This window comes from Homo sapiens, chromosome 4 (assembly GCF_000001405.40).
Source record: "Homo sapiens chromosome 4, GRCh38.p14 Primary Assembly".
NCBI lineage: Eukaryota > Metazoa > Chordata > Mammalia > Primates > Hominidae > Homo > Homo sapiens.
Genome location: NC_000004.12, coordinates 47,480,130 through 48,467,527, shown reverse-complemented (window position 1 = coordinate 48,467,527; position 987,398 = coordinate 47,480,130). Strand labels below are relative to the sequence as shown.

At 38.8% G+C, this 987,398-nt stretch overlaps 8 protein-coding genes, 4 long non-coding RNA genes, 1 other non-coding gene and 5 pseudogenes across 46 annotated transcripts, besides 50 other annotated features; 8 read left to right on the top strand and 10 right to left on the bottom strand.

Moving 5' to 3' along the window:
• Window positions 1–41,326: 41,326 nt before the first annotated feature.
• SLAIN2 (SLAIN motif family member 2) lies at window positions 41,327–125,999 on the bottom strand. 3 transcript variants are annotated; one of them, XM_005248121.4, is made up of 9 exons: window positions 125,400–125,999; window positions 97,531–97,679; window positions 89,468–89,632; window positions 87,680–87,838; window positions 84,601–84,960; window positions 83,744–83,881; window positions 72,875–72,952; window positions 47,085–47,403; window positions 41,327–45,517 (listed from the first exon to the last, which is right to left on the bottom strand). In XM_005248121.4, the coding sequence occupies exons 1-9, from the start codon at window positions 125,786–125,788 to the stop codon at window positions 45,451–45,453; spliced, it is 1,824 nt and encodes a 607-aa protein (XP_005248178.1). In that variant the 5' UTR covers window positions 125,789–125,999; the 3' UTR covers window positions 41,327–45,450. The 3 variants fall into 3 exon arrangements, with proteins under 3 accessions (XP_005248178.1, XP_047271979.1, NP_065897.1); XM_047416023.1 differs by lacking the exon at window positions 125,400–125,999 and adding an exon at window positions 115,934–124,791; NM_020846.2 differs by lacking the exon at window positions 72,875–72,952.
• On the bottom strand, window positions 54,511–57,270 carry LOC107986278 (U6 snRNA-associated Sm-like protein LSm2; annotated as a pseudogene).
• Window positions 125,139–126,052: an enhancer, noted in NCBI's record as "H3K27ac hESC enhancer chr4:48343493-48344406 (GRCh37/hg19 assembly coordinates)". NCBI's record gives its function as "activates a minimal SCP1, AML or CMV promoter by ChIP-STARR-seq in primed H9 embryonic stem cells {active_cell/tissue: H9 hESC(primed)}" and the evidence as "EXISTENCE:reporter gene assay evidence [ECO:0000049][PMID:30033119]".
• Window positions 125,139–126,308: a biological region, named in NCBI's record as "H3K27ac hESC enhancer GRCh37_chr4:48343493-48344406".
• Window positions 125,519–125,828: a silencer, noted in NCBI's record as "silent region_15407". NCBI's record gives its function as "represses an Ori minimal core promoter by ATAC-STARR-seq in GM12878 lymphoblastoid cells {active_cell/tissue: GM12878}" and the evidence as "EXISTENCE:reporter gene assay evidence [ECO:0000049][PMID:35858748]".
• Window positions 125,969–126,308: a silencer, noted in NCBI's record as "silent region_15406". NCBI's record gives its function as "represses an Ori minimal core promoter by ATAC-STARR-seq in GM12878 lymphoblastoid cells {active_cell/tissue: GM12878}" and the evidence as "EXISTENCE:reporter gene assay evidence [ECO:0000049][PMID:35858748]".
• Window positions 126,459–126,578: an enhancer, noted in NCBI's record as "active region_21548". NCBI's record gives its function as "activates an Ori minimal core promoter by ATAC-STARR-seq in GM12878 lymphoblastoid cells {active_cell/tissue: GM12878}" and the evidence as "EXISTENCE:reporter gene assay evidence [ECO:0000049][PMID:35858748]".
• Window positions 151,202–151,496: an enhancer, noted in NCBI's record as "tiled region #3457; K562 Activating DNase unmatched - State 12:CtcfO". NCBI's record gives its function as "activates a minimal TATA promoter and a strong SV40 promoter by Sharpr-MPRA in K562 cells {active_cell/tissue: K562}" and the evidence as "EXISTENCE:reporter gene assay evidence [ECO:0000049][PMID:27701403]".
• Window positions 170,668–171,867: an enhancer, noted in NCBI's record as "P300/CBP strongly-dependent group 1 enhancer chr4:48297678-48298877 (GRCh37/hg19 assembly coordinates)". NCBI's record gives its function as "activates an origin of replication core promoter dependent on BRD2, BRD4, P300/CBP, MED14 and CDK7 cofactors, with strong dependence on P300/CBP, by STARR-seq in HCT116 cells {active_cell/tissue: HCT116}" and the evidence as "EXISTENCE:reporter gene assay evidence [ECO:0000049][PMID:35650434]".
• On the bottom strand, window positions 174,502–197,556 carry LOC105374445 (uncharacterized). Of its 5 annotated transcripts, XR_925286.3 has the most exons (3): window positions 197,211–197,556; window positions 187,848–187,949; window positions 176,728–179,407 (listed from the first exon to the last, which is right to left on the bottom strand). It is a non-coding gene; the product is annotated as an uncharacterized LOC105374445 (long non-coding RNA). The 5 variants fall into 5 exon arrangements; XR_007058110.1 differs by lacking the exons at window positions 176,728–179,407; window positions 187,848–187,949 and adding an exon at window positions 174,502–175,727; XR_007058111.1 differs by lacking the exons at window positions 176,728–179,407; window positions 187,848–187,949 and adding an exon at window positions 174,502–175,727 and having other exon boundaries at window positions 197,462–197,556.
• Window positions 175,187–176,182: an enhancer, noted in NCBI's record as "H3K27ac hESC enhancer chr4:48293363-48294358 (GRCh37/hg19 assembly coordinates)". NCBI's record gives its function as "activates a minimal SCP1, AML or CMV promoter by ChIP-STARR-seq in primed H9 embryonic stem cells {active_cell/tissue: H9 hESC(primed)}" and the evidence as "EXISTENCE:reporter gene assay evidence [ECO:0000049][PMID:30033119]".
• Window positions 197,621–197,690: a silencer, noted in NCBI's record as "silent region_15405". NCBI's record gives its function as "represses an Ori minimal core promoter by ATAC-STARR-seq in GM12878 lymphoblastoid cells {active_cell/tissue: GM12878}" and the evidence as "EXISTENCE:reporter gene assay evidence [ECO:0000049][PMID:35858748]".
• On the top strand, window positions 197,690–331,745 carry TEC (tec protein tyrosine kinase). 6 transcript variants are annotated; one of them, NM_003215.3, is made up of 18 exons: window positions 197,690–197,776; window positions 238,869–239,051; window positions 291,342–291,446; window positions 296,079–296,160; window positions 297,152–297,280; window positions 298,902–298,942; window positions 299,575–299,750; window positions 303,761–303,826; window positions 310,794–310,848; window positions 316,586–316,665; window positions 317,838–317,971; window positions 321,129–321,203; window positions 321,949–322,120; window positions 322,233–322,449; window positions 326,109–326,173; window positions 328,506–328,624; window positions 328,706–328,863; window positions 330,029–331,745. In NM_003215.3, the coding sequence occupies exons 2-18, from the start codon at window positions 238,914–238,916 to the stop codon at window positions 330,110–330,112; spliced, it is 1,896 nt and encodes a 631-aa protein (NP_003206.2). In that variant the 5' UTR covers window positions 197,690–197,776; window positions 238,869–238,913; the 3' UTR covers window positions 330,113–331,745. The 6 variants fall into 6 exon arrangements, with proteins under 6 accessions (NP_003206.2, XP_047272064.1, XP_047272063.1 ...); XM_047416106.1 differs by lacking the exon at window positions 197,690–197,776 and adding an exon at window positions 211,716–212,406; XM_011513737.3 differs by lacking the exon at window positions 197,690–197,776 and adding an exon at window positions 269,270–269,407 and having other exon boundaries at window positions 238,981–239,051.
• Window positions 197,751–197,880: a silencer, noted in NCBI's record as "silent region_15404". NCBI's record gives its function as "represses an Ori minimal core promoter by ATAC-STARR-seq in GM12878 lymphoblastoid cells {active_cell/tissue: GM12878}" and the evidence as "EXISTENCE:reporter gene assay evidence [ECO:0000049][PMID:35858748]".
• Window positions 254,979–255,028: an enhancer, noted in NCBI's record as "active region_21547". NCBI's record gives its function as "activates an Ori minimal core promoter by ATAC-STARR-seq in GM12878 lymphoblastoid cells {active_cell/tissue: GM12878}" and the evidence as "EXISTENCE:reporter gene assay evidence [ECO:0000049][PMID:35858748]".
• Window positions 255,049–255,108: an enhancer, noted in NCBI's record as "active region_21546". NCBI's record gives its function as "activates an Ori minimal core promoter by ATAC-STARR-seq in GM12878 lymphoblastoid cells {active_cell/tissue: GM12878}" and the evidence as "EXISTENCE:reporter gene assay evidence [ECO:0000049][PMID:35858748]".
• Window positions 255,639–255,698: an enhancer, noted in NCBI's record as "active region_21545". NCBI's record gives its function as "activates an Ori minimal core promoter by ATAC-STARR-seq in GM12878 lymphoblastoid cells {active_cell/tissue: GM12878}" and the evidence as "EXISTENCE:reporter gene assay evidence [ECO:0000049][PMID:35858748]".
• Window positions 256,768–256,907: an enhancer, noted in NCBI's record as "active region_21544". NCBI's record gives its function as "activates an Ori minimal core promoter by ATAC-STARR-seq in GM12878 lymphoblastoid cells {active_cell/tissue: GM12878}" and the evidence as "EXISTENCE:reporter gene assay evidence [ECO:0000049][PMID:35858748]".
• Window positions 262,129–262,178: an enhancer, noted in NCBI's record as "active region_21543". NCBI's record gives its function as "activates an Ori minimal core promoter by ATAC-STARR-seq in GM12878 lymphoblastoid cells {active_cell/tissue: GM12878}" and the evidence as "EXISTENCE:reporter gene assay evidence [ECO:0000049][PMID:35858748]".
• Window positions 263,768–263,877: an enhancer, noted in NCBI's record as "active region_21542". NCBI's record gives its function as "activates an Ori minimal core promoter by ATAC-STARR-seq in GM12878 lymphoblastoid cells {active_cell/tissue: GM12878}" and the evidence as "EXISTENCE:reporter gene assay evidence [ECO:0000049][PMID:35858748]".
• Window positions 264,088–264,357: an enhancer, noted in NCBI's record as "active region_21541". NCBI's record gives its function as "activates an Ori minimal core promoter by ATAC-STARR-seq in GM12878 lymphoblastoid cells {active_cell/tissue: GM12878}" and the evidence as "EXISTENCE:reporter gene assay evidence [ECO:0000049][PMID:35858748]".
• Window positions 269,596–269,765: an enhancer, noted in NCBI's record as "active region_21540". NCBI's record gives its function as "activates an Ori minimal core promoter by ATAC-STARR-seq in GM12878 lymphoblastoid cells {active_cell/tissue: GM12878}" and the evidence as "EXISTENCE:reporter gene assay evidence [ECO:0000049][PMID:35858748]".
• Window positions 271,325–271,374: an enhancer, noted in NCBI's record as "active region_21539". NCBI's record gives its function as "activates an Ori minimal core promoter by ATAC-STARR-seq in GM12878 lymphoblastoid cells {active_cell/tissue: GM12878}" and the evidence as "EXISTENCE:reporter gene assay evidence [ECO:0000049][PMID:35858748]".
• Window positions 271,395–271,444: an enhancer, noted in NCBI's record as "active region_21538". NCBI's record gives its function as "activates an Ori minimal core promoter by ATAC-STARR-seq in GM12878 lymphoblastoid cells {active_cell/tissue: GM12878}" and the evidence as "EXISTENCE:reporter gene assay evidence [ECO:0000049][PMID:35858748]".
• Window positions 281,023–281,748: an enhancer, noted in NCBI's record as "H3K27ac-H3K4me1 hESC enhancer chr4:48187797-48188522 (GRCh37/hg19 assembly coordinates)". NCBI's record gives its function as "activates a minimal SCP1, AML or CMV promoter by ChIP-STARR-seq in naive H9 embryonic stem cells {active_cell/tissue: H9 hESC(naive)}" and the evidence as "EXISTENCE:reporter gene assay evidence [ECO:0000049][PMID:30033119]".
• Window positions 291,770–292,271: an enhancer, noted in NCBI's record as "NANOG hESC enhancer chr4:48177274-48177775 (GRCh37/hg19 assembly coordinates)". NCBI's record gives its function as "activates a minimal SCP1, AML or CMV promoter by ChIP-STARR-seq in naive H9 embryonic stem cells {active_cell/tissue: H9 hESC(naive)}" and the evidence as "EXISTENCE:reporter gene assay evidence [ECO:0000049][PMID:30033119]".
• Window positions 331,746–333,277: 1,532 nt separating the features above from the next.
• Window positions 333,278–401,135, top strand: TXK (TXK tyrosine kinase). 9 transcript variants are annotated; one of them, NM_003328.3, is made up of 15 exons: window positions 333,278–333,373; window positions 353,126–353,180; window positions 354,219–354,321; window positions 355,016–355,221; window positions 356,925–356,990; window positions 362,573–362,627; window positions 372,306–372,385; window positions 373,324–373,451; window positions 377,704–377,778; window positions 380,891–381,062; window positions 387,400–387,616; window positions 391,062–391,126; window positions 393,475–393,593; window positions 395,854–396,011; window positions 399,823–401,135. In NM_003328.3, the coding sequence occupies exons 1-15, from the start codon at window positions 333,358–333,360 to the stop codon at window positions 399,889–399,891; spliced, it is 1,584 nt and encodes a 527-aa protein (NP_003319.2). In that variant the 5' UTR covers window positions 333,278–333,357; the 3' UTR covers window positions 399,892–401,135. The 9 variants fall into 9 exon arrangements, 8 of the variants coding, with proteins under 8 accessions (NP_003319.2, XP_016864070.1, XP_047272078.1 ...); XM_017008581.3 differs by lacking the exon at window positions 353,126–353,180; XM_024454200.2 differs by lacking the exons at window positions 333,278–333,373; window positions 353,126–353,180 and adding an exon at window positions 353,192–353,866.
• Window positions 333,542–333,836: a silencer, noted in NCBI's record as "tiled region #15119; HepG2 Repressive non-DNase unmatched - State 24:Quies". NCBI's record gives its function as "represses a minimal TATA promoter and a strong SV40 promoter by Sharpr-MPRA in HepG2 cells {active_cell/tissue: HepG2}" and the evidence as "EXISTENCE:reporter gene assay evidence [ECO:0000049][PMID:27701403]".
• Window positions 337,886–338,005: an enhancer, noted in NCBI's record as "active region_21537". NCBI's record gives its function as "activates an Ori minimal core promoter by ATAC-STARR-seq in GM12878 lymphoblastoid cells {active_cell/tissue: GM12878}" and the evidence as "EXISTENCE:reporter gene assay evidence [ECO:0000049][PMID:35858748]".
• Window positions 339,527–340,389: an enhancer, noted in NCBI's record as "OCT4-NANOG-H3K27ac hESC enhancer chr4:48129156-48130018 (GRCh37/hg19 assembly coordinates)". NCBI's record gives its function as "activates a minimal SCP1, AML or CMV promoter by ChIP-STARR-seq in primed H9 embryonic stem cells {active_cell/tissue: H9 hESC(primed)}" and the evidence as "EXISTENCE:reporter gene assay evidence [ECO:0000049][PMID:30033119]".
• Window positions 339,882–340,176: a silencer, noted in NCBI's record as "tiled region #289; HepG2 Repressive non-DNase unmatched - State 24:Quies". NCBI's record gives its function as "represses a minimal TATA promoter and a strong SV40 promoter by Sharpr-MPRA in HepG2 cells {active_cell/tissue: HepG2}" and the evidence as "EXISTENCE:reporter gene assay evidence [ECO:0000049][PMID:27701403]".
• Window positions 354,233–355,432: an enhancer, noted in NCBI's record as "BRD4-independent group 4 enhancer chr4:48114113-48115312 (GRCh37/hg19 assembly coordinates)". NCBI's record gives its function as "activates an origin of replication core promoter dependent on BRD2, P300/CBP, MED14 and CDK7 cofactors, and independent of BRD4, by STARR-seq in HCT116 cells {active_cell/tissue: HCT116}" and the evidence as "EXISTENCE:reporter gene assay evidence [ECO:0000049][PMID:35650434]".
• Window positions 358,118–358,175, top strand: LOC124900886 (uncharacterized; annotated as a pseudogene).
• RNU6-838P (RNA, U6 small nuclear 838, pseudogene) lies at window positions 361,340–361,447 on the top strand (annotated as a pseudogene).
• Window positions 372,553–373,752: an enhancer, noted in NCBI's record as "P300/CBP strongly-dependent group 1 enhancer chr4:48095793-48096992 (GRCh37/hg19 assembly coordinates)". NCBI's record gives its function as "activates an origin of replication core promoter dependent on BRD2, BRD4, P300/CBP, MED14 and CDK7 cofactors, with strong dependence on P300/CBP, by STARR-seq in HCT116 cells {active_cell/tissue: HCT116}" and the evidence as "EXISTENCE:reporter gene assay evidence [ECO:0000049][PMID:35650434]".
• Window positions 403,058–403,107: an enhancer, noted in NCBI's record as "active region_21536". NCBI's record gives its function as "activates an Ori minimal core promoter by ATAC-STARR-seq in GM12878 lymphoblastoid cells {active_cell/tissue: GM12878}" and the evidence as "EXISTENCE:reporter gene assay evidence [ECO:0000049][PMID:35858748]".
• Window positions 419,696–419,895: an enhancer, noted in NCBI's record as "active region_21535". NCBI's record gives its function as "activates an Ori minimal core promoter by ATAC-STARR-seq in GM12878 lymphoblastoid cells {active_cell/tissue: GM12878}" and the evidence as "EXISTENCE:reporter gene assay evidence [ECO:0000049][PMID:35858748]".
• On the bottom strand, window positions 427,355–450,756 carry NIPAL1 (NIPA like domain containing 1). 3 transcript variants are annotated; one of them, NM_207330.3, is made up of 6 exons: window positions 450,643–450,756; window positions 442,194–442,460; window positions 437,352–437,408; window positions 434,445–434,535; window positions 432,487–432,647; window positions 427,355–431,966 (listed from the first exon to the last, which is right to left on the bottom strand). In NM_207330.3, the coding sequence occupies exons 1-6, from the start codon at window positions 450,686–450,688 to the stop codon at window positions 431,356–431,358; spliced, it is 1,233 nt and encodes a 410-aa protein (NP_997213.1). In that variant the 5' UTR covers window positions 450,689–450,756; the 3' UTR covers window positions 427,355–431,355. The 3 variants fall into 3 exon arrangements, with proteins under 3 accessions (NP_997213.1, XP_016863273.1, XP_047305598.1); XM_017007784.2 differs by having other exon boundaries at window positions 450,677–450,756; XM_047449642.1 differs by lacking the exon at window positions 427,355–431,966 and having other exon boundaries at window positions 437,372–437,408.
• Window positions 430,516–430,575: an enhancer, noted in NCBI's record as "active region_21534". NCBI's record gives its function as "activates an Ori minimal core promoter by ATAC-STARR-seq in GM12878 lymphoblastoid cells {active_cell/tissue: GM12878}" and the evidence as "EXISTENCE:reporter gene assay evidence [ECO:0000049][PMID:35858748]".
• Window positions 430,596–430,855: an enhancer, noted in NCBI's record as "active region_21533". NCBI's record gives its function as "activates an Ori minimal core promoter by ATAC-STARR-seq in GM12878 lymphoblastoid cells {active_cell/tissue: GM12878}" and the evidence as "EXISTENCE:reporter gene assay evidence [ECO:0000049][PMID:35858748]".
• Window positions 439,734–439,803: a silencer, noted in NCBI's record as "silent region_15403". NCBI's record gives its function as "represses an Ori minimal core promoter by ATAC-STARR-seq in GM12878 lymphoblastoid cells {active_cell/tissue: GM12878}" and the evidence as "EXISTENCE:reporter gene assay evidence [ECO:0000049][PMID:35858748]".
• Window positions 450,121–450,280: a silencer, noted in NCBI's record as "silent region_15402". NCBI's record gives its function as "represses an Ori minimal core promoter by ATAC-STARR-seq in GM12878 lymphoblastoid cells {active_cell/tissue: GM12878}" and the evidence as "EXISTENCE:reporter gene assay evidence [ECO:0000049][PMID:35858748]".
• Window positions 450,571–450,900: a silencer, noted in NCBI's record as "silent region_15401". NCBI's record gives its function as "represses an Ori minimal core promoter by ATAC-STARR-seq in GM12878 lymphoblastoid cells {active_cell/tissue: GM12878}" and the evidence as "EXISTENCE:reporter gene assay evidence [ECO:0000049][PMID:35858748]".
• Window positions 450,571–451,166: a biological region, named in NCBI's record as "H3K27ac hESC enhancer GRCh37_chr4:48018379-48018880".
• Window positions 450,665–451,166: an enhancer, noted in NCBI's record as "H3K27ac hESC enhancer chr4:48018379-48018880 (GRCh37/hg19 assembly coordinates)". NCBI's record gives its function as "activates a minimal SCP1, AML or CMV promoter by ChIP-STARR-seq in naive and primed H9 embryonic stem cells {active_cell/tissue: H9 hESC(naive and primed)}" and the evidence as "EXISTENCE:reporter gene assay evidence [ECO:0000049][PMID:30033119]".
• On the top strand, window positions 450,847–531,551 carry CNGA1 (cyclic nucleotide gated channel subunit alpha 1). Of its 5 annotated transcripts, none has more exons than NM_001379270.1 (11): window positions 450,847–451,045; window positions 456,635–456,734; window positions 486,028–486,135; window positions 514,825–514,945; window positions 516,059–516,175; window positions 517,633–517,695; window positions 524,116–524,157; window positions 524,240–524,347; window positions 525,380–525,487; window positions 526,659–526,765; window positions 529,699–531,551. In NM_001379270.1, exons 4-11 carry the CDS (start codon window positions 514,839–514,841, stop codon window positions 531,105–531,107), a joined length of 2,061 nt encoding a protein of 686 aa, NP_001366199.1. In that variant the 5' UTR covers window positions 450,847–451,045; window positions 456,635–456,734; window positions 486,028–486,135; window positions 514,825–514,838; the 3' UTR covers window positions 531,108–531,551. The 5 variants fall into 5 exon arrangements, with proteins under 5 accessions (NP_001366199.1, XP_011511925.1, XP_005248106.3 ...); NM_000087.5 differs by lacking the exon at window positions 450,847–451,045 and adding an exon at window positions 454,583–454,639; XM_011513623.3 differs by lacking the exon at window positions 486,028–486,135.
• Window positions 455,011–455,524: an enhancer, noted in NCBI's record as "OCT4-NANOG hESC enhancer chr4:48014021-48014534 (GRCh37/hg19 assembly coordinates)". NCBI's record gives its function as "activates a minimal SCP1, AML or CMV promoter by ChIP-STARR-seq in primed H9 embryonic stem cells {active_cell/tissue: H9 hESC(primed)}" and the evidence as "EXISTENCE:reporter gene assay evidence [ECO:0000049][PMID:30033119]".
• Window positions 455,525–456,039: an enhancer, noted in NCBI's record as "OCT4-NANOG hESC enhancer chr4:48013506-48014020 (GRCh37/hg19 assembly coordinates)". NCBI's record gives its function as "activates a minimal SCP1, AML or CMV promoter by ChIP-STARR-seq in primed H9 embryonic stem cells {active_cell/tissue: H9 hESC(primed)}" and the evidence as "EXISTENCE:reporter gene assay evidence [ECO:0000049][PMID:30033119]".
• LOC101927157 (uncharacterized) lies at window positions 476,791–553,301 on the bottom strand. Its single transcript, NR_125879.1, has 3 exons — window positions 552,824–553,301; window positions 508,389–508,504; window positions 476,791–477,862 (listed from the first exon to the last, which is right to left on the bottom strand). It is a non-coding gene; the product is annotated as an uncharacterized LOC101927157 (long non-coding RNA).
• Window positions 544,297–544,796: an enhancer, noted in NCBI's record as "NANOG-H3K4me1 hESC enhancer chr4:47924749-47925248 (GRCh37/hg19 assembly coordinates)". NCBI's record gives its function as "activates a minimal SCP1, AML or CMV promoter by ChIP-STARR-seq in naive H9 embryonic stem cells {active_cell/tissue: H9 hESC(naive)}" and the evidence as "EXISTENCE:reporter gene assay evidence [ECO:0000049][PMID:30033119]".
• Window positions 552,705–553,390: an enhancer, noted in NCBI's record as "H3K27ac hESC enhancer chr4:47916155-47916840 (GRCh37/hg19 assembly coordinates)". NCBI's record gives its function as "activates a minimal SCP1, AML or CMV promoter by ChIP-STARR-seq in primed H9 embryonic stem cells {active_cell/tissue: H9 hESC(primed)}" and the evidence as "EXISTENCE:reporter gene assay evidence [ECO:0000049][PMID:30033119]".
• On the top strand, window positions 552,861–620,295 carry NFXL1 (nuclear transcription factor, X-box binding like 1). 4 transcript variants are annotated; one of them, NR_103795.1, is made up of 24 exons: window positions 552,861–552,915; window positions 553,323–553,559; window positions 556,534–556,704; window positions 562,182–562,291; window positions 564,205–564,335; window positions 567,980–568,158; window positions 568,408–568,569; window positions 568,671–568,771; window positions 569,447–569,561; window positions 570,881–571,005; window positions 573,226–573,348; window positions 576,825–576,915; window positions 581,529–581,649; window positions 581,871–582,030; window positions 583,091–583,182; window positions 588,411–588,432; window positions 588,863–589,003; window positions 590,337–590,516; window positions 592,235–592,401; window positions 604,613–604,682; window positions 612,365–612,469; window positions 615,586–615,672; window positions 616,380–616,433; window positions 619,192–620,295. NR_103795.1 is itself a non-coding variant. In NM_001278623.1 (23 exons), the coding sequence occupies exons 2-23, from the start codon at window positions 553,325–553,327 to the stop codon at window positions 619,363–619,365; spliced, it is 2,736 nt and encodes a 911-aa protein (NP_001265552.1). In that variant the 5' UTR covers window positions 552,861–552,915; window positions 553,323–553,324; the 3' UTR covers window positions 619,366–620,295. The 4 variants fall into 4 exon arrangements, 3 of the variants coding, with proteins under 3 accessions (NP_001265552.1, NP_694540.3, NP_001265553.1); NM_001278623.1 differs by lacking the exon at window positions 590,337–590,516; NM_152995.6 differs by lacking the exons at window positions 552,861–552,915; window positions 590,337–590,516 and adding an exon at window positions 552,945–552,978 and having other exon boundaries at window positions 619,192–620,288.
• Window positions 552,965–553,194: an enhancer, noted in NCBI's record as "active region_21532". NCBI's record gives its function as "activates an Ori minimal core promoter by ATAC-STARR-seq in GM12878 lymphoblastoid cells {active_cell/tissue: GM12878}" and the evidence as "EXISTENCE:reporter gene assay evidence [ECO:0000049][PMID:35858748]".
• Window positions 553,391–554,077: an enhancer, noted in NCBI's record as "H3K27ac hESC enhancer chr4:47915468-47916154 (GRCh37/hg19 assembly coordinates)". NCBI's record gives its function as "activates a minimal SCP1, AML or CMV promoter by ChIP-STARR-seq in primed H9 embryonic stem cells {active_cell/tissue: H9 hESC(primed)}" and the evidence as "EXISTENCE:reporter gene assay evidence [ECO:0000049][PMID:30033119]".
• On the bottom strand, window positions 570,680–636,183 carry LOC101927179 (uncharacterized). 2 transcript variants are annotated; one of them, NR_125880.1, is made up of 3 exons: window positions 636,020–636,183; window positions 592,197–592,351; window positions 570,680–570,986 (listed from the first exon to the last, which is right to left on the bottom strand). It is a non-coding gene; the product is annotated as an uncharacterized LOC101927179 (long non-coding RNA). The 2 variants fall into 2 exon arrangements; NR_125881.1 differs by having other exon boundaries at window positions 592,197–592,322.
• On the top strand, window positions 629,461–873,527 carry CORIN (corin, serine peptidase). 3 transcript variants are annotated; one of them, NM_006587.4, is made up of 22 exons: window positions 629,461–629,641; window positions 660,481–660,625; window positions 680,603–680,803; window positions 703,942–704,149; window positions 722,945–723,126; window positions 774,445–774,558; window positions 783,690–783,797; window positions 787,277–787,387; window positions 789,474–789,590; window positions 793,028–793,135; window positions 802,265–802,496; window positions 805,672–805,817; window positions 813,868–813,975; window positions 822,334–822,447; window positions 824,272–824,382; window positions 825,479–825,608; window positions 841,007–841,123; window positions 843,580–843,629; window positions 843,783–843,957; window positions 863,860–864,131; window positions 867,181–867,314; window positions 871,625–873,527. In NM_006587.4, exons 1-22 carry the CDS (start codon window positions 629,579–629,581, stop codon window positions 871,805–871,807), a joined length of 3,129 nt encoding a protein of 1,042 aa, NP_006578.2. In that variant the 5' UTR covers window positions 629,461–629,578; the 3' UTR covers window positions 871,808–873,527. The 3 variants fall into 3 exon arrangements, with proteins under 3 accessions (NP_006578.2, NP_001265514.1, NP_001265515.1); NM_001278585.2 differs by lacking the exons at window positions 680,603–680,803; window positions 787,277–787,387; NM_001278586.2 differs by lacking the exons at window positions 787,277–787,387; window positions 825,479–825,608; window positions 841,007–841,123; ... (3 more) ...; window positions 867,181–867,314; window positions 871,625–873,527 and having other exon boundaries at window positions 824,272–824,693.
• Window positions 641,493–643,079: an enhancer, noted in NCBI's record as "VISTA enhancer hs2414". NCBI's record gives its function as "enhancer in: heart[5/5]" and the evidence as "EXISTENCE:transgenic organism evidence [ECO:0001131][PMID:17130149]".
• Window positions 749,887–750,465: an enhancer, noted in NCBI's record as "OCT4-NANOG hESC enhancer chr4:47719080-47719658 (GRCh37/hg19 assembly coordinates)". NCBI's record gives its function as "activates a minimal SCP1, AML or CMV promoter by ChIP-STARR-seq in naive H9 embryonic stem cells {active_cell/tissue: H9 hESC(naive)}" and the evidence as "EXISTENCE:reporter gene assay evidence [ECO:0000049][PMID:30033119]".
• Window positions 760,252–761,201, bottom strand: RPL15P7 (ribosomal protein L15 pseudogene 7; annotated as a pseudogene).
• MIR8053 (microRNA 8053) lies at window positions 814,785–814,859 on the bottom strand. The gene has a single exon (NR_107020.1). It is a non-coding gene; the product is annotated as a microRNA 8053 (primary transcript).
• Window positions 815,800–816,343: an enhancer, noted in NCBI's record as "NANOG hESC enhancer chr4:47653202-47653745 (GRCh37/hg19 assembly coordinates)". NCBI's record gives its function as "activates a minimal SCP1, AML or CMV promoter by ChIP-STARR-seq in naive H9 embryonic stem cells {active_cell/tissue: H9 hESC(naive)}" and the evidence as "EXISTENCE:reporter gene assay evidence [ECO:0000049][PMID:30033119]".
• LOC105374444 (uncharacterized) lies at window positions 822,465–843,843 on the bottom strand. 3 transcript variants are annotated; one of them, XR_007058109.1, is made up of 6 exons: window positions 843,757–843,843; window positions 840,403–840,499; window positions 839,744–839,885; window positions 835,963–836,020; window positions 829,233–831,783; window positions 822,465–823,542 (listed from the first exon to the last, which is right to left on the bottom strand). It is a non-coding gene; the product is annotated as an uncharacterized LOC105374444 (long non-coding RNA). The 3 variants fall into 3 exon arrangements; XR_925284.3 differs by lacking the exons at window positions 840,403–840,499; window positions 843,757–843,843 and having other exon boundaries at window positions 839,744–840,276; XR_007058108.1 differs by lacking the exons at window positions 835,963–836,020; window positions 839,744–839,885; window positions 840,403–840,499; window positions 843,757–843,843 and having other exon boundaries at window positions 829,233–832,918.
• On the bottom strand, window positions 874,042–982,253 carry ATP10D (ATPase phospholipid transporting 10D (putative)). Its single transcript, NM_020453.4, has 23 exons — window positions 982,009–982,253; window positions 954,698–955,024; window positions 951,858–952,052; window positions 944,312–944,516; window positions 941,886–941,971; window positions 931,913–932,019; window positions 931,495–931,626; window positions 930,964–931,091; window positions 930,590–930,842; window positions 920,666–920,904; window positions 912,614–912,802; window positions 909,255–909,864; window positions 908,499–908,605; window positions 906,453–906,579; window positions 903,763–903,947; window positions 898,382–898,691; window positions 895,298–895,374; window positions 894,531–894,656; window positions 890,555–890,755; window positions 887,050–887,130; window positions 885,464–885,568; window positions 880,322–880,509; window positions 874,042–876,486 (listed from the first exon to the last, which is right to left on the bottom strand). Exons 2-23 carry the CDS (start codon window positions 954,985–954,987, stop codon window positions 876,147–876,149), a joined length of 4,281 nt encoding a protein of 1,426 aa, NP_065186.3. The 5' UTR covers window positions 954,988–955,024; window positions 982,009–982,253; the 3' UTR covers window positions 874,042–876,146.
• Window positions 902,096–902,285: a silencer, noted in NCBI's record as "silent region_15400". NCBI's record gives its function as "represses an Ori minimal core promoter by ATAC-STARR-seq in GM12878 lymphoblastoid cells {active_cell/tissue: GM12878}" and the evidence as "EXISTENCE:reporter gene assay evidence [ECO:0000049][PMID:35858748]".
• On the top strand, window positions 976,025–976,582 carry RPL21P52 (ribosomal protein L21 pseudogene 52; annotated as a pseudogene).
• Window positions 982,081–982,150: an enhancer, noted in NCBI's record as "active region_21531". NCBI's record gives its function as "activates an Ori minimal core promoter by ATAC-STARR-seq in GM12878 lymphoblastoid cells {active_cell/tissue: GM12878}" and the evidence as "EXISTENCE:reporter gene assay evidence [ECO:0000049][PMID:35858748]".
• Window positions 982,081–982,416: a biological region, named in NCBI's record as "Sharpr-MPRA regulatory region 5912".
• Window positions 982,122–982,416: an enhancer, noted in NCBI's record as "tiled region #5912; HepG2 Activating DNase unmatched - State 1:Tss". NCBI's record gives its function as "activates a minimal TATA promoter and a strong SV40 promoter by Sharpr-MPRA in HepG2 cells {active_cell/tissue: HepG2}" and the evidence as "EXISTENCE:reporter gene assay evidence [ECO:0000049][PMID:27701403]".

Below are 987,398 nucleotides of genomic sequence, written 5' to 3'. Positions count from 1 at the left end.
TCACCAAGATTTTGTTGCAATAATGTGTTCCACTGTTTTTTTTTTCAATCTTTTCTAGCAATAGATTAAAAGACAGGAGAGACTGAAGGCAGATAAACCAAATAGGAGATAATTTTAAGAGTCTGGGTGACAAATAATAAAATCAGTTCCACTAAATCTAGTTGAATGGATGAATTATAGCTCATAAACCAATAGGAATCATATGCAAGCTACAGTATAAGGTATTTCCATAATATGTAATAGGAAATGACATCAGTAATTTATTTTGGCATGAGATGAGGGTACAAATGAATAAATAAAATATATTATCACAGTGCTTCTCAAACTTTCATGTGTATAGACATCACACAGGTATCCCGTCAAAAAGTAGATTCTGATTCACAGGGCCTGGAGGGCTGAGAGTCTACTTTTCTAACACGTTCCCAGAAGACTTCGATGTTACAGGTCCATGGACCACACTTTGAGTAGCAAGATATTAGAAACTCCTAAAATAATTTAAAGATTTAAAAGCTATCCCTAGCCCATGAAAGAATGTGGGCTTTGTAATCAGAGGCCTTTGTTTTTAAGGCCAGGATTCATCGTTTACAAGTTCTAGCTGACGTCTCAGCCTGTGTCCTCAGCTATAACTGGATGAGCTCTTGTGTGGATTAAGATAATGCATCTAAAGGGATTAGCACCACACTTAGCTTATAGAAATATTTAGTAAATCTAACTACCAATTTTATAAAAGAGTCATTTACAAATTGCCTGTATCAGAATCCCTGTGGTGCTAGTTTAAAATGCAGATACCTGGACCCATCATTGAGTCTACTGAATCAGAATCTCTGAAGGAGGACTAGCATTTTTAACAAACTCTTGGTACTCTAGAGCTGAAGGAAGGGGCCCTGCTGGAAGCCATGTGCACACATGGCTGGATGTGGTCAGAACCATTTCCAAAGAGACACACTTAGCATGTAGAGCTAAGTGGGAGTATGGTTGGAAGGCTGGGGTGCAGACAGGAAGGGTGCACATTTCCACTGGGCTACAGAGATTTAGAATGACTGCAGTGTTAGAACTGAAGGAGAAATCTATGCTCTGCTTCACCATATTCCTTGTCAGCTAAGAAGCTCATGTCCCAGGACAAAAAAAAAATTGTCATCTTGCACCCCCTTCCTTGCCCAACTTTCTTTTATTTTTTATTTATTTTTTTATTTGTTTGTTTATTTATTTATTTATTTTTGAGATGGGGTCTCATTCTGTCGCCCAGACTGGAGTGCAGTGATGCAATCTTAGCTCACTGCAACCTCCGCCTCCGGAGCTCAAATCAATCCTCCCACCTCAGCCTCCAGATTAGCTGGGACTACAGCTGCGTGCCACCATACCCAGCTAATTTTTGTAGAGACAGGGTTTCACCATGTTGCCTAGGCTGGTCTTGAACTCCTGGGCTAAGGGATCTGCCCATCTCGGTCTCCCAAAGTGTTGGGATTACAAGTGTCAGTGACCCTGCTTGGCCCCCTTACCCCATTTTCACACAAGCTTTCCTGCCAAGATAAGTCAAGAGAAACTGCATTTTTTTTTTTCAAGCTAACTGTAGGCAAAATTGACCCTACTTATCCAAATAGGCCCAAGTTATTTCTGAGGCCTTTGCACTTTTTTTTTTCTCCCTTTATCCCACTTCTTAGCCCTACCCTCTCTTCTAACTCCCTGGCACCTTGTACCACCTCATTTTTCTAAATCCCAACTAAGTGTGTTCTCCCTTATCTACATCTCATGCCTCCCTTCTACCTAGTACAGGATGGAAGGACAGGCAGAAGCAGTTGGTGGGGGGCGGGGGGTGGACATGCTTTAAGGCAAACAGAGCCAAAGTCCCATCTGGAAGGAATTCCACCCCACTCTGTAACACTGTTGAGGAGAACCAAAGCCGGCACTACCTACAGACGAAGGCAGGACTTTACCTAGAAAACAGGCTGAACCCACTCCAACTCATGGTTCCATGATGAGTGAGATCCCCAGAGTTCCAGAGGATAACTTAGAAAACTTTGGCCTAGAAAAAGGCAGATGTTACGAGTTGTCTACCACAGCCATAGAAAAATCTCAAAAGTGGTCTGAAAGAAGATCTGTCTTCAGCAGTTGAACTTTGTGAACCTACCAGGGCCCCATATTCATTTTTTAAAAATCCTTTGCACCTATTCATATTAGGCAGTCAGTCCACAAATTATTTACTGAATATTTATCATGTGGCATCATCCTAGATTCTGAGAATACTAGTATGTAGATTGCATTACGTTTTTAAAAATAAGCTAACTTTAAGTGATTCTATAATCATATGCTATGAGGAAGAGAATATTTGGATAACCTGGCTGGGCATGGGTGGGGGTGGTTAGGAGAGCCCTGTCTCTGAAGGCAGCATTTGAGTTGGGACCTACCTAAGAGGAAGGTGGTAGCCATGTGAACTTCCAGGGGAAGGGCATTCCAAGCAGAAAGAAAACAATTGCAAAGACCTTGAAATGGGAAGAAGCTTGGCAAGTTTCAGGGACAGAATGAAGGCATCCAATACGTGTTTGTATTGAATGTGTGTATATTGAGTATCTCATAACACACATGACTGGGAGCGAGCCTCGGCAGAACTTGAACCATGGCATTAGTGCATTATCAATTACTTTCTTTTAATTCCGTGAGTATTTAGAATTGTCTCTTCCCCTCTCCCTCCCCCCACCCACCACACCCCAGTGGTAGGCACTGGACTAAATGTAGAAGATAAGAGATGCATCCTAAAGTGCCTGCCTTGAGCAGCTCCTAACTGGTGGTGGAGACAGATCCCTAAGGACACAGTTAAGGCAACTTTTTAAGTGAGTGACGGCCCTGGAGTGGGGATGTCACCAGGGCCTGTGGAAGCTTTCTTTCATTAGAGGAAGAAAGGCTAACTCCTCCAGGAGAAGGACAGAGAGCTTTTACATAAGAGGTGACCTTTGAGTTGAGCCTTTTAAGATGAATAGGATTTAACAAGATTAATTGTTCCTGGCAATACCTCAGACTAGATATTCTGAAAAATTCTCCAGCTACAAAACACCAAAACTGCTGAATTAAATACAATAAATAGTCTTTGAAAACCAGGAATGTAGCATCTGCCAATACTAGGAACCCAGAACCCTGGAGAGAGGCTGCGATGGGGGTAAGCAAAGACAGGGCACAAGAGACAGAACCCAGGGCATACACAGGTGGGGAGTAGGAAGTGGGACTGCCCACATAAAGCCAGAGCCTTGAAGGGCCACAGCCTCCTCACAAAGGTAGGAGAGGAAAAAGTATCTGTGCCTTAGCGAAGGCAAAGCACATAAAAATGTATCTTGTTCATCTCAGCCTAGGTGCTAGGGAAGAAAAAGAGAAAACAGAAATGTCTCCTGAGAGAATTAGTAATGACAGCCAGCCCAACTGTCACCCAGACTGGGGTTTGACTACACCAGTAACTCCATTTACATCCCAAAATTCCCAATGGCTCAAGAATGTACAGCACCATGTACTTGAGGAAGATGGGGCAAAGGATAGGCCAACATCAGGAGGTTTGTTAACGATGCACTTTGTTAGGTCCACCCTTAAGGTTTGTGGATTTCTCAGTATGTAAGTTATATCTCAATAAAACCTGTTTTCAAAGGAGGAGAAGAGGTTCAAGTGTGGGAGTAGGGGGAGAGGAGTAAAAGAAGAAGTAGAGGTTGTTAAATGTCCAGTTCTACACTCCAGTTTATGTGTCTGTACAACTTCCCTGTTATGGACTGAATGTTTATGTTCCCCCAAAATTCATATGTTAAAATCTTAACACCAATATGATAGTATTACAAGGTAGGGCTTTTGAGGGGATGATTAGGTCATGAGGGTGGAGCCCTCATGAATAGGATTAGTGCCCTTAAAAGGGATCCCAGAGAGCTCTCTCACTCTTTCTGCCATGTGCGGATGCAGTGAAAAGACAATATTCTGCAACCCAGAAGAAAGCCCTCACCACAGCCAATTTATACTGGCACCCAGAACTGTGAGATATACATTTCAATTGTTCATAAGCCACCCAGTCTATACTACTTGGTAGCAGCAGCCAGAACTGACTAAGATGCTCCTCTCGATGGGAGGTTTCTTCTCTGGAGAAGGTAAAAGAGTCTCTGCACTGGGGGATATCAGGAAGAGTTGAGGGCACAAATACGGTAAGCAGAAGAATAGGTGAACGTGTGCAAGCAGGATACTGTGCTTTCCATAGCTTCTTTCCTTCCACTTGGTTTTCAGAACCTACAAGCTGTGATCAAAAGATAATGACACTGAAGACCCCCTAATAAAATGGCCCAGCCAGACCACCCTTGATGCCTTTCAAACCATCCTCACACCATTCAGATGTCCCCTAGTTATTTTCAGAAATAATTTGAGACTTTACCTATGCATCATTTTTAAGATATTGGATTTGGGGTCATAAGTAAACATTTTTTCTCTATAAACTTCAGCTGAAAAATGTATTGAGAGGCTGCATTCTGTGAAGTTGGGAGTATTGAAAGCCAAGGGGTCTTCTAGCAGGAAAATATCACCAGAGGAATGCTCTGCCAGTCCCCTCATGCCCTGGAAATCCTTCCTCCAACTACACCATCCTAGAGCTGAGTGTCGGGCGAGCCTCAGCAAGAGGGGAGGCTTACGGCCAAGCTTGTTCCTGGGAATTTCCACCATCCAAAATAAAGGCTACCTCCATGGAGGAGAGGGGATACTTAGTGAGAAATTTATCAGTCATTAAAAACAGATGCTGAAAAGATGTTTTTCCCCCTCTTGTCTGATTGGTGAGTTAGAATTTGATGATTCAAGTGGTTCCAGAAAATCAGATCCATGACTTCGGTTTGTACTGTCCTTTGTCTCAGCTACTGGGTTCTATCTTTATGGCTGCATTTAGCAGCATTACAAAGCCACCTGGGGTCAATTATAGCATAAATTTCACTAGATGTGTCCTATTTTAGAGCCTGCACCATTAGGAGAAATTCTGCCAAGAAATTCGACTTCAGTTTTAAGTGAATTAATATAACCCTGTCACATGTAATTTATTAACCACTGTTATCTTCAGATTGGAAGTTCGCCAAGAAAATAAAGTCCGACGTGCATCTCTCTATATCCATTCTTCCAAGGGTGGAAGTGATTATATAACTGAATGGATGCCTGATTTGCTAATTGATACTTAGCTATTTCAAAGGGCTTAAATAGTTATTTTTAAAGTCTTTTTAAATTTGAGACTAAAATGTCTCTTATTGTTTTCCTTAAAGTCTCTCTTTAAAATTATGAAACATTAACTTCGTAATTTAATAAATGCCTGATGATGATCATGATTTATTGGAAAATGAAGACTTTTTTAACAGCAGGATTAAAAATTGTTATATAACTTAAATGATTATATGCTGGGGATATGGTTTGGATCTGTGTCTCCAGCCAGATCTTCCTCACTGCAACCTCCACCTCCCAGGTTCAAGTGAATCTCATGCCTTAGCCTCCTGAGTAGCTGGGACTACAGGTACCTGCCACCAGGCCCAGCTAATTTTTGAATTTTTTGTAGAGACAGGGTTTCACCATGTTGGCCAGGCTGGTCTTGAAGTCCCGGCCTCAGGTGATCCACCCGCCTCGGCCTCCCACAAGTGCTAGGATTACAGGTGTGAGCCACCACACCCGGCCTAAACCTCTTTTCTTCATAAATTACCCAGTCTCAGATATTTCTTTATAGCAATGCAAGAATGGACTGATACAGCTGGTCAGAGTCTGAGTTTAAGCAAGACTTAGACAATTGATAAAAATCAGATATGTTGGAGTGTAGTTGCAGTTTCTCTAAAAAGGCAATATATTAGTCAGAACAGGCTAATTGCTTTAACAAATAGCCCTGAACTGTCAATGGTTTGAGATAGTGGAAGTTTATTTCTCACTCATGTGAAGTCTAGTGTGGATGTTTCTGAGCAGTTCATTGAACAGTTCATCTCCAGGAAGGGACTCAAAAATTTAGTCCCCTACCACTTGCAGCTCCATCATCTTCCCTGTGGGGCTGCCAAGCTCTGAGGGAGTGGACGAGTTAGGGAGGAGAAGACCTCATAATTGCTTGCCTAGGTCACACGTCGCTTCTGCTCAAATTCCTTTGCTAAGAACGAGTCACCATCTCAGTGACTCCAGGTGTGCTGGAACCTGCTGGTCCCAGCTTCATAGAGTCACTTTTATGCATTTCCTCCCAATTCTACTATAGTGATACCATATTGGTGGTTTGAAATTGGCCTTTGTGTGAATATTCACACCATGCAATAGTAGGCAAATGCTACAGATGAGGCCTTTGTTCATCTAGAGAGCCAGGTGTTAAGCATTTACCAATATGCCAGAGTCACAGGGTGCCACCTAGGTGCAAGAGGCCTGGGAAAGGGATTTAGCTGTGTGTTTAAGAGGAAGGAATGTATTTGGTGAGTATCTAGTCTCTCTCTATCTCATGAAGCAAATAAGGGAAACAGATAAGGAAAATGAATGAGGATAAATCATTCCATTTGACTTTGGAAATGGTCTCCTTATGTGGTTCTTTGCAAAGGAACATTGCATAGTTTTGGTTATCATGTCTCTATGCCATTTATATTATTTAAAGTCAGGGAAATTGTTTATGAATTGGCTAACTAAAATTATATTGTGTTCGATAAGTAAGATGCCATCTTGTCCACGGGCTTTTCTTCAAAGAGAGTTCTACTCTCTTTTATTTGCAGTTTCTGGTCTTCTCTTCCTCAGTCAAAATATTACATCCCTAATGCACTCCCTTAAAATGTTTATGGACATTTCCTTCTGATCTTTTAAATGAGTTGAAACATATGAAATCACAGTTTTTATAGGTAATAAATGTTCAAATATCAGCAACTTCATATGGCTCAACCATATATTTTTTTAAGTCCCATTAGGGAATTACTTTCATATTTTGTCTTATTCGGTAAAGTTTTTTGGATCACTTCATGGGGCCACTTATTAGCAATATACATGATCAGAAATTAAAGATTTGTTCTCGTTCTCTCACAGTTCAAACCTCTCTAACTTCTTGAAACTTCCAAATGGATTATCTCCCCAGTCTCACAAAAATCCCTGCAATGATGAAATTGATCTTTTTAAGAGAAAGATCATGTTTTTGCTGTGAAGGCTTCTGGCTATGTGAAGAACTGTTTTCTCCTTGAGTCCATGAGGCTGCTTTTCTGTGGCCCTCCCTACCTTTGCCACCATGACAAAGGGAACTTGGAGAATTCTTGGGAACTGTATTGGGACTTTTTGCAAAGCAGTAAGTGATATGTAAAAAGCCGTATTCACTGTGTGGTGGGCTGCAAGTTGTGAGTTATGAGTCAGGTGTACCAAAGGGGCACAGAACCCTGCTGGGCAGTCCAAAAGAGCTTGTGCTGTTCTCTTTCCCATTCCATGCTTCTCCTCCTCTCTGTGCTCCCTCTGGTTTCAGGCCATGTTCTCTAGGGTTTTGTGATATGTGGTAATCCTATCCCCAAGATGATGGGGAGTATTATGCTTATCCTACCCCTTCCCAGAGACAGAGCATGAGAAAATGGCAAAATCGTTCTATTTGCTTCCCCAGGATGATAGTCCTGGGGTCAGAATGGAGGTAAGGTGGGTTACCCTTGGATGGTGTCAAACTCTTTTAAAAGGGGCAACCCTTTTAAAGTTTGCTGAAGTGCGTAGTCAGAAAGGATTGGATGTTTTCAAGGCCCCACAGCTAATTATAACTGATGACTCCTGGCTAAGGACAGGGGAATAACTTGAACCCAGGTTCAAGGGCTTCTAACTTCAAGTCTAAGATGCGTTCTCTGACCTGACTTTGCCTCTTCCAGTGTAGACATTTAGGCAGAGTGTTAATTTCTATTAGCCACTGTTTGATATTACATTTAGTTTTAGTTTTTTTTTTTTTTTGAGACAGAGTTTCGCTCTTGTTGCCCAGGCTGGAGTGCAGTGGTGTCATCTCAGCTCACTGCAACCTCCATCTTCTGGTTTCAAGCAATTCTCCTGCCTCAGCCTCCCAAGTAGCTCAGATTATAGGTGCCCGCCACCACACTCAGCTAATTTTTGTATTTTTAGTATAGACGGGGTTTCGCCATGTTGGCTAGGCTGGTCTTGAACTCCTGACCTCATGATCCTCCTGCCTTGGCCTCCCAAAGTGTTGGGATTACAGGTGTGAGACACTGCGCCAGGCCTACATTTAGTTCCTATCATTCTCCAACACACATCCAGGCAAAACACATTTGAGAGGCATTACTTCACGGTATCCATGCATTCTTGGTGATTTGTTATTTTTTGTGACTGTTTTCAGTTCTAATAATGTAATGCAAATTATCTGTATCAGAAGTTGTGTTAGTAATTCTAAGGTTTCCCTTTATTTTATCGTGATTTATTTTCTTCATAATAATTTAATTATCTCAGGAAAGATACACGTTATTCCCTGACTTTGGGATTATTACAAAGATGTCTTCACCATTTTTTAAATCACACAAACATGAGCGTTCATTGACCTCTCTGAAACTTCTGACAAACTTTGAATCTGTGACCAAAACCTCACACCATGGTAGACTTTTTATCTGTTTCTCTTTGTAATGTGCCTGTGTTTGTTTTATTTATTTTGAGGGTCTTCATCTCTTCACGATGACTTGACTTAATGTCATTTTGAAATGACTCGATCTCTAATTTTTTTTTCTGATAATAATGTAGCTACTAAATAATTCTTTTGATTAATATTTTTCATCCTTTTACCTTTAATTTTTTAATATTTTTATATTTTGGATGTGTCTCTTGCAAATAACTAATTTTTTTACCCACTCAATTCTTCTTTGTCTTTTAATTGGAGCATTTTGTCTATCTGTAAATATATGATTATTGATATACCTGGATTTAAACCTATCATCTTATTTTTTGCTCAACCTGTTATTTTTGTTTTCTTGACTTCCTTTGAATTCATTATTTTATCATTCAATCTCTTGGCCCTCTAGCAATAGTTTAAAAGTATATACTGTATCTCTCTTTTCTTTCGTTATTTTGTTTATTTATTTTGCTTCTCAGATTCTTTAGTGAAACTCAGACGGTCTATCTGAGACCTTTTTCCTTCTATCTGAAGTATATCCCTTAGAATTTCTTTTGGTGATAAAATGCTGGTGATGAGCTCTATTTTTGTTTTAATATCTTTTCTTGGCTTCCATTCATTTTTTATTTTTTCAGAGGCAAGATCTCACTCTTTCACCCAGGTTGACATGCAGTGGCATGATCATAGCTCACTGCAGCCCCAAAATCCTAGGCTCAAGTGATCCTCCTGCCTCTGCCTCCCCAGTAGCTGGGACTACGGGCATGTGCCACCATGCCCAGCTAATTTTTTAACAATTTTTTTGTAGACTATCTTGCCAAGTCTGGTCTCGAACTCCTGGCCCCAAGCGATCCTCCTGCTTCAGCCTCCCAAAGTGCTGGGATTACTGGTGTGAGCCACCATGCCTGGCCAGCTCTCATTCATGGAAGATATTTTCATTGAAGATATAATTCATCGGAATTCTAGGTTAGCAGTTGTGATGATCTTTTGATATGTCGAACCGGCTAGTGTACAGACTCCAGTTATTCAATCAAACACCAGGGGTTGCCATGAAGGGGTTTTGTAGATGTGATTAAAGTCCATAATCAGTTGACTTTAAGTAGGGAAGATTATTCTAGATAATCTGCATGGGCATGATTAATAAGTTAAAAGACATTAAGAGCAGAGTTGAGGCTTCCCAGAATAAAGTAGAAATTCTGCCTGTGGATTGTCTCTTCAACTTGTACCCGAGAGTTCCAGCCTGTCCTTCTCACAATTGTGTAAGCTAATTCCCACAACAAGTCTCTTAATATATATCTCCTTCTGGTTCTGCTTCTCTGGTTGAATGCTGACTGATACAGCAGTTATTTTCTTGCAGCTTATTTAAGACATTATGGCATTGTCATCTGCCTTCCATTATTTCTTTTTTTTTCTTTCTTTGAGACAGGGTCTTGCTCTGTTGCCCTGGCTGGAGTGCAGCGGCATGATCTCGGCTCACTGCAACCTCCACCTCCTGGGTTCAAGCAATTCTCCCACCTCAGCCTCCCAAGTAGCTGGGATTACAGACATGAGCCACTGTGCCTGGCCTGCCTTCCATTATTTCTGTTGAGAACTCACTTGTCTGTCTAAATGCTTCTACTTTGAAGACATTCTCTCTTTTACTTCCCCTCTGGCTACTTTTAAGACTGTCTTTGTTTTTGTTTCCTCTATGATGTATTCAGGTGTGAAAATCACAAGCAGCATAAATAAAAATATATTCTGAGCCTTTGGAATCTGTCAATTAGGTATCTCATATTTTTCTAAGAAATGTTCTGCTATTATCTCTTCAGATATTCTCTCTGCCCCATTCTCTCTCTCATCTCCTTCTGGGATTCCAATCACAAATAGTTAAGACTTTATCTTGATACTTCTCTGCTGTACTTTTTTTTCTTTTTTTTTTTTTTCTTTGAGACAGAGTCTCACTCTATTGCCCAGGCTGGAATGCAATGGTGGCCTCCCGGGTTCAAGTGATTCCCGTGCCTCAGCCTCCTGAGTAGCTGGGATTACAGATGTGCCCCACCACGTCCTGCTAATTTTTGTATTTTTAGTAGAGACGGGGTTTCACCATGCTGGCCAGGCTGGTCTCAATTTCTTTACCTCAGGTGATCCGCCCGCCTCGGCCTCCCAAAGTGTTGGGATTACAGGCATGAGCCATCACTCCCTGTGCTGTATTTTCTATGTTCTCTGTTACACACTCTGAGTGATTTCTTTTGCCCTATCTTCTAGCTCACTAATTTTCTACTACCAAACATGTCTTTTGAGTTTTTATTTTGGTTGTTGGTGTGTGTGTGTGTGTGTGAGTGTGTGTGTCTGTGTGTGTTTTAAGAGACAGGGTCTTTCTCCGTCATTCAGGCTGGAGTATAGCTGTGCGATCATAGCTCACTGCAGCCTTGAACTCTCTGGTCTCAAGCAATCTTCTCACCTCAGGCTCCCAAGTAGCTGGGACTACAGGCACATACCACCATGCCAGCTTTTTTTTTTTTTTTTGTAAAAATGGGTCTTGCTATGTTGTCCAGGCTGGTCTTGAACTTCTGATCTCAAACAATCCTCCTGTCTCAGCCTCCCAAAGCATGAACCAGCATGCTTGGCTTATTTCTAGAATTTCTATGTTGCTTTTTCTTAAATCTGCTGTATTTAAGATTTCTTACAGAAATCTTATTTAATGGTTTCTTACAGGGATTTTCTGTATTTAATGGTTTCTTACAGAGATTTTCAAACTTATCATTTATATAATTTGTGCCTGCTAATTTGAATAGCTGAAATTTGGGTAGTCTCTTTTGTTCTACCAATTTTCATTCATGTTGCCTTGCTTTCTTGTGTGTCTAGTATTTTTTGCTTGCTGGTCATTGCCCTTAAGAAAAATTTGTGGGTTCCCTGGTGCCTAGGATAAATTATTCCTGTTTCATAGAGGTTTTGCCTTTGTTTCTGCCAAGTGCAAGGGCACACTGGTTGTGGATGGTCTCAACTTGAGATTCTCTGTTCACCCAGGCTATGTTTGTCTAGAGTACAAATACTTATGAGGACCAATCTATGCCCATAACTTCTTAGGGATTTGATTCTTTCTTTTCCTTTCTTTTTCTTTTTCTTTCTTTCTTTTTCTTTCTTCTTTCTCTTTCTTCCTTTTCTATTTCTTCTTTCTTCTTTCTTTCTCTTTCTCTCTTCCCTTTCTTTTCTTCTCTTTTTTTCTTTCTCTCTTTTTTCTCTTTTGTTTGTTTTTCCCTGTTCCATTACTACTGGGAAGTAGGAGGAGTTTAGTTCTGTTTATAATTTATTTTATTATGTAGTGTTTTGGGGTTCATTTGACATAGAAAATGTTATCCCCAAGTTTCCTCTTCTTGAGTGGCCCTGGGCCTTGACTCTGTCCTTTTGGCCACATGAGGCTGGGGAACTCAAGACTAAGTGATCAGTGTCAGTAAGCCCCCTTAGAAGGGTTTTGTTGCTCAGATACTTTTTTTCTTTGGCTTCCAGGTTCAGGCTTTTCCCACCAAAATGTGGCATGACATGTGGTAATCCTTCCTTGTCTTTTCTTTTTCTTTTTTCTTTTTTTCTTTTTTTTTTTTTTTTGACAGGGTCTCGCTCTGTTGCCCAGGCTGGAGTGCAGTGGCACAATCACAGCTCACTGTAGCCTCGACCTCCAAGGCTCAAGTGATCCTCCCACCTCAGTCTCCCAAGTACCTGAGACTCTAGGTGCCCACCACCATGGTCAGCTAATTTTTGGATGTTTTGTGGAGGCAAGAATCTCACTATGTTTCCCAGGCTCGACTCCTGGGCTCAAGTGATCCTCCTGCCTTGGCCTCCCAAAGTGCTGGGATTACAGGCATAAGCCACCATGCCCAGACCTTCCTTGCTTTTAACGTGACTTTAAATATATTTTATTCAGTGTTTTAAATATATTTTATTCAGTGTTTTTCATTGTGGAGAAAGATTGATTCTTAATACTTTCCACTAATGTGAACTGAATTCTTGTTTGTATAGAATGTCACAACACATAAACTCTCTTTCTACTTCCTTTTAGCAATCTGGTTAGCTAGCCCAGTAGTGGAGAATCTCAGACCCACATGCTAGATCTGGACTTCATCATTTTGTCCAATAGCCAATGCATTTTCTAAAATTGGCTCCCAGGTGCCCAAACTTCCACCATTAAAATGAACAAATTCAATTATGAGCGCATCTGCAAGCATGCAGTGGCAGGAATATACCATGCAGGGCAGGGTTTCTCTGGGAGCTTCATTCTGAGATGGTTCAGAACTTACAGAGGTAGATGAAGCGGGTGGGGGACAGAAATAGAACCTGGGCTGAGAGTCAGTTCCCAGCAGGTGATTTTGCTGGTGATAGAGGCAGTTAGAGGGGGCCCTAAATATCCAGGAATTAGATCACGTTAGCTAACTTTAGCTGGTATTGGGGATATTGGTTTCAGTTCAAGCTAGGCTGAACAAGCAGAGGACTTAAGCTTTCTTACACAGAGAATAAGACTTCTTAGAGAGGAGGAATAAGACGCGGTGGGAAAGAGCATGTGGGCATGGTTAAGAGAGCAAAGGATGGGCCTGCAAGTGATACTTGCTAGTGGCAGGGGTGGAGTACTGGGGGAGTATTTTGTAGTGTTTTCAGGAGCCGAGGATCTGGGCTGGAGACTGAGGGTTTGGGTAGGCCAGAACACTTCACCTATATTTCTCTTCTGGCCACTATTCTCATCTGTCAATAGCTTTTCCTGTCATTTCTGTTACCTACCCGCATATGCCTCTTTCTCTGTGGATATAGAAGGGGTGAGTTTTGGTGATGAACCTTAATAATTAGTGTACTCTAGTATCATGCTTCTTACAGTATATGAAAAGTTCTGCTGAGACATAGAGAAAGCCATAGGATAATGGAAAATTCTCCATGAGTTTCGCTTTTGTTTGGAAATTTTGGAAAACAACATTTTTTCTTCATTCAGAGAAACCATGGACTTTACTGCCCTTTACTAGCCACTTTCTTTTCTTTTCACTCCATATACCTTTCCAGGGAGACCATATCACCACCAGGGCTTCAAGTACCAAATATATGCAGTTACCTCCCTAGCCTACATTTGCAGCCTTGATATATTTCGTGGGTCTAGGCTCTTACATACAATGTACACCTTAAGCTTGGCATCCCCGAAGCTCAGCGGAATATCTTCTTCCCAAAGCACTCATGTTCTTTCCTGCATTCATTCATTCATTAGTTCACTCATTAAATAGCTATTGGGCTCCAGGTACTTCACTAGGCACCATAAAAGAATCATGAGCAAGAATCACATGGTTCCTGCCTTGACAAAGCGTATTATGGTCTAATGAAGTACATGCATGAGGAAAGAACATTTCCAGAATAGAAGAATAGGAGCTCGTGAGTTCCCAGGCTGAAAAGGCCTGTTGAGGGCCTGGAGCAGCATATTTCTATTTATTTGTAATAGTTTTTAGTTTTTAAAATAGTTTTAGGTTCACAGCAAAACTGAGTGGAAGGTACAGAGATTTCCCATACATCCTCTGCCCCACACAGGAATAGCCTCCCCCATTATCAACATCCCCCACCAGAGTGGGGGATGTTGCAATTCACGAACATACATTGGCAGATCATTATCACCCAAAGTCCACAGTTGACATTAGGGTTCACTCTTGGTGTTGCATAGTCTATAGGTTTGGATAAATGCATAACGACATGTGTACACCATCATGGTATCATACAGAGTATTTTTACTGTCCTAATAATCCTCTGTCTTCCGCCTATTCATCCTTCCCTATCCCTAACTCCTAGGAGCAATTGAGATTTTTGCTGTCTCCATATTTTTTGTTTTTTTTTTTTTTCCAGAATATCATATAGTTTAACTCACGCAGTATGTAGCTGTTTCAGATTAATTTTTTCTTTCAGTAATATGCCTTTAATTTTTCTGTTTATCTTTTCACACTTGACAGCCCATTTCTTTTTAGCACTGAATAATATTTCATTATCTGGGCATATTTGTTCATTCACCTACAGAAGGACATCTTGGTTGCTTCCAAGTTTTGGCAATTATGAATAAAGCTGCTATAAGCATCCAAGTGCAGGTTTTTGTGTGTAGATACGTTTTCAACACATTTCAGTAAATATTGAAAAGCCCAATTGCTGGATCATATGGTAAGAGTATGTTTAGCTTTGTAAGTGGCTACCAAACTGTCTTCCAAAATGGCTGTAGCATTTTTCATTCCCAACAGCAATGAATGAAAGTTCCTGTTACTCCACACCTTTGTCAGCATTTGATGTTGTCAGTGTTCTGCATCTTGGCCCTTCTCATGTGTGTAGCGGTATCTCATTGTTTTAATTTGCATTTCCCTGGTGACATATGATATGGGATGTATATTCATATACTTATTTGACACCTGCGTATCTTCTTTTGTGAGGTATCTGTTAAGGTCTTTGTCCCATTTTTTAATTGGGTTATTTCCCTATCATTATTACTATTATTATTGTTGTTGTTGTTGTTTTCCCATCTTTCATTTTACAGAGGGTACATGTGCAGGGTTGTTACATGGTTAAATTACAGGTCAGGAGGTTTGGTGTACAGACTACTCTCCTCCCACCCTCCACTCTCAAGTAGAACTAGTATCCGTTGTTCCCTTCTTTGTGTCCATGTGTACTCAATGTTTAGTCCTCACTTATACAAGAGAACATGTAGCATTTGGTTTTCTGTTTCTGTGTTAATTTGCTTAGGATAATGGCCTCCAGCTGCATTTACATTGCTGCAAAGGACATGATTTCATTCTCCTTTATGGCTGCATAGTATTCCACTGTGTATATATACCACATTTTCTTTATCTAGTCATCTGTTCATGGACACTTAGGTTGATTCCATGTCTTTGCTTTTGTGAATAGTCCCATGATGAACATAGATCTGCATGTATCTTTATGGTAGAACGCTTTATATTCCTTTGGGTACATACCTCACAATGGGATTGCTGGGTCGAATGGTAGTTCTGTTTTACATTCTTTGAGAAATCTCTAAAATGCTTTCCACAGTGACTGAACTAGTTTCCATTCCCACCAGCAGTGTGTGTTCCCTTTTCTCCACAACCTTACCAGCATCTGTTAATTTTTGACTTTTTATAATAGCCATTCTGACTGGTGGGAGGTGGTATCTCATTGTGGTTTTGATTTGCATTTCCCTAATGATTAGTGATGTTAAGCATTTTTTTCATATGTTTGTTGGCTGTGTGTATGTCTTCTTTTGAGAAGTGTCTGTTCATGTCCTTTGCCCGTTTATTAAATGGGATTATTTTTGTTTAATAATTTATTTAAGTTCCTTATAGATTCTGGATATTAGACCATTTTCAGATGCATAGTTTGAAAATATTTTCTCCCATTCTGTAGGTTGTCTCTTTACTCTGCTGATAGTTTCTTTTACTGGGCAGAAACTCTTTAGTTTAACTAGGTCTCACGTGTCAATTTTTGTTTTTGTTGCAATTACTTTTACAGTCTTTGTCATGAAATCTTTGCCAGGGCTCATATCCAGAATGGTATTTCCAGAACAGCACATTTTAAAAAAGACCTTAACAACAACAACAAATGTGTGTGTGTGTGTGTGTGTGTGCGTGTGTAAAATGATGAAATATCAAAACACTTGAGACACACACACAAAAATCCTTTTCATTTCCCCAGAAAGAGTGGGCAAAGAGCCGCATTCAAAGCAACAGTAATAGAATGACAAAAAGACTTTCAGTACCAACCTAAAATATTTGAAGACCATGGGGTAATACCCTCAACATTCTGAGGAGCTATTATTTTTGGGAGAGAATACTGTATCCTCTGAACCGTCACTTATATGAATTATGTATGAGTCAGGTTCTCCACAGAAACAGAACCAACAGGATGCATGTATAAATATCTATGAGATTTAAGGAACTGTCTCACACAATTAAGGAGGCCAGCATGTCCAAAATCTGCAGGGTTGGCCTGTAGACTGGAGACCCAGGGAAGAGCTAATGCTGCAGTTCAGGTGTGAAAGGCATCCACTGACCGAATTCCCTTTTGCTCAGGGCAGGCCAGTCTTGTTCTATCCAGGCCTTGAAATGATTGGATGAGGTCCACCCACACTATGAAGGGCAACCTGCTTTGCTCAAAATTCATCTATGTAAATGTTAATCTCATCCCAACATCCTCGCAGAAATATTCAGAATAATTTTTGACACATATCTGGGCTCTGCGGCCCAGCCAAGTTGCCACATAAAATTAACCATCACAATGGTTAATATTTTTAAACTTTCAAGGAAGTTTAAAATATAATATTTATATACATTTTATATATTTATAAATTTATATTGTAGTTATAATAAATTTATTATATTATAAATCTGTTATATAATATATATTTATATTATAAATATGTTATATATAATTTATATTATAAATATATACTTATAAATTTATTGTAACTATCATATATCATATTTTATGTATTTATATTATATATAAATAAAACATTGTATATTATATAGTACATGAATATATATTTTATTTATATATTTTTATTATATATAAATATATCCTCTGAACTATCAATTATGAAGTGTGTATTAGTCAGGTAATATATTTATATTATAATAAACATATTTATTATAATATAATAAGTAAATATAAAAAAATTATTACCTGACTAATACACTCATACATAATTGTGTATTTAATATTTTAATATAAGTATAAATCATTATATATTTGCTATATTTAATATATAAATATATATTTACTATATTATTTAATATATTAATTATATATTAATTACATATTAATATATAATAAATATATAACATATTAATATATAAATATATGTTATATTAATTATAATTAATATATAACAAATTTGTATATATTTATACATTTATATTTATAATAAATATATAATATTTATGTATAATTTAAAAATATAATGTAATCTTAAACTTTCAAGGAAGGCTTCAAAAGTTTACCTCTCATGCATCCTTTCCTATGAGCCACTTAGGAAGCTTCAGCAAAACAAGGGAGTAAACCAATAAAGAAAAAACACAGATCCAGGGAAAGGTTCTAACACAGGTAAGTTTCAGGACAACATCTACCTAGCAGGCCTAGGAAACCACCCAGGAAGATGGAAGTAGCAGTCGGCCCCAGAGTGGGGAGGAAAGGCAGGGAGGACGGTCCCATGCTTTCTTGGTCTTCTCTGGGAGTCTTTAGGGGACGGTGTTAAAGCACAGGCTCTGGAGCCGGACTTCCTGGATTTCAATCCTGGCTTCACGATTTTGTAGCTAGGTGATACTGGGCAAGTGACTCAACCTCCCCGTGGTTCAGTTTCTTCACGTGTAAAATGAGGGAACTCATTTTTTAGACTATGTGTTGCTTGGAGGTATGGTGGCTCCATGATAGTTAGGATGAACTATGTTATGTTGTATTCAGCAACGACCCCCAAAACTCAGGGGCTTAAAACCACAAAGATATTTTCCTTTCTCCTTCTATATGTCCCTGTGGTTGGATGGAGGGCTTCACGTTTTTTCACTCAAGCGAGCACGCTGAGGGAAAGCACGCTGAGGGAGGCTCCACCACCTGGAATGACAGTGTTTGCGGAGGGAAGGAAAGGTCAGGAGTCACATACCAGCCCCTGAAGCCTTCTGCCTAGAAATGACATGTCATTTCTGCTCACGTTCCATTGGCTGAAGGAAGAGAATGGCCAGGGATGTTAAATCCTACCTCACGCTCAGGCGGAAGAGAACCAGAGTCTTGGTGGATGGACACTCTAACCACAGACCGGTAATCCCTCCCACCACAAAGAAGGGACCATGGCTCTAAAGAAGTGGAGTGGAGCCACTTGGAGGGAGGAACAAATGGATTCTAGAGGCGGGAGTAAGGAAAAGGACAGCAGAGGGGAAGAGAGCAATGAGTCTAGGGACAGCGTGTTTTGGATTTGAGAGGGAACAGAGCAATGAGAGAGTTCCTGTGAGGAGTGGGAACATGAGAGTGTGAGAGAGGTCTGAGTGGATTTGTGGGAACTCTTGTTAGGTATTGTGGCCCATAAACCTCTGTGATGGCTCCTTAAGAAACATTAACAGACTTTTGTCACTTTTCAATGCTTTTTAGAATCAGTTTTATGTTTTTTCCAGATGGAACGCCAGGCTAAGACAAGCCTCAAGGTAGCCTATACACGTGAGTTACCATGAGGACCCAAGAAACTTGCCAAACACTTGGCACTTGAAGCCGGCTTCCCTGGACTCAGTCCCCAGAGCCTCTTCCCCCTTCACCTCCTCTGCTGACAGGGGTTCTTTGGTAGGAGGTGGAGAAGTTCAAATAACACATATTTTTATATTTAAGTATTTTTAGTTTATCTAATCCTATTTAATTATATCTTCAGATATTTATAGCTCATTTAGCAAACTCCTAATAGTCAACTTATTCTTCAAATATAGTCTTTTCAAAGTATTTTTATGGGAATTAGGTTCTGGTTTCATTTTTTGAAAAAATATTTTTTAAATAAACATTTCATTTGGGAATAATTTAGACTTACAGAATAATTGCAAAGATAGTTCCCATAGTTCAGAGAGTTCCCATATACCCTATATTCACTTTCCCCTAATGTTAACATCTTACATGAATTAGTATTCTATGTTTGTCTCAACTAATGAACCAACGTTGATATACTTTTATCAACTAAATTTCACAGTTGATTCAGATTTCCTTAATTTTTATCTAATGTTCTTTTTCTGTTCCAGGATCACGCCCAAGACACTGCATTACATTTACTTGTCATATATCCTTTTATTTTGATAAATATGCAAATCTCACACTGATTCACTTGTACTGAAAATAGAACAAATTTAATTCAGAGCAAGCTGAGGGAAGGATTTAAAATACTCCAAGTGTAAATTAGTTCAACCATTGTGGAAACCAGTGTGGCAATTCCTCAAAGAGCTAAAAACAGAACCACCATTCCATCCAGCAATCCCATTTCTGGGTATATACCCAAAGGAATAGAAATCATTCTACCATAAAGACACAAGCACATGAATGTTTGTTGTAGCACTATTCACAGTAGCAAAGACATGGAATCAACCTAAATGCCCATCAATGACAGACTGGATAAAGAAAATGTGGTACCTATATACCATGGAATACTGTGAAGCCATAAAAATGACCGAAACCATGTCTTTTGTGGGAACATGGATGGAGCTAGAGGCCATCATCCTTTGCAAAAGAACGCAGGAACAGAAAACCAAATACCGCATGTTCTCATGTATAAGTGTGAGCTAAATGATGAGAACACATGGACACAAAGAGGGGAACAACAGACACTGGGGCCTACTAGAGGGTGAAGAATGGGAGGAGGAAGTAGATCAGGAAAAATAACTACTGGGTACAAGGCCTGGTACATAAGTGATGAAATAATCTGTACAACAAACCCCCATGACACAAGTTTACAAATACAACAAATCTTCATATGTACCCCTGAACTTAAAACAAAAGATTAAAACAAATGAACAAACAAATGGAATCAATCCACTTGATGAATGGATAAACAAAATGTGGCATATCCATACCATGGAATATTATTCAGCCATAAAAATGAATAAAGCACTGATAAAGGCTACAACATGGATGAACCTGGAATATGTTATGTTAGGTGAAAGAAGCCAGACACAGAAGGTCACATATTGTATGGTTCCACTTATATGAAATGTCTAGAATTGGCAAATTCATAGAGACAGAAAGCAGATTAGTGATTGCCAGAGCTGGGGGGAGGGGAAATTGGGGAGTGACTCCTATTGAGTATGGGTTTCTTTTGGGGGTGATGAAAATGTTCTGGAATTAGGTAGTCACGATGGTTGCACAACCTTGTGAATACACTACAAACCTCTGAGTTGGATACTTTCAAAAGATAAATTTTATGGTATATGAATTATATCCCAATTAAAGTTAATTTTAAGTCTAAGCTCATGATTATGGTATTTCTGACTTCATAAAAAAAAAACTGATAACTCAGTGTGGGTGGAGTAGGCCTTTATATGGTTTTTCACTTGTTTTTTATTGCTCTTAAGAATATTTGGTTGAACTATGCTAGTGTGAATATGCTTTAAGCACTGGACTAATGCAAAAGACTTCTGTAGAAGACATTGGAACAGTGAATCATTCTATCAACATTTATGATCATCTATTATAGGTCATGCTCTATGCTGGGCATAAGAAACAAAAAGATGAGAATACATGAATTCTTTTAGTGCTCATAGTCTAATGCAAAAGATGAGCACGTAATTATGGTGCAGAACAAGGGCTGAAGGAGAGGCATGAACAAAATGCTGGGCTCAGAAAATGAAGTGGCACCCAAGGATTCCTTAGGAAGATATGAAATCAGCATACAGGACTGGTTGAGCTTTTCAAGACCTTAGAGTTAAAAAACAAACTTCAAAGAGCTCACCTGGAAGGGCTGAAAAAGCTGGTGCTGGGAAGGGTAGTGGGGGTGGGAGAGGGGGATGTGGGGATGGTTAATGGGTACAAAAAGTAGTTAGAAATAGTGAATAAGGGCCAAGTGCGGTGGCTCACGCCTGTAATCCCAGCACTTTGGGAGGCCAAAGAAGGTGGATCACTTGAGGTCAGGAGTTTGAGACCATCCTGGCCAACATAGTGAAACCCCGTCTCTACTAAAAATACAAAAATTAGCTGGGCATGGTGGCATGCACTTGTAGTCCCAGTTACAGGGAGGCTGAGGCAGGAGAATCACTTGAACCTGGGAGGTGGAGGTTGCAGTGAGCCGACATTGCCCTACTGCTCTATGGCCTGGGCGACAGAGCGAGACTGTCTCAAAAGTAAAAAAAAAAAAAGTGAATAAGACCTAGAATTGATAGCACAACAGGGTGACTATAATCAATAATAATTTAATTGTACATTTAAAAATAACTAAGAGTATAATTGGATTGTAACACAAAGGATAAGTGCTTGAGGGGATATCCCATTTATTATGATTACTACACATTGCATCCCTGTATCAAAGTATTTAATGTGCCCCAGAAATATATACACCTACTACATGCCCACAAAAATTAAAAAATTAAAAATTAAAATAAAAAAAGGTAAAAATAAAATAATAAATAAAACACTCCAAGAGAAATCAAGATCTCCCCCTAGTGTTTAGATAAATAATAGCACTTTGACTTTCCAACGTTGTGCTAACGCTGAAGAACAAATCTTCGATTTAAAAAAATTTTTTTGAATAGGAGTGGTGAGAGAGGGCATCCCTGTCTTGTGCCAGTTTTCAAAGGGAATGCTTCCAGTTTTTGCCCATTCAGTATGATATTGGCTGTGGGTTTGTCATAGATAGCTCTTATTATTTTGAGATACGTCCTATCAATACCTAATTTATTAAGAGTTTTTAGCATGAAGCGTTGTTGAATTTTGTCAAAGGCCTTTTCTGAATCTATTGAGATAACCATATGGTTTTTGTCATTGGTTCTGTTTATATGCTGGATTACATTTATTGATTTGCATATGTTGAACCAGCCTTGCATCCCAAGGATGAAGCCCACTTGATCATGGTGGATAAGCTTTGTGATGTGCTGCTGGATTCGGTTTGCCAGTATTTTATTGAAGATTTTTGCATCGATGTTCATGAGGAATATTGGTCTAAAATTCTCTTTTTTTGTTGTGTCTCTGCCAGGCTTTGGTATCAGGATGATGCTGGCCTCATAAAATGACTTAGGGAGGATTCCCTCTTTTTCTATTGATTGGAATAGTTTCAGAAGGAATGGTACCAGCTCCTCCTTGTACCTCTGGTAGAATTCGGCTGTGAATCCATCTGGTCCTGGACTTTTTTTGGTTGGTAAGCTATTAATTATTGCCTCAATTTCGGAGCCTGTTATTGGTCTATTCAGAGATTCAACTTCTTCCTGGTTTAGGTTGTTGGAGTTCTGCCCAGGGCAATCAGGCAGGAGAAGGAAATAAAAGGTATTCAATTAGGAAAAGAGGAAGTCAAATTGTCCCTGTTTGCAGATGACATGATTGTGTATCTAGAAAACCCCATCGTCTCAGCCCAAAATCTCCTTAAGCTGATAGGCAACTTCAGCAAAGTCTCAGGATACAAAATCAATGTGCAAAAATCACAAGCATTCTTATACACCAATAACAGACAAACAGAGAGCCAAATCATGAGTGAACTCCCATTCACAATTGCTTCAAAGAGAATAAAATACCTAGGAATCCAACTTACAAGGGATGTGAAGGACCTCTTCAGGGAGAACTACAAACCACTGCTCAATGAAATAAAAGAGGATACAAAGAAATGGAAGAACATTCCATGCTCATGGGTAGGAAGAATCAATATCATGAAAATGGCCATACTGCCCAAGGTAATTTATAGATTCAATGCCATCCCCATCAAGCCACCAATGACTTTCTTCACAGAATTGGAAAAAACTACTTTAAAGTTCATATGGAACCAAAAAAGAGCCCACATCGCCAAGTCAATCCTAAGCCAAAAGAACAAAGCTGGAGGCATCACGCTACCTGACTTCAAACTATACTACAAGGCTACAGTAACCAAAACAGCATGGTACTGGTACCAAAACAGAGATATAGACCAATGGAACAGAACAGAGCCCTCAGAAATAATGCTGCATATCTACAACTATCTCATCTTTGACAAACCTGACAAAAACAAGAAATCGGGCAAGGATTCCCTATTTAATAAATGGTGCTGGGAAAACTGGCTAGCCATATGTAGAAAGCTGAAACTGGATCCCTTCCTTACACCTTATACAAAAATTAATTCAAGATGGATTAAAGACTTAAATGTTAGACCTAAAACCATAAAAACCCTAGAAGAAAACCTAGGCAAGACCATTCAGGACATACGCATGGGCAAGGACTTCATGTCTAAAACACCAAAAGCAATGGCAACAAAAGCCAAAATTGACAAATGGGATCTAATGAAACTAAAGAGCTTCTGCACAGCAAAAGAAACTACCATCAGAGTCAACAGGCAACCTACAGAATGGGAGAAAATTTTTGCAATCTACTCATCTGACAAAGGGCTAATATCCAGAATCTACAATGAACTCAAACAAATTTACAAGAAAAAAACAAACAACCCCATCAAAAAGTGGGTGAAGGATATGAACAGACACTTCTCAAAAGAAGACATTTATGCAGACAAAAGACACATGAAAAAATGCTCATCATCACTGGCCATCAGATAAATGCATATCAAAACCACAATGAGATACCATCTCACACCAGTTAGAATGGTGATCATTAAAAAGTCGGGAAACAACAGGTGCTAGAGAGGATGTGGAGAAATAGGAACACTTTTACACTGTTGGTGGGACTGTAAGCTAGTTCAACCATTGTGGAAGTCAGTGTGGCGATTCCTCAGGGATCTAGAACTAGAAATACCATTTGACCCAGCCATCCCATTACTGGGTATAAACCCAAAGGATTATAAATCATGCTGCTATAAAGACACATGCACACGTATGTTTATTGTGGCACTATTCACAATAGCAAAGACTTGGAACCAAGCCAAATGTCCAACAATGATAGACTGGATTAAGAAAATGTGGCACATATACACCATGGAATACTATGCAGCCATAAAAAATGATGAGTTCATGTCCTTTGTAGGGACATGGATGAAGCTGGAAACCATCATTCTCAGCAAACTACCGCAAGGACAAAAAACCAAACACCGCATGTTCTCACTCATAGGTGGGAATTGAACAATGAGAACGCATGGACACAGGAAGGGGAACATCACACACCGGGGCCTGTTGTGGGGTGGGGGGAGTGGGAAGGGATAGCATTAGGCGATATACCTAATGTTAAATGAAGAGTTAATGGGTGCAGCACACCAGCATGGCACATGTATACATATGTAACTAACCTGCACGTTGTGCACATGTACCCTAAAACTTAAAGTATAATAAAAAATAATAATAAAAAATAAAAATAAAAAAAATTTTTTTTGGAAATAAACATCTCGGTTTCAATATCACCAACAGAAAGGGTAGACACAGTCAATTACTAACAAAAATGGCAAACAAATTCAATAGTAAAATGCCCTTGAAGAGAGAGATGGAATCTCAGACCTGGGAGGTGTTTATGTAAAAAAACCTGTGGAGCTGGAGTGCATTGATTAGGATTAAGGAATCTAAAAGATAAGGTATTCAATCTCCATAGATATTAATATTCAAAATGGCTATCTATTAGTTTCGATGAGCAGTATAGTTCGCGATACTTCCCCCCTCCCACTTCTCACTCTCACTTCTGAGTTAACTGGGCATCAGATTTCTGACTACTCACACCATTGAATGTAGTGAAAAATCAGGAAGTATGCGAAAACAGCCCTGTGAAATAACTATCACAAAGACAGGCAAAAAGAAACTAGGTATCCATGTAGAAGTAAACACAGTTATGAATTTACTGGTTATTATTACTTAATATGAAATTCTAATAATTTGGATTGATTTGGGTTGGCAGAAAGAAAAGAGCACATTTGTAAGGATAGCTTCAACACTGGATTTCTGGCAGCATGATTGACAGCTGGTAGCCAGGGAAGAAATAAATCTACTGAACGCAGAGTATAGTCCTTCATTTTATTGATGAGCCTATATTAACAACATTCACATCATAATCAGCATCTTCTTTTTATGAAAGCGTCCGAAAAATATTTTTATTAAAAATGACTAAAAAATGTTTAAAAGTTCTTGAAAGTTAGCTAAGTTTCTGTGATTTAGTAAATTCATTCATTATTTGGGCAGACCCTGTTGATTGCTAATCCAACATCCATTCCCCCTCTTCTACCGCTAACAGAATTCATTTATTTGGGAAGATAATGAACTCAGCTAAATATTTCTCCAGCTTCCTTTCAGCTAGAAGTTGCTTTGTGACAGTTTTGGTCAATAAGATACAAGCAAAAATCTGCTGGGCCTCTTGGGAAGCTTTTGCTTTCCAGACAAAAGGGAACACATACGCTTGGCACTGCCCCATATTCCTGCCTTGAGTAAAGATGTCCCGACTGGATCCGCAGCAGCGATAATGAACCACAAGGAAACGCTAAGAATGGTGGGGCAGAAAATTAGGAAGAGCCTGTATCCTCAAAATTATTGTTGAGCACTAAACCAACATCACCAATAACCTAATATGGACTTCTTCCACACTTGTTTATGCCCCCTGAAAATCAAGTTTTCTATTACTTTCAACTCATTATATACCGACCAATTAATTATTCCTAAATATTCTCTTTAGTATTAATAAAAATAATTAATGTTTATTGAGGGCACCATGTAAAGCTCTTTTAATCCACACAGCAAGTCCATTATGTAGATTTTACCATCAAGCTCTTTTTTTCAAGGGTGAAGGAGGGATTCTAAAATTTAATGACGTGGGCTGCTAAGGATCACACAGCTAGTAAGTGGTGGAACAAGGGTTCAATTCAGGTCTGACCCCAGATGTTTTCTTATTCACTCCGCCATGCAGTTACAGTATCATTTCCACAACACTGCTGGAAGACTTCCATTTAGAATTTTTGCACCTATATTATGTCTTCAGGATCTAGTTTTCTATGTCTTTTGTCTGATACTTTTCTCAAACCTTCACTCAAAAATGAGAATTACAGTATTAGATTGTATTAGTCCATTTTCACACTGCTATAAAGACACTACCTGAGACTGGGTAATTTATAAACAGAGGTTGAATTGACTCACAGTTCTGCATGACTGGGGAGGCCTCAGGAAACTTACAATCATGGCAAAAGGTAAAGGGGAAGCAGACAACTTCGTCACAAGGCAGCAGGAGAAGGAGAAGTGCGTGGGAAGGAGGAACTGTCAACCACTTATAAAACCATCAGATCTCGTGAGAACTCACTATCATGAGAACAGCATGGGGGAAACTGCCCCCATGATCCAATCACCTCCTACTAGGTCCCTCCCTCGACGCATGGGGATTATGGGGATTACAATTAGAGATGAGATTTGCATGGGACACAGCCAAACCATACCATAGATTTTTGTAGAGCAGGCTGGTCTGATAGCTCTTGGGTTGTTCCAGTGATTTTCTGCATTATAAATACTTTTTTCATCGCTCTACTTACCACTTTTCTGTTTCAGTTTATTATATTTCATGGATCTTGCTGGCATACATTTTTATGCTCAAGTCAGTAAATTTATATTGGTAACTGATATCTCAATGATGATAGACTTTTAAGTTCTAGAAACTTGTAATAACTACCATTAAATGTTAATGAATTTCAAAGATGGCCAAAGCCAAATAGAACACTCCAGCAATCATCTCCCACCCACTCCCCCATGGAACACCAAATTGAACAGCTATCCACAAAAAATAGCACCTTCATAAGAACCAAAAATCAGGTGAGTGATCACAGTATCTGCTTTTAACATCACATTAAAGAGGCACTGAAGAAGGAGGAAAGACAGTCTTGAATTGCTTACACCATTCATTCCCCATCCCCTGGCAGCAGAGAGAGAACCTCTGTGCTTTGGGGAGGGAGAGCACAGTGACTGTGGGACTTTGCTTTGGAACTTAGTGCTGCCCTGTCACAGAAGAAAGCAGCATGGGGCAGAACTCAGCCAGGACCATGGAGGGAGCATTTACACCGGCCCTAGCCAAATTACCTAACCCAGAGAATGTGAGTTCCAGCAAGGCCCACCACCACAGTATAAAGTTCTTTGGGGTTCTAAATAAACTTGAAAGGCAGTCTTGGCCACAAGGACTGCAAGTCCTGGTGCTGGACTGGGCTTGGAGCCAGTGGATTTGAGGGGCATGGGACCAAGTGAGAAACTAGCCAAGGGCATGCTTGTGCTACCCCTCCCCCAGCCCCAGGAAGTGCAGCTCTGGGAAAGACTCCTTCCTTCTGCTTGAGGAGAGGGACGAGTAAAGAGGACTTTATCTTACAACTTGGATACAACCACAGTAGGGCACTAGATATTTATAGACACATCCTGGGCCAGAAGGGAACCTGCTGCCTTGAAGAGAAGGACCTAGTCCTGGTAGGATTAATCACCTGTTGATTAAAGCGTGCTTGGTCCCTGGATAATCAGCAGTGGTAGCTAGGTAGTACTCATCAGGGGACTTGGGCGAAACTCAGAGATGTTCTGGCTTCAAGTGTGACCTAGCACATTCCCAGCTGTGTTGGCTATGGGGCAAGACATTTTCTGTTTGAGGAAAGGAGAGGGAAGGGTAAAGGGAACTTTATCTTGCAGCCTGGGTACCAGCTCAGCCACAGTGGTATAGAGCACCATGCAGGCTCCTGGGGTCCCCGATTCTCATCCTTGGCTTCTGGTGACATAGCTGTGCTTGTGTCACCCCCTCCCTCAGCTCTAGGCAGCTCAGGACAGAGAGAGAGAGAGACTCATTTGTTTGGGGGGAAGTAAGGCAAGAGAATAAGAGTTTCTGCCTGGTAATCCAGGGAATTCTCCCAGATCTTACCCAAGACCATGAAGGCAGTACCTCTACAAGTCTGCAACAGCCATAGCATTACTGGGCTTGGGGTGCCCCCAATACAGATATGGCTGTAGTGACCAAAGCCTTAGATCATAACACCTAAGTCCTTCAAGTACTTGGAAAGCCTTCCCAAGAAAAACGGTATAAACAAGCCCAGACTGCAAAGACTACAATAAATACCTAACTCTTCAAAGCCCAGACACCAGTGAATATCCACAAGCATCAAGACCAGCCATGACCTCACCAAATGAACTAAATAAGACACTAGTCACCAATCCTGGAGAGACAGAGATATGTGACATTTCAGACAGACAACTCAAAATAGCTATTTTGAGGAAGCGCAACAAAATTCTCTGTGATAACACAGAGAAGGAATTCAAAATCCTATGAGATAAATTTAACAAAGAGCTTAAGATAATTAAAAAGAATTAAGGAGAAATTCTGGAGTTGAAAAATGCAACTGACATACTGAACAATGCATTAGGGCCTCTTAACAGCGGAATTCATCAAGCAGAAGAAGGAACTGGTGAGCTTGAAGACAGGCTATTGGAAAATACATAGAGGAGACAAAAGAAAAAGGAATACAAAATAATGAAGTATACCTACAAGATCTAGAAAGTAGCCTCAAAAACACAAATCTAAAAGTTATGGTCCTTAAAGAGAATGTAGAGGGAGAGACTGAGGTAGAAAGTTTATTCAAAGAGATAATAAGATAAAATTTCCCAAACCTGAAGATACCAATATTCAAGTACAAGAAGGTTATAGAACACCAACCAGATTTAACCAAAATAAGACTATCTCAAGATAGTCAATAACCAAACTCCCACAAGTCAAGGATAAAGAAGATTCTAAAAGCAGCAAGAGAAAAGAAATAACACACAAAGGAGCTCTATTATGTCTGGCATCAGTCTTCTCAGCAGAAACCTTACAGGGCAGGAGAGAGTGGCATGATATATTTAAAGTACTGAAGGAAAAAAACCTTTTATTCTAGAATAGTATATCCAGCAGTCCTTTCAAACATGATGAAGAAAAAAAGACTTTCCCAGGTAAACAAAAGCTAAGGGATTTCATCAACATCAAACCTATCCTACAAGAAATGCCAGTGGGAGTTCTTTAATCAGAAAGAAAAGGATATTAATGAACAATAATAAATAATCTGAAGGTACAAAACTCACTGGTAGTAGGTATACAGAATATTATAACACTGTAATTGTGGTGTGTAAACTACTCCAATCTTGAGTAGAAAGACTACAAGATGAACCTATCAAAAATAATAACCACAACAACTTTTCAAGACATAGACTATGATATAAATAGAAAAAAACTGGCCAGGCGTGGTGGCTCATGCCTGTAATCCCAGCACTTTGGGAGGCCAAGGTGGGCAGATCACTTGAGGTCAGGAGTTTGAAACCAGCCTGAGCAACATGGTGAAACCCTGTCTCTACTGAAAATGCAAAAATTAGCTGAGTGTGGTGGCATGCACCTGTAATCCCAGCTACTCGGGAGGCTGAGGCAGGAGAATCATTTGAACCTGGGAGGTAGAGGTTGCAGTGAGCTGAAATGGTGCCACTGCACTCCAGCCTGGGTGACAGAGCGAGACTCTGTCTAAAAAAAAAAAAAAAAAGATACAGATAGAAAAAACAAGAAGTTAAAAGCAGGAGGATGAAGTTAAAGTGTGGAGTTTTTATTTGTTTTCTCTCTGCTTGTAGTTTTTTGTTTGTTTGTTTATGCAATCAGTGTTAAAATAATGAGTTATATTATTTGCAAGCCTCATGGTAACCTCAAATTTAAAAGCATACAGTAAAGACACAAAAAATAAAAGCAAGAAATTAAAACATACCACCAGGAAAATCATCTTCACGGAAAGGAAGACAAATAGGAAGGAAAGAAGACAGAGAAGACCAGAAAACAAATAACAAAATGGCAGGGATAAGTCCTTACTTCTCAGTAATAACATTGAATGTAAATGAACTAAACTCTCCAACCAAAAGACATAGACTGGCTGAATGGATTTAAAAACAAACAAACAAAACAAAACAAAAAAATAAGACCCTAACAATCTGTTGCTACAAGATACACTTTGCCTATAAAGACACACATAGACAGAAAATAAAGGGATCAGAAAAGATATACCATGCCAATGGAACCCAGAAAAGAGCAGGAGTAGCTATACTTAGATAAAATAGATTTCAAGACAAAAACTATAAAATGAGACAAAGAAGGTCATTATATAATGATAAAGGAGTCGATTCAGCAAGAGGATATAACAATTGTAAATATATATATATATATATATATATATATATATATATATATATACCCAACACTAGAGCACCGAGATACATAAAGCAAATATTGTTAGAGCTAAAGAGAGAGAGAGAGAGAGAGAGCGAGAGAAAGAAAGACTCTGATATAATAATAGCTGGAGAATTCACCACTCCACTTTTAGTATTGGACCAAAATCATCCAGACAGAAACTCAAGAAAGGAACATCAGATTTAATCTGCACTATAGACCAAATGGATCTAATACATATTTACAGAACATTTCTTCCAGTGGTGGCAGAATGCACATTCTTCTTCTCAGCACATGGATCAATCTCAAGGATAGAAAATGTGTTAGGCCACAAAATACATCTTAAAAATTTCAAGAAAATTGAAATTATATCAAGTATCTTCTCTGACCACAATAAAATAAAACTACCATTATCATATTTTACCAGTTTTCTGCTTGGAACTTTCAACTGTGCAGGTGGGTGTAGTGGAAAGGGCTTTGTAACTTCACTGTGGGTCAGATCCTGAGTTTGCTACTTGCTAGCTATGCGTTGCTAGGGCAAGTTGTTTGCCCTACATAAGCCAAAATTTCCCTGTATTAAAATTGGGAAAAATATTAGTATCTACCTCATAGTTTTGAAATGATGCATGTACATGCCCAGCAAACACATGGTAAGCACTTTACAAATTGCTGCTATTGTTAGCATTATCATCTCAGCTGACCACACCCTTTTAAGACCTTTGCTCTGCTGTCTTTCAGACAATAAAACCAAAATAACTTAAGTCTACAAGAGCAAAATGCTTCAACAAATGAAAATAACTATTAAAACCAGGCATTCTTTCTTTCCCTACCAATCCTGGTGACTTGTTTTTGTTTACTCTGTTATCAGGTGGGTTCATCAGCCCTGCAATATAATCATTGCTCCTTTATAAGGAATTCAAAAATCTGTATGACTTAATACTGAGTCCACTTGGAATGTTCTAAACATTTAAAATAATTTTTTAAATGCTATATTATTAAATTTATCAAGCTTTTCCACTCATACTATTGATTTTTGATTAATTTATTTACCCTGTTAATTAGGAAGTCTATGAAATTGACAATAGCATAAATTAGTAAAAAATTATTACTTCACATGTCTATGACCAAGGATGCCATCTCAGTCAATTTCCAGAGAAGCTCTATTGTAAAGGCTCATGGGTATGAATGTCAGTTTCGGTTTTGGTGCTGTTACACTAAGAAGTTATCCCCTTGTATAAAATATATCTGAAGACTGGCTTATTTCTTCCAGGTCAAGGAGAGTGTATCTAGTGTTGCTTCTTGATAATGTGGTAGGCTTAATCACTATCAATTTCTTAGTGAAACGTGAGAATGTTTGGGGAAAATAAATTAGGATGTGAACTTAATAATGTAAGTGTTCCTTATTTTATGAAAATTGCACATAGCACAGGTACTGACACATAGAAGATGCTAAATGATAATTGTCAGATGAATACGTATTTATCATTCTTTTCTGATTCTGAGATTTAGACATTTCAAAATCATGTTCTTCTCTCTCAAATATTAGTAACATTTATCTTCTTCTGGAGATTCACAGATCTCCTTTTGAGGTTTCGTGAGAAGAAAACCTAGGCCTCAATGAAAATTGGTTGTGTTTCAGATTATGGTGGAAACATCTTGGATTTAAAAGTTAGCATTAAAAGAACTCTTTCTAGATATTTATGTCTGGTTTGGTGGCATCTTACAAAAAAAATAAGTAGATACCACCTTTTGTCTAAAAGATGTTTGAAATGTACATATCTTAAGTAGCTGCTGGCCAAATTTCCAATTCTCAAATATAGATTTTTTCCCCTTCAACTTTCTAGAAGTGTGGGCAAAAAAGTGTCTACCACAGAAACTTGAGTGTTGTAATTAAAAGTGTTTTTCATGTCATTTACAAGTAATGAAGATAAAGAAACTCTTATAGAAACACTTTTTGTAAAAGACTAACAGATTTTGCTTACATTTACTTAGTAGTCATAATCTCCTTTATTTCCTATAAAGCTAATATTTTAACTCGATTATAAAATTACATGATTAGGAGTGGTTTTGTTCTCAGTCCATAGCATAGGGCTGTGCAAAATAAGTTAAACCTACAGAAGCCTTGCTAGCTTGCTGAGAATGAAAATAGGTGGAAAAATCTGATATGTATATTAAAAATGTAAATATAAATTTAATTCTATTTTTAATTTAGTTCTATTTTTAATTCTTTGACAAATCTCCATACTGTTTTCCAAAGAAGTTGAACTAATTTGCATTCCCACCAACAGTGTATAAGCATTCTCTTTTTCGGCAACTTCGCCAGCATCTGTTATTTTTTGACTTTTTAATAATAGCCATTCTGACTGGTGTGAGATGGTATCTCACTGTGGTTTTGATTTGCATTTCCCTAATGATTAGTAATGTTGAGTATTTTTTCATGCTCATTGGCCACTTGTATGTATTCTTTTGAGAAGTGTCTGTTCATTTCCTTAGCCCACTTTTTAATGGGGTTGGTTTTTTTTCTTGTTGATTTTGTTTAAGCTCCTTATAGATTCTGGATACTTGTCCTTTGTCAGATGCCTAGTTTGCAAATATTTTCTCCCATTCTGTAGATTATCTGTTTACTCTTTTGATAGTTTCTGTTGCTGTGCAGAAGCTCTTTAAGTCATATTTGTCAATTTTTGTTTTTGTTGCATTTGCTTTTGAGATCTCAGTCATAAATTCTTTGCCTAAGCCAATGTCCAGAAGAGTTTTTCCCAGGTTTTCTAGGATTTTTATAGTTTGATTCAATCTGGCAATCCCACTACTGGGTGTTTACTCAAAAGAAATCGTTCTATCAAAAAGATACATGCACTTGTATGTTCATCGCAGCACTATTCACAATAGCATTTATATATTTAATATATTTATATTATTAAAATATATAAATTATATAAATGAAATCAACCTAAGTGTCCATCAACAAATGACTGGATAAAGCAAATGTGATACACACACACCACAGAATACTACACAGCCATAAAAAAGAATAAAAATCATGTCCTTTGCAGTCACATGGACACAGCTGGAGGCCATCATCCTAAGTGAATTAACTCAGAAACAGAAAATACCGCATGTCCTCATATATAAGTGGGAGCTAAACAATGGGTACATATGGATAAAAAGATGGGAACAGTAGACATTGGGGATTCCAAAAGGGGAGAGGCTGAAAAACTACCTACTGGATACTATGTTCGCTGTTTGGGTGATGGGTTAAATAGAACCCCAAATTCCAGCATTATGCAAGACTCTCATGTAAAAAATCTGCACATGTACCCTCTGAATCTAAAATAAAAGTTGAAATTATATAAACAAATATATAAACAAACAAGACACCTTTGCCAGGTGCAGTGGCTCATGCCTGTAATTCTGCAACTGGGGAGATTGAAGTGGGAGGATTGTGAGCCCAGAAGTCCAAGGTTACAGGGAGTTGTGATCGTGCCACTGCACACCAGCCTGGGTGACAGAACGAGACTCAAAAAACCACACCTTCATCTCATATTTCTATAAACCACCTTAAATCCTTTTGGGGACAAAACCGGCTTAAAAAAAAAATAAATTCAGTTGCTGCAATTGAGCGTCATATATGGATCTAAACTTTCGGGCAACAGGGACAAAAATGCAAACATGATAAATCACATAGGTCTTGTATTGAAGGAGAGCCCCAGTTCCTCAAAAGAGACAATGATTTTTCCAGATACTGCATTCTAGAAAAAAATTCTCACATGGGCCTTTATATAGGGGATATTGAGTCACATAAGGAACAATGCTCTTGATAATTTTACACCAGAGGCAGAAGCAGCTTTTGTTCTTCATAAACCCTTGATAAAGCCAAATGCATAATATTAGAGTAAAATTCATGAAAATGCTTCTCGTGGTGCAAATACAAAACTCATGATGCCATGAATGGAGAAGGCTGAAACAATGAAGAGTGCATTCACAGACTAGATTGAACTCATTTCATTAAGTAAAACAAGTTTTTTGAGGGGAGCAAGGAAAACAGCGGTTATATTTCTCTTTTACTGTTTGAAAAAGCAGTGGGTATACATATGGACATGATAAAGAATTCAAACAGGGCTAGGTGGGGTGGGTGTGCGCCCCTAGTCCCAGCTACTCAGGAGGCTGACTGACGTGGGAGGATCGCTTGAGCCCAGGAGTTCAAGGCTGTAGTGAGCTATGATCACGCTGCACTCCAGCCTGGCCAACAGACCCCGTCTCTTAAAAAAAAAAAGAAAAAAAAAAAAGAAAAAAGAATTAAAATACTCAGGTAAAATGCTGGTTCCTTATCTCCTTACCACTGTTAGCTGTGTCTCCCACTCCCGTCTTCACAGGTAACCAGTTACCTGTTTCTTTTGTATCCCTTCAGAAGCAGTCATTGTTAACAGAGCAAATATGACACACAAACCTTTTTATTCCAAATGGCATTTTGACACCTTGTTTTTACTTTTCATGATGCATCGTGGGTGTCTTTCCATATCATTACACATAGAGCTATTATATCTTGATCTTGGTAATAGGTGCCTAATATTTCAGTGAATGTTTCATAATTTAACCAGTTTCCTATTGAGGGACATTTAAGTCCAGCCTTGTTTGTCCACAAATACTACTATATACATATTCTTGTATTCTTATCTACACAAGCACATAGACAGGTACACCTATAAGATAATTAGAAGTGGAATCAATGGGTCCAAATGTACATTTTTTAAATTTATTTTTTTGTAGAGATGGGGTCTACTATGTTGCCTAAGTTGGTCTCAAAAAACTTCTGGTCTCAAGCAATCCTCCAGCCGTGGCCTCTCAAACTTGGGATTATAGGTGTGAGCCACCGTAGCCAGGCCAAAGGTATGTTTTAAATTTTGTTGTGTTTCAAATTGCTCTCTAAAGAGACTCCCATCAGCAATGCTTTCATTCAGTAAATATTTGTGTGCCTACCATGTGCCAGGCACTGGTCTAGGTATTTGCCAAGAGTTGATAAACAAAAATGATCTCTGCCTCCATGAACCATATATGGTATACATGCATGCGGGTGTGTGTGGGTGTGTGTGCCCACATGCAAGGGCATGCACACGAGTGGAGGGAGAAGAGAAAGCTGGCATAATAATGAGTTAATTATATGGGATGCTTGGAGGTGATAAGTGCTATGGAAAAGAGGAAGAGTTTGGTTAAAAAAAAATAAGATTAGAAGCTGGGGGAGGGGCTGAGTCAAAATTTTCACTGAGGAGGTGACACATGAGCAGACTTGAAGCAGGTAAGGGATTCGACATATGGCATCTGGGGCAAAGAGCGTCTCAGCAGAGGAAACAGGCAGTGTTTTCTTGGGTCTCTGGTGGGAATGTGCCTGAGGCCAGGAGCCAGGAGCCAGGGAAGTTGAAATGGAGTGGAGTGAGGGAGGAGATAATGCCAGAGAAATAAGTCGGGGGGAGCAATAGACATTTTGGCTTTTACAATAAATACTTGGTGAGCCCCTGGAGGATTTGAGATGAGGTTTGACATGACTGAATTACATTTTAAAAGGATCACTTGTGGCTGTGTGGGAGTGAGGGTTGAGGCAAGGAAGTGGTTAGAGTCTGGATATATTTTGAAGGTAGAATCAATGAGATTTATTTACAGATTGGTTAGGTGTGTATGGAGAGAGAGAGCAAAAGAGTGAGTGAGGGAGAAGAGATACCAAGAATGACTCCAAAATTGCTATTAGCTGAGATGAATGAAACAGGTTTGCAAGATCAGAATTGCGGCTTTGCACAGGTACACTCTGAGCTGCCTGTTTAATATTCAAATGAAGACACTGAGGAGGCAGTTTGGTATGTGAGTCTGGAGTCTCCAGACATATAACAAATGGTTTCTCAGCCATGAAACACTGCAAGAGTGTAGACAGAGAGGTGGACCAAGGACTGGATCCTGGGACACAACAAATAGCTACAACACTAAACTTAAGAAACCCCTGGTGGAACTGGTAAGAGAAGAGGTATGGAGGGGAAAGAGTGAGGGAGGGAAGGTGATAAAGAGAGAGAGATCCAAATACTAACACATGGAATTAAGGGGTTGTCACTTCAGATCCTGCATTCATTAAAAAGGGTTACAAACAACTTTACTAAAAACTCTCTCCACAATACCTACAGAACTCCTATAAATTAGTAAGAGAAAGAGACACCTCAATATAAAATCAGACAAATGATTTGAAAGAGACTTCACAACAGAGAATACCCAAATGGATGCACTTGGACATTGGAAAACAATACAAATAAGAACCTTTTGAGAGCCAATTTACCATTGGATTCCAATAACACAACTGTTAGACCTTCAATATTGTTGTCAGGTTCCTGAGGCTCTGCTCATTTTTTCAGTTTTTTGTCTCTGTTCTCCAGATTGAGTAAATTGTATTGCTCTCTTCAACTTCATTGACTCTTCTGCCATCTTCAGTCAGCTGTTGAATCCATCAAATTGAAATACTTTTACATATTTTTTCAGTTCTAAAATTCCTATTTGGTTCTTAAACTTATTTTTTCTACTCTCCTGAGGACTTCTATCTTTCCATTCATAAGAGTGCTTATTTCATAACAGCTGCCTTAAACTTTGTAAGTCCAACATCCGGATCATATTGGTGTTGACATCTGTCTTTTTTCTTGAGAATGTATTACATTTTCCTGGTTCTTTGTATGCCAGGTAATTTTAGATTAAATGCTGCACATTCTGAATATTATAATTTAGACTCTAGGTCTTGTTAAAATATTCTGGAGAATGCTGATTTTTGTTTAACAATAAACCCAGATAGGTTCATACTGAAAGTTTTCTGCCGTCTTCTGTGGCTGTGATTCCCAGTTGCTTTCAAAAAGGGTTATATTATATTGGATCAAGCTTATCATGTACTGCTCAGTAATCTGTGTCTTGGCCAGTGGTTTAAATTGTACTTTAGTTCCTAAAGCCTCTAGTGTGCTGCTTTGGGTCTGTCCTGAGTATGTAAGCTTAGAGCTTGTACTAATTAACACATAGAATAAAGGGATTCCTTCTGCTTTGTTCTCTCTGGTTCCCCCCATCATGCCCTAAGACAGCCCATTCCCCTGTCCTCTGGCCAGAAACAAGGGTTTTGCTTGGAATTTTAGTTCCACCACTATTACTATGCAGTTCCCACAACTCAGGCCACCCTCAGAACAGAGAGAGTAAATAGAGAAAAATGCAGATGACCTCCAGTCTTCAAGACTGCAAAGGCTCTTTTCCCATTTCCTCTGCCCAGAGAGAGTGCTTCCATCAATTTTAACTGTTGGCACCACTTGCTAGCACAGCTTACCTGAGGGCTTACCCAAGACAAGCCATGAGAGAAAACATAAATACCTGGGGATTTCCCCTGACATTCTCTAGCTTCCAGGAACTCCTTTTTCTCATCTTTTGGGTTTTTCCTCAAAGTTTATCTGCCAGAAGGGCCTCTGTGACAGCTCTTCTGGGTGCCCTCCCTTGGCTCAGGGTCAAGAAAGAGGGGAGAAATGAGAAGTTCACCCTTGTATGGGTCTTTTCTCCAGGTCTGACTCCGTCTTCAATCCTGCTGCTACCCCCCACCCCACCCCCACCCCCAGTGTTCTCAGTTGTCTTTTACATTTTGTACAGAATTTTTAGTCAGTGAGAGAGGCTTCAATGGGCTTATGCCATTTTGACTATACTGAAATCCAAAACTGCATTACTCTTAAGAGCTCCAAACTGGAAACACCACAACTGTCCTTGACATTAGAATGGACAAACTGTGATATATTTGTACAATGGCATGTAACAGCAGCAATGAAAATGAACAAATTAAAATTACAATGACATCAGCGACATGGGTGAATCTCACATTATTTCTGTTTAGTGACTAAGAGAAAATCATTTTCAGCTTTCAAAGAAAAAATTACCCTTCAAAGAAGAAAAAATACAAATTGTATGGTTCTACTTAAAGTTCAAAAGTAGGCAAAACTAAATTACAGTCATGTGTCGCTTGACACAGATACATTCTGAGAAATGCCTTGTTAGGTGAGTTCACCCTTGTGGGAACATCAGAGTGTACTTACACAAACCTAGATGACTGCCCACTACACACCCAGGCAATATGATATAGCCCTAGGCTACAAACCTGTACAGCATGTTGCTGCACTAAATATTGTAGGTGAGTGTAGCACAATGGTAAGTATTTGCATATCTAAACACAGAAAAGCTACAGTGAAAATACCGTATAAAAGATAAAAGATGAGATACCTGTAAAGGGCACTTAACATGTACAGAGCTTGCAGAACTGCAAGTTGCTTGAGGTGGGTCGGTGAGTGAATGTCAAGGCCTAGAACATTACTATACTTTTAAACACTGTACTTAGGCTACACTAGATTTATAAATTTTTTTCAATAATTAACCTTAGCTTACTGCAAGGTTTTTACCTTATTACTTACAGTTTTCACTTTTTGACTCTTTCACAATACTTAGCTTAAAATACATTGTACAGCTGCTCAAAATTATTTTCTTTATATCTCATTCTATAAACATTTTTCCTTAAAAAAATTTTTGTTGAAAACTAAGACATGAACACACACATTAGCTTAGGCCTGCACAGAGTCAAAATCATCAATATCACTGTCTTCCACTTCCACATGTGTCCCACTGGAAGGTCTTCAGGGGTAATAAAATGCATGGAGCAGTCATCTCCTATCATAACAATGTTTTCTAGAATATCTCATGAAGGATCTGCCTGATGCTGTTTTACAGTTCACTTAAAAATAAGTAGGAGTGCATTCTAAAATAACAATAAAGTATGGTAAATATGTAAACCAGTTTCAAAGTTGTTTATTATCAAGTATTATGCGCTATACTTCTATGACTAGCAGCGCAGCAGGCTTGTTTATATCAGCATCACCACAAACACGTGAGTAAATGCGTTGGGCTATGTCACTAGGCGATGGAAATATTTCAGTCTCATTATAATTTTACTGGAGTATTGACCTATAGGCAGACCATGTTGACTGAGATGTTATATAATGCACCGATGCTGTACAATGTTAGAAGTCAGAATAGCTGTTGTCTTTTTTCTGAGAGATGGGGTTCTCACTATGTTGCCCAGGATGGTCTCCAACTCCTGGGCTCATGCGATCCTCCCACCTCAGCCTCCCGTAAGTGCTGGAATTACAGGTGTGAGTCACCCCACCCAGTCAGTAACTGTTATCTTTGTAGAAGAGGAAGGAAGCAGATTGTCAGATGACACTAGGAGAGTTTTTGGGGTGCGGTGAACATTCTATTTCTTGTCTACATGGTGATTACACATGTAGTAATTTAGTGATAATTCTTTGAGCTGAACATTTGAGTTGTACAAACTTCTGTACATAATTTATCAATTTTTAAAACATTTGAAAAATCATCTCTTCCTGCTGTTTGCAAATGATAGAACCTTAGCTTAAACTGGCCTATGTACGAAGGGGAACTTTTAATAAGCATACCAAGATGCCTAGTGGAATCCATGGACAGGAGTAATACAGGGCCTCCTGTATTGAGCCAGGAGCTCAAATACTACCAGAAACTTCTCTTCTTACTACAAATGTTTCCTCCAGGTCAGTGACCACTGACATGGTATAATCATTTTATATAATATGCACTGAGACATTTGTGATGTGTACCTACTGTATTGTTTGCTCAAGACCTGGCCTACTTTCTTGGGACAGCATCACCTTCAGGGAAAATGGTCTTTCCCCATTCCATCCATATGGTTTTCACAGTAGAAAACCATAGCTAGTGTTCTACCTCAACGCCAATCCTCTAGTCACAGTCAATTAGTCCAGTAATGTGCACCTGACCTGTCCTGGGAACCCTACTCCTAGAATTTTTGGACTTGGAAATTCTCGGGAGTACAGTGCAGAAATCTGTTTTAATAGCCCTTCCGGTGATCAAGTTTAATAACTCTACTGAAGACTAGCCTATTTGGTTGTGCCTGTTATTTCTTTAAAGGTGGTTTAAAACTGGCATTGTACTCAATCAATACTGTCAATTCATGGTAGATGGGAGGCAGGGGTGGTGGTGGGGGGCATTCAAGTATCAACAAAGGATACGATACGAAGGACTACAATAATATAGTTTGGCAAAGTTTTAGAATATTTATAAACTCTTTCCAGAACTAAATGGCTTTTTTTTGTAGCAGCAGAATCCATCTACATCATGGTAGTCATGAATTCAGACTTCAGAAAAAGTTACTGTCAAGCATATGATTACAATTTTAGAAGGAAAAAGAAACAAAGACATTATCTTCAAATTTAAGTGGCTGACTACCTATTGAATTAGGTACTTTTTCTTCTTTATAATTTATTATATATTTCTCAAATTTCAATATGTATAGAGGCTAGGCGTGGTGGCTCATGTCTGTAATCCCAGCACTTTGGGAGGCTGAGGCGGGAGAATCGCATGAGCCCAGGAGTTCGAGACCATCCTGGGCAAAATAGTGAGACCCCATCTCATAAAAAAAAAAAGAAAGTTTTTCTCTTTAGGAAACTAAAAGTCAATAGTCTATGGTAGTACAACAGCAGGTAAAAAATACAACAGCAGGTACAACAGTGGGTGGATCACATGAAGTCAGGAGTTTGAGACCAGCCTGACAAACATGGTGAAACCCGGTCTCTACTAAAAATACAAAAATTAGCTGGGCATGGTGGCATGTGCCTGTAGTCCCAGCAACTTGGGAGGCTGAGACAGGGAAATTGCTTGAACCTGGGAGGCAGAGGTTGCAGTGAGCCGAGATCATGCCACTGCACTCCACCAGCTTGAGCAACAGAGCAAGACTGTTTAAAAAAAAAAAAAAAGTATAAATTGTAAAAAACCAATTAATGTTATAAACAATACAAACAATACATACGATAGTTTTATCAAGAAATATCTAAAATCAGGAATTAAGATATATGCCAAGCTTTCAATAGCAGTTAATGTATACTTCTGTGCAAAAGCAAACTCATGTCAACATTTTTACATAAGAAACATTTATTTAAAAGAAACATTTTCTCCTTAAAAAAAAAAAGACCTTCTACCCTTCCACTTAACATGTCATAACCATGTTACGGACAGTACTTCAATATTTCCGGATTATGGGATTGCAGACAACTATCATTTTTTACCTTTATACTTTTTAATATTTTTAGTTTATGTTCTACAGCAGAGTTTCTATTACTTTCGAAATCAGAAGAAACAGATTTTTTTATTTCTTTTAAAGAGAAAACATTAAGATGACTTAATGTAGATAATTTGTTTCAAACTAGCATTCAGTTAACATAGTTTTAACCAGTTTGTATTACAGTAAATAAGGCCGATGAGTATAATCGGTTTCATTTTCAGACTGGTAAGCAGAGGGCCATTTAGCCACCCAAGACTTATATTTAGGATCATTCAAAATACATCAGTGGTTGAACCTCCATATGGGTTTTTCTGTTGCACTGAGTATATAACAGGTTTAAACTTATGTATTGATTTATAATACAAGTATAGTGACATTTAATTTTAAATGGCTCTTCAAGTTTTTAGACTGGCTTGAGAGAAAAAAACAGAAGGGTGTCTTTTTTCCCTCTCATCACTATTAATCTAATTGTAACATGTAATATTATTTTAATTGTAATTATTCTAATTGTAACATGTAATTGCAAAGCAAATATCTCCTAAAGGAATATGGAGAACTCATTAAACAGTGTACAATTCTTGATTTTTCCATCCATACAAGAAAAGATGCACGTGATCACCTAAATATTCGCATTTGGTATGAAAATGCATTAATTGTCCCTCTTGGAAACTCATAATAGCTTTTTGCTTGTTTTTTTCTAACTAGATACCATACATAGTTATGATCTAGGCAAATGCTAGCTTTTTATAACTAGGTATCAATTCACAGCAGGTAAAAAAGTTCCAAGAACAAATCAATTTAGAGTAAACTGTAAATTTCCTTCAAGTAAAATCCATATATGAAATAACTCTGACAGAGAAAATATAAGACATAATCCAACCCCATGAAGACTAAATCTGAAAGGGCAATATGATTTGGGTTTCTGTGGTTAAAGAAAAACTCAACTGAGTAATTTATTAAAACCAAGTGTAGGCAACTGAGAGGAAAAAAGGAATCTTACCATATCCAGAGATTAATTAAACACTTAAAGAATATAAATTTAATAATAAACATTATGGTCAGGCTGTTTATTAAGGAGGCAACCACATATACAAGTTCGGCTATAGAAATGTTTGCAAATCAAACGTCATGTGACCTTAAAGGACCATGCTTAACGTCAAAAATGGACACCTGTACATTCAATAAAAAGTTAATTTAAACATACATAGTCTAGATCATTCTAGAGTTATACAAACATCTGGGGCCACATATGTATCTAATTTTCTTTCAAAAAAACTTTTTTTTTTTATAAAAGTGATGTATTGAGATAATTTTAAAAAGTATCTGACAATTATGAATGGTCCCCAGTTTTACAAAATGTGATTTCCAGGATACGAAACTGAAAAAAAGTCAACTCTTCAGAGAGTGTTTTATATTGTACAAACAAGTTTTGTAGAAAAATGATCCAGCAAATGCTTGAGTTAAGAATATTTATATTTTTTCCAATTCTTTACACTTTTATTAACACACTTACAAAAAATAACATTCAAACACTGAGAAAATTAAATAACTTTGGAAGCAGAGCTCATTGTTTTCTGCTTACATATAAGTGACAATTCTGGGCTGTTGGCACAAAATAATCAACATTCATAAAACCCTTACTACTATATATCAAACATAAGTTAAAATCATAGGCACTAGTTTATCAAATCCACATTTCTTCTGTAAGACTAACCACAGTAAATCCTTAGATTTTCCCAAACAGAAAAATTGCAATATACAAAGGCTTTCTAGTAAAAAGGCAATTTTTCTCTTTAAGAAACTAAAAGTCAACAGTCTGTGGTAGTACAACAGCAGGTAAAATAATACTTTACCAAACTCAGATCAAAAATATGTTTTAACAAGTGATGAAATATTTTAATAAAAAAAAATAGACATTTTTTTCTGATGCAGCCATTTAAAAACAAAGTTAAATAACCTGAATACTCCTTTTGAAACTGATTATCTAACTTAAAAAATGTAATATGTTTCATAATAGGTAAAATTCCTTTTAATTATTAGATTGCAGCATATATATTTTTTGAAATGTTGCACTGAAAACTGAGACTTGTTCTGTTTTGTACGTGGTTTTTAAAAGAGACAGTAGCTACTTCTTTCTTTTACTTACTTAGACATGAGATACCCCCCTCCCAAAAGAAGATGCTTTATCTTCCTCTGAAAAGCAACATTTTTTAGTTCATTATCATGTAGAATTCTGGCGCCATCCTTTCCTGACCCACCCCATCACCCTCAAATTCAAGGATAAAGTTTCTTCCTTGCATTATACACCAAATACATAGTACTGGCAGTTTAAATCTCCAGCTGCTTGTGCTAAATGAATGACTCTCCACTGGTCAAGCTGACAGACTACCATGGTGTCAGTCATGACAGAATGGAGGTCCTGGTTTTAAGTTTTTATCATCAACCTATCAACCTTAATGCTGTCCAGAATATCAAGCCTTCTATTTCTCTCTCCCAATTTCTTTTGCCAACTTACGGAATGTCTTTGATTAACAGGAAATGAACTTATGTTCAAATCTCTAAAAGCTTTTAGATGACCTAAGTGACAATATCTTAGAGCTGTTCAAATTAAGTATTTAAAAACAGACCTCATAATAAAAAATGAGAGGCCTGCTACAGAAGCAAGTTTTACTCTGGTAAAAGTCTGATAAAATTGAAATAGCCGATTTCAAGGATATATTAAGAGCCATTAGAGAGCAAGTATCAGGTTAGAGTCATACGTAGTAGGGTTTTTTTTTTACCAAAAATGCAAAAATTGATGTAAGGCAGAATCTAAGTCAAAAGGAAAAGAATTTTCAATAGATGTTTTATACAGTTACTCAGTTTAAAGTGGATCAACTTAAGTAGGATTTAGCAGGCTATATTTTCCTACCACATAATAGACCGTTATGCCATGTAATAGCAACAATACAACTGTCATCACCAGAGATTTTGTAGGTTAAGTGCATAGATTTTTTTCCCCCTCTCTCTCATGGTATGGTTTTGTTCCAGGTTGCAAGCACCGAGGTGGTGTTGTATCAAGAATAAAGACACACACTACTTGTTCTTTCCTATCATGAAAACCTGCTAATAGAAACAAGATCTCTTAGTTCTGTAAAGATAACAGCATGTGAAGAAGTTGGCTTCAATAGCAAAGGCCATCTTTCCTGAGCCAGGAACTATAAAGTTCAGAAAGATTGTACAACTGATATTAAGCCCTTTTGGCAATCAAAACAAACACACACAAGTTTGATGTGTCAATGCAACATGATGGATACATGCTGTAACACTATCTGGTGGTGGTGACATGTGAGCTACATCCAAAACTTAAGATTAAATGACAATTTTTCTTTTCTAATGAATCTGCAAAAATCATTTCTGAAATTCTGCTAAATTTAGGAATGTTTTAATCTCTAGCCCAGGTTTCTTTCCTCCCACCCCCTAATCTCAATCTGTAGTTTCCTGGTGTACTAGTGAAACACTTTAGATAATTAGTCAGAATATTAGTTCTCATTAACACAAATATTTATTGATACTATTTATACAGTAAATTAGGTTGAATGTGAAGTTTTGGATAGCCTGAATTCACCATTTTCTTGTGCACAAATGGGCATTTTTCTCATTTACAAATGGGCATTTCTCTTTGGCATCCATTAGGTATTTGCCCAGATATTGGCCTCTGTCAAATATTTTTTAAAAATCAACCTAGTTTCTATTAAACAAAACTAAAAGTGATTCTATGGAGAGTGATTGTATGATTACCAAACACATCTGATGTTAAATGTCATTAAAGTGCTGTTTGATGATCTCTGTCGGTTTGTGCTAATTAAGACAGAGAGGGCTGGGATTTTATAAATCCCAAGAGTCTTATCTGAACAGTCTGCATATAAAAGTTGTTTTTTAGCCTGGTGAAGGGTATCCATGAAGCCGTGGACTTCTGCATTCTTGTCTTTGCTGGTCAGTAACAGCCATCTTTCCAACTGTCATCTTTCATGCTACCATAGGTTTTAGGAGCTGGCAAGGATCTGTAATAAAGCAATTTTGTAATTAAAATTTGATAAATGTCTTTATGAAATAGTACCATACTATCTCACACATATATTAATTACTCTTCAGGTGGCATCACGATCCCATGAAGGCCGTACCAAGTCCTAAGCTCTAAACAGGTACTAGTACAACCTCCCCACACTCTGCATTTTCACAACTTCCAAGTTTTACTGGGCACCAGATGACTTCCCATTTTGTTAACATAGCTACTAGATAAAAGAAAGGAAAAGATGGTCTCACCTTTTCCAAGCACACAGATAACCAACCTTATCATTTACTTATTATTTTGAGAGGCAGAATGATGAATGTGATATTAGAAGCTCAGTGTCAGCATCACTAGAAAGGCAGTATGGGACAGTGATTAAAAGAGCTCCAAAGTCAGACATACTTGGAACTCATAGTTTTATTAGCTATGTGGCCTTAGGCAAATTACTTAATTCCATTAAATTTCAATATCCTCTTTTGAAAAATAGAAATAAGAATACCTACTCATTTAATATTATTATGAAGATTAAACAAAGCAAGCATTTACTTATTTAGCACAGTGATAAATATTTCCAGTTTAATTATATTTGACACCAAAGTTTACTGATGGTGGTAATCCCATTCTTGAAAGGTTACAGATGCATCATTCCCAACCTGTCTGATTCAGAATCATCTGAAGATTACGCAAACAAACAACAAACAAACAAAAAAACCAGCAACTGTAATCCCAGCATTCTGGGAGGCTGAGGCAAGCAGATCACTTGAACTCAGGAGCTCCAGACAAGCCTGGGCAACATGGTAAAACCCCATCTCTACAAAAATTAGCCAGGCATGGTGGTGTGCGCCTGTAGTCCCAGCTACAGGGGGTGCTGAGGTGACAGGATTGCTTGAGCCTGGGAGGTCAAGGCTGCAGTGAGCCAAGATTGCACCACCGCACTCCAGCCTGGGAGACAAAGCAAGACCCCATCTCAAAACAAAAACAAAACAAAAACAAAAACAAAACAAAAAACAACAACAAAATACCTAGCACACCCACAGATTCTGGGCCTCATAACAGATCTACTAAGTTAGACTCTCTGAAGGTAAAACTTACACCCTACATTTATATAAATCTCACAGATAATTCTGAATTATAGAATAAGGGTTTGAAAACCATGCTTATAGATTATACTCAGACTTGGTAGCTAGAAGTTTTATCTTAAATATCACTCTATATTCTAATATACCTTTATCATCTTTATTGAATATAATTATATTCGAAATGAATGAATATCACAATCAAATTGAGAGGCTCTAACAATTTTTTTTCTAGGGGTCCTCTGAGATGCTTAATCACGTTAGGCAACTGGACAAATTTAATCTGAACCAAACTGGTAAAAGTCCCAAATGAGGATTTCTTAAAAACAATGTAGTAAAGTTTTATTCAAATGGTACTAAAACTCTGGTGGGAATCCACCATGACTTTCTGTTTACTATCAAACATACGGATGAAGCTAATTCATTCCAGTCTATCCACTTTCAGGCACTCAAGAATGCTGAAACAGAACATCTGCCACTTACCTGCGAACAGGCTGTGCAAGTTTGCTGCGAGGCACTGGTATGCCCCCAGCAGAAGGGGCACTGGGTCTGGGCAAGCCACTTCTCATTGCAGTTGTCCCTGCAGGTCTGGTTAGAGTAGCGCTGTTGATATTGCTGGGAGGATTTGCTGAGACTGTGCTCTGAACCATAGGAGGCCCAGGTGAGGAGGTGGTTTGTGTGAGCTGTGTTATTTCTTGGCTACCAGGAGAACCAGAGCCATGGTTACTAAATGCTTTCACTGGTTGCCGAAGAGCCAAAGGAGATGGTGCTGCAGGGGAACGGAATTTGCCTGGAGAAGGTACTGTGGGATGGCAAAGAAAAACCAATTTTTGAGTGGAAATCTGTATATATGAAACCATTGCTTTAAATTACAACTGATGATTGGGCACTAGTACATGTGTATTCAGGAAACTTCACAGCAATGCAAACAATAAAAGCTATTCCTGGGCTACTAAAAGAAAAAAAGTAACTGTGAGTTCTAAATGACCAAGTACTTAGAGGATTACAACTGTCTTTGACAACAGTATTTTAAATAGGCCAGCTTGGAATCCATAATACCAGAAGAGAAAAGGCACTGCAGGATTCTGTCTCACAGTAGCAACTAATGTGGGCCACATATGAACAAACATTCTAGAGGTGAAAAACAGGTTGACTACCCAACTGTTGTCTAGAATTTGAAATGTATTTCCCCTGAAAAGAAACATTCACGTAAACATGTATCAAGTATCTGGAGGCTCTATGTCCAAATCCCATATTACTGACACTGTAACTAAAAATTTAGAAACTAAAAATCATTTTTAAAAAGTGCTTCCATTGCTGTGCTTCACAAAGCACAACATGATGAAAAAACAAACAAAAAGGCAGCTGGGCATGGTGACATGCACCCATAATCCCAACTACTCAAAACTGAAGCAGGAGAACTGCCTGAACCAGAGATGCAGAGGCTGCAGTGAGCCGAGATGATGCCACTGCACTCCGGCCTGGGTGACAGAGCAAGACTCTGCTTCAAAAAGAAAAAAGAAGATCAGGCGTGGTAACTCACACCTGTAATCCCAGCACTTTGGGAGTCCGAGGCGGGCGGATCACCTGAGGTCAGGAGTTCGGGACCTGCCTGGCCAACATGGTGAAAAACCCATCTCTACTAAAAATACAAAAATTAGTTGGGGGTGGTGGTGCATGCTTGTAGTCCCAGCTACTTGGGAGGCTGAGGCAGGAGAACTGCTTGAACCCAGGAGGCGGAGGTTGCAATAAGCGGGGATCGCGGTACTGCATTCCAGCCTGGGCAACAGAGCGAGACTCTGTCTCAAAAAAAAAAAGGAAAACAGAAAAAAGCTTATGTCCACACAAAGACTTGACTACAACTTTGTAACAGCCAAAGACTGAAAAAAGCTCAAATGTCCATCAACACATGAATGGATAAACAATTTGTAGCATATCCACGCAACAGAATACCGCTCAGCAGTAAAAAGGAGTAAACTACTGATGTATAGAACAAAGATGAATATCAAAAATTTTGCTGAATGAAATGAGTGCCAGACACAAAACAGTCCGTGTGTACATACACACACACACACTGTAGAATGTTGTGTTATAAAGAAATTTGAGGAAAGTCATATCTAATTTATGGTAACAAGCAGCAGAACAAATGTTTGTTGGAGGTTGGGAGCAACCTTGGGAAATTCCACCAAATGTTTAAGAATGAACACAAATTCAACATAATCTCCGTCACAAAATAGGAAAGAACATGTCCCAATTCATTTTATGAAGCCAGTATTACTGAGATACCAAAACTAGAAAAGGACAGTATCAAAAAAGAAAACTTCGGATCAATATTGTTTACAAATATAGATGTAAAAATCCTTAAAAAAATATTAGAAAATAGAATCCAGCAATATATAAATAGATTTATATGCCATGACTAAGGAGGATTTATTCCAAGATGCAAGGTTGGTTCAATATTTGAAAATCAATCAGTGTAATCCACAGTAACAGGATGAAGAAAAATCACAGAATTGTAACAGCGGACTCAAAAAAAGCATCTGACAAAATTCAACACAGTCATGAAAAAAGTTCTCCGAAAAACAGAAATAGGGAAAATTTCCTCAACCTCATAAAGAACATCTACAAAAACCCTACAGTTAACATTATACTTAATGAAGAAAGATTGAATGCATCTCCCCTAAGACCAGGAACAAGACAAGAACATACGCTCTTACCACTAATTCTAGCCAGTGCAATAAACAAGAAAAAAAAAAAAGAAGAAGAGGGAGAAGGAAGGAGAAAGAAGGAGGAAGGAGAAAGAAGGAGGAAGGAGGGAGGAAGAGGAGGAAGAGGAAGAAGAAGAAGAAGAAATAATAATAAAAGGCACAGAGGTTAGAAACTGTCCCCATGGTTGTCTACACAGAAAATCCCAATGAATCTACACACACACACACTTCTAGAAATAATAAGTGAATTCAGTAAGGTCACAGAACTGGATAAAAATACAAACACTGACTATGTTTCTATATGCCAGCAACGAACATTAGAAATCAAGATTAAAAATACCACACCATAGATAGCTCTTATTATTTTGAAATACATCCCATCAATACCTAATTTATTGAGAGTTTTTAGCATGAAGGGTTGTTGAATTTTGTCAAAGGCTTTTTCTGCATCTATTGAGATAATCATGTGGTTTTTGTCTTTGGCTCTGTTTATATGCTGGATTACATTTATTGATTTGCGTATATTGAACCAGCCTTGCATCCCAGGGATGAAGCCCACTTGATCATGGTGGGTAAGCTTTTTGATGTGCTGCTGGATTCGGTTTGCCAGTATTTTATTGAGGATTTTTGCATCAATGTTCATCAAGGATATTGGTCTAAAATTCTCTTTTTTGGTTGTGTCTCTGCCCGGCTTTGGTATCAGAATGATGCTGGCCTCATAAAATCAGTTAGGGAGGATTCCCTCTTTTTCTATTGATTGGAATAGTTTCAGAAGGAATGGTACCAGTTCCTCCTTGTACCTCTGGTAGAATTCGGCTGTGAATCCATCTGGTCCTGGACTCTTTTTGGTTGGTAAACTATTGATTATTGCCACAATTTCAGAGCCTGTTATTGGTCTATTCAGAGATTCAACTTCTTCCTGGTTTAGTCTTGGGAGAGTGTATGTGTCGAGGAATTTATCCATTTCTTCTAGATTTTCTAGTTTATTTGCGTAGAGGTGTTTGTAGTATTCTCTGATGGTAGTTTGTATTTCTGTGGGATCGGTGGTGATATCCCCTTTATCATTTTTTATTGTGTCTATTTGATTCTTCTCTCTTTTTTTATTAGTCTTGCTAGCGGTCTATCAATTTTGTTGATCCTTTCAAAAAACCAGCTCCTGGATTCATTGATTTTTTGAAGGGTTTTTTGTGTCTCTATTTCCTTCAGTTCTGCTCTGATTTTAGTTATTTCTTGCCTTCTGCTAGCTTTTGAATGTGTTTGCTCTTGCTTTTCTAGTTCTTTTAATTGTGATGTTAGGGTGTCAATTTTGGATCTTTCCTGCTTTCTCTTGTAGGCATTTAGTGCTATAAATTTCCCTCTACACACTGCTTTGAATGCGTCCCAGAGATTCTGGTATGTGGTGTCTTTGTTCTCGTTGGTTTCAAAGAACATCTTTATTTCTGCCTTCATTTCGTTATGTACCCAGTAGTCATTCAGGAGCAGGTTGTTCAGTTTCCATGTAGTTGAGCGGCTTTGAGTGAGATTTTTAATCCTGAGTTCTAGTTTGATTGCACTGTGGTCTGAGAGATAGTTTGAAAACTGGCACAAGACAGGGATGCCCTCTCTCACCGCTCCTATTCAACATAGTGTTGGAAGTTCTGGCCAGGGCAATCAGGCAGGAGAAGGAAATAAAGGGTATTCAATTAGGAAAAGAGGAAGTCAAATTGTCCCTGTTTGCAGACGACATGATTGTTTATCTAGAAAACCCCATCGTCTCAGCCCAAAATCTCCTTAAGCTGATAAGCAACTTCAGCAAAGTCTCAGGATACAAAATCAATGTACAAAAATCACAAGCATTCTTATACACCAACAACAGACAAACAGAGAGCCAAATCATGGGTGAACTCCCATTCACAATTGCTTCAAAGAGAATAAAATACCTAGGAATCCAACTTACAAGGGATGTGAAGGACCTCTTCAAGGAGAACTACAAACCACTGCTCAAGGAAATAAAAGAGGACACAAACAAATGGAAGAACATTCCATGCTCATGGGTAGGAAGAATCAATATCGTGAAAATGGCCATACTGCCCAAGGTAATTTACAGATTCAATGCCATCCCCATCAAGCTACCAATGACTTTCTTCACAGAATTGGAAAAAACTACCTTAAAGTTCATATGGAACCAAAAAAGAGCCCGCATCGCCAAGTCAATCCTAAGCCAAAAGAACAAAGCTGGAGGCATCACACTACCTGACTTCAAACTATACTACAAGGCTACAGTAACCAAAACAGCATGCTACTGGTACCAAAACAGAGATATAGATCAATGGAACAGAACAGAGCCCTCAGAAATAATGCCGCATATCTACAACTATCTGATCTTTGACAAACCTGAGAAAAACAAGCAATGGGGAAAGGATTCCCTATTTAATAAATGGTGCTGGGAAAACTGGCTAGCCATATGTAGAAAGCTGAAACTGGATCCCTTCCTTACACCTTATACAAAAATCAATTCAAGATGGATTAAAGATTTAAACGTTAGACCTAAAACCATAAAAACCCTAGAAGAAAACCTAGGCATTACCATTCAGGACACAGGCGTGGGCAAGGACTTCATGTCCAAAACACCAAAAGCAATGGCAACAAAAGCCAAAATTGACAAATGGGATCTAATGAAACTAAAGAGCTTCTGCACAGCAAAAGAAACTACCATCAGAGTGAACAGGCAACCTACAACATGGGAGAAAATTTTCGCAACCTACTCATCTGACAAAGGGCTAATATCCAGAATCTACAATGAACTCAAACAAATTTACAAGAAAAAAACAAACAACCCCATCAAAAAGTGGGTGAAGGATATGAACAGACACTTCTCAAAAGAAGACATTTATGCAGCCAAAAAACACATGAAGAAATGCTCATCATCACTGGCCATCAGAGAAATGCAAATCAAAACCACTATGAGATATCATCTCACACCAGTTAGAATGGCTATCATTAAAAAGTCAGGAAACAACAGGTGCTGGAGAGGATGTGGAGAAATAGGAACACTTTTACACTGTTGGTGGGACTGTAAACTAGTTCAACCATTGTGGAAGTCAGTGTGGCGATTCCTCAGGGATCTAGAACTAGAAATACCATTTGACCCAGCCATCCCATTACTGGGTATATACCCAAAGGACTATAAATCATGCTGCTATAAAGACACATGCACACGTATGTTTATTGCGGCACTATTCACAATAGCAAAGACTTGGAACCAACCCAAATGTCCAACAATGATAGACTGGATTAAGAAAATGTGGCACATATACACCATGGAATACTATGCAGCCATAAAAAATGATGAGTTCATATCCTTTGTAGGGACATGGATGAAATTGGAAACCATCATTCTCAGTAAACTATCGCAAGAACAAAAAACCAAACACCGCATATTCTCACTCATAGGTGGGAATTGAACAATGAGATCACATGGACACAGGAAGGGGAATATCACACTCTGGGGACTGTGGTGGGGTCGGGGGAGGGGGGAGGGATAGCATTGGGAGATATACCTAATGCTAGATGACACATTAGTGGGTGCAGCGCACCAGCATGGCACATGTATACATATGTAACTAACCTGCACAATGTGCACATGTACCCTAAAACTTAGAGTATAATAAAAAAAAAAAAAAAAAAAATACCACACCAATTGCATTGCTTGAAAAGAAAACCACTTACATATAAATCTAATAAATCTGAGCCAATATAAGTTTGCTGTGAAGAGCAAACGAGTAATAAATGTGTAAATTGTTAGTAAAATGTAAAATATTAAACAAATTGTAAGGCATTCTTATCTGTGGCTTTCTTATCTAAAGAACAGGCCTCCTTTAGTCTGCTACACATGAATTTCCTAGATGGATATTCAACAATGCCACTCAGAACAGTCTCCTAGGCTTTCCCTATAAATTAACTCAAATGTAAATATTAAGTTATTACCCAAAATGTATTACCCAAATTGATATTGACAAGTTATAATTTCTCTTTACTCTTTTTGAATACCAAGAATTACACTCGAGTCAGGCATAATGTGAAGGAGATCTATCTGCTCTGAGCAAAAATTAGAACTCTATTTATAAAAATGACATGACTAAGAATCCTAACCTTGGTGTCTAAGTTATCTCCAAATTAGGATGATGGGTAATAGAGAATTCGTATCTTAAAATATTTTTTCTTTTAATAAGTATTTAATAATTGTGCTAAGTTTGTTTTCTACTTAAGGTTTCTATAATTCAGGCATGCACTTAACCCTAAAATGAAAAAACTGAATAAATTATACATATCTTTTTAACTTGATATTCACTGAAAATAAAATGTTTTATAAAAATATATCCAACATGTACCTAGCAATACAAAAGTTAGATATTCCAAGTTGTCTTCACAGAGCAGTCTTCCTTCAAACTACAACTTCCCTTAGCTGCATAATTTATAAAAACTATAAATGCCCAGTAAGTATATAGTAATAAAAATAAACACATTGCCAAACACTGGTCATCATGACCAACAGGAAACATCATTTATTAAAACACATATGAATTCCATTATTAACAAATGAAGGACAAAAATATCTCCTTGTCAACGATCCCTTACTATACTGTCATATCATTTCAATTATTCAATGGTATCTACCCTATCAATGATAATCACAATTTACTGACACAAGTATTTAAAAATAAGTTCTGGCTGCTAAAGAACAAAAAGATGAATTAAATATGATTCTCTCACTACAGAATTAAAGAATCCTTGTAAAAAAAGTTATTACTGACCATGTACTCTAACCCTCTCACTTCATGGATAAGGGAAATTACCACAACCACAGAAGTCAACTGAGCAAATAGGAAAGTCAGGATGTCGTGTTATAACTGAACTGAACCCAGGTCTCCAGATTCCCAGATCAGTATTCTTTACCAGGAACCAAAAGAGAAACATCTCTACTGTCATTATCAACATTTTTTTTTTTTTTTGAGGCAGAGTCTCGCTCTATCACCCAGGATGGAGAACAGTGGCACAAACTTGGTTCACTGCAACGTCTGCCTCACAGGTTCAAGCGACTCTCGTGCCTCAGCCTCCCAAGTAGCTGGGACTACAGATGCAGGTCACCGGGTCTGGATAATTTGTTTTTTTTTGGTAGAGACGGAGTTTTGCCATGATGGTCTGGCTGGTCTCAACCTCCTGGCCTCTTAAGTGATCTGCCCATCTCAGTCTTCCAAAATGCTGCGATTATAGGTGAGCCACCGTGTCTGGCCAAAGTGTCATTATCAACACTTTAATTTTCAACCAGACTCAGAAAGTTTATTTGTGGGGTTACTATCCTAGGCAGGTTTTATAAGGTATGACTCCAAAGCATATAAAAATGGCAATTGCTGACAAGTAACCATAAAAGAGAAAGACACAGAAACCTTTGATTTCTTCTTCCATTAACGTACACGACTATTATTTTGTAAGCATACAAAAATTGTTAGTTATTAGAAAAATTTATTAAATGTAAGATGCAGAAAATGCCCCGAAAATAGGGCTTCAATACCTTTTCTTCCATAAATACAAAAAGATATATATGAATGCATAAGCTACCAGCAAACATTTACAGCTTAATCTTCCAATTTACTCTAAATAGAAAATAACTTTGGAACTGATCCTCTTCAAGATAATTGCCCCAACCTCAATAATGACTTTTAGAAATAAACTTTTTAGAAAGAAATATGTTTATTCAACTGAAAACCTTAGCCACCCTTTGGGTGCCAAAGCTGAGACACAGAGAGAGAGAGAGAGAGGGAATGTGTGTGTGTGTGTGTGTGTGTGTGTGTGTGTGTGTGTGTGTGTGTGTGTACATATACAAACATACATTACAGGAACTATTAAGATTCATTAGATATCTCCACCCTGGTAGGGGAAGTTTTTAACAAAATAGCCACATTTCCAAAATTAGGGAATTGATTAGGTATCAAAATACATGATATCAAGATTTGAGAGACACGTTAGTTTTAGTACACAGTATATATAAACAGCTGTACATCTATACCTATATAACTTATTGTATTTTAGTTTAATAAATTAACATATAACTAACCTTAGAGTGTCTAGTGAGGAAAGCGGAAAAAATGTCAATGTCAAGATTAAGAAACATAATTATGAGGATTCTTGAAAGATGGTACCGGCATTGGTGTAATTTACGAATTTCCTCAACTCTCTCCATAAAAACATACAGAGCAACTAGGAAGGTCAAACCAAAACCCATTTACAATAGCTACAATAAAACCAGGTGATGGAGTATCTCCATGAGGCCCAAAATACAAGTGGGTAGGAAGAAGTCACTGACAACTACAAGACCATATGAATTATCAGTATCTGTGCAGAAGGAAGCAGAGGAATATCTCAATGTCCTGAAAATTCCAAAATAACCAACAAGTACTCATACAAAAAAATGCTGAACAGAAGCTGAACTGGGAAGGATCTGCATACTCCAATAGTGAGTGAGTACAAGAGGTCTACTGTAAGGTCTAAGAAGAACATGAGTGGCTATGAATTCTTAAAATTAACCAGCCAAATCCCTCTTCCAGGTAAAACTTCATGCTAAGGAAAAAAAAAAAACTCAGAAGATAATCCAAATAGAGCAGAACAGGGACATTCCAGATAAAGGAAAATGAAGTCCAGATAAAAGCAGGGAAGAGTTCAAAATGCTGCTAGGACAACTGGATATTCACGTACAAAAGAATGAAGTTGGACCCCTACACTTCACACTATTAAAAAAATTAACTCAAAATGGATCACAGACCTAAGTGTAAGAGCTAACCCATAAAGTTCTTAGAAAAAAACATAGGAGTGTTTGTTTGTTTGTTTTTTGCATCGTGAATTTTATTCCTGATGTGGTACAGATTTCTTCCATCCCCAAAACGAATCACATGCTGCCCTGGAAAGACCTAGGAAACTCTCCCACCATCTCTAGGGAAGTAGTGAGAAAGATAGATGCTGAGGACTAGGAAGGCTTTGAAATTTCCCAGCCTACTTATCCTCCCCTTCTCAACAGGGAGAGCTGTTCCCTATTATCCCTCTCATCCAGTCATCCCTTAAACACACACACACATACACACACACTCACTAGTTAAAACAACAACGACGAAAAAACACCAACGAAACACAATTGCTTCAAGTATTCACGGTCAGGGGTCCTAAGCTGGGACTTGGGGTTATGGGTCAGCAATGGAAGAGGGAAGGGAAGAGGAGGAGGAAGAGGAGGAGCCATCACTGTTTCTGCTATAGGGCTTCCTTCCTTGCTGCATTCTGCAGCAACTTTGTCGACCCTGTCTGCTGGCAACTGCACATTTTGGACCACTAAGCCCCGAATGAAGATGTGAGGGTATTTCTCAGGGTCTGTAACGCTGATGTTAGTTAATCTGATGTTGAGATACTGATCCACAGCATGCAGGGGTCCACAGATAAGCAGGTCATTCTTGAGTTCCAGGTTTACATCCTTGCCCACAGGGATTGAAAAAGGAATAGAAGAGCATGGTCCTGGTGCTGGTGCTGCAGGCCAGATGGGGAGGAGGGCAGGATACTGCAAGCGGAGCCGGACTTGGGGAAGGGAAGGGCTGCAGAAAGCTCCAAGTACCGAAGGGGAAAGCGCAGCGGATTCGTGTCTGGCAAGAGCAGGTGGGGTAGAGCAGAAGGAACAGGAGTAATGACTAGGGTTAGGCACTGATTTCTTATGACACTATGAGCATGACCCATAAGATCAAAAATTGATAAATGATACTTCATCAAAATTAAGAACTTTTGTGCTTCAAAGGATACCATAAAGAAAGTGAAGAATAAATCCACTGAGTAGGAGAAAATATTTACAAATCATGGATCTGATATGGGACTTGAATCCAGAATATATAAAGGAATGTGACTACTCAATTAAAAAAAAAAAAAACTAAAAAAACAGAGACAAAGAATTTGAATAGACATTTCTCCAAAGAAGATATACAAATGGCCAATAAGCACATGAAAAGATGCTCAACATTACTCATGCAAAATAAAAACCACAATGAGATTCCACTTTACAACACTTCACCAGGATCGCTAAAATAAAAGACAACAAGTGTTACTGAGGAGATGGAGAAACTGGAACCCTCATACAGTGCTGGTGACACTGTAAAATGTTGTAGCCACTCTGGAAAACAGTTTAGCAGATCCTTAATATGTTAAACATAAAGCTACCATATGATCCAGTAATTACACTAAGCATATAATCAAGAGAACTAAAACATGTCTGTCCATGTAAACACTTGTACATGAATGTTCACAGCATTATTATTATTATTATTTTGAGATGGAGTCTTGCTCTGTCGTCTAGGCTGGAGTGCAATGGCACGATCTCAGCTCACTGCAACCTCTGCCTCCCAGGTTCAAGCAGTTCTCCTACCTCAGCCTTCCGGGTAGCTGAGGTTACAGGCGCCCACCACCACACCCAGCTAATTTTTGTACTTTTAGTAGAGACGAGGATTCACCATGTTGACCAGGCTGGTCTCAAACTCCTGACCTCAGGTGATCTGCCCACCTCGGCCTCCCAAAGTGCTGGGATTACAGGCGTGAGCCACCGGGTCTGACCACAGGATTATTCACAATAGGCAAAAAGTGGAAACAACTCAAGTATCCACCAAGTGATGAATGGATAAACAAAATGTGGTGCATCCACGCAATGGAATATTTGGCAATAAAAAGGAACAAAGTACAGTTATGTGTCACTTAACGATGGGGATATGTTCTGAGAAATGAATCATTAGGCAAGTTTGTCCGTGTAGGAACATCTGAGTGTACTTATGCAAACCTAAGTGATTTAAGCTACTACACACCTAGGCTATATGGAATAGCTGATGGCAGGGTCGGGGGAGGTGGAGATGGTTAATGGATACCAAAAAAAAATAGAGAAAGACCTACTATGTGATAGCACAACCAGGTGACTATAGTCAACAATAACTTAATTGTATATTCTAAAATACCTTAAAGAGTGTAATTGGATTGTCTGTAACACAAAGGATGAATGCTTGAGGGGATGGGGACCTGATTCTCTGTGATGTTATTATTTCACATTGCTTGCCTGTATCAAAATATCTCATGTGCTCCATAAATACACACACCTACTATGTACACACAAAAAATTTTTAAAAATAGTCTATGGCTCCTAGGCTACAAACCAATACAGCATGCTACTGTACTGAATACTGTAGGCAATTGTAACACAACGGCATTTGCATATCCAAACATATCTAAACATAGAGAAAGTACAGTAAAAATGTTATAAAAGACAAAATATGGTACATCTGTATAGGGCACTTTCCATGAATGGAGCTTATAGAACTGAAATTGAGTGAGTGGTAAGTGAATGTGAAAGTCTGCAGTAGGGTACACCCTACTGCAAACCTTATAAATACTACACACTTAAGCTACACTAAATTTATTTTTCTTCAATAATAAATTAACCTTAGCTTACTGTTAACTATTTTAGTTTATAAGCTTTAACTTAAAAACGTGACTCTTTTGTAATAACACATAGCTTGTAACACAAACATGTTGTACAGCTGTCCAAAAATATTTTCTTTCTTTATATCCTTATTCTACAAGTGTTTTTTAATTTTAAATTTTTATTTATTTCACCTGAATTTTTTTTTTTTTTTTTTTTGCTAAAAACGGACAGAAACACACACATAAGCCTAAGCCTATACAGGGTTAGGATCATCAATATCACTATCTTCCACCTCCACATCTTATCCTATTGGAAGGTCTATGATGTTACTAGGTGATAGAAATTGCCACCATCGTACACGCAATCCACTGTTGACTGAAATGTCGTGTTTTTTTTTTTGTTCGTTTTAGATTTTTTGAGATAGGGTTGTCTTGCTCTGTTGCCCAAGCTGGAAGTGGTGCGATCACACCTCACTGCAGCCTCAACCTCTTGAAACTCAAGCAATCCTCCAACCTCACCCTCCTGAGTGGCTGGGACCACAGGTGCGTGCCACCATGCCTGTCTATTTTATTTTTTCTGATGTAGTCTCACTATGTTGCCCAGGCTGATCTCAAACTCATGGGCTCAAATGATCCTCCTACCTCAGCCGCCCAAAGTGCTGGCATTATAGGCATGAGCTACTGTGCCTGGCCCTGAAACTCTGTTATGCAGCAAATGACTATACTGATACATGCTACAGAATGACGAACTTAGAAAACATTATGCTAAGTAAAAGAAGCCAGTCACAAAAGATCATATATTGTATAATTCCATTTATATCCAATGTCCAACATAGGCAAATCTAGAGACAGAGAGGGTAGATGAGTGGGTGCCAGGGGCTGGAAGAAGTGAGGAATGAGGAGTTCTATTAATAAGTATGGGGTTTCTTATGGGGGTGATAAATATCTTCTAAAATAAGATAGTGGTAATGGTTTCTCCCTCTGTGAATATACTAAAAAACACCAAATAGTACACTTTAAGAAAGGGTAATTTTGAAAGTGGAGTGAGGGAATAAAGGAAAGAAATCTCAGAAAATAAGCAGCCATGTTTCTGAACACTTCCAAATACGAGAGAGAGCTAAGAACCATAAAATTAGTAAGTCTTAAATCAAGCTAAGTGTTTAGAAAAATCAATTTCATGGAAAAATGAGCAATAGAAAAGGACTGAAGTCAAATCACACATAAAGTTATTACAAGAAAAAAAAGAATTTAAATAAGGAGTAGAGTAACTCTTCTACAAGAAGTGAAATCTTACCAGAAATCATGGTAAGAAATCATACACACAAAGATGAAATTATCTATTATTTCACATTTTAAAAACATTTTAATATTGCTACAAGATACGAAAGAATAGCATAAATCGGAGTGACAAACACTCAGAAATGAGCTGATGGAACTCAGGAAGGAATTGGCTATAAAATGAATCATTTTAAGAAGAAGACTAAGGAGAAACATAAGAGTCAATATACACAATACATAATGTAAGAGAAACAGACAATGAAAACAAACTTTTAGAAGAAAAAAAATAATTCGAGAGAAGGCAACAAATATTAGAAACAAGAAACGAACCTCGAACATGCATACAACAGGAGTTCCCACAAAAAAGAAAACCAAAGCAAGAGAACAGAATATAAAAAACTATAATTCAATAAAACTTTTCTGAAAAACAAAGTTTGCTACTCTATAATGAAAGAACATACCCCGAATCTGGGAAAATCAGCTCAGAATGATCAATACTAAGACATATTCTAGTAAATTATTATAAAGAAAAAGAAAATATCTATTGTACATCCAGATAAAAAGACCAAATGATTATAACAGAAACAATTCTTTATTCCTGCAGAAGGTGGAGTAATACATTTAAGTTAAAGAAAAAGTGAGCCAAAGATTTCATATCTAGACAATTACTTTCAAGTATGAAAACAAGAGATAAGTTATCATCAACATGCAAAAATTGAAAGAATGAATACTGTTCTCATAATTCCTTAAGGAATCTATTACAGAATAAGCTTCAGACAAGAAAAATGACTGATGAGACAATGACATATAAACTGGCATTAGGCATCAAACATGTATTTAAACGGAGAGCCTAAACTAAATGAGGTATGTGAAGGAGAAAATAGTATGTAACAGGTATCTGACAATGTGGATATAGCTTAACTTAAAAAAAAAAAAAAAAAAAAGAGAGAGAGAGCATAACCAAAAGTTGTAAAAATTGTTTTCAGTAAACATATTGTATGTTACGCTAATGTTATTCCAAGAACACTTTATGTGAAATATGGGACAAAACAAATTATTATGATATTCTAATTCTATGTGTTGCTAAGAAATAAGATTCTCAGGATGAGAGAATGCTAAAGGAGGTTAAATAATTGCCCACAAGCTCTGCATTTAATATTAAAAAAATATACAAACACAAACCTACACGTTTCCTAGCTCTAGTAACTAAAAAGACCTGGAAACAATGACCAACCCAGTAGCAATAAGTATAGCTAAACACACAGATTTTGGTCTTGAAATACCATTGCCTACCAAAAGCAAGCAGGACTTTTTGGAGAAATGCCTGACTCCAGGTCTCTGGCAAGAAATGTACAAGACCAGCCAATCTTGTCATACCAGTTAGCAAGACGGTATCAAAGACTACTAGAGTTGTGTCAAAAAGACTTGGAATCCAACTTGTAGAGGCTTCCAGCAAAGTTGGAAAAACATCTAGAATGACCTGAAATGTATTAAAAAATACGTTTAAATCTGTAATTTCATAATGAAAAACATTTTTTAAAACTGGCCACCTTTGGAAGGTGCCACGTTGCCATTTTTTAATTTTGTAAACTAGTAAATAAAGGGAAAGAACAAATATTTGGTCTGAATTTCCTAAAGAAACTACCACTGGGTGACCAAATAAGGAAAAAATTCTCTTTATACAGTATTTTGACAAATAAAAAAAGGAACACGGGAATTAAAATTCCCAATTCTGTAATAACTAATGAATTATGAATCTAGGCATTACACATCAATGACTGCTAACATCATGAAAAGAGGAAACCCCACTTTATGCACCTTTGGATAAAGAAGCACTACTACCTATGCAAAAAAAAAAATAGTTTTGCAAAAAATAGCAAAACAATTCAATTAATTGTCTAGATCCAACTATCACTTTATAGAAAATACAAGGGAACTTGCTAAACAAAGCCATGAAAAAGTAATCAGCAAAGTTCAGCCTGTAAGAACCTCTGCAGAACAAATGATCTGGTGGTTTCTTCTAAGAAACAAACAATGAGAGAGAGAGAGAGAGAAAAGAAATGGAAGAAAACGATAAAGTAAGAGAAACTTAAAAAGACATATCAAAAAGGCAAAACTAGTTTCAAAACTTGGATGATAAAACTATACAAAAAAGGAAGTGACTGCTATGAAAGTTCAGAAGAGTAGATACTTTTTGGGGAGGGGTCAAGAGAGGGTTGTGTTTGGAAGCAGACAGGTGGACGATGTCAGAGGTGCCAAGTTCTAGTCTCCTGATATGGATGGTAAGGGCGTTTGCCGTATAAGAATTAATTAAACTGTGCATTGGTTTTCTGATTTCGTGTTTTATTTAAAAATAGCAAAGTTTAAAAACAGATTTATAAACCAGAAATCATTATAAATTTATTAATCCCTAAATTATTAGATAAATGCAACACAGTCTATGAAAGAACAAGTAAAGTCCTACAACATCAAGATATGGAGAGAAATACTTTAACAAAGTTTATGTATAAGTGGAGGGGAAACTAGAGAGGATTTCAAGAGGTATACTAAGCTGCAGTTATACTATTGGAAAAAATGTTTCACGGCAGCAGCATTTTGACTCATTTATAAACATGTGGGCCAGGGAACAATAAAAATATAATGAGGTTGATTGGATACAGGTGACCTTTAAAGAGTTTTGACCTAGGACTTTCTCAGCAAAGGAAATTGACAGCTGTAATCAAGATTTAACTACAGAGAAAGACAAAGGCCTTAGAAAGCCATAAAAACATTATTAAGTCTAAATGTAAAATAAACCCTATAATGTTATCATTCCAAAACTGGCATGAAATGGTCTAACAGGAATGTGTGTTTGGAGGGAACCTCAAGAACAGCCTCCATGCTCTTTCTTCTCTCATTCTCCAAATTTTACATATCAAAATCATAGGAGGGGAAACAACTCCTATCATTTTAATTGTTTCTAAGAAGTCTGTGTATGTCAGAAGCTAGTTTTGAACACAACTGTAAGAGGAGAAAGCAAAGAGGGGCTAGAATAGAGAAGCAAAGAGGAAGGATATAATGAGTGTATCTTGTTTCTGATACAGATTCAATAAATACTTGTCAGCTGATAGAAAAGAGAAGACAATTTTTAATTTTGAATCCTAGGTAATCACAAAATTCTTTCATTCTCCATTTTCAAGTAGTCTAATATCAAAAGGCATTTTAAAATCTAATCATTAGAAATGCAAAAGTCGGAGGGTGGGCCAAGATGGTCAATTGGAAGTAGCAGTGGTCTGCAGCTCTCACAGAGAGGAATGAAAAGAGGAAAGAAAGAGTGAGTTCATTCTGCACCTTGAACTGAGGTATCCAGGTTCTCGCACTGGGACTGACTAGGCGAACAGCTTGACCCCATGGAGAAAGAGGAAAAGAAGCAGGGTGAGGCAATGGCCCACTTGGATGCAGCATGGAGCCAGGAGAGCCCCCATCGCCAGCCAAGAAAGGTGGTGAGTGATTGTGCAACCCTGCCCTGACTTGGGAAACCACGCTTCTCCCACGGATCTTTGCAACCCACAGATCAAGAGATTCCCTCACAAGCCCACGCCACCACAGCCTAGGATCCAAAGCACAAAGCTGTGTGGCGTCTCCGCAGAATGGCCACTCAGGCACTCACGGAGACCCAGTAGTTTTGCATACTCCAGTTCCAGGAATTCATGCAAGGCAGGAGATCCCTCCATGCATTACCCTAGGAAGGGGGCTGAATCCAAGGAACCAGGCAGCAGTGTTCTCTGGGCTCCATTCCCACGGCACCTCACAAGACCTACTGGCTTGGAATTCCAGCCAGCCAGTGGTAGCAGGCTGGAGACTGCCTGACACAGACCGAACTCCTGGGAGGAAGGGTGGCCGCCATCTCTGTGGTTGGAGTCAGCTGTGCTAGCCTGCTGGCTCTGGAAAGTCCAGATGGTCCAGACCAGGAGTTCCCCACAATGCAGCACAGCTGCTGTGCCAGATCGTGGCCAGACTGCTTCTTTAAGTGGGACCCTGATCCATCCCTCCTCACTGGGCAAGGCCTCCCTGTGAGAATTTCAGCAACTCCAGCCAGGGTTATACGAACAGAACTCTGATGATGGAGCCCCTGGAGGAGGAGCGACCGCTGTCTCTGTGGTTCAGCCAACAGCCTTTCCAGCCTGCTGGCTCTGGAGAGTCAGAGCAGTCTGGACAAAAGGGGATCCCCCCAGAGCACCACACCTGCTCCACAAAAGGGCAGCCAGACATCTTCTGTAAGTGGGACCCTGATCCCATTCCTCCCGACTGCCTGAGACCTCCCAACAGGGGTCTCCAGATACCTCATAAAGGAGAGTTCGGGCCAGCATCAGGTCAGTGTCCCCCTGGGACGGAGCTCCCAGAGGAAGGGACAGGCTGCCATCTTTGCTGTTCTGCAGCCTTCACTGGTGATACCTCCAGATGCAGGAGGGACTGAGGTGACTAGGGTCTGGAATGGACCCCCAGAAAACCATAGCAGCCCTATGGAAGAAGGGCCTGACTGTTAAAAACAGAAAGCAACGACAACATCAACAAAAAGGACCGCACAAAAGCCCCATTCAAAGGTCAGCAACCTCAAAGATCAAAGGTAGATAAGCCCACAAAGATGAAAAAGAATCAATGCAAAAACACTGAAAACTCAAAAAGCCAGAATTTGTATTCTCCTCCAAATGACCACATCTCTCCGGCAAGGGCACAGAACTGGGCTGAGGCTGAGACAGCTGAATTGACAGAAGTAGGGTTCTGAACTTTGCTGAGCCCAATGCAAAGAAGCTAAGAATCATGATAAAACAATACCGGAGCTGACAACCAGAATAGCTAGTTTAGAGAGGAACATAACTGACCTGATGGAGCTGAAAAACACAACATGAAAACTTCACAATGCAATAACAAGTATCAACAGCAGAAGAGACCAAGTGGAGGAAAGAATCTCAGAGTCTGAAGACTATTTTCTGAAATAAGACAGGCAGAAAAGAATAGAGAAAAAGGAATGAACAAATGTGGGATTATGTAAAAAGGCCAAACCGATGAATGACTGGGGTACCTGAAAGAGATGGGGAGAACAGAATCAAGTTGGAATGCATACTTCAGGATATCATCCAGGAAAACTTCCCCAACCTAGCAAGACAAGGTCAATAATCAAATTCAGGAAATCCAGAGAACCCTAGTAAGATACTCCGCAAGAAGACCAACCCAAAGACACATAATCATCAGATTCTCCAAGGTCGAAATGAAGGAAAAAAAAAAAAAATTAAGGGCAGCCAGAGACAAAGGCCAGGTCACCTACAAAGGAAAGCCCATCAGACTAACAGAGGACCTCTCAGCATAAACACTACAAAGCCAGAAGAGATTGGGGGGTCAACATTCAACATTCCTTAAGAAAAGAATTTCTAACCCAGAATTTCATATCTGGCTAAACCAAGCTGCATAAGTGAAGGAGAAATAAGATCCTTTTCAGAAAAGCAAATGCTGAGGGAATTCATCACCACCAGGTCTGCCTTGCAAGAGCTCCTGAAGGAAGCACTAAATATGGAAAGGAAAAACCATTACCAGCCACTACAAAAACACACTGAAGTACACAGACCAGTGATCCTGTAAAGTAACCACATAAACAAGTCTGCAAAATAACGAGCTAACATCATGACAGGATCAAATACACACATAACAATATTAACTTTAAATGTAAATGGGCTAAATGCCTCAATTAAAAGACACAGAGTAGCAAGCTGGATAAAGAGTCAAGACCCATGCTGTCTTCAAGCGACCCATCTCACATGCAAAGACACATACAGGCTGAAAATAAAGGGATGAATGAAAATTTGCCAAGCAAATGGAAAACAGAAAAAAGCAGGGGTTGCAATCCTACTTTCTGACAAAACAGACTTTAAACCAACAAAGATCAAAAAAGACAAAGAAGGGCATTACATACGGTAAAGGGTTTTTAATTCAACAAGAAGAGCTAACTATCCTAAGTATATATGTAACCCAATACAGGAGCACCCAGATTCATAAAGCAAGTTCTTAGAGACCTACAAAGAGACTTAGACTCCCACACAATAATAGTGAGAGATTTTAACACCCCTCTGACAATATTAGACAGAACATCGAGACAGAAAATTAACAAAGATATTAGGACCTGAACCCAGCTCTGAATTAAGTGGACCTGATAGATGTCTACAAAACTCCCCAAACAAAAACAACAGAATATACGTTCTTCTGATCACCACACAACACTTACTCTAAAATTGATCATGTAATAGTCCTCAGCAAATGCAAAAGAACTGAAATCATAACAGTCTCTCAGACCACAGCACAATCAAATTAAAACTCAAGATTAAGAAATCCACTCAAAACCACACAACTACATGGAAAGTGAACAACCTGTTCCTGAAAGACTCTTGGGTAAATAATGAAATTAAGGCAAAAATCAAGACTTTCTTTGAAACTAATCAGAACAAAGAGACAACATATTAGAATCTCTAGGATGCAGCTAAGGCAATGTTAAGAGGGAAATTTACGGCACTAAATGCTGACATCACAAAGCTAGAAAGATCTCAAATCAACAACCTAACACGACAACTAAAAGAACTAGAGAACCAAGAGCAAACAAACTCCAAAGCTAGCAGAAGAACTGAAGGAGATAGAGACAAGAAAAACCCTTAAAAAAACAAACAAACAAACAAACGAATTTAGAAGCTTTTTTTTTAATTAATAAAATAGACTACTACCTAGAATAATAAAGAAGAAAAGGGACCAGGCACAGTGGCTCACGCCTGTAATCCCAACATTCTGTGAGGCCAAGGCGGGCGATCACTTGAGGACAGGAGTTCAAGACAAGTGTGGCCAACATAGTGAAACCCCATCTCTACTAAAAATACAAACAAATTAGCTAGGCGTGGTGGCACATGCCTGTAATCCCAGCTATTTGGGTGGCTGAGGCATGAGAACTGTTTGAACCCAGGAAGCAGAGGAGCTTGCAGTGAGCCAAGATTATGCCACTGCACTACAGCCTGGGCGACAGAGCAAGACTCTGTCTCAAAAAAAAAAAAAAAAAAAAAAAAAAGAAGAATCAAACAGACACAATCAGAAATTATAAGGAGAATATCACCAGTGACCCAAGAGAAATACAAACAACCATCAGATAATACTATAAACACCTCTATGTACATAAACTAGAAAATCTAGAAGAAATAGATAAATTCCTGGACACATACACCCTCCCAAGACTGAACCAGGAAGAAACTGAATCCCTGAATAAACCAATAATGAGTTCTGAAATTGAGGAGGTAATAAATAGCCTGCCAATCAATGAAAAGCCCAATACCAGACAGATTCACAGCTGAATTCTACCAGAGGTACAAAGAATGGCTGGTACAATTTCTACTGAAACTATTCCAAACAATTGAAAAGGAGAGACTCCTCTCTAACTCATTTTATGAGGCCAGCAACATCCTGATACCAAAACCTAGCAAAGATACAACAAAAAAGAAAACATCAGGCCAATATCCCTGATGAATGTTGATGCAAAAATCCTCAATATAATACTGGCAAACTGAACCCAGCAGCACATCAAAAAGCTTATCCACCAAGATCCAGTTGGCTTTATCCTCGGGATGCAAGGTTGGTTCAACATACGCAAATCAATAAATGTAATTCATCACATAAACAGAACTAAAGACAAAAACCACATGATTATCTCAATAGACACAGAAAAGGTCTTCAATAAAATTCAACATCCCCTCACGTTAAAAACTCTCAATATACTATGTATTGAAGGAAATACCTCAAAATAAAAAGAGACACATACGACAAACCCACAGCCAATATCATACTGAATGGGCAAAAGCTTGAAACATTCCCTTTGAAAAGCAGCACAAGACCACGATGCTCTCTCCCACCACTCCTATTCAACATAGTTTTGGAAGGTCTGGTCAGGGCAATCAGGTAAGAGAAAAAAATAAAGCGTATTCAAACAGGAAGAGAGGAAGTCAAATTATCTTTGTTTGCAGATGACATTATTCTATATCCAGAAAACCCCATCATTTCAGCTCAAGAGCTTCTTAAGCTCATAAGCAACTTCAGCCAAGTCCCAAGATACAAAATCAATGTGCAAAAATCACTAGCATTCCTATACACCAAAAACAGGCAAGCGGAGGGCCAAATCATGAATGGTCTCCCATTCACAATGCTACAAAAAGAATAAAATACCTAGGAATACAGCTAACAAGGGAAATGAAAGACCTCTTCAAGGAAAACCACAAACCACTGCTTAAGGAAATCAGAGAGGAAACAAACAAATGGAAAAACATTCCATGCTCATGGATAGGAAGAATCAATATCATAATATCATGAAAATGGCCATACTGCCTAAAGTAATTTATGGATTCAATGCTATTCCCATTAAACTACCACTGACATTCTTTACAGAATTAGAAAAAAACTATTTTAAAATTCATATGGAACCAAAAAAGAGCCCCAATAGCCAAGACAATCCTAAGCAAAAAGAACAACGCTGGAAGCATCATGCTACCTGACTTCAAACTATACTACAAGGCTAGAGTTACCAAAACGGCATAGTACTGGTACAAGAACAGACAAATGGACCAATGGAACAGAAGGGAGAACTCAGAAATAAGACTGCACATCTACAGCCATCTGATCTTTGACAAACCTGACAAAAACAAGCAATGGGGAAAGGATTCCCTATTTAATAAATGGTGCTAGGAGAACAGGCTAGCCATATGCAGAAAATTGAAACTAGACCCCTTCCTTACACCTTATAAAAAATTTACTCAAGATGGATTAAAGACTTTAATGTAAAACCCCAAACTATAAAAACCCTAGAAGAAAACCTAGGCAATACTATTCAGGACACAGGCATGGGCAAAGGTTGCATGATGAAAATGCCAAAAGCAATTGCAACAAACGCAAAAACTGACAAATGGGATCTAATTAAACTAAAAAGCTTCTGCACAGCAAAAGAAACTATCATCGGAGTGAACAGGCAACCTACAGAATGGGAGAAAGTTTTTGCAATCTATCCATCTGACAAAGGTCTACTATCCAGAGTCTACAAGGAACTGAAACAAATTTACAAGAAAAAAACAAACAACCCTATTAAAAAGTAGGCAAAGAACATAAACAGACACTTCTCAAAATAAGACATTCATGGGGCCAACAAACATGAAAAAAAGCGCATCATCACTGATCATTAGGGAAATGCAAATCAAAACAACAATGAGATACCATCTCACACCAGTCAGAATGGCAAGAAACAACAGATGCTGGCTGGCGAGGCTGTGGAGAAAAAGGAACACTTAGACTGCTGGTGGGAGTGTAAATTAGTTCAACCACTGTGGAAGACAGCATGGTGATTCCTCAAAGATCTAAAAGCAGAAATACCTTTTGACCCAGCAATCCCATTACTGGGTGTATGTTCAAAGGAATATAAATCATTCTATTATAAAGATGTATGCACGCATGTGTATGTTCATTGCGGCACTATTCACAACAGCAAAGACATGCAATCAACCCAAATACCCATCAATGGCAGACTCGATAAAGAAAATGTGGTACATATACACCATGGAGTACTATGCAGCCATAAGAAAGAAAGAGTTCATGTCCTTTGCAGGGACATAGATGGAGTTGGAAGCCATTATTCTCAATAAACTAATGCAGGAACAGAAAACCAAACACCCCATGTTCTCACAAGTTAGAGCTGAACAGTAAGAGCACATGGACACACTGTGGGGAACAACACACACTGGCGGCTGTCAGGGGCGGCGGGGGAAGGGACAGCATCAGGAAGAATAGCTAATGAATGCTGGGCTTAATACCTAGGTGATAGGTTGATCTGTGCAGCAAACCACCAGGGCACACATTTACCTATGTAACAAACCTGCACATCCTGCACATGTACCCCAAAACTTAAAATAAAAATTGAAGGAAAAACAAAAATCTTATCATTAAGGTCTTCTATAAATACTGTTTATTTCAACGTATCTCAAAATATAGTGAAAAGAGTATTAAACAATTACCATCATTAATTCCTTCTTAGTTGCCTCTTTCCTTCTGTATTTCCTTCTTAGTTGCCTCTTTCCTTCTAAATACAGAAGAGGCAAGAACTTTCATATGTTTGTTGGCCGCATGAATGTCTTCTTTTGAGAAGTGTCTGTTCATGTCCTTTGCCCATTTTTTAATGGGGTGTTTAGAAGGAAAGAGGCAACTAAGAAGGAATTAATATCCTGTTATCTCTGCATTCACTTTGTCTAATTAGTCTTCATTTTTTCCCGCTGGCTTGGTGAGGTCTCTGCCCTATTTACCTCCACTTCACTCAGTGCCCAACAACAGGGAATGAATAAAATCTTTCTCAAAGCAGTTTAAATAGCCACTTCCATGAAGTCTTAAAAATATAGACTGGATTGTTTTCTTCAGAGTGGGATAGGCTGAAGAAACACAAAAAACTTGCAAAAAGAAAATGCAAAGAAGAACGTGTCCATCCTTTTTTGACTTTAGTAGCATGACTATATTCATTCAACAAATATTTATGGAGTGACTGTGCCAAGCAACACAGTTCTTACTTTCCATTTTCAAACACCTGCTACTACTAAATGCAATTAAAATCAAAGTGACTATATTTCCAATTGTTAAGTAATCTTTTTCCTCCTCCCATGATCCTGTCACCCCTACGATATATTAGCTTTCTAGACAATTGTACAGGTTCATCCCCAGGATGGATGAATTGATTTGTGTGCCAATTTATCACCTGTTGGTCCATGTTTCTTTACTGGACACGTTTAATATGCCAAATATACCTGTGAACAGGTGGCCTTTGTCTCCTGTGTGCCTCACAACCCCACAAGAGAAGAGGCTCCTGCCAGTCAATGCAGACCCCTCCCTTTAATGTCTCGATATGAGGGGAAATCAGAAAATCCATTTTGGCCTTGGATCCAAAAGATATTCTCCATCTCAGCTTCATCAATTATTAAGCTAATATTTTAAATCTTACCTTATATCTGTGTCCATTTCTCAACTGGTTAAAAATTTACAGAGAAGAGGTAGGTAATGATAATGCCCACGTCACAATACTAATCAGAAAATATAGAAGTCTGGATCAATTTAAATAAGTAAGGGATTAAACAAAACAGAATAGCACACCCCCTGCCCCTCCTCCCCCTTCTTTACCTTTACTAAGTCAACAAGACAGCTAGAGATGCCAAGAATTCCAGTTCATAACAGTTCCAAGTTTGGGCTTTCCTGTTATCTTATCAGAGAGGATAGGTAGTTTGGTAGCTTGGAGTGATAAAAATAATGTAACCCCTATAGGCAAATTTTAAAAATTCAGCTAGAAGTTATGGTTTTCTTAACCTGATCAACACAGCAACATGAAATCTTTAGGTAAAAATTTTAAGTTATGTAAACCTACTTAATTCCAAAAAACATTATGAAACAGCTTACAGAGGCAAACAACAAAATTTATATAAACTTAAAATCTTCTACTCTTTTATTATGGTATAGTGATCTCCTGCCCTAGTTTAGATACCACAGTGTTTTCAGGTTCATGTTTTTATATGCCTCCTACCCCTAGCCATGGAAGTACTAAAAAATATTGAAAAGTCTCAAAAAAAAAAAAAAAAAAGCCTAAGGTTCCCAAATAAGTCCACAAAAACCCCTTTCTATAATAACCCCTATTAAGTCACCTCCTTTCCCATCAAACATAATCTATCCAGTCTATTACTAACATACCTGACCATGGCACCAAAAAACATTCATATTGGAGGCCCATGGTCAACTTCTGATATTCAAAATACAAACATTCATACATTCTGCTTTTTTATTTGCCTATTTGACTTACCTTCAAATCCTATTATCTAAAACTATTTCCTTAAATTATACTCAATCCAAGAAATCAGTGCAAAAACATTTGCAGTAATAAATTTGCCAAAACTTCTATTATAGCACTTTTGTAAACGTAACCAAATTTTTTCTTTTCCTTTTTTTTTTCAAAAAAAATCTAATTTCTTCTTCCTGCGTAATTTTCTTTAGTGCTTTATCTCTGTTACATATTTTGGTTGTTTAGTGAGATCTAAAGCTATCAGAAAACCTACATGTTCTGGATAGGAAAAATACTTTTCCTCTTTGTTTCATACCATTTCCTTTGAGGCCTCTGTTTGTTTTTATTACTGTTGGTCTATCCAATCCCACTGTTTTCTCTTAATTCTACTTCCATCTAGCTGCCCATACATTCAGTGTCTTGGAACCAATATTGGACAGCTTTGATGTCCGACCTTCATATATTTCTTCAACTATTATTATGAAAGCTACCACTCCATAAACATTCCAGACCTATCAATCAACCACAACTTGTGATTTAACTTCAACTACCTTCTAATGTGGAAGTGTTCCCATTTTACACAGGTAAGTAAAAGTAAAAATTGAAGTCTGAGGAAAAAACATCAACATACAGAATGTCTGACATTTGGTTCATTTTAAAGCACTTATGAAGTTCAGTTGGCAAAAAGTTGAAATGATGCCCTTTCATTTTAAGTGGGTAAGAAAAATATATTCTCTATATATCATTTACTCCTTTCAGAAAAGCAACCCAATACATACCTCTGTAGAAAATGTTTCTTCTGGATTTATCCAAATAACAGAATAAATCCTCATTATTTTATTATTCTTTAAAATAAGACTAAAATGTGCCTTACAGACACCACTGACTCAGTATGCCAAATGGCTTAAGATTTAACTAGATCATTTGCTGAAATTTTAAACTGAGTAAGAGGCTGTAGTTACCTCTTTTTGTAGATGAAGTTTGAAGCAACTGTTTGGCTTTGAGGGAAGTGCGAGGCAAATTTTTCAGCCTTTGCGAAGCTGTTGAAAAATAAGGAACTGTAATATTTGCCTGGAAGTACAAGACAAAGGCTACAGCGTCTGTAAACTTGAATGTTTTAATACAAACTTAAAAATGTATCAAAGAACAGAAGCCATAAGGTGCAAATATGTTAGAATCCTAGAAGCAAAAGAATTTTAAAGTGATGCTTAGTGCATTAAGTTGGAAAGAAAAGGGGATAGAACATAAACTTTAAAAAAGAGTTTCTTACAGGTGAGAAAATCTCCAATATGTCTATTGGTCAAAATATCAAAGAGAAAACAAACCACCACAAACATGCTAGGGATACAAAGAATACAAAGAAAAAAGTGATGAACACAAGCACACAGTATGAAGTGCAGCACTTGTTCAACGCAAAAAAAGCAGATTTTGGCAAAGCGGTTATTGTTAGATGAATTGCCCTAATGTGAAACCATAATCTGCATACTCAAAAAGGAGAAGAAAACTCAGAACCCAGCAGGTCCTTGGCGAGTCACAATCTAGTAACTTTAATATGTTCAATATCATCTTGTAGAGTACAACTAATTTTTTACCTCAGACTTTGGATATCTAAGCTGTGCACATACGTATGCAAGTGGGGAGCATGCTATGTAATGCTGGTGTGGGTTGAGGGGTTTGGAGGAGTCAGACCATCTCTACCTTTTAAAGTTTTCCATGAGGAAAGCTAAGCTTTTTTCCAAACTCCTAATCTATTAACTGCACTGAAACTCAAAATTAACAGGTAAGCAGCAGCTCAGGGCCATCCAAGATAAAAGTGGTTCCAATTTCCCCAATATACAGTTACTATGGCTCTGACAGACTGATGACTCTCACACCTACCAGTGTATTTAAGCAGCTCTAAAATATTTTAGTTACTCTGCTGATTTGAAAGTCAGACTTCATATACCTTTAGTGTTTATGTGCAAAAAAAGAGAGCTCTTGTCACTCTAAACCTAGCTAGGCTGCATAAATGTTATTGGGCTGATAAAGGGATACTTGATATATTATCAGAAAGAATTAAGATTTCTTGGCCAAGTGAGGTGGTTCATGCCTATAATCCCAGCACTTACAGGCCTTTGGGAGGCCAGGGCAGGAAGATTTGCTTGAGCCCAGGAGTTTGAGATCAGCCTGGGCAGCACAGGGAGACTCTGTCTACACACACACACACACACACACACACACACACACACAAGCCAGACATGGTGGTGTGTCTGTGGTCCCAGCTATTCAGGAGGCTGAGGTGGGAGGAGTGCTTGAGCCCAGGAGGTTATGGCTGCAGTGAGCTGTGACTGCACCACTGCACTCCATTCAGCATAGTCGATGAAGCAAGGCTCTGCCTTAATTTTTGTATTAATTTTTGTATTTTTAGTAGAGACGGGGTTTCACCATATTGGCCAGGCTGGTCTGGAACTCTTGACCTCAAGTGATCTGCCCGCCTTGGCATCCCGAAGTGCTGGAATTACATGCGTGAGCCACTGCACCCGGCCAATGGGTTATCTTACTTCTATTGCACAAAAATACAGGTTACTATCAGAGTATTTTTCATCTACATATATATTCATACATGTTTTCAACCATTTATATTTTTATTCATCTACTCACTTGTTCCTGTTTTTTTCATTCATTCAAATAGTTTATTATCTGCTTTATTCCAGGTACTGTTTTAGGTATAATGTATCCAGTAGGCAACTAGATGGCTACAGTCCCCACTCTCATGAAACTAATATTCTAGGAAAGGGGAGACAGACAATGAGGCAGTAAAATATATGGCCTGCCAGATAGTGATAGCTGCTAAAGAGAAAATTAAGTAGAAAAGAGGGACAGGAAGTAGGCGATTTAAGTTGCAATTATAAATAGAGTGATCAGGAAAGATTTCCCTAAGATGACATTTGCATAGAAATCTGAAAAAAGATAGGAAGTAAGCTATGTAGATATGTGGGGAAAGCATTCCAGATAGAGGGAAAAGCAATTGAAAAAGATACTGAGATAGGACCATGCCTGATATGTTTGAAGAACAGAACGTAGGCCAGTTGTTGGGTGGAATAAATGAGGGTAAAGGTAACCAATTGAACATACACTACAGTCCACATCACAGTCCACACTGTTAACCATTAAAAAAAAGTTTAATAAGGATTCAATATTAAATAACGTCTATAATGAACTCGTCTGGAAGGATCCTATTTGAATTAATAGCTGTGGCGACTCCAATGGACCCCACCCCTATTTATCCCTCAAGTTTCACATGTGATTGTAATAACAACAGTTATCTACAGACAAGCAAAAACTGTGAACTGGGAAATCTGAAGAATCAGATTACACACAGAATCAGGCAGTAAACTCTAAATTCACCTGATACAGAAAGAATGAAATGAACGATTTTCCTAAAATACCACAGTCATATAATGTTACTCAAATAACAAAAATCCAATGTTATTCTGAATTATCTTAATTTGATTAGTTTTCTAAGACAAAATCACTTTTAAATGACAAAGTGTAGTAGTTTAAGTGAAACTCTGAATCTTTCTAATAATAGAGTTCAGTGTGTTGGCTGTTCGAAAATATTTATGGTTTAAAACTTTCTTTGGTTATTTTAATATTTAGATAATTCCACTTCAGCAATACCTTACTGTGAGAAGCAAAGATGCTAGTGCAAAACAATTATTGTTTCATGCTACCAGTATAATGTCTTCCTCCACAAACCAGCTCCTTTAAAAATCTCTTTTCTGTTAAAACACCATTTTCCAAGTCATTCTAGCTCAAATTTTTCTTACTTTAAATTCCATTTATTAATCTCTGGTCATTTCTTAAATCTATCGCTTCCTTTACATTCCTGTTGTCTCCTAAATAACCAAATTCAGGCCTTCATCACACCCTATTTCTGGAATTCCAATCAGTGTTTTTTGTGGTCTCCCTATAGTTAATCCTTTTCACTCTGCTCATGTACATCAAGGGAAGGGTGGTGAAAGTGCTGCTCACCTCCCCAAGAGTAGGCAATAAGTGGGTGTATTGTCTGTAGGCAATTTGGAAACAAAAATAAAACCAAGTTGGTCGGCTTTCTATTATCATCATGCCCCAGCAATAATAAACATCAGTTATAAAAGCACTCCTCCCTGAAAAATAGTTGGTCTAAGCTATAAACAACTGTTGAGTTTTAATAACACACATGTAAGCTTTAAGTAAGCACATTTTATGACTTATACTTTAATAAATACCGCACTTCATGTAAGACTTAATTAGGAAAGCTCCCAGTTACAGTCTTCTACTTAAAGTCTCCCCTGATACAGGTGGATTCCACTACACATGTTCCTTTCAAGAGAAAGTTGGTAGCAATCTGAAATTATTCAAGCTCACTTCAGCGAAATGTGTGCCTCCAACCCTGTGGTACAATATATTATTATATTTAAGCATATTAGAAATAAACAACAATGGTACAGTGATTTTTAAAGTCAATGAAAGGATTTGGAGTTGCCTCAATTCTGTCATTATATGCGATTTTGAGCTTGTGTTTAAAATATTTTAACTGCGAAGACACTGAAAAATCATTAGACTTGATCCTTCAAAAACAAAGGCAAGGAAAGTATGGCAATTTCTGGAATTTACTGGAGGATGGAATTTTAAGAATCTCTGCTGAACTTATCCTTATGCTGAAGATTTTCTCTGTGTAGCAGTTGCTTCATGAAAAAAACTTTCAAAATTAAAATTTAAAGATAGTGTTCTTCCATCAAGTAAGAGTAGACAGATTGATAAATCTGGCTATGATGTACTAAGCCCCAATATCGAAAGATCAATTCTGAAGAAGCTATTGATAAGTTTTCAAAAACGAAAGCTATACTATTCACCACTGTGACAGATCAATATATAAAAACATTTTTCCTTTTTAAAAAAATGATCAATGTAACTTCAAATTATTAACCCATTGTCTATTTTTGTATTATAATGTTGATTTTATTATTTATTTTTTACTGACAGTTATAAAATACAATTTCAATAGAAGAATATTTTCACTGTCTGCATTTTTTTCCTGGCCATTAGTACTATAACTAGTTTCATGATAATTGAAAATGATTTTTTCATATATAAGAGGATGTTAAAAATTAGCTTCTCTAGGTGCTAAATACTAAGTAAGCACAGCCTCTGTGAGTGAAGATTAATTACTGCTAGGTAAAATACCCCATTGTCCCATAACCTCATTTTTGTTTAAATCTTTTATTTCTTAGAAGTTTTGATTTAGAGTCATTTGGGAGGCCGAGGCGGGAGGATCACTTAAGATGAGGAGTTCAAGACCAGCCTAGCCAACATGGTGAAACTCCATCTCTACTAAAAATACAAAAAATTAGCCAGGCATGGTGGTGCGTGCCTGTAATCCCACCTACTAAGAGGGAGGCTGAGGCAGGGGAATTGCTGGAACCTGGGAGGTGGAGGTTGCAGTAAGCTGTGATCACGCCACCGCCGCTCCAGCCTGGGAGACAGAGTCTCAGGAAAAAAAAAAAAAAGAAAAAGAAAAAAAGAAAACAAAATTCATCCAGATCTCATCACCCTCACTCCCTCACTGCTGTGTCTTCAGATCTTAATTTCTTGCCTAGATTATGCAATAATAGCCTAAGTGGTTTCTAGTCTCACCTCACTGAATCTTTTCTCCACACTGATATCAGAGTGAACTTCCTAAGAAACCACCTTGATTAAAAGCCAAATATGGCTCCTCCCACTTACAGGATGAAATTCAAACTCCTATGATATTTTAAAACTCCTACAGCCTGTCCTGTCTCTATAGCTATCATCCCCTCATGGGATGCTGTACCCGCTCCCTTACCCATCATACACCCTACACTTTAGTTATACAAAACCACTATACTCAGGCTGCCATTCTCAAGACTTTTCATTACTGATCCCACTGTTGGGAAAACCTATATCTCCTTTCTTTGTTGGGCAACTCATATAAGCTCCTTCTGAGCTGGCTGAGATATCTTTTAATATCTTTCCTGAAAATCCCTTCACACTGCTGAATTTAATGCCTCTCCTCTGTTCCCACAGAGGTTCCTGTCTAACTCTCCCTGCTACTGGAAGGCGTGGGCTGTCTTAACATTTATATTCCCAATGCTGGAAATATAACATATACCCAATAATATCTACTGAATAATTAAGGAACACATAAGTGACTGACCACTGGATAAAATCCAGAACTCTATACTAAGCATTCAAGGTCCACCAAAGTCAGGGTTTAACCCACTGGTTCTCAAACTTGAACGTGCTCCAGAATCAACTGAGATGCTTCTAAAATACACAATCTGGGTCCCTATCCCAAGGGCATTCAATCAAAATTTCCAGCGGTAAAGGCCAGAAAAACTACCTTTATAAAGTGTCCTTGTGATTAGATAACTGAGCCAACATCACTGTACTACTTAAATAGATGTTCTATAAATGTTTCATTCATTCTTAGATTAGCACATTACACATATTAATCATGACTTATTTATTTCAATTTGTGTTTCAAAATTATGTATATTTCAAGTGTAATCTACTAGTGTTTTGGTAGTAAGTGAAATCTGGATGGGAATTCCTTCCTCACTGGTCTCATAACAGGATGGCTATGCATAAGCTGACAACTGCCCTGGACAGTCGTCCTTCTCTCTTCAGTAAGAGGTCCAAGTACAATGTTGATGCTATATGCATTTTCTCTGGGGTATACTCTGTATTCCATGCAAAAATATTCTTTTGTTTGGCTAAATGTAAGCAAATGGATAATATCTCACTAAATTATTTTACTCGTCTGTGGTAATTCACAAAATACTTACAGTTAATCTCAAATCATGGTCTGACAGTCATTCAAGAATGTTTTCCAAGATGCACTCATTTGTAATTAGGTCAGCATGATCTCATCCAAACAATGAGGAAGAGGAAAATAGGAGACTCAGGGAGGAGCTGGGAAGAGGGAGAAATCTGGCCTTGCTTTTACCACTTCCCTAGTTATATGGCCTTGTACAATTCATTTAATTTATATGGATCTCTGTTCCCTTTCTATAAAAATAAATGATTTCTGATGTTTAAATGAAATAATACACTTAAACATTTACAAACAAATAAAATTTGGGTATCATTTTTTAAATCAGTAGATTGTGTTGGGTTTTTCTCCCTTCCCTTATTTCTCAACCAATTATTCCTATGACTTTCTGGAAACTAAACTTTCTGCTAAACCTGTGCTTTAACAGTCTTAGAAAGCAAGGCATTAGCCTTTTGAAAAACTCTCTCACGAACATTCCTTCCTTTAATTGATGAAACTAAGAAATTGACATGTATCCATGACCTCTGCAATGCTCTGGTTTTCTTAAACTTTTTAAGTTATATTTTCCAAATATAAAAGTCAAAAATTGGTAATAGTTATAAAAATGAAGATACATTAGAACTCTCATAAATCTCATATTTCAATGCCAGCATCCACAATAATGCAGCCACAGCAAATAAGCATATAAAAATAGTGATTGGCATAGTAACAAGGCAAAAGAAGTGATCCCTTAGGTGGAAGTAACAGCAACCTTGCAAAGTTAGGTTCATGCAGACCAGCAAGTAAGAACCAAAGCTTTACCACTTAAGAGCTGAAAAAATAAATACTTAAAACAAAATGCAACATCTGTTACACTAACAACTGAAGTTTACACAAAAAATACAAAATACCAATTCATGTATAAAGTATATAAAGCTTATTATAATAATTGTACAAATTATATAAAGACTATTATGAAAACTATGTATACTAATTTAAAAAATGCTTACATATATATTTTCATGTATCAAATATATATGAAATTTCAAGATAAATTGGTAACACTTTTTTTGCTTCATGTTAACTTTCAACAAAGTTTTAAACATTTTAAAGTAAACTTTACTAAGTTTTAAACTTGCTAATATTTTGAATTTCCTACTTTCCAAATACATTTTTGAGAACAGTATAATTCTATACCAAAATAAATATGTGACATTTTAATTATAAGCTTTACTACAGCTACAAATATAAACAAGTACATACAATTGGAAAAAAAAAAACATGGTACCTTACTTTCTCTTCTGCCTACATATTCAAGTACTGAAATACACCATTATGAAATTGCATACATACTTTCCACTTAAAAGTAAATCAATGATTGGAATCCCATTGTGTTTTCCCTATATATATTCCTTAATTATCAACTTCTGGGAAAAAAAGGAAAAGTAATTCACCTACAGAAAAAAAATTATAGGGTATCAGCAGGTGATTATAATTACAAAATGGTAATTCTACCACTAGAGAAGGCAAGCAATCATTGTGAAGTTTAAGACACAGACAATGCATTATTTCTATTAACATTTTTATCCTAGGTTCCCAACCTTTTGTTTTTTCTTCTGTTTTTGTGAAGAATTATTTTTCATTTCCATAAAGCTTTGACATGCTAGAATAGTTCAAATACAGAGCATGTATGAGGGGACGAGGTAGAGGATATAGATATAGCTAGTTTTAGAAAGTATCTGGGATGCTGTTTGGACATGTATCATGTAAACTTTTGAGAAATCCAGAATGTAACAGTTCAAACTAAATATGAAAGCATCTTTGAAAGCCAAGTACAAACATTGTTTTGGATCATCTGTTCACATGCTGTAAAAGCATGGCTTATAATATACATAAGTTTTATTATTTAACCTTCTTAATGATTTACTATTTTTCTTTCCTGTTACATTAACATTGTGGGTGGTTTTTTTTGCATCAGCCAAATGTGTCAGGGGAAAAAAGAAGCCAGAAACAGGATATTCTCAAGTGTCAAATTAATCTGTATCACTCACGATTTCAAAGATAAAGCTCAAATTCTATCCTTCCTTTCAAGTGTTTTGTGAATTCCTGTTTTCTATACTATTTATTAGTACTACAGTGAGTATTATAATGGCACTCTCAGTTACAGAGTTCACAATAAGACTTGGAGTACTAAGTTTAAAATGTAATTTGCTATAAAAACAGGTTTTAGCATATATCTAGCTGAATAAATGTGGTTTACAAATCTCTGGGTACCAATTTTCTACAGTGCTTTAAACGTTAGAATTTTAAATCTTAGGAAAAATGGAAATTATATTTCTGGATAAGTTTTATATCATGGTCTAAACCATAGATGTGACAACTCTCACTAGGTGAATTTGGACTCTCACCTATTGAGATCCAGTGCTCAAGATGAATCAACATGGGTTTAAATTCTAACTTGCCGCTTATAAGCTGTATAATCAGAGATAGGTTATTTGGCCATTCAAAGCTTCAATTTCTAATCTGTAAAATGTGGTAATAATCGTACCTCCTTCATAGAATTGTTCTAAGGATTAAATAAGATTATGCATCTAAATACAGTATAATATAAATTTGTTATATAAGTAATATCATATGCACCTTGTAAATAAGGAAAATTTGTCAATATATCACAGAAGTCATTTTGATTCAAATATAGTTTTTTCGTAGCTTTTTTTTTTTTTTTTTTTCTTTCAATAGACTGGAGTGCAGCAGCATGATCATGGCTCACAGCAGCTTCAAACTCCTGGGCTCAAGCAATCCTCCCACCTCAGCCTCTTAAGTAGCTGGGACTATAGGCATGTGACCATCATGCCTGGGTAATTAAAAAAAAAAAAACATTTTTTTAGAGACGAGGTCTTGTGTTGCTCAGGCTGGTCTCAAACTCCTGCTAGCCTGTTGATTTTTGAGCCACTAAGTAACAACAGCTTAACATGAAGTATATGAAGTCAGCTAAACACAACAGGGCCAAGGAAAAGTGTGAAGAAATTAAATTAGCTGGGCATGGTGGTGCACGCCTGTGGTCCCAGCTACGCAGGAGGATCACTTGAGCCCAGGAAGGTGAGGCCGCAGTGAGCCATGATTGTGCCACTGCACTCCAGCCTGGTGACAGAGTGAAACCCTGACTCAATCAAAAAAAAAAGAAAAAAAAAGATGAAAATGAAAAAAGGGTTAAATATCTTCAAATTTTTAACTGCTTAATAAACAAGTTATAAGTGAACAGTCAACAAACTCGTTTGTATCACTTCTTCATAGCCTTGAGAAAATGAAAGAATATAACACAGCTACCACTTCAACCACTGATAGTAATATGCCACAAGGATCTGAGACAATATGCATCCATTGTGTACCTACAAGGATCTGAGTGAATAAGCATCCCTTGTGTCCCTACAAGGACCCCAGTGAATATGCACCCTTTGTGTCTCAGAGCTCATATACGGGACTGATGTGAGCTGTGAAACACATGGGATGAATACTGAGCGTTCATAAGATCATAAAAATAACTGTAATCATTTATTTAAAACCGTTTTGACTACACGCTCAAATCTATCCTAGCTAAAAAGTAATTTTTTGAAATTCCTTTAAAATCAACTTGTACATTAATATACACAATGCCCATTTACTCCAACATCACTACTTCTTGGCTCAGTTTGGCTATTTTGTCCTAGATGATCTTACTGTATGATTCTCTCTGATCTTCGTCTATGCTGCATATGTTTCCTTAATTCAACAGTCTCAACCTTTCCTTTCCATCACATTACCTTCAAATCTTTCTTTAAAAATGAAGTTCTATATCTCCTGGAGTATTTAATAAAGATTTAACATGAATTTAACTGTGCTAGTATCATTATTGTTTTTATTAATGCTTTCTAAGAAAGTTGCTTGGGTTTTCAGTGGTCTGTTCCAGGACTATTCCCTCCACTCCTCATCATCCTATCATTTTTATTGTGTAATACTGCAGAATGTGAGGTTTTTAAGGAGTGCATATTTTGTGCTATAGTAGAAATGCCTGTATTGATTTAACATACTACTTGCCACAAAATAAAAACTCAAGTATCTATTACAAATAATAGTTGAATACAAATACTGTCACATTCATGGGTTAGTAACCACCCAATGACCAAAACTTATTAAAAATTATAATCTACATGTGTTCTTTCTACTATACTTCTAAAATTCACCTTCTCTGTTTAAGAGTTTAGCTTTAACTCTAAGAATTTGTTTTCTGAAAGATAATTTAAAGAGACAAGTCCTGATCAATTCTTAAAAAGTGATGGTTTCTGGCAATTTATCTCAAATTTTAATCTATAAGTAGGATTAGGACTATGAATTAATTTGGCATACATATTGATTCAATATTGTATTTTTTCATTAAAATAGCCTTAACAAACACAGAAAATCAAATCAAAACCAGAAATCTTATCTCAACAGATGCAGAAATAAAATGAGATCATCCAAGAGTTCTCCTGGTATACTTTTGTTTTGGAAAGAAAAGAACTTCAACAATTCAACTTTGATAACAGATTTAATATATTGCAGGTTTGAACAATGGATTATTTTGAGTATGATTCTAAAATTATGTAATAATCAAACTTTTAGGTATTTTTAAAGTGGAGGTTATTAAAGAAAATTTACGTACTAAGGGACATATATTTTTGGATGCTCTACTGGTTTTTATTTCTAATTCTAGTATCTATAAGCAAAAGCTACACCTACTTTTTTAATAGTTACATTTTGCTTATTTTAAAATTCTGGAGAGACCAGAGTTTTGTATAGACAGATGTACTGGCAGAATCAAGTATCCTACATAGAAAATTTTAAATTGTAATATAACTTTGATTATCATCCAGCAACTAATAAACACTAAATTTTACTATAGCTATGGTTTAAAACGGTTTTTCAGCATAAAAAACGGTTTTTCAGCATAAAACAAATATCTAAAATTTTCACTTCTCTTTAAATAACTGATACATGAAAGCATAAGAAGGATACTTACTGGCTGAAGCCTGAGGTTGCATACGAGGTATTCCTCCGTTTGGCACTTGAAAATTTGAGTCACTTCTGCTGCTTTTCACTGAGTCAACTTGTGTATTAGATGTTCGGGACAGGTTTGGAAGACTGCGTCTTAGTTTTTCTGCAACAGAATTTTAATTTTAAAAAAATCATATTCTTTCAGATGGAGAAAATTAAAATATTAACTAGCATTCAAAAATCAAATTGTTTATCAAACATTCTGTTTATTTTAGATGAGAAAATACAAAGGACTTGTCTTATTAAAAAAAACAAACAACTCGATCTAGGATCTGTTAAGTGGGTAGAATAAGAGAACACTTAAAGATAACCACAAATTTTATATTTAAAGCAAAATCTAAATACAGGTAACTTCATAAAACAATAAAGCAAAAACAACATAACCAAGTAAAATGAAATTCACTTTCTCTTTTATTTTTGTAATGATTCACTATTAATAAAATAGTAAACCTGACTACACTCTTGATTTACTTATCTGAAATACAAAAACTTAGCAAAAATTGTATTACTTTCATAGTGAAATATAAAGGACACTTTTTCTCTTTTTTTAATCTAGAAACTTTTTTTTTTTTTTTTTTTTTGAAAACAGGATCCTGCTCTGTTGCCCAGACTGGAGTGTAATGGTGTGATCACAGCTCACTGTAGCTTTGAACTCCTGGGCTCAACCAATCCTCCAGCCTCAGCCTCTCAAGTCACTAGGACTATAGATGTGCACCACCATGCCCAGCTAATTTTGAAAATTTTTTTCCTAGAGACGGGGTCTTGCTATGTTACACAGGCTAGCAGAAACTGTCTAATTATTAGTAAAATCTGCTATTTTACCTTCATTTTTAACATTGCTTGTCTGTAAATCTGTGGGATGGCCTTGAAGTGAAAGGCGAGGTTGCTGTAAGCGGCTAATCATAGGCTGTGGGGACACTCTACTATATTCTATTCCCCGAGCAGGAGATCGTGAACGAGGTGAATTTCTGGGTGACTGCTTAGGTGACGGTCGAGGTGAATTGCGTGGTGATGGTGAAAACCTGTTAACAGCAGGGTATACTGCATGATGCATATTGTCATCTTCATCATCTAAACTTTGTGCATCAAGTTCCTGATCACTAAAAGTACCCCGTCTTGTAGAATTGCAAGATGAACCAGAACTGCGCCGAGACGTGGTGGCTGCATATTCTTGCCGGAGACCTGGCAACAATGAATGTTATTTATTTAAACAATATTTTTAAACATTTAAATAATTTTAAAATTTAAAGTAAAAGATTATCACTGAAAAATTCAAAGAGGGTGTAAAGTGTAAAAGAAAACTCCCTTTCTGCTTTTAGACTTATATAGGCTTATATGTCCATATAAGGAGGCATAAATCACATCTGAAGGTTATTTTTAAATTGAATGAAATCCCATAAACCACTGCCCAATTTCCAGATTTCTTCTTAAAGCTGAAATCTGTCTCACATGGTAGAATCATAAATTTAAAAATATTTCTACCCCTAAAGACAGTAATCCAAATTTGAGACTAATATTAAAGGAATATTGAGGGGAAACAATTACCATCCAACCAGTGGAAAAAGAATACGTATGTGAGTAAATAAAACTTCTTGGATACTTAATTACTGAAATAATCTTACTCATGAAGATGATAAAGTACCAAAGAAACTTCTAACCCACTTATAGGAATTCAGTACTTGGGCACAAACGAAATCTTGATTGCTTCACTACCCAAGAGACTTCCATTTTTATTGTTTTAAGCTTGTTTTCAAGCTTAAATTCTAAGTCTTCAAGTAAGAATTTTCAAAGAATTCTCCTATATAGCTTGATACCTTCGAAAACACCCAAGCAACCTTGGGAGCCCTTCAAATAGTACAGATGCTTCTAGAACAACAGAAAAAAAAGTTGATACGTAACATAGTCAATGAAGAAACAAACTGCAATGCAAACGTATAGAATTTAGGTAATATTCTGAGCACAACCTGCTAACTATTAGCACTCCAGTCAAAAAGATCTGTTATAAAGTGGTATTCAAATCCTAAAGTCATGTATTCACACACAGAAAGTGCTATCAACACGGTTCATCAAACCAGTGGATGAGAATCACCCTAGGGTATCTTTAAAACTATAAATTCCTGGAGTCCACTTAGCCCTTCAGTTAGTCGGGGAACCAAAATAGTAACCAACAAGTTACTTAGTGTCTAGTTATAGCCAACATGGCACTAAAGTCACCTAACAAAAGACAACAGACCAATGAAAAGAGCACTGTTGGATCACTATAGGAGCTTGCATTTCTCATCTTAAAAACGAATGACCTTGACCAGGTGACTGCCCAAATCTGTAGTTCTACATTTCTAATCATTACAAAACACAATGTTGTAAAAAGGAAAATCATCTCTAAGACAAAAAAAAAGCTGTAGTTTTCAAGAAGTATCACATATATTTTTATTACTATTTTTACTCATCAGGAAAATAAATATTCATGCATGTGGATGGCTTAGAAAAAATTATTAAAGTAAGACTAAAATTTCTATTGTTACCAAAACACAATACAAAACCAAAAGCAAAGAGCTGGTTGAGCTTCTAACAAAATACTAGGATCTAAAAAGCCAGGGTTCAAAGAAATGAGAGAACTTGTTCTAAAGTACAGAGTTAGGCAGCATTCTTTATTTTTTCACATCCACAACAATAACCACCCCCTAACCAGCTGACAATACCACAGTCTCACTGAGGAGTTAATTAAAATTACAGAAGAAAAAGAGTACTCTGCTATTAGGTTGCAGGGCTAAATAAAGCAAGCACTAAGTCCTTCTATCTTCCTAGGGGAAGCTATATGGAAATGGGAAGTGAATCAGCAGAATAAGAAACACTTTAGTTTCTTAATAAATGCTACAGCTTGATAAAGCCTACTACATATTTAAAGAGAACCTATTACATACACAGACAACAGAAAGTTTTTGAACTAAACCGTAGCAATGCTCCATTAACCTCAGCCACCTGTCAAGACTTGTCAACATATGTATTTCAAGGATTCTTTTCATTGTAAAGGTTGAAGAGATTGCTTTAGAGAGATTTCTTACTTCATAGTTATGCAGATGGCATCTTCTAATGAAATGCACTGGCAAGAATAAGTACCTTCAGATGAGTACCAGGGCAAGTAGCCATGAACCCTTTAAAAAGTATTAAAAATTTTGTGCATATGTACACTTTGATGATAAAAGGATTCTCAAAGGTATCTGTGGCCTAAAAAGTTTTCATCATTCACTCTGCAAAGCACCATCACATGCTTCATTTAATTTAATGTCACAATTCCAATGTTCTCCTAAAGGTCTTTTTTACAGTTTACACCATGTATTCTCAAGTGAGGAGATATTCATTCCCAAGAGGGCAAAAACTGGTTCTTGGGGTGTGAAAAAATTCCTAGATGTCATAATTGTATATGGCCCTCATAGTACTTAAACATATATAGAGTATATCTTGTGGTATTAAGATTTCATGGGGAGTGTGGGAGAAAAGGAAAAGAAGTTTTTAACAAGGCTCCTTAGGGGAGCAACCGAAAAGAAAAAAATTGAGAAACGCTGGTTTACACTAAAACACAAAGGGTAATAGACTAACAATTACAAGAGTTAAGTGCTAGTGCAGAGTAACATGCAGGGTATAAAAACCAGTCATAGAAGCAGAGCAGCATAAATGCTGTTCTTTGTCCCTCACACAGCATAACTGCTCTATGTAAAAATGGACTCTGAAAACAAGTTGATGAATAAACATGTACATATGTTGACTAAGTCTCTGAAATGTCCACTGCAACATTTCTACTTTCACTACATTACTACCCCCACAATACTTTAAGACATATTTAATATACAACAAAATTATGCAATAGTAAAAAACCTCAACTCTTAACAATTAGAATACTTACTTTCTTCCTGCATCCGGGCTAGAATCTGTACATCAGTTACATCATTTAGCTTATAATTGGATCCAATTGAATCTTCATCTAATTCTGAAGCACTTAACTCACTATCTATAGAGGACTGAGGACTGAGTGGAGGATTTCTGTCTGAGCTTTTCAAGTTACCTTAAAAAAAAAAAAAGAAAAAAATTCAAACTCTGGTAAAGCAACTATTGAATAAATGCCTACTGCAACTAACTTGATATTATACCCTTTGATTTAATTCATTCTTGTTCTGCCTTTTCTGCTTAAAAAATTCCCTGAAATTAGAAATTGACCTCATTAAGAAAAATGAGGGCTACTGAGACTCCTTTATATGCTATGGCATAAACATATTTTCATCTAAGTATAACTTATCTATTCTCTTATGTAACAATTCAGCTTTCAGCACAGTGCCTGGCAAGTAATTGGTGTTCAATAAGTATATGTTAAGGATTTCAACTTGCACAAGATAGCCAATGAAACTGCTCTATAAATAGATGAGTTTATGATGTAGTGTTTTCTTCTCCCGAATTCACAGTCATTGACAAACACCATCATCTTTTCCCTCATTTTTCTAAATGAGAAAACTATAATTTGAATAAAATTAGATTCCTTAGAGATTTTAGGAACAAAGACCATGAGGCTTGTTTCTCCTACATTATGCCATGTTTAAAGTACTTTATCATTCTAAACCAAAAGGAAGACAGAAAACAGGCCAGAGGAATAAAGAATACACACATCCAAAAAAGTCTAACTTGTTTCTAATGAAATATTTTCATCAGATCGTCAACTTTTACTAAATAATGAAATCCCAACACTGTCACTAATATTTCTATTACAGATTTATCTGAAACACTTGTTTTCCAGAATTCTTCACCATAACAGTCAGCTCCAACATGAAAAGCATGTAAGGAGAGCAAGAAGAGTACAAAATAATTAATCTTTATACTATTAATGAAAAAAGAGCAGAGTGCACATGATAGGAAAAGTACTACAAGGTCAGGCTCAAATAATGCCTGAACGAAATTACCTATTTTAAACAAATATTGCAGCTTAAACTTTTTAACATGGTATCATCATAGGTGAAGTAAGTAGCAAGTAACAACCTATATACTACACAAAGAATAGGATCATTAGACTAGGGAGTGCACAGGTCAAAATTTGAGGTGGTTAACCTTAATTTTTAAGGAAGTTATAATAATCAGTCATAACAACAGCTTCAGCGACAATAAGAGTAAATAAATGGGTGAATTGTGAATTCGTGAAGAGTAAGCTACACAATAACAGTCTCAGAGCAGAACATTCTTTCCCTGGTTTATAGCAATCTGGCTTTCCCACATCATTTACTGCCCCCTCACTCTGCTGGTACATTCACCTCTAACCTCATACTATTATTTAGCTGCAGTATCAAAGTTTATTAAAATTCCTATAAAGAGGTTTTAACTCTGTAGTTTTTACAACCCAAGTAGGCTGTTCAATAAGGATCTATTGATTAAAAGAATCACATTTGTAACCCATTTAATTAAGCCAGACTTACAAACTTTTAGGTACTTGCTAAAGAAAATTTTATGTATTTAGCACACTGGCTTATGTTTATACCCCTGGTGCCTAATATAGTACCTGGTGCTAAGTTGCTCCTCAACGATATTTTCTTTAACCAGTTAAAAGTTTCATAAATAAAATGAACTCGAACTGCAGATGAATGTTATTTTCTGATACAGTGCAGTAAGCTAAAAAACATTCCTTAATAGCTCCATATCATTTTCTCCTTACCTGAATTTCCAGGAAGTATAAGCTGTTTGACTATAGGAGGTCGCACTGGGGTTGAGGATGGAGAATTGAAGCCACTGCTGTATGGGCTACTGGCATTTGGACTGTAAGGACTGGTGTAACTCATAGAGTTGAAAGGATTATTATATAAATTCTGCCTCTTGAGAGCTGCATTAATGAGAAGGGGAAAATCAAATTTAACAACTGAGAAAAAGTTAACGTTTCATTTCTGAAGTTTTCCTATTAGAAAACTAAATCATTATCTCAATTTAAATGAAGAAATATTCTTATGGTAGTGGGGGAAAAAATATAATAATCCCAACAAATTGTTTCTATTATCTTAAACTGTGTATGCAAATAAAACAGTAGCCACATCAAACAACAAAAATAATGCAGGAAGAGTAACTCCTAAACAGATTATTGGCCACTTAATTCACTTCTACTATGTTGGAAAGTTTATTCTTTGATACTTGCTGTATCAATCCTGAGTGACCTTTAAAAATAAATGGAATATAAAAGCATACTTATGTTTTCTCATTTTTCTGTAACAAATGTATTACTTTTTATTTTAAAAAATATTCTTTGGGCCAGGCACGGTGGCTCATGCCTGTAATCCCAGCACTTTGGGAGGCTGAGGTGGGCTGATCACTTGAGGTCAGGAGTTCGAGACCAGCTTGGCCAACATGGTGAAACCCTGTCTCTACTTAAAAAAAAAAAAAAAAAAAAATTAGCCAGGCATGGTGGTGCATGCTACTTGGGAGGCTGAGGCAGGAAAATCACTTGAACCCGGGAGGCAGAGGTTGCAGTGAGCAGAGATCGTGCCACTGCACTCCAGCCTGGGCGACAGAGTGAGACTCGTCTCGAAAAAATATATATATATTTTTTTGTAGAGATGTGGTCTCACCATGTTGCCCAGACTGGTCTCAAACTCCTGGTGTCAAGTGATCCTCCTATCTTGGCCTCCTAAAGTGCTGGGATTACAGGGGTGAGACACTGCACTCAACCTATTACTTTTTCTAAAAGCTATGAAATAAGTTGTTTAAATCGCCTTTTCAAAGTTTGGATTTTTTTTTTAAAGCAATACCGACTATTATTAAGCCAGTTTAAGGTCAAGACATGGGAAATCCTTAAAAAAAAAAAAAAAAAAAAAGTCGGCCGGGCGCGGTGGCTCACGCTTGTAATCCCAGCACTTTGGGAGGCCGAGGCGGGCGGATCACGAGGTCAGGAGCTCGAGACCACGGTGAAACCCCGTCTCTACTAAAAAATACAAAAAATTAGCCAGGTGTGGTGGCGGGCGCCTGTAGTCCCAGCTACTCGGAGAGGCTGAGGCAGGAGAATGGCGTGAACCCGGGAGGCGGGGCTTGCAGTGAGCCGATATCGAGCCACTGCACTCCAGCCTGGGTGACAGAGCGAGACTCCGTCTCAAAAAAAAAAAAAAAAAAAAGTCAACCTGAATACTTCTGTCAAAAAAAGAAAAAAAAAATGTGCTATGCATGTAAAATTAAATAAATAGTACAACAGTAGGACTAAGATATCAAATGCATATATTTAAAAAATTAACACTTAAAATACTATTTCTTCCTTCAATCTTTTTTTTTTTTTTTTTTCTCTGAGACAAAGTTTTGCTGTCACCCAGGCTGGAGTGCAGTGGCGTGATTTCGGCTCACTGTAACTTCTGCCTCTTGGGCTCAAACGATTCTTGTGCCTCAGCCTCCCAAATAGCTGGGAATACAGGCATGTGCCACCACGCCTGGCTAATTTTTTGTATTTTTAGTAGAGACAAGGTTTTGCCATGTCTCCCAGGCTGGTTTCGAAATCCTGAGCTCAGATGATCCGCCTGCCTTGGCCTCCCAAAGTGCTAGGATTACAGGCGTGAGTCACCGTGCCCAGCCCCTTCCTTCATATTCTAATATCCACAGCTTATTCAATATTTATGAGCACTGGCAAGAGCACTTTATAGAATATATACAAGAAACAGGATATGGTGCTCTCTCTCTTAAGAGGCTTGCAGCCAAGTACCACAGGCAGAGTCAACAAACATTGCAAGGCAAAATGAAATGAGTACTATCATAAAGGTGCAAAGGGCAATGGAAAGGAAGAGTTAGGAGTAATTCATTACAACTGAGAGAAACTGGGTAAGGCTTTTTGGAAGGAGAGGCATTGAAGCAGTCTTGAGAGGATGAGTAGTAACTTGACAGGATGGGGAAAGTATGTGCTTTACTCAGTATTTATAAGATGAACAAAAGCAGTGTCTCGGAAATGCAGAGCATGCTCAGGTAAGTGTGATAAAGCACAGGGCAGGGACAAAACAGATAAAACCAGCTGGAGCCAGGTCATGGAAGGCCTGAGACACTACGCTCAGAAGTCTGAAACCTAGTTAGTAGGTTTCTAAACCTATTTAGTAGGCCACTAAGCCTATTTAGTAGCAGTGATAAAACTATCTGTGATTTTGATCAAGCATATGATATGATCTGATCAGTGTAAGGAGAAAAAATGACAGAAATCTTGATGTTTAATAAGTTAGACTGAACTAGGTAGTACACGGTGACTAGAAAAAAGGAAAAAAAAGAAAAAAAGGATAGATATTAAAAACTGGAAAGGATTGTTAAAGAAAAGAAATCAGCTGAATGAAATGTCTGGTTTGCCTACTGGTAGTAGTGGTTTTGGGGAGGAGGAACATATGTTTTCTGTTTAGTTAGACAGTGCAGTAATTTGGACCATGTAGTTTTGTACATATTCACCATGAGACAAGATGCAAGATAAAACAATATTTTATATATATTTAGTATGCAGTATGTGGCATGATCTTGGAACTATCAACCTGTGCAGAAATACAGTTGCTAAATTCTACCTTTTTCCTCCTCCTCCATCTCCTCTGGAGTTTATTCTCTTTTACTTAGTTATTAATCACTAGCATTCCAAGTTCTAAGCCTTTTTATCTTCTCAGTCTATGCCATATTCTTTCTCCTAAGGAATCTCAATCATACATCAATTATTATCTATATGCTAAACATTCCTCATTATTTAAATTTCTAGTCTTAAGTTTTCCTCTGAGCTTCAGACCTATATACACCACCCATTTAATGTCTCTCCCCTTGGGTATGGCAAATGTATCTAAGTCAACATATAAGATCAACTCATGATCTTCGCACTAACATCTAATTCTCTTCCAAGGGTCCCTCTTCCAGAATGATCCCAATATTCATCTTGTCGCAGAAGCTGGCAACTTAGAAATCACTACTGATATTCTTGTCCACCATTTCCTCATATTTGGTTCATTCCCTTTTATTACCATATCTACTATGCTTTCCATTCAGCATACATGGCCTAGCTATCATTATCAACCCTCTTCAAAGGCATCCTACATTCACTCTTGCCCCTTTCCAACCTACTTTCCATACTACTACTAGAATAACCTTTCCAAAATAAAATTGATGACGTCCTTCCTGTCCACATACACTACACCCTTGCAGAAAACCCTTCGATATTTTTCTAGTGCTCTTAAAAGTCCACAATTGGCCGGGTGCCAGTTGCAGTGGCTCACACCTTTAATCCTAGCACTTTGGGAGGCCAAGGCAGGTGGATCACTTGAGCTCAGGAGTTCAAAACCAGCCTGGCCAACATCGTGAAACCTCGTCTCTAGTAAAAATACAAAAAAAATTAGCTGGGTCTGGTGGCAGGCACCTGTAATCCCAGCTACTCAGGAGGCTAAGGCAGAAGAATCGCTTGAACCCGGGAGGCAGAGGTTGCAGTGAGCCAAGATCGCACCACTGCACTCCAGCCTGGGCAACAGAGCAAGACTCCGTCTCCAAAAAAAGAAAAAGAATAAAGTCCACAATCTTTAACATGGCCTATAAGGTTTTACAGAGTCTGGTTCCTATGTATCTTTCTGGCCTTATCTCACATCTCTCCTTTCCTTACTCTTCTCCAGCAACTTCTTCGTATATGTCATGCTTCATCCCACATGGAGCCTTTGCACATGCCTTTCTTTTTATCTGGAATGCTCTACTCCATCTCCTTTTTCTGAGATGGAGTTTCACTCTTGCTGCCCAGGCTGGAGAGCAATGGCACGATCTTGGCTCACCACAACCTCCACCACCGGGGTTTAAGCGATTCTCCTGCCTCAGCCTCCCGAGTAGCTGGGATTACAGGCATGTGCCACCACACCATTAATTTTGTATTTTTAGTAGAGACAGGGTTTCTCCATGTTGGTCAGGCTGGTCTCGAACTCCCAACCTCAGGTGATCCGCCCACCTTGGCCTCCCAAAGTGCTGGGATTACAGGTGTAAGCCACTGCGCCCGGCCACATCTCTTTCTTAGCACACTTAAGTTGTTCTGAATCTTAAGGTTTCAGGTCAAACATCATTTCCTAAGGGAAAATTCCTATTTCTCAAAGCACTATACCTTTATTCCTTTATTATATATATATACCACTAAAAAAATTATTTGTAGTATGTTTCCCCTACTAGATGATAAACTCCATTAAGTGCCAGTACAGTGTTCATTTTTCTTTATAATGTACCCCACCTCCACCCTTTTCCCAAAGCCTGATACTTAACAGGTTTGCATTAAAAATTATTTGAATATATGCATGAATGAATGTGATTCAACAGAGGTGATACTAGACACCATATAAACAGATGAAAACACCAAAACAGGGAGAGACATGAGGCAAAAGAGAGATCTGGGGCAACCTAAACCTAAAACAGGCAGAGAGGAAGCAAAGGGAATGGGAAGTTATTGGTTAACACGGGTACAGAATTTCAGTATGGGATGATGAAAAAGTTTAGTATAGGATGATTAAAAGCTCTTTTCACCTGGATATGATAGTGACAGTTGCACAGTAACGTGAATGTACTTAATGCCACAGGACTGTACATTTTTAAAGGGTGAAAATGGATAATTTTGTATTATATAATTTTATGACAATTTTTAAAAGATGGGTAGAAAAGGAAGAATCTTCAATGAAGACTGAAAAGAAAAGAGCAGGGAGGGTAAATGAGGGTTAAAAAGACAATACACTGTCAAAAAAAACAAGTGAAGAAAATTTTAGGAACGAGTGATAGTGCGCTGCAGCGAACCTGAGTGTGAAGGAGTAATAACTGTTCTGCTGCAATACAGCACTTAAGTTCCTAGGAAGCTCTGCCTTACCAAAAAAGTGTATTTAAAAAAAAAACAATCTCCTTGGGAAATGGGGGATTTACAACTACAAAGTTCAAACTTGTAAAAGCCAAAATTTTTCCTTAAAAGATTTTAAATATATATTTCAAATATACATTGTATTTATAGCTGTAGCTATTGTTCTATGAATACAGCTATAAAATTTAAACAATGTTAAACAGATGCAGTACTTAATTACACCTAGTTATGGTTCAAGAGTAACTGCCTCTCTTACACACTCCTAATATCCTCCTTGCAATAAAGCAAAGAGCCACTCACTCAAAATTGCTATTTTTGAGGTGCAGCAGCTTTACTTTTACCCAAGTCCAGGTTGCTAGTCACCAATTGCTAATAATTCATACTCCTTAGGACGTTTTAAACCAGGGGTTGGTAAAATATAGCCTTCAGGCCAAATCTAGTCCACTACCTGTTACATTAAGTAGTTTTACTGGAACACAGCCATGCCCACTCATTTATGTATTGTCTATGGCTGCTTGCATGCTACAAGAGCAAAGTTGAGTAACTGCAACAGAGATCTTACAGGCAACAAAGACTAAAATTGTTTATTATCTGGCTTTTTGCAGAAAAAGTTTGCCAGAGTTTTATTTATTTGTTTACTGTCTGACTCCTCTTATAAGAATATAAGCTCCAAGAAGTAAGCCATTTTTTGGTCTATTATATTCACTGCCATAACTTCAGTGTTGAGAACAATGCCTATTATAGCAGATTCTCAATACATGCTGTTCAATGATGAAAATTCCTAATTAAATTGTAAATTATATTATTTCTAAGGTGGGGTACTGAAAAACAGTTTCTAGGGATATATATGTGTGTGTGTGTATATATATATATGTATATATGTATATGTATATATATGTGTATATATGTATATGTGTGTGTGTGTGTGTGCGCGCGTGTGTGTGTGTGTGTGTATATACTTTTTGTTTGTTTTGTTTTGTTTTGGCAACAGGGTCTTGCTCTGTCACCCAAGCCGGAGTGCGGTGGTGCAAACATGGCTCACTGCAACAACTTCCTGGGCTCAAGGGATCCTCCTGCCCCAGTCTCCCGACTAGCTGGGACCACAGGCGCACACCATGCCTGGCTATTTTTATTTTTTTATTTTTTGTAGAGGTGGGGTCTCACTATGTTGCCTAGGCTGCTTCTGAACTCCTGGACTCAAGTGATCCTCCCAATCAGCTGGGATTACAGGTGTGAGCCACTCTACCTAGCCCTCTAGGAATATTCTTTTTTCTTTCAATCATGCTCCTTCTATAGGAATATTCTCAATATATAGTCAGAAAATTTCCATACTTAATGTTCTGTGGCATTAAGTACATTAATGCCAGAAATTGGTCAGAAAATGTCCAGCTATTTAAAATGGTCTACTAGCTTGTCTACATATTTCTAATAATCTCTTATGAATATAACTTACATCAAGCTTCAGGGTATAATTCAAACAAATAAGCTGATAGTCATACTAAACATTTAAAAAATCACATAAAGGCTATTGCTTTTTCAAAAGTGCTTCTTTGGCCAGGCATGGTGGCTCACGCCTGTAATCCCAGCAGATTGGGAGGCTGAGGCGGGCAGATCACCTGAGGTCGGGAGTTCAAGACCAGCCTGGCTAACACGGTAAAATCCCATCTCTACAAAAAATACAAAAATTAGCCAGGAGTGGTGGTGGGCACCTTAGTCCCAGCTACTCGGGAGGCTGAGGCTGCAGTGAGCCAAGATCACACCACTGCACTCCAGCCTGGGCAACAGAGTGAGACTCCATATCAAAAAAAAAAAAAACAAAACAAAAAACAAAAAACAAAAACAAAAGGGCTTCTTTTCATAGAGGAAAAGTAATACTTTAGTGTCAAAACTGACCCAGATTCAGAACCTCTGTAATAACATCCCGTAAGTTATTTGCATGTAACAACCACTACCCCTTATCACCAAATAAACTTCATTTTATGTATGCCACTTTAACTGTCCCCTCTGCTTCCTGTGACCATTTTCAGCTTAAACTCTAACCACAAAGCACATACTGTTTTCTATAATAAAGCCAAAATAAGTAATTTTAAGTACATGGCTGCCAAGTAAATAAAAACCAGAAAAACAACAACAAAACTAATCATGCATCCATCTTTTACTATCTGAATATTTCATAAAACAGACTGAGAGAAATACAAGAAGAAATGAACAATATTTTTCCTACATTTCTGCCCACACTGGCATGCTACATTAAATGTTATAAACAGCCACAGACACATTTTGTCAGCTTTGTGAATGCTATTAAACAAAAGAGCATAAAAGCAATTTAAACCTAAAATGTCAAGTAGTTTTACATAACAAGGGAAATGAATACATTTACTCAGCACTTACTGTTAGCCAGAAAACATGCTAGGCTCTTTCACATAACACTTAACCCTGAAAATTACCTTTCAAGGTTCATCATTCTTATGAGACAACTGAGCTCACACAAGTCAAATAATGCAGTGACAGAGCAATTAAGGGCTAGAGTGAGAACAAGGTCTCTGTAGCTCTCCACTTGTATCTTTCTACCACACCAGTTTCCCCAAAGAGTGGAATGTGAGAGGATTTTATACAATACCAGACATTTTATATTTTAATAGTTATTTAACTTGTATTAGAAAAAAGCTTATCATACGAAATTCATTATTTCATGGATATTATTCTTTAGGATGAGGCTAAATAAAAACAAGATTTTTTTAAAAAGCTATTAAGTAAATGATAGAACAGGGTTATGTGAACATGGGAAAAACTCTCATGATGATATGAACAATGAGATTTGAAAAATGCTCCAAAGAATTGCTTCCTAAAAACACAATGCTCAATATTTATGGTTTTTGACTAAAGAAAGCAAAGAGATGAATTTACAAGCAAAATTATAGACATACCTGACATAGTTTGATCAAGTTTGTGGATAAGAGATTTTTTAGCACACTCAACATCAGGACTTGGGTAATCCAAAACTTGCCTGCACCAAACTAATGGACTAACCGATTTCTGCATTGGTGTAAGTTTTTTCTTTGGTGATGAATACAGCCTAGAAGAAGACAACAAAAAACAGAAAATTCCTTATTAAGCACAAGGTTATATAAAACAGGGATCCTTTTGGATCGATTTAAATAGGGGAGAAGGGAGTAAAAGTCATGGAGTATATTTTAAATCACCCACATTTACTTACTGCACAGGAAGAAAATTATAGTAAAACAATCAATATAAATCCAAATTCCAAGTACTAAGTGAACCCAAATGAGGTATTCCTAAAGTAGGTGTTTTACTAAGACTATGAGAAAATACCTGTATTTCCAACAGTTTATTCTGTTTTCAACACTACTTGACTAACTCCCTAATATAGCCAGATTATTAAATCTACTTAGGAAGCAGAAGAAGGAGCTAAATTCTTTGCTCTCCACCTATTTCCCTTCCCACGACATACACAAACATCTACCATTAGTGATTCATTCCTTTTAGTTAAGCAGTATCCAATTTGTAGTCCTCTTTTCAAACGACAATGTGTTGGAGAAAAGCAATACTTTAACCCTAAATAACTAAATGTGAATCAATTACTAAATTGCTTCAGTTTCAGAAAAGGACCAAGAGACAGTATTTTATAAGCTAACAGGGAAAGTATACAGAAAGGAAAAGTTGAGCAGAAGATAAGGAAGTGTGTACATAAATTTTCTACTTCATGTTTCTCAGATTAATCCAGATTATGTCAGTTACTATTAATTTATTTCAAGTGTCACTCCATATGAAAAATGCAAATAGCTATTGATTTCTAACCAGGGTGATTTTCAAATAAGACACTTTAAATGGAATTTATGAAGCAAACAAAATTAGGCTTCGATACTGTATATCTAGTGAAAGGTTTCAATAAGGAGTCAATAATCTCATTTACATTAATCAAGTTAGTGTAATAACATGAAGTGTTGTTTCACTGTAAACATTTAAATAAAGATGTATCTACAGAACTACAATAGACAAACTACTTTTAGTGGCAACAGTACCTTTTCCATCACTTGTCTCTTTTCCCCATCTATAACTTAGGTCTGTCTCTCATATGCATTATTTAGTTTTGATCAAGATCATCAAGGCTAAATAATGGGGTAGATGACCATTTCTTTAGTCTACAATCCAAATTCATTTGGACAAAAATAGTGAAATAAAATCTCAATTTATGGAATAACTATCAATTCAAAATGAAATCAATGGGGTTCATTCTCTTTCCAATTTAAATACTGCAAAGATTCCTTAAGAAAAATCTCTACCTCAGCAATTACACTTTAAAAATTGTGGTAAATATTACATACTGATATCCTATGTCAGCAAATGTTTAGCAAGGTAAACCTCTATAGATGAATAATAACAATAATAAAACCATTTTATGATATTATCACTACTCTTTCAATATATATATTTTTCCTACACTGACTGGTTTTACATAATTTACCCACATGGCTCACATGTACTACATACATAGTTACCCTACTGCTGGCTATGAAACTCCTTTTTAAAAAGTGCAAAGCAGGGCCGGGTGCAGTGGCTTATGCCTGTAATCCCAGCACTTTGGGAGGCCAAGGCAGGTGGATCACCTGAGGTCAGGAGTTCAAGACCAGCCTGGCCAACATCTCTACTAAAAATACAAACCCCATCTCTACTAAAAATACAAAAAATTAGCCAGGTGTGGTGGCGGGCACCCGTAATTCCAGCTACTCGGGAGGCTGAGGCACAAGAACTGCTTGAACCTGGGAGGTGGAGGTTGCAGTGAGCCAAGATCACAATCACACCACTGCAGTCCAGCCTGGGCAACAGAGCAACACTGTCAAAAAAAAAAAAAGCCTCAAAAACACTACGTTCAGTGAATGCATACTGACACATAAGAATCCATTTATATGAAATGTCTAGAAAAGCATATGGAGCAGAAAAGAGATTTGTGGTTGCCTAGGGCTGGAGGTAGGAATGGGAATGAGGTTTCTTTTTAGGGTGATATAGATGTTCTAAAATTATATGATAGTGATAATTATGGTAATGGTTTGATCATTGTAAATACACTAAATTCACTAACATATAACGACTTTTATGGTATGTTGATTATAAGCTATGAATAAATTTTATGGTATATAAATTATATCTTGATAAAGCTGTTTTTAAAAAGTTGCAAAGTGCTTTGGCATCTTCAAAAATACAGAAACTACTACAAACTAAATGAATACAACAATAATTCAAAACCAACTAAAACATCACAACTGCCCCCCCACCCCCAAATCCCTCATTTCTTTCCTGTTAATAGCATTATAATTCTTTCAGTTATAAAGACTAAAAATTTGTAATTTAGGATTGCTCCATCTTATTTTCTACCCTTATCAATAATCTGTCACCAAGACTTGCTGAGCCTACCTTTATAAACTATTTTTTTCTCCCATTCCTGTACTTGCTCCCTTAATTGGGAATACAGAATGCTCCTTCCTTCCATTAGCAGATTAAAGCAACTTGTCCACACTTATTCATAGTGATGAAAAGGGAGACAATGATTCAGTAAGCCCTGGGTACACCAACTTTCTATATCACTCTATCCTCTTATTTCAGTGTCCCTATGTATTACTACCTGAAGTCTAGAAACAAAGGGCGTTGGCCCGTATGATATTGGCACAAAATTCCTTGGTCAGGTAACCTTTGGTTGAGGTTTCAAAGTACATACTTCTAAACCTGCCAGAGGACACATGAGCTGAGCTGTACCACATAACTGAATTCACCTTTAGCAGGACAGAGTTGTTTAAGTCTCTCAATTTAAAAGGAAATCCTAAGTAAACTCTCATTACAAATAAACCTATTTGTAATAACAATACATATCATATTCTTTGCTCATTTCTTACAAACACATGGACTTGTTCAAAATATTTTTCCCACTAAAGACATTTTTTTCATTTTGACACTTTAGAATTTCTTAAATCATAGAATATGATTTAATCAAGAGGGACACAATTCTGATGAACACAGCAAGTTTATTTACAGTTAATGCAACCTAAAACAGGTTGAGATTTAACAAGTTTTTACTTGCTTAAAAAAACAAACATTACTTCATTATCCTATTACTACTAAAATTAAGTCATGGAGGCCCAATGGGGAGCTCAGCCTCCAACGTGGCAAAACAAGGAACTGGGACATCCTATTCAAATGCAGATAGACTGGATTAAAAAATAAGACACAACGAAACGTTGTCTACAAAAGAAACATCTTAGATTCAAATTCATAAATAGGTTGAAAGTAAAAGAATGGGAAAAAATAAGACCATGAAAAAGTAACTACAAAAACTGGAGTGGCAATTATTAGACAATAGACTTTAAGATATAAAAGATTACTAGAAACAAAAAAATTACTGGAAACTAAAAGGAAGATATAACATTATAAATTTAAACATACCTAACAACAGTAATAGAACTGAAAAGAAAAACAATTCAGAAATTTTGTTTTGGGGTTTCAATAGCCGACTCTTAATAACTGAAAAAAGAACTACATGGACAATCAGAAAAAATACAGAAGACTTCAGCAACATTATCAACCAACTTTACTTAACCATTTATGGGACACTCCATCCAACAGTAACAGAAAACACACTCTTTTTAACTGCACATGGAACATTCTCTGGGACAGACCATGGGCTAGGACATAAAACAAGTCTTACTGAATTTTTAAAAACTGAAATTATTTAATGTATGGTTTCTGACCACAGTGGAATTAAATTAGAAATCAGCAACAGAAAGCAATGTAGTAAATTCCAAATATTTGGAAATTAAACAACATACTTACAAATAACAAAGGTCAAACAATGTATCACAAGGGAAATCAGAAACTACTGTGAACTGAATAAAAACAAAAATACAACATACCAATATTATGTGATGACGCTAAAAAAGTGCTTAGAGAAAAATTTGTAATTTCAAACACTTACATTAGGAAAGAAAAGAGGTCTAAAATCAATAATCTAAGCTTGAAAAATTAGAACAAGAGCAAATTAAACCCAAAGTAGGCTGGGTGCGGTGGCTCACGCCTGTAATCCCAGTACTTTGGGAGGCCGAGGCTGGTGGATCACCTGAGGTCAGGAGTTCAAGATCAGCCTGGCCAACGTGGCAAAACCCCATCTCTACCAAAAAATACAAAAATTAGCGGAGTGTGGTGGCAGGCACCTGTAATCCCAGCTACTCGGGAGACTGAGGCAGGCAGAATTGTTTGAACCCGGGAGGTGGAGGTTGCAGTGAGCCAAGATCCCGCCACTGCACTCCACCCTGGGCAACAGAGCGAGATTCCATCTCAAAAAAATAAAAATAAATAAATAAATAAACCCAAAGTAGCCAGAAGGAAATTATAAAGATTAAAGTAGAAATCAGTGAAATAGAAAACAGAAAAGTATAGGGGGAAAAAGTGCTTTTTTTTTTTTTTTTTTTTTGAGATGGAGTCTTGCTCTGTTGCGATCTCGGCTCACTGCAACCTCCACTTCCCAGGTTCAAGCTGTTCTCCCTCAGCCTCCCGAGTAGCTAGGATTACAGGTGCCCGCCACCACGCCCAACTAGTTTTTTGTATTTTTAGTAGAGACGGAGTTTCACCATGTTGGCCAGGCTGGTCACAAACTCCTGACTTCAAGTGATTCGTCTGCCTCAGCCTCCCAAAGTACTGGGATTACAGGCATGAGCCACTGCACCAGGCCAATTTTTTTTTAAAGACAGAAAAAGGATAAATTTTTAAGTGAGACTGACCTAGGAAAAAAGAAAATATAACTTACCAAAAACAAAAGAGAGGACATCACCACAAACACTACTGTGATTAAAAGGAATATAAGCGAATATTATGAACAACCTAATGCTAATAAAATAGATAAAACAGATTAATTCCTAGGAAACAAATTACCAAAAAAACTCTAAAAACTCAAGAAAGAGAACCTGAATAGACTTATAAAAGAGACTGAATTAGAAATTTAAAAACCAGCTCTCCCTCTCCCTCCCCCTCCCCCTCCCCCTCCCTCTCCCGTCTCCGTCTCCCCACGGTCTCCCTCTCATGCGGAGCCGAAGCTGGACTGTACTGCTGCCATCTCGGCACACTGCAACCTCCCTGCCTGATTCTCCTGCCTCAGCCTGCGGAGTGCCTGCGATTGCAGGCACGCGCCGCCACGCCTGACTGGTTTTGGTGGAGACAGGGTTTCGCTGTGTTGGCCGGGCCGATCTCCAGCCCCTAACCGCGAGTGATCCGCCAACCTCGGCCTCCCGAGGTGCCGGGATTGCAGACGGAGTCTCGTTCACTCAGTGCTCAATGGTGCCCAGGCTGGAGTGCAGTGGCGTGATCTCGGCTCGCTACAACCTACACCTCCCAGCCGCCTGCCTTGGCCTCCCAAAGTGCCGAGATTGCAGCCTCTGCCCGGCCGCCACCCCGTCTGGGAAGTGAGGAGTGTCTCTGCCTGGCCGCCCATCGTCTGGGATGTGAGGAGCCCCTCTGCCTGGCTGCCCAGTCTGGAAAGTGAGGAGCGTCTCCACCCGGCCGCCATCCCATCTAGGAAGTGAGGAGCGCCTCTTCCCAGCCGCCATCACATCTAGGAAGTGAGGAGCGTCTCTGCCCCGCCGCCCATCGTCTGAGATGTGGGGAGCGCCTCTGCCCCGCCGCCCCATCTGGGATGTGAGGAGCGCCTCTGCCCGGCCGAGACCCCGTCTGGGAGGTGAGGAGCGTCTCTGCCCGGCCGCCCCGTCTGAGAAGTGAGGAGACCCTCTGCCTGGCAACCACCCCGTCTGAGAAGTGAGGAGCCCCTCCGCCCGGCAGCTGCCCCGTCTGAGAAGTGAGGAGCCTCTCCGCCCGGCAGCCACCCCATCTGGGAAGTGAGGAGCGTCTCCGCCCAGCAGCCACCCCGTCCGGGAGGGAGGTGGGGGGGGTCAGCCCCCTGCCCGGCCAGCCGCCCCGTCCGGGAGGGAGGTGGGGGGGTCAGCCCCCCGCCTGGCCAGCCGTGCCGTCCGGGAGGTGAGGGGCGCCTCTGCCCGGCCGCCCCTACTGGGAAGTAAGGAGCCCCTCAGCCCGGCCAGCCACCCCGTCCGGGAGGGAGATGCGGGGGTCAGCCCCCCCACCCGGCCAGCCGCCCCGTCCGGGAGGGAGGTGGGGGGGGTCAGCCCCCCGCCTGGCCAGCCGCCCCGTCTGGGAGGTGAGGGGCGCCTCTGCCCGGCCGCCCCTACTGGGAAGTGAGGAGCCCCTCTGCCCGGCCAGCCGCCCCGTCCGGGAGGGAGGTGGGGGGGTCAGCCCCCCGCCCGGCCAGCCGCCCTGTCCGGGAGGGAGGTGGGGGGTTCAGCCCTCCGCCCGGCCAGCCGCCCCGTCTGGGAGGTGAGGGGCGCCTCTGCCCGGCCGCCCCTACTGGGAAGTGAGGAGCCCCTCTGTCCGGCCAGCCGCCCCGTCCGGGAGGTAGGTGGGGGTGTCAGCCCCCCGCCCGGCCAGCCGCCCCGTCCGGGAGGGAGGTGGGGGGGGGTCAGCCCCCCCGCCCGGCCAGCCGCCCCGTCCGGGAGGTGAGGGGCGCCTCTGCCCGGCCGCCCCTACTGGGAAGTGAGGAGCCCCTCTGCCCGGCCACCACCCCGTCTGGGAGGTGTGCCCAACAGCTCATTGAGAACGGGCCAGGATGACAATGGCGGCTTTGTGGAATAGAAAGGCGGGAAAGGTGGGGAAAAGATTGAGAAATCGGATGGTTGCCGTGTCTGTGTAGAAAGAAGTAGACATGGGAGACTTTTCATTTTATTCTGCACTAAGAAAAATTCCTCTGCCTTGGGATCCTGTTGATCTGTGACCTTACCCCCAACCCTGTGCTCTCTGAAACATGTGCTGTGTCCACTCAGGGTTAAATGGATTAAGGGCGGTGCAAGATGTGCTTTGTTAAACAGATGCTTGAAGGCAGCATGCTCGTTAAGAGTCATCACCAATCCCTAATCTCAAGTAATCAGGGACACAAACACTGCGGAAGGCCGCAGGGTCCTCTGCCTAGGAAAACCAGAGACCTTTGTTCACTTGTTTATCTGCTGACCTTCCCTCCACTATTGTCCCATGACCCTGCCAAATCCCCCTCTGTGAGAAACACCCAAGAATTATCAATAAAAAAATAAATTTAAAAAAAAAAAAAAAAGAATAAAAAAAAAAAAAAGAAATTTAAAAACCAGCCTGGCATGGTGGCTCACACCTATAATCCCAGCACTTTGGGAGGCTGAGGTGGGCGGATCACAAGGTCAGTAGATCGAGACCATCCTGGCTAACACGGTGAAACCCTGTTTCTACTAAAAAAAAAAAAAATGTAGCCGGGCATGGTAGCACGTGCCTGTAGCCCCAGCTACTTGGGAGGCTGAGGCAGGAGAATCGCTTGAACCTAGGAGTCAGAGGTTGTAGTGACCCAAGACTGAGCCACTGCACTCCACCCTGGGCGACAGAACAAGACTCTGTCCAAAAAAAAAAAAAAGAGAGAGAGAAAGGGAGACAGAGACAGAGAGAGAGAGAGAAATAAATAAATTTAAAAACCTTCCCAGAAAGAAAAGTTCAAGTCCACATGTTTTCACATATTAATTCTATCAAATATTAAGGAAATAATGCCAATACCAATCCTACACAAACTCTTTCACAAAAACAGACTTAATGGTAAAAGACCAAATAGTTTCTCCTAAGACTAGGAACAAGATCAAGATGTACACTCTCATACTTTTATTAAATAATATACAGTACAATAAGGCAAGAAAAAAAAAAACTAAAGGCATCCTGATTGAAAAGAAAGAAGTAAAACATGTTTAATCGCAGACATGATCCTGCATATAGAAAATCCATTATAAAACTCTTAAAAAGAAATAATAAATGTGTTCTGCAAGGTCACAAGACACAAGATCAATAAGCAAAAAATTGTATTTCTAAACACTATCAATAAATGACCTGAATATGAAATAGATATAACAATTTCATTTACAACAGCATCAAAAGGAATAAAATACTCAGGAATAAATTTAACACATGAAATGCAAGATGTACACTGCAAACTACAAAACACTGCTGAGAGAAATTAAAAGAAGACATATGAAAAAATACACCATGTTTATAGATCTGAACATAAGACTGACAAGATGTTAACTCCATCAAACTGACCTTTAGAATCAACATATCCCTAGAAAACCTCAGCAGGCATTTTTAGCAGAAATTGACAAGCTGATCCTAAAATTTATATAAAAATGCAAAGGCCAAAGAACGGATAAAACAATTTTGGAAAAAAAAAATCTTTTTAATTTTGCAAATCTCTGGACTTGCCTGCTCTTCAAATTCATCTTGTACACTGCAGCCAGTGTTTTCTAAAACACAAATCTGACTTTATTAGTATTCTTTTGCTAAAAATTCTGTGCCAGTTTCCCTCTGCCCTTAAGATGGAGTTTTTTTCTAAAAATGATCCCCACAGCTCTAGAGACCTAACCAATGATTTAACTGTTGTAGTTCTTCTTTAGCTTCATTTCTCACCTTCCTCCACCACACATATTTAAATAGCAGCCATATGGAATTAATTTCTATTCCTGGAAAGCTCAACACTTTTGCTTCTAGGTCATTTGTGCATGTTGTTCCCCTTGCAACAAGTTTCATTCCACTTTTTTGCTTACCTCACCCTCCCCTGCTCAAGTTCATCCAGCTCTTCTCTATTTTCTATTGGGTATCAGCTTAAATTTCAATTCTTCAGGAAAACCTTCCTGGAACATCTCCAGTAAGATCATATTAAGTGTCTCCACTATGTACAACATTGATGCAAAATGTTTTAAGAAAGAATCTTTGTAGACATTTAGATTGCCCTGTCAAAAAGGAAATTCTATCCCTTACGCCCATTCTAATAAGAGACTATATTTTATTCATTTTTGTCCTGTTTGAATTTTTTGAGTTGGTATTTATAATTTGAAAAGAGACATTTAAAAATGTGTTGGAGGCAATAAAAATGCTACACATGAACTTCAAACATTATGCTAAGTAAAAGAAGCCAGTCACAAAACATCGCAGATTGTATGATACCATTGATATGGAATGTCTAGAATAGGCAAATCTGAGACAAGTTGATCAGTGGTTGCCTGGGGATAGATGAGGGGGTGGAGAGAAGGAATGGGAAATGACTACTAATGAGCACAGGGTTTCTTTTCAGTATGCTGAAAATACTATAAAACTAAATTATGGTGATGGTTGTACTATTCTGTGAATACGTTAAAAACTACTGAACACTGAAAACCACAGTACACTTTATTTCTTATCTATTTATGTTTTTTTTAATTTTTTTTGGAGACAGAGTCTCACTTCATCACCCAAGCTAGAGTGTAGTGGTACAATCTCAGCTCACAGCAACCTCTGTCTCCCAGGTTCAAGTGATTCTCATGCCTCAGGCTCCTGAGTAGCTGGAATTACAAGCGTGCACACCACCATGCTGGCTAATGTTTGTATTTTTGGTAGAGACCAGGTTTTCCCAAGTTGGCAGGCTGGTCTCAAACTCCTGACCTCAAGTAATCCACCCACTTCAGCCTCCCAAAGTGCTGGGATTACAAGCATGAGCCACCCTGCCCAGCCCACAGTACACTTTAAACGTGTGCATTTTATGGTATATAAATAACATCTTGATAAAGCTGTCAAAATGTGATAGGAATAAACTGGCCTTTCAAAATGCCACTTTTTCCCTTAGAACAATCATTACAAGGGAACTAACCACTATTTTTTTTTTTTTTTGAGACAGAGTCTCGCTCTGCCACCCAGGCTGGAATGCAATGGCGCGATCTCAGCTCACTGCAACCTCCGCCTCCCAGGTTCAAGCGATTCTCCTGCCTCAGCCTCCTGAGTAGCTGGGATTATAGGTGCGCACTACCATGCCCAGCTAATTTTTGTATTTTTAGTAGAGACGGGGTTTCACCACGTTGGTCAGGCTGGTCTCGAACTCCTGACCTCGTGATCCACCCACCTCAGCCTCTCAAAGTGCTGGGATTACAGGCGTAAGCCACCGTGCCCGGCCTAACCACTATTAAATACAATTTAAGTATACTGTTAAATACTGAGTTATTAGAAATGTAATTAAGAATAAAGTTATATAAAGCTTACAATAAGAAGTCATATTTTGGCCCATATGTCACACATACCTGTATAATATGGTGATTAAAGACAACTAAGAATATAACTATTTCTTTAAGTGTAATAACTTTCAGTAATATGGAAATGTACAAATATAAGAAATGATAATAACCTCCCTTTCTCTACCAAAATTACACTCCAAAATTATTTACAATTTGGAGTATGTCTCTCCAGACTTTTCTTCACATTGTTAATATATTTCTTCACATAGACATATATTAATAAGTAAATAATGGGGAGAGGAAGGGAGACAGGAGTTACTTTGCTGAATCTGTGGTAACCGCAGTAATCACTTTTCATATTGTAGCCAGCTGAAAGTAGGCTACTGAAGCCAAGGACAAAAATGATTTAAATTTAAGATAAAAATAAAAGTTATATTAAAAGCATTATTGAAATAAATTTCTTTAGATGCAAATTTTTTACAGGCTGAGGAAAATAATCAGACTTTTACTACCCCTAAATCATCCCCCTCTACCTATTCACTGAGTAAGGTACATTCAGTGCAAAAGAACAGACACTGTCTTCACAACGTTCAATGCAGAATCCCCAACACAGACACTTATACATGTTCAAATATTTGGATCTGAATTCACACTGAATAAAAAAGCAATATGAAAAGAGATAAAGGGAGGATACCAAAGTAAATTAAAGTGGCCACTTTGAGATTGTAATTTGTTTCCATTTTAATAATTCTATCATTAAAAAAACTTTAATAAAAGTTTATCTTATTATCTTTAGGCTGGGCGTGGTGGCTCATGCCTGTAATCCCAGCACTTTGGGAGGCTGAGGCAGGCGGATCACCCGAGGTCAGGAGTTCAAGACCAACCTGGCCAACATTGTGAAAATCCATCTCTAGTAAAAATACAAAAATTAGCCAGTCGTGGCTGCGGGAGCCTGTAATCCCAGCTACTCAGGAGGCTGAGGCAGAAGAATCGCTTGAACCCGGGAGGAGGAGGTTGTAGTGAGCTGAGATCACACCATTGCACTCCAGCCTGGACGACAAGAGTGAAACTCCATCTCAAAAAAAAATAAAAATAAATAAAAAAATACAAGTATCTTTGGTTTTACTCACAAGCAAATATAATTTAATAATTCTAAACCATTAGGATACATTGCTTATAATGCTTTAACAAGCTTTGTTGGGCCGCGCGCAGTGGCTCACGCCTGTAATCCCAGCACTCTGGGAGACTGAGGCAGGCGGATCACCTGAGGTCAGGAGTTCGAGACCAGCCTCAACATGGAGAAACCCCATCTCTACTAAAAATACAAAATTAGCCGGGCATGGTGGTGCACGCCTGTAATTTCAGCTACTCGGGAGGCTGAGGCAGGAGAATTGCTTGAACCTGGGAGGCGGAGGTTGTGGTGAGCCAAGATCGCGCCATTGCACTCCAGCATGGGCAACAAGAGTGAAACTCCGTCTCAAAAAAAAAAAAAGCTTTGTTAGTCAATGTAACAGTAATTATTATAATTTATACTGTATCAAATGCTCATTACATGTCAGGCACTGCTTCAGTGTTTTAAATATAGTAACTCTTTCAATCTTCATTACAAAATTATAAGATATGTATTATTATAATCTCCATTCTACAGATGAGGTCACTGAGACAAGTGAGGTAAGTAACTTGTCCAAGGTGGCACAGCTATTAAATGGCAAAACCAAAAGTGCTCCAGAAGCAGTACTCTTAAATATTATACTTTACTGCCTAATAGCATTGCTAAAAAAGAATATAAAAGATTCCTAAGTTAAAGACTTTAATAGGGCCAGGCGTGGTGGCTCACACCTGTAATTCCAATACTGTGGAAGGCTGAGGTGGGAGGGTCACTTGAGGCCAGGAGTTCAAGACCAACTTGGGCAACATAGTGAGACACTGTCTCTACAAAAGTTTTTTAAAAACATCAGTGGGGCCGGGTGCGGTGGCTCATGCCTGTAATCCCAGCACTTTGGAAGGCCAAGTCGGGCGGAACACCTGAGGTTGGGAGTACAAGACCAGCCTGACCAACATGGAGAAACCTTGTCTCTACCAAAAATGCAAAATTAGCCGGGCGTGGTGGTGCATGCCTGTAGTCCCAGCTACTCAGGTGGCTGAGGCAGGAGAATCACCTGAACCCGGGAAGTGGAAGTGGAGGCTGCGGTGAGTCGAAATCATGCCATTGCACTCCAGCCTGGGCAACAAGCGCAAAACTCCATCTTGGGGGAAAAAAATAAAAGTCACCTGAGCACGGTGGCAGGTGCCTATAGTCCCAGCTACTTGGGAGGCTGAGGTGGGAGGACTGCTTGAGCCCAGGAGTTCAAGGCTGCAGTGAGCTATGACTGTGCCACTGCGCTCCAGCCTGGGCAACAGAGAGAAACCCTGTCTCTTGAAACAGGAGGAAAAAAAAAAAGACTTAAATATAATCATTTTAACAGCCACAATGTTCCCTGCTCTCTTAAGCCTTACCAACTATAAAATATAAGGTTTCAATCAATCCCACCTACTACTACAACCAAAAATCACAATTAAGTTGAAGAAAAACATATTCAGTTCAAATATACGGCGTCTTTTTGAACTTCTAGATTGTTCATAGTGCTATTTTATTATTATATTTGGCCCATCAGCTAACTAAAAGATATATAATACTATACTTATATAAATATATATATAATATGTTCTTCTGGTTTTTAGAGGAATATTAAAAATATTATCAATAATACTAATAATTATTAGCAAGGCAAACTCATTAATAAAGTTTTAGAACAGAGCTATTTTCAAGCACTGAAGTGACATTAGTTGCAGGGTAGAATATATGTGTATATAAACAGTATGTGTGACAGAACACAACACAACACAGTGAACCCAAAAAACAGTGCAAAGCAAGCAGAGTAAACTGAAGATAACCTTTTAAAATATTTCAAATTTTTAGAAATAGCTATTATGATTCCATTTTCATTTCATGACTCACTTTATTCCCATTCCAGTATGGCATGGTTTTTTTAATTTTAAGAGAATCAAAACAATTTTGATATTCCTTGAAGTGTCACTAAACTTGAGGTTCAGAATTAAGTCTTTAAAAAACAAACTTCTAGTGCTGAACCATAACTATGCACCTGGGAATGCTGGGAAACACTAGTTACAGTGAGACCAACCTAGACTGCATCAATCAGAAACTGAGTTGCTTCTTTTTGAGAGAAGACATCAGGAAGACAGGGAGTCTCAAACTATTCCAGACTTGCAAATTGTGGCAATAGCTGCAATACAGTCTTTATGTATACTAGCACGTATCTTTTCAGCTACTAGTACAGATCTTTTCAGCTACTAGTACATATCTTTTCAGCTACTAGTACAGATCTTTTCAGCTACTAGTACAGATCTTTTCAGCTACTAGTACAGATCTTTTCAGCTACAACTGCATATATAGATAGCAATTACTAACACAAGAAGTTTTTAGTCCATAGAAAACACACATGGGTATATGTATGGATATGTGCATATATAATATATACATATAAACATTACAAACATGCATAATCCATGCAGTTTATTTTAGAGTACTTTGCTTTTTAGTGGCTAAAACAGGATCTTACCCATAGAACATGTTAGTTCCTGGCTAAAACGTCATATTTTCAGCAAATGATATATTCTTCAAATCCAAGATGATAATGCATACTGCTATAATGACTTTTAATAGTTTGTCAACTTAATGATTTAGGTTTAAAAAATTAACACTTTTTCATACTGTTGATAAAGCATCTACAAATAAATTATCTTGGAAAAGATACAGAAACATAAAGTTCGAACCCACAAAACACTGATAACAAAGGTTTATTAACACAGTAAAGATTAAAAAATTGTCATCTCAGAATTTTCTATCTGTAGTATTCCTATAGATTCTAAAATTATTTTGAGTTATAATAAAATTAAAATATTTTACCAACTTTGTGAAAATATAAACCAGGTAAGAATGAGAAAAATATAAATATATGTAATTAGATATAATCTACATTTATATATTTATAAACATATAAAATGTGTATATTAAATACGTGTTTAACCTTAACATTGAAGTGCTAAAGAAAGTTTAACATATTTTTATGTTACATGCCAGAGTAGGAGGTAAGAGAGACGGGTATACTGTATTCTGTTTATACAACTAAAGTTAATATTTAAGAATACCAGGCTAGACATTCTCTTCCTTTTTTCTTTTGAATTATATATAAAAATAAGAACAGGTATGTGAGGATTCCTGAACTATACTGTATTCTGAGATGATCAGAAAGCACAAAATACACTTGGGGGGAAGAAGGAATAGTATTACTAGAATTGACATTGTCCTAAAAGAAAACCTAATCTAATTCTCCATTGTTAGAGTTTGTGATTCTGCGTATATACCCAATTTCTATATAATTTTATAACAGTCTTCACATGGGATTCTAAGCTTCTCAAGAACAGGAATAAGAATATTTCACATCATCCCTTATGCCTCCTCACCCCCAAAGAAAACTTCCTGGCACACAGTAGAAAAGGAATGCAAGGAAGTAAGTATGAAGAATCATAAGAGAGCGTGGCATTTTTTTCCTGAAATATAACAATGAAAATTTTTGGCTGGGTGTAGTGGCTCACGCCTGTAATCCCAGCACTTCAGGAGGCTGAGGCAGGCGGATCACGAGGTCAGGAATTAGAGACCAGCCTGGCCAACATGGCGAAACCCCACCTCTACTAAAAACACAAAAATCAGCCAGGTATGGTGGCAGTCGCCTGTAATCCCTGCAGGAGAATCGCTTGAAATCGGGAGGCGGAGGTTGCAGTGAGCTGATATGGTGCCACAGCACTCCAGCCTGGGTGACAAGAGCAAGACTCCTTCTCAAAAAAAAAGAAAAAAAGAAAAGAAAAGAAAATTTTACATTTTTTTCTTGGTCCTAACCATTCGGTTACCAGCTGTAGATCAACTGAATCAAATTTTTCCTATTTTAATTCATAATCATTTCATTATTTGTTCCTTTCAAAATACCCATAACAGGCTGGGCACACTGGTTCATGCCTGTAATCCCAGCACTCTGGGAGGCCGAGGTAGGCGGATCATCTGAGGTCCGGATGAGACCAGCCGGGACAACATGGTGAAAACCCATCGCTACTAAAAATATAAAAATTAGCTGAATGTGGTGGTGGGTGTCTGTAATCCCAGCTACTCGGGAGGCTGAGGCAGGAGAATCGCTTGAACCCGGGCTGCAAAAGTTGCAGTGAGCTGAGATTGCTCCACTGCACTCCAGCCTGGGCAACACAGCGAGACTCAGCCTGAGGGGGGAAAAAAAAAAATATCCGTAACAATTAACGAGGATCTCTCTCTCAAGTGACAGTAATCAAATTATAGCCCAATTTCTCTAAGAGGCTAAGTTTAACCACTCTAATCCCTTAACTTTTTCCCTTTCCCATCAGTTTTTTCTATATCACTTACAACAGTTTAATCACCCAAGCTAGAAGTGATGATTTGAGGGTCTGAAAATGCACAGAGTGTAAAAATGAGCTCTTCTATTCCTTCACTTTATATAGCCCAGGATCTTTTTGTTATTCTATCAACTCTTAAGATACAACTAAATACTTGTTCCTACTATTTTATTCTATGTTTATCAGATAACTTTTTTTTTTAATTTGAAAGTTTTTGTTGCTGTTTTGCCATAACCAACTATTGGTTTTTGGACATACATAATTTTCTGATAGTTCTAATCTTTCTCCTTGGTGTCAGTCACAGAGCTCTAAACTGCTTCTTACGGACATCCCCCCAAAAACCCTCAAAATAGCATCATCTTTTCCAATCAATAAATGAAAATTTTTGAGCCAATGTCGACTGTTTTCTCTCTACATATTCAATTAACATATCCTATTGATTCACTAATCCTTATTAAATCCATCCCTTCCTTTTCATTTCCACTGACCTTGCTCTAGTCTAGGCCCCATCTCATCAAGTACGGACTGTTACAATAATCTTAACTGTTTTCTCCATACCTAGCAGACTTTCATATTTCCAATCTATCTACACTCTACCACTTATACTCTGAAACACATATATACATACCACTGTTTCACAGCCTAAAAACTTTCCCATCAGATATACTCCACAGCTTAGTTTTCAAAATCCTGTGTTACCAGATTCAAAACTATGTCCTTTGATCTTTACTCCAGTAAAAAAAACCTTCTGTTTTCAGCCAAACTGACCAAATAAATGTTTGTTTCATGCATCGTGGAGAGTTTAACCCACGGATTCTTTGTTCATAGTTATTTTCACTATAAAGGAAAAAAAAAGTTTCCTTTTTTTTAATCTAACCTAGCCTTACTTTGCCTTTCAAGACTGACCATGAAGTCTTTTTTGAAGCTTTCATGAAGCTTTCCAACCATCAAAGTTCTTATGACTATTTCTTACCATGATAGATAGTGCTCCACCTATGGCAGGTACTCAATAAATGTCTGATGATTACTTCTTGGGTGACCATTCATTCCAGTTTCCCCAAGGCAGTTCTAATTTAAATCTACTGTTCTGACATCTCATCTGGTTAGTGCTCCATTGACTCTCAAGTAGTGCCCAATCCCTTAACTTATTCTTAATTTTCAGAACCACACAGTATTAGTTGGTTTTCACACTGCTGATAAAGACATCCCTGAGACTGGGCAATTTACAAAAGAGGTTTAATTGGACTTACAGTTCCACAAGGCTGGGGAAACCTCACAATCATGGTGGAAGGCAAGCAGGAGCAAGTCACATCTTACATGGATTGCAGCAGGCAAAGGGAGAATGAGGAAGACACAAAAGCGGAAACCTCTGATAAAACTATCAGATCTTGCGAGAGTTAACTCACCATCTAGAGAACAGTATAGGGGAAAACGCCCCATGAGTCAATTATCTCCCACCAGGTCCCTCCCACAACACGTGGGGCTTATGGGAGTACAATTCAAGATGAGATTTGGGTGGGGACACACAGCCAAACCATATCAAGCACTATTTTTGACTTAGAAAATGTAAATGGAGCAAAGTAACTAGAATACGAAACTTATTACTGCAATACAGTACTAGTTATTTCTGGTCATGTTGACACCATACCATAAGTATCCTTTAAGGCAATGGTTCTTAACCTGTGGTAATTTTGCCCCAAAGGGACACCTGGCAACATCTGGAGACATTTTTGATTGGCCAGGGATGCTGCTGGACATCCTACAACACACAGGATAGCACCCACAACAAAGAGTTATCTGACCCAAATGTCAAGGTTGCAGAATCCTGTTTGGGATTATCCTTACAATAACATTAATAAGATCAAAATGACATTTTTAAACAATGTGAATGTTTTTTAAGAGGAACTAAACAATCTTGAAACCAAAATGATATCTATTATTTCCTTCATAGGTAAATGGCCTAATCTTTAATCATTTAGCTTGATGTGATGTGATGGTTTTCATGCAACATATTATAAGTAGTTGGTATGAAATGGAAAGAGTATCACTGTGGACTCAATAGTTTGGTTTGAATTCAATACTTTGGTTTGAATACTTCAGGGCAGAAGAGGTGGACACAAACCTCAGAGGCTGTTTTCTAGCCAATAAAGGTAGCTATGACTTGTGTTCTCGCCTACATACTATTGCCACACTAACCTCTCCAAAATGCCATTTTGTTAAAAGCATTCCAATATTCAAAAACTCTCCTCCTAGATTTCACAGGCCATTCACAGTATGATCTCCAACCCAATGATTCAGCTTTCTCACTTGTTCCCTAACAAACATCCCTTTAGTTAAGATCTTCACAGGCCTTTTCTCTACCCTACTCAAATGTATCACTCGCTCTTTTCCCTAAACTTGTTGATTCTCACAGACAGCAAAAAATACCTTTCCATGTGTGCCCAAATCCAAAGTCCCGGCTCTCACTTTTAAGCCCATATACACCTTTCTTCTAGAAAATATTACTGGTTTCAGAGAGAACAGAATTCTATGTTCATTCTGTCTCCTAACCAAACTCTAAACACCTTGAAAGCTTATGCTCCACTCAGTAATTTAAACAAATATTTATACAGCAGTTACCACTGGCCAGACATGGCGTTAGACAGAAATGTGAAGATGAATTAAGATATAACTAGATTATTACACCTCACATAAAGGTTGTTAGCCTCTTTCACTCGCAGGCTGCACTACCATCAAGACTTACCGTGCCTGCTCATCAAGTTCCAAACCTCTAGATTCAGGTTTCTAGGATTCATCAGTTTTTTGGGTTTTGCTTCTTAATCCACTCCACCATCAGTCCTAAGTATAACCAATGGCAAATAAGAGTTTCACTGTGACAGGTCAACACAAGATTCATTATCTCCCACTCAGAGGAGAAATGAGCAGGCCCACTCAAAAGATATAAGCATTCAAAGCCTAAAATTACTAAAGTACTCTTTCTGTATCTACTAAATAGGTATTAGCAAAAACACACAATTTAGTCTGATTATCACTATAGAATATAGTACCGATTAGGTATTAAATGCATACTAAAAACCTAACTTGAGAGTACCTATTAAATCCCATTCCTCAAGCTTATTGGAGTCAAGGGTCACTTACAGACTAGCTTGGCCCACTCCTGGTTCTCATTCACACTTTTCAAACAAAATAAGCCTCAAGAGCCACACATAATTGGGTACTTTCTTACTGTCTCACAGAGAGAGGAGCAGAAGCTCCTGAATGGAGTAGGAGAGGGATGTGTGGGGGAGGAGTTTCAGTCTAGTACACTGCAGAAGTGGGAGATGATTTGATTCATCCTCATGAATTATAAACCTGATTTTTAACTAAATACAACTTCCTTTGTCTTATCTTTCCAAATACTTTCAAGAATTTCATATCTGATACCGTGGTACTACATTATATTGCATCTATTATTCTTCATATTTCAAGGAGATAGAATCAATATTTTTTTCTCTAAAGTCTCTAATTTCTATTTTATTCCAGAATGTGAGACCTTTCCCAGATCAAAGTAAACTGTTCTGCAATTTCTGAGCCACTCCTAAAGACCTAGTTTAAAGCCTTCCTCTTAAATAAGCTAGTTTGTCCTAAAGTTGTTCATTTCCTCCATAACTTCGATCCCAAAAGATCTCAGAAGACGTAATTTTGAGTAAATGAAAGAGGTGAAATAAGAACTTATTATTACCAAAGCCTTAAAACCTACATTATTTTACAAATTCATTTTTGCTACTGAAAATTAGCCCAACAGGAGTCACATGCAATGTGCTCTGGGTAGTACAGATAATTACTACAAGGAATAGTGTATTCAGGTAATGCAAACCATTTATATTAAGACACTACTTAATTCTGCTATTTACTGCCCAAATTGCCATTTTAAAAAATAATGTCAAAATTACATGAATTTATATAGTTATAGATATGTTCCTAGCAGAAGGGTAAGGAGGCAGGGGTCTGCGTAAGTGGAAGTAGAAGGCAAGTAGCCTTTTTGGGCTACCAGGGTATCAGCACCAGGTTCCCTGGGCAATCTGGCATAGGAATTTGAATACACGGAGGCCCCAAAGATGGGGACTGAGGAGCAGTAGCAACATCAGTGATCCAGAAGGCTCACAGGATGTGAGCTATACAACTTTGGTGTTCCTTATCTGATATTCCTAAAAACCAAAGTTGTGTTTTTCATGAAAACAGACTACATGATTTATTTAGGTAGATCTGATAAATGTTTTAATAGTTACACTTGTGGAATTTAATTTTTTAAGTGTAAAGTTAAGAACATTCTAAGAAGCATTCTAAATCACTTTCGGTCCTGGGTGCTACCCAGTTCAATAAATGTTTTTTTTGCCCAATTAAATTGTTAAATTTAAAACAAACAAGAATAATAGATCATAAGATCAAATACATATCTTGGGTTCCAATTCTATCAAAAATGTGCTATCATTACAGCACAGTGCTCCACCTATGGCAGTTACTCAATAAATGAAACCATATTTGTTGAAGCCAAAATGTATCCATCTGTGATATATAATCTTACTACTACTAAGTAACAAGGAAAACTACAAGTAAAAAGGCTTCTAATGTATCATGTTATATTATGATCCCCACATGATCACAGAGTAATAAAACTGACTTAAATTTTATCAATAGGATTTTTTAAATTCTAAAAGCAATTCATGTCTTATCAGAAAACTTGGAAATCACAAAAAGTACAAAGAAGTTTAAAACAAAGTGCTTCTGTAATCCTACTAAACAGAGCGATGCCAGTATTTTGGCTAATTTTTAAACTTATTTTAAAAATCACACACTACATCTAGACAGTATTTTCTTCTTTAATTCATCATGGGAAAGTATACATTCAATACTGCCATTATTCAGAATCTGTGAAGTATCTCATCTGTAACTGGCATAAGCGTCATGTAAGAAATCTGGTCTCACTGTTTTACAGTTTTGCCTCATTTTAACCTAACATCACTGATAGATTGATTTCATTTAAATTAATGTCACTGAACTCTTACTACACTGTGGTCCTGTTCAGAAACATAAAGATGAATATGCTACTATCCTTCTGCTTAAACTGCTCACATTCTAGACTACACAGACCAAAGCACAAGGTGGTTGCGTTAAATATACTCTAAAAAAGGGTATATAAACAGTGATAGGTTAACAATGAAGAGGAAGTAAACCAAGTTAAAAATTCAGGAGAATTTCACAAAGGAAAGAAAATCTGCATTGTGCCTGAAGAATAAGTAAAATTTTGGTAAGAGGAGGAAGAGAAAAAAACAGATGAACATCAAAAGCCAAAGGGCATAAATGTTCTTGAAGGTTCTGGCAAAAGCAAGTAAATCTAGGAAAAAAGTAAATTAGCGCTGGACTGCTGAGGACTTTTAAATACCCTGCTAACTCATTTTTATTCACCAGGCAAGATAATGACTTCTAATGGTTTTCAAAATTCAAACCTACCCTCAAGAGGAAAACAACTGGCCATTACTGAGGATATTCAGAGAAATGTGCCACAGACTTAAAGGGAAAACATTCATGATGCTTCCGCTGCTAAATATCTCCTCACACTTAAGCTTAGCACTCTGTCTTAAAGGTATCTTCTTTTTTTTTTTTTTTTTGAGACAGAGTCTTGCTCTGTCGCCCAGGCTGGAGTATAATGGCGTGATCTCAGCTCACTGCAACCTCTGCCTCCCGGATTCAAGCAATTCTCCTCCCTCAGCCTCCCAAGTAGCTGGGATTACAGGCGCCCACCACCATGCCCAGCTAATATTTTTGTATTTTTAGCAGAGACAGGGTTTCACCATGTTGACCAGGCTAGTTCTGAACTCCTGACCTCAAGTGATCTGTCTGCCTTGGCCTCTCAAAGTGTTAGGATTACAGGCATGAGCCACCATGCCCAGCCTGTCTTGAAGGTTTCTTATGCTCCCACATAGAGTGCAACAGAATTAAAAGAACACTCAGAATTCACCCAATTCAACTTTTTTACTTCTTTGTAACATCGCCTGCCACAGGAGCATTCAGCAGTCTTTTGAAGGTTATTTCCAACAATTTTTTTAGGGTAGTGCATATCATCCAAAAACAGCTCTATTAAAAAATTCTTCCTTCTACTAAAACAAAATTTGCCTGCCTCTAATTTACACCTATTAGTCTAGCGATGAACAGTTAGTTATATAAGTAATAATCCTTATTAGAGTCCTTCAAATACTCAAAAAGTTCTCTTCCCCAAGCTAAATATCTATAGGCTAAATAAATCAAGATCAATCGTACTTCATCAGACTTGACTTTTAGGTTTGGTGTCAATCTCAATTTCACTTTATTAGCTATGCGACTTTGGGTTTAGTTTCTTTTGCTGTAAAATGGGGATAAAATGACACATTCTACCACATGGATGTACTGTGAAAACATAATGCTAAATGAAATAAGCCAGACACAAAAAGACAAGTATTGTATGATTCTACTTACACAAGCTACCTAGAGTGGTCAAATTCATAGACAGAGAAGCAGAATGGTAGTTGCCAGGGGCTGGCGTCCATGGAAACAGGGAAACTGTTTAATGGGTACACAGTTTCAATTGAGGAAGATGAAAGGTCTAGAGATGGATGGTGGCGATGATTGCACAACATTGTGAATGTACTTAATGCCACTGAACTGTAAACTTAAAAATTATTAACATGGTAAATTTTGTTATATTTTACAATAAAAATAATAATAATTACAACTCCAAATTGTACACATTAAATGATTTAACATGTGTAAAGGAGCTGAGCACGATGGCTCACGCCTATAATCCCAACACTTTGGGAGGGTGAAGCAGGTGGATCACTTGAGCCCAGGAGTTCGAGACCAGCCTGGGCAACATAGTGAGACCCTATCTCTACAAAACATAAAAAATAAATTAGCCAGGCATGGTGTCACGCGCCTGTGGTCCTGGCTACTCAAGAGGCTGAGGTAAGACAATCACTTGAGCCAGGGGTGGGGGAGGGGGGGTGGTACTGAAGCTGCAGTGAGCTGTAGATTATACCCCCACCCCTGGTCCACAGAAAAATTGTCTTCCACGAAACCGGTCCCTGATGCCAAAAAGGTTGCGGACTGCTGTCTTGCAAAATGCTTGGCATATAAAAACATGGGCACACCACAGTGACTGCAATATACTTTTATCAACCATGAGGCTCTGCTTGGCCAAGTTCTATTTTTTAAGAACTTGCATTATCATGTCTCTCAATGTTCCCAACACTGTGCTGCACACAGGTACTCTAAGTATTTGTTCCATTAAAGAAAAAAAATTAAAGCCATTTTAGAATGACTGGAAAACCACTGCTAACAATGGAATAGAGGGCAAGGCACAGTGGCTCATGCCTGTAATTCTAGCACTTTGGGAGGTTGAGGTGGGCAGACTGCCTGATCCCAGGAGTTTGAGACTAGCCTGGGCAACATGGGAAGACCCTGTCTCTTAAAAAAAAAAAAAAAAAAAAGGGAAATAGAAAGCTTATTAGATGTCTAACTTCTGATTCATCTAACCCACACACATACACAAACCACATTACTTTAAAGTAACATCTCCTTGGTACAGAAGAGTCTAGAAAACATAAAACTTCCCAAGATATTAGTATGTTAATCAGTGAATGACTGCCAAACTATTCAGATAAGTGGTGATAATTACACAAATTGCTTTATTAACTTAGGCTTACCAAATTAAATTACAGGCAACTTTTACCAATGGCCCTCTACAAAAAGCATACATAAACAAAGAGGTCATACAATAAATCAACTCTCAGCAGTGAAGAGCCACGAGTGACAAAAAAGTATAAAAACCACATTACCTACCTAGCTCTGAATTGGGACATTTATCAACAAAGGTTATCGATGAGAAGTCAGTATGAATTTGAAGTGTCTTCATAAACCTAAGATAAATTGATCTAGTGAGCCAGAATGTAGCTTAAAATGGGCTTAGGCCTACCACTCCAAATGATGGAAAAGAACAGAAATTTTATCACTAAGATCATGGTGAACACGGGCAGGATCAAAAGTCTGGATAAAAGGAAATATGGTGACTTCTAAAGAGAAAAATAAGCAGTGTCTAGAAAGTCCAGACCAAACTGATTCCTTGCAAAATTCAAAATTGGATGAAAAAAAAGTTTGTGAAGAAAGGAAAAGTGGATACATGAAATGCTAGAACATTCATCATGAACAAGTCCAAACAAATCAACTGCAATGGCTATTTTAATAGGTTGGTGATAGTAATGTAGTATTCTTCATTGTAGGTAAGAATCTTGTAGGCAGAGTATAGCTTAATTATAGCAAGGCACTTTACAAAATCATAATGTCTACACAAAATGTTATATGGGCCTGACGATAATAGATAGAACTAGCAATTATTGAACAACCATGTGTGTTGATTAATGGACTGGTATTAATCCAGAGTGAGTCTAGCTGACATGCCCACTTCAGAGTAATTTATTATGTCAATTTAATATTTTTATCAACAATTTGAATGAAGACGTAGTAGATATGCCTACCAAATACAAAGATGACCAAATAACTCAGAAACATAATATTAAATGTGTAAATAAAAACTAACAAAAGGAAATTTAAAAGCCTTATATTTAATCTGAGCACGCCTAAAAAAAAATAAAATAAAAGCTTTATATTTAAGCTAAAAAAAAAATCCGTTACACAAAAACTAGGTTAGGAAGACACAGTTTAACATCTTATGTATAAAATATATGGGAGAGAAGTTGATACTTCAGGCTCATATTAAGCATAATAGAAGTTAAAACTGTCAATGAAGTATTTGGTTAAAAAAAAAACAGCATTTGATTCACACCCACCACACTCTCCATCTGACCAAATATCATCTAAAATGCTGGGTACAACTCTGGGAACCATGTATAATGACAATGAGCAACTTAGAGTTAATTAAGAAAAAAATAACCATGGTCGAAGGATCAGAGAATTACATTATCTAAGGAATGATAAAACAAACTGGGATTATTTACTCTGAAGAAGAGAAGGGAATGCTCACAGTGTGTGGCAGGGAGAAAGGGTCAGCAGTGACACCACAGTAGTCTTCAACTATGTGAAGAGGCCATTCATGTGAAAAGGACATTATACTTGGAAAAAGCAAAATACTGTGGGAACAGCATAGTCTATGATGTATAAAGACCTGGATTCAAATCCTGGTGCCATCATTCAGTGCGCATTATTTGATGCTTGGAGAGAGATTAGTTTTCTTACCTAGAAAATGATACCTATCTCATAAATGTATAAAATTAGAGGCAAAAAATATTTATAAGCTGCCTGGCACAGACTGACACACTGTGATGCACAACGAAGTTAGTTCTCATCCCTAAACTTTTCTGAGTTATTCTAGAAACAGTGTTTTTCAAGTGAGAATTGCAACTCTTTAATGGGTCACAAAATCAGCTTAGCTGGGGAGTAACCAGCATTTTTTTTTAATGAAACAGAATAGAGCGGAAAATATCCAAGCATACCACTTGTAGTAAAAGTAATCAACATTTTGTGAAACTTTTGCTTCAGTTATTCAGATACATGTGAATTCCTGATTATGAGTTAAAATGTATTTCTTATCATGAAGCTGGGTCCAAAAAAAAAAAGAAGAGTATGAAAGTGACTGCTGTAGAGCACTGTTTTCTAAAAAAGATACTAGTTCCTTGGGAGCTCAATTAAGTTTAGGACCAAACCATACTCCCTAGAGATTTACTATGTTCAAAACACATTAGCATCTCCAGGAGCCCAGCATTAAAGAAAACTGTTTATTTTTGTTGAACCCAGTTTTTCCCACATTTATTCCATCCCAGAACCCACCCACTTTTTTTCTACATAACACTTATTGACATCTTCAGAACTAGCACTTTGCGGCACATACACTCGGGAGGAAACATTCCTCTAGATGAAAAGGAAGGTGCAATAGCTAGAAGTTACAAAAGGTAGATTCTTAGCTTGCTAAGAAAGGAAAAAATATTGACTTTGAATCTTCCTGCCACTGACATCCATCCCCTACAACTTTTACCCTAATCACATACCCCAACGCATTTTAAATATGATTTATATTCAACTTTCAGTTCACACAAATCTCAGAAAAAGTATAGGACACCTATAATATCAAGATATGAAGCCAGGATCAAAGCAGTAAGCAGGAATCATCTGGTCAAAAGAAACTCCTGGAACAGTATTTAAGGAAGACTTGCTTTACCTTAACAAACTCATGCTCAGGAACCAAAGCAGCCAAAGACTTAATCGGCTTCCCCAAGTGGACTCAATGTGTTCTAATAATACATAATCTAAAATGGGCTGATGGGTGCAGCTAATCCTCATTATTATGAGCATCATTTTATTATCATCACTTGCAAGAGCCATGTGACAATATTTACAAGATTCTGGGTTCTTTTAAAGTGCATACATACCCAAGATTCCTTTGGGAGAATGCAATTTCACATTTATATCAAAAACTGTCACTACCACAGTCAGCTCTAATATTTGATATCACTTGGTAATAAAGGTATGTCATCATATACTCAAGAGTAATTCTGTTACTCAAATCTTCCTGAGAGTTACAAATACCTCTGACTCTGCTCTTGTAGCTGTCAAGAGCATAAAATGCCCTTCCCGCTCTTTCCTCACTTTCAGACTCCAAGCCACCTCCTCCTCAAAGTCTGGCCCAACTACTTTGGACTACTATTTTTTTCCCAGTTACTGAGCACTGTCAGTACTCTTTGTTCTATCACTCTTTGGGTAATTCACTGTACACTTTCTAGTTTATTTAACTGCACAAAACTTAGTTCTCAACAAGACTATAACTGCCTTATGAACAGGGATCAACACTTAAGAATCACCAGAATCTCCTACAACATCATATAAGAACTGTTTCTTGATTTAAGTAACTAGGCTTAAGAGTAACAAATAGCAGCTTGTTTTAGACAGTTTACTATGTGCCAGATCCAGCGCTAAATGCATACATAATTATCTTACTAAATTTTCATAACTCTATAGAGGTAAGTGCTATTATTTTCTCCATCAAATACAAGAAGAAAGTGAGCCTCAGAGTAACTTGCTCAAGGTCATACTGCTAGTAAGTGGCAAAACCAGGGGCGAACCCAGGAAAGCTCTTAACTACCTCAGAACACTGCAAAGTTCCAGCCCTGCAATACCAGAGTCTATGAATGATTTCGATTTCACTGTTAGAAGTTTTAATTTCAATAGAGCAGAGACATTTTAGCTAAAAGTTAAAACTTTAAGAAAAATGAATTAAGACAAATAATTGCCCACACACATCTTTATAATAAAACGAGAGGAAAAGCCTCCCATGTCCTATTTATGAAAGTGATATTAAGGTGGGGGGGCCACAATTTCATCAAGAAGTGGCTTATGACAATATAGCTTTGGTTTAAATTTTTAAATAGGACTCTTTTTCTCTGCCCCTAGAAGGACGTGGAAATGAAAGATGGATGTGATAACTGTCAATTCAGAGCTCTGCAAAACGCCAGACTCAATTCTTGTTTTAGAAAATAAGAGCCAGGGCTCGTTCCACCCTTGACTCTTCACACAGAGTAACAAAAAAAAAAAAAAAAAAAAAAAAGCAGCACCATCCTCTGCCCTCTCTTCACACAAAGCAAGGTTTACCCCACTACCCAAAGGGGAGTGCTGATTCATACGGTCTCCCCATCCCCGCCAGAAATGGGTCCCAAACACCAACCGCTGCATAGACGTAGACGACTCTGGTCTGCCCCTGACCCCCACACCTGGTGATACCTCATCAAGCAGACCCCTCTCCTACATCCAGAATGCCCAGGGCCACCATCCGAAAGCCAGTATCTTACACAAAGCAGGATCCCTGCCTACAAAGCAGTTTCCCACCTCCGACTCCTCCCCAGGCGAACAGCCCTTCTCAAGCTGCCCCAACCCACAGACCCCAATAGGGTCCAGCACTCAGAAGGTCCACAATCCAAAGGACAACGAGCTACAACCCTGTTACTTGCGCACGCCTCGAACCCCCAACTCCAGCTGACGTTCCCTCTGCCAAAGCAAGAAAACCACAAGTCGCCACAGGAGAGCGGACCCGGCTACACAAAGCGAGGCGCCCGACCAGAGGGACCCTCAGAGGACGCTCTCCGCCCCCGGGCCCGTCCCCGCCCAGCTCCTGCCCGGCGCCTCGCGCTCACCAGCTCTCCTCCTCCTCCTCCCAGCCTGACAGGCGCTCCAGCTCGTCGGGCCGCAGCGGCTCCACCTCGTCCAGCAAGCCGCCCTCGCCCGCCGCTAGCAAGGAGGTGGCGTCCCGCAGCTCTTCGCTACTCGTCCGCCTCGGGCCCGACCCGGGCCCGCCGCCCGACTTGGCGCTGAGGCCCAAGGGGAAGCCCCGAGGAGACGCCGCGCCGGAGGAGGGAATGGACGCGCCGGCCCGAACCGGGCTGCCGGGCCCAAGGGAGCCGGCGCCCTGCACGGCCCCCGAGCGGCTCCTCAGCTGTTCGTTCTGCTTCTCCAGCTTCTTCACCAGCTCCTGCAGCTTCCGCACCTCCTGGTCCGCGTTCACGTTGGAGTTAACGTCCTCCATCCCGGCCCCGCCGCCGCCGCCGCCTCCGCCGCCCGCTCGCTCTCGCAGCGACAGGGAAAGAGACGGAGGAAAGAGGCGTCGCCGCCGCTCACTCTAGCCGAGGCGCCGGCATATAGCAGGACCAGGCCCCACCGCCAGGGTCCCCCCACCTCGGGTTCCAAAGCGCCGCTGGCCCCAGCCGAACTGCCTCATCTGCGCCGGCTCCGGGATTGGGGGAGGCGGCGCCAATATCCGGCCCCTGCCGCCATCTTCCCTCCGTCCCTCCGCCCCCCGCGGGCCGGCCCAGTCGGTGACCTCAGAGCGTCGGGGGTGGACGCGGCCGCCGGCGGGCGCTGAGAGGACCCGGCGCCAGCTCGCGGCGGGGCGGGGCCACGGACGGGGCCTATGGGGCGGGGCCGGTGCTTGAGGGGCGGGGATTAGGCCGGAAGGGGCGTGTCGGCGGATGTGGGACGCGGCCGGGCTGGCTAGGGAGGGTCCCTGCAGAACGGGAGGCCAGCAGAAGGCTCGCGGCGGGCGGGGCTGAGGTGGCTAACAAGGTCCTCGAACAGCCTCGCCTGTTGGTCTGGGCGTGTGGGCGTGTTCTCCACCCCTTACAGGGAGTGTGGGACCCGCGGGCCAGTCTCGCCCTTGTTCCGGGCCGGATCTCGAGTGGGCGCTCAGCCCGGCGGTGGAGAGACAGTTTACTTTGTTCAGCAAATATTTAATCGATGCCGACTTTTAATTGGAGATTGTCTCGGCTGGCAGGAGCCTCTAGACTGCCTGTGTCCTGTTTCTTCCCCTGAAAATAAGAAACCCCAGTTTCAGACAGTTAAGAGAGGTCTAAGGTCAAAATAATCATAATTTCTTGAGTGCTTCCTACTGGCCAGACAGTGTGCTAAGCACTTTTAAAGGCATTATCTCATCGGTTAAAACATAGTTTTCCCGACTTAAAGTTTACAGCACACTGGGGCGGAAGCGGGGGATAGTAAACCGCTTCTCTACTCCCTTTCTCCGTTTATTGACTCACACTCTGTTCTTTGGATCACTTCCTTCGGAAAAAGTTCCTCGTAGTGTGTCTTGACTTTTTTAAAAGTTGTATGTTAAAAGTAGTTAAACACGCTGACAGATACTGAAGAATGAAGAAAATTGTAAGAATGTGAAGTCTGCCTTTAGAATGCGGCAGGAAACCTAAACAAAACTTAAATGCTTTGTTTTGATCACATTATCACAGTCGTTGGTCTTCAGAGGTCAATTGTGAACGGCTTTGGCTTGTGTTTGCAGCTTTTCTTCAGTTGCCGCCTCCACCCTTAGTTTAATAACAATGATCCAGTCCTGTTACACCTGAGTGTGGACTCATGCCATGACTGACTTGCTTCTACCCTTTAGCTTTTCTAGTGCCATATTCTCCGCCTGCCATATCTGATTCTTTTCTTAAATCCCATACTCTCTCATTCAGGAAACCTCTTCCCAACAATTCCACAAAGATCTAATTATTCTGCATATTCTAGCACTACGTGATCAATAGTTCTCAATAGGTGTTTGCACTTTTTTTTAAATTGCTTTTTTCTCTAAGAATTATTTTTCGTTTGTTTTTGTCTGTTTACTTGATTTAAGGACACTTCATTTTTGCTTCCCATGTCTAGTACACTGACACAGTGGACACTCAATACTTGGTTTGTTGAAAGTTAAGTAGACTATAAGTTCTACTTAAAACCACGTAGCTATTTATTCGTAGCAAAAAACGTATTTGTGTTAAAAGTTTGCTGGCTAACTATAAGTCGAGTATTTTTCTAGCTATACAGACCTAGTCAAAGGATGTGATTGTTTGCTAACATAATTGTCAAGTAATATATATTATCTGTGTAATGCTCATCTAAATATCATTGCTCTTTCTGACCAGTCTGAACTTGTTGCCGGAGGGTTAAAAATCATGACTACTTCACGTGTAGCAGTTTTCACTTGCATTCAATGCTTTGTAAAATAGATTCCAACTAGTCAGTTTCTATAAGGCGAACCCTTCAAATATACTCCTTGAAAAGAACAGTTCACCGGACATTATGAAGTTAGCACTAATGTTTGTGGGGCAGGAAAAGCTGTTGTAGTGTGGAACAATGAATTAAGAATCAGAAAGCCTGATGTCGGGTTCTAGCTGTAGCATAAATGCACTTGACCTTGATCGCTGCTCTCTAATCTCTGGTCCTTAGTTTACTTTAGAATGCGTGAGTTGGAGGATCTCCAGTATCTCTTCCAGGATGAAAAAGTAAAGGATTCTGGTGAGGCCTCATGGTTGCAAAACATGAGAGTGAATATACTTAGATATATAGAGAAGTTCATAGTGGATAGATATACTTGGATTTTTAAATTCTATTGCCTTACTCAATGTCTTACCTTTTTCATTCAATAAATATTGAATATATCTACTATATGGCAGGCACGAATTTAGATATTTGGATGTTTAATAGGCCTCTTAAGTATCAAACAACATTCAGTTCATACACACACATACACACTACACAGCATATACACACGCTTAAATCTGCTTGTCCTGTAGTCATCACCATTCCAATAAATGACAGCTCTTCTAAATGCTCAGACCAAAAACCTTAGGATAATCCCTACTCCTCACTTTCTTTCACCCACCAAATCCAATCTTTAAGCAGGTCGTGCTGGCTCTACATTCAAAATATGTCTAATTACTTCCCAGCACCTCCACTGCTACGACTCTAATTCAAGTTGCCATCTTCTCTTGTCTAGATTACAGTGGTACTCTTTTAATGAGCTATTCCACTTTGCTGCTTTACAGTCTCTTGTGTACATGGCAACCAGATGATCTTTTGTGTAAGTCACATCAGGTTACTCTCCTGCTCAGAATCCTCAGAAGCAACTGGCTTCCCAACATACTTCAAAGTCTTTTCCCTGGACTATAGGGCTCTGGATACTCGGCAACTTCTGCAAGTATCTCATTAACTAACACCTTCCCCATCACTCTACCACACTGGCCTTCCTGATTTTCTTCAAACAAGCCAAGCATGTTTCTACTTTAGGAACTTTGCACTTGCTTTTCTGTCTAGGATCTGGTTGTCATTCACGTTATCACATGACTGACTCCCTCACTTCATTCAGGTCTCTGCCCAAATAGCACCTAAATTCACTATCCTCATTATGATTCTCCATAAAATAGCATCTGTGTCATTCCCCATCCTCTTAATCCTGTTTCATTTTTTCTCAGACACATCTCTCTCTCTTTCTTTCCTTCCTTCCTTTTCTTTCTTTTTTTCTTCACTGCCTGTCTCTCACCAGTAGAGTGTGAACTGCAGGAGAACAGAGTTCACTGTTATATCTCCAGTGCTTAAAACAGTGCCTACAACAGTGCCTAGTACATGGTAAGTGCTCAATACATGTTTTTTGAACGAGAGAGTTAATGGATTTACGCTAAGTGAAGTCTCCTAAAAGAGAATTTCAGATAAATATGGTTATATCTCAAATCATTGAAGTGGAAATTTGTAATTATTTTGAATGGTTGACTTTTAAAATTATATTTTCTCCTTCCAAAAGAGCAACATGTCATACCATATATGTCATCCTCAAAACTAGGTCACTCTCTACCTCCTGAGAGCCAACAGCCCTTAAGAATTGCTGAGGAGAGAGTTTTAAGTTCTCACTGAGAAGCATAAGGACAAGAATATTTCCTTTCTATCCTTAACCTTGCCAGGATCTTCCTCTTTCAGGTTAGCTGTGATACCCTGTCTTCTCTGGTGACTCAGAAGTGTTACAGCATGTTTTTAAAAGTCACTCTAAGAGTGACTTTTATATAGCTACAAGGAGCAGAGCTAGTAGGTGTCTGAAGTATGCATCACAGTTAGCCCAACTAGTTTTTCAGGTGTTGTGTTTTATGATAAGCTTGGTTTGTTGCTGGAAGAAGGATTTGTTTCTTTTCTAAGCAGGTGTGGCCCATTTTCATAACTTGCTCCTACATGCATGTTAGCTCTTAGTGAAACTCCTGACAAAGTGGAAAATATTACAAACCACTAAAAGTATTTGGAATGAAAAACTGTTACTCAATGGCTTAAAGATATTTAGCCATCCTAAAATCCTAAATCAAGGTGTGTGTGTGTGTGTCTATATAAGCACATGCTAAAAAGTAGTTTAGAAATTGCTAGACACAGAAATATTTGCATTTCCTTAGAAAATGCTCAGATTCTTTGACAAAACCTTTGCTATCCAATCCATCCATTTTTTAACATAACAGATCATTTCACTAGACAGTCCATCCGTTTAATCTTCATAGGTACACATGGTCAGTTATTTTCTACTTACCCTCTTTCATCTATTCCTCACCAGCATCCCTCCTCCAGATGTGCCTCCCTTTGATCTATCAAACGGCCCCTTCTTCACTGTCTTGGTACAATACAATTTTACAAAGGAGTCCCAGGAACCTTAAAGGTTAAGTATATGAGAAATTTTGAATTGAACGCTTGGTGGCAAAATGAAGGGGGGCTTTTTTAGGGAGATTCTCTGTCTAGAGGGTGGTCCCCTATCACACTGTTGGGGGCATATATTATATAGATGTAGGGGTGGGTAAGTCCGTGATCAGAGCAAAGGGTGAACAGGTTCTTGAACTGTTAGGAAGCTACCCAAAATGAAACAATACCGTGTCTTCCACCCTTTTTCTGGCAGCAGATGGGAAGATAAGCTCTTAAATAACATTTATTATTTCTTTTTTTTTCTTTAAGTAGTATATCAGTAGGACAGTGAAGTTGGAAGAGTGGAATATGAACCACTTCTGAACGTGTTTGATGTTCTACAGAAACTACTATTCAAAGATGGAAGAAAACTTGGAATAATCCAAATATTCAAGTCAATAAGATAAGTCCCAATAATCTGCCCTAGGATTTAAAATACATTATTCTGAGTATTGACTTAGAGATACAGTGGAGAGAGTAGATTATACATAGAGACTTGTATCAAGCAAAAGTAAATTAAGCTGCCATTGAGATACTTAAATAATTAGTCTTCTAGGAAGCTGTAGAGAATTCCATTTCTGAGTCTTTGGAAAACTCCTGGAGTATTACCCCGACTGACATCATCAACTATTCAATTTGCCCAAGTATGTCTACAAAGTTACTTTCTATTCATCATCCTTCTTATGTAAACAGTTATATGTGCCCTGGAAGTTTAATTCTATAAATATCCAGTTCTCCAAATTGGCCCAATAATAATAGTAGCTAATAGTTGTTAACCACTTTTATGACATGTGATAATTCATTTAAAACTCACAATAGTCTTTGGAGGTAGCTGCTATTCTCATCATCATCTCCATTTTACAAATGAAGAAACTGAGATATAGAGAGGTTAAATAATTTCCAATACTATAGCCAGGAAGTAGTGGAGCTAAATTAGACCCAGCTGGTCTGACTTCAGAATTGCACTTAGAATCCCCTTTGGCCCATGAGCATGATGAGTTCTCCATTCTTTTACTTAAAAGAGTATTGATACGTAGTCAGCTACCATCTGGGGTGGGGATTGAGGGATAATGTTGAGAACTTAAGCATCGCATTTGCAATACCAACAACACAATCTTCCTCTAACAGCAAGTTTGCCAGATTTGGTGTCTCAGCAACTCTGGAACCCAGCATTGAAGCAATCAGTTCTTTAGAGAGGGAGGTAGTTCGGCTGGATATCGTGGCTCACGCCTGTAATTCTAGCACTTTGGGAGGCCAAGGAGGGGGTGGATCACCTGAGGTCAGGAGTTCAAGACCAGCCTGGCCAACATGGCAAAACCCCGTCTGTATTAAAAATACAAAAATTAGCCAGGCATGGTGGCGGGTGCCTGTAATCCCAGCTACTTGGGAGGCTGAGGCAGGAGAATTGCTTGAACCCGGGGGGTGGGGGTGGAGATTGCAGTGAGCCAACATTGTGCCACTTCACTCCAGCCTGGGCATAAGAGCGAAACTCCATCTTGGGGGAAAAAAAAAAGAGAGAGAGAGGGAGGTAGTTCCTGGACCTCTTGCTCAAAATTTGGCTGTATACTTGGGCACTAGTCCAGGTACTGGAGAGATAGGTAGGAATGGCTGAAGACCCATCAGTCAGTGGTTTGCTAAAATAAAGCTTCAGCATCTGAGCTTCTCATTGGAAAAGTTAGTGAACTAGCCCAGCCTGTAGGAGTTTTATGGGGGCAGAAGTTAGCAGAAGGAGTCTTTTACCCAAGGCAGTAATAACACCATAATCAACAAAGCAAGAAGATCTGAGAGTCAGAATTTAGCGGCAAGAGTCCTGGGCCTCTTGCCCAGACTCTGTTCGGCAAGAGTCGAACAGAGAAGAAAAGTTCGAACGGGTCCTGATATAGGGAAGACTAGAAGCAGACATGAAAAGCCAAAGTATAGAGCCTGGGAAACAGACGAGAGCCAGGTGTACTGGGTTCAACACTAGGTAACAGGGTGATTCCTTGTGAATGCCAAAACAAAGTGGTTGCAGGCAGCTGCAACCTTTGTTTCCATGCCCTTTGCAAAGGGCATGTGGAAGAAACAGTTGCATTTAAGGGTTAGGGATTCTGTGACTTGGCAGGGTTGTGAGTTTCCAGCATTGAGACAAATTGGTAACCAGATCTGCTGGACTAGAGCCCAATCTGCAAAGCTCCCTAATGCAGAAGAGTCCACCGTTGTGTAAACAGATTCTATCTTCCCATAGTTCCTGGAAACCGGATAGCCTTCATCTCACATCTTCACTGTATTCTAGAGAAATGAGGGTAATGTGTTGGGCAGGGCAGAGTAGAGATGAATAGTTGGGTATGGCACAGGCGGCTACCTGTTGTATCAGTGGGTATGGTTTACCTCACATAGGGCACCTACACGTGAAGAAATGGACAACAGAACTGCTTTGTCTGTTGGCATGGTTGTCTTATTGGAGGACTGCATTATTGGAGGACTGGTTTCCTCTTCCCTACCAGGACAATCCTCCGAAGTTCTTTGAGCTTTTTCTACTGCCTATTTTTGCAGCCCAGGTCAGTTGATCAGGAGGTGTGGCCTTGTATTTGGTCCACCTTGAGTCAGATGCCGCTCTGCTTACTGAGTATTTTTATATTGGACTCAAATCATGATATGGAATCATTTGTAGACAGCAGACCCACCAAAATTCTGCTGCGCAGTGACAGCAGGGCAGATCACGGTGTTAACTGTAATCATCCTGGTAGGGAGAGGGTATTTATATACTATAGGACAGATGGAGAGTGTGTACTGCTTTCAGAGGTGGAATTGCAGGCTACCTGGGAGGCAATGAATTTCCGCAACCTCTCCAAAAGCAAAGATAGAAGACATGCCTTTCTATCTCTTCACCTCTGATGCATTCAGAGCTACATCATAATGTTGCACAAGGTCCCCTTTAAGAGTAGGTGTAGCCTGTTAGAGTCCAGGCAGGGCATATGAACATAGAACAAGTAACTTCTCCTACACTCAGTCGAAAGGCCACAACCTCCACACAGAAGGTGAGGTTCTTCCTGAGCACAATAATGTAGTTGCCAGATCTTCCACATGGCTGTATCAATGGGCTTGACTCTGGAGCCTTAGATTTGGGCAAGAACATTTAATCATCCCTTGAAGGACCACCAGCTAGGATTGTTACCATGAGAGAATATGGGGAGGAGCTATTTAAGAGGATCCAAAATGATGTGCTGCAGGGCTCCAGGCTCATTTTATTGTGTCAGTCTTATTTAAAGGTGTAAGTTTCTCAAGCAGTGACTAGTTCAGGGAAAAAGAAAAAAAATAAAGGCATAAGGCTCAAACAATCCTTTAACTGACCTCTAAGCAGGTAATAAATATTACTACTTTTTTTCTTATAGTTTCTTATTTTTTACCTTTTTTATGTTCAACTCTTTAGTCCACTTGAGATTTTTTTTCTGGTATGTTATGTGAAACATAAATCACATGGACACTTTTATATGGGGCACTGTCACGTGCAGGATTACAAATACCTGTTGTATTTATTCATTCAGTCATCCATTACCAGTTCAAGGCACATTGTTAGGGACCAGAGATGATAAACATCAAAAAGAATGTGCTTCTTAATCGGTAGCAGCTTATTGTCCATTTAAGGAGATCAGAGGTACATAAATTACTGTATATACAAAGCAGCATGTAAAAAGTGCCATGTGAGTGATGCGAACAAGAAAGAATATAAAATATAAGGATTGTTTTTTATTTTTACCTGAGGGCATATTAGGGAACTAGCAGTAGATTCCTTCTGCCTGGAATAAGAGTTTTCCCAGAAGAAGTGTCACTTGAGATGTACCTACAGGGACAGGTAGCAATCTTAATCATGACTTGTTGGATATAATGAACAGAAATCCTCTTGTATCATCTCAATTTAAAAAGGGAGCTATCCACTTATCTTGCTTCTAAGAATCTATTCTAAAAGTAAACTGGCTAAAACATATAATGACCTATGCACATAGCTATTTTTTATGGTATTACTTGCAATAGCAAAAGACTGAGAACAACCCAAATATTATCAATATGGGGCTAGTTTAAAAAACTATGATACATCCACATAATGGAGGACTGTGCATCAATAAAAAGAAAAGAGATGAAGATCTCCATGAAGCTCCAGGAAAGCTGGTTCAAAATGGTGCTTATGGTATACACCTTTAGCACAAGAAGCAGGAAAGGATATGAAAATGTATACATAAATGCTTATGTTTGTAAAAAGATACAATCGAAAGATAAACCCAAAATCAATAAAAATGTTAAACAAATGGAGAAGGAGGGAATAGAGTGAAGGGCATAGAAATAGTGCTATGGAGAAGAAATACATCGAGAAAGGAGGATAGGGAATGTGGGTGAGGGCAGAATTGCAATTTTATTATTTATTTATTTTGAAACAAGGCCTTGCTCTGTCACCCAGGCTGGAGTGCAGTGGTGCAATCTCAGCTCACTGCAATCTCTGCCTCCTGGGCTGAAGCAGTCCTCCCACTTCAGCCCCCAGAGTGGCTGGGACCACAGGCATATACCACCGCGCCCAGCTAATTTTTCTATTTTTTGTAGAGATGGAGTTTTGCTGTGTTGCACAGGCTGGTCTCCAAATTCTGTACTCAAGTGATCCACCCGCCTTGGCCTCCCACAGTGCTGGGATTACAGGTGTGAGCCATTGCTCCTGGCCAAGATTACAATTTTATTTTATTTTTTTGAGAGAGAGTCTCTCTGTGTCACCCAGGCTGGAGTGCTGTGGCGCAATCTCGGCTCACTGCAACCTCGCCTCCCTGATTCAAGTGATTCTCCTGCCTCAGCCTCCCAAGCAGCTGAGATTACAGGTGCCCACCACCAGGCCCAGCTAATTTTTGTTATTTTTGTAGAGACAGGGTTTCACCATATTGGCCAGGCTGGTCTCGAACTCCGGACCTCAAGTAATCCACCCACCTTGGCCTCCCAAAATGCTGGGATTACAGGCGTGAGCCACTGTGCCCGGCCGGGATTGCAATTTTAAATAGGGTGCTCAGGGCAGGCCTCGCCTAGAAGATGATGTTTGAACAAAACTCTGAAGGAGGGTGAGGGAGCCAACCAGGCAGGAAACTGCGGATGAGCATACCAAGCAGAAGAGCAAGTACAAAGGCCCTGAGGCAATAATGTGCCTGGCTTCAGGGAAAAACAAGGTTGGATGACTAAACTGGAATGAGTGTCAAAGAGCGTGGTGGAAAATGAAGTCAGAGAGATGGAGGAAAGATTCCTTACAGCCTGTAGTCAGTTGTGAAGACTGACTTTTACTCCGTATGACATAAGACAAGGCAGGATTTGAGCCGAGGAGTGACAGGACCTAACTTATATTTTGATGGGCTCTCTCTCTGTTTCTTGCATGTTTGCCATTTGCCCCCTTCCCCCTTATTCTATCTCAGAACCCCTGCTTACTCATGTTCTGTGTTCTCTAACATCAGTCTACATGTGGCGTTGGGTTTGGTGTTGTAACAACTGGTGACATTTCAGTTCATGTGACTACTATGACCTAATCACTCAGTCTCTCAGTGTCCCAATTCCAGATTCTTGGGTGACATAATATTAGACTCACATATTATTAGACTAACTAATATTAGCCCACCATGGTACAGCATGCTGAGGCTGGAGTCAGAAGTGAGCAGAATCCTGTAATATTTCCAAGAGGGAATATGGGCAGACAGGCAATGGTTAGCACATCAACTTCATCAAGTACTTCAAATATTTTGGTTTCTCAATAAATATATACATGAGTTAATAAATCTAGCATATTTAGTAAACAACTTATAATCCTACCTACTGTTGTAATGCTCAGTAACCACTTCAGAGTAACAGTAATAATAGATGACTTTATACTAAATGATGGCTTTACACTAAAACAGGTTTCTAAAACTATCTGTGGTAAGAACCAGTTTTCTTATTTGTATTTCCAAATAGTCTCCATAGGAGAATGATGTTTTTGTAAAATATGCTAAAAATGAATTCCTTGACAAATTAAATTTTAAAAAGATATGCAAAATTGAAAAAATTTTTTTTGTTATTAGATTCAACAGACAGAAGATTGCTACGTCAAATTGCTCTAGGTTTCTAAATGCTTAGTCTCAATTTCTGTACTGATCACACACCAGTAACAGTTCCATACTTTAAATAGCACTGTACTAAAACTCACTTATCTAAATAGTAAATTTTATAATAATGATGGTCAATTAATGGCATTTAATATTCTGAATGAACATTAAAGAATGTGAAGTTGTTTTGCTGTTTTACTTCTCTGACTTTTCTCATTAGATAAGCTAGTGTCTTGCATGTAGATTCTAATGGATATTTGTTATTGAAATATTCCTCTAGCTTAAGAACATATTTTCTCACATGAAAAACAGTGTGTAATTTGTTCCACTTAGATTTGCTAGTAGATTGCTGGGCACGGTGGCTCATGCCTGTAATCCCAGCACTTTGGGTGGCCGAGGCGGGCAGATCACGAGGTCAGGAGATCGAGATTTGCTAGTAGATTAACTCTACTGCTAAATATGACTGAAATCATTTCATTTTCTCTTGGGTTAGAAATGGGAGAAACAAGGAAAAAACAGGGATTATCTTTCTTAAATTTCAGAGACAGACAAAAAAAGTATTAACACTGATTTAGAGGGAAGGAAGCTTCTAAATACTCATCCTTCACTGAGATCTAAAATCCTGGTATTGTAATTGATTTGAGGACCATTTTCTTAATTTACTATTTAAGTGCTTAATTGGTATGCTAAATTTTCTATAAAGTGAGTTAAACTAATTCAAGCCCAATAGTTTATGGCTTCAACAACTTAAGACAAATTACATATGAGCAAGTTGTTTGCCCTTAAGCAGGAAAAACATCAAACAATACCCTACTTGCCCCTTTACTACAGTTTCTCTTTAAGGAACAGAAACAGAAAATTAAAAATGAGAGGCCATTAATGAAATTATTTCAAATTCATCATTTGAATACAATAAACAAATAAATCACTGGTTTACTTACAAGCTACCATTCTACAACAATCAGTCAGAGAGAAATTATAGAGTAAGTTTAAACTGGTAGCAGTAAGCCTAGATTAGTGATTCATCTCCTAAGACTCTATGACTTCATCATCCACAGAATTGTGGCTAACCAGAATTTCAAAAGCATGTATAAATATAATAAAAATATCTGAAATGGTTATCAAGAGTTCCCAGGGTATTCAATCCCCTTAGTTCTGCCTTAGAATTTTTAAAAAGTATCTGTAAGTGTTCCAATTTTTTTTATTCATACAGAATCAGAATACTTCAGATTCCCTCAAGCAGGAAAAACATCAAACAATACCCTACTTTCCCCTTTGCTACAATATTTCTTTAAGAAACAGAAACAGAAAATAAAAAATGAGAGTCCATGAAAAAATTATTTCAAATTCATCATTGCCAGGAATTAAATTGTTCTCCTTCATATAGATTATTGTGACACATTAATATTGTTTTCAAAATTACCTTTTAGAGATATCAATATTTTTCTTAAGAAAAACAATCTAATGGTAAATGTTTTCTAAAATACAAATTAATAAATATTCCCTGAATTCATTTGTAACAAGTGCTAAACTTATTGCCTTAGTCTATGTAGAAGGTACCACAGCTCCAGAGATGTTATCTATGGTGGATATCTATAGTTTTTTCTGCTTAGCTCTTCTTCCACACCTGCTTGTTAACAGGAAGACATTTCTCCATGGATCTCTTGCATTTCTGCACATCTTGTGATGTGACACTGGCTACTCTTGTTCTGCAATATCATTTCAGGGATGTTTACACAGCAAACAGTTTTGGAACAGAGATAATTTCTCCCTGTGCAGCAAACAGCAGATTTATTTACTATCCAATATAAAGATAAAGGTAATGTTTCCCTTCTGAGCAAAGGTCAGGTACTTACTGACAATTATAAAGATTTGGGTTCCCTAAGCTCGGAGTTTCTCACTGGTAACACAACCCACTGGGTGTATAAGCCCCACCTGGCTTTATTCATGTCTCCTTGTGGGAACCAGAGCAAATGCTGATACTCTGGGTACTATTGCTATGAGTGATACATTGTCCTTTGTCTCTAATGCAGGAATCTTGTGTCTTCTGCCATGAAACTTGAGGCAGGCTAACTTGATAGCTTGCAAGTAGGGCAAAATCCTTGAGTTCTCTACCTTGCACTAATTCCTGCTTTGAGTTCTTTCCAAGACATACCTATGCTTTTGCCCTTCAGCTTCCTGGGAGAACCATGTGTCTGCATATTAAAATCTCTCTTGGGCTGGGCACTCACACCTGTAATCCCAGCACTTTTGGAAGCCGAGGTAGGCAGATCACGAGGTCAGGAGATCGAGATCATCCTGGCCAACATGGTGAAACGCCGTCTCTACTAAAAATACAAAAATTAGCCGGGCATGGTGGCACGTGCCTGTAGTCCCAGCTACTCAGGAGGCTGAGGCAGGAGAATTGCTTGAACCCGGGAGGCAGAGGCTGCATTGAGCCCAGATGGCGCCACTGCACTCCAGCCTAGGTGACAGAGCGAGACTCCCTCTCAAAAAAAAAAAAAAAAAAACTCTCTTTTATTTAGGCTTAGGTGGTGTTCTGTTACTTATAATCAAAACTGCCCTGATATGGCCAACAAAATCTGTTTCTTTCTGAAAATTGGACAATAGGGGGAAATATCTGTGTGGTTTTCTAAGTGCTTTCATTCATCAAACATTTGTTAAGCAGCTGCAGCATTCCAGGTATTATGCTGGATGCTGAAGCTACAATAGTGAACAGCACATGGTTCATAGAATTTCAATTTTTGTAAGGGAAGTGGTATAAACAATATGTAAACCAATACATAATAGCTGCTAAGAATGAGAAGTGCTATGAAGAAAACAAATGAAGAATGAAGGCGGAGAGTAAAGAGGAAAGCTTCCTTAGATAGAATGAGTGGGGAAGGTGACTTTGAGGGAGTGGCATTTAAACTGAAGTCTGCAAGATGAGAAGGTGAAGGATTGGTACCAATTGAAGAAACAGTGCATGCCAAACTCTTGAGATGTTAGCTTAGGGAATTGTGAAGATTGAGAAAAGAACAAGCATAAGTAAATGTAGTAAGTAAGGGGAAGAATGCCATTTGGTGCTGTAGGGAATTGGGAATTAGGTGGGGACCAGATTATTCAGGGCCTTACAGACCAAGGTGAAGAGTTTGGATTTATTGTGTGTACAATGAGAAGCTGTTGAAGAGTTTTAAGCACTTGAGTGACAAGACCCAATTTGCAATGAGCTTTGCTTTTGTGTGGAGGATAGATTGGAGGAAAGCAAAAGTGGAAGCAGGCCAGTTAAAAGGTTGTTGCTTCGTCCAGGGGAGAGATGATGGTGGCCAAGAATAGGTGGTGGCAAAGGTGAAACGGGAGAATTCCCTGATTCCCCTTGCAGAATGTGCGACAGGGGTGTGGCTCGCCCATTTGGTCTCCACCACTGCTCAAACCCCTGACAAGAGGCGGAGCATGCTTATGGGCAGGTGCAGGAATGGGGAAAGTGCTTTGGGCTCCAGCTCCATGGTAGTGTCTAGGGGTGGGTGCCTGCGGCCTCAGTGTTATAACGCTTTCTTAGCCTTGCCATCTGCAGACAGCTTAAGTGTTAACGAGCTCAGTGTACCCTCTGCCTTTTCTCAAGGAGGAGACCAGTGTGACAGCTTTCTGTATCCTAAGCTCTTGCCCAACATCCCAGAAGAATTGGGTCACATATGGGCTTGAAGGATGAATGCAGGGTTTTATTGAGTGGTGGAGGTGGCTCTCAGTGGCATGGATGGGTAACTGGAAGGGAAATGGAGTGGGAAGATGACCTTCCCTTAGAGTTTTGGCCATCCAGCGGCCGAACTCCTCTCTGACCACCCCCAGATGAGCTCCTGTTGGCATTCAGATGTTCCTTCTCTTGTCTCTTTCTCTGCCATGGCATTCGTCTGCTTGTCTCCTCATCTCCCCATCTCCTCATCTGCTTCTGGAGTCTGGGGTTTGGGGTTTACATGGGTACAGGATAGGGGGGTGTGGCAGGCCAAAAGCTAACTTTCTAGGCATGAAAGCAAAAATGCCTGTTCCCTCTTAGGACTGCAGGTCTCCAGGTTTGAGGGTGGGGCCTTTGCCAGGGAAATGAATGCCCTCCTCTGCCCAGTATTTCCCTGTCTCCTGTCCATATCAGTGGTGATAGAGAAAGTAGATTCCATGCTGAGGAGACTGGGACAGTGGATATGGGTGAGGGGTGGAGAGGAGAGAGGGTGGCCATCAGGGAGAGTGGTGGGGTGGAAGAGATTTAGGGCTGAAGAAATGAAGAATACCATTTGGAGCTTTGTTTACTTTGATCTTTCTGTGCAAGAGTAGACACCCAGTTGGCCATTGGAGATGGAAGCCTAGAGTTAGGTACAAGATTTAAGTTGGAGATATAATTTGGGGGTCATCGACATATATATGATACGTGGTTCCAGAATCTCAATCTCCAGGCTTCTTTCAGTTCACTCTCTCAGGCTTGGTGCTCACCCTCCCCAAATCAGGGCATACAGGAACTTCTGAATCTCCTGTAAACCATGCACAGGTCATGAAGAACTAGGAGCACCATCTCAGGCTTTCCCTCAGCCAACAGTACCACCACTACTTTTTTTTTTTTTTTTAACTGTGGCAATTCCACATTGGTAAATGTCTTACTCCAAGGTGGCCTTCTCACAGATACCCTGACAGAAAGGAGTTTCTGCTGACATAGGGAGTAGGATTCTGGGTTCTTTCTCAGGATCATATCCTTCCGTGTTCATGCCTATAAATGGAAATAATGTTCCCTTCCCACCCAAGCATAAATGTTTATTCTATTTTTAAGAGGGTTTTTCTTTTTCTTTCTTTCTTTTTTTTTTTTTTTTTGAGACAGGGTCTTGCGCTGTTGCCCTGGCTGGAGTTTAGTGGTATGAACTTGGCTTACTGCAACCTTAACCTCCTGGGGTCAGGCGATCTCCCACCTCAGCCTCCCAAGTAGGTGGGACCACAGGTGCCTGCCACTACACCTGGCTAATTTTTGAATTTTTTTGTAGAGATGGGGTTTCACCATGCTGCTCAGGCTGGTCTCAAACTCCTGGCCTCAAGCGATCCGCCCACCTTGGCCTCCCAAAATGCTGGGATTATAGGCATGAGCCACTGTGCCTGGCCAAGACTGCTTTTTAAAATAGCTTTATTGACATATATTATATACCATAATATTCACCCTTTTAAGTGTATAATTCAATTAGTTTGAGTAAATATGCAAAGTTCTGTAATCAACACAGTCACTAAGTTGTAGAATATTTCTGTCTTCCCACCAAATTCTTCATGCTTATTTGCAGTTACTCCTTGTTCCTTCCCAAGCCCTAGGCAACCACTAATCTACTCTTTGCTTCCTCAGATTTGCCTTCTCTAGAAATTTCATGCAAATAGAATCATACAATATGTGGTCTTTTGTGTCTGGCTCCTTTTACTGAGCATGATTTTGAATTTCATTGAAGTTGTAGCATATATCACCATCTCATTCCTCTTTTATTGCTGAATTGTATTCCACTGTGTGGATATACCACATTGTGTTTATCCCTTCTCCTGTCGGTGGCCATTTGGGTTGATTCCATGTTTTGGCTATTATGAAGAATGCTGCAAAAATAACATTTTCATTCACCAATGTCACTCAGTTGTTGGAAGAATTACTTAATTTTTAAAATTGTGGGATAAGATGGTATAATTTGGAGTTTTTCCTCTAGTTTCCAATTTCTCAGAAATTTGGTTACACTGTATTTATAGTTTTAAGAATAAATTTCATTCGATTTAAATTTTATCATAAAATAGACCAGGTGTGCAGTGGCTCACGCCTGTAATCCCAGCACGATGGGAGGCCGAGGCAGGTAGATCACTTGAAGTCAGGAGTTACCAGCCTGGCCAACATGGTGAAACCCTATCTCTACTAAAAATACAAAAAATTAGCGGGGTGTAGTGGTGCATGCCTGTAATCTCAGCTACTCGGGAGGCTGAGGCAGGAGAATCACTTGAACCCAGGAACCCAGGAGGTGGAGGTTGCAGTGAGTGGAGATACTGCCACTGCACTCCAGCCTGGGTGACAGAGTGAGGCTCTGTCTCAAAAAAAAAATCTACATCTATATCTATATATAAAAAATATATATAAATATACAGATATTTAAAAAATATATATATATACACTTTTTTTTTTTGCAATGTTTTGCTCTTGTCGCCCAGGCTAGAGTGCAGTGGCACGATCTCAGCTTACTGAAACCTCAGCCTCCCTGGAATTACAGGTGTGTGCCACCACGCCCAACTAATTTTTGTATTTTTAGTAGAGACGGGGGTTTCACTATGTTGGCCAGGCTGGTCTCAAACTCCTGACCTTGTGATCTTCCTACCTTGGCTTCCCAAAGTGCTGGGATTACAGGCGTGAGCCACTGCACCCGGCCCATAAATTTTATCATAAAATAGTTCAGTCGTACACAAAGGCATAAGAAGAATAACAACAAACCCATCATGTAGCCACCACAGATCAAGAAATATTCCTTTTCCAGGAGATAACCACTATCCTGAATTTGTGTTTATCATTCTCAATCATTTATTTGTATGTACTTTTACCAACATGTGCACATTCTTATACAATATACATAAAAATGATGGTGCTATGTACTCCTGTTAGTACTTTAGTACTAACTTATTGTAATTTTCACAGTAACTATAAGATGTGGAAAATATTATCCCCACTTTACAGATAAAAAATTGGAGGCCAGTCGAGGTTAGAGACTTGCCTGGGTCTTACTGATAGTAAATAGTGGGGGCACGTTTGAACCAGGGAAGTCTGACACCAGCACATCTGCATGACTATGCCACACTGTTTCAAATGCTGTTATACTATTATTGGTATTCTTATCCAATCTTCTTTTTCCCTCAGCATTATGTTTTCAAGATTCACCCATGTTAATACATGTAGGCCTAGCTCATTCTTTTTCACTACTGTATGGTATACTCTTCAATAAATAGACCACAATTAATTTGTTCATTCTTCTATTAATAGAAGACACAACCAACAATGTTGTAAGTACATACTTGTATATGTCTCCTTGTGCATATATGCAAGAGTTTCTCTAGGATATATACTTACAGGTACAATTTCTGGGTTACATGTGCATCTTCAAATTAACTAGATATCCCCAAGCATTCTCTAAAATGGTTACCATTTTAGTTTCAGGAAATAAGTTTGTAAAAAATTCTGCTGTCCATAGTTATCATGTATAAAATAATCAGATACTACAATAAAAGAGAAGAAAGTGTAATAAAAGTGACAAAAAATAGAAGCTAAAATAGAATAGCAAAGTAATCAAAATCTGCCATTTATAAATTCTCTCTTTTAAGTGCATGCAACAGAGGTGGAACAGCATTTCTCTACTCTCAACTTTCCCTTCCTTCTAAGCAATATTCAACTCTCAGACCTTCCCTGAAGAGTGTGGATGTGATAGATTACTACAAATATTAAAATCTCTGAATTCAACCTGAATTATCTTAAAGTGGATTTCCCTCACAAGTCCACGTTTTATTTGATCCCCTCCTCTTCAAGCATTGCCATAGGTTCCCTACCAGCTTGAAACTTGCTATTTAATTTTCATTCACAATTATGGAGTATTAATGAGCTGAAATGCTCTGTTTCATATAGAGATGTAAATACAATATACTGATATAGCTATAGACCTCAAGTAAGGTTTCTCAGCAAAGACCCATGATAGGCCAGGCGCAGGGGCTCATGCCTGTAATCCCAGCACTTTGGGAAGCTGAGGCATGCGGATCACTTGAGGTCAGGAGTTCGAGACCAGCCTGGCCAACATGGTGAAACCCCGTCTCTATTAAAAGTACAAAAAATTAGCCAGGCGTAGTGGTTCATGCCTGTAATCTCAGCTACTCGGGAGGCTGAGGTGGAAGAATTGCTTGAACCTGGGAGGTGGAGGTTGCAGTGAGCCAAGATTGCACCACTGTACTCCAGCCTGGGTGACAGAGTGAGACTCCATCTCAAAAAAAAAAAAAAAAAAGGAAAAAGAAAAGAATCATTGGGAAAACTGGAGGAGCAGGTTCAGGAAATGAGCAGGAACTGAAGGGACTAGGCAGTCTGGAACTCAGCCAGAGATACCACCAGAACAGTCTGCTTATCTTGGACACTTGCTCTCACCCCTTGACTCTGTTCTCACTACTGTCACTCCACTGGACGCTGGATATTGCCTCCAGCAACAGAATTAATGCTATACTATCCTGTTCTTGCTTCTTTGTATCAAAACTCTTAAGTCCTGAGCAGGGAACTTCCAAATGGCTGACCTTAGGTCACATGGTATTTCCCTAGCTGTGAGGAGTCTAGGAGAGCAAGTATCTGCTCTTTCTGGCTTCCTTAGTGGGAGGCAGAATCTGTTTTTTGCCAAACATCATGCAATGGGGCCTTCTCTAATGTATTAGTCAGTTCTGGAACTGCTATAAAGAAATACCTGACACTGGGTAATTTATAAAGAAAAGAGCTTTAATTGGCCATGGTTCCGCAGGCTATACAAGAAACATAGTGGCTTCTGCTTCTGGGGAGGCCTCAAGGAGCTTAGAAGCATGGCAGAAGGCAAAGTGGGAGCATGAGTCTTACATGGCAGGAGCAGGACCGAGAGAGAGGGAAAGAGAGAGAGAGAGACAGGAGGTGTTACACACTTCTAAACAAACTGATCTCATGAGAACGCACTCACTGTACAGTACCAAGAAGGATGTTATGAAACCATTCATAAGAACTCTGCCCCATGATCCAGTCATCTCCCCCCGGGCTCCACCTCCAACACTAGGGATTACAATTGAACATGAGACTTGGGTGGGGACACAGATCCAAACCATATCATCCAAAGAAAACATTTATTTGTATCATTAAGTATTAGGCAGCCATACATGTACAGAACGTCATAGAAGTAATACTAGTCTGAAAGAATGATTAGGAGATGGCCAGTATTATCAGTCAGGATAGGATACATTATGCTGCAGTAACAAATGACTGCAACATCTCAGGGGCTTACAGCAATCAAGGTTTATGTCTCATTCATATATATTCCAGATTGCCAATATTTTCATGTTAGGACCCAAGCTGACAAAGCAGCTTCTAGAACATTATTGATCTCATAGCAGGGAAAAAGAAAAACAAACAAAAACCCATAGCAAGTCACATTCTGGCTCGTGAAGTTTCTGCTTGGAAGTGATAAACATAACTTCTGCCCACATACTATTGGTCCAAACAAATTATGTGTCCAAACCTGATTTCTGTTGAGCAGGGAAGTAAGATATTACCCCAGGGATGGGCAATTAATATTTTTGAAAAAGAATATTTTGAATAGAATACTGCCCTAGTCATTATCAGAGAGGGAGGAAAGTTATGCTAGGTAGTGGGAACGAACAATTTAGAGGCAAGAAATAGAATGGTGTTTGGGCAGTAACTACCAGTAGTTGCTATTAATTAAGCATAATGTACAAGGAAGGAGAAAGGAAAAGATGAAGCAGTAATAACAGGTGCGGAATAAGTCAGGACACCCTTGCTTTCAGGAAAAATAGCTTCACCTCCATTCTGTAGGCAGAAGCATCCTTGAGGGTATTTAAAGGGAGCTTGTGGGGCTGGTGATGGCTACATTTGTGCTTTAGACAGATTACTCTGGGAGAAGGATGGACTTGAGGGAGATCTGTTAGGAGGCTATTGTGTTTATTCAGGTTGAAGGATGATGACAGCCTGAACTAGAGAACCTAATAGGCGTGGAGAGGTGGTGACAGAGAGGAAGCGGAGTAGCAGGATTTGTAGATTGATCAGATGTGAAGGGTGAGAAAAAAGGAGGGAGGAAGGATGTTCCAAAGTATCCATCCTCTGCAATCTAATTTCCTTCTCTTTCCTGTCAAATGGTAAGTTTGAATTCCAGCAGCACTGAGGCATCTTATGATTTCAGATCTTTTGTTTCCCTAGACGTGTACAAGACATGTTTTCCCTAGACAAGGCTAAAGGCCCCCAAGAAGATCAGAATGGCTAAATAGCCCCATCACATTCTCATGTAGAAGGAGAGAACTCAGAAGCTAACGTTCTCTCTCAAGTGACGGCCTGATCTCCCTTTTTTATTTACCTCCCCTTTTCATCATATTACTTCTTACTCTGTTTTTTAAGGTGCAATGTTTGGGGCGTGAAAAAGGCACTCACTCTCATACACAGCCCATGAAAGTGCAAATTACAGCAAGCTTTTCGAAAAACAATAAGGCAATATTCTCCAGTAGCTTAACTGTATTCACAGATTTAGGCCAGATAATTCTAGATCTGGCAATTTAACCTAAGAAAGTAATTATCAATGTGGAAAAATGATTTATGTACATAAATGTTTATTTTGGAAATATTTATAATAATAAAAAACTGAAAACAACCTCCATGTAAAAAATTTGTACCTTATGAAATTAGACACATCTATATTTTTATTAATGTTTTAAAAGAATTTTTAAATGGAAGAATGTTTATATTATAATGTTAAGAAAAAAACAAGGCTGAGGTGGAGGATCACTTGGAGCCAGGAGTTTGAGACCAGCAGACAGAGTTTGAGACTCTGTCTCTACAAAAAATATTTAAAAAAATTAGCTAGGCATGGTGGCTTGTACCTACAGTCCCAGCTACACAGGAGGCTGAGGCCAGGAGTTCAAAGAGGCTAAAGTGAGCTCTGATCATGCCACTGCACTCCAGCATTGGTGGAAGAGCGAGACTTTGTCTCTCAAAAAAAAGAAAGAAAAAGAAAAACAGTATAAAGGTTAATACTTATTATAATGTCTAGTTTATTTTATAAAACCATAGCAAAAACTGGAAAAAATTACATCAGGAGGTTGTGATATTATAGGTGATTTTTTGTTTTCTTCATTTTATTTTTCTCAAATTTCTATAATGTAATGATTTCTTTTATAATCAGAAAAAAGGTTACTTTTTTTTCCAACCTTACCCCACACCCACCTGTTATATCAACCCTGAGGTGGTAAAGCAAGGTGGTTGACAAAGCAAAATTGTTAAAAGACAAGTACGGTTCAACTGGACTCCTGGGTAAATTACTAGAAAGAGTGCAGCATCCACCTGAGCTACCCATAGAAGCTTAGCAATTAGTTAGTAGCTGATTAATACTGAATTTAATCCCTGCCAGAATAGGAGAGAAGAGCTGAGCTTTAGACCTTACCCATTAGAGATTAGGATTGGAAGCTAGAGGATAAGGAGCCCACCAGTGAGGCTGAAGTGATAGAAATGGCCTCTCACCTTCTCCTACTCCCTCTATCCTTTAATTAAAACAGCTCTGTCACCTGGGTATCATTCTCCCCACTTTGTGGGCCAGGACCAAGGCTTAACTTCTCATGTTCAATTCTTGAACCCCTTGAATAATTACTAGGACGATAACAAGCATGGCTGGGGAAATATGCTGATCTTTACCTATGACTAATAAGGCCCTTAATAATTTTTTTTTTTTTTTGAGTCGGAGTCTCGCTCTGTCGCCCAGGCTGGAGTGCAGTGGCGGGATCTCGGCTCACTGCAAGCTCCGCCCGCCGGGTTCACGCCATTCTCCTGCCTCAGCCTCCCGAGTAGCTGGGATTACAGGCGCCCACCACCACGCCCGGCTAATTTTCTTTTGTATTTTGAGTAGAGACGAGGTTTCACCGTGTTAGCCACGATGGTCTCGATCTCCAGACCTCGTGATCTGCCTGCCTCGGCCTCCCAAAGTCCTGGGATTACAGGCATGAGCCACTGCGCCCGGCCAACACTTAATAATTCTTAATAAGTCAAAAAAATTAAAGGGAGAGGGAGAAAGATTATATTAGTTATCTCAATGACATCAATGATTAACTAGGCAGTTGGCAAGGTTTTCCTAGTCATGCAATCACATAGAATATAGAGGAAAATGCAGATTCAGGAAAAATTTAGGAGGTAGCATAGTCAGGCCTTGGTGCTTGATCCTATGTGCATACTGCAGGGAAGGCAGGAATCATGAATGACTGGAGATCATTTGGGGTAGGGAGACTGATATCGTGTGCCTGGAAGTTTTAGAGGGGCTGGGGCTGAGGAAGTAAACTGTGGATATCGTGTGGTGGTTTCTGCCAAAGAGATAATTCACTTCATCTGGATATTGATTACCTACAGGGAAAATTAATAGATTAAGGACAATGAAAGACAACTTTCTTACAGAGTAAGGAGAACAAATACAGAAAGAGGAAAGGCTACAATAAACTCTGTGGTTGAGACCATCCTGGCCAACATGGTGAAACCCTGTCACTACTAAAAATATAAAAATTGCTGGGCATGGTGGCAAGTGCTTGTAGTCCCAGCTACTTGGGAAGCTGAGACAGGAGAATTGCTTGAACCCAGGAGGCGGAGGTTGCAGTGAGCCGAGATCACACCAGTGTACTCCAGCCTGGCGACAGAGTGAGACTCCATCTCAAAAACAAAACAAAACTCTGTGGTATATGATTAGAATTATAGATACTTCTGTGAGCTCATAGTGGTGTTAATATGCAGATATAGAGGTTGAAATATATATAGGAATGGATATATATGTATTCTCTGGCTGTGTTTGGTAAGAGGGTCTGTGAACAGTGGCATCTTTGTAGCGATAAGCACACTTAGTACCCAGATCTTGGTTTTTTGTTTTGTTTTTTTTTTTTTTTTTTGAGACGGAGTCTCGCTCTGTCGCCCAGGCCGGACTGCGGACTGCAGTGGCGCAATCTCGGCTCACTGCAAGCTCCGCTTCCCGGGTTCACGCCTTTCTCCTGCCTCAGCCTCCCAAGTAGCTGGGACCACAGGCGCCCGCCACCGCGCCCGGCTAATTTTTTGTATTTTTAGTAGAGACGGGGTTTCACCTTGTTAGCCAGGATGGTCTCGATCTCCTGACCTCATGATCCACCCGCCTCGGCCTCCCAAAGTGCTGGGATTACAGGCGTGAGTCACCGCAGATCTTGGTTTTTAAATACCTTACTAAAAGGAACCAAGGCTCATGGAGAAGTCACCAGTTTCAGGACTGTGCAGACAAAAGTATAAGCTGAGTGTGAAACATCTTGCACCAGAAAATAAGAAAGCTCTCAAAGTAGATTTGAACCACATTAAAGGACAAAGGATTCAAACTGAAGGGGATCCCACTTGCCAAATACAAAACAATTTGAGCATCAAAATAAATAACGTTAGTAACATATTATAAGCCATTGAATAAAATAGAATCCATGAACCTATACTGATACAAAGAAATGAATAAATAAATGGAAAGCTCTTCTTTACAAGTTAAGCCAAATAGTTAATGTAGGAGAAATAATAGGCTGGGCATAGTGGCTCACGCCTGTAATCCCAGCACTTTGGGAGGCCGAGGCGGGCAGATCACCTGAGGTCAGGAGTTCGAGACCAGCCTGGTCAACATAGTGAAACCCCGTCTCTACTAAAAATATCAAAAATTAGCCGGGTGTGGTGGCGAATGCCTGTAATCCCAGCTACTCAGGAGGCTGAGACAGGAGAATTGCTTGAACACGGAAGGTGGTTTCAGTGAGCCTAGATCGAGTCATTGCACTCTAGCCTAGGCAACAAGAGCAAAACTCCGTCTCAAAAAAAAAAGAAATAATGGAATTAGAGAATCACCATTTGATAACAACCATACTAAAATAGGAGGCCAAAATAATGAGTGAAAGTTTGATGAGAGAAAAGATACTTAACATAGTCTCAAAGTATCTCCCCATAAAATGCTTTTTAATTATTTAATAATAGCATTAATAATAATAATAAATAAACATATTTATTTATAAGACTAACAGTGGACAAACAAAATGATAAAGGTTAATTTACCAGTAATAGGACAAACTGACATTGTGCACCTCCTAATATGATGCACTAACACAGTATCACTTGTGATAGTCCTGCCCTGCAAAATCATAACTTTAATCATGAAAAAATATCAGACAAACCCAAATTGAAGGTAGTATAAATATCTGGCCTTTAAAAATGTCAAGATAATAAAAGACAAGGAAAGCCTGAGGAACTGTCTAGATTGAAGAAGATATGTACATGACAACTAAATGCTGTGGATAATCCTGGGTTGAGTCCTGGAACAAAAAGGAAAAGGGGAAAGGGAAAGAAGTTTTTAAACAATTGTGGGTTTTTTGTTTCTTATTTTGTTTTGTTGTATGTTTGCTATAATGGATACTATTGGGATAACTGGTAAAATTTGAAAGGGGTCTGTACATTAGATAGCACTATATCCATGTTAATTTTCTGATTTTGATGGGTATGCTGTGGTTTTATAGAATAGTGTCTGTGTTTATAAGGCCAGTGGGGCATTATGTCTGCAACTCACTATTAAAAGGTTTAGAAATGTATATATATGTATAATATATATAAACTATATATCATATATTATATAATAAATACATAAATTAATATATAAATTATACAATATATCTATAAATTATATACATATCTATAAATTATATAATATATAAAATATATATAATATATAAAAGTATATAAAATAATATATATGGCATATATAAATTATATACATATGATTTAGAGAGAGAGAGAGAGAATGGTAAATCGTAATAAGTGGTGAACCTGGGGCCTAGATGAAGTGTATGAAGGATTTTCTTGTACCATATTTTATAATTTCAAAGTTATCTTAAAAAAGTTAAATAGAGAGCACAGATATTATGTGAAATAATTAAAAATAATAAGACTGTATTGAAAAATATATTCTTCAGAAAAATACCCTCGACACAGTATAGAGACAGATATTGTTAAGGAACTGAATAATGTAAGTGGCTAGGGCAAGCAGCAACTCTCAGAGATGTGTCCCCAGGGGCAACATAGTTCCGCAGCAGATACGGCTTTTGGGATCCCAGTGACAACATTCTGGTGAGGCTCTAGTCCCTAGTGCCCAGTCCGTTCCTCCAGTGATCCATCAGAAGTAAAAAGAGGAATGCAGCAATGTAACAGAAAACAATACAACAAACTACTCAAAAGCCAATAAGCACCATCTAGTGGCAAGGAGGTGATTTTCCCCATTTTGTGTGTGTTGTCAAATTCAAACTGCGTGGGCCAATTTGCATTCCTGGCAGCAGATTGTGAGAGTTTCCAGGGTTCTACATCTTCACTAAGCTTGCTAAGGTCAGACTCACTTTCTCATTTTAGCGAGTACAGAATAGTATTTCCTACAAACTGACAGTAAGATTTAGAGGTTTGTTTTTGATTCAGTTTTTAAGATTTATTTATTTAGGCAAGGATACTCTATATATGATGCTCTATACTTCCTATTGTATCACAGCAAGAGGCACGTAATGTCTGGTTATCCATCAATTAAATGTGGTTCAAATGTGGTTGACCTGATTCATCAATAGATATAGTATTAAGGATCCTTATCTATCTTTCACCTAATGGTTTTAGAAACCACTGATGATTTTTACTTAGATTCATCATTTTGTAAAATATTTCAAAAATAGTCATTTTCTAATTTATCATTCTTTCTGCATTTATTAACTGTAATTGTTCTATAAAGAACTTTCCCTCATCAACCACTAGGTACCTTGAAGTCCAGCCCACATAAGAAAAGCAGGGTAAGTGATAACTTACATTTATCGATTTTTAGCATAATGATTTGGTGTCTTAGTGTGTTGTGTGTTGCTATAAAGGAATATCTGAGGCTGAGAAATTTATAATGAAACGAGGTTTGCTTAGCTCACGATTCTGCAGACTGTACAAGAAGTACAGTACAGGCATCTGCATCGGGTGAGGGCCTTAGGCTTCCATCCATGGTAGAAGGTGAAGGAAACCTGGCGTGTACAGAGCTCCATGGTGAGAGAGGAAGCAAGAGAGAAACAGAGGAGATGCCAGGCTCCTTTTAACAACAGGCTCTCATGAGAACTTACTGAGTAAGAACTCACTCCTGGGAGAGGGCATTAAACTATTCATGAGGGATCTGCCCCTGTGATCCAAACACCTCTCATTGGGCCCCGCTTCCAACATAGGGTATCCAATTTCAACATGAGATTTAGAGAGAACAGTATTCCAAACTATAGCAGTTGGTATCCTGGCAATTGGTGAATGAAGACGATTTTTTAAAAAGACTTATTAAGGACTCTGAGATTTTTACACTTATGATTTCTATTCATTGTAGTCTTTATTCCTTTTCTCTTTTTTAAAAAATTAATATTATTGGAATTATAATTTAAATGCAATAAAATGCACTCATTTAGAAACTGTGCAATTGACATCAAAGAGCTTATCCACCATGATCAAGTGGGCTTCATCCTTGGAATGCAAGGCTGGTTCAACATATGCAAATCAATAAATGTAATCCAGCATATAAACAGAACCAACAACAAAAAAACCACATGATTATCTCAATAGATGCAGAAAAGGCCTTTGACAAAATTCAACAACCTTCATGCTAAAAACTCTCAATAAATTAGGTATTGATGGGATGTATCTCAAAATAATAAGAGCTATCTATGACAAACCCACAGCCAATATCATACTGAATGGGCAAAACCTGGAAGCATTCCCTTTGAAAACTGGCACAAGACAGGGATGCCCTCTCTCACCACTCCTATTCAACATAGTGTTGGAAGTTCTGGCCAGGGCTATCAGGCAGGAGAAGGAAATAAAGGGTATTCAATTAGGAAGAGAGGAAGTCAAATTGTCCCTGTTTGCAGATGACATGAATTGTGTATCTAGAAAACCCCATCGTCTCAGCCCAAACTCTCCTTAAGCTGATAGGCAACTTCAGCAAAGTCTCAGGATACAAAATCAATGTGCAAAAATCACAAGCATTCTTATACACCAATAACAGACAAACAGAGAGCCAAATCATGAGTGAACTCCCATTCACAATTGCTTCAAAGAGAATAAAATACCTAGGAATCCAACTTACAAGGGACATGAAGGACCTCTTCAAGGAGAACTACAAACCACTGCTCAATGAAATAAAAGAGGATACAAAGAAATGGAAGAACATTCCATGCTCATGGGTAGGAAGAATCAATATCATGAAAATGGCCATACTGCCCAAGGTAATTTATAGATTCAATGCCATCCCCATCAAGCCACCAATGACTTTCTTCACAGAATTGGAAAAAACTACTTTAAAGTTCATATGGAACCAAAAAGAACCCACATTGCCAAGTCAATCCTAAGCCAAAAGAACAAAGCTGGAGGCATCATGCTACCTGACTTCAAACTATACTACAAGGCTACAGTAACCAAAACAGCATGGTACTGGTACCAAAACAGAGATATAGACCAATGGAACAGAACAGAGCCCTCAGAAATAATGCTGCGTGTCTACAACTATCTGATCTTTGACAAACCTGACAAAAACAAGAAATCGGGCAAGGATTCCCTATTTAATAAATGGTGCTGGAAAAACTGGCTAGCCATATGTAGAAAGCTGAAACTGGATCCCTTCCTTATACCTTATACAAAAATTAATTCAAGATGGATTAAAGACTTAAATGTTAGACCTAAAACCATAAAAACCCTAGAAGAAAACCTAGGCAAGACCATTCAGGACATACGCCTGGGCAAGGACTTCATGTCTAAAACACCAAAAGCAATGGCAACAAAAGCCAAAATTGACAAATGGGATCTAATGAAACTAAAGAGCTTCTGCACAGCAAAAGAAACTACCATCAGGGTCAACAGGCAACCTACAGAATGGGAGAAAATTTTTGCAATCTACTCATCTGACAAAGGGCTATTATCCAGAATCTACAATGAACTCAAACAAATTTACAAGAAAAAAACAACCCCATCAAAAAGTGGGCGAAGGATATGAACAGACACGTCTCAAAAGAAGACATTTATGTAGCCAAAAGACACATGAAAAAATGCTCTTCATCACTGGACATCAGAGAAATGCAAATCAAAACCACAATGAGATACCATCTCACACCAGTTAGAATGGCTATCATTAAAAAGTCAGGAAAAAACAGGTGCTGGAGAGGATGTGGAGAAATAGGAACACTTTTACGCGGTTGATGGGACTGTAAATTAGTTCAACCATTGTGGAAGTCAGTGTGGCGATTCCTCAGGGATCTAGAACTAGAAACACCATTTGACCCAGCAATTCCATTACTGGGTATATACACAAAGGATTATAAAACATGCTGCTATAAAGACACATGCACATGTATGTTTATTGCGGCACTATTCACAATAGCAAAGACTTGGAACCAACCCAAATGTCCAACAATGATAGACTGGATTAAGAAAATGTGGCACATATACACCATGGAATACTATGCAGCCATAAAAAATGATGAGTTCATGTCCTTTGTAGGGACATGGATGAAGCTGGAAACCATCATTCTCAGCAAACTACCGCAAGGACAAAAAACCAAACACCGCATGTTCTCACTCATAGGTGGGAATTGAACAATGAGAACACATGGACACAGGAAGGGGAACATCACACACCGGGGCCTGTTGTGGGGTGGGGGGAGTGGGAAGGGATAGCATTAGGCGATATACCTAATGTGAAATGAAGAGTTAATGGGTGCAGCACACCAACATGGCACATTTATACATATGTAACAAACCTGCATGTTGTGCACATGTACCCTAAAACTTAAAGTATAATAATAAAAAAAAAGAAACTGTGCAATTGAATGAATTTTGAAAAATGCATATGCCTGTATAACTACCCCCACAATCAGAATAGAGAAAATTTCTTTTTTTTTTTTGAGACGGAGTCTTGCTCTGTTGCCAGGCGGGAGTGCAGTGGTGTAATCTCGCTCACTGCAACTTCTGCCTCTAGGGTTCAAGCGATTCTCCTGCCTCAACCTCCTGAGAAGTCGGTATTACAGGTGCCTGCCACCATGCCCAGCTAATTTTTGTATTTTTGGTAGAGATGGGGTTTCACCATACTGGTCAGGCTGGTCTTGAACTCCTGACCTCAAGTGATCCACCTGCCTCGGCCTTCCAAAGTGCTGGGATTATAGGCGTGAGCCACTTTGCCTGGCCTAGAATATAGAATATTTCTATCACCCCCAAAAATTCCTTTCAGCCCCTCTGCAGTGAGTCTTACTCCCACTCCATCCCTAGCCCTAGGCAACCATTAATCTGCTTCCTGTCACTATAGAGTAGGTTTTTCTAGGAATTCCTAAAAGTAGAATCATGTCTCTGGATTCTTTTACTCAGTTGCATCATATAGTAAGTGTTCTGTTATTCTCTTTTGATGCTCAAATTGTTGCCATTTTTGGCGAGTGGAGCATTTTTAGTTTGACTCTTTCATTATTTTGATATGACCCCAGTAGTCTCTGATAGCTTTCTGTCTTTCAGGCACAGCAAGTGGTCTCAGGCTCAGGATGTATATTTCCTATTCTATATGAAATCAGCCAGTTCTTCAAAGGCCTTGCTTGCTTCCTTGGTCTTTGAAGACTATAATCTGAGCACTAGGGATGATCATTGCTACTAAGTTGTTATTACTTCCAGAACTTTCCAGTGGATAGAACTGGGAAATAACTATTTTCTAGAAGGAGAAAAGTAAATAATGAGTTCGTACTGATATTTTCTATTTAAATTAAAGATTAGAACTTTAACCTACTTTGTAATATTTTGCCTTTGTTCTCTTAAGCTAAAAATCTTGGTTTTTAATAACATTAACATGTATTTGTCTTTTCCTACCATATAAATAATGTATATTTGCTATATGTAGCTATTTATTTGTTTATTTTTTATTTTAGAGATAGGGTCTTCCTATGTTGCCCAGGGTAGAGTGCTTGCTATATTGCCCACTGCAGCCTCAAACTCATGGCCTCAAGCAATCTGCCTCAACCTCCTGAGTAGCTGGGGCTACAGGTGCAGCTACCACACCCAGCATCATAGGTATTTTTAAAATAACAGTTTCAAAATAGCAACCCCAATATTGTAAGTAACAATAAAATGACTAAATACAGGTTACACTTCTTTGTGATGTTTTAGTCTTTAGGATATATCTCACAAAAGAATGAAAGCCAAAATATTCCTTTTGCAGTCATTAGACAGAGCTCTTCTCTATTTGGTCTTGCCACCAACTTACTGTAGAGCTAAGTTCACTTGTCTCAATTTGGTTTAGATTTTTAGGGATTGCTTTTTTCTTTTATTTTCTTCTTAAAGTAATTGGTTTTTGAAGTTATTTAATAGTCACATTTACATGTTTTGAAAGTCAAAACCATATGACAGATTTCATCTGAGAAGGTTTATTTCCAGTCTGTGTCCCCTGCCTTTCTTTTTCGTTAACAGATTTATTTTTTAAAACAGCTTTAGGTTTACAGAAAACCTGCCTCTTTTTCCCTATTATTAATGTCCTGCATTATTGTGGTATATTTATTACAATTGATAGCCAACATTGGTACAGTTATTAACTAAAGACCATGGTTTATATTAAGGTTTGTTGTTTTGTGTTGCACATTCTGTGGGTTTTGAAAAATGTCTAATGACATATCCACCGTTACAATAACATACAGAGTAATTTCACTGCCCTAAAAATCCCTTATGTTCCAATATTCATCCCTCCCTTCTTTCCCCAAAACCCTGGCAACCACTGACCTTTTCCTGTATCCATAATTTTGCTTTTTATTGAATGTCATACATAATAGTCCCCCTTTATCCTCAAGGGATATGTTACAAGACCGACAGTAGGTGCCTGAAACTATGGATAGCATAGAACCCTACACATACATACTTATAAGGTTTACTTATAAATTATGTGCAGTAAGAAATTAACAACAATAACTAATAATAAAATAGAACAATTATAACAATATACTGTAATAAAAGTTATGTAAATATGCTTTCTCTCTCAAAATATCTAATTGTACTGTACTCACTCTTCTTGTACATGTTGATTTGATAACAGAGACAGCTATTAAGTAACTAATGTATCTGGTAATATATAGAGCATGGATGCACTGGACAAAGGAATGTTTCAGGTTCAGGGCAGGATGGAGCAGGATAGCACAAAATTTCATCATGCTACTCAGAAGAGTGTGCAATTTAAACCTTATGAATTAGTTATTTCTGAAACTTTCCATGTAATATTTTCAGGCCTTGGTTAACTGCAGAAAGCAAAACTGTGGATAAGGGTGGATTATTACAGTTATAATTATCTACTGAGACTGTTTTTTTCACTTAGCAGTATGCGTTTAAGTTTCCTCCATGTCTTTAAGTGGCTTGATAGCTCATTCCTTTTTAGTTCTGCATAATACTCTGCCGTAAAGATGTACCACAGGTTGTTCATCCATTCACCTACTGAAGGACATTGTCTGCTTCCAAGATTTGGCAATTATGAATAAAGCTGCTGTAAAAAATAACATACAGCATTTTGTGTGGATGTAAGTTTTCAACTCATTTGGACAAATACGAAGGAGTATGATTGCTGGATCATACAGTAAGAGTATGCTTGGTTTTGTAGGAAGCTGCCAAACTGTCTTCCTATGTGGTTTTACCATTTTGCATTTCCACCAGCAATGAATGAGAGTTCCTGTTGTCCACATCCTCACAAGCATTTAGTGCTGTCAGTGTTTTGAATTTTAGCCATTCTAATATATGTGTAGTGGTATCTCATTTTAATTTGCAATTCCCTAATGACGTATGAGGTTGAACATCTTTTCTTATGTGTATTTGTCATCCTCTGATTCCTGTTTTTTCCTTCCGTTATAAGTAATCATTTTTTTATCGGCTTTTGGTTTATCCTTCTATTATCACTTTTAAAAAATGCTTATTCCACACACACTCACACACATACACTTATAGTCCCTCTTTCTTAAACAAAAGGTAGCATGCTATACGCAATTCACAGCATCTTATAAACTATTTTTTATAGTGGAATAGTACTTCATCATTATTTCTTCAACCAGTCCTTTATTGATGAACATTTGGATTGTTTGCAATCTTTTGCTATTACAAATAGTACTACAATGAATAAGTTTGTATATACATCATTTCATATTTCTGCCTATATATCTCTGAGATAGATTTAGAAAGGTGATTGTGGTGTCCAGGATTAAATGCATATGTAATTTTGCTAGATATTGCCAAATTCCCATCATACTGTTTTTGCATTCCTGCCAACAATATGTGAAAGTGCCTATTTCCCTGCAGAGTTGGTAATAAGGCATTTTGTCAGACTCAAGGATTTTTGCCAACATGGTAGATAACAAACTGTAATGTTCTGTATTTTAGCTGGATGGTGGGTACGCGGAAGTTTGTTCTATTCTTAATTATACATTTTTCATGTAACTAAAATACTTCATAAAATAAGCTAACATAAGGAATTGCTCTTAAAGAAGAGCAGTTTTCTATTTTGGCTTTAGAAGAAATATATCATTTTTACGGATAACTTAACTATTGACTGAAATCTCGAATGATCCACAACTAGACTTGAAAAGAATTTCAGAGACAAGAGATTCTGACCCTATCATATAACAAATTCAGGCTCTAGGGCTCAAAGAAGCCAAGTAATTAGCTTGAAGTTACATAGTTAATGAGAAACAAGCTTGCCTTTTAACTATAAGGCATTGCAGTCAATATATAAAATTTATGGAGAACATTATCCAAAAAACTGGGATGTGTAACACTCATCTTCATAACAATTCCACCACATTTAATGATACAGGAAATAGAATGCATTGCATCAAGGTCAAGGTATTGGACTGATTGCCACTGTGTTTCTAAGTGCAATTCTGAAAGCTGGTATAAGCTATAAAACTCATATTGTTTGGTTATGACAGCCTTATTAATCATCTTTCTCCTTTTTCAGCTTTTCAGTAGAATAGATCAGCTACTGAGCTCCCACCAACAGTCCTCAAATTTAGTTTATGAAATCTGTAACATATTCAGGACCTATATATATTAGAAATTCTCTGTCAATGTTACTATGAGAGTTGTTTGTAATTTTTGAGAGCAAAGTCTGAAGAACCGTCTTTTAGAACTGGATCATTCTTACAGAGGGGCAAAGTGAGACTAATGTTTTCACAGTTTTAATCTTGTTATATGGTGTCGATACTTTAAGTATTTTATATTAAATTTGCATTCTGAGGCTTCTCAATAAAAGCAACATGGAACGAATTACTCAAAATCACCAATTATCCAATGATGTCATTCTTAGGAAAATAAAAATAATTTTGTGACACAGAGTCCAATCTAGTCCAGGATCACTTATTGCATTTAGCTGCCATGTCACTCTTGTATTCTTTCATCTGGGATAACTCCTCTGGCTTTCTTTGTCTTTCATGAGTTTGACATTTTTGAAGCATATGGACCAGTTACTTTGTAGAATGTTCCTTAGTTTAGGTTTGTTTGATGTCACCTCATGCTTAGATTCGGGTTATGCATTTGGGTTAGGGTTAGCACAGAAGTGATGCTGTAATCTCAGTGTGTTGTGTCATACACACATCAGTTCACATAATATTGGTTTGTCTCAGTAGTCATGATGCTACTTTGGTTAAAGTGATGTCTGCCTGTTTTCTCCACTCTAAAGTTGCTATTTTTCCCTTTAAAGTTAAAAAGTAATTTGTGGTGAGATACTTCGGGGCTATATATCCTGTTTCCCGTTGAACATTTGCCCACCAGTTTCAGCACCCATTAATGATTCTTGACTGAACCAGTTGCTACTGCGATGGTTACCCATGGTACAAAGACATTCTTTAGTTTGGGATTTCTTAAATTATATTGGTTTGCATTTTCATCGAGTGTATACAATGTCAGAGAAAATCAAACAAATAAATCAGCAACCCAAAGAAGGAAATAAAAGGCCAGGCACGGTGGCTCATCCCTGTAATCCCAGCACTTTGGGAGGTTGAGGAGGGCTGATCACTTGAGGTCAGGAGTTCAAGCCAGTCTGGCCAACATGGTGAAACCTGTCTCTACTAAAATAAAAATAAAAATTAGCTGGGCGTGGTGGCACACGCCTGTGGTCCCAGCTACTTGGGAGGCTGAGGCAGGAGAATTGCTTGAACCTGGCTGAGATCACGCCATTGCGCTCCAGCCTGTCTCAAAACAAACAAACAAACAAACAAAAAACACAAGAAGCAAATATAATAAAAAATTTGAATAAATGACAGAAACTGATTTGAAGTATGAATGACTTGCTCACTTGCCTAAATCTGTCTTTTGACTTGTAAATGTAAGGTCAATGAAAGCTTGGAAAACCTTTTAAAATTTAATCATCACACTGTCATGGGAGATAAGTAGAAAACAGTTCTGCTCCCCACCAAGATAAGTTTAAAAACAGACATTCTTTCGGGCTTAATTGGAGCTGTTACATCAAGTACTTGTCATGGGGGCAAAATTAACTATTAATGAACTTGAGCCTTTTCAGATGGCTTCAATATGCCTTGCTTTTGTATTTCTCAAAACAATTTGAGTGTTTTTCTTATTAATAACTTAAATAAAAAATTAATTTAATCATTAAATATTTCCAGTATACAGTAAATAATATTAGACAACTATTTACCTACCATCTGAATTTAAATGATATTTACATTTTGCCATCTTCAGAATGTTTTTCTCTAAATAAATAAAATAATATAGATACATAATATTATGGATATAACTAAAACCATACTTCTATCTCTTTGCTTTATCTCCCCAGGGTTAGCCATTTCCTGTCAATAATGTATCATTGCCATGCATGAGTTTATGTTTTGGACACACATACACACACACACACACACACACACACACACACACACACTCTATATATAGATACTGTATATATGCTCTCTCTATACATACTGTGTGTGTATATATATACATTTTACATAGGCTGGGCATGGTGGCTCACGCCTGTAATCCCAGCACTTTGGGAGGCTGAGGCGGGGAGATCACTTGCGGTCAACAGTTCGAGACCAGCCTGGCCAACATGGCGAAACCCCGTCTCTACTAAAAATACAAAATTAGCCAGGCGTGGTGGTGTGTGCCTGTAATCCCAGCTACTCAGCAGGCTGAGGCAGGAGAATTGCTTGAACGTGGGAGGCAGAAGTTGCAGTGAGCTGAGATGGCGCCACTGCACTCGAGCCTGGGAAACAAAGTGAGACTGTCTGAAAAAAAAAAAATTCAAAAAAATAAATCACAATAGGATACATTCAATTTGATATAATTTGTGTATAATTTTATATGCCCAAAATAATGTTTGTATATATTGTATCATATTGATTGTATCCTACTGTGATTTACTTTCATTTTTACTTAATATTTTTGGAATTGATCCACTGTATACATGTACTTATGATTTACTTGTTTTAACTACTATATGAAAACCTACTGTATGAATACTTACATACTGTTTATTTCCCAACCAATGAAGAATTAGACTGTTTTTATTTTCCTTATTTCTGCCTCAAACGGTGAGGTAATAAATATTCTTATATTATACATTCTTCCTTGTGCATATGTAGGCAAGTTTCTCTGGACTAAAAAACCTGAGTCTTGGTGTAAGGACATTTTCAGCTTTACTAGGTAGTATCGAATTGTTTTCCAATGGTTGTACCTATTTATATGTCTATCAGCAGCTCACATCCTTCTGTGCTTGGCGTTATCAGACTTTCTACTTTGTTAACAACTAGAAGAATGTGAACTTTTTTCTTCTTATTGCTTAAATTTGCATTTCTTAATTTGTAGTAGACAGAGCTTCTGTTGATATGTTTTTACTTCTGGATTTTCTCTCTTATATACCTGTTTATGTCCTTTGCCCATTTTTATTGGGTCATTTGTCATTTTCTCATTCATCTGTAAGCATTATTTATGGTGAATTTTAATGTTTTGTTCTGTACCTTGTGAACATTTTCTCCTACCTGTTACTTGATCTCTTTGTTTATAGTGCTTTTGGTAAGTAGAAGTTTTAAATTTAATATAACTAAAATTACTAACCATATAGTTTAATTTTTGTGTGTCTTGAAGATGAGACAAGCAGCATTAGAGATTACCTGGACGAGACCTATTTGGCTATGCTACTTATTCCCTAGTTCTATATCACTACCAATGCCTATGGTAGCAGAAGAAATTGAGACAAATTCTTAGAGTTTGAACATAGATGGAAATCTTAAGACTGACTACAAGAGGCTGCAGTTTAGGCAAATGTTTTCCCTGAGCTAACTGGAGAAACTTCAGAACAACTCACAGTTTTAGTATCTGTTTTTGTTTTGTTTTATTTGGGGAGGGCAAGGGTTGAATGAGGTAGATGGGCTTTTGTTGCTTAACAATGATCATAATTTACTTTATTCTTAGAAGAAATGTGTGTTTAATGGAAAAGGGAAGTATTAATAATGGAATATGCTACTCTTTAGTAATAAGAAGAAATTAACAAAAAAGACACTAAGTCTTGAATCACACGACTCAATAGGAATACCCAGAATATTTCTCATAACAGCCTGCTAGTTGTGTGAATGACAGCTGGGATTTATAACACCTGATGCCTCACACTTTGCCATATGTTAAAAAATTTCTTTCCTGGAAGGATTAGATGGCTGGCCACTTTTCTTATCCAAAATGAAATAGCTCGTACCCAACGCCACCTTGCTGAATACTTGAATAATAGGATATATACAAAGTTGATACAATACCCATCTTGCTTCCAAATTAATTCTTTAAATTTATAGAATTAAAGCCAAATTTATATTCAAAGAATTATTTTGGCTTTAAAGCAGTTTGCATAATAGGTTTGCAAAAACCTATTAATTATTACTAATACTAAAAATTATACCCTTACTTTACTGATGCTCCATGGATAGAGGGCTAACTTCCGGCTAGGTGAGGCAGACAGAAACTTGTATCAAGTGATCACTTCCTTTAATGCTTTCTTTTTCATGTTTATATGTGAAGCTTTCTTCATTTTTCATGATAATCTCTAACATGGATTAAGGACTGTTTTTATTCTTAAACGATTATATTTTTATTTCTTATATAAGAGTATGACTTTAAATTTAGTATAATTGTTACAAAAAAGAGTTTTTTTAAAAAAGCTTTGAAAATCTTATCACAGTAAATATATATACTATTGTAGAAAATGTAAAAAAACAAAAACCATAAATATAAAAATTTATAAAGATATCCAGAAGTAACAACTATTAGTATTTTAGAACATGACTTGTCTTTTTTCTATGCATGCAGCAATTCATTTTAACCAAAGATGAGATCATACAGTCCATCGATTTTATAAATTTATTTTTCGTTATAACATTTTGCTATATTGCTAAATATTTCTTTAAAACATGCATAATATTTAATCACAGAGTTGGGGCATAACGTACATAAATATTCCCAATCATTTCCGATTTTTTATGTTAAACATTTTAACATTGATGAAATCATTCTTAATAACTTTTTACACATGTCCCTAAATATTTCCATAAAATACAGTTCCAGAAATGGAATTGTTTGATCAAATGGTACACAAACTTTTAAGGTTTTTGCTATTTACTACAAAATTTCCCTTGATAAAGCTTTTATAATGTATGCACCTAAGAGCCTTTTAACTCTAATTTGTATTCATTTAAAAAATTCTGTGGGTACATAGTAGGTATATATATTTATAAGGCATATGGGATCTTTGATACGGGCATACAATGTGTAATAATTACGTCAGGGTAAATGAAGTATCCATCACCTCAAGTATTTATCCTTTTTGTTACAAACAATGCAATTATACTCTTTTAGTTATCTTAACATGTACAATTAAATTATTATTATTAACTATAGTCACCCTGTTGTGCTATTAAATACTAGATCTTATTCATTTTTTCTAACTATTTTTTTGTACCTACTAACCATCCCCACTCTACCGCGCAATCCCCCACCCCAACCCCACTACCCTTCCCAGCCTCTGGTAAGCATCATTATCTCCATGAGTTCAATTGTTTTAATTGTTAGCTCCCACAAATAAATTAGAACATGTGAAGTTTGTCTTTCAGTGCCTGCCTTATTTCACTTAACATGACCTCCAGTTCCATCCATGTTGTTGCAAATTACAGGATCTCATTCTTTTTTATGGCTACATAGTACTCTGTTGTTTTTAAGTACCACATTTCCTTTTTTTGTTTTTTGAGATGGAGTCTCGCTCTGTCGCCCAGGCTAGAGTGCAGTGGCACGATCTCGGCTCACTGCAAGCTCCGACTCCCGGGTTCACGCCATTCTCCTGCCTCAGCCTCCCGAGTAGCTGGGACTACAGGCCCCTGCCACCACGCCCAGCTAATTTTTTGTACTTTTAGTAGAGACGAGGTTTCACCGTGTTAGCCAGGATGGTCTCGATCTCCTGACCTCGTGATCCGCCCACCTCCGCCTCCCAAAGTGCTGGGATTACAGGCGTGAGCCACCGTGCCCAGCTACACATTTTCTTTATCCATTCATCTGTTGATGGACACTTAAGTTGTATCCTAATCTCAGCTATTGTGAACAGTGCTGCAATAAACATGGGAGTGCAGATATCTCTTCAATATACTGATTTCCTTTCTTTTGGATAGATACCCAGCAGTGGGATTGCTGTATCATGTGGTAGCTCTTATTTTTAGTTTTTACAGGAACCATCAAACTGTTCTTTATAGTGGTTGTACTAATTTACCTTCCCACCAACAGTGTACGAGGGTTCCCTTTTCACTACATCCTTGCCAGCATTTGTTGTTGCCTATCTTTTGGATAAAAGCCATTTTAACTGGGATGTGATGATACCTCATTACAGTTTTGATTTGCATTTGTTGAGCATCTTTTCATATACCTATTTGCCATTTGTATATTTTCTTTGGAGAAATGTCTATTCAGATATTTTGCCCATTTTAAAATCAGATCATTAGATTTTTTTCCTATAGAATTATTTGAGCTGCTTATATATTCTAGTTATTAATCCTTTGTCAGATGGGTAGTTTGCAAATATTTTCTCCCATTCTATGAATTGTCCCTTCACTTTGTTGATTGTTTCCTTTTTCCTTTGCTGTTCAGAAGCTTTTTAACTTAATGTGATGCTATTTGTCCATTTTTGCTTTGGTTGCCTGTGCTTGTGGGGTATTACCCAAGAAATCTGTGCCCAGTCCAATGTCCTGGAGAGTTCCTCCAATGTTTTCTTGTAGTAGTTTCATAGTTTGAGGTCTTAGATGTAAGTCTTTAATCCACTTTGATTTTTGTATATGACGACAGATAGGGGTTGTGATGATTAATACTGAATGTCAACTTGATTGGATTGAAAGATACAAAGTATTGATCCTGGGTGTGTCTGTGAGGATGTTGTTAAAGGAGATTAACATTTGAGTCAGTGGGCTGGGAAAGGCAGACCCACCCTTAATCTGGGTGGGCACAATCTAACCAATTGCCAGTGCAGCTAGAATATAAGCAGGCAGAAAAAAATGTGAAAACAGAGACTGGCCTAGCCTCCAGCCTACATCTTTCATGCTGGATGCCTCCTGCCCTCGAACATTGGACTCCGAGTTCTTTAGTTTTGGAACTCGGACTGGCTCTCCTTGCTCCTCAGCCTGCAGACAGCCTATTGTGGGACCTTGTGATCATGTGAGTTAATACTTAATAAACTCCCCTTTTGTATATATATATCTATTCCATTAATTCTGTCCCTCTAGAGAACTCTGACCAATACAGGGGTCTAGTTTCATTCTTCTGCATAGGGATATCCTCTCATTTTTACTATTACAGGTAAGATTTTAGATTTATTGACTGTACTTTGTAGACCAGCATTCCCTAGTCTTTTTGGCACCAGGGACTGGTTTCATGGAAGACAACTTTTCCACGGATTTGGGAGGATGAAAGGGGATAGTTTCAGGATGATTCTAGCACATTACATTTATTGTGTACTTTATTTCTACTATCATTACTTTGTAATATATAATTAAATAATTATACAACTCACCATAATGTAGAATCAATGGGAACCCTGAGCTTGTTTTCTTGCAACTAGATGGTCCATCTGGGGGTGATGGGGGTCAGTGACAGATCATCAGGCATTACAGTCTCATACGGGCAACCTAGATCCCTCACATGCATGGTTCACAATAGGGTTCACACCCCTATGAGAATCTAATGCCACCAATGATCTGACAGGAGGTGGGGCTCAGGCAGCAATGCTTACCCACTGCTCACCTCCTGCTGTGTGGCCAGGTTCCTAACGGGCCATAGACTGGTACCAGTCTGGCTGGGGGATTGGGGACTCCTGTTGTAGACAATGCATATCAAGCTTATTAATGTTTTTCAATGGACCGCTGATCCATTAGCATCCATTTACTAGAGTATTGTCCAGAAGAAGTCTCTACCATGCACTAGGTAACCATTAATGTGAGACATTTCTAGCATTACATGAAGATGAAAAATAAATTTAAAAACTTCTCCACAAATTATTGCAAAATACATTCAAGAAAATACTTTTTTCCCCACACACTCCCAGATCATTGGAGGAATCAGTAATACATGAAGAAGGCAGTTTTTGAACAGAAGTATATTTTTTCATTAAAATATAAACTTTTGAGAATTGTTATCCCTAACATTTCTATAGTCTGAAATTATAATATAAAATAAAAAATGTTTAGATAAATTCACGGATAATTGAACAGTGATTGACTTTTAAAGCTGAGGTCCAGGTGTGGTGGCTTATGCCTGTAATCCTAGCATTTTGGGAGGCTGAGGCAGGTGGACTGCCTGAGCTCAGGAGTTCAAGACCAGCCTGGGAAAGATGGTGAAACCCCCGTCTCTACTAAAATACAAAAAATTAGCCAGGGGTGGTGGTGTGTGCCTGTAGTCCTAGCTACTCAGGAGGCTGAGGCACGAGAATTGCTTGAACCCAGGAAGCAGAGGTTGCAGTGAGCCAAGATCATGCCACTGCACTCCAGCCTGGGCAGCAAAGCGAGACTGTCTCAAAAAAAAAAAAAGAAATTAAAATTAAATCAAAAATAAAATTGAGGTTAAGTATATATAATTATTTCACTAAGTAACACTTTTTCATGAACTGGATTCATCATAAATGTTAGATAGCCTAGTAATCTGATCCCAAATGGAATTTATTATATTCTATTATCCTTACATTCACTCATTCAACAAATATTTGAGTGCCTGTCTGTGCCAGAAATTTAAAGACTTCTAGTCTTTTTTAAAAAATAAACAATCTTCCATTAGCAATTTCATATGCTACATAGCAAGTTCAGAATTTTGTGATGCCTGAATTACAAACAAATATACAGAGTATTAAACCTCGGATATTTGTGCAGACAAATATGCTTGATAAATGACTTTGGAGACCCAGAAATGAGAATGGCTAGAACTAGGGATCCCCTCTCTCTGCAGCAGGAGGCCCTGCATCTAAACTCATCTTCCCACAAAGTCTCCAGATTTTGGGCAGCCAGCTTTCTCAGCACTCCCCAAAATAGCTGGCAATTAAGTTCAGACTGTCCAAGCAGTCCATTTGCCACTTTCATAATCACTTTGCTTAAAGAGAGAGTGCAATAGAGGGAATGGGGTCCCTCTCCTAGAGGATGGCTAGCACAGTGTCCCTAGCTGTTTCCTGGTTCACGCATGTCTTTTTAGAATGTTCAGCGAAGGAGGAACCATCCGCTGCTGACCTGTTTGCCTAGAATCCCAGCTTGCTCCAAGCCATCCCACACTTGTTCGCTGGAGTTCATTGCCTGGCAATATTCAAGTAAACATTGTTCTTGAGGTCTGTGGGAATCTTGGATCTGGCAGAGTTCTACTATCCCCTTCTAGTCTTCTCCTCAACTTCTCCATGACTTGCTGGAACTGCCAGAATTTCAGTCAGGATCATGAAGGCACATTATACTCTACCAGAGGCCCCTAAATCTCCCTGGAGGAGCTCCATTGCCAATACTTGTTTCCTAGCCCCACACAAACATGAACTGAAATGTGAGAGTTGAAGGAGGTGACCAGTTCTTAAACCCCATGGATTCCCCTTCAGTTTTTCTTCCCTATCCTCTACAGGTTTGTTCCTTCATTTGGTTTTTGGTGATGGGGATGTGGATGCACTTGCTTTCACATTTTTGTTTATAGCCTTACATCTGGATATTCCTTATAAACTTAAAAAGCTAGACTTCAGCATCTTTATTCTCACCCCCAGAACTGACCACTGCCTGACCCCACCTAGATGGTGGCCTCTTGTCCTGCAGCCCAAATGGGAGAGATTGCCATGAATAATGGTGGGGTGGGGAATAAAATAATTGGACTAACACCTCACAAAATCATTGCATCTCATATCTTCCAAATATTACGTTTTATGTGAAACAACAATTATGTCACAGGAAGTGAAGAATAGGAAAAATGTATTTATACCATGATTAAAGCTATATAAAATATAAAATAAAACTGTCTATAAACAAAATAAGACAGGGATGAAGAATACTAAATTGCTAATCTTGGCTATGTTTAGATGGTGGGGTTGGAGTGAGATTTTATCTCTGTGTTTTCCAAAATGCTTGTGGTTACTTTCATAAGTAGACGAAAAATTAATCTACTAAAACAAATAGAGAAAGGTCTTTTATTGCTTGCAGGTACATTTCCTTGAACAGACCTTGAATAATGAAGAAATAACCTAAATTTATAGATAAAGATCCCATTCTCCTGTGGTAAGCCCTTCTAGTGTTTTCATAAGGAAGTCTTCCTTCTATTTGTCATTAAATCTCTTCTGCTATGTTATTATAATGCCTTTATTTCTGGCTGAAATTTAAATTTGTTATTTAACTAATGTCATCACTGTGGTTAACCACAAAAGTATCTTTATGTATTATAAATAACATGTTAGCTATATTATTAGATGTTTATTGAAAGCATTACAAATCATGTAATCTGCCATCATAATGTATTAGAATAAATATAAACAGGGATCGAATTGTTTGTTTTTATGGTCTCTGTATCTATCAGTCTTCTTTGCACCTGGGAGATTCAATAAATGATTGTTAAGGGCCAGGTGTGGTGGATTACGCCTGTTATCCCAGCACTTTGGGAGGCCGAGGCAGGTGGATCACTTGAGCTCAGTAGTTCGAGACCAGTCTGGGCAACATGGCGAAACCCTGCCGCTATAAAAAATACAAATTAGCCAGTCATGATGGTAGGCATCTGTAGTCCTAGCTACTTAGGAGGCTAAAGTGGGAGGATTGCTTGGACCTGGGAGGTCAAGGCTGCAGTGAGCTGAGATTGCACCACTACACTCCTGCCTGGGCGACAGAGTGAGACCCCATCTCAAAAAAAAAAAAAAAAAAAAGATTGTTAAGCAAATATATTAAGTTAGGGAGATGTTAAAATTATTTTACTTATTTCTTAAGAATATAAATAATTCAAAATATCTTTATTTTTCAAAAATCTCTGGATTAAAATCCAGATCAAGACTTGTAGATATTTTTAAAAGAACTATCCTCATCTAAAATATGACAGATTTTGCCTGAAGAGCCACTAATCCTTTCATCATCTATAATTCTATTTTATGAAATTCTATTTTATGATTTCATAACTCATTGGCCTACAGATGGCAAAAAAATAACCAGTTATTTTTCATATCCTTTATTTTCAGAAAAACTGAAACACAAAACAGAACATGCATAATTAAGCAGACCTATATTGTCAATGGCAAACAGAGTTGAGCAATTCTGTGGCCTAGTGGATTCAGATAGCAGAGCTGTGTGACTAGTCTAAACAATTCTCACTCAAGATGACAGGGTGTATGCTATTTTTACATGTAGTGAGGATAACTTTAAAAAATGGATATATGCTTTAAATAGTCTTTTTCACACTCCATGTTGACTATGCACATGGCCTGAAATGAGAATTAGAGTACAGTATAAATACCATAGGAGCAGCTAATTGACAACCAACAGCTTTGAAAGCTTTGGATTGTAAAATTGCAAAACTTGCCAGGAGATAGAAGGGAAAACAGAAACCATTATCTAACCAAATGCTGCCAGTTCAGAGTTTTTCTTAGTTTCAGCAATGGCCCAAAGGAACGGCAATTCAGACCACGATGAATCTAGATGCATCTGTTGCAGTATGAAAGATCTTTCCTAGGACAGGGTAATCAATCTCTCTGAAGAGGTTGTGGGCAATTTTAGGGTCAATTAAGGAATCTCATTTAATATAAAATGACTAGGGATCCCTTTATATCATGAACTCAGGCTATGGAAACGCCAACGGCAGTGTTTTCCAAAGTGTGATGCCTGGGAGTATTTAACACAATGTTGTTTTCCCTGCTCACCCTTCTGTGAATGTACTACCATGGTATGCTCTAGATCTGGGGCCACTAGTCACACATGGCTATTAATCACTTGACAGTGATGAATCCAAAGTGAGGTGTGCTGTAGGTATAAAATATACACAAAAATGTGAAAGCTTAGTACAAAGAAGGCAAAACATCTTAATAATTTTTTTGTACCAATCACATGTTGAAGTGATAATATTTTGGATAAATTGGTTTAAATAAGATACCTTATTAACATTAATTTTGCCTATTTCTTTTTACCTCTTTCAATGTAGTTATTAGAACACTTTCGATTACACATGTGGCCTGCATGTGTGGCTCATCTTATATTTATATTGGATAGCTGCTGCTCTGGACAGACCACTTGGCAGAGCTCCTGTCCATCACAACATTCCACTCCCACAGCATGCTGGGAGTTACACCTGGGAGCACTAGAGAAAGCTCTAGCCCAAGCTGAGTGAGGAGGATTTATCTGATGGCCAACAGCAGGGGGATGCGTGAAGGAGCTAGGTGCTGAGTGCCTGGGGCTGAGTCGGAGGTCGAGATTGAAAGTGGACGAGGTAGAGGGAGGAAATAACACATCTTTGCACTTTCGGTTTCCTTACTAAGTGGATTTAAGTGAAAGAAGTGAGTAAATTTAAAAAATGTATTAATATAGTAGGTCTGTGGATTTGTAAATATAGCAATTGAAATTTGTTCTATACATCATTGTGACTGTTCACTTAATATTCTTTGAACAAAACCATTGACATCATTGTGACTGTTCACTTAATATTCTTTGAACAAAACCATTGACATCATTGTGACTGTTCACTTAATATTCTTTGAACAAAACCATTGACATCATTGTGACTGTTCACTTAATATTCTTTGAACAAAACCATTGATATATGTACATACCTATATTATGATATGACTCGCTGGTTTTTATTGTGAATTCTGAACTTTTCTATTTCATTCTAAACACAGCGGGGGGTTTATTTTCTCTATGATCTCAGGAGCTAGCTAGCTCTAGGTCATTCAAGGAAGGAGGGAAGCTAACTTCTCTGTCCCTCACTGTTCCCCTCTAACTTTACCTATACCTGAAGCAGTCAAATTCTCATGCTACTTTGCCATTTGACACTTAATCAAAATACCTACACTTAGGATCCATGATAGGAGCTGGTAATATCCTGAGTTGTCCATTCGAATGTTTCTATCAGCCTCAGAAGAGTTGATTGAGTTGCATTATGATGGAAGGATGTTCAATAGATAGGGTACAAGTCTTAAGATGTTTCTTTTTCTGTTAAAGTTAACAAAGCAGGAAATTACAAAGAGCAGACAGCCTCAGCCACATAGGATAAAAGGCTATTTTGAAAGTATAATTGAGTTCATTAGCTCATATTCCACAAAGTGAAATGTATTCATTTATTCACTCACTCAACAATGTGATGAGAGTCTCCTAGCTAGACACAAGAAGGTATACAGTAGGTGCTAATTTCATGAAATTTTGCAGGCAATTAAGAAGAAACCCCACAGAAGACAGTTTATAGTCCATATCTGAAAACTTCAAAACAGAGAAACTCAAAGTTTGCAAAGAGAGAAAGAAATTCCTTTTAAAGGAAAAAGATACTAATTTTTACCTCTTAAAAATGATTCAGAGGGCAGCCATCAGTTCTAGCATATTTCCTAATCATCACAACAATGTGTCTGGAAGGCCAAATTTTCCTGTGGGCTTTGTTACCACTATTGTTCAGAAGCCAAGAAATAAGTTGAACTAAGGGAGCCTAGCTTGGTTTTGGTCATGATGTTGTGTTACCAATGAGATGAAAACACATGCACTATTAGAAAAACAAACACAGCAAAAGGAAGTTCCTAACTTTTAAATTACTTGTATTTAAATTAGTCTTAGAGGAAAAGGGAAGGGAAGAGGCAAAAATTTCTTCCATTTTATAAACACATGTAATACAAAATCTCCTTAATTTGGAATTAATTTGGTTGAGCACTTCTGGGCGGGGACCTCTGGAGATGGCATGGAACATGCCTTGATCTCAGTTTCTCAGTTTCTTATGTAATCAGTTGTAGCTATCACTGAGTTCATAACACCAGAGTGTAAGACAGGTTATATTCCTTATTATTCTAAGCCGTATGTCACCCACTTTGAGCCCTCTTTTGCATATCTTGCAGGAAATCAAATCTCAGTTATTATTCAAGCCCTTTTACTCCCCTGCATGGAATCCTACAAGAATCACAGGCTTACACAGTTCCAGGAACATAGGGGCCCATACTTAGTCCATGGACAGACTTCATTTCCATTGATTCTTCTCCCTGATGTGGCTGCTGGTCGCTGGGACTCTGGTGGGCAAGACTGTGGTAAATGAAGTAGACCTTTGCTTGGTGCCTCTCAGAGCTCATTTGGAACCACATTTGAGTGGGGGCCTTAAAAGCTGCCATTCCTACAAGTCCCTCCAAACTCCAGACCCTATTTTCAGTCTAGGGGCAGGTTCTGTTTTAGGTTGGATTCCCCCAGAAGCAGAGCTTGAGTTAAGGACTTCTATGTGTCCAGTAGTAAGGGAGATCCCAGAAAGCAGGCATGAGATAGGAGGGGGAGTAAGCCAGGGAAGGAGGTCATGCCATTATGAGGGTGTGTTATGGATTATGGAGTGAATGCACTGTGCCACAGAGCTTTGATTCTGCTGAAACCTCCTGAGCAGCATACTAAGTGCCTTTCAGAATTTCCACTTGAAGGACTGGAGGTGTAAACCTTATATATAAACATCAGGTTGTCCCCTATCTGTCGAGGATTGTTGCATTAGTCTGTTAGGGCTATATCAAACATAACAAAATACCATGGACTGGGTGGCTAAGGCCACAGAAACACATTTTTTCACAGTTCTGTAGCCTAGAAGTCCAAGATCAAGGTGTTTGATTTCTCCTGAAGCCTGTCTCCTTGGCTTGCAGACTGCCACCTTCTTGCTGTGTCACCTGGCTTTTTTACCTGGTTTTGTGCGTGTATATGTGTACACACTCCTGGTGTTTCTTTTTTTTTTTTTTTTTTTTTGAGATGGAGTCTCACTCTGTCACCAGGCTGGAGTGCAGTGGCACGATCTTGGCTCACTGTAACCTTCAACTCCCTGGTTCAAGCGATTCTCCTGCCTCAGCCTCCTGAGTAGCTGGGATTACAGGCACAAATCACCAAGCCCAGCTAATTTTTGTATTTTTAGTAGAGACAGAGTGTTGGGAACAGGCCCCCAAAAATCTGGCCATAAACTGGCCCCAAAACTGGCCATAAGCAAAATCTCTGCAGCACTGTGACATGTTCATGATGGCCATAACGCCCAGGCTGGAAGGTTGTGGGTTTACCGGAATGAGAGCAAGGAACACCTGGCCTGCCCAGGGCAGAAAACCGCTTAAAGGCATTCTTAAACCACAAACAGTAGCATGAGCGATCTCTGCCTTAAGGGCATATTCCTGCTGCAAATAACTAGCCAGACCCACCCCTTTATTTCGGCCCACCCCTTCGTTTCCCATAAGGGATACTTTTAGTTAATCGAATATCTATAGAAACAATGCTAATGACTGGCTTGCTGTTAATAAATATGTGGGTAAATCTCTGTTCGGGGCTTTCAGCTCTGAAGGCTGTGAGACCCCTCATTTCCCACTTCACACCTCTATATTTCTGCATGTGTGTCTTTTTTTCCTTTTTTTTTTTTTTATTGATCATATTTGGGTGTTTCTCGCAGAGGGGGATTTGGCAGGGTCATAGGACAATAGTGGAGGGAAGGTCAGCAGATAAACAAGTGAACAAAGGTCTCTGGTTTTCCTAGGCAGAGGACCCTGCGGCCTTCCGCAGTGTTTGTGTCCCTGGGTACTTGAGATTAGGGAGTGGTGATGACTCTTAACGAGCATGCTGCCTTCAAGCATCTGTTTAACAAAGCACATCTTGCACCGCCCTTAATCCATTTAACCCTGAGTGGACACAGCACATGTTTCAGAGAGCACAGGGTTGGGGGTAAGGTCAAAGATCAACAGGATCCCAAGGCAGAAGAATTTTTCTTAGTACAGAACAAAATGGCGTCTCCCATGTCTACTTCTTACTACACAGACATAGCAACAATCTGATTTCTCTATCTTTTCCCCACATTTCCCCCTTTACTATTCGACAAGACCGTCATCGTCATCATGGCCCGTTCTCAATGAGCTGTTGGGTACACCTACCAGACGGGGTGGCAGCCGGGCAGAGGGGCTCCTCACTTCCCAGAAGGGGCGGCAGGGCAGAGGCGCCCCCCACCTCCCTCCTGGACGGAGCGGCTGGCCGGGCGGGGGCTGCCCCCCTACCTCCCTCCCGGACGGGGCGGCTGGCGGGGCGGGGGCTGCCCCCCCACCTCCCTCCCGGTCGGGTCGGCTGGCCGGGCGGGGGCTGCCCCCCGCCTCCCTCCCAGACAGGGCGGCTGCCGGATGGAGACGTTCCTCACTTCCCAGACGGGGCAGCTGCTGGGCAGAGGGGCTCCTCACTTCTCAGACGGGGCGGCTGCCGGGCGGAGGGGCTCCTCACTTCTCAGATGGGGCGGCTGTCGGGCAGAGGGGCTCCTCACTTCAGACGGGGCGGCCGGGCAGAGACGCTCCTCACCTCCCAGATGGGGTCTCGGCCGGGCAGAGGCGCTCCTCACATCCCAGATGGGGCGGCGGGGCAGAGGCACTCCCCACATCTCAGACGATTGGCGGCCAGGCAGAGATGATCCTCACTTCCTAGACATGATGGCCAGGAAGAGGCACTCCTCACTTCCCAGGCTGGGCAGCCGGGCAGAGGGGCTCCTCACATCCCAGACGATGGGCGGCCAGGCAGAGACGCTCACTTCCCAGACCGGGTGGCGGCCGGGCAGAGGCTACAATCTCGGCACTTTGGGAGGCCAAGGCAGGCGGCTGGGAGGTGGAGGTTGTAGCTAGCCGAGATCAAGCCACTGCACTCCAGCCTGGGCAACATTGAGCACTGAGTGAACGAGACTCCATCTGCAATCCCGGCACCTTGGGAGGCCGAGGCTGGCAGATCACTCGTGGTTAGGAGCTGGAGACCAGCCCGGCCAACACAGCGAAACCCCGTTTCCACCAAAAAAAATATACGAAAACCAGTCAGGCGTGGCGGCGCGCGCCTGCAATCACAGGCACTGGGCAGGCTGAGGCAGGAGAATCAGGCAGGGAGGTTGCAGTGAGCCGAGATGGCAGCAGTACAGTCCAGTTTCGGCTCGGCATCAGAGGGAGACTGTGGAAAGAGAGGGAGAGGGAGACTGTGGGGAGAGCAAGAGGGAGACCGTGGGGAGAGCAAGAGGGAGAGGGAGAGGGAGAGGGCATGTGTGTCTTTAATTCCTCTAGCGCCGCTGGGTTAGGGTCTCCCCAGCCAAGCTGGTCTTGGCAACAGAATTTCACCATGTTGGCCAGGATGGTCTTGATCTCCTGACCTCATGATCTGCCTGCCTCTGCTGGGCAGGGTGGCTCACTCCTGTAATCTCTTTATCTTCTTATAAGGACGCCAGTCCTATTGGATTAGGACCCCACACTTAGGATGTCATTTAACCTTAATTACCTCCTGACAGTTCCCATTTACAAATACAGTCACTTTGGGGGTTACAGCTTTAACCTATGAATTTTGGGAGGACATAATTCAGCCCATCACAGCTTCCCTTGGAAATGTTACCTGGAGGCCTGGGGTTGGTTCATCAGTGTAAAGTGACTGGAGATTCTGATTTAGATGAATTCAGAGACAGGAGGAAAGGACGTGAGTTGGGGCTTCAAATACTTTTGCCTTCACTTCACCCCTTCTCAATTCAAAGTTGGACCATATTATCTGTCCATCTAAAACCACCCAGCTTAATCCTTCTCAGTGGGTTAGGAACACAGCATTTTTTTTTTTTTTTTTTTTGAGACAGAGTCTCGCTCTGTCACCCAGGCTGGAGTGCAGTGGTGCAATCTCAGCTCACTGCAAGCTCCGCCTCCCAGGTTCTCCTGCCTCAGCCTCCCGAGTAGCTGGGACTACAGGCGCCCGCCTCCATGCCTGGCTAATTTTTTGTATTTTTAGTAGAGATGGGGCTTCACCATGTTAGCCAGGATAGTCTCGATCTCCTGATCTCGTGATCCGCCCGCCTCGGCCTCCCAAAGTGCTGGGATTACAGGCGTGAGCCACCACGCCCGGCGAGTTAATGTTAATTCTAATGGTTGTTCTTCTGTGTTAGGTTTAAGTCAATATAGTTTTAATATTCTTTTTATTTTAAATATTTAATTTAATGTGATTTTTCTCTCCGTGGCTTTTTTATTTTGCAAGCCCAAGGTAATGAATGTTGCATGCCAGAGTCTGAAAACTTAAATACCTACAGGATCTGACAGGTAAAATAAATATCAATGAGTAAAGTGAACAGGGAGTAATAAAATAAACTCTAGAATAGAGTAGTGGGGACCGTAACAAATGTATTACAATGCCCTGCCTAAAGGGGGCAGCAGCTACTGATTCCCAGCTAACAGTTGCCAAGCAGGAATATGGACGTGAATTTCAAGGAAAACTGAAGAGGCTGGGTATGTACAGTTGCCTAAATACTAGCGTGGCGGTCAAGATCAGACTCTGGAGCCAGACAGCCTGAATTTGAATCACAGGTCTACTAATTACATTAACTATGTAATCTTGAGCAAGTTACCTAATAACTCTGACCATCAGTAGAATGGGACTAATGATTGTACCTATGCCACAGGGTGGTTATGAGGATTAAATGGATCAACTGCATAGGATCACACTTAGCATTAAACACTCAATAAATGTTGGCTATTGTCATTATTAGCTATTAATTAAAAAATCTAATTAAACTTTTAATTTTGAGATAATTATAGATTCACATCTGGGTTGTAAGAAATAATCAGAGAGTTCACATTTCCCAGTTTTCCTTTGCAAAACTATAGTACAACATCACAGCCAGGAGGTCAATATTGATACAGTCAAAAAAGGACATTTCCATCTCCATAAAGGTCACTCATGTTACCCTTTTATAGCCATAGCCACTTCCATCTTGCCCCACCCCTTCAGGAAAACCTAGCAACCACGAATCTGTTCTCCACTTCTACAGTTTTGTCATTTCAAGAATGTTATGTAGATGGAATCATATAGTATGTAACCTTTCTTTATTGGCTTTTTTAAATGTTTATACATTTGGAATTAGTGGATTTTTTTGTCATTAAAATTGTTACCACTGGTAACATGTGACAAGCACACCACAATTCTCCCTATCTTGTGAAGTTGTTTTTTTAAATCGCCTTGAACAAAAAGTTTTTTTTTTTTTGTTTTTGCTTTCTGAAATTCACAGAAGCCTAGGAGGACTGGGGTAAGTGGAATAAACTAGAGAAGGGAGACATTGTTTGTATTTCCTTTATACTGTGAAGTTACATGCATAAAAGCATAATCCTCTGAAGATTTATCTAAGTTGTTGTGTGGATCAATAGTTTGTTACTTTTTATTGCTGGGTTGATATTCCTTAGTATGATACACAGCACACATTTTGTTTAACCATTCACCTTTAGAAGGGCACATAGGTTTTCCCAGACTTTGGCTATTAGGAAGAAGCCTTCTATAAACATTTGTGTACAGCTTTTATGTGTGTGAGCATAAGTTTTCATTTCTCTGGGAGAAATGCCTATGGGTTCAATTGCTAGGTTGTAAGGTAGTTGTATGTTTAATGTTTAAAGAAATTGTCCAACTGTTTTCCTGAGTAGCAATACCATTTTATATTCCCACCAGCAATGTATTAGTCTCATGGCTCAAGGCAAAGTGGGAGCAGGCATTTTATGTGGAGAAAGCAGGAGCAAGGACAAGGGAATTGGAGGTGCCACACACTTTTAAATGACCAGATCTCATAAGAACTCACTATCACAAAGACAGCACGAAGCCATGAGGGATCGGCACTTCTCCGAGCCCCCCATTCAAACACTTCCCATCAGTCCCACCTCCCACCGGTCAACACAATAATTGTGTTGAACTGTGGGGACAAATATCCAAACTATATCACATAGTATACAATTATTTTTATCTATAGCAGAATATTATTTGCAAATATTCTGGTAAGGAATTTTGCATCTATTTTCATGAGGGATATTGGTCTGCAGTTTTATTTTTCAGTACTTTTTCTGGTTTTGGTATCGGGGTAATACTGCCTTATATAATGAACTGGGAAGTATCCTTTCCTATTCTGTTTTCTGGTAGAGATTATTAAAAATTTGAGTTAATTCTTTTTTAAACATTTTTTAGAATTCTCCAGTGAACCATCTGGGTCTGGAGATTTCTTTTGGGGGAGTTTTAAAATTATGTATTCAATTCCTTAATAGTTGAGTGGAAAGCGCTCAAACTATTTTTCCTCTGTTCTCACACCACAAAACAATCAGCATAGAAGACTTCTGTGACCAGTAGATTTCTCCCCAGCAAGTGAGCAATCAGTTCTGCCGTGGATACCAGCTGGGTGCCCTCCAATTCAATTCTGATGCCATCTACCTGGAGATGGCATTAGAATTCCACAGGTTGAGGGCTCAGTCCCACAAGTTAAAGGATGAGGTCCCACTTCAGATGCCAATTGCAAGCCCTAGGTTGCTTTACTTGTGCTGACCAACAAGGTTATAAACTGAGGTTCCCATGACCCTCTCTTTAAGTTTGATTAATTTGCTAGAGCACTTCACAGAACTTGGAAACACATCTGCTGGTATATCATGAAGGTTATTACAAAGGATATAGATAAGGGATTTATAGAAAAGGCATACGGGAAGGTGTGTGGAGCCTTCACGCCCTCTCCAGACACACCACCCTCCAGAACCCTCCACATGTTCTGCTGTCCGGAAGTTCTCCATACCTCATCAGTCCCCTTGGGCCTTCTGTAGAGATTTCATTGGATAGAAATGATTGAAGCATGGACAATCCTGTAGAAATGTGTTTGGACAAAAGAGGATATGAATTAACACTAATTGAGCGGAGGAACACAGCAAGGCCCGTCTATTTAGATTCTTGGCCTCTCTGTGTAGCATTTCTTCCTTCTGGGTATGGGACAGGACCTCTCCTAAAATGTAGGTCTGATAGTCTACAATCTGATAGGGTAGGTCAGAGGATTTCTTTATGGTCAACTCCAAGACTGAAAGGCAGAGGAAGATTCCTGCCTTGGGGAGAAAAAGGAACAGGGGAAAGGAAGGCAGAAGGTTAGAGAGGGAGATTTTGCTTTCTGAGGCCTAAAGTGCCCCAACATTGTAACAAAAGACTGTAACAAGGGCAATGGGAGTTAGCCGGGAACACTGGATAAAAACCAATATATGTATCATAATATCACAATAGTTATAGGGCTTTTCAACTCACTTATTTCATATTGGTTTAGATGTGGTAATTTGTACTTTTAAAAGGATTGGTTGATTTTATCTGCATTGTCAAATTTATGTGTGTAGAGGTGTTTATAGCAGTCTCTTATCACCCATTTGATTTCTGAAGAGTCTCTAGTGATAGCTTCTGTTTCATTCCTGATTTTGGTAGTTCGGGTCTTCTCTCTTTTTATCCTGTAGTATCTTGCTAGATGTTTGTCAATTTTAGAGACTTCCTAAAATAACCAGTTCTTTCACTGATTTTCTCCATTGCTTTTCTATTTTTAATTGCATTGATTTATCTTTTATCTATATTATTTTTATTAATTTTTTATTTTATTTATTCTTTTATCTTTATTATGTCCTTTCTTCTGTTTGCTTTGGATTTATATTACTTTTCCCTTTCTAGGTTCTTACAATGGGAGCTTAGATTATTGAAACTTTTTCCTCTTTTCTAATGGATGCTTTTCCTGCTATAAATTTATCCCTCAACACTATTTAGCTGGTATCCTACAAAATTTGATATGTTATATTTTCATTTTTATTCAATTCCAAGTATTTTTTTCCCTTAAGATTTCCTCTTTAATCCATGGATTATTTACAAGTGTGTTGTTTAGTTTCCAAGTATTTGTTTGGAGATATTCTTGTTATCCTTCCATTTTTTAAAATTATGCCTTAAGTTCTGGGATACATGTGCAGAACGTGCAGGTTTGTTACATAGGTATACATATGCCATGGTGGTTTGCTACACCCATCAACCTGTCATCTACATTAGGTATTTCTCCTAATACTGTCCCTCCCCTTGTCTCCCATCTCCCAACAGGCCCCGATGTGTGATGTTCCCCTCCCTGTGTCCATGGGTTCTCATTGTTCAACTCCCACTTATGAGTGAGAACATGTGGTGTTTGGTTTCCTGTTTGTGTGTCAGTTTGCTGAGAATGATGGTCTCCAGCTTTATCCATGTCCCTGCAAAGGACATGAACTCATCCTTCTATATGGCTGCATAGTATTCCACGGTGTGTATGTGCCACATTTTCTTTATCCAGTCTATCATTGATGGGCATTTGGGTTGGTTCCAAGTCTTTGCTGTTGTGAATAGTGCTGCAATAAACATAAGTGTGCATGTGTCTTTATAGTAGAATGATTTATAATCCTTTTGGTATATGCCCAGTAGCGGGACTGCTGGGTCAAATGGTATTTCTGGTTCTAGATCATTGAGGAATAGCCACACTGTCTTCCACAATGGCTGAACTAATTTACACTCTCACCAACAGCATAAAAGCATTCCTATGTCTCCACATCCTCTCCGGCATCTGTTGTTTCCTGACTTTTTAACAGTTGCCATTCTAACTGGCATGAGATGTGTGGGGAAAAGAAAGAGCGATCAGACTGTTACTGTGTCTATGTAGAAAGAAGTAGACATAAGAGACTCCATTTTGTTCTGTACTAAGAAAAATTCCTCTGCCTTGAGATGCTGTTAATCTGTAACCCTACCCCCAACCCTGTGCTCCCTGAAACCTGTGCTGTGTCAACTCAGGGTTAAATGGACTAAGGGCTGTGCAGGGTGTGCTTTATTAAACAAATGCTTGAAGGCAGCATGCTTGTTAAAAGTCACCACCACTCCCTAATCTCAAGTACCCAGAGACACAAAACACTGCGGAAGTCCGCAGGGACCTCTACCTAGGAAAGCCAGGTATTGTCCAAGGTTTCTCCCCATGTGATAGTCTGAAATATGGCCTCGTGGGAAGGGAAAGACCTGCCCGTCCCCCAGCCCAACACCCATAAAGGGTCTGTGCTGAGGAGGATTAGTAAAAGAGGAAGGAACACCTCTTTGCAGTTGAGATAAGAGGAAGGCTTCTGTCTCCTGCTCGTCCCTGGGCAATGGAATGTCTCAGTGTAAAGCTGACTGTATACTCCATCTACTGAGATAGGGGAAAACCACCTTAGGGCTGGAGGTGGGACATGCTAGCAGCAATACTGCTCCTTAAGGCATTGAGATGTTTATGTATATGCACATCAAAAGCACAGCACTTTTTTCTTTACCTTGTTTATGATGCAGAGACATTTGTTCATGTGTTTACCTTCTGACCTTCTCTCCACTATTATCTTATTATCCTGCCACATCCCCCTCTCCGGGAAATGCCCAATAATGATCAATAAATACTAAGAGAACTCAGAGGCCGATGCCGGCGGCGTGGATCCTCCGTATGCTGAACACCGGTCCCCTGGGCCCATTTTTCTTTCTCTATACTTTGTCTCTGTGTCTCTTTCTTTTCCAAGTCTCTCGTTCCACCTAATGAGAAACGCCCACAGGTGTGGAGGGGCAACCCACCCCTTCAGAGATGGTATCTCATTGTGGTTTTGATTTGCATTCCTCTAATGACCAGTGATGATGAGCTTTTTTTCATTTGTTTGTTGGCTGCATAAATGTCTTCTTTTGAGAAGTGTCTGTTCATATCCTTCACCCACTTTTTGATGAGGTTGTTTTCTTCTTATAAATTTGTTTAAGTTCTTTATTGATTCTGGATATTAGCCCTTTGTCTGATGGATAGATTGCAAAAATTTTCTCCCATTCTGTAGGTTGCCTGTTCACTCTGATGATAGTTTCTTTTGCTGTGTAGAAGCTCTTTAGTTCAATTAGATCCCATTTGTCTATTTTGGCTTTTGTTGCCATTACATTTGGTGTTTTAGTCATGAAGTCTTTGCCCATGCCTGTGTCCTAAATGGTATTGCCTAGGTTTTCTTCTAGGGTTTTTATGGTTTTAGGTTTTATGTGTAAGTCTTTAATCCATCTTGAGTTAATTTGTGTATAAGGTGTAAGGAAGGGATCCAGTTTCAGTTTTCTGCATATGGCTAGCCAGTTTTCCCAACAACATTTATTAAATAGGGAATCCTTTCCCCATTGCTTGTTTTTATCAGGTTTGTCAAAGATCAGATGGTTGTATATGTGTGGTGTTATTTCTGAGGGCTCTGTTCTGTTCCATTGGTCTATATATCTGTTTTGGTACCAGTATTATGCTGTTTTCATTACTTACTGTAGCCTTGTAGTATAGTTTGAAGTCAGGTAGCATGATGCCTCCAGCTTTGTTCTTTTTGCTTAGGATTGTCTTGGCTATGTGGACTCTTCTTTGGTTTCATATGAAATTTAAAGTAGTTTTTTCTAATTCTGTGAAGAAAGTCAATGGTAGCTTGATGGGGATAGCATTGAATCTATAAATTACTTTGGGCAGTATAGCCATTTTCATTATAGTGATTCTTCCTATCCATAAGCATGGAATGTTTTTCCATTTCTTTGTGTCCTCTCTTATTTCCTTGAGCAGTGGTTTGTAGTTCTCCTTGACCAGGTCCTTCACATCCCTTGTAAGTTGTATTCCTAGGTATTTTATTCTCTTTGTAGCAATTGTGAATGGGAGTTCACGCATGATTTGACTCTCCGTCTATTATTGGTGTATAGGAATGCTTGTGATTTTTGCACATTGATTTTGTATCCTGAGACTTTGCTGAAGTTGCTTATCAGCTTAAGGAGATTTTGGTCTGAGATGATGGGGTTTTCTAAATATACAATCATGTCATCTGCAAACAGAGATAATTTGACTTCCTCTCTTCCTATTTGAATACCATTTATTTCTTTCTCTTGCCTGATTGCCCTGGCCAGGACTTTCAATACTATATTGAATAGGAGTGGTGAAAGAGGGCATCCTTGTCTGTGCTGGTTTTCAAAGGGAATGCTTCCAGCTTTTGCCCATTCAGTATGATATTGGTTGTGGGTTTGTCATAAATAGTTCTTATTATTTTGAGATACATTCCGTCAATACCTAGTTTATTGAGAGTTTTTAGCATGAAGCGGTGTTGAATTTTATCAATGGCCTTTTCTGCATCTATTGAGATAATCATGTGGTTTTTGTCATTGGTTCTGTTTATGTGATGGATGAAGTTTGGTGATTTGCATATGTTCAATCAGTCCTGCATCCCAGGGATAAAGCCGACTTGATCATGGTGGATAAGCTTTTTGATGTGCTGCTAGATTCGGTTTGCCAGTATTTTATTGAGGATTTCCGCATCAATGTTCATCAGGGATATTGGCCTGAAATTTTCTTTTTTTGTTGTGTTTCTGTCAGGTTTTGGTGTCAGGATGATGCTGGCCTCATAAAATGAGTTACGGAGGAGTCCCTCTTTTTTTATTGTTTGAAATAGTTTCAGAAGGAAAGGTACCATCTCCTCTTTGTACCTTTGGTAAAATTCGGCTGTGAATCTGTCTGGTCCTGGGCTTTTTTTGGTTGGTAGGCTATTAATTACTGCCTCAATTTCAGAACTTGTTATTGGTCTATTCAGGGATTAGATTTCTTCCTGATTTAGTCTTGGGAGGGTGTATGTGTCCAGGAATTTATCCATTTAGTCTAGATTTTCTAGTTTATTTGCATAGAGGTGTTTATAGTATTCTCTGATGGTGGTTTGTATTTCTGTGGGATCAGTGGTGATATCCCCTTTATCATTTTTTATTGTGTCTATTTGATTCTTCTCTCTTTTCTTCTTTATTAGAATGGCTAGCGGTCTATCTATTTTGTTAATCTTTTAAAAAAACCAGCTCCTGGATTCATTGATTTTTTTGAAGGGTTTTATCTGCCTCTATCTCCTTCAGTTCTGCTCTGATCTTAGCTATTTCTTGTCTTCTGCTAGCTTTTGAATTTGTTTGCTGTTGCTTCTCTAGTTCTTTTCATTGTGATGTTAGGGTGTCGATTTTAGATCTTTCCCTCTTTCTCCTGTGGGCATTTAGTGCTATAAATTTCCCTCTAAACACTGCTGTAGCTGTGTCCCAGAGATTCTGGTACATTGTGTCTTTGTTCTCATTGGTTTCAAAGAACTTATTTATTTCTGCCTTAATTTCGTTATTTACCCAGTAGTCATTCAGGAGCAGGTTGTTCAGTTTCCATGTAGTTGTGTGGTTTTGAGTTTCTTAATCCTGAGTTCTAATTTGATTGCACTATGGGCTGAGAGACTGTTTGTTACGATTTCCTTTCTTTTGCATTTGCTGAGGAGTGTTTTACTTCCAATTATGTGGTCAGTTTTAGACTATGTGTGATGTGGTGCTGAGAAGAGTGTTTACTCTGTTGATTTGGGGTGGAAAGTTCTGTAGATGTCTGTTAGGTCTGCTTATTCCAGAGCTGAGTTCAAGTCCTGAATATCCTTGTTAATTTTCTGTCTAGTTGAGCTAATATTGACAGTGGGGTGTTAAAGTCTCCCACTATTATTGTGTGGGAGTCTAGGTCTCTTTGTAGGTCTCTAAGAACTTGCCTATTGAATCTGAGTGCTCCTGTATTGGGTGCATATATATCTCTTCCTGTTGCATTGATCCCTTTACCATTATGTAATGCCCTTCTTTATTTTTTGATCTTTGTTGGTTTAAAGTCTGTTTTATCAGAGACTAGGATTGCAACCCCTACTTTTTTTTTTTTCTTTCCATCTGCTTGGTAAATATTCTTCCATCCCTTTATTTTGAGCCTATGTGTGTCTGTGCATGTGAGATGGGTCTCCTGAATACAGTACACCGAAGGGTCTTGACTCTATCCAATTTGCCAGTCAGTGTCTTTTAATTGTGGCATTTAGCCCATTTACATTTAAGGTTTATATTGTTATGTGTGAATTTGATCCTGTCATTATGATGCTAGCTGGTTATTTTGCCTGTTAGTTGATGCAGTTTCTTCACAGTGTTGATAGTCTTTACAATTTGATATGTTTTTGCAGTGGCTGGTACCAGTTTTTCCTTTCCATGTTTAGTGCTTCCTTCAGTAGCTCTTGTAAGGCAGGCCTGGTGGTGACAAAATCTCTCAGCATTTGCTTGTCTGTAATTTTCTCCTTTGCTTATGAAGCTTAGTTTGTTTTGGCTGGATATGAAATTCTGGGTTGAAAATTCTTTTATTTAGGAATGTTGAATATTGGTCCCCACTCTCTTCTGGCTTGTAAGTTTTGTGCTGAGAGATCCACTGTTAGTCTGATGGGCTTCCTTTGTGGGTAACCCGACCTTTCTCTCTGGCTGCCCTTAACATTTTTTTCCTTCATTTCAACCTTGGTGAATCTGATGATTATGTGTCTTAGGGTTGCTCTTCTCGAGGAGTATCTTTGTGGTATTATCTGTGTTTCCTGAATTTGAATGTTGGCCTGTCTTGCTAGGTTGGGGAAGTTCTCCTGGTTAATATCCTGAAGAGTGTTTTCCAACTTGGTTCCATTCTCCCCGTCACTTTCAGGTACACCAATCAAACGGAGGTTTGCTCTTTTCACATAGTCCTATATTTCTTGGAGGCTTTGTTCATTCCATTTCATTTTTTTTTTCTCTAATCTTGACTTCATGCTTTATTTCATTAAGTTGATACTCAATCTCTGATATCCTTTCTTCTGCTTGATCAATTCAGCTATGGATACTTGTGTATGCTTCACAAAGTTCTCATGCTGTGTTTTTCAGCTCCATCAGGTTATTTATGTTCTTCTCTAAACTGGTTATTCTAGTTAGCAATTCCTCTAACCTTTTTTCAAGGTTCTTAGCTTCCTTGCATTGGGTTAGAACATGCTTGTTTAGCTCAGAGGAGTTTCTTATTACCCACCTTCTGAAGCCTCGTTCTGTCAATTTGTAAAACTCACTCTCCATCCAGTTTTGTTCCTTTGCTGGCAGGGAGTTGTGATCCTTTGGAGAAGAAAAGGCATTCTGGTTTTTGGAATTTTCAGCCTTTTTGTGTTGATTTTTCCTCATCTTTGTGGATTTATCTACCTTTGGTCTTTGATGTTGGTGACCTTCAGATGGGGTTTCTGTGTGGACACCCTTTTTGTTAATGTTGATGCTATTCCTTTCCGTTTGTTAGTTTTCCTTCTAACAGTCAGGCCTCTCTGCTGCAGGTCTGCTGCAGTTTGCTGGAGGTCCACTCCAGATCGTGTTTGCCTGGGTATCACCAGCAGAGGCTGCAGAACAGCAAAGATTGCTGCCTGTTTCTTCCTCTGGAAGCTCTGTCCCAGAGGGACACCCACCAGATGCCAGCCAGAGCTTTCCTGTATGAGGTGTCTGTCGACCCCTGCTGGGAGGTGTCTCCCAGTCAGGAGGCTTGGGGGTCAGGAACCTACCTGAGGAGGCAGTCTGTCCCTTAGCAGAGCTCAAGCGCTGTGGTGGGAGATCCACTGCTCTCTTCAGAGCCAGCAGGCAGGAATGTTTAAGTCTGCTGAAGCTGTGCCCACAGCCACACCTTCCTCCAGGTGCTCTGTCCCAGGGAGATGGGTGTTTTATCTATAAGCCCCTGACTGGGGCTGCTGCCTTTCTTTCAGAGATGCCCTGCCCAGAGAGGAGGAATCTAGAGAGTCAGCCTGGCTACAGCGGCTTTGCTGAGCTATAGTGGGCTCTGCCCAGTTTAGACTTCCCGGTGGCTTTGTTTACACTGTGAGGGGAAAACCACCTACTCAAGCCTCAGTAATGGCAGACGCCCCTTCCCCCACCAAGGTCGAGCATCCCAGGTCGACTTCAGACTGCTGTGCTGGCAGCGAGAATTTCAAGCCAGTGGATCTTAGCTTGCTGGGTTCTGTGGGGGTGGGATCCACAGAGCTAGACCACTTGGCTCCCTGGCTTCAGCCCCCTTTCCAGGGGAGTGAACAGTTCTGTCTCGCTGGCATTCCAGATGCCACCAGGGTATGAAAAAACACTCCTGCAACTAGCTTGGTGTCTGCCTAAATGGCCACCCAGATTTGTGCTTGAAACCCTGGGCCCTGGTGTTGTAGGCAACCTAGGGAATCTCCTCGTCTGTGGGTTGTGAAGACTGTGGGAAAAACATAGTATCTGGGCCAGAGTGCACCATACCCCATGGCACAGTCCCTTACGGCTTCCCTTGGCTAGGGGAGGGAGTTCCCCAACTCCTTGTGCTTCTAGATGATGCACCATTCCACCTTGCTTCAGCTCACCCTCTGTGGGCTGCACACACTGTCTAACCAGCCCCAGTGAGATAAGTTGGGTACCTCAGTTGGAAATGCAGAAATCACCCACCTTCTGTGTTGATCTCACTGGGAACTGCAGACCGGAGCTGTTCCTATTCAACCATCTTGCCAGCCACCTATCCTTCCATTTTTGATTTCTGGTTTGATTTCACTGTGATCAGAGGACACAATGTATATGATTTCAGTGATTTTAAATTTGTTGTGGTTTATGACCTAGTATAGGTCTAGCTTGGTATATAATATTCTGTGGATACTTGAAAAGAATGTGTATCCTGCTGTTAGGTGGAGTGTTCCGTAAATGTCAGTCAGATCCTGTTGATTGGTGGTATTGTTGAGTACCCTTGCTAGTTTTCTGTTTACTTGTTCTATCAGTTGTTGAGATGGGGATGCTTTTCAAATTCCACTTTGGTTTATCTATAGTGCTTCTGAGTATATCTCTTTGTGTAGCTTTTTAAATGATTTGTTTTACACTATTAAAACTTTCTTTTTTTTTTTTTTTGAGATGGAGTCTCACTCTGTCTCCAAGGCTAGAGTGCAGTGGCATGATCTTGGCTCATTGCAACCTCTGTCTCCCAGGTTCAAGTGATTTTTCTGCCTCAGCCTCCTGAGTAGCTGGGATTACAGGCGTGTGCCACTACACCTGGCTATTTTTTTGTATTTTTGTAGAGACAGAGCTTTGCCATGTTGGCCAGGCTGGTCTCAAACTCCTGACCTCAGGTGATCCACCCACCTCGGCCTCCCAAAATGCTGGGATTACAGGCATGATCCACTGTGCCCGGCCACACTATTAAAACTTCTACTGGTGTTATCATTTTTCCATCTGAGGGAAATATGGAAATTTTAGCTCCCTATAAAAGAGCTAAGGCCGGGCGCGGTGGCTCACGCCTGTAATCCCAGCACTTTGGGAGGCCGAGGCGGGCGGATCACGAGGTCAGGAGATCGAGACCATCCCGGCTAAAACGGTGAAACCCCGTCTCTACTAAAAATACAAAAAATTAGCCGGGCGTAGTGGCGGGCGCCTGTATTCCCAGCTACTTGGGAGACTGAGGCAGGAGAATGGTGTGAACCCGGGAGGCGGAGCTTGCAGTGAGCCGAGATCCCGCCACCGCACTCCAGCCTCTGGGTGACAGAGCGAGACTCCGTCTCAAAAAAAAAAAAAAAAAAAAAAAAAAAAGAGCTAAAATTTACCCTCCTCCATTTATAAATATCCTAAATATTTTCTTTGCATACTTTTAGAACCTCTCAGTGTTAAAATTTATTTTTTTAAATTATTATTATTATTATTATTTTGTAGAAATGGGGTCTCACTATGTTCTCCAGGCTGGTCTTGAACTGCTGGGCTCAAGTGATCTTCCCACCTTGGCCTCCCAAAATTCTGGGATTACAGGTGTGAGCCATTGTGCCTGGCCTTGGTGTTAAATTTTTGCTTCAATTATCCATTATAATTTACAAAAGGCAGAGGAAAATGAATATTTACTCTATTTATCTGTATTATTGTTTACTGTGTTTTTCCTTCTTTCCTTTCAAGATTCCATCTTTTATTGATTTCTTCCTGTTTAGAGAACCTCCTTTCACCATTCTTTTTGGGTAGATCAGCTAATGATAAGTTGTCTTCATTTTCTTTTATCTGAGAAAGTCTCGAGTTTCTCTTTATTTATTTAGAGACAGAATTTTTGCTTTTGTTGCCCAGGCTGGATTGTAATGGTGTGATCTCAGCTCACTGCAACCTCCACCTCCTGGGTTGAAGAAATTCTCCTGCCTCAGCCTCCCGATTAGCTTGGATTACAGGTGCCCATCACCACGCCCGGCTAATTTTTGTATATTTTACTAGAGATGGGGTTTCACCTTGTTGGTCAGGCTGGTCTCAAACTCCCGACCTCAAGTGATCCACCCAACTTGGCCTCCCAAGGTGCTGGGATTACAGGCATGAGCCACTGTGCCCAGCTGAATTTCCCTTAATTGTTGAGGGATATTTTCACTAGATATAGGATTCTAGGCTGGCTGACAGTTATTTTATTTCAGCATTCAAAAAATTCCCTGCCACTTCCTTCTTGTATTTCCTGATGAGAAATATGCTGTCGTTCAAATTGTTTTTTTCCCTATTGGTAAGGTGTTATGTCTCTCTTGCTGCTTTCAAGATTTTTTCTTTATCTTTAGTGTTAAGAAGTTTGACTATGATGTGTCTCAGTGTGGATTTCTTTGTGTTTATCCGGTGTGAGGGTAACTCAACTTCCTAGTGTATAGGTTTATGTCTTTTGCCAAATATGAAGAGTTTTCAGCCATTATTTCTTTGAGTACTTTTTCCAGCCCTGTCCTCTTCCTCTGAGACTCTGAAGACACAAATGGTAGATCTGTTGTTATAGTCCCATAGGACTATTTTTTTTTAAATCGCTGTTGTTCAGATTAGGTAGCTGCTATTGCTCAATTTTCCAGTTCACTGATTCTTTCCTCTGTACCATCTATTCTGCTGAACAGAGGTTTTTTTGTTTTGTTTTGTTTTGTTTTGTTTTGAGATGGAGTCTCGCTCTGTCACCCAGGCTGGAGTGCAGTGTTGCGATCTCAGCTCACTGCAGCCTCCACCTCCCGGGTTCAAGCGATTCTCCTGCCTCAGCCTCCTGAATAGCTGGGACTACAGGCACGAGCCACCACACCTGGCTAATTTTTGTGTTTTTAGTAGAGATGGGGTTTCACCATGTTGGTCAGGATGGTCTCGATCTCCTGACCTCGTGATCCATCCATCGCAGCCTCCCAAAGTGCTGGGATTATAGGCATGAGCCACCGTGCCCGGCCTGAACAGAGTTTTTAATTGTAGTTATTGTACTTTCACTTACAAAATTTCCATTTGGTCTTTTTTTACTTTCTATTTCTTCACTCAAACTTTCAATTTCTTTGCAGAGACTATTTACTTCATTTGTTTCAAGCATGTTTCTAATTGTTCATTGAAGCAGTTTTATGATGATGATTTAAAATCTTTGCCAGATAATTCTAATATCCCTGTCATCTTGGTGTTGGCATCTACTGATTATCTTTTTCATTCAGTTTGAGATCTCCCTGTTTCTTGGTATAGTGAGTTATTTTCAATTAAAACCAGAAAATTTGGCGTATTCTGTTTTTAGATTCTGGATTTTATTTACGCTTTTTGTTTTAGCTGGCTTCTTCTGACACTGTCTTGGCAGGGGAAGGAGGGCATGCAGGTCATCTCCTCTATCTACAGCCAGGTAGGGGTAAAAATCCAGGTTTCCCACTATTCTTCCATTGACACTTGGGGGTGGGGTGCTCTTGATTACTGCTGGATGCGGTTGGGAGTTCCATCCCAATGAATGGATACAAGAAGTTAGGCCTCCACTGGTACCTCCCTGACTGGGAGGAATAGGAATGTCTTGTTACTATTCTCTGTGTGGCCTTTGGTGAAAACATGGGGTAGGGGTGTGTGTGGTCTCAATAACTGGTTTCGTAATCTTGCTTGAATTTATTTTGAAAACTTATTTTGGCTTTAAGTATGTATAAAATGCTAGACACATAAAGAATAAATAAGTAGCTTTATATTTATATATTTAAGTGAATTAAAATGAAAATGTTTGTTTAAAAGGGCTTCCTACTTGATTCAGGTTTGAGAAATACCCACATGAGTGAATGCATGGCTGCACACTCACATCATGAGTCCCTGGAATTGTTCGTACTTCCCTCCAGGTTCTTCCACCTACACAAAAAGACAGAAGGAGCTGGGCCCCTGACACTATGGAACATCATGCCAGCCTGACCCTGATGCTCTCTATTGAAGGCTCTTGTTAGTTTCCTATTGCTGCTGTAATACATTGCCACAAATTTATTGCCTTACAACAATACAAATGTATTCTCTTACTGTTCTGGGGGTCAGAGTCCAAAATCAGTTTCACTGGGGTGAAATCTAGGTGTCTGGTTTCTTTTGGAGGCTCTAGGAGAGAATCTGTTTTCTTGCCTTCACCAGCTTTTAGAAGCTTTCTGCTTTCTTTGGCTCGTGGTCTCTTCCTTCATCTTCAAAGCCAGCAGTGTAGCATCTTCTAATCTCTCTCTTACTCTGACCTCTACTTATCTCATTATACCCTGCCTTCTCCCTCATATAAGGACCCTTGTAACTACATTGGGCTCACCTAGATAGTGCAGAATAATCTCATTTCAAGATCCTTCACTTCATCCCATCTACAAAGACCGTTTTGCAGCATAAGTTATACTCACAGGTTCTAGGGAATTAAGACATGGACATCACTGGGAGGGCCTTATTCAGCCTACCATAAGGGGGTGCTGTTACTTGCAGCTAAATCAAATTCTGAATGATTGACCTTCCACCAGAATGTAAGCTCCCCTACAACAGGGAGTTTTGTCTGGTTTGTTCACCAATGTTTTCTCAGTCTCCTATCGTAGTGATGGGTGCATTTTCATGGCTGCCACCCTCGCAAAGGAGGTAACTTCAAAAAGATCTGGAGATAGAGCACTCCAGGCAGAGGAAACAGCCTGTTCAAGCCCTCAGGCCAGAGAACTCTTTTTATTTATAGGAATAATACTCAATATATCATTTTATTGTGACAGAACAACTCAGCTTTTATAAACTATCAAACTGTTGAGATAATGGACCCCTTTGAAACTCTCTGTCTCTTTTGCTAAGCACAATCTGGTTTTACTTCTACATCTTCTTTTCTGGCTCTAACATCGAAAAAATTTTCAATTACTATCAAACCAACATAAAAACATTATACAAGAAATATATGTATAAACATCATTCATGATTCAAAGATCATTCCCTTTGGCAGCTTTGAAAGGTTAAAAATGTAAACCCTGGAGTTATACTGTTTTATGTTCACATCTGGGCTTTGCCACTCAATAACTATGATTTTGGGCTATTACTTAGACCTTCTCTGCCTTTGTTTCTTCATCTGTAAAATGAAGATAACAATAGTCCACCTCACACAGCTGTGAGAATTAAATGAATTAATCTAATATGCTTAGAAAGGATGCTGGCACATCCCCTCAATAACTGTTAATCATAATTCTTACTTTTCAGTTTTCCTCCACATAATTTGTATTTAGTTGCAATTACAGGTACTCAAAGCATTGTGTTCTACTTTTAAAAATATAATCTTGTTCATAAGTTTTATTTCCTATCTCTTTTTCATTAACATAGGTAATCTTATTTTATTATTTAATTAATTAATTAACTTATTTAGAGACAGGTTCTTGCTCTGTTGCCCAGGTTGGAGTGCAGTGGCACGATCTCAGCTCACTGCAACCCTGCCCTCCTGGGCTCAAGCAATCCTCCTACCTCAGCCTCCCGAATAGCTGGGACTGCAGGTGAGCACCACCAAGCCTGGCTAATATTTGTATTTTTAGTAGAGATGGAGTTTCGCCATGTTGTCCAGGCTGGTCTTGAACTCCAGAGCTCAAAAGATCCACCCGCCTCAGCCTCCCAAAGTGCTGGGATTATAGGTGTGAGCCACCATGCCTGACCAACATAGGTAATTTTAAATGACAGCTTGACATTCCATACTGTTAATATATTTTACTTAAACATTTCCTTATTATTGGACATTTATTTTATTATTATAATGATCTTATAAATATACTTTGCATATGATGCTTTTTATTTCTTTTGAATTATTTATTTAGCATCTCTTCCCAGAAATATGATTATTGATTCTGTGTCCAATATTTGAAACTCCTTCCTTCTATGCAATAGTTCTAAAGAAGCAACTACTTTCAGCACATGATGGAAGGAGAAGCAGACATATCATAGGATCACAATGAAGTCATCTTCATGTAGGAACAGACTCTCCATGGAAGACTGATAAGGTCTGCATTATCGTCATTGTCATCATCATTTATTCATCAACAAATGTATTAATTATCTATGATGGGCCAGTTTCCTTTTCAGTAGGAAGATGGTTACAAAATAAAACCAGTGACTTGCACAAAAGAATGCAAGAAGCTGGCCGGGCATGCTGGCTCATGCCTGTAATCTCAGCACTTTGGGAGGCTGAGGCGGGCGGATCACAAGGTCAGGAGTTCAAGACCAGCCTGGTCAACATGGTAAAACCCCATCTCTACTAAAAATACAAAAATTAGCCAGGCGTGGTGGCAGGCACCTGTAATCCCAGCTACTCAGGAGGCTGAGGCAGGAGAATTGCTTGAACCCAGGAGGCAGAGGTTTCAGTTAGCCGAGATTGTGCCACTGCACTCCAGCCTGGGCAACAGAACAAGACTCTGTCTCAGAAAAAAAAAAAAAAGGCAAGAAGCTATAAATACAAATATATACACACATATATTTTTGCAAACCTTCCAGGTTGATTCTGCATGTCTTCTTCTGTACCATGTGGAATCTACATGTAAGTTAAAAAGAGGCATTTTCGTCTCTCAAGGAACTGAAATTATGTCAACCTGATACTGATCATCTAAACAAATAAACTTTATGGAAGCCATAGCGATATCTTGTAAGAAGGGAGAGTCTTGTCTCCCAAGAAGTTTATATTAATACCTTTTTCTCTGTATCTTGATTTTCTTAAAATAAAGATGGTTTTACTAATATTGTTTGAGTCTTCTTTTTGGAGGCAGGGGGAGAAATCTTTTTAAGTCAACTACTAGATTCCTTCTTTTGACTAGGGACGAATGTAAAAGTTTGAATTATACAGGCCCAAATGTAGTATTCTGTTTTCACCTAAAAAATAAAAATTAAAGAAAGACTAAATCTTTTTTATTAATCCCACCACATTCTGAGTTCAGTTTTTACACCTTTTCCTTAATGTAGTTGAAGTTCCCTAATGGCCTCTTTTTTTTGTCTGTCTCTCTGTCTCTTTCTCAACACCTTGCTGAAAAAAATTGCCATTGTTCTCTATTATGTGATCTATGGATGGTATACCTGTGGCAATTGCCTACTTAAACTGTATGATTGATAGTGTAACAAATGTCTTATTTAGAAAACTATAACTTTATGAAAATTACCCCAACTATTAAGAATTATGTTGGATCTAGGTGTTTTATTTACAGATCTGTTCTCTTTGGCTTTTCTGAGAGTTAGTAGGGACAATACAGACACTTTTCTCTCTTTTAATTTAAACTTTATGAAGAAATTATGTAAGGGTCTGGGTTTTCTGCCTTTTCAAACTTCATAAACATTGAGATCCTCATTACCATTGTCAAGAATATGAGCTACCATCACCTACCAAGAACAGGCAAGGCGAATTGGAAACTGGTTCTTCTAACCATCATAATATCAGTTAATTCCTTAAGGCAGTAGCTCTTACCTTTTTGGGATCAGTCAATATGATAAAAGTTCTAAGTCCTCTCACTTAAAAATATACGTACATAAGCATTTTTCTTGGGAGAAAATTAACTGTATTACTATAATTATATATCTATAACTCTCTTTCCTGCCCCCCAACACAGTTTTTTTGCATAGAGTTTCAGATGGTTTATGGTCCTGTCCCCTCAAAGTACATCTGTGCTAGGGGAAATTACGTTAACTAGCCAAAACAAGTACCTGAATGGGACAAGAGGCAGGAGAGACTCGGGTAGGGAGGAGAGAGTAGATCATAAAAAAGAAATTTTACTAGATTCATTCAAAGTACTAGTCATTATACTCAAAGTCCTCACTGGAGAGAGGATTTGTAATCAGAAGGCCTTGGTCCAAATCTGTGCCCTCTTCCCATCTCCCCTTTTCCTAGATAGTTGTCTGACTTTTGGAAAGTCATTGAAACCTCTCTGACCCTCAGTTGTTGTTGCTGTTATTGTTTTCCCTGTTAAATCAGGGTTCCCCAACCCGCAGGCTGTGGACCAGTACCGGTCTGAGGTCTGTTAGGAACCTGGCCGCATAGCAGGAGGTAAGCGGTTGAGCGGTGGGCAAGGGAGCAAAGCTTCATCTGTATTTACAGCCACTCCCCATTGCCTGCATTACGGCTGAGCTCCGCCTCCTGTCAGATCAGCCTTGGCCTTAGATTCTCTCAGGAGTGCAAACCCTAGTGTGAACTGTGCATTCGAGGGATCTAGGTGGTGTACGCGTTACGAGAATCTAATGCCTGATGATCTGAGGTGGAACAGTTTCATCCTCAAACCATCTCTTCCTGACACCTGTCCATGGAAAAATTATCTTCCATAAAACCAGTCCCTGGTGCCAAAAAGGTTGGGGACCACTGTATTAAATGGAATCTTGTTAGACTTCTCAGGGTTATTACAGTGATCAAAGGAGAAATGATATAGGAAGGCACTACTTTTAAGTCCCAAGCAAGCATGAGGTGTGATAAGTATCAAAGCACTTGCCATTCCCTTAGCTTCAGCCTTGGGTTGGCCGTCTGTCCTATCATTCAGGTCTCAGCTCCACTGTTACCCCAGAGAAGCCTCCAGTAACATCATATCTAAAGTAGCCTCCCTCTCCCTTTCACTCTCAATTCCATCACCCTGCTTTATTTTAGTCAAGACACCTCACTTACGAAGTGGTTTAATTTTTTGCTTGCCTGTTGATCATGTGAGACAAGTAACAAACGTTAAGAAGCCATGCTTGCTCATTTCTGCTTGTCAGCATAATTTCACACAGCCCCTGACTCTGTGACCACCTGCAGCTGGCGGAAAGATGCTTTGAAGACAAAACGAGATAGAACACAGGATCCCCCACGTCTCTTGCCTGAGCCCTTGCCTTTTACTGCACCTAAGATAAAGTCTGATGAGGTTAGTGATTATGCTTCTGTAATCTATAAACAGATGTACTCTTAAGCCCAAACTGTGATGTGCTTTTACACATACTGAATCTTCACCAACTGTTTCTAAATTGAGAAGGGAAGTTCTGTGTTGGAGGGATCTGCTTGAATCTCTCTAAAAGACTCCTCCAGGGCTGTAGGCCTCCATCTCTAGTCCTCAGTAAGACTTCTGAATAAAACTAACTTTCATTCTTTAACAGCTTGATTTTTAAATTTTAGTCGACAATCACTTATTGTCTTTCTCCTACAGTAGAATAAAAGTTTCCTAATGGCAGAGTCCTTGCCTCATCTTCCCCAGGCATGGGAACAGTTCCTGGTATAGGATGCACACAGATTTTGCTGATTCAGGATAGCCGTGAATAACAGTGGAGACTCCAGAGGAGGAAGACCTGGATTTGAAGCCCAGCTTCTCAACCCAGCTTCTCAATTTACTAGTTGGGTGACATTAGGCAAGTTATTTAGCTTCTCTCTGCCTCACTTGCACCGTATGTGAAAAGGGGGATTCTGATAATATACGCTTCAGAGAACTTTTAGTACATGTGAAGTACCTAGAACAGTGCCTGGCACACAGTTAAGTCTTACATGTGTTTTCTACTCTTCAGTGAGTTTAATGTTAACACATTAATAGTGCACGTGACCCTCTAAGTGTATCAGATATGCACTGCTCCCTCGGGTTTCACAGGAAAACCACTTACTCTTTTGGTAAAACAGGCTGCATGGCTCCACTGCTCCGCGTCACCCGCCTGGCCTCCCACCGCTTAGCGGAAGGGGAGGTGCGGTTCCTAATTCCGACAGGCACGTAGTCTTCCACAAGTGGCACTACTCGGGGCTCTCCTGGCTAGGGGCGTTCGAGCCACTAGGGGCGGGTCTCCTGGGATGGGAAGACTGGGGCTAGGGAGGTTCAACGCCGCCCCCGGAAACCTAAGGGACGCTCCCTGAAACTCACCGGGACGCGCTTCCGACCCATTCCGGTCACTTGCCTTGAAATCGCCGCAGGGCTGCGCAAACCTGCCACCCAGGGCCCAAGCGACCGGGGCGGGGCGATCGAGGACTGGGCGGGCCTGCAGGATCAGAGGCGGGGTAGGGCGTCCACGGGGCCAGCAATCGGGGCGGGGCGGGGTGATTGGGGGCGGGACGGGGAGATCAGAGGGCGGGGCGGGGCGCTTTGCTCTGGACTCTGGGGCGCTAGGCTCCGGACTCCGCGGCGCAGACTGCACCTCGCAGTCTCCCCAGGTCCGCCCAGCAGCCGCGCTTCAGCCAGGTAAGGGCGCCGCGGGCGGGCTGGGGCGGCCCCGGGAGTGCGATACTCCGGGCGAGGACGGGTGGGGAGGGGGATGAGCGCGGCAAGAGGCGGCTTCCACACGCCCCTCGAGGAACGGGGAAGGATTTTCTCCCCTCCGTGCCGCAGTGAGCGCGGGTGCGCCGTCTCTGGGTCCCCTCTTCGGTCCGGGAAGGAGGGACAGGTGCGCGCAGTGGCGCAGCCTCGCCTTCCTGCCGGCAGTAGATTCTCCACTTCTCCAACTCCCGCACTGACCTCTCCTAAGGAACACCCGCCCCTTTTTCTTGAAGTTCCAGGCCTGAGGCCGCCCTGCGGCAAGTTCAGCGTTGGGGTCACGTCCCAGCGGCGAGCAGGGCTGATGCCTCCTTTCGGGTTGGGCGGCGGCGCGATCTTGATTGAAATTTGGCAGTGTCGAGATAGATATACCTAATGTAAATGACAAGTTAATGGGTGCAGCACACCAACATGGCACATGTATACATATGTAACAAACCTGCACGTTGTGCACATGTATCCTAGAACTTAAAGTATTAAAAAAAAAATTTGGCAGTATCGGCCAAGATGTTCCGCAGTTGCACGTGACTCACCCAGTGAAGTTCACGTTCTCTTCCCCACCCCCCCAATACCCCGCCCACCTCGCCCCGGGAAGTTGTGTTTGAATATTGAAAACAGGTGCCCGGCCAATGTATGTACTTCTTGGAAAAACTAGGGCCTTGACCTGGGAGTGTACACTTTCCTAATTTTCTTTAATCCTAAATTTCTTGTGGATTTTATTTTATTTTATTTTTCCCGTGGACGTGTAACATGGTGGTGTGTACCAGGTTTGGAAACAATCTCATCCATTGCTATTCTTTGGAAACTGGAATATTTGATTCGAAAGATTGATCTTAATGTTAACTTGGAACAACAGGATGGCTGGTGGCTAAGTGGGTTTGAAGATTATCCAAAATAGTTATAAGTTTTGCGCGTATTCCTTGTATTTTTCCAGTGAATGCTCATTTTCCTCTTGGGAAATTCTGAGAATTTACTCACTTCTAGATTATTCTCTGCTAAAGAGCTGGGAAGAAACAAACCAGCGGATCTCCCAAATAAAGTTTGGGATTTAACAGTTTAGGTCGTGACACTGGTAGCTGCTTACTCTGCAATAATCACCTGGAGTAAGGGATATTAAGATTTATTTCTAAGGGGAAAATAGAAGTATGGGTAACTTTCACATTATGTATTTGAAAGTATTTTTTAGTTTAGTTACATTTTCAATGTTTACGGAAGACTTACACTTTCCCCATACTCCAGTTAATCTGATCCATATATTACACTCTTGCCAACGCAGATGCTTACTGTGGTGTGTTTATGTTAATGATCTTGACTCTTCTCACAAGGGTGTGTACATTCTGGTCTGTGGAACTGTATAGGCCAAGTGTAAACTCATGCAGTCAGTGCTTTACTCTAGTTGGCAATACCTTTGCCCCACATAGGTCCAACTAGAATTTTCACATCTTCCCAACTAGGAAAGGATATAGAATATTAATGTATGCTCTAGCATTTTCAACCTACTTTATTCTTTATCAAGATAATCATGTTTTCTCAGCAGCTAGTTACTCAAGGGCAGCAGCTATGTTTTACCAAACCGTGGAAAATAAAGCTGAGATAATGGTAACCTTTGCTTCCTTAAGTTGACCCTTGATAGGGAGGTTGGAAGGGTTGTGAGCAGTGTCTGGCCTACTTTTACGCTTGGGGAAGAATTACTGGCCTCTCTGCCTTTCTCCGGGTATCCAGAGTGCTGGGAGACAGGGCCTTGGGCCTCCAGCCACACCTCTGCCTACAGGTTCCTCCAGGTTGACCAGGTTGGTGCCTCTCCTCCCTGCCCCAGCTGTTCCAGCTCCTTAGCTTCCACCCCACCCCTCCCAGATTCTTACCCCTAGACAAATCACCATGTTGTTCAGGGCAGGGGTACTTGGTCTGCAGAGTCAGCATGAGTGTTGATCTTCAGCATGGTGCTGGTTCCCCGTGGATGCTCCTTGGATGTCTGCTGCTTCAGAGCCTTTATTATGCTCCCTTCTTGTCCAGTCTACAGCAGGCAAAGTGGAGTTACTGAAGTCAAACCCAGATCAACAGTCTTGGGGGCCAGCTGCCTTGGTTGGACTAATTACGATCATAAATTGGGCATTCAAGTCTGTTGGAAAAAAGTGAAATTGGCTCATGGTCACTGGCAATTGTAAAATTATCCTGTACGATGTGGTTATGCTATTATAAAAGGTTTGTGGAAAAATAAGAAACAACCCAGAAGGAAGGGGCCTAGTAGTTGCCTCCACCTCCAAACACGCCTGTGCTTGGGCTTGCCTTATTGTCACTACCCCAGCTCAACCAATTCTTCTGGGATTGGATTGTAACAATTAATTTCCCCACCATGTTTGACTGCTCAGAGCTCAGATGACCGCAGCTACTGTAGTATAGATGTAGAGAATTACATACTCTTTTGTTTAGAGAAACAAGGATGGGCTTTTTCAAAACAGATTGTTATTAGGGAAACAAAGAAAAAGCAAACAAATGTAAAAATGTGTGGGCACAGAAGCCAAAGTTTGTTTTGTTATGGTTTATAGTTTTAAACTTTTATCCAAGTTACATTTCTCCCTTTCCAGAAACAACCACTTGTAATTCTTTGCCATTTGTGGCTTATAGTTGATACTTCTTGATTTTTCAATTTTAAGCATTATCTGTTGACTTCCCACTGTGGAAGATGATGAGTTGGCTCTCTTTTTCCCTCCAACCCCCAACGCAAGTACAGCTTCCCTATTTTCCCATTCTTGCAGTCGTTAAAACAGAATATTGAATAATGGTTAGATCAAAATTCACAGCTAAGCCAAGCATAACTTTTTTTTCGTTTTTTTTTTTTTTGAGACAGAGTTTTGCTCTTGTTGCCCAGGCTGGAATGCAATGGCACGATCTTGGCTCACCACAACCTCTGCCTCCCGGGTTCAAGCGATTCTCCTGCCTCGGCTTCCTGAGTAGTTGGGATTACAGGCATGTGCCACCACGCCTAGCTAATTTTTGTATTTCTAGTAGAGATGGGGTTTCTCCATGTTAATCAGGCTGGTCTCAAACTCGTGACCTCAGGTGATCTACTTGCCTTGGGCTCCCAAAGTGCTGGGATTACAGGCGTGACCAAACATAACTTTTTATTTTCCTTGGAGTTAATAATGGATTTGTTTGTTCATTTTATTTATTTTGTGCTCTTCATTGATTAAACCCACAGCTCTTGGCCAGTTTTCCAAATTCTCCCTCAATTGACCAGGTATTTTGTCAATTTCGTTTTCCTCAAGAAGCTGTTCCTGAGCCTACTGGCTTGCTATAATCCAGACTGGGTGCCTTTGGTACATTGGCACACTTGTCACCCCAAGGGTTCCCTTTGTCATCATTCTGGAGATTCTCATCATTTGTCTCTTGTGTTGGATCTCCTGGTACTTGTAGCACATGTCTTCCTCAGTCTTGGTTGACTCCCTTCTTTTGGTAGAGCCCATCCTAAAGGAGCTTCCTGGAATAGGATGCCTAGAGGTCTACTTTTCTGAGACTGTAGATGCCTGAAAATGTGTTTTCAACTGACAATTGATAGTTTGACTGAGTGTAGATTTCTAAGATGGCAATTTTGAAGGCATTGTTCTATTGACTTCCACATTGTGGTATTGCTGTTGAGAAATTTAGAACTCTACTGATTCCTCAGCTTTTTCTTGTAATCTGTGTACAGGTTACAATTTGCTGGGTCCTCCCTGAAGTTTATAGAATTTTCTCTTGGCCTCCACAGTCCTAAAATTTCACGACACTGTGCCTAGGTTTGGGTCTGTTTTCATGCATTGTGTTGGGCTCTTTGAATCTGGAAACTTTCATTCTTCAGTTTGGGAAATTTTCTTAAATTATGTCATTGGTGGCCGGGCGCAGTGGCTCATGCCTATAATCCCAGCACTTTGGGAGGCCAAGGCAGGCCGATCACCTGAGGTCAGGAGTTCGAGACCAGTCTGGACAACATGGTGAAACCCCATCTCTGCTAAAAATACAAAAATTAGCTGGGCGTGGTGGCTCACCCCTGTAATCCCAGCTAGTCAGGAGGCTGAGGCAGGAGAATTGCTTGAACCCAGGAAGCGGAGGTTGCAGTGTGCTGAGATTGAGTCACTGTACTCCAACCTGGGAAACAGATTGAGACTTTGTCTCAAAAAAAAAAAAAAATATATATATATATATATACACACATATATACACACACGTATATATGTGTGTGTATATATGTATATATATACGTATATATGTGTGTGTGTATATATATGTGTGTGTATATATATACATATACACACACATATATATATATATCTATCTCATTGGTAATTTTTCCCCCTCTATTTTCTGTGTCTGTGAGAAGCTCATATTGTTCAGATATTGGCTATTTTTGACTGGGCCAAAAATAAGTTTTTCATGACTGTAATCATGAATATTTAAAATCAAAATCTCTATTTTTTTGGTTGCCTGAATATATACATATATATTTGTATGTGTGTGGTTTGTGTGTCTATTTCTTTCTGGTTTTTGTTTTATAGTGTCAGTGTCTTTTCCTTTCTCCCTAAGAAGCTTAATGATTTTTTGGAGCAACTTTTTTTCCTTCCTGCACAGATTGAATTTCCCAAGCGGCTTTTGTCTTTTCATTTGTTTAGGTTTCTTCTCTTTCATGTTAGAAGTTTTCCTTGTGTAACTAATGCCCTTGGTTATCTACTCACACTTCAGAGGGGGATTAAAAAGCAGAAGGTCTGGGGTTCAGGCAGGGTGGCTCACGCCTGTAATCCTAGCACTTTGGGAGGCCAAAGTGGGCGGAACACTTGAGGTCAGGAGTTCAAGACCAGCCTGGCCAACATGGTGAAACCCTCGTCTCTACTAAAAATAAAAAAAATTAGCCAGGCGTGGTGGCGTGTGCCTGTAATCCCAGCTACTCAGCAGGCTGAGGCAGGAGAATTGCTTGAACCTGAGAGGCTGAGGTTGTAGTGAGCCGATATGATGCCACTGCACTCCAGCCTGGCAACACAGGGAGACTCTGTCTCAAAAAAAAAAAAAATGCTGAAGATGTGGATGAGCTTGTCGACTGGGGAATTCATGGTAGGGGGAATCTGGCTGGGCTTTTTATTTGGGGAACCTCTGTGGTCGTTACCTCTTGGGCTGGTGAGAGTCCTCAGAGAAGCCTTTTCCATTCTTTTCCCCAGAGATTGACAGAGAGCCTGGTTGTCAGTAAGTGGAAAAGAAGACTGGAAGTCTCAGCATCCAGTATGTAGATGTGCATATAACCCCTCCATGCTGTTTGTGTACGGACCCCCTGAAGGGTGAAGGAGTAGGGAGGAAACTCCAGGTTTTTTGCTGGGGTAGAGAAGGGGCAGTCACCTAACTGGTTGGAGTGGCCAGAGGGATCTGTGGGATCCAGCTTTTTAAAAAGACTTTAAAAAGTCACTAATTTTTTAGCCCACCCCTCTTTTTATAGAGGGTTCAATTGCCTTTAATTATTTAACCTTTTGGAGATTCCATGGTGTAAATCAGATTATTTCTTGGCTTCTGCTTATTCCACCAAAATGTTTTTGCTATTGTCTCTTCACTCATTCTCTCCATCCTTGCTGATTTATACATGAAATAAAAAAATTTCTTTATTGTCATTGTCTTAGGCTTTCAGAAGGGAGAGAAAGTAGAGGTTTTTGTCCAGTCTGCTAATAGTGGCTAGAGTATAATTTCTTTACCAATCTCTATCCAGAGACTGGCACCATTCAGTCATAGCAGTGTGTTGCTGTTTTCCCCTTCCTCTACCCACAGGAAACATTTTCGGATCAGGCTGGGCCGCTGAGCCGAGTTTGGACCTCAGATGCCTTCATATACAACTCTAAGTGTACACTACCAATTGATCATAGTTGTCATAGGGGGCAAAACCTATATCTTAGGTTGGGTGGTACGTAGATTACTGGCATAGAGCCCTTGTTCCTGTTTCTTTCTTTCTTTCTTTTCTTTTTTTTGGCGGGGGTGGAGACAGTCTCGCTCTGTCACCCAGACTGGAGTGCAGTGGCATGATCTCAGCTCCTGGGTTCAAGTGATTCTCCTGCGTCAGCCTCCCGAGTAGCTGGGATTACAGGTGCACGCCACCACACCCAGCTAATTTTTGTATTTTTAGTAGAGACAGGGTTTCACCATGTTGGCCAGGCTGGCCTCGAACTCCTGGCCTCAGGTGATCTGCCTGCCTTGGCCTCCCAAAGTGCTGAGATTACAGGTGTGAGCCACCGCCTGGCCTATTGTTCCTGTTTCTTGAATTCACTTTGTGTAGGATGACTCTTTCTGCCATCTTGACCTCTGAATGTTTTACCTTTCAGTGAAGTGCAGCTTCTATTAAGTCCAATATTATTTTAATCTGAAAGATGGGATTGGTGTCATTGATGGCCATGTGGCCTCAATGGAAGTTATCATTATTTCCTTCTGGAGGCCAGTTTATCACACAACTGCCTTACCAGCAGCAGCACCCTTACTTCCCTTTCCACTTGTGCCCTCCTTGGAATGTGAACCAAGTTCCTGTTTCTGGCTGGGCTGATGTACCCTGCCGTTTGTGGATGATCACGACTTTCCCAACGTCATTTCATCAGTTGAGTCATTCCTCAGGCTCCCTTAATGGGCTGTGAACTTCCAGCATGCTCTCCCAGTTGCTTTGTAACATCAACATTCTTTATGGTTACACACATGATGACAAGAGTCAGTTTCCACAAAAGTAGGAGGATAATTGTTCCTAAGCCATCTTATCTGTGCAGAAAAAGCAAAGCTCGATCTTCCCATGATGGCAGCTATGCATTGGCAATACAGAAAACAGGAGTGCTGGCGATTGTGACAATGGAGTGGGTGCAACAATTACTTTATCTTTGGAGGATGACAGATGGTTAAAAAGGCTTTTTCAGCAGGTACCACTAGGCACCATTGTGAACAAAAGCTTGGCTAGTAGGGATACTGCAGAGCTCATTCCTCCCACTGTGCTTCCACAAGCATCCTTCCCTTTTCTAAACGAAGTCTTTGAAGTCATTGGAACCTCCCTTTTCCAGGCAGTATAGTTTTTCTGTAATGTACTGGGTCTTCACAGAAGTTCTTTCCTAGGGAAAGCATAGTACCAAGCAAGTACTTAATATACTGAATGAATTTTCCAGACAATTTTGGACACTTTATAGTTAAGAAAAAATGATATTTGGGCCAAGAGTGGTGGCTCATGGCTGTAATCCTAGCACTTTGGAAGGCTGAGGCAGGTGGATCACTTGAAGTCAGGAGTTCAAGACCAGCCTGGCCAATATGGTGAAACCCCATCTTTACTAAAAATACAAAAATTAGGTGGGCCTGGTGGCACGTGCCTGTAATTCCAGCTACTCGGGAGGCTGAGGCAGGAGAATCTCTTGAACTCAGGTAGCAGAGGTTGCAGTTAGCTGAGATCGCACCACTGCACTCCAGCCTGGGCAACAGAGCAAGACTCCGTCTCAAAAAAAAAAAAAGAGACATTTGGTCACAATTACCCAAGTTGTACTCAACAATCTAAATTCTCTAAATTCTTGATTAGACTTTCACATCACTTGTCTATATATGGATTGAAATATAGAGCATTCAATTTAAGTTTTCTCAAGTGTATTGTTTCTTGTATTATTTAGAAATATTCTTCACTGAAAACATTCTTGAAAGGACAACATACATTATTATCATTATTTTCCATCTGTATATTTTTTCTTAGCATAGTGTTATGATTATCTTAGTTTTTATGGCTACAAAGAATGGCTTTTGGAGGAGGGAGGGAAGTAAGTATTCATTATGTTATCTCATCAGTTTTATGTTTCTAAAGGAGGAACACTTTTGTTTGGATTTCTACAATATATACTTTTGCCTTTTGTAACTATATGTCATTTGTTTTTCAAGGTTAAAGCTTTTAACCTTGAAATGCTTACAATAGAGTATCAAAGCGACAGACTTTAACTTGTCATGTACTATATGAGATACTTACAAGGTGAAACTCCCTGTCAAGTATCCTACTCCTTTTATTTTTAATTTTGGTGACATTATAATGTGATTTAGTAGGAAAAACCTTTGATTTTTCTTCTCTTATCCTTCATGGAATTCCAATGATATCTTTTGTTACTATTTCCTTAGAAACTCTTAATGTCCTCACATACTCCTCAATATTATGTTTCAACCACGACTTGTGGGATTTCCATATGACTGCCCCAAAAATGAAACTGGCTTTTTTTCTTACAAGAGTGATTTAAAGTTTCATTTTTCTGCCAATATGATTTAAGCATGCAACAAAGTTAGTTTTTACTATTAGGGTTATTTTTGATTTGTAGAAGGCAGTTGATTTCTTCATTTTCCTGCTTGGGTGATAAAAATGCTTGATCCTTCAACCATGCAGGGAAACAGAAATACAATTTAACTGGGTTTGAATGCTGTCAGACATGTAAATTTAGGTATACATGCTTTTGAATTTTTTTAAGGATTGTCAGTGTCTTTGTCACATACTTAAACCAGTTATAGAAGCATTGCATGAAATAATTCTTGTTCATAAGTTCTGGAGTCCTAGCCAGAAGACATTTTTTAGGCTCAGAGCTGTTGACACACCATCTTGCTTCCCCCAGGCAAAAGTTTGATCTTTGGGTGCCACCGAGGTTCTCAGACACCTGGTGTGCTCCTTGGACTCTCCTTGCCATCAGTAAAAAAAAATTGTCATTTTGTAGAGTTTTATATATTCCTTGTTAGAAGATGTAAACAATACTGAAGCTTACAAAGAAGAAATTAAAAATAACCCTAAAACCATTCCAGAGAGAATCTTTGTGAATCCCCTTCCAGTCATCTCTATTACCAGCTGACTTTTAATAAATCTTTAGCAATGTTCTAGAAAATAATTAAGGAGCATTATGTTACAACTGTTTATGTAACTCCAAATTCTACAATCTTTATTTATACACAGGTAGTTACTTTATGACGTTGTAATTAGTCCATGCATAATTTTCTTTGGGTAATTCTGTCATGTTAGCATACGGTGGTATTTTGAGCCACTCCCCAGTTGTTGGACACTTAGATTTTTTTTTTCTTTTTTTTTGTTTTAGAGACAGAGTCTTGCTCTGTTGCTTAGGCTGGAGCACAGTGGTGCCATCACCATAGATTACTGCAGCCTCGAACTCCTGGGCTTAAATAGAAGGTTTGAGCTTCAGCCTCTGGCTTCAGCCTCCTGAGTAGCTAGGATTGCAGATGCATATGACTGCATCCAGCTCATTGAAACGAAAATTAAGCAGCGATGAGGCCTTGCTATGTTGGCCAGGTTGGTCTTGAACTCCTGGCCTCAAGTGATTCTCCCACCTCGGCCTCCCAAAGTTCTAGGATTACAGGTGTGAGCCACCACACCTGACTGATTTCTAGCTTTTATTCATCAGTTTTAGAAGGTCATAAAATAACTCACTAGCAATGTGAAGTTTCCATTTTTTCTCTTTTTTGACCTTTTAGAATTACAGTGTCTCTGTTATGTGAGGACAAGAAGAGCCAGAATGCTTGAGGCCATGTTATGTACCCAGTTATAGGTCAGATAAAACTAGAAGAACCTGACAGGTCATTTGCAGAGACTGTGTTCTTGTTGGTAATGTGTAGAGCCTCATTTCATCTTATTGGATGTCTATAGGAAAACTTTCCAAGGATCAGTAACAAAACATGGAAGAGTTGTTATGTAACTGTGCAATGACATTTGACCTCAGTACCTGGTCTAGAGTTTATGAAACTTTGTGTGACCCGGGAAGGCATCTTATGTCCTCAGGAAACTCCAGCCTTCCTATCCATTGTGCCATTTCTCTACTGCTTGAGTAATCATGGCCCAGTAAGGTGTGCAAGGCAACCAGCAATGTTAGAGAATTTTGCATTAATGTAGTTTCTTGATAAAGAACTACAGCAGAGTGAGCTCCTGTTCAGATTTTTCTTTTGACATCTTTCTTTTTTTTTTTTTTTTGAGACAAAGTCTCACTTTGTCACCCTGGCTGGAGTACAGTGGCATGATCTCGACTCACTGCAATCTTCACCTCCTGGGTTTAGGAGATTCTCATGCCTCAGCCTCCTGAATAACTGGGACTATAGGCATGTGCCACCACGCCCGGCTATTTTTTGTATTTTTAGTAGAGGTGAGCTTTTGCCACGTTGGCCAGGCTGGTCTCGAACTCCTGACCTCAAGTGATCTGCCAGCTTCAGCCTCCCAAAGTGCTGGGATTACAGGCATGAGCCACTGCGCCCAGCCCCTTTGTCATCTTTCTAGATATCATGGTCTAATGTTTAAAGCCTTGGGTGGATTTCTTTTTTCTTTTATTTTAGGTTTGGGGGTACATGTGAAGGTTTGTTACGTAGGCAAACATGAGTCACAGGGGTTTTTATACATATTGTTTCATTACCTTGCATGGATTTCTAAGTTAACTATTAACTGGAATTATTTTCCTGTGCTTCAGGTTTTGCATCTATTCAACAAACTATAATGACACATAATTAACAGTTCACTTGAGAAAGATTCATGGCCTAATACTTGTAAAGGACTTTGAGCTTCTCTGAGAGTGTTTTATACACAGTCATGAACAAGGAGATGGCTTGTTCTATTTGGCAAAGGGCAAGTATATTATGCCCATTTTATAGATGAGAAAAGAGAGCCTCATAGAAGATAATGGCTTGCTTAGACTCACGGTAAATTTAATGTAGTGTCTGTGGAATTTTCCTTGGACTTTGTGGAATGAATGAAATCTAAAATAAATTCTACATGAGTGTATGTGTAGGGAAGTAGGGAAAGTGGATTTATACTGTTTTAAGCAAATATAACATTTCGGAGGAGAGTCTTTCCCTTTGAAAGAGGGTAACCATGTCAGACAAATTCGCTAGAGTTCTTAAAGAGAATTAAATAAATAATCAGGGAAGACAGGGATAAACAGATTTTCCAAGTGATTTTGAAAAGACGCCACACAAAGTCTGGTAAGTAAATTCAGTCAGCAATAAGTTGGGAAAAATATTTTTGAAAATCAGGACTCAGGAGAGGGCTACACGATGAACAAAGGTTAGGCATAGCTGGACATTTCTCAGAATGTGTATCAGAATACAGATATGGTTGAACTACTCTAGTTATTATTTTTAAAATAAATTACATACAAGAGGGAGTATACAGTCTACATGAACCCTTTGGGACATGAAAAAGCTAAACAGTTGATCTCAAGTCTATGCAAAATGGCAGAGAAATAAAGAATGCATTTAGGGCTGGGCTTAGTGGCTCTCTTGTTATCCCAGCACTTTGAGAGGCCAAGGTGGGCGGATCACTTGAGGTTGAGGAGTTTGAGACCAGCCTGGCCAACATGGTGAAACCTTGTCTCTACTAAAAATACAAAAATTAGCCAGGTGTGGTGGCGCATGCCTGTAATGCCAGCTACTCGGGAGGCTGAGGCAGGAGAATTGCTTGAACCTGGGAGGCAGAGGTTGCAGTGAGCCGAGATTGTGCCACTGCACTCCAGCTTGGGTGACAGAGTGAGATTCCTTCTCAAAAAAAAAAAAAACCAAAAAAACAATGCATTCAGATAAAATGAATCGATCTGTACATGTAGATGTACATTCCAATGCTTGTTTCAAGAAAGAGATTCAGATATTATAAAGTCTTAACTGAAAACATTCACTATATGACTTGGAACAAAAATTTCTAGTGTTAGCTGTTGGCACAAATAATTCATTAAATGCCAGTTTTACCCATTTTCATGTTGCTTCAGCATCTAAGATAATTTTTTCACTGCTCATTAATGTGTCTTAAAGACCTAATGGATTTAAAGAAAGCAAATATATTTATCAATGGTATAGAAGATTGAGGAAAATACTTCCATCCAAATTTTCAGTCTAGAAAGGTAAATGGGCATGTGGACAGGGTGCACCCTCTTGTACTGTGGCAAACTGACCTAAATAACACAAAGGAAATCATTCATTTGTACCTTCTTTATTCCCAAGTAATAAACATCCCAAATATCTATTGGGCATATATGATGTGCCAGGCTCCATGCTAAGCTCTTTACCTAGAGTATCAGGTTTAATCCTCCAGGCAGCCCTTTGAGGTGGGTAAGATTACTTTCAGCATTTTACAGATGAAGAGATTGAAGTTCAGGGAGGTTCTGTAACACTTGGTAAGTGGTAAGTGGTGGAGCTGGAGTCCAGAAGTCTGCTGAGCTCTACTCACTGAGGTATGCTCCTCTCCTCTCTTTGTCATATTTTCCCTCCTTGTAAACAGAGCTGGACAACCTAGAAAGAAATGTGAAGGTCTACTTCAAACAAAACCAAGCAGTTAGTTTCTCTGGATATCACCCCAAGCCCCTTAACTATATAGACCTTAAGATGTCTTCAAAGCAGCACTGTTGAACAGAAATATTCTGTAAGCCACATATGTAATTTAAAATTTTCTAGTAGTCACCTTAAAAAAGGAAAGTGCAACAGGTGAAATTAATTTTAATAATATATTTCATGTAAGCCATATATAAAAATATTATAATTTCATGTAATCATATAAAATTATTGAGATACTAGAAATAACTCAGGAGAAATACAGTACAGGACATCTTTTGTAATGCAGCAGATAGAGTGAAATGTAGTTCTACCAAACAACAAAGTTGTGATTAATGGAAAAAAAATTATTTACTGCTTAAGTTTTACATTTTAAATTCATATTTATTAAAATAAAAAATGTGGTTCGCCATTCGCACTGGCTTCATTTCAAGTGCTCATTAGCTATTGGTGGCAAGTGGCTGTCATATTGAACAGCGCAGCTCTATAGCAAAAGGTATTCTTTGTCTCCTAAGGACCGGGGACTCCTAGACACTCTATCCCCATCCCTGACTCCTGACTCCTCTCAGCATCCATCTTATTTTCCCTGCCTATGCCCAGAACTGCTATATATAATGTGCAGGTTATACACTACAAAATTCTGAGATGTCATTTATATTGTAGACCCAGTGGATTTGCTTATTTACTGCAACAGGTTTTAGGAAGATAGAAGTAAAGTTTTTAAAAGAAGAGACACTTTTTCCTAATTTATGCAAAAAGACTTTTTTTTTTTTTTTTTTTTTTTTGAGACAAGGTCTCGCTCTGTTGCCCAGGCTGGAGTGCAGTGGCACAATATCAGCTCACTGCAGCCTCTCGACCTTCCAGGGTCAAGCGATCCTCCCTCCTCAGCCTCTCTAGTGGCTGGGACTACAGGCAGGCACCATCACTCCTGGCTAATTTTTTTTTTTTTTAAATTTTTTGTAGAGACAGGGTTTTGTCATGTTGCCCAAACTGGTCTCGAACTCCTAGGCTCAAGCGATCCAACTGCCTCAGCCTCCCAAAGTGCTGGGATAACAGATGTGAGCCACCGTGCCCGGCCACAGAGGCATTATTTTTAGCAGGGTGGGCGGTGGATTGTAGCCCTTCTGTCTCTTCCTCGCATTCTGGTAGTTGGTCCCATGGCATTGTTCTGTTGTATGCTCAGCACTACTCCAGTGCCCTGCCTGTGGCTGAAAGTGTAGAAGCAGCCTCAGTCAACCTCTCCTCCCCCAGAAATACTGTCACAGAGCCATAGTCATTCTTCATGGTAGTTTACCTTGGAGTCATATGTGTGTTATTCATAATTGTATTTCCAGTGCTTAGTGCACAATAGGTGCTCAGCATGTTTATTGATTTGAATTGTTATCTTAGCTTTGACTCTGTATTTGGGCCTCTGCATTGTGTCCTCAGTTGTCCTTAATGATACATGACCCAGGGCTGATTTATCCAAATGCTGACCTTGCCCTCTCTTTCATGGAGTCACAGATCACCCTTCATATGGTACCTTTGTTCTGATAATACTAATTGTCATTATTGTTATTTTGATAATAATAGCTGCCATTGATTGATCACTTACTTTGTGTCAAGCATTGTGCTTAGCAATTTATGTAAATTATTTCATTTAATCCTCCCACAATATCTATAGGAGGTAGGTACTATTTTACAATGAGGAACCTGAGTTACTGAGAAGTTACATTACTTACCTGAGGTCATACAGCTAGTAAATGTCAAAGCTGACCTTTAAAACCAGTTCTGTCTGACTTCAAAGCTCTCTCAAGTGCCCTTTTGGTTATCTGGGGCCTTCCTGACAAGTGACTGTGCTGTAGTGGACTGATTATTTGTCTGCCCAGACTTTCTTCCTTTGGGCAGCTACTCTGTCCAATTCATGTGGTTTGGGTGGAGTTGACACTACCCAGGGATGATCATGTGATTCAGCCTTGGCCAATCCGAGCAGTCCCTCCACTTGACCAAGGGATTGGCTCAGGGGTTAGCATGTGATCCAGTCTGGCTCAATGGGACTCTTCTGCTGGCATTTAGGAAAGGGGGAGCTCTTCCTCTGGGATTTAACCTGGAGCGATGTAACCTGGAGCTACTGGTGGTCATTTTTCCCTGCTCCATGGAGGAAGCCGCAATACAAGAGAATGGGACCGTGCAGTGAGAAGCAGCACTGCACGGTGGTGAGAGCACACTCAGCATTGTTTGAAGTGCAGGAGTCAGCTGTGCCAGGACTTCTCGATTATGTGAGCCAATGTGTTCCTTTTGTTGTTGTTTGCTTAAATCTAATTATGTGCATTTGAAAGAACCCTGCTTATACCGGGTTTTCAGAAGATGAGTATTTTTGTCTTGGATTCCCTATGCTATTGTCTGTCTGCCCTTGGTCATCCACTACTTTTTTGGCCTTCGTGCCTACTTGGTGCCTTGCAGGCCTCTCATCCCTGTAGACTCTGCACCATGTTCAGCTTGCTGTGTCCCTTTTAGGTCAGTAAGCCCTGCCCTAGTGAAAGGAGGTGCCACACCCAACACCTCCTCACCAACAGCCCCCGCCCCTCCATCCTGCCCTATGGCATAGCCCACAAATGGATCTGGGTGGGAAAAGGATTTTGCCATGAGTGGAACATTAGAGAAATCTGTTCTTCATAGACATCGGAAAAATTACTCGTCAACCTACTCTTTGGATGCTGATCAAAGACTATTGAATGCTAACCTCATTTGGTCTCTGACACCATCTGGGATCTCAGCCAGTGTAGGCGGAGGCCTTGCCTCTTATCCCCAGTTTTTTTGGCCACCAGCCTTTCTAATCAACTGTCTTTCTATGTACTCTCAAGCCTCCTATGATTTTGAACTTCCATTCTTCTGCTGGCTGCCTTCCCAAATCTTTCCAGTGGCCCTTTGAGAGCATTGTTCCACTGTGAATCAACTCTCCCACACCAGAGCCTCCTCACAGAGTAACAGCATTGCCTTCCCTGTAGCTCTCTCTGCTGTAGCCTACTCCTAGCTTCCCTTTGCCACTTCTAGGGCATCACTTTTCTGCCTTCCTGCAAAACCCCTTTGTCCTTTAGGGTTCAAGCCATTCATGCAGGTACCCTCCTGGTCTCTCCTTTTGCCACCAACCTCTTTGTCATTCTCCCTGATTGACTCACCTGGTTCATGGTCATCTCTCCCAGCTCTGCTATCTCTGCATTCATAGATACAACCAACTTTTTATGTTTGCGTTAGTTGTGCAGTTGTCTTGGGGTTAATGGGAGTCGTTAATTATGGCAGGAGTGGAAAATAAGGGAGACTTCATAAAAGAGATTACGTATGATCAGGACCTTGAAAAATGAATAGGATTTCAATAGGTGGATAAAGAGGGAGGAGCCTTCCAGAGAGAACAACTCGAGCAGATACATGGGGATATGAAAAGACCTGGTACATTTGCTTGCTTGAGTCCTGGAAAACAAGTGGTAGGAAAGGAAAAGGGAACTCAGATTAAATTGGACATGATTAGGCCAGGCTCGGTGGCTCACGCCTATAATACCAGCGCTTTGGGGGGGCCTAGGCAGGTGGATCACCTGAGGTCGGGAGTTCAAGATCAGCCTGGTCAACATGGTGAAATCCTGTCTCTACTAAAACTACAAAAGTTAGCTGGGCATGGTGGTGCATGCCTGTGGTCCCAGCTACTCGGGATGCTGAGGCAGGAGAATTGTTTGAACCTGGGAGGTGGAGGAGGTTGCAGTAAGCTGAGATTGTGTCACTGCACTCCAGCCTGGGCAACAGAGCGAGACTCTGTCTCAAAAAAAAAAAAAAAAAGAATTGGACATGATTACATTTATTTAGGATTGAGGAATGACCCTAAGGAGTATGCAGGTGGAAGAATGCAAGAGAAAGAACAAAAAGAAGAGGGGCAGGATGATCTTGTAAATGACAGGATGAAAACTTTATTGGAGTGATTGTAAAAGGTGAGAAGGAGTAATTAAAACAGTTAAAGAAAGCTCATAATAAGACTACGGGCTTTAGAGAGAAGAGATAATAGAAGAAGAGGTGGAAGGATTTTCAGGACAGAGTAGTTATGTGGAAGCAGGGAGAAGGGCAGAGGAATGAGACAGGACAGCTGCTGCTAGGATGCCAGGAGACGACAGCTACATACTAGGTATGAATCAAGTTACTTAGCCGTTTTACTGCCTGATGAATAAAAAGTAAGATAACTTACGTATTTCATGATAGTAAAAATGACTTACATTATGTAAGCCTCAGATGTTTCCCAATCTGTGTTTTATAGACTACAACTCTGGGAGATGTTAACGAGGTTCAGGGGAAATAGAGTAAGTTCTATGATCAAATGAAGTTGGGAAGCGCTGCATTCTATATGATTCACCTATTAAAGCCCCTGAGAAATGCATACAAGGAACCAATTTGATGTTGTTTAACCCAGCTTTTCCCAAATATACTTGTCCATTCATTCATTTGTTCATTCATTCAACAAGCATGCAGTAAATGTGTGCTATGGTAGTATGTTTTGAGTACTCTGCTGGCCACTGGTCCTAGAGTAGAATAAAGTCACCCAGTGTTCCTACATTTATGAGATTATGGTCTAATATAAGCACATGTTATCATCCCACAGCTCCTAGTGTTCTGAGGAACATGATTTGGGAAGCCTTCAGTTAAGGTATTTAATATTGCTTTTTGTGCTCTGGAATGGAATGACATGGAGTGATTGTCTGCCTATATCTCTGCCTTTATGTCTCTATCTTACATCAGTACCTCTGCCTCTTCACAGAATGTTTCTTAGACCTGCTGCCTTGGGCAGGGATAGAGCTGATGACAAGGAAACTTTCAGGTCTGGGAAGTTGGTGACTCACCCAAGATCACCCAGCTAGTTAGTTGCAGAACCAGGGACAGAACCCAGCTCTTCTGGCTCTAGGTTCTGGTTCTGTGCTCATTTCTTTCTTGGTAAGAAGGGACAACTTGAAATGCTTGAAAATTAAAAAAAAAATTAAGCAGACTCAACAGACTCAGTGAGATACTATGGCCTTTGCCAATTTAATCAACAATAGCAGGATTGACTTAAGGATCAGCAGCACCACCACCACTACCACTATCATCATCATCACTAATGCTGAGTAATTACTATAATCCATGTGCCATACTAAGCACTTTATGTATATTTGCTTATTTAATTCTTACAACTCTGTGAAGTCATAATTATTACCCTATTTTATAAATCAGGAAGCAAGCTCAGAGAGGTAATTGTCGGTGTTTATACAACTAATAAGGAGCAGAGCAAAGCTTCCATTTTAGGCTGTTTTCAGAGTCCAGGCTGTGAACTGCGTTCTGTTATCTAGTGAAATGTTTTTTCTGCTTTAGTATTTTCCTCTCAGAATCAGTTGGTCTTTTCTCTCTTCCATTTTAGCTTGCCTTGCTTCTTCGTCTTTGTAAAAACCAGATCTTAGGATCTGATTTGTTTATTCTATGTCAGGTAGCATTCATCCAATATTTGCTTCTACTATTTCTTCTCTGTAAAACCCATAGTCTTATTATGAGCTTTCTGAAACCATTTTAATTACTCCTCCTCCCCTTTTGCAGTCACCCCAATAAAGTTTTGATCTTGTCATTTACAATATCATCCCACCCCTCTTCTTTTTATAATAAAGGCTGTTATTTCTCTTACATTCTTCCACTTGCATACTCCTTAGAGTCCTCCCTCAATCCTAAGTAAATACAATCATGTCCAATTCAATCTGAGTATTTAATGAATAATATGTGAAGGAACTGCTTTAGGAGCTGAGGACCCAGTGGTGAATGCACAGAACAGGTTCCTTTCCTGTGAAACTTACAACCAGTGGGGAGAGTGCACAAGAAAAACAACACATAATCAAGAAAAGTGTCACACAGAGATAAGTACCATGGAAAGAATTAAAACAGGATAACATAGTGAGAATAACTGGCTGTCTACTTTAGACTGGGTAGTCAAAGGAAGGTCTTTTTTTGTGGAAGTGAATTTAAACTAAAATTTGAGTTATAAGAAGAAAACTGCAAGAGAGAAATGGGTGGGGAGGAGGGAGAAAGAAAATGGAGCACTCTTCCAGGTAGAGAGAACATTATGTGCCAAGACCCCAGCCATGAGTTTGCAGTGTTTGAAGAATAGGAAGAAGGCTGGTGTGGTTGAATCATAGTGGGCCATTGGGGAGTGGTACTAGATGCGGTTAGAGAAGTAGGTCATATACTAGGTTAAGGAGTATGGGTTTTAGTTTAAGTGCATTGGGTAGGCGTTGGAGGATTTTAGCAGGGCTGATGACATAGACTGATTTATGTTTTTTAATGAATGTATTTACTGATGCATGGAAAAATGATTATAAGGAGATAAGAAGGAAGTACTGAGACCCATTAGGAGGATATTCCAGTAGTCCTGATGCGGGATAATGATGGCTCTATTAGTTATTGCCACAGTAATCCTGTGTAACAAACAGTCCCATAAATTCAGCAGCATACAACAATTAGGATTTATTTTTGCTCATGAGTATAGGATGTCTGGGTAATTCTGCTGATCTTGGCTGGGCTTGGTTGATCTTAACTGGGCTTGCCCATGTGTCTGTGGTCCACTGTGGGTTAGGTAGGCAGCTCTGCAATATTGCCTGGGTTCTCTGATATGTTTGAGGGGCCAGCTGGCTGTCAACTAGTATAGGGATGGTCTCAGCTGAGATGTTTGGATCAACTCTGCTCTCCTCCATATGTACATTACATCCCTCTAGTAGGCTAGTTTGGGCTTACCCTCAGGCTGGACAGTTGGATTCTCACGGTGATCGCAAAGAAGCAAGAGAGGAAGTAGAAACAAACGCACACGTTTTAAGGACTCAGCTTGTGTCAAGTTTGCTACTGTCCCATTGGTCAAAGTAAGTTACATAGGTATATCCATAGTCAGTGTGGGAGGGCATTGCCAAAGAACAGGAATTCAGACAGGTGTGAAAAGATACAAGGAGATATGAAAAATTGGGGCCATTATTCCAATCAATCTATTGCACTCATGGGAGAGTAGTGAAGAATGAGAATCTTGAATAGGTTCAGGAAATATTTAGGGGTACAGTCCAAAGAACATGCTGATGAATTAGATTTGAGTATGAGAGAAAAGAATGAATCAGAGCTAATGCCTAGATACTTGGCTGAGCAGCTGGGGAGATTATGAGGCCATTTACTTGGATACTGGATGAAGAGCAAAATTTAGGGGACTATCTAGAGCTCTGTGTTAAGTGGTGTTGTGTTTGAGATACCTGCTAGATATTTAAATAAAGATGTTAGGGTTGCAGTTGGATACAGCAATCTGAGGTTCTGGAGAATGTCAAAGCTAAAGATGTAGATTTTGGAGTTATCAGCCTATAGATGGCTCAGCTGGAATTCCAGGATGCATGCCTTGGCTGGGATCTACTGAAATCCATCAGCCAGTCACCCTGAAGTCTTCTAGTCTATGCGTAACTGATAAGACTCACATTGTGCTTTGAATGTGCTTTTCTATTTCACTAGTTTAAAATATTAGTGTCTACTTGTATAATTTGTGCTGTGAACTGAAAACTACAGTTTTCCCACTCTGCCATGTACAGCCTTCTGATTTGGCAGAAATAATACTGAAAGGACACCTGCCAGGGTCTTAGTAATTCTTAGTTATAGTAATCTGAGACATTTCAGCTCAGGGTTAGCAGAAAGATCATGAAGTCAAGAAGCAGGGCTTAAATCAGATGAAGTTGGAATCTCCAAAGGTAATTACTTCCTTTGTGAAGCCATAGGTCTTTGGGACTGTTTCCTGTTACCTTGGGCCATTCAGCCAAGTACACCATAAAATACTTGGCCTATCAGGAAGGCACATACTAGCATTTAAAAAATTTTACAAACGTGCTGTTTAAATTATATTACACAATATTACCATGAACATAAGATTTACATTTCTGTCACATACTGGAGAGTGTATCTTAAACTGAATTTCACTCAAGTTTTGCCAAAAGTGGTCTTGAGATAATATTTAACAGATACAGACCAAGGATCATATTCCTGATTTACCTATTTCTGTACTTTATTCCTATTTCTTGAATTAACCAGATAGCAACCTATTTAGCTCAGCCCAGGTAGGAATGCCTTTACTAAGGCTTTATTTACTAAGCCATTATGAAATGTTAATATAAGAAGTAGCCTGTTGAGGAGCACTTTTGTGATTTCTGCCCAAACTGCTGTTGAAGACATTTTGTAATATCTTTCATTATCTTTTATGATCCCATAAACTGGTTTCTCTTTGGAGTTTAGTGACAGGGAAAATTTTTCTTTTGATAAGCTGGTGTGTAATTTATCATAAACATTATTATTCTATGAAGCATTCAAAAAATTCTTTAATCTCTGATATTTTGAGAAGCTCCAAACTTGACACACGATTACACAAAATGTTTCAGATTTCTGGTTTTCAGTGTGTAGTAGAATTGAAGCATATATGAATTAGGGGAATTCAACTCTGTGGGCCAGCCAAAAAAAAAAAAAAAGAAAGAGGAGACAAAGAGAGAGAAACAACAATGTAAAGAGTGCAGATGAACCTATTCATCTTTCCACCTGATGAGTATACACCCCAGAAGGGGTGTGTACTGGAGGCGTGTGAACCTGGTGCTCTCTTTGTCTGCCTGAGTCTGCAGAGGATATCCATGAGCATCTCACAGTGCTCAATGTGATTTGTGGTTAAAGATACATACCTTGTTATACAAACTGACCCCTAGGCCCATGCCAGATACTTTAGTCCCAAACCAGAAAACCTAAAATTGATTATTCTGTGGGCTGGATTGTTTGCAAAAAGGCCTGCATCATTCCCCTCCCAGTGTCTGCTCACCTTGAGTAGTCACCTCCCGTACTGACGCTGGGCTTGTGACTTGCTTTTGCCAGTGAAACAAGAGCAAATAAATGTAAAGCATTCAGAGACATGCAATGTGCTGTGTACTGGGTGCGTGCTCTCTCTTACTGCACTTAGGACCCTGAGGACTGTAGGAGCAAGCCCAAGTTGTCCTGTTCAAGAAGCCACGTGTGCCCTGGCTGATAGCTTATAATTGCCAGAAGCGTGAATGAGGCCACCCTAGATATCCAGGCCAGGAAAGCCCAACTGACCTGCAGAATCATGAGAAACAATATGTTTTTATTATTTGTACACCACTAATTATGGAGTGGGTTTTGTTTTTGTTCTAATCAAAAGCTAACTGATAGAACTTCCAGTGCTTCTGGACATTTCTGCTGATACTGTGTTGGACATATCCAGAGAGAGTGTATCAGTCTGCAGTGTGACCTGTGTCTCCTGTGGAAGACTCAAGGCTAATTGACTGTGTTCAGTTTTTACCCTATGTGCTGACTGAGAACCAACCCCTGCATAAGTCTGAGTTCCACTCTGTTTTCCACTTTCTGCCTTTTGGTTTCTGACTCCTCCTTTTAGTTTTAATTCTTGTCTGTATATTTACATGTTGTACATGTATTGTTTCTTAAATTACTTTTATTGAGAATAAATTCAATTAACATAAAATTTGCCATTTAAATCGTTTTACAGAGTAGTCTAGTGATTTTTACTATATTTATGATGCTATGCGTCATCGCCACTATCTAATTCCAGAAGATTACCATTATCTCAGAAAGAAACCCCACACCTCCATATCAGTAACCCACTTTCAGCCTGTGTGGATTTACCTACTCTAGACATTTAATGTAAAAGTAATCAGTACAACTTGTTGCCGTTTCTATCTGGCTTCTTTTATCCAACATAATGTTTTCAAGGTTCATTCAAGTTGTACCATGTATCAGTATTTCATTCCTTTTTAGGGTAGAATAATATCATATTTCATTGTATGAATATATAAATTTTGTTTATTCATTCATCAGTTGGCAGACATTGGGTTGTTTTCACTTTTTGGCTGTTGTGAGTAGTACTGCCATGAGCATTCACATACAAGTTTTTGTGTGAATGTGTTTTTAATTCTGTTGGGTATATACCTAGGAGTGGAAATGCTGAGTCATACGAAAATTCTATGTTTAACTTTTGAGGAACTGCCAAACTATTTTTCACAGTGCCTGTACCATTTTACATTTCCAGCAGCAATGTGTGAGGGTTCTGATTTCTCCACATTCTTGCTAATACTTGTTCAGTTTCTATTTTTTGGATTATATTCCTCCTAGTGTGTATGAAGTGGTATCTCGTCGTTTCAATTTGCATTTCCATAGTGACTAATGGTGTTGAAATTTTTTTATATGTTTGCTGACCATTCATATATGTTTTTGGAGAAATGTCTATTCAAATCCTTCACCCATTTTAACACTGGGTTGTCTTTTTCTTGTTTAACGGTAAGTGTTCTTTATATATTCTGGATACTAGACCATTATCAGATATATCATTTGCAAATATGTTTTTCATTCTGTGGGAACTTCTTGTAACCTTCTTCAATAATGTCACGCAAAAATTTTTAAGTTGATGAAGTCCTACTTACCTATTTTTCTTTTCTTGCTTATGCTTTTGATGTCATATTTAAGAAACCATTGCTTAATCTAAGGTCATGAAAATTTGTACCTATGTTTTCTTCTAAGAGTTCTACAATTTTAGTTCTTTAATTAAATCTTTGATCCATTTTGAGTTAATTTTTGTATATGGTGTGAGGTAGAGGTCCAAATTTATTTGTATCCAGTTATCCCTATACCATTGTTGAAAATATTTTTCTTTCCGCATTGGATGGTCTTGACATCTTGGTCAAAAATAATTGACCACAGTTGTGTGATTTTATTTCTGGACCCTTAATTCTGTATTGTTGATCTATATATCTATCCTTATGGAGTACTACACAGTTTTGATTGCTATGCCATTAGAGTAAATTTTAAAATTGGGAGTGTGAGTCCTCCAATTTTGTTCTTTTTTTTTTTTCAAGATAGTTTTGTCTATTAATTTTACTATATGGGTTTTAGAATCACCTTGTCCAGTTCTGCAGAAAAGGTTGTTGGGATTTTAATAGAGAATTCATTGAATCTGTAGATCCATTTGGGAAGCATTGCCATTTTAACAATATCATGTCTTTCATCCACGAATGTGGGATGTCTTTCCATTTATTTAAGTCTTTTTAAATTTATTTCTACAATGTTTTGTAGTTTGCCGTGCAAAAATCTCATTCTTCCTTGGTTAAATTTTGTTCCTGCATTTTTTTTTATTGAAACATGTCTCAATTTCTCTCTGTAGGTAGACAAGATAAAAATGATAAATCCGTAAAAATAATTTTTCTTGTTTTGAGATGGAGTATCACTCTTGTTACGCAGGCTGGAGTGCAGTGGCGTGATCTCGGCTCACTGCACTCTCTACCTCCCATGTTCAAGTGATTCTTGTGCCACAGCCTCCCGAGTAGCTGGGATTACAGGTGTGTGCCACCATGCCAGGATAATTTTGTATTTTTAATAGAGATGGGTTTCACCATGCTGGTCAGGCCGGTCTCAAACTCCTGATCTCAAGTGATCTACCCTCCTCTGCCTCCCAAAGTGCTGGGATTACAGGCATGAGCCACGGTGCTTGGCCCAAAGTAAATGTTTTTAATGTAGCTCTTCAGCTATTTTAATGTAGCCAGACTTTTTTCCTAGAAGTCGGGGAATGAGGATACTAGATTTCTAGTCTCAAAGGTGTTATTATTATGTTTATAATTTTGGCTATATTATCTTAGCTTTTATTTATTCATTTATAAAATTGTACCTGTCAAAGTGCCATCTACTCTGTCCATTTTAATGTTTTAGCGATTAATAGTAATAGTAATGCTATGAAGATTAAGTTAAAACAGTAATACTGATAGCAAGCACTTAAATGGCATCTATGTGCCAGGTAACTATTCTAAGTGTTTTCTGTGTATAAACTTACTTAATGAAATTAAATACTGGGTGGGGTGAAGCTTTAAAGGACTGTGTGATTTTTTTGTGTATGTGTGTTTGTGTGTGTATGTGTATGTGTGTATACACGTGTACGTGAAGTCTTTTTGGATGACATTTGGAAAACTCATAATTTTAATCTAGAGTTCTCAAACAATAGTTATAGTCAATGTTTAATTTTTTTTTTTTTTTCCTGGAGAAGGACTCTCGTTGTGTTGCCAGGCTGCAGTGCCGTGGCGCGATCTCGGCTCACTGCAACCTCCGACTCCCTGGTTAAAGCGATTCTCCTGCCTCAGCCTCCTGAGTAGCTGGGATTACAGACACGCACCACCACACCCAGCAAATTTTTGTATTTTTAGTAGAGATGGGGTTTCACCATGTTGGCCAGGATGGTCTGAATATCCTCACCTCGTGATACTCCCGCCTCGGCCTCCGGAAGTGCTGGGGTTACAGGCGTGAGCCACTGTGCTCGGCCTAATTTTTAAAGATTAAGATATTAATAACTGTATTAATGAACAAAGGGAGGGAGGTGATATCTCTCAACTCTGCCTGTTTGGGCTTTAATTATTTCACCTCTCAATTGAGAAGTTTGAATCCAATGATCTCTAATCTTAGAGTGCCTAGCTCTCATAGTCAGCTGTCTAATGGCTTAGATATGATATCTCTCTGTCCTGTGTGTGGTATTTGAGAAGAAGGATGTTGCAGGGGAAGGCTCTTTGAGGAATTAGATCAAAACTCCACAGAAGTGTGAGCTTGGGGAAGGCAGAGCTTGTGTTTTCCATGTGGAATGTTATATCCCTGTCACAGTACCTGATATACAGTAGAGTTTAAATAAAATGTTTTGTTGAAAAATGAGTGAAGAAATAAACATAAGACTGGAAAGAAGTCATTTTGGGTTTGATATGATTTGGCTGTGTTGCCACCCAAATTTCATCTTGAATTCCCACGTGTTGTGGGAGGGACCCAGTGGGAAGTAATTGAATCATGGGGCAGGTCTTTCCGATGCTGTTCTTGTGATAGTGAATAAGTCTACAAGATCTGATGATTATAAAAGGGGAGTTTCCCTGCACAAGTGCTCCTCTCTTTGCCTGCCGCCATCCACGTTAAGATGTGACTTGCTCCTCCTTGCCTTCCACCATGATTGTGAGGCTTCCCCAGCCACGTGGAACTGTAAGTCCAATTAAACCTCTTTCCTTTGTAAATTGCCCAGTCTCGAGTATGTCTTTATCAGCAGTGTGAAAATGGAGTAATACAGGGTTTTAGTTTCTTTTAAATAGTAGAAACGTGTATATGTGGATTGAGTGTGGGGAGAGGAAGGAGTATTAAAATGGATATATTTAAATTAATATAAGCTGTTTCTTACTTTTTGTATTTCTTCATACTCATCTTGTATTTCACAACACTGAGCCCTTGGCCTGGGATGTGCCTTTGCCTTGCCATCTACCAACTTACTCAGCTTTTTAGCCCAGCCCAGGCATCACCTTTGCTGGTTATCTCTCTACCTCTTTTTTTTTTTTTTTAATTATACTTTAAGTTCTAGGGTACATGTGCACAACATGCAGGTTTGTTACATAGGTATACATGTGTCATGTTGGTTTGCTGCACCCATCAACTTGTCATTTACATTAGTTGTTTCTCCTAATTCTATTCCCCCACCAGATCCCCAACCCCCAACAGGCCCCAGTGTGCGTTGTTCCCCGCCCTGTGTCCAACTGTTCTCATTGTTCAATTCCCACCTAAGAGTGATCTCTCCACCTCTTATCTCCAGGCAGAGTTGAAGCTTGTAACCATCTGTGGTCTAGCACTGATCACATGGTAATGAAATTGTTAGCTTCTGTTGTGTCTGTCCCTTTTACTAGGGTATGAGTATCTTAATGGCCATGTTTTATGTTTTATTTTGATAACATATCTGGCATTTAGCAGGTGTTCAGTTAGCAGTTGTTGAGTGTGTAAATGTGAACCAATACAGAATAAAGATGAGGCAATGACCAACTGACCAATTGCTTTCCTGAGTGTTTGCTGCGTGTAAGGAATTTTATGTGCATTTCTCTTACTTCTCAGGACAATCCTTTAGAGTTGGTATCATCATCATCCTCATTTTACAGATAAGAAAGCAGTCTCTAAGGAATTAAGTAACTTGTGTAAAGTTATGCAGCAAATAAATGGCAAAGCTAAGATTTACAGCCAGGTTAAGCAGACTTACCTGTTTAAGTTACTTCCACTAAAATCAGGGTTCTTGGCCAGAATTTCCAGTAAAAATAATGAGTGAAATAAGATACTGGACATCAGGTGACATCAGGAAAAAAAAGATCTTCGGGATGATGTTTAAAGAACCATTGCTTATGTCTTCTCCAGCAGTCTCAGGAAATAGATTAAAAATTGGGTCTTTTAATATATCAAAAGGTACAGGCCTGCCCTCTCAGTGGTTGAATTTTCTGTTTAACACAGTAGTAAAATGAGGAACAAGTGGGTTTCTAGATCAAGCTACATAGAATAATTACATTTGGGGGCTAAAGACAACATTAGAGCTCATCAGCCTCAGCCCCATTAATCTTACAGATATCACAAGACCCACAGAGTTTGTAAGTTTGGTCCTCAGTTGCTTTGTCAGTTAAGGGCAGAGAGTGTTCCTTTACATCATGAGGCTCACTTTATATATTAATAGAAAATTTAGAATAATGGTAGATAAAAACTTGTCATATTAAAGAGACAAGAGCATGAGAGCTTGGTTGAAATACCATCACTTCACACATTGGAGATAGTATCTCTGAGCTTCTGGTCCCCCTCAGAAAAAAAGAACTTCCTGCATAGGACAGAATTCATCATCAGGGGCATCTCTGAGAAAAAAGGATCCTGTAAGTTGTTTGTTAACTTATGATTCCAAGACTTTGCTAATTTAAGATGCAAATGAATATACAATGGTCCCTCCTTATCTGTGTGGCTTTTGAAATAAGAGTTTTCTTTCAGATTTGCCCACTGATAGTAGGAGGAACTACACATGGTGAAAGATCTGAAGTAGACGCTTCTGTTACCTTTGAGATTTGGCTTCTGAAGTAAATACCAGCAAGCTAGATAAAGTGAAATCATTGTCATCCGATAAATACTTACCGAATACCCAATATATTTCAGGCAGTGTTCTGGGTGCTAGATCAGGCCAAATATTATATTTTATTTTGTGTGGCTTGTGTAAGACAGAATACTCAGAGGGAAAAGAAGACTTGGAAATATGCTTTTGAGAAATTGATATGTAATGGAATTGAGATTTATGTATACGTGTAACATGTACACAAACATTAATTTATTTTGTTGTGGGTCCATATTGCTTATATAAGTAAATTTGATTTTCAGAATTTCACACAGCACTGGAAGAAATTGGACATTGACTTATTTTACCAATGTAGCCAGACACTGCACATTACCACTTTTAAAGTCCTTAATAGATTGTAATGTCATGCGTTGTTTTTAAGGTACTCTTTTCACATTCTTCTCTAGAACAAAGATCATTTCTTGTTCATCTTTGTTAACCACCTTAGTGCCTCATGCATGGTTCCTAATACATCATGACTGTGCAATAAATGTCAGAATAAATAATCATGAATGTCTCAAATTATTTCTGTGGACAAATTAGCTCATGAACTGAAAATGGTAAAAAGATGGTTGAGTGAAGAAGAGGAAACATTTGAGGGAAGGAAGAAAATTGACGAGGATAAGAGATGAATGAAACAAGAATGAGGTGGTCAAGAATGCTATCATATATTATATGTCCTGGTAAACTTCTGCTGTGTTAGAAACCATCCAAGACTTAAAGGGATACAACCATTTTATCACCCTCATGAATTCTGGAGGTTAAGAATTAGTGCACAGTGGGGATGTCAAGGCTCTTATCTTGGAAAACTTTAATGGCTGGGGGTGACTTGAACCACAAAGGGCTGGAATCATTTGAAGGTCTCTCACTCATGTGTCTGGCTTCTAGGCTGAGATGATTTGAAGGCTGGGCTCAGCAGTAATTCTGCAATAGAACTGTATGTGATTTCTCTCCTTGCAGTGAGCTTTTCTCAGTATGGTGGCTGGGTTCCAAGAGGGAGAATATTCAAAGAGCTAGACGTCCAAAAAAATCAAGCAGGGCTACTTGGGCTTTTATGTCCTAGTCTCAAGACATTTCTACTATACTGTATTAGTCAAAGGAGTCATAAGCCTACTCCAATTCAAGGGGAGGTGACATAGACCCATGAGAAGAGTGTCAGTGAATTTACAGGTATTTAAAAAAAAAAACAGAAACAGCAGCACTACATATTATAAGTGGACCAGATAATGACAATGATGAATAGAGCAAAGAACAGGAAAGTTCATTATCAATTTACTTCCTCAGAGATGGGACATATGACAATGTCATTAGACACTTTCCAAACAGTAGTTAGATTATGACATACATCCATGATACTTTTTGAGTATAGTTGATAATTTTTATTTGTTACAAATCATCTATGAGAATGTTTTCTATCAAATTAGTGTTTTTAACAGTTTTTTTTTTCCTGTTAGGGATCAGGTATGTAATGGCTGGCATTTCAGTTTTTGAAATTCTTCATTAACTGAGCTCCATAAGCTTTAGAAATAAGGGCAGATACTTGTCTGGTCAAATGTGCCTTTATGATCTAGTGTGTTCTGCAGTTCCAGTTATGATGCCGACCTTTGGTAATCTTTCTAATGATTCTTTTATAAAAAGTCTGCCATTTGAATATACTCACTTTGCCTGACTGCCCACTGTGCTTTGGGACTTTGTTGGTCTGTAGAGAATCTTTTTATCATGATGTAGACTTGAAAAAGAACTTCAGCTTTCATGAACTTGAACAGGGAAATGGAAAGGACATAGAGGGAAGAGAGGAGTTATAATGAGTTCAACTGTTGCATTAGACTGTGGTTTTATTTTTGGGAGCTAGAAATCACATATTCCTTTATGTCTGAGAAGAGGTAGCGCAGATTACATTAGCACAAGGCTCTGCTGGCTCACAGGAATCACCGGGACCATTGGAAGGTATTTGTGATGAGGTAGGTAGGGCAGTAATAATGGTCCTTGGGGAAGGTGAGCCCATCCACCTTTTTCTTGTGTTGTTTGTCTGTTTTGGTGCTTTTTTCCCCCTCCCTCCTTTCTCTTCCTGCTTTTACCCTTTTCTCTTTTTTCTTATCAACTCTGAAGTGTTTGATGACTGGGACATGGAAAACTATGTTATTCCTGTAAATATGTTTTAAACACTTTTTATTGTGGAAAATTTCAAACATAAGTAAAAATAGGATGATATAAGGAACCCCTAGTATTTATCACTAAACTTCAATAGTTATCAACTCATGAACAATTTTATTTTGTCTATACTCTTCCATACCCTTCAGATTAGGAAGCAAATCACAGACATTATTTTATCTGTGAATTTTTCAGTATATATCTTTAAAAGATAAGAACTCTGAAAAATATAATCACCATACCATCACACACACACACACACACACACACTCACAGAGCAAATCATAAACAACTGAACACTATCTTAATATCATCAAATCCTCATATCATCAAACAAATATTACCGATGAACCTTAATATCAACAATATTGAGTTAGTATTCAAGTTGCCATAATTGTCTCATACATTTCAGTTGAGAGGTCTCTTAAGACTAAATATATGTCAGACCCTCCTGAATCTCTCTCTTTTATTTTTGTTCTTAAATTTTTTTTTGTTAAGGAAAGTTTCTCATTTGTAAAAAAAAATTGAATGTACTAATGACTTGGACTCTTCATTCCTATTTTAAAAACATTGAGAAAAGAATATATAGACACGGATGAATGTTTCATATTAAAAATAACAGAATACTGTGGCCAAGGAACAAACATTGGCATTTGATTATCTTATATATAATTTCCAAACATTCTTTACTCTGATGCTTTCTCCTAGTAAAAGGCCCTGAAAATCACTGTACCCACTGAGAAATTTGTTTTATCTTATTTTCACTTGTATTGTTTCCCTCTGCAGTAGCAAGAAATAGACAAATATTCGTTTTATACAAGAAATTCCCTTATCAGAGGAGAATTGGTGTCAGAATTTGCCACTTAAAGTGAATCCAGTTACATTTCACAGTAAACAGTAAAAGAGAAAAAACCTGGAATGATTCAGACTTTATCCTGAAAACTAAAGTGAAAATATGTTTACCTCATATTTAGAACCATTTAGATTATAACTAATTCATAGGAAAAAGAGTGAATCTAGTATTTTCTTGATATCATTTTCTGACAAAATTTTAATCAAAATTTTGACTTCTTTTACGTGTGAGTTTGTCAGCACAATTTGAAAGAGAGCTTTTTTTTTCAAAAGCATTAGAAAGTTTTACCAGTTTTTGCAAGGGTTTTCCTGTTCCATAGAATAAATGTTAACCGACTATAACAAAGATACCATGATATATAATTTCTAAAATAAGATAGAAATATACTTGTCTCTCACAAAGTAAGTGAACTAGTCTAGCCTCTGCTCCATTAAGTCATTCCAGGATCAGGCTCCATCTTGTTTCTTCCCCACCTTCAGAGTAATGCTGGGATGCATAAGGGAAGTTGAGTCTGCCAGTCGGAGGCTGGAAAATGCCCTAAATCCAGGGAAGTAGCTTGTCTTTAAGTTGAAAATGGCCTGGAAGGAGTACATATAACTTCTACCACACATCTTTTTGGTCTTAACTTAGTCAGATGGCCACACTTTACTGCAAAGAAGGCTGGGAAATATAAATATATAAATACATATAAATATATAAATTTATATACATATATATAAATTTACATAAATTTATATATGTAATGCATATATCTGCATATGGACAATAAGAAACAACTATTCCTAGGGCAGCACTCTCAGTCTGTTTCTAGGTTCACATGTCCCCTAATCCAGTGCTATAATCACCTACCCTATGGTAGTGGACTGGGGTAGGGGATATAGTATCAGGAGAGATGAGAAATCAGCCGGCCTTTCAACTTTTGCCTTTTGTCCTAAGAGGACTTCTCTTATCCTCTCTTTAGATGCTATTGATAGTGAAAGATAAGGGTTTTATGCAGATCTCTTGGTGCTGTTCAAGGTGTCTACCTTCAACAGGTTAGCAGATGAATACTCAAAACGTTATAGCCTGCTGCATATCAACTGGCTGAAAGGAGAAATATATAAGACTTTAAGAAAATACAGGTTATCACATGGTGCTTTTGTTTAATAGCTCAGGAAGACAGAGGTGTACAGTGTTACTTCCTTCTGAGCACGAAAACATTGCCTAATCCTGGAATAGCTCCAATTCATGACGTTAAATGGGGAGCCTAGAATGTACTCTATTTTGATTGAACTCATCCTAGTATTTTTTTCCTTTGTTGTATTTCTGCTATTTAATCCCCTTTTACAAAAGAAATTTGGGGCTTTAAGCTGAGAGTATATATTGCAGAAGAATATGTGGTAAGATTTATTCTTATATAATAGCTACGCATTTTGGTACTTTTGAATTGAAATATAACCTGATACTGTTGACAGGCACCACAGCATTTGATTTCTCAGATTAAGGTCGGTTTGATGTTTATTTGCACAAATTTCCTAAAATTGCAAACAAATAGTAACTTTGTCACAAACTTGTGATGAGATTGCAAATGGTAACTTTGTCATAAACCTGTGATGAGATGTGAAATAAGGTCACCTGTTCTGATGTAGAAGTTTGTGAACTGAGGGCTTTAACTAAGTTTTAATAATATGAGGACATCACCAAGTATTAAATTGAATTATATAATATTGCTAATTCTGTAGGTAAAATACTGCTGGATATTGGCAAAATGTGGCACATAGTAAATGACTTAACCTAATAAGATGAGAATTTCAACAACCTCTAATCACTCTTTGCTTGCTCTTATAAATAGTCCATCCTTTCCCCACTCTGTTATCAGGGCCCTTTTTTTCTTATTTACTATAGTCCATTCCATAATATCATTTGGTAACTCACAGTCACTTTTGTTTTCTTTTGTCTCTGATTTTCTTTCCCATTTAGCACCTCTGTTCTCTTGACTTAAAATAGTATGAAAAGTCATATTGACTAGGATAGGCTGTTCTAGTCACCAGCTATTTTTTTAAAAATTATTATTTTCTCTCTCTCTCTTTTTTTTTTTTTGAGACAGAGTCTTACTCCAACACCCAGGCTGAAGTGCAGTCGCACGATCTTGGCTCACTGCAACCTCTGCCTCCCGGGTTCAAGCTATTTGCATGCCTTAGCCTCCCAAGTAGCTGGGACTATAGGTGCATGCCAACACGACTGTATTTTCAGTAGAGATAGGGTTTTGCCATGTTGGCCAGGCTGGTCTCGAACTCCTGGCCTAAAGTGATCTGCCCACCTCAGCCTCCCAAGTGGTGGGATTACAGGCGTAAGTCACCGCACCTGGCCTATTTTCTTATTTTAATTTTATTTTTTAATTGACAAATAATAATTGTACATATTTGTGGGGCATATAGTGATGTTTTGATATGTACAATGCATAGTGATCAGATCAGGGCCATTGGCATATCCATAAAAAATTATTTGTTTTTAGGCAGAATTTTTCATGATGAAAAAGGTTTTAAGAACTGTTGGCTAAAATTGCTGGACTGTGAAACTGAGTATTAGTCAGATATTCAGATTTGCAACGCTGGATAGACAGTATAACTTTGGTGGTTTGTGTTTCTCACCGGTGATACAGTGACAGTTTCTGTTGTCTACCTCAGAATATTAGTGTTCAAAGACAATGTGTTAAAATGTTCAGAATTTTAGCAGTTAGCCGCCAAGGCAAAGGGAATAGTACTCTTGTGTTCAACTCCAATGAGATAGAAAAGGGGTTTATGTTGCAGTCGAGTTTTATTTAAAAAAGATGTTTGTGGCCCGGCGCGGTGGCTCACGCCTGTAATCCCAGCACTTTGGGAGGCCGCGACGGGTGGATCACGAGGTCAGGAGATCGAGACCATCCTGGCTAACACGGTGAAACCCTGTCTCTACTAAAAATACAAAAAAATTAACCGGGCGTAGTGGCGGGCGCCTGTAGTCCCAGCTACTCGGGAGGCTGAGGCAGGAGAATGGCGTGAACCCGGGAGGTGGAGCTTGCCATGAGCCGAGATTGCGCCACTGCACTCCAGTCTGGGCGACAGAGCGAGACTCCGTCTCAAAAAAAAACAAAAAAAAAAGCTGTTTGTAATCCTTAGTAACGGCTAGGAGAGAAAGCTGGAATCCTGAAGTTTTGTTTCATCTTCATTTTAAAATTTAGAACATCAAACCTATTATTTTCTTTCTCAGAGGGGACATCTCCCTTCAATTTTCGTATTAAGAGTTTGTTGTGGCTCTTAATGATGCCCTGAAAGTCATAGGCTATCTCTGTTGAAATCTGGAGATTGAATCCAATTGCACTTAGCAGTCTCCTAAACTAGGAGACTGGAAGTGACACCTCATTAAACTTTTTCCTTCCATTCCACCTTCCTTTCCACTAGAGAAGTTGTATAGTGTAGTGAAGAGTGTAGGCCCTGCAATTGTATTGCCTAAATTAAAACCTGGCTCTTATTCTTACCTTGTGATGTGTAAAGTGTAGACAGTACTAGTACATACTTCAGAAGGTTGTTGAGAGAATGAAGTGATTCAATACATTGAAAGTGCTTAGTGATTGGGACAGTGCCAAGTAGTAAAAGCTTAATAATGATAATGATAATGATTTTTTATTATTTTTCTGTGTGAATAGTAATTCCATAGGGATACTCCTGGATTCCCCTATGGTCTGCTTATTCCTCCGGATTTCACTGATCTTATCAAAAGGTTATTAGATTGACCTCTCAGGACAATGATGTTTACTTTTAGGAAAATCTACCCTCAGCCTCCTCCCCCATTTTGGTCCAGATTTCACAGCATTTAGCAGGTATTTCATAGTTTGTAGTTTGGGATTGAAGGCTGTCTTTTTATTTCTTTGAAGATGGGATTCTCTTCCTCTGGTTTTTATGTTTTATTATTTAGGGTAGAAGAGTAGAACATATACCTTTCCACTGCTATTCTCCAATGATATTCTGATTTTCAGAGGGAATCATTTTCATTTTTTCAAACTTTTTCATCTCATTGTATCTTATTAAACAAAAATTATGGGAGGCCATTGTTTTGGACTGAGCTCCTGTACTAGGCCCCAACAAACCAGACCAAACAGAAATGGAGTCACCCATGCTAAATGCTGCATAATCAAACTGAAGCTTTAAGGGAGCAGGTAGATCCCCAAATAGACCATTTTCCCCCCTGAAAACAGAAGATTACAGTCTACGTGAATCAGTTTAATAAGGAAGTCCCCTCTGTTTTAATCTTTACCAAAAAAAGTAACCTGAAGTAACTTGATGTTACTAATCAGCTTTTTTTTTTTCCTATTATTCTGTTTCCTTGTTCCCACCTTATAAAATCCATGGTTCTGCCCTGGCCCAGTGGGAGCTCTCATTCTATTTTACAGAGTAGAGGCTACCCTGACTCATGAATTGTGAGTAAAAGTCACTTTTACTAAATTTGTTGTCATTTTGTCTCTTGACAGTCTCTAAACATGCTTTACATTGCTACTTCTTGCTTTTTCAATTGTAGATATTATTTATTGGTTTCCTCCTTCTTCTCCTCTGCTACCTTTTCCTCCTTCTCCTCCTACTACCATGGAGGAAATAGCTCTCTTTCATAAAGTACTCCCCCACCCACACGGGAGCATACTTCCTGCTCTCACACCCAATGTATTTATATTGGTAGTAAGATTATCACTATTGTTTACCTGATTATGACGGTGTAGTTGTTATTTGTAGCAGAACTCTGTAGCATACCTGTGATTATTTTTCCTTTTCTAAACAATTTTTTGTTTTCCTTTGGAATTATTTTGTTTTTTAAAATTGGCTAAATTTTACTAACTTATTATAAATCTTCTCCCCATACATTCAGTTTTGTTTCCTAGAAGAATTCTTTGGAAGAACCTCCTTACTTGATCCAATCCGGACTGGTTGTACTCTTGGCCAGCTGCTCAGTGTCATTCATTTTGGGATTTCCCTTCATCATCTATTGGGGGAGGGGGTCCCTTTACCTCTTTCTTATGTTGGAATGTTTGTTTCCTAAATTCTTGTGGTTTTTGCTTTTTTGGTTTCCTGCTTTGTTTTGGTATTTTGGCTACATCCCCAAGTAGCTTTTTGAGAAAGGTGGATAAGAGAAAATTGTTAAAGCCTTGCGCATATTTGAAAAACGTCTTTATTCTCCTGTCACTTCATTGGCACTTTGGCTGAGTATAGAATTTTTGATTAGAAATCACTTTCTTTCTGAGTTTTTCTTCATTGTCTTCTACTCTCTGGCATTACCCTTGATGATTACCATTCTGAATTTTGATGCTTTCAATGAAACTTACATTTAAGCTTGCTTAATATTTGGCTTATCCCCATAGTTGTGAAATTTTACAAGAGTTGCCTTAATTTGGTAGTATTTCAATCTGAAAATAACCTTCAGTTTGAAGAAATTTTCCTAAAAATTTTCTTTGATTGTTTTCTCATTCTGTTTTCTTTGCTTTCTCTTTCTGGAACTTCTGGTTTTTAGATGCTGAACTTTCTGAGTGAGTTCTGTAATTCCATTATGTTTTCTGCGTCTTAATTTTTTTTTTTTTTGGGAGAGTTTCTCAATTTTATGTTCTAACTTTTCCATTGAGTTTTTAAGTTCTGTCATTTTATTTTTGATTTCTAGTAGCTCCTGTTTTTTTGGCTCTATTTCTTATTTTGGCTGTGTCTTGACCTTGTTTCATGCATGTATTTCCCTTAATTCTTTGATTTTGTTGAGTTTTTTTTAACATTTTCTTTTTTTCTGTACAACTTTTGTTTCTTCCAACTTGCCCTTTTTTTGCATTTGTTCTTTGACCTTAGATTCATATTATAATTTTTCCTCAATTGTCTGGGGTGATCCTTGGCTTTCTCTCATTTATCAGAGTGGGACTTTAAAAAGTCAGTTGAGCTGGGCGTGGTCATGTGCACCTGTAGTTTCAGCTACTTGGGGAGGCTGAGGCAGGAAGTTCACTTATGCCCAGGAATTTGAGTCCGGCCTGGGCAACATAGCCAGACCTTGTCTTTAAAAAAAAAAAAAAAAAAAAGTGTCAATTGGAAGCTTCATGCATGGTAGTGGGCCTTGCTGACTGTGGGCTTAACTATAGGGTAGTCTGGCTGTGCCATTTTTTTGGGGACACTTCTATGTCTGTGTCTTCAAGACTTTTCCCTTAGTCCAGTCCTGATGTCCTGGAGCCAGATGGGAGAAGAGAGCTGACTAGCCTCATCATTGATATGGACACTTGTACAGTTTCACTTAAGCTCCTCCTTTTCAGTGTGGTATTCCCAGCTGCAGCTGCACTTAGTCTCTCCCAGGATAGAGACCCTGTGTTTTATAGTCTTCCGAAATAAACCTCTAGTTTTCTTCCAGGGTTGAGGAGGGTTAGTCACCTAGATCTATGGCATGGAAGTGGAGAGGATCGGGGACTCTCTTTATTAAACTGATTTGCCAACAATTCTTCTGCTTTAATTCCTTCTCCATCACAACTTCTAGAGATACCATATTCTTCTGATTCTTGAGCTATTTGGATGTTTTGCAGAAGAAATTGGGTTGTTTCCAGCCTTCCCCTTGGTGGGACCTGGCACATATTTATTTGTTTTCCAGTTTCCAAAATTCTATTGTTGTTTCCTTTTTTGTTTTCTATTTCCTTGAGAGTCAGTTCCTTAACAACAACAATGTAACTGTTTTTAATGGAATTTCAGGAAGGAGCCAATGTGAAGTGTGCATTCAACACTCTATCTTTGGCTGGAAGTCTACATGAGGAGACTTTTCCTTCATTTGTATCTCTCTGAACTTTAGTAGATTTCTTGGCCAGGACTTCCCATTGGCCAATGAATTATAACAACAGTGGTGAACTTTAGTTGTATGGGATAGAAGGATAGGGAAAGCCCGTAAGTAGGAACTAGGAGACTTTTTTCTAGTCTTGGCTTGTGTGACCTTGAGTAAGCCATTTAACTTTTCTGAACTTCAGTTTCTTGAGGGAGATAGATGGTGACTAAGATTCCTTTCAACTTAAATGGTGTGATTCTGTATAAGAGTAGTAATCACACATATGTCAGATAAGGTGTTTTTTTTTTGTTTTGTTTTTTTTGTTTTTTTGAGACAGAGTCTTGCCCTGTCACTCAGACTGTAGCACAATGGCGTGATCTTTGCTCACTGCAGCTTCTGCCTCCCCGGTTCAAACGATTCTCCTGCCTCAGCCTCCCAAGTAGCTGGGACTACAGGCACCCGCCACCTCACCCAGCTAGTTTTTGTATTTTTAATAGAGATGGAGTTTCACCATTTCCACCAGGCTGGTCTTGAACCCCTGACCTCAAGTGATCCTCCTGCCTTGGTCTCCCAAAGTGCTAGGATTACAGGCATGAGCCACCGCACATGGACAGATAAGGTGATTTTTTTTCCCCAGGACATTCAACATGAATGTTTTTTCTGCCCCTGATGTTGAGACCTTTTGCTTCTAGAACTGCATATAAGTCCTGCCCCATTTATCCTTTGGGCCTTCCAAAAGTCTGCCTTCCATTTGTTTACAATGGTATTGCTCACTGTGTTGGGAACTACATGTCTACACATGGCCCGTTTATGAGAGCATCGCTTGCTCTTCCCTGGTATCCATTCTTTGTTGTTTTTTTTTCAGACGGAGTCTTGCTCTGTCGCCCAGGCTGGAGTGCAGTGGTGCGATCTTGGCTCACTGCAAGCTCTGCCTCCTGGGTTCATGCCATTCTCCTGCCTCAGCTTCCCGAGTAGCTGGGACTACAGGCCCCCGCCACCACGCCTGGCTAATTTTTTGTATTTTTTAGTAGAGACGGGGTTTCACCGTGTTAGCCAGGATGATCTTGATCTCCTGACCTCGTGATCCGCCTGCGTCGGCCTCCCAAAGTGCTGGGATTACAGGCGTGAGCCACCGTGCCCGGCCTCTGTTCTTATAAGTAGTCATTTTCACCCTTGAAAATGTGTTGCACAAAGATGAAAATATAATTTCCAGAGAAATGGTATTTGCATTCTGACAGTTTCTTAGGAAAGAAGGATGGAGTGCCAAAATTTTAATATGGAATAAGGAAGACCAACTTAGATGCAAAAAGGGCAAGAGCTTTCCTGTGACTCCTTAGCTTAAGTTGGCTGTTGGGTTAATTAGTTCTGTGGTTTAGCTGCTACTGAGAGGCTACTGTAGACACTGGGACTGGGATAAAGAGGTACAAGAGTTCAGTGTCTTCCTTTAAGATAGTGGCTCTCAATTCTATCAGTACATGAAATCATGATGCTCAGGGCTCCTCCCCAGACCAACTGAATAAAAAAACCTGGAAGTGGAGCCTAGACATCTGTATTAAAATGAAATTCCCTAGATTCTAATACACACTTAAGGTTGAGAACCATTCCTTAACAGCTAAGTGAGAATTAAAAATACGTACATTAATTGCTGTAGACATAGCAGAATATGATTAGCTCTATGATGAGTGATAGAAATTATGGCCCAGGAGTTGGAAGGCTTTTAATTAATAGGAGCCATTAGGAGAGACTACATCAAGGAGGGGAATTTTGAGCTGGTATATCTTCACAGGTGGAAAGCAGAGAGTCCACTAGGCCAGGGAATGAATGCTGTGAGGGGAATCTCCGGAGATTTGGAAGACTATTTTGATTGGAGTGTGGTGGAAGTAAAGATGGACTGGTAGGCTGCAGCCAGAATGTGGACAGTCTCTCGTGTCAGACTAAGGAATTTTAGCTTTACTCTGCAGGTCGTGGGGAGGCATTCAGGATTTCTGATGAGTGAAATGGCAATGCTGAATCTTTGAAGATTGATCCAATGGGAGTGATGGATAGGCAGTTTGAATAAAAGCAGGCAAGAACTTGAGGAAATGAAGACCAATTGGGAAGCTACTCTCATGGTCCAGATGTGGGGTCATAATGTTCTGAGCGAGGCAAATAGCCGTGGAATTAAAAATGATAAACATTTGCGTAGTATTTTCATGGTCAGTTCTTGCCCATATCTCATTTAAACCTCACACTGACCTTGTGGTCTTTCCTTCCATACTTTACAAATGAAGGAACTGATGTTCAGAGAGAAGCTGTTGTAAAGGAACCTTATAGAAAATGGAGGGGCCTGATTGGATGATGACCAATCAGTAATAGGAAATTAAAGGGTGCATTGGAGGTGTTGGATTGGGTGTGAAGATGGTAGAATTCCTCAGTGGCTAACCGTGTCCAGTCACCGGCCGTGCTGTCTGAGAGCCACTTCATGCTGTTCATGTGACTCTTCTTGCCTCTGTCCTTTAATATGCAGTTATTTATTTATTATTATTATTATTATTATTATTATTGAGACGGAGTTTCGCTCTCGTTGCCCAGGCTGGAGTGCAATGGTGCGATCTCGGCTCACTGAAACTTCCACCTCCCAGGTTCAAGCGATTCTCCTGCCTCAGCCTCCCGAGTAGCTGGGATTACAGGCACCTGCCACCATGTCCAGCTAATTTTTTGTATTTTTAGTAGAGACGGGGTTTCACCATGTTGGCCAGGCTCGTCTCAAACTCGTGACCTCAGGTGATCCACCTGCCTCGGCCTCCCAAAGTGCTGGGATTACAGGCGTGAGCCACCACGCTCAGCCTATTTATTATTATTTTTGAGACGAAGTCTTGCTCTGTCACCCAGGCTGGAGTGCAGTGGTGCTGTCTGGCTCACTCCACGCTCCACCTCCCAGGTTCAAGTGATTCTCTTGCCTCAGCCTCCTGAGTAGCTGGGATTACAGGCATGCGCCACCATGCCCAGCTAATTTTTGTTATTTTAGTAAAGATGAGGTTTTGCTATGTTGGCCAGGCTGCTCTTGAACTCCTCACCTAAAGTGATCTGCCCAAAGTGCTGGGATAACAGGCGTGAGCCACTGTGCCCAGCCACAGTTACTTCTTTAAAGGCATAGTGGAGGCAAGAGAAGGAGAGGCTGTTGTTAATTCAACTTGTCTCAAATATGAATCTTCAAGCCTTTTTTGAATGTCTTTGGGTTTTCAGATAGTTAAATTGTGTTGAATTTTAAAAGGCTCAGTCTAGGTATGAATAGTCTGGAGTTAAAGGGCTGAGACTTTCTTATCCAGGTGGACTCTGCCCTGAGCAGGTTAACTATGACTGGTAGGTTTCCATTTCTCTTGTGGTGGAGACAGGAGCCATAGGGAAGAGAACTCTGGAGCATGGTAGTGTAGACACCAGAGAACATCCCTGTGGCACTGGTAACTAGGATGCTTCATTGAGATTACATCCTTATCAGAGCTGGAGTATGAATCATATCCACCACCATGCTAATTCATTTTGTTCATGAGTTGGCTGTGTCTGTAAGGTCATCTGTTTTGTGAACCAAGATCCTGAAGCAATTCAAATGCCAGTGTAAATCAGCCACACAGGTGACGAAATGTGCTTTTCCATATGAGATACTTGTTCCCTGCAATCAAATAGTAGGAGTGCACCAGAAAGCTAAGGGTACTAGGAGGTAAAAAGGAATGAATCATCATCATGAAGAACCTTGATTAGATTTTTCTCATGAAATGATGAGATGTGGAGGAGCAGGATGGAAACTGGAAAAGGAGAGGAGATTGAATTTTTGTGCCCCAGGCATTCTCAGTTTGGGCACAGAGATCAATACTCATCTGCTCCAGCAGGGGTGAGGGTGAAGCTGATTTTGGTAATTGGAAATGGCAACATCCATAGAAAATTAAACTGTCACATTTTAACTGTTTCTTTTTTCACTGTAGAATACTGGGATCTTCAGTGGCAGGAGGAGTAATCAGAAGACGGAGATGAATTTTAACACTATTTTGGAGGAGATTCTTATTAAAAGGTCACAGCAGAAAAAGAAGACATCGCCCTTAAACTACAAAGAGAGACTTTTTGTACTTACAAAGTCCATGCTAACCTACTATGAGGGTCGAGCAGAGGTAAGAGACAATCACGATTTACTTTTCTGCTTTCTATGTAGATAACGATTTTATAATATTGCCTGCCTCTCCAATCTTATTGAAAATGCTTTGGGTTAATGAAGTAATGATTTATTATCATTTGGACTTGAAAGATGAATTTCAGAGTATGGATAGAAATTAACAAATCTGTTAATTATAGGTTTATTATAATTAACCTATGAATTAATCTATTAGATTACATTACTTTTAGATCCTCATGGAATTTGTAAGGTGCATTGTACATATGGCTCTCTCCTGTAAACCGCTTATTATGTATCAAAGTCTTCTTTAGCAAATATAAATTGTATCCAAGTCCATTACTTTATATGAATATTTCTTCTTTATTAAGTAGAAGTTACTTAAAACTGGTTGGTGATTTGGTGGACTCAACACGTTATCGAAGTTGACCTAAAGCAGAGTTTTTAAACATTCATTTTTTTAATGATAAACAGCTACTACAAAGTTTCTTCGATGGCAGCAGGGAGAAAGCAGCTCACTAAAAAACCTGGCCGGTGAGCACGTGGCACAGACAAATGTGTGGTTAGCACACTCCTGGCTTGTGGGTGGCTTTAGCTTCTCCTTCCACTGCTAGATGAGGCCTTGAATGTGCAATCACCTCTGGTTCTTTTGCTTCTGACATGTTGGGTGTGGCATTTGCTAGTACTGCCACATACTGCCTTCTCTGCTAGAAATATCCTTGGTTTCCAGGAAATGACCAGGGGCTGGGTTGCCCATGGCTAACCATATGCTGTTATGCAATTGGTTTCAGTGGACTGTTGGTGATCCTGGTTTAGTTTTTTTTTTTTTTTTTTTTGAGACAGTGTCTTGCTCTGTTGCCAGGCTGGAGTGCAGTGATGCGATCTCGGCTCACAGTAACCTCCATCTCCTGGTTCAAGCAATTCTTCTGCCGCAGCTTCCCGAGTAGCTGGGATTTACAGGTGCATGCCACCGCACTCGGCTAATTTTTGGATTTTTAGTAGAGATGGGGTTTCACCATATTGGCCAGGCTGGTCTTGAACCCCTGACCTCAAGTGATCCACCCACCTGGGCCTCCCAAACTGCTAGAATTACAGGCATGAGCCACTGCACCCGGCCCTGGTTTAGTTTTCATTCTGTTTTTTTTCTAGAGTATCTTCCTCAGACGTTGATTTAGTTGTATTTTTTTTCTCCCACTGATTTCTCTGTGATTTGGTTTCCCCCAATTTAGATAGAATGGCATTGTGTTTCATGATGGTCCTCAACTCTTAATTTCTGCTGTGGCTCGTCATTGTGACCTGTGGTATTCTGCAGGTTCATGTAATTTAGGAGCATACTCCTTTATCCTTAAGTCCCCAAAATGCTGAAAACCAAAACCTCAAAACTCTTAGTTACAAAACCTGTGTGTGTGTATGTGTGTGTATCTGTACATGTCTATGTGTGCAGAAATATTAATGTATTTAATTATGTGGAGCTGCCCTAGTCCCTGCTGGGACTATTATGTAACATATGATATATGTGCTATATTTGCTTTGTTAAATCTAAAAAATTTAAAAATCCAGAAGTGTTTTAGACAAGAACTGTTACCAGAAATGTGAATTATTTTGAAACCTAAAACAGATTTTAAAGGAAACATTTACACATTTTTGCTGTATGGTAATAATTTGTTATAATTTGATTTTAATATATAGTTGACTCTTGTCAATGTAGGGTTAGGGACACCAACCCTTGTGCAGTCAAAAATCTGCATATAGCTTTTGACTCCCCCCGCAAACTTAACTACTAATAGCCTACTGTTGACTGGAAGTCTTACTGAGGACATGAACAGTAGGTTACCACATATTTGGTATGTTATATATATATAACATACTGTATTCTTACAATAAAGTAAGCTAGACAAAAGAAAATATTAAGACAATCATAAAAAAGAGAAAATAGATTTACTATTTATTAACGGGAAGTGGATCATCATACAGGTCTTCTTCCTTGCCATCTTCACGTTGAGTAGGCTGAGGAGGAGGAAGAGGAGGGGTTGGTCTTGCTGTCTCAGGGGTGACAGAGGGGGAAGATGTGGAGGAGGTTGAAGGGGAAGCAGGAGAGTGAGGCACACTCAGTGTAACTTTTACTGAGAGAAAAATCCCTCTATCAATGGACCCATGCAGTTCAAGCCCATATTGTTTAAGGGTCAACTGCAGTAAGTCTAAGAAAAGAAGTGAAAGTGGTAAAATGCAATTTTTTTACTAATGAAAAAAGTCTCAGAAACCGACATTGTTTGGTTCGCAGTATGGGCAGTTACTATTGAAATATATTGCAATTGCTAACTCACTTTGAAGAAGATAAACATATTGAGTTTAAAGTACCCCTTTTGGTTTAGCTTAAGGGGAATAAGGACAACAGTGGCATCCCTCTTCCTTCAGAACCTCGCTCACCATCTTGCCTTGGAGCAGCCTCAGCCACCCTGAGAACCAGAAAGGACAGAATGAGGAGGTAGTCACAACACAGAAAAACCCAGCCTCTAACACTTCCTGGCAGAATCCACCTCCTTTCTGGCTGCTGCTGCCTGGGCTAGAGAGCCTAGTCCTGTTACTTAATTCCTGCCTTCACCCCCACTCCTCTGATGAGCTGGGCGTTTTGATCCCTTCTGGTTTCTTCTCTCATGGACCAACATTCACTGGCATACTTGTGACCTATGCCTTGAAATGTGGTCACAGATTTGTTTGCCTCTCATAGTAAAATAATTGTCAGTAGTAAAAAAAAAAGAAAAAAAAAGAAAAAAAAAGAAACTTTGTAAGAATCTGGCTTCTTAAAATAACAAAAGTTCTGACAGTGCTGGGCTGAATTCCCCAACAGCTCTCCCTGGCTTCTAGGCATGGCCAGCAACACCTTGTTGCTATGTTTCTTCCATGTTTGTGCTAATGTGCTCAGTTCACTGTTTGCCGTGGATCAATCTTCTGATTTCCATCTCCCTATCCCTGGAAGCTGTGATTCGGAAAAGAATGTGAGGGCCGGTCGTGGTGGCTCATGCCTGTAATCCTAGCACTTTCGGAAGCTGAGGTGGGTGGATCACTTGAGGTGAGGAGTTTGAGATCAGCCTGGCCAACATGGTGAAACCCCGTCTCTACTAAACATACAAAAAAATTAGCTGGGTGTGGTGGCAGGTGCCTGTAATCCCAGCTACTCAGGAGGCTGAGGCAAGAGAATTGCTTGGAGCCAGGAGGCAGAGGTTGCAGTGAGCTGAGGTTGTACCACGCACTCCAGCCTGGGTAACAGAGCGAGACTCCATCTAAAAAAGGAAAAGAAAAAAAGAAAGAGAAAAAAAGGATGTGACATGAGTAATCTGTGCAAATCAACAGGTTTTTAAAAATAATATTTTGTTAAAAAAATGTGACTCTAGAAGTAAATTAGAACCACAGGGGCCATTCAGAAATAAAATAGCCCTAGAGATATTTATTTTTATTGTTCATAGTTCTCCTGTTTTCAATAGAAAAACAATGAGGAGGCTGTCGATTGATCTAATAACTATGATTTATGGTTTCTTTGTGGCTACCAAGTGCCACTAATACTCGTTAAAACTCTCAGTTCATAATGTTAGACAGAAGACGTCCATCTTCTCCTTATTCTCTGGACAGCTTCTTCAACATGATGACAGCAAGCTTTTCTTGAAATTCTTCCTATTATGTAATAAACCTTTCTGTGCTTGTTGAAATATGCTGAAAAATCCTATTCTAGATAACGAGAAATTCACTCAAACCATTTCCTCAGTCTAATTTTGCAAAACTTGCATTTCAGTTTCCGCTGTGGGTCCTTCTTTAGTTTGTCCTCCTTTCTTTATGGTAGTTAGTTAATTCATGTGTATTTCCACATATTCCAAATGAACTGAAAAAAGATCTTCCTGGAAGTTTATATTATTTGATCCTATTCAGGATAACACAGAGCAAAGGACACTGGAGGTTTCATAAGTGATGTTGCTTTCTAGTCACGGGGCTAAATGACACAGGGGACAGACCACCCAATGTTTCAGTGGAGGCTCCATGGGATAATGAGGTGGGAACCAAGGAAGAGCAGCACTGGAGTTTGATCAGGAAAAAGATCTACAAATAATAGTGAGAGAGAAAATGAGGAATTGATTTCTATAGGTTGAGATGTTGAATTTAAAAAATTGAAGTAGTATGTAAATTTGCAACTATCATTAGCTAAGAAATCAGGAATTTTTAGAATTGGACTTTGGATCTCTTAATTTGGTTGGCTTTTTGTCTGTTGTACTGCCCCAGCATGGAAGCTGGCAAATAACTTACAAAGTTGAAGGAATGGGGAAACTCGTTGTGCCAGGGTTCCCAACTCCACCTGTACATTCAGTGATTCACTATGACAGCTCACAGGACTCAGCATTGAGTCATACTCACAACTAGATTTATTACAGCGAAACGATACAAAACAAAATCAGTAAAGGGAAAAGACACATGGGGCCAGGCATAAGCTTCCAAGAATCTTATCCTAGTAGAGTCCCAGAGGATGTGCATAATTCCTCCAGCATCCAATTGTGACAATTGTGAAATGTGCTATTAGAGACTTGGTGCCCAAGGTTTTTGTTGGAGGCTGATCACACAGGTGTCCTATGCCTAGTGTACCAAGGTTCCAGACTCCAGAAGGAAAGCAGGTCTTCAGCATGAACTGCATTGTACAGTTTAGGTACAGTGAGCCACCTCATCAGTGTTGGTAATAGTGGGACCCTCCCAAAGTCCAAGTTCCCAGATGCCAGGCAAGGATCAGCCTTGTAAACAGGCCTTTCTTGGGACAGCAGCCTCAAGCCTGCTGTGTTAACTCTTTTCTGCACATTAGTAGTAAAAATGATACAACCTATTGAGCACTAACTACAAATTAACCACTGTGCTAAGTACTTTACATGCATTATTTCTCTTATTTCTCAAAACAATTCTGTATTAAGTCTTGTTAGACTTAATTTCAAAATGCAGAACTAAGGCTTAGAAAAATTAAAAACCTGCACAACATACAGCTTACAAGAGATTGCGCACACCTTCCAGAAATTGCAGGTATATTTCTTCAAAGCCTATCTTTGAAATAATCTTGATATTCCAATGAAAATTTGAAAAAAAAATCTAAACATCTTAAAGTTAGCACCCCATAATACAGATAACATTTTAAAAGTTTCATGGATATTTTTGTTTGTTACTTTCAGTTATAACTTCTTTAAAAAAATTTTCTTTGTGATGGAAGAGAATTAACACTTGAGAGGGTTTTTGTCCTGGATCTACCACTCTCTCATTGGACTTTATAAAATAATTTTCTCCAATCTATAGTTTAAACATTTTTTTGTGTATATATTGTCTTTATACTTTCTTCAAATTAATTTTTAAATTTATAATTGACACATAATATCTTTTCAAACTGTTAGCTCCTCCGTTTCATCAGCATTTCAACCCCAACACACATCTGATCTGTTACCAGTTCCTGTTGTATTGGTCAGGGTTCTTCAGAGAAACTGAACCAAAAGGATATATATGGGATATATACATATGATATAATGTATGGGTATGTATATATATGTGTATGTGTGTGTATGTATGTACATAAAAGGAGATATATTGTGAGGAATTGGCTCACACAACTGTGGAGGCCAAGAGGTTTCACAGTCTGTTCTCTGCAAGCTGGAGACCCAGGAAAGCTGGTGATGTAGTTCAGTCTGAGTCTGAAGGCCTGCGAACCATGACAGCCAGTGATGTGAATCCCAGTTTGAGGACAGGAGATGATGAGATGGGATGTTTCAGCCCAAGTAGTGAGGCAAGGAAAAAGGGGTAAATTCCTCTTTCCTTACCTTTTGTTCTATTCAGGGTTGGATGATGCCTGCTCACATTGGGGAGGTCAGTTTGCTTCCTGAGTCCACAGATTCAAATGCTGATCTCACCGAGAAACACTCTCACAGACACACTCAGAAGCAATGTTTAATCTGGGTACCCCATGGCCCATTCAAGTTGACACATAAAATTAAGCATCATATCGGTGAATTTTCTCTACTGCAGGCTTATTGCAGCTCCCAACCCCAGTTTTAGGTGGATTACTGCCCTACTTGATTCAATTCCTGGATCTTCATCTTTCATCTGCAAAATGCATAGCTTCTCTAGGATCAAGTTAAAATTCCTTAGTTTGGGATACGAAGTACTTGATGCAATTTTTTCTTCTTCTCCTCTTCCTCCTCTTCTGGCTGTGTCTCCTACTTACAGTTGCCCTTTCACATCGTGCCTTTGCTAATACTCTTCAATCTATTTGGAGTGACACACTCCTCTGCCTGCCTGCCAGGATCCATCTATCCAGCCACCATCTATTTTATCTTTCAAAAATTTGTTGAGTGCCTGGGGAACACTTACTCATCTTTTCTGACATAGTTCAATCCCCATCTTCTCAGAAGCCTTTTCTGTCTCCCTCCTGGCAAAAGTAGAATGGATCCTCCTCCCCTTTGTGCTCTGTACACATTATTATGGTATCTTGACTACCTGACTATTTACATATCTGTGTTACCTACTGGATTTTAAGCTCCTGTGATAGTGTAGTATAATAAGAAATATACATTTTGGCAAGCCCCTTTCAGCCGTAGCTATGTTTATGTTAATGAGGTGACTTTTGGAAAGTAATAGGTTGACTTTAGGATGGGGGATCTGGTTGTCAGGGGAGCCAACCATGTGATTAGAGGGTTGGAACTTTCAGCCCTACCCTCCAACCTCTAGGGAGGGCAGAAGCACCAGAGGTTGAGCTAATAATCATTTATAGCCAAAGATTTAATCTATCATGCCTACGTAGTGAAGCCTCCATGAAAACCCTAACAGAAGGGGTTCATAGCGCTTCCAGATTAGTGAACAAGAATGTGTGCATGTGCTAGAGGATGGTTGGATTAGTTGGTTCTCACACTGCTAATAAAGACGTACCCAAGACTGGGTAATTTACAAAGAAAAGAGGTTTAATTGACTCACAGTTCAGCATAGCTGGGGAGGCCTCAGGAAACTTACAATCCTGGCGGAAGGGGAAGCAAACACATACCTCTTCGCATGGTGGCAGCAAGGAGAAGTGCTGAGCAAAGCGGGAAAAGCCCCTTATAAAACCATCAGATCTTGTGAGAACTCACCCACTATCAGGAGAACAGCAGCATGGGGGTAACCGCCCCCAGGATTCAATTATGTCTCACTGGGTCCCTCCCACAACACGTTGGGGATTATGGGAACTACAATTCAAGATGATATTTGGGTGCAGACACAGCCAAACCATATAAATGGTATAACCCAAACTCCATGGAGACAGAAGCTTCTGTGCTTGGGACCCTTCTGGACCTCACCCTGTGTATCTCTTTATCCTGTTGTTCATTTGTATCCTTTAAAATATCCTTGTAATAAGTTGATAATAGTAAGTACACTTTCCCTGGGTTCTGTGAGCTGTTCCAGCAAATTCTTGAACCCAAGGAGGGGGTTGTGGGAACCTCCATATGTAGCCAAGTCAGACAGGAGTTGTGGTAACCTGGGGATCCACTACTTGTGATTGACATCTGAAGCAGAGGGCAGTGTTCTGGGAGTGATCCTTTGGTCTGTGGGGTCTGTCTTAATTCTGAGCAGTTAGTGTCAGAATTGAGTTAAATTGTAGGACACTCAATTGGTGTGTGCCAAGAATTGGAGAGCTGGCTGTTGTGGAAACCCCACTCCCTGCCACATATTTGGTGTCAGAAGTGCTGAGAGAGTATAGGAGAGGTATTTTTCTTTTCTTTTCTTTTTAGCTGTGTATTAGTCCATTCGTATTGCTATAAAGAAATACTTGAGGCTGGGTAATTTATAAATAAAAGAGGTTTATTTAGCTCACTGTTCTGCAGCCTGTACAAATAGCATGGTGCCAGCATCTGCTTCTGATGGGGCCTTAGGAAACTTACAATCATGGTGGAAGGCAAAGGGGACCTGGTGTATTCCATGATGAGAGCAAGCAAGAGAGATGCCATACTCTTTTAAAACAACCAGATCTCACATGAACTCAGAGTGAGAACTCATTCATTACCATCTAGGAGGGCACCAGGCCATTCATGAGGGATCTGCCCCCCATGACCCAAACCACCTCCCACCAGGTCCACTTCCAACAGTGGGGATTATATTTCAGCATTAGATTTGGAGGGGACAAATATCCAAACCATATCAAACTCTTTGAGGGCAGGGTTCATATCCATTTTTGTATTTCTGTGGGCCTAGGGCAGAGGGAGTACTCAGAACATGTTGCATGGCTGGATGCACTGGATATCCTAGAGATGAGGAGATGGGGAGAACTCAATCCTAAATGTATTTAGGAATTTAAGATTGAGTTCTCCCCATCTCCCCATCTCTAGGATAAATTTAGGATTTATGTATGTTGTGAACCATGACATAAATGTATGTTGTGAACCAAGACAATCAGAAAGGTTGTCACACTGCTAATAGGTAGAAGAATTAGAATTCGAACCTTGATATTGTGACTCTTAAGTTCAGTGCTCTTCCCAAAATGCCACAGATGCCTTGCAGCGTCCAGCCCTATGGGGCTTAGCGAGTGTTCTCCCCGTGTGTGGAGACAAGAGATTGTAATAAATAAAGGCACAAGACAAAGAGATAAAGAAAAAGCAGCTGGGCCTGGGGGACCACTACCATCAAGACACGGAGACCAGTAGTGGCCCCGAATGGCTGGGCTTGCTGATATTTATTGCATATAAGACAAGGGGGCAGGGTAAGGAAGGTGAATCTTCTAAGTGATTGACAAGGTGAAGCAAATCACGTGATTACAGTATAGGGGGCCCTTCCCTTTTAGGTAGCTGAAGCAGAGAGAGAGAGAGAAGGCAGCATACGTCAGCGTTTTCTTCTCTGCACACGTCAGCATTTTCTTCTCTGCACTTATAAGAAAGATCAAAGACTTTAAGACTTTCACTATTTCTTCTACTGCTATCTACTACGAACTTCAAAGAGGAACCAGGAGTACAGGAGGAGCATGAAAGTGGACAAGGAGCGTGACCATTGAAGCACAGCACCACAGGGAGGGGTTTAGGCCTCCGGATGACTGCAGGCAGGCCTGGATAATATCCAGCCTCCCACAAGAAGCTGGTGGAGCAGAATGTTCCCTGACTCCTCCAAGGAAAGGAGACTCCCTTTTGCAGTCTGCTAAGTAATGGGTGCCTTCCCAGACACTGGCGTTACCGCTTGACCAAGGAGCCCTCAAGCGGTCCTTATGCGGGCATGACAGAAGGTTCACCTCTTGCCTTCTAGGTCACTTCTCACAATGTCCCTTCAGCACCTGACCCTATACCCGCTGGTTATTCCTAGGTTATATTAGTAATGCAACAAAGAGTAATATTAAAAGCTAATGATTAATAATGTTTATAATAATGACTGATAATTCTTCATGGTCCTCTCTATATCTAATTTGTATTATGACTATTCTTATTCTAACTACTTTCTTTATTATACTGAAATACTTTGTGCCTTCAGTCTCTTGCCTTGGCACCTAGGTAATCCTCCACCCACAGTGCCTCTCTTATTTAATCTGGTTGTACCAAAATTGAGCATTCTCTTGTTACGAGATGCTTGAAACTTTAATATTTTACCTAGGTTAACAAACATGATGGTGGGGGCAGGCAATCAGTTACAAGTACGATGACATGAGTCTCAAACACCCTGGGAAATCTCTCATTTGTATAGGCTCTCCTGGGTCATATTGGTTTTTTTCTTGACCAATCCTGGGAACCTGGAGACTTAGTGATACAGGGATAAGAGCCTGTTGAGGTTCTGAGATGATCTGATGTTTCTCCCTTAGTTATATTCGTATATTAGGTGGTTCCCCAAGTGGAAACTGTAGGTTTATTGGGTCCTTCTAATCTTTACCTGAAGGTTTGTATCTTTCAGCACTTCCTAGGGTTCTGGGGAGTTGGTGTGGAATGGGAAAAGAATAATTTCTTGTACTACCGGGCAATTGGAAGTATCTGCATCAAATGTTAGAGATTACCAGGCAGTCCACCAGCTTGTAAAAAGTGCTATGACTCTGGCAGGTGTGGTGGCTCAGGCCTGTGGTCCTGACACATAAGGAGGTAGAGAGTTTGAGACCAGCCTGGGCAACATAGCAAGCCATCTTCTGTATAACAACAACAACAACAAAAGTGACATGACTCTAAATACTCCATGTAATCATTAGTGTGTGATGGGATTATTCTGGCTCTGGAAATTCTCAACTATATTATGCCTTGAAAACTCATATTCTTAGACAATTGAATTTCTTTGTTTCTGAAATTAGGTGGTATCAACTTTCTTCTTTGTGTCTCAATTTCCTTTCTTGTATCTCTTCTCCCATTTCTGATTCATATCTGTGTTTTTATTCTACTCTCCTAGATCTGACCTTTCTTGTCATTAATCACTTCAAGAGGCCATGATGCCAGGTCCGAAGTCCAAGGGTCTTACTTACTCCTTTAATTTGCCAAATTGTTTACCTTTCTTTAATGATATTCACTGTCTTTTTTTTTTTTTCTCTAGGAAGCTGAAATCTATTTAAGACAGAATAGGGGGATACTAACATTCCCTCCATCCATACCCCTAGACATTCTTTTTTATAATTACAGTACAGTGATCAAAATTAAGACATTTAACATTGATATACTATTATTGAATCTGGAGATCCAGAGCACATTTCATTTATTATTCCACTGATGCCTTTATAGCTATTCCTCACCCTCCCTGCCCCTCCAGCCCCAAGTCCAGGATCTAATCCATAATCACACATTGCATTCAGTTGGTCAAGACATAAAGTTTTAAAATATCTATGGTGAGAGGAAGAGATAATACGGAAGAAATGCTGTCCTTTGTTACATACTATAAAATGCCAGCTATCTCATGACTACTCAATGATTTCATGTAAGAGTCCATACAATGACTTCACGTAAGAGTCCACAAACTTAAAAATCAGTGTAGTCTATTCTCCTACTTTCATTGTCATGGTTATCATTAGGAGCTGAAGGTGTCCCTCCCCACCAAAGAAATTATTGTAGCATGGTTCACTAGGATGAGTAAAAATCACTTATTACTGGCTGGGCGCGGTATCTCACGCCTGTAATCCCAGCACTTTGGGAGGCCGAGTTGGGCGGATCATGAGGTCAGGAGTTCGAGACCAGCCTAGCCAACATGGTGAAACCCCGTCTCTACTAGAAATACAAAAATTAGCTGGGCATGGTGGCGGGCACCTGTAATCCCAACTACTCGGGAGGCTGAGTCAAGAGAATCGTTTGAACCTGGGAGGCAGAGGTTTCAGAGAGCTGAGATCACGCCATTCCGCTCCCACCTGGGTGACAGGGCAAGACTCCATCTCAAGAAAAAAAAAAAATCACTTGTTACTGTTTACCATCTCTCTCGTTTCCTCCCCTTCTAGCTTAATTTTTTATTATTTTGTATTAAAACAGTTGTCAGGCATGCAGAGCTTTTTATGGGGTAATTACTACTAAATGAAGAGAGGAGTTTAATCAAAGGTTTGGTCCTCCTGCAACTTAAGAGTAGAAACAATAGACATATTCTAGATCTTGAAAAACACTCTTTGATCTGGCTGTGATAGTTGTGTTTTATTCATTTGATTATTTGTATTATGATGAGAGAAAGGCTATATGAAAAATCAGCATTGTTGTTCAGAAATGGTATTACTTAATTTAATTTAGTCATAAAACTTGTCCGTCAGCAATTTTTAGTGATATCAGAAAGTTGAGTTTTAAGCAAAGTTTTATTTAGCTATTTTTCCACTGAACATATTCAAGACTGTGACATAGGAACTGAAGGCAATTACAAAAAGAATGATTCCTAGAATATTTGGAAAATGGCATTGTAGTTGAAATAAACATAGTGTTTCTACCCACCCCTCTTCTCCTACCTGTCTACCTTGAAAAAAAATTGTCTTAATTTGAAATGTATGTAACTTCTTGCATTTTTTTTAAAAAAGAACTACATTTGACATCACAATTTGTGTAACTTGAGTTGTATTTCTCCTTTTATGCTATGAACTACTGGGCTGAGGAATTCTTAGAAATCTTTGAAATTACTTCCTTGTAATTAATAGTTTCTAGAAAGTGTTTATTTTGAAGATAGGGATGATAGCATTTACACTGGAAGACAGTTTAAAAAGAGACCAAATTATGAGTGGAGGAATCCTTGGTGGCAAGAGTATAGACCTGTATACAGTTTTTTGTTTTTTTTTTTTTCCTGGGGCGTAGAGATTGGGGAAGGCCACTTGGCCAAGGGTGAGAATGTGAGCAATGATGGGCAGAGAGAGTCCATTCAATGCAGAGGGAACAGCAGGTGCAAAGGCCCTGGGGTGAAAGGGGACTTAGTGTGTTTGTGGAACTGTTCTGTTCTGAGGCCTATAAAGATTTATAAAGCAAATAATTACAAGAGGATAAATACAAGGAGATAGTTGATTTGTTAGTAATAAGGAGGAATCATGCAATTTTAGAGCTTAAAGAGACTTTAAAGAATCACCTCCAGATTTTTCACTTGTGAAAACTGAAGATAAGGAGATGGTTTGCTCCAGGTCACCTAGTGAGCTGGTTGTTAAGCCTGGACCCAAGCTCATATCGAATATTTCTGGATCATGCTCTCTGAGTGCACTGCCTTAGTTCTGGAAAGGATGTGTCTGGGTTGCCCAGTGGATAAGGACTCTAATTCTATACAGTGTCAATAATATGGTTGTTATAATGGATACCATCTAGTGACTATTCAGACTCCTTTGCTTGCAAATACCGATGCTCTTTGTCTTACGACAGGGTTACCTCTTGATAAACCCATTGTAAGCTGAAAATGTATTTGGGACACCTAACCTACTGAACATTGTAGGTTAGCCTAGCCTACCTTAAATGTGCTCAGAACACTTACATTAGCCTGCAGTTAGGCCAAATCATCTAGCACAAGCCTATTTTATTTATTTAATTAATTATTTTTTTGAGACAGGGTCTCACTCTATTGCCCAGACTGGAGTACAGTGGCGCAATCCCAGCTCACTGCAGTCTCCACCTCCCAGGCTCAAGTGATTTTCCTGCCTCAGCCTCCCAGGTAGCTGGGATTATAGATGCGTGCCACCACGCCTGGCTAATTTTTATATTTTTAGTAGAGATGGGGTTTCGCCATGTTGGCCAGGCTGGTCTTGAACTCCTGACATCAAATGATCCACCCACCTCAGCCTCCCAAAGGGCTGAGATTACAGGCGTGAGCCACTGCGCCCGGCACAGGCCTTTTTATAAAAAAGTGTTGAGTATCTCATGTAATTTAAAAAATTATTTTAATTAGTTTTATTTTTTGAGATGGAGTCTTGCTTCGTAGCCCAGGCTGGAGTGCAATGGCATGATCTTGGCTTACTGCAACCTCCGCCTCCCGGGTTCAAGCGATTCTCCTGCCTCAGCCTCCCACGTAGCTGAGATTACAGGTATGATCCACCTCGCCTGGCTAATTTTTGTATTTTTAGTAGAGACAGGGTTTTGCCATGTTAGTCAGGCTGGTCTTGAATTCCTCACTTCTTGTCACCTGCCCACCTCAGACTCCCAAGGTGCTGGGATTACAGGAGTGAGCCACTGTGCCCGGCCTAATTATTTTTATTTTTGAGACAGGGTCTTGCTCTGTCATCCGGGTTGGAGTGCAGTGGTGTGATCTCAGCTCACTGCAACCTCCACCTCCTGGGCTCAAGCAATCCTCCCATGTCAGCTTTCCTAGAAGCTGAGACCACAGGCACATACCACCACGCCTGGCTATTTTTTTTGTATTTTTAGTAGAGATGGGGTTTTGCCATGTTGCCTAGGCTGGTCTCAAAATCCTGAGCTCAAGTGATCCACCCGCCTTGGCCTCCCAAAGTGCTGGGATTACAGGTGTCAGCCACCACACCCAGTCCTCATGTAATTTATTAAATACTGTACTAAAAGTGAAAAACAGAATGGTAGTATGGGTACATGAAGTATGGTTTCTACTGAATATGTATTGCTTTTGCATCATCATAAATTTGAAAAATCGTTAGGTCAAACCATAACTTGGGACTGTCTGTGCTTGTCACTTTCCTACCTTTGAAGCTTTGGTCCTGCTGTGCCTAGCAGTTCTCCTTCTCCTGTCTATTTACTCAAGTCTCATCCCAAATCCTTTTAAGTGGGAGGCTTTGTACACCCCTCTGGTTATACATGCCTTGCCCTTTCTGAATTCCTGTTTAAATGTAATTTCCTGTTAAATGTATATGTGTTATGATTATTGCCTTTTTTTCTCACCGGCTACATAATAATTTCCTTGAGGGAAGAAGTTGTTTTGTAATTTAAACATATCACACACAATACCTCGCACCCATTAGCCTTTTAAAAAAGTTTTTGTTGGTAGTAATTACAATGGTGATGATCAGTAAATATTTAAAGTAAGCAAAAAGATCTTTAATATAAAGATCTCACATTGTGAGAGTTACTCCCCACATAATTTTGTTCCATTTTATTTTTTGAAGTGGTGCATTATTTAAATTTAGAAACAGCTGGGCATAGTGGCTAGCACTTATAATCCCAGTTACTCAGGAGGCTGAGGTCAGAGGATCACACCCAGAAATTTTTTTTCAGGGACAGAGTCTTGCTATGTTGTCCAAGAGTTTACGTCTAGCCTGGGCAACATAGCAAGACTATCTCTTAAAAAAAATCTAAAACAAGGGTATGTTTTAATTCAGTATTTATTAGTATTAATCTCTCCCCCAAACTAGATGTGGACATTATTATAAACAAAGTTATCAACTGTCAAAAGAAATCACATGACAATTTAAGAAAGTGATACTACATTTTGAGTTGTTTCTAAAACTATTTCAGACACACCAACTGTTAGCCATAGGTTGATGCTGGTCAGGTACGTGTAGAAAATTATATGCAGAAAGGAGCTTAGAAACACTTGTGTTACTCAGCAATTAATTCTATTATTACTTTTTTAGGAGGACTTCTGATGTTATTACCTTTTAGTTTTGTGAATATACTGTACTTCTGAGATAAATAAATATTAATGTTCACTGATTACTACTTCAGATAAAAATACCATTTTGGTCTTCTTACCAAAGCTCTTCATTTACCTTTTTTACTTTTCATATTAGAAAACTTTCTCAAAGTTTCGCATGATTCTACATTGGTAAGCCCCTGAAAAGAAAATACTACAAAATATGTGCAATATTGTTTGTTAAATAAAATTAAACGAGTAAGCAAGAGACTGAGGTGAAATTGCAAAATGATTTTTAATAGATTATTGGAAAGGAATTTTTCCCCATTACCTAGTTAGATGACATGTTTCTTATTCTATCTTTATTCCAAGCAATCACATAGGCATTGCTGTTAATTTTATTTGCGACTACGAAAGTCACATGGATAGGTGTAATTCCTTACTCATAAGATTGTAAAATATAAATTTTGTGCCTTTGAGAGGAATATGTTTATAATTTCCTGGTAGAAGTATCTTTTATTTGTAATATGGGACTCAGCTCATTTGTTTTACTTTCTTCATCACTTGTACAACAAAGATTTAGTGAGTGTGTACCCAGTGCTAGGGATGGAGTAATTAAAAGATGAATGGTTCTGGCCTCATTAAGCTTACAATCTGATTAAGCTATAGTTCTACCTCTGTGGGTTCATAATGACATACTTTGTTATGCTACCTCTGCTGTGCTATGAAGGGGGTCTCTTGAGACCTGGCGTTCTTACCTTGTGTGCCACCGTTGTTTGCACTTGCCCACGGGACTCTCAACTTCACTGGACATTGGGTTTCCAAGTGTAATATGGGGCAGTTGTGCCTAGAGGATTTCAAGGTTTCCTCCTGTTCTTACATTTTACATAGCACAGATCCCACAGAAATATCAGTGTTTTGTATACATACTTGCATTGTTCTGTTGTCTTCAGTGCCCCATAAAGTATAACTGTAAACAACCCACAGATTTGCCCACGGACTATTTTACAAGTGAAGAAACTAGGGGACAGTGTTCTCTGAAGTGACATCCCATCTGAGGAGGCGAACCAAGATGTCTTATCTTTCGGGCGAGTGTACTGTTAAACCACACTGTTCTACTTCCCACAAAGGGGGACTTCCTTAAACAGTAACTTCACTGACCACCTCTATTCATATGTTTCCTTCCTCCTTCCCTTCTTTGGCTGTATAGATAACAAACCTTGCAACGGGTGTTCTTTTACCAGTGGTTCATTTATGTTTGTTTTTTTCCGCACTGTACCCCTGTGAGGTGTTAGGAACCCTGTGCATTTAAGTAAATTAGAATTGTGCAGAAAAGAGAGACCAGCAGAAAAAAAATATTTCTGTGAATGCTTTTATATACATATATATATATATATATATATTTTTTTTTTTTTGAGACAGAGTCTCACTCTGTCACCCAAGCTAGAGTGCAGTGGCATGATCTCTGCTTGCTGTAGCCTCCGCCTCCGGGGTTCAAGTGATTCTCATGACTCAACCTCCTGAGTAGATGGGACTACAGGTGCGTGCCACCACGCCTGGCTAAGTTTTTGTATTTTTAGTAGAGATGGGGTTTTACCGTGTTGCCCAGGCTGGTCTCAAACTCCTGAGCTCAGACAATCCACCTACCTCGGCCTCCCAAAGTGCTGGGATTACAGGCATGAGCCACTGTGCCCAGCCTGTGAATGCTTATATTAAAGAAGCTGAAAAGGGTTATGCTTAGGTGGTAAGGCTCAAGAACTTTAAAGTGAGTTTTGTTAAATGGTACATTTCATATATACTTTAAGTGATTCTTCTTAAAGAAAACTCACAAGTGACTCAAAGATGAATTTATTCACGTTCATTGTCTATCTCAACAGCAGAGAAACTGTCACAGTTGAAGACTCCTGGACATTTACTGCAATATATTTGTAATTTAGTTTAACACTTTAGAAAATAGTAAAGTAAGCTCATTTTTGGGTTAACTTATCCTGACTAGGACTGATTGTAGTACAATATAAGGATAAATAGTAAAACTTTGAATTTTCTTGGAAAATGATGAGCAGCTTGATGCTAATGATCAGATATAATTAAAAAAATTTTTTTTGAACCTCAGAGTGATTTTTTTATTTTCAGACTTCACAATCACTTTCTAATGATAGGTGTTCTGATGAAAATATCTGCAGGAAACAAGACCAAAATTCACTGGATGAGATAATATATTTCTTGAAGTTCTAGAATCAGCTTATCAGCTGTATTCTGTTCCTTCTTAGTTGTAGGAAACTTTAGCTGTGGTCTAGGTCCATCTCTGAGTTTACAGAATTTCTGTGAAGTTAGGGAGTGAGAGACTAAGAGGATGGACTCTTGTGCCAGATTATCTGGGTTCAAATTCTAAATCTGTTACTTATTAATTGCATGACCTAGGACAAATTACTTAATCTCTCTGTGTCTCACCTTTAAACTGGGGAGAATAATAATACTTCCCTCATAGGAGTTTTTGAGGGGTAAATGGATCAGTATAGATAAAGTGGCTAGGATAGGTCCTGGTAGGTAAGTGCATGTAAGCAGCTGTTATTATTATATACATAAGGTAGGTTGCATTGTTGCCCATTGTGTCTTTACATGTTTCAGTCTTTGCTCTTGCCTCTGTTTTTTCCCAGATATCAATGCATTTGCAATGAGTGTAATTGTGTCATTGTGTTATTAGGTCACTAATCACAGGTGATTCACTCTTTAAATTGATCTGTGGTGCTGGTAGTCTGGTTATGTTTTGGAGTTCTGGTAACTGGTGGAAATGCATACCTCGGGTAGGTTCATGTGTTTGACATCTCTGAACCATGTTCATGGAACTCTGTTGGGGGTCGTCTGCTGTGGATGTTTTTCTCTGGATGTTTGCCAGTGGTACACATATCGATAGGGTGCCAGTTGTGGTAACTGTGGTGTTGCTTTCTCAGTTTTAGTTTTTCTTTCCTCCCTCTTCCTCCTCCTCCTCCTCATCATCCTCCTCCTCCTCCTCCTCCATTTTTTTTATAAAGAGGCAGTCTCATTCTGTCACTCAGACTGGAGTGCAGTGGTGTGGTCATAGCTCACTGCAGCCTCAAACTCCTGGGCTCAAGGGATCCTCCCACCTTGGCCTCCTAAGGACCAGGATGACAGGCACGTGCCACTATTCCTGCTAATTTTTTGTTTTTAGTTTTGTAGAGATGGAGTCTTGCTATGTTGCCTAGGCTGGTCTTAAACTTCTGGCCTCAAGGGATCCTCCTGCCTCAGCCTCCCAAAGTGCCAAGATTACAGGCATAAGCTACCGAGTCTGACCAACTTTACATTTTTATGACAACAGAGGTGGGTCTGCTATGGAGTTAAAGAAAAGTAAGCTTTAGGCTCTTTCAATTCCATAGCCCTTCCTAAGGCCTCTGGAAGGGCCCCAGAGCTTTTGCATTTATGATTTTGCATTTTAGTTTTATTTTTAATTTTTAATTGACAAAGATTTCTCCTCCAAAGTGTTTAAGCTTCAGATCCCTCAAAATCTGGATCTGCCTCTGTAGAGCACATAACATTTCATTTGTTCTAATATCTGACAATTTCTGCAAACTCTGACAGTGAAATACTCTCAAACATTTCCACTGTAAAACAGCTAATAAACAAGCATGTTTACAATTGGTTTATGTTCTCTAAGTTCTTCCTTTGAAAAACAAAGTGGTGTGTCTCTACTTTAATCTGTTAATTTTATTTCCCTGAATAGAGTTAAACAGTTGTTGTTTTTGAAGTCCTATACTTTTCTTGTTAAATGTATTCCTATTTTATAGTTTTAGCTACTCTTGTGAATAGGTTTTTTTCCCCATGATATGTTGTAATTATTGTTAATATATCATCAAGCTTGATTTTTTATAAATCTATTTTTTTTGAGACAAAGTCTCACTCTGTTACCCAGGCTGGAGTGTATTGGTGTGTTCACAACTCACTGCAGCCTCAAAATCCTGGGCTCAGGCCATCCTCCCACCTCAGCCTCCCGAATAGCTGGGATACAGGCGTTTGCTACCATGCCCAACTAATTATTTGTTATTTTTAATTTTTTTTTGTAGAGATGAGCTCTCTCTATGTTGCCAGGCTGGTCTCAAACTCCTGGGCTCAAGTAGTCCTCCCACCTCAGCCTCCCAAAGTGAGGTACTGTGCCTGCCTACAAATTTATTTTGTAACCAACCATTATACTCTGCTACGTCTGACTGTTACATAGAGACATAGTTTTCTATCATCAACTTCATTATGGAAGGGTTATTTTCTACTGAATTTAATCCAAATTACGAGAAGAAAAAAATTAAAAAAAATTAAAAGGTATTTTAAGTGCTAAACAAGAACATTCAAAAGCATGGGATTAAAACTTTCTGTGCTGAGAAAGTTATAAGCTGTGTGTTCTGGAGGGAGGCATTGATGGGGAGTGGTGGAGGAATATATCTACCCAGTAACCTTAAATTTTCTGAATTGACCGAAATACAAATTTAGAAATAGAGAAATCTAGATTTATAATTCATAGTGACTACCACGGTGGGATAATTGAATTCAAACCCAGCCTATCTAACTTGGAAGGCACCCACAGACATCTCTACTTGAATTTCTTAGCCACCACCCCCAATTCTTTTTTACTTGAATCTGTTCATTTGACAAAAATATTTTAAGCACCTACTTTGTGCCAAGTACTGTTGTAGGCTCTGTGGACACAATAGTATAGAAGGTAAATGCCCTGCTGTCCTGGAATTTACCTTCTAAAGGGGAGATGCAGACAACGTACAGATACCAGTAAATATCCCCCTGCCATGAGAAAAGTAAAGCCGCATGAGAGAGATGGGGCCTTGCCTGCTGTTTCTGTAGGTAGGGAATAGAGAACTTAGGAAGAGCAGGGCAGGCCACGGAGAAGCCAAGAGTACAAAGGACCCCAGGGAGGTGGGAAATGCTTTATTGCTCAAAGAACAGCAGAGAGGGAAAGGAACTGAGGTGGAATGGGGTGGGCATGGGAGGGGAGGAGGCCAGAGAGCTGGGCAAATTCATTTTTTTGTTTGTTTTGTTTTTGTTTTTTAAGTAACAGGCAGATTTTGGAGGGTTTTGAGATGGGAGAGACAAGATGTTGCTAATTCATGTATGTTGCCACGCCAGGGCACAGTGAAACATGAACTGGCAGTTAGAAGCTTGGAGTTAGTTCTGGCTCTGCTAGCCAGTGTGATCTTGGAGAGGTCAGTCCCTCAGTTTCCACCCTAAATTGAGGAAATTAGACTGTGATCACCAGAATCCCTTTCATGGCCAAATATTATGATTCTCAGATGGAGAAATTGTTATTAAGCATTCATATGTGCTGGCCACAGTTGTTGGCTAAGTGGGATAGAGGAGACCTGCCACTCCCACCCTCTGCTCAGACTTTGGCTCTTTGCCTCACCCCTGCCTCTGGGAAGCCAAGTTCTGAGCCTGCCTGGACCACAGATGGGTGTATCACTCTGTTCTCACTGGGGTCCTCATCGGTAGGTGTGGGCATGTTGACTTACTCTGTTTGCCTTGGTCTTCTTTCTTCCAAATGGTGTTGTTCTCTTTCATTCAATTTCCTCTTCTTTTCTTCTATTAGGATTTATACATTTTAAAAAATCCTTTTCCTATCATTTTAGTGGAGTGCAATAAGGGAAAGGAGTTAAGAGCTTGTGATCAATCCATTATGCTTAAATTCTGGATTTTTGTTTTTTTATTTTGAGACGAGGTCTCACTCTGTCGCCCAGGCTGGAGTGCAGTGGTACAATCATGGCTTACTGTAGCCTCAACCTTTCGGGCTCAGGTGATCCTCCCACCTCAGCCTCCTAAGTAGCTAGGACTACAGGCATGTGCCACCACGCACGGCTAATTTTTTTTTTTTTTTTTTTTGTAGAGACATGGTCTTGCTTTGTTGGCCAGGCTGGTCTCGAACTCCTGGACTCAAGTGACTCTCCTGCCTCAGCTTCCCAAAGTGCTGGAATTACAGGCATGAGCCACCATGCCTGGCCTGGAAATTCTTTAACATGTTTATTTTATAATGTTGAAAACATATTTTCCTTGAGGACGTCTTGAAGAATGCCTTTCCTCAGAGGAATACAAGGAGCCTAAAAGGACATTTGGGAATGAGACACACAGGGTTTGTAGTTACAAGCAGTATCCCAGCAACTCAAGACCTGAAGGGTTAAAGCACCTGATGCCTGCCAGATAAATTCCAGAATCACTAGTCTGTCAGGCTGTCTTCTGGGGCCTCAGTCTACCTTTTCAGCTTCATTCCATATTTTTTCCTCATGGTTCTCTGCTGCTGCAATCAAACTGTCTGATTCCTGTTGAACTCTATTTTCATGTTCCTACCACCTGGTCCATTCTTCTGACCTGGAATGCCCATCCTTTTTTGCCTACCTAAACCCTACACATTCTTTAAGGCATAGTTCAAATTCTACCTTTCTTGGATTCCTGTCAACGGTGCAGAAGATCTCTGTCTCCTTCCTTTGAACCCTTGCCCCTCGTTCTTTATTTGTGGGGTTTTTTTGTTTGTTTGTTTTTGTTTTTGAGACTTAGTTCCACTCTGTTACCCAGGTTGGAGAGCAGTGGTGTGATTATGGCTCATTTCAGCCTTGACCTCCCGGGTTCAACCAATCCTTCTGCCTCACCCTCTCTGGTAGCTAGGACTACAGGTGCATATCACCGTGCCCAACTAATTGTTTTCATTTTTTTTTTTTTTTTTTTTTTTGTAGCAACGAGGTCTCCTTATATTGCCCAGGCTGGTCTTGAACTACTGGGCTCAAGCAATCTACCTGTTAAGCCTTCCAAAGTGCTGAGATTACAAGTGTGAGCCATCACGCCTGGCCAACTTTTCATATTTTACACTTTTAAATATTGCTTTCTCTGGTGTGTGTGTAGTGGTATTTCACTATATTTTTAACTTGCATTTCTCTTATCACGAATGAAAATGAGCAAGTCTACATGTGTTCACTGTCCATTGACATTTAGTCTCTATCGAAATACCTATTTCTACATTTTGTTTCTTAGGTTTTCTGTTCTTTTCTTATTTGTTTTTAAAAGGTATAAAAAATATATATATTCTGAATGAAGCTCATCTGTGTGTGCTTTGTACTTTGTGGCTTGTCTAACTCTCTTAATATCTCTTTTTTCTTATTGTGGAAAAATACACATAACATAAAATTTACTCTTGTAACCATTTTAGAGTGTACAATTCAGTAACATTAAGTACATTTATAATGTCGTTTAAAAATCACCACTATCTAGTTCCATAACTTTTTCATCAACCCAAACAGAAACTGTCCCCCTTAAGAAGTCAGTCCCCATTTCCTTTTCCTCCCAGCCCCTGGCAACCCTAATCTACTTCTTGTCTATATGGATTTGACTATTCTGGATACTTTGTATAAGTAGAATCATACAATATGTTACTTTTGTGTCTGGTTTTTTCCACTAAGCATAACGTTTTCAAGGTTCATTCAAGTTGTAGCATATATTAGTACTTTGTTCCTTTTCATGGCTCCATTGCATGGGTAGACCACATTTTGTTTATTCATTCATCTGTTGGTGGATATTTGGGTTGTTTCCACCTTTTGGCTACTGGAAATAGAACCGATATGAATATTCATGTACAAGTTTTTGTGTAGACATATGTTTTCATTTCTCTGGGATATAGGAGCTGAATTGCTTTGGCTTTGAGTATGTTTAACCTTTTGAGGAACTGTTAGACTGTTTCCCAAAGCAGCTGTGACTTCTTACATTCCCATTAGCAGTGTGCAAGCGTTCCAATTTCTCCAAATCCTTCTTTACACTTGTTATTTTCTCTTTTGTTGATTGTAGCTGTCCTAGTGAGTGTGAAGTGGTATCTCATTGTGGTTTTGCCTTTCCCTATGGCTAATACCATTGAGCAACTTTATATGTAGCTTATTTTAAAAAATGCATATAGGCTGGAAAACCTCCTGTCTGGTGGGAACCTCCTCTTTATTTGATTTTTAAAATGCAGGGGACAGTGATGTGCTAATAATAGTATATATTTAGCAACTGGGAGTAGAGGAAGAAGCCCTGATTTTCAGCATTTGCCAATTTTCATGGTGTTAAGTACTCCCACTATGGCAGATCTCCGGCCCCTGCATGATGTCATGGAGCACAGAGCTGGGAACGGCATGCACAGTGGGCTCTCATGAGCTGTCATGAGCTGACTCCAGCACACCAGTGAGTGGAAGGGAGAATCAGGTGAAGTGAGCCTCACTGAGGCTGCCTGCTATTATGCAGGCCAGGCACTGCATAACCCTAGAGGGTGCCATTCACATGTTAGTCTAAAGAGAAAGGGATATAACATTTATTGAGTGTCTACAACTTATTTAATCTTGACCACAGTCTTCTGAGGCAAGTTGTATTATCTTAGTTTTCAGAGAAATCCAAGGGTTAGGGAGCTTAATTAACTAAGTCAATGATTTGCAACTAATAAGTGTCAAAGTTGGCATTTAAACCAGGTCTTTCTTACAGTGAAGCTCATTCTAGTTCACCAACTGTGTCAGGGGTGGGGATCTCCAAGACCACCGCCAGGTTTGATGATTTGCTAGCAGGACTTACAGCAGGGGTCCCCAGCCCCTGCACCACGGACTGGTACCGGTTTCGGTGCGTGGCCTGTTAGGAACTGGGCTGCACAGGAGAAGGTGAGCAGCCAGTGAGCAAGCAAGCATTACCCACTGAGCTCTGCCTCCTTTCAGATCAGTGTTGGCATTAGATCCTGATAGGAGCACGAACCCTCTTGTGAACTGCACATGTGAGGGATCTGGGTTTTGTGCTCCTTATGAAAACCTAATGCTTGATGATGTGAAGTGGAATAGTTTCATCCTGAAATGATCCCGCTCACCCCAGGTCCATGGAAAAATTGTCTTCCACAAAACCATTCCCTGGTGCCAAAAAGCGTTGCAGATTGCTGACTTATGGGACTTAGATAATAGCTGTACTCATGACTGTCATTTATTACAGTGAAGAGATAGATGCAAAGCAAAATCAGCGAAAGGAAAAGGCACGTGAAGTCTGGAGGAAACCAGGTGCAAGCTTCCAGAGCTTACAGGAGTCCTCTCCCAGTGGAGTCACATAGGGTGGGCTTAAAACCTCCATCAGTGAGCTGTGACAACAGGTGGGATGTTGCCTACCAGAAAACTCATCACTCAGTGTCCACGGTTTTTAACTGGGAGCTGGTCACTTAGGCCCCTCTGCCTAGCATGTGCCCAAATTCCAGACTCCCAGAAGGCAAGCAGGTGTTCAGCATGAACCATTTTGTTTGTATAAACCGTTAAGACCCCTTGTGGCACTCATCACTGCTAGAAATCATGGGACCCTCCCCAGATTCAAGTTTCCAGATGCCAGTCAAGGGCCAATCTAGAAAGGCAAGTAAGCCTGGCTAAGAATAGCAGTGTCAGGCCTGCTATGTTAACTGTTTTCTGCACATTGACCAAATGCAAATATAGGAAAGCAAATTGAGAAGGAGATCCTGTCTGCTTATCATTGTATCCTCCTTCCCCCAGTGCCTGCACAGGACTTGATATGTGGTGGTTTCTAATAATGGCTCCTTGCGTTGTACAGATTCCCATGGATACTCAGCTCCTCCCTGTGTCTGTGCTGCCTGTAAAGCGAGTGCCTCTGTGCTTGCAAGTTTCTCTGAGTTAGCCCAAAGTGGCTGTTCTTTCAAATTCTGATGAATTATGACTGCTTATTTTAGACATCTCAGTGTAGCTTCATGAACCCCTACTATGAATTCTCAGTAACTTTTCTCTGCTAAAAAGCCTTCATTTGAAATGCTGAGGCCTGCTCTTTGTGTCTCCGGTGGAAATATTGGTTCTTTATTTCCAGAGCCCCAGACACCCTGTCTCAGACTCACTTATACATCAGTGAGCTTTGACTAAAAGTGGAACAGTTTCCTGCACCTGACCCCAGTGTCTGGGTCACATGGGGACCATCATGTTGGGGTTACACCTTCCTTTGCTCTCATGGGCAGGGCTGACTGAATGGTCTGCGCAGTATGCATTTGTGAGAAGCACATTGCAGGGGGCTCTGTGTAGAGGAACAGTTCTGAGAATGAGCAAACTGGTGCTACCATGAGCTGTCTAAACCCCAAGTTTTTGTTTTTGTTTTTTTGAGACAGAGTCTTGCTCTGTCACCCAGGCTGGAGTGCAGTGGTGCAATCTCGGCTCACTGCAACCTCCACCTCCCAGGCTAAAGCGATTCTCATGCCTCAGCCTCCCCAGTAGCTGGGATTACAGGTGCACACCACTGTACCCAGCTAATTTTTTCTATTTTTAGTAAAGACAGGGTTTCACTGTGTTGGCCAGGCTGGTCTCAAACTCCTGGCCTCAAGTGATCCCCCTGCCTCAGCCTCCCAAAGTGTTGAGATTACAGGTGTGAGCCACTGTGCCTGGCCATAAAATCCAAGTTCTTTTTATTCTTAGTTACTGTGACAGACCGAGTTAAAGAAAACAAAAGGAACTCACCTCGCCTTTGTCTGGCTGGTTCCCTCAGTTCTCAAGTGAAGTGAAAATTATTTTCCTGCCTGCAGCTTTGCATAGTTATTTTCCCATTGCTTACTTTAATGTAATGGCCAGCAATGTTCTTTTCTATAGTTAGGAAAAGCAGATTTTCTGAAACCAGAAGCACTAGTTCTGATGTCAGACAGTCAGTGTTCAAATCCTGGGTTCTGTCACTCCCTAGCTTATATGATGCTGGGCAAGTGAGCATAGCCACTTTCTTCCTCAGTTTCCTCATCTGTAAAACAGAGACAATAAATAGTTACTACCTCAAAGGGTTGTTATGGGGATCAATTGAAATGATACAACTACAACATGCACTAAATAAATTTAAAGCAAAACTGGCATATGGTAAGCCTTGAAGAAAAGTTAGTAATATTGCCATTGTTGTTAAGTTTCAGGATATAAAAATCCATTTTTTTTTTCCTTCTGCCACCCAGGCTGGAGTGCAGTGGGGCGATTTTGGCTCACTACAACCTCTGCCTCCTGGATTCAAGCAATTCTCCTGCCTCAGACTCCCAAGTAGCTAGGATTACAGGCATGCATCACCACGCCCAGCTAATTTTTGTATTTTTAGTAGAGACAGGGTTTTGGCTTGTTGGCTAGGCTGGTCTCAAACTCCTGACCTCAAGTGATCTGCTCACCTCAGCCTCCCAAAGTGCTGGGATTACAGGCATGGGCCACTGCACTGGGCCTAAAAATCTATTCTTTTTGGTGGTTCACACTGATTTGAGTAAATAAAATTTCTTACTCTCTACCCCATATGCCTTTACACGTTTATTTATTTAAAAATGAAAAACTGAAGATAATTGTTTGAAAGAAGTTCCAGTGTGGTAGGTGGAAACCTGTCCACCTTAAAATAAGCCACAGTACGGGCGCCTGTAGTCCCAGCTACTCGGGAGGCTGAGGCAGGAGAATGGCGTGAACCCGGGAGGCAGAGCTTGCAGTGAGCCGAGATCCCGCCACTGCACTCCAGCCTGGGCGACAGAGCGAGACTCTGTCTCAAAAAAAAAAAAAAAAAAAAAATAAGCCACAGTACTTTGGAATCTGGCAGCCTGGGGCTTCCCCTGTGACTCTCCCTGCCTTTGTGAGCTGAGGAACCACTGACTGGGCTGTTGGTTCTCTGGGGAGAAAGGGAATGATTTCTCCTCCCCTCCTCTGGCATGGAGATCCCTCCACAGTCTTTCCCCAGCTTGTCTCTCCAGGTGGAGGCTGGAACATGCCTCCTACCTCACCAGACTCATAACATTCTGCTTCCCGTCCCCTTCCTTAGCCTCCTTCTGGCTGTCTGTCATGCTCCTCTGAGAGCCCGTGTCCTTGCTCTTAGAACTCCAGTGAGCAGCTCTCTCTCCCTACTGCTTCGGTAGCCCACGGCCCTTCTTGCTTGTGCAATAAATAATTAGTGTGTATCTCTTCTTGTGAAATCCATGGTTTTCCTGTATCCTTTCTGGCCACTGCTTGTCTCCTTCCAGGGCTGCCCTTTCTCTGCCCGCCTCTCACATGTGCGTGTTCCTCAGGGTTCTTTCGTGGGGTCTCTTTTCTCACTCTGTGCTTGCCTTAGAAGACATCATCCGTTCCAGTGGCTTCAGTTAACTTCTGTGTGCAGATGACTTTCCCAGTCTTTGTTTCCCAGCCTGATATCTATTCTGAGGTCTGAGTTCTCACAGGTATCTCAAATTCAAATGTCTGAAAAGAATCTCAAGATGTCCCCCACCCCTGTAATCTCTAGTTCAGTAATTGGTACCATGGTCTACCCAGTTGCTTGTGCCAGGAACCTGAGAGTCTGTCTCAACTTATCCCTCTCTTCACCCTCTCTTGTCTGGACTCTCAACAGGTTCTATTGGTTCCACCTTCTAAATATATCTCAGTCCTGCTCTTTCTCCTCCCATCTGTGCCACCACCATGATCCAAACCACCATTACCTCTTCTTGGGTGAATACAGCAGCCTCTGTATCAGTTAGGATTGGGTTATGCTATGTACCACACACAATCCCTAAGTAATAGTTTAAACAAGATAAAGTTTCTTCTTTTTCTCAGTGTGGAAAAACCAAACCAAAAACTGGAAGTGGGCTGTCTAGAACTGCTATGGTGGATACAATCCAGGGATCCTGGATCCTGTCTTTCCTCTCCATAGTCCTAGCTTATCTTTTGTTTTTGCCAAAGATGGCTCCAGCCATCTTGTCTGAATTGCAAGCTGGAGGAAGGAAGAAAGACAGAAAAGCAAGAAGGGACATCTCCCACCAGAGTCAGATCCCTTTAGCAGCTTTGCCTTATGTTCCATACAAGACTTCTGCCAATATCTCATTGACCAGAACTTAGCCACATGGCTATACCTAGTAGCAAAGGGAGGCTGAGAAGTGCAGTCTTTTATTCTGAGTACCAAGGTACCACCTAAAAATCAGGGTTCCATTATTAGTGGGAAATGGATGTCATAAGCAGACAGCTAGCAATTTCTGCCGCATCCTAATGGGCTCCTCTTTCCACTCTTGCTCCTCTCCAGTCTGTTGTACCCAATGGCTGAGTGATCTTTTAAAAACACAAATACGATCATGTATCTCTCCTGCCTAAAACCCTACAAGAAATTATTATCCCAATTTTAATCTCAAAAGTCCTCAACATGGCCTATGGGACACTGTGTGGTCCAGCAGCCTGCCAGCCTGTCCACATTGATCTGCAATTCTTTCTCCTCACTCCCCACCCCCCAGCCCACCTGTTTTTCAGTTCCTCGAAGGTACCACCTCCTTCCCATGTTGAAGCATGTACATTACCTATGTCCTTTCTCTAGAACCCGTGTATCCCCTCCCTTGAATGGCTAACTTCTCCCCCTCTTTCAGGTTTCAGCTTAACTATTACTTCCTTGGTATATTTGCTGTGATCTTCCAGATTAGATTAGATTTCCCTGTATAATGTCATTCTGCACTTTTACTTTGTACCACCTATCTCTATTTTATTTTAATACATTATTAATACAATTAGTTTTTCAGTCTCTTTCTCTCATTCTCATTTATAAGCTTCACAAAGCAGGTGAAGGCATCACTTAACCCAGTACTCATCCTCCTTCAGAGGGTTGTTATGGGGATCAGTTGAAATGATACATCTACAACATGCACTAAATAAATTTAAAGCAAAACTGGCATATGGTAAACCTTGAAGAAAAGTTAGTAATATTGCCATGGTTGTTAAGTTTCAAAATATAAAAATCCATTCTTTTTGGCCAGGCATGGTGGCTCATGCCTGTAATCCCAGCACTTTGGGAGGCCGAGGCGGGTGGATCACGAGGTCAGGAGTTCGAGACCACCCTGGCCAGTGTGGTGAAACCTCATTTCTACTAATAAAATACAAAAATTAGACAGGTGTGGTGGTGCGTGCCTGTAGTCCCAGCTACTCGGGACGCTGAGGCAGGAGAATTGCTTGAATCTGGGAGGCGGAGGTTGTAGTGAGCTGAGATCGTGCCTCTGCACTCCAGCCTGGGTAACAGAGTGAGACTTTGTCTCAAAAAAAAAAAAAAAAAAAAAAAAAAAAAGAAAGAAAATCCTTTCTGTAGCCCAGACTGGAGTGCAGTGGTTGTTGAGTGATTGAATGGAATCCAGGTTCAAGGAAAATATGATAGATTTGTTTTGTGTCATGTGAAAGAGATGTAAATGAAAGAGATAAGGAGAGATGTTTGCCTGGGTAGTTTAGAGATACAGATTTAAGACGCAAGTGAGAAGTTGGGGTTAGAGAAGTAAATTTGGAATCATTGGATCTGGTTCATTTAATGCTGTTTATCCTAAAAGGAGGTGGCTTCCTGAGAGGACATGCTGTGGGCTTTGAAGCCAGGCAGATCTGCTCTGAATCTGGATCTGTCATTACCAGCTATGAAATTGGGCAGTTGATGAAACTTTCTAAGTCTCAGTTTCTTCACCTGTAAAAGGAGAAAATACCTGCCCTGCCAGGCCATTTGTATTTAAGCCTCTGGCCGATAGAATATTAGAAACCTTTCTGTCCATTGGCTTCAAAGATGCTTTAAGAATGAAAACATTTCTACCTTAAAAACAGAGACAATGGAAAACATTACTTTCTTTATCATCTCCTTGGTACCTTTGAATATACATTTTGCACAGTGAAAATCAAGACTGGCTTCTGGGATTAGAAACAGAAGGGCTCTGTGGCCTTTTTTAGTTTAGTTTTTTCTTTTTTCTTAAATTTAAATATACTTCTATTGTGTGAAGGAGAGAAAAAAATATATTTTTTCCCCTTGCCTATCTTAGTTTTTCCAGCTGGGGCCTTTTAAATTAGACCACCAAAAGAGAGATTAACAGGAGAAAAGCATAGAATTTTTATTTAGTAATTTTTACATGTACGTGGGAGCCTTCACCAGGAAAATAAAGACCCAGGGAAGTTGTAAGGGTTGAAAGCTTATATATTATGTTGGACAAAGAGTAGTAAATTGGTAAATTGTAAAGATATGACAGGGAAAAGGAGTTGGGGCTATTTTGAGAGCTTCTAGCTAATGGGATTCCAGTACCAGGTTGGCTAGCAACCCTGTCCTGATGGGAAATGCAGGGTAGCTGGACATGAATGTCTACAGTGTCCCTTTCCTGGGGTACTTCTTTAGCCTGGAGGATGGTTTTATGCCTAGTTAGCCCACCTGGAACCTGGGGACTCCCTCACATGGGGAACTTGTTTATCTTATTTATCTGGCAGCCACTGTTGTGGCTCTTGTCTGACCCATGTCCAGCTTACACCTGCCTGACCATCGCCCTGGCGCCGGGAGCCTGACTTGATATTCCCCCCAGGATCCCTGGGAAAGCATGGCCTGAGGCAGCTGCAGCCACTGGTTCTTCAGATGAAAAGTGGAAACTCAATACATCACCAGGTAGGAAATGAGTTCAGAGATTTTTACTTACAGATCTTGGACAGGAAGGGCGGAATGGGCTGGGAGGGCAGTCCTCCATCTCCGGGTTGCATGAGGCAGGAATGGAGTCAGGCAGAGAGAGAAAATGCATGTGGGAATTGGCAGTATATATAAGGGGTAGGGTGTGGGGTCACTTTGAGTTCCTGGGCAAAGGCCTAAATGGTGCTTTTAAGGGAAGCTTCGATAAAGTGGGGAACCCTGTCTGCTAGATAGGAGAGATGCCTTTAAATTCTTATCTCTGGCTGCTGGCCTGAGCCATTTGGGTGTGGTGTGGAACTAGAACTATCAAGGGTGACTGAGCCCTGCTTTGGGTATGAAAAAGTTGAATCTATTCAAAATGGATGCTGAGGCAACATGAAAGTATAAGAATTCACTTCAGGACTAGGACAGTTAATTGTGGAAAAGTAGCAAGATAAGGACTAGTATAACAAGGTTTGTACAGCTTTCCCTCAGCCTCAGCTCCCCATCTCTGGTGATAAGAATGAATGTCTTTCGTCCTCCTGGTATAAGGAGGGCACCTTTTTCATGGGAGTTAATCTCATGCTTTCAAGAAGAACAAGGAAGGTCACAGTGCCCTTCTTGCATGTGCTGTTTTTTTTAAGTGCCTTTAACTCAATCCATATGCCGAAGTAGCATATTTTTGGGTGCTTACCATGTGCCAAACATGGTCTTATATGCTTTTTAAGTATTAACTTTAATCCTGTGAACTGTTTGAGGCAGATACAGTTACTATTCCCATTTTACAGATGATGAAACTAAAGAACAGAGAGGTTGAGTACTTTGCCCAAGGTTGCAGAGTGAGCATGTGGCAGAGCTGGGACCCCAGCCCATGCAGCCTGATTCCCAGAGCTCTGAACCATTGTACTGCACTGCCTCTGGATAGCTTTGTGATATTTTTTGGGCTACCAAATTGTGTGTTTATAGAAGGATCAAACATATATTAATCTTTATATTCACCGGAATATGACTTAGCCGTCAAGACAGCCTGACAAACCGGCAAAATATGTCTTTGTAACATTACTCTTGTGCTTTGAAGAGGAATTTTTGACCAAAGATGCTCCCTGCTATCGTGTGTTAAATGCTGTGAGTTACCAGAGATCAATTGTTCCTAACGTAAAAAGGAAGTGCTAATCTAGTCACTGGCTGGCTCAGTATTGGTTTCATACTGTAAGATAGAACTAAAATAACAGCCTCGAAGGGTAAAAATAGTGGAGTCACATGAAGCATCAACCGTCATTTTAAAAACAGAATTGTAAGACCCATGAGGAAAGGTTAATTTCTTTTTCTGTTTGAAAAGAGTGGATGTTGGTAGACACTGGTCGTTTCTATTACGGCCTCCTGTAATTTTAGAAAACCGATATTTGTCATGACCTGAGGAAACATCTCATTCATGGCTTTTATAAGACATAGTCAAATTCAGCATCAACTCTCAGAAGATCTTTCTTGGAGTCTAGAAGGTAGGTGTGAGGATCGTTTCTTAATCAAAACTAGTGGCTCTCGCTTTTAGGTTTCCTAAGGGCTAGTATGCTTTTCAAAAATAATATTAGTAGCTAAATTGATCAAGCACTTAAACTGTTTGTCAGCGTTCTTCCAAAAGCTTTACATGAATTGACTCTTCGAATTCTTACTGCAATCATATGAAGTTCTGGTGCTATTATTCATCCCATTTAATAGCTAATGAAGTGTAGGCACAGAGAGGTTAAGTAACTTGTTCAAGGAGATACAGTGAGTAAGTAGCAGAGCTGAGATTCAAACTCAGACAGTTGGGCTTCAGACTTTTTGCTTTTAAGCAGTAAGCTCTATTATAGAGGCCTGCTGGTTCTTAGCCCAGGGAGATCTAAGACGTGTAAACCAGAATGCCTGCCCACACTGAGTAGGGATCTTCCCCACTCAGTCTACTAACTTGCATGCCAGTCTCCTCTGGAAACACCATCACAGACACAATCAGAAGGAAAGCTTTACCAGCTCTCTAGGCAGTCCTTCTTCCAGTCAAGTTGATACCTAAAGTTAACCATCACACCTTCCAAGACTGGTTGCTGCATAGGTGCTATAATGTGGTATCTCTGTACCACCAGAAGGGAGGTGAGGCGGGGGTAAGGAAGAGAAAAGCAGACAGATAAAGCTTCTGTTGCAGGTGCTGGTGGGCACTCAGTGAGTGGCGTGGCTATTGGACAGTGGGGATTCTGTATTTTGCACTGTGGGGGCATCTCTCAGAATGGCCAGATATTCTGCAACAGGGATGAATGAGAGTTAGTTTCACTAGAGCAATTGAGAGTTAGTTGCATTAGCAAGAGCAAACTAAGAGGGAACAAATAGTTTAATTATGGCTCCTAGCTGTGATAGCCAGCAAAGAGTACAACATTGCAGCCTAGATTTCTGTATCTTACTCATTTGCCCTTGATCAATTTGTTTAACTCAGTGCCCCATTTACCCAACAGTAAATTGCAGATGCTAAATGACTCATTACTTTGGCAGAGTCACTGGTTCTGTAATTAATTATGGAGCACTTTAAGATTGATGAATGCAAGGAGCTGTGCACACACGACCTGTACGAGCAGTTGTATAAACATCGGGATTGTTGTTGTTTCTAAGGCTTGCTTCCTGTTCTGAGCCCAGTGTGCACTTTACCACAAAGGACAGCAAAAGCTTTATTAGTAGCAATTAAGAAATGTGCCATCTCTGCTTTTACTGGTTTATGATGGGCTCTTTTTCTATTCTCAAAAAAAAAGTTTGTAAGTAGATTCAGTTACAACTTTGATCAGGCTTTAAAAAATATTTGAGAAGTGTTTTTTAACCTTTTATCATAGAATATTTACAACTTACTGAACAGTAGACAGAATAGTACAGTGAACCCCGTGTACCCATTACCCAACCAAGTAACCCTAGTCACACTTCCTCCCACCTCATTATCTATAACAAATCCCTTCTACTCCCATTGTCTTGCAGAAACCACATCATTTCTTCTACAGATGGTTCAGTATTCATCTGCAGAAGTCAGGGAGCCCCCAGCTTAAGCAGAATCTTAGTGCCATCACCACACTCTTAAATATCAACAGAACTTCCTTAATATCATCAAGCACTCAGTCAGTGGAAGAAATTGTTTTAAAAATAATTTTATCTACAGAATGTTCACAGTTGATGGGTTGTATTACAAAAGTTTGCTGTAAGTTGGTTATTTGCAACACCAGTTGAATGAATATTCCTGTAGAAACTGTAGTAAAAGCAGTGATTGGCCCGCATTAAACCCACAAAAACCCATGGAATACATAATGAAGCAATTCTGTGTATTTCTCTTTGAGTATTTTACTGAGGGGAGAGTTGATGGGCAATTCACCGTCTGCTACTAGAGACCTGGCTCCAAAATACATTTTCTCTTTCTTGTGGGTGTTATTATGGTGATTCCTTCTCCCTGTGCCCACTTCCTCACTCCCCCCAACTCTCATCATCTACTCATCAAACTTCCCATTAGAGAAGCGAGAGGAAGAAACTTTACCTGGTATGGCTGACTGTATTCATTGAAAACAAGGAGGGAATGTTTCTCTTTTAGGGGGTAGCAAAGGGTATAGGAAAGCTGCCATTATATGCAGTTTAGTATTTTAAAGACGTCTAGAAAACAAACTGCAATGTGATCTCTTTAACATTGAAGAGAACTAGAGAGATATATAGGGCTAAGTAGCAGCTGATTTAAAGACCAGGTTAATGTTCTGCTTTCGCAGTTCCCTAGCAAAGCTCAGTTCAGTTTTAAGTAATTTATATTTCCAGTCCATAATTGTGTGCATGCCTCTGTGCCCTCCACTAACATCAGATAAGCAGGGAGTGGGGCTCTTCTTTGTAGAAGAACTGGCTAGATATAGGCAGGGTAGAGGCAAAGTTTCCAAGAGGCTGTGAGCCTTTCGATGCACCTTTCCAGAAATCCAGCCCCAGGGGAAGGCTTTAGGAGAATTGCCACAGGGTTTCCCACCCTCAGGGCTGTCATTGCTCTGGGTTATCACTTCATCAATCCATTGGTCATGGTTGGGATACCAGGAGGTGGGGTGGGAATGGTGTTCCCCCTTGGGCTGCAGTGGTAGGTTTTGTTCCACAGATTTGGCCATTGCGTATTTGGATTACTTGCTGCCCCTGCCACCCACCATCTATCCCAGAAATTGCATTTTCTGTCTTGCCCTATTTGCCATCTGTAACTCTCACCCACCAGAAACTTACAAAGCTTATCTCTCCCAAGTTCCTCTTGATAAGAAATCATGTTTATGTGATTCTAGTTATTTCCACTTTCATAAAGATATAAAGTATCATTAAAAAAAAAACCCTAACACATGAAGTGCTTACTGGACAGCCTCAGAACACACACGCAGTCCTACTAGAGAAACAAAGTGCTACTAGTCAGTATTAACCATAGAAACCTAAGAACTGAAACCTAGGCTAAAGGGCCTTCCTTCTTTTTTGTTGCTAAGAAAAATAAAACAAAACAAAAACAAACAAAAAAACAGGCCAAAAGATGCTCACTAACATATCCAATGATAACCATCTCTCCCTTGACAGTAGTTACGTTTATCTCTGAAGATTGTAATGGGACAGTTACTCTGTCACTTGGGTATTACTATGTGCAGCAGTACACTTTGATGGAATAGAGAGGAGAGGAAGCAGAGTCTGGGATTATTTCCAGGAAGCAGGTCCTGGAGATTCCTGGCTTGCCTGTGCCCACCTGGTGTGGTATAGGTCTGAGAGAACTGCAGCAGAAGAAAGAAAAAAGATAGAAGATAAAAAATATGAGCAAAAACTCTTCTCGAAAACGGCGTAGTTAAGAAAAAGTGGTGGTGCTGGTTATGCTCTTCAGGAGGCTGAGGTGGGAGGATCGCTTGATCCCAGGAGTTCAGTCTGGGCAATGTAGCAAGAACCCTATCTCTTAAAAAAAAAAAAAATCAGAAAAAAAGGAAAAGAAAAAGTGGTGGCTACAACTGGATATTGTGAAATTAGACCTGAGAAAAGTCTAACTGCTCAGCAATTCCACTTAGTTGAGTCCTCTCCTATTTATTTATTCATTCATTCATTGACTTATTCAACAAAGTTATTGGGCACCTGCTAGGTGCCAGGTTGCCAGGTGCCAGGCTCTGCTGCAGGTGCTGGAGAGGGAGTAGCTGTGCCTTTGCTGAGCTTCCAGTTGGTGACCTTTATTAGACCTGCCTTGAAGAAGGGGTGATAAAGAGAAGGCTAGGACCAAGCAGCAGCCTTGGTAGGAGGTGTTGAATTTATTTTATTTATTACTCATTTTCATTTAAGACTGAGTGAATCAAATGGATGGGTGAGTTCTTTCTAAGTTGGAATAAATACTAGGGCAGAGCCTTCATTTAAATGAGAGCTGATCAATTACCTACTTCTGGCCCATTATAAACCAGAGTTATTTTGCTTAATCTTTCTACTCATTTTTTTTTCTTTTACCATTGTTGTTATTGCAGTTTTAAGCTTATGATTTAGAACATTAAATTATTACCAAAGAATTTTATAGTTTCCAAGTATCCCCAGACTTCAGGGTTTCCGAGAGCAGGGGCCATATTTTTTTCAGCATTATACAGGTATGCTCCAATGACTGCACGTATTTAAATTGCATTATTTGATGAGTTTTCACATTAGGTATACATCCATGAAACCGTCACTACAACAACTGAAACACTGAGTATGCCCATAACCCCTAAAAGTTTTCTCATGCCACTTTATCTTCATACCTCCCTCTTCATGCCCACCATCCCTAGGTAATCGCTGATCTAATTTTTGACATGATAGATTAGTTTGCATGTTCTAGAATTCTAGAATAAACAAACTTATATAGCAGGTACTCTTTTTTAGACTAGCTTCTATCACCCAGCATATTATTTTGACATATATTAATTTGGTTATAACAATATTGCATTTCTATTACTGTGAAGTACTCCATTGTATGGCTATACCACAATTTGTTTCCCCTGTTGATGGATGTTTGGGTTGTTTCCAGTTTTGGGCTATTATAAATAAAGCCACTATGAAAGTTTTTGTGTTAGTCTTTGTGTGGACATATGCTTCCATGCCTTTTGTGCTTAGTGCATTATCTAGCATGTAGTATATACTGAGCAAATATTGTCCTGAGTGGTTGTTAGACTTCACCTGCATATCTTTTATGGTCTTAGTCTGTCACCCAGGCTGGAGTGCAGTAGTGCCATCATAGCTCACTGCAGCCTTGAACTGAGTTCAAGCAATCCTCCTGCCTCAACCTCCCGAGTAGCTGGGACTGCAGGTGCACACCACCACACCTGGGTAATTTTTAAATTTTTTTTGTAGAAACAGAGTCTTGCTATGTTGCCCAAGGTGGTCAACATAGCAAGTGTTATGTTGCTGGGATTACAGGCATGAGCCACTGTGCCCTGCATTGCCTACATTTCCATGGTAATTGATAAATAAGACCAAATTACTTTTAAAAATAGTTATTTAAAATATTATTCTGTTTTAAGAGAAAGAATGGTTCTGCTATTATCCTATTTCCCTAGTTTGTTCTGTGATATTTTATGCATTATAGTCAAACTTAACTGTCTACTCCTATATTTATTGAGTTCCTGGAATATTTACTGAATTCATCCTTAAGGAGAAAGTGAAAAACTATTGGTATGTTACCTAATGAAACAATGTAAATGCCAGTGAAATATTTAAAAGATCTGTATTAAATATTTTTTTATTGAACTGTATAAGAAAATTAGAGAGTATATAATATTAAAAGTTAAGGCTGTTTATATGGGAAAAAAGTTTAAAGGCTGAAAAATTGTATAAATCTTATATTTAAAGGCAAAAACAAACCAAATAACTGACAGTAAGTGATTGTGAGGGTCCAGATAAATTATGCTATGTGCCTGTGAGCATCTCACAATTAATCCTGAAAATAATCTAGGAGATAGGTTATGTTAATCTAATAATTTTAAGATCCCCATTTACAGATAAGGAAATAGAGACTAGAAGAGGTTATTTAATTTGCATGGGGCCACAGAGCTGGCATTTAAGCACAGCTTGCTGGTCACTGAAGCCTGGGTGCTCAATCATTATGTCATATTGACTCTGCTGTGTTAAAACATTGAGACAATACTGAAAATATTGTGGCATGTTCAATAAATTTTTTAAAAAGTCCCCTAGCAGCATAGTCAATTGCTGTGTATATTATTCACATACATGTCTCTGAAAGTCAGTCAACTTTACAAGTTCTTCATCAGTTTTAAACTTTCCTAATAACTTCTGATTTTATATTTAGGGTAACATTTTTGTAGTTTTCCCATCATTTACATTTGCCAGCCTGTTTCTAGTCACTTCTTATTAGTCTCAGGAGACAGCAATATCCAGTCTTTTTTCCTTTAACAATCAAATCACCATTGTCTCTTGCACTTGAGGCTCTTTGGCACTCTGGATCCAGTTGTGATCCACAGATAATGCTCTATGATTATCTTTCTATTTCTTGCCTCAAATTTTAAATAACTTTGGGAACTTTGATTCGTCTTGCTAGGGCGTCAAAATGCTGTCCATGACTTATTTCCTACCTCGATTATAAATGCTTTGTAGGTAGGAAATCTATCCCATATTTCTTTGGTTCTTGCTAAAGAGGTTTCTGACATCACATTGGTCTGAAATCCTGGAGTCAGAGAAATTTGCCTCTCAGTAAAATTCCAAGTGAACCTGGGAAGATCATTTTAGCAGACACATGGAGAGTAAGAGGGTTTTGCTAATGTGTAATGATAAATTGAAATTTGTTGTAGAGAGTGCCTCTGTGGGCTTCTGTTTCTTTAGAAATTGGCTCCATGAAGGCTTAAACTTTAGGTGTGGCAGTTAGTAGAGTTAATTTAGGTTTTTAAATGGGAAAATTCATAGTTATAATCTGATAAATACTCACCTGGCATTTCAGACAGTATTGAACAAGTCTCCAGTCAGCATACATACTCACTAGAATTGCAGGAAAAGTACTTAAGACAAATGAAGTATTTACATGTTATTGCTTTCAAATCTAAATATTAATGTTTGTGGTGGTAGTTAGCACCCTACTTCCCATGATGCTTAGCTCCGAGTGCTAAACAGATGGTAGATATTTCATATACTAGATATGGCCAGGGACTGTTGTCCCTCACAGATCTGCAAAGTGGGAGTCCTTTCTGTTGCTGTCACCTAGTGTCAGTTTCCCACAGGTGTTTTTGCTCTTGCTATTTTTGGAGAGGTAACATGGTATAGTGGTCATTGGAAGGCTTAAACAAGTTGATATGCGTAAACCATAGGACAGCACCAGGCACACAGTGCTATTATAAATCTTACCTATTATTCTTTATTATTTGAATATGGGTTAAATCAGATACTATGATTTAGTATATTTCCATTCACCACATGGAATCTGATCATTTTGCATCTTTGCTGCCAGATTCAGATCCCAAATGCCAACACTGAGTTTCACGTAAATTCTTATTTCCTAGTGAGACATTTCCCCATGCACCATTCTAGGCTGAAAATGTGTCCAGGTGGGAGATCTATCTCCAGAAGCCAAATGTTGCCATAAAAATCCATTGTCTATTTCTGCATTTTCTGTATCTTTTCAGTAAAATGTATTGAAACCTCGGGGGTGGGAATAAGTAGGCATTTTGGATTTGTCTGGAAATGCTTACGTCTCAGGAGAGGTGGCTGAGAGTTAGTGTGTGTAACCTTTATGGGGTTTTACCTGAACATATCCCTGTAGATTGAATCTTGTTATGTGTAAGTCAGTGTTCTCAGGGTGCTCTTCACACATGTGTTGGGAGCGTGTTAGGCAGGCCTGGTGGTCAAGGAATACAGGTACAAAATAACAAATGTCAAGGAATGTTAGAATTCAAAATAAAGAGATAATTTCAGCCAGTGTTGCCCAAACTTCAGCCGTTACATATACTACTTAGATGAATTTGCCATATATGTGCCATCTGTAAAGCACTATTTATCTAATGTTTTCCTTTAAATAATTTAATGTTTTTTTCCTTAGACACAATTATTTGAAAAGGAAACTGTATCAGTCAGTAAATGAAAAACCATGAATAAAAGGTAATCATAAAACTATATACAGTAATTACAAATGTTTATCCAAGTTCCACCTAAAACCACCTCAGCTTGAGATATTTAACTGATCTTTTTCCTGGCAATTCATGCGTGTGTGCGCGCATATGCATGGGCGCGCACACACACACACACATGCACACACACACCTTGTTATATTGCTGTGTACTTTCCATCAAGCATCATCATAAGAAAACATTTTCTTTAAAGTTTTAGTACTATTAAAAAGAATTCCTTTTAGTCCTGCATGTATTGACCTGAGATGTCTATGGTATATAAAAGTGAAAAAAATGCAACACACTCCCAAATATAAATGAAAGTACTTGTATAAGTATGTGAATGCACACATACGCGTGCATGTTTATGTCTGTGTATATGTATGTATAGCATACATACATACATATGCTTGTATGAGTATTCTAAATACTCATACAGTGTAGAGAGAACACTTGAATTGTTAAATTACTTTTGAGAGGTATTGGAATGACTGGGAAGAAGGTTTGCTTCTTCTTGTTGGCAGTGAGCATGGAAAAAATTAAATAATGAAGATTATAAAGGAAAAAACCCTCAGAAACCACCAGAGCACTCTTTGGGAAACACTGATTTAGTTCAGCATGTCTCTTTATCAATAAAAAATCTGAGGCATTGAGTAGCTGAGGTGTGGAGTACTCTTAATCTAGAATATATTCTTTAAGATAGCTAACTGCTATAGCTTACAATACCCTGAAACTCCTGCCTTACCACAATAGAAAGTTTCTTTCTTCCTTACATTATATATAACTGCCTTCTACATGGTGTTTCAGGGACCCAGACCTCTTCCATTTAATGGCTTCATTGTTTTTCAGTCCCCACAATCTTTCAGTGGATCTTTTGAGTCCAGTAGGGCGACAAGGAAGGGGATGGAACAGGAAGGATAGTGTGAAAGGTTTTAGAGGATGGGAAGTAATGTTATGTCACTTCTTTCCATGCCCCCCTTGGCTAGAACTCAGTCTTATGGCCTCACTTAAGTGCATGGCAGATAAGGAAGTGCAATCTAGCTGAGCCAACTCCCCAGAAAGGGGAGGAAAAATGTGGCAATCAGAGATCGCTAGCATAGTCCTTGCTCCAAGGGAATTTGTAATCTTTGGATTGAATTTATTAATTTTGGCATTCCTTGAATTCAGAAGTCTATTACATGAAACTTAGGCAGTAAGAGATCTGTATACATTTATTTTTACACAATGTATTGTAATTCCTACTAATGTTAAGAATTAAACCATTTAAATCACTTTTAGACTTAATTCAAAACACATAGGTTAGTAAGTTTTGCTTTCAACCGTAATAAAACACATCTGGTGATAGGTTTTAGCTCTGGGGCCACAAAGGAGAGTTGTGAAGAGGGTTGCCAGGAGGTATGGAAAAGTCTTAAGTGGTCATAAGATCACTTAGGGGGAGAAAACAACACTTGAATTTTAAATACAGTGAAAATATGTCTTCAGAAACTATAATTGCCTACATCAACACGATCTTATATGAAGATTCTGTGATTTTGGAAATGAAATTTTTGCCTTCATATTTCTTTTTTTTTTTTTTTTTAGTATTTATTGATCATTCTTGGGTGTTTCTCAGAGAGGGGGATTTGGCAGGGTAATAGGACAATAGTGGAGGGAAGGTCAGCAGATAAACATGTGAACAAGGGTCTCTGGTTTTCCTAGACAGAGGACCCTGCGGCCTTCCGCAATGTTTGTGTCCCTGGGTACTTGAGATTAGGGAGTGGTGATGACTCTTAACGAGCATGCTGCCTTCAAGCATCTGTTTAACAAAGCACATCTTGCACCGCCCTTAATCCATTTAACCCTGAGTGGACACAGCACATGTTTCAGAGAGCACCGGGTTGGGGGTAAGGTTATAGATTAACAGCATCCCAAGGCAGAAGAATTTTTCTTAGTACAGAACAAAATGGAGTCTCCCAGGTCTACTTCTTTCTACACAGACACAGTAACAATCTGATCTCTCTTTCTTTTCCCCACATTTCCCCCTTTTCTATTCGACAAAAACGCCATTGTCATCATGGCCCGTTCTCAATGAGCTGTTGGGTACACCTCCCAGATGGGGTGGCGGCCACGCAGAGGGGCTCCTCACTTCCCAGACGGGGCGGCCGGGCAGAGGCGCCCCCCACCTCCCAGACGGGGCAGTGGGTGGGCGGAGGCGCCCCCCAACCTCCCTCCCAGATGGGGCGGCTGGCAGGGCGGGGGCTGACCCCCCACCTCCCTCCCGGACGGGGCGGCTGACCGGGCGGGGGCTGCCCCCCACCTCCTGGACGGGGCGGCTGCCGGGCGGAGGGGCTCCTCACTTCGCAGACGGGGAGGCTGCCAGGCGCAGGGGCTCCTCACTTCCCAGACGGGGCGGCTGCTGGGCAGAGGGGCTCCTCACTTCTCAGACGGGGCGGCCGGGCGGAGACGCTCCTCACCTCCCAGACAGGGTGGCGGTCCGGCAGAGACACTCCTCAGTTCCCAGACGGGGTCGGCCAGGCAGAGGCGCTCCTCACATCCCAGACGGGGCGGCGGGGCAGAGGCGCTCCCCACATCTCAGACGATGGGCGGCCAGGCAGAGACACTCCTCACTTCCTAGACGGGATGGCGGCCGGGAAGAGGCGCTCCTCACTTCCCAGACTGGGCGGCTGGTCAGAGGGGCTCCTCACATCCCAGACGATGGGTGGCCAGGCAGAGACGCTCCTCACTTCCCAGACGGGGTGGCGGCCAGGCAGAGGCTGCAATCTCGGCACTTTGGGAGGCCAAGGCAGGCGGCTGGGAGGTGGAGGTTGTAACGAGCCGAGATCACGCCACTGCACTCCAGCCTGGGCAACGTTGAGCACCTAGTGAGCGAGACTCCGTCTGCAATCCCGGCACCTCGGGAGGCCGAGGCAGGCAGATCACTCACGGTCAGGAGCTGGAGACCAGCCCGGCCAACATGGCGAAACCCTGTCTCCACCAAAAAATGCAAAAACCAGTCAGGTGTGGCGGCGCGCGCCTGCAATCCCAGGCACTCCGCAGGCTGAGGCAGGAGAATCTGGCAGGGAGGTTGCAGTGAGCCGAGATGGCGGCAGTACAGTCCAGCCTCGGCTTTCACAACTTTGGTGGCATCAGAGGGAGACCGGTGAGAGGGAGAGGGAGACGGGAGAGGGAGAGGGAGAGGGAGATGGGAGAGGGGGAGGGGGAGGGAGATGGGAGAGGGGGAGGGGGAGGGAGAGGGAGAGCCTTCATATTTCTTATAGAGATTTTCCTCTTCCTGTTTATATTCTGGATATTACTTTAAAAACTATAATCTTTAAAATTATGCCATGCTTATGTATATATTATGCCATGCTTATATATATATTACTGGTTTCTTAATATGTTTCTTTTTCTCCTTAGTGTAAAAACACTTTATAAAATATAAATCACCCATATAAGTTACTATTATAAGCTAGTTTAAAGGGAGGAAAAAATAATGAGATACCAAGTAATGGAATGCCAAGTTTTTGTTAGAATTTTGTCCTTGGTAAAGAGGCAGCAGTTTCTCATAGAATCATCAAATTGGAAGTGCCTCTAAATTCTATTCATTTGACTTCTCTTAGAAAGCTCTATGTAAAAAATTATTCCCAGTATTCACAAGAAAAATGTCAAATCCATCCTTTTTTTCGTTTCTCTTAATTAATGTGTTCTGCTGTACTTAAGACCCATTCTTCTAAATCTGTTCTGAGTGGAAAGGGAAAAGACTACATGTATGAATAGAATAGGCCTTTTAGGGTCATTTGGTGTTTTTAGTAGAATATGTCATTCATTTTCTTTTCTGTTAAACAGTTGACTGGAACTCTTTAGTCTTTCACTATTGACTCACCCGAACTTTCATTGTAAATATGATCATTTGTCTCTGTAACCCTAGAAGATGTTGGGTTTTTGTACATTCCATAAGGGCAACGGATTGTGTGTGTGTGTGTTTTCAAGTCTCTATTATGGTACTTTGATATCTGTGCTTTGCAGATGGTAAAAGGACACAGCAGTCAATATTTAATGAACATGGCTGAAGGACTAAACCAAGTTCACAAACTAAATACAAATTGTCGTGAGGGAATGCAATGAATGTTAGCCACAGGTTTAGTGCTATGCATGTGTTGAAGACCGCAAGTTCTAAATTTTGTCTTCTTAATTTGATGAAATATTTTATCCCTCAATAATATTTAATGTGTGTGTGTGTGTGTGTGTGTGTGTGTGTGTGTGTATTTTTTTTGTCTGCCTGGTCCTTTGTTGCTAAACATGCCATTTCAGCAGTCTGCTTTGGGTTTGTGTTTGAGATCTGTTTTAATTGTTGTGGCCTGTTGAGAAAGAACACAGACAGACTGAACACAAAACAATTCAGTGGTGCAAAATGAGGCCTAATGATAGGATAGCAATATATGTACAAACAGAGGTTCTTTATAATTGAATTGAGAAAAGAGGTGGGAGAGGGTGTCATGTGGCACACAGTAATATAAGCATGTGGATGGCAAGAGAACTACTTACGGAGAGATTCAATTCCAGCCAACACCCCATCTGTCACATCCAAGTAATGTTAATTTCACTTTATTTGCTGTATAGTTTTGTTTGTATTTAATTTGTGAACTTTCTTTGATTTTATAGTTGTATACAAGCTATAAGTTTAAGAAATTTCTACTGAATTTATGTTTGCACATAGTTAAATGATACCAAGTTACTTAGGTATAGGTGGCACTTACAAATTCAGGATTGGAATTAAAGTTCAAATCCTGGATTATTGTGTGACTTTGGGCAAGTTAATTATACTCTCTATGTATTGATTTCTCCATCTGCAAAATGGGGGTGACAGTAATTCTCATGTTATAATGCTGTGAGGATTCACTGAGATTATCCACATTAAGAGGCTAATGTATTGCTGGTTTATAGTAAGTGTTCTATAATTGTTAGCTATGGACATGATAATATTCTTTTTTTTAATAATAAAAGTCCATAACTATTCAAGCTTTACAGACCTGGAGTCAGGTAAAAGCATTACTGTTTTTGAGGGATTTTAGTTCAATTCTGGCTCAGCCTCTACAATCCTTAGCCAGTCTCATAGCCTCTCAGTGCTCAGTTTCCTGCAACTTCCTAGGGTTACTGTGAAAACTGACAGTATATGCTACTATTTGGGGAGTGAGTTTGTATTAATCAGGGTTCTCTAGAGAAACAGAACCAATAGGATACATATAGATGTATATGAGGAGATTTATTATGGAAATGGGCTCACGCAATAGATTATGGAGGCTGAGAAGTCCCACAATCTGCCATCTGCAATGTGGAGACACAGAAAAGCTAATTGTGTAATTCAGACCAAGTCCAAAGGCCTGAGAACCAGGAGTAGGGGAGGAGGCTGCTGGTGGAAGCCTTGGAGTCTGGAGAGCCAGGAGCACCAAAGTCTGAGAGCAGGAGAAGATGGACATCCCAGCTTTAAGAAAAGAGTTCGCTTTCCCTTTGCCTTTGTTTGTTCTATTTGCCCCCTCATCGGATTGGATGATGCCCATCTGCGATGGCAGAGGTGGATCTTCTTTACTCACTCAGCTGATTGAAATGCTAATCTCTTCCAGGAACACCTTCACAGACACCTGGAAATAACGTTTTACCAGCCGTCTGAGTATCCCTTAGCCTACTCAAGTTGACACATGAAATTAACCATCACAGAGTTCCATGTGTCAGACACTGTTAAGCACCTATGAACATTATCTTTAATCCTGCTGATAGCTTGGCAAAGAGAGCAGCATTGTCCTATTTCTACGGAGAAAGGAACTGAAGCACAGAGAGAAAACTGGGATTGCCCTAGGTCGTATGGCTTATAAGTGGCAAAGCAGAGGCTAGAAGTCAGGATCTGCTTGTCTCCAAAGCTCATGCTCCTTCTCTGAGGTCCTCTTGCAATGCAGACATGATTCACCCAGGAGATTTCCTCTGCCACAAGACCCTGGGAACAGCCACATCAGGAATAAAATTTGTGATGTGGGAAAGGGACGAATCATTTGGAATATTGGAGGGACACCCTGGCAAGCCTTTCCCTGTGTGTGGTGGGGACTCTGGATGCCTTGGGAAAAGGACAAGAGGGTGTCCTGAGATAAATGACTTCTCAGATCACCTGAGACCAGCCTGGTTATTTGTATACATTTTTTTCTCACTTAATTTCTTTAGATTAGGATGGATATTTGTATTATTAAAATACAGAGTATTCTGGAAATTAAAGGAAAACAGTGTACCTTGTAAGTCTTGCTGGGGGACAGAATCTCATCCATCTAACTCCGAGTTCTGCCATTCAGTTGATGTGTAGTTTAAAGCAAGTTATATTTCATCTTAATGCCTCATTTTCCCATATACGCTGGTTTACAATATATAAAATGGTCATTGCTTACTTCCATTTTCAAGCTTTGCAAAGTGTGCAAGAGAGGACACACACACACACACACACACACACACACACACAGAGTATTGCCCATGGTCCTTTGCATACTGGGTCAGCACACTGTTGAATTAGTATCCACTAAGTGTCAGGTGGTCTTCTTAGCTCGGCAGATTCATAGAGGATTCAAAGGTGAGTCAGGGAAAGTCTCAGCTTTATCATGATTTTCAGTCTAGTAAGCAGGGCAAAGGCTATAGAATAGAAAGGAAATATAACACAAAAAAAAGTAATGACCTTGGATATTTCCCCTTGGGCCACAATTTTTTTTTTTTTTTGAGATGGAGTCTCGCTCTGTCACCTAGGCTGGAGGGCAGTGGTGCGATCTTGGCTCACTGCAACCTCCACCTCCTGAGTTCAAGAGATTCTCATGCCTCAGCCTCCAGAGTAGCTGGGATTACAGGTATTTGCCACCAAGCCTGGGTAATTTTTTTGTATCTTTAGTAGAGATGGGGTTTTCCCATGTTGGGCAGGCTGGTCTCAAACTTCTGACCTCAAGTGATCTGCCTGCCTTGGCCTCCTAAAGTGCTGGGATTACAGGCATGAGCAACTCCACCCAGATGGGCCACAATATTAACAATAGCATATAGCATATGCCATGAATCATGAAGTATTTTCTTACTGAAGAAATTCTAAAGAATAGTCTAAATGGAGGAGAAACTGTGAGTTCCTTCTACGGTAACTGCTCAGAAATCATTTCCTAAAGCTTTTATTCCTAAAGGGCCCCACTGTGGAAAAGCTTTAAAAAGCTGGCATGTCAGGAGTTAAAGTGGGCTCGGGGAGAAAGTGCATGGGATAGCATGCCTCACTCAGTAACTCTCTGTTCCCTATGGTGAATCCTTTATCCCTTCCAATTCTTTTCTTTTTCTTTTTTCTTTTTTTTTTTTTTTGAGACAGAGTCTCACTCTGTTGCCCAGGCTGGAATGCAGTGGCACTATCTCGGCTCACTGCAACCTCTGCCTCCCAGGTTCAAGCTATTCTCCTGCCTCAGCCTCCCAGGTAGCTGGGACTACAGGTGCGCACCACCATGTCTGGCTAATTTTTGTATTTTTAGTAGAGATGGGGTTTCACCATGTTGGCCAGGCTGGTCTTGAACTCCTGACCTCATGATACACCCTCCTTGGCCTCTCAAAGTGCTGGGATTACAGGAGTGAACCACGGTGCCCAGCCCTTCCAATCCTTTTTTTCCGCAGCCCTGCCTAACCTCCCAGGGTTACCTTCAGATGTGGCTAGAATAAGCTGCCACTATATATACTGTATATGTGTTGTGAAAAGCAGAATTGTCTTTATAAAGATGGCGCTAAGCATTTCTGCAGCAGAATTGTCTTTATCTATAAAGACAGTGCTAAGCATTTCTGAGTTCTGGACCCATATTTTAACTTTCACCTGGTTGTTCAATTGTCACTCAAACATTTCCCAGCCCTGCCTCCTCGCACCTGATTGTCCTTCTGTGTTCCTTCTCATGATTCATGGTGTCCGTGTTTCCTGGTCACTCAAACTCAAAATCCGTTAGCCCCCCTCAGTCCTTCTCTACTCTTAATCCCCATATCTAAGTGGTCACAAAGTTTTGTGAACTCTGCCTTCTAAATTATCTGGTGTCTTTGCTTTTCTTACTTTACTGCCACTGACTTGGTTTAGAACTTCATCTCTCACCTGAACTATTACGGCAGTTGCCCAGCCAGCCTCCCTGTCAACACTCACTCTTCACCTGCCGTTAATCATTATATTTTTAAAAACACACCGCAGTACTGCACTCCTGATTCTCCATGTAAAACTGCTCAGAATAAATCCAAACTTGTAAGGCTGGTGCAGAAGCATCTTCCTAATGTGGCCTCAGACAGCCTCTTTGGTGTCATTCCCTACAAGCCTCCTAAAGCACCCTGAGCTTCAACCACAGTGAATTTCTTTCTGTTCCCTAAATACTCAGCACTTTGTTGTTTTGCAGCCTGAAACTCTCTCCATTATCTCTGTAGGAAAACTCATACTTATCCTTTAAAAATAAAATCAAAATATCACTTCCTTCCTGAATCTTCCCCATCTTCTTGTGGCCCCATCACTGCCCCACTCTGTAGGATACCACAAGAGAACATTGCTTGATCATTACTAGACTGTGAATCATCCCTCTTCCCCTTCCACCCATCATATTATGAAATCCTCTTGAAGAGACCCTCAACCCTCCTTTCATAACTTTGAAACTCCAGCACTCAGCATGGTGCTTGTTGCCCAGTTGGGTTGGTGTCCCATAGTATTTGCTGGCAGAATAAATAAAAGAATGAGTGATCAACTTACATGTGAACCTGTATCTGCTAGTTTCATAACAAGATATTTGGAGAAAGTCAGTCCAAATATTGTTAGGTTGGTGCAAAAGTAATTGCAGCTTTTGCCATTGCTTTTAATGGCAAAAATTACAATTACTTTTGCACCAGCCTAACCGTACAGGATATTAGGAGATTATATATCACAGAGTATGAATTTAGGGGACATAAGTAAAATCAAGTCATCCCAAATTTTCTTATATCTATTTATCCACATCTGACAGCTGCTTTTAGAAGCCAGGCCAGGTGGTACATGGAGATATGGGTGTTTTGAAAGCAGACCATGGCCTGCTGCTCCTAGAGCTAGACAGTTATTTACTAAATACATGCAGATGGGCCAGACATTCTTCTAAGCACTTTGCAAATATTAACTCATTTAATTCTCATAACAAACCTAGGAAATAGATACTATTATTATTCCCATTTTACAGATGAGGAAACTGAGGTCAGGTGGAATGTGTTTTTTCTTTGCATCTACTGTTCATTTCACTGAGATTTCTCTTCCTGCCATTCCTCTTCTGAAATGTAAGCCATTGTTCTCTGTGCTCTCTTAGCATCTTTTTTATATGTAGTGCTCACGCCTGTAATCCCAGCACTTTGGGAGGCCGAGGTGGGTGGATTACCTGAGGTCAGGAGTTTGAGACCAGCCCGGCCAACCTGATGAAACCCTGTCTCTACTAAAAATACAAAATTTAGCTGGGCGTGGTGGCACACGCCTGGAATCCCAGCTACTTGGGGGGCTAAGGCAGGATAATTGCTTGAAACCAGGAGGCAGAGGTTGCAGTGAGCCATGATTGCACCACTGCACTCCACTCCAGCCTGGGTGACACAGCAAGACTCTGTCTTGAAAAAAAAAAAAAAAAAAAAAAAATATATATATATATATATATATATATATATATATATATACTACCCACGTCATTACATGATAGTTGCTATGTCAGTCTGTTCCACAAGTAAACTTGGGCACATTACTTAATTTTAGTTTCTTTGTCAGTAAAATGGGTGTAGTAATCCTTACCTTGCAGAGCAGCTGTGAGGATTAAAAGCACCTGGCCCAATTCTGCGGCTACAAGCTCAGGAAATGAGCTTGTCCTATTGTCTTTTTGTCATTCTTCACACAGTTGTTGACACATGACAGGTGTTGTCCTGTGAGAAACTGAAGGGAAGGGAGAAAAGGAAAACCAGGACAACCCAAAGTCAGGGCCACTAAGGGCGCAGAAGAGTGTCAGCACTTGCAAATCTCAGAAGGTGGCTTACAATTCAGAGAAGACCGTTTGGTTTGATCATCAGTAATGTTTTCGATAACAGCCTTAGCAGGCTATGAGGTGGGAGGCAGATGCAAGTGGTTAAGGAGGGAGTGGGTGGTAAAGAAATGAAAACTGAGGGTGCACTGTCTTCTCTTTTAGGAACAGAGGAGAAGGGTTAGAGTAGCAGCAGGTGAAAAGCATGCTTCCCGGTTTGGATAGGAGAGCCCTGAATGCGTCTGTAGGCAGGGTGGGAGAAGCCCTTAGCAGAGAATGACCAGAGAGGATGTCCTTCCTTCTCCCTGCTCTGGTGGAAAGGCTGCTTAGAACCCCTTTTGTCCATGGTGGGACTTGGCTCCATGAGTCCTCTTACTGCTTTGCATCTCGGGCATCTCTCACAGTCTAGCTGGCTTTGGGTAATGTACCCAAAATGTACCCTTTCAGCTCAGGGCCTGGGTAATGTACATAACTTGTCTCAGCTGCAGTTTCCTCATCTGTAAAATGAGGAGAATAATGTGTACCTCACAGGGATATTGTGAGCACAGAATGAGATAACATGTGTTCAGTGCCAACGATAGTGTCTCAACCATTGTGTCTTTTTAACTTTTCTCTTAGAGACAGGGTAAAAGAAAAGCAAAAAGGGTAAAATCTTAGCATTTTCTTGAACTGCAGAAGGAAGAATTTGGGGATGTGCCCCTGGATAACTGCTGTCTCCTCTGTAAAGCAGAGAGGGAGTGAGTCCACCGAGGCAAAGGGAATGGGAAGTTTGTAGTTTTGAGGGCACTGGTAGTTTGAGGCCGCTGGGTTCTCTTCACTACACAAGGGCTGATGAGCAGCAGCGAAAGCCTGGCTGGGCATAGAGATGGCAGTTAGGATTGTGTGTGTGACCTTCCATAGCCAGGCATGAAGGGAATAGGGAAAGGTGTGGACGGAACTGGGGACTGACAAAACTGTTGTATTAGTCCATTCTCACACTGCTATAAAGACATACCAAAGACTGGGCAATTTATAAAGAAAAGAGGTTTAATTGACTCAGTTCTGAATGACTCGGGAGGCCTCAGGAAACTTACAATCATGGCAAAAAGGAAAGAGGCACATCTTACATGGCGGCAGGCAAGAGAGAGAGAGCGAGCAGAAATGAGTAAAAGGGAAAGAGCCCCTTATAAAACCATCAGATCTCCTGAGAACTCACTCACTGTCACAAGAACAGCATGTGGGAAACTGCGGCCATGATCCAATCACCTCCCACTAGGTCCTGCCCTCAACACATGGGGATTGTAGGGATTACAATGCTGAGATGAGATTTGGGTGGGGACACAGAGCCAGACCATATCAAGTGTCAAGGGGGTGTGGGGTTCTAGTGTGTGCATATGTTGGGGGATATAAATATGCACTGGGGAGATGGCAGCCAGTCCTTTAGTCAGATGGGAGGTGCTGATGGCCCAGGTGAATGAGGCAGGTGTGGAAGTCCTGTGGTGACAATGAGGATGCAGAGCAGGTTCCTGGGAGTGGGGTGGGGACCCCAAAGCTTGTGGCTAGAGCTGGGGTTTCAGAACATTAGATAAAAGAATTTTCAGTGACTAAGGCCAAGGGATGGCTGGCATCTCAAATACGATGTTCTTCATTTCTCTACTTTTTCTTCTATTCTTTGTCATATGAATACCTACCAATGAAGAAAAAGTAACCTTAGTCTTTATGCAACTTTTGTGTGGAATTCATCTGTTAATATTATTCAGCAAATATTTTTTATTTCTACATTGTGTTTGTAATAATTTTTAGTGGCTGCATTATATTATCTTTGCACATACTGCTTTGTCTTCTTTTAGATTTTTCCCTAGGATAAATTCCCAAGTGTGGGATAACTATGCTTAAAGGTGTGGATGATTTTGGAGCAGGGAGTCTTGATGGGCTGTTAGTTAATTGCTGCAGGCAGATCTACAGCAGGCAGGGAGGGCAGGCAAATGGGGAAGAAAATTAGAATATTTAATAATAGACTCTGAATGGAAGCTTTCTGTGAATATTTTAAGTCCACCTCACATAACTCTCAATTCTGTGTGCTGCCTCTACTGGAGGCATTTACCCCAGTGAAGGGGAAAACAGAGCTGGCTGGAAGTTGCATGTGTGATTGAGTAAATGGAATTTTGCTTGGCTTGGTCTTTGACGCTTTCTTTTTGGGGACTATCATCAAGAACATGAAGAAGTTGAACAAATTGTGTATCTGGCAGGGGCAGGTAGCAATGAAAGGGAGTTTTTCTGTTCTGGAGTTATGTATTTTTTTGAAATAGAGTCTTACTGTGTCACCCAGGCCTGAGGTACAGTGGCCCAGTCTCAGCTCACTACAACCTCTGCCTCCTGTGTTCAAGTGATTCTCATGCCTCAGCCTCCTGAGTAGCTGGGATTACAGGCGCACAGCACCACACCTGGCTAATTTTTGTATTTTTAATAGAGATGGGGGTTTTGCCATGTTGGCCAGGCTGGTCTCGAACTGCTGGCCTCAAGTAATCCACCCGCCTTGGCCTCTCAAAGTGCTGGGATTACAGGGATGAGCCACGGCACCTGACCCATTCTGGAGTTTTTTTGGGGGGGCAGGACAGAACAGTTTCATCTTGATAAATTAAAGGATTTAATAATTTTGATTACAATAATCACAGTGTTAGTATTTTGAATAATTTTAGCAGTTAGTGGGAAACATGATTTAGATAATTTTAAAGAAATTGCAATATTTTGAATCAGAGCAAAATTTCCTTAACAATATTACTGTTAATTTTTTTATGTCTTATGATTCTAATGTTTCTCCTTTTTTTCTTTTAACAGAAGAAATACAGAAAGGGGTTTATTGATGTTTCAAAAATCAAGTGTGTGGAAATAGTGAAGAATGATGATGGTGTCATTCCCTGTCAAAATAAGTATCCATTTCAGGTGAGCTGGTGTATTTTTGTGGCAGTGCAGTGCTGGGCTTAGTCATGTTTGCTCTTTGACATTACAGTTTCCTGTCCTTGCTTTGCTGGCTGATTTGTAGGTTCATTTGCCACTTTAATAGTTGTGACTTTTCTTCATGAACTGTTTAAGTCTTTGTGGAAACATTTTCTGATTCTTAAGGAGTTGGGGCTAAGACTGAAAAGTGAGGTTGAAGTGTTCCCTATGAATCTGAGAAACTGAGAAGTGAAAGGCTCAAGTGGAAATGAGATTAAAAGGCTGCTTGTGATGAAAAAAATAATATTAGACATATATTAATTAAACTATGCTTCTTCGGGGTAATCATGTTATTTTTTTTCCCGACAATGGTTCTGTTGCATAAGGGAGGTAAATATCTCATTATTCTCATTTATGTCTGAGGAAATCAGTGCTCACCTGTTAAATAGCTTCTCCAAGGTCACCTTGTAAATGAAAAGTCTGCCAAGCACACACACGCGCATCTCCTCTCCAGAAGAGGAGGGTCCGGCGTCCTGAGCTACTCCGCATTCCTGCCAGTATCTTGGTTCCCACCTGCCTTGAGAACTCAGGAATGTGGAGTTGGATCCTGATAATCTGGAGCTCTCAGCCCCTCCCCAGCACCTCACCACTTCCTTCCCTGCTCAAGGATGTTTTTATGCTCTCCTTGAGCAGTGAATGTCCCTAGTGAAAGTCGCCTTTTACCCATGGCTGTGGTCTCACCATGTCCTGAAAGGAAAGTTGCAAAAGTCTTTTTCAATGTGGTGGAATTTTTGCTTGTTTTTAATTGCTCTTATGAAGTTATCAATTACGTTGGAATTATACATTTACCAGTTTTGGGGGATGAAGATGTTTGGGAAGCAGTGAGCCAAAATATCCAAGCTCCTGGCTTATTCTCCGCTAGAGTGGCAACATCACAAATGGAGGAAGGGCTACATTTAATTTTCCTTTTCCCTGTTCCTTATTTTATAGCTACCATTTCTCTGAGTGAAGGACAGGGACAGTAAGTGCTTAGAGAGGTGACTCTGAGGCCAAACTGCCTGATTTGCTTACTGGCTATGTGAGCTTGTGTAAGTCACTTAACCTCTCTGTGCCTGTTTCCTCTCTTAAAAAATGGGAATAATAACAATAATAGTACTCATTTCATGGGGTTGTTGTGAGGATTAACTGATGTGATATATAAATAGCTTTGACATATAATCAGAGCAAGGTAAGTGGTAGTTGCTATTATTACTATTGCTATTCTCTTACTACTGCTGCTGCTATTAATATTACACCTAATATTACACCTACCACCTGGATCTAGAAGTAAGATAAATTTAAACCTTCTTCTTAAGTATGTTTAATGCATATATAATGGAAATTTAGCAGAGAACCATTCCTACCACACTTCTTTTTTTTTTTTTCCTTTGAGATGGAGTCTTCCTTTGTCACCCAGGCTGGAGTGCAGTGGTATGATCTCAGCTCACTGAGACCTCCACTTCCCAGGTTCAAGCGATTCTCATGCCTCAGCCACCCAAGTAGCTGGGATTATAGGCATATACCACCATGCCTGGCTAATTTTTGTATTTTTAGTAGAGACAGGGTTTCACCATGTTGGCCAGGCTGGTCTCGAACTCCTGGCCTCAAGTGATCTGCCTGCCTCAGCCTCCCAAAGTACTGAGATTACAGTCGTGAGCCACTGCACCGGGCCTCCTACCACAGCTTTGATGGCTATTAGACATGCTAGGGATTGACAGCATTGGGGAGCTGTGGCTGTCATGATTCTGGACCCAGCATTAGGATTTTTGCTGTCCAAGAAAGAGAGATTCACTCTGCAAGTTTTGGGTTGCTTTTAAGAATGATAATACAAGTAGAACAGAACGCATTCCATCCCTGAACTACTAAAATTGTTGAGATGAATAAATATGAGAAAAGTTTGAAAACAATCTGAAAAATTAATCAAGAAGGGATAAGCTTGAGCTTTATACAATTTAAAGCAGCATGATTTAAAAGGTGAAAAATACCCTCTCTTATTATAACTTAAGTATAACTAAGAAAGTATAGATCCTAGTTTCACATTTTCATAGTGAAATTTTACATTAGGTTCAGATGCAAAGTGAAAACAATAAAAGTAGAAGTAGACATTTTCAAAAGACACTGGGAGAAGAAAGTAGGACGGATGGAGAGAATGGTGGGGAATCCACACCAGCTGCCTAGATGGGATGGTTGCTCCTTCATGCTTTTCTAGATGAGTCATTCTGATGGCAGCTGGGAGATCCCCAGGAGCTGGCATGTCTTCCCTGGGCTTCAAACCCAGATCTGTCTACCTTTTGTCTGTGCTGTTTCTCCTACACCACACTATTAAGTCTATGGAATAAATGAATGAGTGGATGGAAGATATAAATAGGAGGGTGGGTAACTACCAGTGGGTAGTGTTACTGAGGGAGAGTATTCCCTCCTTGTTTAAATGGTTTCTGCACTTGAAGTTTGCAAAGCTCTTCCCTCCCAACAGCCTCTGCTGTGGTAGGATGACTCAGCACAAGAATTAAGGCAGAGAGAAACACAGCTCCCTGGATCCTTCTCCCCAAGAGGCCAACATTGTGTGATCTGAGGTTTGCTCAGGGAGATACTGGCCCACAAATACCTCTTCAGCCTGAGATGCCAAAACAGGGTGCTATTCCTAGAAACTTCTCGTAGAAATACAAATGCCCCAAGTTAGCTAGGTAATATATCAAGCTAGTTTTAGTTATCGAAACTCTGAATTTGGATTAGGTTTTTTTTGGTGGGGGGAGGCGGTTAGCTAGTCTAACAAACTTTAAGGAAGTTTCACAGGCTCACGGTACTGACACGAGATGAGTTTTGTGGGGAAGTTAGACTGCTTGGAGTCTGGAAAGGCAGATTCCAGGAGGGGAATAGTCAAGGGATATTTGGGGGTTAAATATCCTACTCATATGACTTAACCTCAGCCACTTTGGTTTTGTCATTTGAAAAAAGAGGATTCTAACACTAAGAAAGAACTGGATTGCTGTATGGATGATATGAGGCAGTGCATATAAAGTGCTTAGCCCAATTGTGGGGACTCAGTAAATTATTATAATAAATTAAATTGTTATTACAATACACCACAGGTTTCTGGAAGGTCCAAGGCCCTAGCAGTCTTTTCCAGACATCTCAATGTCAATTCAGAATGACTAGTTCACGGTGCATAGTTCCTTCTGTACAGAGTTGGTTGTGTGGGCAAGCCTGCATAAATGTGAAAATCATGGAGCAAATGAGGAAACACATCTCTTCACATCTCCTTTAGCACTTTATCGCTCTGATATCATGGCTCACTTTCTGTCTTGTAATAAGGTATTTCTATATTTGTCTTAGAAACAGGCTTCATGTCCGATTCATTTTTGTGTCTTATGCAGTTCCAGCAAGGTGCGAATGGTATATAGCATCATTTGTTCTATGGTGTTCACATTACTATTACAGTGCATTTCTGGCTGGTTACCGTGGCTCTCACACCTGTAATCCTAGCACTTTGGAGGCTCAGGTGGGAAGATCACTTGAGCCGAGGGGGTTCCAGGTTGTAGTGAGCTGTAATTCCACCCCTGCCATCCAGCATGGGCAACAGAGCAAGACCCCATCTCTAAGAAAAAAAAAAAAAGTACATTCCTTTGATTTAAATGAATAAGAAGGAATTCTCTATTGAATATGGTCAGTGATAACCATTTATCAATGAAAGAGCTATTTGGTTTTCAATCCAGTGGGTGTGGACGTGACAAAGGGAGGTTTCTAGCCATGTATTAACTTTTTAGCCAGTCTAAACAGATTTCTGCCTTGTGACTGACCATGAAGAATAAAATGAAAAAATTTCTGGCTTAGTTTCCCAGGGTTATCTTATTAATAATATTAGAAATGTTAAAAATAAGACTGTCTAATTGCCCACCAAGGACTACCTCTAAGTGAGGCACTGTGATTAAGAGGCTGGGCTCTGGAGTCTGAATTCTGGCTTTCTGGATTACCAGCCAAATGGCAATGGGCAGGTTAGGCAGTGCAACATCAGGGGACAGCATCTGCAGTGCATGGTGCATGAGTGGTATCTGCTGAAGTTACACAGGAGTGGGGGCCTGGGTAGGCCTTTATTTTCTCATTTATAAAATAGAAAAACTCGTACCTTGATGGCAGGATTAATTGAGTTAAGGTCTGTAAAGCACACAGCACAGTGCTGGCGTAGTCGGTGCTTAATCCAGTTAGCTACTGCAATTATTGATAGTGGCAAAAGGAAACTATAAGAGTGATGCTGAAGGAGTAGTCCATTCATCTAAAATATTATTTAGAGAAATACTGAATCTCTGTTACAGTTTAGTTAATTGGATTGAAAGAAATACTGAGATTAATGAAGTATCCTGGCCTTTATATTTTTTTCTATAAAACATGGTCTTTTGCAAAACGTGTATTCTACTTAATGTAGAAATGAAGAAGTACTTGTGCTTTTGTAAGAAAGTAACCTGGGTTTTCTGGATATGAAGTTATTGACTTTCAGTTATTTGAGAATCATTTATTGGTGTCTGTAGTACCAAGGGTTCTGTGCTAGACAGAAGTGCTGTGTCTAAGTCCTCTTCACCAATTCCATCTTTTGTTTTATTTTAGGTTGTTCATGATGCTAACACACTTTACATTTTTGCACCTAGTCCACAAAGCAGGGACCTGTGGGTGAAGAAGTTAAAAGAAGGTAAAACTCAATGAAATATTACTCTGTATATAATTTTAGGAGATGTAATATTGTTATCATTAAGACAGAAATACAGCTAATGTATCTATTGCATTTGTAATCTCTTAATCTACAGTAAGTGTTTCTCCAAGGATATGCTGTTGTTGTAAGTTATACCAGCATATTGAAGATAACTTTCCTTTTTAAAATCTGATTTTTTTCTAGTAGCATATAGTTTCTAAGAAAAGCACGCTCTCATTTAATGTGTAATATATCTGAAGGTGATAAAGCGCAAGCTTTTATGATAACAGAATTTGGTGTTTTCTTGTTTTTTTTTTGAGACAGAGTTTCACTCTGTCACCCAGGCTGGAGTGCAGTGGTGTGATCTCGGCTCACTGCAATCTCCGCCTCCTGGGTTCAAGCGATTCTCCTGCCTCAGCCTCCTAAGTAGCTAGGATTACAGGCACCCACCACCATGCCCGGCTAATTTTTGTATTTTTAGTAGGGACAGGGTTTCACCATGTTGGCCAGGCTGGCCTTGAACTCCCGACCTCAGGTGATCTGCCCACCTCGGCCTCCCAAAGTGTTGGGATTATAGACATGAGCCGCTGCACCCGGCCCAGGATTTGGTATTTTCTAACAAAGTGCCCATGTAGTCAATATTTGGTGTGGATGGAATGACATATTCATGAAGGGTTTAAATGGATGATTTGTCCTGCATAGTCCTCATTGCTTCTCCTGAAGAACAAAATGGTGGCAGGTTGACTTTTGCATTTATCCATCATTGGTGTAGCAGCAGTCATTTCTGCTAACAAGGGTGCTTCACACACAAAAAAAGAAGAGGTCAAAGAGAACTATAGAGCTTTTCTGAATGCTGAGTCCTGTGATCTAAGGGCGTTCTTATAGTAAACATAGTGTCCAAGAAATAAGTAATGATCGACACTGTTATTTATGAAACATTCTGTAGTTGCTTTTGTATTTCACTATTAATTACTATATCTGTGAATTACAGAAATAAAGAACAACAATAATATTATGATTAAATATCATCCTAAATTCTGGACAGATGGAAGTTATCAGTGTTGTAGACAAACTGAAAAATTAGCACCCGGATGTGAAAAATACAATCTTTTTGAGAGCAGTAAGTATTCATTTTATTCCATAATTATATTGTGCTTAGAATGAACGTATTATTGGTATGGTAAGAAAGTGACATGGTTTTGATTAAGTACAGCACACTTTCTAGTACAGTGAAAATGTAGGGTAGGTGTGTTTTGTAAGAAAAATTATATTTAGTTACAGTGAGACCTTCTCGTGGAATCAGAAGGTCTATTTTGGGAAGCTTTTATCACAATATTGAATCTTGTTCAAAATGAATCCATTGAAAGTGTGAGCCTAATGTGGCACTGTCAGCAGCTTTGAAAAGCATTAATGTTCTTCAACAAATAAACCAAGATGTGGAGCTAGAAACCTCATGTAGCAGTGCATCCACAGTCTGATTAGGGCTGTTCTCATTTTGATGGGGTATAGCAGTATGGATTTCAGTAGTGGCTTCAGTCTGTTAGAACAGTAACATGTCATAATGATACTCACATGTAAATGTTGAGATGAACAATGTCTAAGGTTAATTTTGACACCTAAAACCTTTATAAATCCTGGGAATGAGAGACCCTTAGTCATAAGCTAAAAATACGTGGAGATTGTTAAGTTACTAGTGCTGTAGTAGGACACCCATAGTAATGATTGGATATACCGTTTCCTGCTGGTGCCATGCAGAATGCTCACTGGGTCCATCAGAACTGACAGAGCTTCTGGATATGAGCAGAACTACTACTTGGCAGGGATGCTGTATTATGAACGAGGCCAGATCAGATGACCTTCTCAGTCCATCTAGCCCTCAGTTCTATGAGTCCTGGCACCCTGATTCTCTTGGGATATCCTCACATTAACTTAGCACATTAAAGAGGAAGCCCAAGTTTCTAAGGCTGTTATTGTTCCTTATTTTTTTTTTAATGTCTTAAGGTTTGGTATTAGTGAATGCACAGTCTGACCTGCTGTAAAAAGGGACCCAAAAGTTACAGTGACTTAAACTAGAGAGAAATTTATTTCAGTCTCATGTAATAACCCAGAGGTGAAAGGTGGGTGACCCGGGGCTGGGGGTATTCCTGCAGTGGTTCCTCTGGTTGCTCCAGCTCTAGCAGTCTCTCTCTTCCTGGAAGCAGAAAGAAGGGGGTCAAGGATGCCCATGGGGAATCCTTTTAGGGATGAGATCTAAAAATGGCACACCCCATTTGTACACAGAATCCTTTGATTAGAATTTGGTCCCATTGCCACACCTAGCTGGGAAACATTCTTTATCTTGGGTAGCCATGTGTCAGCCAAAACTCTAGGACTGTGGACTGTAGAGGAATGGACAGCCAAAGCTGATTAATTTCTCAGTGTTGTCATGATTTCAATGTTTGATTCCATGAGCATTATTGAGTGCCCAGTTTATGCAGTGGTAGGAATACAAAGAACTGGCCTGGCTTCAATCCCTGTGGCATTTATTGTGCGTTCAGAAAGGCAGAAATACAAACCAGCTATAATAGCAGTTTTTAATTCTGTTCTAGAATAGAGATACAAGCAGCATACACCAGAGTTGGTCAGAGTGTGCTGCTTGTCTATGTGTTAACTTCCACTTTTCCTTAAAACTACCCATATCTTATTTTTATCAATTATTGGTAGATAGCATTTTAATCTGTTTTTGTTGTTGGCATTTTCAGGTATAAGAAAAGCACTACCTCCAGCACCAGAAACAAAGAAGGTAGGTGGTCTTTAGCTTTTGATAGTTAATCTTTACATTTTAAGCCTTTAAGTCTTAAGTTTTGGTAGTGTTTGTGACTTACTGAGTATGCGGTTTATTCATTGATGTGACACAATTTTTCCCTAGGATCGTCTCAGAAGCAGATGTGCTGTAGCTTATTTCAATTTTTTGTGGTGTCAAATAATACCAATTTAATTGTATGAGATTTTATCATTGGAGATCCTGTTATCATCTGGCATTTTGCCTCTATTTTCACTTAAAGAGTTGTATTAAGAGGAGTGGGATTTAGATAAATATTTCAGTCTTAAGACCACAGTGTGACAAAGAAGTGACTTCACTGATATAATGATATGCCTTTCAGGAGTGGGGTATAGTGGAGGAAACATGCACTTTGGACTCATTCAAGACTTGATCTGATATGAGTGACTTTGAGTGGGTTAATTAAATCATTGTTACCTTAGTTATGAAACAGGAATTATAATACTCTTCTTCATGAGAGTTTGTTGGATTATAGTAAGTAGACTTGAAGTTTCTAGTTTATTCTGTGGTGATGTATGACTCATTTAGTGTTTTGATTCATGATCAGTTTCATATAGAAGACTAAACTTTCAAATGTTATCTTCCTTGTCTAGCGAAGGCCTCCCCCACCAATTCCACTAGAAGAAGAAGATAATAGTGAAGAAATCGTTGTAGCCATGTATGATTTCCAAGCAGCAGAAGGACATGATCTCAGATTAGAGAGAGGCCAAGAGTATCTCATTTTAGAAAAGAATGATGTTCATTGGTGGAGAGCAAGAGATAAATATGGGTAAGTATTCCCTCTATGTGTGTGATATGCAGTGGGTAGGTGGGAGTCAAGTGTTGAGTGAGAAGTAGATAAGTCGTAACTATCGTGTAATGAGACTAATTTCACCAGCCATAAATGGAAGCACACCTTATTACTTGGTAGTAACACAGTCCTTTCTTAGTGGTCACTCAGTAAATGCGAATTGATCAATCACTTCTTTTCAAAAGTTAGAATACATTGGTCTCTTTCTCATCTGATACATGTTTAATGTGATTATTTTGACCTTGAGGGAAATTAAATTTTATATTTTGTCCCCACCTGCCATAAGTAAGTAATCTTAGATTTTTCTAAGAGTTTATTGTAATTTTTTTCTTAGACTCTCTCTCTCTATATATACGTATGTGTATGTGCGTGTGTGTATGCATACACATACACAGTATAATGAAGCCTCTTCTCACTTCTTTCTCTCTCTCCATGAATATATGGAGGAATAAGAGAATATATATATATGTATATGTGTGTGTCTATATGTGTGTATATGTGTTTGTGTATGTATATATAAAATATATATATGTACATGCAGGAAATTAAACAGCAAGCTTTTTTTTGTACAAGTTAATTTAGGATTTAAAGAAAACAGTCCTTTCAACCCTATCATTGATAAATATATGGGCAGATAGGGGTAACTGTAGGGGATGAGTATCTTGCAGGCTTCATAAGCAAACTCTGTATCCTGTGTTTACCTCTGCAGTGCAATCCCACTTATACTCTGAGTTCCAGTGGATGAGAAGAGGAGAACTTTTTGTCCTGCCAGAGCACACTCTTCTTCCACCTGCCCTCTCACCTCCCAGCCCCAGCCCCAATTTCAAGTCACTGTTCCTCAGTTCACTTCTGGAGAAGCAGTGGAAACCTCTAGTTTAGGCGGGGTCCTTTTCTTCTGCTTGATTCCTAGGCATGGTGCATATATGAGTGCTGTTTTGCTGTGCATTATTAACTTATTTGCAACTCTTAACCTTTTATTCCATGTTTACAGGAAGGTTGTCACTGCTTCTCTTTATCGGATGCTGTATAAGATTGATTTCTATTTTTAATTTTTTTTTGTTGTAGAAATTTTCAAGCATCCAAAAAGTATATAATAGTATAATAGAATCTCTTTTTGCTTGACTTCAAAAATTACCAACATTTTGCCAGTCTAATCCTTCCATTTTTTTCTAGAATATTTAAAAGTAAATTCAAGTCATCATGTTATTTCACTCCTAAATCTAAATTCTAAAGACTTAAAAAAAACACCACCATGTCATTATCATTCTTAATAACAGTATTTTAAATAAGATCGTCTGTAGACTTTCCCTTAATATTTTTGTACCTGGAGGAAGAGTACAAATGAGAATCCACATAACATATATCTAAGTATTTAGGAGTTATAAATCAAGCTAGCAAACTTTATCCTCCAACTTGACAAATACCCTTTCATAGTGACAAGAAAGGCACGGTTTGGATTTAGAGCTCTGTGCCAGAATGTTGCAGTGCATGGAAAGCTGGCTCTGGGGGGGCTACCTCTCTTCTTTCTTCCCTCCTGCCCTGGCTCTATCTCTCATGTACCATATGGATCTTCCAACCTGTACACCCACACTCTTACTGCGTGGCTTGCAAAAGCTACCCCGCATCATGGCCACACCTTCAGCCTCAGTGAAAGGGAATGCACATGGCCAGCCAGCACAATTTGTTTTTTAGAAGATGGACCCAGTAGAAGGCCCATGTAGACCTTGGAAATGAGCAGGGTGTTCTGGGGTCCTAGTTACCCAGAAAGGAGCATGGGAACACAGGTCAGAGGGAACACGCACTTTTGCAGAGCTCTCAAAAGTGTGGGGTTAGAGCAAGAGCTTCTCTGGCCCAGGTCTAAGGATGGAACCAATTATGTAATTCCAGTTTCCCCGATTAGCTCTAATACTTATTTTTACTGTTGGTTTATTCAAATCAGGACCCACACACTGCATTTTGGTTAATATATCTCTTATGTTTCTCTTATTCTACATTTTTGATTTATTGATGAAAGCAGGTCATTTAACACTAAAATGAGCCATAATCTAGATGAAACAGATTGTTTTCTTGTGGTGTCACTTAATATGCCTGTGTTTCTTGTATTTCTTGTGAACTGGCGAGTAGAGCTAGAGGCTTGATCACATTAGAAGGTGATCTCTGGATGTCCTACTTTTAGTAATGCTAAGATTGCTTAGTGGTTCAGGTGTCAGACTTGTTCCTCTGTCATAAAGTTCTTCATTGGTATTTACCCTGATGATTTGGGGGTTCATTAATGATTCTTTCTTAGAGTCATTATTTCATTAGGGGTTACAAAATGGTGATTTCCTAATTTTGTCATTCCATCTGCATTTAGTAGTTCTCTAAAGAAGAACTGCCTCATATACCAGTTCATTTAGTTCATGAAGGAAAGGAAAGATGAAATTTGGATTCTTAAACTTTTACTAGTTTTCAGAATAATGAGTTGATGACTGAGCTTTCTCTAGTGATAACAATGGTAACCAACAGTTTATTTTTAGTGTTATTATGGATACTTATATATTTGGTTCCAATCCATTGCCACCATTATTCTCTTTGCTTGAATTGGCCAAATTAGGTCGATGGTGGCTGTTTTTGGTAGAGGATCCTGTTAGTTTTTCTTTCCTACTTTCTGGCTCAGTGAAATGGCTCAAGTTATCTTGTATTTATTTTTCTGGCCAAACTTACAATTTGACATTTTTCTTTTCTTTTCTTTTTCTTTCTTTTTTTTGAGATGGAGTCTCGTTCTGTCTCGCAGGCTGGAGTGCTGGAGTGCAGTGGCGTGATCTCGGCTCATTTCAACCTCCGCCTCCTAGGTTCAAGTGATTCTTGTGCCTCGGCCTCCCAAGTAGCTGGAATTATAGGCATGTTCCACCACGCCCAGCTAATTTTTGTATTTTTTAGTAGAGATAGGGTTTCGCCATGTTGGCCAGGCGGGTCTTGAATTCCTGGCCTCAAGTGATCTGCTTGCCTTGGCCTCCTAAAGTGCTGGGATTACAGGCGTGAGCCACTGCACCTGGACACAATTTGACATTTTTCTAAGGGGGACTGGCTCCTTTTAGTCACAAATGGTATTTAGAGACAGTGGCAATGCTAAGATCTTAACTGCTGCTGGATTGCCGTTCCTTCTGGGCCTTTCTCAGTGCAACAGAGCTACCTGTATGCACACATTTGTGTGTGTGTGTGTGTATTATGAGTTCTTACTAATACTTTAAATTCAAATTTAAGATTATAAGGTTTCTACTCAATTTTTAAATTTTATATGTATATCTGTTTTCTTATGCTGAAAACCTTAGCTCCTACTTACATAAGAGTGCATCTTAAATTGTGATGTGTGTGAAAGTCATTTGGGGTAAAATCGGACATTTTTTGACCTCACATAGGTCTTCTCAGTTCACATTTATTGGGTTATGACCCAAGAATTTGCTGTTTTAACAGGTGCCCCAAATGATACTGACCGAAAGGCCAGGAATTATCCTTTGTGAAACTATTCTATAAGAACTATTGAGGTATTAGAGTGGTGGGTATTTTTAATCCAACACTTTGACTTTTCTCAAGTAATGGTTTCTTTAACACATATCAGCAAAACTGTGAATTCTGGAGAAGTATTGTGGAATGTTGGAGGAGCACAGGAGCTAGTCACAAGTCCAGAGTTTGAGTTCTGGCCCTGTTGCTGGCTAACTTTAGGACCTTTGGGAAAAAAAATCCTATAACCTTTCTAAGCTTTAGTTTCCCCACCAGAAAATAGGTACAATAATGCCTGCCTACCGCAGAATTTTTATGGAGACCAAAAGTGAAAGTACTTTGTAAAATGTCAAGTGAATTACAGATACTGCATTTTGGGGGGTCAGCTAGTCTTTCTTATAATAAGCTTTAAGCAATGTCATGCTTTATTTCAAAAGGCAATAATCTTTCTTTCTTTCAATAACCTCCCAGTAAAGTAAGTTTACCTAAAGTATTTTTCTTATTTCTAGGAATGAAGGATATATCCCAAGTAATTACGTAACGGGAAAGAAATCAAACAACTTAGATCAATATGAGTAAGTAAATGTTTATTTTGTGAATGTGGAAAATCAGAAACTTTTCATTTTCCTAATTATGTAAGGCATTTTGAAGATTAATGGATATCTTTCATGATTCTTTGAAGGGGGTGCTAAAATATCCTTAACTCAATTGCCTGATGTGGTAAAAGACTGAGAATTAATCTCTATAATATATTTTTCCTGAAGGTACTGTGTGAATGGAGTTACATAGGCTTATGTACATAAATTACATAAGCATAATTGAATTGATTTGAAATAAATCACAGATTAGCTGACTTTGAAATACAGATCATGTCCATTCATTCAGGACATAAGCAGAACAGTTTCCAGAGTGGAAATGTTAATAAGAAAAAATTACTGAAATTAATTAGAGTTGACCTTTGTCAGCATTAGTATATTTCCTTTCAATCTTTTTACTATTTTTGAAAAGATAGAATCATGCTTATTTCCTCATACACTTTAATATTCTTTGAAAACATTTTCCTAGCTACATTTTATTTCATTTGATCATAAATTTATTAAATATTTACTGAGATCTTAGCATGTATCAAGCATTATGTATGGCCTTAGAGACATAACCAGGCAGATGGCACGTGGATGTCCAATAATTTATGTAATCATTTCCTTATTTGTGTGGTTTAGGTTGTTTTAGGTACCTTTGCTATATTAAAAAAAAAATGGGATAACGTCTTGTTTCTTATCTTAAACTGGATCTCTAAAATCTATGTGCTGGGCTACAGGCTGTACGTGAACATTGTTAGGGTTCCCAACGCATGCTGTCAAATTGCTTTCCAGATAACTTGTATTATTTATATACCCACTAGCAGTGTGTGGCCAAGTTGTAACGTGAGGCTCATATACATTGAACGCTCTTTTATGGTCATTCTGAGGTGGTGTATTGATGCTTCATTCACTTCCTTGAAAACAATAGCAACAACAAGCTGTTCCTCTCTTCATGTCACTTGCTATACCATAAGTGTACCTTAACATCTAGGAAAGGGTTAACAAGTTCAAAAAGCCACAGCGCTCAGTGGATGTGATCTCTCAAAGTAATTTTAGAAGTAGAAGAGAGTATAAACAATGTATAAATAAAGTAGCATTTCTGCCCTTAAGTCAAATAGATTTTTGGAAAAATTATAAAATCCTTAGAATTAGGGAAGGTGCTAAAAGGTGAAAACTTGGGCCTGGTTTTAAAGCGATAGCGTGGAGAACTGATTGAATTTGGGGAAAGAGGATGCTTGGAAGCCAGATAATCCTTATCTAAATATGAGAACTCCTTTTATGACTCATGTGATTTCAGTTGAGGTTTTTCAATATTGAAGTTTATGATTCATGGCCTCGAGTGTTTCAAATGTACCTTAATTTGGAAATTTTCTCTCTTCCAAGAAATTTTCTTCCTCTGCATAACTCTGTACTTCAGCCTCCAGCGTGGGAGTGCCACTGCATTCTGTTCAGAGGCCAGGGAATCCACATGGCCTTTGTACCATGCCCAGTAGATGACCAAGGGGAAACCTGTTCCCATGTGGGCAGGCAGAGACCCTATTCTGTCTTCCTACTCCATGTTCTGTTTTGTTTTGTTTTGGCCAAAGCCCACCCTGTAACACAATTGTATTAGTCAGGGTTCTCTAGAGGGACAGAACTAATAGGATAGATGTATATATAAAAGGGAGTTTATTAAGGAGTACTGACTCACGATCACAAGCTGAGGTCCCATAATAGGCCGTCTGCAAGCTGAGGGGAAAGGAAGGCAGTCTGAGTCCCAAAGCTGAAGAACTTGGAGTCCAATGTTCGAGGGCAGGAAGCATCCAGTACGGGAGAAGGATGTAGGCCAGAAGACTAAACCAGTCTAGTCTTTCCAAGTTCTTCTGCCTGCTTTTATTCTGGTTGTGCTGGCAGCTGATTAGATTGTGCCCATCCAGATTGAGGGTGGGTCTGCCTTTCCCAGTCCACTGACCCAAATGTTAATCTCCTTTGGCAACACCGTCATGGACACACCCAGGAGCGATACTTTGCATCTTTCAATCCAATCAAGTTGACACTCAATATTAACCATCACAACAACTTAAATGTTCTCAAGTATTAAAAAAAAAAAAAAAAAAAGCCTCTGGCAGCTGTGGAGTGAATAGTTCTCTTTGCTTGGGCCCAGGAGGAATCCCAGGCCACAGACTGTCACTGGGCTGAACTCAGGATTTCCAGGCCCGCAGCTCCTAGTGTTATCAGTAACCTAGTTCTAACTTCCATACCCAGTCAACAGTGTAGGGAGGAGAAGATCGGAGAGATCAGTGCTGGAAAAGAAAGCAGATTCGTTGTGATGGTTAATAACAGGATGTTCTTGGTGGAAAGATGGTAAAGGGAGAAGGTGACAGAAATGAAAGCGCCCTTAGGACTGGAAAAAGCTTAGGATAAAGGCTTTGAGTGGGTGGCATAGTTAGAAGGGCAGAATTAGAGAACAAGCTAAGATGTATAACTGGTTGGTTTTATGTTTTTCCTTTGTTCTACCTCTTGTCTTCTTTTCATGATTTATTCTCACCCATTCTCACCAAGAAGCTTGGCAAGGGTCTGACCTTTCCGGGTTAAAAGATGAAATGCCCTCAAACCTCTTCTTTCCTTATTGACACTGCTATTTTGGGGTAACTAGCTAATCTGAAAAACTAATTCACATTAGGGATTTAATATCTAAGAAGAATCTGACAAATGACCTACAAATTCAGGGCCTAATTTCTAGATGTATAGTTCCTTCATCAAAAGGTATTAGCCTCTAATAAAGCTTTTCTGTGGCATGCTTTTTTTTTTTAAATCCCTACTTTTCAACCCGCTGCTTTTGAATTAATTCCTTCCTCCCTTCCTCCCTCCCTCTCTCCCTCCCTCCCTCTGTCTCTCTCTCTTTCTCTTTCTCTTTCTTTCTTCTTTTCTTTTCTTTCTTTCTTTTTTTCTTTTCTTTCTTTCTTTCTTTCTTTCTTTTTTTTTTTCTGGAGACAGAGTCTTACTCTGTCACCCAGGCTGGAGTGCAGTGGTGCAATCTCAGCTCACTGCAACCTCTGCCTCCCAGGTTCAAGCAATTCTCCTGCCTCAACCTCCTGGGTAGCTGGGATTACAGGTGCCCACTACCACACCCAGCTCATTTTTGTATTTTTAGTAGAGACAGGGTTTCAATATGTTGGCCAGGCTGGTCTCAAACTCTTGACCTGAAGTGATCCACTGGCCTTGGCCTCCCAAAGTGCTGGCATTACAGACGTGAGCCACCTCCCCTGGCCAAAGGTTTTTCTTTCAATTGTTGGGCCCTCTTTCTCCTGTCTCTGGACTGCTGCGCTGGCAACATGGTTGTTCCCAGCATTGGAATTAGGCTTGGGTGTGTGTTCTACTTCAGGACCCCATTGATTAGCATAACAGTAGGCAAATTTTAACCTCTTAGAATCAGTTTTCTCATCTTTAAAAGGTCAATAGGAACCATTTTAGCACTGCACAGGCTTTGAGACCAGACCTTTGGTTCAGTTTTTGGCTTTGCTGTTTCCCAGCTGTATGCCCTTGAGATATATTTTGCTTCTCTGTTTCTCAGTTTTTTCATTTGCAAAACAGTGGTGATAATACTACTTAACCTCCTAAGAGTTGTGAGGATGAAATGAGGTAATAAATGTAACGTGCTTAGAGCAGCACCTGACTGCTGTGGCTTGGATCTGGAGACCTTGCCAAGTCTCATGTTGAAATTTGATCCCCAATTTTGGAGCAGGGGCCTGGGGGAAGATGTTTGGATTATGGAGGTAGAGATCTCCCTCATGATGAATGGCTTGGTACCATTCTCAAGGAAGTGAGTTCTCACGCTTAGTTCCCACAAGAACTGGTTGTTGAAAAGAGCCTGGGCTTGGCACAGTGGCTCACACCTGTAATCCCAATACTTTGGGTGCTGAGGTGGGCAGATTGCTTGAGGTCAGTAGACCAGCCTGGCCAACATGGTGAAACCCCATTTCTACTAAAAATACAAAAAGTTAGCTGGGCGTGGTGGCGGGTGCCTGTAATCCCAGCTACTTGGGAGGCTGAGGCAGGAGAATCGCTTGAACCCAGGAGGGGCAGGTTGCCAAGATTGCGCCATTACACTCCAGCCTGGACAACAAGTGTGAAACCCCATCTCAAAAAAAAAAAAAAAAAATTAGCGTGGTGGCATGTAGTTGTAGTCCCAGCTACTTGGGAGGCTGAGGCAGGAGAACCACTTAAACCCAGGAGGTGGAGGTTGCAGTGAGCCGAGATCGTGCCACTGCACTCCAGCCTGGGCGAAAGAGCAAGACTCTGTCCCAAAAAAATAAAAAAGAAAAGAGCCAGGTGCCTCTCTCTTCTCTTGCTTTCTCTGTCTTGCCATGTAATGTCTGCACGCCAGCTCCCTTCATCTTCGGACGTGAGTGGAAGCAGCCTGAGGCCTTTTTTCAGATGCTGGTGCTGGCACCATGCTTCTTGTACAGCCTGCAGGACCATGAGCCAAATATACCTCTTCTCTTTATAAATTAGCCAGCCTCAGGTATTCCTTTATAGAGGTGTGTGGTATCTGTGTCACATTTTACCTGTGTGTATAGTTATTCCTGACAGGAGAATTCAGGGGAGCCTTTGTTGTCTTTTTTTTTTTTTTCTTGCCTGGAGATAGATAATCACAGGAGAGGAGAAAGAAGCCACCAAGAACTGAACTGTTAGAAAATCCCGACCATGAGTTAATTCATTTATTTATTTGTGTATGACTCCTTCCTCCTTTCTGTCTTTCAACAGACACTTAAAGGTCTGAATTGATATCCCAAAGAAGGGAACATCCTTTCCAGGGAACATCCTTTCCAGGGAACTTGCCAACACCATAAAAATGATCCCTCAGAACAGGATTTTCAAGAGCCTTCCTTTTGTGCAGTGGATTCCTTCTTTCCTCCTCCTTCTGAGGAGCTGGAAACAGTAGATGAGGAAGGGACCTCCTTCTTTTTCTGAGTATCTTATGTTTGGTTTCCTCTTGAGAGCTACAATTTAGCTTCACTGATTTCTTGTATCTGAACCCAAGATGAAACCACCTTTGCTTACTCTTATTGTGAAGATGGACTGGATCTTCTGTTTTTAATAACTTTTTTTCAGTCTCTCAAATCCTGCTACTTTATAATTCATAATTAAAGCTCCAGGTGTGTTTCCTTAGTTAATTTTTGTGAATGTTTTTGGCACTTGACAAATGTTTCTTATATCAGTGGAAAAGCGTTAGGGTCAGAATTCTGTTCTCCTAATTTACTATATTTCTTAATTGCATTCAGAAATGTATTGATCACAACTGCAATTTTGTTGAACTTGGTCTCATTTTATAAAGCGGGATCCATGTAATGAGATGTTTGCAATTCTGAGGCCTGGTTCAACACCTCCGATTCCAAATAAAATATCTAACAGTCTTTAGCTTGGATTGAGGCTGTAATTTGCATTTGGCTACTATATAAAAGAATCTGGACAGAAAAAGATCTTGTATTGTCTTTTTTGTTCTTTGTGTTTTTCCCTTCTTTAGTCAGGGAAGGCCTGTGTTTCCCTGTTTTAGGGTTTTTGCTGGGCCAAAAGCAGGTGCTGGTTCTCTTATGGAAGGCTGAAGCAGTACTGGGAAATTTAAATGTCCAGAGGAGCTGAGCTGATTTTATAACATTTGAATTCTCAGGGTATATGACTGTGGTGGAGAATTCTTTGCCAACAAGTAAGGATCTAACAAAATAAGTTTAAAACCAAAGACCGAAGAAAATTGTCTATGTTCTTATAGCCTATTTGCTTAAATCACATGGAGGGATTGATTATGCTGGGGAAAGTAGAGAGAGGCAAGTATCTCTGAGGATGAGGTGGTTAATGACAGTATCAAGAAAAGGGCTTTCCAAAGGATAAGAAGAGGTACAGGGCCAGGCATGGTGGCTCATGCCTGTAATCCCAGGATTTTGGAAAGCCAAGGTGGGCAGATCCTTTGAGGCCAGGAGTTCGAGACCAGCCTGGCCAACACAGTGAAACCCTGTCTCTACTAAAAATACAAAAATTAGCTGGGTGTGGTGGCGCATGCCTATAATTCCAACTACTCAGGAGGCTGAGGCAGGAAAATTGCTTGAACCTGGGAGGTGGAGTTTGCAGTGAGTTGAGATTTCACTACTGCACTTTAGTCTGGGTAATGGAGCAAGACTCTGTCTCAAAAAAAGAAGAAGCGGTGCAGATTGGCAGGGCCTTGGGATGTGGCACAGGGTGGTGGAAAGATCTGGTGGGAGGGAAGACCAGCTGCTTGGTCATGGTAGACATTTCTACAATAGAGTCTTGGGCAACCACAGGGCTTGGGGTTCTGCTGGAAACCAGTAAGTCTGAAGACCCAGGAGGCCTGTGCTTATGTTTTGCCGTTTCTTTTGTCACCTGGGACCTTTGTGAAATTCATTGAGGGAGCCTCCATTATGACTTGAGATGAAATCTGCTGCCATATTGATAGGAGGAGGGCTTGGAATAAGATTTAGTTTGAATTACAGACAATAATACAAAGGGACACTTCCTGCATGTTTTAGTCAGTGGAGTAAAATTCATTCTTGCCATGATTCTAGTAGTGAAAAATTAAAAATGATTTTTATGTTGAACAGTGAAGAAGAGCTTAAATAAATTATGACACATGCATACTATCATATGTAGACCTATATTGATTTGCAAAAATATCCTATAATGTTATATGAAAAATTCAGGTTATCGTATAGCCTATGTAGTTTGATCTCACTTTAATGAAACATAAGAATATGGGCATACATACATGTTTTCATAGAAATATGGGTAGAAAAAGTCTGGAAGTATATACATCAAAATTATTAGTTGTCTATTATTGAAATTATGAGTGATATCTTGTTCTTATTTGTTATATTTATTATTGATGAGCAGAATTACTTTATTAATTCTGAAAAGAATAAAATATATCCTAAAAACCTGAGGCCTGAAATGTATTGTTTTTTCTGTTCAGATGGTATTGCAGAAATATGAATAGAAGCAAGGCAGAGCAACTCCTCCGCAGTGAAGTAAGTGTTTGTACTTGTGGGTTTGGCTTAAGGGCAAATTAATTTTAATGAGTCCATAATAAGTAGTTCCACATATCTCTCTTTCTAAATGTGTTCAGCAGTGAGCAAGTCTATGCAAAACTATTCCCAGAGGCTGAGGGAGCTGAGAGGCTGAAGAAAGAGGCTGACAAATCCAGTTTCTAGAAATAAATATTTAATAGGGACTTACAAACAGAAGTAATCATGGGTGGCCTCAGGACAGTTATCCCCACACCTGCCCTCTGGACATTATTCTTTATATAGCAAACTTTTAGGGTGAAACATGTGCAGCTGGACATGTCTTCAGCCTTTCTTACCAACACACATGACCACTGGTGAGGTTAGATAAACATCTTTATGAAAGCATTGTTTAAACACCTTGCTGCAGAACACCTTGATAAGTGGGGATCGAGCACTGGTCATCATTGCGGTTTCACTTCAAGGTTACATCACTCTTGCCATGTAACAGGCTGTTTTCCTACACGCTACACCTTGAAACTGGCCCTTACAATTTCATATACCCAAAGCCTTGGTAAAATAACCAGTGTGGTTATTGTAGCAGTGGTGTCCCCAGTATGTCCTGTTACAAAAGAAAACATATTCTTATTGAACTTATGCAAGTAACTGTATTGCCACAAAATAAGAATACTCACAAATAGCTTCTAAATTTTGAAGAAATCAGGTAGAGAGAATAGTTAGTGCTTCAGTTTGGCTCTCAAAAGTATACTTTACTCAATTGCTGTAAGTTTTAAATAGTTCAAAACACACAAAAACACATTTTCTTGACTCTTCTTCAGAGTAGCAGTCTTCTGCACAGGATGTTGTCCATTCACCTTGGAACTGCCATCCACAAACCTAGCAACTCTTGGTAGGTCAGTTGAGAGCTGTTTATTGGGCACTGTAGAATCCAGCAGCTACTCACACAGTTCCAGAGTCAGTCTTTGGGTTAGAGAAGCCCCCTGCTCATGAGTGTCTCCTCCTTGCACCCACCAGATAGTGTGATCCTGTATCAACTATTTCCATTTTATGATGGAACTCTTTTAGATACTGCTGTCTCTATTAGAGTGTTCCTCTGACATCACCTGAAACAGCATGGACATTTCAGGTGTCAAGATCATTTTATATTCTTCAGTCATAGATGTAGCTATAGTTAGCATCCATAGCAAGGCAGTAAATGCCCGTCTAGTAGAAGTTCTGTAGTCCAGAGTCCCAGTAGTTGTCACTGGGAGGTGCTAACTGGCTTTTGCCATAAGACCTACTAAACACTCAACAAAAGACTATCAAGTAGAAAATTTGTCCCTACCAGCATTCCAACTTCCTCTACGCTATGAGCTTGGGCAGTTATACTGGCTCCCATTTATCATGTCCAATTAATATTGCTTGAAAGGCAGATTTACATGCCCTCTGTTTTACAATAGAAGAAACATTCCCTAGTCAGATACAATGTTCATTCCCATAAAACATATAGATAAAGGAGACACAGCTACTTTACATAAAGCCTGTTCAAACATTCCAACTTTCATAGTCTTATAAACCTTTATGATTTTATGTTTTAGTCCTAGGAACTTCTTTTCTCTACCTCCAGAACATTTTACCCTCTGTTGTGCAAAAGGCTTTAGGTTCCCAGTAGGGGGTTGAGCCAAGGGACCCTGGCCCTTTTGTCAGTCTTTATCTTGATTAACCTGCTTCAGTTTTGCCCTGAAACAATTGTTGGTCAGCCTTATCATTATAATCCCTGTCTTTTAGCTTTTTAAGTTTCTGCAGACTGGGGATATAGCAAACTAATTTTGGGCTCTTTAATGTTGGGGACTCAGCAGGGGCTTCTTTTAGTCCACACAACCTTCAATAGTGTTGTATTAAGACCCTTGTTTTAACCCCATAAATTTCCATTTTATTCATTTGATTTTTTTAATAACCATCCAAAGATTTCCTCCCTGCTGGGACAAGTTCCATGACTCTTTCCTTTCTTTTTCTTCATTCTCTTTCTACCCATTTAGTTTTATCTATATCATTTTTTCCCTTCATTTTGAAACAACCTTTAAATAACCTCTAAACTAGAAAAAATTACTTTTTCTTAAGCAAAAACCATATCCTATCTTTTATGTAGCCTTCTTCACCAAAAACTCATCTTCCTTTCTTTATACACTGTGTATATAGAATTGTTTCTCTTACATGTGGTAGTTTTAATTACATACACTAACTACTATTGTAATTCTTAGTAGTACTAATTTCCAGTAAAAAATCTAGGAAGTGATTAATTTTAATTAAGCTCACATGCAAGTCAAGCAAGTGTCAAGAAGGTCACAGAAGCAGCAGTTTTATGACCTTAATCAGAGACAACCTAAACCTGTCTGACCAGTAGGTCTAGGCAAAATGTCTGAATTAAATTCTGAAGATGTTTCTATTTTATTTTACCAACAATTTAAAAACTAGTTTCATTTACCAAAAGTTTTCTTAGATCACATAGAAATGTCACACACACATAACACATATAGACATATAGGCATACAGGCACACAGGAGCAAACCTTACAGCTTTCATAAGGAGTTGTCACTGCCAGCTTTCAGATAGTTTTCATTTTCCCTTTTGTTAGCACAGCATACCCTGTAGCAATTTATTTTTCATCCTGAAAGTAAAAGTTGCTTTATCAAGTCCCATGAAAACCTGAGCATAGATGGTTTACCTCATTCTTAATTCTTAGAGAAGCCCCTGGGGCTTTCCACTGACCACCACAAGGTTGTCCCTCCTGGTAAATTTCCTTCATTAGGCCAAACCTCTGTCACAGCCAGAATGATCCAGGCCATAAGGCTACAATTCCCTTGTGTATGCCTTGCATTATGAAGGCGTTGCTGCAGGGCTGGGTGGGTAGTAATGTCACTCATTTTTTTCTGCTTCATTCCTGGCTAGGGAAATACCATCACCCACTGTGTCCCGCAGTTAGACCATCCAAGCAGCCAGGGGTTCCCTAGGTAGTTGTTGTTGTTGTTGTTTTTAACTCATTTGTGCTGGAGGTTGCAAATTTTTTGTGTGTGAAAAATCAGACCTTGGTGATGACTTTGAGCAGTAGAATATAAATAACTCCCACAGCTTAGTGTTCCAATAATGGAACACTAGGCATAAATGGGTTAAAGGCTAATCAAGTGACGCAGTGGGAGTAGAGAAGGAAAAAAGAAATCTGTAACTGGTTGTCATCAATTAGTAGTAAACACTACTGTGCTAGGACCACCCAGTAGTTGGTTAAAGGTCTTTGCAATCTCTGAGTTCTGCAGCAGTGTATTCCCTGGCCGGGAGAGTCTCCTGTAGTGGCTCATCCTCATTTTCCTGCAATTGTTGCACTTTCACTTTCCTTAGCATGAGGGGCAAGCTTACTCTAATGCTTTCTTCCTGATTGATCATTTGCTCCCTTGACTTTTAGTACTTAAGTATTTCTTTTTTTTTTTTGGCTTGAAGTTAGTTATTTTAAAATAATTTACATTGATATTACATAATGTCTTTTATAAATAAAGCGTTAATAGATGTTTAATTCCATTTAGAAATAAATGTGCTGAAATTGCTATACCTTTAAAAAGAAATAAAATGAAAGGGTAAAATGTATAGAGGGAACTACTCTGTGCTGAGTAAGGGGACCTGGGTCTACCTGTGACTTTTCTAGTCTACTTTTTGCATCTGTAAGAAAAGGAGTTAGACTAGAAGATGATCTCTACAATTCTCTGCATTTCTGATTTAGTATTCTATTTAGTTATTGTTTCCAGCCTTTTAAACTCATGCTTTCTCATTTTACCTCCTGCTTATTATCATGCTCAAGATTTTGTTGAGTGCTTGTTTTTGTAGTTGATGTTAAAAAAACAATAGTAGGTGACTTTGCTTGACAACTACACATAACCATGCCCACAGGATTCTTCCATGACTCTCTGGAGACCCTACAGTGAGAGGCAGATGTAGGGGAGTGAGTAGCTAAATGGCAGCCTGGGGACCAAATCCTGGCTCTGCTACTTACTAGCTGCATGACCTGGTGCAAATTACCCAGCCAGTCTTTCTGTTCTCATTTCCTTACCTGTGAAATAATGTGGGAATAACAATAGTACCTATGTAATAGGACTGTTTCGATGATTAAATAAATTAATATGCTAGAACATTAGAACAGAATAAATTTTCGATAAATAAGTGGGTTGCTGTTAGACTGTATTTATTTATTTATTTATTTATTTATTTATTTATTTATTTATGATAGTATCTCTCTCTGTCTCCCAGGCTGGAGTGCAGTGGTATGATCTCAGCTTACTGCAACCTCCACCTCCAGGATTCAAGTGATTCTCTTGCCTCAGCCTCCTGAGTAGCTGAGATTACAGGCGCGCACCACCACGCCTGGCTAATTTTTAGTAAAGATGGGGTATTTTTAGTAGAGGTGGGGTTCTGCCATGTTGGCCAGGCTAGTCTTAAACTCACGACCTCAACTGATCTGCCTGCCTCGGCCTCCCAAGGTGCTGGGATTACAGGTATGAGCCGCTGTGTCCGGCCTCTGTTATACTTTTTACTGACCAGTTACAATTATTATCCCTAATTGTTACCAGATATTTTTGTGGAGCCTTATTTATTTAATTCCATTGTTTTTCCTATCAAGAAGAGTACAATTTATTTTATTTTTCAACTAATAAAGGACACACTTTTCATTTTAAAGCAATTTAAATACTAGAGATTGATGGTAGTGTTACTGGACAGAGAGGTATTTGAGGTTCGTAGGGTCTATTTCTTGCTTTTCAGTTTGGAAGCTGAGAAAGATTTGACCTTTAGTGCTTTAGCATTGTTTCCAACTATTGATTTTCTCTGTTTAAGTTACTTGTGCCTCCATCTCTCCTTTTGTAAAGGCTGATATTTGGCTGGGTGTGTTGGCTCACGCCTGTAATCCCAGCACTTTGGGAGATCAAGGCGGGTGGATCACTGGAGGTCAGAAGTTCGAAACCAAGCTGGCCAATGTAGTGAAACCCCGGCTCTACTGAAAATACAAATATTAGCTGGACATGGTGTTGCACACCTGTAATTCCAGCTACTCGGGAGGCTGAGGCAGGAGAACTGCTTGAACCCAGGAAGTGGAGATTGCAGTGAGCTGAGATCGCACCACTGCACTCCAGCCTGTGCAATAATGTGAGACTCTGTCTCAGAAAAAAAAGACCGATATGACTGATATTTAACTTCAACTTCTAGAGAATTAAGAATTTTTAAATTCATTCTTATAAAAAGCACTGAGACATTTTTAGGAAAATTCAGCATGGATTGAAAATCATACTGAGTCAGGAATCAAAGCTTATAACAAATACAAAAAATGTATGAAATGAAACCCAATCATTAAGAAATACATTTTTTCATGACAGTTTTCCTACATGTCCAGGCCTTACAGGAATTGCAAAATCTTGTCTCTCAGTTCTGGAAGGGCACTGAGAGATTATCTGATTGAAATGTCTCACCATTCATGAGGATTTGTGATTGTGGGGAATTGAGTGTGATTTCCTTAACTACTCTCCTAGCGCAGTAATTTGAAGTACAAAGTCATGTGGGTGGGAGAAACCAAGGGGCCCTACTGGTAAGTTGTGCTTCTTCAAAGCATTTTTTTCTGGGAAAGAATAATAATCATAAAATTATAATATTAGGTTCTTTAGTCTTCTCCATGGCAATGCTATTAGTAATTAGAGTAAAAAAAATTTTTTCTGAACTTGGATTTTAGGATAAAGAAGGTGGTTTTATGGTAAGGGATTCCAGTCAACCAGGCTTGTACACAGTCTCCCTTTATACCAAGTTTGGAGGGTGAGTAATCCTGCCATTTTTTTTTATAATTTAGAGTTTTTGTATGAACTTCCTATGTAGTTTATATGGATTCCTAATTTTCATAAAAATATGCAGCATTTCACCATTAAAAAGAAAACCTGAACTTGATTTCTAAAGTGTATATACTGTTTTTTGTATTTATATTTTCAGTAATTTTCCTTATAGTTTTTCATATATATTTGTTGAGTATGGCTATAATAACTTTAGTAACATTCAACAAACATTTATAGTGAACTGTGCTGGTCACTAAGGATAAAAATATGAGCAAAGGAGGCAGAGACCCTGCCCACCAGTAGGTTAGTAGATGCTGCAGCCCAGTAACAGAGAGTGATGGTAGTAAGTGCCATGTGGGAGGGTAATGTGTGTGTGTGGCGGGTTTGGGGATGGGGGATGGTACATACACAGCCCAGGCACATCTTGAGTTAGTCATGAACGCTCTCCCAAGTGATATCCAGGCTGAGACCTGATAGGCGAGCAGGAAAAACTTGGAGGGAGGAGACGGAGTGTTTCTGACCCAGGAAATTGCCTGGACCTAGACGGGAGAGAGTATATGGTGAGTTCAAGGCACTGAAAAGTATGTTGTAGCTGCAGGTAGAATGGGAGCACAGAGTGAAGGGAGGAGAGAGAAGCCTCAGAGTTGAAGCAGAGGCAAGTTCATGTCAATGTCAGTGACTCTGAGCTTTACCCTAAGAGCAACAGGAGTCATCTTGAAAGTATTTTTAGCAAGAGAGGACTAGAGAAGATCTGTGCTCTAGAAAGGTCCCTCAAGTTGAATATTTAAAAGTCTAATTTATTCACTATTGGTGATTTAAGTGTTCTAGACATTTGTAAGTTTATGCAACAGCAGGAACAAAAAGCAGTAGCTGCTAATAGCTATTTTAAGACTTCCAACTGTTGTTAAATGGAATTCATAAATGTTCTCTTTCAAAATCTCATGCAAAGGGCCAAGTATGTTTTCAGTGAGTAATTTAAAAACTTTGACATGCTAATATGAAAGACAAAGCTAAGAAGAACAAGGGGAAAGTAAAATTTGTGCCAGGAATAGATGGGATCATATGGAGAGACACTGTGGTTGCCCTTGTAGAAAACATCTTAAGAATGAAGTTCTATTATTTCAACTTGGTTCTGACACATTTTGATTTTTGTTCTAGAGAAGGTTCATCGGGTTTTAGGCATTATCATATAAAGGAAACAACAACATCTCCAAAGAAGTATTACCTAGCTGAAAAACATGCTTTTGGCTCCATTCCTGAGATTATTGAATATCATAAGCACAATGCAGCAGGTAAGTGAGCTGTGAAAACCTACTTCAAATATAAGGTAGTGATTAAAATGATCAGATACTGTGATTAATTCCTTGAGCAGTTTTATTTTATAGTTAGTTCATTGTAGAATGTGGTTGATTTTAAATTACTGCATATTAAAGGAATGATATATACAAAGAAAATTTAGAAATAATATCAAGTTTTATAAAAAGCTCTGTCTTGACCTTAGGACATGAGTTATTCCAGTGGTATATAGTAAATGTTCACATTACATTTATACACTGTTGGTGGCAGTGTAAATTAGTTCCGCCATTGTGGAAGACAGTGTGATGATTCCTCAAAGACCTAAAGACAGAAACACCATTCAAGCCAGCAATCCCATTACTTGGGTATATACCCAAAGGAATATAAATCATTCTATTATAAAGACACGTGCATGTGGGTGTTCATTGCAGCACTATTCATAATAGCAAAGACATGGAATTAACCTAAATGTCCATCAGTGATAGACAGGATAAAGAAAATCTGGTACAGATACACCATGGAATCTATGAAGCCGTAAAAGAAGAATGAGATCATGTCCTTTGCAGGGACATGGATGGAGCTGGAGGCCATTATCCTTAGCTAACTAACACAGGAACAGAAAACCAAATACTACATGGTCTCTCTTATAAGTGGAAGCTAAATAATAGGAATACATGGACACATAGAGGGGAACAACACACACTGGCATCTTTTGGAGGGTAGAGGTTGGGAGGACAGAGAGGATCAGGAAAAACAACTAATGGGTACTAGGCTTAATACCTGGGTGATGAAATAATCTGTACAACAGACCCCCATGACACAAGTTTACCCATATAACAATTTGCACTTGTAACCCTGAACTTAAAAGTTTAAAAAGTTCACATTTATGTGGTATATATGTCCTTGACACTAAAGTCCAAGATATGTCTATTTCAGAATAGTCACAGAAGATGCCAGATAAGCCAGGATTCAGTCCTATGCTATAGGTTTCCAGAGACTAGAGTAATCATGTCCCACAAGTTAACCGTCTTGAATCTCTGGTACACTTACCACCAGAGTGGGAACAAACTGAATACCAAAAAATAACAGAAACCACATTCATGAAAATTAGAGTTCCACAGGATTATATAGAAAGATTTCCAGCCTTTGACTTTAAAAATGTAACTGGGCAGGGATAGCCCAGTGCTTCACACAACTTATGAAAAATTTTGAAATTTTATTGAAGGCACCCTTTGCAAAGCCTATTATTTTGTGACTGTTCACTTTTTTTTCAGATAATAATAATGGTTATTTAGATAAAATTTACATACTATAAAGCTCACCCATTTAAAGTATACAATTCAGTGGTTTTTAGTATATTTACAGAGTTGTGCCAACTATCAGCATAATCTAATTTTTTTAAAGAACATTGTCATCATCCCAAGAAGAAATCTTGTGTCAAATAATTGTCATCCCATCCCCCTTCACCAGCCCAGCCCCAGGCAACTATTAACCTACTTTCTGTCTCTCTTATAGATTTGCCTATTCTGGACATTTCATATAAATGGAATTATACAATATGTGGTCTTCCGTGACTAAGCTTCTCTGACTTAACTGTTTTTGACATTGTCATGTTGTAGTATGTAGATGTATTCCATTCCCTTTTTTAAAAACATACATCACAAGTTTATTGAAATAATCAGATAATATAAACAAAATGAACAGGGCTTGACACATAGTAATTGCACAATAACTTCTACCTATTATTGAGTTACAACCCAGAGCCTAACACAATATTTGTGGAATGCTTAGGTTCTCAGGCCAGCATACAAGTCTACATTTAACTCTTAAATAAAATAACAGTTTCAAATTGAGTATAATAATGCTAAATGGTGAGACAGGATCAACCCCTCTATCTCCAAATATAGGGGGATTATCTTACCATCCACCTGTTGTATTAGAAAGTCATGCTTCATCTACTTATGGAAGCCAAGACATAGCCTAGATATGTACAAACTATAGATATAACGATGTTAAGGAAAAAAATTGCTGACAATATCACTAGGGATTCTAGACAATGTAAATTGCCATTAATGTTTATTGCTGTGATGGACTTCCTGAACACATTGTTAGAAATTGGTTTGTGGCCAGGTATACAAATAATTCATTGTATGGATTTTATTATTCATCAGTTGATGGACATTTGGGTTGTTTCCACATTTGTTCTCTTATGAATAATGCTTCTGTAAACAGTTGTGTACTAGTTTTTGCATGGAAATATGTTTTCATTTCTTTTGGGTATTTACCTAGTTATGGGTATGCTGCGTCATATGGTAACTCTGTGTTTAACATTTCAGGAACTGATTTCATATCAATTTATATCTCATTCTGTTGTTTTCTTTTTTGGTGTTTTTGCTCCCTAATTTTTTCTTCCGTGTTCCTGTATAAGTTTTATTTTTCACCGTCATCTCAATTCATTCAACAAACATATATCAAGTGCCTACTGCATGCCAGAAACAGAGCCAGGCTTTGGGGAGACTTCAATATTTCAGTGGTGGACTAGGTGTAGTCACTGATCCTGATTTTCCCAGACCCTACCACTTGTGGGGAGACAGAGAAGTACATAACGATTTTAAATTGCTTTGAGATATCTTGTAGTAGAGGAAATACAGAGTGCTATGGGTGTTTATGGAAGAGACATCTCCTGTTTCTTATTTAGTGCTGTATGCGACTTGGGTTAAAAGATCCACACTGATTTCCAGTAGTTGGTATTCCCAGTTGTTGCTATCCTAGAGCCCGATTTGTATGCTAAGATTGCTAATACTGAGTCATGTCAGGTGAATAACTTCCATTTTTAGCAGACTAATCTAATTCCCTTTCATAGTTCAGCTCTCATATTGGAAAAGAACACGAAATAACTGTTAGAAACCTTTTAACATCCTTTAAAATATTTGAAAAAAGAGAAAGCTGGCATGGTGCCTGTTAAACACTGTAGTATTTAAAAGAAAATGTTTGTTGAATGAATAAAAGCATATAGCAGAGTGCTGTATGTACACACAGAGGATGAGCAGTAAATGAATAAATGATGAATTTTCTAAGTGAGTTTCCTGTAGCATGTGACCAAGCAGAATGATTATGAATGAGTTTGACTGCAACGCTTTCTTTGATTATTAGGACTTGTCACCAGGCTTCGGTACCCAGTTAGTGTGAAAGGGAAGAATGCACCCACCACTGCAGGATTCAGCTATGGTAACTCTTATTTTGTGGTTGCATGAGCTAATTTTCCTTGAAAAGAATCCATTGTCATAAGATAAATTTGGATGTGTACTATTTCACATACTGGAACTGTTTTTTATAAGTTTATAGTATAGGTTTTTAGATAATTATACTTAAGACCATAGCAGCCTAGGTATTCAATTTTCATCATTATTCATAATTCCATAGAAAACTTTCTGTCAGTGAAAAATAAGCATTATCATGTTAACATCTAAAATAAATCAAAGCCCTTCCTGGTTCTCACTAGCTTTATTGGCTACAAGAACGTGAGTAAGGATGGAGGTAAGAAAGCAAGCTTCCAACTTAATTGTCTTTGTTGCTTCTGGCAAAAGCCTTTAAAACAGCAAATTAGATTATTTCCAACTTGATGGAATTGAAAAAGAACAACAACAAAAAAAAAACCTGAGAAGGAAGAGTGGTAAAGAAGGAAGTATTTGTTTGACAAAAGTACCTTTAACTTTCAGGCTATATTATTATTAGCTTGTTATGCAGAATTGTCTTGCCTTCTTCATTTCACGTTGGTTAGAAGGGATTCATCCTTCCCACCTTTGGCAGTTCAGATGCAGGTTTCAAGTCTGTTCTGTGTTTTACCAGGAATTATTACAGTGTTATCCTGTAATTTTGAGGTTGATCTTGGTTGTAGGTTCTTTTTCCCCCTCTCTGATTCATGCTACATTTTCCTTTTTAAATATGAACACTTTCACTTTCTGTCCTGCAGAGAAATGGGAGATTAACCCTTCAGAACTGACCTTTATGAGGGAATTGGGAAGTGGACTGTTTGGAGTGGTGAGGCTTGGCAAATGGCGAGCCCAGTACAAAGTCGCAATCAAAGCTATTCGGGAAGGTGCAATGTGCGAGGAGGACTTTATAGAAGAAGCTAAAGTGATGATGTAAGTTGCTATCATCTTTCTGGCTCATCTTTTTGTATTAAGAAGTGGCCCCTTACCAAAAACTTGGTAGTTTCTTTTCCTATAGTAACTATATATATGTCTTCCTTCCCAGGAAACTGACACACCCGAAGTTAGTGCAGCTTTATGGTGTGTGCACCCAGCAGAAACCAATATACATTGTTACTGAGTTCATGGAAAGGGGCTGCCTTCTGAATTTCCTCCGACAGAGACAAGGTCATTTCAGTAGAGACGTACTGCTGAGCATGTGTCAGGATGTGTGTGAAGGGATGGAGTATCTGGAGAGAAACAGCTTCATCCACAGAGATCTGGTAACCCTAGCCACCCATATTCCCACTCATTGGCTGAATTCCTTTGTAACACTGGCTCAGCAAATGTGCAATGATGTATTAATAGCCAATTTTTGTTCTTAACAATCTTTCACCATTATTTTTAAAGTTGGTAAATTTAACTTGCCCTGTAATTTTAAACGAAAGATCTTTATTCAATCTAATGATTTACTTAGTTAATATCTCCAAGCAAGTTTCCATGTTTTAATTTTTCGATCTCCATAAGAATCCCATGAGATAGCTACTCACAGTGGATTCTCTTACCATCATTCTTGTACAGATGAGAAAATTAGCTTCAGGGAAGTCAAAAGGCTCGCCTACTGTGATAAATAGGGAAATTGGGGTTGGCCTTGACTTTCTAACTAGAGCCCAAGTTCTTTTCCACCTCACACACTATAAAAAGAAACTATAAGAGAAATCCTTTGGATTTTTAAAAAATCTCTCAAATCACTGGGAAAACATGGAGGTTCATGTTAACTTCTCAAAATGCTAGAAAAAGAAATCCGTTACCAGTTCTAAATTATGATGGAGACAATTTTTCCCTTCTCACCTGTTCTCACTCTCTCCTCCATTCTTCTTTTCCTTCTGTTTTTCTTCTCTACCTGTTCTTTACAGATGCTTTCAGCTATCAGTAGCACTCTGTCCCCTGAAAATAATCAGCTGAAAATGTCTGTTTTCAGCATATCGGTAGCACTGTCTGTCCCCTGAAAATAATTCTTTTACCAAGAAGAGTGTAATTTTCATTTGGGACTTTCTCCCATATTTTAGTTTTAGCTTTCTAGTGATAAAGCATGGACACATTTCTTTTAGAAAGCAGAAAAACTTTAAAAAAATTTTTTTTTCCTTTGAGACAGGTCTCACTTTGTCTTCCAGGCTGGAGTGCAGTGGCGCAATCTTGGCTCACTGCAGCCTCAACCTCCCGGGTTCAAGCGATCCTCCTGCCTCAGCCCCCAAGTAGCTGAGACTATAGGCACGTGCCACCATGCCTGGCTAATTTTTGTAGAGATGGGGTTTCACCGTGTTGCTCAGACTGGTCTCGAACTCTTGAGCTTAAGCAATCTGCCTGCCTCAGCCTCCCAAGTGCTAGGATTACAGGTGTGAGCCACTGCACCTGGCCTTAGCAAAACATTTTTTAAAGTTAACAGTCACCTTAGACAGACATTGTTCTGATAAGTATTTTACAAATAAACTTGTTTAATCATAATTCTGGGAAGTAGATTTTCTTATTATTCCCTTTTTACAGATGAGGAAACTGAGGTGCAAATAGGATAAAATAACTTCCAATGGGCAAGTAAATTGTAGAGCCAGGATTTGAACCCAGGAAGTTTGGCTCTAAAGTCCCTACTTAACTACTATGCTATGCTCTCTAGAATTAAAACATATTAGAGAATTGAAGATTTGGAGATGGAACACTTTATTTCCTAGGTGTGTTTTGGGATACTTACCTTATCTTATATTCAGTTTCTGTGTCTGTAAATTGTGGGTTATAATGTTGTTTGGCTTCCAGGACTGTTTTAAAGGTCACATTATTTGACTGGGGCAATGGGCTTTGTAAAATAGACATGCTGTAGATAACATCAGTTATTGTTATCATTGTGTCAGGGATGATGAAGAACATCTCGTCAGTTAAAACTTGTGAACTAAGAACTAAGAACAAAATAGATGTCCTTATAAAACTGATAAAAACTGAGTATCTACGTGGGTGTGGCAGATTACACCTGTCCACACAGATGATGTTTTGGCAAAAACGATTCTTACATTTCTGTGCCTGTGATATTGGTATTACTATGGTAGGTTTGTGTCACCCCTTATGGGAAACTTTGGATGCTCTTGTCTCCTTGGTAAAGAATCCTGTTGACCATCCAGTGCAGGCATTGTGGAGTTGTGAAGTGTTTTCATAGGAAGATGCAGGCAGTCCAGGGAATGGATATTAACTCTCACTTTATAAGACTCTTAAAATGCACTCAGCAAGAAGGAACCTCATATGAGTGGAATTGCCACATAGAGAAAATAGAATTATGAACAGTCAGGAAGAAAAACATATCTTGGTCTATGGGTTATGGTATTAAAAATATTATCGGCCAGGTGTGGTGGCTCACGCCTGTAATGCCAGCACTTTTGGAGGCCGAGGCGGGCGGATCACGAAGTCAAGAGATCGAGACCATCCTGGCAAACATGGTGAAACCCTGTCTCTACTAAAAATACAAAAAAAATTAGCCAGGCGTGGTGGCAGACGCCTGTAGTCCCAGCTACTCGGGAGGCTGAGGCAGAAGAATCACTTGAACCCAGGAGGTGGAGGTTGCAGTGAGCCAAGGTCGCACCACTGGACTCCAGCCTGGTGACAGAGCGAGACTCAGTTTCAAAAATAAAAAATTAAAAAATTAAAAAAAAATTCTTGTCTTCCTTTTGAGAAATACCACGTCTTTCTATCAAACTATTTTCTTAAACCTTGTAACCTTGAAGAACATGCAAGAAAATATAAATTAAATAATCCACAATTGTATTTGACCAATTTTGTACATCATGTTATAATATACTGGGAACATAAATGAAAAAGCAAACTGTATTTACACATAGCTGTTCTTTTTGAGACGGAGTCTTGCTCTGTCACCCAGGCTGGAGTGCAGTGGCGCGATCTCTGCTCACTGCAACCTCCACCTCATGGGTTCAAGCAATTCTCCTGCCTCCAGTCCTAGGTAGCTGGTACTACAGTTGTGTGCCACCACACTTGGCTAATTTTTTTTGTATTTTTAGTAGAGAAGGGGTTTTGTCATGTTGGCCAGGCTGGTCCCGAACTCCTGACCTCAAGTTATCCACCCGCCTTAGCCTCCCAAAATGTTGGGATTGCAGGCGTGAGCCACTGCACCCAGCCTGTTCTTTGACTGGGATGAGATGACCAATCACTGAGCAGAAATATTGGATAAGAGATTGGTCGCCCATCATTTTGATGGTTGTGTGTTATTAAGCTCACCTAGTGAGAACCGGATTAAGGACTTCAAGAGATGTTCTCATTGTCAGTAAGAAAATTGGATAGTTTAATAAGAACAGGTCTGGGAAGGAGAAAAGTGAGTTGACCCTTCTATTAGCCCTTGTTTAAGAATGACAGTTGGCCGGTGAGGTTGCTCGTGACTATAATCCTAACAATGGGGGAGGCCGAGGCAGATGGATGAGGTCAGGAGTTCAAGACCAGCCTGGCCAACAAATACAATAATTAGCTGGCTGTGGTGGTGGGTGCCTGTAATCCCAGCTACTCTGGAGGCTGGGGCAGAAGAATCACTTGAAACTGGAAGGTGGAGGTTGCAGTGAGCCAAGATTGTGCCACTGCACTTCCAGCCTGGGCGACAGAGGCAGACTCTGTCTCAAAAAAAAAAAAAAGAAAGAAAAGAAAAAAAAAAGACAATTGGTAAAGATTATGTAATAATGCCTTATTGCAAATACAACTTTCTGACCTGCCTATTCATTTTTTTCAAATACACAATGGAAATACTTCCATAGGGGTAAAAACAACTTATTAAAGGGTGTTTCCACTCTCTGCAAATGTTGACTAGGTTACACTAAATTTAATATAAATAGAACTTACATTTTCCTACTTAAATGATAGAATTTTTAAACTAATATACCATCATAATGTTGTTTTCCAGGCTGCCAGAAATTGTCTAGTAAGTGAGGCGGGAGTTGTAAAAGTATCTGATTTTGGAATGGCCAGGTATGTCCAAGTATACGTGGTTTTAGGTGATGTTTGCATTTTTTTGGTGGAATTAATAAGTGTGGGAATAATTTGCACTGATGAAGCAGAAAGGAAATCTTGTTAACTGGTTCTCAGATTAAATTAAGTATATATTGTGATGGTAGTAATTCTCTCCACTAGGTGGTAGTATAGCCTGTTAAATACACTGTATTTCCTGGTGTGGATTAGATTTCTAGAATCTTTTGTTTTCACAAAAACATATTTGGTGGTGAGGTTCTTAGTATGTCCATGTCTGCAGTGTTTTTCTTCTCTTAATTTTTATAATTTAATAGTATTATAAAATACCTTTTAAAGGTATTTAGTTTATTTTTTCTCTCTTCTCCCTCCGTCTATCCATTCATTCATCCATACATCCACCCATAAAAAATCAGGTGCCTGCTCTGTGCCAGGCATAATGATAAGCTGAACCATATAGAGAATAAGACCTACAAGTCCTTGCCCGCATGCAGCTTACATTGAGGAAGAGGGTGAATCAGAAGACCTGATAAAGTTACATGATCGAGCATGGTCGATACTGGTAAACTGTGGCTGTCAGTCTGACCCAAACCTCATTTGGGTTTCACATTTTTAAATGGATGAAAAAAATGAAAAGAATATTATGACATGTAAAAAAAAATCTGAAATTCCAATGTTGCTGTCCATAAAAATAGCGTGATTGAGACACAGCCTCGCTCATTCATTTAGGTGTTACCTGTGACTGCTTTCCTGCTACAGATGCAGAGTCAAGTAGTTGTCACGGGGACTGTATGGCCTGCCAGATCTGAAATATGTGTTATCTGGCCCTTTACATAAAAGTTGACTGATCCCTGTAATAGAGATAATTTGGGGTGGTGCTGAATGATGATGCAGGGCAAGAGTGAGGGTGGCTACTTGATCTGATGTTCAGGATGACCTCTTTGTGATAGGCAGATTTGACTGGAGACGAAAAGGTAGGAAGTAGCCAGTGTAGGTGAAAATAAAAGGATAAACTATTTCAGGTAGGAAGAAAAAGTGAAAAAGCTTGAAGTCTGGGACACGTCTGGCCTGCTCAAGGAACGGAAAAAGCGCCAGGGTAGCTGGCCAACGGGCAGCGCCAGGAATGCTCATAAATGCAGGCAAAGACCAGGCCATGTAGGGCCAAGTTTAACTCCTAAGGAAACTCAGGCCCAGGGAGATTAGAAAACTGTTACTGTCAGAAATGGGACCAGAACTTCCAACTCTTAGGATATTAATTACCCAATGCTCTTTATTTGCTTTTATATACAGATACTATATATTTGACAGGCTGTCTGCCGCTTTCATCTGTTCAATCTTCATATGTTAGGCTTTCAGAAAATCTGCACTTTTGTATCAACCACTCAAAAACCTCTTTATACCCTAAATTCAGACTCCACTGGCTGACAGTTTGATCCAGCCCACAGTGGCATTGTCTGCCAGCCAGCAGCTGGCTTTGTGCCGAGTCACCATCTTTGTCTACATAGCAAAGGATGTTTGTGCAATTCTTCGAAAATTTTCTCATGGAACCTTTTAGAAATTAATGGTATATTCACACACAATACAGAGATACATTCCTTTTGTAAATATGTGCTGCCCACCTTACAGAAAGGGCTGAAGTCTTTTCATCTACCAACCCTAATCAAGGATTCTCCCCTAAAGTTAGCTACTGTTACCAGTTTTTGTATGTTCTTCCAGAAGGACATTGTATGTTCACATAGAAAAATTATATAGTATTGTTTTGAGTGTATGTATGTATGTGGGGATGTTATGTATAAATACATACTCCACCATTTACATGTGGCATTTTGTGTTGTGTTTTTGTTTTTGTTTTTTTGCATTTGCTATTTTCATATGCTGTAGTTTTAAATTGTGCTCTGTGGAATTGGAGGCCTGAAAGCCTGTGTGTTTCTAGATGCTTTATACCACTTCCTCTGGAGCAGCTCTGCTTTAGATTTTTTACATATGGGGCCTTTGGGTAAAATTTTATTTAAAGAACAAAATTGCTTACAAAGAAAAGCTTGCAAACTATTTTATGATACCTTGTCTCTACTGCCTTATAAAAAGAAAGAAAAACAGAAAAATGAAAGTGCAGATGGTAACGTGGTGATGGATCCATCTCATGCACTTAAATTAAGCTGAGAGGAAGTTGGAAATCACCAGGTGTGGCCACTGAGGTGAACATTTAGCTTCAACCGGATGCTTGTTGGACTTCAGTCAACTGTGTTTTTGATTGCAAGGGGAAAAAAATGAAAGAGCAAGTAGAAAAAACAGATTGTTCTTCAGAGGTGTAAACCCATGGTGTGTCTTACTCTAGGTATGTTCTGGATGATCAGTACACAAGTTCTTCTGGTGCTAAGTTTCCTGTGAAGTGGTGTCCACCTGAAGTGTTTAATTACAGCCGCTTCAGCAGCAAATCAGATGTCTGGTCATTTGGTAAGATCCATGTTTCCTCATGTCCGTCCGCCCTGAGGAGAAAGTGGATACATCCATTTGGTAATCCTTATCCTTTTCCAGGTGTTTTAATGTGGGAAGTATTCACGGAAGGCAGAATGCCTTTTGAAAAATACACCAATTATGAAGTGGTAACCATGGTTACTCGAGGCCACCGACTCTACCAGCCGAAGTTGGCGTCCAACTATGTGTATGAGGTGATGCTGAGATGTTGGCAGGAGGTATAGATTTTTTGTGTGCTTTCTTTTTGAATCTCTTAGGGATTGGGCTTGGTAGATGGATAACATGCAGTCTTTATAGCCTAGTGAGGTGGTGCATCTTTATAGTGATTTCAAGCTCTAGGTAGGAAGCCAACCCTCTCAACTCAAGTTCTGAATAACGGGAAGAAGAATGTAAAGATGTGGAAAATGCTAATAACTACCTCGATACATTCAGGCTGCTTCCTCACTTCCAAGTGGGACTCCTTCCATGGTTGCCTGAGATAGGGACTTGGGGAATAAGCCTGGATAAGTAGCTCTTTTTTCATTGGTTCACTTGTAGAGTTGAAGTATTATTTTTTTACCAGAGTTGGTTTCTTTCTCTAAACCTCAACTTTCCGAGGTCTTTGAAAGTATTGAAATGTTACCTCCTAAAAGAGATTAGATACCAAATGACTTCTGAAAGACAGTAACATTAGCTCACATGTATTATGTACCAGGCACTATACTTAGTGTTTTGGATTTAGTTCTCAAAACAACACTTTGAGGTGGAGATACTTTGACTGTAGCCACTCTGTAGATGAGAAGATTAAGGGTCATGAGGTTGCTGCTTGCCTGGGGTCACTTAGCTACAGAACAGTATAGGCCTGTCTGATTCCAAAGCCCAGAGTCTCAACCACTTGCTGTACTGCCTCCCAAGAGCATTGATTGGGATGGGCAGAGACATTCTGGGCAGGAAGTGGTGCTAAAGGGAGAGAGAACAGCTTGAGCAAAGGTAAGGAGGTGGTTATAAACACAGTGTGCACAACAGTGGAGACAGTGGCCCTATTTAACAGACAGCCCATGTGAGGGATTTTGTGGGGAACAAGATTGGGTAACAAGAGGGTCGGGAAGTGGCAGATTATAGAGGCTCCTACAAATTTGCAGGACTTGATTTCACAGGCAGTAAAAAGATCTATCAGGGTCTTGAAGAGAGACATGAAAGCAGTGTCTTAGAAACGTTAGCCTAGCAGCAGTACATGCAGGGTAAATTAGGGTAGAGACAAGACCCCTTTGGAGATGCCTGTATGTCCTAGTCCCAAAGCAGTGAAGTCTCTCTGTAATATGCTGTGTTTAGGAGTTGGAGCAGTGAGAGGTTTTGTGGAATGGATTCTGGAACCCACAGCTTCTCTTTGACTTTTAATTGTAGAAACCAGAGGGAAGGCCTTCTTTCGAAGATCTGCTGCGCACAATAGATGAACTAGTTGAATGTGAAGAAACTTTTGGAAGATAAGTGATGTGTGACCAGTGGCTCCCAGATTCCCAAGCACAAGGAAGGATGGGCATTTTGTGGCTTTTAATTTATTGAGCACTTGGACATGTAGATCATTTTACTTATACAGTGGAAACACATAAATAATTTGCTTCTAGACCAGCCTCTGTCTAGACTTGCTTCTAGACAGAATCTCCCAGAGTGTGGAAATGTTGCCTTAGAAATGGTGATTAAAATCACTCATTTCTATTCATTCCTCAGGCACTTGAGTGACAGTTGTTTACCAGGCACTGTGTGTAGCCCCAGGGTTTGGCCATTCAGGGGTGCACACATGGGACCATGTTAGCTGATGCCAGTTGAAGGCCAGGGTATTTGGGAAGGGGAAGGGTATTAGAGTCATGACCAAGCAACCCTTCTTTTTCCCTTTGACTTCTACAGAAATCTGGGCCTGAGACATTGTCTACAATTGGGTTCTAGATACATCAGGAACCCATCTTGGATAAATAAATACCTATCTTTTGTTTTGAAAACATCTCAGTTTTCAAGACTGCTCTTAGTATTACATGAACAATATTTGTATGCTGTATATATTGTAAATATATATAATATATAAAGTTATATATTTATGAGAAACACGAATTGTCTTTTAATTGAAACTTTTAATCCTGTAGTATAGGAGTTCACCTTCTTAGGACTAGAGACTGTGCCTTATAGCTGTTAATTCATTTCCCCCTGAACATCAAATATGCCTGAAGAGAAGAAAGTCTAGATTCTTCTATGAGTAACGCCCCCTCCTCACTCAGGTAAATGTGTCTGGGGATGCCTGTCCAGCTTAACCACGTGCATTTGGCCTATGTAATCCTGCCCATGGTGGCCGCAGCTAATCAGAATCAGATGGAAAATTAAACCGGGTAATCTACTTCTAAGCCTTAAGAATATTCCCTGGGACACAGACACTATAATTGGAAGTGCTGAGCTCTGGGGCAGAAGGATCAGGTGACCTTCGCAACAAAGTTTGCCCCCACCTCACATAGGACCCGGAAGCAGCCTGAGCTGTGGCGGAGGATCCAGGAAGCTACGGAGAGAAGCAGCCAGCATGGTGTTCCGTGCCTCCCGGACGTTTTTCAGGAGGCCTGGTTGGACTTGGGTTCCTGGATGGTGGGATTGTTGTACAGCCTCTCAGGAGACCCTGCTGTCAAGACTGTGTGTGTGGATTTCTCACCCTTAGAAGCTCTACTAAGACATCAACGGAATTAGGGCCTTCCTTTTTGCCTTGTGAGCGCCAAGGAAAAGAAACTATCTCGGTCACGTGAGCGCCAGCGAAAAGAAACTGTATCAGTCATCCAGAGACCGTTTATTGCCCAACACGTTATTCTTGCTGTTGGTGGGGTAACTAGCCGAGGAAGACACAGCGCCTTCCCTTCAGGAGTTGCGTCTCCTCTGCAGGCCACGATGGTCTGCTCTGGAGCATTGGGTGAACACACAGGCTGGCTGCTCTGGGCAGCGCCTTCACTCTGACCCTGGAGAACCATTTCATTTCATCCTGGTCAGTCTAGAGTCTGTGCACCAGGCAGTCCATCCACTGAAGGCTGTGTTTATTCTTTTCCTGTGCCCCTCATAATGGAAGAAAGTAAACTGCTTATCCCGAGCCTTATCACAATCTGCCACATTCCTTCTTGTCTACCTGTTTAACTGTACCCCCATCACAAAAACAGGCACAACTTTTTTTTTACATTCCAGGGTACATGTGCAGGATGTGCAGTTTTGTTACATAGGTGAACGTGTGCCATGGTGGTTTGCTGCACCTATCAAAAACTCATCACCTAGGTATGCATTAGCTATTTTTCCTGATATTAGCCTGATATATATATTTCCTGATATTAGCCTGGCATGCATTAGCTATTTTTCCTGATGCTCTCCCCTCATCTGCCCTCCCCAACAGGCCCCAGTATGTGTTGTTCCCCTCCCTGTGTCCATGTGTTTCATGGTTCAGTTCCCACTTATAAGTGAGAACATGTGGTGTTTGGTTTTCTGTTCCTGCATTACTTTGCTAAGGATAACGGCTTCCAGTTCCATCCATGTCCCTGCAAAGGACATGATTTCATTCTGTATAGCTGCATAATATTCCACGGTGTATATGTACCACATTTTCTTTATCCAGCCTATCATTGATGGGCATTTTGGTTGCTAACCATGCACAACTTTTAACTGACTTGTAGCTCATTGAAGGAGTCGGTCCTGGCACACTCTACCTTACTATCACTGTCAGCCTTTTCTCCTTCCTTCCTGACCTTCCCTCCTCCCATCCCATACTTCCCTTTTCACCTTGAGGAGCTACGGGAAGTACTAGGTGGTATGAAAGAGAGTGAGGAGAAGATAGAGTCCCTGTCCTAATGGTCAGTGTATGCTTTTTATGGGAAAACAAGATAGATAGCACCTGGCAACATTTGTCAACATTTCCTTCAAAAATCTTTAAATATTTTTCACTAAGACTTAGAAAAAAAGTTTTATACGAAAGCATAACAAAGGCAAAAGGTGAAGTAAAAATAACAGTCATCACCCAGAATGCTAAGGAGACCTTAATCTAAACCAGGAAATTGGAAGGGCGATTAGAATATGCTGTGTCTTCATTAAAGTTGCTCTGTTAATTAGTTGACACATGGTTATGCTTTCCAGTGGGATGAAGTGAAACTCCCAAGTGTGTTTTGTATTGTTGGTGTTTTTATATTTCTCAGCCATCCCCCAATCACATTTTAGGGTTATTACTAGATTGACTTCCCCCAAATAAAGTGTCTGCTGAGTGGGAGGATGGAACATTCTAAACTCAATATTCCAGAGCCTAGAATCTAATTGTTTCTGCCACTCACGGTGTGGCCTTGGGCAAGTCCCTTATTCTGTCTGTGCCTTCATTTCCTTCCCAGTCCAGAGAGGGCAGTTTGATTTGATAATTTTAAAGGTGCCTTTTACCAAAATTTTGTGATTTCTTGAAAATGATGTTTGCGAGTCACCCACACCTTTGGGGATGAGAGACTAATAGCAGATACCCTCAGAGATTGGGATGGAGATTACTGAGCTTTCTTATATATGCCATTGGTTGTCATTTATACTCTTCTGAGGTTTTCAGAACAGGAAAATAGGTGGGGTTAACTCTGCCCGTGAGAAACATCTTGAGCGAACTATGATTTCAGTTGAAAGATGTGTTTTTGTGAGTAGAGCACCGCAGAAGAACTGAAGACTGTTGTGTGCTCCCCGCAGAAGGGGCTACCATGATCCTTTCCTCCTGTGAGTAAGATGGGCTTTGTCATTTATTTTTGGGGCTTGTTCTGGGGCCTGTTATTCTTGAACAGCAGAGGAAGTTTTTTTTTTCCAAGGCATAGAGCTTGGGGACATTAAAAGATAATTTCCTCAGATGTTGTGACAGAGTTTTGTTTCTTATTTAAAGAACCACAGTGATGATGTAATTCTAATAAAGGTTCAGCATTGAGAACATAAATGAAAGAAAAACAGAAAGAGTGTCCAGAAATCTGCATATGTGTGTGTAGAAATGCAATCAGTATGAAGTACTTGTTTTTAGAATGAGACTGTAATGAGCTCTGGGCTGAAGGCCAGGAGACCAAGTTCTAGTTCTGGATTTGCTCCAGCAGTGGTGGATCACAGTGGGCAACTTTATATATATATAAATACACACACATACACACACACACAAATAAATATCTATATTTAAGGCAAAAGGAAGAGAAGTCAAAACACAACTGTGTTTATACTCTGAAATTATCTGCTTTATCAAGTAAACATATAGACTTAACCTTTATTTTCACAGGGGTATTTATTCACAATTCTATGTAGACTTCCGTTATCGAGGACCTTTCCCAAGCAATTGAAATTTAGGCAAAACTGATTCTTATCTGCAGTCAGAGCCTGAGTAAAGGCCAAAATAAGAGTCAAAGTCACGAGTCTCTACCTGGTTAAAAGTGTGAACATGGTCAAGTGTGAACACTGGCTCAAATGTCTCTTTCCCTCATATATAATACTACATATGAAGATGTTATTTTAATATTTTTATAGAATATAAGACCATCATTAAAAATAAGTGCTTGTTTTAGGAGAACAGAGAAAGATTCCCTAGACACTGTTATCTGTGAAGATCCTTGGTTTGAAAGAGCTGTGGGGGATGCTTATAAATCCAAAGAAATTAGAATAAAAAAAAAAACCAAGCAGAATAGTCTTCTAAATAAGAAGGCAGCCGTCATATCAGAATTGCAATGTGTTTGTTTCTTTATAAAGGTATTTATTGAGCACCTACTATGGGCCATGGTCTATACCAGTTCCTTTATATTCATTATCTGAAATCTTCACTACAAACTGGCAAGGTGAAAATTGTTATTCTTATCTAGCCAATAAGAAAATTGTGCCTTTGAAAGTTTAAATCTTGCCAGAAACTCATATGGTTGTCAGACGCAGGATTTAAGTATGAGACTTTTTTTTTTTTTTTAGACAGAGTCTTGCTCTGTCACCCAGGCTGGAGTGCAGTGGCACGATCTCAGCTCACTGCAACCTCCACCTCCTGGGTTCAAGTGGTTCTCCTGCCTCAGCCTCCCGAGTAGCTGGGACTACAGGCGCATGCCACCATGCCTGGCTAGTTTTTCTATTTGTAGTAGAGACAGGGTTTCACCATGTTGGCCAGGTTGGTCTCAAACTCCTGACCTCAAGTGATTTGCCTCAGCCTCCCAAAGTGCTGGGATTACAGGCATGAGCCACCACACGCGGCCAAGCATGAGACTTGCCAGACTCGGGATTTAAGTGCTCTTCCTTTTGCCTTAAATATATATACACACACACATACACACATATATAAATGAGTTTATATGTATAAATAAGCTCTCAAAGGGAGTGTGTGTATGTGTATATTTGTATACATATAAAGCTGCCAACTGTGATCCACAAATGCTGGACGAAATCAGAACTAGAACTTTAGCCCAGGCCACTCCCTTTTTGCCCACCTTGCAACAAAATATAAAGAAACAATAAACCTGAGAGGTGCTTTAAGAACTTTATTTTGGGAGTTGCTTTGGAAGACTATTCAGTCCCATGTGCAGTTTTGGAAATACTTATTAATTTACCTCTAAGACTCAGAGGGCCTTATTTTGCAGATAAGGAAGGAAAATACTGTCTGATTTTAATACTAGGTGACGATGGAACCAAGCTTCAACAAAGCTCAGTCATATCAGATTAAAGCAATCAAAGACCAGCTAAAAAAGTCAAGTTTTTACATTTCTGACTTTTAAGTAGCATTAAGGAAAAATTGATTGTAATTTTTAAATATCATCTGTTTAAGCGAAATCCCCTCATAGGAGCCAACAATTGTTTGTAGATTTTGTAAAAAAAAAAAAAAAAAATCAGGTTATTCCAGTTGTGCTGACCTGAAAATAACTCATAGTCTTCCATTCACGCAGATAAGAACAAGCCTCCTGTAAACAGAAATATAGGCCAAGCAGAGCAAAGCAGAAAAAGCGACAAAGCAGCAACCTGTGTCCCCTGCCACCTCCACTGGCAGGACAAGCTCAGCAGTGACTTAAGGATCTTTAAATATTAAAAGCTGTGTGAGCATCTGCTCTTTATTTCCCTCAAGGTCAGAACTAAAGAAAATGCTGTAAATTACAGCAGGAAGGATTCGGTTATATATAAAATAAATCACTGTGAGTGTTGAGACAAGGATTTGATTGTCCAAGGGATTAAATAAGGGACTACCTATTGGCGGGATATTTTGAGGATTATTCTCTCTGGCATGGATTTGATGAAATCTCGTTCTCCTTTCCAGCTTCTGTTAATTTGATTTGATGGTAAGAATCACCTGTTGTCTACTGTATATTGCAGCTGAATGTGGCTACATTTTCTGCTGGGTAAAACAATGAGTGTTTACTATTGACAAGGAGACAGCTAAGTGATGCCTCAAGATGTATTACTGTTAATCAAAAAACAAACAAACAAACAAAAAAAGTCCAGCGAAGAAGATTGCTTAAGCTGAGGAGTTTGAGGTTGCAGTAAGCTGTGACTGCACCACTCCACTCCAGTCTGGGTGACAAAGTGAGACCCAGTCTTTTAAAAAAAAAAAAAAAAAAGTTTATATGTTTGTTAGGGTCATTTGCCAAAAACATTTGTTGTTTTAAGCATTGTCATAGAATCCTGGCTTCAAAGGCTGCTATAGGGTGGGAGAAGATAATTGTGGAGCGTGGGATATTGATCATACTGATGGGAGATTTGGAGTGGGGTCTCAGGGCACTGCTCCAGTGAGATTCAGTTTGTGAAACGTACTTGGTATTGCCAGCATTTCCATCAACTCACAGTTGCCCTGAGAACAGATCCAGCCTAGAAGAGTTATTTAAAGGACAGGGCAAGGGAAAGCAGCTGGGGGCTTAAAGAATTCACCTCTTAGCTCCCCTGTTTGCCTAATTTCTCTGCCTTTCTTTATTCCCAACTTAGAGAGTAGAAAGAGTGGTTTCTAAGTCTTGGTGTGCCTGAAGCATGCCTGGGGTGCTGTTAAAAGGCAGGTTTCTGGGCTCATCTCCATAACTGGATCTGAGGGTAAAGTAAGGATGTTTTGGTCACACTGCCTTTCTTGGGCCTCTCTTTTCAGAGTCCTATCTTACTCCTTTTTGTATCTGATTCTCACACCAACTTTGTTAGGTCAACACCTTCCATTATTACTATTATGAATATGAAGATAAGGAGGGTAGCTGTGGTAGGCAGCCTCTAAGATGGCCTGATGATATCTGCCTCCAGATATTCACGCCCTTAGGCAGTCCTCCTCCTTGAGTATGAATTGGACCTAGTACCTCACTTCTTGTGATTAGAATATGGTAAAAGTGATGGAACGTCACCTCTGAGACCAGGTTACAGAGGTGGCGGCTCCCATTCCTGCGATCTCGGGCTTTCTGTCTCCTGCATCGCCGGCTGCTTTGTTGGGAGCACTCTCAGGCAGCCCGCAGAGAATCCCCATCACGAGAAACCGAGGCACCATGACCTGCTTGGAATTCGCTTAGAAGTGTATTCTCCAGCTCTGGTTGGGCCCAGCTTGACTGCAACTCCATGAAAGATCTGGAGACACAAGCACTCAGCTAAACCATTCCAGAACTCCTGGCCCACAAAAGTGTGAGATAAGTGTTGTAAGTCATTTGGTCTCAGAATAATTTGTTTCCAACAATAGATAACTAAGTGTGTGGCAAAAGCAGGAGAAGCCGCAGATTAAAAAAGAACTTGGCCACTTTGGCCACCCTTCTGCCTGGGGCTGGAGTTTGATGCCCTTTCTGAAAGATTAAAATGGACACTAGATGTGTCTTTTCTTTTGTCTTTAAATCATTTCAGTTTTTAACTCGTCACTGCAGCTGCCTTTTGTAACTACTGCAGATCCCCACATTTCTCCTCTGTGGAGCTCCCCAGGCCAGCAGTGCCCACACTCCCTGCCCACCGAGGGTCAGTGAGCAGTACGGCTTCTGGCCCAGTGCCAGCCACGCCCGTGTGCCTTGTGGCCAAGCACTTCTTCACATCACAAGCTGGCTCGATGTCTTGGGTGTGATGTCTGCGAGCTTATTATGAACTTTGAGCTCACAGAAAACAGTGTTCTAGGAAACACTGTTTTGAGATGTGGGGGAGTGGGGAAGTTGTGGGCAAGGTGCCTGCAAAGACCAACTCACATCAGCCCCTTCTGAGAAAGAAAGAAAAATTGCCTCATAGACCAAACAAGGGTTTGGGTGGCTGCTGTCCGTGTCTGGGGAGTTGCCCTGGCAGAAGCTGGGAAACAGATGAGCGGTCATCATCAGGAAGATTTCTGCCTTTCCTTACAGCACCTTTTACTCCCAGAAACATTGTCTTCCCTGGTGCCCGGGACTCCATCCAGCTTGCCAGGCTTCTAGAATCTCCTCACCCCACACAGCACCCCTTCAGGCCATAGACAGGTCAAGCACCACTCTTCCACTCAAATTGATCAGTTTGGTGTCCTGTTAGCTAGGTACTTGTTTTCTCTTAGTCACCAGTGACTCCCCTAAAGTAGTTATCCTCCCTTCTTTAAGGTTTCACTGGCAGTATAATGTCAAAAAAACAGAACAGTCAAGGTCTAACACAAATTACTCACTTATTTTATCCATACATTTAGAAAAACTAACATCTCTGGAGACCATCACTTCTTAGAATAATGGACATTTTAGTATCAAAAGGAAAAGTGCACACACGTGCGAACACAGACACAGGATCACTTCAGACCCCAAATGTATAAAGGGCATAAACTCAGAATAAAGGATAACTTTCTAAATTGAATAAATATGTGAAAAACTCAATGTCCCAATTTTACTATTTTCCCCTCTCCTTGGTGTGGGGTCTTGGTTTGGTGTCTAACTCCAAACCAAGAAGTCTAACTCCAACTTGGAAGTCTTTTCTAACTCCTGTTCAGAGGTAGAAATCCATCCATGCTATAGCCAAGCTAGTTATGTGTCACTCTCCCCAGATAATATGGGTTAATGTGGCTAAAACGTGCCTATCTTCAAAAGGCCCTTAAGAAATGGGGCCTTTTGAAGATAGGCTGGGCGCGGTGGCTCACGCCTGTAATCCTAGCACTTTGGGAGGCCGAGGCAGGTGGATCACGAGGTCAGGAGATCGAGACCATCCTGACTAACACAGTGAAACCCCGTCTCTACTAAAAATACAAAAAGAAATTAGCCGGGCGTGGTGGCAGACACCTGTAGTCCCAGCTACTCGGGAGGCTGAGGCAGGAGAATGGCGTGAACCCGGGAGCAGAGGTTGCAGTGAGCTGAGATCGTGCCACCACACTCCAGCCTGGGAGACAGAGTGAGACTCCATCTCAAAAAAAAAAAAAAAAAAAAAAGGATGTAGTGGTGGGCATTTATGGCAGAGTAATGAGGAAGTTTGGCCTTTCTGTAAATTTCTGGAAAAAAAAACAAAAAGGATATGTTGCAGCAAACTTACAGAATCAGCTCTGGTCACCCAGAGCCATTTTTCCAAAGCCACAAGTTTTTAAGGCTTTCCCCACTCACCACAGCCCATCAACTGCAAAAGCAGCCGGTATCAGACATTCCTCATCTTAAAACCACAACCTGGAGCGCCTGGCTTGGGCAACAAGCCTGGTCTTTGGGTTAAGGCAGCTCTCAAAACTGAGCCAGTTTCAAGCCATGTTTTTAAATATAAATCACTAGCCATGTGCCAGTTATTATGATGACCAAATTCAGTAGGAATGCATTTCACTCAAGGCACTGATTCAAAACGAAACCCTGACATCGGAAATGCCAGGGGATGAACTGGAGGTGACGATGTAAACTTCAAAACATTAGACATGAGGAAGCGACAGCGGCTTTGCTTCCCGCGCAGCCCGGGCCCCACAGTTCTTCACATCTGTTCCTTTGTCCTCTTCAGAGATGACCTTAGGAGCTATTCTGAGAAGGGGTGCTTCTCACTTTTGCTTTCTTCCAGTGCCCCCTGGTGGAAACCTGTTCCCAATCAGCCCAGCTGTTGCCACCCAGGAACCTCTGGGGGTGGAAGGAATGTCAATAGGAGCCTCTCCTAGAGGACAGAGGGGCGCAAATCCTTCCAAGGAAAAAACACAAATACCAAAGATGGGAGGGCCAACTGCCTATCCCATGACAGATGTGCCGGTTTCTAAAGGTCACAGAGATTACATCTGATGCGATGCCCTTTTTCTGATTTGCTGGCCTGAGGCTCATCATTAGAGATATTTACTGAGGAATGAGAAGTAGATGAAAAGAACAGCGCAGATGTAAGCCTGGGAGAGGAAGCTCAGCTCCTTCAGTGATAATCTTCAAGCCCGAATATATTCTTTCCACATTTCCTTCCAGCAGGCAAATAGTCATTGCCTATCTCTGGGGCATTTTTGTCACTCTGGCAAAGGCCCTTGATATGCATGAGTTCCTGCCTAAGTTGGGAATTTGCTAAAAGCTCAAGAGCTTTCCCTCTGCAGGTTAATCGGCAAAACAATTCAAAGAATGGCTTCTGTAATCACAGAATGCCTGTGGAAGGGCGCTGTCTATTTACTTACTGGGAACACCTGTGCTGCTGTAAATTGAAAATGATCATGAAATGAATACTCCTTGATACCTGCATTGGAATGAATTTTGGCCCAACACTTCAACCTGTAAATAAAGATGCCTGCTGTCTTGGAAAGTCATGCCAAGCAAGGGAACACCAGGGAGCTGTTTGGCTTTCATAGTGTGATTTTTCTTCTCGCAATGATTATTTATTGGGCAGCAACTCTGCTGGGCAGAGGATGGAACCACAAACAAAGCAGTGGTTTGCCTTCCTGCTCACCACTGTTCTTGGACTTTGAGGGAAATTAAATAAAATTGGGTCATAATTAAAGCAGTGGTAGGGTAGGTCTGTATCTTTCTTTAAAGGCCATTGTCTTTGCTATTGAATCAGGAAACATAAGAATTTTTGAAAATATTTTCTCCTAAATTCCAGGCTGCAGAAGACAGTGAAGACAACTAAGGGGAATATTATCAGGTGTGGCCATGTGTTGTGAGGTCAGGGAGCTGGGGGAGGCATTTCTCTAGTCCCAGATACTCCTGCCTGCTGACTGATAACAGCAATTTCTCTTTCAAAGTTCTTGACTTGGCCAGGCATGGTGGCTCCTGCCTGTAATCCCAGCAGTTTGGGAGGCCAAAGAGGGGGATCACTTGAGGTTGGGAGTTTGAGACTAGCTTGGCCAATGTGGTGAAATCCTATCTCTACTAAAAATACCAAAAAAATTAGCCGGGTATGGTGGAGTGTGCCTGTAGTCCCAGCTACTTGGGAGGCTGAGGCAGGAGAATCGCTTGAACCTGGGAGGCGGAGGTTGCAGTGAGCCGAGATCATGCCACTGCACTCCAGCCTGGATGACAGAGCAAGACTCCATCTCAAACAAAACAAAACAAACAACCACACACACACACAAAGTTGTTGACACTTGAATAAGGTGGTTCCCCAAAATGTAACTACTCATAGCCTAACATTGACCAGAAGCCTCAATAACATAAATGTTGATCAACACGTATTTTGTATGTTATGTGTATCATACACTGTATTCTTACAATAAAGTAAGCTAGAGAAAAGAAATGCTTTAAGAAAGTCATAAGGAAGAGAAAATAGATTTACTATTCATGGAGTGAAAGTGGCTCATGATAAATGCCTTCATCCTCGTCATCTTCATGTTGAATAGTCTGAGAAGGATGATGAAGAGGAGGGATTGGTCTTTCTGTCTCAGGGGTGACAGAGGCAGAAGAAAATCTTCATGTAAATGTTTATACCATGTTTTTCAAGTGTCAAACTATTTAAATTTAATGTGTTGTGATGGTTAATTTTATGGGTCAACATGGCTTGGCCATGGTGCCCAGATATTTGATCAAACATTATTCTGGATGTTTCTGTGAAGGTAATTTTTGGATGAGATTAACATTTAAATCGGTGGACTTGGAGTACAGTGGGTCACCCTCCATCATGTGAGTGGGCCTCTCCCACAGTTGAAGTCCCTAATCAATGAAAGTCAGACCTCCCCTGAGCAAGGAGGACTTTTGCCAGCAGACCGCCTTTGGGCTCAAACTGCAACTCTTCTCTCATTCTTCAGCTTGCCGGCCTGCCCTGTTAGATTTTGGACTTGCCAGTTTCCACAACTGCCTGAGCCAGTTCCTTAAAAGAAACCTCTCTCTGTGTTCACCCTGACTGTTACAAATGTCATGCTTACAAACATGTACACGCCTCTGCACTGCAGTAAGCATGACATTGCTGAAGCGCTGCAGTACAGCATGTTTACTATTTAACATTGTGTCTGTCATTTATACCTTACTGAGAAAAAGTGTGAGAGCCTCTCCTGAGGCCTGCTTTGATAGCAGGGAGAGAGAGTCTCCTGGAGTCCTGAACGGGGGAAACATCTGCCTTTGAGTCAGGGATAAAGTTGGCTCAGAAGAGAGGAGTTGGAGCTGAAGATTCGCTTTCGTTTACTAAGCCTTCTTCCTCCATTTTGTCTTCAGAGGGAAAACCACACCTGCTCCTATTTGGTTACCTTAAATGTATTTTGTGAGTACCCAATAAATAGTTGCTGAATGAGTTCTAGGGAACTGGGGGATGGGGACAAAGTGGTAAAGTAACTGAGAGTAGCTGGTATGTTCTAGCCATGTTTGCCTCTGCAATCTTATTTAATCTTCTCATCCACAAGGATAGTCCTATTGTGATGCTCATGGACTCTGGGTTTGACTTCTGGCTCAGCTGCTTTTTATGTGACTGGATAAATGGCTGAAGCTCTCTGTTCCTCTGTTTCTTTATGTGTAAGATGGGGATCATAATGTTAGTATAGTGAGTAAGTTAGCATGGCGTAGTATAGTAAGATCTAAGTATCTGTCATGCCTGGCATATGGTAAGGGCTGTGTTGGTAGAAGTGGGGAAACCCTTTCTTAGAAGACAACTTTTATTACCTACGTTTTCTAGATTTGATTGCCCAAAATCACATTGTTGCTCCAAGAAAAGGGAACAGTGATTTGAGTGCATGTCTGCCTGATACTAAAGCCTGCTGAACCCCATATGTTCTTTTAATACAGAAAAGAAAAAACAAACACATTTGAATGCCAGAGAGTTTTTAATAATTTCATTTGGCATCTCATGGTTTGGTACTTTATTTTGGATAAGCATTTGTTTAAAAATATATGTCTGGAATAAAAGGTTAGACTTATGAGCCCCCACAAATGCTGGCTAAAGCTCCGGAAGCTCAGTCTTCACCTTTGCCGTTCCACTCAGTCAAAAGGTCACGGTCAGCTTAGCTTTCTCTGTGGCCAGCATCACACTGTGAAATACTGGGTGATAAGATGAATGAGTGGAAAAAAAGAAGAGCTCAGATGTAATGTAAGGGTGTTGATATTGGTGGGGTCTTATTTAACAGTTATTTATTGAGCTTTTGTTATGTGCCAGGCACTGATGCTAGAAGCTAGGGAGAAGACAGAAAAAAAAAATTAAAAATAAAAAAAAAAGGATAAGATGCAGTCCCTGAGATTGAGAAGCTTACAATCTGGTCCAGTGTCTCCACTGGGGTTGATTTTGCCCCCAGGGAACATTTGGCAATGCCTGGAAACACTTGGGTTTCCACAATTGGAAGGTGGTGGTGGTGTGGGTGTTAGAAGGGAGGGGGTTATGTTGCTGCCGGCATCTAGTGCATAAAGGCCAGAGATGCCCTAAATATTCAGTGGTACACAAGACAGCTCCCCACAATAAAGAATGATCCTGTCTAAAATGTTGATAGTGGTGAGATTGGGAAGCCCTGTGAGAGATGAAGCCTACACAGAGAAACTTAAATGACGATCTCAGGTGGTACCTAACTAGGAACCACAGGGCAGGACTGTGCTTTGGGACAGGACATTTGGGACAGGGCATAGGTGCTTTGGGAACTGAAAGGAAGAGTACATGGGAGTGTATTGCAATGGAAGTCTTCCTTTCCAGGCTGGAGGCAGAAATGCACGACGTGTCTGTGAGAACAGAGCAAACAGAAGAAGCTGGTGCAGCAGGAATTGGTGAAAGCTAAAGTAGTCAGGGTGGGGTCACTTATGGAAGACCTTGAAAGTGGGGGAAGATATAATGCTGAGGATGAAGAGCAGTTGGCTGAAGCAGGCTTTTAGGGAAATGGGTATATGGGGTGAATCGAAGGAGACAGCTCAGAGCAGAGACTCTAGATTCAGGTTCAAATCCTGGCTCCCCGCTTACTAGCCCTTTGTTGGTAAGGAGTAACCTCTCTGTGATTCAGATTCCTCATCTGTAAAACGGCATCTACTTCACAGAGTCATTGTGAGGACTAAGCGAATTAATGCAAAATTACAGGTACGAGTTGATGAGGGCTTAGCCTTGCTTATTGGGAGGGTGTAGAAGAAGGAAAAAGCCAAGCCCTGTGAACAGACTGATAGATTGATGGCAGATCAAATACAAAGGGTGGGGCTCAGGAAGAATCTAAGTTTTCTGTGGTGGACTCATTCACAGACATGGGGAGATTGGAAAGGGGAAGCAACAGAATGGTTTTCTTACTAAGGATAGTGAGGAAGATGATAATTCTGTTGGGGAAAAGGTAAGACAGAGGCCAAATTGGGGAAATAAAAATCCTTTTGCATCTATCACTAAAAGTTATGTACATGTAGAAAGCTATCAATCATAGAATGGGTACCTAACTATCAAATCACAGACCTATTTGATTTTCTGGGTTTTTCCTTTTCTTTATATAAGTTTTGAAATATTTCAAGCATACAGAAAAAAGTAGAAAATAACATAACAGGCTAGTGATTACTCAAGGATAAAGTGGCCATTATATACACTTTTTGGCTTTGATGATATTAAATAATTTGTTTATATTAAAACAGGAGGCTATATAGATGGTCAGAGCTCACCTTCCTGGACCATTTTCCAATGGCTTCCAGGCTGAGAACTGATTGCTCTGCTTGGCCTGTGGCCAAGTTGTTCTCTAGTATCTATGAAGCCTCCCTACTACATAGACTCCCAAGGTCTTATCTTCCTTTATTTCAAGGACTTTTATGACTGAGTTATTCCTCTCTGGTCACACTGTTCACCACTTCGGATTGAACCTGCTTGTTCTGTTCCAAATACCATTTGCAAATTTCCACTAGGAATGAATCAAGACAGGTACATCCTCTGAGCAAGCTTATAATTTTGTGCTCTTTCAAACATATTCATTCATTCATTCATTCACTGAACAAATATTTATTGAGTATTCATTGTGTCAAAAAGTGTTGTAGCTTCTTGGGATATAATAATTGTGAACAAAATAGACAAAGGTGCTTGTTTACATACTAGTGAGGTAGACAAACAGCAAAGAAAAAAAGGTAAATAAATTGCACAGCATGTTAGAAGGTGAGAAATACACCAAAAAAGAAAGAAAAAGTAGAGCAGAGTGAGGAACCTCAAAAGTTAGGGAGTGCAGATGGCCGTAATGTCAAATCAGGGGGCTATTCACTTAGAAGATGAGATTTGAGCAAAGACTTGGAGGGATTGGAGGGAGTTAAGAAAGGAGGGAGGAGTGCTCTGGAAAAAACAAAAGCCAAGAATCTCTGGTGAGAGCAGGCCCTATGGCTCCAGCAGCAGCATTGCGGTGTGGCTGAGTGAGGTGAGCAGGAGCTTATTGCAGAGGAGATGAGAGGGAACAGGAGGCCAGATCATGGAGCATTTTATAGGCTCTTGTGGAACATGTAGCTATAACCCTGAGTGAAATGGGGAGCTATTGTGGGGTTCTCAGACAAGGAGTAACATGATCAGACTTAAGACAAATTAATTACTCTGGCTGCTGTGCTGAGAATAAAGCATAGTGGGAGGAGGAGAAGCAGGAAGAAGTTAGGAGGCTTTTGGTGTGAGCCAGGTGAGGTGATGGTGGCTTATCCATGGTGGTGATGGATGAGATGGGGAAAGCAATAAGTATGTGTGTGTGTGTTTGTGTTTTAAATTGTGTTGAAATATATATATCAAAAATTTACCATTTTAACCATATTTGAGTGTACAGTTCAGCAACATTAAGTACATTCACATTGTTATAAACCATAACCATTCTCTATCTCCAAAACTTTTTCATCATCCCAAATGGAAACTCTTGAATAAACAGCCTTCTGTATCCACAGGTTCCACATTGCTGGGTTCAACCAACTGTGGAACAAAAATATTTGAAAAAAAAAGGATGGTTGTGTCTGTATTGAACATGTACAGACATTTTTTTCTTGGTATTATTCCCTAAACAATATAGTGTAACAATGATTTACATAGCATTTACATTGTATTAGGTATTATAAGTAATCCAGAGATGATTTAAAGTATATGTGAGGAAGTGTGTAGGTTACATGCAAATATTATGTCATTTTATATAAGGATCTTAAGCATCTATGGATTTTGATATCTGTCGGAGGATCTGGAACCAATCTCCCATGGACACTGGGGAAGTCTGTATTTTTTAAAGACACAGTCAGCAAACTTTCTTGATAAATTGGCCTGTGTGTGAGAGAGAGAGAGGAGTCAAGGATGACTAAGATTATTTACCTGAGCAACTGGAAAGACGGAATTGCTTTTGACAAGATGGAGAAGGGTGATAGAGCCTGTTTGGGGAGGGAGGAAGAAAAAGAGTTCAGATTTCATCTCCTGTTTACTTGAAGTATCTACTAGACATCCAAGTGGAGAATTTGAGAATGCATTTGGGTAGGTGAGTCTGGAGTTAATTAGAACTGGGCTAGATGTGTGTATTTTGATGTCATCAGCTGATAGATAGTTTTTAAGCTGCAGGAGGGAATGGGATAATCAAAAGAGTGAATAAGACAAAGAAAAGAAGAAATCAAAAGCTTTGCGGGAAATCTAGCATTATTCAGAGGTCAGGGAGGTAGAGAACAAAGCAGCAAAGGAGACTGACAAGGAGCAAAGCCAAGGGATATGGTACCAATGCTGCCAAGAGAGAGGTTCAGTAAGATGAGGACTTAGAGTTGACCGTTGGATTTAGTGGTGCATGGGTCACTGGTGACCTTAACAAGAGCAGTTTTGTTTTTTTTTTCTAGAAGTGGTAGAGATGACAGCCTGACTGTAATGGAAGGAGAGCAGTTGGAGACAGCAAGTAAAGAGCCTTATTTCTAGGGCCGGAGGACTGGCTCATGCCTTTAATCCCAGGACTTTGGGAGGCCTAGGTGGGCAGATCACTTGAGATCAGGAGTTTGAGACCAGCCTAGCCAAAATGGTGAAACCCCATCTCTACTAAAAATACAAAAATTAGCCGGGCATGGTGACAGGTGTCTGTAATCCCAGGTACTCTGGAGGCTGAGGCAGGAGAATTGCTTGAACCTGGGAGCCGGAGATTGCAGTGAGCCAAGATGGCACCAATGCACTCCAGTCTCGGCGACAGAGCGAGACTTGGTCTCAACCAAAAAAAAAAAAAGAGACTTATTTCTGGATTTTACAATAAATAGAGAGCAAATCAATGAGGGAAATAAGATCACGCGTAGTTTGTTTTGTTTTTAACAGCTAAAGTAACTGCATATATATACGTATATATGTATTTTATATATACATACGTATATACGTATATATGTGTATATATACGTATATATGTATTTTAATAGCTGAAGTAACTGCATATATATACATATATACGTATATATGTGTGTATGTATATATACACATATACGTATATACATATATACGTATATATGTACATATATACGTATATATGTGTGTATGTATATATACACATATACGTATATACATATATATGCATATATACATATATACACATGTATATACATATGTATGTGTATGTATACGTATATTTGTGTACGTGTGTGTGTGTGTATATATATGCTGATGATCCAGTAGAGGGGGAAAAATGGTGATATAGGAGAAGGAGGGAGTATTTTTAAAATTTTGAATTTGAATACCTCCAAGTGGGCTTGGGCACAACATTTTGCCACAGTCTACACTCTATTCTGACCTACTTCATTCATTTATGTAACCTACATTTGGTTTTGCATCCTGTGGCCTGAATAGATACAGATCTATTTGGGGCTCTAAAACAGCACTGGAATAAATTGGTTAAAATGTAAATGAGACCCATTCCTGCCAAAGTCAACAGAGTCCTTAAGTGCTAATGTGCCCTCTCTTTGAAGAGTGACTTTTTGGCAGGTTCCTCATCCCAGCAGACACAGCAGATGAAAATGGCAGTCAGAAGCAGCTGAAATCCAAACACCAAAGAACATGATGTAGTGTAGATTCTTGGGAATTAGTAATTTATTTTATTTTTGTCTCCAGAAGTAAGTCTTTGGGTGGGCCATGGAAAATGAGTGATTTCTGGGTGCAGGAAAAGGAAGAGAGAAATGGAAGAAAAGGAAGAGAGAAAGGAAGAGAGAAATCGGGGGGAGCAATGAAACAGCAGTGGGTGCAAAGGTGAGTCCTTGCCTGGGCTTGGACTTGAACTGTATGTCCATGGTAGAGAAGAGAGGTTTCCCATTGGACCATCAGTCTGTCCATGGCTCAACAACTGAGCAATGGTGACGTCCAAATCAGAGAAAGGTAAGTAACTGATGTATGAATGTAGGTTTAGAAGATCAACTTCTTTGATAGGAAAGGAACTAATATGTATTGATAATGTGTAGGGATTAAATTTTGCAGCCAGCCTGCAAAATGGCTCAGTGTTCCCCACCTTTTAGTATTCATTCCTCTCCATCCTAAACTTTATCTTGGAAACAAAAATCTGTAAGGGTTAGTTCAATGTCCTCCTAAGCCCTCTGGGTTCTGGTTGGATTATACCTGTTGGGAACCCTGGAATGAAGTTGTAATGAGGTTGTTGTGTCCCTAAACAGCAGATCATTCATCTCCTCAAAGTGATCTCTGCTCTATTTTACTCTCTCTCACTCCTGGTCCTTGTGAACCTAGGGATGGTGACAGTTCCAGTACTGCTGGACCTGGGTTCCTGTATATCTTTTGTGGTTTTCACTTCTTTGTAATTAGTCCCTTTATAAATAACCCTTTCAAAGTTAATCTAAGTATGTCAAGTTTTCTCTTGTATCAGAAGTAGCTCTAGGAAGCAGATTCAGAGTTGGGTATGGGATTTATTTGGTCATATATTTAGAGGTCCAGAGATACCCTCTGCTGGAGAAATAACTCAGTTATCAATTAATCAAATTGTCATTGGTACTGCTTGGGATAAAGGGCAAAGAGAGGGCAAGATGCTGGCTTTATGGCATTTCAGGAAAACCCCAATAAGAGAATTGCAGCACAAACCCCTAGGAATATTTTCCATCTCAAAAGCAGCTCCTGACTTTCTACTGGTAAAGACTAAATGCTTAATCACGGATCATCAAATAGTTAAGTGATCCAAGCTGCTTATCGTGAGCTGGGTGTTATCTGATTCAAAGGACTGTGAAATCAGTCATGCGTACTAGTTTTCTATCCTAATACAGAAGTGGCATATATGAAAATGGGCCCTAGCAGATCCAGAAGCTTCAAGAAAGCTTCATAAGCATGCAGCATCTATTCACATTGTACCTACTCTTCCTGCTTCTACTTCAATTCACACCAGTGGCCTCTTGGGTAGTTCTCCAACAGCTTATGGGAGAAAATCTCTGGCTTGATTTACAGGAAGATCTGCATCATAAATGTGTACCAACAGGAAATAGCCATTGTACTATAGCCTCATTCAGAGGTAGCCTGATAGATAGTGTTGAAATAAAGTCCTCCCAGAACTTCAGGAAACACATAAGTTTATTCACTTCATTAGGAAAAGAGATAGTCTGAGACACCGATCTACCTCGATTCATGGGCAATGGTAAAAACAAATTGGTCTGCCAATTTGGAAGGAACAAAATTGGGAGATTGGTGACAAGGAGATCTTGGGGAAAGGGATGTGGTTGAATTTCTTAGAACAGGGACAGAATAGGAAGATATAACCAGAGATTGACAAGATGACCCATGTTGTGGAGGGAGTTAGCTTTTTCTTAGTCTCACTGGTGCTTGTTCAATGGTCCCCAAATACCTTACCATGTGTCCCATAACTCCAAAGCAGCTGACTTGATAAAACAGAAGAATGGCCTTTTAAAGGCTCAATTACTATCACATCTGGAAGACAACATCTTGCAAAGTTCAGGTAGGGTCCTGTAGGATACAATAAAGTCTTAAACCATCAGCAAATATGCTTTTGTTTTTCCATAGCCAGGATACATGAGTCTGGAAACAAAGCAGTGGAGATTGGAGCAGCCTCTCTCACCATTTCATCTAATAATGCACTAGAGTATTGTTGTTTACTTTCCCTGAGACTTTGGTTTTTGTAGGTTTGGAGATTCCGTTGCCAAGAGAAGAATCCTTTTATTAGGGAATATTGAAAGTTGAACTGCCCTGTGGCCACTATGGGATTCCTTGTACTACTGAATTTATAGGCCCTGAAGGGGGTCAATGTAGCTGGGGTGATTATCCTGATTAACAGAGGAAAATTGGGTTGGTGCTTCACAATTACAGCAAAGAGGACTTTGTTTAAACATTAGGGAATGCATTAGCTTTATTTCTTAATATTCTTAATAGTCCTGGTCAATGGAAAACTGTAGCAACCCTACAAAGACAAGACTAAACAAAAACCCAAATCCTACAGGAATGGATATTTGGGCACCTCCTCCAGCCAAGGTGTTGGCAGTGGCAAAGGGGAAATGGAATGGATAATGGAAGAGGGCATATATGATTTCCACTTTAGGATGGGCCGAGCGCGGTGACTCATAACTGTAATCCCAGCACTTTGGGAGGCCAGGTTGGGCGGATGACTTGAGGTCAGGAGTCCGAGACTAGGCTGGCCAACATGGTGAAATCCCATCTCTACTAAAAACTACAAAAAATTAGCTGGGTGTGGTGGCACATGCCTGTAATCCCAGCTACTCAGGAGGCTGAGGCAGGAGAATCACTTGAACCTGGGAGGTAGAGGAGGTTGCAGTGAACCAAGATAGCACCACTGCACTCCAGCCTGGCCGACGCAGTGAGACTCTGTCTGAAAAAAAAGAAACAAAAAATGGATGCTGAGGGGTGGACTGTGCTGGATGTTTCCTGTCTGCCTCTCTCCCTGCCGGTCCACTCTCTGCCTTTCACCAGCCTGCTGTTTGCTGCTGTGTGATTTACATACAACCATCTGGCTTCCTGCTGGGTTAGGCCAATGGAGAGCCCAGCAAGGAGGGAGGGAGGACAGTGGAGTAAGGATATTTATCCTCCTGATTTTCTTGCTGTGAAGTCTCCTTGGGCAGTCTGTGTCCTTGGATGGATGATACATGCTCTTTTCCAGGTGGCCTGGGCCACAGATACCCTCTCCTTCTAGGTTCTGGTAACCTTCCCTTCCCTCCTCACTTGGTTAGGTGTGGTGATGGCTCAGCTCTGGATTCCTGCACTATCCTTGTAGTTTTACTACACTCTGCCTACATCTCTATACTTCCTTTTATAAATAAATCCTTCTCAACATATCCCAGTTTGAGTGTGCCTTCTGATTCTTGTTGGGATCCTGACTGATAATACTTACCTTTATGATCCAGGGACTTTAAAAGATGTTATCTGATTGATTCTTCACCACGATCCTATTATAATCAGCCTTCTTGATTACCCTCTTACTGTATACCTGGTATTGGTCTAGGAGTTTTACATGAATCGACTCAATTAGTCCTCACCGTTGGCTTACATGTTAGGCATCCTATTATTCCCATTTTACAGACGAGGAAACTAAAGCACAGAACATTTACTAGTTTACTCAAAGTCACAAAGTTAGACATTTATAGGGCTTCTCAAAGGGAGTACATACTATTTACCTCAGTTTTACAGTTAGAAAAACTAAGACTTAGAGAAGTAAAGGGACTTATCCAAGATGTAGTCAGCCAGGTGACTAGGGCTAAACCCCAGGTCTGTCTCCCCTCAAAGTGAATGCTCACCTCTAAGGTACTCTGCTGCCTCCAGAATATTTTCGGATGTCAATATGAGTATGAGCTGATGGGGAAATGTAGGTTCTATGAAAATAAAATATCCTTTTGAAATTCAAAATTTATTTATGTTTTTTTTTTGACAGAGTCTCACTCTGTCACCAGGGCTGGAGTGCAGTGGTGCAATCTCAGCTCACTGCAGCCTCCATCTCCCAGGCTCAAGGGATCCTCCCACCTCAGCCTCCTGAGTATTGAAGACTACAGGCATGCACCACCATGCCTGGCTAATTTTTTTAAAAAGTTTTTTGGGGTAGACATGGGGTTCTGCCATGTTGCCCAGGCTGATCTCGAACTCCTGGGCTCAAGCGATCTGCCTGCTTCGGCCTCCCAAGGTGCTGGGATTAGCGGCATGAGCCACCACCCTTGGCTTATTTATGGTCTTTAAAAAGGAAAATCATCTCACTTCAATAAAGATGAAGCTTGACAATGAAAGTCTAGGCATAACCTAGACTTACTAGCTAGTTCTTTCTTCAAATATTCAGTTTATCTTTAAGCTTATTCCATAGTAAGAGCCTATGTTTTATGGAATACTATGCAGCCATAAAAACGAATGAGTTCATGTCCTTTGCAGGGACATGGATGAAGCTGGAAGCCATCATTCTCAGCAAACTAACACAGGAACAGAAAGCCCAACACTGCATATTCTCACTCATAAGTGGGAGTTGAACAATGAGAATATATGGACACAGAGAGGGGAACATCACACACCAGGGCCTGTTGTGGGGTGGAGGGCAAGGGGAGGGAGAGCATTAGGACAAATACCTAATGCATGCGGGGCTTAAAATCTAGATGATGGTTTGATAGGTGCAGCAAACTACCATGGCACATATATATCTATGTAACAAACCTGCTTGTTCTGCACATGTATCCCAGAACTTAAAGTAAAATTAAAAAAAAAAAGAAAGAAAGAAATACCAATACCTAGATTCCTCCCCAGACAGTCTAATTTTTTTGGTCTGGGGTATGCAGGGTATGACCTGTACACCAGAATATTTTTTTTAAAGCTCCTCAGATAATTCTAACATGCAGCTAAGGTTTAGAACAATTTTTAATTACAATAAATACGTAAAAGAATAAAAATCCCACTGAAATGTTGATGGAATTTTTAAAAAGAGCCTATGTTTTAAACATTTCAATTTAAAAAAATATGACAGATCTAATTCAAAATCCCTGCTAACAGATTTCCTAGGAGAGCATCACTTCTGGAATCCTATTCTCTTGTATATTTGTTAGCGAACATTAGCCCTGACAAAGGTAAAAGAGAATACACTGGTCATTTATCACTCACAGACTGAGGAAATGCAAAAACCAGGCCAGAGGAGAAGAGCCTGAGAAGGGAAACCACACTGGCCAAGGTGCCAGAAACTTATTTTTTGCTTTAGTGACAGTTATTTGTCTTCCACTAGTGAAGGAAGGCACGATCGAGACTTTCATACGCTTTATAATAATTCGTCTCACCCTTCCCTTAGAGACTCCCTCAATATCACGTACTCATGGCTTTCTAACAGCTGAGAAATGATCTGCTTTTCAGATAACACCATCCAGTCGGTTTTCTGTTGCTGCTGTTGCTGTTCAGTGCAGAAGCGGTAAGTCTACTTCCGAGGGCAATTTCTTGAAAATTAATTAATTCCGTTTCTTTATTACCTGTGGAGTCACCATGTCTCTTTGCACCCGCTGTTCTCTCTACCTGGGAACCTTCTCCCATTTTCTCCCTGTGGAATGCCTATTTGTTTACAGGTCTAGGTCAAATGTCAGGTCATCTGGGATCCTTTCCTGATCCTTTAGATTTCATTGTTCATTCCATTGCATTCCCACCGTGTGCGGCATTGTTCTCCACTTAATTTTTATTTCATGTATGTTGTTTATAGGTCTGTGCTCCAATACGTATTTTTTCCCTTTAAGGGCAAGAATCCTATCTTAGTTATCTATCTCCCCAAAACTACCGGTGTATCTTATACTTTGGTGGCAGTAAATGACTCTGTAAGAATTAAATCCAAGGCAGCATGTTAACAGAAAAAGCTAACATTTAACAGGAGCTTCCTGTATATCAGATACTATGCTAAAAGATTTATGTTTATTAACTCATACAGTTCTCAAAACCACCTACTTTTTTTTTTTATGATCCCCATTTTACAGATGAGGAAATTGAAGATTAGAGAGGTTACATTGCTTACCCAAGGCCACACTATGAAATGGTGGAGCTGGGATTCAAACTCTTGTTCCTAATCACTATACCATGTCTATTTATAACAAAAAGACACCATCAAATGAGGTAATGCATATAAAATGACAAACACTGAGCCAGATATGGAGTAAGTTTTCATTACAATGATTATAACTTTATGCCCTGAAGATGCACCAGACTCTACTGGGAATGTGACATGTTTTCTCAATTTTATTTTATAACAACTCTATGCTCTTAGCACCTCTAGTTCCTGGAGAAGGAAACTTAAGTTCTTAAAACCAGTAATTTGCCCAGGGAGATGGAGTTAGGAAGCCTTCTAAATGAAAATGGAGTTGGAAAGAGACCTGGATTTTTCTGCTATTTCTGTGAAAATCTAGTGGATGTATAGATAACTTTTGTACAAATAATTATTTGTAACATGATTGCTTTTCAATGTCAGACAAATGAGAACACAGATAAGCCTGAGCACAGATGAAGAGCTTCCAGAAAAATACACCCAGCGTCGCAGGCCGTGGCTCAGCCAATTGTCAAATAAGAAGCAAGTAAGTATCATTTTGACAGGCAAGAGGGGAATGGAGAAGGTTGTCTTTTTAGAGTCTTCATTCATGAGGTGCTGTTTGTTGCCCAGAATCTAGTATCCTGCTTGGCATAAAATAAGTGCTCAGTAATTTGTGAAGGAATGTTCTAGAAGAAAGTAAAAGGAAAAAGAAAAGACCAGTTAAAATAGGCTACTTATATTTAAAGGCAGAACTTGAAAATGGGCAATGAGTGGGAAAAAACATATTCTGGCTTCTGTCATTTTGAGGCTGAGATTAATTTTCACTTCAGTGAGAAACAGCATTCTTAGGAAGTATGGTAAACCCAAGCACAAACTGCCACCACATAAAAAGAAAAAGGCCATTTTTCTTCTTTTAAGGAGAAAAAAAATCCTTAAAACAAGGTAAAACTATTGAAGAGGAGTACATCATCTTTTGAAAATTTTGATATGAAAAAAAATCCAGTAAAATGCTGTCAAGAGAACTTGTGATCTCAAAAGTGTACAAAATGATGAGTGTATTGCTGGATCCTAAAGGAGTTTTATAGTTAGTCCTTTTCTACATTTATCTCATCCTGGCTTCTGCCTTGGTGTAGCTGGATAAGAAAAGTGAGGCAGAAGGCAAATATGCTTTGTCCCTATATTTTTTAGTACAAATTATTAAAATGATAGTAAAACAACTCACTTATTGGTTTTCACAGTCCAACACGGGCCGTGTGCAGCCGTCAAAACGAAAGCCACTGCCTCCCCTCCCACCCTCTGAGGTTGCTGAAGAGAAGATCCAAGTCAAGGCACTTTATGATTTTCTGCCCAGAGAACCCTGTAATTTAGCCTTAAGGAGAGCAGAAGAATACCTGATACTGGAGAAATACAATCCTCACTGGTGGAAGGCAAGAGACCGTTTGGGGTAAGACACTTACATGACTTAGTCAGTATCCAATTCTTCCAACACAAAGAAGACTACTTAGTGACTCAGGCTTATAACTCTTCCCTCTGCATGAAATGGAATCTGTCCCCTCTCCCCCAGGATGTGTGAGAGAATGAGAGAACAGTGATTTCAGGCAGAGTCTCAGAACCAGATACACCTGGCTTCACATCCTGATGCTGCCGCTTACTATTGTGTGTCCCCGGGCAAGTCACTTACCGTCTCTGAGTTTTTGTTTCTTTATTTGTACAATGGAAATAATAATTCTGACAATGTAGGTTCTTATTCTAATTTGTGCTTTCATTTGGGAATTTGTCAGTTTTTTCCTGTTAAGCTCTAAGGTAAGAACAGAAATAGTATTTTATTCACTTTTATGTTTCTAGAATGACTAGTTTTGAAAGCAAACATTGCAGTCGCTGCTGAATTAGATTAGAAAGAAAAAAGACCCTGGGATGCAGATAGGTTTCATTGTGCCAATTGCAACAGATGGTTAATGCCTGACTGGAGTCCTGAGTTGAGAAGAATTCTGAGGAATATCTGGACTTCCTGAGAGAGAAGGCTGGCATTGATTTCTGATATTTGCCAAGATTTGGAGATTTTAAGTATCTAAGTATTATAAGCATGTAAATTACATACCTCTCCAACTACATTTTCTCAATGATGTGGCTCTCTTAACAGTTCTCAACATGTGGTGGAGACTTTTCAGTGGAAAAAGAGGCATTAGTAGGTTCAGGACTGTGTAATTAGCCACACCTGCGGGTATACTATTGGCATGCCTCAGACTTAAAAATTGAATTTTTTATTTCACAGTAAGTGAATAGAGTTTTTAAAAATATATAATATGCAAACATTAATGTCAAAATTCTGCTTTGCCACTACCTCCAAACCCAAGTGTCTCCCCAAAAGTAAATACTATTATCCATTTTCAGATTATTTTCAGTATACTTACATGCACATATCAAAATATATGGTATTGTTTGTAGAATTCATTTACCTAAATCTTATCTTACTTTCTGCATGATTCTGCAACTTACTTTTATTTCTCAATAATATGTCTTGGAGATCTTTTTGTAATTTCAAATGTTGGTTAAGGTATAGGAAAAGTGAAACTTCTACCATGCTGATAGGTGTGTAAGTTGGTATATCCTCCTTTGAGGACAATTTGTTGCATATCCTGAAAGATGTACATATCCCGTGACTTAGCAATTCCCGTCTTTGCTATCTGTCTTTGAGAAATATTCTTCTGTACAAGAAGGCGTGTTCAAGGATTTCTTTACAGCGTTGCTTCTACTAGCAAAGTAGCTAAACTAGAATACCTATGCTATGGAATACTCCTCAGCAATTGAAAAGAATGAAGTCGATGTCTTTGTAATTGCTGTGTTTTTAACATAATCACTATGATATCAGATGATCATTTAAGTGCCCCTTTTTCTCTCTGAAAAGATTGTGGGGTCATAAAACCTCTTAAACTACTCACATTACAAGTTGGCATCTTAATACATTCCTTGTACAGAGATTTTTGTTGAGTTAGAAATAAAAAAACTTTTTTTTCTCCTTTTAACAATTTAATCAGTAAAATGAATTTGATTTCCCCCCTACATCCTTGAGGTTTTAAAAGGATTGTTGCCATGATAATGCCACAAACATGCCAAGCATTTTGATTTTTGCTTTTTCTTTTGTTGTAGGAATGAAGGCTTAATCCCAAGCAACTATGTGACTGAAAACAAAATAACTAATTTAGAAATATATGAGTAAGTCTTCTCCAAAATATAACCTATGAAAATCAGGGACATTTTGGCAGCTTGTAAGTATAGATACTGTTTTGGGTCTGTAGAAGGAAAAAAAAGTAACACATTTGACAGCGTTAATAATAAAGAGACGTTTGATCCTTATCATGGTTGATTCAGAAACTTCTTTTCCTTATACTTATTTTTGTTCTGTTTTGTATAGCCACTTTTTCTGTTTTAACAGTGACAGCCTGAACCCAAACACTCATCTGGCACTTATTTTACTATATATCTTAACTGGAAAATTTACTTTAAAAAATGACATTAAATTTTCAATGAGTGGTAAACTTAACCATATAGATAAAGTACTATATTTTGGCTTATGTTTTTATATGTTTTAGAAATAGCTGACGATAAGAACTAGGCTAATGCTGTAGTTTGGAAGAACTGTTTGGCATGTTCACTAGAGTTCCGCCTGAAATCTATTTTTGTTACAATTACAGATTTGGAAGATGGAGGAAATCTTAGCAATCACTTTTTTAGCCCCTCATTTTGCAGATGAGAAGACTGATAGATTACAGGTAGAGAACGGCCTGAGACTAGTCATATGTTTTTTATAAATTTAGATTTTCAGTTTGAGCATCTCCCCCTACCTTCATCCCACTTGGGCACTTATCTTAAAATTAGCATATGCTTCCACCAGGTGGCAGTAGGTAATATGCATTGAGGCATTAAGACAAGTGCTTCTCTGAGAACCAGGCAGCAAATACAATTGAATGAGAGAACCTCCTTGGTTGGTCTTGCTACTAATAAAGCCCACCTGGAGGCCTAACTCAGTACATCTCTCCTAAAACAAATTCGAATTCAAAAGCTTTGGTGGATAATGTAGACTTTATTGGAGGAGAGAAGGAGATGACTTCAGGACACATGACTCATCTACATTACTCTATGAGATTTCTCCAGTAGCTATTTCTGTTCTCTCTCCAGTCACTCTCCTCAGCTCCATCATAGGATCTCTTCTCTCTTTTCCCACCTTCACTTGGCCTCCTGTCTCTATTGGAGCCATTTAGCCCTTCCCGAGATTCTAATCTCCAGTAAATCAAAGTTCTCAGGTGACTGAACCCACCTTCCTTAGAAAACAGTTCCAAAGTGCTCACTTCGGCAGAGCATATACTAAAATTGGAATGATACAGAGAAGATTAGCATGGCAATTTTTAAAAATTGAAAACAAAAGAGGCCAGGCATGGTGGTTCATGCCTGTAACCGTAGCACTTTGGGAGACTGAGGTGGGAGAATTGCTTGAGCTCAGGAGTTCAAGACCATCCTGGGCAACATGGTGAGACCCTATCTCTATAAAAAAAGGACAGAAAAAAAAAAAAAGCAGTTCCACAGCTATCTACTCAAGAGCATGTCCTCATGAGGTCTCACTGCTATCCTGAGCTGAAGCTGACCAACAAAAACAGGCCTCTTGCAAAGCCAGGTCAGAGATTTTGTATGTATTTACAGATATTATATGAAAATCTCTTGCTCAGAAAAATTAGAAAAATGAGACTTTTTTTCATATAATTTGGATTTTACAAGCGATTAAAGGAGACATTTGTGAAAGTAGCTAACACAGTGCCTGGTGGTTAGTGAATGGACACTCACTACCTAGGAATGTTACTTTCCACCCTTTCATTATTCATTAATTTGCTCATTGATTACCCTGTTTAGACAAGGCCTAGGCTCTGGCTATAACAGCCTGTTTATACTGTGGATGTTGGATCATCTGAATTAAACTACTCTGGGGCTACAACTGCTACCTCATTTCCTTGGGCCTTGATTTATATATGTGTTTTTTTAAAAAATCATCCTTTTTAAAATGACTCCAATTATGAGAAAACTCATTTTTCATTTTATTGCTGTTTTTAAAAACAGCTTTATTAATATGTAGATAAAATAGCTATCATTATTGATCACTGAAATTTATTGATCACTATGTGCCAAGCACTGTTCTAATGACTGTACGAAAGTTACTGCCCTAGGTTGAAGTACTAGAGCATGTGTATAGAAATGGGAACAACCTGGGTCCAAATCCTGGCATCAGCACTGACTAGTGCTTTGGTTCTGGGCAGAGTTACCTAATGTCTCTAAACTTCTGAATGATCTGAAAAGCAGAGAAAATAGTATCTATTCTATCTGTTACATAATACATGTTCAATACATTCTAGTGATTATTATTATTTCATGAACTATGAAACTAACAGGAAAAACATTTACAGTTTGGGCTACCATGCCTGGTATTTACAGGCATTCAACACTCCTTCGTTACTTCAGTCCTCAAATCACCTTATTTGTTCCATCTGTATTTATTGTACACTTACGATGTACCAGATATAACAACCTGAAATATACAGTTATGGAACTTACAGTTCTTGGGGAAAAACAGACATTAAACAACCCTAAGTCCACAAATAAATGTACAATTTTATTTATTTATTTATTTATTTTTGAGACAGAGTCTCGCTCTGTCACCCAGGCTGGAGTGCAGTGTCGTGATCTCGGCTCACTGCAAGCTCTGCCTCCTGGGTTCACGCCATTCTCCTGCCTCAGCCTCCTGAGTAGCTGGGACTACAGGCGCCCGCCACCACGCCCGGTTTTTTTTTTTTTTTTTTTTTTTTTTAAGTAGAGACAGAGTTTCACGGTGTTAGCCAGGATGGTCTCAATCTCCTAACCCCGTGATCCGCCCGCCTCTACCTCCCAAAGTGCTGGGATTACAGGCGTGAGCCACCGCGCCCGGCCCATAAATGTACAATTTTAAATCGTAGTGTTATGATACACTGGAGCCTGGGGCGGGGGTTGGGGCGAGGGCGGCAAGGGGAGGGAGAGCATCAGGAAGAAGAGCTAATGGATGCTGGGCTTAATCCTAGGCGATGAGTTGATCTGTGCAGCAAACCACTGTGGCACACATCTACCTATGTAACAAACCTGAATATCCTGTACATGTACCCCGGAACTTAAAATAAAAGTTGAAGAAAAAAAATAAAATAAACTGTAGTGTTTTGAAGGAACAGTATTGGACGCTGTGGAAGAAAACAGGGCAGGGGATGTAATTCAGATGGGGGATGTTGGGTTGGCTCTGAGGAAGTGACTTGAGGTCTAAAGGTGGTAGCAGGTAGTGTGTGTTTTGGGGGGAGGGTGGGGTATGGTGGAAGGAATGCTGTGTCAATGTGGAGTTCTGATATTTCAGAGGAACCTTTGTGCATAGAAAGATTTATGGCTACTTTAAATGAATATCCGAATTATCAATATTACAATGGAAAAACCTAGTTTTCAGAAAGTCCTCAAATTCAACTTATAAAATTTGGTATACTATATATAAATCTAAAGAAGTAAGAACAATCAGCTTAATTCAAACTCAACATACTAGATATCCTTAAACAATCAGTCCTATTTATAAGCTCAGTTAATTAAATTTTTGGAAACTTTTAATTTGCATTAATAAACTGAATAAATTCAGTTTTCTTCCAAAGTACTTCACATGCCTGACAGGGCAAATTTACAATTGTAATAAGCCCTATGCAAGTCTTTAAATGATCCTGGAAATCTAATAAACTAAACTTATAAATGTGGGAAATCAAGTTCTTTTAACTGTACAAATATCATTTTAAAAACAAGTCAAATTATCTTCAACTTCGGATAACAAGTTTAAAATTAATTATGCCTTTTAAATCAGAGGCAAATATCTAATATGCCAGATTCTCTTAAAATAATAGATATTTTAAATACCAAACATATTGATTATTCCTGAACTTTACAGAAGCATGAGTTTCATTTATCTCATTATCTGTACACGGAATCCTTAATCTTCTCACAGTTAGAAAGTCATTTACTAAGAGAAGCAGATTTACATTCTCAGATCTAATGGGGTTTCTAGATCAAAAATTCAAGAACACAATACTGTTTACTTATAGAAATCTAAGATTGGGACATGAGACCAGAGGTGTTCACATAACATACAGGATGTTTCTACTCACCCATAGCTGGACGTGCTGGATTTAAAAAAAAATGTTCATAGGATTCCTGTCCCTAACTCCTTCATACACATCATTTGGTCTTAGTTGTAATCAATGTTGTCTAGGTCTAAGAGTTGTCTAAGAGTTACAGTTTTACTTACATATTAAAAAAAAAAAACCCTTCTAACTTTTATAATCTGATTTAAATAGATGAAATTCTGAAATACTGTGCTCTTGCCTCCTCTAAGTTCCATTCGTTCAATCTCTTTCCTGCCTGATAGAATTCTGAATTATTTTAAAAGATCTTGAATTTGTCACATACTTCTATCTGGCAATATTAGATTAAGTTTAAAACCTTCTTAAAAATCTTGTTTTTGAGTGCTTGCTTCGGCAGCACATATACTAAAAATTGGAACAATACAGAGAAGATTAGCATGTTCCCTGTGCAAGGATGACACACAAATTCATGAAGCATTAAAATTTTTTTAAAGTCTTGTTTTGAAATGAAAGCCTTTCAGTTTTCCTTTCTCTCTCTTTTGTTCTACCATTTTTTCTTTCTCCTTCCTGTACAACATTTGCTTACTGACTAGGTATTACCATATCAAACTGTATGTTTAGCTTACAGTATTAGTTAATTATGTTTACTGTGTGTACTTCTGATATTCTAAAGTCATTTAACTACATGTTTCATGCAGAGAAAAACAGCATGATTGGGGGCAGAAAAGGGGTTGGTGAATCTGAGGAAGGAAATAATTCCAATGAGACTGAAGCTTAGTGAGTGAGGGGAGACTCAGGAGAGAGATGAGGCGGGAGAGGGTGTTAGAGGCAAGTTCATGTATTGGTTGTTCCATGTATTCTGTTTTTTGATTTTTTAAAAATTTTATATTAGATCTAGAGGGTACACATGCAAGTTTTTTTTTATCAACAGTATATTGTGTAATGGTGGGTATTGGGTTTCTGGTGTACCCATCACCCAAATAGTGAACATTTTATCCAATAAGTCATTTTCCAACTCTCACCCCCACTTCCATCCTCCCTGCTTTGGGAGTTCCCAGTGTCCATTATTTCCATCTCTATGGCTATGTGTTCCCCCTGTTATCTCCCACTTGTAAGTGAGAACATCTACTAACTACTGACTATACTATGACGTAATATACTTAGGAGTGTCAGAAAAGTAAGAATGGGCTTTAATTTTTGGAAGGGGTAACAAAGCACCTATAAAAACATGTAAATAGGAAGTTTCTGAGAGGAAAGACAGAAATGAGTATTTTTTCAGTTTGTCTGCCAAAACTCAGTGTTTGTTCAAGATGATTTACCACATACCTTTCATGGAAATTTATAAGAAGTTAAATCATTCATAATGATATACTAAGTGTATATTGGAAGCTGAATTGAGATATGATAGAATAAACTAGATATTGATTTGAAAATAAAATTATTTTAAACTTAATTAACCCACAATAGTATATTATTGTTTATCTGAATTTAAAAAAACACTCAACTTTCTAAGCTCAGTTCTGAAGTAAGTTCTTAAAAATGAAGAAAATGAAGCACTTTTTTCTTAAAAAAATTGAATATAAAATTTAAAAATCATTTTTATTGCTTTTACAGGTGGTACCATAGAAACATTACCAGAAATCAGGCAGAACATCTATTGAGACAAGAGGTAATTCAATGTATTTGTGGACATTTTCAAAATCTCTGAGAAGTACTTATAAAGACTTTAACCAACTAAAAAAGTATATTATTTCTTGTCTTTTCTAGTTCTAAAATATCATTACATCCCAACTATATATTTTATGTGAAGTTGTAAATCAGATATATTTGTATTAGATCATGTTTTCCATCAACTTTCATTATAATTTCAGAAATACGTTTCTCCTGAAAGGCTTTCAGCTCCAACATAGGCAGACTCCTGCATTCACTCCAAGGTGCATTCTGCCAATGGACTCTCTCTCTCTCTCTCTCTCTATATATATATATAATATATATATTATATATATATATTATATATTATATATATAAAATATATATAATATATAATATTATATATTATATATATAATATATAATATTATATATTATATATATAATATATAATATTATATATTATATATATTATATATAATATTATATATTATATATATTATATATAATATTATATATTATATATATTATATATAATATTATATATTATATATATTATATATTATATTATATATTATATATATTATATATTATATTATATATTATATATATTATATATTATATTATATATTATATATATTATATATTATATTATATATTATATATATAAAATATATATTATATATAATATAATATATAATATATATATATATATTTTGAGACATGCTCTCGCTCTGTCACCCAGGCTGAAGTGCAGTGGCTCGATCACAGCTGACTGAAGTCTTGACCTCCTGGGCTTAAAGCTATCCTCCCACCTCAGCCCTCTGAGTAGCTGGGACTACAGGTATGCCACCATGCCTGGCTAGTTTCTTTGTATTTTTTATAGAGACAGGGTTTTGCCATGCTGCCCAACTGGTCTTGAACTACTGAGCTCAAGTGATCAGCCCGGCTTGGCCTCCCAAAGTGCTGAGATTACAGGTGTGAGCCACCACGCCCAGTCTGGAGTCCTGTATTTGAGTTGCTCATTATAACCTTTGCATCAAAGGCAGTCAAGTATAAACTTGATCCTCAGGAACTTAGGTTAGACTCATTAAAAACACAAACAAAGAAAAATACATGCTGCTGCAGTTTCTTTGTTCTTTGGAAACAAAGGAAAGAGTAGAATAGCCAAAATATGAAACTGAGATCAAAACTGCTCATTTAGGTCAAACCAACACAAAGCTGCCTATAGTTTAAATTTCCAACTGTCAGTAAACATTAACTGTGGGTAAAAGTAGAGTCAGAACTAGAAACTAGGTAAGAGTATGTGTGTCATTTTGCTCTGCTGTTGGATATTGAGGAAATCTAGAAATGCGAATGAGAAATAATCAGTTCTGTAACTCAAAACTCAATGCCAGTAATGGCTCAGGGTACAATGAAGACCTACTTCATAGCAGGGGCTATAGGCAGAGAATGAGGGACACAGGCCCATCCTCAGGTGACCACGGATGGAGGTTGGACAGGCCTCACTTGCTTGGAGGAAACTGAGTGTGGCAGAAAATATGCTATTTTCCTGGTATGGTCACAGCAAATGGCCTTTTGTAAGGTGACATTAATAGGTCCAACACGGAGAAAAAAAATTTTATGACAGGTGGGCAGAACGAGAGAAGGAAAGTCCCAGAGGAGGTCCACAGTTATCACACTGGTCACAGGTAATATGGCCCAAATCACTGGGCTGTGCAGATTCAGTATAAGAGCTTCTGCATCTGACAAGAAGCCAGACAAGGCAAGGGTCTTATCTCTTTTCAGAGACTTGAACAGGGAATTATACGCACAGGCCCGCAACCCAGATATGGCAAATATTAAAACTTGGCCATGACATTTTAAAAATAAATAAAACATTACAGATACAGTTGAAGCCCACCCCCTTCATCTTTTTGGTCCTCTCTCATTCCCTAGAGGCAATCGCGGTAGAAGGGTATGTTCCTGTTTTGTCCATGTGTTTGTATTTTGATCATATATGCAGGCACATAAACAACCTATAACATTATTTTATTTATTTTACCATTTGACAGAAAGGAGATCATATGTATGTTGATTTTTTAGTTAAACATTATGTTTTCAAAGTACCGTTATGGGTACATATACTATAGATCAAATACATTCCTTTAACTGTGTATTAGCATATTTCATATGACTATATAAAATTGTATTCAATGTGGATAAACATTCAAAATGTTTCTGATTTGTTACTGTTACAAACAGTGCTGCAATGAATTTTCTTATAAATGTCATCTTGTACACAAGGGCGAGATGGAATTATGTGGTCACAGGGTATGTGCAGATTTAACATTATTAGATATTTTCAAAACATGATTCAAAACGGTTATACTAATTTACGCTCTTGTGGTGAATGAGATAAACTGGTTTCCAACATTCTTGCCAGCAGGTGGCAAGTAGTTTCACAGTTTTTTTTCAATTCATTGGGTGAGAAATTGTATACCTTCTCAAACATTTTCTTGATTACCAGTGCAACTGAGTTACTTTTGAAGTGTCTGTAGGCCAGTTGAGCTTACTCTTCAGTGACATGCCTGTCAATATTTTTTGTCCATTTTTCTATAGTGCTTGCCTTTTAAACTTGTAAGTCTATATTTAAAAAATACAGCTGGGGGTGGTGGCTTAAGCCTGTAATCCCAGCACTTCGGGAGGCCGAGGCGGGTGGATCACTTGAGGTCAGGAGTTTGAGACCAGACTGGCCAACATGATGAAACCCCGTCTCTCCTGAAAATACAAAAATTAGCCAGGCATGGTGGCGGGCGCCTCTAATCCCAGCTACTCAGGAGGCTGAGGCAGGAGAATCGCTTGAACCTGGGAGGTGGAGATTGCAGTGAGCCAAGATCATGCCACTGCACTCCAGCCTGGGTGACAGAGCGAGACTCCATCTCAAAAAAATAAATTAAAAAAATAAAAAATAAAAAAAGTAATATTTTGAATACCGATCTTTTCTGTCAGTTATATGTTGTAAATATATTCTGGTTTCTGGCTTTTAGGAGAACTTTATATTGTTTTCTTGCATAGAATTTAAAAAGGTTAATGTGGTCACATTTCTCAAATTTTCCTTTATTATCTGTGCTTTTTTTTTTTCTTAGTATAAGAAATTTTTCTTCCTCTTGAAGTAGTTAATGGATTTCTATCCTCTTTTAAATGTATTAAGGATTTGCTTTCCACATCTGGGTCTTTATCAGAAATGAGTGTGTATGTGTATATAAAGCATGGGATATTTAAAATATACATATTTTTTCTATGTATCTTAAAAATGTTTTTCTAATTTATATATTTTCTAATTTTTATTTTAAAAATACACCTGGATTAAATCCTACTTGTCATAAGGCATTTAAAATACATATTCTGGTTTGGGTTTCCTTATATTTTATTCAGCATTTATCCTGTTGTGTTCAAAAGGGACCCTGGCTTATAATTTTCTGTTCTCTTTGGTTTTAGTATAAAGGTTACATTAACATCATAAAATGAGTTAAGGGATGGGGCTTTGTCTGTCTTTCCAATCTCTGGAATAGTTTATATTGGTTGGTTAGCTACTATAACTGTCTTGTAACAGTCCAGATATGCTGCTTTTGCAAACAGGTAGATACATGACTACTGATTGAATTTCCTTTTCTTTTTGAAATGTTTGATAATTTATATTTACCTAGAGAATTGCCTATTTTAAATTTATTTTCAAATTTATTGCACAAACAATTCATGGCAATATCCTATAATTTTTATTTATTTCATATTTCAATAGTGAGTATGTTCACGTGGTTCAAAATCGAAAGATTTTGGAAAGTTTTCTTCCATCTTGTCTGCAAGCCACCAATTTCCCTACCCACAGAAAAACTACTATTAGTTTATTTTGTGTCCTTTCCAAGATATTTAATACATACACAAGTAAGTTCAAATATATTTTCTTGTTGTTACTTTTACACAAACGATAGCATACTATATACATTTTTATATATATATTTTTTTACATAAGGATATATATTTAGAATCTTTCCACATCAGTACACAAAACATGTCCTCCTTCATTTTATACCTGCATAGTGTTCTTTAGTTTGAGTATATCACAATTTTTAAAACCAATTCTTCATTATGAAAATTAAATAGTATACATTTCTTTTGCTGTTGAAACAATGCTACCATCCATAACCTATACACATATCTTTTCCCATTTATATGGGTTTGTAGGATAAATCCTCAAAGGTGCAAATTCTGGGTCAAATGAAATATACATTTCTAATTTTAACAGGTATTGAAATGTCCTCAGTAGGAGTTGTATCAATTTATATGCCTACCAGAAATGTAAGCGAGTCTGTTTTCCCATAACCTTTTCAGACAGCACTTTATAGAAAACATCTGGATCTTTGCTCTCTGACACCTCATCTCAGTGTGGATTTAATTTGCATTTCCTGTATTCTGGGAATGCTAAGCATTTTTTATATGCTAAATTTTATATGTCTGTATTTCCTTTTCTGTGAACTCTGTTCATATCCTTTGCATAGTTTTCTATTGGGTTTTTGATGTTTTTCTCAGAATTTGTAGGACCTATGAAGCTATATTAAGGAAATCAGCCCTTTGTGACATGTGGCATTATTTCCTGCAGTTTTTCTATTGTCTTATGGCCTTTTGGCCTGAAGACTATTAAAATTCTCATGTTTCTTGATCGCTTTAGTGGTTTTATTTTATGCATTTTTTTTTTTTTTTTTTTTTTTTGAGATGGAGTCTCTTTCTGTCGCCCAGGCGGGAGTGCTGTGGCGCGATCTCCGCTCACTGCAAGCTCCGCCTTCCGGGTTCACGCCATTCTCCTGCCTCAGCCTCCCGAGTAGCTGGGACTACAGGCGCCCGCCACTGCGCCCGGCTAATTTTTTGTATTTTTAGTAGAGACGGGGTTTCACCGTGGTCTCGATCTCCTGACCTCGTGATCCGCCCGCCTCGGCCTCCCAAAGTGCTGGGATTACAGGCGTGAGCCACCGCGCCCGGCCTATTTTACGCATTTTTATCTTTGATCCATTTGTAATTTTTCCTGATGTAAGGAGTGAGATATGGATCTGACTTTATTGTTTTCTGGATGGTTACCAAACATCCACCTTTCTGCACTGATTTGAGATACCACTGTCATAATAAACAAAATCCCTATTTTGGACTATATCTGGGCTTTCTACTTGGTTTTACTGATCAGTCCTCATAGAGGACTACTACACTGTTTTAAGTACAGAGGCTGTCTCTAGTGTGGCTAGCCTCCCTCATTATTCTTTTTCAGAAATATTCTGAATGTATTAATATATATTTTTTGTCCATATAAGCTTCAGAATCACCTTGTCTCATTTTAAAAAATCTTCCTGTTGGTTGGTTGCATTAAATGTACAGATTAATTTGGGAAAAAAATTTTCAGGCATTACAAATCAATGAGGTTTGGGGATCCATTTGTTCTAGAACCCATATATTGATATTCATATAGAAAAAAATTAAAATTAAATTCATGGCTCTTGGAAAAATAACCATAGGTATATTAAACACCTAATGAGAAAAGCAAACATTTTTGTATTCTTCAGGAGCATTTTAGAGTTTTCTTTGTACAACTTTTGCACATTTATTTTTAAGTTTATCTTAAAGTATTTCATCTTTTGTGTTGGTGTCATAAATGAGTGTATCTTGTTTTTACTTATGAAGCTTTTTATTTCTGTGAATTAATTTTGTAACTGATAATTTTGGTGAATTCTCATGTTTTATGTAGTAGGTTTTCAGTTGATTCTCTTGGGCTTCCAGTATACAATCAGCAGCCAACAGTGATGATTTCAGCTCCTCTTTTATAATTTTAATATAGTACTTTTAATTTTTGCCTCTCACTTAGTTGAATTGGCTAGTGTCTCCAGAACAGTATGAAATGCCAGTGATGATAGTTAGTGGGCATTATTTCTTTTTTCCCATTTTTTTTTTGTTTGTATGTTTGTTTTTTGACAGTCTTGCTCTGTTGCCCAAACTGGAGGGCAGTGGCGCAATCTCAGCTCACTGCAGCCTCTGCCTCCCGGGTTCAAGCAATTCTCGTGCCTCAGTCACCCAAGAAGCTGGGATTACAGGCATTTTCAGTAGAGGCAGAGTTTTGCTATGTTGGCCAGGTTGGTCTCGAACTCCTGGCCTCAAGTGATCTGCCTGCCTCGGTCTCCCAAAGTGCTGGGATTACAGGCATGAGCCACTGCGTCCGGCCCTTTTTCAGATTTTATTTGGAATGATTTCCACATATAGCACGATGCTGGATTTGAGACTAAAGTGAGTAAGTGCTATTGTGTTAAGGAAGTACACACGCATTCCTATTTTATTGAGAATTTTTAAAAATTGATACTAGAAGTTGAAATTTGTCAAATGGCTTTTCAACATCTCTAGGGATGTTCGTGTGGTTTTTCTCCTTAGCGCTGCTATATATGTTGGTGCAAAAGTAACTGTGGTTTTAATAGAAAAAAACACAATTACTTTTGCACAAACCTAATAATATGATAAATTATGTTAATAAAATCCCAAATACTGAATTATTCTTACATTCATCATGCAATTCTTCTTGGTCATGGTATATCATTCGTTTGTGCCATGGGATTTATTTCTTAACATTTTATTTAGAATTTTTACATTGATAAGACTGGTCAGTAGTTTTCTCTTTTGTGCACAGTTCTGGCGGTGCTGTTGATTATTGATATTAAGCTCATTTTTTACATACAAACTGAAAAGTTTTTCTTCTTTTCATGTCATGTGCTGTGGCATAGTTTCATCTCTATACCATTTTTTTCTTTAAGGTTCGGTACATTGTAATGTGTGACTATAGTACTGTTTAAATGTGGGAGCTTTTGGCCGGGCGTGGTGGCTCATGCCTGTAATCCCAGCACTTTGGGAGGCCGAGGCGGGCGGATCGCAAGGTGAGGAGATCGAGACCATCCTGGCTAACACGGTGAAACCCCGTCTCTACTAAAAATACAAAAAATTAGCTGGGCGTGGTGACGGGCGCCTGTAGTCCCAGCTACTCGGGAGGCTGAGGCAGGAGAATGGCGTGAACCCAGGAGGCAGAGCTTGCAGTGAGCCGAGATGGCGCCACTGCACTCCAGCCCGGGCAACAGCGCGAGACCCCGTCTCAAAAAAAAAAAAAAAAATGTGGTAGCTTTTGGCTGGGTGCAGTGGCTCACGCCTGTAATCCCAGCACTTTGGTAGGCTGAGGCGGGCAGATCTCAAGGTCAAGAGATCGAGACCATCCTGGCCAACATGATGAAACCCTGCCTCTACTAAAAATACAAAAATTAGCTGGGCATGGTGGCAGGCGCCTGTAGTCAGGAGTTACTCAGGAGTTTGAATTTACTCAGGAGGCTGAGGCAAGAGAATCGCTTGAATCCTGGAGGTGGAGCTTGCAGTGAGCCGAGATGGCGCCACCGCACTCCAGCCTGGCGACAGAGTGGGACTCCGTCTCAAAAAAAAAAAAAAAGTGGTAGCTTTTTAAAAACCCAATCAATTTTTCTACTCAACAGGTCCATTAAGATTCCTAACTCTTCTGCATTCAATTTTGATAAATTTTATGTCTTACTAGTTTATTATCCATTTCATTCGAGTTTCCAAATTTATTGTATAGAATCAAGTAAATTCCTTAATTTTTACTGGATCCTTGATAATTTTCTCCTTGTGACTTATTATTTTTGATTGATTTTCACCATTATTTAGTGATTAGGTTAATTAGCAGTTTATCTATTATTTTTCCCTAAGCAACCAGATTTTGAATTTACTAGTCATATTATATTCTTACTTTAATAATTTATTATTTTATGTTTTGTCTTTATTAATTTATTTCTTCTACTTGATTTGGGCTTATTTTATAGTTTTTAATCCTAATTTCTTGAGTTGAATATGCTTATTTTTATTGCTATTGCTTGTTGATATAAGTAATAAGACTATAAATTTATTTTTCTGAGTACTGCTTGAACTGCATAGCAGAGGTGCTAATATGTGATGTTTCCTTATTACTTTCTAGATATTCTTCGCTTTTATTTGAATTTCTTTGAGCTATATGAAAGAGAATTTAAAAGGCCGGGCATGGTGGCTCACGCCTGTAATCCCAGCATTTTGGGAGGCTGAGGTGGGCATATCACTTGAGGTCAGGATTTCGAGACCAGCATGGCCAACACGGTGAAACCTTGTCTCCACAAAAAATACAAAAATTAGCCAGGCATGGTGGCATGTGCCTGTAATTCCAGCTACTGGGGAGGCTGAGGCAGGAGAAAAGGAGAACGGCTTGAACCTGGGAGGTGGAGGTTGCAGTGAGCCGAGATCATGCCATTGCACTCTAGCCTGGGTGACGAAGCGAGACTCCATCTCAAAAAAATAAAAGAAAGAAAGAGAAAGAAAATTTAAAAATCTTTAGGTGATAGGAGCTTTTTTAGTTTTCAGTTTGCTATTAATTTCTGGTTTTATTGCTTTGTAGTCAGGAAATCTTGCTTGTACCCTTTCTACTTTGTTTCTATAAAGCTATCACTACATATGCAACTTTATATGCATATTATATATACTTGTTTGTGTGTATTATATACATATACACAATACATTCAACTTTACTTTTTCATCTTTGTCTTTTACATCTTGTGTCCTCTGTGGTATGTAACAGTACCCTTGTACATTGTAGGAATATAGTAAAAGCTAGATTTTATTATTTCGAATGGCTGCAAGAGATTCTTTGGTTAAAACAATTTGACCAGGGAATAAGGCTTATATCTGGGTGAATATCTGGAATGAGAAGGAGAAGACTCTACTTAATGTAGTACGTTTACCTTGAGGGTCAGACCATGCTATTTGGGTTCTGCAATTCTCAAGCACAATGTAAATAATACCAGCACTTTATAAGTGTAAGCTTCTATGGGTTTGACAAGATTCTGAGATGTATTTTCCCTCTTCATGAGCATAAGCACACTCAGTAAAGCTAAATCATTTTACAATATCAAACAAACGAATCTAAACAATGCAACATTCAAGATTCTTTGAAAGCAATTTACAGCTTTATTGGCATCTCCCAAAGAATGTTAATAGGAATCTAATTTATAACATAACTTCAGATTTACTATCATGTTCTCCCTTTTACCACTTCTTTTTATCTTCCCATACCCCTACTGCAACTAATATGGTTCCTTTTGCTTTTCTTTTCAGACTCCCCCATATCTGTTCTTTCTTTCTACTTCCCATGAACTCTGGTGTCCTTCCCCACGCCCTGCTTGCCCAGCTGTGTTCCTCCCTGTCACCTTGTTGCTCTTCTTCCAAAGTACAATCCGGTCAGTCTGTCTTAGTGTTCTTCCTATTCTACAGTGATTTTTAATCTATTATTCTGGTCAATATAACAAAAATAAGCAGTAGGGTACAAGGTTTTCAAATAGAGAATTTTTCTTAGAAAAATCAGTAACAGTATTCTAAAGTACATTATAAATGCATGTCCCAATTACAATTTATTTTATAGGTGTGACTTCTAAATCTATAAGGGAGATAAGATTTTGTGTACTTGTAAAGACAATCTAATTCTTCATATTAATAATATAGCAGGTCACTTATTTATGGTAAGTCAATATAGCTTTGATTTTCATCCCTGAGTTGTAGGTTTGTCTTTCTAAGAAGGAATAGACTTATTCAATAAATGATTTTTTTTGCAGTCTAAAGAAGGTGCATTTATTGTCAGAGATTCAAGACATTTAGGATCCTACACAATTTCCGTATTTATGGGAGCTAGAAGGTAAGCACTTGTGATTTTGGTTACTATAGAAATAATCCCTGGCACAGTCTCCATCACATAGAGAATGTTAGTGAGAGCTTAGCTTAGGGAAAAGATTGTTGACCTGGAAGTTAGAAAAACCAACCAGTCCGTGATATATCCCTAGCATGCTCTGTGTGACATTGCATAAGTTTCTTAACCTCTCCCGTCTTCCTTTTCTCAACCATAAAGTAAAGAGGGGGAGATTAGTTGTAGTAGACGCTGTTGGGCGCTTTCCTCATATCCCTTGGTCTGTTCTGGGATTCACTTGCAGAAAAGTCTCTTGCACTCAGAAAGCTTCCTGTGTCTGTCTGCCTGAGGATGTTCTCTGGCTGTGGGAACTTGTGCGCCCCGTGGCTAAGCTGAAAGTGCCTGAGAGGTAACATCCCAGGAGCAATGCTAGGTTAAAGAGAATGGGAGTTGGTGGATAAATATCTCAGCTTCTTTGCACTTCAGTGGGACAATTGTGAGGTGTGTTCCCCAGTCTCTCCTAGGTTCCTACAAGTATTGAGCCCCAATTGCCCATAGTAGTAACCTACTAACTAATGCACCTGGCATTGGTTTTTCCTCCCTTCTTGTCTCCCATCTCCAATTGCTTACAGTGCATGTGTTCATTCATTTAACCAATACTTGATATTCAATATGTACTTACATGTATTCATTATGAGATCTACTTTTCTGAACACTGGTCTTGTCACTCAGACAACTTTGGCTGAAGTTATGTTTGAATCTAAGGCCCCAATAATGTAGTTGAGGAATTTTCTTGGCATGGGGGGGCACTTGTTGAATTTAGCCAATCTACTTCTCAGTGTAGTGTTGCTAGGATGAGTTTTAGAACTGGAGTCCTGTTGTTTAATGAGTTGGCTTAGATCCAAATTGATCTTTCACATTTCTAGTAATTCACATTTTCTTGATTGTAGAAGTACGGAGGCTGCCATAAAACATTATCAGATAAAAAAGAATGACTCAGGACAGTGGTATGTGGCTGAAAGACACGCCTTTCAATCAATCCCTGAGTTAATCTGGTATCACCAGCACAATGCAGCCGGTAAGAGGGGAACTTCCAGCTGGGTGAGTCAGGGAGCCATGCCCTTGATGGGCAATGCATCTTTGGTATCAGGCACTCAACAGGAGCAAATCTCCCTATAGAAATAGTTTAAAAGCTTGAAGTACAACTTATCTTTTGAGCAATTATCTTTCTTATTGATGCCTCTTCATTTTTCTGGTTGGTTGGGGGCAAGAGGTAGGTCAATTTCTTATATTTCTACCAGGTTAGAAAAATGATAGATGACAGAGAAGCAAATAGTCATCAATCATTATGCATTTGTTCTGGAAATTTACATAGGGCTAAATGTAATAAGATTTCAAATACCCTAAATAATGATGCTTCTTTCCCTTTGCCCCCATAAATCTGCTCTCTACTTTTGACGATTGTAATAGAAAATCACCCTTATATCTCTCACTCTCTGTTCTTTCTTGTTTGGAGAATATAAAAAGTCACAGAGAACACAGCCTTTCACAGTTACAATTTAGCCTAACTATACCAGAGGCATATTTAACCCATCTCCCCAGACATTGTTTGCAATAATTGCTCTTTGTGCAAACCTATCATCTGTGGAAAGATGTAGGATCCCAGAAAGTTCCACCACAATTAAAATCACCTCTCTGGCCTTCAGCCCTTGCCCAACCTGTGCTGAACCACTCTGAGCCCATGGGGAATCTTCTTATCTCAGCATTGCAGAATTCAGAATCCACGGTAACTTTTCATGTCATTTTGACTGCTTGTCATGCATGCACTTCTTTTTTAGATTTCTCTCATGAAAAGTGTTGACAAATATTCCTTTTGGAAAGAGCTCACTTTTCCATTACACTGGTTCTAAGTATCAGGAATATATCAAAGGACATTTTTATCCACTTGTGGGATGCATCCACATGGCTATTCACTGGAATTTTGGTTAAGGAGTGAGGGTAAAATATCTGGGTGGGGCAATAAAGGTCTTAGTTGTAGCTAGAGATAGAGTCAAGATGTCAGTTCTGAGTTTTCTCCTTTATATTCCTCTTTCTCCTTCCTCCAAAGAAAAAAGAAAGAGTGGTTTTGGTGATAAGGTTAAATGAGGTTAGATGAGGGCTTTAACCTGAACTAGGTGTTAGAGTCACGGTGAGCATCCATTCCTGTTCCCTGTTCAAACTTTTACCATTCTCAAGACTCCTTTACCAAAATTAACCACTGCCTTATTAGCAAATCCCCTGTCTGTGTACCTCACTAGGAAAAGTGAAGTCACCAGGCATGAGCGACCTCCGTCTCCTCTTCTGTCCCCATGCCCTCTCATCCTCATTCCCTCCAGTAGTAGTGAGGGCATGCCTGTGCTCTTGCCCTTACCTGCCATCCACTGTTCCTTTCTCTCCTGTATCTCTTCCATTCTTCTGACTGTCTCCCTTTAGCTTTTAACCCTATAAACATGCTTAAGACTTTCTTATCCTAAAAACAAAAACAACTCTCCTCCTGCTGCCCTAACTCTTTCTCCCTTTACACATTGCTCTTGTAAGTCACACTTTTGGAAAAATGTGTCCACATCCATTGTCTCCACTCTCTCACTTTCCATTTACTTTTTAAACATCTATGATCTGTCTTCTGCTTTCAACACTCCATATTTGACCAGTGGCCCCTATATTGACAGTACAGTGGTGCTTTCTAGTTCTCATGTGTTCAGGTCCTCTCTGCTACATTTGGCAGTGTCACTTGTTGCTCCTTCGATGTTTGACACCACCCCTTTTTGGCCTTCTCTAACTCAATAGTTCCTAATGGATCTTCCCAATGTGCCCTACTTCTATTCTTCCCTTAAATATTGGTTTTCCTCCAGAATCCGTCCCTGATCACTACTCTTCTCACCTTAGGCATCTCCCTTTGCATAATCTTCTGTCTGGTAGACAAAGGCACTTGCAATCCCGCAGGCCCTGAACTTCACTGATGAAGTAGGATGCTTCATCTTACACCATTACTCTCCCTCCAAATGTCCTCTTTCTTTTCTCTCTCTCAGATAATACTAGCATCATCCAGCCCCTTGTAGGGGTTGGAAGCATAGGAATTAAATAGATGCTTCTTAATAGCTCACTTCTGATTAATTATCAAATGCAATTGATTTCATATCCTAAATGTGTCTCCTATAGATCCCTGCCTCTCCCTACCTTCTAGTGCTGCCCTGATCATTGCTCACTTGGACAACTGCAGTAGCCTCTTAACTGGTCTTATTGCCTCCAATGTTGATTTCCCCTTAATCCATTCTGCTAGTACCAGAGTGATCTATCAGAAATGTAAATCTGGCTGGGTGCAGTGGCTCATGCCTGTAATTACAACACTTTGGGAGGCCAAGGTGGGTGGATCACCTGAGGTCAGGAGTTTAAGACCAGCCTGGCCAACATGGTGAAACCCCATCTCTACTAAAAATACAAAATTATCCAGTCATGGTGGCGCATGCCTGTAATCTCACCTACTCGAGAGGCTGAGGCAGGAGAATCGCTTGAACCTGAGAGGCGGAGGTTGCAGTGATCCAAGATCACACCATTGCACTCCAGCCTGGGCAACAAGAGTGAAACTCCATCTCAAAAAAAAAAAAGAAAAGAAAAAGAAATGTAAATCTGACTGTGCCCTCCTACTTGGGACTTTTCAATAGCTTCCTCTCACCTGCAGGAAAATGTAATGCTTCCTAGCGTGGCTTATGAGTCCCATCATACCCAGAATACTGCTTACCTCTGCAGTGCAATTTGTCTGGCTCTACCTCCTGAGTTTTGCTCAAGTACCCACCATCATGCTTCACATTTCTAAGTTTCATCTCATGCGTTACCTCTGCTTAGAAAGTCCTTCATAGTTTCTCCCCATGGGTTAACTCCATGTGTTAGTTTCATCTCAGTCATTTCCTCCCAAAGAATTCTTCGAGTCCAACAATGTGTCAAGTGCTCTTTTTCTACATCCCAAGGCACCCTATATGCATCTCCAGCAGAATACTTATTCCTTTCACATTAGAATGGCCTCTCTCTGCCTGTCTTCTCTCACTGAGATAGAGCTCCCTGTGGGCAGAGTCCTCATCTTACTCATCTTGGAATCTGCTGGAATCTTTGGGAATCTACCTAGAAGAGTGCCTTGCACACAATAGGCACTTAATATGTGCTTCTTTTTGTTCTTACACTGGTCAAGCTCGTTTCTGTCTTCCAGCATTTACACATGCTGTTCCATCTACCTGGAAGGCTCTTCATCAATCAACGTCAGCGTAGCTGTCATCTTGTCTGAAAGGCCTTCCCTGAGCACCCACTCTAAAGTAATTATATGTTATCCGGTCTGCCTTGCACTTAATCATCATTATCTACTTTTTCTTGTGTGTGCATGCCCTTGTTATTTTCTCTTCCTCTCACTAGAATGTAATCATGAGAGCAAGACCGAATCATCAGTCTTGTTCCCTACTGTCTCCCAACATCTAGATAGTGTTTTATTGAAAGCTTTTATTGAAAGCGCATACCAGGCTTTTAATAAATATTAGCTGAACAAATAAATAATAAATGATTATTAAACTAAGTTGAAACGTAAGGTATATGCCTAAGTGGGTCACTGAAAGGAAAAAAAGAGACATTTGATGTATAGAAATCTATATGTTAACCCAATTAAATGAAGTCTCATTTACTCTACCATGCTATTAAAAATCAAATAAACAAAGATTATACAAAATGGGCACACTTCAACACCGTTGGTGGTTGAATAAATTAGTACATCCTTTCTGGACACGCTTTGACCTGGAAATCACATTTTATAAGGTGATAATTTGAGAAGTACAGACAAATGTATGTTCAAGGACATATGGCATATTTTATAATAGCGAAATCTTGGAAATAAATTTAAGCTCTGTTTATAGTCAATGACATATATCAATTACGTGCATAGTGCAAAAAGCTTTTAACAAAATATTTATATTTCTGCAAAATATATTGGATGTGTTCATGTTTTCAATTATGCACATAGTGATTTTTGCAAAAATATTCACCAAGATGATAACAATCTATCTGTGAATACTAAGATTTTGTGAGGGATTTTTTAGGGTCATCTTTATACTTCCTTAGATTCTTTAAATTGTATACAATGAGTATATATTTTTTTTTGGAAAATGTGGGAAAATAAGCAAACTGCTGACTAACTGGTAGAATGAATTTTGTTTGTCTAATTATTTAAAGAATGGTACTGTCTTCTAGAATATTTCATTCTTTCTTCTATATTAGCAACTAGGCTTGAAATATTGATTTCTCTTTCTCCTTAGGTCTCATGACTCGTCTCCGATATCCAGTTGGGCTGATGGGCAGTTGTTTACCAGCCACAGCTGGGTTTAGCTACGGTAAAGTGTGCACACATGCTGAAGTAAAATAGCAAATCCAGTAGTAAAGAATCTACCTGGCTGGGTGCGGTGGCTCACAGCTGTAATCCTAGCACTTTGGGAGGCAAAGGTGGGTGGATCACCTTAGGTCAGGCGTTCAAGACCACCCTGGCCAAAATGGTGATACCCCGTCTCTACTAAAAATACAAAAAATTAGCCGGGTTTGGTGGTGGATGCCTGTAATCCCAGCTACTTGGGAGGCTGAGGCAGGAGAATCGCTTGAACCCAGGAGGCAGAGGTTACAGTGAGCTGAGGTCATGCCACTGCACTCCAGCCTGGGCAGCAGAGTGAGACTCTGTCTCAAAAAAAAAGGAAAAAAAAAAAAGAATCTAGTTCCCTATTGATTCTTTGAACTCTCAGCACTTCCGAAATGTCTATCTAGAAACATTTCTTCTCAAAGTTTACATCACCCTTCTGAGATGTTTAAATATGTGCATCTCATAAGGACAATTTAAACTTTGGGGAGAAATGCTTCCGTTTGACTTCAGATTTCACTGTTACATTACCAGGAGCCTTAATCTTCACCCTTTTGATAAATTACAATTCTTTTTATTTGGATGTTTGGGTTGTTGTTCTTTGGTTTCAAGGGTGCCTGGGAAATGATTCCTCTCCAAGAGAAGCTACTAAAAAGAGCTGCTGAAAGTATCGTCTTCATCTTTTTTTTTGTTTCTAATAGAACATGCACAAAGTTCAATTTGAACCACTTTCTAGCAAATGTGGTATTTGTAAATCTGTGAGAATACGTAAGTGCCAGGGAATCCTATTTTCTAATTTGGTGACATTTTATTCCTTTAAACTTCTCTCAATAGTGGGATTCAGAATGTACTGAAAAAATTAATAACACAATATATTGGGAAAAAAGTAACTGGGACTCAGGATCTCATTAAGTTAAGTGGGATGGAAGCAAGATTTCTGGCTATTATTGGTGCCTGTATTATTCCTCTGGCCCACAGATAGTATATATAATACAAAGTTCTACCATTAACAATTTACTTAAGTTAAACATGATTCTTTTTAATTTCTTAAAAATAAACTTAAAAAATTTAAAAACAAATAGAATAGTGTACAACTCATAAGTCTATAGATTGATTTGTTTTGCCTGGTTTGATTACGTTATATAAACAGAATCGGACGCTGCAGTTTTTTGTGTCTGGCTTCCTCCTCACCTCATTACATCTGTGAGTTTCATCCATGGTCCTGGGTGGGGTTGGTTTATTTTCACTGTGGTGCAGTGCTACACTGCATGACATACCACAACTGATTTAGCCATGCTTCTTGTAGATGGCCATTCGGGTTGTTACCAATTTTTGGCTCTTACAAATAATATTGTTAAGAACATTTTTGTGTGTGTTTTGATGAAGTTAAGTGCACATTTACATTCCAGCATATGTTGGATATGTGCTTAAGTGTACACCTGCTGGGTCATAGGCTATGCATATGTTTAGATGTAGTAGATACAGTCAGTTTTCTAAAGAGCTTATACCAAATTACACTCCCATCAACAATATGTAAGTTCTAGCGGCTCCATACCTTTGCCCTTGCCAATATTTTATTCTAGGTTTTTTTTTACATGTTAGCCAATCTGGTGTGTCGTAGTATCTCATTATGGTCTAAATTTACATTTCCCTGATGACTAATTATTTTTATCAATTTGGCTTAGTGGCCATTTGGATATTCTCTTCATAAGAGAATACTCCATTCACATTTTTTACCCTTAAAAAAGTTAGGGTATATGTCTTCTCTAGTTGATTTATTTATATTCAGAATAAGAATTCTATGTTGGTTGTATATTTTAGAAATATCTTCTGTGGCTTAACTTTTTACTTTCTTAATGGGGGTATTTTTGATGAACAGAAGTTTTATGAAGTATAATTTATCAATATTTTTCTTTGTGGTTATATTCTGTTGAATAAATTTATGCCAATTCCAAGGCCATGAATATATCCTCCCATGTTACTTTTAAAACATACCTATGAGGCCGGGTGTGGTGGCTCATGCCTATAATCCCAGCACTTTGGGAGACTGAGGTGGGCAGATCGCCTGAGCTCAGGAGTTTGAGACCAGGCTAGGCAACATGGTGAAACCTTGTCTCTACTGAAAATACAAAAAATTATCAAGGCGTGATGGCGTGCCTGTAATCCCAGCTACTTGGGAGGCTGAGGCAGGAAAATCACTTGAACCTAAGAGGTGGAGCTTGTAGTCAGCTGAGATCGTGCCACTGCACTCCAGCCTGGGTGAGAGAGTGAGACCCTTCCTCCAAAAAAAAAAATAATAATAATAATAAAATAAAACATACCTTCTATAGGGAGGGGGAATACTTTGCATAGCTGGTAGAAGGGACTATCAGATTTTACAATTCTTTTAAATGCATTATTCAAAAGTTCCAGCAGATGGTGGTATTGCTGTATTAAAAGGAGACACTAAACCATTAAGTTTGGTACAGTTTTCAAGAGGGTTATTTTAAAAACAGTTTATTTTTTCCTGATTTGCTTCTATAAAATGAGAAATATACAGTAAAAATTTCACTTCAGCTATACTCTTAGATATATGTGGGTTAGATTTCTAACACTGAATTTGTTTATTAGATGATTTCATTGGACTTTTCCCTAAGAAGAAAAAGTATCAAGGGAGAAAAGCCCTTTAGGAATGGAGTGAGAAGACCAACAGGAAGAACTGAAATCACAGTTTTATTTGCCTTACAAGTTTACTCACCAGGAAAAAAAAACCAGACTGGGAACATAAATATTTTGGGTCCCAGGTCTAGTTTTGGTAGGTTTAGTTTAGAAAGGCACAGAAGTGTGTTCGCTGTTGTCTTTGGGAGCAGAGAGTGCATTTTGTTATCCTTAATTTGTTATACAAACATCACCAAATAAATAAAGTTTGTGTTTTGAAACTTGAGTCCTTGAATTACGTTTAAGCCACAGTGAGAGTATTAAAATGGCTTCATATCCTCTCCACTTTATACATTTTTTAACCTCTCTGTCAAATAATAGATACTTCCTAAACATTTTCCAGCCCTAATATTTTAACAGTCTTTCTTTCTACTTGTAACATGGATGTTTTACTTTTTCAGAAAAGTGGGAGATAGATCCATCTGAGTTGGCTTTTATAAAGGAGATTGGAAGCGGTCAGTTTGGAGTGGTCCATTTAGGTGAATGGCGGTCACATATCCAGGTAGCTATCAAGGCCATCAATGAAGGCTCCATGTCTGAAGAGGATTTCATTGAAGAGGCCAAAGTGATGATGTACGTATAAACAACACCCTGATAAATATCATACCATGCCCTGGTGTCATGGAAACAACATGAGCTTTGGAGGCAGCCACACCTGGATTTGTGTCACAACTTTGCTCAAGCTCATTGTGTAACCCAGGCACATTATTTGACCACTGTGTGACCTGGGTGAATTATTTCACCTTTCCAAGCCTCAATGTCTTCATCTATAAAATGGGATGAAAGTACCTACCTCACTGGATCAATGTGTGAATTAAATAAGAGAATTTATGTAAGTGATGAGACAGGAGAATTCCCTTGACACCTTTGCAGAATGCCTTGTGAAGAGGGTGGCTCATTTACTCAGCCGCTGTGTGCTCAAATCCCTTACGGGAGGAGGAGCATGCAGGTGAGCCAGGGTGAGTGCTTTTGGGCTCTGGCCCCACGACAGTGTCTAGAGGTGTTACAATGCTCTTTTAGCTTTTCTGTCTGCAGATGGCTAAGTGTTAACCACCTCAGTGGAAAGTCAGGGTGACAGCCTTTTGCATCCTGCCCTCTTGATACCTGGGTCCTTGTATGGCATCCAGGAAGAATCAGGTCACACGGACTTGAAGGATGGTGAATGCAGAGATTTTATTGAGTGATGGAGATGGCTCTCAGCGGGATGCATGGGGAGCTGGAAATGGGATGGAGTGGGAAGATGATCTTCCCTGGGAGTTTGACCATCCTGCAGCCGATCTCGTCTCTGACTGCCCCCAGCAGAACTCCTCTCAATGTTTAGACACTCCTCCTCTTCTCTTCTTCTCTGCTGCACTGCTCTGTCACCTGCCAATGGAGCTTGGGGTTTATATGGGCACAGTACAGGGGTGTGGCAGGCTAGAGCAGTCTTGGAAAGGGCAGCATCTGGGCACAAAAATAAAAATGCCTGTTCCCATTTAGGGCAGCAGGTTTCCAGGCTTGAAGGTGGGGATTTTGCTGGGGAACTGCCCGCTTCTACCTAGTATTTCCCTGCCTCCTGTTGGTATCAGTGACAAGCAAGTGTGTTCTTTTCAGCTCAATAATAGGTGCTTTACAAGTACTCTTTTTTTTTTCCTTTTCCCAGAAGCAGAAATGATGGTTATGTCTTAGTAGTGATACACTACTCATCTCTTGAAAGGGCATCCTCCGGTGGCCAAAAAGAGTTAATGGTTTTTTAAGGATAAAAAAGTATTTGCTTTCAGAGGACATAAGGGTCCAGAGCTTTAAAAGAAGTGGCTCTTTGTAGACCATTGGACACAACTCTTCTGTGATTTCCCGGGACAGCATTTTGACTCAGTTGAACCCATTTCTGTGGCTCATTAACTTTAACAACCTGAGCAGGACCAGGACAGGCCAATAATTTGACCATAGTTCAAATTAACATTCTTTAAATATTTGTTCAACATTTATTTAGAGGAACAGCAATGCTGTGAAGAAGAAAAACTCCAGATGACATTATTTAGATTCTGCTCTGTTTTCCAGAGAAATTTAGTTCTGACCCGCACTTGCAGACTCCAACTAGAAAAACAAACAAACAAGCAAACAACAATCAGAGGTGATTAACTGGACCCATTCTCGATTAACTGGACCCATTCTCGATTAACTGGACCCATTCTCGATTAACTGGACCCATTCTCGATTAACTGGACCCATTCTCTTTCGAAGGCAGAGCAAGTATATCCCTTGGGGCTCTCAACCCATACCCTGAGGGTCCTATCAAAATATCCTTTCCATTCACTTACAATAGAACGAATTCCAAGGGAAGTTGTTACAAACACAATTTCCCAGTGACACCAGCTTCCCAATGATGTTTTTGGGTCCCTAGGTGCCCCAGGCACCTATCTCTATCTGCCTTTGCTTCCTGTAGATATCTGCATCCTACCGTGGTTTTTCTATACCTAAAGGACAAAAATTGTATTCCTGTGTTGGATTAAATAGGCATAATAAAAAAAGAATGAATGGGAGACAAGTTATTCAGGGAGAGTTAAAAACATGTTTGACTGTCTATCAAACAAGAAAGAATTGAAGATGTTTAATGTCATAATGAGAGAATTCTTGAAAGGTACAAGCCTGATGGGGCATTTGAGGTCAGGATCTTTGAGGACAATATTTCCCCTGATTCATTCTGGGAGGCTAACATGGGAGGATCACTTGAGCCTAGGAGTTTGAAACCAACCTAGGTAACATGGCGAAACCCTGTCTCTACAAAAAAAAAACAAAAAAACTAGCCAGGCATGGTAGGGAGCACCTGTAGTCCCAGCTACTCAAGAGGCTGAGGTGGGAGGATCAATTGAGCTCAGCAAGTTGAGGCTAGAGTGAGCCATGATGGCACCACTGCACTCCAGCCTGAGTGACAGAGTGAGACCCTGTCATACACACACACACACAAATCCCTGATTTCTAAAAAAGTGAGGCAGAAAATCTTCCATTCTAACATTCTATTGCAAATATATTTATTTTTAAAATAGTTGACATGCATTGACATACTATCTACCGAGTATATATAGCTTTGCACATATTAGCTCCTTTCTGTGTGTGGTTTAAATATTACCTCTTTCAGGAGGTCTCCTCTGACTACTCTGTTTAAGTTGGCATACCCACTGCCAAATGCTTTCTGTTGTATCGCCTTGTGTTAGTTCCATCAAAGTACTTGTCATACTCTGAAGCTTCATGTGTAGTTGTTTTATTTCTCTCCCACTAGCATGCAAGCTCTCTAATAATATAACCTTTATTTATTTCTCCTGTTTAACCTGGTGAGTGTTAAAAGGATGACTAGCATGTAGTTGGTGCTTAAAAACATTTATGGACTATTGAATGAATTAATGAATCCTCACCACAACTCCAAGTGGTAGCTTCTATTAAGATCCCAACTTTATAGGTAAGAAAGAGAACATTTAGAAGGCTTATTATAAACCAAAATGTTTCTGAGACAAGTCTCAATTAATTTAAGAGTTTACTTGGCCAAGGTTAAGGACATGCCCATGACAGCCTCAGGAGGTCCTGATGATATGTGCCCAAGGTGATCGGCCTACAAAATGTAAAAATGGTTTTACACATTTTAGGAAGACATAAGACATCAATCCATCCATGTAAGGTGTACATTGGTTTGGTCTGGAAAGGCAGGACAACATGAGTGGTGAAACAGGAAAGTTTTCTGGCCCCCACTTGCAGGACATGCAACAGAGGTGTGGCTCTCTGGTCAGCCACTATGACCTTTTACAGGATGGGGAGCATGCAGATGGGCAGGTGCAGGAATCAGGGTGAGTGCTTTTGGGCTCTAGCCCAACAGCAGCATCTAGGGGTGGGTGTCTGCAACTCCCAAAGCCCAAGTGGGTCTGCGTTGTAGTGTGCTCTTTTAGCCTTGTGATCCGCAGATGGCTTAAGGGTTAACCAGCTCAGTGAACCCTCTGCCTTTTTGCAAGGGCAGGGGGCCAGTATGACAGCTTTCTGTATCTCAAGCTCTTGTCCAGTGTCCTGGAAGATCAGGTCACACACAAACTTGAAGGATGCATGTGGGATTTTATTGACTGTTGGAGGTGGCTCTCAGCAGGATGGATGGGAAGCTGGACAGGGGATGATGGGGTAGGAAGATGATCTTCCCCTGGAGTTTGGCCATCCAACAGCCGATTCTCTGACTGGTCCAGCTGAACTCCTCCTGACGTTCCTTCTTTCCTCCCCTTCTCTGCTGTACCATTCTGCTGTTTGTCTATTCATCTCCTCATCTGCTTCTGGACCTGGAGTTTGCGATTTGTATGGGTACAGGATAGGGGGCGTGGTGGGCCAAAAAGCAACTTTTGGGGCACAAAAACAGGAATGGCTGTTCTCACTTAAGGCCATAGGTATCTAGGCTTGAGGGTGAGGACTTTCCTGGGGAAACTGTCATCTTCTACCCAGTATTTCCCTGTCTCCTGTCCATATCAGTGGGGGCTTCCAAGTCATAGGCAGATTCAAAGATTTTCTGATTGACAATTGGTTGAGTTATTATCCAAAGAACTTGAATCAATGGAAAGGAATGTCTTGGTTACTCTAAAGAGTTGTGGAGACCAATACAGATGGTCTGTGTTTATTATGCAGATGAAACTTCCAGGTAGAAGGTTTCAGGGAAAATAGATTGTAAATGTTTCTTAGTAGACTTAAAGAGTCTGTTCTATCAGTCTCAGTGTCTGTGTTGATGTTAATGGTTATGAGGCATGTCCAACTCCCTCTTCCCATCGTGGCCTGAACTAGTTTTACAGGTTAATTTTAGAATGCCCTTGGCTAAGAGGAAGAGTCCATTCAGATGGTTAGGGGCTTAGAATTTTATTTTTGGTTTACATTATGTAATTTGCCTGTAGTCCCACAACAAAACATTGTTAGAGCTTCTAATTGAAATCAAAACTGTGAACTATCTGGGCACAAAAACCCTGATCTTAATGAACATAATTATCAATACACTCTTGGAAAACTAATATATGTCAGAGGGCAAGAGATGGAAAGAGGAGAATTGTTTCAGGATACATTTTTGAGATAAAGTCATCAAGACTTGCTGATAAATTGAATGTGGCAGGTAGTCGGAAGAAACCAGAGGAACAAAGATGATGCTGAGGTTTTGGTGTACATTATTATATCAGGCGAAGGATGGCACCATTTACAAAGATGGGGGAAGACCAAACGGGTTTAGGGGGAAAAATCAAGAATTCTGCTTTGGACATGTTGGATTTGAGAAGCCTGTTATTTATTAGGTGTGATCAAGTGTTGAGGTAAATATATGAGTCTGGGGTTCAGGAAAAAGGTCAGAGTGGAGGGTATTAACTTGAGAGTGATCAAAATGATATGATGATATTTAAAACCCTGAAACTTAATGCGATTACTTAGGGAAAGAGAATGATTAGAAAAGGAGAACTGGAGAAGCCTGCAAAGGGTCTGAAAATATTTAAATAACAAATTTAAATAAATTTAAATGTGTGTTTGCCCTATGATGAATCCCACATACTTCTCTAAACTGAGAAATAATGTGTATTAAGAAGTCCTAGAGTTATAACAAACAAGAATGTAGATTTTCCATTTGCATCTTTCTATGCTTGTGAGAAATATTTGTCATATTTGTTAGACTGAATCACATGCGAGAGTTTGTTTTTGCCTGATTTCTGATAAAGGTTTGCCTTATTTCTGTTAGATTTTTACCAGTGATCTTGATAAGGAAATGCAGTAACATTTCAATTCTCAAATGCTTCCATGTGGGTATCAACTTGGTGGATTTCTTGTGGCAAATTAGTATTTCATCTCAAGACTTGCTTTTCTGCACTTACTCTATATATATGTAAACTGCATCTCTTAACTGAAAGTACACTTTATGAATTCAAAAAGTAAATCAGACAAAATATATATAATATATATATATCTCCAAATTAAGATAATGTTAAGTTCTCTGAATGCCTCTCTTCCACATTAACTGGAGTGTTTTCACAAGCTAATTTTATGGTAATGAGTCAAAAATCGTTCATATACATTGTGTTAAGGTACACAGTCTTCCCAAGTCACTGATTTTATTTTACCTTTATGAATGAAAAGAATGAAAAGAAGCAATAACTTTTCAAGATGCATTTGACACAAGGTACATCTTCTAAAATTATAAGCATTAATTTGAATATTATTTTCCATGATGACTAGTTGGCATAAAAGGCTTTTAGAGATTGAATATAGTATTACACACACACGCACACAAAACCAATAAACTTTTGAAGTCTAGATAACTAAAAAGTTCTGGGTATATTTTAATAGGCAACATTCAAGTCTTTGTGTGTGTGTGTGTGTGTGTGTGTGTGTGTGTGTGTGTGTGATTACCAAATACACTGCAAGTTTTCATGTTGGTAAATGTTTTTTAGTTTCCAACTTTATCTACAATTTTCCTTTTAAAGAACTTCATGCTTTAGAATTTAATTTTTGTTTTCTCTTTTAGTCACTCTTTCCTCCCTCTTGTCTGTCCAGAATTTTTCATCTGGACAGCTGCAGGTAAGAAAGTTGGAATTCAAGGAACAGGAAAGGAAATCTGCTTGACCTAGCAAGGATAAACAGTGATGAAGAAACAAAAGGATTATAAAATGAAGAGGAGAAACATAAAATGCTTACGCGTAGAATATAGTGTATATTCTGTCTCCACTCTGCCTCTGGCATTACCACTTAAACTCTTGACCCCACATTCTCAGTGCATTAAGTGGCAAGGAAACTGAACTACTTCCTCTGTGTTTGGGTTGATTTTTATCTTATCTTGATAATGAGAGTGATAAATAGATGGTAAATACTACCAGTTATGTTCAAACATTTAAAAATGCAAACACAATTCTGCTCACTGGTGTATGTTTTTCTTCACCAGGAAATTATCTCATTCAAAGCTAGTGCAACTTTATGGAGTCTGTATACAGCGGAAGCCCCTTTACATTGTGACAGAGTTCATGGAAAATGGCTGCCTGCTTAACTATCTCAGGGAGAATAAAGGAAAGCTTAGGAAGGAAATGCTACTGAGTGTATGCCAGGATATATGTGAAGGAATGGAATATCTGGAGAGGAATGGCTATATTCATAGGGATTTGGTAAGTATGGTGCAAATTTACTTTTTTTTTTTGTATCATACCTATATTCAGAAGGATGTGACAATTACTTTCAATACTTTGAATAATGTGTCCTTGATTTAATTTTTAAACATTTACCTATTCATGCAATTTGTTGTAAAATGTAACTTTGTTTTCAATTGTCCATTGATGCTGTAGCTGTAAAGGCCGAATGGGTTCACCTTGCCTGCTGCCTAGACAGAGCCGATTTATCAGGACAGAGGAATTGTGATAGAGAAAGAGTAATTCACACAGAACCGGCTGTGCAGGAGACTGGAGTTTTATTATTACTCATATCAGTCTCCCCGAGCATATGGGGACCAGAGTTTTTAAGGACAACTTGGTGGGTGGGGGGAAGCCAGTAAACCAGGAGAGCTGATTGGTTAGGTAGGAGATGAAACCATTGGAAGTTGAAGCTGTCCTCATGCTGAGTCAGTTCCTGGGTGGGGGCCAGAAGATCAGGTGAGCCAGTTAATCGATCTGGGTGGTGCCAGCTGATCCATCAAGTGCAGGGTCTGCAAAATATCTCAAGCACTGATCTTAGGAGCAGTTTAAGGAGAATCAGAATCTTGTAGCCTCCAGCTGTCTGACTCCTAAACCATAATTTCTAATCTTGTGGCTAATTTGTCTGTCCTACAAAGGAAGTCTAGTCCCCAGGCAAGAGGGAGGTTTGTTTTGGGAAAGGGCTGTTATCATCTTCGTTTTAAACTATAAACTATAAATTCCTCCCAAAGTTAGTTTAGCCTACGCCCAGGAATGAACAAGGACAGCTTGGAGGTTAGAAGCAAGATGGAGTCAGTTAGGTTCTCAGTCATAATTTTGCAAAGGAGATTTCATAGCCAAGTAAGGCTTTACTCTAAATATGCCTTGAACTAATTAACCACCTAACCTATCATGTGACTAAAACTGATTTCCTTTCCTTTCCATTCTCCCTTCTTCCTTCTCTTCCTTCTTCTTTCTTTCCTTCCACCTTTCTCTCTTTCAACCCATAATCAAACATGTATCAAGTGCCTAGTATATGCCAAGCATTCTGCTAAGCACTGGAGATACAACAGTGAAGAACAAGTTCCAGTTTTAGTCTCCACTTTATATAAAGAATGTCACCTAGGGGCATAACTGCTCCTGATGTGGAGGTTGTTTGGTCCTAACAGGATTTCAAGAGCACTACTGGCATTATTGAAGAGACTAGGAATGCTAAATTATTTTTTTCTGTAATGCTCAGAACATTCCTATTTAAATAAATGATTGTCTTGCCCCAAACCATATGCTAAGAGCACTGCTTCCCTGCATTGCTACCTCCCCTTGAGTAACACTTTCTGTTCATTCCACATTTATTCGTGATATTCACACTATTCCCTTGATGTCCTTATGTTCTTCCATGTCTCATTTCTAAATCTAAAAATTAACTCAAATGAGAATTGGAGAAGTCTATGAGAAATCCCTGATATCGCCCCTTGGAAGTAATTCTGTGCTTCCATCACACATGATCAAAGTGATCATATTACTCACTGTTCAGGCTGCAGTATTTTGGGGAGAAAAAGGGAGCATAATTACATTGGCCCCAGCACACCTTGGGAAGTATGCTTATCCCACCCATGGCTTGGAACACTCAGGTCATTTGCTATTTACTGCTTCACCCAATAGTTAATTATTTACGTCATTTACACAAATACTAGAGTCTATCTTATGAGACTTAGAGTCTTTGAGATCAAGGCCTAGATATCTGAGATGCCACGCAGTGATTAAGAACACAGGTTGCAAACAGTCATTCTCAAACTTCAGACTTTGGTGCGCATTACAATTACTTGGAAGCTTTTAGAAAAATCGCAATAGCCAGGCCGTACCCCAGACCAATTAAATCAGAATCTCTGTGGCTGAAACCCAGGCATCAATATTTTTTGAAAATTCCCCTGATGAGCCTCATGTGAAGTTGAGGTTGAGAATAACTGCTCTAGAGCCAGGCTAGCTGGGTTGAAATATTGTCTCCGTTTTTTACTAGCTGTGAGACCTTGGGCAAGCTAGTTAACCAGTAAAATGGTATTAATTATAGCACCTTCCTCATATGGGTTTGTTGGGAGAATTACATGAATTAATAAACAGTGTCTAGCATGTAGAGGAGCTCAGCAGTGCTAACTATTGCTATTACAGAGATAGATCATTAAAAAAAAAATCCCTAAAGTCACATTCCCTCGTATCCAGCACCTAGGAGAAATGAGCAGATTTTTGAGTGGATGAATATGGTGTAAACTCCACCTAGCTCACTTTCCTAGTCTCTGCAGGTTTGTCTTTCCGGATAACAATTGGGTGAAAGTTCCGGTCATTTTATTTGCTCTAAATGGCTTCTCACAGGTCCTCCTATTCCTGTTTTTTTTTTCTTGTTTGCTCATTTTCTTTTGTGTTCTATTTTATCTCCCTATATGCTACTTAAAATATGTCCGTGAACAATGAGTCTTTTCCCTGTCAAAAACTTTTCTTGTGGTTTGGTCATTGCTAGGACTTGCTGGCATCTTCTAAACTGGTTACTTGTGATTTATTATTTCAAGTTTCTTGCTTTTGTTGCTTGACTAATTGAACCACAAATTAGCTGAAAAGAGGAAAATTCTATCAAATAGTTTATCTACCTACATGAGGCTAAATAATCAAATCAATGATTTTCTTGATTAAGTTGCTGAAAATGAATTGCTTTGGCATCAGACATATTGTTTCTACATAGCATTATATTCAGTTCATTGTGATAATTTTAATATGAAATTATCACTGTAAATAGTTATCTTTAGTGAGATATGTTTTAAAATATATTTTCTTAATTTTTATTACGTATTAGAGATCCCAAAGATATAAAATGACTATGCCTTATCTGTTATGTATTTTGGGCTTTCCTATAAAGATGTTAAAAAAAATACACTATTTTTATGCCAAGATTCATAGTTGTATCATCTTTCAGATTGAATTAATCCTGAGGGCAGCCTGGGCATGGTGGCTTATGCCTGTAATCCCAGCACTTTGGGAAGCCAAGGTGGGTGGGTCATTTGAGGCCAGGAGTTCAAGACCAGCGTGGGCAGCATGGCAAAACCCCATCTCTATTAAAAATAGAAAAATTAGCTGGGTGTGGTGATGTGTGCCTGTAGTACCAGCTACTTAAGAGGCTAAGGTGGGAGGATGGTTTGACCCCAGGAGGGGAAGGTTGCAGTGAGCCAACATGGTGCCATTGCACTCCAGCCTGGGCAACAGAGCCAGATCCTGTCTCAAAAAAAAAAGTGAAGGCAAACTATTGAATCTATACCATTGATGGATATCACCATAAAAATGACTTGGCGGTACACACAGAGAGGTAGTGTGGGGTCCAAATAACCTAAGGAAAAGGAGAGGAAAAACTCTTGAAATAAAAGCTTGTATTCAAACTTGGATTCTTTTCTTCTTTCCATAGGCGGCAAGGAATTGTTTGGTCAGTTCAACATGCATAGTAAAAATTTCAGACTTTGGAATGACAAGGTACATGCTATGTATATATATATGTATTTTGTTTGTTTGTTTACTCATAAGAGGGAATCTTACATTTGTTTACTGATAAACTGAAGATGCTGCAGGCTGTGTTTTTATCTTCCTAGGTTGTAGGCCTGGTTGTATGGCCTACTGACCCACTTTGAATTTTGGGACATGTACCAATTTTAGCTGTGAGGTAAATGTTTACTGTGGGCTATTCTTCTCATCTTTTAGCAAAACTATGGTATATCTTAAAATTAAAAAAGGAATTTCTTGATACACTGAGAAACGTGAAGAAAAAAGCATTCCTGATATACATATGTTTATGGAAGAAAAAGAAATAAATTTGTTTGCTCAGCTCTGATTTTTCTGTGTCCTCACCAAACATTTCTATTATTAAGTATAGTAGTTGACTTTAAGTCTAAAATTCAAGAGTGTGAAAAATTTAACCATATTTTTCTACAACTCAATATAGTTTAAATTTTGAGCATCCTTTTTTGGGGTGGTGCTAGAAATATAATCACAGGGAATTTGGGGTTTCTCTCTAGCTTCCCTAAGCTTCAAAGTCCAAGTTCTTGTGTCTCGTGGGGCTATAGTACTGGTAGTGAGGTGGCTTACTGGTCCTTTTGTTATCTGTGTGCATGGCATCATTGCAGCCACCATCCTCCGGTCTTGTCTTTGGCTGGCCATTCAAACAGGTAGCTGCTAACACGTACTGAATTTTTTCTGCAAGATTCATTCAGAACTGGCAATTTTTTTTTTCGACAGAGTCTTACTCTGTCACCCAGGCTGGAGTGCAGTGGTGCTCTCTCGGCTCACTGCAGCCTCGACCTCCCAGGCTCAAGCTATCCTCCTGCCTCAGCCCCCCGAGTAGCTGGAACTACAGGCACATGCCACCACGCCCAGCTAATTTTTTATTTTTGGTAGAGGCGGGGTTTCACCATGTTGGCCAGGCTGGTCTTGAACTCCTGACATCAAATATCCACCCACCTCACCTCCAAAAGTGCTGTGATTACAGGTGTGAGCAGTCTCACCTGGCCGGCGTTCTTTATGATTACAAAACTCCATGGTGTGATCTCAGATCTCATTTACCTAGGCACATCCACAGCCATTTGTTCACTGGCATCTTTCTGCCTTTCCAAGGGCTCCACCTGGGGAAAAGAGCACTGGTTCTGTGTCACTTTTAAATCCCACCAACCTAATGTGGGAGTAGGAGCTTCTTTCCTAAAGTACTTGGGCAGCCCTTTAGGGTACAAGATACAGGACCCTAACCCACTGATCTACTAATGTCTAGTACCCCCCTTTTCTTTCCCTTCTATTTCCCCCATTCCTCTTTTTGGGGGAAAAAGATCCCCCCAAAGCTCAGGGGATCTTTTTCTAGATAGTGGTGGTAATAGGGGTGGTGGTAGTGAGATCTCACTCCTGTTCATGGCCCATTTTCCAAGATATTTTGTTAATAACTCAATCTTTCTTCTCTGAAGAGCCTAGACTTGAAAAATTCAAAATCTATAAACAGTGGCTTTTCTCTCTTTGTTTTCTGTTAGTCATTCTTTACCTAAGTAGAATGACCTCTGACTCAATAAAGTGCTGACAGGTGGAGGGAGGTAGTGTATTTAAAAAAAAAGTGAGAGTATAGGGGCAGCATTAATAAATGCTGTGAAAACACTATATTGTATATTTAAGGGGCAACAAGCACAAGTTTATTTTTGTCTCTTCTCCTCAGTGTCTGACATTTGGACATCCCGGTGTACAATTCTCAAAAAAGAGAGAGGGTTCAACTTGTTATTTTTTTAAGGAGACGGTAGTTATTCTTGGTTTCTTTCCATATAGGGCCATTCTAGTGCATTAGAGATTTGTCATATCAGAAGCATTATGTTCATATACTTTTACTTTCCCCCCTTCTGTATGCCCCACAAAAAAACATGCACATGGAAGAAAATTCGACATCCAACTTTGAATCATTCATTTCCATTTTAAGAAGAGTGGTCTTTGTTTTCCCCACCCCTGGGAAGAGTGGTCTTTTATTTCCTTTTTATAATCTTGGTTGTTAGAGCCTTTAGCAGGCTTCTTTGTAGAGTTAAGAATTTACCATAATTAACATAAACAGTGAGCCATGTTTTGAACTGAAGCAGCATTATGATTTTCAGAGGTCCACGTAAAACAAATACAATTGAGACTTTGTTTGGGGAGGAAACATTATCAGGGACACTTTCACACTCTACTAACAAGAAGGCATCCACAACCTTTCTGGGGTAAAATACTTTGTCTTTTAGCAACTTAGAGTTAACTAAAGGGATTTGAAGTAAATAGAGCTTGGAGGTAATTAACACAATATGCTTTGAATCTGATAAACTTAGGTACGTTTTGGATGATGAGTATGTCAGTTCTTTTGGAGCCAAGTTCCCAATCAAGTGGTCCCCTCCTGAAGTTTTTCTTTTCAATAAGTACAGCAGTAAATCTGATGTCTGGTCATTTGGTGAGTGCATCTGATGTTCACTTGCTGGAGCTTGATTTAATAAAATGGGCAATGTGTTATTTTTAACTTTGATTTCCTAATTGATATAGCATTTTTTAAAAAGTCTTCTTGTAATTGTGCTTCCTTCTGTGTGTTCTAACCACATCCCGACTGTCTTTGGCAACTGGTGTCACATACCTTCTTACATAAGTCTGCCTTTTGGATCTTTTCCTTCCTCCATGGGCACTCACTATAAAACCATAACAAAGAGTCTACTGATCTAGAAAACAAACTCAGATAAGTTTTCCACTCCGCAGAGGCTTGAAGGAAAAATGATCTTATGACATTGTTTAGAGTGTAATTAATAAACTTAATTGTCTAAACTGTGAAGCAGGTTGACTATTTTCCAGTTGTTCAGTTGTTAACCTGAACTTAAAACCTGAGTTTAAAAAATGGTGGCATCTCATTTACTTCCTTAACTTTAAAGTTTGTGGAATTTAGACATAGGCTTCCTTGGGATCTATAAATTGATATTCATATTGGATAATGTTCTTCATTGAGAAAGAGACACCATAGACCCACGTCCAATGAAGTTTCGGGGTTGATTTTCAAAAAATGGTAATAAATATGCAAAAATCTATCTATCCTCTTTCACCCCAAACTTCCTGGAGGCTTGTGGGTTCTGGGTCCTCAGAAGGGTGTCAGTTTTATTGTCTACAATAAGGTTAAAACTGGGCACAGTGGCTCAGGCCTACAATTCCAGCACTTTGGGAGGCTGAAGTGGGAGGATTGTTTGAGACCAGGAGTTCAAGACTAGCCTGGGCAACCTAGCAAGACTCTGTCTTTACAAAAAAAAAAAAAAAATTAGCCAGGTGTGGTGGCATATACCTGTAGTCCCAGTTCCTCGGGAGGCTGAGGCAGGAGGATTGCTTGAGCCCAGGAGTTTGAGGTTATAGTAAGCTAGGATCGTGCCACTGTACTCCAGCCTGGATGACAGAGCAAGACCCTGCCTCAAAAAAATTAAAACATAAATTTAAAAACATACAATAAAGTTAAGCTTGTGTCATTAATCTCATTAGCTCTCCATGGACATATGATAGTCTCAGCAGGTGACACTTGAAGCTCTACTGAAGAGCAATTAGGTTGTGAGACCACATCTTAGAGACCAATGAAGAGCAATATAACGACCTCATCGAAGGTTGCCAAACAATTAGAACTCCCTGAATTTTACCTACTTGTCTCCCTCACTGAACAGTGAGCTCCTTAGGCACATGGATTGATCTCACACTTATAAAATCTCCAGGCCCCAGCAGAGGCCTCGCCTCTCATCAATGTCTAGTAAATATTTGTAGAATAAGTGAATAATTAAATGAACTCAAATTAGGAGTTCTTGCAGGAGTTTCACTAATCAATCAATCAATGATTATTGGACATCTACTTATGTACAGAGCCCCTGCTAGATATTCTGGGGCTCTGCCCATCAGTCTAATCTTTTAGCAGAAAGAAGGGGACACATGCCATTTACTGGCTGAAACTCTTGGCTAAGTAGGCAGCAGAGGCTCACATAATCCTGTCAGTTTCTATGGAATGGCAGAAAGGTTCATTGATTTCAGGATGCAGGAACGTGACTGCTGCTTAGAAATGAAAATGCTAGGCCGGGCGTGATGGCTTACGTTTGTAATTCCAGCACTTTGGGAGGCTGAGGTGGTCGAATCACCTGAGGTCAGAGCTCGAGACCAGCCTGGCCAACATGGTGAAACCCCGCCTCTACTAAAAATAGAAAAATTAGTTGGGCGTGGTGGTGGGCACCTATAATCCCAGCAACTCAGGAGGCTGAAGCAGAAGAATTGCTTGAACCCGGGAGACAGAGGTTGCAGTGAGCTGAGATCATGCCACTGCACTCCAGCCCGGTAGACAGAGGTTGCAGTGAGCTGAGATCATGCCACTGCACTCCAGCCCGGGCGACAGAGCGAGACCCTGTCTCAAAAAAAAAAAAAAAGAAAAGAAAATGCTACTGGCATTTTCTCCTGATAGGAGAGGCAATCAAGACCCATGGACAAGGAAAGGCATTGTTTTCACTTAGATTATTTTCAGGTTACAGGCCTCTTTGAAAACTAAAGTGAACATGATTTGCTTCCTTGACAGAACCGCTGTTATTCAGGATGGTTATAGCCCAAAGCCTGGAGCACAAAAATAATGCCTTGTAGTTTGAAATTGTTCTTTCAGTTCCCAAGCAATCATTTCTCTCTAACCCCTTGTTTTCCTGCATTTTTGTTTGCAGGAGTTTTAATGTGGGAAGTTTTTACAGAAGGAAAAATGCCTTTTGAAAATAAGTCAAATTTGCAAGTCGTGGAAGCTATTTCTGAAGGCTTCAGGCTATATCGCCCTCACCTGGCACCAATGTCCATATATGAAGTCATGTACAGCTGCTGGCATGAGGTAAGCATATGTTACTTTCCTATGAAGGTTGGCAGTCCCAGCATCTGAGAGCAGACCTGATTATCACAAACATTACTTCAGAACTCTGTCATGGCAGGAAAAGGCATCTGTGTCTTGGTCATGATCCTGAGAGTCTGAAGTACTATCTCAAACTCACTACAAAGTCATGAATCCATTTTGTTTTGAACAATGGCCTTTTATCTGAGGAATTCAGTGCATTTTCTGAGTCTTATCTGTTTGAGATTGGTTCTTGCAGAAACTCTTGGTGTTACTCAAGCCTCAGTGATTAGATGTTTTATTAGCTTTAAGAATTAATGGGCCGGGCGCAGTGACTCATGCCTGTAATCTCAGCACTTTGGGAGGCCGAGGCGGGTGGATCACCTGAGGTCAGGAGTTTGAGACCAGCCCAGCCAACGTGGTAAAACCCCATCTCTACTAAAAATACAAAAATTAGCCGGGCGTGGTGGTGCATGCCTGTAATCCCAGCTACTGGGGATGCTGAAGCAGGAGAAGAATCTTGAACCTGGGAGGCGGAGCTTGCAGTGAGCCGAGATGGCGCCACTGCACTCCAGCCTGGGCGACAGAGTGAGACTCCATCTCAAAAAAAAAAAAAAAAAAAAAAAGAATTAAATGATGGAGGCTGTGTGTGGTGGCTCACGCCTGTAACCCCAGCACTTTGGGAGGCCGAGGTGGCCAGATCACTTGAGGTCAGGAGTTTGAGACCAGCCTGGCCAACATGGTGAAACCCTGTCTCTACTAAAAATACAAAAATTAGCCAGGCCTGGTGGTGCATGCCTGTAATTCCAGCTACTTGGGAGGCGGAGATAGGAGAATTGCTCGAACCCAGGAGGCAAAGGCTACAGTGAGCTGAGATTGCGCCACTACACTCCAGCCTGGACAACAGAACAAGACTCTGTCTCAAAAAATAAATAAATAAATAAATAAGCAAATAAATAAAAGAATTAATGGTGGAAACTAAGGGTAGAACCAGGCTTGTTAAATTTCCAGGTTGAAAAAGAAAGATGGTGTTTCCATTTACTTCACTCAACTTTGCTTTGTCTTGCTTTTCCAACGCTAATAGTAATGGGTTTCATCTGTCTTCTGGCAGTCAGGACTCCTGCTACAGATTAAACTAGAATAGGAATGGAGGCAGAAAGTGTGTCAGGAACTTCCACTCAGGAAGAAATCTCTCCAGAACTTAGTTTTTCTATTTGTTGAAATGCCAAGCTTAGAAATAAAGCCAGAGGGGCTTCTTTTCCACCTCTGGGCACTGACTCAACACACCCCTGCCCTTCTCAGTGAAATTCCCTTTGATTTTGAGAGCTTTGGTCTCTTTCCAGCTGACAGTTTCAGCTGGAAATTGCAGCTTGATGAGAAGTTTCCTCCTGGCTGAAAAAATAAAGCACTTGATTATCAATCCACAAACACTAGAATATTGAATATTTTAAGAGTGATGTGGTTATTCATATTCCAAAAGCATTACATTTATAGAGAGCCCCAATGTATGAAAATATTTTACATATATTAACTACTTTACAAGGAATCTTGAAAGACATAGAAAAATGCTCAGCAAGCTGTAAGAAAAAAATGTTCAGAAAAATGTTCAGTGAGTAGTAATAAGCAGCCGTTTTAGGAGCATCTTTGCAATAACAATGTAAGTAGCTCAGAAGTATATGTTGTGTATGAAATAATACACACGTGTGTGTGTAATATAATGCTTATTGAGATGTTATATGTAAGTGGAACTGAGACATAGAAGGAGGAAGGGAAGTGATAAGTAGGATGCTGTCAGAAGGACCATGTAAACAACATTTGTCTCAAATTGCAATCAGAACATTGATTAATACAATGGTGTGGTTATGTCGATTTATTTGTTTGAAAAAGTTGATTTGGCCGGGTGTGGTGGCTCATGCTTGTAATCCCAGCACTTTGGGAGGCTGAGGTGGGCGAATCACGAGGCTGGGAGTTCGAGACCAGCCTGGCTAACATGGTGAAACCCCGTCTCTACTAAAAATACAAAAAAATTAGCTGGGCATGGTGGCGGGCACCTGTAATCCCAGCTACTCAGGAGGCTGAGGCAGGAGAATTGTTTGAACCTGGGAGGCAGAGGTTGCAGTGAGCCAAGATCCCACCATTGCACTCCAGCCTGGGTGACTGGGCCAGACTGTCTCAAAAAAAAAAAAAAAAAAAGAAAAGAAAAGATTGATTTATTTTTGAGACAGAGTCTTGCTCTGTTTCCCAGACTACAGTGCAGTGGCACAATCACATCTCACTGCAGCCTTGACCTCCTGGGCTTACGCAATCCGCCCAGCTCAGCCTCCTGAATAGCTGGGACTACAGTGATGTGCCACCATGACCAGCTAATTTTTTAAAATTTTTTCTAGAGATGGGGTCTCACTTTGTTGCCCAGGCCTCAAGCAGTCCTCCTACCTTGGCCTCCCAAAGTGCTGGGATTACAGATGTGAGTCATTATGTCAGGTGCAAAAGTTGATATTGCCTACAGCTTTACCCCATGTGCTTAGGGCATTAGAGTCAAACGTGATTATGCTATCTTTGAGAGACAAATTTCAGGATTCATGCGCAGAAACAGGCTCCTCACAGAGCTCCACAATTTATGCCCAGAGTCTCAATAAGGACCCTCACTTGCACTTGTGCTGTCTTCTGCTCTGTTTATTTTACTGATGCTCTCTGTTTATAAGCCATGAAGAGGGGTGTCTTTCCGCTGACCCTACTGTCAATGACCCCTGTGAGAATGTGGCTACTATGAGTAGCTCTGTTTCCCATGGTTTTAAAAGATGCTGACAGTGCCATCTCTTCTTCCTCTTGGAATCAGAGCTAAACCACACCCCTAAGTGAAGTAGGAAAAAATGCTCCAATCCTTGGCTCCATGACCAGGGATATGGGGTCACTTATGGTGAATATCTTCCTTTAGAGTTGCTGACTCAAAAACTGTGCAAAGATCACAGGCTTTTAAAACTTTTTAAAATGTAAGAATATTCAGCAATCATTTTTCTATGTGTGAGAGGGACTTCCACACTCTTATTTTTCTGTTGACTGAGACTGAAAGCACAACCTGTGCCCCAAGACCTTCAAAGTCCCTCATGAAAACATGCCTTTTGCTTTCTGACTGAAATCCTCCTTTCTATAATGGCTCAGGTGTCATAGATACCCTGAACTGAGCTTGGGAGCCTGGTATGCTAGATGCCCCTTCTCCCAGCCCTTTCTTTACCTCACACATGTCAAGTCATTCAAATATATCTCTAGGGTCGTGGTGTCCTAGAGTACTTTCTGAGATGCTGAAACGTTCTATATCTGTGCTGCCCAATATGGCAGCCACTTCTGGCTATTGGGTTCTTGAAAAGTGGCTAGCACGACTGAGTAACTGAATTTAAACATTTATATAATCTTAAGGAATTTAAATTTAAATAGCCACATGTGGCTAGTGTTTGCAGGTCTAGCCGTTTTATTTTTGCAACATTCTCTAACATTTTCATATTCACGCCTCACTCAACTGCCAATCATGCTGTGCTATGTCAGTCAGTCAAGATATCTTTCTCTTCCTTTTTGTGAAGAGCCAGCCTGGATTCAGGTCTCTGCCAGCAAGTTCCAGAGCTGGTCTCTGAGTGATCCTTAGCCTATTTATGCCGCAGGTGGCAATTTTTTGAATTTTTGCATGAGTGAAAAATCAGACCTTGGCGATGACCTCGAGCAGTGGGATATAAGTGACTCCCACATGCTTAGCGTTCCAAAAATGGAACCCTTGGCATAAGTTGGTTAAGCTGAGCTAACCACCCCCACTTCCCTTTTCCAGAAACCTGAAGGCCGCCCTACATTTGCCGAGCTGCTGCGGGCTGTCACAGAGATTGCGGAAACCTGGTGACCGGAAACAGAATGCCAACCCAAAGAGTCATCTTGCAAAACTGTCATTTATTGTGAATATCTTCACCATATGGGGTCACTTATGGTGAATATCTTTCTTCAGAGTTGCTGACTCTTGAAAACAGTGCAAAGATCACAGTTTTTAAAAGTTTTAAAAATTTAAGAATATTCACACAATCGTTTTTCTATGTGTGAGAGGGATTTGCACACTCTTATTTTTCTGTAAAATATTTCACATCCCAAATGTGAAGAAGTGAAAAAGACTTCGCAGCAGTCTTCATTGTGGTGCTCTTCATGATCATAGCCCCAGGAACCCTTGAGGTTCTTCTTCACAAGGCTGAGAGTGCTTCCTTCTTGAAGACGAGTGACATTCATCACTTCAGTGATCCATGCATAGAATATGAAAATAAATTCTTCCAACTCATGGGATAAAGGGGACTCCCTTGAAGAATTTCATGTTTTTGGGCTGTATAGCTCTTTACAGAAAATGCACCTTTATAAATCACATGAATGTTAGTATTCTGGAAATGTCTTTTGTTAATATAATCTTCCCATGTTATTTAACAAATTGTTTTTGCACATATCTGATTATATTGAAAGCAGTTTTTTGCATTCGAGTTTTAAACACTGTTATAAAATGTAGCCAAAGCTCACCTTTGAACAGATCCCGGTGACATTCTATTTCCAGGAAAATCCGGAACCTGATTTTAGTTCTGTGATTTTACACTTTTTACATGTGAGATTGGACAGTTTCAGAGGCCTTATTTTGTCATACTAAGTGTCTCCTGTAATTTTCAGGAAGATGATTTGTTCTTTCCAGAAGAGGAGACAAAAGCAAGATAGCCAAATGTGACATCAAGCTCCATTGTTTCGGAAATCCAGGATTTTGAATTCGAGATGAAACAACCAGCAATCACAGTTAAATCTTAACTTTGCCTGCACTCTTTGTAGGAATGATCAGAAATTTATCTTTATCATTCTGAGTGCTTCAGGAGTACAATAGGAAGAAAGATACTGGAGAAAGCACTAATGTAATCACCATGAAGTCTGACAACAGGAGCCCATTATTTGCGTACTGTCCCACCCTGTATCATGGTTCTCTGGGAACAAGCTTTATGATTCTCATTAGAGTTTATTTGTTGATTGTCAGTAGTTGCGACTTTTAAATTATATTTCCCCCACTCAAAGAATGGTATCTTTATATATCAATGACATTCAATAAATGTGTATTATTTCTAATGAGAATCAGTTACAAGAGGAGACTTGATAGTTCAAGTAGTGGTCTCAGAAATGTTTGGGCTGAATGTGGTGGCTCATGCCTATAATCCCAGCACTTTGGGAGGCCAAGGTGGGAAGATAACTTGAGCCCAGTTTGAGACCAGCCTGGGCAACAAAGTGAGATCCTATCTCTATTACAAGAAAAAAGAAAAAAGAAAAAAAAAGCTAGGTGTAGTGGTGCATGCATGCACGTAGTCCCAGCTACTTGGGAGGCTGAGACAGGAGCCCAGGAGATCAAGGCTGCAGTGAGCCATGATTGTGCCACTGCACTCCAGCCTGGGTGATAGAGCGAGACCCTGTCTCAAAAACAGAAACAAGTTTGTATGAGATGCTAGGCTGTTTCTGAGACTATCACACCCCCTTTCCTATGACTCCTGTTACGGTGAGGAAAGACAGAAGGCTGTTATTACTGAGACCTCAATTCACATAACATGAATTTACATAAGATAGTCTAGCTCAAGAAGACATGAGACTACTAAACAGCAAAAGCAGATGGAAGGGAGGTTAATATTATGACATAGGAAATAATGTAGTATCAATATATGGCTGCAGTAAGTTGCCCTTTCCAGGTTTTACTCAGCTTGGAAGTCCCCATTTCTCTCAAAAAGAAAGAAAGAAAAAACCCAGCAAAGCCAAACACTGAAAAGCTAGGACTGAGTATGGAGCATCTGCCATCACTATAGTTGTACCAGGTACAGAGCAAAGAGTGACACCCAGAGGCAAATCATTCTAAGAGGGCAACAACTATGACAGTGCCTGGCACTTCTAAGAGGGTGCAGCACTTCTAAGGTGCTAGGCAAGCTCTATTCCTTTTGTTTTAACACCTCGGGAAAATTTGAGGTACCAAATTAGGTACAAGAATAACTGGGGGTATGTCCTAGGTAACTAAGAGTCCAGATAATGTGTGAATTTTGAATGTGCGTGGAAAGAGATTTACCATTCTTTGTCTAACTAAACAAAAAAGTTTCCTTAAGAGGTAGTCAGCCAGGCACAATGGCTCATGCCTGTAATCCAGCACTTTGGGAGGCCGAGGCGGGTGGATCATCTGAGGTCAGGAGTTAGAGATCAGCCTGGCCAACATGGTGAAACCCTGTCTCTACTAAAAATACGAAAAGTTAGCCAGGCGTGGTGGCACGTGCCTGTAATCCCAGCTACTCGGGAGGCTGAGGCAGGAGAATTGCTTGAACCCAGGAGGTGGAAGTTGCGGTGAGCTGAGACTGTGCTACTGCCCTCTATCCTGGGTGACAGAGTGAGACTCTGTCAAAAAAAAAAGAGATAGTTATACAAGTTCTCCTGGAAAGGAACTATGTTTTGCAACCAATCTTAATATTAGTTATTGATATGAGGGTTCTCTGGGTCATTTGAGGTGAGATAGTGCAATATTTAAACAGCTCTGCATAAAAAAATGAATAGGAGGTTTAGGGGTCAATTGTAGAGTCCTAAAAAGGAGAATATAGGAGGTCAACAGACAGCGAGGAGGCTCAGAAAAATGGAAGGAATTTGGAGGCCAAGCGGAATATATAATCAGTGAAAATAACCTTTTGGCAAGAATAGATAAAGGAATTTAGTAAACTTTTTATTGAAGTGCAATACATGGTACCACCATGGTATTGGGAACATGTTTGGACTGGCAAGCAAACTGATGAGATACAATAGCATTTAGCCTAGCACTAAATTTGCTTAGCTTTATAGTAGGATACAGGACAGGAAATTAAGCATGCATGATGCTTGGGTCCCTCCTCACCTGCCTAAAGAGCGTGCATGAGCTTGTGGTATTTGGATGAGGTTGTGGTATGTGGGGGTTTGCCTTGATGCAAAGAAGCTTCTATGTGGGTTTCCCACCAGTCATATAGGCCTACGGTTCACAGGTCTCCCAGCCCCATGTACTGTCCCATAGATTGTAGGTTTCACAGTGCACAAAATGGATGTCTGTCCCTGGTACCCAATATTCCAAATTTATCTTAATTTGGGTCATTTACAAGAAACTCGTGCTGGGATAAGACAAACCTAAAATTTCCCAAGCAGGCATAGTTCTGGGAGAAAAATGGTACAGACCTGCTATTAACTCTTTGCTCACACATACATAAAGAAAAGTACACAAATCATGAGTATGTAACATCATTGATATTGGCAAAGTGAATACATCTCTGTAACCAGACTCAGATCAAGAAATGATACATTCTGGCCAGGTGTGGTGGCTCATGCCTGTAATCTCAGCACTTTGGCAGGCCAAGGTGGGTGGATCACTTGAGGCCAGGAGTTCGAGACCAGTGTGGCCAACATGGTGAAACCCCACCTCTACTAAACACACATACACACCCACAAATTAGCCAGGTGCAGTGGTACATTCGTGTAATCCCAGCTACTTGGGAGGCTGAGGTGCACAAGTGAGAATCGCTTGAGCCTGGGAGGCAGATGTTGCAGTGAGCCAAGATGGTGCCACTATACTCCAGCCTGGGCAACAGAGTGAAACTCTGTCAAAAAAAGAAAAAGAAAAAGAAAAAGAAAAAGAAAAGAAAAGAAAGAAAGAAAACATTCTAGAATTCCAGAAGCCATTCTCATTCCCTATTTAAGTCACTAACCCAAGAGTAATTAATATCCTGAGTTCCAACACCTTGGATTTGTATGGGTTATTTTTAAACCTTCTATAAATGGAATTTTATGATATGTTTGTTTGATCCACCTATGTTGTATGTAGTTGTATTTCATTTATTCCCATTTCTGCATTGTCTTGAATTGTACAACTATTTTACATATTTATCTATTCTAATTTCAATGGATATTTGAGTTGTTTCCAATTTTTAACTATTTTTTAAAATTATACTCTAAGTTCAATAAACATACATGTGCATGTGTCTTTATAGTAGAATGATTTATAATCCTTTGGGTATATACCCAGTATATACCCAAGTAATGGGATTGTTGGGTCAAATGGTATTTCTGATTCTAGATCCTTGAGGAATCACCACACTGTCTTCCACAATGGTTGAACTAATTTACACTCCCACCAACAGTGTAAAAGCATTTCTATTTCTCCACATCATCTCCAGCATCTGTTGTTTCCTGACTTTTTAATGATTGCCATTCTAACTGGTGTGTGATGGTATCTCATTGTGGTTTTGATTTGCATTTCTCTAAAGACCAGTGATGATGAGCTTTCTTTCATATGTTTGTTGGCCAAATAAATATCTTCTTTTGAAAAGTGTCTGTTCATATCCTTGGCCTATTTTTTGATGGGGTTGTTTTTTTCTTATAAATTTATTTACATTTCTTGTAGATTCTGGATATTAGCCGTCACATGGATAGATGGCAAAAATATTCTCCCATTCTGTAGGTTGCCTGTTCACTCTGATGATAGTTTCTTTTGCTGTGCAGAAGCTCTTTAGTTTAATTAGATACCATTTGTCAATTTTGGCTTTTGTTGTCATTGCTTTTGGTGTTTTAGTTATGAAGTCTTTGCTCATGCCTGTGTCCTGAATAATACTGTCTAGATTTTCTTCTAGGATTTTTATGGTTTTAGACCTTACATTTAAATCTTTAATCCATCTTGAGTTAATTTTTGTATAAGGTGTAAGGAAGGGGTCCAGTTTCAGTTTTCTGCATATGGCTAGTCAGTTTTCCCAGCACCATTTATTAAATAGGGAATCCTTTCCCCATTGCTTGTTTTTGTCAGGTTTGTCAAAGGTCAGATGGTTGTAGATGTGTGGTGTTATTTCTGAGGCCTCTATTGTGTTCCATTGGTCTATATATCTGTTTTGGTACCAGTACCATGCTGTTTTGGATACTGTAGCCTTGTAGTATAGTTTGAAGTCAGGTAGTGTGATGCCTCCAGCTTTGTTCTTTTTGCTTTAAATTGTCTTGGCTATATGGGTGCTTTTTTGATTCCATGTGAAATTTAAATTAGTTTTTTCTAATTCTGTGAAGGAAGTAAATGGTGTCTTGATGGGAATAGCATTGAATCTATAAATTACTTTGGGTGGTATGGTCATTTTCACGATATTGATTCTTCCTATCCATGAGTGTGGAATGTTTTTCCATTTGTTTGTGTCCTTTCTTACTTCCTTGAGCAGTGGTTTGTAGTTCTCCTTGAAAGGGTCCTTCACATCCCTTGTAACTTCTATTCCTAGGTATTTTATTCTCTTTATAGCAATTGTGAATGGGAGTTAGCTCACGATTTGGCTCTCTTTTATTGGTGTGTAGGAATGCTTGTGATTTTTGCACATTGATTTCGTATTCTGAGACTTTGCTAAAGTTGCTTATCAGCTTAAGGAGTTTTTGGGCTAGGATGATGGGGTTTTCTAAATATGCAATCATGTCATCTGCAAACAGAGGTAATTTGACTTCCTCTCTTCCTATTCGAATATCCTTTATTTCTTTCTCTTTCCTGATTGCCCTGGCCAGGACTTCCAATACTACTATATTGAATAGGAGTGGTGAGAGAGGGCATCCTTGTCTTGTGCCGGTTTTCAAAGGGAATGCTTCCAGCTTTTACCCATTCAGTATTATACTGGCTGTGGGTTTGTCATAAATAGCTCTTAATATTTTGAGATATATTCCATCAATACTTAGTTTATTGAGTGTTTTTATCATGAAGGGGTGTTGAATTTTGTTGAAGGCCTTTTCTGCATCTATTGAGATAATTATGTGGTTTTCGTCATTGGTTCTGTTTATGTGATGGATTAAGTTTATTGGTTTGTGTGTGTTAAACCAGTCTTGCATCCCAGGGATGAAGCTGACTTGGTCGTGGTGGATAAGCTTTTTAATGTGCTGCTGGATTCAGTTAGCCAGTATTTTATTGAGAATTTTCGCATCGAAGTTCATCAGAGATATTGGCCTGAAATTTTCTTTTTTTTGTTGTGTCTGTGCCAGGTTTTGGTATCAGGATGATGCTGGCCTCATAAAATGAGTTAGTGGGGAGTCCCTCTTTTTCTATTATTTGGAATCGTTTTGGAAGGAATGGTACCAGCTGCTCTTTGTACCTGTGGTAGAATTTGGCTGTGAATCTGTCTGGTCCTGGGCTTTTTTTGGTTGGTAGGCTATTAATTACTGCCTCAATTTCAGAACTTGTTATTAGTCTATTCAGAGATTCTACTTCTTCCTGGTTTAGTCTTGGGAGGGTGTATGTGTCCAGGAATTCATCCATTTCTTCTAGATTTTCTAGTTTATTTGCATAGTGGTGTTTGTAGTATTTATTCTCTGATGGTGGTTTGTATTTCTGTGGCATCAGTGGTGATATCTGCTTTATCATTTTTTTATTGTGTCTGTTTGATTCTTCTCTCTTCTTTATTAGTGGTCCATCTATTTTGTTAATCTTTTCAAAAAAAACAGCTCCTGAGTTCACTGATTTTTTTGAAGGGTTTTTCATGTCTCTATCTCCTTCAGTTCTGCTCTGATCTTAGTTATTTCTTGTTTTCTGCTACCTTTTGAATTTGTTTGCTGTTGCTTCTGTAGTTCTTTTAATTGTGATGTTAGGGTGTCAATTTTAGAACTTTCCCACTTTCTTCTGTGGGCATTTAGTGCTATAAATTTCCCTCTAAACACTGCTTTAGCTGCGTCCCGGAGATTCTGGTATATTGTGTCTTTGTTCTCATTGGTTTCAAAGAACTTATTTATTTCTGCCTTAATTTTGCTATTTACCCAGTAGTCTTTCAGGAGCAGGTTGTTCAGTTTCCATGTAGTTGTGCAGTTTTGAGTGAGTTTCTTAATCCTGAGTTCTAATTTGATTGCACTGTGGTCTGAGAGACAGTTTGTTGTGATTTCTGTTCTTCTGCATTTGCTGAGGAGTGTTTTACTTCCAATTATGTGGTCAATTTTGGAATAGGTGTGATGTGATGCTGAGAAGAGTGTATATTCTGTTGATTTGGGGTGGAGAGTTCTGTAGATGTCTATTAGGTCCACTTGGTCCAGAGCTGAGTTCAAGTTCTGAATATCCTTGTTAATTTTCTGTCTCATTGATCTGTCTAATGTTGGCAGTGGGGTGTTAAAGTCTCCCACTGTTATTGTGTGGGAGTGTAGGTCTCTTTGTAGGTCTCTAAGAACTTGCTTTATGAATCTGGGTGCTCCTGTATTGGGTGCATATATATTTAGGATATATATTATATATATATATGTATGTATGTATGTGTATATATATATGTATAATCACCGAGAAGTTAGCTCTTCTTATTGCATTGATCCCTTTACCATTATGTAATGCCCTTCTTTGTCTTTTTTGATCTTTGTTGGTTTAAAGTCTGTTTTATCAGAGACTAGGATTACAACCCCTGCTTTTTTTGCTTTCCATTTGCTTGGTAAATCTTCCTCCATCCTTCCTCCATCCCTTTATTTTGAGCCTATATGTGTCTTTGCACATGAGATGGGTCTCCTGAATATAGCACACCATGGGTCTTGACTCTTTATCCAGTTTTCCACTCTGTGCCTTTTAATTGGGGCGTTTAGCCTGTTTACATTTAAGGTTAATATTGTTTTTTATGAATTTGATCCTGTCCTTTTGATGCTAGCTGGTTATTTTGCCCATTAGTTGGTGCAGTTTCTTCATAGTGCCCCGTGAGTTCTATTGTTCTTTCCCTTTCAGGATGAGCTGCTGCTGGTCCTCTGCTTCTGTCGGGCATAGAGATCCCCCTCACAGGAGTCCTCCCTGCTGATCATGGGCTCAGTCCCCAGGTCCTAGCCACTGCTCTCTAGAAAGCCATATCCCTTAGTGCTCAGCCTCTCACACATTCCGGGACCACTTTCCCATTCTCGGTGCTGTGGAGCTTGGGCCTTGACTCTTGAAACAAAATTATTTTGACACTTGTTAAAATGATATGGGAGACTTTATTTGAGAGTATTTCAAATAGTAGAGAGAGACTGAACTCAGCTCTGACTACAGCAAAGACAGCTGGGGACAGTAGATATGAAATAGTAGAGGGATTTTTGCTAAACTGGCTTAACAAGATTCTAACTAAAGGCAGGTCAAGGACTAAGATATTAAGATATCAAGGATGAGGAATTTGATCAGATAACAAGGGCTGGGGACTTCTTGCTAAACTGAGTTAGCAGGATTCTTGCTAAAGCCAGGCCAAGGATGGACCTAAGATAAGGCCTAGATAAGAAGAGGGCTCGTAGAAACGTTAACTAAAATTTGATCAAGAGGGGAATCTGTTACCATCCCTCATATTAGCTGCCAGTCTCAGGAAAGCCAGCCTCTCGCCTCCAGATCAGCACATTTCTGTTTCATCTTTAAGCACCACCCTCAACCCACTCTGGATGTCACAAAATGATATCCAGATTGTCTTCACTGGATCTAAGTCTCAAACACTATTTTCATTCTGGGGAACTTAGGTGTTATAAGAAGCACAAACCTTGTGAATCACAATCCTGCCTTTTTTTCCTGGCATGAGAGTGGGGAAGGAGAGGCTTTATTACTTACTTTTTGATGAACTTCCAAACTTTCAAAACCAAATGAAATGTCTTTTTATCAGTGAGTTGCTTTTCTCTTAAAAACATACGCAGTTCCTTTACCCATATTGTACTTGTGCTCTTTCCTGTGTCTGCCTTGAATTGTGTTACCATGGGAACAACTTGTAGACACTAGCAACACTGAGGGTGCAAGTAGGGGCAATATGCTTTTCAGGTTTCCTAACGACAGGGTGTGTGGTATGTGCAAGGTCAGTTTCTCAGCTCTCTTTGGAGAATCTTCTTCATTCAGACTCTAGTTTCTCCAGATCCAAGTGTTCTTGGATCTCAGCACAGTTCACATTTTGGGCTGGATAATTGTTTGTTGTAGGAGGACGTGCTGTGTGTTGGAGGATATTTAGTAGCATCTTTGGCCTTTACCCATTAGATGCCAATACCCCTCCCCCAGGAGAAACAACCAAAAATGTCTCTAGAACATTGCCAAATGTCCCCTGGGGGATGAGAACCACTGATTTCATTACCAAAGGATCTTGCCCTGGGTTTAAGGAGGTCCATGGACTTGGATGGAGAAAAAATTACATCTTTATTTTTATTAATCTCTAAGCTTTAGCATTTCCCATAATTCTAAATGTGAATTCATATTTAGAATTCTAAATGTGAATTTACATTTAGAATTATGGGAAAAAACAAAACTCTAGTACTTTCTATAAGCAGTTTCTGTGACTGTCAAAATATGAAAAACTATTATTTTCATATCATGGGAGATTTTTCAACTTTCTCAATTTACATTCATCACTACTTCAAAGTTGCGATAGTTTTTAGAACTGTCACTAGATCTTGTCATTTAACACAATAAAAAAGACATATTATGAAAACACATTTGTTTTTTAAATATTTTGATAACTTTATGTCAATATAATTGGTTTCCTATTTAGTTCTATGTAATTCTATTTTATGCATTTAAAAACATTATTCCAGGGAGGAGCCAAGATGGCCGAATAGGAACAGCTCCGGTCTACAGCTCCCAGCGTGAGCGACGCAGAAGACGGGTGATTTCTGCATTTCCATCTGAGGTACCGGGTTCATCTCACTAGGGAGTGCCAGACAGTGGGCGCAGGCCAGTGTGTGCGTGCACCGTGCGCGAGCCGAAGCAGGGCAAGGCATTGCCTCACCTGGGAAGCGCAAGGGGTCAGGGAGTTCCCTTTCCGAGTCAAAGAAAGGGGTGACAGACGCACCTGGAAAATCGGGTCACTCCCACCCGAATATTGCGCTTTTCAGACCGGCTTAAAAAACGGCGCACCACGAGACTATATCCCACACCTGGCTCAGAGGGTCCTACGCCCACGGAATCTCACTGATTGCTAGCACAGCAGTCTGAGATCAAACTGCAAGGCGGCAACGAGGCTGGGGGAGGGGCGCCCACCATTGCCCAGGCTTGCTTAGGTAAACAAAGCAGCTGGGAAGCTCGAACTGGGTGGAGCCCACCACAGCTCAAGGAGGCCTGCCTGCCTCTGTAGGCTCCACCTCTGGGGGCAGGGCACAGACAAACAAAAAGACAGCAGTAACCTCTGCAGACTTAAGTGTCCCTGTCTGACAGCTTTGAAGAGAGCAGTGGTTCTCCCAGCACGCAGCTGGAGATCTGAGAACGGGCAGACTGCCTCCTCAAGTGGGTCCCTGACCCCTGACCCCCGAGCAGCCTAACTGGGAGGCACCCCCCAGCAGGGGCACACTGACACCTCACACGGCAGGGTATTCCAACAGACCTGCAGCTGAGGGTCCTGTCTGTTAGAAGGAAAACTAACAACCAGAAAGGACATCTACACCGAAAACCCATCTGTACATCACCATCATCAAAGACCAAAAGTAGATAAAACCACAAAGATGGGGAAAAAACAGAACAGAAAAACTGGAAACTCTAAAACGCAGAGCACCTCTCCTCCTCCAAAGGAACGCAGTTCCTCACCAGCAATGGAACAAAGCTGGATGGAGAATGATTTTGACGAGCTGAGAGAAGAAGGCTTCAGACGATCAAATTACTCTGAGCTATGGAAGGACATTCAAACCAAAGGCAAAGAAGTTGAAAACTTTGAAAAAATTTAGAAGAATGTATAACTAGAATAACCAATACAGAGAAGTGCTTAAAGGAGCTGATGGAGCTGAAAACCCAAGGCTCGAGAACCACGTGAAGAATGCAGAAGCCTCAGGAGCCGATGCGATCAACTGGAAGAAAGGGTATCAGCAATGGAAGATGAAATGAATGAAATGAAGCGAGAAGGGAAGTTTAGAGAAAAAAGAATAAAAAGAAATGAGCAAAGCCTCCAAGAAATATGGGACTATGTGAAAAGACCAAATCTACGTCTGATTGGTGTACCTGAAAGTGATGTGGAGAAGGGAACCAAGTTGGAAAACACTCTGCAGGATATTATCCAGGAGAACTTCCCCAATCTAGCAAGGCAGGCCAACGTTCAGATTCAGGAAATACAGAGAACGCCACAAAGATACTCCTCGAGAAGAGCAACTCCAAGACACATAATTGTCAGATTCAACAAAGTTGAAATGAAGGAAAAAATGTTAAGGGCAGCCAGAGAGAAAGATCGGGTTACCCTCAAAGGAAAGCCCATCAGACTAACAGCGGATCTCTCGGCAGAAACCCTACAAGCCAGAAGAGAGTGGGGGCCAATATTCAACATTCTTAAAGAAAAGAATTTTCAACCCAGAATTTCATATCCAGCCAAACTAAGCTTCATAAGTGAAGGAGAAATAAAATACTTTATAGACAAGCAAATGCTGAGAGATTTTGTCACCACCAGGCCTGCCCTAAAAGAGCTCCTGAAGGAAGCGCTAAACATGGAAAGGAACAACCGGTACCAGCCGCTGCAAAATCATGCCAAAATGTAAAGACCATCGAGACTAGGAAGAAACTGCATCAACTAACAAGCAAAATCACCAGCTAACATCATAATGACAGGATCAAATTCACACATAACAATATTAACTTTAAATATAAATGGACTAAATTCTGCAATTAAAAGACACAGACTGGCAAGTTGGATAAAGAGTCAAGACCCATCAGTGTGCTGTATTCAGGAAACCCATCTCACGTGCAGAGACACACATAGGCTCAAAATAAAAGGATGGAGGAAGATTTACCAAGCCAATGGAAAACAAAAAAAGGCAGGGGTTGCAATCCTAGTCTCTGATAAAACAGACTTTAAACCAACAAAGATCAAAAGAGACAAAGAAGGCCATTACATAATGGTAAAGGGATCAATTCAACAAGAGGAGCTAACTATCCTAAATATTTATGCACCCAATACAGGAGCACCCAGATTCATAAAGCAAGTCCTGAGTGACCTACAAAGAGACTTAGACTCCCACACATTAATAATGGGAGACTTTAACACCCCACTGTCAACATTAGACAGATCAACGAGACAGAAAGTTAACAAGGATACCCAGGAATTGAACTCAGCTCTGCACCAAGCGGACCTAATAGACATCTACAGAACTCTCCACCCCAAATCAACAGAATATACATTTTTTTCAGCACCACACCACACCTATTCCAAAATTGACCACATAGTTGGAAGTAAAGCTCTCCTCAGCAAATGTAAAAGAACAGAAATTATAACAAACTATCTCTCAGACCACAGTGCAATCAAACTAGAACTCAGGATTAAGAATCTCACTCAAAGCCGCTCAACTACATGGAAACTGAACAACCTGCTCCTGAATGACTACTGGGTACATAACGAAATGAAGGCAGAAATAAAGATGTTCTTTGAAACCAACGAGAGCAAAGACACCACATACCAGAATCTCTGGGACGCATTCAAAGCAGTGTGTAGAGGGAAATTTATAGCTCTAAATGCCTACAAGAGAAAGCAGGAAAGATCCAAAATTGACACCCTAACATCACAATTAAAAGAACTAGAAAAGCAAGAGCAAACACATTCAAAAGCTAGCAGAAGGCAAGAAATAACTAAAATCAGAACAGAACTGAAGGAAATAGAGACACAAAAAACCCTTCAAAAAATCAATGAATCCAGGAGCTGGTTTTTTGAAAGGATCAACAAAATTGATAGACCGCTAGCAAGACTAATAAAGAAAAAAAGAGAGAAGAATCAAATAGACACAATAAAAAATGATAAAGGGGATATCACCACCGATCCCACAGAAATACAAACTACCATCAGAGAATACTACAAACACCTCTATGCAAATAAACTAGAAAATCTAGAAGAAATGGATACATTCCTCGACACATACACTCTCCCAAGACTAAACCAGGAAGAAGTTGAATCTCTGAATAGACCAATAACAGGATCTGAAATTGTGGCAATAATCAATAGTTTACCAACCAAAAAGAGTCCAGGACCAGATGGATTCACAGCCGAATTCTACCAGAGGTGCAAGGAGGAACTGGTACCATTCCTTCTGAAACTATTCCAATCAGTAGAAAAAGAGGGAATCCTCCCTAACTGATTTTATGAGGCCAGCATCATTCTGATACCAAAGCCGGGCAGAGACACAACCAAAAAAGAGAATTTTAGACCAATATCCTTGATGAACATTGATGCAAAAATCCTCAATAAAATACTGGCAAACCAAATCCAGCAGCACATCAAAAAGCTTATCCACCATGATCAAGTGGGCTTCATCCCTGGGATGCAAGGCTGGTTCAATATACGCAAATCAATAAATGTAATCCAGCATATAAACAGAGCCAAAGACAAAAACCACATGATTATCTCAATAGATGCAGAAAAAGCCTTTGACAAAATTCAACAACCCTTCATGCTAAAAACTCTCAATAAATTAGGTATTGATGGGACGTATTTCAAAATAATAAGAGCTATCTATGACAAACCCACAGCCAATATCATACTGAATGGGCAAAAACTGGAAGCATTCCCTTTGAAAACTGGCACAAGACAGGGATGCCCTCTCTCACCGCTCCTATTCAACATAGTGTTGGAAGTTCTGGCCAGGGCAATCAGGCAGGAGAAGGAAATAAAGGGTATTCAATTAGGAAAAGAGGAAGTCAAATTGTCCCTGTTTGCAGACGACATGATTGTTTATCTAGAAAACCCCATCGTCTCAGCCCAAAATCTCCTTAAGCTGATAAGCAACTTCAGCAAAGTCTCAGGATACAAAATCAATGTACAAAAATCACAAGCATTCTTATACACCAACAACAGACAAACAGAGAGCCAAATCATGAGTGAACTCCCATTCACAATTGCTTCAAAGAGAATAAAATACCTAGGAATCCAACTTACAAGGGATGTGAAGGACCTCTTCAAGGAGAACTACAAACCACTGCTCAAGGAAATAAAAGAGGACACAAACAAATGGAAGAACATTCCATGCTCATGGGTAGGAAGAATCAATATCGTGAAAATGGCCATACTGCCCAAGGTAATTTACAGATTCAATGCCATCCCCATCAAGCTACCAATGACTTTCTTCACAGAATTGGAAAAAACTACTTTAAAGTTCATATGGAACCAAAAAAGAGCCCGCATCGCCAAGTCAATCCTAAGCCAAAAGAACAAAGCTGGAGGCATCACACTACCTGACTTCAAACTATACTACAAGGCTACAGTAACCAAAACAGCATGGTACTGGTACCAAAACAGAGATATAGATCAATGGAACAGAACAGAGCCCTCAGAAATAATGCCACATATCTACAACTATCTGATCTTTGACAAACCTGAGAAAAACAAGCAATGGGGAAAGGATTCCCTATTTAATAAATGGTGCTGGGAAAACTGGCTAGCCATATGTAGAAAGCTGAAACTGGATCCCTTCCTTACACCTTATACAAAAATCAATTCAAGATGGATTAAAGATTTAAACGTTAGACCTAAAACCATAAAAACCCTAGAAGAAAACCTAGGCATTACCATTCAGGACATAGGCGTGGGCAAGGACTTCATGTCCAAAACACCAAAAGCAATGGCAACAAAAGCCAAAATTGACAAATGGGATCTAATTAAACTAAAGAGCTTCTGCACAGCAAAAGAAACTACCATCAGAGTGAACGGGCAACCTACAACATGGGAGAAAATTTTCTCAACCTACTCATCTGACAAAGGGCTAATATCCAGAATCTACAATGAACTCAAACAAATTTACAAGAAAAAAACAAACAACCCCATCAAAAAGTGGGCAAAGGACATGAACAGACACTTCTCAAAAGAAGACATTTATGCAGCCAACAGACACATGAAGAAATGCTCATCATCACTGGCCATCAGAGAAATGCAAATCAAAACCACTATGAGATATCATCTCACACCAGTTAGAATGGCAATCATTAAAAAGTCAGGAAACAACAGGTGCTGGAGAGGATGTGGAGAAATAGGAACACTTTTACACTGTTGGTGGGACTGTAAACTAGTTCAACCATTGTGGAAGTCAGTGTGGCGATTCCTCAGGGATCTAGAACTAGAAATACCATTTGACCCAGCCATCCCATTACTGGGTATATACCCAAATGACTATAAATCATGCTGCTATAAAGACACATGCACACGTATGTTTATTGCGGCATTATTCACAATAGCAAAGACTTGGAACCAACCCAAATGTCCAACAATGATAGACTGGATTAAGAAAATGTGGCACATATACACCATGGAATACTATGCAGCCATAAAAAATGATGAGTTCATGTCCTTTGTAGGGACATGGATGAGATTGGAAACCATCATTCTCAGTAAACTATCGCAAGAACAAAAAACCAAACACCGCATATTCTCACTCATAGGTGGGAATTGAACAATGAGATCACATGGACACAGGAAGGGGAATATCACACTCTGGGGATTGTGGTGGGGTCGGGGGAGGGGGGAGAGATAGCATTGGGAGATATACCTAATGCTAGATGACACGTTAGTGGGTACAGCGCACCAGCATGGCACATGTATACATATGTAACTAACCTGCACAATGTACACATGTACCCTAAAACTTAAAGTATAATAATAAAAAAAAAACATTATTCCAGCTAGGCATGGTGGTACACGTCTGTAGTCCCAGCTATTCAGGAGGCTGAGATAGGAGGATCACTTGTGCCCAGAAGGTCAAGGCTGCAGTGAACTGTTTGTGCCATAGCACTCCAGCTGGGGCAACAGAGCAATAACCTGTCTCAAAAAAAGGAAAAAAAACAGAAAAATTATTCCAAGAAGGAGTATAAAGCCTTCCCTAGACTTCTAAAGAGATCTGTAGCATAAAAAAAGATTCAAAACTCTTCTGTATCCAGTAGGATTTCTGAATCTGGAGGGATATATGCTGGGCCACACACAACCAATCAGCCACTTACTGTTGGCTACAAAGCGACCCATGAGGATTTAATTTTGGCCAGTCCAGCAAGCTGATTCCCTGATGTGCATATCCAGCCAAGCCTTTTTCACCCCACATATTGTCGGGACTGGTGCTTGGTTCTGGTTTGCATGTCCCCTTTACTACTGGCCTTGAACCCTCTATGGTGGGATCCAAGACGTGATGAGTGAAGAGCCTCAACTGCCCCCATGTTTGGCAGCAGAGAGAGAGAAGCTGTCTCCAACCACCCCCTCCAATTGGCCTGGGGTTCATCTTCAGATGGGCACTTGAGCCTCTCTTTTCCTCTGGAGCCACACCCCAGCTAGTTGAAGGGAGACAAAGTGGGTGAATCATACCTCTCTGGAGGCAGGGTAGCTCCATGCCACTTTCAAAACAAGACAAAACAAAATCCAATTTGAACTGGCATTTTTGGTTATTACTACCAGGCAGGGTGTGCTACTGGCATCTAGTGAGTAGAGACCAGTGATGTTGCTAAACATCCTACAAAGAGCACATACCCCCACAACAAAGAATTATCCAGCTCAAAATGTTAACAGTTCTAAGGCTAAAAGGGGTATCATTAGACCCTGTGACTGTGAAGTCCAGGGGTACAGACATTCACCCTGTTATCATCCTTCCAGCTCCATTTCTCATGTCTCAGGCTGCCTCCTCTTCCACCCCTCCCAGATGAAAAGTGGATGTTGTGGTCACATACCTTAACTTGACATACTATACTATCCAGAGGGAGAGAACGTCTCTATCCCAGCATTTCCACCAGAGTCCTGAGGTTCTCTCTGACTGGATCAGATCCACACGCCCTCCAGGAACAAATCTCTGTAGCTAGGGATATGGAATGCTTTGACTGGTTTGGACTTGGGCACATGTTTCCTCAAGAGCCACAGCTGAAATCCATTTACCTTGAAAATAGAAAATGAGAGCCATTCAGAGGGTCTGGAAAGGGGAGTGATAAATGCTGGAATGATAATCAACAAATACCAAATGCTCGTCTTTTCCCAATTCCCCTCTTGCTTTCTGGCCATTTTCCATGCAGTCCATCATCTTATCTTATCTTTTCTTTTCTTCTTTATTTTTTTTTCTTTTCTTTTCTTTTTCTTTCTTTCTTTCTTTTTTTTTTTTCAGACAAGGTCTCACTCTGTTGCCCAGGCTGGAGTGCAGTGGTGTGATCTTGGCAACCTCTGCCTCCTGGGTTCAAGTGATTCTCCTACCTCAGCCTCCAGAGTAGCTGGGATTATAGGCGTGTGCCACCACACCCAGCTAACTTTTGTATTTTTTGGTAGAGACGGGGGTTTCACTGTGTTGGCCAGGCTGGTCTCGAACTCCTGGCCTCAAGTGATCTGCCTGCCTTGGCCTCCCAATGTGTGGGAATTGCAGGTGTGACCCACTGCACCTGGCCCCACCATCTTCTCTAGTAACAAACTGGAATGCTTCAGCTATGACCTTTGTTTTTCTAATGCAAATTAGCTCAAACATGATGAGTAAGTTGGGAGAATGTTGTCAATATTTAGTGCCGGTTGGCCAGGTTCTGTTTTCTCTAGTACTTTAACATTTTGAAGTGATCTGGGGGCAAATTTTCTCAAAATTAGACAGCCTTAACAATATATGAAAATCTTAAGAAAAAGCTGACAATCCTATGCAGGTACCTTCCTTGAGTGCAAGCAGTGGTGGATTTGGTGGCTTCCACCTCATGGAGCTGTCTGGGAAAGCTGAAGATGAAGTTGAAGAATCTGCTTGGATTGGAGCAATGTGCTCGGCTTCCTCTCTGTACCTGGATCTACAACCTCACTGAGCTCACCTCCTGCTACTCTCCCATTCATCCATGCGGCCCCTGGCCTTCCTGCTGCCCGCTGCACATGCCAGCCAGTCCCTTTCATCTCAGGGCCTTTGCACCTGCTGCTGTTCCCTTTGCTGGCAATGTTTCTGGATACATGTCTCACTTCCCCATCTCCTCCAGGTCGTTGCTCAACTGTCGCCCTCTCCTTGAAGCTTTCTCTGACCACCTCCGATTAAAATCGCAACCCCACGTGGGCATTCCCTGTCTCCCTTCTCTGTATCATTGTTCTCTATAGCTCTTAACATTATATAACAAATCATACACATTTTTTTTTTACCTATTTCTTTGGTCTACTGTCTGTCTTTTATCCCCACTCTCTTTCAACTGTAACATTTGTGAGGGCAGGTATTTTTGTCTGTTGCATTCACTGTTGCATCTCTAGGTCCTAGGACAGGGCCTGGCATAGAGCTGAGCTAAGTAAGTATTAATGGCATGACCCAGTTAAATAAAAGTAGTGGGATCACCCAGAAGCTTCATTTTCCAGAGATGTGAGATCCAATCTGGTAGGCAGCCTCCTCTCGGGATTCTGGGCCAACCCATTGCATTTCTATAGAGCAATGGGCTGTTTTTTCATCTAGTTCCACGTGACAACCTCAGCTGGTCATTGTCCTTCTTCTTTTTGGTATAGATCTTACTTTTTTCAGAACAATTTGGGTTTACACACAACTTTCTGTATCTCCCTTTCTCTGTTTAAATAGACAAAGAAAAATACACTATGTTAGGGACTAATATCAGATTGATAGAAAAAAAAGACACCTGAATACATCTATGGAGAAATACAAATCCATATTTTATAAACAGATAAATACTTTGGGCTGGGCGCGGTGGCTCATACCTGCAATCCTAGCACTTTGGGAGGCCAAGGCGGGTGGATCACCTGAGGTCAGGAGTTCAAGACCAGCCTGGCCAACGTGGTGAAACCCCATCACTACTAAAAATACAAAAATTAACCAGGCGTGGTGGCAGGCGCCTGCAATCCCAGCTACTCAGGAGGCTGAGGCAGGAGAATCACTTGAACCTGAGGGGCGGGGGCTGCAGTGAGCCTAGATCATGCCACTTCACTCCAGCCTGGGTGAAAGAGCGAGACTCCATCTCAAATAATAATAATAAGAAGAAGAAGAAGAAGAAGAAGAATACTTCATAGAAGAAGCAGATTATCCTTACGTCTACAGCAGGAATGGAAGTTTCCTCACACTACTGTTAGATGTACAGACAAGCTGTAGCTCTTTTATTTTGCCTGTAACTTCTGTAGATTTCCTCATGTGTCCCTACTGGCTGGGTAGGGCTGGCGAAACTTGATTGATTTTAACCCTATAACTTTAGCTTAGTGCAATGATGAAAATATTCTCATTCAGTAAAATGGATAGGCTCTCAGGTCTTGCTTCTCCTTTTCTGTTTCTGCCCAACACAGCATCTGAGTAGAGCAGGGAAAGGGGGAACTTTATCTAGGAGTGACATTCAACATAATTAACTGATTTGACACAGACACAGACCCACTGGAGTGGATGCTAACAGCTAGCAATTAGTAGCCCTTCCAATGCAGACTGTGACTCTCAGCCCTGGCAAGGTGACCTCACAGCGGTGAAGTGAAGGGGAAGGGCTGTTTGTATTGGAGCAGTGTCTCTTGGCACCTCTGATCTCCACAACATTTCTTATCATCCTAGTTGCTGCTTATCCAGCTAGCTTTTGCAGGTGGAGCTGGTGACTGGTGTGGACTGGTCTTTCCTGACTTGGCTAGGGCACAGGAGTTCTCCCTGGCTGATTTGACCTCACCCCAGCTCTTGCTGGCACTGCAGGCTTATGGTGTAAGTTTAGACTCTGCCACAGTCTTCATTGGCCCCTCAGCCTGGGCTGCAGGTCACCTTGCTCTTGAAGGGTGAGTGCCATGTCATTTCTTTGGGAAATGATTCAACTCAGCTGCTTCCAGAGGACCATCTTGAGCACATGTGGGAGCTTCTGGGTCCTGTCCATACCACACAGGGACTGAGAATAGCTCAAAAAGCTAAAACTTTACAATTTTGCACTCCTGCCTCTACCCTCACTCCCCTGCTTAATCATGCTGTGCTGCAGAGTTTGTCCATGGCTGCTTTCCAGACAGTTCGTGGGGCAATTCCCTCCAGGAATCTGAACACAAGGCAGAATGCAAGCCTCCCTGCCCTTGCCAGTACCCTCTACCTGGCCCTCCTGCCCCTGCAGTATCTTTAACCCCTCTAATATCACTCTCCCTCTTCTGCCCGCAAACCACTGGGCTGGAGAATGTGAGTGTTTCACTTCCTCTTCCTGGTGTGGTTTTCACACACTAGAATGATCTGACAGCTTTTCAAAAATACCATTGCCCGTGTCTTACCTTCTCATCCTCCTTCATCTCCCCAGTTCTGATTTAACTGCTCTTGGGGGACCCAGGCATTGGTAGTTTTAAAACCAAGCACCCCAAGTGATTCCAATGGGCAGCCAGGGTTGAGCGTCGCTGTTCTAGGGCAGTTGTTATTAAACGTCCCTGCCTATTAAAATCTTGTGGGAGCTTTAAAAAATCCTGATGCCCAGGCTGCACCCCAGGCCAATTGAATCAAAATATCTAGGGAAGTCATTGGTATTTTTAAAGGGTCCTTGGGCTATTCCAATGGCAAATGTGAAAACTAGGGTCCTTCTAAGCCAGTTCTTCTCAAACTTTAATGCACTAATACATACAGTCACCTGGGGACCTGGTTAAAATGTAGATTCTGATTCAGGAGGTCTGTGGTGGAGCTTTAGATTTTGAATTTATAACAAGCTCTCAGATAATGACACAGGTGCTGGTCCTTGGACCATATCATTCTTCCCAGGGTGGCATTTGTCCCCCAACTCCCTTAACTAACAGGATTTCAGGAAGAGGAAAACTAGCTTGCGGGTAAATAGAAGACTTTCAAAAGGATTATACCCATAATATATGGCAACAGACAGCTTCCCAGTGGACACTGGGTTTATATTCCAAAAGTCACCTACAACTCTCTATTCTTCATGTTTTGGAAGGCTAAAATACTCAATTTTGAGGGCCCTCTCATAGCAAGCATACCACATGAGAAAGTTCCATGTAGTGAGATATAGCTAGAAGTGCCTGGGGAGGACTTCCTTTCCCAAATACAAAGCCCAGGTCTTAATAGAAGGAAAAAATTTTTTGTGTCTTCCTGCTTGGAATATGGCTTTGGGACCTGGAAGTAGAGCACCCATCTGTGACTCTGAGGAAACGGGCATGAAGATGAAGTCCTGGAGACAGGGTTGCCAAATAAAATATGAGACAACTGGTAAATTTGAATTTCAGATAAATAATGAATCATTTTTTAGTGTATGTGTTGTGGTCACCCTCTATATTGTCATCAACCCCAGAAATGGATGAACCCCTTACCCCAAATTTGGTTCAAAGATTGGGATTATTGATGCCATACCCCAAGAGGATATGAAAAGGTTTATGACTCAAATAATGAGGCTTTCTGAGGAGCACAGGGCAGGCTCCCAAGCAGGTCTGAAAATAGGTTGAGCAAGTGGGGAGGGCAGGCTGCCTTGGGGTTTTATGAAAGGGCTGAGGCCGGTGTGGTTTGAACTTCCAGCTGGCACGGAGGAAGGGAATTACTTTGACTTTCTTATCGTCTTGTCCAGGTGTAGGGAAGAAGGGGCAGGGGTGTGCTGGGGCTTGCAAGTTGTCAGCAAATATGGAAAACAAAGTCAGACTCTTTATTACCATAACTATGTTACAAATATTTTATGGGACATGCTTATACTAAATTTTTTCCATTCTTTATCTGAAATTCAGGTTTAACTGGATGTCCTAACCTGTGTTTTTATTTGCTAAATCTGGCAGCTCCACCTATGAAGTAGAAAAATAGAAGCCTGGTCCCTCCTAGTGATCTTCAGATGCTGCACTGATTCTGAGTTGCCCACTTCCAGACTTGTTATATGAGACAAGGCATTGGTGGTTTTAAAACCAAGCACCCCAGAAATCAGAGTGCTTTATTTAAGTCTTAAGAAATAGGACTTAAGTCTTATTCCTAAATGTTGCATTTCTGCTGACTCTTCTGATGGCAGCTAGTGGGCTATCCAATTCCACTTAGAAATCTTTATCAAGCCCTTAATTATACTGATGACTCTAATAGGAATGGCTATTGTGGATGCCAAGGACAGCACTCAAATGCAGCTTTGCTGCTTCCTAGCTTCCTAAGCTCTTCACCAACTTGTGCCTCCTCTTCTGTAAAATGGGCATGATAACCCATATTTCACAGAGTTGTTAGAATTAAATAAGATTGTGTGTATGAGATACTTAGAACAGTCTCAGTACTTGATAAGTCTTAGCTAATATGTACTTATTTATTTGAATTAGTTGAATTGCTTGCAGTAAAAATGTTATGGACTGAATGTGTCCCTTGTTTCACCCAACCAAATCCATTATATTGAGATCCTAAGCTCTAATTCGATGGTATTTAAGATGGGGCCTTTGGGAGGTGATTAGGATCAGATGAGGTCCTGAGGGTGGAAACTTCTTGATGGGATTAGTGCCCTGATAAGAAGAGATGTCAGAGGCTGTGCACAGTGTCTCACACCTGTAATCCCAGTACTTTGGGAGGCCGAGGTGGGTGGATCATGAGGTCAAGAGACTGAGACCAACCTAGCCAACGTGGTGAAACCCCATCTCTACTAAATGTACAAAAATTAGCTGGGTGTGATGGCGCAAGCCTGTAGTCCCAGCTACTCAGGAGGCTGAGGCAGGAGAATTGCTTGAACCCAGGAGGTGGAGGTTGCAGTGAGCTGAGATCACGCCACTGCACTCTGGCCTGGCGACAGAGTGAGACTCCGTCTCAAAAAAAAAAAAAAAAAAAGATGCCAGAGAGCTTGCTCTAGTCTCCTTCCCAGCTCCCCCACAGCAATAAGGCGGCTATCTGCAAGCCAAGAAGAGAGCCTCACCAGAACGGAAACTTGCAGGTGCCTAATCTTGGACTTCTAGCCCCCAGTGCTGTGGGAAATTTCTGTTGTTTAAGCTACCTAGTTTATGGTATTGTGTTAATGGCAGCTCAAGCTGACTAACGTAAAGATATTCTATGTCAATTTTCATGTAAATATCTTAGGTATGTTATTAATAACATTGTTGAATTCGCTATGTTTTTCAAGAAAGTATAACTATCATTGTTGGGGGAGGGTGGGAGCAGATTATGTACCTTATTTCAGAGATGGTCAAAATCTAAGAAATTGAGAACAACCACAACCACAGAATGTGTATATCATTATTTCAGCACTTTTTTTGAAAGGAACTCTGAAATTGGGATGTGACTTCTAATAGGCGAGGTCTTAGATTAGATCTGTGGTTTTCAACCCTAGTTGCATATTCAAATCATCTGGGGAGATTTTAACAAATATTGTTATCTTGATCCTACCCTCAGATGTTCTATTTAATTGGTCTGAGGTGGGGCCCAGGCATGAATCAGACAGACCTAAGGAATAGGTAAGTTAATTAATTAATTTGTTTGTTTGCTTGAGACAGAGTCTCACTCTGTCACCCAGGCTGGAGTGCAGTGGTGCAATCTTGGCTCACTGCAACCTCTGCCTCCCGGGTTCAAGTGATTCTCCTGCCTCAGCCTCCCAAGTAGCTGGGATTAAAGGCGCCTGCCACTATGCCCGGCTAATTTTTGTATTTTTAGTAGAGACAGGGTTTCGCCATGTTGGCCAGGCTGGTCTCGAACTCCTGACCTCAGGTGATCTGCCTGAGTAGATCTCCCAAAGTGCTGAGATTATAGGCATGAGCCACCGCCCCAACAGGAATAGGTAATTTTAAAGTAGATTTTAAAACCCTCTGCAGGTGAAGGTAAATGTATAGCCAGGGCCAAAAACATTAGATTAGATAAAATACTTTATGTACAAATGTTTACTCTGGGTTGAGGCTTCTTGTGAGGTTTATTAAAAAGTGGATCACAGGGAGAAAGATTCCCCTCAATGCTGATGACTAACAGCTTTTCAACAGGCTATCGCTGGTTAACTTCACATGTTTTAGCTAGTTTCCCTGCTAGTTCACTGATGGACAAGGGTTAAAAGCAGTTGTGTCAGCCACCAGAATAGCTATGGATCAAAGCTAAGTAGAGCACAGGGAATACAACGCTATGTAACAGAGAGCCAGAAACCCATCAGGGAGCTTGTGGCTTCTCCTTACTTGATTTCAATAGTACCAGGACTCTGGAACAAAATACTAGAGGTGCTGAGAAACTGGTGGAATTCTACACTATGTATCTCATCAGGAGGCTGTGCTATATGCAGAATTCCATGAAACCTTAGCAAAGAGCCAGAGATTCAAGTATTTCAAAAGGGGATTTTTTATTGTGTGGAGTCTGCTGGTTGATTAGAGAAATGACAATCAGGTGAGTATATTTCTGACTAAAGGCAGTGATATCTGGTCTGTTTGGTAATGAAATTGAGCATGTTTCTGCTTAGCTACATATTTTGCCTCTCGCCCTTTATATTCTCATTCATGATGATGAAGTCACCTTTCAGAGACACCAGACACATACATGTGTTTGATGGCAGTGTTTATTCTTCACTCTGTTGGACTGTGAATTGTTTAGATATTGTGAAAGTAGATCACATGTTTACATTGCAGGTATCTCCTTTCTCCAGCCCCTGCTATCCCACGCTGAACAGCAAAACAAAGAGTAACACTTTCTCTAGTTTGACTAGTTCCTCCAAGCTTTTCACTTTTCCTTTTTTGCTGCAGGTTAATCTTCAATCAGCAGATCTCCCCGTAAGAAGTGAAACTGTTTTGTGTAACCTGAATTGCATTGAATTCCTTAGGTCTGTCTGATTCTAAACCAGTTTGATTCTCACAGTGAGAAATCAACATGGCACTGATGGTGGTCCTTTTTGTCCAGATAAACTTGATCCAGTCTGTTTCAGTATTGGCTGAAAAGACCAAATCACTGCGTTATTTAAATTCATGCCCTGAGATCCTGAAAGTGGAGTCTCAAAACTGATAGAAAGCCTTGCCTTTTAAAAATGTGCATGCGAGATTACTCAGAAGGAATTAAGTTCTAGCAAGCTAACAATGGTAAACAAAGCCTCATTTCATTCTTCCCATAAAAATTTGTTTTCTTTTTCTTCCAAGTCTTGCCCATTCTAACCCAGCTTTACAGTTCCATGGTCAAGGAGAGGAGATATTTCTTTTATTGAAATACATTTTATTGAAAACTCTTGGTAATACGATGAAACATTAGCGTGAACACAAAGGCAAAAGCAAATTAAGCGACAAAGAGGCCTTTTGAGCTGAAGGGCTGAAACCGCCATTGCAGAATATAGCTAAGAGGATTGTTGCAGTGAAAGATGTCTGACTTAACTGACTCCATCTTGCTTCCAACCTCCAAGCTGTCCTTGTTCATTCCTGGGCGTAGGCTGAACTGACTTTGGGAGGAACTTAGTTTATAGTTTAACTTTGAAACAAAAACGTTAACAGCCCTTTCCCAAAACAAATTCCTTCTTGCCTGTGGAATAGACTGCCTTTGTAGGACTAATGAATTCACCACAAAATTATAAATTATGGTTTACGAGTCATGTAGCTGGATGCTACAAAATTCTGACCCTTCCCAAATTGCTCCTGGGGATAACATCACTATTATAAAACCTAAGATCAGTACTTGAGATATTTTGTAGAACCTGCACCTTATGGATCAGCTGGCACCACCCAGGTGGATAAACTGGCTCATCGCATCTTGTGGCCCCCACCCAGGAACTGACTTGGCTCAAGACAGCTTCTACTCCTTATGATTTCATTGCCAACCCAGCCAACCAACACTCCTGACTCACTGGCCCCCCACCCACCAAATTTTCCTTAAAAACTCTGATCCCCGAATACTTGGGGAGACTGATTTGAGTAATAATGAAACTCCTGTCTCTGCACTAGCCAGCTCTGCATGAATAACTGTCTCCACTGCAATTTCCCTGTCTTGATAAATTGACTCTGTCTAGTCAGTGGGGCAAGGTTGAACCCATTGGGCAGTTAGAAGGCTATTTTGCCCATTCCTGAAACAATCTGTGTTATTGGCCTTGAGCTATGGGGCGTGCTTGAGTTTATTTTCTGAATGTTTGCGAGGCACAATTAACTCAGGGAGGAGCCATATGTCATTACCCAGTACCCATTCTAGAGGTAATGTAGAGGTTTTCTCTCTCTCTCTCTCTCTCTTTTTTTTGGTTTCTTTTGTTTTTTGGAGAATGGAGTTTCACTCTTGTTGCCCAGGCTGGAGTACAATGGCACAATTTCGGCTCACCGCAACCACCGCTTCCCGGGTTCAAGCAATTCTCCTGCCTCAGCATCCCAAGTAGCTGGGATTACAGGCACGTGCCACCACACCCGGCTAATTTTTGTATTTTTAGTAGAGACAGGGTTTTGTCATCTTGGCCATGATGAAACCTCCAGGCTGGACGAAACTCACCTGAGCTCCTGACCTCAGGTGATCCGCCCGCCTCATCCTCCCAAAGTGCTGGGATTATAGGTGTGAGCCTCTGGGCCCAGCCTCTTCTGCTTGATTTTTTAAAGACAGGATCTTGCCCAGGCTGGAGTGCAGTGGCATGATTATAGCTCACTGCAGCCTACAATTCCTGGACTTGAGGGAATCTCCTACTTCTGTTTCCTAAGTAGTTGGAACTACAGGGACATGCTACCACACTTGGCTAATGTTTTTAAAAATTTTTATAGAGACGAGGTCTAGTTTTATGGCCCAGCCTTGCTCAAACTCCTGGCCTCTAGCTATCCTCCCACCTTGGCCTCCCAAAGTGCTGGGATTATAGGCTTGAGGCACTGCACCCAGCCCCTAGATAATTTTTTGAATTTTTATGAATTTAAAACAATTGAGGGTGTTGTTCTCAAACAGGAATTCAAACCAAAACAGAAAATTTATAACATGATGTGGCTAATCCATGAAGCAAAGCTGTAGTTCCACAGAGCTAGAAGAAAACTCACTGAGGGTTTATAAAGCATGGTACCAAATATATTTATACTAGTTATTGTTCTGAGGGGAGATTTTATTATTGACAGCTTTGAGCTTTTGTTCAATTTGAAGGATAAGAGTTTCTTCTGTTCAGGTGCTTTTGTTTAAGCTGTTACATGGGAGATGGTCTTGCAGAGAGCCTTCTAAAAACAAATTTCAATTTCAAGGGAAACAAAATAGCAACATTAACATCAGTGCAGTTTTTTTTTTTTTTTGAAACACTGAAACATTTATTTTGTGAGATGAGTCAGAGCCTCCCTCTGTTGCCCAGGCTGGAGTGCAGTGGCATGATCTCAGCTCACTGCAACCTCTGCCTCCCAGGTTCAAGCAATTCTGCCTCAGCCTCCCAAGTAGCTGGGATTACAGGCGCGTGCCACCATACCCAGCTAATTTTTTATATTTTTGGTAGAGACAGGGTTTCACCTTGTTGGCCAGGCTGGTCTCGAACTCCTGACCTCAAGTGATCTGCCCGCCTCGACCTCCCAAAGTGCTGACATTACAGGCATGAGCCACCGGCCCAGCCTGAAACTTTCCTTTTAATCTCAAAACAAAATGGGAATAGTTTTGCCATTACATATGCTTAACATTTATAAACTAAAAACTGAACTCAAAAGCATAATTAAATAACATTTTATTGCAAATGAAAAATATACAAACATTTAAGATTTATAAACTTTCTAAAATCAACAGTAAAAACACTTGCAAAATATAAGGCTTCATGAACAGTTTATTCAAAATATTTGAGAACATTTCATATATTCATATATTTTTCCACAAAGCTTTGTTGGCGGGGCTAAATAGCATTTAGTTCAGTTTTTCTGGTTTTATTAAGAAAAATATTTTTATTGGAATAATTTTGTATTGGTGTTGAGATAGTATGATGAATTCACTTTCACTTGCATTATTTAAAATGAGATAATGTGACAAATTGAGAAAAGATGAATGTATAAAAATAGGCACTCAATGGTCCTTTTAAGTCTCTAGTGACAAGACTGTAAGAATTCAAATGTTGATTCAAAGAAAAGTACATTTTACTAAGTGCCTATTATCAGGCATAATGCCAGATGCTTTCCATGTATTTAATACTTTAAAATATGTGTTAATTTCATGTGCTAAATCCAAAGGGTCTTATGAAAATTGTGCAATCTGAACTTATAATAAATAACCATTGACCTAAGAATAAAATTGTAAGACAAAAGTATAATGAAACTTATCTTTACAGAAGTAGGAAAATCTTTCCATTTGTCCTGTGTGAGCACAACTTTGTAATCCTTAATAACACACATGCAGATATTCACATAATAAATCTTAAGATATGTACATGATGACAAAGTATTAAAATATATACATAAACTACCAGTTAAGACTAATAGTCTGAATATAGGGGTCCAGCATTTTATTCTTCCTTAGAAAATATCTTCCTATTTGGGAATTTTTTTTTTTTTTGAGACGGAGTCTTGCTGTTACCCAGGCTGGAGTGTGGTGGCACAATCTTGGCTCACTGCAACCTGCCCCTCCTTGCTTCAAGCAATTCCCTGCCTCAGCCTCCGGGGTAGTTGGGATTATAGGCACCCGCAACCATGCCTGGCTAATTTTTGTATTTTTAGTAGAGACGGGGTTTCACCATGTTGGCCAGGCTGGTCTTGAACTCCTGTCCTTGTGATCTACCCGCCTCAGCCTCCCAAAGTGCTGGGATTACAGGTGTGAGCCACTGCACCCAGTCAAAAATTTTTTAGTGTTAGATTTGCAACAACATTTTTTTTTTTAATGCATGTGCATCAGTAACTTTTATGTAGACAGTTTTCAAATATTTCATTGTTTCTCAGCATACTTCAACTCATTAAATCTTTCCCAGTCTTCCTCCTGGGCATGCATACATGTCAACATCAGTTCAATTTCCTGTCCAGGGTACACAATGAGCCTTGTGTTTGGGAACCTTTGACCTGGTCATAACGTACCAAGGGCAAACACCTTGTAAAAGGTGACACAAAGAAATGTCTGAAACTTAAATTCGCCAGAACACAGAATCACCAGAGTCCCAGGTTGGATGTCAAGAAAAGTGCCATTAATTTCCTCACCAAGGTGTCCTAGAGAGATCAATAAAGTTCTTAATATTAAAAGAAAAAATATTAAAATTTCTGCAATTTTCAAATGCCACTTTATCAGAAGATACTTTTTTGGGTCAGGGTCTCACTCTTGTCACCCAGGCTGGAATGCAGTGGCACAATCATAACTTACTGCAGCCTTGAACTCCTAAGCTCAAATGATCCTCCTGACTCAGCCTCTTGATGTTTTTTACATTTTTTAGAGACATGGGGTCTAGTTTATTGCCCAGGCTGGTCTCAAACTCCTGGGGACTAGAAATCCTCCCACCTGAGCCCCCCAAAGTGTTGGAATTACAGGTGTGAGCCATTGCCCAGACAGAAGATACTTTTACTACAAACTTGTGTTCATAGCTTATATATCTGATATACAAGTAAAGTGAAACAGCAATCAACAGAGTAAACACATTTTTGACCTGAGGTATCAACCCATGGACCTTCCATGGATTATCGATTTTCAAAAACGTAGAATGCATTAGAATTGCACTCAACACTAAACTATGCTGAAAAGACTATAATGTATAATGGAACATTAGGGCCTTGCAGCCATCTCAGGTAGGTTGTCATTGTGAACATCAGTCATTGTTTAATAGAACTGTGGAAATGCTGAAGTTAGTTTAATCGAATTCTGAATAATAAAGTTTACCATTATTACCTCAGGTAGTCTTGAAGTAGCTTAGAAACAAAAACCAAACCTAATAACATTTAAGGTTAGAGCAGAAAAACATTCAGTCTACCTGAATTTTTTTTTTTTTAATGACAACTTTTTGGTTAGGATTTTTGTTTTGAGAAAAATAAGATTGTTATAAAAATAAGATAGCCAATTTATTTTCCATAAAATCAATAAGTGACAGTAAATCTGTCCATCACATTAAAGACCACCAAAAATGTTATTCCTGCCATGCATTTGAAATGAGAGGGGAAAATTTTATAAACATTTTAATGTGCGAAAAAGGTATTTTCCTGCAGTAGCCCCTGAGATCTTAGTATTTTGTTTGCCAGGAAGTTAACTTTCTATCCTATTAGAATATATCTATTTTTAAAGGTTAGTAACTAATTATAATTTCCTTAATAAGGGTGAAAGTGCAAAATTTCAAGAGAGCCATTATGATAATTTGTTCAGATTTTTCACAAAGATTTTTCTAGTTGCTTCCAAACAGTCTGTGGAAAACTCACTCTTTAGGGATAAAACATTTGAGAGCAATCGAAATGTAGGATATAATCCTGAAATAATGTAGCAATCTTTTACAAAAATCTCTATATCAACAAGAAAAATAACCTTTAGGATAATAGTAAAAGAAAAGGAAAAAAAATGAACATAAGTGACTCCAAAGCTGAATTCACCTGGACTTCTTCAGAAACTCCATTTTGTCCTATGTCTTCCAGACCTGAGTTAATTAATGGAACCTGTGAAAACAATCACGTGTCTGTGTTTTTGTGAGAAGAAAACTTTTTCCTTTATCTGAAGTATTTTTCTCTTCCTCCGTTCTCCCTCTTTAACTGGTAGTAAATTCCTATGATAATGTCAATAAGTTACAATTCATAAACTCTTCATGGGTGGGTATGTCTTGTGTATTCTAGCCCACTAACAAATAAAGCAGGCTTTTTTTTAAATTTCTTTTTTCTTAAAATAACTAATTAGCTATCTAGTTTAAGAAGGAGGTGCAGAAGGAAGAACAAAGCACCCGTGGTTTCACTTCTGTTTTAAAAAAAGTTTTTTAAAGCAAAAGCCCCTGGCCCTTTCTCTTCTTCTTTTTTGAGACAGGGCCTTGCTTTGTCACCCAGGCTGGAGCACAATGGCGCAATCTGGGCTCACGGCAGCCCCAACCTCGCAGACTCAAGCAATCCTCCCACCTCAGGCTCCCGGGTGGCTGGAACTACAGGCATGTGCCACCACGCCTGGCTAATTTTTGTATTTTTTGTAGAGACAGGGTCTCGCCTTGTGGCCCAAGGTGGTCTCGAACTCCTGAGCTCAAGTGATCTGTCCGCCTTGGCCTCCCAAACTGCTAGGATTACAGGTGTGAACCACCATGCCTGGCCTCTCTTCTCAGTTTTAATATGAGAAATTACATGATTATACCTTTCTGAAATCTTGTTGAGTTTGAAATTATGACTCAACGGAGAATATGACTGATACTGTGTCTATCAGAACACTGCTAACTGTATATTGGTGAATGACTGTAAGTCTAAAAATAGCTACCAAAGAAATGAAGAGCCACCTGGCAGAGACAAAGATACTGTGACCAGAAGAAGGAGATTATTCTGAGACACACATAGCTCTTTGACTTCTTTGATCCTTAGAGAGTATTTCAAAGTTTGTAGAGATTCTGGAGGATAATCAATTTGATTTTCAAATTCAATGGCCAAAAAAATGGCATTTTTACTTGGCCTCACATCTAAATTAGTTAGAACTGCAAAAATGCTAACTTTCCTAGCAGTTCTTCCAAGAAGCAAGCATTCATTTTCCTCTTCGTGTGTCTCATATTGGTTAAAACTCAGTGTTTCTAGAGACTTCAGTCATCAGTTCTACTAAACAAGGTAACGTCATCATTGTATCCTGGGGCTGAACACTCCAAGTTCTCTAGTAAAACATAATTGTTTTCATTGACATTCAGAGAGACGGCTTCTTTCTTAGCAGTGGATGTAAGCTCACTCCAAGTAATGTCAGTATTTTTAAAAGCATGTAGAAGGAAGATGCCAATGATAATAGTGAAGAATCCACTCAGGGTCCCAATGATATCTCCAGCTGTCATGCCATACCACTCTTGGAATAAGATGGCAGAGCAAGTCACTACCATGGATGTGAAGAATACATAATAAATGGGTGTCACAAGAGAGGTATTAAAGGTGTCCAGTGCCTTGTTGAGATAGTTAATCTGTGTAGTTACTGAAAGCACAAGTACAGCCAGCAAAACAAAGACCAGCGGATGTTTGTAAACTGGCTTCCATTCTATCAGCTCCTTAATGGCAATTCCCAGGCCTTTCACAGAAGAAACTGAAAACGCTCCAATCAAGGAACAGATTGAAATATAAACCAATATATTGGTCTGTCCTTTCTTGGGAGCCACAATCAAAATCAGCACCAAGGAGATCACAGTTATGATCACAGCAAAGGAAATAAACCCTGTTAGAAGGAGAAAAGAATTTGACTTTAGAAAATGCTCACAGGATTATACCTTTCTGAAATCTTGTTAGTCATGAGTTTAAGAGCATAGGTATTTTAGAAATAGAAGTGAGATCAAATTAAAAACAACATTCTATTGCATAGTTCTCAATATTTTACAAAGGATTTTCACAAACATATCATTTAAATCTCACCAATACCACTATGAGCTAGGGCGAATATTATCAGATTAACTTTTTATTTTCAGAGGAAGAGAGTGGCAAAGATTTGATTTTGAATATATGTCTTTTGCCTCTACCATCCCCACCTCTCCCTTTCATTGTGTAACAGGGGAAGCATGAACACAAAAATAAGTTCTGCCATCTTTTCAGGAGAAATAATAATCAAACCTCACTGTGTCTCACAACCCACAATGCGGCCCACAATGTAGAAAGCTTATTACAATATTATTACAGATACTATTTGGTGAGGAGAGAAAGTGGAGCAGAATTTGAGTGGTTCTTTAGGTTGAATCACAGACCTGGGTCTCTCAATTTCATTTCCATTTCATGCAAAGATGTGACTTCCTCTTCTTGTGGGGCATGGATAACCATCACAGTTGACCCCAATATACTTAATATGCAGCCTATTTTCCCATGAATGTTCAAGTGCTCGTTTAAAAAGTAGGAAGATAATATTGCACTGTTGGGAGAGAAAAAATTAAAAATCACTATAGCTCAATTACCTTTTGATCCCATGGCAGCTCAGAAGTCACACTGTGGTACATGCCACCATGTATCCCAATGAGCTGACTGGAATATGCTATATGACACTGAAACCCTAGATTGGTTTGAAACTCAGAACTGATGGGCAATCAAATATGCTTCACTGTTTTTATATCTAAAGAGCTATAATATTCTATATCCCATAATCTTCCAGTGATCTTACAAGAGGTTCTACTCAAGTCATTTTCAATTTACCCATCTTTTCCTGTAAAGCCAAACAAAATAGAAAATCTTTTATATCTTACTGGCATGATACATTTAGAATATGTATGCCCATGGATGTTTCCAAGAAAGATACATTCCTAAAGAAAAATTACTCTGCTCAGGGCTAATAATCAGCTAGTTCACACCACTACAATCAAACGGACCAGGGGTATCCAATCTTTTGGCTTCCCTAGGCCACACTGGAAGAATTGTCTTGGGCAACACATAATATACAGTAACAGTAATGGTAGCTAATGAGCTAAAGAAAAAAAAATCACAAAAAAAACTCATAATATTTTAAGACAGTTTACAAATTTATGTTGGGCCACATTCCAAGCCGTCCTGGGCCACATGCAGCCCATGGGCCATGGGTTGGAGAAGCTTGATACAGACTTTCAAAATATCAAAATACTTCCTTACCACCTGTTACTGCTCTGATACTTAGACCTATCCAGTACTGCTAATGCTTCAGTTGCTGTGGTTTCTGCAAGCCAGCCTCCTTCCTCTAATGCTCTGGCATCCCCATGAAGGCAATTAAGTACCCATCTGTCCTCAAGATTATGATAAATTACCAGGTACTTTCCTAGAGTTGCCCTCATGTGGCCACCTTTAGGACTGCAGCCTTAGTGAAGATACTACTATTACTACTACTACTACTAGCTATTCATTGCATAGACAAGTGTTTGAAGTGCTTTATGTGTATTAACTCACTTAATTTTCATAACAATCCTATACAGAAGCTAAAAAGAATTTAGTAGGCTCAATCATAGGTTTTATACTAGAGGTTGGTAATGAATAGAAAACAAAAAGACAAGAAAAGAACAGACAAAAATGTATATGCTTATCAAACACATTCATTTGGGATCATAATAAACTCAGAAAAATTAGATCCACATTCCATGAAATAGGAAAATTATTCCTGTTTCCACTATCAAAACTACAGGGTCTCCAAACAGAAGTATCCAGCAAACAATGCAAGAATTGTAGTGAGAGTTAAAATTTAACCAAAACACCATGCTTGTAAAAGTCCTCTGATAACTATGGTCATTAACCACTATGATGAGGAAAATAATTGACAGGACTCTGGCAATTTGTTCTGATGAGAGATTTAAAAAATCTTCTATGCTTCATTGCAGTGTTACAAATGTAAAACACATTTATGTTAGTAGGAAATCAAACTCACTGTGTCTTAGGTTTTTAAAATAATAATGTGACAGTCTATTTCCTATTTCTACTGTTATTTTATAGTCTTCTCAAGTTATTTTTGTGATTTCAGGCAAGAAAAAGTATTGTTCTCACTTTATGAATGAGTAAACTGAGCCTGAGTGACTTGACCAAAGCTTCCCAGGAGCCTCAGAAATAATTTGGGTTCATCTAGACTTTTAGAGCCCAGGTTGGTCTAGATTTGTGTGTTTGCTTTTAGATATCCATAGCCATATGTTTATTATGGTTTAAGTTTATCTTGGTCTTAAAATACCTACAGAAGCCAAGTTCCCTGTTGCTCACATACCTTATGAGAACACTCAAAGCACCCAGAGGGGTGACCAAGGTGGCAGGTGCAAAAGCATAAGCAGCAAAATTTGCAGCCTCTCCTGCTCCCACTAGAAAGCAAGCAGAGATATTGATATAAAAAATGGGCTTACTTGTCAGAAGAGAAAAACAAATGACTCATGCAAAGCAGTGGACTTTTAACCCAAATACATGGGAAGATCTAGCTAAAAAGAATGATGTAACATGTTTTATAGCAGGTAGGAGATAATTAATATTAAGAGATGCAGACAAACTGTAATACCAGGTGATAAACTCAAAAGATGCAAAAAATGGTGACAGATGAGTACTCATTTTAAATGGCTTTCAATAGAAATTTTTAGCTACTTCAATATTGAAGACATATTTGGTGACTCTAATGAAATCTAGTAGAGGTAGCTTTGTAGTAAGCAGAGAATTATTTCACTTGCTCAAGAATACCTACAGCTTTGTAGGTTACCCACAGAAACCAAAACCAGCTTGGAAAATTAGAATGGTTAAATCTGGTGTGTAGGTAGGGAATAGCCAGAAATACCTGCCATAGGCCCATGAAGTTAGATATCCCTCTATTGTAAGTGATCTATAAGCAAGTAACAGTATCTCAGTAGCTTAACGAGATCCAGGCAGCTGTTTTAAAGTCATGATATGCTCCTGAATGTAATCTTTTTCTTATCTGAGGAACTCTAGACTTGCATGATATAGTGTGCTATAAATAACTTCTAGAGTGAGAGAAATCCCTTCAAGAGCTGGGCTCTGGTACTGGGGCCAAGTTATTCTCACAGAACACAGTGGGAAACTTGCCCACAGAATGTAGTATTTCATGCTGGCAACTACACCAGGCAAATGCTTATTGTAGAGAGAGAAAGGAACACCAGCATGATTTTTTTCTTTTTCCCTTTGTCTGGCTGCTACGCTACATCCCCCCAAATCTATAGGAGTATTCACCATTAGGAAAACATCATTAAACAAATCTAAATTTACAGAACAGAATAATTAAGACATTGCTATCATCGAAAGAATCACGGCAAGGCCGGGCATGGTGACTCATGACTGTAATCCCAGCACTTTGGGAGGCAGAGGGGAGAAGATCACTTGAGGTCAGGCGTTCGAGATCAGCCTGGCCAACATGGTGAAACCCTATCTCTACTAAAAATACAAAAACTAACCGGGTGTGGTGGCAAGCGTTTTTAATCCCAGCTACTCTGGAGGCTGAGGCAGGAGAATCGTTTGAATCTGGGAGGCGGAGGTTGCAGTGAACCGAGATCACGCCACTGCACTCCAGCCTGGACGACAAGAGCGAGACTCTGTCTAAAAAAAACCGTGGCAGTTTTCTTGGAATATTAAGGTTTCCTTGGATACTTTATATTATTTATATTTTTATCTTTATAGATAGCTTTCCAGGAAAACAACGACTTCATGATTAAAGTACTGTATATATATCACTTACTTAATCTCTAATGTATGCTTTTCTCTCTTCAATACTGACATAAACTTTTTTACACGGTGAAAACAAAATTGCAAATGTAGTCACATAATACTCTCCTCATATTTTCATTATAAAGTATGGGTAGAGGGTGGGGAGATGCAAGTAAGACAGAAAAAGAGAAAGATCCAAATACCTATCTGGAATCTTCCCAGACAGCCCTTGTCAATTTTTATTCAAATAAAGAAAATGGATGTAAAAGCACCCTAAAAACTGAAGGGGTGGCCGGGCGTGGTGGCTCACGCCTGTAATCACAGCACTTCTGAAGGCCGAGGTGGGTGACCTGAGGTCAGGAGTTCGAGACCAGCCTGGCCAACATGGTGAGAACTTGTCTCTACTAAAAATACAAAAATTAGCTGGGTGTGGTGGTGTGTGCCTGTAATCCCAGGTACTCGGGAGGCTGAGGCAGGAGAATCGCTTGAAACTGGGATGCAGAGGCTGCAGTGGGCCGAGATCCTGCCAGTGCACTCCAGCCTGGGCCACAGAGCAGGACTCCATCTCAAAAAAAACAAAACAAAAAACAAAAAAACCCCAAAAAAATCCACAATAAACAAGAACTGAAGGGGCTATACATATTTAAATTCTCTTTATTAATCATCCTTTTAGATTCCACCATTTATTAAAGAAAAGGTACCCAGTTCCTTCTCATAACAGGATCTTACAAATACTGAAATGTGTTGCTTGGTTTGGGGAAATTCAGGGAAGCTTTAAGACTCCTGGCTACAGAGGGAATTTATGATGCCCTTTTTGAGGGGAGCCTCCGCTTTGGGATTTAAGAAATTTCACTTAGTGGGGAGACTGAAGTCAGCAAAAGTGGCTGAGGGAGATGAACACTGCCTTCTATTTGGACATCACATTAGCATTTAGAAAGTGCTTTCAGATCCTGTAAAGTCTCGTTTAATCCTCACAGCAGGTCTGGGAGGAAGGAGAGTGCTGACACCCTTCATTTCTTCTCCATTTGTTCAGTACCAAGCAGCCACAGAAGCCTTTCACTTATCCGTGTTGTCCTGGCAAGGAAACTGTACTCTTTCTTGAGAAAATATGCAGCTACAATAGTTGTTCTAATTAGGAGGTGGGAAAATATGAAAGAAAAGTACTTTTCTCTATTGTTATGGTGAAGAAAATACAAGAAGTCTGTGGTTAAAATGTAATATTTCAAAGGTCAACTTTTTCCCTTGCATTCCAGGACAGTACTGAGAGCACAGGGGGTGGGAAATAAGAGTAAAAATTAATTTATTTATATATAATAGTATATATAGGACAATATATTGACTAACACAAAAATGTTTAGACTTAAATTCCATCCTTGTTCCATTCTTGACAGGAAGATTAACCAATTATGAAAAATTTCATGTAATCTATTTACTATCTTACAAATAAACAGTATTCTCAGTATTAAAAACTTACTTGACAGCAATCCTACCCACCAGAGCCATTCCTTCAGGTAAGAATGTCCACCTTGTCCTAAAATACAAAAAGTAAAAATTAACAAAAAATGGGTTCTACACTGGAGGAAGGTTTGAAGAATTAACTTCTAGGAAGCGTACTGGATTATGGTTAGAAAAGTTAAGTCAGTAAATCTAAAGTCTCTTAGCTTATTTACTTGGTCATTTCCAAAGCTCTTCTAAAGCTTTTTTTCCCCCAATTTACAATGATTTAACAAATCCCCTAATGGATTAATTGCATTTAGATTTTTTTCCGTGTTTCTGTTATAAATATAATGCTCTCACGAACCTCCCTACGCATTTACCTTTGCAACACTGGAATGATTATTTCTTCACGATAAATTCCTAGAAGTGTAATTGTTGGGTAGGAGGAAATGCATTTTTTAAAGAACTTTACATGTATTACCAAATTGCCCTCCAGAAAAGTTATGTCAATTTTTTTAAAAACTTTGCAAATTTGAGTCTTAAAATGGTATGTCATTTCAATCTGCATTTTTCTGTTTGTCACCCATTTTATTCTTTCATGAATCAGGAGTTCATTTTTGTTTTATTTTTCCTGATTTTTAAAATAGATTCAGGGGTACAAGTGTAGTTGTGTTACATAAATCTACTGTAAAGTCTGGCCTTTAGTGTATCTATCACCTGAATAGTGAACACTGAACCCAACAGGTAGTATTTCATCCCTCACCTGCTTCTACCCTTTTACCCTCCCACCTTTTGGAATCTCTAATGTCCATTATTCCACTTTGAATGTGCATGTGTACCCATGGTTTAGCTCCCACTTATAAGTAAGAACATGCAGCTTTTGATTTTCTGTTTCTGAGTCACTGCACTTAGGATAATGGCCTCCAGTTCCGTCCATGTTGCTGCAAAAGATATGATTTCATTTCTCTAACAGCTAAGTAGTATTCTATGGTGTGTGTATATAATTATACCACATTTTCTTTATCCAGTCCTCTGTCGATGGGCACTTAGGTTGATTTCATGACTTTGGTGTTGTGAATAGTGGTGTGATCAACATTTGAATGCAAGTGTCTTTTCATAAAATGATTTCTTTTCCTTAAAGTAGATACCCAGTAGTGGGACTGCTGCATTAAAGGGCAGTTCTATTTTTAGTTCTCTGAGAGATCTCCATATTGTTTTCCGTAGTGGTTGTACTAATTTACATCCCCACCAACAGAGTATAAGCATTCCCTTTTCTCTGCATTCTTGTCAACATCTGTTGTTTTTTGACTTGTTAATAATAGCCATTCTGACTAGTGTAAGATGGTTATCTCATTGTGGTTTTAATTTGCATTTCTCTGGTGATTAGTTACACTGAGGATTTTTTCATATATATGTTGGTCGCTTGCATGTCTTTTGAAAAATGTATGTTCATATCCTTTACCCACTTTTTCATGGGTTTGTTTTTTTCTTGTTGAGTTGTCTGAGTTCCTTGTAGATTCTGGGTATTAGACCTTTGTCAGATGCTTAGTTTGCAAGTTTTTTCTCCTATTCTGCAGGCTGTCTTTTCACCCTGTTGATTATTTTTCTTGCTCTGCAGAAGCTTTTTACTTTAGGTCACATTTGTCTATTTTTGTTTTTGTTGCATTTCCTTTTGAGGACTTAGTCACAAATTCTTTGCCTAGGCCAATGTCCAGAAAAGTTTTTCCTAGTTTTTCTTCTAGGGCTTTTATAGTTTCAGGTTTTACATTTAAGTTTTTAATCCATCTTGAGTAGGTTTTTGTATATGGTCAGATATAAGGTCCAGTTTCGTTCTTCTATATATGGTTCTACAATTTTCCTTGCACCATTTGTTGAATAGGGTAGCCGTTCCCTAGCGTATATTATTTTCAACTTTGTCAAAGATCAGTTGGTTGTAGGTATCTGGCTTTATTTCTGGGTTCTCTATTCTGTTCCACTGATCTATGTGTGTATTTTTATACCAGTACCATGCTGTTTTGGTTATGATAGCCTTATAGTATAATTTGAAGGTACTGTGATACCTCCAGCTTTGTTCTTTTTGCTTAGGATTGCTTAAAACTTTCTGTATGATGTTTCCATGTCATCCCTTTGTTTTTCCACAAATCATAAGTTTTTCTTAATTTGTAGGAAATTTTATTTAATCACCAGGTTCACCATATTTATGTCAGTCAGAGGTGTGGACATAAATACTTCATTTCAGCTATGGTTAAAATTAAAAACAGAAAACATAAATAGTAAATTACATTGGTAGTAATGAGGACTGTAAAGGGAAGAAGATGGTTGACATAAGAGCTTTTGAGAGTTTGGATTAGTCAATGAGAGAATAACAAGCATTGGGCAGATGCACTCTGCTTAACCTCTACCTTGTCATGCTGAAATCAAGTTTCTGTTTTGTCTACTGAAAAGGACAAAATGTTTTTAAGGTATTCAAAAGGTTATCTTCCTACTACTCTAATCTGTGACTTTGTCATTATATTTACTATAGAAAATGGAGTTTTCTTATCAATTTTAATATACTTAGCCCTCTGCATTTGACCTAATTGATTTTGTTATAATTAAACAGGATATATAAGCTATGAAGACTATTTTGCAAAGTAGTTAACTGTGCTTATTTAGGACTTTCTTCTTAAGAAATTGGCAAATTACTAACTTGGAATTATATTACAACCCTGGACCTGACTATTGTCTAGTTGGTATCTTTGGGTACTAGTGAAACAATATTTATTTATGTATGTTTATTGGTCATTACATTTACAAATAACTAAGTTGGAATTATGTTACCACACTGAACCTGACTATTGTCTAGTTGGTATCTCTTTGGGTACTAGTGAAACAATATTTACTTACGTATGTTTATTGGTCATTTGCATTTCTTATTTTGTTTGTTTCTTGTTTATATGCCATGTCTATTTTCTGTTAGGGTACTAACCTTTTTACTTATTGACTGCAGTCACTTTTTATATATTATGAAACTATACTTTGTCACATATTTCATCATATTTCCCCCAATATATCATTTGCTTTTTAGTTTCAGTTAAAGTGTTTCCATATAGGATTTTTTTTGTCAATCTAGATAATCTCTTCCTTTATATAAAATAAATTATTTATCTTTATGCTTAGAAAAGCCTTCTTTTTTTTTTAAATTATTTCATTTTTTGGCCAGGCGCAGTGGCTCACACCTGTAATCCCAGCACTTTGGGAGGCCGAGGCGGGCGGATCATCTGAGGTCAGGAGTTTGAGACCAGCCTGGCCAACATGGTGAAACCCCGTCTCTACTAAAAATACAAAATTAGCTGGGCGTGATGGTGCATGCCTGTAATCCCAGCTACTTGGGAAGCTGAGGCAGGAGAATCGCTTGAACCTGGGAGGTGGAGGTTGCAGTGAGCCGAGATCATGCCACTGTACTCCAGCCTGGCCGACAGGGCAAAGCCCCGTCTGAAAAAAAAAAAAAAAATTTTATTTTTAAATTAAATTCTAACCTATCTAGAATGTATTTTGCTGAATGGTGTGAAGCAGAACTTTCATGTTTTTCTCCTCTAATTTTTTCCAATTATCTCAATACTTTGAATGATTTGTCCTTTCTCCACAGTTTCGAAATGTCACTTTTTAAAATAACAAATTCAATTGTTATATATACTTGGGTCCACTTATAAGTTTTAAATTATCTGTTATGATTTTGTCGCTTTAATGCCAGTATCAAATTGTTTTAATACAGCATATGTTTTCTTTTCTGATAGTACAAATCTCCTCTCAATAGTACTCTTTTATAAACTTGCTTGTGTAATTTATAATCATTGATTTTTTTCCATATGGATGTTAGAAAAAAGCTTAGATCTTATAGTACACTTGATGAAAATGAATAGAAAACTCATGGTTAATGAAGGGATAGTCAGGTAGACCTACTTAGCATCTTAAGTGTCACTATAAATAGCAGCCTAATTCTATTGTTGTCCATTTATTAATTTAATAAATATCTATTAGGTGCCAAACACTGCTAGGGAAGGTTCCTGTTCTTGAGAATCTACTATCAATAAGCAAGTAAACCTGTCAGCAACAATAAACAATACATGTACAACTAAAAATTATCCTAGGTACGGTGAGGGAAACTATTAGTGCAATGACAGAGAATAACGGGGGTGGGGTGGGGAGACCTGCTGTGAGAGGATGGTCAAGGAAGGCCTTTCTGAGGTGATGCTACTCACACTGAAGTCTGAAGGATGAGTGAGCTGAATGAAGGGCAGGGAGAAGGGTTCCACGCAATGGGAAGAGACCTGGGGGTGGGACAGAACCAGACATATTCCAGGAACAAGAGAAAAGTAGGTGATGGGGAGAAAAGCAAGAGGAAGTTGGAGAGGTGGCAGAGATCAGAGACTGGGAGACACAGCTGACTCCATCAAGAAGATAGAGACTAAGATAAACCGAGCCAGTGAGTTATTATTACTGTAGCCTAGGATAATTCTTAGTTGTACATGTGTTCTTTTTTATTGCTGACAGGTTTACTTGCTCATTTATAGCAGATTCTCAAGAACAGGAACCTTCCCTAGCAGTGTTTGGCACCTAATAGATATTTACTAAATCAATAAATGGATAGCAATGGAATTAGGCTGCTATTTATAGTGACACTTAAGATGCTGAGTAGGTCTGCCTGACTATCCCTTCATTAACCATGAGTTTTCTATTCATTTTAATCAAAGACCTAAGTATTTTTCTAACATCCATATGGAAAAAAAATCAATAACTATAATTACACAAGCAAGTTTATAAGAGTATTGCTGAGATGTGGCCTCACATCATTTCTGCAGTTAGAAACTTAAATTCATTAGTTGCATGTGTTTCTTACCAGCTCTAGTAAAGCCCTTGCTGGCCAGTTGCAAGAGGCCCTTCTTTTTCAGTATGAAGCTGGAGCCAATAAAAATACTTGAGCTTACTGCCAGTACCAAGCCCACATAAAGACTGTATTTGTTTTCTACATTTGCTGAAATGCTCAAGTTGTTTATGCTGTAATTCAGGTCCGTGTAGAGCACAGGAGAAGCCAGCAGCTGTGACACATTTGTGATCTCACACCAAGCCTGGGAGGAGTTTGGACAGACCAGAGACAGCACATATCCTGGAAAAAAGGAAAGAAGAGAATGTCAGGAATGAAAGGGAGAGGTATTAATGCTTACCGGCTTTCTGCAGGAAACAGAGCCTTGAGTGGATGGTACTGAAACATTTTACTACATGTAGGGAAGTCGCTAACAGGTGGCCCACAGACCTATAGACACTGTCAATTTGGCTTGCACAGATTTTTAAAAATGATTTTTAAGTGTTTAGCTGTCATCATTTAAAAATGAGCTATTTCACATGAAAGCCTGGATTCCCCCTATAAATTCGATCTGGGAACACTTATGTCTTTGTTCTGGTGAATCAGCAACTTGATGGAGCAGCGAATAGCTGTTCAGACCGGCTTGTGCTCAACAGTTCAACACAGCCCATCACATCCACTTCACTCTGCATTATCAGCCTGGCTACTGGAAAGCAGGGCTTGTGGGGCCTGAATGTAGGGAGAAAGCATAGCAACCTCAGTCTAGAAATCACATTGCAAGAAATCTGTTCGCTGGGCATGGTAACTCACACCTGTAATCCCAGCATTTTGGGAGGCCAAGGTGGGATGATTGCTTGATCCCAGGAGTTTGAGACCAGCCTGGGCAACATAGTGAAACCCCATCTACATAAAAAAAATTGAAAAATTAACCGGGCGTGGTGGTGCACGTCTGTGGTCCAAGCTACTCGGGAGGCTGAGGAGGGAGGATCGCTTGAGCCCAGGAGGATGAAGCTGCAGCGAGCTGCGATCACACCACTGCACTCCAGCCTAGGTAACAGCAAGACCCTGTCTCGAAAAAGAAAAAAAGAAAAAAGAAATTGGCTGAGCATTATGGCTGTAATCCCAGCACTTTGGGTGGCCAAGGCGGGTGGATCACTTGAGATCAGGAGTTCGAGACCAGCCTGGCCAACATGGTGAAACCCCATCTCTACTAAAAATACAAAAATTAGCGGGGCATGGGCATGGTGGTGCATGCCTATAGTCCCAGCTACTCTGGAGGTGGAGGCAGGAGAATCACTTGAACCCAGGAGGCGGCTGCAGTGAGCTGAGATCGCGCCACTGCACTCCAGCCTGGGTGACAGAACGAGACTATCTCCAAAAAAAAAAAAAAAAAAAGAAGAAATCTGTCTAACTCATTTGGTGGGGTATGAGTCATTTGGTGGGTATGAAGAGTTATATATTTCAAAAAACGTTTTAAAAGTGGGTTTAGTTTTCTAGTTTAGTTGATTTTTCAGGTCTGTTAATCCACTTTGTCCTAAAGAAAATGGAATCTAATAAAAAGAATTTAAATATCATTAGGCTTTTTAAAAAATGAGATTCAAAGAAGCATGTAAATCCCCTGAACCAAGTCCACTATTATAAATGTCTTGGAATTTTGAGGCTAAACACTAAAATACAAAATGAAAACGTTTTACACTATGTAAGAAACTTTTTATAATCTGTTCTCCACTTGAAAAGACACCAACAAGGTGACATTGTGACAAGATGTTCTGTCTTCCCATCTTTCCTTTAAAAATGGCAAATTCTCCCATTATGAATTACCCTAAACAAAAGAGGGTAAAGGAAAATTAATCAGAAACAATTTTGTAATTCAATTTTTAGAAAAGTTTTACATTTCAAAAATCTTAAGAAGGCATATAAGCAACAAGAGGCAGTTTGATCAAATGATGTCTTAGCAACAAGACTTCCATAAGTGGACCTATGTACCCCTGGCAAAGCTTCATGAAGCCACCTGAATTTTACCACATGCAAAGTTAAGAAACACCCATGAAGTTCAGGTCTGGAAAATAATAAAATAATGGAATTCAAGGTTTTCATGACTATTATTTCATTTATCTCTGTAATTTGAAAATGATCCAACTTTGTTTCAGAAATCCAGAATAGTTGGACATGGTGGCTCACCCTTGTAATCCCAGCACTTAGGGAGGCAGAGGCTAGAGGTTTGCTTGAGCCCCGGAGTTCAAGACCAGCCTGGGCAATATAGCGAGATCTCCACAAAAACAAAAACAAAAACAAAACAAAACAAAGAAATAGAAATCCAGAATAAACTCAAAGTCAAAACTAAATATCCTAACTGCTGCAAATTTTCATTTCTTTTTTTTCTGAGACAGGGTCTCACTCTGTCACCCAGGTTGTAGTGCAGTGGTGTCATCACGGCTCACTGCAACCTTGACCTCCTGGGTTTAAATGATCCTCCCATCTCAGCCTCCCAAGTAGCTGGAACCACAGGCATGCACCACCATGCCCAACTAATTTTTTTAGTTTTTTTTTGTAGAGATGGGCTCTCACTACGTTGGCCAGGCTGATGCTGCAAATTTTCAAGCAAGCTAGCCCTTAGCAATCTTGTTCCACACGATGTTTATCTCATCTAAGCCCCAAGAAGGGAAAGTGATTAAGTATATTTTTGTAAGAATTTTGATTACATTCATTCCTAAGAAAACATCGGACCTGACTTACCAGTGAATTCCATGGCTGCATTCATGTCATTTACTATGCAGTTAACATAACCACTCCAAAACTTTGTCTCTGAAATCAGTGTGGGTAGATCTCATTCCAGTGAAACAATATTCCTTCTAAGCTGTTGATACAGCAAAATGTTTCTGACATTGTAGGGGGTGTGGGAGCAGAGGGTCATAAGGGAGATCAAATGATCACTGTTGCATTTTGCAAGTTCTCATTGCAACTGGCAGGCATGAATGCTCCAAGTTTTATGGCAGGAAAAATAATAAAAATCTTGTCTGGTTACTGACCTTAGGACTTAAATTGTTTTATGCTTTGGGAACATGTTAGGGAGAGAGCCTACAGCAGATATGACTGAAAGAGGAAAGAAAGGATGGGTTAGTGGATGTGGAGTGGCCTACGGGAGAAGGGAAGAGATGGGTAATGGATGGTGTGTGGGCAGGGAATTTGGAGTGTTTTAAAGGAATCAAAGACATCTCAAGTCACAATTGGCTTATCAAGATTTAAGTAAGCACAGTAATTTTCCAGGGAGTTTAATCCAGACTTTATTCCACAGAAAGAGAACATCTACTCCATTCATTATGCTTCATTTTTAACAGACACTATCAATAGTCCTCTAAAGTGACTGTACCAAAGTACACTCTTGCTAGCCACGAACATGTACTTCTTCTTTGATGTTATTTTTCTAAATAGAGAATAATGAATATTTAGGAAATATATATTATAAATATATATATATATACACACCAATGTATCAACCAGCCAGTTTAAGAAATAAAGCATCACCCCTCAGAGTTAGTAACTATCCTGATTTTCTCTTTAACATTCTTTTGCTTATAAAAAAGATTTTCTCCATATATCTTGAAAATGCTTTTGCCTCTTTTTGCACCTATGAAAGTGTAATGATAAAGAATTTGTTCTTAGGTGACTTGTTTTTGAGATTCATCAAAACATGATGCATGAGGCTGCAGGATTTGTTTTTTCCCCACTGTTCTAGAGAATTCCACTGTATAACTATCACACAACTAATTTTTCTGTTTTATAGTTGATTGATATTTAAGTAATTTACAGGTCCCACAAACAGTACTTCTAATGTTCTTATATTATGTTGAACTATATGAAATTGATGATAACTGAACAATTTGAACCCTATGACAAGTAGTTTCATATGTTTCAACCTAATATTTATCTTCTATGTACAGGTGTAATAGTTTACATACACACACCTTTAACATTTAAAAATGAAGATCTACTATCTATAATCATGGGCAAGTTGAGTAATGGCTCTTGGTTTCAGTTTCCGCATCTGTAAAATGAGGGACTTTGACTCAATGATTCTAAAGTTTGATCATAACCTATGTTTGTTCTCAGAATTACTTACAATACTGGTGCCTCATAAATGTTGCTGATGGACCAGTTCTAAACTCATAGGCACTGATAGAGGAGAGATATTTTAAAGAAACTGATGCCAATATATTAAGTGACACTGGCCAAAGTTATGTAACTGCTAAAACCAGGGCCAAGTAACCCAATTCCCAGCCAGCATTCTATTTCAGAAAAATAAAAACATAAAGTACAAGAAAAAGCCAGTTGAAATTTATTATTCATGTTTATATAAGGATGAAATGCTTTAAATAATTTGTCAAATATTTGCCTATAGAGAATAATAATATAAATTTAAATAATAATTTAAATTATCCAGTTTATTACATGGAATAGAAATCTGGTTTTAAGAAAGTCAATAATTGTATAAAACTACCTTTTTAATCACCGCAAGATATTTCCAGTTGGGGGTCTCACCATCTATTCTACTGTGATAGTTTGGATTATTATTCATTCAGTATTCAGCCCCTTACCTTTCCCAATGTGGGCAAAGGTGCTTCACCTGATGTTGGGCTGGAAGTAAGTTGGTGGCCAATGGGAAGTCAGCAGAAGTGATATGAAGCTAGATTTCAAAGATGCTTATGTGGTTGGGTTTACTCATTTGCATCTCTGTAATTCCCTGAGGAGCTGCTGTCCCTTCAGCCTCTGCACCCAAATGAAGACACATGGAGCAGATCTGAGCTCATCCCACATGAAGGAGCCAAACCCAGGTGGACATTAGCCTGAAGCAGAGACATATAGGTGAGCCCCATCTAGATCAGTCAACCTTCAGCTGACCTAGAAACCTAAGCAAGAATATGTGATATACCTGCCTATTCATATTAGCATGGGAATGACTGAATGAAATCTCTTTATATCTGTTACAATTTATTCTCCAAACGCTAACCAGTGGGAAGTAGGTTATATCACTCCCTGGCTTAATACTCCCTGTCCCCTGTCATGGTTTTTCATCTCAACTTACAACAAAATCTCAACTCCTCACTAACTTTGAACTTTAAAGCTTCTCATGCTCTGAAACTGGCTCGTCTCTGACATCATATTGCATTACTCTCCCTCTCACCCCTCTCTGAAACACTAATCTTCTTTTCCTTCATTCAACAAATATGTATGGTGTACTACCTGTTGGGCATTTTCTAGAATCTGGAGATAGAAAAATGAATACAACAATGGTCCCGCTCTCTTATATTCCAGTGGGGGCAGATAGGATTAACAAACAAATAACTATACGTATGTTAAGAGTGCCATAGCAAGTAGTAAAAGCAGCATCAAGGAATATATTTTTTAAAACAGGATTAAACAAAAGAGCCTCTCTGCTAAGTCTAAAAGCAGAAACCCTGAGGGGTTGAAGAAACTGCAGTCAGCCAGGTTGCCTGGGGTGACAGAAAGGGAGATGGTATGAGATGTGGCTAAAGAGTAGGTGGGAGAAGGATCAGGTGAAATGAACCTTTAGACAAGTAGGTCTGATCTTGTCATTCCTCCTTCCAAAACTCCACAAGGGCTTCCCTTCTCATTCCGAAAAAAATCCAAAATTCCCACTATAGCCTATAAGGCCCTGTGGAATCCTGTCTCCAGCTGCCTAACCTCATTCCCTACTATTGCCTTTTCTTCTGTTCCTTTCATAGAATAAGTTCCTTCTCACCTTAAGCTTTTTAAAAAGCAGCTGTTCCTGAGCCTGTTACAGAGTGCTGGCTGGCATAGCTAGCTTCTTCTGAGTGAGAGGACTAAGCAACTCAGAGAGGCCTTTCCTGCCTTCCCAATCTAAAGGAACCTCTCAGTCACTTTCCATCATATGTTCCCAATCAAATAGACTTCCTCATATGGCTTAATTACAGCTTTATAACAACCTTCATACATATTTGCATTTGTTTCTTTTAAAGATAATTTTGGATTAGAGACTCTTTTGAAGCATCTATAGCTTTAAAAGTCAAAACCAATGTGGGGTGGGGGATGGCTCATGCCTGTAAACCCAGCACTTTGGGATGCCAAGGTAGGAGTATCACTTGAAGTCAGGAGTTCAAGACCAGCCTGGTCAACACAGTGAAACCCGTATTAAAAATACAAAAATTAGCTGGGCATGGTGGCATGTGCCTGTATTCCCAGCTACTTGAGAGGCTGAGGCAGGAGAATTGCTTGAACCCAGGTGGAAGTTGCAGTGAGCTGAAATTGCACCACTGCATGCCATCCTGGGTGACGGAGTGGCACTCCGCCTCAAAAAAACAAAAAAAAGTCAAAACCAAAGTATGAAATTAACTTTTTCTTCATGGAAGTTCAACTGGAATGTTCTATCTTCAGATCTCATGACTGACCCCTTGTCATTTGGGTCTCAGCTTGAATATCACTTTCGTAAGGGGCTTTCATTGAATACCCAATCTAAACATCCCAACACTCTTGATACATTACTGCTATTATAATGATCTTTTAAATTACTTTGTTTCTTGCATAGTAGCTGCCATCTGAACAGTAAGGTGCCTGAGAGCAGGAACCTAGTCCTAGAGTCTGGGACCAGACTGTCTTGCAGATCCCTCTATCCCAGCACCTATGCCAGTGCTTGGCACATGGGACTCTTGTTATTTGAATGAACAAGTGAAAAATTGAGTCTTTGTTTACTCCATGTCAAGCTCTGAGTGGTGTAGTTCATATGTAATCCCACCTGCACCTACTCTTCAGAACTGTAAACTGGAGGGATGACCCCCAATTTATAGACAGGAAAATGCTCAAGGAAGCTAAGTTACAGCTCAGACTGTCTGATGCCAAAGCCTAATCTCTTCCCACTACTAATAACGTGCATTCAGATTTCTAAGTCTTTCTCACCAGCTTTTCACACAATTAATTACCATGGTTAATCACAGGTATTAAGCCTGGAGCTTAAATGTTTCTTGTTGGAACTCAATGCATAAGCAAAGCAGGAAAAACATCCAGAAGCTCAAACAAGTGGGTGTAATTCATATACCTTCCTTACTTACAGATCCTTGGGTAAACAAGTGTGGGTGTGTTAGTAACTGTCAGATTTGCTGGGTTAGAAATTATTTAGAAAAAGGGCACACAACCTGACTCTCTAGGAAATAATTCTAGATTCAGCTGCCTTAAAATTTTTGTTTTTTAATAGTTTGTGAGTTGTTCAGGCGTTATTGCTCTTTTTCAGAAAAAAAGACTAGAAAATAATTCTAGATCCAGCGGCCTTAAAAAATTTTTTTTAATAGCTTGTGAATTGTTCAGGCATTTTTCTCCTTTTTTTGGTGTCCCTTCTCTTCCTTGCTAGCATGGTTTGGACGAGCTCACTTGTTAAAAAGGAATAAGCTGGAAGAGTCAAGAGGAGAGGAAACTAGGGAAGTTGCGAGCACCTTTGCAAAGGTGTATATGTATATACATATATATATATATATATGTGTAAGGGAACTATATATATATGTGTATATATATAGTAGTTCTTACCATGCCTTTCACTGCCTCCCTTCCCCTTTACTGCATTATCAGGTAAATTAAAAAGCTGCTTTCCCCTTGGTACGGCGAAAACCATCATTTCAATGTATCTACATCCTTCCAGTCGCTCCCCCTACCCCCTTCCCTACTTTTATCGGGGCCTTCTGTATGGAGACTGCAGAAAACCCGCCAGTGTTGCGAACACTTGGCGAAGGGCAAGGAGCCTCGCCCAGAGATTTCACGGGGCTCAGGTGAGAAGCAGTAAGAAGAGCCTGCAAACGAGTGCTCCCGGTTCCAGGTTTCCTCTCCAGTACGGCTCTCGCCTTAAGCAGCCAGAGTGACTGCACAGCGAGTCAGACAGGCTCATGGGTTTGGAGACCTTTTCATTTCCAAGGAAGAGGAGAGACGTGGGCGGCCCAGACTTGCCCAACGCCCACCCCCGCGGCCCCGGGCGCCCAACCTCTCGCGGTGCTCGATCCCCGGGAGCCAGCGCAGGGCGCAGCGCAGAACTCCCACGGGCCCCCCAGGCAGACACGCCCTCTGCCCACCGGGTGACGTCGGCCGCAGACTCTGGAAGGGAGCCTGAGTCAGAGGAAACGTCCTTCTCAGAGGGACTCGGGATTCTTCCCATAGCATCCTGAGTTTCCCCGTCCCACACGCAGCACGCGGTAATTTACACTGGTCGGCCTCGCGAATCGAGTGGGAGTCCCACCTGCCTTATTCCACTCAGGTTTTCCAGCACAGCCCGAATCGCCTAGGCACCCATAAATAAGTGTTGAACGCCTGGCTGGACGGCCGACTGACTGAATGAATGAATGAGTGAACGACTACGTTTAGAGTCGGTACAGCCCCCCTTTCCAGTCTCCGCAAGTGTCCGGGGACCGCCCACCCGGTCTCTTCGCCACCCAGCTGCCAGGTCCCTCGGCTCAGGGCAGACACAAACCTTCTCGGCAGGGCTCTCCGGGCGGCAGCCTCACCTGTGCCCCCATGGCCCCGGGAGCGGGCTTCCGGAACGCGGGCGCTTGCTCCTCACCTGGGCCTCTCCACACGCACCCGCGGCGGGCGGGGCTGCGGGGTCTGGGAATGGGGCGCCCTGACCCCGCCCCCGGGGCAGCCTCCGCCAATGGGCATGGCCAGGCGGGGCCTCAGCGCCAGCCGAGCCCTGCTGCCCGGGGCTTGTTGCGAATTCTCAGGGCCCCCGCAGGCCTGGGAGCGGCCTGTGATAACTGGTGTATCTGGCAGGAGTAGCAGCTGCCCCTTGGCGCGACTGCTGGAGCCGCGAACTAGAGAAACACAGACACGCCTCATAGAGCAACAGCGTCTCTCGGAGCGTGGAGCCCGCCAAGGTAACTCCGGGAATTGAGTGGAGTGGAGGCTGCACTGAGGCCCCCTTCTGGCTCCTCTCTGGTCGAAAAGGCTCCCCCGCTAGAGAGAGCCCTGCTGCTTTTGGAAGCCTTCAGGTGTTAGTTGCTTTGCACCGAAGCTGCTGACTGCTGGGGTTCTGCGCCGATTGCCAGGCTCAAGTTTATTTTGGGGGCTGCTGAGCAGACTTTGCCCTTCTGTGCTGTTATCAGCTTCTGTCGCTGTCCGTCCACGCCCGCTATATCCATCCACTCTCCGTTCTGTCTCCAGCAGGCAACTCCCCCTACCCTGCCCCATTTTCTGGGTCATAGGGGTATTTGAAATAAACCTTTAAGGGAAAAGCAATGCCAAAACTGGAAAGACTTATTTCCACGAATTATTAATAACTAATGTTTATGATATCCTTGTTATACCATACATATGCAGGCACATTATGTATTAATTAAATCTCACAGCAGTCTATTAACGCTCAGTTTACAGATGAGGGATTAGAGGCAAAGAGTGAGGTTAAGTAACCAAACCAAGGTTGGAAGACCTGATAGCAGGTATTTACAAAACAAGGAGTGGGCAGGGCTGGCGGGTGGCTCACCCCTGTAATCACAGCACTTTGGGAGGTTGAGGCGAGTGGCTCTCTTGAGTCCACAAGTTCGAGACTAGCCTGGGCATCATGGTGAAACCCTGTCTCTACAAAAATTAGCCAGATGTGGTGGTGTACTCCTGTAGTCTCAGCTACTCAGGAGGCTGAGGTGGGAGGACGGATGACTTGAGCCCAGGAGGTGGAGGCTACAGTGAGACATGATCGAACCACTGCACTCTAGTCCAGGCAACAGAGTGAGACCCTGTCTCAAGAAAAAAAAAGGTGAGGGGTGGGGTAGTGAACAATTCGGGCTCAAACCCTCACCAGGGAGAACTGGGGTGCCTTTGTGCTCTGGCATTTTAACACTGAGGAAAATATTCTCATGTACTCAGGTAGCCTTTGTTCTAAGTAGGCATGAACAGTGCTATTAATTTTATTACCTAAGAGTTTCATAGCAGAGGCCTCAATCTTGTTTTTCTTGTTCTTAGGCGGATGAGAGAAGAGCTAAGAACAAATTAGTCAACATACCAGTCCAAGGCACCCACTTTTATAATACATATGGATGACTTTGCAGAGAAGGAACACCACGGAGAGTGGAATAGGTGAAAGTTGAAAGCGAGGGAGATTTATGCCAATTTTCCATAACAAGCCTTAAAACTTAGACTTCTTTTTGTTTGCTTGTTTGTTTGTTTGGCTTGGTTTGGTTTTTTTTGAGACGGAGTCTCGCTCTGTCGCCCAGGCTGGAGTGCAGTGGCGCGATCTCGGCTCACTGCAAGCTCCGCCTCCTGGGTTCACGCCATTCTCCTGCCTCAGCCTCCCGAGTAGCTGGGACTACAGGCGCCCCCCACCACGCCCGGCTAATTTTTTGTATTTTTTTTTTTAGTAGAGATGGGGTTTCACCGTGTTAACCAGCATGCTCTCAATCTCCTGACCTCGTGATCCGCCTACCTCGGCCTCCCAAAGGGCTGGGATTACAGGCGTGAGCCACCTAGCCCGGCCCAAAACTTAGACTTCTATTTAAACGTTTTCTTTGGATTTCCAACTTAAAATTTTGTCTTTATCAAAAATTAGTAATGATGGTAAACGTGATCTATGGTGCTTATTTTTTATTTAACAAACACTTGGATAGCATTTACTATGTGGCAAGCACTATTCTAATCTCTTTGTAAATATTTGCTTTATAAATCTTCATGAAAATCCTGTAAGGTAGATACTACTACCCCCACTTTACAGCTGAGGAAATGGAGGCACACAAAGATTGAGTAACTGGCCTATGCACACATAACCAGTAAGTGTGGAACCAAGATGCTAACCAAGAAAGCTGGGCTTCAAGTATGTGCTCTTAACCCATTTGGTAATTGGACATTAAAAAACAAAACAGACTTTAAAAAATGTATCTTTATTGAATTTCAGTTGCATATTAAGGTCTACTTTAGGTAAGAGGCATTTTGTTGTAGTTCTTGCTTTTCAATTCTGAAAATAAAGAGAAAAAATTCAGAAAAAAAATATTTAAACTCATTTAAGACCACTGCTTTTCCAGTTTAAATGTTGCCTAGCAGAAATTTATAATATGTATTTTCCTTCATTGATAATTTCTAGATGACTTTGGGGAATACCGTTATAGTACCACACACTGTCTTTAATGACATAAAGTTGGGGGATATTTATTCCCCCGCAAAATCATGTTGTTTGTTTAACTAAAAGAAGAGCATTAAAAAAATCTCCAACTAGCCCATTCTTTGATTCTAGGAAAATTACTCTTCTGACTCAAAAATTAGAATGCGATAATAACTGAGACCCTCTAAAATGCCAACTTCTGTTTTATTGGTCTTTGTGCTAGGACACTTAGACCCAGGGGTGATGGTCAAAATAAATAATGATTAGTAGAGCCTTAGGGCCTCAAGGGACAAGGCCACAGGTCTTTCGAGCTTGGGGAGGTCTGGGAGGGTTCCTGGTGTGTCAAGGTTAACCCCTGAGTTGCTACATTGTAGGGAGGTCTGTGGTTTCTGGGGCAAGGAATAAGATGACTAGACAAGAGGGGTGGTAGCTGGGGAGTAGAAACCACCTTTGCAAAAATTATATCACTGAGAAAATTTTAACAGTAAGCTGAGTAATTCATCCTCCATCTTGCCTTTCCCTTAATTATTCCTGGGTTATTGAGTTGTGAAAGAAAATCAATAGTGGAGCCCCCAAATCACTAAGCTAAAGGGAAAAGTGAAGCTTGGAACTGCTTAGGGCCAACCTGCCTCCCATTCTATTCAAACTCACACCTCTGCTCACTGACATATCTGATCGCCTCCTTTGGAGAGGCTAGTCAGAAACTCAAAATAATGCAACCATTTGTCTCTTATCTACCTATGACCTGGAAAGCCCCGTCCCTGGTTCCAGTATTCCTGCCTTTGCTTTGAGTTGTCCCGTCTTTCCAGACAGAACCAATGTTCATCTTGCATATGTTGATTGATGTCTCATGTGTCCCTAGAATGTATAAAACCCAACTGTGCTCTGACCACCTTGGGCACATGTCATCAGGACCTCCTGAGGCTGTGTCATGGGGTTGTGTTATCAACCTTGGCAAAATAAACTGTAAATTCACTGAGACCTGTCTCAAATTTTTGGGGTTCACATTTTGGTAACCACAGAGGGATTCTGAGTGGAGATGCCCCTGACCTTTGGCAAACCTCTTATCAGTGCTTGGTACCAGCATGAGCTAATTTTACAGCTCAAACCAATAGGACAATTTGCTGAGGTCTGAGAGCACCCCCTCCAGAGAATCCCTGATTTCCCCAAATTTGGTCAAGATCTAAAGTTTATTTTGCTGTACAACTTCTCTTTTTTGGAGTTTTACTTGCTTCTATCAAGAAAGACAAATTTTCTGTTTCCATGACGTTGGAGTTTGGCTCACTTCCAACAGGGAAAAGGAGTGTTTTTTTTTTTGTTTTGTTTTGTTTTTCCTGCTTCTTGAATGGTAGAGAGCAGTCTATAGCCAGAGACTCGTCCCTAGGTAAGTAACTGAATTGGGGTTTGTCTTGGTTAAAGTTAAGATTAACGACCAACTGGTCTTAATTTCTCCTTACCATTAGAGCACTCAGTTATCATATAAATTGTGCCATTGTTTGTTTTGCCTAACTGTTTTTTGTTGTTGTTGTCTGTTTTTTATTGTTGTTTTGGTCTTTTTCCCATTGGGTTTGATCAACTCTATCCAACTTGATCAGGGTTTGATCAACTCTATCCAACTTGATCAAATCCAAAGGAAAGTTCCAAATTATGGGGAAGAAGGCCTGAGAAGTGGCTAAATTCTAAAAAAAAAAAAAAAAAAAAAAAAAAAAAAAAAGATGGTGTGGTGGGGAGGAAAATGGCCAGCAAAAGGAAAAAGAGGAAGGATTTTTGATTTTGACTACTAAAGGGGCTTTGTTTACATAACACCACCCTTTTTGTTAGGCCAAACTGAAAGCAATGGCTGTCCTCCCACACTGCTAAGGTCCCACCCGATAGCTAAGGTTGTGCCTTTGTTTTTTTTCCTACCAAAACAGCCCTGGGTTTGGTTCCTAAATCAAGCCCTTTCTGGTTTGATACTTGGTACTTCTGAAATAGCAGCAATTTGTCCTAGCTGAAATATAGTAAGGACTAAACTGATTTTTTTATCTTGCCCAAATTCCTATCTAAGGTGTCTGGGGAGTCATGCCCTACAAATCATAAATTCTCATCAGAAGGGTTTTATTTAAGCCAATATATCATGAGTTATTTTCCAACTTGACTCTGACATAGCATTATGAGACAAGGAAGAAAAGCAAAATTATTTTACCCTAAAACATGTTTCTTTGCCATATCTTGAAGTGGCCCTGCAAAGCTGTTCTTTGTAGGGGAGAATTTGCATCTTTAAAGAATCTCTGTTAACATAGCTAGATCTTTTTCTTCCAGATCCTCCCAATCCTAAAGCGATTAACTAAGATCTGAATAGGAAACATTTTCATCTATTGTCTTTAAGGGCCGCCACTATTAAGACTTCAAAAGAACTTTGGTCTCCACAATCTTTATCTTAATCCGAACATTCCCTTTCTATGAATCCCGTGTCTTTAGGCAAACTCAACCAATTGTCAACCAGAAAATGTTTAAATTTGCCTACAGCCTGGAAGCCCCCCACACCCACCTGGTTTTAAATTGTCCCACCTTTCTGGACCAAACCAATATATTTCTTAAATGTATTTAATTGATGTCTTGTGCCTCTCTAAAACGTGTAAAACCAAGCCTCACCCTGACCACCTTGGGCACACGTTCTCAGGACCTCCTGAGGGCTGTGTCATGCGCCATGATCAGTCATATTTGGCTCAGAATAAAGCTCTTCAAATATTTTAGAGTTCAACTCTTTTCACTGACAATAGTAATGAGATTTTAAAAGATTTTTTTAAAAAAGGAACTCAATGGTTAAAAGTCAGCTTAATTAAAAGCTAACATCCAAGATGTGTGTGTGTGTGTGTGTATGTGTGCATGTGTGTGCATGTGTGCATGTGTGTATTTAAAAGACCTTCATGTTTTGTTTTGTTTTTTTTCTCTCCCAGGACCTTGTCTTTTTTTTTTTTAGTAATTTTTTTTCTTCTTAGTTGACTGAATTCTGTGTTCTTCATTAATATCTATTGCAACTGAGAGACACGACTAGCTGGATTTCCTAGGCCGACTAAGGAATCCCCAAGCCTAGCTGGGAAAGTGACCGCTTCCACCTTTAAACATGGGACTTGCAACTTAGCTCACACCCGACCAATCAGATAGTAAGGAGAGCTCACTAAAATGCTAATTAGGCAAAAACAGGAGGTAAAGAAATAGCCATCTGCTGCCTGAGAGCACAGCAGGAGGGACAATGATCAGGATATAAACCCAGGCATTCGAGCCAGCAATGGCAACCCCCTTTGGGTCCCCTCCCTTTGTACGGGAGCTCTGTTTTCACTGTGTTTCACTCTATTAAATCTTGCAACTGCACTCTTCTGGTCCATGTTTGTTACAGCTCGAGCTGAGCTTTCGCTTGCCGTCCACCACTGCCCACCACTGTCGTTTGCTGCCATCGCAGACCTGCTGCTGACTTCCATCCCTCTGGATCCGGCAAGGTGTGTGCTGTGCTCCTGATCCAGCAAGGTGCCCATTGCCAGTCCCGATTGGGCTAAAGGCTTGCCATTGTTCCTGCACGGCTAAGTGCCTGGGTTCATCCTAATCGAGCTGAACACTAGTCACTGGGTTCTACGGTTCTCTTCCATGACCCACGGCTTCTAATAGAGCTATAACACTCACCACATGGCCTAAGATTCCATTCCTTGGAATCCGTGAGGCCAAGAACCCCAGGTCAGAGAACACGAGGCTTGCCACCATCTTGGAAGCGACCCACCACCATCTTGGAAGTGGCTCGCCACCATCTTGGGAGCTCTGTGAGCAAGGACCCCTGGTAACACAACCGAGGCTTCTCTGGGGTTTTTAAGGAAGAGTATAGTTTAGGCACTTAGAAATGTCTTTGTTTTTAAAGTGCACTGTAAAAGCATCATGTGGTCTAACCTTAAAATAATTCTCTTTTTGAAGACCCAGGATTCAGTGTGGGCTCTGCCCAGAGCTTAGAGATCCAGTTAAAAAATAAATAGTCCCTATCTAAATAAAATTGGTCTCCTTATACAATCCTATGATAGATTTCTATAATTTTATGTTTGATTTGGCATCCATCATCAATCTCCCTCTAGCAGTACCAGACTTTTTCTTTATATACCTTATGATGTAAATTTTGCTATTTGATTTTCACCTGTGTTGTTTCATTTAATATCTAAATTTATGGCTATTTAGCTGACAACTGCCTAGTGTTGTGAAACAGGTTATCAAATATCTGAAAGTCTAAGATAGAAAAAAAAAGGTCTTTATGAATCTATAAGATGTACTTCTATCGGCATGCCTAATATGTCTATGTATTTGTGTGTTGAGTACATAATGTTTCACTACTGAAAATATATAAAAGAGCTCTAATTAATTGGCTTAAAGAAAAATAGAAGCACTTAAATCAAATACCTTCTTAAAAAAAAGGGAAGACTAGTCGAATGCTTTTTCTTTTTCTTTTTTTGAGATGGAGCTTCGCTCCTGTCGCCCAGGCTGGAGTGCAATGGCATGATCTTGGCTGAATACAACCTCTGTCTCTTGGGTTTAAGCAATTCTCCTGCCTCAGCCTCCCATGTAGTTGGCATTACAGGCAAGCACCACCACACATGGCTAATTTTTGTATTTTTAGTAGAGATGGGGTTTTGCCATGTTGGTCAGGGTGGTCTTGAATTCCTGACCTCAGGTGATCTGCCCACCTTGGCCTCCCAAAGTGCTGAGACTATAGCATGAGCCACTGTGCGTGGCTGTCCAATGCTTTTTCAAGTTTACATGATTTAAGTAAAGTCCTTTTTTTTTTTTTTTTTGAGACAGACTCTGGCTCTGTTGCCCAGGCTGGAGTGCAGTGGCATGATATCAGCTCACTGCAACCTCTGCTTCCCGGGTTCAAGTGATTCTCCTGCCTCAGCTTCGGAGTAGCTGGGATTACAGGTGCACAGCACCACCCTCGGCTAATTTTTCGTATTTCTGGTAGAGATGGGGTTTCACCATGTTAGCCAGGCTGGTCTCGATCTCCTGACCTCATGATCCACCCACCTAGGCCTCCCAAAGTGCTGGGATTACAGGTGTGAGCCACTGTGCCCAGCTGTAAAATCTTTACTAAATAAGCTAGCTTTAAAATTACTGATAAAGTAATATTAGAAATGTCTTAAGCATTGCCAGCATACATTTTTGTTTGCATTTATTAATCAAGCAATTTCATACTTATCCCTGCCAAATACTATAAGGTGTCAAAATTTGGCATAGGGGTTACAAACCTATAAACCCAGCCCAAGATTGCTTTCATAATCTTTAATAAATAAGACATTGCTATTGGTTTAATGAAAACAGCTATATTTTGAATTATTTAGTAAAATTACCATAACTTCTGATATTGTGGCATTAGGCAGTGTAATCCACAGGCAGCAAGGAAGTTTGTTTGGGGGAAAGGACTATTACTGTCTTTGTTTCAAAGCTAAAATATAAATTAAATTCCTTCTAAAGTTTGGGAATAAGCAAGGACAGCTTGGAGGTTAGAAGCAAGATGGAGTCAGTTAGGTCCTGTCTTTTTCACTGTCTCAGAATTTTGCAAAGGTGAGTTTCATAACTTTAATTGATGACTATCACAGTTTTCATAAATAATGTAGGTAAATGAATAAAATAAAATAGACAGATGTAATGGGATAAATACTTGTAGGCAAACTTGTCATAATTTAGAATCTAAAGTTATACTAAAATATTTCATTATTTAGGTATTTTCCAATAAAAATATATTGTAGGAAAACATTCTTTCTAGAAAAAAGTGTCCTTTTAAAAAAGGTGGACAATTTTTTTCTAATTCAAAGCTTAAAGGTTGTGTACAAAACAAGGTAAGAGGAGCCAGGAAATAAGAGAGATGTAAAGAAACTTATAGAAATAAAGAGGTATATTTTGGTAAGAAAGCTTAAAGAGAAATAATTTTATATGAGAAAGAATATTACATGGTAAATTTAGACCTAGAATAAAATGACTGGTTGTTTAAGAAAGGGATGTTCAGGACAAACCAGAAAGTCCAAGCATGTCATGAATGGTCTGGGTAAGTCACAATGAAAGAATTTATTTAAAAAAAACCCCAAAACTTATATGATCAAGTTGTCTGTAGTTAAAGGGAAATTACAATGGTCTTTCCAGAGACTTGGTTTGATGTAAAAAAACCCAAAAACATTTATATAGTAAAGAATTGATTAGAACAATAAAAGTTCCTTAGGGTATTGATTTACTCTTAATAAATTATAAGAGATTTTATTTATATCTTAACCCAAAGTTAAACTTCTATTGCATCTTGCTGTTTTTGGTTTTCTCTCCCCTTTTAAAAGGAGTGAAATAATAATGGTTTCCTTCAACTCATATAAGTTTTTGTTTCCTCAACTTCTGTTTGTTGTGGCCTGATGCTAACAATATTCTTAAAGATCTGAAGGAAATGTTTTCTTCCAACATAATGTTCTGTACACTGCAGAAGGGTTTTTCTTTTGCCTTTTGGTAACTGGCCTAACAGATTTTAGGTTTTATAAAAATAATTCCTATGCCATTATTATTAAGTTTTGATTTGCTTAGGAAAAAAACTGAGATTAAATTTTTTTTTTTAAGTTAAGGTTATTACATCCATGTATCTTTCTGTATGTGATTTTAAAGTACTTGTGACATTAAGTTACAGGGCTTTGACTCCTGGGTCTAAAAAGGACACCAAGTCCTGCTAAGTCTTAAAACACCGACAGCAATTAAAACCTCATCTTCAGGCCCTCTTGATTGGCATCAGAATATGCCAATCAAAATAAACTGCATTCCTGAGACACAAGGTCAGAAGTTAAAGCCATTCAACGCCTCAAATTCCAGGGACTATTGTGGAAGCGGTGGGCATGTGGGATTGTAAGGGCTGATTTTAAGAGATAAAATAAGTTCAATTTCTCTATAAATTAACCAGTAATGTCAAAGACACTCTTATTCAAGACCAGCATATGGACCGCTGTGTCAGATTAACAAGATTTTCTTGAAGCATTAACCAACTCCTTAATAAAGGTTATAAAGGTTATAAAAGGCTTATGGAAGTTAAATTTTATGACCAATATTAAGATTTTATAGATTATTTATAAAATTTTGAAAAACAAATTTATTTGGCTTCATGCTGTTTTTATTAGAGCTAATTGTTTAGAAAGTTAAGTGTCCTCTCTTAAAGAATTAAGGTTTTCACTTTTTTTTTTTCAAACCCTTGAGTTATCACTCTGGTTAAATGAATGACTTATTTTACAATAACCTGTAATCCTATTTTGTGATATCAAGTGTAAACCTTTGATATTTGACAAACTTTCCAAAATCAAAATTATAAATTATGTCTTTTTTTTGGCTGGGCACATACCTGTAATTCAAGCATTTTGGGAGGCCAAGGAGGGAGGATCGTTTGAGGTCAAGAGTTTGAGACCAGCCTGGCCAACATGGTGAAACTCTGTCTCTACCAAAAAATACAAAAATTAGCTGGGCATGGTGGCACACACCTGTAATCACAACTACTGGGGAGGCTGAGGCAGGAGAATCACTTGAACCCAGGAGATGGAGGTTGCAGTGAGCTGAGATCATGCCACTGCACTCCAGCCTGGGTGACAGAGCGAGACTCTGTCTCAAAAAAAAATTATGTCTTTTTTTGAACTAATTAATCCTTTAAGATATTATTAATAGGTTCCCTAATGTCAAAAAATGACATATTTGGTTATTTGGTATAAAAATTATACAGGAAACACCATCAAATAAGAAATGGTGTTTGGTTTTCTTTGGGCTGTATTTGTATAAAAATGTTATTGGTATGTATTCTAAAATTATGGGAAACTTCTATAATTCTGATACGACTTAGTGTACATTATCAGTAATAATTATAATTGTTATGTTAAATTATTGTGTGCAACAGAGGTAACAAATTTCCTCATCAATTGTGTCTTTGACTATGGCTGCCCTAAAACTTTTTGTCATCCACAGACAATTATTGTCTTTTTTTGGTTCTCTTTAGAAGGTAGTTTTATAAAACTCTAACAGGTGCTCTTGAACACAGGTTTCTGATAACATTGGAGATTGTGACATCAGAATAGATGAAAAACTTTCAGGACTCATGGAGAGATAAAATATTCATGAATATCAAGCAGAATAGGAATTAACTTCATGGATTAAACTAATAGAAGTCTGAAGTAATCTGTTTAACTTTTTGCCTAAAATGGTGCTGATTCTTTTGTTTTTCAAAGTCAAGAAAATGTTTAAGCTATTTACAGATTCTAACAATTGAGTAAGTATACTCCTATGAATAAAATTTGGAGCATATTTCTTTCTCTGTACCTGATTTCTACAGAATTTGGAAACTATTTGTGAGTATTCTTAACTTACGACAATACAGTTATTTGCATAAATGCAATAAGAATCTGTTTTCATTTGTAACAGGACACAATTGGAGAAACTAGTTACTTTACCGAGGCTCTTTACTGGGATGGTGTGCTTTGCTTTAAGGAATCAAACTTGGCTTATGGAATCAATACAAGCCCCTTGGGAAAACTGGCCTCATACTTTTGTCTATACAGTCCCTGTACAGGGTTCCTGACCTGTGGTAAGTAAAGAATGTCACTTTCTGACAGGTCCAGGAGCCCCAGGTTTATCTTGGAACCTCAACAGGAAAGGAATTTACCCAACTCATAGGTATTTGATGGTACAAATCCATGGCTGGGTTTGACTTTAAAAAAGTCTTATGTGAGATTTCTTCTATGGAATAAAGTACCATCAAAGCCAATTTAAAAGCCTATGTAAAAAAATTATTTTTGTTGCACTGTAAACAAATAATCAGGCCAAGTATAATAAAGCAAGTCAGGGCCGGGCGTGGTGGCTCACACCTGTAATCCCAGCACTTTGGAAGTCCAAGGTGGATGGATCATGAGTTCAGGAGTTCGAGACCAGCCTGGCCAAGATGGAGAAACCCCATCTCTACTAAAAATACAAAAATTAGCCAGGCGTGGTGGCACATGCCTGTAATCCCAGCTACTCAGGAGGCCGAGGCAGGATAATTGCTTGAACCTCGGAGGCGGAGGTTGCAGTGAGCTGAGATCACACCTCTGCACTCCATCCTGGCAACAAGAGCAAGACTCCATCTCAAATAAATAAATAAATAAATAAATAAATAATAAAAAAGCAAATCAGTCCAACCACGATTTGTCTTTAGTAAAAATGGGAAACTGGAGAGGAAAAATTATGTTTCAAAAACTATAGTACACCTGTTCTTAGATTCCAGTCTTGCCTAATGTTTTTCAACTTTTATTATTTTCTACAGTTTGGACTGAGTTCTAATTTTTCTTGGCTACAAGCCTTCAAAATATTGCTTTCAGTTTCTTTTCCTTCTTTACCCCCACCCCCACTCCCCCATTTATCCTAATTTGGAGTCACTGAAAACTAAGCTGTGCATTCATAAAGCCCTGTGAACAGAAGCTAGACAACTTAAACTTCAGAAGAAAATAACAACAACCTATTTACATACATAAGCCACTTACTGCCTGTCTATTGATATGTGGACTTCAGAGTAGTGTGGCCTATATGCATTTTCCAGGATTGTTCCTTTGTTTGTTCTTGTTTTTCTCCCTTCCTCCTCCTATTTTCTCTTTATAGGACATGAGACTTTACAGCCTGCTAAAAGTGAGCCTTCCTAAATAACTTGGGACCTACCCATCTAGGAATAAACCATCCTAGCCATGAGAGATCGGACAAAACCTCAGACTAGAGACGCATTTTCTTCTAAAATGCTTTCTCCAAAGGATTTTTTAAAAGAAAAGTGTAGGGTCCAGCCCCACAGGGTCGGTGGGTTTTCTCCTCGTGTGCAGAGATGAGAGAGTGTAGAAATAAAGGCACAAGACAAAGAGATTAAAAAAAGACAGCTGGGCCTGGGGGACCACTACCACAAAGACGCGGAGACCGGTAGTGGCCCTGAATGCCAGGCTGCGCTGATATTTATTGGATACAAGACAAAGGGGCAGGGTAAGGAGTGTGAGCCATCTCCAATGATAGGTAAGGCCACATGGGTCACGTGTCCACTGGACAGGGGGCCCTTTCCTGCCTGGCAGCTGAGGCAGAGAGAGAGAGGAGAAAGAGAGAAACAGCTTACATTATTATTTCTGCTTCTCAGAGACTTAGTACTTTCACTAATTTGCTACTGCTAACTAAACGGCAGAGCCAGGTGTACAAGATGGAACATGAAGGCGGACTAGAAGCATGACCACTGAAGCACAGCATCACAGAGAGATGGTTAGGCCTCTGGATAACTGCGGGCGGGCCTGACTAATGTCAGGCCTTCCACAAGAGGTGGAGGATAGAGTCTTTTCTAAACTCCCCTGGGGAAAGGGAGACTCCCTTTCCTGGTCTGCTAAGTAGCAGGTGTTTTTCCTTGACACTAATGCTACCACTAGACCACGGTCCACTTGGCAAAGGGCATCTTCCCAGATGCTGGCATTACTGCTAGACCAAGGAGCCCTCTGGTGGCCCTGTCTGGGCATAACAGAAGGTTCACACTCTTGTCTTCTGGTCACTTCTCCCAATGTCTCCTCAGCTCCTATCTCTGTATGGCCTGGTTTTTCCTAGGTTATGATTATAGAGCGAGGGTTGTTATAATATTGGAATAAAGAGTAATTGCTACAAACTAATGATTAATAATATTCATATATAATCATATCTAAGATCTATATCTGGTATAACTATTCTTATTTTATATTTTATTATACTGGAACAGCTCGTGTCCTTGGTCTCTTGCCTCGGCACCTGGGTGACTTGCTGCCCACAGAAAAGGGGGGAAAATGTGAAAGGAAAATATATCTTGGGGCTCCTAAGTCACTAAGCTAAAGAAAAAAGTTAAGTTGGTAACTGCTTAGGGCCAAACTGCCTCCCATTCTATTCAAAGTCAGCCCTCTGCTCACTGGGATAAATGCATATCTGATTGCCTCCTTTGGAGAGGTTAATCAGAAACTCAAAATAATGCAACTATTTGTCTCTTATCTACCTATGACCTGAAAGCCCCCTCCCTGCTTCCAATCTTCCTGCTTTTGCTTTGAGTTATCCTGCCTTTCCAGACAGAACCAGTGTTCACCTTACATATGTTGATTGATGTCTCATGTGTCCCTAGAATGTATAAAACCCAGTGATGCTCTGACCACCTTGGGCACATGTCATCAGGACCTCCTGAGGCTGTGTCATGGGGTTGTGTTCTCAACCTTGGCAAAATAAATTTTGTAAATTAACTGAGACATGTCTCAGATTTTCAGGGTTCACAGGACCAAGCTAACTTTGAAAGATATTTAGGCTATGGTTTAAATGATAATAAGTCTTATCCTAAAACTCATTCACTTTTATAAAGCTAATGGGAGGCCATCAGGCTGTGGGGAGGAGGGGAGCCTGAGTCCTGCTAAGGTGCAGACATAAACCATTGCCAGCCATTATTCCGGAGGTTATAAGATATGAGCTTCCCCAATTACTCCTGCAAATAACATCAATATTGTAGAACCTAACACTGGCCTTTTGAGATATCTTTTCAGGGTTTTTTGTTTTTGTTTTTTTTTTTTTTTTGCATGTCTGACACCCACGGCTCCACCTGGACCAGCCAACCCAGCTCCTATGGTCCCACCCAGAAGCAATTCAGCCCACAGAAGGGCAGCTTTGACGCCTATTTCATCTCCACCCCAGTCAATCAACAGCAAGCACCTATTACCTGGCCACCCCCTCCCTTCCCCCAAACTGCCTTTGAAAAACCCCTGACCTAAGACCTTTGGAGGAGATCATTTGAGTACAAACTCCATTTCCCATGTGGCATGACTAGTCTTGTATCTATTAAACTTTCTCTACTACAGTGTTGTGGTCTGTCTTTACAGAGTGGGGCTTGAGGCTTTTTGCAAAAATGTTGCTGTCCAGCCTAGTACTGTACCTAGCTTATACTTGGTAATCTTTTTCTCAATCAGTCTAGTTAGGAGGTTTTCAATTTTATGAATCTTTATAAGAACTAGCTCTTACCTTTATTGATTTTCCTTACCTATTTTTAAATTTTAATTGATATCTACTCTTATTTTTATTACCTCCTTCCTTCTACTTGGAGTTTAATTTGCTATCCTTTTTCCAGTTTCTAAGGTGAAAGTTTAGACTTTGATTTTAAACCTTTATTCTCTTTCACTACAAATGTTTAAAGCTAACATTTGCCTCCAAATACTGCTTTAGCTCCATCCCACAAATTTTGATATATTGTGTTTATTAATAATGTTTATTATCATTTAGTTCAAAATATTTTAAAGTTTTCTTTGCAATTTCTTCTTTGACCCATGGGTTATGAAGGAATGTGTTCCTTGATTTCCAGATAACTGCAGCTTTTCCAGATATCCTTCTGTTATTGGTTATCAGTTTAATCCTCTTTTGGACACAGAGCATATTCTGAACAATAATAGTTCTTTGAAATGTGTTGAGATTTGGTTTATGGCCCAGCATATGATCTGTCTTGGTGGATGTTCCAAGTTAAATAGAAAAGAATGTGTATTCTGCAGTTGCTGGGTGTAGTGTTTTAGAAATGTCAATTGGGTTAAGTTGCTTGCTCTAAATGTAGTTTATTGCCAATTTTTAAATTTGTTTAACTTGGTCATTAGATACAAACACAAGTAGGATTATTATGTCTCCTTAATTAATAGACAATTTTATCATTATTAAATGTCCCTGTTTATTCTGGTAATACTTTCTGATTTGGAATTTACTTTGTCTGATATTAATATAGCTAAATCAGCTGTGTTATTAGCATTTTTTTAAACAGAGTCTTGCTCTGTCACCCAGGCTGGAGTGCAGTGGTGCAATTTTGGCTCACTGCAACCTCCACCTCCCAGATTCAAGTGATTCTCTTACCTCAGCCTCCCAAGTAGCTGGGATTACAGGTGCATGCCACCACACCTGGCTAATTTTTGTATGTTTAGTAGAGATGGGGTTTCAACATGTTGGTGAACAGGCTGGTCTCGAACTCCTGACCTCAAGAGATCCACCTGCTTTGGCCTTTCAAAGTGCTGGGATTACAGGCCTGAGCCACCGTGCCCAGCCTATTAACATTTATTATTATGACATGCCTTTTTTTTCCCTTTACATCTAACCTATCTGTGTCTTTTTATTTAAAGCTTATTTCTCATAAATGACATTTAGTTGCATTTTACTTTTGTAACCAATCTGAAAATCTTTGCTTTTAATTAGCCTTTTAGTCTGAGTACATATTTTATAAAAATTGATGTGGTTAGATTCAAGGCTAAAGATTGGTACCTTTGATATTTCCTATAATGTAGATTTGCTGGCAATAAGTTCTCCCAGTTTTTGTTTGTTTGAAAAAGATGTATTTTGCCTTTATTTTCAAAAGCTATTTTCCCTAGGTACAAAAGTATAAATTAACAGTATTTCTTTACTTTCAGCACATTAAAAATACTACTTTGTTATATTCTAAGCTTACATTGTTTCTCATTTACAAGTCTGTGATTATCCTTCCCACCCCCCCGCTTCCCCCACTGTATGTAATGTGCCTACTTTCTCCCTCTGGCTGTTTAATTTTTTTAAAAAATCACTTATTGTTGCTGGGCACGGTGGCTCACACCTGTGTTCACAGCACTTTGGGAGGCTGAGGTGGGCAGATCACCTGAGGTCGGGAGTTCAAGACCAGCCTAACCAATCTGGAGAAGCCCCGTATCTACTAAAAATACAAAATTAGCTGGGGTGGTGGCACATGCCTGTAATCCCACCTACTTGGGAGGCTGAGGCATGAGAATCGCTTGAAACTGGGAGGCGGAGGTTGCGGTGAGCCGAGATCATGCCATTGCACTCCAGCCTGGGCAACAAGAGCGAAACTCTGTCTCAAAAAAAAAAAACACTTATTGTTAGTAATTGGGCTTTTATTTGCTTTGAAGTGATTTTATTTGTTTTTATTCTGCTTGGGGTTCATTGAAATTCTTGAATATGTAATTTTATACTTTTCATCAAATTTGGAAAATTATTGGACATTATTTCTTCAAATATTTGTTTTTACCTCCTTGCTTCTAGGGTACCAATTACACATGTTGATCCAATTAATATGGTTCCATGAGTTACTAAGATTCCAATGTTTTATCTCTTTTTGCTTTATTTTGGCAGCTTCAATTGCTATGTCTTCACATTCACTGATTTTATCATCTACATTTTCTATTCTACTGAACAGACATCTAATAAATTTTTAATTTCAGATATTTTAATTTCTAGAAGTTCTGTTATTTTTTCCTGTGTTTTAAATTTGTTTGTTGATTATATAAATGATTTATTTTGAATTCTTGAGCATATTTATAATACATATTTTAATGTCCTTGTTTGCTAATCCATTATTATTATTATTAGTTTTGAAATGAAATCTCTCTCTGTCACCAGGCTGGAGAGTGCAGGAGCATGATCTTGGCTCACTACAACCTCTGCCTCCTGGGTTCAAGTGATTCTCCTACCTCAGCCTCCTGGGTAGCCGGGACTACAGGCGAGTGCCACCACACCTGGCTAATTTTTGAAGTTTTAGTAGAGACGGGATTTCACCATTTTGGCCAGGCTGGTTTCAAACTCCTGACCTCAGGTGATCCACCTGCCTCGGCCTCCCAAAGTGCTGTGATTACAGGTGTGAGCTACTGTTCCCAGACATATGCCATGATTTCTGTCACTTCTGGGTATGCAGCTATTGACTGATTTTTTTCCTGATTATGGGTCACATTTTCCTGCTTCTTTATGTGTCTAGTAATTTCTGATTGAATGCCAGACATTATTAGTCCATATTGTGAAGTGTTTGGATTTTATTGCCTCCTTAAAAGAGGGGAAGGAATTTGAATTATTTGCAAATTAGTTTGATCCTTTATGAGCTTCTTTTAAGACTTATATGGCAGATTGAAAGTATCATAGCTCTCTTTTATCTGCAGGGAATATGTTCCAAGACCCCCAGGGGGTGCCTGAAACCATGGACAGTACCAAATTTTATATACACTATGTATTTTTGCCTATGATAAAATTCAATTTATAAATTAGGCATGGAAAGAGATTAACACCTGATAATAAAATTGAACAATTATAACAATATACTTTAAGAAAAGTTATGTGAATGTGGTCTCTCTCTCTTTCTCTCAAAACATCTTATACTATATTCACCTTTTTTGTGATGATATGAGATGATACAATGCCTATGTGATGAGACGAAGGAGGTGAATGACTTGGCATTGTGAAATAGCATCAGGCTACTATTGACCTTCTGATAATATGTCAAACTTATGAATTGTTTATTTTTGGAATTTTGCATTAAATATTTTAAGACCATGCTCAACCACAAGTAAATAAAGTTGTTGAAAGTAAAACCACAAATAAGGGGGTACTGTATCCTTTAACCTAGAGTTAGGTTAGCCCTGCTATTGAAGTGTGGCTTTTCATGTAAGCATTTAAATTTTTTATTTATTTATTTATTTTTGAGATGGAGTCTCGCTCTGTTGCCCAACTGGAGTGCAGCAGTGTGATCTCTGCTCACTGCAACTTCCACCTCTGAGGTTCAAGCGATTCTCTTGCCTCAGCCTCCTGAGTAGCTGGGACTGCAGGCATGTGCCACCTTGCCCAGCTAATTTTTTTTGTATTTTTAGTAGAGACGGGTTTTCACCATGTTGGTCAGGCTGGTCTCGAACTCTTGACCTCAAATGATCTGCCCATCTCAGCCTACCAAAGTGCTGGGATTAAAGGCATGAGCCACTGTGCCAAGTCCATGTAAGCATTATTAATGCCTGAGGTCTTCACTGAATCTCTCCAGTCTACAGGTAGTAACTTGAATATCTCCAAGGTCTGTGTGAGTTTTGGGATTATTTAACTGTTAATACCTTGGAAGTTATTCTTTGTCCAGTCTGTGGAATTTTCATTTATGCATGTCCAGATTAGCATTCCACAAAGACTGGAAAAGACCTCTCTGCAGATTTCTGGTTCTTTCTCTACATTGCTTCCTCTTCTCTAGTACTTTGCTCTGAAAATTCTGGCTACTTCAATCTCCAAGGTCATATTTCTGACTCCTTAGCTAAACAAGACTGCTGGGCTGTGCTTGGTTTATTTTTCTCATGTCACAGATTAAAAATGGTCTTTGGACAGGGTTCAACTCATTTTTCCCCCATTTCTCTAATGCCATACTTCTGTTGTTGTTTTGTGCATTTTGTCCAGTTTGAAGTCAAGCTACTTTTTCATGAGCAAAAACTTAGACTACAGTATACAGATGTTCCTTTACTTATGATGGTTCATCTTATGATTTTTCTACTTTATGGTGGGTGTATTGGGGTATTAAATGCCTTTTCAACTTATGATTATTTCAATTTATGATAGGTTTATTGGGACATAATCACATTTTAAGTCAAGAAGCATCTATTGTTGATTTGTGGGAGCCCACTGCAATGTTTGAATATAATATTTAAAATTCATGATTTATTTGTGAAGCTGTCTCATTTTATAAATTGTGTTGAGACAATGCAAAGTTTGTACAAGTAGGAATTTATAAAAATTACTACAATCTGTAATGACTCAAAGCGTTGTGAAACAGCACTACCACCAAATAATGTAAAATCTTGATTATCACAATATATTTAGTATTTTTCTGAGAAGGCAGAAAAGTAAATTATATATAATACATAATAACTTACATTTATGTATATCTCTATTTTATTACTAATATGAGTACCCCTGACCCATCAACAGACCTAACCAGACATGTACAATAATAATTAAATCCAGTTGTCTTTGACATTTTGCTAGGTTTTAATCATATTAAAATCATTGCTTTATAGATTTTTAATATTTTGGTTATGAAGGTTTGTTTTTCAAGGTGAGGACAAAAACTCATTTTAACAGCTCATTAGTTTGATTTTAAATATTTAGTAATGTAGTACATAGATATCCATTTGTTTTCTTGCCCCAGTTCTGTTAATGTTAGGGGTAGGCCTGTGGAAGAAGTGGCAGCAGCAACAAAAGTTAGGAGGCTTATATCACATAGATAATTTGTCATGTCTGAGAAAGCTAAATTGAAAGCCAGTTTTGGGGAAGGGTAATAAGCAACAATATTTCCACTATGGACTCTGCAAAAGTCTTCAGGTATATTTAAGGCACAACATTATATAGGTTAGCGTGATTTCATATTTACCTAAGTTTTTGTTTTTTTTCAGACAGAATCTCACTCTGTTGCCCAGGCTGGAGTCAAGTGGCACAATCTTGGCTCACTGCAACCTCCACCTCCTGGGTTCAAGTGATTCTCCTGCCTCAGCCTCCTGAGTAGCTGGGGGACTACAGATGTGTGCCAAGCCCAGCTAATTTTTTAAATTTTCGTAGGGATGCAGGTTTCACCATGTTGGCCAGGCTGATCTCAAACTCCTGACCTCAGGTGATCCACTCACCTCGGCCTCCCAAAGTGCTAGGATTACAGGCATGAGTCACTGTGCCCAGCCCCTAAAAGACTTAAAATCTTAAAATTTTCAGGTACAACCATACTCTCTTCCCCAATAATTTTTTTTCCTTACTCTGGATTTCTTTGAGCCCTTTGTATTTGATTATGTTATTTAACCAGAAACTTAATACAATTACAATGAATTATTTAATAATAAGCTCCAGGAACTATCTCACAGGAAAATAATAATAATCTTAATATTTACTGTAATTAAGGACTCAATTTGTGCCAGGCCTGGTGTGAAGAGTTTTATGTCAATCATTTCTATTTACCATACCTTGATTAGAAGAATCTATTCCCATTATGCTAATAAAAAATGGCAACAACAAGGTTCAGGGCAGTTAAATAATTTTCCCAAGGCTACAGTGCTGTCAGAAATTAGCAAACCAGGATGCAAATCTAAATTAGCAAACCAGGATGCAAAATCTAAACCAGGATGCAAATCTCAAGTCCACTAAATTTCCAATATTCCAAGGAGCTATCAACATCAGTTGCAAGTCTCTGAGGCCACCCCAATCATGCTGAGGGCTGGAGGACTTACTCCCTAAGAGGAGGGATCATGGTGGATGGGAGGCAGGACTAGATTGCAGCTCTGACTCAGATAGACAGAGCAGTGTGTGGAGGCTCGTGTCATGAATTTTTGCACCAGAATGACTGTAGGAATAAATCAGGAAACCTGGGAGTACCCAGAGACCTCTCTGAAGGAAGTGGATTGCTCCTTCAGGACCCAGGAAACACTCCAAATACTGTACTGGTATCCCCAGATGAGAGACCCACAGATGGTTTATGTAACAGGACTCTGTGCAGACAACCCCTAGTACCAGCCCAGAGCCTGGTAGACTTGCTGGGTGGCTAGATCCAGAAGAGAGATAATAATCACTACAGCTTGGCTCTCAGGAAGCTACATCCATAGGAAAAGGGTGAGAGTACTACATCAAGGGAACACCCTGTGGGGCAAAAGAATCTGAACAACAGCCTTCAGCCCTAGACCTTTCCTTTGATAGAGCCAACCCAAATGAGAAGGAACCAGAAAACCAACTCTGGTAATATAAAAAAACAATGTTCTTTAACACCCCCCAAAAATCACACTAGCTCACCAGCAATGGATCCAAGCTGAGAAGAACCCCTGATTTACCTGAAAATGAATTCAGGGGGTTAGTTATTAAGCTAATCAGGGAGACACCACAGAAAGATGAAGCCCAATTTAAGGAAATAAAAAAAAATGATACAAGAAGTGAAGGGAGAAATAATGAAATAGATAGCAAGAATAAAAAGCAATCAAAACTTCAGGAAACAATGGACACACTTAGAGCAATGCAAAATGCTCTGGAAAATCTCAGCAACATAATTAAACAAGTAGAAGAAAGAAATTTAGAGCTTGAAGACAGGGTCTTTGCATTAATCCAATCCAACAAAGACAAAAAAGAATAAGAAAATATGAACAAAGCCTCCAACAAGTCTGGCATTATGTTAACCAACCAAATCTAAGAATTCTAAAAGTTTGGAAAACATATTTGGGAGAAGAATCTAGGAAAATTTCCATGGCCTTGCTAGAGACCTAGACATCCAAATACAAGAAGCACAAAGAACACCTAGGAAATTCATCACAAAAAGATCATCACCTAGGCACATTGTCATCAGGTTATCTAAAATTAAGACAAAGGAAAGAATCTTAAGAGCTGTGAGACAAAAGCACCAGGTAGCCTATAAAGGAAAGCCTATCAGATTAATAGCAGATTTCTCAGCAGAAACTGTACAAGCTAGAAGGGATTCTATCTATCTTCAGCCTCCTCAAACAAAACAATTATCAGCCAACAATTGTGTATCCAGTGAAGCCAAGCTTCATATATGAAGGAAAGATACAGTCTTTTTCAGATAAACAAAAGCTGAAAGAATTCACCACTACCAAGTCACCACTACAAGAACTGCTAAAAAGAGCTCTAAATATTGAAACAAATCCTGGGAACACATCAAACAGAACCTCTTTAAAGCATATATCTCACAGAACCTATAAAACAAAAATACAATTTAAAAAACAAAAAACCAAAGTATATGGGCAACAAGTAGTACAATGAATGGAATGGCACCTCACATCTCAATACTAACATTGAATGTAAATGGCCAAAATGCTCCACTTAAAAGATAAAGAATTACAGAATGGATAAGAATTCACCAACCAACTGTCTGTTGCCTTCAGGAGACTCACCTAACACATAAGGACTCACATAAACTTAAGATAAAGGGGTGGAAAAAGACGTTTCATGCAAAATGACACCAAAAGCAGGCAGGATTCTTACATCAGATAAAACAAACTTTAAAGCAACAGCAGTTAAAAAGACAAAGAGGAACATTATATAATGATAAAAGGCCTTGTCCAACAGGAAACTATCACAATCCTAAACATATATGCGCCTAACACTGGAGCTCCCAAATTTATAAAGCAATTACTAATAGACTTAAGAAATGAGATAGACAGCAACACCATAGTAGTGGGAGACTTCAGTACTCCACTGACAGCACTAGACAGGTCATCAAGACAGAAAGTCAACAAAGAAACAATGGATTTAAACTATACCCTGGCACAAATGGACTTAACAGATATATACAGAACATTCCTTCCAACAACTGCAGAATATACATTCTATTTGACAGTGCATGGAACTTTCTCCAAGATAGACAATATGATAGGCCACAAAATGAGCCTCAATAAATTTAAGAAAATTGAAATTATATCAGGCACTCTCAGACCACAGTGAAACAAAACCGGAAATCAACTCCAAAAGAAACCTTCAAAACCATGCAAATCATGGAAATTAAATAACCTGCTCCTGAATGATCACTGGGTCAAAAGTGAAATCAAGATGGAAATTTGAAAATTCTTTGAACTGAACGACAATAGTGACACAATCTATCAAAACATCTGGGATACAGCAAAGGTGGTGCTAACAGGAAATTCAAAGCCCCAAACACATCAGAAAGTCTGAAAGAGCACAAACAGACAATCTAAGGTCACACCTCAAGGAACTAGAGAAACAAGAAAAAAACCAAACCCAAAACCAGCAGAAGTAAGGAAATAAGCAAGATCAGAGCATAAATAAATGAAATTGAACCCCCAATACAAAAGATAAATGAAACAAAAAACTGATTCTTTGAAAAAATAAATAAAATTGATAGACCATGAGCAAGATTAACCAAGAAAAGAAGAGAGAAAATCCAAAAAAGCTCAATAAGAAATGAAATGAGAGATATTACAACTGACATCACAGAAATACAAAAGATTATTCGAGGCTACTATGAACGCCTTTACACACATAAACCAGGATACCTAGAAGAGATGGATAAATTCCTGGAAAGACAGAACCCTGCTAGCTTAAATCAGGAAGAATTAGATAACCTGAACAGACCAATAACAAGCAGTGAGATTGAAATGGTAACTTAAAAATTACCAACAACAAAAAAGTCCAGAACCAGACAGATTCACAGAAGATTCCTACCAAACATTCAAAGAATTGGTACCAATTCTACTGACACTATTCCACAAGATAGAGAATGAGGGAACCCTCCCTAAATCATTCTATGTAGCCAGCATCAACCTAATACCAAAACCAGGAAAGGATATAACCAAAAAAGAAAACTACAGACCAATATCCCTGATGAACGTAGATGCTAAAATTAACAAAATACTAGCTAACCGAATCCAACAACATATGAAAAAGATAATCCACCCTGATCAAGTTGGTTTCATACCAGGGATGTAGGGATGGTTTAACATATGCAAGTCAATAAATGTGATACACCACATAAAGAGAATTAAGAACAAAAATCACATGATCATCTTAATAGATGCAGAAAAAGCATTCAACAAAATCCAACATCCTTTTATGATTAAAACTCTCAGCAAAATCAGCATACAAGGGAAATACCTCAATGTAATAAAAGCCATCTATGACAAACCCACAGCCAACATAATACTGAATGGGGAAAAGTTGAAAGTATTCCCTCTGAGAACTGGAACAAGACAAGGATGCCCACTCTCACCACTCCTCTTCAACATAGCACTGGAACTCCTAGCCAGAGCAATCAGACTAAATAAATAAATAAATAAATAAATAAATAAATAATAAATGGCATCCAAATCAGTAAAGATGAAGTCAAACTGTCACTGTTTGCTGATGGTATGATTGTTTACCTAGAAAATCCTAAAGACTCCTCCAGAAAACTCATAGAACTGATAAAAGAATTCAGCAAAATTGCCGGATACAAAATTAATGTACACAAATCAGTAGCTCTGCTATGCACCAACAGCAACCAAGCTGAGAATCAAATCAAGAACTCAAACTTTTTTTTACAATAGCTGCAAAAAAACCAAAATACTTAGGAATATACCTAACCAAAGAGTTGAAAGAACTCTACAAGGAAAACTACAAAACACTGTTGAAAGAAATCATAGATGACACAAACAAATGGAAACACATCCCATGCTCATGGATGGGTAGAATCAATATTGTGAAAATGACCACACTATCAAAAGCAAGCTACAAATTTAATGCAATTCCCATCAAAATACCACCATCATTCTTCATAGAACTATAAAAAAATTCTAAAATTCATATGGAACCAAAAAAGAGCCCTTATAGCCAAAGCAAGACTAAGCAAAAAGAGCAAGTCTAGAGGCATCACATTACCTGATTTCAAACTATACTATAAGGCCATAGTCACCAAAACAGCATGATACTGGCATAAAAATAGGCACATAGACCAATGGAACAGAATAGAAAACCCAGAAATAAGCCTAAATACTTGCAGCCAACTGATCTTCAACAAAGCAAACAAAAACATAAAGTGGGGAAAGGGCATCCTTTTCAACAAATGGTGCTTGGATAATTGGCTAGCCACATGTAGGAGAATAAAAGTTCATCCTCATCTCCCACCTTATATAAAAATCAACTCAAGATGGATTAAAGACTTAAACCTAAGACCTGAAACTATACAAATTCTAGAAGATAACATTGAAAAAATCCTTCTAGACATTGGCTTAGGCAGAGTTTTCATGACCAAGAACTTAAAAGCAAATGCAATAAAAACAAAGATAAATAGTTGGGACTTAATTAAACTAAAGTGCTTTTACCTGGCAAAAGGAACAGTCAGCAGAGTAAACAGACAACCCACAGAGTGGGAGGAAATCTTCACAATCTATACATCTGACAAAGGACTAATATCCAGAATCTACAATGAAGTCAAACAAATCAGCAAGAAAAAAACAAACAATTCCATCAAAAAGTGGGCTAAGAACATGAATAGACAATTCTCAAAAGAAGATATACAAATGGCAAACAAACATATGAAAAAATGCTCAACATCACGAATGATCAGGGAAATGCAAATCAAAACCACAATGCGAAATGCAATACCATCTTACTCCTGCAAGAATGGCCATAATCAAAATATCAGAAAATAGTAGATGTTTGCATGGATGCGGTGAAGAGGGAACATTTCTACACTGCTGGTGGGAATGTAAATTAGTGCAATCACTATGGAAGACAGTGTGGAGATTCCTTAAAGAAATAAAAGTAGAACTGCCATTTGATCCAGCAATCCCAGTACTCGGTATCTACCCAGGGGAAAAGAAGTTGTTATACAAAAAGGATACTTGCACACTCATGCTTATAGCAGCACAATTTGCAATTGCAAAAAACATAGAATCAGTCCAAATGCCCATGAATCAATGAGTGGATAAAGAGATCATGGTGTATATACATGTATATATATATAATGGAATACTACTCAACCATAAAAAGGAATGAATTAATGACATTCATGGCTACCTAGATGAGATTAGTGACTATTATTCTAAGTGAAGTAACTCAGGAATGGGAAACCAAATATTGTATATTCTCGCTCGTAAGTGGGAGCTAAGCTATGAGGATGCAAAAGCATAAGAATGTTTTGGGGGAACCAGCCCCCATATTTCAACGTAGGTTCTTTCTATTTTCCCTAAGTGTTGGCTGGTCTGAGAAATAAAGAAAAAGAGTACAAAGAGAGAAATTTTACAGCTGGGCCTCCGGGAGTGCCATCACATATTAGTAGGACCATGATGGTGACGCCGAGCCGCAAAATCAGCAAGTTTTTATTAGGGATTTTAGAAAGGGAGGGGGTGTACAAACAGGGAGTAGGTCACAAGGATTACATGCTTCAACGGGCAATAAAGATCACAAGGCAAGGCAAAATTAGAAATACTGATGGAGGTCTATGTCCCACTGTGCATGCATTGTCTTGATAAACATCTTAACAGGAAACAGGGTTCGAAAGCAGAGAACTGGTCTGACTAGAATTTACCAGGCTGGAATTTTCCAATCCCAGTAAGCCTGAGGGTACTGCAAGAGACCAGGGCGTATTTCAGCCCTTATCTCAACCGCATAAGACAGACACTCCCAGAGTGGCCATCTATAGACCTCCCCCCAAGAATGCATTCCTTCCCCAGGTTTATTCCTTGCTGAGAAAAGAATTCAGTGATATTTCTCCTACTCGCTTTCTGCAGAAAGAAAAATATGGCTGTATTCTGCCTGACCCCACAGGCAGTCAGACCTTTATCCTCCCTCGTTCCCTGAAAATCACTGTTATTCTGTTCTTTTTCAGGGTGCACTGATTTCATATTGTTCAAACACCCATGTTTTACAATCAGTTTCATATTGTTCAAACACATATGTTTTACACACAATTTGTACCGTTAATGCAATCATCACAGGGTCCTGAGGCAACACACATCCTCAGCTTATGAAGATGATGGGATTAAGAGATTAAAGTAAGACAGGCATAAGAAATTATAAAAGTATTAATTCTGGGAACTAATAAATGTCCATGAAATCTTCACAATTTATGTTCTTCTGCTGCAGCTTCAGCTGGTCCCTCCGTTTGGGGTTCTTGACTTCCCGCAATAAGAATGACACAATGGACTTGGGGAATCAGGGGGAAAGGGTGGGAAGGGGGTGAGGGAGCAAAGACTACAAATAGGGTTCAGTGTATACTGCTTGGGCAATGGGTGCAATGAAATCTCACAAATCACCACAAAAGAACTTACTCATGTAACCAAACACCACCAGCTTCCCCAATAACCTACGGAAACAAAAAAAATTTTTTTTTAAATCAGGTGCTAAATTTTGATTATTTAACTTTTCTTAGATCTTTAAGACTGACCAAAATTTTATCAGTTTTCAAGGTCATTTAAATTCAGACACAATAATAAATAATTTACTTATTTTATAATGGTTAGTAATTTATGAGGGGGCTTGAAATTTCAGTTACCGTAGAATGATGGTACCCTGGTAAGTGTACAACTCCCAGAGGTAGAATTGTGTGTGATCAAAATTTTATTTTATTTACTTGTTCAGTGATTAAGGGATTCTGGACAGATTTCATATAAAATTAACTTTCAAGGGTCTGGTTTTACAGATTGGATGCTCATGTTCTGTAACTAATGAGTTTCCCTGTAAACAAATCTACCTGAGAAGTTAAATTATAACCAAAGATAGTTTGCTCATTAGCAGGAATCTAACCATAGATGGAGCACCTCATTTTTGGCAGTTTACACATTAGATTGATCATTTAATTAAGAAATCATGAAGGACGTAACTTGACCTAAGTAACACAGCTAAGCAAGTAGAAAATTTGAAATTTTAACCAAAGTTTGTCTAATGTCCCAAGGTGATACTCTTGACTAGGCAAATTGCTTTTCACAGTAGGGGATCTAATGAACACTCCCTTGCCCAGTGTCTAGCATGTAATATCCTTTTTTTTTTTAAAACTAAGAACAATAGCATTTTCTTAATCCTGTACATTCTATTTAAAGTTGACCCTTGAACAACTTGGGCTTGAACTACATGGGTCCGCTTATATGTGGATTTTTTTCAACCAAACCGATCACCACGTATACCTAGGGATGACTGTACTGTGGACTCAAATTGAGGTCTTTTAATGAGGAAGAGTTAATAGGTACTAAATAAATGTACACTGAATGAATGAATATATTGACTCACATTAGCTATTTTGAGGAGGCAATTTGATGAATTGTCTCAGAAAAGAACACACTTGTATATATTTACTAAATTATGATATTATACTAAATTACAATATTATACTAAATATAATATCATTGAGTCCTGGACCCCCAGACTTTGCCAGTGAAATCTGTATGAGAACTTTTGCACTCAAAGAGCTGTGGAAGGCAGTGTTGTTTATTTCATTATTATTATTTTTTCCTCAACCCATTTAAGGTGGAGTTTATCTCATTATTAATGTTGCTACTCTGAGAGCTGTATAGCCTCCATTTCCTCTTGTTTGGAATCCTAAGTAAAAAAAATACAGAAGTGTTTAATTCATTCATTCCAATGAATATTACTGAGGCACTGACGTGTACAATGCCTTATTTTCCTTTTTCTTTATTTTCCTGTTTTTTGTGAGAGAAAAAAGCCTACAATGCCTTATTTTTCAAATAGAACTCCTAATTCCCCTCTACCCCAAGCTTGCTTTTCCTTATGTCCTTCCTGTCTCATCAAATTGCAACCTCTTTTTTAGTAGCTTTAAGTAAGAAAATCTACAGTCATCCTTGACTTCACTGTTTCACACACACCCCACAAACAATCAATCACCAAATCTTATTGCCTCTGTCTTAAAAATATATCAAGAATCTGACCCGTTCTCACCGCTTCCACCTGTACCAACCTGGTCTGAACCATGCTCACCTCTCACTGAATGAATTACTACAGTTGCCTCCTGACTGTTCTCCACCTGATCTATCTTCTAAGACCTTAACTCTTTAAATCCCTCTTCCCCTTGCTTCCTCTAACTTAGCCACAGTGGCTTCTCTGCTTTTCATTAAACACACCAACACAGTTCTGTCTTTGCACATGTTGTTTTCTTGCTGGGCAAACTCTTCCCTTGGAAGTGGGCATGGCTACCTCTGTGTCTATATTCAGGTCTCTGCTAAATGAGGCCTTTCCTGAAAACCCCATCTAAGATAGTCCTGCCCCACCCCATATCATTTTCTATTTCTTTCCCTTGTTTTCTTCTTTATCATATCAATAATCAACATCTGAGTGCTTATATATTTATTACTTTATTTATTGTCTTTCCCATCTTATTAGAGTGTATGCTCCACAAGGGCAGAAATTAGTTTTGTTACCTATTGACTCTGCAATGCTTAGAAGAGAGCCTGTCATTTAATATTTACATATTTGTTGAATGAATGACTATGCATAGTATCAAACTGAATGCTAGAGATACGGTAATGGACAAGTAATGGGCAACATAGACACGGTTCCTGATCTCATGACATTTACAGTTCCTACAGGGGAAATAGATATAAACAATTAATTACATAACGTTTAATTATTATGGTTATAAACATGAAGGCATCATTGACCACTCTGGCTGAAGGTCTTGGTGTGTAGGAAGACAGACTATCAAATATTTAATAACTTAGGATCAAGAGCCAGAATCCCTCAAATCATATAATTTTTGAATAAAAATACAGAGAATCAGTGTCATGCAAATGAGCATCTATAGTTAGAGGTAGGTTAAATAGGATTATGAAGATTTAGAGGGAGCTGACAAAGCAAGACAGGGAACAAGATTAAAAGTAGCCTACTAAATAGATAATCCAATGCAGCTATGTTCTATCAGTCAAGGTTACTGCAGGTACCCGGAAAAGAAATCCAGTGATAGGTATACAGGGTCAAGCTAATCATGCTTTGGAGGGGAAAACACAACACAACACAACTCAACACAACACAACACAACACAACACAATACTCTTATCCTTTTAAACTTGGATAAATCAGAAAAATATTGTAGTATGTAAGTTTTATATATGCACATGAAATTCCAACTTACCTTCAATTTCAGCAAAAAGATAATCTTCCCAAAGCCTTCCAGTTCAGTTCCTTTCCTCCCCAAATTTTTGGGCTCCTTGTATGTAATCTCTCAGCCCTTTATCACACTGTTTTGTAATCATCTCTCTTTCTCTCTCTCTTTTTTTTATTTTTTTGTTTGCCTGTGTCCTGCCTCTGTGGAGTCTCTGAGGAAGGAACTTTTCTTTGTGCCTCGTAGAAAAGTGCCCAGCACACCGTAGATACTCAAGAATTATATGTGAAATGAATGTACAAACATTTGAGCAAATTTTATGCCTTTATGAAGGATTATTATTTTGCATTGTTAAACACTCTACACACATGAAAACACAGATTCTCATTAAAAATGAAAATATTGAATGAAAATTGAAAATAAATTGAAATTACTTCACCTGGTTATATTTTGCTAGAATTATATAATAAATTACTTAGAAACAAGGTATAAAAATGGCTTTGTGTCTTTTTTTTTTTTGAAATAGAGTCTCACTCTGTCACCCAGGCTGGCAGTGGTGCAATCTCGGCTTACTGCAACTCCGCCTCCTGGGTTTAAGTCATTCTCCTGCCTCAGCCTCCCAAATAGCTGGGATTATGGGCATGCACCATCATGCCTTGCTCATTTTTGTATTTTAGTAGAGATGGGGTTTCACCATAGTGACCAGGCTGGTCTCGAACTCCTGACCTCAAGTGATCCGCCCACCTCTGCCTCCCAAAGTGATTACAAGTGTGAGCCACTGCACCTGGCACAAGTTAATTACTTAGCAGCCACAGATATCTGCTTATGAAAACTCCCATTGCAGCATAATGGGTACAGTTAAGCCCTCAGCAATATGCTGCAAAGCTCCAGTTTAGGTGCTCCACACTTTAGAAGGAAGGAAAAGGAAGAGAGAGCACAATTATGAAGTGTCCTCTTTATATACTGACAGTGTGTGAAATGCTAAATCCATTTAAGTCTCAGAAAAACCTAATGAGGTAGGTGTTATTTCCATTTTACAAATAAGGAAATTGAACCTTGAAAAAGCTAAGTAATTTTCTCAAGACCACACAACTAATCCACATGATCCCAGGAATCCGTAATATTTAGTTCATTCTTAAATATGGTTTTTTTTGGGGGGGTGGGGGAAGATAGACGAAGGAAGTGTGAGAGCTAGTAAAGAAAGCAATAATTTGCTTTATTTTTGAGATAAATCAAATCAGTTATTTGGAATATGGAGAGAGAGAGTGTGTGTGTATGTGAGATTCATTGTGGAAGAGCTGTTTTATAATGACAAGTTCTATGAAGTTTCATGATATTGACCAAGATTTAAGTTGGCTGAAGGAAGAAAGGTTTACTATAATCATTACCCTGTTTTATTTAATTCATTAAAATCATTTAAGAAAGTTTCAAGTAACAAGCAAACCATGAAGAAAATAAACATTCATGGCTACCTATGGGAGCGAATTCTGGATCTTGTCATTTTGATTTCTTTTTAGATATGTTTATTATAATCACATCATCTGTGTATGAGGTAGGTAGGACTGCAAGAAGATTGCTCTAATTAACCCTGGTATATTTTCTAACCAGAAAATATATCTTCCACTTTTAAAAAGAAACCATGTAAATTTATTGCAATGCAATTATTGTAAAACAAAGTTTAACTTTGATATTTGTCTTTTTAAAATTGATAGCCTCTTCTCAAGTATTTACAATGCTTTAGGAACAGTAATAAATGCTTCATATTACTATGTCTCATTTAATCCTCACAATAAACCTACTAGATATTATTATGCTCATTTCATGAAAACTGCAACTGAGACCCAGCAGTTCATTATCATGCTCCAAATCCCAGAGCTAGTGAACAGCAGAGCTGAGATTCAAACTCAGTCCTGGGACTACAAAACCCATATATTTAAGCTCAGTGTGATATCGTAGAAAACTCCCCCAAAGTGGATAACAACAGTTGGCATTAGAGAGGCTAAAGTAAAGTGAACACTGAATGTAAAAACAAAAAGGTCTTCCACATTCAACAACAGGCAGTCATTTTCTGAAGATCTTAACTCCCCAAGAAGCAATATTAAGTTGAAAATATTAAGGAGACCCACAGAGGTCTGGTCTGAGTACTTTCATGAATGCTAGATCCAAATTGGGTAATTAAAAAACATTTCTTAGATGTGAGGGACAATTATATATATTATATATATATGTGTGTGTGTGTGTGTGTGTGTGTGTGTGTATATATATATATATATTTTTTTTATTTGTTTGTTTGTTTTTTTGAGATGGAGTCTCAATGCCTTGCCCAGGCTGGAGTACTGCAGTAGCACTATCTTGGCTCACTGCAACCTCTGCCTCCTGGGTTCAAGCAATTCTCCTGCCTCAGCCTCCTGAGTAGCTGGGATTACAGGCGTGCACCACCATGCCTGCCTAATTTTTGTATTTTTAGTAAAGACGGGGTTTCACCATGTTGGCCAGGCTGGTCTCAAAATTCTGACCTTGTGTGATCCACCTGCCTCCACCTCCCAAAGTGCCGTGATTACAGGTGTGAGCCACCACACCGGGCCTCAAGGGACAAGAATATTATAAAAAGTAATAGTGGGCATTATCAAATTTTGCATTTGTATGCAGGTAAAGTGCTAAGGGGTTTACAGGTGCATTCAATGTAAAGATGAGGAAATTGAATAACAGTTGATGAAAAACGTTTTTCTGTAGAAGAATTCTTTGCTATCACTGTTAGAGGCAATTTGCTGAAATAGGCGACTTGACTAATTTTCCATGTTTTTACCTTCCAGATGTCAAAAGTAGTGTGGTGCTCTGAAGTCAGATAGGCCTAGACATAGAGGTATCAGATAAAACACAGACTACCCAGTTAAATTTGAATTTCAGATTTAAAAAACCCAATTTTTAAAATAAGTTTGTCTCATGCAATATTTGATATATACTTATACTGTACTTTTAGTTGCCAAATCTAGTAACCCTCTCTGGGTGTGAATCACAGCTAACTCTGATATGGTAGCAGCCATTGTGACTCTGGACAAATGACCTCATCTCCCAGCCTTCATTTTCTTCTTCAAAAGATGAAGTAGATACCTTTTCTACTTCACAGAATTGTTTTAGGATTTGAAGAAAGTTAAGTTCATTCTCTTGATAATTTCTTTGTGTGTCTGTTGATTACTTCATGGGTTTCCAAATATTTACCATTAATTTCATAGAGATAGACTTAAGACACTGCCATGGTATTCAAGGCAAGGGGCTTATTCTCTTTTTCTTTTTCTTTTTCTTTTACTTTTTTTTTGTTGTTGTTGTTTTTGAGACAAAGTCTCGCTCTGTCGCCCAGGCTGGAGTGCAGTGGTGTGATCTCGGCTCACTGCAACCTCTGCCTCCTGGGTTCAAGTGATTCTCCGACCTCAGCCTCCTGAGTAGCTGGGATTACAGGCACTGTACCACCACGCCCAGCTAGTTTTTGTATTTTTAGTAGAGACAGGGTTTCCTCATGTTGGTCAGGCTGGTCTCAAACTCCTGACTTTGTGATCTACCCGCCTCAGCCTCCCAAAGTGCTGGGATTACAGGCGTGAGCCACGACGCCCCGCCAAGGGGCTTATTTTCTTAAGCAGATTAGGTAGTCTAGAGAGAAGCATGATATAAAAGGATGGACACAATAACATTTTAGCATAAAGCTAAATTGTGGCACAAGAGACCACATGTGTTAATACACTTTTTTAGATCCAGTGATCTAATTTCTAAGTAAACACTAATCACAGAGGTACATAATGAAGAGTAAGAATATTCATTTTGAGGCTGGGCTCAGTGGCTCACGCCTGTAATCCTAGCACTTTGGGAGGCCCAGGTGGGCGGATCATTTGAGGCCAGGAGTTTGAGACCAGCCTGGCCAACATGGCGAAACCCCATCTCTACTAAAAATACAAAAATTTCTGGGCTTGGTAGCACACATCTGTAATCCCAGCTACTTGGGAGGCTGAGGCAGGAGAATTGCTTGAACCTGGGAGATGGAGGCTGCAGTGAGCCGCGATGGCACCACTGCACTCCAGCCTGGGCGAAAGAGCGAGACTCCATCTTAAAAAAAAGAATGTTCATTTTGAAATGTTTTAGACCAGAGGAAAAAATATCCAATAATAGGAAAATGAATCAATGAATTATGGTATAATGAAATACAATAGAAGATTATGTAATCTTAAAAAGAACGCATTAGATAGATATTTAGCGATATAAATATTATCATAATATAATATTACATAAAATCAGAATAATTTTAATTTAAGAATATAATGGTAGGTATAAGGAAAATGTTAATATTGGTTATGCCAAAATAGTAAGACTATGTTTCCATTTTCTTTTCTTTCTTTCTGTAATATCTTTTTATGAAGCATGTTTTATATTAGAAATATGAATTTAATTTTTACAATTCTGGAACTCAGAAGTCAATCTTCCTAAGGTACACAGTACTCCTCTAATTTTCTCTGCTAGGCATCTTGAGGTGCCTCCTCTCTTGAGAGCCTCCTACGCTACTGGAGCTGAAACCATTCAACTGAGGCAATAAGTGTTACTCGGTTGTTCATTGTTCAGCAAGAAAAATATTGCAAATACTGGAGAATGCATGATGTATTTTTGGAGCTAATAGATGGAAATAAAGGCAGTTTTGCTAAATGGAAACAGTATTTATTTCATGTCATTCTGATTTTCAGCCATAAGCAAAAGTTTTGTGAGTATGTAGCCTGTCATATATTGCATAAAAGAGTTCTTAGGGAAATTTACTTTTAGGTTATTAGAGTAACACTGAGACACTAACTGAAATATTGTGATGATTTTTATACATCTAAAGCATGAATTTTTCTTTCAGGCAAGCTCAGCTTTATCCTATTTTATTTCTTGACTAGGTATCTGTCAAATATGCAATTCCTCCATAAAATAGACAATTAAAAGATCAATGACTAATGAAGTGCATCCTACTAATATTTTAAATAACTTTTAATATCATGGCACTGTATTTGAAAATGTAATTATACTTTGTAAAAAACCTAGACGCTATTTTCAAGATGATAACCCTGGGTGAAGTTGGAGGTATAATTTTAATAAAATTCATCAGGCAATAGTACATGTGGTTTACTTTCAAATTTGTTGAGAGATGTAGCTTTGAGAACCCCTCTTTTATTTCTAACTCTCATTCATATTAATAGGCTCAGACTCAAGCAAAGGATAATGATGTTGCTGTTATTTTCATCCATGTGTAAATCCGCAAATCCAATGCCGAGTCATGAAAATCCTACTTTGACAATGCGACGAACTGTTTATTTCCCTGGGAATAATTTTGAAAACTAGCCATTTGTGTATCTTTGAGGAAAGGGAAAAAATCAGCATGTTTATTATTTTTAAAAAATTAGGGCCTGGATTTTGACAATGTCAAGATTTACCGTATATCCCTGTTTGTTTGGATACACCAGTGACGTCCACTTCTAGAAGACAAAGTTATATTACTTAAACAACCAAAGGTAAGAACCCAGTGATAACGATAATTAGAGTTATATTTTTCACAAATGCTTATACTTCTGTTTTGACTCTTTAAAGTTTCAGCTTTTGCTTTGCTTTTCATGTGATGTGCTCTCTAGATACAGCTATGATTGTATTTTTATTAACTTCTCTGTCTTTTTGACAGATAAGTGAATACTCTACCTGGCAATATGATTCTGCTAATCTGAATATCACAAAATAGTAAATGCTACCTGCTTTTCACAAATTTTAGTTTTATTTTTAGAAGTCAAAAACAATACCTTTGACAGGTATGTTTTTCCCCAAAGGAAGTGTCATATACTGATTTTTCTTTCTAAAATTTGGAGATAGGACACTATCAAACTCATGTAAATCTTAAAGAATTCACTCCTAAAAATAAGAGCTCCAACTCACTGGAAACTTAAGTATCAGATACTTTATCAACATTATTATAACAACCTGCATATCCCCTTTCAGAGATGAATAAGTGGTCTGAAGAGATTAAGTGCCTCGCCCGAGGATACAATACTACTCTATGAAGGAGCTAGAATTTAAATCACCTTGCCTTCTTTTAAATAACTGTGATAAGCGTGTATATTTTAATCAGAAAAAACAGTTATTGGCTGGGCCTGGTAGCTCACACCTGTAATCCCAGCACTCTGGGAGGCTGGAGTAGGTAGATCCTTGAGCCCAACAGTTGGAGACCAGCCTGGGCAATATGGCAAAACCTTGTCTCTAAAAAAATGCAAAAATTAGCCCAGGTGTGGTGGCATGTGTTTGTAGTCCCAGCTACTCAGGAGGCTGAGGTGGGAGGATCACTTGAGCCCAGGAGGTTGAGGTTGCAGTGAGCCGAGATCACACCACTGCACTCCAGCCTGAGTGAAAGAGAGAGACGCTGTATCAAAAAAAAAAAAAAAAAAAAGAAAGAAAGAAAAATAAAAAACTGTTATCAATTACTGTCATGTTTTTCTTTAATTAAAAAATGCGTACTGCATTCATCATGTAATAAGATTACATGTTTCAAAATATCAGTGATTTCATTCTATATTGGAAAGTTGAACAGTCTTAAAACAAGATTTTAAAATGTTTCTATCAATAAAGATACCTCTTAAAACGGGCTTTTTACATTTTGACTTTTTGTTTATATATCCTTTAATCAGTTTGTTCAATTACACTCATTCTTTCACTTGGCTAACACCCATAAACACCAATCACTCATTTCATTGTCATTTTCCCACTCAGCAAATAAAAGAGGGTAGGGAGTGAAGTATTAGGGTGTCAATGAAATTAAAAGGCCTATTATTTACCTGTTGTACCTTATGTCCCCTAGAGAATACGCCCTCTTTTCTCCATTCTGGAATCATTTACAAACATTGTTAACAAAAATAATCTCAGTAAAGCAAAAAACTATACAGGCCACAGTCAAAGTTAGAAATTAATGAGGAAAGTGTAAATAACAGACCCTAGTCCTTAGAGAAAAAAATTTTTTCAAAAAGGAAAAGAAACCTCTTTAATTGAAGATATCAACAAAACAGCCATTGCAGATCACTCTCTTTTTCTTGGAGGTAATTTTTTAAGTTAGAAAGTTAATGTGTTGAAAACTAAAAAGTTTGGGTAAAATAAATTATTTTGTAGAAAAACAAATGTCAAATTTAAATTAAGAATCAAGAGTTAAGTTGACTACAAATCATGAGCAAAATTTTAAAAAGTGTCTAAGAACTACCTCCAAAAAAGCTACTGCATCCTAAATATTTTTTACTTATTAATTTATTCAACAAATATTTATTTAGTTCCTACTCTAACGCTAGGCATTTTCCTAGGCAGAAACTTTCCTTTGTTTTCTACTATATCCCCATCAATAGGTCAAAGGAGTAAATCCATAGGATGCTACAGCCATTTACCTCAGGTGATAGTATGTGGTATCTGGGCTACTATATTTTATAAGTTTTGGGTATGGCATTAAGCAAAATTTACACAGCTGGTCCTTTCTTACATATCCTTAAAGTAGAAATATAATGTCCTTTCCCATGAGCAGACAACCCTTGTGCCAAGATTTTTTTTTTTTTTTTTTTTTGAGATGGAGTGTTGCTCTGTTGCCCAGGCTGAAGTGCACTGGTGCGATCTTGGCTCACTGCAACCTCCGCCTCTTGGGCTCAAGCGATCCTCCCGCCTCAGCTTCCTGAGTATCTGGGATTACAGGCATGAGCCACCTCACTCAGCGAATTTTTGTATTTTTTGTGGAGACGGGGTTTTGCCATGTTGCCCAGGCTGGTCTCAAACTCCTGAGCTCAAGCTATCCTCCCATGTCTGCCTCCCAAAGTGCTGGGATTACAGGTGTGAGCCACCATGCCCAGCCTGTGCCAAGATTTTGAACAATGCTAATATAGCTACTTGATAGTCTGGGACAAGTGCTTACAGTTATAGGTAATGGTTCTCAAATGTTACCTTTCCAAAGTACAAATCAACTTGAGCTTTAACAATTTTTATAGCTTTAGTTGATAAAAAGGTAATTGATTAAATGCAATGATATAGTCTTGATAAAACAGAAAATTTTTTATAAAGAAATTTCTTTGACAAAATAAGAAAAATTTATCTGAAATTAATGGGCAAAATAGGAGAAATTCTAGAGACTGAAACAAGAAGTCAAGGAGTGCCTGATAGAATATCTATTATTTAACATTGTTCTATAAATTCTACCCAACACAATAAAACAAGAAAAAAGAATAAGATATATACTTTGAAGAGAGAAAATTATCATTACCTGTGGTTAATATGATTGTTTATCCAGAAAACCCAAATGGATCAATTTAAAACTATATTAAAACTGACAAGATACTTAGGAAGATGATAGGCTACAAAATAAATATATAAGTAGTTTTCCTCTAGACCAGTAATAATTATTAATAGTTAGACGGTATAATACAACAGATTTTATTTAGAAATAACAAATTTAAATACATAGAGTACATTTAATAAGAAATGTGCCTAGCTTATTTAATAAAAATTACAAAGACATACAAGGTAAATTTTAAGAAGTAAATTAGTAAATGAGAAGACATCCCTTGTCATGTGATAAAAATTTAATATGTTAACATGTTGATTCTCCCAAAATTAATCCAAAAATTAAAAAAATCTCTTTAAAGTACGTTGTGAGAGTTTATTTTTAGGGGACTTGATAAAATTATTCTAAAGGCAACTGGCAATAATAAATGTATACACTGTACTGTCATAGGAATAAATAATCATTAAATAGGATAAAAATCACTTAGGGCTGGGCGCGGTGGCTCACGCCTGTAATCACAGCACTTTGGGAGGCTGAGGTGGGTGGATCACCTGAGGTCAGGAGTTCGAGACCAGCCTGACCAACATGGAGAAACCCCATCTCTACTAAAAATACAAAATTAGCCAGGCGTAGTGACACATGCCTGTAATCCCAGCTACTTGGGAGGCTGAGGCAGGAGAATTGCTTGAACCAGGGAGGCAGAGGTTGCAGTGAGCCGAGATCGTGCCATTGCACTCCAGCCTGGGCAACAAGAATGAAACTCTGTCTCAAGAAAAAAAAAAAATCACTTAAATGCAGTCATTAAAGTGATGAGTGTAGATGTATACTTTTTTATTAGACATGCAAGTAGTGTTTTGTGCAATAAAATGCAATAATTAAAAAAATTTTGTTGCTTTTTATGAACCTGTATAAGGCACTGTATAAGGTTCTGGAGACATTAGAGTTCATTAAATGAACTCTAATAAAAATCAGAGCTCACTGTGACCTGTCCTCAAGTCTGGGGGAGAGACACTGACATAAATGGATCATGATAAAATAATGGGTCAGTGCACTGATGATAAGCTCTCTATATTATGTGAGTGTTGAGGAGAAACCATGAGCACTCAGACATCCTAATTCCAGCTGTATTAGTCTGCTATGGCTGCCATATCAGAATACCGCAGGCTGGTGGTCAATAGAAATTTATTTCTCATGCTTCTGGAGGCTGAAGTCCAAGATCAAGGTGCCATCAGTTTTGGTTTCTTCTGAGGCCTCCCTCCTTAGCTTGCAGATGGTCATCTTTTCGCTCTGTCCTCCCATAGTCATTCCTTTGTGCATATCATCCTTCCTGTCTCTTTGTATGTCCACGTTTCCTCTTCTTATAAGGACACCAGTCAGATTGGGTTGGGTCCAGCCTAATGGCCTCACTTTGACTTAATCATCTCTTTAAAGGCCTTGTCTCCAAAAACCGTCACATTCTGGGGTTAGAGCTTCAATATATGGATTTTGGGGGCACACAATTCAGCCTGTAACACCAGCCATTAGAAATATTTACTCTTTTCTTCATTCTTTACCTTTTACACATGCTGTTTCCTCTGCCAAGAAAGCTCATTTCCTCTACTGTCGCAAACTCCTATTCATCTTTCAAGATCCAATTACATATCCCCTGCTTTGGGAAGCTCTGTGATTCTCCCACCTCTAACAGAGTTGGCCTATGCACACGTGATATTGTCATATGAGATTTTTATCACTTACAGGTTTCTCTTACTAATTTCTCTAGGGCTGGAAGCCTGTCTTAATCAACATTCTATTTTCTTTTCTTTCTCACTTCCATACCTCAGCAACCTACACGATGCTGCTGTCAAAGGGAGCGCTCAACAAATGTTGAGAAGCAAAAATATTAATGAAATACAGATTGGATTACATGCTATCTGTAAATTGTTTGCAAGTGAAAATATCAAAACTTTAAATGTACCCTTTTCAGAGATAAGGTATAAACTTGCGAGAGAAGTAGGAAAAAAAGGTTATACAAAATGCTGAATGCTCACAGTGACTGACAAAATCTCCGTGGAATTACAGTCCAGGGAACCTCCCTTGCTGGGTTCTAAGTATCTGCCTTTTTATATGGTTACTTATCTTTATTGTTACTATCAAGAAATTTGCACTTGTCTTCTCTCAGGGGATATAAAGAGAAACGAAGTAAGTTTCTTGACCTTAAGAAGCTTACAGAATACTGGGAAAGTAAGACATTCACCTGTACCCATAATAAACACATATACATATATATATATATGTGTATATATATATATACATATATATGTATATATATATGTATGTGTATATATATATATACATATATATGTATATATATATGTATGTGTATATATATATACATATATATGTATATATATATGTATGTGTATATATATATATACATATATATGTATATATATATGTATGTGTATATATATATATATATATATACATATGAAAGTAAATGCTTAGGGAGAAAGGAGTGATTTAAGATATAGGAAATGCATGCAATGGATGGTGCCATCACAATTGATTTCATGGACTTTTTTTTAAGACTTTCCAAAACACCTGTCATCAGCATGAATTTCTAGAGAAATTTCATTGTGAAACAGATATTGGGGTGAGGAACCCTAAGATAAAAGTCAGGAACTACTTCAGTTCATCAATATTTAATAATTTTTATAATTAAATATTCAGAATTGTGAATACTTTCTGAGTCAATGAAGGTAGAGAAGTGGGAAGGATAACACATTAAGGTCTCCAACCATTGTGCAAAGTCTTTGTTCTTACTCTTGATTGTATAGCATATTGGTTTTAAAGTAAACTTTCTTTGATGATGAAGGATCTTGTGATGCCCCAGGATCATAATTAATATATATGACTTTATAGTTCTAATAACTTTTTAATGCTTATTTAACAAATATTTATTGACAAATATTCCCAGTTCTAGATACTGGGATTATAACAGGGCACAAAAACAGAATTCTTGCTCTTAATTATGCTTACATGCTCTGGTGTTTAAAACACTCTTATATCACTTTGTGTTCTTATAAAATATTTTGTTTAAAGAAAGGAGTATTGGAAAATATATTGGGTTATTTGTTTGTTTTAGTTAATTGACTTTTGATTAATTGAGCTTTTTATTGTATTGTAGATACTACTTTAACATTTTCTGTGAATTGTGAAGATGATGATAATGATTATGATAACAATGATCTCTTTGGTAAAATTGTTTCTTCCTGAGCAAGTACTGGATTTTCTTTATACGTTGATAACAATTTGACTTACCAAGTGTGGCAGGTCCCTGTGTGTGCTGGGGCAACATAGCAACAGTGTTTTGTCAGCTCTGTTTTAGTTTTTCATGAGAATTACAGCTGGCTTATGAGCCTATAAGGATAATTATTATTTTCTTTAATAGTTGCTTTGACAATTTTAAAGTCTCAAAGTGATATTTCAGGGGAAGAGATTAAAGAAAGATTAATCATTTTAAGTTTCTTTGTCTCTTTAACAAGTTGATGGTTCTCTCTTTCTGAACTTAGAGATCATATAAGAATATTATCAACTAGTATTTGTATAACTTTTCACAAACAGCATTCAATATTGCCTTATACATATTTTTCATTACCTCCCCATCGAGACTTATTACAATAGGCAGAGCAGGTATTATTATCTCCACTTTACAGAAGAGAGGACCCTGTAACTCAGAAAGATTTTTTTGTCAGGGTTTCACAGGTAATTTGCTAAAGAGCTAGGGCTAGAAACTAAGCCCTTGTGGAAGAAGCGATTGCTATTTTCAGGCACTGGCTGTTTCTCTTTTGCAGAGCAGGCACAACCCATTCTAGAAGTTACACAACTTGCTGAGCGTTGTTAAATGTTAAAAAAAAAAAAAAACTTAGTTCTGCAATTAAATACTGAGATGGAACGAGTGAGATGAAAAACAGTATTATGGAAAATGTTTATTTTAAATTTATTTTTACCATGCTATATAACAGATCTCCAGACCTTAGTCCTCCTAACTGAAACATTGTATCCTTTGACCAACATGCACCCTGCCCAATAATGGAAAACATTATTTTAAAGCAAAGGTGCTGACACAAATGTCCAGACCTTATTCCTCCTAACTGAAACATTGTATCCTTTGACCAACATGCACCCTGCCCAATAATGGAAAACATTATTTTAAGGCAAAGGTGCTGACACAAATGATTTTTGATATTAAACAGACTCTTGTTTTAAAAATATGACTTTTTTCATTTAGAAATATATTAGGAGAAAATATAGATAAAAACAAAGAAGAAAACAAAAATACCAATGATCCCACCACTAAAAATTTAATGTTTAACATTAAAGTGCTTATTAGTTCTATGTACACACACACAGTTTTAAAATAAAATGTATGATACTATAAATATTACTTCACAATTTGCTTTTTCTTTTTTAAATTTTATTTTTAAAGTTTTATCTAGCTATCTATCATCTATCTATCTATCTATCTATCTATCTATCTATCTATCTATCTATCTATCTATCTAGAGACCAGGTTATGAGACTGACTAATTTTTGTATTTTTTGTATTGATGGGGTTTCGCCATGTTGCCCAGGCTGATCTCGAACTCTTGGGCTCAAAAGATCCGCCCGCCTCAACCACCCAAAGTGCTGGGATTACAGGTGTGAGCCACCACACCCGGCCACAATTTGCTTTTTCTACTTAGCAATATATCATGAACATTTCTTCAAGTTGTTCAGAAGAATATGAGAAAAAATATTGAAATATATCATTTTATTATAAAATTAATGTGTTCATTCTGTAAAACTGATATAAAACAGAAGTATATAATACTACTGTCCAGAGGTAGCTATGTAATTTAGTGCCTACTCTTCTGCACTTTTTTTTTTTACACATCCCGAAGTTAACTGGTTGGTGGATTAGAATACCTTCTTCACAAAAAGTTTGAACTAATGAAGAAGAGAGCATCATTTATTTTACAAAGGTATATATTTTACTTTAAATTTCAATATAGCAAATAATATGTAAATAACAAATGCATCATTTGTAATAATCTTTAGGGGCATTCACACAGAATACTACTCTGGAAACCACTAGCATACAGGAAGCCTTCTACGTGTTGAATAATCTTTGGCTGTCTTCAAGTAATACCTCAGTGGTGTGTGAGTGCTCTGAGCTGCATACTATATAACTATCCTTGTTTAAAGATGGTGCTTTAGACCGGACGCGGTGGTTCACGCCTGTAATCCCAGCACTTTGGGAGGCTGAGGCGGGCGGATCACCTGAGGTCAGGAGTTCAAACCAGCCTGGCCAAAATGGTGAACCATCCCCACACCCCATCTCTACAAAAATATAAAAATTAGCTGGCCATGATGGTGGGTGCCTTTAATCCCAGGTACTTGGGAGGCTGAGGTGGGAGAATTGCTTGAACCGGGGAGGTGGAGGTTGCAGTGAGCTGAGATAGTGCTACTGCACTCCAGCCTGGGCGGCAGAGCAAGACTCCCTCTCAAAAAAAAAAAAAAAAAAAGATGGTGCTTTAAAGTCTGTGTACTATATCAGCCTTTCAGACTGGATTTCTCAATTCAGTTTGTAATTTTATCCAAAAGTAGTTTACTGCTTGGGTGATGTAATACAACCTATATGTGAGCCATAAATTGGTAAACAAATATTTGTTGTGAAATGGCTTACAGGATTTACAGGTTAGTAAAGTACACAAATGACTTTAGTAGATGGCAGGATTTTATGCTTCAGAAAGGTAAAATTAAATTGTAGTTAATAGTCAGAGGACCATAGTCAGAGGTACATAGTTACTTGTGGGACAATAATAATGCTTGACACCTAGTAGGCATTTCTTAAATATGTGTTAAATGTTGAATGAATTAAAGAACCCAACTCAAAAAAGCAGACCAAGAATATAAACATGTAATTCACAGAGAATAAATCCAAATGATTAATAAACACATGAGAGTTTGTCTAACTTCACTAGTAAATGTGAATCAAAAACTGTAGGGTAAAAAATGCTCACCCATCGGATTGAGGAAAACTTTTAAATCTGACAATATTAAATGTTGGTCAGGGTATGGGAAAAAATGATCTACTTCCATAGGTCTAGCAGAATGCAAAATGGAACAGCAACTTTGGGCAGCAATCTGGCTGGCTCTAGTGAACTGAAACTAGAACTAGCAGTTCCACTTCTGGAAACATACATGAGAACCACTCTTGCACATGTGACTAAGGAGACTTAGTCTCCTAAGACTAGGGACTTTTATTGCAGCATTGTTAGTAAGAGCAAAGAAATGGAAACAACCAATCCTTCATTAGTAGGAAAGAAATAAAAATAGAAAAGGGGAACAAAATATTATGTATTTATAGGCTGGAATATTAATAAACAATATTGTAAAATGAAACAGCTGTATGTATATTAGCATAGATAATTTCCAAAATGGTTTCAAGTGAAAAAAGCACAAGTTGCAGAATTATGCATAGAGGAAGATACTGCTTTGCAAACTTAAAATACATGTGCAAAACTATACATTGGTTATGGAAGCTTACATAGGTACGTAAAAGGATGAAGAATTACCCTGAAGGATATACCCCAAACTCACAGTAGTGACTGCTCCTAGGGAAATAGGGAAGGGACTGGGAGATTACAGTGGTTTTTGTTGTTGTTGTTGTTGTTTGTTTGTTTGTTTGTTTGTTTTTCAGAGAGTCTTGCTCTGTTGCCCAGGCTGGAGTGCAATGGCATGATCTCAGCTCACTGCAACCTCCACCTCCCAGGTTCAAGTGATTCTCCTGTCTCAGCCTCCCCAGTAGCTGGGACTACAGGCGCATGCCACCATGCCCGGCTAATTTTTGTACTTTTAGTAGAGACGGGATTTCACCATGTTGGCCAGGCTGATCTGAAACTCCTTACCTCAAATGATCCGCCCACCTTGGCCTCCCAAAGTTTGCTGGGATTGCAAGCGTGAGCCACCGTGCCTGGCCACGGTTTTTTAAAAGAACTTTAAATATAAAGTTTTATTTTTTTCACATGCCATAAAAGGACTGAGAGCCAATTTGACAGAAGTCAACAGTTGTTAATTCCTGGTGGCAGAAATATGAATGATATAATTCATATTTTATAGTTCATATAAAATGAATATATGAATATTTCATAATTCATATATAATGATATGCTGTTTTGCATTTTGAAATGGGGGGTCAGTATATATATTCACTAAGTAATTAATTTACATGATACAACATTCAAAATGTATAAAATATATACAGTGAAAGATATTTTCCCTTCCACTCCAATTGCCCAGTCCCATACTTCCCCTTCCTCAGAGGCAATCACTGTTACCACTTTCTTGTTGCATTTTTCCAGAGAGATTCTCACCACTCCTTTACGCACAGCACACACACACACACACACACACACACACAAATATAGATATTTACATATATATGTATATTTCCTACAAATGGTAGCATACTGTATTTTTTTTTTTTAGATGGAGTCTCGCTCTTCGCCCAGGCTGGAGTGCAGTGGCGCGATCTCGGCTCACTGCAGTCTTCACCTCCCAGATTCAAGCGATTTCCAGCTAATTTTTGTATTTTTAGTAGAGATGGGATTTCACCATGTTGGCCAAGCTGGACTTGAACTCCTGATCTCAAGTGATCTGCCCACCTCAGCCTCCCAAAGTGCTGGTATTACAGGTGTGAGCCACCACACTTGGCCTCATACTGTATTTTTGAAGGATTTCCAATACCTTTTTTTTCCTTCCAAAAAGAGGTCCCATAGATGAAATACTATATAGTATATAAAATATAAAAATAACAAGGTACCAGAGGTAGGAAGAAAGGCAGAGGGAGGGAGGAAGGGAGATTGAGACTGTGGCAGAAGAAAGGGCAATAATTCAGTAGACAACGGTGAAATCTTGTTTTCTTTCTTTTTTTTTTTTAATGGAGTTTTGCTCTTGTTGCCCAGGCTGGAATGCAATGGCACAATCTCTGCCCACCACAACCTCCACTTCCCTGGTTCAAGTGGTTCTCCTGCCTCAGCCTCCCGAGTAGCTGGGATTACAGGCATGCGCCACCATGCCCAACTAATTTTTTATTTTTTTAGTAGAGATGGGGTTTCACCATGTTGGTCAGGCTGGCCTCGAAATCCCGACCTCAGGTGATCCACCTGCCTCAGTCTCCCAAAGTGCTGGGATTACAGGTGTGAGCAGTAATCCTAGCAGGAGATAATTTTGTCAGTTGTGGAGTTGGGGGAGGTGGTGGTGAGATCAGGGTATTGAGTACCCTAGCTATGCTGTTCCCGTGGGCTTGCCTTGTGCTGGCTGTGTTCTTCAACGTTAAGTCACTGTTCCTCATAGTTATTCTGCATAACTCCCCCTCTATCCAGGGCCACACTAAATTCCTCTTCTTGTCCTTGGATCCCAGTGGTATTAACAGTTTGGCTACTTCTAACCCGAGGTTGCTGCAACCATCCTTTGTGGTTTCCCTATACTAACATCTTTGTAAATAGTCTCTTTGGAAATAACCTCTTCCAGAATTATTTTGAGTGTGCCTTTCTTTTTGGTTGGGACCCTGACTGAGAACCTCCTTCAAAAGTATTACTTATCTATTACATATCCTTTTTGTCTTATTCACTGTAGTATTAATTTCTTGAAGGCATATATCATATATTTTGTTAATATCTGTATTCATAACATTGAGTACACTTCCTGTGGCTAGTAGGTATTGATAAATATTTTTGTCTCAAGAAGCAAGAATGGAAGGAATGATGGAAGATGGTAGGATTATAGTCGCCAAGCAGTTTTTTTAAAATCTTAGTTTTGGCGGGGCGTGGTGGCTTATTCCTGTAATCTCAACACTTTGGGAGGCCAAAGCGGGGAGATCACCCGAGGTCAGGAGTTCAAGACCAGCCTGGCCAACACGGTGAAACCCTGTCTCTACTAAAAATACAAAACTTAGCTGGGCCTGGTGGTGCACACCTGTAATCCCAGCTACTAGGGAGGCTGAGGCAGGAGAATTGCTTGAACCCGGGAGGTGGAGGTTGCAGTGAGCCGAGATTGTGCCACTGAACTCCAGCCTGGGCGACAGAGCAAGACTCCATCTAAAAAAAACAAAAAAACGAAAAAACAAAAAACAAACAAAAAACTGAGTTTGGTTTCCTAAAATTTTCTCATTTCTCCCAGTCTCCGAATCAGTTTCCGAAACACAGTTCTCTGTGTTTCTGCTCTATGGAAATCACTTTACTAGGAGTGGGGTTCTGGCTAGTGATTCGGGCATGGCTCATGCCTCCAGAAATTTGTCTCGGTGAAGGGACCAGTGTGGCTAAAGTTTCTTAAAGCAGGAGGTGTCTCCTGGGGGTGGGAGATGGAAGTGGGATCTGACACTAATGGAGAAGGTGTGGAAAAGCTTCTGTGGCTATAGGAAGAGGATTAATGAGCAGTATTAAGAGCCAAGTTGAAACTCCATAGCAGGAATTTATAGTGCATCTAATCCACTTTACCTTACACAAAACTACTATATTAGTCTTCCTAAAGTAAACATGGGATGATGTCATTCTCTTGCCTTAAAATCTTCAATGACTCTTCACTTCATGTAGAAAGAAGAATGAACCTCTATTTTGATGCAGTACTCTTACTTTCACAGACCTGTTTCTTACTTTTTCTCTCTGTGTAGAAATTAAACCAGTTTAATTTCTATTCTCCAGATGGGCTTCCACAGGAATTCCATAGGAATATCTCCTGCCTCTATATCTTTACTCATGAATTTCCATTTGCCTAGAATAGGAAGCCTTTCTCCTGCCCCATTTCCACCTGATAAATCCTACTTACCCAGGCCCCTTATTTTCTGTTTGCTCTTGAATTTATTGTTTCAGGAGGTGTCTCCCATGATGATTTCTCTTCCAACAGAGAGACTCTCCCTTTCTAGTCCCAGATCCTGTGGGCCATTCCTAACTTTAAGCAGCCTCTTGCATTTATGTCTCCTGCTCTTGGGGCAGTAGGAGTGTCCTATTATTGTTAATCTCTGGGTTTCCTCACTGTCCTCTGTTTGACATTACTAACACTTTTGTAGCTAATGCTCTGTATTAAATTCCCTCTATTGAACCACCTGATGTTAGCCGTTTTTCTGATTGGCTGATTTCTGATTCACTGTGTTAGATTCACTGTGTTAGCACACCTGATTGAAAGACTGTGCTTCAATATCTTTGTACAACTCCATCTTCTTCATGGACCTCTTTTCATTATACAGCTGAAAAAGATTAAAAAAAACTCCCCTAGAATATTAAAAAATATCTGTTATTTCAACAATCATATTTTTCTTATGACATTGTACAAATATCTACTAATTTCTAAACAAAATATCTCAGAAATTGGGGAAAGGATGATGGACAATTACAAATAATTATCTAAGATCCCCTTGTAGATGCCAAATACTTGTTCATTTTAGTACTCTTGGCTTGTTCCCCTATAGTCCTCTACTACACTACTAGTTGGGGGGCATACTCATCTTTGGATTTGTTCCTTATCCAACTGGCAGAGAACTCTGTGCATTGTACATGTGTGCTATTTATTAAGTTGGGCACAGACTTATTGCTTGGCATGTGTATTTTTTTTTTTGAGACGAAGTCTTGCTCTGTCACCCAGGCTGGAGTGCAGTGGCGTGATCTAGGCTCACTGCAACCTCCACCTCCCCGGTTCAAGTGATTTTCCTGCCTCAGCCTCCCAAGTAGCTGGGACCACAGGCACCCACCACCACACCCAGCTAATTTTTTGTATTTTTAGTAAAGACGGGGTTTCACTGTGTTAGCTGGGATGGTCTCAATCTCCTGACCTTGTGATCCGCCCACCTCGGCCTCCCAAAGTGCTGGGATTACAGGTGTGAGCCACTGCACCCAGCGGTATTTTAAATTTTCATTTTATATTCTAGTTGTTCTTTGCTATTACATATAAGTAAAATTCATTTTTACATTGACTTTACAGTCCTGTGACCTTGCTAAATTCACTTATTTGTTCTAATCATTTTTTTCTAGATGCTGAAGAATTTATTTTATGGTTGACTACATACACTATTATGTCATCTACAAACAAATAGTTTTACTTCTTTTCCAATTCAGATGCTTTGTATTCTTTTTCCTGCCTTATTGCAAGCGCTAGAACCTCCAGTGCAATGTTGACTACTTCTAGAATATCCTTGTCTTATTCTTGACCTTAGGAGGAAAATGTTCAGTCTTTCATTATTAAGTATAATGTCAACTGTAGTTTCTTTTTTTTTGTTTTGTTTTTTTGTTTTTTGAGACAGAATCTGGTTCTGTCGCCCAGGCAGGAGTGCAGTGGCAAGATCTTGGCTCATTGCAAACTCTGTCTCCTGGGTTCAAGTGATTCTCCTGCCTCAGCTTTCCAAGTAGCTGGGATTACAGGTGCTCGCCACCATGCCTGGCTAATTTTTGTATTTTTAGTAGACACAGGGCTTCGCCATGTTGGCCAGGTTGGTCTCCAACTCCTGACCTCAAGTGATCCACCCGCCTCAGCCTCCCAAAGTGCTGGGATTACAGGTGTGAGCCACTACACCTGGCCAATGTTAACTGTAGATTATTTGATACTTGCTGTTTATCGGGTTGAGGAAGTTCCCTTCTATTCCTGGTTTGCTAAGAGTTCTAGTTATAAATGGGTGTTGAATTTTGGAAAATGCATTTTCTACATTTCTGCATTTCTACATTTGTTGAAATCAACATTTGGTTTCTCTCCTTATTTTTTGTCATTATTATTGTGAATCTTATTGATTACTTTTCAAATTTATACCTACATTTCTCATTTTAAGTTACAAATATACTTATAATAGTTGCTTGTAAGTTTTGTTTGCAAGAACTGATCCTAAAGGTTTCAGATTTGTAGATCTGAAATATCAAGCAGTTAACAGCAACCTTGAAGCCTTTCCTAACCATTATTTTCTGTCTCCCACTTGTGGCATTCAGAAAAGGCCAAAGGCACTAAAGGCAAATAATGCAGAGTAATGTTTCACAAGGTGTGATTCAGGAATCCTTTGCAACAGAATTACTTATAGCGCTTGGTAAAACTGTAGATTTATGTGCCTTACCCATACCTTATTCAGATTCTGCAAATAGGGCCCTGTAATATGCATTTTAAACAAGCTTCACAAGTATATGCATGCTAAATTTAAAGAACCACTAATACATAGTTAATTATGTGTGGGTTTGTGTGTGTAAGTGGGTATACAGCATATCTTCTCTGCCCTTTTATATAAAGAAGGCATTATTATTCTGTTCACAAATGTGTAAACTGAGGTTCCATGAGGTTAAAAAAATCTCACTTGAGTTCATTCAGCTAATAAGTGGCAGAGCCAGGTTTTGAACCCAAGCTAGAGCATGACTTCAATCAGTAGAATATACTGTTCCATGTATTCACAGTTCATGTTCCATATTTGTTTTGCCTGAATTACCCATAAGATTTTCTCAACCATTGCTTTGGTATATTTTTGTGTACTTTGTTATATCCTCGCTTAAGTGAGGAATTTTTGTGAGTCAGCTAAATATGAGAGCTGAATCTTGCTTTCCAAAGCAATTGTTTCTCTTTGATTCACAAATTTCAATTCAAAGACTCATGCATGGGAAAACCAGTAAAGCAACGAAGTCCCTAAAAGAATATTTTTTTTTCTGTTCTTTTCAGATGTTTTGCCTATGATCCTATGATACCTCAAGAGTTGAAAAGTGTATGAAAAGAATAAGCAATTACTATTAAAATTTTTTTCTCAAACTACAGAGTAATTTTACCTTTAAAAACAGATGGAAAAATTCAAAATAAAATACTAGCAGCTGGGACCCAGTAGCATATAAAAAGAATAACTTATCAGGGCCAGGCATGGTGGCTCACACCTGTAATCCCAGTAGTTTGGAAGGCTGAGGTGGGTGGATCACCTGAGGTCAGGAGTTTGAGACCAGCCTGGCCAACATGGTGAAACCTCATCTCTACTAAAAATACAAAAATTAGCCGGGCCTGGTGGTGGGCACCTGTAATCCCAGCTACTCGGGAGGCTGAGGCAGGAGAATCACTTGAACCAAGATGGTGGAGGTTGCAGTGAGCTGAGAACACACCACCGTACTCCAGTCTGGGTGACAGAGTGAGACTCTGTCTCAAAAAAAAAAAAAAAGAATAACTTATCATAACCAAGAAGTGTTTATCATAGAAGTGTTAAAATTATTTATATAGTTCACCATATTAATATTCACAGGAAAATATGATTATTTCTATGAGAGCAAAGGAGACTTTAATAAAACTCAACATTAATTCCCATTTCTAATATTTTAAAAATTGGCAACATAGGAAACTTCCTAACATGAATAAAACATCTACCTCAAACTAATGGTCAACACCATGCTTAAGAATGAAAATCAAGAGGCATTTTCATAAAGCCAAGGACCATACTGGATATCCGTTAAGATAGTTATAACAGAATATCAACATTATTATGTATTATCTTCTGGAAGTTTTAGTCAAGGCAATTAGACATTAAAACTAAATGCTTCTTAAAAAGAGGAAATAATTTTGTGTAAGTAATATAATTGTATTGAAAAAACAGAAATTAATTAATACAAAAACTATTAGAAAAAAATGTTGTAAAGGCCAGTAATGTGGTCAGTTTCAAAATAAATAAGAATAAATAATTTCCTGACGTAGCAAAAGTAAAGAGTTAATATACATCAAGGGAAAACCAAGCTAATGACAAAAGGAACACAAATATAAAACATGTAGGAATTAATAAAAATTTAGAATCTATACATTGAAACATTTTTGAAAATGTAAAGGAAAATAATTTCCTAATTTATTCTATGATTTTAATGCAAATTCCATCAAAATCTCTATAGTTGGAAAGGCAGTTTTAGAATAACATTTCAGATCAGTAGGGAAAAGATGGTCTATTGATTATTGATTAAATGCTAATTAGAATATCGACTATCCACTCAGAAAATATAAAGCTAAATCTCTACTGTATACCTTGCACCAAAATTAATTTGAGGTAGATTAAAAAGAAAACCATAAAACAAGTGGGGAAAATATTTATAAATAATTATAAATTTCAAATGTCTTTTTCTGTTTATAATTTCTATTTTTAAAAGTGATTATGTATGTTTAAAAGTGATTAATAAAAAAAAATTCCAAGTAGAACACTTAGGCCAACAAGAAATTATAGGACAAGAGAAGGACTCATTTTTCTTTAGGGTTAAGCAAAGCCCAGGCTCGGTTTGTTCTGACAATCAGAATTATATTTTCTGTTCTTATTTAATATTTTACTCATATAATTTTTTCTGTGTATTATGATGAATGAAATAATCACATATTCTCCCTTCCCTAGTCATAAGGCATGAGGTCTCCAAAGAGAGTGTTCATTGATGACAACAGGGAGTTGGCATGTGGGGAAATATACCAGAATAGTCATGTCTTCATTCTGATGCTGAAAAGGAGTCAGCGAAGAATTTCTCATCTTAGAAAGCAGTTGTTTCTCAGTAAAAATTACTTTAATTATATTTTAAAATATATGTACACGTTCATTCACAAACATTACAAAAATTCTTTATTTACTATTTATTGGCTACTGCCTGCTAGTTATTTTCATTAATTGTTTGGGTACTGGAGTAAGATAGAAAGCATTATTTATTGTTGTCTTCACTTGAATATTTAACATTTTATAAAATTTAAGTCATTATTGATTTTACTTTCAATAATGAGGTATATTTTATACATTTTTCTATATCAAATGATTTTTCTTTCATTTTAATTTACTTAAGAGTCCTATGAATTGGCAAGAAAAGTTCTAAGAACAGATGGGGACAGTCCTGCCTTGGACTCTTTCAGGGCAGAGTATAAATGGGTGGACATGATTGACAGTTCATTGTAACTCAAAAGTATATGCTACCGTGAGGATTATGTTTATTAAACTGATAGAATAAATTGTCATTTATTGGGCTCTTACTATGTGCCAGGCATAATGCTAAGCACTTAACTCATTTTATCCTCACCACAGTTTGTGAAGCAAATGTTATTCAGGAAAATAAGATGAATTTCCTAAAGAACAAAGTTGTCCAACAATGGAACAGGCTACTCATAAGGCAGGAAGTTCCCACAACCAGAAGTGTTCCAAAAGAGACCAGGTGATCATTTATCAGGAATATGATAGCGGCATTCCTGTTTGAATGGAAGGTTGGCTCAAGTGACATTTGAAATTATAACTGCTTCTAGGTTTCTATGATTCTGCTTTGCAAAGGCCATCACACCTTGTAATATAAACCAAATAATACCAGCAAACTCACTCAATTTAAAATCCAGTTATTGGCTTGGCGTGATGGCCCACGCCTGTAATTCCAACACTTTGGGAGGCTAAGGTGGGAGGATCATTTGACGTCTGGAGTTCAAGACCAGCCTGAGCAATAAAGTGAGATCCCATTTCTACAAAAAAATTAGCCAAATGTGGTGGTACGTGCCTGTATTCCCACCTACCCAGAAGGTTGAGGCGGGAGGACTGCTTGAGCCCAGGAGTTTGAGGCTGTAGTGAGCCATGATCACACCACCGCATTCCAGCCTGGGTGACAGGGTAAGACCCTGTGTCAAAAAAAAAAAAATTCAGCTATTATGTTTTAAACATATCAATTCTTTCTGTCAGTCAAGACACTAAATTAGTGTTGTTTGCTTAAACAGATAATATACGTAGTCTTTGGTTTATTTTTTCTCTTTGAGGTTCAGTGGTCCTCAAATTTAAAAGTGGATTATTGAAATGGTATACTAGAATTATGACAACTTTAATATTAAAATTTAAATATGTTTTGGATTTCTCATCTGTAGTGCAAAAATTTGGGGGAAATTAGAAATCAGTGTAACGAGAAGTTAAAAGCATAGAGTTTTGGCATCATATGTACTCTGGTTCACATAACTACTATATTGAGTATATATTCTGGCTATATGTTCTTGGCAAATTAAGTACATTTTCTGAGTTCCAGATTCCTTATCTGTAAGAACCTGAGGAAATACTTACTTCACAGTTTGTAGTGAGAATTACCTGAATAGAGTGCTTTATGTCTGGCATATAGTAAGAACCCAGTAAATTGTCAAGTAAATTATTACATTAAAGAATGGCATCACTAAAAACGTATACTTTTTTTTTTCATTTTCAACAATATATTTATTCAACCTGGTACTTCCAACATATTATTCCAACATGTAATCAATTTTTTTTTTTTTTTTGAGACAGAGTCTCGCTCTGTTGCCAGGCTGGAGTGCAAGTGGCATGATCTTGGCTCACTGCAACCTCCGACTCCCTGGTTCAAGCGATTCTCCTGTCTCAGCCTCCCGAGTAGCTGGGATTACAGGCACACACCACCACACCCAGCTAATTTTTGTATTTTTAGTAGAGACAGGGTTTCACTATGTTGGCCAGGATGGTCTCAATCTCCTGACCTCGTGATCCACCCGCCTTGGCCTCCCAAAGTTCTGGGATTACAGGCACGAGCCACCGCGCCCGGCCATAATTAATATTTTAAAAATCTGTAATCAGATATCTTGCATTCTTTTTTTACTCAGACACTTCCAGCACATTTCAATTCACATGTTAAATTTCCAGGTAAATGCTCAATCTATATATTTAGATTTATAAAATTCACAATTGAAATTGAAGGTTCGCATAGTCAAGTTGTTCCAAACACACTTAAAAGTCTCCTAATAACTTTATTATCACTTCAAATAGTTAAAATTAAATAAAGTTTAAAATCCAGTCTTCAGTCTCACTAGCCACATTTCCAGTGCTCAGTAGCTACAACAGCTGGTGGCCACCACATTGGACAGTATTTTTATTTTTATTTTTGAAACACAATCTTGCTCTGTCACCCAGGCTGGAGTGCACTGTAAACTTCACTCCGCCCCAGGCTCAAGCGATCCTGTCACCTCAGCCTCCTGAATAGCTGAGACCACAGGCATGCACTACCATGCCTGACTAATTTTTGTATTTTTAGTAGAGATGGGGATCTCACTATGTTGCCCAGGCTGGTCTGGAACTCTTGACCTCAAGTGATCTGCCCTCCTTGGCCTCCCAAAGTGCTGAGATTACTGGCATGAGCCATGGCACTTGGCCTGGACAGCATATTTAGTGTCTGATCATTGGTTCTCAGCTCTGACTACTTGGCAGAATCCAGAATCCACAGAAGAGGGTTTTAAAAGCACAGTTCCACAGCCCCCAACCCCAACCTTACTCAATGGGAGGCTGGAAGGGACTCTGGTTCCAAGAGGCAGCCTGTGTTTCTTGATGGAAGGATGTGACAGGGCTGTATCTTTAATGTTTCACCTTGAATGCTGAAGACAGCTTCAAGGAGGAGATAACTCAATGTATCTTAGTCCATTTTCTGTTGCTTAAAAGAAATACCTGAAACTGGGCAATTTACAAAGAAAAGGAATTTCTTTTTTTCCATTCTGGAGTCTGAGAAGTCCAAGGTCAAGGCACTTCTTAATATTTTTGATGCAAATATTTTTGTATTTAAGAATTGAGGTTAAAATTTTCATACTGTAAGTAAAATGCAAATATATTAAAGGTACAATTTGATGATTTTTGATCTATGTATACACTCATGTAACCACCTTCCCCAATTTTCATTCCAGAAAGTTCCCTTTTGTCCTTTTCAGTAAATTTCACCCCCCTTAGACAACTACTATTTTTACTTCTATCACCAATGTTTTGCCTGTCCTTAAATTTTATATAAATATAGTCATGCAGCATATACTCTTATATCTGGCTTCTTTCATGTTTTTGGGATTCATCCATGTTGTTGGAAGTATCAGGAGTTCATTTCTATTTATTGCTGAAAAGTATTTCATTTTTTTTTAAACCAGATTGTTTATCCATTCCTCTATTGATGAAAATATGGGTTGCTTCCTGTTTGGGACTTCTATAAATATAGCTAATGAAAACATTCTTGTACAAGTGTTTTTATATACATATTATTTCATTTCATCATATGTGTTTTGATAAGCAAAAGATTGGAATTCTAATGATATCCAATGCATCAAAAATTTATTTTAGATTTAGTGTCTTTTTTGTGCCCTCTCTAAGAAGTGTTGCCTATCCCAAGGTCATGAGGATATTTTCCTATGTTTTCATCTAGAAGCTTTATAATTTTAGCTTCTATGTTTAGGTCAGTGATCCATCTTAAATTGAGTAAATACATATACTGAAATTAGTGAGAAACAGAGTAGTTGTGTGTTTGTAGGTAACTGCCAGACAGTTTGCCAAAGAGGTTGTACAATCTTTTGTCCCACCAGTGACATGCGTGACATTTGGGGTGTTGGTCTTTTAAATTTTAGCCATTGTACTAGGTGTGAAAAAGTATCTTGTGGTTTTAATTTGCATTTATTTGTTGACTGATGAGTTAAGCACATTTTCATGTGCTTATTAGTTATTTTTATATCTTCTTTTAGGAAGGATTTGTTGATGATTTTTGTTTATATTTTTATTGGGTTGTTTTTATGGTTGATTTGCATAAAATTTCATAAATTTTATGTATATAAGTCTTGTCAGATAAATGTACTGTGAATATGATTATCTGTGGCTTGCCTTTACATCTTCTTATATGTCTTTTGATAAGCAAAAGTTTATAATTTTTGATGATATCCAATGCATCGCGAATTTCTTTTAGAGCTGGACGTGGTGGCTCACAACTGTAATCCCAGCACTTTGGGAGGCCAAGGCGGGCAGGTCGCTTGAGGTCAGGAGTTTGAGAGCAACCTGGCCAACATGGTGAAACCCCGACTCTACTAAAAATACAAAAAAATTAGCCAGGCATGGTGGCAGGTGCCTGTAATCCCAGCTACTCTGGTGACTGAGGCAAGATAATTGAACTAAGGAAGCGGAGGTTGCAGTTAGCCGAGATGGCGCCACTGCACTCCAGCCTGGGTGACAGAGTGAGACTGTCTAAAAAAATTTTTTTTCTTTTAGATTGAGTGTCTTTTTTGTGCCCTTTCTAAGAAACTTTGCCTACCCCAAAGTTATGAGACTATTTTCCTATGTTTTATTCTAGAAGCTTTATAATTTTAGCTTTTGTGTTTAGGTCTGTGATCCATATTGAATTAATTTTTGTGGTGGTGTGAGGCAGGGGTGGAGTTTTCTTTTTTTCTCCATGTACTTTTAAAATGATAATTTACTTTATTTGCACACTCAGGCCACAAGGTTTTCAAGTTTCCAAAGTGAACATGGAATTAGTGGGACTAATTAAATCTGATATATTTTTGGTGGTCCAAAGGCTCTTAGATGAGTGTGTACCATTGGTTGTTGTTATTGATTTCTCATTTCTTTTGAGTTTCTATAATATTCCCTTTGCCTCTAATTAAACATGATAGTTTTTGCGAGGCTGTTGGGCACCAGCACCCACATTTGCCACCAACTCTCTCCCCAGTGACTTATACCTGTCTTTCTCTATAGTTTCCTGACCTTTCTCAAAATCTCCATGCTTCATGTCTTTGTTGATTGATCACATAAAATCTTCTTCGCAAACATTTTCTTCTTTATGTTGTTAATTTCTCTATAAACAATCAAAGTAATTCTGTTATGGCAAGTGATTTTATTTCTGTAATAAAAATAAATTTATTTGTAGCTTTAACTTTATTACTTATGTTTCTGCATTACTTAAATGAAAAATGAAATAATTATAATGAATTATGTTTAAGGTACTCAGTTAAAACTTAGTGCAGAATTGATTCCACTTTAATGCTAAAAAGCTTTAGTAAATATCAGGTATTACGTTCAAGAGCTCCTGTATGAACTTTTCCGAAGAGCTCACAATCTAGCAGGGGAGGTGGATGTATCAGTACCCATGTAGTAGCCAGTGTGTAGAGAGGTAGACGCACAGAACTATGGGAATAAAAAGGAGGGTGTGCTGGATTCTGTGCCCAAGTAATCATCTACGTCTATTTTTTTTTTTTTTGAGGCGGAGTCTTGCTTTGTTGCCCAGGTTGGTGCGCAATGGTGCGATCTCGGCTCACTGTAACCTCCACCTTCTGGGTTCCAATGATTCTCCTGCCTCAGTCTCCCAAGTAGCTGGGATTAGTCACCCGCCATCATGCCCTGCTAATTTTTGTATTTTTGTAGAGATGGAGTTTCACCATGTTGGCCAGGCTGCTCTTGAACTCTTGACTTCAGGTGATCAGCCTGCCTCGGCCTCCCAAAGTGCTGGGATTACAGGCGTGAGCCACCACGCCTGGCCTCATTGATGTCTTTACACAGGGAATATATGAACTGATTTTTGAAGGCCAAATAGGATTTTTCCTGGGAGAACAAAAAGAGTCAAGAATTCCATGCAAAATGAACAGCATGAGCAAAGTTATTGTTAAACAGAGGTGTATATAAAAATTACAAACATGGCCAGGCACGGTGGCTCACATCCCAACACTTTGGGAGGCTGAGGTGGGTGGATCACGAGGTCAGGAGATCAAGACCATCCTGGCTAACACGGTGAAATATCATCTCTACTAAAAATACAAAAAATTAGCTGGGTGTGGTGGCACGCACCTGTAGTCCCAGCTACTCGGGAGGTTGAGGCAGGAGAATCACTTGAACCCGGGAGGTGGAGGTTGCAGTGAGCTGAGATCCCGCCACTGCACTCCATCCTGGGCGACAGAGCAAGACTCCATCTCAAAAAAAAAAAAAAAAAAAATTACAAACACATCTATCTGATACATTATCAAATGCTTACAACATAGGAGAATGGCCAAAGCTAATCAAGGTTTCTGAATTTTTGAAACCTTAATACTGTTTGTATCTGGTCAGTTCAGTTCTATATCTGGTGGGAGATCTTTTAAATAGCATAAAGATGTTTCTTATCATTGCTAAACTCACCTTTCTTCAAATTTCCTCTAGTGCTTGTGAACTTGAGGCATAAATATCAGTGATTTTCTTATTTCCATTTTTAATTTTAATTTTATTTTTAGAGATGAGGTCACTCTCTGTCACCCAGGCTAGAGTGCAGTGGCACAATCACAGCTCACTGCAGCCTCAACCTCCAAAGCTCAAGTGATCCACCTGCCTCAGCCTGCCAAGTAGCTGGGACTACAGGTGCACATCACCACTCTGGGCTAACATTTTATTCTTATTTTTATTTTGTAGAGATGGAGATCTTGCTATGTTGCCCAGTCTTGAACTCCTGGCCTTAAGCAATCCTACCACCTCAGCCTCCCAAAGTGCTTGGATTACAGGTTTGAGCCACCATGCTCAGTGTGTGATTTTTGCTCACTTCAGTAAAAGATCCATGAATATATTTAAGGAGACAATATTCTCATCATCTTGAAAGGTTAGACTAATGTAAAAATTTGCAGGCTGGTGGCAGTGGCTCACACCTGTAATCTCAGCACTTTGGGAGACTGAGGTGGGTGGATCACCTAAGGTCAGGAGTTCGAGACCAGCCTGGCCAACATGGTGAAACCTTGTCTCTACTAAAAATACAAAAAAATTAGCCAGGCATGGTGGCATGCACCTGTAATCCCAGCTACTTGGGAGACCAAGGCAGGAGAATCACTTGAACCCGGGAGGCAGAGGTTGCAGTGAACCAAGATTGTGCTACTGCACTCCAGCCTGGGTGACAGAGCAAGACTCGGTCTAAAAATAAATAAAAAAATAAAAAAATAAAAATTTGCAGTAAATTCTGGAATTTATTATAATGTAGATATTTAAATGCCAGCAAAAAAGGCAGTTTGACCATTAATGTTTCTCCTAAATTTTCTTCAAACAACAACAATAGCAACAAAAAGTCTGGGAATGTGCTCTGCTTTTCTCCTCTCTATCACCTCTCCCACACTCCTTCCTTCCCTTTTCCTTCCTCTTCTTTCACATTTCCCGTTCTGTCCTTTCCTTCCCCTTCCTTTCCCTCATTTTGGCAACCATTTCCAATGTTCTACAGCACTTCATGTATCTAAAATCAGGAAAAGAATTTGTTCATTTGCAGAAACCGAATTGTACACTGGCCTTTTTCAATAGAAAGAGCTTTAATTCTTGGAAATAGATGCAAAGAGTCATTAGAAGGGCTGGGGCTCTAGGCTGAACCATAGGCATAACCCCAGAACAATATGCCAGAATTAGCCAGCAGGGAAGTTTCTTCCTCTCTTGTAACCTGAAAGTGGGCAGTGAGGAAGCTCCCACTGGAACTGTTTATTCAAGAACGCACTTCCTTAGATGGGAGCCACTTCCACTGCACCTGGCACAACAGTCACCCTACTCCTGCTAGATGCATTCCAGCATAAACTGGATGCCCTTCCTTTGGCACCAGGAAAGCTAGTAACCAGACGGGGATAGCCGCCTCAGAATATCCAACGTGTCCCTGCCCATTCTTGCTGGCAGCCATAGCAGAAATGGAAGATCCATTGTCTTCACCTCACTTCTACCTTCCAAATCTCATACAAATGCATTTAATTGACTAAACCTAAGTGCCGCAAATGCCATCCAGAATCTGAGCTGCAAAGCAGACTCAGTAATGTAGATTTTTAGCTCTTTCAGTTTTTGCAGATCATGAAAGCACACTAGAAGGAGAGAAGAATGGGTTATGTGGGCCAATTCACCATATCTGTCGCCCTAAGAACCATTTCAAAGTCGTTGTAAATTTAGTGAGTTTTCATAACTTCTAATGAAATGTCTCATGAGTATAGCTTTTTAAAACACAAAACTATATTTGTTCATGCCATAAGCATTTCTTGAGTACCTATCATGTGCAAGCACTGCTGTGGTTACAAAAGTCTCCCTTCCAGAGGAGGTTGTAGCCTTGTGAAGATGGTGTGTGTCACAATTTAGCAAGTGGAAAACAATTGAAATATGTACAAAATGCAGTGGCAGAGAAGAGAAGGAAGCAATTACCTAGGTCAAGGGCGAGGAGTCAGTGGCCTGGACTTGAGCAATGGATAACACCTATTTGGACTCAAGAGAAGTGGACTTTTGAAGCCCAAGGAGAGCATATGCAAAGGCACAGAGGTGTGAAACAGCATGGCTCAGGCAGGGAACTGCAGCTGGAACACCACTTTGTACCTTAGTAATAATCTGTTCTCATAGCATAGACCAATCATTAAAAAAATTGTTATATGGGCCAGGCGCGGTGGCTCACGCCTGTAATCCCAGCACTTTGAGAGGCTGAAGGGGGCGGATCACCTGAGGTCAGGAGTTGGAGACCAGCCTGACCAACATGGCGAAACCCTGTCTCTAGTAAAAATACAAAAATTAGCCAGGCGTGGTGGTGGGCGCCTGTAATCCCAGCTACTTGGGAGGCTGAGACAGGAGAACAGCTCAAAACCAGGAGGCAGAGGTTGCAGTGAGCTGATATCGCACCACTGCACTCCAGCCTAGGTGATAGAGTGAGACTCTGTCTCAAAAAAAAAAAAAAAAAAAAAAAAAAAGAAAAGAAAAAAGAGACAGAGAAAAAGAAATTTTATTGGATTCCAAGAATTCATATCCTAATTGAGTCACTGAGGCATGTACACAAAACTGTTAAGTAACAAAATTAGGAAAAAGTGATACTAAAATATTTAACAACTATTACAGTCGTGAGCACTTAACTATCAGAAAAGGATAGTTATAAAGGATGGTTATAAACAACTGGTCTAGCTATATCGGTGAGTACCTTTACATAGCAGCCCTGTTTGAATATAGCCTAAAGGTCCCTGGGCCCATGGAGTCTTTGGATCCAAATAAATTTGCATAGTCATCAACGGCACAGAATTTCAGCTCCACCTACACCCAGAGGGCCTTCAGCTTTACCCCCCCTTCAAAAAGGCTCGTAAGGTTTTCCAGGGAATCCCTGAAGGGGTGCCTCACATGTGCACGTTTTGAACAGAAGTATGTTCTTTAAGTGGCTGGCTCTTTTAAGGGCAGGTATCAAACTCCACGCCTAGGTGATCAAGGCCAGTAGGGAATTAGGAGGAGGAACATTCACCACTCTGCAGTCAGAACCATTCTGGCACCGAGTATTGGAAGCCATGGAAGATGCAGGCGATGTCATCTTTCATGTGGTTATAAAATGGGAAGGTTTTCTGATTCCCCTTGCAGGACGTGCGGCAGGGGTGTGGCTCACCTGTTTGGTCCCCTCCCCCGCCGCTGCTCAAACCCCTGAGGGAAGGGGGAGCACGCAGACGGAAAGGTGCCAGAGCCCAAGTGGGCATGTGTTATAGTGAGCTCCTTTAGCCTTGCTGTCCGGGGACAGCTGAGTGTTAACCTCCCCACCTCCATTCTTTTCCAGAGTACTGGACAAATCAGGTCATATGAACTGTTTGAAAGGTAATGAATGCTGAGACTTTGTTGAACAGTGGAGGTGACTTTCAGCGGGATGGGGAGCTGGAATTCCGGGAAGGTGGAGGGGTGTGGGGATAATCTTCCCCTGGAGTTCCGCCGTTCTGGACGCAACTCCTCTTGATGTTCAGACGCCTCTTCCCTCCTTCTCTGCCGTGCTGCTCTGCTGCTCTCCACCACTCTCTGCCGCTCTCTGCTATTCTCTGCCACTCTGTTCCTCTCGACATTCAGCCGCTTGTGTGTGTGCCCGCTAAGGTCTCAGGTTTATATGGGCACAGGATGGGGGGGACGTGACAGCTAGAGTGGTCTCAGAAAATGCAACATTGAGGCGAAAACAGGAGTGCCTGTTTTCACTTAGGTCCGAGGGCATAAGGTCCGAGGGCATAAGGCCCGAGTGTGGAGCCCTCGCCGGGGACCCCACTCTTCTCTACCCAGCACTTCCCTGTCCCCCTTCCCGTTATCAGTTACTGGCATTCTCAAGGTGGGTTCCCTCAAACTGGAGAGAGGATCCTTCCTGAGGACCATGAACAGAAATCATAGACAAACGGAAGCTGAAGCCAGTGAAGAAGGCAGAGTCTCAGACAGCAGCCAAAGGGGCATGGCCTGTGCTGGGAGCAGCTGGAAAGTGAATTGAAATTCCACCCTGCCTCCTCTACCTGAGCTGAGGAAATAATATGTCCTGACTAGAGTTTAGGCCAGTGTTTTCAAAATATGTTGCTTGGGTATATATGCATCTGAATAATTTAGGGGACTTGCTAAAAATGTGATCAATTTTATCTCTCTTTCCTCTAAAGTTTGAATACTACTCAAGACCCTTTTTGTCCAAATGCCTATGGAAATTCACAGCAGATTACCTCCATTACATCTACTGCTTTTTACTGTTATTTAATTGCTTGATGGGTATGCGAGGTCCCTATGGTTTTGTTCTACAGTTACATTGCTTGAGTATTTCAAAACTGGGATAAATCCAAATTTATAAATGTTTTATAAGTCTGGTACATTCTTAAATTAAAAATTTTTTTACAAAAAACTGGTCAATGGAAATTAGGGGAACAGGCCATGCCTGCATTCTATTAAAGAATAATTCCTATGTAAAACTGCAAACAGATGGTATTATATAGTCTTAGAAAAATGGTAGGGTTGATATGGTTTGGCTGTGTACCCACCCAAACTTCATCTTAAAGTGCGGCTCCCATAATCCCTATGTGTCATGGGAGGAACTCAGTGGGAGGCAGTGGAATCATGGGAGTGAGTTTTTCCCATGCTAGTCTCATGATAGTGAATAAGTCTCATGAGATCTGATGGTTTTATAAAGGGGAGTTCTGCTGCACAAGCTCTCTTGCCTGCTGCCATGTAAGATGTGTCTTTGCTTCTCCTTTGCTTTCTGCCATGATTGTGAGGCTCCCCCTAGCCATGTGGAGCTACAAGTCCATTAAACCTCTTTCCTTTATAAATTACCCAGTCTCAGGTATGTCTTTATTAGCAGCATGAGGACAGACTAATACATAGGGTGAAACTTTTGATTATATATGTAAATATATAAAAATAGCCTTTCCACTAATAAGACTTCTTTCTCCTCAGATATGAAACTATCCATGAAGAACAATATTATCAATACACAGCAGTCTTTTGTAACCATGCCCAATGTGATTGTACCAGATATTGAAAAGGAAATACGAAGGATGGAAAATGGAGCATGCAGGTAAATCCAAACATTTTCCCATGCATTTTTATTATTAGCTACAGTTCTTTAATTTAACTAGATTTAATTTCAATTTAGCTTTATAATTTGTAACCTTGAACTTTGTAATGTATTTAGCAAATTTATTTACACTTTGGAACTGCATAACTTGTCTAACAAATGAACATAGATTTTATTTATTTATTTATTTATTTATTTATTTATTTATTTATTTTGAGATGGAGTCTCACTCTGTTGCACAGGCTGGAACGCAGTGGCACAATCTCAGCTCACTGCAACCTCTGCCTTCTGGGTTCAAGTGATTCTCTTGCCTCAGCCTCCCAGGTAGCTGGGACTACATGTGTGCACCACCACACCAGGCTAATTTTTTTTTTGTATTTTTAGTAGAGACAGGGTTTTGCCATATTGGCCAGGCTGGTCACGAACTCCTGACCTCAAGTGATCTGCCTGCCTCGGCCTCCCAAAGTGTTGGGATTACAGGCATGAGCCACCATGCCCAGCCTGAACATAGATATTATTGTGGTCACTTTTTTGGAAGCATCTATTAAGCACCTATGCCAAACATTTCTTTAGTCAATGGCAGGGCTTTTCCTCAAGTGACATTTTGAATCTAAAGAGATGACATTGCCATAGATACATATGAAAAGTACTCAGAGTATGAAATGCTAGCAATGTGATTTAAAAGTATAATTTAAAGTGCTTACCCTATAAATGAATATAATGTATATGAATGTGGTTGAATTTACTTTTAGTGGGACGAAACATTAGTTAGAAAACTAGTTCACACAAAGGTATAATATGATCTAAGTCCCAGATATCACACTTGCTATTTGATAAATATTAACATCAACCAATGCATCAAACAATAGGAATGTGGAAAACCTAGAAACTAGTTTCTTAGTTAAATGCATTTTACTGAATTATGCACATATTTTATATAATTCTATGTATTTTGTATAGTTCTAACTTTATGCTAACTAAAAATTGTTATGTGTGTTAGTTTGAGAGGGAAGGAAAAGAGGTGAGGCAATTGTCCCCCTAGTGAGGAATGTTGCCTCTCTGCAGTGGTTGAAAACATTAACTCTTCTCTCTCTGCCTCCTATTGGACTGTAGCTCCTTTTCTGAGGATGATGACAGTGCCTCTACATCTGAAGAATCAGAGAATGAAAACCCTCATGCAAGGGGTTCCTTTAGTTATAAGTCACTCAGAAAGGGAGGACCATCACAGAGGTGAGCAGTATGATCCATCCCTTGGTGCTTGTTTTTAACCATTTATGCTTAAGGTTGCAGTGTTTTGAATTTTTGCAATCAGATCATGGTGATGACCTTGAGCAGTAGGATAGAAATAACTCCCACATGCTTAGCGTTCCAATAATCAAACACTAGGCATAAATGGGTTTGTAAACTGTTGTTTCGGAGCAAGCTCGGCAAATGCCTCTGCTATCTACACACAATGTGGGATCTCAGGAGGAATTACTTCTGTTCCTTACCCATGCCGTCTCTTGGGAAATATTGCCACTGCCCGATGATTATTTATGGCCATGGCGTTCCAAGTTGTAAACACTCTTGCTTCATTTTCCCTGAGACCCACTGGGGTCTGTCCCTTAAGAAACCCAGTCCTTTCTGATTTCTTGTTTCTCTCTGATCCTTCTTTCAGGGTCCTGAAGCAAGTACATGTGAGAGGGTTGGCTGTTATTCTCTAAAATGCTCCATCCCTTTTGGTCCTACTTTTAGGAAATAGAGCACTGGAGAGAGGTGCTAGAAGAGAAAAGCAAAAATATCCTTAGTAGGAAATAAAGAAGTTGTGAAAACTTCAGATACCGGACTTGAGATTGCAGAAGGGGTGTGGTGTGGTATTGGTGTTGGAGCTGGGGTTTCCACCTGTTTTACATAATTACTCTTTCTTTACTTTTTTTTCCTTTTTCTTATTTTTCTTCCCATTGACTACCTCCAGCCTTCCCATTGTTTTTATTTAGCTTTTCTCCTCATCTTACTTTCCCTAACAGTCTTAGGTTTCTTGTTGGGAGTTACTGGCATTGAGGTTGGTTCACTTAAGCTAATTCTTGGTATGAACATTGACTGATATGCATTTACTAACCATGTCCATTTTCATAATGTTATGAAGAAATACCCGAGACTGGTTAATTTATAAAGAAAAAGAGGCTTACTGGACTCACAGTTCCACATGGCTGGGGAGGCCTCACAATCATGGCAGAAGGCAAAGGAGGAGCAAAGTCATGTCTTACATGGTGGCAGGCAAGAGAGCATGTGCAGGGGAACTGCCCTTTATAAAACCATCAGATCTTGTGAGACTTATTTACTAGCACGAGAATGGCATGGGCAACACCCACCCCTATGATTCAATTACTTCCCACTGGGTCCCTCCCGTGGCATGTGGGGATTATGGGAGCTATAATTCAAGATGAGATTTGGGTGGGGACACAGCCAAACCATATCACTATGTTTGTTCAAGACACTGGCATTTGGCAAGTCATGCTTCATGGAGGCTCAGGATATACTTTTATGCTTTATGCTTCATAATATGTTTTTGAAATATCTATCATCTACATAGTCTTTAGTAATGAGTAGAAATGGAGAAGAATTTGTTTTTTCAGACCATTTGCCTACCATGGACATTATACAGATGGTGACTACTGTGATTTCACTGCATGTTTTTCATTTCCCAGGGAGCAGTACCTGCCTGGTGCCATTGCACTTTTTAATGTGAACAACAGCAGCAATAAGGACCAGTAAGTATATTTACAATAGAAAACCAAAGTTTTGGTTTTAAAGAAAACCAGTAAAAATGTAGGAATATATCTGAATCTGTTATAGAGGAAACATTTATTAATCAAATGATCTAATACAATGGCAATGATAGTCTTATCATTTTGTTGAAAAGTAGTGTTCATTCATTTATTTGAATACATGTAGAAAAAATCATGTCTATAGTGTTCATGCAGTTGACTTTCTCTGTGAATAGAGTGACTGACAAAAATAAGTGAATTTTTGTCAGGAAATATTACTCCTTTCCAGTTTGAGCCAATGTGTCTTAGGTGAATTTCCTCAGGAGACAGTTTCTGAGATGGAGGCTTGTATGCAGAAGTTTGTTGGGAATGGTCTTGGGAACAATATCTGGAAGGGAGTTGGGGGTCAGTATTGGGCAGAGGGAGAAGTCGAACTTCAGAGAATAGAGCTGATGTACAATGTGATTCTCTGGGGATCCCTGGAGCAGGGATGACCTTTTAGAGTTGTCCCTATTTAGGTAATAGACTTGGGCCTTTGTTCCCATGCACAGTTATTGGAAAAAAGTTGGCCCTAGAAGATGGAGCATAACCATCTGGATGGAGCATGGTGGTTTCCTTCAGCCAAGGCCAGCCAAGGGAGAGGAAAAACTGAGCTGACAGCAACCAACACTCTTGGCAAGTGGGGAATGAGTGCCTGAATTTTGTGCACCACCTGCATAGCCACTGTATGGCCCAACCGTGTGCTGCCCAGATCCATTTTGTTTATATAGAAAATTCACCCCATGTGGGAATACCTACTCCAGGATCCTGGTTATTTTTTCCTGAGAAAGCTTATAAGAGTAAAGTTAATGGGATTAAACTAAGGTCTCTGGCAGTTGCAGGTGGTTTTGAGGCCTCAAATGAAATTCTTCACCCTCTCCGCTTCTACTCATTCTAGGGTCCTCTCACCCTTAGCCAGCACATCTGCTGGTCTAGATGACTTAGCTGGTGGAACAGTACAGACACTCATCCCTGAAGAACTTGAGCCCTGGGTCACCATGCCCTTCTTGAGTCATGGCTACAGTACTTGCCCATTTACCACCAAAACTGGGCTGGAAAATACCAAAAGACCACCTAGGTGCAAATACATCTCCCCTCCCTGCATTGTATACAGCACTGCCTACTTCTGATGATCACGGTCAATAACTTTTGCCAGTGTGGTGACTCTCTTCCTTGCCTGTTGGGCATGAGGGGACCAAAGTGGCTGGGGAGTAGCCGTAGCTTAATGTTTAATGGAACTCTGGCATTCCCTGGCAGATGCATCACCCCTCTGGAAGCCAGGACCTCTAGATCCATAGATCCTTAAGTTGCAAGAATGGGAAACATACCTTTCCTACATTTGTCACCCCTACTTAGACCCCATAGTTCCCAGACCAATGCATTCTATACAGGCATAGAGAACCATACAATGATCATTGTTTTAGCATATATACAGTATCCTAGAGGATGGCACCTTTTCTTCCTAGAGTATAAACTCTATGATAGCACTTCAGCTGTGGTTTCAAAAAGTCCCTCCTTAACTATCATGTCAGTAGCTGACAAAGGTGTGCAGCTTATGATAGGACCACTGGATCCCAAACTCAGGTTCCAATGCCACATTTTTTTTTTTTTGCCTTAAAGTGGGTCCTTGGTCCAAAGTGATGTTAAGCAATATTTCATATATAGTGATCATGCTTCATATGCCCCTAAATAATGGCACTGGTCAAAGCCCTGTGGCAAAAAAGCAAATGAATAGTCATAATATATGTCAGTTCTTATCAATATATTTGATGCCCCTTCCATGGTGTCAGGAGTCCAATTTAGTTAACTTGCCATCAAGTGACTGATTACTTTCCTCAGGAGAAAGCACTGTTTTGGAGTCATAGCATTGGTCTCTGTAACAGGCATGTTCACTACGAGCAAAAAACAGACAAATAAAAACAAAGATTTTCAAACTTTGTGCTCACACTCATAATATGTCCATTCAGTCTGCCTCTTCTGAAATATTTTCCCTGATCTTTCCATCGTTTTCCATCCAGGTCCCTGACCAACCAGTCAAGGCATTTGTGACTGCCCACGAGTCCTTTTACACATGTATATTCTTAATTTGGGCTATTTCTTTTTCCCTTTTTTTTTCTTTTCTTTTTTGAGACAGGTACTCACTCAGTTGCCTGTGCTGGAGCGCAGTGGTGCAATCTTGGCTCACTGCAGCCTCCATCTCCCGGGATCAAATGATCCTCCTGCCTCAGCCTCCCAAGTAGCTGGGATTACAGGCGTGAGCCACCACGCCTGGCTAATTTTTGTATTTTTAGTGGGGTTTCGCCATGTTGGCCAGGCTGGTCTCTAACTCCTTGGCCTCACGTGATCCTCCCACCTCAGCGTCCTAAAGTGCTGGGATTACAGGCTTGAGCCATCGGACCCAGTCTGGGCTATTTCTTTTTCCATACAAACTAGATGACTGTATACTGCTTGAAGCTGTGCCATTGGGGAAATTAACCTCACACTTTCAAGACCACCTCTAAGTGAGGCTGTGGTGCAGACACAGACCATTTTGGCTTGCATCCACATTCTAAACTGACCCATCTATGCAACATGCTGTATCAGCTCCTTCTAAAGAACCCCACATATGACCACAGGTGGGGGCTGATAAATAGGTGCTGAGTGGAAAATGACATAGTGGAAAATAAATGGAAATTTCCAACGTGGAAATGACATAAAGAAGGGTACTGAAGGCCGGGCATGGTGGCTCACACCTGTAATCCCAGCACTTTGGGAGGCCGAGGCAGGCAGACCACCTAAGGTCAGGAATCGAGACCAGCCTGGCCAACCTACATGGTGAAACCTCATTTCTACTAAAAATACAAAAATTAACCAGGTGTGGTGGTGCACGCCTTTAGTCCCAGCTACTTGGGAGGCTGAGGCAGGGGAATCACTTGAACTGGGAGGCAGAGGTTGCAGTGAGCCGAGATTGTGCCACCGCACTCCTGCCTGGGTGACAGAGCAAGACTCCTCAAAAAAAGAAAGAAAGAAAGAAAGAAAGAAAGAAAAAGACGAAGGGTACTGAGCCACCTGCCTGGGCAGCTTACTTATTTGCTCTGATTCATGCTCAATCCCAGATATCTTACTTCATCATATGACGGATTGATACATTATGAATTGTTGTTTCTGACAGAATCCATCTCATAATGGGCATTCTTTTTATGTCCCATGGTTAGGTAATCCTATTTCAGGGCCTGACTAACAGAATGCCATTGATGCAGATATAGTGGACTAATGTGGTGCTCTGAGAAATGTCCACGTGATCCAGGTCCCTCAAGGCTGTCATGACAGTAGGAAAGAAAGTTAATATAGCCTTGGAAAAGAGTGTAGGTGTGTACAGTTTGTTATCCCCTGTGAGTATGAGCTATGTCTGATCCTCTTTCCTGATAGTAATGAAAAATGACATTCACAATGACTGACCCAGAACCTTAGGTATGCAGTGTATATCAAGTGAATGCATTGTTTTCCACATATGACACAGCAGCTGCAATTGGGGCTACTACTTGGTTGATTTTGCAATTGTCTATTGCTATCCATTAGGATCCATTTGGTTTTTGCAGGGGTCTGATGATGAATTATGTGGGGAAATGAAGAGCGATCACCACCCCTGCATGCATTAGGTCTTTAAGGATGGCATTTCTTTTTCTCCCCAGGATGCAATGTTGCTTTTGGCCAGAAGGTGGGAAGCAGCTTAAGGGCTTCTCCTCGGTCTTACACCTCTTTCCTCACAAGCCAAGGAACTAGTGGGGTAGGGGTGGGAGTTGTGCCGATGACCAACTATATACATTTCCCTTTTGTATTCAGGAATTATGTACATTACACTTATACATTTAGGAACTGGAGAAATGATCACAGAGTGGGTCACTGTGTTATTTTCCACATAGGACATGTCAGCTGCAATTGGGGCTACTACTTGGTTGATTTTGCAGTAGTCTCTCTGCCATCCACTAGGATCTATTTGGTTTTTGTGGGAGTCAGATGATAAATTACATGGGGAAATTAAGAGAGACCACCACTCCTCCATGCATGATTTTATACAATTATATACATTTCTCTTTTATATTCAGGAACTTATATACATTCTACTTTTATATTCAAGAATTACATACATTTCACTTTTACATTTAGGAACTGGAGAAATGATCACATAGTAGTGGGTCTGTGGACCCAGTGGGAAACACCATAAGTCATATCTCATCCAGGAATCTATTATTACCAGTCCATCATATGCCCCTCAAGTTTAACAGGGGGCCACGATGATGCTTCAATCCCTAGGTGTCAACATCAACATGGATCCTGTGCCAAACAGTCTTCAATGTATCTAAGTATTCTTTTTTCCCCCAGAGTATAGTGATCTAAGTAATGGTCATAGGTTCTTTAGGAGAAAGACCAGGGAAATCGTTACTGGAATATGTTTGTCATACTGTTGCAGAGTCTTTCTTCATGGGTCTTGGCTTCTCCTCTAGTCATTGGTTTTAGGTCTAAGTACTGGCTTAGGTCTAAGTACTGGCTTAGGTCTGGAACTGTTCAAAGGATTCTGATTTTTTTAAAATTTAAATTGTAATGAATCAATTTATTTTTTGAGATGGGGTCTTGCTATGTTGCCCGGGCTGGTCTTGAACTCCTGGGCTCAAGTGATCCTCCCGCCTCAACCTCCCAAAGTGCTGAGATTATAGCCATAAGCCACCATGCCCTACTAGGATTCTGATTTTTTTGATGGAGTAAGTTGCCCTCAACCTCCTAATTATTCATTCCTGATTCATTTTGGTTGTATACATTAAATAATACCCTAACTAGCTAACAGGCTTCCCATCTGTCTAGGAATACTATATTCTATTAACCTCCTCCATAGCTGTCTATGGGTTAAGACCCTTGGTTACCATCCCCACCTTAATGCTCATTATAATTACTGGACCAACCTTACTTCTGATGGGTAAGCACTGCCATTAGTCTCAGTTATTTCTAGATCCTATTATCCCTATTGCTCTCAGAGAACTCAGTTCTGTAATGACATTTCCCACCATCAGCCCTGGCCTACAGAGGATAGTACCACTGAACTTCTCAAAGCTGATAATATCCCTCTCACCAGCCCATTCCACATCACTTTTGCATCCTTTGAGCCCTCTTTGGGAACATAATTAGCTGGTAGGCTATCTTCCAAACAGTGTATCCACTTCAAGATGCCACTTTTCTGAGTCTTTTGATACCTTCCTCCACCATCTGCCATGGTGTTAATGTTTATTTCATTTTGTGTGGACCATTACCTTTTTCCAGGTTTCCAAGAGCCATTTGAGTAGTGTGTCGACATCATCCTTCAGGATCCATGCTAGGCTGTCAAATCTTGAATAGAAGTGTACTCCCATAGCAGTAAATTCTTCCTTATCCAACTTTATTGTTCTGTCCCTGTTTGTACGTGACCATCTTAGATGTTAAGCCTCACCTCACTTGTCAATCTTATCTTCCATTTCTTCTTAACAGAGGCTTTCCACTTCTGTTGGGTCATTCTTACCCAGATTGAGTCCATTGCACTTAGAAATTTTCCTGCTCTAACATCCTCTCTCTTCTTCTCAACTCCAAGTCTTAGTGATACTTTGAGGCCTAGCTTTAGAACTACTTCCCTTTAAAAGCCTTCTCTGACTATCCTAGTGGTAACAAGATGCCTGTTCATTCATGTCTGGCTAATGAAATTTCCTAAGACTTCTGAGCTGACAATGGCAGCCTGCTATAACCCTAGGTCTGTCTGACTTCAGAATCTATTCCCCTGCTGATAGAGAAAGCTAATCATAGAAAGAGGCACTAGTTACACAGTCTCCACTCAAGAAGAAATTGTATGTGGAAAAAGGTGGCCTTAAATCTGGTAAATTATTCTAATAACTGAGATTCCACCATATTACCAGACAGCTTGTTGATTACTCATGAAAAATGACTTCAGTCAGGGTTATCCCCTCTAAAGAAAATTGATGGCATTTTCTTAAAATTCTGAATGATTTTATTCAAGGATAAATGTAAATGATGTCAAGAAGCTTAAATTTTAAATATTATTTTTAATACATTAACACTTTCGAAGAACACTCTTGGGGGGCTGTTGTTTCTTAAATTTTTCTCCTTGGTTTTATGCCTTTATTCATCTCCATTTGTTTCTATTTCCCAAATCTATTAGCTTAGAAGTTCTTGTTTATTATCTGGATAATTGTCTGCCCCACCCCCCACTTTTTGGGGTAGAAACCTCCAGTAAGAGACCAGATGGGTTTTGAGCACTGGAGCAGGTCTTTGAATGCAAAGCTGAGATTTTTGCTCAATGAAAAAGAAAGTAAATAAGAGTGGAAGACTGTGATTATGTGACAGATATATTATTTTTTTCTTTAGGGAACCAGAAGAAAAAAAGAAAAAGAAAAAAGAAAAGAAGAGGTAAGACTTTGGCAAGAATTACCCCACATTTTTCTGCCCATAACATTTCTGTATTTTAATACTACTTGCTTAATTTTTTCAGCAAGTCAGATGATAAAAACGAAAATAAAAACGACCCAGAGAAGAAAAAGAAGAAAAAGGACAAAGAGAAGAAAAAGAAAGAGGAGAAAAGCAAAGATAAGAAAGAAGAGTAAGCACTTTTAGTGGCATTGAAATAGAAGGAAATTGTGATGGGTTTTAGATGCAGGGATGATTTTCCATAATACAAAGTAGAAAGAAACTTTATAGTAAAGAGCCCTGTGTAAAGACTAAATGTCTTTAAATATTGAAAAATAAACATTTAACATAAATTATCAGAAGTGAATTAAAACTTTTTCCAATTTCCCTAAAATTAGCAATGGTAGCATTATTCTTAATTCTCTCAAGAATTTTCACTGCTAGGGTTAATTCTCTTCCCTAAGCATTGGTGAAGATAACTTATCGCTGAGAAATATTTAGGTTCCAAGGAGGATTAGGTTTCTAGGATCCTACAATCATTTTAAAAACTGAAATAAAAATTTAATTTTTATTTTAATTACATTCTTATAAAGAGTGTGCAACCTAGATCCCTTGCACGCGCAGATCACAATAAGGTTTGTGCTCCTATGAGAATCTAATGCCACTGCTGATCTGACAGGAGGCCGAGCTCAGGCAGTAAACCTCCCTCACCCTGCAGCTCACCTCCTGCTGTGTGGCCCGCTGGGTTCCTAACAGACCACAGACCAGTACCGGCCCACAGCCCGGGGGTTGGGGACCCCAGATCTATGCCACTATTCCCTCTCAGTGGCTGAGGTATACAACTGACTGCAGCATCGCAGTGAAACCAGGGCTTTAGTAAAAACCTAATGTATGCTTTAATATAAGACTGGTCTTAATGAGAAGAGTGGCATTGTTTTACATTTTTACACATCTCTTTAACATTTAGCTTAATAAAACATAGCTGGCCTCTCAAAAAAAAAAAAAAAAAAAAAACTGGTAGTTTTGTTATCTATCCACCCCTCACTAACCACTTTCTTATGACTAGTGCTCTTATGCCATGCTAATCTTCACACTGCAGAGTGAGCTTCTCCAGCTTACTTCCATTTCATTAATTGTGGTTGATGGGCATAACGATGTTTAACATGGTAAATAAAAATGTTCTTGTATCTTGGTAACTATCCCCTTTATTTCTAATTGCCGCTAGGGAGAAGAAAGAAGTTGTGGTTATTGATCCCTCGGGAAACACATATTACAACTGGCTGTTTTGCATCACATTACCTGTTATGTACAACTGGACAATGGTTATTGCCAGGTGTCTATAATTTTTTTTTTTTTTTTTTGTGGATCTCACCCCATTTCTAGTTTCCAAGTTCACTGACTAAACAATTTGACTTAGAGCCCTTTAGGACACACCTCCTTTCTCTACTGCAGGTGGTAAAGAGAGGCTAGATTATTCTCAGTGTGTTTTCCTGGGATCAGGAGGAAGTGCTTCAGTTCTCAATATAATTGGGTCTGCAGTACTGGGATGCATGGAGGGGTCGGGGAAGACTTTTATTTTTTAATTTTTTTAACTTTTATTTGACGTTCGGGGGTACATGTGCAGGCTTGTTTTATAGGTAAACTCGTGTCACAGGGGTTTGGTGCACAGATTATTTTCTCACCCAGGTGTTAAGCCCAGTACCCAATCGTTATTTTTTCTGCTTCTCTCCCTTTTCCCACCTGCCACTCTCAAATAGACCCCAGTGTCTGTTGTTAGAGGGGAAGACTTTTAAACTTTTGGTTGTATAATAACTTAATTAGAACATCGGGAGAAACTATTTTCTTTGACCTATGAGAAAAAAATGTTGCCAATAGTGGAAAAAGATCAAGGATTTAATGTCTTTTAGATGGTAAACATCTCACTCATCCAAGACCAAGCACAACTTCCTAAAGCGTTTTGGGTACAGATAGTCAATACGAACCTGGTGATCGATGTGTTTCACCCAACATATTTTGATTTTAGTTTTAGGCCATTTATTTTTTTAATTTATTTAAAGATTTTTTTGTACAAATTTATCGGGTACATGTGAAATTTTGTTACTTGTATATAATGCATATAGTGTGATTAAGTCAGGGTATTTAGAGTGTCCATCACCCAAGTTCAATACATTTTTGTTAAGTATAGTCTGCTATCAAACATTGAATTTATTCCTTCTGTCTTACTGTATACTTGTACCCTTCAACCCACTTATTCTTATTGGATGTTTTTACTAAGCTGACTAGTATCATGGAAAGGATGTTGGAATTCAGAAGTGTGAGGATCGAAATCCAACCACTCAGGGAAAATATCGGGAGAGCCATGGTTAATTAAAGGACTCTAAGGACCTCTCCTAGCCTGAGTGTGCTGTGCTTCTCATCATGATAAAGAAAATATACAAAGAGAACTTTTACTTAAATTGGCCCCCATTTCTTTTTTATTTATACAAGTGTTTCTTTTTTTATAGAGCATGTTTTGATGAACTTCAATCTGATTACCTAGAATATTGGCTCATTTTGGATTACGTATCAGACATAGTCTATTTAATCGATATGTTTGTACGAACAAGGACAGGTAAATATGTTCAGTTTTGAATATTTTAAAATTTCATGCTTTTATCTCTAGCATTGTAATTTGACATTTCCTAATCCAAGTATTCTTCAAAGAAAACTCACAAAAATCTGTTCTAGAGAAAAAGGCACAGGTGAAGGCAAGAGTCACGATGTATAAACTCATAGGCTTAGATGACTCCAGCTGATTCAGAGGAAGTTACCAGGCAACTTTTTGACAAGTAGATGTGGCTTTCCTCCATTATCTTGTTCATTGGTTTTGTGCCAGGCGAGAGGAATAGAGAGAGCAGAAATATTCTGCCAGCTACAGGGGGAAGCTAACAGGGAGATAATGTAAAGAGTCGTGGGGAAAAATGTCATTGTCCTCAGCAGAGCCATATTCAAAATTTTATAAGAAGGAGGAAAAATGCACATAACTCAGCTTTGTGGTTTATGGTGAGATATTATTGACCAGAGGGGATAGCTTCTGAAGTATTTCTGTTAAGTAGGTAGAAGCTAATTGTTTCTACACTCTCACATGCAAATGTAACCATTATACACAGACTATAACCTTTTAAGAATCATTACGTAAAATTGAACATTCTCTAAATACTAGTATCCTGGAACAATGCCCTGTCATATTTGTAGCTTTGGTAGCCAGTTTAGGAGAAGGAGCAAATCCCTTTCCTAGTGTAATGTATCAGAGGGCTGAAATGCTGGGTTTAAAACACACAAGCCCATGGTAACAGCATAGGAGGGAAGATCCCAAGTGTCTAAGGGAGCAAGAATGAGAGATGAAAATGCAGCCTCAAAGGACACTTATGCTTCACATCGAAGGGGTAAGGCAAGAATATGCAAAATAGACAGCACAGGGCAAGTACCCAAGCGTCCACGATAGGGCTGGGATTCTGACAAGACACTGGCGTGGGCTATTAGGCACATTGCTAGCGTGTTCAGGAAACCTTCCATGAACTGTGTACGGTGGGGAAAAAAAACAACAACCCATTGTATGTTACTATGCTCTCAATACAACACAATTCTGGTGACCAATATGTATATGGCGTTTCCTCTACACACCAAGCAATTCTGTAACACCAGCTGGGTTAAAATTTAACTGAATTTGGACACTAACGGGAGTTAGAACAGGCCCAACAGGTTAAGGGCTCAGTCTCCCAAGATGATCCCCCACTTCAGATGCCAGTCGTAAGTCTCAGGTTGTGGCTTGTGCTTCTGACTGACCAGCTATAAATTGGAGTTCCCACAGCTCCCTTGTGGGTCTAGTAATTTGCTAGCACAACTTACAGACCATAGGAAAACACTTATGTTTACTGCGCTATTATATTAATAAAGGGTATGATAATGAATACAGATGAAGAGCCAGATGAAGAGATACATAGGGCAAAGTCGGGAAGAGTCATGAGAACAGGGGCTTTTGTCCCCATGGAATTGGGGTGTGGCACCCTCCTAGTTCATAGATGTGTTCACTAACCTGATAATGCTCCAAACCCCATAGTTCAGGGATTTTTATAGAGGTTTTATCATGGAGGCATGATGGACTATTAACTCAGTCTCCAGTGCTTCTCCCTTTCCTGGATGAAGGAGGTTGGGGTAAAAGTTCCAAGCTTCTAAACATAACTTAGTCTTTCTGGTGACCAGCCCCATCTTGGACCTCACCAAGGGCTGCTTCATTAGACCAAAAGACACTTTTCTTTTTCTTTCTTTCCTCTTTCTTTCTTTCCTTCTTTCTTTCTTTCTCTTTCTTTCTTTCTTCTTTCTCTTTCTTTCTTTCTTTCTCTTTCTTTCTTTCTTTTCTTTCTTTCTTTCTTTCCCTCCCTCCCTCCATCCCTCTCTCTCTCTCTTTCTTTCTTTCTTTTTTTCTTTCAAATAATATCATAGAGACTTAAGCTGGTCTCAAACTCCTGCACTCAAGGGATCCTCCTGCCTCAGCCTTCCAAAGTGCTGGGATTACAGGTGTGAGCCACTACACCTGGCCAGAACAAAAGACATTTCTATCACCCAGGAAATATCAAGGGATAAAGAGCTCTGTTTCAGGAACTGGGGTCAAGAACCAAATACCACAACAAAAGATGGACTTAGGGCCGCGCTCAGTGGCTCATGCCTGTAATCCCAGCACTTTGGGAGGCCAAGGCAGGTGGATCACGAGGTCAGGAGATCAAGACCAGCCTGGCCAATATGGTGAAACCCTGTCTCTACTAAAAATACAAAAATTAGCTGGGCGTGGTGGCACGTGCCTGTAGTCCTAGCTACTCAGGAGGCTGAGGCAGAAGAATTGCTTGAAGCCAGAGGCGGAGGTTGCAGCAAGACGAGATTGCACCACTGCACTCCAGCCTAGGTGACAGAGCAAGACTCTGACTCAAAAAAAAAAAAAATGCACTTAGTAACCATATTGCTTAGGAAATTACAAGAGTTTTAAGAGTTCTGTGCCAGGGACCAAATATATATATATATATATCTCACAATATCACAAGAATGCTACTCATGAAAGGAATGGCTTTACCTGGATGGTGATGATAGACCTTGAGAGATTTGTACACTCTCACTTTTGCACTTACAAAATTTTTCTTTTTTTCTTTTTTTTTCTTTTTTTTTTTTTGAGACAGGGTCTCGCTGTTGCCCAGGCTGGAATGCAGTAGTGCTATCATGGCTCACTGCAGCCTCAAACTCCCAGGCTCAAGTGATATTGGGTCTCAGCCTCCCAAAGCACTGGGATTACAGATGTGAGCTGTCTGGCCAAAATTTTACCTTTTATTTCTACAGCAGAATATTTTCTACAGCCATAGGTTTATTAGTATTTGTATTTTATTACATTGTTAAAGGCATATTTATTGAAAATGAATTTTTCTGTTGACCTCAACAAAGTTAATTGACAGTTATTCACAAAAATTCACAATGACATAAAAAGGAGAAACACTGAATTGATTTTATTTTCTATTTTAGGTTACCTAGAACAAGGACTGCTGGTAAAGGAAGAACTTAAACTCATAAATAAATATAAATCCAACTTGCAATTTAAACTTGATGTTCTGTCACTGATACCAACTGATTTGCTGTATTTTAAGTTAGGGTGGAACTATCCAGAAATTAGATTAAACAGGTTGTTACGGTTCTCTCGTATGTTTGAGTTCTTCCAGAGAACAGAAACAAGGACAAACTATCCAAACATCTTCAGGATTTCCAACCTTGTTATGTATATCGTCATCATTATCCACTGGAATGCATGTGTGTTCTACTCTATTTCTAAAGCTATTGGATTTGGAAATGATACATGGGTCTACCCTGATATTAATGATCCTGAATTTGGCCGTTTGGCTAGAAAATACGTATACAGCCTTTACTGGTCTACACTGACTTTGACTACCATTGGTGAAACACCCCCTCCCGTGAGGGATTCTGAGTATGTCTTTGTGGTGGTTGATTTCCTAATTGGAGTGTTAATTTTTGCTACCATCGTTGGTAACATAGGTTCTATGATTTCCAACATGAATGCAGCCAGAGCAGAATTTCAAGCAAGAATTGATGCTATCAAGCAATATATGCATTTTCGAAATGTAAGCAAAGATATGGAAAAGAGGGTTATTAAATGGTTTGACTACCTGTGGACCAACAAAAAAACAGTTGATGAGAAAGAAGTCTTAAAGTATCTACCTGATAAACTAAGAGCAGAAATTGCCATCAACGTTCACTTAGACACATTAAAAAAGGTACGCATTTTTGCTGATTGTGAAGCTGGTCTGTTGGTGGAGTTGGTCTTGAAATTGCAACCCCAAGTCTACAGTCCTGGAGATTATATTTGCAAGAAAGGGGATATCGGACGAGAGATGTACATTATCAAGGAAGGCAAACTCGCTGTGGTGGCAGATGATGGAGTCACTCAGTTTGTGGTATTGAGCGATGGCAGCTACTTCGGTGAGATCAGCATTCTTAACATTAAAGGGAGCAAAGCTGGCAATCGAAGAACGGCCAATATTAAAAGTATTGGCTACTCAGACCTGTTCTGTCTCTCAAAAGATGACCTCATGGAAGCTCTAACTGAGTACCCAGATGCCAAAACTATGCTGGAAGAGAAAGGGAAGCAGATTTTAATGAAAGATGGTCTACTGGATCTAAACATTGCAAATGCTGGCAGTGATCCTAAAGATCTTGAAGAGAAGGTTACTCGAATGGAGGGGTCAGTAGACCTCCTGCAAACCAGGTTTGCCCGAATCTTGGCTGAGTATGAGTCCATGCAGCAGAAACTGAAACAAAGATTAACCAAGGTTGAGAAATTTCTGAAACCGCTTATTGACACAGAATTTTCAAGTATTGAGGGACCTGGAGCGGAAAGTGGGCCCATCGACTCTACATAGAACCGAAAAGCTGGTCATTAACAGGGACATGCCTCATGATCCTTTTGATCCTATGACTGACATCAACTAAAATTTAAAAGAAGAGGAAGACTCAGTTGGGAAATTTTTCCATGAGGAAAATGTGCTTTGGTGCAAGGTACAAGGCCCACACCCTCTCTGAGAGATACTATGATTAAAAAAGCTTTATATCTTGGGATTTTTCACAACTGATAATGTGCAAAGATATAAACTGATTAACTTGTCAGTGTCTGTATTTTCTGATTTTTTCACATACGCTCATTTTATGTAATATTCTTCATAAAAATGAATAAGTAGCCCTCACTTTCATGCCATTTCCATTGTTGAGTGAAGCGTATTTGAAGTAACTGAGAATTACCATGTACATCATATTTGGGATAACATTTTTAAAAATTAGACTGCAATAAAGTAAAATTAATTATGCAACTGTAGTGAAAATGAGTTATTTGATAATTTAGCAGGCAGTTTAGGATCTTGCAGAACTTCAGGGTCATTTTAAGGAAAATCAATTATTTTTGTAGTCTAGGACTGAGAAAGAGTGGTTGAGAGAAACTTTTTACCAATAAAGCATGATAAATCAGACTTTATGAATATATATATATATACACACATAGATATAGAGATATATTACATTGAAAATCATAAAATGTTTTAGGAATCTTTTATATTAAATTTTAATTTTTTTCTGATTACTAAGACCTGACAGCAGTGGCTATTTTTTTACTTCTCTGCCTGGCCAGCAGTAAGAAAAAGGGATAAAGTAATAATATTTCTGGACGATTAACAAGGGAAATTGTCATAATGTTAAAAAAGGCGACTTGAAATTTCTGGAGACCAGCATGAGCATCACCTGGGAGCTTCTCAGAAATGCAGAATCCTGGGCTCTACCCCTACCTACTGCATCAGAATCTGCATCTTAGCAAGTGTTTCATATTCACGTTGAAGCTTGAGAAGCATGCATGTAGAGAACCAGGAAGGAGTTAATGAGAGGATGGTCCTAGAAAAGAAAAGGAAACTATCTGGCAAGTGTGTGGATGTGGAAAACATTGGTAATCAATCAGCCATCTTCTGCTGAACCCAGATGTGGCTCAAAAAATCTTTCTTAACACAGATCACTAGAAGATTTCTATCCCTATCTATAATGACATGATTAAAAATGGCTTCTTGTTAATTTGACATTTCAGATACTTAAACAGACCTTGCTTGGGGTATGCTGATGGCATATTTTATTCTATTGTACCAGTAGAATATCCATTGAACTATACATTATGTCTTTGAAGTCCTGTGTTTCCATTCATCTTGGCTGTTCCTTCAATATCTTCACTACAGAAATGTCTAGTCCTGGAGTGGGTGCGTTGTATATAATACCATAACGTATTTCTCTCTGACACAAGTTCTCCTTTTCCTTTCTTTTTCTTCTTGTTCTTGTTATTACTTCTTCATCTGCGTTTTGTTCTTTTTCTCTGTGCCATTTCTTGCCTGTTATAAAAACCTCTAAGACAGTGTAAAGAGGCTTACTGGCTACCCATACCAGGTAGATATGGTAAGATAGGGAGAATGAGGGTTACATACCTGGCTTAGAGCTGGCTCCCAAGAAGAAGCACCCCTAATTACAGCATCCAGGACTAGGGTGAATACTTTGACTCTCATCTGGGCTAGAGATATAGCCAAGGATTCTGATTTGGTGACCCCTGGCCCAAGCTCTATAGTCTTGCTGATGCTTACATTGGACAGGTGGCTGATTCTTGGCTCAAAGTCTTGGGGTAAGGCGAATTTAGCCAACTATTCTTTTTTTCGTGACTCCTCCATGTAGAGAGGAATCTGATGTGCTGAAATTGCACTGTGGGCTTTAGTTTACAGGCACCTGGGGTGCAATGCAGAGGTTCATAATTGGATTCCAGCTTCATCAGGGAGTTTTTTTAAAGACAGGAAACATATGGCTTTAGGGAAATTCATGATAAGAGTGTTGACTTGGGTACATGTGGATGCTAAAGCAGGAACTCATCTTTTAGCAACCCAGACACCAGCCATATTCCAAGTTGATTCTAGACGCCAATTGGTCATCCAGAACTAGCATCTTAACATATGAGGACTAGAACAGGTTTGGCATAAGGACAGGAGTGAGGGTGGGGAGGTGGGTAGGATGAAATCTGAAGATCCTTAATACCTGTGTCTGAGAGGAGCTGGGACTCAGAGATGGTAGATCAGTGAGGGAATAGAAATTCAATCTCTAGTCTTGCCAATAAGTCTGGTGCGTGTTTACCCTGTTCTTCTGCCAACTCTATTATAATATAGAGTTCTCATAGGAAGAGACTGCTTTAACATTTTGCATACATTAAAAAAAAAACCCGTTTCCAACTTAAAATATGGTGTGATTAAGCTTCCTACCATTAGGTGGCAATGTAGGTCTACAATTATAACCTTGAAAGCCCGAAGCTGTTTAGAGATTACAAGCGGTGTAATCAGTGCTCTTTGGCAATAAAGAGTAATATTTCTCTGACACAAATATTTCCAGAAGATTTTAGTATACAAACTATATACTAGTTTGAACTGAAAACATAATCAAATAAAATTTAAAATTTAAATTTAATTGATAAAGTAATAAGACACATTGAAGCATTTGAATATTTCTTAATTTCAGGAAGTTCACCAAGGGAATAATAATAATTACATTACAAAAAGCTTACTGATGTTTAAGACATGTACTAGAGATAAACAAAAGGGGACAAAATGGAGCAAACGGTGTTTATATTAAAATTAAGTTTACATTTTTATTTTTAAAAAGTCCATTGCTTTAAAAAGTCTTAAAACTACTGATTTAACAGTATTGGAAATAAACCTACTTAGGACACTGTAAATTTAGGTAATGTTCTTCCTCGTGTTAACTGAAACTGTGTTATTGGATGCCCAGGTTTATAGACTGTTCAGAATACAAAATATGAATCAACAGGTGTGTAGACTCAAAAGAAATAGTTTGATATCCCCTAAACTAGTTTATCTCTAGGTGAAGAAGAAAGAAAGTGGGGAATTCAAGGAAAGGGAAAGGAGAATGTAGAAAGGCCTCAGAGATCATCTAGTCCATCCCTACTCATTTTACAAATACAAAAATCATGGCCAGGCAATAGTAAGGTTGTTGAGAATGTAGAGTATTAGAAACTGAGTGAGAGTGGGAATCTTTTTTTTTTAAACTGAGTCTCACTGAGGGAGGCAGGAGGCAGCCACATGCCTAGGCAGATAGGGGCAGGTCCCTGGTGAAACACCACCTCCAAGCTGAAGACAGTTTAAAGCCTGAAAGCCAAGCTACAAGTTAAATTCTCAGACCAGATTGAGAACTTGTCTTTCCGTTTGGCATGCTTTCCTCTGATTGATCCCCACCCTTCACCTACTTTACATATACCTACCCTTTTCTGTTGGTTTTCTACACTGTTGTGCCCACCTTTGAGTGATGTCTTCACTTTAATCTTTTTTGCATACTCACAAACCAATCAGCATGCACTTCCTATTCTGAGCCCATAAAAGGCCCCAAGCTCAGCCATACTGGGGGACTTTTTCCCACCTTTGGGTAGGGGAACCACCCCCACTACCCCACGTCCCCGCTTTGCTGAGAGCTTTCCTTTCGCTTAATAAATTCTACTCCACTCACTCTCCAGTGTCCATGTGCCTAATTCTTCCTGGTCATGAGACAAGAACTTGGACCAACTTGGACCTACTTGGACCTACTTGGACCTACACACACGTGCCACCACACCTGGCTAATTTTTGTATTTTTAGTGGAGATGGAGTTTCACCACGTTGGCCAGGCTGGTCTCAATCGCCTGACCTCGTGGTCCGCCCACCTCATCCTCCCAATGTGCTGGGATTACAGGGGTGAGCCACTGCACCCAGATTTTTTTTTTTTTTTTAGTTAGGGTTTACTCCCCTCTCCCAGGCTGTAGTGTAGCGGCTACAATCTTGGCTCATTGCAACCTCTGCCTCCTGGGTTAAAACGATCCTCCTGCCTCAGCCTCCTGAGTAGCTGGGCCTACAGACAGGCATGTGCCACCAGGCCTAGCTACATTTTTTTTTTTTTGAGAGGGAGTCATGCTCTGTCACCCAGGCTGGAGTGCAGTGGCATGATCTCAGCTCACTGCAACCTCTGCCTCCCAGGTTCAAGCAATTCTCCTGCCTCAGCCTCCCAAGTAGCTGGGATTACAGGCATCTGCCACCACGCTGGGTTAATTTTTGTATTTTTTGTAGAGTTGGGGTTTCACCATGTTGCCCAGGCTGGTCTTACTTAACTCCTGAGCTCAAGCGATCTGCCAGCCTCGGCCTCCTAAAGTGCTGGGATTACAGGCATGAGCCACCACACCTGGTCAGTGCTGACTTTTATGTGTACACACAATATCACCTATACAAAGTTTACAAAAAAACACAAAGCATTAAATCGTGTTTATGAATCTGCACATATGATATAGACGTTTAATATCAGCCAGGAGAATGGCAGATGACAGAAATCAGAGTAGTGCTTACTTCTGTGGGGGATGAAGGACAATGAGATGGGAGGGAGGGTGAGAAATACCTAGCACCTCAGCTGTCTGTGCTCTTTCATATCTTTTAAAACAAATGGATCCAAATGTTAAGCAAATGGATCCAAATGTTAAGATTTGATAAAGCTAGCTACAGATATCTGTATATTGCTCTCTATAATTTTTGATATGTTTGAACTATTCCAAAAAAATAAAAAGAGAAGAGTTCAGTATAAATTCACACAGCTAGTTCAGTGGCAAAGCCTGGACTTTTGACCCTGGGTTCAGTGCTTACTTCACTATGACATTGGACTTGATTGCTTTCTACACAGACCAAGTTGAATGCCTTATGGGGTTCTACTTGGTGATAACATGCCTGTTATCCATATGTTTCTACTTTAAGCTGGCCAGAGTGCATGTTGAGTGAATTTGGGACAATGCTTCATAGAATTACATTTTAAGTCTGTCTCTTGATTTCCTGACTGGTTAGAGATGAACGAATGCATTTTTCATCAATGTATCCCTTTGGGATTCTGAAAATAGCAATTTACCACAAAATTACTCACCAGCCTGACAATGTTCGTTCTTAAAAGAGTTGATATTGGATTTCTTGTCAGATTGCCAATTTCTCCTCTTTCCAATTAGATTCATTTTTGTTTTATCTGGGCTGAGCTTCAGCCAGTCTTGGACTTGGTCCAATGAGCTACTTGGGTTATTTCTTCAGAGAGCAGGGAGCCTGTTTACCTGGGTTTCTCACAAAGATTCCAACTTCTCCTCTTTCCAATCAGGTTCATTTTTGTTTTATCTGGGCTGAGCTTCAGACAACCTTGGACTTGGTCCAAAGAGCTGCTTGAGTTATTTCTTCAGAGAGCAGGGAGCCTGTTTCCTGGATTTGTCACAAAGACTCATGATGCCAAGGAGTGCAGGTACTTTGGTGGCACCAAAGTCCATGGTGTTCCATGATCTCCCCCAGTGGTATCATTGCTTACTCTCCTCAGAAAGAATGACAGATGAGCCACCCAGTGGCACTCAAGGGATGAACATTTGCCCACTGTTATCAGGGGGTCTCTAGGATAGGAATATAATTTTCCCCACTCATTTTAAAATTTAATAAATCACTTCCAGCTCCTCACTTTACAAAAAAACAAAACAAAACAAAACAAAAAAACCCTGATAATTAATTGATCTACATTACCAGTATTTCCATTGTTCCATTCACATGTAATTTCACAATGCCTAAAGAGGACAAATACCGGTGGATGGGCTTTACTCAGTATGGATAAACTCCACTGGATAAATTCAGTGTGAATAAATTCCACTGGAGTACACTTAGGGTAGAATAATTCAAATTATACTTTAAAAATGATTGGCTCTAAGAAATCAAATGCAATTGAGACCTACATAAGGAGTTTTGTAGCCAGTAAGAAATTGCAAAAATATGCCAAAGAGGTTTGGTTTCATTAGAAATAACTTTTAAGAAATATTTTCTTGCATTTGTAGAAAATGACGAGGCTTCTGAGCATAGATAGTTGAACGAATTTCTGCTTCGTGAACCCTGAATATATTTTATCAGAAGGTCTAGAGAATAGTTGCCATATGTGAATAAATAGTGATGGGGAGGGGACATGGGACTCTAGTCCAGAAACACAAAGGCTAAGAGAAATATGGACCCCAGACCTGAAGTTTCCAGTTTCCAAAAGAGTCTCATGCTCAAAACACAGCCCTGAACAAAGAGCCACTGCACCTGAAGGATCCATACCATATGGACATGTGGGCTCTGCACTCTGATGACAATAACTAGAAGCATTCTCCAGTGCAGTGGCGATCACATTAGATCTTAGTGACTTTCCACTACAGTATCCAGGATGGGGGCCGGGCTGAAGAATGTCTGAGATAAGTATGTCACGATGGACAAACACTACAAGTTCCTATGGAAAGTTTACAACTTTCACTTGTGCACAAGTTTCTAGATCCTCTTTTCTACTATCTTCCACTCCACCTCCCACGTGTTATCACTTTTTCCTTCTCTATGGGATAGTCCCCATAGTGCACAATGCCTCAAATATTAATACCTGATGCTTGACCCCATTTCTGTTTCCTGTTAACACCCTTTTTCTTTGTTCTCCTTTCTTGTAAAACTATTTTGTAGCATTTGTTCTTGTAGAATTTTTTTCTTATTGTTCTTTCTTGAATCTGACAGAATTAAGACTTGCTACTACCACTCCACTGAAACCTCTCATCAAGGTCACCAGTGACCCCTATATGGCTAAATCTAATGGTCAGTTCTCAGTCCAAGACTTATTAGACCACTTGGTAACACTTGACAGAAATGATCACTCCCTCTTTCTTGAAACACTTTCTTCACTTGGCTTTTGGTCAGTTCTCTGCCTGAACTTCCATCTCCCTTGCTTTCTCCTAATCGTCAGGTCTTTAAATATCAAAGTATTGTGTAGCCATGATATTCACTCCATAAGTGAGCTCATATATCTTATGACACTTTATAATGTCTATGTGTTGAAGACTGCCAAATTTGTATCTCCACCCTCTCCTCTGAACTCCAGACTTGCATATTCAACTACATACTTGATATATCCTTTGGTGAGAACTTGATGTGCCCTAAACAGAACTCATGATATTGTCCTCAAATCCGTTCCTTCCCTAATATTCTCCATCTTAGTAAATGGCACCTACCACTTCTTCAGGTGAAAAACTTTGGGTCATCTTTTCTTGCCTCTTAGTCTCATACCTAATATCTAATCTGTCAGTAAATGTTGTCAACTCAATCTTCAAAATATAACCTGAATCTGACCATAACTCACCTTTTCTACTCCTAGTCCAAACCACCACCTTTCACCTAAACAAGTACAGTAGCCTCTTAACAGGTCTCTTTAATTTCACTCTTGCTTCCCTTCCAGCAATGGTCCATTTCCCTGTAGTAACCACTGTGATCATTTAAAAACATTATTAGATCATGTAACTCCCTTGCCTCAGCTTGCTAAAAATTAAATAAAAAATTCCCACCATAGTCCTACCTATTAAAGGACTTTTGATTACCTCTCCAGTTTAATTGCCTACAACTCTTCTGCCTGCTCATTCTCTTTCAGTGAGATCAGCCTGCCTGCTGTTCCTGAAATACACCAAATATATTACTTTTTCTTGGTCCTTATACTTTCCATTTCCTCATCTGGGGAAATTCTTCCCCCAGTGTCCAGTGGCTTATGCTGTCCCTTTATTCAGGTCTCTGTTCAAATGTCACCCTATTACAGTGGTTTCTGGAACTACCTGATTTAAATTCAAACCGTCTTCACCTTATCTGCCTGCACAGATCATAATTTGACATTATATGTTTATTATCTGTCTTCTCTACTAAAACGAAAGTTCCATGAGTACAGGTCCTTTATTTTATGTATTGCTCATTTCCAGTGCCTGGAAAGTGCCTGGGATATAATAGGGGATCAATAAACGTTTCTTGATTTAATTAATAAACAGGTAAATTTTCCAACCCATCCTGGAAAGATAAAACTCAAGAGCTCAAATTAAGTTGATTGAAAGACTAGAATTACTGAAGCATTACTATTTGCACATCTGAATTTGTAAACCGGGGGTCAGACCTACTACAATTTTAATTCTAGTTGGCCATTCTACCACAAGGCCCTCCCCATCTCAAAGCATCCTATCTCTATATTAGTTTTCCTGAAAAATATTGCTTTTATGATGTTACCTCCCTTTTCTTAAACCTCATAATGGTTATCTACCATCAACATTGAGACCAAACTTTTCTACTTCTGTTTTCAAGGTCTTTGCTAACCCTATTTATCACCTTGGCTGTGGGATTCAACAGAATTTTCTCCATTCTGATCCCAAGCACGGGCTATGCTTATTTTCATATTTAAACTTTGACTCATGACATCCCTACCACTCAGAATGCCTCCTTCCATTCAAATCTCACCTTTCCCTTAATCATTTTCTTAGTTCTCAGCAACTTCATGACCTCTTTATCCTTACCTTTGTACTTTACATACAGTGAACCCTTCCCATCTCTGAGTATGTCTGTCCAGTGCCTGACAATACTGAATATCTGTTAGACTCCATTACTTATTGATTGACAAATTATTTAGCTGAGTATTTGAAAAAATGTATATTAAATATGGTGAGTGCTTAGTTTATTTTCTCTGTTATGAAGGTTATTCTAAAAAAGTAAAATGATAGTCCAGTTTTGTTCAAATTACTTTATTTTAATGAAATTCATATTATACAGTACTTTTTTAATCATTAGAGTATTACTAAGTAGTGCAAAAAAGGATTCAGTCCCCTAAAGTTAGGGCTGGCTAGGAAAGTCAATGTGATAATTTAATTTTTCTAATTTTCCTCTGCCCTACCCATGGCAGAACAGCTTTCTTATTTTGCCTGGTAAATTTGCACTTCATGATATTTTTTCTTTTTCCTTTTTCTTTTCATTCCTGAAGTTTGGTTGGGTCATATTAGTATTTCAAGTAAAATTGATATAAAACGTATACAGTGCCTGTGTCAGTCAGGGTCCAATTAACAACAAAAGCACACATTGGGTTAAATTTAATACAAAGATTTATTAAACTTCGATAAAAGAACAACTACAAGGAAACTATGGTATTCTAGACCTGGGGGGGCAGGTACATAAGGAAGGACAATAAGAGTTCAGATCTTATTGGAGAAGGTGTAGTTCAGCACACTGGATAGCAAAGACGCTTGCTGGTCTGTTCTAGTCAGAGCTGGTCTGCAGTCCTGGGCAAGTAGGAAGTAACTCTTTGGAATGCATGTAGAACACAGTAATCAGTGATCAGGGTGCACTTGCACATAGAGATTAGGGGCTGGGATACAGGTGAGCTGTGCCTGGATCTGCAATGGGTGGGAGTGGAGGCAGGTGCTGGGACTTGCGGGAGGAAATGTCAGTAGCAAAATGAGTGGTGGTTTAGGGCACCTGGGGTGAGCCGGAGGGCTTTGGGGCCCGTTTCCCCGTACGAAAACTGCTCAGGAATGTTATCGCCAGTCCAGACCGAGGCTGCAAGATCGCAGACATTCTGTGTAGCAGTCAGAAACACTGGGAGACCACGGTCCTTCTCACAGTGCCTCTTCGGCGCCCTCTACTGCAAAAACAGAACATCGTGCTCTGTGGAGATGCTGAAAGGAGTGTCAACTGTTACACGGCATATACGTAAACATGAATTGGAGCAGAGAGGCAATACATTGGTAACTGGCACAATGTTTACCTAAGTATAGATGTACTTATCAAGTATAAGTGTATTTGAGAAGTTGCGTATGAATACTTTGGCAAAAACAATCCATATTAAGAGAACATGTCAGTAATGAATAAATACAATGACAGTCGTCCCTTGGTATACTCTGGGGAATGGTTCCAGGATCCCCATGTATACCCAAATCCAAGCATACTCAACTCCTCCAGTTGGCCCTGTGGAACCCGCATCTTTTTGCATAGCATTTTATTAATGTATCACAATTTACTTTTCTATTCTCCTGTTGATGACATTACAGTTGCTTCTGGGTTTTGGCTATCTTGAATATACCTGCTATAAACATGAGTTTCTGTGAAGCTATGCACTCATTTCGTGTGTGTGCATAAAAAGAAGTGGAATTGCTTGGTCATAGTGCTTTAGTAGTGGGCCATGTTTAGCTTTAGTAGATGCTGCTAAACATTTTTTGAGTGTTTGAACCAATATCCATTCCTACCAGAAAGTATGAGAGTTCTAGTTTCTCCATATTCTTGCAAACAGTTGGTATTGTCAGTCTTTTTGTTTTTAGCTATTCTTGTGGATACTTTTTTAAAAAATTAAATTAAATATAAATGTACAATTGTAGTTCTCAATATTTAACCCGTCTGTTCTGATAAATACAAAAACCTGTTTCTCTCAAATGCTATCTGAAATTTCAAAGTAAAAATAACAGCAATGATATTTAAAAAATTTTTTATTTCCAAAGCTTTCGGGGTACAAGTGGTTTTTTTGTTACATGGATGAATTATATAGTGGTGAATTCTGAGATTTTAGCCCACCCATGGCCAGAGTAGTGTACATTGTTACCTAATGTGTAGTTTTTTTTTATCCTCAGCCCCCTCCTATCCTCCCCCATCTGATTCTCTAAAGTCGATTGTATCACTCTGTATGTTTTTGCCTACTTGTAACTTAGCTTCCACTTATAAGTGTGAACATACAGTTTTTGGTTTTCCGTTCCTGTGTTACTTAGACTAATGGCCTCTATCTCCATCCAAGTTTCGGCAAAAGGTATTATTTCATTCCTTTAATGGCTGAGTAGTATTCCATGGTGTATATACACCACATTTTCTTTGTCCACTCGTTAGTTGATGGGCACTTACGTTGGTTCCACATCTTTGCAATTGTGTATTGTGCTGCTGTCAACATACGTGTACAAGGGTCTTTTTCATATGATGACGTCTTTTCCTTTGGGTAGATATCTAGTAGTGGGATTGCTTGATCAAATGGTAGATCTACTTTTAGCTCTTTAAGGAATCTCCTCCATACTGTTTCCCATAAAGGTTGTACTAATTTAAATTCCTACCAGCAGTGTGTAAGCATTCCCTTTCCCCACATCCACATAAACATCTATTGTTTTTTGATGTTTTAATAATGGCCATTCTTGCAGGAGTAGGGTGGTATCTCATTGCAGTTTTAATTTGCTTTTCCATCATGAGTGATGTTGAGCACTTTCTCATGTTTTTTGGCCATTGTAGATCATCTTTTGAGAAATGTCTATTCATGTCCTTTGCCCATTTTGTCCACTTGTTTTGTTTTTTTTTTCAGAGGGAGCCTCACTTTGTTGCCCAGGCTGCAGTGCAGTGGCGCAATCTCGGCTCACTGCAACCTCTGCCTCCTGGTTTCAAGTGATGCTTAAGCCTCAGTCTCTCAGTTGTAGCTGAGACTACAGGTGTGCACCACTATGCCTGGCTAATTTTTGTATTTTTAGTGGAGATGGGGGGTCTTACTATGTTGTCCAGGCTGGTCTCGAACTCCTGAGCTCAAGCGATTCGCCCACCTCAGCCTCCCAAAGTGCTGGGATTACAGATGTGAGCCACCAGGCCCGGTCTTTGCCAGCTTTTTAATGGGATTATTTGTTTTCTTTTTCTTGCTGATTTGTTTGAGTTCCTTGTAGATTCTGGAAACTAGTCCTTTGTTGGATGCATCTTGCAAATATTTTCTCCCCTTCTGTGGGTTGTCTGTTTACTTTGCTGATTATTTCTTTTGCTGTGCAGTAACTTTTAAATTAGGTTCCATTTACTTATCTTTGTTTTTGTTGCATTTGCTTTTGGGGTCTTAGTCATGAATTATTTCCCTAGGGCAATGTCTAGAAGAGTTTTTCCAACATCGTCTTCTAGAATTTTTAGTTTCAGGTCTTATATTTTAGTCCTCGGTCCATCTCGAGTTGATTTTTGGATAGGATGAGAGATAGGGATCCAGTTTCATTCTTCTACATGTGGCTTTCCAGTTTTCTCAGCATCATTTATTAAATAGGGTGTCCATTCCCCAATTTATGTTTTTGTATGCTTTGTTGTAGATCAGTTGGCTGTATGTATTTGGCTTTATATCTGAATTCTCTATTCTGTTCCATTGGTCTATGCATCTACTTTTTTTTTTCCCAGTACCATGTTGTTTTGATATCTATAGCCTTGTAGCATACTTTGAAGTCCAGTAATAGGATGTCTCCAGATTTGTTCTTTTTGCTTAGGATTGCTTTGGCTGTTCAGGCTCTTTTTGGTTCCACATGAATTTTAGGATTGTTTTTTCTACTTCTGAGAAAAAGTGATGCTGGTAGTTTGATGGGAATTGCATTGAATCTGTAGATTGCTTTGGGCAGTATGTTCCTTTTCACAATGTTGATTATTCCAATCTATGAACATGGAATGTGTTTCCATTTGTTTATGTTGTCTATGATGGCTTTCAGCAATGTTTCGTAGCTCTCCTTGTAGAAGCAATGGTAATTTTTGAAAATGTGTTCTCAACTTACATATGCTTCCACTTTATGATCTATACTAGCTCTCCACTGCAAAAATTTACAATGATAATACAACAAATGTTTGTTTTCTCACTCAGCGAGCACAAAAGATTATTTCTGATTCCAAAGTGATTATTGTGTTTATCACTTTTAATTGTATAATATGGCAGGGGAAAAATCCTGATTATATGAGCCCTTTCCCTGTTTAGGTACTTTAAAAATAACTGGAATTTCTAGGTAAACATTAAATGCATATACACAGTCATCATTTGCCTGGTGGTTAAGAGTATAGGCCAGGAGTCACACTACCCATTTGCAATCCTAGCTCTGCTAGTATGTTGAATAAGAAATTGTTTTGATGGGGGAGTTGCTGAATAGGAACAGCTCTGGTCTACAGCTCCCAGCGAGATCAACACAGAAGACAGGTGATTTCTGCATTTCTGCAGAAACGTGACTTCTGCATTTCTGCAGATACGTGACTTCTGCATTTCTGCAGAAACGTGACTTCTGCATTTCTGCAGAAACGTGACTTCTGCATTTCTGCAGAAACGTGACTTCTGCATTTCTGCAGAAACGTGACTTCTGCATTTCTGCAGAAACGTGACTTCTGCATTTCTGCAGATATGTGACTTCTGCATTTCTGCAGAAACGTGACTTCTGCATTTCTGCAGATATGTGACTTCTGCATTTCTGCAGATATGTGACTTCTGCATTTCTGCAGATATGTGACTTCTGCATTTCTGCAGATATGTGACTTCTGCATTTCTGCAGATATGTGATTTCTGCAGGTGATTTCTGCATTTCCAAGTGAGGTACCTGGTTCATCTCGTTGGGACTGGTTGGAAAGTGGGTACAGCTGAAGCAGGGCGGGGCATCATCTCACCTGGGAAGCACAAGGGGTCGGGGGATTTCCCTTTCCTAGCCAAGGGAAGCCGTGAGTGACTGTACCTGGAGGAATGGTACACTGCTGCCCAAATATTGTGCTTTTCCCACAGTCTTCGCAACCGGCAGACCAGGAGATTCCCTCCTGTGCCTGGCTCAAAGGGTCCCATGCCCACGGAGCCTCACTCGCTACTAGTGCAGCAGTCTGAGATCAACCTGGGATGCTGGAGCTTGGTGGGGGAAGGGGCATCCACCATTGCTGAGGCTTGAGTAGGCAGTTCTATGCTCACAGTGTAAACAAAGTGGCAGGGAAGCTCGAACTGGGTGGAGCCCACCGCAGCACAGCAAGGCCTACTGCCTACCGAGATTCCACCTCTGGGGGCAGGGCATATCTGAACAAAAGGCAGCAGATAGCTCCTGCAGACTTAAACGTGACTGCCTGATAGCTCTGAAGAGAGCAGTCGCTCTCCCAGCATGGCGTTCGAGATCCGATAATGGACAGAGTGCCTCCTAAAGTGGGTCCCTGACCCCATGTAGCCTGACTGAGAGACACCTCCCAGTAGGGGCCACAGACACCTCATTCAGGCAGGTGCCCCTCTGGGATGAAGCTTCCAAAGGAAGGATCAGGGAGCAATATTGGCTGTTCTGCAGCCTCCGCTGGTGAAACCCAGGCAAACAGGGTCTGGAGTGGACTTCCAGCAAACTCCAATAGACCTGTAGCTGAGGGTCCTGTCTGTTAGAAGGAAAACTAACAAACAGAAAGGAATAGCATCAACATCAACAAAAAGGACATCCACACCAAAACCCCATCCGTAGGTCACCAACATCGAAGACCAAAGGTAGATTAGACCACAAAGATGGGGAGAAACCAGAGCAGAAAGGCTGAAAATTCCAAAAACCAGAATGCCTCTTCTCCTCCAAAGGAACACAACTCCTCGCCAGCAAGGAAACAAAACTGGATGGAGAATGAGTTTGACGAGTTGACAGAAGTAGGCTTCAGAAGATCAGTAATAACAAACTTCTCCGCGCTAAAGGAGCATGTTCTAACCCATCGCAAGGAAGCTAAAAACCTTGAAAAAAGATTAGAGGAATGGCTAACTAGCATAACCAGTGTAGAGAAAAGCTTAAATGACCTGATGGAGCTGAAAGCCACAGTACGAGAACTGCGTGAAGCATACACAAGCTTCATGAGTCAATTCGATCAAGCGGAAGAAAGGATATCAGTGATTGAAGACCAAATTAATGAAATAAAGTGAGAAGACAAGATTAGAGAAAAAAGAGTGAAAAGAAACAAAGCCTCCCAGAAATATGGGACTATCTGAAAAGACCAAATCTACATTTAATTGGCATACCTGAAGGTGATGGGGAAAATGGAAAGAAGTTAGAAAACATTCTTCAGGATATTATCCAGGAGAACTTCCCCAACCTAGCAAGGCAGGCCAACATTCAAATTCAGGAAATACAGAGAACACTACAAAGATACTCCTCGAGAAGAGCAACCCCAAGACACATAATTGTCAGATGCACTGAGGTTGAAATGAAGGAAAAAATGTTAAGGGCAGCCAGAGAGAAAGGTCGGATTACCCACAAAGGGAAGCCCATCAGACTAACAGTGGATCTCTTGGCAGAAACCCTACAAGCCAGAAGAGAGTGGGGGCCAATATTCAACATTCTTAAACAAAAGAATTTTCAATGCAGAATTTCATATCCAGCCAAACTAAGCTTCATAAGTGAAGGAGAAATAAAATCCTTTAGAGACAAGCAAATGCTGAGAGATTTTGTCACCACCAGGCCTGCCTTACAACAGCTCCTGAAGGAAGCACTAAACGTGGAAAGGAACAACCAGTACCAGCCACTGCAAAAACATGCCAAATTGTAAAGACCATCAATGCTATGAAGAAACTGCATCAATTAATGGGCAAAATAACCAGCTAACATCATAACGACAGGATCAAATTCACACATAACAATATTAACCTTAAATGTAAATGGACTAAATGACCCAATTAAAAGACACAGACTGGCAAGTTGGATAAAGAGTCAAGACCCATCGGGGTGCGGTATTCAGGAGACCCATCTCATGCACAAAAACACACATAGGCTCAAAATAAAGGGATGGAGGAAGATCTAACAAGCAAATGGAAAGCAAAAAAAAAGCAAAGGTTGCAATCCTGGTCTCTGATAAAACAGACTTTAAACCAACAAAGATCAAAAGAGACAAAGAACGCCACTACATAATGGTAAAGGGATCAATTCAACAAGAAGAACTAACTATCCTAAATATATATGCACCCAATACAGGAGCACCCAGATTCATAAAGCAAGTTCTTAGAGACCTACAAACAGACTTAGACTCCCACACAATAATAATGGGAGACTTTAACACTCCACTGTCAATATTAGACAGATCAACAAGACAGAAAATTAACAAGGATATCCAGGACTTGAACTCAGCTCTGGACCAAGTGGACCTAATAGACATCTACAGAACTCTCCACCCCAAATCAACAGAATATACATTCGTCTCAGCACCACCTCACACTTATTCTAAAATTGACCACATAATTGGAAGTAAAACACCCTCAGCAATTGTAAAGAACAGAAATCACAACAAACTGTCTCTCAGACCACAGTGCAATCAAATTAGAACTCAGGATTAAGAAATTCACTCAAAACCACACAACTACATGAAAACTGAACAACCTGCTCCTGAATGACTACTGGGTAAATAACGAAATGAAGACAGAAATAAAGATGTTCTTTGAAACCAATGAGAACAAAGACACAACATACCAGAATCTCTGGGACACATTTAAAGCAGTGTGTAGAGGGAAATTTATAGGAGTAAATGCCCACAAGAGAAAGCAGGAAAGATCTAAAATCGACACCCTAACATCACAATTAAAAGAACTAGAGAAGCAAGAGCAAACACATTCAAAAGCTAGCAGAAGACAAGAAATAACTAAGATCAGAGCAGAACTGAAGGAGATAGAGACACAAAAAACCCTTCAAAAAATCAATGAATCCAGGAGCTGGTTTTTTGAAAAGTTCAACAAAATAGACAGACTGCTAGCAAGACTAATAAAGAAGAAAAAGAGAAGAATCAAGTAGACACAATAAAAAATGATAAAGGGGATATCACCACTAATCCCACAGAAATACAAACTACCATCAGAGAATACTATAAACACCTCTATGCAAATAAACGAGAAAATCTAGAAGAAATGGATAAATTCCTGGACACATACACCCTCAAAACTGAACCAGGAGGAAGTTGAATCTCGGAATAGACCAATAACAGGTTCTGAAATTGAGGCAATAATTAATAGCCTACCAACCAAAAAATGTCCAGGATCAGATGAATTCACAGCTGAATTCTACCAAGGTACAAAAAGTTGCTGGTACCATTCCTTCTGAAACTATTTCAATCAATAGAAAAAGAGGGAATCCTCCCTAACTCATTTTATCAGGCCAGCATCATCCTGATACCAAAGCCTGGCAAAAACACAACAACAAAAAAAGAGAATTTTAGGCCAATATCCCTGATGAACATCCATGTGAAAATCCTCAATAAAATACTGGCAAACCGAGTCCAGCAGCACATCAAAAAGCTTATCCACCACCATCAAGTTGGCTTCATCCCTGGAATGCAAGACTGGTTCAACATACGCAAATCAATAAACATATTTCATCACATAAATAGAACCAACGACAAAAACCACATGATTAACTCAATAGATGCAGAAAAGGCCTTCAACAAAATTCTACAGTCTTTCATTCTAAAAGCTTTCAATGAATTAGTTATTGATGGAACGCGTATCAAAATAATAAGAGCTATTTACGACAAACCCACAGCCTATATCATACTGAATGGCAAAAACTGGAAGCATTCCCTTTGAAAACTGGCACAAGAAAAGGATGCCCTCTCTCACCACTCCTGTTCAATATAGTATTGGAAGTTCTGGCTAGGGCAATCAGGCAAGAGAAAGAAATAAAGGTGGGTATTCAATTAGGAAAAGAGGAAGTCAAATTGTCTCTGTTTGCAGATGGCATGATTGTATATTTACGAAACCCCATTGTCTCAGCCCAAAATTTCCTTAAGCTGATAAGCAACTTCAGGATACAAAGTCAATGTCCAAAAATCAAAAGCATTCCTATACACCAAGAACAGACAAACAGAGAGCCAAATCATGAGTGAATTCTCATTCACAATTACTACAAAGAGAATAAAATACCTAGGAATACAACTTACAAGGGATGTGAAGGACCTCTTCAAGGACAACTACAAACCACTGCTCAGCGAAATAAAAGAGGACGCAAACAAATGGAAGAACCTTCTATGCTCATGGATAGGAAGACTCAATATCGTGAAAATGGCCATACAGCCTAAGGTAATTTATAGATTCAATGCTATCCCCATCAAGCTACCACTGACTTTCCTCACAGAATTGGAAAAAACTACTTTAAAGTTCATATGGAACCAAAAAAGAGCCCACATAGCCAAGACAATCCTAAGCAAAAAGAACAAAGCTGGAGGCATCAGGCTACCAGACTTCAAACTATACTACAAGGCTACAGTAATCAAAACAGCATGGCATTGGTACCAAAACAGAGAGATAGACCAATAGAACAGAACAGAGGCCTCAGAAACAACACCACACATCTACAACCATCTGATCTTTGACAAACCTGACAAAAACAAGAAATGGGGAAAGGATTCCCTATTTAATAAATGGTGCTGGGAAAACTGGCTAGCCATATATAGAAAATTGAAACTGGATTCCTTCCTTACACCTTACACAAAGATTAACTCAAGATGGATTAAAGACTTAAATGTAAGACCTAAAACCATAAAAACCCTAAAAGAATACCTAGACAATGCAATTCAGGACACAGGCACGGGCAAAGACTTCATAACTAAAACACCAAAAGCAATGGCAACAAAGGCCAAAATAGACACATGGGATCTAATTAAACTAAAGAGCTTCTGCACAGCAAAATAAACTATCATCAGAGTGAACAGGCAACCTACAGAATGGGTGAAAATTTTTGCAATCTATCCATCTGACAAAGGGCTAATATCCAGAATCTACAAAGAACTTAAACAAAAGTACAAGAAAAAACAACCCCATCAAAAAGTGGGCAAAATATATGGATAGACGCTTCTCAAAAGAAGACATTTATGCAGCCAGCAGACATATGAAAAAATGCTCATCATCACTGGTTATCAGAGAAATGCAAATCAAAACCACAATGAGATACCATCTCACGCCAGTTAGAATGGCAATCATTAAAAAGTCAGGAAACAACAGATGCTGGAGAAGATGTGGAGAAATAGGAATGCTTTCACACTGTTCTTGGGAGTGTAAATGATTTCAACCATTGTGGAAGACAGTGTGGCGATTCCTCAAGGATCTAGAACTAGAAATACCATTTGACCCAGCAATCCCATTACTGGGTATATACCCAAAGGATTATAAATCATGCTACTATAAAGATACATGCACAGGCATGTTTACTGAGGCACTATTCACAATAGCAAAGACTTAGAACCAACCCAAATGTCCATCAATAATAGACTGGATAAAGAAAATGTGCCATATATACACCATGGAATACTATGCAGCCATAAAAAAGGATGAGTTCATGTCCTTTGCAGGGACATGGATGAAGCTGGAAACCATCATTCTCAGCAAAATATCACAAGGACAGAAGACCAAACACCACATGTTCTCACTCATAAGTGGGAGTTGAACACTGAGAACACATGGACACATGGAGGGGAACATCGCACACAAGGGCCTGTTGCAGGGTGGGGGGCTGGTGGAGGGATAGCTTTAGGAGAAATACCTAATGTAAATGACAAGTTGATGTGTGCAGCCAACCAACATTGCACATGTATACCTATGTAAGAAACTTGCACATTGTGCACACGTACCCTAGAACTTAAAGTATAATAAAAAAAAATTGTTTTGACGATAACAATACCTACTTCATGGTTATTGTGAAGATTAGATGAGTAAAAGAAAAAAGGACCTAGAAGAATGCTGGCACATAGAAAGCACTCAAGGATTGCTGGTCACTGTTATTAGCTATTGAATATTTGAGGGAACAGAAAAAATTTCTCAATAAAGTTTGACATGGAAATTTAGATAATATGCTAGTCCAGCTCTCTGGCATATAACATAATTCTAAGAAGGATCTCTCTTTTTAGTAGCCACTCAATACTTCTTGGACATTACTCAGTGATAATTACTATATTCTCTCTCAGAGTATAACAGCTCCTTTCCTGTATGTGAAAACCCCACTGAAGAAAAGTCTCACTTTAGGGTTTTCAAACTTTGAAAGCTGGTTGCAGCTTTAAACTTACAGTTCTTATACAAGTGCAGCATTAAGAGAGTTGCTGTGCACCTGTTAGTTTCTAGCCAATGAAGTTATATCATTCTCAGAGATGTTATTTCTTTTCTTCTTTTCATTTTTCTGAGACGGAGTTTTGCTCTTTTGCCCAGGCTGGAGTGAAGTGGCGCGATCTTGGCTCATTACAACCTCCGCCCCCTGGGTTCAAACAATTCTCCTGCCTCAGCCTCCCTAGTAGCTGTGATTATAGGCACCCACCACCATGCCCAGCTAATTTTTGTATGTTTAATAGAGACAGGGTTTCGCCATGTTGGCCAGGCTTGCCTCAAACTCCTGACCTAAGGTGATCCACCCGCCTTGGCATCCCAAAGTACTAGGATTACAGGCGTGAGCCACCATGCCTGGCCATGGGATGTCATTTTTGAGTTTGGTTAATGTACAGGCAATTCTGCAATATCTATGTTTAAGACATTAAAAGCATGGTTTCTAATACTAGACTACTTAGGATTGAATCTTGGCTTCACTACTTCCTAGCTGTATGATCAAGGGCAAATTGCTTAATCTCTCTGTGCCTCAGTGTTCTCAGTTGTAAAACGGGGATAATAAACACGGTTACTGTGAGTACCAAATTAGTTAATACATAACGTAAAACACTTTAAACAGTGCCTGACATCTAATAAATGCTATCTAAATATTATAATAGAAATTTATGGTTAAAATAGAAGAATTAACTAAGTTGAAGGACTGTACAATAAGCCATCAATATGTTTCTCAATCCCAGACAGACCCCAGAATGAATTTTTGCAATCTACCTGTCAGTATATATGCACATGTATCTTATTGGAAAACTCAGCAAAATCATAAGATTTAGGTCCTGGCCCTCAACTATTTTCCTTAACAAAATCTACTTTAGGGAGATGCTGTGAAGGTAAAAATTAGCATGTCCCAGGGAAAGCTCATTGCACACTACAAAGGACTATGACAATAACAGGCTTTAGATTTATTTTCTACATTGGCTCTAGCATTTTAGAAGGGTACTTTTACTACTCAAGCCACTTTCCTGCAACTCTCCCCCGAATTTCCCTCCTTCACAGTGGCCAACCTCAAAGCGTTTTCAATGTAAGTGCCTTTCCTGTTAGTGAGACTTCCCTATGAAAATAAATAGTTTAAAGGTTGTTGGAGCCTAAAACTCACTAAGCCTGGAGAGAGATGTGACTGTCATCTGAGTTACACGTGGTTACAACTTCTGTTTCTCAGATTATAGATTAACTTGCTTTCTTATTTTTCTTGTTCTATACAATGGCTAGAGAGAATTAAACGAAGTTAAGGACAAAAACTTCCTGCCTTCTTAATGATCCTTATAGATTAACTTCTGCTTTGTTGCCCCGGTTTGCTTAGACCAGATGACAGAAAATCCTTTATGAAAAATGTTAAATGTACACTTCCCAAAAAGAAACACTGTCTATAATCAAATTGTTGTAACTATTCTCTAACCTTGTATGAGAAAATGCTGTAATCCTGCTAAAAAACCTCTCAGTTTCTGCCTATATAAGTGAAATCTTAAATCTCTACTTCGGAACGCTGACTCCTTCCTTGGAGTCGGTGTTTCTAGGTAGGCTATCCTCAAACTTCGCGCTTTTGATTATTTTACATTGACACCTCCTGTCATCCGCAAGCTCAAAGGCAAGGCTAATAAAAGATGGCAGAGAGCCAATTAGGGACAGAGCCATGTAATCCTCATACCCAGGTGAGTTTAGGGCAGTCTTGCAGAAGCAGAAGCAAATTGTGGGGTCACGAAACCCTCCGGACCCGCCCGCCTCCACCACCACGCGCCCCTATGACCTTCGACCCCTCCCTAGCCCCAGAGCACGCCGGGAGTTGTAGTTCCCAAAGGCCTGTTCGGGCCAGCGCAGGCGCTTGGGGTTTCCCTCCCACCCAACCCCCGCACTTTACCGGATAAGGAAGCGGCCCGTGCTGCCACGCAGTCGCCGGAACGCGGGCGGGGGCTTCTGGGAGTTGTAGTCTGTTGGGGGCGTGCGCAGTCGGTAAGGAGACGTAGCTTTCCGTGGGGTGTACCACTGCAGTTGGTTCCCGGCGGGAGACGCAGGGTCAGTCTGTGACTCTTCCCCTACCACGCTCCCGCAGAGGCTGAGGAGGCGGTTTCGACTTCTCCTCCGGCTTTCTGTCTTCGGCACTGTGTGCTTCTTGCTCCGCGGTTTATTTCTGTACCTAGTCCTCCCTCCCCTCTTCGGTCCATCTCCAAAGCCCGGGCTTGGCGGGGACTCGCCCTCCGGTAAAGGCAGGGCCGCGACCTCCTAAAACCCGGTCGCCGCCCTGCAGGAACCTTCCTCACTCGGCCCCTCACACCGGGTTTCCGCACTGACCCTCCTTCGCCTCGGTCCTCGCTGCGCTCACCTCCTTCCACTCTTTTTTTTTTTTTTCTCCTTTGCAGGGATGGAAGCTTCCTGGCGCCAGGTGGCCGGTGGCCGAGGCCGATCCCGGGGACGGGCCACTGCCGCCCCCTCAGGAAATGGAGTCCATCTCCGCGGCGCCGGAGGAGGGCGAGAGAAGGGGTCGGTGGGCGCAGTTCCTTCTGGCACCAGTCCCGGAGGAGTCGCGACCACGGCGGCTGCAGGGAGCAGGCACAGCCCCGCAGGATCCCAAGCCCTGCAGACTACCGCAGCCAGCGGTGAGAATGGCTCCCGCCCGCGTGCTCACCTGGATGCCTCCTAAGGCAGTTACTAGTCAGGACCGCCTCCGCCCTCGCCTTCTTTCTTTCACTGCTTTTCCCCTCGTTCGGGAGTTTGTTATCGGGCCCACTTCTCCAGCCTTTCGGGTGGCTGCTCTTTTCGGCACTCTAGGTAGATTTCCATCGCACCTCTTTCATCTTAATTTTAGGTGGTATTACCTTTGTTACTTCCCTCCACTCTTGCCTACTTGAATCTCCAGACCATCAGTTGTAAATTGTGGCCCGGTGTTCTGATTTGGTCTATAATGTTGTTTGGTTAACACAGAGTTTTAAATGTGGATTGATTGTCAGCGGTTGTTTGTCGTTTTTAAAAATCTGGTTAACAACCTTGTGGCTTTAGTTATCTTTGTGCATGGCAACAGTCAGCTCGGCTGAGTCACAGAAATCCCATTTAGATTGGACTTGGGCATTCCATCTCACATTCTCTCTCATTTCTGGAGCCAGGTGTCATTTGTCATCTTTACCTTTGCCTTTGTTTCTTGACTTGTCTTATTCCTTGTAAGCACTTGAGCTTTTGATACCTTCCTTGACTGTAGTTCCTATTTACAAATTCCATGTCCTTCTGTGGACATATCTGGTGTTGCCTCCGATATATCAATACTTTTCATCCAAGACCATGTTTTCGTGGAGCCAGGGAGGACTTACACACAATTGTGCATGGGGCCGAGGGAATAATCCCTGAAATCATTTTATTTTTGTGTTTGGAATGCATTTCAGGATACATTTTTTTGGGGGGTGTGGAGCAGAATTGAGTATCTTGAATGATTTTTCTCCTAGGCTAATTTGAAAGGTAGGTGGTATTCTCTTAGCATGCAGTTAATGGCCGTGATGATAAGGTATACAATATGGAGACGTGTGAACAGGTTTGGTAAACTTTTTTTTTTTTTTTTTTTTTTTGAGACAGAGTCTCGCTGGTCGCCCAGGCTGGAGTGCAGTGGCGCAATCTCGGCTCACTGCAAGCTCTGCCTCCTGGGTTCAGGCCGTTCTCCGGCCTCAGCCTCCCGAGTAGCTGGGACTACAGGCGCCTGCCACCACGCCTGGCTAATGTTTTGTTTTTTGTTCTTTGGTTTTTTTTTTTTAGTAGAGACGGGGTTTCACCGTGTTAGCCAGGATGGTCTCCATCTCGTGGGTAGAAGGAAAACAAGCATTCTGTCCGGGCGCGGTGGCTCAAGCCTGTAATCCCAGCACTTTGGGAGGCCGAGGCGGGCAGATCATGAGGTCAGGAGATGGAGACCATCCTGGCTAACAGGGTGAAACCCCGTCTCTACTAAAAATACAAAAAATTAGCCGGGCGGGGTGGCAGGCGCCTGTAGTCCCAGCTACTCGGGAGGCTGAGGAAGGAGAATGGCGTGAGCCCGGGAGGCGGAGCTTGCAGTAGCCGAGATTGCCCCACTGCACTCCAGCCTGGGCGACAGAGCAAGACTCCGTCTCAAAAAAAAAAAAAAAAGAAAGAAAAGAAAAAGAAAACAAGCATTCTCTACCTGGACAGTTGAGATTTGGCTGTAAGAAATAATACGTGAGAAGGTTGTCTTGTCAGCTTCTCTTTACTTTGAGATGATGTTAGGTGAATACATTTATCAGGTTATGAATGTTCTCATTATCTCTGTCCAGTTCAGCCTGTTTTCTTATGTATCTTTTAAGTGCTAATTTCCCGTATATTAATGACATTTATCATCTCTTTTGTGACAAGTTTTGAGTTATATATCTCATAGCCAGTTCTTTTTTCCCAGTACTCAAAGCTTGCTAGGTAAGCATGATACACATTTTCGTCGAGGTTTACTTGAAATACTCAATTTGTTTTGTTAATAACCCCTAACCAAACTGGCTGCAATAAGAAAAGGAAAATGTTTCATGAGGGAACATAATCAAGTACGAATATACCACCCAAGATAAGAGAGCTTATCTTGGTAGTGGCTTATCAGTTTTAAGTATAATGTTAATTTTAAAATAGTCAATCAGTAAATTTAAAATCCTCTCAAGATGGGAATTCATGAACTCAGATCAGTTCTGCAGGTTTGTGGCTCCTTTCTTAAACTATGTTTGCTGTCCGTAAGAGCTTATTAACACTTAGTGCTTGAAGAAAATCCCTGTGGTCCTTGCTCTCAAGAAGTTTGAAGTTTCTTTGGGAGTATGTGCAGTGAAGTAATCTGGTTTTGTTTTGCATGATTAATCAAGTAACAAAATGAGAAGTACAGGTAGTGCTGAATAGTGGAAGAACGAATCCAAAATTAACATTCTTTTTGGAATGAAGTTGGAAGAAACATGTTTTCCATGTTAATACTTTGTGTGGATTAATGTAAAATATGTTTTTTTGTGTGACCACAAGAAGTCCATAATAAAGGCAAAAAGTTCTTGACCTAAGAAGCCGATTGTAAATATAGTGGGTGCATAGTGAGTACTGTTGGTACAAACTCTTTGGTAGGGCTGGACTGGACTGGGCTGGGCCGTCGTGTCCTATCCTACCTGTTGTTCAGAAGACGGTAGTTTGAAATACCTACCTTCCCTGATTCTTTATGTGCTCACTGTGGACATGTTCCCTCACTTCTTAAAAATTACTGTGCACAATGTACTTTAAAACATCTTAATTTTTGTTAGTCCTTATTTTGAAGTTGATCACCAGTATTTTGATAGTTTTATTGTATTTTCATATTTTTTTTCTTGATTTGTTAATCACCGTTATCATAAAAATTTGCTGCATTTTAGCAGGATACTTAGAAAAGTGAAAGTTTTTGTTGTGGTATTCTCTTTAGTTGTGTGTCAAGGAATTTGAAAATACTTTTCTCGTGGATTACAGGAAGGTAGAATGCTCCAAAGGTGACTTTCAAATGTGTGTTGTAAAATGATATATTAGCACATTATGCTTTTCTTTTTGAGAGATTGTTTTGCAGAAATGAAACTTTTTTCTTTTAAACAGAGCTAATGTCTCAGAAAAAATTTGAAGAAATCAAGAAAGCTAACCAAGCTGCAGCCAGAAAACTTGTTGAAGAACAGTTTAGCTCTTCATCTGAAGAAGGAGATGAAGATTTTGAAGGAAAACAGGGAAAAATACTTGCAAATACGTTTATAACATACACTACTCAGACAGGTACTGATCTTTTAAATTTTGACTTTTGACGTCAATGAAACTGTATTCCTGACATTTTTTTGGTAATGCCTTTGTTCTATATGGAATAGATTTTATATCTTAAGATGAGCACTGTATGTTATAGAGTTGAATTTTTGTACACTTTGGTATTTGAGTTATATATTGTGTAACACTAATTTTTCTATAAAGCAAATAGAATGGCAGTGGCTCTTTTATAGCCTTAGGAGGCCTTTGTGTGTATTTAATTGGCATTTCAGTAGAATGCTTGGATGGGGCTGCTAAAGCTCCTGAGCGGTGGACTGGGGCAAGTTTTTTCTGGTTGTGATGATTTGATTGAACTAGAGTACTTTGTGTACTCCTTTCAATCTATTCATTTTTTTTCATCATGTTAAATGCGTCTTGAAGTCTTTTTAATTCTTTATTTCCTTATTTTATATCTTATTTACAACATCTGATTTTCATGTATTTATTTTTAGAGTTGGGGTCTTGTTCTGTTGCCCAGGCTGGAGCGCAGTGGTACGTAGTGGTGCGTAGTTCACTGCAGTCTTCAACTCCTGGGCTTAAGTGATCCTCCTGCCTCAGCTTCCTGAGTAGCTGAGACTACAGGCATGTGCACTGCACCTAGCCGTACTTTTTTTAAAAAACCTAAATTTCCTCAGGTTTGACATGTACATTCGTGTTATCTGTGGTTTATATCTGATTGCTCTTAAAGCCACGTTTGTTTATGTGAGAGAGGGCCAAAGTGATGTTGCTGTGTACCACTTTAGTATTAAGTGTAAAAATAGATTATTTTAAATGTAAATATTATTAAACTTTCTGCCTTTTATACTTTAAAATTATTATTAGAAATATTCTTGTATGTAGGCCAGGCATAGTGGCTCACGCCTATAACCCCAGCACTTTGGGAGGCCGAGGCCGGGGGATCACTTGAGGTCAGGAGTTTGAGACCAGCCTGGCCAACATGGTGAAACCCCGTCTCTACTAAAAATACAAAAAAATTAGCTGGGCATGGTGGCACACACCTGTAATCCCAGCTACTCAGGAGGCTGAGGCAGGAGAATTGCTTGAACTTGGGAGGTGAAGGTTGCCGTGAGCTGAGATTGCGCCACTGCACTCCAGCCTGGGAGACAGAGCAAGACTCCGTCTCAATTAAAAAAAAAAAAAGAAAGAAAGAAATATTTTTGCATGTAATGTCAACATTTATTAATATATTTGTAGATATGTCATATTGTTTATATACCTTTTATTAGTAATATATATTTATGCCCTTGCTTGGTTCTTTTTCTTACTTTAGTATACTGTTAAAACCAGGAAAAACCTTACAAATATTTTGGGAAACAATTCTACAGAGGAGAGGTGACTTTCCTAGAGTTAGACAATTAGTAATTGGCAGAGCTGGGTTTAAACCTAGTTGACTTAGCTTTAGAGCCATTACTGGGCTGATTTCATTTTCTCTGTAAAAGCAGGAAAATTCTGAGGAGACTAGACGGTTACTTTTGTACCTGTTTATGGGGAAAAAGCAGCATTGTACAGCAGTTAAGAACATTGACACTTGAATCAGATTGCTACGGTTTGATTCTTGGCTTTGTTACTTGGCTGTAGGATGTTTGACATATTGCTTAGCATCTTAGGGGCTTAGTTTCTTTTGTAAAATGGGTATAATGATACTAAATACTGTAGAGTTGTTAGGATGAAATGAATCAGTATGTGTAAGTACTGTAGTGCTTACAGTAGTGCCTGTTGTGTAGTCTGTGCTGTATATCTGTTTGCTGGAATGTTTAATGTATTTTGTGGCTTGATTATTAGAGATTTTCTATCGTAACTGCTGCTTTCTTTTAAAAAATTTGTTTCTTTTTTTTTTTTTTTTTTGCGACGGAGTCTCACTCTGTCGCCCAGGCTGGAGTGCAGTGGCGCAATCTCAGCTCACTGCAAGCTCCACCACCCGGGTTCATGCCAATCTCCTGCCTCAGCCTCCCGAGTAGCTGGGACTACAGGTGCCCGCCACCATGCCCGGGTAATTTTTTGTGTTTTTAGTAGAGACGGGGTTTTACTGTGTTAGCCAGGATGGTCTTGATCTCCTGACCTCGTGATCCGCCCGCCTCGGCCTCCCAAAGTGCTGGGATTACAGGCGTGAGCCATTGCGCCAGGCCAAAAATTTGTTTCTTTTTTCAGTCATGTCTTCCCTTGATCATAAGGCCCCACATCCTAAGCTCTCTCCATCTACACTATACTAATGTGTTCCTTAGTTATTATCTTGTGCTTTCATGAGAAGTATAAGGCCAGTGATGCCAGGATTCAGGCCTGTTAGTTAGTATGACAGAATCAGAAGCATAGCAGAGTTTGAGCATTAGTTAGCATAAACGCAAATAAAGAGCATGAGAGTTAGTCTTTTTTTTTTTTTGGAGACAGTCTTCTTCTATTGCCCAGGCTGGAGTGCAGTGATGTGATCATAGCTCCCTACAATCTTGAACTACTGAGCTCAAGTGACCCTCCTGCTTTAGCCTCCCAAGTAGCTGGTACTGCAAGCACACACCACCATGCCTGGTTAATTTTTTTAGAATTTTTTTGTAGAGACAGTGTTTTCCTGTGTTGTCAAGGCTGGTCTTGAATTCCTGGCTACAGAGAATTCTCCCACCTCAGCTTCCCAAAGTGGCAGGCGTGAGCCACTGTGCCTGGCTGAGAGTTAATCAAGTCTTCAGACAGAAGGATCGATGTATTTCACCTTTCCCTTCCCAACACATAACCTTGGTGATTAGATAGTTGCCTGAGTATATTGATAGGATCATGAAGATAGTTGTACATCATCAAGTAGGTTTCTAAGGAATTTACCATATCTGCTAAGGAATTAAGATTAGGAAGTTTGGCTGAGAAGTCTAGGTTGGCAAGGTAAGAATTGATAAAAAGTAACTCTAAGGTTAGAGGGTTTCTTGTTTCTGAAGGACCTTATAGAAAATAATCTTAAGAAGTTTTCTGCTTTGAGAGGAACTCACTTAAACCATTCTAGATAGAGTCATTTTATTTTAAAATAGAAAATGCAATAATGTCTTTCAGTCTAGTATGTAGAAAACATTTGTCATTTGTAAGTTTTATTAATTTTTAATCTGGTTTTAATCTTAAAAGTGTTATGGTAATTTTTTTATGCTGTGTTTTGTATAAAATCCATTAGTATATGATTCCCATTCCTTTGCCTCTACCAATGTAAGAAAATCTGATCACTTGATTTAAGAACATACATTCCAGAGTAATGGGATGGTTCCCACCTTAACATTAGTGAATTGAAGACCAGGACTTTACCAAAGGAGTTCATTTTTATTTGAGCACAGCCTTTGCATTTTTGTGATTCTTCTCTCAAATTTCAAACTTGCATGGCCAACTTCCTGATGAGTATCTCTATCTTGCTGGCACGTGGACCCATCAAACTGCTGTTGAAAGAGAACTTATTTATTCTTTTGTTTTCTTAATCTTAATAGCACTACAGTTTTCTCAGTCACCCTCCCAAGCCAGACATCTGGGAGCAGAGATGGCATATGCATGTCATTTACTGCAATTCTCCCTCTGCCCATGTTAGCTCAGCAGACACAGCCCTCTTTCCTTCTGAATCTTGACATGAACATCAGCTTTTAAAACAGACACAATCTCATTGTCACCAAGTCCTCCTAAGTTTTACTTCCTAAATTTCTTAAATCTACCCTTACTCTGCCTGTGTACTGTCATTGCCTACTTCAAGCCTTTACAGCTGCTTAACATGTGGATTAAATCCATATGATAATTGTGAGGTAGATAACTGTTACTACTAGTTTTACAGATGACAAAACTGAGACACATTAGGTAACTTGCTCAAAGTCATTTTTTGCTTAATCTGCTGTAACTGTCTCTTAACTGGTACTTCCAGCTTTCAGTCTTGGCCTCCACATACTCATTTTTCTTTAGTTGCCAGAGTCATCTTTTTAAAATGCATGACTTCAAATAGCATGCTATCCGCTGTGATGTGCTGGGCAGTACATTTTATTGATGCAGCCAAACTTTAATACATGTTTCAAAGAAATCTTACATAAATTTTTAAAATATAAGGTTGGTTTTTATTTTGTAAAAGCCTGTTCTATCTTCTTCTTAAATTCTGTTTTTTGAGTTAGCTGTTAAATTAGATGAAATTTAAAATGTTTTGTATCTGTTAATGCCAGCTTTGTTGAAAAGCAAAATAGGCGCCCCATACTATTCTGCTTTTAAGGATTTTTTTAAAAACTTCAATGTTTGTTTAAAATAAAGCAACTGTCTTTAATAATTTTATAATAATTTATAGTTTTGAGAGTATGTTTGCGTTTATTTTGCTTAATGTTCTAAATCATATTTATTTTATGGTAGGGCAAGCTTTTGTAAGTGCCGTGTTTACTCAGATGATTTTAGAAAGTAAAGAATTAGCCACATGTCCTATTTATTTAATTTTTCTTTTTGGCAACTTAAATTTTGGCTTGAACCACGTTATTGCCATGGTAAGTTCTGTACTTATGGTAGTTTACGTTTTAATCTACTTTTTTTGAAGACTCAGTTAACCACTATTGAACAATCTTTATTGTTTTAAAGGCATGTAGGCTTATTTCTCTCATACTAAAGTGACTCAGATTATTGTCCTTTTGGTGTCATTTGTGCTTTAGAGGACTCATTCTGTTTTTCATTTTGCTGTTGCTTGTTATTTGTTGGACCTTCCTGCAGTAACTGCTCACTGCAGTGCAGCATAGAGGTTAAGAGGGTTCACTTTGTAGGCAAACTGAAGTTAATTCTTTTGTGCCTCAGTTTTCTCATCTGTAAAATGAAGATAATAGCTCATTTAATCCTATTGAAGTACTAATAGTACGGTGTCTAGCAAATAAGCACTCAATAATTACTGAAAGAAAATAATGTCAGGTACTGTTTTTTCTAAAAAGCTTATGCTACCTTCTTAAGCAGAAATAGTGAACATGATTTCATGAGATGTGGCTATTGTACTGTAAAAACCTCAGGGTCTTTTCATTCAACAACTTTTTATTAAGAATACACCTGCTAAATTCATACACACACACCCACCCCCACCCCCACTCACTCACATCTATGCTTATATTTATGCTCAGTGGCTCTACTAATTAGTTTAGGCTTTTCCTTTCACACTTTGCTTTTCCTTAAGACTTTACATCTTGCTGCTGTTGCTTATGGCTCTGCTTCTGCCAAATTTGTTGAGAATTCTAACAGCCAAAAAAGCAAGTATAACTGAGAGAGAGAGCTGAGGTACTGATTTTGAACAAAGTACACAAGATTTAATACACAGACTTCGTTACCTCTTGACAGCTCATTGGTTACTTTTTTAAAAAAAACTTCTTGTTTTACAGCTATATTTTGAGCAATTGATATTGCTAGACAGTTCTTACATAATATGGTGCTATTAGTGAGTTTGTGTTATTTTCAGATGTTGTTTAGGGTGAGATTTTCAATCTTTAAATTTCCAGATGGAGATACACGTGAATTAGAGCGAACAAAACAATATGTAAATGAAGCTTTTCAAGCAGGGGCTATGACATGCCTAATTTGTATTGCTTCGGTGAAGAGAAACCAAGCAGTAAGTTTTTCTCCTTATTTATATTAATGTATCTCCCCAAAATACCTTAGTTTGCCTTACAATACTTAACGATTTATTATTCTTTTGTTTACTTATGTTTAAAAATGCTTCATTTGAGAATTTTGTATATGAATTGATCTTCATTTTAAAATCTGTAATTAAAAAAAAATTACCACTAAATGAGTATCCAGTATTTTTAGCACTATTGATATAACTTAGTTGTCTTCAGTTTTAATGCAAATGTTGATTTGATAGAACATTTTTAGCATCTGTACTTTAGAGATTCCCACAAAAGTGAAATGTTAAATGTACTATATTTTATTACTTTTGGAAAAAGATACGGTCCCTATCTTCAAGAAAGTAGAACTTGGCAGTAACACTTATGGCTTAATTAGTTAGCGTATCCTGTGTTAAAGGCATTTTGGGAAGTGGTGAGGGTCAGTCGGGAGAGAGATTCAGACAAAACTCATGTCCTTGGAGGAGATATGGCGTAGTGATAAAGATATATATGTGTAAATTTAAAAGGGCATTAATGAAGCAATTAAGAAGTGATTACTGAATGTGAAAGACTCAACATTTAGACCTTAGATTAATTCACTGCTATTATAGCAGCATTGCCTAGAGAAAGCAAATCAAGTCAGATGAAATAGTTTGGTCATGTAGAGTGAATCAGAAATTTAACATGCTCTGGTTGGGTAGAAGAGTATAGCAGATACAGATGCCTTTTGTGCCTAGAGTCACATCTAGTTGGTTTACTCTGATTTCAGCTGCAGGGAATGCATAGTCTCTGCATGCAGATAGAAACCCACTTTAAACATTTGCTGTGTGTGTGCGTTTTTTCCGCCTCTCAATTTTGTTCTTGGAAATTGACTTAGCTAGTACATGGGTATAGTGCAGAAGCACTGGGGAGTTAAAGCCCCTTGCAGCAACATTGCACCACAGGGAGTTGGTAGGTGAATGCCCCAACCTCCTTTCCATTAGCGAGTGGGGCTGGGCAGTCCAAGGCGTGTTTTACATGGTTTTACAGAGGGTCCCCTGGAGGATTGAGCTTCTGTGGCCCTTAGTGGTAATCAGCTCAACCATATGCCATTCATTGGTTATTTCTTTTTCCCTGTCTAGTCCCCTTACTCCTGCATCCAAGTTCTTAGATACCGCTTTGGGGGTAACCCAAACTAAGAAGTCGGCTGTTTAATGCTGTTGTTAGCTCATGCGATATGCTACATGTCTGATTTTATCAAACAGTTGTAAAATGTTATAAGGAAAGGGGAACTGATTTTTATCAGTTTTATCAAAGTGTTTGGCAGGTTTTAAAAATTAATTTAGTATTATTTCTTAAGCTTTTAAATTATGTATATTCTTGTTTTTTGATTACCTAATTTTTAGAATTTAGCATTAGTTAGGTGTTAGACTAATAGGTTTTATATAACAAAAGGGCTGTGTAGAGATATATGTACATATTTATGTTTAAAGATTCTTTTGTAGTGTTATTTATACTTGGAAATAATCATCCAACAAGAAATTTAAGTACGTAAGTCTACATGGTGTAATGTATAGCTATAAATATGCTTATAGAAAAGACTATAAAGTTACATTTCAGTTATTATAGTATGACCTCATTTTTTAAAAGTATGAAAAAAATATATATATATAAATTTGGAGATTGTCCAGAATGTTAGCAGTAATTATTTCTAGCTGAATGAATCTGTTTGACTAATAATAATTTTCTTCGAAGTATCCTACATTTAAATGCATTTCCCATGAAACAGTTCTTCTGTTATACTGGAAGGAAAGACCTTTTTTCTTTAATCCTTAGGTAGCTCTTGAAAATAGTTTAGTGTGATACTCATTTTAAATTATTTTACAATTAACAAAGAAAAATTAACATATATTAACTTCTGATACATTTGTCTTAGGTTTGGAGCTGTTCGGGATGTTTCTGTATATTTCACATGCCCTGTATCCAGAAGTGGGCTAAAGACAGCCAGTTTCTTGTATCTTCTGTGACTGATGATGATTTTGGAAAGAAAGATTGTCCCTGGCCTTGGTAACTTTTTCTAATTAGTTGGATTATTATTATTATTTTCAGATGGAGTTTTGCTCTTGTCACGCAGGCTGGAGTGCAGTGGCGATCTTGGCTCACTGCAACCTCCACCTCCTGGGTTCAAGAGATTCTCCTGTCTCAGCCTCCTGAGTAGCTGGGATTATAGGCACCTGTCACTATGCCTGGCTAATTTTTTGTATTTTTAGTAGACACAGGGTTTCACCATGTCTGCCAGGCTGGTCTTGAACTCCTGACCTCAGGTGACCCACCCCAAAAAATCCCAAAGTGCCAACTAGGCTGGCACGCCACCACGCCTGGCCTAATTGGATTATTAAATTGTAGAATAAATGAAGATTGTAGATTCTAAGTTGCTTTATTGGTGGTTTCAATATCCATGTTGGGCTTTTAATTAGTCATTTGGTGTGTGAAGATGTGGAATCTTGATAAAGTCTTGTTTTTTTCAATTTGAATTTCTATAACTACTAGTTCCTTTTGATAACTAATAAATCATCCAGACTTAATTTTTCCTGTGCAAAACAATTCCTTAATTATCCTTTGAAAGGACTTTCAATTTTCTTTAGGACTGAGAATCATTCATAATTGTGATCTTCTTGTCCAGAATTCTATGAGTATGCATTATTATTACATTGTACAAGACTATCATTTAATGTATTTTGATTATAAGATTCCCAGTTTTATCCTCCCAAATCTCAAAACTGCAGGTGTATATTATACAATATCATTTTTTTACATTTATTAGTTTTGCTTATTATTGATGATTATTTGATCTGGAGAACTTTTGTTATATTTCCAGAAAGAGTTGGAGAGTAGAATTTTATATCTCTGCTAAGTAAAGACAATAAGAAATTTATTCATATTGGCTGCCCAGAGAGGTAGATTGACTGTCAAAGTAATGAAGCATAAGCTTCATGGGCTCTGTGTGGTCACATTTTGTAACTTTAGTAACTAATTTTATGTTTAAATTTTTTTTTTATTTTAATTTTAATTTTTTTTGAGACAGAGTTTTGCTGTATTGCCCAGGCTGGAGTGCAGTGGTGCGCTCTTGGCTCGCTGTAGCCACTGCTTGTCGGGTTCAAGCGATTCTCCCGTCTCAGCCTCCAGAGTAGGTGGGATTACAGGTGCCTGCCACCATGCCTGGCTAAGTTTTGTATTTTTAGTAGAGATGGGGTTTCACCATGTTGGCCAGGCTGGTCTTGAACTTCTGGCCTCAAGTGATCCACCCACCTTGGCCCCTCAAAGTGCTGAGATTACAGGCATGAGCCACTGCGTCTGGCCAGTGGTGTAGTTTTTAAAAACATTTAGATGTGCTAGTTACTTTTAGAAGAGTATGTAAAAATAATTCTCAGCAATCTGTGAGAGATTTTATTCTCCTGTTACCAGTGGGGATATTGAAGTTAATTGAAGGGAAATGACTTCTGACTCCTCACTCTTAAGTAGTGGAGCCAAAATTTGAAACCTAGGATTTCTTACTTTTAAATTCAGTGCTTTTTCTATTCTTCCACCTGAGTTATCTCTTATGACCTGGCTTTTAGAAATATTATTTTTCTTTTCATTGAATACACACTTTTTGGAAACTGTTTAACATTTCAAAGTATATTTGTTTTGCTCCTGCATATTATTTACTGGTGGTGGAGGAATTTTAGTGTCTAATAGGTACGGAATTAAGCCAGGTTTTAGTTTAGAGATTTAAACCTTATGTATATATTTTTTTACCCTCGCTCTTCTCACTTCTGTTTTAAGTAGTCGTTTTGCCACAGAGGAGGAAAGGATCAGTTAAAAAAAATGTACTGTTAACTTCTAATTTAAAAGGAACAACAGTTTAATCAGCTGTGCCATATACTTTGCATTCCATATTTCATATTTTTTTAAGAAAATAAATGACCATTCTGGTTAAGAACCCATTTTGTTTAATCCTCATCAAGATGGAGCTAGAACTTGGTAAAATGTTAATAATTTTAAGTTATTTTATGGAAATAAAAAATTTAAAATATAGGTTTCTACTAAGATACTGCTTTTTAATGAAGAAGATCTAGCATAATTACATTTCATTGTTGGCATCCCATTATTTAAAATAAAACTCATGCGTTTGCACATATTACCCTCACTGGGCCAGTTCAGTTTCAATGCTGATGGGCAGTGTTAAGGTATGTTGAGTTGCCTATTAGTCATCCATACCCACGCTTATTAAAAATACATATCCCCCTCCACACTAGCTTTTTCTTTTAATAAAAAAAAATTGAACTCTTCCAACAAAGCGCCAGTTACTTATTCCACAGACAGATGAACTTAGTATTTTGTTTTTGATTTTTCATTACAAGAACAAATATCTTTTGGTTATTTTGAGTATTTATGTGGCATTTATTTGGAAACAGAACATGTTCTCGTGACAATGAAAATATTTTGTATATGATACAAAAGAAATTTAAATGTTAATATGAAACTTGTTCTAGCATAATATACTAACTATACTCATTTGGGAGTTAAGGTTAGAGCATCTTTTGAGAATGAACTGATCTATGATGATCTACAAGTATATTTTTGATAGAGCTGAAGGTTAACACTTCTACTGCCAACACTTATGTATTTTAATGATGGAAGTTTAAAGTCTTTCATGGTATTTGAACTTTTCTTTGACTTAGGCACATTCGAATTATATCTTTTTTTGGGCTGGGCACAGTGGCTCACGCCTGTAATCCCAGCACTTTGGGAGGCCAAGGCTGGTGAATCACTTGAGGTCAGGAGTTAAGACCAGCCTGGCCAACATGGCAAAACCCCGGATCTACTAAAAATACAAAAAATTAGCTGGACGTGGTGGCGTGCACCTGTATTCGCAGCTACTTGGGACACTGAGGCACGAGAATTTCTTGTACCTAGGAGGCAGAGGTTGCAGTGAGCCGAGATTGCGCCACTATACTCCAGCCTGGGTGACAGAGTGAGACTTTTTCTCAAAAAAGAAAAAAAAAAGAATTATATGTCTTTTTGTGCTAGATGTTGAGAATTATGAAATTCTTTATTTTCAAGTTTATTCCCCCTTAATTCTAAATTGTAGTCATGTTTCTTGCGGTATTGCATGTCTATACCCTGACTTCTCTCTTCTGTTTGTTGTTGCTAATATATTTTGTTTATTTGTAAACCACAAAACAAAACTTAAAAAGTTGAGCTTTGTGAAAAGCAGAGTGAATTCCTCAATAAAGTTCAGGTGGTTAGTAGAAAACTAATGTTACTTTCTTTTTGTAGCTGTATTCTAGATATGTGCTGTTTAATTCATGGTAACTAGCCACATGTAGCTGTTTCAGTATTTAGAAATTATAAGAAATTTGATTCCTTCCTCAGTTGTAAGCACTAGCCACGTTTCAAGTGCTCACAGTATGTGGCTAATTGCTACTGTATTGGACAATCCCAGTATAAAACTGTTCCATCATCTCAGCACATTGTATTGTGCAGTGCTGTTTTATATGGTTGAAATAGATTTTAATAAGATCTTGTTTTTTCACTAACACAAAGATGGAGCAGAGTTCCTTAACATAAAACTAATTTAACAGAATATACTCTGTTAAGTATATTTCTGTCTCTCATGTTGCTTTTAAAGGTGAAGTTAGCTTTAATAATTTTCTTCTTCTTTGTAGTCCAAAATGTAGGTTTGAATACAAACGATCTGAAACACCTAGTAGGTACTATTGCTATTGTGGAAAAGTAGAAGATCCACCTTTAGATCCGTGGCTTGTGCCTCATTCATGTGGCCAAGTATGTGAGCGTGAATTTAAACCTCCTTGTGGCCATAAATGTTTACTCCTCTGTCATCCAGGTGAGTTATATATTGCATTTTAAATTGTTTGTGGGTGATTATTTCTTCTTATATTGAGGCAAAAAAAAAAATTGTAAAAGTTGAATTCACAGTTTAGTTTGCCATGAGAAAATATTGAAAGTTATTGCCTTTTGTAAAGTGTCAGTAAAGAAAGTTCTAGAAATTATTGATAGGTGTAGAAATTGAAAGTTTTAGTTTCTGACTTTAGATTTTTTTTTTTTTTTTTTTTTTGCTTTTACTGAATTCTAGGTCCCTGCCCTCCTTGTCCAAAGATGGTCACAACTACTTGTTACTGTAAGAAAGCAAAACCTATCCCTCGTAGGTGCAGTGCCAAGGAATGGTCTTGTCAGCTGCCATGTGGACAGAAGTTGCTTTGTGGGCAACATAAGTGTGAAAATCCTTGTCATGCAGGTAAAAGGCCATACCCATTAGATTTTTCTGACTTTAAGCAAAAGTCAAAGCAATCTTTATTGCTTTTATGTTTCTGTGCTAATTTATCATTCTGGTTTTAGGAAGCTGTCAGCCTTGTCCAAGAGTTAGTAGACAAAAGTGTGTCTGTGGCAAAAAAGTAGCTGAAAGAAGTTGTGCAAGTCCACTATGGCACTGTGATCAAGTAAGTTTATATGCATTTTGAGGGGTGGGTATTAAAGAGTACAGAAAGCATAGACAACCTAGAAAGCAGCAAGGCTAATCAGGTTTAGTTGGATAAAAGGCAAGGAAGAATAGCAACTCAGATGAATTATATCATGTTTTAAGAAACTACTTTTAAATTTAATATCATTTTTAATTATTAGAGGAAAAATTTTTTTCAAAGTAACAGCTATTTGTTGAGTTTTGGATTCACTACATTTGTACTCTTTCTTGCTAGCTCTTGTCCCCTTCTTCTCTTTCCCCTCTCTTCAACCAGCACGCCTCCCTGCTTCTTGAATTAATCCAATTGAGGAAGTAAGATTGATTTTATAGGTTGCTTGTCCTAGAATTGGCATGGTTTTAATGCCACTTAGAACTCCTTGGTGAATGGCCATATGGAGCTGCATGTAGTTTTTTTCTGTATTGTACTTTTAAAATATACTTTTTGGTGCATAGGAAATATATGTGTGTGTATACATATGTATATATGTATCTATATATACATATGTATGACACCTGTATAAAATATAAAGTAAAATAATATGAGGGACGTAAAGCAGTTGTTTATTTGTGATTGAAAAATGGATTGTGTCTTGTATGAAGTCTTTTTTTGTTAACTTTTAAATCCTTCATTAGTGTTTATTGCATTTTATTTTAGGTATGTGGAAAAACACTGCCATGTGGTAATCACACATGTGAGCAAGTTTGCCATGTTGGTGCTTGTGGAGAATGTCCTCGATCTGGGAAAAGGTTCTGTCCATGTCAGAAATCAAGTAAGACTTGTTTTTTTTTATATTTATATAGGAAATGATCTGTCAAGCCATGAAAAGACATTCAAAAGACGTCCTCCAGGAAACTTAAGTGCATATTACTAAATGAAAGAAGCCAGTCTGAAAAAGCTACAAAATTTAAGCCCCCAACTATATGACATTCTGGAAAGGTCCAAACTGTGGTGATCAATGGCATCCAGGGGTTGGGGAGAGAGAGAGAGATGAATAGGAGAGACATAGAAGATTTTCAGGGCAGGGAAACTCCTCCGTGTGATACTATAATGGTGGATATATGTCATTATACATTTGTCCAAACCTATAAAATATACAACACCATGAGTGAACCTTTATATAAACTATGACCTTTGGGTGATTATGATGTGTCAATGTAAGTACATCAGTTATAACAAATGTACCAGTCTGGTGGGGTTTGACAATAGGGGAGGCTGTGCTATTGTCATTATTATGTAATAGGTTATAGGTGAGTTTATTTTAGGCTGCTTTGAGATAAAGGCATAGTAGGATGGCACTTTGAGTAAGCTTTTTTGACTCTCCACAAATAACAGCATCATATGTATAAGACTACTTCTAATACTTGTCACAATATGTTTATGTTACAGGTGAATTTTATAATTTTGTAGTTGTTACAGTTTTTTAAGAGAGGTGGTTTTATCCTGTCGCCCAGGCTGGAGTGCAGTGGTGTGATCCTAGCTCACTGCAGCCTCAGACTCCTGGGCTCAAGTGATCCTCCTGCCTCAGCCGTCTCAGTAGCTGGGAATACAGGCACCTGTCACCATGCCTGGCTCATTTAAAAAAATTTTTTGTAGAGATGGGCTCTCCCTATGTTTCCCAGGCTGGCCTCGAACTCCTGGCCTCAAGTAATCCTCCTGTCTCGGCCTCCCAAAGTGCTGAGATTATAAGTGTCAGCCAGGTGGTGTTTTAAAGACTAAACCTTTCTTTTTGTCTTTGTGGGGTAGTTCAGAGCAAGTTTTTTAAAACAAATTTTTACATTAGGAAAATTCATGAATGGTTTATGTAGTCTTTACTCATTTCTTTAGATAACTATTTCTGAAGTAGATAGCCCATAAAAATGTGTTTCTTGAGGATAGTAACTTGTGTCAAATTTCTTTTTAAAAACCATAAACTTCACAAATATTAGGGATTATTTTCATTAAAGTTAATTTTTCCCAATGATTATGTGGATACAAAAATTTATAGTCTGAAAGTGCTAGCATTCCTTAGGGAGCCTGAAGAACATGGCACTTTGTTGATGTTTAATAATAATGTCTCATTATTAACATTGACTTTTTGTATGTTTTTAGAGTTTTCTTTGCCTTGTACAGAAGATGTACCAACTTGTGGAGACAGTTGTGACAAAGTACTTGAATGCGGAATCCATAGATGTTCACAGCGTTGTCACCGAGGTCCCTGTGAAACATGTAGACAAGTTAGTCATCTCCTGTAATAATTACTTTTAAGAGCTACCTATCATAATGTATCAAATGAGATTGTCCTGTGGTTGTTTTCTATTACTTATTTTCATATACATCTGTGTCATGATGTATATGAATTTAGTGACCTAATATTAGGATAAGAAGCAGGAGAATACAGGCATACCACGTTTTATTGCATTTCACTTTATTGTGCTTTGCCAATACTGCGTTTTTAATAAATTGAAGGTTTATGGTAAGCCTTTGTAAAACAAGTCTTTCAGCTCCATTTTTCCAACAGTATGTGCTCATGTATCTGTCACATTTGGTAATTCTTGCACTATTTCAGACTTTTTCATTATCATTATATCTGTTTTGATAACCTGTGATCAGTGATCTTTGATGTTACTATTGTGATTGTTTGGGGGTGCCACAAACCATGCCTCTATTAGACAGTGACTTTAATGGTTAAATGTTGTGCGTGTGTTCTGACTGCTCTACTGACCAGTCGTTCCCCATTCTCTTTCCCTCTCCTTGGGCCTTCCTATTCCCTGAGAGACAACAATATTGAAATTAGGCCAATTGATAACTCTACAATGGCTTTTGTAAATGTTCAAGTGAAAGGAAGAGTCACACATTTCTCATTTAAATCAAAAGCTAGAGATGATTAAGCTAGTGAGGAAGGCAAGTTGAAAGCTGAAATAGGCTGAAAGTTCTCTTGCATCAATTAGCCATGTTGTGAATGCAAAGGAAAAGTTCCTGAAGGAAATTAAAATTGCTACTGCAGTGAATACAGGAATGTTAAGAAAGTGAAACAGCCTTATTGATGATAAGGAGGAAGATTTAGAGGTCTGCAAACAAGATCAAAGTAACTATAATATTACCTTAAACCAAATACTCCAAAGCAAGGCCCTAACTTCAATTCTGTGAAGGCTGAGAGAGGTGAGGAAGCTGCACAAGAAAAGTTTGAAACTAGCAGAGGTTGGTTCATGAAGTTTAAGGAAGGAAGCCCTCTTCATAATATAAAGGTGCGAGGTGAAACAGCAAGTGTTGATGTAGAAGCTGTCGGGTTATCCAGATGATCTAGCTAAGGTAATTGATGAAGGTGGCTATATTGAACAAAAGATTTTCAACTGAGATGAAATAGCCTTCTACTGGAAGAAGATACAATATAGGACTTTCACAGTTAAAGCTTCAAACCGTCAAAGAATAGGCTGACTTTCTTCTTAAGGGCTAATGTAGCTGATGACTTTAAATCGAAGCCAGTGCTCATTTACCATTTCAAAAATCCTAGGGATCTTTTGAATTTTGCTAAATCTAGTCTGCCTATGCTCTGCAAATGGAACAACAAAGCCTAGATGACAGCACATCTATGGACAGCACATCTTTATGGCATGGTTATAAGCCCACTCTTGAGACTGACTGATCAGGAAATATTCCTTTCAAAATATTACTGCTCATTGACAATGCACGTGGTCACCCAAGAGCTCTGATTGAGGTGTACAAAAGATGAATGTTTTTATGCCATGTCTGCCAACACAATATCCATTCTGCAGCCCATGGATCAAGGAATAATTTTGACTTTCAAGTTCTATTTTTTAAGAAATACATTTCCTAAGGCTGTAGCTGCCGTAGATAGTGATTCCTCTGATGAATCTTGGCAATGTAAATTGAAAACCTTCTGGAAAGGATTCCTCATTTTAGATGCCATTCAGAACATTCATTATAACGAGAGTAGGTCAAAATATCAACATTAACTGGAGTTCATAAGAAGTTGATCCCAGCCCTCATGGGTGACTTCGAGTGTTCAAGACTTCAGTAGAGGCCTAGACTTGAGACTTTAAAGTTGTATGTGTCATTCTGGTTTTGACCACAGTACCAAGTCCACAAGTTAGCTTACTAGATAATCTAGTTTTTTTGGCTTTACTGAGACAAGAGTTGCAGATGTTATGGTTGTAATGAAATGTAAGTGGTTTTATTATGTGATTTTTTTTTTTTTTAACTATTCAATATCAGTTTTCTGAATTTAATAACAAATTTATATGAAGTCCTTTTTGGAACAAAGTAAGATATAAGCAAATGTTTTAGGAAATTCAAATTGGTTTTTGGTAAAGTTTGTTATACAAATTTAGTGTTAAAATTTTTGTTCATTATGTTTTAATAATTGTAGAAGTTGCAATGTGAGGAAAAAATATTAACAAAAATCAATTTTAATAGCATTTCTTTTATTCTTCCAGGAAGTGGAAAAGCATTGTCGCTGTGGAAAGCATACAAAACGAATGCCTTGTCATAAACCTTATCTGTGTGAAACTAAGTGTGTTAAGATGCGTGACTGTCAGAAGCATCAATGTAGAAGAAAGGTTTGTGTATTAACCTTGGAAACCTCTGATTTAAAGACTATATTGAATTTCTCCATTTTGGGCCCAAATAAGTGCTGTCTTGAATTGTTTCTCAAATGTTCAGGCATATGCTTTCCTTTAATATATTAATAAATATTCTAGATTAAGCTTAATCTAGGTAATTTTTGTACTAGTGGGAATTGTACCAATTTTTTCAAATGAGAATAGTTTCTTGTCCTGTGCATTGTCCTCTCAGCTTGATATTTCTGATCACTATTTCTGATCACTGAAATGTATGATTTTCATACATTTTATATTTGTGTATTTTATAAACCCCAAATACATTGTCTTTACTTTTGCTTTAAATAATCAGTTATCTTTTAAAGAGCTTGAAAAAATAAGAAAAAGTAATTTTTGATATTTATCATCATACTTACTTAGGTGCTTTTCATCTTTTTGTATAGATTCACATTTCCATCACATTTCATTTTTTTTTTTCTATTCTGAAGGATTTCCTTTAACATTCCTAGTAGTGCTGGCCATGAATTCTTTCAACTTTGTATGTCTGAATATACCTTGCTTTAGTCTTTGTGAAAAATATTTTTACTTTAGAGTTCTAGTTTGGCAGTTTTTAACCCCCATACTTAAAAGGTATTGCTCTACTATCTTTTAGCTTGCATTTTTTCCAATAAGTAGTATGCTGTGATTGTTGTATCTGTTCCTCTGTACTGATTGTTTCTCTTTTTTTCTGTCTGGTTATTAAGATCTTTCTCTTTATCACCAGTTTACAGCAGTTTGTTTCTGGTGTTCCTTGGTATGGTGTTCTTTATGTTTCTTAACCTAGTTTTCATCGAGCTGCTTAGATCTGTAGGTTTATAGTTTTTATTATATTTGTGAAATTTTTGTTTTTTATTTCTTCAGATTTTTTTTTCTGTTTTCCCCTACCCGTCACCTTCTGAGACTTTAAGGACATGTATGTTATATGCTGCTTGAATTTCCAAGTTCACTGATACTATTTATTTTTCAGTCTGTTTCTGTTTTAGTTTATATAGTTTTGTCTTCAACATTGCTAATTTTCTTCTGCATTGTCTAATCTGCTTTTTATCCCATCCTGTGTTTTTCATCTGAGAAGTTGTGTATTTTCATCTCTAGAAGTTGGATTTGGGTCTTTTTTATATCTTCCGTGTTTCTCCTTAGCATGTTCATGCTTCCTCTATCTACTTGAATGTGAGATAGGCTATATTTGTAATGTCTGTTTTAATATCCCTGTGTACTAATTCTGTCATCTCTCATTTCTGAGTCTGTTTCTGTTTATTGACTTTTCTGCTTTTTTGGGGTTATGTTTTCCTGCTTCTTTGTCTGCTAGATGATTTTTGATTGTTACTAGACATGAACTTTACATTTTTGGGTGCTGGTTCTTTTTGTTTGTTTATTTGTATTTCTTTAAATATTTTTAAGCCTTATTCTGGGGCAAAGTTAAGTTACTCAAAAACTGTTTGTTCTTTCAGAGGCTTGATATTTTTAAGTGTGACCGGAACACTCTTTTGTTTAGGGCTAATTTGGCCCCATTACTGAGGCAGTAAGTCTTCTAAGTACTCTACTTGATGCCCAGGTATTAGAAGGTCCTTCTATTCTGGCTGTAAGGAACACAGACTTTTTCCCAGCCTTGTGTGATCTCTTGAAATTATTCTGCCTTCTCCTTCCAGTGGTTCTTTCTCAGCTTTTGGATTGTTTCCTCTCACACACATACAGACCAGTACTCAGCCAAAGACCCAAGAAGTTCTTTCTGGAGTTCTTCAGAGCTTTTTCTGTACTGCTGCCTTCTCTGCACAAATTCTAGCCACACTGGCCTCTCTGAACTACGAATTTTGCCTACTCAACTTTATGAGACAGCCAGATTCTGCTTATGATCTTCCTCCTTGTGCTATAGCCAGAAGTCTTCATGTGTAAGCTGATAGCATTGCAAGACTTACCTAGTTTGTTTCCCTTCTGTTAGGGACTGCCATCTGTGCTGCCTCATTATCTAATACCTGAAAACTGTAGCTTCATATCTTTTATGTGGTTTTCTAGTGGTTTGAGACAGGAGTGTAAATCTGGTTGTTGTTACTCCATCATAACTCAAAACAGAAGTGTCTATTGGCTTATTCAAGTCATGGACCACATAATCTTTTCCCCCACTGGCAAAGTGATAGGATAGGCACATAGTATTACTCAATAAACACTTGTCTAATTGAATAAACTATATTGCCTCTTTTTTTTTTTTTGAGACGGAGTCTTACTCTATCGTCCAGGCTGGAGTGCAGTGGTGTGATCTCGGCTCACTGCAACCTCTGCCTCCCATGTTCAAGCAATTCTCCTGCCTCAGCCTCCGCAAGTAGCTGGGACTACAGGCACGCACTACCATGCCTGGCTAATTTTTGAGAATAAACTGTATTGACTTAATTGCTTTTTAATAATGTACATTTTGTTTTTAGCTATTTTTATATAATGAAACTTACTCTTATATACAACCCTAAGTTTCTTTAAGACAATTGTAGTCTGTATTTCCTTTCCAAAGTTAGGTAAGTAAGAAGTTAAGGAAAGAGTTAAGATGGCAATATAGACTTGAAGTAGTTGACTGGTGTCCATGATTGAAAAATTAGGACAGGTCATAGATAGCTATATTTCTCACAGACACGGAAGTGTCTGTGAAACCAGGGAAGTGACAAAGAAAGCTGGATGCAAGTAGCCTATCTCTGCTTCTCTTCTTTAATCTCTTAATCTATGGTTTGAAAATAACTGCCAAACGAAGCCAGGAGCAGTGGCTTATGTCTATAATCCAAGTACTTTGGGAGGCCAAGGCAGGCAGATCGCTTGAGCTCAGGAGTTTGAGAGCAGCCTGGGCAACATGGCAAAACTCCATCTCTACCAAAAATACACAAACTACTGAGGTGTGGTGGGGAGAGCATGTAGAACTAGGTACTCAGAAGGCTGAGGTGTGAGGATGGCTTGAGCCTGGGAGGTGGAGGTTGCAGTCAGTCAAGACTGTGCCATTACACTCTAACCTGAGACAGAGCCAGACTCTGTCTCAAGAAAAAAAAAAAAAAGAAAAAAAGAAAAAGAAAATAAATAACTGCCAAATGAATCTATACGTTGAATTTGATTTTAATTAAATTTTTTTTAAAAACCAGACTAATTGTTTTCCTGAATTGACATTCCTTTGGTTAATGTTGTTAGTCTCTGCATAGATAAAGGAATGAAATTATCTGATGGAAATGTTTTGAATCATAGAATAATTAACTGAAAGTCAGGAAAATTTAGCTTGATTTGTTAAATTAGGTCATCATAAGTTCTTAGTGAAGTATGTTTACTTACCAGAAGAATGTTGATATTCTTGAATACTTCTTTTAGTGAAAAGTGTATCTTTTGCTTTCCATAAGTTCTGTAACTAGTAATGACATGCCTATTATTCATGGGTTTTTGAATTACCTGTTCTTTATATATTGCTTTCTCTTCAGTGTTGCCCTGGAAACTGTCCACCTTGTGATCAAAACTGTGGACGGACTTTAGGATGTAGAAACCATAAGTGTCCATCTGTCTGTCACAGAGGTAAACTTTAATAATAGCTATGATTTTATGTTTGTAGTGATGTAGTGGTTTTTTTTTTCATTGTCAATATTCAATATAATGTATTGAAATAGCGTTTTATAGTCATTATCTCACTTGACTCTCTTAACCTGGAGAAGAAGGTAAGGCAGTTTGCCAGTGTCTCTATTTTATAGGCAAAGAGGTTGAAGCTTAAGAGGGTTCAGTAACTTACTCAGGGAAATGTCTAGTACATTTGAACCCAGGATTTCTGTATATAAAAGTATTGTCCTTTCTATAACACCATATTGTTTTCCCACTTCCTGACTTTCCCCACATAATTTTTTAATCAATGAAGGTGTTCATAGCATTTTGAACACCTTATTTATTCTGAATTTTATATACTTATTTGTAGTTAAATCTAGTAAAGGATTAGATATGTCCGAAGCTGGTGATTTTTAAACATTTTGATGTCATGACCCCTTTACAATCCTTTGGTCCCCAAAGGGCTTTTGTTAATGTGAGTTTTATTCATTGACATTTATTGTATTTGAAATTAAAATAAAATGTAATAATATTTATTATTTTTTAAAAATAGCAGTAATAAACCCATTATATCTTAATACAAATAATGTTTTATGAAAAATAACTATTTTCTGAAAAAAGTAGAAAATTTTACATTTTTACAAATGTCTTTAATGTCTAGCTTAACAGAAAATAGCCGGATTCACATATATGCTTCTGTATTCAGTCTGCTATGGACATCACTTTTCACTAGCTTCTGGAAAACTATGCATGTGAGACCTTGCAGACCTCCTGAAAGGGTCTCAAGAACCACTAGGGTTCCTGGACTATACTTTGAGAATTATGTTATAAGTTATTACTAGACATTAAAAACTGAGTTAACTTCACTCATTTGGATTATGTTGATATGAAATGGAATCTACTGAGATATGGTATACAGTATTGGAAAGATCGTGGACTTAGAGTAAGAAATCCTGGATTTAAGCCTAGACTCTGCCATTTAGTAGTTTAATACCTAGAACAAACTACTGAACTGTTTCTCAGTTGATCTCCCTATCCTTTCAGAAATCCTGCAGCATATAGGGATATGTGGAACAGGCCGGGAGACTATTGGCCCAAGGTTAATAGAACTAGTCGCAGAGTCAGGATGTGAACCCAGTGTTTATGTTATTTCCATTATACTACATTCCTTCCCCATTAGGAAAAGTGTCAGATTCTATTTACCCTGTAGACATTTCCTGTAGGTGTTCTTTGATTTGTCAGTGAAGTTTAGAAATAGTTTTTCAGGTATGCTCTCACCAACACTAGAAAGATTTTATTTTCTTTTATAGTCATTACATCACTGACCCATTGAGTTTTTGCAGATTTTTGCAAACTACATCTCTGTGATATAACTGGTTTAACAGTAGTAAATCTAATATTATGTAATTTACCACATTAAAAGACCAAAGGAGGAATGAGATCATCTTGATAAATGTCTAACATCTATATAAGATAAAAATTTAATTGGAAATAGACATATCCTTAACCTGATAAAGAGTATCTGCAAAAAGTTTAGAGCAAATATCATACTTACTGGAGAAGTGTTGGAAGCATTTCCCTGTCTCATATTTTTGTGAAGCAAAGCCCATAAATATTTCAGTATTTGTCTCTAAAAGATGGATTCTTAACCTAAATGTAGTTAACATATTTCTTCATATCAGCAAACATCTGGTTTTCAAATTTCTTGTTGTCTCATAAGTAACTTCATTTTTTACATCAGTTTATAGACTCAAAAACCTAATAAAATTGACATGTTGTAATTGGTTTTGTCTCTAAAGTCTTTTAATTTATAATTTCCATCCTCTATCTCCTTTTTTCCCCTTATGACTTATTTGTTGAAGAAACTAGGTTGCTTTATTTAGTTTCTCAGAGTCTGAGTTTTGCAGATTGCATCTCTGTGGTATTATTTAACATGTTCCTCTGTCCTCTATATTTTTGATAACCTGTTAATTGGATCTAGAGGTTTGATCAGATTCAGGTTTTGATATTTTTTGGTAGAGTGGTGTTTTTTTGTTTGTTTTGTTTTTATAGATTTCTATTAATCCTTAGAAAAGCTTATTAGTCACAACAAAATTTTCCTTGATGTAAAGTATGTGGAAGATGCTGTTGTGCAACTGTCAATATTTGTTTCATCTACAGTTATAAAAGAATGTGGAATCATAATTTCATACCATTTTTCCATCATTCTAGAATCCTTCATAATCAGAATTATACAGTAATTTATAGGGGGAATATACTAACTGCATGTTTGTGTTGTGGGTATGTGAAAATTTGATTTATAGTTTTGTTTTGTTCTTTGAGACGGAGTCTCTCTCTGTCACCAGGCTGGAGTGCAGTGGCGCAATCCCGGCTCACTGCAACCTCTGACTCCCCATTTCAGGTGATTCTCCTGCCTCAGCCTCCCGAGCAGCTGGCATCACAGGCATATGCCACCATGTCCAGCTAATTTTTGTATTTTTAGTAGAGCCGGGGTTTCACCATGTTGGCTAGGATGGTCTCGATCTCCTGACCTCGTGATCTGCCTGCTTCGGCCTCCCAAAGTGCTGGGATTACAGGCATGAGCCACAGCGCCCAGCCGATTTATAGTTTTTTTTTTTAAATTCAGGATCATCTGTGTTTATAGTTTTAGAACTACCCGAATCATGCCTATTTTGGCTATTAACTGGTATTGGTCAGTATAGTTATAGTCTCCCTATGCTATTTCTTCATTTTGAAAGTATTATGGAAGCTCTTTTAATTATAATAAATTCTGTTGGTCAGTAGGGAGACTGTTTAGAGAAATTGTCCCTTATTTTCAAGATGTAATTTAAATGTGATACTGTTGTTTAGAATAACAAAAAGGTTACGTTTGATAACAAAAAGGTTCCTCTGCTGAAGATGAATGAAAAATTGTCATTGTTAAGTATAGAAACAGATATAATATGCCGAATGAGAACCGACTTAAATATCACTATCAACTTTAAAAATACAACTTGTAGTCATTCTTTAGGTAAAATAAAAATAAAACTTGATATGTGGGTTAGGATAACTTGACTTGCATTAACATCAAGAATATATGTGTCAAAACACATTTGGTGTTTTGTATAATAAATGTTATGTTTGACCCTACGATGTTTTACCTCTAATCTTCTCTTTTTCTGTGTTCATTATTTGAATTATAATTCTTAATTTGTGTTTGTTTTAGGGAACTATTTTGAACTTCTAGAGGCACTTAAGCCAGGATATTGTCCATCTTTAATCTTTTTTTTATCAGGTTAACTCCCGGTCCATGTTTTGCTTGGTCCTGACACCTAGGCAACAGTCTCTTTAAGATATTCATTTCTTCATTGAAAACTCTTCTTCCTTTATTATTTCATTTCTGATAGAGTTCCTTACTGGGAAAACTAGAGTGGAAGAAAGCCCTTAAGATGATGACAGAACCTCTTGGAGCGAACTTTATAGCCTGCTTTAAAGATTTCTTTGATTTTGTTTTTTTATATTTTTGCCAACCCATAACAAAAGAGCGTAAAAAGCTGAAACCAAAATAACATTTTTTTTTATGTTTAGAAGAGAAATATTTGGGATTATATCCTAAAATGGTGGCTTAGTACTTAGTCTTTCACAAAGCACAATTAATGGAAAATTGACTGTGCTTGCTACTAACCAATATCAGGTCATGAGAAAGAAGTTATTGGGAATTCATCTAAAAATTGTGTACTTGGATAGATGTATGAAAGTAGGCCAACGATATTATTGTTAATGTTAAATTTTCCAAAGACTTAAATCCATTTTTGCTTGTTTTAGTTTTGAATGAGTAATGTGTTAAATTTGTTATTTAGAACAGAAGTTTTAGCACATTTTAGAGAAATGTCTAAAACTTTATGAGGTACCAGTGTACAGAGAAAAAAGTGTTATAAATCAGAGGCTGGGTGCAGTGGCTCACGCCTGTACACCCAGCATTTGGGAAGCTGAGGTGGGAAGATTGCTTGAGTCCAGGAGTTTGAGACCAGCCTGGATGACATAGTGAGACCCCTCCATCTCTATAAATAATCAAAAATTAGCTGGGCATGGTGGTGTGTGTCTGTAGTCCCAGCTACTTGGAAGGCTGACGTGGGAGGATTGCTTGAGCCCAGAAAGTTGAGGCTGCACTGAGCTGTGATCATGCAACAGCACTCAGCTTGAGCAACAGGTTGAGACCCTGTTACAAAAAAAAAAAGAGAAAAGTATTACAAATAAAAAGTATACAGCTTGTTGAATTTTTACAAACTGAACATAGCCAGGTAACCAAAACTTACATCATTAAACAGAACATGACCAAAATTTTCAACACCTTCCTTGCATCCTTCATAGCTATCACTCTGATTTTGAACAGTACATTTTTTCTTGTTTACTTTATATAAATGGAATCATGCACTATGTACTCCTTGTGTCTGGCTCAATGTTTTGTGGTAAGATTCATTCATGTTGTTGTAGTTTCTTCATTCTTGTTGTAGAGTATCCCATTGTGTGAATATACTAAATTTATGTATTTTACCATTAATAGGCATTTGGGTAGTTAAGGAAACTTTTTAATTGTCAGACTTTTTTTTCAGGCAGTTGCTATCCCTGCCCAGAAACCGTAGATGTGAAGTGTAATTGTGGCAATACAAAGGTGACAGTGCCCTGTGGCCGAGAACGTACCACAAGACCACCCAAGTGCAAGGAGCAATGCAGGTGAGTTTGAAGCTTTGCACAAGCTTCCATCTGATGTTGTACAAATTTAAATTCATATTGGCTTTTAATAATTTAATTTTGCTTTAGTGTTTTAAAATATTAATATTCACAGTATACTCATTCTATATGGAATCAGAAGATATGTAAATAGATAATTGTCCTTTAGATGTAATTATTCAATGACTAAAAGTAATTTTTGAAAATTGTACTTTATGATTTAGTCGACCACCAACTTGTCATCATACAAGTCAAGAAAAACATCGCTGTCACTTTGGTTCTTGTCCACCATGTCATCAACCTTGCCAAAAAGTTTTGGAGAAATGTGGTCACTTGTGTCCTGCTCCGTGTCATGATCAAGCATTAATAAAGCAGACTGGCAGGGTAAGGGAATAATACTATTAGAGAAATAGTGCATTGCTGTGGGTTGTACTTTCTTGCTTTTACTTAGTTTTTCAATGAGCAATGATTAAGCACTTATTGGGAAGCACTGTGCTTGGAGCAGGGTACAAGGTAATCAAGACTTGATTTTGTTTTAAGCAACTCACAGTGTAGGAAAGGAGTGAAACCATTGTTTGCAAATACAGTGTGATAGTTACATTATGATCATGATACAGGTGAATTTGGCAGTCCTCCTTCATATATTGTGGTTTAGGGTTATAGATATCTCCTATAATCTTATTTTAAAGATTTATTCACTTTTTAATATTTTATTTAATATTTATTTATTTTTAGTTATTTAATTTTTTTTTTTTTTGAGACGGAGTCTCACTCTGTTGCCCAGGCTGGAGTGCAGTGGTGTGATCTGGGTCACTGCAACCTCCACCTCCCGGGTTCAGTGACTCTCGTGCCTTAGCCTCCTGAGTAGCTGGGATTATAGGTGCCTGCTACCATGCCCAGCTAATTTTTGTAGTTTTAGTAGAGATGGGGTTTCAGCTTGTTGATCAGGCTGGTCTCGAACTCCTGACCTCAAGTGATCTGCCCGCCTCCGCCTCCCAAAGTGCTGGGATTACAGGTGTGAGGCACCACGTCCAGCCCAGCCTCATGAACATTTATTGAGCCCTTACTAAATATCAAGCTTTTTTTTAGGTGCTGAGGAACAACAGTGAGTAAAATGATGGAGATTATATTCAATTGCTAGATGTTGGAGTTTCCAATTGTTTTTCTCATTTCCTTATTGGAAGTAAAGGAGGCTACACTGCCTTTGTTCTACCATTTATAAACTGGATTCTGTCTCAGTTATTAATATCAAATGTCTGTGGAGAGGAACAATTTCATTTAATACAGATAAAATGAAATATTTCAGTAAGCACAATTTATTGATTATTTGAAAAAATTTCAACCTGCTTGAGCAGAGGATACATGGAACTATTTTCTTAGATTCTTAAAATGGCCATATGATTTAATCCCTCTGACTTAAAATTCTTATGTATTTTATTTGTAGCACCAGCCTACAGGCCCTTGGGAACAGCCTTCTGAGCCAGCATTTATTCAGACTGCATTACCGTGTCCTCCATGTCAAGTTCCTATTCCTATGTAAGTATTAGAATTTCAATTAAAAAAAAAAAACAAAAAACTTTTGACATAGCTTAAAGGGTATCTGAAGTCAATCTCCCTTTTTTCTTAGTTCAGTTCATTATTATTTCAGGCCTAGCCTATCAACTAGTGTGTCTGTCTTAACCTTCATTCTTTTCAAACATGTTTGTCATACTTGCATATAAACCTACTATAGATATCTTTTTTTGAGTCTTTACCCCCAGTTGGAGTTTGATGCCCTTCTTAGCTTTCCATAGCGAGTGCATGCAATTACAAAAACAAATCCAAGGAACATCATTTGTTACTTTTCCCGATGATTCCCATACTGGATTGTAAGCTCCCTGAAGACAGAAGAAAGCCAGGTTTTAGATAAGGCAAACTTGGGGAATATTTAAAGGAAGCCTTGGAAATGAGAGGAAGTAGTTTCCTGGATGGGCCAGTGAATGACTGGGACTGAGCTCTAAGGAGCTGAACCTACAGTAATACGGAATCCTGGAATTTTTTATACTTCCAGCAGAGGTTATGGAGTATAGGGGAAAAAGCACAGAATGCTGAGAAGCAACATAAAGTTAGAAAAGGGGCTGTTGTCTACAACTGAGGTGCCAAATTAAACATTGGTATTTCTGGTGTATTGGTCTTTTAAAGAGAGGATTGTTTTTGTTTTTTAATTCTAAAAGCTTTCATTTCCACAACATTCCTCCCAGTTGAAATAGCATGTATATTTTTGTGTATTGGTCACACAGTCAAGTTGGGAGGCAAAGTGTTGTTAGGAGATATATGCACAAATAGGGTAATTTTAGTCTGTAGATTTAATGGAGGTGGGCTGTGTAGTTAGCAGAGAGGTTTTTCATGTAGGTATTCAGTTATTTGAGACTATTCTTTTACTGAGGACTTAAGTTATAATCATGAGGAACCAAGTTGTTGCTAATATCTCTAAGTTAGAATTATTAGTGGCCTAAAATTTTTCCTTGAGAGAAACAGAAGAGACATTGATATTATAATTCATAGGCACGAAAATGTTGTCATAATTACCTGAGTAATTAGGTCATAAGTACCTAATTACCATTGAGTTCCTTAGTCTGTTTTTTTTTGTTTTTTTTTCTTTGAGACGGAGTCTCCGTCACCCAGGCTAGAGTGCAGTGGTTCAATGTCGGCTCACTGCAACCTTCTCTTTCCAGGTTCAAGATGTAGCACAGCATTTGACAGAATCTGACACACTTTCTTGATAAAAACACTCAAAAAACGTGGAAGAAAAGATAATTTTCTTAACCTGATAAAGGGCATCTGTGAAAAGCCCACACAGTTCACTAATACATCGTGGTGAAAGATTAAAAGTTTTCTCCCTAATAACAGGAACAAGACTAGGATGCCTGCTCCTGCCACTTCTTTCAAGATTGTACTAGAATTTTTAGCCAGAACAATTAGGCTAGAAAAAGAAATTAAAAATGTCTTTTTACTTGGAGTAAAGAAGAACTATTTGTATTTTCAGATGACATGATCTTGTGTGTGAAAAGTCTTAAGGAGTCCTCAAAAATGCTATTAGAGTTACTTAATGAGTTCATTACTGTTGTAGAAAACATCACTATACAAAGCCAGTGGAATTTCTGTACACTGGAAACAAACAATCTGAAAATGAAATTAAGAAAACAATTCCACTTATATAGTCTGAAAAGAACATTTTGTTTAAGAAATTCAATAAAAGAATATAAGATTTGTACCGTAGAAACTACAAAATCTAAATGAAAACCTAAAGAAAAAGCGCATTAACATTTATCCCTCACATAATTAGATTGGAAGTAGAACAGCTCTATAGTTGTTTAATTTGGCTCATTCAGTCACACATCATCAAGAGCTCAGATTGTCTTTCCATTTTGTTATCCTCAGTGTGTCATCTTTGACCTCAGGCTGTTTGCCTTTCTGTTAACTTCTCAACCCAGACATGAAAGTTTCCAAAGGGAGAAATGGAAATGTGTATGCCTTCTGTGTGTCATCATCATCACCTTTTCCTTTTCTTCTTTTCTTTTTTTAAAGGGTAAGGAAACTTCTCCGAAGCTCCACAGGAGAACTCTTTTGACATTTCATTAGACCATTTTTAAGCCAGTCCCTGGAAAGGGAAATGATGTGTTTATTTTCTTAAATAGGTTTTATTTTTTAAGAATGTGTTCACATTTACAGAGAAAATTGCACAGAAAGTATAGAGAGTTCCTATGTGTGCCCCCATACCACAGTTTTCTCTATTACCAACTTTCATTAGTGATACAATTTACAGTTGAGAAACCAATATTGGTACTTTATCATTAGCTAAAGTCCACAGATTACATTAGGATTTACTTTCTGTGTTGTATGGTTCTGTGGGTTTTAACAAATGTGTAATGTCATGTATTTACTATTATAGTTTCATACAGAATAGTTTCACTGCCCTAAAAATGCCCTGTGCTATACCTGTTCAACCTTCTTTTCCCCTCCCCGTCTCAAACTCCTAGCAACCATGTATCTTTTTACTATCTCTGTAGTTTTGCCTTTTCCAGAATGTCAATAGTTGGACTTTTACAGTGTATAGCATTTTCAGACTGGCTTCTTCACTTAGCAATATGGTTTTATGGTTCCTCTGTGTCTTCTCATGGATTGGTAGCTCATTTATTTTTATCATTGAATAATAATACATTGCATAAAGGTACCATAGTTTGTTTATCCATTTACCATAGAAGAACATTTTGGTTGCTTCCAAGTTTGGCAATTAAGAATAAAGCTGCTATAAACATTTATGTTATGTGCAGATTTTTGTGTAGACATAAGTTTTCAGCTCATTTGGGTAAATACTTAGGAGTGTAATTGCTGGATCACATGGTAAGACTTTGTTTAGCTTTGTAAGAAGCTGTCAAACAGTTTACTAAAGTGTCTGAATCATTTTGCATTCTCACAACAGTGAGTGAGAATTGTTGTTGCTCTTTATTCTCACCAACATGTGGTATTGTCAGTGTTTTGGATTTTAGCCATTCTATTTTTAATTGATACATAATAATTATACATATTTATAGGAAATGTAATGCTGTTTCAGTACATACAGTGTGATATACAGTGATCAGATCAGGGCAATTAGCGTATCCATTATCTCAGACACCATTTCTTTGTTTTGGGAACATTCAGTATCCTCTTTTCTAGCTATTTGAAAATATATATTATTGTTAACTATCGTTATCTGTAACTATAGTTATAGATATCTATATCTATAGATATCCATTGTTATAGGTAACTATTGTTATCTATAGTTAACAATAGATAACAGTAGTTTTATAGCACTGTAAGATAACTATAAAACCCCAGAACTTGTTCTTCCTATCTAGCTGTAATTTTGTTTTTTAACAAATCTCTCTTATCCCCTCCTCCCTCTACCTTTTCCATCCTGTAACTATTCTGCTTTTTATTTCTATAAGATCAACTTTTTAGCTTCTACATGTGAGAACATGCAGTGTTTAATTTAACATGCAGTGTTTAATTTCCTGTTCCTTTTTGCGTTTTTTTTTTTTTTTTTTTTTTTACTCATTAATTAGGTTTACTGTTTACTATGGGCACAGTTTGTGGCACCCCAAAAGAATCCAATAGTAACATCAAAGATCGCTGATTACGGATCACAATAACAGATATAATAAAAAAGAAAAACTTTGAAATAATGCAAGAATTATATGAAAATTGTCATAGAGACATGAAGTGAGCACATGCTATAGGAAATATGGCACTGATACATGTGTTCCACATAGAGTTTCCACAAATTCTTTTTTTTTTCATTTTTATATTGCGTTATTTGCTTTCTTATTGAGTATATTTTGAAGACAAGTCCTTTACCAGCTGTGCATTTTCCAAGTATTTTCTGCCAGTCTGTGGCTTATCTTTTTAACCTTTTTTTTTTTTTTTTTTTTTTGAGACTGGATCTCAGTTCTGTCACCCAGGCTTTTCATGGAGAAGGAGTGCAGTTGCTTCATCACAGCCCACTGCAGCCTGCACCTCCTGGGCTCAAATGATCCTTCAACCTCAGCTCTACCCCCAACCCCCTAGTACCTGGGACTAGGCGTGCACTATTATGTTCAGCTAATTTTTTTTAATTTTAATTTTTTGTAGAGACAGGGATTCATTATGTTGCTCAGGCTGGGCTTGAAACTCCTGTGCTCAGGTGATCCTCCTGTCTCAGCCTCCTAAAGTGTAGGGATTACAGGTGTGAGCCACTGCACCCAGCCTTTGTGGCTTTTCATTCTCTAAATGTTCTTTTCAGAGCTGTAATTTTTAGTATAATGACGTCTATCATCCATTTTTATTTCATGGATTGTGCTTTTGGTGTTGTATCTAAAAGTCATAATTAAACCCAAATTACCCAGATTGTCTGTGTTTTATAGTTTTGCATTTTACATTTAGAGCTGTGATTCATTTTGAGTTAACTGTTGTGAAAGGCTTAGGGTCTGCCTAGGTTTTTTTTGCAAGCAGGTGTCTATTTGTTCCAGCATGAATCATTTATTGAAAAGAATTTCCTTTCTTCATTCAATTACCTTTGCTCTTTTGCCAAAGATCAGTAGACTATGATTTGTGTGGTTCCATTTCTGGTCTCTCTGTTCTCTTCCATTCATTTATTTGCCTATTCTTTAATCAGTACCATTCTGTCTTGATCACTGTAGCTTTATAGTAATTCTTGAAGTTGGGTGGTGTCAGTCTTTGGACTTTGCTTTCTTTTGTATTGTGTTGGCTGTTCTGGGTCTGTTATCTTTCTATATAGACTTTAGAATCAGTTTGTTGATATATACAAAATAACTTGCTGGGATTTTGATTGGAATCATGTTGAATCTGGATCAAATTGGAAATAAACTACATCTTAATAATTTTGAGCCTTCATAACTGTGAACATGGAATATTGCTTCATTTATTTAAATCTTTGATTTCTTTCATCAGTATTTTGTAGTTGTCCCATAGAGATCTTGTATATATTTTGTTAAATTCATACCCAAGTATTTCATTTTTTGTGCTAATGTAGTGTTATGTTTTTAACTTCAAATTCTAATTGCTCATTGCTACTATATAGGAAATCAGTTGACCTTTGTATATTAACTTCGTGTCCTGTAACTTTACTATAATTGCTTATTCCATATGTATTTATTTTTTTAATGCTAGTAGAGTTAGCATCTTTAGGTATTATTTTTGAATAATTTGTAATGTTTTCATTTTATTTTATTTTTTCCTTGTAGGGAATGTCTTGGGAAACATGAGGTAAGTTACAGGCACAATTTTTAAGTAAAGCTTATAATCTATACTGTTACATACTAGTATAACTTTACTAGAGTTGTTAGAAATAACAAAGTCAAAGTATTGTTATTTTACTGTTATAAAGAGTACAAGAGTTTATCTACTAATTTAAAAAATATGTAGTGCCTTTATTTGAGAATTAGCCTGTGGATATGCATTCACTACAGAATCATATTGAATTTTCCTTTTAGGAGGAGAACATTTTGCTTCTTGGCATTCATTACTTTGAAATATTTTGACAGGTTACTTTGATTTTGATATTATTATTATTCGTGCAAACTTATACCTTTCTGAAACTTGTTCTCAAATGATAGCAGAGTAATTTTGGAAACATATAATATGTCCAGAAACGTTTGAGTAATGTGTGCTGTGCTGATTTCCTTTATTTTTTAAGGTGAGTCCACTACCATGCCATGCTGTAGGACCCTACTCTTGTAAAAGAGTTTGTGGAAGAATCTTGGATTGTCAGAATCACACATGTATGAAAGAATGCCACAAAGTAACCAAAACTGATGGCTGCACTGGAAAAAACAAGGTAATGTTCTTAGATTGAATGTATATCTGCCCATAGTATTCTTGAAACGTTTTTTCAACAGTTATACCATAAATATTTTTCTGTTTTGCTTTAGCTTCCTGTCTCTTTTTTTGCCCTCATCCCTTCTCCTTCTTTTCCTTTCCTAAGACAGCTGGCCTTAGACAGCTTGGTGTGTATAGTTCTGTGTCTTTATTCCAGCTCATAATAATGTGCCTTTTAATGTGGAACCCTTTACATACTGTACCTGTGTTAATACATAGGATATGGTTTTATGATAAAAATACATAGGTTATGTATCTTCTTAGATAGTAAGTAAGAGTATCACCTCCATTTCTCTCTGTTCATATCTGAGTTTAGAGCATTTACTCTAAGTTAGTTTTCAAACCTGACACACAGGATGGATGATGTTCATAATTTTAATAAATTTAAATAAATTCCCAATCTTTTGTTAAAAGTAAAATAAATGGCATCACAGATGAGCAGTGTTTCTGTGTGTATAATTAACTAAAAGCATTTTACAAGTGTATGAGAACTCAGCTTTTCAAAGATCTCTGAAAATTGTCATCTTACAAGGAAAAACAAATGTAGCTAGTGTTAAACTTTAGTTTTAAAATAATTTTTTTCTAGACTTCCGTTCTGTAGGGAGTTGTAATACTAGTGTCTAAATGAGAAATAGGCCAGAAAATTTTAAGTGTCACTTTATTATTAACATTAAATTTACAACTATTTAAATTATTAATATGACTTATGTTATTGAAAATTTTAGTTGCGTCGTTAGGTTATTTTTTTGGTCTTTAATTTATAATACATGACAACATAGGTATTCTTCTTTTTCATGTGCAAACATGTGTAAATGTATTGCTTTTAATTTCTTCATTGATCCATGCCTTGACCCTCAAAAATGTACTCATGATAAAACAAAAAAGATGCTAGAATTATAAAATCAAACTAACAAATAATGATACAAAATCATTTTAACTAGTTAGGGTGTAGCTGCTGTATGGCTTCCCTCTTCCAGATTTCCAGAATACGGAGTGAGTCAGAAAAAGCTTATTTTCAAAGCTGATATGACTATTAGAGATTTATTGTGGATTATCCCCAAATTGCTTCCTGGGTTAAAGCTTCTGTTTTTCTTTTTAAATGAGAACTGCGTATGATATTTGACAGATGGACTTGCTGTATTTCTTAACTAAGATAGTCTTTCCTAGAAGATAGAACTTGATATTGGAAGTGATCCAGGAAGATAATTTAGTAAGTGTAGATTCAGTGATTTTTTTTGTTTCTGCCATAGCTGGAAGGAGCTCATATTCTAAGTATACTCTTTGTTTTGCAGATAGGGAAACTGAAGCTCTGTGATTTGTCCATGATTCTGCAACAGGAGAGTAGCAAATCAGAAAGTACTGTGCCTGATCTTTTAACTCCCAGCCCAATGTGCTCTTCTACTCATGTTATTTAAATAGAAGATTTTTGTAGGTGTACCACATAGGAAGAGCAAATGAAATAAACTCTTTAGGTGAACTTTGGTTCTTTTTGCATATTTTGTTACTCACTGCCTAATATTTGCTCAGTCTTTCCCATCTCAGAAAGTCATTTTACCGTTTTTACCCAGTTGTGCAGATCAAAGACATAGGAATCATGCTTGATTTCTTTCTTGTCTTTGTTGTCCTTTTCCCACAGAAAATCCTGTTAGGTTTGTCATCAATAGATCCTGAATCTGACAGTTTCTCATAACCTGTACCACTACCACCCTCATCTAAGCCACCATTACCTTTGACTTAGATTTCTGCAGTAATTTCCTAACCAACATTTCTACTCACTTTGTTTTACTGCATCAGCCAGATTAATCTTCTAAAAAATTTAAATCAAGTATCATCTTTCTGCTCCATATCCTTTGGTAGTTTTCAGTCACTCTCAGACCAAAATTTAAATCCTTTTCAATGGCCTGTAAAGGCTCAGTAATGATCTAACTCCTGACTATCTTTCCCAACTTTCATCTGACTTCTCATCACTCTCTTGCTTACTCACTTCTGCCTCTGTTCATCCTGTTACTTGAACATTCCACATTTGTTTTTTCTTAGACCCTTTGTACTTGTTCCTTTCCTCTGGAGCTCTCCTTTCTGGTTGTTCTCTCCTTCATTTAACTCAATTTCTATTCACATGTGATCTTTATCAGTCAGGCTTCCTTCTTGTTGCTGCCATCACTCTTTCTTATCCTGCTTTATCTTTCTTCAGAGTAGTTACGAAGACATTATATTCATGTTCTTTACCTCCTCACATAAATGTAAGTTCCAGGAGCCTATCTCATGTCTTCCCAGTGCCAAGAACAATGCCTGGCACATGTTTTTAAAAAATAATTTATAAAATAATATTTTTATAATTTGAAGCACTGTTTCTTTTTAATCCTATATGTCAAAAAATAGCTTAGAATTTTATAATAACTGTTGTAATCATGGCTTCTCTTTGGAATGATAATAAAAATGTTTGACCTTTAAGATTTAGTATCCATGTCTATAGCTCTCTTATTTTACCTCAAGTATGACGTGAGAAAACAATATCCTGAAATAAGTATTTTTAACCTTCTTTAGTAGATTATAATGCTAGTTAACATTATTAAATCACTAGAGAAAAGGGAGGTGCCTTGTTAAGTTACGTTGAGGTACATTTATTTGTAAAATGTAATTTAACTTTAATTCATTGATGTGCATTAAAATATAAACTACTGGTCATTCTTTTTTCATTGTATATGTGTTTCTCTTTGGCAAGATGAGATAATTACCTCCAGACTGTTTAGTGCTTTGGAATTTTTATTTATGTGTTAACAGTGTATTGATTTCTTTAGTTCAGTGTTGATTATCGTATAGAAATGAATGAACATTCTTACTCTGTATATTTTATTTCTGTCTTTGACGATTCTTTAGGAAGTAATTTACATTTTTAGTGGGATACTTTATATAGTCCATTTTAAGGTTCCTTTAAAAATGAGGCAGTTTGACTTAATGAGGCTCATAGGCAAAAAAATCTATATGAATAATAGTCATATTGACAATCTTGCTGTTCTTTAGTTTGAATATTTTTAAGATAAATGAGAGCATGTACCGTTTGATTAACTCTGTTTCTAAGAACTGCAGAAGTACTTTATTTTAATGGGATATATAAATTTTATAACTGTAACATATGGAAATGTTAGGCTTACCTTGTACTTAGGTGATTTATTTCCATGCTGTTTTTCAGGCTGGCCCAGAATGCCTTCATTGTGAGGAAGGGTGCTCCAAGTCACGGCCACTAGGTTGTCTTCACCCATGTATTTTGCGATGTCACCCTGGAGAATGTCCACCTTGTGTTCAGATGCTTAGAATAAAATGTCACTGTAAGATCACAAGCCTGTATGTGGAATGTAGGTAAGTAGACTGAAAAAAAAGTCTTATTTTATTACAATTAGTTGAATTGGTATCTTTTTATAATTAAGAACCCTTTATAGTGTACTTTGCTTAAACTCTAGATGCCTAGATTTTCCAGTAGAGACCTGGAAGGAAGACATGTAGAATACTACACTTTCTGGGTACTTCATCCTGAATTCAAACAGGGAAATTGTGCTTTTTTTCCATTTCGGGATTCTGTATAAGATTTTGTTATGAAAAAAATGGTTTCACTGCTTTTAAAAAAAATTTAAATACTCCTATACCTGATAGTTTGACTATGTCAAATTAGAATTTTTTTCAATCAAAATTTGACTTGTACATACAGGCACACCTTGTTTTATTGGACTTCACTTTATTGTACTTGGCAGATACTGAGTTTTTTACAAATTGGAGTTTGTCAACCTGCATTGAGCAAGTCTATTGATGCCCTTTTTCCAACAGCATATGTTCATTTTGTGTCTCTGTCACATTTCGATAATTCTCACAATATTCAAGCTTTTTCATTTCATATCTGTTATGATAACCTGTGATCAGTGATCTTTGATGTTTCCATTGTAATTGTTTTGGGGTGCCATGAACTGCACTTCTGTGAGACAGTGAATCATTGATAAATATTGTGTGTGATTGAACTGCATCACTAGCAGTTCCCCTATCTCTCTACCTCTTCTTGCGCCTACTTATTCCAAGAAACAACAGTATTGAAATTAGGCCAATTAATAACTCTACAGTGGCCTCTAAGTGTTCAAGTGAAAGGAAGAGTTACATGTCTGAGTTTAAATCAAAAGCTAGAAATGATTAAGCTTAGTTGAGTCATGTCAAAAGCTGAGATAGGCTAAAAGTTAGGTCTCTTGCACCAAACAGTTAGCCACGTTGTGAATGCAAAGGAAAAATTCTTAAAGGAAATTAAAGTTCATTCCAGCGAACACAGAATGATAAGAAAGCAAAGCAGCCTTATTGCTGATATGGAGAAAGTTTTAGTGGTTTGGATAGAAGATCAAAGCAGCCACAACATTTAGAGATGTTCCTAACTCTCTTCAATTCTGTGAAGACTGAGAGAGATGAAGAAGCTGCAGAAGAAAAATTTGAAGGCAGCATAGGTTGGTTCATAAGGTTTAGGGAAGAAGCCATCTCCATAACATAAAAGTGCAAGGTGAAGCAGCAAGTGCTGATGCAGAAGCTGCAGCAAGTTATCTAAGAAGGTTTAGATAAGATCATTGATGAAGGTGGCTACACAAAACAACAGATTTCCAATGTAGACAAAACAGCCTTCTGTTGAAAGAAAATGCTATCTAGGACTTTCATAGTTAGAGAGAAGTCAGTGCCTGGCTTTAAAGTGTCAAAGGACAGGCAAACTCTCTTGTTAGGGCCCTAATGCAGCTGGTGACTTTAAATTGAAGCCAGTACTCATTTACCATTCTCACAATTATGCTAAATCTAGTCTGTGCTCTATGAATGGAACAACAAAGCCTGGATGACAGTATATCTGTTTACAGCATGGTTTACTGAATATTTTAAGCCCACTGTTGAGACCTACTGATCAGAAAGATTCCTTTAAAAATATTACTGCTCATTGACAATATACCTGGTTACCCAAGAGCTATAATGGAGATATACAAGGAGATGAATGTTGTGTTCGTGCCTGCTAACACAACATCCATTCTGCAGTCCATGGTTCAAGGAGTAATTTCAACTTTCAGGTCTAATTTTTTGAGAAATAAATGCCAGATGTAGGTGGTGATTTCTCTGATAGATCTGGGTAAATTGAAAACGTTCTGGAAAGGAGTCACCATTCTAGATGTCATTAAGAACATTCATGTCAACAGGAACAGGAGTTTGGAAGAAGTTGATTCCAGCCCTAATAGATGACTTTGAGGGGTTCAAGACTTCAGTGCAGAAAGTAACTGCAGATGTGGTGGAAATAGCAAGAGGACTATAATTAAAAGTGGAGCCTATAGATGGGACTGAATTGTTGCAATCTCATGATAAAACTTGAACAGATGAGAAGTTGCTTCTAATGGATGAACAAAGAAAGTGGAATCTATTCCTGGTGAAGATACTGTGAACATTGCTGAAATGACAGCAAAGGATTAGGATTTAGAATATTACCCAAACTTAGTTGATAAAGCAGCAGCAGGTTTGATAGGAATTTTGAAAGAAGTTCTACTGTGGGTAAAATGCTATGAAACACAGCATCACATGCTACAGAGAAATCTTCCTGAAAGGAAGAGTCAATTGATGCAGCAAACTCTATTGTCTTATTTTTTTTAATTGCCATAGCCACCTCAATCTTCAGCAGCCACCACCCTGATCAGTCAGCAGCCATAAACATCTAGGCAAGATGCTCCATCTGTGAAAACATTAAGACTGACTGAAGGCTCAGATGAGTGTTAGCAGGTTTTAGTAATAAAGTATTGTTAAGGTATACACATTGTTTTTTATGATGTAATGCTATTGCATACTTAGTATATTGCAGTATTGTGTAAACATAACTTTTATATGCACTGGGAAGCCAAAAAATGTGTGTGACTTGCTTTAGTATGATATTCGCTATATTAAGGTGGTCTGGAACTGAACCTGCAATATCTCTGAGCTATGCCAGTAGTTGACTTAGGCATAATTTTTTTTTTCTTTTTTTTTTTTTTTTGAGACAGAGTCTCGCTCTGTTGCCCAGGCTGGAGTGCAGTGGCACGATCTTGGCTCACTGCAATCTCTGCCTCCTGGGTTCAAGCAATTCTCCTGCCTTGGCCTCCTGAGTAGCTGGGATTACAGGCACGTGCCACCACACCCATCTAATTTTTGTATTTTTAGTAGAGATGGGGTTTCACCATGTTGGTCAGGCTGGTCTCAAACTCCTGACCTCGTGATCCACCCACCTTGGCCTCCCAAAGTGTTGGGATTACAGGGGTGAGCCACCATGCCCAGCCTACTTAAGCATAATTTTTAAGTTATAGATTTAAAAGGTAGGCCTTTATTACAAGCGTTGCTGTTATAGCACCTATCACACTAGGATATGACCAAACCAGTATGTTTTCTTCATTTAAAAAAATGCCAGTTTTTGCTTATGGATTATTTAGATAGAAGAAAAAAATTTCCCTTTTATTTAATAATGATATAACATAATTTACCACTTAACTCTCCTGGCTGTTTCACTCCAGTCCGTAAAGTGAGCTTTTTGTAAATATATTTTCCTCAAGTTTCATTTGGGAATATTACTTTATTTCATATTTTTTAGCATAATTACATTTTGAAAAATTCCTGTTCATATTAGCTAACATTTTTGTTCCCTAAACTCTAGACTCATGCTTTGTTAAATTATAGAAGACAAATTTTATTCTTTTCTTATATTAAAGTTATTTTGTTGAAATCTCAAAAATAAAGTATTATAATTTTTAGTCTTAGAAGTTTTGTAGGGGGAATTTAGAGGGCAATTTTACATTATTAATGGATAGTAATGAACTTGGGCAGTGTCACACCTGCATTCTGTTTATTTATATAGCTTGTTCCTCATCAAACTTTCACCCACGAATTTTAGCATCCATTGATGATTCTGTTGTAAATGAGTTGTTACTACGATAACATTTGAGAAAATAGAAAAAGCTCTCAAGAACAACACACGTGCATGTGTGCCCAGATGCTTCATTAATGAAACCCTTGACCATTTAATCCCAGTGATACTACATAAAGTATTCTAGAGCATAGAAACCCATGGAAATAACCAAGTGTTTTTTTGTTTTGTTTTTGTTTTTTTTTTTTTTGAGACGGAGTCTCGCTCTGTCACCCAGGCTGGAGTGCAGTGGCATAATCTGCTCACTGCAAGCTCCGCCTCCCAGGTTCACGCCATTCTCCTGCCTCAGCCTCCCGCGTAGCTGGGACTACAGGCGCCTGCCACCACGCCCAGCTAATTTTTTGTATTTTTTTTAGTAGAGACAGGGTTTCACCATGTTAGCCAGGATGGTCTTGATCTCCTGACCTCGTGATCTGCCCGCCTCGGCCTCCCAAAGAACCAAGTGTATTTTACAAAACAAATAAAAACTTGCCAAGTGGGAATTTTCTAACTCCATCTTCTACATTTATTAATTGACATTTTACTGTAAGAGCTCTCCCAACCTCGTATGTTAATACTGGCATGAACCAGTGGATTCTTTATTTGGTCCTTCGCCATCATTTTGATGTTTAATTTATTGAACATCAAAGGCCCATGGGAGTGTCTTTAAACTGGTTCTCATGTCCCTTTGATGTGTTTCCATCTTTGTTTTAGTATTTTCTTTTTTTTTCTGGCTAATAAAAATGGCCCAGGCTCATCTTGTACTTTACATATCCTAGCCCAGGACTTAGACATTTCTCTAAGGGCCTTTTTAATGGGCAGTGATATTTAAAAGCCACTTGGTGTGCTTTTTGCTCCTTGTGTTTCATTGCTTCTAGGCTCTCTGTTTTAATGAGGACCATTTTAAAATTTATTTTAGTGAATTGGCTGTTGACGTCCTTTGCATATTTTTTTTTTCCTTGGGGTTTTGGTCTCTTTCTTTACAATACTTTTGCCTCATAATGGATTTCTGTCATCTCCTATCATTGGTTAACATCTCCAGTCCAGTGTTAAATAGTATTGGCCCTGCCTTGTTTCTTTCTTTAGAGGAATTACTTCCTGTATTTCTACATTATGTAAGATGTTGGCTTTGTCACCATGTTGGAGTATCCAACAATTTCTGTTTTCTTGAGTGTGTGTGTATATTTAAATAAGATTGGATGCTGAATTTGCCAAATGATATTTTAGCATCTGTGGAGATAATCATTAGATCTGTTGATTTGGATTTGCTAATGTTTAGGATTTTAAAAATGTTCATTAATTGTATTAGTCTATAATTTTTAAATTTTGTATTGTCTTTGTCAGATTTGGGTATCAACGTTACGTTTGTTTTATAAAATAAACTTGGCTATTTCCTTGGTTTTCTATGCTTTAGAATATGTAGTATCATTGGGATTAACTGGTCATTGAGGGTTTTATGGAATTCCTCTATGAAACCATCTGGGCCTGATGTGTGTGTGTTGTTTTTGATAACTTTCTCTATTTTTTCTAATGAAAATTTCTCTCTCTTATGGGGTCATTTTTGGAAAACTATTATTTTCCTTAGAAATTATCTATTTCATCTAGATTTTTCAAATTTATTTGTATTTAAAAGTTTGTAAAGTAGTTGCTTACCGTGATTAAAATTTTGTTGTTGTTTTATGATTTCCCCTTGTCATTCTTATTTTGAATATTTTTGCTTTCTCCTTCTTTCTTGAGTGTTAGGTAGTAAATTTTTTTATTTTAAAAAACTTAGGATTTTGATTAACTGGATTGACTGTTCTTTTATGGTTTACCACATTTTTTCTGCTCTTATTTTATTATTTCCTTTAAAAAGAAATTTCTAAATTTCTTTAAGAAGAATTGAGAATTTAATTCATTTATTTTCATGCTTTCATTTTTATCATAGATGTGCTTAAAGCTTATGGATTATTTATTGCTTTAGGTATATTCCATATATTCATGTATATACTACTTTCTTTGTATTTGAGAGTTTCTATGTCTTTACATTATACTTCCTCCTATAGTCAAGATTTTTAAAATAGAAGATCTAGTTTTATTGCATTGTGATCAGAGCATGTGTTTGTAATATTTTTCTAATTTATGGAACTTAACAGTGCTTCCTTTGTAAAATAAGGTGATCAATTTTTGTGAATGTTCCATGTGCTTGAGAAGATGTAATATCGTAAAATCAGGATATAAGATTTGGGTTGTGTGTGTGGATCATGTTTTAATACAGTAGCTTTGTCTTATATTGAAAATGCTGTATTACAATTTCATATTATTAGTGTGTTTCTTTTTGTTTGGTTTTTGTGTTTTGAGACACAGTCTTACTCTATTGGCCAAGCTGAAGTACAGTGGTGTGGTCATGGCTCACTGCAGCCTTGAACTCCTGGGCTCAAGTGATCCTCCCGCCTCAGCCTCTCAAGTAGCTGGGGCTACAGGCACATACCACCACGCCTGGATAATTTTTAAGAAACTTTTTGTAGAGTTGTGGTCTCATTGTATTGCCCAGGTTGGTCTCAAAACACCTGGGCTCAAGAGACCCTCCTGCCTCAGCTTCCTAAAATGTTGAGATTACAGGCATGAGCCATCATGCCTAGCCTGTTAGTGTGTTTCTGTATCTCTTTGCAGCTGCTGTAGTTTTTGCTTATAAAGATGATTAAGCTGTTATATGTCATACAGAATTTTTAATAATTACGGCTTTTAGCATTGAAAGGTATCCTTTGTTACATTTAATACTTTTGGCTTGAATTCTTATGCATCCCCTTTTTCATTTTAGTAGGCAAGTTAAGTAAGTCCTTTAACAATTTTTAATATCACTAATATCTTTGGTTTAGCTCTGAATTATTACTTTATGATTACTGTTTGTATTATGTCACTTTTTCTTTATGTGATACGTTTTCTTTGCTCTTACAATTTTCTCCTATTAAGGTTTGTTTTCGTTTAGTGGTTGATTACTTTTTTTTTTTGTACGTTTTTAATGTCTTTAGACCCTTGTTTCTTCCATCTTTTACTAACTGGTTTGTCAGCTTTTAATTTTATCACCTGGTTCTCATTTAAGACTGTATGACAATCAGTGAGTTTGTTTGCCTTTTTTTCTCTCCTTCTCTTCTCATTGTTTAGTTGCATGTTTTATTCTTTTTCAGAACATATGACATTTATATATTATTCTACCCCCATTCCGACCTTTTTTTCTTTTTCTTTTCTATTTTTTTTTTTTTTGAGACGGAGTCTCGCTCTGTCACCCAGGCTGGAGTGCAATGGTGCGATCTCGGCTCACTGCAAGCTCCGCTTCCCGAGTTCACGCCATTTTCCTGCCTAAGCCTCCCGCGTAGCTGGGACTACAGGTGCCCGCCGCCACGCCTGGCTAATTTTGTTTTTGTATTTTTAGTAGAGATAGGGTTTCACCGTGTTAGCCAGGATGGTCTCTATCTCCTGACCTCGTGATCCACCCGCCTCGGCCTCCCAAAGTGCTGAGATTACAGGCGTGAGCCACTGCGCCCAGCCCTTTTTTTCTTAGATTTTCAATTTTGAATTTCAACCATCAGTCTTTTTGCTGAAATTTCCCAATCTTCTCTTGGTTGAATGAAGTGCATCCTCTAGTAGTTTCTCCAAGAGAGCTTGTGAGTATAGTATTCCCTGAATGCTTAATTCTTAAACATTCCCTTGCATGTTTTAAGAATGTTTTGCTATAGCATTTACAGTTGTATAAAAAGTCTTTTATTGATGCGTTCTTTCCTAGAGTTTCTTGGAAATGTGGCTCTATGCTGCTTTCGTTTATATTTTACTTTTGAGAAATTTGATGCCAGTCTCTTCTCCTTATGAGTTAATTGATCTTTTTTACCTGGGACCCCTAAAGTTGTTTCTTTCTCCTTCACTTCCCTCCTCCTCCTCCTCCATCTTTAAAATCTAATGTTTTTATTAAGGTACGACTCAGGGTTAATAATTTTTGATAAATTTTTTCAGGTACCTGATTAGCCCTTTCAACATATAAGTTCAATATTTTTATTTTCCTGGATTATAGTTTTAAATACCAGATCTGTTTCATTTATTTTGTTTTTTAGTGATATCAATTGTATATATGTTGGGTTTTCTTTTTCTGTCTCCCATTTCACTCAATTACTTCTTTGATACTTTTTTCTATATCTCATTTTTATCATCTAGGATGTTTTGCTGCCTCGTTTCAGGGAGCCTTATTAAATTTTGATTCAAGTATGTTCTTCTGTAAATATGTTCTTTCATGAGCACCTTGTAATTTAGTTTTTATTTCTGATGTAATTTTATCTTAATTTTTTTTTTCCTGAATTCAATCAACCTTTGTTCATTTCTTCTCCATTATGTTCTTAGGTTTTGCTTTTCTGACTTAAGGTGGTAGTGTATTGAAGAGCCCTATACCATGCTCATATTGGGTAATTTGCCAGGACTCACAGGACTCAGCATATAGTTATACCTACTGCTATGAGTTATTACAGCAAAAGGGTAGGAGGCACAGTCAGCAAAGGGAAAAGGCACATGAGGTGAAGTGTAGGGCAAACCAGTCACAAGCGCCCAGAGTCTGCTCCCAGTGGAGCCACATAGTTTGTACTTAATTCTCCCAGCACTGAGTTGTGACAACACTTGTAAAATGTTTCCAACCAGAGAAGTTCATTAGAGCACCTAGAGTTTTTACTGGGGGAAGGCTACATAGGCAGCCTCACCTGGTACATACCAGAGTTCAGGGCTCTCAAGAGGGAAAGCAACTGTTCAGCATAAACCATTTGATTTATACAGTTTAGACATAGTCAGCTGTTCTTACCAGTTCTGGGAATGGTGGGAACCTTCCTGAAATCCAGATTCCCAAGCACCAGCCAAGGGCTAGTCTTACAAGGAGGCCTTTCAAAAGATAGTGGTCAGGTCTGCTAGGTTAACACTTCTGTATAAGCAGTGTTTCATATAGTTAATTCAGTTTGGAATATTATGTTCCAGTTTTCTTCTTCTTTGTACTTCTTTTTTTGGGTGGGAGATACAGGAGGGGATTTTCATCAGCAAAAAGGCTTTGGATGTCATTTTCTGTTTATTTTCTATAGTAGTTTTTTATAGTTGTAAATTACATATCTTTATGTTTTTGGACAGAGCTTAGTATAAGATTTCTAGTTGATGACCACTCTCTTGCCAGTGTGGGAAAATACAATTTTTTAAATGGTTGGCGTTTGAGGGTGGTACTGAGAAGAGGAGAGGAGTTATGTGTCCTTATTTTACTTTTGTTTTCTTTGGTCTTGCAAAATCCTAAATTTCCCTTCTTTTGCCGGGTCTAAAGAAGTCTGCCTAAAGTCTGCCTTTCCCTTTTTACCTTCTTCCCAGAGTGTTGCCTTTCCAAGATTGGCTACTTGAATCTTGTGTACTTATTTTATTTTATTTTATTTTGAAACAAGTCTGAAGTCTAAAGTCTGCCTTTCCCTTTTTACCTTCTTCCCGGAGTGTTGCCTTTCCAAGATTGGCTACTTGAATCTCGTATACTTTTTAAATTTTTTTTTATTTTTATTTTTTGAGACAAGGTGTCTCTCTGTCTCCCAGACTGGATGCAGTGGCGCACTCACGGCTCACTGCAGCCTTGACCTCCCAGGCTCAGGTGATCTTCCCACCTCAGCTTTCCTAGTAGCTGGGACTACAGGTGCACACCATCGCACCAGGCTAATTTTGGTGTTTTTTTGTAGAGACGGGGTTTTGCCATGTTGCCAAGGCTGGTCTCGAACTCCTGGGCTCTGGCAGTTCACCTTCCTCGGCCTCCGGCAGTTCACCTTCCTCGGCCTCCGAAAGTGCTGGGATTAGAGGCATGAGCCACTGCACCCAGCCTGGTGTACTTGTTAAAATCCATTCCCTTTAGTTAGTGCTGTGGTCTACCAGGGTATTTTCAGTATTTTCATATTTAGGGGGACCTTTTTCTGTTGTGATTTTAGCTCAGCCTCCTCTTCTGTTTTTCATTTAGTTTTTTTCAGAACTCCACTAGCTCTATGAAAATACTTGCATTGGGAGCTTGAAAAATAGCTCTCTCAGGAGTTGTTTTTTTTTTTTTCCTAGTTATAGGTAATTTGAAGTTTGTAGAAATTTGTGTCTTCTAGTTGTGCTGTGGTCGTGGGATTCAGTGATTTTGTTATTAATGAGCTATATGTTTTTTGAGGGGGACATGTGGATATATTTGGATTAAGGTGGCTTCCATTACCTCAGCACTACAGATTTTTTTTCTTAAATACATATTAAAGTATATGTTTTAATATAGAATTCTATCGCTTCAGTTCTAATAATTTCGTTTGCTTTCAATTCAGTGAATTATTTAAGTCATCTTTTCCTTTTAGTCCTGTGTGGAAAAAAACACAAACTGTTTTTCCTCTGCTCTTAAAACACAACAATCAACACAAAAGACTTTTGTGACCAAATGTGTGGGAGTTTCTTTCAACCAAGAAGAAAACAATCACTTCTGTAGCAGGCACCAGCTGGGTGTCCTCTAATTCATTTCTGAGACTACCTGGAGAAAGTGTCAGATCCTGTAGGTTGAGGGCTTAGTCCCACAAGACTGCCTTCCCTTCAGACACTGGTCTGAAGTTCAGGCCTCTGGAATCTCTGACTGACCGGCTTCAAGTTTAGGTTCACACAGCCCCCTCTTTGGGTTTGATTAATTTGCTAGAGTGCCTCATAAATCTCAGAGAAAAACTTAACTTATGTTTACTGGTTTATTATAAAGGATATTGCAAAGTATACAGATGAAGAGATACATAGAGTGAGGTATGAAAGAAGGGGTATGGTGATTCCATTCCTACCCCTGCCCCACCATTTGCATGCCACCCTCCAGGAACCTCTGTGTTCAGCTATTCATAAGCTTTTCGTACCCTATCTTCTTGGGCCTTTATGGAGAATTCATTGGATAGGCATGATTGAAGTATGGACACTCATGTAGAAGTGTGACTGGACAGAGGGTGTGATCTAGTAATTATAGACCGAGTAGGGAAACCCAACAAGGCCTGTTTCAGTTCTTTTTGGCCTGTGTGTACAGCATTCCTTCTTCCAGAGTATGGGACAGGACCCCTTCTGAAATGGGGTCTTATGACCTACAATCAGACAAGGTAGGTCAGAGAATTTCTTTACGGCCTGCTCAAGACAGAAAGGCGGAGGAAGGTTATATTTTTAGTTTTAATGGCATGCCTTGGGGAAAAATAACAGGGGCTGTGGGAGTGATGAGCCAAGAACCGTGGACGAAAACCAATATGTATATATTATTATACCATAGTCTTTTTCTGCTTCATGTTAATTTCTTCTGTAGAATTTGGATGTAAAAGATATAGAACTTGAAAAGTTAATTTATTCCTAAGTATAGAGTAACAGGAATAAAATAATATTAACTCTTTAAGTTCAGAGGTGAACATTATACTTGTAAGAATCTTAAAAATGCAAGTGTTTAATAGAGCCAGCATAAAAACTTTGTGGTATTAAGGGGAACTTTGCCAAGAAATATCTTAGAGTATATTTATAGCTAATTTAGTATGAATATTTAGATAATAGTTTTAATTAACATTAAGGAGACTGAACTTACGGTATATTTTGGCAGTTATGTCTGGTGAAAGCAAGAATAGGAAAAGTAAGAAAATACAGAAAAAAGGAAAGGAGAAAAAAGGTATGGGAAACAGAAAAGTGAGACGCAAGTGATAGGGAGTTTTAGATTGTCACTAGTTACTGACTTAGGCAGTGTCTGTTGGAAAGTAGGTTTATTCCTTGGTGTTTGTGACTTTTTTCTGAATTACTCACTGAGATATAAAAGCATTTTAAAGTGCAGACTGTTCAAAAATGATCAGATCTAAAGTGAATTACTATTTTATTTTATTTTTTTTGAGACAGAGTCTTGCTCAGTCACCCAGACTGGAGTGCAGTGTCATGATCTTGACTCACTGCAACCTCCGCCTCCTGAGTTCGAGCGATTCTTATGCCTCAGTCTCCTGAGTAGCCAGGATTACAGGCATGCACCATCACACCTGGCTAATTTTTGTATTTTTAGTGGAAATGGGCTTTCACCATGTTGGCTAGGCTGGTCTCGAACTCCCAGCCTCAAGTGATCCACCTGCCTTAGTCTCCCAAAGTGCTGGGATTACAGGTTAGAGCGACTGTACCTGGCCTAAAGTGAATTAATTTCTAATATTAATAGCTTACCCAAGCTTTTTAAATAAGTTAATTTTATTTCTCACCAAATAGCCTAAATTCCTCAATTTGAACATATTAAATAATTAGTTTTAAATTTTTTTATGTAGGGGCATTAACAATTGTAATTATGAATTATAATGATAAATCTATAGGGAAAGATAGTTACAGGAACTATTAAAGAGAGGCCAGGCCCAGATGATATTTTGTGTGTGTTTTGTACTTCTTGCAGCGATTACACTTTTGGCATTTGACTTGTTAGTAGTAAAGGGCTGGATGGTTTGAGTTATCAGAACAGTTGAGTAATTTGAAGATAATTGTTACAGATAGAGAAATAATTAAAGTATTTCTTGAGGAAAAAAGATAATTTTATGGATATGTTTGAAATTATGAGTTATTTTTAGAAAAATTATGCTATAAAATGGATTTTTGTTTGAATGTCATCAACTTTCTTATTTTTAGAAAAATAACCACAGCTGATGTAAATGAAAAGAACCTCCTCAGTTGTTGCAAAAATCAGTGCCCTAAAGAGGTAAGCTTTAGTAGAACCTTTTAAATTGTATTCCTTGGGCATTGTTTCTCTTGGATTTTCTTTTTTCTTGTTTGGTCAAATTATTTCAGGTCTTCTCTGTTGTATCTTTTTAAATAAACACGTAAGACATATAGTTAGGGTAGATGCATCTCATTTTATAAATTTGGTGATATTAGGACCTGAAATGACCCTTTGAAGATTTTTTTTAAGAAAGCAATTTTAAAGATAGCTTACATACTTTATACAATAAAGTATTGACCTAGTGCTTATCCCTCAAAATGTGATTCATACTTAAAGTAGGTCAGGAATGATGTGGGTCATAGCAGTTAGACAGTAAATCCATAATAGGTTATTTTTAAAAATAGGGGTGCGTGTGTGTATGCATGTGCATGTGTGTGCATCTGTGGTGGAATAATGTGCGAGGATGGCTATTCATATCCACAGCATTTTGAAGATGGTGACGTAGAAGATACCTCTGCATTTTCATTGTGGCCTTTTGTGTTGGTACCATTCAGATCATTGAGCCTTTCAAGTTCATTACTATATTAATATAAAACATTCATCTATAAAGTTGTGTTTTTAAAGATTCTTGTGGTTGTCTAAGCATTTTATTCAAACTAAAACTGTCAAAAAGTAGTTAGAAAAAATTGTGCAAAGTAAAAAGGTAAAGAAACTCACTAGTGATTTATCCTGGTAATAATTTGAGAAACCAAAGCAGTCCTTCTACATTTGGCCAATCTGAAAGGGAAGATGCACTTTTGGATTTGGGAGTGGGACAGTTAAAATTACTTGATTTGGGTAGACATTTAAAAAGGAATCCTTTTGACTTACAGATGTACTATATAGTATCTTTTTCCTTTAAATTGTCTTTATGCCCTTATCTAAGTGTTTATCACCTTATTTAGAGTCAGAAATAGATGACAACTAAGTGTTAAATATCATAATCAGTCTTTGATTAAGTATAAAACAGGAATCAATACATTACATACCTTTTTAATATTTTCCTTTAACTAAGGCTTTGGACCACTTTTTATGGATTTAAGATCTGTTGGAAATTGAGAGTTTTTAAATTTATGTAAGATTATAAGAAGAGAGGCCATTTGAAGTAATAAATGGTTGTTTTAATAATCCTGTCTTTATAAGTGAAACTAGGGCATGGGATATTTCAAATTTAATTTTTTGAATTATTCAAATCCTGAACTTCCCTTGTTAAAATAAATTTTATTCTATCCCAATTCAGATTCCAGGTAATAAGTAGTTGGGAATGTTTTATTTTTAATCTTAGTAACCTGGTATGATTTATTAGATAGAAATATGGTAATTTAATTCAGGTGTTGCTAATTTATAACTTAGAATTGCCTTAGCTATAAATAAGTTGTGATGCTATGACTTTTGGTGGGACTAGATGGGTCATTTTCATGATTGTGGATTCTAGGTCCTTCTGGAGCCCCTGGTATTGCTAGATCTCCTTGGGCTTTCTTGAAAAATGTATCTGTAGCCTGGGAACAATTCAAATGGCCGTTATAGTTTGGAACAATCTAAGAGTAGACAGGTGAATTTCATTGTGTCTAGTAGAACTCATTTTCGTTTATGGTCTCTTGACGTTGGTGACACCATAACAGTAATTCTGTTGCTTTAACATTCATTAGAATCACTTTAAGGGTTTGTTAAAACACAGATTGCTGGGCCGGGCATGGTGGCTCATGCCTGTAATCCCAGCACTTTGGGAGGCTGAGGCGGGTGGATGACCTGAGGTGAGGAGTTCGAGACCAGCCTGGCTAACATGGTGAAACCCCGTTTCTACTAAAAAATACAAAAAAAAAAAAATAGCCTGACGTGGTGGCATGTGCCTATAATCCCAGCTACTCGGGAGGCTGAGGCAGGAGAATCACTTGAACCCAGGAGGCGGAAGTTGCAGTGAGCCAAGATGGCGCCATTGCACTCCAGCTTGGGCAACAAGAGCAAAACTCCGTCTCAAAAAAAAAAACACAGATTGCTGGGCCCCCCTCTAGAGTTTCTGATTTTGTAGGCCTGGAGTAGGGCCTACATTTTGCATTTCTATTAAATAGTAAGCAATAGTGATACTGTTGGTCCAAGAGCACACATTGAGAACCAGTGTCAGCCAAGAAGTATATCACTTTGAATCTTTGTACTTCAAAGTTAAGGTATGGGATTCTGGTAAATTCTGATGTACTGATAAACTCTTATTTATGTTCTTGTTTCTTTCCCATACTGTAGATTGTTACAGGCAGGGGACTATGTCATATTTGTCTTTGTATCCAGTGCCTGTTACACAGGTTGTACACATTAAGCCACTGGTAAATGTTTATTGAATGTGAATAAAAGAATAAATTGTGGGAGTGGCATAAGCATATCCTTCCAGCTCCACTGTGTCTCTGATACACACTCTATGGATTATTAGGTTTGAATTTAACTAAATGAAAACATAAGGATGTCGTTAAGAACATACCTTTAAACTGTGCCCCACATATGCATTTCTGCTCTTTCTTAAAAGAGATATAAAGAGGAACAAAATGGAAGTTTTATTTTATTTTACATGGTATGGGGCTTCAGTTATTTTATTTTTTTTAAATGTTCAAAGTTTTTAATTGATAAAATTTTGTATATTTACCATAGGCAACATGTTTTGAAATATGTATACATTGTGGAATGACTAAGTTGAGTTAATATATGCATTTTTTTATGGTGAGAACACTTAAAATCTCTCTTGGCAATTTTTAAGAATACAATGTATGTTATTAACTATAGTCATCATTTTGTACAATAGATCTTTTGAGTTTATTCCTCATATCTAACTGAAATTTTGTATACTTTGACTAACATCCCCCCAATCCCCTTCTGTCCTTCAGTCACTGGCAACTACCATTCTGCTCTTTCACTTCTACGAGTTCAGTTTTTTTATATTTCACGTATGAGTGAGATCATGTGGTATTTCTACTTTTTTTGTTTGTTTGTTTTTTTTTTTTTTTTTTTTTTTTTTTTTGAGATGGAGTCTCACTCTGTTGCCTGGGTTGGAGTACGGTGGCGCAATCTTGGCTCACTACAACCTCCACCTCCCAGGTTCAAGCGATTCTCCTGCCTCAGCTGCCTGAGTAGCTGAGATTACAGGCGCCCGCCACTACGCCCAGCAAATTTTTTGTATTTTTAGTAGAAACGGGGTTTCACCATGTTGGCTAGGCTGGTCTTGAACCCCTGAACTCGTGGTTTGCCCACATTGGCCTCCCAAAGTGCTGGGATTACAGGCGTGAGACATTGCACCTGGCCGGTATTTCTGCTTTTTAAAATTATTTATGAATTTGGTTGTCTCATTCCCATGCAAGCTTTTCTACTTTTTACTTGGGAAAATTATTTAACTTCTGTGTAACTGAACTTATTCATATATAAAATGGGGCACTAATAATACCCACTTCAGAGTGCTGAGTATTATATGAGGTAATAACATGTAACGGACTTAGTTAATGGTAAGCGCTATATATGTGGTAGCTATGGTGATTATGATTATCTACAAATAATATTGTTCTACAAGTGTTTCTTAGTTCTTTTGAAAGAGGGCTTTTCCTATTATTGGAATTAAAGTGGAACGTTTTGATGCAGACAGTGTTGTTTGTAGGTAAACCATTTGGTATGACTTACTGAAGTGCTAGCAGAATGATGTTGAGGGCTGAGTAGAGTAGAAAAAACCTGTCCCACTTTGATTGGGAAGGGTAACACATCTCATCTCTAAGTGAATATTTTAGAAAGACCTCTGTTTTTTGCTATGAAATCTGTAGTAAAGATAACCATCATTTTATCTTATGCATTCAAGTCAACTTTCTTTGTAACTACTTTTCAGTTTTTTCAGAATATAACCTGGCTTTTGAGATGACATATACTTACTTACACATCTAACAGGAAAATGATCACATGATTTAATTTTTTTAAGCAATGAAATATCACATATATACCTAAAAATACATAATATAAATATGTATAGTTTAACAGTTAAAAAGTGAATACCATGTTAACTCTACCCAGGCCAAAAAATCAAGTAATGCTGGCATACCAGAAGTTTACCAAGGTCCCTGTCTGACTGTAGTTCCCATCCTCTATCCTATAGGGTGACCACCATTGCCTTTTTATAGTAATCCTTTCCTTACTTTTATTTACAGTTTTTACTACCAGTATATATATCTGCAAACAATATTGTTTGCCAATGTTAAAAGTTTAAAAGTATGCACTTTTGTGACTTGCTTATATATGTTTGTCATTTTTAATTGCATTTTAACAGCTACATGCTGTAGTCCACTGATTCCATTGTATAAGTTTGTTTTACTGTGGGTGGACATTTGAATAATTTCCAAATGTGGTTGTTATCAAAAATACTGCTGTGAACATTCTTGCTTTTGCATCCTGGTACATATGTGCACAGATTTCTGTAGGCATGCAGTAGTGTAATTGCTTGGTCATAGGGAATGTTTAATTTCAACTTTAATAATATCAAATTGATTTCCAAAATGGTTGTATCAATTTATAATCAGTAACTTTTCCAGTTACTGAAAAGTATCAGAAAGTTTTTCAACTTCCCATTGATGAAAGTTCTTCCTCTTTCGCATCCCTGCCAACATTTTGTGTGGTCAGCATTTTTTATTTTTGCCAGTCTTTTTGCATCTCATTGTGGTTTTAATTTACATTCTCTGATTACTGGTGAGTTTGAATACGTTTTCAGGATTAGAGGTGTTACTTTTGCCTGTGGGACATATGTTGGATACCAGCACAGTGTACACCTAGATGAGTTTCAGTTTTCCTAGTTGCAAATTGCAGAATCAATTTTGGCTTACTTATGGGAAAAAAAGGAGAGAGAAGACGTTGTGGGGAGTATATGGAAGACATTGGGGAGCAATTCACAGATTCTGAAGGAAATGCTATACAGTCAAGCTTTGGGAAAGGCAGGATCTCTGCATCCTAAGGGGGCTTTACAGTGAGATGACTACTTAAACCACCATCTCGCTCTTTTAAGTTTTTAGATTCCCGAGAGAGAAAACCTAATAGACTCACCATGGATCCAAGGGCTCCTTTTGGCACAGGCAGCCACAGTCAGGGAACTAGAACAGGTAGCATAGCCATGGCTGTGGCTACTGGGGGAATTATGGTGAACCAGGCAGCCATCCCAATGTATGTCTTCTACAAATTTTACCAGTATGTGGCAGGGTCAAATGAAGGGTTTAGAGAAAAAAAGATACATTTATTGAAGGCAGAAGACCTAGCCAGAGAAAAGACAGACTTTGAAGTCGTCAATGAAATTGTGAAGATGAGTATGAGGTCTTTTAGGAGGCAGAAAGATATAACATCAAGACCAGTGATTTTTAACTTTTCATCAACCCCCAGCGCAACAGAATACTGATTAAAGTGAAAGGCGACACTATAGCCATGATCCTATGTATTTTCAAAAGGTCTTCCTTTATTGAATCTGATAAGCTTCCCTATTCACTTTCTCCTATAGAATCATTGATTTAAATGATAGATATCAGAGACTGAGAAGGATTGGGGGAAGGGGATGAAGTGATGTTGATTAAGGTATATTTCCAAATAGCTGGAAGAGAGGACTTGAAATGTTTGCAAAACATAGAAGTGATCAATACTCAAGATGATAAATACCCTCAAATACCCTGACTTGATCGTTACACATTCTATGTATGTAAGAAAATTACATGTGCCCTATAAATACATACAAATATTATGTATCAATAAATATATAATAAATTTGAAGTGGAAGGGTTAGTTACTTTTTAAGAGAAAATGACTAATGTAATTACCTTAGAGATTAATTAAGGAAAGAGGATATAGAGACGTATTTTGAGAGTAAGAATAAGTGGTGAGCTAATGCCAAATGTTTATGAAGTCTGGCTAAAGGCACTGGCAGGAATGAAGGTAAGAATGAAATTAAGCAATACAAAGGCTTGAAACAACCACTGTGAGGTAAGTGTTTGAAAATGAATAAATATTGAGCTTATTAAGTAGTATTCAGTGTCCAGTATTAGATAAAGGGAAAAACAAAACTGAAATCATTCAGAAATACCTGGACTTACTCTATTAATAGCAGTTCTCTGCCCTATAGTAGGATTAGTGGAAGTGCACAGTGTGAGTGATCTGAATTTAGTTTTAGTATGAATGCCTCAGCTAAAAGTTAAAGAACAAAAAACCTAATCACACACTAGAAAGAGACTAAAGACAATGGAAAAGGATTCTAAATTTCTTTGAGTGGAGTCAGTAGTTTGAAAAATCAATCTGGTGAATCATAGAGATCAGTAATTAGAGAATTTAAATGTTTACTGAGGGTTCTACTATTTGGGAGGGATCTTTGTTAGGGATTATGACATGAGAGACACAAAGAAATGCAGATGTTCCTCAGTTTATGGTGGGCATATGTCCTGATTAAATCCATTGTAAAACTGAAAAATTGTTTTAAGTTACACCACCGTAAGTTGATGACTGTCTGACCATTGCCCTCAAGGAACTTATAATAATAACAACTTTTATTATAATAACTAAATATACTGAACTCATTTAATCCTCACAACAGCTTTATAAAGTACTAATACTCTTTTACATGTGAAATTTTACATGTGAAACACAGAGAAGTCAGGTGACTTGTCTAAGATCCTGTAGTTAGTAAACAGGTAATCTGGGACTCAGTTCCAGGTAGTCTGACTTTGACATTTAACCCCTAACAAATAGTGTATTTTATTTGTTAGGGTTGGAGAGACAGAAATATATGAAGTGCCTAAAAAAAATTGTTTTTTTGCAAAATTTCAAGACACCACAAGCAATGTTACAACAGTTTAGAAACAGATTTCTTAACTACTATTATGTATTTATGTATAGGCAGATTTATATCAGGCCATTATGGTGATTTAAGTCATGTCTTAAAGTGTGGATAAGATTTGAATAGACAGAGAGACCATGAACATTTCATCTTAATGCTTGACTAGGATAGGAAGACAGTAAACAATTAAAGACACGGAGCATAAACATCATGGCAATTACTGAGTTGTTTTGGCTACCTAAATAATATTTTTTTAATATTAGTAGAAAGGGTAAATGTTGTAGAATAAAAGGCTAAACAGTTATAACACCGTATAAGGACAGGGCATTTTCTTTTTTGTTTTTTTTCCCACAGTGCAGTACAGGGAAGGTAGGTGTGTCATTGTATTCCATGTGTTCACCCATGAATCCAAGTCAGCTGGCAGCTCTGCTCTCTTTGGCATATGGTTTCCATTACCGCTCCAGCTTTCATCATATCCAGGACATGGGGAAGAGAAGAACATGGAAGTATACTCTTGAAATGATCTGAAGCATGAATCACCTGTACTTGCTTACATTCCATTGACCAGAACTCAGTTATATGGCTATAACTAGCTACAAGGGTGGCTGTAAGATGTACTGTTGGAATGGAGCTGGGGAGAATAATTAAATATAATTAAATTATATATATATAATTAAATTATATAAGTGTAATTAAAATAATTTATATCTAAAAGAAAAATAGTTTACAAATTATCCCATTAGCTAGGATTGATTGACCCTTTGTGTGATGGACTCTCTTAAAATTGTTGGGGTATGGGGGAAACTAGAGTATGATCAAGATGTAAGTATGTAATTGCTTTATTTTGATTTTATTTTAGCTTCCTTGTGGTCATAGATGCAAAGAGATGTGTCATCCTGGTGAATGTCCCTTTAACTGCAACCAGAAGGTAAAACTTAGATGTCCTTGTAAAAGAATAAAAAAGGTAAATATTTTAAGTTATTGAAAATACTTTTCTATATAAGTTGTTTTTGTGTGGTTTTCTTGTTCTTGTTTTTTGATCTATGTGTTTTGGTAGTTGTTTGGCTTTTTTTTTTTTTTTTGCCTTTTAATTTTGAGGTTTTACTTCATAGAACTTTTTTATTATTGAAATGAGCCTACTAGTTCTTTAAACATTTATTTTAAACATAAGCTTTGGCGATTTAATTTTCTGCAATTTAACAGTAAAAGGAAAATTATTTTTTATGTTGGAACCAAATTCAATGCCCTGTTTTGGTCAATGTGCTTTAGATTTGAGGTCTTTGAACAAGGAACACAATGTAACGGGTAGAATGTTTCATTGCTTAAGAAATGGCTTGAGATTAACTTTGTTGCTGTTATTTATGAAATTCTTTTTACCATCAGTATTGTCCTTTGAAAATATTGCCTTAAAAAGACCTCATATGAATAGCCTTATAAAGTAAAATAACATGTAAACTTGGAAAGAACTAATTTTAAGATAAAATGATGGTAACAGAGGAGTAAATGGGCAAAAACTAATGATTACAAAGCCTGATGGAAACAAACTATATACTGCTCAACAAAACTTATGAAGGAAAATATACTGTCCTAATAGTCTTTTTCTCAATTCTCTGTTTCCTTGATCTTCCCTGTTGGCAGTGCTTACTCCTTTGAAACCAACTTTTTTGACCTCTGATTTACCCTATCTCAGTTATAGTCGTAACTCCTTTTTTTTCCTTCATATTCCTATTGTCATTCCCTAAAGCTTGTCTTTTTTGTCTCTTGAAATTCGCTTTTATTCATCCATGTGATGGATATGTATTGAGGATCTTTTATAGGTCCTTTGCCTTTCATTTATGTTCATAGTTTCTGATATGTTTTCCTAGGATAGGGAACTTCTGAATTTAAATTTATACACTTGGCCTTTTAGGGAGTGGAATCTTTAAGTTTTAGATATTTAAATTGACCCCCTGTACCTGAAAATAAATACTTGGTCAAGCCATTTTTAATGTGAGATGTCTCTTAAGTTTTCTCTGAAATCTCATGTCTTGTCCAAGTGCCATATGCCACCCACCCGTTAGTACTTTGGAACAACTCTTTTCTGGGCTTTGGCCACAACTTCGTGACCCATTTCCTTGTCTCTAGTCACACCACTTCCCTGTTCTAAATTCTTCAATGGCTCTTCATCACTTATGGAAAAAGTGCATTGTATAAAAAATGTGTATGTGTAGGTATATGCAGACTCGGCATACCAGGGAGGCTATGATAAGACATTTGCCTGCTTGTTCAGTCTCGTCATCTAGCAATCATCTCTGTGAATCTGTTACTTAAGTGCCCTAATACATATATTGTACCCTCGCTTAGCTTAGGCTGTGGCAATGTATATATATTTTTTTCCTGTGTAAAATACAATATGTTTTTCCTTTAGCTCTCTGCTTACTAGAATCCTGCTAATACTTATTGGAAGCACTTCCTTGTTTGAGAAGGTTTTCCTTCCCCAGGTTCCCTTGGGAAGGCTTAGCTGTTCCTTCCTCTTGACTTTCTTTGTACTGGGTTCATAATGTAGAGCTTTGTGATTCTAGGTATCTGTAACCTTGTTTCCTCATCTGTAAAATAGAGTTTATAGAGATTTATTGAAAGGAATAAAAGAGGTAGTGCTTACATAGCATTTAAAACAATGCTATGTTTAATAAATAGTAGCTGCCATTACTATAAAAGAGGTAGTGCTTACATAGCATTTAAAACAATGCTATGTGTAATAAATAGTAGCTGCAATTACTATTGTTATTTATTTAGCACTTAACAGATGATTATACTGTTTATTTCTTACTGTGTTCCATTTCCCTGTCATGGTGTTTAGCATGTTATAGGCACTCTGTAAGTATCCTCTGAATGAGAAAAGATAAAATCCTCTTCTAAGCTGATGGACTTAATGTCTATAAACACACGATACTTATTTTTGTCTCCAGTGTTTGTTCATGTTAATTTTCTTATGTCTGGACTGTCTTTGGAGGACAAGACTATGTTTATCACTAAATCAAGCCAAAAATGAAGAACTAAGGAATAAAAAAAAAAAAACCCTCCAAGTAATAAAATTCCATGCCATAAAATGCTTTTACTAAATGCACTTTACTCAGGATTTGGTAATCTCATGTCTAAGCTGTGGTAGATTTGAACAAAAAACTAGAGTCTGAGGGTCTGGTGAGACAGGAGAAACTGATACAAATTAAATATACTGAGAGTAAAAGTGACATTGGCAGCAATAAATGAATGAATAAAAGATAGATGTACTACAAAAGGCAGTCTAAAACTAATATAAAGACCACTCTTCAACTCAGTAGGTCATCGTTTTATTCTGTCGTAGTACAGAAATTGGTCATAGTTTTGATGTCAAGACATCAAAAACAGTAGATCAGTGTTCTTTCATTAAGGAGGTAGTGAAGTGCCAACATAAGCTTTAGAACAATTTTCATCTAAACTTAAAAAAAGTTTAACAGTCGAGAGAAAAATTTGTAGCTCCCCAGAAAACTCTCTAGAGCTGCACTATCTGAGATGGTAGCCACTAGTCACATGTGGATATTTAAATGCAAATTGTAATGAATTAGCATAAAACAGTATTAAAAATTTGGTTCCTCATTTTCACTACCCACATTTCAAGTGCTCAGTAGCCATATGTGGCTAGTGCTACTCTGTGGACTAATGCAGATTTACAACATTCCATCCCACGCACATACCAGGAAGCTCTGTTGGACAGCACATTTGTAGAACATTGTATTCCCTGGACACTTTGCAAGAATAACAAACAATAAAGAAAAGTAAAGAATAAAAACAACATGGGAGCTAAGTCCAATAGTGGCACATAGTAATTATTAAGTTGATTTTTAAAAATTTTATGGTATTCTCTTTTTTAAGTTAAGAGAAAATAAGCAAGTAATCACTATTTGAAGCAGATATTTAATGCTTGCAACTATATCATCATTAAATATTAAGACATCAAATAATACTTATAACCTTAAGCTATCAGATGAACTTTGCTTTTTTATGGCAGACAGGTCTTTGAGGGAAAAATCATTTAAAATTTGAAAATCGGGTTGTTTGTAGGAATTGCAGTGCAACAAAGTACGTGAAAATCAGGTTTCAATAGAATGTGACACAACGTGCAAGGAAATGAAGCGGAAAGCATCTGAGGTAATGTCTCGTTAAATATCATTTTAAAGACTAGTGGCCTTTCCCTTCTTATTTTGTGCATTTATGTACTTATTAAAAACAACTTGAAATCTCATTTTTTTGCTTTTATAATAAAAGCCTAGTTTTATAGGCTTATTTTGAATGGCAGATTGGGATTTTCATTGCCTAGTGTATATGAAGGCTTTTCATCTTCTATGCCCGTTATAAGATTTTGAGATTCTTTGCTGCTTGGGTTATCTCTAGTGTTACTCTTCCCCTCCATCAACCCAATCAGTGACCTCTTGATTTTGTTTGAAAGTAAGGATTCCCTTCCATGATAGCACATTTAAGATAAATTTAACTCTAGAGAAACAGCAGTATTTAATAATTAATTCTAGATTCTTAATACAGCAACTCAAGAGGAAAAAAGGCAGTTTTAAAATTTGCTGTTACAGTGTTTTAACTCTTTGAATTACGATGTAATACCGATTTTACTTGTTAAGCTGAGATGCTCATATAAGGTATAACACTCCATCCATGACCACCTTCAATTTATTAGATAGTGCCTTGGTAAAACCTTGTCTCAGTATAGCATTTACATTTCTTTAAATGATTTCAAGCTCCTAAAAGTTGATATGGGTTAATAGAACCTGGATGGGTAGATGTTAAAATTCCATATAAAATGTGATGACTAAATTGTAAATTGACTTTTGTATGTGTATAAACAGATAAAAGAAGCAGAAGCCAAAGCTGCTCTTGAAGAAGAAAAACGAAGACAACAGGTAACCAAACAAAATACCCAGATTTATGTCTCTTAGCATCATTGCTAGATTTTGTGCAAACACGGGGTATATTCCAAGGTCAAACTAAGGTCTAGTCTCTATTGTGAACTGAAAATAACAGTTCTTGTAAAACAAAAATGAGCCATCTACTAACTTGACTTTAAGTATACTGAAACTCTGAAAAGGTATGAGATCTCATATATTCCCAAATTTTTTTTTTGTATTTCCAATTTACTTTCTTGCCAATATCATCCATACTTCAGCCAGAAGAATTTTAATTCCTCCTTTGGCTGGGGAGTGAGAGTGAGCGAATCATCACCATTGTAAGGCATCTTCTGGAGACCATGACTTTACTTAACTAAAAGTATTTGAGTTCTATTTTACTGAGTTGCAGACCACCTATAACAAATAAGTGCAGTTTACTAATCAGTACATTTGTTTTAATAATATATTCCCATATTTCCCTATTAGATCTTTAAATGCGGGATTATAACCTGTTCTTTGTTGTTACCTAGAGAACAAGTACATTCCTGATACTCCCTGTTTAAGTATTTACTTTATTGATCATACACTTGAAAGAGTGGCTTGACTTTCTAATAGTGATGTATAACTTTTTATTATTATTTGTCAGTTTGTATCTTGAAATGCTTTATACTTATCAGATTGTATTGTGTGCTAAGCTACTGCCTTTATGAATGATGAGATTGAAACTTGCGTGATTTGCATGAATAAGGAAATTCAAACTTTGATGAGTTGTAGGAACAATTAGAACAATTAGGAACATTAGAAACAATTCATGTAGTAAATAATGGTTGGCCAAGGTGACCTTTGAGATTTTATGGTTCTGTAAAGTTGATTTGCCTGATATCCCCAAAATAAGTTATCAGAGCTAAATAGTAAAACATAAGTTGGCTGGAATCCTAGGAGATTAAGTTATTAAGAATAGTTTAGTATGTTTTCTCCTTATTCCCTTTGCTATCTTTTTATAAATCATCATGGATGAAAATCTTAGATACATTCCCTGTTTACTGACTCTTTAAACAGAATATAATCAGTCCTTAGTATATGTAGGTTCTGCATCTGTGAATTCAACCAACCACAGATCGAAAATTTGTTTCAAAACAAGTAAAAAAAAAAAAAAATAAATAATACGCATTTTAAAATACAGTGTAACACCTATTTACATAGCATTTACATTGTTATTAGGTGTTATAGGAAATCTAGAGTGATTTAAAGTATACAAGAAGATGTTTGTGTGTTATTTGCAAATCCTCCACTATTTATGTAGAGACTTGATCATCCTCAGGTTTTTATATCCAAGGGGATCCTAGAACCAATTTCCTACAGATACTGAGGGATCACTGTATACAGCACATAATATATACTTGGTGACTGTGAGTCACCATTTAACTGTCAGTTATTTTACTGTGTCTGTAGTCCTCAAGTTTGCCTGCTTTTAAGATATTTTGACGTTTTTTATATGTCAGAAACTAACCACTTGGGAGTAGTCTGACATTTTGGCTCATTGAAGAATGCCACTTTGTATTAAACTAAGTTTATTATTAGATCTTTTTCAAGTGTGGTTTATGACCACAGTAATGGATATGTGAACTAAAGTTTACATTTCCTCCTATTAAATAACCATTTACAAAGTTTTAGGTGGATATTATTAAATACATATATATTTTAACTATTGTCTTAATTACCTATGCACTATAGCATATTATATTACATTATTATGTGTAAAAGTTTAATAAGTACTTAGCAGTAGGATAAAAATCCCCATTTGATATTGAATGCAATTCAGTTATCGTCTTTTAGTACTAGTTTAAAATTTTTATGTCTAAAATAGTCATTTTGATTTTAAAGCATGAAGAATTTTTTCCTTTGAAGAATTTTTACTATTTTTAAAAAATGTATTTGGTAGAGAAGAATCGAGTTCTGGCAGCTTTTTTCTCTTTACTCACTTGAATTTCTTTCTTAAAAGCCACTAATGTTTATTGCATGCATTGTAAACAACTAGAATTATAGGTATCTTCATTCTCACTAGGCATCACAGCACTTGCTAGAAGCTTTATAGAATGCTGGTTCTATAATAATTGGGTTGAAGTATAATGGTGTCAATGTATAAGACCAGTGTCTATATTTTAGAGCATCCTGATTTAATAAGACGTTTTATTTTATTTATTTATTTATTTATTTTTTTGAGATGGAGTCTCTCTCTGTTGCCCAGGCTGGAGTACAGTGGCGCCATCTCGGCTCACTGCAAGCTCTGCCTCCCTGGTTCACGCCATTCTCCTGCCTTAGCCTCCCGAGTAGCTGGGACTACAGGCACCCGCCACCATGCCCGGCTAATTTTTTGTATTTTTAGTATAGATGGGGTTTCACCATGTTAGCCAGGATGGTCTTGATTTCCTCACCTTGTGACCCGCCTGCCTCAGCCTCCCAAAGTGCTGGGATTACAGGCGTGAGCCACCGTGCCCGGCCTAATCAGACATTTTAATATTTAGTATCATAGTCAGCCCTACAGTTTGAAATATTCTCTTCTGTTATCTCCCAGTCTCCTTTCTGCTTACCTAAACCCTGAATTTGTTGAATACAATCAGTAGTGGAGAGTAGTGTTTTAAAAAATCAAATCAATATATTGACTATATATCATTACTATTAAAACATTACCCAAATTGATTTTTATGTAAATGGAAACTTTCAAATCAATGTATGCATTGAATTTAATTAAAATGATGCTGTTTTTATTTAGGCTGAACTAGAAGCTTTTGAAAACAGACTGAAGGGTCGTCGGAAGAAGAACAGGAAAAGAGATGAAGTGGCAGTTGAGCTATCACTATGGCAAAAACATAAATATTATCTCATTTCAGTGTGTGGAGTTGTGGTTGTAGTGTTTGCCTGGTACATCACCCATGATGTCAATTAAAAAAAGTTTTGATCTTTTAATGTAACTCAGATTGGATTTAGATAAGTTGTTAAATTTGAAATATTAGAAAATGTATATTATAGAACATGATATATATTTACATTCATCTCTGTATTCTCTCAGCTGTTGTTAGAAGGACAGAATGTTAAACTTTATCTTAATTAGTATACTAGAAAGGGCAGTATAATACTGTTTTAAAGTGAAGGCATGACTGAAACTAAAATATTTCATAAGGCTTAGCTAGAGGCAGAGTAACGTGTTTTTGTTCATTGGGCTTCCTTGTACTTAGTTTTTTCATTTAATAATTCAAACCAACACTTTTAAAAAAATAATTCAGATGAGACTGAGCCATATCTGCAGTAAGAGAAATATTTCTTAATGTTTTGGTTACTTATGATAGAGTACTTTTCTTGATACTGTTAACTTTGTGCTTTTTAAAAAAAGTGATTCTCTAACAGACCTCTTAAATTGTGACATGAAGGTATGTAATTAGATTTCAGAAATTGGTTTATTAGTGAGGAATTTTTATCAATAAATGTCATGGGGCGTGTTCTTCAGAATATATAGTTATTTTCAACAAATGCCAGGCTAGATTCCTCACATGTGGCTATTTCTTATGTAAGAAGCTTTTAACTGAAGTTGGCATGTTTCGTAAAACTTGCGTGTCTTTTAAAAATAATAAAAGGAAGATGAGTATTTATGAAGAATATGTGCTGACAACAGGGCTTATGAGGTCTATGTACCTTAATCTCGTTTCTCCTTACCACAATCTTAAATAGATTTCAGCTGAAAATAATCAGTTCTTATGAAAACAAATAGAGAAATATCAGTAAGTCAAATCTGTTTGAATTATAATTCCTTTCAAATAGTTTTGCTATTTAATTTATATGATTAATGTTTTCATTAAAATTTTTGATACCAAATTTGTAATCTAGAATATTTATTATTAGCTAAAATATTCAGGAGCCTATAATTTTAAGTTAGGCATTAGTGTCAATGTATGAAATTCTGATACTTCATGTGGAAGACAGTCATTGATGGATACCTAAAAGTATCTAAAAAGTAGATATGTTTTTTTTATTATTATTATATTTTTATTATTATTACACTTCAAGTTTTAGGGTACATGTGCACAGCATGCAGGTTTGTTACATATGTATACATGTGCCATGTTGGTGTGCTGCACCCATTAACTTGTCATTTAGCATTAGCTATATCTCCAAATGCTATCCCTCCCCCCTCCCCCCACCCCACAACAGTCCCCGGTGTGTGATGTTTTCCTTCCTGTGTCCATGTGTTCTCATTGTTCAATTCCTACCTATGAGTGAGAACATGCGGTGTTTGGTTTTTTGTCCTTGCGATAGTTTGCTGAGAATGATGGTTTCACCTTCATCCATGTCCCTACAAAGGACATGAACTCATCATTTTTTATGGCTGCATAGTATTCCATGGTGTATATGTGCCACATTTTCTTAATCCAGTCTATCATTGTTGGACATTTGGGTTGGTTCCAAGTCTTTGCTATTGTGAATAGTGCCACAGTAAACATACGTGTCCATGTGTCTTTATAGCAGCATGATTTATAATCCTTTGGGTATATACCCAGTAATGGGATGGCTGGGTCAAATGGTATTTCTAGTTCTAGATCCCTGAGGAATCGCCACACCAACTTCCACAATGGTTGAACTAGTTTATAGTCCCACCAACAGTGTAAGAGTGTTCCTATTTCTGCACATCCTCTCCAACACCTGTTGTTCCCTGACTTTTTAATGATTGCTATTCTAACTGGTGTGAGATGGTATCTCATTGTGGTTTTGATTTGCATTTCTCTGATGGCCAGTGATGATGAGCATTTTTTCACATGTTTTTTGGCTGCATAAATGTCTTCTTTTGAGAAGTGTCTGTTCATATCCTTCGCCCACTTTTTGATGGGGTTGTTTGGTTTTTTCTTGTAAATTTGTTTGAGTTCTTTGTAGATTCTGGATATTAGCCCTTTGTCAGATGAGTAGGTTGCAAAAATTTTCTCCCTTTCTGTAGGTTGCCTGTTCACTGTGATGGTGGTTTCTTTTGCTGTGTAGAAGCTCTTTAGTTTAATGAGATCCCATTTGTCAATTTTGGCTTTTGGTGTTTTAGACATGAAGTCCTTGCCCATGCCTATGTCCTGAATGGTATTGCCTAGGTTTTCTTCTAGGGTTTTTATGGTTTTAGGTCTAACATGTAAGTCTTTAATCCATCTTGAATCAATTTTTGTATAAGGCGTAAGGAAGGGATCCAGTTTTAGCTTTCTACATATGGCTAGCCAGTTTTCCCAGCACCATTTATTAAATAGGGAATCCTTTCCCCATTTCTTGTTTTTGTCAGGTTTGTCAAAGATCAGATAGTTGTAGATATGTGGCATTATTTCTGAGGGCTCTGTTCGGTTCCATTGGTCTATATCTCTGTTTTGGTACCAGTACCATGCTGTTTTGGTTACTGTAGCCTTGTAGTGTAGTTTAAAGTCAGGTAGCATGATGCCTCCAGCTTTGTTCTTTTGGCTTAGGATTGACTTGGCAATGCAGGCTCTTTTTTGGTTCCATATGAACTTTAAAGTAGTTTTTTCCAATTCTGTGAAGAAAGTCATTGGTAGCTTGATGGGGATGGCATTGAATCTATAAATTACCTTGGGCAGTATGGCCATTTTCACAATATTGATTCTTCCTACCCATGAGCATGGAATGTTCTTCCATTTGTTTGTATCCTCTTTTATTTCAATGAGCAGTGGTTTGTAGTTCTCCTTGGAGAGGTCCTTCACATCCCTTGTAAGTTGGATTCCTAGGTATTTTATTCTCTTTGAAGCAATTGTGAATGGGAGTTCACTCATGTTTTGGCTCTCTGTTTGTCTGTTATTGGTGTATAAGAATGCTTGTGATTTTTGCACATTGATTTTGTATCCTGAGACTTTGCTGAAGTTGCCTATCAGCTTAAGGAGATTTTGGGCTGAGATGATGGGGTTTTCTAGATATACAATCATGTCATCTGCAAACAGGGACAATTTGACTTCCTCTTTTCCTAATTGAATGCCCTTTATTTCCTTCTCCTGCCTGATTGCAGAAGTAGGAAGGATTTTAAAATTATGCTGGATCTAATTCAAAATTTAGTGTCATATTCTTTTTTTTTTTTTTTTTTTGAGACAGAATCTCGCTCTGTTGCCCAGGCTGGAGTGCAGTGGCATGATCTCAGTTCACTGCAACCTCTGCCTTCCAGGTTCAAGTGATTCTTGTGCCTCACCCTCCCAAGTAGCTAGGATTATAGGCATGTGCCACCAAGCCCGGCTAATTTTTGTTGTTGTTGTTGTTTTTGTTTTTTTTTGTATTTTTAGTAGAGATGGGGTTTCACCACGTTGGCCAGGCTGGTCTCGAACTCCTAGCCTCAAGTGATCTGCTCACTTCATCCTCCCAAAGTGCTGGGATTACAGGCATGAGCCTCTGCGCCTGGCCCTAAGTATTAGCTGGTGTCCAGAATTAAAGGACAGTCATTCCTTTCTTCATGGGTGTTTTGATTTTAGAATTGTTAACCTTTCCCAGTGGTAGAATTACAGGGTTGGCATTTCAGAAGCTCTAAATCAGATACACTACACTCAAGTTATTACCTGTACTAACTAAAAGTTGAGTGTTAAGGGAACAACCGGGTGTCTACGTGGAAAGTCATTTCCATCTGTGTCAGAATCTTGGCCTATTAAGTGAACATGAAACCTAGTTCATATCTGTTGTTTGTAGGGCTTCGGTACTAGCTAAATTGTTTTTCCTAATTTGGGGAAAAGAATTTAGGAGCAGAGGAAGGAGACTGAATGAATGGTATATGAAGTTGTTTGTTGTTTTTTCATCTTTTTGGCTAGCTCAGAGTGTAACTTATTTACCCAAAGTCACACAACTATTCCTTCACTTATTCAGTCAACAGATGTGTTTCCTATATGTCAGGAACTTTCTGTGTTCTGGAGATAATGGTGATCTTTCCTCCTATATTGTTGCTAAGGCACAGACAAGCACAGGCAGGTAATAGACATAAAAAAACGTGATTTTATGTGTGGTAAGTGGTATTCAAGAAAATAAGAGGAATGGTATAGAATGTGGTGGAAGTAGGGGATACAAGGACACTGGCTAATTTAGAATGGGAAAATCCCTCTGAGATGAGGATATTAGAGCCGTGACCTGAATGACCTCCATTTGAAGATCAGCGAAAAATCTATACGAGAGAAAGCAGTAAGTACAAAGTCCCCAGTTTGGGAAATGCTTGGCACACCTGAGGAGCAGAAAGAAGGGCTGGTGTGGCTGGAGCCTAATGAAATTTAAATTGAGAGGAGGATGTGTCTAGGCCAGTTTATGTCATGCTTGATAGACCAGGGTAAGAAATTTGAGTTGTATTTGAGTTGCAATGGACAGCATTGGAAGGCTTTAAACAAGGAAGAGACTTTTTTTTAAAGACCGCTGGCTACGATATAGAGAAAAGACTATAATGATGCAGAGACAAGTTAAGTTTTATCTAAGTAGTTATACTGATTTGTTCTGAGGGAAATAAAGTAATGCATATTGTCCTTTTAGGTTCAATCTGAGCGAATTAGAGAAGGAATGGAAAAAGTTACCAAATAGCCACTAACAATGGCCTAAGATTGTGAATGTGGTGGTCTTGTTTTCCTCCTTACTTGTGGCATTAACAAAGTGTATGAGCTTCCTATTTGAAATCTGTGGAATATGTATATTGAAATCTTTAGATTTTTTTGGTTTAAATGCTTTTCAGAATTGACAAACTGTTTTTCAGTTAATTTCACATCTAAATTAAATGAAAACAATCTCAAATAAGTACAATTGCTACTGAAATTGTCAAAGGAATTTTGCTGAGGCAAAGCAGTGAAAACATTTCCCTTCTATAAAGAAGTTATGATGCTTGAACTTAATGGCTATGAAGGTTAAAAATTTTAAATACAGATTAATCTCTGTGCTAGTGTTTAGAGAGAGATGACATATAAGAATTTTTTGGCTCTTCATGTTATTTTAAATGCTCATGAGTAATACCAGAAACAGGCTTTATTTGGAAATAGATATACTATTTAAGACAAAATTTGAAGAGATTTATTTTAAAGTGTTCCATTTCTCTTTGAGAAATATTTTTTTTCTTTGCCTAGATACCTGGCACAGTGATGAACTTAATAGAAGATTCTGTCCTCACTATGCATATGGTCTGTGTTGTGGGTTCTTCCACATAAGCAAACAGGTGAAGATTAAGCCAGGCCACCCATGTGGGGGATCTAGCCCACTGCCAAGGGTGACTTTTTAGGGTGCTTGGGCCTCATCCATCCTTTTATAATCAAGATTATTAAAACAATGGGAGATGCTGTATGCTGATCTCCAGAAGAACAAAGAATTAGTTGGGTGTTAAACCAAGAACACTAAAAATGCAGCAGTAGCCAAAATTGCTGTGACCAGGTATAGGACAGTAAAAGGAAGGCTGTAAAAAGAACCTCTGAGGACCCAGGTGACTCTAGCTGTTAATGTCTGTCTGTCCTTGGATATTGGGAACTGAAGCAGATGTCTAAGCTGTAGAGCTAGAGTTGACATGAGATAGCTCTGTCTCTTCTTGGGTCTGTGGAAGTTGCAGTCTTTATCGAGTGGCAGTGATTAGACCACTCTAAGACCCAAGGCTTATGAGGCTGGGGAGCTTCCAGGGTGAGGAAGAAGCAAAGTACTAGCTACTACCTCCTAGAAAAGATGCGAGAATTTGGGAGTGGTGGGAGGAACTGAGAGACCCTGTGATTTCCAGCAACTTAAAGAGACAAGCAAGACCAGGTGTCCACCTGGGAAGCCATTTTTACATATTTTAGAATCTTGGCTTATTGAACAAGCTCAGGTCTATTGCTTACTAAGCTTCTCTTCTTGCTAAGTTTCCAATTAGTAATTTAAGTCGTGCTGTGAAGGATTGTATGCAGTTTGAAACTCCACAGTCCAGATTCATTTGAGTTAACACCTCTGTATCCCATATATGTATTCTCTTAATACATCACCTAATATTTCCAAAGCCCCCCCCCCCAGTCACTGTCATCTGGTCATCCTCTATCTTCTCACAATACTTTTTCCTCATAGCACTAAATAGTACCTGTCCTCATATTAAGTGTCTGTTTATTATCTGCCTCCTTCCCTGGAATGTAAGCTTCATGAGGGCAGGAGTGCAGTTTTGTTTATTACTGTAACCTCAGAGTAGAGAAGCCTGGCCACATAGTAGATGCTAGTATTCGTTTCCTAGGGCTGCTGTAACAGATACCATACATGAGTTACTTAAAACAACAGAAATTTATTCTTTCACAGTTTAGGTGGCCAGAAGTCCCAAACCAAGATATAACAAATTATATCTGCAAAGCCTTTATTTCCACAGAACCACATTCTGAGGTTCTGGGTGGACATTAATTTGGCAGGGAGTAGTGGGGGGACACTAACCTACTACAGTGCTCAGTAAATATTTATTGGGTGAATGAAAATTCAGAGTGTATTCTAAGCTGTAAACCCCTTGGATGTTTTCATCACAGTCTTCTCTTAATAACTGCTACAGAACATAAGGATTAGTTTGTGGTCCCAGATTTTTTAGGCTCCAATTCTGCTTCTACCACTTTCTACTTGTGAGCTCTTAGGCAAGCTATTTAACTTTGTAAGCCTCAGTTTCTTCTGTAAAATGGTGACAATAAGAAATAACAGTAAGTGCCCAATAAGTTTTAACTATTATTATGTGTCTATAGCTATTTTAAAGCACTTTCTATATGTAATCCTCATAACAACCGTATTAGGTGAGCCTATTACACTTCTCATTTTATGACAAAGGAAACTAGATTTGTTTCAAGAATGAAAAACCTAGAAAATTATATGTCACTTTATGAAGTGCCTGGCACATAGTACATAGAATAGCTTAGCTACAATAATATAGATATGTGACTTTACCTCATAACTTTAAGACATCTCAAATTGATTCACAAATCAGAAAAAAAATCTGAGGCATCAGATGTGAGGTGAGGTGAGGTGAGGCATCTCAGTTTTTGCACATATGGTTACTGTTATTGAGGGAGCTCCATGTCATTGAGGGAGCTCCACGTCATTGAGGGAGGACTGGGTGGGATGCTGGCCAAAGGTAGGGGCATATTTAGGCAGTGAAATTGCAGTTATGGGACCCCTCTATAGCACTAGATGTGTGAGAGGACTAAAAATAAAATTCCTTTGAAATTTCTTACAGGGTCATATATTACCTCCTTCCCAATGACTACTGTGGTATATTAGAGTAGGGGATTGATGTCCCAGAAATATTATGTACATCAAACAGAAGATCTACACAAATTGTTTTATCAGATACTGAATATATCAATGGGCTAGAGTGTATTATAGTACATATGGGTATGTTGTTTTCCCCCTTTTGACTAAATAAACTCTCCCCTCTCTGCAACAGGTAAATTTCCAGTTTACCTTTTTCTTGCTGTTTTTAATTTTTTTTATTTTGAAGGCTTTGTATCTTTATATCTCAGCTGAAAATATTACATTCTAACTCCCCAAAGCTATTCTCACATTATTTGCAAGTATTTTTTCATAGTTTACATGTTTGTGTATTTGTTTAATACATTCCACAAGACTGAAAGTCTTGGTGAGGGCAGGAACTCTGTCTAGGTTGTTCATCTGGCAGCCAGCAAACCCAAAATAAGTATTAGTTGAATGAATAGCTAAATAGATGAGCCATGGGGTAGCATATCTGTTTTAGCTACTGCTTGCCTGTTATCATCCTGGGATGCTGCTTGCTTCTCCGTGATCTCTTCTTGTTCTTAAATTGTCTTCAGTTGTAGTACTAAGTACTAATTTGATCTGTAATGTGATATGTGGCTGAAGTTTGCTCTGTAAAATCACCGTTTCCTGAGGTATATTCAATATCTTTAATTTTTCCATAAATCTCTTCAAGGTTTGTGTGTGTTTTCTTTTAAATTATCTAACTAGTTGGATGTATGCTTGAAGTGCTAGACAATAAAAGTTTCAATAGGCTAGAAATGTTTCTTTTTGTAAAATTATTTTAAGAAACTAGATGATGGTTGTCACTTGAAGCTGAAATGCAAATGTAGCTAGTTTTTTTTAAAGAATAATTCAAATAGGTCATTAAAGATTACTATGAGCACACTGCATATTCAAATCAGTTTGAATATGTTTTGAGACTTCTAATAGTTTATGATTCTTGACATTTTAATGAGCACACTGCATATTCAAATCAGTTTGAATATGTTTTGAGACTTCTAATAGTTTATGATTCTTGACATTTTAAAAGTTTATTATAAAGAATATAAAACATCTTTACCCTCATTTTTTATGTCATTACCTTCATGCAAAGAATACCTCAGGTATTAATTCTGGTGCTGTTGGTAACTAGAACTGGTTGGGTTTTCTTGCTAAAAGGAAGTTTAAAAAATGTTTATTTTACACCATTAATGCAATTAGCTTTAGTTCTCAGAGGAACTAAAAGTGGAAAAGTGAGGGAGACTGATCGACCCTATCTCAAATCCACTGACGTAGCTACTTTAATTTCATAGTCCCTGTAGCACCTCCACCAGAGGGCAGAAAGTGGAAGAGAAAGAAGATGAAATAGAAACTTGTACTTGGCCTCAGAATGCCTGTAGAAACCTTAGCAATTGAATCCAGCCCTTATGTTATAGGCTGAGTTAACTGTGGCCCAGAAAGACTATGTGATTTGCTCACAGTTCTTGATTCCCAGACTGGCACTGCGGTGATGGTGTGTGATGAGGTAGTATCTTAGTAAGAACACAATCCAGAAGTCACTGCCTCGGGGGAATCCCAGCTCAGCTTCTTGCTAGCTTGCGTAGGCTGGTTACTTCACTTCAGCTCCCTGAATCTGCTTTCTTATCTCTAAAATAAAAATAATAGCTTCTTCCTCAGAGTAGTTGGTGGAACTGAAAGAATACATGTAAAGTGCTTAGTATGACACCTGCCACATAATATGAACTGAATTATTGTGAATTATGATAAATTTGTCAGATACTGGTTTACAAATCGGATGTTAGAATAACATGGAATCAGTGTTTCAGTCATTTTACTATACATATGCAATATTTTCTACATTTGATCTCACTTCAGAAACAAAATACTGCCCCCCCCATTTTACAAATGCATATTTTTTTCTCAGCAATAATGTTCAAGAACAAGTGCTTGGCCCATATTTTGTTGTCTTTACATGGCTTTCTTTAAATAATGGGGATGGATTTATTAAATAACCTCATGAGTAATTTTCAAAATTTCCATTAAGATCTTGATTGAAATTGGATGAAAAATCATTTCTAAGAAAAACCCAATGAAGTGTTTTTCTTTGCCACATTTGACAATTGCCTTGGACTTGGTAAAGTAATCATTACTGTGTTGAGTACCTCCAGTGCCCTCCTTGACGCTGCCTTAGAAAAGGTAGCTGCTTTTGAATGACAGGCAGGAATTTGTTCGCCTTTTAGGTTCAGCCTGTAGGTGCCCTCTGCAGGAAATCAGGAACTAGGGTTTTGGAAGCAGTCAGGGTGGGGTTCTCCCTTGTCCCTGCAGCCTCAGCAAAGACTCAGGCAGTCTGGCAAAAGCAGTTTCTTCAGCATACCTAACAGAACGCAAGTTTCCATATGCCTGATGCAAATAATGGCCTCCAAACGTTAAACCTTTTTTGAGATAAACTTGTTCTTTAATTGCCAGCGCCTGCAGTTAATTTTGATTGGCTACACTCTGGTTAAAAGAAAATGCTTTCGATGTGATATGGCAAATTTGGAGAAAAGTAACTCTTTTGCTCCCAACCAGTCTTCCACAACTTAAACTTAATCGTCCTGTCCTTTTCTGCTGCCCTCGTGGAGTGTAAGTTTTTGAGGGAGACCAGCAGAAACTGACTTTCCATATGCCCCTGAAGAATAACTTCTTTGAATGCAAAGAGGTGGGGACACGGAGGATCTGTCATTACGGGTTATTATGGGTGGGACCCAGAGACGGGAGTGAAGGGAGGGTGTGGCCCGCGGGTGGGATCTGTAGAGCAGACAAAATATGGGGCCCCTGGCGCTTAAAGTTCAGTTTGTCTCTCTTGAGCTTGGAGAAAATCATCCGTAGTGCCTCCCCGGGGGACACGTAGAGGAGAGAAAAGCGACCAAGATAAAAGTGGACAGAAGAATAAGCGAGACTTTTTATCCATGAAACAGTCTCCTGCCCTCGCTCCGGAAGAGCGCTGCCGCAGAGCCGGGTCCCCAAAGCCGGTAAGATCGATGATTCGCTGTCCTACCGCAGCCAGGTGTGATGGCCTCTTAGTCCCGGTGAATTCAGGGTCAGCCCCTCCCGCCCCCGTCCTCTCCTCCGCCCGATGCCACCTCCTTCCCCAGCCGCCGGTGAGCTCCCGCTCTGACAGTTCCGCGCTCAGCGCCCTGCACCCAGTTCCCAGGCGCACGGCCCTGGTCCCGACCACCACCCCGGTCGCCCGGCGTCCGAGACCCTCCCAGGGTCATGGGCAGGGTTTCCTTCAGTGTTCGAGTCGGCTCGATCCGGAGACCCCGGTCTCCATGCCGGGGGTGATGCCACCTTTCCTGCAGAGTCCCTCCTCCGCACGGTGCCCTCCAAGCATCTAGTGGACTTGGCTGCACACTGGCGGCAGGGGAGGCTGCAGGTGGAGCTGTCGGAGCCAGCCCCTCGGGGATCTACAGCTTCCTGTCTGCGCCGGCGTCTCGGGCGCCGGGTGGCTGGAGGGACTGTGCAGCAGTCTTGCCTGCCCCAGACGTAAGCCCCCTTCCCCAGCTGCGAGCGCCTGGGTGTCGGTCCCTCCACAGCCCGGGCTCGCGCTTGGTTCCCCGGCCCCCAGTTGGTGCCTGGGGATCACTCGCCCGTCCTAAGTGCTGGCATCCCAGAACTGGCCCTCTTGCAGAGTGCTGGGAACTTGTAGGTCCCTGCGTGCAAACTTTCTCCGGCGTGAACCTGCCTAGGCACAGGAGGGCTGGCCGCCGGGGGCGCAGGCTCTGCGCTGTAGGATTTGGTTGGCTCAGATCCAGTCCTGGGAAGGGGCAGCGTTGGCTCTCGTTCAGGAGGAGAAAGAAAGGGAAGGGCACCACGGACAGTCCCTACTGGCCTGAGCCCCCAGGAAGAAGGTCTAATTTGCGGCTGCCCCTCTCCTTCGGTGTCATTAGGGCCCCGGAATCCGCTTGCTACCGCGAGGGTCCCAGCTGCTCCGAATCGGGGACCGACCGGTGACGCTAGCTGCAGGCAGAGAGGGCAGGCTGTGCGGGCGGAAGGGAGGTGGTGTCTTGTCGGATCTTACTGGGACCCAGTTCCTGAGCTCCCGTGGCAGGCGCCTCACTCCTGCTACTACCTGCTCGGGGCCAGTGGATGGCAGTGTACGCGCTTTTTGCACGGCTCCCGGTTCCTGGGACCGAGCCCTGGGAGCTCTGACTTTGAATTCAGCAGGGAAGCTTCGGGGCTGGGCATTCCCAGGGAAGCTGTTCGAGTAATTCATAAAGTGGAGCTTTCCTCCCGCGGGAAACTTCTGAGAACGATGCGCTGCGAAGACGGACTCCTGTACAAGACTTCGATGACTGACATAGGCACAATTGTGGCTTCTAGTTTTTATTTTAACTTTTTATTTAAAGTAACTTATCGATGGAAGCGAAACTCTGCAAAGGAACGTCAGACCGCTACCAGAAAGGGGGTGAAGTCAGGACTTACTGGTGATTATTGTCCAAGGACACATTTAAGCAGATAGTTTTGAAATTAATTTTGGCATAACCCTGAGACAATGAGAAGAAACAATGCATTTATAAAAAGTTATTAAACCATTTTTTTTTGTCACAGTCAAAACATTCATTAGCTTGTTTCTATTATTAGGTGCCCAATAGGTTTGTTGTGTGAGATTGTGCTAAAAATTGGTCCTCAGATCCTGGGACTTGAGAGGTTAGAGGAGGTTCCTGGGGCTTGCGAGGTTAGAGGAGATGTCTGCATAGACTCACGTGTGGGCTTGGCTGACCAGGCAGGTTTTCCATAGAATGCTTTCCAGGACACCAAGAATTTCAATAGGATGAACTATTTTGGGGTTATTTGGGTGTGGAAACACATCAACCTCAAAACCCCAAGATTCTATAAGGCATTTTTTAAGGGGGAGGGGACTCTTTCCAGAAAGTTCCTTTCAGGGTAGGCTTACAGGACCAACGATGAAAGCCTCTGTTAACCTTCCTGTGGGTTAAAAAGACACACCAAGAATTGCTCTATTAACCTTATCAAGCACATATCCAGGTACAGAGACACTTTCTTAAAAGATGCAAAATTCATTCCATCAGAAACCTTCCTCATAATGCTGCAGAAATCACAATAGCAACAGCATAGAAGGCAGGCATCAGTGCTTCCGCATCTTGCATTCCACAACCAGCTGTGGTTTCCTTTTGGAAGGGTCACATTCTCCACCATAGCTTCATGTGGATTTCAGCAGTTGCTAGTTCTATTGACTGGCCAGCCCCTCTGTTGACCTCCCCCACTGTTGGGGGCAGACAGGAAGTTAGAGGAGAAGCTGAGTGGCCCAGGAGCTTCAGAGAGTCACTTTCAAAAGCCTGTACTTTCAAATCTCCATACTGTTAATGAGGTACTCCTTTCCTTATTTTTCCTCTTTTCCGCACTTGTAGCCTCTTTCAACACAAAGACTTGTGGTCTTAGGGTTTCTGAGTGTCCCCACTGCTGGGGTAATAAGAGCTCTCTGAGGAGCAGGAGAGCCGCAACACTGAATTGTTGCTGAGCGTATCTGAGGGGGAAAGGTTTGTTTGACCTGCTACTTCTACCTAATAAGTTATTCAACAAGTATGGATTCATGCATCCTGTTAGCCCCATCACTATTCTTGGCATTCCATTTTGCTGGACCAAATGGAAAATGAGGCTGGCTGGCTAAAGGGTACTGACCTGATACTGGCTGGCTAAACATACTAGGTTCACACTAAACACTCAAGGGATTCCAAGACTTACCTGTTCCTCAGAGTCTACACACTCACATAAAGACACACACAGACATAATACACTTGTTTGTTTTATGTCTGTTCAGAGAGGGTGGAAATGGCAGACCCCTTAAGAGTAGAAGGTGCTGTAGATGACCTGCCTTGGTGGGAAGAGTAGGAGCTTTGGTGTCAGACCTCTGACTCTGCCCCTTAAGAACCGCAAGGCTCTGGGCAAGTCAAATAATCTTGCTGGGCCTCAGTTTCCTTGGTCAGAAAATGTAGATGGTACTACTGACCACTGGTAAGGACACTGCAGACTGTGGAATACGTACTAGAAGTACTTTATGTAATAGTGGTATATTCTGGTGAAGGTTCCCTAACCTTTTTTTAAAAAACTACTTTATTGAAGTATTGGCGAGCAAAAACCTGTATATATTTAATGTAAACAATGTGATAGGTTTGGAAACAAGTATACATCTATAAAACCGTCACCACAATTAATGTCACAAACCTATCCATCATCTTCAAAAGTTCCCTTCTGCCATCTTTATTATTGTTATTATTATTTTGTTATAAGGACACTTAACATAAGATCTACCCACCTAGCAAATTTTTAAGTATAGAATATAGTATTCTTAACTACAGAAGCCATGCTGTGTAGTAGATTTCTAGGACTTATTTATCTTGCATTACTGAAACTTTATACCCTTGGTCCAATACCTCCCCATTTCCTCCTCCTCTGGGAAACCACCATTCCACTCTCTGCTTCTATGAGTTTGACTGTTTTAAGATTCCTCAATTAAGTGGGATCATGTAGTATTTGTCCTTCTGTGTCTGGCTTATTTCACTTAGCATAGTGTCCTCTAGGTTCATCTCTGCTGTCAGAAATGGTAGGATTTGTTTCTTTGTTAAGGCTGAGTAATATTGTACTGTATGTATATATACATACTGTTTATATATACCCCATTTTTCTTTATCCATTCATCTATCAGTGGACATTAGGCTGCTCCTATGTTTTTGCTATTGTGAATAATGCTGCAATGCACATGGGAATGCAGATGTCTTTTCAAGATCCCAATTTTAAATTCTTTGGTTACATATCTAGAAATGGGATCATATGTTAGTTCTATACTGTATGCTGGTATCATATGCTGGATCATATGATAGTTCTATTTTTAATTTTTTTGAGGAACTTCCATACTCTTTCCCATAATGGTTGCACCAATTTACATTCCCATGAACCATATACAAGAGATGCATTTTCTTGGCATCCAACACTTGTTATCTTTTGTTTTTTGATCACATTAACAGTGGCAAAGGGCTGAAATCTCTTTGTGGTTTTGATTTGTAATTCTCTGTTGATTGGTGATGTTGAGCATCTTTCATATACTTACTGGCCATTTTTATGTCTTCTTTGGAGTAATGTCTATTTAGGTCTTTTTCCCATTTTAAAATCAGGCTATTAGCTTTTTGGCTACTGAATTGAAGGAGTTCCTTATATATGTTGGATATTAATCCTTTATCAGATATATGATTCGCAAATATTTTCTCCCACTTTATAGATTGCCTTTTCATTTTGTTGATCATATCGTTTGCTATGCAGAAGCTTTTTAGTTTAGCATAATCTTATTTGGTTATTATTGCTTTTTTTTTTTTTTTTTTGCCTATGCTTTTGGTGTCGTATCCAAGAAATTATCGCCGAGATCAATGTCAAGATTTTCCTTTATGTTTTCTTTCAGAAATTTTACAGTTTCAGGTCTTATGGTTAAGTCTTTAATCCATTTTAACTTGATTTTTGTGCATGGCATGAGATAAAGTTCCAATGTTATTCTTTTGCATATGTGTAGCCAGTTTTCCCAGCACCATTTGTTGAAGACATATCTTTCCTCCATTGTATATTCTTGGCATCCTTGTCAACTATGTATGTATGAGTTTATTTCTGGGATCTCTCTTCTGTTTGGCCATATGGCTGTTTTCATATGAGTACCATACTGTTTTGATTAGTGTAGCTTTGTAATATATTTTGAAATCATGACGTATGATACCTCTAGCTTTTTTTTTTCTTGCTCGTAATTGCTTTGGTGATTTGTTTCCTAATCTGTTTTTACTTGAGGATCCAGTCTCATCCTAGACTTGGTGAGAAATGTCTCAAGACTTTTTCCACAGGCAGCTTTCTGTGACTCTAGAGCCATGTGATGCAATGGAGTAGCTCTTAGCCAATTGTGGTTGTTTAAATTTAATCAACATTAAATCAAATTAAAAATTTATTTCTTCAGTCTCCTTGGGCACATTTTAAGTGCTCAGTTATTTTATAAAGCTGGTGGCAACTGTATTGGGCAGCACAGATACATGATCTCCTTCGTTGCAGGCTGTTCTCTCAGGCAGTTCTAGAGCTTTCTTTTGCTTGAGTGATGATATAAGATTTTAGGATGATAAAAATTTTCCTAGGCCAAGGCACAGTGGCTCACTGGGATTACTGGAGGCTGAGCCAGATGGATCACCTGAGGTCAGGAGTTCGAGACCAGCTTGGCCAACATGGCAAAACACCATCTCTACTAAAAATACAAAAAAATTACCAGGGCGTGATGGCACCTGCCTGTAGTCCCAGCTACTTGGGAGGCTGAGGCAAGAGAATTGCTTAAATCCGGGAGGCAGAGGCTGCAGTGAGCCGAGATCATCCCAGTGCACTCCGGCCTGGGTGATAGAGCGAGACTCCATCTCAAAAAAAAAAAAAAAAAGAAAAGAAAAGAAAGAAAGAAAGAAAAGAAAAGAAAAAGTTTTCCTGTAAAGCACCTCTATTTGCTTCTTTTTCTTTTAAGAAGTGGTTTCCTATAGCAGAATCACTTCCGTTTGTTGAGGTCTCTTACGTGGCCTAGGCATTTGTTGAATAGTAAATGGCCAGATTGATGTATAAATCACTGACAAGTGAGTATTAGTCACATAATCCTCTGAGTTCTCCCCTTCAGCCTTGATGATTTTGCTTATGTATTGTTCTTTTCCCTCCCTATGAGCTTTATGGCCGATGATTTTCCTGGTTTTACAGCAGAAACTAATACAACAGAAGGAGGCTCTTCTCCCTCCATATGTACTCCTACATGTTGTACCATTTTTTACAAGAATGAAAGCACTATAATACTAAGTACAATGTTTGGGGGAAAGATCCACCAAGTGTTTAATTTAATCAGGCTTAAAAACTAATACTCCACCTCACTACGTAGGACCCCTTCTTGAACTCATCCTCATTTGACAAACTATATATTTTACTTCCATGGCCTTCCTGGTGTGTGTTTCTGTGTGTTCTCTTATTATAAGAACATCAGTCATATTGGATTTAGGCTTCACCCTAATCCAGTATGACCTTGTCCTAACTAACTTCAACTGCAAAGACCCTATATGCAAAGGAAGGACACATTTTGAGGTTCTCGGTGAACATATATTTTGGAGACACTATTCAACCCATTACAGATGCATAGATAGGTCAGTCTTTTCCCTAGCTGGATTTCTTACCCCATGAAGTATATTCTGTTCCTGAGGCTTTACTAAATCTGCTTTAGTGCAAGCACAATCTGTAATGTTTATTATTCTCATGGACAGACGATCATCATGCAGGTTGGGAGATTATGTTCTGCTAATGAGCGCTTTCTACCTGGGTGTGGAACACATGGGATGACTCACCTTGGGACTGCTGAATCAGCTGTTCTTCCCCAAGCCTGTCACTGTCCCCAGTTCTGTCTTCAGTCTCCACCCTTTCTCTTCACTCATAAAGAGCCACAGTCATCCTGGAGCAGTGGCTAGTCTGTTTGCCTCTTTCTTGAGCCTTCTGCATTGGCGTTTGGTCTGCTCTGAGCTCTGCTGAAGGGTGCCCATTAATTATGCCTTCCCTTCTGCCTGCTGGCAGTTGTCCCGATCAGCTCACCTTACAGCAGCTGTTTGCATATTCTCCTGCAATACATTTCTACATGTCCAAACCATCAGAGCTGGTGGTGACAAATGCAGTGTCAATGCTTAATCAGGCTGGTTGAGGATCCAAGGTTGTCCTGTAGGTGATCCATCTTGTCATTAATGTCAGTGCTGAAACTCTGTAAGAGGCTCAAGATGACATCTGTGGAGAAGGGCCAGTCGGCCAACAGGCTGGCTTAGGAGCAGGGCAGAAAATATAGAGGCGAGTTGCGAAGACCATTTTGGTGTCTCCAGCTTGTGCTTCCTTAGCCCAGGGTCCCTTCAACCTGTTAACCTTTAGGTTGACAGCACTTGAAGAGTACTTTTTGTTTGTAGCACTTTGGGGGAGTTTTAAAGTCCTATGCAGCTATGAAAGTAGGTGTCAGTGTCTCTGAAGCCACAAAAGTGTCATTCTGCTGAAGTGTCATAGATAGAGATTGACAGTACCAGGAAATCTTAATCTGAGACTCCAAGAACCTCCTGAATGGTGAAAAATCTTTTTATGCATAGTTCTGTTTGAATTTTTCTGGTAATAGCACCACAACTTCCCAAGAAGTGAAAGCCATAGCTAGACCTAAATAGCTTTAATGTATGAGAATTCAACTATACAGGCTGGACAAAAAGAATACATTCATCTCCTTATTTAACAAACATTTATGTGACAGGTATATTATTAGGCACTTAGGAGACATCTATGAACAAAACAGGGATTCATGCACTTGTGAAGCTTGGTTTCTAACTAAGCAATAAACCCTAAACCATGAGTGCAGGGAGGAGAGATGAATGTTTAATTAATATGAGTCATTCTATTCAGTGTCCTGGAGTAAGAGCAAAAGATGAGAGAAAGGAATCTGCCATTAGTTTCAGAACCTGGTGCCTTTTATGTGTATCCTTTTTGCAGTTCCACGTGTGATCCTGGGTTTAAAGATTGTGCCATTTTATTCCCTAACCTCAAGCCAATTAATTAATCTGGTACTCAACCGATGAGCCTGTTCCAGCTCTGAAACAAAAAAAAAACAAACACCATGTGGGATTTATTGTTGGAAGTTACATTGGTCTCCAATGTGACACTCTCTTAAGGCTTTTCAGGGATTAGTTTGACAGTACATGATTTTCATCTTCATGTGCCTATTTTAGAGCCTTATTCTGGGAGCAAGATGCTACTTCTCTGTAGTGTGGTTTGGAAATCAAAGCTATATTGTTTTATTTACTATTTCTCTGTCATCCTTTAAAACAGTTTTGTCCAAGTCAAGCATCATCAGAAAGGGGAGTTCAATAAGAAGTTGGTATTAGGTTGCTGAGATTTTACAGAAGTCAGTTAACCTTTTAGATCCTGGTTTACTTGTGTAAAATGAGGTAGTTGGACTATTTACTCTTTCAGGGCCTTTTTCAATCTAAAGGCTATAATTTTTATGTGGCAGCAGAAAATGAGCAGGACACTGTCCCATTTTACTTTATTGTTTCTCTCTTCCCTTTCTGATAGCTGACAAGTGGTGTGTTTTTTCCTTCCTGACACCAGATGCATGGTATCTTTCCTGACACCACTGCTGCAACTCTCTGACACCAACTGGGTGTCCAATAATTCAACTCAATTCTGACACTATCTACCTGGAGTTAGTGCCAGATCCCACAAGACTGCCCCCACTTTAGATGACAGTTGCAAGTTCTGGGCCACCTGCACTTCTGACTGATTGGCCATGAATCAGGGGTTCCCATAACTCCCTCCCTCTTCAGGTTTGATAATTTGCCCTGATGGCTCACAGAACTCAGGACAACACTTAACTCACATTCACTGGTTTATGATAAAGGATACGAATGAACAGCCAGATGAAGAGGTGCCTAGGCCAAGGTCCAGAAGGTCCAGAAGGTCCAGAAGGGTCCTGCCCCAGTAGAAATATAATGTTAGCCACAGATGTAATTTTAGATTGTCTAGTAGCTGCACTGAAAAAGCAAAAAGAAACAGATAAATTTGAACTTAATAAGATAGCTTAACTCAATGTATCCAAGATTTCATAATTTTAATATGTAATCAACATAAAAATTAATGAAATATTTCACCTTTTTTTTTTTTTTTTTTTTTTTTTTTTGAGACGGAGTCTCGCCCTGTCACCCAGGCTGGAGTGCAGTGGCGCGATCTCGGCTCACTGCAAGCTCCGCCTCCCGGGTTCACGCTATTCTCCTGCCTCAGCCTCCTGAGTAGCTGGGACTACAGGCGCCCACCACCATGCCCGGCTAATTTTTTGTATTTTTAGTGGAGACGGGGTTTCACCGTGTTAGCCAAGATGGTCTCGATCTCCTGACCTCGTGATCCGTCCGCCTCGGCCTCCCAAAGTGCTGAGATTACAGGCATGAGCCACCGCGCCGGGCCTACCTTTTTTTTTCATAACAAGTCTTTAAATTTCACTACCCTTACAGCATTTCTCCATTCAAATGAGCTACACTGCACATGCTCAATAACGACATGTAGCAAATGTCTGCGGTATGAGAGAATACAGGGTTATATGGTGTGAGATGGTCTGAACAATGACCCCTGGAATAAACCCACATCTTAATCCCTGAGACCTGTGAATATTATTTTATATGTCAAAATTGTCAAAAGGGACTTTGCAAATGTAATTAAATTAAGGATTTTGAGATGGGGAGATTATCTTGGATTATCTGGGAGGTCCTGATGTGATCACAATGCCCTTAGAAAGTGCAGGAGCTTCTGTCCCCATGGAGTTGGAGTGCTCCCAGAATGTAGATGTGTTCACCAATTCAGAAACTCTAAGCCCTGACACTTAGGGGTTTTTATGGAGATTTTGTTCATCACACAGGCATGAGTATGTGGTTATTAATTCAATGTCTAGCCCTCTCTCCTCCCAGGAGGTTGGGGAGTAGGGCTGAAAACTCTAGGCTTCTAATCAAAGTTTGGTTTTTCTGGAGACCAGCCCCTATCCTGAAGCTAGCTAGGAGTTTTCAAGAATCCAAGAATCACCTCGTTAGAACAAAAGTTAGAACAAAAGGTGCTCTTATCACTCTTATCACTCAGGATATTCCAAGGGATTTAAGGAGTCCTGTGTCAGGAATTGGGAAAAAAAACAAACACATACTTCTGATTATGCCATAGGAGTGCTGCCTGGGTAAGGGGCATCCTACATGACCTTAGTGTCCACTTCCCTCTTAGTGGGCATTTGCTAATTCTTCTTACAGTGACCCTCTGCCAAAGTGAAAAATTGCCTGTTCAACCCCAAAAGACTGATCAGAGGAAAGCTGGGAGGCAGTTTAAACTACCATAGCTCTGGTTTCTCTGAGGGTATCTACTCTGGCTAGAGGTCAGATCCGAACATCTTACCTATGTATGCAGCTATGGGTGGTGAACAGAACGAGGAGAGACAGTCATTGGTATCAGGGCTCTTCCACCAGATGGCCCAGGATCAAGCTGGGTGCCAGGTGTGCCTCTGGGTGCTGAGGAAGTGTGACACAGGAGAAAATCTTCTTTAAATAACTGGGTGGGAAATATGCCCCTATGCCTTCAAAGTTAAGAAATAATTTTTAAAAAAACATAATAAAAATGTGCTCAGAATAGCAAAAGAGCAGAACTTTAAGGTAGAAAGGGAAAATCCTGAGATCTCTGAAATTTAGGAGGGTGGAAAGTAAAACCACTCAGGAAGTAGAGTGAGCCTGATTAAACCACTAAACCCAAACCAGGAAATCAGTCAGGCAGCCTTGGGTGCAGAGGTGCATAGACATGGGCTCAAGTTCTAGCTTATCACTTACTGACTGGGTGCTCCTCCAGCAAGTTAATTTCCCTTAGGCTCCATTTTCTTCTCTGAAAAGTTGGAATAATACATCTCTTACAAGGCTGTAATGAGGACTTAATGAAAGAATGTATTAATGAAAATGCTTTATTAGAATGCATGTTGCTGGATAAATGTATTTTTTTTATTGTTACGCTTATCTAGTTGTGCATATCCCTAATAAAATATCTCTCTTGAATTGACATCTTAATTGCAGGAATTTAGTGGCTCTCTCTAGAGAAAGAAGAAATGTTGCTTCCAAAGTCTGGGCTCTCTTATAAGTAAGGCAAAAATAAAACAACTGAAAGTTAATGTCACCCTGCCTCCTTTATGGTCTGTAGTAGGACTGCTCCAATAGAAATATAATGTTAGCCACAGATGTAATTTAAAATTGTCTAGTAGCTGCACTTGAAAAAGCAAAAAGAAACAGATGAATTTAATCTTAATAAGATAGCTTATTTAACTCAATATATCCAAGATTTTATAATTTTAATATGTAATCAACATAAAAATTATTAATGAAATCTTTTACCTTTTTTTCATAACAAGTCTTTAAATTTCACTACCCTTATAGCATTTCTCAGTTCAAATGAGCTGCATTGCAGGTGCTCAATGACAACACATAGCGAGTGTCTATGGCATTAGAGGGTACAGGGCTTTATGGAGCGAGATGTTCCGAACAATGACCCCCTAGATAAACCCACATACTAATGCCTGAGACCTGTGAATATTATTTTCTATGTCAAAAGGGACTTTGCAAATGTAATTAAATAAAGGATTTTGAGATGGGGAGATTATCTTGAATTATGTGGGAGGTCCTGATGTGATCACAAAGCCCTTAGAGAGGCAGAAAGGTCAGAATCACATGTGACAATTAGTGATGGTGGATGTAGAGATGGGAGGAGAAATGTGCTTTGAAGATACAGGAAGGGGCCACAAGCCAGGGAATAGACACAGCCACTATAAGCTGAAAAAGACACAGATTTTCCCCTGAGAGCCTTCAGAAGGAAGCAGCCTTGATAACACCTTGACTTTAGTCCAGTGAAACTGATTTCAGACTTCCAACCTCCAGAACTGTGAGACAATAAATTTGTGTTGCTTTAAACTACTAAGTGTATGGTAATTTGTTACAGCAGCAAGAAGAAACAACTATATAACTGATACACAAATATTCACATCATTTCCAAGCGTGTTTTGTGAAGGTGTTGCCCTGGCTGCAGAGTCTTAGACAATCACAGTTGTTCATCTCAGCTTGTGCTGGGGTAGGCATTTGCAGTCATTCCTAGGGTTTTTGTGCATTACTGCTATCTTCCCTTAGCGCTGGGGTCTATTTCTTTCTCTGACCCAATTGCCGCCTTTGATGGCAAAAACTCAGTTGGTGTCTTATCACTGCCTTTAAGGACGAACAGAGGAAGGAGGTTTTCTTATTAGGGTACAGTGAGCAGCAGAAAAAAGCAATGGTTGGCTGGATTCAGTGGCTCACACCTGTAATCCTAGCACTTTGGGAGGATGAGGCTGGCAGATTGCTGAGGTCAGGAGTTCGAGACCAGTCCGGACAACACGGTGAATCCCTGTCTCTACTAAAAATACAAAAATTGACCAGACATGGTGGTGGGCACCTGTAATCTAGTAAGCTAGTTGGCAGGCTGAGGCAGCAGAATCATTTGAGCCTGGGAGGCAGAGGTTGCAGTGAGCCGAGATCACGCCACTGCACTCCAGCCTGGGTGACAGAGTGAGACTCCATCTAAAAAAAAAAAAAAAAAAAAAAGCAGTGGTTTGAAAAAGTTACTGGTGATTTTTACTATCTGCTCACTTTTTTTTTCTGGTAAGTGTAAAAATGTTCTAAAAGTTATTCATTTAAAAGAATTACTGCAATGTGGGCTTGGTGGGATTCAAGTGTTACTCTTACGTCTTTATCTATGAATGTTAGCGAATGTGTGATTAGGCCAGTGATCCTAGAACTTTAGTGTGCATGAGAATTACCTGGAGGGTCTGATCCAACATGGATCGCTGGGTCCCATTGTCAGTTTCTAATTTAACAGGTCTGGGTTGAGACCCAAGAATTCATGTGTCTAACAAGTCCCAGGTGATGCTAATTAGCCGCAGATAGGTGTGGTGTGGGAAAGCCCGGCAGAATACCTCGCCTGCAAGGGGGACTCCCAGGCCTCACTTCTATGGGGAGGGGGCCACATAATTGCCAGGAAAGACTCTGAGGCTGGCTTTCCATCGCTGATCCGGACACTTACAGAGCCCTCCTCCAGCAACAAGCCCAGCAATTGGTTGCTAAGGAACTGGAGAGTCCGCACACAGCCTCTCTTGCTTGGCTCTGTTTTGTGTCTCGCACCCTGAGGCCTGAAGCAGATGACAATTCTGAGCTTCTCAAGTCTCAGTTAAAAATACCTCATTTGCCACAGGCCAGCGGTGTGCTCACATTTCCCAGGTGGAGTGACTCCCTGGACCTGCGGCTGCCCTGGTGGAAAGTCTGTAAGCAGATAACACCAGGTTAAAAATAGCCCTGGGGAGGCCCCTCAAAGCTGTCACACTCAGCTGCCCACGTTGGGTAAGCAAGGCAGAGTGGGGAGGGATCTTTCAAGCTAGGAATGACTGAAGGACTGTCTGGCTGTGTCCAGTTTCATTCCCTAAAGAGGTTAGGACAAACTTGAGAGTTTAGCGTTCTCTTTCCCCTTGGCCTTTGTGGTTTTTTGAATTCAAAATCTAGACTTGGATACACAGCTCTAATCTGGCCTGTGGTGCTTTTTATTCTGCCCTCTTCTGCAGAACAATAGAATCATAACAATAGAATTGAGTTTCCATCCTGTTTGAAATTAAAACAAAGAAGGTGAACCTGGGGCATGGTGGCTCATGGCTGTAATCCCAGCACTTTGGGAGGCTGAAGGGAGAGGATTGCTTGAGGCCAGGAGTTTAAGACCAGCCTGGGCAACATACTGAGACTCTGTCTCTACAAAGCAAAAAAAGAAAGAAAGAAAAGCTTTTCCTAAGGCATCCTGGTGAGAACGTGAAGTGGCCCCAACAAAGGACCTGCAAGATCTCACCTGGGTGTGCCTTGGTCAGTGGTCCGAGTTGTTTTATGACAAGCTCAGCTTACCTGTTTGGCCTCCTGGTAGCACTGTGTGTGTATTTTTTTTTTTTTTTTTCTGTTGTTGTTTAACACTACCTCTATTAACTGAATGCAAATAAGAGGAACAAAAATGCTCTTTGAATAAGAAACATATATTCCTAACAATATTCTCAAATCATTTCATGTCAGCCACTCCTAAAAATGCTCTTGTATTGTTATTCTCCTTTATATATGCTTTAGGAGAAAAAAGGAGTAAAAAAAAAAAAAAAAGGAATAGCATTGATTGCTTTCCATAGATTTCAAAACTTTGGATTTTCCTATTCCTTGCTCCTTGGTGAACAACTGAGTCCTGAATGGTTCAGTGGACAGAGTAAGGTGGGTTCTAAAGTGTGGGGAGGGACAGCAGCACGTCAGCCACATCAACAAGGACAGGTGGCCAGCAGAGTATGTTGGTGCCTAAGCAGGGTAAGGATGGTGTGTGTGGAGGTCAACCTAAGATGGGGTTCAGGGTCTGAGTAGGAGGAGGAAGGTGTCCATGCATAGGAGAGCCAGGGCAGAATGAGCACGGCGTCTGGGACAGGGTGAGCATGGCGCCCACATGGCAGCTGGGGCTGGGACATGGGAAATTAGTTACAGACTGGGGGATTGATCAAGCAATTAAATGTATTAACAATAAACCAGCTTTCTCCCTGTTGGAAAAGGGGTTAAAAGTATAGAAAGTATAGTAGATCTGGACCTCTGTGATATGGGATTGAAACTGGAGATATGTGTATAAATATCTGGTTTTCAATGTGTAAAGATAGATATAGAAATAAATACAGAGGCCTATGTGTATGTGTACATATGTGAATGCACACACAATATAAATACATTTTTCCATATAGCTCTTTCTGCTGAGAGAAACTGGGAACAACACCACCCCAGGAACAATGAGCACATCATATGCATACCAAGGGGCCCTCAGATCTTGTTTTTTAAATGTCATTTTCTACAAAAAGGAACCAGGATCCTTGGAGAAATGGCTGATTCCAAGGGTGATGCAAGGCTAGTAGCAGATGAATTCAAAGCATCTTGTTCCAAAAAGCAAGGAAGTGCTCAAAGAATGATGGGGCATGTCACAAGGACACAGCAGCCAGCTTTAATGAACTTCCATTGGCCAAATGGAGGGCAAATTGAGGATCTAAGTAAATTATGATAGTAACAAATTATAAACCATTGAATGAAATAGGAAAACAGTAGTCCATGCTTATGTAAGCGAATAAAAAAAGAAATGGGGCCGGGTACGGTGGCTCACGCCTGTAATCCCAGCACTTTGGGAGGCCGAGGCGGACAGATCATGAGGTCAAGAGATTGAGACCATCCTGGCCAATATGGTGAAGCCCGTCTCTACTAAAAATACAGAAATTAGCCGGGCATGTTGGCACGCGCCTGTAGTCCCAGGTACTTGGGAGGCTGAGACAGGAGAATCGCTTGAACCCGGGAGGTGGAGGTTGCAGTGAGCCGATATCGCACCACTGCACTCCAGCCTGGCATCAGAGCGAGACTCCCTCTCAAAAAAAAAAAAAAGAAATGGAAAGTTTGAAGAGATGGTATATTAACATGGTTTCAAAGTACCTCTCCACAAAATAATGTTACAATGGGGAGGCTTGACCCATCCCAACAGTATCATGTGTTGGATATGACTGTCATCAATAAAAGGACAAATTGATAGGATTCAATGAGAAAAATGCAACATCACTTTTGTGTTATTTCTCCCAAAGATGTCTGAATTTAATCCTAAACCACAACTGAGGAACATTCTACAAAACAACTGGCCTGTAATTTACAAAACTGTGAAAGTCATAAAAGATAAGAGAAGACTGAAGAAGACTAAAGAGACGTGAAAACCAAATGTAATTGTGATTCTAAATTAGATCCTTTTGGTAGAAGGGGTATTATTGAGACTAATGGAAAAACCAGTGGGGTCTGAGAATTAGGTGGTTGCAATATATCAATGTAATCTTCTCATTTTAATGGCTGTGTTGTGTTTAGGCAGGAGAATGTCCTTGTTTATAGGAAATATCCATTAATATATTCTGGAGCAGTGAGGCATCTGGTTAGCAACTGAGTATCAAACGGGTCAGAAGAAAAGTCAGAAGAAAATGGGTCAGTTCCTTATACTGTACCTTCAACTCTTCTGTAAACATGTGTGTTTTAAATTTTTTAAAAAGGAAAAAAGTAAATACATTTTGTTTAATAATTTCAGGAGATATTTCACTTTTGCATTTTTAAAAAATCTACCCTAAGACAAACTTTATTTGTAGTCATGGACATTTTTTCTTTTTGAAAGTAGTGAACAATTTAGTATACTGTTAATATACAACTTAATCTTAAATGAAATATCTTTCCCCTAACTTCTTCAATTGAAAATAGGATTATTTATAATCCCTTAATTCACATCCACAATTCTTAATTGTGTTTCCTTTGAAAAGGATAAAAGTTGATACATGAAAGCTAGGCAAGTATTAAACATTTATAGAACTCTTTTAAATTAGTTTAGTCTGTTCTCATTTGGATCTGGAGGTTTGTCTTTTCATAAGCAAATTAGGTGCATCTATAATATACATAGTTTAAAACATTTATCATTTCTATGTTTGGTTTTGTCTCAAAGTACAGATAACTTTAGCGCTGGGAAGAAATGAGACAATCATTTAAAAAATATTTTCTTGCTTGGGAATACCAACTGTGGAAAGACGTCAAAACAAAATTTAAAAATGTGATGGATGGAACAATGGGATCTACACTCTCAAAAGCCTTCTTTTCTTTTTATCAACTTCTTATAATTTTAGAAAATGTTACATAATTCTTAATACCTTGAACTCCGATCATAAATATTAAACATTCAGACAGTTTTTTTTATAAGTATGTATTAACATATTATTTAAAATATTTAAAACCATCAGTGGAAAGAAGCGGGGAAGGTAAATTATTTGATTATGACTGAAATAATAATTCTAATATTATATATATATAAGTACCTATAATAAATATTAATTAATATTCCTAATCATTGAAGTATTTTCAACATGAGACTGCTCTCTGTTGTAGTTAAATTGAACATATTTTAATAAAAAGGTTGAGGTCAGTTTGTAAGTTCATTTTGTTTTTTTTTTGAGATGGGGTCTCGCTCTGTCGTCTAGGCTGGAGTGCAGTGGCATGATCTTGGCTCACTGAAACCTCTGCCTCCCGGGTTCAAGCGATTCTTCTGCCTCAGCCTCCCGAGCAGCTGGTACTACAAGCACACGTCACCACATCTGGCTAATTTTTGTATTTTTAGCAGAGACGGGATTTCACCATATTGGCCAGGCTGGGCTTGAACTCCTAACCTCATGATCCGCCTGCCTCATCCTCCCAAAGAGCTGGGATGACAGGCGTGAGCCACCACACCCAGCCATGAGTTCATTTTTCACATTGCCATAAATTATTTATGCTGTACTTTCTATAGCATTTTTTAATCATAAAAAGTATGACTCAATCTATAGCATTAATCACAATAGTAATTAAATGAATATTTGTGTAACAATTGACTCTATTTTTCCCTTGATAGTTCGTGTATTCCATAAGGACAGGGACTACTGACTTGTCTATATTCTATTTCTACCTCTTAGCACAGTTTATCAGATCACTTTCTCATGTGTTTTACATTTTTTATTGTGAGCTCATTTTTCGGGCAGGGGGCAGTTTCGGAAGTGCAGAGTGGTTTTGGTTTGCTTCTGATAGGCACCCTAGTAGAATTACCAGTCTGAGATCTACTTTTATATTAATTTCACAGCTTGGGAATTCTACACTTGCTGTACAATGTAAATTTGTACAGCAAATTTTTCATTTCTCATAAGAGCTTTTTATTGTTTTCACTTTTACAGGGATGCTCTTTTTTAGTCCTTTCCTTGGGCTAAGTGGAGCTTTCTAACTTCCTTTTCACTGACAGTGTAGCATTGTGAAAGTCCTGGATTTATTTGAGGTTCTCATTTCCAGCTCCTAACCTAGGCCTTTTCTCAGGTCTCTTTCTTGGCATTCAAACCCCAGACCCAAGCTCCTAGTCTGACGTCCAAGAAAATTTCTCCCCTCACCCTCATTATTTCCCTCTAACCCTAATTTCCAGGATGTCTTAGCCTCAACTTTTACTGTTCTGGCTTTCAGTTTCCCTTTCTTTTCTTGCTCCTAGAAATTCCTCTCTCTTTCTTTTGACTGCCACTATGTATTTAAACTGGCATGAACAATAGTTGAAACCATGGATGGTTCCATTTGAAAGAAGAATGTGTCGGGAGGGGAGGAAAGTGACACTTTCCGGAGTCAGGCACTTTTATACTCCGGACATTTCCCAAACCCTGGGAGATGGGGCTGCTTGTCTGGCTTCAGGATTGTAATAGCAGTTTCAATTAGGATCCCCCTGGATGGTCTATAAAATTATTGGGAGCATTCTGTATTTGGTAGCATTCTGATGATTATAGGTTATGAAAACCTCTTAGAACTGGCTAAACTGACGAAGGGGATTTTATCTTTGGCTTATTTGATGTCTCACAGATCCTAAGGGCAGGAAAGCAGGGACTAGAATTTGGAGGTAGAATTTGGAGGTAGAAGGCTGGTGGGAATTAATGGAATTATGGGCATCAAGGTACACAGATGAGATGCAGGATGCCTCTGATCTCTGATTCTGAATCAGGATCTTGTGAAACCCTTATCCAGTTAAGGCTAATGGGATCATTTCTCCTCTCCCGTTATCCTTCCCATTTTTGGGAGACTCTGATTCCCTTCATGTCTCTCGCTGCTTCTGTCTCCTGCTTTTTTGCATAGGAATGGTTGGTTCCTCATATTAGCCTTTATTACTCCTCGTAAAGAGATTGTCTTTCCCTGGCTATTTTTGTCTCTGTCCCCTCTTCCTCTAGGAAGGCCCTGTTGAGTTTGCAAGAGTTTAACTTCCTTCTTAATTTAGTCATTTCCTATCTATATTTTCTGTAGGTTCAGTAATTTTTGCTCAGTTTGCTTTTAGTTTCTCTTTGTCTTCTGGCCATGATCTTTGCCAACTTGCTCTTCTAGACTTCCTTTGTGAAGTCTCCCATAGTGAGAAATATGAGTAGATTTTGGGTCTGCTGAATGCTTTCATGTTCAAGTAAATCTTGTCTACCATTATCCTCCTGAGTTGGCTAATTCCTACCCAGAAGGTGTTCTCCTCTCAAATCCGCATCTAACCTAGGCTTGGACTCAATCTATTATGGGTTGCCCAGCTCCCTTTTAAATATTTTTCATTTTTGCTATGTCTTCTCTTTTTCCTAATTCCATAAATTTTCTATTATATTACACACACAGTACTTATGTACTCACCTATAATAACTGTGTCAGGCTGAAACTTGATACGTAAGAATTATTGGATAATTTTATGTTGATTTTCCAGATCTTACCCTGTTCAATATATCCAGATTTTCAAAAGCTGCTTGGCATAGTTGTCCAATCTTTTTTTTTTTTTTTTTTCTGTTTTTGACAGAATCTTTCTCTGTCACTTAGGCTGGAGTGCAGTGGTATGATTACATTTCACTGCAGCCTTGACTTCCTGGGCTCCAGTGATCCTCCCACCTCAGCCTCCCAGGTAGCTGGGACCACAGGAGTGCACCACCACGTCTGGCTAATTTTTGCATTTTTGTTAGAGACGAGTTTTTGCCATGTTGCCCAGGGTAGTCTTGAAAACTCCTGAGCTCAAGTGATCCACATTCCTTGGCCTCCCAAAGTGCTGGGATTACAGGTGTGAGCCACCTTGTCTGACCAGTTGTCCAATCTTTTAGGCATGGTTCCTCAGTTGTTTTTACAATCAAATGTCTATCTGCAGCTTTTAAAAAACTGCCTTTTAGTAATTTATCACATCCTTGACCTTTTGGGGACAGACAATTCATTTGTTTTCTGAGAACTTGTCTTTCTTCCTCTGTTTGATTTCTTTGGGTTCCAGCCATACTTTATTGTCTAGTAGTTATCAGAAGCATCTCTCTCTTTCCAATAAACTCTTTAAGCGTATTAGACCTGGGTGCAACTCCTTGCTCGTCTATATCTATCCACACAGACCTTCAGAGTCTCACTTTTTCCTTCTTATCTGCTCAGCCTACCTGCTCAAAACTCAACCCTTCTCTTAAGGAAACTTATGTCTTCCTCTAATTTAGTAGTTTAGTCAACACTTTTTCTGAAAGTAAGACTGAACTATGTTTTTCAAACCATTCCAGATATTTTTTGACCTCCTGAGATAAACATTCTGTAGAGACAGGATGTTTAATGCACAGGCCTTTGAATTGCCTTTTTAGCCTTTGCATTTGCAAAAGTTTTATTGAGTTGTGTTCCTACTTCACCCCAAGAAGAAGGAATACATGATGATAAAGCCTTGTATATTTTTGTTTTCAAATGAAATCTACCAGCTGTAGAAGGGTAAATCTACCAGCTGTAGAAGGGTAAATCTACAGCTGAATCCATGAATTAGGTCTATGAAATCTAGAGACCGGGTCAGAGATTATTTGTTTAACAAATCCAGAGTGAACTTAGGATCATGTGATAGAGGGTGGCTAGAACCTGTGAACAAATTCTGTGCATCTTAAGGATTGAGATCTCCCCTTCTCTGTTTCTTTCCATGGCCCTGAATGTAGCTTAAAACAACATAAGGAGGAATAGAATTTGGGGCAGCCTTTCTTCAGTTTAATACTTATTTTAAGACTGGCACAAATAGTCAAAACTAGAAGCTCACATCTACTTCTTGAGAACCAAAGAATCTCAGCTGTTTTGTAGTTTCCAGGCAGCACCTTTTGTCCTGTTCACCTCCAGAAGCTAAAAACTTGATCCTACCTCAGCCACAGCTGAAACACTGGGAACTGGCATAGGCTGCAGAGACTGTCCAAAGTCTAAAGTCCTACATGGACCATGTTTGGTATGGGTCCACCAAGGCTTAAAGCCTCATGCTGTGCCAGATCAAGAAATAATCACTCCATGTGTGTTGTTCTACCCTAGTACCACTCCATACTCTCTCAAGACTCCTGGTTCAAGAGTAGTATATGTTAGTTATATATTATATATATATATATTTTGTTATATATATATAGTTAGTAGTATATGTTTTAAAGGACTTAATACATTCTGCCACTTCTTTTTGATTGATATTCGATTGATGTTGACATTCAAATTCTGTGTTCTTTGTGTTCCAGGTAGGGTGATGATCACACACAATTAAGAGACATAATGATTATTATTTTTTAAATGTCCCATACCTCTGTGGAAAAAAGGCATAAGATTTAGTACTTACCTAAAGAGCTAGTGTTTATTAATGCCTATAGGAAGGGTAACAGTTTGCTTACTTAGGGCTGTGCCTTGTATCCAGAGAGTCAAGCTGACCACACCGTATTGCTCAATAGATGATTGCTGAATGGCCCAAGTGGTTCTCAACTAGGGAAGGCAGTACTCTAAAGAACATTTGGAAATAAAGTAGGAGCTATTTGTTGGTCACAATGAGTGTGTGAGTGTGTGTGTGTGTGTGCACGTGTGTGTGTGCTTGTGCTATGGCTGGCATTTATTAGGTGGTGGCCAGGGATGCCAAATATCCTGCAATATGTGAGAGAGTCCATCAGTGAAAAATTGTCCTTCTCGGAATATCAATTACATTGCTTCTCTTTGGCCCCCCTCCTCCTTCAACCAACAGACATGTGCTTTGAGGCTCATTGGAATAAACGCTCAAGAAATACTGTTGTTTCAGTGCAAAAGTTCACACTGCACCTATGGTTGATTTGTTGTTGTACTTTTTACATGTCTGCATTACCCTAGTCATAGGGTATTGAAGTCACCTGTGAAGCTGTATATCTTCTTGGAGGTAGGCTGTTAACTCCTTGAGGACAGGGACTATGTTTTCTTCATCTTTATAGCCCTATAACACAGAATAGATGTTACATAAGCATTTGTGGAATAAACCAAATTACTGGGATTTTAACATGTCACATAGACGTGTTTTGTAATGGAAACCTCAACACAGAATTTCTCATTTTTCAACTAGAATATTCATGGAACTATAGCAAAACATATGATGAATGTTAAGTTTGGAATTCATCTTTTGCTTTAGGTATTCAGAAAGAAATTGCTGCTTCATCTAATGCATAACATCATTACTTGTATTTTTTCACTGCAGGATTCCTTTTCAGCAGGTAGGTTCAGTAGGTTAATTGTTTTCAACATCTGTTTATGTTTTACTTTGCATTGAAATGCCTGAAATGAATTGTTGTAGAGCATAAAATCCACTTTGTCTTCTATGCTTTCCCTGATTATTTTCAGCTGTAGAAAGTCAATCTTTTAATTCGCTACTCACTTTGACAATCTGTTTCAATTTTTAAAAGTCACAACATTTCCATTGTTATAGGATTAGTGAGTCAATTAAGTTTCTAAGATTTGCACAAATTCAGGAGCCTCCTTAGCGCTAAATGAAATGTGGGTTTGGCTTTATGTTAACTGTTTGACTCCTTTGGATTTTGCCATAGCTTTCTTAGAGATGTAGTAACGAATAATCAAGATGTGAAATTTAGAACATTTTTATCAATAAATATCAAATATTTAATTTCCCAAGAAATGGATAACCCAACTCTCTTTCCCCCCGTATTCTCTATTGTTTTAAAAAATATAGGCTGAAAAACTGACCTTTAAGACTCTCCAATATATGCAGAAAGAGTTCTGATATTGTATATACCTAAAAGGAAACTTTATTACTTTAAACTTTGTGTCTTTCATAAAATGATAGTATTGGCAAGTTTGAGATTGAGGGCAAAGTCATCTCCAAAAAGGACACAGGATCCTATTTATCTATCTTGTCTGGATAATGAGAGCCTACTGTTTCTTCCCAAAATCATCTTCTATAACTATTACAGAAATATGACCCTCCTACAGTGCTCTGAAGAAAATAGGATTTACCTAAAAGGCTAAACTATTCTCCTGTTGCCTCTGAAGATATCTCCTCATTTAAATAAAGATAATAACTTTCCTCCAGGGAAACTAAATTGAGCAAGCTCTGAACTATGTGTTAAAAAAAAATCAGGACTCTTGAGCTTTCTGAACTTGAAAGAAACATTTTTTTTTCATTTTTCTTTTGCTTTACTAATTTCACTTTACTTTTGGGGTATTTGTGGTTGGAGAAAGACCTTTTTATGCCTTATTTGCAGATACGGAGATACGGTTAAGAATGGAAGATGACTTTATAAGGTTACGTAGATTTTCAGTGGCTGAGAAAGTATTGTACAAGTTGCCTTTGAAACATTCCAATCTCGTCTCTCACAGTTCAGACTTCAGCTAAACAATGTATCCTCAAAACAGAAACACTAATGTTATATGGTGCCTGCGTACTGGGTTATTATTATCTAGTCTCCTTGATAGGATACATATTTTGTTGGTATTTAGTCTCCATATTGAATCTACATTCTGGGATATGTGATTCTGAAATTTGGGAGAGGACTATCTGGTGCTGTTATTTTGTTAACTTTCAAAGGGAAAATGTGGGCAGAGTTGGCTTGCAGTACCATGTGTTCTGGTATGAACTGAGTAATTTCATTTTGAGAGACTGCATGAGTTATTTAAACTTCATATGCTTCAACTACATGCCAGAAAATGGGATGAAAAGACTTACTGAAAACCAGATGCGTGTTCTTTATGCTTCCTGGGATATTAAAAACAAACATCACACCAAAAGACATGATGATTTTGGAGGCATTTTGCTTGTTGGTTGAGTGAGAGCTATTATTGCAGAGAATTGCAGATGCCTGGCTTGAGAACTATCCACATTATTAATCTGTTACTCAACAAATCTACTTTTAATTCATGTGAAGGTCACTTTCATAATTTCTTAAGAACAGAGTGGGAAGCATCTAGCACTGTCCATTTTTCATCTTAAATGAGGGGGTAACAATTGACTAATTTTTGCTCTACGGACAGAGTGGAGATGGGTTGGAAAAACTCCATCTCTATGACTGAAAAAAGAACACAAATCACATTTTGGCATAATGATTGTGCAGGACAAAGTTCCAAGTTGAATATCTAGCCGCAAGTAGAGTCTCAGTGTCTGCATTTCTTTAGATTCGTGAGTATATTAATATGTGACACTGTAATGCCCCCACAGTGTTTAGAGGGAGCTTCTGTGTCCTGTTTAGGACACACCAGTAGGAGTCACTTTATTATCCTTGAGGCTGGTCCTTGCTTTGCTGAAATGGAAGAGTATATTTGCAGTTTATCATCTTCCTACCTAAAGAATTAAGGTACTAAATTTGTCTCAAGCCAATACATAGTGTTGATTTTGGATGATTTTTTTCTTTTTAGTTGTTTGTTTTTAACATTGTAAGCAAATATTTTGTGATAAGACAAATGGTCATTGAATTCTGCCATAATTTTGCATACAATCCCATCTATTAAAATGAACATTCTCATTTTGGTTTGAGAACAGTTTGACATTTTGGCTTGGTAATATCAGAAACTTCAAACAATAAATAGAATTTTAGCTAAATCCACCAGATTGGCATATGAATTAGGATAACCTCTAGCAAGTACTGTTTGTACATCTAAATAAAGTTCACAGACTGTGTTGACTAACCATCATGTATTAACTAAGTCTACATAGTTTATTTAAGAACATTTTGGTATTTAATTTTGGTAAGAATAATTTTGGTATTTAATAAAATCCATGGTATAATGTCACATTAGGCAGACAGAATTAATCTTCACATTTCAAAATATTCTGCTTATCAGAAACAGTTTAAATTCTGCCTCAAGTTTGCCTGATCTTTGATGGCAATTAAACAAATCTTGTTTAAAATAAAAATATCAACATATCTCTATGTCTGATGCTGTACCTTAAGAAATAGCAGGCTGATGTTAATCTCTTTGTAGACAATTTCTCTGAGTGCATATTATTGCTTTCAGAGCTAAAGACAGCATATGTTTGGCAAAACCTTGGAATGGTCAAGGGATAGGTTTTGTTTTGTTTGTTTTTAAATTAGGTATTGGGAGAAATAAATAAGCAAGGACTTGGACTATGGTTTCCAAACTGTGTGCTGTTGTATTCCAGGTTGCTGCAGTGACTCAAGGGACTTTGCTGGATATTTTTAGTTTTTGAGGCAAATGCAGCGATACTTGACATTTATTGGTCATCACATGAAATACTAGCTTGAGGTAGCTCACAGTTTCAACATTAGATTGTGCTATATTCCTTTTGATATTGTCCTGTCTCCACAAAGCTGGGTTCTTGGCGGTTGCTATGCAAAAGTTGTGCTATGAAAGAATCCATGTGGAGCAGGCAATGAGGGGTGGTGGTGTCTGATCTGATTCCAAGGTGTAAGGAGTTGTGCGGTAGTCAACAGGTGTACACATCATATTAGTATGCAATTGTGGTTATTATTTATATTTTTACTTCTTGCCAAATACATTTTCTACTTGAAGGATTTTTGGATGATTTAGGAATAGACTCTGTAAGAAGTAGTTATTTGCATAATTATGTACAAAGTAATTTTTATTTAGGAAATTTAATTAATTCATTTATTCAGTAAGTGTTTATCCACTAACTCCTGACCGTGTTCAGGTACTGTTCTAGATACAGAGCATTCACTGATGAGAAAAGGGCAATATTTGCATATATAGCAAGAAATAGACTGAATTGGTATGACTTCTGCTATGATTGTGTTTTTAAAGAAGCAGGAATAAATTTGTACTTTCTAGCTCTAAAATCTTATGAGTATTTGTTGGTTCCTATAGTCTATGATGCATGTTGTGGTACTCTTTCAGCTTGAATGTTTCTGAAACTAGTGCTTTCCTTTCTCCTAATGTAGTGCATATAGTATTTATTTATTTATTTATTGGACCCAGGGTCTCGTTCTGTCTCCCAGGCTGCAGTGCAGTGGTACGATCTTGGCTCACTGCAACCTCAGTCTCATGGGTTCAAGCAGTCCTCCCACCTCAGCTTCCTAAGTAGCTGGGACTACAGGCAACAACCACCATGCTTGGCTAACATTAATTTTTTTTCTTTTTGTAGAGAATGAGGTCTCACTATATTGTCCAGTTTGACCTTGAACTCCTGGGCTCAAATAATCCTCCTGCCTCAGCCTCCCAAAGTGCTGGTGTTATAGGTATGAGCCATTGTGCCCAGCCACATATATAGTGTTGATAATTTTTTTTCTACTTTGAAGATTATTTTTATCTTTCAACCTTTTCTGGAGTAACTTTGCACTACAGCAACAAATAGTTTTGTCTGCTAATTTACCCCCTGTACAATTATATCATATTTCATTAAAAGCCCTGATGAAGAGATTAAAATACAATTTTCTTAAAAGAATTTATATTTTAGTTTGATTATCAAATTAAACATGCAAATTTAAAAATACACATATATGCAGATATACACTGATACACTACATCAGGGGCTCACATACTTTTTCTATAAAGTATCAGATAGTAAAGATTTTAGGCTTTGAGTACCATATGATCTCTGTTGCAACTACTCAATGTTGTTGTAGTAGCAGCAGAGCAGTATAGACAGAATATAAACAAATGAACATGGCTGTATCCAATAAAACTGTATGTACAAAAATACTAGGTGTGCTGAGTTTGGTCCATAGACTAGTTTTCTGATCCCTGTTCTATATATTTAAGATGTAAAATTTATCCCAAAAGGTAATCCAACCAATTAGAAAATAATCCTCGGCTGGGCGCGGTGGCTCAAGCCTGTGATCTCAGCACTTTAGGAGGCAGGAATATTTGAAAGGACAACCATCCCTGATAGATGAGGACTCACCTTTGGTCAGGGGTATTCAAGTAGGTGCACCCCCCAGCTAGAACCTCCAAACAAGCTCTCAAATATTGTCTGCCATTCGCAGATGTGGATGTGCCCTCAGGAATGCACCATGTGTTGACAAAGTCAAATGCTGCCTGAAGGTAAAAGAGGGTAAAGACTTATGTACTTGAAATGTCAACTATAATCTCCTTGACCTTTGCAAACTTGATAAAATGGACTCAAAACCTCGTACACCCTAATGTAAATCCAAAGCCCTCCCCAGAACCTCTGGGTGCATGGTTCTCATGATCAGCTCTGGTTCCAGGCTCTGCATTCTTGAATTAGTTCAGCTTTGGGGTCATTTTTCACGTTGTTTTTTCTCATCATGCAAAGATAATACAGCCTCTTTCTTACTCTGGCTATAGTGTGGAGAACAGGTTAGGGAGTGCATGGATAAATATAGGTAAACCAGATAGGAGGAGGTATTTGCAGTATTTCAGGAGAGATATGTTTATTTTTACTATAATGTAGCATCTATGAGACTAGAGAGTTTCGTTTTGCATATTAATATATCCCAAGTGCCCAAACAATGCCTGACACATGATAGTTGTGCAATTACCTTTTTTGAGATCACAAACCCTGGAAGAATACCAGATATGGGGATGAAAATTGTTTATTTGGTTCCAGACTTGTTGAGTTTGAGCTACTTTTACAACCTCCAATGAGGAGATGTCAAGTGGTCAGTTGCATATAATGCAATCTTCCTCTGGAGATCAGAGGAAAGATCTATGGTTGTTATTTAAAGATGCGAGTCACCTATGGAGGGCTGCTAATTGAAGTTAAATGTGTGGGTGACATTGCCTGGGGAGCGAGTGAATGTGAGAATTGAGCCTACAGAAAGAGAAGGAATGACCAGAGAGGTAGGAGAAAGAGAAGCCAAAGGAAGAAAGTGCTTCAAGAAGGAGGAACTGGCTATCTGAAATTTTGACCTCTCAAATGATACCAAGATAGCATACACTTGTGGTACAATGGTACACTGTGCCAGTGTACATTATATAAAACAACATGACAGTTTTTAAAATAAATGTAGTTCTTAAGATAGAAGAAACACATTTTCAGTAACAAGATTAGTAAAACATAAGAACATTTGGAAGCTTGAGGTGGGTGGATCACTTGAGCCCAGAAGTTTGAGATCAGCCAGAGCACCATGGTGAAATCCTGTCTCTACAAAAAAATTAGCTGGGCGTGATGTTTGGTGCATACCTGTTGTCCCAGTCACTCAGAAGACTGAGGCAGGAGAATCACTTGAGCCCAGGAGGCAGAGGTTGCAATGAGCCGAGATCATGCCACTGCACTCCAGCCTGGGCGACAGAGTGAGACCCTGTCTCAAAACAAAACAAAACACCAAAAACAAACAAACAAACAAAAGCCCAAAACCAAAACCAAAAATAAAAACAACAACAAACAAAACACAAAAGAATGACATGCTTTACAAATATGTGCAGGTCCAATCAGATGCATCGTTCCCTACCCTTGCCATGGAATGCTGTGCCTGTGCTCAGCTTAGTTTCAAGGCTGAGGAAGGTGCTTGTGGAAGAGGGATGCCATTTGAAGGGAGGATTGTTTAGAGTCCATTGAAACAAAGCTTAAGGATGATTCTGGTTGTTTATTTCACCTGGCATTTACTCAACAGTGAAGTCTGAGAGTTGCCTTGTGTTCAGAGGAACCTCCAAGGGCCTGTGCATAATGTAGCATTTGCAACAGTCCTAAGTGGCCATGAGTGCAAGAGGAAAGTTATGCAAGTTATTCAAGAAGAAAGTGTTGAAGTATTGAATTTCTCCTACCTATTTCTTCCTCCTCTCCCTTTGAAAAAAGCAATCAATTCTCTGGCTGGGCGTGGTGGCTTACACCTGTGATCCCAGCACTTTAGGAGGCCGAGGCGGGTGGATCACGGGGTCAGGAGTTCGAGACCAGTCTGGCCAACATAGTGAAACTCTGTCTCTATTAAAAATGCACAAAAAATTAGCCGGGAGTGGTGGTGTGTGCCTATAATCTCAGCTATTCAGGAGGCTGAGGTAGGAGAATCGCATGAACCTGGAAGGCGGAGGTTGCAGTGAGCCAAGATTGTGCCACTGCACTCCAGCCTGGGCAACAGAACGAGACTCTATCTCAAAAAAAAAAAAAAAAAAAAAAAAAAGCAATCAATTCTCTTGTCACTGAAGAAAATATTTGGTCTAATCATGAATATTGTTTTTGGAGGTCCAGTACTTGATATCTACTTAGATGACATATTAAAATGGGCCTCTAGCATTTTCTCCACTGACTCTTTACTTATAAATGCTAAATGAGATGTATCTGGCTCCAGGAGTCCAGATGGCAATGAGCCAAGGTTATTCCTATAATGCTTCTGTGATCACCTTAGCAAGGAAGCTTCTTCACTGTTGTAGAAGTTAAATACTTTGCAACTTTTTTTAACTCGTAACAGACTTGTTCAGGGGTACTTTTCTCAGAATTATGGCTGATTCAGGGTTGCTCTCTCTACAATGTCTTACGTGATCTTCCAGCAAGAAATCGTATTTCTATCTTTTGAATTCTTATATCACTTTAGCTATAAGTGTCATGGTGCTTATCATTTGCTACCTTGCAATATAGTCATGTACATTTCATCTCTCCTACAAGACTGTGAGCTTTTGAGAGACAGTGGTTTGAAGTCATTGTCGTATCCATCACTATTATTATAATTAGTAGGTATTCAATAACTAAGTAAAATAAACAAGTATCAACTTGTTTCTGCCACTAACTTTGTTGGCCTGTAGTCCCACACTTTTATTTATTGATTGATTTTTTTGTAGGTAAGTGTTGTACACTTATCTTCTTGAAGATCAATTGTCTTCTTGAAGATCAGTTGTAAATTAACTATAAATTATAACACATTGGCTGGTAGCTTAATCCAGGTACAATGGATCAGTAAGACATTAACCTAGGAAATGAAGTTCTTCTCAAGTTAACAACACAAGTTACTTCAAATAATGTCTCTCATGGAGAATTCTTAAAATTACAGAAGGTGTCATCATATTATGTAGTGAACACTGCTTGCAATATGGGTTAGTGAACCTATATTCCCTTATAGAGAGAATAAAGCAGAAATGGGAATCACATATGCCTTGCAATTCAGAAGAACCCTTCAAAATTGCCTTTGCATCCACGGGAAATAATCAAATACTCGTCAGGAAGTCCTGAGAATATTACAGGGCCATTGTGTTAGAACAACTTCTTGATTATTATAAGGCTCTTTCTCAAAGGTCATTCATTTTTTTAAAAAAAGTTTGGTATTTATTAAGAGGAAGAACCAACAAAACCTGGTGATGTACGGCATAGGGGGATGATGAAATGGGGAGTCTTTGGACTCCACTCCCCATATTGGAATGGAGGAATTTCTGTAAACATAAATATGAAAGTCAGGAGAAGAACTAGTTTGAAGATAGAGAGAGAGAAGGTTCGTCTTAATTTTGGACTTGTTAAAAAGAGACGCTGCTACCCACCAGGCATTGGAAATATGTAGTGTAACTCTGAAAGGAGTACAGGATGCAAGAGAGATTCAGGAGGTAGTTACACTGAGGTTATAGTTCAAGTTCTGAAACTGTCAGAGGAGAAAATGCAGTCAGAAGTCCAAGAGAGAATCATGAGAAATGCCTTCATTAAGGAGACTCGGAGAGTTTCTTGTAGTTATTCAAAGCCCTTTTAGTACCATCTCAGATGTTTTTTTGAAGTCACTGCTTTAAGCTAGCCATCTGTAATAAATGAATTTCCAGATATCATTTCTGGCAAGAGATTGAACTAAGCAAAATTTGAAGCATTTGAAGACAAGAACTTTATCTGAACCGTCGTTGTTGCACTTTGACATCCTCTCACACAGGATGGGCTGCAGGGGTAGCATGGGCAGCCGAGGATGTCCTCAGAGTTGTTAGCGTTTAATTGGCAATCAGGCAGGCTCCTCCTTATATTTCAACTTGTCACTAAATGCATGGTCAGTAACAGTGAGCCTGGCTGAATTATTAATGGCCAAAAACTTATTTTATCCAGATTCATTCACATTTGGTTTAGACTAATGAGACAAAAAAGAATGAAGTCTGGATAATATTCTGTCTACACCTACTTACCAATTTTTTATCACTGTATTAGGCAGCCTTCACTTCTGTCATAGCTTTGGGCCAGGGTAAGGTTTTGCCATGGTCATTCATAGCCCTTTGGAATCATACCAAATTGACAAATATGTTTTAAAAAAGCAAAATGGGATATTGTTAAAAGCCTATGTACTTCCGAAAAATGTTTCAGAAATAGATAGTTTGCTCTTCCCTGAATGTAGATGTACAGTTATCTGTTCCTTTATTGGCATGATTTGTTGACTAAGCTCATTTCATACCCTAAACCACAAACTGTAAAATCTTTTTGGAATGTGCTGTTCTAAATGGATAGCTGTAACCTAAAATTTCATACCATGTATTGTAAAACTAAAACCATGTTGCATTTTCCTCTTTTACTTTAGGTCTTGAGAGCTGATGACAATAACATGGGCAATGGCTGCTCTCAGAAGCTGGCGACTGCTAACCTCCTCCGGTTCCTATTGCTGGTCCTGATTCCATGTATCTGTGCTCTCGTTCTCTTGCTGGTGATCCTGCTTTCCTATGTTGGTGGGTGAGGCCATTATTAAATAAAAATGAAGTTAAAGTGAAAATTAGCATGATCTAGAAGAGTGATTTCTACTTAGTACTTATTTAACCCAAAGTGTCAGTCAATGAGAGGATTATCTTTTGATGACGTTATGCAAATCTGCAGTTTCAGCTACTGTAACCACTCTACTGGTTATTATTATTAATATTAATGAATGAGTTTATGAATTTAAAACATTTAAGGAATGATTACTAGGTTGCAGGCATTTTGAAAGTTCCTGAGAACTCCAGGATGGTTAAATTAGTCCTTTCTTAGGAGCTCACAGTTGAGAGGAAGTGATGATTATCACACAAGGCAACACGTGTTTAAGATAGAAGTGTATAGACAAGGTCCCATGGGCACATTCAAAGAAAGCATCATGGAGAGTTAATGTGTTAACTTCGGAATTAAGTTAATAGAAATTTAGGTTAGAAGACAGTAGTTCAGGAGTCACATTTGGCAGAGAAAATAACTACTGCAAAACTATAACCCCTTGAAAGATGAACATAGATTTAGAAAACTGGGTGAAAATTTGGCAGTGGTGGGAAATGCAGCTAGATCAATAAAGTCCAAATTAAACAGCATCTTACATTTTCATACTAAATACTAAGGAATTTGGGCTTTAGCTTTTAGATCACTGGTTTTCAAACTCTATTCCATGGTAACAAGGTTCTAAGGAGGAGACTTAAGGATTGCACAAATGTTTGCTTTGACTTTCATTAAAAAAAAAAATCTTAAAAACACACTCAAACTAAATATTACATACCACATTTTTAACCAAGTAAAAACCAGAAACCAAGTAATATGTGCTGACAGGTTAACTCATTAGTTAGCTCATTAGTTGCATCTTGCTATCTTTTTCTAAGTGAATGATACTTAAAGTTTGAAAAGTGAACTTTTTGGAAAAAGCAATAAACTATTATCACTGGTGGCTACCTAATGATATGAATCAGGATTTCAAAAAATATGTGCAATCAAATAAAACAGAGAAATAAATATCAAGACGATGCTGATCTAATTGCATTGCCAATGATTTTGAATTTTTAAGTTTTGCCAAACCTCCCTATTATTTTCTTACTGGTTTATAGAAGTTACACACTTAGATCTTATAAAGTAAGTTAACCACAATAAAATTCAGCTCATATCTATTAATAGATATTAGGCTTTTTATGATATTTATTTGAAAATAACATTGATCTGCTATAAAAATGATTACAAAACACTGCTATGGGTGGTGGATTACCACTGGAGGATCTTTCCAAGAAAGGAGAACTCTGATTATTTTACATTTGCAAAAGGCGGTAGAACTGGATACACTACAGAGTACTGGAGGCAGAAAGAAATGAAGGCAGAGGGAGACCAGTTCGGGGCTCTGACTCTGGTCTAAGTAAAAGGTGATGAGTGTTTGAAATAAGGCATTGGATGCATTAAAATCAACAGAAATCAAGACTGATTGGATTTTGGTGTGAGGGAGAGAGGAGTCAAGGCTGACTCCTGGATTTCTGGCTTGGGTAACCAGGTTTTTTAAAAAAAATGTTTGTGGGTACATAGTGGGTGTATATATTTATGAGGTATGTTACATACTTTCCTACAGGCATGTAATAAGCAATAACCACATCATGAAAAATGGGCTTTCCATCCCCTCAAGCATTTATACTTTGTCACAATAATCCAATTATACTCTATTTTTTTTATAATCCAATTATACTCTATTATTATTATTATTATTATTATTTTTTTTTTTTTTTGAGATGGAGTCTCGCTGTGTTGCCCAGGCTGGAGTGCAGTGGCGCGATCTCGGCTCACTGCAAGCTCTGCCTCCTGGGTTCACGCCATTCTCCTGCCTCAGCCTACCAAGTAGCTGGGACTACAGGCGCCCGCCACCACGCCCGGCTATTCTTTTGTATTTTTAGTAGAAACAGGGTTTCACTGTGTTAGTCAGGATGGTCTCGATCTCCTGACCGCGTGATCCACCCGTCTCGGCCTCCCAAAAATCTTATATTTTTATAATCCAATTATACTCTATTATTTTTAAATGTACAATTAAACTTCTATTTACTATAGTCATCCTGTTGTGCAATCAAATAATATCTTATTCATTCTTTCTAACTATACATAATTTTTGTACCCATTAACAACCCCCCCCCTCCCCACCCCCCACCATCCTTCCCAGCCTCAGCCTCTGATAACCATCCATCTATTCTCTGTCTCCATGAGTTCAATTGTTTTGATTTTTAGCCCCTAAAATAAGTGAGAACATGTGAAGTTTGTCTTTCTATGTCTGACTTATTTCATTTAACATAATAACCTCCAGTTCCATTCATTTTGTTGCAAAATGACAGTATCTAATCCTTTTTATGGCTGCATAGTACTCCATTGTATATATGCACCATATTTTCTTTATCCAATCATCTGTTGATGGACATTTAGGTTGCTTCCAAATATTGACGAGTGTGATCAGTGCTGCAACAAACATGGAAATGCAGATATCTATTTGATGTACAGATTTCCTTTCTTTTGGGCATATACCCAGCAGTGGGATTGCTGGATTATATGATAGCTCAATTTTAGTTTTTTTGAGGAATGTCCAAACTGTTCTTTATAGTGGTTGTACTAATTTACATTCCCATCAACAGTGTACAATGCTTCCCTTTTCTCCATATCCTTACCAGCATTTGTTATTGCCTGTCTTTTGGATATAAACCATTTTAGCTGGGGTGAGGTAATATCTCATTGTAGTTTTGATTTGCATTTCTCTGATGGTCAGTGATGTTGAGCCCCTTTTCATATGCTTATTTGCCATTTGTATGCCTTATTTTGAAAAATGTCTATTCAAATCTTTTGCCCATTTTTAAGTGGGATTATTCGATTTTTTAAAAGAAAGTTGTTTGAGCTCCTTATAAATTCTGATTATGAATCTCTTGTCAGATGGGTAGTTTGAAAATATTTTCTCTCATTCTGTGGGTTGTCTCTTCACTTTGTTGACTGTTTCCTTTGCTGTGCAGGAGCTTTGTAACTTGATGGGATCCCAGCTGTTCATTTTTGCTTTGGTTGCCTGTGCTTGTGTGGTATGACTCAAGAAATTTTTGCTCAGACCAATGTCCTAAAGTTTCCCCAATGTTTTCTTTTAGCATTTTCATAGTTTGAAGTCTTATATTTAAGTCTTTAATCCATTTTGATTTGATTTTTGAATATAGCGAGAGATAGCAGTCTAGTTTTATTCTTCTGCATGTGGATATCCAGTTTTTTAAGCACAATTTATTGAAGAGACTGTTCTTTCCGCAATGTATGTTCTTGGCATCTTTATTGAAAATGAGGTCTATGTAGGTGTGTGAATTTGTTTCTGGGTTCTCTATTCTGTTCCATCAGTCTGTGTGTCTGTTTGTATGCCAGTATCATGCTGTTTTGTTTACTATAGCTCTGTAGTATTATTTGAAGTCAGGTAATGTGATTCTTCCAGTTTCATTCTTTTTGCATAGGATAGCTTGGGCTATACTGGGTCTTTTGTGGTTCCATATAAATTTTAGAATTGTTTTTTCTATTTCTATGAAGAATGTCTTTGGTATTTGGATAGGGATTGCATGGAATCTGCAGATTGCTTTGAGTACTATGGAAATGTTAACAATATTGATTCTTCCAATCCATGAACATCAAATATCTTGCCATTTTTTGGTGTCCTCTTCAGTTTTTTTCATCAGTTTTTAGTTTTCATTATAAAGATCTTTCACTACTTCAGTTACATTAATTTAAAGTCTGGGCCCATTTGTGTCCATTTTTCTTGGGAAGGTGTTTCAGGTCTTCTAAGGGACTTGGGCCTGCGACCCTATAATGCTGCAATTCTTGAAGACTTCTAGAGAAAGGTACTGCCTTGGTGGTCCTGGTTAAAGTCTGGAAGAATTCTCTGAATTGCCAGGCCGAGACTCTCGTTCTTTTTCCTTACTTTCTCCCAAACAAACAGAGTCTCTCTCTCTCCCTGTGCTGAGCCTTCTGGAACTGGGGCAGGAACACAACATCCCCATGGCCACTACCACTGGGACTGTGCTAGTTGAGACTTGAAGCCAGCACAACACTGAGTCTTACCCAAGGCCTGCTATAACCACTACTTGGCTACCACCTAAGTTCACTCAAAGCTTTAGAGTCTACAATCAGCAGGTGGCAAAGCCAGCCAGGTTTGTGTCCCTCTCTTCAGGGCAGTGAGCTCCCCCAGGCCTCAGGTGGGTCCAGAGATGCTGTCTTGGAGCCACGGATTGAAGTAAAAAACCTTAGAACTTTAGCTGGTGTTCTATTCTACTGCAGCTAAGCTGGTACTCGAACCACAAGACAAAGTCCTTCCCACTCTTCCCTCCCATTTCCATTGGCCAAGGAGTCTCTCCCTGTGGCCACCACAACCACCAACCCATGGGGGCTTTTGCCAGGCCACCACTGATGTTCACTTAGAGCCCAAAGGCCCTTCAGTTGGTTAATGATGCATGCTTCCAGGCCTGGGACTCACTCTTCAGGACAGTGGACTCCTCTCTGGCCCAGGGCAGGTCCAGAAATGCTAACCAAGAGCCTAGGCCTAGACTCAGGGACCCTAAGAGCCTGGTTGGTGCCCTACCCCACCGAGGCCAAGCAGTCACCTCAGGTGCCAGAGAGAGTCCCCTTTACTTTTTTCCCCTGCTTTTAATAGAAAGAGTCTTTCACCATAGCCACCACAGCTAGGAATGTGCGAGGTCACATCTGAAGCCAGCACATCTCAGAGCCCAAGGCTCTGGGTATTGCTGTTGGGTATTCAGGGCCATGGGGCTCTTTGGTCAGCAAGTGCTGACTCCTGCCAGGTCTCTGCTGTGACAGATCAGCACTGAGTTCAATGTAAAGTCCCCCAGTTGCTGTGCTCTCCCTTTACCAAGCACACCGATTTCTCCATGCCACACACCCACTGCTGGAGGATGAAGGAGAGGTGGCACAAGCACTCCCTTAGCCACCTAGCTTGTGTCTCAGTAGGTCATGTGTCTCCCAGTCCACCGGCTCTGAACCCAGCTCAGCACTAGGGCTTGCCTAGGAATTGCAGTCCTTGTGGCCTAGGCTGTCCCTCAAGTTCATTTAAAGTCCCAGAGCATTCCAGCCTGCAGTGGTGAGGCTCGCTGGAACTCAAGCTCTCACCACTGGGATGGGCAATTACCCTTTGGCCTGGGCCTGTCCAAATGTTCCCTCTGCTTTCTGCTGTGACAGGGCAGCACTGAGCTCAATGCAAAGCCTCATAATTGCTGCACTCTCCCTCTCCCAAGTGCCCACATTCTCCAAGCTGCATGGCTACTGCTGGGGGATGGGAGAGGATGGTGTCAGCATTCAAGACTATCTTTCTTGCCCTCTTTACTGTCTTCTTCAGTGATATGAAGTTAAAACCAGGTATTGTGATTGCTCACCTGATTTTTGATTCTTGTATTAGTGCCTTTTGTGTGTAGTTAATTGTTAAAATTTGCTGTTCCTTTGGGGTGGGGGACCAATGCTATAGACTTCTATCAGGCCTCTTGCTCTGCCTCCTGTATCTAACCAGGTTAGTTTTGATACTACCTGTTAACATAGGAAGTAAAGGTGCAGGAGTCTGATACAGGCAGATGAAATAAAGATTGGAAGGTTGATTTGTGTATTAGAGATACTTATGGGACAACCAAATACAATGGAATCATAGTTGAATTCAACAGTGAAAGCAGGTCAAGAAATGGAGAAAAATGAGAAATCCAACATGTTGCTTTCCTAAGGAGTTTCAAGAGAAATTGTGACCAAATATGATGTTTGGCTTCTGTGACAGAGCAGCACTGACTTTAAAATTTAACTTCCAAGTCATTGGCATAGGACTGAAGCTAGGGGATCCAGGAGGGAGGTTGAGAAGGGAGGTCTGCCATGCATGCGGCAGTCTCAGTGGCAGTTGAAGCAGCAGGAGTCGATGAACTCTGAAGAGAAAATGCATTAAGCAGAAGCTGAGGGCAATGCTCTGGAGGATGCTAGTGTTTAAGGGGAAGACAAACAGGAGGGAAAAAGAGATACAGGAAGAATAGTCAGAGAAGGAAAGGAACCCAGAAATGCTGGCTTTCACAGATGCCAGAGGTCAGAGGGTGACCAAGTAAGAGGAAGACAGAACGAGTGCCCCAGCCCAGGAAGACTGAGGGTTTTCTGTGGGAGATTTAGTCGCTTCTTGCTCTGTGGTGTCAACTGTGGCCTGCTCTCAGGCTAAGACAGTAAACCGTCCTGAAACTCGTCTCTGCCACTCTCTTCTTAAGAGTCAACACCCTTCCAGACCTGGCCTGCTTCTCCTCCCTCTCCAGCGCCCTTCAGTAGTTGTCTTTTTGTGTTTTGTCCAGAGTTTATAGTTATTATCCCTGGACAGATCTGTCTGGTAGGAGCTTCCTCAGCTATACCACTGTCATTTTAAAAAGTCTGTCATGAGACTATGTTCATTGGCTCACATGCTTTGAGGAACACTTCCTTTCATTCTCAGGGTCTAATGCTAATATAAAATGTAAGTACATTTAAGTACGTCTGTGCTTAGAGGCCTCTGAGGAGAGGGCAAAGGAGGAATGCTTTGCTTTAAGTGGGTTATTCTTATTAATTTAATTAATTAATTATTAGTTAATTAATAATTTATTCTTATTAATATAATATACCATTCAATCCAACCATTTAAAGTCTACAATTCAGTAGTTTTTAGTATATTCATAGATAATGTAACCATCACTGCAGTCTGTTTTAGGACATTTTTGTCATCTCAAAACAAAACTCTGTACCCTTTAGCTACCACGCAATCTCTCCCCATCTCCTCACCCCTAGCCCCAAGCAGCCACTAATCTATTTTCTTTCACTGTAGATGTACCTATTCTAGACATTCTGTATGACCATATGTGGTATTTTGTGACTGGCTTCTTTCCCTTAGCATATGTTTTTAAGGTTTACTCACATTGTAGCACATATTAATACTTCATTCCTTTTAATGGCTGAACAATATTTCATTGTATGGATATACCATAGTTTATCCATTTGTCAATTGATAGACATTTGGGTTATTTCCACCTTTTGGCTATTATCTATAATCCTGTTATGAATATTTGTGTGTATGTTTTTGTGGGGACATACATTTTCACTTCTCTTGGGTATATACCAAGAGTGGAATTTTGTGTCACTTATGTAACTGCTCCTATATGCTATTTTGTTTATATGTAGGCAAACTTTAGGAAGTGGGGGTTTTCCCACGCATCTTCAAAATCATTCTTTTAACAATTCAAGATGCAGAAAACAAATAACCTCATTATAAAGTGGGCAAAATACATGAACAGATGCTTCTCAAAATAAACATACAAGTGTCCAACAAACATATGAAAAAATGCTCAACATCACTAATCATCAGAGAGATACAAATCAAAACCACAGTGAGATACCATCTCACACCAATCAGAATGGCTATTACGAAAAAGTCAAAAAACAACAGATGCTGTTGAGAAAAGGTATGCTGTTGGTGGAAATGTAAATTACTTCAGTCACTGTGGAAAAAACTTTTGAGATTTCTCAAAGAACTTCAAATGGAACTACCATTTGACCCAGCAGTCTCATCACTGGGGATATAGCCAAAAGAAAATAAATCATTCCACCAAAAAGACACACACACTCATATATTCATGGCAGCACTATTCACAATAACAAAGACACGGATTCAGCCTAGGTGTCCATCAGTGGTAGATTGGATAAAGAAAACATGGGAGACATACACACACACACACACACACACACACACACACACACACACCCCATGGGATACTATGCAGCCATAAAAAAGAATGAAATCATGTCCTTTGCAGCAAAATGGATGTAGCGGGAGGCCATTAGCTTAAGCAAATTATCACAGGAACAGAGAACCAAATACCACATGTTCTCACTTATAAGAAGGAGCTAAACATTGAGTGCTCATGGTCATAAAGATGGGAACAATAGACACTGGGGACTACTAGAGTCTACTACTAGAGTCTCATGGTCATAAAGATGGGAACAATAGACAACTGGGGACTATGGAGGAGGGCAAGGGTTGAAAAACTGTTGGCTACTATGCTCATTACTTGGGTGATGGGATCATTTGTATCCCAATCCTCAGCATCACATAATATACACATGTTACAACTTGCACATGTACCTGAATCCAAAATAAAAGTTGAAATTTATAAAAAAGAGAAAAAAATTAAAAACATTCTTTTAATAAATTCTGTACCAGATGATTTAATATAGCCATATTGAAGTAATATCTGTCCAAATAAATATTCCTTATTTTGTAACTGAGATGTTTGTTGTTGTAATGAGCAATACAAGCATTTTATATCTTTGTTTTAAAAACCTCATTAAATTGCTTACTTTAAAAAATGCTCTGTTTGGTTTGAGTTTATAACTTTGTGCTCATACAAAGTTTTGTAGTTATTTCTGTGTACATTAGGGTTGCTAAGGGATGCTGAGATATCAGTGGTGTATAAATAACAGGAGCTCTAGCTTCAAAAGCCAAGGAGATAATAATGAGAAGATTATTGATTAGAAAAGATAAAAGCCTTATGCTAACAAACACAGATGTACTACGTGTCTCTAATTTTGTCTGTTGTGGTTTCCCTCATGCAAAAAGTCAAGATGGTAAAACGATTTCTGAAGATACGAGAGGTGGGTTGTCAAATAATTGTATTAGCAGCAGGCTATAGAAGAAAGCAGTAGTAAATTGTTTTTCAACCCAACCACTAAACTGAAGCTAGAGCTACAAAGGTTGTTTAGTTTTGTATTTCTCAACTCGGCAGATAGTCTGAGTTGTCCATATGGTTCCAAAGATTTGGACTCTAAAACAAGGACTCAGGTTCTTCAAAGAGAAATTGAAAAATAAGAAAGTTAAATTATATGTAGATTTTTATTTCATTAGTTATAGTCTGATACTGATGGTCCATATGACAAAGAAGAAAGAGCATGCAACTTGGCACTAGAAAGTCTGGCTTTAGGGTTTTACTCTTCCATTTACTAGACATGGGAGTTTAGGTAAGATGCTTTATTTTCTACATGAGATAATTCTTTTTTGTATCACAGAATTGTTATGGAAGTCAAATGAAATGTTTGTGAAAGTGTTTTTATAAGTGATAAGTTCATTATAGTAGTAAAGAATTTGTTTTATTTGATTATGAATAATTATCATCAGATAATTATTTTAATAAATAGTCATATTATACCCAAGTAACAATTAACTAAACATGCATTTTGTCTCACATTAACTCTGTCCATAAGAATTAAAACCTTTGTGCTATGACCTGTTGTCATAGTAACCCCATGATCCATAACCCCATAGCCCTAGAATCAGGCTGTTGCTGCAAGATATTTGAATTGCCTAAAAGTAGCTAGGAAGAAATAAAGTTGACCAACAGTTGGATTTGTAACGTGATGGCAAGTTTGACAGGCCTTTTATTCTTAGGCCTGAGATTTACTTTCAGAGACTAATTTCTTTCTTATAAGAACTAAACCTGCAATGGTTTGTGCTGCCTTCATGTGACAACAAGTGTCACTTTATGCCATAGAGTACTTTGAGATTGAACTGATACCTTCCTCAAATTTTACATATACATATATAATTATTTACTATATTATAAATTCACAATATTATGTATTATAATTATATATTATATTATATATTATAAATATACATCATCATGCAACATTTAAAGTAAAATTATTTTGATATGTTGAGAAACATTTAAAAGAAACAAAATTAGCTATAATGTAATACTATTCACCCCTTTAACAAATATGTATTGAGTGTCTGTTATATGCAACACAGTGTGCTATAGGTATTGGGGACAGCAGTGAATAAAGCCTACCCTCAGGGACTCCACAGTGAGGGAAGAAGGCATGAAACAAATGATCACTTCATTAAGTAATTACAACAGAGTTTACTGCTATGTGGGAAGAGACAAGGTGCTAAGAGAACTTACGACAGGGACAGAAACTGGGCTGAGATGAGGGAAGATTCCCTAGGGAGTAAGTAGTACTTTAAACATGAAATCCACAATAAGGATGTTGATATAAGAGAGTGACAGGGTCTGGTTGTAGCATTTATTTATTTATTTGTTTATTTATTCATTCATTAAGCCCTTTTAATGAGGTATGATTGGCATACAAAAAGCTGCACATATTTAATGTATCACAACTTGATGAGTTTGGAAACAAGTATATACCTGTGAAATCATCACCACAATTTCTGCAATAAACATATCCATCACCTCCAAAAGTTTCCTCACATCTTTATTATTTTTTTCCATGATAAGAACATTTTGCATAAGATCTGCCCTTTTAACAAATGTTTAAGTACCCAAAGAAGTATTAACCATAGTCACTATGTTGTATAGTCATCTCTAGAACTTATTTATCTTATATTACTGAAACTTTATACCCTTGGATATCGCCTTATTTCCTCTTCCCCTCTGGCAATCGCCATTCTGCTTTCTGCTTCTATGAATCTATTTTAGATTTCTCATATGAGTGTGATCATGTAGTATTTGTCCTTAGCATAATGGCCCCCAGGTTCATCCATGTTGCCACAAGTGATAAGATTTTCTTCTTTTTTAAGGCCAAATGATATACCATTGTGTGTATGCCACATTTTTAAAATTTATTCATCTATCAGTGGACATTTAGGCTGCTTCCATGTCTTGGCTATTGTGAATAATGCTGCACGGAACATGGGAGTGCAGATAGGAGATCCTGATTTCAATTTTTTGGATGTATACCCAGAAGTGGGATTGCTGGATCATGCGATAGTTCTATTTTTAATTTTTTTGAAGGACCTTCCATTCTGTTTTCCATAGTGGCTGCATCAATTTACATTCCTACTAACAGTGTACAAGGGTTTCAATTTCTTCACATTATCACCAACATCTGTTATCTTTTGTTTTTGGTAATAGCCATCATAACAACCATGATGTGACATCTCTTTATCATTTTGATTTGCATTTCGCTAATGACTAGTGATTTGAGCACCATCTCATATACTTACTGGCTACTGGCTCTGCGTATGTGTCTTCTTTGGAGAAATGTCTATTCAGATCCGTTGCCTGTTAAAAAAATCAGGTTACCTTTTTTTTTGCTATTGATTTGTGAGTTTCTTATTTTTACATATTTTGAATATTAACTCTTGATCAAATATGTGGTTTACAAATAATTTCTCTCATTTTTTAGGTCCACTCAACCTCTGTTGATTGTTTTGCTGTGCAAAGTTTTCAGTTTGATGTAACACTGCTGGTCTTTTTTTTTTCTTTGTTGCCAGTGCTTTTTATGTCATGTCTAAGAAATCCTTGTTAATAGGATTAACAAGAATAAGTACTTGGGAATAAACATAACTAAGGAAGGGAAATATTTTTACACTGAAAACTATAAAATGCTGATAAAAGAAATTAAATCAGACACAAATAAATGAAAAGACATTTAATATTCATTGACTGGAGGAATTAATATTGTTAAAATGTCCATACTACCCAGAGTGATCTATAGATTCAATGCAGTCCCTAGCTAAATCCCAGTGGCATTTTTCAGATAAAACAATCCTAAAATTCATTTGGAGCCACAAAAGATCCCAAATACCCAAAGCGATTTTGAGCAGAAACGACAAAGATAGAGGCATCAAATGTGCTGATTTCAAACTATATTATGAGGCTACAGCAATCAAAGCAGTATAGCACTAGAATAGAAACAGACATATAGACCAATGGAACAGAATATAGAGCCCAGAAATAAATCCACATGTATATGGTCATTGGATCTTCAACAAAGGTGTGAAGAGTACACGAGGGGGAAAGAATACTCTCTTTGACAAATGGTGTTAGGAAAATTGCATATCCACATCCAAAAGGATGAAATGGGACCCTTATCTTATACCATCATACCAAAATCAAGTCAAAATGGATTAAAGACTAAAACATAAAACTGGAAACCATAAAACTCCTAGAAGAAAACATCGGAAAAAAAAGCTCTTTCAAGGTCTTGGAAATGATTATCTTGGTTGGGACTTTTAAAAGGTGTCATTGGCAGCTGTATGGAGAAAGCGTTTCAGCTTTAAAAGGTGTCATTGGCAGCTGTATGGAGAAAGGGTTACAGCTGAGTATGTGGCAGGGAGTCCTATAAATGTATGGGGTATGGTCTGAATTAGTTTTTTCAAACTATTCTTCATCTCAATTTATTCACCCAAGTTATGTTCCAAAAATTCTCATTAGAATTCTCCTGACTTTTTCTTTCTCAGCCTGTCGAAGACTTGGTTTTAAATATTCATCTGCTTATTCACTCATCCATATATATCTAAAACAAATTTATTTTAGCCATAAGCTTATGAAAACTAGCTTAAAATTACATTTCTAGTTTTCTTAATATGATGGAAAATGTATGTGTGGCTTCTTAATTTTTTGAGTAAATGAGGAAAAAAGAAAAATTATAGTGGTATGTAGACTATAGAAAGTTTAATAAACCATTCATTTTTCTTGAATTCGATAAAAATATTTCTCTTCAGAAATGACCTTTCTCCTCAAAAATGCTAGATGAACTGGAGATCATTGAATTTAAATACAGTTTTCTCTTAGCAAATTTCTCAGCAGTTTGTGGCTTTTACAAGAATTTGGAGTTAAAAGAATCTTAACTTCCTAACTTATAATGTATTCTTAGTATCACTTAAAAATAGAAAACCTCCCAAATTCTTGTTTCTTCACACCCAAAATTTAAGATTCTCTATGATCTTTCATGACCTGACTCCACATTACTTAAGACTTCAAATTCTTTGAATAAATCTGGCTTTCTGTTGCAGATTCACCAGCGGAGGATTCTCAAGCATGACAATTTTTTTTCTTTAACTACTGAGGCCCGAGGTTATATGTTATGTCTAAAGCTTTTTGAAATGGTAGTCTAAAGCCTTGTTCTCAAGTGTGGCCCATGGACGAGCAGCATCAGCATCACTTGGAAGTTTGTGTAAAATGCAGAATCCAGAATCTCAGTCCCCACTCCAAACCTGCTGAATTTGAATTCTAACAAGAACCACCCCAGATGATTCCTATACCTCTATCAGTCCCCTTCTGATCATCTCTTTCACTTCTTTTCATACTCCTATATCTGTACTTAGCAAGCCCACCAGTGTCTTTTTATCCAATGTGCTGCATTGGAAACCAATGTGTATTTGAACGAGACTTTGAAATGAAGAACCTATGTTTCTCTCTGTGTCTGTGTACATCAATTCATGGTAAGAATGTTCATTGTTAGTTGGTGCCAGCAATGCTTTCTTCTCCCCAGATGTGCTATGCGCATATGATCTTCCTCAGTGTTGAGTACTACTTTCATCTCATTATGCTCTTCAACTATGCCTTCATATTGTCACCTCTGATTATCCTTCAGTATCTCTGCCTGCTGTTTCTCATTTTCCTTAAGCTAACCTTTCTTTAACTGTCCATTAAATGGCATTAAAAAGAGCTGTCTGTCCTCAGCTGTCTTCTCACTTTACACTGATACCCCTCTTGGCAATATCAGCCATTTCCATTAGTCCATTCATCATTCATACGTTCAACGAATATTTATGGAGCCCTACACTGGTGCTAGGTGTTCTGCTCGGGGATTGATGTATAGATGCATGGGACAGACAGTTCCACTTGAGTGCATATGTGCTACAATATAACCAGTGCGTGCTCTGGGAACACAAAGGAGGGACAGCATTGTGGGGGAGTCTGGTGAGGCATCTGGAGGAAATCATCAGATTGCTTCAGATTTGGGCTTTTTCCCCCCTGAATGTTTCACAGGCCCTTTATATTCAATAAAGTGTAACAACAACAACAACAACAACAACAGGCTTCTACAAATCTATTTTTCATTCTCTGTTATCTATTGTTTTAGTCAAGATTGGCTAGACTCTGTCATGTAACAACAGCAAATCCCCCAATACTGGTGATTTACAAACAACAATAGTTAATTTATTACAATACTACATGTCCTTTGCAAGATGGCAGGGGGCCTGTGCTCATCGAGGTCCTTCAGGGTCCAAATTGATGAACTAGCCACCATCTTGAGCCTTTGTGATGATTGTGTCAGAGCTCTGAAGGCTCTTACATCAGCAATTAAATGCTTCTGCCTAGAAGCAACACTTTTTAGTTTTGCTTATAGCCTTGAACTTGAAGCAAGGCCTCACTCAAGAGGCCAGAGAATGCAATGCTCAGCTTATGCCCCAGTAGAAGGAGAGAGAACTGGAAATATTTGATGAACAACACTAACGATATGACACCAATTCAGTTGGGGATATGTTTGTTTACTACATTATTCAAACCAGAGACCTCGAAGGGACCTTTCTCTCATGTTCATATGATTTTGCATCTTTGGAGCTTTCTCCTAATGTTCCCTTTGTCCATAGGGTTTTTGCGTTGGCTAAGGCCTTACTCTTTTCTCACTTGGAGTATTACAATAGCCTTCTAACTACCCTCTAAACTTTTAAACGTCACCCTGCTGCCAAAGTGATCATTCTAATATGTTTCACCCTATTTAAGACCTTTCTAAAATTTTCTATCACAAGGTAAATTCCAAGCCTTGTACAAGACCTATCCTGTCTGGTGTCTCTTCCCTTTTCAGTCTTTTCTCTTACCAGGCTCCTGTGTACTAGCCATGTTTTTAAATTACTTGCTGCTGGGCCTTTTCATATGTTTTTCCCTTGGCTTTATCTAGAAAATGTTTCACTTCCTCTTGCCACGCCACTCTCCTCCCCACAAATACTTTGCTTAAACCTAGAAAATCCCTAATCATCTTTTAAGATTCACATTTAGGATACTCGTCTCTAAACAGGCTTTCCTGACTTTTTCAAATGGAATGAGGACTATCTCTCTACTTTTTGCTACCAGATTGTCCTAGGCATATCATTCTCAAAGCACTTGTACCATAGTTTATATTAATATTTTTTAGATTGCCTGCCCGTCTCCCTCAACTAATCTATAAACATCTTGATAGTAAGGACCTCTTACTAAATATTGTGTTCTCAGCAGAGTAAGTATGAAGTTCTTGGCACATAGAAAATGCAAAGTAAATGTGTTTCACATGGCTAAAGATACAAAGCTAAGAAATTAATTTTAAAATCACATTATAGGAAGATAAATTCTGCAAGCACATAATGGTTGACTTTTAAAACCTGTATGTTTTGTCCAGAATGAAAAGTGTGTGTATATGTATATGTCTATTTGCCATGTCCCAACTCAAATCTTGAGCAAGCTAATTCACTCTCATAAACTTCAGTTTCCATCTCTCTAAAACTCTGTCAAACGATTAATTATATTATCTGTTTTATAGGATTATTGGAAGGTTAACTCAGTTGATGCCTATAGTGAGGGAACTTAGCAAGGTGCTTGTATTAATTTTTTATTGCTCCTGTAACAAATTACCACAAACTTGGTAGCTTAAAAAGATAGTACAAATTTATTATCTTAGAGTTAAGAAGTTCAAAATAGGTCTCACTGGGCAAAATTTAGGTGTTCCTTCTGCAGACTCTATGGGACAATCTATTCTCTTGCTTTTTCTAGCTTCTAGGGCTTCCTGCATTCCTTGGCTTGTGGCTCTTTCCATCTTCAAAACAAGCAATGGTCCATTGAGTTTTTCTCACAGTTCATGACCCTGACACATACTCTCTTATCTCCCTCTTCTGCTTATAAAGACCCTTGTGATTACATTGGGCTCACCTGAATAATCCAGGATAGTCTCTTCATCTCAAAATTTTTACTTCAATCACATCTGCAACATCCCTTTTACCACGTAAAGTATGTAAAGCAGAATATTCACAGGTTCTAGGAATTGGGATGTGGCATCTCTGGGGGAGCATTATTCTGTCTACCACAGTGCCCAATCTCTTCATTACAAGGAATCAGTAAAGTTTGACTATTATTATTATTAGAATTATATACTATTTCTTAAATATCATTACATTTTTTTTGGCTATAGAGCTGAAACACTTTTGAGCCAGACTATCTTAATACAATGTGACTTTCTATTAATAATTTAGCACGAAAAAGCCATAGTTTTCTCACTCCAAATGTGGGTTAAGTGATTCACTTCTGAAAGTTAGCCATTTTGTGACACTGGGATCCACTTATAGTAAAATGAAATTGATATTTATCTAAAAGTACCTTAGCAGTCCTAAAGAAGACAATTTTATTGTCATTACCATCAATGTGTAGTAATGACTAACAGTTACGGAGAACTTAGTGCCAAAAGCCATTCGAAGTGTTTATATAGGTATTGACTGATTTGATCCCAATGTTGTAGGACTTTCTCCTTAGTTCACCTAAAAGCTGGGCTCTTGTTACACAGCCATGAAAGATTAGGCTCACAGACACTTTGAACGGTGAGAAAACTGGAATTTATCGGGCTAAAAGGGGAAAAAAAAGGGAAACAGGGACTCTCAGCAAAATGACAGTCCTGCTAGCCAGTTTCCTGCCTCACAAGTTGAGTCCCAAATACCACCCCGGAACAGGAGAGGCCAGGCTCCTCACCTCTGCAAACGGTGTGAACCTCCTGAGGCTCCACCCCAGTGCACGCTCCTCCCAGTGCGCAGGCCAGTCGGGGGTTCTGCCGGGGAGCCATTTTTACTTGGCTGTCTCACCACAGCCAGCCCCATGAAGAGGTATTTTATTTTTCCTTCCTTTATGGCAGTTAAGACTTTGTCCAAAGTTTCAGGGCAAGTGGTAGAGATGGGATTTAAACCTGTACTTTTAACCATAGCACAATAAACATAGAAATGTAGAAAAGAATGAGGCAGTATTAGAAGAATAAATACTCTACTTTGGGCTAATATCTCTTAGCAGTATTATTATTATTTTTTTGAGACGGAGTCTCGCTCTGTCTCCCAGGCTGGAGTGCAGTGGCGCGATCTCAGCTCACTGCAACCTCCACCTCCCGGGTTCATGCCATTCTCCTGCCTCAGCCTCCCGAGTAGCTGGGACTACAGGCGCCCGCCACCACACCCGGCTAATTTTTTTTGTATTTTTAGTAGAGACGGGGTTTCACTGTGTTAGCCAGGACGGTCTCTATTTCCTGACCTCATGATGCGCCTGCCTCAGCCTCCCAAAGTGCTGGGATTACAGGCGTGAGCCACCGCGCCCGGCCTCTTAGCATTTTTATAGCTCATCATGATACAGGTTGAAAGCATTTAGTTTTATTGAGTTCTAATTCTTGTGCTTAAAAGAAAATGCATAGTAGACAACCGTGTTGGGAGTTGGTCAGCTTCCAGAGATACTTGAAAACAAGTTGTCCAGTGAGTTCAGGCTTTTAAAGACATGTCCTTTAAGTTTATTCTGTTTCTCTTCCCCCAAAATATACTTTAAAAACATTAACTACAGTACCTCTCAAATATTATCTTTCTTTTTATTCTGCCAAATTGCTTTCAATACATAAAGCTTAAGAGCAATGAAGCTGCCTTTTTAAAAGAAAGTTGTTATCCAAGTCAGTGTTTTCTTAAAAATGTCAATGTTTCAGAGGACTTCTTAGGATAAACAGATGTTATGAAGACTTTATTTTTATTTATTTATTTATTTATTTTTGAGACAGAATTTCACTCTTGTTGCCCTGGCTGGAGTGCAATGGTGCAAACTCGGCTCACTGCAACCTCTGCCTGCCGGGTTCAAACAATTCTCCTGCCACAGCCTCCCTAGTAGCTGAGATTACAGGTGCCCGCCACCATGCCCAGCTAATTTTATTTTGTATTTTTAGTAGAGACGGGGTTTCACGCGGGTCAGGGTGGTCTAGAACTCCTGACCTCAGGTGATCCACCTGCCTCGGCCTCCCAAAGTGCTGGGATTACAGGCATGAGTCTCTGTGCCCAGCCAGATGTTATGAACACTTTAAACACTGTTTGGTTAAAATGATAAAGGAAATATTAAAATGACAAAGGAAAGATTATTAATAAGGCTAATTATTACCAAAAAGTTAGGAACAAGTGTTCAAATATTTTATATGAGAAGGAACTAATTTTAAGGGAATTACTCCAGGGTACAACCGTGAACAATTGGCATTTGCTAAAAGTATGTTGACAGAACTGGATGCCTACTCATAGATTCAGCAAGATAAGTAAATCAACTTAATGGGCCTATATATTCATTACAACCACATTAGCATAAATATCACCTTATGGAAAAAATCTCTTTATGCCAAAAATAAGCAAGGAAGAGAGCAATTAACAAATGGATGTAAGGAAAACTATAGGTAATTGATTAATTACTAATTATTCTGTATGTGTGAAATACATTTCCTATAGTAATTAAACCTATCACATTTATTTTGATTAGGATAAAGTCTAAATCATTTTGAAAATCAATAACAATTAAATGAATTCCTTCATTTTACCTACTGCATTTGACTTTTACTCATGATCACACAGATGGTTTGGAGAGCATGTTACCCGCATTACATGATCATGATTTAGCTTTTATGCTTCAATGTTTTATTTACAATCTTTTGGCAGAGGAAACTGTTGATCTCAGTTAGCTAGAAACAGCTGCTTTTCTATTTTTATTTGTAGTTAATGTTTTCCAAGTGTCAAGCATATGTAGAGAAATTGTTTCCATAGACTGATATTAAACATTTTATTTATGTTTCTTTTATTTTTAATGGTCCTTGGGACTATTTAGAAAAGTGAGAGCCAATTAGAGCATTCACTGTAAATGCTTTTAGAAAAGAAAATCTCCCTTGGCTCTTTCTATCGATGGGTCAATATCACATTCATTTATTTTCGTGGCATGCTCAAGTACAGTGCGATATTCTGGAAACACAATCTGCTGTCTATTTTGACTGAGTTAAAAATACACGATCTCTTTCAAAGTTTTCAAATGTTTCTTCCTAAAGACAAAGCAAGGTGGTTTTCAATAATCTTAGGTTTGGTTCTTTGTTTTGTCAATGAATGGATACCTTGAGAAAGTGGCCAGTTGATAATCTTAGTTTAATGAGTATGGAAAACCAAACATCGTATGTTCTCACTCATAAGTGGGAGCTAAGCTATGAGGATGCAAAGGCATAAGAATGACACAATGAACTTTGGGGACTCGGGGAAAGTGTGGAAAGAGAGTTGGGGTAAAAGTCTACAAGTTAGGTGCAGTGTATACTGCTCATGGCATGTGCCAAACTTTGCATGGTGCATGGGTGCACCAAAATCTCACAAATCACCACTAAGGAACTTACTCGTTACCAAACACCACCTGTTCCCCAATAACCTATGGAAATAAATTTTTTAAATGAGTATTTCTTATTTCATATAATTACATTTTTATTTTCTGGTCGAAGATGAAGATAATTTAGTTTCTTCTTTTAGTTTGTGCTTTAGAGGTTTTTTTTTTTTTGGTTCCTATGATACAAGTTTTGATAAATGTATGAGCCCTCTTATTTTTTATTTGTGTGTGATGCATAGTTTACTGAACATTAGTGCAAAATGTGGGAAATATAAAGCTGATGGCAAGCACCATTGTGTCCTTTGATGACAGATACAGAGAGAGGTAGAGCACATGTCCTGGGTCCTGAGTAGCAAACAATGACCGGTGAGATTAAGAAACTAAGGAAGTGAAAGAGAATGCTGTAAGATTCACCACATTTTATTGTGTGGTGAGTCTCAGGTGAGGTAGAATTACCCTACATTTTTGAAGCACCAGGAAACCTTGATAGGAGACCCAGTTTCTAAACCGTAAGCTCTTGAGAAAGCCATGTTTCATCACAGGGCTGTGTGATTTGTGGTAGAAGAGAAACTCTTGGTTTTGTGGTTGTTGACCCCAAGAAGGAGGTCACTATTACGGCTTTCATCTTCGTCTTTGTGTTTACCTGGTTAGAATGACATAGGGAAAGTAGCTCTAGAGTTTTCTTAATGTTTTTTAAAATAAACACTTCTAGTAATGTTTCAAAGATAGGTTTTTTTTGTGTTTGTTTTTGTCTTTCAGGAACATTACAAAAGGTCTATTTTAAATCAAATGGGAGTGAACCTTTGGTCACTGATGGTGAAATCCAAGGGTCCGATGTTATTCTTACAAATACAATTTATAACCAGAGCACTGTGGTGTCTACTGCACATCCCGACCAACACGTTCCAGCCTGGACTACGGATGCTTCTCTCCCAGGGGACCAAAGTCACAGGAATACAAGTAAGTCCAAAGGTGATACATGCTAGAGGCTTTTAATGTCCCACAGGTAGGTTTTTAAGTTTGGCAACCAATGCTTTTAGTTCACAATCACTTGCCGGTCACACAGGAAAATCTCCACTCAGTTTCCTGGTAAGCGTAGCTGAGTGCCCTATTTTGTTTGTTGTTGTTGTTGTTGTTGTTTTTCAGGCGGAGTTTTGCTCTTGTCACCCAGGCTGAAGTGCAGTGGTGCAATCTGACCTCACTGCAACCTCCGCCTCCCAGGTTTAAGCAATTCTCCTGCCTCAGCCTCTTGAGTGGCTGGGATTACAGGCGCCCGCCACCACGCCCAGCTAATTTTTTTTTCTGTAGTTTTGGTAGAGATGGGGTTTCACCATATTGGCCAGGCTGGTCTCGAACTCCTGACCTCAAGTGATCCGCCCGCCTCGGCCTCCCAAAGTGCCAGGATTACAGGCGTGAGCCACCGCGCCCTGCTGAGTGCCCTATTCTTAAACATGAAATGCCATTAGCCCAGATGTTCAGGTAGGACTGAGTAAGAAATGAAAACGTATCAATGCCATTCAATATTTCTGAGGTCTGAAAATTTATGCTGCTTGCCCCAGTATAGTGGCATTGATTTTGTAGTGGTTCATCTGTGAAAGTTTGCGCTTCAGCTTTGAAGTTTTTGAAGTTTTAAGTTACTTATTTTGAGTTAATAAGTAAGTTAAGTCACTGACTTTGTGGTTGGTCCCTTGCAGGAGGACCAATTCAATAACAGGATGCTGAGTGATTTAATGGGAGCTATCCCCCTATTTACCTTTTTTTTTTTTTTTTTTTTTGAGATGGAGTCTCTCTGTCTCCTAGTCTGGAATGCAGTAGCACAATCTCAGCTCACTGCAATCTCTGCCTCCTGGGTTCAAGTGATTCTCCTGCCTCAGCCGCCTGAGTAGCTGGGATTACAGGCATGCGCCACCATGCCTGGCTAATTTTTGTATTTTTAGTAGAGACAGGGTTTCACCATGTTAGTCAGGCTGGTCTTGAACTCCTAACCTCATGATCCACCCGCCTCGGCCTCCCAAAGTGCTGGGATTACAGGCATGAGCCACTGCACCCAGCCCCCTATTTCCTTTTGAGACATTCATGTGTCCTTTTTTCATCTTGCTTCCCTTTTCACCTGCTATTATTGGCTGTAAAATTTATTTTACATGTTGGTGAATGACAAAAAAAAAAATCACACCTTGAGAAAAATGGCATGTGCCAAACTCTTCTGCATGAGGGCAAAGGGAAGGATTTGTTAGTTATTCCAGAAGAGCTGGGAGAGAGAAAAGACAGAAAGTGTGGACATGGGGCGTGGTGAGTTGGTGAGAGGTGACAGATGATATGCTCTGGAATGTGACTCTACCTTTTGATAAAGTTACTGCCCTTCCGGAATACAGAATACTCGGTGGGAGTGGATTTGTATGGAAAATGCCAAGAAGCTTTGGGTGTGATACAACCAATGCTAATAAAAAATAATCAGAGCACAGTACAGCCACTGCCAGAATTTTCTCCATAGTTGTCTTGGCTCTTCATTTCTACTTTCTAAAACAAGGTTATGTGATTGAAAATTACACAAAGCCCATCCAACCATGATCATTTTCTTGTGTGTTTCTCTCTCTTTCATGAAAACCCACAAAGGGATATCACATCTTAAGTCTGAGATGGCGTATTTATTTTTATTTTGAGCCAGGAAAGGAAGGATTAAGTTGACTTTTAGCTATCATAGTATATGTTTGCCAGTGTTTGAGGAAAAGCAGGATTATTCTATTTCTCCAACCCAAAAGAGACAGACAGTTTGGATTCCACTGTTTCACAGAGCACCTATAGGTATTAACTGTTTGTTGTGCATAGTGTTTACCAGTGATTCATATGGATTTGGGTTCATTACCTGACAGTATTTTTGCAAACCAGAATTATGCCAAGTTAAATTTATTTTCCTCATGGGTTTAATTGTGAGGTTTTATTTTTCAGTCATGTCTTAAGCACTTCATTATTCTTAAGAACAGTGTTTTTCATAGAAGTACAGAAGTAATTTAAACAAAAACTCAGTCAAGTTAATGTGGTTGCAATTACAGTAATTGTTATTTTCTTCTACTAAGTGCATTTGTCTTTATTTTGAAAGTTCCATTATTTGTTAAGATTCAAACAGGATTGACAAATACATGTCCTGAAGAGTAAAGAAACATGTGGCTGTTGTTGCTCAGATTGGAAGTTTGATAGAAGTCTGTCTGACTCATTTGCTCTTCCTATGATTGGAACATTGCTTGTGAATATGAGCATAAATTGACATGTAGAGGAAATCCAGGTCAAATTAGAATGGCTAAATGGAGAAAGGCCAAAACCCTAGCATATGTGTCATTTTATATTGTTAATGTACTTGACAGTTAGCATTAGTCTTTCCTGTCTGGCCACATAGACTCTCAGTATACTGTTAATATCAACTAAAATTATTTATTGCAAGAAATTGGATAGCTTTCCATACATTTCAGTAATAATGCAAGCCTGTGATTATAGAACTTTTAGAGTTTTTAGGGAATGTTTGAATATTTTCTCTGTGATCCTTATAATTAACTGATGAAATACACCAGACAGGTAGTAGCATACCCCATTTTTCACGGTGTGAATTTGAGGCTTAGAGAAATTAGTTGATGTATCCAGTATCACTTGCCTAGTAATTAGTAGACATGAAATTTTGATTCAGATCTTAGGACTCCAAGATCAGTGCTCTTTCAAGTTTTTCATCATCATTTAATCTTATTGTTTTCTTTGCCGTAACATTATTAAACAAATTTTAAGTTCTGGGAGAGAAGAAAGAGTAGATTATTTTGTTGTTGTTTTTATTGCTGTATAGTCAATGTGTAATAAAATATTAGCTGAATGAATAAATAAATGAACTATAGTCATTTTAAATTTTAATATATGATTTATCACTTTTGCTAGAAGTGCCTGATCACACTTCTATGACTTGATGTTTATTTCACCAGTTTTACTTAAAATATCATTTAATGTCTTAGATCTGTATTAACACTGAGCAGAGAGTTTATTTTTATCCTCCTCTTTTATTATGCTCAAATTAAGATGTTATTTTCAATTCCTGGCATATGTAAAAGCTATTTAAATATACTTCAGTCCAAAAATACAATGGCCAGACATTCATTCTATTCTACCCAAATATCCTGGGTAGGAAAATACCAAGAAATAGTCTTTCCCTAAGACATTTTTCTTGGGGGTTCTTCATGTCATGCCAAGACATAGAATCCTGCATTTTGTAAAGCTTTAACCAGAATACCCCCATATTACACTATGTAGTACAGTTAGGTTTTGTGAAAGTGAAATAAGCTTTATGTGACATCTGGTACTTCTGGAGTTAACATTAGTTACATTTTGAAAACAAATTATAATGTGAAAAAGGAAAAGGCCCATAGTTAATGTTCATACTATGTTTCAGCAAGGACTTTTTTTAGGTTGTATTCTATATCTGGGTTTTTATTTTCACCATTTTTTCCTTATGTATTTTATAACTATTTAAATATATATTTAACTTTAAGGAAAGGGGAAACTTTTGCCAACCAAGATCTTTTGGGTAAAAGATAATATGGAACACAATAAAATAACCTAGTAACTCTGATGAGGAGTTAAAGTGACAAGAGAGTAAATTGATGTGCTGAAAGCTTAAAGTGTTCTGTTCTCTTATCACATCTTTGATAACCGGATCCTGAATCTTCTATTTCAGACCATCACCACTATCTAATTTTAGAATATTCTCATCATTGCAAAAAAAAAAGGCATATTCCCTGTCCCTTATTTCCCCTTTCCCTCAGCTCCTGGCCAAAACTAATCTAGTTTCAATCTCTATGGATTTTCTTATTCTGAAACTTTTATATAAAAAGCAACAGACAATATGTGGTCCTTTGTATCTGCCTTCTTTTATTTTGCATGATGTTTTCAGAATGCATCCGTGATATAGCATGTGTCAGTATTTCATTTCTTTTTAGTGCTGAGTAATATTCCTTCATATGGCTCTATCACATTTTCTTTATCCAGTCATCCATTGTTGGAAATTAGGATTGCATATACATTTTTTAAAACTATTATCAATAATGCTTCTGTGAATATTCACGTGCAAGTTTTTGTGTGAAAACGTTTCTGGTTCTCTTGGGTTTATACCTAGAAGTGGAATTGTGTTATTTCTCTGTTTCCTTACTTGTCTTCAGTCTAGTTGTTCTATCCATTATTGAGAGTGGGGTATTCAAGTCTCCAACTATTATTGTAGATTTGTCTGTTTCTTGTCTTTTTTTCTTTCTTTCTTTTTTTTTTTTTTTCTTGAGATGGAGTCTTGCTCTGTTGCCCAGGCTGGAGTGCAGTGGCACGATCTCAGTTCACTGCAACCTTCGCCTCCTGGGTTCAGGCGATTCTCCTGACTCAGTCTCCTGAGTAGCTGGGATTACAAGCACACGCCACTATGCCTGGCTAATTTTTGTATTTTTAGTAGAGACAGGGTTTTGCCACGTTGGCCAGGCTGGTCTTGAACTCCTGACCTCAAGTGATCTGCCCACCTTGGCCTCCCGAAGTGCTGAGATTACAGTCATGAGCCACTGCGCCTGGCCTTCTTTCAGTTCTATCAATTTTTTGCGTCAGACATTTTGACGGTCTGTCATTAGGTGTGTAAATATTTACAATTGTTGTATCTTCTTTTTATATTGAACCTTTTATTAATATAAAATGTCCTTCTTTATTTCTTCTAACCATTTTTGATTTATTTTTCTTTTTTTGAGATGGAGTCTTGCTCTGTTGCCCAGGCTGGAGTGCAGTGGCATGATCTCGGCTCACTGCAACCTCTGCCTTCCAGGTTCACGCGATTCTCCTGCCTCAGCCTCCTGAGTAGCTGGGACTACAGGCGCATGCCACCATGCCTGGCTAATTTTTGTATTTTTACTAGAGACACGGTTTCACCATGTTGGCTAGGATGGTCTTGATCTCCTGACCTTGGCCTCCCAAAGTGCTGGGATCACAGGAGTTAGCCACTGCGCCCAGCCACCGTTGTTGATTTAAAGCCTATTTTGTGGATACTGATTCTCCTCAACTTATTATGGAGTTATATCCTTATAAACCCATTGTAAGTTGAAACTATTGTAAGTCAAAAATACATTTAATACATCGAACCTATAGAACATTGTAGCTTAGCTTAGCCTTCACCTTAAATGTGCTCAGAACATTTACATTAGCCTACAGTTGGACAAACCATCTAATACAAACCCTATTTTATAATAACATATTGGACAGCTCGTGTATTTTATTGTACACCTTACTGAAAGTGAAAAACAGAATGGTTATATGAGTACTCAAAATACAGTTTCTATTAAATGTGTGTCACTTTTGCACAATTGTAAAGTTGAAAAATTATAAAAGTCAAACCATCATAAGTGAGTCATCCCACTCTCTTCTTTTGGTTATTATTTGCAGGGAATATTTTTATGTATCCTTTCACTTACAACCTATTTGTGTCTTTGAATCTAAAGTGAGTCTGTGGTAGACAGCATATAGTTGGATTATGGTTTTTTTAACCCATTCTGCCAATCTCTGTCTTTTGATTGAAAAAATTTAATCCATTAATATTTAAAGTAATTACTGATGAAGACCTACTTCTGTCATTTTGCTATTTGTTTTTTATATACCTTGTAGCTTTTTTTCATCCCTCATTTCCTGGATTACTGCCTTCTTTTGTGTTTAGTTTTTTTTTTAATATTGAAACGTTTAAATTCCTTTTTCATTTCCTTTGTCATATATATATATATAAAATCTCAAAGGATATATATATATTCGATAGCTATTTTATTTATGGTTACCATTGGCATCATATTTAACATCTTAAAGTTACAGCACTCTAACTTGAATTTATACCAGTTTAACTTCAATAACAAACAAAAACTCTGTTCCTTTAACTGCTCTGTCCCACCTCTGAAACTTTCAAACATTCAATAGAATCCAGAGTTCCAAAATAGTTATATCAGACAGATTCTGCCAGTGCAATTGTTGTCTAGGTGGGGAGACAGATTGCTGGTGTTTCCTATCCCACCATCTTTCCAGATGCTCTCTAGTAAAAAAAAATTAACTTTGACAGTTTTTTTTCCCAGTGTTTTCACTGCTTTTGTGGAGGAGTAGATTTTTGGAGGATCTTACTTTGCTGTTCTGGGATTATTTCCTACTCCTCAATTGTTTTTACCTTATTTATTCACTCTGATTTCTTCTTTTTCATTTCCTTCAATATGGGGAATTGATTTTTCTCTTTTATATAATGTATGAATGTGATTATGATATATATGTTATTTGTAATTGAAGTTTTTATTTCCCATTTTTGCATAAATTCCTTCATTTCTTCTCCTTTCCTCTGCCTAAGAAGAACCTAATAGCCAAATATGTATGATTTTATAGTTTTCTCCATCCTCTTACAATCTTATATGAACATATACACATACATGTACACAGGATAATATTCACATAGAGGATTTGGGTCATTGTTTTTATTACTTTTTTTTTTTTACAAAATATCTTTCCCATCCAAGAATACTTCAAGTTAGTATCTTCAAGGCAATAGCTTAATTCTAATCTATTGTTATAATGACTAAATAGTATTCCATGTTGTCATTATACCATAATTTATTTCAACCATTTCCCCAATAATGGGAATTCACTTTATATCTAGCTTTTTCCCCCTCAGTGAACTACATAGTCTTCTTTCTGAAGAAAAAATGATTTGGATGATGACCATGATGCTGTCTAAATTGCAGTGATTTATTTACATTGATAACTAGACATGGACCGAAATGCCCTAAACTCATACCCAAAAGTTACTGGGTGTAGAAAGCTTACGCACCAATTCAAAACCCTTAGGTTGTTCTTTCTTCTTAGTTTTATGTTTTTAACATGAGATGTTTTCATTAGCTTTAACATGAGCTCTACAAGAATATACAGCTGGCCAGGCACGGTGGCTCACACCTGTAATCCTAGCACTTTGGGAGGCCGAGGCAGGTGGATCACCTGAGGTCAAGAGTTCGGGACCAGCCTGACCAACATGGTGAAACCTTGTCTCTACTAAAAATACAAAAATTATCCAGGCATGGTGGCAAACACATGTAATCCCAGCTACTCGGGAGGCTGAGGCAGGAGAATCACTTGAACCTGGGGGCGGAGGTTGCAGTGAGCCGAGATCGCACCACTTCACTCCAGCCTGGGTGAAACAGCAAAACTCCATCTAAAAAAGAAAAAAAAAAAAGAAAAAAAAAAGAATATGCAGCTAAGAGGATCAGAGCAGGCCTTGGAGTTTTACCTGGATTACTACTCATCAGGCAACTATCTTAGAGGAGAGTTTGAGAAAGGGAGTCTAATTAGATATCTGAAATCTGGTAAATCTCTTACCCGTTAAGGATGTTGGCCAGGCTGGTCTCAAACTCCTGACCTTGAGTGATCCGCCTGCCTCAGCCTCCCAAAGTGCTGGGAATACAGGCGTGAGCCTCTGTGCTCGACCTATAACCATTATTTTATAATAGGGATGAGCATAAATAATATCTTGAAATGTTTGTAACAACTCTATATTGATGGAAATATCTGATTTCTAATTTTTTCTATAGTTGTTGCCTACATTGGCAATTTAATTATACTAAATTTCAGTTGGGTGTTATTGGAAATGGAGATGTTATTTTTTCCCCATACAAGTTCATAGACAGCCTAAATTTTATGTAGGGGCCATTGGTTCTTTGGATTCTGATTATGGGCACCTGCTGTAGAGGAAAAAAATATTTTGTTGGTACCTTGGAGGGTCTGAAGTCTGCCTAAGCTGCTTCTCAAGGTCTTAGTGATATTCCAAAAGTCACTGTAGTCATGACCTCTAGACGCCATTCCCATGTGCTCTGGTGGACACTAGTGTTAGACCCCCATTGTTCAGGTCCAGTTGGTTTCTCTCCTCTATATATTAAATCATATCCTTTATTCTGAAAGAACAATTATGAGATTCAGACATGGGCTTCTGGCTAACAGCAACATCTAAGCAAGAATGAGTGCAACATTTAAGTAATCGTTGCATGCTTGTTTGGTTGTCAGCATTCTAGTAAAGACTTGCACAATTCTAGAGAGAGAAAAGTAGCTCGAATATAAGAATGGATTCTCTTCTTCTCTTTTCCCTGATTTCCTTCCCTTCCTCCTCATTCCATCTTTAGATGATTCTTTCCCTAGGATGTATTGGGTTCCTCCCAGAAAGAGCAAACTCAGTCATCTGCAGAACTAGGCTTCTGAAAGCAGTAATGGAACAGTGACTGTTTCACTCTCCTTTGGGTACAGTCCTAGATTTCCTTTTTCAAAGATGTCTTGGCAAGACTCCTGACCCTCTCTCCTAAATGAATCCTGCAATATCCCCCAGGTGACAAATGCCCCCAAAACTTATATGTTTATGCCATATTAATACATACAGCAAGTGAGAGTCAAACAGTCACATCAAAAGGGCTTGTGGCTCAAATTTTTTCTCTCCAGCTTCATTATCACAATTTCCTCTTTAGGAAGAACAGCCTAATAATACCTTTGATTCACAGAGAGAAAAAAAGGAAAACAAGCAAAACAGTAGCATGTTAACAGCATTGTAAAAATAATACTGGTCAAAATGATCTTTTAAAAGTCAAAGGCTCAGATGAAAGTCAAAACAAAAATCAAAAAACCAAAAAAACCCAAACTATGTAATTTACTTTTTCCTCTGGTTCTGAAAGAAAATTGGCACTGTATGTAATCTTTTGCCTGAATTATTCAATTTGTTGACTGTCTCAGGTTTTAAGTATTTGTATAATTTTGTGTTGAGAGCAAAAAACCCATCAGTGGGAATCTGTTTGCTGTTACTTGTGCCTTTGGAAAATATGCCTTTTCACTTGTAGCTGAAATGAGTAAGGTAATGAGTTTTCCAAACCAAAAGCTTTACATCTTTTCAATTTGACGCAATCCACTTCTTGTGTTTCAGTGTTAACACATTTTATTCTCTATTTTGCTGCTCCAGATCATTAATCTAATATTCACATGTGGTGTTTGAATTTCTGTTTTTGAGACGGAGTCTTGCTCTGTCACCCAGGCTGGAGTGCAATGGCGCGATCTTGGCACACTGCAACCTCCACCTCCTGAGTTCAAGTGATTCTCCTGCCTCAGCCTCCCGAGTAGCTGGGATAACAGGTGTGTGCCACCACGCTTAGCTAATTTTTGTATTTTTAGTAGAGATGGGGTTTCACCATATTGGCTAGGCTGGTCTTGAACTCCTGACGTCTTGATCTGCCTGCCTCGGCCTCCCAAAGTGCTGGGATTACAGACGTGAGCCACCGCGCCTGGCCAGTGTTTGAATTAATAAGACTTATGGTATAGTACTTGTTTGTAATTATATTAAGCTGTGTAAACCCATTCTCATGCCTGTGTACTTTTCTAAATTGTATGAGATGTCTCAAATTTTGGAGAATCTAGGTTAATATTCTGTGAAGCACCATTTGTTAATCAGTAGCTATTTATTGGATGTCATACTCCAGGTTTTGGCTCTATGGACTATAAAGATGGATAAGACAGAAGTCCTGTCCCCAAGCAGCCAGTTGTCTACTAACTGCCTTGCAACATGAACATATTCTTACAACTTGAGAAATAAAGTGAGAAATTCTATAAGACAGGCTCAGAAACAAACATGATCGATTTCAATTCTTTTTATTTTTCTAAAATATAATATTGCTAATTCATACCATTTTAATTCTATAATAAATACAACTTTTTTTGTAAAGTTTTCTTTACAAGGACAAAAATATATTTTAATTTAAAGGTCTATCCTGGAGCTTCTATTTTTAAACAGATTAAACTGCTTCATTTTAAAATTTAATAATTATCTTGAATCAATTGAACAGAGACTTTAGTTTTCAATTTTGTCTGTAGAGTATGGGAAGGCCAACATTGCTGTTGCAGGTATTAATGGGAATGTTATCACCTCAGGAAGTGGGAGATATAAAATTTTGTAATTTTCTCATTGGAATGGCCTCCAAATTCCTCCATTGTGTTTTAAGTACTCAAGCTCAGAGAGTCTGTTTTGTTGTGGCTATGTGTTTATAGATATGCACTCAATATAATCCTCTAGAATGTGCATTTCAGGAGACTGATTTATGATGTCCTGATGGCTGTTAAGCCACAGTAACTATGTTACCATATAATATGTCCTTTAAAGTTAATGAGAAATTTTTTTAAATGAATAATATGGGAGGTTGCTGTGGGAAAGAAATGGAGACCTGGTTGGGTGTGGTGGCTCATACCACACGCAGCAACTTGAGCCTGGGAGGCTGAAGTTCAAGTGAGCCGAGATCTCACCATTGCACTCCAGTCTGGGCAACAGAGTGAGACCTTGACTCAAAAAAACCCCCCAAAATCCTAGCACTTTGGGAGGCTGAGGTGGGTGGATTGCTTGAATTCAGGAGTTTGAGACCAGCCTGGGCAACATGGCAAAACTATCTCTACAAAAAATACAAATAGCTGGGCATGGTGAGGAGTGCCTGTAGTCCCAGCTACTCGGGAGGCTGAGGTGGGAGAAGCACTTGAGCCTGGGAGGTTGAAGTTGAAGTGAGCCGAGATCTTGCCATTGCACTCCAGCCTGGGCAACAGAGTGAAACCTTGACTCAAAAAAACCCCCAGCTACTTGGGAGGCTGAGATGGGAGAAGCACTTGAGCCTGGGAGGTTGAAGTTGAAGCGAGCTGAGATCTCGCCATTGCACTCCAGCCTGGGCAACAGAGTGAAACCTTGACTCAAAAAAACCCCAAAAAACAAAAGACAAAGCCCCAAATCCATAGAAATGGAAACCTTAAATCTAAAGTTTTTTCCTAGAGTTTCTCTAGCTTATTCTAGAGTTTGGGTACTGGCCAGTCATATCACAGCCAATCATGAGAAGCAGTGAAGCAGAAAATGCCTGGGGACACATCAAACGCTGTCAACCTCCCAGTAGAGTTGGCCCTACAGGTGCCAACTTTCTCCCTCTTCAGCTGAGCTTCTGTGTCTTCCCTCCATCCACCCTCAGCACCTTCCCTCTGAAGATCTGTTTAAAGCATGCCAGTCATTAAGAAAATGTGGCATATATACACCATGGAACACTATGCAGCCATAAAAAAGGATGAGTTCATGACTTTGTAGGGACATGGATGAAGCTGGAAACCATTATTCTCAGCAAACTATCGCAAGGACAGAAAACCAAACACCCCATGTTCTCACTCATAGGTGGGAATTGAACAATGAGAACACTTGGACACAGGATGGGGAACATCACACACGGGGGCCCGTCGTGGGGTGGGAGGAGGGGGGAGAGATAGCATTAGGAGATATACCTAATGTAAATGAAGAATTAATGGGTGCAGCACACCAACATGGCACATGTATACATAGGTAAAAAACCTGTACGTTGTGCACATGTACCCTAGAACTTAAAGTATATATGAAAAAAAAAGAAAGATAATAAATGAGACAATTATTAAAAAAACAACAACAAAAAAGCATGCCAGTCATCTCAGTCCCTCCAGGGGAGCTGTTCCACTTGTATGCGTCTAGTCAGCCATCTTGTCCTATCTCTAATTTCTTTATTGTTAAAAAGAAAACATGAAATCTAACTTCTTAACAAAGTTTTGAGTATACATTACACTTGTTAATGTGCCCATTCATCTTGCACGCCTGAAACTCTATACCCATTGGTTAGCAACTCCTCATTTCCCCTTCTGCCCAACCTCTGGCAACCATCATTCCGCTTTTCTGCTTCTATGAGTTTGACTATGTTTGATACTTTAGGTAAGTGGAATCATGCAGTATTTGCCCTTTTGTGACTGGCTTATTTTACTTAGCATAATGTCCTCAAGTTTCATGCATACCATATCATATGGCAGGATTTCCTTCTTTGTTGAGGTTGCTGCTGCTTTTATAGAAGAAGCCACTGCAAGACTTGTCAATGGGGCTAGTCTTACAGTCTGGCACATGATAAGAACTCAGAAAATACTAGCCAGAAAGGTCAGGAAGAGTCTACTTGCTCCCTTTTCCTCTTTGCTTTGACCCATGTACTACAATTTCCCTTTCGTGCTGACTCCCACATCCCTCACCAAAAACAAGCCAGACTTATGGCGGAGAAGATGGTCATATTTTTAAGTTTATTTTAAAAGCTCTTTTAAAAATAATAATTTTATTATTTATCAGAATTATATATCTACTATTTAATTTAAGCAATATAGAAAACTGGAAGCATAAAGCAAGAAGGAAAAAATCATACCAAATTCCCCTACCCAGAAAGAAACCATGTTTAATAATATGAACTAAACATACTTTCACACCCGGGAGTGCAGGGCTCCTGCCCTGCCAGCTGAGAAGGGGGTGGGGCTCCCACCTGTTCCCGGCTCCCACCGACTTCGGCCAGTGGAGCATGCAGCCCTGGCCATGCCTCCCGCACTGCAGCTGGCATCTTCTCAGCATCTCCAGATGGGCCACCGCTGCCATCATAATCAGTAGTTTTAAAACTACCTATAAAAATCATTCTTACTTTTAAAAATTTATTTTAAAATCCCAGATAATTTTATAGACAAGTTTTATCACACTTTTAAGGAACAATTAATCACCATTAAATGCAAAATATTCTAGAGAAAATAGAAAATGCCGATAGGTAGTTTTGAATCAAGTAGAAACTAGATATTTAAAGCAAAGACAATATGAAAATGAAAATTATAGATCAATCTTATGGACAGAATGTTTGTCTCCCCAAAAGGTATATAATAAATATACCTTTTATCTTTTAGTAATTAATAATAAATATAAAAGATAAATATACCTTTTATCTTTCAAATCAATGAACCTGGTTTTAATAAATATATATACCTAGGTATACATTTATATACTAAATATACCTAGAAGGTATATTTATTAGAATATAAAAGGTATATTTATTAAAAGAAAGAAATGACATGTTTTATGTGTATTTTAAGGAGACTAGAAGTTCATTTTAAATGTTTCCTTTTGAGTATGTAGAACATGCCTTTCCTTACGATCTTATTCTCCATAAAATCTTCCTTTGCAGAGTCAGAGAGTAAAAAGGTAAACAATTGCTCAACTTGATTCTGACTTATGATAGATTTTAAGTTTAGAGGATTCTGAATTAGAGAGCGTTATTTAAATGAGCCTTTTACAAATACATTAAGGACCACAATACCCAGCTGGTGTAATCCAGGCTTTGGTATGCAGACCTGCCCTGTTAGTCCTAGAATTCATTACTCCCGTACTCAAATCTTAACTATTACTAAATGAGATTCCCAATAAACTACATAGGGCTGAAAGTCTACTGAGATCTCATCACCTTCATGAGTGGTGAAATTTAAAACAAACTACTAGTGAGGTAGTGGATTTTACAATAAATCCTTTCCTTATTGAACATGTTGCTCCAGTAAGTAATTTTTTATACTCTCATCATTATAGAATTTATTTTTACCACTGTTGGCATGAAAAACAAATAATTTCTATATGTGTTAAATTTTGGCTAAATATGTGAAATGTGGTCTAATTCCAAATTCTTTTTTTAAAAACATTCTATAGCACTAAGTGCCTTTGTATAGTAGAGACTCAATACGTATTTTTAAATGACTAATGTTTTAAAATGCTTACTTTTTTAAAAAAAAATTATAACTCCCAGCATTGTTTTATTGTACAAGTAAGCAAAACTAAGTAGTTCAATTTTGAATTTTGTTCCTATATAAATGAATAATTATTCCCTTTATAAATGGATACATTATAGAATCCAGAAGAAAAAAGCAGAATGAAAGCTTTCTGCCTCAATTTTCTTACCTATGTAACATGGATACAAATCTCTCCCCTGTCTAGTTCACAGAGTTTTTGTGAGTCACAAATGAGATAATAATAATAGCAAAAACTTCTTATCACATACTATGTGCTGGACATTGTGTAAGCATTGTTTTATCCTTATAATAAACCTATTACACAGTTATTATTATTTCCATTTTACAGATGAGGAAACTGATAAACAGAGGAGTTCAATAACTTGCCAAAGGCCACAGAAATATAAAATAGTAGCCAGGATTTTGAATCAGACTGTGGAACCACCATATTATGTATAGAAAACTGTTTAACAAACTTGAAGACACTATATACATTTTAATTATTGTTATCATTCATTCATAACTCTAGGATGGATGATTTTATGGGGCAAGGTGTAGTTCTTTCAAAATTTATAAAAAATGCCTGACAGATGCTGCTACAGCTGCAATGTTAAGTCTCACTTAATTCTATGGAATGTGAATAATTGATTTACAAAGAAATCCGCTACCTTCACGCCAATGGCGCCTCAATATTCTTCATCTGCCTCTTCCTACACATCGGCCGAGGCCTATATTACGGCTCATTTCTCTACCTTGACCCCTCACTGTGTTAAAGCATTGTCACAGTAAGTAGTTTCTTGAATGAATGAATTGCAACAGGTTATGAGCCTTTACTTATGATTTAAACATCTTAAAACCAAGTATGAAGGTGCGTTTAGGAATAAGATAGAGACAATTATCTATCTACCTATCTATCTATCTATCTATCTATCTATCTATCTATCTATGTAATGTGAAAGCTTGAAGCTTGGCAAAATACATCACCAAGAGAATCGGGGTGCATTAAAAAGCGTTTAGTCTAGAATATATACAATTATATAGAAAATAAACTCCCAAACCTCGTATTTCTCTTGACAAGAATAGCTAGCTTTTACTTAACTCTGATAATTTACGTGGCATTGCACAAAATACTTACATATTTTTGTATAACTTAGCAAGACATTGGCTTAACTGTGCCTTCACTATGTCTGTAAAGACTTTTTACAAATGTTGTAAATCACTCATTAAGAAAATGCATCTTTTGTTTCCTGATTTTCTCTTATGAGAAGTAGAATAGTTACTGTGTTTAGGTTTGGTTTACAGTTAGTTAAGACCTGAATAGAAAACCAAATACCACATGTTTTCACTTATAAGTGGGAGCTAAATGATGAGAACACATGGACACATAGAGGGAAACAATTCACACTGGGGTCTATCAGAGGGTGGAGGGTGGGAGGAGGGAAAGAATCAGGAAAAATAACTAATGGGTACTAGGCTTAATACTTGGGTGACGAAATAATCTGTATGACAGCCCCCCATGACACAAGTTTATCTATGTAATATACCTGCACATGTACCCCTGAACTTAAAATAAAAGTTAAAAACGAAAGCTTAAATCTTCATGGAGAGACCCTGTCTTCAGTTTTATGTTTTCTCTTAGCTTACTGTAACCCTCTTACAGATCTTCCTAAGTACACGATATCCTTTCAAATTGATTTTTCCCAGAAATCATTCTGGCAAAATGTTTCTTCTTAGGTGAATTATCTAGAATAGAGAATGACCTTCATTATTCCACTCTGCTGATGTAGTCCTGACCTGAGTTGACTTCCTGGTACAGCCAGGAACAGGCACCAAAAATTTCCAGTCTAGTTGGTCCCTCTGTGAGGGCTCATAACCCATTTTTTCCCAATGCAAAATGCTGCCTTTATTTACATGAAATATGAAAAAAGTTGTTGTAACATCACTTGGATCTGTTTTTATTTTTTAACCTCAAATAATTTTGGGGGGTGAGTATACTTAAAATCTACTTTCTTAGCAATTTTCAAAGTGTACAGGGCATTATTATTAACTATAGTCACCATGCTGTACAATAGGTCGCTTGATCTTACTTCTCCTGTCTAACTGAAATTTTGGATCCTTTGACCAACATATTGCAATCCTCACCCTTATACCCCTAGTCCCTGGTAGCCATCATTTTACTCTCTGCTTCTATGAGTTCAACTTTTTAAGATTCCACATATAAGTGAAATCATGTGGTTTTTGTCTTTTTGTGCTTAGTTGATTTCACTTAACATAATGTTCTCTAGGTTCATCCATCTTGTCATAAATGACAAGATTTCCTTCTTTTTAAAGGCCAAATCATATTTCATTGTGTGTATATACTACATGTTCTTTATCCATTCATCCATTGATGGACATTTTTATTGAGTCCATATCTTCGCTATTGTGAATAATGCTGCAGTGAACATGGGAGTGTAGATTTCTCTTCAAAACACTGATTTTACATCCTTGGAATATACAGCTAGTATTGGGGTTGTTGGATCGTTTTGTAATTCTATTTTTAATTTTTGGGAGGAATGTCCATACTGTCTTCCATAATGGCTACACTAATTTACAACCCTATCAACAGTGTGCAAATGCTCCCTTTTCTCCACATCCTCACCAGCACTTGTTATTTTCTGTTTTTTCATTTTTTAATTTTTGTTTTAGTAATAGCCATCCTAACAGGTATGAGGTAATAGCTCATTATGGTTTTAATTTGCATTTCTCTGATGGCTAGAGATGTTGAACTTTTTTTCATATACCTGTTGGCCATTCGTATGTATTTTTTTGTGAAATGTCTATTTAGGGCCTTTTCCCACTTTTAAATTTAGTTATTGTTTCCTAACTACTAAATAAAATTCCTTTTGTATTTTGGATATTAACCCCTTATCAGGTGTATGGTTTGCAAATATTTTCTCCCATTTTGTAAGTTATTTCTTTGCTGTGCTGACTGTTTCCTGGGAAGAAGCTTTTTAGTTTGATGTAATCCCATTTGTGTATTTATACTTTTGTTGCCCTTGCCTTTGGGATCATATTCAAAAAATTATTAACCAGACCAATGTCACTGAGCTTTCCCCCTATGTATTCTTCTAGTAGTGTTATAGTTTTAGGTTTTACATGTAAGTTTTTAATTCATTTTGAGTTAATTTTGTATATGGTGTAAAATAAGACTAATCTCATTCTTCTAAATCTTTATATCCAGTTTTTTCAACACTATTTATTGAAGAGACTGTTGTTTCCCCATTGTGTATTCTTGGCATCTTTGTTGAAAATCAATTGGTCATCAATGTGTGGATTTATTTCTGGATTCTTCATTCAGTTACATTGGTTTTATGCTTATACCCCAATATCATGCTTTTTTGATTACTATAGCTTTATAGTGTATTTGGAAATCAAGTAGTGTGAAACCTTCAGTTTTCTTTTCGCTCAATTTTTTTTTGGTTCTTTGTTTTTTGTGTGTTTCCATATGAATTCTAGGATTTTTTGTATTTCTTTGAAAAATGTTATTAGAATTATAATAGGGATTGCACTGAATCTGTAGATCACTTTGGGTAGTATGAATATTTTAATGAGATTAATCCTTCCAAACCATGAATACAGGATATTTTTCTATTTATTTGTGTTTCCTTTCACTTCTTTCATCAATGCTTCATCATTTTCAGTGTAAGATCTTTCACCTCCTTGGTTAAATTTATTCCTAAGTATTTTTTTTGTAGCTATTGTAAATGTGATTGTTTTCTCGATTTCTTTTTTGTACAGTTTGTTGTTAATGTATAAAAGCAGAACTGGTTTATTTTTATTTTTAATTTAAGTTTATTTTTCTCTCCATTTCTGATTGAAACAACTGATTTTTTATGTTGATTTTGAACATACTACTTTTACTACTTTTCTGAATGTGCTTATTCTAACAGGTTTCCTTGTGGAATCTTTAGGTTTTTCTAAATATAAGATCATGTTGTTACAAACAGAGACCGTTTAACTTCTTTCTTTCTGATTTGATTGCCTTTTATTTCTTTCTCTTGCCTAATTGCTCTGGTTAGGACTTCCAGTGCTATGTTGATTATTAGTGGCAAGAGCAGGCATCCTTGTTCTCTTCCTGATCTTAGAGGATGGCTTTTCTCTTTTCCCATTGCATATGTTGTTAGCTGTGGGTTTGTCGTAGATGGCCTTTATTGTGTTGAAGTACATTTCTTCTATACCTAATTTGTTGAAGGTCTTATCATGAAAGGATGTTTAATTTTCTCAAGTGTTTTTTCTGTCTTTTGAGATGGTCGTATGGCTTTTGTCTTTCATTCTATTAAGGTGATGTATCACATTTATTAATTTGTGTATGTTGAAACATCCTTGCATCCCAGGTATAAATTCCACTTGATCATGGTAAATGATCTTTTTAATGTGCTGTTGAATTTGGTTTGCCAGCATTTTGTTGAGGATTTTTGTATCTATATTCATCAAAGTTATTAAGGTGTAATTTTCTTCTCTTGTAGTGTCCTTGTCTGGCTTTGGTATCAGGGCAATGCTGGCTTTGTAAAATGTGTTTACAAATGTTCACTTTTCTTCAGTTTTTTGGAAGAGTTTGAGAGGAATTGATATTAGTTCTTTAAATGTTTTGTGGAATTAATAGTGAAGACGTCAGGTCCTGGGCTTTTCTGTGATGGAAGACTTTTTGTTACTGGTTCTTTCACTTGAGTCCGTGAGAAGAGACCACCGAACAGGCTTTGTGTGAGCAACAAGGCTGTTTCCTTCACCTGGGTGCAGGCGGGCTGAGTCCGAAAAGAGAGTTAGCGAAGGGAGACAGGGGTGGGGCCGTTTTATAAGATTTGGGTGGATAGTGGAAAATTACAGTCAAAGGGGTTGTTCTCCAGAGGGCAGGGATGGGGGTCACAAGGTGCTCAGTGGGGGAGCTTTTGAGCCGGGGTGAGCCAGGAGAAGGAATTTCAAAGGTAATGTCATCAGTTAAGGCAAGAACAGGCCATTTTCACTTCTTTTGTGATTCTTCAGTTACTTCAGGCCATCTGGATGTATACTTGCAGGTCACAGGGGATATGATGGCTTAGCTTGGGCTCAGAGGCCTGACAGGTTCAATATCCTTTCTCATTATTGGGCTGTTCAGATTTTCTGATTTTTCATGAGTCAGTCTTGTTAAGTTGTATGTGCCCAGGAATTTATCCATTTCTTCTAGGTTATCTAATTTGTTGGTGTATAATTATTTATAGTAATCTCTTATGATCCTTTGCATTTATGTGGTGTCGATTGTAAGGTTTTCTCTTCTGAGTTTTCTTTTTCTTAGCATCCTATTCTCATTTATGGATGCAATACCTATTTAAATCTATATATCTTGGCTCATAGGAGACAGTCATGGTTTATATTTATTTTCCTGGCATAGCTATTAATAGCTCATTGTTATCATTCTTTAAATTTTCTCAGGTAGGATGATAAATTACATGGGCACTTTACTCTGAAGTTATTGATGATTTTTTTAAAGTTCTCTTCTGTCTTGAACTATTTCTATTTTTTCAGAGCGACATTTTCAGTTATTGTTAACCTTATCTGTGGTACCAATAGCCATACCAGCTTTCTCAGTTTTCAGACCATTGTGTAATTTCTTTAGAGATAGATGAATATTTTTCTTTTTTTTTCTTTTTAATGGTGGTAATTTTGTGGCTGTCTTGTATTCTGTGCGTGTGGGTGGAGTGAGGAGCAATTGTTTCATATACAGATCTTTAATATCTCCCTTTTTTAGTTCCAGTTTTTGTTCTTCTCTGCCTTATCTGACAACTCAAGCCCAGAACCTCTCCTAGGTTCTGCTGGGCAGATTGACTTCATCCTCTTCCACAAACTTCAAAATTTCTTGCATGCTCTTTTTGGCTGGCAGAAATTTGCTAAAAATATTTATCTTCTGATGGAAGCCCCTCTCCATGCTCTTTGCTGTTATGAGTTTATGCCTTTTTCCCCTTTACTATTCTTTTTTTGGTGAAATGTCAGGAGGGAGGATATGTGCTTAATCAAACATCTTGAATAGGAAAATAGTTGTACCTTTTTTTTTTTTTTTTTTTGAGACAGAGTCTTGCTCTTTTGCTCAGACTGGAGTGCAGTGACATGATCTCAGCTCACTGCCAACCTCCGCCTCCCGAGTTTAAGCAATTCTTCTGCCTCAGCCTCCCGAGTAGCTGGGATTACAGGCGCCCACCATCACACCCGGCTAATTTTTGTATTTTTACTAGAGATGGGGTTTCACCATGTTGGCCAGGGTGGTCTCGAACTCCTGACCTCAGGTGATCCGCCCACCTCAGCCTCCCAAAGTGCTGGGATTACAGGTGTGAGCCACTGCGCCCGGCCTTTGTTTTCTTTTATAATGAGTATAATGATGCCTTCTCTATTTGTTTTTCTGGCAAAGGTTTCTGGTTGAACACCAGTATTCATTCTCCTTCGTTTGTAGTTGATCCCACTCCCCATTTTTATCTGGGCACATGTCAAACTGGAATAATCCTAGCCTCTCATGCAACTAGATGTGGCCATGTGACGACATTCTGGATAATGGGATATATGTGGAAGGGTCTTGTAGCAGCTGAAACTGTTCTTAAGAAATAGTAAGAGTGTGTGTCTTTGTCCTCTTTACTACTTCTCCACCCTTCTGTCTGGACTGTAGATTTCACTATCTTGGGCCATGAAGTTAGGGCTACATAAAGAGCCTATGTTTCTGGCACCACGGGATCCAATTCCTGTCCTAGACCACTCATCTAGACTTTTATGGGGCAGAGAAATTTTGTTCTGCTTAAAGCAATGTTATATTCCATTTTCCTTCACTACAGCCAAACCAAACCTAACTAATACAACCTTAAAAGATAAGGGTAGAAGTGGTTCGTAAACTACAAAGGGGTACTGAAATGTCAGATATTATCATACCTTACTCCAGATTCGATTTTGAGCTCTGCCTCTGAACCGGCTACTTTTCAAAGAAAGCCCCCTTTAAATATTTCAACGGCTGGATTAAAGTAGAATAAAATATATTCATCTGTTAAATGATTATATAGTTGTTAGTTCTTTAAAATGATTTCAAAACCACAAAACTATAGAAAAAGTGTTAGAATATTTTCAGTACATTAATCTCCCTAATAAGGAGTTTGTAAAAGTAGAAAAAACACCCCTAAAAGTCAGTAGGAAAAATCTTCCAAGCATATGAAACTGAAGACAAAATGCAAATGGTCCTTAAATATATGAAAAGGTGCTCAACTTCACTGGCAACAAGTTAAATGCAAATGAAAAATCACCCTACAATATAATTTCTCACCTATCAGATTAGCAAAAATCCAAAAGTTTGACACTGTTCTCTGTTGGTGAGACTGAGAAAGCAGACATCCTCATACATTGTTGGCGAGAATTCAAAATGGTACTTCTCGATGATGGGGGAATTTGACAATAGCTACCAAAATTCTGAAAGCATTTATCCGTTTACCCAGCAATCCTACTTCTGGGAATCTATTGTACATCTCAGGCATATGTACAGGTTACTTATTACAGCAATATAATAGCAAAAAGTTGAAAACAGTCCAAATATTTATTAAAGGGAGATTGCTTAAATAAATCCCAGTACAACATATAGTGGAATGTTATGCAGCAGTAAAGGAAACAGTGAAGCTCTCCAAATGCTAATATGGGAAAATTCCTAGGATTCTTTTTTTTTTTTTTTGGGGGACGGAGTCTCGCTCTGTCGCCCAGGCTGGGGTGCAGTGGCGCGATCTCAGCTCACTACAAGCTCCGCCTCCCGGGTTCACACCATTCTCCTGCCTCAGCCTCCCGCCACCACGCCCCCCACAACGCCCGCCACCACGCCCGGCTAATTTTTTGTATTTTTAGTAGAGATGGGGTTTCACCGTGTTAACCAGGATGGTCTCAGTCTCCTGACCTCGTGATCTGCCTGCCTCGGCCTCCCAAAGTGCTGGGATTACAGGAGTGAGCCACCGCACCCGGCCCCTAGGATGTTTTCTATCTTGCATTTTTAAAATGATCTCTTAATATTCAGTGGTTTCTTTGGCTGGGTGGAGGGAATGAGCCTTTTAGTATTCTAATTGCTTCAAATATGGGCTTCCATCAAAAGCATAAGCCCAAAAGCTGATAACCCCTAAATAAAATAATGTAATTAAAACTGATAAAAAGGTGTGGTCAAAATATACAGGTGTATTACATATTACTATACATACAGACCTTGAGATATGTCATTATATGCTTTTTAGCCTCTTCCTTTCATGAGCCATTAAGAATTATCTCAAGAACTATTTTTAACATAACCCTCTACATTAGCTCTAAGTAATGGAAATTACTCAGAAGACATAGGTTTCAGATCTGAAATTTCTACATAATGGCTATGCACCTCTAGGCAAATTTCTTAGCCTTCTAAAAATTGAGTTTTCTCATGTATAATATAGATATGATTTCATGTAACTGGGTCTTGAAACTGAGGCGATTGTGAATAAGAGAATCTTGTTTAAGCAGCAACAATAAAAGCAATGAATCTTTATACAGACAAGAGAATAAGGAATAAAAAAGAAAATGTGGTCGATTCCTAAAATCCCATCATATGAATGCATGTCAACATTTTTGTTTATATCGGGTCAACCAGGCAAATTTCTGGCATGAAGGCAATGGAAAAGCCATGGATATGGTGGCGCCCAAAAGAGCCAACTATGGGAGAAGATAATGTCAGAGGCTCTGAGCTGCTCCTGAACTGTTGACATAGGCGGGATTACAAATCTTTGCATAATTGTGTGTTTTAAAAACAAGATCATTGTATACAAATTGTTTTGTGACTTCCTACTTTTACTTATTATATTATGAGCATCATCCGTTGTGATTAAATAGTCTTCTGAAGCATCTTTCATGTACCTAAATTAAATATTCTATTGTTTGTTCCATATTCTAAAGAACAATTCTTTTTGCTGAATATTTAGATGATTTCTATCTTTTAAAAATTGTAAACTATGCAAAGATCAAGATCCCCGTAGATAAATCCACATTCACAAATATGATTATTTCCTTAGGATAAGTTTCTAGAAATGACTTGATAATGTCAAAGAATATGCATGGTGAAAAGATTTTTTTGGATACATATTGCCCTGCCCAGCTGTGATCCAAAAGAAAAGGTGATTGCCAGTTTATATGCCTACTAGATATGTATGAGGAGTATGTATTTTCCACACATTTTCCCAGGACACGAATGCTTTTCCTCTGTAAATATTTGTAGCTTGATTTCATTATCATACACATACACATACTTACATGCACCTATGTGTATGATTGCATATCTAAATTTTTTCTTGTGATAAGTATACTTTATCTTATAAACAAATATTAAATGAGTTTGCAAACATATACTTCTGATGTGTCCACTCTTAAATGTGCATGTCTTTACTTCCCAGGTGCCTGTATGAACATCACCCACAGCCAGTGTCAGATGCTGCCCTACCACGCCACGCTGACACCTCTCCTCTCAGTTGTCAGAAACATGGAAATGGAAAAGTTCCTCAAGTTTTTCACATATCTCCATCGCCTCAGTTGCTATCAACATATCATGCTGTTTGGCTGTACCCTCGCCTTCCCTGAGTGCATCATTGATGGCGATGACAGGTATTTCGGAACCCAGATTATTCAGTGATAAGAGTTGGTTATAGCAGAAGTGTCCTAGGAGAAAAAAAATTATCCAAATGACTCCCTTTTATTTTGGTTGTTATTAGCCACATTAGTCATGGCTAGTTCTAATTCTTTGAAAATAGAAATGTTTTGAAAATCTGGAATAATTTTATTTATGGGAAAAAATTATTCACAATGTTAGATTGATGCTATCAGAGGAATTCCATAATAGCTGTTCTAGTGAGGATCCAGCATAAGACAGACAACACACTCAAAGGGGTGATAAGAGAGTTTCTTGAAGAGACTATTTATGGAGCTGTGGGCAGGGTTAAGAGAACAAATAAGTGATGGGAGGCACCAGGGTCTCATGATACGGGGATACAGTTCCACCACCCAAGATTGAAGGGGAATAATGGCCAGTAGCACCTAGAGAGAGTTAGAGAGAGTTGTATCTATGGGTAAAGGGTCTTGGACAGGCCAGGTGCTATGACCCTAGGCAGAGGAGCACGGCCACTGCCAACCCTTCAGTCTTGCAGTGAGAGAGAAGGAAGGATAAATACCCTGACCTCACTCACCTCCCACCCTCCCATCTGCCAGTGCCTCTCATCAAATGAACTCATCCACAACCAGAGGACAAGGGTGCATAATTCATGTGAGCATGGTGGATGAGATCCAGAATCTCAACTAAATCTCATCAGTTCAAAAGTCCCAAATCTTATACTTTAAAGCAAGTGTGAACCATACATAGATGTTGGGTGGTTCTTCCACTCAACACTGGGAGGCAGAGCAGGGCAAGAAGGCCAAAGTGTAGACACAGAGAGATAGACAGAGGCTATCCAGCACAATATCAAACAGGATCAGGGATAATTTCAATAAGTACATCAATCAAAAGTATATCATGGAATTTTTGAAATATTAAGTATACACTTAAAAAAATTTCAAAGCATGTATTACTTATTCACATATAACATCAATTATTTTCTGAATTAAAATGTTACAAAGTTTTAGAATAGTAATACAAGAATAAGTTGCATTTTTTCTGTGTGTTTGAATTCCTATTTATGTTAAATTGGCAGATAAAATTGCATGCATTTACTGTGTCAACATGATGTTTTGAAGTATACATACATGATGGAATGGCTAAATCTAGCTGATTAACAAATACATCACATCACATTGTACCATTTTTGTGGTGAGAACACTTTACATCCATCATTTTAGCATTTTTTAAGAATACTACACATACACATATACATACAAATATACACATATGTGTGTACATATATATACAGACACATACATATATGTATGTGTGCATATATGTGTGTATACATGTGTATATATACATTAATATGTGTATATATATGTGTGTATATATGTATATATTTGTGTGTATATATATACACACTTAGAGATGGGGTGTCGCTATATTGTCCAGGCTGGCCTCAAGCTCCTAGGCTCAAGCAGTCCTCCTGCTTCAGCCCCTCAGCTAGCTGGGAGTACTGTAGGCACACACCACCATGACCAGCTAAGAATACAATATGTTATCAATAACTGTAGTCACCATGCTATACAAAAGATCTCTTTAACTTATTCCCCCTAGCTAACTGTAATTTTGTGTCATTTGACCAACATTTCCCCAATCTTCACCCTTGAACTTCCCCAGTCTCTTTTCACCTTTATTCTATTCTCTATTTCAATGAGATCAAATTTTAAATACTCTATATATGAATGAGATCCTGTGGTATTTGTCTTTCTGTGCCTGACTTACGCCACTTAACGAAGTGTCCTCCAGGTTGATCCATGTTGTGGCAAATAACAGGATTTTTTTCTTTTTTATGGCTGAATAGTATTCCATTGTGTATATGTGTGTGTGTGTGTGTGTGTGTGTGTGTATCACATTTTCTTTATGCATTCATTGGTTAGTGGATACTTAGGTTGATTCCATATATTGACTATTGTTCCATTGTCTCTCTCCCTCGCCTGGGGCCTTCCTATTCTGCGAGACACAGTAATATTCAAATTAGGCTAATTAACAACCCTACAATGGCCTCTAAGTATTCAGGTGAAGGGAAGAGTGGCATATCTCTCACTTTAAATGAAAAGCTAGAGATGATTAAGTTTAGTGAGGAAGGCGTGTTGAAAGCCAAGATATGCTGAAAGCTAGGCCTCTTGCACCCAACAGTTAGCCAATTGTGAATGCAAAGCAAAAGTTCTTATAGGCAACAAACAGTGCTACATCCGTGAACACACAAATGATTAGAAGGCAAAACAGCCTTATTGCTGATATGGAGAAAGTTTTTGTGGTCTGGATGGAAGATCAAAACAGCCACAACATTCTCTTAAGCCAAAGCCTAATCTAGAGCAAGATTGTAACTCTTCAATTTTGTGAAGGCTGGAAGAGGTGAGGAAGCTGGAGAAGAAAAGTTTGATGCTAGCAGAGATTGGTTCATGAGATTTAAGGAAAGAAACCATCTCCATGACATAAATGTGCAAGATGACGTAACAAGTGCTCATTTAGAAGCTGCAGCAAGTCATCTAGAAGATTTAGCTAAGATCATTGATAAAGATGGCTACACTAAACAGCAGATTTTCAGTTTAGGCAAAACAGCTTTGTACTGGAAGAAGATGCCATCTAGGACTTTGCTAGCTAGAGAAGAGAAGTCAGTGCCTGGCTTTAAAACTTCAAAGGACAGACTGACTCTGTTGTTAAGGTCTAATTCAGCTGATGACTGTAAGTTGAAGCCAATGATCTTTTACCATTCCCAAAATCCTAAGGCCGTTAACAAGTATGCTAAATCTACTCTACTCATACTCTATAAGTGTAACAGAAAAGCCTGGATGACAGCACACCTGTTTACTGATAGACCAATGGAATGGAATCGAGATCCAATAAATAAATCCATGCCTTTACATCAAACTGGTTTTTGACAAAAGCACCAAGAACACTCAATGGAGAAAGGACAGTCATTTCATGCAATGGAGAAAAGACAGTCAATAAATGGCATTAGAGAAACTGCTTACTGATTATTTTGAAGCCCATTTTTGACACCTACTGCTCAGAAAAAAACAGATTTCTTTTAAAATATTACTACTCACTGACAATGCACCTGGTCACCCAAGAGCTCTACGGAGATGTAAGAGGAGATGAATGTTGTTTTCTTGCCTGTTAACAAAATATCTATTCTGCAGCCCATTAATCAGGGAATAATTTTGACTTTCAAGTCTTATTATTTCAGAAATACATTTCATAAGGCTGTAGCTGCTATAGATAGATTGTGATTTCTCTAATGGATCTGGGCAAAGAAAATTGAAAACCTTTAGGAAATGATTTACCATTCTAGATTCCATTAAGAATGCTTGTGATTCATGACAGGAGGTGAAAACATTAACATTAACAGGAATTTGGAAGAACTTGATTCCAACACTCGTGGATGACTTTGAGAAGTTCAAGACTTTAGTGGAGAAAGTAATTGCAGAGGTTGTGAAAATAGCAAGAGAACTATAATTAAAAGTGGAGCCTAAAGATGTGACTGAATTGCTACAATCTCATGATCAAACTTGAATGGATGAGGAGTAGCTTTTTTATGGATGAACAAAGAAAGTGGTTTCTTGAGATGAAGTCTATTCCTGGTGAAGCTGCTGTGAACATTGCTGAAATGACAACAAAAGATTTTGAATATTACCTTAACTTATTTGATAAAGCAGTGGTGGGATTTGAGGTTTTGATTTGCATTGCCCTGATAATTAGTGATGTTTAACATTTTTTCATATACCTGTTGGCCATTTATATGTCTTCTTTTGAGAAATGTCTATTCAGGTTTTTTTGATCATTTTGTCATCAGGTGATTTGTTTTCTTGCTACTGAGGTGTTTGAGTTCCTTATGTATTTTGGATATTAACCCTTTATTAGATGTATAGCTTGCAAATATTTTCTCCCATTCCATAGGTTGTCTCTTCACTCTGTTATTTCCTTTGCTGTGCAGAAGCTTTTAGTTTGATGAAATCTCATTTGTCTACTTTTGCTTTTGATGTTTGAGCTTTTGGGATCATTTCCCAAAAATCATTAACCAGGCTATAGGTTCCCCCTATGTTTTCTTTTAGTAGTTTCATAGTTTGGGCCCTTACATTTAAGTCTTTAACCCATTTTGAGTTCATTTTTGCATATCCTATGCGATAAGAGTCTAATTTCATTCTTCTGCATGTTGATAGGCAGTTTCCCTAATGCCATTTATTGAGTGTCTTTTCTCCATTGCATGAAATGACTGTCTTTTCTCCATTGTGTGTTCTTGGCACCTTGTCAAAAACCAGTTTACTGTAAAGGCATGGATTTATTTATTGGATCTTGGTTCCATTCCATTGGTCTATGTGACTGTTTTTATACCAATACCATACTGTTTCAGTTACTATGTGTTATTATTCCAGTCTCACACTGCTATAAAGGACTGCATGAGACTGGGTAATTTACAAACGAAGGAGATTTAATTGACTCACAGTTCTGCATGGCTGGGAAGACCTCAGGAAACTTATAATGGTGGAAAGGGAAGCAAACACATCCTTCTTCACATGATGGCAGGAAGGAGAAGTGCGGAGCAAAATGGGGAAAGCCCCTTATAAAACCATCAGATCTCATGAGAACTCACTCACTATCACAAGAACAGCAACATGGGGGTAACTGCCCCTATGATTCAATTACCTTCCACTGAGTACTTCCTATGACAAATGAGGATTATGGAAACTACAATTTAAGATGAGATTTGGGTGGGGACACAGCTAAACCATATCATTATGCTTTGTAGTATATTTTGAAGTTAGGTAGTGTGATGCCTCCAGCTTTGTTTTTTTAATAGGCTTGGTTTGGCTGTTTTGTCTTTTGTGTTTCCATGCAAACTTGGGGATTATTTTTTCTGTTTCTGTGAAAAATGTCATTGGTATTTTGATAGGAATTGCATTGACTCTAGATCACTTTGGGTAGTACGGACACATTGAAAATATGAATTCTTCCAACCATGAACATCCATTTCTTTCCACTTATTTGTGCCTTCTTCAATTTTTTTCAATGTTTATAGTTATTTGTGTAGAGATCTTTCACTTCCTTGTTTATTCCAAAGTGTTTTTTGTAGCTATTGTAAGCAGGATTGGGTTTTTAAAATATATTTTTCAGGCTGGGCGTGGTGGCTCACACCTGTAATCCCAGCACTTTGGGAGGCCAGGCGAGCAGATCACGAGGTCAGGAGATTGAGACCATTCTGGCTAACATGGTGAAACCCCGTCTCTACTAAAAATACAAAAAAATTAGCCAGGCATAGTGGCAGGCGCCTGTAGTCCCAGCTACTCGGGAGGCTGAGGCAGGAGGATGGCATGAATCCGGGAGGTGGAGCTTGCAGTGAGCTGAGATCGTGCCACTGCACTTCAGCCTGGACGATGGAGTGAGACTCTGTCTCAAATATATATATGTGTATATTTGTGTATATATATATATATATATATATATATACATATATATATGTATATATATGTGTAAACTCATTTCAATCATTCTCCTGATTATAATTCAATCTCTACTTGAATGTTAGCTGTAAATTTTTAGTTAAGCTGCTTACAGTTTTCAGGGCACTTTTAGGTACAATTTCCTTTTCCCCTGACCTGATAAGTGTGCTAATATGGTAATTTTTTACTTCTATTTTCATGGATAATGATATCCATTATTATATTAGTTTTCAAGTATCCTTTGGGGCCTTATTTTATTTTTTATTGTGGCATTTATTATTATTATTTTTTGAGGCAGGGTCTCGCTCTGCTGCTAAGGCTGGAGTGTAGTAGTGTGATCTCGGCTCACTGCAACCTCTGCCTCTTAGGTTCAAGCAATTCTCCCTGCTTCAGCCTCCTGAGTAGCTGGGATTACAGGCGCCCACCACCGCGCCTGGCTAATTTTTGTATTTTTAGTGGAGATGGGGTTTCACCATATTGGCCAGGCTGGTCTCGAACTTCTGACCTCAAGTGATCCACCCACCTCAGCCTCCCAAAGTACTGGGATTACAGGTGTGAGCCACCACTCCTGGCCCTGCATTTATTATTATATTTAATTTTATAATTGCACTTTCAGACCAATGCTTCTTGCTGTCACTTAGTGTATGTGTGGGATCTGCAAGCTAAATTTAATAAGCAAAGTGAGTTCAGAGAAGTAAAATGTATTATAAAAAAAAATTCTAAAGTCAAATATATTTTTCTTTTATATTTCATTATTTTGGATCATTCATCATACTAATTTCCCCTGCTAACCAAATAATGAAGATTTGCTTGTATTTCATCCTAGAGACAATACCTACATAATACTATTTAAAACTTAATTTAAAAATATTATAATGGTATGTGTAAATGTTATAGTTTTTAACTTGATTCCTTTGAGACCTCAGATCCTGATCAACTATATCATATGTTATAACAATGAGCTTTCACAGTTTCTCTTTTAGACTGTGTCTGCTTTTAATAAATGTACACATCATGTACTGCAAAACAGGCTAATTGAAATGGAGGAGACCCAGCAGATTATCTCCAGCTTGCTTATATGTTCCAGTACATTGCAGAGATATTCCATGCTCCTGAAGTGAGATTTTAACTTTAAGAATTTGATGTGTTGGTTATTTGTTTTTCCCTCTGACATATTGATTTGCCATTAGGTCCTAAACAACTATTCTTAATATCTAGAGCAATTTTATAAAAAAAATTACTTAGCCACATGACTAAGATTAAAAATTACACCTGAAGCATGGAAACTACATGTTTTCTGTCATGTACTCAATTTTCCATAGTATACTACAGTTTTCTTTAGTGTACTTAATCCTTGTAGGTTTGCAGTGAGAACCAAATGAGTTTCCTCAAATGAGCTTCTTGAAAAACACCATACTGTTACCCAAATTTTATATTATGTGTGTTCACTGAAGATTAAAGAATTTCATCTGGCAACTGCAGAGAATGCGCTTGAAAGTTTGGGGGCAGATTACATTTGATTCAAAGCATAGCTCTGCCCATAGCCAGTTGTAAGTCCCTACCATAGTTTCTGAAGCCCTTTTTGCTTCTCTAGTGTTGTTGACCTGGCTCCAGTTGCACTGACCTTCCTTTCTACCTCTCAAAAATGCCAATCTCTTTCTAGCTTCCTTTGTGTATAATGTTCCTTTTACCTGGTAGTATCTTTCTCCTCACACTAAGCCCTCTTCTCAGAAGACATCTCTGCAGACAAATCTCTGATCACCCTCAATAGGGCCTGTTATCTTTCACCATGGCACAGTTATAACCCCTTTTGCCTGTCTGTTTATTGCCTCTCTTACTTTACAAGCTCCACAGTGGCAGAGAACTTGTTGACTTTGTACATCATTGTATACCCATTGTTCAGAACACTGCCCAACACATAGCAGGTGCTCATTAAATAGCTGAGTAAAGGAATAAATGAACTCTTCAATCAGGGAACCCTCCTAAATGTCTAGGTTAATGAGAGTTCAAAATATGTTGACTATAGTTGTACTACACTTTTTGTATAATTTATATGTTCCTAAAATTTTTGCATAAATCAAATTTTGTGTGTATATTAAGGGAATTGAAACTTTAAGGCGACTTGGATAATATTTCCAGAGATAATTTAGCTTCCTTCTGAAGCTCCTGAGCTTCCCTTTTTAAAATCAGGCAACACTGATGATCTGGTTGGCAGAATAACCAGCTAACAGATACTAAATTAACTCTCACTTCTCCATCACTGTTAAAATCCTGGACCTAATGGATGAGGAATTACTAGATTGTGCCTGAAGACTGGCTTAGCAGCTCTGTGCTTCTTCTTAATATTAACTCATATGCACTCAGTTAAAAAGACTTTCTAATTGAAAATTTTAGCATTAAAGTTTATATAAAGAACAGAAAGAAAACAACAATAAAATATGTAGAGGATACTGATGAGAATAGCGATTGAGAATCTGTTCATGTGAAGAATACTTGAGGGAACTGGGGGTGTGAAACTTTGAGGGCATACCATGGCCGTTCTTAGATGTTTCTGGGCCATGAGATGGAAGGGGGAGCATACTTTTTCTGTGTTCTTCCACAGGGCAAACATATTAATAGAACTAGTAATTGAAAGTCATTGAGAAGTAAATTCCTACTTAGCTAAAGGAAGAATTTTATGGATAATAAACTTGTGTAAATATAGAATTGTTGTCTCAGGAAATGGTGAGTTTGCTATTACTGGAGGTATTTAAACTGACTGATGAGAACTTACTGGAGACACTAGGGTAAGGAATCCAGCATCCTAAGGTTACTTGGTTTTTCACTGGGTTGAGAGGCAGGTCCGTTTACAGTGGCCCATGGCACTGATGAATAAGGAGCTCCAAAAACTCATGAAACAAGATGAAGAAAATTAAATTTAGCATAGGTTTTCTCAAAAACTCTTTTATGTTTGCTTTGGAATACTAATCAGAGAATCTACTTGAAGGTTTTGGGGGGCATTGTGTTGACATATGATGGATCATATCCAGTAGCAACAACTGGCCACCTAACTGCCTTCAGAAAGAATGGGCTGAGTTAACTGCAGGACTTCTGGTTTACTAAGTTGAGTTTGCAAATTGGGTCCCTGCTACCTGAAGTCCTGTTTCTCTTCAGTGCAAATCTCAGTTTCTCAGCTAAATAAATATTAAACAAATATTTAAAGAGTATCACCCTGGGGAGGAGCCAGGTCATCTGCTTGGACCCCTCTGTGTATTGGATGGATTGGTCTTTGCTTAAACAGTTCATGGTAGAAAATAGAATTTCAGGCTCTAGGTGTTAAGTTACATATGTCCCAAATTGTATCTCATTTGGGAATAAATGGAAACATTAAGGAATTAAATACTTTCATATTTATAATTTTTTAAAATATATATAGATCAGTAGTCAAACAAAAAAGATGAGCACTGTTGCTGTTACCAAAGAAATATTCTGAAGTCATTTGCTGCTTACTTTCCTGAATTTATCTGCTAACCTGGAAACAGCAGTCAGCCACATGAGTTCTGGCAACCTGGCTGTTTAGGCAGCTGGTTGTAGCAAAGTTCCCTTTTCAACATCAGGCAACACTGGTGACTTAGTTGCTTTTTTGGCATTATGCATAAAATATGAAGTGATAGATGAGGTTTCATTTTATGAGCCAAAATAGCTCAAAGCATAGGTAAGATACTGTCATATAATTCCAATTACTTTCATTTTACAAAGATGTAAAGCTAGAGAATCAGGCCATGACAGATCAAATATTTCTAAAAATGCCTTGTCATGTTACTGACAGTGTCACAAGCACACACATTTCATCAAGCTCTGTGCAGTACTTTTCTCCTCAATAATTCATCGGTATTATGTGTTGAGGAAAGTGAGGGACCCTGAATGGAGGGACCAGCTGGAGCCGTGGCAGAGAAACATAAATTGTGAAGATTTCATGGACATTTATCAGTTCCCAAATAATACTCTTATAATTTCTTATGCCTGTTTTTACTTTAATCTCTTAATCCTGTTATCTTCTTAAACTGAGAATGTACATCACCTCAGGACCACTATTGTACAAATTGATTGTAAAACGTGTGTTTGAACAATATGAAATCAGTGCACCTTGAAAAAAAACAGAGTAACAGCGATTTTCAGGGAACAAGGGAAGATAACCATAAGGTCTGACTGCCTGCGGGGTCGGGCAGAATACAGCCATATTTTTCTTCTTGCAGAGAGCCTATAAACGGATGTGCAAGTAGGAAAGATATCACTGAATTCTTTTCCCAGCAAGGAATATTAATAATTAATACTCTGGGGAAGGAGTGCATTCCTGGGGGGAGGTCTATAAACGGCCACTCTGGGGTTGTCTGTCTGATGCGGTTGAGATAAGGACTGAAATACGCCCTGGTCTCCTGCAGTACCCTCAGGCTTATTAAGGTCTGGAAAAGATCGCGTCCTGGTAAAGTTGAGGTCAGACTAGTTCTCTGCTCTCGAACCCTGTTTTCTGTTGCTTAAGATGTTTAACAAGACAATATGTGCACAGCTGAAAACAGACCCTCATCAGTAATTCTAATTTTGCCCTTTACCTTGTGATCTTTGCTTTGCCCTTTGCCTTGTGATCTTTATTGCCCTTTAAAGCATGTGATCTTTGTGACCTATTCCTTGTTCGTACACCCCCACCCCTTTTAAAGTCCTTAATAAAAACCTGCTGGTTTTGCGGCTCAAGGGGACATCACGGATCTACCAATATGTGATGTCACCCCTGGAGGCCCAACAGTAAAATTCCTCTCTTTGTACTCTCTTTATTTCTTAGACTGGCCAACTCTTAGGGAAAATAGAAAGAACCTACATTGAAATATTGGGGGCTGGTTCCCCCGATAATTATGTGGCTCTGACTAGAATGTATAAATAATACTTGTGATTCAATTCATTTGAATATCCGTATTCATGGCATCCTTTTATAATGTGTAAAAATCAAAACAACTGCAAAATAATTCAACAATTGCACATTTCTTTTGTGATCTGTTAATCTCTCATCCCCTGGGCCCTGGTAAGTATGCCAAATATTAATGAGAATCAGGAATGTGTTGGTTAAAAGAGTATGGACTTTTATATTCTCTTTCAGAGTGGCTGTGTCATTTTTACATTATTTATGCCCATCTTAATTCAAACTGTGTTTATCTGTTAGTATTTTCTAAGTTTCTGTATTTTAAGAGGGACACACTGCTATTGGCATAGCAAACAAGACCCTCAGTCTGTAGGCTTTTCATTTATGACAGTTTTACTGACATTTAACTCTTACGTGGGCATTACTTAAATGTTGAATAGTGCATGTAGAACCTGCTGACCTGAAGTGGAGGGCACCTCTTGGGCAGGGTAGTGTGAGCTTTTGTATTCCCAATTAAGTTGGGAGTTAGGTTCTCCTCCCAACTTTGCTACTGACAGCTTTATCTCAGGCAGGAGTCACCTCTGCGTGTGATTCATTTACTTATTCAACAGATAATTATGGAGTGCTGACTGTGCACAGGAGGGATAGAGCTGCAGATGAAATAAACAAATATCCCTGGCTTCACAGAGCTTATGTTATGCCGGTGAGAGATAGGCAGTAAGCAAATAAATAGACAGATAATAAATACTCGTTTAGCGGATAGTGATAAGTGCAATGAAAATAGCAAAGCAGGGGAATGGAGAGCTTTGGGAGGGTGGGAGTATGGTGAAAAGAGGTGCAATTTTAGGCAGTGTTGTTCAGGAAAACTCACTGCGAAGCTTACATTTGATCCATGAGGATCTGGAAGTCCGGGAGGTGAGGGAGAGCCGGATATACTGAGCATCCTGTCATAATTGATTGAAGTGGGAAAAGAGGTCATGATGGGATCAGTCCTGCAAGCAGTTACTGTTGCCAAGGTTGGGAGTGTGGGTGGGGGGGCCTGACGTAAGGGAGGAATAGAGGGTCTTACTAGGAACTAGCTCTATCTCAGCTCCTGGCATCAGTTTATTCAACAAAGATACCTGGAAAATTATCAATTTATTCCTTTAGCAAACACTTATTGGTGCCTATAATGTGCCAGGCACACTGCTAGATGCTGGGTTACGCAAATGAATAAAACATACTACTGTCTTCAAGGGACTTAGCGTAATAGAGGACCAGACATAAACACAATTAAATTGCTGTAAAATGTGATCAGTTTACAAGGCATGGAGGTAACACAGAGAAAGGGGAGGAATTCATTTTATCTGGCATTATTAGGGAAGGCTACTAGCAGGGAGGAGGTAACTGCTGAAATTAATTTTGGAGGAAGAAGAAAAATTTGCCATGTAAACAAGGTGGGGTAAAAAGGCAATTCAGATGAAGTAACAGCCAGATCTACCATATATTAGAGAGAGTACAGCTGGCTTAATTTTTCTAGAAAATAAAATGGGAGAGAAGGGAAAATGGATTTGACGGATTTTTAGGAAGTAATATTGGCAGTATTTAGTGATTATTTGCATATGAATGTCTAAGTTGACTGGAAGGCAAAGGCTTTTGGACTTGGAGACTTAGGTAGATGGTATTACCACCAAAAACATAATGTATATGCAGTCAAATGCTCTACCCCTGAGCTATACTCCCCGAAAAAATAATGTATGTGAAGGAGGAGTGGTAGAAGTGGTGGAGAAGGAGTTAATATTGAGATCATTTCTTATGTGGATTCAAGAAGTTCATGGCTGTAATTTTCTTTTGAGTGGAAATGAAAACAGCTTTCCTTCTGTAGTAGATGACATGATTTAGACTTTTATTCAGTGGTGTGCTGGTAAATTGGATCCCTGAGGAAGAAAAAACAAACCAACAACAAAACCATTATTTGCATAATTTGCTGATTCTTGTGGTGTAAACAGTCCCACCAGATGTCAAGCTAATCATAGTTTAACCGTCTGCTCACACATCACTGTGTTTCATCCCTTGACAAGTATTTGCTGAACTTTCACTAGGTGCAAGGCATGCAGCTTTGTGCTGGCTGTTTCTCATTTACTTCTCCATATCTACTTTCCACTCTCCTCCATCCTAACTCTTCCCAGGGGAGGCCGCTTCAACAGTGGCTACTTTCTAGCTTCCTGTTGGGTTCAGCCAATGGAAGCCACCAGCATGAGATCATAGTGTGGGAGAATAGACAGTTTGGGTAGTGATCCCCTGGTTTCCTTTCTGCCAGGTTACATGGGTTGACTGCAACCCACTCACTGTAAGAGGCCACGACCCCTATCAAGCAGCCTTCCCCATACAACTCTCTCCAAGTTCCAGAAAATTCTTTTTCCCCTTGTCTCTTAAACCTAGGGTGCTAACAGCTCCCTGCAGCAGCCTACTGTACTATGCCTTGTTGGTTTATCTAAACCCTGCCTGTACCTTTTCCTTCTGTAGGTGATCAGAGCCCTTCATTAAACATTCTGCAGTGAACCTGCTTTAGTGGCTCACCTCTTTCCTGGTAGGATCATGACTATTACAAATGAAGAAAAAGAAAGACACAGTCCTGGATTTTAGAGTCAGACCAATGTGACCAAAAAATACCACAAATGCTTCCATTATTTATCTTCTGATGGGAGACAATGACACATGTAAAAATTCCCTTGCACCGCTGTCCATCCCCACGTTTAGTGGAGTAGAAACCAAAGAAGCCTCTTTTCTGCTTCTCATACCCCGCTAAGCCTAACCTCTTATATGGTCTCTTGAGGTCGCAGAAGATGCTGACATAGGAAACCAATGCTGTTCGCTTATCATAGGGAGAACAAGCCATCTATTGTTATTTGGGTTTTCCAGTAGTGTTGTCATCTGTTGATTTATGTTCCTGTGTTATCTGTTGCTCATAGATTGTGCAAGGAGGTCAGATAGGCAAGATATTTGGGAGCACTGGACTGGAGTCACAGTATTTGGCTATGAAAATCTGTTTAGGCTTCAATTTCCTCATAATGCAAAAGGAGAAAATGGGAGTAGATTATCTTGGAAGATCCTTCCAGCATTAACATTCTCTTCACGACTAAGTAAGTTCTGCAGCTCTGGGAGGTGCCTGTGACTATGATTTTGTGAGCATTTTTCACTGAACAGCTCAGCCTAACAAAGACAAACTTAGGAATGTATTTTTAAAAAGATGATTGTGTGAGTCTTGTCAATGAATAGAACATCAAACTCAGTAGCATGCCTCTGACAATGTGATGTGTCAAGAAAAGTGTATTAGTTATATATTGCAAACTACCATAAACCTATCAGCTTAAAGCAACACACATATATTATTATACAGTTGCTATGGGCCGGATATCTGGGAGTGGCCCAGCCAGGTCCTCTGCTTTAGGGTCTGTCACATAGGTGAATTAAAGATGTTGGCAGGGTTGGGGTCTTATCTGAAGGCTTGACCTGGGAAGGATCAACTTCCAAGCTCATGTGATTCTTGGAAAAACTTCAGTTCCTTAAAGGCTTTGGTTGGAGGGTCTTAGTTCCTAGCTGTCTATTAGCCAGTGGCAACCTTCAGATCCTTGCCATGTGGGTCTCCTCAATATGACAAGTTGCTTCATCAAAGCCAGTAAGGGAGAGAGTCTGTTAGCAATGCAGAAGTCACAATCTTATGTAGACTAATGATGAAGTTGACATTCCATTACCTTCTGTTGGTTGGGAGCAAATCACTCAGGCAACCTACACTCCAGAGGAGGGGATTAAACAGGGCATGAATACCAGGAAGCAGAGATCATTGCGGGCCATCTTAAAGTCCACCTGTCACAAAGATTCTGTTTTTTTTTTTCTCATGAAAAAAGAGTTTTAAATTCTGAGTTCTCCTAATAATATTTAAAGATTAGTTTATTTGCCAAAAGTAAAAAGTGACAATTGAATGCAATGTGGGATCCTAAATGGAGATCCTGGCAAAATTCAAATAGGGTCCTTAGTTTTGTTAAAGATATTGTATCAATGCTAATGTCCTGGTTCTAATAATTATGCTACAGTTATGTAAGATGTTTACCTTAGTGGAGTCTGGATGAAGGATATATGGAAATTTTCTGTACTATTTTTATAACTTTTCTGTAAGTTTAACAGTAGTTCAAAATCAAAAGTTAAGAGAAAAATGATTTATAAAACTTAAAAATCCATTAACCATATAAGCCTGCTTTGTGGCTATGACTTATTTCATAATTTAAACTTTATGTCCTTATCAGAACTTGTTTTTTGCAGATAAAATCTATATATTAATTTGTATATATACTATAACAAAATTATTTGAAGATAAATTCTCTAACATTTTTATAGATAAACTGTACAAGTTTTGGTAGATAAATAATTTTATAACAGCCTTCCTAGTGAGAACACCATAAAAACTTCACTATCACTATATTGTAGTATTATTTATATAGCTATCAAATGTTTGAACAAATAATTATAGAGGAGGTATAAAAGCTTTCTGCTTTAACTTTAGTTGAAATGTACTAGGTACTTTTGCACAACACCAAATGCACTTCAGACATCAATTTAAAATAATCACCCTTTCTAAAATAGTTTTTAGATAGCTAAAGTGGTCTCCTTCCCTGTGCAGAGCTGTTTTAAAGTCATCAATCTGTTTGTTGCTTGGATATAGACACATATTCCAAAATAGTGTGGCCTATCTCACCACGCTGTTCCATGTGATGAAAAGCAAAATGCTTCAACCTTCCCTAGGCAGTTGAATTTTATGCAAAGTAAGAAAAAATGACTACACATTTTGCTCACTGTTGGAAAGTGTTGCTAGTTATTAATACCCCATCACTATTTCACATATCCTGGTCCAGCAGTTTAAAGCTTATGGGTCTCAGTTGGTTACACCTCTTAAGAGAACTATTTGGAAACACAGTAGACATTTTTCTTAGGCCCTATTTTTAGAATGGAGGGCCTAATGGTATTTTAATGTCTCTATATATTCCCAGAACAAATCTTGAGGAAAATGCCTGTTACCTTTTGAAATTTAGCAAATCTGGTGGGATTATCAGTGCTCCTCTGAGAAACATTGCCTTAAAGAATGAATTTTGACTTACAGAATGTTAGTAGTAAAAGGACTATGAAAAATGGTCCAAACTCCAGCTCTTCCAAAACCTTCACTTTTCAAATGAGGAAACTGAGTTTTGACATGAGTGAGCTATTGCCCAAGATTCAACAGTGGAGGAGTGGCCATGTGAAAGTTGCAGGGTGATAGACTGAGGCTTTCCTGTAGAAAAATGACCACCGTAAGAGTCAATGACAATGATTCCATTTCTGAATTAAAGACTTAACTTTAGAACTTGAAAACAGTCTGCTGGCCTCCTGTATGAAACTTCATTTTTGTTACCCTAGAAGGTTCTAAGAAAAGATGTAGAATGATAAATAAAATGAAATGAAATGAAATGAAATAAAATAAAATAAAATAACTCAGTTCAGAAATGAGGAAAGGTCCAGGAACTGCTTGGGAGAGTTGGGCTCCAGAGTGTTGTTCAGTTTGCAGACATCTTTCTCATCTTCAAAAAATGTTGAATGTTTTTTTTTCCCTTTAAATGGTATCTGGAATTTCATCAGTTAGAGATTCCATTGCCCCAGTGAGCAGTCTTCTTTTAAAGATGCAAAAATCTCTGGGAGGGTTAAGTGTTCATCTATTATTATGCATTATTCTGTGTTTTTTTCATCTATTTTCTTATTTAAAAGCTTAATTGAGATCAGCTGCAATTGGGAGTACTGTTTTGATTGTAGGAAGGGAATAATATGTTTCAAGCACTCTGGTAGAGGTGGCCATCTAGGTGGGGTGCTGGCATCGGGGTGATCACAAGGGCATTGGGACCCTGGGACCTTGGTCAAGAACTAGAAGGCAAAGGAGGAACACCAACGACAAGCCTAGCTTGTTTTATAGCTTTACTGTGGGCTGGCTCACACCTAGAGAAGAAAGCACAAATGTATTTACCCTTTCCTTGTGTTTCTTAGCCCCTTTGACAAATACTGATTCAATGCACATTTGTAGGCTTTTGTAGAATGGAGATCTCACCCATCACGTATATGATGGTGCCACTCACAAAGTGCATATCAAGATTTGCACTCTTGGCTGGGTGCGGTGGCTCAGGCCTGTAATCCCTGCACTTTGGGAGGCTAAGGTGGGCAGATCACCTGAGGTCAGGAGTTTGAGACCAGCCTGGCCAACATGTTGAAACCCTGTCTCTACTAAAAATACAAAATTAGCCGGGCGAGGTGGCGCATGCCTGTAATCCCAGCTACTCGGGAAGCTGTGGCAGGAGAATCGCTTGAAACCAGGAGGCAGAGCCTGCAGTGAGCCTATGGCGCCACTGCAGTCTAGCCAGGGCAACAAAGCCAGACTCCATTTGAAAAAAAAAAAAAGATTTGCGTTGTGCTTTCAAGACATGCATTCATGAAATTAGGACTTACTCGTAGTACAGTAGTAAATAGAATAGGTCCTGGGTCAATCTGCCCGAGTTCTAATCCCGGCTCTGACTCTCATTGCCTCAGTGAACTTGGACAAATGTCTTATTTGTCTGTGCTTCTTTCCTTATTTGTATATTGGGGATTAGTAATAACACCTATTACTCATCCTGTTCTGAGAAATCAGTGAGGTGATGCATGTGTGGTACTAAGAACAGTGCCTGGCAAACATAAGTAACTGCATATAGTAATTTTATGTTCTCCACCTTCCTTTACTGTGTATCCTAGTTTTATTTGAGAAAGTATATTCGCTAACTTCTCTGGGATAAGAGTCAGGACAGGCAGGAAATAATGAAAAACAGTGTTATTTAAGTGATCCTTTCTTAGTCCCAGAAATATCTAATATATTTCGGGTGTCTTCTTTATACCAAGAAACTTGCCTGAACCAATTCATATTTTATATGCTGAAGCTAATTCTTTCAAATACAAAACCTCTTCTTCAACATCCTCACTGTTGAATTTGGTTACATATTAATGTATGTAGACAATTATATGAAGATCAGTATTCCAAAAGATACTCAGTTTTAAGGTGACTTTCTGAGAGGAAGGTAAGATATTTTTATCTGAATGTAATTGTTGAATTCCCTTTTTCCATTTTTATGTACAAAGATCTCTGCCCTAAGATTATTTTACAGACCCTATTAGTTTCATTTGATCTCAACGGCTGGCCTATCCCCTTATGTTTTTGTAATCTGTAGAAGTATGAATGGGGTATTGTAAATGTGCTTGTTGGATCAAGGAGTTTTAAAAGCCCAACTATTAGGTCCTTAGAAGAGAAGAGACAGGGAGAGTAGGTAGAATGTGTCCTGAAACTTGAAACACCAGGATTCTATTCCTGCTTCTGCCATTAGGAGCTATTTGACCTCAAGTCTGTCCTAGAATCTCCCTGGAACTATCTCATTTGAAGGATTTGAATAAGGTATTGTTTAAGGTTTGTTACATATCTAATATTGTACGATTCTGTGATATCTTATTGGCTCCACATTTGTGAAGTGTATGCTTTGATTTAACTGACATGTCTATTTTCTTTCCCAGTTTCCTTAAAACTATTTGAAATGCTTTTAGCAATTGACCAGCCAGGGTGAGAGATGCAGCCTTCAGCTGTAAAGTAGAAACAATTACCTGGGTCTGCAAGGAAGCAAGTCCGTGGCCTTGACTTTGTTAGTATCCCATCTCCATCCACAGAGCTATGGATCTAGGACTGTTTCATGGCATGTTAAGTGAATAAAGATAAGCTCTGGGGGCATCATTACTCATACTATTAACAGACAATTGTGTGCATTTTTTTTTATTTTGCAGATGACAGACTAGAAATCTGAAAAGATAAATAACTGTACAAGGTCTTCCAAGTTGCCACTCATCTGTATAATGTTCATTTTCCAGGGAGGCTGGGGAAGTTAATAATGGAACAGCTTACTCTCTGCTGCCACTCAGAGATACTTGAATTTCTCAAAGGGAAGATAAAAATACAAGAATAACATATTTTTGACCTACTTCTTCCTTTGCAATCTGAGGGCCTTCGTTTCCATGTTAATTTTCCCCTTTTGATATTAAATAGAGCTCTTTTAGGCTGACAACTATATATTTTAGCCCAGTAAATATTAAACAAATTATTGATAAATGTTCCTACAAGAAATAGTTAGATGATGTGGAACTAGCTATTTCTTCTAGAATCAAGACCATAGAATAGCTAAAATCACTGTCATAGGACTGAATGTAAAAATTTAAGTTGCTGACTATAGTAAGTATAAATTAAGATAATATCACAACACAGGGGCTAACTTTAATTTCACTATTATTTCAAAACCTATTCTGTAAAGACACTAATTTTCACCTTTCTCTTTTTTTTTTTTTAGTCATGGACTCCTGCCCTGTAGGTCCTTCTGTGAGGCTGCAAAAGAAGGCTGTGAATCAGTCCTGGGGATGGTGAATTACTCCTGGCCGGATTTCCTCAGATGCTCCCAGTTTAGAAACCAAACTGAAAGCAGCAATGTCAGCAGAATTTGCTTCTCACCTCAGCAGGAAAACGGAAAGCAATGTAGGTGTCTGTGTTTCATTTCATTTTTAGAAGATTTTATTTGAGTATGCCATTTATACAGGAATGGATATAAATAATAAGTGTACAGTCTGATAAATTTTAACCAAGTGACAAGATCCATGTAACCAGAACCCAGATCAAGGAATAGAATATTAACAACATCCCCAGAAATGCCTTCAAGCCCGCTGCCTGTCATATCTCACCCTTCCAAAAGAAACCTCTATCCTTACTTCTATCACCTTAGTTTTGCTTACTTCTGAACTTCATATAAATGGAATCATACAATATGTAACTTTTTAAAACCTGTCTTCTTTTGCTCAGCATTATGTTCAAGAAATTAATTACATCTTCATATTGTGGTTCATTCATTCTCATTGTTATACAGCATTCTAATATATGATTGAACCAAAATATATTTTTCCATTTCACTGTTGATGGACATTTGCATTGTATCCAATTTTCAGCTATTACAGTGATGCTATTACTATTCTTGTGCATGTCTTTTTTTTTTTTTCTGGAGACAGAGACTTGCTCTGCCACCCAGGCTGGAGTGCAGTGGCATGATCTCAGCTCACTGCAACCTCTGCCTTTCGGGTTCGAGCAATTCTCCTGCCTCAGCCTCCCGAGTAGCTGGGATTATAGGTGCACGCCATCATGCCTGGCTAACTTTTGTATTTTTAGTAGAGACATGGTTTCGCCATGTTGGCCAGGCTGGTCTTGAACTCCTTATGTCGTGATCCACCCACCTTGGCCTCCCAAAGTGTTTGGATTACAGACATGAGTCACCGTTCCCAGCCTCTTGTGCCTGTCTTTAATTGAATATGGTTATATTTATTCAACAAAAAAGTTTTCTAAAGTGGTTGTACCAATTTATGCTCTTACCAGCTCCTTATAAAAGTTGTAGTTGCTCCAAATCCTTCCCAATCTTTAGCATTGTCAGTCTTTTTCATTTTAACAATTTTGATGGGAGTATTGTGAAATGTCTGTCCAAATATTTTGCCTATTTTTTGATGGTCTGTCTTTTTGTCTTCAGTTTATAGTTTTGTATGAATTCTGGATACAAGTCATCTGTTGGATATATGTATTGCAAAGATCTCATGCCCTATGGCTTGCCTTTCTACTCTTATTAGCATCTATGATGGAATAGAAGGTCTTAATTTTAATGGGTCCATAATATCAATCTTTTCTTTTGTGTTTTTTTTTTCTGTGTCTTAAGAAATCTTTGCTCACCCCCAAACATAGAAGTTTTTCTCCTATGTTTCTTCTAGAATCTTTATTGTTTTGACATTCAGTTTTACATCTACTATAATTCTGGAATTATTTTTTGTGCATGGTGAAAGGTAAAAGATAGGAATTAATTTTTTTCTATGTGTATATTCAATTGACCCACCACCATTTAATTATTTAGAAGACAATTTTTCCCTCTGCACTGTAATATCACTGCTGCTATCAATCAAGTGAATGATTACATGTATATCTATTTTTGAACCCTCTAATTGACAGAATAGAATTAAGACAATACCACACTATCTGGATTACTATAGTTTTATAGCATCTTTATATTGAATATTATATGTCCTCTATCTTTGTTCTTCTTAAAGATTGACTATTTTTGGCCCTTTGCGTTTAATGTAAATTTTAAAATCACTATGTAATTTCCACAAATGCTGTTTTTGTTTTTGTTTTGTTTTTAAATTGGGACTGCATTAAATATATAGATCAAATTCAGGAAAATTTCTTTACAACAGTCAGTCTTCCAACCATAACAATTATATACTATGGTAATATTTAAGTAGGTATTTTCAATGAGGCATTTTAAAATTTCTCTCAATTATGTGTTATAGGTTTAACCATAGAGATCTTGCACATCTTTAGATTTATTTGTGGTATCTGGTATTTTTGATGTTATTGTAAATTATATATTTTTAAAACATTTCCTTTATTTTCTGTTTTTATGTATCCAAGAAATTTGATAAATCACTCAACAATTTTTATAATTTGTCTGTAAATTCATTTGAATTTTCTAAGTACACAATCATGTCATCTAAAATAATGACAATTTATTTCCTCCTTTTCAGTCATTCTGCTTTCTGTTTCTTCTATGTCAGGAAGAAGGTTTTCAATATTTCACCTTTAATTCTGATGTTTGGTGAAGGGTTTTTAGGATACTCTTGGTCAGATTAAGGAAGCTCTTTCTATTTGTAGTTTGCTAAGACTTTTTAAAAAATCCTGAATGGGTTTTGAATTTTATTATTTTTTTCTATATCTATTAAGATGATGTATTATTTTTTCATATTATGCTAGTTACCTTTTAGAAATGCCAGCTTTACTGAGATCATTCACATACTATAAAATTCATCTCTTTAAAGTATATTATTAAGTGGTTTAGTATACACACAGAATTGTACAACCATCATAATCATCTATAATAATTTCAGAATGTTTTTATCACCCTAGAAAGAAACCTACACGCATTAGCAGTAAATTGCTATCCCTCTCCTCAGCCCCTGGTAAACACTAATTAACTTTCTGTTTCTATAAACATGACTATTTTGGACATTTAATATGAATTAAATCATACAGTATGGGACTCTTGTGACTGACTTCTTTCACATAGCAAAATATTTTCAGGGTTCATATATGCTGTAGCATGTATTATTAGTACTTCATTCATTTTTATTGTCAATTGATACTCCATTGTAGGAATATACCACATTAAAAATCCATACATTAATTGAGGAATATTTGGACTGTTTTCACTTTTGGACTGTTATGAATAATGCTGTCTGTATAATATTTGCGTATAAGATTTTGTGTTTTTGTGTGGACATACTGTTTTAATTCTCTCAGCTATATACCTAGGAGTAGAATTGCTGTGACTAGTATTAACTCTATGTTTAACATTTTGAGGAAATGCCATTCCTACAAACAATGTATGAGGGCTCCAGTGTTTCCACATTTTCACCACACTTGTCTCTTTTGTTTATAGCTGTCCTAGTTGATGTGAAGTGGTATCCCATTGTGGTTTTGATTTGCAGTTTGCTAATGACTAATTATGTTGAGCAACATGTCATGTGCTTGTTAGTGTTAGCCATTTGTATGCCTTATATTGAGAAATATCTATTCAAATACTTTGCCCATTTTAAAATTAGGTTGCCTCTTTAAATTGTTGAATTGTCAGGTTCTTTATATATTCTGGATGCAAGTGTGCCTTTTAAGCTATATAATCTTCAAATATCTTCCTACATTCTTCGGGGGCTGTTTTCATTTTAACAACAGTTTTTAACTTTGAGGAAGTCCAGTTTATCTGTCTTTTCTTTTGTTGTGTATGCTTCTAGTGTATGTATTTTAAAAATTGGCTAATACAAGGTGACTAATTATTTATTCCTTTGTTTTCTTTTAAGATTTTAATAGATTTAGCTCTTATATTTAAGTCATTGATCCATTTTAAATTAACTTTTCTGTATGTTGTGAAGTAGGAGTCCAACTTCTTTCATTTGCGTATGGAAATTCAGTTGTCCTAGTATGTATTGTTGAAGAGCTATTCTTTCCCACTGAATGGACTTGGAGCCCCTTGTTAAAAAACAATTGGCCATAGATGTATGGGTTTATTTCTGGACTTTCAATTATTTTTTATTGATCTATCTATCTTTCTTGATTACCACAGTTTGCAATACATTTTGAAATTATGAAGTGTGCATACTTTAACTTTTTAAGGATTACTTTAGCTATCCTGGGTCCCTTGCCTTTCTGTATAAATTTTAGGATTAACTTGTCAATTTCTGAAAAAAATTCAGCTATAATTTTGATAAAGATTACATATGTAAATATACCATTCAATCTTTGCTAAAAGAGCTGGAATGGCTATACTAATATTTGATCAAATAGATTTTAAAACAAAATTGTTATCAGAAAAGAGGAGGGATTTTTTAATGATAAAGGGTCAATTCGTCAGGAAAACATAACACAGAGCCAGAAATACTTAAATCTGACAGAACTGAAGGAAAAATAGACAATTCAACCATAATATTCCACTGTCAATAATGAGTAGAACTAGGTAGAAGATTAAAAGGGAAATACAAGACTTACAAAGCACGATAAACCAATGAGATCTAATAGACATCTGTAGTACACTCCACCCAGCAATAGAAAATATGTGTAAACACATAGGCACCTAAAAATTTCCATTTTTGAGCTTACAACCTATTTGTGTTTCTGAATATAAAGTATGCCTTTTACACACAGTATATAATTGAATCTCATATTTTTATCTATGAGACAAATCTCTGCCTTTTGATTGTAGTGTTTAATTCATTTACACTTAATGTAATTATAAGTATTTGCATATGCTGTTTTGAAATTTGTTTTCTCTATGACTTTTGTATTTCTTGATCCTTCATTACTGACTTTTTTTGTGTTAGATATATTGGGGTGTGCCATTTTAAATTTCTTGTTGCTTGGCTATTTTTTTTAGTTATTCTTATTGGTTGTGCTGGAACTTAAAATTAACGTCTTAAGTTATAACAGTCTAGTTCAGATGAATCCTAACCGAATTTCAACAATATCTACACTTTGCTTCTGTATAGCTTTGTTTCTTTTTCCTTCTTTGTACCATTATGTATACAAATTACATCTTTATATAATATAATCTCAACATAGGTTTATTGATTATGATTATAAATTATTTATGCAGTTGTTTTTAAGAATCAGATAGGATAATAAAAGATTTATAGAAAAAATACATTTCTTTTATCTTACTTTTACCTATTTAATTACCTCTACCAATACCTTTTATTTCTTCATATGGATTCAAGTTGCTGTATACTGTCCTTTTATTTTATCCCAAAGGACTTCCTTTAGTACTTCTTACAGGGTGGTTCTGTTAATAGCAAATTCTCTCCACTTTTGTTTATCTGGGAATATCATAATTTGTCTTTCATTTTGAAAGGATATTTTGCTGTACATAGAATTTCTGTTTGACAGTCTTTTATTTTCAGCACTTTGAATATGTTATCCCACTTCCTTTTGGACTCCTCAGTTTGGATGAGAAGTCAGATGTTAACCTTTCTGAAGCTCCATTTTATCTGATGAGTTGCTTATCTCCCAGTGTTTTCAAAATTTTCTGTGTCTGATTTTTGATAGATTAATTACAATGTGTCTAAGTGTAGATCCTTTAGAGTTTATTTGAATTTTTGTACTTCTTTGTTATGCAGATGTATGTTTTTCTCCAAATTTGAGAAGTTTTCAGCTATTATATCTTCAAACATTCTTTCTGACTCATTCTTTTATCTCTTTCTGGGACTCCCATTATGAGTATGTTGGTACATCCTCCAAGTCATTAAGGACCTTTTAATTTTTCTTCTTTTTTTTCTTTCTGTTCCTTAGACTAGATAATCTCAGCTTACTTATCTTAAAGTTTGCGGATTTTCTCTTCTGCCTGATCAAGTCTGCTGTTAAGTCTTTCTAGTAAATTTTTAATTTCAGTTATTATATATTTTACTGCATAATTTCTAATATTTTAAAATAATCTATATATCTTTATTAATATTTTGTATTTTTTGAGCCATTGCTCTTATACTTCCCTTTAGTTCTCTAGAAATGTGTTCCTTAGTTCTTTGAATGAGTTAAAATAACTGATTTAAAAGTCTGTCCAGTAAATTCAATGTCTGAGCTTCCTCAGGAACAGTTTTTGTTGACTGTTTTTTCCCCCTCTATATGGGCATATGTTCCAGTCTCTTTGGACATCTTGTAATTTTTTGTTGAAAGTTGGACATTTAAAATAATATAATGTTCAACTCTGCAAGTTGAATTCTTCCCCCCAACATTAGTTGCTGTTTCTGTTTCTTGTTGCTTTAATTATTGTTATTTATTTGTTCAGTGAGTTCCCTGAAACAAATTATGTTAAGTTTGTTCTTTGTCATGTCTGGCCACTGAAGTTTTTGCCCAGATAGCAGCCTAGTGGTCAACTAATGGTTGGACAGAATTTCCTTAAATGCCTTTAACAGGTATATATCCTAGTCTTTGCCAAGGGATTCTGTGCATGTTAGGGTGCATAGTCAGTACTGTAGCAGAGTCGACACTATAGCAGAGTCAATGCTATAGCAGTCAATACTATAGCAGAGTTTACAGCTCTGCCTTATCCTTAAATTTCTGCTTGTACAGGGTCTCAATGTCTGCCACAGGTGAGATATTTGGGCCTTTCTGGGTCCTTCTTAGGTATATGCATAGTCCTGCACATTCATGGGATCTTCTAGATTCTCAGCAATGTATTAGAGCTTTTCAAATTTTCCTACAGGAATTCCCCACATTTTTCTTTTAATTTTTCTGGTTAGCTTCTTGTTTGCCCCAAGTGATATCCCCACCTCAGACAGTTACAGTGTTAATCGATTATTAATTTTTTTTTTTAGAAACACCCCGGGGAAAAGGCTTTTGCACTGAGTAAGCTCTTATTCAGGTCAAATAATCACATTTGCTCTGAGTTTCCAGGGAGCTAACAGACAAGAAAAATAATGACAATTCTTTGGTAATGGGGCATTGTGGAGAGCTCCAAGCATGTTTTGCCCCTTCTAGTGGCTGCTTGGCTGCTAGTTTTCACAGCTGATGTAGTTGTGAGGTTATCTAGATCAATAACCATATCTTATCACCTGCTTTCTTAGACCATGTCTGACACTAGGTGCTAAAAGTTGAGTTTTCTGCAAATAGTAACTGAGATGGAGTTTGGTGTACAGAGTATTTATTAAGCTTCAGCCTTTGTGTTAAGGGAGGGAGAGAAAGCAGAATTGGGCAGAAGGAGTTGAAATATGATCCAGGCCCACCAAAGCCTCAGCTAAATCCTTGGGGAGTTCTGGAATGTATTAAGCCTACAAGAGTTATCTCATGTTGATCCAAAATAGTTGAGTCTATGTGTCTCCACCTCAATCAGTCATTGGATGTGGTCCTTCCTGGGAAGAGTGTGCCACTGAGTGAGGCAGATCTCTTCAGTGTTCCACAGCTGAGGCAAAACCCGAAGGATCTGACAGCTAAAGGCAGTGGGCCAGCAAATGTAGCAATAGATTCTTGAAGGGTAGACATATATGGCCAGATCGTATATGTGATATGGGCCAGACACATATATGATCACACGTATGTGCCACATATATGATCACTAGGCACATATGGGGCCAGATAGCCTTAATTTAATCAGAGACTAAGCTGATTTTGCCTCATTGTTATAAGGCTCCGTCTACCTCTGGTTTTTCTCCATTCTGAGAGTGTGGTTCTCCAGTAGTCTCAACTGAGAAACTGGTAGGCTTACTATATTCCCTTCCTCCTTGAGTAGTTCCAAATTTTATTTTATTTTCTGCTCAGAGCAGTATAATTTCTGTAATTTCCATTCTACTTTTCTGAAGTTTTCTGCTTAGTTCTTTAGGCTCCTGCCCTCTGTGGCAAATGCCTTGCAAGGCAACCCTCCCAAGTGATAGATCTGCTTCTCTATGTCTCCCCTTTCACTGCTCACCTGGCCCCTTAGTATCTGGCTGCTTCAGCAACACCAAACTCTAATTTTTGTCTCTTCGCCTTTGTGGAATTGCCAAAAGTTCTGCTGGCTTATCTTGTCTTTGCAGTGGTCACATGTGTAGCACCATGCCAAGAACTGGCAAGTTCCATGAAGGACAAGGCATACACAGATTGTAGACTCTTAGGGCATGTTCTCACTTAGCTAAATGATAAGAATACATAGACACATAGAGGGGAACGACTGATACTGGGGTCTACCAGAAGGTGGAGGGTAGGAGGAGAAAAAGGATCAGGAAAAATAATTAATGGGTACTAGGCTTAATAAGTGAGTGATCTGTACAACAAACCCCCATGACACAAGTTTACCTATATAACAAACTTGCATATGTACTTTTGAACTTAAAATAAAACTTTAAAAAAGAATGTAGACTCTTTGTTCTATAGTTATCTTCTCTCTGGGACCTTGGCCACTCACATCTTAATTATCTCATCAGCTCTCAGATGCCTTCCAACAGATGTTTCTTGTGTTTTATCTGGCTTTTCTAGTTGTACTTGACAGGGGCATTGATCTGCTGCAAGTTACTACCTCATGGCCAGAAATGGAAGTTTGTTTTCTTTTTCACACGTTGTTTAGTAGAGGTCTGCTGCTAAATTAGGATTCCCTCCAAAAGATAGTATATAGCTAAAAGCCACTAGAAGGCTGAGTGAGTAAAACTGAAAGAGAAGTCCTTTAAGTCTTTTCTGTTTTAACTACATTTTCTCCTGTTTTATAAGAATGCTTACAGTCTTCATTAGTGGTAATTTGGAAAATGTAACCCATTGATACGGGATTTAAGAATTCATAGAGAAAACTTGAAAATAAAAAAATCATCAGTGTTATGTAACACTGTTGCTCAAAACATATCAGTTCTTGAAAATCAAAATAACATTATTAGTATCCTCTTTTTTTTTTTTTTTTTTTTTTTAAGATGGAGTCTCTGTCGCCCAGGCTGGAGTCTCTGTCGCCCAGGCTGGAGTGCAGTGACGCGATCTCTGCTCACTGCAAGCTTCGCCTCCCGGGTTCACGTCATTCTCAGGAGAATGTCTCAGCCTCCGGAGTAGCTGGGACTACAGGTGCCCACCACCACTTCCGGCTAATTTTTTGTATTTTTAGTAGAGACGTGGTTTCACCGTGTTAGCCAGGGTGGTCTTGATCTCCTGACCTCGTGATCCGCCCGCCTCGGCCTTCCAAAGTGCTGGGATTACAGGCATGAGCCACCATGCCCAGCCCATTATTAGTATTTTTTAATAACAAACTAAAATGCCACTTAAAACATTGGCTCTCTAATATCAGAGGATATTGCAAATATTCTAATCTTGGAAGAGATTGATGATCTTGGAAAAAATCTTAGAAAGATTGATGAAACATTTATATTTAAAAATGTATGTTTAAATAGAACAGAAATTTCCGAAGTACACTCATCTGAGATCCTCTACTTGTCAGATAATCTTTTTTAGAATTCTTGGTTGTAATATTTTTTTCATGTAGAGATAATTCTCCAAAAATGCATCTGACAATTGGTGTTTGATGTAATATTTACCTAGAATTTAAAATAAGTATTCTGTCTCTTGCTTTATGGGTAAACAGGATGCTAGACACTATTCATAGTTTGTGTGCTATAGAGAAAGTCACTGCCAGCTACAATCTTTGTATATGCATAAGAATGTAATTTCTTGTATACACAGACATAGTTACTAAAAAGTGTAAGAATATATTGTATGCCAACCAGCAAAGTGTTTATTATATAATACAGTCTTAATCATATAAGGGATTATGCTATAGAGCCACTTTATAAATACAACTAATGTAGTTTTTCTTTCATTTTTTCATTCAATATTGATTGAGCACTTTTTCTTTTCTGCGTATCATTCCAGGTACTCTGAAAAAGTAAAAGTAATTATGATGACCATAATTTTAATCTGTATCTGTTTAACGCATTGGTTCTTCACTAGGGGTGATTTTGCAGCCCCCATTTGGGAACATTTGGCAATGTCTGTAGACATTTTTGGTTGTCACAACTGTGAGAACAGGGGGAGTTGCTACTAACACCTAGTAGGTAGAGGCAAGATATGCTGCCAAACATCCTACAATGTACATGCAGGACAGCCTCCCACAACAAAAAATTACATGGCCTAAAATGTTAGGAGTGCTGCTTTTGAGAAACCGTGGTCCAGGGCTATATGTTTTGCAAAGTACTTTCTAACAGTAATAATTATAATAATAGTTTAACATACTTCCTACCTTTAAGGAGTGTTAAACCTAATCTGTGATACCCACGTGTAAGAAACAGAATGTTAAAAGAGCATTAATAACTACATGTAAATATGCTGTGATACAGAAAGTATAAAAGGACACAGGTTAAATGTCAATGGAATAGAGTGAAGTCAATTACATAAATGAATCCTGAATATTTTAAAAGAGAAAGGCTCCTACTTAGCAAAGGGGACGGAAGAAGGTGTTCTGGTGAAGATATTCGGCACTGTGGACTTGCGTTGGGTGTCAGGTTCCTAATTAGCCGATGAAATGAATGGTGACTAAAAGTTGACTCTTGTCTCAATCGTCTTCTTCCAACTTGTGAAATCATTTGCCCAAGGAAATAGTAATTCCCTCCCTTTACATTATGTACCCCATTCTCCTTTCTGAAGTGCTTTCACAGCTGTTAGTTCAATTTGCTTTCAGAGTAAATCTCCAAGGTATTATCATCTTTATTTTATAAATTAAGAAACTGAGGTTCAGGAGGTCATTCCCAGCTTATTTTAAATCCAGTCCCCCAGGCTCCATCCTCCCCCAAATAGTCCACCATCCTGGGACCATCTTGAGATTTGATTATTAATCCTTATTAATACCCGCCGCTACAGCCCCCTTCTCACAAGAGCTCTCACGTGTCTTTCCAGAGTGAATCGAGCCAAAACCCACAACTTGTAACAGCTGCTTTTCCCAATGCTTAGCTCTGTAAATTCGATTCATCTTCTCTTAATATCCTTTAAGTCAGTCATAACTCCTAAGGTATTTTGTTCCCATATAGAAGGACACACAGTTGTCTTATCCTTTCTATCTTATGTTGATGCTAGGTCTTGTAAAGTAAATAATGTGCTAAAGTGATAATGCTGTGGGAACTGTTCGTCAGAGGTTTTAAAATAAACATTTGTGTGTTTCCATAGTTGAGATGTGAGAACTCAGGGGGCTAAAGTTCAGGACCTATCAATCATGCTGAGCTTTCTGACTAATCCTTTACCTAGTCTGTAATCATATATGGAAAGTTGATTTTAAATCGTATTTCTGTGGGCCTGAAGAGATCTCTCTGCCATGAAAGAACTTCAGTTATTTATTCATTCATTTTCCTCTTCCTTTTCATAGCACCTTATTTGCTCTGCCTAGCTCCGGTTGCTGCTAGCAACCATTTCAGTGCACAAGCAGCAAAATGATAGTTTCAGGATCCTGGTAAAACACATAGTCCGAATTTCTCCTATTGAATTGTGGGTTTATTTGGAAGAAATAATTTAATACTATTTCTTTGAGGTACTTACATCAATATTTTGCTAGAGATAGATGAGGTACTTATATGGATATTTTGCAAATAGCATCGTGAAGGCGCTGAGCATGTCTCTCAAGCCCTTTAAACCTCTATTGCTCCAACTTTACAATAGAAATAATAATACCTAAGTGGTAGAATTGTGTTATGGGCTAAATGGGATAATGTATTTCAGATAACTTCTTTATTTGAGAGAAGCCACATGCCCTGTGCAAATGTAAATCCTTCAATTCAACAGACATGTAGTAAGTATATTCTATGTACCAGGCAGTTTACCAGGAACTGGAGAAGGCATGAAGACAGGCATATTTTTAAAGAGTTCATAGGCCAGTGGAGAGATGGACATGGGACGCACAGACACAGACCTGAGACAAGGAGTTGAGCCATGGTACATTTGGGAGAGACGCGAGACAGTGGTGGGGTGGGGGTCACGGGAGTGGGAAGGGAAACAGGCCAATAAAGAGTAGATTACTGGCCAGGCGCGGTGGCTCACACCTGTAATCCCAGCACTTTGGGAGGCCAAGGATGGTGGATCACTTGAGGTTAAGAGTTCAGAGACCAGCCTGGCCAACATAGTGAAACCGCGTCTCTACTAAAAATATAAAAAAGCCGGGCGTGGTGGCGTGTGCCTGTAATCCCAGGCCCTCAAGAGGCTGAGGCAGGAGAATTGCTTGAGCCTGGGAGGCGGAGGTTGCAGTGAGCTGAGGTCGTGCCACTGCACTCCAGCCTGGGAGATGGAGCAAAACTCCATCTCAAAAAAAAAAAAAAAAGAGTAGATTACTAAACCAGCTACCATAGTGGGCAACTGGAGCAATCCCATGGGAAAATCTGGGAACTAGTGTACAACATATGGTTTAGAATTAGTCTACTAGAGGGGTGAGGGAGCTGGGGTATGCACTTCCTTTAGTCTTTGAAACTGACAGTATCTGTTACAGCCCATAAGGACAATGTCCTATAGGAGAAGAGATGTGGGGTTGTGAAGGAGGGAGTATAAACTTGGCTGCCCCCTGCAATGGAAGACTTTTGTCTCTGTTGGTTTCTTCTTCATTCGTAGCACTCTTTGCCTTTGGTTTCTAGCACATTTCTATTCTGATCTGCCTGTCACTGCCCTGGCCACCCTCTAGTCTCCTTCCTTTGTCTACTGGCCCCTTAAATGTTGATATTCCACAGGATACTATTTTCAACCTTCTTTTCTCAACATCTTATATATTTTCTCTGGGAAATCTCATATTTGCTTATAGCCACATATGCACTGATGATTCTTAAATCTATCTATCATCCCCAATTTTATTCCACTTCCCTAAGCTTCAAACCTCCATTCCACTGTCCTTGCTTACACCTCTCAAGAAAAACTCCTTTGTCCCCACATCTCCAAGGGTCTCTACCTGTGTGGCTATATCCCATAGTAGTTCTCAGTAGTTTTTGACCTCCAACAACATTTGCTAATTTTTTTTCTTTTTTTTTTTTGAGATGGAGTCTTGCTCTGTCACCCAGGCTGGAGTGCAGTGGTGCAATCTTGGCTCACTGCAACCTCCGCCTCCTGGGTTCAAGCAATTCTTCTGCCTCAGCCTCCCAAGTAGCTGAGACTACAGGTGTGCGCCACCACACCCAGCTAATTTTTGTATTATTGGTAGAGATGGGGTTTCACCATGTTGGCCAGGCTAGTCTCGAACTCCTGACCTTGTGATCCACCTGTCTCAGCCTCCCAAAGTACTGGGTTTACAGGCGTGAGCCACCGTGCCCGGCCAGCATTTGCTACATTTAATCACTCCCTCCTACCTGATAAACTCTTCACCTGACTTCCAATTGGGTTTTCCTCTTTCTTTGGCCACTTAGTCTAGTCTCCTTTGTGTTTTCGCCTCATTTCACCTGTAGACACTGGAGTGCCTCAGGCCTTGGATCTCTCTCCTTTTGGTGATCTAATTCAGGCTCATGGCTTTAAATACCACTGGTACACTGACAACTACAAATGCGGATCTCTAGCCCACATCCCTCCTCTGACCTCTGGACCTGCATGCATATGTATGCTTGCAGCATGCAGACACACACACACACAAATTTGCCTTCTATTTGTTTCTATTTGAGTTTCTAAAAGGCATGTCAAACGAAACAGATACAAAACCAATCTGATATTGCCCATGCACTTTCTCTTCTCCCAGCTTTTCCCTCCTTAGTCAATAACAATGTAGTTCTTTCAGTTGTTCTAGTTAAAAACTTGGGGTCATCCTTGACTCTTCTTTTTCTCTTTCACTCCATACCTGATTTGTCTGTAAATTTTAGTGGTTCAACTGTCAAAATGTATGCGTGATCCAACCAGTGCTCACTATCTCCACAACCACCGGGCCCAGCTCACTTGGATTTGTGCCTGGATTATCCTTCCAGCCTCATTATTGGCTTCCTTGCTGCCTCCCTCTGCCCCTTTGGGCTATTACTGCCTCTTCCTTGATACCTCCCTATGCACACAGCAGAGAAAGGGATCTTTTAAACTTTCACATCTATTCTCTCTAAGTTTCCTAAGGCTTTCCCTCTCACTCAGTATAAAAGCCCTTGGTCTTTACAACTGTCAGGACTTCATCAGTATTGCTGCATTGCACAACTGCGGGAGAATACCAGTCATATAGAAAGCAATGTGAATAGTAAAACGGGAGAGTTCCCTGATTCCCCTCTCAGCACATGCAACAGGGGTGTCTCCTGTGTGGTCACCCTGCAGCTCAAACCCCTAGGGGGAGCATGCAGATGGGCAGGTGCAGAGGCCTGCAAGAGTGCTTTTGGGCTCCAGCCCCACCGCAGGGTCTGGGGGTGGGTGTCTGTGGCTCCTGAAGCCCAAGTGGGCAAGCTCTTTTTTTTTTTTTTTTTTTTTTTTGAGATGGAGTCTCGCTCTGTCGCCCAGGCTGGAGTGCAGTGGCACAATCTCAGTTCACTGCAACCTCTGCCTTCCGGGTTCATGCGATTCTCCTGCCTCAGCCTCCCGAGTAGCTAGGACTACAGGCAGCCGCCACCACGCCTGGCTAATTTTTGTATTTTTAGTAGAGATGGGGTTTCACCATATTGGCCAGGCTGGTCTCGAACTCCTGACCTCGTGATCCGCCTGCCTCAGCCTCCCAAAGTGCTGGGATTACAGGCGTGAGCCACCGCGCCCGGCCTGCAAGCTCTTTTAAATTTGCCTTCTGCAGACAGCTTGTGTGTTAATCAACTCAATGGACCCTCTGCCCTATCGCAAGGGCAGGGAGCCAGTGTGACAGCCTTCTGTACCCCAAGTTCTTGCCCAGTGTGTACTGGAAGAATTAGATCACACGTGAGCTCCAAGGATGAGTGCAAGGTTTTATTGAGTGGTGGAGGTGGCTCTCAGCGAGGTGGATGGGGAGCCGGAAGCAGGGGAATGGAGTGGGAAGGTGGTCTTTCCCTGGAGCCGGAGCACCCAGCGGCCAGACTTCTCCGCTGAACTCCCCTCTGTGGCCGAACCTCTCTCTTCTCTCTTTCTCTGCCAAGTTATTCCGTTTTCACTGATCTGCTGGTTCCGATATTCAGCCGCTCCGTGTGTGTGCGCGCTAAGGTCTTGGGTTTATATGAGGGCAGGATGAGGGGTGTGGTGGGCCAAAAGGCAACTTTTTGGGTGTGAAAACAGAAATGCCTGTCCTCACTTAGAGCTGTGGGTCTTCCAGCTTAAGGGTGGGGCCTTTGTTGGGGAACCGCCCTCTTCTACCCAGCATTTCCACCTCCCGTCTGTATCATTTGTGCCTCCTAGAGTTGTGCAACATAGACATCCCACTCTACATTATCTGGCCCTGATTGCGTCTCTGACTTTTCTCCTAATGTTTTTGTTTTTGCTCTCTAGGCTGTAGCTACTCTGTTCCATCTGCTGCGACGTTCTTGCCCCAGATATCTCCCCTCAGTTCTTTTAATCAGCTGTCAGAAACTGTCTGTAGGGCTGTTACATAGAACATGCTAGGGAGAGTGGTCAAAAATGAGATGAAGAAGAGAAGCTATGTAAGAAACAGCTGTCATTATTGGGTAGTGATAGAGCTAAGGATATGCCAGAATTCTTATGAAGAAACTTCATGATCAACTTTTCTGGTATTTAACATTTCATTTTGCTGTAACTTGAAGCTTTAAAAATACTTTTAAGTCCCTAACAACTTCTTTTGATCTGTGACCACGAGAAATGCTCATCCTGTGAGTTTCCACTGTTTTTCTGGGAGAATTACAGGCTTGTTTTGACTTTGCTATGCCACATACCCAGGATAAAGAAGCAGTGCCAGATAAAATCGTTTTCTTGTTGAGCCTAAATACTACCTGTTCTCTGCGGGCTCCGTAATTCTTGTTTATAGATCATTTGAGATTAAGTTTCTATTCTCTGCCAAATATTGCTTTGCTTGAAGTGGCACAGTGGTTCCTAAAACAGAAATATAGAGGTTTTCTTTCCTCATCTGCATTCATTCTTCTCACTCTCTTGCCAAGCTAGCTGCTTGGCTTACAGGTTGATAGCTCAGAAGCTCAAGATCATAGGTTGATCCTTGGGCTTCTTACAGAATATTATTTTGTTCAGTGGCTGGAGACCAAGACCATCTTCATTTTGTCAATATTATGCCTCTGAATCAGAAATCAGAATCACATTTCAGAATCACAATCAGAAATCCACATTTGTGGTCTTACAGATTACAGTAGAATATGGAAATTTTTAGCAACAAGTCAAAAGTCTGATATTATTTAATATGTATGATCATAAGTGCACATCCCTGAGTCTATTTTGGTCAATAATCAGTTCTGATTACTCTAACAAGAATGCTGCTCATTTGCTATTCAAAACATCATCTATTTTAGTTCTGTATTCAGCTTTGTACGCCCCATCATGGTCAATTTAATCATAGCTGATAGATCTTTACAGAACCAGGTAAATGAAAAACAAAATGCTGGTTTTTTTTCTTTCACATAGCAGAAATATTAGCTTAGTTCTAAGTTTCGTATTTGTTTCCCAAAATTCCTGGGAAAGGATACTATCTATGTCTTTTAGGTGAACATTATTCTTTAAGCTTAATCAGTTCTTTTTGATATTCTCAACAGTAATGTGGCAGTTATCTAGTAATTCAGACATCCTAGAGTTTGAACTCTAAACTCTGGGCCACCCACTGAAAATAATGCATGATTCAGAATCATCACATGAAAATCTATGAATCTCTTTTGAAATTGTGACTTCATTCTGCTAAATAGCATTGTGAGCTTCATAACTGCAATTCCATTGAGCTCAGCAATTGGGAAGCAATTTGAAGTCTCCATTCTCACCTGCTCTATCCATATGTTTATTTTGTGTCTGAAACCCTGCACACATTTAAACAAAAAGTTAAGCTCTTATCGAGGAGGCAGTGCAACATAGTGTTTTAGATATGTGGTCTTCCAAATATTTTTGCTGTGTACCCTCAAAGGATTTTGACAAAGTACACAGCCCTTGTACAATTTTAAATTAATATCTACAAAATTTTAACTGTGAATGTAAATAGTGTCAGATAATAGAATTTAAAGACTATTATAATAATTGACATATAACTATTTTAAATGTGTCTAGTGAAACCTAAATCCCATAGTGCCTTGACATTCACCAAACATTAAAAAATTATAAGCTCCTCTTGTAACATTCAGCAAATTTTACTTTGCTCCTTTTTCTCTCTGAAGTCATTTCTATTTCCTTTCACCTACAGAATTTCATTACAGTGTAATATCTTTTTAATGCTTAGATTATTTTTATCCCCCTACCATGCATCTCTAGAACAAAACTGTGCATAAAATGGAAATTATTACTTTAAAAAACTTTCCTTCAGTCATAAGACTCTGTCAACAGTTTATTTTCTGATTAATTTATCAAAAAGTTGTACTTTCAATCTATTATAAATGTTTATAAATAATTACTAACCTTAAATGTGACACATATTAGAATTCCATATCTTGATGTATTAGATGCAGTTTATTTTCTTTGAACACTGGTTTGTGTAGACTATATCAGAGTTTGGCATCAATTGTGTTCCTACTTTTTTCTTCTAGATGGTAGTGCTTTGAAAACTTACTCATATGATTAAACACATGGGCATAGAAAGAGTTTTATTGAATAATGGCATTCAATTATTTGAGAAGCTTCCCACTGTACTGTCAAAAAGCAAATAGTAATGATTTATCATTAAAATTATTTTTAATGATTAGATGACAACTTGATTAGATTCTCCTTCCATTTTTGAAAGCACAGACTTGGAAAGCACCTTACTTGCAAATGAATTTGTTACCCAGTCAGTAAAGCCATGCATGGTCTCTACTTCTGAGAATATTGCCAGGATTTATCAAATATCTGTTTATTACTCTTTCACTTTGAGGCACTTTGTTTAGCTCTATATATTCAGAAAAATTTATAAAAAATGGAAATATTGGTTAATTTCAATTAATTTTTTCTAATACAATATTTTAATAAAATGCTTTTTATATTATTACATGCTTTAAATATATATTTATCAAAACTTGGAGCTGTCAGTTTTGTTCATCCAGTTTATGTAAAATTTATCTAACTAGTAATGCCAGTCTTCAATGTCAAAACTTATTCATCAAATCAGAGTTACTTTCTGAAAGAAATAGGCTGACTTTAGTTTTTATGTTTAAATTTCCATACAATGAAATTCACTGTATGTGTGTGTATATATAGTTCTGAGTTTTAACACATGCATAGATATTTGTAACCACCACAAAATTAGATTACTGAACAGTTCTATCATCCTACATATATCATCTTCGTCTTGTCCTTTATGGCCAAAACCACACTCCAAACCTCTGGAAACTGCTGATCTGTTCTCCACATCTCTGGTTTGGCTTTTCTAGAATGTCACACATGGAATCATACAGTATATTCCCTTTTGAAACCTGTTTCTTTCACTTACGATAATGCCTTTAATATTCATCCATGTTGTTACATGTATCAGTGGTTATTTTTAATGCTTACTAGTATTCCATTGTATGGCTGTACCTCAATTTGTTTATTTGCTCATTGAAAGGAATTTGATTGTTTCCAGTTTTTTGGTAATTGTGAAAATTACTGCTATAAACATTCACTTACAGTTTTTATAGGCAAATTTCTCTAAGATGAATACCTAGATTGGTATCTGTCAACAGTTTTTCCAGAGTGGCTGTATCATTTTGCATACCCATCAATAACAATGTATGCAACTTCCAGTTGCTTCACATCTTCACCAGTACTTGGTATTGTCAGATTGACTTTTGTTGTTTCTGTTTTGACCACTCTAATAGGTGTGTAGAAGCATCTCACTGTGGTTAAATTTGCCTAATGATGAATATCTTTTAATATGCTTACTTGCCATCGGAATATCACCTTTATGAAGTGTCTGTTCGTATCTTTTGCTCATTTTATGGCAGGAGTGGGGGGTTGTTTGATGTTGTTTGATTTCTTACTGTTGGGTTTTGAGAGTTCTTTATATATTCTGGGTACAAGTCTTTTGTTCAATATATGATTTGGGAATATTTTCCCACTCTCTGTACCTTGTCTTTTCATTCTCTTCACAGTGTCTTTCACAGAACAAATGATTTTATTTACCAATTTTTTAATGCAACATACTTTTGTATCATATAAGAACTATTTACTTATCTCAACTGCATAAAGATTTTCCTTCATAATTTCTCCCAAGACTTTTTCAGTTTTCATTTTATATGACCTGCATTGAGTTACTTTTTGCCTAAGGTATAAGGTATAGGTCAAGTGGTATTTTTTTCCTTTTCCAAATGGATGTCCATTTGTTCCAGACACATTTGTTAAAAGGCCTATATTTCTCCTATTAAATTGCTTTTGCACCTCCATCAAAAATTAATTGACCTTATTCTCGTGGGTCTATTTCTGGACTGTTCATTCTGTTTCATTAATTTATGTGCTCATTCCTTAACCAAACCACATTGTTTTGATTAGTATGGCTTGATATTAAGACTTAACAAAGAATAGTATGAGTTTTTCCACTGTGTTATGTCTCAACATTTATTTTTCAGTTGTAGTTCTTTGCCTTTCTATGTAAGTGTTAGAATTAGCTTGTCTATGTCTACAAAAAAAAAAGTGTTCCAAAAATCTTGATTGGATTTGTATTAAAGCTGTGGATCAATTTGGGGAGACTTGGCATCTTAAACATATTAAGTCTTTCAAACCATGAACTTGGTTTATCATTTATTTAGGTCTTTCTTGATTCTTCTATTGGCATTTATAATTTGCTCATATAGGTCTTGCACGTATTTTGTTAGATACTTTGAGAGCTATTGTAAAAGGTACTAATTTTAAAACATTGAGTTCCCATTGTTCATTGCTAGTTATGGTAAACATTGTTCTAAGATGGTTCCTAGGGTTCCAGTTCTGTGGTTCACTCACCCTGTATAATCCCCTCACCTCTGAATGTGGGGATGAACTGAATATGATGTTGCAGTCACTCCTATAATTAGATTATGTTATTTGGCACAGCTGACTTTAAGAAAGGTAGAATATCCTCAGTAGACCTAATCAGGTAATCCCATAAACTAAATCTCATTTTCTAGGAGTTTTTATTATGAAAGATGTTGAATTTTATCAAATGCTTTTTCTGTATGAGTTGGCATGATCACGTAGTTTTTCTTTAGCTTATTAATGTAGAGATTACATTTATTACTTTTTGACTGTTACATTAGCCTTGCATTCCTGAATAAATTCCAGTCATTTGATTATTTTGATTTTATTTTCTTAGTTTATCTTATCTGGGTTCTGTTGAGATTCTTGAGTTCCAAAAAAATTCCAAAGATTTAGGTTCTTGAGTCTAAATTTATATCTTTCTTTTGATTTAGAAAACTTCAGCCATTAAATTTTCAAACTTTTCTTCTGTACAAATCTCATTCTCCTTCCTTTCCTTCCTATATTTTTAATGACATCAATATTGGACCTTTTGATAATATACAGCAGGTACCTGAAGTTATGTTCGTTTTTTGAAAACTTTTCTCTTTTGTTCATATTAGATAATATCTATTAATTTAGCTATAAGTTCACTTACTCTGTCTTGTCATCTTCACTCTGCAATTTCAGTGTCTTTTAAAAATATTTTAGTTATTTTATTTTTCAGTTCTGAGCTTCCATAGCTGCTATTTCTTTACTGATAACTTCTATCCTTCATTCACTTCAAATTTGTTGACCCTTACTTCATGGAGTATGGTTATTACAGCTGCTTTAAAGTAAGTCTTTGTTCAATAATTTCAACATCTAGGTCACTTCAGGGGTGGTGCCTATTAATTATCTTTTCACTTAGGGGTTGCTGAGAATGCCCTGCTTCTTTTTTTTTTTTTTTTTTTTGAGATGGAGTCTCACTCTGTCGTCCAGGCTGGAGTGCTGTGGCGCGATCTCAGCTCATTGCAAGCTCCCTCTTCCAGGTTCACGCCGTTCTCCTGCCTCAGCCTCCCTAGTAGGTGGGACTACAGGCGCCCACCACCATGCCTGGCTAATTTTTTGTATTTTTAGTAGAGACAGGGTTTCACCGTGTTAGCCAGGATGGTCTCGATTTCCTGACCTTGTGATCCTGACCTCGGCCTCCCAAAGTGCTGGGATTACAGGCATGAGCCACCGTGCCTGGCCTTGCCCTGCTTCTTTGTATGTTAATTAATTTTAACTTATATCCTGGGCATTTTGAAAATATTATGATATTCTGGGTCCTGTTAGAATTCTCTGGAAAATGCTAATTTTGTTTGTGTGTTTGTTTCTTTTCATAGTCAGTTGACCCAGTTAAGTTCCGGTCACAAGTCACATTATGCCTTCTAAGGGCTTTGTTTCCAATGTCAGTTCAGTTTTCAAAGCCTTTGTAGTGCTCTCTGGATCCTCCCCATGAGTGTATTTCCCAGGGATCAGTCTGATATCTGGGCCATGGATTACATTGTTGCTTACTTCTCAAAGCTTTTGGTATTCTATTTCAAATCATTTTCATGCATGGAGACCTGAGGGATAAACCCAGGCAGGACTTTATACATAGCTCTGTGGGATCTTTCATCTCAAGCTCCCTCTTCTCTGTGATCTCCCTGAAACTCTCTGACTTCCAGGGACCATTTGCCCTGGTCCTCTGTCAAAAAAGCTCTAGTTTTAGCCTTTTGCACTGTTGCAGCCAACTCTGGGGCAAATAGGCAACCTTGGCTGCTGCTGCCACTGTTGCATGAGTACAGCTTCCATGAGCACAGCTTCTAGGGCCCCCTCCAAGGGACGGTCAGGAGAAGAGATGTCTCAGGGGACTCCCCGTCCTTTGGTTTTGCAGGGCCCCTCCTGCTTATTCGTCTGACCAAGGAGAGAGTTTCTCTTGGTCAAGACTGCTGCACAGTTCCATGATTTTGTTGCATTCATTCTATGTTGGGAAATATGAGTAGAAAAAGAAAAACACCAGAAAGCTCACCTCCTTATTACTCTTTCTTTAAGTTTTTATTTCCCTTCCTAGTCCGCTTACTGGTCTTTACTGTTTGGATACCACAGACAATTGCTTTGTGTATTCTGTCCACAACATTTAGTTACAATCACAGGGGGAGGTAAGGTGGGACATTTTTACTCCATTTTAACTGGACCTAGAATCTTAGAATCCCACGTTTCACTTCAAATTTTAAGATACGTATTTCGGTAGACAGATGGACAGACAAAATAAAATAAGTTTGTTGCCTGAAATGAGCCTCTGGTCCTCTGCTTTCGGGGTTTATTTGTGCTCTTTTAACTTTGTCCTTCAAATATTTTCCTTCAGGAACAATATCTTCTCTGACAACATTTGGAGAATGAGGAGGCAGGATAGCAAGATGGAAGATATTTTAAATTGTCTATGTGTTTGGAACTCCAGATGTTTTATACCCAGGAGCATGTGCCATAGCAGGTTTGAAATGTTTAAAAAGTGCCTTTCTTTTGTCAGATGAAAAAAAGGAACATTGCGAAAAGGGCGGTAAGAAAGGACGTTATCCTGCATGTGCCCTCAGATAGGCAATGATAGAAAAGAGGAAATTTAAGGGTGTGGAAATTGATTCCTTTAAAACTATCTCTGCCTGTAATATACCCTTGGAAAGCCCTTGTATATCTCTAAGGAAACACCTTCCACAGTTAGAAGATGGCTGTTGTAGGATTAAGCAGACCTGGCTATTATCCTGGTTCCACTTCTCCAGTGATAACTTATGTGTGAAAACAGGCAAACATTGGATGAAAATGGAACGTGAGTGATGGGAATACATGTACTCATATGCAAGTGATTGCATCAGTATGTGTGATGAATACTAAGCTCAGAAAAATGCTGAAATTGTGAAGACGGAATAGCTAAATGTTAGAAGCTGGTGGGGTCTGTGGAAATAGTGTTTGGATTAAAGATTTGTAGAATAAAAAATCAATTAATTTTAAGCCATGCTGCACTCTGGTGAATATGGTTAAGGTAGTAACAGAATAAAACAAACAAAATGAAGAAACGATGGCCAGACTTTGCAATTCAAATAATGGTGTTTTCCTAATAGTGTTTAATAATAACAGTGTTATCATAATAGTATGTATCTTGCTGAGCATTTATTATGTACTAAGTGCTGTGCTAAGCCCTTTAGATACATGTTCTTATTTACTCCTCCCAGCAGCACTGTGAGGATTATGGTTATTCTTCCTGTGATGAACTGCGTGTTTGCATCCCCCACCCACAAATTTACATGCTGAAACCGTAACCCCAAGAGGATGGTATTAGAAGGTGGAGACTTTGGGAGATAATTAGGTTTAGATGAGGTTATGGGCTGGGTGCAGTGGCTCACGCCTGTAATCCCAGCATTTTGGGAGGCCAAGGCGGGCAGATCACCTGAGGTCAGGAGTTCGAGACCAGCCTGGCCAACATGGCAAAACCCCATCTCTTCTAAAAATACAAAAATTAACTGGTGTGGTGACACACACCTGTAATCACAGCTACTTGGGTGTCTGAGGCAGGAGAATCACTTGAACCCAGGAGGTGGAGGTTGCAGTGAGCTGAGATCGCACCATTGCACTCTAGCCTGGGTGACAGAGCAAGACTCCGTCTCAAAAAAAAAAAAAGAAAAAATGAGGTTATGGGGGTGGAGCCCCCATGATGGGATTAGAAGTGCTCCTAGAAGAAGAGTAAGAGATAGAGCGCTCTTGTGTGCTCTCTCTCTCTCTCTCTCTGTCTGTACATGCATCAAGAGAGGCCACGTGAGGACTAAACCGGGAAGAGGGCCCTCACTAAGAATGCCACTGTGCACCCTGATCCTGGACTTCCACCTTCCAGAACTATGAAAAATAAATGTTTCTTGTTTAAGCCACCCCATCTGTGGTAGTCTGTTTTAGCAGCCTGAATGGACTGAGGCACTTCCCATTTTATAGATGACAGAACTGATAGGGAGATTAAGTGATTTGCTCAAGATCATAGAGGTGGAACTTGACTGAGCTGTGATCTGAACCCCTTTGAATCTGGGCCTGTTAGTGTTTCAAAGACCTAGGACTTCACTGTCATAAACATAGTGTACACATCTTAAAAGGAGTAAAAAGGATTTCTGTGTACATTTAGCTTAATAGCATTCAAAGTTGGAATCAAATGGTGGTTCTGTATGCAAAACTACTTATTTAAAAATCATCTCTTGCAGGCACTTAATAGCATAAATTAAAGGTAGACCTATAGCATTCAGCCCACGAAAGAAGGGATGAGTTCATCTCATACAAGAAGTAGATGTGTAGGGATAGCTCTATGTAGATGTATATAAAAATAGCACATGATTGCATATAAAAGCAAATACTATTCACTAACCTTATAATTTGTGATGGATAACCAATAGTTATCTGCATGTACCCCACTCTTTTTCCTGGGAATGTTCCTATTTTTCTTTTCATGGTTGGCAGTTTGAATAAATCTCAACACAGTACCAAAAAAAAGTGGTTATTTAGTTTAGAACTGCGAATATTGACCTGGAGAAAAAGAAATTTAGAGGTTTGGTCTCAGTCATCTTGAACAAGATGTATGAAATATATGGCTTAATCTTGGCTAAGACTTTGCACTGAAAATAAGTCCACCTGTTGGATGACTTCTAATTGAAGAAAACATGTAGTGTTCAGATCTGCCCAGTACAGAATAAGTAGTGATAAAAATAAAAGAGCCTCAAAATATTTTTATTTCATGAAGTCTTTTGTTTTGCAAGTCAAACACAGATGCAGGCATGAATGTACTTTCCTTTTATTTATTTGTAGCACATTTTATGCTATTTTTATGAAGCAAAGCAATGCAAGTTGATTTGACTATAGACACAAAGTAAAAGGCAGGCCACATACTTTCTAGCAAGAATGCACATATGTCCTTTAGACCCCTATACTACTACAACCGATTCAAATAAAAACGTTTTAAATGAAAAGTGAGGCTAACCACTCAAAAGTCGTGGGCAACATATGACAGGTTACTTCTGTCCACCAAATAGCATATAGAATATTTGAAAAAATTTTCTGAAAATGTTTTCTGAAATTGCCTAACATGCCCAGTGAGTGGCCCCACGGGATCTGACTTTTTACTCCATAGGATATTATGAAATATTATTCTTTTCAGTTGCTAAGCTGTTTCCAATTTTCTCCACGCACATTTCAGAAGACCCCTTGCTGAGTATAACTTGAATAGAGGGTTTTTACAGATTTTTACAAAGTCTGAAGACTGAAAAACTTCTTGTTTAGCTATGAAACTCAACAGCCAGAGGACTAACATTTGAACATTGTAACAAAACACATGATGTCTTGTTGTTCTGATAGAAAACAAAACTGCATTATATGGTTTAATATTCTTATTTATAAGAAGAAATTATTAGAAACATTTAAGTAAAGGAGAATAATTTGTATGTTGTTCCTGTTTTGTGAGAATGCAGCTTAAAGCATCCAGTCCTTCATATAGCAGATGGTTATGGAGCGGTAACTATGCACTATTCATTTATATAACAAATATGTACGGAGAGCCTGCTATGTGCTGGGGATTGTTTTAGTCACTGGGGTTGAGGAACAAATAAGGCAAAATCCCTGTTCTCAAGGACTCACATATGGAGAATTTGGTGGTTCACTGGGAAGAGCAAAAGGTAGAAGGAAGGATGACCACCAGGTGGTTGGTTGGGAAAAGGTGAAACATGTTTGTCATACTACTTGCCAAAGTAGAGACCACAAGGAATAGAAAAGTTTATGATAAAGAATAATTTGGAGATGTAAATTTCCTGGCATATCAGTTGGTTGCAGGTCCCTGAAATTCAGGAGAGAGGCTTGAGCTGCAGAGACAAGAGCTTGGGAGTTATTCATGTATGTGTTGGGCTAAAATCAAAGGAGTGAATGAGCTCATGGAGGGGGCATGTGAAGTGCAAAGCAAAAAGTCAAGAAGAAAGAGGACAAATATCTCAGAGCATTTAAAAGGGCAGGTTGCAAAAGCAGTTCTGATGACAACTGTCCTCCCTTGGGACCCATAGGAGTTGTGGGTAATGACTCAACAGACTCATCTTTTAACTACAACACGGACTAAGGAATAGACATCTTCTGCTTTAGTACTTTTCCTTCCTCGCTCATGTTTTTCCTCTGTAGTGTTGACTAGGAAACAGGCCAGCAACCTGTTGAATTCAGAATTGGAAGGGAGTTGCATGAATTCAGGAAAACTGAAAAACAGTGGGATTCATTGTATTTGATAGGAAGATAGAAAAGGCATATAAATATTGTTTAGTCTAAAAATTAAATTTTCTAGTTTAAAGCTCACGTTAGGTTACAATGACAACTGTCATCTGCTAAAATCAAGGTTCTTATAGTAATAACAATGACAATAATCATAGCTAACTTTTATTGCACGCATGCTGGATGCCAATGACTGCTAAGTGGTTTACATACCCTGTCTCATTTAATTTTCCTTACTACCTAATAGTTACATAATTATTATCCTTATTTTACAGATGAAGAAACTAGGGCTCATCATTTCAGGATATTCTCTGACAAGATAACCTTGATACTCAATGTATTTTTGAATGAGAGAATGTATAAAGGTGCTCTTAGCAATGAAGAAAATAGGGTCATTGAATTAATCCAACCTTTCACATGGTAACTGGGAGTTTCATTGGAATTAGTGTTGGGAGCAACAGAATAAGTAGGCTAATCCTAATGTTTATTGGAGGAAAGAAAATAGACTTTTGGAAACGAAGTCTAATGAGATAGTGCTTTGTGTTGCTAATGTTGTGTGTCCATTTCAGCACTTGGCACATAGTCAGATGGCTTGTGTTCTGCCTGGCAGGAAGAACTCTGGTGACTTGTATTCCTACTGGGAATACTGTGCCCATTTGCTTCCCAGTTTCCCCTCCCTCCTGTATCCATCTCTGTTCCTCCTTCTCACCTCTCGTTGCCAGTTTATCACTTCGGTGGTGTGATATGGGGTTGTGTGTGTCTTTGTTCATCTTGTATCTAGTGCTTAACATTCCCACTATCTTCTGCTTCTGTCATGGTCCCTAAAGCAATATCAATGGACATTCCTACAACCTGCAATCATAAAATATACTACAGTGCCTCTCTTTTTTTCGGTCTTTAAATGTAATACAGATACTTTTCTTTCATTCTGTGCTATGCCCTTTAGAGGTCTAACAGATTGAACATGAAAGACTAAAATACTTGAGAAATTTGATGCAGGGGGCCTGGTCCTATCTAATAATCTCTTTTGTACAGAGCAAATAGCATTAGATTTAAAAATATAAAGAAGCAAACAAAAGCAGTTGGATATTTAACCTAATAAGTTGAGGTTGAATCCCATTTCAGGGGCGAAGTCACTGTTGAATGTGGTCTGAGCCAGTGTTGGAAGTGTAAGAAAAAGGATGGATGAAGGATTGGGGACGGTGAATCAAAGGGCTGAATGAAGGATTTCTTGGCTGGAAGAATACAGACTGGTTACAGAGGAAATGAAAGCTGAGAAAACTAGAGGAGGTCTTTGAAGCTGAGATCCCGGGAGTCTGCATTTGATAAGAACAATAGAGAAGCCACAGTGGGGGCAGGGGTGACCTGGTCAAAGCTGTGGGTGAGAGAAAACAATTTTTACCAATTGGTAAAATTGAGTGTGTACTGGTTCGTATACGTGAGTTGTCTATTAGATCCATGTGGTTGCTTGAAAAAGCCTGGAGGATGTTACATTGGAAAATAAAAGAGAAAAAACTGTGGTTCTGAGATTTTTGAGTTTTAACATAAAAAGTGACTTTTCCTTTAAAGAAATTAAATATAATTTCTCTTGTTCAAGGGTAGGTATTTTTTTGGATCCTGCCAATTGAACTTTTAAAAATATGCTTTAGTTCTAATTTTCATAGTATTCTTTCTATAGAAATTTTGTTTGTAACATTAGTTACAACTAACAGGTATTTCTCTACTTTCCATTGTAATGAATGTGGTATATACATGTCTTCCAACAGTATTTTTTTTAGTTAACATGTTATTTTTAACAGTATGAAAGTGGCTTCATTTTTATTGACTTTTTACTAATATTTATAAAGTGTCAACATTATTATGTGATAGTTGAAGCTGTCTTTTTAAAAGTTGATGCACAGAAATAAAATGCCTATGATCTATATTGAAGAAATGAAAATTTTCTTGTAGCTGGATTTAGCTATAAATTTTAAAAGCATTCTAAGTGAACATATACAAGTAGAAAAAGTCATCTATATATATTATATATTTGAACAACATTATTCTGTGTGCTTTAATATTGTATTGGATCGTTATATAATCCTTTAAATATTAAGTGAAAAATTTCCTTTACTATGTAAATAGAAAAGTTAAAAACAGACAATGATACTGTGATATTAAAGAAACAGCTTTTATTGTGTCCTGACAGAGGGCAAGGGTGTTTACACGGTTTTTTGCTAACACCATCAGAGAGCCCTTTGAGTTGCAGAAGTTGTATACACAAAACTTTCATAGTTATCACTCAATCTCTCATTCATTGGTATAGCTTTATTTTATGCCCTTTTTTCTTCCAAAAATCATTCAGTGAAACCAAAGCTGAGGTGTGTGAAAGCCCAAGGAGAAATCAAATATTGGAAGATCATAGTTGTTTGCACTAAGCACTGAATACTCTGAATGTGTCATTGTGTAAACAGAACAGATGTTGGGAGCAAGTTGGTACAATGTAATGAACCCAATTCCAATCATAGATCATCCTGTTACTCTTTAGTGCCTCCAAGGTAGATGTTCAAAAGTAAACAACCAATTTACTACTAGGGAGCAACACAAGTGTTAGGGAAAATAGAGTACTACATTTAGTTCAATTGAGTATGTCAAATTACAATTTGAACAGCTCCCTTAAAATTCAGAGGTTGAAAATTCTTCTACTTCCCTTTCTCTTAGGGAGGAAACCTCACGCCAAACAGATGCAAAGTTTAGACTCTCTCAAAGCCTCTCTAGAGGAAGCTTGAACACTATTCCTTTGCCAACCCGTTCCAATATGTCATACTTCTTAGGAACAAGAAATTTATCTCTGCCTCATATTGCAGCATAGGTATTTCTTCACATTCATCCTCAGTGGAAAGGAAAAAGCATTTGGTCACCTTCCTCCATGAGATCTTTCTTTATGTGTCTGAAGAATATTATGACGATTATGATCATGGGACCAATGTTATCAGGAGGTCCTGACACAAACCAGAAAGACACATTTTTGGAGGTGTTCTTATTTCTGGTAGATTATTCCTGGTTCCAATATCATGCTCCCCCCCTTTTTTTTTGGAGACAGAGTCTTGCTCTTTCACCCAGGATGGAGTGCTGTGGCACGATCTCAGCTCACCTCCGTCTCCTGGATTCAAGCAATTCTCAGGCCTCAGCCTCCCGAGTAGCTGGGACTACAGGCATCTGCCACCACACGGCTAATTTTTTGTATTTTAGTAGAGACGAGGTTTCGCCATGTTGCCCAGGGTGGGTCTTAAACTCCTGAGCTTAGGCAATCCGCCTGCCTCTGCCTCCCAAAATGCTAGGATTACAGATGTGAGCCACTGGGCCTGGCCCCAACATCATGCTCTTTGATTCTGACTTTAAGGATGATCTCTTGGAGAGATAGGTTCTAATGTAAAAGTACTACTTGGATAGATAAGACATGTTTTCAGTTGTAATCAGTAAATTTTGATGGCAGTATTTACTTATTTCTTTAGGTTAGAACACTTTTATCTTTTCCATAGTATTTTCTGTTTTAGTTTTTGCTTCATTGTATGTGTACTACTATTTTAGTTCTCTTCACTGTTATTATTTAGCCAAGATAATTTTGAATTCCAATTCTTTGAGTCTCCTCCTGCTTTCTTAGAGCTTCTTTTTTAGATTATCCTAATTGCTACTAAGTAATAAAATAATCTTGAGGTCAAGATTTGTGTTTATTAAACACTATTTTAAGATGTTAGTCATAATAGCAACATTTAAGTCTCATTCTTCTGAGTTCTTTCATTGTCACACAGCTTTTCTAGTGCACTGGCGATAGAAAGCAGAAAGATGTGTTGATTTGGAATTATGTCCATCATGTTTCCTCTAGCTAAAAAATCTGTTAACTTCTTCTGGATCAGGGGTCAGCAAACTATAGCCTGTGAGCCAAAGACAGCCTGCAGCCTGTTTTTCTGAATAAAATATTGAAACACAACCACACTCATTCTCTTACATATTGCCTATGGCTGCTTTTGCTCCACATTGGTGTAGTTGAACAGTTGTAACAGAAACTGTATGCATCACAAAGTCTAACAATTTACTATCTGGCCCTTTACAGAAAATGTTTGTCAGTCTCTGTTCTAGGTTAACTCTGAATTGGACATTAGAAAATCGTAGTTCCAGTTCTACCTCTAGTTTCTAATTAGCTTTATGACATTGGCCAAGTCATGTTTACTCTCCAGCATTGGTTTCCTCATTTCTGGGATTGGAAGCAGGACTGTGTGATTGATTGCCAGTCTCTTCTAGCTGTAAAATTCCAGAAATCTAATGAATCTTATTTTACCTAAAATAATCTAAAGTAGATTTTTTTTCTTACAGATTAAATTTTCGGTTTGTGTTAATCACTTGTGAGTATATTAGACATACATAGAAATGTCCATACATATTCAAAGATATAAAAATAATACTAAAGTTTGTCTACGTAAGCTCTATATGTGCCAAGTATAAAGGCAGGCACAATACTGTATTTCTTTTAATCTTTAAAATAACTCTGCATTGTGGGTGTGTATGTTCACTTTTTAAAGAGTAAGGTGTTGAGACTCAGAGACAGCTGGTAAGAGGCAGAGCTGGTGCTTGAACCCAGTTCCATTGGTAAAACCCCGTGCCCTTTCCACTATAGCAACTGTCTCCTTTCATGAGGTACCTCTATTTTAATTCAGTCATTTGAATATATGGCCACACCTCACTTCTCCAGAGATTGCTACCCAAATTACTCAGAATATAAGTAATTATTAAAAAGCAAAAAAACAAAAGTGGTTATGATCTAAATAGATGTTCATTTATGCCATTAAAAAAAAAGATTCCCTGAGGCCCTCTTTTGGAGCTTGTTCACTTTTATTTAAAAAAAAACATTAAAAATTTGCTTTTTTGGGTTTCCTAGATCTCTGTAATTACTGGGAAATAGATTGGAAATGTGGAGGGGTACAGTTACTGGTGCAGGGATATGGGCACTGGTAGAGATCGGGACTGCTGTGATTACATCGTGGAGAAGAGCGACACACTCTAAATAGCAAGAAAGTCTTAGGCAGGTTAGCACGGGGACAAATTCACCCCAGGAGCCTCCACGCAGGGCTGAGAAGTTTTTGCTGTTCACCAAAAGTACCCTGGAGCATTAAGAAAGTGGTTAAAATTAACACACTACATTTCAGAAAGTAGAGAACAGGTTTCCCTTTAACAGAATTTTAATAAAATCATGAAAGAATTTACAACTCTTAAGTAGATAAGCTTCAGTTGTTTGAATGTTTCCCTGCATGGGATATTTTCTTCCTTAAAAATGCTGAGTGGATGAAATACTGCCAAGTCTAGGTTATTTAAGAAATCTTTCCCCAGATGTTCAACTACTTCTTACTTTTCTGTTGTTTGTTACTGTCTTATTCATTATTCACGTTCTGATGACAATGCTCTAGAAATAAATAAGCAATTAACAATCTGACTTCTTGGCTTCATCTCTTGGCAGATTTTTCTCCACACCTAATTAAGTCTTAAGATTTTTCCATTATCTCTTTTTATTCCCTATAGCTTTGAAGAAAGTTTTATTGTTTTCTTTCTATTCTTCTAATTTTTTTCAGAGTAGAAGCCCATTTTTCCTCTCAGTTTTTAAAAACTGCCTTACCCTGATCTATGCGTATTATCTACTATAAAGTTAATCCTGTAAAAGCAAAACTTATTTCTTCTATTGTCTTTCGGGGAAACCTTACAGTGATCTCCAGAATGAATCATGCCCACTCTCCACTTTTGGCAGCTCTTCCTTTTATGTTTCTCTCATGTACTGAATTCTTGGTTTCTTCTTTCTGATGCACATTTCTTTCCTTGGTGATTTCTTAACCCATTACTTCTAATTGACTAGTTTGAGTAATATTTTAACACCTCATGTATTTTTGAGGTAATATTTTATGCAGTTTGTTTTGAAAAGACTTGCTAAAACTTCTTGTGGAAACTAAGAGATTTGTAAACATTTAAGTAATTTATCTCTTATCCCTCTCTGTGTGGCAGCCAGGGGAGGAAGGATTGTTTCCCCAAGCCTGTTGCCATATACTTCCTTAAAATAAATGATGTCAGCCGGGTGCAGTGGCTCACTCCTGAAATCATAGCACTTTGGGAGGCCAAGGAGAGTGGACTGTTTGAGCCCAGGAGTTCAAGACCAGCCTGGGCAACATGGGGAAACCCTGTCTCTACAAAAAATACAAAAATTAACCAGGCATGGTGATGCACACCTGTAGTCCTAACTACTTGGGAAACTGAGGCAGGAGGATCACTTGAGCCTGGGAGGCAGAGTTTGCAGTGAGTGGAGAGTGTCCCACTTAACTCCAGGCTGGGCTACAGAGCATGATCCTGTCTCAAAATAAAAATAATTAAATGATGTCAATATATATGACATTATATTATCATATATATCATGATAATGTGTCATATTATGACTATATTATGTTAATTATGACTATATTATGATGCCGGTTTAATAATGTCAGTAATAATAAAAAGATCAAATTGATTGAAAGCTCATTTGGTATCAGATGCTATGCTTAATTGTTAACATATATTATCTCAATTAATCTTCACTACAGTTCTATGATGTAGGTACAGAATTCCAGGAAGATTTCAGCTAATAAATTGGCTGCATTTCAAAGTTATATTTACAAATTGGTTATTTCAGATATGAAAGCTGCTTTCTCGTAGTAGCAATGTTGTAGGTACAGCCCTAGGCTGGACTGGATTGCTGAAGTCTGTCACGTTTATAGCTAACGTGAGTAAATGAATGCCTTTGTGGGAAAGTGCTTTCAGAGTTCTCATTGTGATGTGAAGAACCCACCCACCTTCTTCCCAGGGACCTTACTCTCATACCAGGGGCTTGACCTTATTTTCAGACCTGCTCAATGAATAGATCAACAATGGGAATGAACCCTCTCCAGATTCAAATTATGCAAATACTAAGCTGCCATAACAATAGAGATCCCAAAATAGAGTGGCTTAAATAAAACTTTTTTTTCTCTGTTAAGCAAGAGATCCAAGGTGAGCTTTTCAGTTTGCCAAGTCAGGCTTACCCCATGAAATTATCCAAAGACTTGGGCTCCATCTATTTCTTGCTTCACCAATCCCTAGACTATGGTCTTCACCTGTGTGGTTGCAGCTGGCTGAGCCCTGTATCTGTGTTCCAGCTTGTGGAATGGTACAGAGAGGAAGTACATGGCAGCACGTCTCTTTGAAGGAGGTGAAGTAGAAGAATGACTTGCTCCCATTCTGTTGGAGAGACCTTAGTAACATGGCTGCACCTATCACAAAGGGAACTGGGAAATGTAGTCTTTGGCTGGGTACATGGAGGCATCTTAAACTCCATTACTGTGAAAAACGCGGGGAGTGCATTCTGATGACAACCGGCAGTCCCTGCCACATTATAGTCATGGCTCCCTTGTCTATAGAGTGGCTCCTGCAGGATGGACTTTGGTGGGTGTGGCAGGAGAGATGTGGGTGGAAGATGGGTACAGTGATCAAGGGGTCAGGTTTGAGGGGTACTGGGATGCTGAGACCCCTGCCAGTGGGACTTCTTAGGGGACTTCTCTCAAGCTTTCATCCCACTACCCTCCTTGACATTCTTTGTTCTTCAAAGTCTGAGGGCAGGGCTGCCTTCATGGGTGGGTGACTTCTGCAGGGGCACAGGACCCTACTCTCAGAAGGGATCAGCATTTGGTTTAATGCTCTGTTGTCACTGCCTTAAAATTCTTAATAACTTTATCCTTAAACTTGCATTTTGCAGGTAAGTTTGATGGGTAATAGATCATGCGTGTGAGCAGTGGGGATAGACTAGATGGTATAGCGTGTGCATCAGGGGCACATAGGCAGCATGCATGTGGGATAATTAGCCTGGCTACCCAAAGCCCATGCTTGTGCCACACCTAGTTACAAACAGGACTGGGAAATGGAGTCTTCAGCTGGTAATTACAGGGCAACAAGGTGGCCGGGCCAGTGCCTGGGCACAGATTGGCAACAGCAGAAGCAGCAGGTATGGTAGCAGCGGCCAAGGACAAGCGGGGAAGGAGGAGCTCTATAGGGGGGCAGCACTGGTACCCCTGTGAGGCCAGCCTGGCTGTTTGTCCCCAAAGTCCGTCTCTGTGGCATCTACACAAATATTAACGCTTTAGCCTGAACCTTGGGACAGAAACTGCTTGGCAACATCAGGAAGTAGACGTTATTAGTAGATTATTACAAAATAAAGTCATACACATGAACATTGCAATAAAGCATTTATCAAGGAATTATTAGAGCTCTTTAAAGATTTTAGAATCTTTGGATTTAAATGCTGAAACATTGCAAAATGAATATCCACAAGCTTAGAAACAAGTTACATTTCACATTCTCAGTGGAAAAGAACGTTATTTTCACGTGAACTTCAGATGGACCAATTATTAATGAGGAAGATAAAATAAAATGAAAATTTCCCTTGAAGTTGAAAATAGAGTTATAGAATGTATAAACAGGCACTTAAAATTATATACAAATCATGAGGCTACTTTCAATTTCTTGTACGATCTCCACAATTTTCAGCAAATGTCAGAAGAAACATCAAAATGTCATTGAATAAATTTACACTTAAAATTCAGACTTACACAAAACTGACTCATATGAAGAGTTAAGTCTTTGTATTAAAATTGTTCCATGAGACTCATCAACTCTAGACATACTAAAATTTGTATTTTGAAATAATTTATTGAAATTTATCCCAAATGTTGTCATAGCTTCTAAAATATTCTTAACAGCTCCAGTAACAGTTGCATAAGAAGAAAAATCCTTGTCAAACTTAAAAGTTAACAAAAATTGCTTGCAACCTTGTCTGTGTGTAGAGCTACTAATGCCATTTACAGCTATTCAGAATGAAAATAATTTTGCTACAGTACAATTTTGATGGCCTAAAAAATAAATTTTCAAAACATTGAGTAAGAAAAAAACCTTATAATCAATTGTGATGTCACATTAATAATGTATTGGTATTTATTTTATTTATTATTTTTAAAGGAAAAACATATTTATATTTTAGTATCTTTAAAGCACTTCTGGCCAGGTGCAGTGGTTCATGCCTGTAATTCTAGTACTTTGAGAGGCCGAGATGGGTGAGTCGCTTGAGCTCAGGAGTTTGAGACTAGCCTGGGCAACATGGCAAAACCCGTTTTTACAAAAAATACAAAAATTAGCCAGGTGTGGTGGTGGGTGCCTGTCGTCCCAGCTACTTGGGGACTGAGGTAGGAAGATTGCTTGAGCCTGGGAGATCGAGGCTGCAGTGAGCCAAGATTGTGCCACTGCACTCAAGCATGGGCGACAGAGGGAGACCTTGTGTCTAAATAAATAAATAAATAAATAAATAAATAAATAAATAAAGTACTGCAAATTATGTAGCCAGCCCTGGCTGAAGGATTTATCTATCTGTTCAGCTTTCTGCAACTGCCTCTTTGCTGTCTTTTCTATGTCTGCTGCAGAACAATATGACATCTCCTACCTTATTTTTTGTCCTGAAATATATTGCTCTTTTGAGGTTTCAAAGAGATTTGGGTTGTTAACGACAAATGGAAAGGGAGGGAAGTCAAGGCTAAGCTCCTCGTCAGGCCATTGCCCTCTTCTGTTTCTTGCTCAGCTTTTGCTTCCTGGGAAAGTCACAAGCACTTGTAGCTGATAGCTACAAAAGCACAGGGAACACTTGGTTGAACCAAGGCCTGATGTCAGATTTATTTACATTTTAGAGTATTATTCCCCAGTCTTTTGAACATTCTCATTACAGGAGTAGGATCTAACAGCAGTTCTCCTCCCACTGATCTTGCATGGCCAAGATGGCTGCCACCTTGGCTCCTCGCTGTAGGAGAAATGAGCGAAATAAGACCAGAGCCAAAGATTTCGACTAGAGAAAGATTCCAGGCTGCAGCATTTCTGACAAAGGCAATAGGAGGGAAGAAGAGGGCAGTCAGCAGGTGGGAGAGAAGGCACACTTGCTTGAGTCAGCCATTTGCAGGTGGTTGTTGGTATGGAACCCAGAGGCACATAAAAAATGAATAAGATATTAAGGCACCTGTGGTAGGGAGAATAATGACCCCCCCAAAGATGTCCATGTCCTAAATCCTGGGACCTGTAATTAGGTTATGTGGCAATGGAAATTGAAGTTGAAGATGGAAATAAGGGTGCTCCTCATCTGACCTTCAAATAGGGGAATTCTGAATTATCTCATTAGGCTCAATGCAGTCACAAGCATCTTTAAAAAGGTAGGCAGAAGAGGAGAGTCAGAGAAGGAGATGTGATGACAGCCCTAAGATCAAACAACTGCCATGTTACTGGCTTTGAAGACAAAGGGGATCCATGTGCCAAGAAATGAGGGATGCCTCTAGAAGACAGCTTTGCCAACACCTTGATTTTATCCCAGTGAGACCCCTGTTGGACTTTTGACTTCCAGCATTGTGGGAGAATAAATTTCTGTCGTTTTCAGCCACCCAATTTGTGGCAAATTTTTATGGCAGCAATAGGAAACTAATACGGCCCTCTTGAGCATTGATATTAACAGCATGAACTCTGGAGTCAAACTGCTTAGATTCTGATATGTAGCTCCACCACCTATTAGCTATTTTATGGGGAAAGTAACTGGAGCTTTAGTTTCATCCTCTAGTCAACGAGGTTATCACCTCTTGAATGTGTTCTATGGAAAAATGAAGGTAAAGTCTTTAAGACATATACTGTGAAGAGAAAGCACCAGATAAGTATTAGCTTTAAAAGGATCATGGATGCCTGGCTCTTAGCATGGCAAAGGACTTCCCTCCACTCTTACTCCCTTGTAATTTACTACTCCCCTCTTCTTTAGCCCCTGCTAACCCCACACTGACCCCTGGTCCTGTAGGGTCAGTACATACCCAGGTATATTCTCACCAGGGCCCCATTCTTTAGATGCCACCCTTTCCTATTTTCTCATCTAAATTCTCTAATGTCTTTTAAAAAGTAGAAATAAAGAAGATGAATATATTAAGTGCTATCTGCTGAGGTATTAATCACTGATAATGGCTTCATCTCTTAAGGTCCTGTAGTTTTGCCATGTCCAGGACTGTGCCTTTTGTGGAGAGCCTCTGGAAATCTTGGTTAGTTGCAAGATAGAGGAGTCCTTAGGAATTGGCTTTTAATTGAGGACTTTTGGCTTAAGTTAAACGAGTGGGATTCACAGTGAGGAATTTCAGCTGGGAAATATTTTAAGCAGAGAGACCTCCCAGGATTCCTTCGAATTATACCACATTTTATGAAGTTTTTGGCCTCCTGTTCTGTCTACTTTTAAGCAGTCTTGAAATGACTGTCACAAAATTTTCATAGGATAGTTGCTGAGAAAAGTTGGTAGTTTTCTTTTTTTTCTCTTCTTTTAAGAATTTATTAAGCCTATTATACCACGCAGTATGTTTTATACACTAACATACAACTCCCTAATAAGATAAAGCAAAGATAAAAAAGTTTATCTTATTAGAAACAAGATACACCACCACTTATTGTCTTCAAACATTATTGCACTTTAACTTTCTTAATTTGACAAAGCATTCAAGAAACATCTGCAGACTAGTTTTAACAGACAAATAACACCTGTAAGCAGACATGACTGTCCTAAATTGTTTATTAGGTATGAATTTTACAAACTTTACTTGTATTAGCGGTAACGGTGGAGCTGGAGAGTATTGCGCCTTCTCCAAGCTGCCCGGCGAGAACCACAAATAGTGTGGTGGAACTTATGGCCCTTTCCAAGGCCACGGCTCTTTCGGCCTGCAGATGTCAGCCCACGCATCTCCCTGTGCTTGTGGACTGGTTTGGTGATCCATGGGGTGTCAGGATTTCTTCTGATAGCTTTATGGAATGGATCAATGAGGATAACCTCAAAAAATTTGTATGTGGAATCTTCACCAACCCAGTAAGAATTCAGGACTCCCAGAGCCCCACAGTGGCGTCCAGCTCGCTCCTCCGCAACGGACTGAAGGCTTCGAGCAAAATTTTAGCTGGTTAACACCATGATGGACAGGCTTGCCGTAAGTTGCACCCTTAGGAACTGGGCGTTTTCGGCCACCACGGCTAACACAAATCCTATGTATAACGTAACCTTGCTTGGCCTTGTAGCCCAGTTGGCGCGCTTTATCAGGCCGGGTGGGGCGGGGAGCCCTGTGAAGAGCAGAGAGCTGGCGGTACTGCCAGCAGCGGACCCTCAGAAGAAAGCGCGTGACATCAGACTGCTTCTTTCTCCATAGCTCCTGGATATACTTGTATGCACCCATCTTGGCTTACCTGATGGCTGCCGCCAGACGGAAAGGCAAAAGTTGGTAGTTTTCTTGAAAGTCCATAGAGTAGAGCAGTTTAGAGCTTATGATACCAACAAATTTCGGAAGAACTTTTCTACAGCTGTGAAGAATTTCATTTCAATCTGGATACCACGGTGAGAAATTCTAACAGGGATTTGTAATGAGATTATCTTGTAATGAGATCACCTGCTGAAAAATCCATTCAGCATCCACAGAAATCACATTATGTACAAATTAGTAGTAAAAATGTATAAAAAGCCATTTGAAACAAAACTGGCTGAGTAAAAACTGAATTTCTGAAGTTATTGTTTATTATAAGAATGTAAAAAGCAAATTCTAAAATAAATGCACAAATAACATAGTTATTGGTTTATGAGGATTCATATTTTTGTGTTGGCATGTAAAATGCAAAATGATTTTTAAAAGAGCTATGATTTTGTTTTAAAATAAATACTGAAAACACATGAAATAGGATGGTTTTCAAATACTGTTACACACGGGGGGCACTTCACAAATATTTTACGGGCCGTGTGCTTGAATTTATGATGTGGTCTCCCTCTTGTGGTAGGTGTTAAGAAAGGTACTGGCTTCAAAGCAGTTAATAAATTTCTTTCCCTTTTGCTGAAATTTGAATCTGGAAAGCATTTTGAGAGGTCAGGCTACGTATTTTTCATTTTGACTATGGCTTTTGGGAAGCTTGATTATTTTAACAAAAATCAACCGATTGATCAATCTGTCTCCTCCCCCTATGGCCACGTCGAAATCAGTTTTGACTATTAGGAAATCTGACCTAGTTTCTCTATCTTGTGGCCTGTTTTTGGTGTATTGTGGCCAGAATGTATCTCTTAATTTTGGCAGTAGTATTTTCCATCTGCTTTAGAAAGGCTCTAGGTGAATGCAAAGTTTATTTAGTTCATGCTCTACACTTGTCACTCTTCTGGGTCCTTCAGCCACAGCAAGAAACCAAACAGGTAAAATTCACTGCCCTCACAGAGTTTTTGTTCTATCACAAATATAAGCATGGTTTATGAAGACGTAAACCATAAAGACTGACATGTTAGACTTCACGTTTGCAAAACTTTCATGTAGCTGAAGAAGCTATAGATTTAAAAGACAAATACAGGAAACACTGGGAGAAAATAATTGCAACACAAGGAGCTCTGATAAACCAGTCAGGGGGAAAAAAAGCAGTAGAAATGTGTGCAAACAGTAGGAGTAGGCATAAACTGTGAAGGGCTTTCACTTACCTTAAGTAATCATTGGTAGAAGTGGGATTTCATTATTTCAGATTTACTCAGTCGCAATCACAAGCCAAGTATGCCCTTCAGAAAAGATATCTCTTAGCTGAAATCCACTGGGTCGCCATGCCTCTCACCAGTTGAGGGGATCAGGCTGAATTCTTCCCTGTGTGTGCCTCACAGCGACTACGTGCTGAGTATGGCTGCCATCGTGTGATATGGCTTGGGAACTGCACGTGTCCTACCCTTTTGTCAAGTGGAAAAAAATGAACCTTCTCTCAGAAGTATCACCTGTATTCTGAGTTCAGCCCCTCCTCCCACACCCTCCACCACTGACATATCTTCATGTTATGAAACCTCTCGGGGTTAAGCATATTCAGTTGATCGATAGCGTGTTTTTAGAGGAGACTCTGTATCTGCTCAAATTGCAGCAATGAGAGTTCATAGGAATAGGAGCACAGTTTTTGACTTCCCGTTATCTGCTCAATGCGTTCCCTCTTTATGGATAAAGTAGACCATTCTCTGCTTGACTCAGGGCTAATCTTAAGGCCAGATATTTTCTGTACATTTCTTCCCCTGTAGTCTCTCCTGAAACTTCAACCTCTTTGAACCTCTTACCCCTTATTGCCCTGGCTCGTTCTGTCTCCTTGATTGGATGGCTATAGATTGTTCACAGGGGCCATCATTCCTGTTTACCAGTATAAAAGAACATGTGAGTCCTGTGAAGATTCTGGAAACATTTTAGCAGTTTTTCTCCCCTCCCTGCTGAGTGCTTGGATGTTGTGTAACCAATCCTCTAGACTTAGCAAATTGGGAGCTATGACTCTGGAATGCGAGTTAATTAAATTGTGCTTGTATTTAGTTTTACGCAAGGTTAATTTTTTTTTCCCCTGTTAGGTTTAGTCTGTGTGGCTTTGTTATATGCAATCCTGGTAACTAGGGATACTGAGAGAGATTTTATGTAGTGTGCTGTGAAAGGCATGCGGTAGTAGAAAAGCGGAGGAGCCTGGGAGAAAGAATCCAGAGACCTCTGTGTTCCACCAGCGTGTAAATCATTTAACAGGACACAAACGATTAAACAGTGAAAATCAACTTTCCTGAAGCAATTGACTTCCTTTTCTGTTTATGAGCCAAAGAGAAGTTCGTATTAAATAATTCTGTTCCTAGATGTTGTTGTATTAATGCCTGTGTGTGTTGATCACTTGAGACCACTTTCTCCTCCAGTTATCTGGGTTGTTTCAAAGAACCCAGGTGCCCCTACCTTCCAAGTCTAAGTAGATATGCTATATCCATAAGTTTGGGGGTTAGGACCTCAGCTTAACTGCAGGTTAACCCTTTAAGCAAAAGGCGTTTTTCAATAGTTTGAGATGGCCATCTTTCAGAGGTGAGTTGTACACTTCCCAGCCTTAGTAAACAGAACATACTGGGCCTTACCTGATTTGGTGCTCGGCACTTTATGTCCATTACTGATTAATATACTCAGAGACGATCCCAAAGTAGGTGGGATTCAGGTAAGGAAACTGAAGCTCAGAAAAGTTAAGTAATTCGCCAAAGCAGCGCAGATAGTGTAAGTTTAAATACCAATCTCTGCTTTTCTACAAGATTACCTTTATTTTCCTATCTCAGGTCATGATTGTGAATAGTTTCTTTTCTGGTCTGTAGATTCAGTATTAGTGTGGATATCAGGGTGTTTATGAACTCATTTCCTCACCATTAACTTTTTTCTCTTAATTATGGTAGTGTTCAGAATGGAAGTTATCTGATTATTCTGGGGTAGTTTAAGCATGAAGGGTCAGATGTTCAGAAGTAGCTAGGTTTTCCCAATTCTACCTTGACCCAGTGAATATGTGCTGTCACTACCGGCTGCTGCATGGGAGCTGGTGGGTGGGGTTTATGTGGTGAGTGAAGGGAATGGAGAGTATAGGAGGGGCTCCAGCGGAGTGCTGACCTAGGGCTTCAGAATCTTGGCATCCAACCGCTGGTTATCCAATCCGGAAGATAGTTGAGGTCCTACAGTACCAATATCCTGAAGATCAGTGGATTTTTAAAAATGCTAATGCTGAGAAATACCTAATGTAGATGACGGGTTGATGGGTGCAGCACACCACCATGGCATGTGTATACCTATGTAACAAACCTGCACGTTCTGCACATGTATCCCAGAACTTAAAGTATAATAAAAAAAAGAAAAAAAAAGAATGCTAATGCTTTGAAATAGTCAAGTTATGGTAATCAACAATAGAGAGTAGGTAGGAAAGTGATGCAATACATTCTTCATGGGATTGGAAGTGAATTTTTAGACATTAGGGTAGAACCGTAATCTGTTTTTGAAAGATATTTTTCAAAGTTCTTTTCACTGTAAATTTGAAAGAAGTATGTTTTTTTTCTATTTCTGGTTCTCAGGATACATAATATTGTAAAGTCATAGGCAATTTATTTTAGCTTTTAAATAGCCAATACATAAAATGGACTAAAAGAAACTGTGATTAAAAATAAGTTTGGTTAGAGTTGGAATGAAGTCCACAAATTGTTAACTTGTAAAATGAAATTTGTTCAATTTGTACAGTATAGCCCAACGAATAAGAAAAATACCATGGGATGGCTCTTCAAACTGATGATTTTTCTTTGTTTATGTTTGTCCTAAGTCTTTCCATAAACGTTGTGACTGAGTTACACATTTAAAAAAGGTCTAGAAAAAATACTAATATATATATAGCTTTTCAGATACTACCATATGTATGCAAGAGACTATTTTCTTTCCAAATAAAATTTATCTCCTTTATTTTTCTTAGATTTATATGCAATCATTTAACTCTTTTATAGAAACCATCCTGTATTTGTTTAAAATTTGTCAGAAGTAGTTTATATGTTGTTCCATTGCTATCATTTTATGATTCATAGTGAATAAATGCAAAATGTCACTTGAAACAGCCTTATAATTGGAGGAAAGTCTCAAAAATATATTAAAGTATTATTAAACACAATTTTTTTAAAGAAACTAAGTGTTTATTTCCTAAAACAAATTCGGAAGGTAGCACCTCCCAAGAAACCTAAATGAGAAATTATCTTTGAATTTAGAAACATCTGTCTGTCTCATTGAGAGGCAGATAGATAATAAGCAAAAAAGTTTAAAAATTGCCCATGTTTTTTAGAAATTTGAAATTATGTTACTGCACTTCTGTTCAGGAAATGATAAATAACAGAATCATGATGTACATCTTGTTTTCCAACGATTTAAAAAAAATGCTTCCAGGTCATATTTAGGACTTCTCCCTCACCCCTCCCTCCCGCCCTTCCTTCCTTCCTTCCAAAATTGAAATGTAATTAAGATTCTTTAGATTTCTGCTTGGCCTTCAGTTTCTGGCAGTCTCTGATCATAAAGCTTAGCTTCCTGCTTTTTACTCTGCCTTTTAAAAAAAACTTTCTACTTTTTAAATTAGATTTAAAATCTACTGGGTAGGATTTTTTACTGTGACTGTACTTGAAATGTTGAATGATGACATGGAAATGCTTTCTAAATTCTATTTACATTCTCTCTCCTATCAAAGTGCCACCAGTTACAGATCTATTCTGTTGTTTCTTGACAATGTTTTAGAAAATGTTATGATGACTAATTTTTTTTTATAGAGTAATAGCTCTTCCATCATGCTATCAGGCAGGCAATAAGTATACTTAGCTCTTATTTTTAGGAATTTAAGCTGAAGGCCAGATGGCAAAGTTTTCATTGAATCAAAGCATAGCTTTATTTCAAAGGAAAAAAATGAACCAATGAGTTGACTTAATTTCAGGAGTTGTTTGGGATTTTCTCTGAACATTTGTTTGACAGAGACAGTTTCTCACTAATTAAAAGATATATAAATGACACCAAGGGACGTTGAATGAAAGAGTTGTATTGTTGTCAAGGGGCTGATTTTACCTTGTCTTTGCAGCAAGGTGAAGCCTACAGCCCATAAAAGAAGATGTCACCATGACATTGCCTTTTTTAGAATATTGATGTTAAGAGCTCCTTAAGTGCATTTATTCAGCAGGCATTTACCAACCACCTATCATATGCTACTTTTCACCAAAAATGTGTAAGTTAAAAGGTACTAATGGAGACCTTTGCATTCTCAGTAGTGAAGGAAACATCAGTATAATAGCACCATCTACTAAGAAGACAAAACAAAAAAAAGTGTGTTTTCATCTCTGCAGCCTCCGGAAAGGGAAAGCAGCATTGAGGAGGGAAGGACTGAGCAGAGATTGTGTTGGGTCACCCAGGTTGAGTGGCATGGAGAGAAATGTCTGGAGGGTGGAGGAGGAAGCAGGGGGATGTAGGATGGCCTTCCCATTATATAGCAGAGACCAGTGCTCACGTGCTTGTAGAAGAGGCTGGACCTCCAAAAGGAATGGCTGTGTGGGGCAGCCAGGAAAGCTGGACCCTGGGGACCATGGCCCTGTACCCTGGCTTGGCACAGACACAATGGCGCGTTCTGTCTAGCACTCACTTGAGGACTTAGAGGCCATGAGCCTCTGGCAGTTCTCTGAGGAATGAAAGCTAGAAGTCCTTCCTTCGTTCTTCCAGGTTCCATGTAAGCCCCTTGCATCCTTGTACCATCCTAAGGAGGGAGAGATCCCTGCAAAATATGCCTGAAAGATCTTTCTCATCAGCTTTTTGAGTGGGGAAGTATGAATTTACTTTAAGAAAATATTGTGGCTTTTCTTGTACCCTGATGTAACAGCGTTGAATCCACACACTGTACACCTTCAAGCAGGGCTATTCTGAGCTCATTTGTGGGTCCAGGTGTCACTTCTTACTCTGAGTCTTCATGTTCTATACCTTTCCTGAGTCCCCCTCTACCCCTAAAAGTCACTCATTCTATGTTTCATTTCTCAAGTCTAAGTACAATGAAAAGCTAATGATAACATAAAGCTAAACAGTCTATAATTACATTCAGAACTAAGTGTTCAACTGAACAGAAAATCTTAAGGGTGAAGGAGTTTTCAAACTTGTTTTTGACAACAAAAGCCCATTTTCAAAGAAAATTTTCCATGGACTCATGTGTATAAAGCAGCCAACAGTAGAGCTCTTTGGTTGAAATGGAGTAGGAAACTGAATACACCCCTTTAATCCATGATGTGGCCCCAAAGCCCCTTTCCTTGCTAACCTAGAGTTCTTCTAAAACCTACCATTTTAACCCAAAGTGTGGGTAATGTGGGTGTCAGGGGTGGAATGTTAGACACATCATCACAGGCCAGTGGGGAAGATTATTTTCCGCAGAAGGGCCATCTGTTGTCCTACTAAGAGCAAATGCCACTCATAAACCAGATGTGTCTGCAGGCTTGAGTGAGCATCACACTGTAACACAAAGGGATTTTTATTCCTGCATCAGTAGTTTATTCTCCTAGCAATGTAAATAATAAGTTGTAAGATATTCATTGCCATTGAGAGCCAATAAATAGGAACGATCATTTATTCATGCTCCATAGACACCTCATATTCTCAGTCTTCATTTATTTATCCAACAGATATCTAACTTGCACGTATAATGTGTCAGTTCTATTCTAGACTCAGGGTATAGCAGTAAGAAAAACTGATAAAATGCCTTTCTTCAAGGAAATTGCATTCTAGAAGGGAGAGAGAGACAATCAGCAAACGGAAATCTTCTGTGAATATAAATTATGTGAGCTATAATAAAACAGTTTTTTTAAAGAAGACTGCAATTTTGATGGTCTTGGGCACTGGCACTATTAGGAGTGGTTAGTGTAGTGCCTGCCCTGCATTTAATAGATGTCTAAGAAGAGAGTGAGAAGGATTGCTTAGCTTGGAACACAGATACTTCTGAGGAAGCCACATTTAATGATGGGATTAGAGGGACAGAAAGACATAGATTGAATTCATTTTTAGATTGTAAGTATATTCTTGATGTGGATGATACTCTGTTTTCAAAAGAAAGTTTGAAATTTCCCAAGCTCCTAGATATTCAAGGATGGTCATTGTTTATTTGACCTGAGCCAACCTATAGTCAGAAGTTAGTACTGTCAGTCATATATTGCCTAACGATGGGTATACATTCTAAGAAGTGTGTTGGTAGGTGATTTCATCATGTGCAAACATCAGAGTGTACTTACACGAACCTAGATGTAGAGCCTACTACACGTCCAGGCTATGCAGTCCAGCCTATGGCTTTTAGGCTACAAACCTATACAGTATGTTACTGTACTGAATACTCTAGGCAGTTGTAATACAATAAGCATTTGTGTATGTAAACATATCTGCACATAGAAAAGGTACAGTAAAAATTTGGTATTGTAATCCTATGGGGCCACTGTTGTATATGTAGTCCATTGTTAAGAAAAATGTTGTTACGTGGTACATGGCTTGTACATCCAGCATCCACTCATGTCTCAGTACCTCCACAGCTACTCAATAAATAGACTCCCAGCTGCTATCCCTACTTCTTCCCTTGTCCCCCTAGAGTCTATTTCCAACACAATAGGCAGAGCAATCCTTTAAGAATTTCAGTCAGATCATGCCACTCTTTACCGAAAACCATGTAATGACTCTTGTGTTAAAGTTACAAAGTCCTTACAAAGGCCTGCAGAGCCTTGTGTGTTTGGACCCTCCCTTCTGCTTGGCCTCATTCTTGTGCTTGGTCCCTGCTCATGCTACTCTAGCCACACAGGTCTTTTTGCTGATCCTGACACCTGCCGGGCAGACTCTTGCCGGAGGAACTTTGCACTAGCTCTTCCTTGAATCTTCCTGAGACTCCCTCACCTCTTTCAAGTTGTTGCTCAAATGTCAGGTTTGAGTGAGGCCTGCCCTGGCACCCTAATTAATATTGGGTGCCAATATTAATAATATTAATGTTATTACCCCACTCCTATACCCTATACCTCCCTTACCCTGCAGTACTCTCTTCTTCATAGCATTTATTAACATCTTGTGTGTTATATAAGAATTTTAAAATTATGCTTATTGATATAGTTTGTCATTCTAGAGTATAAGCTTCCCAAGGCAAGGGAGCTATTCTGTATTCAAAAATACATAATACAGAATAGTATTAATTATTCTATAATAATTAATTATTATAGAATATACAGAATAATAGTTATTCTGTAATAATACAGAATGTTAAAGAAATGAGTGCATAAATCAGAGGGCAACACAAGCCTTGCAGATGGAGGAAGGCGTGTGTTATATCTCCAGTTCCTCATGAAATAACTTAAAATACGTCATTAGATATTTCTATTTTCCAAAAAATGGAAATACTGTACTTCTAATGGAGACTCAGCCACCTTTTCAAATTTCTCTCTCCCCCAGCACAGTGCCCAGCAGCACCAGCTCCCCTTTCTCCTCATGGGAATTCTCACTCCTCTTATTTTTTATTTTCATTTTTATTTTATTTTATTTTTTGAGACAGAGTCTCCCTCTGTTGCCTAGGCTGGAGCACAGTGGCATGATCTTGGCTCACTGCAACCTCCGCCTCCCAGGTTCAAGCGATTGATTCTCTTGCCTCGCCTCCTGGGTAGCTGAGATTACAGGTACATGTCTCTATGCCCAGCTAATTTTTGTATTTTTAGTAGAGATGGGGTTTCACCATGTTGGCCAGGCTGGTCTTGAACCCCTGACCTCAGGCGATCTGCCCGCCTCGGCCTTCCAAAGTGCTGGGATTACAGGCATGCGGCACTGCACCTGGCCCCTCACTCCTTTTGTACTCAGAGCTTCCAGACCCTCATCCATACCTACTGAAAATATCTTAATTTCAGCAGAATGAAGGGCCTTCCATCTAATATGACTCACCTCCTCAGAAGGCAGGGTAAAGTCCATGTTGGGTTGGTTGAGCACACCCTTAGATTTTCTCTCCCCTTTCTCACCTCTTGTCTTTTACCCCAATCCTTTTACCAATCTATTGTGCCTACAGATACAGTGCTCTCCCCAAGAAGTATTCTTGTATCAGCCGCTGAAAGATTACACTCAGTCTTTTTCATCTAATGACATAACCTTGTAAAAGGTAAGGGCAATAGTGGTTTATAGTACTTGATTTCGAGCAGCATGGAGAATGGAGCGCTGACAGGCTCTCAGCACGGGCCCATGTGATGTGCAGAGCTGTGTCAGCTTTCTCTTCCGAGGTGGAGTTGAAACTGAGCTTTTGACTTTCAGCAAGGACTCAAAGACAGGGCAAGTAAGGGCACCATACAGTCCGTGGCAGGCTGGTGGATAATTTTTGAAAAGGACTCTAAAAGTTAACAACCAGAATAATAAGAGCATTTGCCAATAATATTGATACACAGACAGAGAGAGCCTAGGAAGCTGGAAGCAATTGCAGAAAATCTCAAGGTGATTTCAGGCTAGGGATTATTATTTTAGCAGTCTGTTGTCAGAGACAAGAATGCTGAAAAGAGCTGATCATCCTTTGGGTATGTACTCTTCAAGATCCATGTCATTCTGAAGTCCAGGGGATCCATAATTGTCCCCATCATCTGGACATGTAAACTAGCTTTTTAGGCAGTATAACTTCATATACTGCTATTTTTGCAGTAGTATTAATTAACTGTCCCATGTGTAATGGAAGTCAGCTTTGGCAGTGAAGTATCTTTACTTGGTAAAATTATCTTCATCAGATGATGATCAATAGAATATATGCTCTATTTGGGGATTTTTTTTTGTTTTCTTCTCTGCTATATTACCAGAGGCTAGAATAGTACTTTGCACATAGTAGACACTCAGTAAATATATATTCAATGAATGAACGAATGTTCCAGTTATCAATCTGCCATTGATTTAAATTCCAACATATACCTCTTAGAATTATAGTTAGTGGAAATAGTTTCAAGATTGTATAGCATGACTTCTCATGGAATCTCCCTTTGTCATCCTAAGGGGCCACTCAAAAGCCTGTTGGAAAATGATTGTTATAAGACAGTGATATTTATGGTAGAAAAATCTCTACAGAAACCTGATAAGAGCTCTCTCAGGGTGTTCAAAAAAAGTAGAACTGACATGGAATGTCATCTCATCTGGATCCAATTCACTGCAAGACAGACATTTGTCTTTTGTTTAGAGAGAAAAAGACAATGTTGAAGTTTTACTCAAACCTAGTGCCCTTAAACTGGCCGAGTATCAGCCGACTACACTATTGCACAAGTACCAGGAACAGGGGAGTGGGTGTGGCATGGAGGATTGGGCCTAGATCATAGACCTTGGGATTTGGGGTGTTTTTCATCTTTCCTTAATTATGTGGCTTTGGCCCATTTCAATGTTGACCTCATGATACTTCATTTCCTTCATTTGTAAACTACCAAATAAAATATGTTTGTAGTACTTTAATAATTGAACAGTTTTATACAAGTAAAGTGGAAATTCTGAATACAGGTTAAGAAGAAATCAAACAGAAAGATTTTACAAAAGTTATTCTAGTTTTATAAAAGTAATATTAACTACCAAAACTGTGAACTTTCAAAAAAGAACAAGAATACAGTAACAATTTATGATACCCTAAAACCAAGGACAGCCACACTTCCAGATGAGGAACCACACAAAAGAAGTCAGTTTCTGCTGAATCAGCCAAGACAGGGGATATCAATAATCAAAACAATGCAAGCTGTGCTGGGTTTTAAATTTGATCCAGATTTGAGATGACCATATGCAAGAAATGGCTTTACTGGAGTCAAATATGTAGGGTCTTAAAGATAAAATCTGGAGGTTAGGAGCTATTGAATCTTGAGCTTTCAGTTCCATTTCCTGAGGAATCATCGGAGCCATAGGTGGGGAATGCAATAATTCTTGTGAGGCATTGCAGCTGCTGAAATGCAGACATATGGAATTTTTGCACTCTCTAGTATAATACAGAAACAATCTCACAATAAGATAAACCCTCCTTTAAAACTTTCTCTTAAACCCAGAGAGAGGATATTGTACAGACTGGATAGGTAAAATCTTAGTATTTTGGTTTTTCATTTTTAGATCTGGTTTTCTATGAATCGTTTAGGAGTCTGTATTTGTAGGTATAGGAGTGCACTCCTGTGCGGAATCTTCTGACACCATACTAAACATGTTGGATATTTTGGCAGTTGAAATCCATAGATGTAATTTGTATTGATACTGAAATTATGGACTATAATGGAAAACTGGGCTTTTGTTGTTGATATTGTGAAGATGTTACATGAAGTAGTATCATAAGAAACTTACCAGATCAACTAATGCTTAATGTTCAATGAGTTGAAATGCTGATTTCCTTGATAGCATTGGGAAATAATTCATTAATTTTGTTTTTTTTCTGCTTTATGGCAATATATTGTTCTATTAGGGATTTAGGTAACTTTTTCCATTGAATCGAGAACCTCCTGAGTGCCAGCCACTGGCTGGGTCCCAGGAACATGGGTGGGAAATATATTAATCGAGAACCTCCTGAGTGCCAGGCACTCCGCTGGGTCCTAGGAACATGATGGGAACTATAACAGACATGGGCTTCATTGACTGGAGCTTTCAGCCTGTACTTTTCTCTATTTCTATTGCTGAGTTAAAATGTTCCATATTCCTGGATTCCCTGTAACTAGTCAACAAGGTTCATCTTATCAAGGAATACATACTGCAGGGAATGGTGGCAGTGACCAGGCAACTGACCACACAGTCAACACACACACACACATACACAAACACACACACACACAAGCTTTGGTGGAAGGTGAGAGAGAGACAGAAGGAGATTTTTGAAGGTTCTACTTAACTTTTTTTTATCTGAAACTAGAGCTCATAAAAAAGTTATTTTTTTCCCAGCTAAAAAGATAAAACATCATCATTGTAAGAAAATTTGTAAAATGCAGAATACAATACAGTAAAAAGTAAACTTACTTTAATCCTAATACCAAAGATAATATACCTCTCCCGATGCCAAACTGTATTTTGTTTTCTAGGACCAGTTGGTGTTTTCTCATCTAAAGTAGCTTGAACTTTGTCCTAGGACATTAAGTATTTTCTACAATGTAGTTTTCAATGGCTGTAACAGTATTCCTCATTATGGTGGTATCAAAATTTATTTAACTAGCCCCTGAATATTGCATAGTGGTTATTTCATAGTTTCCTCATTTTAAACAATGATGGTATGAATATCATTAAACATAAAACATAAATTCATAATGATTTCCTTTTTGTGAAGTCTAAGAAATAAGATGATTCCTGAGTCAAAGATTATGCACACTTAAAAGGCATTTGATGCACATTACCAAATATTTTTTATCTTAACATCCACTTTGTTGAGCTGATTTATCCTTTTATTAATGGTCTTCCTGAAAAATTTTGTATCTTTTTGTCTTAAATTTATTGTCTACTGTAATTTTGAAGCAGTGGAATACTTATTGCATTTTGAAGAGAAAAAGAACACCAAAATATTAAAAGCAAAAATATAAAAATGTCACTGTGTTAAGGAAAAATAAATGAAAATTTTATTAGTGAATGCCATTTCCCGTTCCTTATGCCAAAATAGACGCTGACATTTTAACTGGCATTTTCATTAAGGCAAGTAAATACATTTCAAATACAGGGCACTGGGTCTCTATGCTATGTTCAAACACACAGTAAATGGTTATTTACTGACTCTGTTTTTACTGGAACTTTCTCTGTGGTACATAGAGTAGCTTTTTAGAAAGGTAGACTTTTTAAATGTTGGTTCAATTAGTAGCACTTTACTTGGACATAATTTTCAATTATTTAGAAAGATACACCCATTGGGTATTCTCCCCACATAAATTGTGCAAATGATGAAGCTACCCTCTTGCTCTCTGAACATGGATGCCTCACTCTGCAAGCCCACTGGTGAACTATCTCCTGCTTTCCTCAGACAAGCAATCACTCTTTGTATTATTTCCAGGTAATTTTTCAATTAATGTGCTAGGATGCCAAAGAAAAATTGATGACAATAAAACTGAGGGAATTTGGAAACAAATCTGTTGAATAGCAAAAGAAGATTTTCTATGTATTTATTTTTTGTAATCTTAAAAGAAAAAAAACCCATCTTATTCTGACATTATTTCCTGCCCTTTTTTTTTAGTGCTCTGTGGAAGGGGTGAGAACTTTCTGTGTGCCAGTGGAATCTGCATCCCCGGGAAACTGCAATGTAATGGCTACAACGACTGTGACGACTGGAGTGACGAGGCTCATTGCAGTATGTGACAAGCTGTTTAGGGTTTGTCTGAGTGGACAGGGATTCTCAAATCCTGACAATCATCAGCATTTGTGTAGACTGCTTTTTGTTTGCCTTTCTAAAGCGAGCAAACGTGTTTATCTTCCCCCAGAATGACAGCAGCATGTTTGCACACCTTTCAAAGGCATGGTTTATTAGGAGCTCAACAGGTAGAGGCTGCATTGGAACAGATGAGGGATTGCAGCGTTTTTGCACAAAGTGGTTTAAATTGGGAGAAGGCTTTGGTTTATTTTGATTGGGTGAGAATTTTCATTTTTGTTTATGAGTATAAAGGTCAATTTTTTTTAAAAAAGGACATTTTTATAGCAACATTTTCACCCTAATGATTCTTAACTTTCATGACACAGTAAATACAAAGCCTCTTGTTTTTTTTTTTATGCTTCTTCCAAACCTGGAGATAGTCAATGGCACTAACTGTTTAAAATCCACTAATCAGTAGATTCAGCCTTATGTGTCCTCAATTTATTCCCCATTGATTGATTAGTCATTTTGACTGAATTGGCCAGTGGTTTGTCCAATATAGATTCAGATTTCAAGTTGTTTTGCACTTACAAACTGGAAAGAAGGGGAAAACCATCCTGAAGAAGTACATTGTAATAAACAAAGCTAGTGTCCTATTTGTTCACCCCTAGTAGGTTAAAAAAAGAAAACAATTACACTGAGTAATCTGTATTCAAAACAGAAGTATCTCCAATTAGAACACTACATGCAAGAGTTCTAATTGTTCTTTAAGGGTTATATAAACAGCCACAGTTAGTATGGCAAGAGCTGTGTTTCACTCCTTATGGGAATTGCCAAGATGTAATAAGTGCTTGAGAATACTGATCTTAATCAAAAAATTCTTCTGGTCTGTTTGCCAAATGGACCAACTCATCTTTCATCTGAGTTCTAATTGTTCTTTAAGGGTTATATAAACAGCCACAGTTAGTATGGCAAGAGCTGTGTTTCACTCCTCATGGGAATTGCCAAGATGTAATAAGTGCTTGAGAATACTGATCTTAATCAAAAAATTCTTCTGGTCTGTTTGCCAAATGGACCAACTCATCTTTCATCTGATGGGCTAGGACGCTCCTTTGTCCTGCTGAATGGCAGAACTACTGAATGGCAGTTTATCATGGTAACATTTCAGGTCAGTGTTTCCCAAACTGGTGTTTCATGTAGTATCTGAGTCTGGAATAATGCTTGAAAAAAAAAAACTTTGGGAAATACTATCAGGTCTACTTCTTAGAGGGTTAGAATACACATTTGTATATTAGAGGTTCTGAGAAATTCTGTAGTTTTAAAAAAAGACATTTGCCTAACTTTTTATTTCATCAGAATTATTTCTCATGTGAATCTTCACCTTTATTTATTCATTTATTCATGCATTTTTTATTCTGCCTACTATCTAGCATCCCGTGGAACTTCAATTATGCCACGCATATTTCAGGAAACGTTCTTTTCAGTAAGAAATTTGTGTTTTACGACTTGGAATTTTCTTTTCAAAACAACGCATGGCACACAATTTTACATAAAAACATTTTTGTAGGCTGTGTATTTACACTGGGAAGTGTTGCTGTGGGCTTAGCAGAAGATGCTGTGCAAAGCAGCCAAAATAGGGAACTTTAAATAATTCAATGTAACGATATCCAATTTATGGGAATTTGGTAGAATCTCTAGCTATTCTCCCATTGTGGCCCAAGTTATGGTATTGTTCAAATTCTGCATATGCCTGTATCTCCTGTGGTGGGCCAACTATGGTTTTTATCATATGTTCCTCAATAGTACTGAGCATTGCACTCCAAACCCTGTAAGTGCTTTCTGCTGCATTTGTTAACATTAAATTTGAAGGGGCTAATTTTCCTTGTCAACAACGTGTTACTGTTTTGCAAGGCATTTGCCAATGTCTGAGGAGCTGAAGCATTTATTAAGGAAAATAGATATGGCCCTTTCCCATGAACATATCACAAAAATGATCTTTTGGTCCGTTGGGGAAATACATCCCTTCAGAAAACTTCTGTATGAAAACACAGACATTGAAGGCTTCTTATGCAATTGTTTTTGACCTTACAAGGACATCTGCTTTTGAGCTTTAAGGTTGAATGCTTGTGGTGTTTCAGCATGAGTGTTTATGGAGGGTGCCATACTCCTTTTGTCACCACCCTGTGGTGAAGGAATAGTGTAAGTCTGAATTAGGCCTTGGATGTGAATCAGAGTGAATGCAACCCACAGATACTCATGAGAGGAGAAGGAAGTTTTGCTGTGCGTTCTCAGTGAGGAACAGAAGAAAATGCCTAGTTCCTAAGGTTCTCGCAAGTAGGCAAGAAGGAGGACTGTCAGAGGAGATTATGCTTCTATGGATTAGATGCAAAAATGATCTCTAGCTAAGCACTTGCCTGCTTTTATAAAACATGGGTCATATTAGGTGGCCTGTGTAGTTCATTGAGTTATTAATTTCCTTTTTAGTCAGGTTCAAAGGAAGGGAGAAAAGGGACTTATTATTTGTGAGTTACCTCATAAACTATGCTAGAAGCATTTACCTACATGCTTTGATTTAATTATCAGCATAGGAAGTGTTATCTACCACCTTTTGTACAGGTGCAGAGACAGAGCTTAGGGCAATGAATAAATTTGCCCATGATTCGCTAAATTTGAACCCAGTCTTAAATGGTTCAAAATCTAATGCTTTTTCTTTCAGCTCGTCTGCCTTTGACTTGTCCTTGTCCATAAAAAAGTTCAGATTTAGTGAGATTATACTCTGATCATTCATATTGCAGGAAAATGTTTTAACTGATTTTGATGTATTACGGCTTTCAGAGGTAATTGTTTATTAAAGAGCACTCCAGGTATCTGTGACTTTCTGACTTTCTCCCCTAACTGGTTTTGTCTTGTCAATCTCTTCTTAAGTATTTGTTGGATGAAAAGATTTCCAAACACCTGAAACAATTTTAGTGGTGCAGTAGAAAAATTTTCAAAAACCAGGAAAATTTTAGAAATGTCTACCTCTGTGGCTTTAGGCAGGCCACTTCTGTAACCCTGGCTTTCAGTATCATCATGGATGGCTGCATGCTGGCCTCCTCAGGAAGCCCCATCTGCAGAGATTTTGATTCAGTTTGTCTGCAGTGGGGACCAGGCAGCAGTACTTTTGTAACGCTCTCCAGGTAATTCTAATGGACGGCCAGACTTGGAAGCACCGGGCTAGAAGGTGCTTGGTGTCTCTTTTGTTGTTAAGATTCTATAATCTTTTGAGTCTATAACTGGCTCCTAGAATAGTGCCTAGGACATAGCAAGTGCTTAGTAGATGAATACTTCTTAATTTTAAATTAGAAACTCAAGGAAAACGTTTTCACAGTGAAATAGCTGCCACAAAGTTCACACATTTTATGACACATAAAAACCACTATCAAATATTTTTGAAAATCATTTTCTGTGAATTTTGGGTAAAATTGGTTGACTTATTTTTGAGGATGGTGGCTATCTAATTACACCGAGTGTAATACGGTGTAGTAATGACTACTATAAATTCTTGAGTCAGGCTGCTTAGGTTTCGATCTTACCATTTCCTGCCTCTGATAACTTAGGCAAGTTACTCAACCTCTCTGTGCCTCAGTTTCTTCAGTAGTACAATGGAAACAATAAATAGTGAATATCTCTCAAATTGTTCAGAATAATGATTCACTGAATATAAAGCATATAGACCAATGTCTTGCATGCAGTAAGTCTCAAAAAGCACTAGGATTTGCGGTCGTGACTGTTGTTGTCACTGTTGTTATCTTATTGTTCCTCCACTCCCACCCAGCACCTCTTGTTACTAGGTGCAGAGAATGACCACTGGAAGTCGTGGGGACAGCTGATAATGTCAGCTGATACATGTAAGGAAGAGAGAAACACAAAATATGCACAACAATTTTAAAAGCAGCACCACGTGAAGCTATTTTAGAATGGAGGCAGCCTAAAAAGCACAAAATAAAAATTGATATTCCAAATGATGTTTGAATCATCAAAAATGACTGTATCTATAATAATCTTTCTACTAAGATGTAGCTGCAAGTAAATGCTAGAAATAGTTTCATCAAAATTATAAAAATAAAAAAACTCTATGCTTATGGAAGAAGTACTAAATGTTTGCAAATTTTACTTTTTTGTATAGTGGCAATCTGATTATACTGAATCAATCAAAGTATTGAATATTCTTTAATTCCTACTATGTATGAATCATGTTTTAGCTACCTAGTAAATAGAAAGATACTGTTAAGCCATGGTTTCTTTCTTTATGAGTCTTTTAATCAAATCAGGGAACTAACGTATACACATAGAAACTATTAAATATGTTTTTTAAAATTTTTTTTTGAGATGGAGTCTCACTCTGTCACCCAGGCTGGAGTGCAGAGGTGTGATCTCAGCTCATTGCAGCCTCCACTACCCGAGCTCAAGCAATTCTCCAGGCTCAGCCTCCTGAGTAACTGGAACTACAGGCGTGAGCCACCACGCCAGGCCTGATTTTTGTATTTTTTGTAGAAACAAGGTTTTGCCATGTTGCCCAGGCTGGTCTCAAACTCCTGAGCTCAAAGTGATCAGCCTGCCACAGCTTCCCAAAGTGCTAGGATTACCGGCGTGAACCACTGTGCCCAGCCTAAATATGGTATTTTAAAACAGTATAACACAAGCAATATCACAAAGTCAAAAAAATTGAGGTAAACAAGCAAACAAAAAAAGGCAGCAGCAGGGAGTCCTTCTAGTAAAAAGAGTAAGATTACTAGAAGCTGGATTGCGTAGACAGCTGATGGAAAAGATGGGATTAAAGCTAGGCCTTGCACTCAGGTGATGTTTGTATACTGTGCAACATGATTTTCAATTCTCTAGGTGACATTTTGCAATGCATGGAGACTTTTTTTTATTGTCACAACTGTGAGAGTGGAGGGAGGTGCTACTGGCATCTAGTGGGTAGAGGCCAGAGATGCTGCTAAACAAACTACCCTGCACAGGGCAGCCCCCAACAACAAAGAATTACCCAGTCCAAAATGTCAAATGATACTGCCGTTGAGAAACCCTTTTCTAGAGCTGGAAGCCAATAGTAGAAAGAACTCAGAGAGTCAAGAAGCCTGGTTCTTCTCATGGTTCTGCTGTAAATGAGCTGAGCAACAGTGGACAGACCGTCTAACTCCTCTGGTCATTTCAGAATCAGAGGATTGGATGAAATAACCTCTGGTCCTTTCCATATTTAATCTTCTGTGGGTGGAAACTGAGCATCCGTACTTGCATCTTGAGTTGAGGCAACACATTCATGTTTATAGTCATAGAGACTGTACAGTTGAAAGAAGCCTTTGAGAAAAAGCCTTTCTGTGTGTTAGTTTTCTGCTCTAATTTAACAATAATTTTGAGAGACAAGAATTAATAGTGTGCGTATGAGATGCCAAACTGAAATCAATATTAACATGCAAGAATTTCAGAAGAAACATTTTGTATCAAGCTCTCCTTAAGAAAAAAAAAGGTGTGTCTAGAAAAACATCTACCTTAGGCCATGCAAAATTATGCTTGTTATTGAGCAAGAAAATCACAGCAAGCAGCTTTTTCAAATTTTGATTTGCTGGCCCCAAATTGCACTGACAACATCTCTTTCCAGGTCAAATAAACATTTATTTCAGTAAAAGGAGACACTGTGATCTTTGCCATTTGCTACTGTATTTGCATTTGCCATTTGTATTTCTGGCTTTGCAGTGCCTCTGGTTAAGGTTTTGCGTGTTTACTAATCACACAGACCTTAGGGAAGTAACAGATTGTTTTCCAAATGCAGCTCATTTTGTATCTCACTTCTAAAAATGGCTTCTAACCAAGCAAGTTATAATAGTAGAAAGTTGAATCCACACCTGGGAGAACAATGAGGATTTTTAAAAAATGCCTGAATCCTCTCCATTTATAAAGTAATTTAATAAATGAGGACATCAATTTTTAAAATATCTCCAATGCAGTGTTTTAGTATGAATTACCAGGGGTCCTAGAATGGGCCTCATAGAAGACAAATAAACTTTTGGAAATTTTTGGTGTGTTCTTAGGTTAATCAGATTCTGAAAGGGGTATTTGATTCCCTAGTAGTCCTACTGTCAAAAAAAGTGAGTGTAGTGCTTACAAAGAAATTAACTCCTAGGGTTTAAATTGTGCTGAAACACTGTCCCCCATCCTCTGGGCGAATGCATGCGTATACTTTGCACTGATCGTCAAGTTGAGAAGCCTTATTTCCCGGGCTATTGCTGATTCTAGCATGTTGACTCAAAACTTCCCACAAGAGTAATTTAGATTAAGACAAAAAAACATCAAAAAGATCTTTTAGAATTTCACAAGGTAGTGTATATATCTTGATGCACGAATTCCCCAGATCTACCCTGTGGGCAGAAGAACCAGTGTCATAACCTTTCCACTCAGCTGTCACATGTGTTGTAGCCTCATTCAGCAGTGGGGGTGCAGGGTGGGGAAATAGCGCCCTCTGCTGAGTGGGATAAAATACCGTTGTCAAGGTGATCGCTAGGACTTCTTAGTTCTTATATTTTCCCTTATGGTGGCTGTCCTTATTTGAAAATTATTCAGGCTGGGGGAAGTGAAAAATAAAAAGTACTTACAAAGTTCTGTATGCTTATAAGTATGGACTTACGTGTATATATGCGTGTGTGTGTCTGTGCACATACACACCTTCCTAATGAAGACACTGAACAGGTGATTTCTAAGGCCCATTCCATTCCTAAAATGATGTGATTCTAAAAACTTTAAGTTGTTTTTTTTTTAGAAGAGTGCTTTTTTGAAACAGTAATTTATGATTCATGTATATGTAAGTGTCATATTTTGGCAAGCCTAATGTTTTAACTGATCAATGCCAAAGGCTTTGGATAACGAATCGTCATCTAGTATGGGATGTTTACAGTAAAGTGGTGGCTGCTACTTGTATGAGATACAGGCTTCTGCTTGAGGAGAAACAATCAGCTGGAATTCAGGAGATTGAACCACTGACTGCTTGATTTCTGGCCTTCATCAGCCAAGTAGACTGATCTTCAAACGTGCCCTATTTTTTTGCCTCTTTCCTTTGTTCTTGCTATTTCATCTGCTTGAAATATGCTAAACTTTTCATTACATCCACCCTATTGAAATTCCGCCTATTTTCTGTATTCCTTCTCCAGCCTTAAGCAAACTGTTTTGCACTTAATTTACTTTAAATAAGGGAAATAAAAATATACTTAAGAAATCTAGTTTCTGTAAAATGCAGATTTCTTTACATATATTGATTTTAAACATTTTTACAGCTTTATTGAGGTATAATTTACATCCTATAAATTTCATCTATTGATTTTTAGTAAACTTATAGAGTTATGCGACTAACCGCACAATACAGTTCTAGAATGTTTGCATCTCCCCCAAAATTTATCTCCCACACATTTGTAGTCAGTCACCAATTCTAATCCCTCAGCTACTGTAACTACTTCTCAGATTTCTGTTTCTATAAATTTGTTTTTTCTGGGAATTCCATAAACGAGTCATATAATATGTAATTTTTGTATCTGATTTCTTTCACACAGCGTAACTTTTTGGGGTTCATCCATACTGTCACATATATTGGTAGTTTCATCCTTTTAATCACCGAGTAGTATTTCACTGCATGAGTATTACGTTTTGTTTGTCCATTCCAGTTAGTGAGTAGTTGGATTTTTTTCCAGTGTTTGGCTTATGAATAATGCTGCTGTGAACATCTATATATAAATCTTCATGTGGATATATGTTTAATTTATCTTGGGTAGATTCCTAAGAGTGGAATTCACAAATTAATTGTATGGTAAGGTTGCAGTTACCTTCATAAGAAACTGCCAGTTTTCCAAGGTGGCATTATTATTTTAGTCTCACCAGAGATCCATGAGATTCATTTTCTCAAAATCCTTGCCAATACTTGCTATTATCCATCTTTTCCATTGTAGCCATTTTAAGGGATGTGTAGTTATATCTTCTTGTGGTTTTAATTTGCCTTAGCTTATTTTTTTTTCTTTTGTTTTGTCCTGCCCTCTCACCTCCCGCTGCCTTTGCTTAATGACTAATAACGTTGAGCACCTTTTCATGTGTTTTTATGTCTTTCATGAAGACTTTCTATTCAAGTCTTTTGACCATTTATAATTGAATTCTTTTTCGTCTGATTATTGAATGTAAGAGTTCTATAGAGACTCTGGATATCCAAATTTCTTTATCATACATATAATTTGCAAATATTATTCTAGTATTGTCCCAATACCGTTTGTTGAAAAGAACATTCTCTTTCCATTGAATTGCCTTACACACACTATTTCATTAAACTCTTCTTTCAAACCCTATTAAGTGGCTGATTTTGTCCCAATTTCATACATCAGTTCACAGACTCCTAGACTTGAACTAACAATAACACACTAAAAGTCCCACAGCTAGTAGATGGCAGAACCAGGATAGGAGTTCTGGTTTACCCAAGGACAAGACTTTATTTTCCTATTAAAATCAGGAAACCATTTGCCCTGGATGTTGTTTATTTCAACATTAAACTATAAGCATCCTGAGATTACATAGCACTTCTCATCTTGCCACCATAGTCTTTGGACAGTACTTGCTTATTTGAGGATTGCATTATGAAACACTCAATTGACTTAAGCAGTAATGTTTATGTGAAAGGAAATAATAACTCCATAATCTAAATGACTTATTTTATTTGTTATGTTTATGCTTTCTACTGACAAACCTAGACTTCAACTCTAAAGAAAACATAAGAGTTACTAAAGTCTATTCTGCATGAACAAGAACTTCATTAGGAATGATGGTGAACTGAGAATGTCTTTTCTCATCTTTAACAATCAAGGATCGTTCAGGTGACATAAAATAGAAGTCAGAGAAACACATCAGAAAGTGATAAAATCACTTGGCTTGGGAGCCACTGTTCAAGTGGCCTTGAACAGGTCGTTGTATCTCTGTGTGCCACCTTCTCACCTATAAAACAATAGGTGTGGACCAGGTTACCATTAGGGTGTCCCTTCCATGATTGGCTTTTGTTAAATATCGTACTACAATAGCATTCTGTATGGCTCTGATGACACACTGGTGGCTTCTTTTATTTGCAGACTGCAGCGAGAATCTGTTTCACTGTCACACAGGCAAGTGCCTTAATTACAGCCTTGTGTGTGATGGATATGATGACTGTGGGGATTTGAGTGATGAGCAAAACTGTGGTAAGTAGCATTGTTTCCCCAAAGGTTTTAATTTAAAATCATAGAAATTTATAACCAAAAACTTACAGTTCATTATGTGTTAATATGATTAGCAGTTTAAATTACAAAATGATTGGTTTCTTGTTTTTTAGAAGGAGGAAGTTTGTTCAGTCACTGTCCTCAGTAATGTCTTATGTGTAAATGTAATACCTAAAAAATCATATTAAGAAAATGTTTAAGAAGTGGGATGGGAAGACTGGTAAAGGTTGTTAATGCATTAATAGTTTTTTTTCCTCTCCTCAAATGTGTTCTGTTTCTCCTCTGGTTAGAGCCAGTGGCTTACGTTAGATTTGGGCTTTTGAGCAAACTTTGAGGGCAGATATATTGTCTGTGCCTGATTCCCTTGGTACATGTGACTGAAGTCCCCTCCTTTATTTAATCCTCAAATAGTACAGGGACCACCTGTTCAGCAGCTACACCCAGGGTTAGGATGATGCATTTGTTTTGTGTACACATGGTGATCTTATCTTTTAAAGAATAACCCCACTTTTTAAAGAGTCATGTCCAATTCTGAATGCCATCTCATGAATTAAAATCAGCAAAATTCCTCTTGCTCATTTACTTTTTTGGCTTTGTGACTAGCTTCAGAATTTTTAGGTAGCATATTATTGAGTGACGTAGGAACTTTGCAACATGAACAAAAGGGCAAACTGGGATGAGGATACACCCTGGACAAATGATATCAGACAATGTCCTGCATTAGATAACATCAAAATGAATGTTTGGGAAGGATCAGCGGTATGGTCAGAGGAAGGCATTGGAATCATGAATGTTAGGAATAACCCCATGCTGGGAAACCTGGTGGTTTCTAGGAGCGCTGTCTAGCTGCCACTTGCTGTATCTGTAAAAATATTTTAAAATGTATGTGTACAAACCATTCCTGTGTGACTAGATAGAGGTGGGTTATTGCTTTTTTCTGATAATAGTTTATTTTTATTTTATTTTGACTAATAATAGTTGTACATATTTATTGAATACAGCATGATATTTTAATACATGTATACAATATGTAATGATCAAATCAGGGTAATTAGTGTATCCATCACCTCAAACATTTATCATTTCTTTGTATTAGGAACATTCAGAATCTTCTCATTTAGTTATTTGAAAATATGCAATAAATTATCATTAACTATAGTCACCATCCAGTGCTATAAAAACCTACAACTTGTTCCTCCTATCTAGCTGTAATTTTGTATCAGTTAAACAATCTCTGTCTCTCTCTCTCTTTTTTTTTTTTTTTTTTTTTTGAGATGGAGTCTTGCTCCATCACCCAGGCTGGAGTGCAGTGGCGCTATCCCGGCTCACTGCAATCTCCGCCTCCCGGGCTCAAGTGATTCTCCTGCCTCAGCCTCCTGAGTACTTGGGACTACAGGTGTGTGCCACCACGCTCAGCTAATTTTTGTATTTTTAGTAGAGATGGGGTTTCTTCATGTTGGTCAGGCTGGTCTCTAACTCCTGAGCTCATGATTTGCCTGCCTCGGCCTCCCAAAGTGCTGGGATTACAGGCATGAGCCACCGCACCTGGCAGCAATCTCTCTTTGTCCCTCCTCCTCCATACCCTTCTGGCCTCTAGTAACCACTGTTCTACTCTCTATTTCCATGAGATCAACTCTGCATATGAGTGAGGGCATGTGGTATTTCTGTTTCTATGCCTGGCTTATTTCACTAAACAGAATGTCCTCCAGGCTCATCCATGTTGCTACAAATAACAGGATTTTATTCTTTTGGCGTGGCTGAATAGTATTCCATTGTGTAGATGTACCATATTTTCTTCTCCACTCATTTTTTGATGGCATAAATTGATTCCATATCATGGTTATTGTGAGTAGTGCTGCAGTGAATGTGGGGGTGCAGATGTCTGTTTGATATACTGATTTCCTTTCCTTTGGGTATATGCCCAGTAGTGGGATTGCTGGGTTATATGGAAGTTCTATTTGTAGTTTTCTCAAGAACCTCCATATTGTTTTCCATAATGACTATACTAATTTACATTTAGATGTGGGTTATATCCTGGGACTGACTAGTCTTGAGAAAAAGGATGAGAGGAAATTGTAATTATATAGATCACAGAAATTATAGTTGCAGGAGGCCTTGGAGATCATCAGATTCAACCCTTCCCTTTACCAGTGAGATAATTAGGAAATGCAGGGGATTGAAAATGAGTGAGTGTCGTTTGGTAGTTGGATAGGTTAGTGGAGAGGGCCAGCATGCAGGTAGCATGTGAGAAAAAATGGTCTTAACAGGCAACAGAATTCCTCTGAAGATAGCAGGCTATCATGAAGTTTGTGTGTCTGGATGCCAGTTGTCTCCATCTAATAGCAATAATTATCACTTTCCTTCAGACCAGCCTCTGCCCTGGCTCCCTGTGCTCTTCTGGTTCCTGCCCAAGCACTTCTTATGCTTTTCTTCTTTTCTCAAACCTATGTCCTCCCTATACTTTCCTCTGTTGATCCAAAATATGCTTTAAGATCCATGGTCACTCCGGAAGTCTGTCTATGACCATGGCACTGTTACTAGACTCATCATACTTTCTCATGGAATCTATTATTCATGAATCCACATACATCTTCTAAAACACTGCTTATATTCAGGGTATACCACCTCTCATGGCAAAGCATCCTATGGATTCTGCCCTTTGTGAGAGCGAACTTATCACTTAGTTCTTTTTCACTAATATATAAATTGGGACAAAGTTGAAGTCCAGGCTAAAAAGAATCATGAATATAACATAAATATTTTGCATGGCTTACCTAGCAGTTCTTTTGGATATAAGGCCAGGCATGCTGGCATATTCCTTGTAGTCCCAACTACTTGGAGGCTGGGGTGGGAGGATCACCTGATCCTAGGAGGTTGAGGCTGCAGTGAGCTATGATCACACCACTGCACTCCAGCCTGGGAGAAAGAGAGAGACCTTGTCTCAAAAAAAAGATAATCAATTAAAAACTTAAGCTTAGCATCAGGAGAGATGACAAGGAGATACGTGCCTTCCCAATTTGCCAGACAGGTAAGTTATAATTCCTAGAAACGTGAGAGAGCTGTTACAGATACATCAAATCCGCTAGCCGCATTGTGAAACACAAATCACAGTTCTGTTTTTTGAACCAGGGTAGAAATCATAAATTTTTCATAAGGAAAGAAAATGACAACTAAAGAAAACAAAAGCCAACAACAATAAGAACAAACTACGGGTCCTGGGGCAGCTAGAGTAGTTACTTATCTGAAAAACAGACCCATCTTACCCCACAGTGATGGTGGTCAGTGGGGCACATGAGTGGGGAGGGCGTGGCATTTTAATTGGGCCAGACCTATTGTAGAAATGTTATTGAAGGTATTGGAGCCATTGGAACAGACTCTCTTCGATGGGAACTGGGAGCCATAGAATCCTGCCTGTTAGTCATGCTGGTTCTCTGCATCCTCGTGAGTTTTCATTTCTCCAGATTGCAATCCCACAACAGAGCATCGCTGCGGGGACGGGCGCTGCATCGCCATGGAGTGGGTGTGTGATGGTGACCACGACTGTGTGGATAAGTCTGACGAGGTCAACTGCTGTGAGTGCTCTGAGGACGTTTGTTTTGCTTATTTTTCCATTTCTGGTTCTTTAGGCTGTACTCAAGGTTGAGGACTGTACTTAAGACTCACTATATACACAGCATTCCAAGGGAAAGATTCTTATGCTTTGGTTCTAGCCTGTAAAGATCACTGAGTCATGGGATGACAATAGCAATGGAGTGTATCTGACTTCCACACCTCTCCCTGCAAAACTCCAAGCTTCATTTGGCTGATCTAGCCAAGTGGGTGTCTGTTTTCTCTCTCGTTGCTCCATATGTCTCTTTTATGCTTCTGTGACTTTGTCAAAGGTGATGCTCTGCCCACAGAATGGGGAACCTTTCTTCTGCAAACAATACATGAGTAGTTAAGCTTCCCTGCAGGAGTGCCCTAACATGTTTTCAGGGGCCATTTGTGGAAGAACATGGAAAGAATCGTCAGAGAGAAGAGAGCCTTTAATGTTCATATGATGATACAAAGAGAGCATAATAGGCCGGGCATGGTGGCTCACGCCTGTAGTCCCAGCACTTTGGGAGGCAGAGATGGGTAGATGACCTGAGGTCAGGAGTTTGAGACCAGCCTGGCCAACAGTCTCTAGTAAAAATACAAAAATTAGCTGGGTGTGGTGGCAGGTGCCTGTAGTCCCAGCTACTCAGGAGGCTGAGGCAGGAGACTGGCATGAACCAGGGAGGTGGAGATTACACTGAGTCAAGATCAAGCCATTGCCCTCCAGCCTGGGTGACAGGGTGAAACTCCATCTTTAAAAAAAAAAAAAGAGAGAACGTAGTAATAATATAAATTTATAAACTGTTGTGTTTCTGTGTGAATGAAAATCTTCAGACAGTTGTTATACTTCAAACTAATAACAAGTATGGCTATTAACACTTTTTCCCCCTGGAAAATATACTATACCCATTAGAGAATAATATACATGATTGAATAGAAGCTGTCAGGTCTTAAGAGAGAGTGCAGTTGACCTGAAAGAGTTAATGTGATATGTTCTTTTGCATGTTTGAATTAATTATACTTTTCATTTCATCTTTTTGTGTCTAGTAAAAGTAAGAAAGTTGATTATATACATGAGATTGAATATTTAATTGGCTTATAATTTGAGGCAAAAATAGAAATGTGGATTACATAGTTTTTATTTTGACATAAGAAAAGTCATATAAAAAGTCACAATGCGTAGCTCTCCTCTTCCCTGAAATGGATTTGAAGTGGGATGTCCTCCGAGTCCTTGCCTAGTGGACACAGTGGAACAGAGTGGACTGTATCTCACTAGATCTTGGAGAAGCAAGGACATGGTGCTCAGGTAGAACACTTCTGGTGTGGAGTCTTGACTCAAGAACAGAGAGGTCATAATATTAGTAATTCAGTGAAGGCTGAGGTCACATGATCCATGGGTTTCCGATACTCTAAAAGACAATAGGTATAGAATTTAGAGAACCGATAGGAATTAGAAGGTTAATGGATATTAGGCCATCCCTTTCAAATATCAGTTGTCATAAACAAGTGTTGAAATAAAGTGTTTATTATGTGTTAGTTACTATGCAAGTTCTTTCCCATATACTATTTTGTTGGCTTATGAGGTCAAGTAGATAAATAATGAAATATTGGGGCTGAGAGTCCAAAAAGCTTGCCTTCACATTCTGGCTGTAGCTCTTAGCCATGGGACTTTGAGCAAGTACTATGCTCTGTAAACTTTAGTTTCTCATCTGTAAAACAAAGATGATAGTATCTACTTTACAAGATTTATATGAGAATTTGAGATTATATATACAATGCAGTTAGCACAGCTCTTGCCATATAATGAACCCTTTACAAATTGTCATTTTTATTAGTAAGTAGGATCATGATACTTCCATCACTAAAAACAATCACACAGTTCTCAAGAAAAAGTTAATCTTGGTAAGTGCTGTTCAATAAGGCAGGAAAAATTCTAGAAATAAAATCAATGATATGTTCATTTGTGTGTGCAGAACACCTTGTTTCTTAGCGATGCTTGATAAATGGCTGTTGCTTATTTGATGTGCAGATTGAGAGAGAAGAATTAATAAATAAAGTGAATATTGTTATGGTCCTTCCTAGCCTGTCACAGCCAGGGTCTGGTGGAATGCAGAAATGGACAATGTATCCCCAGCACGTTTCAATGTGATGGTGACGAGGACTGCAAGGATGGGAGTGATGAGGAGAACTGCAGCGTCAGTAAGTGTGTCCCACCACCCCAGAACATTCCTTTACTGGTGGTCCTCTCCTTGGGAACAAAGGAACACATTTGAAGTTGCTTAAGTAGGATTCCCATGTAAATAATCCCAGATTGCCTAACATAGTGGTCCTCACAGCCCTAGTCAGCCAGGAAACACTTTCTTGTGCTAAACATAATTCTCAAGCAACTTACACTGAAAATCATTCCTCAGGTGAGACACCTGAACAGCATGGTCAGATTCACTTAACTGTTCGATGGGGAAAGCCGTGATAAAGAGAGAAGTTTAGTGTATAGCATCCAATTAAATCAGATTAGATTCCAGTGAGAAGAAATTGGCTTCTGAAAGGAAATGTAATGTCTTCCTAAAATAATCATGTTCAGAGAAGCAGTTTAATGCCTCTTATTACCGAGCAATACACTTTAAAAGGATTTGATATCTGCGTGTGAATCTCAAAAAGAAAAACTAGATCCAATAAATTGTTTTTTAAATGTAACTATTTCTGTCAGAAAAGAAAGTTCTATGCAGCTCCAGTGTGTGTGGAAGCCTCTCAGTAGGGTCCAGGGAAGAATATGCCTAGACTCAAACATCACATTTGTTTATACTACACGGGCACAGCCTAGTTGTTAATAACATGATTGTTGCAGCCCTGATACCCAGGATCAAGCCTCGGTCTGCTACTTACTATATGGTGACTTTTGGCAAGATACTTACATCCCTTTTAGGTCTCAGTTTGCGTGTCTGTACACTCAGAATAGTGATAACTACTTCATAGTGTTGGCATATGGCAAAAACTCAATATATGTGAGCTTTTATTACATGGCTACTACATTAAAGCATATCTTGGGCTGTGTATATTCATAATCAGCCAATGAGACTGGTCACCTATAGATAAATTAGGTTTGTCGTAATGCATATTGATCATTAGAATAACTTTAATGGAAAAATGCCCAAGACCTAAAGGGAGAGCTTTTCAGTCACAGACTTATTACATAAAAATAATATATAAAGAGTGCTTTGTTTTACCAGTTTTTAAATTCAGAATGAAATCCTTTATTAAACGTAATTTATTGTGTGCATATCAACCGAGCACTTCCGTTTGCATCAAACTATTCTTTCTTTCTGTATAATTCAACTCTGAAATAATTTTGGATTTTTCATGATGAAATGGCAGGCTTTGTAGATTATTTCCTTACATGTGTGAGATGTAAGAAAGTCATATGATAAAACAGATTTAAAAGTAAAATTTTAGTATTTTTATATTGTTCACTTTAATGGATTCAACTCAAAAAATGTATATTGTGGTGTTTATATGTGGCCATCCCCTGGGAATTCAGTGGTAAGCAAAACCGCTGATGGAGCTTGCAGACTCCTGGGGGACATAGGCATGCTACGAATTATTAGGCAAGTCAATGCTTAACCATGCAGCAACAGAGGCTAAGAAGGGAAATTCAGGGTGCTTGGATGCCCTTAATAGGGTGCATGCCCTGGTAAAGCGCCTCAGACAAAGCTTCCCTGAGGAAGAGATACTGGAGCTCAGACCTGAAGGATGAGTGGGGTTAACCAAAAAGAACGGGGCTTGAAAAAGCAATTGAGACACAAGGCACCGCTTGACCAAAATTCCTGTGGTGGGAAGGTGCAAGGCATGTGTAGGAGGACCATGAGAGAAGGCAGACCATTGTGATTAGAGAGCTGAGAACGAAAGGGGGCCTGGTACTAAATACTACATAATTGTCAGCATGGGTTGCAGGTTTGTTCTGCTAGACAGAGCTGGAAAGGGAAGCAGGGGCCACTTCTCTGGAGACTTTGGGTCTTGCTGAAGAGTCAGGCCTTTGAAACTCTTCAGGCTCTGTCCCTGCCTATCTGTCTAGCCTCTCTCAGCCCCTTTCTCAGTGGTTGAAGCTCCAGTTACTTTGACCTGTGCACTTCCCTATTCTAGGCCTTTGCATGTGCTGTTTCTTGGCTTGGGAAACCCATCCTTTCCTCTTACCATGACTTGGAAAAGTCCTTTGAGAAACTTCCCCATACTGGTCTCATTGGCTTCTACTGCTCTTTAAATGTATTTTAGCTGGGCGTGGTAGCACATGCCTGTAATCCCAGCACTTTGGGTGGCCGAGGCAGGAGAATTACTTGAGACCAGGAGTTTGAGACTAGCCTGGGCAATATAGCAAGACCCCCATCTCTATGAAACAATAAATAAGTAAAAATAAATATGTCTTCCATAAAGCAGTGATCACACAGCATCAGAAGGTTTTGTTCAGGATGATACCTCTATCAGAGCACAAGCCACTTCCCAGGGGGTATTATGCCCTTTTATGTTTTAATGCTCAGTGCCTAGCTTGTCACATAGATTGTCACATGGCATGCACTTAATATTTGCCAAAATAATGAATGCATGATGTCAATAAAACCTCCTCAAGAGCCTAAACTCACAGAAATTGTTTAGGTTTGCTTTGAGAAAAAATTTTGACCCTGCTGACATTAAAAAAAGAGTGACATCTCTTTTCTGCAAGGCTTTGTGTATTAATTTGCACATTAGTGGTACTGGAAAGGATAAATATTTCAGTATAATAAACATCATCTTAGAATTATAGGTAAGAATGATTATACATACACACATACTATTATTTATACTTAAAAGTGCCTTGCAAGGTTGACTAGATTCCAGATGACATGCCTGAAGGTAATTGATCGTAATGGGGGAGAGAGTGAATGGGCAGTAATTTATTACCTTCTCCATTTAATCTACAAATGACCAGGGAATCAAGGAAAAGCAGTTTCCTCTCTACCTACCTTAAGGAAAAATCATTAGGGCAAACACTGATACTACTGCTGTCATTCACTTAGAAACAAGAAACCCAGTTCTCAAGTCATCACAGCTAGGCTGATGACACTTTCCAAGGACATATTGAAAATATGGATAACAGCTGCATAACACTTGTATTATGGTAAAGTATCCTTATTGTATTGGTGTTGATGCCCTATTTATTACTAGAGAAAGCATTTTCCTTAGAGGGAGACTAGAATTGGGAGCAAATGAGTCTTAAAAAAGTGTCACTTAATATTCAGAATTTCAAGATTTTTATAACGTTCTCTGTCCCTCAAATCTCTTGAATTTTATTTTGTAATCAAGTGTTGGCACCCATGTAAAAAGAAAACACTATTTTTTTCCCATTAAATGCAACAACCACCTGTTTTTAGTGTAGTTTGTCTCTTATTTCTTCATTCCTATTTTGGAATACCTGGATTGTATTTAATTACCAGGAAAATGAATCCAGAAAGCACCTATTCAACGTACGTTCAATACTTTTGGAGAAATTGGAAGGAAATTAAAGTTGTGTTATTCCTCAGCTCCATCAGACATTCCTGATCTTTTAGATCCTTAGGTAAGGAATTTGTAGATGATGAAAGCCAATGTGCCTTTTCCTCCCTCTGTAGTTCAGACTTCATGTCAAGAAGGAGACCAAAGATGCCTCTACAATCCCTGCCTTGATTCATGTGGTGGTAGCTCTCTCTGTGACCCGAACAACAGTCTGAATAACTGTAGTAAGTACAACAGCTGACAAATGCAATAGCCATGTCAGGGCATGCATTCAGCATTTTTCTTCTGCATTGACATTCAAATACTGAAGTCTGGAATCCCTCCAAAAAAGCCTACCTATTTTCTTTTTCTTTTTAAAAGGTCGCATGTGGTAGCAGTAAAGAAACCAAATGGTCTTAATTAACTTCAATCAGAAACAAATGTGTCATTGCGAACGCCTATAAGTCCACATTGCTTAATATCATTACCATTACTTTCAACTCAGCATTAGTTCTCTGTATTATTTTCTTGGCTCCATCTGTAGGCAGATGCTATCTTTCTTCCTTTTTAAAGCATAGCTTCAAAAATGGAAACTTTAACCAAGAAGCAAATATGAAGTTCATAGAAATAGCCACATACAACTTTGGCAATCTGTTCTGTTTTTTTTGAGACACACTCTCACTCTGTCACCGAGGCTGGAGTGCAGTGGCCCCATCTTGGCTCACTGCAACCTCTGCCTTCCAAATTCAAGTGATTCTTCTGCCTCAGCCTCCACAGTAGCTAGGATTACAGGCGCTAAACACCCTCAGTGATCCATCTGCCTGGGCCTCCCAAAGTGCTGGGATTATAGGCAGTCGGTTCTTTTAATGAAATTTATTCTCGCCTTTCCAGGAACTCTGATGACCTGTAATGGTTTCGGAACCATTAGGCTAATTTGTTTCGGTGACAGTGTAACAGCTCCAAACGGTGTAAGCAGGTGGCTCTAAAATGACTTTCAGGAGGAGGAGTTATTTGGGGAAGACAGAATGGGCGGAAGTGAAAGAGCACCCTATGGACTCTCATGGAAAATGGAATCAGAAAATCCCCAGCGACTGATTTCTAGTAATGATTTCTGACTCCTGGGCTCTGTTTTCATGTTATACTCGCTTCTTTCACTTTTTCTAATGAACTTTTTGCTGCATTTTCAGGTTGGGATTAGAAATTTAAAAGCAGGTCAGTCAGTTTTCAGTTGGCAAGAGGATATTCCTTTTTTTTTTTTTTCTGAGACAGAGTCTGGCTCTGTCACCCAGGCTGGAGTGCAGTGGCACGATATCGGCTCACTGCAACCTCCGCCTCCCAGGTTCAAGCGATTCTCCTGCCTCAGCCTCCCAAGTAGCTGGGATTATAGGCACACACCACCACACCCAGCTAATTTATTTATTTATTTATTTATTTATTTATTTATTTATTTATTTATTTTTTGGTAAAGATGGCGTTTCACCATGTTGGTCAGGCAGGTCTCAAACTCCTGACCTCAAGTAATCCACTGGCCTTACAGGCGCGAGCCACTGCACCCAGCCAGGGTATTACTTCTTAACACATGTCCTCTCAGTCTAAGGCCCTTGGAAGCTGGGATGCTGAAAGTCTTCGGCCTTGCATTTGCTGCAGTTTCGCGGTCCTAATTTTTCTGGGTCACTGTAGAGCTTATAGTGAGTACCTCTATAACTGTTACAGAGTCTCAAGGGGGTGAAAAAAGGAGGCTGGGAAGGGGGTGTAGGCAGGCAGCTAATTAACCCAGACTGACAGGATTGACTGTGGCATTTAATAACTCTTTGCCTGGAAGCACATGCCCACCCCTCCTCCATTTCCCATATGAGAGAACAGTAGATATTAGTCAAGCCACAAAGTCAACACACTCAAACTGCCATTTTACTTCCTCTAAACTGATTTAAATAGAAACTGATTTAAATAGAACATATCTATAGATATGCATATATATGTGTATATATGTGTGTATATATATACACACACACACACACGTATAACATATTTGGGCCACTGTTTCCATTGTTTCATTTTACTCGTCTCTCAATCTGCCGTGGAAATTTTTCAGAGCGATTTCCTTACTTCACCTTCAACTTAAATAGTGACAGTGTCATCTCAAAGACATGTGTTTACTATTAAAGTTTTGGGGGTTGTTTGACATGGAATGACACTTACTATTAGACTCAAAAATGTAGAAAAGGCAATGTTAGCCTGTGTCAAATTTGGGTAGGAAGTGACTGGGTGTATGTTATCCTATTTTCTCTATATTTGAAATATTTCGAATTTTAAATATTTAAAATATGTTGTCTCCTGTCAAAAGAATAAATTGTAGGAAAGGCAACTGGATAACTCTTGGCTCATAGAGCTGACCAATATTTGTAGTGTGTACATGATGTTCCAAGCATCGGGATGGGCGCTGGGCTTTCTAGTGGTGGAGAAAGGAGACAGGCTTCTAGCTTCTTAGAAGTCACTTTTCAGTGTGGGAGAACATATTGTCATCTTCCCACTGATATATTCTACACTGTTGTTCTCTTTAAGCTCTTTAAATACACTCAGTTTACCTAGTGTCTCACTGTGTCACCAGCTTCCTCATTCATCATGTATATTCTTGCCAACTTCTCTCCACATATATTCAGCAAACGTTTGCACCTGCTCTCTTCTGAGTAAAAGCCACTAGGCTAGCCACTTGCCCTCATTACTCCTGTGTTATTAAAAATGGCACATAGGCCGGGCGCGGTGGCTCACGCCTGTAATCCCAGCACTTTGGGAGGCCGAGGCGGGTGGATCATGAGGTCAGGAGATTGAGACCATCCTGGCTAACATGGTGATACCCAGTCTGTACTAAAAATACAAAAAAAAAAATTAGCCGGGCATGGTGGCGGGCGCCTGTAGTCCCAGCTACTCAAGAGGCTGAGGCAGGAGAATGGCATGAATCCAGGAGGTGGAGGTTGCAGTGAGCTGAGACCGTGCCACTGCACTCCAGCCTGGGTGAGAGATCGAGATTCCGTCTCAATAAAAAAATAAATAAATAAAAAATAAGGCGTATGTGCCTAACTTGCAGTTGAAAGTCAAGATGTTATTCCTGATCTTTCAAAGAACTTCAAGATGATATATGCATACTTAGGTCTCTGTAAGGACAAACAAGTGGCATCTCAGAAAATCCTTCATACATTTGAAAATATGGTTCATTACTTGAAGATGTTTACCACTATCAAGAGACTAGTATTACTTAGCTTCTGAGGCACAAATGAACAGTAATTTCTTAGTCTGCTTGATGCCAAAGGAAAATTTGAGTTTGGAGAATGTAGTAGATATTCTGTCTGGTGGAGACAGCCTCTCACTGGAGTTGCCGGGATTCTTGTCCTTGAAGACTCTGATTCTTGCCATCCCATAAAATATTATGTGATTTTCTAATGGTCGCTAAAGATATATTGGGTGGGACCCAGTCATCAGTATTTTTTAATTCTACAGATGACTTCAATGTATAGCCAAGGTTGAGAATGTATTGCTCTAGTGCCTATTTATGACTGGGCTGCAGGGGTATGTGAGAACTTTGAAATAGAATATGAAAAGGTTTGTGTATTCCCATGTGCATTTTTCAGTGGAGAAGCTTATTTTAAATTCACAGAAGTGCCTACAGCTTTTTTAAAAAGCCTAAAAACCACATTTCTTATGATACATAGTTTTTTCAAGAAATAGCTTTTAGCAGCCTGTGTTGCCATGTCCAGTCACAACCCAGCATCTTTAACATTTCTGTGCCATGTTGGGAGGCAAAATACAGATGTGTCCTTGCCTTTGAGGGTAGGAGCAGGAATGCTATTCTCCTCATTCCGGTGTGGAGGGACTAATCCATCACTTCTCCCTTGTGGTATGCAATCCAGACAATGGGGAGAACCTGCAAAAGCGACTCCTGGGCATGTCTCTCCTGCCTCCCTGTGCCCATGCTGACCATGGCTGTGAAATCCAGGCATGGCTGTCATGTCCCAGGCCCTCTCTCAAGCCTCCCACAGTGTTCGTCAACCTTTAGTTTTACGCTTACTCGTGCATTTTCCCCTCTTATTCAACACCAAGGAAGAAATGAACAGGTTTGCTTTTTGAATAATTCCCTAAGGGTCTAGCAATTTCCTACTCTCTCTTTGCAAGCTTCAGTTGGTAGGAGTAAACGGTGTAGTCATGTGGTAGAGAAGCCAATCACTATAATGGTTACAGACTTCTGTCCTTAGGAGCAAATAGTAGAAGAGAGGAATGATGTATTTACAAAAGCATTTCCATGTGCATTTTCTAATAAGTGAAAAAAAGATTGAATACAATATTACCATTTGGTAACACGTTGAATTAATGAATGAAGACATGGAGCATCTACAGCTGCTAACATCACAAAAAGAGGGAAATCAGAATGATGTGGCTTCTGGTGAAAGAACAGCTTAGCCACTTCTAGTCTTGTGAATGGAATGAAGCCCAGCCCACTCTTGTTGATTCAGCTGCCGAGGTTCAGAAATAGAAAGAATGGGGAACGTGTTTAACTTCACCAGGAGTGTGCGATAAGCAAGATTCAAAAGCTGGTATACCCTACAAGTCAAATGTCTGGGTTCTTCTATAGTTAAATTATAAAGAAAAACAAAAGAATGGAGGAGGAACCCAAAGACTACGAGAGACTTAAAAGACAGGACAAGTTTCAAAAAATGGGCAAGCCTAAATTACAATATCCAGGGGTGGTACACACTTAGGTAATAAAATTATAAAGAAGCCGGGTGCGGTGGCTCACGCCTGTAATCCCAGCACTTTGGGAGGCCGAGGCGGGCAGATCACAAGGTCAGGAAATTGAGACCATCCTGGCTAACATGGTGAAACCCCATCTCTACTAAAAATACAAAAAAATTAGCTGGACGTGGTGGTGGGCACCTGTAGTCCCAGCTACTCGGGAAGCTGAGGCAGGAGAATGGTGCGAACCCAGGAGGCAGAGCTTGCAGTGAGCCCAGATCGTGCCACTGCACTCCAGCCTGGGTGACAGAGCGAGACTCTGTCACAAAAAAAAAAAAAAGCATATATATATATATATAGAAGAGCAAGGAAGTGAGACAGTTGAGATAAGACAAGATATATGGAAGGTTTCTGCGGTGTCTGCCTGAGTTCAGTTTCTTGACCTGGGAGGTAGTTATAAGGATGTTCACCTTAAAATAATATCAAACTATTAAAAATAATAATGTTAAAGAGGGATTTAGAGTTTGAGGCAAAGATGAATTTTTGAATATTATTATATACGCAGCTAGATGTAGAAAAGTCACATTTTTCATGTAAATGACCATCGCTTAATACATGATTTCTAGTAACTTCAGAGTATCACATCATAACGATATAACACCATTGAGTTAACGATCCCATCTTTAGGTTGAATTGAACGAATCTTGTTACAGACTTTGAAAGGTGGAATACCATTGAGATTCCATCAGGATTTTTTTCTTTGACAGATCTTTATTAAACCTCATCTGTGTTCGGGACACTGTACTGGGTACTACATCAAACTTATATCGGAAGCACAGTTCTGCAGCCCTAAAATATCCTCACGTTTGTGATGCGATCTCCCTCTAGTGGCGATTTTTAAATCAGGATCACACATGAGCCTAATGCTTAAGATAAAAAAGCTTATTGATATCATAAATCATAGAATTTGGGGTTGACAGGTATTTTGAGAGTTTATCTTGCTTAGCATTCTGTGAAGAATGCCTTTAAAGGAATAAAACTCAAGATCCAATAAACCTTACCGAATTCAATAAAGATCTACAGAATAATATATGATCATTACTTAATCCTTTCCTTTTCCTTGGCTCCTAAACACTTAAAAGTTATGTCTTAACCCAAATCAAAAGTGATACATTCTCCACATGTAAAAAAGAGAAAAATTATTCATGCGATATGTTCTGTTAATCATCTTCAGTGAAATACATCAATAAAAAGTTGAACCTTGATGGGGTGGTAGAAAGAAAGAAACGGAGGGTATGCACAAGGAAAGAAAGGACTGCATCAGAAATATCTGTAAGTGAACCAATTGTGTAAAATTTTAAGTATATTAAAGATATCAGGAAAAAAGCATAGAGTTAGAGCTGCATGTGCTGACTTGTAAGATGGTCATGACAAATAAGCAACAAAAGCAAATTGAAGGGTGATAGGAATGGTATGCTTCTGCTTTGGCAAAAGCAAACAGAAATCCCTGTCTAAGTGTGCAAAGGCATGTATGGATAAATGTGAGCGGGGAAAGGCATGGAAGCATTCAAAGCCTTCTGTTGGCTTGCAGGGAAGGTAACAGAAAGGGGAGTGGAGAGATGTTGAACTTTTTCTTTCTGCATCTTTGTAGTGTTTTTATTGTTATGAAAAACATGCATTTTTAAATCTTGTAACAAAATATTTAAATGTTACTTCTTGTCTTAGTTCAGACTGCTATAACAAATCATTATTGCTTATAAACAACATACATTTATTTCTCACAGTTCTGGAAGCTGGAAATCTGAGATGAGGTTGCCATCATGGTCAGGTTCTGGTGAGGACCCTCTCTGGGCTGCAGATGGCTGACTTTTCACTGTATTCTCACACTGTGAAAAGAGAGCGAGAGAGATCTGTGTGGTCCCTTTTATAAGGGCACTAATCCCATTCTTGGGGGCTGTACCCTTATAACTCAATCACCTCCCAAAGCCTCCACCTCCTAATACCACCACATTGGAGGTTAGGATTTCAACATATGAATTTTGGGGGAACACAAACATTTAGTCCATAATGTCCAACCCCTCCTTCACAAATCACAGGAAAGGATAAACTGAACCGACCAACCCCAAACCTCTTCCGTCTAGTCTTCTCTCCACTCTGACTCATCCTCAAGATTATGCCAGCCTTTCAGTGTTGTGTCTTCTTCAGCAAACTGAGAGTCATATTGCACTTCATGCATCATTTTTTTTTAATCAGGCCAACATCAGCCTCCTTATAAATATAATATCTGTGATATCCTCGGATTCTTTCAATTAAGAAGTAGTCCTGGAGATGTTTTAATATTTCAGCCCAGTCCTTATTGCAAATCTATTTGCATGGATACCACTTCTTAGTCAAATAATTAAATTTAATTTGAATAATCACTCTCAATAAGGCATGGAGTCTTTGGTCTGCCTGGGCGAATTTTACCAGGACACTTGCTTGCCTGCCTCTCCACACAGGGAATGTGGCATATCTACTGCAAACAGAGAGAGGGAGCTGGGAGCCTCTCTGCTGTATTCCCCCAAAGCTGCCCAAACCACATTTATCATTGGAAGGAGTGTTAGTCTGTTTTCACGCTGCTGATAAAGACATACCTGAGACTGGGCAATTTACAAAAGAAAGAGGTTTAATGGACTTACAGTTCCACATGACTGGGGAGGCCTCACAATCATGGTGGAAGGTAAAAGGCACGTCTCACATGGTGGCAGACAAGAGAAGAATGAGAGCCAAGTGAAAGGTGAAACCCCTTATAAAATCATCAGATTTTGTGAGACTTATTCACTACCATGAGAACAGTATGGGGAAAACTGCCCCATTATCAGTGATCTCCCACTGGCTCCCTCCCACAACAAGTGGGGATTATGGGAGCTACAATTCAAGATGAGATTTGGGTGGGACACAGCCAGACCATATCAGAGGGCTTCCCAGTTCACTCTTGCACTACCTTTTCCCTTTGGACTCTAGCATTTTGTTCAATATGTCTGTCTTAGTATGTTCAAGCTGCTACAATAAAATGCCATGGATTGGGTGGCTTAAATGACAAACATTTATTTCTCACAGTTCTGAAGGCTGGAAGTGCAGGATCAGGATGCTGGCAGACTTGGTCTCTGGTAACAGGCTGCTTCCTGGTTTGCAGACAGTTGCCCTCTTGCGTTTCCTCACATGGCTGAGAGAGCGAGAGCTTTAGTCTCTTCTCCTTCTTATAAGGACTTTAATCCCATATAAATGCCACCCTCATCTAGACCTCATTGAAACCTCATCACCTCCCAAAGGCCCCACCTCCAAATACTATCACATTGCAGGTTAGAGTTTCAGCGTATGAATGGAGATACACAAATGTTCAGTTCATGCAAACTCTATCCTACCCTGTTCACATTCTACTACAGCTACCAGCGCGTGCATCCTTTTTCCTATCGAGATTGTGGAGTTCCTCAGTGGCAGAGACAATATTTCTCATTACTCTTACATTTACATTGCCTAGGATAGTCCCTGATACATTTTCCTCCCTTCATTCTGGCACTGTGCTAGGTGTAGACTTCAAGATCAAGAGATAAAGTCTCATTTCACAAAAATCTCAGGATTGTGTAGGGGAGGCAAGTAAGTAAATAAAGAATATGGCAGAATGCAATGAACATATGGTGGGTATGTGCCTAAGACGCTATTGCACTCACAAAAGACTCATTCTGGAAGTAGTAATGGGAAGAGTGGTTGGCCAGGAAGGTTTCCTGGAAGAGGTATTTGTGCTGAGTCTTCCAGACCACAGAGGAGTTAGCTTGTTGGGGAAGATGGGAAAGGGTTAATCCAGGCAGCAGGTGCCGTATGGCCCTGGCAGCTAGAACCATGACCACCTTTGGGGAGATAATTATGAGCATGTTATAAAAGAGGAGGTAAGAGAGGAGCAAACAGGGTGCATAAAGTCATACAATTCTTAAAATATCTGGTGTCATAAGGGAATAGAATTTATTACAGCAGAGATACTGTTGATTGGATAATCACAGGCAATGAAGCTGAAAAGTTAGCCTAGGGTTGAAGTATAAAATAGCCTCAGACTTCAAGCTAAGGGGTTTGGATTTTGTCTTATTAGTGAGAAGTATTCAACAGATCTGAGCCTCCTCTTGCCCTGAAATCTTGTAGCCTTATATTTAAACACATTAATCAACAATAAAACATATAGACAGAAGTTATCTACTTGCCTATTTGATCAAATTCATTAATTAGTTTAGTGACAGTGAAGATGATGGGGCTATCCTATTTTAGTAGTAATAAGTAAATCAGAAGAAGAAGATGAATTGGAGTCAATAAAAGGAATGATGAAAGAGAGTCATCTTTAGATAAGTTGAGCCAAGGGAAAAAATGAGGAAGGACTTTCTAAAGCAAGATGTTGTCACAGTGCTAGCAACTACATATACAGAAATGAATCTTAGTTGCCAGGGCACTTCACTAATCAACTTACTTATTTTCAATATCCATAAAAAATGTTATATACTACTGGCATTCTAGTCTTAGCTACTCTAAAGAAAGAATAAAATAGACTTCAAGTTTGTAAAACTTAAAGAAGTTGTTTTTATATGTGAAATTTAAAAATATTTGTGTGTATGTTTCTTTGTTAGGTCAATGTGAACCAATTACATTGGAACTCTGCATGAATTTGCCCTACAACAGTACAAGTTATCCAAATTATTTTGGCCACAGGACTCAAAAGGAAGCATCCATCAGCTGGGAGTCTTCTCTTTTCCCTGCACTTGTTCAAACCAACTGTTATAAATACCTCATGTTCTTTTCTTGCACCATTTTGGTACCAAAATGTGATGTGAATACAGGCGAGCATATCCCTCCTTGCAGGTAATATGATGGGATCTACCCCAGTCCCTTATTTTGCCTCAGAGAGAACCAAGGGGTGAAGACTTAGTTGAGTTTGGACAACGTAAATTTCCCTAAGGAGCTCTGCATTTATCAAATACTTTATATTTAACAAGTGAGACAAAGAAGTAGAAGTTGTAAAATGAATATTTGAGTCAGAATTCATTAACGAAGTACCAAACAAGGGAGCTGTGAACGTCCTTTGATGATAGTTTATGTGTTTTAATCAAATAAATTCACAGGTATTTCATTCTGTTGTATTAAAAAGCCATTTTTTTAAAAAAGTATGATAGTATAAAAGGGATATATCTGCCTCTTTTTCTGGCAACACTGATGTGTTTACAATGCTGCACTCTGACAGCACTTGTTAGAGATATGACATAAGAATACATAGTGCCAGACTCACAGATTGGACAGCGATGGACATTGCTGACATTTCTCTGCCTGTTTGAATGAAATAAGATGCGCTATTTCAAGAGCGTAGCTTGGACTTTGAATATGAGTGATATTCTAGTGTCAAGAGTATTGTTCCAGAGTCCATGTTTGGGTTAAAATCTTGACCCTTCTCTAGTTTCTAGGTAGCCCTTAGACAAAATCCTGAGTCTCTCTCAGCCTCGGTTCCTTTACATGTAGAATAAGGATAGTAATGGTTGTTGGGTTGTATTGTTTTGAGATCAAATGAATGTAAAGTGCTTCTGATTCATTGTAATGAACCCTGAATGGACAATAGCTATGATGATAGCACAGGAACACAATAGCTTCTTGGCAGTCTGTCCCTTTGCTGCGCCATGTGTTAGGCATTGTAGTCAGAGGGTTTGCATATACAGGATGACTCTCAGAAGTGAGTTGCTACTCTCTTCAGTGCTGTTTTCCCTCAAGGGGTAGGTATACAAATGTGCTGGCCTAAATGCGAGTAGCAACTGCAGAAACCATATGTTGGGATCAGAAGTCACGCAGAGTTTTTTTTAAAAAGCAGTACTATTACTATAGTGGACAGAAGAGAAAACAATAAATTATATGCTGAATACCAAATGGATAACAAAGTAAGGGCATCTATAGAGACAGGACAGGAAATAATAAAATTTCAAAATGACTTGGGGAACTGAACAAATTATACCAATAGAGAGAATAAAACTAAATGTTAGCTTGTGTAGAAAAATATCTGAAAATTTCTGCTAAGTACTTTTAAAAGTATCTCTAATAAAACATCTACCAATTTTATGTTAAAAAGCTGTTTTAAATCTTACTTCACTTTTGCAAAGCAAGGTCAGTGATAGTGAATAATTTCTTTTAATAGTACTTAACAATTTCTGGCATTTGACTTTCTTTTCATATGTAGATAAAAATTTCCCTGAAGCAGCATTTTCTGCTATAAATATAAATGTGAATTTATATCCAGATGTAATTTATAATTTCAGGGCTTAAGTTCCATATTAAAATGCATAAGACCAAGGATGATCCTGAAGTGTTGTTCAATCAAAATTTTGGTAAATTTCTTTTAGATAAATTTATTTCTTTTTTTCAGGTTTACCCATACATCTTTCATTTTCAGTGTCTATCACTACGAATTTTATATTTTGATATTTGTTTATAAGAAATTTTTGAATAATATGCTAATAAGTTCATAAAGCAATACATAGTTGCTTTTGCTAGGTGTGTTTATTAATTTTAACATTGAATTTTTTAGCTATGAGACTGAAAAATCTAACATCGAGTCCTTACAATGGGCTAAATACTTGAGGATTGTTATGCTGTAGCGTACTCAAAATAACCTTTTGAAGTGTGTATCATCAGAGGTGCTACCTATGGCTGAACACTACAAGGACTATGATAAGAACAGCGCCCCCTGGACTTGTGGTGCTGCATATTGTTGTAATTTCCATTTTACAGAAAAAAATTGGAAGTGGTAGAGTCAGGCACTATATAGTCTTTTGTACAAATAAGTATCATATGACTAATTTAAAATAGCAGTTGCAATTGAGTTATATACATTTTTTATAAATCTGCAACAAAACTAGTTAGTTCAACAGACAGTTATCAACTATTGAACTTTCCATCTTTCCTGACCTAATATAGAAATACCATGGCTTTATCTTTACCACAAATTCCTGGGCTAAGCCAGTGTTGAGTTATGCTGAGCTTTGTCCAGACTTAAACCTAGACAGAACTTTCTCCGAAATTTCCTCATTTGATTGTTACACTTTCTCTACCAGTTTTGGGCAAGACTGGAGCTGGCCTTTCTGGAAGATCTGTCTCCCATTTTATCTTAAAAATGAGAACTTAGTTGAATTAGTGTATAAAATTTGAAACTTTTGATAAGTAAGAGTTTATTTGAGTCCATTAAGAGTATATTGGCCTAGGAACTTACTTTGGTTAGTTTTTTTTTTAACTGTGTAACTAATTTCTTAGTAATATATTGAGACAAAAATCATATTTTTTTCCATAAGAAGTAAAAAAAGAAGTAAAGAAATCTTCTGTGAGGCACGCTGATACTTTAACTTAAAAATATTCTGGAGACAAAAGACATAATACGCACGAAAGCACCTGATACAATAATATATCATTTCTTTAAAACAAAAACCAAACATTTTAACCAACTCGAGCTCAACGTAAGTGGGTTTGGAAGGAGTCCTAAGCTTTTCACCAATATTGATGGAAGCTGAAGTAAGGGAGGCATGCCTTAGGCAAGCTAAGGTGGCACATGAGATGGCTCACAAGGCTGGTCTGCAGAGGGGGAGATCTCTGAGGATGAGGGTGTTGTATAGATTCAATGACTTTGGTGGCAAACTATCCAAAGTGATGTTGGAGACTTCCCTGTTTGGAACAAAAGGTTGGAGAATATGTCTCCTTCAAAGACAGAAGACAGAATGAGAAAGGCAGTGTAGAGAAGGGAATCTGTGTCCTGGAAACATCTTTAGACCTATTTCTGCAATAAAGTTTCTTTTGGTGAAAGTGTGGTGCTGGAATGTATACTCTTTGCAGAGATATTACTCATTTTGGTTTCCCAAATACCTATCATATATATGTGCATCTTTTATATCCACACACCCACAATACATGCCACATACACAGAATTAAAACTTGACATAAATTTATGACATCTGTCTCAGATGGAGCTATTTCTGCTTCTAATGTTTTGTCTTTCTTGTTCATCTAGGGCATTGTGTGAACACTCTAAAGAACGCTGTGAGTCTGTTCTTGGGATTGTGGGCCTACAGTGGCCTGAAGACACAGATTGCAGTCAATTTCCAGAGGAAAATTCAGACAATCAAACCTGCCTGATGCCTGATGAATATGTGGAAGGTTAATTTTAAAATTAATTACAGCAGGGTATCTAACATGGATGAACATGTTAGCTACCTTTTGAATTTCTTCTATTTATGGCTTCTTGTTTGTTTGTTTTCTATTTAGTTTCCAATCAGGCTGCTTAGGTGAGTGAATTTGTGAACTTGATTGCATTGAAGAATTTGGCACTCATCTGTTAGATATTGCATTCATTTTAAAAATAAAGAAGTCATTTTCTATTTCTATTCTTTTATTTTTGTGGGTACATAGGTGTATATATGTATGGGGTACCTAAAATATTTTGATACAGGCATACAGTGCATAATAATCACATCAAGTAGATGAGATATCCATCACCCCAAGCATTTATCCTTTCTTTATGTTACAAACAATCCAGTTATACTCCTTTAGTTATCTTTAAATGTACAATAAATTATTGTTGACTGTAGTCACTCTGTTGTGCTATCAAATACTAGATCTTATTCATTCTATCTAACTATATTTCTGTACCAATTAACCAACCCTGCTTTCCCCCACCACTACCCTTCGCAGACACTGGCAACCATTGGTCTACTTTCTATCACCATGACTTCAATTGTGTTAATTTTCAGCTCCCACAAATAAGTGAGAACATAAGAAGTTTGTATTTCTGTGCCTGGCTTATTTCAGGTAACATAATGACGTCTTCTTTTATCCTTGTTGTTGCAAACGACAGGATCTCATTCTTTTTTAAGGCTGAATAATAATCCATTGCATATATGTACCACATTTTCTTTAACCATTCATCTTTTGATGGACACTTAGGTTGCTTCCAAATCTTGGCTATTGTGAATAGTGCTGCAACAAGCATGGGAGTGCAGATATCTCTTCTATATACTGGTTTCCTTTCTTTTAGGTATATACCTAGCAGTGGGATTGCTGGGTCATGTATTAGGTCTACTTTTAGTTTTTTGAGAAGCCTCTAAATTGTTCTCCCTAGTGGTTGTACCAATTTGCATTCTCACCAATAGTGGGTGAGGATCCCCTTTTCTCCACATCCTTGCTAGCATTTGTTATTGTCTGTCTTTTGGATATAAGACATTTTAATTTGGGTGAGATGATACCTCATTGTAGTTTTGATTTGCATTTATCTGATAGTCAGTGATGTTGAGCACCTTTTCATATACCTGTTTGTCATTCGTATGTCTTCTTTTGAGATATGTTTATTCAGCTCTTTTGTCCATTTTTAAATCAGATTATTAGTTATTTTTGTATAGAGTTGTTTGAGCATTTTATATATTCTGGTTATTAATCCCTTATCATATGGATATTTTGCAAATATTTTCTCCCATTCTGTGAGTTGTCTCTTCACTTTCCTTTGCTTTGCAGAAGCTTTTTAACTTTATGTAATCGCATTTGTCCATTTTTGCTTTGGTTGTCTGTGTTCCTGTGATATTACATAAGAAATCTTTGTGCAGTCCAGTGTACTGGAAAGTTTCCCCAATGTTTTCTTCTAGTAGTTTCATAGTTTGAAGTCATAGGTTTAAGTCTTTATTCATTTTGATTTGATTTTTGTATGTGGTGAGAGATAGGGGTCTAATTTCATTCTTCTGCATATGAATATCCAGTTTTCTCAGCACCATTCACTGAAGAGACTGTCCTTTCCCCAGTGTGTGTTCTTGAAACCTTTGCTGAAAATGAGTTCACTGTAGATGTATGAGTTCTTTTCTCAGTTTTCTGTTCCCTTAGCCTATGTGTCTGTTTTTATGCTGGTACCATTCTGTTTTTGCTATTATAGCTCTGTAGTGTAATTTGAAGTCAGGTAATGTGATTCCTCTAGTTCTTTTTGCTCGGGATAGCTTTGGCTGTTCTGAGTCTTTTGTGATTCCATATGAATTTTAGGACTTTTTTCCCATTTCTGTGAAGAATGTCATTGGGATTATATTTAATCTATAGATTGCTTTACATAGTGATATAGTTTGGATATTTGTCCCTGCTCAGATCTCATGTTGAGATGTAATCCCCAGTGTTGGAGTTGGGGCCTGATGGGAGGTGTTTGGATCATGGGGGCAGATCCCTTGTGATTGGTTTGGGTCATCTCCTTGATGACAAGTGAGCTCTTGCTCTGCGTTCACATGACATCTGGTCATTTAAAAGTGCTGTAGCATCTCTTCCCCTACTCTCTCTCTTGCTCCTTTACCATGTGATGTGCCTACTTCCCTTTTGCTTTTCACTGTGACTGTAAGCTTCTTGGGGCCTTCATAGAAGCTGAGCAGATGTCTTCACCATGGTTCCTGTAAAGGCTGCAGAACCATGAGTCAATTAAACCTCTTTTCTTTATAAATTACCCAGTCTCAGATATTTCTTTATAGCAACACAAGAACAGCCTGACACAGAAAATTGGTACTAGATGTTCAGCATTGCTATAAAGATACCTGAAAATGTGGAAGCAACTTTGGAACCGGGTAACAGGCAGGGGTTGGAAGAGTTTGGAGAGCTCAGAAGAAGACAGGAAGATGAGGGAAAGTTTGGAACTTCTTAAAAATTGGTTAAGTGATTGTGACCCAAAATTCCGATAGTGATATGGATAGTGAAGGCCAGGCTGATGAGATCTCAGATGGAAATGTGGAACTAATTGGGAACCGGGGGAAAGGTTCACCCATATCTTGTGTTAGAAAAGAGTTTGGCTGCATTCTGTTTATGCCCTAAGGATCTGTTGAAGTTGGAACTTCAGAGTGAAAATTTAGGGTATCTGATGAAAGAAATTTCTAAGCAACAAAGTGTTCAAGAGATAGCCTGGCTGCGTCTAACAGCCTGTGCTCAGATACAGGAGCAAAGAAATAACTTGAAGTTGGAACTTATAGTTAAAAGGGAAGCAGAGCATAAAAGTGTGGAAAATTTGCAGCCTACCTATGTGGTAAAGAAACAAAAAGCTTTTTCAGTAGAGGAATTCAAGCAGGCTGAATTGCTGGAGAAATTTGTATAACCAAAAGGGAGCAAAGAGCTAAGACAATGGGAAAAATGCCTTGAAGGCATTTCAGAGATCTCCCAGGCAGCCCCTCCCATCACAGACCCTAAGGCCTAGGAGGACTGAATGGTTTTATGGGCCAGGCCCAGGTCCCCACTGCCCTTTGCAGCCTTAGGACACTGCTCCCTGCATCCAGGCTGCTCTACCTTTAGCCATGGCTCAGAGAACATCTGTCAGAGCAGTGCAGAGGGGAAACGTGGGGCTGGAGCCCCCACACAGAGTCCCCAATGGGTCACTGTTTCATGGAGCTGTGGGAAGTAGGCTTCTGCCCTCCAGACTCCAGAATGGTAGATCCACTGGCAGCTTGCACCCTTTGCCTGGAAAAGCTGTTGGCACTCAACAACCTGTGAAAGTAGCCATGGGGACTGAACCCTGGAAAGCCACAGGGGCAGAGCTGCCCAAGGCCTTAGGAGCCCACCCCTGTACCAGTGTGCCCTGTATGCAGGATATGGAGTCCAAGGAGATTATTTTGGAGCTTTAAGATTTAATGACTGCCCTGCTGGGTTTTGGGCTTGCATGGGGCCTGTAGCCTCTTTCTTTTAGCCAATTTCTCCCTTTTGAAATAAGAATGTTTACCCAATGCCTGTACAGCCATTGTATCTTGGAAGTAAATACCTTCTTTTGATTTTACAGGCTCATAGGTAGAAGGAACTTATTTGGATTTGGGATAAGGCTTTGAATTTGGGACTTGGGACTTTTGAGTTAATGCTGGAATTAGTGAAGACTTTGGGGGAGCAACTGAGAAGAGATATTGTATTTTGAAATGTGAGAAAGACATGAGATTTGGGAAGGGGCAGAGCAGAATGAGGTAGTTTGGATATTTTTCCCCACCCAAATCTCATGTTGAGATGTAATCCTAGTGTTGGAGGTGGGGTCTGGTGGGAGGTGTTTGGATTATGGGGGCAGATCCTTCATAAATGGCTTGAACCATCTCTCACTCTGAGTTCACAGGAGATCTGGTCATGGTGCCTCCTTCCAACTCTCTCTCTCTCTTGTTCCTGCTTTTGCCATGTGACGTGCCTGCTCCCCCTTCACCTTCTGCCATGATTGTAAGCTTCGTGAGGCCTCCCTAGAAACCAAGCAGACTCTAGGCCTCCTTTAAAGCCTGCAGAACCATGAGCCAAATAAACCTCTTTATAAATTATGCACTATCAGGTATTTCTTTTTCTTTTTTTTTTTTTTTTTTGGAGACGGAGTTTCGCTCTGTCGCCCAGGCTGGAGTGCAGTGGCGTGATCTCCGCTCACTGCAAGCTCCACCTCATGGGTTCTCGCCATTCTCCTGCCTCAGCCTCCCGAGTAGCTGGGACTATAGGTGCTCGCCATCATGCCTGGCTAATTTTTTTTGTATTTTTAGTAGAGATGGGGTTTTACTGTGTTAGCCAGGATGGTCTTGATCTCCTGACCTCATGATCCACCCACCTTGGCCTCCCAAAGTGCTGGGATTACAGGCATGAGCCACCACGCCTGGCTGGTATCAGGTATTTCTTTATAGCAGTGCAAGAATGGCCTAATACACATAATATGGAAAGTTTAACAATATTGATTCTTCCAATCCATGAACATGGATTATCTTTCCATTCTTTATATCCTCTTTAATTTGTTTCATCAGTGTTTTATGGTTTTCATCACAGAGACCTTTCATTTCTTTGATTAAGTTAATTTCCAGGTATTTTATTTTATTTGTGGCTTTTGTAAATGAGGTTACTTTCTTGGTTTCTCTTTCACATTTTTTGTTGTTGGCATATAGAAATGCTACTAATTTTTGTATGTTGATTTTGTATCTTGCAACTTTACTGAATTTGTTTATCAGTTCTGTAGCTTTTTGGCGGAGTTTTTAAGTTTTTCCAAACATAAGATCATATCATTTGCAATCAAGAATAATTTGACTTCTTCATTTCCAATTTGGATGGCCTTTATTTCTTTCTCTTTTATGACTGCTTCAGCTAGGACTTCTATCACTATGTTGAATAACAGTGGTGAGAGTGGGTATCCTTGTCATGTTCCAGATCTTGGAGATAAGGCTTTCAGTTTTTCCCCATTTAGTTTGATACTAACTGTGGGTCTGTGAAATATGGCTTTTATTTTGCTGAGCTATGTTCCTTCTTACCCAGTTTTTTGAGGGATTTTTTTTCAGGAAGGGATGTTGAATTTTATCAAATGCATCAACTGAAATGATCATATGATTTTTGTCCTTCATTCTGTTGTTATGATGTATCACATTGATTGATTTGCATATGTTACATCACTCCTGTAAATCCTAAATGGTCACCGGGAGCGGTGGCTCATGCCTGTCTTGCCAGGACTTTGGGAGGCTGAGGTGGGTGGATCACCTGAGGTTGGGAGTTCAAGACCAGCCTTGCCAACATGGTGAAAACCTGTCTCTACTAAAAATATAAAAATTAGCTGGGCATGGTGGCAGGCGCCTGTAATCCCAGCTACTTGGAAGGCTGAGGCATGAGAATCACTCGAACCTGGGAAGTGGAGGCTGCAGTGAGCCAAGATCATGCCATTGCACTCCAGCCTGGGCGACAAGGGAGAAACTCCATCTCAAAAAAAAAAAAAAAAAAAATCCTAAATGGTCATGATGAATGACCTTTTAATGTGTTGTTGAATTCAGTTTGCTGGTATTTTCTTGAGGACTTTTATGTCAATGTTCATCAAGGAAATTGGTGTGTAGTTTTCTTTTTTTTGATGTGTCTTTGTCTAGCTTTGGTTTCAGGGTAATACTGGCTTTGTAGAATGAATTTGGATGTATTCCTTCCTCCTCTATTGTTTGGAGTAGTTTGAGCAGAATTGGTACTAGTTCTTCTTTAAATATTTGGCAAAGTTCAGCAGTGAAACCACTGGGCACCAGGCTTTTTTTTTTTTTTTTCTGCTGAAAGACTTTTAAGTATTACTTAAATAGCATTACTTGTTATTGTTCTGTTCAGATTTTGGATTTCTTTATGGTTCAATCTTAGTAGGTTGTATATTTCTAAGAATATATTCATCTCTCATAGGCTTTCCAATTTATTGGTATATAGTTGCTCATAGTAGACTCTGATGATCCTTTGAATTTCTGCAGTATTGGCGCCCAAGCCACAAGTCAAAGTTCTTCTCACTCTTCCTCTTTCCACAGAGAGGTAATGGAAGAGTGCTAGTGGTTTTTCCTCATGATCACTACCACCCCAGGTCTATGACAAGTACTACCAAACCACAAGTGTTCACTCAAGGCCCAAGGGTTCTTCAGTCAGTCTGTGGTGAATGCTGCCAGGCCTGGGACTCTCACTTCAGGACAGGGGGCTCCCCTCTGACTCAGGGCACATCCAGAAATGTCATCCAAGAGCCAGGGCTTAGAATTAGAGACCCCAAGAATTCACTTGATGTTCTACCCCGCTGTGGCCAAGCCTGGTACCTAAGCTGCAAGACAAAATCCCTTTTACTCTTCCCTCTCCTGTTCTCAAGCAGGAGTTTCTCCCTGTAGCCATCACAGCTGGGAATGTGCTGAGTTACACCTGAAGCCAGCCCATCTCAGAGTCTCACCGAAGGCTCATGAGAAGTACTGCCTGAGTACTGCTACTGATTATTCAGGGCCCAAGGGCTCTTTAGTCAGCTGGTAACTAATGCTGCCAGGGCTGGGCCCTTTTCTTCAAGGCAGTGGGTTCCCTTTTGGTTGAAGATATGTCTAGAAATGTCTGGAAGCTAGGGCCTGGAATGGGGGCCTTAGGACAGGACTCTGTCTGGTGCCCTATTCTACTGTGGCTAAGCTGATATCCAAGTTGCAAGACAAAATCCTCTTTACTCTCCCCTCTCCTGTCCTCAAGCAGAAGAAAGGAGTCTCTTTCTGAGCTGTGAGCTGTGCCTGCCTGGGGTTGGGGAAGGGGTGGCACAAGCACTCTCTTGGCCACTCTGCGGCATGCACTAGGTTGCATGCCCCCAAGTCCACTGTCTCCAAGCCCAGCACAGCATCAGGACTTGCCCAAGAATTGCAGTCCTTGTGAGCTAGACTGCCTTTCAAGTTTATTAAGGACCCCAAAACACTTTAGCCTGTGGTGGTAAGGCTTGCCAGAACTTAAATTCTGACCACTGGGATGGGTGATTCCCCTTTGGCTGGGGTTCATCTAAATGCTCCCTCCATGCATGGGCACTGGCTGAGCTCTGCCTGGTGTTGCTTTCTGCTGTGATAGGACAGCACTGAGTTCCAATGCAAAGTCCCACAATCACTCCACAAGTGCACAGATTCTCTGTGCTATGCAGCTCTTGCTGGGGAATGGGGGAGGGGTGGTGTTGGTGATTCAAGACTGTCTTTCCTACCCTTGTCAGTGCCTTTTTCAGTGATCTGAATTTAAAACCAGGTACTATGATTGCTTATATGATTTTTAGTTCTTATGAAGGTGCTTTTTTGTGTGGATGCTGTTCAGGTTGGTGTTCCTGCAGAAAGGACAATTAGTGGAGGCTTCTATTTGGCCATCTTGCTCCATCTTCCCCCCAAAAAATCATTTTAAAATTAAAAATAATGAACTCAGAGATGAGTTTAATTAGTACTCCAGGTGTTTTTTAAACTGTACTTTACTCACAGAGCCCATTATGTATGGATGCTTTTATACTAGTGATCCTGAAGGCAAAGGTGAACATCAAACCTTGGTTCCTTCAAGTAAAAAACATTTGGGGACCATGGCAACATAGGATCATTAAGTACAGAAATGGAATTGTGGACTAGGTGGAAAGATGGGGATGTGAAAATGATTTTGACACATTGAGAGCCGCTAGGTAGTCAGGAGCACTGACTGCACAAGGCATATCAGGCTCTGGCAATTGTTGGGTTGTCCCATTTGGAAAGAAAATTAATCATTGGAATACATAGATGTTAAACCGCGTATCTAGAGGGATGAGGCCAAGAATGAAGGAGAAAGATGCTGATTGGCAGGCAGAAGAATGCCAAAGCAAAATGGCTATTTCGTTTTGCAAGAGACCACCCTTATCTTCAGTAAAAGCTCCTTGACAACATCCTACATGTAAATACATAAATTAGCTGATGTTTCTGGGTTTTCAGCCCTTTAACAGTAATATTGTTTTTAATAGAATGCTCACCTAGTCATTTCAAGTGCCGCTCAGGACAGTGTGTTCTGGCTTCCAGAAGATGTGATGGCCAGGCCGACTGTGACGATGACAGTGATGAGGAAAACTGTGGTATGTATGTGCAATGGTACTTTTCTTGAATGTACAGTGATAACTAGAATAAAATAAGAAACTGTGTTAAAAATGGAAACTATTCACTGATAGTAGGACTAGGATTCAATGCTAATGTCTTTACTTCTTAAATTATTGAACAGTATGGCATATATTTTAAGTGTTTTTCCTGACTCTTGATTTCCTCTAAATTGCACTTCTATATAACCCTGATACATACAGTACCCCTCCCCCTTATCCGTAGGGATATGTTCCAGGACCCCCAGTGGATACCTGAAACCATAGATTGTATGGAACCCCATATATGCAGTACTATGCTTTTTCCTACACATATGTACCTATGATAGAGTTTAATTTATAAATTAGGCACAATGAGAGATTAACAACAATAATAAAATGGATCAATTATAACAATGTACTGAAAGAAAAGTAATGAGAATGCGGTTTCTCTCTCTCTGTCTCAAAATATCTTATTGTATTGTGCCAACATTTTTGGACCATGCTTAACCAGGGATAACTGAAACTGTGGAAACTGAAACTTCAGATAAGGGTGGAGGGGCACTACTATATTTGCAAACACTTATTAAAAGGAGAAGCACCTCACAAATGTAAAGAATTATTTTTATTATTAAATTATAAAGCCATTGTTATCAGTTTTAAAGCCAGAATAATAGTGTCTTTGCGTATGCTTCCCATGTTGCTAAATAGACATCTAGATGCATGAAGGCAGAGTTCATACTCCAACATTCAGAGTTCAGACTCCATCATTCCCAGTCTAATTGGGATTCATTTTCATGTCCTCTCATATTTTTTCTCTTTCGGCAAAGGATAAAACTCTTCTTGACATTTCTGCCATTGAGTTCCAAAATCGCCAGTGGAAAAGCCATAAATGCCAATGGTAATTTGAGTGGACTTAGTTGTCATTATATTTCCCTGCAAATCTTTGTACTTGTAACCACAATGTATTAGGGAATAGAAGTCAGACAATGGTCTTTAATAAACAGTGTTTTTGAGGAAAGCAAAATGATTGAAGATCTATCCACAGAATTGTTTGGTTATGATTATTTAGCCTTTCCTGTTTAAGAAGAATTGACACTTTCATGACAAGCACGTAAGGCAGTACATCTTTTGAAATAATTTCATTCTTTTGGCCTTTGAAGTATGAAATATTGCGTTGCTCCATTAAGTGAATTTTAGGTGGTAAACATTGCCCTTCTGATCTAGACAAAAATGTCACAAGCAATCAACTGAAATCCTGTCAGCTCCTATAAATATGGACTAATGCATCTTCTGGAAAACTTCAGCTGTCAGAATGATGGTACAATGTCTGGGGTAATTTTGTTATGGAGGAATGTACAGTGTTTTTAGAAGCTACTGTTGTTTGCTTGTTTGTGGTTTTTTGTTTTGTAAAGAAATAAATCAAAATTCATTGAATATACCTTATATAAGTGATTTATTGAGAATGTATTAGATTTGTTCACTGAACTATGACTTTGATGGGTCATGGTATTTGAGATGCAATTTAAAATAGATTATCTTAGATGGTTCAAAGAGGTTGCATGATACTTTGTTGGGGTGGCTAGACCTAAATTTGTTGTAGGGGACTAAATATTTGAGAAATACAAAAGCTTAGTTAAAAACAAAACAAAACAACTTTACCAAGACTAAAAGTTCTGAGTTCTAGAACATATTCTGCAAAAAATAAACTTAAAGTACTATCATATTGGTATAGGGTTTAAACGACCCTAAAATATCAGGTTTCTAGTTAAGTAATTGGTTTTCACCAGTATTTTAATCACACAATTAAAGGCACATCAAAATAATAGAATATATTGTCTAATCTCTATCAAAAATTAAAAATAATTGACAGCACTATTGAGAGCTCTAGTTAAGGAAAGTTAAAAGTGGGTAAGAAATAATACATTTGGAGTTCAATTAATTGCTCCAGCAGTACTAATTTATGAGAAGTTTTCCAAAGTGACTAACAATAGAAAACTTTACATACTTCGTTCCCCTTTGATACTTCTGCATGCATTTGAATGGGCTTGTTCAGTGATTTGGGAGGACACACCACTTCAAATCAAATAAGGAAGTCAGGTTGATGAAGGCTCAACAGAGGACTAATAGGAAGTCATCTGTTTCCATTTGCCTCCTTGCTGTTTGTCTTTCTGTTTTCGTATGTGCATAGGCACACCATCTGGTAATGCAAGCACCAGCTCCAGCAAAGCTGGGTTTCACCCCAAGCTTCTTGCCTTTCTGACTTATTCTGTCCGTTGTGTTATTAAGTGTTTGAGCTTTACTGAATAATTGGACAATTAACTATTCATTGTCATGAATCTGCAGCTCCCTCAGAATTTCTAACAAGGTTATTGAGTTTCCACTCAAAACAATACTTATTTAACTCAGTTATGAAATAAATATTGTGTGAGAAATTACTTCTTGTTTCTTTGGCACTTTTGTAATGGAGAAACATGATAACCAAAGCACTTAACTTATAAATACACTTTTAAAATATATGCATTAGAATTTAGCAATCAGTAATACTGTTCTTAAATGTCTCCAGCTCTTGTGGTAGATTTTTGCTGTTGAGGCTGCTTTGATTGTGTAATTGCCAATGTAAACAAGAGTTGAAAATGTCAGTACTAGAAAAGTTTTCAGCAAGTGTTGGGATGAATTGTGCAAATCCGATATGGGAAGGAAGTCTAAGAGACAGGGGAATGCTGAGCAGAATCTGCACTGTGTCAGTACAGAAGTACTGCATTGTCTTAAGGATGCTTAAGATGTCAATTACTGTATGCTTAAGTAATTGAGCATACATGATATAGATGGAGCTGCCTGTAAAACTAGCAACTTGATAAATGAGTTTATTTTCAACGTAACATTTTCCAAGCATTGATAGCCATGCAGTGGAGCATGAGGGAAAGACATGGGAAAATAAATGATCAAGAATGACATCAAAGAAAGGAGAGCTAAGGAAAACAACAAAGGGATTGTATGTTTCAGCTGTTCTATCACTCTATAGATTTGAGTGTGTGAGGCTGAGGTTATCTCTTGCTAGGCTTTACCTCCACGATTTGGGTCAGCTACAAGAGCAGGTGGTACCTGGGCTGTGATGCAAGCAAGCAGCAACTCCCAGTGGAGCAGTCACATGAAAATATAGCTACAACAGGTGCTTTATATCGACTGTCAAAATAAAATCCTTTATTACATGAACACAGAATCAAAATTACTAATTGATCACTATTCTAAGTAAAATGGTATACATCATATGGAGAAAAGATTGACAGCAATGCAAATGTCTGAGTGTCATTAAGTGACTTTCTGTTTATCTTCAGATGACCAAAAATCAGTTCTTCACCTATCTTTGGTCTCCTCTTGATCTTAAATAAAATAAAACCTTTAAATATAACCTGAGCCATTTCTTCAAGTCAGAATCCCCTTAGGTTGTATTAGAAGATCTGACTCTGATATTTACGGGTTTTACAGCTTGATTTCAAAGAGTTTCCAAAAGGCATGTTTTCTTTTTGGATTCTTGGATAGCATTTCTATGAGTTATCTCACAGAAGGGCTTAACTGGCTTTCTTAACACTCCAAATACTACCAGTCTCTATGCTTTTGTGTCTCTTTGTCTGGGGAGGAGACCACTCTTTGCTCTGTAGCTAGCAGAAGAGTGAGAGTCATTATGTCCATAGCTTTGGCATATCCACAAATGTGCTTTCAGGAGGAATTTTCAGGATTGATTTCTCATCACTCAGTAGGGTTTAATTTTCCATGTTAAGGGGGAAATTTTCTCCTTCCCTTTAAATACTTGGTTAACTGTTTCATCGTCTTCTGTGGTGTCTTGGGAAGGCAGGCTGGAATGGCAGAGTGTCCTGCGTAGACTTAGACTTGAATTTACATCCTTACTTAGCCTTAGAGGCTGTGTGACGTTTGGCCAGTCAGTTTACTTCTCTGGGTAAGATGCAGAGAACACCCACATTATCTCTCACAGCTTGGAATGCTTATAACATGCCCTGTTCATCCTCAGAAGCTAATAACTGGGAACTCACCTGCTGTGGTGGTGGAAAATCAGGAGGCGATTCCTTTCAAAGGCTGCCCCAGCCATCTCCCTTGAGGGAAGGAGTCCTGTCTAGCATAGTCTTGTTTCTGACAGCTGTTTATGGCAAAAGAGAGTGGGCTGGTCTGTCAGGCTAAAGCATGGGCTGGGGGAGGTCTCTGGCTCACATAGTAAACTCAGGTAGATGGATGGTGTCTTTTCCTGGAGATAGTGTTGGTTTTGGGTTGGATGTTCTCTCTTTTTAGGATTAGAGCCATGCAGTTTAAAGTCCCATCCATTCCTTCATCCTGCCTCTTTCACGGGAGACTGGGCCACCCATATGTGAAGAGCATGCCATAACAATGGCACTGCTAAGAGTGGGAAGTGACTCAGGAATTGGGTAGGCTGCTGCGACTTTCCAGCTGGATGGTGGCTGGATGGCCTGTGCTGGTATGGCTGCCCTGATAATCAGGCCTAGACCACAGTGGGAAGCAGGTCCTCTGTTCCAGCTGCTATAGCAGGTGCAGAGGCAGAGCCCTTTGCAGCCATGCTTTGAGGGAAGGGGCTTTGTTGTCCAGGATCCTGCATGCTGTAGAAGGCTCTTCACACCTGTTAGGCCTGTACTCTGGCTGCTACAGCTCCTTATAGGTCACATCCACAGCCACTTCCTGGGGCAGACACTGGTCCAGGATGGCTGGATCCAGACTGTTCCAGCCTTTGTCAGCTCAATAATGCAGTATTACCTTGTCTCCTTCCTCCTTGTGAGCGGCTCCACTCCAAAGGGTGAGAATTTAAAAATTTCATGCAGCTCAACTCAAGAGGATGAGTGGACCTACTTACTCTATAGCTGCATAGCTAAGAGATTCTTACAGAACAAAAAGCATCTGCTTTGAGGTGATTTGCTGACTTTATTTGTAATGACAACTGTTTTTATAGAGAAACAAGGTATTCCATTTGGGGGTGGGGGGGTACTGCCTCTGTCAGGGCAGCCTGTTTCACAGAGTTTTTGTGAAAATGAGAGATAGAGTAAGCAAAAAACCCAGATGAATGCTTAGCACACTTAGTGTGACCAGTCAACCAGATCTGCCTGGGACTGATGGGGATCTTTTGGAACAAGGGACACTTTGTGCTCAAATCAATTAAATCCCTGGCAAACTGGGGTGAGTTGGTGACTTTTTTGGAACACTGTATCCTCAATTATTGGTTGTTGCTATTGTCTCTGTGCTGGAGAGGTTATTATTCTGACATCAACAATTATTTGGTTTCATAACCTACAGGTGCATTAAACAGCCCATCCCATCCATGCCTGTTTTTAATTTTTGATGGAATCATATCCTTTTCCTTTTAGAATATACATTTAAAACATAATTGCACCAAAATGTCACTTTACAAAGAAAGTGGTTTCTTCTTAAAATAATACTATCTCCCATGTAACTAATATCTCTCTCTTTTTATCCTACTTCTTTTGTGCTCACTGTAACTCCACAAAGGAGGTATTATGCTATGCAAACTTTTATGAGAAAAGAGAAGACATGGAGAGGTGAAAAGTGAATGCTTATGGAGTATTCCTTTAATGTTTATAGCAACCCTATGAAGCAGGCATTATTATTTGTATTTAAGATGTATGGAAACCAAAGTTTGGAGAAGTTAAGTAACTTACCCAAGCTCACACAGCTAGTGAGATTTGGAACTAGGATTCAAATCCAGTTGTCTGACTCTAAAGCTGTGCTTCCACTGCTCCTACCCCTTACGCATACTTCATGTTCGCATCTTACAAAGGACTGCAACTGATGACTTGTACCTGGATCCCATCCAGATCTTTCTCCGTAGAGCTGTGATGTGGAGGGATTCAATTTCTCTAAATGTTAGTTTCCTCACTTATAAAATGGTGAGCATAATACTGACATTATAGTGTTATTTTAAGAATTAAAGCTAATATCTAGAATGTGGATACATAGTGGATAATACATGTTATCTCATTATCATCATTATTATTATTATTATTTGTGAGGATGCACTTTAGGCGGCCTTCTGTCCCAGATGATCTATTTCTGTGGTATTTCATCATCTCATTCCAAATGTCGAAGTTCTTCCTTGTAGTCTTAAGAAGAATGGGCCTTGGGAATCGTCAGGAAAAACTCATGCTATTTTATTTCATTCTCTATTAGCAAGTGGTATGTTTTGTGAGCAGAGGAGCAGCCCTGGAGAAGGGTCAGCACCATGCATGGAGTGTTGAGTCCTCTTTCTTGATGTCTTTTGCTCTCTGGTAGAATGAGCAGACTGTACCATTTGGCGGGAGCTGGGTCACAGAGGACAGGCTTCAGGCTCTTTCTCAAATCTCAAGAGACTCTTATTGTCAGAACTTTTCAGATGCTGTCTGGATCCTCTACTAGCTGAAAACTCTAAATAATGTCCCTGTGAGTTCTTGGAATGGATGTCCCTGGGCCTAAGACCCCCCCGGATTATCAGCCAGTGAAAGACTCTCACTATTTATTTCCTATATCTTTGGATGATGAAACACACTAAATCTAATTTTAGCTTATAGTAAGCATTTTGGGTCACTTATTTTTATAATTGTTTTTAATGAAAAGTTTGAAAACCAATTTTTTTTCTCATAATGGATTCCAAGAAACCTGAGTCAATCATCTACATAATTTATTCGACTTATTTGTAGTAGGTTAGATGAACAATAACATTGTTTAAGAAACTTCTTATTTGATCACTGCTTTGCATTTCACTGACCTTAAAATAAATTATATTTTCCTGAGAGCCAGAGACATTTTGTTCCTTACATGAAATGAAGTTCTACTTAAAACACACACATGTTGAGGGCCTGCTACATGCTAGCCATTGTTCTAGCCAAGGGGGTGGAAGGTACTCAAATTTTTTTTGCCATGTAGTCTCTTCCTTCATGTACTTCACGGCCTGGCCGGGGCCAGGGATCTGACCGGAATGACATAAACATATTAGACTCTTGTCAAACTTTAGCAGGCATATGAAATGCACTGCACATGAATCATCAATGGCATTTATTAAATACATCACAAGTGCTTGCTATTTCATAGGCAAATTACAGTTCAAGTTATTACATTAATGTTGTACAAATTATATTCATTTCTCTTATTAATTGATGAAGTTTCCAACTTTAGATCTCTGACTACCATAAAGTAATAGCTTTTGCACCTGGCTCTTAAACTAGTTTTGTTTGGCATAGAAGGAGCCTCTTTTGCTAAAAAAACAGATGGCCTCCTGATTTGTAGAATGAAATTACATTTTAAGGTGATATGCATTTAGATCACTAGACTTTGGCATATTTGCTTAAAAGCATAACATTATTTTATAGATAAGTCTTATGCATTGACAGCAATTTCACTCAGAAAGAAAAGGGAACAGTTAAAGATGAATGTTAATGTATGCTTTTAAATTTTTTTCTCCATGTCCCCTATGTCACTTTTTTTTTTTTTTTTTTTTTTGAGACAGGTGGAGGTTGCGGTGAGCCAAGAACGTGCCACTTCATTCCAGCCTGGGCGACAGAGTGAGACTTGGTCTCAAAAAAGAAAAGAATAGAAAATACATGAGAAAAGTGACTAGGGTTCTAATCCTGATTCAGTTATTAATTATATGGTTTTAAAAGGCAGAGTCTTGTTCTGTCACCCAGGCTGGAGTGCAGTTGTGCAATCTCGGCTTACTGCAACCTCCACCTCCTGAGTTCAAATGATTCTCCTGCCTTAGCCTCCCAAGTAGCTGGGATTACAGGCACGCACTACCTTGCTGTTTTTTGTATTTTTTAGTAGAGATGGGGTTTCACCATCTTGGCCAGGCTGGTCTCCAACTCCTGAGCTCAAGTGATCTGCCCACCTCAGCCTCCCAAAGTGCTGGGATTACAGGCGTGAGTCACTGTGCCTGGCCCCATATGTCACCTTTGATCTTCTGTTAGGAGAGCTGTACAATTTATATCACAATATGAATATTATTGGTTATTTCTACTTTCAAAATTATATTATTCATGGTATGCAGAGGTCAAAACTTTTTAAGAAAAAAGACATTATGCCTTTTTTTTTTTTTTGAGACAAAGTCTCGCTCTGTTGCCCAGACTATAGTGCAGTGGTGTGATCTTGGCTCACTGCAACCTCCGCCTCCCGGGTTCAAGTGATTCCTTGTGATCCGCCCACCTCAGCCTCCCAAAGTGCTGGGATTACAGGCATGAGCCACTGCGCCCTGCCAACATCATGCCTTTATAGCGTAATTTTTCTACATTGATTGAATTTATCATTATTTTCAATTCCACGTCTATTGCAAATAACCTTTTCTTCTGTCTCTAGGTTGTAAAGAGAGAGATCTTTGGGAATGTCCATCCAATAAACAATGTTTGAAGCACACAGTGATCTGCGATGGGTTCCCAGACTGCCCTGATTACATGGACGAGAAAAACTGCTGTAAGTGCTTATGCGAATTTGTCAACAGAGCATTTTTATTTTAAACACCAGTTAAGTCTCATTTTGAATACAAGCTAAAAGTGTGTAAATATGCATACAAATCTTTTAGTATTTTCACATCTTTTGATCAAACTCCACTTGTAAAGACATATTCTAAGAAGCCAACTAAATATGTGTAAAATATATACACTATAATATTCTTCTGGCATTATTTATAATATGAGAAAATCAAAATACCTCCAAATATCCAATAATAGGGAACATAAACTACAATCATAAAAGAAAATAATATACAAATATTAAAATTAAATTAGAGAAGAAAAATTTCTCTTGGATTCATTATATGTCATTAGTTGAGTAAAACAGAATATTCAGTATTATGTGCACTATTGTCCTGAGTTTTGAAAGTACATATATCTACACATAGAAAAAGATCAGAAAGTCATATTTAAAAGTTTACAGTTATAGTCTTTGGGTGGTATAATTATTAAATTTTTGTGCTTTTCTATCTTTTCTACATTTTCTAAGTGAATGGCCATTGCTTTTAGAGCCAGAAAATAATTATGTCTCTTAAGATGTTTTACCTACAAATAACAGAAAAGCCCAAATCAAAATGACAAATAATGAAGACATTTATCTTTTATTATCATATACATATCACATGTTTTATATTATCATATAGAGTCAAGTAGGTGGACTCTTGAGGCTGTATGCAGCAGTTTAGCACTTTGTCTGTGATTTTTTCAGTTCAGCTTCAACTCAGGCTGGCTCCCACAATGGTGAAAATATGACATTACCAAGGGCATCTGGGGCACCATGCTTCCTTGATCATGTCCAGCTGGAAGGAGGAAGAACTGTGTTCATATCTCCAAGATATCATTAAGGGATTCGCTCAGGTCAACTTTGGGCGGAGTCACAGCTAGCCGTCAGGAGTCTTTGTGTAGTTAGAAAAGACACTTCCTACAAACAGCTGAACTGCAAAAAGAAGCACCACGCAGGGAGAACCAATCAAAAAAAAGGTGCTGTTTTCTCCAGGTTGTTCCTGTCCCAGGCTAGGGCACATGGCACAGCAGCAGAGTTTGGGCAGGAGCTGTCCTGTGAAGCACAATCACACAACCGTAGGTCAAGGCCCTGATATCGGAGCACATGTTTACTCCTGGACTACTAATTGTATTCAGAAACAAACAAACAAAAAAACTGTAGACAGAAAAATGCCATGCCCAGCTTAAACTAATCAGGATCTTCCTTTGGAAGTGGGGATGGCTGGTGTAGGGGCCTGAACAAAATCGGGCTCCCTTAAAGAAAGGAGGGAGAAAGGAAATGGTTGTTAAGTAGGCAATCAAGGAGATTTACTATAATTTTTAAAACCCAAAAGAGAACTATGTATGACTCAGAGAGTCATTTAATAATAGAGATGGAAAAAAAAACTTATTATGCATCTCTGTGGACAGAGATTGTTTTCTATCTAAGGCGGCTTCAGTCTGTTCATCCCTCATGCTCTGCTCATGCAGATTTTAACCCCGTTCTCTGATCTTTGGTATTTCTGCGGCTGTGAGTACTGTTTATTCAGTCTGATTGTTAGAACCAGAACATTGAGTCACTTGAACATAGTAATTCTGTTTAAATGCTCTTTGTATGTATTGATGTCTATTAAATGATATTTTACAAATTATGTTATTCTGTTTTTATGCCCGTTTGGAAGCCTCAGTGATCACATATTTTCTTCTTTCCATGCTCCTGCTGGCACATGAAGATATGCATGTTAGTGATAATCACATTTATTTCTAAAATGTTTTCCTTCTCACTTTTTGTTCCCCATGCCAGCATTTTGCCAAGATGATGAGCTGGAATGTGCAAACCATGCGTGTGTGTCACGTGACCTGTGGTGTGATGGTGAAGCCGACTGCTCAGACAGTTCAGATGAATGGGACTGTGGTGAGCTACTTGTTTCTGCCATCTGTTGTACTCTCTCATGCCTGTCAGCCACTGAAGCTGAATGGATCCTAAATTACTTCCTGGATTTTACTGACCAAGTTCATCTATTTTGTTTTACTGTTATAAAAGCTGATAGTGCTGATCTATGTGTGTTATTTCCAACTCACAGAAAATTTCCCCACGAAGCTACTTCTCTATTTGAAATATCTATATTGTATGGAAAAACGTTTGGGTTCAAAATGTTGTAATCATATAATTGCTGGGAGAGGATTTAAAAACTCTTCATTAAAACCCAACTTCAATAAATTTAATGATAGTCTGCCATTCTTTTGTCACCTCTACCTGCTAGAATAGAATAGTCAAGTGGCCCCTCTGCCTTCCCTACACTCTTCAGGTCCAAGACTTCTAACTGTCTAGCTCCTTACACAGACAGGAATTAAAGACATCTCCTACCAGCACCTCCAGTGTTGCAGTTTGTGATCTTGAGTTTGATTAATTTCCTCATCCCACACTCATCACTCCTTCCATTCACTCAGCTCTTTCTCAGTCCTTTGCATCATCCAGCCAAATCATGATTCTCATGTGTGTTGTGATCAATTGTGCAGCGTTTCCTAAGTGCTCTGAGGCTGGTTAAGTACAGAGGATTCTCCTTTATATAATAGGAATTAACACATATACCAAATTAATCCTAAATTTGCATCCCTCTCACGCACTTGCGTTCTCGTATACTTTCTTGAAGGAAATGATAGAAATAGATTTACAACTCGCTTCTTGTAATTATGCAAATCCTGGTTAACTCATGGGATGAGGCCTGGCTCTGGCTGTCTTCTAACTCATTAAGAAAAGTTAAGAACTGCCTGTCTCTTTCATTAGAGTCTACGGTTCTTTGAGGGTAGAGAACATTTCTAATTCATTTTTTTTTTAGCCCTCTAGCACACTGAAGGCAGTGATTTGCACAGGGTAGGTACACATCAAATGATTAACTAAAATAAATGAAAATGAATGTATGCCAATGAAGCAGAGGCATGTAAAGTTATGTGCTTTCATGGGAAGAAATGTTTTTAATTAGGGTTTCCCTTGTCTTTTCTTTCCCTAGTGACCCTCTCTATAAATGTGAACTCCTCTTCCTTTCTGATGGTTCACAGAGCTGCCACAGAACACCATGTGTGTGCAGATGGCTGGCAGGAGATATTGAGTCAGCTGGCCTGCAAGCAGATGGGTTTAGGGTAAGGTCAGTAGTTTGTAGCACTGATGAATTTCTCAGAAGGCTTTGTGGAACTTGGCAGTAATATCTTCCTTAGGATGCACAGAGAGTTAGTGCTCTCAAACAAAGAGTCCTTCAAAACCCGGGAAATGAATCAGGTGAGAGGACCATATTTAATTATAGGCACCTGCCCTGAAGAGTGTGTGCTGGAAATGTACTTTGATGAAGCCTCTAAAAGTAAATGAAGTAATTGTATTTTAAGTACTTCTGCAATGAAATGCTTTCATTATTTATAAAAGCATTACAATCATTTCCTTTGAGGAATCTGGATGAAAATATCTTGTAATTTCCCCCCAAGAGGTTATTGAAAATTTCTTCTTAAGCAACACACATTTTTAAATAAGCTGAAGTTGCTGGCATTTCTGTTTACTCTAAGTAAGGCAGTAAATGTAAATCAAGAAATAGTTCAGTATATTTGCTTCTTAGTAGAATGAAAAGATTCACTCTGGCTTTGATACAGATATACTGAAATGGATCCTTTGAAAGTTAGATACTTGCTATTTTGTGAGGTTTTTCTTTTTCAATTCCATTGGGGGTGGAAAGCAATAATTTTCAGGGTCTTAGAATGTGTAAGTATTTCTTTTACCATTGATGTATTTGAGATTTGGGGGAAATGTAGAAATTAGAGAAATTGAAGACAAAGGAGTTCTAAAATTCTAGACTAAATAAAAAATTGAGTAAATGCCATTTCCTAAGATCCATTGAACAAACTTGAAACAATTTTACAATAATGAGTCATGCAGTTATGGGATAGCAACTAGCAGCACATTTTTGTTATCCTAGTTTAAAGAATTACTAATATGCAGCTCCCACCATCTTGAGTCCATTTCTCCCATGTGAAGACCAACATCTTTAGGAATTGAATAACTAATGCTCATCTATAATAAAGGAATTTTAAACTTTGTGAGAGTGGAAAAATTATATTTGCCAAGATCTATTAAATTAGACTTCATTCTCACAACTTCCTTATTGTGTCTAAATGAAATAGGTTATGATTGTGTTCAGAGATAAATGAAAAATCTTTTGAATATGGTTATTTTTATTTTTCTTCTCGATAAAACCTTATTGGTATAAGGTTGAAACTGCAAAGATTTTACAACCAGAAAGTCCTTTTGACAAGCCACCCTGAACATAGCTGTTCTATTGTAAATAGAAAGGTTCCTGTTTTTAAATATGCTTCTTTATGTTTCTTCTAAATATTTGCATATTGGGATTTTTATTGTGTTAAAATACACATCCATAAAATTCACCATTTAACCACTTTAAAGTGTATAATTCAGTGGCATTTACTTTATTCACAATGTTGTGCAACCATCACCACTCTTTGTTTTAGAACACTTTTATTATCCCAAAAGGAAACTGTGTACTCACTAGGCAGTTACTCTCCATTTTCTCGTACCCACTGGACCAGGTAACAACTAATCTGCTTTCTGCCTCTATAAATTGGCCTATTCTGGATATTTCAATATAAATGGAAATATACAACATGAGGCCTTTTCATCTGGTTTCTTTTACTTAGCACATTTTCAATCATCTGTCTTGTAGCATGTACCAGTACTTCTTTCCTGCTTGTGACTGAATAATATGCCATTAAATGGATATACATTTTGTTTATCCATTCAGACATTTGGATTATTCCCACCTTTGGCTATTGTGTGCACAGTGGATTTTTAAAAAATTATGTACTCCATTTGCTCCATTTTCTCAACATAGCTGGAAAATGAAACTTCAGTATTTTAGATATCTTTAGATATATAAAATTCAAATAGACATGCAGATACTTTTTATTTTAGATTATTTTATTTCACAGAAGGACTAGGAAAATCTGAGATAGAGGTGTGGTTGGAAACCCATATCCATTATTTGACTGATTTAATGGGAAAAATGGGTAAGTGGTGATAAGTCCTCCAAAGAAATGAGTACTAGTAGTTTTTGAACTTTTTAGTTGCCTTGAAGTTTACTCTTTAGTTGACTTGAGTGGCTCATGAATTGACAGAAATCTGGAGAGCCAGGCTATGCCGGGAATGATGGTAATGGTCAAGATGAGGCTATCTTCCTGCTGAGGGAACAGGCTCAGGCAGCTGCCATGTGACCACTGTCTCTCGAGACCAGCTGCTGTGCTGCAAATTCATGATTCTGCCACCGATGCCTCAAATAAACTCTAAGTCACCCTGCACCTTTGAGTCATTTCCTCCAGATCAAAGCCCTTGCTAGAAGGGTTTGTCTGGCCATGATTGGCCTATGCTGCACAAGGAGGGAAGTGGGAATGGTGTTCCTTCTTAGCTTCTGGAGTGGAGTTTATGCCAGCCTGCCTTTGTACATTCAGACATATTCTGCATCAAAAACTTGAAGTTTAAAAAGCAACTCCCAACTAATTCCATTCAGCATTCCCCTTCCCTTTTTATTTTTGAGTATCTGCTTATGGGCCTTGTACTGGACTAGGCATTGGGTCGAGGATGCAAAAGTGAATAACATCATCAGAGTTTATAATGGAGTGGGGAAGACATGTAGGTAAACAGCCAAGAACACAAAGTTAGAAAAAAGTCCAGATATTTTGCCATCAGAGAATGGTGTAGACTTATTGCATAGAACATGGCATTTCTATTAAAATTATACAAGAAAAACATAAAACTTTAATCTTATCTTGATAGTATAAATTTGTTGTATCACTCATTCATTCATCCGTTCATTCAGTAAACATTTATAGAGAACGGCATTGTAGTGTGTATGTAGGGTCCGGAACCAGCATACCCTAATTCCAAGTGGATCATTCTTCTACTTCAGGGGGTATATTTTGGAGGGAATTTATCAAGAATGCAGGTCTCCCAAATTTCATGGGTTGCAGGGATTCTACTGAAATGCTTTCATGATAGAGGCAGTTGATTTAAAACACCTGCACTTAGGATGTTTTAGACCCAAATTATGCCTTTCATGTGTTGCTGCTCAAATGCTAGGCTCTCAACTCAGTGCTTGTCTAGATGAGAAGATTTAGAGTTCTTTGTTGAATTTGAAAACTTTTTGCTTTCATCTGTTGCTATCTCAAGAGTTCAGCCCAGATTGGAAGTATGATGGCTCTCTGATTAGAAGAATGCATAAATCAAGCCCCTAAATTCTCATGGCAGCTGTATTAGTCCATTTTTATGCTGCTAATAAAGACATACCCGAGACTGGGAAGAAAAAGAGGTTTAATGGACTTACAGTTCCACAGAGCTGGGGAGGCCCCACAATCATGGTGGAAGGCAAGGAGGAGCAAGTCACATCTCACGTGTATGGTGGCACACAAAAAAGAGAGAGCTTGTGTGGGGAAACTCCCATTTTTAAAACCATATGATCTTGTGAAACTTATTCACTATCATGAAGACAGTACAGGAAAGACTTGCCCCCATAATTGAATCACCTCCCATTGGTTTCCTCCCATGATATGTGGGAATTATGGAAGTTACAATTCAAGATGAGATTTGGGTGGAGACACAGCCAAACCATATCATTCTGCCCCTGGCCCCTCCCAAATCTCATGTCCTCACATTTCAAAACCAATCATTCCTTCCCAGTAGTCCCCCAAAGTCTTAACTCATTTCAGCATTACCTCAAGAGTCCACAGTCCAACGTCTCATCTAAGACAAGGCAAGTCCCTTCCATCTTATAAGCCTGTAAAATCAAAAGCAAATTAGTTTCCTAGATACAATGGGGGTACAGGCATTGGGTAAATACAGCCATTCCAAATGGGAGAAATTGGCCAAAACAAAGGGGCTACAGGCCCCATGCAAGTCTGAAATCCAGCAGGGCAGTCAAATCTTAAAACTCCAAAATGATCTCCTTTGACTCCATGTCTTGCATCTGGGTCACACTGATGCAAAAAGTGGGTTCCCATGGGTCTTGGGCAGCTCTGCCCCTGTGGCTTTGCAGGGTACAGCCTCCCTCCTAGCTGCTTTCATGAGCTGGCATAGAGTGTCTGCGGCTTTTCCAGGCATATGGTGCAAGCTATCAGTGGATCTACCATTCTGGGGTCTTGAGGATGGTGGCCCTCTTCTCACAGCTCCACTAGGCAATGCCCTAGTAGGGATTCTTTGTGGGGGTCTCTGACTCCACATTTCCCTTCCACACTGCCTAGCAGAGGTTCTCCATGAGGGCCCCACCCCTGCAGCAAACTTCTGCCTAGGCATCCAGGCATTTCCACACATCTTCTGAAATCTAGGCAGAGGTTCCCAAATCCCAATTCCTGACTTCTGTGCACTCACAGGCTCAACACCATGTGGAAGCTGCCAATGCTTGGGGCTTCCACCCTCTGAAGCAACATCCTGAGCTGTACCTTGGCCCCTTTTAGTCATAGCTGTCATGGCTGGGACACAGGGCACCAAGTCCCTAGGCTGCACACAGCACAAGGACCCTGGTCCCAGCCCATGAAACCACTTTTTCCTCCTAGGCCTCTGGGCCTGTGATGGGAGGGGCTGCCATGAAGACCTCTGACATGTCCTGGAGACATTTCCCCATTGTCTTGGGGATTAACATTCTGCTCCTCGTTACTTCTGCAGCCAGCTTGAATTTCTCCTCAGAAAATGGTATTTTCTTTTCTATTGCATTGTCACGCTGCAAATTTTCCTAACTTTTATGCTCTACTTCCCTTATGAAAATGAATGCCTTTAACAGCACCCAAGTCACCTCTTGAATGCTTTGCTGCTTAGAAATGTCTTCTACCAGATATCCTAAATCATCTGTCAAGTTCAAAGTTCCACAAATCTCTAGGGCAGGGGCAAAATACCACCACTCTCTTTGGTAAAACATAACAAGAGTCACCTTTGCTCCGGTTCCCAACAAGTTCCTCATTTCCATCTGAGACCACCTCAGCATGGACTTTATTGTCCATATCGCTATCAGCATTTTGATCAAAGCAATTCAACTAGTTTCTAGGGAGTTCCAAACTTTCCTACATTTTCCTGTCTTCTTCTCAGCCCTCCAAACTTTTCCAAATTCTGCCTGTTACCCACTTCCAAAGTTGCTTCCACACTTTTGGGTATCTACAGCAGCACCCCACTCTGCTGGTACCAATTTACTGTATTAGTCCATTTTCACACTGCTGATAAAGACATTCCTGAGTCTGGGAAGAAAAAAAGAGGTTTAATGGACTTACAGTTCCATATGGCTGTGGAGGCCTCACAATCATGGCAGAAGGTGAGAAGGAGCAAGTCACATCTCACGTGGATGGCAGCACACAGAAAAGAGAGAGCTTGTGCAGGGAAACTCCCATTTTTAAAACTGTCAGATCTCCTAAAACTCATTCACTATCATGAGAACAGCACAGGAAGACCCACCCCCATAATTCAATCACCTCCTACCAGTTTCCTCCCATGACATGTGGGAATTGTGGGAGTTACAATTCAAGATGAGATTTGGGTGGGGATACAGCCAAATCATGTCAACAGCATATTGACTTTGCTACTTGCATGTTCAGTATCAAAAAACCTATGGACATTTATTTAATTGATGATACAAATCAGAGTTTAGACTGCCTTCTAATATTTGCCAAATGCTCAGTTGAAACATCTGGTATTTGAGTGAGTTAGTCTAAGGGAAAGGTGACTCTTTATATCTCTGGGCTCCACAAGCTTTATCTAAAGTTAGATAATCGGGAAACAGTGTGTCTGGGTCATATGATTTTGGCAAAAATGCTTTTATGGAGTTAGTTGCAATTTGATTTTATGCCCTAATCTTTTAGTGTTGGTCAATAGAAGTTGGTCAAACATTGTTTTCAAAGAATATTTCTGTATCTGGGCAAAACCACAAAGACAACATCTATTATATTACCTACTAGTCCCTAATAATCCCTGGTATAAGGGTTTACACTTTAACTTCCTCCTAAAATTTACTCCCAGTCATCACCATGGTTGCAGCATTGTCTTGGACATGATATGAATGGATCCTGGGTAAATAAGAACATGATTTATAACTTGAATAATCCATCAGGAGTTGACCAAAGAGGGCTTGTATTATTTCTGTTAGAAGCCCTTGTAAGGAAGCAGTCTGCTTTTGAAGCTAGATATGCCAGGAGACCCTTAGTAATGACTTAACTTCTGATAAGGTGTCTTTTTCATGTTGTCTTCAAAACCTACTGCAATCTGGCTTTTACCTGAAAGACAGGACTGACAGCAATAATATTACCAACATGCAAAAGCCTTTGGTCTTCTTTTCTTACTATTTTACAGTTTGGACTGAAAATCTGATTTCTTACTCTGACCTGTCAGACACTGCATAATTTGGCCCCTGCCTTCCTCTCTGACCCAATACATATCCTAGTATTCTCCACTTGCCCACTAAACTTTAGACACATTGACCTTAATATTGATGTTAAAACATTTCAAGCATAAAACATTTCAAACTTTCCTTCACCGTTATTTTTGCATAGAATACAGAACTCTAGGGCTTCATCATTCATGTCTCAGCTCATACATCTGTGACTTAGGCTTTCTTTGACAATCCTACTTGAGGCAGCTTTCAGTCTCAGCATGTAACTCTATCACATTTGGTTATTTTGTCTTATTCCAACAACTTATCAGTATCCAAAATAGTTTTTTACATGTTTGTAATTTGTTCCTCTAACTAAAATAATAGCTCCTCAGAGAGGGACTCCATCTGATACAACACCAATCTGTTGTCTCCATTTCTGTCCCACCTCATTAACCTCTAAGCATCAGTTTTAACCCTTGTCTATCTGGCTCTGTCACTTGTTTAAAGTGTCACTATAATGTTTCTTCTGAGCTCCAACTCACTTTATATCAGCTTGAACACTCACTGATTAACCCATTGTATCATTAATAAACATGTCAAATCTAATTTCAACCTAATCTTTTACATTTCCTATGTCTTCTTAAAACTAACATACAAACTGAAGAACATGTAGAATCTTGACTCTCAAGAACAATGAACTAACACATTTCAATTAAGATCACATGCAGCGGGCACATATTGTGTTGCTTCTCTGCATTCCTCCCTTCCTTTGGGACCTACATCCCTTCCTTCTCGATATTTACTTCACTTCCCATTTTATCCTTGGGCTCCAAATGGGAGCAACCTTCTTTGTACATGACTTTCTCTTTTGGGTCTGGGATTGGTTGAGGGGTAGGTACCTATCCCAAGATGGACCAATCAAAGTGTCTTACTGCCAGGCCAAAGTAATTGGTTTTGGGATACTTGTTTCTTCAACAAGATTTTTATTTGTATCTTCAACAAGGTTTTTATTTGTTTATTTATTTAAGACAGAGTTTCGCTTTTGTCACCCAGGCTGGAGTGCAATGGTGTGATCTTGGCTCACTGCAACCTCCACCTCCCAGGTTTAAGTGATTCTCCTGCCTCAGACTCCTGAGTAGCTGGGATTACAGGCACTCACCACCATGCCTGGCTAATTTTTGTATTTTTAGTAGAGATGGGGTTTCACCATGTAGATCAGGCTGGTCTTGAACTCCCGACCTCACGTGATCCACCTGCTTTGGCCTCCCAAAGTGCTGGGATTACAGGCGTGAGCCACACCCGGCCCAAGATTTATTTTGATTGGACCTGGGAGAGATGACTTCTTTCTTTTTTGGTTATAAAGACGAATGCCTGTGAGTTTAGAGCTGTAGGCAACCAGTCCTTTGGCTTGCAGAAAAGTTACTTTAAGCCAATCAAGCTGCCATCCCCTTTGCCCTCCTCCCCACAACACAGAAGGAAGTGGAGACGAGCTGAAGAGCCTTGAGGGTACTGGTTCCCTGGCATCAATCATCCTGAAGACCATCCACATCTCTTTAGTAATCAATTACATTTCCACTTTTTGATACTCATATATTCCAGCACTATTTTAGGCATTTTTAAAATGCCGATTTTTTAGTTAATTCAATATTTGTTTAATTTTTTTTGAATTTTGAATTAATTTATCTTGTAATGGATCCATATAGTTATATACTGACTTAAAACTTTGAAGTGAAAAGTGATGCACGTATTTTTAGAAAGCATTTTTATATTCCTGTTATACTCAAGAAGAAGAGAAGAGCAGCCAACAAAGCAAGACTTGTGTTAGAAAAATACATTCTACTCTGGTTCACAGTCTTTCTGAAGAACTGGAATTTAAAAAGTCATGTTGAAATTGAAACTGATAATCTCTAGCTTTACATGATGAAACAAAAGATGTGAAGATAAACAAGAAATATTTTCTTTGAAACTAAAATTAAATTGTCAATAAAATGTTGCATTTCTGTCTCTCAAAAAAAAGTGTTGTCCCAAAAGGTCAAGTTCTCGAAAAAAGGAGATGAGATTTTTGAAAATAAAATAGCCAGAAGGAAATATCTGGACTGGCATAGATTCCAAAAGAGGTAGACACTTCTGCTCAAAAATATTCTTACAACATGTTTATTTTATAAGACTGAATTTTATATATGTTCAAATGATATTTTCATTCAAAATGTTTATGATTGATTATTTTTACACTTTTAATAAGATGTTTATTTTAAATGGTGCTTTATTTTATTAATTTTGTTTTCTAATTTATATTAGAATGATAATGTATATTTAACAGTCATATTTTATAAATTTAAATTTTAGTTCACATTACAATTTTGTAATTTTTATATTGGAAATGGATTAAATATTTAGTTTTGTTTATTAGTTTATTTTATGAAATATAAATACTCTGCAAGTTAATTTTATGATCCATTAACCTCCCCCCTTTGCTTTGAGATAGTTTTGTCATTTGTACCTATAGATCCTTGCCTAATACAGTTACTACACTCCATCTCTGAGATAGACAAACACATAGTCAAAGAATAAAATTATAGGCTGGGCGCAGTGGCTCACGCCTATAATCCTAGCACTCTGGGAGGCTGAGGCATGTGGATCACTTGAGGTCAGGAGTTCGAGACCAGCCTGGGCAACATAATGAAACCCCACCTCCACCAAAAAGTACAAAAATTAGCCGGGCGTGGTCGCATGAGCCTGTAGTCCCCAGCTACCCAGGAGGCTGAGGCAGAAGAATTGCTTGAACCTGGAAGGTGGAGGTTGCAGTAAGCTGAGATCACGCCACTGCACTCCAGCCTGGGCGACAGAGTGAGACTCCATCTCAAAAAAAAAAAATCTATCTAACTATCTATCTCTATCTATCTATCTATCTATCTATCTATCTATCTATCTATCATCTATTGTCAGTTAGGATTGCAATAAAAAGTGTTTTTAAAATACTGAGTTAACTAGAAAAATAAGCTCAGAACTTATGCTCTGCTTTAAGCATTTCTATTGATGAAAGTTTTGCTGTATAAACTCCCATTGAACTGAGCTATCCAGCCTGAGAAATGTTTCTGTAGCAGAGTTCATTCATGTTTTGTTTGAAACCTATTAGTACCTGCCTGTTAAAATTTCTACTTGACACAATAACTTTCAGTTATTAGTATGTCAAATCTGTGGGACCCAAACAGGGAGAATATGACAAGATTCAAGAAGAGATTTTTGAAATCAGATACAAAATGTTTAGTATAAATGTTTCAAGTTTGGAACAGGATATTTAGAATTGCAAAAAATTTATCTTATCCACTGTGAAAGGCATTTATATGTCAAGATGAACTGTCAAGGACTGAGGCTGGATGCTTAGATTATTTTCCCCCATCAATAGATGGAAGAGGACAAACCTTATCCTTCAACTGAAGTGTGTTACATGTCTAGGTAATTCCTGCACTTCTGTCTTGTTGTTAGAGGTAAGAAAAAAGCCCTGGTTTTGGGGGAATTTGTGATGACCTTCGTTTTTTAAGTAAGCAGCCCCAACATAATCATAATTCAAGCATGGGATATTTATTACTAAACGAAGTGACTTGAGGATGGGAGAGTAGGCCAAATTGTCTAGGGATCTGGCTGTTCTCCTAAGCCTTGAAATATTTAATCCCTCTCATAATGTCAGGATGTTCCAGAACTCCTAATGAGCTCTGTTCTCTCATTTCAGCATCAGAAAAGTGATATATTTGTATGTGTGTCTTATGACTACACAATTCCTCAAGAAGCAAATATAAGGCAAATCCTTTTGCTTCTCTGTATAGCACTGCCTTCAGGCCCAGAGCAGAGGGGCCTTGCCCTGGGCTCCATGATTTAGAGCAGTGGTTCTCAACCAGGGGTGACTTTGCCCCTAGGGTAGCAATCCCCAACCTTTTTGGCACCAGGGACTGGTTTTGTGGAAGACAATTTTTCCACAGACTGGGATGGGATGGGGGGAATGGTTTTGGCATGATTCAAGCACGTTACATTTATTGTGCACTTTATTTCTATTATTATTACATTATAATATATAATGAAATCATTATACTACTCACCATAATGTTGAATCAGTGGGAAACCTGAGCTTGTTTTCCTGCAACTAGATGGTCCCATCTGAGGGTGATGGGAGACAGTGACAGATCATCAGGCATTTGATTCCCATAAGAAGCACGCAACCCAGATCCCTTGCATGCGCAGTTCACAATAGGATTCACACTCCTGGGAGAATCTAAGGCCACTAATTGGACAGGAGGCGGAGCTCAGGCAGTAATGCCTGTGATGGTGAGCAGCTGTAAACACAGATGAAGCTTTGCTGGCTTGCCCCGCACTCACCTCCTGCTGTGTGGCCTGGTTCCTAACAGGGGCCCTGGGGCTGGGGACCCCTGTCCTAGGGGACATTTGGAATGTCTGTAGACATTATTTTTTAAATTGTAAATCCAGGGTTGATGGGGTCTTACTTGCTAGTGGGTAGAAGCCAGGGATGTTACAAAACATCCTGCAGTGCACAGGAATCACTCTACATAGCAATTAATTAACTGGTATAACTTGTCAATAGCATTTAGGGTGAGAAACCCTGATTTATAGGCACCCTCCGGCCCTCCTCCTCTAGCTCACCCCATGGGGTAAGGACTCTGTTAGCCAAGGAGTTCTGCTCACATGGAGCCTCATCCCTTTTCTAGAGTGATGCTTTCAAAGTGCGGTCTCAGACCAGCATCATCATCATCACCTGTGATCTTGGTAGAGAGACAGATTTTGGGTCCCATCTGAGACTTAACTGAATCAGAAAATCTGGGGATGAGGCCAACAAATCTGTGTTGTAACAGGTCCTCCAGGTGATTCTGATGAATGCTAAAGTTTGAAACCCACTGTTCTCAGGAGTCCAAGAGTTCTGTATTTGAACCTAACAGATGTGTTTGTCAAGAGAGGAGGAGAGAAATTTTCTTTAACAGCTTGATAACTTGATTTATAACTTCTAAATATGTAGACAAATGGCAATTGGGCCTCCACTGGTACTCTTGCCCTAGCTGCTGGATTAGATCATTGCTAAAATTTCCTTCTCCGTGTATGAATCCATAGATGCTATGGAAGCATTTTGAGTCTGTATTACCTGCACAGACTCAGTTAGGATACAGTGACTTTGATGCTTAAATTTTCTCTTTTGCTTTCTACACAACAGGACTTTTTTGTCTTTTCATATAATACAAAACGGTTTCAATTATTTAAGTCAAAAGCAATCCCAATCATCAAACAAAATTTGAGCAGCTCTTAAGTTCCAGCCACCTTTTACGTAAGATGATTTACATAGTTTTAAAAATGGAGAAGTACAGGCACACATATTCTTGATGTGCATGTATATTACTATTATTCTTTGAAATGGAAGTTCATAATACCAATCAAAAATTCAAATTTTGATTCAATGATTTTATTTCTAGGAATTTATTCCAAAATCATACTTTTGCATGTAGGCGAAGGTGAATGTTTACGATATTAACTGCTGCTATTTTATCATACCCCCAAACCTATGTGTGCAGAGATTAGTTAAGTAAATGTATGAACATCCATGTAACAAACACTATGCAGCTATCAAAAGAACATGGTGTGCTGTCAATGGGGGAGAACTGTGTAGGGTTCACACTTTAAGAACTGTACTCTGACATGAGACCATAGGGATTAAATTACCAGCTTTGCCGTCTGCTTGTTTTGTGCCTTGGGCATGTTACTTGTTTTCTCTACCTCAATTTTTTCATCTCCAAAATGGGAAATAATTATAAAGTCTACGTCACAGAGTTGTTGAGATGATTAAATAAAACAAGTTAGTCTTTTAGTGCTTGTCATATAGAAAACAGTTAACACCTGTTAGCTGTTATGGTGGAAAGACTTCTAAGATAAGTCACTAAGTGAAAGTATCAAGACCACACAGAACAACGTGTGTAGCAAAGGAGGGAAATGTATACATGAATTGTAGAAAGAGCTTGACAAAGATACTCAAACACTATTTACAGTGGTTGTTTCTATGCATCTAAGATAGGAAGAAGACAACTTTTTCATTTTATAATTGTTGATATGATAGGAGAAGAAAACAACTTTATCATTTTATAATTGTCGATATATTTTTCTGTGTACAAGTATTACTTTTATAATTTTCAAAGTTATTTAAAAAAACCATATATCCAATGAGGTTAGTATCCAAAATACATAAGGAACTAAAATAATTCAACAGCAAAAAGCCAAATAACCTGATTGAAAAGTGGACTAAGGACCTGAACAGACATTTCTAAAAGGAAGACATAGAATGGCCAACAAATATAAGAAAAGGTGCTCAGCATTACTAATCATCAGGGAAATGCAAATTAAAATCACAATGAAATGTCACCTCATATCTGTTAAAATGGTTATCATCAAAAAGAGAAAACATAAAAAATGTTGGGGAGAAGTGGAGAAGGGGAAACCCTATATATTCTTGGTAGAAATGTTAATTGGTACAGTACTTATGAAAAACAGTATGGAGATTCCTCAAAAAATTTAAAATAGAACTACCTACCATATGATCCATCAATCCCACTTCTGGGTATATATCTAAAGGAAATAATTATCTCAAAAAGACATCTGCACTCTCATGTTAATTGCAGCACTCTTCATAATACCCAAGATATGAAAACAACTTCAGTGTTTGCTGATAAGTGAATGGATAAAGAAAATGTGATGCCACATTTTCTTTACACAATAGAATATATATTTCTTTATACAATAGAAATTTTATGCAAAGAATACACATACACACACTACATTTTCTTTACACAATAGAACACTACTCAGTATTCTTAGAAGGAAATTCTGCCATTTGAGACAACATGGATAAACTTGGAGGACATATTAAGTGAAATACGCCAAGCACAGAAAGACAAACACTGCATGATCTCATTTATATGTGGAATCTAAAAAAGTCAACTTGTAAATGCAGAGAGTAGAATGTTAGTTGCCAAAAACTAGGGGATGGAGAAAATGGGGAGATGGTCAAAGGGTACAAAGATTTGGTAATGTGGAATGAATAAGTTCCGGAGATCTAATGTACAACATGGTGACTATAGTTAACGATGCTAAATTGTATACTTGAAATTTGCTAAGATTCTTGGCCTTAGTGTTCTTAACACACACACACACACACACACACACACACACACACGTAACTATGTGGTGATAGATATGCTTCTTAGCTTGATTGTGGTAGCCATTTCACAAGGTATACATATATCAAACATTACATTACACCCCTTAAATATGTACAATTTTTATTTGTTAAGAATGCCTCAATAAAGCTGGAAAAAAAAGAAAGGGAAATTGAAGTTATGGAGATGCTCAGATTCTGTACGATGGCAGAAATACAACCAAACAAATTCACTGACTTTTTTAAATGGGCCATTGGATGACATTTCTGGTGCTGAAAGTTTATGTTTGTGCATGAGAAACATGCCAGTGTTCAAGAATTTCATGGAAACCTAATTTTCATAATGATACTCCCCTATCCTTGATGATTAATTTCTTAAATTTTCCACTTATAACTGAGAAATTCCATCTAGATTGCCTTTCCTCTTGGAAGCTAATGAATGAAATGCAAAAACATCCTGTGGATGTCTGTGGAGCCCTTCCTCAGGGCAGCTGGGGGCCTTTTGAGTTGAAAGGCTGGTGTTCCTTGCAATGATTTTCCTATCCAGCATCAGTGCACACTCTCTCCTAATTGCACTCCCCATGCAAGTATCTTGTTGCCCTATGAATACCTGATTTAAGAATGACCTGATTAAATAACAAAATCTAAAGTTTATCTTCTTTTGGCTTTACCTGGATTTAGGAGGTCCATAGGTAGTTCTATCGCAGAAGGGAATTCTCAGGATGCAGGTTATCAGGAGAAACACCATGACCAGTATGTGTGGCCTCTGACTTTTATACTTTCCATCTCACTTTGCCTCTGCATTCAGAACTTCTGGAATTGATGGAGAGCCGGATTCATTTTGGCCAAGAAAAAGAAAAATTCTTATTTTTGTAAGAGGTTTTTTTGATATCTTCGGTAATCTAACAGTCAATTCAAATTTCTAAATAAATTTATATCTTAAGCCACTCTTCTTCATTGTGGCTAGGATGTATGACATTTGTTTTAAAATCAAATGTTTATAATTCATTCATTATGAAATACTCTTGTGTTTTTAATCTTTGGCTCTTATTCTATCATCAAGTATTCCCTTTAGAGGGTTCTTCCTTGCCTTTTTAAAAGTATGAGTTAGGGGAAGTTTTTGTCCATTTTCTATTATGTGATTACAATAGTTTAAAAATAATAATCAGATGAGGCCAGGTGCCATGGTTCATGCCTGTAATCCTAGCAGTTTGGGATGCTGAGGTGGGCAGACCACTTGAGGTCAGGAGTTTAAGACCACCCTGGACAACATGGTGAAACCTCATCTCTACTAAAAATATAAAAATTAGCTGGGCGTGATTGCATGTACCTGTGATCCCAGCTACTTGGGAGGCTGAGGCAGGAGAAGCACTTGAACCCTGAGGCAGACGTTGCAGTGAGCCGAGATTGTACCACTGTACCCCAGCCTGGGCAACAGAGCAAGACTTCATCAAAAAAAAAACAACAACAACAACAACAACAACCTACAAACATAGAAATATTACAATTCTTACAACTTTTATGCTGTCTAAATAAATGCTAAATGGCCACTGATTCTCTTTATGTGTTGTTTATTTTATTTTATATTGCTATATTGCAGAATTACAATGGACAAGAAAAGAGGAGGAAAAAAACCTAGCTAGATACATTTTATTTTACTTTTGATCTCTGCCTAAAGTTATTCTTATGTTTTACCTGTTGGAACTTTTGTATCATACACATTATAATCCTAACACCTCATGCAGTTCAAACACAGGTCAGCAGGGAGAATGACTAAAACAGCTCTAACAATTTGTAACAGTCCAAATTCTCCTCTTGAAATGTTGACATGATTTAGTGCTTCTTTTTGAAAGGGAATGAGTGCTAAATAATGATAATGCCTGTTCAAAGATCATTGTACTTTGAATACTTATCCAGTATTTGCCTTGTATCAGAGAACCATCTGTGACCAAATTGATACAGGAACAGGAGAAAGAGCCGCGGTGGCTGACATTACACTCCAACTGGGAGAGCCTCAATGGGACCACTTTACATGAACTTCTAGTAAATGGGTAAGAATGCATTCATAAGAGCTGTGTAGAGTCAGATTACAGAGCAAGAGTTTATCATTGGGCCTTTCTTCCATTTTTTAACTTAAGATAATCCAAATTTGTCATATCAGTAAAGAGTTTCCATAGATTTACTATTGCCTTTACATTTCAACATTGGTTGCTTTTATTTCTTCTTTCTAGACATAGATTTTTTTTCTCTTTTATTCACGATTACAGAAACTATCATGGCGAGGAGAGAGGAACTTGGGTTCTAATCTTGGATTACTTTTAATATCTTATTCAAAATAAACCCTCATGTCTGCATTTCCTGCAGATGCTACATAGAACTAGTAAACAGAGGGAACTGAAGTAATGATAACTAAGAAAACTTGGAATGTCTAAGAGAGGAATAGACACAAAAATGAAATTATAATCAAGTTGCCTTGAAAGTACACTTAAGTTTACCCTAAAAAATCATTGCATCTTAAACAGGGTTGCTTCCCTTGTCTATGGGTGGGGTGTAGGAGGAAGATAAATTGAGGAAATTTACACTTACTAAGTTCTTATTACTTTATAGGCACACAGCTAGGTAATCTTATATACACTGACTCGTTTAAACCTCATAATAGATTTGTGAACCATGGATGATTATCCAATATTTTACAGCTTGAATATTTAAATAACTTGCTCAAATCTCACAGCCCACAGATGCTAAGTGATAGTGTCTGAACTCTAAATAAATATATCTGACTCTGAAGCTCATAAATGTTGCTACTTCTTAAGAATTTTAAAGAGGAAAACTAAAAATGGACCATTTCCTCTTAAAAAGTTCTTGACATTTTCCTCATAAAACAAACTCTGCAGCCAAATTTCTGAATATTTGTCAATTGAAGTACTTCCTCTAAAACAATGACCTAAATCTTTTAACCAAGTGATTTGTTTCCCCAAACCTGTAATTCCAGAAAAAACCTTTCAGGTCAAGTAAATAAATAAATAAATAATGCATTCTAGATTGGGAGTTGGTAAACTTGGTTCTAGTCCTGGTTTACTAACTACAAGTGTTATCTTATATAACTGCAATTTCCACTAAGAAGTTGGATGAATAGTCTTTGATGACTTTTCCTATTCCTAAGAGCTATGTGTTTTCAATCTAACAAATAACAACTAATTATTAAGTATTTCTTTAATGCCAAGTTCAGTATTAGGCTTTGAGGGGATGTAGAAGTGAATGAGGGGAAATGAAGGCCCTCATCTCAGGGAACATACACTATATGGGGGTGAAAATAAAGATTATAAATTAGTAAAAATAATTTTAGGCTTTGGTAAGTGCTGCAAATAAATTTAGAATAATGTAATAGAGAGTAAGGAAGAGAGGATTTTAGACTGTGGGAGGGTAGAAAGCAAATGAGCTTTTCCTGTATTACATAATTTATTGTATGCAAATAATTGCACTTGCCCCTACATAAATTTAGCAAGAAATGAAAATACAGTAAATCTTCAGAAAGGAATGTGGAAATTATATATTTAGGGTTGCATTTTTTTTTTTCAATCTGATAGATCTAGGATTCTAAGTACATCATAGTATTTTTGAAAGTCCCAATATGGATTTTTATTGTCCTTTTTCATTTACATTGAGGTTGTAATGTAAATGTTTCATGGTTGGAAGAGAACTTAGTGATTAAAATTTCTACCCCAAACTGAATTATCTTGTGCCATCACATTGAAAGATCCTTTAACAGGGACCATGTTCTTGCATTCAAAGTTGAATTTAGATTTTAGAAAATTCTTTTCCTGAACCCACAATTCTTGTAAATTGCACCTACTAGTTCTGATCATGTCGTCTAAAGTTATATGAAGCAAATTTAAGCTACTTTTCCTCTTGTCAACTTCTCATATAGCAGAAATTTAACCTTGAGAGTCTTGGTAAGACTCCTTTCCAGTCTAAATATTCCATTTCTTAATCTGTTCTTCAAATTTCTGAAGTCATATTTTACTCATCTTGGAGTATTTCTCAACTTGTTTTGAGCACACACCACTTTGTATAAGCATAAAAATCTGACATGCTGCCTCCTCACCACTGACTCTAAAAAGTACTCCCATCTCCCCTTGAGAACTGTAGTTTGAATTTGCATTGTGGTGGTTCCACCAGCCAAAATGATGTGGGAAATTTTGTTAAAATAGTTTCTTTTCCCACAAATGTGAAATTAAATTATGATGACATTAAATAAACTAAAAAAAGAAGTATATATATTCCATATACTCCTGCCTACAACATGATTAATATCTGACCACACTCCTGCCTTGAGAATTCCTGCACCAAGAGGAATGTGCTTTCCTGTGGTAACACAGGAAATGCTCAGAGAATGTGATTTCTGGTGGTAACAGTTGGAGCTGTCTTGTATTTCACTGGTAAAGTGTTTGAATTGAACAAGAAATATGTAACTTAATGTTATACCATTTTATGTTTCCAAATCCAGGCAGTCTTGTGAGAGCAGAAGTAAAATTTCTCTTCTGTGTACTAAACAAGGTGAGAGAATTAGAGGTGTGGCAATGGGATATGAACTTAATTGAACTGGATTGGCTCAGGGGAAGAGTGATCGCTTGTAAGTGACAGCAAAGAGCTAAGCATTTAGCAAGGTTTGGCATCAACTCACAAACTGTGTCTTCTGCTCCTTGGTAGACTGTGGGCGCCGCCCTGCTGCCCGAATGAACAAAAGGATCCTTGGAGGTCGGACGAGTCGCCCTGGAAGGTGGCCATGGCAGTGTTCTCTGCAGAGTGAACCCAGTGGACATATCTGTGGCTGTGTCCTCATTGCCAAGAAGTGGGTTCTGACAGTTGCCCACTGCTTCGAGGGGTAAGCTGCACCTTTCCTTTTTTCCTTTGCCTGGATTTGATCACTTTGTCACTCGGGAATTCTCAGTGGCATATGTAACTCCATGAAGCCACATCCAGGCGAAAGCCACAGCTAATCTACTTCCCAGGCCTTTATCTTCCTAAAGTTTTCTATCCTTGATGTTGCCATCTAATATGTGGGCTGCTCATTTGTTGGAAATGGCTGCATATTGCTTCCAATTTTTGTCCTAAGAGAGAGAAAGAAGTTTAGAAGACTGACTCTATGCTACTATTAGTCTCTTTTCTAGACCTCTTAAATATATCACATATATAATAACTTAAACAGAAGTGATTTATTTGGATACTACAATGAGGTTTGGATGCAGGCGCAACTGGTGAGTAGTTTGGGAAGCAGAGTTAAAGGTATAATGTGTGTAATATGTGTGCTATTCAGAGAGAGTGTGTGTGTGTGTGTATATATATATATATATATATAGAGAGAGAGAGAGAGAGAGAGAGAGAGGTTATGTTATGCCATTTTATGTTTCCAAATCTAGGCAGCCTTGTCATAGCAGAAGTAAGATTTCTCTTCTGTGTGCTGAACAAGGTGAGAAAATTAGAGGGGTAGCAATGGGAAATGAACTTAATTGAACTGGATTGGCTCCGAGGAAGAGTGATCACTTGAGCCCATCCAAACCAAACCAAACCAAAACACAGACAAAACAATGATGACAAACAAAGGTTTGTTTTGACATAATTGGCTTATGTGATTCTGGAGGCTTGGTGAATCCAAAACCTGATGAGGTAGGTGGCAGGCAGGAAGATCGGGCAAGAGTTGCAGTTCAATCTGCTGGCAGAATTCCTTCTTGCTGGAGAGGTCAGTCCTTGTTCTATTCAACCCCATCAAAAAGTGGGCGAAGGACATGAACAGACACTTCTCAAAAGAAGACATTTATGCAGACAAAAAACACATGAAAAAATGCTCATCATCACTGGCCATCAGAGAAATGCAAATCACAACCACAATGAGATACCATCTCACACCAGTTAGAATGGCAATCATTAAAAAGTCAGGAAACAACAGGTGCTGGAGAGGATGTGGAGAAATAGGAACACTTTTACACTGTTGGTGGGACTGTAAACTAGTTCAACCATTGTGGAAGTCAGTGTGGCGATTCCTCAGGGATCTAGAACTAGAAATACCATTTGACCCAGCCATCCCATTACTGGGTATATACCCAAAGGACTATAAATCATGCTGCTATAAAGACACATGCACACGTATGTTTATTGCGGCATTATTCACAATAGCAAGGACTTGGAACCAACCCAAATGTCCAACAATGATAGACTGGATTAAGAAAATGTAGCACATACACACCATAGAATACTATGCAGCCATAAAAAATGATGAGTTCATGTCCTTTGTAGGGACATGGATGAAATTGGAAATCATCATTCTCAGTAAACTATCGCAAGAACAAAAAACCAAACACCGCATATTCTCACTCATAGGTGGGAATTGAACAATGAGATCACATGGACACAGGAAGGGGAATATCACACTCTGGGGACTGTTGTGGGGTGGGGGGAGGGGGGAGGGATAGCATTGGGAGATATACCTAATGTTAGATGACGAGTTAGTGGGTGCAGTGCACCAGCATGGCACATGTATACATATGTAACTAACCTGCACAATGTGCACATGTACCTTAAAACTTAAAGTATAAAAAAAAAAAAAAGATTTTTATCTGAATGGGTAAGGCCCATCCACATCATGGAATGTCATCGGCTTTACTCAAAGTCCGCTGATTTAAATATTAATCTCATAAAAAAAAACACCTTCACAGAAACATATAGAATAATGTTTGGCCAAATATTTGGGTGCTGTGGCCCAGCCAAATTGATACATAAAATTAACCACCACAATATGCCTAAAGAGAGCAGAAGAATAAAACTAAGGGAAAACCTACCCCAAACTGACGAACATCACTGCAGAATCTCTTCCAGCTATCTGTTGCTATGTAATTTGTAGCAAAACAAAACAAACAAAACCAAACATAAACAAAACAATAACAACAAACAAAAACTCAGACATTTATTATGCTCACTGAAGATTCAGACAAAGTGTAGTTGGCGTAATTTGTCTCTGCTCTGTGATTTCTGGGGCCTCAGCTAGAAGATTCCAAAGCTAGGGAGAGGCTGGCACCATCTGAAGTCTGACAGTAGATGCTGCCTGTTGGCTGGGGCCTCAGTTCCTCTCTGTATGAGACTCACTTCATGGTGGCTGGCATCCTCCAAAGCAAGCTTCCCAAAAAGGAAGCCAGGAAGAAGTTGTATTACCTTTTTTGACTCAGCATCCAAAAGCACAAAATGTTGCTTCTCCTATGTGGTTGCCCAGAGCCATCAGTCACAGGCCCCACCTAATTCAAAGGGAAGAAACACAGACCTCCCACATCAAAGGACTTGAGGACAGGTTTTGAAAACCACCATACTAGCCATTTTATTGTATTTATTTTTAGTAATTTTACTTTATTTAAATGAAGTAATATTAAATAATAGCAAAAATTCGAGGCAAAAAATAATCCACAGGTCTATTACTTAATTAAATGGATACTTTTCATTTGATCTGATTAGTTTCTAGGAAAAAAATGCAATTTCATTTTTTGCCTATTTGCCTGTTATTATTTTGTCTTAGCTTAGCCAATTATTGTGTGACCACTGGCCAGCTCAGTAACTTCTATGGACCACAGTTTTCTGTTATGTGAAATTAAAGAAATAATAATCCCTACCTCACAGAGTTGGTGCGGGCAGGAAGTGAAACAGTCTATGTAGAGCTTTAAGAACTATGCCTGGCATCAACCAGTAAGACACCGAAAGGTAAACTTTTCTTTTAAAAAAACTATTGCTAAAATCATGCATTCTGCATTTTCCCTTAGCATTATGGCATGAGTATTTTTGCATTTTGCTAGCACTATTCTCCCACACTCATTTACCTTAATTCCTGATCATCCTTAAGGTAACCCCTGTTAGTGCATTATGAATATTCTCCCACAATCATAAACACCTATCTTTTTCACAAGCCGTCATTGTTTACTTTTACAATTTGGAATAACACTCTATAATTCCATTTGTTAGTTGCTTTTCTCATGGAGCAATATATCATGGACATCTCTCCAGGTCAACTGATGCAGCTCTAACTCATTTTTTTTAAGCCAAATAATATTCTATCTATAGATTTATTATAAGTTTTAAAATTATTCCCCACTTGATGGACATTTGGTTTAGTTCCAGTTTGCTGCCATTTTAACAATACTGCAATAAATGTTCTTAAAGAAAGCTACTCACCTATTAGTACTCTTGTTTGTAGAGGATACAGTTCCAGCACATACCTGTAGTTTCATAAGGAAGTTACACAGATGGATACATGTTTTGTTCTCTAAGGGGCTAATCTAGTGAGGAGACACACTTTTAAACAAGTAATTAGATTACAGTGTGATAGTGATTATAAAATGGAAATGTGTATATCCAGTTATTTGATTGCTATTTTGGGGGAAATAAAGCATTAAAAAAATCTAACTAGCACCTTCGCTTGAGAGCTTTCAATGTGTAAGATCCAGAATTATTGGAAGAGTCTGCATAGTATGTCAAAAAACACACTGGAATGTTATTGCTTTAGAAGGGGCCAGATGTTTCCAGATGTCTTTTGCAGACCTAATTTGTAACTCCATGGTAATAAGAAGGTTACACTAGCAAGAGTACATTCATCAAGCGATGATTACCTAAATGAATCCAACAGTTTTTTTCAGGGAACAGCACTCTTTATGTGCTAGTTAATTGAGGTTCATATCCCACTTTTGTTATTTCCACATGTGGTATCCAAGTTTCCTCTTTCACTGACAGATCTGTAAAGTTCAGGAGAAATCTTGCAATAGAGAAGAAATATGTGCTTATAATTAAAGGCACGTACATAATATTAAAGGCCTTGGTAAGTTTCATGAAACACTAAATTTAACAAAACTGTGAAGAGAGGCCTAGTCTATCCAGAAGAAGTTAGAAAATGCCCCACTTTAAACAAGCTTTTGCTTGAATGTGGGCTAATAACCCTGATTCTATTTTATAACATCTCCAGGGGAGTAGCAAACTTTTGGGAACTTCTAATTGTATGCCATACTCCCTTTTGGAGCTATCAATTACAGCAATTAATGGGATTTACTTCATATCCTGATCCCATACTTTGATAGGGCCTAGAGTGACCCATTGGTGGGTATCCTCAGCCTGTCTCTTTTTTAATTATATTTATGGGAAAAAGACAAGTTTGTTTTGCTCTGCTATGAAGAGGTAGATAAAAATCCCAAATGAAAATTTAAAATCATGAGATGGTTGACCAGATCAAGCCCCATATGTCCTAGTGACAATTCGCTTTCAAAAGTTCTAAGGAAGAATGGTTTTGACTTTCATGGGTAATTTAGCAAGCAATTTTCCTGCTTTCTTCCACTTCTGAAAGACTTAAGAATGAACTTCCTAGGCTGGCACACAGCTAGTAATGGTCAGAAACATCTGATTCCTCTCCAGGAAACCCACGTGAAAAACTGTCCTCCCACTATATGACCACAACCCATACTCCTGCCATGTCACCCATGTCTTGATTCCCTTCACAGCAGCTCTTCAATCCAACAAGATTTTTGGTTGGTGGCTGCACTTTCTGCCCTAGTATCTCAGTCCAAAGAGTCTCCTTCTTGCCTCCTTTCTTTTTCTTTCTTTTTTTTTTTTGTGAGACAGAGTCTCGCTCTGTGCCCAAGCTAGAGTGCAGCCGCGCGATCTTGGCTCACTGCAAGCTCCGCCTCCTGGGTTCATGCCATTCTCCTGCCTCAGCCTCCCGAGTAGCTGGGACTGCAGGTGCCCACCACCATGCCCGGCTAATTTTTTGTATTTTTAGTAAAGACGGGGTTTCACCATGTTAGCCAGGATGGTCTCGATCTCCTGACCTTGTGATCCGCCCTCCTCGGCCTCCCAAAGTGCTGGGATTACAGGCGTGAGCCACTGCGCCCAGCCCTCGCCTCCTTTCCTTCCCTCAACTTACCTCGTTCCCTGGGTTCATCACTTCTCACTTCAGTCTTTTCACTAGGACCTTAGACTTCTTCCTCCCTAGATTTTTCCAACACACTGGGCAGGCCTCCAAAGTCAAGATCACATTTTTCCTTTCCTTTCCCTTCCTTTCCCTTCCCTTCCCTTTCCTTTCCTTTCCTTTTTTTTTTTTGATGGAGTTTCACTCCTGTTGCCCAAGCTGGAGTGAAGTGGCATGATCTCGTCTCACTGCAACCTCTGCCTCCCGAGTTCAAGCCATTCTCCTGCCTCAGCCTCCCAAGTAGCTGGGATTACAGGTGCCTGCCACCATGCTCAGCTAATTTTGTATTTTTAGTAGAGACGGGATTTCACCATGTTGGTCAGGCTGGTCTCGAACTCCTGACCTCAAGTGATCCACCCACCTCGGCCTCCCAAAGTACTGGGATTACAGGCATGAGCCACTGCGCTCAGCCCACATTTTCTAATCCTATGTCTATGCTCTTCAGGACTGAGGGAGAGCATTACTGAAGAATGCAGATTACTGCCATGCCTGACTTTCAACATCAGTTGGACCCTTAATATTACTCAATAATCTTCCACCTATTTCTAAACATCTCTCTCTCCTATTCCCAAGAACAAAATCTTTGTTCTTGCTTGCCCACCTGCCCTGCTCTGTCAGTCTTTTAATGCACTGAGAAAAGGAAGTGAGAAGTTTGGTTTGACTTTTTATTACTGAGCTCATGCTGTGTCCTTCTGCCTACTTCTTTATCTTCTAGGAGTGTATGAACTGTGCCAGTCACTCACAATTTGTCTTTCTATTCCATCTACTCTAAGGATTTGGCCCATTCCCATCAATAGTAATGTCCACTAAAAGAAAAATTTTCCATTTTAGCTCCATACCTCCCATGGGGTGCTGTTTCTCAGCATCACTGGGGAGTGAGCAAGTGTGGATTTAAAAATCCCTAGGTGACTCTGACCTTACGTCATACTCCCCACTGCCCTGCCCTCTATGGAAATGTTTTCCGTCACCCTCTCCTCTCCACTGGAAAATGTCTGGGTCTAGGATATAGCTAGCAGGTGGCCTAACGTGCAATCCCATTGTTTTGGGGGGCTTTCAGAAACTTGGAGCTCTCTCGTTTTAAATTGTTGTGGTTACTTGCCTGTGTCTTTCAGTCTTGTCACTCCCTAGTCATGTATGTTGCATCTGCACCTGAACACCTGACCCACTTTGGAGAATATCATACACCTGTCTGCTAACTGAGGTCACATAAAATATATGATCATAAACCCCAAATGAGCATCTAACACAATCAGACACTTTCAATATACTTCCACAGTAAAGTCACTTTTCTACTCTGATTGTGAATAGACAACTATTTGACAGCTTATTCTCTGTCTCCAAATCTTTGTCATCCTTTACTGATCTCACCTTATACTTCATGAATAAAATAGATGCCATCATGTCTTTCACCTTGTCTCACCCCCAATTCCAACAAATCACCTGCCTCTTTGGCCACATTCACTGCTTTCCCTTGAGTATGGTGGAGGACATGTCTTTGCTCCCATTTTAAAACAAGCATATCCCCTTTCATCTTTTCAAAGACTTTACTCCTAAAGTTATCATTTTTATTTTGCATCATTAATTTATCTTTTTTTGTTGGATCACTCCCTTCAGCAACCATGCCATGTCTTAATATCACAAACTTGAGCCCCATTCTTTTGAATTCATATCCCTCTTCATCTGTTGCTCCATTCCAGCCACTGTTCACAGAAAAATTCCTAAAAGAGTTTCCTACAGTCACTGTCTACACCTCTCCATGTCCCACATTCTCTTCAGCCCACTCTGGTTGCGTTCTTGTCAAGATCATTACAGAAGTGACGCTTGTTAAAATCTCTAATGACTTCCATCTTGCAGTCCAATGATGTATTTTCAGTTTTCAACCCACTGGAACCCTCTCCAGTATTTTATCACTACATCCTTCTTGAAATACTTTCATTTTCTTCTAAAATAACACAAAAACTCCTTGTTTTCTTCATATGTCAGAGACTAACTCTTTTTCTCTTTTTTCAGCTCATTTTTAGGCTACTGAATGCTTTAGTTCCTAGGGACCAAATTCTTGGCTTTCTTGTATGTCTACACTCACTCATCTCATCACATGGTTTATATACCTGTCCTGATTTGAACAAATACTTGTTCATATTTGAAAAATATGAATATAAGGTATGTGAATATTAATATGAATATAAAGTATGTGAATATTAATATGAATATACTTGAATATCAAATATATGAAATATTTCTTCATAACTTTTAAATTTATATCTCCAGCCCAGCCCAGATTTCCACCCAATCACCACCACCCACCAACTTCACATGAATACATTTAACTGTGAAGATAAGATGTTCATTTGAACATGTAATAAACATCTTACTTTATGTGACCTAAACAAATCTATTGATTTCTCACTTCTCCCACTGAGCAAATAATTGTTGCTTCACAAACTTCCCCCATCTCAGTAAAAGGCATCATCCATCGGTTCGCTAATATACCAAACCTAGGAGTCATCCTTAATTCTTCTCACATTTACTTTATCAGTAAATCCTGTAGAATCTTCTTCCAAAAAAGTGGAAGCCAAGCATCTCTCCCATCCTAATGCTATAATCCTACTCCAAGCCACCATCATCTCACTTCTGGACTATTTATTTCCTAGGGCTGCCATAACAAAGTATCACAAGCTGGGTGATTTGAACCATACAGTTCCGGAGGCTAGAAGTTCAGGATCAAGGTACTGGCAGGGTTTCTTCCTTCTGAGTGTTGAGAGAGAATGCCTGTTGCCTAGATCCCGGTGGTTTCCTGGCAATTTTTGGTATTCCTTGGCCTGTAGAAGCAGGACCCTAATGTCTGCCTTCCTCTTCAGACAGTGTTCTCCTTGTGTGCCTGCCGGCATTATACTGGATGTGGATTAGTCATATTGGATTCAAGCCCATCCTGATGAGGTTATTTTAACTTGATTACCTCCATAAAGTCCCTATTTCCTAATAAAGTTATAATATACTAGGAGTTACAACTTCAACATATAGATTTTAGAGGGACACGACCAATCCATAATGACTACTGAAACAGTTTCCTATTTGGCTTTTTTTGACTACTCTCTTGTTCCCTTATTACCTATTATCCACACAGTAAGATAGTGAACTTTCTAAAATGTAAATCACACCATGTCACTCCCCTGCTTAAAACCCTACATTGGCTTCCCATTATAACAAGAATAAAATCTTTTCATTGGAGCCTATTAAGGTCTAGTCCCAGCACTTTGACTGTGTCTCCTTCTAGTCTCCCATCACTCACTGGGCTCTAACCATGCTAGCTTTCATTCAGCTCCTGAAATCCTCCAAGCTCATTCCTGCCTCAGGACTTTTGTATTTGCTGTTTCTGCAGTTTGGAATACTTTCATAGAGTCATAAAACTACTTCCTTTTCATTGTTCAAGTCTCAATTTGAGTGTCACTTTCTCAAAGACCTTCCCTAACCAACCTAGCCAAAGTGATTGCCCCGTCAAATCTTCTATTACATTACCATAAATATATTTTTTTACTTCTAAGTGCCCGAGATAATCTTATTTGTTTATGTACTTTTTTTTTACTATCTAGTTTAGTGGAATGAAAACTCTATGAAGACATGAACTCCATCTGCCTTCCTCACTCTTGAGTTTTTATTTCTTTCAGCATGGCATACAGCAGCCACTCAATAAATACTTGTTAGTTGACAAGTCAGCCTCTTCTTGGTGTTTCTTAGTAATCATGTCTGTAGTCATTTCAGTATGTAGGGCTGTAATTTGTCTCAAACTAGAAATGTTAACTCTTCTACAGAGAGTCAGTGATCTCACCAGCTCCTCCCATGCCTTGGACCGCACATCAATTCACCATTTCCAATGTATTAAGCACCTGTATGTTTTCATCACATAGATTAATCATCTGGGTATTGTCTGAAGATTATTCTCCTTGAATATAGAAATTGGAGGTAAAGGGCCAAGTATGGTGGCTCACGCCTCTAATCCCAGCACTTTGGGAGGCTGAGGTGGGTGGATCACCTGAGGTCAGGAGTTCGAGACCAGCCTGGATAAAATATGGTGAAACCGCATCTCTACTGAAAATAGAAAAAATTAGCCAGGCATGGTGGTGGGCTCCTGTAATCCCAGCTACTCTGGAGGCTGAGGCAGGCGAATCACTTGAACCCAGGTTGTGGAGGTGGTTGCAGTGAGCTGAGATCATGCCATTGCACTCCAGCCTGGGCAACAAGAGCGAAACTCTGTCTCAAAACAACAACAACAAAAAAAGAAATTGGGGGTAAAGTAAGCTTCAAATCATTCTGCTTTGTCTTACTTATCTACAAACATTTAAATTATCTGCTACAGACAACAATTTTCCTCTTTTCTTGTTCTATTTTGCACATCATTTTGCCAAGAAGCCATTTTTATTTTTCCCACTTTGTTTCTTTTTAGACAAAGCCCTGCTCATTCAATAAGTAAGACTTTTGGACAATTACTTTGATTTCTTTTTTTTTTTTATTATACTTTAAGTTTTAGGGTACATGTGCACATTGTGCAGGTTAGTTACGTACGTGTACATGTGCCATGCTGGTGCGCTGCACCCACTAACTCGTCATCTAGCATTAGGTATATCTCCCAATGCTATCCCTCCCCCCTCCCCCCACCCCACAACAGTCCCCAGAGTGTGATGTTCCCCTTCCTGTGTCCATGTGATCTCATTGTTCAATTCCCACCTATGAGTGAGAACATGCGGTGTTTGGTTTTTTGTTCTTGCGATAGTTTACTGAGAATGATGATTTCCAATTTCATCCATGTCCCTACAAAGGACATGAACTCATCATTTTTTATGGCTGCATAGTATTCCATGGTGTATATGTGCCACATTTTCTTAATCCAGTCTATCATTGTTGGACATTTGGGTTGGTTCCAAGTCTTTGCTATTGTGAATAATGCTGCAATTACTTTGATTTCATGCCTTTCTTTTATGATAGACTTCAAAGCTCTGAGTTTTTTTTCTTTTTTTGAGACGGAGTCTCGCTCTGTTGCTCAGGCTGGAGTGCAATGGCACGGTCTCGGCTCACTGAAACCTCCACCTCCTAGGTTCAAGTGATTCTCCTGCCTCAGCCTCCCAAGTAGCTGGGACTACAGGCACGTGCCACCACACTCGGCTAATTTTTGCATTTTTAGTAGACATGGGGTTTCACTATGTTGGCCAGTCTGGTCTCGTACTCCTGACCTCGTGATCTGCCCGCTTTAGCCTCCCAAAGTGCTGGGATTACAGGTGTAAGCCACTGCACTCACCTGCTCTGAAATCTTTATGTAGTCACATTTACTGTTCAACTGATTCTTCATTTTCTTGCATACTGCAACTATTTGTGATGGTAGTATCAGAATTTGGCACTTAAACTCTCCCAACTTTGTTGAGCCATGACTGCTTTAAGAATCTCTGGACATATTATCATAGCTTTTTCCCCCTGAAACATTCTGAAACTTGATTCTTGAAGGTCTAGAATATGCATGTGACTAAACCCTTCTCTTGCATTTTTTGGAACCTAGCATAATAGAATTGTTCATTTCCTGTAATTTTATCACCGACGGCTAGCTTTCTATCATATTTGAGGGATACATTCAGGAAAGAGCACACATCTTCCTGCTATCTGTCACCTTATGACTCACAAGAGTCTCCATCCATCCTACATGCTTTCCCTCCTGTGCCCAGTACCTAAATCCTTTTTGATGCCTGTGGACCCTTGTCTTTGTTTCAGAGAAGTTTAGTTGTAAGGATGTGGTGTAGCAGGTTCAAAGGACCAGCAAGTTAGTCTGTTACCATCACTTGCTGTCTCTGTGACTTTAGATGAGTTGCTCATCTCCTCTGAGTCACTGATTTCTCTTCTCTAAAATGGAACAATGAATCCCTGTTTACATCTCACAGTCGGTGTGAGGATCATTTGGAATAAAGTGTGTAGAAACACTTGGAAAACTATTGAGATTGTATACTAATGAGACATCCAGGCTGCCAATCTAGTTTGCTTGTTGTATCCATTTTTAAATTTTTAGGTAGCATTTAAAACCACAGATACTTTGCATAAAATCCAGAACTTTGGCTTTCCTTAGACAATTGGAAGGTCAGATTCCACTGAGCATTCCAACATGACAACAATTTTCTGGAGCTGAGAGGCGAATGGCCCTCAGGATGGGCAGGGCTTGTGATGTGACACAGTCTGTACTTACTGAATTTACCCCAGCCACTTCATATATTTACTTTGAAGTCTCTATTCTAAAGTCTATTCACCAGATTTATAGCTGAAATCTACCAAAGGTACAAAGAGGAGCTGGTACCATATCTACCAAAACTATTCCAAAAAATTGAAAAGGAGGTGCTCCTCTCTCACTCATTTTATGAGGCTAGCATCATCCTGATACCAAAACGTGGCAGAAACACAACAAAAGAATAAAACTTCAGGCCAATATCCCTGATAAACATTGATGTTGAAATCCTCAATAAAATACTGGCAAACCAAATCCAGCAGCACATCAAAAAGCTTTTCTACCACGATCAAGTCAGCTTCATCCCTAGGATGCAATGCTGGTTCAATACAAAAAGAACTAGGCGAAAACCACATGATTATCTCAATAGACACACAAAAGGCCTTTGATAAAATTCAACATCCCTTCATATTAAAAAACTCTCAATAAACTAGGTATTGAAGGAACATCCCTTAAATAATAACAGCCACTTATGACAAACTCACAGCCAATATCATGCAGCATAGGCAAAAACTGGAAGCATTCCCCTTGGAAACCAGCACAAGACAAGGATGCCCTCTCTTACCACTCCTATTCAACACAATATTGGAAGTTTTGTCCAGGGCAATCAGCCAAGAGAAAGAAAGAAAGGATATTCAAATAGGAAGAGAGGAAATCAAATTATCTTTGTTTGCAGATGACATGATCCTATATCTAGAAAACCCCATTGTCTTGACCCAAAAGCTTCTTAAACTGATAAGCAACTTTAGCAAAGTCTCAGGATACAAAATCAATGTGCAAAAATTGCTAGCATTTTTATACACCACAACAGGCAAGCACAGAGCCAAATCATGAATGAACTCCCATTCACAATTGCTACAAACAGAATAAAATACCTAAGAATACAGCTAACAAGAGAAGTGAAGACCTCTTCAAGGAGAACTACAAACCGCTGTTTAAGGAAATCAGAGAGGACACAAACAAATGGAAAAAAATTCCATGCTCATGGATAGGAAGAATCAATATTGTGAAAATGGCCATACTGCTCAAAGTAATTTATAGATTCAATGCTATTTCCATTAAACTGCCATTGACATTCTTCACAGAATTAGAAAAAACTATTTTAAAATTCATATGAAACCAAAAAAGAGCCCATATAGCCAAGACAATCCTAAGCAAAAAGAACAAAGCTAGAGGCATCACCCTACCCAACTTCAAACTATACTACAAGACTACAGTAACCAAAAACTGCATGGTACTACTGTACAAGAACAGACACATAGACCAATGGAACAGAATAGAGAACCCAGAAATAAGGCCACACACCTACAACCATCTGATCTTCAACAAACATGACAAAAACAAGCAATGGGGAAAAGATTTCCTATTTAATAAATGGTGCTGGGAGAACTGGCTAGCCATATGCAGAAATTTGAAACTGGACCCCTTCCTTACACCTTATACAAAAATTAACTCAAGATGGATTAAAGACTTAGATGTAAAACCCGAAACTACAAAAACCCTAGAAGAAAACCTAGGGAATACCATTCAGGACATAGGCACAGGGAAAGATTACATGACAAAAATATTGAAAGCAATTGCAACGAAAGGAAAAGTTGACAAATGGGATCTAATTAAACAGTTTCTGCACAGCAAAAGAAGCTATCATCATATTGAATAGACAACCTACAGAATGAGAAAAATAATTGCAATTTATTTATCTGACAAAGGTTTAGTATCTAGAGTCTATAAGGAACTTAAATTTACAAGAAAAAAAAAACCCCATTAAAAAGTGGGCAAAGGACATGAACAGACACTTCTCAAAAGAAGACATTCATGTGGCCAATAAACATACGAGAAAAAGCTCAACATCACTGATCATTACAGAAATGTAAATCAAAACCACAATGAGATACCATTTCACACCAGTCAGAATGGCAATTATTAAAAAGCCAAGAAACAACAGATGCTGGCAAGACTGTGAAGAAAAAGGGATGCTTTTACACCATTGGTGGGAGTGTAAATTAATTCAACCATTGTGGAAGATAGTGTGGCAATTTCTCAAAGATCTAGAAGCAAAAATACCATTTGACCCAGCAATCCCATTACTGGGTATATACCCAAAGGAATATAAGTCATTCTATTATGAAGATACATGCATGCATATGTTCACTGCAGCACTATTCACAATAGCAATGACATAGAATCAACCCAAATGCCCATCGATGATAGACTGGATAAAGAAAATGTGGTACATATACACCATGGAATCCTATGCAGCCATAAAATGGAATGAGATCATGTCATTTGCAGGGACATGGATGAAGCTGGAAGGCTTATCCTCAGCAAACTAACACAGGAACAGAAAATCAAATACCACATGTTCTCACTGATAAGTGGGAGCTGAATGATGAGAACACATGGACACATAGTGGGAGATAACACACACTGAGGCCTGTTGGGGGTAGGGGTGGGTGAGGAAGAGCATCACGGAGAATAGCTAATGGATGCTGGGCTTAATACCTAGGTGATGGGTTGATCTGTGCAGCAAACCACCACGGCACACGTTTACCTATGTAACAAACCTGCACTTTCTGCACATGTATCCCGGAACTTAAAATAACAGTTCAAGAAAAAAAAAATCCGTTTACCTTGCCTGTTACAGATAATTTTTTAAAAATACCAAGGATAGCCGGGTGCGGTGGCTCACACCTATAATCCCAGCACTTTGGAAGGCTGAAGTGGGTGGATCACCTGAGGTCAGGAGTTCAACACCAGATAGGCCAACATGGTGAAACCCTGTCTCTACTAAAAATACAAAAATTAGCCAGGCATGGTGGCGGGTGCCTGTAATCCCAACTACTTAGGAGGCTGAGGCAGGAGAATCGCTTGAACCTCTGAGGCAAAGGTTGCAGTGAGCTGAGATTGCGCCATTGCACTTCAGCCGGGGTGACAAGAGTGAAACTCCATCTCAAAAAAAATAAATAAATAATAAAAATGAAATGCCAAGGACAGAGCACAATATTAAAAGTAAGAGATTCCTAAGATTTGTAGAACAGCAATGATGCCATAGTGTGGTATATCTTTATTTAGTGCAGATTTGGTAACCTTCAGATGATCTCCAAATCACCACTTAGCTATGCTATTTCTGGAGTAAGTCTTGTAAAATAGATAAATTTCTATCATAGTTGTTAATTATAATATTAACTTTATTAAACAGGAAAAATATTAAATATAAGATATTCTAAGCAAAGTCAGAGAGGGTGAGAGAAGGGAAATTTTTCACTCCTAAGAAAAGATAAAGATAGAAATCTTTAAATTTGACTAGCTGAATTGAGTGAAAAATTTCATGTCTAAACTAGAGCTGAGTGTGGCAAATTGCAAACCAAAGAGACTGATTTTTGCCTCCAGAGACATTGTGCCTGCAATTCTGTATAAATTCCTCTGGATGCTATAGTGTGTCTGACATATGTAAGTGGCTGAGTTTTTGTTTTTCTCTAGAGTTAATAATTGAAGAATTGTAAGTTGAAATCATACAAGCTCAATATTGTCTATGAAGTACATTTATTATTAAAACAATAGTGTAAACGTGAAGCAAATTAGACTCTAAATGTGATTTCAAGGAATAAAATACTAACCACAGTGAGGACAAAGAAGAATAAGGTGTTTTAACATCTTCCTCAGTTGTTTTCCCTGGGATTGGTGGATTCTCACCTGGCTTCACCTTGGCCTGCTTCCTTCCTCTCACAGTCTGAAGTTCTTTGCACTTCAGATGTGCCAGCTCTCCTTGCTGCTGCTTTGAGGCTTGACAGCCAAATGGCAAGTAATTCCCTTTAAACTGAAGATTTTCAGCTGCTATACTTGGCTTTCTTTTCTTGGTAGCCTAATTTAGCTCTTTTTTTTTCTTTGGCGATGGAGTTTTGCTCTTGTCACCCAGGCTGGAGTGCAATGGCCGATCTCAGCTCACTGCAGCCTCCAGCTCCCAGGTTCAAGCGATTCTTATGCCTCAGCCTCCTGAGTAGCTGGGGTTACAGGTGCCTGCCATCACACCTAGCTAATTTTTGTATTTTTTGTAGAAATGGGGTTTTGCCATGCTGGCCAGGCTGGCCTTGAACTCCTGACCTCAGGTGAGTCGCCTGCCTCAGCCTCCCAAAGTGCTGTTATTACAGGTGTGAACCACCGCACCTGGCCATAATTTAATGGTTTTTACTAAAATAGTCATATGATCAGAGTCTGTTTCCATGTGTTTCTCCAATGGTACTTTTTTTTTTTTTCTTTTTTTTGAGATGGAGTCTAGCCCTGTAGCCCAGGCTGGAGTGCAGTGGCATGATCTTGGCTCACTGCAACCTCCACCTCTAGGGTTTAAGTGATTCTCCTGCCTCAGCCTCCTGAGTAGCTGGGACTATAGGTGCACGCCACCACATCCGGTTAATTCGTACTTTAGAACTGATACTAAACTCATGTGGCATTCATGTAGCCTGAAATTGTCCTCCTTCTTTTTGCTTCTACCCAGACACAGGGCTGTCTTTGCCATTACTCCTGACTCCTTCTTTTTAGCACTTGCTTGATGTAACAATCACCACGTATGTACATGTCCTTCACCCCAGGAGACTCTTTCAAACAACAGGTTGGGTTTTTTCTTGTTCTGTTTTTGGTTTCTGCCATACCCGGGTTGACAGGAGGGAAGACATCAAAAGAGACATTATTTTTCACAATATACTCATAACAAAAAGAAGAAAAGAACACTGTCATCACTGAATACAAAAAATTATGTGAATTTCCTGTGTACATTTTTTTTCTTTTGGTGGAATTTTTTTTTTTTGAGATGGAGTCTCACTCTGTCGCCCAGGCTGGAGTGCAGTGGCGCGATCTGGGCTCACTGCAAGTTCTGCCTCCCGGGTTCACGCCATTCTCCTGCCTCAGCCTCCCAAATAGCTGGGACTACAGGCACCCGCCACCATGCCGGGCTAATTTTTTGTATTTTTAGTAGAGACGGGGTTTCACCGCGTTAGCCAGGATGGTCTCGGTCTCCTGACCTCGTGATCTGCCTGTCTATACCATAAGGCCAGTAGCTTATGTAACAAGAGACTACTGGGTACAAATTAATGTTCAGCAGTTTTATTGACACTAATTTTTTATAATTAGAATTACATTAATCTCAATACAGTAATTAAGTCCAGAATTTTGATGTTATTCAATTTTGTTACAAATAATTTGGAATGTTCGATTATTCAAAATACTGCTTATGATTTAAGCATGTGGATGAATGTTTTTCACAGCCAAAACTTAGTAACGCTATTCAAGGGCAAGAAGCTATTAAGTAGTCAGAAATTTGAAATAAATTATTGCTTGATTTCAGGTGTCTGAAACAATAGAATCACAAATACATATTGAACTTCTCAGATGGTAATGCACTTATTACTGTTTAGTGAAAAAGGAAGGAACGAGAGAAAGAAGAAAGGAGAGAAGGGAGGAAGAGAAGGAAGAAATAAGGAAAAGAAGGAAAAAAGGAAAGGAAGAAAGAAGTAAAAGAAAGAAGGAAAAAAGGAAAGAAAAAGAAAGGAAGGAAGGAAGGAGGGAAGAAAGGAAGGAGGGAAAGAAGGTAGGAAGGAAGGAAGGATAAGAAAAGCATGTTCTTCTAGTGACGGCTTTATGTAATGAAAAATAATTCTTCTGGGCTGGGCTTGGTGGCCTGCAGTCCTAGCACTTTAGGAGGCCCAAGGCGGGAGGATTGCTTGAGCTCAGGAGTTCAAGACCAGCTTGGGCAACACAGCAAAACCTTATCTCTACTAAAATTCCAAAAAAATTTAGTCAGATATGGTGGTGTGTGTCTGTAGTCTCAGCTACTTGGTGGGGGGCTGAGGCCAGTGGATCGCTTGAGCCTGGGAGATTGAGACTGCAGTGAGCTATCATCATGCCACTGCACTCCAACCTGGGTGACAGAGCAAGACCCTGACTCAAGAAAAGAAAAAAAAAGAAATTATTCTGTAACATTATCTTGTAATGTTCATGTGATAGTACTACCTGCATTTTAATCTAATTGTTTATTTAATTGTCTACCTTCACTCAATTACAATGTTTGTATAGGCAGGGAATCATGCTTTTCTTGCTTATTCTTGTAATCCCTAACACAATGCTTGGCATAGAGAAAATTGCTATATATCTCTATCTCTCTATTCACTGAATGATGTCCGTTCCTCTGATATCCCTGAAATTACTATTTGTTTAATGGAAAAAGGACAACATGCATGACTATATAGAGGGGGTCTGTTAGTAGAGTCTGCCCCAAGTATCCAACAATACTAAAAACCAAGTGAGTGCCTACCTTGGCTCCTCCTTCCTAACTCCCTTGAAATCTCAGCCTTTCGAATCTTTGGCATGCTGATGGTAAAGAAAGGCGTGCCAAGAAAAGAAGGGTTGTGGGTGGGGTTTTGCCTAAGATTCCCTAGAGAGCTCTTAAAAATACAGACTCCCAGGCCCCAGTCCATGAGCTTCTGTTTAGAAGTGACGCCCAGAGAATCACTATTTTAAAGGCTCCCAGAGGATTCAGTGTTCAGCCTGGGTTGAAAAACAATTGGTCTAGCTGGTCAAATCAACCTACTTTAGTTGATTTGATCACAAGCTCCCAAGCAGGAACAGTGGTAGTGTGGCTGACTCACATTACCAGAGTATAAGGAAATGCCCACAATTAAAGCTCTACCCTTGCCCCAACAATGTGGTCCAATAAATGTCCACATTTTTTATCCTGACCACTCTGGTGGAGGAGAGACTGGGAGTGAAGGAAGGGATGGAGGGAGTGATGAAGAACAGACCTTGACTTTGTGGTTAGAGTCAAAAACATTCATTGAGCCATCATTAAATAGGTACTTGTTGAGGACCTACTGTAGGCCAGGTACCAAGCCCTGTGAATAAAGCAGTGAAAAAGACCAGCCAAATCCCTGCCTTCACAGTGATAACTATATTCTAGGGGCCAAGACAGAGAATAGACAAATGGTTATATCAATGTCATTGATATCAATGGATAGTATGAGAAGAAAAGTAAAGCAGTGTCAAGTAGAGTGAAGGGGGCAGAGTAAGGGTGAGACAGGTTGGCTGGGGAAACAGCTCTGAGCAGATGATGCTTGAGTTGAGACCTGGATGAAGAGAAGGAGTAATGGTAGGACCCATGTGAGAGCTGGGGGAACATCAGGGGAAATAGCTCCTGAGTTGAGGATGCTCTTGGCATGTTCAAAATTAGCAAGAAAGTCCTTGGGTTGAGAATGAACATATGGTGTAGGGCCTCAGAGGCCAGGGGAGTCTAGGATTTGTCTCAAGTGTGATACAAAGCTTTTGGAGAATAGTGAGCAGAAGATGGATTGATCTAATTTTTTTTAAATATTGCTCTGACTAATATAGAGGATATAGTCAATATATATCCTGATAGTAAGGAAAATGGACTACAGGGACTAAGATTAGAAGAAGGACCATGATTTGGGAGGCCATTGCATGGTCCATGTAGTTGAGAGTAGCTTAGATTAGGATTATAGCCATGGAGGAGGGAGAAACAGTAAGATGTGGGATATATTTGAAAGCAGGATTGGCAAAGACTTGCTGATGCATTCAGTGTTGGGTGTAAGAAAAAGAGAAGATTCACCTGGGTTGATTATAGTATTAAGTTCCTGTAAACTGAATCCTGAATGATTAAATACTGTGGCATACATGGTAAGCCCTCAATAAATGTTGGCTGAAACATCCAACTGAGAGTGTTAAATAGACCATTGAACATTAAGTCTGCAGCTCAGGGAAAGGACAGAGCTGGAGATATACATTTGGGGTCACCAGCGTATGGTGGGATTTAAAACCATTGGACTAGATGAAATCAAGGGAGTATGGAGTGAGAATAGACAGCTGAGAGTGAAATTCCAGAGCATTTCAACATGGAGACTGAGAGCCAAAGAGGAGAACCCAGAAGAAAAGACTGAGAGGGAAAGGTCCATGAGATTGGAAGAAATTTTGGAGCATGGCAAGACCTGGAAGCCAAGTGAAGAAAGTGTTTTAAGGTGGGAATCGACTAAAATATTGTTGACAAGTATTCAAAAACAGTGGAGTATGGGAATGACCATTGGAGGTCGTGGGTGACCTTTTTAAGCCCTGAGCTGGAAATCTGTAGGAGGTTCCCCTGGCATTTCTTCAAGTCACTTGCTCTTTCTTGGAGGAATCTCTTAGTCTTGGCTTCCTCTTCTTTTTCACTTTTCCTCTTGCTCCTCTCTCTTCTTCATAGCTTTTCATTATCTTGCTCATTCTGTGAAGCAAGTAACTAACTCTGCCTGCCTTTAAAACTGAAGAAGTTTTATGTTAAAGACTAGCCCCATTCAGGAATCATGAGCTATGCTTTCTGCAACAATAATACTTACTTGCTAATCACTCAGGCTATTATATAAATGCCACTTATATGAATACATTGAGAGGTGGGCATGAAAATGGCCATTATTTACATAAATAAAATGTTTTAAAATTACATGTGAATTTCACATGATAAACTAGAGTTTAAGATGCCAATAGCTCTTGAATTATAATTTTAGGAGAGAGAATGCTGCAGTTTGGAAAGTGGTGCTTGGCATCAACAATCTAGACCATCCATCAGTGTTCATGCAGACACGCTTTGTGAAGACCATCATCCTGCATCCCCGCTACAGTCGAGCAGTGGTGGACTATGACATCAGCATCGTTGAGCTGAGTGAAGACATCAGTGAGACTGGCTACGTCCGGCCTGTCTGCTTGCCCAACCCGGAGCAGTGGCTAGAGCCTGACACGTACTGCTATATCACAGGCTGGGGCCACATGGGCAATAAAAGTAAGCCAGTGTATTAGTCCATTCTCATGCTGCTATAAGCACATACCTGAGAGTGGGTAATTTATAAAGGAAAGAAGTTTAATTGATTCACAGTTCTGCAGGGATGGGGAGGCCTCAGGAAACCTACAATCATGGCGGAAGGGGAAGCAAACATGTCCTTCTTCACATGGCAGCAGCAAGGAGAAGTACTGAGCAAAAGGGGGAAAAGCCCCTTATAAAACCATCAGACCTCGTGAGAACTCACTATCAAGAGGGTAACTGCCCCCCATGTTTCAATTACCTCCCACCAGATCCCTCCCATTACACGTGGAGATTATGGGAACTACAATTCAAGATGAGATTTGGGTGGGAACACAGCCAAACCATATCAGCCAGGATCTTCAGGAGCCTGAGAAACATTGTGTTCCTCAGTTGGGAGGCTGAGGTGGGAGGATTTCTTGAGCCTGGAAGGTGGAGGCTGCAGTGAGCCAAGATCTCACCACTGCCTGGGTAACAGAATGAGACCCAGTACCCAGACCCAAAAGCTAGGTAGCTTTTGGCCGTAATTTCCCATTTTCTCTTACAAAAATATAGCCACAAATGGTAAATACTTAGCGATGTGTCACACTTCATCTGCTGTGCAAATCATAGACATTAATAATGAACCATGGCATTTAAAATGGCCAAGCTCAGATGCAATCTCAAAAATCCCTCTCCACACTTCAGAATCTCTCTCTGGGAGCTTACTATTAATGTTTTGGAGCTTCCTTGTGGCAGGAGGAGACCTGTCACTGAACTGTGCTTTGGACTCTCTCTATCTGCCTGCAGATAGCCCAATGATAGAGACAGTCACTGGGAATCTCTGCAGTCAAGCTGCATGGTCATATTTCCAATTCTATGTTGTGATTTGGTCTTATCAACATCTGTAGTACAAACTATAAATCCTTCAAGAAAGTATATTGATTTGCTATTTGACTATTTAAATTGATTAAAATAGTTTGGCTCTGTAGATGACTTAACATATAAAACACATAGAAATTTAAAATGTGTACTCTGTATTTACTCTAAACCCCTATAATGGACTCTCTCATTCAGTTTGACCTACTTTAGAAATAATAATTGTTTGTTTGTTTATTTGTTTGTTTTTGAGACGGAGTCTCACTCTGTCACCCAGGCTGGAATGCAGTGGCACAATCTCGGCTCACTGCAACCTCCACCTCCCAGGTTCAAGTGATTCTCCTGCCTCAGCCTCCCGAGTAGCTGGGATTACAGACATGTGCCATGACGCCTGGCTAATTTTGTTTTTTGTATTTTTAGTGAGACGGGGTTTCACCATGTTGGCCAAGCTAGTTTCAAACTCCTGACCTCAGGTGATCCACCCACCTGAAACTTAAAAAAAAAAAACTGTAAGTGCTGCCTACTCTGTCCATATCAAGTATAATGCCATGGCTTTCAAGAATAATAATGTATATTGGCATTCTGTTATTGGCCTTAGAAATTGTATATTTGAAGGAATTTTTTCTTAAAATTTAGTCAGATAAGGTTTGACTTACATTGAGTTTCTTTTCTATTTCATCAATTACAGAACAGAAAGGAAATTCAATAGGCAGAAGTCAATGACTTTTTCAAAAAAACTCACATGTAACAATTTTGAAGGCAATGTTAGACATGCTGTCACCACTCCTATGCATCTGTTTTTTTTCAAAGCTATGATTAATTCTGTAATTTAAGAGCAGACTATGCTTGATATTGTTTCTGCTTATATTCCTCCTACAATATCCATATTGAACTCAGAGCAATAGTGCAACATAACGCACACTCCACACATGTAGTATAGCATGAATTGAGCCCAGGAGTTCAAGACCAGCCTGGGCAACATGGTGGAACTCTGTCTCTACAAAAAAAAAATTAGCTTGGCATGGGGGTGTGTGCCTGTAGTCCCAGCTACTTGGGAGGCTGAGGTGGGAGGATTTCTTGAGCCTTGAAGGTGGAGGCTGCAGTGAGCCAAGGATTTCTTGAGCCAAGGTGGAGGCTGCAGTAAGCAAGTGACCACTGCCTGGGTGACAGAATGAGACCCTGTCTCAAAAAAAAAAAAAAGATCTGCTGAATTCAGTCAGAAAGACCTGACTGATCTGACTGTATAACTTTCAAGCTTACTATAAAATGGAAAAAAATAGCAACTACCTAACTCACAGGAGTATTGTAAAGATTAAAGGCAATGAGACCCACTAGTGCCCAATAAATGTTAGCTATTGTTCTTATTCTTTTGACAACCTGTGAAACATCCACTGTCTGCATCACATTGATTTTCCTAAAAATGGCTCTTTCTTCCAATAAGGTACCCAGTAGTGCTTCACCATCACTGTTTAAAAGAAGAACAGTGTGTATAATTTTGCAGAATGGCTAAACAGTGAAAGATTCATGCTGTCTTGCTTCAAGAAATCCATTGTCATTCTTCAAGAACTTTTAAGCAAGATGGAATTCACATATTCTCTCTGTCAATACCAAGGGATGGCTTTGTGCTTTTCGATATCTCTCTGTCATATCCTCTAGGATTAGAGGTTCTTACATCAAGTAATGGCTGCTGGGGCACATATTGAGGCATATTCTTTTCATCAAGAATAGGACAACCCTTCCCTGTTAGATTAAACAGGTTTTCTCTACTTTAGCAGAGCAGGACTATCATGCTGAGTTGACGCCGAGCTGGCAGCCTCCTATCTGGCAGCCAGCAGAGCTCTGGCTTGATTTTTTTCTTTTCTTTGTAGTAGCTATTGTTTTGGTTGTAGCATATGGTAAGGATGAACCAACTTACTTAACCAGTCTAGGCCTTGGTTTACCCATTAATAAAATAAAGGAGTTTCACCGGATAATTGCTATGAATGCTTCTAACTAGAAAATTCTGATTCCAAACCAGCCATGTCTTTAAAATGGCATTTCAAGTAAAGAATATGCCTCTCTTGGTATAAAAATATTTATATTATATTTGCATTTCATATTTGGCTAGCCTCACTAGCCTCACTTTTGAGTCATTTTATCATCATATATATATTCTTATTTTTTAAAAATTCAGTGCCATTTAAGCTGCAAGAGGGAGAGGTCCGCATTATTTCTCTGGAACATTGTCAGTCCTACTTTGACATGAAGACCATCACCACTCGGATGATATGTGCTGGCTATGAGTCTGGCACAGTTGATTCATGCATGGTAAGTTGCTTTCTGGTTACCAAGGAGATTCAGTTCAACAATAACTTCAGTGGATTCCTATAAACTCATTATTACGTATGGCCCTTTGGAAACATTTTTTGAAAATCATTTGTTGCCAAATGTTTAATTATTAACAGCACATTTTCCTGCAGCTGGTACACAAGCAATCCCCACAATTACACCCATCCTCTTTATTCAGGGTGCCTTCTACTGTCTCATCTACTATATGGGGAACATCACCCTTGTTCAGCAACAGGAGAAAAACAATTTTTCCTGTTCATCTCATTCAACCATTTTAGTGGCTAGGATAAATGAGGTTCTAAGAGGAGCTAGTAGTAACCATGGCTTCCACCTGGCTGCCCTGGGGAAGCAGGGAAGGCATGAAAGGACATTGTCAGCCATTAGGGTGATGGCAGGAAGCCACACATCAACACCCCAACTTCCAGGGTGTGAGACAGGACTACCTCTGTCTCAGGGGTCATCACACTGGTGTTGTCTGGGCCCTCACTTGATTGCCAGCATGTCCTCAAATGTCACTGAACTCAACCTTTAGATACTCAGGATTCATGGCCATGAGAGTTTGCAGAACATATTAACATAATAGTGTAGAGGTGCCTTTTTATTTTTACTTAATAGACACACATCGAACATTATACTGGACTGGCTCCCAGGAAAGGAGGGAAAAGTGCAAGTGCTCAAATAAGCTTGTAACAAAAACTGGGGAAGACAGTTATTATACTATGCTGCTGTGAAGCACCTTTAATTGGGAGTAAATTGCTCCCTACAGTTTAGTAATGAAGAAAAGATACAACAGTGCTCTTAAGTACTAACTCAATTTAAATAAACTATATTTTTGATGATCCATTTTAGAATGGAAAAATCAGGGTATTGAAAATGGCCCTGTGGTGATTCCTTAGATAGTTGTCATGGGAAAGAGGGAGGCAGACAGCTCCCTTGGCATTTCGCTGAGACCACCCTCCTTTCTGCTTCATGGCCACAAGTCATCCTGCTGACGTGGATGGTGGTAAAGGAATCCCTCCCTTCTCTACAGGAGGACTGGGTTTGATTTCCCAGGCCCAAAATAAAGTGTTGTAGGAGGCAGCATGATGTGGGTGTGGGGCACAGGATTTGAAGCCTGAAATATCTGGGTTGGAATTCATCTCTGCCAGTGAGACCAGTATAACCCGGGGAAGTTATCTAACCTCTCTAGATAGCTTTCTCATGAGTAAAATGGGACTAATTCTGTCCATGAGGATTAACTAAGTGAATGTATTTGGAAGCCCATATCTTTCACATATCTGTATATGATATCTGGCACATACTTAGACATTCAATGAATAGTAATTACACCAATATTAACAGCTATCAATTTAGTGCTTATTATGTTTCGGGCTCTCTGCAAAACGCTTTCTAATAACTCATTTAATTATCACAATCAACCCATATGGCAGTGTCTTTATTTTCCCTAAACAGATCAAGAATACAGGAGGTTAAGTAATTTGCCCCAAATCAGCCAGCATGAAGGTGGTAGACTGAGGACATGAAACCAGTCAGTCTGGCAGCAATGATTAATATAACTACATTTCTTCCTCTCTCCAATGTCATTTGGAGGTTTACCAAAAACTAGCACCTCTTGGCACATGTTCAAGATCATCTCTTGGCAGTTGCTAAAGGAGGGGAAGGGAGATGATTCCTTGACAGAGAGCTGAAGGCCCACAGACACAGGCATGGGCATGTTCTTATCATGATGCCTAATAGGAACCAGGTCTTGCCGACTTCTTTAGTAGTGGGAGTTCAGTGGTGTATACTGAGTTCAGTGGAAGTTCATTTAGTACTGGGTATACTAAATGCATACCAGATATTCTCTAACACAACTTCAGGTAGAAAACCAAACAAAACCTACTTTTTACTATATCAGGAGCAAATTTTTCTACTTAGACCTCTATTATATGACAGATATTATTTTCCTTAATTGTATCAACAGGACATAATGAAGCGTGAGTTACTCCGTGACAATCTATAAACCTGAATACTGAATACTGAAGCCAAATATAAATGTTGGTTTCAAGCCCAATATTACAAAGAGGACCAAAAGAACAGACCAGATCAGTTGTGCCTTTAGCTGTAGTCTCCCTTTCATTTTTAATTGCTTGCTTTTCACCTTTCATTTTGCACTTAATGGGGTGCCTACCTGACTCACTAAGCCTAACTCAAAACCCACATCTCAGGAAGGCATTTTTTATTCCTCTCCACCTGGAAGTCATCACTCATTCCTTTGACCTCCTCTTTCTAGCCATTAGATTTTGCTTTCATGTGGTTATCCTTGTTACCCAAGCTGACTTTTGGCTGTTCTGGGACAAAAACAGTGCCTTATTCGTTTGTTTATACACTAGCACAGAACTTTGCAAAGAGTAGATGCTAAATAATTATTTTACTAAATGTCTGATCTGGAAGTGAAAATGTGCTGACATTCTAAACACATTCCATTTTAATCACCCTCTGACATAATAGTTCCACTTCAATAGCTGAGCATCTTATTTATTTTATATAAGGAGAGATCAAGAATGAAATACCCTATGCATATGAAATGTGTGAAAACAAATTTGTGAAAATAATTTGTGAAATGTTTCCAGGAAATTTTTCTTTTTCGTCTAAGCATTATATACATGTAACAAAGAAATTTTGCTTTAAAAAAATTCAATTAGGCTCTTAGGCAGAAAAATTCAGCTCCTTGCAAGTTCTATGCTTATGATTTTGGCTTAGGGTATTGGAAAGTTACAAATTTAAAGATCATCACTTACACAAAAGCATACAGCACAATCAAAATTTTAATCTCTTTCTTCTTCTTTTTTTTTTTTTTTTGAGATGGAGTTTCACTCTGTCTCCCAGGCTGGAGTGCAGTGGTGTGATCTCAGCTCACTGCAACCTCCAACTCCTGGGTTCAAGGGATTCTCCTGCCTCAGCCTCCAGCGTAGCTGGGATTACAGGTTTCCACAACCACACCTGGCTAATTTTTGTATTTTGAGTAGAGACAGGGTTTCACCATGTTGATCAAGTTGGTCTGGAACTCCTGACCTCAAGTCATCTGCCTGCCTCGGCCTCCCAAAGTGCTGGGATTACAGGTGTGAGCTAGCACGCCGGGCCTAATTTCTCTTTCATAGCAATAATATTCCCTAATATTCCTAAGAAGCAGGGTAGCCTAGTAGTTATAGAGTTGGAATCCTGTTACCAGACTGCCTGGATTCAAATCTAGCCTCTGCCAATGAATAAGTTATTTAACCTGTGCTTCTGTTTCATCATCTCCAAAACAGATATAATAAATAATATAAACTCTTAGGTATTTTGTAAAGATTAAATGAGCTAATATGTGGAAAATGTTTAGAAGAGGATCAGGAAACATTAGTCCTATGTTCTTCAACAATACCAAGTAGGAAGACCATAGATATGCTTCTAATTTTGAAAGTCTTGTAGGTCAAGGAGTATTTGTAACCTTCCACAATGAATTCACGTATTTACTCTTTTATTTTCCATGATATCAGCTCTTCTTTTTTGAGGCAGTGCAGAATACACCTTTGTTTTCAGATGTAGCAAGTATTGCTATCTCTAATGCCATAGCATTTTATCATTAACTATATTTGGGGGAAAAACTGAATATAGTTCAACTGGAATCCTTAAATATCATGAATGAAAATCCCTATATATATGAAATAAAATACAGGCTATTAATGATTCATTATAATTTTAAGTGGTCTTATTTTGTATTCAACTATGCCAAATTAAAAAGTCCTAAGAACTATTAAGAAGTGTAGTAAGGGACCCCAAATTGTGTTATGCTTAATGTATTCATTCACAAAGCAAGAATCTTGAAAATAGATATTTTAGAATATGTTTGCAGTACTGTGTGTGGGGGGGATCTTTATTCCATTTTGGGTACTTTCCACAGTCATAAGTCAAGCTTAAATTAGAATGAGGTCAATTTTGAGGTAATTAGTTCTGATACTTTTTAAAAACTTTATGACATATTTTTATAAGTGCAGAAAATGCCTGAAAAAGGTAATTTCCTGGGGGAAAAATATAATTTCTTCCCAAGCCACTCCACCCTTTTAATGATCAGAGTTTAAGATGTTTATTTGAAAGTTCTGTTTTTACAGTGGAAAGCACAACTCCTCCACAGGCTGACAAGGAAAGCTTTGTTGAAACTTTCCAAGTTGGTTAATCTGGGTTTAGCTTTATAGTATCCTCAGGATAGCATGGACACACATTACTGCCCTGAAATGCCAGTTCCTAACTCCCATCGTTACTTATTGCAGGGTGACAGCGGTGGGCCTCTTGTTTGTGAGAAGCCTGGAGGACGGTGGACATTATTTGGATTAACTTCATGGGGCTCCGTCTGCTTTTCCAAAGTCCTGGGGCCTGGCGTTTATAGTAATGTGTCATATTTCGTCGAATGGATTAAAAGACAGATTTACATCCAGACCTTTCTCCTAAACTAATTATAAGGATGATCAGAGACTTTTGCCAGCTACACTAAAAGAAAATGGCCTTCTTGACTGTGAAGAGCTGCCTGCAGAGAGCTGTACAGAAGCACTTTTCATGGACAGAAATGCTCAATCGTGCACTGCAAATTTGCATGTTTGTTTTGGACTAATTTTTTTCAATTTATTTTTTCACCTTCATTTTTCTCTTATTTCAAGTTCAATGAAAGACTTTACAAAAGCAAACAAAGCAGACTTTGTCCTTTTGCCAGGCCTAACCATGACTGCAGCACAAAATTATCGACTCTGGCGAGATTTAAAATCAGGTGCTACAGTAACAGGTTATGGAATGGTCTCTTTTATCCTATCACAAAAAAAGACATAGATATTTAGGCTGATTAATTATCTCTACCAGTTTTTGTTTCTCAAGCTCAGTGCATAGTGGTAAATTTCAGTGTTAACATTGGAGACTTGCTTTTCTTTTTCTTTTTTTATACCCCACAATTCTTTTTTATTACACTTCGAATTTTAGGGTACACGAGCACAACGTGCAGGTTAGTTACATATGTATACATGTGCCATGTTGGTGTGCTGAACCCAGTAACTCGTCATTTGATTTATTAAAAGCCAAGATAATTTACATGTTTAAAGTATTTACTATTACCCCCTTCTAATGTTTGCATAATTCTGAGAACTGATAAAAGACAGCAATAAAAGACCAGTGTCATCCATTTAGGTAGCAAGACATATTGAATGCAAAGTTCTTTAGATATCAATATTAACACTTGACATTATTGGACCCCCCATTCTGGATGTATATCAAGATCATAATTTTATAGAAGAGTCTCTATAGAACTGTCCTCATAGCTGGGTTTGTTCAGGATATATGAGTTGGCTGATTGAGACTGCAACAACTACATCTATATTTATGGGCAATATTTTGTTTTACTTATGTGGCAAAGAACTGGATATTAAACTTTGCAAAAGAGAATTTAGATGAGAGATGCAATTTTTTAAAAAGAAAATTAATTTGCATCCCTCGTTTAATTAAATTTATTTTTCAGTTTTCTTGCGTTCATCCATACCAACAAAGTCATAAAGAGCATATTTTAGAGCACAGTAAGACTTTGCATGGAGTAAAACATTTTGTAATTTTCCTCAAAAGATGTTTAATATCTGGTTTCTTCTCATTGGTAATTAAAATTTTAGAAATGATTTTTAGCTCTAGGCCACTTTACGCAACTCAATTTCTGAAGCAATTAGTGGTAAAAAGTATTTTTCCCCACTAAAAAACTTTAAAACACAAATCTTCATATATACTTAATTTAATTAGTCAGGCATCCATTTTGCCTTTTAAACAACTAGGATTCCCTACTAACCTCCACCAGCAACCTGGACTGCCTCAGCATTCCAAATAGATACTACCTGCAATTTTATACATGTATTTTTGTATCTTTTCTGTGTGTAAACATAGTTGAAATTCAAAAAGTTGTAGCAATTTCTATACTATTCATCTCCTGTCCTTCAGTTTGTATAAACCTAAGGAGAGTGTGAAATCCAGCAACTGAATTGTGGTCACGATTGTATGAAAGTTCAAGAACATATGTCAGTTTTGTTACAGTTGTAGCTACATACTCAATGTATCAACTTTTAGCCTGCTCAACTTAGGCTCAGTGAAATATATATATTATACTTATTTTAAATAATTCTTAATACAAATAAAATGGTAATGGTCTAATCACCTTTTTTTTTTTTTTGGATGGATATGGGTGGCAAGTCCTAAGAAATTGTTTCTGTCTCTATAACAGCATGCTGGCACCCTGCTTACCAATCACAATTCACCTCCCTTATATCTCACTCTCACAGATACATGCTCTTTTATTTTAGAGGATCAATGGCTCCTTGACTGGTCTGAAATTAGAGGTTGCTAATAGTCTCAAATTGCCCATTAAGTGTCCAGTGAGAACTTTAGTCCTCGTAAGGGCACACAGATCTTTAACATCCAGAGTACATTTTGGGAACCCAATACAATTATTTTATACATCTTTTGTAATAAGATTATATCCCAAAATGTATATATTAATCAATGTTCTTATCTACTGAGAGCAATGATATAATACTTGGTCCCCCCCAAATTTGGTGAAATACACTGAACACCAGATCACATCAACTTGGGTAACTTTATGTAAAAGAGTTATTGACTTGTAAATGTGACCCTTTAAAGGCTTCATACAGATCCCAACCTCTTTAGCCTAAGGTCTAGATTGTGTTTCAGAATTAAAAATTTTCCAAATTTTAAAAAGAAATACAGTTTAGCATTCAGTAATGAAATATATTAATATTTTTGTAGCAAAGTATATGAATGATTACATTAAGCAAAGTACATAAATAGCTTTACATTTGTTCAGGGCATAGAATTTACGCCTAATTTATGAAAAATATTTCAGTTTTCAGAGGTTTGGAGATTTTGGAATTGTGGATATGAGATTGTGGCCCTGTAACATTAGCACTCAGTATTTTCCTCTATTCATATGTACAGATAATTCATTTCTGAAAATTGAAAATTGTTCTTTTTCCTTAGTATTTTTGGATCATTCTTTGTCCTTAGATTCTAACCTTTTTATTTACAAGTGAACATATCTCTAAATTATTGTTTATCAGGAGACGACGATTTCAGGGAATGAATGCCAGCTGCTGTGAGGATAATAAATGATATGACATCAGTGATTTTCCATATAAGAAAAGGCAAAGCAATATTCTGGTAAAAGGCATGCTTTGTGACTTTCCTTCTAAGTTCTGGTACTAATTACAGTTGGATTTGGCAAATGTTTACAAGAGTGATGACAATTTTCCAGTATACATTATTTATGAAACAGTTTATTTATAAAAACAGTCATAAGAAAGCAGAAAGCAACTTCCATTAGCTATGTGAGATTTTGAAAGTTCTCGAAATCAGCTTATGTAAGAGACTATTTCCAATAATAACAGAAGGCTACAAAAATGTCAGACCAAAATAGTAGGCAGAAGGTAGAAAACTAAACCCTGAGAATAATAGTCATTAAGAAGACCTTGATGTAGACATTGCATATGAGCATGGAGATTCAGGAAGGAAATTCTGGATGACTGGTGGCTGACAACTTTCAAATATAATAAATAGAGATAGGACTTCAAAAGAACTTCAACAGGAATATATGATTTTATAGTAGCACCTGGCCTTACTTAGAATAAAATCGTTTGTTACAACTAAAGCCAGCATACATGATTCGCAATAGGAGTAAACTTGCTATAGACATTCCTGTCCTCAAATGATTTTAAAACCAAATTTTTCTAAGAACCTCATAGAAACCTCCAGAGAACAACTTGTATTAGTTTCTGTTTATATCTCATATTTTAGAGGCTCCAACACCTGAAAAGTCTCAGGGTATTGTAAAAACTATGAACCTTCAAGTGGTCTCTGGAAGATTGTTTTGAAATTGATTGTATCACTTTGATCAGGCTACTGTCAGTTTTAAAATACAGGAAATCACCCAATGGGCCACAGGCTGAGCTGATGTCTGCCTGACCTATGGCTTCAGTTTCCTAACTGACAACATCTATACAGAGGCAGATCTCATAAAAGGTCTTCTCTTGATTGGAACCTGACAGAGGAATGCATTCCTGGTCCCTGATGAAACCCTAGAATCCCTCTTTCCCCTTTCCAATGAAGGCTCCACCTCAGGAAAACATTGAAATGAGTGAGAGGTATGCCTACATCTTCAGCCAGAAGACCAAAAGCATCTTCCCATAGGAAATAAAAAGCTATTAATAGGCACTAACTGTATTTTAAGCAGTATAATTATACCCTATTTTAGGTACCTTGTTGTTTAAAAGGCTCTTGGGATTTTATCTGTAAATTAACCATCTACAATGTTTTTTCCGTATTTCCTCTGAGTCCTAACCAATGTATTAAAAACTACTTTTTTCTTAAAAAAATTCCGACTGGAGCCTGACCATTTAAAGCATTTCCCTAGAATATAAGATCTCCTAGTAAAATAAATATATCTCAAATGACTCCCCTTGAAAATACTTGAATTTCTAAGAGAATGAAAATGCTTTTACAAAATCCAAAAAGTTTTACAAAAGCATTTGGTTCTGAATTAAATATTTCACTTCCTTAAACTCTCTCTAGGTCAAACTCTAGCCCTCTATCACAAATGTATATACAAACATACAATAATGCTCATCATGTCAGCTCTTCCAAGCCTAGTAAAATGCTCATGTCCCTTATGGAAAAACAAGTCATTCTTGCTTGGAGAGATACCTCTTCAAAATCCCTCTTCCAACCTTGAAAGAATACTTGCAACTCCAAGGAGGGTATCTAGCTTTCTTTACCTTTGGAGGGTCCAGCCATCTCAAAGGCCTTAGTTTCAGAGTAGCCTTGATCTAAAGCAGTTTCACACAGAGATAAGTTTCCTTGCTCAATAGCACAGGAACTTGCTGACTTCATTGCAAATACAGCAGAAGGGCCAGGCATGGGTCTTCTTCCTGACTTGCCAGCTGATTGGTTAGCATACTTTGATGTCACTTGATTCATCTTTCCAGCCCCTCTCCACTTCTTGAGAGCTTTAGTCCTCTCCTCTGGAGTTAGTCTGTCAAAGTGCTTAGCTCTCAGAATTGGAGATGGAAACAGGGATCCCTGAAGAACTCTGTATACAAACCTAGGTGACAAGGAACATCATTAGAATTAAATTCATCTCAAATGCATTACAGAACCCCCCCCCCCAAATACTAACGAATTAAAAAAGTAAAAGGGTCTGGTGGCCACTTGGCTCCTGAAATAAAGGGGGAGGGTAACCGAACTCTAATACAAAATGGAGATAAAACAATATTAAATAAATTAATATTTGTAAAGCAATTAGAAAATAGTAATTGCCATATAAGTGTTTATTAAAAAGCAAAACTAAATAGCATCTATAAAAGTAGAGATATAAATAGTTGCTACATAGGCTTAATGTTAGGTTAAATGAGACAATACATACAAAGCAGGCAGAGTGTTGACACATAGTAGGTGTTAAAAATGCTATTTGTACCAGTTTCCTATGGCTATTGTAACAAAGTACCACAAACGTGTCCCTTTGTAGGCTAAGCTGGCAGTGTTTCTTCTGGTATAACATTCTCAAAAGTCTTGTGACTCTCCTATGTATGTCACTTGGATTTATGCCACTAAATAGGAGGGGCCACCACAGATCTTTCCTGTATAACCTCATTTCTTTTCCTGGTTACTACTGCAATGGTTGAGGAGATCTAGGAATCACATAACTAATCTCTTCAGCACTAGCAGAAAGGTTGTCCAGCTATGCTCTCAGACTTCTCTCCAGAGCATACTACTAACAGTCAATCTCCTAATTTTAGCAACTTTTGCAATCTGGATAGACTGAGAATTTCCTAAACCAAGTTCCTTGTGGCTTAGCAGTTTTCCCTTCAGTCTCTTTCCTCTCACATTTTACTATAAGCAGTAAATCAGGACACAACTTTGACACTTTGCTTAGAAACCTCCTCTGCCAAATATCCAAGTTCATTCCTTACAAATTCTGCTTTCCATATTACTGTAGAACACAATTTAGCTAATTTTTCTGCCAGTATTTGAAAGATCCACTTCCCTCAAATTCCCAAGCATGTTCCTCATTTTCTTCCGAGTCCTCATCAGTGTACTTGAAAATTCATATTTCTAGCAACTTTCTGTGTATGATGATATATGTATTCTCTGCATCTGATGATACAGGCTTTCTCTGACTTCTTCATTTTCTTCTGAAACCTCACCAACAGTAACTTAATTTTTCAGGAATGCAAGATTGTTTTCATATTATAAAAGCAATTAATGTAATTTACTACACTAACAGTGTGACAAAGAAAATCTTATCTCAATGGATACACAAATTTATATATGTTTTAAATGTGAAAATAAGGAATAGAATGGAACTTCTTTAATCTGGTTAATGGTATAGTCATAAAATTCTATATAAAACATCATAATTAACAGAGAAATATGGAAACCTTTCCTTCTGGGATCAGAAACAAGACAAGCTTCCCTAGCCAGGTCAATGAGAAAAATTAAGTGCCTATGTATTGGAAAGAAAGAAACACACTGGTCATTATTTGCTAATGGCATTACTGTATATGTAGAAAACCTAAAATAAAATATTGGAACTAATAAGTAAATGTAGCTATCAAGATCACTGGTTACAACTTAAATGTCCATATTTCTACCAAGAGCCTGTGTAAGGAAGTCTAGGAGAATTTTTCTATTATGTGCCAAAATTCATCCTGCCTCTGCCCATTATCCAGTTTCAAAGCCACTTCCACAGTTTTAGGCATTTGTTATAGCAGAAACCTATTCTGAGTACCCAAATCTGTATTAGTTTCCTATGACTGCTATACCACGTTATTACAAACTTGGTAGCTTAGAATTACAAAAATTATTCTCTCAATGTTTTCAAGGCAAAAAATTATGAAATTAGCTTCACTGGGCCAAAATCAAGGTATTGGAAAGGGCATGCTCCCTCTGGACCCTCTAGTAGAGAATCTATTCCTTGCCTCTTCCAGCTTCTGGTGGCTTCTGACATTTCTTGGCTTGTGGCTAAGGAATCCATGATCCCATAGTCATAGTACCTTCTCCTCTTCTGTGTCAAATCTCCCTCTGCCTCTTTCTTATAAGGACACTTGTGGTTACATTTAGGATCCACCTGGATAACTAATCTCTTTGTCTCAAGATCCATAATGTAATCACTCATGCAAAGTTCTTTTCTTGCCACATAAGATAAAATTTACAGGTTACAGGGATTAGGACATGGAAATCTTTTAGGGAGTCATTTTTTAGCATACCACGATAATATTAGAACTATACTGTTAAAGGCCCAGAATTTTTAAAGCTAAAACCTTTAAGTAATTGTTTTTTCAGAAATTCTGTAAGTTCATCTTGTCAGTTTTTAATCTGGAAGCTGGCAATAGCAGTGAGCACTATAGAAGTATCTTCGTTTCACAGTGATATTGTTATATATAAGTACCATTGAGTAACTCAGATGGGTTTTTTAATGCATTTCTGGAAGAGACATTCATCAGCAACAAAGGATTGTGTCCACTGTGCCGTATGATACAGCTACAGATCAGAGCGGGCAAACCTTTTCTGTAAAGGGCTGGATAGTAATATTTTAGGCACTGGGAGCCAGACAAACTTTGTTGGAACTATTCAGTTCTGCTGTTGTATTGCATAAGCAGCCATAGATCATATATAAGTGAGTATGGCTATATTCTAACAAAGCTTTATTTACAAAATCAGACAGTAGGCCAAATTTGGCCTGTTTGCCACAGTTTGTTGACGCTGTTATAGAATAACATGAACTTACCATTATGAGTCTCATTTATGTTTAAAAAAGCAGAACAACTATTTGTTATAATATTTTCAACTAAACAGATTTTGTGAAACTGCAGAGATGATGAGTTCTGAGTTCCAAGAATCTATATATTAAAAACCCATGTATTCTTCTTAGTCATTTCCATCCCATACAATACTATAAATCAGATTAAACTAGAACTGGGGGAGTAACTGAACTCAGATAAGGGAGGAAAGTTGAAAAGTGTTCAGTGCTTACAGATTGTAGTAGAGACTGCTACTTGTCCCTCAACACCCAGCCTCCCTTTCTTCCTTTTAGAAACTCCAAGATTTTAGCCACTCAGTTACAATGTACATATGTAGGTTCATGCCACTACATGAAAAACAAACAAACAAACAAAAATATAAAAACAAAGCTGCTTGCCCTCAACTTTCCCATTCCTGTATACAGGGGCAAGCAGGGCTGAGGATCAGCTGAGTAGTCACCTTCTGTCATGAGATGAGGGCTGCTATGGTTGGAATGTTTATTCCCCCCAAAACTCATGTTGAAATTTAGCGGCTGTTTTTACAATATTAAGAGATAGGACCTTTAAGAGGTGATAAGGCAGAGCCCTCCTGAGTGAGATTAATGCCATTATAAGAGGGCGAGTTTGATCCCCTTTTGCCTCTTTGCCCTTCCACCATCTGAAGGTGCAGTGTTCAAGGTGCCATCTTGGAATTGGGATCGTCAAATCTTCTGGTGGCTTGACGTTAGACTTTTCAGCCTCCAAAACTGTGAGCCAATAAATTTCTGTTTATAAATTCCACTGTGGCAGCACGAAATGGACCCAAACAAGGGCCTGACCCTTGGGAGACAGCAAAGTAAAAAGATAGAGAAAAGGATCTAGGTCCTTAGATAACCCTGTGAAGCAAAGCTACCCTATCCCTGTAAACTGTCAACCAGATAAACTTTTTCATGAGAGATAAATCAGTCTCTCGGTTTGCTTAAGCCACTTTTGTTCTCTGATAAAAGAGTTAAAAACCAATATTTTAACTAGGACACAAATTGACTTTCTCACTACTAAACAGGGTGGGCTGCCAACCATTCGTAGTAGTGTAGTTGCTTGAAGGATTCTTAGCCTATGATTCCATTTATTCTCTCAATGATAAAATAAATACCATACCTGGGCAGAAGAGCAATGGACGTCGTGAGGATACAAACTAAGTAGAATACTGGATCCAGCATGTGCTCCTGCATAATCCAGTAAGGGTTGGATGGTGGGTTGCAAGTTACACACATGGCTCCAAAAACTATGGCAAATAAAAAATAAGACAAGATGCTACCAATGATGACCAGCAAGTGAATCCAAGTCTGTAAGACAAGAAGAGCAGAGGAAATGAATGCTCTGTCACTGATACAGTATTGCCACCCGGACAAATCTGCTCCATTAAAGAGACAACACATCTAAGCACTGGATGAATGGTGTAACAAACCTGAATAAACAAAATATAAGATATCAAGGAGATGGGAGTATTTTTTGTGAATGAATTACATCACCATTTGAATTCTGTAAAACTAAATTAAATCAAATGTCAAAAGGGAATTCTGTTGATTAGTTTATTCTATACTATCCATGCACCAAGAGGTGTCTGGATTTTCTCCTTAATTTTTTTCATGTAGTCACTCATTGGTCTGTTTCCTTGTTAACTGGAAACAGGTTCCTCCCAGTGAACCTCAAACTTAAGCCATTCAAATAGGTGTTAGACAGTACTGTTGATCACGAATACTGTCATTCTCCTCCCTGAGTAAGCATTCAGGTGGATCACATTTCCACACTCCCTTGAAATTAAGCATGGCCATATGTCTTGCTTTGACTAATAAAATGTGAGTACAAGGGGTATGTAAAACTTTCCGGTTAGAAGTATGTAAGAGCTTGTCTGCAATTTTCCATGCTGTCTCCTTTCCTTCCATACTGACCAAGAAGTTCTCTGAGAGGATGGTTGCTTCTAGAGCTGTCTGGAATATCAGCCAACTTTATATGAGCAAGAAATAAATGTTTGCGTGTCATACCACAGCCTAGCTACTTTCATATTCATGTATATCTTGCAATATTATTTTTCTTAACATCGGTTCACTAATTAAGTAACTTTATCTAGAAAGAAAAGTACAATGAGATATCATCTCAATCTCACCCCAGTTAAAATGGCTTGTATCCAAAAGACAGGCAATGCCAAACATTGGTTAGGATGTGGATAAAAGGGAACCCTTGTACATTGTTAGTGGGAATGTAAGTTAGTACAGCCACTATGGAGAACAGTTTGGAGGTTCCTCAAAAAACTAAAAATTAAGCTACTGTATGATCCAGCAATCCCACTGCTGGTTGTACACCCAAAAGAAAGGAAATCAGTATATCAAAGAGATATCTGCACTCCTATGCTTGCTGCAGCACTGTTTACAATAGCCAAGGTTTGGAAGCCACCTAAGTGTTCATCAACAGATGAATGGATAAAAAACTGTGGTATATCTACACGATGGAGTACTATTTGGCCACAAAAAAAGAATGAGATTCTATCACTTACAACAACATGGATGGAACTAGAGGTCATTATGTTAAATGAAATAAGGCAGGCACAGAAAGACAAATACTGCATGTTCTCACTTATTTGTGGGATCTAAAAATCAAATCAATTGAACTCATGGACATAGAAAGTAGAAGGATGGTTATCAGAGCCTGGGAAGGGTAGTGGAGGTATCAGGGGAGGTGGGGATGGTTAATGGGTACAAAAGAAAAATAGAAAGAATGACTAAGACCTACTATTTGATAGCATAATGGGATGACTATAGTCAATAATAATTATATATTTTAAAATAACTTAAAGGATCTATTTGGATTGTTTGTAACTCAAAGGATAAATGCTTGAAGGGATGGATACCCCATTCTCCATGATGTGCTTATTTCACATTGCAACCCTGTATCAAAACATCTCATGTACATAATAAATATATACACCTACTATGTACCCACAAAAATTTTAGAAATAAAAAAAGATTTAAATTCAAAAAGGAAGAAAAGTATATGCCTACTTTAAATGTATGAGGTTGGTGCAAAAATAATTGCGTTTTTTTTTTGGCACCAACTTCATAATATTAATATTCTCTGTTATAAAAGAGCTGAGTCTAGGGTTTGATTAATCTTTGTTATAAAGAGAAATTAGCAAGAATTACTGTGATAAAACATAATAGCATCAAATGAGATACCTCTTTGATATAATCGGAAGTATGAAAACAGAATTACCTTCACATTATGTAGTATTTAGTGTTATTTAGTGCAGTATACAGTACTACCTAAAATCATGGTGTGTACTATTGGTGGCACATATCATGCTTTTTAGGGAAACACTGCTTTTATTAATCTCTTTTATTTTCTAGGGCTATAATTTTCAAATAAGATTAGATTTTCTTCTTTTCTCTCCTAATCTTGCAAAGTATTTCCCCATGGCAGATACCTTCACAAGAGTCACACAGACTGCTTATTTTTAAATAAAATGTACAAACAACTAGAAAAATGTTAGCTAACTCCTGGATTAAGATCTTCATGCTGCTAAAACAATAATTCCTTTTTTTTCTTTCTCAAATGTCTTTCCTTCTATTTGAGCCATTTTGCTCCAATTTTTTATCTCTTAAAACATGCTTTGGCCAGGCACAGTGGCTCACGCCTGTAATCCCAGCACTTTGGGAGGCTGAGGTGGGTGGATCACGAGACCAGGAGATCGAGACCATCCTGGCTAAGATGGTGAAACCCTGTCTCTACTAAAAATACAAAAACAAAATTAGCGGGGCGTGGTGGTGGGCGCCTGTAGTCCCAGCTACTCGGGAGGCTGAGGCAGAAGAATGGCATGAACCTGGGAGGCGGAGCTTGCAGTGAGCAGAGATAGTGCCACTGCACTCCAGCCTGGGTGACAGAGCAAGACTCTGTCTCAAAAACAACAACAACAACAAAAACAAACAAAAAACAACAACAAAAAAAACATGCCTTTGGCAAGTGAGATAGTGACTTCATAGAGTTTATACATTTAAGTTAATTGATACAAAGAAGTGAAAGTCAAAGAATACTGGGTAAAAACCAACAGGGAAGTGGGAGGTGGCAATGAGATGGTGAATAAGAGCATGAAGGGAAAGAGTTTTATACTTTCAGAATGGCTGGCTTTTATTAACAAGAGACCTGCAGGGCCAGGATCTCTAGCCATGCATCCTCCAGCATAAGAAACAATTCTCTAATGATGCATCCTTTAAACAGCAGTCTCTGTTTATCTTTGACTCTAGCTTTCACAATGCTGCACTCCAGCATTGTGTGCAGTCTCGGCAAAATATTCCTCCCCTAGCCAAAGCCTGTGACTTAAGCTAGGGAAATAGGATTCCATCACAAGAGAGTAGACTTGGAGCACAATGGGGCAAGAGCAGAAAGAAAATAAATGGAGCCAGTTCAGACCAGAGGACCATCCTGACAAGCCTGACCATTAGTTTCTGCTCTGTGCATCTCCAGAGTCACTCTGGTTTCTCAGATATTTTTGCTTTTCTTTATTTTGTTCTATCATGGTTCTTCATTATATTTTTTAATAACTTTTCTATTTGTTCAGGTTATTCAGATGATATTGCTCATAATCCGTGAACCCAAACTGATACACTTTATGTGTTAAATCCTCTGGCACACTAATAAATGTCAGAACCTTTGGCATTTTCTCAGGTGGCCACCAAAAGTACCAATGCAATTGCTTAAAAATTGAATAGGTATAAAAACAATCCCAAATATTTCAGTTCTAGAATTTCCTTTACTCTACCCATCTGGTATTTGCAGATATTAACCTTTTACTACATTTTAGCTTGTAATATTTTGTTATAGATGATTGTAAGCAAAGCAAATAATGTCCAAAATAATCAGCCCTACTTTAGAAATTGTTATAAATAATTTTGTAATATAACTTCATATATTTTAAACTATAACCTTATTCAGCTATTTCCTATTTAAAATTCATATGTTATCAGGACGGTAAACATAACCCAAAAACTGGTTATTTCATCATTTATTTATCCATTCAAATATTTTTTGAGCACCTGCTGTGTGTCAGTCTTGTCCTTTAACACTGGTATACAGTGGTGAACAAAATAGGCATGAACCCTACCCTCGCAGAGAGCATAGGCTAATGCGGAAGATAAACATGAATAAGATAATCACACTTTTTTGTTTTTAGAGACAAGGTTTCTCTCTGTTTCCCAAGCTGGAGTGCAGTGGCATGATCATAGCTTACTGCAGCCTCCAACTGTTGGGCTCAAGTGAGCCTCCTCCTCAGTCTCCCAAGTGGCCAAGACTGCTGGCAGGTGCCATGACACACAGTTAGTTTTGTTATTTTTTTTAGAGACAGGGTCTCACTATGTTGCCCAGGCTGGTCTTGAACTCTTAGCTTCATGTGATCCACAGCCTCCCAAAGCTCTGGAATTGCAGGTGTGAGTCACTGCACCTGGTCTGAGATAATCACATAATTAAATAAATAATTATAAATTATGATTAGAGTTATGAGTAAGAGCAAGAGAATGGTATTAGAGGATGGATGGTTAGGGAAAGGCTGTTGGGGGAAATTATATTTTTGATGAAATTTAAAATAACATTTGCGCTGGGTGAAGTGCAGGGATGCAAGGGGGAATGCAAATTACCTCCGTTAAAAGATACGCTAAGTGCCAAGATCCTGATGTGGTAATCAGTTCAATGTACTGAAGAAACTGAAAGAGGGATAAGGTGGTTCCAGCCCACGAATATGTGGAAATGAGGTTGAAGAGAGAAGTACAGCATCACTGCACCATCTTAGGGCTTTCATATTTTATTCCAAGTACAATGGGAAACCACTGAAGGGTTTTACCCAAAGGAGAGCCAAAAAAGATTTTTTCTATTATAAGGAAGGCATAAAATCATCCCTAAAGTCACTGTACCAGGATTATGATACAACACCTTTTTTCATTTTCACTAAAAGTAATCAGCTTGGTCTTGAAGAATGAAGGTTAAATATCCCTCCAGTCTGTCTCACATCTCCATGAACCCTCCACCACTGATACTACCAAAGGGAGCAAGGCAGGTGTTTTCCACTATCCCCAGCTACACATCAACCTCAGCATAATGGCATTCAATGATCACCCAGAGTAGCTGTGATCACCCTTCTCCCATAGATTCATTACTCTTCTCATTACCACTTATCTTCAGGGTCACTGCTAATAGAAGACATATCCCCAAGCATAAAAGATTTTAGGCTACTTCAGAGGCAAGAAAACCACTCACCAAACTCTTGCTTTCAATGACCAGATGGAGGAGAACGATGAACAGAGCGGCTGTGTTCAGGGGGTTTCCAAATGCAAAGATGTCAGTATCTGAGCCCTGGTAGGTCTACAAAGAGAGGACATTAGATGATCCTGGAGAGTTGTGCAACTTGGTGTGGGTAACATCACTTTATCTACAGCTCAACCAAGGCTTGAATCCCTTCTACAAGGTCCCTGTGAACTGGCCATATGAAATAAACTTGAACATTTCCACAAGTAAGAGACTGACTCTCTCCCAGACAGGGCATCTAATCTTCAGTTTTTTTCAACTGGAATTCCTCTTTATTCTGAATCATAATTGATCCTCCTGGAACCTTTCACTCACACTTCTAGCTTTTTAAGGTATAGAGAAATTTGTTCTATTTAATAGAGCTACAAATCTTTGAGGCAGCTATTATAACTATCTTTCCTAGGAAAATATACCCTCCTTTCCTATATGTCTTCAAGTCCTTATACTATTCCTCTAATGACACAATTTTCTCATGTTTCACCATCATCTTCATTCTATTCTGAATATACTTCAGATTGCCTTGTTTATATTTCTCCTGAAGTGCAGTATAGCCAGAAAACTCCAGCAAGGCTAATTCAAATGATTTTATTTGAATAAAGAATAAAAATTGTCAATTTAGAAATGATCATCTTTTTCATTCTTAATACTGTGCTTCTATTAACACCACCCATGATAAAACAGGTGTTTTCTTTAGGAGAAGGGTATATGTGGATGAGCAGCTATACAATGCTTCTTTGTGTATCGTGTTAGCCTAAATTTTCTAAAATTAAAGTTTATACTTTTTTTGCTTTGTTACATTTCTTCCATTATTTACCTGTAAAACAGGTTTTATAGTTTTAAAGACATTACTTATGGAATCTCAAATTTAATGCTCTGAATATCATTCGAGTAGAATTAGCCCAGCACTCACTAATAAAAGCTTTCATATTCTGGCATTGCCTCTCTGATTTTTTTAAGACAGGGTCTCACTCTGTTGTCTAGGCTGGAGTGCAGTGGTGCAATCACAGTTCACTGCAGCCTAGACCTCCTGGGCTCAAGCAATCCTCCTACCTCAGCCTCCCAAATAGCTGGGGCCACAGGTCCACACCACTACACTCAGCTAATTTTTAAATTTTTTGTAGAGATGGTGGCCTCACTATGTTGTGCAAGCTGGTTTCAAACTCCTCAACTCAAGCAATCCAACTGCCTCAGCCTCCCAAAATGCTGAGATTACAGGTGTGAGCCACTGTGCCCAGCCTGTCTGATTTTTGACTAATCTAATTATATAGCCAGACATCCAATTTTGTTCAAGTCATTGATAAAAATTTTTAAGCAGTACAGAGTTAACAAGAGGCCTAAGAGGACTCAAACTATGTATGTCTATCTAAATTTAATCCATTACCTAACATATATTTTTGGGGAGATTATAATTTAGTCAGTTAATAATCAACCTGATTATATGAGCAATCTGCCCTCCTTTATGCTGAAATTGGTGGCAAAGTACAAAGAAGCATCATTGATTCATTAATAACAAATATACTGAGTGAACAAAGACTCACAAAATAAGGCACAAAGAAGCAGACCAGGCTTTGATAAAAAGCATCCAATAAGGTGATCCAGAAGGTATGGGGTAAGTATGCCTAGAAATGAAGCAGATAACGGGGAGGTAGTAAGATTAACAAGGGTCCAAGAAAAGAAACAACACAAGCCAGTACTTACATTTGTTTCTCTGAGAGAAAGCTCCATTTCTTCAAGTGGTATTTGTCAACAGAGGTAAAGATAAGGGTAACTGAATGTGATGGGTTCACAAGTAAACATGATGAAAAAAATCCTTGAAGGAACATTTATTCAACTCATGTTGCCTTTATTACAGGATAAATTTTAAATCTAGCTGAAATACAGCCGGTAGTACTAACTTCTCCTTTCCTACTGATCAGAAAGTACTGTTTCAAAACTTCTCCAACTCTATCCATTTCTCTTTCTCTAAATTACTCCCTTCATTCCAATTCACCATCAATTGTCTCTATGAATGGCTGGATAGCCATCTAACTGCCCTCTTTGCTTCCTCCCCTATTCTCAATCCAATCTTCCAAAATCAGCCAGATGGTTTTAAACCCATTTCCCATTTAGAAAAAAAAGGCAGCTTGCTGCCAGCGCAGTATTCCTAAGGCAAATTGGAAATGGACTTAAAAAATGTAAACCAGGTCATGCCATCTCTCTAATTAATCAAATTGACTCCTTCCACTCCCTCCAATGACTTCCCACTGCATTTCCAACACAATCTAAGTTTCTTCTCATGACCTATAAGGTCCTACATGGTTTGCCCACTCAATAGTTCTCCAGGGTTACTTCTTGCCGTTTTGATTCTGCAACATGGACCTTTTTCATTCTTTTCCTCAAATGTGCCAAATCCATTCTTTCCTCAGGGATTCACCTGTGCTAGTCTCTCTGCCAGGAATTCTTTTCCTGGACCTCCTACATGAGCATTTCCTCATTACTTGTATCCTAGCTCAAATATCACTTCCTCATACAGGCACACCAAACCAGTCTAAAAGCTGTGCCCACTCAGGCACTTACTACCATGGAAACCTGAGAAGTATCTCATCACCATCAGGAATAATTCTCTCTGTTTAATAAATGCTCTAGTTCTCTCAGTGGAATGCAAGCTCATAGAATAGAATGTTGACTCTTTTATTCAAGCGACTAAAACAGTGTCTTGTACATACCAGGTGCCCAACAAATATTTATCGGGTTAATAAAGTATTCACATACACGTTTTCATGTACTAAACTGCTTCCTACACAAATCTTAGAGAAAAAAAGAAAGAGTAAGAGACAATAGTCAAATGATTGAAAATGACTTTTCAAACAAGAGCCAACTCTGAAGTTGGATTCTGAGGCTGTGTGAAGGATTCTGAGGCTGCATTCAGATCCAGCAGGAAAGAGTGCTATCACTTATTAGTGATATCTGCCATGAACAAAATTGGAAAAACATGTGTCACATCCCTGAGCTAGTCTTTTCCTAACATGTTCTCAGTCTTGTTTTCTTCCAAATGCAGAGGCTGAAACTTCCTTGAAAATGTCTCACTGTCTCTTAAAGAACAAATCTTTATAAATATACAAATTCTCCATATACATTCTTCCATTCTTTAGAATAATATACTTGGAATTTTTACATCTATCCTTTTTTATCCCTTCGTTCTCTGGAAAATCAAAACAATGAAGATTCATTGTTTCCAGTCCACTTTTCTCTGTATCTTCTTCTATTATTTCCTCATTGGATATGAAGGATATTCTGCCTGCCTTTCTTCCATAAAATCTCAGCAGAAGCCCAATCCAATGGTGGAAGAGAATGTGCCAGAGACAAAGGGGCAAGCAAAATGCCACTGGACAAGAGAGAACCACTTAGGGATAAGTTAAAATATAACTTCATGCATCTGGGGAGAGAGAGGTTGCTCAAAGAACCTAGAGTAAAAGGAAAGAAATACAATTTCCCACAGTCACATGAGGAATAGGACTTACAAAAGTAAAGAGAGAAGGATCATGATTAAGATAAATGAGAGGCTGGAGGGATTAACTCACGGGGTCCACTGGAACCTGAAAGGGGAAAGTCTGGACATGAAGCCAAAGCCAAAAAAGAAGATTGTGGGTGATGAGAGATGGGGGTGAGGCTTCGTGGAAGGGAAGCTTCTGACTGCAGACTTCCAGACTCATCTTTAGAGGAGAGAGATTCTGTAGCTCTGGAGAGTATATTTCATGACACTGAACACAGGAAAACGACCCAAGCATAAAACATAATTTTGTTGGAGGCCAAGTTCAAAGAAAGGACAAATTTTAGAAGGTAAAGTCAATGAAATCAGTTACCTTTTATCAATAGCTACATGCTGGGAAAATCTGCCTGCTGTGATCATGTTTTATATAACTGGCCAGCTCACTAGAACAGCGTGTACAAGGATTGGTGAGAGGATTCAACAACAGGAAACAATGATCTCACGTCTCCCAAGGATAAGGACAAATAACAATCTTTAGTCCATACAAATGGGCTTTTAAAACACAGGCTATAAAAACTTTGACTGAAAATCTCCCTCAACCCTCCTTTCCGAAGTGGATTTGGAATTTCAATTATGCCTGGGGCGTGGGACAAACTTCTCTGACATCAACCACATGTTCTTGCATCCTGGCTTGAACTTTAAGTCAGACTGGACTCCTTTAGGAAAACCCATGTAGTTCCTTGGTCTGAATGGATTGGATGATATTAGAGGATTATAAGGACCCCTTCTTTCCTGAAAGCTGAATCTGTGATTTCTCTGTTGGTTGTTCTAGGTAGTGTAAGGACACTAAATGACTCTCCATTCCAGAAAGGCATTTCAAGTCAGATTAGTTAGACCGATGAAAATAAATGCATTATTTTAAATTTGGGATTTCCTCAAATTTCTGGTTAATTCTGGAGGGTAAAAATGACAACATTGAGAGCTTGCTATGGCTGGAAGTTGTACCGTATTATCTTCCTTAATCCTCACTTCATTCCCATAAAGAACCTGCAGCACAGGCAAGTTAAAAAATTTACCAAGGTCACATACCACAGAACCAGAATTTAAACTCAGAGTAAACATAACCTATTCTTTCTAACATATACCAAACCACTTTTTAGTGGTGGGATTTCTTGAAAAATTACTTAACCCCTTTGAGGTTCAGATTCTTCATCTTAGAATGGGACCAACACTAGGTTCTGTCTCAACGTGTTTTCATGAAGATAAATCAGACGGGGGATGTTAAGTAGTTAGCACAATAGATGGCAATGGGGTTTAGTAAATGTTAGATATTATTGGTTGTAAGATTCAAACTTTAGATTTCTTCTTCTAAGTACATAAGGCCCTTCATAGATTAATCTGTATTTACCTCAAAGTTAAGTAAGTGAATATCTGCCACATAAGTAGAGATCTTTTAAAACAATCAGATATTTCAAACAGTTCTGAGTAGACTGCAATATTTTGCTAACTAAGAAAACACACTGGCTTTGACAATGGATATGCATCCATCCAAGCACTCTTGCTTTAACACCTACCTCTGATTTCTGACCACTTCTGTAAAGTTCAGGCAGTTGCATGAGGGTCTCTGCAGACACATCTTTCTCCAAAACACCATAAATGACAGGAGGGGCAGATGTGAAGAGGAGGTTGAAGAAGATCAAAACCCAGTAATCAGTCATGGATGTTCCTGAAAATCCACAAAAGAACTGGTACCAGAAAAGGAGGTTCACATAGGCCTAGAGACACAAAGAAGGACATTCAGATCTTAGAATCAGTAATGTGTGCTATGATTACACATTCCAAATGCTGCCATTTTGAGCTGGGTGACCTCAGCCTCTCTGTAGTTTTCTTATATAAGATAGGACCACAATTTACCTTGCAGCTTTTTTTGGTAAATATTTTATTAAATTAAAGTGCACACATGTATGTACACACACTCACACCCCACTTATTATGTGGTGCTAGCATTGTTCTAAGTGCTTTAGGAATAATTCATTTAATCATCATAACAACCTGGGAATTACATTGTTGTTGCCATTTTACAGGTCAGGAAATTAAGTGTAATTAACTGAATGTTAATTTAATTAAGTGTAATCAACTGAATGTTAATCCCAAAATTTATATGAAATCCTCTTGAAACAAAACTCCCTCTATCTAAGACCAATGTCCTTTCCTGTGGTCTGCCCTACTTGAGAGCACAGAGCACTATCCCCACTGTGACAGTGTTAGGAGGTGGTACCTTTGGGAGGTGATTAGGCCATGACATTGGAGACCTCATGAATGGAATCAGTTTCTTTATAAAAGGGACCCCACACTTTGGGAGGCCGAGGCGGGTGGATCACGAGGTCAGGAGATCGAGACCATCCCGGCTAAAACGGTGAAACCCCGTCACTACTAAAAATACAAAAAATTAGCCGGGCGTAGTGGCGGGCGCCTGTAGTCCCAGCTACTTGGGAGGCTGAGGCAGGAGAATGGCGTGAACCCGGGAGGCGGAGCTTGCAGTGAGCCGAGATCGCGCCACTGCACTCCAGCCTGGGCGACAGAGCGAGACTCCGTCTCAAAAAAAAAAAAAAAAAAAAAAAAAGGGACCCCAGTGAGCTCTCATCATCTCATCTCTTTTTATGTAAGGATATAATGAGAAATCTACAATCCAGAAGAAAACCCGCACCAGAACCTGACCATTCTGGTACCCTCATCTGGATTTCCAGCCTCCAGAATAGTGGGGAAGAAATGTTGTTTACAAGCCACCTGTCTGTGGTACTTTGTTACAGCAGCCTGAACAGACTAAGATACTGAGGCACAGAGAGACTAAGAAACTTGCCCAAAGCCACATGGCTAATAAGTAGCAGAACCAGTATTCAAACTGAAGGATTCAACACTAGATGAAGAGAATCTAGCCCAGTGCCTGGCACAGACATGGAGTAGGCACAGCACAAATGTCCATTTTCTTGCCTTCTGGGTTCATAAATACATAGCGGTGAAATGGAATGGTGCCAGCAGAGTGGTCAGCCATCCCAGCTTGCTTGGGACTGAGGGGTTTCCCAGGCCTTGGGATGCCCAGTGCTAAAACCGGGACACTCTCAGGAAAACCAGGATAGTTGGTGACCCTAGAGTCCAGGCACAGGCATTCTACATGGTTTCCTGTAGTATTTTGTCTCAGACAAACTAAGTTCACTATAAAAAGCTCTGTGCTCCCAAGGAGGGCAGGCCACAGGAAAGGACATTGGACTTAGAGAGAGTTTTGTCTCAAGGCTGGGGGATACTTCTAATTGATTCTTTGCCTTTAGGTCATTGCCCTAACCACCCTGAATTATTATTTCCTCCTCTGTAAAATGAGAGTTATACTACCTTAGGGCTTAGTATCAAGATCAAGTTAGAAAATGGTCATCATCGGCCGGATGCAGTGGCTTATGCCTGTAATCCCAGCACTTTGGGAGGCCAAGGTGGGCAGATCACTTGAGGTCAGGAGTTCAAGACCATCCTAGCCAACATGGTGAAATCCTGTCTCTCCCCCCGCAAAAAAAACCAAACCAAACAGAAATTAGCTAAGTATGGTGGCGCGTGCCTTTAGGCCCAGCTTCTCAGGAGGCTGAGGCGGGAGGTTAGCTTGACCTCGGGAGGCAGAGGTTGCAGTGAGCTGATATCATGCCACTGCACTCCAGCCTGGGGGACAGAGTGAGATCCTGTCTCAAAAATCAAACACACAAACAAGAAAGTAGTCATGATCTGTAAAGTGTCTCATTAAAAAAAAAAATTATTGTCATCATAGATACACTAGAACCTCAGGACAAGGGCCACAATCCTTAGACTAGATTTTGAATTTCTTGATCTCTTGACCTCGTGATCTATCTGCTTCGGCCTCCCAAAGTGCTGGGCTTACAGGCGTGAGCCACCGCACCTGGCCAGAATAGATTTTCTTAGTCTAGCATCTATGGACATGGATCAGGACCAGTTTCTGAAAATGTATTGTTTGTGGTTTGGGGTGCTATTCTGGGGGAATGAATCCATAGTCTTCACTGGCACCTCAAAGGTTGTCCAACATCCAAGAACCATGGTCTCAGAAAGATAAGCTACTCTAATGGCTTCTGGTCCAAGACCTTTGCATAGCACATAAAATATGCATTGTTTAGCTAGGTAAATAAGAGATATCAATTAAGTCTGGAGATTATCAGTATGAATGGCCACTCAAGGATTATAGAGCAGGAAGATCACCGAGGTCCTGATTCTGTCTACTAACCAACACTCCCTCTCTTCGAGAGTGTATACCATATCCTCCTAATACTAGTATTTCTTTACTGTTGGATTCAATCTGGAGTTAAAAGGAGGTGAGGAGGTGAATGGATATTGCCACAATAGGGGAGAAGGTGAACAAATGCAAAGGTTTAAAATAAAAACTTGGGAGAGGGGCTTCTCTTTAAAAGCCATTGACCACTAAGTTCTAGAATTGTAAATTACAAGCTGCAGTTTTCCCTAGAAGCACATACTCAGGCAGAGATTTTATACATTTCAAATATTTTCCTAAAGTATCTGAGTTTTACTGAACTTTGACTAACTGCACTAATTCTAATCAGTAAAGTCTTGAGAGATTCCTGAAAAGTGTACTGTGCTATAGGAAAAAAAAAAATGTTCCTACTGATGGACATACATGTGCACACAGAGTTCTAAATTACACATTTGGGATCTCCTAAAAATGGCTTTTTTTCCCCTAAAAATGGTATTTTAATAGAGTGACATCAACCCATGTCTACTACTAACATACTACATATGGACTTTAAAGACTAAGAGTGAATTTGGCCTAAAATTCATGATATTTACATAATTACCCCACTTAGAAGATACTTACGTCTGATTACGTATGATTTTATAAAAAAAGGAAACTGAAATTGAAATAGCAGGCTGAAGATTAGAGGCCTGGATTTCTAATCAAATTCTGCCCTTTTAGGAATTATAGAATCAAAATCTAGTTCCTTTATCATTAAATAACTACTGAGCACAAATACATTTTATAGGTTGGCTAGAGAATTCTTGCATCTGTGAGCAACAGCCAGCTACACGCTAAGACATACTAGGTTTTCATCTGTATCTGTGTCTTTATTATAACACATGGGGCATTAATTTGGAAGAGCTGATATTTTTTGGTATTTCCAGTAAAACGGATGCAAACCTTTTCTTTCTGTACTGACAGCATTAAACATTTCATAATTCTTCTTGTCACAGCCTTTTTTATGGAAGGTCAAAAACTGGATTTTAAATGAAACAGACAGGACTTAATTTAAATGCACAGGGAGTAGAAAATGTTAGCAGATGGACAAGCCTGGCAATTTGCTGTCAGCAGCTGAAACATAGCACATTCCCAGCTTAGTTCTGGAAAGACAGCAAGACCAGTCCTGGCTGTTCCCAATACATCAATAAGGAAAGTGAGCTTAGCATAGGACACTTCGTCTTCATCCCTGATGCAACAGTCTTGGAAGGTACGAAGGGAAAAGGGACAAATTCTCTGGGGTTACATACCACATTCTTATAGAAAAAATAGAGAATCATGTTGGAAAGCCGTGTATAACACCAGTGTCCATGGACAAGAAGGAGCTTGCTGAGATGTTTGAACTGAGAAACGGCAAAGTCACTGGCCATCACAGCCTGCAGATGCAATGGGGAGAGAATGCCATCCTGAGTGATCAAACATGTTAGAACAGACACAGCACAATTCTTGGGAAACCCTAGGCCTCATATTCTACCTTCTTCTGACCGCATTTGTTCCATACATGAATGAAAATCAGTTTTTTGGATTATGAGCTTTTATCTGAATTTTGTGCCTAAAATACCATCCAACACACACACACACACACACACACACACACACACACGTGCGCACAAATAGGACACTCCCACTTCCTTCCTTCTCCTCTCATTTCCTCTTCTTTCCCTTTTTTTCCCTCGGTCTCCTGCCTCAAGATCTTTAGGTCCTTCATTCAAATCCTTAGTAGCTTCTTCAGAGTCAGAATTTACGCAGCCATTGCAGGACTAAAATATATATTCCTGTGATTTTAGATAAGCTCTATTTTTAACAAGTGAATAATACAGCTAAAATTACCCAGGAAAATGCCATAATACTCACCTAGTAAAAAAAAATCAATGAATAGATAGGTAAACTTCCTGTCTCCCACTCCTCAGCTAGCCACACACAGCCTCACTCTGCCACAGAGAATTTACCATGGAGAATGCTGCCTTTGGATGGGCAGGTCAAGGCCACAGAACTTGGGTGCACAATATCCACTCACCTGCATGCCTTCTTGACCTGAGACCCCTATCCCAATGTCTGCCACTTGTATCATGCTAACATCATTGGCACCATCACCTTCATGAGGCAGAAAAAAAGGAGAGAAACATATGAGGAGTAAAGAAAGGGTGTAAATGTTGCAAATCAATAGGGGCAGCTCAAGTGAACAAATAAATCCTTCAAAGTTCATCCCGTTCTCCAAGTTTCCTGGAAGTAAGTGAAACAGAAATGAAGTGGCATCCCACTGCCATCAGGAAGAATTCCAAACTCAACACCGCTTTAAACTCCTTCACGCTATGGCACCTACCCAGACTGATCTTGTTTTTCATGTCATTCATGCTACTTTCAACTCTCCAGATACACCCTTCTCCCTGTAGCCACGCACATGATAACAACACTGTCCTGATCACCCCCAGCTCATTTTTCTGGATTTCAATTTTTCTTGCTCTCAGCTTAGATGTCATTTCCTCTGGGAAATCCTTCTCATACTTTTTTTAAAGATCAGATGCCCTTTCATAAGGCTTCAGCACCACCCTATGTATCTCTAGCACACCTATCACACAGTATCATGGTTGCATACAGACTTACTGGTCTCCCCCAACACAGGAAGCTTCTTAGGAGGAGGTACCACATTCCTGCTGGTAATGAACAACTGATCACCAACAATTCACCTGTTTTTCAGTAAAGGTATACTGGTTTTCCTTGGAAATTCTTAGTTTATGTGGTTTGTTAGGGTGAACCCAAACCTCCATATTTATAGGTAAGCAAGTGTCCCAGATCTGTACAATCAGCATCTTCTATTCCCTGGCCTCAGTAATTGGTTCAGAAATGGACATATGACTCCAATTAATTAATATTATTATAAGTTATAATATAATTGTTATATATTACATAATGCATGATATAAATTATAAGTATTATATATAATGTATATGATAAATATAATTATAATGTAATAAATTATAATATAATTATGTTATAATTATGTTATCTATAATTATAAATCCAGGAGTTTTTGCTTTGGAAACATCTGGATCCATAAGCTTGAATAATTCATTTATTTATCTGTTTATTCAACAAGATAATTGAACAAAATTCCACCTTAATCCTGAAACTTTACTGCAGCAATCTGAAAAGTGATGCTATCTTTTCACCCAAGTTGTTAATAGGATAGGATGGAAACCCAGGAGTTTTAGTGGCTACATCACCACCCTGAGGGGAAAATTTACCTGAGACTGGAAGCAGTCCAGAGGGAAAACAGACATAGAAAGAGAGAGCTGATATGCCAAGTCCTCAGTTTAACACTGGAGTCTCTGAGATCTTAATCTCATACTACAATTCTCTTCAGTTATACTCATTCTTTGGTGTCAAGGCTTTGATATCCACTAGACTCTTTTTTTCTTTTCTTTTATTTCTCTTTTTTTTTTTTGAGACAGAATCTTGCTCTGTCTCCTAGGCTGTAATTCAGTGGCATAATCTCAGCTCACTGCAACCTCCGCTTCCCGGGTGCAAGTGACTATTTGCCTCAGCTTCCCTAGCAGCTGGGATTACAGGATCCCACCACCAGGCCTGGCCAAGTTTCGTGTTTGTAGTAGAGGTGGAGTTTCACCATGTTGGCCAGGCTGATCTCGAACTCCTGACCTCAAGTGATCCACCCACCTCAGCCTCCCAAAGTGCTGGGATTACAGGCGTGAGCCACTGTACCTGGCCTGATACCCACTAGACTTCTGATTCTCAAATTTATATCTCTAGCCAATTTCTTATTCCTAAATTCCAGACTTTTATTCTCACTTCCTACCTGACATCACTGCTTAGATATTTAATGGCCTTTTCAAACTTCACATGAGTAAGACCCAATTCCCAATTTCCCCTGCCTCTATCTCAGTAAATGGCAGCTCTGTTCTTTCTGTTCTTAGACATAACTTTGGCGTTCCCTATGACAACTCTTTCTCTCATATAACATATCCAATATGCCAGCAAATGTCTCTGGGTCTTTTTTCAGACCATGCCCATTTTTCATCTGACCACGTCCCAACCCTTCCTTTGCTCCCAGCTGTGCCCAAGCTGCCATCATCTCTTGCTGAATTATTCCAACTGATTTCATATGTCTTTGCAGTCCAACAATTACTCTGACAGAACAGCCAACATGATCATTTTAAATTTAAGGCAAATCATGTCCCACTCCAGCTCAAAATCCTTCAATGGCTCCCTAATTTTATAATGTCCTCTAAGACCCTATGTGATCTGGCCCTCTGCTGCTTCTCTGGCCTTTAATAACCCGCAGAAAACACCTCCCTTTGCTTAATCGGCTTTGTCCTCCGACACACCAAACACGGTTCCCCTCATGGCTTTCATTTTCACTGTCTTCTCTTCCAGAAATGTTCTTCTCCATGTCTCCCATGGCCCCTTTATGATTTCCTTCACATCTCTGCTCACAGTCAACCTTAGCAGTGAGACCTTCTTTGAAAATCGTATTTAAAAGAGCAGCCCCAGCCCATCTCCAGTGCTCTACGTGTCCTCATTCCACTTTATTTTTTCAATAGTACTTATCACTACCTGATACCTTACAGATTTATGCTTTGTTTTACTGCATGCCTTCCTACTAGATGTAAGTTCCTTGTAAAAAGGTAGTTTGCCAATTTTATATACTCTTGTATCTCCATTCCTTAGAAAAATGCCTGGTACAAAAAAGGCACTTGATAAATACTTGTGGAATGGATAAAGAAATGAATTCTCATGTCCTTGAATTTAGCTTTCCTGAAGGTAGAACACATGGATTTTTCAGTTCTGTGATTCAGTTTATTACTTGATTTAAGCTTGTTGATTTGGGGGTCTGACACTGAACTAAGAAGTCTGGACTACTGTATTGTTTACCATGTCACATCCCTATTACCTGGTTCACAGAAGGTGCTCAAATAGGTGATGGAGGAAGGTGCTCAAATAGGTGATGGGAAGGCATGAATGTGGTAGAGAAAAAGGGAGGAGGAAAATGGAAGGAACAGTGGGAGAAGAAAGAGACAGAAGGATCGGTGTCTGGTGTGGTGTGAAAGGGAGAAGAGCAGGACTCAGATTCATCCTCACTCACCAATAGCAAGGGTCATCACCTGGAGATGGCTGCGGACCAATTTCACCACTTCACTTTTCTGCAGCGGTGTGGCTCGGCAGCAGACCACAGCTTGACACCAAGATGTCAGTTCCAGGAACTGCTTTTGCAGACTTTCTTGCAGGGCAAACTCCAGGGTCTTCCCAGTGATAATGAGTCCAGCTCGTAACCCTGAGTCCCGGGGGACAGGAGGCTGAAGTAAATCTTCACTTAATGACACTTGCTCTGGCAGGGCTTGAGTTTTCTTCTGAAGTTCTTTCAAAATTGTGCTCATCAGCATCCCACAGGCATCCTTGAAACAAGAGGCAAAGGTGGTTAGCCTCCAGGCGCCCTTGGTGTCAGAACCAGTTACATTTTTTATTGTCATTTTTTAGCAATTGCTGAATCAAGAAAACCTCAAATAATGAATAACTGATTATTTTCAAAGATTTTACGAGTCTTCCACAGAGAGTTCTGTGTGTATGTGGGGATGGGTTAAAAGGAGGGGGAACATCTCACCAGTATTTCTTATAAAGAAATAGCTGTGAAATTTCTTCATGTGTGCAATTTGCCTTCTTGAACAGTGAATCCCAAGAGTCCTCTGGTCTCATTCTGCCAATTATTAGCTGCTTGACCTTGGGCAAACTATGTAACCTCTCTAAGCCTTAACTTTCTCATTAAAAATATGCAAATATTATTTCCATCATAATCTTGTTGTGAGGATTAAGCAAAATAATACAGGCAAAACTCCTAGTGTAAGGCATGACACATGGCAGGCATTTGAAATAGTAATTATTGCTTTTATCTTCTTTTTGATTCAACGTATTCATTCACTCACTAACTATTTAATGAGAAACTATATATTAGAAAACATTCTAAGAGCTGGAGCTACACCAATAAACATGAAAATTCCTGCCCTCATGGCACTTGCATTCTGGCCAGGATGTTCTTTGTGGTACTTATCACGTCTCCTTTGCATACATCCTCACTCCACACTAGTTAGGAAGTTCTTTAAAGGCAGTTATCACTTTTAATTTACTTTTGAAGTCTTCATGAGGCTTAAAAGAGGATCACATCAGGTACTCAGTAAACATTCACTGAATGAATTCTACTCAAGAAGATGAACAATAAGCTTATCCAGAAATTACTGTGTCAAGTGATCACTAAGAACAAATTCCAAATCCAGAGCAGTGAATTTAAGTTTAGTTTATACACTAAGTCTGAAATAGTTTATTCGTGAAAGAGCTCTCACTCAAAGCTTGTTTGCTTTGATTTTAAATGCTGTTTTATCAAGCATTTCTCAACCTACAACAAAATAAGAAAAGCAAGGAAGAAGTAGATATGGACATGTGCACATGAAACAGCACAAAAACTATAAACACTCTTGTGGAGTGTTCACAGGGCTCCATTTTAGGAATGAATTTGATCCCATACACCTCCAAAGCCCTTAAGGCAAAGTATACAAAGATGAATCAGATATGCTCATACAGCTCATTACATCATAGTAAAAATTATTTTTAAAACTCTTTTGGAGTTTGGTTAAATTAAAATGGCACATTTAGAAAGTAACATGCCTCGCAATCATTGAAAACATTAACATCAGATTGTGTTTAAGGTATTGTAATTGAAAGAATACAGCTGCAATACCATACAATAACATAAATATAGTCTTTGTGGCACCAATATGCTTACAGTATACAGAATACAGTCTGTGTGGATATTCTCCAAAATATGATTTTAAATTGTAGTTTTATGATTATAAATTGATTATAAAGGGTTTTGTACTCTTCTATTTATTTGAGTATGTGTTTAGGTTTTACAAATTAACTATTTTTTTCATTATAAAAATAACAGAAGTATGCATACACACACACAGCTAATCTTCATTATCTGTGGATTCCACATTTGTGAATTCTCCTACTTGATAAAATTTATCTGTAATTTCACAATACTTGAGATGTTTTTGTGGTTACATGTCATAGAGTGACATTTGAGTGTCACATGCATAGAGTGACATTTAAGTCATGTGATATGCCCATTCCCAGCTGAAGCTGAACACCATGATGCCTTCTTTTGCCAGTTCTCAAACTGTAGCAAAGTCTTCTTTTCATGGGCTATTTGGTGCCATATTTTTTGCATCTTTCTGCTTTTTGTCAGTGATTTTGCTGTTTAAAATGACTCCCAATCATGGGCTGCAGTGTTTCCAAGCAAAAAAGGCTGTGATGTGTCCTATGGGGGGAACTTACCCATGTTAGATAAGCTTTGTTTGGGTATAAGTTACAGTCTGTTGGCAATGCATTTAACGTTAATGAATCATTAATATGCATATTAAATAAGGTACATTTCAGAAGAAACAAGGTCATGTATTGATTGTTGACAGTATGTTGTAATCAGAGGAAGCTAACTTTGTATCTCCTCTAAAAGCAGTGGTCAGTGTTTGCTAATTCAGAGCTCGGGGCAACTACATAAACTATAACTCTACAAATAAGGAGAATCAACTGTATATATGTAATATGTAATATATAATTAGAAAATATACTGTAATGGGAATCAGAAAATTTAAAGTTTAGTAATCAGCTGTACTTAGAGAAATCACAAGCATTTGGAGTCTCAGGTTATAAAACAGATAATTTATCTTCTATGTCTATTTGTTGTAATTGTCAAATGAGATCAGGTATGGAAAGCCTTTTTGTAGATTCTAATATAAATTATGAAGATAGAAAGTTACCAATCTGAGGAGAAAAATTTAAATGAAATTACAAAAATAAAACTTAAAAAATTAAATGACCAATCCTGAAAGGCCTTTGTATATTCCAATGCAGTAACTAGTTACAAACAGGATATGACTATATTAAAACAAATGAAGAAAAAAAACTTTTATGAGAGTAAAAGGTAAAGTTTGCAACTGGCAACACTTATAATCTAATTTGTAAATTGAAGAACAACGTTGATGGAAATTTGTAAAGATGACACAAAAGTAACTTCAGACATTCCACTGGCTGCCACATTGCCTGCTTAGAATGTTATAGGAGCAATTCCTTCACTAAGTGACACACTGGGCTCCATGATCTTCAAGTCCTTTTAAACTCTTAGTGATTCCTGAGGGACTAGGAGTGGGAGGTGGAAAGAAAAGAGTTAAATACTAGTGACTGAGCCCATACTATGTGCCTGGCTTTTTATCTTGAGTTGTGATAAAACTAAATTATGTTTGTTGTATTCTGTTTAGTTATTTGGAAAATTCACACATGTGGAATAGCTATCGATAGCAAAAAAATTATAGGTACTCAGTAAATACTTCTTGAATCGATAGTTTTAAATGCCTTTAAACATAAGATAAATTGTGTATTTATAAATAATTTTTTTATTTATATAAATTTAAGGGTATAAGTGTAATTTTTTTATATGGATATATTGCATTATAAATGAATTTCACAGTCCTAAAGATTTTACTGTTCACAACAATCTCTATTTTTCTTTTTTAATGCTTACTGAACCCCTCTCATCTGATAGGCACCGCATTAAACAATTTATATTTTTTCATTTAATGCTCACAAAAACCCCATTAAACAGTCATTACTCTCCCATTATGAGTAAAGAAAAAGCGGCACAGGAGGGTAAGTAACTCCCTAAGGCCACATACTCAGTCAGCGGCAGGCCAAGCATTTGATCCCTAGTCTTACCAGCCACCTAGGCTACATTCTTTTGGTGACTGAAATGACTAAGCATTTTCTTCTGTTCTGCCCCCTGCAGCTACTGGGAGTTGGCTGGTGGTTGTGGTTATGGGTCACTGGGCCACCGTAAAGGGGAACCCACTCTATTTTTCCCTTTTCTCAAAATGTACCATTTAGCTGAGTGCTGGTTGAGGTCTGACCATAAAAACATGCTAACCAGGCCGGGCGCGGTGGCTCACGCCTGTAATCCCAGCACTTTGGGAGGCCGAGGCGGGCGGATCACGAGGTCAGGAGGTCGAGACCATCCTGGCTAACACGGTGAAACCCCGTCTCTACTAAAAATACACAAAAAATTAGCCGGGCGTGGTGTCGGGAGCCTGTAGTCCCAGCTACTCGGGAGGCTGAGGCAGGAGAATGGCGTGAACCCGGGAGGCGGAGCTTGCAGTGAGCCGAGATCGCGCCATAGCGCTCCAGCCTGGGCTGCCTCAAAACAAACAAACAAACAAACAAATAAACAAACGAAAACATGTTAACCAATCATGGCAGCCTTGAGCAGGCAAAGCTCAAGAAGTGATCCTGAAGAAAAGCTCCACAAGATTTCAAAGAAGGCAGACTGCAGTGATGGGATTGATATCACTGGTTAAGTCTGACTGCTGAAGAAGAATGGGAGGAAGTTTTTCAAGAAAAATAAACAATGTGCACAAATCTTGGAGGGGATCACTATACTGGAAGGCTTCTGAGAAAAATAAAACCCTTATTTATCTGATTAAACATTGGTGTTAGAGATTAGCGGGAGGCAAAAATAGAAAAAACTGGGCTGAGTCTAAGCCTCCTAAATTTCCTTCTTTTTTAAAAAATGACATTTTCCTCTTCCCTTAAACAGTTCTTCAAACTTATGATATTCTCGGGAGCACTACCTAGGAATTACCACAAGAGGGCACGATTTCCCTGAGTCTATTTTTAGAATTGCCATAAAATATTTAATAATTTATTCACCTGATTTCAATAAAAACTATCACTTTTTCTTATCTTAAAAGGGAGGTAGATTCCTGTACCAGGACTTGATATATTTTCTCATTTTGGGCTAAGTCCTGTCAGATCCCTGGTAATCCAGTGTGGAGGGGGGAAAGCAAATAAAAAAAAAAAACTTTCTTCTAATGCCTTTATTCAGCAATGATTCCTCTGAATCATTATAATTTTCCATCAGGCCTTTAGAAGAATAGACATCCTTCCAAGCACAAGGTAGGTTTCTGGATAGAAAAAATTATCAAGAAGCTAATGGTTGCTGGCCAGGGCACAGTGGCTCACCCCGTAATCCCAGCACTTTGGGAGGCCAAAGCTGGCGGATCACTTGAGGTCAAGAGTTCAAGATCAGCCTGGCCAACAAGGTGAAACCCCGTCTCTACTAAAAATACAAAAATTAGCCAGGCGTGGTGGCAGATGCCTGTAATCCCAGCTACTTGAGAGGCTGAAGCAGAATTGCTTGAATCTGGGAGGTGGAGGTTGCAGTGAGCCAAGATATTGCACCACTGCACTCCAGCCTGGGTGACAGAGCAAGATTCCGTCTCAAAAAAACCAAAACAAACAAACAAACAACAAAAAAAGCTAACGGTTGCTGTTTTGTTTTTTTTTTAATCCTTGCATACATCAAATCTCAAATGTTCCAATGCCTTTGAAAATACAGAAGAACAGATTTAATCTCAATATACGCACTTTACTTTGGGTATTGAGGATAAAAAGCTTGTCATCTGGCTCCAGTAGTTTGCATGCATAAGCTATGTTGACAGCTGTCTCCTGCTTGTCCCCTGTCAGCATCCAGATCTTGATGCCCGCTTTGTGAAGAGCTTCTATAGATTCAGGGACTCCCTCCTGCAGACGGTCTTCAATGCCAGTAGCACCTAAAAAATAACCAAAGTGCAATAGGACTTGTAAGAAACCAAAGCCAGCTGAAGCTCAGCTAGTCTACAGTTGAATCATATCTGTTAGCCAACTCAACCCTACACTACATAAACTGCCCAGCTGCTCAGGAGAGTCAAAGGAGGTTTGACGACCCAGACCAAAATTATATGCAATGTAATATTTTGGGAAGGAAGCCTCAGGGATCAATGGATTTATCAAACTTACTCGTTCTCCTTTTGGCTAGATTTCTTATCTGTAAATTGAAGGGATTTGAGTCAATTATTTATGCAACCTTACACTACAATTTTATAATTCTATGATATTCCCAAGGATAAGGGTGGGATTTTATTTTTATTATTATAGACTTAGGGGGCACAAACGCAGTTTTGTTACACTGATATATTGTGTAGGGGTGAAATCTGGGCTCTCAGTGTAACCATCATGCAAATAGTGTAAATTGTACCTGTTAGGTAATTTCTCATCCCTTGCTCCCCGACCTATCCTCCCACTTTTCTGAGTCTCCAATGTCTACTATTTCATTTTCCATGTCCATGTGTACATGTTATTTAGCTCTCACTTATAAGTGAGAACGTGTGGTACTTGACTTTCTGTTTCTGGGTTATTTCACTTAAGATAATGGCATCCAGTTTCATCCATGTTGCTGCAAAAGACACAATTTCATTCTTTTTTATGGCTGAGTGGGATTCCATTGTGTATATATGTGTGTGTGTGTGTATATATATATATTATATCACATTTTCTTTAATCGTTTGTTGGTGGACACTTAGAAATCTGATTCTGTGACTTTGCTATTGTGAACAGTGCTGTGATAAGCCTATGATTGCAGGTACTTTTTTGATATAATGATTTCTTTTCCTTTGGGTAGATACCCAGTAGTGGGATTGTTGGATTGAACGGTAATTCCATTTTCAGTTCTTTGAGAATCTCCACACTGTTTTCCATAGAGGTTGTACTAATTTACATTCCAACCAGCAGTATATAAGCGTTCCCTTTTCTCTGCATCCTTGCCAACATCTGTTGTCTTCTGACGTTTTAACAGACATTCTGACTGGTGTAAGATGGTATCTCATTGTGGTTTTAATTTGCATTTGTCTGCATCTGATAACTAGTGATGTTGAGCATTTTTTCATGTTTGTTGGCCACTTGTTGTTGTCTTCTTTAGAAAAATGTCTGTTCATGTCCTTTAAAGGGCAGGCTTTTAAAGAATGCTCCTGCCAGTAAGATACAATGTCTATTTGCAGTGTTCTTTCATGGGTCTACAGTTCCCTTTTCTGAAACAATTGGGGCCATATGTGTTTTGGAATTCAAACATTTTTCAGATATTAAAAAAGTAATATGGTGCATATACCATATTCTATAATACTTGTTAATCAAGCATATTAATATTTCTGCAGGAAAACTGACAAATGTTCACCTAAATTAGGATAATAACTATAAATAGTCTTATATCAAATCAGGTATGATTTTTCTGCCAAATGAGTTTTGGCACTAAACCCATGGAGCATTTTTGATTTTGGAATCACAGATGAGGAAATGTGGACCTATACTACTTACACTGTCACAGAGAAATCACTTAGGGTAGGCATCATTGCTCTATTTGCTAGATACTAAGTTAGGTCAATGTTTTCCTCCTAAATAGAGGAATGGAGCTCAGAAGCTGGTATCTTGGTATATCAGAGCTTATATTAGAATCTAGATCTCCAGACTCTAAGACAGTGGTTCTCAAACTTGACCGCCTTTAGCATCACTTTAGGGAGCTTTAAAAAATTCCAATGCCCAAGCCACACAACAGATCACTTGAATCAGAATCTCAGGGGATAGGATGCAGGCATCAATATTTTTTAAAGTGCTTCAGATAATTCTAAGATGCAGTTTAATCCAAGACAAGAGGGGTCAGTTGTGCAATTTTAGTTGAAATCAGGAAGAGAAGAAAAATAAATTTCCTTAGTCCAGTAGCAGGTGCAGGATAAAAAGCTTGGAGCCAGGCAAACATGAGCTCCATGTTTGGTTAATGAGTAACTGTCAGCTACTGGCATGTGACCTTGAACAAGTCATTGAACTGCTCTGTGCCCCAAATTTCCTCTACATAAGATAGAGATTTGTTGTGAGAATTCAAAAAAAAGATAACACGTATTAAGCACCTTATCCAATGCCTGACAAGAAACTCTATTCTTGATATTTATCTTGATTTGAACCAAGATATTTATTGGAACATTTACTTGGCTTTGTAGTCTATGTTAAGTGTTGGATTTTACATGATCTTCTTGGGGTGACCATCCTGACCCCATCACAAGTGAAGTCTAGTTCACTGCAGTGGACAACAGAATAGAATGGATTGGAAGTTGGATAGAGATCAGACTGGACAGGGTAGGCAGAACCATATATGTTTATTAGATAACAATGGAAGAAAATAACCCTTATTCAAAGATATCCAGTGTTTTTCAAAATCCTCCATTCAGGCAATACAAACATAATTCACCTACCAAGTAATGTAAGTTTGTTCTCCAACCTCATGGCAGATTCAAGTAGTAATTCTTCCCTGTTGTCAATGCTGGTTTCAGCTAAAAAATGATTCCTCAGCCACTCTGCATATTCAGTGTCACTCATGACCTACGGGAAGAATTAAAAGAGAGGTATGAAGCAAGCCATATGATCTTGTGGGAATACCAGGACTGACCTCTGGCAAAATATCAAACCATCAACTTGTTTTACATATTCCTCCCTCTGGGCACAGCCATGTCAGATCCATATCCTCACACCACCTGGACACTAGCTTCCCAAACTCTGTGGTCAGACTAGTGCAACACTGATGATGGATGACCCTTTAACTCAGCATCTCTGGAAATTCTAGGCACCATATATGATGACAGTGGGTTAATGTCTTTAATTAAATCAGAAAGTATGCAGTTGGGAGTGGTCTCCAATTGACAGTTAAATCCAGTTTGATTCTAATGGTGCAGTTGAGAAAGTGGTATCAGGACTGTTTAGTTCGAAGGATTCTGTAACCAGCAGCACCTTTCATACCTTTTGATGTTTTTTTTGTTTGTTTGTTTTGTTTTGTTTTTGTTTTTGAGACAGAGTCTCGCTCTGGCCCAGGCTGGAGTGCAGTGGCCTGATCTCGGCTCACTACAAGCTCCGCCTCCCAGGTTCACGCCATTCTCCTTTGATGGTTATTTTATGTGGTTAATGAATGGTAAAAAGAGAAGGGCCCTATGGGTGAAACAAGTCTTATTCCAAAGAAAAATTGAATGAAATTCCTGGGGAAGTGATCAATAATATATTTTCCTTTGTCTTTAGGTTGCCATAGAAAGAGAAATCTACATTTCAGTTTTTATAAAGCAGAGTGGAGTAAAGCAGGTGAGGCAATTCCCCTCTCTGCCTACTTATTCTTGGCCACAGGTCATTCGATTTGAGAGAATCTGACACCTGTTGGGCTACATTTTAATCAAGGGTAGGATCATTCAATTGAAAAGGCAGAGTTGGTTTGATCTTGAACTCTCCATTCTTCCTTTAACTGTGTGTGGGGCAGGCTTTTTGTTTTTGGTTTTGTTTTTGTTTTGAGATGGAGTTTTGCTCTGTCGTCCAGGCTGGAGTGCAGTGGCGCAATCTCAGTTCACTGCAACCTCTGCCTCCCAGGTTCAAGCAATTCTCCTGTCTCAGCCTCCTGAGTAGCTGGGATTACAGGCATGCACCACCAGATCCGGCTAATTTTTGTGTTTTTAGTAGAGACGGGGTTTCACCATGTTAGCCAGGCTGATCTTGAACTCCTGACCTCAGGTGATCCACCTGCCTCAGCCTCCTGATTACAGGCGTGAGCTACTGTGCCCAGCCATCAGACTTTTGATTCCTTATGCAGCTGGTTGACTGAGTTCCTTGGGGTCTACAACAGATCCCACTTTCCCTAATGCAGCTCCCATGAACTAAACCTTGGGTAAGAAATGAAAAGTTCCGGTGAGAACATCTCTCAAATAATTTATTGGAGCTCCATCTTCTTTCTTGCTAAACTTTTGTTTAGAAAGGATATGCATTCTCAATAAAGAATAATCAATACTGAGATAATATCTAGGATATTTACCTGGATTTACATATAAATACTTACGGGCACATAAGAAAAGAGTATTAAGAGCTTATTATGAAAAAATTAAGGCTCATCTGTGCCCTCATTCTTTCCAAAGCAGATTTAATGCTGTAAGACAGAGAGATCAACATTTTCAAAGTCCTGGGGGAAAGAAAGTAAGATCCAGAGATTTTTATTCCCAGCCAAACAACTGTTTACATATAAAGTCACTCACGGACATATTGAAACATACAAGAACTTAGAGACTATAAGTTTTAGGGATCCTTGTAGCAAAATACTTTGAACAAACTTCAACCAACCAATATATGGAATAGAGAAGGTAAAAAGAGAGCCAGTGTCCAGGGGACTTTCCCCAGCATCTGGATTAGGGTTTGCTACACGCTGGTTTTCAGTCAGTGATAGCTAAACAAGGGAAAAAACAAAAAAGATGGAGCGCACTAAGCAGTCTCACCTTCTTTGCTATACATAAAGTACGAAGGCCTTGTTTGGCATAGTCATCCAAGTGCTTCTGGGTTTTCTCCCTTACTATCATCTGTTGTTTCTCCAGACTTGCTCCATCTGAAATAATGGACAAGATGCTTGAGTTCCTACCAGTCTGCCAAATTACAGAAATACTTTTTAAAACAATAGTAGTTTTATCCACACTAAAAAAACAAATAAAAAAGCCTTCTGGTTTTGAATCCCAAATGGGTATCTGTAAAAGGGACCACTCAGAATAAATCTTTCCCTCGTTTCTTTCCCCTTGGGCAGAGGAAAGTACAAGAACCTGATACAAACACTGTTCCCAAATCATCAATAACAACAGTAACATAACTATAATGCTGCTAGCTGACATTTATTGGGCACTTTCCATTTGCTAGGCACTTGGCCAAAGGCTCTTCATACATTGCATATAGTATGTCATTAAACCTTTCAGGAACCTATAAAGGAGGTACTCTAAGACCCATTGAGTTGAAGACTTAGGCACAGAATAGTTAGCTAACTTTATCAAGACCCACCTAATGATGGAGTTCACATTTGAACTCAGATCTGGGTAGCCCCAAAACTTACTTGCTTTCCCATCAAATCCTAGGCAGCTTCCCCCTACTTCACCAAATGTGATTAGTCCCCAGATAGCTGTTTCTTTGCCTTTATAAAGCCATCAAGTATGGTCTTTTAATCTCCGAGCTTTTCAAATCACTACTATTTCACTTTTGTATAAACTTACCTGGGGAAGCCACCGACAGTAACTCCATGATCACAGAATCAGCGCCTTTCGTATACACCACAACTTGATTGGAAAGAGGGTGTCGGACCACAACAGACATTCTTTTTCTTACTGAGTCAAAGGGCAGGATGTGTAGGAGTTGAAATGTTAATGGTCCCAAAGCAGCAAAGTCCACCATGACCTGCTCTGGTGTCCGAGACCGTAAAGTGCATTGGTAAGCCCTGGCGGCATACACTAAGGCCGCTTCGTCTGGGCTCTCGGCCTCATAACACAGGTTGCAGGCCAATGGCTGTCCAGGGAGGGACTCTGCCTTGCCATTCAGGAGGCCTGCATCACCGTGTTGTTTCTCTGTTTCTGTGCAGCAAGCTGAGCTACTGGAGCACTGGGGGCTCTCACACACCTGGGAGACCTCTTCCTCCACAGGTGAAGCTGGTTTCATTCGACTAAAGAGAGGGAGTCTGCTCACAAAGGCGTTTGGAACTCCAGAAGATGGCTCTTTCCCACTGTTAAGCGATGGAGAACTTGATCTTCGGACAGACCATCTCTGGAAAAGACTTTTAATCTCTTCCAAAGACTTAATGGGCAACCCCCCCAGTGAAGGGTGTCTGATCTATGAAAGACAATTTAGAAAGGTCTCAATACAGTCAAAAGCAGTTTCTAACAACTTTGAAGGCAAACTGGAAATAAATTAGATATAAAAAGAGTTACCACTCACTTAAATGGCTAGCAGCCCATTCTCTATTTACGACCGCCATGGAAAATATTAATACAAATAAAAATTTGTTTTTTAATAACTATTCAGATAATTTGATTTTTATTAATATTTTTAATATTTATGTAATACTTTGCTAATATTTTAATAATATTAAAATGAATGACATACATTTCTACAACCATTTAGAAAGAAATTTGACAACTGATAATAAAAGACATAAAATGTTAATATTGCTAGCAGTGGGCATCCTTCAGCAATTTTTTTTCTAAAGAAATAACTTGAAATACAGGAATTCCATGATCTTATCTGTGTGTATCCTAACCATAACAATTTTAAAATTATAAGCAAATTAAGTATTCAGTAACAGCAAAATAGACACATCTTGAAATGTTATATAATATTTAAAAATGAAGCTTATAAAGTCTATAGGGCAATACTGAAAAAGCTATGAGACTAGTATAAAAAAAGTAACAAGTAATAATATACATAACAAAAACACCAGAAGAAAGCAAATCAAAAGATTAACAAAATGTATTTTTCTCTTTTATTTTCCAGATTCTACAAGTTTGTTACTTTGAATTTTCTTTTAAATGGACCAGTAAGCAAAGTAGCTTCATCAAGAAGAGTTATCAATATCATAATGTGGATTTGAATTTCTATTTTCATAGAACTTTTTCTTATTTGTACCCTGGTTTCTCTTAAATCTTAACTTTTATCAGTGACTAAACTGAGAAATTCACATTAATCATGGAAGGCCAATTAATTGGATGGAAAAATTTTCTCATTCAGAAATGCTCAATAAATGAAAAAGTTTTCCCCTAAAAATAACTAATTTTATAATAATTTGAAGGTCTTATGCTGGTTGATTTTCAAACTTATCAGCAACTCAGAAATGAAGAGTAAAACACAATCACAGATGAGGTTTCTGTATCTCACATGAATGCTGATTAGCTACTTATTCACTGCCCTTCTATCATTACTTTGAAATACCATGAGGCTTAGACTCTTATATGCTTCAGAGATTTTCTTTCAAGCAGTAGAATATTATATTCTTTAAGAATAACCAATAATATTTCTTAAAAGGAAAACACCAAAAGATGCTTACTTTGGGAACAGATTTATTAGAAAAATATTTTTTGGGGAAAAGAACAGCCTTTATTCTGTAACTGCATAATCACGTTTTCAAAGAGCAACTTCCTAGGCAAAGCCTTGTAAAAATACAGATCCTGATGAAGCTCAACTTAATTGGAAGGAAATTGTTTTTATGTTAAAGTTGACCACCTCTGAAGCTGCCAAAAGAAAATGATCTGATGGAAAATTAAATTGAATTGGGTTGTGCTGCAAATTGAATTTTAAGTGAGTAAAAGGTGAGAGAGTTACACACAAGGAGGCTAGCACAGCAAATGGTGAATCACCAGCCCGTTAAACAAGTTTTCCTCCGCATTGAAAATGAATTTTCCATGAATTCTAAGCTACAAATAGACTTTAAAAATCTAGCTTTTTTTGGTCAGGTGTGGTGGCTCATGCCTGTAATCCCAGCACTCTGGGAGGCCAAGGCAGGTGGATCGCCTGAGGTCAGGAGTTTGAGACCAGCCTGGCCAACATGGTGAAACCCTGTCTCTACTAAAACTACAAAAATTAGCCAGGCGTGGTTGTGGGTGCCTATAATCCCAGCAACTCAGGAGGCTGAGGCAGAAGAATTGCTTGAACCTGGGAGGTGGAGGGTGCAGTGAGCTGAGATCACGCCACTGCGCTCCAGCCTGGGAGACAGGGTAAGACTGTCTCCAAGAAAAAAAAAAAGGAAGAAAAAAATATTATTAAACATGATATTGAATCCAATACGGTATATTTTGCCTGATATAATACATACGATGTTGGAGGTCTCAGAAGTCTCAAAGAAAGCTTCAATTTGGCACATAAACTAAAGCAAAATGAATTGCTCTCATCACTACCCTCTTAGAGGCAAATAATATAGTAGCACCGAGCTGTATTTCCTAGGTTCAAATCCCACCTCCCCAACAAACCAGTTTTGTGACCCTGGGTAAATTACTTAGCCTCATCTGTAAAATGGAGAATAGTAGGGTAATAGCTTCTAACTCATAGGATTGTTAGGAGGATTCAACTTGTTAATACCAATAAATCACTTAGACCAGCGGTCCTCAACCTTTTTGGCACCAGGGACCAGTTTTGTGAAGACAATTTTCCACAGACGGGTTGGGTGGGACCTCAGATCATCAGGTATTAGATTCTCTGGGTATTAGATTCTCATACGGAGGGCACAACCTAGATCCCTTGCATATGCAGTTCATAATAGGGTTCGCGTTCCTATGAGAATCTAATGCTGCCCCTGATCTGACAGGAGGCGGGGCTCAGGCAGTAATGCTCACTGGCCCTCTCCTCCCCTCCTGCTGTGCAGACTGGTTCCTAACAGGCCACAGACTGTTACCGGTCTGCAACCAAGGGGGTTGGGGACCCATGACATAGACCATGGTAAGTGCAGAGCACAGAACAAATGCTGAATCAGTGTTATACAGCTACTATTATTTATCATTTTTATCCATATATCAAGCTCAGTACAGATACATTTAAACCCAAAATTCTCTTCTGGAAAGTGACCCTTGTTTGCATTAGAGAACTTACTCACCTTTTGTCGGGGTTGGTTAGGAGCAGAAACCACTACTGTGTTGCAAATTGCCAATGCAATGAAAAAGTCGATAATGTACAAAGTTTCCATTGGTGGATTTTGGATGGTCTCATCTAGTGGCATAAAGAGCCGAGGTGTAATCTGACTAAATTTGTCTAAAAGCCTGGTGTCTGGTACCACGTCTGTTTCCTGAAGATCCAATAAGACAGTGTGTTGTTATAAGAAGTATATAAAAATTAGTTTTAAATCAACATGAGAAATAACTTGTATAGCCAGGATCTAAATGAATCATGAGATGGTAAACTTTATTTTTCTAAAAACAATTGTAATGTATATCGTGTCATGGGAAGTGAGAATAGGAAAATAAAAGATATAAAAACAAATGGATAATCCAGAATGCACCTCATCAATGGAGACTCTCTTAACTATTAAACTAAACAGGAGTTTAGTTTTCACCAAATCTAGTTGAGTGTTTTCTCATTTTGAAATACATAATAGCAGAGGTAGATTTTATTGAGCCCAGAATTCTACCTCGGTCATAGATTTATTCACCATCACTTGATGAATACTAACTCTTAAACTTTGGGCATTATTCATACCATGTTATTGAAACAAAGTATTTTATGGTTCAAGTTACTGCTATTGTAAAAAACAACTCTCCAAAAATAAAAATGATTATAAGCAGGCTAACATATTTTATCAGCATTTTCAAGTAATACAAGACATTAATAAGGGTTCTTCCAGATTTCTGATCACCACATACATTTGGCAACTATACTTTCTTCTCAGTACAGGTTTGCTCTAAGAAGTTGTTATTGAAAAAATGTACTCCATTTTGTTTGACACAATGCTTCTCACACGTGAGAGTACGAGTTTTGACAAAATAATGTTGTAGTAGAAATCTAAGTATAATCCAGTAACATATAGTTAACTGCTTTAGAAATTTTTCAGCTGAGTCAAAGGAGGAACCACATGCTCAAAATCAAGGTTGTACAAAAGCACCATTGTATTCTAAGAGTCCTAGAGGCAGCTGGCCTGCAAAGCACAGTGACTGCAGGAAAGCCAGGAGAGGAGATTTAGAGAAAAGAGTAAAATATAAGGATGTATGACATGGACTCAGAAGATTATGGTTTGCACTTATGCTTAAAAGTTTGGTGAGAGTTAGCATAGGTTTAATAAGAAGAGAGCATGGGATGGAAACCATATGGGTTTAGGTTCAGGTCTTAGCTCCACTGCATACTAACTGGAGGTCTTGGGCAGCTTACTTAACCTCCTTTTCCTCTTCTACCTAATGGTAAAAATAACACTTACCTCCCAGGTGGCTGTATAAAGTAAATGAGATAATGACTAAGATGAGACCAGTAGAACAGGAACCTAAGTCATTTAATGTTCCTTTTCCTTCTTTCTTTCTCAAATGACACACTCACCTTCAGACAGGTTAGCAGTCTCACCTGGCTTCCAGACTCACCAAGTTACCTGCTGTCAAAAAGCATTGCTAAGTTTCTATCTAAATTCATTAATTCTACTGGCTTGTGCTATTTGACTTAGCAAAATTTGAATCTTGTTCAGTTTGATGGAGTTCATAGCCATTCATGAGCTGATGGCTGTTAATTAGTAAGTTGGTCACATTCTCTCATGAGTCTCACATATATAGTAGCTCTGAGCTGGCACTTGTGCTAGACCCTCAGTTACTCAGGGAACAACCCTGGCCTTAAGGACCTCCTTGCCAAAGTCAATAGAAGAAAGTGGTAAAGTTGGAGAGACTTTTTTATTTGGTCAATGAAGAGATGCCTGGGAAATTTGTTGCATGGTATTTTACCAAGGCCTATGATTATGCTCTTGTCTAGTGCTTATGAGATTCCACAGGTCAGGGCAATATTTCCAATGGCATCCTTCTCTGAATGTTAACATGGAATAAGCAAAAAATTAACAAAGAGTTCTATACTGAAATAAGTTTAAGAAAAGTTTAAACAAGTTTTTTAATTTCAGCATTTCTCAGAGAGTTTAATGGGTATTAGGAATCTCCAAGAAGAGGCTAGTATGTGCAGGCTTTCCAAATTCTATTTTTTAGAGACTTCTTTTATAGAAGACATTTGGGACTGAGTCAGAGACCATAGAAGCTAATAGTGATTTCATTGTATCAATGATCTCAGCAATTATTTGACTAATAATTGGTTCAGAACATAAGGATTATCTTGCATTCTGAAGTCAATCTAACATTGATGAAAGGTTTGCAACTTCTGCATTTGTGACAAATGCTATTTACTACGGTCTAAATGTTTGTGTCTCCCCAAAATTTGTATGCTGAAATCCTAACCTGCAAGGTGATGGTATTAGGAAGTAGGGCTCTTTGGGGATAATTAGGTTAAGAGGGCAGTGACTTCATGAATGGGATTAAAGTCCTTATAAAACAGGTCCAAGGGAGCTTGTCCACCATATGAAGACACAGTAAAGAAGGAACTGTTTTTATGAACCAGGAAGCAGGCCCTCACCAGACCCCAAATCTGCTGGCTCCTTGAACTTGGACTTTCCAGCCTCCAGATCTGTGAAAAATAAATTTCTGTTGTTTCTAAGCTACCCAGTTTATGGTATTTTGTTCTGGCAGCCTGAATGGACTAAGACACTATTTATGTAGTCAACGTAATATGCCATTCAGGGAATCCGATGGCTGCATGACTGAAAGGCTGTGCTGTGGCCACGAGAACAGAAGTAATACTGAAGTTGGCCCAAGCTGGAGGTGAGTGGGAACAGTGTGTGAAAGTGGGGTTGTGTGGCTTTGGTCAGCAAAACTGTGCTGAGAAGTATTGCCAAAATAAAGTGGGAAAAATCTAGAAAGTCAGGACCATAGAAGACCTTGAAAAGCACTATAAAACAACATACATAAAAGAGCCCAGAAGATTTAAGGAAAGGTCTACATACAAAGAAGCTTCAGGCATGCTCATTCTTCTACTTTAGTTTGTCCCACTAAAATAAGTTAATTTCTAGTGACTAAGAAGTTAGTCACTGAATTAAGGTGAAGATATAGAGTCACCACATGCAATTCTTATCTGCATGACTGTATCCATAGCTGTTTCTCCCAAGATCCAAATCTTCCTTATTGAGACCCAGGATTACATTATTAGCTTTTGCTCTCTTGTCAGTGATGGGTGGCTTCTGCCTTCTCTGGATGCCTGCTAACTTCAGAACCAGACTCAAACCATCTTGCTTTAAATAATTCCTTACATAGGTATGGAATCTCTCCCCAGAGAATCTGGAAGGCCCATTAAAGTAAGGACCATATCTTATTGATCTTTGGATCCCTAACTCAGTACTTGACACATGGGTAAGCAATAAAAGTGTATTGTCATATGTTACTATAATTTGCTAATCTCATATCCTATAAGGAAAGAGAGGGAGAAACAACCAGAGGAAAAAGATGTCACTCTTTGGAAAATAAACACATATTACCTCCCACTGGGCTCAAGTAGATATCTTTTTAAAATTCAAGAAAATTTTTACTTCACAAGAGAGCACAGATTACAGAGTATGATGTAGACAGCTTCCTATAATGTAAACAAAGCCTTATTTGGTTTCCTGGTGAGAGTCTAGTATCTTTGTCCCAATCTTGCATGGTATCTGCCTATCTCAAATTTTAGATTTACCCTCATAATTCCTATTATGCCTTCCTACTGAGAGACAGGACTAGCTGGATTTCCTAGGCCGACTAAGAATCCCTAAGCCTAGCTGGGAAGGTGACTGCTTCCACCTTTAAACACGGGGCTTGCAACTTTGCTCACACCCGACCAATCAGATAGTAAGGAGAGCTCACTAAAATGCTAATTAGGCAAAAAACAGGAGGTAAACAAATAGCCAATCATCTGTTGCCTGAGAGGACAGCGGGAGGGACAAGGATAGGGATATAAACCCAGGCATTGGAGCCGGCAACGGCTACCCTCTTTGGGTTCCCTCCCTTTGTATGGGAGCTCTATTTCACTCTATTAAATCTTGCAACTGCACTCTTCTGGTCCGTGTTTGTTATGGCTCGAGCTGAGCTTTCGCTCGCTGTCCACCACTGCTGCTTGCCACCATCGCAGACCCGCCGCTGACTTCCACCCCTGCGGATCTGGCAGGGTGTCTGCTGTGCTCCTGATCCAGTGAGGCACCCATTGCCACTTGCCATTGTTCCTGCATGGCTAAGTGCCTGGGTTCATCCTAATTGAGTTGAACACTAGTCAGGGGTTCCATGGTTCTCTTCCGTGACCCATGGCTTCTAATAGAGCTATAACACTCACGGCATGGCCCAAGATTCCATTCCTTGGAATCCGTGAGGCCAAGAACCCCAGGTCAGAGAACACGAGGCTTGCCACCATCTTGGAAGTGGCCCGCCACCATTTTGGAAGCCACACGCCACCATCTTGGGAGCTCTGGGAGCAAGGACCGCCCCCCCCAACCCCATGACATTACTAAGTTGTAGATTTCACATTCAGGTTTACTCCTTCCTTTTTTTTCTCTCTCTCCTCTATTTAAATTCAAATTAACAAGTAAAAACTGGCCAAAACTCCCTTTGCCCTCTAATAGTGTTGGTTGAATCTTTTGAACGGCTTTCATATAATTTAAATGTTAAATTTGTTTTAAATTTCATATAATTTAAATGTTAAATTTGTTTTAAAACAGAGAGAAGCAGCAGCCCACTATAATTGTTTATGCAAAACTTTAAAAACCCACGGTTTAGTAGTGGACAAAGACACTCTAGATGGGACATAAAGTTGACCAAGGAGCTCTAATACTGTTCTTCACTCCTCCCCTAGTTCCACCTCTACCCAAGGTTTTTCATTTCATTGCTGGATGCCACTCTACTCATTTTAAGCGTTCACCATTCCACCACTGCAACTTTGGCTTAAGAGTGGACGCAAATATCTTCTATTGCCACCACCCCCTCCCCACTGATTCCTAAACAACACAGTCCTGAAAAAAAAAAAAAAAAAGACAAAGGTGAATAACCACATGCTGACAATTCCTCCTGCACACCATGTTCTCCCTTGGCCCTGTGGTTCTGAACGTCTGCACGTACCACGTGCTGTCAGCTCCAAATGCCTTTCCTTCCTTTTCCAATCTGTGAACCTCTCTCTACTCATTAGTTTAATCCTAACTCAAGTTGTAGCTCTTCCGGGCAGCCTTTCTTGATCCTTCTTCACTCCCTTAGAGGTGATCATTCCCTTCTTTGTGACCTTACTATACTTTGGATTAACTACTATGACTACATCTTTAATACAGGTTTATAATTATTCATTTATATGTCTCTCTTCTCTATCTAGAACAAAACTGAAGGCTGAGGCCACGTCTTATTCACTTTATATCCCCATGTCCAGTATTGTGCCATGCCTTCCATTAATTCATTAATAAATTCATTATCCCATAAATATTTATTGCTAATCTATGGTGCCAGGCACCCCTGAAGGTAAGAGGAGTGCATAGAACAGACAGGATCCTGGCTTCCAGGGAACTCACATTCTACCTGGGGGAGACAATAGATCCAAAACTATCCCAACAGCAAATAAATAAGATGCCTTTATATTGAGACAGAGAGAGACAAGGGAGAGATGGAATGTACTTGGAACTGGGTGACAGAGAAAGCTTCACTGAGAAGGTATTTGAGCTGAGGCTCAATGACAGAAAGGAGACAGCTATACAAAGATCTAAGAGAAGAGCATTTCGTGTAGAATAAACAGTATGCTTGTTGAATGAAAAACTCCAGAAGATTAAAGATGCATAAACATACTGGCTTACAAAGCAGAGGTTTCTATTTCTAAAATAGGTACTATGAACCCAGGACTCATGGGCCTCAGTGACATTCTAATGCCCAAAGGCTGGTACATCTTCATCAGCACCCTGCCTAGCATCCTCACTTGCTGGCTCGTAACTCGCCTCCTTTGAAGGGTGCCATCTTACAACCTTCCACTTGTAGACATCACAACTCTCAGAATGCCCTCAAGCTGGCATTCTTAACCTGGGCTCCACAGATGGGCTTTTAGAATTTTATATGATATATTTGCAGATGCTCATTTTTCAGATCAAATATTATGTAGTTTTCTCAAAATAATCTTTAGTCTTCAAAAAGATAAAATCAACTTGTTTAGACCAAGATTGAGAAATAATCTTATACATTGAGGAAGACCATAACCTAGTTATTCTATATATTAGGGGTATGGTTTTGCAAAACACAAACAAAACAAGGACAACAGTAACAGCAGCACAAGAGCATCCACATAATCAGCAATGACATTGGAGTATAAGGCAAATGAAAAGAAAATGGCCCAGATGAAAAGACAGCCTGGTAAGTAGCTTCCTTCAACAACCTTTAAAAATACTTTATTGAGAATGGACATGCCAGCCTTTGTGCTAGATGTTGATTCAAGATGGATAAATCCTTCTCTCAGGGAGTTAATGGTGGATTGCCAGAGGCAGAAATAAGACCAATGCCATGTGGATGAAGGGACGGAGGGACGGAGGGACGGTGTAAACAGAGCTCGGATGCTGAAAGAAGAGAATCTGAGAGGTCTTCAGAAAAAGGTGATATTTTTAATTTAGTTCTTAAAGAAATAAATATTTCACCAGATTTGATGGATAGAGGTAGTATATGAAGAGAGAATATATTTTAGATGAGGTAAATTTATCTATAAAGGGACAAAGACTTTAAACTAAGAAATAACCAATCATTTGTTCCACGAATAGGGTGAGGTTTGATCAAGAAACCAATAAGGTGTGGCACAGATCCACCTTATTACCAAACTGTGCTGCTTCTGTCTAAACAAGAGCCAACATGTTCTTACTTTCAGGTGGATGGAAAATGAAAAGTTCAATACAAGGATAGATAAAAAGATAAAATAGAAGAAAATATATCGATAGAAAAATAGAAGAAAAATATATTTCCGATATGGGCTTATAATGAGTACACAGAATGAACTGTGTACATTCTTCTTCCATTTCAAAAGTTGGAGAAATATTAAGTCTTGGAATCACTTGACATATGGCTAAGATATAATATAATAGTTTTTATATTAGTGCCACAGAAATGAGCTGGACTAAAATGATCACTCCAGTTGCTGTAATTATGCATTTGTTGACAATTTGAGAAGAGCCAGGATCCTGGGAAGTTCGAGGCCTTCCCAGGACAAATGAGACCCCAGGGGTCTACTCATATCATGTCTCTACTGTGAAAACCATATGATAAATTCAATGTAGAAACATAAAGCTTCCCCAAAGCTGGTTTATTCTTGTTGTCACCTATTTTGTAGGTATTATCAGTCTGATGGCTGGGAAATCCTCATTTTGGTAAAACACAAGACTTAATAAAATGTAAAAGGCAAAGAAGGAAATTGAACTTTTATACAGGTAATTTTAAATACAGCAAAAATTTCTAATTTTTTTCACACAGCACCTTTCCCTCTTTTCCCCATCATCTACATGGTCCTCTAGTTTTTCTGGAGTAAAATGGATTTGTTAATGGATGTGACTAGACAGTTCCTGACACTTCCCACTGGAACTCATGAACACATTCTGTTGAGCTCTGAAATTGATATATTAGAAAATGACCTTCTGGAGCCAGGAATAGGGAAAAACCACAAGTTTGGTGGGATTTGGGAGATTACAGAGCAATAAAAAGGCCTTCAATGTACCACATGGCCTATGAATGTCCCTATAAATTACACTTGCTTATCTGACTACGAGATAACTCTGGTAAGCTTTGCTGGTTCTAAGAGTGAGCCATGATTCTTAAACCAAGGCAGCCTTCTTCAGGCTCACACATAATCAGCCCTGGCCAGAAATATTCTCCTTTTTTTTTTTCAGAAATGGTATACTACCTCTCAACATTGAGTTATTTTTTAAAAGTAGACTAGTGTGATATTGTTTGTTTATACTTCTAATTATGTGTGGTGATCTTGCTGAGCTGCAATCATGTAGTCTCTTCTAAGGTAGAAAAGACAACAGAGTTTGACTCTATCATAATTACAAGGCTGTTCTCTCATCATACATTGTGGATGTGCAAGACTCTAGTCATGCATTCATACTTACAATGGGGCTACTGAAAGCAGCCTGTCTGGAATGAGGCACTTCACTGGCTCCTTCTCCACTTCCTAGAGTAAAAGAGCTCCCAGCAAGATGATTTGAGGGCTTATTTCCCAAAGGCCCATTATGAACTGTCCTGCAGCTGGGGGCTCTCGGTTTTGCCATATTGCTGAGGGAACCACTGACTGTGTCTATAAAATCTTCATCTTCAGAGACAGCTTCCTGATAGGACTCCAACCTCCTGGCTGTGGGATAAAAAGCACACTGAGTCAATGTCTGAGAAGAGCCACTTGTAAGTTGAATATATCAGGCAGTTACTTAAGCAGCTATTTCACACCATCTCCTCCCCTTTCAAACCTGGCTGCCAAGGCCTACCTCCCATAGCCTTGGTCAATGAACTTACCTTATACCTCACTGAGAAGCAATCAGATCAAAATTCCCTTCTTTTTCCATCGTCAAATCTACCTACTTATCTGCATTGGTACTCATACTCTCGGCCTTTCCTCCTCCTACTGTGGACAAAGCATCTCTGTTTCAGACACCAAATTCTCCACTTGTCATCTGAATCTCACCTCCCTGAACTCAATGACTTCACCCTTACAATTCTTCCCTCTTTCACTGACACCAATCTTTCTTTAAGTAATTTCATGGCTTTCTGTCCCCATCTCTCCACTGACATTGCTGTTGTCAAGGTCACCAATGAGCTCCATGTTGTCAAATCCAATGATCACGTCCATCCTTATCTTATGTGAACCCTTAGTAATATCCAACAGACTTGACCATTTTTTCCTTCTTGAAATGTCTCTTTTGGTTTCTCTAACATCACACTTAACTGTTTTTCCTCCTACTTCAATGACTGTTTCTTCTTAGTTTCTCCTGCTGTCTCTTCTTTTTAGTCCTCAAATACTGGAGAGCTGCAGAAGCACCTTCCTTCTCTACCTGCATCTTCCTTGGTGATCTCAACTGGTCCCATCTTTGAAATGACCTCACTGGGAAGTGAAGACTTCCCAGATCTGACCACACAATTTATAATAGATCCTATGCCAAGACCTACCACCATCTACACATATATATCTTATTTATTTTATTTTTTGAATCATCCAGTAGAATACAATCTCCAAAAGGTCAGAGAATTCTGTCTGTTTTGCCAATATGATAATCTCAGACTTCAAAGCAGCAGTTGATAGGTACTATCTTTGTAAATCAAACTTAACGACTTACACAGTTACTTAAGCCAGAAATCTAGAATCCTCCTAATTTCCTATCTTCTTTCTTATTTTCAAAGTATAACTAACATCTGTCCTCCATACATCCAAAAAATATCTCAAATAACTCTACTTCTCTCCATATCCATTACCTTAGTCCAAGCCACCATCATCTCTCAACTGGACCAGTGCAATAGTCTCATAACTGGTCTCCTTGCCCCTCTGCAATCCATTTTTCAAATAGTAGCTAGAGTGATCTTCCTAAAAGATAAAGCAGATCAGATCACTTCCTGCATAAAACACTCCAGTAGCTTTACAATTCACTTAGAATAAAATCTGGACTCCCTATCCTGGCTTAAATAACTCAAGATGATCAGAGCCCTGCTGACCTATCTAACTTCACTTCTCTTTCTACATGCCCACTAAAATCCAGACTCACTGGCCTTCTTTCTTTACTTTGAAAAGTAACAAGCTCACCCTTGCCTGAGGGCTTCTTTACTAGATGTTCCTTCTGACTGGAAGCCTTTCCTACGGAATTTCAAGATTATGTCATTCAGATCTAAGCCCCATGTCCCACTTAGAGAGGCCTTGCCTGACCCTCCAGTTCAAAGTGGCCATCCAATCATTTTATATTATACCACCTTATTTTAATTTTCTACCAAGTACTTATCGCTAATTTTTTTCTTGATTTAAAAAAGTAATATATTTGTGAATATTTTCTCTAATAGAAACTCTATGAGAGCAGGGGCCTTATGTGAATTGTTCAGCATTGTATCCAGTGTCTGGAATATAGACCATCGATAAATAGGTGCTTGTTGGATTGCCAGTCTTCTCTATTTAGCTATAGGATAAAGTATGGCTTTGGGTAAGTTATTCTATGAAGTGAAGAATGTTTGCACATTCTATTTTTTTGTAATAGTTTTTGTCTGTATTCTTTAAGGACAAGGAGAGGCTAAGGGTCTATGTGGTGATCCTAGGTTCCAGTACCAACTTTTTCAAAGACTAAGTGGCTTTCAGCAAAATCACTTGCTGTTTCTGGGCCTTTGTTTTCAGAATGAAACATTTCAGAATGAACGATTTGGATTCGGTGACTTTAAGATCTTTCCCAGCTCTGCAAGTCTCATCATATAATCTGCCTAAACAACACGGAATGTTTCCCAGTATGACCTTCCAGCTTCAAAAACTGGTTTACATATTGTGTCCCAGAGATTCTGATCTCCTCCATTTTCATCTATGCCTTTGCTTGAAATATTCATTTGCGTCCTTTCTATTTACATAAATACTGAACATCTTTAGAAGTTTAGTTCAAATGCCAGCTCCTCCACAAAGACCTCTGTAGCTATACTGACTCTTACTCATACCACTCATTGGGAATTTATAGATTACATGTGCAGAATGTACCAGGCATTTGCTTATGTACCAGGCACTTGCCTCATTTAATCATTATATCTCAGCAGATGCTATTAATACCAGCATTTTACAAATAAATAAACTTAAGTAATTTGCCCCATCTCACAAAAATGGTACAAATTAGTCTTAAAATCAGTTCTATTAAACTCCACAGCCCCATGCTTTACTGTTTCTGAATCTACCTATATATGTTAACAGGGCCAATTTTTAACACATGGCCAATATCCCCTGCTTAATTTCAATGAGTCCATGTTTTTTCATTTAAATAAAAATTTATTAAATGAATAATAAATGAATGAATCAATAGACATGTCAATGAAATATCCCTAGTATTAAGGGAAAGTTGTGGGGTAGGAAGTTAATATTTTTTGAGATCCTCCTTTTTTCATGCATATATATATGTGTGTGTGTGTGTGTACATAATATATATGTATACCTATTTCCTTTTTATCTTCAAAATAATGCCATCAGGTAGAAACTATCACTGCCCACTCTGCAGCTGAGGAGATTAAGACCCAGAGAGATTAAGCAGTTCAACCATGATTAAACAGCTAGTTGTGGGTGGAGCTGGAAATTCGATTTAGGTCTTCTGCCTCCAAAGCCAGCACACTACCCACTATATTATAGCTCCTCAGCAGTGATTTGTATATAATAAGTTGGCTCAGTGGTTCTCCACATGGGGTGAATTTGTCCCCTGGGGGTTTGGCAATGGCTGTAGATACTTTTGCTTGTTATAACTGGGTGAAGTGTGCTGCTGGCATTCAGTGGGTGGAGGCCAAGGATACTTCTAAACATCTTACAATGCTCAGGACAGCCCCCAACAACAAAGATTAATCTAGCCCAAATAGTGCTGAGACTGATAAATCCTTGAGTAGCTCAAGGAATTTATTGATGACGTAACACCATTTAAAAAATATTTTAAAAATACAGAAGTTTCCCCTTTTTCACAGGGGATATGTTCCAAGACCCCCAGTGGATGTCTGAAACCACGGATAGTATTGAACCCTAAATATACTATGTTTATTCATATACATACATACCTATGATAAATGTTAACTTATAAATTAGGCATAGTAAAAGATTAACAACAATAACTAATAATAAAATAGAATAATTATAACAATATACTGTAGTAAAACTTATGTGAATGTGATCTCTCTTTTTCTCTCTCAAAATATCTTATTTTACTATACCAAAGGTAATTGAAACTGTGGAAAGTAAAACCACAGATAAGGGGGTAATACTGTACTTCAAAACACATATAAACATGGAGGCTATATTTAATGATCGTGTAACTCCTAGCCATCATTAGGGAAATCAGTCGTCATGCAACTATATAATTAGTATAGTTCCAGGTAGCTCAGCTATTACTGTAGGGAAAACTTGTTCAGTCAGTACAATTGCAAAAGTGGAATCAAGAAGATATGAAGTGACTCAACCTTTAATCATTTTGTGGAAGCTATGAAAAGGAAATAGGCCAGGCCCGGTGGCTCAGGCCTGCAATCCCAGCACTTTGGGAGGCCGAGGTGGGTGGATCACCTGAGGTCAGGAGTTTGAGACCAGCCTGGCCAACATGGCGAAACCCCATCTCTACTAAAAATACACAAAATTAGCTGGGTGTGGTGGCGGGCACCTGTAATCCCAGCTACTAGGGAGGCTGAGGCAGGAGAGCTGCTTAAACCCAAGGGGCAGGGGTTGCAGTGAGCCAAGATCGCACCACTTCACTGCAACCTGGCGAGACTAGACTCCTTCTCAAAAAAGGAAATAGACCAGTAAAGTTACAATGTGATTCAGAAAACAAAGCTACTGGAGCTATAATTCCAGGCTCAGTGAGAATTTTATAAAAATTAGGTGTGAAGCCAGGTGTGGTGGCTTACACCTGTAGTCCCAGCACTTTGGGAGGCCGAGGCTGGCAGATAGCTTGAGCCCAGGAGTTCGAGACCAGCCTGGGAAACATGGCGAAATCCTGCCTCTACAAAAAATACAAAAATTAGCCATGCGTGGTGGCATGTGCCCATAGTCCCAACTACTTGTGAGGCTAAGGTGGTAGGATCACTTGAGCCCAGAGGGTTGAGGCTGCAGTGAGCTGAGATCATGCCACTGCACTCCAGCCTGGGTAACAGAGTGAGACCCTGTGTTAAAAAAATATATTGTATGAGAAACAAAGGTTTATTATAATATTGATAAAACTTATCCAAATCGTTATGACTTTTAATATTTCTTAGTATTTCTTTAATATTTCTTAATACTTACCTTAAGGTAGACTCCAAAATAGTTACATGAATGCCTCAAAGCAGGGCAGGAATTCTTACTTTTTGCTTCATAAGAAAAAACTTACAAAGTCTATTCTTTCCTTTGTCTGAAGGTAGATATTGAGATAGGTACCAAATTGTCTACTTTATTTCTCTTCATTATTTAATCCCCGATCTGTCTTTTCTTCCCATTCCCCTCTTCAAATACCCAGTAATCTTCCTATAGCCTGTTACTTGCATCAATTTGATATATGGAAGAAGTGGGCATGAGTCTACAGAACAAAAAGTTTATCATACTTTCAATGTGCTCTCCAAAGGGCCCGAAACAAAGGTGAACAGCATTCAGATGAGCTTCCTTCAATTGTATCATCAATCCTCCATCAACCCTTTCACTATGAACTAAATCTGCAAACATTTCCAGCATTCCAACTTTTGCCTGCTTGTAAATAACACACTCAGCTAAACCTCCTCCAACTGTATCACCCATATATCCTTGATATATAAACCTTTGTTCTAAACAAATTCCCCATACAATTCCAGCATCGTAAGAACATCCAGTATCTTGGCTTCAACATCCCAAGCCTTAATCAGTGCAAAATCCACCTCCAATACTGACTGCCTGAAAATCAAAACAAAATGGAACAAGAACACTGACTTTATATCTTATGACAATGAACATGATAATTTATGTTTACATATCTGCCTCCCACATCGGACCATGAGCTCCTTAAGAGATAGGCCTATTTCTTATTTTAACAATATTTACAACAACAACAACAGTAACAACAGCTATATTTATAGAGAACTCATTTTGTGCCATTTGCTGTTCTAAATTCTTTATGTGAATTATCTTCTCTCATTCTCTTAACCATCCAATGAGATAGATAGTGTCATTGATCCTTTTTATTGAGGCACAGAGAAATTAGATAGTTGTTAAGGGCCACACAGCTTGTAGGTAGTGGAAATGGGATGCAGACTCAGGAGGCCTGATTCCAAAATCCTTGTTCTTGAAAAGTGTTCAATGCTACTGCCTCCATGTAAATCAGATTCACAAATTGTGCATCATAAATGTATACTCTGGACAAGCCCAAATTGATGGACATTCTACAAAATCCCAGAATAATGCCACTCAAAACTGCTAAGTTTATCAAAAGGAAAGAAAATCTGAGAAACTGTCACCTAGAGAAACCAAAATGATGGCTGTTATGCAGCATCCTAGCTAGGATCCTGGGACAGAGAAAGAACATTAGGTAAAAATGAAGGAAGTCCAAATAAAATATGGGTTTCAATTAATAATAATGTATCAGCATTTGTTCATTACTTATCTCAAATATATCATATGACTAATGCAAGATGATAACAGCAGGGGAAACGGCATGAGGGCATGCTGGAACCCTCCAGGATATTTTTGTAACTTTTCTGTAAATCTAAAATTATCCTAAATTTAAAAGTTTATTTTTAAGAAAGTCATTCTCTTTAAAGTCTTTTAAAGGAGTGGCTTGTTAAAATTTTAATATGCATATTAATCACCTGGGGATATTATTAAAATGCATTTAATTGAAGCTCTGAAGAGGGGTCTGAGTTTCTGCAATTTAAAAGCATGCCCGGGTGTTGCTGATGCTGCCAGTACATGGAACACATTTCGAAGCTAGAAGGTTTTAAAATATACAATGGTGTTGTCAGGTGTGTTTAGTGCAATTCCATGTGTGAGAGGTTGTTTCCAAGCAGCAATATTCTTCACCAAATTGTCTCCTAGGCAACACTTTTGCAGAAAACCCTAAAGGACTAGCCATTAAAACACAGATACACTGTTAAAATAGTTTTCACTTCAGTGAAAATATGCCTCAGAATTAATTTCTAGAGAGAACTGGTCTCCACTAGTTTGTGTGTGTGTGTATACACATGTGTTTAATTTTAAACCACTGCATAAAAAAGACCAGAAGCTCTAGGTGTGTCTATGGTAGAGAAGTGGTCAAAGGCAAAGTTAGTACCTCTAGAACTTTGGTTCCCAAACAGGTAGCTTATCAATTACAGTTCAGTCAGGATAGCATTTGATTCCCAGTCACTTGGTATCTTTTCTGTGTGAGGAGGCATAAACGAAAAATACTCACTTGGGCAGGGATATGTATGTTCAGTGACTAGAGTGGAGGAGGGCTAGTATTAGCTCTTTGAAATGTTATGAACACAAAATTTTGTGTTATAAATACAAAAAAATAAAGCAGTGCTTCTCACTGTATATTTTATGAAACATTGTTGCTGCAAGACAGTTCCTAAAAATGGGGATCTGTGGTCAAATAATTCAGGAAAACACTAACCTCACAAATGCACTATAGAGGTTTAGCGTAGCATTATTAATGTGGTTCCATTTTATGGAATAATGAATGATGAAGTCTTAAGAAAAATGGTTATAAAAGTAAAATCACACTGCGATGCCATTTCTGTTTTAAAGACAAAAACATAAATGTGTGTGCGTGCAAATGCATATCTTAAAAACAAAAACATATACATATGTGTTAAAAAAAAGACCCCAAAAGTGCATTAAAATGCTAACAGTGATCTATTCTGTTTGATGGGGGTTAGTGATGGCTTTTAAATTTTACTATAAGATGAAACATAATGCAGAGTGTCATCATATTCAATATGATTAGCTATATTTTACATTTGCATGGTGATTACATAATAAACACTTAACATTTTACCCCTTACACTCACAGGTTACCAAAGTTGACTTAAAAATACATGTACCTAGAAGAAAATATAGTATATTTTTTAACAATACCAGGTATGATGGGTTGTCTGAGCTCAACACTACCATCAGAAATCATAATATTCATAATAATTGACAAATTTATATAACAAAGATATAAACCTTTTGATAAGAAGAGACACTGGAAGCACAGTTTAGAGACTGTGGTAGGCAGAATTCTAAGATGGCCCTGAATAGTCCTGTCCCCCGTGGTAGATGCACCTTGTGACTATGCTATGATTAAATTATGCTGTGTGGCAGAAGTGGAAGGATTTTGCAGATGTAATTAATCAGCTGACTTCGAGTAATTTGAAAGAAGACTATCCTTGGTGGACATGATCTCATTAGGTTAGTCCTTTAAAAAGGATTCAGGACTTCCCTGATGTCAGAAAGATTCAAAATGAGAAATTCTGTTGCTGGCCTTGAAGAAGCAAACTGCTCTGCTGTTGTGAGGCTGTTTGGCAGGAAACAGCAAGCAACCTCTTGGAGCTGCGAATAGTTGGGGATGACAGCAGCAAGAATGCAAGGACCTCAGTCCTAAAACTTCAGTACACTGAATTCTGCGAAATACCAGTGAGCTAAGCATAGGATGAGGTCATCAATAAGATCACAGTCTCAGCAGACACCTCTATTTCAACCTGGTGGGAGACCCTGAGCAGAGGAGGCACTTATCCTATACCCAGAGTCCTGACTTAGAGATACTGTGAGACAGCATATTTGTGTTGGTTTAAGCCATTATGGTTTGTGGTGATTTGTTATGCAGTGATAGAAAACTAATAAGTGATAAATAATGAAACAGAAAAATATTTGTCACATATAGAAGAAAAGGATAATATAACATCAGGGTTGATATCCTAAGTATTTAAGAACTTGTTTTAAATGAGTGCACAAATGAACATCAGCGCTGGCCACAAACAATCTAGACTAAGCATACAAGCTGAACATTAACCCTGACCTTACATAAAAGCTCTCCCACAGACTAACAAGAACAAAGAAACCCCATTTAAAAAACAGGGAAATAATTCAATTAATTTACCAAGGAAATTCAGATGACTGAAAAACATATAAAAAGGTAAAAATCTCATCACTAAGCAGAGACAAATTAAGACAATGAAGTGCTAACTTGTCTGTAAAAATCACACAGATTAAAAAGTGTAACTTCATTACATTATGGCTGGGTGTGAAAAAGAAGCATTATTTTTCTGGGTTGTAGGAATGTAAATTAGCATGATATTTTAGAGGAAAATGTGTCTTATAAAAACAATTGAATAAATATATATGTACCAAGATGCATAATGAATGCTGAATTTTATTTATCATAATTTTAATCTTGTTTATCTATCTTCTTGTCATAAATCTAAATTACATGCAATCAGGGACTCATGCCACATATTGGGAGCTCACAAAATGTTTGGTGAATGAATAAGTGACGTTAACTACAAGTGCTTTTATATTAACAAACTAAGTGGCCACCATTAAGCATAGCAAACTAAGTTTGACCACATATAGTAGAAAACTATATTCTTAATTTTAAGTTATGAACTGACTTAGGAAAAATTTCATAAGACATTGTTGAATAAAATAAACAATTTACAAAAATAGTACTATTACATGTTCTAACTCATAAAAGGGAAAATGTGTAAATATATGTTCACATATAGAGAAATATGCATAAAGAAATAGCTGGTTACATATTCACCAAATTGTTAATGGTGGTTAACCTTGGGAGAGTAGGGCTTTTAATTTGTTTTGTTCACTTCAATGAATTATCTTCAAAGGAGCACATATTTCTTTTATAAACTGCAAAATTAATAAAGTTCAACTCTTTAAAGAATTTTGTAAACTTGGAATTTACAAATTTATTTCTTTAGAGTCAGAAGTTCAGCTCATTTTGCTTAAACTAGTTATTCTTAATCAAGCACCAATGGATACCTAGGGGCCAAACAATGAGGCTAGAAGGAGCCTGTAATGCCTTTGGAATTATTTCCAAAATATTTTTCAAAGAAATGGCCCATAGTTTCATCAGCTTTTCGAAAGTATTTATAGTACAGTATCATTGTCATCCCTCCAATTCCCACCCTTTACTTCCACTAGTAATTTACTTCACTTTTAAAGAAACCATGGCAGTAGACTCCTTGACTTTAACCTACTAGCTTTTGAAGGAACAACAATGAAGTTTAAAGGCCATCTGGAAGCATTAAGTACTCAATGATTAAATAAACCACTTCTATGTCAGAATTGTCAGACATCCAACACTTAAGTGGTTTCAAAAAAAGACCAATGCTAAGGTTGGTTTTCACGGAAATCCAACACTCACCATTTTCTTCATGGCAGTAATCAAATCCTGCCACACTACATCTTCGAAAAACCATCTTATTCTCAGTGAGGGTTCCTGTCTTATCGGAAAAGAGGTACTGAATCTGTCCCAGATCCTCGGCGATGTTCAGGGCTCGGCACTGAACAATAGAATCCATTTTTTCATTGTAGAAATCCACATCACTTTGAATGAAATATATTTGTCCAAGCTTCACAATTTCGATGGAAACATAGAGAGAAATAGGAATCAAGACCTAAGAAGATCCAAACAAGTTTTAAAATGTTAACGTAGGTTAAAAAAGGATGTGAAACTGAACATAGCTGGATAAGCAGCAAAGATGTTAAAATTCTACCATAAGCTTGATAAAAAATTACCTGTAACAAAATGATCATGGTCCAAAACATATAAAATCCTGCCAACAGTGGTGATATGATATGTCCATCAGGCTCGGGAACATTGAAAAAATGCATCTTTTCATACCTGCTCAGCCAGATTCCATGACCTTTCAAAAAATACACAGACATCAAAAGGATGCTAAATATATGGCATGCAAACAAAAAATTTTATTCCTAAAGGAGAAGGAATGAGAGTATTCATTTTGGTTGGACATCAACTGTTTGTTTTTGGAAACAAAATTCAAATTCAAAAGGCTATACATTCTCTCTCTCTCTCTCTCTTTCTTTAAGTCACTCTCCAGGTTTCTTCAGTACTATGGCAAAACGTAAATGGATAGAGTCAATATTAATATTTTTCAGGCTAAAGGATGAAAGAGACAAGGATATGAGGTAAAACACTACTGACAAAATCCACCTTACCAAAGTCAAATATTCACAGATATAATTTTGAAATAAAATACTTTAATATCTTGCTGAAAAGATGTCAGCAAATAATCAAATTTTACCTACCTACTGCGCCAGTTAAGCACATTATGACCAGAAGCATGACACACCAGAGGACATCTGTGTTTGCTCTTCTTTCTAATTTGCTGCGCTTATACCGTGGCCCACTGTTGTTCAGCATTGCTTTGGTTTCATGGCCTATGAAGGATGTGCAGTATGATAGAAAATGTACAAATTAAAGCCAAGAAGCGAATACCATATTTAAAAATCTCTCTTGCAGACAATTTAATAAAACACAGTTACATGATCTATTTTGTCAGTTCAATCTGCTTTTGTGATCCATTTAGAAAAACAGAGACCAATAATTAAGTTTATCAGGCAAAATTTCCTTTCTGCTTCAACAGATTGCATTTTTGAGTAAATGAAAAATGTTAACTTGTAGAAAAGCACAGAGTAGACAATGAAAATTAGAAACATAACCGACCTGCATAAACCACAATGCCCACAACAGCCTCTGTGTTTCTAATGGTGCATCCTCTAAGCAACAAATTTTCTTTACTGAGACCCACGCGTTCTTTGTTGGAATGTTCTCTATAAGAAAGACAGCATATAAATTCACTTTTAAACAGCAAAAGTGGGGATATAAAAATAAATCTCATGGCCCTTGAATGTTTTTGACTTGGAGTAAAAAGGCATTTCACAAGAAAGTTTTCAAATCTCTGGCCCATTTACTTTGGTTATTGCAGTTACTTGCTTTGTTTTTTGTTTCTTTTTTTTTTTTTAGACTTTTAGGTTCAGGTGGTACACGTGCAGGTTTACTATGTAGGTAAATTGTGTGTTGCAGGGCTTTGGTGTACAGATTTCTTTACCCAGGTGATAAGCATCATGCTTAAGAGGTGGTTTTTTGAACCTCATGCTCCTCTTACCATCCACCTTCAATTAGGCCCTGGTGTCTATTATTCTTATCTTTGTGTCTATATGTACTAAATGTTTAGCTCCCACTTATAAGTGAGAACATGTCATATTTGGTTTTCTTTTCCAGCATTAGTTCATTTAGGATAATGGCCTTCAGCTCCATCCACATTGCTACAAAGGACATGATCTCATTCCTTTTTATGGCTGCATAGTATTCCATGGTGTGTACATAAGTCACATTTTCTTTATCCATTCTACCGCTGATGGGGATTTGGGTTGATTCTGTGTCTTTGCTATTGTGAATCAGTTACTACTTTGTCTAGGAAAAGATGCAACAAGTTTCCAACTATCATTATTTTCAATGGTAGTCATTGTTTGACAACTTCTATTACTATAAAAAAATATTCCAAGCAAGAATCCTGCTTTTCTAGTATAAACTGTATTTAGGATAACTTAGTAATTGATGAGGGAAGAAATCCTGATAGAATTTAAAAATTATCATTTTCGACTTGGATGAAATCAAGAATCATTCTAGGCAATGATAAGCGATGGCTGCTAAAATCAATGGTTAAAAAGGCTGATGGGAACTTTATAATAATAGGATAAGGCTGATAACACTAATCTTACAATGGGACAAGGAGACATCGTGGGCCTCATGATTTATGGGAAAGAAAGTCATGGCCCTACAGGCGCTTAATCAAACCTCTATTAGGCATTTCAGTCTGGGGTCTGTGGCTTCAGAGGATCTGTGAAGCCTTTGAAATTGTATGCAATATTTTGTGTGTGTATGTATGTATCTGTGTATACATGTTTGCTATTTTCCAGGGAGAGACTCTGTTTGTTTCATCAGATTCTTTAAATGTCCCTTGATGGTTTACAGAGAATAAGATGGCCAGAGAAACATGTTAAACATCACCACAAGAATGCAGTTGGCCAGTTCTAAAACGTGGTAAATTCTGCAGGCAAAATGACCTGGTTTATTCAGAAAATGAACGATGGAGGGGAAGCCCAACCCAAGGAGGGGGAAGTCACCTCAATCTAGAATGTGATCAATTCTGTAAGCTCAATGACTCAATTTATTGGGAGAGGAAATGTAGAGACATACCAACCAGATGCAAAGTGTAGACCTTGTTTTGATCCTGGTTAGAATAAGACAACTATTAGAAAACATTTTTCAGACAATTGTAGATATTTGAACAAAAGCTTGGTATTACATGATATTATGGAATGGTTAAGTTTTGTCAGGTGTGATAATGGTATTGTGGTTGTGACTCATTTAAGTCCTTATCTGCTATAAGTATATAGTAAAGTATTTACAGTGAAATTACACAGTGGAGGGGTAGGAAAGGAAGTGGAAGTGGAAACAAAGATGGAAAAACTGAAATAGCTCAGGCTGAGTGACGCCACATGGGTGTTCGTTATACTTTTCTTTCTACTTTTTTGTGTTTGAAAATTTCTGTAATAAATAATTTAAAAATTATTGAAGTAATTACTTGACTAAATTGCTACAGTGGCAAAAATACAGAGCAACAGTAATGGTTTTCACATATTTTGAAACTGTCCTTTTAATTTCAGTATGAAAATTAGGTTGTTTTCTAGCAATAAACTTCAATTTACAAGTCACTGCTTGTTCCTTACATATATAAAAGTTGTTAATATAACCTTGCTATATGAAATTACAATTAAAATAAAATAAAAATTATTCAAATAAGGTTTCATACTACAAAGAAAGAGAAAGACAGATTTATCATTTCACTCCCATACATTGTAAAGCACTTTCTTCTAACAGATATATGTTTATATTCCTGCACATGCACAGGCCTGTGTACGAAGAGATGGTAAAAGCCAGATGCATCCTTGAGTTTAAGCTAATTCAGCTTTTTCGTTTTACAGATGAGGAAATGAAGTCTCAACATTCACATTTGCATATTAGCATTCCCAAGTAAGCACCAGCCAGTCCTCAGCAATGTGGCATTTTTTTTTTCTTATCCCTAGAGTCCTTATAGGAAAGAATTTAACACATGAAATCATCAATTCCAAAGTTCCTCAGAAAGTATTAAGATTTTTTCCCCTGAAATCCTTATTTTTCACCATTAAATCACTTTGAGGTACCACCATTAGACAAAGTTCAGCTTCTATATTAATTGCACTTACTGCAAATTCCAAAAATGTCCTGTATTTTACCTGTGTCTGATAATTGGCACTTACGGTATGGTACCTTCAGAGTTTTGTATGAGGCACTGGCTGTCACATACAGCTTCCATGAAACATCTATCTACTATGTGCCCAGCGCTCCAACCCAGATGCTAGAAATAGAAAAACAAACATGCAGTCTGGACTCCCGTGGTCTAAGAGGAGGTAATACAGGTAGAAACATGTAAGAGTAGTAAAAATATGATAGTATGATACGAATCTGATATTCAGCATACAGTGTAGTCACAAATAGGGAGGATGTCAGTTCTACCTTAGAGCATGAAGATCAAAGAAGGTGTCATATAGACAGGTAGCTTAAGCATCTCAATTTGTGCTTAATTTTTGAAAACAGGCCACAAAGCAGGAAAAGAATAAGGAGCCAGTTTAGTGTATTAAAATAATTCCACAGAAAATCACTGTATCTACCTAGGCTGATTCTCTTATTAAATGCTTCCCTGCCAATGGCTGAGGCCAGCTCTCAGGATGGACATGAATAGAGTAGACAAAAGCCCCTCCAATCACTAGTGAAGGCAGAATCTGAGGATTCCAGAAGGGAGGCCACTTTGGCAGTCAGGTCATGATAGTCAGAAAATAAAGCAGCAAATTTCAAAGCAAACGGATATCAGAGGAGCCATCACAAGTGGGAATCAAAGGGCAGGGAAACATGTTGCCCAGAAACCTAGGGAAAAGTGACAATTTGGATAGGCAGAAAGCTAATAGGGCCTTGGAACTAGGTAAGTGCTCTGAACAAGACTCAGTGCCCAGCACAGCAAATGATGCTCGAATGTGTCTATTAAGAAGAACCATATCCAAAGGGTGAAAAGAGAGGCTGACAAAAGTAGGCCATGGCTCCACTCCCAGAAATTTTGAACTACTTGTCAAGATGATACAGGAGCAAACAGTTCTGAGGTAGCAAGAGCCGGAGTCTCAGACACTAGACAAACTATCAGAATTGGGACACAGGATCAGAATTTCTGTGGCAACAGTGTTCTCATACAGTTTTTTAAAAATCTAACTACATGCACTGGGCCAGATTCTTTGCAGAGTGCTATATGCTCCAGACCACAGAGTGTAGACTAGAGTTCCTTCCTGTTCTCTCCACCGCATAAACCAAATACATCCTGCTAGGGGCAAGTCTGAGCTCATCAGGGAGTCAGCGTGCCCAGCTGTGGGAAGAGGACAGCTGAATAGGCTGCACCCTAAGACAGATCTGACCTCAGGTGAAAAAATGGCAGCCCCTGATTCTGACATTTACAAGAGGAAACTTTATTCACAGTCAGCAGCTAGAGGAAATGATCCTTGAAAAGGACTCATCCTAAGAGATGGCTTATGAGAATGTTTCTGATGAGAGAGGGGCAGCTGCCTAACTTCTTTTCATGAAGACCATCTAAAATTTCCATGGAAGGACTTTTCTAATACTAACCCCAATAACTTCAGGATAAATGTTTCTTTTTAACAAAATACACAAGGCCCTTCAGGCTCTGGCCTCTTCATGATCTGCCTTATTGCTCACCTACATTCCAGACATACTTAGCCACATAGAACAATACAAATACACTGTAGTCTTGGGCCTCTGTGCTCTTGCCTATGTTGCTCCCTCAGCCTGAAATGCCAGCCATTCTTTTCACTTTATTGTTTGCCTAGCATCTTCTCATTCTTGAAGATTTAATTCCAGCATTATCTCCTGATTAAGACTAAGCCTTTCCCTCTTTCCACTGCATGGTTCCCTCCCTGTCCCTACCCTATCAGATGTCTGTATCCAGTGCTACTTACAGATGCTATGGAATCCTGAACAGACCAATAACAAGAAATGAAATTGAATCATTAATAAAAGACCTACCAACAACAAAAAGCCCAGGGCCAGATGGATTTATAGTCAAATTTTCTCATCAGTGCAAAAAAAAATAGCTGATACCCATCTTACGGAAACTATTCCAACAAGTCAGAGGAGTCAGATTAGGGGCTCCCTAACTCATTCCATGAAGCCAGCATCACCATGATACCCAAATCTGGCAAGGACACAACAACAACAAAAAAGAAAGCTTCAGGCTAATATCCCTGATGAATACAGATGCAAAAATCTTCAATAAAATATTAGCAAACCAAAGCCAATAGCACATCAAAAAGATAATCCATCATGATCACATGGTTTTATTCCAGAGACAGAAGGATAGTTTAACATATACAAATCAATAAATGTGATTCACCACATAGACAGAATTAAAAACTAAAACTAGGCTGGGCGCAGTGGCTCATGCCTGTAATACCAGCACTTTGGGAGGCCAAGGCAGGCAGATCACCTGAGGCCAGGAGTTAGAGACCAGACTGGTCAACATGGCAAAACCTCATCTCTACTAAAAATACAAAAATTACCCAGGCATGGTGGCACGTGTCTATAATCCCAGCTACTCAGGAGGCTGAGGCACAACAGTTGCTTGAACCAGGAGGTGGAGGTTGCAGTGAACTGAGATCGCACCACTCTGCTCTAGCCTGGGAAATAGAGTGAGACTGTCTCGAAAAACAAACAAACAAACAAACAAACAAAAAGAACAACAACAGCAACAACAACAAAAACCCACATAATCATTTCAATAGATGTAGAAAAAACACTCGATAAAAACCAATATCCTTTCATGATAAAAATCCTCAACAAACTAGGTGTCAAAGGAACAAACCTCAAAATAACAAGAATCATGTATGACAAATTCACAGCCAATATCATAAAAAAAGGGGGAAAGTTGAAAGCATTCCCCCTAATAACCGTTGTTCCGGTTCGACAAGAGGCCTACTCTCACCACTTTTGTTCAACATAGTACTTGGAGTCCCAACCAGAGCAATCAGGCAAGAGGAAAAAAAATAAAAGGCATTCAAATTGGAAAATAGGAAGTCAAATTATCTTTGTTTACTGATGACATGTTCTTATACCTAGAAAACCCTAAAGAGTCCTCCAAAAGACTCCTATACTTGATAAGCAACTTTGGTAAAGTTTCAAAACACAAAATCAATGCACAAAATCAGTAGCATTTCTATATACCAATAACATTCTAACTGAGAACCAAATAAAGAACTCAATCTCATTTACAGTAGCCACACACACACAAAATAAAATACTTAGAAATACGTTTAACCAAGGAGGTGAAAGATCTCTACAAGGAGAAGTACAAAACACTGATTAAAGAAGCTGTAGATGACACAAATAAATGAAAAAAGATCCCATGCTCATGGATTGGAAGAATCAATATTGTTAAAAATGTCCACACTGCCCAAAGAAATCTACAGATTCAACGTAATTCCTATAAAATATCAACGTCATTTTTCACAGAATTAGAAAAAAGAATTCTAAAATCATAAGGAACCAAAAAAAAGTCACAATAGCCAAAACAATCCAGAACAACAACAAAAAAAGCTGGAGGTACCACATGACCTGACTTCAAACTATACTACAAGGCTACAGTAACCAAAACAGCATGGTACTGCTACAAAAACATAGACACATAGATCAGTGGAAAAGAATAGAGCACCCAGAATTGAAGCCACATGTCTACAACCAACTGATATTTGACAAAGTTGACAAAAATAAGCAATGGGGAAAGGACACCCTACTCAATAAATGGCGCTGGGAAAATTGGCTAGGCATATGTAGAAGAATAAACTAAATCCCTACCTCTCACCATCTACAAAAATTAACTCAAGATGGATTAAAGACTCAAATGTAAGACCTGAAACTATGAAAATCTTAGAAGAAAACCCAGAAAAAACTCTTCTGGACATTGGCCTAACCAAAGAATTTATGATTAAGACTTCGAAAGCAAATGCAACAAAACAAAAATAGACAAATCATATTTAATTGAAATAAATGGCTTCTACATAGCAAAAGAAACAATCAAGAGAGTAAACAGACAATGTACAGAATGGGAGGAAATATTTGCAAACTATGTATCTAACAAAGAACCAATATCCAGAATCTACAAGGAACTCAAACAAATCAACAACTACAAAACAGTAGACAAAAGACATCAACAGACATTTCTCAAACGAAGACATACAAGAGGCCAACAAGCATAAGAAAAAATGGTCAGCATCACGAGTCATCAGAGAAATGCCAATTAAAACCACAATGAGATACCATCTCACACCAGTCAGAATGACTATTACTAAAAAGTAAAAAAATAACAGATGTTGGCAAGGATGCAGAGAAAAAGGAATGCTTATACACTGTTGGTGTGTATGTAAATTAGTATAACCCCTGTGGATAACAGTATGAAGACCTCTCAACGAACTAAAAATAGAACTACCATTTGTCCCAGCAATCCCACTACTGGGTATCTACCCAAAGGAAAAGAAAATGTTATATTAAGAACACACCCACACTTATGTGTTTCTTATCATGCTATTCACAACAGTGAAGTAATGAAATCAACCTAAGTGTCCATCAATGGATGATTAAAGACAATGTGGTGTGTATATATATATATATACACACACACACACACACACACACACACACACACACACACACACACACACACACACCATGGACTACTATTCAGCTATAAAAAACAATGAAATCATGACTTTTGCAGCAACATGGATGGAGCTTGAGACCATTGTCCTAAGTGAACTAACTCAAAACGAGAAAATCAATACTGCATGTTCTCACTCATAAGTGAGAGCTAAAGAATGGGTATACATGGACACATGGAGGGAAATAATAGACACTGGGGACTCCAAAAGAAAGGAGGGTGGGAGGGGCATGAGGGTTGAAAAATTACCTATTAGAAACAACGTTCACCATTCGGGAGATGGGTACACTAGGCACCCAAACCTCACCATTGCACAACATATCCATGTAATAAATCTGCACAAAGACCATTGAACCTATAAAAATAAAATTAAAAGATGCTACTATTATATTCTACATTTCCTTCCATCGCACTGTTACTTTTCCTAGAATTTTAACAAACTTCATTGAGTTGTTTATCCATTTATCTGTTGATGAACATTTGGGTTTCTGCCAGTTTTTGGCTATTACAAATAAAGCTGCTATGAGCATTGTATACAGGTCATAGAATGGACAAATATTTTCATTTTTCTTGGGTAATTGTCTAGGAGTGGGATGGCCATGTTATATAATGGGCATATGCTTAGCTTTTTCCAAAATTTCCAAATTGTTTTCCAAAGTGGTTGTACTATTTTACATTCCCACCAGTAGCATATGAGTGTTCAAGTTCCTCTACATCCTTGCCAACACTTGGTACACTTGATCTTTTTAATTGTAGCAGGTAAAGCTCTGTGGTTTAACCTGCATCTTTTCACAAAATTATTTGCCATTCATATGTCAAATACATCAGTTCAAAGTCTTTTGACCATTTTTAAAGTTGTATTGTTTGTTTTATTACTGGGTTTCGAGATTCCTTTATATATTATGAATATAAGTCCTATAGGAAATACATGGATTGCAAATATTTTCTTCCTGTCTGTGACTTGTCTTTTCATTGTAAAAACAGTATCATTGGAGGAGCAAAATTTTAAATTTTGATGAGTTCTTTTATTTTTCTTTAATGGATTGTGATTTTGGTGTTGTATCTAAGAAATCTTTGCATAATACAAAGTAAAAAGATTTCCACCATTTTTTTTCTGAAAGTTTTCATAACTGTAGATGTACATTTAAGTCTAGGATTCACTTTCAGTTAATTTTTGTAAATGGTGAGAGGTATGGATTGGAGTTCACGTTTGAAAATATAAATACCCCATTGTTGCAGTACTGTTTGTTGAAACGATAACCTTTCTCCATCTATGTGTCTTTGCACCTTTGTTAAAAACCAGTTGTCCATAAATGTGTCAGTCTATTTCTAGACTCTATAATCTCTTCCATTGATCTCCTGATCTATCTTTATGCCAAAATGACACTGGCCTGATTATTATACCTTTCTGATAAATCTTGCAATCATGTGGTTTTAGCCTTCTAGCTTTTTTCTTGTTTTTTCAAAATTGCTTTAGTTATTTCGCATCTCCACTTAAATTTTAAAATAAGATTGTCAATTTCTTAAAGACCTTGCTGAGATTTTGATTGGGATTTCACTGACTCTATAGATAAATCTGGGGGGAAACTGATTTCCAATTAAGTAGCTCTTCAATTTTGTTTCACTAGTGTTTAGTGGTCCAGTGTACAGGTAGCTCACATTTTTTGTCAGATTTATACTTAAGCATTCCATTTTTCTGATGCTATAATAAATTGTATGTTTAAAAATTTCAATATCTGCTAATTATTAGCATATTAAAATACAATCGATTTTTGTATCTGGATCTTGTTTTCTACAACATTGCTAAACTCATTATTTCTAGTAGTTTTTTGGAGATTTCATCAGATTTTCTACAAAGAACATTATACCATCTGTGAATAAAAGATAGTTTTACTTCTTTCTTGTTTGATATCTTTCATTTCCTTTTCTTGCCTGACTACACTAGCTAGACCTTCCAGTGTAAGCTTGTCTTGTTCCTGATCTCAGGGGAGAAGTATTTCATGATTAAATATGCTGCTGGCTCTAGGTTTTTCATGGGTGCCTTTTATCAGATTAAGTTCCCTTCTACTTCTAGTTTGCAGGAATGAAAGTTAGATTTTGTAAGATGCTTTTTCTACATCTATGAGATGACCACCTAGTTTTTCCCTTTTGATTTGTTTAATATGGTTTGTTAATATAGTACCAGAATGGTGAATTACATTGTATTATTTTCTAATGTTAAACCAAACCTGATTTTTGGGGAATAAGTCCCACTGGGTCATAATATATTATCATTTTCATACATAGCTGGATTTGATTTGTTATAATTTTGTGTGGAATTTTTGCATCTATGCTCATGTAGGATATTGGTCTTCTATTAAATGTCTTTATATGCTTTTGGTATCAAGGTAATAGTATCAGGATAATTCTCATTTCAAAAAATGATTTGGGAACTTTGCTCTTCTCACACTGTGAAGTAGGTCTAATTGTCTTCTCTTAAAAATCAGGAAACTGAGGATCAAAGTGGGTAGATAACTTGGCTCAAGGCCATAGAGCATTCATGGGCTGATGCCTGAAATTAGGTAAGGACCCCAAATTCTAGCTGCCCTGGCAAAGGGGATATGGATGCCACAAGATACCTCCAGAATGAATATTATATGTGTATGTGTGTGTGTATAAATACTTATTAAATAATTAAAATAAGCCAAACTATTTTAGTAGGTGGCTAAAGTTACGACCTTTAGTGATTTAACAAGGGTATAAGCACAGAAACACTTTATCAAATTAAGTACGATTGCAACACACAATTCCACTTACACCCACAAATGTTCATCATGTATTACTCACAGGAAGCCTCGGAATCTGCTGAGGTCATTGTTTGGGCTTTCACATTCTATCCTACTGGAAAACTTCTCAGGATCAACTTCAGAGTCCTAAAAATATTTTTTGAATCACAAAATAAGAATTCAAGGTTAAACCCTTAATATTGAAGTGTTTTATCACTTTCATCAATTCTTAAAATAATGCTAAGCCTTTTTGCAATGAAGTTCATATCATGAATTTCCCAAAGGAAGGAAAGTAGAGGCATAATCATGTGATCCATATTTGGGATCAGAATGGTCCTAGGGCATTATTAAACATCTGCAGGTGATGGGAATGACTGAGTCATTTACCGAAATCCACACAGGACTCCCCAGAAGAGAGCTTATACTTATAAACACCTTTTTATCAATAAAGCACTGAAAAACTGAAAATACTTTTGTTGTTGGTCTTTAATCACATAAGTGGTTTTTGAGATTAAATGTATATGTGAACACTCCGAGAATATATGCATTTGATCTCAGCCAAATTTTATAAATAAAACATTTAAAAATAAACTAGACATCAATATCTATAATATTTTCTAATGGATCAGACAGATAATTTCAGAATTCTTTATGAAAACAATGAACAAATAAGCAAAGTGCCTTTGTAGGACATAGCTCCTTTAAGGTATGGATTCCCCTGAAACAAGCCACATCAACCTTATTTCATTACTTTTATTTTCATATCCATTTGACCAGTAAGATAAATGCTATTGATATTGATATATCATAATTAATAAGTATATAATAGGAAACATGAAAATGTGAATTATATGATATGATTTATTTTCTAATGAGCAATATCCATGGAGTTCTTTCGACGCACTAAAATCTATTATGCACTTTAAATATATTAGCTAATTTCTTCTTCACAACTCCATGAGGTAGGTACTAAAATAATTGGGTCTAATTAACAGATGAGGAAAGAGACACAAAGAGGATCAGTAATTTGCCAAAGTTCTCAAAACAAGAAAGTGTTTAGAGCAGGATTACAATCGAGGTCACCAGATTCACCCTTAATGAATGCACAGTGTGCTGATTAGTATTAGACTGGTGCAAAAGTAGTCATGCTTTTTGCCATTACTTTTAATGCAAATATTAATTGCTGATTAATACTCATAGTGGGTGTGTAGTGGTACAACAGAACGTTAAGTAGTGCAGGATTTTTACCAATGTCTTTGGTACCAGACTACTTACAGAAGTGACAATGACAGTAGTCTAGGAGGCATATCAATCACAGAGGATCTAAATGAAATCCATAGGTAGAGAGGTGGGCCCAATATGACAAGATGAAATTTACCAAAGATAAAGGTATTAGTAGGCTAAACCACTTTTTTTGGTTTCTAAGTGTAAGACGGAGTAACCCTGACTTAACAGTAGTTTGGGTTAAAAAAAAAATAGACCGAGCGCAGTGGCTCACTCTTGTAATCCCAGCACTTTGGGAGGCCGAGGCACATGGATCACGAGGTGAGGAGATCAAGACCATCCTGGCTAACACGGTCAAACCGTGTCTCTACTAAAAATACAAAAAATTAGCCGGGCATGGTGGCACGTGCCTGTAGTCTCAGCTACTCAGGAGGCTGAGGCAGGAGTATCATTTGAACACAGGAGGCGGTGGTTGCAGTGAGCAGAGATTGCGCCACTGCACTCCAGCCTGGGCTATAGAGCGAGACTCTGTCTCAAAACAACAACAACAACAAAAATCATTAAATTGTAAAATACTTCATCTCAAATGCTTCCAGAGAAAGGGGAGGGAAACTATTTAGACACTATATATGCTGTTTTCATACATAGTGAAATTCAAATAATACATATGAAAACATATGTACTATTTCATTTGAATCCTACAACAATGCTATAGAGTAGATACCATCATTTTCATTTTAAGATAATAAAACTGAGGCATAAAGTGTTTAAATGACTTGTCCAAAGTCTCACAGTAAATTAATAGCAGAGTTGTGATTCATTTAAACCTATGTCAATATAACTTCAAGGTTTCTGTTTCCGTCTGCACAATACTGAGAAGCGTCTAAAAGCTATGTAGCATGAAAAGCTGCTAAAGTTTTAAGCTTTGGTATATAAGTAATTACAGATTTTAGAAATAATGATAACTAAAAATAAGATACAAAGTCTAAGTTTAAGAAAAATAATTCTGTTAGGTTCCTTTAATTCCATTCTCAAAAATATGAGTGCTACACTAAAGTGTGTAAATTCTGAAGTCATTTTATCCTCTTATCTAGAAAAGAGTATACTTCCACTCATATCTGGAAGTGAATGAAACCTTCTGGGATTCTATTTCATCCTGGTGAAAATGAATTAAAAATCTCTTTATCTGTAATGTGAAAATGAGCTCAGTCATCTTCTGAAAAAAAATGTTAATAAGCCACTAACTGAGAACATATGACTTACCTGTTCTGCATATCCCCGAACCACCTGCCTCTGTTTTAAATTGCTCTCTCCATCAAGACCAGAAGTCTCAATGTGACAGATTCCATCTGGATCAGTGGAAAAGAGTAGTACCATGTCTGCAGGGATGACCTCGTTGCAGGAGAGGCGAATAAAGTCCCCAACAGTAACGTCTTTCCAGCATCGGTCAATGTATTTTTTCTCTTTCCTGTAATTAAAAAAAAGTTAAAAAAAAAAAAGAATATCAAGTGAAAAATACATACAATGTTTTTTTTAAAAAATTTTTTAGCGTATAATTTAAAGTATATATTAAGTATTAGGGTAAATTTTAATCTATTAAATGCTCAAAGGGGCCAGGCAAGTTGGCTCACGCCTGTAATCCCAGAACTTTGGGAGGCCGAGATGGGTGGATCGCCTGAGGTCAGGAGTTCCAGACCAGCCTGGCCAACATGGTGAAACCCTGTCTCTACTAAAATACAAAAATCAGCTGGGCATGGTGGCACGCACTTGCAATCCCAGCTACTTGGGAGGCTGAGACGGGAGAATCGCTTGAACCCAGGAGGTGGAGGCTCCAGTGAGCCTAGATCACACCACTGCACTCCAGCTTGGGCGACAGAGCTGTCTCAAACAAACAAAAACAAACAAACAAAATGCTAAAAGGGAAGCCGCAGAATTGGCAACCCCTAAATTCCACAAATGCTTCACCTGAAAATTTAGTTACTGAGCCACTGAAACATATTTCTCAGCTCTTTCTTCCTGTGGGATTTTGAACCATTATGCTGTTTGAGTCTAACTCTGGAATAAAATTACAATCAACATTTGATGGGCTCATTCAGATACAAAGTAATTCCTTCATGCTGCTCTGTGGTCAGATACCAAGGATCTGAAGATGCATAAGACACATCATCTGCTCACAGCACTTCCCATCAGGCAGATAGGATGGGTTACCATTATGCTCCACGATACATTTTCGTTAGGGTAGAATGAGGACGTTTGTATAGTAGAATGTCATTTTCCCTAGGGTAAAATGAGGACATTTGTATAGTAGAATGTCATGTGTCATGTTAGCTAGTTAGGTGGCATTTCACATATGATGCCACCAACAAAAGTTAACAAGGTCTGTCTTATTCCTTCATTGTCTCCCAAATATCCATAAAAAACTAATATTTGTGACAAATATAACAAAATACACTTATTTTATTTCATCAGATTAAATAGCAATCACACCTTACACAAATACTTTAACAAATTCTGCCATACAGAATTATATCAGCTCTTTCAAGAAATATTTAGCTTAAAAGGCTACCTAAGAAGTACATTTTCAGGACATACCAAATGCACAAGGTTGAAACCAACAAAGGAAATCTTTGATTATCTGAAGGGTTTATTGGTCCATGGAGAAAGGCAAATCAACAGTTTATTTTGTCTTTTCCAAACTTTTCCCTAGTGTCTGTGCATATCAGTTCATTCTTCCATAGAGGCAGGTAACAGAGCAAAGATAAAAAAGGTAGGCAGGGGTATTATTTTGACAGTTCGGTCCTCCATGCCATATCTAGGAGTAGGAATTTCATTCCATAGGAAATGGAGAGTAACTAAAGGTCCAGACAAAGAAGGATGTGACCATACTTCTGTTTGCCAACTCCTGAGACAGAGTAATGAATGGATTTTTGGATGGCAGTTTATTTAGGAGTATGGCCAAAAGACCAACGGTAAGTTATTGAAATAATTCAGGGGAGGAATGAAGATGGTCAGAATTAAGGCAGTAGCGACACAGATACATAAAAGATGAAATCAAGACATATTAGGTACCGGAAACAAGTTTTTGGACTTACTACAGGTAAAGGAATTATCCAGGGTGACACTATGGTTCCTAACGTGTACTATGAGGTGATGGATGGTGCTGTCACAGGTCTCAGATTTTAGAAGCAACTGGTTGTATCACAGGTGAGATAACTTCAGTTTGAAAAGCTTTTATTTGAAGTATCTGCCCAGCAGTTTGAGGGTCCTGATCTGGAGATCATGAGTAAAGATTTGGAAGTCCTAGGTACATAGATGGCAGTTGATTCCAGGTAAGGATAAGGTTTCTCAGGGAGTCTTCAAAGTGATAGTAAGGTGAAAGAAGACCCGAGATAAGTGGTGTCTCAGAAATCAAGGAAGAAGGAAATTTATAAGAGGGAGTCACAATAGTTGAAAGCCACAGAGGAGTCCTGTATAATAAAGACCCAGCTGCCTACAGTATTTGGCTGTTAGGTCTGGTGGCCTTGGAGAAAGTTGATAACGTGAAATTGTTGATTGGAAGAGTGAAGAAGAAAGTGTAATCTCTGTGAATCAGGGAGTAATTAGAAGTTACAGAGGCCGGGCACGGTGGCTCATGCCAGTAATCCCAGCACTTTGGGAGGCCGAGGGGGGCGGATCACAGGGTCAGAAGATTGAGACCATTCTGACCAATATGGTGAAACCCTGTCTCTACTAAAATACAAAAAATTAGCCGGGTATGATGGTGCATGCCTGTAATACCAGCTACTCGGGAGGCTGAGGCAGGGGAATCGCTTGAACCCGGGAGGTGGAGGTTGCAGTGAGCCAAGGTTGCGCCACTGCACTCCAACCTGTTTTTGAGACAGAGCAAGACTCTGTCTCAAAAAACAAAACAAAACAAAAAAGAAGTTACCGAAGTAGAATATTTCCTGAAGGTTACCTATGAAAAGAATAAGGGGTGAAGGTAGCCACTGCCAGGGAAGGTAAGTCAAAGGACAGTAAAGACGAGCGAACTGGGCATGCACATAGGATGCAGGGGAGAAGCCAATGCAGAAGGCAAGGTGGAAGAAAAAGGAGGGAGAGGAGATGCTGGTTGAAGCTAGAGAGAAGCAACAGGAATGAGATGAAAAATACAGATGGAAGGATTACTGTTACAAGAAAGGGAATTCCCTCTTCATCTAAGGTCAGAAGAAAGTAGGTAAAGACAGATGGTATAATTTGAGGTACATAATTCATGCTTACTGCTCTCTACTTTCTATCTGAAGAAAGCCAGGAGGAAATTTGCTGAGAACTCGTGAAGGCCCAAAGAGAGACAGATTTTGACATTTGGGTTAGGAATTTCATATTCTTGCAAATATAAGAAGTAACATTGCTCTAAGGAACAAGTTTCTTTCTCTATATTAGAAGAAAACTCAAATGAAGTCACTTTCACATTCAAATTCACTTCATTTTTCCCCATTTGTAGCATGTACCAAGATTTAAACAAAACAAAACACTAGCTAATTTTCCCAATCACTGGCTAGCTCAGGTCTAGAAACATATACCGATATTAATATCCCAGTTACCATGTTAGGTGCATAGTACAAAATACACAAAAATGATTAAGATAGGGTCCCCACTCTAGAGAGGTTATGGTCAAAATTTGAAACAGAGACACAAACAGCAATTTCCTAAAAGGGAGCTGTCTACAGGCTACTATGGGGGCAAACAGGAAGGGCACTGGGCCTTGGAGGAAGTGATACCCGAACTGAGTCTTAAAGGGTGTTCAAGAATGAATCAGGCAAAGAAAGGTGAGACAGCACATCAGTCCCAGTGGAGGAATAAAGAAGGCTTCAGAGAGCACGGTGGGAAAGCAACCACAGGTTAAACCACAATGCTCACAGCCACATTTAACTAGCCTGGAACATTTACAGTGTTGGGAGATGGAAACATAAGGCTACATTTCCTTTCCTGATATATAATTAAAACTAGTAAGAGGACTTTCTTCTTTCCCCAGAGCCTAAATGCACAACTAGAACTTGTTGCATCTCCTTGGTGGTTTGTGCTTGTGTGTGACTCTCAATGACCAGGACACAGCATCCACAATCCCTCCTTTAGGAAAGCTTCTAGGCCCATTTTGTTTCTTATAAGTTCAGTAGCAAACAGCTCTGCTACACAAGCATTGGGAAAAGTTGGAACTAATACACACTGAACGATTAACAGTGATTCCACTAGGATGGGAGCTGGTAAGGGACAAAAGGGAGAAGTAAGAATGAAGGGTGGGGAATGTGGATGCCTACTTCACTTTATCTTTAAAGAGAGAAAGGGTAGGATTATGAATTAATTATTCTTTTTGGTATTTTTAGTATGTTTCCAATAAAACACTGAATTATTTATAATAAGCAAATAATGAATTATCATTGGGCACAAAATCAGCTAAGATTTATTAGATGCTTTACATATATCAACTTATTTAATTTTTGAATCAATGTTGTGGTTGGTATCATGAAAACAGGACAGCCCCACTTTTACAAATTAGAAAAAATTGGCCTTGACAAGTTAAGTAACTTGTTCAATGTTACACAGCTCTTAAGTGGCCCTGTAAATTGAAACAAGGCAGGTATATCCAGAGTCTACCCTCTCAAATACTAGAGTTTACTACCAGCTACAGTCACTTCTGATAACCACCAAATAAAATGTGGTTTAATTGTGTATTTTCAAGAAAATTTGAAGAATCTAAAATTTTTGTTTCGTAAAGTGTGTTACTAAGGTTAATTATCTTAGATGGCTACTGAAGTTCTCATTTTACAAATCATGAAATTCTATGGATTTATAAGATAATCCTAAAATGTTAACTAATATTTTGAAACTTCTAACATCAACAACATGGTGATTTTTAAAGGTCAGAAAATAATGTACATTCCTTGATGGCAGACATTGTATCTATTTTTAGTTTAAATCCTCTAAGTCTCTCAGTGCTTACCACATAGCAGGCACTCAGATTTGTTGAATGATTAATAGTCTTATTTTCAAGACAGTTTCATTATGTTAAAACAGATTTTAAAACCTTATAAGTGGCCCCTATTTTAAGGGAAATCTTAAGAAAGTCAGGTTTTCTATAATAGCTTATTCTAACTTAATTGGGGGTATAATAGAGTTTAAATGATTAATTTCTAGACTAGTGTTTGTTATTCCAAATGATACTTTTCTATAGAAAATTAAGCGCCTTGTGAAACACCACCTACTACAAAAAAGAACCAAATTATCTGCTTAGAAATGTTAATATGCTTCTTCCAAAAACTTGCTAAATAGCCCCCATAATTTCACCCTAAATTTGTGGAGAAATAATTTGTAAGTTGATTTCTTTGTATTTCATATACATTTACATTAGCATATTTAAATCAACAAGGCATGGTTTTATATCCCATCTTTATTTCTTTATAACCTTATAATAATTGTTCCAGAAATGATCTGGGGGAAAAACATAAGCACTATTTCTTCTACAATACCAAACAAAAGCAAATTATATTATACACAGATAAAAACACATAAAATTACCTGAGCCTATTAAGAAACACAAACATAAAGGAACATCTTAGAATGGATATTAAATAACTGACTATAATACTGCATTTCATCTTTAAGTTTATATGAAAATCAATCTGGACTATGTCTAAAAGGACACCTGAGAAAAAAGTTATACCAGGTCTTCCACTGGGTAATTTTAATATTTTAAAAATTGTGCAGTGTTTTCAGGAGTTCTCAAATGTTAATGAAATGACTCGATGTGACAAACATAAACTCTAGCAAATAGTCATTATTAACCTATAATAATAATCATAACGGCTTTTACCTAGCACTTGGAAAAGACTAGGTGCTATGAAGTAAGTTTTATTATTACATTCATAATACAGGAAACTGGGTGTTTAGCTGCTTTTTGTAAATTGCCCAAGGTTGCACAGCTAACTGAGAGAATCAGATTAAATGTTGTAGAACAACCTAGAAAAGCAAATAAACACACACTATCAACTCCAAATTGCAATTAAGATCTGTAATTATTTCATTCATTTGAGACAGGGTCTCTCTCTTTTGCCCGGATTGGAGTGTAGTGGCCAAATGTTGGCTCACTGCAACCTCCACCTCCCGGGCTCAGGCGATCCTCCCACCTCAGCCTCCCAATATCTGGGACTACACGCACACCCCACCATGCCTGGCTAATTTTTTGTTGTTTTTTGGTAGAGACAGGATTTTGCCATGTTGCCCAGGCTGGTCTCAAACTCCTGAACTCATGCAATCCAGCCACCTCAGCCTCCCAAAGTGGTGGGATTACACGTGTGAGCCACTGCACCTGGCCTGAAATTATTTATATATTTGCATTTGTATTCAAAAATATATATAATAAGCATTCTTTCCATTTGCTAAATTTGACATTCACTGGGTAATCTTAAAACTGGCCAAATTCTGGACTTTGTTCATCACATAATCATTGTAAAGTATTGTTTCTTATAGCTATTTTTTGAGGCTAGAGACTGTACCGATATTTTAGTTCTCTATCTCTGGTATATAATAAGCATTCAAATGTTACTAAATTATTAATAGAACTGTTTTAGTCAAATGCTCTATGCCTTTAAATGAAAACCAATGACTTATACCATTATTTCATTTTAAAATACAACACATGTGTTTTTCTGGTTTCGTTTAGACTGGACATGAGTATAAGAGAAAAAACAGAACTAATTTCTCATTATCCAAGAAATCTCAAATCATCTTACAAAAGATAAATAAAGTTCTTTTCCTTGTTTTCTTGATAGATCATAAAAACAAACATTGTGAAAGTCACTGAAGAATTCTAATAATGAACAAAATACGAATTCTGCAGCTTTCAGATTAAATATCACTTCTTCAGAGAAGCCTTTCCTAACATTTTCCTCTTTGGATCACATAAGATTGAAGACAAGTTATATTTGTCTATACGGTTTACTAAGTATTAACTTACATCTAAGAATAAAAACCCAGGAGCTGCAAATAATATACACTACAGTTTAAGACTCACCTTCACTGAGTTTATTCTTGGCTACATAGACTCTCTATTTCATAAATACTGAAAATACAAGTCTCCAACACAGCAAATATGCCCCTAAAAAGACCTCCTCCTATGAATGCTCTCTGTTGTTGCTGTGATGGGATGCTCTAGTTTTGTGCACACCAAAAAAGAATATTCTCCTCCTTTTTTTTTTTTTTTGAGATAGAGTCTCACTCTGTCGCCCAGGATGGAATGCAGTGGCTGGAGTGCAGTGGTGCGATCTCGGCTCACTGCAACCTCCCCCTCCTGGGTTCAAGCGATTCTCCTGCCTCAGCCTCCTGAGTAGCTGGGATTACAGGCACCTGCCACCACGTCCGGCTAATTTTTGTATTTTTAGTAGAGACAGGGTTTCATCATGTTGGTCAGGCTGGTCTTGAACTCCTGACCTCAGGCGATCCACCCGCCTCAGCCTCTCAAAGTACTGGGATTACAGGCGTGAGCCACCACGCCCGGCCCTGAAGTTTAATTCTTTTAATTCCACTTATACATGAGTTACAGAAGCTTTTGCTTTGTCGGCTCCTGGGTTGACAATGGCTTATACGTTTTTGTTTTCCTCTGACACTTGAATTAAATTCACCATAGGACTTTACGAAATATTAGTTGAAAACAATAGCAACAACACCAACACCACCACAAAAGGGTCCTGGTCACACCTAAGGAGAAAAAAGTAACATTCTGCATATTTCTCAATGATACATACATAGTCCTTAGCAAAGGTCCCATTACACTTACCTACTATAAACTTTAGTTATTAAATTATTGATCTGTTTGTCAATTTTGTATTTCCGATAATCTTCCAGGCCATCTTTAATTGCGATAATTGTAAGGACCACCACCAGAGGCAACATGGTGATTTCCTTTTGGAAGGCTTCTACCAAAGGTACCCAGTTCAGGACAACTAGGAACAGGAAATATAAATTGGCAGCTCTGCAACCCAAACACACAAAGGGAGGTGTTAAGAAGTTACTTCAAGGACTGATGTCAGAGGCAAAGTACTATATTGTTTTTCTGTAAGTTTCTATTAGTAGATTTTGTATGTTACAGAATATAGAACTAGCAGAATACAATGAATCTTAATGAACTATTTATTACCCTGCTAGACATCTGGCTTGTGTCATTCTTTAATAAATGTGAGATATCAGGGCTGGGTGTGGTGGCTCACGGCTATAATCTTAGCACTTTGGGAGGCCGAGGCGGGCAGATCACTTGAGGTCAGGAGTTCGAGACTAGCCTGGGCAACACGGTAAAACCCCGTCTCTACTAAAAATACAAAAATTAGCTGGGTGTAGTGGCCTACGCTTGTGGTCCCAGCTACTCAGGAGGCTGAGGCACGAGAATCACTTGAACCCAGAAGTCGGAGGCTGCAGTGAGCCGGGATCACACTACTGCACTCCAGCCTGGGTAGAGTAATCAATCAATAAATAAATAATGTGAGATATTATTTATTAAATATAAAATAGTAAATATTTGAGTGGGACGGTCTTGAGCACAATAAAAAAATAGAAAAAAGCACAAGAGAAAATACTATTTTCTTTTTAAAAGTTCATAAAAATTTAGAAGAAATTCAGAGTTCATGTGGTATAAAAATTAATTAACAAAATAAAGATCAACCCTCTAGCCTTTTGTACATCCAAACATTAGATTTAAACAAGCCTCAAAATTGAGTAGAAAAGCCTATTTCTTTTCTCTTGTGACTAACTCTTCTATTTCTTCTTTTATGCTATTCAGAACCACCTTCTTCAGGAACTTCTTCCATTCTTCTACTTTATATATTCAAATACTTCTCCATGGGTCCCTAATTTTGGGCCATATGGTAAGTTCAAGACACCCTTTTCCTTAAAGGAGAAACAAAATCTTAATCCTGCCATTACATTTTGATAACATATTTTTCCATTGACCATGAAACTTCTCAAAAGAATAATCTATATATACTTCTTTTTTGTCACCTCCAAATCTTTTTACTCTGAAAATTTCTTTCTTAACCCTTTCTGCTACTCTGTGGCTTCAATTCTTTCCAGGTGGACCACATCTAAACCTATAGCTCTAACCTTGAACTCTGTTTCAGGTTTTTATTCCATTGGGTACACTAGATTCCAAACTCCATAAAAGAATGAAACACACATAGGGCTACATAGCCATTAATTCAACAAATTCAAATCTGTCCTTTAAACATAGCCACTATTTAATAAATGCATATGGAACATATATAGAATGAATGATGAGAATGAATGTATGTGGAATGACTAAAGAATATGGAGAATCTCTTTACTTGCATTGGCGTCTTGAATACATTTACAAAAACAAAATACTCTTCCAGCCAAGGTTCTTTTTACTCTTGTTTTTCATTTTTCTGTTAGTACTTCTGGTCATCACAGCTCAACATGTTCACATCATCTTTTTTACTCCTTTCACTGAATGTCTTACACTAAATCCACAGTATCTGTAAGAGATCACCCTTCTTTTCATTCCCACATTGTTCCAAGGTCAGGTCTCCATTACAATTCACTGGGATATATACAATGTCTTCCTAAATGTTTTCTCTGCCATCATCTCTAAGTCTTTTCATCTACCCACCACACTGCTTCCATAGTGAAATACTGACGTAAGCATGGTAATTGTGCCTGCAGACTTGGCCCTCAACTCTTTATCCTGATAGCAAGACCTCTTTCCTGGGTCACATCTATCTTTCTGACTTTACTTCCTGTTGCTCCTCAGCACAGATGTTACATGTAAGTCAGAGAACACTATTTCCCAGGCTTCAAGCAAGCCTTTTATGCTACTGCCTTTATGCCATTATTCATACTCCTTCCTCCATCTGAAATATGCTTTGCTCACACCTCTGCTTTGAATATCTCACCCACCCTCTGTTATTAAGTCAAATGTCACTTCCCCTTCTATTGCTCCAGTTACCATTATTATTTCTCTTTTTGAGGCTTTCATTCTATTTGACAGCCCTTTATAACACTCATTGCATTCCCTATGTCTTTTTGTTTTATATATGTATATATTGTGTTTCCCTAGCACAACTGCAAACTCCACAAGGAGAGGAGTGGCACTCACACTTCCATTTCCTTCAGTGCCTAAACTCACAGGAGATTGTCCATGAATGAGATATTAAGTTGAATTAGGTCACTGTTTCACCTAAACATCTGACATCTGCACTGGCTTCAGAGCTCTATTTCCTCCTATTATCAGTAAGAAAAATTTGAAATTAAAATGCGCGTGGTTTCATGGAAAGAACACTAAAGCAAGAGTAAGAAGACCCCCAGAGGCAGCCCCTGGTCTGCTACTTGACATTGGCATGACATTGGCTAAACCACAGTCAAGTCATTTCCTAACCTATAATATGTGAATTACAATATCTTTTCTGGTAAAGAGAAAACACCTTTCCAATTGGAAAGTGCTACGTGAATGGGAGGAGTCATCATTCCACAACAGATTTGTATCAAAATTGTCAAGGATGATGTCACATGTCTTAGGTTTAAGTAATATACAGGGTTATGAAAATGAAAAATATGTTATATATCAACTAGAATGATATTCTAAGGTTTTCTTCAAAAATAAAACAGTACCTGTGAAATTGTTCAAATAAATTTCTTGGCACAAAATTCAGAAGTGTGTACTTTGTTGTTCGTATTCGATTGTTCACATAGGCTCCGGAGAACTTCTCATACTCATCCTTGAAGGGCTGGATGTGGGGAACAACAATCCGGTGCCTTCCTGACAGTTTAGGGGTCTGAGAGGACTTGCGCCCACAGGCGAGCAACGAGGAATAGTTGTATGGCCCTGAATCATCATCCCTGGTTGCACCTCTGATCAGCCGTCGCCAGTGATATCTGGCCCATTGGAGAGCCTCAGTCATATCCAAACTGTGGTAAGATCCAGGTTGTGTAGCTGACCTGGCAAACAAACAAAAACCACACTTCCATGAGCTTCTGAAACGTCTCAAAGATAGTGAAATTTTAATATTTTTTCTATACCAAATAAATATATGACCCAATGGTTCAACATGTAAGGGAGAAAGTAAAAGTAGTCTTTAGAACTCCATTTTAACCAAATAAAGCATACATCTTCTGCCTCATGGGCTAAGCATCTGATCATGTTGCTTAACAAGAGACAGCACCTAAAAGGCCATTCCATAACTTGAAGCAAACAATTTGGGCTTAATTTGTGCAAGTCTCTTAACTTCTCTGATCATCAGTTTTATCATCTTTGCAATGGGCATAATGCCAGGCATGTCAGGAAATTGTTTTGAGGACTAAATGAATAACAGGTAAGTCACATAGCATAAAGTCTGATAAATCATAGGACATCAAAAAAACCCATTCTATGTGGATTACAAAAATGCCCACAAATTCTTCCTATCTCTGCAAGCATAACTCTCTGCCAATCAAGAGGTAGAGTCTTTCTCTACCTGTGGTGTCTGGGCTTGGCCATGTGCCTTGCTTCAGCTAATGTAACACTAGTAAACAAGACAGCAAATAGAGGCTTGAAAAGTGCTTGTTCACTGGAGCTTATTCTCTCTCACTGTTCTAGGAACCACTGTAGCCCACACCACATGCCTCAGTTGCCCCATTTACCACCATAGCCTCTATAAATACATAAATAACACCACTGACTGCCAACTGACCACTAACAAGCGAGTGTGCCCAGAAGGCACAAATTAGAATAAAGATGTCTCAGCTGAGCTCAGCCCGACTTGCCCACCCATCAAATTATGAATCAATAAATGTTATGTCATTAAGTTTTGGGGTGCTTTGCTACAAAACAAAATCAAACTGATAACATATTCCCTTATTTTCCTTATTTCTAAGGTTTCCTTATTTTCCAAGAAATGCAGCCCTACCTGGAGTTTGTTAATCAAAACAAAATGTGAGTTTGTTAATCAAAACAAAAATAGGAAAGAAAGGGGTTCAAGCAATTCTCATGCCTCAGCCTCCTGAATAGCTGGGATTACAGGCAGACAATCACTTTTGATGGGAAGAACAACAGCCTCTGAGTATATGTAGTTGTGCCTGGATATTGGACCCACAATAGATAGCCCGTCTTATCATGAGAGAAAATATTCATGTCAGCCTCATCGGTTTTATACTAATAATAGGAACAAGAAAAAAAAACAGTTCTTTTGGATTTTGGCCTCTAAAATATTTATTTATAGATAACTAAATCAATGAAGATTGACTGGCCAAAATAACATTTACTATCTCTTCAATATAATTTTTTAAAAGTCTGCCTCCGAAGTATATTTGAAAAGCTGGTTTTTACTTCACCAAGCATACAAAAGTGGCTTGGTTCTTTTAACTGGCTGCTCACAATGGCAGCTTGAGTTATTAATGTAGTTCATAACATATCTAGAACTCTCCCCCAGAATAAGAACATAAGATAGTGCTTTATAAGTGAATCAATAGATAACAGAAAATACTGAACATAAATACTAAGTGCTTTTCATTAGTTTCACATAATGCACATTAGGTTACCATTATGACAAATGTGACTTTTTTTAAAAGGTTGAAATCAGCACAATTTGATTTATTTCTGGAAACTTTAAAAGGAAGCATTCACTTGCCATTAAATTCTTACTAAGACATAAGAATGTTTATCCCTCTAGTGTCCACAATCTCATACAACAATCTAAATCTCACTTCCCTTTTTAAATTCTGAAATACAATTTCTTGAGAGTCCAAACAGGACTAACTAAACAAACATGAAACAAATACAGGAGGTGTTAACTTCTGCTAATTTGTGGTGTGTCTGACTAATAACCTCACGCTAGCAAACATACTTACTGGTTCACAGAAACAATCAGCTTTTTATTCCACAACCCAGACAAGAACTACATCTTTCCCCAAGTCACTCAGTTCCTAAGAAACAAGCCCATAACGACTGCAAAACATTTCATTGCAAAAGTATTTCTAGGTCTCCTTCTCTTTAGGACTTTTCAATATCTTTAAATGTACATGAGATTCTCTATTTACTCCCACATTGCCTTTCTCCTTTATTCCTTCTTTTCATTTTCAAGGAATTTTGGTGAAGATAGAATTAGGGCTGGCTCACTGCCCTCCATGGCCCCCTTCTAGAGCCTACAAGAGTCTCTCTCCTACTCTCCAAGGCTGGGCAGCTCATCATTTTGTAAGAACTCTCTCTTCAGCACTGTCATTCTCCTGAAAAGTGACCCTTGGATCAGAGGACAGATTTAAGCTAGACAGAGAAGTGCTTTGAAATGACTGAGGAGAAAAGCCTAGGCTTGGAGGTAATTAACATATGATGAAAATCCTTTCAAATTGCTAGTTTAAAATTTAAACTCTTATACTAGGCAGGAATGACCAAGGATCTATTTAGTCATCCTAGATCAGAGGCTTTTGAAATGCGTTAACTGCTCTCCCAGTAAGAAATACATTCTATGATGCAAAGTAGAATTTACACACACACACACACACACACACACACACACACACACACCCCTGAAACAAAAGTTCTATGAAATATTTCTTACCCTTACCACCTGCAATGCATACAGGGATCTTCTTTCTTCTCTCTCTCATATTAGTACTAGTTAGGATGCATTGAATTAGTTTCAAGATCCACTAATGTTAGTGTACATGTTGGTAAAAAGATACTGATAGTGTGTGGCTTCACACAAAGCTGAAATTATACATGGAAATGGATAGATCCATGTTCCTAAATAGATCCACAACCCCAAATGCAGAAAACAGACTATTACAGAATACAAAATTTCAGCTACAAAGGAGTAATAAGTTGAAGAGATCTATTGTATATTACGATGACTATGGTTAATACAGTAACAATATGTTGTACACTTGAAAATTGTTAAGAGAGTAGACCTAAAGTGTTCTCACCACAATAAAAAGTATGTGAGGTAATACATATGTTAATTACCTTGAGCTAGCCATTCCACAATACATCCACATATCAAAACATCACATTCTTCACCATAAATACATACAATTTGTATTTGTCAATTCAAAAGTTTTTAAAACAAAATTTTCCCCTTACAACCCTTTCTCCCTCAGTCAATAATGTTATACACAGAAAGCTTTTCCTATAGAAATAGGTATTTGTTCTACAGAGAGCTAAAGATAAAATATTTATAAAGATCTTTTAAATTATTTTATTTCAGTGGATGTTTTTGTAAACGAATAAAAAGAAATAATATTTTCAATGTTTGAAAATATCAGATTTAAAAAAGAAGAAGAAAACAGAATCTTATGGTAGAAAATTACTGAAAGACAGCAGTTGGACAAGAAGGCTCAGGGGAGGGCAGCACTGTGCCCACAGTAGTCAGGAAAGAGCCTTTCACTCTTTCTCTGTCACTTCCAACAAAGTTAAAAGTATGTTAGTACTTGGAGAAGCCTCTGTTATTAATAAAGCTCCACATAAATATTGAGGAAAATTTCTTTAAGATATGATAGGAAAGCAAATCAGTAAGTCATACCTCATCAAGCGTTATCACAAATCATAATATCTTAAGGCTTAGACTTCAGAGATGATTTAACACAGTGGTCACAAACCATTAGTCCTACAGCAAAATTCTACCCAATGACTTATTTTGTATCAGAGTGTCGGCAAGCACATGGTTTTGTTTTATAAACATAAATACATGTATACACACACACATATAAAAGCAAGATTTTAAAATAGAGATAAATTCACATAAAATATTGATAATTGGTTTTTCTTAAAAGAATCAAGGGAATGGTGGGCACACATCTTCATATGGTAACAGAGGTTACTATGGACCTTGACTCCAACCCTGCATTTTGCAGTTCACCCGTTTTAAATGAAGGAATGAGCACTTTGCTCACCACTTTTTGACAAATCACATTTCTTCTACTCTGTAAGTCCAGGCTCAAATATTAGCTGTACTACTTAGTAGCTACTCAGTCTTCTAACAAATAAAATGAAACACGATTAATAGTCAAGGGACATGCTATAAATAAACAATGCTCATCCTCTTCCCCACTCTCCTGTTTAAGTGTTTCTCAAGCCACAGATAAGTCAAGGGTGGGAATCTTATACATTGGGCTTAGGTCCAAAGCTTTCAATTTAAAGTTGTCCAAGTAAATGCTCAGTTCAATGTACCTATTAATGCCTGAGAAGTAGCAGCATTAGGTAGGATACAAACAGAAAACCGAACAATCAAAAAGACAGGCATGACATAAAGTGACCTTCATACTACCTAATCTCATTCTTCACCATTCTCTCCAAAACTCATCCCAACAATGTTCATGAACGAACTGTATTCCACTTGTCCTCTGTTGCCCAAGACCCCCTGATAAGAATCACTTGGGGCCCCTGTTAGTCACAGTCTCCAAAGCCTCTCCCCTGGAGATTCTGATTTAGAGGATCTGGAATGGGGTCTATGAATATGTAATTTAGTTAGTACTCCCAATGAGTTAAGGAGGTTGCAAAGCATAGTGTACACTTTGCACCTCTCCAAATGCTGCCCTCTCTTTCTGGAGGGCTGGTTAACCATATCACCCACTCACCACACCAGCCTCTATTCATCCTTGAGACTGTTTTAGCTTGACCACGGAATGAGGGAGATTGGGAGGGATCCACACAACAGACACCATAAGGTGTTCTCTGCTCTGCTCCCATTAGAACCCTGAGCATGGCTCATATGCACTTGCCATAGTGTGTTACAGATGGCTTTATTCTTCAAAGTCGGGAACATACCTAATTCCTCTCTATGCATCTGTCCAGTGCTTGGCCAAAGTTAGATGATATATAAATGTCTGTTGATCACTGAATTTTATAGAAAAGAACATAAAGACATCCCATTTCCTTTTGCATGGCTCAATCTGGCTTTTCTGCCATTAGAAGTAGGAGTGTAAGATCTAATTTTGAGAAAACAGAAGCATTCACTTTTAGCTTGTGATTGTATCATTCACCTTTATTAAGAGCAGGAATCTGCTTCTCCAGGCCTGAAAGACTCTTTCAAGAGGGCATTATTTTCTCTTCTAGTGTATTTCTAAAACCTGTAAGCAGCATAGAGTGATAAAGAGCACAGGTTCTGGAGCCAGAGGCCAATGTCAATTTCTGGCACCCCAATTTGCCAGCTTTACTTGCTCAAAGGGTTGCTATGAGGATTCAATGAGTTAATATATAAAAAGCACTTAGCACTTGTTTGACCCATAGTAAGTCCTAAGTAAGGGTTAACTACCATTGTGACTTTTTACAAAGTGTTCTCTCTATAATATTTATTCATAAATATTAGCTGAGAATTTGTGTGCACAGTATTGATACTAACAACTGTATCAATTATTCATCTATGTTTAATTTCTTAAACTGCACCTCATACTGCACCACCTGGTCACACTCTGCTTTAGTAAGTCTGCTCTTCATTTAATGGGGGAGGCTTCTAGGCAACTAACTAACTGAGGATAGCAATATTCTCTTCTCAACTGTTACTAAGAGAAAGTCCAGCAATCTAGTAGACAAAAGCTCTAATAAAGAACATGATGGGCAGCATTTTTAGAAACATCATTCATAATTCTAAGATTTAGCTCATTCCTCAAAGAGATAATTTTTCAGAGTTTTCTGCTAATAAACCAACTGGTCTCATGTTTTTTTGACCTGATGCTCTGCCAACCATAGGAACCCTGTCTTGAGAATTAACAAAAACAAACTTTGTAAAACCACATAGACAACCAGGTGCTTGAAGTTCAATGATGATCACATAACCCAAGAAAGAATGTTTTAGATCTAGATACTCTACTATCCTCAGTAATCTGCTGTCCTTAGAGGTATTGATTTACAATCTTAAAAAATTAAGTTAAAGTTTTGGAAGGAAAATGTATTACTTTTATGTAATACTCTGGAATACTCTAGTGCTTCTGTAAAGCAGGCCTGCATGATGCTAGATATTAATTTTCCCATCCAATATTTCATTTACTCACAGATTATAAAACCTGTAATTAAAGTTCTAAAATCTACAAGCTTTCAATTTTAGGTATGAAATCAGCTAAGATCAGAATTGAAGAAACATAAATCAAGCATTGCTTGGTAAGTACTAACACTTTAATAATAATTACTGTTTACAAAATACTTCCACATGCCATTTAATTTAGTTTTCACTTGATGTGGAATTTCATTTCATTTTTCAGAGAAAAAAGTAAAGTTCAAAGAATGTTTTAAAATTTTCTCAACATGTCCAATCATTGGCTCCAACTATATAATGCGATTAATATATAAAATTTTAAATAATCAAATATTCTCATGTAAAATTACATTATTTCTAATTATAGTATTTTTTCTAGAAGATATTAAAAACTACACTCCATCACTAACAGAATGTATCTAAAAGATACTAAGTTCCTTACTATACACAAATGTGCTTGAAGGCAGATTTAGTTCTCAAAAGTCCTATTTCCCTTAATGAATGCTTAATGAAAAGTTTGCAGTAGGGCAGATTACCAAAGGTAAATACAGGATAATGAATTCTCTTGGGCTCAGTTAGCATTTTTAAATTCCTGAGGTCATCACCAGCCAACAGTTTGAAAAATACACAAGTTCACTGGTCTAAAAGAAAAAAAAATCTATAATCATTTCAAGATGCCCTATGTTTGTTTTGCATCAGAATCTCCTGAATCTCACCCCCTAGGTTTCTTTTTTTTTTCTTTTTTTCTTTTTCTTTTGGAGACGGAGTCTTGCTCTGTCGCCCATGCTGGAGTGTAGTGGTGGGGTGGCTCGATCTCAGCTCACTGCAATCTCTGCCTCCCTGGTTCAAGCGATCCTTCCACCACAGCTTCACAAGTAGCTGGGACTATAGGCATGCATCGCCATGCCCAGCTAATTTTTTTGTTGTTTCCTGTATTTTTAGTAGAGATGGGGTTTCACCATGTTGGCCAGGCAGTTCTCGAACTCTTGACCTCAGGTGATCCACCTGCCTCGGCCTCCCAAAGTGCTAGGATTATAGGTGTGAGCCACCACACTTGGCCATGAACCTCACCCTGCTAGGTTTCTGATCTAGCAGGTCTGGGATGGGGCTCAGGAGTCTGCATGTCTAACACACTTGCAGATAGTACTGATGCTGCTGGTCCTGGGGACCACACCCTGAGAATCACTACTCTATGCTAAGTAACTTTATTGCAAAATGCACAGTTGGAATTAAGACTGAGCAATTTATTAGCTATCACTCATGTTATTGGGAAGCCCATCTTCTTTGAATGTGTAACCTCAGCTATGCACTAATGGCTTGACAGCGGATACAAGAAGATCCTCATGTCTAAGGCTAGAATTAACTAAAAGAGAGAAGTCTAGTTTATACAAAAGATTGTTGATGAGGTCTTAAGGATTAATTCTTTCTGCAGATTTAATACAGTTAGAATTAGTTTCAACCAACATTTCCAAAAGTTGACCAAGAAAGAACAATGAATCCTGGCCTTGATAGACTTATAACCTTCTTCTCAACCAAGATGAGAAAACACAAACAAAACGTCAAAGTTCTTATATGTTGTAAACCATGGAAGACACAAGAGTTCTCTATCATAGTCAATAAAAGGCACAGAGAAATTTCGTATCTATGGATTTCTAAGAATAAGATAGGAATTGTTTCACAATAGACTTATGATATGAAAGTCTCCTTGACCTAGATCGAGACCATTTTGGCTAACACGGTGAAACCCCGTCTCTACTAAAAATGCAAAAAAATTAGCCAGGCGTGGTGGCGGGCGCCTGTAGTCCCAGCTACTTGGGAGGCTGAGGCAGCAGAATGGCGTGAACCCGGGAGGCGGAGCTTGCAGTGAGCCGAGATCACGCCACTGCACTCCAGCCTGGGCCACAGAGTGAGACTCCATCTCAAAAAGAAAAAAAAAAGTCTCCTTGACCTACACATCAGAGGTAGCCAGCCCTGCCTGAAGCACAGTGAGCCCTGATAAAACTTGGTCTTGCTCCAATCTGTGTCATCTGTGACCCACTTGTTCAACACTCTCTATAGAAGCTTATTACTGCAGGGAGACTGATTCCTTACCTCATAGGTCATGACAAAAGCATCAAGATGGTTTGATATCTTTGGTGGTTTCTTTGCTGCCCCAGGTGCCAATGTGACATGTTGGTATTGCTCCCTTGGTAACTACTATCCTCTATCTACAAAAAAAAGGTTTTTCTTCACCTCACATAATCTTTGGAAAAGAAGGTAAGTATGAACCGTCTATGGATATATCTAATATGGGCTTTTGTGATGACAAGGGTCAATTTATTTTGTGGGAAAACTGTGGATCTTGAATAATGAAGTTACATAATCCTTTATATTCTCCATTGGGTGGAATGAATCAGATTTGCTGAATAAAATCACCTTGGAGTTCTTAGTGCCATTCAATATTTTCTGTTAAGTGACCTTGAACTAAATCCCCAGTAGGAGTACATATTCCATATTTTAGATATATACAAAAAGTCAGGCAAGGGTAATATGTCACCCATAACATTGAATTAAAGTACTTAATTTTATTTTATTTTATTTTATTTTTTATTTATTATTTTTTTTTAGACAGGTCTTGCTCTGATGCCCAGGCTGGAGTGCAGTGGTGCAATCACTGCTCACTGCAGCCATGACTTTCTGGGCTCAAGCTATCCTCCTGCCTCAGCTTCACAAGTAGCTGGGATGACAGGCATGAGCCACCACATCTAGCTAATTTTTTATTTTCTTTTGTAGAGACAGGGTCTTTCTATACTGCCCAGGTTGGTCTCAAACTTCTGGGCTCAAGCAATCCTCCCACCTTGGCCTCCCAAAGCACTGGGATTACAGGGGAGAGCCACTGCCCTCGGCCCTATAAGAAATTACTTTTGATAACTAGTGATTATTATCATGGGAGGAAGCGCTATATAAGTTCATAAAAAGCTAAGTCATACTACTTTTCACTTTTACCACTAATAAAGAAATATTTGTAATAGTTTTGTCATTTTTAAGGACCCTAAATGGAAAAAGGTCAACTGTACTGAAGCACATAGCCCTTACATATCTTTAGAAAAGAGTGCTTAAATTAAGTTCATTCATTTTCAATTTACTCAGCAAACATGACCTGAAAACCTACCATATGCCAGACACTGTGGTTGACGTTGGGGAAACAGAAGATGCTGTTCTACATCACAGAAGCAGCCTCTCACTCAGACTGAGGGAAGGAATATCCACAGCAATAAGTGATATGTTTTATTTTATTTTATTTTTATTTATTTATTTTTTAAGATGGAGTCTCACTCTGTCACCCAGGCTGGAGTGCAGTGGTCCGGTCTCGGCTCACTGCAAACTCTGCCTCCCAGGTTCAAGTGATCCTCCTGCCTCAGCCTCCTGAGTAGCTGGGATTACAGGCATGCGCCAGCATGCCCAGCTAAGTTTTGTCTTTTTAGTAGAGATGGGTTTTCATCATGATGGCCAGGCTGGTCTCAAACTCCTGACCTCAAGTGATCTGCCTGCCTCAGCCTCCCAAAGTACTGGGATTACAGGCGTAAGCCACTGCACCTGAGTGACATGTTTTATATAATGGCTGATGGAGAGTCAAATTAGAATTTTCACATATGACATGTTTATTTTGAAAGACATATAAAAGTAGAATGTGGTATCTAGATGCATTGTTTCATACTAGAACTAGTTACCCATTCTTACTGTTTCCAAGCACGCACTCAGTAAGAATTTCTTCAGTTCTCTCGTGAGAATAAAGCTTTTATATATTTATATATAATATCACATACATATATGTATATTTAATATATATTTATATGTGTAATATTACATACATACATATATTATATACATACGTATATGTATATCGTATATAAAAGAAAAACATGTATAATTAAAAACATATAATCATATATATATTATCAAATATATATATATTTTATGGATGGTCCATTCAGACATTGAAAGCGATAATGCTTCTCTTCTTCAATACACTTCAGATTTTTTTTTTTTTATGAGACGTAGTCTCACTCTAACGCCCAGGCTGGAGTGCAGTGGCGCTATCTCGGCTCACTGCAAGCTCTGCCTCCTGGGTTCACGCCATTCTCCTGCCTCAGCCCCCGAGTAGCTGGAACTACAGGCGCCCGCCACCACGCCCAGCTAATTTCTTGCATTTTTAGTAGAGACGGGGTTTCACCGTGTTAGCCAGGATGGTCTCGATCTGACCTCGTGATCCGCCCGCCTCGGCCTCCCAAAGTGTTGGGATTACAGGCACAAACCACCGCGCCCAGTCCAGATTTCTTTTTGAAGGGATCACATGTCCAATTATTCACTGTTTATGAATAATTAGGCTCAAAGCTGGTTTAGGCTAGCAAAAGGCAGGTAAAATGTTGCAGTTGTATATGTGTTTCTCTATGTTATTGGGAACTAAAAGAAATCTTACTCATTTATGGTGAGTTCCTAATATGTCTTAATCTCTTTTTAAAGCTGAAAAAAGCATAAACATATATGAAAATATTGATGGCAGCAATACTGTGTTTTGACCTTAGTGATCCTACATGCTTCTAAAATAATACGTTATTGAAATGACAAGATAGCATTTTTTGAGATTTGGTTATTCAACATTAACAAATATTATTAATTTAATAGACCTAAGATCATAACAATATCTACCATTTATAGACATATAACAGGTTATATGCAAAGGATAAAAATGCATTCATAAACTTTAATCCTTACAATAAAGTACATATTATTATCTCCACTTAGTAATGAGGAAACAGAGTGAGAAACTCACCCAAGTGGCACAGCTTAGTAAGTAGTTACTTAAGCTTAATCCAGATATCTCATATGGAATGAGAGCCTTGGTGGCTATCAGAGGGCTCTGATACAGGGCAGTAACACTTGAATAAGAGCTGGCAGAAGGCATATAGCTCTGGCAACCCATCAAGGAATGTGAGGGTTGGGAGAGAGAATAGGAGAAGAGTGGTATTAAAAAATTAAAGTTAAGTTATTCAGAGAAAAACGCTAAAGGCATGCTTCATTTGAAAAAATAAAGTTAAATAAATTTAAATATTTGCATTTATTTACTTTTAAAACATTCATTTTGTACTAGGTGAGGTTACCCATTTTTACTGCTTACTGTGCCTTATAGAGGACTTTATATGTGTTTGAACTATAATTCAATACATGCAAATAAAATTTACTTTCAAATAAATGACTCACTTTTAACCCAACTCCAATATCACTGATCCTACCCATAAACAACCACCAACCATCTTTTCACTGCCCCATATTCTCAAGTGGTCTTATTTCCTTACTTACTTCAAATTTTATGGTTAATACTGTAATCACTTCCTTGTATATTCTCTCAACCAGTGAACTCCTCTCTCACTTCTTGGCAAAACCCTCACCCTGCTTACATTCACATGTAAAGCTCTATGTACTCTGTTCCAGTACCTACAGGTTGAAAGTGGCTGGAAAGAAATGCACAACACCTTGTCAGAGTCACTTTAACGTCCTGACCGCAAACTCTTAAGTTGGCCATTCACACTGCCTGCAATCATACTGCATTTCCACGCCATGTATTCTCCCACTCTCATACACAACTGTTTCATACCCTTTCCTTTCTCCTCTTTACATCCAATATCTCCCTCCTGACTTTCTTCCTGGTGATGACCTTGTTTCTATTTTTCTGAGAATACCAAAGCTATCCAAAGAGAACTTCCACAAGTTCCCCTAGCATAGACCTCTTTCCAAAACTCCAGACTGATGCCCAAAAGGCAGCCCATCTCCAGACAGTAACAAGTGCAAATGGAGGTCCAAGCACTCTCCCCTAAACTGCTTCTCCCCTATATTAGCCCTGTCAGCTAATGGCAGCTCCCTTCTTCTAGATGCTCAGCCCAAAAACTTTTGAGTCATCCTTGGTTTCTTTCACTTACAACTCACATCATGTCAGTCCGCAAATTCTGTTGACTCTTCCCTTAAACTATATCCAGAATCTTACCACTTCTCATCACCTTTATTACAATCAACCTGATCCACCATTATCAGTCTAGTCCTGGTATAACCTAATTTAGATCCTGACAATTTCACAACTTAAAACTCTCTAAAGGCTCCCATATAATTACAGTAGCCACCTCCAGTGCTCCATATGATCTGCCTCTTGTTATTCTCCTTTTCTGCTTTACTTTTCATAAAACCTTTATGTCACTTTCTAACAATGCATAATTTACTTTGGTATTTTAGCTTTTGTCTGTCTCCCTCCTCCATCAGCGTAGAAATTTCTGTCTTTTTGGTTCACTGATATGGCCTAGGCCTAGAAGAGTATAATATCAGGCAATGAGTAGATTTTCAATGAATATTTGTGGAATGAACCCAAGAATGAATGAGTAAAATAACACCCCTCTTATATGCAGCAAAGACTAGAATATCTTTAACAATCTTATACACACTGCCTCTAAATGTGATATAATAACAGGCATTTCATGGTATGTAGCTCACTACAGCTCTTATTATGCATGCTGAAGTTATTACAGTTCACATTAAGATCTAGAGCATGTAGTCCTAAAATGGACACTAACGAAACTCTGCAACAGGAAGACATAAAAAAGGAAATAAAACAAATAGGACTTATTTTTAGAAACAGCTGAAGTATTTAAATTTTATCGTTCTAAAACTCTCCAAGAGGAAGTTATTCTGAGTAACCTTTTTAAAGACAGTTTAAGGTTTATCCTTTAAAGTATCAAAACAATTTCATCCAGGATAGAAATCATTATACAATGTGTACCCAATTTTCCTATATTTGACACAGCATTTTAAATAAATTTTCTTCTCTGAGAATTCAGCACCAATGCTCTGAGCACAAGCGTATTCTTTATAGTGATGCCTTCAGGGTCTTCAAAGCATTTCCATAAGGTTTTCTTCCAGTACTTGAAAATCTCCTTGTTTTGAATAATTTTACAGGCTTTTTTCCCCATCAGCTGTCCAAATCTGTCTTTATGAAGATTTAAGTTTTACTTCCAACTACCTTACAATAATTAAGAAATGTAAATAAATGACCCCAGTGGTCTTCAGGAAGTAGAAGATAAAAATTCAGCAAGATTTATTTAGTGAAATCTATTTTCACTATTTAGAGATTTCTTTTCCTTATATTTGTTAGAAAATAGGTACTGAAAGGCTACCATTGCCAACCAGGTACTTTTCCAGGCATTGAAACCAACGTGATGGGAATTCCTATGTGAACTCCATGGTTTCTGTCCTCCAGAAGTACAGAGTCTAGTAAACGGATCAGGCACGAACCTCATGAGATTCCCTCATTACCTGAAATACTTCAGAGATTAATTCCCATAAGACAAACTTTGATATGTATGTGGCCAAGCTTCAGACCACAAAATGGTAAGAGCGTTAAAAGACTAACCGAGAGATAAACAGTTAAGTTTCAAAATGAAGCTAGCACACAGATACGTGCTCATTTAAAAACCAGAGCCAAAATATATATTTGAACTGGCAGAAGAACACAAATTTCCCAGTGTGTGATCTTTACTCATTCACACTAAGGAAGGCAAACTCCAGCTTCATGTGATAAGTTGTGTATGTATGTAAAACATGATAAACACACTGGATTGTGGTTCTAAACAGAATCTTTACAAGATTATTAGGAAGATAAAGGAGAATGAGCTAAAATGATTTAATACCTGTTTCTCCTACAAGGCCATCTTGTTTACTGTTTTAACCAATAACTGGACAATGCCTGGCATATAACATGCCCTCAACGAATACTTTTCAGTGAATTAACAAACATTAATCAGGTTCTTGTTGCTATACCATGCATCCCAACAAATGCTCTTCAAATGGGATGCATCTTAAGAGAATAAGGGACAATCAATGTATAATAAGTATTATTGCATGAAGAAGTAGGTAGGTTCCTTTGCTGGAGATATACTTGGTTAATTCCATCTTGACCCTTAAAATGGCCTAAAGATTTTGCTGGAGAAAGTAACTATGTTTGTCCTCATACTACTGATGACTTAAGTTGTATTAGAGCAGTGGTCCTCAAATGGGGCCAATTGTACCTCCCCTTCCAGCCCCCTAGGACATTTGCTAATATCTGGAGATATTTTTGGTTGTGGAAAGAAGCCAGAGATACTGTTAAATATGCAGCAATACACAGGACAATCCTTCACAACAAATAATTATCTAGTCCCAAATGTCAAGAAATGCTGCTGCTGAGAAACTCTGGGTTAAAAGAAGCCATCACATTTGTCCAAGAGAGAGGTAAGTAGCACAGTGGAAAGAACAGAGTATTTCCGAGTCATGGGTTCAAATTCTGGCTCTCCCACTCAGCCCTAGTGGGACTTCTTATGACCCTCAGTTTTCCAATGAGGAAAATGGCAATGATATCATCTGCTCTGTAGGGTTGTTGTGAGGAGTTAATGGGAATGTACGTAAGACATCTGACATATAATAGATTAACAAATGGTAGCTATTCTTGCTTTTATAAGAATACATATGAATTGTTTGATGCCAACATTTCTTCAAAGTAGGAAAAGCATTTTAAAGATGCTTAACAGCTTAAACAAAAAACTCAGAATGTTAAAGCCAGAAAGAATGTTAATATCCAACTAAATACTTCATTTTACACAGAAGAAAACAGAGGTTTGGAAAGAATGACTTACCCAAGATTACACAGCAAGTTAGTGGCAATTCACATACAATAATCCTGCTGTTTGCTCCACTACCATTTTCTTATTCATGCATATATAGATAGGCTTTTATTAATTCCTAAACTATGTCATTATTTATGAATGTCATAAATTATTTAAGTCAATTTGAATACAATATTATTATGTTTGCCAGAATTTTATATACTAGTATGATTCAACTATAAAGTAAGCTAAGACTTCTACAGATAGGTACTTATCCTAATATTTTCATGGCCTATTTGAGCTAATCTGTGGACTCTGCCCCATTGTTTCAGTATCACCCTAACAAGTTCCATTATTACAATGATCTATTTTTTTTTTTATTTGAGACGGAGTTTCGCTCTTGTTGTCCAGGCTGGAGTGCAACGGCGCAATCTCAGCTCACTGCAACATCGGTCTCCCCGGTTCAAGCGATTCTCCTGCCTCAGCCTCCTGAGTAGCTGGGATTACAGGCACATGCCACCACGCCCGGCTAATTCTGTATTTTTAGTAGAGACGGGATTTCTCCACGTTGGTCAGGCTGGTCTCGAACTCCTGACTTCAGGCAATCTGCCCACCTCAGCCTCCTAAAGTGCTGGGATTACAGGCATGAGCCACCATGCCCGGCTACAATGGTCTATTTTTTAAATTAATATCTTATAGGCCAGGTGCGGTGGCTCACGCCTGTAATCCCAGCAATTCGGGAGGCCGAGGTGGGAGGATCGCCTGAGGTCAGAAGTTTGAGACAAGCCTGGCCAATGTGGTGAAACCCGTTTCTACTAAAAATACAAAAATTAGCCAGTTGTGGTAGCGGGCAACTGTAATCACAGCTACTCAGGAGGCTGAGGCATGAGAATCACTCGAACCCAGGAGGCAGAGGTTACAGTGAGCCGAGATCACACCACTGCACTCCAGCCTGGGCAGTAGAGTGAAACTCAGTCTCAAAAATTAATTAATTAATTAATATCTTATAAGATAAATATTAAAAATTATTCATTTCTGGTTTAATAGTCACATGAATAGCACAGTTGGAAAAAAAGCCTGAACAAACACAGAAGCCATATACTATAAATATATAGGAAAAAAATATTTTCAACTTCAGTAGTAACCTAAAAAAAAGAATTTAAGACAGAGTTAGCATTTTTTTGACTCTGAATGTAGAATGTAGCAAAGAGTTTCTTTATTCATAATGCTCAATGAAGGCATACATTCATATAGTTTTGGGGGACTTTAACCTGCTCTTACTTGTCTTACTTCTCTAGACCCATAGGATAATATGCTCTAAAAATGTCCTCTCTGGCCCTCAGTAGAAATATACTGAACTCAGCCTTAGAAAGTCACTACACAGCCGGGCGCGGTGGCTCACGCCTGTAATCCCAGCACTTTGGGAGGCTGAGGCAGGCAGATCACCTGAGGTCAGGAGTTCAAGACCAGCCTGACCAACATGGAGAAACACCATCTCTACTAAAAATACAAAATTAGCCGGGCGTGGTGGCCCATGCCTGTAATCCCAGCTACTCCGGAGGCTGAGGCAGGAGAATGGCTTGAACCCGGGAGGCGGAGGTTTCTGTGAGCTGAGATCATGCCATTGCACTCCAGCCTGGGCCACAAGAGTGAAACTCCGTCTCAAAAAAAAAAAAAAAAAAGAAAAAGGAAAGTCACTACACAAATGTTGAGAAATAGAGAAATTGTTGACTGCATTATATCTAATTGTGTTAAATCTATTTCTAATGGAAATATAAGACAGCTGTTAAAAATGATGTTTAGGCTGGGCATGGTGGCTCACACCTGTAATTCTAACACTTTAGGAGGCCGAGGTGGGCAGATCACCTCAGGTCAGGAGTTCGCGACCAGCCTGACCAACATGGAGAAACCCCATCTCTACTAAAAATACAAAATTAGCCAGGCGCGGTGGCGCATGCCGGTAATCCCAGCTGCTGGGGAGGCTGAGGCAGAAGAATTGCTTGAAAACGGGAGATGGAGGTTGCAGTGAGCCGAGATTGCACCATTGCACTCCAGCCTGAGCAACAAGAGCGAAACTGCATTTCAAAAAAAAAAAAAAAAAGTTGCTTAAAAGAATTGTTAATGACTCATAAAATGCTTAAAGTTTATAAAGTTTTAAAGCATGATTTAGACCTGTATACAAGTATAATCTCAACTATGAATATATACAATATATAAACATGGAAGAATTTCAAATAAAATATTTTTAAAAACATTAACAGTGGTTATTTTGGGATAGTCTATTAATAGCAGATTTTAATTTTTTCAGTGTTTTTATACTCTCCATGTTTTTTTTACCATTAACACATATACTTATTTTGGAATTAGAAAACAGAACTTCATTTTAATCAAAAAGTTAAATTTTGATGAAACTTCATATAATCATGAAGCCTATACACAGAACTTAATGTATTGCTTTTACATTTAAGATGTGGAAAAGAGGTGCATTCCTTTAACTCTTTTTTTTCTTTCCTTTTTTTTTAAAGCACAACTTCATAAAATGCAAGCCAAGCGTGCTGCTTCAATACTGAAAATGAATGGTCACACATAAGGCCATGGGTAAGATGCGTACATACTAATAATGCTATACTCAATATTAAACCAGAAATTACATTTAACTTAGTATATAAGTTTCTTGACATGTAAGTTCAACATAGTTTAGTGTATAAGCTTCTTGATAAAGGCAAATATGTGTGTTCCTGCAAAGAAGCATTACATGTAATTATAAATGTTGCAAAGCTAATTAATTAAAGCATTCAGTTTTGGGGTTTTTGTTTCTTGTTTTTACCAAAAGATAATTACTAAAAGTTACCTTATAAATGTCTGGCTAAATTTCAATAAATAGCATACTTAAATGTCAATATAGTTTTGGGAGACTCTTCTTTCTGAAAATTAGTTGTGAAAATAGAATTTAAATGGTAGTCTGCGAAAGAAAGCTCAGATAATTGTTTCAATAAAACATTTTTATGCCTATACTTATGTAGGGCATATAGAGTTTTTGATGTGAAAGTAATACAAAAATCTCAAAAATAAGTCAGTTATACTTTTCAAATATCACCTTCATTGCTCTTTAGAAAATTAAAGTCAGTGGGAAAATAAAAGTTTGTAGGTAAGAAAATTTTCAATTCCTAATTAAGAGCCTATTTCAAAATTCTTTCTGATTATTTCTAATATCTTCATAACATGACCAATCTACAACATTCCAAAATGACCACATTCAACATCATATGGGCCCATTAAGATAAAGTGAGCTGGGATATAGAATTTCCAGCAATAAATGAGGTACTTAATCTAACTTTATTATATCCAAAGTATATTAAAAGAATACAGCCTATGTTGTTTACAGATGCACTATGAAAATATTTTTATGCTTGGATTTTAATTTTACAGAGTTAATTAGTTACAACTTTAATGGTCACAGTAGGCGTATCGTTCCTTACCACTTCAAAAGCATGCAGGATCGCTAAGAAAACTTGATTCCCTAGGCACAAACTCTCTACTGAAAGTCATAAGATTCACATTTGCTTCTTTCAATCATTATCCCCAAATACAGCCAAGATCAAAGAACCGGGGGGAAAAAGTCTTACTCTTTTTCCCTTATGAAACATTTGCACAAAAGTTTAGTTTAATTCTGTTTTTTTAAAGGGAATCTGTTGCCAAGAAGCAAATAATAACATAAAACCTATCCAACACAAACTTTTAAGTGTTGAACATTGTGTTTCTGACTGTTGTTTTCAGTTTCATGTATTAAATTAATGACTTTTGCAGCCAGCTTAGTAATAACACAGAGGTATCTGAAACAGCATACAGGAAAGTAAATGAAATCCCCTTTCCCAGAGACCTTTTAAGTCAGATACCTACCTGTCAAACCCAGTGAATATACTGGCCTGCTCACCTGAGGATCTTACTCCAAGCCTGTGGTCTCCAGCTTTATCACAGATCAGAATCACAAAGAGAGCTTGTTAAAACACAGATTCTGCCCTCCCTGCCGCCCCCTCCCCAACCCAAGCACACAATCACACCAGTTTCTCTGATTCAGTAGCTCTGCAGTGGCCTGATAATTTGCATTCTAACAAGCTCAAGTGATACTGATGGGGCCTACTCTGGGGGCCACACTTTGAAAATCATAGACCTAGGCAGCTCAAATCTACTCTGGACTTATTTTTAATTAATGAATGCAGATGCTCATTCATAAACCCATGGTAAATGAAAATATCATAAGTCAAAAGTGCATGTCATACACTAACCTACTGAACATCACAGCTTAGCTGAGCTTACTTTAAATGTGCTCAGAACACTTATATTAGCATACAGTTGGACAAAGTCATCTAACACAAAGCCTACTTTATAATCAAGTGTTAAATATCTCATGTACTTTATCGAACACTATACTGGAAGCGAAAGACAGAATGGTTGTATGGGAATTGAAGTATGGTTTCTACTAAATGTGTATCTCTTTTGCATCATCATAAACTGGAAAAATCATAAGTTGAACCATCATAAGTCAGGGATTGTGTATTTTCCCCATGAAGTCATTACCATTAAATATGATTTTTATGCAGCTAATCTTTCCCATACCAATGATGTATATATTATTGTTTAAATAATCAGTGAAACTACTTTTCTTATATACAAGAAATAGGGCAATTATTTTCTGTTTGGGTAACTACAGAAGTTTTTAAAAAGCAAAGGAAAATAACATGCTTAAAAGAAAGATTAATGGTAAGAGATAAAAAGAATAATGAATAGGAAAGTAGAGTTATTTGTAGCTGAAATGGAAAGAATTTAGCCCCTGAAAAATTGTAAGATCAAAAGATTATATCAATAGACTACATCAAAGGTTTTCTAAAGGTCTCCCACAGATTATTAGCTCAAGCTATACAGATGAGGCAAATAAGCACATTAGAGACTAAAATTCTGAATTATATTCTGTTATTTTCTTTAAAGAATATAGCATATTACTGGATATGTGATGAAGATAGATAGGTGGTAACATTAGTTATTTTGTTTAAACTATAAAAAGGAAAATTCAGTCTGATAGATGAAAGATTTAATTAATTTCGAAAATGTATTAAAGATTTTCTTTTGGAAGCTAGTGGATGAATTAATATTAATATAATTATTACATAGAGAAGCATTATTTCACAGTGGCTAAAAATTACTTCAGCACATGACTTAACGCAATAAAAGCATGGATTACACATGTCAATTACTTAAACTGTCTCAACACATATATTTAAACTGTACCTGAGGCCTATAAGTATTACTAAGAATAGTATATAAACACAAATAAGAGGCAGATCAAAACTACAAATGGTATGAAAAACAAGTTGGTCTTCATTGGAATTATAAAATAGATTCATGATAAATACCCGATCCCAATAATTTACTCAATGGTACCTACACATCACACTACATTTAATTTGAATAAGTACTGATAATATAATTAGCTATTTTCAAAACTGCAACAAATTGCTAATAGCAATTAGCAGAATGAACACAAGTTTGACAAACAGATTCACAGTTGTCCCTTTACCACAAGCTTTTAGCCTTTCTGAGCATCAGTTTCCAAATCTGTAAAATGGAAATAATATCACCACCTCACACAATTTTGTAAAGAGATTTATTAAACAATGCACTGTGCCTAACACACTGAAGGTGCTCAGTAATTTCAATCTTTCAACTAATATTTTTGGCACTCCTACTATATGCCAGGCATTGTTATCGATACTGGAAATAAACCAGGGAACAAAACGGACAAAATTATCTGCCTTCTAGGAGTTTATTTTCTAAGGTACATTTATTTTACCTTGTCCTAGGCACGGTGCTGAGTGCTTTGGGAATGAATAAACTAGCCCCAGAACAGGTCAAGTATTTAGTTCAATAAAAAAGATAAAATTAGGATAATCATGCAGTATATGAATTTAGGGAAACCAGAAAGTCTTATGAGAAAGCATGGTACGAGGTCAGAGGATAGAAAGGAAGAAGAGGAAAGGCTTCCCAGAAAAGAAGGTATTATAAGTGAGCCTGGTTTAGAATCCTGACAGAAGAGATTTATAGATTTTAGAAAAGGCAAGGAGGCAAGGAGGGTGGAGACTGTTTATTTAAGTAACAATGAGTAGTTCAATATGGCAGCAGTTTCAAGTACAAATTAAGAAGTGATGCGAAATTAAATGAAAATCTAGGTTGGGACCAAACTGAAGCCCTGACTTGCTAAGATGAAGAATATGGGAAATTGCCAAAGATATCTGAGAAGACTGTGATATGATACAGACATTTATAAGATTTATTTGCACTTCCTTTTGGCCAGAACCACCATCTTCCAGTAATTCGCCAAAATGACAAACACAAAGGGAAAGAGGAGCGGCACCCCATACATGTTCTCTAGGCCTTTTAGAAAACATGGAGTTGTTCCTTTGGCCACATACCTGTGAATCTATAAGAGACGTGATATTGGAGATTTCAAGGGAATGGGTACTGTTCAAAAAGGAATGCCCCACCAGTGTTACCATGGCAAAACTGGAAGAGTCTACAAAGTTCCCCAGCGTGCTGTTGGCATTGTTGTAAACAAGTTAAGGGCAAGATTCTTGCCAAGAGAATTAATGTGCATATTGAGCACATTAAGCACTCTAATAGGCGAGATACCTTCCTGAAACGCATGAAGGAAAATGATCAGAAAAAGAAAAAAGCCAAAGAGAAAAGTACCTGGGTTCAACTGAAGCACCAGCCTGCTCCACCCAGAGAAGCACACTTTGTGAGAGCCAATGGGAAGGAACCTGAGCTGCTGGAACCTCTTCCCTATGAACACATGGCATCAGAGGTGTTAACAAAATAAATAAAATAAAAGACTTCTGACTGAAAAAAAAAAAGATGTATTTGCAAGAAGTGTGAACAATACATTGAAAGGGAGAAAAGGAAGGACGACTCATCTGGAAAACCTGAATAATGTGCTTCACAAGACAGTTTGCCAATTACCTAACAAGGAGTAGGATCATTAGAGACTTCCTAAGGCATCTCTGAGCACACATCTGTGACAACAGCAATCCTACTGGCTGACAAGGGCAACACAACAATCTGGCATGAGCCACACTCTCGTGTTCTTCACTTGCCCTATACCACCCGTGCTGGCTCCACTCCTGTCCTCTGCCCGTTACCAATCCTACATCCTAATACTACATATCCACATATTCCTATCATCAACCCATCCATCCTGACCATGACCCAAATCAAGCAGGCAAAGAAGATGTGACAAATTAGGCATTTGGGACCACCATACTTCTTCTCATGCACTAGCCTGATTCAAATGAAGTAAGACAATCTGGGAGCAGAAAGCCAGTCTGGGACTCAAAGTAAAAATTACCTTTCAGAGTTTCCATATCCCATTGAAAGCATTTCACTTTTTTCTTAGTCCTTGGCTTAGGGATCTTAAAAGTATAATAATGCTTCAGATTCAGGCAATTATTTTTCGACCTTGGCAAGGCAGAAATGTTGATTTCTAGCTAAAGGACATCACAGATAAATAGAATATTTGTGAAGAAAATATCTGAGGACATCTCTCTAGGAAAGAATTTAGTAAAGAAGAAGAGATGTTATAATTTAAAATGTTAACTAAAACCTTCTAACTATATTATTATAGTCTAATTAAGGGGAAATGAAAGTTTAAAAACACAGGCTAAGTAGTTATGAATCCTATAAATCAAAGAAAAAGATTTCACAACATTTTGAGACAGGTCAAAATTGATTTTCACTTTCCTTCTCATAACCAAGAAAATTATGATTTGTATTACCTAGCCTACCTAAAGAGTTAAAACCTTGTAAGTTTTACTAAGAGGAATGTAGTAGTACCCATCTTCCTCATTCAAAAAGGCCTTAAGCTGAATAAGCAGACTTTAGAAAAAGAAATTAAGGAGTATTTAATTAAAACCTATCAGCCGTAGGCCCTGGCAAATGAAATCAACAGGAAATTAAAGGGAAGTAAAGCTCAAATCTGTTCAACAATGCTTATTATTTTAGAAAATAGGTGGAGGCGAAACAGTGAATGTGAGCAGAATAGCTTTGTTTTGTGATTTCCCTTATAATCCAAATGTTCTCATCAGAGAAATAATTCAGAAATAATGATACCTAACATAAAAGTACACACAATAAGGGAGATGGGGGACTTTGTGAAAGAGGGGATATATAATATCATATATGTGCTCTTTATACTAGGACTAATTGCTTCATTAGGATAGTGACTTGTTTTCTCTGATAACTAAAATATAAGTCACTGCAGAAACTTTAGAACTATATATTAACACCATGAGAAAAATACAAATCAACTATAATCCTACCACCCAAATATAAATACTATTAATCTTTGGTTTATTCCCCACCAATAAATTGGGTTCTGTGCATAGGTTGATTTTTTTTTCAAAACTAGGATATCATTTTGTAACTTGCTTTTATCCACTTCTCATACCATAAACATTTTTCCATATCATGAATATTTTCTCATATTACTGAATAATTTTCCCAACAAAATGATACATTTTGATTTGTTGTCCACGTTTGTTAATGTGATGTGTGAAAATGTGGTAATTTATCGCTCTGCTGGGATTCTTTGATTATTGGGAGGTTAACATCCCCTCTACCCTAACCTTAGACAATTAAAATTTTTTGTCTTTTGCGAATTGCTCATTTATATCTATTTCTCATTGGGGATCATTTGTATAGCAGTATTCATCTGTCTCCGTCTTAGTCCATTTGGGCTGCTATAACAAATTACCATAAACTAGGTGATTTGTAAACAATCAAAAGTTATTTCCTAAAGTTCTAGAGGCTGGGAAGTCCAAAATCAAGGCGCCAGCAGATACTGTGTCTGGTGAGAGCTCACTTTCTGATTCATAGGTGGCACCTTCTCACTGCATCCTCCCATGGTGGAAGGGGCAAGGCAGCTCTTTGTGGCCTCTTTTATGAGGGCACTAATCCCATTCATGAGGAATCCTTTCTCATAATCTAATCATATTCCAAAGCCTGTACCTCCTACTACCCTCACACTGGGGATTGGGAATCAACATACGAATTCAGAAAGGGAGGGAACAAACATTTAGACCATAGCAATCTCGCACTGCTTTTTATAGTATCTTTTTAAAGGGAGCATGTAAAATACAGAGCTTACCATTTATCTTTTTTTTTTTTTTTTTTTTTTGCTTATTATATTTCTTGGTGATATTTCTGAAAGTGGTATTTTGTCATTATAAAAATAACAGTTGCTTTAAAAGATTTTGGAATATTAGGAAAAATATAAAAAAGAAAATCAAGCTGTAACTTTACCACCTAGGAATACATTTTCTAGGGGGTGGGGGAAATATGATATTTTAATGGATATGCCTATTGATGCAAAAGAAACTTGTATGCAAACAGGAACTGCATTAATCTTTTTCAATCCTTATTAATTTAGGACATTGTCTTAGAGTAACAGCTTAATAAATACTTTTGATTAAATGAATTTTATATATTTATTTCAAAATTATATTTTACACATAAGATAATATATTAAATTTCACTTTTTTACAGAATACATTGCAAGTATATTTCCAAGTCATTAAATTTTTAAAAAACTTTTGTAACTGAGTTTTATCAATATAGATACATAAACTACACTAATTTATTTAAATATTTTGTTATTGGGGCTTTGTTTCCATTTTTTGTATTACAGATAAGATGGTAATAAACATTTATAAATCTTCATATGCGATTCATATTATTTCCTTAGGCTATATTTTTAGACCCAAGATCACTTAGTCAAAGGCTATGAACATTCACAGGTTTTGTTTTGTTTTTGTAGAGATGGGAGCAAAATGGGACCATGCAGATACTTGAACCCTTGAGCTTAAGGGATCTTTCTGCCTCAGCCTCCCAAAGTGCTAGGATTACAAGCATGAGCCACTGTGCCTGGCCCAACATTCACAGGTTTTAATACATAATACCACGTAATTGCCTCAAATAGTTGTATTGATATACCTTTTATTGAGTAGCATTAAAAAAATTCCATTAAGGCCACAACTCTTTTACAAAACTAGCATCACTGTTAGTCCTTATTCTGCAAAGCGATAAAAAAGTATTGTTTCTATGGCTAAAATGATTTCTGAAATGAAATAAATTTATCTAAGAAAATATCGAAGGAATAACTGACGAGGAATAGTGATAGCATCCAGCACACATATATTTATTCCTAGAGTTGATAAATCAATTCTCCTTTTCTTCAAGCACTATTAAATTTATATTTATCAGTGCATTGTTCTGTGAGAATTCTCAGACAATCTTACTTGTAGCATTTTCTTTGATTCTTCTTCATTAGAAGAACTACTTCCAACTATATCAGACAATAAAGAAAACATGTAATGAAGGCTTGAATATGTGTACATTTTTTTAACCCTTAATTTAAAAAGTCAATTATAGGAAGTACATTTGTCTGACAGGTGAGTCACCTCTGTTCTATTATAAATTATAATCATATTTGAGCATTTCCCTTCGTTTTACTGACAATAGCAAAATAAATGAGATTCTATTTTTTTTTTTTTTTTTTTGGGGGACGGAGTTTTGCTCTTGTTGCCCAGGCTGGAGTGCAATGGCCCGATCTCGACTCACAGCAACCTCCGCCTCCCGGGCTCAAGCGATTCTCCTGCCTCAGCCTCCCGAGTAGCTGGGATTACAGGCATGCACCACCACGCCCAGCCAATTTTGTATTTTTAGTAGAGACGGGTTTCGCCATGTTGGTCAGGCTGGTCTCGAACTCCTGACCTCAGGTGATCCGCCTGCCTCGGCCTCCCAAAGTGTTGGGATTACAGGCATGAGCCACTGCGCCCGGCCCTATTCAATTCTATTTAGTCACTAAGTATGAAAAGTATTCAGGTTTTGCTAAGCCAGGGTCAAACACTCCCCACATCCTAGTTTAGAGTGCTTAGATTTTCCCTCTTTTTCATGCAATTTAATGAATGTTAAATTAGCATGAAAATTAAATGTTATTTTTAAACTCCCTAAAACTTTAAAATGTTGCTAAGTTATTTTTCCAAATGTATAAAATGACCTCATTTTAATAAAAATAAACTATCTCAATGTAGGTATATGATACGTATTTGTAGTGAGAATAGAAAACAGTCCAGAAGAAGCAGTTATTACTTTTTGAGGTGGATCGGAGTGGGAGGTTCTTGCTGCGGGCACTGAACAAACTACTCCGTTGCAATGATTTTTGCTCTTCACAAGTCAGCAAGGGTTTTCGATGATGCTATTCTTCACAGAAATGTGACCTACATGATTTAAAGGCTGATACAAGTAAATATTGGTGGATGAGGAGCCCCTGTCCTTGTTGATGCATCTCTCAAGGTTGATTTTGAGTTAGAGGTTTGCTCTGTCCATACAGACTTGTTTTTCTCCCTGCTTAGAACCAGCATGAAAAGAACGCAAGAAGAAACTTTGGTCTTATTCAGATCACATTTTAAAAACCTGAGCTAGCATGATAAGAGCAGTTAAAACATATTCTTTCTAAAGGCACAGGGTCCCAGACACCAAAATAACCATCCATTCCCTAACCAACTGATGTCTCTCTGCTGTACGTGGTAAATTAAAACTACATGTTTTACAACGTAAAATAAAGGGTGCCCCGAATAACAACTAGGTTCTTTAAAGTTAGTGTTTTGGGGGAAGCATGGGGGCTTCTTTGTAGCACTCCTTTGAAAACTATTTCCGAGAAAGCTCCAATACAAACACCTTTTTCTTCCTAAGGAATCAACCTTAGGGAATCAACCTTAAGGAATCAATCTGCTGGGCTAAATCTTCAACACCTTCCCTTTTCATCACCTTTGAGGCAGATAACCAAAATTTCTTTAAACTGCTTATTTCACAACGGGATGACAAAGGAGTGTGTGTGTGTGTGAATGCGTGTGTGTGCGTGCCCGTGTATGCCCGCGTGTACAAAGGTGTGTGAGAATGCGTGTATGTACGTGCCCGTGTGCGCCCGCGTGTGCAGTTTACCTTTTTACAAAATCCAGCATTTAAAATAGATTTTTAAATTCCCCTTTAACAAATGATTGAAAATGGTGTAATCATTTTATCTTTTGTTGTTTTTTTTTTTTAGTTCAGTAACAGCCCAGAACTGTAGTTTTGAGCCATGTCATCAAATCTAAACACGACTAGGGAAGTGGAGCGGGGAGAAACAGGAGAGAGAAACAGAAAGGAAAAGCGGGTGGGCGGTGAAGCAGAAGGCTGGGACAGTCAGAGGGATTCGCCGTCTCACTCTTACCAATTCCTCCCTCGGCACACATCACAGCATGTTGGTCACGAGTCGCAAGGTACAAGAAAAGAGCTAAGCACAAATTCGAAGAGTGAAAGCGGGTTGTGCTTCCACGCCAGCCATTTGCCTTCCGGGAAAAAAAAAAAATCACTTAGACATCTCCCAAACTCAGCTGCGGGAGCCAGCGCCGGAGCCTGTGCTGAGCTCGCAACCTACTTCTCCCTCCGCTCCTCCTCCCGTCTCCGCCAGGCTGCAGAGCAGCCCGAGCTGCAGTGCACCGCCAATCGCCCACCGCCCCGCCCTCCGTGACGTAGCAGCGGCAGGGCCTGGCAACTGACCGGCTCCCAGCTCCAGCTGTTTGACCGAGCTGCCCTTCTGCCCAGCGCAGATGCCCCAGTGACCCAGAGCCCTTACAATCTCACCTCTGACTTTCACCTCCCAAGTACAGGTTGCTCGCGGTTGACGGTTTGGTTCATTGTTTTGCTGCAATTCTAACAATTCACTGTTTTAGCTAAACGTGGAACACTGGACAATTATTTTTTGGAGGGTAAAAGAGATCAAATCTAAAAATGTCGCGCCACTGCATTCCAGCCTGGGCGACAGAGTGAGACCCTACCACAAAATAAATAAATAATATGTAATGTTACTGTTTTTATGACTAGAAAAGAAATGAGGAAAAATATTACAATTCTGATTTGGTCGTTTTCCTCACACCTTGCCCTTCCGTTCCCTTACTCAGGATAATGTGGCTTTGTCCATACACCTGCCAAGGTCCGTTTGCTTAAAATTCACAACTTTTTTTAAAACTTCTAAATAAGTTTCAACAACCTGTCTGGTTTCTCAAAATGTCTAATTTGGAAAGAGGAAAAGCCATTTAGTGAAGGCCGAACCAATAACTCAGAACAAAACCTAATAATCTTGGCTGCCTGTTTTATCCCATTGAAACAAATATAAAAAGTGGGGCCAAACTCTCCACAGCTCTCCTATATTGTGCCTCTCTCTTCCATTCTCTCAAGTGTTTCTCAGATGTGCAACAAGAGTGAAGAAAACTAAATGAGCATGCAAATGTTTGACTATTAGTAAAGAGCTCACCAGTACAGACACAGGGAGCTGGTTGGTCGGCTTGAAAATTCTCTCAGACCAAGAGAAGCCAAACAAGTTTCTGCACCCACTGAGAACGTGCTTCTGCCAGACGAGGAGAAACAAGTTCTGGGTGTGGCTTCCTATGATGCTCCATTAGGGAAGCCTCCATCTGCAGGTAAGGACAAATCTCTAGAACTTAGTCAAACTTAATCCCCAGAATTAACCCAGCCTAGTAGAATACACTGTCATTTACATGGCCTCTGAAATTCCTGGCCCTAGTAGCACTTTTTGCAGTCATATGACTGTCTCTAACATCCTTTAAGATGAAACACATTTCCTATCTGAGAGTCAACCTTATAGAGGAGACTTAAAACTGTAGCTGGGCCCCCCTGAGCTCTCCCAATCAAACACTGGTGTTGTTACCTCAGCAGAGGGCCTTCCTGGGAACGTACATACCAGGACAATTCAGGCATGTAGCCTGTTTGGATTGCTTAAATCAGTGGTTCTAACTAGCTACACATCAGAGTGAACCGGGGAGCTTGATGCCAAGGCCCCACCCAGGCCAATTAAACCAGAATCTCTGGGGGTGGCGCTATGGCAATGTCTTTTTTTCAAGCTCCTCTAGAAATTCTAATGTGCACAAGGGTTGAGAATCACTGACTAAGATTTGAATTATTGTCTTAGAAGAAAATCTATTATATTTAAGTCTAAAGAGCATAGTAGTAGAATAATGGAAAACATTATGTAATACAACTTAGCCTTATACATATTCTTTATATATTGGTTTATTTTAATATAAATATAAAAACGTGAAGATACACCTCAAAATTGTTTACTCAGGGAAGGATAGTGAGGGGAGATTACTAGCTTTCTATTTGTGTCTGTCATTTGAATGAAATTTGTATCATTTTGATAATTTAAATATTTCTAATCAAATTTTTAAAAATCAATACTCATAAATACCATGAAGGTCATTGGAATAACCACTATTAAGGTGGGTTTCTATCAATTTATTAGGTTTTGTTGTGTTTGGTGTTTTCTTTTTGCAATGCTTCTGTAATATCCAATTTTCTCCTCAGAGTGATTCCTATTTTGAAAAAGACAAAATACGATTCTTAATTTAAGACATTAGCTACTTTAAATCTATATAGTAATTTTTAATTTAAAAGATACTTACTTTCTTGTAATTTCAGAAAGGTTTTCTTTTTTGCACTTCTCAGGAAGTTTTTTAAAAAACCAATATTTCAACTGTATAATATAGAAGTGAGGGAACTTCATCTTTTCCAGCTAGAAAATTATTTGGACTCTCAACACTAATAACTCTCAATACTTCATAATTAATTGTCAATGCGAAATATATGGCACAGTAGTCAAATGCCTAGGTTTGACCTGGTTTTAAATCTTGGCTCTGCAAATTTTTAGATATGTGATCTTGGGTACCAACACTAAGCTCTGTAGGTAAAATGGATCTAATAATATCTTCCTCTGTGTTATTAAGACTATATGAAGTTAGGTAGCTGAAGTGCTTATCACTGTGTAAAACACTTAATAGGTGCTTAATAAATGATAATTATCAATTTCCTAACTTCTCTTTTTCCTTTCTTAAACATACTCAAGGATTATTAGTATGGCAGCAGAAGACAGAGTTATCAGAAAACATTTTTCTAAAACAGTAAACAGGGTTCTTCCTAGAACCTATTATATTTGTTATACAGTTATATGTAAAAGAGAGACATATTCATTATTTCGGGCTACTGCTTTAACATGTAACGTGTAAAGCAGCGTGGTTTACTTTTGTTTACCTCAAAATATTTCACATTTCCTAAAGTGGCACACAGGCTGATTTCTTATGATTCATAATCAACCACTGCTTTTTCTTTGTACTTGTTATGAGTCAAGCACAGATTAGGACATTTCCCACGATCAGTTTTCTGACTGACTTTTGGAGAAGGAGAAGGAGGAGGAGGAGGAGAAGAAGAAGAAGAAGAAGAGGAAGAGGAAGAGGAAGAGGAAGAAGAAGAAGATCAATGCTGCAGGCAATTAAACTTGTCCCTTGTAGATGAGCCCTGATTTTAACAACATAATCACAGGATTTTATGTCTCTTTTTTTCTTTCCTCAATATTCATTGAGTGCTAGTGAACCATTTCTGTTAGACACTGTACTAAGAAGTTTACAGCTATGACTTCGTGTATTCCTCTTATCATCCCTATGAGGTCATTCTTCATTTAGAGATGAGACATCTGAGGCACAAAGAGTTAGAGCAACTTATCCAAGATGGCAAGACAGCAGGTGAAAGAGCTGGCTTGAGAACACACATTCTTAATGGAGCTCTCTACTGTGGGCTAAGCAGCACAGCTTTCAATAAATTAGGGAAGTGAATAGTAAATGATTTTTGTTGGGATAGGGTAAAACCATGCTATGACTATAACTGCCTTGTTGACAGTAGAAATTCTTTATTTCTAGAAACAACAAGGATATCTACATTATTATTACTAGTTGTAAACATAGATCTTAATTTTATGTGTGCGTTTTTTTTTTAAAGAGGAAATACATTTCCTTCCCTTTGTATCAGGTGAGTCCCTTTCGTCCATAGGAGAACAAATTGGCTTTTAACCTTGTAAAAACCTTTAACATGCAATGATTACACAGGATATCAGAAAGGGAAAATCCAGATTAGCAGAGATCCAGGCTGGCCCCAGAGTTCTGGATAAGTCCGTCAACTATTTATTGATTCTGTTTATAATATCAAGAACACTGGTAATAGGACAGTAGCACAATTCCTTGTATGAAATGATGGCCCTTTAGTCTAGGAAAGATGATTAGTTTCTTATTTAGACAAAGATAGGTACCAGAGCTTTTTCTGAATAAATGTAGTTAAGAAAAAGAAGTATACATTTCTCTGGATAATGTGTATTTCCCCTAGTGACCAGAGAAGGCAGGAGTTTGGAAACTTTGGAGAGGTGAAAGGATGGGAGATAGTTCTACCTAGAGAGAAGATGGAATTCAGCTTCTAAGGAATGATATGTAATCTTGCATCAAATGTGGAATAAGACCCATGACCAATTCCCTGAATAGGTATTGGCTGAGTGACTTTCAGAAAGTAATATCTTAAAAGTTTCACTTTTAAGCTATTTTCTCTTTCTATGGTGCTGTATTCCTCACAAATCAGAGCTCAGGCAACAGGCTATGGGTACAGTGCAAGATAACACTATCAGCCTCTGCAACAGCTGCATGGGACCTGGGGTGTCTGGAGCCCACCATGGATAAGAAACTCATGGATCTGATGAAGAAGCCTGTGTTCCAGGCTCTCGAAGAGCACAACAAGTGGCCGAGAGAATGTTCAGTGGGGTTGGCGAGGAGACTGGGCCAGCACAGCTCTAGACACCCCAGGTCCCATGCAGCTGTCTTAATTTTCACATATCTTTATTCTTTATTTTCACAGTATGTTCTGCAAATAAAAGCTTGGCATAAAAAACTGAACTGGATTCAAAATCCATTCACATTATCACAAGGAATTCCAGTATTACATTACCCAGTAAAATATTAGTTGGAATATTGTGACTGCCAATATTCAACCAGTTTTGACATAAAAATGATAGCTTTATGTGGTTCAACTAATAAAAAAAAGGACTATTAGCATCTTTAGGTATAATGTCAATTATTGCACAGTCTGGTATGGTTGTAAAAGTCATTCATAAGCTTTTGTCACATATTTGAGTGAACAGAATTTCTCATTGAGAGTAATTATCAAGAATTTGAATGAATCATTATAAAGTATCAAAAATTGTAACTAGACATTTTAAGCATAAAACCTCATATGAAAATGCACCCAAAAAGAAGCTAGACACAAAAGTCTACATATTGTTTGATTCCATTTCTATGAAATTCCCAGAATAGATAAAGCCATAGAGATCGAAAGTAGAGTAGTAGTTGCCAGGAGCTGGGGGAAGAGAGGAATGGAGCATGACTGTGAAGGGGTACAGGGTTTCTATTTGGTGTGATGAAAATGTTCTGAAATTAAACCACTTAAAAGGGGTGATTTTTATGGTATGTAAGTTATATCTCAATTAGAAAACATATAAGAAAAAATGTTCACTGAAGCAAGCAAAAGATAAGAATTTTTAAATGTTTTATGAGGATATTGTATATGAACTCAAAGTTTAATATTTTTCTCAATACTTCAAATTTTAGTTTTTAACAATTCTGTAATACAAGGAAAACACAATGAAACTTTATACCAAGCCCCACAGAGATCAGTTAGTTTACTTCATGAGGCTGTACAGGTATCATTTTTCATGAGTGCTAGCACATGAAA

What these genes read in the sequence shown, in the direction of transcription:
- TEC (XM_047416106.1), top strand. Translation starts at nt 212,179, where the DNA reads ATGGGACTCTTCTGCTGGCATTTAGGAAAGGGGGAGCTCTTCCTCTGG. An exon ending in TCATAAGCACAATGCAGCAG is followed by an intron (nt 317,972 to 321,128) that starts GTAAGTGAGCTG and finishes TTTGATTATTAG; the next exon opens with GACTTGTCACCAGGCTTCGG. An exon ending in GCTTCATCCACAGAGATCTG is followed by an intron (nt 322,450 to 326,108) that starts GTAACCCTAGCC and finishes GTTGTTTTCCAG; the next exon opens with GCTGCCAGAAATTGTCTAGT.
- CORIN (NM_006587.4), top strand. Translation starts at nt 629,579, where the DNA reads ATGAAACAGTCTCCTGCCCTCGCTCCGGAAGAGCGCTGCCGCAGAGCC. An exon ending in CAACAGTCTGAATAACTGTA is followed by an intron (nt 793,136 to 802,264) that starts GTAAGTACAACA and finishes TTTCTTTGTTAG; the next exon opens with GTCAATGTGAACCAATTACA. An exon ending in GAGCATATCCCTCCTTGCAG is followed by an intron (nt 802,497 to 805,671) that starts GTAATATGATGG and finishes TTGTTCATCTAG; the next exon opens with GGCATTGTGTGAACACTCTA.
- SLAIN2 (XM_005248121.4), bottom strand. Translation starts at nt 125,788, where the DNA reads ATGGAGGACGTTAACTCCAACGTGAACGCGGACCAGGAGGTGCGGAAG. An exon ending in AGCCCGGATGCAGGAAGAAA is followed by an intron (nt 84,961 to 87,679) that starts GTAAGTATTCTA and finishes CATTGTTGCCAG; the next exon opens with GTCTCCGGCAAGAATATGCA. An exon ending in AACTTCATCTACAAAAAGAG is followed by an intron (nt 47,404 to 72,874) that starts GTAACTACAGCC and finishes GCCATCCCACAG; the next exon opens with TACCTTCTCCAGGCAAATTC.
- TXK (XM_024454200.2), top strand. Translation starts at nt 353,787, where the DNA reads ATGGTGGAGCTGGGATTCAAACTCTTGTTCCTAATCACTATACCATGT. An exon ending in AATTGTCAAATAAGAAGCAA is followed by an intron (nt 354,322 to 355,015) that starts GTAAGTATCATT and finishes TGGTTTTCACAG; the next exon opens with TCCAACACGGGCCGTGTGCA. An exon ending in CACAGCTGGGTTTAGCTACG is followed by an intron (nt 377,779 to 380,890) that starts GTAAAGTGTGCA and finishes TTACTTTTTCAG; the next exon opens with AAAAGTGGGAGATAGATCCA.
- NIPAL1 (NM_207330.3), bottom strand. Translation starts at nt 450,688, where the DNA reads ATGGGGGCACAGGTGAGGCTGCCGCCCGGAGAGCCCTGCCGAGAAG. An exon ending in CGGAGAGCCCTGCCGAGAAG is followed by an intron (nt 442,461 to 450,642) that starts GTTTGTGTCTGC and finishes CCTTTTTTCCAG; the next exon opens with GATATGTGCTGTCTCTGGTC. An exon ending in CAAGGGCTTTACTAGAGCTG is followed by an intron (nt 437,409 to 442,193) that starts GTAAGAAACACA and finishes TTTGTATTTTAG; the next exon opens with GACAAGGTGGACATTCTTAC.
- CNGA1 (XM_005248049.5), top strand. Translation starts at nt 514,827, where the DNA reads ATGAAACTATCCATGAAGAACAATATTATCAATACACAGCAGTCTTTT. An exon ending in ATGGAAAATGGAGCATGCAG is followed by an intron (nt 514,946 to 516,058) that starts GTAAATCCAAAC and finishes ATTGGACTGTAG; the next exon opens with CTCCTTTTCTGAGGATGATG. An exon ending in AAGGGAGGACCATCACAGAG is followed by an intron (nt 516,176 to 517,632) that starts GTGAGCAGTATG and finishes TTCATTTCCCAG; the next exon opens with GGAGCAGTACCTGCCTGGTG.
- NFXL1 (NM_001278623.1), top strand. Translation starts at nt 553,325, where the DNA reads ATGGAAGCTTCCTGGCGCCAGGTGGCCGGTGGCCGAGGCCGATCCCGG. An exon ending in TGAAAATCCTTGTCATGCAG is followed by an intron (nt 568,570 to 568,670) that starts GTAAAAGGCCAT and finishes TTCTGGTTTTAG; the next exon opens with GAAGCTGTCAGCCTTGTCCA. An exon ending in AGCATCAATGTAGAAGAAAG is followed by an intron (nt 573,349 to 576,824) that starts GTTTGTGTATTA and finishes CTTTCTCTTCAG; the next exon opens with TGTTGCCCTGGAAACTGTCC.
- ATP10D (NM_020453.4), bottom strand. Translation starts at nt 954,987, where the DNA reads ATGACTGAGGCTCTCCAATGGGCCAGATATCACTGGCGACGGCTGATC. An exon ending in ACTGTCGGTGGCTTCCCCAG is followed by an intron (nt 908,606 to 909,254) that starts GTAAGTTTATAC and finishes CCATTATTTCAG; the next exon opens with ATGGAGCAAGTCTGGAGAAA. An exon ending in GAACAAACTTACATTACTTG is followed by an intron (nt 903,948 to 906,452) that starts GTAGGTGAATTA and finishes GTTATTTTTTAG; the next exon opens with GTGCTACTGGCATTGAAGAC.